Source organism: Coccinella septempunctata, chromosome 1 (assembly GCF_907165205.1).
Source record: "Coccinella septempunctata chromosome 1, icCocSept1.1, whole genome shotgun sequence".
Taxonomy (NCBI): Eukaryota; Metazoa; Arthropoda; class Insecta; order Coleoptera; family Coccinellidae; genus Coccinella; species Coccinella septempunctata.
The window spans coordinates 43,777,715-44,785,845 of NC_058189.1; the positions used below are offsets into that span (position 1 = coordinate 43,777,715).

General features: G+C 35.1%; 10 protein-coding genes and 2 long non-coding RNA genes across 23 annotated transcripts; 9 read left to right on the forward strand and 3 right to left on the reverse strand.

The window, feature by feature from the left end:
* The first annotated feature begins 669 nt into the window (after positions 1-669).
* LOC123317655 (juvenile hormone epoxide hydrolase 1-like) lies at positions 670-14,339 on the forward strand. Its single transcript, XM_044904262.1, has 5 exons — positions 670-978; positions 2,643-3,018; positions 11,264-11,629; positions 12,917-13,151; positions 13,604-14,339. Exons 1-5 carry the CDS (start codon positions 790-792, stop codon positions 13,815-13,817), a joined length of 1,380 nt encoding a protein of 459 aa, XP_044760197.1. The 5' UTR covers positions 670-789; the 3' UTR covers positions 13,818-14,339.
* A 10,270-nt stretch (positions 14,340-24,609) lies between these two features.
* On the forward strand, positions 24,610-42,417 carry LOC123322607 (L-lactate dehydrogenase). 2 transcript variants are annotated; one of them, XM_044910561.1, is made up of 6 exons: positions 24,610-24,763; positions 37,985-38,119; positions 38,213-38,330; positions 39,597-39,944; positions 41,733-41,974; positions 42,083-42,417. In XM_044910561.1, exons 2-6 carry the CDS (start codon positions 37,994-37,996, stop codon positions 42,245-42,247), a joined length of 999 nt encoding a protein of 332 aa, XP_044766496.1. In that variant the 5' UTR covers positions 24,610-24,763; positions 37,985-37,993; the 3' UTR covers positions 42,248-42,417. The 2 variants fall into 2 exon arrangements, with proteins under 2 accessions (XP_044766496.1, XP_044766495.1); XM_044910560.1 differs by lacking the exon at positions 24,610-24,763 and adding an exon at positions 35,968-36,118.
* Positions 42,418-45,511: 3,094 nt separating this feature from the next.
* On the forward strand, positions 45,512-47,376 carry LOC123322824. Its single transcript, XR_006539222.1, has 3 exons — positions 45,512-45,711; positions 45,774-45,932; positions 47,039-47,376. It is a non-coding gene; the product is annotated as an uncharacterized LOC123322824 (long non-coding RNA).
* Positions 47,377-66,414: 19,038 nt separating this feature from the next.
* Positions 66,415-150,667, forward strand: LOC123313857 (bestrophin-2). 2 transcript variants are annotated; one of them, XM_044898937.1, is made up of 11 exons: positions 66,415-66,703; positions 99,368-99,478; positions 109,984-110,155; positions 117,217-117,346; positions 127,643-127,881; positions 138,729-138,854; positions 139,908-140,015; positions 142,329-142,562; positions 143,950-144,202; positions 148,980-149,147; positions 149,289-150,667. In XM_044898937.1, the coding sequence occupies exons 1-11, from the start codon at positions 66,633-66,635 to the stop codon at positions 149,885-149,887; spliced, it is 2,211 nt and encodes a 736-aa protein (XP_044754872.1). In that variant the 5' UTR covers positions 66,415-66,632; the 3' UTR covers positions 149,888-150,667. The 2 variants fall into 2 exon arrangements, with proteins under 2 accessions (XP_044754872.1, XP_044754880.1); XM_044898945.1 differs by lacking the exons at positions 66,415-66,703; positions 99,368-99,478 and having other exon boundaries at positions 110,022-110,159.
* Positions 150,668-250,822: 100,155 nt separating this feature from the next.
* LOC123306816 lies at positions 250,823-256,703 on the reverse strand. Its single transcript, XM_044888973.1, has 5 exons — positions 256,514-256,703; positions 252,837-253,407; positions 251,975-252,077; positions 251,660-251,749; positions 250,823-250,897 (listed from the first exon to the last, which is right to left on the reverse strand). The coding sequence occupies exons 1-5, from the start codon at positions 256,701-256,703 to the stop codon at positions 250,823-250,825; spliced, it is 1,029 nt and encodes a 342-aa protein (XP_044744908.1).
* A 149,198-nt stretch (positions 256,704-405,901) lies between these two features.
* On the forward strand, positions 405,902-686,769 carry LOC123322991 (protein Shroom). Of its 2 annotated transcripts, XM_044911146.1 has the most exons (11): positions 405,902-406,175; positions 567,232-567,280; positions 614,374-614,710; positions 617,276-617,413; positions 622,316-623,217; positions 624,215-625,441; positions 681,479-682,617; positions 682,683-682,854; positions 683,364-683,526; positions 683,584-683,850; positions 685,533-686,769. In XM_044911146.1, exons 3-11 carry the CDS (start codon positions 614,453-614,455, stop codon positions 685,785-685,787), a joined length of 4,521 nt encoding a protein of 1,506 aa, XP_044767081.1. In that variant the 5' UTR covers positions 405,902-406,175; positions 567,232-567,280; positions 614,374-614,452; the 3' UTR covers positions 685,788-686,769. The 2 variants fall into 2 exon arrangements, with proteins under 2 accessions (XP_044767081.1, XP_044767079.1); XM_044911144.1 differs by lacking the exons at positions 405,902-406,175; positions 567,232-567,280 and adding an exon at positions 592,042-592,538.
* Positions 686,770-695,662: 8,893 nt separating this feature from the next.
* On the forward strand, positions 695,663-925,003 carry LOC123322588 (otoferlin-like). Its single transcript, XM_044910534.1, has 31 exons — positions 695,663-695,812; positions 717,933-717,991; positions 727,582-727,770; positions 748,387-748,553; positions 753,341-753,670; positions 785,103-785,292; positions 795,180-795,242; positions 812,985-813,069; positions 825,252-825,408; positions 825,507-825,693; positions 828,413-828,599; positions 828,663-828,767; positions 836,233-836,529; positions 840,329-840,519; positions 842,298-842,495; positions 854,929-855,045; positions 857,516-857,668; positions 859,811-860,011; positions 871,922-872,038; positions 872,135-872,367; positions 883,119-883,718; positions 883,775-884,003; positions 886,429-886,656; positions 886,712-886,846; positions 892,681-892,940; positions 907,697-907,867; positions 913,409-913,631; positions 915,410-915,672; positions 919,624-919,862; positions 922,157-922,439; positions 924,598-925,003. The coding sequence occupies exons 1-31, from the start codon at positions 695,734-695,736 to the stop codon at positions 924,776-924,778; spliced, it is 6,117 nt and encodes a 2,038-aa protein (XP_044766469.1). The 5' UTR covers positions 695,663-695,733; the 3' UTR covers positions 924,779-925,003.
* LOC123322587 (beta-1,3-galactosyltransferase 5-like) lies at positions 815,629-816,731 on the forward strand. Its single transcript, XM_044910533.1, has one exon. It carries the CDS (start codon positions 815,656-815,658, stop codon positions 816,679-816,681), a length of 1,026 nt encoding a protein of 341 aa, XP_044766468.1. The 5' UTR covers positions 815,629-815,655; the 3' UTR covers positions 816,682-816,731.
* On the forward strand, positions 845,350-847,110 carry LOC123322589. Its single transcript, XR_006539177.1, has 2 exons — positions 845,350-845,395; positions 846,937-847,110. It is a non-coding gene; the product is annotated as an uncharacterized LOC123322589 (long non-coding RNA).
* A 4,085-nt stretch (positions 925,004-929,088) lies between the features above and the next one.
* Positions 929,089-936,681, reverse strand: LOC123322586 (probable DNA primase large subunit). The gene is made up of 5 exons (XM_044910532.1): positions 936,631-936,681; positions 933,424-933,656; positions 933,004-933,366; positions 932,732-932,948; positions 929,089-929,488 (listed from the first exon to the last, which is right to left on the reverse strand). The coding sequence occupies exons 2-5, from the start codon at positions 933,645-933,647 to the stop codon at positions 929,210-929,212; spliced, it is 1,083 nt and encodes a 360-aa protein (XP_044766467.1). The 5' UTR covers positions 933,648-933,656; positions 936,631-936,681; the 3' UTR covers positions 929,089-929,209.
* An 8,930-nt stretch (positions 936,682-945,611) lies between these two features.
* Positions 945,612-948,001, forward strand: LOC123322585 (basic proline-rich protein-like). 3 transcript variants are annotated; one of them, XM_044910530.1, is made up of 5 exons: positions 945,613-945,798; positions 946,465-946,530; positions 946,588-946,612; positions 946,697-946,938; positions 947,047-948,001. In XM_044910530.1, the coding sequence occupies exons 1-5, from the start codon at positions 945,784-945,786 to the stop codon at positions 947,947-947,949; spliced, it is 1,251 nt and encodes a 416-aa protein (XP_044766465.1). In that variant the 5' UTR covers positions 945,613-945,783; the 3' UTR covers positions 947,950-948,001. The 3 variants fall into 3 exon arrangements, with proteins under 3 accessions (XP_044766464.1, XP_044766465.1, XP_044766466.1); XM_044910529.1 differs by having other exon boundaries at positions 945,612-945,798; positions 946,588-946,938; XM_044910531.1 differs by having other exon boundaries at positions 946,588-946,835; positions 947,196-948,001.
* Positions 948,002-949,116: 1,115 nt separating this feature from the next.
* Positions 949,117-998,939, reverse strand: LOC123323017 (tyrosine-protein kinase Abl). 7 transcript variants are annotated; one of them, XR_006539241.1, is made up of 12 exons: positions 998,535-998,938; positions 975,651-975,914; positions 974,226-974,472; positions 971,627-972,642; positions 968,998-969,129; positions 967,471-967,591; positions 966,258-966,382; positions 959,755-959,993; positions 959,301-959,697; positions 956,110-956,538; positions 952,480-953,899; positions 949,117-950,153 (listed from the first exon to the last, which is right to left on the reverse strand). XR_006539241.1 is itself a non-coding variant. In XM_044911197.1 (11 exons), the coding sequence occupies exons 1-11, from the start codon at positions 998,665-998,667 to the stop codon at positions 950,131-950,133; spliced, it is 3,126 nt and encodes a 1,041-aa protein (XP_044767132.1). In that variant the 5' UTR covers positions 998,668-998,939; the 3' UTR covers positions 949,117-950,130. The 7 variants fall into 7 exon arrangements, 5 of the variants coding, with proteins under 5 accessions (XP_044767132.1, XP_044767131.1, XP_044767128.1 ...); XR_006539240.1 differs by having other exon boundaries at positions 952,417-953,899; XM_044911197.1 differs by lacking the exon at positions 952,480-953,899 and having other exon boundaries at positions 998,535-998,939.
* Positions 998,940-1,008,131: the final 9,192 nt, after the last annotated feature.

The window sequence follows — 1,008,131 nt, forward strand, 5'->3', positions numbered from 1 at the left end:
TGACCAGCTGTGTCCCGATCGGACGTTGACTGACTATCATAATTTTGATTTAGATACCAAAATACAAAAGTTTATAAAATTTCAGCCTTAAGAAATTGATTTTATTATGTCGGTAATCACGACATGTTTGACCGCGCACCAGAGGCACATGTTCTAACATCCACTTGACTGACCGCAGCATTTTATTGTATATTATGATTGTTATCACCTGAGAAAAAACCAGGCTAGTAGAAAAATACGTCTAGCTAGACGTTAAATAATTCATTCTAGTAAAAATCATGTAATTCAGTTTGTAATTTAATTATGGCCACATTGGTGCATTCCTACTGTCAAAGATTATAGAGTTAACTCTATAATATTTGCCTACTGTTATGTTGTAATTAATTCTTTCTGTGTGACTGAAATTGCGGATAACGGTCAATCGTTTTTAATTTTCCTGAGTAAACGCCACCACGCTAGTTGACAATTTCTGAATGTTCAATTCAACTCTAAATCTCACTTCTCCAAATCTCAGCTGATCTTATTTGTATTGTAGCTTTCAGCATATATTCTCATCGAGTCTCAGAGCCGTCTATAGAGACTTTAGAAGGCTGTGACCGTATTCATCAATTCAACCTTGATTGGACGCAGCATTCGTCTGGTAAATTCCTCGAGGTATATAAGCTGCCACTGGCTGCTAAAAAACACTTTTGAGCCGGGCCATGGCCGTGCATGAGCAGTGCGGAATAGTAATTTACAACGATAACAAGTACTATTTTTATCTTAAAAAAACCACGCGAAAAATCTGCAATGGGTAATGGTACAGTAATTATTTCTTTGTTAGTATTGACTGTGGGTGTTCTTCTCGGTTTGGTGAAAATTTCTGGTATATTCAACATTCCTCCTATCCCAAAATTAGAAGACACTTGGTGGGGCCCAGGAGGCAAAGATGTAGACGATGTCACGATAAGACCTTTCAAAATCGCCGTTCCTGATGAGGTGAGAAATAAATTTTTCTAGTTTTACACAATTTGATTCTCCGGTCAAATCCACTTATTTATTTCCTTTCATTTGGTTAGGATTTCATAACCTTCGAGGTATCTTTCAGTTTGAAGTGCATGTTGTCGATAAATTGTAATTTAAGGAGACAAAAACACGATCACTGTCTGGTTTGTCTAATGGATTAAACCCAGTGGCGTAACAACGGTATCAACGAAAAATATTAAGTAGTTTCGAGCGTCAATTTCCTGGAGCGATATATTTGTAATCAGAACAGAGTATGAGCGTTTTTTTTGCGCTCTTATTCTAGGAAAAAGAACGCCTCTAATTTTCAAGTTTTTTGCGGAATGTGCAAAATCCGGCATATACGAGGATATATTGAAAAATTCTCAGCCTACTATAGAACCAAACAAAATTGCAATGTCAAAATATTTTATTACTCAACATATTCTCCTCTTAATTGGATACATTTATTACAGCGAACCTGCAACTTCTCTAGACCTTTCAAAAAAAATGTTTCTTCTTGCTCTGTGAACCAGACCTCCACAGCTTTTATGAGCTTCTTTTTTCAGTTGAGGAAAGATATGATCGGAAGGAGCCAAATCTGGTGAAAAAGGGGGGTGTTCTAGTAATTCGAACCTTAAATCACGAAGTTTTTGCACGGCAACATGAGATTTGTGTGCAGGGGCGTTGTCCTGCAAAAATAAAACTTTGGATAGCTTTCCGCGTCTTTTCTCTTTAATTTTTTCCCGTGGAGTGGTAAAAAATATCGAATAGTAATATCTAGTTATTGTTTTACCCTTATCCAAAAAATCAATCATATTACTCCATGGCAATCCCAAAAAACTGAAGCAAGAACTTTTCCAGCAGTTTTTGGACACGAAACTTCTTAAGTCTTAGAGAACCAGAGTGTCGCCATTCCATCGAGTGTTGCTTTGTTTCTGGATCGTAGAAATGTAGAAATTATTACACAGTAATAATTTGGTTTAAGAAATCTACATCGTTTTCAAATCGAGCACAGATCGAACGCGATGCTTCTACCCTTGCACGCTTTTGGTCAACATTCAAACATTTGGGGCTCCATTTTGCAACAATTTTTCTCATGTGAAAAATTGACGTGGACTATATGATGAACGCGTTCGTATGAAATATTCAGTGCTTCAGATATCCGTTTTTGTTCAATTCGACGGTCTGATAAAATCATGTCATGAACTGCATCGATATTTTCGGGGACTGACACAGAAACTGGCCTTCCCGATCGGTCATCATCTGCAATGGAAAATCTACCTCTTTCGAAGCTTGCAGTCCAATTTTTCACGGTCGCATACGAAGGACAATGATCACCAAGGGTATTAAGCATATCTTCGTAAATCTGCTTACCTCTTAACCCTTTTAAATACAGGTACTTGATGATGTCTCGATTCTTTCAATTTATTGCGTAACTCTGGTTTACTTTTTTGACCTCAAACTTCACACTGACACTTCTAATGAGTTAATGTTCGTTACTATGGTAACGCAATTTCTTTTTATGCATGGAACTGGTCTAGGTTAAGTAGATATCAATACATCCTCGTAGTTTTGGAGATATAGGTTTTTTCGAATTGAAACTCCTTGAGTAGTGGTGATGTACCGTACTCGTACAAAATTTGATATTCTGTTTTCAGGTCATTCTAGATCTCAAAACCAGGCTGAAAAACACCAGAACACCGATTCCACCTTTGGAAGGTGCTAAACATACTTACGGTATTTCATCAACCGTCACGAAATCAGTGCTGGACTTTTGGCTGAACAAATACGATTGGAAGAAGAGGGAGCAATTCCTCAACCAATACCCACAGTTCAAGACCAAGATACAAGGCCTTGACATCCATTTCCTGCACGTGAAACCGAAGAAGATTGAGGGACTTAGAGTTTTTCCGCTATTGCTCATTCACGGCTGGCCCGGCTCGGTCAGGGAATTCTATGAAATCATCCCCCTTCTGACAACACCTCAAAAAGATCGTCAATTCGTTTATGAAGTTATCGTTCCTTCATTACCAGGTAATGAAAACATTGTTTTTATACTGCTATATATATAGGATCCTTCAATAGTGCGTTAGGCTTCCACAGATGCAGCACTTTTATCATTAATATGTTTTTATATGGAATATATTAAAAAAACGAATATTTTTCTTTTTCTGAAAAATTTCAATCTTTGAGGAACTGTATAACGAGAACAGACTGTGCAAAATATTCTCATCTGGTCTCATTAGGAGCAGAATTCAATGCTTTATAACTTTCATATCGGCCAGTTTTTCGAAATTCTCAGTCCTACAGGAGATATGATCGAAAAATCGAGATACCACCCCTCCTGGGGGGCACATTTTAGCCCCCTCTCCTAAAGCACAACTCCGCCGAAGGGGAAACGTAAGATACTCATAATTGGATATGCAGTGAACAACAATGTCGAAAATTGAAGAATATTTCAATGCCAATCAAGTACATATACAGATTGTTGCACGAGCGGTTGGCCATAGGCTAGTGGTGAATGCAGATCATCTAGGCCTTTTTGGAAAGTTGCTCCTTTTGTACTTTAGACCATTCTTTTCGGAGATACAGGGTGATTTATGGATTCTCGATATCTATAACGGGGGAACGAGTGGTCCGATTTTAATGAAACGTTGTGTGCTCGTTGACTTCCAACAACCCTTCAAGATGGCAAATGCAATTTCAAGAAAATGAGGACAGTCCACAGAAAATTGAGATTTACCTTTCAAATATCAAAATCTATATTTTCTGCATCAGTTGAAAAACTGATATTTGGGATATCAAAAGCCCTTCCTTCAATTATTTTACATTCTGAGACATCAATACACCATGTGTTCAAGCACGTTGGCTAAAAAATATATTTGAAAAATATATTATTGAACTATGAATTCTTTCGAAATTATCAAATAATAAGATAGAAAGACGGCTTAGTACAAGCTAGGAAAATGTAGATATGGGTGGTCCAGATCGTAACCAAGAAATTTCAACCACGTATTCTTTATCACAAATAAGCCCTAGTTTGTCATATAAAAATATGTTGAGAAATGTTTCCTCTCCGGGGTGTTAAAATTATAGAAAAAAAATGTTTTTTATTAATAACTTCCACACTGCTTGAAATATTTTTATGAAATTTGAGACATAGGTTTTGAGCGTCAAGGAGCACTTTTTGCATAATATCATTTCATTTTTATTTTACCAGTGGCGTCCGTACTGCAGCGAGACTGAATATTTTCGCAATATTTGGAGCAAATTCGGTCTCTTGACTTTTTGCTGTACGAGGCAACGTTTCCGGTTAAAAATTAAACCCATTCTCATGCATGAAGAAATCGCCAGAATTAGATATGGTAGGTACATAATTTATTTATTTATTTTTATTTATTTGCCATAAACAGGAATCCTAACAGGAAAACCCAATTACAAGGATTCACTTAGATATAAGGAAAGAAAAAACATGTACACACATGATCATGAACACAAATTGATTACAGAATAAAAATAAATTTAGTAATTGCTATAAAGATAAACATAAAGTCTTCTCCTAAACGAAGCAGGTGAGATGTTGAAAATATCAATAAAGTAAATACGCCAATTGTAAAACCGCATGGTTCTCAAAAAGATGGAGTTATAGAACAATGATGTGCGAGCTCTGGGGATATAAAAAAGTTCTCTTCGACGACCGGTAAAAGCACGTGCACTGATCTGAATTTCATTAACGAGGGGAAAATCAAAGTGGCCATTCATTATCCGGTATAAAAAAGTTTGATCGAAAATTACTCTTCTCTGCTCCAGAGTTATCATTCCATACAATCTCAACCTTGCACTATATGGACACTCAATCTGCCTATTTCCGAATCTATAATACAGAGTTCTAGTAAATTTCTTTTGGATTTTTTCAATTCGACTAATATATTTGTAGTAATAAGGATTCCAGATTGGGGTTGCATATTCGACTATACTGCGAACCAGAGAAAAATACAATACTTTCAGAGTTTCTACATTCCTGAAAGCCCTCGAAATTCTCAGAATGAAACCGAGCATTTTGAAACTTCTGGACACAATATCATCTATGTGATGTTCAAATGATAATTTCGAATCCAGATATATTCCCAGGTCTTTAACTACTTTCACCTTCTCTACAATCGAACCATTCAGAAATAGGGAAGTGCACACAATATTGAGATTTTTGGTGAATGTTATATGTTTGCACTTGCTAATGTTCAAGGACAAGTAGTGCAGAGAACAAAATTCATAAAATCTGTCTAGATCTTCCTGAAACTTCCGGGCATCGTCTGAACTCCTCAGCGCAAGGTACATTTTGATATCGTCGGCATAAAGCTCGAAGTTTACGTAGAGAAAGCATCTGAAAACATCATTGATGTATAAAATGAAGAGGAGCGGTCCCAAATGAGAACCCTGGGGCACTCCCGACTCAACCCTGTAAACAGATGAACAGGCATCATTAATGATGACAAACTGAAATCTATCACAAAGATATGACCGAATCCACCTCAACAGATCCGCACCAACGCAACGCCATAATCCGAGAGAATTTGCAAAAGTGTCCTATGATGAACTTTGTCAAAAGCTTTTGATAAATCTGTATAAACTGCATCTACCTGGACACCTTGATCCATATTTTGGGTTATGTAACTAATGTATGGCGATATATTAGTAAGTACTGATCTGCCTTTGAAGAAACCATGCTGTCTGATTGTAATTGTCGATTTGAGTGAACAAAACAGGAAGTCCGTCACAATGGACTCAAACAGTTTTCCGAAGTGGTTGAGAGCAGAGATAGGTCGATAGTTTGAAATTAAATTTGTCCTTCCGCCTTTGTGTATCGGGGTGATTTTAGCAAGTTTCCACTCTTTGGGGAAAACACCAGTACGCAGTGATTGATTGAAAATAATATGAAGTGGGAGGACAAGTGAGGCGGCACAGGACTTGATAAATATTGGAGGTATCAGGTCATAATAATAATAAGACTAAATGAAATGAAAGAATATTGGGATTCTTGGACTAATTTTCAATATTCTTTCATTTCATCTAACTAAATGGACGATAACCTCAGTGGCGTAGATTGCCTTAGAGGGGCCCTGTATCAAAATGTGTTGAGGGGCCCTAAGGAAGGGTGAAGTAAAAATAAAGGTAGCAAAAAATGTTCGATTAGTATCGAAATGATTATTTGTACTTATAATTAAAAGTTCTAACTCATACTTGGTGCTGGGAGCGAAATAATAAACAAACAAATAACATACAAACAATATGAAATAATATACAAACAAATAATACACAAACAACATAAAATGATAAACAAACAAATAATAAACAAAAAATACCAAAAATTAAAGAAACGCTTTTCTAGCATTCATTTCAGCAAATCTATTCATCAAATCAGCCATAGCTGATGACGATTTCAGTTTTTTAAGTTGTTCCTAAGATGTCTAAAAACAGACATCTTAGTTGTTCCCCCTCTATTGACAATAGAGAGTTGAAGTGCGCACAGAACGTTAGCCTGAACGTAAACGTTAACGTGACAAATAACGTCAAATATAACGTTTACGTGTTGCATTGAACTCTATGGGAACTGGAATGGCATCGCGATACAGGCAAAATGAGGAAGAGTGAAAGGGAAGATGTAGAGCAACCTTTCTCTCTCGCACGCCGTTGCTATTAGCAACGTAAACATTTCAATGTGCGGGAATGAAAGAATGAACTATTCGAACTGAAAATATTTGAAGGTTTGATTTGAATCATATCAAAAAGTAAAGAACAAAATTGCTGAAATATTTTTATTTAACATAATTGGGACAAAAATGTTACATTTGCTTAACAATTATTAAATAAAATTAATTTAGTCATTTTCTGACGAATAGTAGAGGATCTCCATGAAGTTCATCATTCATTAATTTTGATTGATGGAACATTCTACACTAGCCCTAGTGCACTCTTCATGTTCGAAATAAATCCTAAAGCGAATGTCTTTCAATAGTGAAAAAGAATGTTGGTATCATCAATTTCCAATGATTCTAAATATTCTATAGTTTCACTGAAAATTTCCTCAACATACCTCAGGGAAAAAGATCTAATTGGAGCTTTAAACCCTCTCCGGAACAGATTTCTAGAATTAAGAATGTCAAATCAATTTTTCTAATGAATTCAACGGTAGCGGCACTATCTTCGAATTGTAAGTTCTTACATTTGTTATCAAGAAATTCCATAGCATCTGCTACCCCATTACTCATTGTTTGAGTAGCTAATCTGACATTCATAATTCTATTTTTATAATTGATAATGATATGCTGAGATGAGAGGGAATTAGCCAACCTTAGACCTTCCTCCATTTGAACTTTTTCTAATTCCTTGACAAACTGCCAAGAAATGTTTCCTGTGGGGGACTGCAAATTTTTTTCTGCAAATGTATTTCTACGGATACCAATTTTTCCTTCCTGTAGCTTTGGTCCAAAGTTGTAAAGTAAAAGGTTTTCGGAGAGGGAACCTAAAAAAATGAAAAACATAAGGCATAATTCCTAATTATTTAATGCTTCTCTCCTTTTGTCGATTCTCACTTCTGTAAAACTGTTCAGGATGGATTGGTTTATGTGATACCACAGAAAAAATATTATATTATATTTATGTCCCCTGCATTATGGCATCCGTTTCAAACACAATACTGGACCATTGTTGTTATGAAATTCTTCTTATTCAAAATGTTTTTTGTTACTGCAAAAACCACTTTTGTCACTCTGGGAAACACATAGACTTAAAAAACACTCATCAAAAAACTATATTTAAGCTTTGAAAAAGCACAAGAAATTCTGTTCAACAGCTAACTTGACTTGATATATAGACATTTTTCGAGTTTCTTAGGAATGTAAATCGGAATTATATGGCTTCTAAACAATTTTTCACCATGATTTTTACTAAAATACTGACAAAAAGACATTAAACAATGTGATTTAAAATTTATCTACGAAAATGACATTTAAATTTAGGTTATAATAGTGTAAACAAAAACACGCTAGAGAGAGAAAGGTTGCTCTACTTCTTCCCTCTCTCTCGGTCACAATTTTCGACGAATTTTGCTACCTACGAAGCCATTCCAGTTCCCATAGAGTTCAATGACGTGTTGTAATGAAATTTGAGTTGAAGTGTTGCCATCATGAAACGTCAGACGTTAAACATAACCTATCAATTTGGATTTTGATTTCATTTTGCTCTTTTATCTAATATCTAATATTGAGCCTCGACAGCTGGAATAATATTTGAAATATTGATGTTCTAATGATTATATGCATAATAAAGAGAATTTTCAACATGAAAGTATTTTATTATCAATGAAATGTTTAATTGTTAGAGAAAAGAGAATCGCAGTTGAGTTTCAGCCATTTCCTTACTGAATGTGATCTGATAACGAAGTTTCATAACTAAATCCTTTTGATAACTTTGAAATCAATGCTGATTTCCTATAACTTTCATTCATTATTAGAAAATACATGGGAAATATAAACAATGACTGTTTGAGGTTGTTGAGAATTGCATTCAACAGTCAAATTCGGCCATTCGCAAGTCATCGGTGCTACTCGTTTAACGTTCGGTTAACGTACGTCGATGTTTAAGGTATACGTGGGAGACCGCTAGTTTACGTAGGCCGTAAAGCTGACGCTAACGTTAACTTTAAAAACGGACGAATGAGCATGCGTATATGTCAATTATAACGTTAACGTTTACGTTCATGGCTGCACTTCAACTCTCTAATAACGACATGTCTGACAGCCGTTCCTGTACCATAGAAGTCCTCAGATAATTTTTTATGAGTTTTAATTTTGAAAAACTCCTTTCACCGATTGCAGTTGTAACCGGAAGGGTCTAAAATAAAAGGCATGCAGTAATATCGTCTGGAAAACTGGATGCAAGGCTATTGAATTTTATCAGGACTAATTCTAAAAGTTCTTCGATGGCACGAATTTTCTGAATTTCAGATTTTAAGTATTCGTATCTATCTGAATGATCGATTCGGTGTAATGAACGGGATTTTGAAATGAATGGTTGTCTTAGCTATTGTAAAACCTGTAAGAGGTATTGGATAACATTTTTAGGAATTTTTTGCTTACAGACATTCGGGGGCCCCTAAAGCCTGGGGGCCCCGTATCACTGATACCGCTGATACCGCGGTAGCTACGCCCCTGGATAACCTAAGAACAACAAATAATAAGACTATTTTTGCTATAACAAATTTTGGCGATTTCTTTATGCATGAGAATGTGTTTTATTTTTTTTAACCGGAAACTGTGCCTCGTACAGCAAAAAGTCAAGAGACCGAATTTGCTCCAAATTAAATAAGGATTCAAATAGTAATTTTTATTGTCGGAAAAACCAGTGGCGTATCATTTTTTTATCTGAAAATATTCAGTATTGCTGCAGTACGGACGCTACTGGTAGAATAGAAAAGAAATGATATTATGCAAAAAGTGCTCCTTGACGCTCAAAACCTATGTCTCAAATTCCATAAAAATATTTCAAGCAGTGTGAAACTTATTAATAAAAAACATTTTCTATTCTATAATTTTAACACCCCATATCTCGGAGAGGAAACATTTCTCGACCTATGTTTATATGACAAACCAGGGCTTATTTTTGATGTAGAATACGTGGTTAAAATTTCTTGGTTACGATCTGGACCACCCTGTATATTTTATGAGTGTCTTTGCTCTGCAATATGAAGTAGTTCGTATTGCTCAGAAAATATGGATGTTTCGTATATTAAATATTAATTATGTGAATTGATTTCGAAGTAAGATATCGCCCGTTATTCTGCCTAAGATTTGATGATTTTGAAAGAATTCATAGTTTAATAATAGGTACATTTTTCAAATATAATTTTTAGGCAGCGCACTTGAACACTTGGTGTGTGTTGATGATTCAGAATGATAAATAAATGAGAAGAGGGCTTTTTTTATTCAAAATCTCGGCAGGTGGCATTGAAGATTATAACTAAATAATTGAAAACAGAACTGTATTCTCAAAAATGAACCTGAAATATGATTTCGTTCTTTCGTTTGTCATTTAGAACAAGTGTGCCATGCAAGGTCTCGAAAAGGACAGGGAAAAAGGACCAAAGCAATTATGTATGAATTCGAAATTCCAAGCTCTGTCAACAAAGATATACAGGAGGTTTCATATTTAAAAAAGTTGAGGATATTTCCTGTTCAACCGGAGGTATATTATCAACAGAAAAATGTTCATCAGATGCATTTTGCGCCTTTGTAGTAACCTGCAAAATTTCATAAAAATCGTCCTTTTCGTTCAAAAGATATTTACTTGGTTCCATTCTTTATCCCAACCCTGTATGGTGTATATACAGAATAGTCTTTGACTCGTAAAAACAGTCAATTTTTGAGATCAAAAGAAACACTTTTTTCCCTTACCATTTTTTCCGAATCGGCTCGGTTTAAAAGATACAGGCTGTTGAAAAACCAAAAAAAAAAAAAAATTTTTAGTTCTATCTCACAAGCGGTTCTATCTGATGAAATGACTTTCGGAATATGGTTTTTCATTTATTTCATGAATCTTTTTCGAGTACAAGATATCACCCACGTCTTCCAGTTTTCTCATTATGACCATTACGTACCATAAAATACCAAAAATTCGAAGAACCCAACTCTTGAAACTAAGTTGGACGTTATCTAATGTATACGTGGACGTTTTGTAAAATAAGAGTATTTCTCATATTTTTTCGTATAATGCGTCCGTTTCCGAATAATTTGATATTCAAAAATTAACTTTTTAATTTTTAATCAATTTTAAAAATTGTGTACTTCCGCTGAATACAACTCTGTTTAAAAGATCCAAAGATGTGTAGTGTCACAGATTTAGCTAGTTATTCTGAAGGTTATTTTGTTTTTCCAGCTCATTATGAAAATTTCAAATGGCTACATCTTTTTATCAGGGCCGAATCAGAAAAAATGGTGTAGGAAAAAAGTGTTTCTTTTGATCTCAAGAATCTACTGTTTAAATTTTTGTACGAATCAAAGACTCACCCCGTATACAACTAAAGAAGGAAGAGAGATGAGATGGAACGTTCTTCCTGTAGGGGTCCGGTTGATGACAAATTGGCTTGTTGCTGTTACTTGTTGATATCATATCAGCGAGTAATGCATCTGAATTAATTCTTAAATGCAATAAATGCATCCTGTCCCCCCGGTCCCAGCTAAGCCAAATTTCTAAGCAGTTAATAACCATTTTATCCCTTCCGAAGGTTATGGTTTTTCCGAGGCAGCAGTACGCCCAGGTCTAGGAGCTGCACAAATGGCCGTTATATTCAAGAACTTGATGAACAGACTGAACATACAGAAATACTACGTTCAAGGGGGGGATTGGGGGTCGATGATTGTGAACTATATGGCTGTTTTATACCCTCAACAAGTCATCGGAATGCACTCGAACTCATGCTTCAGCGACATGCCCATAACGAATCTGAAGAAAATCGTTTACGGTTTGAAGCCTTCACTGATCGTGGACAAAAAGTATGAACACCTTGTATATCCGATGTCGATCGTGCTCGCCAATATGATTTTGGAGTCTGGGTATTTACATCTACAGGCTACCAAACCAGATACTGTAGGTGAGTTGAAATCAAAAAGGAGATTAATTTTAAGTTTTGTATCTCAAATTCAAAATTCTTAGCCTACTATTGAACCACACAAAATTTCAATGTCAAAATATTTTATTACTCAACATATTCTCCTCTTTATTGGATACATTTATTACAGTGAACCTGCAACGTCTCTAGATCTCTCAAAAAAAAATGTTTCTTCTTGCTCTGCTAACCAGACCTCCACAGCTTTTATTACCTCCTCGTTGGAAGAAAATTTACGACCCTTTTCAGTTGAGGAAAGAGATGGAGCCAAATCTGGTGAATAAGGGGGGTGTTCTAGTAATTCAACTCTAAATCAAGAATTTTTTTCATGGCAACATGAGATTTGTGTGCAGGGGCGTTGTCCTGCAAAAACAAAAAAACTTTGGATAGCTTTCCTCGTCTTTTCTCTTACCCAAAAAATCAATCATGATTACTCCATGGCAATCCCAAAAAACTGAAGCAAGAACTTTTCCAGCAGATTTTTGGACACGAAACTTCTTAGGTCTTGGAGAACCAGAGGGTCGCCATTCCATCGATTGTTGCTTTGTTTCTGGATCGTATAAATGTAGAAATTGTTACACAGTAACAATTTGGTTTAAGAAATCTACATCGTTTTCAAATCGAGCACAGATCGAACGCGATGCTTCTACCCTTGCACTCTTTTGGTCAACATTCAAACATTTGGGGATCCATTTAGCAGCAATTTTTCTCATCTCCAAATTGACGTGAACGATATGATGAACCCATTCGTATGAAATATTCAGATATCCGTTTTACTCCAATTCGACGGTTTGATAAAATCATGTCATGAACTGACACAGAAAGTGGCCATCACCTTCAATAGAAAGTTTACCTCTTTTGAAGCTTGCAGTCCAATTTTTCACGGTCGCATACGAAGAACATTGATCACCAAGTAGATTAAGGTAAATCTACTTACCACTTAACCCTTTTAAATACAGGTACTTGATGATGGCTCGATACTCCAATTTTTCGATTTTCACAATTTCGGTGGACATCTTCTTTCTTTTAATTTATTGCGTAACTCTGGTTTACTTTTTTGACTTCAAACTTCACACTGACACTTCTAATGAGTTATTGTTCGTTGCTGAGGTAACGCAATATTTTTTTATGCATGGAACTGGTCTAGGCTAACTAGATATCAATACATCCTGGTCACTTCTCAAAAACAATAACCTTGTTACAGAGTTCATTCAACCTTATTTATATATGTAGTCATTCTGTAACAAATTTGGATGATCCTTTCTGTTTCAGGTACAGCCTTAAACGACTCCCCTGTAGGGCTGGCTGCTTATATACTGGAAAAGTTTATAACTTGGACAAATCCCAGCTTTAAAGAACGCGAGGACGGGGGTTTGACTGAAAAATATAAAATGGAGGATCTTCTGGATAATATAATGATATATTGGGTAACTGGTACAATAACATCATCCATGAGGTTATACTCAGAATCTTTCAATAGTGCCCACTACAGTTTGCAGCTTTCTAAGTGAGTACAATCATTCATTTTGGTATCATTTTCAATAATTAAAGGTGGAGATGTGCAGTTCCTGATATGACTTCAAGGTAAGTAAGACAGAATGGTCGGGACCAATTGTTGACAATTTTTCAACAGAAATTATTACATACCCCATGTACAAACCAGCAGATGGAGCTCAAATTCTGCATGAATCTTCGAAATGTCATTTTATAGTCATATACCAGTTTTTAATCAGATGGAATCTGTGTTTTTGGAGATGTTGTGATATTTTTCTGGGGACAAGCGGCGTTGTACGAGTCAAGTACCTGGATGGTGACCACTTTAGTTATGAACTTGAACAAGCGCTCAAAAAATCGTGACAATCACTATTTCGAACAAATCAGTATTGTGCTTTTGGTCACATTATTCACTTGGAAAATATATGAAGATTTATCCATTGAGTATCTCTTTTTTAATTTCAGAATACCTGTGTCTGTACCATCTGGATGTTCGAGATTTGCACACGACATAGTGTTCGCACCTACCGCCCTGTTGGAGGATAAATTTCCCAATTTATTACACGTGACTGATCACGACGCAGGGCATTTCGCAGCTTTCGAAGTACCAGAAGTACTAGCCAAGGATATTTACGATTTCACTGAGAAAGTTCTAACAGCATCATTGCCGAAAAAATAATGCAGTTTTTATCTCTGGATGTAATGGGAAATAGTGTACGATCATTTCGATGAATACTTTAGGAGAATTCGAACCGAATATCTGTTTAAACCCACCTAACCAGTTTTCTAAATTCATAACGTCCCCCTTCGAAGTGATTGTATCGTCCTAACTAAATTATTCAACAGAACCGCAAAATAATCGAACTCTCACAGGGGTAGTATCGTGAGAGCTTGTACCTCTGCAGAGCTACCAGTTTTTCGGAAAAAAATCATGCCTTCTAGGTTTAAGTCCTTCCGAAACTACTGGATATACCTAAGTAAAAACGGGATATCCCAATACAATCATTCCGGAGGTGGACACAGAGGGTTAGCTCTGTGCAAGTTAATTTTTCGATTGATTGGCTATAGTATTGTAGTTCGAATTCTAAGTGTTTCACATTGAAAAAGGACAGTATTTCATACTTCACTACCTCGGAATGAGAATACAATATTGTCCCAATGGGATAGTTTCACAAAATCAATAAGAAGAATTTCCTCCAAATGTATTTCAATTACCATCCTACCATCCATGGAACGATTCAAATACGAGTATAATAGGTTGGAAAAAAAACATTATTTTTTGTGAAATTTACATCTTTATTTGCACCGTTTTTTCTATATACGGTGAGTCTTTGACTCGTACAAATATTTCAACAGTAGATTCTTGAGATCAAAAGAAACACTTTTTTTTCTTACTATTTCTTCCGAATCACCTAGGTTTAAAAGATAGAGGCTTTTGAAAAACCATAGGGAAATGTTATTTTTAGTTCTATCTCACAAACGGTTTCATCGAACGAAATGAATTTCGGGATATAGTTTGCCATCTGTGTTATGAATCTTTTTCGAACACAAGATATCACCCACTTCTTCCAGTTTTCTCATTATGACTATTACCATTAAGTATTAATTAAATTACACTGCGCAAAAAAATTAACGCACATTCTGAAAATCTCAATTTTAATGAAAGTTAACTCTACATTGACTTTATATCTTATTTTTTATGTTCTCTCGGGAAGATTTTGAACGAAACAAGACACATTAAATGGAAGAAAAATTCAGGATTTCACCGAATCTTATGTGAAAGAAGAGAAATGAACAATTTTCAATATACTGAAATGCTGATAAGTGATTTAATCCTTGGTATTTCCACCCCTTGCGTTAATTACAGCTCGGCAACGACGGTTCATACTCAAAATGAGTGATCTTAAAATGTTCTGATCTAATCCTTCGCAGATTTCTCCGAGTTGGATTCCCAAGTCATTAAGAGTAGCTGGATGATTTTCTGAACTTCTCAGCCTTCTATTGAGGTTGCCCCAAACCTGCTCAATCGGATTGAGATCTGGACTTCTTGCTGGCCATTCCATTCGAGAGACTTCAACCTCTTCAAGGTACTCCTGAACGATGCGCGCACGATGGTGTCAGGCATTATCGTCCATAAAAATGAAATTTTCACCAATATATGGGGCAAATGGCACTACATGCTCTTCAAGAATGTTCCTTATATACTTATCAGGATTCATAGCTCCATTATCAACGACCACTAGGTCTGTGCGAGCAGTCAAAGATATTCCACCCCATACCATAATCGATCCTCCCCCGAAACCAGTAGTATTCAGGAAATTGCACTGAGCATATCTTTCATGTGGACGTCTGTATACAAGGGAACGTCGATCACAATGGTAGAGGCAGAATCTACACTCATCTGTGATAAGAACTCTTTCCCAATCGGCCTCTTCCCAATGGATATGCTCTCTCGCAAAATCCAAACGCGCCCTTCGATGGGCTGGGGTAAGAGCTGGGCCTCTTGCCGCGACACGAGGCCTTAAATCATATTCTCTGAGGCGATTTCTTATTGTCTGAGTGCTAATTTGCACCTCATGAGTTTGCTCAAGCTGATTTTGAAGGAGGCGAGCGGTTACAAACCGTTGTCTCAACGAAGAAACTCTCAAGTAACGTTCTTGAATGGCAGTTGTTACCCGCGTGGTCTACCCTGTCCTGGTCTTCGGACATTCATACCTGTCTCCCTGAATCGCTGCAACATTCTGGATACACTTGTATGGGGAACTCCAAACCTTTCTGCAACTATTGTGTATGTCCACCCATCTTCTCGCAAAACTACCGCTTGGGCACATTCCTCTTGGGTCAAATTGCGTGTTTCGCGTTGCATAGCTATCGAGTGTAGAAAATCAAACGAAAGAAAAATTATTGATCACTAGAATTGATCGAGAACAACTGATTTTAGAATGGAGCCAATACATTCAAAATCTGATAATATCTTATTTTTTTATTCCTGCTGGGAAAAAACATCTGTATTGAAGAAAACCGTTGAAAGTGGATAACATATGCATGCATAATTCTGATTAAAATAATTATCATTGAGAACACCTTCAGTTGTAGAATAAATTTGAGATTTCCATAATGTGCGTCAATTTTTTTGCGCAGTGTATTAATGGGGTTTAATACTCAATGCTATTACGTACCATATAAATACCAAAAATTCAAAGAACCTAACTCTTCAAGCTGAATTGGATACTATCAAATGAATATTTAAACTTTTTGTAAAATATAAATATTTTCTCTTAGAATCCGCCGTTTTCGAGTAAAATTGGAAAAATGGGTTCCTACTTTGACCGAATGCAACCCTGTTTGAAAGATCTATGGAGAGCAAAGATTAGCTCTATAATCTTTGATGGAGAGTATAGATAAGGAGAACGGTCGCCGTACTAAAAATGTGTCTCCAAAAACAGGGAAAAAAGGAGTCGTTGCGATCGTTAGGTTGATCTATAAGGGGTGGGGATTTAAGCGTCAATTTGAAATGAACAGCCTTCATTTTATTTTAGATTATTTGTCATCGTAGTTTTTTCTGATGATTTTTCAAATACGTTTCTTCAAATCTACAATAAATATGATTTTTCTGAATTATATGCAATAAAATACATGCAATTCACATTATGAAGGGTATTAAGTAATCATCTTCATTCGTTCATAATAAACGACGAATTCAATGAAATTCAAAAGAAATCAGTGATCAAAAAATGATTCCTACATATGTTTATCATTGTTTATTGAAAACGGGATAAGTTAGTTGGTTTAATGTATTCTTCAATATTATATACATTTGCAGTGAGGAGTAGAACATATCAAGACAACAGAATAAGGAAGCAATCTCAGATCTATCACTTATTAGAGTGTTTCCAATACTCAGCTGAGAACTGTTATAGACCATATTAACTTATTGAGCTTAAACATAACAAAAACAAAATTTATGACTTTTTCTCCGAATATCGTTAACCAACTCCCCAACATTACCATTAAAGTGCATGGTCTAGGCTGTAGTGATTACGTACAGTGTAACTGTCCAACTATTATAAAAGTAACATCTCACAAATATCTAGGTGTAATTGTTGATCAGCATATATGAAATGGACTGAACATATATTTTGTGTTACCTCCAGATTAAGAGCTCTCATGAATAAATTTTATGTACTTAGAGAAATACTGACCTTTAGATATTTGAATTCACTCTACAGTGCACTTGCTGAATCAATTTTAAGATATTGTATAGTAGCATGGGGCGGAGCTTATAATAATGTGATAAATATTCTTGAAACTACACAAAACACGTTAATAAAAATAATTTATAAAAAAAGCAGACTATTTTCCACAGAAACCCTATACAAGGAGACTAATATTTTCAAATTCAGAACAATATATGCATACCATAGTCTTATTTGGATGTTAAACATTAAAAATTTATTTTCAGCATCAATAAACATGTTCTTCAATACCAATAAATTTACGTATACTACTACATCTAAGACCACTAGATCCACAATGAATCAGTCCATGCAAATCCCATTTTTTAGGAAAGATGTATCTCAGAGATCTTTATTTCATTTCGGACCGAAACTATTCAATATGCTACCCATTAATACGAGAAAACTGAGTTTCCGTAAGTATAAATTAGAGGTAAAGAAATATTTGATTGCTGACTCTAATCATTTGAAATTGTTCTGATTTTGGTTTCCTCAAAATTTTGGTGTGCACCTCCTCTGACCTCTCAACCTGTAGCTAGGTTAATTTCCTTCTTGTTTCTGTTTCTGTACGACTTTTCACAACAGATTTGTTTACCTTTTCTGTACCCCGATTTATTTGATGATAAATATATACATTGTACAGATCCCTGACAGTGTGTGAGACTCACAACACAGGCATTCTGCCTAGGTGTATCTGGCTTGCTGCGGTGATACTAATATACAGGGTTGGGATAAAGTTTGGCACCAAATTAATATATTTAAAACGGAACGGACGGTAATATTTCTTCTTTTTTAGATTTTCATAAAAAATACGTCATGAAAAGCAGAAAGAGTTATCTAATACAAAGTATTTCGTTTTATTTCTCACTATGGATACAAATAACAACGATTTATTTATTTGAATGGATATTTCCTCCAATGTACAAAAAGACTGAATTTCTTTTTTTTACAGATAATTTTTACATGGAACCCGATATGGACAGATCCGAAACAAAGTGCACTTTCAGAATCTGCAGAAATATACAGGGTGTCCCATTTAAATAAAAAAAAAGTTTTGTCATTTCCGGTTAAACCGGAAGTATCTCATTAATGAAAATATGCTCATCAGATGCATTGTGGTCCATTACACTCAGCTGCCAAATTTCAAAAATATCGCCCGTTTTGTTTAACAGATATTAATTTTTAATTTGGTGCCGAACTTTATCCCAACTCTGTATGTGTATTATGATCTTGATGTATTTTGTATGAAGGAATTTATGTCTTAATAATAATAAATAAATATGGTATATATTATATTATGTTATGCCAACACAATTCTTCAAGAATATCAACTTCTGAACCATCTAGTTTTATTGGTTAGATATTCTTATTTAGGGATGACAATTTCAATTTCGTTTATAATGAATCTATCATCTTTTTTGATTTTAACTAGTTATTCTAATGGTAGTTTTGGTTTTCCAGGGGTGACACAGCTCATTGTGAAAACTTAAAATGGCTATATCTTTTTATCAGTGCCGAAAGGGAAAAAACTGTATAGGAAAAAAGGGTTTTTTGATCTCAACAATCTACTGTTAAAATATTTGTACGAGTCAAAGACTCAACTTGTATAGTTATTGTCATTTCGAAGGTAGCATCATAATGCCACTCTCACGGAAGTTTTGGTCCCTATTAGCAATCTTCTATTAATTCGAATTTCCACTAGGGAAGTTGCAATGAAGAAAGAACAAGGAAATCGCTTGGTACCAGGTCTGGACTATATGGTGGATGCCCCCATCCAAGCTCCTGGGGTTTCACTATAGACGTTTGTGGTCTAGCGTTATCCTGATGGAAAACAACACCTCTGTTTTTTTGTTTTCGATTTCATTCCATTTGACAGAGGTAAACAAATTCGATTCATTATGTTTACTGTGTCAATCGATGTTGCACCCAAACATTGACCTCTTTTTTGAATCCGGAATTGTGCAAATGACCTAAAATCGTTTTATGGTCGATCTTTAGCTCCCTGGCAATGCTACCACTGCCACCGTCACTGCCAAAAAGTGGAATGTGAAAGTTATTTTCCTATAATATGGGTTAAGTATCAAGTTCTGCATCAAATAGGAACAAGAGCGTCTCTTTTGTGCCACCCATTTCAAAACAATTAAATTTCTTGGTTGGGTCACTTTCGAAACTCAATGGAAAAGTGAGCTGTGATATTTAAAAATGTCAAAACTCACGTCTGGTCTCATTTGACGCCATAGACATAGAGACATGGACTGAGCAATGTCAGCATGAAAATATCTTTTTTATAGAAAGAGAGAAATGATCGTCGGGCATTTACCTGTCTCTTTTTTGTTCTCAAAATTCTAGAAAAAGACAACTGCATGCCCGACGTGCGTTTCTCTCTGTCACTTTTTTTGACCGTATTTCATGCATAGATAGAGAGGAAAGGCACAGTCCATGCCTATATGTCTATGTTTGACGCAAACTTGAATGCTTTTCATCTTTATTTCAACCATTTCTTTCAAAATTTTAATAACATGGGAGATACAATCGAAAAACGGAAAAATCACCCTCTATAAGTGGCACATTCTTGCCTACAACTCCGCTTATGATAACACGTAACACGGCCTATTTTAGGTAATATTGAGATATCGCACGATTTTTCACGGAACAAGGATCATGATGTGGGTATTAAAGGAGTCACCTTTTGAACAAAATCGAAAATATCTCGGGCAAGATTAGCCCGAGGTTTTTCGAATGCATGAAATGGGCCCACCGTCGAAATCATTCACTTGCATCAATTTGGGAAATTTGTCCTCGATTAGAGCCTCAGGATTCCACTCTAAGTCATAGGCGAACCTTGCACACGCCGCTGGCACTGGTACCTTTCTCCTGAAACGAAAATTAATCAAAACTTCATTCTAGAGCCAGTTTCGAGTTTTCAAAGTGATCTGATTAGTATTTTTGGGGATGTTAGGAAGATTATGTTTTTTAAATGGGAGATTGAGGCCCAGTAGTAGGAAGGTCCATTGAGATTTAATGCTCAATTAATTTTTAAACTGTCACTTTTTAGAGGGGAAAATTATCGTAATTGAGTTTCTATTTGAATTGTTTCCAAATGGTTTTATTCCTACTGTTAGGTTGTTATTTTTTCTTTGTGGCTGATAATGCGTAAATTCCTTGAGTAAACGCCTCCACGCTCGTTGAAATTTTCTGAATGTATTCAACTCTGAATCTCACCTCTCCAAATCTCAGGTGATCTTATTCGTATTGTAACTTTCAGCATATATCCTCATCGAGGTGGTTATCTAGTTTGTCACCCAGTAAATCATTATGTTGTCCAGTAGATCTTCCATTTTGTACTTTTCGGTGAGACCCCCATCCTCTAACAGTTTCCAATTTGGATTCGTCCAACTCACGAATTTTTCCAGGATGTAAGCCTCAAGACCTGAAGGAGAATCCGATAGAGCTGTACCTGATGATAAAGAAATTTGGTAAGATACAGAATGGGTAATTAATGAGCATAATTCGAGTCATGCACTTCTTCAGAAAGATTATCGAATGAGTCCTGGGCTCTATAAATGAAAATAGTTGAAATGATAGACTGCAAAATTTCATTTTTCGGTGCTATGTGTATTTTGTATTTGAATAGTCGAATAGCAGTTACATATAGAGAAACTTCTTCAAATTGATGTACAAGGTGTCCCAAAAGGGTCGGGAGTGGGTATTTCTTTTTCGAGTACTACTGAAAATGAAAATAATAATGGCTGATTATTTAACGGGTAATTCAAGTTATGAAAATTACGAGGATGTATTGATATCTAGTTAGCCTAGACCAGTTCCCTGCACAACAAAAAAATTGCGTTACCATACCAACGAACAATAACTTATTAGAAGTGTCAATGTGAAGTTTGAGGTCAAAAAAGTAAACCAGATAAACGCAATAAATTAAAAGAAAGAAGACGTCCACCGAAATTGTGAAACTCGAAAAATTGGAGTATCGAGCCATCACCAATTATCCGTATTTAAAAGGGTTAAGAGGTAAGCAGATTTACGAAGATATGCTTAATACCCTTGGTGATGAATGTCCTTTGTATGCGACCGTGAAAAAGAGGTAAATTTTCAATTGAAGATGATGACCGATCAGGAAGGCCAGTTTCTGTGTCCCCGAAAATATCGATGCAGTTCATGACATAATTTTATAAGACCGTCGAATTGGGCTAAAACGGATATCTGAAGCACTGAATATTTCATACGAACGCGTTCATCATGTAGTTCACGTCAATTTGGACATGAGAAAAATTGCTGCAAAATGGATCCCCAAATGTTTGACTGTTGACCAAAAGCGTGTAAGGGTAGAAGCATCGCGTTCGATCTGTGCTCGATTTGAAAACGATGTAGACTTCTTAAACCGAATTGTTACTATGGATAAGACTTGGGTACATTTCTACGATCCAGAAACAAAGCAACAATCGATGGCGACACTATGGTTCTCCAAAACCTTAGAAATTTCGTGTTCAAAAATCTGCTGGAAAAGTTTTTGCTCAGTTTTTTGGGATTGCCATGAAGTAATCATGATTGACTTTTTGGTTAAGGATAGAATAATAACTGGTGATTACTATTCGACATTACTGAGCACTCTACGGGAAAAAATTAAAGAGAAAATACGCAGAAAACTATCCAAAGGGGTTTTGTTTTTGCAGGACAACGCCCCTGCACTCAAATCTCATGTTGCCATGCAAAAAATTTGTAATTAAGGATTTGAATTACTACCCCCCTTATTTACCAGATTTGGCTCCATCCGACTATTATCTCTTTCCTTAACTTAAAAAAAGTTTAAAAGGTCGTTTATTTTCCACCAACGAGAAGGTAATAAAAGCTGTGGAGATCTGGTTTGAAGAGCAAGAAGAAACATTTTTTTTGAAAGGTCTAGAGACGTTGCAGGTTCGTTGTATAAATGTATCCAATCAAGAAGAGAATATGTTGATTAATAAAATATTGATTATTATGTGATCTTGTATGGTATTTTCGCCACTCTTTGGCCATCTTGTTTCGATCACTCTCATGACATTGACATTGGGCCTAATCATCTCTTTGATGGTGTTATGGATTTTCCGCCCTCATACAGACTTTTGACGTTCCAAGGGCCTATTCTCAAGGTTGGCATTTTAAGCTTATTATTTACGCTGCAGGGATTTCGCTGGATGACGAGCGGGTAAGCCCCACTGAATATTATTTCCCCTGCCGGATCTTGGTTTCCGAATTCATGATCAGCAGGATAATGGACGAGTGCCCTATACCGCATCAAATTGTCGGTCTCCGTCTACGTTAGCCGCCGAAGCGTATCCAGCTCCTAGCTCCTACCACGTGCAGGTAGATCGGAATTTCAATTTCATCGAGCTCGAGACCGTATAGGGCATTTCTCGAACTCTCCATATCTTAGAAGCTAAAAAAGTTAGAGTGACCAAAAAAACAATAAACAGCTTGCAATATTATTGAAAAGTATTTTTATATAACAAGTAGGGAGACGACTCCGAACTTGACTGTTTGTTTGTTTGCATCAATTCTTCAAATCCAAGAATATCTCTCATCACTATGGAGTTGGATAATGATGGACGTTTGTCTCTTCTTTACCTCATGTTGATGTTGCAGAATAAGAATATAACCTTTTTAATTTACAGGAAACCCACTACTACTGACCATGTTTTCCCCTTTTCTTCCTGTCCCCGCTTACAAATTGGCCGCTTTCGGGTCTTTTTTCCATAGACTTTTCTCGGTTCCCAAAATTTCAAGTGCCAACGTGATATCTTTTTCAATTATCTTTTAATAACTTCCACTTCAGAACATTTACAATCTTTTTAATGAAGTTTCCTACTCCTATATATATCTACTCCTTATATTAAGTCCCCGACTATGTAATAATCCACTCAGTGTTTTGATCACTGAAGGAGCGGCTTTCTACTGGACAGGAGGTGATTATTTTCAAGATGTTAAAACACAAAGAATTGATTGCCCTCTAAAAAGGAAAAATGTGGATTTGGCCCTACGCGCGAACGACAGTTTTTGATGTTATATTCTAAATTTTTCTGGGGGGAAAGTATAAATGGTTAAATTTAACAATTTGATCCATTGAAAAAAAAAAACACACACTCACTTGGTCGATGACGACCAACTTTAATTTTTAAACATGCAAGGAGCGCAAAACAATAGCTATGTGAAGCTGGCATCCCCAAATGCGAATTTTGAGACAAAAATTTCAGAGTCGTTTGTCCATCGTAGGTCTATGTTTGTTCACCCTTTTTTTCATTTGTCCAGGCACCGTTTTAGAAATATCGGAAAAGAACTTTTTTTGGTTCATTTTCTGAGCTGCACCCCCAAATCGCAAAAACTTATTTTGGATGGTAGAGATCGTTTGTCCAACGTAAGTCCACGTTTGTCCATTTTATTTTTTCATTTGTCCACCCATAGAACCATATAAATCAATCTTTGAAAATTTTGGAAACTGTGAAGTTGGCACCCCCAAATGAAAATTTTGTCCACCTATTTTTTTCATTTGTCCAGGAACCATTTGAGAGATATGGAAAAAAATTGTTTCGGTGCATTTTCTGACCAGCACCCCCAAATCGCAAAAACAAAAAAACGCTACAGATCGTTTGTCCAACGAAAGTCCACGTTTGACCACCAAATTTTTTCATTTGTCCATCCACAGAACCATGGAAATCCATCTATGCAAATTTTGGAAAGTGTGAAGTTGGTACTCCAAATGAAAATTTTTTAACCTACATTTCAGGATCGGTTGTTCATCGTAAGTCCATGTTTGTCCACCTTTTTTTTCATTTGTCCAAGCACCGTTTGAGACTTGAGAGATATGGAAAAATGAGTTTTTTCGATGCATTTTCTGAGCAGGTCACCCAAATTGCGAAAACGATGGTAAATATAGTACCAATCAAGCTTTATGAAACAGGGGGTAGAAGTACCTACCAGAAACAGTCAAAATCAAGCTTCTTTGAAATGAATTTTCACGACATTGTGAAATATTTCGTAGGAGGATGCCACAAAAGGATGGCATTAACATAACAAGACGTAAGACAGAATTTAGCGGAAGTGATCGAATTAATTGATATATCCCGCTCATGTTTAGTAGATTGAACGAAATTCGTTAAGTGTGTCACGTTGACCCGCCTCGTTATCGACGGCTTGCCTGACCGAAGGCAGGTTCACACCGCGACTTCTTTGAAGTGCGGAATCCCCTGACAGGGATACCGGCTCGTTACTCATCGAGACCAACTTTTCACAACATCGCTTGTATAAAACACCTTGTCGACAATGTCATCCGTTAGTAGACGATCTAAACGATTCTGACGTATACGCAAAGAGTGATTGATCCTTGTTTTATCAGTTTTCGAGGGTGAGTTGTGCAATCTTTCTTTTTTATTTGTGAATCGCTCTTCGAATATTACAGTATACAGGGTGTTGACAAATTAGATGCTCACTTCACTATCTTCCAAAATATCACCATACAGAAATTCCGTTTAATAATAAAAAAGTTCCGCCTTTGGAGGTCCTCTAACAGGAAGTCTCTGAAATGTTTATATCTGCTTTTGTTCTAGATTTACATATAAGGAAAAATCGGAAATATATAATACTCGAAAATTCCTTAAATCTTCTTCATTTTACGAACGATTACCATTACATTTTGGAATATTTCAATGTTATCGCAATTTAATGAAATGATACCATTTTTATTGAAATCTGCCTCGTAGATTTCAAGATACGACTTTCAACTTTTTTTCTTATGGCAACCATTACTTCAGATATTTTCGAAATTATCGTCAAAATTCCCCTTTTTAGTCCGAATTCGAACACACTAAGTCGAATGCCGAATACAAATATTACCTATATTTCATTTTTCAATGGGAAAATTCAGTTTTTCATTATAAATAGGTATAATGATGGTAGTGTTGAGCATCTAATTGGTCACTATCCTTTATATACATACCTTCATTAGATTTCTTGTTCCGAATCAAAATTATTTTTATTCAATGCCCAGTTCCTTTCAATAAGAGGTGAACACTTCAGCTTGAATATTTGGACTTTATATTCGGAAAAAAATTGAAATTATTATTCCCGTATTTTTTTTTTATTTTAAAATGTAGGGTCGAGCTGTAAAGTGGTCCAGAGAAAAATAAGTGCTAAACAATACCTATAGTATATATTCAGTTCTTACAGAAATGTGCTTGTGCAGATGCTAAACTTCTTGGAATAATCAAGATTATGCATGAAGTATTATATATGTAATAGTACAACACTGTTGAGAAAAGATTGATTGGGGATTGTTAAGCTATTTCCCATTTCAATTACATCATAATTGATAATATTAAAGTAATAAAAATAATAGCCTTATTGTCCAACGGTTAAACCCGTTTACAGGACTAGGTGTAAACCTGAGTTGCTTTGGCTGTTCAAATGTAAAGTGTCTGATGAAACTTGTGCAATATTGCACGTTGTCTTTTGTAATCAATATGAGTAAAACCGAAACAGCACTAGGTTATTTTGTAAAACATTTTCATTTGATTTTCTCGAGTGAAGTTGTGGGGAAAAATATTTCGTTATTCCACTTGTGCAGTGAAATAATTTAAAACAATTGCTATCCTGAAGATTTCTTTAAGTTCTGGAGGTTTAGAACCTCCCTTAATTTTTTAATTTTTGAAAATTAAAATTGATTTGTGGTAGTCCAAATAAGTGTGTCATCAGCTGTCTCAGCTTCGAACTAATCTGGGAAATGAACATATTTCCTAAAAAAATCATACATTGTCTTCATTTTGTCAACCTCATCATTCTGAAAATTAAAACATGAACAGTTTCAAGTCTCTGCATTCTGCATAATTACTTGACAGCATTTATATAAATGTGGAAGAAAGCGCGAATTTTTTTCAAATTTATTGAATATTTTGAAGTTCCTTTTCAAAAAGCTAATTCTATTCAGGTAAACCACTGTATATTATGCAATAAATTTTATGATTTTCTGAAACGTATCCAATATAAAACTCACACTCACTCTGCTCGAGACTAAACTGATTTTAAGCTATGCTGTGATTGCTGTGCGAATGGTTCTATTGTGTAGTAGCATTGTGTGTAACGTTCCGAGTTAACCGAATCCATCTGTATCGTTTCGTTGAATTATTGGTGTATCCAGAATAATTTCGTGAAAGTGAAAATTTGAGTTATCAAGGAAATCTAGAAATAAGGAAAAGAGCCATTTCAAACTGCTTGATTAGTCTGTCACTTCCGGAAATCGAAGGAAGACGCAGCTCCGAAAAATAATTTTTTCATTTCATGAATTGTTTATGGACACTCAACAATTTCTACAAAAAAAATTCATTAGATATATAACGCGAGTTCCAAAACAATTTGTCGTCAATTAGGCTATGAAATTTTGAACTTCATAGGATATTATCTATCAATCATTCCATAATACAGAAAAATGAAAAAGTTGATTATCTACTCTTGTAGCATCCAAAAAATTGGAATCTGGTATTCATCAGTCAAAGGTTGAAGGCACATTGTGGAAGCTTTAATGGAACTCAAACAGCAGAACTTATCATTTCTTTTTATAGCTAAATGGAATTTTGATGAATTTTCCAATAGTATTTTCAACTATCGATTTAAATTCATTCTGGGAGGATTCTGCTCTTCCTGAAACTTTTTAGGGTAGGGTTTTCGCTCCCAATCTCTGGAAAAAATCAATTAAAAAATTTAAATAAACGATTTGCTACTGCGTAATCTTGCACTAATTTGTCAGGAGCAAATCAAGTAGAAAAAATTGTTGCCTGACAATGAACTGAAAAAAGAACTTTGAAATTATAATTAATTTGACAATTAATGTTAGATAAAAAGCAACAATTCAGAAGATTTTCTGAAATTGATTTTCGTCTGATGTAGGAGTTTGATATAGACTCCGAAACTTTACTATATATATTTATAATTTCAAAGTTCTTTTTTCAGTTCATTGTCAGGCAACAATTTTTTCTACTTGATATGCTCCTGACAAATCAGTGCAAGAATTTACGCAGGCGTTTATTTCAATTTTTTAATTGATTTTGTTCCAGAGATTGAGAGTGAAAACCCTGAAAACTTTCAGGGAATGTATTTTCAACACTTGTTGAAATCTTAGCTACTTCAAGGAATGTTTTTCAGGATTGGCAGCCATAATATGGAACATCTCACTCTCTGTGATTTTTTCGTAGGGCCTCATTTGAATAACTCTATTTATCAAATATCTAGTCTAGATAATCTAGACTAGAATCATTGATAAAAATACATCGTTTCGAATATGCCCAAAGATGTGAGAAGTGTAAGGAGTAATGAAAAGAGCATTTCTAGCAACAACTTTAATTAGAGAGGACTCTGATGACTGAAACTCATTCTAATGAAAAACATGTTATTCAGTTACTTTAGTTGTGGATTTTCATTGAGTATTGACCACATCCATTCAATATTTATAGGGAATTCACAGTACTGACATCGGTATAGAACCCTTTTACATAAAAAAAAATAATAACTCGATTCATGTCTCTTAAGTATATGAAAGTTGGGAACTTCGGTTTGGATTCTTGTGATAAGAAGGAAGAAATACTTTTCGAACGTTGGGAGAAATCTACTAGTAACGAGACTAGTAACTTTTTCCTGAAAAGTGCCTTGCCATACAAAATTTGTATATTGAGAAAAATGTCATCGTTCTTCACATTTTGGTAAGATGTGAAGATGAAGTAATAAGATAAAATTTCAGTCACAGAACATCAACCTTAAAAATTCAACAGCAATTTTTCACGTACAATCCACAGACCAGATCAAAATATTTTTTCATTTCGAATAATATTGTATTTTTAATGCCAACTTTCATTGAATTTGTGTGAATTGAAAAAAAAACCTTTTTCAGTTGATTGTACGTATAAAAGTGTCTAAGAAGGTTCAAGTAACTTTTGGAAATCGTCAGAATCATCATATTTTGCTATAATAACTCAAAAACGAAGAATCGTAGGAGGCTACGGTTTTTACCATTCTTTGTTTCTCTGAAAAACAAACAGCTCGGATTGTTTGTAGCACATTCTTTCATCTATGGGAAAAAGTTGAAGATCTTTTGTCCGATCCTTCTGATGGTACGTGACTTCCATCCGTCCTTTCTTTCTGTTATGTAAATAGATGGTCCCTACTTCATTGTATTGACACGGTTTGATCATGAATGTTAAGATATGTGGTGTTTGTCTAGGATCCCGATACTGGTATGAAAGTGACAGATGAAATGGATATTTTTTCATAGGGGCTTTCTAATATCTATACTCAAGGCGGTAGGTATGATAGGGCAGTGATGATTAGATGAGTAAGGGCGAAAATGAAAATTTTCATCTGAAATAATATTTTTCATACTGTGAGTGTAATTCGAAATGAATATCATTTTTTTTTATGTTTTTTGAGATGCCAAAAATTACGAATGTCTAAAACGCTTTTTTTTTCTTATTTCCGATCCGGCTCAAAAGTCGAGATATTTGCTGGGCACGAAACGGTCATTCGTCCTTGGGTTGGCATTTTTCGCGGACCTTAAGATGTGAGCAGTTTGCTCACAGATGGCGAGCAATTTCCCAACCCTCTGAATCAGCTGATTTTCTTCTCATACTTTCTTCTCATAGGTGTATACTTGCTCTGATGAATGAGAGAGATTCTTGGTGGTCAATTTTCACTGCAACTCTTCGTGTTTTGCTGAAGTAAGCTCGTATAATAATAATAATCATTTAGCAGCCTTACAGAGAAAAATAGGGACGATGCTGACAAAACACAATAAACATCACCCCAAAAGCTCAATAGAATGGACAGAGCTGCCACGACACCTTGGGGGTAGAGGAATTGTTGATTTGTTCAACCGTATGTCCCAGGAAATTGAAGCACTTCGAAAATATTTCCTGAACAAAGCTGCTTCGTCAGAACTCCATCGAGTAGTTTGTGTTGCTGTTATGTCTACTCCGTTAAAGATACAACAGGACCACTTGGAAACCGTCGAACACTTTGCAGAAAGTAAAATGCAGAAACTGATTGGCAAACCTTTGCATGGAAGGCACCAGAACGAGGTCAACCATGATTACGTCGACATATCTGCGTCGAACTACTGGTTGACTTCCGGAAGGTTGTTTTCCGAGACAGAGGGCTTCATCCTCGCCATCAGGTGATTCCAGCATGGAACTACATGAAATATATCACCAAGGATGCCTCAGTGGCGGAGGATAGCTGTCGTTAGACATTTATTTGTGCGACTCATGAAACTATTCAGCAAATCCCTGGGGGATGTCAGAAGTTCACGGGAACGGAGTACAAGAATAGACATGATGCTGTTTCTAAGATTCTTCACTAAGAATTGGCAATACAATACCAACCACCCTGATGCTGTATTGGAAAATGATCATCACAAGCTCTACTGGGATCGCACGGTTCTCACAGACTGGAAAATATCTCACAATAGTCGCAATAGACCTGACCTCATATTGCTGAATAAGGATGAGAACAGTGCATTATTCATCGATGTAGCGATTCCAAATAATGAAAATCTCCTAGATTGGCACACTGAAAGAAATTCAAAATACAGAGCTTTCGAGGAACAAACAAGGTTACAATGGAAGTTAAAAGATATCAAGACCATCCCTATTATCATTTCATCTATAGGCCTGATACCGAAGAAACTACCAGAGAACTTGAGGAAACTTCAGTTGGACGAAAATATTCATAGAGTCATGCACAAGAGCGGATTTCTAGACGGATGGATCTTTCTATACATACTTGACCCCTTAAAAATGAACTTGAAGTTCATTTCTCACAGTTACTGCTGATTTTTTTGCTCGTTTGCCCGTTGTGCACCAAACTCAATCAAATAGGCAAGAACAACAAGGTCTCTTTAGTCTGGTTCCAGGTCACACTAGAAGCAAAGGAAACGAGGAAGCCAACACACTCGCCAGGAAGGAAGCACAAACGCAACTTAATGGCCCAGAGCCTTTCAGTGGTATAGGAAAATGCACCTATAGGAAAGAGTTTCTGGAGAAGGAAGAAACCAAAAGAGAAACACTCTGAAGGAATCTTCCAGGAATGGATAATTCCAAAAAATTCCTAGGTAAGTATTTGGTTCTGAGTAAGAACCACACCGGCTACCTCACAGGACATTGTCGCCTAAGAAAGCATATGATGAGAATGGGCTCATCAGAAACTGACCAGTGTAGATTCTGTGGGGAAGAGGAGGAAACTCCTCTTCCATTTCTCGTTGTTTTCCAATCCCTTTGAACTGAGATGCTGTAGATCTGTGAAAACCTTTTGGATTACTAGAAGATTTGTGTCGTTCACATAGTTAACAGCAATTGCCTCTTCTTCCCCTGTTCCAAGACACATATATCGAAATCATTAATGCAGATGATGAAGAAAAGAGGTCCAGATATGCTTCTCTGTCGTATGCCAAGAACTCATTACTGAAGATCTACCATTTGTTTCCTTGCTTCAAAATACGATTTTGCCCATCCCAATGCAGGTGTCTTTGCTAGTGACTTGCAAACCCCTATTTTGCTCGTTTGACTTTATAAGAGAACTCTCTGCAACCCTCTGTGTAGCTAGATACATTGTCCAGTACATATTCCTAATGCCATTATATTGGCTGATTGAAAAATTATCAAGTGGTTCATGAACAAATATTTAACAGGGCATTTTTTTTTATAGACGCAACCGTAAAATATTGTAGCTAGCAGCTAGCTATAGCCCTCTGTCTACACCTCAAACGTGAAGATTAAATTTGTGATGGTTGTCTTATTAATCACTTACTGAGGGTGCTACAACCCCCAGGAAGAACCTTTTAATGTGTATGTCTTTCCAAATATCTACCATAATGCATTCAAATTCTGGGTACCATTTGACAGTACCAATACATATAGGTACTACTTCGATTTTGTGAAGGTGATACCCTTTTTCTATATTTTTTATCATTTCTTTTGAATGCGCATATATTTTAAAGCGATTTCTCGAGAAAAGATACTTTGTTATTTATTTAATATAATGACAGATTTTGAGCTACCTTGGATTGACATATTTAAAGGGTGGGCTTTCAAAAACTTGCCCTTGGTATATTTCAGAAGTTATAAGAGGTACCTATGAAAAGAATGTTTCAATAGTATATATGGGGAACAATAATGATGTATTGTACGGAAATATTTTTAAATGTTTTTCATAAAGCATATAACTTCAGGAACTTCAGAGATATCACGATGACTAGCATTTGAAAACACACCCTATATAGGCGTATATTCTGTTCGATATCAATTGATTAGATCGGGAGACTCAGGTGTTTTTATTTGCTGATATAATTCGGGTTTTGATTTGTTTGTTCCAAATAATTGTGGACCGGCAATATAATTTTTATCTATATTGATGAATCCGACTGATGTCAATAATAAAAAATTCGATAAGAAGGAATTCCCATACGTTTGTCACGTAACCCATTTATAAATCCGTTGGAGATATTCCTCATTTTCAGATTCGCCCGCTTATGAAATGAACAAATATCCACTCGTGGTTTTGCACTCGTTGTTATGAGGATTCATGACAAATTTGTGATCGGTAGACGTGAACCGAAAAATAAATTCCGGCTTTATTATTGAGGCTACTCGTTCGCATTATTTCCACTAAGTATATAGGGTGATTCCCGAAGATCGTTCGTTAGAATGTTTCGAAGAAAGATTCGAGATAAACAGTTGAAATTTTATAGTTAAGCTTTGAAGAGAGATAAAAACTCAGATTCGTTCGACTTCCGGTTTTACCGGAAATGATACCAACTTTCATTTCTTAAATGGAATACCCAGTTTTTTCATTGATAATCAGATTACCCATTAAATTTTACTCTTTTTTAACGTGTTACTTATATATTATTCTTAGAAAATTCGTGTGCAGTCTGAAGAAACCCTTTAAATTTCATCAAAAAATACCTCATTCCAATGTTGATAACTTGTAGATTTCTGCTTAAAAATTCCTAATTTTCTAGCTTCTATCAGATACATACCCATGCTTTTTCTTTCGATAATGAAAAATTCCATTGAACATACAGGGTGTTTCTATTTCAATGTCAAAGTTAGGCAACAAAGAAATTTACGGCATGCAGACAATTATTAAATTCAAAGTTATAGTCATGGCAAAAACCTCTAAACTGCTCAGAAATGCTTATTTCCGAGATATTCGTAAAGTCAAATTTTTCTTTCAGGAATTTTCTGTTTCATTTCCTCGAAGAGTAAGGGTGAAAAAAAAAGCAATTGTTTAATGATGAGGTTTTAATTACAAATATTCGATATGTTCACAGTTTTCATCGAGGCATTTCAAAAGACTTTCTCTAACGGATTGTTTTGCTCTACGAATTTCGGAAGGCCCAAATTATCAAAAGCCACAACAATTTTAATTTTCAGATCCTGGTCATTCATAATATGATTATTATAAACTGATTCTTTGATCTCGCCCCATAAATAAGAATCTGGAGGACTGTGATCCATTGATCGAGCAGGACAGAGAAAAGTACGTCTATTTCCCAACCGACGATCTTCGAATAAATTGGCTTGGCATCTATACTCCGCATATACTCCAAGATGACCTCTTGAGAGGTCGAAACATAATTTTTGGAGTTGTCATAGTTTTCGTGAATTTTTATTGGTTTCAAATAACATTTTGATACCTCTTATTCATTTATAAAAATGCTCGAAGAAAGCAGTCAAAAAATTTCTGCTATTTGTATTTATACAAATTCAAAAAAATAACAAGAATCGGTTGAACTGTTCGAGAGTTATCACAAAAAACTGAATTATTGGAGTACTGTTTTTTTATGAAGAGAAGTATACTCCATTCACTTTTATTTTAGCTCTCGGTTGGACATGGAAATTTGATAAATTTCTCTCTGTAAAGTACGAAAATGTGGGGTTATGACACTTGTCAAAACATTTTTGGGTTTTAAATTAACGCTATGCTGCCCGTTGAACGTAAAAGTTTCTGTTATTTCGTATTTTATCACAATGTCGAATCTCTTCGGAAAATAAGTGACGAACATAATTGAAGTTTATACAAACTGATTAAAGACATACCAAATCTAGTTGAACATGGAAAATACAAGAGATCAGTACAATATCATAATATGCACTAGCTTGAGGAGGGGTAATGTTCGTTATCTTTTTTGGCTGAAGTTTGAACACCTTAAATCAGTTGTAGATTTCAAAAATATCAACCCAAAGATGAAATGCATTTAATGCTGTGGTTGGGAATGGGTGTCTCTCGAATGAATTAACAGATAATTACAAGAATGCTTAATTCTTCAACAAAAATCATCTTGCGTCAATGGAAGTAAAAGGAATTGAAGGAAGTTTCAAGTCAAGATGAAATTCACTTTTGAACAAAAATTTCACATGAATAAACAATTAACAGGACAACTGGCTCGTACCTATTTGTGGCTGTTCAACTTAATACATTGGTCTATATATACATCTATTTATTGGTACTTTAAGACATTTACAATATAAAGGACAAGGGACAAGTCAAATGAAAAATAGAAAAATTTTCGGGAACTTGTTCAACGATGACATTCATCGAAAATCCTGTAGTACCGTTTCGCATAAATTCATCCAAACATAAAATTCTCAAATGCTACCACTTTTTGGGTCTGCCAATAGAAGGAAATTCTTTGTCATCCTCTTCATTCACAATCTTTCTGATTGTGGAAATATTCAGCTGAAATATGAGTCTTTTAGATTCAGATGAAACACTACCTATACTTATAAATTCACCTACATTGAATATGTACGCTACCGTCTGACGAATATCAGGGTATTACTATTTGAATGAGCGGACCTGAATTCTAAATAGTACTTCCTGAAATCCTGTTTTTTTTTTCAATCACTTTAGGCATTTTCGTAATAAAAATTGATATAAGTTGTGGCAACGGCGTTATAATATCAACGATATTTCATGAGTGCCAACCTTACTCCGTTCTAGTTACAAAAATTTGACAAAATTATTTCATGGCCAACCGACTGCTAAAATAAATGTGAATAGAGTATACTTATATACTGGAATGATCTGGCATCCATTTGAAAATAACGATTATCAATACAATGGATTGGCAAATCATCCAGACATTTTTTTGCAATACTTCGCTTAAAATCCTCAAAAAAGCTACACTATTCTAATTTTCATCGAACATGAAAAAAAGAGCCTGATGGAACGTAAGATCAAAAACATATAATATCTATTATTAAATTCTTGTTTTTTCTTCACCATAACTCCTGAAGAATGGATGAAACTTCAATAATGTAATAAGACCATAAGATTTTACCTTATATCTTGGAAAACAAGCATTTTAAAGCAGTAGTAGATATTACACTTATACACAATTTTTTAATTTTTTAACGTAGATACCAGCTGACCTATAAAAAAAATGTGTTTCCATTGGAGAAAAATGAGATTTAAGGTTTTTGTCATGACTGACATTGAAATAGAAATACCCTGTATGTTCAATGGAATTTTTAATCAACGAAGGGATAAGTATTGGTATGTCTCTCATAGAAGCTAGAAAATTAGAAATTTTCATGTAAAAATCTACAAGTTGTTAACATTGGAATGAGGTATTTTTTGATAAAATTTAAAGGGTTTCTTCAGATTGCACACGAATTTTTTGAGAATAATATGTAAGTAACACTTCAAAACAGTGTAAAATTCAATGGGTAATCTGATTATCAATGAAAAAACTGGGTATTACATTCAAAAAATCAAATTTCGTATCATTTCCGTTGAAACCGGAAGTCGAACGGATCTGAAATTTTCTCTCTGAACAAGGCTTAACTTTAAAATTTCAGCTGTCCAGTCTTTCTTTAAAATATTCTATCGAACGGTCTTCGTGAATCATCCTGTGTAAACTTACTAGTTTATACATCACTAAAGGTACTCCTTTAGTTTCACATCGATTGTACAGAGAACGGTTTTAATTGTTTTGATATCCAAAAAGAAATTCAAGTTATTTTCCGTGCAGTTTTTACAAAAAAATTGATCTTTATAATTTTGCACAAAAATGCTTCGATGTCTGTAATTCTCGATAAGTAACACCGCTTTTTTTGAAGTCTTGGCAAGGCACGGTCAGTTAGCTTTTCGAAGCTTAGAGGGGGGGCAAGAGCCTCCGAAACCCCATCCCTCTCTGGGTGCGCCAATGGCTTGAACTTATTGATGGAAATCTTTTGTGGTCAAAACATATACTAATTAGTCTATGGGTCAAATTCAATTATCTCCCTTAGGCGGTAAACACTCTAAACTTCCAAAGATGAGAGCTAGGAAATGAAATTTTCAGGGTGCGTTAAGTATAGATCTAAGCGTATTGGAATTCAATGGTATCAGTATAATATACAAAAAATCATTGAATTCTGTATCTCGGAAATAATTCGCCAGATGAAACTCGTATTTCGACAGTACAAGTTCATGTCATTGCTCTGCTAATTTTCTGCTTCACGATTTTCCTCTATGATAAAAAATATAATGTGAGCATGTAATGAAAGTGTTCATATCACCTCGACGAGTTATCTCAGGGATATCCTGAGGAGTCTTGAATCATCATAATATTTAGATAGGGCTAGATTTAGAATCAGTTGTGAAGTTAATACCGTGCAGTGAACACATCCGATTCGTTATGTCTTCCAATCTTTGGTGGCATTGCAATAACTCGGTAATTTCTCGTTTTTCATACCAATTTATTAAATTATCATCTGATGTTCGATGTTCCATAAAAAACGATTGAATATATATTTCAAATTCTAAATTCTTCAGGCAGTCCAGAAGTCTATTTATTGGTTTAGATTATATTGAAAGTACCTATTCTGTAGAAGTAGGAGAAACAACGGATACAAATTATGTTTATTTTCAATTACTCATATGTTTACAATCCCTTAATACCCAGTATCTCAGGGAAAGAAGGTATTGACTAATCAGATACCTATAATATGATTAATATAAAAACATACCTCATTTAACATTTCAATACAACTTTTTCAAATATTGTCAGAAATTCCTGTTATATTATCTATACAGAGGGTGAGCAAAACAGAAGCGCAAACAATTATTATCTTCGGTATATACTATTAGGTAGGAAAATGATAATTGATTGATTTTAAGTTACGCAACTTTTGATGCGATTATCAGTCTACCACGAGAGGTGGAGAGAATTTGCACTTATGTACCAGAAATGGACAGACCTTTTGTTGCTGAGGATGATTTGGTCAGTGGATTTTTCCAACAACCCTTTTCTACCTATTAATAACGATAATAACAGAATTTTATTGCCGGTGCAATTGGCCATCGACCAAGGGTCCTCCAGTTTCTGTTTTTTTTTTGTAGGTATGAATGGTTAAATTAATTTAATTGGAATTGTTTATCTTTTAATATATGTTGAGGTCAGTGATATACACTTTTGATGTTCTTGAAGTGTTATCGAAAAAATTTGCCTTTTTTTAAGGTTATGAAGGATTAATTATTTGAAATAAAAATCACCATTATGCAAATAAATGAACATGTAGTTGATATGTTATTTCATTGTTCATCGATTACTAGGTACCCTACGAAAAAGGCACGTTTTCGATAACATTTCAAAAACATCAATTAGTGCTAAATTATTTTAGGTATCTGTGTCACTAACCTCAAAATACTTTAAAAGATAAAAAATTCGAATTCCACGATTCCAACCTATACATGTTAAGTCTTTGACTTGCTCATACATTTCAACAGTAAATTTTTTAGGGTAAAAAAAACACTTTTTTCCTTTTCCATTCTTTCCGGTTTGGCTTAGGTAAAAAGATATAGCCATTTAAAGTTTTCATAATGATCTACGTCACCTCTGGAAAAACTAAATTAACTGCAAAATAACAAGCGAAATCTGCGACACCACACATCTGTGGATCTTTCACAGAGTTGCACATTCAGCCAAAATAGCCACAAGATATTTTTTACTTTAACATCGAATTTTTGGATTTTTTTGTTATGTAATGAAGAAACAAGAACTTGAAGGTGTGGATGGAATTTTGTGTTCGGCGCAGATTCATCAGATGATGAATCAAATTATTTTCCGAAAATTATTCGATAAAGTCGATTGTGGATATAACCAAAAATAACCTTTTTTTTATGGATTCTGAACATCTATATCTTTTCAACCGGGACGAATAGGAAAAAATGGTAAAGGAAAAACATGTTTATTTTGACTTCTGCAATCTTCTGTTAAAATATATAAAATAGTCGAAGACTTACCTCCTATAGAATTAAGAAGAGTTTTTGAAAATACCGTCAATGACCAAATCATCTTCAGCAACATTTCTGGCACAAAATGTTGGCGTTGTCATTAAAAAAAAAACAAATACCATCACCTCCAGAGGTTGCATGACAAACTTCTCAATTATACGTAGATACATGGAAAGTTGTCCGAAAAGGAAATCACATCACATTATAAAAAAAAGAACCAAAAAAAGTCTGTTTCTCATAGATTAATCTTCCAATGAAGCCGAAATTTGGCACAAACATTCAACTCTATTTTCGCTTATTTCAGATAACGAGTATGGCAGATACCAAGGAAAATCTTCTCACAGAAATATCAGCACCCCTTCTCGACTCCAATGATAAAGTTACCATAGTTGGGGTTGGTCAAGTTGGAATGGCATGTGCTTTCACTATTTTAACTCAGGTTCGTGACTTATTTCACTATGGGTAGTCGATTCATTGTTTGAATTCCCACAACTTTTATAACACATCTAAAAAAAGTACTTATTAATCGTAGGGTATATCCAGTGATGTGGTGTTGATTGATATTGATGAAAATAAATTGCAAGGCGAGATGTTAGATTTACAACATGGTTCGCTGTTTTTGAGAAATCCAAAAATTGACGCTGGTACAGGTAATATTGAATAAAAAAGTTGTTTTTAATTTTATCGTTTATTCATTTATATTTAGTTGAATCGCGTTTGTACAGGGTGGGCAAATTTCGATGTTTTAGCACTACAGTTTTTAAACCAGAGGAGATACACAAAATCTGATACCCCATTCTCGTTCTCTTTTTCTGAGAAACTAACAATAGTAGTAGTCATTTTTGGCCACTTTCTTTTGTTTTCGAGTTATAAGCGAAAATTGGAAAAATGGCGATATCGAAATAAATTTATATCTCCGCCAATACTGATGATAGAGCTCTGAAATTGAAACATTACACAGGCACTTTTTTACGTAGAATTCAGTGGCGTGCTCGCCTTTTTAGCAGGATTTTTAATTACGAAGCTATGACACAAAGTTATGTTTTTTTAAATGGGAACACTAGGTTTCTGTGCAATTTTTTGAAAGCTTAATTTTTACTGATTTCAAAAATATATAACATCATAGGGTTTGTATCATTATAAATAATAGAAAATGGTCAAAAACCTTTTTTCTCAATATTTCTATGGTTTCAATTTTTGATGAGCATAGAAAAATGAAGCATCGTATGATTACCAGTGTCTCCTTCTATAAGTCCTTTCTTTATTATGAAAATTTATGAAATATATCTGGATTCAAATTTTGTGGAAATTGGGAAAAAGCATAGAAAGAATGACATTGCCGGAAGGAGACTGCTTTTGTTATAGGAAACTCAATTTTTCTGTGGTCGTCTAAAGTTGAAACCATAGAAATATTGGGAAAAAATGTTTTTGACCATTTTCTATTATTTATATTGATACAAACCGTATGATGTTATATATTTTTGGAATCAGTAAAAATTAAGCTTTCAAAAAATTGCATATAAAACTATTGTTCCCATTTAAAAAAACATAACTTTGGGTCATAGCTCCGTTATTGAAAATCCTGCTAAAAAGGCGAGCACGCCACTGGATTCTACGTAAAAAAGTGCCTGTATAATGTTTCAAATTCAGAGCTCTATCATCAGTATTAGCGGAGATATAAATTTATTTCGAAATCGCCATTTTTCTAATTTTCGCTTATAACTCGTAAACAAAAGAAGGTGGCCAAAAATGGCTACTACTCTTGTTAGTTTCTCAGAAAAAGAGAACGAGAATGGGGTATCAGATTTTGTCTATCTCCTCTGGTTTAAAAGCTGTAGTGCTAAAACATCGAAATTTGCCCACCCTGTACATTCTTTGAATTGATTGACTTGAAATGCTTATTATGTTTTTTACAGATTACGCGAAAACTGCCAATTCAAAAATATGTATCATAACTGCTGGTGCTAGACAGAGAGAGGGAGAATCAAGACTGAACTTGGTACAAAGAAATACAGACATCTTCAAGTCCATTATACCCCAACTCGTTAAATATTCCCCAGAAACCATTCTGATGGTGGTTAGTAATCCTGTGGATCTTTTAACTTACGTAGCTTGGAAAATCAGTGGCTTTCCTAAAAACAGAGTGATTGGTAGTGGCACAAATTTGGATTCTTCTAGATTCAGGTTTTTGCTTTCACAAAGGCTTGGCGTAGCTCCTAGTAGTTGCCATGGATATATAATAGGGGAGCATGGAGATAGTAGTGGTGAGTTTTTGAGATTTTCCATTAATATTTCTAATCAAATATTATATATATTTATATAAATAAAACGAGTATCATCAGGAAACAATACGTCGAGCTTTTTGCTCCAGTCGACTTATATTAAAGGTTGTAATTTAGGGCAATATGCTTTGATTAGAAAAAATTGTATGTAATGATAGAGGGCACATCGAAAAATATATGAGAAAAGTTCAAAGAAAAATCAAGCAGTATATGAAATATTGCTTCGTCAAGCGGGAACGTCTTGCGATTGAATATCAGAAATAACATCGATATAGCATTGACGTAACGTTTATATTCTCAGTTAAATTTATTTCGATTCGTCGCATTCCAAGCATTTAGCTTTTGATCTCTCAATAATTCGGGACTCTAATTGATGTTGATTGAAATATCTACTTAGTTGAAGTAAAAAATGATAATGTTGGATTTTTACACACATATTTTTCACAGTCTATACTTGGGTTGCGCGCGTCTGGCGAAGGGTATTTTTTTCAATACCTCCTTCTCGTACAGAGTGTGTCTGTAGAACTGTGGAAAATTTTACTTGAAATTAACATACTTGTACAGGGTGGGCAAAATTTGTGATACCTGAACTACAACTTTTTAACCTCGTTTTTAACCCAACGAGATAGAGAAAAATGAACGTACCATTCATGTCGTCTTTTTTCGAGAAACTAATAATGCCATCAACTGCATTCCTCTATCTTCTTTTGTTTTTGTGAGTAAAGCCCGTTTGCAACAGCCGAGAATTCTCTAGAAAATTTACTCGAGATTTCATGCGCCGTGAATTATGTACCGTTACATACGCACTTTCGGTAGAATTCTCTGTTCAGTTGCGTACTAAATAGTCTCCGCCCTTTTCTTGCGAGAATTTTGTAGAGAATTCTCCAGAGAATTCTCGGCTGTTGCAAACGGGCTTTAAAGGCAAAAATGAAAATTTGGGCGATTTCAACTTTGGTCATTATCTCCGTTTATGTTTGTGCTAATGTGCTAGGATGTTGAAGTGAAGACATTATACAGACACTTTTTTGATAGCAATTCAGTGGCGTACTATGATTTTTTCCTACAGGTTTATTTGCTGAGCTATAACATAAAGTTGTGTTTTTTCTTATGAAAACAGTAGTTTAAAATGACTAAGAAAGAATCGCCATTTTTAACCGTTTTAGAAATATATCATACATCGCCCTCAGTCTTTCTAAGTAATTTTAAACTACCGTATTCATAAAAAAAATATACATCTTTATGTTATAGCTCAGCAAATGAACCTGTTGGAAAAAATCATAGTACGCCACTGGATTGCTATAAAAAAGTATCTGTATTATGTGTTCATTTCACCATCCTAGCTTAAACAGAAACGGAGATGATAATGACCAAAGTTGAAATTTTAATTTTGACCTATAACTCGAAAACAAAAGAAGATAGAGTAATGCCAGTTGATGGCATTATTAGTTTCTCGCAAAAAGACGACTCAAATGTGCCATGCATTTTTTCCTCTATCTCGTTGGGTTGAAAAAGTTGGAATTCAGGTATCACCAATTTTGTCCAGCCTGTACAGGGTGGATCTAAACGATAACGATCGGAACGATCTGAATTCACAAGAGACTTCAAAGTTCAATTTTTTCGTCAGGTTTTGAAGACAAAGGTTTCTCTGAGGTGGCAGGCTCATGACTTTTATGTTTATTTATGACTGCCCAACTTTAATCGTTTCCTGATCTATGTCTAGGTTTCATCTATCATTGTTAATGTTAACAATATCTATCCCTTTTCCTTCAGTTGCCGTATGGTCAGGAGTGAATGTTGCCGGCGTACGTCTCAGAGAACTCAACCCCGAAGCTGGTGCACAAAATGACAAGGAGAAATGGAATGAGATCCATAAGCAAGTTATTGACGGTGCTTATGAGGTTATCAAGCTGAAGGGCTACACCTCTTGGGCGATTGGATTGAGTGTTGGGTCTATTGTCAGGAGTATTCTGCGAAATTCTTCTGAATTGCATGCCATATCAGTTAATGTTAAGGTGAGTAAGGATTTCGGTTATGTTATGACACCCCAAAAAATAATTCTACCAATAGGATGAAGGCCATGATTTAATGATTTACATTGTTCAATATATTGAGTTTTTCAGGGTTTTCATGGTATCGAGGAAGATGTGTTCCTGTCACTGCCAGCCATTCTAGGAAAAAACGGATTAACTAGAATCGTTAAACAAAAACTGGAGCGTCAAGAATTAGAGAAGCTTCGTAATTCAGCCAGTGTAATACACGAAGTACAATCAGGATTAATTATTTAGACTAGCCAGTGAAATTTTGAAAATGTGTATATTTTTTTTATTTCTAACAATATAAAAGTTCTTGAAATTATAATTAATTTGTCGAGCGGAAATGTGCAGTACTGTTTAGTTTTAAGGTTGTGATTTTGTCAAGATACATATGTCGAATAAATGCACTTGATTGTATGAAATCTGTCTTATATGGTAAATATTGTAAATTTCAACAATGAATTACCCTCATAAAATTTGGTTTTTTAGTCGCCAGCCTGTTCAGATTGAAAAGAAGACATTTTTATCCATAATTTTCCAAAAATGGCACTCCAATGATTTCAACTACTGTAAGCTTCCATTTGATCGAATTAGGTGTTTAGATTTTGCAAGTTCTATGGATGTCCATAGGACTACTTTGTGCTATTAGGGTGGTTTGATCTGTCATATTGGGCACAAATGGCGAATCTGAACAATTCATGCTTGACTCCTGGGATTTTTTACCAAAAAATCACATTGAAGTGGCATTCTAAAAATAGTTTCGGGTCTAATCTAACTTCAAAAACAAAAATTTCTCCACAGAAAATCCTCAAAACCACTACTGGAAGTCGACCGAAATGGAGGAACTTGATTACATTGCTATATTTCGGTCGACTTTTAATAGTGTTTTTGAGGATTTTTTTAGAAATTTTTGAATTTTTTTAAGTTAGATTAGACAGCTAACTGTATTCAGAATGCAGCTTCAACGTGATTTTTTGATCATTTCAAAAATTTAGGCCATATTTGTGAAATAATGAATCAGACCCTGACATTTTTTCTGAGGAGTCAAGCATGAATTCTTCTGATTCGGCATTTGTGTCGAATATGAAGGTAGCATCAAAGTTATAATTTTAGCCGTTAACCGTTATTTGGCGGTGATTCAGAATGTCACCCAGATCGAAAAATTGGATTTGGCATCTGTAATGTCCCAATGAATATAAAGGAAAGAACCCTACTACCCCATACTATATAAGGTTGACCCCTTTTTTATGACAGGCAGTTTTAACAATTTGTGAGAAAGAAATATACCTAACAGAAGCTAAAACGATCCATTAAATTTTATATTTTTGAGGAAAGAATTTTTTCGTTTCAATACCTAATCTCTATTTTTCCCATTGAAATTCGAAAGAAATGAGGGAAATTTTATCATTCAACAAAAAGGTGAAGAAGTTTGGCAGGATTTAAAGGTTGGTTACGGATAGGCATTGTTATGACAGTGTAATCCAATCATCAACACAAAAAGTGTTTGCCACTATTTATATTGGCACCTGGCACCCAAACCAATCGAAAACTAATAAATAATAAATGATTCGTTTATAACAGAAAAAATTAAATGAATGCATTACTGGGTTCTTTTGTCGATTGAACAACATCCATCAAAATAGAATTACTGAAGCTGAAAGTATATAGATTTCATAAGATAGGAAATGGAAAATCAGGCATATTGAGAATTTTTCATTTATTTCGAAGGAACACATTCAAACCGTTGTATTCAGAGATGATAAATTAATAATGAATTGATTCACCTATAAACACTTGCGTGAAAATTTTAATAACTAACATAAAATGACTGTTGAAATTCTAAAAACACCCAAAATGACATTATTTCTTTCCCTTCAATATTCAACATGAAGGGAAAAACGAAAAATTTCCTTGAAGATTATGTCTGGTTTTATCTGAATAGATATATTCTGAACAAAAACACGATACTAACTTACATCGAAAGGATAAAGTATAAGGATTTGTAAGGCAGCTATTTATAAATGAAAATAATTTGTTTCAGGATTAAAGTACCAAAATATAGGGTCTTTTCGATCTTTGACAGTTAATAGCTGTGAGCGTTCTTCTCTGAAATAAAAATAAATAAATAATGCTTTATAGTTTCCAATTGAAATATACGATATGTTGATTTTATCTCTTTCTAGAATCTACGTTGTGCTTAAAATGAAAATAGAGTCTATGTAGGTACATAAGACTTGGTACAGGTTTACGGAAGTTTTTTCTATGTAAAATAACTGATAATAACTATGTCATAACTCATAATCGATTATTACTAGGTCGTATTATGCAGATACAGCTTTTTGACTTAGCAAGCCAGTATTATGAGACATAGGCATAGACCTACATGTAATATTTTTCATTTCTTGAAATTCACCATCTTTGAATTTGTTACACAAAGATGACGTTATAGTGAGCGCCATGTGAAGAACATCCATAGAAATGCCAACTTTAATGGCCTCCATTAGGTAGACGTCACTTTTGCGTCAATGACGTCCACCATCATAAAATCACCAATTGAGTACGTCGTTATGACCAGCTTGCTACTTCGGAACTTTCTTCAGGAAATGCACATCAACAACTTTATTTTACCGGTATATCATTAACAACAAGTTTCATAATTCATTTTAGTTTCTTTAATTTTCAAAATACTTTAAGTTTCTAGTTTTACTAAAACTGAAAGAAGCTTAATTCATCATAAAAATGGCTGTAGTCATAATATATTTGAGGATCTGATGATCAGTAGGTAAAGTGCGTTCAGGATTTCAATCTTGATGCTTTTGTTGTACATACCTATATTCCTTTATAATATATCTTCGCAGCAGTAAGTAATCTGTACCTATACCGTTTACCTTTTCAAACCTTATCTGAACTAACGTTATTCAAAACTAATACCTAATACCGAATTTCTATCCATTCCTCCAACAAACCCTGAAAAAGTAGTAAATGAAGCACCCTGAAGTTACTAGGTAGGTACTTCTTCTATGGCGACAAAAGAAAGGTTCAATACCTATTGCTAAGTTGCTTATTATAATGTTTGATAATATTCAGTTGCGTATTTCACTATGCGAAATTTTTCGTATTATGTTTTCATAGGCTGAGAAAATCTGAAATATTTTTATGTTTTTGTCACGTTGTCATTTTACAAAAAATACTCTAACAACATGGTTTTCACATACCTAATAAATTATCATATTTTTGATTCGCCATCATATTGACTTTGATCGACTTCTTCGATATTCCGAATCTTTCCTTGAGCTTTCTTCTAACAATTTCTCTAATGAAGCGATGATTTTGAATTTATAATAAAAAACATTCTATCAAATATATGCTTGAAATCTGACAATTTCGAGATACTCAAAAACCGAAATATGCTGTACCTACTTATTGTTGAATAATATATATTATACCTGGAAGACCCTTCAAGATTTATGACATTGATACAGGCTACAGAGGAAGGCGGGAAGATCAAATGAAATCTGACGGTCAAGCCGAAACTCGTTGACAGCTGACAGGTGTGATTCATCCATAAATTACTTTGGGAGGAGCAGGAGATACTGTTGGACATTCTGTTCTTAAATTTTGAGTTCCCCTCCCTAATTTTCCAGGTACAGAATCTACTGATAAATTTCGAGTTGCTGTGCATTTTAGGCAGTTAGTGCTGTGCATCAGAAGAGTAGGTATAAAGGTATATTAGTTCACCATGAATAATCTTATAAAAAATAATGTGAAATCTATACAGATTGCGAAAAAAGGTGTAACACCTCTAAAACCCGCCAAAGAAAAGAAAAAGCCAAAAGTGAAAGAGATTGAGAAAGAAGAGTTGGTGAAAATAAATCCTGTTGATCTGATGATGGCCCTTCATTTACTTAGCATTGTGGTATATGTGCCCGAAGAATGAGTAAGTACATGAATTGAATATAAGTGGCATTGTTATTAAACCCCTATAATATTGAACTAAAAAAAATTCAACTTAAAACTATAAAAATAACATATTCTGACGGATGACGTAAATCATCCAAATGAATTAGAGCCCTCATAATATTCGAGTAAAATATCATATGTTATCCAAGATTTCTAGGATATACATCAGCATTAATTTCCACACATTTAAAACAATAATATATTCCTGAATGTGCTAAAAATTCATTTGAAATATGATCGAGACTAATAATCTCATAGATCTAACTTTTTGTAGATTTATCTTTTCTGGACCATACTGTCTATTATAGTCGAGTCTGCAAATTGATTGCCGAGGCTAGCAAGCTTGCAGGGCAATAGTTTTTTGCCGAGATGCATCTATTGAATTTTTTGCCTACCGCACATACTTTTATGAAAATAACTAACATCTCTTTGCTGACCTCAGTTGCGTCGCCGTAGTTGCCAATTCCCTCAGCTCTGGAGTGGTGTTACTAATGTCCGTGTCCATATAGCATATATATTCACAGTATGTTCTTAATTCACCAGGAAAATATAGCGGATTTTGTAAAGAATTGATTTGACAACAGCAAATAACAGTTATTATCACAGGAACTCATGTTTTTATCAAACAGTGACAAAAAGTCGATTTTTAGTTCGGAAATGATTACGTGAAATGTCATTTTTTGTTGAGGTCGAGGAAAAAAGTTTTCGATACGGGATCCAAAAATTTTGGGATACAAGAAGTCTCTCTACAGCCTCTGACAGCGATTGCGAAATTGTAGAAAACGTCCTGCTTCCCCTGCAATAAGCTGATTGGTTTGAATTCGATGATTCTCAGTGATTCCCAATGAATTGTTCTGAAATTTCTTTGAACGTAAAAAATTCCGAGTTCTATATGGCCTTTTCTGGTTTTTGCGGTCCTAGAAAGAAAATTTATTTTAAGTGTACCTTGTTGCTGCTTTCTGTCGATAAAAACGTCTTTTCCACCGAAAAATTTCATTTCTGGAATTCCCAGTAAAACTTTCATCTTAGATTACATAATTATAAAATAGATAATAGTTTTAGTAATTATTTTGTTTTTTCCAGGTTTCCATCCGATTGAGAAAGATGTGCTTATGTTTCGTCAAGATTCATCTTGAGGAAACCAGAGGAAAACCGGAATCATTAACTTACAGCTGGTTTCACAAAACTGCGATTTCCAAAATGAAGTTTCTGAAACTTTTACAATCCTGAATATATTGAAGAGGTAGCTACTGATAATCATTCGATGGAGTATAATTGGATGCAAAAATGACATTCGAAATGCTCATGACTGAATTATCGATTGTAAACAAATCTATATTGGTCTGTAAATCAAGCGTTGATCCTATATGTCAAGCTTTTTGAAACCAGGTGTTGGAATCGAAAGATCAAGTACAAGGAACTAGGACAGATTCGAAATGATGATCCTTGCATTGAAATTAGTGTAGCTGTAGATACTAATAAAACTAAGATGCTCTTGAAAAACTAGAAGGATTTTGTTCATCAGAAATAAGCTCTATTCTTCAGTCTCAAATATGTGAATGTATCATGATATAGTCAGCCAATAAATACTCACGTCCGGTTTCATAATCAAATTTAAAGTCACTTTAAGCTTAAAGTTTCCTTTACTGTTATTTTTAGTAGGGTTAAAGGAAGCTTGAAGTTAAAGCGGCTTTAGGTTTGATTATGAAACCGGCCGTTATACAGATTCGGCAAAATTGTTCAAAGGTAGCAAATAAGTGACTGTCACAAAGACTTGGTTCATCTTAGCAATGAAATGACGTCAGGAGTCATAAGTACAACATAGCTGCCAGACTGTCAAAATAATCTCAGATTTTACTGCTGACCTTAGTTGTGACGAATTTTTATGTGGTTTGGAAATTTTGATGAAAGATTGATAAAAATGAACTCTGTATAAATGATGAAAAACATGTTACTTCAATTACTTCCTCTCTAAATGGGTTCACTAGCTTACTCCTTACTGAATGACCATAATGAAAGAAGGTATAATAAGAGATCAGTTTGCAACACTCATTGAACTATAAAAAAAACCTAAGAAGTCCTTAAGAGTTCAAGGCGCAGCCCTCTGAAAAAATATTAACCGGGATTTTGGCCCTCCTTTGTGGACTGTACGATGAAAAACTGCAAATATGAATGTTCGGTTGGCATCTGTTGGTTGACTCCGTTGATTTGTTACTTTGGTTTGCCAGAAAGTGTTGTTTCTCTTTGCAATGTTTTGATGAAACCTTCTTCTACGGTTAATAGGTTTCAGTGGGCTTCTATATATTATAATGATCAACAATTTACAAATACTGAGAGACTGTTGAACTTAAAAGAAATTTCATTGATAAACTGACTGACTAAAGTCCAAATCCTAACTGTAAGAATTTTTACGTCAAAAGGCTAAACTTGATCGACTTATAATACCATTTCAATTTTGTTTTGTTATAATTTTAACTGAGTTCGATAAACCTTATTACTACTAAAACATAGAACTTTCATTGAGTTTTATAAACACATGAAAATGTGCAGATTATGGAAAATAAAAACACTCATTTTTTGTGATAAAAGATGCAAATGGAAATTCACAAGCAATTGGAGTTCTTCTATACTACTTCAAAATACCAACGTGTCATCAGCAAATCTGATATAACTGATTAATATACCATTTACTTTGATCCTGATTTTCATTTCTTGTAAAGCCAGCCTGAATATGTCACCGGAGTAGATGTTGAATAATGTAGGTGAGAGGACGCAGACCTTCCGTACATCCTTCTGAATCACTATATCGTCAGTGTATTCCTCTCGAATCCTGATCTTCGCTGTTTGCCTCCAGTAGAGGTTAGAAATTATTCTGATATACTTTCCATCTATTCCAGTTTTCCTGAGTATGCTCATCAATTTATCATGTTTAATTCGGTCGAAGGCTTTTGAGTAATCAAGTAAACACATGTGGGTACACATCGTGGTCCACATCTCTGCACCAGCACCTGAAGTGCGAAGGTGGCTTCTCTTGTACCAAAACCACTTCTGAAACCATAGATACTGTGTTTCGCCTGCTTCTGGTTCGTATTTACTGTATGTATGTGCGACGATGCCCGATTTTCAAAAATACCTTCGTTACATGATTTATGAGACTAATTAGTCTATAGTCATCTACGAGGATATATTGGAAAATTCTTAGCCTACTATTAGAACCAAACAAAATTTCAATGTCAAAATATTTTATTACTCAACATATTCTCCTCTTAATTGGATACATTTATTACAGAGAACCTGCAACGTCTCTAGACTTTTCAAAAAAATGTTTCTTCTTGCTCTACAAACCAGATCTCCACAGTTTTTATTACCTTCTCGTTGGAAGAAAATTTACGACCTTTTTTAAACTTTTTTTCAGTTGAGGAAAAAGATGATAGTCGGATGGAGCCAAATCTGGTGAATAAGGGAGGTGTTCTAGTAATTTAAACCCTCAATCGCGAATTTTTTGCATGGCAACAAGAGATTTGTGTGCAGGGGCGTTGTCCTGCAAAAATAAACATGAGTAATGTCGAATAGTAATCTCCGGTTATTGTTCTACCCTTATTCCAAAAATCAATCATGATTACTCCATGGCAATCCCAAAAAACTGAAGCAAAAACTTTTCCAGCAGATTTTTCGACACGAAACTTAGGTCTTGGAGAACCAGAGTGTCGCCATTCCATCGATTGTTGTTTTGTTTCTGGATCGTAGAAAGGTACCCAAGTCTTATCCATAGTAACAATTCGGTTTAAGAAGACTACATCATTTTAAAATGGAGCACAGATCGAACGCGATGCTTCTACCCTTGCACGCTTTTGGTCGACATTCAAACATTCGGGGATCCATTTTGCAGCAATTTCTTCTCATGTCCAAATGGACGTGAACTATATGATGAACGCGTTCGTATGAAATATTCAGTGCTTCAGATATCCGTTTTAGCGCAATTCGACGGTCTGATAAAATCATGCCATGAACTGCATCGATATTTTCGGGGACTGACACAGAAACTGGCCTTCCCGATCGGTCATCATCTTCAATGCAAAATTTACCTCTTTTGAAGCTTGCAGTCCAATTTGTCACGGTCGCATACGAAGGGCATTGATCACCTAGGGTATTAAGCATATCTTCGTAAATCAGCTTACCTCTTAACCCTTTTAAATACAGGTACTTATTGATGGTTCGATACACCAATTTTTAGATTTTCACAATTTCGGTGGACATTTTCTTTCTATCAATTTATTGGGTACCTAACGCTGGTTTACTTTTTTGACCTCAAACTTCACACTGACAATTCTAAGGAGTTATTGTTCGTTGCTATGGTAACGCAATATTTTTTTATGCATGGAACTGGCCTAGGCTAACAAGATATCAATATATCCTCTCAATTAGTCTATAGTCATCACAAGTTTTTTCAGATTTTTTAGAACTTGGTACGAATGTTGACCGCAGCATATTTGGTGATGGCTCTTTGACCTCCTCCCTAGTTATGCAGGGACCGGTGTCATCTATTTGTGCCATAGTTCCATTCATATTAAGTGGATCTTCCTGAAACATTTGCTCGACGTAAGATTTTCATATTCTTAGTTCTTCCTCACTTTCTGTTACCAGATGTCCATTTGAATCTGTTAATTTACCATTTGCAGAGGTATGCGTCCGTCCAGTCATTTTCCTTATCTTCTTGTGTATATTAAAATGGTCATGCTGCCCTGTAGTTGTTCTATATCCTTATATCTTTCATTCATCCATTCTTCTTTTGCGACTCTAATTGTCTGCTTTATCATTCTGTGTATCACTCGGTATTTGACCTGATCTCTGTTGTTAACTTGTCTTCGCTGTTCCATGAGATCAAGAATATCATCCGTCATCCATCCCTTCCTTTTGTCATTGTTTCTTCCTAAACGTTTTTCCGCTGTTTCGGCAATGATGTGTTGTGCCAAACTCCATTTTTCTAAGGGGTCAGTTACACCTTCAATCTTCTCAAGTCTTAGTTGAAGCGACTGCCCGACTTCCTGTCTTAAATTCGGCTGTTGAAGTATTTTCATGTCGAGCTTTTTACTTTTCTTCGAATGGTTGATCAATCTCACGCTCAGTTGGCATATTACAGGATTGTGGTCAGAAGCAGTGTCAGCTCCGGTTTTAGCTAATTTGACTGAATTTCTGAATCTCCTATCAATTGTAAAATAATCTTTTGGATTTCGTACCATGTTTTCTTTTGTCTGTAGGTGATCTCTATGTATAAATTCTTCTCGGTGGCAATCGAAAGAAGTGTTGCAAACAATCAGTTTTATTTCCCTGCAAAACTCAACAAGTCGGTCACCTCACTGATTTCTATCTCCAAGATCATAATCTCCGACAATATCCTTCTCTCTTCCTTTGCCAATCTTAGCATTGAAGTCCCCGTTCATCATGGTTATTTCATTGCTTCTGGTGTATTTTATAAGTTGGTTTAGCAGTTCGTAGTCCTCAACGATATCGTCATCTTGGTCAGCAGTCGATGCATAGGTATACCTATGGGGAAGAGTTCAACTGTATCAGTGCCTTGCGATCAGAACATGGCACAAACCGTCTAACGTATGGTTTCAGCTTCTTGAAATTATTATACCTACTCCATTGATGTGGATCGGTATTACCAGAGTAAAAGATTATGTAATCATGTATGGTATTTTCGGCATTCTTTGGTCATCTTGTTTCGCTCACTCCCATGATATCGACATTGTGCCTAATCATCTCTTTGATGGTGTTATGGACTTTTCCGCTCTCATACAGACTTTTGACGTTCCAAGGGCTTACTCTCCAAGGTTGACATTTTAAGCTTATTTCCACTGCAGGGATTTCGCTGGATGACGACCTATCCTATTAATTGTACATATTATATTATATAGAGATATAATCAAGTGGTTTCTTCTTGATTCCACTGCCGTTGAACACGATTTTCGTAGTTCCTCCGCCTTCAGTGTTGATTTCTCAACTCCAGGATAATAGAGTGTATACCGCATTAAAATGTCGGTCTCCGTTTACGTTAGCCGCCGAAGCGTTTCTAGCTCCTAGCTCTTAAAAAAAATGTTTTTATTTAACAAGTAGGCAGACGACTCCGAACTTGACTGTTTTCTTGTTCGCCTCAATTCTTTAAATCCAAGAATATCTCTCATCACTATGGAGTTGGATGTTTGCCTCTTCTTTACCTCATGTTGATGTTGCAGAATAGGAATATGACCTTTTTAATTCACAGGAAACCTACTACCTACTACTCTGTTATCCCCTTTTCTTCCTGTCCCCCCTTACATGGGCTTTTCTCGGTTCCCCTGTCCTAGCAAAATTTCAAGTGCGAACGTGATATCTTTTTTCAATTAGCTTTTAATACATAACGGCTTTCCACATCAGAACATTTACAAAATTTTTAATAAGGTTTCCTTATGGAAAGGACTTGATATGATAAGTCATATCAAGTCCCTGACTATGTAATAACTCACCCCCTGTCTTGATCACTGGAGGAGCGGCTTTCCACTGGACAAGAGGTGATTATTTTTGAGATGTGGAAACACAAAGAATTGATTGTCTTCTAGAAGAAAAAAATGTGGATTTGGCCTGTCGCGTGAAGGACAGTTTTTGATGTTATATTCTATATTTTTCTGGAGAGAAAGTATAAATGGTGAAATTTAACAATTTAATCTATTGAAAAATATAAGAACTCCTTTACATACACTCAATTGGTCGATGACGAGCGACTTAAATTTTTGATTTTTTAAAACACATGCAAGGAGTGCAAAACACTAGGAGATATTTTTCATCAACATCTTGAGTTAAATTTTATTTCCCATGCTTAGCTCTTAGCTCACAACAATACAAAATAATAATAATAAATGAATTTGTAAGATATTTCAGGACACTGAAATCACGATCTTTTCTAAATCCCGAACGAGAAGAAAGAAAACAATACTAAATTAATGATGGTTGGCGGAGAACTTTTAAGAACAACAGACTTTCCACGCACAAATTGGCGGATTCTTTTAATCACTACACTACTCAACCGAATTTCCCTTACTCTTTCTGCAGCACACGATTAGCATGCACTCATAAATTCATAGAAACCTTGAATCGATTTTTAACCGCTTTAAACCCCAAATCTAAAGAAAACGAACACCAATAATTTATCGTTATCTCCGCCCAAAAATCGACCCGCCCAAAGTGCTGTATTCCTATTCCAACAAGTTCATTTGCAATAACTACCCTAGAAGAAGTTCCCACAAAACTATAAGTCTACTGTCGGCGTTAGGAAAAGTAGTAGAAAGAATTATAGCCACGAGGCTAAATGAGGAAACCGAAAATCTGAAACTAATACCACCAGAGCAGTTCGGATTCAGAAGAGAGCATTCAACAGAGCAACAATTATTAAGGCTCACAGAATACATAACAGAGGGATTCCACAATAAACAAGCTACAGGTCTTGTTTTACTAGACGTCGCCAGAGCATTCGACAGAGTATGGCATGAAGGATTAATATACAAGATGAGATGTGCTGGATATTCGATCAAAATATGCAAGTTGATTCGGAATTATCTCAAAAATAGAAGATTTTACGTGAAAGTGGAAGGAGAATGCTCCACAACAAGAGATTTAGAGGCTGGAGTACCCCAAGGGTCAGTACTTGGGCCACTTCTGTACAACATATACATTCACGATATTCCGAAGAATCCAAGAACCATGCTAACGTTATATGCTGACGACACAGGCATAGCAACTCGACACCGCAACCCAGAAGTAATAGAACGAGTTCTACAAGAAACGATTGACGAAACAAATGACAGGTGCATAAAGTGGAAAATCAAACTCAATGGACAAAAAAGCCAAGCAATATTACTACAGAAGAGAAGACTGCGAACCACAACGAATCTAGAAGTTGACGGCGAAGAAATCGAGTGGAAAAATGAAGCCAAATATTTAGGAATAACGCTTGACAAAGGACTTACTTGGAAAAGTCATATCAAACAAGCAATCGACATAACGAAAGCAGCGATGAATAGACTCTACCCTCTAATAGGAAGAAGAAGCCACATGTCGAAAGAGACAAAATTGAAGATAATCAAAGCCGTTGCCAGGCCTCAACTGACTTATGGATCAGTTGCCTGGGGTTTCGCGGCAAAGAGCCACATCAAAAGAATTCAGGCCACTGAAAACAAGCTGCTACGATGTGCAATAGATGCACCTTGGTTTGTCAGGAATATACAGATTTATAGGGAATGGGAAATCATAACGGAATGCATGAACAGAAAAGCAGTGAAATTATTCGAAACAGCGAAAAACCATCCGAATCAAGAACTCAGGAGACTAGTGGACTACGACCCAGAGGAAGACAAAAGGAGAATGCGAATTTACCGAAGGAGACCAAGAGATCAATTGAGAAGAGGTTAAAATAAGAATAAGGATAAACACATAAATCCCAGCATGATAGTGTGCGAGAAGAAAACCGACTAAGAGATGAACGGTTTATAGGCAAATGCCCGGAACCAATATTCAAGAAGCAGTTAAGGGTTTTTAGTGGGTCTCGACCTCAGGAGAGTGAGAATCCCCACACTTGTTCCCCCTCAGGAGAGGGTGGTTCGTCTGACTTGCAGATTTTCCCCCCGCTACAACAAAAAAAAATACCTACCCTCTACCCTATAGAAGATAGACAACACTAGAGCTAAGGATAGAACACCATCTAGTCTTTTGAATGCACAACATTATTTTCCCGATTCAGTTATGACACCACAAATCCCTCAGTACAGCCCAGTTTTTCCGAGGTGACTCTATCTCTTCATTTTCTCGTGTTCTGTTTTGTTTCGTGTGTTGTTTCCATTTTTCTGTTTCCCTGAACTTCTCGTGGTCCTAAATAGCTAGATGGATACTTCTTCCTTTGTTCTCGATAAATTTTCTTGGGGTTCCATTTCGTATTCATTGAATGTTTTGTTATGTTCAAATTGGTAAGACCCCTTTCCTTTTTGAAGAGAAATTAACATGGATTTTTTTTTGTAATTTGTATTGCGACAAATAATTTCAAACATCTTTTATCTGTTGATATAGTCAGAAGATCTGAATTTTTCTCTTTATTGTGATTGTAATTGTTTTTTCTGTTTGCTTCCTTTTGGTCATTTTTTCTTCTTCTTTATTTTAAGGCCTGAGGCCTGAAGATGACCTCTTGAGAGGTCGAAACATAATTTGGCAGTTTTCGTGAATTTTGATTAGATTCAAATAATAATTTGATACTTAATAAGTATCAAATGCTCGAAGAAAGTAGTCAAAAAATTTGTATTGATACAAATTTTAAAAAAATAACAAAAATCGGTTGAGCTGTTCGAAAGTTACCACAAAAAACTGAATTATTGGAGTACTATGTATTTAGAGGCACCTCCTCCTCCTTTTGAATTTTTGGGCGTTTTTTCATAGAGAAGTAAAAGGAGTGATAAATAGTTTTACTGTGATGCAGAGTCAATTGCAGTGGAAGTAATTTTTTGTTTTTCACATTTAGACTAAATGTAAGTAATCTGCAAGCAACGTGTAAACGAATATCTCGTAAACAATGAAGAATGAGATTAAATACTAACCACGGTGAAATGCTATAGCAGAATAAAACATTGGAATAGTAATGAACAAACAATTATGTATATTCAACTTCAGATAGACCTGTATTTTTGGCTGGATAATCCAATGTTATTTGCTACGTCGTTTAATAAGCACAAACAGGATATTTGAATATGCATGATAGAAGTAAGTATGTTATTATTTTTAATTATTGTCTTATTAGGTATTTCAAGAACCCAAAGAAGGTGATATTGTAGTAGCTCATTTGGTTGGAACGAAACGAACACTGATTTAATCATCATTGGCAATGCCGTCATTGAATTATTGTTTATATTCGTTGTTGTGAATTAGTAATTTTATGAGAAAAAAATCAATGTTATGAAGTACCATTTTGTAAAAGTTTGGTGGAATCTTATACTGAACATTTCTACGGTGGATTCTTGCAGTGGCACTTCGAACCAATACAGAAGAAAGGAACCAATCTAACGGGAAAATTATGAAGGCCAACTGCCAATAAGATTTGTTCCTTCCTAAAATTTTATTTCTTAGTAACGCTCTAATCAAAACCCACCCTAGGGGCGTCTTGATAGATGGACGCTATACTATTTCTACAACCATCTTTCCATCAGCCAGTCCACATTGTTCTCAATAATAATCCCGACACATCAAAATATTCATGGTTGGAATATGTGTATAATTCTCTGTGTACATGATGTGACGTTTTATCTGCAAATGTTGATGATTTTCAGATGGTACGTTGTCATAAAATTTGTTTCAGTTTGTCAGTTTGCTTGTTCTTTCCTCAGTTTGTCCACCCAGGTAAAAGGGTACCTATTTCACCTACTCATTGCTGTGATTTTTTGTTTTTTTTTTGTTTGGTGTAGCAGGGGGAAAATCTGCAAGACAGACGAACCACCCTCATCTCCTGAGGGGGAACAGTGTGGGGTTTCTCACTCTCCTGAGCTCGAGACCCACTAAAAACCCTACTGCTTCTTGAATTTTGTTTCCGGGCATTTGCCTATAAACCGTTCATCTCTTGGTCGGTTTTCTTCTCGCACACTATCGTGCTGGGATTTATGTGTTTATCCTCTATTGGATTAATACTTTATTGAATTTTTCAATAAGTTTCTGTTCTTATTTTAATCTCTTTTTAATTGATCTCTTGGTCTCCTTCGGTAAATTCGCATTCTCCTTTTGTCTTCCTCTGGATCGTAGTCCACTAGTCTCCTGAGTTCTTGATTCTGATGGGTTTTCGCTGTTTCGAATAATTTCTCTGCTTTTCTGTTCATGAATTCCGTTATGGTTTCCCATTTCAGGTCCTTATAAATCTGTCTATTCCTGACAAACCAAGGTGCATCTATTGCACATCGTAGCAGCTTGTTTTCAGTGGCCTGAATTCTTTTGATATGGCTCTTTGCCGCGAAACCCTTGTTTGATATGACTTTTCCAGGTAAGTCCTTTGTCAAGCGTTATTCCCAAATATTTGGCTTCACTTTTCCAGTCGATTTCTTCGCCGTCAACATCCAGTTTTGTTGTGGGTCGCAGTCTTCTCTTCTGTAGTAATATTGCTTGGCTCTTTTGTCCATTGAGCTTGATTTTCCACTTTATGCACCAGTCATTTGTTTCGTCAATCGACTCTTGTAGAACTCGTTCTATTATTTCAGGGTTTCGGTGTCGAGTTGCTATGCCTGTGTCGTCAGCATATAACGTTAGCATGGTTTTTGGATTTTTCGGAATATCGTGGATGTATATGTTGTACAGAAGTGGCCCAAGTACTGATCCTTGGGGTACTCCAGCCTCTATATCTTTTGTTGAGGAGCATTCTCCTTCCACTTTCACGTAAAATCTTCTATTTTTGAGATAATTCCTGATCAACTTGCATATTTTGATCGAATATCCAGCACATCTCATCTTATATATTAATCCTTCATGCCATACTCTGTCGAATGCTCTGGCGACGTCTATTAAAACAAGACCTGTAGCTTGTTTATTTTGGAATCCCTCTGTTATGTACTCTGTGAGCCTTAATAATTGTTGTTCTGTTGAATGCTCTCTTCTGAATCCGAACTGTTCTGGTGGAATTAGTTCCAGATTTTCGGTTTCCTCATTTAGCCTCGTGGCGATAATTCTTTCTACTAAAGCCGACAGTAGACTTATCGGTCTGTAGTTTTGTGGAAACTTCTTCTCTTTGAATGGTTTATTGAATACTATGACTTCTGCTGTTTTCCATTTTTCTGGGTAGTGTTCTGCCTCATAATTCCATTCGCGATATTTGTTAGAGCGGCTATACCTTTTCTAGGTAATTTCTTTAACATAACATTCGTTATTTTATCGCTTCCGGGAGCTTTCCTCTTCTTCAAACTTCTAATTATTTCCCTGATTTCATTTGGCGATGTTGGCTTGTCTATTTCAGCAGTCGCTGGTAATTCATCCATTTCTTCATCATTTTCTTCAACCAGTTCTTCCAAATCTTCATTATCGTCGTCTATCCTGTAATTTATTCTCGATTCTCGTTCGATCGAGTCCGCCAATGCATCTGCCTTATCAGTATTGGTATAAGCCATTCCCCTTTCTCCGTGTAGGGGTGGAATTTTAGTCTTTTCTCCTCGTAGGCTTTTTTGCATTCTCCATGCAGAATGATCGATTGTATTCAGTTCTTGAACCCTTTTGTTCCATCTGCTTGTTCTTAGATCTTTCAGGGCATTTTTCAGAACTTGGCTATGTCGGTTGAGGTTCCTTCTATTTAGATCATTTTTGTTCATCCTATATAATTCTTCTGAGTCTTCGATTTTCTTGTATAAGATCTTTTACTTCTTTAGGCGTATCGCCATGCGGATGACTTGGAGCTGGTCTCTTCACTCTTCTCGTGCTTTTTTCGTAAGCTTTCAATATAATCTCTTCCAGTTTATCAACCGCACATTCCAGATCGTCTGGAGTGTTTATTGTTGGAATTTCTGTTATTTCCGATTGTATTAAATGGCTGTATTTAGTTCAATTGGAAATAAGAGAATATACCAATTGGACTAAATACAGCCATTTAATACAATCGGAAATAACAGAAATTCCAACAATAAACACTCCAGACGATCTGGAATGTGCGGTTGATAAACTGGAAGAGATTATATTGAAAGCTTACGAAAAAAGCACGAGAAAAGTGAAGAGACCAGCTCCAAGTCATCCGCATGGCGATACGCCTAAAGAAGTAAAAGATCTTATATCTTATTATCATTGCTGTGTTTTTTTTCCTGTCAAGCGTCACTCCTAGGTATGTTGCTTCATTTTTCCATTCAATCTCTTCTCCATCAACTTCAAGGTTTTCTTCCATCCCCAATCTTCTCTTTTGCAGTAATATTGCTTGAGTCTTTCTTCCATTGATTTGTATTTTCCATTTGATGCACCATTTGAGTAATTCATCTATGGCTTCCTGCAGTCTCCGGTGTATGATCTCTGGGCGTCGATGTCTGAACGCTATTCCTGTGTCATCTGCGTACAAGGTGAGCATATTTCTAGCATTCTTCGGGATATCATAGACGTATATTACGTAAAGCAGAGGTCCAAGTACCGATCCTTGAGGCACTCCCGCTTCTAATTGTCTGGTTTGAGAGGTTGCTCCATCTATTTTCACATAAAAGTTTCTATTCCTCAGATAGTTCCTTATAATCTTGCACAGCTTGGTCGAATATCCTGCTTTTTTCATTTTGTAGATTAGGCCTTCGTGCCATACTCTATCAAAAGCTCTCTCAATATCCATCAGAACTAATCCTGTGGCCTGTTTGGTCTGCATTCCTTCGGTGACGTATTCTATGAGCCGTAGTAATTGGAGTTCAGTCGAATGTTCTCGTCGAAATCCAAATTGTTCAGGTGGAATTATCTTCAACATTTCTGTTTCCTCATTCAGCCTTTTAGCGATAACCCTCTCGACGATTTTTCCTAGTGCTGATAGTAGGCTGATTGGTCTATAATTTTGAGGAAATTTCCGTTCCTTTCCAGGCTTGTTGAAAACTATCATTTCTGCAGTTTTCCATCTCTTTGGGTAGTATTCGGTCCTCATCACTCCGTTTGTTATATTCGTCAAGGCTGCTATTCCTTTTCTAGGCAATTTCTTCAACATATAATTCGTTATCTTATCTTCTCCCGGCGCTTTCCTGTTTTTCAATTTCATTATGATCTCTTTGATTTCTGTTGGTGAAGCCGGTTTTGGAATGGTTTCGGTTTCCGGTGGTTCCATCATCAGTTCTTCGTTTGCCTCCACTTCTTCTTCTAGATCTTCATTGTCATCATCATTTCTGTAATTTATTCTGGCTTCTCTCTCAATTGAGTCGGCCAGTGCTTCGGCTTTCTCAAGTCTCGTATATACCATTCCGTTTGCTCCATGCAGTGGAGGTATAACTGTCCGTTCTCGTCGTAAGCGTTTTTGCATTTTCCAAGCCGAGTGATCTATTGTATTCAGTTCCCTTAATCTCTGGTGCCATCTGCTATTACGCAGTTCTGTTAAAGCATTTTTCAATATCTGGCTATGCTTATTCAGTTTCTTCTTGTCTTCTTCTCTTTTTGTTGTTCTGTAGATTTTTCTGAGTCTTCTGTTCTTTTTTATAAGTTCCTTTATATCCCTTGGCGTATCTCCGTGTGAATGTTTCGGAATTGGTTTCCTTATTCTCTTGGTGCTTTCTTCATAGGCTTCTTTTATTTGATTTTCCAATTTTTCAACTGCTTCATCTAATTCATCCCGGGTGTTTATTTGGGGAATTTCCGTGATTTTCTCCTGAAGTAAATTCTTATATTTCTCCCAGTCTGTGCGATCCTTGGTTTGTGTCTCTTCTTCGTTTCTTGGGCCATGTCCCACTATGAATTCTATGGGATTGTGGTCTGAAGTTCCGTCTTCTATTGTATCAATGCTGATTTCTTCAGTGATGTCTTTCATTACGACAATGTCCAGTACATCAGGTAGTCCATTTACTCTTGGTATATAGGTCGGTATATCAGGTCCTATTACAACTGCATCAAGTTTTTCAGCATAAATCTTCAGTCTTCTCCCGTTGGTATTTTCCACTCTACTATTCCATTCCTGCGATTTGCAGTTAAGATCACCAATTATGATTTTAGGGTGTCTTCCTTCTAGTAGCATTTTTAGATCCTCTTCCAGCATGTCCTTATCCGGTGATTTATAAGTTGAAATAATCTTCACTTGTCCTCGATTAGTATTCACAATAATCGATATTGCTTCTACTTCTTGTCCATTGAATATTTGGTCGAAATGGTGATCCATATTCTTTCTAGCCAGTATAGCAACGCCACCTGTGCTGTTAGGTCTATCATTTCTGTAGATATCGTAATTGGGAAATGCTATCCGAACGTTGGCGTTAAGTCTTGTTTCTTGGAGAGCTATGACATCCGGTCTCTTCTCTTCAATCAGTTCTTCGAATTCTGATCTGCGGGCTCTCAATCCTTCGACGTTCCAAGAGACAATTATGAGATTGTTCTTTATCGTCGTATCAGCCATTAAATATTCTTAATTATTTGCTGCATCTTCTTCTCAATCTCTTTCTCCAGATTGTGCATCATCGTGCTGAGGAGGTTTTTCGATTGTTCTTTATCGTCGTATCAGCCATTAAATATTCTTAATTATTTGCTGCATCTTCTTCTCAATCTCTTTCTCCAGATTGTGCATCATCGTGCTGAGGAGGTTTTTCGTGAACTTATCTAATTCCTCAGTGATTCCAGAAATTCCTTTCCTGGTTTCGGCTTTTTTGACGGTTTTTGACTTTTCTTTCTTTTTCTCTGGATTCTCCGTGTCTTTGACCACTTTGGTTGCAGTTTCCTGGAGTTTCTTCACTTCCGAAGAGTTTTGGGATGGCCTCGGTGTATTTTGTGTTGGCCTCGAGCTGGTCTGGTTCGATCTTGGCGATCTCTTGGTCTTTTTAGTGACCAATTTCCATTCGCTACATCCCTTGTAGCTGGCTGGATGTCCTTGCTCTCCGCAGAGAACGCAAGAGGCATTTCGCTCCTCGTTCTCCCTGGTAAGCGTACACTCCTTGGAGCTGTGATTACCGGAGCATTTCACGCACCTCCATGGAAAAGTGCACTTACTTTGGGCATGTCCATATCGCTGACAGCGGTAACATTGTCCAGGCCCAATCGTCCTTCTCTTAGGTTCAACAACACAGCTCATGTTGTAGAGCCTTTTCACCTCGAAGATATCCTTATTCTGGGTTTTAACCAGCAATAAGGGCATCGGCTGTTTTGTTTTATTTGAGGTCATCCTTATGACCTCAGCATCGACGATCCCTTGATCCTTGAGGTCGTCAAGGATCGTCGGGATATCTGCATCCAGCGGTAGATATCTCACTACCGCGTATATTTTCTTTTCTTCCTCCCGTTGAAGAGTGTAAAACTCCCTGTTTATTTTATGAAGGAAGTCCGTCATCCTTCTATGATCATCGGCGCTTTGTGGGACGATTCTTATACCGTCCTTTACTGTCGTCGCTCTTTGGTATTTAATACCGTTTCGCATTAACGCGTTCGAAATTGAAGTCCATTCGGACGTACCTCTCAGGGTCACAGGGGGGATTTTTTCTTTTCTCTCCACTGGAGTGGTATTCTCTTGGTCTGGGGTTTCCAAGACTCTTTTCTTGTTTGTATCTTCATTTGACGAGGAGCTATCCTTTCTCACTCTTTTGGCGGGTGGGGAAATTTTGGTTTGAGGGGTTTTGACCACCTCCATCTTCTGTTTTTGAACCGGTAAGTTCACTTCTTGGACATTTTTCAAAATAATGTTCTTCTTGAGTGCTTTGGAGTAACTTTCCTTATTTCCCTCCTGCAACTCGAGCCTCTCCCTGAGATTTTTAATCTCAGCAACTAAGCTAGATACTCATCTATCTAACTCATTCACCCTCGCTTTCAAACTTGCGTTCTCCTCTCTCAAAATATCGTGTTCGGACACGACATTCGCGATTTCTGGCGCGTCTTCTTCCATTACGGAATCGCAGTCCGAATGGTCAGACATTTTAGAATCTAATTAATAATCACTTTGCTACTCAAAGAATTTGGAAATAAAATTTTTCAAGACAAAAGAAAAATGGCTAAGTTATATATTTTCTATACTATGAGAAAAATAAAACGACTCACCAGTGATATCCGTGGAACCAGCGATCTTGGAGGTGATCTGGACTCTACACTGAACACACTGAATTTGAACGAATTTCCGCTCTATAACGCATACACTTATAGAACTTACAAAAAACTTCGGAAGTTTCGTAGACGGAATCAAAAATTCCGTAGCTTCGCTAGTGTCAACTTTCACTTCGACTTTCTCTTTTACAACACGAGAGATGACGTATCGCACTGCATCGCTAGTGTACACTTTCACTTCGACTTTCTCTTTTACAACACGAGAGATGACGTATCGCACTGGTATCATTCAACACATCTACCTGCTTCAACGTCTCGAGGTGAACTGTGAAAAAATGATTGCTGTGATAGGTAGCCTGTTCACTCTAATTGCTCTAATTATACACCAATGGAAACACTTAGACTGCGAGTATGACAATTTGGGTGGTTTTGGAGATTATTGGAGTTTATAATTGAATAAGACGTATAAGCAAGATGTGCAAGGCTAGTGTTGCCTGAGGATCTGAGAGTAGCTGGCTCCATTTACTGTATGTGGACGGATCATCAAACATGACAAAATGTGTACAACATGCAGTTTGAAATTCTCCGGATAAAATAGATGACATTCAATCATGGGAATCCGAGAAATGAAATGACAGTCGAATACTGAGCTCTGATATGGCGAGAAATATTTCCTTGTTTTGAACGGAAATTACTGCCTATGTTAGCTTTATGATTCCTCCAATAGACCCAATAATGGACAGTCTTGTCCAGGATAATCCCTTGGCTAAAGCACCTGATCGTCAATCATCAAGAAGTTACGAATTGGTTGGTATTTGCGAGAACAAGTTGTTGTTTAGGTTCAAGTATTGAAGTGCACCATATTCCCTCTGTACTATTTGTTTATCTCCTTCAAGAAATCTATTTGCTCTCATCGATGGAAGTGTGATCAACTTTGATTGTTTTTGGCGAGTCGCCGATTAACGAATATATTATGCTATCGTGGATTTCGGTTGAACTGGGAACATCATTATACAGCGTGTCTCAGAATTAATGGAAATGATTTCGGTTATAGGTTCTGGATCTCAACATAAGAAGGAAAGTTCCTATGGAATCATGCACAGAAAGCTCCCATTGAAGAGTATCTAATCAAATTTTTTCAGAGAGGCGGAGAAAAAGAAATGAAATTTTGTAGTGATATTTTTCAAATGAAGATGCACCTAAAACACAATTTTTCACCGGTTTCCCATAGACACAGAGACCACAGAGGTCTGAAATAGGCAACCCTTTTATATTTTCCACCATAAATTTTCATCCAGGCTATTTCACGGAAATACTATCACTTTCTACAATAAGAACTCAAGAAACAATACAGTTTTCAAATGAAATTGTCTTTTTAATACATAATTTTCAATGATGATATTCGAACCCTGCGGCACTTTGGATGTTTTTTTTTTATTGCCATTGGAGGTTGCGCTCACAAGTGAGTACGGACCTTATAAGTAAATATATTTGTCGTTGCAGATCATTTTCATTGGGTACTTTTAATTTCTACATCTTGATTACTTCTTCGCGATGGTGGAAACATTGCTCATTAATTACCCCGATTATTGTGATACCTCAGAAGTACCTACCTAAGCAGAACTCCACCTTCCACATAGCCATCCCCTCTTAACCTGATTGAATAGGAACATATTTGTGTTACCCTAGTAAATCGATTGCATTTTCTTCACTCACTTTCGTTTGCGAATTATTATGACTTTAGCCTTGCGGCTTTCACACTCCTCTCCAGAGGAACATTAACTTATCCCAGATATCTCAGATATCAAAAGGATTAAGCTCTGTTGGAGCACTTTCCAGGTTTTCGGGCTCGTGGTGGTGGTCGGGTTCGGGTCGCTCCTCGCCTCCCTGCTGTAGGTTGGATTCCTGCTCCACCCGCACTTCCTGTCGGCGCAGACGGTGTTCCTCTGCATTCCCCATGTACTTGCGTACAGTTCTAGCCGTTCCGAGCAGTACCGCATGATTCTATAGATATTTTCGTCCAACTGAAGTTTCCTCAAGTTCTCTTGTAGTTTTTTCGGTATCAGGCCTGTAGGTGAAATGACAATAGGGACGGTCTTGATATCTTTCAGCTTCCACTGTCTTCTGGTTTGTTCCTCGAGATCTCTGTATTTTGAAATTTTTTCAGTGTGCCTATCTAGAAGATTGTTATTATTTAGAATTGCCACGTCGATGAATAGTGCTCTGCCTCATCCTTGTTGAGCAATATGAGGTCTGGTCTATTGTGGGTTATTTTTCAGTCTGTGAGAACCTTGCGATCCCAGTAGAGCTTGTGATGTTCATTTTCCAATACAGCATCCGGATGGTAATTGTAATAAGGAACCTTTTTCGAACTTAGAAGTTGGTGTTTTAGTGCCAATTCTTGATGAAGAATCTTGACAACAGCATCATGTCTATTTTTATACTCCGTAACCGCGAACTTCTGACATCCCCCGGTGATGTGCTGGATAGTTTCATGTGTCGCACTGAGGCATCCTTGGCTTATATTTCATGTAATTTCTTGTTGGAATCACCTGATCCTGGATGGCGAGCATGAAGCCCTCTGTCTCAGGAAACAACCTTCCGGAAGTCAACCAGCAGTTCGACGTAGATATGTCGACGTAATCATGGTTGATCTCGTTCTGGTGCCTTCCATGCAAAGGTTTCCCAATCAGTTATTATATATTATTATTATTTCGATTGTTAAGTCCAGCTTTGGCCGAAAAAGCGATACAAAAATATTTCAATGACAAAAGCGAAAAAAACAACTTATCTTTGAAGTGCTTTCCTTCCAACCAACAAAGCTCTGTGATTTGCCCAAATCCTTAAGAATAGAATTAAAATATATCCTATTTTTAATAGGTGTTGTTGCATATTAATGAGAGGTAGAGAAAAACGAATTGCAGATTTGGAAAGAGCAAAACAAGAGCAAAACGCAGATATCCCACAAGCTAGGGTAAGAAAAAAAAAATTTTTTTCTTCTCCAAAAACTCGTAAAGTGTAAATGAGCAAAACGAACGGACTGATGAGCAAAAAGGAGCAAAACGAGAGCTTTCGATCGAAACCAAAATCGGAAAGATCCATTGAGGTGCCCTGCTAGTGTAATATTACACCAGCAGGGCACTTTTATTATCTATATCTCGGTAACGGTATGTGGTAGAGAAAAACTGATTGCAGATCTGGAAAGAGCAAAACGAGAGCGAAACGCAGATATCCCACAAGCTAGGGTGAGAAAATTTTTTTTTCATGTACACCCGGTAAAATTTTTGGTTTATTTTGCTTGTTTCGGTAATCGAAATCACACTATTTCAAAAAGAAGTTTCTAGCCTCGTGCCCCTTCTGAACCCCTTAGTTTCAGGAAACAACTTTCTTGTGGTACAAATCTTTGACCAACGAAAAAATGCGCATTTACCAAATTGGCGGTGTACGTTTCTTTAGCCCCCTCAAATTAAAACCGTATTTTCGTCATTTTGGTCATGAACATGGACGAAGGCGAGAAGGGTAACTATAATAAAATGTGCTTCAAGTATTCCTTTCTGCGTATTTCAACACAGCCGCCTCGATGTTTTTCTTTGTCCATTGAAATAGCAAAGACTCAAAACCAGGAAGCTCACGTATGTTGCACCTACATTCTGCACTTATTCGATATTTGTCCATAATAGACTTGCGTTTAATTGTAGTTAATGGGCAAGGTGTGCCCCACTATGGTTCCATTTCAATAGTTGTGCACTAAACCAACAGGTGATGGTATACGATCTGGTTAGTCAACACGGAGACTACATCGCGGTGTGGTATGTGACAGTGAACGGTTCTATAACGTGCTCTCCTGCACCGCCTGTTACCTTTGTTACTTCTCAATTTGGAATTTGTGATTCTGTGGTGCCCTGAAAGTGATAGTGAAATGACATAGTAGCGATTTCGAAAGGTCCCCATCACCATGACTATAACTTACACTAATTATGTGCCCAACGGTAGCACTTTTGGATGTTTTTGGAAAGTCCTGTTATTGTGAGTACTGAGTACCAATTAATTTCCCTCGAAAGTGTTCCACCTACATCACTCGGAACGTGCTAAAAGTTTACTGTAACTCACCAATTTTCGCGTTCCTTTATCGGACGCCGATCTGTTGAAATGATCCAGCGGAAACTGTTATACAAACAGAAATCAAACGATGAATGCCTGATGTAATTTTGTACGGATCTACGGGAACGATTCGTAGCGAAATCAGAGATCGAAATTCGCTTGCTTTCATGAATTGTCCGAATGGAATTCGTGAATAGAGAAGCGATTAACAATGCATTATGGTTCTATTATAGAATTGACCTCCTATTCCACTTTTGACTGAGGACGTTGTTATACATAACCATTTAAAAATATGCTTTTTTTCGAATTGGAATAGTATGTATGCCTTGAATGTTGACGAATTAAATGGATATATAGGTAGATATGTATATAAAATTCTGATGTATAATTTCATGTTAGGTATCGTTGATATCAAGAAAAAAAAAATTATTTTTCTTCACCTGCAATATTAAATTGTTGGCTTCTGAACTTTATATCATAGAAACTTTGAGTTTTATAAGAAAATACAAATCATAACCTACTCGTAAAATTTCATAATTTACTCTCAGATGCGTAAATATCCGAAAACAAATAAAAAAGTCCGTCCCTGTCCACCATCCTCCTTCTGCCGTTTGCCTTTGCTGGAGTAATTCAATCGAAAGATTTCTTTTGGGTGTTGAGGAAGTAATACGTAATTTCACTACTCCAGAAATTTCCGAAATACACGGTCTTTGTAATATGTATGCATCAACATCATGGCGGGCTTTAATTCCGATAATCTTCGATACCTACTTTCTCCAAAATTTTTTAGCGAAAAGCAGCATAGACTAACTAAACTGCGATTACAATAATTTACAAGGACTCTGTCTTATTCGCACATCGTGACATCAATTTTTTTTTATTGGATAGTTGGCACATAATATTCATATGGGTCGATCAAAAATCATCTTCATGATTATGTGGGTAAAGGCCAAAGTGGAATTTGTGGAAATTGAACGGCAGATAGAGCAGCCATTGAAGCCCACAACAGCGGGGAATACTTTGAGGTTTCCTGTTACCTATATAGGGTGAATCTTTGACTCGTACGAATATTTCAACAGTAGTTTCATGAGGTCAAAAGAAACACATTTTTTCTTTGCCATTTTCTCCGATTCGGCTCTGATAGAAAGATATAGGTAGCCATTTTAAATTTTCATAATTAATGAGCTGTGCTACCCCTGGAAAAACAAAATACTACACATCTGTGGATGTGTCATAATGAGAGAACTGAAAGACGTGGGTGATTTCTTGTGTTTGAAAAATATCAAATAATTAAAAAACTATATTTCCAAATTCATTTCATTCGATAAAACCGTTTGTGAGAACTAAAAATACCATTTGTTATAGTCTTTTGACCTCAAGAATCTGCTGTTAAAGTATTTGTGCGAGTCAAAGACTCACCCTATACATATGATCAATATATAAGACTGGAAATGTTTCTCAGTTACCTGAGAAAGCGAAAAATGACAGCATCCCCACAAAGAAGAAGGAATTATTGATTACCCTTTGCGTCGTTTTGCGTACTCATGATAGTCACTTTACAGATCTGAATCATGGTATGTAAGTATTTGTTTTAAGCGAGGCTTTAAGTAAACCTGAGAGAACATAAAATTCTTTCTATCTAGCAGACTTTGAACTTGACGTCTGTGTTCGCTATTGTAGAAAGGAGAAATGTAATCGACTTTTTCTACGAGCATGCGCGTTCAACCTTTTTTCCGCACGCATTTCAAGTCGCAAAGAATTAATTTTCCGCACCCAAGTGTTAAGGGGAAGTAGTATAAGATTCGAGATCAAGATGATCGACATTGGTTGCTTTACGGATACTGATGATTCGAACTGATACAGTTGAAAAATAGAAATTACCACGCGTAATATGAAGAATTGAATCGCCGATGTCACCCCGCCGCTATTTTTATCCAAATATGTTGAAAACCGTCGAAAAATGATTGTGAAAACAAGTTTTATAAACACTAAAGTTTGATTTTTTTTTCTCATAAAAAAACAACTAAATTGAAAAAAAGAGACGGGCTGACAGCAAGACGTCCTTTAGCTTCAAGGCCTCACGTACAAAACTGAAAGCGTAAATTAAGAACTAGTGAATGCCGTTTTTGAATAAAGATTCTTGAGGTATTACTTCCTCTTAAAGAGCAAATTAAGAAAAAAAATTCTATCTCATCAAAAACAAATTTTTCACGAAGGCACAATTGACAAAAGGCCTATTATCTAATCTCTAGTATTTGACCACTCTGCATACTGTAAGATGGACATAATGCCGTATGGGGCATATGATTTGAGTCTAAAGCCCGTTTGCAACAGCCGAGAATTCTCTGGAGAATTCTCTACAATTCTCGCAAGAAAACGGCAGAGATTATTTTGTATGTAACTGAACAGAGAATTCTACCGAAAGTGCGTATGCAACGGTAAATAATTCACGGCGCATGAAATCTCGAGTAAATTTTCTAGAGAATTCTCGGCTGTTGCAAACGGGCTTAACACAAGAATATGTGATTTAGTAACATTGTACAAAATTAACGACTTTTTTTTTCACAATTACATACTATTGCTGGATTTGGTTTGTGATATCATTATTGATTAGTTAATTATGAAAAAATTCAATGATTTGCGAATTTCTGTGAGTTGCAGCCAAAATGTTCAATGAATTTTTGTGTTCATCGAGCAGATAATAAAAATAAGATGATCATCATTATTCCTATTTAAATGTTGTTTTATTAGGTTTCTTCTGTTTTACACTGGAAATTATCGGAGTGTTATGAAGACAATTATCATGATAGTTATGCATATTCAACACTAATGAATTTCCTGTAGCATGAGTTATTTTCGAGAAATTCCTCGCCTTTCGAATTTCTCGAAAATTCACGATAATAAGAAATCAAATTCCGAGCTTAATGAAAGAACGTGTAGAAATTTAACTATTTAGATCAAAGAAAGTATAAGTTGTTGAATAAGTGTTTCAAATTCATAGGTCATGTAGAAAATGCAAAAATAGATAGGAAATATACTACAGAAATATCTATGTCTTCGAGTCTTTCAATTTCCATGGCATGTTGTTGGAAAAATTCAACATTCATTCATGGTTTTTTGAACCAGGAATACTTCATTAGTATTATATGACAAGAAAATAGCAGTGCTGGCCCTCCAAAACGTGCTAGTGATTCACTATTTGTAGAATAACATTCCTACAACATACAATATTTACATAATCACTCAATACCATCAAACAAAAATTAACTGAACTCAATGAGGTTCTGGGTCATTATCTACATATGTTGGAATCTTTTCAGGAACTGATCAATAAAAATTCCTTGGAATGTTGTGACTTTAACAACAACTATTATTATTATTTATTTGACAAGGGTTCAGAAAATTCTATAAACCCAAAAAATAAAAAAATAAGTGTGAATGCACATGGCTTAAAAAAGAACAATTTGTATTAAAATTAGACCTGATGAGAGAATTCAAAAAAGGAAAAAAAAGAACATTTTCCCCAAGATCGGTGATGGTCAACTCTGCATTCAGCTGTCGTATCGGTTTTTGAATAAATTGACAGATGACTTCTATAACGGCAGATGGTGAACGATTCCAGAAAGAAAACACTCTGTTAGATAGGTATTCCCTTTGAGTTGTTTTGAAATTTTTCCTTAGCAACTTATATCGGTTTCCAGGTAATCGTTCGTCGTTATTAAAAGTGAAAATTTTATCCATGTTTGAGTTTAAAAGTCCCTTGAGAGCTTTAGGTGATAATGAGATCACCTTGAGTCCGTCTTTCTGAAAAATTTCTTTTGCAATTCTTGTTTGATTAATTTCTATTTATCGTGTATACAGGGTGAGTCTTTGACTCGTACAAATATTTGCAGTAGATTCTTGAGGTCGAAAGAAACCATTTCTTTTCTATAGGTACCGATTCGGCCCTGATAAAAAGATATAGCCATTTTAAGTTTCCATAGTGAGCTGTGCCCTTCCTGGAGAAACAAAATTCCCTTCAGAATAGCTAAATCTATCACACTTCTCTCTTGTGGACAGAGGTGCATTCAGCCAATGCACCCAATTTTCCAAATATCGCAGATATTTTTTAATTTTTGAACTTCAAATTACTCGATTCACATTTTACAAAACGTCCTGATATTCATCAGATAACGTCCAACTTGGGTTCTTTGAATTTTTCCTATTTTTATGGTACGCAATGGTGATAATGAGATAACTGGAAGACGTGGGTGATATCTCGTGTTTGAAAAAGATTCATCGAATAAATGAAAAACTTGTGAGATAAAACTAAAAATAACATTTTTTAATTTTTTTTTCAACAACCTGTATCTTTCAAACTGAGGTGATTCGGAAAAAATGTTGAAGAAAAAAGTGTTTCTTTTGACCTCAAGAATCTATTGTTGAAATATTTTTACGACTCAAAGACTCATCTTGTATATTGACATGTTTTTTTCCATTCGGAACAAGTTTGTCAAACTATTTTCCATAAATTTATTGACACATTTTCAACTATTCAACATTTAACCTGTTTCAATACCAGTTATATTTTTTATGATTTTGGAAAAAGATCGTATGATCTAGCAAATGAGTTCCAAATTATCTTCTTTAATCAATTATTGTTTTTGTGAACTGTAAAATACTGCCAACAGATTTGATCTACTTTTCAGGTGACCATGCTGAGAAGTAGAAAAAATGACAAATTCCTTCATAAAATCTGATCAACCTCTTACACGTAACATAATTTCGAGATTTTAGAGAAACTGAGTATAGTCTTTGATTATTCAATACTCAAGGCTACAGAACAAAATAGTTTCCATTTTCGAGCCAGATTCTATAGGTCCCATTGATAATAGAAAATAATAAATTTGTTCGCCGCTTCGTTGTCGTTGCGGTATAGATTATCTTCAAGAACAGTAGGACTGAAAGAAATATGCCCATTGAATATTAATAACACGTTTAACAGGTAGCGTTTCTGTTCGGTAAGAAATTTTTAGTTGTAGGGCGTTATTTAGTACTCCGTATGAATGCAGAGGCTTCAAGGACTTTCAACATGTAGGCAGGAATGAGAATCAATTGTATACCTAGGATCCCTCAACATATAAAAAAACGACCTGAGATACCTATTCGGGTTGAAAAAAAGCTTGTCAATAATTGTGAATAAAGAATCCGAAAACCTTCTTTATTTCCAATGTGATACCCTGTATATTATCGATTCATCGAGCGACTTGAGAGAGTCACTATAGAACAATAAGTATTTATTTGATTGATAATAAATTTTAATAGGATGCTGCACAACTTCATATTCATAATATGAGTGAATAATATTGGATGAAAATTCCGGTTATAACGAGAATCTTTAAAACTGTCGATGGTTCCGAAAAAAGGCAAATATAAAATATACTTGATTTTTGAAGAAAAAATGGGTTGATTCATAAAAAATATAGGTTATCATTAGAAAAACAAATTTGATGTCCTCCCAGGCAAAATTGAACACCCTGACCAGAATTTTTAAATTTTTCTTCTTTGTAGTGAAAAATAAAGGATAATAATGAGAAAACGTAATCAAGTAAAAAATAAAATTTTATCTCGCTTAGAATGGAGATATGAGCAAAGGCGCTCTTGTAAAAGTGTAAGTCCACTTTATCATTAACTAATAACTGTCAGAGTTTCTTGAGCTTCATTATTCAAAATTGCTTTTTTCTTGTGGTTGTCGAATTTTGCATTTTGCTGATGACAGTTGTCCGAATTTCTAATCAGTTTCTATTTCTACCCTATAATTATTCCACTTCCAGAATGTAATCTTCAAGTAAATAGTACTTTTCCATGGGAATTCTGAATGCGATCTTTAAAATGTTGTACGTCGATTTGGTCGAGTTTTTAAGATAAGTTTTTTGCGATTAAGCTATTATTCACGGTCGTTCCGTGATTATAGCTTTCACGCGCTTACTAACATAATATTCGTTTGATCGTGAAAAATATCTCGGTGTAGGTAGAGCGAATACTAATAAAAATGACTCCATTAAAGAATTCCTTCCGATTTAATTTACATTTGTTTGGAATCGAACAAGAAGCATTACTGAATTGATTTGGAAATATGTAGGTATAATCGTTATTCATATCTGTTTCTAACCCAATGGAGCAACAATTTTGTTAACGTCATCACAATAACTAGTTTCGAAACGAGTTTGAATCGAGAGCCTATCGGAGAATAACAATAAATGAAAACGAATTCCGGGAATTTTATTACTGTAGACAGTAGATATAATGTCGGCATTTCGTTGAATTTTCATGCGATGCCAGGGGAAAGTGATTTTGTGTTTTTAAAATACGATTAACATATCAAAGTGTGATGATTTTGAATGGCAAATGAGTTGACTGATGCTTTGGAATTTTGGAAGCTACTTTCGTTATTTCATTTCATGTAGTTAATCGTGCTCTCAGGGAAATAAATGCATACACTGCATGCTTAACACCACGAATTGAACGTCAGTTAGGGCTTTGTCCCACCACAGCAATACAACGCAACAGCGACGCGACAACGATCCGATATCGCCAGCGTGTATCTTTCGTGTTCATACCATGTTTATCTATATGTTACGGCTAAAGATAGGTATGAGCATAAACTTAAGATTAGCCGGCTAAACTTAGGTTTAAATTCGAGGATCGGCTAAAGTTCGATAAAATATTCATCTGCGTCAGGGCATTTCATCTTTAGTCGGCTAATGTGCACATTACCCAAAACGGAACGGCTAAAAATGTATTCGGTGGACACGCGGAGAGGTGCTGTGTCATGAATGGTCGGATGGGAGAGGACGAACGCACACGGCCACTTTTTTGTTTGAATTTTTAGAATTGAAATATGCAAAAGAGCATCGAATGTATTGGGTTTGTATTACATAACGCCCATGTGTTTTCAGTGTTCAACATTTAACGAGTTATTTTCATCTGTTTAGGAGATTAATGCTCTTCAAACCGAGCCTAATTTGTGAAAAACCATAATATGACCCCACAAGACAATGAGATATTAGACATAGAAAATTTTTTCCGTAAACAAAAGTTTATTTTCCCTACCATTCAATAATTGGGTTCATGGAAAAATTACGAAATAGGAACTATTTCGTAGTTTCTAACGTTGCAATTTCTTTCCAACCAATTCTTTCGCAAAAAAAAAACAAAAAAAACTATGAACATGAACATAGTTGAAAACACTTTAGAGAAAGTGTTTTCAACTTCAGCTAGAGAGCTGATTTTGTTAAACATTTCTTCCGTCATTGAACGGGTTCCAAAATATGGCCTGTCGCCACCCTTGATGAATCATCCCGGGGGATACAAGTGCATTCATCGTAAAGCTTATCAGCCAAATCAAAGATTATAGAGTTAACTCTATAATCTATGAGCCAAATAGTCCGGTTAACTACAAACAAGATTGGGTACTTCTACTTATATTTTTCTAGAATTTAATCTTTGGTATTTTGATGAAGAACTTCGCGGCATCCTTCTCGTCATCATTATCTCCTTCTGCTCATTCAATTCCGCTCAAATTATGAATAATAGCAAGATGAAAAATAATCATTAACACTACAGTTTTCCCTCACACTCAAAATATCATGTCATGAACTTTGTCATCAAGCGTTTAGATTTTTAAATTCGTCAATAAGAATTCTTTGAGACACAGTTGGAACAAATATATGTTCATTCTCCAATTTCTCAACTGCTTAACATAATGCTTTTCTGCTATTAAAATATGTGAAATTCATACAAAAAATGCATTGCATTAATAGTTTGATTATACTCGTATTACTATTTCTTTACATTCTTTTAATTGCCGAAAATTTGCGCCCCTCAAGCCTTCTACATTTTTAGCCGATGGAATGTGGTTATACTTAAGTTTAGCCGGCTAAAGATTGAAGAAACCAATATTAGCAAATACCCGAAGCTAAACCTAAGTTTAGCCGGCTAATCTTAAGTTTATGTTAACACCTATCTTTAGCCGTAACATATACACTACATTCCCACTGACGCTACAGAAAGCATCGTGTCGTCGTGTTGTTGCCGAGCAACAGTCAATTTCGAAGCAACAAAATCGTGTCGCTGTTGCGTAGCTTTGGTGGGACAACGCCCATAGTGGGAGCGCACGCCAAAGTAGCGTAGCACTGACATGGCACATACATGACAAACGCGATGCATAATTTTCAGATATTAACTGAGATTAACTCTCAGATGTGCGATATCTGAAAATTATGCATCGCCTTTGTCATGTATGTGCCATGTCAGTGCTACGGTACTTTGGTGTGCGCTCCCCCTTAAAGTATGAGATATACCATATTTTGGCGATTAAGCGTCTTAATCGATGTCTTAAAGCGTCTTTAAGCGTGACGTCATTAATTTTGTTGTCGCAAAAATAGAATATCGCTGATGGTTGAGTCATCTGTCGTTGTCATTAGACTGCGAATCGAATTGTGAATTTTTCAATTTCTGTTCTTTGGCTATTATTTGAAAAATATTTATTTATTCTGAATGATAATGCAGAAAGTGCATTATTGGAAGTAGAAGCACTCTTCCCTAGTAGGAATTCGAATCAAATTCGATATAAACAACATGTTCTCCCTTCTTCTTTACCTCTTTCCGCTTAAGACGACACAGGCGCTCTCCAGAGACCGCCAGGTTCCGCTTAAAGCGTCTTAAAGACTGACGTCATGACTTATTCGCTCGAATAGCACCGCCTAAAGACGCTTCACGCGTCTTAATCGCGAAAATATGGCTATGATGACTGATGTAGACGAAATAATCCACAAGCTAACATTGATAGTTTCTTAGATCGTTCAATTACGACCATTTACGTTTACGTTTACGTTTTAATAGTCCGAATGGATGAAGTGTAGTTAATTTTTTGCGAGTTTCTGAGGCCATATTTTGAGAACTGTGAACTGTCTATCAGATAACGTGGATTTCCAGAGATTAAACCATACAGTATTCTTCCACTAACTACTACTTCCATCACTACTAAATCCAATGAAGTGAGGTTTACTGACTGTAAACGAGAACGTCAAATAGTACGCCATAGTCGACGGGTTATTAACATAATCTAAGGTTATTGGGACCTTTTCCTTCCGAGCGGGCCTCAGCAACTGAAAGTACCAGTTTGGTCCATTAAGTTTATCGAATACTCTATTCGATAAACTTTCGATAAATTCAAAATTTCAGAAGCCGAGCGTAATAAAAAGTATTATTTTACCTACAGCTAAATGAAGCTGACAATTATTGTTATGCATTTAACAAATAAACTGAGCAGCAAATGTAGTGGGAGAGCTGAAAAATAAAATAAGTTTGACTAGTTATAACTTCGATATTACCTACTTTGATTATGTTGGATTTTCAAAGCATAATCCTTCGCCAGTATGTCAATGGCACAGAGGGTAATTTTTTTCGACCTCTCCTTGTTGTACAGGGTGTGAATGTGAGGAAGATCAAAATTTCGGCGAAGTTATAGCTAGTATTTCCAAAAAAAAGTATATTTCCATAGCAATGTATAGTATCCGAAAAATGGCGAAGATGTTCCGGGGTGTTGAATCTAACAGTCTTCCCAGCATGAATAATAACTTTGTAAGGTGTCCTACGTCCCACTTCATTTGCTGCTTAGTTTATATGTTCAAGTATTTCACCATCCTCCTTTATCATATGGGCAGAACACCGTTCCAATCAATAGCTTCCATCCATAATAACTTGTTTCTGTAACTCAACAACTCAATTTGGGTTTTTGTTATCACTTGTTATCCGAAATGAGACACACGTGTACCTACCTATCTAAGCAAATTTGTTCACTTTTTTTAATTTTGTTGTTATTATTTCGGTCAAATTGAATACTAAATTGATAACTTCATCGGAAAAAAACAAGAAAAGAACTGATCGAAGCTTAGGGGCTTTTGTATTCTATTTCAAATTTATAACCAGCTCTATCACCCATCCAAGTTTTGAAGTTATCCAACCCTCTTTATCTACAAGAAAAAATATTTTCCTAGTATTTCTCAGAATATGTAACCCAGCAAATTGGAAATAGAGCTTGCTAGTGTTATGACCTTTTGAAAGTTCAAGCATAATTTGAGCCTCATCTATGGCGGATCATTTTTGAGTTTGAGTTTTTTCAATTTTCTGTTGATACAAATTGAAGGCAAACGTTTTCCTCTGTTTTCCGTGTGTTTTTTTTTCGATCTTTGGTCTTTGGAGCATAAATATACGTATGAACGAACAAAATGAACACTTATATCTCTGCAACATTCACAAGAATCACGAAAAATAATACCAAATAACGAAGCAGAATAATTTGAGAAACATAAAAGAGCAAAATTCATCTCGTGAAGTCATTTGGAAAACTGAATATGAACTAAGCCATAAAACCGGGTGTGCTCTCACTATGATTAAAGGGGCGATTCTTGGACAAATACTAAGAAAAAAATATCATAATATCATGAAGTTTCGAGATACAGGGTATGGATTTTCGGGAAATATTGTTTTTTTTTTTAACTCTGCCACTATTGCAGATATTATTATGAAAGGATAGGCTCTCATCAAATTCGAAGTTTTGATTCTATTTATACTGACGCGACGACGTATGGTTTTTGGTTGAAAAAATCTAAAACGTTTTGTTTCCGAGTCCAATCGGATAATGTTTTCTCTAGCTATTGAGTTTGTTTAAGATCCTATAAATATTTTTGAACAAATGAGCAAGTGATTTCAATTCAAGAAATAGTTGAAGAAGCATTCAAGAGGCAATTATTACCGAAGCTGAAGCTTATCACCCTACAATCTACATATCAAAAGTGAACGACGTCCATTCATACGGTGTTTTTTTTAAATAAGTACAATTATCGCCCACTTAAGTGTCTTATATGTCTGCATAATAAGCGCCACAGGGATCTCGAAATCAAGTTGAAAAAAATATATAAGAAATGTACGATGTTCTCGAACAATTAACTCAGATTGAGTCCTTGATAATTTGAAAATAACGGTCGCCGAGGAATTGAATCCAACAGCCTGTATTTCGAAAAAAAATCTTTCCGGCAATAGGTTCATATGAAACTTTGGTCCAGTTTTTTGGCACAGAATATACTGTTAATATTTTGAGATAAACTCAAGACCTTCTGTATTATCTTGACGGGTAGAGTTGTCGATATTTCAAAATCTGCAAAATCTGTGATGATGAAATCAATCGAGTGTGCTATTGGATTCCTTTCCTACTACAATGTTGAATAAAACCTATACTGTCTAGTTTAGTTTCATTGGAAACTAGCAAGGTATCCCAACTACCTCATTACTACTTCTATGCTGTACCTACTCCTTTTATTTATGACCTTGTCGACCTATTAGATTAACCGTTTTCGAATTTCTAGGAGGGTCTTATCTCATCGAATTCATTCTAGGATTTATTGACACCAGGCAATATTTCATTTTTGAATGCATATTCTATTTTTCAAATGTTCCATTACCTTGCCTAATGGTTCTTGGAAAGGATTCTGCATTTATCCCTCATTATAAGAATTCGAACAGAAGTACCTGTAGAGTGTAGACAAATACGGAGTGTTTCCAGGATTTCAGTCTTTTAACAGTTTTCCTTCAAACGATTCTTTTTGTGATTAAATGATTGTTTATTCAAAAGATCAAATTTTCACACAACACGATAGATTCTATTGGAATTCCATTAAATTATTGTGAGTTCCTCATTCCCTCTCAGGCTGAACACGAACAACATGTCTATTCAGAATTTTCTTGCAGACATCTGAGTAGATTCAAAACAGACTGACCATACTTTTCTCTACGAAATATTTCTATTATGATAATTGATAATGATATTAGGTAAGTTCCCTAGATCACGCAGATGTCTAATTGTGTGACATCTCTCAAAATTGAATAACAGCTTATTTCATAACACTTTGATTGTCCTATCAACTATTTGACAGTCACATTTCGAAATCACTGAAACCTTTTTATTTCTGAATATATCGAAGAAGTAGCAGATGAGAATAATTGAATGGACGTATGAACATCATAATTTGATGCGAGAATGATATTCTGAGTGATCATGACTAAATTACGAGTGAAAACAAATTAACATCTATTCGTCAATCAAGCGTTGATTCTCCGATCAAGCTTTATGAAACCCGGGGTAACTCATATAAGAATATAGAATGCGTCAATGATTAAATAATAATAACCTTCTATCAATATAGCCGTTTATTTCAAATCATTATTAAATTAATTAAATAAATAATTAATTAAATATTTAATTCAAACAACATTAACATTTGTACAGTCATCACTGGACATCATTTAGCGATTAGAATTTTTCACTGATTACTCATAGCGAAAATAAATGAAGCATTGGTTTTTTATTTCTCACACAGTCAGCTGGATTCATTTTTGGCTTTTCCTTTTTGAAACGACGACGTGACCTTAATCTATTCTTCCTCTGCGTTTCTTCCTTCTTAGTAATAACGTCTTCATTTGCGGTTCGTCTTGTTTCTGTTCGGTGCTTGGAAATATCCATCTTCTTTTCTTTCAACGAATTCTTCATAGAACTGAAAGGTATCTGAGAATGTATCAAATACACTCCACAGAAAATACATGCTACAAACATATTCAGTTCCAATTTTGTTGAATAAACGTCTAGTACTACACTTTTTAATATTGGTCCTTGTCTGTTTGCTTGGTATGATCTGAATACATTTTCTGATTCTGATTTATTTATACCTGAGTAAAGAGGAGTGGTTTAACTTGTTGGTTTCAGAAGAGAGGGGAGGTAACGATGATAATAATCTATAGGGAGAATGACATTCCTATTGTGATACAGATTCACAAATTATCTGCCAATTGTTAGGTTCAGGGATAAAGTGAAGAAGATGTTGGCAGTTAATATATTTTATTCAGTTGACGAATTTCATGGTAGGACTCTGGATGGCATGGATTTTATGTAACTTTTATTTATTTAACTGTTGTTTGGTCTTTGGCTCTTTATTCTATTTATATTTATTAGTTCTTATCTTTATCTCTCTCTCTCTCTCTCTATCAACCAAAGCTGAAAATTCATCTCAGGTTCGACATGGGGGTCATGCCCCGCCACCCCTTTGGGAACTTGAAGAAACATTTTTTTCGAATAAAGACAAATTATTTTATCTTCCCCTTCAGATAAGGATAAATATATAGTTTATGCAATTATAAAGACAAACCTATTTCATATCAACAAACCCCTTACAGAATTCAAAATATAAAATTAGAAACCCCCCGCCCCCCAAATACCTCCTGAAACCGCCACTGAACGTCATAGATAATCATAATCAAAAACAATGATTCAAATCATACAGAGAATAACACAACATATTCTTGAATCTTCAACTCCGAATAATTTTCAGTAGAAGTGAATGTATAATTGCAGTTGCATTGAAATGCATCTACCCAAATGGTGACGTGGAAGATGGGAATCTCGCGAATATTAAAAACACCGGTTACGAAATTCAGCACCCATAAGTCATTCATGAAAAGGTCAAATGAATAAAATTCGATGTTCTGTAAATAGAGGTATTTAGAATTCTAGACCTCCACTTCCAGATATTGATCAAAACGTATTGCATTCAATGTTTGGGTATATCAGGATGTTCTTGAATATGTATACAATATTCTTTAAGTGTTCAGAACAGCATACGAATAGGAAAATTTCTGAAAATTTGAAAGAGAGTCCGTGAATTCATACGTATTAAAATTTTTTTTAGGCATAAAAATACTGATAGAATGAAAAAAGAATTAAAAAGTGTCCTTTACCTTTGGTTCTCTTGCATGGCGTCCCTTAGAGCTAAGGCAGATATGGGGCGTTACACTGAGGTAATGCCAAAATTTTGTAGTTATCCTCCTACATAAACGTGTTTTCAAGAAATCCTTCGAAAACACGCCCAGAGAACAGGGAAGATATTCTAAAGAAATTGTTGACAATAGAACTTTCTCATTGATGAAAGTGGAATAAAAGCAACTGTTTCCTCGAAATACCAAGAATTCAAATTGTGTGATTGCATGTCATGTACGTGAAGTGTTAGCGTAATAATTAAAATGCATCAATGGCAAAACCAATTCCCGAATGTAGTTCAGTGGAGTCGGATTCCACAAAAGTACAAATACCTACAACAAGTCGAAGTGATAACGTTTTGTCAATAAAAATGTTAGCACTGCAAACTGAAAATAACAAATAATATCACGAATATACAGGGTAAGTCTTTGACTCGTATTAATATTTTAACGGTAGATTCTTGAGGTCAAAAGAAACACCTTTTTTATACCCATTTTTCCGATTCGGCCATGTTAAAAAGTTATAGCCATTTTAAGTTTTCATAATGAGCTATGCTACCTCTGGACAAACAAAATTTCCTTCAGAATAACAAGCTCAGTCTATGATAGTACACATGTGTGGATCTTTTGAACAGAGTTGCATTCAGCCAATTGTACCAAAGTACCCAATTTTTCGCATTTCACAGGTATTTTTTATTTTGGAACATCAAATTACTCGAAAACAGCGTATTATATGAGAAAATATTAAAAATGCTTTTATTTTAAAAAACGCTCAAATATTCATTGAATAGTTTCCATTTTGTCAAGAGTGGGGTTCTTTGACTTTTTGGTATTTTTATGGTACGTAATGTTCATAATGAACTGGAAGACGTGGATGATATCTGGTGTTTGAAAAAGATTAATTACATAAATGAAAAACATTATTCCGAAATTCATTTCATTCGATGGAACCGTTTATGAGATATAGCTAAAAATAACATTCTTTATGTTTTTTCAACAGCCTGTATCTTTTTGAGCGAATCGATTCCGAAGAAATGATATAGGAAAAAGTGTCTCTTGACACTGTTGAAATATTTGTACCTACGAGTAAAAGAGTCACTCTGTAAAAAATTCATTATTTGTAAACATTCTGATTTTGCTTGAGACATCTTTTTTTTTCGATATCGAATTCTCCAACATTTTTTCAACTCATTACATTAATTATTCATGAATATTTCTAAGAACTTATTTATTTAGCATCATTCTGAGATAGTGCGCAAATTTTTCAAATGTACTTTTTTGACATCACCCTGCAGAGTATCTGGAAATAAATGCGAAGAACTTATATATTGTATGATTTTCTAGATGGAAATTAGTAGTATCTACTATTCTGTACTTCATATGAATTATTTCGAAAGCATTGATCCTGAGTTACAAGCTTTAGCTGGAAGAAAAAATATGAAACTAGAATATTTGACAAATGTAAGTTAGGCTGAAAAAACCTTTCTCTACGCCGCCGAATTCTACATAAAAAAGAGTCACATTCGTTTTTCGATATGACAGAAAGAAATATAAGCATCATTTCAAAGAGACTACATATGAGTTCTCAGTGATGACTTGAAAACAAAAGAAAAAAATGATGGAGGGATGCGGTTTTAAACATTTTCAATTTTTTGAAAATCGAGGTCGAAGATGTGTAAGCATTTATCCCTAGCTCTTACGGTTGAGGAGCTGCCATTTTATATAATCGAATTTTGTACTTTTTTCCAGTTTATTTGATATAAACATCGGACAACTGATAAACAACCTGAGTCTACTAAAAGAGTATATGTGTGAAACCTGAGAGTATTTATTATTTCATTTCTTCTAAAAAGATTGATGGTGCAAAGTAAAAAGATCGTGACATAAAAAACATGAATTATGAATATATCTTTCACATTCAGTTTTTCTATTAATGGAAAGATAAAGATGCCCTAGACATATTTTTATGGAAATTTTATTGAGGTCGATATTTTCATGTCCCTGTGAACACACATACAATTTGTCAAAGTGTGCAGGTGGATGTATTCACCCCCATCAGGCACCGGAAAGTATTCAAATTTCTAAATTATCTCGACATTCTTCCTTGCATTCTAACGACCTCAAATCAAGAAACCAATCTTCAGGAATGATTACTCAGAAAAAGAATATTTTCATTCCTGAATTCTAAACGTGATATAATTTTCAATGAGAGAGAATGTATAATTGCAGTCGCAATGCATCTTACCGAAAGGTAAGGTAAAAGATGCGAATCTCGCGAAGATCAAAATTAACTGCTAGTTGCGAAATTCAGCATAACAGCAAGTTATTCATAGAAAGGTCAACTGAATAGAATTTTATGTTTACCCATCATAAGATTTACGTACTTTTAATTCAGAATCTTCACTTTCAGATATACATCAAAATAAATTATCCCTAGTATTTTTGGAATACCGCTTGAGAGTTCTTTATCTTTCATCATGACCTTGTTTGAGGTTCCGAACGTTTTATTGAACAACAGAATATTTAAAAGTCAATTGAAGTGCTTCGACTATTCTAATAGCAGACCATTTGCGTCATTTTCAGAAGCTCACCAATATGACTCTCAGAGAATAGAGACATATTCAAAAAGGTGGTTGGTAGAATGAAAAAAGAAAAAAACCAAAATTCATTGAAACGCGGAAATCAGAATACGATATTTTTTCGAGCCTCCATAAAATTGTTTAGTGTCTCTAAAGCCAGTTTGTAACAGTCGGGAATTCTCTGGTGAATTTACGACAAAATTTCGGCAAGAAAACGACAGAGTTTATTTTGTATGCAACTGAACAGTGAATCCTACCGAAAGTACGTATGTAACTGTAGAGAATTCTCGGCTGTTGCAAACGGGCTTAAGACAATAAACATGATATCAAAATCAATAAGACCGTTCAAGAATTATAGAGATTTCAATATTTCATGATTTCAGGAAACGCCCAGTATCATATCGGAAACTAGTACACTAGTAGGCATAACAGATGTTGGAGTGCCTGTTTCTGACTCCTCATATTGTCCTCTATTAACCTCTGCCCGAAGGGTCATTGGTCAGAATCAGAAATCATCGTTTATATTTTATTCCAGCTATTCGTGTTTTTGATGAATTGCTCAGTTTCAGTAGAGGTTATGTATTAGACTGCACTTACTTTTGATTTAAATGAGGAACTTTAATACTAGGCTCTAACTACATCTTACCTGATTCACTCACATTCATTTATGCATTTCTACTGAAGCCTGTCATGTTTCAGCAGATTCGCCTAGGAAGCCTTACGATAAAATATCGAGACATAATGAAACGGATATAGCTTCTTTAAAAGACGGAAGAAAAATCTGGGGATCTCCATTCTGTTTTATTCATCGATCGGATTGAATTCACGCTTTTTCGTGCTTTTCAGAATTGTCTGAAAGTGTGACTTTAAAGTCCGTTTGCTATTAACACGAAGTAAGTACAATTTACTGTTACGAATATCGCAGTATACACTAATTATACAGAGTGGTAGAGAGATCAACTTTCATTTTTAATCACAAAACTCTTCATGTATAATTGAGAAGGCTATCATGCACTGTCTACGAAGTTTTTCATCCGCATAAAGTTGAAAAATGGCACAAGTTGGAAGAGTGGACTCCCCCTTACCATTAAAATGAAAATAATAATAACTTTATTCCACTGACCATACAGTGATGCCGAATAATTCAAAAAAGATTTATAATAAACAGAAGAGGGAAAGTGATCATATAAATAAAAAAGACATATAATATAAATATAGACTGTCATTGCTGATGCGAACTCACTGATGCTATAATAAGTGCCAAAGGCAAGAACCGATCTCAGCCCACGCCTGAACTTTGATGGACGCCTTCCAGTCAAATTATCCGGCGAAGCATCATAAATTAGAATACCCGATATATTAATATCGAGAGATCGCCATTATAGGCGATCTCTCATAAAATGCATAATCTAAGCCTGAATAGTAGAATTTTCTACAATAGCTAGTGTTATATGAATAGAGTGATAGAGGCTTGTTGTTCTTAACTCTGTAAAGCTACAGAGTTCAAGAGCTTAAACAATGCTGCTGCACCAGCGGCACAACACGGCCTTCTAAACCCCCTTCAGAAGTCTTTAGAAGGCCGTGGCCACAAGGAACAACCAGAAAGTCCCATTTTGTTTACATGTTGAACAGAATTCACTGCGTCATTCACCAGATTTAGCTGTTTCTTTTCAAAGGCTGCGTGATACCCACGAGAGTCTCGTTTTCCAGAGACTTGATATTTCATCGACGAGACGAGGAGAGACTTTCCTCGGTCTCGTCTCCAGTCTCCTAAGAGAGTGTCTTGAATATTTTGGACAATAAAGGAATTTTTCTTTTGAGTTTCAAGACTCTGAAATCATTATATCCCTTTTTTCCATTTTCGCATGGGTACAAGATTTCAAAAGCACGAAAACATAAGTTAAGTTATGGAAAATTTCAACATAATGATCCAGAGTAGAAATTCTTCATTCTACAACAATAAACATACCAAGACGAACGCACTTGGTGAAAACTTGAAATGTCATAAATATTCCATTCATTTGTGCGTTCGCACTGAAAAACTGAATAGATCGAAAATGAAGCAGCACATTTCACCAGTAAGGATCTTGCGTTTTGCAGACTTCAATAAATTTGTGGAATAAGACAAATCCTTACCTTTTGACGATTTCCTAGTGACCGTTATTTTTGGGGAAACATTGTTAGTTAGCATTCAATGATAAAATACATTGTGATTCATAACTAATAGGACATACATAAAGGATATAAATATAGCGATAGGACCAAATTACCAAATATGCCTTGCTGTGGGAAAAACCTACAGAATGTCAAAGTTGAACAACAATATATTATGATGTCATGGCAAAAATAATTTACCTGAGGAAATAACATTTAGCCTCTCAGCAACATTCTTCTGACATTCGAAAGCTTACTTTTCACGAATGAAAAAAAATCGAAATTTCCCTCTGAGAAAATGTACTTTGATTGCATTTTCCTCAAAAATGGCTAAAATTATCGTGTTTATACAATATCACCTATATTATGAGCAACTGATTTTTAAATCATTCACTTTCTAATCGAAATCACTAGGAAATCTCCTCCAAAATAGCTACCATTTTATTTCATCATCAGAAATCATCCATGTGACGGTCGCTTAAACAATATTTGAAGCAATACATAAAAAAAAGATTACTTTCCCAAAGTTATACCTCTGTGCCGATTCTGATGGCAATGAGAAATGAAGGCTCAAATTATCAGCAAAAACGAGAGAAAAACAGAAAACTTTGATCTCAATCACATCGATTCGAATTATTATTCTTTAGACAATGACCCAAACCTGTATTCTAAAATTTTAAAAGAATTTTTTTTTACATTGATTATACCAGGTGTGTCCTCTTCGAAGAGCTTCCTGAAATTACTCCAATTCATATGAACAGCTCAGAACCTGAGCGAGTTTTGAATTAACTTGATGGTACCTAATATGGGTAAAACGGTTTATAAATAACAAAGACTTAAGGCATTATACAGGATGTTTCCAAATCAGACGTGAACCTTGGAGGAGGTGTTAGTATCACTTATTTGCTGTCGTTTGAGCCATATTTATTGATAACCAAAAATCAACAGTTTCCGTGATATTTGAGGTTTTGTGTTTTTCAAAAAATTTCTCACCTTACTTCATTTTTCGTCAATCTTTTTTACGTTGACCAAGTTTGATTATTATTTTGGATTATTTTCATCAGATAAAGATATGATACGTATGAAAAAAGCAAAACTACCCACAAATTGTGGAGAGAAGAGACGAAGCAGCGAGAAGATGGAGAGTGTTATGTTATATTATTTGTTTGATTTAATTTAATTTATTCTGGATGAATGAAACACATATCTAGAGAGGTAGTAGAAGACTGATTTTATTATCACATCTTAATTGACACGCGTGGTTCAGACACCACAGACTTGCGTACATTTACTATATAAAAGATGGTGTATTTACAATATTAATATAGAATATAAAACCATGACATCTTTCCTTTTTCTCTCTTTTTTTTTTTATTGCCTAATACTAAATAATACAAAATTAACTGTAATTCAAATAAATGTTACACAAATAAAAAACACATTTCATTTAATACCTTAACCTATTAGGAGGGTTGATAATACGACCTGTTCTAGTCCTTTGTGGGACAAATATGACTTCGTCATCACTATCACTATTATTAGTATTGCCATTATCAATATCATCAGAATTATTATATGAACAAGCATCTTTCATTTCATTAGGTAAATCATCATACTTAAATCTATCATTTTCACAATAAATTTTATTATTATTTCTTACTTTAATTAAATATTTTCTATTTCTTATTACTATTTTACCATGATACAATTTGACTTTGAATGTTCTTACATTAATTTTTTCAATAATTTTTCCATTTAACCATTTATTTCATTTACCGAAATTTTTTACCTTGACTATGTCCCCTGGAGTGAATTCACAGCCTTTTTTTGTTGTTCTATCGTAATACAAGTTTTGTTTATGTTGCCTTTTAATTAATTCCTTTTTTATTTTATTATGGTTTGGTAATTTAGGCTTTAAAAGAACTTGAGAAATAGGTATATTTGTCCTTAGTCTTCTACTAAACATTAATTGTGCTGGACTCCGTATATTAGATGATATAGGTGTATTTCTAAAATCTAATAGACACAAATCTATATCACTTTTCGACGATTCTGATTTTTTAATTAAATTTTTTAAGGTTTGGACAAATCTTTCGACTTGTCCATTTGATTGAGGATAATGAGGACTGCTCGTTATATGTTGAAATTGCCAATCTCTACTAAAAGTTCGAAATTCTGAACTAGAAAAACAGGGTCCATTGTCACTGACAACAATTTCGGGAATTCCATGAACTGAAAATATTTTTTTCATTCTTTCAATAACTTTTGTACTTGTTTGATTTGAAAGTTCAGCCGTCTCTATAAACTTAGAATAGTAGTCCACTAATATAATATTATATTTATTATTAATTTCGAATAAATCAACTCCAACTTTTTTCCAAGGTCCAATTGGAATCTCATGTGATTTCATTGGCTCCCTAACATTATCTCTACTATTTGACAAGCATGTATCACAACATTCAATAAACTGATCAATATCTGAGTTCATTGTGGGCCAAAATAGAAATTGCCTTGCATTCAATTTAGTTTTTTCTCTTCCTAAATGAGCATAATGTAACCTCTCTAACATTTCTTTCCTCATAGATTGAGGAACGAAAATTCTATTGTTTTTTAAAATTAGTCCTTGCCCAATACTTAGTTCCTCTTTATATGCCCAATATTTTTTAAACTCATCTGGTAATTTATGTTTTGTTTTTGGAAATCCTCTTATAATTAATTCTTTTAATTTTACTAAATGTTGATCTTTCAATATTTCAGATTTAAAAATTTCATGTTTACTTTTTGTCATAGGAATGTTTTCAATAATACTACAAAGATGCTTATCAATTTCTTCAACTTTTTTCTCGAATCTAACATCAAAATCTTCATTATATGCCCGGCTTAATGCATCTGCAAAATAAATGTCTTTTCCTTTCTTGTATACTATGTTGAATGCATATGACTGTAACATTATGCGCATTCTTTGTAACCTAGGTGGTGTATCTATCAATGGTTTTTTGAAAATGCTTATTAATGGCTTGTGATCAGTTTCTATTAAAATATCTTCTTTAGATCTACCAAATATAAAATAGTTGAATTTGACACAAGCATACAAAATAGCTAATAATTCTTTTTCTATTTGAGCGTAATTTTGTTGCACTTTTGTGAAAGCTTTAGAAGCATAAGCAATAGGTTTGTTATCCTGCAAAAGAACAGCACCACAACCATTCTGACTAGCATCACATGAAATTACAACCGGTTTATCTTTACAGTAAAAATTCAATACTGGAGCGCTAGTTAATTTATCTTTCAAATTTTGAAAAGCGTATTCCTGTTCTTTTTCCCAGTGGAAATGAACATCTTTTTTAATTAAATTTCTCAATGGTTCTGTTAATTTTGAATAATTTGGAATGAATCTATTTACATAATTTATAACACCCAGAAATCTCTCAACATCTTTTACATTTTTTGGTCTCTGGAATTCTTTTATTGCCTTAAGTTTTGAGTCATCTATTTCTAAACCTCTCTCAGATATTTCAAAACCCATAAATTTGACTGAATTCTTACAAAATTTACACTTATCTAAGTTTAATTTCAAATTTTCCTTTCTAGCTAAGCCTAATACAATTTCAAGAATCCTATTATGCTCTTCCAGAGTTCTGCCGTATATAATTATATCATCAATGTAAATTTCCACATTTTCCACATTCTCAAAAATTTCCCTAATTCTTTTCATAAAAACCTCAGAAGCTGAAGAAATCCCGTATGATAACCTTAAAAATTTATATCTACCAAATGGTGTATTGAAGGTACATAATTTAGTTGACTTTTCATCTAGGACTACTTGCCAGAATCCATTACTACAATCTAATATTGAAAAGTACTTTGCACCATTCATTTTACTTATAATCTCATCTAGACTAGGTATATAAAAATGTTCCCTTTTTATAGCTTGATTAAGATGAAAAGGATCCAGGCAGAGTCTCAGATCGCCATTTGGTTTTGTTACTAAAACTAAACTACTAACCCAGTCAGTAGGTTCATTTACTTTTTCTATCACAGATGTTTGCTCTAGCTCTCGAAGTTTTAATTTCAGCTTCTGGTGTAAGGCTAAAGGAACTTTCCTTGGAGGCTAAACTCTGGGAGGCACTGTTTCATCTAATTTAATTTGGTGTTTACCTGATAAACACCCTAAACCCTGAAACACATCATAAAATTTATTAACTATTTTTGTGAACATTTCATCATTTAGTGTTATTTCTGATATTTCATTCATGAAAGATCGCTTTATTAAATTTAGTTTGATACATTCATGAGCCCCTAATATCGGAATTTTATCAGTATCAACTATGTGAAATTCAATTTGCTTTGCTTTTGTATTTTCTTTTTGAACATTGAGAGTTAATTTACCTAAGCTTTTAATTTGAGCACCTGAGTATCCAGAAAGTTTAACATTTGTATTTTTTATTTCATCTATTGATATTCCTAATTTCAAAAAATAAACCCACGGCAGAATTGAGCAGTCCGCCCCTGTATCTAGCCTAAATGGTACTTTAATTGTGTTATTTACATAAAATTCATCAATCCATAATTTCGAATTGTAAGTTATATTTATATCAGAGTTGGAACCTTTTTCAACAGGAATGTTCCCAATAAAAAAATCAGCATTTAAATCTTCATTTTCATTATCTGTATATATTTCTAATTCTTGAATTTTTTGTTTATTTGAATTTTGACATTTCTTTGCAAAGTGATTTTTATAATTACATTTTGTGCAAAATTTTCCATATGCAGGGCATTCATTTAGTTTGTGATTATAACCACATCTCGTACAATTATTTATATAATTTAATTTACTTAACTTTTGTGACTTCGGCCATTTTTCTGCGCCTTGACTTCTAGTAAAAGAGACCCCTTCTTTCTGTTGATAATTATGACGTGACGTAGAACTCTGGTTGGTTTGATTTAATTTCGAATTATTCATCTTCTTTGATCCTCCAAATTTGTTGATCGCCAATATTCCATCCTTGGAATTTCCATCAATTACTTTCATTCTTTCTGCTGCAATTTCCGCTGCTCGACATATTTCCAATGCTCTTGTCAGCTGAAGATCAGGTTCTCTCAGCAGTCTGTCCTTGATATTGATATCTTGTATTTCTAATATTAATCTGTCCTTTATTAAACTATCTGTTAATTGCAAGAATTCGCAAGTTGATGCTAACTGTCGAAGATCGGTGACATATGCGTCGTATGTTTCGTTATCTCTCTTATTTCTAGTGAAGAAAAGATAACGTTCGTAAGTGACGTTTTTCGTTGGAATAAAATAATCTTCGAATTTTTTCAGCATATCAGAACATTTACTTTTTTCTTCAGTTGAAGTCCATTGAAAATTATTATAAATTTTCAGGGCTCTGTCTCCAATTCTATTCAGTAAAATATAACCCTTACTTTCATCGGATTCATCCACTAGTTTGCTGGCGTTCATGTAGATTTCAAATTTTTGCTTGAAAAATTTCCAGTTTTCGGCCATGTTGCCTGTAAAATTTAGTTCACTTGGTGGAATGGAAGAGTATTCTTTAATGGCCAATGGAGTTGTTGGGTTCGACATTTTCTTGTAATTTCTGATGTATTCACTACACATATACTTAATTAGTTTACGACTGCGCCATGTTATGTTATATTATTTGTTTGATTTAATTTAATTTATTCTGGATGAATGAAACACATATCTAGAGAGGTAGTAGAAGACTGATTTTATTATCACATCTTAATTGACACGCGTGGTACAGACACCACAGACTTGCGTACATTTACTATATAAAAGATGGTGTATTTACAATATTAATATAGAATATAAAACCATGACAGAGAGTAAATTTCAGGTGGAAAGTAACAACTGAAGAAAAACTAAAAAGAGGGCACGTGCTTGTATAAGGAATGGTGGAGGTCATTTCGAACATAATTTATGATACATTTTCTAATGAAATTTTGTGTTAATCTGCAATAAAAAAATATTCAATTCATTATTTTTATTCCTTTGCTCCTATCCCCTTTCAAATCAGAATCTGCTGAAATGAAACCACTGCTTGCATTCTAACGAAAACTTTTTTAGGAAATGAAGAAGGAATTGGTCAAGTTTTCGAAATAATTTTTTCCTACATGAATTTTTGAATTTGAAAATTGCAGGCAAATTGATAATTATTAGAAATTGATCTTTCTTTTCTTCATATACCAACTTTTGAATCATACTAATTCTTTTTCAACATCTAATACAGGATAGTTATGCTTTTTTCATACGTATCATATCTTTTTCTGATGAAAATAATCCAAAATTATAATCAAATTTGGTCAACGTAGAAAAAATTGACGAAAGATGAAGTAAGGTGAGAAATTTTTTGAAAAACACAAACTCAAATATCTCTGGAACTGTTGATTTTTGGTTATCAATGAATATGGCTCAAACGACAGCAAATGAGTGATACTAACACCTTCTCCAAGGTTCACGACTGATTTGGAAACACCCTCTGTATAATACTACGAGACTCTTACGAGACGCTCGCAAGAGACGAGACTCGAGACGAGACTTCATGTCGGCGAGACGAGATGAGATTTCAGTAAAGTCCCGTCTCGTTGGCCTCGTGTGCATCATTAGAGCGGATCCCTTGCTTAGCCAGTAGGTTTGTCTGTCTTCTCGTTTCCACTCCTCCGCGGGTACAGGACAACACAATAAATAAATTTTAAAACATTACTGGAGCCTGGTTCACGCAGAGCTGACTTTTAGTTTTTACTCCCACTGTATGTACAAACGTGTTTCACACGATCAGTCTGAACCTAAAATACTGACACTATTCGTGAACTGCCCAACTACAGATGTATCATTTTATTCTTACATAATAATATTGATACATTTATTTGTTCTCTTGTTAGTATGTCCGATAAGTGAGTTTTGTTTATGTTATGTGTGTTTTTTTATAACTAAAGTCTTTTCATTGAATTCAGCAGGAAATGATGGCGTCTCATCAATGCATGAAACCGAAAGTGAACCGCTTTTCTAGGTCCGCAATATTATATAAATTTATTACATCATTCATAAAAATATGATCTAAAGAAGGCAGAATGTTGGAGCCAATCCCATCGAGTTGTAGATTGTTCGTAGCTTCTTTTACCCTCCTTTCACAATCTTCGGAATCTATAATAACAGAGTCTATTCAATATTGGATCAAAAACAGGTGTGTTCCCAAGAATATGGCAATGAGTTACTCCGAGACCAGTTTGGAAGGAGTACGACTTTTGACAACCTTACAAGGTCGTCTGCCGAACTGCGGAATTGCTTATTAGGATACAATGCCCATCAAATTTACATACACGGATGCGTGTCCCAATGAGGATTTACAGCCAACGCACATTCATTTTTATAGGGGATATTTGTAGCGTACTAGCTCCAACAAGACTGAAAGTAGATCAATTTTGGAAGTTAATACACTGGCTTTGGCCAAACAGGATTAACAAGGGCCAGAAGCAGGAAGCTTCAAGAGTACATGAAAACTCTTATTAACACATCAAAAATCTTCTCCGTTATTCGATGTAAACAAACAACTGAGTACTAACAACGGTCACAAAAGTTAACACTAAGTGATGTACTGTAGAGTAATCTAATTAAAAGAAATCTCCCTACGTAAGAAAAGTCGAGTTTTTCCTCGAGGATAAACTACCAAATAACCGCTTTTATACAAGATGTAACTGCATCTCAATTTTTAATGAAACAGCATTTTCGCTTTCGAAACCCCCAATGAAATTCATTCGAAAAAACACCTGCGGTGTAAAAAATTTCTAAAACGGGATCCGAATTTCCGGTAATTTTCAAAAAAATACGATAACGGCTGAATCGATTCTAACGGAAATCATTAAACCTCATCACGCTTCGGAAAACCTACATGCAAAATTTCAAATCGCAATATTGTGAATTCCAAAGTGCTTACAACAATTTAATTCAAACTTTTCAATAACTCAGAAACCGAATTTTCGATATTCACCGAAATCGATAGGCTACCTAACACCGTGAATGCAGCCTAAACTGACGACTTGTAGTATGTCCATAATTGATCACACATACAGAATATTTTGCGTTTTTCTGTCAGCGTCCCTTCAAACGGATTTCGTGCTCTGAAAGCTGAGAAAATTTTCAAAATATCAGTATCTAGAACACGTCGAATTCCAGAGGAATTAAAAAATGTGATTCTTAATGGGGCATGCCACTTGAAAAAACTAATTTGATAGCTATTTCCGGTTTCATTGGAAGTGACAAAAGCTCAGAAATATTTCAACTCCCTTGTCATCCCGGACAACACACTGAAAATAAGTTTGATGAAAATATATTTTAGTTATCCATACACAGAGTGAAGAGAAACAGTGTCTCTGTAGGTCGCCAGAATTGTATAAAAACGCTTGGTGACGTCGATCATAATATAATAATAAAATATAAGATCATAACATGAAAGCATAAGAACTATGTTTTTAATCAATGTACCTCTGGTTCTGAGAATCAATTCTTCTCTTCACTATTGTTTTTTTTTTTAATTGAAGGTTTGTTAAAAATTGCAGATTGGTTTGATGTGCCCATTAGTGATGTTTATCGTTTTTAATAAGAATTAATACAGGAAATACCTGTCGTAATAATTTTCATATTCTGATGAGTGGAAATTATTGAGTACCTACTCTGATTGTATGATTTTCCTTGCATTTTTATTTCTGAACGAAGAGTGAAATCTACCAGGCAGCTTTATGCGCTTGGTCGCAAAACAATTCACATATGTTATTCTCAAAGTACCGAATTAGAATGCATTTCAACCACAAACAAGAGGAATACCGCCAGATGGAAAACGATCGAAGATGCCGCATTCTACTCATGAATAACTATCAAAGTCAGCCTGTAAATATCACCATCGCAGCGGCCACTCACTGTCCTTTTTTTTTGAGTTATTCCGCTGACCTCTCAATAATAGCACTGTTTAACGTACACGAAATTAGCTGTTAATGAACCCTTTTATTGGTTGATTTCCCATTAATGCATTATTGTCATGGGTAATCGAACATAGAAGTATTCAGCAGCTTCCCAAATAATTATTTCATTTTTGTATGTCGCATTGATTTTCGTAGTACCTAGCGGATGAATTGAGAAGAGATGAATTGTGGAGGTTGCAGAAAAATTATGATGGTTAGAGAGTAATCAATATATCTATTTACTACAACTCCAACTTCCACCAGATCCACACATTCTTTAACAGATATTATAGGGAACGATATCAATGTGATTTACTCAAAATGTCACAACTCGAAAATGCCCTCTATGGACTTATCAAATTGTTCGATCGGCCGCATAAATATCAACATTCCGATATGAGCATAAAATATTTATAAGGTGTCAAATTTGACTAGGTATCGATAGAAAATTTTTGCAATCAAGAATTCATAGTCAATTCAAAATGTGGTCGACGGAAAAATCTTGTAATAAACTCGTTTATTAATTGAGCGATTAATGATCTCGAACATTAAAATATCTCAATCATTAATCGCTTTCATTAATAACCTAGTTGATTAAATAACTATTTCATTCTCTGTTTGCCAATCCGAATTTGAAATGTTGATTTCTGGGAGGGATTTAAAATACTTGAGAAGCAAGAGTACCTTTCAACCCTTTACAATATAGTAGGTATCTCGTGTTTATACGAATTGAGACTGTTGTAGATTTTCATATATCTCTTTATCTGTGGAATATAGAATTTCAAACTGAATCATATTGAAGGCCAGTTCTATATCTGTATTAGGCATATCAATTTATGAAAAAAGCTCTCAATATCTACATTTTGAGCATGCTGTATGTATGTATATAGTCCCAGCAAGGTGACAAAATATCATTTTGCGGGGGCGGCGAAATTTTATTTTGCCAGGGCGGCAAAATGTCTGGCGGCGGCCCTGTTAGGCAATATCCTAATGAACCATTGGAATCAATGTCGATACTGATACGATCTTCTTGAATGGGCACGTTAACAGTCACAAATTGGAGCAATGCTTATCCTCATTTACACTGACTGGTCATACTCAACTTCCAAAAAATCAAAATGTTTGGTCAGAAATCTAGAACAAACATATCGTTGGTCCATTTTTTCCGGAAAACGTAAATTTAAAATAGTGAGAACTGTTATCCTATTTTGTTCATTATATTATCGAAAAGGCTTCAATCCATAGCGATTCTCAATTCTTTTCGGATGATTTTGAGCTCTTCCTTGTCATACTCAGTTATTCTTATTAACTTATTGGACTCAGTGTTTAATTGGTGCGTTATAAATGAAATAAGACTAAATATAACTCAATATGAAATATTGAATTCAAATTGATTTCAAAGGGTTAATTCACTAATTGAATTTGATTATAGTACTTCAGGGCAACAACTAGAAGGAGTGGGAATCATCAAAGAACTTAAAAAATCCAAAGCTTGATTTCGTTTTCTATAGACATATTGGTTTGGACAGCTTTCAAAATGATTGGGTTTTGTTGAGATAACCTCTAGAGAATTTCATGATATTGCAGCAATTAGGAATATCTGTATTCCAAATATATGGAGCGTAATAGTGGCGTATTCATTTTATAATGAAGTCCATATTAGTAATTTCGACAGAGATGAAAATAAGTTTCTGAAATAAATAGGGTAAACGCAGGGCATTGCGTTGCTCTGGGATATGAAACATTGCGAGCTGATTTTTCTGTCTTCAGAAAATGACATCGAGAGCTGTTGTTACTGTTCCTGTAACTGTAAATGTACTGTGATCAGTCCGGCTTTTTGATGAATATTGGAATGTTTTGTAAAATTATTGCCAATTAAGGCAGTGGTCCTCCCAACGCTTCTTTACGGAAGCGAAAGCTGGACTCCCTACAGGCGACATACAGCTTGAACAAACGCAACTACGTCATCTAAGACAGATAATGCACATCAGATGGTTACACAAAGTTTCGAATGCAGAAGTCTTGCAGCGCGCGAGTTGTACAACAATTGAGACTCAAGTAACGAGGGCCCGACTCAGATGGAGCGGCCACGTTCTGAGGATGCAAGACACAAGACTCCCCAAAATAGCTCTATATGGCGAATTCACTGAGGGAGCCCGGAAACTAGGAGGCCATTATAAGCAGTTTAAGGATACACTACATCAATCCCTAAAATCAGTTAATGCCAATCATAATTGGGAACAACTAGCGTTAGACAGGTCACAGTGGAGGTCTTTGGTACACAGTTATAATGGAGACTTGAGAAGGATACAGCGGCGGCTGGTGACTATCCATGCCCGGAGTGTGGTAGGGGATATGTAGGTCACGGTTGGGTCTCTACAGTCACAGGAGAGCACATAGTCCCAATTAGCCCTGAAAAATTATAAGTCTGTTCGCACCTCCTTTTTTTTTCCCTTTTCCTTTTTTTTTTCCCTTTTTTCGTGTTTTTGTAGATTCATTCCCGGCAACGGGATATAGCAATGAATGAATGAAAATGAAAGTATTCCTCATATTTTCTCGTATGAAGTCCGTTTGCAACAGTCGAGAATTCTCTAGAGAATTTACTCGAGAATTCATGCGCCGTGAATTCTTTACCGTTACATACGCACTTTCGGTAGAATTCACTGTTCAGTTGCAAAAAAAAATAATCTCTGCCGGTTTTCTCACCAAAATTTGGTAGAGAATTCTCCAGAGATTTGTCTGTTACAAACGTGCTTTATGAGCCGTTTTCAAGTGATTTGATGTTCAAAAATAAAAAAATATCTGTGATATTCGGAAAATTGGGTACTTTGGCTGAATGCAACTCTGTTTGGAAGATCCACAGATGCTAAGTGTCACAGATTTAGTTAGTTCTGAAGGTAATTCTGTTTTTATAGGGGTGGCACATCTCATTATGTAAATTCAAAATGGCTATATCTTTTTATCAGGGCCGAATCGGAAAAAATGGTATAGGAAAAAAGTGTTTCTGTGGACCTCAAGTGTTGAAATATTTGTACGAGTCAAAAACCCACCCTTTGCGGAAGATAGGACAGGACAGTACAAGTAGAGATAAATAGTCGTGATATAGTTAGTTATGAGTGTTAGTATAAGTTCAAATGAATAGTCTTAATCAGTCGGTCGTTTTAATTGAGTGAAGAAAACGTTACATCAGTAGATTCCATTCAACTCAAAAAATAATAATCTAACATCCTACTACATTTTGATTTCTTCCGTCAAATGGAAACTCATTCTGGTTTGAAATATTACCGTCTACCTAATGTTGATGATTGCAACTAAATATTTAATTTCTTAATAGCTATGAATACATATTGTATTCATAGATCATTATCTCATCATGATCATTCATCTAGTTACCTCAGGGAGAGAGTGAAAACATTGTATTACAACAGTAGGTATGCACATAACGAGAAATATTATTTCTCTTTTATTAGAAAACCATGAATTAATTAGCCACACTCCATAAAGTAACAGCTGTGATGCAGGAGGATAGAACAGTGAAACTATCAAAATTTTAAGCGCTATCATTATTTCTTTTCCTTATCAAGATATTCTCCAAGTTTTATGGAAATCTTAATTGCAGAAAAAACTTTAGTACCAATTATAATAGGAAAATTTTTGCATCTATAATGCAAGATCATGAAATAGTTTAAGCTGACCATCACTGATGTTACTACATTGTTTCCATATAATAAAAAAAAAAGATTTTACCGTTGGGCAACATGTCTTTCCTAAATACAATATTACGATATATAGATTAATGTTATCAATATTAACAAATTTTGATTTTAGAATTAATTCAAAGAAAGTATTACCTTTAAAATTCCATAATTCACTTTCTCGTCAACTATACAAGCAAACAGAATATGAAAGTATACAGGGTGCGTATCTGAATGACACTGAAAAATGGAAGTGGCGATTCTTTGAAGGAACTAAAGAGGGTATTTGGTATGAAGAGCGCGCTTTCGATGAGAATATGCAATATGTCAAAGCAAACTTTTTGATTCGAAGAGATAAAGGGTTACCGAAAACCTCTACATGGTAAACTCTCGTATGTGAAATTTGTGTTTTAGCCAATGGGTTCGTCTATGAGCTAAAACAAAAAAAGTAGATATTCATGAAATAATACCAGGAATTGAGATTTAATTCTATGGATTCATACTTAAATATCTTGCCAAATAAATGAAGTTAATTCAACTTTTGATTCATCGAATTCGTCAAAGTGATTTTCTAAAACAAACATTTCATATGAATGGAAGTCATGTAGCTTATCTAGCCAATGAATATTCGAAATACCGTTAATACTACTGAACTACATTCGTTATTTCAAATATTTGCACAATTTTTCGATAAACCACCTGTTTGCATTCATTATTACTATTTCGCTAATTTGCTGAATACATAAGAAATTAGGAGTAGATACCTACTAATATCGAGGATATTTGTAGAAGTCCTATTTTTTTTAACAGTTTACCCATAATGAATGACATCTGATCATTCAATAAATCTTTGTAGTTCATCAGCTTGATACAGTAAAGGGGCATGTATGACAACACAACATTTTATTATTTCCAATGATGAATATTCGGATAAGGGATAGGCTTCAACGAAAGGTTTATTTTTTCATATTTTGAGATATCTATACACATAATAGGGAGATCCCGACAAACCAATATACAATTCCTCCATTACCTCACCCATCAGAGATTTTTTTATGGAAACTAGTAGAAAACATAAAAACTGTCCTATTTGGATTCAGTTTCCCTGGTTTGCATCGTCTGATGAAATCAGTGCATTTTAATTTTACCAGCATTGAGCGACAGAAAACAGAAGGAAAATCATTGTTTTCAACAGAACTATATTAATAATCCTGATTTCTGAGCTGTTTGGGTATAAATCCTGAAAGAATTTTTGAGAGAAACCATAAGAATAAATTTTTCATATAATATTCGTATAATTTCTCTACCCTTTTAATATTGAGTTTTCTTTTCAGATGGCGAGGCAGTGTGTACAAATTAGTATGGAGAGAACTGTTAGCTTACTTATTATTATATTATACAATTATGGTGACCTATAGATATATATTATATCAAGAACAACAGAGGTAAGTGAAAAACGTTTGTGCAATTTCATAGATTGAAATAATTCCTCTTGGACAGAGTGATAAAATAATACCTTATTTTCCATTAAATTTTGCAAGTTTCAAAATATCAACTGTTCGAACGTCGGTTCCAAAATTAAACATTTCAGTTTTTGGACTTTCGGACCAAACTTGCTATGACATATTTATCATAATTTTTGATCATCATGAAATACATTGAATATTGAATAAGCGAAGCTTAATTTCTTCAATTTGAGAGTATACACCCAAGAAAAACGAAGAATGATTTCCTTCGCAACAGGAATTTTAGTTGTATTACGTTCTGAAACTCATACTGTTCACATTCAGCAACCAGTATAGCTATATCCACTTTTCTTTATAAATGAATGGACAGTGGACAAATTTGTTGACATGTTGTTTAGTTTAGTTCGAATATTTGGATACAGTTGATGGCCTTTGTCGTTCTCGGTTGTCTAAGCACCTGCCAACAGAGTAGGATATGCATGAGACAGTACTTGGATATACGTATGTATACAGGTGTGTCAGTATGTCTGTAGGTTAGACATAGACATAGAGACATGTACTGATCAATACCAGCATGAAATTGGCTATTTTTTAAAAAGAGAGAAATAATCATCGGGCCAATATCTGTCTCTTTTTTATTGACTTAGAGGTAAGTGCGAACCAATCAAAATTCTAGAAAAAGACAACTAGCAGGCACGATGTTCAGTTTCTCTCTGTCACTTTTTTTGACCGTATTTCATGCACAGATAGAAAGGGAAGACACAGTCCAGGTCTCTATGTTTATGAGGTTAGGCAGCATATCGATATACCTGTTTTGGTCTGGAACAAGTGGTAAGATCAGAGAATATGCATTTTTTCACTAATCCTACAGAAATAATATAACAAAAAATAAGTAAATAACAGACTCCTGTAAACTTTTATTTTCAAGCTCCTTTATCTTTATCTTCATGAACTGGAACTTCTGGAATTCCGCAAGGTTCAAATCTTGGACCTCTATTTTTCCTTTTGTTTATCAACCACCTCCTGGGTTTCGAATCGTGTGGGCGTCTTTGTTCTGCGGATAACTTGAAAATGTTCCTGAAAATAATTCCATGTATGATTGCATGAATCTTCATTTTCAGCTCATACTTGTTCAGGATTGGTGTGCTGAAAACAGGTTTCAATTTAACATAAGCAAGTGAAAGGGTGTTATTTTCTCGAGAAGAACGGAAACAATTCAATTCAATTATGAGTGTGAGAGTTTTGTTCTTAATAGAAGGGACATAGTCAGAGATTTGGGGGTTTTGTTCAATTCTGCATATATATTTGAAAAACTTTCTGAAACTGCTAGAAACTGTGGTTTCGCAATGACGAACTGCAGAGATTCAACAAATATACACTCACTCAAGTTGCTATTGTTGCATTATTTCGTTCTGTTCAATTATCGAAAAAAAGCATATTTTTTGTACTTGGATTGGAATTTCCATACAGAATTTTCGTTATCTGAATTTTCCATCATTGCCTAATGACGAAGTATGGTCATAATTTTTCCAACAGAATAAGTGCCTCGAAAACAATAACAAGCAAATAAGAACGTTGTTTTCCCTTATCAAAAAACCAGTTTGCCTACAAAGATCAATGTCTGTAACCTATTGGCACACTCGAATTATGAAGCATGTAATCGTAATGAACCTTGAGCAGTAATTACAGGTAGCTGCTTCATCTTACAATCTCTGTACCCAGCTTCTACGAGTGGTTGTTGAATGAGTAGAATATTTATAATGCAGTTATACCTATAACGGCAAATCGCAAAATATGCGAAAGATATGAAGAATACCATTCGTCTTGTCAAGTGTTTTCATTTTCTACAATTCTTTTGACTTCGAAGCCGTCAAACAATCACCTAAAAATGCGATGAAAAATTCATAATTTTTGAGAAAGAGTTCTTGCAAATCTCGTCTTCTATTTTCCTTGTGGTTTTGTGAAAGTTTCTGCGGATTTCCATATAATAACATTTTTGAAACAGTAAACGATTTGAGACATTTTTTTGTCTTCACAATAATTCAGAATAAACGAGGGTTCTTTATAACTGGGGCCTTCAGTTCATAATTTTGCAGCAAGATTTTTTTGATTATTAGTGTAGTTTGATACCTTTCAAGGAACGGAATTTGGGCCCAATACCAGGAGATGCTAATCTGAAATAGTTCAGACACAAAACACCCGTGGATATAAATATCAATCTATGTAATATTAATAACAGTCTGAATGGTAAAATCTCCATTACATCACTCGGGACGGCAGCAAAAAGACCGTTCTATGACCATGGTTTCTGTCTTATTTGACGTCATCAGGAAAACACAACTCCCACTCTGATGGAAAACGTCACGGAACTGCCTAGTCATTCATTCATTCATTGCTGAATCTCGTTACCGAGAATAAATCTACATAAAGACTATCAGTGAGATCAAACTTATAATTTCTTAGGGCTACTTGCGACTGTGTGCCCTTCTGTGACTGAAGAGACCCAACTGTGACCTACACATCCTTCCACACTCTGGGGATGGACAGTCACCAACCAAATCTGGCCGCCGCTGTATTCTTCTCTAGTCTCCATTATAGCTGTGGACCAAAGACCTCCACTGTGATCTGGCTAATGCTAGTTGTTCCCAGTTATGGGAAAGAAAGAAAGAGTTTTTAGAGTACTCCAACTGCCTAGTAGGAGCTTGGAGGTATAAATAGTACACCATCTAGCAAGCAAAGCGATTCATCTCAATTCTCCTACGTGACGTCCAGATTGAAGGCAGCAGCATTAATCCAATTTCTCTAAATTCAGTAGTCAGTAGGTAGGCTTGTAATGCAACTTGCACATGGGAGAAGATAACGATACGTTCGATTTAATAGGCGTTTATTTATTGAGATATCCTACTGCATCGTTCACTCTTATCTCGTATACATTTTGACCGGGATAATGAATAAGAATAATTGAGTTGATTGGGTTTGCTTCGATTCATTCGGAATCATAGAATTTGTTGCATAGAAAGCTGCGTATGGAATCTGATGTTTGATAATGGTCAAGTTGATTTGTATTGTTTATGCTGGCTAAAACTGAATTTAATCATCTCGCAAGGTGCAAAACCCTATAAAAATATATGAGAAGTATATGTAGAATGTGCCTTTGCTTGTGTGTAATAACGTCCGTAAAGTCGATTTAACTTCTTCGTGACAATATACGTTGTCTAATTTTCATTTCTTATTAGACTTTTTCTTTTGTTTACATAATATTTTGGCTCTTGAGGAATCTAAAAATGCATACGTTCCATTGCCATCTCATTTCTTTTTAATATTCTTACATATTTGCGACGGAAAGGCTGAAATTAAATGGGAACGTTATACTTAGGTTAGTGGGTTCCGTATCACGTTTCACTTCTATATCTTATCCGCATCAAGTAGGAACAATCGATTGAATATTGTATTCGTGATGGTATGGTTATGGAAAGCAGACGGAATATATAGTAAGAATCAACCTTCAAGAAGACTGTTGTAGAGGTTATTCGCCTTACGATGAGGAATCAACCAAGTGACGGTGAAAGCTATCCTTCTTTTGAAAAATTTTAAATTAGTCTTTATTTTTGTTAACGTTCCTATTGTCAGAACATATAATCTCTGAAGTGGCTACGTGAATCGCTGAGATGTTAAACTGACAGGAACGGATGAAAGTGATGGAAGGTATGTGATTCTGGGGAAGCCCACGATTTGCATAAGTATAAATTACTGAATTTCGGTTACATATTCACAAGTCTCATCCTGATTTAATATTATCATGCATTTTCACGGGTCCAGATCCAATAGCTTTGAAAATTATTTTGTAAATTTTTCTCTCGGTTTTTCTGTACTAGTGACACTTAAAGTTTTGTTCGTAGAGTGGTTCACAACGGTTGTGAACTGTACAGAGCAAGCGCAATTCCATTTTAGGGGGACGAAAATCCATTTGCGCTTGCTCTGTACAGTTCACATCCGTTAGGCGAACAAGCCTTAAGTTTGGTTAATTGAGGCGATCAAATTTCACAAAAAACCTTATTTCAAGTCCAAGTACTAGTTTTCCACTTGATGGGAATTGCGCTTTTGGAAATATCGGGAAAATTAACAACCCTTTGCAGTTCAGTACATAAGTGAGTGACCGCTCTTATTGAATTGTAAGGAGTTCTCGAAAACTTCAGTACTCTCCACATATTCTCATGAATAATAATTTCGCTAAATCTTTTTAGCATTACCTACCTTTTCATTTACAGACTACAGTTTGTGTCACTAAGATTTTGTAACTTATTCAGTAGGCAGTGGCGGATTTACATATTTGCCGCCAGTAGGCTATTCAAATTTTGCCGCCCTTACCATAATTATTTAGTTCAAAATATTAATGACAATTTTTGTGTCAGTGAAAATGTAACTTTGGGATTTGCACACGTTGGTCCTAATAACAACTCATAATTATTGTGACCTAGGAAATCGATGTGTCCGAGTTTCCAGATCATATTTACAACGCAACGATTATGTTGAGATTTCACAAGAAATAGAACGTTCATGTCTGAATGAAATGAAGTTTAGTCATAGACTTCTAATAAGGTAAAGTAATGGATATATTATTTGATATTAGTCACACAGTGATATACATTCAGTAAACTTGATCATTTTTGTTGGGCACACAGTTCAAAATAGAATAGATAAATTCTATATCAAACGAAAAAAAGAAATTTATTATCATTAAGTATGGCACAGCATATATACATGGTTACATGGTCCATAGGAATAGTTGCAAAAAAATTAAGGGGGTGATTCATCGTCAGAAAATAGGATGGACCTTTAATATGCAATTTTCTTTTCTGAGTCCTCCTGCTTAGTTACAGCTCGAAAAGCAGTTTTCAATTTTTTTCTTGCGAATCGAACAACTGACAAGAACGAAATCAAGCAGATATTTTATGCGAGGTAGAAAATCTCGGTGCTGTTCCTCTATGATTGAAAGTGCTAGAAAAAGCTACCCCTAAACATTGTCCCGCAAGAAACTTTTTTCCATATCCGTATTTCAAAATAAAAGATTGATTTTGGATAGCTTGATCCATTCCTAATAAATAAGGTCTATTGTAGTTTCTTGGGAAAATTCACGGAAAAAAAAGACCGTAAACAAAGTGCATATCGAATATTTCTGCGTTTGTGCACACAATCATCTTGATGAGTATATGTGACAAAAATCTCAAGATGATTTTTTGAGAATGGATTAAGTTATCCAAAATTAATTTTTCATTATAAGATATGAATATAGAAAAAGTTTCTTGCGAAGCAAGGAGCAGGGATGGATTTTTCTACCCCTTTCTATCATAGACGAACAGAACCAAAATTTTTTTGATGCCTTCCCGTCCATATAAAATATCTGCTTGATTTAATACAGGAAAGTTCATTGATTTTCAATAAAATAAAAACAAAACTGCTTTTCGGACGCCATCTTCAGGAGGCTGTAACTAAGCAGGGACACAAAAAAAAAAAGACCTTCCCTACCATTCATATTATTATATGTATTATATCGCCACAATCCAAATGACGATGACAATAAAATAGGAACGTAAGTCATAAAAGTCTCACCTCGGGTTTCATAAAGCTTGATCAGGGAATCAACGTTTGATTGATCAACAATTTGTTTTCAATCGATAATTCAGTCATGATCATTCATAATATCATTCTCGTATCAAATTATGTTCATACGTCCATTAAATTATTCTCAATTGCTACTTGTTCAATATATTCAGCAATGAAAAAGTTTCAGTGATTTCGTTTTAGAAATCAAGCGTTGATCGCACAATCTAAGTTTTATGAAACCCGCTGTTGAAATATCTTTCTGCGATGTCGTCATACGAAATTTTGTTTAGTTATGACTTTATACACGAAAGAGCCAAAGCGTTCAGCTTTTCTTGGCTAAATGTGGTTCTTAGGTACCTAACTTTTCACCTTTTTCAAGCAAAAAAAGCTTCTCTCACCCGAACAATAAGTCGATGGTGTATACAGGGTGGGCAAAATTCTTTATCTGCTGAGGGAAACTCGAGAACTATGGCAGCTGGAAGAAAACGGATGACACATTTTCGAGCTCAGAAAAACAAAGAATGATGAAAACCGATTTTGAGTTATTAGCAAAAATGAAATTTTGACGATTTCGAAAAGTTCTCATAACTTTTTTGTCTTTGAAGTTACAGATCTGAAACTTGAACCTTCTACAGACCCTTTTTTAGGTAGAATCCACTGACGAGCGCCAAATATTTTTTCATTTCGAAACATTAGGTGAACCTTCGTTTTTTTAAATTGAATTTGTAATTTTTGAATTGGAAAAGAAGATTCTGTCAATAGAATCTACTTATAAAAGTGACTAAGGAAGTATGTTTCAGATATGTAACTTCAAACACAAAAAAGCTATGAGAACTTCTCGAATTCGTCAAAACCCCAATTTTTGATTATAACTAAAAATCTAGAAATGATAGGCCGGTTCTCTTTTCAGAATTGGATTGGTCATGAAAAAAGAGCTAGATAATGTGTCATCCGTTTTCTTCTTGCTCTGATAGTTCTCGAGATCCCCTCAGCAGACAACGAATTTTGCTCACCTTGTAAATTGAGGCAATAGAGCCATAGATACGAATTCTGGACATACATTTCTTGAATTGTGTTTTCGTAGGAACCGAAGAAACACATCCCAACGATTCAGAATCTGGTTACACCAAAATTTTTCAACCTCACGAAAGTTCAGTATAGAGTCCAAAGCGGCCGAAATAAGAGTGGAACAGAAAAATAGTAATGATGCACTACTTGGTCAGTTTTTTTTTATAATTAGGGAAAATCAGATGTAGATAGATATTAAAATATCTATGAAATACAAGTATTTCAGTTTCTATAATTAGTGCAAGCAAAATTGTCCCAAAATTTGCCGCCCCCTGAAATCTGCCGCCCTAGGCTGCAGCCTACTTAGCCTCTATGGTAAATCCGCCACTGTCAGTAGGCAATTGGGTGATCAATATGGTAGTATTGCAGCAGAAAAAGTTTATTAGGGACACTTATAATCAATCACTCTGTAGATGTGATCAATACTTTGATTGATTCAATTCAATCCAGCCTTCGAAACACCCAGTAGTTCAGAAATCGGATGTAGAATTAAAATCTTTAGAATTTTTATAATATTTCATAAAACACTCCGTATCTAGAAAACTATCCATATAATACCTATGTATAGGTAATGGACCCATTTACACTTCCAATAATTAGGCGACTAAGGAACGAGAGATCAAATCCAAAACTTAAGGTCATTCAGTTTTTTAATTCCTCATCTGTTGCTAACTCCTCATCTATAAATCGAAAAGGAATTGGAATAGAAGTAAGAATCAACTTGTCAATTTGAAGGTTTTACATGATTGATTCATCGTAGACGAACTACTTTTTACCAATTTTTTTCTAACCATTTGCATTCATTTGCTGTTACCTTGTTAATGAAATTTTTCCTGTAATTACTGAAATAACATCCTCAGATGATTTTGCTGACCCCGAAGACAATTAATTACTATGGATATGGATACTCTCTCTCGCCTCTGGATGAAACTGAAGCATTATTATAACTTGATATTTTCAATCTTCAAATATATTGAAACAATTTGGAAATTATTCAAGTGATTAAATCAGTAGATTTTACAGGAAATACACAATCACAATCAGAGTTTTTTTCAGCATCTGAAAATGTGTTAGCTCAATTACATAATACATTTTCTACTTGTATCGGAGTTGAACTTCCCAGAAATCATGTTGGTTTCAGGGCACCATCCAGAAGAAGCCAACCATTTATTCTCCGCACTAAACTTTAAACAGTGGTACTTAGTAGCATTGAGCAATATCGAATTGACGAAAATCCTCCGTAGCACCTTTTGTTTTAATGACTATGATTTTTTTAATGAATTTTTCATCATTCTCTTTTGCCGCATACATCTTGTTGAACATGATAAATCGTCCAGTATCTTTGGAATGAACTTTGGTGAGACATCATCTTTTAAAAAAAATCTTCTTTTGTTTCGATATTAATTTATTTGGAACTTATTCTTATTAGAATCTATTATATGCATTGCGCCCGAACTCTCAATATTCGTATAGCGCCCGACGAAGGGTGATTACATAAATAATATCGACAGCGTTGTGTACAACGAGCTCCAACACGTGGTTATAATATACGAATAATTCAGATGCACTCTTGAGAACCCTAAGATTCCTTTCACAACACGGGTTTTTACCGTCGGGTTTTTACCGGAAAACAACCGAATGAAAAATTATTCATCGGGTTTTATCCGTACGGTGGGCACATCAAGCTCTCGAATCTCGTGGCGATCAGCGCCGCCGAAAGTGCAATCTGATTGTTTTCCAGTGCGAAACTAAACCGGAACATGTGTGAAAGATCCCATAATATCAGTAGATATAATTCGGAACATCGGGTAAGAACCCGATGGTGCGAAATGAGTCTAACTCTCTCTTACTTTATTTCGGATATCTCGCTATGTTAACAGATGGCAGCCCTAACTTGCGGCCATTTTTTCACAGGCAGCCATACATCATCCTATTCGAAAAAAAAATTAGCTTTAATTTGATATCAAAAACATCTGTGTACGTCATGAACGTAGAAATACATCGAAATGTTACCTGCTTACACCTGGCTGCGAGGTAGTTGCGGCCGAGTGTGCAACGGCAGCTATGGATTTTAGTATTCTTTACATGCATTGCTATGATGTGGATGATATATTTTATTTCAAAACGGAGTGAACGAAATTTCTCTTGGAATATTGTTTAACATTAATTTAATTAAAATTACTTGCGGCCACTTTTGACAGGCTGCGGTGTTATCAGTGTATTCTCCTATCCATAAACGTATATAAAAATGTGTGCTTGTCTCTGTACGTAATGAACGTAATAATTCTGCAGCGGGATCTCGTACTACACGGGACCCGTAGGATTCCAGGACTCGCCTTCAGCCGTCCAGGAAAGTTGCTACTCGTTCCGTAAAATATCACTTTCGGAACTTATTACGTAAGTTACTATTTTGAGGAACAGTTTTTCCGTACTAACAACGAAATAGTTATTTATGTACCGAAGAAAAAAAAAGTTGAGCTTGCAAATTGGCCAGCAAGCAATAGAAATAGAATAGAAACAAAATAGACAGTTTTTTGCTGAGGTGCATATAATATTTTTTCGTTGACATCAGTACAAGTAGGTACTCGCTTGTCTGCTGTAAATCCATACTGGCCGCAATTGCCAATTCTCTCATTTCTGGAGGAGTGTTATTCATTTCCTCATGGCTGTCCCTATACATTCTTGCTTATAATGAACACTAATATTCCAACTAAGTTCTTAATTCACTCGTAAAATTTAGCAGATTTCGTAAGGAATTAATATGACAAGAGCAAATTAGAGTTTTTGTCACAGGCACTTATGTTTTTATCAAACTCTGGCTCTCGAAATTGATAAATCGCCACTGTCGTATTTGTTTCTAAGCCACATACAGAGCGGACGAAAAGTGCTTGTGAACGAAAAGTAGCAGATGCGGACGAAAAATACTCATTAAAAAAAGGTCGACTTTTCGTTCGCGAATTAGTACGTAAAATATCCTTTTATGTTGAAAAAACGACGAAAAAAATTATTAATTCCAAAATTATAGCAGACTTTTTTCAAATGCAGATATAAGTTGCAGCAGTAATAATATAACTGAATATATATTAATACTTTTTCATAGTATCTACCACCTATAGGGTTAGATTAGATGATTTTCAAATAAACAGATAGAATTTTGTTCACCTTATGGCGTCTGAAGCTCTCCTCTCCAAGTTTGGGAATAAAAAATTGTGCGTCGGCAAAATTTTGACGGACCTTTCATTCTCCAGGGATTTTTATGATTATTTTGAGACTAGTAGCCATGATTATGTTTCGTCTGTTTTCAATGTTTATTTCATTTTTTGTGTTTTCATTTCCTCTAATCGTTGTTTACTGTGAACCCAGCAGGAATATTAGAACTGTTTTTTTACATGATGCACAAGTGAAGGCTCTTTGGCTAAGTCAGTGATACAAAGTTTTGTTTGAATAATTGAAAATGTACAATTGCGATTTCACTTGATTATCCGGCCCACAAAATATGGAATATTTCTGTTTGACTCGAACTATGCCAATAAGGGAAATCTGTACCTATTTATATGATTGTGGATTCCAGGATTCAGGTTTATAAAATCATTCAAGATCTTACAACCTTCCTATGAACAAGTGTATATCGAAAAATTTTCATCAAAGTTTAAGAAGATGTGGAAACGATGAGGCAATGTGCTTTTTATCTAGGGTTCATTGCCAAATCCGTTATTCATAAATAATAAAAATTAAGTAACAAAAATGGCTCGCAAATACAATGTCATTGAACAGTGATTTATAATATATTGAGTTGGTTTTATTTTTTTCAGGATGTTCGAAAAAGTAATTCGTTACTGTGGATCCCAGACAGAAACGATACCAATGTCATTCGTATTAGGTTTTTATGTAACATTGGTAGTAGGGAGATGGTGGGACCAGTATAAATTATTACCCTGGCCCGACACCCTTTGCCTTTTTTTAAATGCAGGGATCCCAGGGTCGGTAAGTACGTATTATTCATTCATTTCTCAATTCGGGTAGTATATATTTTTTTTTCCAATTAACGTCTTCTCCAATCAAAATTTGATAATTATTTCTACTTCTATTGTTACTTTCATATAAATGTGTGAAATGAGTGCTTTCTCAATGTGAAATCAATAGGGTTTTCCAGAGACAACCTGTTGTCTCTGGGGTTTTCTGTATTTATTATTATTCGACTGTCCATATTTACCTTTTCTGTTTCAAGAACTTGATAGGTATATTCATTCTTCTGAACAAGAACTATAGATACATTTTCAGGAATCAAATGATATGGCATGTGTATGAGTACAAACTAAGATATAGTTGGGGATCCCAAAAAGAAAAAATTCGGGATTTACTCGAGCATATCAGATTAATATAATGCACCCTGTAGAGTACCTCTACCAAAAATTAGATCTGTATATGGGAGAAATTGTCTACGACAAACGATCATTGTACATACTCGAGCGTGTCAGATTTAGATATATGTGGATAATTACATGTTGAAAAATATATATTCTCTTAATCCAACAATTCAAGCTTGACGAAAATGTGTGGGAGGGCACCAAACTTGCAAAAAAAACGTTACGTGTACATTCTCGAGCACGGTGGCTTTTTTTTCCATTTTGAAGCTTATGTTTCAAGAATAACGGAAAAAAATATAATCTGACAGTTTCAGCAAGCCGAAACAAAAAAATTTGGCCATAAAAGTCACAAAAAGCAGGTTTTTGAATTATCTCCTTTCCTGGGCTTCAAATTGTTTTCGTATTCATCATAAAAGTTGTAGACCATAACATTTTCTACAAATTTTGTCCGAAGCATTTTTTCTACGTTTGAACGTTTTTGAGATATATGGCGATGAATGTACATTAGACTGGGATTCTACATTGACCTTGGCCTTGCGCATTTGTGCCTAAGCTTCTCGCCCTTATCGCCCTCTAACTCGAAAACGGTTAGAAGTATGTAAAATTGCTTCAGACAAAAGTTTTATGGAATTTTATTATCTACAACTCTCATAATCAATACCGAAACGATTAGACGTACTGGGAGGGATATATTTCAAAAAAATTCCTTGATATAATCTTCAAACTGTCAGATCTTAATCTAGGGAGGTTTTCTTAAAAACCCCAGTGATTACTGTCAGATTAATGGGTTAACACGTCGGCAAAACCGAGATTAACCATCTGTATGAAAATCTGACACGCTCGAGTATCTACAAGTAAAGATTTTTTTTTTTGCATTTTCAAAGGACCGCTGTGACCTTGTGTCAAGTCCGAATTTTCAGTCCCTTGAAACCTGCAGACACTTTCCCCACCGCTGAAAATGCATACATCATAGAACCTTATTTTCTTTCTACCATCTTATCTTCAAAATTTACCAGGTCTCCACGACGCTCGAGTAAATCTCAATTTAGCATCATCGCCATTGGCTCCGCAACTAGAGGAAAAGGCAGAATGAGCCATACAATTACAATTCGGAGTATGACGCAAGGGGTTGAGAAAAAAGTCTGAGTAAAAAAACGCTTCTTTACCGTGAGAAGTTTAGTAATGCTGAATTACTAATACGATAGTTTCGCTCTCAATAATTGAAATTTTGGAAATGGCTTTCATGAAGTTCAAGTCAAGGCTTCCATGAGAGCAGTTGTTATCGTCTCCAAAATTTTTATTATTGACAACGAAACTATTGACAACGGAACATAGGAAAAATAGCCCTGATGAAGACTCTACAATAAAGTTGAAACTAGTTGGCTTTTTTCCCAAATAGTGGTTTGTGAATGAATCGTGTATCTAGAAACCTGTGAAAAATCACCTTATTCCTATTCATAGGTCTCATTCATTATTCATAGATAAAGGAATATTTTTCTGAAAATTCGTCGGTTCATTTCGATGCATCACATCGGATCACAAATTGAGATCTGCGGACGTTATTCAATTGGAGAATCGCTAAACCATATAACACGCAGCGAGAATAGGAAGTACACCACTCATATTCAAATCACCGCGAATTGATATCTGTGCTTCGTTTTTGGGTTAGTGAAAGGTTACACTTTCTCTAACTATAAAATTTGCCATGTTCAAACATCCGTTGTAATAAGAGCTCTAATCCTGAGACCATATCTCACTTTCATTGTATAATTAAAAAAAAATTGCACCAGAGGATTTCCGCAATACGTTACTTCGTGATCTAAATTGAATGCATTAGATCACGCAATGCAAGTTATGATAAAAAATGAAGATAAAAACGTGATACTTCATGTAAAGACAGCAATTTTAATGTGGAATAATGAGCCGGTGTTATTAAATAGTCAATAAAATTGGTTATCGACGTGTTCACTCTGTGTTGGATCTTTTGATTTAAAACTCATATATCGTTTTTCACTCAACTTTTATTTTGCAATCTATGGTTGACTTTCAGTTAGCAAAAAGGCAGTACTTTATTGAAAGTGTCAAGAAGTATTGCAATTGAAATCATATTCGTGTTTCGAAAAGATCTCAGTTTGGAGCCCAGTAATCTCTTATTAAGAACTCCCGAGCAATAAAGTGCTTACGAGTATTTCTAACGGTCAGTTTCATAATCTACTATTTTCATACTTAAGATTTCACAAGGGAAATACAATATTTATTTATTTAGCGTATGACATTTTACACAATTTAATATAATAGAAGTTACAATTTGATATCAAGTCTATTGATATAATCAATCGAAGCTGGTGTCGCAAGGACGAAGTCTTCAGTATTCCCAGCATATCTTCTGAGAGGGCATTCGGTAACAATATGTTGGACAGTCATCTTTCTTTTCCGCAATCACACTCCGGCCATTTTCCACCTGTGGTAAAGGCCCTGCAGTTTCTATGACCAGTTCTAATTCTATTAGGAGTATCCCATGTTTTTAGGGGGGGGGGTCAAATCCCGGTGGACTTTTTTCGATTCATGGCATTAATTGCATTGTGGTATATGGTGCGTTCTTCCGTTCTTCCTTCCACTCGTTTTTAAGTTGAAAATTGCTTTCTCTGAGTTCTTTGGCTGTCCTTTCTAGAGCGCAGTCTAGTGGTATTGACATCGCTAGTATCATTATGTATTGGCAGCTCAGGGTGTTTGACTATTTTTTCAAACTCTCTGAGTGAGGCGATTTGTCGGCGAAGTTCTGGTGGTGGTATGTGGCTTAGTAGTGGAAGCCACTGAGTTGGGGTTGATTTAAGTGTGCCAGATATTAGTCACATGGTGGTATTGAGGTGTACGTCGATGAGTAGAGTATGTGAGCTATTAAGCCACACATGAGCGCAATATTCTGCTGCAGAGTAAACCAGCCCTAAGGCCGAGCACCGTGGGGTTGCAGCTGTTGATCCCCATGCTGTTCGAAATAGATTATGATATTATTATTTGTTCTCAATTTGGCTGCTGTGGTTTGAAGGTGTTGCTTGAAAAACAGGGTTCTACTCAAAGTAACCCTTAAGTATTTATTTTGGGTTACAATTATGCCTTAGTAGTTGGTAAGCCTGCACTCTCAGTTGTCTATTTGCTATCTTGTTATTTAAATGAAAGCAGGGGACTTCCGTTTTATTAGGATTGAGCTTGAGTCTCCACTGTTTGAAGTATGTGTTTATCTTAGGGAGGTCATCTGCAAGGACTCCTCTCAGCATTCTCGAAGGAGTAGTCTCTAGTTGCAATCGCCCAATTATCAGCGTATCCGAATTTACGTGCGGTGGTGGCAGGCATGTCCGATATATACGAACTAAACAGGACCAGAGCAAGAACTGATCCCTGGGGCAGTCCATTATTCAGCGTTCTTGAGTTACTCTGAAGGTTCCCTGAGGTGACTCGGAATTTCCTGTCACTGAGCATGTTGTTCAATAACCGTGCGGTTATTTTAAATGGGATGGTTTTTAGAAACTTATACTGTATGGCGTCCTTCCATAGGGTGTCATATGCGGCCGAGAGATCTATTGAAGCCACAGACGTCTTAAGCTTTCTTTGATAATCTGCCTCTATGAACTTTGTGAGGGACAATACTTGGTCGGTCGTACTTCTTTTGAGCCTAAATCCTGCCTGCTCAACTGGGACCGTTTGGAGTATGTTAGGGCCTATTCTGTTAAGTAAGAGTCTCTCGAGGAGCTTATAGCCTGAGCTTATCAAGGCAATGGGGCGGTAGTTTTCTGGCTTGTCACTAGGCTTGCCTGGTTTGAGAATTGCTAGTATTTTGGTTTGTTTAAAGCTCTTCGGTAGTATGTTTGTATAGAGCCTGGCTAGCCAAAGTTTCGCATGTTTGCCACTATATAACAGGAATTCCGCATGGATGTTGTCAGGGCCAACTGCCTTTCCTGCACTGGTAACTTTAATTGCTCTTTAGATCTCATCGCACTGCATCCTTAAGGTCTATTGTAGTAGTTCTAGTCTTGTTCTAGTTCTTTCATAAAGGCAGTTTTATGCAAAAGATTCTCTTCAGTGAACTTCAGGGTAATATTCATTTCATCAACATAACCTTTCCGGCTGTTTATCAAAGCCCTTTCATTGGCCAGACCGACGTCCATTCTGATAATTGGTGTGTCTATTGTTCAGTTGGATAGAAATGTTATCGATTGAAATTCATTCTGGGATGATTCTGCATTTCTTGAAACTTTTTTGGGTTTTTGATGCCAATCTTTGGAACAAAATCAATCAAAAAAGTGAAATAAACGATTTGCTCCTGCGTAAATACTTGCACTAACTTGTCAGTGCATAGCGAAGCATTCAAGGCTCGGCAGAGTTACAGCTAAAATATTGAAATAACACTTTATAATATAGATAGTGTCATAATATAAGTAGTGTGATGAGGCATGTATGTATTGAGCTCATGAACTTGGTAACTAGATGAACGTCGAACAATAATTTTATTTATTTTTGGAAACACATTACTCGACATGTGAAGTGTGAGAATGTGAGGGATTTTTATATTTTTTCATGCTAGATTTCAGAAGTTAATTTATTCTACTAATGAATCAGAAAAATTCACACAATAGCATTTGATAGCATAATCGTTTACCTCCGAAATATGTTTCCTTCTATTTTCTACTCTAACATTCCAATTCTGGGTAAAAAAAAATACTGTTCAAATATGCATACTTTGATGATATACACAAATAGTGGCAATTTTCTGATTCATTGTTGAAGAAAACATGACCATAATAAATTTCCCGAATATCGGAAAAACCACGATCTAATCCATCAATAACTACCTGCTAACCTTCTGGTCAATATTTGCTTTCAATGAGTTGATGAATTCATAATCATCAACGTCATTCAGCGAACAAATATAAGTATTCAAATTAATAATTCGAAGACTTAGTGTATAATATTTCAAGGATGTCGTACTTTTATGAAACCTCTAGTTCTAGTTCTTCAGGAATTGAAGCCCTTGAAACAGAAAAACAGTTCAATAATATGATGACGTTTCGATTCATTATAAACTTCATCAGGGCTCTGTTTGTTGATTACTATACAACTATATGTTTGTTGGTTCTCAGTTTCTACATACATTGTTACTATTCTTTATTAAACTGAAGTTGATGTTTTTTTTTCTCCTAGAATTATATTTCAGGAACTTTTTACTGAATTGAAAAAAAATCTGAATTCCACGAATCATACAGTTTCAATTTTTGCAGTTCTATATTGTTATTTTTTCATGTTTTTCATTTCCGAAGAACTCAATTCCTACATAGGTAATGAAATTGGAAATTATATTAGTACAATATAAATAATACTAGTTATTCACAAATGGTGTCGAAAGAAAGCGAAATATATTGTATTTCTATTTCTTTGAAGCTGTTATGTCGACTTCAACTTCTGTCAAACTACCCCCACCTATCAAACATCTGGATAATGTAATGGGTATTTGGTGTTCATTATTATATGACAAATTTCAGTAGAATTGAAAAGCAGTTACAGTTACGTAATCTGAACTCTTTGAAATCAAATGACTCATATGAAAATTCCAAACTAAAGGCAAAAATGTGATATGCTGCAATGATACATTTATATATTTGAACCTATAATCAATATCAATTCGAAGAATAGGTGCTCCATGTCATTAAATACAAAACAATTTTTTTTCAAAGGACATCATTGTACATATTTATTCGCAGAGAGCTAGGCGTTTACACTCTGATTAATATAATATGGTGTCATCAGAATAATCAAAGGATAAATGAACTGTAAATTGGGACATTGACTCGCCTAGGCTCTGAGGCAACCTTATTGTTGTGTCACACGTAGTGAATGGCATGTTATACATTATTCATTCAGAGCTCAGCGAGATGTTGCATTTTCGCAGACTGATTTTCTTTTTTCGCAAAGTCGAAGCACTGATATGTTGGGGAAAATCGATCTTATCTCGTAATGGGATCAAATGACTCTATACCAAAACCTCAACCCATGTACTTGGAGAAGATGAAAAAATGGATTCTTTTACTTTTCATTTAATGCTGAACACGCATATTAATCACGGATTCTTCTATTCGTAGATATGCAAAACCTCCATTGGTTTCATATTCAATAATGAACTGTTGTAATCTAAAGAGAAGCCGATATTACATGCGCAATATCTCAGAGATCTAGCCTTCCGTGATCAGACTCGTCGAAATTGTTGGTTATTAATCGAATAGAATTAAGTAATTCATTACAATGGCTTTCGTCTAAAAATTTTCCAGCTCATAGTTTCAATAAATTGATATTGCAGGTTAACAAAAAATGTTGCTTGTATTTTTAAGCTCATGCTATGAAACTATTCATTTCATACATTTGTTTGTTACAATATCATAAAATTAATATTGAAATTCGATTCAATTCTTATTATCAATGTGTTGACCGACCTTTTGAAGTTTTTTTTATTTTTTTTACATATCTCTACTGATATCTTGAATTTTGATCTTTTTCTCACAACATACTACGAGAAGAGTACCATTCATTTTCATTCATAGCTTCAATTCTAAGACTAGTTACTAGAATGTTTTTTGTGAAGTGTATTCACTTCATTGGTTGTTGCATTTATTAACAAAGTTTTTATTCCAGGATGAAACTCAAAGACTGATGAGACGAAATATTATAAGATATGTTATATTAGCATTTGTGATAACCATGCAAAGGATATCGCTCAGGGTAAAGAGAAGATTTCCAACTTGGCAGCATGTGGTAGATTCAGGTAAGCTTATTGAGTTTTTTTTCTTCTGGGAAATTTCGAACTCAATTCTATAACTTTAACCTCTAATGTTTCACCATGGATATACAGGGTGAGTACAAATATTTTAACAGTAGATTCTTGAGATCGAAAGAAACACTTTTTTCCCTACCATTTTCTTCCATTTCGGCCCTGATAAAAAGATATAGCTATTTTAAGTTTTCATAATGAGCTATGCCACCCCCGGACAAACAAATTTCCCTGTCAGCTAAATTTATGACACTACATATCTGTGGATCTTTTAAAAAGAGTTGTATTCAGTCAAAGTACCCAATTTTTCAAATTTCACTACAAAATATGAAGAACATTTTTATTTTACAAAACGTTCAAACATTCATTACATAGCGTCAAACTTGGTTTCAGGAGTTGGGTTCTTTGAATTTTTGGTATTTTTATTGTACGTAATGTTTATAACGAGAAAAATGGAAGACGTGGGTGATATCTTGTTTCCGAAAAAGATTCATCAAATAAATGAAAAACTATATTCCGAAAATCATTTCATTCGATAGAACCGTTTGTGAGATAGAAATGGAAATAACATTTTTTCATGGTTTTTCAACAGCCTGTATTTTTTAAACCAAACGGTATCGGAAAAAAGTGTTTCTTTGGGCCTCAAGAAGCTAGTGTTGAAATATTAGTACGAGTCAAAGACTCACCCGGTATATACTAGGTGCCCCACGGTGGGTGACCTATTAGACATTTACGGAGAACGAATCATGGCATTGTTTGAAAATTTTGGTACTAGGGTTTACGCTTCTGATCTATGTGACTAAAATATTCTCAGTGTTGTTGACACTGCGACATCCTATGTATTATAACTTTTTTCTCCTTTCTATCACCATCGGAGTATTCTTCCTTAGATCTTCTATATTCGTATTCCTGATATTTTCGGAGATATTAACATGGATGCAATTAAATAGGCATAGAAAAGACCTTTTATATTTCCGGAAGCTGATATTTTGGAAATAGGTCACTGAGATCCGGAGGATGAGTTCCGTGTAGAAAAAACTTGGTTTGTGATATATAGGGTGTTCCAAAATTCTTCGCCACGTCACTTAATATGAAAACGGCAGAAACTTTATTCTTGTTTCATAAATATTTTTTGAATCCTCATCTGAAAATTATCTCTACGACCTTGATAGCAGAATCCATTGGGGTTTCGATCGAAAGATGAACAAAGACGTCGCGAAGACATAATATGCTATCATATTTGGTCATGTGAGTCAAACACGTCGGTATTTGACAAGTAACAATAAAAATACGCAGAATATTGATATTCCGAACATATGCATAGCGTAATTCCTTGACAAAGGCTCGGAATGTAATCCTTGCTCACGTCTGAAATGTTAGACATGCAATAAAGTGACATGACCGGATATTGGGTAAAGAAACGAAGAGGTAAGCTTATAGTCGTTTTTCATACCTGATGAGAAAAAATCACGTCCATTTTGTTTCTTTGTTCCTCGGATATCGAAATTGATAGAAAATCTGCAAATTTGACCGACACAATGGGTTATTGTTTCCCCAGTACCTATCCGAGATATTCCGACATACTCCGATACAACTCGAATCAAAGTAAAAAGAACACATGCAAGCTTTCAGTCGATTTTTTGGTAAAAAGTTTGCTTATCACAACTCGTAGAATTAAATTGATTAAACCATACCATATTGTGAATAAAAACGCAAAGCAAAATACTCAATTACTATATAGGTCAGCTAAACTCGTGCGGCAAGTGTTATTTAGAGAATCCGTACCTAAAGCATGGAACTTGGAACATTGGAACTTGTTATTTCTATTTCAACTATGACATTTTGGGCAAAGCATTAAGAAGGGTAAATTTTAATTTTTATGTACTAGGCTCTTGATGAAACTTTTGGAGTGATGTGGTTATTTGGTGTAGCTGTGGTGACGATAAGTAGGTGTTAAATAAGAAATATGGCATTCTTTACTTCAACCAAAAGTTTTGTCAGTAGGAACTTCCTTCATAATATGTATATTTGGAAATTACTTTCCACAGAGAAAAAAATTTTTGAAATTATTCACTAAGCATAAGATGTCTAAAAATATGGTGTATGCACTCGTCACTTTTTGAATGGAATCGAAAATAAGAGATTCGTTTCGTGGCGGCGCCACCATGTTCTATCCTTGTTCTATGAAAGAAAATCTAATGATACTCTCTCGCTTTATTTTGTTCTGCGTTTATTTGTGATTTACACTTGAATTTTCGTTGTAAAATCGAATCTGCAGATATTTCAACACTATCGAAGGATTCGAAGGAGTAGGTACTTCTATTTTTCTTCAAGATAATTGTATTCGTGAGGAAGGCAATTCAATATGATTTCAATAAAACACAGTTTATTGGCGAAATATTCAATATATTCAGATGACTGAAACGCAATTTTCACTATACTTGTGAAGAATATTTGAAGAACAGACTCGAACAGATTAACGTATTTCTGATTCTTAATACATGCTCACAATTCACACCACGTATTTTCAATAGAGTTCCTTTATTGCTTAAATATTGCTGAAGTTTCCATAAAACTGTTAGCTCTATCCTTCCCGAATGTTCATCTGATTTGGCTCTGCCTCAATTTCCAACAACAAAGCGTGATAGTCCAACAACACCTAATTCTTAGCTGTAGTTCTTGATTGTCCATACAGAAAACTGAACGACATGTTCAATAAATGAATTTTGTACGACCTTTCTCGAAAGTAATACATTTTCACACACCAATATTCGCTTATAAATACAGCACATTCGCAAGTCGTAGGAATGCATTCAAAATATTTTCAAATATCAATTGACAACTGTCAATTCCTAAACGGCGCTACCTATAGTGGGAAAAACGAAACTTATCTCTTATTTTCGAAGCGGGAAAAACAAAATCTAATCAGTGCATACACCATGTTTTTAGACATCTTAACTAAGCACTATGAACTTGACATTCAGGGATATCTCAGAAGCCACTAGTTGATTGAAACTTTGTTTTTTACTGCTTACTATTCTATTAGTAGATTCTATTATAGATTTTTGTCGCGTTTTTACCTTAGTTTACAACCAATCATTAGTTTCAACTTGCTAGGCGGAATTTTGGAGAATTTTTTTTCATGGGAGGCAAAATGTCTAAGGATGCCTCTCGCATCTTTTCAACTTGGTTATTTGGAAAATTTGCCCATATATTATATAGGGTATCCCAGGAATTATGGGAATAATTTTTTATATACATTCATAACCTAAAAATGAGATGAGAAGTTTCCATGAAGATTTGTCTGGAAGATCTTTATTGAACAATTACCTACGTTGCTTCAAAGCTGAAAAACTTGATTATGGATATTTAATTTTTACAAAGTAGGACCAACATGAACAACCCTTTTTGACTTTCTACCATAACTTTTCACAGGCTTCGAATATCTTACATTATGATAGAGGAAAAAACACAAACGGGTACAAATGAACTTGTTACGAATATAGTAATGATTAGAAATATACTAAAAGAAGCTCAAAGTGGTAATGGTATCATCCATATATTCATCAATAGAAAAATAGGCTTGGGTAAAACCTTAAACGCCTTCTGAGGGAATTGAAATTCCTGTCCTGTATTTCTACAGAAAGATCATTAAAAAATTGTATGTCCTAGTATTTACTTCACTTTTGGGTAAAACACAACAGTTTATTACTGTGTAATGACTTCGAAATTTTTTACAAATATGGAGGACCTATGAAAATTGTCTCGATTTTCCTTGACAATCAATGGATTTAAGAAGAATAAATAATATGTTGTGACCTATATTTCAGCCCACATTATAAATATTTCTCATTGGAAATAATAATTGAAAGAAAATTTGAGTTTGACCCTTCAAAATATTCGCAAAGAAACAAAAATCTATAGGTCTCTCACTATCTACTCATTCTTAAACTCAGTCCTTCGTGTAGTATTTTTCGAAAAGTACCAGAGCTTAAGAGTTAAAATTTACAGAGTACCTACTGTTTAGCATCAATCTGCTGATTTGAAAATAAAGTGTTGAAAAAACCCACAAAAAAAAAGATTTTGAAAATGTTCGAGTCGAGCCGAAATAATACTTCAAAACCAAATGTATCAAATCAAAAGAATACATCAACCACTATCCTCAGATTTTAAGAACCTTTAGAATAGGAAGCAATTATTTTCCACAAAATAAGTATTTTTTTTACGCGTTGCAGTAGCGGGCTTAATACGTTTTTCTCCTAAAAAACGTGAAATTTCGAAGAGTTATTAGAATTACACTGCTGGCGATAAAGGGCAGCCAGCCTTTTGGAACATTCTTTGTATCCGCTATGATAAGAAATGTTGAAGTAGCAATATTAGGAACATTTAATAATGATCCACTGACAAGGTTGCTCAGGAACCTCCTACATGTGACTAATTAAATATCCATATTTCATTAGTTATCACGTGCTGAATATTGAAGTTCGAACTAGATGAGGAATAGCGGTTCAGTATTATCACTCTTTCGTCGACTGCTGCTAACCTTGATTATTGAATGTATCAGATCTGGTATAGTGACCATGCATCTCTGAATAATCTGAATGCTCCAGTGAGAGGTATTGTTGCAATATTTGTCGAGAAAGGAAAATTGTTGATAATTGAAGTTAGCGGAAAAAAAGGTCTTTCTTTTTCATTGGGAACGGCCAGGCTTTCTCTGAGGTATAAAAAGGTGGAAAAAAATGGGTCATTATTTAATTTGAAATCAACAATTGAAACTGCATGTCTTTCTGAAAATCGGAAATAGGGAATTTGTGAAATTCTGGATACCACACAGAACAGTTAGTGATAGACACACAGACGAAAATTAACATACCTACTATTTACTAACAGCAATCAGTTGTTCAACCTTGAATAACAATACTAGTTAGTAAAATTCAGATTCAAATGACTCTACAGAAACTCTCAATAATGGACCAACAGACATTGGTTTTTTTATCAGTAATAAGAACCGGAACTCACGTTACAAGCCATGAAAACAGGCGAAAAATTTACATCACAATGGACGAAGGACAAAAAACAATGAAAATGTTACACCCAAGAAGTTTTTTATACTAGGTTCTTCTCAAAGGAGGTCTGTTATTGGACGATAAGAAAGACGTTTTTTCTATCTGTCTGTTCATTCCTCCGGCTTTGAAGTTTGAATGATCAAGAATGAAAGATAATTCTTTCAAATCTCTGCATCGTATTTTGTCTTTTGTCATATTTTATTGACTAGGACCTGGACACGGTCAGTGCCACGATCGTTAACATTAACATAGAAATTTTTATTTAATATTTTAAATGGTAGAAGGGAATCGATTATATATATATATATATATATTATATAAATGGATATTGAATAATTTGTCTTACAATTATGAAACCTTTATTCCCCGAGCGTAGGTGGGTGTTGTTTTCATTTTGTGCAGAGGGTTCATTCATGGGTTTCGGTTTGGGTCATACGTCCATTTGACAATTTGTTTTTCTATTTTGTTTCATTTTATTCTAGCGTGTTTTATTTTTCTGTCTTCAGGCTGCTTATAAATTGCATATTGCTATGTGAAAATAATATGAAATGGAAGGTTTGAAAATATTCTCTTTTTTATGATGCTGTTTTATACAGGGTGGGCAAAATTGGTAATACCTGAACTACAACATTTTCAACCCAAGAGATAAAGGAAAATGCATGGCACATTACGGTCGTCTCAACTCAAGAAACTAATAATGCCATCAACTGCATTCCCCTGTCTTCTTTTGTTTTCGAGTTATAGGCCAAAATTAAAATTTCAACTTTGGTCATTATCTCCGTTTCTGTTTGTGCTAGGATGTTGAAATGAAAATAATATACAGACACTGTTTCGCTAGCAATCCAGTGACGTACTATGATTTTTCCAACAGGTAAAATCCAGCACCAGGTCATGATTAGACATAACACTCAGTTATCCCCCATAACGGATGAGAACCTTACTTTCAGGAGCATCCCCTATATTCCTAAGGTTTCTGAAAGAATTCAAAAATACCTGAAGCAGTTCAATTTTCAAATATCCTTCAAAGTTGATAACTCTCTTACATCGGTCTTCTCCAGAGGTAAAGATGAAGTTAATCCGATCGAGAAAATGGGAGTCTATCGGCTAGATTGTTCATGTGGAAGTTTCTACATAGGCCGATCCTTTAGAAGCATTAAAACAAGGATCGACGAACCCTTTAGAGCCATTAGGACCAACAACACAACAGAGGTTTATGTGACTCATTGGAGAAAATACATATTTGAAAGGCAAAACACAATACCCCAAGTATACTTCTGAATACCCAGCAAGAATTCCCTGAACTTCTGATTTGTCCGCATTTGCTCAGCTTTCTCCCATCATGATGACTCCATTCCTCCCTTTTCCCAATTTTTCACATAACCCGTTGTTTGACACTTAACGGGAACTCAGTCGTTTCTGTGTTTTCTGTTGTTTCTGTACTTCTTTCTGCTCGATCTGTTTACCTTCTTTGATTCCTAATAATATGACATATTTATATTTGACCTTTCTTGGCGAATCATTTTGATTTGAAAATTTTCAACATGTAAGTTATTTTGAAATTCCTTTTTACAATTCAACTGTTATTGTGAACTGATCTACTGGTTTGTTTTCTCTTTCCGTGTATTTTCTGTTGTAATCTTCTGTTATTTGATGACTGTTTTCATACATCTTTATATTTGTCTGCAGATGCCTGAAGATAACCCAATTTTTGTGAGGGTCGAAACATATGTCGCATTTTTAATAAAAAAAAATTTAGAGCAGACATGAAAATCTCCTTTCCATTAATATTTGACAAGAAAAACTATGACAGAAAATGTCATCGATTTCAGGAAGATATAGACACAGATTACAGAAACAAGTTTCTGTATTGTGTGGATAGTCTTCTTGATTGGCATTTCACGTCAAAAAAATTGTACATATTCTAATGTTTACTAAGTTTCGGAGGGCCTATTTTTTGTAACTGCATTTTGAGTCGAATCTTTTACGTGGTAGGTAACTGATGGTGAAAGTTTTTCATAAATAACTTCAAATTCGATTTTAGAGTTCTAGGAAAATTGCCAATTCGTCCTTTAAAAATAATGAATAAATGAGCACTTTCAACCTTTTCCTACATCGCAGTTTCTGCCAGGAAATATAAATTAACCAGTGTAATTTTGGGTACCTTTTTTTGCTATATGCTTTACAGTGTGATTGATATTTGTCTGGTGGAAAAAAGGTTATATCCTAATGGTTATGTGAGACAATTTATATTGAACAAGAAGAATTTCGTAACGATTAGGAAAAATCAGAAGAAGGATCTTTTCAGGAAACTATAAAATTGACTATTGTATTCAATGATGGAAATGAATTGCTAATAATCCAGTGATTTTGGCAATGAAATATCAACTGATATGTCGAAGAATTAAAATTGAATTGTACTCAAGCATTTACATCAGCATATGCGGGAGGCGCAATAGACACACTAATGATCACTGAATATCAGAAAAAAAGCCTGAGTCATTTTCTCAATGTAATTAATCGAACTTTTTTCATTTGAATACCAGTCTCTGAATATAGGTTTTTCCTATATCATTAATTGAGAAATTTCATGGGCGTTTGAAATAAATTCATTTTGGGAGTTATAATTATGAGTATTAATATTAATATATTTGAAGATTAATATCACACTGATAAATGTGTCAGGGATTCGTGTCAATGATGAAAAGGTACCGATTGTTCGTCTGTAATCTTCCTATATCATTTACAATAATAAAATTACTCTGGTCATCTTTGACTTATCGAACGCTTGTTTTCAAGACAAAAATTCAACATCTTCCCCGAATATAATTCTTATGGCCATATGCACCGTTTGATTAGACGAAGTTTAAGCTCTAAACATAGAATCTCCATTGAAAAAAAGATCTTTAAGGGATTGATCTCGTTTAATGAAACGGTGCATATGGCCATAAATCTTGTGGCGAAAATGATTCGGTTGGATCACTGATGAACAATTTATGTTCAAAATCCATTCTATCCATCAGTCCAGTCGTAAACATTCTAACTTCAAATCTAGAGAAATTATAGGGGTGGGTTTAGAGTTTGAATATATCAGTCAAGTGCGTAGAAATTTTTTTACATATATGGCTTTGGGGTTAGGCATCTGGATTGTTTTGTCTTTCTGTAGTGTGAGATAACACCTGTTATTGGATTTGTATTTTTTGAATATGTCCTATGCTTCGTGCTTCGATGATATTGTTGCTTTCTTCAGTACTTCTGCTTTCTGTTTTCTTACTTTGTTTCTCCATACGGATAATCGCAGATAATTCTTGTATGGTGATGCCAATAACCTTTTTGGAGATGCAAATAATTTTTGCATGATAGAAGAAGAAGAATGATATGTTTGCGGGTGTAAGCTTTCCGCCGTCTAGCAATGAGAGTTGAATTTTCTGGTTTTGTTACCATAATACCTAGGTATATTTTTGTCTAATGAGTGCGAATTGAAAAAATCTTCAATTGATTTAAATCTATTTTATATACGTACTGAGTTACACGCTTCATCAATAGCTATAGCGGAGTTTAAAAAAAATACAACTACACTTCTCACAAAAATTAAAGGAACAAAAAAATTTTCGGAATTTTTTGATGATTTTCAACAGGCTGTATTTCAGTGAAAAATGGTCGTACAGGAAATAAAAAAAAACGCTTTTGAAGCTTGAAGACTCTAGTTTTTGAATTCATTGGTCAAAAATTTTTCCGAGCACCGTTAGCCATGCAATCCTTAGATTAAGTACGAAGAAAAAATTTTCAAAATTTTTCACATTTTTTTTTGCTCTATGGGCATGGAAAAATTTTTTCGAGCTAGACCAATGCATAGGTCGCATAGCCTCTTTATTCAGCTTCAATTTGCTTTCTACGGGCTTCAGATACGACCATTTTTGTCTTTGAGATATCAAATTTTGAATGCAAAAGGATCCTTTTTCACTCAACTGCCAATATCTCTGGAACTACTGGTCGCCCACCGAGCTGCCAGGCGGCGTCTTTTTCTGCAGAAAATTTCCTACAAAAATCTGCTATGGTTAATTAAAAAAAAATTTTTTTTCACCTGTTACGTTAACGTGAAAAAAGAGCAAAAAAATGCCATTTTTCCTTTTTTTCGTTAATCGCTTATATCTTCGTCTATATTGGGGGAAAACCTTAGGTTAGAAGAGAATTTTACAGTCTAAATCCCAAAGGCCCCCCTAAATCAGTAGATTGATCGGTTCAGCGGTTTTCCTGGACCGATTGATTGAAATTTTGAAAAAATTAAGGGACTTAAGGTCTATTGTGCTATTGTGTGAGAAGTGTATATGGACTAATAAAGTGCAATAAATGCCATTAAGATTTTTACAAATTTCTTTTCTTTACAAGGTTAATTGAAATGCGAAATGTATAATACGAAATGCGAAATTGCGGGGTGATTGAGTATGAATCCCCCATCCCCGAAATTACAGGGTATTTCAGAAGGCCAGCTAGTGATCCTTTCTCCTAAGTCGAATGGGTAAAATATTTTTTTCAATCGAAATTTTCATTCTCCTGAAAATTCTTTTTTTTTTCATCAGCCATAATAGAAATTGTAAATGAATTACAAACCACAACTTTTATAGAATAATGTGTATGTACTATTATGTTTAACAAATCAACGAGATATCAAATGTTTTATGATTCAACAAAAAGTAGGATATGAACTAACATTAGAATTAACAAACTTTTTATATCTAAGGTGAGTCAATATGTGGAAAACCACTTAGTGGGCGATGCTATACCATTAGTAAAAATTGGTAATAAATGTACTAGCAATGTTTTTCTGTTTTGCCAATATTCTACAAGTTTTAAACTACCGGCCCTATTAGTTCTGACCTTTGCTTTAGTTATTTGAGACGTTTTTCCCGTTTTAATTTTTTTCTTACATAAACTAGGACATCTAGAAATATAATAGAAGGTATCGAAAATGTAATTTTTAAAATCATCCAAAGTCATAAATTCATTGCTTATTACTATTGCCGATATCTTTCATATGTCAAAACTGAGTAGCTATAGTATATGTGAGGATAGAAAATAGAATTTTCAGGGAAATGAAAAGATCGAATAAAAAATTAAGGTACCTGCAATGGAAATAAGGAAGTAGGATCTCTTTCAGGCATTCTAAAATACCCTGTAGGAATGAAAATTTATTTTAGTTCATAAAAATAAGATGAATTCTTTGCAGGTCTTATGTTAGAAAACGAGAAGAAAATCTTCGATCTCATGGATGCAAAAACTCCCATGTCCAAGTATTGGATGCCTCTAGTTTGGGCGACGAACATCATAAACAGGGCAAGAAAAGATTCACTTATAACGAGTGATCACATTGTACAGACTCTTCTTCTGGAGCTGTCAGACATAAGGAGGAAGTGTGGTGCATTGATAGGCTATGATTTGGTCAACGTTCCTTTGGTGTACACGCAAGTATGTTATTTTATTATTATCACACAAAAATTTCAAACGAATAAGTATAGATATTTAGAAATATTTAAGATTATTCTCTATGGATAGAGAAAACACCCACTTCGAGCATCTTGTCGTCTCAATTCGAAGTGAATCAATTTATTCCTCCCACTCTCTCTAAAGTCTCTGGTCCACTCAATATGTGTGAGGATATTTGTTTTATCATTATTTCTAATACTATTGCAGTTGCCTGAAAAGCATTTCAAGGAATACATACCTAATCACTTACGAGTCGCCTGGAACATGAATTATGTTTTTTGAACAGTTAGGCCAGAGCCGGAATTAGGATTTTGGCGCTTGTGGCGAATTCTCATAATGCGCCCCTAAGAAATTCTTTCTTATGTTGATTTGTATTTATCTTTCATAATCGAATACCTAGCTTTTTTTTTCTCGGAAAAATCTTTCCTATTTTAAAGAAATTAATACAAATAAAATCAAAATAAAAGGGATACAAAATAACAATAACATGCATTCAAAATGAACTATAATTTGACTTTTCTTGCTCTGGTTTCTGCAAGAATATCAATGATGTCGTGATTCTTTTCTATGGATGGGACTGCTATGCTAAATAAGTCAGCCTTTCCTGTCCAGTTGAAGACCTTAAATAGGTTTTGACGAATTTCAATTTGTTGAGAGAACGTTAATATGTAGCTGTGGCAGCTGTAGTTACTGATAAAGTCAAGAATATTTTGAGTGGCCACAAATTTGTATGGATCTGAATCGGGACTAAACTTCAATGCTTTCTTGTTTAGTTCGCCAAGTAGGAAGTCTTGCGAACATATTCCCTCGAGAAAGCTGTCTTCAGCAACTTCTGGCAAAACACTGAATCTTTCTTCAAGCTTATTCTTCTAGTCAAATTTAAGCTTCTCCTCCAGGCTATTTTATTTTTCTTCTCTTTTCCTCTTCTGTAATCTCTATCTGTAGTAATTTACCAGCTCTCCAGTTCGAATGATTTCCAGGCTCATATTATATTTTCACTCAATAACTAAGTATGTATTATAATAAAAAGAAGTGAAACCCTTAGAAACCAAAATGCACGAGCAATGTCTGCTATAAAAGGAGCTATTGCTCCGGCTCTGAGTTAGGCCTGCTGCAGACATGCAACTTTTCAGTTTCGCGATAATTGCGCAACAGTTTGATAGCAAGCGGTTCGAGGGCGCACACATACGCAATCGCTTAGTTTGTGTCGAGGTTGAAACTATTCGATCGCAAAACTTTTCAGTTGCATGTCTGCGCGGCCCCATATAAATGCATTGTACTCACTTCTGCAACTAAACAGTTGCAATACTAAAAATTGTATGTCTGCGGCAGGCCTTACGTTGCTGCAAAGATGAAATCCCGGTTATGGATTTCTCCAATATTTTTCTAAGTATGACCAAGGTAAAGAATTGAAATTTTGCAGAGATATTTTTCGAATAGAGGTAATTTTCTCCCTCATCCTTCATAGCTAGAGGGGACAATCGACATGCCTTTTCGATTTTCAACCATGAATATCCTCATTAAAAATTATGCATTAAAAGGACAATTTCAATTGAAAACTTTATCGTTTCTGATGTCTTGTCGTAAAAATACTAGTATTTCCTTAAAAAATAAAATATGTCCCTTGCTCTGTTTTTGAAGAGCCTACCATAAAAGCCGCCATGATTTTCTTTCGTTGCTTAGGATCGACCTTTTGTAATTTGGAATGTGAGTCTGACCACCAGCATAGTATTAACGACAAAATTCGTTGTGTGTACTTGATTTGTGCACAAATTTTGCTAAAAACAATTTCAAATTGTATATTTAGAAACGAAGGATCTGATCTATACAATTACGGACACAGTTGAAAGGCAATAAAGTTTCCAGAAAAAATAGTCATTTCAATGCATATTTTTTGGTAAGCCTGAATAAAAAGTTACGGTAAAAAATTAATAAATGTTACCGATTTCACCACTCTGCAGCTATGGAATATCGGTGAAAAATTGTGTTCTAAGTGCATCTCTATTTGAAAATACCAATACAAAATTTAATTTGTGTATCTTTATTGCTCTGAAAAAATTGAACAAGTCCTCATCTTTGAAGAAACGTAACTATTCAATGAAGCGCTACCACGCATTATTTCATTCAGGAACTTTTCGTCTTATTTGGAGGTACTGAATCCAGATCCGAATTTATTTCCATTAATCTTGGGATAGCCTGTATATCAATGACGACTATGGACTAATCTTTGGAACATATGAAACAAAAGTGACAACGATAAACTATGTAGATTATTCCAGATGCTACTAATAAACCCTCAACTGAGAGATGCTTCCAGGAGCTGAGATATCTATGTGAGCGTTAATCAAAAAAATTAAAAGAATGGTTTTAACTCAACAATATGATACTGAACAAGAAAAAAACACAATGAGTTAATTGATACTTCACACACCAATCGACTCAAAAGAGGAAGAATAATCTTGCTGAATATAATAAATCCTTGAGAGTTCATATAAATGAAAGTCATACCTGGAAAGAACAAGTAAATTTGAAAGAAGTTCAGGAAGAAAGGAATTTTGTCCATTTATGCAATTTACGGGTACATACAAGAATCCATCATTTTCATCGAGAACAAGGAATTATTTGGAAAATATGACACAAAAGTGGATTTATTTAAAGAACGACATGTATTCGCTACTTACTTTGTGCAACTGGGTGCCAAATTTAACGGTACTGGTTCAGTCGAAAACAAAAAGAGGGTGCTTAAAAGAGACGAAGCGAGGGACGTGGCTGTCTTAGGTCATGTAGCAATGGATCCAACCTTTAGTACTAGGAAATTGTCCGATATATCTGGTGTTTTACGCACAGCAATCATGAGAATCCTTGAACAACAGAAATCTTCACCATTGGTTCAGGAACTGAATGAGGATAATCCCGATCGCCGACTCCAGTTCTGCGAAGTGGTCAGTGAAATGATTAGCGTTAATCAAAACTACTTGTACGATATCTATTTTTCGGAAGAGTGTTCATTTTACTTCAAATGCATTGTAAACTGTCGGTATTGGTCAGATGAAAAACCAAGGTTATTTCGTGAGGTGCATGCTCAGGTTCCCCAAAAATTAAATGTTTGGGCGGGTATTTATGGAAATCACATAATCGATTGGCCCTTTTTTACACCCGTTAATATCATTAGCCAAATTTAGTTGGATCAATTGGTGAAAGCCATTTATGTAGCCCTCGTGCAATTATTGGAAAATGCAGAAGACCTTCAAACGCACCACCTCATTTCGTTCAACCGGTGCGTCAGTTCTTACATGAAAATTTTCCTCTCGAAGAAGGGGACATATTGAGTGGCCACCCAGATCACCTGATCTGGCTCCACTGGACTTTTTTCTATGGGGGTCACCTGAAATCCAAGATTCACGCTACCCAGCCTGAGTTACTGGATAATTTGCGATCTTGGATTATTAATGATTGCTGTCAAATTACACTAGCAATATTGAGTAGTGTACGTGAACGTTTTCAGCAAAGAGCAAGAAAGTTGTTTCCCCTCAAATCAGAAATTTTCAGGTTAGAGCGATTTTACACATTTACGTTGAAAGCCCAAAAATCGGGATCTTTAGTTTTCGTTGGACCACATTGGAAAATTCTACTCAGTTACGGACACGGCACGGTTCGATTGTCTTGAAATTGCAAAACTGCAATCTCTCCAATCCAGGAGTTAATTTCAGCATCTGAATGGTGGTTCATTCGTAAATGGAAGATTCATCCACTTCAATTACCTATTCTGGAAAAAACCAACTGCTTCTGATGATTAAGACAATGCCGGTTAATTTTCGTGAAATGAAGGCAATAGGAAATTCGCATGACTCATAATAATTACATAAAGCCGATAATTGCTCGAGAGTTATTGTTTTGCATGAACATACCAATTTAATTATTATTGAATGAGCTGGCACGAATATCGTAAATTAGCATATCTTCTTCAAGCAGTTCGATAGACAGTTTTAGTATACCAATAATTTGTAATGGTTCACTGCCAAGGACGAAATGAAACAATTGTTTGCATCTTTGCGGCATCAAGCAGTGCAAATTCCCTAAGCTGATTGGAGTTACACAGAATATACTATAATATTGATCGAATGACACATCAATTAAAATTTGTATAATTATAACATTGTCTCTGCCTCGATAAGAATTTTGCTTACACTAAAGACATATACTTTGATATCGGCTTTCGGAATAACACACCCTCTACACCAAATATTCTTATGCTGATCTAAGATGATCCCTATACTTCATCTTTTTCTTTTTATATATATGTATATTCTTCTTTTTCTGCCAATGTACTCGTTCAAATTCCCTCTCTTTCCATTTTTCTATTGGCTAGTAGGAAAGCTCAAGGAAATTAGAATCCCATCATAATCTCCAATTTTTTTGTTGTCATCAGAAAAAACATGAAAAAAGTCACTTGAAAAAATAAAACTAATAAACTTAAAACGATTGTACTTGTTTTTGGAAATAATTTATCGCAACAGTTGATTATTCTGTTCAACAACTGGTCTCTTTACTGGATGCCTTCAGCATAAAGCATATCCTTTAATTTTCCTCATAAAAAATAATCTAATCGATCGAGATAGAGGAAGCTATGAAATGAGTGATCCTTGACCTACCGTCTGTTTGGGTAAATAGTGGCAATTCCTCACTTTCAAGACAAAATAGGGTCCAGCTTCATCATTTTGAAAATATGTTTCTCTGATACTTATGCCTTGAAGCATGCCCGGTAGAATATTTTGCCTCTTATTGTTGTTTAACTAATTAATCTCTCTATATATTAGCTAACTATTTTCATGTTCTACACTTTCACTGATTTTTTCAAGAAGATTCCAACGTTTAATATTTATTCACAACTTCTTCGAGATATAATAATTTTGTCCTAGTACAAATATTCATGAAAAAATAATTGTAGATGTGACAACTTTGAGTTGGTACCATGTATTGAAGCTTAATTTAGGTTCTTTCTGAAAAAAATTTTTTGAAATTCGAAATACAAAGTGATGTTTTTACCATGAGGATCAATGATCCTGGCAGTGCAATATCGAAATAATTGATGTCTCCATGACTCGATCTCAGCATATGTCAATAAATTCCGCATGTTTCAATAAATTCCGTTGATAACTTTGGCTTTGATGACGGGCTTAGTATTTCCTTGAATTTCGAAAATAACCCTGCAGCCTTCTAGGGAAAGCCAGAAATTAATTCTTTATAGTCAATCCGTACTGAGTTAGTTCTCCTCTATCCCTGATAAGAGCATGTACTGTTACTCCCGGGACACCCTGTATACCATGTGTGGTCTTGTTGGAAGGCTCACGGAAAATAAAATCTTACCATAATTTTTTCAATTTCGTGAAACACAATGGTCTATTGAAAAAAATAAAATTAATAGTTTCTCCACCAAAAACATCAAATTAAGACAGTGATGATGATCAGTTTGGATTTTACTTATTTTTTGGAAATGAAATTGAATAATTTTCTCCGACCTCTTAACTTTATCCTATCCTTCCGTTTTGTGAATAGGTACAAACATGTACCTTTCTTCTGAAAGCAAAAATTGAAAAAAGAAGTGTGGTGGTTCTCCAACGTGCCAACACAAGGTCTATGTTTTGATTTGAAAAAGGATAAGAGGTTGAAGAAAAATATTTAATCATGTTGCCAGCAAATGAGCTATTTAAAAATAAATTATAACAGGCTTCACCGTTTTCATTTTCAGTTATTGATTGAAGAAATATTAATTTCATTCCGAACTATCGTATATTTCTTGAATTCGTATCGACCTCAGTGACGATACAATCATTATACCGTGCAAACAGCTATTACTTGCCTAGCTTTTTACTTCAGAGTTATCATTAAATACAGTTTCGTGTGCAACTCTGCGTAAAATTGTCAACCATTTCGTTTTTTTGTTTTGCATCCATATCGAAATGGTACTCCGAATATGTCTCTGGCATTTACGATTACAGAGAACAATGACACTGACATTGAGACTCCGTGAAGGATAAGGAATTGTGAATTGTTCATCAGACAGAAAGGACAACAGTTCAAAAAGTGGTTCCGGAAATGAAGCGCCATGTTTTTACCGTTCCGCACAATCTAAACGTTTTTTCTACTTTGACTCTTGTATTGCTTCATTTTGAATGGATGCCAATATGTAATTGAGCGTTGTGGGACTTTTTTACTTCATTACTCTATTTCAGACATAGTAGGTATTGCTCAACCGACAGAGTGAACGAGTCTTTTGACTCAACACTCTCAACAGACAAGTAAAAGTACAATATTGAGGTACATGCCCGTATCTACATATAATGGGTGTTTCAATTGGAGATTATTGACTATTACAAACTATTCGATTAATAAAATCGTAAACATCTATTTATATACTGTATACTGTCATTTCAATTCAACAACGCTTCATCTTGCTCTCTCATGTTATAGATCTATGGCAAATTTGGTAGAAAAATTTGTACTTTTGGGGCAAGTTGATGATGTGAAGGTATTACCGGTATTGGTAGTTACCAAAAGCAGGTTTTGTGTGAAGTTTTAGCCCACTATCGTTAATAAGGAAGTTCAGTATCATGTTTTGTTATTATAGATAAGCTGGAACCATTATTAATATATATATATATATATATATATATTCATTAAAATTTTGTCAACTCTTTCAAAATATTTAAGTATGAGTGGAAAAATGAGCTAAAATTTCAATAGCAATTCACTACATAATTTGTTTTGATTTCAAGTATACCCATGCCGAAGTAATAGGAAATTGAATGAAGAATAAATAAAATGTTCGGAATGCTTTTTAGATATGGATGCCCTATTTTTTCTTAACAGACTAAAAGAAGTTTTGAAGTTGTAGGATATTAAGAATTTATCACTGTCTGTAGAAGATTTTTTGGGGGTGTCTGGCTTGCTTTATATGTTGTATTGACATTTATTTGTAATACAATTTTTGGGAAGAAAAAACTAATAGATTCTCGATATCTTGAGGGTTGCCTCAAATCTGGCAGTATAATCTTATTGTTAGACCTGATCACTATGTGCTATCACAGAATATGGATTTTAAAATTTTGACTTGATGACGAATTTCTCTGAATGATTGGTCACAATGTATTGAATGAAATTATTATCTAGCAATTGCATTTCATATCTTGATATATTTCATTTAGCAGCGAACATCGGCAGTGCCCCATTAGGTCTAGCACTTTTTTGAACTATTTCAAGGTGAACGTCTTCTCGTAGAACCGGTCTACTATCCCATAATGTTTGAATCAATGAATTCTATTCCAATACGCTTACTTGAAGTTCAAAGTACAACAAAGCCATGAAGAAATGAAGCCATTAAATTTCAGAAATATTTGTGTAAGGCTGGAAATTGATTTCAGTCTTGGATAGGCACTAAGGGTAGCTTTTATTTCGGCTATTATGTAACGAAATGTGAATTCTGCTGCAAATAGTTGGAAAATAGCAATTTGAAAATACATATAACTAATCACTGCAGATTTTGTTTGGAGATGGAAAATTGAAGATTGAACCATGAGGAAAATATATTTACAAAAGTATAGGAGCAAGAGCCGTTGAAACTCGTAACTCGTAATACCTCGATATAACGAACGACGTTATTCCCAAATAATGAAGTTCTGAATATTTCTTCATTGTATTATTTGCGTCCTTCTCAGAATTATTGAGTAAACCGTCATTCTTTCATCACAATGTAGATGATATCCTATTTGTAAAAAAAAGCTCGATGAGTTTGCTTCGCATTCTCTGCGATGGAAGTAGGGAAGGTGTATCGGAAATATATAGGCCTTTTGTTGCTGAGGATGGTTTAGTCGTTGATAGGATTTTTTGTCATCCTTTTTTTTATAGGGACGAAATTCTAAACGTATTTGATAAAATAATTGAATTTCTATGTAGTTTTAAGTCATACATTTAAAGAGTTATTGATGTGTTGTACAGATTCTAGATATTGGATTTCTAAGGGCGTTGCGTTGCGTTGTACTTCGACATTGAGGTCTATTGAGACCCCCATCAGAGCTTTTCTAATAATCCCCATTACCTGGAATGGCTTCGAGGACCTCCTTGCTCCTGCAGGTTTGTCGCCCAAAGAATATTTTTCGTTTACTAGCAATGGTGAGGCATTCTGTCAGTTGATCAGGTATTTCATCCTCATCTCCTCATCTGTAAAAGAACATAGAATCTGCAGAATACACCACATGTGTGCTACTGTACTTGTAGGCATTTGTGGTGTATTCAGTGGACAAAAAATTTTCCACTGAATGGAGTACGGGAAGTGGTCTCAGGCACTCGAGGCATCTCATCGAGAGACCGTCCTCTGTGCCTAAGGGTCTTGAGAGAAAAGAGCTGAGTCTGCTGACTGGAGCAATGACTGGCCATTTGTTTAATAAACACTTAAACAGAATGGGATTGACTGGCTGCTATCCGTGCCGCTGGTGCAGGAGCATTGATGAAACGGTTCAATATATTCTGCAGCAACCTTCAGGAGTTAAGGATGACACACCTAGAAACACAACACCCATGAATTATTTTTGTTGTGACATCATAATATATTGTAGTTCAAGTTCAACACCCTGTATGTTTTCCCCACTCAAAAGCCTTTCAAGGCATATTTGGTCCTATCGCTATATTTCTATCCTTAGTGTATATGTCGCACTAGTTATGAATCTCCATGTATATTTCCATTGAATGCAAACTAAATATCCTCAAAAATAATGAGCATAACAAATGAATGGAATATTTCTTAAATTTATCAAAGAACACCGGGCTCGTGTTTTACATAATTAAACATACCCTGGAAGTTTATACCAAGTTCGTTCATCTTGTTATGTTTATTGCAGTAGAATTGAGAATTTGTGCTATCGATCATTTTGTTAAAGTTTTCGATGAAAACAACTTATTTTCTCGTGGTTTTGAAATATTCTTTCTATGGGAAAAAATAGGAAAAAGTGATACGAACACGAAGAACTGATTCCAGAGTTTTCAACTTCGGAATCAAAACTCTTCTATTGTCCATAATATTCGCGAGAGAGAGTACAAGACCACTGCAAGACATCTCGTCGATGATATATAAAGTCTTGTCTCGAAAACGAGACGAGACGAGACTCTAGAAAACGAGACTCTCCTGGGAATCACTATTTGATGGGCTTGTTCGAGACTCCATCTGGTCCAAGATATTCAATTTCGAATTGTTGGAATATTTTGACGTATTGCCGTTAGGTTGTGATCAATAATAATAATTATTGTATTTTGACTACTCTACTGATTGAAGTTGTAGAGATTTTGATGGATGAAATGAAATGATATGGTGAAATTCTTTACTTGGCAATGAAATTACAGACTCATCAAAGCATTCCAAATGATCCTATCAATTAGCTATTGGAAATTCATCAGCTCTTCCTTCAGCGAAACCATCATTCGTATACACAATAATAATTGCAGCCGGTCTAGCAGGTATCCATGATGTTCTATTGAAATATTCTTACGTCATCTCAAAGTGCTACCTACACTCCAGAGGTATTCGAAATTGAACACTAATTATTGATGTCAGGAAGTTATTTTAAGGTAAAAGTCGTTACCAATCGATTCTGAAAATAACCTTCAGATCGATTCTGCCGACTGCCGTAACTCAAGAGACAACACCTTCCTCGTTGCTTCATTCAATGAGCGCAATTCTGAACTCGTTTCTCCGACGATAAACTTGAAAATTACCATCTGTTGGTATTCCATCACAAAAATAGTGATTTGAGGTGAAGACTGGTTTCCAAATATCGACATGTACCATTGATTTTCTGCATGAATTTTCTGATGGAATTATTATTTATTTCACCTGATGAAAAACTGGAAATCCAAAAGGCCATTCAATATCGATCTAATATCTAGTAAATAAAATGAGCAGGGTGAATATTTAAAGTGGAGAAGGGTATCAAGGTCTTTTTGTATGTGAAAAAATCAACGCCGATATGGCCATGAATAATAATACAGAAGGAATTGGGCCAGCACAGGTCTAGATTGAGAGTGAATTACAGAGAATTCATCGCCTCCGAAAGAGAGTAGCGATTGACCGGTTTCTGTCCGATTAGAACTCATCGGTACTGCATAACTCAACCAACGATGACGAGCAAATGGAGCAGAGGTCATTATATTGAAAGCCAGCTTCTGCAGGGATCTTCTTTTCGAGTAACCATAGGAAGGAAAGCTTGGATAATTAAACGCCAGGTGTCGGATTGAATGATTTAGTATTTGCATGCGGGTGGTGCATGCCTTGAAAATCCTTTGCCCTATGCTTCAATTGGTCGTAATCACTGATTCAATTATACGGTACTGACGGGGTTTGATAAGGGCGAAACCGGTGTATCGCCACTTTCCTTCGATGGCAGCCGTACTCTCTATCTCATTCTATGAAAATAACTGGAAATTCAGTGTCCTGAAATTATTATTATTCTATGAAAATATAAGATGAATAAATTTGGAAGGTTATTTCGTTAATTTGCTAGTAACATATTAGTGAAAGGAAAATGTAAACAGTCTTTCAGAAATTCCGAAAATACATTAAAAATACCACGAAATGTTTTTATATTAGTATTACTAATTCATTGAACACTAACCTATATCCGATTTATCAACAAATGATCCTCTTTATGTGGTCAAATAAAAAGGTTACTTTTTTTTCACAAGAATGGTTCCAAGCATGAAAATCAGGATATAAATGCAGAACCAATAATGTAAAGATTTTTCTTTCAGACTCTTCAATTAATGCTCTATTTTGGTTTCAGGTTGTTACTTTGGTGTTATATACATATTTTATAGCTGCACTCATTGGAAAGCAACAACCAATCATTTCGGATAACTCGAACACAGATGAAGAATTTTTCTATTTTCCCTTATTTACAGCATTGAGGGTGAGTAGTCAAATATATTCAATTTTTGTATTTGTTCGTCTTCGAAATATTTTTTTTCAACCAAGATTCAACAATCATTGTTAATATTTTTTTCTGATTTTGACATAGAGCTTTTAGTCGTTATGAATTATTTCTTATTATTACTTTATTCATTTATTATTTCTGATTGAAATATTTCACAACCGTTAAAAGTAAATAATAAATATTTCCTAATTAACTGTACGATTTGAACAGATTATGCAAGGAACACTTGTATAGATGTTTTGTAACATTTAATTTGATTTCAAATAGCCATATCTTATTCAAAATTAGAAAAACTATTGTGTGAAAAATGTTGGAGAACTATTTTCAGTAACACGCGTTGTACAACTGCTAAAACTGTTGAACTGCACAAATAACCATTTTCTACTTTTTGAGTTTAAAAAAAAAGTGTAAAAAAACTGATCGTGGAAATGATAATTTTCCTAACTCATGCCTGAAATCTCTTTCCCGCGCTCGACTGCCATTGACCATACGACGCGTTTTTCCGCATTAATACGGGAAAGTGATATTTTGGAAAATTAAATGTGTGAAGGAAAATGGAGAAGGAGAGGTCGCAGGAAAATAATGTTCTTTACTCGTCGTAAAGTGTCTTTTCCTAACTCGACTGCTAGCCTAAACTCGGCTACGGGTGTTGCGTGCGGAAAAGTATTACTTCACGCATGAGTTGTGAAAATAGCTCTCTATTTTTCTAGGACCTTGCATTTTTCATCGATTCTTCCGTACTTATTTCTGTACGGTACGATATTTCTGTTCACTTTCACGCACTAGCGAGGTAAAATATCACTGTTCCGTAGTGCTACTTTTCGCACTATCGATAAAAAATTTTATAGTGACATACGTACTGGTTTCTGTAAGAGTTATCTTCATTTATTTTATAATTATTATTGTCATGATTCATATGAATATTGTTCCAAAATAAGGATACATTAAAATTTAAATCACACAAAAATAATTTGAAATGAAATTGAAGGATAAGAATAACTCGAAAAAAATATAACCCTTTATTTTCAGTTCTGCTTCTACTTCGGCTGGCTCAAAGTGGCAGAGGTGTTGATAAATCCATTTGGTGAAGACGATGACGATCTCGAATTGAATTGGCTTATCGACAGACATATCAAGGTAAAAACTAAGAACTCGTTGCGTTATCGAAAAGCTTTCTTCAAATGGATATACAGGGTGTTTCATGAGTCGTTGGCCATAGCCCAATGGTGAATGTAGGTTACCAGGCCTTTCAGAAAACTTGCTTGTTTTGTATCCTAAGGCTATTAGTTGCGGAGATACGGGGTGATTAATGAATATTGGGCTAAATTTGCGATAGCCAAAACTTTGGAATGCACTGTCCGATTCAGATAAAATTTTATAGGTTCGTTCACTTCCGAAAGCTCTTCCAAAGGGTTCAGGGCCTTCCAAGTACTCAGAATATCATGATTTTTCATTGAAGCTCCAAAATCTATATTTTTCACATCCCTCACAGAAATTTCGTTATTGCCATGAAAAAATACATAAACCATTCTAACGAATTCAAATTTCAATTTGCATGGCACACTTGCCACAAGGAAATGGGAACAGGACGAATTAATATTTTATGTTATTTTTCTCGAAACGCGGTCCCGTTTTTTATTCCTTCGGTGATAATATTAATTTTCTTTTGCTGAGATTCTGAATTATTTTGAATTCTCTTCAATTCTTTCTCATTTTAAACCTTCAGTTCCCACTGAGTGTTCGTGAAAAAGTGACAGACACTTCTGACTTCATGGGAGCATTTGAGGGTAGAAGAAGCCTGAGCTGAAGTTAAACAAAATTCCGATATGATAAGAAGGGCAATAAATAATCTGATTTTAAGTGCTAGGAAATGCGTCGAGATGGAAGAACTCCATTTCTAACATCTCTTATGATAGTAGATACATTTTCATTCTTGAAGAATAAATTTTAATACTTATATGTGTCTTATGGAGCAAATACACTTAAGGATTATGGTTTACATCATTTGGATCTAAATTCAATAAGTAATTTCAAAAGAATTCACAGCTCGAATTTGAATACTTTTAAACACATTTTTACGGGCCTTCAGTATGTGCTGAGGGTTTAAAATGAAGAAGAATTGAACAGAATTTGAAATAATTGAAAATCGCGCCAAAGGATAATAAATATTATCAGGAATAAAAACAGGACCACATTTCGAGAAAAATGATATAAAATATGAATTCGTCCGGTTCCTATTCAATTGGGACAAGTATGCCATGCAAAGTGAAAACTGAATTCGTTAGAATGGTTTATGTAGTTTTTCATGGCACTAATGAATATACTGGAGGTATTATTCTATGAAATATTTTCGAATTTTATCTAGTCCTAAGTACCTATAAAACATAAAACCAGTGTAACTATGGCTTTTTTTTCCATTTGAGAAAATTAAATTATTATCATTATTTATATCCCCTACGAGAATTCAACATTTCGGAAATGTAGGTACTCGTCAGAAAAAGATTGGTTATAATATGAGTTTTTTCCACCGACGAGACATTGCTTCAAATAGAAATAGAAATAATAACTTAATGAGTTCTGCAGGTATTACGTCATCCAATCCATTGAATTTTTTCCAGAACAATCAATCGTAGCTATACTTCACTACATCATTAAACTGGTTCAAATTATTTCCTCTAATTACGTCTGGAAATAGGCGATGAAAATTAAGTACCCTGTTATTTTCTATCTTGGAATAGAGAGCAATAATAATGAAAATACTGCGAACTGGGTATAACTACTGACCAGTTTTCCTGCGGAAAAATACAAATTTCATTAAATACTACTTATTCCTCGTATAATGTTAATTTTCGTTGGTTCATGAGACTTATTATTATGCAAGAAAATAATTATAGAATTACAGCAAAGCTTTCCGAAGTACCTAACTCCTAATTGAGTGCATTCAAAGTGTATTAAATGAATTTTTACCCCTACTGGAAAAATTGCTCTGGCCTTATATAGAATTTTCAAAATTGTTTTCTATTTTTAATGATGAATAACCATCATTAGCCTATTTAAGCTGTATCTATATCAAATGGCTGGTAATATTTGTCAATAATATCCGACAAAGTTGATATAATTTCATCATTATTAAAACTCATTTTCGATCTCGTTTCATATTTTAATTTGACCATTCCATCAAGTGTTTGAAAATTCAACCAAAACTCAATTCTTGATTTTGAAATTCGGCTTAATTATATTCGGAGAAACTATATCAGACGAATTGGTTATTGCATTTCTAACGGTCGTAACAAATGTTTTACGTACCTATATGGTTGGTTTATTGACAAGTTTAACTCTTTTGAAGTAAAAATGACACAACACTTGAAGTATCGGGGTATTCGAAGTCCCCTTGGTTATCAAGGTAACGCGTTAAATTTATTCTATTGATTAATTGGAGTGAATTTTCAGGCCAGCTACATGATTGTGGACGAGATGCACGAGGAGCATCCAGAGCTCCTGAAAGATCAGTTCTGGGAAGAAGTTGTACCTAAGGAACTACCGTATACTGTAGCTTCGGAGCATTATCAGAGGGAAGAACCAAAGGGCTCTGCTGACCACTACAAAATAAAAGCACCAGATGCTCTTTATGCAAACTTGGATATTCCCAAGAAATCTATGGCAGATGACACATACGCCGATTATGTGAGTATATAAATTTTGGAGCATATGTTTCTCTTCCTTTATCAATTTCAATATTGGCTCATACTCAGGGCTGTCAGCACTGTTGACGCCCTTGTCAAGACTTCCTTCGGAGCCCTCCTATATTTTTCCAAAATATTGAATAAATTTCTGTTTGCGATATAGAGTGATATAAAGAAATTATTTCAAACGACAGTGGGCTTTCCGTTTCACGAAAGCATTGTGTTTAGCCCATATGAAAGCACACAATACTACTATTTGCTGTTAAAAACATCACAAAGTTTTTCGATGCGTACGATCGCATATATTGCGAATGCTCGTGAATAGCAGCCCTGTAACATTGCCTTTGTACAGTAACAGTTTGGAGTTATGTTAGTAATGAATTATTGGTTTGAAACTGTGATATTTATTTTACACTGCCTATGCATTCATTGGTTTAATGAAGACGAAAAACAAACGTAAAAACATAGTAAGTAACTGAAATTTGGTGAATTATTACGCAACAATTGTCCTTCGTAGAATCAGACGGCTATGCAGGTTGAAATATCTTGGTACATATTTCGGTATTCAATTTTTTACCTTCGATGAGAGGATGGAAATTGCCAATTTCATGACGTTTATATAGTCTGAAGAAATGCATACAGCTGAACAAAAAATTCAAATTAGCATACCGAGGACGTCTCTGATTCATTTTGTTGGAAGATAATTAAGCCATACCTACTTTATATAAATGTAATAAACTGGCGATGAATGAAAATGTTGCCACTACAATGGATTTAATGAATAACTGTTCAGGTTTTGCCATCACTATATTCCATTCAATTTCCGAATTGAAAAAAAAAAAATTCATCACTAAGGTTCTCTATAATTCTTAGAACTCAATCCATTTTATAAATTCTTGCATTCAATTTCCAGTTTTTTAATATTGAAAAAAAAATTGAAGGCCCATAAATCTGAAACAATGCGACAGATTTGAACCATTAACGAACTTAACCGGCGTATTATATGATTCTATTCTAACCAGACACTTTTAACCGTCTCTATAAACATAAGCAAATCAATCGAAGATATACCTATGCTTTTAATTTGGATAGATAAAAAAATCCAATGCTTGTATTCTGACCATAAAAATGATCATTCCCTGCCGACTATAATCGCCATAGCGTGAAAGATGAAAACTCGCACACATCATGAACAGGTCATGAAATCAATAAAAACAGTCAAGATGAAATTGATAGACAAGGTCAGAAAATTTTTTTCACGCATTAAGATTGTATGTGTAAGTGAAGCAACTGACCAACCTAATAGAATTGTATGAGAAAATTTGCTAGTTTTAAATTACTAAAGCAAAAAATTTTAGAATATGGACCAATGAAATGTTATTTTTCAGGAAAGTGTCGATACTCCGATACACCCGAGGAAGAATTGGTTCCAGAGGCAGATTTCACGTACTGGTATGGGATCAGTTAGGTCTGCTTCCTCCGCCTATTCCTCCGGAGGTATTTTTGCAAGACCCAGAGGAAACTCGGTGTATGCTAATCCAGAAAATGGACAATTGCCTGGTATCCCCATAGGCCATAAGACATCGATTTATGATCGCCTTATCGGCAGAAAATCTGGAAAGAATCAGAGACATCGAACAGGTGATATATTACTACTCGTTTTTAGACTTACAGATTGGAGAAGTAGAGTCATTCGGGGTAACTAAGCGCAGTGGGTAAGTGTGCGCAGTGCGTATATCTCGACCATGCAATATATGAAAGAGGGGTTCATTTGGGTGAAGCAAGGGCGCAGAATCGCCATATTAGTTTTTCATAGGAGTGCGCCGTGCGACGTTTCGTTAACTTTTTATTTGCAATCAATCAAATTCACTAGTTTTCTTGTTAATTTTTAGCATCTCTGCACATTCTGCCAGGTCCAAGATCTGAGTCCCTCAGTGTTAAACAATATTTTATTCGATCATGGGCATATTAATCTAAATATATAATAAAAAATTTTAGGTTTTTTAGCTGCTCAACTCTATAAGAACGTCAATTCAAATTTTGGCTTACTGGGGAAAGTGTGCGCGGGTAAGTGTGCGCATAGAATTGTGGCATGAACAATAATGCACTGCTTGTAAAAAGGCGCTTCTGTATTGACGATAAACAGCATTTCTCTAATATTGTAACATTTTGATGACATTATTTTGTAATTTGTTTTGATTGTGTGGTCCACTAAGCACTGCGTTCACTTACCCCGTGAGGGTGCGCACCCTTACCCGCAATACGGGGCATGTGAACGCACTCCGACTTTCTCTATTAAATTTTTTTTTGCGGAAAGAAAACGTTTTTGTTTGTTTGCTTTTAGATGTTTTCTTATAGATTAGAAAATTCTCCATCTTATGAATATGTTTTAATTTTCCTAGCTTCAACATTTGAAACAGGGTATGGCTTGAAAGGAAAAAGTGCGCACAGTTGCCCCGAATGACTCTATATTGGTCGGACAACCAAACTTGCCACCGCGACCAGTGTGGTCTATTGTGACCCACAAACGAGCACACGTCACGTTTTTATCATTTATCCTATTCTATGATGAATGAAAATCTATCCATTACATATACAGTATACCTTCTAAAGTATGATTGAGCATTGAACGCCATCAAAAGTACATGTTCTTTCATGAAACATCAATCGAATACGGGGTCTTCATAAATGATTATGACATCGCAATGAGTGTCAATTTTGACATTCTATATGATATACAGCCCCAAACAGGCGCGTACCCAGAAAGGTATGTTTGGGGGCGGCTCAGCTATAAATCCACTAAAAGAGGAAAATGTAACAAAAACATTTATTTATTTCTTATATATATATAAGAAATTATGAATAACAAAAAGAAAAAATATTAAATTATGTAAGAATTGACTATTTTCTCGTTATTAAATGAAAGAAAAACATTAATTTCTTGTGAATATAAATCTAAAAAAAAAAAATATCAAAAAGTTTACTAGTTTTTAGTTATTAAGCTCCAACCGGCTTGAGCCAGCGTTAGCAAATCTGGTCACAACCATTTTTGTATCAATGACTCAATGACTATCTCGTAATTTATGTGCATTAGAGCTAATCCATTCGAGCAGTTTTCTGCCATAGTGCTTCTGAGCCAGGTCTTAAGTCTCCTTGGAAAAAAACTGCGCTCTGCTTCTTCAGCTGTTGTTACAGGAAGTACTCGAAATATTTGAAGTAATATGTACAAATTTGGGTAAAAATCTTCGCAACATTTCTCAAGTGCTGATGAAGGACATGATTCGGCATCATTTGGTGTTGAAGTAATCCATTTTTTTTTCTATCTTTTTAATTCAATGGAGAGAAGACCCTTGTCAATGTCTGGTTCATCAATACCAGATATTTCTATTTCACTGTCGGAAAAATTATTTAACGTTGCCGTCTTTTTTGATAAGTGAGGAATATTTGGATGCCAATTCATTCACCCCGATGGCTATAGAGAATTTTTCACCACCCACCCCGAAAGAACTACTAGATGACAGCGCGAACAAAATTCTCGCGAATTGCATTGATATTCCATATATGGCTGTACTTGTAATAAAGCTTCGTATAATAACGTTATTGGCCCAATCTTATTTTACTCGAACAATACTTGAAAGTTCTATGTGTCGAATGATAATGAGGGACCTCTTGCAAAAGCCTTGGAGGGGGCTAGAGCCCCCATAGCCCCCCCTGCTTACGCGCCTGGCCCCAAAACCGTTTAGTAAGAACCAGCACAAAAGTTATACAAATTCCATTGCGATGTTAAAAATTTTTTGAAGATCCTTTATATCCGGCTATATTTTGATAAAAACAAACCAAGACATTCAACATATTAGATTAGGACAGAAATTCTACAACTGAATAATAAGCCTTTTCAGCATTTCCTTGAATTTGGATTGCGTTAAATCTATGTTATGGAGCCAAAAAGTTTCTACCTTATACTGTTCTGTTTGTTTTTCTCTGTGGAATAAGATTCTGTAACTTTGTCTGTTGCTCACACCTCGCAAAATTCTCAGCGTGTTCTCTTGCTTAAAAATATACTGTGTTCCTCATAAGAACCAGATACAATAACTCATTGTAATGTGGAAATGTCACCCTGCAGCAGCTATTTGTTCAGCTGACTTCGACATTGCCCTTAAGATTTTGGAAACATATTCGACGTGTTGAGAGGACACAAGTCTTGGGCGCAGAGTGATGCAGAGGAACTCGTGTGGCTTTCAGATTCAAACCTAGTGTCACAAGCAAATATTCTGCATCTTTTAAAATTTTGTTTGAAATAAAGCTCTATTTGTATCAACGATGATTTTCCTTCTCTAATATGTCCTGTGAAACATGATTAAGAATCTATCTAGTGATTCGCCCACTATATAGTGAGTGTAGAGGGATGTTTGAAAAAAAAGTGGTAGGGTCTCTAGGGTAGGCAGAAAACTGAAAAATAATTGGGGCTTGCTTAGTGAAAAATTTTCGAAACGCCATCTTTATTCAAGATAAAGGGCGTTGAAGAAAAAAATCATTACAAGAAAGGAAAGCCCTCAATCGCAATTTTTGATAGGTATTCGTTTCATCGATGGGGTCTCATTCACACAATGCATACTAATTAATAATAATAATATTAATCAATACTTCAACATTACTTTATACGAGCATCGGTTTTTACTCAACGCATAACTTTCAAATTAAAATATTCCGAAATCGGTATACACACAGTATCGAGTTCTACCAAGATTACCTTTTACGAGAAATACCTTATTCCCGTTAGCTTTTTTTTTTTTAATTTCTTATGAAGTTTACCTAAGGAATTTTGATGAACAGGGTTTTTTTGAGTTGCACTTTGTTTATCAATTTTCCTAGGCCTAATCTGAAAAAAAATCAGTAAACTATGTCAGTATGGAAACTAGTTCTTGCGGAGAATGAACATACCAAATATCAAAATATACAGGGTGTCTTTGACTCGTATAAATATTTTCACAGTAGATTCTTGAGGTCGAAAGAAACCCTTTTTCACTATTTTTGCCAAATCGGCTCTGTTTGAAAAATATAGGCTGTTCTAAAATCATAAAAAATGTTATTTTTAGTTCATATCTCACAAAGGGTTTTATCAAATGAAATGAATTTTGTAATATAGTTTCCCATTTATTTGATGAATCTTTTTTGAACACAAAATATCACCCACCCTTCAACGCTTTTTCATTATGACGATTATGTAGCATAAAAATAATAAAAATTCAAAGAACTCTACTCTTGAAACTAAGTTGGACGCTATCTAATGAATATTTGAACGTTTTGTAAACTAGAAGTATTCTTCATATTTTCTGGCATATAATGCGAAGAAATTCGATGTTCAAAAATGAAAAATATCTGTGATATTCGGAAAATTGGGTACTTTGGCTGAATGCAACTCTGTTTGAGATTCACAGTTTTGTAGTGTAATAGATTTAGCTTGTTATTCTGAAGGGAATTTTGTTTGTCTACAGGAGGCATAGTTCGTTATGAGAACTTAAGATGGCTATATCTTTTTATCAGAGTCGAATCGAAAAGAATGGTATAGAAAAAATGTTTGTTTTGACCCCAAGAATCTACAGTTAAAATATTTGTACGAGTTAAAGACTGAAGAGATTGAAGAAATTGGCAAAATCAAAAAAACATTTTGTATCTTGATTATACACAGGGATAGACTTTCAAATATGGGTTATTCTGACTCACCTCTATCTACCCTTAGCTTCCGCCCATTAACCAGTTAATCCTACTTGTATAAATTTATTCCATGCCATTCAATTAGTCAAAGTACCTCTTCTAATGAAAAATCATTTCAAATCAAATTTACAATGTTGAAACTGTTTATTATTTATATATGAATTATTTTTGAATGTCGGGTATTCCCGAATTTTCAGTAGAACTCTGAGCTCTACAAAATTGTCGTCGATCACTTTTCCTCCAGCTCTCATAATTTATTTATCGTCAGCCTTGAAAACATGGAAAAAACGGGGGTGCATACACGACTTTTTTATGAGAAATCGATATTTTTTCCTGTCTGTTCATTGTATACTAATGAGTTCGACACAGAGAACATAATTTTCAAAATATTTCTCTAGACTGTAGTGAAATCCTCGTTAAAGACAGATATCTGATTTGTTAAGAACAAACAGCACAGACTCTGACATGCATTATAATGTTCACTCTATCTCCAGATCAGATGATAAATCAATTCAGAAAGAGTTATTTTGCACCAGTTATGGTTCAGTTGATTATACTATGCGCCACCCAAGAGGATGTGTGTATTTTCATAAAAGAAACATGTTCCTTCAAATCTATTCCATCCATTTCTGATTGTTCCCATATATGTTACTCAATATGTTTAATTTCTATAGTTCATATTAATGGTAATTTTTTTCCACAGGTAGTAAATCCGGAGCTTCCATGGCGGTGAAAACAAGGCCTAGAATACCAACACCAGATGTGACGAAAGAAATTATTGAGAGGGAAACTCGTTTCAACGTTACCACCGCTCCTCCCGATCTGAATCAACTGAATACGGGAATGATGATGACGCAGGAATTGCAGCAAGGTTTGTTTTGTAAAGCGTATCCCCATAAAAAATGTTTACTGCCAGGGTGAACTTCTATAATGTATTTTCCCATCATAAATGCCTCTGTTTATTTTCTGAATATCCAATAATAATAATCAATAATTATCATTCATCTTTCAGGATATCCATATCAAAGTGGTGAAGGTACCATACATGTAGTCCTTTCGGCAATTCCGGAAAATGACGGAACCGGATCCGTGAACAACACACTTCATGCCAACCAAGCAGGAACTGTAGCTCTTGCCCAGGCAATCCTTTCCTCGTCTCTTGGACCGCTCAACGTCCCATTGACTGCAACACAATTAGCTACTTTCAGTTTATCGAATAAAAATAGTCCCATGTCTACCAGGCACATCCGAGTGGATAACAGTTCATTATTCAATTCAGAAAAATTATTGAACGACAATCCTTCGAGTCCACTCCAAGGACTGATTCTCACAGAACTTCCTACAACTCCTATAGAGAAAAAGAAGGATATGCTGAGAGACAATGGTACCGTGAGCAGTACAGAGAGCAATTCCTCCAAGTCCTCCAACAGTACAGAAGCAACTGCTTCTCTCCAGAATTTTGAGGAAGGCAGAGATCTACCAGATGTCCACACTATCACACCTAGTGCTTCAGCACCCACATCATTGACTGCTCTTGTGTCAGACGATGTGAAGAGTCGAAAAACGTCAGTTGTTTCGTCAAATTCTCCTAAGGGAGAGGTGTTTGTGTGAAATGTGTGAAAGTTTAACGTCAGTTCCATAGTGATTTTCATAGTCAATAATGTGCCTATATCTACCTAGTTCTGAATAGACGGTTAAGTGAAGGTTGAACATTGAAGGAATTGAATTTCTGAACGTAATGAAGTTTTTTATCATGGTACACAAGGTCGGCAAAAGTGATAAAGTCAATCCTGTTGCTCAATTTGGAAACACGCAAAGGGAAATGACCGAATATCATGGAAGTGTGATTTGGAAAATACTATTGGATCAATAAAATTAACTGTAAATTCTCTGGGGTGGAGTTGCAGTCTATATAGCTGTCTGACTCAAATTGATTTGAATCAACCTGATGAAATACGAAATTGATTTCAATATTAAATAGGTTGAAATATATCCCACACTCAAATAACACTAGTTGAATGATTGATCAAACTTCTATAGATTCGTGAGAAAGTCCATAAACATGAATTATTGATTTCCATGAATATTAGCGATATATTGTACATAAATTATTTTATCACAATAGACCAAATGTTCCATCTGATCCTTTGTTTACTTTTAATTGTTACTGTGATCATTGAGATGGAATAAAAAAAAATATAAGGTTTGTTTGAATATCTTTTAACTCTTGAAATTGAAATCAATACAAAACGAGATGAACTGAGAAATATCAAAGATCCGGAAAAGTTCATCCCATTAAATCATGATCATGAATCATTTATACCTAAGCGATTTCGATCTGTGAAAATTATTCCAGGATTTGAATATGAAATAAATTTTTTTTTCGATAAACCAAGCCTATCATTATTCCTTTTTCTGATTACCAAATAGAAATTACGATTTCCATGATTCCGAAGAATTTTTAGCGGAAAGCTTTATTCTACTGATGAAAATGATTCCAGAACAATCAGCCACAAAAGTTTTTAACAACTTTCTCAAGCTTGTTGCTTACAGGAAACAGACCTCCGCCAGTGGCGTCGGTCTTTTTCCAAAAGCAACAAGCATTTTGCAAATATGTTATAAATTTTTTTCGAACAATTATCAATGTCCTTGGGTTATTACTACTGAAAATTGTTTTCCTGTCTCATTTTCATTTTCACTCATTTCTATACGAGAAATGCTCTGCGAAAGTCTTTTTACTCTGTGATAAAACTTGATATTCAAACATATTCATATGTTTAGATATTTTGAGACCGTTTTCTTTTTTTGCACCAATCTTTGAAATATGACAAATCTAAATGTTTACTAACTTATTTAACTTATTCTTTTTTCCATTTCTGTTCAAAGTTTGAGGTGAAAATTTATTTTTAGTATTTGAAATTATGATTCCCTGGATATCTCCAGGTCCAGCTATTCTTTAAATGGAAAAATAGGAAACCACCAAGGTAGGTGCAAAGAGGAAGAGGTTCCTCTTTGGTAGGTGGCTTCGAGTCGAAGACAAGGTGCCTTGATATCTAGCGAGAATCATTGAAATCAAAATCACGAATTTTGTTCGTTGTTTCGTAACACGAAACACAATACGCACTGTTAGACAACTCCAAAAATCCACCGATTTACAAGGATATAAATAAAATGAGACCAGTCAAGTGAAAATCACAGTAAAATAGGTGGAATGCTTTACACAACTAAAAGGGATTTTCTCGGAGAGTACCTGGTGATTTCAATGAGATAAAGGGGGTTCGATCTCAAACTCACCTCAGATGTTACGGATTCGTTCACCCGCCAGAAACGAGTCTTACTCTTAGCGAACAATGGAATCGGAACTCAGCGGGGATAGGGTTCCAACAGGACAGAAAAAAAAACAAAGCGGTTCACCCCTGTGTGCTTTGTGCTCCCCCGGGTTTTCACACCAGCAGAAAATCAGACTAACAGCTGAGGTGGCAAAAAACCAAGATGGGAAAAAGAAACACAGCGGTTCACCATTGAGTGCTTTCTTTTCCCACCTGCAGAGAATCGTACTATTCGTAACAACTTGAGGAGGAACACGAATAGGATGCGAGAAGGTGGAATCTGAGGTTCCTACGTAATATTAGGGAGTGTCCTGTCACCTCTAGGCTCGATGTATGGCTTTTCAAAGAGGTCAGTCCGAGCGGTTGCTCTGCACTTGGCGTACCACCCGTCGATCCCTCCGCGTATTCTACTGGGACAGTGAAAATGGCAGGGTTACGGAAATTAAACTAAACAGCAAGAAATCCCGGCTACAAAGCTATTCTTAAAAGCACCTTGATGAATTGAAACGCCAGAAAGGAAAGCTAGATTGATCACTCAGAGTAAAAAAATCTCTCACTCTCACTCAAATAGAGATCAACATTCAATTAAAGCATAATTGACCAGTTGGGGGACGTCTCATTTTTTACCTACCTCCGGGATGTGGAAACGGTGTGTCTCTAATGTGCTAAAAATCTGTCAAAATCGCGTCGATGAAAATGTTTTGACTCTGGCTTATTGGTAGTGATAATTAATCAAAAGTTGAAATAATAAAGTGCGATAAGGCCTAAACGGCAATGAATAAAATAATGAGGATAAATTCAGATGCATACCACCCGACGATATGAATATCGACAAGTGTTACGATCTGAATTGAGCTAGCCAATTTGCCATCGTCAAGGCCCCAAATGGAGTACGCTCCACCGAGGAAAAGCAGATGGTTTCGGCCTCATTTGGCCTCATCAGAGCAACATAGCATTTTTCCACGGTGGGGAACGTTTGGAATTGATGGAACTTTATTCAATGTTGTCATGTTCTACTGGGTATTATTTACCCAGAGCGCCATCCAACATGAAACGGTATCCGATTCAATCCCCTCCAGGTAGAAACCAAGACGAAGACAATAGCATATGACCCATATTATCCCTAATTCAGTACGCCGATTCGCTTTTGCGAACGTCGGACGCATGATGAACTGAGAAGTCTGGGACGCGCTCAGGTCGCGGCAGAGTACGATGCCAGCGGTACAATAATGTCGGTACAGCGGTACAATAATGAAGAGAAAAATGCTATGTTGCTCTGATGAGGCCAAATGAGGCCGAAACCATGGTCAGCATATGCTTTTCTTCGGTGGAGCGTACTCCATTTGGGACCTTGACGATGGCAAATTGGCTAGCTCAATTCAGATCGTAACACTTGTCGATATTCATATCGTCGGGTGGTATGCATCTGAATTTATCCTCATTATTTTATTCATTGCCGTTTAGGCGTTATCACTCTTCATTATTGTACCGCTGGCATCGTACTCTGCCGCGACCTGAGCGCGTCCCAGACTTCTCAGTTCATCATGCGTTCGACGTTCGCAAAAGCGAATCGGCGTACTGAATTAGGGAAAATATGGGACATATGCTATTGTCTTCGTCTTGGTTTCTATCTGGAGGGGATTGAATCGGATACCGTTTCATGTTGGATGGCGCTCTGGGTAAATAATACCCAGTAGAACATGACAACATTGAATAAAGTTCCATCAATTCCAAACGTTCTCCACCGTGGAAAAATGCTATGTTGCTCTGATGAGGCCAAATGAGGCCGAAACCATGGTCAGCATCTGCTTTTCTTCGGTGGAGCGTACTCCATTTGGGGACTTGACGATGGCAAATTGGCTAGCTCAATTCAGATCGTAACACTTGTCGATATTCATATAGTCGGGTGGTATGCATCTGAATTTATCCTCATTATAATAAAGTGCATTAAAGAGTACAGCCCTCATCAACCACAGCCTGACAACGCCTTTCCATACTATAGATCAGATTCATGAAGTGGCCTTGATCAATTTCTCTCCAAGGTTGCGGTAAAAGCCGTCTAAGCTCTTGAAGTGTATGTGGAGATGGCTGATGAGAATTCAAAGATTTCAAAAGCTTCTTGTAGAATATGTAGATGATCCCAAGAGTGTTAAATAGAATATAGGTCTGGAGACTGAGGAGGCAGGCCCAAATGCGGAATATCGTGAATTTCTGAATTTCTAAAGCTTCCTCGGCAATTCTCGCTAGATCGGGTCATGTTATCGTCTAAGAATAAGAAATTTGGTACAATACACGTAATCATTGTTCCATTTCGTTGAAGTCTCATATAATGATTTTGAGTGAGTGAAATCCTTCTCAAAAGTCATCGAGAATGTAGATTATCGTCCTCGACGAACTGTTTCAATCAGAACCACAACACCAGAAGTACTCAAAGGCCATCTTCGAATAGACAGAAACCGATATTGTGTAGGAGGGCTAGATCTTGGGCGTCTACTTCATTGTCTTCTTCTCAGATTTTGAATCAAAGTACTTAATTGTGAGAACGTTAAACAATAACTGAAACGGAAGAAGTTATTAAACGAAGAGCTGAAATATCATTAAGATATAAGTGAGTGAACATTTGATTCTCTAATAACATTAGGTGGGCAAAAATATTGACTCATTGACTGCAACAGTTTTCCTTGTCTCTCGTGGAGCAGTAGATATATTTCCACGATTTCTGAAAAATAGACGAAAAGAAGAGAGTTTTCGAATTTTGGAATTATTTCTATTGAAATCGATGAACAATGGCAGTATTTTGTGATTTTAGTTAATTCCATTACAATTATTGGTTGTTTGATGAAATTATGATTTATTATTGTTTCTTGATCACATTTGGATAAAATTACATACATATAATACAACTACAACATAGTATGTAATTATGTATGCAAAGTTTCTGTTGATAAACATTTATCATTTTGTTTAGGTGATATACCGTGAAACTACGAAAGAAAAACTAATCGGCAGGCTAGGAGACAAGAATCTATGATAAGTCTATTGAAGCATGGAAGCAGAAAAATGGGGAGTATTTGGTATTCCTAAGGCGAGGCTTAGAAGAAATGATCTCAATATGAACAAAACCTTGAAGTGTAACTCTTACTCCGGGTTTCATAAAGCTTGATCGCTGAATAAACGCTTGATTGACGAATAAACGTCAATTTGTTTTCAATCGATAATTCAGTCATGATCGTTCAGATTATCATTCTCGCATCAAATTATGATGTTCATACATCCATTCAATTATTCCGAGAATTATTCTCAATTGCTACTTCTTCAATATATTCAGAAATTAAAAGGTTTCAGTGATTTAGTTTCAGAAATCGAGTGACTGTCAAAGCGTTGATCGGACAATCAAATGAAACCCGCTGTTAAGATTTAGGAATATGGAAGAAAACATTTTCAACTGAAATTGAGCAGTACCTAGTTAGCGGAACACATAAAGTTTTAGAAAAACGACCCATTTACATCTGAACTTATTCCAAGCTCACATTTGCCATCAACAGAATGTCTCAAAACTTTTTCAAACCAAAAAGATTGAGGTAACGATGTTGAATCTATTTTACATGTTTACATCCAACGGCAACAAATAACGATAAAATAAATTCCTCACAAAACACAACCACCATCAATGCTAATATCAGAATTGTGCTTTGTGATGCGATGAACCTGAATATGGAAACAAGTGTTTAGGATTATAATGCAGTTGAGGTGGCTGGAGGAGCATATTACGATGACGGTGTGAGACCTGGTAACAATCAGTGACATATCCAGTTGTTTCTATTTCGCCACCACCACAGAGCCAGTTGATTCGAGGCCAAAGGCCAAGGAAGAAGAGAATCGAAACCAGGCAAGGGCAAATATGTAAGAAATTATTGCTGAAAAGAGACCAACGGATTCACCGGCAGAAAATAAGAGACAAGTTAAAAGAAATGTTTCTGATGATGATGAAAGAAATATTCCTGATACCAACAATATCCATCATCAGAAAAGAGATTGAGACTATCGAGGCACAGTACAGCTGCTCAGATAGATAATAGCTCAGGAAGCGAAGATTTCTTATTCGAGACAGAAGACGAGGATAGCGATTGCATTCATTGCAATGATTTCTTTTTCTGTTCTTAGCCCTGTGAGGGTTGGTACGATGTAGGATTTGTTCTCTTTTGTTCTCATGTTTCATGTTCTGTCTACCAAATGATATACTTGTGAATTGTGGTGTTAATACTTTAGTATGTCATTATGTCTTTACTTTGTAGCAATAACAATTTAGAATAAGGGGTTATGGGAATGAATAAACTAGTTACTGATCTTCTCTTTACTTTCTTACTTTGTAGATTGTTTTGTCCGTACTATATGGACATAATGGTTTCTGTGTATTTCTTGATATATTTTTTTATTGTTCCTACTTAATCAAAAGACTTTTCTACTGATAACCAATAAACCTAAAATGTCGTTTCGACCCATTGAGACTGATTAAAATTGCGTTAAATAAAAAAAATATAATTAAAAAACAAAACACCATGTTATTTTGTCGTTGCTGAGAATAATATTACCGAATGTTTATCAGACCCGTCTTATTGTGTTCAGGATATCCACTCACTACTAAACAATGAATCATTCGAGTTTCATGAAGATCATCTCGGAAAGAGAAAAATACTGCGGAAGTTAACTGAAGCTGTGATGTGAATGAAGGAATCGAAATTGCCTTCCTTCTCCAGAATTGATTGCAGTACGGTTTTATCTAGAGGAACGCATCTCGAGTTACTCGTATCAGAGTGAAATATGTGTTCTTCTGTTATGAAATAATAAGGTTCGCAGGTACACAAAATGGATCAGTGATTCATAGTTGCCATTTGCGCTCTGCTGAGGTAAAAGATGATACCAGATAGACCAAGAAATGTAGCAGGGTATAAATATAGATAGTAATAATAGCATTCTACCATTATTTCAGCTCATCAACAACGAATTTGAAAGGTATTCAACTGAAATATGCTAGAGATGGTAAGCTATTTATATTGTTAATATGAACATATTCCATTCGATGTAATTTATGGGGAACTAAAGAGAATACATCGAGAGTACTCTTGGTAGGGATATTTGTTATCGGTGAGCTTGTATATGAGATTGAAAATTATTTATTAGAAAATTGCTTTGCGGCATCAACTCTACCCAGTTCGAATATACTTAATTGTTGATAGTTTGAATCGTTCAGAAAGAAAATAATGAAAGATTTATGACCGTTCAATGCAAGTCGAAGGACCTGTTGTATCCTCTAAACAGTGGAACAAAGTTCAATGAAAAATTATCCTGTCTGGATTACCTGAGTATTTTCCGCAGAAATAATCTCTATTCTCTGTTTAAATCGATTAACGAAAAGAATTTCTCTGAATATTGTTCGATTGAAGAATTTTCACAACAATTGTCCGTTTTCCTGAACTCAAAGATGTATGTGAATGAAATCTTTATAACTTAACTGTATAGAAAAATATGTTTTTTTTGCCACATAATTATATTTTGTGCGTTTTTCGTTCCGAAAATGCGAATTCAGCATCATTTCCACAATTCGACAACGATTACAATTACCATCGAAGCTTTCCTTATGACAAGAAAAACAAAGAATAATAGCAAATGTCATCGGTTTCAAGACGGTATAGAAATTTTTATCTTCTTGATCGGTTCCACTGTTGTCGAATTTACAACATTTTCTAGAATCTAGACTACAAAATATATATTACATAGACGTTTTTGAACGGACATTCTTGAGGTATTACTTCCCCTTACGATTTCGGAAGCTATCTTTCTATTGGTTCAGAAGGTATTGAAAAAGAGCTGAAAGAGAGCATTATTGAAACAGAGTTCTGAACAGCTTATTATGGATTGAGATCACAGCAGCCTATGCTCAAGTAAATCATCAACTAAAAAAACATAGATTGGTTGATAAAATGCGATTTTGAGCTCCATCTTGCAACGCTATTATTCAAGCAATAAATTATTTATATCGAATTGAAATGGGCTGGTAATAAATTTTGCCCCAGCTCATTAAATCTTATCTTACACGTTTCTTGAGATAATTCAAATACTTACTCAAAAGTAGAGCCAAGCTGTCCCGTGCCATCTTTTTCCAGCAAACACGATGTTTTTTCATTTCTGGATGAGATTAGCGTCGCCTTAGGATCGAGACACAGGGTGGGATTCGGAATTTTCAAATTTTCTTTCTGTAAATGTGATGTTACGTATGTATCCTTTGTATTAACCTTCTATAGTTCAACCAAGTCCTTTAGGTCAAAAAAAGATCATAACATTTATTTTGAACACCAAAGATGATCTGGATCTTATATAAAATTCTTCGATATTATAATAAAGTGTTTTTAAAGTCTTTCAAAGAAGATATTTCACTTATAAAGAGCGAATGTTGGAATCTAATACAAGACAATATTTTTGTGAATATCTAGTTGATGAATTAATTCACTGCTTTTTGGACTTTTGCTATCTGAATTGAGTGGGTGAAAAATGTAAGTTTGTTCGCTATTTCCAACAATAAATCTCTCACCCCTTGAAATTCTCAGTGTTTAAAGTTGGAAACACTAATATTCAATTTCATTGGTTAATCAGAAATAGAGTTCCGCTTGGAACAATGTTTGGACCACTTTTTTAACTCCTATATGTTGAAAATGTCACTAAATCAGGATTGGAGAGGAAATTTTTTATGTTTGCGGATGTAACGGTCATTATATATACCTAGTGCAGACAATAGGAGATCTCTGGAGGAAACAGTCAATAGACCATTTCTCAGAAATACAATGAATGGTTAATCTCAAATAAACTTGTGATAAAAGAAGAAAAACTAGGAATCAGATCTTTTTATTTAAGAAAAACTGTGTACATCCTGTTCAAAAATGGAACAACTAACACCAACATCTATCCACATATGTTTTTAATGGTAGGAAACTTACACAAGTGACAAAAACAAAATACTGATTATAGACTGATTATAAAAGAGACATTGAAATGACATGCGTATGTGGACATGATCATAGAAAAACTTTCGCCATTGGCCTCAAAGACCAAGCTTCGTCATCTAAAACCATACCTTGATGAGAGGACAAGTAAAAACAAATATTGTGCCTGTTTCCAATCAGAACCTACTCAGCTATTTATTGGTAATATGTTCGAACACAACAAAATTCAATATGAAAAGACTGCAGAGACTACAGACTAAAGTTATAAAAAGACTTCACAAACTTCTTTATAAATATGCAACTGAAGATTTTTATCAAAATTATCAATACACGAACCAATTGATCAAGTTGCAATAGTTAAAACTCATACACAAGGTAGAAAATAACCAAATGGAAAGTCAAATCTGTTGAAGAAGTCCAAAATATAACAAACCGAGAAACAAGACAAAAACAATCATGTCACCCTGTATAGGTAATATGAATTTTTTTGTCACCCTGTATAGGTGATATGAATCTTATCAGGCTGGACTCGTATCAAGATCGAGAGGTTTTAATCGCCTGAGTACCTTCGTTTGGGATATACAGGGTGATGTTCATCTTATGAGTGAAATTTCACAGTTCAATAACTGTTGAATTAATCAAGCGAATGATTTCAAATTTTGAAGTTTTGTCACCCTTTTTTTAAATATTGCGGAAATCGAATAAATCAGATCCGTATTAGGTAACTTTTAGACATTTCCTATTTTCGTGAATATTGGATCACTCAGTACGTGGACATTATTATTTTTAAAGGTTGTTCCATTTCGTCCACTTCAATAATATAGTCATTATCGGTAATTTGGACCCTTTATTACACTCTCAAGAATGCCGACGTTTCGTGTAGCCACTTCCCTTCTTCATCAAGATGTTACTCTAATGAAAATTTGTCAATTGCAATAGGGCCGATCAGGGTTATGCAGGTCATATTCATTAAAGCAGGTAACATCTTAACTAGCCCCTGAAGAAGGGATAATGACTTTATATTATTTTTTTTTCGTATTCGTAACCACAAATGATTAATTCAAAATTCTCTCTGCTTGGCACAGTCATACAGGGTGATCAATAAACATTCCCTTATGAGTGAAACTTAATATTTCAATATTCCTTGAACTTATCTGTGGAATTATTTCGAATTTTGCAGTTTTGTCACCCTTTACGATTGACCTTGAAATTCTCTTCAAATTAAGAAAACAAGTAATTGTTTCAAACAGCCCATAGGTCAAAATTTACAGGAATTTTTGATTCCATCGCTAGTGAATCGCGATTCATCGTAATTTTATGATCTGGGATCCACCGAAAAAAGGCAATTGAACAATCAATTTGACTTCAAACCTGCGCCATTCCATCCCAATATTCTCGAGTAGAATATACAGGTATGATTCTCATGTCATTGTATGGTCTTTGTGAGTGCAAATCAGTCAGAGAATACGCAAGAAATTACCCGAATCGCAAAATTCCCCATCATACGCTTTTCACAAGAATTCATAGATAGCTTCTTGGGAAATTTTGAAATGAAAGTTGATCGTACCCCAAGACTAATGAAGAGCATGCAATTCTAGAACTAGTGACAGAAAATCGATCTATCAATACGCGCAGAATAATTAAGGGGATGAGGATCCCTGAAAAGGGTATATAAAACAATAAAAAAAACCGGCATGCATCCCTATCATCAACAAATCTTCATATCATTTTCTTTGGAACTTATTTTTCTCTGTTGCTTTGTCTCAAGGCTTGTGTAATTGAGTCCGTACCTGCTTTCTATTCAGGAATTAACAGAGAAGAAGATATAAAAGTATCGATAAACACTGAAAATAATCCAGAGCATACGTTCGCGTTCAATATTCATAAGATGGTACGCAATTTCAGATGCAATTTGATCACGAATAAATAATGCTACAAATTGCTAAGTGCTTATTAACTGTCAAAACTGCTTAGATCTCTCAGTGTTGCCGTTTAAATAGGTATTGCCCATTATGATTCAGGGTGGTAAAACAACCAGATTCTATTGAAATTTGTGAACACTCTAATTTATTCCTGTCATATTCTAATTAAATGATTGTAGCTTTGCAAATTTTTCGTGCTAAACACTGTATAATTCTCTGGAATATTAATTCCAATTCATGCAGTCAAGTCCCACATGTGATCAGTCGATTATTTGCCTGACTTATACAGGCTGGAACCCAATAATCTATTAAACTCTACGACAATGAACGGTCAGGCAACAATTTTTTCTAGTTGATTTGCTCCTGACACATTAGTGCAAGAATTTACGCAGGAGCAAATCGTTTATTTAAATTTTTTAATTGATTTTGTTCCAGAGATTGAGAGTGAAAACCCTGAAAAGTTTCAGGAGATATGTGTTGAGGTTGCACCTTCTTTGGCCAGAGTATCAGATGATTCGTTGCTACTGAAGCCTGAGTGTCCAGGTACCCAAATCAGTTGCAGTCTATTGAGACTTCCCAATTTGGAAAGTTTTGATCTGCATTCGAATATCTGTGCCGAATTCTATTTGTCAGCTGCAAAAGATTTAATGGCACCTTGACTATCCGTTAGGATTTTTATTGACCTACCCATGTCAAGCAAATGGTTGTCGCATAAATCAATGGCGAAGATTTCCACCTGAAGTGCTGTCGCCGACTCGCCCAGACTAGCACTGAGTTCAGTCAGCGGTCTACGACTGTAGACTCCGGCTCCAGTACCCTGTTTGAATCTGGAGCCATCGGTAAACCAACAAGGTTCATCACCTAATCCGCCTCCAGTTGCGCAACGAGCCGATTGGGCACGAAAATGAGTTTGTATGGCTCGTTTACGGTAAGGTGTTAGAGCCTGTGAGTTGCTAGCCTAGCCTCTCCCTGGACAAGAATGTGTAGGGTAGGGAGGTCTAATAGCATCTCCATGGATACGGTTAGAGTAGAGCGGAATGCCCCCGAAATCATCAGGCATGCCGTTCTCTGGAGAATATTTGTTTTGGCTTTGAGACCGTTCTGTGCAGGACCACCAGGCCATAGGTGACTATAGGTCTAATTACCGTGACGTAATTCTCCAAGTTTTCCACAAATCCTTTGACAGGCTCATAGGGAGTGCCTAGCTTTGTGGATGACTCTGTCCACATGGGAACTTCTTATTCAGGGTAATACCTAGATATTTGGCTTCCTCCACAAGTGGAATAGTCTTTCCGTAGAGAAAAGGAGGAGAAATATGAAACTTTCTCCTCCTGGTGAAGGGAACAATCAAGTTTTTGCAAAGGGTTAATACCTAACTGCTCCCTCTCACACCAGCCTTGAATAACAGTTTCCTGAATAACAGCTGAGATTATTGCGTCGTCATTGCCCGTCAGTAGAACGGCTATATCATCTACATATGCCTGAACGTATACTTCAAGTGAGCTGATGTTGGCAATTAGATCGTCAACCAGAAGGGACCAGAGAAGGATTGACAAAACACCGCTCTGCGGGCACACTCTGCCTGTTTTAAATCTATGTACTTCGCCGCAAAGCGTGGTTATAGTGTTTCTTGAACTCAGCATTGTGCTGATCCAATTTGATATACAGTCCCTGGCCAGTTTATTAGACGCACTGAGGATTTTTTTTATATTTACTGATATTGCCCGAGGAAAAAGCAGAATATTTGAATTTCATTTCCACGGAATGTCAGTTTTATCTACGACTCTCATTAAATTGTTCTATTTGGCATTTATTTTTGATGTTGTAGTATTAGTACTTGAGTATGAATAAGTACTATGTCTTTCAGTGGACGTCTTGCATTCTGCAGGTTCGGACGTTATTTCGATAATCCACATATAAAATCATTATCTTCGAATGCAGCAAACCGAACAATTCTGCATTGATAGTATGAAGCTCTCATAGCTACACAGGGTGGCTCAGGAAAATATTAGAATTTCATGTTTAATCATCAATAAATCAATATATTTTATTGAATATGATATATTATATGTAAAAACCATTTACAGATGAAGTATATGTAACATATACATTCAACTTAATAATTCAGTATTGAGATTTTGCATCGAATCAATGCGTATAATAATATGGCCAGGGACTGTAGTAGGAGGTACACCTTTGACTTTGGCGGTCCTCACCAAAGATTCAGTGAGTGTAGCATTAAAGGCACCTTCAATGTCTATAAAGGTAGCCACCAAAATCTCTCTGGCGTTGAGAGATTCATTGATTATGCGCCAAGATTATTGAGGGCAAGATCCATGAATTTGCCTTTCTGGTAAGCATACTGCTGAGCATTCAGGGGATTTTTCCGTGGAATCACCTCTCTGATGTGCTCATCCAGTATATTCTCAAGAGTTTTCATCATGAACGAAATTAAACTGATAGGCCGGAATGATTTAGGCTGTGAGTCGATTTTTCCCACCTTGGGGATATACACGATTTTAACCTTCCTTCAGTTGGATGGTGTGAAGTTCCATGCCAAGCTGGATCTGATGAGCCAAATAAGGTAGGGAATTAGACATTCCAGTCCCTGTTTGAGTAGAGCCAGAAAGATTTCATCGTCACCCGGCGTTTTTTATGGGAGAATAGATAAAACAGTAACGAGTTTGTTGACAACTGTCCATCATTCTTTGCTGGATCGCTTGTTGCGACTGATGAAGCTTCCTTCTTCTGCGTCCGCGGAATTGATCAGCACGTGATCCGGAATGTGTGTGTTTCAGCCATGATTTCAAGGGCGTTGTGCCACCAAAGCTACGCAACAGCGACAAGATTTAAACGCGTTCAAATTCTGTCGCTGTAGCGTAGCTTTGGTGGACAACATGGTGGGAAAACATGGGATGAACACGAAAGATACACGCTGGGAATATCGGATCGTTGTCGCGTCGCTGTTGCGTTGCTTTGGTGGGACAAGGCCCTAAGGGTTTCCGCTCCAGAGACCGTATAAGTACCGCCTGATATTTTTACGGATCCCAGCGTCACAGACGGCTCCCTGGAGAGAGTTTTGTGGAGTCTAGTCCAAGTTTGTATACTGTCATGAATCTGAAACCACAATTGATGAGCAATCTACCAAAGTAAAACCACGAAAACAGTACTTTCGTTTAAAGAGATGAGGAATACAAACCTCCAAAAAAAAATGCGAAGAGTATTGCCTCGTTTGGCATCCTTTTCAGGATAATTTTGTGATGTGTATTACGATGTGATTACAGTTGTTGAATGCCATGACTTTCAATCACTAAAACCCTAGATATCAAGGAACCTTGTCTTTGTCTCGAAGCCATAAGGGTTGGTTTGCTTTTCCCCCTCTAGAAAATATTTGGCGCTCGAGATATCCGACGAAACACCATAAAAATATATAGATGTGTTTCCCGGAGTATCCTCTGCGGATATTCTCCAGCGTGAAGACAAGAACAGAATACAGTTCTGCCTGCACTATAAATCATTTCATTCCTAGAGGGATGGACTGGTTTGAACGGGTATCACAATCTCTTCACCAATACCCTTGAACATCACAGAGCCATTGAGGAATATCGCAGAGAGACAAATAATCAAAATTGCAAAAGCAAAATATGAAACGGAGCCAGTAGCGACCCTCTCTATTCAAATACTGCTTCTGTCGGTTCATCTTGTTCTTTAGAACTGACTGATTAGGCATAAGAAAGAGTTCTTAGAATATTCAGCGGCAGCCTGTCCACAACTCATAAAAAACGGGTCACATACGCACAGATACACATTCCCTGAAACGGATTTTGTTGTACAAATATTCCTTCGACCCATAAATGAATGTCCACCTTTTCTCGTATATTAGCGCATAAACCACCTTCATTCTTGATTCTTGGTTTAGTCTCAAATCACGCTCCTCGCCATGTTCGGAAAGAACGGGAAATTCGCTCGGGCCAAATATGTTATTTCTCGAGCTGCACCAATGATAAATTCTCGGCTACAATAGAATTATCCCTCGGCCCATTCAAGTTTAGTCGTGCTCTGGCCGAACCGTCCGGGTCGACCGCGTGACCAAACGTCGTGACATTCACAGATTCACCATTGAAACGCGCACTGCTTGCACTTCTATGACCTCGGCCATCACCGCAGACCAAGTACAGCACGAGGATGGCCGGTTTGCACCGCTGGATGTCGCCAGACTCAGTGGCGTCTTGGGTCAAATTGTCGATGGCGGTTCCTGGAAATTGAAAATTAAATATGTGTTATAACAACAATCTCGAAATATCGTAAATGATCCAGATATATTATCGTGCTTAAGAATTCGACCATACAAGGTTTGTATAACGAAATTGCTAAAAGGATTTACTGACCAGAGATACCGATTTGGTGGATGCTTGAGGATTTGATCACTTTTCTTCCTATCTCTTCTCGTCCACATCTTGTCAATTCTGGACGTAGCACACTTTTATTTGTCTATGCTGTATAATTCTGTGCCTTCTAGAAACACTTGTTGTCCGTTTATTTCCTCATCATCAAGCCATCTTCTCAGGGGTCTTCCTGAGAAGAGTTAAAGTTAACATGAATTTCTAGTGATACCTCTTTTGTCCATTTGGTCCGGCTGCAAAAATTTGCCTGCTATACACAGGGTGCGGCACCTTGGGACCGTGAATTACCTCAAAAAATATGTAGGGGGAGTCCGATATTCTTGCTCAGGTAGGAGATTTGAACCACCCCAAATATTTCAATCAAAATTTCGCGCTAACAGTATCGTAAATAGCTTGCGACATACTCGTAACAAGGCATAACTATGTAGTGGAAGCTCCATTTTGGCCGCCATCCGAACAGTTCAGGAGGGAGAGGGTTGAACGTGATTTTTTTGTAAGGAAGTAAGAAATTGAAAAATTTTTGTTTGTTACACTGTCTGAAAAGTTTCCCGCACTGAGCTTGGATAATAGTTTGCTTCAAAAAAAGGAAATTGAATAATAGAAATAAATATAAAAAATAAACAAAGGTTCAAAAAAGTAAAAAATATCTTGGAAATAAGTGAGAGTGACTCTGAAATATAAAATATGTATTTCATACGCTGATACATCTGATGATGAAAACTTTGACATAAAATATCGTTGGTCATTGGAAATTGTTTTCTTTCAATGTTTTTCCTGATAAACAAACTTATGGTCTCTCTCGACTCTCTCGCCCCCTGTTCAACTCTTTCATGGGTTAGGGAGGCATAGGCCAATTTTCGGTTCCTAAAAAAAGAATTGCAACTTCGGAGGGCCGTATTTTTCCCCCTTATCTTATATTTTGAGCCCTTTCTCAAATCATTCACTGATGAATTCTCAGTTCTATTTCTTGATATAGGTTATGTCTCATAATCCTTGATTACATAAAACGTTTTTAAGAAATGACAGTTTCAAATAACCGAATAAGGAAATTGATGGATATAGTAAATAGAGGGATCGAAAATGACCAAAGTTGAAATCACCTAAATTTAAATTTTGGCCTATAACTTAAAAACAAAGGAAGATGGAGGAATGCCGTTGATGGCATTATAAGTTTCTCGAAAAAAGACGAACGTAATGTGGTATTCATTTTCCTCTATCTCGTTGGGTTAAAAAGTTGTAGTTCATGTATCACCAATTTTTCCCTCCCTGTACACATAAATGGAAATAACCGATATTCTGTCTATAATAGGTCCTCATTTTTATCGAATGTTTAAAATGGATTGCTAAGATGATTGATAGATGTATAAAGGAAACAATTTCTCCTTGGCCGGCCATTTAAAAATTTCGAAAAACAATATTAGGAACACGCGCTTCATCACAGACAGAACAGTGGTGGTTCATTTTGATCCTTGGAGCTGGGGCTTGCTCTGTGAAAAAAAAATGAATTAGGACATTTAATTCATCTCTCTATCTACTCTATCGTCTCTATCCAGAATTTTCTAGCCGATTATTATGAAATGATATTTCTCACAGACTAGTAGGTAATGCTTAAAATTTACTGACTAGAAAAAAATTACGTATAATGAAATCACAAAAGCAGTCCTTCTCTCTTTACATATAGCTAATTATTCGCCTTTCTAAATAAGGGAAAAATTTAATTTACCGACTGCACCAATGATGTAGGTACGGTATTGACCCCGATGACCGTGGTGGAATAGTCGTTCTTGGATCTGGCCATCACCAAGGTATATTCAATCGGGTTGAATGGATTGATTGTTTTATTGGATTATGATTTTTTTTTAATTGAATTGGTTAAATGTGGATCTACCGAGAAAGTAGATCGCTGGGCTTACTAGTGTTGTGTACAATAATATCATCCTGGCTGGGGCTCATTATTTTTGTTTCTTAAGATTCATCTTTAGTCCTATTCCATTTGATCTTTCATTCAAGTTGTGCAGCATTGATATCAATTCATGGATATTTGCGCTCACCAATATTACATCGTCGGCAAATCTTAAATGGCTGAGATACTCGATTCCCATCGATTTTTAGTATTTTTCTATCTCAAGCTGAGTTTTTTATTACATATTCCAAGTGAACAAGTGAACAGTTTAGATGAAATGATATCAACCTCTGTCTAACACATTTACCTAGATTTATATTTTTGGTTTTTAGGTCTATTTTTACGTGGAATGCGGGAATCCTATACCATTTTTTCAGATTCGGCCCTGATAAAAGGATATAGCCAATTTAATTTTTCATAATGAGCTATGTCATTCCCGGAAAAACGAAACTGTCTACAAAAAAAAGCTAATTCTGTGAAAGTGAGCAAGTTTTCAAATTTCACAGATATTTTTTATTTTTGAACATCAAAGTTCTCAAAAATGGCGCAGTATACGAGAAAATATGAGGAATACAATTATTTCACAAAACGCTTCATAAGATAGCGTCCAACTTAGTTTCAAGAGTTGGGTTCTTTGAATTTTTGATATTTTTATGGTAGGCAATGGTCATAAAGAGAAAACTGGAAGACATAAAAATCATATTCCGAAATTAATTCCTTTCATTGAAACCGTTCGTGAGATAAAACTAAAAAAATAACATTTTTCAGCACCCGTCCGGGATGTGCCCACTTCCGGACGCTTTTTCTTCGAGAAAGTAGCAGTTTCCGGCCTAGTTTGGGAAGTAGGTACTTACTCCCGGCTGTTTTTCAACAGCCTGTATCTTTAAAACCCAGCCGATTCAAATAAAAAAAGTGTTTCTTTCAACCCCAAGAATCTACCTACTGTTTAATATTTGTACGAGTCAAAAACTCACCCTATATATTCCTAATGAGAGCAGAGTAGCTAGACTCGATTCTAGCACCGTCTAGAGGTGTCAAGAAGCCCACGTCCCTACGTTGTCGAAGATTTTTTGGTAATCGACATAGGCTAGGTGCAACGATATATTAAATTCTTTTGTTTTTTCAACTACTGTCCGGATGTTTTTAGGTATTTTATAGTCCTGAATTCCTTCCTGAAGCTTGCCTGTTCTACTGGCTAGTGCAGGGGTTCCCAACCTTACCTTGGCCAGGGACCTCTTTTATATAATTCTTGTTAGCAGGAAGCACCTGTGATAAAGCTGTAATAAATCTGAAAATTTTATGGAGCTCGATGCAGCCGCTCCGTCTTGACTATTATTTGATGGATTCCATCTTTTTGGAAATTTCTCGATAGTCACCTTTCGAGTGGATTATGTCGCAATAACAATAAGCGTAGATGGAAATGAGATACATATTCTGAAAGAGCAACTCTTCTACACCATTTCCAAATGTATTTCAGAAATCGTCAATTTTATTTCAGAAATCGTCAATTGTATTTCAGATTAGTCAATTCGATTTCAGAAAGCGTCAATTGTATTTCAGATTAGTCAATTCGATTTCAGAAAGTGTCAATTGTATTTCAGATTAGTCAATTTAATTTCAGAAAGCGTCAATTGTATTTCAGATTAGTCAATTCAATTTCAGAAAATATCAATTGCATTTCAGAAAACATCACTTGTAATTCAGATCAGTCAATTTAATTTCAGAAATCGTCAATTGTATTTCGGAAATCCTAATTCGAAATTACACACATTTCATATAGGTTACAGAAATGGTTATTGGAAATACGGTTTATCCTCTTGAATCCTGAGATCAGACTGAAAGTGAGATAACTGTGATATTTGGAAATTCGGTTTAATGTAATGTAATAAACATTACTGAAGTTCTTTGAAAAACCGTTAGATCTTTTTTTGGAAGACATTTTAGGGGTTCGTGATTTCGTGAATGAGTCATGGAGCATGGAGGGATTGCTTCTGGTAGTTATTGATGGTAATCTTCACAAATTGAACGAAGAAACGAACGAATAATAAGATTAAAGCAGTTCCTACATTCAATCATGAATACAATTATTGAAAAGAGAAATAACGCAACAGTATAGGCCTTCTTCAGCTGCTCGCGTAACGCGTGAATTCAGTATCATTTACATCAGATTCCATGAGTTCAGTGTTTTAACAGTGATTGCGGGAATTTGGACAAAATGTATCTCTTTTTTCAAATCTTCATTGAAAGCTTGCCAACGTTCTGAAGAAAATTTCTCTTTTTCAACTCACACTTTTTCACATTTCTATGTAATTTGAATGATATTCGTACTTTCTGAATTACAAATCATTTAATCTGAATTACAACTGGGGCCTATAACACAAACCATACAAGTGTAACAAGTCTACATACATCTCGACATACATACATATGTACAAGTTACAAGTGATCTACCTGTAACTATGTACAAGTCCAACTTAATTCGGTATCAAAATGCGAATGGCTACAATTGTAGAAATTGAATAATTTTGTACATATGTAGCTACACAAATATAATGTGAATATTATTCTTATTATATGAAGACTTGTCATGATGCGCTTGGGATAGTGATTATGTAGAGTGGCTTTCCGGTCATAGTTGGGGAGTGTAGAGGGAAATTCGGGAGTGGCTCGAGCGTTTTAGTTTAATATAATGGGAGATACCTTGGACCCTGCAGAGTACCTCTACCAAAAATAAGACTCATATATTATGGGGGGAGTTAACTAAGACAGCCCGTCGTGTTTCAGAATAAGGTTCCGTAAATTCGGTGCTCAGACGATTTCATGGAACAGACAGAGTTCCTATATACTATTGGTCTCTGCTGCATTTCTCATGAGATACAGGGTGTTGAAACTTAAAAAAAGAAATATGGTTTTTCAATACAGGTGTTTTTTTATTTTATTTTGGTGGGTTTATGAGTACACAGCTGTGCTTATCCGCTAATAATTCTAATGCAGACAATCTCCAATTTTCACATTTTATACGTGATCTCCACGTGAACGAGAGTGATTTGTATTTGGAATTGGAAGAAATGTACGGAGAGAAAGAAATAGTGCATGATAACTTGTTCAGGACCTAGATTTCCATTCTATGAGGATACAAGACTAGCAACTTTTCTGAAAGGCCTGGATGACCTGCATTTACTGTGGCCAACGACTCATGAAAAACCCTGTATAATCTTTATTAATTCACTTGGAAATGGTGAAACAGTCAAACAATAAAACGAATAACTCTTAACTACATAAAAATATCTAACTTCCTACAGGCATATCTTCCATGGCAATAGCAGCTGCATGAAAGGCAGTGCTATGCTGCGCTGCTCGAGCACAATCACCTCCAACTATTGTTTCCTTAGCCTGGTCAATTATATTTTCTAGATATATGAGTCTTTGTTCAAGAACTCTCGGTGGCACACAGTTGGGAATTCTTAGGTGTGTTTTTACATAGGTCTTGATCTTCGACCATACAATTTCAATGGGGTTCAGCATAGGAGAATAAGGGCTCAGTCGCAGCAGTATTGCTGGTGTAGGGTTTACTACAGTCTCCAATCTCGAATGGCATGGAGCATTATCACAGACGATAACTAAATCTTCTAAGTGGTTTCCCAAATCTTGCCACTGCTGCAATAAAGTCACCACCCATTCATTTGCTGAGTCCGCAGTGAATGAACCTCTACGTTTCTCCATGGCAACTATACCAGCAGCAGACATTGCCCCAATCAAATGGACATTTGGGCCCCTTGACGCTGGAAGATATTGAATCGCTCTTGTACCAGCTCGGGACCGTCCTCTTGATCTTCTACAGAACAAATTGAAATTGGTTTCGTCCATCCACACAACTTGTTTTCCTTGCTGGATATATGAATTCAAAGACTGTACATATTCAGCCCGTCTCCTCTTATTTTCTATTACATTCATGTTTGTCACCTCATAATGAACTTGTTTGGGAGTGAAAAGCTTTCCCTCTAAATAATTGCCGATTGTTGATGTACAAACATCTTTTTGAAAATGTTGCATTATTTTGGTTTTCATTTGTTTGAGGGTTATGGAAGAATCTTCCTCTACCCATAGAATGATTGTGTTAATTTCTTCCTCAGTGAGTGTTGTAGGTTTTATTCCACCTTTTTCCTCATGTCAACGCGTCCAGAACGAATCCAATGATATGCCGTCTTGTATTCCACGCCCAATGTTCTCGTTAAACTCACCCAATCTTCGCCTTTATTAGCACAATTTACAATTCTTTGACGGTCTTCTCGTGTGTTTTTTTTTATAATTTTTCCTTTGGATATTATCAAAATTTATCACTGATGTACGGCAAATAGGGCAAGTTGTATTGATCGGTAGAAAACACTTTTGGTGCAAATAATGTTGGCACGGATGCAATTTTATAACTGCTTTTCTCAACATGGGAATAAGACATATTGCACAGTGGTCTTTCAAATTCATTATTGAAAATTGAAAACTTAGGTGATCGTGACTTAATCTGACTTTTTCTCAAAATCACCTGACATCTACATAAGTCATCCTTTTTTACATCTCTATGTACTTTCTGAATCATAAATGACCGTTTCTGAAATACATATACTTCAATCTGAATTACAATTGACGATTTCTGAAATTCAATTGACTAATCTGAATTACATTTGATGTTTTCTGAAATTGAATTGACAAATCTGAAATACAATTGAAGCTTTCTGAAATTGAATTGACTAATCTGAAATACAATTGACGCTTTCTGAAATCGAATTGACTAATCTGAAATACAGTTGACGATTTCTGAAATACACTTGGAAAAGGTGTAGTAATAAATCTGAAATTTTATGGAGCTCGATGCAACTGTTCGGTCTTGACGATCATTTAATTGATTCCATCTTTTTGGTAATTTTTCGATGCAACCGTTCAATCTTGACGATTACCTAATTGATTCCACATTTCTGGAAATTTTTACGTATAATTACAATTGTAGTTTGCAAATAAAAGCTCGAAGATTATCTTCAAAAATGAATATATTTGCGACGTTCTCGACGTTCGGTATTGACTGAACTACTGATTCTACAGTGACTCTATCAAACACAGTGGCGACAATTGGAAATTTAGCAAGAATATGGCAGCTTAGAAGCACAGATTTCAATGCTATGATCTCTAATTCGAAATGCGGATTGGCTCACGTCACGTCATGTGACCAAATCCGCCATATTTGATGAAAAACGAGACCACAATTGTCGCCACTGTGTTTGATAGAGTCACTGTACTGATTCTATTCACTAACGCCATCTATGAAACGGTTTGGTCTGAGATCAGCGGTTACCTAAATCTTAAATGAAAAACTGTAAATCATTCGCGGACTTCGAATTATGTTCCATGTTCTGAGTTCGCGGACCATATTATGGCTTCTGCGGACCACTAGTTGGGAACCACTGGGCTAGTGGCTGGTAAACTGTTTACCTTCACCCACCTCAAAATGCTATTGTGATGTGTTGTGGTTTGAACACTCATTTTGTAAAAATCGTATAATCTGTCATAAGTTTAATTAAGGATTTGCATCACGTATCGCCAACATAATTGCAATTCCGCTAGTCTTTATGATATGAGAAATAACCGATCCTTCCTATACATCCTGTTCATGAAATCTTGTAACCGCGAGGGAACAGGACGAAGAACTTATCGTTCCAAAGATATTACAGATGATAATTGCTTAAGTTACACTCTGTTATCCGTAAAAAACGACTCTTGAATAATTCTCAAGTTTTCAACAAAACAATCTCATTTCCAAAAACTCACGAAAGAAAGTGTTTAGTGCTTAGTGCTCTGAAAATCGAATAACTTGTAGAAAGTGTTTAGTAAGCGCAATCATTCATTGAAATATCGTCGTTTAATGCTGGGCTGGCGATTCGAATGCACTTCTCATAAGTATACTCCATTCACTTTTATTGTAGCAGTCGGTTGGCCATGGAAATTTGACACATTTCACTCTGTATAGTAAGAAAATGTGGGGTTATGACGCTTGTCAAAACATTTTTGGGTTTTAAATCAACGCTATCTTACCCGTTCTACGTAAAAGTTTGTGTTTTTATGTATTTTATCACAATGTCGAATCTCTTCGGAAAATATGTGACGAACATAATTGAAGTTTATACAAACTGATTGAAGGCATACCAAATCCAGTTATTTGCATGGAAAATACAAGAGATAAGTATAATATCATAATATGCACTAGCTTGAGGAGAGTTGATGCAAAGAGTATGAACTCTCTGGTTGATGTTCGTTATCTTCTTTGGCTAAAGTTTAAATACGTTACATCAGTTGTAGATTTCAAGAATATTAACCCGAAGATGAAATGCATATGATGCAGTGGTTGGGAATGGATATCTTCCGAAGGAATTAACAGATAATTACAAGAATGTTAAATTCTTCAACAAAAATCATCCTGCATCAATATAAGTAAAAGGAATTAAAGGAAGTTTCAAGTCAAGATGAACTTCACCTTTGAACAAAAGTTTCACATGAATAAACAATTAACCGGACAACTGGCTCATATTTGTGGCTGTTCGTCTTAATACATTGATATAATAATAATATGTAATTAAGTACTCATTGGTACAATGTATAGGACAAGTCAAATGAAAAATAGAAAAATTAATTTTCGGGAACTTTCATCGAAAATCCTGTAGGAAACTTTTCGCATTAATTCACTCAAACATAAAATTCTCAAATGCTACCACTTTTTCGTACTCCCAATAGAAGGAAATTCTTTGCCATCCTCTTCATTCACAATCTTTCTGATTGTGGAAATATTAAGCTGAAATATGAGTCGTTTAGATTCATATTAAACATTATAAATTCTCTTACATTGAATATGTATGGGGGAAGTATTGGGGATTTTACAATATCAGGGTACAACTATTTGAATGAGCGAACCTGAATTCTAAATAACACTTCCTGAAACCTTGTCTCTTTTTTCAATCACTTTCGGCATTTTCGTAATAAAACTTGATTTTAGTTGTGGCAACGGCGTTATGATATTAACGACATTTCATGAGTGCCAACCTTACTCCGTTCTAGTTACAAAAACTTGAGAAAATTATTTCATGGCCAACCGACTGCTAGAATAAATGTGAATGAAGTATACTTACGGTTCTCGGCATAGTTCTGCTAATTATATCAATGAGAAAAATTTGAGTTTTTTCGAGAATTCGCTGTTTTAAGTCACAAGAGACGCCACTGTGAATAGTATCACTTGAATTGAATCATGACTATTGTTCATTTGCATTATGGAGTTGGCATTACATGATTATCGCTAAGTGAATTACCCAAAGACCCATTTTCGTAAATCTCGTTCATCGAAGATAATAGAGAATGAGAACAATGGACTAGTTCCTGACTTATTTAGTCAGATATCTGTGATGTCCTCAGCATATAACGGGGTCCTTCGCTGCACGATAAGAATTTTCTATCCGTATCATGTCAGTGTATGCGCTGCCATAAATTTTCGTTTGAAATTCTCTGCGTGAGCTCTTGAATTAGATGGACGTCGTTCGTGTGAAATACGCAAAATATGTGGAAGATTGTGGAAGGCGTTATGGAGGCTAAATCATTCGGTCTTTTTAAGGAGTGTTCAAGTCGACATGTGCAGTTACATATCAGTCATATAGAAATAGAAATATTACTTACACTCAGCCAACATCCATAAATAATATGTAAGCGTTGGAATATTGATATTATATGAATTTTATTCCAAGAATATTTTTATTTTGCTCAACCTCAGTGCACTCAGCTGAAACAATTCCGACAATTCGAACGAAATAATGAGGTTATGTTCAAGATAGTTTTTAGTTTGATATACAAGATACAGGTTATTTTCAAGGTTGAGCCTTTCTGGATTCTACATATTGTCAGAAGCTTTTTTTGTAGGTTCTTTTCATTTCTTCTGTTTTTCTTGCTAGTTGTTCTATTGATGAATCTTCCTTTCGAAACCCTAATTGGTGTGTCTATAGAATGTGATTTGCTCCATACTAATATTGTGTCTGCGTTTTCCATCTTTTTGAGAAATAGACACTTTTTAAGGTCGCCTTTGCGATTTTTAGTATTTCCTTATGCGTTTCCGATATCAGATTCTTCAGCGTTTGATTTTGGGATTCGATACTTTCCAGGTGCTTTCCTATTTTTGAGCTGTTTCAAAATTTCCTCTATTTTTCTCTAGAGATTTCCTCTATTTATTCTTGTGTATCACCCTCTTCTGTCGAGTATGACTTTCAATTTTTTCGATTTAATTGTTGAATTCCATGCCAACATTTTGGTTTTTTCTTCGTTCGATTCGGCTCGCACGTTTTTCTGTCAGTATCGGTATTCTTGTTCTTGTTGCTTTTTTTAAGTGACGAAGCCATTCTCCATAGTGATTGAGCTAAAATTTTATAATATTTTGTCCCAATCGCCCGTGAACAACTGCTGTTTTACTTTATTCGTCCGTTTTTTAGCAAACCTTTGGGTGTATTCTTCTCCTGTATATCTTTTCATCTTCTTTTATTCTAATAGTATCTAAGTATCTTCACATCATCCGATGTGGGGGTTTCTCCTTCTTATTTTTGTTGTTTTTGTTTATGCTGGGATTATCCTCTTCTCGGGATCTTCTATCTTTTGTCCACTTCATTCGAATGTTTCAATCTTAATAGGGCACTTGAATTGATACACTTCCTTGAACTTTTCCCAGTTGATTTCTTGTCGTTTCTTTTACTTTCAGCTATGATGCGACTGCGCAATGGTCAAATGATTGGCCTATGTTTCTGTTTCAATCTCGTAGTGCAACGTTACAATCTTCATTGCTGCAATATCCATCAGATCTATCGTATATGGGTTAGTTCTTATGGACCAATAACATACAGCTTATTTTGTTCGCTATTTCCGCTGGTGTTTTTTTATGCTATTTCAGAATTTCAGACAGTGATTTTGCCTGCTACAATTGTTTGTCGCTTAGAAAGTCAGTTCTAGGAAGATTTCACAGCTAGTGGTTCTGTTCTTCTCGAGAAATGAAATCACTTCTTGTTCCTTTCTCAGTAATGATGCGTTCCTGAACGCAATATTTCTGTTATTTCGTGTTCTATCCATAACTATTATATGCTAAGAAACTTGACGCATCCTTATTAAATACTAGTTGAAAATTCAGATTTGATGGGGGCTTGTTTAACCTGAAGCGCCTCAGAGCAAAAACCCGTATGAATTTTATCACGGAACTTCAATATGCAGACGACTGCGCACTTATCGCTAGCAGCTCATAGGATCTACAGATAATGTTGGACAGCTATAAAAGAAGCTTTAGGCCTTAGACTCAATATTGACAAAACCAAAATCCTGGTCCGCCAGAAAGCCTTCAAACAGATATCAGCCTGGAGGATGAAACTCTAGAACAGGTCGAGCAGAATACTTGGAAAGCTTCATAAATACTAGGGCTAACCTGGACACGGAAATACACAACCGCATCAATTCGGCATCACGGGCATTCTGAAGGATAGAGTGTTTCAAAATCACAACCTCAATCTGAAGACAACTGTTTTCAAAGCAGTGATCCTCCCAACGTTTCTTTGCGGAAGCGCCCTACAGGCGACATATCAAACAGCTTGAACAGACGCAACAACGTCATCTAGGACAAGTAATGCTCATCAGATGGTTCCACCATAAAGTAAGTCAAGATAGAGGGGAAACTCAGCTACAAAAACTGGACCCCTTATTTAGTTTGTTGAACCACCGCATGGGGTCGCTTCCATCGCTGATTTTACGTTTGTAAACATTTCCATAACCTCATTCTTTTCGTCTTTGTCTGCAGTGTGAAGTGCATCGTGATTCCTAAGTGTTTTTTCTGATAATTGAATAAGATGTCGGAAAATAGAAATATTAAAAGCAATAAATTTTGTGTGCCGAACTGTGGTGATAAGACTAGTAGACGTCATCGGTTTCCTGAAGCAGATAATAAACAACCGGAAATTATCAAACTTTGGATGGAAAAAGTTTGTAATCCCTTGTTGACTACTAAAAGTACTGAACAAATACGAAAATCCTATTTTGAGTGAAAGTGTGAATTTATTTTTTACATATATATGGGAATTATTGGTTACATGAATATTAGTGCTATATGATGAAGGGTTCTCCCAAATTGAATTGAATTGAAAAAATCAGCAAAGTACTGATGAAACGTCGACTAAGTTAAAAAAAAACAGTGTTTTCCTTCAGTCCTATAACCAATAATTCCCATAGGACATTATAATTATTTCTATTTTATATTTTACATATATGGCCATACACTTTGATGTATATATCGACATTAGAATCATTTCTATTTTATTTTTTTCCTATCAAGTCCATACACTTTGATGTATATATGGACATTAGAATTATTTCTATTTTATTTTGTACTCATAAACCCATACACTTTGATGTATATTATATGGACATTAGAATTATTTCTATTTTATTTTTTACTTATAAACCCATAAACTTTGATGTATATTATATGGACATTAGAATTATTTTTATTTTATTCTTTACATATAAGGCCATACACTGTGATGTATATATGATTTATTTATGAAGAAATATAGTTATATCATTGCCTACATATGTGTTTTTTTTATTCAAGTCATCAAGCTTCTGAGAACATTGGATTTGAAACAACTCGTACTGGAATGGTAATATAGCATCTTGACATGCTATATTAACTCATTCCAGTACGTTGTTTCAATCCCGAACTTCAAAAATCAAATCAAATGATTTTAAATAGGAAGCATTTCAAATTTTCCCGCTCATTTGTTTCGAATTCCGGCCGCCAGAGGGCGCTTTTATTTCCTCGAACCACCGCATGGGGGCGCTGAAACTTGACCCCACTTCTTAGTAGGGGAGTTTCCCTTCTATATGGGTCTGTTCTGTGGGTTCCACAAAGTTTAAAATGCAGAAGTCTTGCAGCGCGCCAGTTGTATAACAATTGAGACTCAAGTAACGAGGGCCGGACTCAAATGAAGCGGCCACATTCTAAGGAAATACCTCTGTATGGCGAATTCACAGAGGGAGCTCGGAAACCGGGAAGCCAGTATACACGGTTTAAGGATATACTGCATCTATCCCTATTAATATCAGTGAATGCCGATCATACATAACTGGGAAGAACTAGCGTTAGACACAGTGGTCTGTGATCTGGTCCACACTAGTCCACTGTTATAATAGAGGCTCGGGAAGAATACAGTAGCGGCCAGATCTGGTTGGTGACTATCCATGCCAGGAGTGTAGGAGGATTTGTAGGTCACGGTTGGGTCTCTTCAGTCACAGGAGGGCACACAGTCGAAAATAGCCCTAAGAAATTATAAGTTTGATCGTACCGATAGTTTTGTTTTTGAGTCTTTTTGTAGATTTATTCTCGGTAACGGGATACAGCAATGATGATGAATGATGATGACTATTTGGAGCGTCTGAGTGTTATAAAGTACTTGTCGGACATCTAGTTGCCAACTAGAGAAATGAAACCGAAACTTCTCTTCTTCGATGGGACGTTCTTTCTGTTGGGGACCCGACGATGGCAAATAGGGTAATTCGATTCAAACATTCATATTCATATCAGCGGGTGATATGCATCTGAATTAGTTGTTATTTTTGTTGATTAGAGAAATGTGGAAAACACTAGAAGTAAAGTCGGTTTTTCCGTTGCTCTCGCAGAAATTGAATTTCGCAATGTTGTTGAGTCAAAAAGTTCAATCGGAAAGTGCATGTGATTCTCGTTCGAACTGTGCGTGTTGGCGAAACAAATCAATGGGTTGTTATGCTATTCGTTCCAGATAAAAGAACAGGTACAAAGACAGTTTGTTTTATTGTGTTACGTTGGTCTGGGTAATAAATAGCATTTTTATCATATTGGTTTTATTGCTTCTTTATGTAGTTCTGCACTCTCTCTCCCTCTGTTTGTATGTCTGGTCCGGTGAATAGGTGACATTTGAATGTACCATTAACCAAGGACGTCTATGACCACAATATCATCTCCGTTACAACACTTTGAATTACCTGATTGAAAATTCGATACTGTTTTTGCTTTGATCCAAAACTTGTAGGACGAAAACCGAATACTTTTTTCAATTCATTCAATCTGAACTTATGAACTCATATTCTGCTCACTATCGTTCTGGGATGTTGGTGTTGTTCTATCTTGGGATTGTTTCATATTGAGTTTTGGTGCTCACCTCAATTCTTCTTTAATTGGTCTCTTAGTCTTCGTTTATTGCTCTACATTCTTTCCCTTTCCGAATATTAATTTCATCAGAATACCTCTTCATGAATTTGGTGATGGTTTAAAACTATATCTCGATAGATGAGATGTACCTAATTAAGGTGTATCAAAAGATCAATAGCACATCGCAGGAGTCTGAATAATTTTTGACAACTTCACATGTCCTCTTCCAGCGAATCTCCACGAAACTATTCCATAGGTCAGCTGACGGCTCTCAATATTGTGTTTTTCGACATGAAGCTCCTTCTACCTACCCAAGAGTCTATTCATTTGAGTCTTATCGCCAGATTGACTCAAGATCTTCAGCTCCTGCAATGCCACCCCTTACATTCCAACAATTTTATTTTTCGATAAAATTGTTGTGGGCACGTTACAGTTTGCAATTTTGAATCTGTCGATGTAAAATTTTGCACGTTTAGATTCAATAACTACAGGTACTTTATTCCGCGACGATTATTACAAACGTAGCCGATAATTAGGGAAACACGTACTTGAAATATTTCGACGAGATTTGCAAAATGTATTCTCGGACGGTCTCAAAGGGTTTGCGACCAATTTCAGATGATTATTATTGCAGAAATTGGACAACTGAACAGATGATATTTCAATTACTTACCCCACCTTACGGGCTTAAGAATAAACCTAGCGATCATCCACTGGTCTGGGTAGCAGAACGGGGGTTCCACAGGAAAGGAAAACAGGGACCGGTACCTTCTGTACCGGCTTCGTGGTTATCCCCTCGCTGATATACAAGACACAAAGCATTCCACTCAAAGTTGCTCAATATCACTATGGTTTAATTAATATTGTAACCAGTCCGGCCCTTGCGGTCGGACCTTTCGAGAACCAGGGCGGTCGCTTCCTTCTGGAAGAATCGCGAAAGGTTCGCGAAGGTACCTGAATGTTTCCGGCGCCTATATAAGCCCAGCGGAGGAGCAGGTAGGAAGTACAAGTACAGTTACAGTGCAAGCGACTAGTGGAAATAAACAAGAGTGGAAATAAATAGTAGTGTAATAGTTAGTTTGTGAGTTATAAGATTATTAAGTGTAAATAAATAATTTTAATCAGTCGGACGTTTTAATTTAGCGAAGAAAACGTTACATTGGTGTCAAGTGTGCGGTTCAACATCGCTCAAATTAAATAAATAATTTTGGATATTTGGAGTTCATGCCAGTGACCACAAGACTACAGAACGCGATGGAGACTCAAGCGGTAATGGACTTTTTGAGTAAGATGAACGAAAGAATGGAAGAAAATTCTCGAAAATTGAATGAGAAAATGGAAGAGAACTCTTGTAAATTGAATGAGAAAATGGACCAGATTAAGGAAAATTGTAATGATGTGGTGAGTCAACTTACAGATAAATTGGATAAGAAACTGGAAACCATAAATGAAAAATTTGAAAAAGTAGACGAGAAGTTTGATATAGTGAACGAGAAATTTTACGAAGTTTATGAAAGTTTTCATGAAAAGTTTGACAAAGTTTATGAAAGAGTTGACGAAAAGTTTGACAAAGTTTATGACGACGTTAATGGAAAATTGGAGGAAATGGCAGGAATAATTGAACATCATTCCAAATTGATAGATTCCTTGAAAAGAATGTCAAATAGAACAGATATTCTGGCTTCAACACCCTACAGCACAGCGAAAGCGGAAAATGACGGCGAAGGTAGTAGAATGAAGATCAAGCCTCCAACTTTTGATGGAAAAATACCCTGGTCAACTTACCAAAAACAGTTTGAAGCTGCTGCGCTGGCAAACAATTGGAACGATAACGAAAAAGCCACGGCATTAATAATAGCTCTACGAGGAGAGGCACTCAACATTCTGCAAACGATTCCGGAGAGCCAACAAGCCTGTTACGAAGTTCTTACATCGAAACTTCAGATGAGATATGGTGATGCTCATCTACAACAAGTATACCATGCACAAATAAAGAATCGAGTGCAGAAAATAGGGGAAAATCTCCAAGAGTTTGAAGCTGATGTGGCGAGATTAGTCAGGCTGGCTTATCCATCTGCTCCAGATAGCTTCCTGGAACAGCTATCAATCCAGACATTCGTGGACGGGATAAAGGATAGCGAAATACAACAAGCCCTGAGACTAGCACGCCCTAGAACCATAGATGATGCCTTAGCCCAGGCTTTGGAAATAGAGGCAGCGAAGCAAGCGTCGCATAGAGGACACCTTCGTGTAAGACAAGTCCAAGAAACAGACCGATCTATTGAGGACATTGTGAGAGAAGAAATCCGCAGAATATCACAAACTAGGAAAAAGGATACTGTGTGCTGGAACTGCAACAAAAGTGGGCATTTCAAGCGAAACTGTCCAGAATTGGAAAAAGAGTCGCAGCAGGGAAACTACAAGGGGTCGGTGATAAGGGGCATAAATCGACCCAAGCCAAAAATGCCCCCGAAGTGATAATCCGAGGAATAATGTCTAAGGATTTATCAAGCATAGTTATCCCTGGAAAGATAAATGATCGAAATGTGAAAATACTGGTAGACACTGGCTCGACCAAAACCATTGTGCGTCCAGAAATTGCTGAAGGATTGGAGATTCGCCCAGTTAGGATCAAACTTCGAACTGCGTCTGGACAAGAAATACCGACTTATGGATCGATCGTCTCCACTATTGAATTAGGAAACACATCAGTTAACCACGAAGTTCTGGTAGCTGGAATCACGGAAGAAGTTATTCTGGGATTGGACCTTGTTAAGAAGCTTGGATGCCAATTGGATTTGAAGAGTGACGTACTTCGGCTAGGAAGTGAAGAGATTCCATTCAATGATGTGGAGGACAAGATATATCGGATTCGACTGACCGAGGACATCATGTTGTCAGGGCGAACTGAAGGCATAGTGACTGGTAGATGTGACGATGTAACGAGGAGTGGCTGCGTGAGAGTAATTGAGCCCTCTGACGATACAACCTTAGCTAAAGGACTACTACTTGGAAAGACCTTGGTAAGGGTAAGAGACAGCATTCCCATCCGATTGCTAAATGTCAACATGTTTCCAGTCACCCTGAAGAAGGATACCTTGATTGGACGTGGTGTACCTGTGTACCATATTTCGGGTGGGATAAGTACTGCAGAAGTCTCAAAATCGCAAAGCAATTCTGAAGAACTGGTGTCCCTCCTCACTTCAAAATGTCAAGAGCTCGACCGATACCAACTACTCGAAGTGAGAAAATTGGTTCAAACGTTCTCCGACGTTTTTGCTACGGATGGAAAAGCAGGGAAGACTGATGTTGTGCAGCATAAAATCAATACTGGTGATGCACAACCTATCCGACAGCATCCTAGACGTCTTCCTCTGGCAAAAAGGGAAGAAGCTGAAAGGATTATTGAAGACATGGCGAGAGAAGGTGTAATCGAACCGTCAGATAGCCCCTGGACATCGCCTGTAGTATTAGTGAAGAAGAAGGATGGAACTACTAGATTCTGCGTAGACTATAGGCAGCTCAATCAGGCCACGAAAAAGGACAGCTATCCCTTACCGAGAATTGATGATACCCTGGATACACTCTCGGGATCACGTTGGTTTTCCACCTTGGATCTGAAGAGTGGATATTGGCAGGTTGGCTTGGATCCAAAAGACAAAGAAAAGACTGCCTTCAGTATTGGAACGGGTCTGTGGCAGTTTAAAGTTATGCCTTTCGGTCTATGCAATGCTCCTGCCACATTTGAACGTCTGATGGAGACAATATTGAGAGGGCTCTCCCGGAAAACTTGTCTGGTGTATCTGGATGATGTGATAGTAGTGGGAAAATCATTCCAAGATCACTTACGCAACCTATCCGAGGTTTTCCAGCGACTTCGTGATGCCAACCTAAAGCTAAGTCCTAAAAAATGTAATCTGTTTCGAACAGAAGTGAAATATTTAGGACACGTAGTTTCACGTAGTGGTGTCAAGGTTGATCCGGATAAGATCAAGGCAGTGCAGGAATGGCCTATACCGAAAGACAAGAGTGAGTTGCGGAGTTTCTTAGGCCTTTGCACTTATTATAGAAGATTTGTATCTGGTTTTGCCAACGTTGCCAAGCCGCTGACGAAATTGACGGAAGATGGACAGGAGTACATATGGTCCTATGATTGCACTGAAGCCTTCGAACGATTGAAAAAGGCTCTGGTCACAGCTCCAGTTCTGAGTTACGCAAGGGCTGAAGGTAAATTTGTGCTCGACACCGACGCCAGTAATACAGCCATTGGCGGCGTTCTATCGCAAGTCCAGGATGGACAGGAAAGAGTCATCGGGTACTTCAGCAAGGTGTTGTCCAAACCAGAACGGAATTATTGCGTGACCAGGAGAGAACTTTTAGCAGTCATCAAGTCCGTAGAACATTTCTACAAATATTTGTACGGAAGGAAATTCTTATTAAGAACGGACCATGCTGCTTTGAAATGGCTCCTGAGTTTTAAGAACCCGGAAGGACAAGTGGCTAGATGGATTGAGAGGCTGCAAGAGTATGACTTTGACACTGAACACAGAGCGGGGACTAGCCATCGCAATGCAGACGCGTTATCAAGAAGACCTTGTCCCGAGAATTGCAGCCATTGTTCGCGTCTGGAAGAAAAGATTGATTTGAGGCGGACCACCGTAATCGAAGACGACTGGCTACCTGAAGAAATTCAAAGAGCACAAGAGGAAGATAACGACTTGAAAGTAATCCTGTGTTGGAAGAAGAGCAGTAGACGACCTACTTGGAAAGAAGTATCCAGACTGAGCCAGAATATAAAGTCGTATTGGGCACAATGGGAAACGCTGAAGATTGATGGAGGTCTTCTGAAACGTTGTTGGGAAAATGAAGATGGAACTGAGCAGAGACTTCAGTTGGTTGTGCCGAAGAGCCGTGTGACAGACATTCTGACCAGACTACATAACGGAACTTCAGGTGGACATTTCGGGATAACCAAGACATTGGAAAAAGTCAGGCAGCGATTCTATTGGCCAAATTGTAAGAGGGACGTTAAAGATTGGTGTAGAAGATGCAAGGTTTGCGCTGCTGCTAACGGACCTTATGGTAAAGGAAAAGCACCAATGAGGCAATATAACGTCGGATCCCCCATGGAACGAGTAGCTATCGACATCGCTGGCCTCTTTCCCGAAACAGACCATGGAAACAAGTACATTTTTGTAGCGATGGACTATTTCACGAAATGGGTGGAAGCCTACGGTATTCCTAATCAAGAGGCAAGTACGGTAGCTGATAAATTGGTCAGAGAATTCTTCTGCAGATTTGGAATACCTCTGGAGCTGCATTGTGATCAAGGCCGAAATTTTGAGTCGAAGTTATTCCAAGAAGTATGCAGCAAATTGGGGATTCATAAAACAAGGACTACACCTCTTCATCCACAATCAGACGGCATGGTCGAACGAATGAATCGGACCATGGGAAAACATCTAGCCAAAGTAGTTTCTGATCACCAGCGGGATTGGGATGAATATTTACATCTATTCACCATGGCATATAGATCTTCGATTCAAGAATCTACCAAGGAAACTCCATTCAGCATAATGTTCGGCCGAGAAATAAGGTTGCCTTGCGACTTAGAGTTTGGATGTAAGCCTGGAGAAGACGTAGCTGGGGAGGACTACGTTAGTAAATTAAGGAACAAGCTGGATTACATTCATGACAAGGTACGCAATCAAATGCAGCAAGCAAGTGACCGAATGAAAATGCGCTACGACATCAAGGCTATTGAAGGTGGATTCACCACTGGAGATCTGGTGTGGCTACATAATCCACAAAGGAGGAAAGGTTTTTCACCAAAGCTGCAGAGACAGTGGGAGGGACCGTATGAAATAATCAAGAGGATAAATGATGTAGTTTACCGGATAAGGAAGCTCCCCAGAGGAAAACCAAAGGTTGTCCATTTCAACCGATTAGCCCCGTACGCGCAGGACAAAGAAGAGGTACGTCTTGTAGAAGCCCCGATGCAAGGTAGCAGCGATTACCAGAAGTTTATGGATCGTTATGGTGAGACACGCGTTGCACGGTTCGGCGCTACACAGGAAGTACATCAAGATCTCTTTACCGTGTCTGAGGAATACTCTCTCGCTCATTGCGTAGCGGAGGACCTTCGTATGAGCAAAGGAATAGCCAGAGTATTCAGAAATAAATTTGGACGTCAGGAACAACTATTGCGACAGCAGCCAAGAATCGGAAAAGTTTTGAAATTGAAGGCTGAAGGTCGGTTCATTTATTACCTAGTCACCAAGCGACATTCCTATCAGAAGCCAACCTATCAGAATCTATGGACGGCACTGCATAGCTTGAAAGAAGACCTTCAACGCTTTGGAGTTAGGAAATTAGCTGTTCCCAAGCTCGGTTGTGGATTGGACCAGCTGAATTGGCGAGTTGTGCGAAGCATGCTGGAGGTGGTATTCCAGGGGACTGGTATACGGATCCTGGTGTGCAGTTTCAACCCAAAGCAGGCCAGGGAGCCTGGAAAAACTGTGGAGTGCTACTTCCATCAGAATGGCTACTGTAGGAATGGTGATGACTGCAAGTTTCGCCACGGTCCTCGGAGAAATTTACTAAATCTGTTCTGGGACAGAACAGGCTTAAGGAGGGGACAGTGTAACCAGTCCGGCCCTTGCGGTCGGACCTTTCGAGAACCAGGGCGGTCGCTTCCATCTGGAAGAATCGCGAAAGGTTCGCGAAGGTACCTGAATGTTTCCGGCGCCTATATAAGCCCAGCGGAGGAGCAGGTAGGAAGTACAAGTACAGTTACAGTGCAAGCGACTAGTGGAAATAAACAAGAGTGGAAATAAATAGTAGTGTAATAGTTAGTTTGTGAGTTATAAGATTATTAAGTGTAAATAAATAATTTTAATCAGTCGGACGTTTTAATTTAGCGAAGAAAACATTACAATATAAATGAAAATACGGCGATATCACAGAGAATAGCTTTGGGTTTTAGAGAAAAACTTTCGGCGCGTCCGACGATGATATTTTTGTTATTGTGATGATTGACTGACAAAGTGTTCTTTTTCGTGCCCGCAAGGTGTCGCTAGCAACTGGGACAAAAACCACCGGAGAGACCAGATTCAGGCAACCCTAACATTCCCGATCGGACAATTTTGAACGTTTTCTTTGGAATATCAAGATTTTTAACTACATGTCTTCTTTACTTTTCACCTTGGTTCATTCATCAAAATGAAGAACTGTCAAAATATGTATACACGTTGACTGCACACTCAGAAAATTTGTCACTGATATTTGTCATTAATCAAAGACTATTGAAGTATCTGTAGTTCTCAAATTAATAATTATCAAGCTTTAGACTACAAGTGTGATGATAATTTTTTGTCTTCATAACAACCCAATTGATGTTTCTCCCATTATTCATTTTCAAATTTGATGTCACGTGACAGACAAAAATATCCCATTGAGCAATACAATAACGAAAACAGCTGCACCAATTGCTTTTTCACAACCCCAAAAATTAAATTATATACTCCCCGTATAGAGAGTAAAGAATTGAAGTTGAATAATGTCTGTCGTAATTGTCGTGGAACACAGTGTAAGTGTCAAATCAACTTTATGCTTGACGTAAATCTAAGATCTCTCATAGCATTACTCTTTTATTTTTCTACGGTGGTGAATAAAACTGGCGGGTCTCTGCCTATTGTAACATGGCAGTGCTCTTCAAATATTCACTTTTTATCAATTGCAATAATTTTTCTCGATTGTGAATACAGAAAATTCACGAAATTCTGATAAGAAATAAGGATTCAACGATCCAAATGACTGTTACTACGGAATTCGTTTGACACACTTCAATGAGGAGCAGCAAACATTGTCGTAGCCAGAATGTTTTTTGGAGGGACCCGTTCTTGGGGGGCGTGCTCCCTCTAGCCACCACCTGTTCATGACTATGGCGGTAAAGAATAATTCAAAGAAAGCGCACTGCAACGCCATCTCATACAATCGGAGATAGCAGAGATACCAACAATCAATTCACCGGATGATCTGGAAGGTGCAATTGACGAACTGGAAAGGAATATAGGTTTTAGAAGCCTACGAAAAAAATAAAAAAAAATAACCAGCATCGATACATTCACATTTTATATTTGGAATGGTTTGTTGATTTGAAATTGGTTTATTTTTATAATTATAAATAGTTTAGCTATAATATATGTTCGAAAGAAAAATACTTTGAAACTTATTCTTACTTGAAGGGGACGAAATCATTCTTCACTTTTATATTTTCCCACAAGTTCTCAAAAAATCACGCTCCTAGTAATAAATTTCGAAATTTCATTGAGCTCGATGCAACCGTTCCGTCTTGACGAAGTTTTAAATAACTGACATCATTTTCAGTATTTTTCATAGGATGACTTTCAACACAACAGTATCTCCCAGGAAAAAACATCGTAGATCTAAATGTGATACTTATTATCAAGAATGATCACGGGGAGGCAATGATAATGATTAATTCAGATGCATCTGCTTTTCTTCGATGGAGCGTATTTCATTTGGTGCCCAGATGATGGCAAATTGGCTAATTCAATTCAGATCGATTGTGATACTTATTATATGACACAAATTCAAGTCCTGCTTGTAAAAATACATTTCGCAAACTACCGTAAAAATAACTTCCTCAACAACATAGGTACTATATTGGAATTCAGCGGAAATACCCTCTCGTTTCATGTAATATTGTCGGTGTTATATTCGAGGCACTATTAGCAAGTGCACATCCGTCCTTCGAACACCTGCTTGTCTGCGCCACTTCTCCATGACCTTTACTTTGCCGTAATTATGGGGCATTTTGTGGGAATTCGCACAGTAATTTAATAGGAAGGAAGAACCAAGTGTGAGTATCGGCGTTATAAAATACCTCTGATAGCAGAACCAAAAGTATCCCTTTCGAGAGGCTTCCCATTCAATGTCGAAAAGAAAGAAAAGGAATTGAATTTTTCATTTCCATGCTAGTAATGAGATTTCAAAGAAGCTGAAACCTCAAAGAGTACAGCATAGCATGAAATGAAAATGTCATGTTCAAGACTAGAACTATAGGACGGTATTATAAGTAAACAGCCGTCAGTTGGTCTATAATTTCAAGTTTTTTCAAACAATGTTGCTCAGAGATTAACCAATATGATGATTTTCAATCGACAGAAAATTAAAAAGGTGATCATAAGAAATATGGTGAAGTCAAGGACTTAACTTCGACATAATTTATGAGATTTTGTATTGTGCATCAGTAGATTTCATTACCAGTCCAGAAAGTAACATTTTTCCGTGCGCGCATGAAAAAGAGGAGAAAGCCATTCTGGACGTGTTAGGAACTATATTTTCCATTATACCATTCTGAAAACAAGAACATGGGAAAAATTAAGTATTTTCTGAAAACTGATAATAAATTCATGTTAACCTGACAGTTTGCCTGGTGGGACTGGACAGTGAGCGAACGGAAGTGTTGTGAATGGTAAAAAAAATTTTTTCGAACGCCTCAGATTTTCAGAGGATATGTCAATTGGACCCCAAGGAAGCCACTTTTCAAGAGACTGACAATTCGGAAGTGACGTAAGGTTACAGCAGTCCTTTGAAAATCGTTACTTGAACATACACGAGCGTGTCAGATTTTCATACAGATGGTTGCTCTCGGTGTTGCAGACGTGTTGACCCATTAATCTGACTCTAATCAGGAGTGGTTTTTTCAATCTGACAGTTTAAAGATGCTAAAAATGCATTTTTCAAAAATATTTCCCTTCCTGCATCTCTAATGGTTTTTGAATTTATTATGGAAGTTGTAAATAATAAAATTCTCTATAATTTTTGTTAAAAGCAATTTCACATACTTTCAACAATTTTCGAGCTGAAGAGTTATGAGGGTGAGGAGCTTAGCTATAAACGCGAAAGGAAGAGGTCAATATAGAATTCCAGTCTAATGTACATTTATTGCATATATCTCAAAAACGTTTGAACATAGGAAAAATTGCTTCGTAGAAAATTTTATGCTCTATAACTTTCATAATGAATGCGAAAACGATTTGTAGCCCAGGACATGAGATAAAAACTTTATTTTTTGATCTGCTTGGCCAAATTTTATTTTGTCGGCTTGCTGAAACTGTCAGATTATATTTTTTCCATTCTTCAATCATTAGCTTCAAAATAAAAATAAAACACCGCTCTAGAGAATGTACACGTGACTTATTTTTCTGCAAGTTTGGCAACCCCACACATTTTTATCATGCTTAAATCGTCAGATTAAGAGAATGTATACATTTAAATATGTAATTTACCACATATATCTTAATTTGACGCGCTCGACTATGTACAATGATCGTTTTTTTTATGTACAGGTCTAATTTTTGGTAGAGGTACTCTACAGGTCCAAGGTATCTCACCTTATATCATTCTGACATGCTCGATTAATTAATTAATTTTCATTTTGGGCTTCCCAACTTAAGTAAAAGAAAAGAATATCCTGATGCTGATATTGTGTTCGTTCGAAAGGTTACTAGTAAAGCCCTTCTATTTCTTCTCATGAACCAAATTTGAAAATAAACTGCTATAATACCTGTATTCAATATGGCGGATGCAGTTTCGGCCAAAACACACAATTCACTCTATGTGTCAGCATAGGATTCAAACATTTTGTATAGGTATGGCATTTTGTAATATATTGGTTCCGATAACCCTATGAGATTTGTCTGTTTTTGCTGCAGATACCCTGCATACGAGGATAAATTGAAAAATTCTTGGCCTACTATAGAACCAAACAAAATTTCAAAGTGAAAATATTTTATTACTCAACATATTCTCCTCTTAATCGGATACATTTATTACAGCGAACCTGCAACGTCTCTAGACCTTTAAAAAAAATGTTTCTCCTTGCTCTGCAAACTAGAACTCCACATATTTTATAACCTCCTCGTTGGAATAAAAATTTTCGAACTTTTAAAATTTTTTTTCAGTCAAGGAAAGAGATGATAGTCGGATGGAGCCAAATCTGGTGAATAAGGAGGTCTTCTAGTAATTCGAACCCTAAATCACGAATTTTTTGCATGGCAACATGAGATTTGTGGGCAGGGGCGTTGTCCTGCAAAAACAAAACACTTCTGGATAGCTTTCCGCTTCTTTTCTCTTTAATTTTCAGTAATGTCGAATAGTAATCTCCGGTTATTGTTCTACCCTTATCCAAAAAATCAATCATGACAATCCCAAAAAACTGAAGCAAGAACTTTTCCAGCAGATTTTTGGACACGAACCTTTTTAGTCTCGTTCTTAGGTCTTGGAGAACCAGAGTTTCGCCATTCTATCGATTGTTGCTTTGTTTCTGGATTGTAGAAATGTACCCAAGTAGTCTCATTCATAGTAACAATTCGGTTTAAGAAGTCTACATCGTTTTCTAAATCGAGCACAGATCGAACGCCATGCTTCTAGCCTAGCACGCTTTTGGTCAACATTCAAACATTTGGGGATCCATTTTGCAGCAATTTTTCTCATGTCGGGAACTATATGATGAACGAGTTCGTATGAAATATTCAATGCTTCAGATATCCGTTTTAGCCCAATTCGACGGTTTGATAAAATCATGTCATGAACTGCATGGATATTTTCGGGGACTGACACAGAAACTGGCCTTCCCGATCGGTCATCATCTTCAATGAAAAATTTACCTCGTTTGAAGCTTGCAGTCCAATTTTTCACGGTCGCATACAAAGGACAATGATGACCAAGAGTATTAAGCATATCTTCGTAAATCTGCTTACCTCTTAACTCTTTTAAATACAGGTACTTGATGATGACTCGATACTCGAATTTTTCGATTTTCACAATTTCTTTTTTCTTTTAATTTAATGCGTAACTCTGGTTTACTGTTTTGACCTCAAACTTCACACTGACACTTCTAATGAGTTATTGTTCGTTGCTATGGTAACGCAATATTTTTTTCATGCATGGAACTGGTCGAGTCTAGATATCAATACATCCTCGTATCTTAGCAAGTTGGTGGTTGGAGGTCGAGTACTCTGAAGATTACATAGAAATCTCAAGGGAATTTCCCTTTCAAGAAGCAGAATTTTGGCCATTATTCGCTTAAATGATGAATAGTTTTTTATGAAACATTTATTGACTAATCCCTTGAGAGATGGTTTGGAATCACTTTTTTCCTTAATTAGTAGACATTCACGCTGGGACATGGTGACTTCATTAGAGAAATCTAAATTTGACTCAAATAAGTTTGATGAACATATATAGGTGACCATGAATATGAAAAATAGTTCTGGTCCGCTTATTCAACGTTTATGACGAATATCATAAGTCAACTTTATAACACGACATATTCTCCATTTTTCTAGAGTGAATGGCCGTCCCTTCGACAAAAATGAACAAAAACTATGGATGGCCTTGCATCATTGTCATGTTTATTGTTCCGCTGTTATGCTAAAACAAAACGAGCACTTTTCTTATTCGAACGTTGCCTCGGCGAGGAAGATATAACTAGAGTTTGTAGCAAATTATTTACTATTGCATTCTTTCTCTTGTTGCTCGATCGCCGATCTTTATTCGTTCCACACCCGATTATAAAATATGTTTGATCATCGTTAATAAATTTGTCAGAGAACAAAGCTCCGTTTATTATTAGTTCGTCTTTTTGTTTCCAGTGTCTATGAATCTTGTTAGTTCTCTTGAATAGATACGTAACGAACCAGGCAAGTATTAAAGTGATCCATTAGGAGCTTGTGCTTTTAATTATACAGGCTGGTTTACTTCAATTTCAAGATAGAAATTTCCTATAAAAGTAGTAACGAACCAGGCAAGTATTAAAGTGATCCATTAGGAGCTTGTGCTTTTAATTATACAGGCTGGTTTACTTCAATTTCAAGATAGAAATTTCCTATAAACGTAGGTGCGCAGACGTGATAAATATTCTATATAGTGGAGTGCCGTTAGACTGTAAAATGAGAAAATATAGGAACCCACGGAACATGCGAAAATTTTCTTATCAGATTCTTCATATTCCTTATGAAAAAGTTTACCCATCAAAAATCGTTGCTTTTTTCTGAATACGTCATATTTTCAAGAATGTACAGGGTATCACAAAAGTATCGGAATTGTTGAAATAACTCGGCGGAAGAGCATTTTAGAGAAAAATTTTTCAAACAAAAGTTAAAGTTTATAGAATTTTTCTCTGGCTATCAGATGGTGACTATGTTTTCGACCATGACCGTGATCTTCAAGGTCAATTTCGATTTTTCGTGGGAAACCTTATCCTTTGGATGCCCAAAATGAAAAGAGGGAGAAATTTCACTTTCAGATATGATCTTAAGTCAAAAGAGGATTGATGAAGTCAACAGGAAAACTTTTTGCCCTACCATTTTTTCCTATTCGGCCTTGATAAAAAGATACAACTATTTCAATTTTTCATTATGAGCCACCCCATGGAGAATCGAAATTCCCTCAGAATAACAAGCTTAATCTATAACACTCCACATGTCAAAATACCCAATTTCCCGAATATCACAGATATGTTTTAATGAATATCGAATCACTCGAAAAAGGCGCATTCCACGAGAAAATATGCAGAATACAAAGTGGTTAAATATTGTATTTATATTTGTGAGCGTTCAACTTACATTTAGGGTTGGGTTCTTAGAATTCCTGATATATTTATGGCAATGAAAAAACTGGAAGACGTAGGTGGAATTTTGTGTTTGCAGAAGATGCATCACATCAATGGAAAACTATATTCCGAAAATAACTTTTTGGTTTTTTGACGATAACTCTGTAAATTTTCGCGGTATGCAATCGGTGTTTGGACCATTTTGTAGAGAATTTTTATAGCTATGAGCTCCCGTGAATGAAAAATTTCATTCCTTATCTTCAAATGGAGGGGAAAAGCAAATATTTACTGTTAGATGCTAATTTCAAAAAGGTTCATAACTTAGTAATTTTTGATGATACAGAAAACTGAATAAAATCGTTTCATAGTCAAATGAAAATACTCAATTTTCGAAGTTTTGCTCTGTTTTCGTCTATGCTTTAGTAATCTGAAAAAAAAATAATTTCCTGCAAAATTCCGAAAATTTCTTCTCATTTGATTTAATTTTTTTTTCCAAACCGAACATCAAAGACTGTCCAAACTCCTGGATAACTTTGACAGTACTCGATTGCTAGGAAGTGCAAAAGGATTACGGCTATTTTTGAAACTGGCGGTAATGGTGGGGGTATTGTTAAAAAAATTTAAGCCGAAAAATAACGATATCAAAGTGTTGAATGTCATAACTCCCTCAACATTTTCAGAATTCATTTTCAATAAAGCTAATTTGAAAGCTCTTGTCAAGAGCTTCAAAAAAAGTTCTATAAGTTTTTCCCTGATTTGTCTTTGCTTTTCTGCTATTTGTGTTCTTCTTCTTCTTACTCTTTCAATAGGACCAGACCCTGTTCAATCCTCTACATCTGGCCTTCTTCTGGGATCTTCCTGTGATACTGAGCTTCAGCTCTCGTACCACCTTTTCGGTGGTCTGCCTACGGGTCTGCGTGTGCTTTGTTTGTGATTTTTAGACCACTTTGCCCATCTGTCATCTGGCATCCGTTCTACATGTTACATGTTAATTTCGATCACCTCTGAAACTGAAACAGTATAGTAAAATCTGCAAAATCAGAAACACTTTCTTGACAGTTCCTGTCGAACCTGAACGAATAACCACAAAGTGGTGAGATCGGTGCAGATGCCGAAAATATCGATCTCAAAATTTCCACAGCTTCCAATGAGTTTGTTTGGACGCCTGCGACAACCGCAGGATATCTCAGAAAAATGAGATTTAATTTTTGGCACTGAGAATATTGTAAAATTCGCCATATCAAAAACAAAAATCCTTTATCGAATTTTCGGGATCCGGTTCGACTTACAATTGAATAGCTCTCAAAAGACTTTCGCCGTTCTTTAGATCGAACTTCGATGGCCGTGTACGCTCATGGGTTCCCAGCTCAAGATTTTTAAAACACAAAGTTGCATTACCTTTTCGTTTTTTACTGGTACCGAGCTCTTGGAGGGGCCATTAGTGTAAAATAATGAAATATTGTGATGGTGATGTTTTATACTCGATTTGACCAGAGGGCACCTCTAATAACGTCACTTATCGTGCTGTTATTCAATGTTAATCATTAGAAATAATGTGGTATTTTACGTCCTTGACTCCGCCAGGGTCAATACGGTTGACTTGGAATCTTTATGACTTCGCGCACGTCAATTTCGTGACACCGTGTCATATCAGAATAGCACAAGATATAAAAATCCTTCCTGGCACGTTGATATTCTAAAGGTAGACACACGGAGAAGATTTCTAATTCCTCTTAGAAGAGGGAGCGTTTACATCAGTAGATACAACGTTATATTATAACCTTACCTTGAGATTTTGAGAACTGTTTCTTTTTCCGCTCTCCTTTGTATGGGACTATCTGTCCGTAATTTTGGGAATTTCCAAATTTCACAGATACTTTTTATTTTTGAACATCCAATTACTCGAAATCGGCGCATTATACGAGAAAATATAAAGAATACATTTATTCTACAAAACGTTCAAATATTCATTAGATAGTGTCCCACTTAGTTTCAAGAGTTGGGTTCTTCGAATTTTACGTACGTAACTACTTAATGTTCATAATGAGAAAACTGGAAGACTTGGTTATATCTTTTATTCGAAAAAGGAAAGACTCATTAAATAAATGAAAAACTATATTCGAAATTCATTTCATTCTATTAACATTTTTTTATGGATTTTCAACAGCCTGTAGGTATCTTTTAAACCGAGAAGATTATGAAAGAATGCTAAGCGAAAAAAGTGTTTCTTTTCACCTCAAGAATCTACAGATAAAATATTTGTACGAGTCAAAGACTCATCTCATGTATACATATAAGGTAGGTGCGGGCAATAATGTCTATTATGGGGTAATTCGAAAACTATTAACTCTAATTACCAAATTTTATTGTTATTGTTAATTTAATTCACGTTCGTAAAAAAAAATTAAAACGAAAATCGAAAACGACAACTTGACAGTTCACCGGGAAAATAGTACAACACAAGCTAAGAAATACGTTTAGACACGGAATATCGACGTTCAAAATTCCATAGCCTACAATTGATGACGAATATTTTTTTGAACGCTCTTTATTTATGATCACCTGAAGAACCAATAAATCATCTGGGTACTCATATTGTCCCACTTATGAAATTTAGAAAATTTCAGGTCAATATTGAATTCCATGTAGTATTTTAAATTTTTTGCTTTCATTTTCTGGTAACTTGGAGAAGACTCTCTGTTTTTTTGCGGAAAGGATCCATTTTGCAGATTTTCACAAAATGAGTTTTTGAACCGCGACACGTGTTTCGCTATCATAATAGCATCTTCAGGTGAGTGAAGGTAAACTCAAATATTCAAGTTTCATTTCTTACAATCCACTACACTCACTAGGAGAAGGGATTTTTTCCTTAACCTCTTGTACCATATGCCAAATTGTATGGTACCTTCTGCTAAAACTCTATCTCATACGCATGATACAATTATTGTTTGATGTTAAATAAAAATTGATATACTCTTTACTTTTATCAAAAAAATATGTATACATATATCACCTCCATGCGCAGTCGCAATGTTCAAATAGTACTCTCGGAATATAAATTCCAGTTAGTAGTTGAGGCTCTCTGGGACGAAACTATACAGGGTTGGGATAAAGTTTGGCACCAAATTAATATCTTTAAAACAAAACGGGCGATATTTTTGAAATTTGGCAGCTGAGTGTGATGGACCACAATGCATCTGATGAGCATATTTTCATTAATGAGATACTTCCGGTTTAACCGGAAATGACAAAACTTTTTTTTATTCAAATGAGACACCCTGTATATTTCTGCAGATTCTGAAAGTGCACCTTGTTTCGGATCTGTCCATATCGGGTTCCATGTAAAAATTATCTGTAAAAAGAAATTCAGTCTTCTTGTGCATTGGAGAAAAAATTCATTCATATAAATAAATCGTTGTTATTTGTATCAATAGTGAGAAATGAAATGAAATACTTTGTATTAGATAACTCTTTCTGCTTTTCATGACGTATTTTTTATGAAAATCTATAAAAAGAAGAAATATTACCGTCCGTTCCGTTTTAAATATATTAATTTGGTGCCAAACTTTATCCCAACCCTGTATATACGAGGATATATTGAAAAATTCTTAGCGTAGGCTGGTTCTATAGTAGAATACAACCAAACAAAATTTTTGTTGAAATATTTTATTACTCAACATATTCTCCTCTTAATTGAATACAATTATTACAGCGAACCTGCAACGTCTCTAGACCTTTCAAAAAAATGTTTCTTCTTGCTCTGCAAACCAGACCTGCACAGCCTTCATCCTCCGCATTGGGAAAAAAATTTACGACCTTTTAAACTTTTTTTTCAGTTGAGGAAAGAGATGATAGTCGGATGGAGTCAAATCTGATGAATAAGGGGGGTGTTCTAGTAATTCAAACCCTAAATCACGAATATTTTGCATGGCAGCATGAGATAGGTGTGCAGGGGCGTTGTCCTGCAAAAACAAAACACCTTTGGATGGCTTTCCGCGTCTTTTCTCTTTAATTTTTTCCAGTAGAGTGGAGAGTAATGTCGAATAGTAATCTCCGATTATTGTTCTACCCTTACCCAAAAAATCAATCAACTTTTCCAGCAGATTTTTGGACACGAAACTTCTTAGATCTTGGAGAACCAGTGTGTCGCCATTCCATCGATTGTTGCTTTGTTTCTGGATCGTAGAAATGTACCCAAGTCTCATCTACATATAGTAATAATTCGGTTTAAGAAATCTACATCATTTTCAGATCGAGCACGGATCGAACGCGATGCTCCTACCCTTGCACGCTTTTGGTCAATATTGAAACATTTGGGGATCCATTTTGCAGAAATTTTTCTCATGTCCAAATTGATGCGAACTTTATGATGAACGCGTTTGTATAAAATATGAGGTGCTTCAGATATCCGTTTTAGCCCAATTCGACGGTCTGACAAAATCATGTCATGTGATATGTGATGAACCTGAAGGTTAATACGTTAGCAGAACACCATTCAATGAAAGAATGGTACACGCAATAAGAATTCCATAGAACTGGTGGCGCAGCCGGAGAGCTAGAAAAAACAGAAATTATTATTGTGCAATACCACCATCTCGATGCCATAAATCAATAATACTATTAACTGGATCGACTGTGCATTTAATTCCTCATCTTCTGTTGGGGTTGCGAATGAAAAAGAAACATCCCATTCCGCTCTGCCGATTCCGAAGGAAATAAAACCGAGCTAAGGCCGTTACACCCGATGCTGCGGACGACCTTGCAATACCGTACAACCTCGTCCATCTCTTTCTTGGTGCATGATGCTTAATTGGACACACCATCAAAACATGACTTGCAGGTGCCGCACTACGTCCATCTGGTGTATCTGGATCTCGGGGAGAAGTAAAAAACGCTGAAAACAACAAAATGGTTTAATTAATATTCGATGTTTACGCCAACCACAATAGTCTGGTTGAAGTTCAATTTCAGTCGGACACGAATGGTGAATTTAGTTTCACATTTCGACTTTAGAGGGATCTCGTATCTATGAAATGGGGGGGGGGGGGGGGGTAAACTAAGCAGCAAATGAAGTGGAACCACTGAAAAATTGCCTAAATTTGAGTATACCTTTTTCAAGCTCAAATTGGCGCTTATTAGAATCAAAATGATATTAGTCGAAATCAAATTGACAAAATTAATTTCAAACTGGCATAAATCAGAAGCAAATTATCAATAATCAATTTAAATCTGGCATTATCAGTCAATTGAAAATTGACAATAAACAAAATCAAATAGGGAATTCTGAATTCGAATTCTCCATTGGAATGAATTGTATTTAATGAAAAATTTTATTGAATGGACAGAGAGGCGAAGGAAAAGAACTGGAAAGGTGTATTTATCTATTCGGATTCAGTTCCATTCGAACTTTGAAGTTAAATTCTTACAATTGTAATTTTATATTGTTTATTTCAATTTGATATGGATAAATGCCAGTTTGAACTTGATTATTGGCAATTTCCTTCTGCTTAGTGCCAGTTTGAAATGAATGTTGCCAATTTCATTTTGATTCGGATAGCTCAAACTTGAACTCAAAAAGATATATAACATCACTTTGATGAAGTTTGATTTTGATCCCGAGATGAAAAGCCTTATCCTTCGCGCATATGTCACTGGCACAGCGTGATTTCTTCTAGTTGTACAGGGTGTGAATGTAAGGCCGCCAAAAATTATCGTTTTTTGACGAAGAATTTGGGAATAGTAGAGGTCCTTACAAGGTTTTTTTGATGCAGGGTGGACTGTTAGGTCAACACCTACGGAAGTCTTCACTACTTTTCGGATTCAATGCGTTGCTATGGAAATATCGTTATTTTATTGAATCTCTTTTTCAAAATCTATAATAATAATAATAATAATAACATTTATTAATCCTAATATGTATAGGAAAGGTCAGAAAAAAAAATTAAACAATAACAATCATAACTCCAATTACATTTAAATTATGACTGAAAATAATCAGCTACGCTATATAAACATTGCTCAACAAGTTTATTCTTAACTACTTTTTTAAATTATTTCAGCTCTAGAGATTTAACGCATTTAGGAAGATTATTGAAAAGTTTGATGCACTGATATGTGGGTGCATATTCAAACCTGGTGGTATTATGCTTCGGAATATGGAACAATTCACCATTTCTAGTGTTATAGTTATGAAAGTTTGAAAGTCTTGTAAAACCGCTCTCATTCTCCTTCACATAAACCAGACATCTAAAAATGTATATGCAAGCCACTGTAAGAATACCATTCTCTATGAATATAGGACGACAAGAGGTCCTCGGAGGAACATTGAAGATCCTCTTCTGAATTATAAATGCTCTTCCAGCATCAGTTGAGTTACCCCAGAGCATGATGTTGTAAGATAAGTGACTGTAGAACAGGCTGTAGTATATATTTATGATGCAACTTGGGGGAAGTGAGTTTTTGACTCTACTTATTGCATAATATGAACTATTGAGTTTCTTACATAAGTGATCCACATGTGTTACCAATCTCAGATTGGAATCGATATAGATTCCCAGAAATTTTGAGTACTCAGCCGACAAAATAGTCTCATCAAGATGGTGTATGACAAGCTTTTGCTCACTATTACTTAAAGTGAAATGAACACACTGGGTTTTTTCGATGTCCATCATCAGGTCATTAGAATGACACCAATCGACGTAGCACTGCACCAACCGTTGACACAGCTTCTGCAGATCATCAAAGGCCCGCGCAGCAACCAATATCGAGCTATCATCCGCAAATAGAAGAATTCTAACCAACTCGATAACATTAAATGCGGCTGGAATATCAGAAGAATTCACCACCAAGTTCCTAAAACTGACCGGTAAGTCAGTGATGAAAATAAGGAACAAAAGCGGTCCCAGAATAGAACCCTGTGATACACCGTGGTTCAATTCACGGTTATCTGAAACTTATAACTTCGACATTTCGTTGCCGATGTTGGATTGTTCCCCAGTGATGCAAAGCGCAATTGTCAGTCAACTGAGAACCCTGAGCAACTGGCTCAGGATATTTTTTTCAAGCTATTTTGTACAGGTTGAGAATATAAGGAAGCCAAGAATTTACATCTTTTTGGCTGAGAATACAGAAATAATGAGAGCCTCAAGAAGTTTTTCTTCATGTCGGGTGTCGAAGACCCTTTCGTCATTTTCTTTATACATTATGTTGCTGTGGAACTCTATTCGATGAAATTCGTCCTTTTTCGAAAAAATAACAGAAACTAAGTGAAAATTGCACCAAGGAATACTTTGTAATGAAATTGATCATAAGCAGTGGCGTGCATCTTTAGTGTAGCATTTATTATCTTACTAGTGGCAGTGCTGCATATGAAAGAGGGAGAGCTACAATCGCGGAGCAAGATCCGCTTAGTGTACGACAAAAGCTCATTCTGGCAAGCTACTGGTAAAATGGTTTCTGGTCAAACCATCCGGAAAAGGTTGCATGTCTTCAATTCGAAGGTAAACATATCCGCGATTGAGTAGGGGGCGTCGACTTATAAGATATCGTTGGGCTTTCGAAAATGGGAACTGGAAATAGATCCTGATTTCGTCTGAATGAGTCTGGTGGGTCTAATGTTGATGTGGCGACAATGGGGTCAACAGTATAATGCACATTTCATGTCTTCAACCACTTTTTCGGTGGTTGCGTTTGGGGGAATTCGTTTTAATCTGCGCACATTTTCATATTCATATTCATATTATTCATATTCATATTATCCTATTTCTTCATAGGTACCGAAGTACCCCTCAGAAGCTCCGTAAGGTGTCTGTGTTGACCAATCTTCTTACATGTGTCAATGATTGGACTAGAGCTGTGGATGTGGGGGAGGCGGTTGATATCATATATCTGGATTTTTCCAGGGCGTTCGATCGGGTGCCTCATCGAAGACTACTTGCAAAGGCATTTTGGTATAGAGGGGGACTTGCTTTCGTGGATACAGTCTTTTTTGACTTCAAGAGAGTTCAATGTGAAATTTTCGAGTGGCACATAAGCTGGTTCACCTATTGCTAGCGGAGTGCCGCAGGGTTCTGTTTTGGGACCTTTGCTCTTCTATCCCGCGGCAGTGCATTTTACCGAACAGAATTTTTCCGGTTTGGAATGCACTTCAATCAAGTGTAGTGAACGCGCCTAGTGTGAATTCGTTTAAGAATTATTTGGACTCGTGGAGTGGACGGTTTCAGGTTTAGTGTTTCTTCTGGGTTGTTCTTCTGCTATTTGGATGATTTTTGTTGTTTTCTGTCTTTTTTTTTGTTTTTTTTTGTTGTTTTTTTTTTGAATAATGTTCATCACAGTGTGACAATGTTTAAAGTTTAATTTTCTGAGCCCTTATAGGTATTAATTAGCCTTGGCTCTTATCGAATTTATAATAATAATAATAAAGCTTGTACTAGTTCGGAGAATCAGTTGTGTTCTGTGTAGGCTTTATTACTGTGTCCGTACGCCACCTTAGGCACAGCACTGTTAATTTGGAATCCAACAGTGAATGGTGGCCCGTAGCCTAGAAAATTCCTTCTCTAGCCCGGGATCGAACTAAGTACCTTGCGGTTGCACAGATTTTACTATTTTCACTGAAGCAACCATGACAGCGGTAAGATATCGTAATCTGATTATATAGAGCCTATTATACAAATAATTGTATTTCAATCGTCCACAACAGACCAGTATTCTCAACAACCGCAAAGAAACTGAATAAAATCGGATGGATTTGACCGCTGCATCTCCAGACCGAAATAAAAAAAAAACAACCAAATCGATCACTTTCGCGAAACTGAAGTTTTAAATGAATATACAATCTTTTTCGTCGACCCAAACATAAAATGACATTTTATATACTACTAATTTCTGAGTAAAACATCGACTTTTCCTCCGTATTCACTTTTCGTCTGCTCTGTTCCTAGCTTAGTTACAGATGCGAGAGTCGCGATTAAATCATACAATAACTGTCATTTGCACCTATCAAATTAATTCTTTATGAAATCTGCTACATTTTGCGAGTGAAATAAGAACGTGCTTTGAATATTAGTATTCATTATAATCAAGAATGGGCAGTGATAGCGATATACGTAAATGAGTAACACTCCTCCATATATGAGGGAATAGGCAACAACGGCCAATTTGGGTTTGCAGCACACACTTACTTTCATAAAGTTATGTGAGGTCGAAGAAAAACTGCAATATGCGCCTCGGCAATGTAGTGTCTATATAATTGTCTCGACTGTTTGCTAGCCTCGACTATCAAATTTCAGGCTCGTTTTCTGTCGTTGGTACATAAATATATAGGGTCGTTCGGAAAGTCATTTCGTTTTTTTTTGGCGAAAATGAAACACAACTTTTTTAGAGTGTATGAATATTTTATTAAATTATATATTCTCCATTTTGGCCCAATACCTTTTGGCATCTTTCGGGCAAGAGATTGATTCCAAGCTCATAAAACTTCTAATCTTTGCTGGCAAAAAACTGGTCCAAGTGATATGTGACGTCATGATTTGAAGTGAAGGTCTTCCCTTCTAAAAAATTTTGCAGAGACCGAAACAAGTGATAGTCTGAAGGTGCCAAATCTGGAGAATATGTTGGGTGTGGTAGTACATTCCATTCAAGATTTGAAAGCTTCTGGCGAGTTACTAAACTTGTATGCCGTCTCGCGTGGTGGAACACAACACCTTTTCTATTGACTAATTCTGGCCTTTTCTGTTTGAGGGAATCATTCATTTTGTCCAAGATCCCCTTGAAATCCCACCAAACAGATAGCATAACCTTTTTTTGGTGAATATCGGCGTTTAAAGTGCTTTGGGCTAGTTCTTCTTTTATATTCCATGATCTCTTGCGCTTAACATTTTTGTAAACAACACATTTTTCGATAGTAAAAGAGTAAAATATGCCGAGAATGCTGCTTTCGATTTTCCATCTTTGATAGAGCACCAAACAAAAACTATTGCAAAGAATGAAACAAAAATTTCAACAAACAAGCCTTACTATATCAGCTGTCAAAATATATAATGATTAGGCGGCTTAAGTGTGAAGTTTGCTGTAAAAATACAATTAGACCATCTGTTGACAAAAAAGCGAAATGACTTTCCGAACAACCCTCGGAACAACCCAATAACTATCAATAATCTCTTATCTTATTTTTTTATATATGCCATTTGTTCAAAAGAGAACCTAGGTTACCTAGTTGATGCTCTGTTTATTTTTATATTGAACTGTTGGAGAGTATACCATATACAAAAGAAAAAACTCAGCTAAGAGTTTATTCAGTTTTCAAATGCAGGTCTGATCTGGGCCTTGTGAATTGGACGAATCTGATTCGGTTAGTCAAAATATGAAAAAGCCTCGATATCTGCCTTCGTCTTGATAGGAATCCTTAAGAGCATCCCAAAGAGTTGGAACCCCCTTATGATAGCACCATTGTATGAATACCATATGTATCTGTAATCTTCATGGATTGGTAATACACAAAAACAGGGTTTTTACAAAAATGCCAGCCTTTTGGGTGATACTATAAAGGGTTCTAAATCCTCAGGGGTGCATTTTGAAAAAACGCCGAATATTGAATTATTTTGCTAATTGATTGACTTATAAAATTTCGATGTCGATGACTGAGTAGAAAAGGTTTGACAGAAATATTTTCATATTTAAAAGCTCTCGCTCCGTAAAATGTTCCAAAGGTTTGTTGAATTCTTTGAAATAACCCTGCAGTCGCATTACCTCTCAGATAGTCAAATTAAAAAACACACCCGCAACTCGCTTCCTTTTAGATAAATTTATATAAAGAAACTCACGATTCGACCCTTAACCTTTATCTCCTATCGAAAATGCCAAACAGAAATGTGAGCGTACGCAAATTGTCAATACAATATTGTTGGAAGTGAAACGTATAAAGCTAGGAAATTTATGGTCAAACGTTACGCTAATTGACATTGTTAATGAGACGGTGGTTTAGCCACCATGTTCTTGGCGACATTCGCGTCAGTCGAATCATTTTTATGAGGCAAGTCACGACTTTCATGGAGATAATAGTTTTGCATATCAATACTATTATTGGTAGATTATATTCACAGGTACCCACACGAAATTGTTTAGTTTCTATTGCTCTGTTACATTTTGGTGTCGATAATTTTATGTAACAATCGAATAACCCAGTTTTGGTTTGTAATGGGAAACCTAGAGAAAAAAATACTCATAAGTGCTACCTTGAACATTTTCCCATTTCTCAGTTATTCCAGAATTGTTTTTGATTTATTAGCTTCGTTCGTGTTGCAATTCTGAACTGGTTCTGATATAGTGATAATTTAAAATTCACACCAATTTCAACAGATGATCTGATCAAATCAGTAAATTAATTTCAACAATTTTCTTCTTCCTCATAAAAAATATCCCAAATTGCTTGATTTTGGCTGTTTCTGGTATGCACTTCTAGACAAGATATACAGGTTTCCTAATTGAAAACACCCCCATAAATATTGACACTCAATTAGAAAACATCCTGTATAGGTGAAAACGTTGAAGAGTCGTGGATTAGTTTTTAGTGAAGATTCTATTAGTGAAAACCGTTTCAGGATATCTTCAATTTTGATATGTTTTCGATTTCGAAAATGTGCCATAACTTTTCGAAAATATCTAAAAACGCAAGGTAGAAATGGATCGTTTCACCAAAATATTCATTATACAAAACTTTCAAAATAACAAAGTTGAAAAAAAATTGAAAATGATTACTGAAATAGATCCTCATACGACCCTAGATCATTCGCTATCTGAATTATCACAAAGCAGAAAGAAAATATAGGCTCCTTGAAGCCCACTAGATATTGGAGTTTATTGGAGCTCTGTAGCTGGAGGGCGAGCAAAGCAATGGAAAAAACTCATTTCGTGATGAATGACTCAACCATATGGTTTCGTTTGATAATTGGCCCGTTCGATTTTTGAAACTTAATATTGCCGAATTTTTCTCATTATCAAGTTTCTTACTCGATTTCATGAAATGGCCTATTTCGATACCAGCTGACCAAGTGTAAACAAATAGAATATAAGATCAAAATCTTACCACTAGAGTTTCAAAAAGTCCTCACAATTTTCTCCTTGTTCGAACCTCAATGACAATGGGATGAAATGGGGTAACAATAAAAGCACTTTGTCAACATAAGCACTCTGAATAAACTGTATCAATTTTCTACACTTTTTGACCTGGAAGTCCTGATTCATTCATTATCTAATCATATGTTTATGTTCTGTTTCTTTTGAACATGTTCCATTGATCATCATGAACTATATTTAAGGTAAAAAAATACTTTGAACTCGACTTTGAATGAAATTCCAATTTTTTTTATATAACACGCATTATTTTCATACATAGATGAATGAAGAAAAAACTTTAGAACCTCAGATGAAGAATCAATTATTAAAAAACTGAAAAATCTATGAGAATCAATTTGCGCACGAAAATACTAAAAGTTGACAAGCTTTTTGAGATCATTTGGAATTGGAATCGACATAACTATAGGTTTTCCTTCTGTGCAGTCCGCATGAGATCATATTTCATAATTTCATTGTAATCGTTATATCCATGATATATATTATATATTTTTTTGAAAAGCTATTTTTTTTTTAACATGAGATCAAAAAAAGATACAAAAATAGGTATTTGAAATGAACGAGTTATTTTTTTCTCCACCCCCAGTACAAAACATAAAATAAGTTGAATATAAGTTCACCTTTCCAGTGAACAAGTGCCTTTGGAAGGTTTTTATCGTTTTTAGAGATTTTCTAAAATAAAGGAGTTATGACACATCTTTTAAATATTAAAAATTTGGTTAAATTATCGGGACAAACGAATAAATCGTGAAACAGTTTCCACTAATGGACTTTTCACAAAAATCTAACCCAAGACTCTTTTCAACTTTCAGTTTGGGATACCTCGTACACTTAATATATTCCTATTAATGAAACAAAGTTGCATCTATACGATTTATGTAACATTGTACAAAATTATCTATATTTTTAATTCCGAAGTAGATGTTACCTCTCCCAAAAAATTTTTTGAAAATTTAAACGAGAGCTGAAGTAAACAGTTAAAAGTGTGCGTTAATTTAGACTGAAGTGGAAACTCGTTACATCACCCATCATCCTGTATAGTTTCACAACGAAGTGAACGTTCTAGATGACTCACAATGATAAATACCCAATTCAAAATCCACGAAATTTTACAGAGGAACTGATCAGCAAGTCACTGAACATCAATTGAGCAAAATCGTGAAAAATAAAAACGGATAGCGTGATCTATCAATAATAACTGAATAGCGACAACTGTACCCGAAATCTTGACATCTGACCTCTGACTGCTTCAGGTGAAAAGCAATAACGACAATGGGGCTTATTCAACAAAAGATAATTCTGTTATATAAAAATACTTTTACTTCCATTCTAATTCAAGAATCGTGCTTGGACACCACTCTAAATAGAGGCATAAACTCAAGGAGCCGAAAAATAATTTTTACTTACCTATAACTTGAAAACGAAAGAAGATAGAGGGATGCGGTTTTGGCCATTGCCATCTATTGAAAGTCGAGGTCGAAAACTTGTCCCCCATTTTTAACTAGCTCTCGTCATTACAGAGCTGCTATTCAATTTGCTCACCAAAAATTTGAAACAACTCGCAGATTATACGAGTCTTCATAATCCACCCATTAGAAGAATTGAAAGGACGACACACTTCCTGATATTTGTCGGTCACAAATTTCTTCAATTGAGTGAATTTTTTATGGTAGTTTTTACAATCATTGATAAGAACACTTGTAGGTGAATTCATTGAACCATATAGCATTATTTCCCTCTGCGATATGGTAATGGGTTATTTCCCAATAATTTCGCAATGAAATAAACTATCAATTTGAAATATATCATTATTGATTGGAAAGGTTTTCTGTTCAACTCGATTCGACAAAATCTTGTACCTACAGAATAGAGCTATTCTCGGAAATAATGAATGTCGAAGTTTTTATTTTTCCATTTCCCAGTGATGCTTCGAGGAATTATTGGTCATTACGGGTACAACAGAACGAAGCTGAGTATTCATCAAAATGAGCATTTACTCCTCGTCAACAATAACTGACACTCGTTCGAGAAGAAGCTCATCGTACGCAATAATCCCCGCAATCATTCTTATCTGCTGTAATATCCACTTATCGTTGCCATTATTGCTTACATAATACTTGTTCGTTCAAGTCCTTTATGCCCGAACGTTAGGGATGTCAAACAGAACTCGATTTGCATTAACTCGATTCTATACTTTGTGCTACTGGTTACGTTAATGACGCCAATAAGCGAAGAAACACCTACAAGCTCGGTTTTCACCTTGTGCATCGGAGATGTGTGAGATGCGTTGGTTGGCTCGTCTTGCCTACCGCGATGTGAATCTGCCAAATGGTGGGCAGAAATCACCTCTTGGATCGTGCGACAATGAAATACTCCAACTAGAATTTCGAAGAAATGAACTTAACAACGTTGAGAGGATGAAATGACAATGAAGGAGTTGTTTTTATTAATCAATATTGTCTATGCTCCAATACAAAGGCTGTTCCGAAACACAACGTTAGTCCTAGTGGTGAAACAATCGGAAACTGTACATGTATATGACATGTTTTTTTTTTTGTTGACAGGTAAATAGGTACTTTCATTTTGTATCAGGAGACTACTTCTAAAAAAAAAAAATATCGGACCAACGCAAAGTGCCTTATCAGAAGTAGCCACAAGTCTTCCGTCTTTATTTTTTGCGTGCAGAAAAGTGACATTTTACGAAAATAACTATTGATAATGATAAGATTGTTGCCTTGCAAAGGATTAAGGATTTGTAGCTATCCTACGATTATGTGATGCCATATTCACATTTCCATTTTTGACATGACGTGCCTCAAAAAAAATTCGTTGTCAAGTAGGTTATGAAATTTTGAAGGTTGATAATCTATGACTGAACTGTCTGCTTTCCTCGAATTACTTGACGCGTACAGATATTTTAGCAGTAGATTCCTTAGGTCGAAAAAAACACTTTATTTCTACCTATAAAATTTTTTTTTATACCCAGTATACATGGTCATGTTGTATCGAGTGTTGTATGTATAAAGTAATATTAACAAGTTAAAATATATAGGGAATACTTAAAAAAAATATAATGTAAGCGAATAGAAAGAAAATAAACGGGAAACATAACGAATACAAAATGAAAATAATACTTTCCAAAATTGAATGAATTCATTTACTGAATGAAAGACATAGTAACCAATATGCGCTCAGTTTTTTCTGAAATTTCGGGCTATTTTGAAAATTTTTCCCTCTCAGAAGGTATTTACATAATTCCTGATGTGGAATTTATCTTTAGTATTATAATCGCGAGTGTCAGACTTCCAAAAATTATCTTTGTCCCTATTTTGGGTAATAACTTACTAAGTTTTCAAGTATGAAGACAATGGAAATGTTATGTGACACTGTGTAAACTGCGAACCTTATATTTTACCGATTGCTCTTGAAAAATCTCAATGATATGGATAATATTGGTTCTTAAAACGTTTTCGAATCTGTTTGAACAAGGAGCGTGAGAAATGGCCTCTCAAGCCTCTTAACACTAGAACTTGTCGAGCTGATAATTATTGCTGGACAGCCGTGTATAAACATAAGTATCTATAAATTCAACTCCTTCATTACTGGATTTTCAGTAAGTTGCATTTTCATCATTTCTGTTTGAATGTATCATACAGGGTGTCAATCGTCAATTCGAAAACATGGCAGTCCAATTATGTCACGACAAGGGTGATTTCAGAGAAAATGCCGGAACAGGTCAATTTCTATTCGTATGAGGACATATTTTGAGCAGAATTGTAAGCCGAAACCTCCTCAACCTAGGTGTATGAGCTATCGCTTTTAAATTTTCAATAGGGAATAAGGGGTGACCTATACCTCAATTGAAAGATCACTTGACCCTCTACATGAATACTATGGTTTGCAAATTTTTATCGAGTCCTTGAAGTAGTTACAGGGGCTGACAATTTGAAAACTTGCCAGGCCAATTATGTCTCGACAAGGATGTTTTGAGAGAAAATGCCGGAACAGATCAATTTTTATTCGGAGGGGGACATGTTTCTAGCAGAATTGTAAGCCAAAACCTCTTCAATCTTTGGTGTAGGGGTTGTCACCCCTACATTTTTAATAGGGAATAGAAGGTGATCTTTCAATTGAGGTAAATCTCACCCCCAATTTCCTATTAAGAATTTAGGTGTGATAGCCCCTACACCTAGGGTTGAGGAGATTTCGGCTTACAATTCTGCTCAAAATATGTCCCCCTCCGAATAAAAATTGACCTGTTCCGGAATTTGCTCTGAAAACATCCTTGTCGTGACATAATTGGCCTGGCAAGTTTTTGAATTGTCACCCTATCTACGACGGGTGAGGCATCATCAGTTTTTATAAGAAATAAATATAATGATTCGATAATGTCAGATTAACGCCACAAGGCTATGTAAGATAACTTCAGCCAGTCTGAGTTATGAAGTAATGATTCGATGTTTAATGAACGGAAAAAATGATTGACATTCCGGTAATTGAAATATAAATTAAAAACTATATTTTATATACTTATATACTGAATCGATAAATACATATGTCGTCCAAGCCACAATCCACAATCCACACATATGTCGCCCAACACGATGTGACAACTATACATAAGTACATACAGGGTGTCCGGGGAATAACTGTACATACTCTTACCAGAGATAGAGTTGGACTAGCTGGTTACGGATTGACTATAAAAAATTAATTTCTGGATTTCCCTAGAAAGCTACAGGGTGATTTTCCAACTTCATGGAAATACTTAGATCATCATAAAATCCAAACTTATTGACGGATATTATTGAAACTCGGGAGGTTATTGACACATGCTAAGGTCAAGTAAGAAAGATATCAATTATTTCATTATTCCAGGGCCGCACTCATTAATATTCATTTAAAGTGTTCAGGGCAAAAAAAAACACTTTTTATTTCAAATTACAAATAATTGATTCGTTTTTTAGTAAGAAGCTAAATTATGCTTCAATTCTCGGTATCACTCAAAGTTGTCACATCAAGAATTACTTTTTTATGAATTTTTGAATTTGGATAAAGTTCGAAAATTTGAATTTTTCACCATGAAGAGAACTGAAAATCTCATGTCTGAATATAAAATGCGAATGTATTAGTAGAAAATTTACAAAAAAGTTCAGAGCTTAAATAAGCACTTCAATAACGAAACAATAACAAATGAAAAAAACTAAAATACAGTAGAGAGTACCTAATAAAAATAAAAATAGGAACGAATGAATTGCTGAGTCAACGATATTTCAAAAGTGGTTCGAAATGAAAACCATCAGCTTGTATACATTTCTCTTGCCGAATTTTCAAATTGGATACAGCCTTTCGAATCATATCGCCATTATTTCTTAAAATATCGCAACAGTTGATTATTCTGTTCATCAGCTGTTCTCTTCACTGGAAGAAGTGTAACTTTGGTCTATATCATTGTTGTCGAACACCCAGTATACACAAAAATAATTTTGAAATATGCTTCTGTATACCCTATACACATCACCAATTTTTTTTTCAAAATACCTCCATTTACTCCCTCAGAGTGAAATCCGCGTCTGGGGTGGACACCCAGTATACCAACAAACTATTATAGTCTTCTTCACCTCCAGTGACTTTTTTAAGAAAATTTATTATTTATTTTCGACCTGCACAAGATGACTATGTCCTGTTCAGGTAAATAAATTGCAATTTTCGAACTTTATCCAAATTAAAAAATTCATAAAAAAATAATTGTTGATGTGACAACTTTGAGCGGTACCAAAAATTGGAGCATAATTTAGCTTCTTTCTAAAAAGCTAATCAATTATTTGTAATTCGAAATACAAAGTGTTTTTTGTACCCTGAATACTTTAAATTGAGATTAATGAGTCCGGCCCTGGAATAATGGAATAATTGATATCTTTCTGACTCAACCTTAGCATGTGTCAATAACTTCCTAAGTTTCAATAATATCCGTCAATAAGTTTGGATTTTATGATGGTCTAAGTATTTCCATGAAGTTGGAAAATCACCCTGTAGCTTTTTAGGGAAATCCAGAAATTAATTTTTTATAGTCAATCCGTAATCAGCTAGTCCAACTCTATCTCTGGTATGAGTATGTACAGTTACTCCCCGGATACCCTGTATAATATTTGTGTTCGAAATTGGTATTTCAAGAAAAAAAAAACGTTCTAGAGTTCATGCGACAGACTTTCGGTAATTGGAGTTTGTTTTCAATTTACTTTCTCGTGAGGGGTTTTCGTTACATACTCATTAATTTTTTGATGCTTTCTTTTCGATTTCATTTTTCATTGTGAGATTTGTTGAGTTCCTGCTGATTTCTTCCTTGAATTATTCTAATTAGGTCTTAACTAGCGGTTTACAATGATATATTGCGTGATCGAAGCCGCAGGTTTGAGCTATTTAATGCAATATTTCGGATTTTTGTACATGATTATTTTCGTATGTTCATATACATAATCACAACTTAGGATATAGGTAATTCAATTCGATTCGTGAGTATTGAATATTCTCATTTCAGAAGACCTTAAGTTTACACACAATTTCGAAGCCTGATGTCCTTAGTCTTCTTAGGAATAGCTAATGAATACAGATGTGTACTTGGCCTGTAACAAATACGAACTTTCTTCCTAGTGGACGTTTTTAATATCGACAACCCACACGTACAAATATGGCGGAATACGTTTTGCCATATGCGTCCACTTCCTCGATTCTAGAAAGTGTACCGAGTCGGTTGTAATGACATTAGTAGAGTCCTTAACAGAAGAATGAGTTCGACCACTACCTGCCAATGTACTCTTTGTCAAAATGGCTATAATTAACACATTATGGAGTTGCCGCTGGAGTGAAAATGACAAGTGGCCTCTTCGTGCGTAATCTGTTGTTATGTATGTCATCTGAAGATATACAGGATGAATACTCCCACAAATTTTGAAAGGAGATAACTGAAGAAAACAGCTGGATTATTGGCAATTCATCGCTAGATATAGAACGGAGATGTTTCTATGAACTTAAGCCCCAAAGCACTTTCAGAGGATTTCGCCACATCCTTATGGTCTTATTTTCTGAAATATGGTTATTTACTGATAGTTTCTGAGATAGAGGGTGTAAGATAAACTTAATGGGTGGAAATAGTTCGCAATCAACTAAGAGAAAATTGACGCATTCAGTGTTTTTCTGGGAAAGACAAGGCAAAAAATGGACTTAATGAGGACGAAGGTAACATCAACTAAATGAAAACTTACCTAAAAATCATTTGGTTCAATCAGCAATCAAAGTTGCAAAGCGAAGGAATAAAAGAGAAAGAGTGGGCGTTTTTCCAATCAGTAGTTTTGTTTTGATTACTTGTCCTTCTTTCTATCAACCAACTTAAATATATAATGGAACACAGGTGATGAAACAAAGAAAGAAATAGAAAGAATATCTTCAAAGAAGACAAACAACACACTAGAATACACGGACCTAAATAAATGTATGAGAAAAAACACAGACAAACACCTAAGAAAATACAGTGAGAACAAAATATAAAATGAAATATAAAGAAACCGAGATAGATATATTGACAGAAGGAACGTTGAAATACAAAAAAGGTTTTACCAATTTGCGTTCTGTGGCTGCATACTTATCAAGAATGTTAAAATCATGCACGTCATGGGAAAAGGTATTCTTGTATGAGAGAAGTCAGAAATCTAACTATAGAAGAGACATTATTTCTTCTCGGAAGTCATTTGCTAAGAGATGAAGAACGCTCCCTTGGGTATTGTGTAGTCTTCTAGTATCGTTGAACCAATGGAGAGGCATTCAACCATTAGCGTATAAAATTTATATCATCTTTCTCAATTTTTCGGAACGAGATGGGTGGCTGGCATTGAATCCATAGGATATAAGTTATTACTGAACACAGTTATTGTGCAATAACGAGAGCACACTTGGATAGAGTTTTCTGCAAATACCTGTCGGCTTGCTGTGCAGCAATTCCTCTGTGGAATGAACCAGTATTCTCATATCCAACAGCCCATTAGATTGTCACACTGCACACACTTCGCAATAAAATAATGTAATTTCATCTAAATCATTTTCATAACCTTCATCAAACTAGCATCCAAACTCCGCGGGTGGTCCGGATACTAGTTGAGCGCCTATTTACATCGTATATTCTTTGAAGAATGGTTGCAACAATATTTTTCTTCACTATCTGGATGCATCAAAATGGGAAATTCAGTTTGGAAGTTAAACCATCAGCAGATTAATCACTCATAGTGAGTTTTCATGGTACAAAAATATTTTTTAGGTGCCTAATGATATCTTTCGCACCTTGAGCATAAATATAAAATAGTTACATAGAATAATATGTAAGATACCGTCTGATAAATGGATTGAAAAATATCAGGATCACTATTAGGATGAGCCGATTCCAATTCAAAAAAGTAGTTCCAGATACTTTTTTCTGTTTTTGTCAACTACTTTCGGCATTTTCGCAATTGGCGAATCCAAAAATCTAGACGCCCTCTGCCGATTGAATTACGAAACTACTTTGTCAGTACTGCAAAGTCAAAACAAGTTTTGTTCCTCATGTTTTTTCTTATCTCACGTTGTCCAACAAAGTATTATTATCATTATTTGGAGATGTTATATTGGGATTATTGTCTGGGTTTCTGAATAGAAATATTGATTCCGAAAAAATATTGGAAAAGAAAAGGTATTTATATCAGTGCTTTCAACTGGCAGGAGTTGAGGTTAAACGATTTTTCTTTGCGAGAGTTTTCTGCTAAATTCAATTGACGATTTAAAAATACAATTTTATAATTTTCATACTTCCAAATGAATGCTTTTTCTCATCTGTAGAACTTGTTCCATGAGCCGAATCATATTTATGTCTCTTGAGATTTCAGTATGAGGAATACCTCTGCATCATAACATGGAATTGAAATACTTTAAATAGAAACTTCACAAACTCAGTATATGCTACCTCAACATTATAAGCTAGGTTTAATTCAAGAAAGAATCTGTGAAATAATAGGATTTTGTGTCTAGGTACAGTGGATCACCAATATCATCGCTCGATTTTATTCCACAATTCATCCCTTTCAAATGAAGTAGGTATTTCCAAAGAATGTTGATCTTTCTTTACGAAACTAAATCAATCAATTCACTTCCGATATTTCCGATAAATATCTTGATTTACTAGAAAAACTCTGTTAGGCCGTACAAATCTCGAAAAGAGTACTGACAAACGTCAAAGTTTGTTTTCATTTCGCAGCGCCCTCAACGGTAATTGGATTCACGAATTGGCAATGTAGTTTTGACATCAACGATATCATAGAAATACCAAACGATATTTCATGGGTGTCAACCTTACTACGTTTACAGCCGGCTGCTTTCATAAAAGTGAGTCGACTATAAGTGAACGCAGTGTTTAGTGAACCACACAATCAGAACAAATTACAAAATAATGTCATCAAAATGTTACAATATTAGAGAAATGCTGTTTATTGTCAATACAGAAGCGCCTTTTAAAAGCACTGCATTATTGTTCGTGCCACCATTTCTGGTGAACACAACACATGATACATTCCTCTGTTGGTAGATCTTCATATTTTTCTGAACAAATAGGACAATATTGATCGAGTCTTAACCAAGAAAATCAACAATGTCATAATTTATTCCTCACTGAACAAATGCTCATATAATGAATCTATGCGCCCACTTTCCCCATTAAGCCAAAATTTGAATTGACGTTCTTATAGAGTTGAGCTGCTTTTTATTATATATTTAGATTAATATGCGCATGATCGAATAAAATATTGTTTAACACTGTCGGACTCGGAACTTGGACCTGGCAGAATTTGCAAATATGCTAAAAATTAACAAGAAAACTAGTGAATTTGATTGATTGCAAATAAACAGTTAAAGAAATGTCGCACGGCGCACTCCTATGATAAACTAATTTGGCGATTCTGCGCCTTGCTTCACCCAAATGAAACCCTCTTTCATACATTGCATAGTCGAGATATACTGCGCACACTTACCCTCTGCGCCAAGTTACCCCGAATGACTCTAAGCCGGAATATCCGTTGGTCTTGGTCGAATGAAAATCAAAAAATATTTCGTGAAGTGCACACTCAACTTCCCTCAAGATTATAATGAAAGTTTGGGCGAGTGTTTATGGAAATCACATAATTGGCCCTTTTTTTGTACCCGGTAATCTCACTGGTCAAATTTATTTAGATCTATTGGAGACCTCTATTTATCCAGCCTTGTGCAAGTATTAGAGAATGCAGAAGACCATCAAACGATCATTCTCCAACAAGATAACGCACCACGTCATTTCGTTCAACCGGTGCCTCAGTTCTTAGAAGAAAATTTTCCTCACGCGTGGATTGGAAGAAGGGGACATATTGATTGTCACCCAGATCACCTGATCTGGCTCTACTGGACTATCCAAACTCGGATCATTAATGAAAGCCGTCATTTTACACCAGAAATAATGAGTAGTCTAAGCGAATGTCGTCAGCAAAACTTATATTATTGGTGAATAGTGACCATTTTCAGCATTTTATAAACTAATCACAAGAATAAGTACTCTTCCACTATTTCACCTGTCATTTCGATATCGATGGAAATTTTGATGCGAAATTTCAGGATCAAATAGTATTCGATAAAATCTTCAACATGATACATCTAATCCCTTTTCAAATCAAAATCAGGTTGTGCTCACCCACGTTTGGGAGTTTCAGTTACGATGATGCAAGAGCAGAATAGATTTTACCCCTTGAATCAGAACTTGACGGATCCGAGGGATTTTCAACATTTTCTTTTCAAAGCCGGAAAATCGAGGTGTTAAGTTTCGTTGGACCACACTGTATTCATTATACAGTCACTGTATAATGCGTATAGTGCGGTTTGAGCCTTGAGGAACCAAAGATAAACTTTATGCTCACAACACAAAAAAATTATAAATCTGTTGGTCAACTAATACAGTTATAAAAGAGGGTACAATAATTTAACAGAAGGTATATAAAATAACTCTTCAGGATTCGTGACAGGATCATATTTATAGGGGATCAAATTTATAGCTGTCCATATCCGTATGTAAACACAACTTTATGTTATAGCTCAGCAAATATAGCTGTTGGAAAAAATCATAGTAAGCCACTGGATTGCTATAAAAAAAGTGTCTGCATAATGTTTTCATTTCAACGTCCTAGCATAAACAGGGGCGGAGACAATGACCAAAGTTGAAATCACCCAAATTTAAATTTTGGTTTATAACTTTAAACAAAAGAAGATGGAGAAATGCAGTTGATGGCATTATTAGTTTCTCGAAAGAAGACGACATGAATGGTACATTCATTTTCCCCTATCTTGTTGGGTTAAAAAGTTGTAGTTCAGGTATCACCAATTTTGCCCACCCTGTACATAAAATGATTTATGTAGATACGTATAATTCAGTTTTGGGTACTCTACTAATCACATATCATATTCAAGATACACACTGTGTTACTTATCTCCACGATTTATTTGATAGCTCAGTACAGGATGATTGATTATAAATGCCTATCCTCTATCTTTGACTCTTTTGTGCTACGCTGTATCGAATGAATTTTTGAAAAACCTTCTTTTCATATATATTTAGGGTGCTGTAGAATCTTGGCGTGATCCTACTTCCTTATTTTTTATCTAGGTACCTAATCTTTCTATTCTACTGAACATTCTGAATCTGCATATCTGGAGAATGTTATTGACCAGGCTAAGGAAACAATCTTTGGGGGTGATAGTGCTAGAGCAGCGCAGCTTAGCAACATCTTCCAAGCAGCTGTTATTGCCATGGACGACATGACTGTTGGCGTTTAAATTGTTTCATTTTCTTGTTTACATACATAGAGTTTAGTGTTTTTTAAGTTGATAAATGTTCATAAATTCAATGAATTCCTTTCTGAATTACAATTGATATTTTCTGGAATACAATTGACGGTTTCTGAAATACAAATGATTAATCTAAAATACAATTGTCAGTTTCTGAAAAACAATTGAAGGTTTCTGAAATAAATGTGACTTAACTGAATTTGAAATGACCATTTCTGAAATGAACTTGACTAATCTGAAAGACAATTGATGTTTTCTGAATTTCAATTGATCATTTCTGAATAACAACTTTAAATGGTGTAGAATGCTGAAGAGTTGGTATCAAATTTAACTTCCTCGTACTCTAGCACTAGATTTTGCAGATGACCACCCTCCTCGCAACAACAGTACTTACTTCAAAAAGAGCTAATTAGAATGGGTAAGCTACTTTGATATTCTAAAGTAGGTATCATATATTCGATCAAACATTGATGTGTTTCAAGCGACAAATGACTAACAGCATAGACGAACAGGCGAATAATTTGCCAGTATCATCGAAAGTGTTTTCGAATAATCCACATGCATGATGAGCTCACTAACAGCCCCTGTTATGATGAATAACTGGACCTACTAGAACAGAAATGACTGCTATGTAGTATTTTATGCTTCCATCGAAATATGTGATGTTTCACAGACATAGTGTCTTACTTCAGAGAAGCCCTCTCTATCCAGTTCCTGTATTTTCAAACGATGTCATTGGCAGGAATGAAAATTGGCAACCAAGCTGCATTTTCTCCTAAGCCATCGAGCGACCAGTAAAAACGGTGGAGTCGAGATTGCAATTGCACATTTTCTGCGATAATAATTCAGTTTATCCATTAAAACATTGTCGTTGAGAGATGCTCAATGTGGGGATATCGGAACGAGCCAGTGACCTTCTCAAGGACTCGTGATCGGTGCAAAACGCTGGAACAAACCGGTCTCGGAAACACAATGAAGACGTACGCTAGCATCTGTACAAGGGCGGCACCACAGGGGTGAGTTTATAGGTGGAATTCCAAGAGAGACATCTACCAAACTTGGATAGTCCGCATTTTTCCCATCGTCATCGATTTGTTCAACCACCATTTTTTTCTTAACTAAAAATTGAAACGTTAACATAGACAGATTCATCATCAACAGAATTCCTAGTTATTGGAATAGAAATTCACGTAACAAGTCGGAAAATAGGGACGAATAGACAAAATTCTAGGACAAACTGTAGGCGAGTTCTGTAAGACTGCATATCCAAAAAAGCTATTTTCGGGCGTGTTTTGTACAATATTTTTTAGGCAACCGTGTAGAATAACAAATTAATGGGACGACCCATTCCTTCATTTCATTATTATGTATTTTAATTCTTAGTTGAATTGAACAGAACAGAATTGAAAATACTACATATTAACCAGAAATTTCTACTTTCTCAAAGAATAAACGTCCGGGAAGTGGGTACACCCCGGACGGTTGCCGGAAATACATGCTACTTATGTACCAAGGACGAAAAACTGTCTATTTTTGTAGAGCCTGCAAATTGATAGCCGTGGATAGCAAGCAGGTGAGACAGTTTTTTGCCGAGGTGCATATTACATTTTTTCCTCGACCTCTACATATATCTTCATGAAAGTAGGTACTCACTTTATTGCTAGTCTTGGCCAACTTTTCGAACTACAGACGTGATGTTGCTTTTAATGAATTGAAACAATTGAAGTGAAACAACACTCTATTTCAATTATACGATAGAATAAAATCAATCATGAATCATCAAACATTAATAGTGACATTCATGTTGAGTTTGTCCAATTATTTTGATATTGATTCCTGCTGTCGAAAATTATGCAAGAGAAAAGTTTTGATTATGGTTACTTGTTGATGCGATTTCGGATGCATGTGCTCCAGCAGTACCATTTCCAAAACTTCTCTCAACGGGTGATTTACCTGTTAGAATGCTTTTTGACACGTTTATTTTAATGTGAATGGAAACCTCAATGTATCCCTCGGCGACTGTTGAGGATTTTTTTTTGTGTAGCAGGGGGAAAATCTGCAAGTCAGACGAACCACACTCTCCTGAATGGAAACAAGTATGAGGATTCTCACTCTCCTGAGCTCGAGACCCACTAAAAACCCTTAACTGCTTCTTGAATATTGGTTCCAGGCATTTGCCTATAAACCGTATATCTCGAAGGCCCGGTACTTTCACCTTCGAATAAATTTTATTCACTGTCAATAAGTATCCGTCAAATAATTTCCTATCTGAAGGATACCTTATTTCGGTGCTTTCAGATGAAATTATTTGACGAATAACAATTCTGTGAAAACACGGTTTACTACTTTTCACTGATTAATGTAAAATAAGAGACCGCATAATATGTCATAATTCTAACTACAAAGCAAATATTTCGTGAAAATCACACAAAAAATAACCATACATCCAGAATCTTAAAAATTCAACCAATAATGACGTACGGACATTCGATCTATGACAAATAAAATCTTATTAACGAATTTCAATGACAAATTTATTCGATGAATAACACTATCTGAAAGTGAAAAGACTGCATTTTTTCTTATCCTAAGAATAAGACTTATTTATCGAATAAATTTAGTTATTCGCACGTGAAAGTACCGGCCTTAGTCGGATTTCTTCTCGTACACTATCGTGCTGGCATTTATGTGTTTATCCTCTATTGGATAACACTTTATTGGATTCTTCAATAAGTTTCTCTTTTTATTTTAATCTCTTTCAAATTGATCTCTTGGTTTCCTTCGGTAAATTCGCATTCTCCTTTTGTCTTCCTCTGGGTCGTAGTCCACTAGTCTCCTGAGTTCTTGATTCGGATGGTTTATCGCTGTTTCGAATAATTTCTCTGCTTTTCTGTTCATGAATTCCGTTATGGTTTCCCATTTTAGATCCCTATAAATCTGTCTATTCCTGACAAACCAAGGTACATCTATTGCACATCGTAGCAGCTTGTTTTCAGTGGCCTGAATTCTTTTGATATGGCTCTTTGCCGCGAAACCCCAGGCAACTGATCCATAAGACAGTTGAGGCCTAGCAACGGCTTTGATTATCTCCAATTTTGTCTCTTTCGACATTTGGCTTCTTCTTCCTATCAGATGGTAGAGTCTATTCATCGTTGCTTTCGTTTTGTCGATTGCTTGTTTGATATGACTTGTCCAAGTAAGTCCTTTGTCAAGCGTAATTGTAATGTTGGGTTCGTAATTATATATATTGATTATAATAAAACTAGCGTACAAAATAAGTGAGCGGTAAATGCAATTTTTTATTGACTGACTTGAGTACAGCATAACTGTCATTGTCATAATGTCCTTAACAACAATCATAGAATCATATCTAGTATTCTTCTGTTCAACAGTGCACGTTCACATTTATACTTTACATCTCCCCTTCTTTGTAAATAACTGAGATGATAGACTTAGGTGTAGTTTATCTGATAGTATGTAAATTTAAAGATCAAGTTTTTCTACTGGCTTTATGGTTCTACCGAACCTTGATGTTCGTGTCACTGGCTGGTCTGGGTTGGACTTTGGCACACTGTTAGAAATGTGTGTTGGTGAATTTCTTGTAGTCGACTTCGGAACAGCTGGTGATTGAGGTTGTGCTGCAGGTTCATCCATGAATTTAGTTTCAGGTACCGCAACTCTGTTGCTGGTTATGTCTGCTTGTGTCTTGTGCAGATGACTGAAGTTTCTTCGAAAGATTTGGCCCTGATCTGTTTGGATGATTACAGATCTTGGTAGACCTTCAGGTTTTTCTACTACTCTTGCTCCTTCCCAATGTCGATGAGCTACCTTATGTCTTATTTTGTCATTAATGTTATAATCAACTGGTCTTGTGGTGTGTTTATTACTGTAGTTAGCTTGTTTCTCTCTTAATCGTCGTAGTTCAGCTGGAACTCCTTTGATTACTTTTGGTGTTAAATGTTTGTTGCTTGTAGGTATGGGAGATCTGGTAATTCTGCTAAAAAGACGTTGGCTAGGTGAGCCTAGTTGATCATTTCGAGGTGTATTCCTCCAATTTAACAAAGCGAGTTGAACATCTGATTTGTCCATGTTGCATTTTCTTATTATGTTTTTGGCTGTCTGAACTGCTTTTTCAGCAAGTCCATTTCCTTGATGGTCATGTGGACTGGATGTGACGTGGTTGAATCCCCACTCTTTTTGAAAGATCTTGAATTCTCTTGACATATATTGTGTTCCATTGTCAGTTTGAAACTCTTCTGGTACTCCATGTATGGAAAACCATTTTTTGAGTTGTTCGATTACTTCATATGATGACTGGCCTTTTAGTTGTTGGAAATCTATATATCCAGAGTAACTGTCACAGATTACTAGGTAGGTTTTTCCTTTCAACTCAAATAAATCTGAAGCAACTATTTGCCATGGAAGTGTAGGAATTTTGTTGACTAGTACTGTATCTTTGATATTGTCTCGTTGCGTTTGTTCACAGACAGAGCATCCTTTAACTAGATTAACAATATCGTCGTATTGGCCTTTCCAGTATAGTAACTGTCTGGCTCTTTTCAGGCAGCTTTGTATCCCTAGATGTCCTAGATGAATGTTTTTCAACATTTTAGGGATCTGTGATTTTGGCACTACAATTTTGTCAGCTTTGAAAATAAGTCCTCTGAAATAGCTTAACTCTTCTTTGAAATTGAAATAATGTTGTATCTCCTTTGGCAGTTGTTTCATGTCTTCTGGAAATCCTTGCATTATTGTTCTAAGGAGTAGCTGTAGATGTGGATCTTCCTTTGTAGCATTGATTAGTTCTTCTTTGGCATCTAATGACATGGGTAGTATGACTGCAACTTTAAGGTTTTCTTCTGGTTCATATTTCAAATTGGACGCATCACAATCTCGACTAAGAAAGTCTGCTAAAGGTATTTCAGTACCTTTTTTGAATATGACTTTTGGTGCGTATGGTGCAAGGTTGAACATAATGCGTTGCAACCTGGCTGGGGCAGATTGTATGTTTTTCTTGAAAATTGTCTCAAGTGGTTTATGGTCGGATTCCACTGTCAGTTCTTTACCATATACATATTCGTGGAACTTCTTACATCCAAACAGTATAGCGAGTGCTTCTTTTTCTATTTGTGGATAATTCTGTTCAGATTTGGTCAATGCTCTTGCTCCATATGCGACTGGTTGTCCTTCTTGAAGAAGTGCTGCTCCCAAATTTTTTGAGCTTGCATCTACAGATAGGGTTACAGGTTTGTTCACATCATATAGTCTCAACACTGGTGGACTCTGAAGTATTTGTTTTATTTTGTCGAGTGCTTCCTCGTGATAACTTTCCCAGCTTGCATTTTTATGTAACAAATCTCTTAGAGGATTGGTTAGGTCCGACATGTTTGGAATGAATTTATTCAGATAGGTGATCATACCTAGCAGTCTCTGTAGTTCTGTTTTATTTGTTGGCGTTTTCATGGCTTGAATTGCCTCCACTTTGTCGGGATCTGCTTCTAATCCGTTAGCTGAAATAATGTGTCCTAAAAATTTAATTCTTTTAGCTTCTAGAATGCATTTATCTTTATTAAGTTTGAAGCCTGATTTTTTTAGTAATTCAATGACTTCACCAACGGTTTTGCGGAGTTCTTCTACAGTCTCTGCATGTATAAAAATGTCGTCTATTGATACTCTTACGTTTCTGAAATTTTTGAGGAGGTTTGTCAGAATCTCTTGGAATATTTCTGGTGCTGATGATACTCCAAAAGGAAGTCTTTTGAAAGAATATCTTCCCCATGGGGTAGCAAATGTTAATATCTTTTGTGTTCTTTCTGACAGTTTAATTTGCCAGAATCCTTTCGTGCAATCTAACAATGCAAAGAATTTAGACTTTTTGATATCAGCTGAGATCTCTTCTATGGTAGTGAGTGGAAAATGTCGTCTTAATATGTTTCTATTCACATCTGATGGGTCAATGCAAATCCTTATCTTACCTTTTTGTCTGACGATTACCATCGGGCTGACAGCTGGAGTAGGCTCTGTTTCAGGTTTTATGACATCTAACTTAACCATTCTGTCGAGTTCTTGCTTCACTTCGTCTCTTATAGCATGTGGAATTTTTCTTGACGGTTTGATCTCCAGTTTTGGGTTGTCGATCAGGTCGATATCATATTCATAGTCTTTATAACAGCCTAATCCCTCAAATATATCTTCTCCACGATTTTCTTTCACAGTCTTGACTCTGGCGATAAGTCCTAATTTCTCACAGGTATCAAGTCGGTGTAACATTTTCTTGAACTACTTTGAATACGATGTTGGTTTTTTCATTTTTCAGTTGACATGGTAATTCTGCTTCTCCAAGAACTGCCATTTTGTCATTTGTGTAACTTATTAATTTCCTTGTACGACTTGATTTCAGATTTGCCTTTGTTTTGTTTAACAAGTGCCTTGGTAACACATTGCATTCTGCTCCCGTATCTAATTTAACTGTGAACTTCACTTTACCCACTTGTATCTTTTCGGTCCAGTTCTTTTTTTCTCCAGCACTTATTGCAGAAATATACACTTCATCTTCAGAATTTGTGCTTTCTTCCAATATATTCACTCTATCTTTCTCTTTGGCTTCGTTTTTCTTCTTCGTTCTGCACATTTTAGCGAAATGTCCATTTTTATTGCACTTTGTGCATGGTTTGTTGAAAGCTGGGCATTCTCTGCGTTTATGATTCGTACCACATCTTGTACAGTCGAATTTTTTGTTTTGTTCCTTCTTGACTTTTGAATTTTTCACAACAAGTACTTTATCTGTTTTGCTTTTACCTTCAAACTCGTCTAGTTGTTTTGAAGCTTGTTCGCTTGTTTTACAGATCGATATTGCTTTATTCAGATCTAATTTATCTTCTGTTAATAGTTTCTCTCTAACTTGATTAGATCTGATTCCGAATACAATTTTATCTTTTAGCATTTCATCCTGTAAATTGTCAAATTCACATTTACTTGCTTGTGTTTTGATCCTTGTCAGGAACTCGTTGAATTGCTCGTCTTCGTTTTGTTCTATCTTGAAAAATATGTATCTTTCAAACGATATGTTTGTTTTTGGAGCAAAGTAATCTTTGAACCTATCTTTAATTATTTGTAGATTATTTTTTTCTGCATCATTCAAGTTGAAACTATTATAGATTTCGATGGCGTCTGGGCCTATCACAGCCATGAATGTTGCTGCTTGGACAATGGCTGGTTTTGTGTTCAATTGAATCGCAGTTGCATACCATTCAAATTGTTGCAACCATTTTTTCCAGCACGTTGGTTTGTCCGAATCGATTTGTAGGTTGGATGGCGGCTTTATACCGGATACTGCGTCGTTTGTGGCCATTTTACAACTTTCTCACTTATCCCTCTTCTGACACCATGTAATGTTGGGTTCGTAATTATATATATTGATTATAATAAAACTAGCGTAGAAAATAAGTGAGCGGTAAATGCAATTTTTTATTGACTGACTTGAGTACAGCATAACTGTCATTGTCACAATGTCCTTAACAACAATCATAGAATCATATCTAGTATTCTTCTGTTCAACAGTGCACGTTCACATTTATACTTTACAGTAATTCCTAAATATTTGGCTTAATTTTTCCAGTCGGTTTCTTCGCCGTCAACTTCTAGATTCGTTGTGGGTCGCAGTCTTCTCTTCTGTAGAAATATTGCTTGGCTCTTTTGTCCATTGAGCTTGATTTTTCACTTTATGCAACAGTCATTTGTTTCGTCAATCGTTTCTTGTAGAACTCGTTCTATTACTTTTGGGTTGCGGTGTCGAGTTGCTATGCCTGTGTCGTCAGCATATAACGTTAGCATGGTTCTTGGACTCTTCGGAATATCGTGAATGTATATGTTGTACGAAAGTGGCCCAAGTACTGACCCTTGGGGTACTCCAGCCTCTATATCTCTTGTCTGTTGAGGATTTCCATCCTTCATGACAGAATATTTGCGCCGGCATTAACCAACAGTGTGACAGATGTGCGGCGATAACAATGCCCAGTGAACTCGGGTTCGTTTGGTAATTTTAAATATTTTGCGATCAAGCTAGGTATCTTTGCAATTGTATGCACACCAACCATTCGCACTGTACAGTGCATCCCATTTTGGGTGAGACAGCCAGGTTTCTCGCTTGTTATTCAAGATAGAGACTTTCGGTTTTCACGTTCCTTTCCTACTTTTTTGTAAAACCCTAGTTGGTCTAATCAAATTTTGCAAAAATGTTTTCGTTTGTGAGATACAGGGTGATTTTGGAAATTGATACTTTTTGGACCCTCCCTTCATCTCCGAAGTTATTAGAAATAATGCGGGGCTAAAAACTGCGTCTGATACAGAATTCAGCGTAGAATCCATGGGCGTACTCAATATTTATTTTCGGGGTATGACTTTGAAGATACGGCACAAACCTATATATTTTTCAAAATACAGGTGTTACCCTGTATTTTATTACTTCGTTGAATTCGTTATTTTTTTCCCTTCAAAATGATGTGTAATATTATATAGGTATGATGTTCAGAAAAAAACGAACCTGGAATTTTGGTTTTAAAATTCGCATTCGAGGGTGGAATTTTCATTTTTTTTTTTTTTTTTTTTTTTTTTTTAGCAGGGGGAATCTGCCGTGAAAACACGGGGCTCTATCTCTCGCCCAGAGGAACCCATTTCTAGGGAACACTGTGGGGTTACTTTACTCACTCTCCTGAGTTCGCGACCCACTAAACCTAACCTGCTTTTTGTTGGTTCCGGGCATTTGCCTATAAACCATTTATCCCTTTGTTGATCCCGGTTGATTTCTTCTTGCATATTGTCGTGCTAGGGTTTTCATGTTCGTCCATTTCGGATATCTCTTCTTAGTATAGTTTTAATAAGTTGTCGTACTCATTTTAATCTCTCCTCAATTGATCTCTCGGTCTCCTTTTGTAAATTCTCATTCTTCTTCTGTCTTCCTCCGGATCGTAGTCCACTAGTCTCCTGAGTTCTTCGTTTGGATGTTCCTTCGCTGTTTCGAATAACTTTTCAGCTTTCCTCTTCATAAATTCGGTGATGGTTTCCCACTTCAAATCTCGATATATCTGTTTGTTCCTGACAAACCAAGGCGCATCTATGGCACATCGTAGTAGCTTGTTTTCTGTTGCCTGAATTCTTTGTATATGGCTCTTTGCCGCGAATCCCCAAGCACCTGATCCATAAGTCAGTTGCGGTCTAGCAACGGCTTTGATTATTTTCAATTTTGTCTCATTTGACATGTGGCTCTTTCTACCTATCAGTGGGTAGAGCATATTCATCGCTGCCTTGGTTTTGTCAACGGCTTGTTTGATATGGCTTCTCCATGTTAGACCTTTGTCTAGGGTGATACCTAAATATTTTGCTTCGTTTTTCCATTCGATTTCTTCTCCATCTACCTCTAGATTTGTTGTAGTTCTTAGTCTCCTCTTCTGCAGTAATATCGCTTGGCTCTTTTGTCCGTTGAGTTTTATTTTCCATTTAATACACCAGTCATTTATTTCATCTATAGCTTCTTGTAATATTCCTTCTATAATTTCTGGCTTGCGATGTCGCATTGCGATTCCTGTGTCGTCGGCATATAGTGTCAGCATAGTCCTTGGAGATTTTGGTATATCGTGAATATATATGTTATACAGTAACGGCCCAAGTACTGACCCTTGAGGCACCCCTGCTTCCATATATCTGGTTGTGGAGTTTTCTCCTTCCACTTTCACGTAGAATCTTCTGTTCCTCAAATAATTCCTTATCAACTTGCACAGTTTCATTGAATATCCAGCATATCTCATTTTGTAAATCAATCCTTCATGCCATACTCTGTCGAATGCTCTGGCGACATCTAGTAGTACAAGACCGGTTGCTTGTTTATTTTGGAATCCTTCTGTTATATATTCTGTGAGTCTCAGTAATTGATGTTCAGTTGAGTGGTCTCTTCTGAATCCAAATTGCTCTGCTGGAATGAGATTCAGATTTTCAGTTTCTTCTGTAAGCCTCCTAGCGATTACCCTTTCTACTACTTTTCCTAGGGCGGACAGTACACTTATCGGCCTGTAGTTTTGGGGGAATTTTTTATCTTTGCCTGGTTTGTTGAACACTATGACTTCTGCAGTTTTCCACTTTTCCGGATAGTGTTCAGTCCTCATTATACCGTTTGCAATATTTGTGAGAGCAGCTATACCTTTTCTAGGTAATTTCTTCAACATAGCATTCGTTATTTTATCACTTCCGGGTGCTTTTCTATTTTTCAAGCTTCTGATTATCTCTTTTATTTCAAATGGAGAAGTTGGTTTTTCTTTTTTGTCGTCTACTGGTGGTTCGTCCATTTCTTCTTCGTTGTTCTCTACAAGATCTTCCAGCTCGTCATTATCGTCATCAGGTCTGTAATTTATTCTCGATTCTCTTTCTATCGAGTCCGCCAGTGCTTCTGCTTTATCGATATTCGTATATGCCATTCCTCTTTCTCCGTGGAGAGGTGGTATTTTAGTATTTTCTCTTCTCAGACATTTTTGCATTTTCCATGCAGAATGATCGATAGTATTTAGTTCTTGAACTCTTTTGTTCCATCTATTTGTTCTCATGTCCTTCAGGGCATTTTTTAGAACTTGGCTGTGTCGGTTTAGATTTCTCTTATTTATATCTGTTTTGTTGAGCCTGTATGTTTTTCTTAGTCTCCGATTTTCCCTGATGAGATCTTTGATTTCTCTGGGTGTATCACCGTGTGGATGTATCGGTGCTGGTCTCGTTATTTTCTTTGTGCTCTTTTTGTAGGCATCTATTATATTCTTTTCTAGTTTATCAACTGCTCTTTCTAGGTCTTCCGGTGTGTTGATTGTCGGTATTTCTGTTAGCTCCGATTGTATCAGATGGCTATATTTCGTCCAATCGGTGTATTCTCTTGTTTGCATTAGTTCTCTTCTTGGCCCATCTCCTATTGTTAATTCGATGGGGTTGTGGTTAGAGGTTCCGTCCCACAAGGTCTCTATCGAGAATTCTCTAGTGATATTTTTCATAATTGCGATATCAATTATATCTGGTAATCCATTTCCGAATGCTAGGTACGTTGGTTCTTCAGGTCCAATGACGATAGCTTCATGTTTTTCAGCGAGATCTTTCAGTTTTCTGCCATTTCTGTTTTCCATCCTGCTGTTCCCTTCTGGAGATTTGCAATTAAAATCTCCGATGCAGATTTTCGGGTTTGTTCCATCTAGTAAGTTGTTGATTTCTTCTTCCAATAGGTTATTTGGGGGTCTTTTATATGCCGATGTGACTTCGACTCTTTGTCGATTTATTTCAGCTACAATCGTCACTGTTTCTATTTGTGACTCGTCAGATCTTCCTTTAAAATAGTGTTTCAGATCTCGTCTAACGAGTAAGGCAACACCTCCCCCAGTGTTTGCGATTCTGTCACATCTATATATCTCATAATTCATGATATTCAATCGCGTATTTGGTTGTATTCTTGTTTCCTGTAAGGCTATAATATCAGGTTTTCTCTCTGATATTATTTCTTCTATCTCGGGTTTTCGAGTTCTGACCCCGTTTATGTTCCAGGAGACTATTTTAAGGGATTTTTTCCTAGTTGTATGTTCCATTATTTCAGTTTACTGAACATTCCTTGGAGTTTTTTCTCCATCTCTCTTTCAATTTTCAACATGATTTTGTTGAAAATTTTTTCAGTAAAAGTGTCTAAATCGTCGGCGGATTCAGAGACTTTTCTGTTTTCTTTTGTTTTGTTGATCGTAGGTTTAGCTTGGGGCATTTTCGGTGTCTCCTTCTTCTGTACTGGTTTGGGTACTTCTTTTTTCTTGTCGTCTACTTTGGAGGGGGTGGGCTTCTTTTTCTCCTGGACTTTTAGAGGAATCGTGCTCTGCTGAGCCGATTTCTGGCCTGTTTTCCTCTTCCTTGTAACTAATTTGAATTCGCTACATCCTTTGTAGCTTGCTGGATGGCCTTCTTCACCGCACAGAACGCATGTGGCATTTCTCTCCTCACCTTTTCTGGTAAGTTCGCAATCGTTTGTGCAATGATTGCCCAAACATTTGACGCATCTGTATGGAAAAGAGCACTTGTTTTGGGCATGTCCGTACCTCTGACATCTGAAGCATTGGCTTGGATTTTCTGCCCTTCTTTTTGATTCCACTACAATGCAGAGATTGTAGAGGCGTCTTATTTCGAAAATCTCCTTTCTCTGAGTTTTTACCAGGTATAAGGGTATCAACTTTTTGGTTTTATTGGATGTCATTCTGGACACCTCGGCGTCATGGATTCCTTGGACCTTTAGATCATTTTTTATTAAATCTAGGTCAGCATCTATTGGGAGATGTCTTATAACTGCATATATCTTTTTCTCTTCCTCCATCTGGTACGTGAAGTACTCCTTACCAATCTGGTCAAAATATTTTGTTATGTTCCTGTAGTCGTCCACAGTCGAGGCTACGATCCTGATCCCGTCTTTTACGACGGTTGCTCTGTTGTAGCTGAATTTCTTCAAGTAGAGAGCTTTTGAGATCTCTACCCAATCGGCTGTACTCATCGTCGTGATGGGTGGAATTTTATCTTTTTTAGGTAACTCCGTTGCTTTTTTTGCGGTCTCTTCGTCTGAAGATGAACTTTCTTTACGCGCAAAATTTCTCTTCTTCTCCGGTTCTGGAGCTACTTCCTGTTTGGAGGAATTTTTGGGGACCGCTACCGGCTTTGCAATTTCTGCAAATGTGGGGGATTTCTGTGCCGTATTCTGTTTTGCAATTTCAGCAAAACTAGGGGATTGAGGAGCTTTATTCTTGTTAACTTCCTCTCTCAAGAGGCGTACCTCCCCGACCAACTGAGACACGGTTTCAGTCAGTTTATTTATTTGAGCCTTCAACTGCCCATTCTCTTCTTTGAGCCTTACAAGCTCCTCTGCATCTCCATCGCTGAATTCTTCGGTGTCCGTAGCTTCCATGTAGGAGCTCTCATTGTCTGAGACCTCCGACATGGCTTTATGTCCGTATTGAACTATATGAGGTATTTCGGAATAATAATGAATATTGGAAATCCTTACTACTATGTTACTATTAAGCTATGTGGCTAAATTAAATATTTTCTATACTATCAGAAAAATAAATCGACTCACCAGTGATATCCGTGGAACCAGCGATCTTGGGATCTGGACTCGACACTGAATACACTGAATTTGAACGAATTTCCGCTCTATAACACATACACTTATAGATCTTACAAAAAAAAAACTTCGGAAGTTTCGTAGACGGAATCATAAATTCCGCAGCTTCGCCAGTGTACACTTTCACCTCCGCTTTCACTTTTACGGCACTGTGACACTTCGACTTTCTCGTCCGCTTTCTCTTTTATGACACTTCGACTGTCTCGTCCGCTTTCTCTTTTATAGCACTAGGAGCACTGTAGCACGTCTTCTCTTGTCAAGCGAATAGGTGGAATTTTCAAAATTTTCAAAAAAAAAAAAAATCCACTTTTGTCCACCCAATTATTTCATTTGTTCGTCCACAAAACCGTAGAAATCGGAATTTTCAAAATTTTCAAAAAATGATTTCTACGGTTTTGTGGACGAACAAATGAAATAATTGGGTGGACAAAAGTGGACTTACGTAAGACAAACGATATTTTCCATTCAAAATACGTTTTCGCAATTTTGCGGGGGCTGCTCAGAAACTGCACGGAAAAAACTTCTTCTCCCATATCTCTCAAGGGGCGCCTGGAAAAATACAAAAGAATGGTGGACAAACATGAACCTACGATGGACAAACAACCCTTAAATTTAGAAATCAAAATTCGCATTTGAGGGTGCCAACTTCACACTTTTCAAAGTTTTTAAAGATTGATTTCTAGGGTTTTGTGGGTGGACAAATGAAATAATTGGGTGAATAAAAGTGGACTTACGTTAAACAAACGATCCATACCATTGATTTGAAAATACGTTCTCGCAATTTGTGTGTGCTGTTCAGAAAATGCAACAAAAAAAACATGTTTTTCCTTATCTCTCAAACGGTGCATGGAGAAATAGAAAAGGGGTGGACAAATATGGACCTACAATGGACAAACGACCTTGAAATTTTGGTTCAAGAATTCGCATTTGGGGGTGTCAACTTCACAACTTTCCAAAATTCTCAAAGATTGATTTCTACGGTTTTGTGGGTGGAGAAATGAAATAATTGGATGGACAGATGTGGACTTACGTTGGACAAACGGTCCATACCAGCAAAAATACGTTTTTCCAATTTGTGTGTGATGTTCGGAAAATGCACCGAAAAAATTCTATTTGCATACCTCTCAAATGTTGCATGGACAAATAAAAATTTGCAATTGAAGGTCTAACTTCACACTTCCCAAAATTTTCAGAGATCTATTTCTATAGTTTTGTGGGTGGACAAATGAAATAATTGGGTGGACAAAAGTGGGTTAACGTTTGGCAAATGATATATACCATTCAAAATAGATTTTCGCAATTTGCGGGTGCTGATCATAAATGGCACCAAAAAAACTTCCGCTTTCATATCGCTCAAATGGTGCCTGGACAAGTGAAAAAAAAAGATGGACAAACATGAATCAACGATGGACAAACGACCTTGAGACTTTTTTTCCAAAATTTTCATTTGGGGATACAAGCTATGCAAGCTGTGAGTCAGTGTGAAAAACTTTGAAAGAAGAAATATTGCATTTCATATGCAAAATGTACAACTGAAACCTGGCGATTGTGAACAAAGGGAATTCTTGGAAGGTGTTGCTTATTTTCTTTTTATAGTAAAGTGGTAACTAATCTGTTGTGTGTTATTCTTCAATATGTAGGAACAGTGCGATCCAAAAAGAGCTATTAGCCATCATTTCATAGCACAGAATTGAAATTGCACTATAAAAGGGTATCTACTTTAGTTAATTTTAGTAGTTGGTATTTTATTTCGAACATCTGATGCATAAACTTATCAACAGCGTCATATCTCTTGTCCTCAGTAATACTACTATTATTTCATCATTTGATAGATGAGCGTTGGAATTACTCCATAAAAGAGAGAAATTAAGAAAAATAAAAGTATAATACATACATTTTATTGCGTGCGCTAGCTTTATCGTGCTGAACTGAGGCTTTGTTGACTATTATTCATGCGCTTGTAGTTGAAGAGACTCAAACCCTGAGACACGCCGACAAAAATTTCACAAATTCACGGAAAGGTGTCCCATGAGAATAGTTGGTGTTTATTTTCCTAGGTGTGTTGTCCTCGAGTTCCTGTTCCAGGGGTAATAAAAAAGTTGAACATAATTTCAGCAATTTGCAGAACGTAATTTAGGTTATGAGTTAACCTCGAGACCAAGTGTTGATAAATAGAATATTTTTGTTACTGAAAGTATTTCTGGAATTCATGGAAGTTCATTCATGATACATCATTCCATGTTCTGAAAAGATTACAGATTCAATATTTAAAAAATTACGACAGAGATGGATCGCATAGTGCTAGCTACGTTCACTTCAACGGAACATTTATATAATGTAACATACAACGACTAAGGAGGTGAAGTTGAGGAATTCTCAAACTGGAATGGATTTTAATGTCCACAATGTGAAATTTTAAGAACATCCTTGATCATTTTCCGAAAAGCTCTTCAATGCGATATTTTTCAGTTCTCCCTGCAACTTACTGTTACATTTCTGACTGACTGGGTGGTGCCAGTGTGGCATACGGTATCATAAAAAACTTGCATCGAATCTGTTCTTGAATGCAGTAACTGAACAAACTCTAATCACAGAAGAAGGCAAGAAATTTTATATGGCAGACACTCTATTGTATATAGAATGCTCGTAGCTTTGCAGTATTCTGTCTACGGCTTGTTTCTATAGCCATGAAAATGAACGAGAGTAGGTATGTCTCGTGAAAAATTTTTTTCTGCTGCACTATTCAAGGTAGACCCTAGGCTAATTTTTGGTATAAGTACTTCACAAGGTCAAAAGTATCCCTCTTGATATTAATCTGATACGTTAGAGTAAATCCCAAACTTCTCTCAAGAGCTCCCCCTACTATCTTCAGAGAGGAATCTTTGCTTTCATGCTTAGATAGCCACAAATTCGCAATGACCTTTGATTGATTAACCATTATGAAAGCTAACTTAATAACTTCAGGCTACATCAGGTAGGTAATGTCGGATAGATGCTAATTATCTTGACATCCTGTAGAATGTTCGTTTAAATCTTTTGAACCAAGTTAACACGAATAGGTGATATATCGTCATGATAAGTCACCGCCATATTTTATTGTGGTATAGTGGAATATAAGAATTTTGTATTGCTGGATAGTCGGATAGGTTAGAGCCAGGCCTCCTCGTTGGCCAAATCTCACACATTTGGAGTTCTATTTTTGAAAATTGAGCGATGCCCTTTTCGACCTTGCTCTTGTCTACTCTCTTGACTAGCTCCAAATGTCAACGTATTACTATACGCAAATTCTATGGTACTTCGAAAACTGATTGGCCGACGCGGAAGCCCAACTCTGGAACTGTTAGAACTCTCAGAGTTTTCCGAAGCAGAAAACTATTCACTCTCTTCTCAAATTATTTTTGTTCACGTTGATGAATAAATTTCTCTTGTGTTAAACTCAAATATTGTAAAACTTCTGCTCAAAATTATTAATTTTTCTATTTTCATGTTCTTTCAATGCGTTCATTAGTACTGCACTAGTAGTACTATGTTCACTTGGGTCAATTCATTAATGTGCCTCCCCATGTATATATTTTTTGATATATTTTACAATTTACACAGATTTTCAGATCTCTCTAGATTTTCTCACATAGAAGTGGGTGTGTTGCACCAGGATTGAACTTCTCATTCCCTTCTCTTTGATACTAAATGCTGATTTATTGTCCTCTCATACTCATCTCACTCATTTCAATCAGTTTCTTTTGTTTCTCAAGTCAACTTTATTATTAACCTCCCGCTTACATATGACTAATTACTATTATCGAGTTTTAGATGATAATGAATACTCATGTTCTCCAGAGTCCAGGGTCGAGAGTGGACCCTGGATTTAGTTGATTTTCTTCAGAACACGATGTGATCTTCTCTAATATGGTTCAACAGTCAGTAGTTAGTAAGCCATGACAGTCTCGTCCTGGTTCTACCTTGGAAGATCTGCTCTGGTAATCGTGTAGGTACTCTTAACCCTTCTGCTCTATTCGAAAACAACGATTTTGGTTTTACTCATTTAGTACTCTCATTTTGTATCTCATATAATTTATTAATTGTATTTTCAACGTGACAGGGGATGACTGGAGAGGTCAGAATTGCAAAAAAACACCTTCAATTCGGCCGACGTTTCGACATATTCAATGTCTTCATCAGGGCCCTTCAATTAGATAAAATCTCATGCAGTATACAGTAGAAAATATATACGTGATTAATTGTTCTTAGGTTATCGTCCATTTAGTTAGATGAAATGAAAGAATATTGGGATTCTTGGACTAATTTTATTTATTGTTCCTCAATACAACGCCGACGTTTCGAAACGACTTGTTTCTTTTTCAAGGCTAGTATTCTGAACAATATCGTCGATATAGATTTAAGTTCGGTTTCATATTTCAAAGAGATCTAATTTTTGAAAAACTTTTAATGTTGTTTCAGGAAGACGCGGCCAATATTCCGCGTCTTCCTGAAACAACATTAAAAGTTTTTCAAAAATTAGATCTCTTTGAAATATGAAACCGAACTTAAATCTATATCGACGATATTGTTCAGAATACTAGCCTTGAAAAAGAAACAAGTCGTTTCGAAACGTCGGCGTTGTATTGAGGAACAATAAATAAAATTAGTCCAAGAATCCCAATATTCTTTCATTTCATATACGTGATTGTTACAATAAGATATATTATAAGAATAAATAACACTTACAATTTGGATTGGTTTCTTTTAAATCAACAGTAAAATCAACATCCGACAACAATACACAGAATGGAAATCTCTGCAAGGAAAGAAAAAAAACATGCGATGGATTGATCATTGAAAGGAAAACAAACTGGCGTTCTTCAATAGGGTGCGCGCATGCTAGAGGTGTTTGATCTACTGTGGTCATGGTTTTCTTTTAATATATTATAGTAGCCTTGGTTGAATATCGCTTCTACAATTTACAGTTTCCTCTGTCATTATGTGGAATATTTCGTGAAGGAGTCTTTTATATAGATATGGTTGTCGATCTATAATGGACGTATTTGCAAAACCAAACTTATGTGTTCATCCAATTTTTTCTTTAGGTGAGCACTGCAAAATCGAAAACCACAAGTTTGATTTTGCAAATACGTCCATTATCGACAACCACGTCTATATAAACGACTCCTTCACGAAATGTTCCACATAATGACAGAGGAAACTGTAAATTTTAGAAGCGATATTCAAAATTTCAACCAAGGCTACTATAATATATTAAAAGAAAACCATGACCACAGTAGATCAAACACCTCTAGCATGTGCGCACCCGATTGAAGAACGCCAGTTTGTTTTCCTTTCAATGTTCAATCCATCGCATATTGTTTTTCTTTCCTTGCGAAGATTTCCATTATGTGTATTGTTGTCGGATGTTGATTTTACTGTTGATTTAAAAGAAACCAATCCATATTGTAAGTGTTATTTATTCTTATTGTAACGATCACGTATATATTTTCTACTGTATTTGTGTAAGACTGCATGAGATTTTATCTAATTACAGTGCCCTGATGAATACATTAAATATGTCGAAACGTCGGCCGAATTGAAGGTGTTTTTTCTGACCTCTCCAGTCATCTTCTGTCACGTTCTAAATTGAAAGGTCATCAACCAGGTTACCCCGTTTGTATTTTCAACGTTGCTTATATTAATTATAATATTATTGCTCTACTCATATTCAATGTATTGTTCTCATTGATGACCAGACTTAGACAATTTAGCTTTCAACTCTTAGCCTGCATCAGAATTGCAACTCAGCCTTCTCATTAAAATTCATTATTTTTCCTTCTGGCGGAATAAAGAGACTCTCGCAATCAATTTTCATTGATGGCTCTGTCGCAGTAAATGCTGTGTTAAAATTGAATTTGTTGAACTTTCTCAGTATCTAAGTCTGACTTAATATGACTTCTCATGTGAACTAATCTAGATCACCTCCGTTTTTTAGTTGGATAATGTCGCTCTGAGTTTGAAGATGTTGGTATTTGTATTCAATACTGTATTAATTTTATGCGGGTGACTTATTCAGTTTATTACTGTGAAAGATTTGCCATGAATGATTGTAATGAATCCCAGTTTTCTGAGGAAAATTGGAGTTCATTTTAGTGCATTCCTTTCATTTCATAATTCCGCCTTTGGAAATATTTAATTCTCAAATATTCAGTACATTCATTCCGATAGGCAAAGTAAATGTAAAAAACCGTTTATCTGTGTTTAACGTTGTTTTTCTTGCATGCCGTTGAAGATTTCGACGTTTTTCTGATGTTGATATGCGATAAACCGGAGCTGACGACGTTTTTCATTCTTGTCGCATTCTGGAATTTTCAGATTTTCAACGTGTGGGGGATTTGCCTATAAAAGCAGATTTTCCCCCGCGACGGTCTCTTTTACTTTTTGATTTCTGCTCTTTCACTTTGACTCTTTTACGCTCCGTACTTTTCTGCGATTCGACGTTAATTGTGTGCACGACAAGCCGCTCAACAATTTTAAAAATAATTTTGTGTTGCGAGTATTAGTGCTATTAGGAATTAATTTTTAGTTTTCATTTGTTTTCCGCGAGTGCCTGAAATAAAGGAGGTAGGTCCCCGTCTTTACCGTTCAGTTTCTTTATTAGACCTACACCGGTTACTTCTTTGACACTGCTGTACTGTATCGCTTTCTGTTATATTTTATCGTACTTTACCCTGTTTCGCGAGTCTGACTTTTCCCTTCGCTATCAGTCATGGCGCGTAAGCCCTTGGGGTACTGAAGGGAAAGTCCCGTCAACCCCCCTTGTCCGCGTTCCGCGTCATAAGTGTTGAATCCGAAATCTCTTCTTTTCTATCAGTCATGGCGCGTAAGCCCTTGGGGTAGAGAATAAGAGGTACCGCTCGTCTTCAGTGGAATCCCGTAGTTGCGCTAAAAATAGACCTTTTCTTCGCTATCAGTCATGGAGCGTTAGCCCTTGGGGTAGCGAGTAAAAGTCTCGAGTAGATCCGCCCTGGTTGTGGTTCTTTTCATTGGAGAAATACAATTAATTACATCCCGATACCGTATAGCAAGTCATTTCACTTCGCGAGGTCATCCTTAGTATTCATTTCGTCAGTTCTGGTTGGCGCATTTTATTGAACAACCTTTGATTTTTCACTGTATCCGGTATAAACTTTACAAAGTGCTCGTGACCGGATAGAATTTCCCGAATGTATGTTTGCTGATAGATTCGCTCATATTTCATACCTACACATATCTCCGTTGTACATATAATCAGTTTCCGAAGGTGTGAATAAACTAGTACATAATTTGATTTTGACTACTTCGTTATCGCTACCACCCTAGATAACAGCGAACTCTGTCTCCGACTAGCAGCTACTCTGATAGGTTTGCTATTCTTCCTAGTGGAAGCTGGCGCTCGAGATAAGTTTTCTCCGAGGTAACCACGTTACATGTTTTTACACTACCATCTCCAACTCAATTATCTCTTAAAAGTCTACTACATTAATTTTACAAAGTTCCAACACCCTCGATTTTGAGGAGAAACTCTTCCGGAATTCAATAAAAAAATAATCCATTCATCTAAACGGTATTTAAGATATATTCTTTACGAGTATATATCAAAAAGGTACTGAGATGAATTATGACAAGACAAGTGGAGTATTCCGAATTTCATGAAGATTCAGAATATTCACGATACAAAAATTGGGTATTATCATTTGAAATGCAGGGTGGTATCGAGTTTCACCACGTTCGAACGTCAATAATAATTATTTCAGTTTATGCGATCATTACTTTCTATGCCGCAAGTGTTTGAGTGATTTTTCTGGTACAAAATTTCAGTCATCGACTGATTGATCACTGTTTAATCACACTTCATATCCCCATATACAATATTATCCCCACGGGAATGCAGCCGCACCTGGAGTCCAGACTCCAGGCAGATATGCCTGTGTCTTGCCAAAGATCTACAAAATGTATATGGGGTATTTCCGATATTCTCAAACAGAACTGCAAGTATTGCAAGTATTATTGTCTCGATCGTTTCAGTTCTATTGTGATTCAAATGCGGCCAGTAGCACCAGCAACATCGGAACTCGTCTTAAAACATTTAATAATTATTTCTGGGTTTGCAGAAAAACAACACGATGTACCACAAACAAAAATTCATAAAAACCAAAGATCAAGACAGCCTCGAATGATTTGATTCTGTGAAGAGAAATTTTTTACCTTTTAAATTTTTACTTGCGAAAACTTTTTTTTTTGCATGTTGATAATATAAGGCAAAAATGAGATTGTGATACATGTTTCCTAAAAACGATGAATGAACTGATCCGTTGACCATCTTGCAGTGTCAGATGCTTCATAAGAAAATATATTTGTATCGAAGATAATACAAATTAGACAATAATAAGCGAAAAGTACTTTGAAATTGAAAATTTTAGACTCCATGTAGAGTTCTTCTAAATAGTCTGCTCCTTTTTTTATTTTTATTGACGTATTACAAATTCATGTGACAGAAGGGACCATCCATTTATGATTTATTATATTATTAAACGCTCCACCCCACAATACTTCTTATTCTCTGTAAATTTTGGTCTGTTTATTTCGAAGGCTTTTTTCAGCATTCTCACTTTGTCATACAGTATATTGATGTAATCGGGTACTATTATATTATTCTTCGTATCAGCAAAAGGTAATATAAGAAATAAACTATCTTGTAGGTAACTGTTGTCAATTGACCAAAATAAATTGAAGGATAAAAAATGGTTCATTTATGGTTATGATGATCAAATTATTAGTCATGTAGAAGTGTGTAATATATTTAATGATGCACAAAGGTATTAGACAAAACATTTCGAAAATCAGTATGATGTCCTGTTCAAATTGAAAATACAGTTGTTACAATACATATGGTATCACAGACTTCATGCGTCCTTGTATTGTTTCATAAATAATGTCTCTTTTGTTTTAAAGTTAGTTAAATAGTTCGATACTTCATCCCAACCTTATATAACTGTCCCTTAACAGTACAAAAAAAGTGTTCGACTAATTTACCAACGTTTATTATTGGATCTTCCATTATTGTCATTTTTCGTTTCAAATCCTCGATACTGTATTTTATGATGTTCGAATGGAACAAAACTACATCTACGCCTCTGGGTGAGTCGTCTAAACGGCGCGGACAACCTTATGACAACACGATCCTGGCAATTTTTTTCGCCGTATCCGAGCTTGAAACTTACGCAAGAACCGTACAGAATGGAGAATAAAATGTACAAGTTTTTCTTCGTTTCTTAGCGTCGCATAATTACGCTCTACGCTAATGAAAACGTATCGCTATCAATTTAGCGAAACAATAGAATAACTGGCATTTTTTTAAATTATGGGCGGTTACCGGTTTGTACTTCTGTTGGGTAGTTCTTTGATTATGTTAGTTTATAGCTCATTACCGATCGCTGATGTGACTGTGAGTTGTGACGCCACTTGTTGATTATTCATTCGTTGATAGTTTCAAGATCTATGGCACTTGGACATTATTCTACGTGAAGGAGTTGTAATAGTTAGGTGGTTTGGAATCATTCAATAAAAATCAATTAGGCATATATTTCGACCTATGTTAAAAACCAATACAAAGAAAGATATTCTTTTGTGTTCTTGAGAATATCTTGAATATTGAGATATATAGGTATATATACAGGGTGTTTCCAATTTGACTTGAAAAACTTGGTTCTATAATGTATAGTATTGTTGCCTTGAATCTAATAGCTATTATAAACGCAAAAGTTTGTATTGCTGTGTGGATGTATGTTCGCTCAGAAACTACTGGGAGAACCTAATTCATCTTCAGACAAAAATAGTGGCAATTTTTTTCTGTTACTGTGAGATGTTGTTTGGGATGTATCGTGGATATCTAGTTCCATATTTGGTTTGACTTAATTCGTTTTCAAAAAGGCGTTTATTCCGAAAGGAAAAATTCGAGCATTCTTGAATGTACAGGGTGGGCAAATTTCGATGTTTTAGCACTACAGCTTTTAAACCAGAGAAGATAGACAAAATCTGATACCCCATTCTCGTTCTCTTTTTTTGAGAAACTTACAATAGTAGTAGTGATTTTTGGCCACTTTCTTTTGTTTTCGAGTTAAAAGCAAAAATTGAAAAAATGGCGACATCGAAATAAATTTATATCTCCGCTAAAACTGATGATAGAGCTCTGAAATTGAAACAATATACAGGCACTTCTTTACGTAGAATCCAGTGGCGTGCTCGCCTTTTTAGCAGGATTTTTAATTACGAAGCTATGACTCGAAGTTATGTTTTTTTAAATGGGAACACTAGTTTTCTGTGCAATTTTTTGAAAGCTTAATTATTACTGATTTCAAAAATATATAACATCATATGGTTCGTATCAATATAAATAATAGAAAATGGTCAAAAACACTTTTTCCCAATATTTCTATGGTTTCAACTTTTGACGAGCACAGAAAAATAGAGTTTCCTTCCGGCAATGTCATTCTTTCTATGCTTTTTACCAATTTTTACAATATTCGAATCAAGAAATATTTCATAAATTTTCATAAGAATGAAAGGACTTATAGAAACAGACACTGGTAATCATACGATGCTACATTTTTCTATGCTAATCAGAAGTTGAAACCATAGAAATATTGAGAAAAAAGGTTTTTGACCATTGTCTATTATTTATATTGATACAAACCATTTGATATTATATATTTTTGAAATCAGTGAAAATTAAGCTTTCAAAAAATTGCACAGAAAACTAGTTTTCCCATTTAAAAAAACATAACTTTGAGTCATAGCTTCGTAATTAAAAATCCTGCTAAAAAGGCAAGCACGCCACTGTAAAAAAGTGCCTGTATAATGTTCCAATTTCAGAGCACTATCATCAATATTAGCGGAGTTATAAATTTATTTCGATATCGCCATTTTTCCACTTTTTGCTTATAACTCGAAAACAAAAGAAAGTGGCCAAAAATGTCTACTACTATATTTAGTTTCTCAGAAAAAGAGAACGAGAATGGGGTATCAGATTTTGTGTATCTCCTATGGTTTAAAAACTGTAGTGCTAAAACATCGAAATTTGCCCACCCTGTACATAGCATATGATGTGAGAATTTTATTTTCCTTGACCGCTACAAAACTCCTGGTGTCTGAGTCCAAGTATGATTCTTAGGACTTCTTCCTGAGTTTTATAGATGTTTTTCATATTTGTATTCGACCCATAAAAGATTATACCATATCTCATTTCAGATTCCACAAAATAAACAGTTCTCAATAATTCCAGTATTTTGATAATACTTTGATTGTGTAGCACACTGAGTTCAAGTTGTTGTTTGTTATTTATATGTGTTCTTTTCATGTGAGGGGTTCATTTTATGTTATTCCAAGAAATTTTCTTCGAAAGTTTTTTCAACAATTTTAAATTCTTCAGGTATAATTTGTGTTGACTGTTATGTTCTGAAGCACATGATTCTTGTTTTTACAGTGTTTAGTGTTAGCTTGTGAGATTTCAGCCATCCTTCTATTTTTATATAAATGTTTGTTGTCTTGGTTAATAGATTTTGAAGATTTGCATCAGAGATCAATACATTTGTATCATTCCTTGATCACGTTGCGTCAAATATGATCTGAACCATCATTCCAGTATATTATAGCTGTCCATATTGTTAAAGTATTTTCAGCATGATCGACGCTATCATATGCCTTTGAGAGATCCAGAAATAGTCCAAATATATTAACTTTCGCTTCAAGAGATTCCACTATTCTTGTGAGGAACTGAAGAACGGCAGTATTTATCGATTTGCCTTTGATAAATCCATGTTGGTTCTTAATTAGTATGTTGCACTTTTCTAGAAATTGTATTAGTCTTTCTGTCATCATTATTACAAAGATCTTTGGGGAGGATGACAGGAGACTTATTGGTCTATAGTTTTCAAGAGCCCCTGTATCTCCTTTCTTGAATATTGGTTTTATCAATGCAACTTCAACGCTTTCAAGGAATACACCATCTTTAATCGAGTTGTTCAGTATATGTGTTATAGTCTCTGTTCTCTCATCGATTGAGGCCTCTACTAGACTTGTTAGATTGTCATCATCACCACTACTATTGCCACTTTTTTGTCAGATTTTTAAGTTCTGTTGGGGTTATTGAATGGCAATGGATTTGTTATTTTTTTCTTGAGGGTATAGATTTTGTTGTTGTATAGTATCCTTGTGTATTTTGGACAGCTTTTATAAAATATTCATGGAAATCATTTGCAATCTAATCTAAAAGACTTTCTGTTGTTGGTGGTTCACTTGATATATGTAGTTTATTCATCAACTTACAAGCTACACTTCATATAATATAATCCGAAATGACTACATTTAGGAGATGCATCATTTGTTGTCGAAATTGGAGTCTCTTGAAACAGGATAATTTTCAGTTCCCTAGCTTTCTGTCTAGTAGGAACATGAAGATTTTATTGAACCGAAAGGAGTACATAGGTACATTCATTTTGACGTGATGTGAGGGCACTCTGACGATGATTATTTATTTTTCTTGAATGACCATTTTTCCAAAACGGATTTTCAATCTACCTTATTGTACTTTGCAACTTGATAGGTAATTCAGGTACTTCCCTCTGAATAAATGATTAAGGGTCACTACAAGTAATTTTATAAACTCCACATTTATCTATCTTATTCGTTTGATCTTCATTATTCTTTATATGATTTTACCTAGAGTATTTTCTGTCATAAGAGCTAATTCGATACTTTCCGAATTCAAAGTTTTATATATTTTCATAACCTACTCTTCAAACTTCAAACGAATAAGGTAGATGAATGTGGAATTTACAAACTTACTTGTAGTGATTGTTCATCGTTTCTTCTCTAGTTCTCCGCATTCATCTACATTATTCGTTTGATCTTGGAGTGGAGTGGAGTAGAATGCAATAAAAAAGTTGACTAAGGCCCGGTACTTTCACGTGCGAAAAACTTAATTTATTCCATAGATAAGTCTTATTCTGTAATGTATTGAATTTTAAGTTTATGCGCAGAATCGCATCATTTGTTACTGTACATATGAATTTTAATAAAACACTTCTTTCCGAGCTGTTGTCGTAACTGGTTATAGTTTCTCAATATTCCAATACGAAATATAATACAAAATTATAGAAGTGTAGTTAAATACACCACATTGGCGACGAGGTAAAAGTGAATAAAATAGTGCATCAACGATTGATAATTATCGGATGTTACATTTTTCTTCATGATGGATACTAACGAAGAAATCAACACATGTACAAATGTGGGAATCATCGGACGTCTTCAAGAATTCAACTTCAGAATCTCTGACTGGGCAATATACAAGGCACGTTTACACAATTATTTCGATGCCAATAATATCAGCGAAAATAAGCGCCGTTCCATATTTCTGAATATGTTGGATGAAGATTCTTATCGATTGATGTTCGATCAGTGAAATCCACAAAAACCCGAAGAAAAAACTATGGCAGAATTGGAAGAAATATTTGATAAACATTTCGCACCGATTCGAACACCGTTTGCCGAGAGAATAAAATTTTATAATGCAACAAGGAGTCCCACGGAAACTACAAATGATTGGGCAGCTCGAGTCCGGAAATTAGCAGTACAGGGCGAATTTGGAGTTCATTTAGAAAATGCATTGCGAGATAAATTCGTATGTGGATTTGGAGAAGGGCCTGTATTGGATCGATTATTAGAAGAAAAGGTAACGATTACTTTTGAAGAAGCAGTCAAAATTGCGAATCACAAGATGGCGGCAATTTCATCATTCAAAGGGGAAAATGGCTACAAGGAAAAATTCGACAGACAGATGAAGGAAGAAGTCATGTTCCTGCGCAACTCGAAAAAGGCGCGGAACCCTACGCCGTCTATGAGAACCAATCAGGGATCAGCATCTCAATCAAGACGTGCGCAGTACGCAGAATATGGAAACACTGCACAGGAAAGGAGCAAAGGGACCAATAGGATGCATGCAGATGGAAAGGCATCTTGCTCAGTTTGCGGGGGTATCGGACATCTAAAAGATAAGTGCAAATTTGCTAATTATGTTTGTAATTTTTGTCACATTAAGGGACATTTGGAAAAAGCTTGTTTCAAAAAGAGATCTCGTAAACCTAAATTTTCCAGTCATTTCATTTCTGAAGCTAAAGAAACTGAGATTACTGATAAATTCAACGATGAACTCAATTTGTTCAAGTTAGATGCAGGTCGTTCGTCACCTTATTATATCGATGCACATATTAATCAAAAATTGATCAGATTTCAATTAGATACTGGATCTGGAATAAGTGCCATATCTGCTGATCTGTTTTACAAAGAATTTAATAATGAAATATTTCATGAAACAAATAAAATGTTTTCCTTCTATGATGGATCCAGAGTCAAACCAAAAGGGTTATTCAAAACGATGCTCACCTACAAAAATTGCACTAATGTTTTTGAAATATATGTTATAGAAGGGGGTGGACCTCCGATATTAGGTCGAAATTTTTTGCAGTCATTCAATCTAGATTTTGGAGGATTTCATTTTGTAGAAGAAAATAAAAATGATTCACATCATAAAAATTTAATCAATGAATTGTTGTCTGAATTCAAAGATTTATTTTCTGATGAATTAGGTCGATTCAATAAAGGTGTAGCACATATTATTTTAAAAGATGAAAATATATCGCCAAAATTTTATAAACCAAGACCTTTGCCCTTCGCTATAAAATCAAAAGTGGATTTTGAAATTGATCGTTTAACTTCTTTAGGTATATGGTTTCCAGTGGACTATAGCAATTGGGCGGCACCGGTGGTACCTGTGTTCAAGAAAGATGGAAATTTACGTTTGTGTGGAGATTTCAAAGTCACAATCAATCCTTATATTGAAGTGGACAAGTATCCGGTTCCACGCATCGAAGATTTATTTAGTAGGTTGCAAGGGGGAACAAAATTTACTAAATTGGACCTATCACAGGCTTACCAACAAATATGTGTAAGTGAAGAATCTAAACACTTGCTGACTGTTTCCACACATAGAGGGTTATATAGATATAATCGTTTAGCTTATGGAATCGCCTCTGCTCCTGCAAAGTTTCAAAAAATCATGGAATCTCTACTAGGAAGAATTGAGGGAGTAGAAGTTTTTCTTGACGATATTCTCATCACGGGGAAAGATTTGCAAGAACATTTGACTAGATTGCGCCAAGTTTTCAAAGTTTTAAATGATGCCGGTTTAAAATTACGTAAAGATAAATGTAGTTTTTTTCAAAATGAAATAGAATATTTGGGGTACACGATCGATAAAATTGGCTTACATCCATGTACAAATAAGACGGAAGCTATAGATAAAGCGCCTAGGCCTACCAATGTCAAACAGTTGAAGAGTTTTTTAGGAAGTATAAATTATTACGGAAAATTCATAAGAAATATGTCTACAATTCTATATCCTCTTTATCAGTTGTTAAATAAGAATAAGTCTTTCGAATGGACTAATGAATGTGACAGAGCATTTTCGAAAATCAAACAGTTACTGAAATCCGCTGATGTTTTGGTACATTTTGATCCAAATTTGCCTTTGAAATTGACAGTGGATTCTAGTAGTTACGGTATTGGAGCAGTTCTTAGTCATTTATTTCCTTCAGGGGATGAAAAACCCGTTGTTTTTGCTTCAAAGACACTGAGTAAGGCTCAACAAGCATACTCTCAATTGGAAAAGGAGGCTCTTTCAATAATTTTTGGAGTAACTAAATTCAATCAATACTTATACAATAAACATTTCATTTTATGCACAGATCACCGTCCGTTATTAACTATTTTCAGCCCTAAGAAGGGTATTCCCGAATTTTCGGCAAATAGGTTGAGACGTTGGGCAGTAATTTTATCAAATTATTCGTATGAAATCGAATATGTCAAATCTGAAGATAATAAAGCAGATTGGTTATCCCGGTTACCACTGAAGAGTTTAGTTAGAGAGGAGGAAGATGTTGAAATTGATTACTGTAATTTTTTCGCTGACTCAGAGATAAATGTTAATTACAAGAATATTGCAGACGAATCTAAATGTGATAGTATTTTTATGAAATTAAGAGATTATATAAAAAATGGTTGGCCAAAATATGTAACATATGACGAGTTGAGACCTTATTTGAATAAGCGATTAGAATATGAATTTGATGAACATTGCATTTACTGGAACCATCGCATTTTGATACCGGTTAGGTTACGACCTATTGTTATGAAAGAGCTACATAGTACTCATTTAGGGACAGTTAAAATGAAAAGCTTAGCGCGTTCATATTTTTGGTGGCCAGGTATGGACAAGGACATTTATAAATTGACGAAACAGTGCGAATCATGTATAAATTTTTTCCATAGTCCTCCTAAAAATGAATTGAATCAATGGAAGTATCCTAGTCAGCCATTTTAGAGGATACATATTGATTATTTGGGACCTTTGAAAAATAAATATTACTTGGTAATATTAGATGCTTACACTAAGTGGGTGGAAGTTTTCGAAACACCATCAACTAGTTCTGAGAATACTATAAATGCTTTAAGAGAAACCTTCGCAAGATTTGGTTTAGCTATGACAATAGTCTCAGATAATGATAGCGGATTCACATCAAAAGAATTTCAGAATTTTGTATTGCAAAATGGTATTAAACATATTACTTCGCCTCCATATAACCCAGAATCTAATGGGACTGCAGAGAACAGTGTGAAAACAGTCAAGCAAGCCTTAAAGAAGATTTTATTTTCAAACCCTACGCTTTCCCCAAGAAGAGCCATAAGTAGATTTTGTTTTGATTATCGAATCACTCCACATTGTACCACTGGTGTCTCTCCAGCAAAGTTAATGTTCAATCGAGATTTGCGAAGTAGATTCAATTTGATTTTACCCAAAAGTAGACAATATGAAAGCGAATTAAAACCTACAAATAATTTAAGATCGCATGTTCAAAAACAACAAACAAAGCAGAAAAATTACTACAAAGGAAGGCGGGATGTTGTATTTGGGAAAGGTGAAGTAGTTTTAGCTAGAGATTTTAGAATTGTAAATAAAAAGACTTGGATAAAAGTACATAGAAGAATTGGACATTGTACATATATCATCGAAGTTCCAGAGTTGCAACTGATATGGAAAAGACATGTTAATCAGTTGAGGAAAACAATTCAACCAGAAGTCAGTTTCAATTCTGAATCTTCTATAGTAGGTATAGGTGAAAATAATATATCTTGTAATGATGGATATGATCAATTGGAAACTGAAGCTAGTTGTTCTACTGAATCTAATTCGAATAATGTTAATATTAAACCATTGATAACTGTTAATGAAAATCACCAAGTAGAAATGGCTCGTTATCCAAAAAGGAAAGTGAAGCCTGTAGAACGTTTTCATTTTTGATTGTAAGTGATCCAATCATTTTTTGAATATTTTTTGTTGTTTCAGAAATTTGGAAAGGGAGATATGTAATGTATTTAATTTTAAGTTTATGCGCAGAATCGCATCATTTGTTACTGTTAAGATGTCTAAAACTCTGGTGTATTCACTGATTCGATATTGTTTTTAATTTCATGGGGATATCGGACCAGTTTCGTTTTTCCCACTGTAGGTAGCGCTGTTTAGAATTTGACAGAGCATTGTCAATTGATATTTGAAAATAATTTGAATACTTTCCTACGACTAACGAATATGTTGTATTTATAAGCGATTATTGGTGTGTGAAAATGTATTAGTTTCGAGAAAGGGGTGTAGAACATTCATTTATTCAACATGTCGTTCAGTAAGTTCAGGTTTCTGTATGGACAATCAAGAACTACAGCTAATAATTCGGTGTTGTTGGAATTTGAGGCAGAAAAAATCAGATGAACGAACATTCGGGAAGGATATAGCTAAGTTTTATGGCAACTTCAGCAATATTTCAAAGAAACTGTATTGGAAATACGTAATGTGAATTGTGAGCATGTATTGAGAATCAGAAAGTGATAAATCTATTCGAGTTTGTACTTCAAATATTCTTCCTGAATATATATAGTGAAAATTACCTTTCTATCAACTGAATATATTGGATATTTGACCAATCAATTGTGTTTTATTAAAATCATATTGAATTAGTATAATGAGAAGGGGTTACAGTTCACTGCGACCTTAAGATCTATTGTGCCCCTATTGAATTACCCCCCTCACAAATTCAAGTTGTCAAACGGAAATTATCTTGAAGAAGAACAGTAAATCCTTTTTCGAACCCTTATTCCATAGTGTTGAAATATTGACAGATTTGTTTTTACAACGAAAATTGAACTGTAAAGCACAAATATTCCTTAACAGCTGACAAAATGGGCGAGTTCATATTTTGAACTTGTTGATCGACATTCGCAAAACGCAGAACAAAATAAAACGAGAGAGTATCATTGGACTTCCTTTGGTAGAACAAGGACAGAACGAAGCAAATGACATGGTGGCGCCGCCACGAAACTGATCCCATATCCCCGATTTTCCGAATTGTTGATGCTTGCAAAAAGTGACAAGTGCACACACCAGTGTTTTAGACATCTTAGTTACTGTACATATGAATTTTAATAAAACACTTCTTTCCGAGCTGTTGTCGTAACTGGTTATAGTTTCTCAATATTCCAATACGAAATATAATACAAAATTATAGAAGTGTAGTTAAATACACCACATATTCTTAGGATAAGTAAAAATGCTGTAAGTAAAAATCGAATAAATCTGTCATTGAAGCTTAATAATAAGAGATTATTTGACATAGATCGAATGTCGGTACGTCATTATTGGTTGAATTTTTTAGATTCTTGATGTATGGATATTCTTTTTGTGATTTTAACGAAATATTTGCTTTCTAGTTGCAATTATGACAGTTTTTACAATGCGGTGTCTTATTTTACATTAATCAGTGAAAAGAAGTATAATGTGTTTTCATAGAATTGTTATTGGTCAAATAATTAAATCTGAAAGCACTGAAATAAGGTATCCTTCAGATAGGAAATTATTTGACAGATACTTATTCACATTGAATAAAATTTATTCGAAAGTGAAAGTACCGGGCCTAAAGACAATTTGTCATGCGTTTCAGGAGCCACTAACTGTCATAAAAAAAAAATCACTTCATCTCAATTCCTATATTCGGACTCAATACATAAGTATTAATTTTAGCTGTTCACAGTTTCTACATCCGTTTGAATACACCACAGCTGTTATTCTATTAAACAATATAAACTTCATTCTATTCTATTAAGGAATGCAATGGAATAGAACATGGTAATATAACGAAGCATTAAATCTAGATTATTATTTAAAAAAGCTCCTCAAGTGTCCAAATGATCTGTCTGCAGAGTTTTTTCGAATTTTCATCACTACAATCCATTATTTCATCCTTGATAAGTACATGAATGTTGTATAGGCAAATTTCATAAACTGAAATAAAAATTGTTGTATCTTAATGATAGAAAAAACTATGTATTTTAACTAATGGCATTGGAATTTCAGTTGCTTCAACTTTATGGAAATCCATCGTATACTGATAGGATACTGCTGAAGTAATTATGTAGGTTTTTATTATATGTGTTCTTCAGATGTTTTTATACTAGCCTGAGTTGGAACTTTCATCAGAGAGAGTGTTTGCGATATAAATTTGAGAAAAAAAATTAATAAATAAATACGAAAAGGCAACAAATTTCGTTAGAGCACCCACATATATATATATATATATATATTACTATCATTACATTTATAATTTTTGCATTACTCATTGAATTTATCAATTTTTCAGTCTAGGAGGGACATATTATTTGTACTTCTAAACTTCATCTTAAAACGATTTCTATATTTGTGGTCGGTCGCCCCGAGTTTTTGAATGCGGAATTTGGTATGTGTTGTATGTGTTATAGCAAATATTAAATCTGTGTAGGATTATGCACCCATTTAAAATTGGTCATAAGTTTATTTTATATGATTAATATATTCTTCCCCTTAACAATTGCAAGGATAACGAGAAATTCATAATCAGTATTTGGAATTCAGTTTCATTCTTCGAAAATTATACTTCAATTTCCCCATCAACCTACTAGGAATTATTTTTTTATATATCTGTGTTTTTTCAATAGGTATATCGTTTTCCGAATGAGTTCACACAAAAGTATATGCAAAATATTATTCATTCATCTATCTCTCATACTTATCGAAAGCTACTTACTTTTTGTAAGTAGGTCATATTTATATTGATGTTCATTGGAATGGACAATCGAAATGGTTTCTGAGTACGAGCAAAGAATAATTCGAAATCCTTTATCACAGAAGTGTGCATTTGGTACCAAGGTAAGCCATAAATGAAGGTATTCAATGTTTCACTCTGAAAAAAAAGAATTAATGTTCCTAATTTTAAACCTGTTTTTGGTTTTTGTTTGGTTACTCTCGAACTAAAAACTGTAAATGCGCCAAAAGAGTAAGAGCAAGATATTGAACGAGATTTCATTTTTGTTGCCACTCCTACCAGAAACTGAGATAGACCTTTGTTTTCCATAATATTGATTTTCGAAATTTAGGTTTGTGTTACAAGCAAAATAAAAGGAAGAAGAACTTTGCGAAAATTGTGGAAAATATATTTTTCATGAATTCCGAGTCGACCCCTGAGAATATGATGGAGAATATTTTGTCGAGAGCTTGTTTATGCTATATCCAAGCTTGAGAAACACTGAAAAATCAGTGTGCAAAAATAATGAATATCTATCCATCCATATCTATAGAGGTTTGTAGGCGAATATTATATAGATGGCATTGCAATAAAAAATATCTTGCTGAAATATGTTTATGATAAAACCCAGTTCCATATGAAAAATTATTTTTGAATATCAAGGAAAAAGTTATAGGGGTCATTCGGCTAATTCCTTCATTGTAGATCCTTCTCTCCAAATAGATGTATTGGATGCGGTGGACCTCATCGTGGCCTGTCAGATTGATAAATTTAAATAGTATTGTTTTGTTTTCAAGCAGGAATCTGAAATCACTAGTGAAAACAGTAGACGACCCTAGAAATCGTATGATACACGCGTTTGAAATAATCCATGTTGTATGAGGAGGAGATCAAGATTTTACTAAGATTTGAGGAGGGTATTGACAGCATTTGATGTGATTCTGTTCTATTGTTGTGACTGATGAGTGATTACAATAAGATGTGATACTCCTGATTTCTCTTTTTGGGGTACACTCAAAGAGCGAGTATACCATGCGGACGACTCCAGAAGATATGATGGAACGCATAGAAAATGCTTGCAGGAATATCGGAAGAAACTTTGACGCGATGTAATAAATTATGCATTGAAAAAATTAATTAATATCCAAGGTCATTATTTTGAACATTTTCTGAAATTGTATGAAATTAATAAAAACGTGATCATTATTAAAATTTATTTTAATTGTTTCCCAACTGTCAAATGATTTCATTCAATATTTCGATATCCAATGAAAGAAGTTTCAAGAAAAGTTACCACTTTATTATGACGAATGAGTATCTGCACTGGAAAATATACCTTTCTATTTAAAGCAATTAAGTTGACCGTGAAATAACCTGGAAGTCAAGGTTAAAATAAAATATGTTCATTTTCTTTCCCCCTTGATAACTAACAATTTTTATCGGAACAATTACCATCTTATTATGCAGGAACCATTGAAACCAATAAAAAATGTTCGAAACAGAAAGTTGAACTTACCATGTTCTCCAGATCCTGGGCGTGGAAGGATATCAAACTATGACTAAGAATCCAAACCCATAGTTCGAGGAATAGGATTATATTGAAATCCTGAAAGTATTTCCAAGACATTGTGAGACTATATTGTGTTATATATACATAGATGTACTCATATACATATTATTATCAAGCTGAAAAATACCTATTAATGAAGAAAATTTCTCCGTGGAGCAATCGCACCAATCTCCAGCAGTTAATTTTTGTTTGATCTTCAATATCCCTCGTTACATATGCATAATGATACAATTTTTTAGTAATATGTCAATAGTAGCTTACCACAGTGATTTGATGAATCAGCACAGCGACCAGAACCATCACAGAATAACTCAATAGAGGGTTTAATTTTTCTTTCACATAGTTAGTGACAAGATTGGTTATTCTGAAAAAATTAATTCAATAATTTAAGTGAAGATAGGTAGCAAAAGAAGTAAACTTCGACGCTTTTCGAGTTCGGTATCCCAATATTACATGTGGCCAATTTATTTCAGTTTCTTCAGTAGTTGAAATTAATTTAAAGCAGTCAATTTCGAGCTAAACTTTTAATATAAGAGATAAACCATTTTACGGACAGCTGGATAGAAATTTGACACAACATAATGATTACCATAACTTCTTCTTCAAATTATTAATGAAGAGGTTCGAAAGTTGATTCCAGCAAGGCGATATTATGTTCAACCTAGGTGCTTTGATCGCAGCTCAGAATGTATCGTTGTGTCAAATTTATGGTTTATTTTATTGTCGTTTTAGAACCAACTTTTGAGATTTGGGTTCTCTTTCCTAAAAGTCTCAGCATCGTACTACAGTACAGATGAATTTCTTGAATTTATAGACAGAGCAGATATATATCGTCTACATGCAAGGAATCAAACCTCTACTTATTTTGATCATCACTTAAGCAGCAACTTGTAGTTAATAACACCTGGATTCTGGATTCAACAGAAGAAATCACCGCCTTCACTTATCTGTTTTTCAAAAACCATGAGTAACTACAATTTGGACTTCTGAAAAACTAGCAGTTGAATACTGATGCTCGAAATTGACGTGACGATGAACATATAGATGATATTATGTTGAATTATGCTGTTCGGCATAACCATATTTGAGAGATGATGTATCATGCAGTTTTAAATTTACTTACTCATTGGTTTCGTTGTAGAAATCGATACACTGTAGAAGTTTCCTTCTGGTCAACACGACATTATTCCCGCTAAAATCAATACCTCCCAGCATTCTTATCAAGCGTTGTAGTCTAGCTACAGAAACATAAGTGCATCCTATGTGAATTGAGGAAACTGTGATCACATAAGGCATATAGTAAACGGCATATATTGAAGAAGCCAATATGGACCAATCCAGTAATGCAGAATCTATTGAAGAGGGCATCCAGTTGGAAAGGCTATTCGCACATGTAATTATTCGTTTGTGTGATTCGTTCTTCTCAGCGATGCAACGTAAATTCCAAATTACTCTATCCAGAAACCAAAATAAGAGACCGTATCTGGTTGGATAAAAGTACAACTTGCTCAACTTCTCAATATAGATTTTGACTGGTTTATACTCTTCATTATACTGATATTCCTCTTCATCTAGCTTGAAAAGCAGTTTCAGTATTGTTCGTCTACGAAAGACGATTATGTTCGCATAGATCATTAACGATATGAATGTACCAGCGTTATTTACTTCTTTCATGAAATTTGCGGAATTTCCCTCTAGAACAACATCTGAGCATTAGTGAGCTAATCCCGAATAACAATTTAAAAAATTTGTTCATGTCTTTTGAAAAGAGTTGAAAAAATTTCTTGCAGAATTTAATGAAAACATAAGTGGCTTTGACGAAAAACTAATTCTTTACGAAATCGGATAGATTTTACCAGTGAATGAGGTACGTGGTCTGAATGTTAGTGTTCAGTAAGATCAAGAGTGGATAGAGATAGCGATATGGAAAACAGTACCACTTCACCAGAGATCAGGGAATCGGCTATTACGGACACCTACATGAGGCCCTAAATCGGATAACTTCTTACTTTCATAAAGGTATGTGAGGTCGACGGAAAAATATAATATGCACCTCGTCAGAAAACTGTCTATATTGTCTCGCCTGATTACTATCCTCGGCTACGCCTCGGCTATCAATTTGGAGGCTCGACTGTATAGACAGTTTTTCGTCCTTGGTACATATATAAATAACCATTTTTAGACTCACGGATTTCACAGAATTTTGTCTATTCGTCCAAAACAACCCTATTTTCCGGGATTGTTACGTAAATTACTATTTTGTATAAGATGAAATACGTCCATGGCACCAAGAATCTCAAAATATAAATCGTTCCCCAAGATACAGCGTTCATTTCAAACTTTTTCCTGATAAATTAGTCCTTGATACCTATAATAATGTATTCATGTATGTTTTTCATATTTCAATTGCTTTTAGAGTGAGTGCATCGAATAACTATTCAACAGAGAGGAAATAGACGAGAAAAACTAGTACCTAGTTTTTTAAAATACATAAGTGGTCTGCTGTGAATAAATGATGAAGTATTGTATATATTCTGAATCCGTAGTATAGAAATTGCATTTGTATACTACTATGTTCAAGAGCATGCCTTTGATGATTGATTGAGCCTGAGCTACTAGAACTATTCAGACTTTACTAAACAAAAAGCTTAAATATTTTGTCTAGAAATGGCGGCATTTTAAGGCCCCAAAAGTTGAGGCAGGTTAAAAAAATCTCATATATCATTGTTTACAACCTTGAATTTTCCTGAGGAGTTGACCTAAGGATATGTAGGCGCCCAAAACTGAAGAGATAGTATAAAATATAAGAAACTTCATTAGACGAGCCGTAGAAGTTCTTTTTCCATTTGTAGTATGTAAACCCAGATCATTCGCCTTCAATCGAACAAAATGAAAAAATATTACATCATTTCCTGTAACCATATTTCATTTCAATATGAACCATGAACCATGTAGTCAGAACTCAAATAACAGACGAGAGGCGTGACATCAATAAGAAGTAATTAAAAACCCATTTATTTGAAGCTTACGTGAATTAACTACCTAGTGATGCAGATAATTTATTATTCAAACTGCTGAAACGCCCGTTTCTCACCTGGATACTACCTTAACCTATCTCGTTAGTTTAGTTTGAAACAACAATGCAATTGGAGGGTCATAGCAGCTCAATCTTCCGGGAACTAAGTTTCTAATAGTTCAATCTTTAATCCTCCGAAAAAAAAGTTTTTCGGATAAGACCATTTCACTACTTATACTCTACCCACAATGGTTCCCAATATCATTAGAAGGACATAAGTTTGGTTGCGATAAATTGTAATTGTGTCTGCTGGACACGGGAGTGAAAATAATCCTAAGGATACTATGTACATCATCATGGAAAAAAAACGGTGTTACGTTTGAAAAAATCGAGAAAAAACAATTTGAAGTTCTTCATATATGGACATTGATAACGTACACCCTGTATAAGAGAGGTTGATCATTTAGGAACGATGACTAGGCAAATTCTTAAGTTAAAAGAAATCCTGATCAAATACATGTTTCTATCGCTTCTGGAAATCGGTAAAGGGCTTTTACCGAACTACTGTTTCGTCGAAATTTTGCAGGTTTTTCTGAATAAGAACCGTACCGTTGGAAAAATATCCCTAATATTTTGCATCATGGTAGAAATAATGAAGAGCATTGAAAACATGCAAAAATATAAGGGGTGATCCATTGAAAAAATCATTCATTTGTTGAATAATTTCATTTGAAAACACCCTGTATTTCAGAAAATAATTTCCTGAGATGCAGAATCGAAAGTACAAAGGGAATGCTCCTCAACTAAATTCCTAAAACGTCTGATTTGGCAGCTATGGATGCCTAACGCACTATTGCAGGACTCTGTATATGCTTCTAGATAGGCACACTGAAAAAATTTCAAAATACAGAGATCTCGAGGAACAAACCAGAAGACAGTGGAAGCTGAAAGATATCAAGACCATCCCTATTGTCATTTCATCTACAGGCCTTATACCGAAGAAACTACTAGAGAACTTGAGGAAACTTCATTTGGACGAAAATATTTATAAAGTCATGCAGAAGGCGGTACTGCTGGGAACGGCGAGAACTGTACGCATGTACATGGGGAATGCAGAGGAACACCGTCTGCTCCGACAGGAAGTGCGGGTGGAGCAGGAATCCAACCTACAGCAGGGAGCCGAGGAGCGACCCGGACCCGACCACCACCACGAGCCCGAAAACCGGGAAAGGGCTCCAACAGAGCTTAATCCTTTTGATATCTGAGATATCTGGGATAAGTGAATTTTCCTCTGGGGAGGAGTGTGAAAGCCGCGAGGCTAAAGTCATAATAATAATTTTAATAATTCTCAGTATCAAGATACAGGAAACGTCAAAGAAAAAAATCAAATACAATAGTAGGTATTCAAAAATATGTAAATTAATTTGTGAAGGACTAGTACCACAATTACACATAAAACTAACAAAATATTGTTGATCCATTTATTCATGTAAAAAAGAATGAAGGCCGGTCCAAAAATTCTTTCAAGCTATATACAGTAGTCTTCAACAGAGCCCTCTTTATCTCCCTGTCGAATCTCGTAGCATTTAACCGTTTTATAGTATCCGGTATCGAATTGTACAAAACGGCTCCCCAGTAATCAACAAACAGCTGTGATGATGTTAGACGATGAAAGGGTATTTCTAAGGCTGTTCTATTTCTTGTTCCATACGGTCTCTGCATATTCCTCGGGAAATTTCTGATATTAGCATGCACATACTTCAGTGTGAACGATATGAAAATACTTGGGACAGTCAAGATGCCCCAAGCCCTGAATGCCTCTCTACAACTGTCTCTGGGTCCAAGGCCGAAAAGAGCCCTTATAGCCCTCTTCTGGAGTAAAAGCACTCTTTGCGCTTCCGATGAACTACCCCAAAAAAGAATGGCGTAAGAGGCCACACTATGGAAGTTGGCAATATAAGTTAGCCTCGCCATTTCATATGTTGTGCACATTTTTACCCGTCGAATGGAATATACAGCTACTGACAGTTTTGCTACCAGTGCATCAATGTTGGTCCTGCAGCCTAGTCCAGATTCCAAATTTCCGATGTCTTGAAGCAGTTTCCTCGCTTTAGTTCGTATCTCGTCCACACTTCTACCTCTCAGCATAACAGAGGTATCATCAGCAAACAGTACAGCTCCATAAAAACTTATATTCCAGATCAGGTCATTAATGAAGATCAAAAAAAAAAGGATATGGCACAAGGCCAAGAGAGAGATGGGAAACACAGTTATTTTGATACAATTTAAATAAGCACTAACAATTTTTAATTTTTTCAGTCCTGAATTACCAGCAATAGTAAATAAACTACTATACTTAAGTTCTTCAAAACCCTCGGCGAATTAGACATAAAGGTGATACAGTTCTTGTACAGGCAATAATGTTAGCAACCTATATCTACATAGGTGATATATCATCGTGGGTAGCCTAACTCTTGCCTCACATTCGATCCTGCTTTCCAACTATGTGTAGCAAATATTCGCTTCAATTCCTACATAATAACTCATTATTGAGTTATGTTTCGATGTCAAGGCTCTTCCCGAACCAGTATTCACATCCAATATCGGATGGACATATCGAGAGCATGATTTTAATTTCAAATCGCGAATTTTGATAGATAGTGTCATTGCCACAGTCCAAGTCCATATGATAAATATGCGCTCGTGTCTCAATCATGAATATCTCGTCTAGGACATGGAATAATTTTCCCAGAAATGATCTCGGACGACTTTCTTTCATTACCAATTCCGCACAAGTCGTTCTCGAGAATCTTCCGATGTATCCATGTAGAATGGCTGGTAATCCACCGTTTCCAAATACGATCTGCCATAAATTAAGGTAAATGCGACCTATAAATTTTATCTCGTTAGAATGAAGTACATCTCTGGGATGCGGAACCCCGTTAGAAGGTATATTTGTGGAGACAATATATTATTATCATCTGATAAATACCAACCACTGAACTATATTAATATCAATTATTCCTATTTACGTCACGCACTATATCAAGTTCTATGTCACCTGTAACCTATAAGAGTCTATCGTTGCATCAGCATTCTCTACGCAATAGGACATGCATTGTCCTAACAGGGTCCGTTACGAAATATATAAGGAAGAATGCATCGTGGTAAACAGAAATCGTATTCCAGTTCATGAGAATAGAATTATGCAGATCGAAAAATAATGTGTTGCTTCCAGGTCTGCGATTTAGAGCCGTCCATTAAAATCTAAATGCTGATGGTCAATAATTAAATTAGCTGTTATTCAAGCGTCACCAACTAAGTTATGCTCTACACTTCGATTGGTACACACTTGAAAGGGAAGGGACTCCACTTGCTATGCATTATTTTCACTCCATATATCTTCGCAGATTTCGTACATCAATTATTTATTGATGACAGAAACGCGATACAGCCCATCAATGTCACAGGTGCAAAAAATAGAATAGCCAGGATACATATACAGTGTGAGTCTGTGACACTAACAAATATTCTAACAGTAGATACTTGAGGTCAAAAGAAACACTTTTTTCCTATACCATTTTTTTTAGATTCGGCCCTGATAAAAAGATATAGAGCTATTTTGAGTTTTCATAATGAGCTGTGCCGTCTAAGAAAAAACAAAATTACCTTCAGAATAACTAGTTAAATCTGCGACACTACAAATCTGTGAATCTTTTAAAAATAGTTGTATTCAGCCAAAGTATCCAATTTTTCAACTTTCACAGATACTTATTAATTTTTGAAAACCAAAATACTCGGAAACGGCGCATTATACGAGAAAATATGATGAAGACTTTTTTTTCACAGAACGTTCAAATATTAATTAGATAGCGTCCAACTTAGTTTCAAGAGTTGGGTTCTTCGAAGTTTTGGTATTAATATTGTACGTAATGGTCAAACTGGAAGACGTGGGTGATATATTGTGTTTGAAAAAGATTAATCTACTAAATGAAAAACTATACTCCGAAATTCATTTCATTCGATAAAACCGTTTTTGAGATAGAAGCAAGAATAACTTTTTTTTTGGTTTTTCAACAGCCTGTATCTTTTAAATATGGCATAGGAAAAGTGTTTTTCTTTGACCTGAATACTATTATTCTATTAAAATATTTGTACGAGTCAAAGACTTACTCTGTATAAACGTCATAATGAGTTTTTTTTCAATACGATCATTTCATTAGATTGTCTTCCATCAGGATATTTTCTTCAGTTTACTGGATACTCAAAATCGAAGACATTTCATAATGATGCCTAGCTAAACCAGTATGCTTGGCACAATCCTCATGATGATCTATCTTGGGATTATTTTGGTCGAAAAAGTTGACACGAGACACTATCAATAAAGTTTAATGGCGTATGGAATCATTGCGTGGGGAAATAGCTCCGATATCACTAGGATATTCGTGATCCAAAAAAGAGCTTTGAGAACTATTCTTCGTTTGCCGTCCGGAGAATCTTGCCGTGGATATTTCAGGAGAGAAAGAATATTAACACTTACCGGTTTGTACATATACAGATGTCTTGTTTTCCTACAAAAGAACGAACATTTGTTTGAGAAACACTTGAATCTAAACAACACCAGACGTATCCAAAAGTATCAATTACCGATGTATTCCCTCACATTAGCACAGAAAAATGTCGAATATATGTGCCTCAAATTGTTCAGTAGGGTACCAAAGCAGTATCGCGTTTTAACGGACATTCAAAAAATTCAAGGAAGCTATCCTAAATGTTTTAATAGATTTAGAGCCATACTCTATAGATGAATATATGAACTCTTAATATATTTTTTAAGCTGTTCTCATGTATTTTATTGTTAATTTCTCATTTCTTTTTATTTTGCCTTGTTGCTTTTGTTTCCCATGAATTATGACGTATTTCATCTTCAGAATTTAATTCAGATTATGAAATAAACGATATTATTATAAGGCTATAAAACACCTTAAAAAAAAGGACGAGTCTGCACTAGGTCACTTTTGCTTCTTTAGCTATTCTTGCTGTCAACCTTCACACTTTCAGAATAATATGTAGGCAAATCCATTCATGTTTTTGTTGCGAAAACCCAAGAAGATATAGCAAAGGGGATGCAATTCAGCAAAACCGAGTGGAAGGGTGATGACGTAGAAGGCGGCGATAATTTACGTGCATGTAATAACATATAATGGTAAATAGAGGTTGTACATGAATTGAGTAATAAGGTAAGATTAACCTTCCTGAAATGGAAATTGTAAGCGAGACTGCTTTATAGCGAAAACATGAGAATTGAACAAAATAAAGATTGTACCTGCTTGTGTCTGCAGGCTTCAAAAAGATTGCTTTTTATACAAATACCTCGAAATGAAGATTTAATTTCGAAAAGATGGCGTCATGAAATGTTCAAAAATCCTAATGCATATTTTTGTCTCGTTTTTCCTGATTAATCCAAATCTGAAAACAGAAATCTTGAGACATTGCCATTTTCCAAAATGATGAATTATTCGATTGTTACAACTCGTACTCGAAAATATTTGACCTTATATATATGATTTCATTGAACTTTTCGATCCAGCGATTATCAAGTTATGACTAGGATTTTTGATTTTTCAAATGTAAATTATAGTTGAAGGTTCTTGAAACTTGTTGATTTCAAAAATTTTTCATAGGTAATTAATTTCCAGGATAATTCATAAAAAAAAATTTTTTTTCTGCGCCCCGTTTCACTATTGAATAATACAACAATAAGTAGGTAAGCGTTTCCATAGCGACTGTTAAATATGCATTTATTTTCTGTGGACTCAATGCTCTGCCATCGAAATAACCGATTTTTGAACCATTTTTTCATGCATCTATTTAATTCGGAGTTAAAATCTTTCATCTGATATCATCAGAAGAAAATTTGATAACCCTTTCAGCATTTACTAGTAACCCCTAAATTCGAAAGAACGGTACCTATAGCTTTTACCCGGGCCGAGAAATAGCCTTCTTCGTCCAGTTGGGGGTAGGCGTATCACCTCCTTCCACCCAAAATGTCTCTAATGAAACGAGAAGCAATACGGACATGTATGAATGGTGGCTTACCGACGCCCCAATTTAGATCTTTTGTTTATGTCAACTTCGAAATAGAGTAATCAGGTTAAAAGCGGTCACATGTCGAAAATTGAAATCCGCCCCTTTATGTTTTGGCTATTTTCTCTGATCATCGATCGTCACTTGAAACTTATGCCTCGCACACAGATGACACTTGTGCCCCTTCTCACAGGTGACAATTGTACTTGAACTCACTTTCGATGGTTTTCCTTCAATGGCACATAAAAAAAATGAATTCGAGAAATGCCAACAATTCCACCTATTTCTTAGGAATTTTTCGGATATTTGGGGGTCGTTCGAGTGGCAACAGTGTCAACTGTAGTTGATTCGTGATAAAACATAGACTTCGTGGGATCCCCCAAGCTCCCAACGTTCCCCTTCCAACTCCTATACGTTTAATAAATGAAAGGAACAAGTGAATCAAGTATTATTTCATGAGGAAATTCAATAACAATATTTCATAGTGGGTAAGTATAATAATACTTATCATAAAACACATAAAGTCACATAATATGAAAAGTATTTCAAAGGTATGTTTTTTAGGCTCAATAAATCGCTTTAATATGTTGACATATGCATCTGCACCAAGAGTGTGATCGTAGATAAGATATGATAGGCCAAATTTTTGTATTTATATGAAGCAAACCATATATTGAATTTAAATCTTCCTTGTCGAAAACCTGCTTCTTCAACTAAGTGTAGCTTCTGACAGCCTGTACACATGGTTTGAACAGCAATACTGAAAATTCAAGGGCGAAAAGTATGTTTACTCTCGAATATTCAATTCAATTTTTGAGCAGTGTATATTACTGACGATTTGAGGTCACTTTCCGATCTGAAATAAATACGATCAAGGAGTAAGGAAAGGTTCATTTGTAATCGATTCCCATGGAACTGCCTTAAATATATCAATGGGTGTTCCCCGGTATCGATAACATTTCATGGCAATTGCTTCTGTTTCCACGAATGCAATAAAATCGAAAGTTCATAATCGATTTATCGAAACAATTTGCTGGTAGCAACTGAGTGACCCCGTCGGTATATACAATCTGAAAGGAAAATTGCACGGTTGCTGGACTATTTATGTATGGTCGAACCACCCGCATATAACGAAATGCTACTTGCTGGAGCATGACAATCAGTCCCGTTTCAAATCATTAACTTTCGTCGGAATTGATTTTCTATCATTTTTATCTACGCCAGAAGGGTGTGAGGAGTTTAAAAAAAAGTCTTACTCATACCTTCGGATGAAAGAACCAAAGGAAAAGTTTTTATTTGTCTTCATTGAAAAGATTTATGCACTTATTGAGGAGATATCCAATATTACCGAATAAGATAGAACGAGTGAATTATTTCGTGATTATTGGAAAAATAGAAGCAAACAAGATTCATTCAGAGCAAGGATACTCGTAATGCTTTTCATCTCTGGATCAGAATCCAATATAGATATAACAAAAGTTATGCTAGTCAAATTTGGCCAATTCTTTGTCTATACTATTTCCATCACTGATGCTTAGTTTATTTTAATAACGTGTTTTCTGCATCAGGAACTTTCCGTTTAATCGATAGATAGAACTCAATTCACGAACCATTGAGAAAATATGGAAGGATGTTCTCAATTTGATCAGAGAGGTAACAACTTCATTTCGCAATATTTCGTCTCAGAATAGACAGAATAGAATAACAGGACACGGCATATTCCTCATTTCAGAGCAATCAGAATAGAGGGGTTTGGTTAGTATAGCACAATTTCTGTTGAGTCTGCATATTTCACCAAGTATTGTAGTTTTCAATGTTCAGATTTTCATAAATAATCTTATTATAAATCGATATGTTGAAGGATGTTGATATTGCAGAACCAGATACCTAGATTTAACGATTTAAATTACATATTCTGATTATACACTTCTTTTATTTTGTTCCTAAACTGCTGATTTCTATAACCCTAGTCATTAATTCTCATAAAAAGATCTTGAACGCAACAATATAGAAAAGCATTTCTGATATGGTGTTAACGGTTAACGACTTGCGTTAAATCGTCCCAAAAGTAACGCTTTAACGTTTGATCAAGTCAACTTTTTTGGTAACGGACGAGCGATTAACGAATTCAATTATTTCATTACCGGTGCCCAGTTGTGGGTTCAACCAATCAAAAGTTGAGAGACCAATATGGCAATATGTCTCCTTCCTGTTACTTTGTATTCTAAGTATTTCATAGACGATTTTCGGAAAAAGAATATGTTTTCAACCTCTACAGTGTTTAACGAAGGAGTAGTAATTCTGTCAAGAATGAAAACGGTGGGAAATCGAAGTGAAACATCTTCTCTATCTAATCTCCGCTTAAAGTTAATAGAACTAACATTTTACAATCATGAAAGGGGTAATAGTTTCCCAGACTTATTCGCCATACAATTCTTGTTCAGAGATTACGTTGAGGTCAAATGTGAGATCCAACTGGGAAGGAATCTAAAACCTATCTGAATTAATCCCATCTTAACTGCCGGCCATACTGTAGTCTAATAATATCAATTTAATTTATAGACAATTTATTGATCGTTTAAAAAGTAAAAATGGTTATGCGGTATTCCATACGAACTACGTTGATTGGAGGTATATTTATACCTTTGAACAAACGTATTCATGACTCAACGTTCGTTATGGCTTATTAATTGCTACTATATGAAGGCAGGAGTTATGATAAAGACTGCACGGCAAGATCCAGCGGTTGCTTCCCTTGCCCCCCATATAAGAAAACATACGGTGGCACGTGGATAAACAAGCTCGAGAATGTGGTTTCTTCTAACAGAGCCGCGGGTTGAGAAGAATACGAATTACCATGGATTGCGAATTTTCACGAATGAGTATCGAGTACCTACAATCGGTCGCATCCAGCTTCTCAATTTTTCATGTTTTGAAGTTGCTAAGTTGAAGATATTTCGAAATTATTGCTAAGTTGATTAACATGTTTTGATGTGAAATAGTTATAATTTTTGTTCGTTTATTCCTATAGATACATTTTGTTCTCACGTGAAAATATTCGAATTTCGAGCTAAAAATGGTCTGAACTGTTTGTGTTCGACTCATAGATAAGGGTTCGTGATCAAAATCAATTCAGTATGTCCGCACGGTAGTGAATATTCTGATTTCCGAAGGAGGAAAGCTACAGGGACTTGAAAGGTTACTGATGGTATGGATGCGCCGGTTAATCCTTGATGATCCTAATGTTTTCGAAACGCTGAACCTCGTATGATCAATTGTAATAAAAATGTAACTAATCTCTCCGATTTTAGCAGATCGACTTGGCGGGTGTAGCTTCAAGCCACTTCATAGTACAGGGGTCGGCATAAGTCAGGCAACGCTCTCGAAATTTCGACATCCGCCATTTCATGCAGGATGGAGCTCCGCCGCACTACGCGTTATGTGTGCGAGAGTACCTTAATGTTCATTTTGGAGAATGGATGGGCAGACGAGGATTCATTGAGTGGTCCGCACGATCATGTGACCTAACACCCTGTGATTTTTTTCTGTGGGGCCTTCTCAAGGACCACGTTTTCACAACAGGACCACGCACCCTTTCCGACCTCCGAACCGCAATTGAAGAAGAATTTGAAACTCTTCGCAGACAGCTTGAAATGCTTCGCCGGACCTGCCTCTCCGTTGAGGAACGTTGCCGTAAATGTATCGATCAGGATGGGCATCAATTTGAACACTTACAGTAACCCGTTTTCGAATACCTTTTGTATTATTTTTCAATAAATATATTTTGACGCTGCATTAATTTATCTTAATGCAAATTGGTTGCCTGACTTATGCTGACCCCTGTATATCGATAACCCAAAGTAAAAACTTATACAGTGTGTTTTAAAAAGTGAATCATTTTTTTTGACAAGATAGAAGTTATCAAAATAAGTCATTTCACCAAAAATGGCTAAGCTGCAACCCCTAGAATTTTGACAAAATTTCAAGTACAGAACTGTGAAAGGCCCTTCGGCATCGAAAAAAAAAACAAAGCATGAAGATCTCTTCATGCTTCTTTACTATTTATGAAAATACTAATTAACCAAACTCCTCCATACCTCTACAACAAAATAACCTTCCGCTCTGATGTCCATAATTTGAATATTCGATTCAAAGGAACCCTTACTACTCCTGTATTTACATCTGAGCTATTCCGACGATCATTTTCATATTATGTTACGCTTTGTACAAATAATTTATCTGTCGAGATCAGGGCGGTAAGAAACATAAAACTTTTAAGAGCTATGATCTTCAGCAAACTTATGAATGAGCAAGTGGCAACTCTGCGTGTGTGATATACAGGTGAAAATATTTTTCTTTTCTTATTCAAACTCTGATATAGAGCATAACTTCTTATAACTATTGTTTCTTTTTTGGGTGGTCATACATCTTCTATATTTATACTGTCATTGTCATGAGCATGAGTAATTACCATTTTTTTTTCTTGTCAATGAATCATGGTGTTAGATTGAACAGTACACTTGAACAGTGTTCTGGATATCGCCTTTTCAATTTTGTAAGAGTTTGTATTTAGTTCCCATGAAATTGATTGAATAAAGACCTTTATTATTATTATTATACAGGGTCTTTCACGAGGAACCTCACCCATATTTATACGGGAAACTACTGAACGTATTTTCATGAAATTCAGCACTTATAAGTATTTCACGATGCTGATGAAATCTAAAATATTTTCAAGGCATCAGCACCTCCGGTTTTTCCGGAAATGACGTCAACTTCCGTTTTTCAAATTAGAACACCATTTTTTTATTGCAGAAATAGATTCCTTAGAAAATTTCAAGTTATTTTGATGTAACATTTTTCAGTTTTGGTTGGAAAATTCTCTCTGAGCGGGAAAATTCGAAAAAAAAATCGAAAATAGAGCTTCGCTGAAACAAGAATAACTTCGAGGTTTTTGGATGGAAAATTTTCATTTTTGGGATTTTTCAAGATGTAAGATTGATGTATCCACTTTAAACATCGAAATCGCGATTCATGATACAGGGGGTGAAAAAATCGCTTTCAAATTTGGGGATGACAAAATCGTGAAAAATCAATTTTTTCAAATTAGAACCCCATTTTTTTATGGCAGATATTGAATATACGTTAAAAAATAATGTGAGTGTATGCATCACACCCTTGCCCTAAAACGGATATTTTCTGAGTTATTCACAAAAAACTGTTTTTCGTCTTGAATTTTCAGCTATTTCTTTTCCCTTCACGCCAAAAAGATGAAATTTTCAGTAACTGTTATTTGAACCATGCTGTAGATTTTTCACCCCTTCTTGAAACCGACTTCAAGTTACTATTAGGAGAACCATGGCAAACTCTCGCAGTTATAACTAGAGAAGATGCTCAAAGTTCTGACCGTTAATTTATAGACATTTATTTATACGTCTCAGGAATGCTTCGTGCGTTGCTCTTCTTATTTCATCGGGAGGAAGAGATCTGCAAAAGTGTTTAAAAACCAAATTGAGTTTCAAAACTATGAATCTAAAAATCTAAACAAACCTGAACGCATTTCTGACTCTTTCTATGCAGTCCTCTTTATCAGTCAGGGGAGTTGAGTAGACAATATTTTTTATCCTACCCCAAACATAATAGTCTAAAGGAGTTAAACGTGGTGGCCAAAGATGTGAACCATTGTTCGCCAACCATCGATCTTCAAATAGCCTGTAGAGGATATTTGACACATTGAGTGAATTGTGTGGAGGCGCGCCATCTTGTTGATACCATAAGTCATTATGGTTCTGTACTAGCGGCTCAATTATTTGAGTCAATATGTCAGAATATCTATCTCCTAAGGGAGAACATTCTTTAAATAATGCAAACATGTGTAGTGTTCTATCTTACCAGTTAAACTCCCATCATAAATGTGAACATCGAGAATTGCATTATTTTTGATGGCGCAAAAAACATTGAAACTCCAGGTCTCTTGAAAGTTCCATTGTCTGAAGTGGTGGTTGTTCTCTTCATCCCAATAAGGACTGTTATGCCTATTGAAAGAACCATTCTTTGTGAATTTCGATTCATCTGTCCAAATTATACAGTCCAAATAGTTTTCATTTTCTTGAAATCGAATCATCATAGCTTCGCAAAACTCTGTTCTCCTGACGAAATCAGTTTCCTTCAAATGCTGTACCCTATTGAATTTATATGGGTGCATTTTATGTTTTTTTAATATTCTCCAAACACTCGATTGAGATAATCCCAGATCAATCTCGGCATCTTTGAGAGAATTTTGAGGATTCACACGAAAATATGCAAGAACTGTAATTTCGTTGTTCTCATCTTCTACTACACTTTTTTCTCTGTGTATAGTTTTCTTAACGAAAGATCCGACATTTCTTAACACGTTGAGCGCCATCCAAATATCGATATATTTTCTTGTGGGGCCAAATTTTCTGTGTCGATATTTTGATTTGCTCTTATATCATATAGATAATCCCTTTGCTCAGATTCTCGCTAAAAGTGCAATATCGCCTGATATCAAGAATATTGATGAGCGGGCCCACGGGACCGCTCTGGTCCCCAGAAAAATAGAAACGCACAGCAAATGCGGTACAGGTGAAATTTGTCGAGTCCAATCTCCTTATTATAACCATAACAACACCTGTTTAATTTTTTTCGAATAAAAATTCGAAAAAAAATACTACTGAAGAGTAGTCGTAAATTCCAAAACAGCGGTCCCTACGGACCGCCGTGGTCCTACAAGTAAGACTATCAGCGGTCCCTACGGACCGCTGTGGCGCTCAACGTGTTAAGTTTGTCATGGTTCTGTTAATGGTATCTCTCGTTGGTCTGGGTCGGTCAGGAAATCTCTCAATGAACAGTCGAATCGTTCTATCTACAAATTTATTACATTCTCCATGAAGTAGAATGAGATTTAAATAATCTTCATTGGTAAAATTAGGCATAGTGATCGATTTTATAACTTAATACGAATTATCACCAAATTAATAGTAAACACAAAATGCTACTGAATAAAGAGGAATTTGGCAGATGTAATTAATGATATCTATCATTAAAAAAAAAGAATGTAAAACAAGGTAAGTTTTTGCATATGGTTCATAAGGAATTATTTATTTATCACTGGAGAGAAAACCGATGGCCGATCAGTTGAAATAAAGAGGTTTCCCATACAAATTCGAATCAAAATTCGCCATCTATTTAGGAACAACCTGTAACTTTTTTCTCTTGCATATTAGGGTAGTAAAATCTAAAACATGGTTTAAGTAACAGTTCCTGAAAATTTCATCTTTTTGGCGTGAAGGGAAAAGAAATAGCTGAAAATTCAAGACGAAAAACAGTTTTTTGTGAATAACTCAGAAAATATCCACTTTAGGGCAAGGGTGTGATGCATACACTCACATTATTTTCCAACGTAGATTCAATATCTGCCATAAAAAAATGGGGTTCTAATTTGAAAAAATTTATTTTTCACGATTTTGTCATCCCTAACTTTGAAAGCGATTTTTTCACCCCCTGTATCATGAATCGCGATTTCGATTTTTAAAGTGGATACATCATTCTTACATCTTGAAAAATCCCAAAAATGAAAATTTTCCATCCAAAAACCTCGAAGTTATTCTTGTTTCAGCGGAGCTCTATTTTCGATTTTTCTTTCGAATTTTCCCGCTCAGAGAGAATTTTCCAACCAAAACTGAAAAATATTACATCTGAATAACTTGAAATTTTCTAAGGAATCTATTTCTGCAATAAAAAAATGGTGTTCTAATTTGAAAAACGGAAGTTGACGTCATTTCTGGAAAAACCGGAGGTGCTCATGCCTTGAAAATATTTTAGATTTCATCAGCATCGTGAAATACTTATAAGTGCTGAATTTCATGAAAATACGTTCAGTAGTTTCCCGTATAAATATGGGTGAGGTTCCTCGTGAAAGACCCTGTATAAGGCACCGGTCCAACAATTGGTGAAGAACAATAGGAATACCCTCTTGAGCAACACTCCTGGATAGGCAAAATGATCCTGAGCTGAGCAATGGGTAATGTTGAGACTGCTGACGTGGCACTGTAGGTACAACTATCTTTTTACCGAACAGGTGAAAAGATCTCGGAAAACAAACTATGCTGTTGCCTAGAACTGGCTGGCTGACGGGACGAAACGTATAGAACACTTCAGTCCGGTTCCCTAAGCTGTTATAGCCAAGGTTTCTTTGGACATCATACGATTCCTCAATAATATTCACGGTCACCTTAGGATTGAATGAGCAGTGCTGTACAGCAGAATATACAGGGTGTTTCATGAGTCGTTGGCCATAGCCTAATGGTGAATGCAAGTCATCCAGGCCTTTCAGAAAACTTGCTTGTTTTGTATCCTAAGGCTATTAGTTTCGGAGATACTGGGTGATTCATGAATATTGGCCTAAATTTTCGATAGCCTTAACTCTTGAATGCAAAGTCCGATTTCGATAAAATTTTATGGGTTTGTTCAGTTCAGAATGCTCTTTCAAACGGTTCATGAAATATCAATATTTTCAGGGCAGTACTCAGAATATCGTGATTTTTTATTCAAGCCCCAAATCTATTTTTTTCACATCCCTCACAGAAATTTTGTTATTGCCATGAAAAACTACAAAATTCATTCTAAGAAATTCAATTTCACTTTGCATGCCACACTTGTCACAAGGGAATAGGAACCGAACGAATTCATATTTTATGTCATTTTTTTCGGAATGCGGTCCTGTTTTTAATCCTTCGGTGATAATATTTACTATCCATTACAGCGATTCTGAGTTATTTCAAATTCTGTTCAATTCTTCTTCATTTCAAACTCTCAGCACGTACTGAGTGTTCGTAAAAGAGTGTTTGAAAGTATGCAAAGTCGAGTATGAATTCTTTTGAAATTACATATTGAATTTAGAATTTAGATACAAATGATGTTAACCATCTTGGAAAATAAAACCCGTAAGTGTATTTGCTTCATAGCACACATAAGTATTAAAATTTATTCTTCAACAATGAAAATGTACTATCATCAGAGATGTTCGAAATGGAGTTCTTCCATCTCGACACATTTCCTAGCACTTGAAATCAGATAATTTATTGCCTCCTTATCATATGGGGATTTTGTTTAACTTCTGCACAGGCTTCTTCTATCCTCTGCCGCAAATGCTCTCGTGAAGTCAGAAGTGTCTGTCAATTTTTCACGCACACTCAGTGGGAACTGATGGTTTAAAATGAAAAAAAGTTGAACAGAATTTAAAAAATTTAAATTCTCCACCGAAGACAATGAATAATATCACCAAAGGAATAAAACAGGACCGCATTTCGAATAAATGACATAAAACATGAATTCGTTCGGTTGCTTGATTGTTGTTTTATGGAAGGAAATAAAAAGGTTAAGGTTTTTCGGAAGAATAAATTTTAATAGTTATGTGTGTTATGAAGCAAATACACTTACGGATTACATCATCAAGATCAAGATCAAGAGGGTTTACATCATTTGTATTTAAATTCAATATGTAATTTCAAAAAAATTCACAGCTCGACTTTGCATACTATTAAACACTTTTTTCTGAACACTCAGTATGTTCTGAGGGTTTATAATGAAGAAGAATTGAACAGAATTCAAAAAAATTCAGAATCTCGGCAAAAGACAATAAATATTGTCATCGAAGGAATAAAAACAAGAACGCATTTCGAAAAAATGACATAAAATATGAATTCGTCCGGTTCCTATTCTCTTGTGACAAGTGTGCCATGCAAAGTGAAAACTGAATTCCTTAGAATGGGTTATGTAGTTTTTCATGGCAGCAACGAAATTTCTGTAAGGGGTATGAAAAATGTAGATTTTTGAGCTTGAATGAAAAATCGCGATATTCTGAATACTGCCCTGAAAATATTGATATCTCATGAACCTTTTGGAAGAGCTTTCTGAAGTGAACAAACCCATAAAATTACATCGAAATCGGACCTTGCATTCAAGAGTTATGGCTATGGCGAATTGAGGTCAATATTCATGTCACCCCGTATCTCCGAAACTAATAGCCTTAAGATACAAAACAAGCAAGATTTCTGAAAGTCCTGGATGACCTGCATTCACCATTGGGCTATGGCCAACGACTGATGAAACACCCTGTATAAGTTGTTGCAGTTCTGAAATGTTATGCTGAGCCATAAAAACCCTCAGATAATAATAATTGATATGTATCCAGCTCGAGAATTCTATGTCTTTTTAGTGTAAATTTTTTATATTCCTATTATAAAATTTTTTAATCCTTATTTTCTTTGATTAGAAAAACACTCTGTTTTCGTGTAAGCTCACAAATTATCGTGAACAAAACTCCATTATTTGCATTATGGTAGTAACATTTCACCTGATGGTATTATTATTATTATTTCAACTCAATTTTTGTTCTATAATCACAACGCTATATCCTGAAGAGTTCTCGTGCTTTACTGTAAATGATGAGCGTCTGTTAAAATCGCAACGGACATAGTGAAAGTTTCCTGACCCTTCCATGTCCGCGTGCGGAATCTCGCAAACATTATGCCTTTTATTGTATCATTATTCACGTCCGGCGCCAACGGCGGCACACTGTACTCAAAAACAAAAACCTCCGGTTATGTGGCGTCGTGATCGATGCTTCCAGGAATAATTGATTCAGGTATTTATCGGCACTAAATTAAACTGGTTACGATGCTCAAGTTGAAACATCGGGAGACAATCCGTTCGAGGAAACATCCATTGGTCTGTTTATAATTGATTTCCAACGATAATGGCGAGAAATAGTTCAATTTACTGCCAGTTCTTCAGTTTTTTCATGATGAAATCATGAGAGCATAGTTCATATATATAGGTACTCAATGGAATGATAATAGCAACAACAAGAAGGATATTACTGAAACGAAACAAAATATGAAAATTTCGAAAAGATTAACGTAATATACCTATGCAATATTTTATTCCATACAAAATAAGTAAAAAGTAAAGTAAACAATTTATATCTTCGGTAGTAAGGGGCACTGAGCCAACATATGCTCCGAATTTTCCTTCAAATTGCGGGTCGTTACGTCCAATAGAAAAAAAAATTAAAAACTCAGTGAAAATTGTGATGAAATTTCTTGTAAATCAACTTAGAGTTCCTTTATCTAAATGCTTTCAAATTTTTACACATTATCCCTTATACAAGTTGTGGCGTAATGAATGGATAATATACTACCTGCGTGTAGAGGAAATTCGGGCGATTCAGGAAAATGTGTTTTTATCTAGTGAAAGTTCCTTGGTTTTCGAGATATTCGACATTTTAGAAAATTAAAAAGCCACTTTTAAGGTGGCAAGACAGCAAAAGGTTTTTCGGCAATCTGTTTTTCGATAGTATTCCTGGATAGATGCGCTATCGAATGAAGTTTACGATTTTTGGGTCCCATACATAGTTTTTTTTTTCAAACAAAGCTCTAACAAGTTTGTTTTGCATATTTGTTTTCCGAAGTTAAATCTAACGTGGTGTAAAAAATAATATGATTACTCGAGTGACAAACTGAAAAACAACATGCCTATTTCACTGAGATTCTGAAATGAGATGGTATAATTCACTGTATTTCCAGCATTAAATACAAAACAAATTTCTATTACAATGAGTAAAGGCCTAGTTGAATGTGAAGCCTTTTTTTAAAATTGTTAGCAACTGAAATGAGACATGCAAGCAGAATGAATCTATCATTCATTAGAAGGTGTAGACTGTAGAGCATCTAATAGAGCTCCTGATAGCAACTCAATTCAATGAAACGATATATCGAAATTATTACTTTTTCCCATTTTCTTTTATTATTAAGCCCCATAGTTATGAAATTAATATTTTCAAGTGAATTTCAAGTAATGAGGTACATTTCAGGATTTGTATATTTAAGAAAAACAGCTTCGAATAACTTCCTATTACTTTGAGTCAACAACTTTTTTTCGAAAGGAATTTACTTTTTTACTTGAAATAAACTTAAAATTATTGATTTTACAACTGTGGGGTATAACAATAGAAGAAAACGAGACAAAATAATATTTGAAATATTGTTTTATGGAATTGAGTTTGTCAAAAGATGTTTAAAGTGGCCAACATGAGCTCTAATACGAGTATATGCTTTACACCTTATGATGAATGATTTCTTTATTCTGCTTCCATATCTCATTTGAGTTGCTGAAACATTTAACAACAGGGTTCACATTAGGTGTCAACTGATAGTTATAGGAATTAATTTTTCATTAAATGCACGAAATGAGGAGAGTTATACCATTTCGTAATCTCAATAAGAAAGCCATGTTTTTTCTTATTTTGGCACTCAGGTAACCATAATTTGTTTACACCAAGTTAGGTCGATCTCATGAAAAAAATAAGCGAAACAAAAACTTTGAGTTAAATCTTTGTTTGGAGAAAAAACTATGCATACGCCCAAAATATCATAAATTACATTCGACAGCGCATCTAACCAGGAAACATATCCAGGAAAACCATGGAAATCCAGGAAACATACTATTCAAAAAAAAAAAAAATTGAAAAACATCCATCATTTGGAGTCTTGCCTCCAAAAAGAGGGAATTTTCGAAAATCTCCAGTATCTCGAATACCTAGGGACTTTTACTATAAAACATTTTTCTAAACCACCATAATATCCCCTACCATACCATACCATGCCATATTATACCATACCATATAATATATTCATCACGGCATACTCTTTATATTGCCAAGGTTCGCTCAGATGAATTTTTCAGTATATCATTGAGGCGATCTTTTGGGGTAACCTCAATGTTGGTCTGGAACATGGCAAGTTTTTTTCTCTTGTACTACAGGTGGAAAAAAAACCAACAAAATTTGCTTTTCAAAAATATAAATATATAAGTATAGGTATGTCGATATATTACTTACATCCTCGAGTCAAAATTAACATAAAAGTGACATAAGTAATTACTAATTGTCGAGTCTCTCATACATTATTTTGTGAATTAAGTGGGCATAGAATATCTAAATGCATAGAAATAGTAATAATAGTAGAGGTGAAAGAGATTAATTTTTTGCTCTGGAATATTTCCAAAAAGAAGTATTACCAGAGGTATAAACAACTTTTATGTCAGAACGATATGGAATCGCAAAAATATACACATCACTTTTTAAATTGGATAATTTATACGGGAATCAGTGGATGGTGCCTGGCCAGCGAGATCACCAGACCTCAATCCTTTGAATTTTTCGTATGGAAATATGTGGAAAATGAAATTCTCAAGATAAGTCATAAATAGGGCTGATTTAGAGCAGAGAGTCAGGAACGCCATCACAGACATTTCCCGCGTTATGCTCTTGAATACAGCATAAAGAAACAGATGTCGAATCTGTTTACAGAATATAGATACTAAATTTGAGAAATTCTGCTAGATATTTATTCAAAATGAATAAGATGAATTACATAATTTCATTGAAGTTATAGAAATGTTTCAGCTAACATTTATAATTCTATGAACGGAAATTTTCGATTCGTATCAAAGAGATGGAGAGTTATTGAGAGTGAAAAATTTTGTGCTCAAGGGCTTCATAGAATTCTATTAAAAATTGAAATTGAATTGATTTCGTCTTGAGTAAGGAAGCAATATATCTACATATACAGGGTGAGTCTTTGACTCGTACAAATATTTTAACAGTTGATTATTGAGGTCAAAAGGAACACATCTCATTTTTTCCGAATCGGCTTTGTTTAAAAGATACAGGATGTTGAAAAACCTTAAAAGAATTATATTTTTAGTTTTATCGAATGAAATGAATCTTGGAATATAGTTTTTCATTTATTTGAAGAATCTTTTTCAGGTTATCACCCACGTCCTCCCGTTTTCTCATTATGACCAGTACGTACTTTTATGCTTGGCTTTCTTTATTTCAATGAATTTTTTTTTATATAAATATAATAAGAGAAACGAATCCACAACTTGAAAAAACTAAATATTAATATGAGTGTCAATTCAGAATTTTGCGATACTCCCATAGAAGATTCTCAACTGGTATATATTATATATACAACAGAGAATTTCAAGATAAAAAAATTTAATTTTATAATTGATCAAAACTAAACAACAAAAATTCAACTAACCTTAATTACTAGAATTCTTATTGTCTTTTCAATTTCACCCACGGTTTGATTTTGAATATACTGTCTTGTTTCTGTGCACTCCGTTCTGGTGAAATTATTTCTGTATTCTGACTGACAATTTGAAAATTTTATGAAATTCTCTTTTTAAACGTGCTAAATCAGTAGCTACTTCTCGATATGTTGATACTCAATTCTTCTAATATAACTTTCCTTACGCTCATAGGCGTAGCCAGGGTTCCGTTTCGGGGGGGCTTGAAATGAAATTTTTTGATTTTGACATATAAAGTGAGGTTCTTTGAAACTAATATTATGTACCTATATTATTTCAGGGGGGGTTTGAAACCCCCCCCCTGGCTACGCCTGTGCTTACGCTTATGTAGTCTTGATTATTTAAGATGTCTTCCATAAACATAAATTTTTTCATTTCTTTCTTCCCTCCAACATTTATTTTTCGATTTGACGCTTTTATGCTTGTTACTCCCAGAGAAAAAGTGCCAATAAAAAGTTTTTGTCGTTTTCAGATATTTTTAAAATAAAAAGGTTATATCACATTTTCCCCAAATGGACAAAATAACAAAATTTTTTCATATAGAAGTACCTACCTACCAGAAACAGACAAAATCAGGCAATTTGGGATAATCTGTGGATATTCTTACCAAGTATTAAGGCTACTTAGGTGAACATCAAATGACCATTTAAAAGTGACTTCTCCTCTTCATAAGTTTTATGCACGGTGATTTTTGGCTTAAACTCACCCTGTATTTTCGTTGATCTCGAAATACTCGAGTATCATCATCGTCTTTTCAAAAACTATTAATTTTCATTTTTCGGATTCGGAGCCGATTGAGTTGGTATTGTAATCAAAAAATTTGGTTTTCACAAAACTCTGCATTTGCGCAACCTCGAGCTAGTGATTTGTGTACCGCACATAATTTGATGATATTCTTCTCTTGGGGAGAATTTCAAAACAGTTTTCTGGTCCCGAGGCGCTTCATATGCGCCAGGTTAAGGCGTCAAGCACATTATTACGTTTCTATCCAACACACGTTATTAATTTTCGGTATGTGAAAATTCGACGTTGTTCTCTCCTTCGTAATTCAAAGCAGTCACGGCATCACTTCAATTTCATCTGTATAATGATCGTTCGATCAATTTAACGCTTGACTCTGTTTATCTCGTGGACGTGCCCATTTTTCGCAGTTGGGAATTTGTGTTAATAGACGCATGAAAAAAAACACTACGCCTGTTTATCCGGAAAATTACATATCCGAGATGGAGTGTACCATAAAATTTCTATATGCGAACTATGACCCTATCCGAAAATGACAATGATCATATCTCAGATTGTTTGGTGGGTATAATAGCTTGTTATCTTTATTAACGGTTATTTCTTCGATGAAAAATTACCACTGTGTCTTATTATTCAGCCAATTGACATATTTCTACATTCAAATGGTATACGATTAGTTGGTTTACCCTCTATCTATCAATTCATCTTCAACATCTCAGATATTGGAAGCTTTTATTTTTGATTTCTTGAAATACGGATTGATCTACAAGATGATTCACTCTACCGATACTTTAAAGATTCTATAGAGATCTAAATGACACTAAAACATGGAATTTTTGTTGCAGTTTCAGTGAGACAATTTGAGGTCAAGGTCAGAATTAGTCTTTTCTTCGTTTCAAAATTTTGCGGGAAATAGTGAATTTCTTCATACAATGATGTCTGACGTTAGAAATTCAGAAATTCACAAAAACAACAAAAACAAATCGTGATCATTTACATCAACATTATCCTGGTATTTTGAGCTAGGGATCCTATTGTTGAAACTCTCCTCATTATTTATAAACTGAGGAAAAGGGATGAATTCCTCAGATAATTTGGAGATAATGAAAGAAGATTACGCCTTAATAGGAAGGCAATGAATACAATATAAGAATTAATTCAGATGCATACCATAAGCCGATATGAATATCAACAAGTGTTACGATCTGCATTGAACTAGCTAATTTGCTATCGTCGGGAAAACTAAATGGAGAACGTTCCACAGAAAAAGTCCAGACGCCGACCATGGTTTCGGTCGCACTTGACCTCGTCAGAGCAACACAGCTCCTTCTCCGATGAAAAAACGCTTGGAACTGACGGAGCTCGCTGCAATCGTTCGGTCTTGAGGAATTTTCAAGCAATCTCATGTTTGTCGGAATTTTTCGTCACGTGTGTCTCCCAGAAAAATCATCGTAGATCTAAATGTGATTGAAATTCTAAAAAAGTATATTTTCTAGTAATGAATCTATAAATTTCATCGAGCTCGCTGCAACCGTTCGGTCTTGACGAATTTTTAAGCTATCCCAGCTTTTTGGGAATTTTTCGAAGGTCAAATTTCGACACCTGCTTCTCCAAAGAAAATCATCGTAGATCTAAATGTGATGTATATATTTTTATAATTGTAATATAAGCTATGTGTATGAAAGAAAACTACTTCGAAATTTATTCTTATTTGAAGAGGTAAATTAAATTATTTTTCGATATTTGAAAAAATATTATTCTCAAAGGGGATGCTATGCCCCCCCGCCCCCCCCCCTCCACTGAAACAGCCCTTATGTGTTAGTAACTTTTTCTACGAATTGCAATATTGCTTTTTTTTTATAGGTTAATGTTTTCATTCTGGAGACACATTATTCAAGGTAGGAAATATGTTTAGTCTCAGAACATCAAAGTTCAGATTTCCACAGCCAACTTGACGATGAATTTTTTTGAATTCACTCACGTTACATACGTTAAATTTACGTTTGTATTGTGAACGTCTTACAATCATTACCTGTATAGGCCGTTATAGTTTCGGCTTATTTTACTGAGAATGGTTCCTGAGCTATTGAACTGCCTCAAGAATTTTTTTTGCGATTAAAAAACGATCCGTCTATTCATCCTTAATTCAGATTTTCATTTTTGTATTTGGATATCCCAAGAAATGTTCGGAATGCTTTTCAAATTGCCACAAATACAACCGTAAAATGAAATAAAGATCTCCTTCATAAAAATCAGTAAGTATCTATCGAGTGAAAAGAAACTAACGAACACCAATTACTCTTTGTTAAATGATTTGAAAAGATGCAATTAGTTAAAACAATCAAGAAATATTATTTATTGAGTAATAATGGTAGAGCCACTGTCAATGTTTTCAGCCCGCATTAACACAAAACAATACAATTCAGCTTGAAACAAACCAATGGTTGAATGTTGATTGGCATGAGATAATTAATTTCCAGCCATTTTTGCCTGCTGTTCAGACGGCTCTCGAAAAGCAAATAGCAGAATGAACTGTTAGCAACCATTTGCCGTTATGAAATTTTTCAGCATCGTTACTTGAGAGACGTGGAAGTCTCATATCATTGGATTTCCGTTATTTCTTTTATCGGACCGTTTATATTGGTATCAGATCGAGGCAGTTAGATGTGAAGATGTGAAATATTCAATATCGAAATTCCGATCTTGATATTGGAGCTGAAAGGTATCACGGCACACAATAGATTGATTGTTTTCGGTAGGGCGATAACCTGAAAGATTCTAGTAAATCGATAGATGATTGATTTTGATTTTCGGATGAGCTTATACGTTCAAATTGTCCAATTGAACTTGATTAGAAGGTCAGGCGCTTAGCCTCTCTTCTACATAACCAAGTATCTTTTCGTTGACAAGACAAATTATTATATCTGATCAGCAATTGCGTCCTTTAATTAATCTTGAAGAGAGGGACTGTCGGATGAGGACAGTGATTGGTGCCTAACCTTTAGCCAACGTTTCATTTATTGTGCATACACTTCATCAGGGCGTGTAACCGCAATATTGTATAAAATTCAGAATTAACTCCAAAAATAGGAGGGCAATTCATACACTGATTAGAAGCACCGAGTATGAGTACTACAGAAGCCTTTCTGAGCATAAAGAATACTGAATTGATGACTTGAAGGGTATAAAGGATTGAAGAAAATATATAGGGCCTTCGGTAAACCTCGTACAATTTGGTACAGGTTTGGTGGTAAGACAGTCATGACCGTTGAAAGTATTAGAATTTCACCAAAATAAAAACAGCCGTTTTCGAGATAGTGGGTATTTTCCAAATTTCTAGAAAATCCTCATTCTAAATCGAATAAATATATACTTTGTGTACAAATTGATACTAATTCAGAAGATACTTTCGCTGCTGACAATTTCAAATAAAATAGTTCTCCAAAAATGATTGCTACAGAGTTTTCAAGAATACAAAATGTGGAATGCTAGATTTGAATCTCACCAATTGTAATGTAAGTGTCTTTACAGTTATTAGTAAGCATCGCGTTTAAAATATTTAATCAGGTGTCCTCAATGTTTTAAGAAATCTAAATTTCTTCAAAAATTTCCTGCCAATAACCATATTCGCAGTGATGCAGCAATCTCGTATTCTCATCAATCTTCTCTTTTTCTCTAAGGTGGCACCCAAATATTGATCTATCATTGTTGAGTTTCCTTACTCTGGCCAAGTGTTCCTTCGATCTAGTCTTTAACGACCTACCACTCCTGCCAACATAAACTACCTTACAACCAGGCTCACCACAAGCCAAAACGTAGACTGTCAGCTTGTCCAACTTATCATCCCTACTTTTATTGTCAATCAATGATGACAAGACGACTTGTAGAGTCCGTTTGCGTGGACCTAAAATTGTGCAACATGTTGTCTCTTATTACAGTTAGGTCAAAGAAGTTGATCCTACATGTGATTTCACCTCTAAAGTAAACTTGATATTAAAGTGCAAACCATTAAGGCAAGAGAAAAATCCATCCAGCTCTCCCTCACATTTATTCCAACAGAGAAAAATATAATCAAAGTACTTGTGCCAAAATACTATTTTCTGCCTAAATGGGTTGGTCGAGTTAAATACCAGCTCCTTCTCAAAAAATGCCAGAAACATCTCAGCGGACAATGGTGACAAGCAATTTCTCATGCTCAGACTCTGTCCTTGAACATACAAATCGTTCTCAAGCGTGAAAACTCTGCTGTAAGCAAAGATCCGTCAACTAAACGACACAATTCGACAGATCATTGGGCAACGAAGAATTAAAAGATTTTCCTAAAAATCTGCTAAGATTTATTCACCAGACAAACAATATCGTTGCAACAACGAGGTTAGATTTTTCTATCGGTCATCCCTTAAATACTGGGAGCTTAGGACGAGGCTGATAGTTGGGGAGCCCAAGAGGGAAATTCGGGATTTACTCAAGCGTGTCAGATTATAATAATAATGATAATAATTAATATATTTTCATGCGAATAAGTATAATCTCCCCTAAAAAAAATTTCGAGCAATTTCTGGGAAATCTCTTCGTCTGTGCGCGTTTAAGATGAGAGTAGGTGGGTTATTCAATTAAATCGATTCGATTCGAACAGTCGTGGGATCATATCCTGGAAGGAGAATTCTACGCCCGTGAATCAAATTGAACGCAAAGTCGTGGCATCTGCATCGCACAAAAATTTCTCGTACCTCTCAGGTTCAACATCCAAATCGAGATTAAAGATAGAAGTGCTTCACTTGCTTTTAACGATCTCAAAGCTGCCATTGTTATATTTACGGCCGTTCGAATTAGAAAATGCCCATCTTGCTAATCATTACTTTTACTTTCGCACGTTTCGTAATATTCCTGGTCTAAGGCTCGCTGTTAAGTTAAGCTATAAAGAAAATTTATACTTGGAGTGAACACGCTGGATAATTTCAGCTGGTTGTTGTATAAAAATCAGTGGCAATAATACTACAGAGAGCGCCAGGGAAATTATTCCCAGGAATATATGTAGGTATATCGCTGTATAGGTCGGGTGTTTATGAGTTATTTGAAATAACAACTGAAATTGTTTTATCTGCTTTCGAAGCTCGAGCCAAGGAGTATTTAGTGAGTTGAACAATCTAATGGGCCCATATAAGGTTTTCTTCTTGGAATGAATAGCTAAATTTTAGGGATGATTCCTCGTCAAGAATAGTGCGTGCCTTTTTTATGAATTTTTCTTTCTGCTCAGATAACAGTTGGACTAGCAAAAAAATTCTTTTTTTTGATTTATTATTCAATATAGTTGTTACGAGGGCGATACAAAGTTTATAGCGGTTATACAAATTTTCGATGCCATTTTTATAGTTTATTTGTCTTTAGCTTCGAACTAGGCTTCAGTTATAAACATTTCCACTCTGAAGCCTCTTGTTGTATCTGTAAATGGTAGCAACTCGTTTTTTTGCGTGAAGATATCATGCCCAAATAGGTAACGATAGATTATAGTAGAGTGACGGTGAGATGAACATTTTGAGTACAGCATTTTTTTTTACGAACCGAAAATTGGCTCATGTCTCCCTAACCCATGGGAGAGTTGAACAGGAGGCGAGAGAGACTTGACCACAAGTTTGTTTATCAGGAAAAACATTGAAAAAAAAATCAATTTTCAATGACCAACAACAACAAAATCACGTTCAACCCTCTCACTCTCACAACTGTTGTGATGACGGCCAATATGGAGCCGCCACTAGTTATGCCTTGTTACGAGTATGTCGCAAGCTATTTATGATACCGGTAGCGCGAAATTTGAATTGAAATATTTGAGGTGGTTCAAGTCTCGTACCTGAGCAAGACTCCCGGACTCCCCCTACCCATATCGTACAATAATTATTTAGTTGGTATTTAACATTTTCGAAAGAGTCTGTGTGGGATGTTTTCTTGTAGTCTTATTCGTTCCATCATCGTGGTTTTATTGCTATCAATAAAGTAAAATATAGGGATACCCGTTAGAAAAAAGTTGGTGTCACTCACGGTAAAACCGAAAGTCCAACGAATCTCAAAGAATATACGAGAAGTCATCTCTATAGTCAAAGTTGACTGCGAAGTGTCAAATCTGAATTTCGATTCCTTCCCAAAATTGTTTCAACAAACGGAAATCGTGTGATCTTTATGGAGTGGTTGCAATGACACCCAGATTCGCCTCCAACCTCTGAAAAAAGCTTGGAATATTTTTCGACTACTGATTGTGATTCAGGGACTATGTCTCTAGCTTTTGTGAAATTCTTTTTTTTTCTACTGTATCAGCAGAGACATTTTTTAAACTATAGTTTACCCAAATACCTCATCCTTGCCTCGATGATGTAGAGATTATTAGTATTTTTTGCTTCTGGATGAGAGAAAAACCTTTTGAAGACTTCTAGAGGAATCCTCAGGAAAGCGAAAGTCCAAGCCGTTGTTTTTTTATTCACAAGAAAAACTCATTAAATTACAGGCATACAAATTCAGGAAAGTCAAAGTAAACACCAATACAGGGTCTTTCACGAGGAATCTCACCCATATTTATACGGGAAACTACTGAACGTATTTTCATGAAATTCAGCACTTATAAGTATTTCACGATGCTGATGAAATCTAAAATATTTTCAAGGCATGAGCACCTCCGGTTTTCCGGAAATGACGTCAACTTCCGTTTTTCAAATTAGAACACCATTTTTTCATTGTAGAAATAGATTACTTAGAAAATTTTAAGTTATTTTGATGTAACATTTTTCAGTTTTGGTTGGAAAATTCTCTCTGAGTGGGAAAATTCGAAAAAAAAATCGAAAAAAGAGCTCCGCTGAAATAAGAATAACTTCGAGGTTTTTGGATGGAAAATTTTCATTTTTGGGATTTTTCAAGATGTAAGATTGATGTATCCACTTTAAAAATCGAAATCGCGATTCATGATACAGGGGGTGGAAAAATCGCTCTCAAAGTTAGGGATGACAAAATCGTGAAAAATCAATTTTTTCAAATTAGAACCCCATTTTTTTATGGCAGATATTGAATCTACGTTAAAAAATAATGTGAGTGTATGCATCACACCCTTGCCCTAAAGTGGATATTTTCTGAGTTATTCACAAAAAACTGTTTTTTGTCTTGAATTTTCAGCTATTTCTTTTCCCTTCACGCCAAAAAGATGAAATTTTCAGGAACTGTTACTTAAACCATGTTTTAGATTTTACTACCCTAATATGCAAGAGAAAAAAGTTACAGGTTGTTCCTAAATAGATGGCGAATTTTGATTCGAATTTGTATCGGAAACCTTTTTATTTCAACTAATCGGCCATCGGTTTTCTCTCCAGTGATAAATAAATAATTCCTTATGAACCATATGCAAAAACTTACCATGTTTTACATTCTTTTTTTTTTAATGATAGATATCATTAATTACATCTGCCAAATTCCACTTTATTCAGTAGCATTTTGTGTTTACTATTAATTTGGTGATAATTCGTATTAAGTTATAAAATCGATCACTATGCCTAAATTTACCAATGAAGATTATTTAAATCTCATTCTACTTCATGGAGAATGTAATAAAGTTGTAGATAGAACGATTCGACTGTTCATTGAGAGGTTTCCTGACCAGACCCAGACCCAGACCAACGAGAGATACTATTAACAGAACCATGACAAACTTGAGAAATGTCGGATCTTTCGTTAAGAAAACAATACACAGAGAAAAAAGTGTAGTAGAAGATGAGAACAACGAAATTACAGTTCCTGCATATTTTCGTGTGAATCCTCAAAATTCTCTCAAAGATGCCGAGATTGATCTGGGATTATCTCAATCGAGTGTTTGGAGAATATTAAAAAAACATAAAATGCACCCATATAAATTCAATAGGGTACAGCATTTAAAGGAAACTGATTTCGTCAGGAGAACAGAGTTTTGCGAAGCTATGATGATTCGATTTCAAGAGAATGAAAACTTTTTGGACTGTATAATTTGGACAGATGAATCTAAATTCACAAAGAATGGTTCTTTCAATAGGCATAACAGTCATTATTGGGATGAAGAGAACAACCACCACTTCAGACAATGGAACTTTCAAGAGACCTGGAGTTTCAATGTTTTTTGCGCCATCAAAAATAATGCAATTCTCGATGTTCACATTTATGATGGGACTTTAACTGGTAAGATAGAACACTACACATGTTTGCATTATTTAAAGAATGTTCTCCCTTAGGAGATAGATATTCTGACATATTGACTCAAATAATTGAGCAGCTAGTACAGAACCATAATGACTTATGGTATCAACAAGATGGAGCGCCTCCACACAATTCACTCAATGTGTCAAATATCCTCTACAGGCTATTTGAAGATCGATGGTTGGCGAACAATGGTCCACATCTTTGGCCACCACGTTCTCCCGATTTCACTCCTTTAGACTATTATGTTTGGGGTAGGATAAAAAATATTGTCTACTCAACTCCCCTGACTGATAAAGAGGACTGCATAGAACGAGTCAGAAATGCGTTCAGGTTTGTTTAGATTTTTAGATTCATAGTTTTGAAACTCAATTTGGTTTTTAAACACTTTTGCAGATCTCTTCCTCCCGATGAAATAAGAAGAGCAACGCACGAAGCATTCCTGAGACGTATAAATAAATGTCTAGAAATTAACGGTCAAAACTTTGAGCATCTTCTCTAGTTATAACTGCGAGAGTTTGCCATGGTTCTCCTAATAGTAACTTGAAGTCGATTTCAAGAAGGGGTGAAAAATCTAGCATGGTTCAAATAACAGGTCTGGGTCGGTCAGGAAACCTCTCAATGAACAGTCGAATCGTTCTATCTACAACTTTATTACATTCTCCATGAAGTAGAATGAGATTTAAATATTCTTCATTGGTAAAATTAGGCAAAGTGATCGATTTTATAACTTAATACGAATTATCACCAAATTAATAGTAAACACAAAATGCTACTGAATAAAGAGGAATTTGGCAGATGTAATTAATGATATCTATCATTAAAAAAAATAATGTAAAACATGGTAAGTTTTTGCATATGGTTCATAAGGAATTATTTATTTATCACTGGAGAGAAAACCGATGGCCGATTAGTTGAAATAAAGAGGTTTCCGATACAAATTCGAATCAAAATTCGCCATCTATTTAGGAACAACCTGTGACTTTTTTCTCTTGCATATTAGGGTAGTAAAATCTTAAACATGGTTTAAGTAACAGTTCCTGAAAATTTCATCTTTTTGGCGTGAAGGGACAAGAAATAGCTGAAAATTCAAGACGAAAAACAGTTTTTTGTGAATAACTCAGAAAATATCCACTTTAGGGCAAGGGTGTGATGCATACACTCACATTATTTTTTAACGAAGATTCAATATCTGCCATAAAAAAATTGGGTTCTAATTTGAAAAAATTGATTTTTCACGATTTTGTCATCCCTAACTTTGAAAGCGATTTTTTCACCCCCTGTATCATGAATCGCGATTTCGATTCTTAAAGTGAATACATCAATCTTACATCTTGAAAAATCCCAAAAATGAAAATTTTCCATCCAAAAACCTCAAAGTTATTCTTGTTTCAGCGGAGCTCTATTTTCGATTTTTTTTCGAATTTTCCCGCTCAGAGAAAATTTTCCAACCAAAACTGAAAAATGTTACATCAAAATAACTTGAAATTTTTTAAGGAATCTATTTCTGCAATAAAAAAATGGTGTTCTAATTTGAAAAACGGAAGTTGACGTCATTTCCGGAAAAATCGGAGGTGCTCATGCCTTGAAAATATTTTAGATTTCATCAGCATCGTGAAATACTTATAAGTGCTGAATTTCATGAAAATACGTTCAGTAGTTTCCCGTATAAATATGGGTGAGGTTCCTCGTGAAAGACCCTGTATATGTGGACAAGTCTCGCTTTTATAATGATCTATCTGTTTTCACGGAGCCAGCGTTTACCATAGAAAAAATCAGGCCCGTACTGGCAATTTCATGGATTTGCATTGGACTCTGGATAAAAGTGTCACCGGCCTGAATATTTTATGTGGGTAATTTTTATGAAATGATTCAGGTATTTTGAGGTGATCTTCCTTGTGTCAAGGAGCGTCATATTCGAAATCACCCTGAATAGAAAATTAAAAGTTAACAATTTTATTCCCAATATAAGTTTCTCTCTTCAGCCGACTAACATTAATGGCGTGAATTCCAAAGTATAAAATCAGTTTGTGGAGCTTACTACACTTGATTCAGATCGCTATTTTATTAGTGCGCTCTTGGAGGATCGTAAAATGGTAACGACTCAAAGTTTCAGATTCCTTAGGACATCCTAGTTGTTTCAATAGTGATATTGTAATTAAACTGAATGTATATGACTGAAAGTGGAAAGTAACTGCTACGAAGCAACCCAGGTCAGATACGTGAACTGCGTACTGAGGTTCACGAGATACTCCCTTACTTTGAATGTTATATCTTTTCATTTGAAACGATATAAAAGAGTTGAAATTTATTTACATTTTTCTATTGAGTGTGAAGTGAACACAAAAATCGATTCTTAAATTCAATGTTCAATACAAGACAAATTTACAAAGTTATGCACAGGGATAAGCGCCTACATCAATTATGTCTCTGAAAGTGTGCCTACCTAAAACCATTTCTTGGAGATAAGAGAGTCCGATATGTCAAAAGAATAAAATTGTTCAGAATTTCTGCCAGATCAATAAGCTTCGTTTCACAGCAAACAAAGATTATATAAAAGGAGAAAGATGGGAAACGTCCTCATATATCCATATTTTGGTCTGTGATTGACACATTTGACAATGAGATGGTGCTGAAAACTGTTTAATAACAGTTTTCTGTTTTATAATTGCGGGACGCGAAATTCGACTTGGATTTCTTGTATTGGATTCCAATATCAACTTTGTTGAGACCAGAAAACAAACATCCTGAGCGACAAAACAGAAGTTTGGTTTTGTTTTTCGATAGGAATTTTATTTCTGATCTGAACATTGTTTGGAATCTTTGGAATAGGCTGACGGATTTGCTATATTTTTAATTTGCAATTAATAACAACTATGACAAAAATTCAAAATTATGGACAACAAATAGAGCTTTGAATACAGGATACAAAAGCATTTGTACAATTCATATCAGAAATCATAATATCATCGTATCATGCAAATTTAAGTTCTTTACATGTTAGTTACAGAATTTTCAGAACCACAATTGAAAAAACCTTACAGAGGTACACAATATTCTTCTTTGTAAAATAAAAAAAAAATAAAATAAAATAAAAAATAAAATAAAATACCTATGTCAGCCGGGAATAAGTATAATTTCAATTTCCTTATGCTTTTTTATGATTCCTTCATGATATGGTTTCTTCGTGACACAATTTACAAATTGTCTAATGAAAGACTGCAGATTTCACAAAACTTGTCTACCCGATCAATGATTTGACAGGCACTCAATTCCCAAAACGAAATTAATTAAACCTTTTCATTTCAGAATATATTGAAAAAGAATGGACGTACTTATTCGTATAGATTATTTTTTTTCATAAATAGACCCCTCATGAGAGGGATGCTTCATGCATACAACAATTTACGTGTATGAAGAGTTAGTTCTCACTTGACTTGCAGTAAAATGTTCACTGTGTGTTTGCTTATGTCATTGTCTTTACGCCCTGAAAATTATATTCACTTCGTAGCACTGAAAATTATAAAATCACACGGTACGAATTTCAATACTAACATTTCCATTTTCTTGAGTACAGTAAAGAATTTAATTGAGGAAAATCCTTTTTATTAGGTCCACAGTTCTTTACTTCGAGTGTTTCATCAAGAAAATATACAAAAAATTTAAATAATCTGTAACCTGTAACTAAAATAAGCGAAATGAATAAAAAGCGGTACGAGGATCAAAATGGCCATCTGAAATCTTACAAAATTTCCTGTTTCTGAAAATGGCCCTCAAATGAGTATTTTAAACAGTCTGAGGGTCTTAGTAACACATTCGGAAATCAAGATGGCGCTCACATACTTTTGGTCGCTTTGTTTCCTATCTTACCAACTTTATAATCTGTGACAGTAACTTTCTAGAGTCCATGAATAAATACCTCGAAATCTTTTCGCATTTGTGACCATCTCCATATTGGGAATTCAAATGTCGATTGCAGCGACATGGTGATGACAGTTCAAAGTAAAAAGTTAATGCAGTCATTGTTATTTTTGAAGGGTAGTTTGAGATTTTCGTTGAATAAATCCTTTTTTCCCAGTTTATCGTTCTTCTTCTCAATTTTCAAGGTTTGTTTTCGAAACTGTATTCAATTGGGTTAATCATCAACAATGGGCAAGTTTCCTAAAACTCCAAAATCGAATTTGAAATTATTTATGGAAACCCTTTTCCATTAGTTATCCAACACGTAAAAGATTCGCTTCAAAATTAAGATATTTCAGAAATATACCCTTCGAAACTTCGAGTATGTAAAGGCTTGTGACGTAGAATGCCTTCACTAAAGTCTAGTAATTTTTGTTAATTAGACAACAGTGGAACTGATCAAGAAGATATAGAATTCTATATCCACACATTTCAAAAAATTGTTTCTGTAATCTGTGTCTATATATTCTTAAAAACGATGACATTTTGTGTCATTGTTTGATATATCTAAGATGTCTAAAACACTGGTGTGTGCACTTCTCACTTTTTGCAAGCATCAACATTTCAGAAAATCGGGGATATGGGATCAGTTTCGTGGCGGCGCCACCATGTCATTTGCTTCGTTCTATCCTTGTTCTACCAAAGGAAGTTCAATGATACTCCGTCGCTTTATTTTGTTTTGCGTTGATATCGAATATCGATCAACGAATTCAAAATATGAACTAACCCATTTTGTCAGCTGTTCAGGAATATTTGTGATTTACAGTTTAATTTTCGTTGTAAAAACAAATCTGTCAATATTTCAACACTATGGAATAAGGGTTCGAAGGAATATTTACAATTCTTCGTCAAGATAATTTCCGTTTGACAAATTGAATTCGTGAGGGTGTTAATTCAATATGATTTCAATAAAACACAGTTGATTGGTCAAATATCCAATAGATTCAGTTGACGGAAAGGGAATTATCACTATATCTATACTCAGGACGAATATTTGAAGAACAGACTCGAATAGATTTATGTATTTCTGATTCTCAATACATGCTCACAATTAACATAACGTATTTCCAATACAGTTTCTTTGAAATATTGCTGAAGTTGCCATAAAACTTAGATATATCTGTCCTGAATGTTCGTTCATCTGATTTGGTTCTGCCTCAAATTCCAACAACACCGAATTCTTAGCTGTAGTTCTTGATTGTCCATACGGAAACTGAACTTACTGAAGGACATGTTGAATAAATGAATGTTTTACACCCTTTCTCGAAACTAATACAATTTCACACAATAATAATCGTTTATAAATACAACATATTCGTAAGTCGTAGGAAAGTATTCAAATTATTTTCAAATAGCAATTGACAATGCTCTGTCAAATTCTAAACAGCGCTACCTACAGTGGGAAAAACGAAACTGGTCCCATATCCCCACGAAATTTAAAACAAAATCGAATCAGTGAAAACACCAGAGTTTTAGACATCTCAGATATATCTATGCACTGTTTGTGTTCCTTGTCAAATGTGATCACCAAACTTGATATTTATTAAGTCTATGATGATCATAAAGGTCAGTTCATATTATCCGTCCGTCTCGGTTCAGTTCAGCTCAGCCAAAATATCTTTCAATGTGTTTTATATGGACTAATTCATACTATCCGTCTCCGACCCTTCAGCACCTATCGGCACGCTTACGACCGTCCGACGGTATTCTTCCAGAGAATATTGTGCGGATGGACTGAAGGGCGTGGTTGGACTGAATGAGACTGAACGTATAATATGAATAAGCAACCGCTCAGTTCAGCTCAGTCAATCGAGGGTTTTCCTTTGTTGTGAAAGCTTCTTGAACTTCTCTTTCGTATTAATTCCGAAATTTTTCACAGTATACAGGATGATTCTTAGCTATTGGGACATAGGGTAAGGGCAGATTGTTTGGACCAAAATATGGCGATAGAACCAATTATACCTCAATAAAATATTGCTGTGCAAAAAAGATAGAGGGCGTTAAAGTTGATTTTTTTTCGTTTCTTGCTAATAATTCCACTGTATATTTTTTCATCCGTTTTTAAGAAAAACACAATTGAACAGTTCAGAGCATCGAAAGGGGATTTGAAGTAATGACTTATTTATTTTATTTATTTATTTCGACGATAAAGCATAATTGTAAACAATGTAACATAAAAAGAATAAACTTAAATTAAATGTTCTACGTGTCCTCCCCCTACTTCTATGCCTTTTCTGATTCTTTCAATAAAGGACTTTCGAACTTTGAAGAAAATATTCTCTCCCCTTATAAAAAATTCAACTTTAACGCCCTCTATCTTTTTCCACAGCAATATTTTATGGAGGTATATTTGGTCCTATCGCCATGTTTTGTTCCAAACAACCCTTAGCCTATGTCCCAATATGAATCACCCTGTATAATCGGAATTATTTCCTGTTCATTCTAAAATAGCCATGATGTGTGGACCAATTTTTTTTATAATGTCCAATATTCACCTTCAACTTTCCTCTTTTCAAATATTGGTTAGACACCCAATCTTTTTACCGACTTTTTGTTCCTCTTCATCTTCGACTAACAATAATGCAAAAGCACATCATTCATTCAGGCGTAATTGCAGCAATTTTATTTTCAGCAGAAGGGTTTACGTCCTATGAGATAGGGCACGTAAGAGAAAAAACGAAAATAATAATACTGATAGTTTAACAATATTTTTAGGGTCCTTTTTGTACTGTTTTGATCAAAATGATAGGCTTCATGTGTCAAGTGCTGGTCGATTCGAATGCAACCGAAGATTCACGACACACGAAGCGGAAGGTGACTGAGACGATCGTGACTGATAATATGAACGCAACCTCCGTCAACGGCTAATGATCCTTCCGCCGGCCTGAACTGAGCGGAACGTATAATATGAATCGACCTTAAAACTTTCATGACCTTTAAGGTCGATTCATATTATACGTTCCGCTCAGTTCAGGCCGGCGGAAGGATCATTAGCCGTTGACGGAGGTTGCGTTCATATTATCAGTCACGATCGTCTCAGTCACCTTCCGCTTTGTGTGTCGTGAATCTTCGGTTGCATTCGAATCGACCAGCACTTGACACATGAAGCCTTTCATTTTGATCAAAACAGTAAAAGGAGGACCCTAAAAATATTGTTAAATTATCAGTATTATTATTTTCGTTGTTTCTTCTGCTGAAAATAAAATTGCTGCAATTACGCCTGAATGAATGATGTGCTTTTGCATAATTGTTAGACGAAGATGAAGAGGAACAAAAAGTCGGTAAAAAGATTGGGTGTCTAACCAATATTTGAAAAGAGGAAAGTTGAAGGTGAATATTGGACATTATAAAAAAAATTGGTCCAAACATCATGGCTATTTTAGAATGAACAAGATATCATTTCGATTATACAGGGTCATTCATATTGGGACATGGGCTAAGGGCAGATTGTTTGGACCAAAATATGGCGATAGGACCAAATATACCTCAATAAAATATTGCTGTGGAAAAAGATAGAGGGCATTAAAGTTGAATTTTTCATAAGGGGAGAGAATAATATTTTCTTCAAAGTTCGAAAGTCCTTTATTGAAAGAATTAGAAAAGGCATAGAAGTAGGGGGAGGACAAGTAGAAAATTTAATTAAAGTTTATTCTTTTTATGTTACATTGTTTTTAATTATGCTTTATCGTCGAAATAAATAAATAAAATAAAGTCGTTACTTCAAATCCCCTTCCGATGCTCTGAACTGTTCAATTGTGTTTTTCTTAAAAACGGATGAAAAAATATACAGTTAAATTATTAGTAAAAAACGAAAAAAAAAATCAACTTTAACGCCCTCTATCTTTTTTGCACAGCAATATTTCATTGAGGTAGTATATTTGGTCCTATCGCCATATTTCGGTCCAAACAATCTGCCCTTAGCCTATGTCCCAAAAGTTATGAATCATCCTGTATACTGTGAAAAATTTCGCAATTAATACAAAAAAAAAGTTCAAAGAAGCTTTCACAACAAAGGAAAACCCTTGATTGACTGAGCTGAACTGAGCTGTTGCTTATTCATATTATACGTTCAGTCTCATTCAGTCCAACCACGCCCTTCAGCCCATCCGCACAATATTCTCTGGAAGAATACCGTCGGACGGTCGTAAGCGTGCCGATAGGTGCTGAAGGGTCGGAGACGGATAGTATGAATTAAGGTCAGTTCATATTATCCGTCCGTCTCGGTTCAGTTCAGCTCAGCCAAAATATCTTTCAATGTGTTTTATATGGACTAATTCATACTATCCGTCTCCGACCCTTCAGCACCTATCGGCACGCTTACGACCGTCCGCCGGTATTCTTCCAGAGAATATTTTGCGGATGGGCTGAAGGGCGTGGTTGGACTGAATGAGACTGAACGTATAATATGAATAAGCAACCGCTCAGTTCAGCTCAGTCAATCGAGGGTTTTCCTTTGTTGTGAAAGCTTCTTTGAACTTTTTTTTTGTATTAATTGCGAAATTTTTCACAGTATATAGAATGATTCATAACTATTGGGACATAGGCTAAGGGCAGATTGTTTGGACCAAAATATGGCGATAGGACCAAATATACCTTAATGAAATATTGCTGTGCAAAAAAGATAGAGGGCGTTAAAGTTGATTTTTTTTCTTCGTTTTTTGCAAATAATTTCACTGTATATTTTTTCATCCGTTTTCAAGAAAAACACAATTGAACTGTTCAAAGCATCGGAAGGTGATTTGAATTAACGACTTATTTATTTTATTTATTTATTTCGACGATAAAGCATAATTAAAAACAATGTAACATGAAAAGAATAAACTCAAATCGTGTCTTCCCTCTACTTCTATGCCTTTTCTAATTCTTTCAATAAAGGACTTTTGAAGAAAATATTATTCTTTTCCCTTATAAAAAATTCAACCTTAACTCCCTCTATCTTTTTCCACAGCAATATTTCATTGAGGTATATTTGGTCCTATCGCCATATTTTGGTCCAAACAATCTGCCCAAATTTTTAACAATATTTTTAGGGTCCTTCTTGTACTCTTTTGATCAAAATGAAAGGCTTCATGTGTCAAGTGCTGGTCGATTCGAATGCAACCGAAGATTCACGACACACGAAGCGGAAGGTGACTGAGACGATCGTGACTGATAATATGAACGCAACCTCCGTCAACGGCTAATGATCCTTCCGCCGGCCTGAACTGAGCGGAACGTATAATATGAATCGACCTTTAGTCCATATAAAAGACATTGAAAGATATTTTGACTGAGCTGAACTGAACTGAGACGGACGGATAATATGAACTGACCTTTATTGATTCGACGGGCGTTGCCGGATTGTGAAAATGACGTAGAATGTTCATAAGAGAGCACTTCTAAAATCAGAATTTTCGTAAGTGAATACAGATAAAACGCAATATGTTAAAATTCTAAAAAAATATATTTCGATATATTTGAGTTATAAGGATTTCAATGACATATATTTTGAAATTTAGGAAAATACCCCATTAGGTCAATGAATGTCATGAAGTATTGGTATTTATGAAAATAATTCCGACTTTGCTTTGAATCAGCTGATAAAAGAGAGTAATATTTTTTGAATCCGAACTTTATGGCTCTTTACACTATCATAAAAGAAGGAAATTGATTATATGGAAAGCCACTAGAGCGACAACTATGATCTCTTGCCTTCTCCATTATATAACATGGCTAAGAAAACTTCTTCAAGTTGAACTGGAAATTAGTAATAATTTTCCAATTGAATTTTGTGTGAATTTGATCGAAATTCATATGTATATCAATTTACTAGGTGGATAAAGTCCTCTCTAAGGGAAACAAATTTGTTTTTTTGTATAAATTCTGTCATTTTTAGGATATATATGCAGTTTAGTAAATTCAACTTCTATTCTTCGTATCCAATTCGAAATGTACAAAAACTTCACCGTGCGATAAAGACGAGATACATAGGTCCTTTTCAACATTGACTAAACATTTCATCTTAGAAAATAGTAAAAACTTCTATATCTTTACAAGAAAGTCGTAATCGAAGATTTGCTCCTAAGATGGAAATTATGAAAACTTCACTAAGCTTTCCCCATTGTCACGAGATAGATTAAGATATTTTCAACAGATTCAAATACATTTATGAAAACTCTTATTGAAACACCAAAATATTCTCCATTCCTCGATGTAAGCAATCAAAAGTGCATTAACTTTTTATTTAGAAAAATTGACACCAGGGGGTATCGCTTGTTTGGAATTCCCAATTCTAGGTAATTGTGATACAATAATCACAGTAGTAATGAAGAACATATGGATGCTGATACGAAATCCAATATTTCATTATTTTTGTTGCAAATTCCTTTACCTACATATATTGATCAAGTGCGTTTCAGGCCATGAAGTAATTGAAAGCAGAATAGGTTTCGTTCTTTACGGAGGATTGTTGTATAAGTACCTAACTATTATTTTGACGTTATGCGTTCGAAGTATATGGAATCAGGTAGGATTACCTCGATTACAACCTTTTTATCCTTCTGATTCTGATCTGGTAAAGAGACAGGGTGAGGCAGAGTATAAGTGGTAAATCTCATACCTCGCAGAGCCATTTGATTTCAGAAAAGAACGATCGGCAAAACTACAAATACTCGGGGTAAAAAAAAACATATGACACAAGGATTACAAATCGAGCAAGCAATAGGAATCACCAATATGAGTGTTGTGTATTGTGTAAATAAATTTCCAAGAAAAAAATTCATTTGCTATACCAATCATAATGAGTGAAAGAATATTATGCAGAGGTGATCCTTCAAGATATTGGAATGAGTAGGAGGTTGTCTCAAATGGAGAGTGATTATTCGTTAATGAAAACAGTAAGATTGAGAAGACTATTCAAAATCAATCAATCCATTTAGTTTCATTAAATTCACGGAGGCAATTCTGTTGACAGGCAACAACCTCCGATTCTGTTGAATTGTTATATCAATTCAGATATTAAGTGTGACCATATATGTGGTTCAACTTATGAAAATTATATAACATATTTTCCGAAACGAGTTCTCCTGAAGAACTCCAAATTAAATTTCATTACCATTGGAAACACGAATTCAATGTTTCTTGAGGGAACGAAAAAAAATTATTGGAGCTACTTTATTCCGAATTCAACTCGAGTACGTCCTTAAGGAGGTTGACAGTTCTCAATTCAAGAATGTGGTCCTCGAGTTTTTATCGTCCGAAACGTCTCACACTTGAATTCAACAAGAGGTGCCTCTCAACTGAAAGTGCCAGGTCCGTCTTGGTAATATCGATTGCAAATTCTGTCAGCCTGGGCTATAAGACTTGAAATTTTTATTCTCAAGTGAGTATTACTTGTTCCGTTTTTGGAAAAAAAATGCGTTGAACAATTAACGGAAAGGGCTTAGATTTGATTATCGTAATCAACGTTATACATATTGGAGTTGTTTTCAGGGATTCTAAACTCTTTTGATTGCATATGGTCAGTATACCTAACAGAAATAGCTTTTGGTTGAAAGTCTGCAAAATAAATTATAGTCGGAAAGAATTTCAAATCTTCGGAGGATCAGAGTGAAAACTTCATGTCGAAAACTGGACATCAATATATCAGGAATAGTTCATTAAATGAAACCACGACAATATAGAATAAATTTTTGAATAGAGAAAACAAAACTTTCTGCGAATGAATAAATAAAGGAAATATAGACACTAAGTAAAAGTGAGTAATCAAATAGATTTTTCAGTATTCCAAATCATTCACTTGAATGAATATTCATTGTTGTTTTATCAGAGGAAAATGAAAATTTTACGAAAAATCAAAATCACCAAAACCATTGAAAAAAAACTGAAAATGATCATATTTCAATTAAATTGATTACAGACACAAATGACCCTTAAAAGATCGATTGGAATATAAGATAACATTTTAGTTTTGTTTGATCAGTTTATTTTATATTTTCATATATAGTAATGAAAAAGTTGTTAGGCAAAAATGATTTTCTTGTTATGATTGCCAATTAGAACATTACTTGAAGGATTTATAATTCAACAGATCATTAATTTTGAGAAAGAATTACCATATGGATAATCGAAGTTAATTCTTATATAAAACATCCCTCAATAAGAAAATCAACAAATATTACAATCTTGAATGAACTTGTAAACCACCATCACCGTGAACATAAACAAAAAGTCCATTTTATACATAACATATAACACATACCGTCAAAGATTAGGGAGTTAGGTTCCGTAATCTTTGACATCCCCATATAATATAATATATTATCACTAGCTGACCCGGCAAACCTAGTTTTGCCATTTAAATTATTTCTAGGGTAGATAATAATAACTAACTCATCGTGATTGCTCGATTGGTCGTAAGAAAAAGGAATGCCTTTTTTTCTGTTCTGTACAATTTGTAATATTTTGTTATATAAACCTTGCCCTAATAATAATAAACACAACAAAAAAGAATAAAGAATGATCACGCCTAAACAGGGAGGCAATGAATAAAATAATGAGGATAAATTCAGATGCATACCACCCGACGATATGAATATCGACAAGTGTTACGATCTGAATTGTGCTAGCCAATTTGTCATCGTCAAGGCCCCCAAATGGAGTACGCTCCACCGAAGAAAAGCAGATGCTGACCATGGTTTCGGCCTCATTTGGCCTCATCAGAGCAACATAGCATTTTTCCACGGTGGAGAACGTTTGGAATTGATGGAACTTTATTCAATGTTGTCATGTTCTAGTGGGTATTATTTACCCACAGCGCCATCCAACATGAAACGGTATCCGATTCAATCTCCCCCAGATAGAAACCAAGACGAAGACAATAGCATATGTCCCATACTTTCCCTAATTCAGTACGCCGGTTCGCCTTTGCGAACGTCGGACGTATGATGAGAAGTCTGAGACGCGCTCGGTTCGTGGCAGAGTACGATGCCGGCGGTACAAGATCGTAACACTTGTCGATATTCATATCGTCGGGTGGTATGCATCTGAATTTATCCTCATTATTTTATTCATTGCCTCCCTGTTTAGGCGTGATCATTCTTTATTATTGTACCGCCGGCATCGTACTCTGTCACGAACCGAGCGCGTCTCAGACTTCTCATCATACGTCCGACGTTCGCAAAGGCGAACCGGCGTACTGAATTAGGGAAAGTATGGGACATATGCTATTGTCTTCGTCTTGGTTTCTATCTGGGGGAGATTGAATCGGATACCGTTTCATGTTGGATGGCGCTGTGGGTAAATAATACCCACTAGAACATGACAACATTGAATAAAGTTCCATCAATTCCAAACGTTCTCCACCGTGGAAAAATGCTATGTTGCTCTGATGAGGCCAAATGAGGCCGAAACCATGGTCAGCATCTGCTTTTCTCCGGTGGAGCGTACTCCATTTGGGGGCCTTGACGATGACAAATTGGCTAGCTCAATTCAGATCGTAACACTTGTCGATATTCATATCGTCGAGTGGTATGCATCAGAATTTATCCTCATTACAAAAAAGAATTGTCCAATTTGGTGCGTTCGTTTGAACAATAAAGCATTTTGAAGTAAACCATAGATCCTCTTTTATTAATATAGATTATGCTACAAATTGGCGAAAGCGCTAGTTCTAAGTTTAATAACTTCAGAATGTAAATTTTCAGTTTCCAGGGGTACATTATAGTCTCACAAATATTTGACGTATTCTATTATCTGGCTGACCTGCTTGGTGACGATTCAGACATGAGTTTCGAGGATATACATATAATATAATCTATAAGGCAATCAGCTGGTTCACCACCTCGCCAAGCTAACTCAACAGCTACTATATGGTAAACAATTTTCTGTCAACCTTCTGGTGTACTTTCTTACCATAATTCAATGATTTTAGTCAAATCATTTGAACTCAAATTTGCTTAACTGCATTTTCGTTTGTTTGGATCCTGCTGTAATCTTTTACGTTTCGCATTTCTTGCATATCGCGCATTTTTTAATACACTGGTAAACGGGTCGAATACAATTTTGAAGTCCTTGAAGTATTTTTCCTGGAGTGGCTTACTCGTTGTATTCCAAATTGTTTTTACAGTCGCTTCTTTATATTCACTTCCGTCAGCTTTTCTCATATTTACTGCATAATCTATCAATATATTAGCCAAATTATGCAAACTCGTTTGAGAATTCAGTTCAAATTCTCCGGTAGCACGAAACTCGAGAAATATTTTCCATACGTATATTTTTGATTTGGTTTTATTTTTTGGTATATTACTATACTCCATTCACATTTATTTTAGCAGTCGGTTGGCTATGAAATAATTTTAAAGGAGTAAGGTTGGCACTCATGAAATGTCGTTAATGTTATAACACCGTTGCCACAACTAATATCAATTTTTATTACGAGAATGCCGAAAGTGATTGAAAAAAGAGACAGGGTTTCAGGAAGTGCAGAATTCAGGTCCGCTCATGCAAATAGTTATACCCTGATATTCTAAAATCCACAATACGTCAGACAGTAGCCAATATATTCAAGGTAAGAGAATTTATATAATGTTTCATCTGAATCTGAACGACTTATATTTCAGCTGAATATTTCCACAATCAGAAAGATTGTGAATGAAGAGGATGACAAAAAATTTCCTTCCATTGGGAGACCCAAAAAGTGGTGGCATTCGAGAATTTTATGTTTGAGTGAATTAATACGAAAAGTTTACTACAGGATTTTCGATGAATGTCATCGTAGAATGAGTTCCCGAAAATTGATTCTTCTATTTTTCATTTGACTTGTCCTATACATTGTAAATGTCCTAAGGTACCAATAAATACCTAATTATTATTATTATTATATAAATGCATTAAGATGAACAGCCACAAATACGCGCCAGTTGTCCTGTTAATTGTTTATTCATGTGGAACTTTTTTTCAAAGGTGAAGTTCAAGTCTGAATGGAATAGGTGCACTATTTTCAAAGAATTAGTAACTGATCCTTCGAATAGAGTTCCTGGTTTTGATCTTTCCAGGAAAATATGGTGTATTCTGAATCGTATAAGAACAGGTCACGGACGTTGCAATAGCATGCTTTTCAGGTGGAATTCAGTTGAAAGCCCTAGTTGTGAATGCGGGGAACCAGAAGAAACCATAAATCATCTAGTTAATCATTGTCCAATTTATAAATTTCAGGATGGTTTTAGAGCTATACATGCAGTTTCCGAATCTTTTTTGAATTGGGTTCTCAATTTTAGGTCAATCTGACATATTGAATCTAATTTTATTATTTTACGTTTTTCTGCTTTTGTTTTCTCTTTATTTCAGATAAAAGTTTCTGGTATCTTGGAGAAGACTTTCTGGATTTTCCTTTTTGTTGGAGAAAGAATCAATTTTTGCAGTGCGAGATGCCTTTCAATATGGAATATTTCAGCTTATTTCGTGAACAATTACAATCCACTACACTCACGGGGAGAAAGGGTTTTTTTACTGAGGTTTTTTTCCTAAGCTCTTGTATCATACACCAATTTGTATGGTACCCCGTTACGCTAACCTCTGCTAAAACTGTATCTCATACAAATGCTATAATTATTGTTTGCTGTTCAAGATTGTAATGCTCTATATCAAAAGAATATATATATACTACCCATTCCCAATCACTGCATCATATGCATTTCATCTTCGGGTTAATATTTTTGAAATCTACAGCAGTTGTAACGTATTCAAACTTTAGCCAAAGAAGATAACGAACATTAACTCTCTTCAAGCTAGTGCATATTATGATATTATACTGATCTCTTGTATTTTCCATGCAAGTAACTGGATTTGGTATGCCTTCAATCAGTTTGAATAAATTTAAATTATATTCGTCACATATTTTCCGAAGAGAATCGACATTGTGATGAAATACGTAGAACGGGCAACAATGATGATTTAAAACCCAAAAATGTTTTGACAAGTTTCATAACCCCACATTTTCGTACTATACAGAGTGAAATGTGTCAAATTTCCATGGCCAACCGAGTTCTAAAATAAAAGTGAAGAGAGTATAGATATAACGTCCGGTTTCATAATCAAATTTAAAGTCACTTTAAGCTTAAAGCTTCCTTTACTGTCATTTTTAGTAGGGTTAAGGGAAGCTTTAAAATTAAATCGACTTCAGGTTTGATTATGAAACCGGCCGTAATATCAATAATTACATCGTCAGATGCATTACCAAATCTTCGAGACATTTTCAAAGTTGTCAGTTTGACTTTTAATTAATTTTTAATCAAAAACTAGATAAAGTAAAGTAAAGTAAAATAAATTTATTCATCCAAAGATTGTTTTATAAAATATAGGATAAGTGAAAGCTCAATAGCAGAAAAAAATGCAACAAGTGGTAAGAACTTAAATTAACTCAAACAAAAAATGACCCAACCACAAAAGAAACAAAGCAGCCAATCAAAAACTCCTTGCCCCCTGATCTCCTGAGCTCCTGACTTCACGTCTTGCGTCAGTTCTTTGCTAATTTTTCATGAATGAATGGTTCAGTACTAGCAATTTTTGTAACGTTATTTGATTCGAGACCCGTATGAAAATTAAAATCTAAGACCATAAAACTGCTAGCATCACCATCAGATGATACATTCTGTGTCTTATAACAATGAGAAATTCTGCTCTGCCACTGAGGTTACCCTAAATTTATGCGCATATGGAATGATCCTAGCCAGCAAAGCCGTGTACTCATGAGACATATATCACGTGATCATGGTAGGTACTCGAGTGTCGATTTTTTGATGTGATTGAATACACGAGAATAGGATGGAATGTTGAATCTTGCCAAGCCGCGGGTGGTCGACTAACCATTTTCTCGTATTCTTTTTATTTTTGTTAGACTTCTTCCCATTATTGTTTTATTCTCCATTGGACAGCGTTTGACATTTCTGCACTTAGTGCAGGCATACTACCGAGTGAAAAAATAACTGCAGAAATACTTGGCATAGTAACAATTATAAATGAATACAGAGATGTATATTGAAAAAACGGTATTTCAGGAAAATTTTCGAGACTCACTTATATAGACTATTACAAGTATATTGGCATTGTCTTGATATGCTTCATATTTTATATGATTTCAAGTTAACCTTCGAGGGTTTTCCACGACTGAGACTATGAAAGGTATGTCACGTTATTCTCATGCAAAAGGAAGAGCTGATTAGATAGTTAAAAATCAGAGAACCTGCTTCTATTAAACCAAGAATCTTTCCAGTGAAGAAATGATCATGAGATCATTTCTTTTTTTTTAATTATCGATCCAATAAGCATTTTTTATCTACCATATCAAAATGATTTTCATTCTGCTGTGGAAAACAGAATACCTAGCAGGCCTACTAATTTTATGTTTCTTTACCAAAAAAAAAAACACTTTGTATTATCCATTGAATTTTTAATTATTATTGTGACCTTTGTAGAGATTAAAATACTTTTCCCGATGAAGAATCTTTTTGCATGCATCCATTCAACCACAAAACCAATTGCTAAGAGTCATAAATTATAACACAGATACTCGTACTAGAAATAGAGATTGTTCTGTTTTATTCAAAAATGAATGAAACTGTGGGTCAGCTTTCATTGATATTTCTGGGTATTACCTAAATTAAACTTCAAAAATAATAACAACATCACATTGAAAACACAGTAAACAAAAATTTGCACTCTATTTGATTGACAAAAGATAAGAAGGTATGAAGAAAGGAGTAGAAAATGAAATTTTTTTTATAATTACGTAGTTAGAAGGTTTTTTCGATTTTTTTTAACTGAATATGCTTTAGGATTTGAATTTTGTACAAGCGAGTTTATTTTCGCGATGTACAATGTTCATATCTAAATATTCTATAGGGTGAATCTTTAACTTCTAAGAATATTTTAACAGTAGATTAGTGAGGTCGAAAGAAACACCTTTTTTCCGATTCTGCCTCGATAAAAAGATACTGCCAATTTAAGTTTTCATGATGAGCTGTGCCACCCCTGGAAAAACTAAATTACCTTCAGAATAACTAGCTAAATCTGTGACACTACACATCGGTGGATCTTTCAAACAGAGTTGTTTTCATCCAAAGTAACTAATGTTTCAAATTTCACAGATACTTTTAAATTTTGAACATCAAATTGGTCGAAAACAGCGCATTATACGAGAAAATATGAAGAATACTTTTATTTTACAAAACGTTCAAATATTCATTGAGAAGCGTCTTACTTGGTTGCAAGAGTTGGGTTCTTTGCATTTTTGCTATTTTTATGGTAGGTAAGGATTATAATGAGAAAATTGGAAGACGTAGGTAATATCTTGTGTTCGAAAAAGATTCATAAAATAAATGAAAAACTATATTACGAAATTTATTCCATTCGATAGTGGTTTTAGATCAAATAATGCACATATTCAGTTCATTCGATGAAGCCGTTTGTGAGATGGAACTAAAAATAACATTTTTTATGGTTTTTCAATAGCCTGTATGTTTAAAACGAGCCAATTCGAAAAACAGTTTTTCTTTTGACCTCAAAAATCTAATGTTGAAATATTTGTACGAGTCAAAGACTCAACCTGTAAACTAACATATTATGTATCAGGTGAAAATAATGAATAACAAAATCCAGGCAGTTTCTATGCTTGTTTGAGGAAAAACTTTTATTTTCCAAGATTTTTTGTGCCATAATATTCCCGGAATTTCATTCGAAATAATACAAAGATTTTGGGGCGTCGTTTTCTTCAACAAAAAATTATTTGTGTGTTTTTTTTCCATCACTCTTATTCTCATTGCACGATTTTTTTTCCAAATCGATACTTCATGATGAAACAAAACAATCGGAATTTGTCGAACGTGATCTATAAATCTGTACCGACTAAGAAACCGTTTCTTTGGACCATCGGGACTTGTCGGCTTCATTAAAGACAAATATTAAAAAGCATGTAATTGTCTTCTCACGCAATTTGTCTATAAATAATTTAGCGACTCCGTTTCTCATTTTTACTCTAGTCATTTTACTTATCCATTTTGATTGTACCGTTAATTCTTTGTCAGTTCCATCCATCGAATTATTCCGCTCTTATACTTTTTGTGATAGTCGTGAATTATTTCTTTTACGAATTCAAATTTTGTGTCAAATGAAGGTAATTGTTTTATGATATTGTGGAAGGATTTTTAAGAGGTCCATTTTATATTCGCTCAGCACGATGTAAATTTACTTCTTACTTGAATATAGTTGTTTTATTGTACTCATATGAATGCCAGCAGATTCAATCATGTGGAGGTATCAATGTTATTCAAAAAAAATATTTTCGCCTAGCTAGACTTCGCAATTTCGTATATATCGACGTAAAAATCTGCACATTAGTGCTCCTCTGAAGCCTGACGAAGCTTATTGAATTTGCTCAGAATCGATCGAGTTGTTTTCCAGTTTTTTGTGATTCCTGGTGATATGGACCAAACTTGTGCCACTACTCGCATGGCTCACATAGCACTGCAATCTTCAGGAGGGGCGTTTGATGAAACCAGGATATTATGAATGTTCATAACTGAATTATCGATTGCAAACGAATACCTTTTCATCCGCCAACTAAATACTGAAAATGTTAGGTTCTTTCGCTATTTTATTATACCTAATAAAATAATATTAATAACAATTCTTATTTTGACTGATTTCAAACGCGTCCGCAGCCCCTACCGTGAGCGCCGAAGTGAAAAACGGGGGCCGCAGGCCCGAGCCACGGCCGAGGCGAACTACGAGGGCCGCAGGCCCAAGTCACGGCCGAGGCGAACTACGATGGCTGCAGGCCCAAGTCACGGCCGATGCGTATCACCCCGAAAAGGCGAATCGGCCCGAAGAGGCGAATCATTCCGAAAATGCGAATCAGCCCGAAAAGGCGAATCTATGGGGTTACTAGTAGATTAACTCTTCTATTAGCCTAGGGTATCTGTGAAATTAATTTTATTAGGGGCCGTGTGCACCGACTTATTTAAGGCGAGATTAAGGTTAATACTCGATTATTTCTCTGATATCTATAGCAGTTACCATAGCAATCACCAAAATAACGTTAATACTGTCTTAAATAAGTCGGTGCATTCGGGTTTAAGTCTTACTATATGTATATTTTTTAGGTGATTCAGTACGTAAATATGGATTTATCGTTAGTTAATAAAGCATTTACAGGTTGTTCAGGGGATGACAGACCTCGAGATCCCTGTTCTAACTTGGGTAGGGCTGAATAACCCAAAAATTTTTGGGACATTTTTCGGTTTTTTACTTATAACTTCGGTTATGGCTAACGCTACAATTTAGTATATACATATAAACGAACTTCTCCTTAATACAATATGAACCTAGTTACAGCCGATAGATGTCAGAGAAAATTTGCTTCTCTGCTGTTCTCGAAAGATCAAATTAATACAAACAGATCTCATTAAATTAGCTGACCTCTTTTCCAAGAATTATGCAGCACAAAACAATTCGAGGCTGACCTAAGGGACTGAGGGAGATTGAGGGACAAGTATGAGCTTGCCAATCTTCTATTTCTCTTCACAGAGTAAGGAATGTAGAAAAGCTGTGAATCGAAGCTGTATGATTCATTTCTTCCCATCGCCGCTGAAGTAAAAATGTTTGTCGAGTATGTCTAGCCTCTCGTCTCTGTCCGATGGAGAAACGAATACTTCCAGAAATATACCGGACAGAAAGGACTTATGGAACAATTATGTCAAAGAGGAACTCTTTGATTATGATGAGAACGAGGCCCAATAAAGCATGTATTTTGCATTTGCTGAATTAAATTGAACACCTGATTGAACCTGAAACTAGGCGTTCCAAAGCAATTGATGCGAGAACTCAACTTCTTATAGCTCTAAGATATTATGCAACTTGGGGATCTGGTGGACTGTTATAAATCTACAGTGTGCCGCATTATACAAAGGGTAACGAAAGCTATTGCAAGCCTAGCTTAGCAGCAGATTAAAATGCCAACTTCCCAAGAGTACCAGCAAGTTGCTCAAGAATTTTATGAAATTGCTGGTTTTCCAAGGGTGTTAGGAGCTATAGATTGCACCCATGTGCTCATCATGGTGTTTCATGAATTCTGAAAACATCAACATTATAAATATTTTCATGTTGTGGAGTGAGATTATTTATTCAGAGAAAGGTCAACTCATATTGTTTAATAATTAAATAAATTACATTATATTCTGACAAGGATTTTCTAGCCTTTTGCTTTTTATTATCATAGAAGGTTTTTAAATCTTTCACTGTTCTAATCCCACTTGTGGCGACAGCATTATATACAGTACATATTTTCTTCCATGCTTCTTTTTTTGCGGGCTAAAAATATAGTGCCTGTCCTCTTATCTTCTATATTAGACTGATCCCTGCGAAGTAAAATATACTGTAAACTAAAGGTTAAATAAGCCATAATAAGTATCTAATAAATAAGAATTATATCTTTCCTGAATCTACTTTGAAACATGATAACATCAATGAATGGAATTAATGAATCAAATCATATCAATATGATAGGATACTTACTGTTGAAAGAGATCTAATAATTTACTCTTTTCTTCGGCGGTGTAGTTGCAACCTCTTTTTCTTTTCGTAGCAATCATATTATGTAAATTCTACAATACCACACCGTCAACAGAACTGACACAACAAATTCATTAGGTTCATAGCATAGATATGATTTTTGCATTTTCCAAGATTTTATTAGTTACACTATGGTTTGTACACTAGAAATGCCATTTTTCGGGAGAAATGTCATAATTCTTTTAATGAATTCATTACCGAAACATTAACTAATGGAAAGAAAATTATTGAAAAATTAAGTTCTTGCAACAGGCATTCAAATAATGAAAATATCAAATTTAAGGCACTATTAATTAATGCTGATTTAATGGACTCCTTCTTGCAACTGGGTGTTAGACAATTAAAATATACAACAAGAAAAACAAACATATTTCCGTCTAGACAAAATGGTCTATTGCAGAGGCACGATTTAACCAGAAACCCACTTACCAAAACCGAACTTGGCTTTCAATTGCACAAAAAAGAACCGCAGGCTGGAAGACATCGAAACATTGAAAATTTCATCTGATTCAGTAAGGCAATTTCAAGAATTAAATTTATGTTGGATACAAACACAAAATTTTCAATGTTTCGAGGTTCTTTTCGACCAATTTTTAAACACCATATCTTATATAGAATGTCTCATATTCAAATCAGAACCGGAATTTTCGCTTAAAGTTGCATCAGCCTATCTGCACAGAATATCCCTGCATCTCACCAGGTTCGACAACATAACGACCCGAATGATTGGCATCATTATGTTGGTAATAGAGTTGCGTAATGAATAGTTAGATGTGCGGGGACAGAATTTTGGCCCTCAGGACATGAGGCCGCGCCGGAATGCAACATCTCGTCGGACAGCTGGTCTGCGAGCACCCACGCCTTATTGACTATCCGGTAAGGAGAATTCTTGCGGTGGTCAATGGCAATTTGCATATGACGTATATGGTCATGAAAAATGGAACATCTCGTACCAGTTAGCATACAAAGGCCATTAATTCAAGTACATACTGTCGAAACGGATTGCTGTCGGATTCAGATCGCATCAAGAAGAAAATAATTTTCGTGAAATCATAATTCCTTGGAATTATCAATGTGTAACTGAACAGTGCCCATAGATACTAGATTTGGTAACAAAATCAGTATAAGAAATGAAATGAACAAAAATATACTATACAAAACCTGACGTGTTTTATCCAGTAAACAGTATGTTCTTCGCTCATGAACAACTACGTTTGGTCAAAATTGTCTAACTCAAATTAAAATTGGCGAGTCAAAAACAACATTATATTATCGAATACTGGACTTGATGTCGATCAACAATAAAAAGGAATGGAAGTTTTTAACTTCAGAATTCAATTCTTGTCTGCATGCCGTTAAAAACTTCCATTATATTTAATTTTCATACACTAAACTATCATCGTAATAAAAAGAAAGTTTCAGTTGAAATTTTATAGAATATGACGAAGCCAAAAGTCCCCTCTAGTAAGTACTTCAAGAGTAATGGAAAACTTGGTTAGAGTTGGAGAAATTATGGAGTCAGATCATTTAATAAAAATGGAAAAAAAAATGAGAAAATATTTTGTAAATAATGTTCATAATTATAACGGTTGTTCATATAAATAAATGAAATAAACGTTTCATATGGCATAAATTATTACCTACAACATGCCGGCGTCGTCAAGGGCAATCGATAACTTTTTGGTAATTATTGTTACTTACCTCCTTCAAAACAGTGTCAAAATGCGTTGTTTGAGATGGAGGAGAAAAATAATATTGCTTTGCTGATGCTATCCAAAAAAATTTGCTCAATGGGCCAAGGGGCCGAATTCCACTTGCCTGCAATTTCATTGACGTAGGCGTATTAGAAAAACTAAGGGCAAGTTTTTCTTCAGAGTGAATACATCCAAGGCCATGATATGGGAAGTTTATTGGCACTTAGACAGAAGTCATCGATTTTACAGTGGAATATACTGATTTTATGGGACACGTCTTCTCAGAAACACAACCAATAATTCGTCATGTATTCCACGTTGAGGCATCAACCGAAGACTCTCAACAAAGGTGTACTTATAGTCGAAGAGGCCGGGTACATGTCAAATTTTCTGATAGATAACATTGAAAAGACCAAGGTATTTCAACCTCATCTACAGGGAACTCTCGATATTTGAATGATTTGGCTCTTTTCGCTGTCAGCAATCACAATATGAGAAATAGTATGGGTTGTTTCGAACAAGTGAACGATTATTCTTGAAGATAACATATGCCTATCAGGAAGAATTCATTTGTCATTTGTGAATATGAACTTGGATTAGAAGATGATTATTGAGTTGGTTTCCTGGAAATGACGATACTGCTTTGAAAATGCGGTAAAAACTGCTTACTCCACTAGAAAATTTCAATTACTTTACACTAGCATGATAGAAACCGAAATTCCTTATTTTACCCCCCAAAAAACTAAAATTTCCACTTATATTCTAATTTTCTATTGGTAAACCTGGTGCTGCACTGGATCATAGAATCATAGAAGTATCACAAGATTTTTGAATTTCTTTCTCGTTTTCTCATATTTTCTGATGAATAACTACTGATATATCTGTGGGGGATGATTCATCAACATAAGGATCACGTACACTTAATATAAAGATGAGCGATACTCGCTTCCGAATTATTACCGACTGCCAAAATGTTTTTAGGGAAAAAAGATCTACACAAACAGCAGCATTTTCGCTGGTTGATTTTATCTATAAAAAATTTGATGAGGGAATGTTTGTGGCTGGCATATTTTTTTATTTGTCCCGAGCATTCGATGTTATAAATTTCGAGTTTTTGGAGATCAAACTGTACAATATCGGTTTTCGTGGTATTTTTCTCCAATGGCTGATGTCATTTTTGAAGAATCGATCCTTATATGTTAGACAGAGAATTGCTGGTCTGAGAAATATGATCTTCATCATGGAGTACCTCAGGGTTCAGTGTTGGGACCGCTGCTGTTTCTCCTTTTCATAAATGACCTACCTGGGTCCATAGATCCTGAAATCATAATTATTTTCGTTGACGATACATCAGTGGCGGTCTCGGCCAGAGACCTGAGCGATCTATCAGATATTTGTAGTTCACTAGTATGTAAGTTTCTAAATTGGTGCAAATCTAATAATTTAATTCTGAACTTGGGAAAGACTGAGTGCATTAGATTTAAGAATAGAATTAATGATTGTGAACCTATAGTTGTCAAATGCATGGACCATCTTATTGTATCGGTAGACAAAGTTAAATTTTTAGGTGTTTACTTGGATAGCTCACAAGATGGAGCGATCACTGTGATTATGTTTGTGGGAAATTAGCAAGCTCTTTCCATGCTATAAGCAGGATCAAGAATTCATTACCTTTTCAGGCTGTGATGAATATTTATTATGGTTTAGTTTACAGTTTACTGAATTACAATGTTATACTGTGGGGTAACTCTATTGATTCTCATAGGGTGTTTATTATGCAAAAAAGAGTTTTACGATTAATTTTCAATTTAAAACCAATGGATACCTGCAGAAATATATTCAAGGTGAATGATATACTCACTTTGCCGTCTCTGTTCATACTTAGGTGCTTGGTATACTAACGTGAAAATGATCATTTGATGGTAAAGCTCTCTAGCTTCCGCACATACTCTACAAGGAATGATAACACACTTGGCATTCCTTTTCATAAAACACCGAAATATGAAGCAAGCCCTGTCTATCAGGCAATCGTATTGTATAATCACCTTCCACCTAGTATTAGGATGTTAAACATAAACAAGTTTAAGAAAGTGTTAAAAATCAATCTTGCTAGTAAAGGCTATTATTCTGTTGGGGAATTCTTAGGGGGTGTAAATTTTTGTGTAAAATAATTTACTATTTGTTTCATTTTTTCATTGTTGACTTGTCCTATACATTTTTGTATGTCTTAGAGGATCAATAAATTCTATTCTATTCTATTCTATTGTTAATTTTAGGGAAGATGAACAAAATCTCAGCGTATTATATAATGGTTTAATACACCCTTACATGTCTACTTAAGTTTTAGAGTAAAAAAAATATTGTTACAAAAATAGACTTGTGGGGGTGTAACTATTATACATTATGCTAGGATGTTGTACATCTTTCCTAAATTAACGGTATCATCATTATACAGGGTGTCGAGAACAAAAGATCTACAGGTTAACTTCTGTTTTTAGGGGTACGAATTTGTTCTGAAAAACCAAGCCCACATGAAGATGGCATCAACCCTCGTTTCCGATGCTTTCTATGAGTTCTATAATCGTGCATCGATGGAAAAATATAATATATAAAAATAATGAGAACTCAAGGAAGAAACTGCCTCAGTGGATAAGACAATATTTTCAGTCAAACTCTAGGTGAACAGTTCATATTGTTTGTCATTTTGGTATTTATATTTTCATTTATTGATCAATCCCTTTGGTAGACTTGTCTGTGGGTTATTTTAAATAAACTATTAACTATTGTTTTGGGGTTGAACACTTTTTCAGAAAAGTCGCACAAAATTCAATAGGATTAAGAAATTCTCAGTAGAATATTAATTTCAATGAATTAAATTGTTAAGAAGAACCACTACAATCGATCCCATATGCTATTCAGTTGAAGTGGGGAAGTCAAAAATATCCTTCCTGCAATAGATTTTATCTCGAGTTAAGCTGACTTTTTTTCGATCAGTTGATTCAGTTGATAAATTCAGATGAGGTATATCAGTCAATTGATCGAACTGGTTCAGTGTGGGTGCAAGCCTTCGGCAACAAACTCGTAAATAAAGCGACGAAAGAATGGCAGAATACAATAAAAATTCACTGAGTTACGACTGCTTTCTTCGCAGCCAGTATACAGATGTCATTGCTCGGGTATGTAAATGAAATGACAGAATCACTTTTATAAACTCCGCACAGAAGCTACCTGAACTAGTTATTTATAGAGTGGATAATTAAATACAATACCTATTGGCTCGACATAGGCAGATGCAATTATAAAAACTACCCACTCTTCTACGTTCCAGTACTTACTACAATGATTTACAATAATAATTATGGACGTATAACTTTGGCTTATGCTTATAGCATTCCTGCGTGTACCCCGTGGAAGTAACAGGTATATGGGATCAGCGAGAAGATGGATTTATTTATATTCTGAACTAATTCACAGGTTTATATTCATCAATAACTCTTGAAATCAAGCATAACAGAAACGCATTACTCGTAATCCCCAGAATTTCTCGCAGTTCTGGATTTGAGACCGCTCCCAACTGCGCTTTTACTCGATAACCACTCGAGTGAAGTCAGTAAAAAAACTGCGATATCCGATAGCAATCATCATTGTTCAATAATACTGATGTGATTCGCAGGGCCAGTTTGGAGCGTTATTCACTTTATTAGTAATCCAGACCTTCCATCCTAAATATGGTCGGGTTCTCGAAAGAAATTGATAACGACTTCCAGATCACTCCAAGGATATTTTTCTGAGGACTTGCATATTTTCACTGGTCTACACGGATATCGATTTAATGAAGAAAGAGAAGCTCCTTCAGACTTATCGAAGATATATCCAGATCTGAAGTATGACCATGAAGCAATTGAAATTTTATATTTTCAATGAGATCATTTCCCGAAAATTTTGTGTGTTTTGAACCCTCATAACACAAATTATGAGGGTTCAAAAAACGATGAACCGCTAAGGCTAGGCATGAGCGCTTCGCTAAGATGATTTGTCTTCGACTGCGAATTGTCTTTAAAGCGTGGAGATTAAGCTTACGCCCCCCTCAATCTAATTTTATTGAATTCTGAAATCAATAATGTGCTCCTATTAAAAAAAAAAGTAATTGCAATACTAGGTACTCAACACACGTAGGAATTGCATGCAGCTGTACCGTAGGCTCCTGAAGGACAATCACTGGAATAAATATCAGTAATAAATCCACGTTAACAATTTCAAATCATTCGCATCAATTGATTCGAATCACTTCGAAAGTGCAAATAGCATAATAAATGAAATTCAACAATGAATTTTTTGCAAGAACGCATTCCTTGCAACACTTCATGCACTAAACAAAATGATCAATAGGTGGTAAAGAGCAGTGTGGGAGTCACCTGAAATATTGCCTCAGGATCAGATAGAACATTTACATAATACTTTATTATGGGCAGCCTACAAAAATGATCTGTTTATATTAACTGTCACCTCGCACCAATATATTAAATAACAATTTTGCAAACGACAAAAGGATAATGATAGTTCCTAGGGTAGGTATTACTCTCATCTAAGGAAGGTTGTTCAGTATTTACACACTGAATTATTCTGCAAGAAAATTCCAGTTTTATTGAATTGTGTATGTACCCTAGAGGGTGATTGTGAAAAAATATGTGGTATATAGGAATCTATCGCTTTTTACCGATTGATTTTTTCAGAAATGACTATGTAACTGGTGTAATAGCTGGATTGACGAAACCTATTCACTTATTGCAACTTTCAAAGAGTATAACGCTGTTGGAATTGAATTGCATATCTTGGTTCATCCTTTCGAGTAATAAACCATTCGAATGGTTTACCAGTAATTGGTTGGACAGTGATCGTCGTAGTTCGTCAAAAATCTGCTGAACTAGATTATATATATTCGGTATATTGATTTGAACTCACAGAGCAAGTACGATCAATGAGTTCCAGTGATTAACTCTCGTTGCAGTACTAATTTGCAATCAAGAAAGGGAGATTCCCATATTCAATTGCAAATTGAATTGTATATTGTTGTTATTACAAATATCTTCGTGAGAAGCTAGGAAATCAATTAGAGAAGATATATTCGTTACATCTAGGGGGTTTCAAATTGTTCAATATTCCACCAGTCACTTTTATTGTTCCCAATAACATGCCGATTTGCATTCTTTCAAAATACTCAGAGCTGCTTCTCAAGAGATGATGCTCCTCAATGTTTTATATACCGGTGAATGCGTGCTCATCAAGACTAGGTTATTTGTTCATCTCCAAATAACCGACGTTATAATTTTCCTACATCGTATGCTTTCACTGACACTTAAGATAGCGTGCAGAAATTGATAATGATGACATCAAAGATTATAGAGTAGAAAGATAGGAAACGCCCTCATATCGCTAGTACTAAAAACCGACTACATTTTGGCCAGTGAAAACACGCGTGACAATGAGATGGCGCTAAAAACGCACTGTCAATACAGGAAAATTTTTTGATAACAGTTTTCTGTTTTTTAATTGTGGGGCGCGAAATTCGAATTCTATTTCTCGTATTGCATTCCAATATTGACTTTGTTTCTATCAGAAAACAAACATCCTGAGCGACAAAACAAAAGTATGGTTTTGTTCTGTGATCAGGATGTTAGTTTTCATCTAAACATTGTTTGGAATCAATTGATATCAACGAAAAACGCTGTTGGATGTGCTATATGTTTATTTGCAATTCATAAAAAATTTACAAAAATTGAAATAGTGGGCAATAAATGAAGTTTTAACTAGGACACTAAAGTATATGGTATGATCTGCTATACGTCGAAGGTGTTGTTTCTGTACAAAAGGTTGTTCTGAATTAATGAACTTAGTTGAATTTGTAAAATATACATATATCAGAAATTAATATGACCCAATATTCAATATACCATCATAGCATACATATTCCAGTTACTTACATATGTATACTTCATTCAAATTTATTTTAGCAGTCGGTTGGCCATGAAATAATTTTCTCAAGTTTTTGTAACTAGAACGGAGTAAGGTTGGCACTCATGAAATGTCGTTAATGTCATAACGCCGTTGCCACAACTAATATCAATTTTTATTACGAAAATTCGAAAATGTCGAAAGTAATTGAAAAAAGAGACAGGGTTTCAGGAAGTGCTATTTAGAATTCAGGTCCGCTCATTCAAATAGTTATACCCTGATATTCTAAAATCCACAATACGTCAGACGGTAGCGAACATATTCAATGTAAGAGAATTTATATAATGTTTCATGTGAATCTAAACGACTTATTTCAGCTAAATATTTTCACAATAAAAAAGTTTGTGAATGAAGAGGATGACAAAGAATTTCCTTCTATTGGGAGACCCAAAAAAGTGGTGGCATTTGAGAATTTTATGTTTGAGTGAATTAATGCCAAAAGTTTACTATAGGATTTTCGATAAATGTCATCGGAGAATAAGTTCCCTCAAATGGATTTTTCTATTTTTCATTTGACTTGTCCTATATAATGTAAATGTCTTAAGGTACTAATAAATACCTAATTATTACCTATTATTACATCAATGTATTAAGATGAATAGCCACAAATACGCGCAAGTTGCCCTGTTACTTGTTTATTCATGTGAAATTTTTGTTCAACGGTAAAGTTGCACCTTAACTTGAAACTTCCTTTAATTCCTTTTACTTATATTGATGCAAGATGATTTTCGTTGAAGAATTTAACATTCTTGTAATTATCTGTTAATTCCTTCGGGAGATACCCATTCCCAACCACTGCATCATATGCATTTCATCTTCGGGTTAATATTTTTGAAATCTACAAATGATGTAAGCCAAAGAAGATATCGAACATTAACTCTCCTCAAGCTAGTGCATATTATGATATTATACTGATCTCTTGTATTTTCCATGCAAATAACTGGATTTGATATGTCTTCAAACATTTTGTATAAACTTCAATTATGTTCGTCACATATTTTCCGAAGAGATTCGACATTGTGATATAATACGTAATAACAGAAACTTTTACGTAGAACGGGCAACATAGCGTTGATTTAAAACCCAAAAATGTTTTGACAAGCTTCATAACCCCACATTTTCGTACTATACAGAGTGAAATGTGTCAAATTTCCATGGCCAACCGACTGCTAAAATAAAATTGAATGAAGTATAGGTATTATTTAAAGAATTTTCAGAACCACACTAAAAAAAACCTTACAGACATATGCAAGACCTGTATGTCAGTATAGTTTCTTGGTGCTTTTTTATGATTTCCTTATGATATGGTCTCTTCATGACACAATATACAAATTGATTAATGAATGAACAAAACGCTCACAGTAGGTTTCATAAAACTTTGACTTTCTAAACAATAATTTGACAGTCACTCGGTTCCCAAATGGAAATCAATAAAACCTCTGCATTTCTGAATATATTGAAAGAGTAGCAATTGAGAATCACTGAATGGACCTATAAAGATCATCATTTCCCCTTAATAGGCCGTTCATGCAAGGGATGCTTTCTGCATACAACAATTTACGTCGATGAACAGTTCTCAATTGACCTGCAGTGAAATGTTCATTGCACATGGTGTAGTTAGTAGTGTTTGCTGAATTAATTGTCTTCAAGCTCTGAGAATTTTATCCACTTCGGAGCACTGAAAATTAGAATCAATGAATGACCGATTCACATGTTACGACTTTTAATACTTACGCTTCCATTTTCCTTAGTTGAGTGAAAAACTTAATCACATAAAATACATTTTATTATTTGATCCACCGTTCTTCACCATTCAATAATTTTCGAAAAAAATTTTGATGTTTTCACCAAGAAATAAGACAAAAAAATTCAAAAATCAGCAACTAGAACGAGCCAGATAAACAAAAAGCGGAATGAGAATCAAAACATTCAAAACCTCTTTGATCAAAATTGACGTCTGAAATCTTAAAAAATTTCATATATTTCTGCAAATGGCACTCAAATTAATATTTTAACCAGTCCTAGCGTCTTAAAAACACGCGTGACACACAGATAGCGCTCAAATTGCTTTAGTCGCCTCGTTTCCCATCTTTCTACTCTATAATCTTTGGATGACATATAATGAAGATATATAGAACATAGAGGAGCAAAACCTTCAAAAATGCGAAATGATTTCTGTCAATTACTAACTGGGAGTAATGGATTTTTTTAAAAGCCAATTTACTCATCTAATTTCATCAGAAGTAAATAATCAGAATCGACACTATCTACTCCGTCCGTATTTCCCCAGAGATATCATCTGTACTTTTAGATAAATCTGTCCTATTCAAGGTGATCAGAAAAATGCAGCCACTTGCATTTAAACCATAGAATGAAAAGGTAGATGAAATTTGCAGTAACTTTTATCGATGTTTTACGTTTTCACTGTAGTCTTGATGAAAAAATTGGCCAATTCTGATTCATTACGTCATTCAAAATTTTTTCGGATGGGAACTTATATTGTTTTCAAAAAAATGATGATAATAAAAATAGTCTCCTGATTTAACCAAGATTACCTGAATCTTATTATTCAGTATTCATACAAGTGTAATCGTGTTGTGGATACAATAGTTGGACTTTTCATTAAGAGATTTCTTGACTATACTCAGACACTATTAATAGAACAAATCAGAAATTTTGGTCCCTTCATAACAAAACTATCAGGAAAAAGATCTCTAAATGACCCAACAAAGATCAAAGATTATGTTGTTCCAGCGTCAGGAGAATTCCGAAGAAACAAAAAATTAATTCAGGACATTTGAGAGAAACTGATGATAGTCATATTTGGGCTTAAGAACAGCATCACCACTTCGAACATCGGCCCAGTACATTCAGGATTACCGGTTTTTTTATATATTTTTGTGCTATAAGGAATAATACAATTATTCATAATTATACAAAAGTTGATAGCAGTCCCCATATCCCATATTTCGGGAAGGTCCGAAAAAAGATCTCCTGGAAGTAAAATTTCGTTATGGTTATTAAACTGGTTAGAGTTTTTTTTTTATAATTTATTTACATTTGTCGAATACACTAATATTAAATTTTGAAGACAATGTTCAGTTAATTACTTTCACTACTCGGTCGCTCACCGCTATCTGTACTGACTGTATCGTCGAGTCGCGTTATACGAGGATGTATATCTAGTTAGACTAGACCAGTTCGATGCATAAAAAAAATACTGCGTTACCATAGCAACGAACAATAACTCATTAGAAGTGTCAGTATGAAGTTCGAGGTCAAAAAAGTAAATCAGAGTTACGCCATAAATCAACAGAAAGAAGATGTCCACCGAAATTGTGAAAATCGAAATATTGGAGTATCGAGCCATCATCAAGTACCTGTATTCAAAAGGGTTTAGAGGTAAGCAGATTTTTGAAGATATGCTACCCTTAGTGATCAATGTCCTTCGTATGCGACTCTGAAAAGTTGGACTGCAAGCTTCAAAAGAGGTAAATTTTCCATTGAAGATGATGACCGATCGGGAAGGCTAGTTTCTGTGTCAATCCCCGAAAATATCGATGCAGTTCATTACATGATTTTATCAGTCGACTTGGGCTAAAACGGATATCTGAAGCACTGAATATTTCATACGAACGCTTTCATCATATAGTTCATGTCAATTTGGACATGAGAAAAATTGCTGAAAACTGGATCCCCAAATGTTTGAATGTTTACCAAAAGCGTGTAAGGGTAGAAAGTATTGCGTTCGATCTGTGCTCGATTTGAAAACGATGTAGACTTCTTAAACCGAATTGTTACTATGGATAACATTTGGGTACATTTCTACTATCCAGAAAAAAAGCAACAATCGATGGAATGGCGACACTCTGGTTCTCCAAGACCTAAGAATTTACATGTCCAAAAATCTTCTGGAAAATTTCTTGCTTCAGTTTTTTGAGATTACCATGGAGTAATCATGATTGATTTTTTGGATAAGGGTAGAACAATATCCGGAAATTGATATTCGACATTACTGACCACTCTACGGGAGAAAATTAAAGAGAAAAGACGTGGAAAGCTATTCAAAGGTGTTTTGTTTTTGCAGGACAACGCCCCTTCACACAAATCTCTGATTGCCATGCAAAAATTCGTGATTTAAGGTTTGAATTACTAGAACACCCCCTTTATTCACCAGATTTGGCTCCATCCGACTGTCATCTCTTTCCTCAACTGAAAAAAAGTTTAAAAGACCGTAAATTTTCTTCCAACGAGGAGGTAATGGAAGCTGTGGAGCTTTGGTTTGCAGAGAAAGAAGAAACATTTCTTTTAAAGGTCTAGAGACGTTGTAGTTTCGCTCTAATGAATGTATCCATTTATTGGAATGGAGAATATGTTGTGTAATAAAATATTTTGACATTAAAATTTTGTTTGGTTCTAGAGTAGGCTAAGAATTTTTCAATATATCCTTGTATCATACAGGCCCTTTCACGGGAATACCATAATAATATTCATTCAATATTCAAATTGAAATGATGTTTTGCTATTTGCTACCCTATTTCTGTTCTTTTTTCTGCAGGATCAAACACAAATTCCTTGCATGTATTCCAATAACGAAAAGGAAGGCAAGAGTCGTACATCTCAAGATTTGAATAAGGCAGAGAGAGTTCCATAATTCCCGTCTGACTTTCGTACCTTCCACTGTAATATAAAGACATTCTCGCAAACATATGACCGATATCGCGCCCGCTCGTGGAATAATTTCACCTGAAAATTCTGCATTGAACTCTGAACTATGACAATGTTTTATTATTTTATTGTCTCCGCTCCTGAATTTGCGATTGGTCTCCAGCCGGCATGTTCAATAATTTCACGTTATTTACTCCAATTTCTCCTCCACTTTTTGACTTATGGAAGGCATTGGATCGTACTTTATGATGCTTTCGTTTATGATCTTGTGAAAGCTATACTGAACTGATACTCAGCTTTCCGTTCTTGATGAACGCGAAAATGTCCATGGGATATTTTTAAAATTGAACGTCGAACTTGTTTCGAATGACGAACATTGATGATATATCTTCATCAGTTATATGTTCGACCTGCTAATAGAACAACAATTAATATTGCTTTGTTGGTGCCTTGGGAAAAAAGTAGCTGAGTGTTCTACTGTTGGAATCCTCTGTGTCTACGAAGGATTCGATGGCACCATATTTTTTTGGCAGCATTCGTTTAACTTCACGTGATCTTCGTGAAAAAATCGAATTGCTGGAGGTGAGATGACACTGCTGAATGAAGTTATCAGCGTGAGGATCTTCTTTGAGGTGAAAATATAATTTATATGGATCAAGGAGGGGTTATGGCAGTAATCACATTGAAACTTACTGACACCGTCGACGATCACAATAATGCTCTTGTTGGTACTTATAGTTAATGGTTATTTCCCAATTGGTAGTTACTGGTTGTGACTCCTGCATCAATAAACAGGGTTTTATCTCTGTCCAAATTTCACAGAGGTGACTACTGGCAATTTGCAACAAAAAGTTTCGGTAGAGTATGGTTCAGTTATCTTCTGTTGTGAATGTATGTCTAGTAACTCTTCACGATTTTTACAACATAGCATAAATTCAAATCTGTCATCTTCATCTTGTAGTGGTGGTAACCTGAGAAGGACTCTAATAGCACAATTATGACTAAATGCAGGAAAGCCTACCCAACCATTATGGGCGCTCTGGGATCTACTCCTACGGCAACAATGTAGTGTCTGATAGTTTAACTTACCTGTAGAAGGTGGGCAAAATTCGACGGGATTGAATGGCAGCTTTGTAACCATAAGAGCAAAGGAAAAATGGATGGCACGTTTGCGGCCCCAATTTCAAAAGATGGAAAATGACCAAAACCGTATCTCTCTATCTTCTTTTGTTTTCAAGTTATGAGTGAAAACTCATTTTTCTGCTTTGAATTGGTGCCTCTATTTCGGGAAGTTTCAGTGATATCGAAAAACAAATGTTACATACTACAGACACTTTTTCATGTAGAGTGCAGTGGCGTATTGGCGTAGTGCCAACCATTTTGTTTCCTAGCTCTTACGGTTACAGAGCTGCCATCGAATTTTGCCTCACAGTTACAGATGTAGCCATGAAGACAGCTCTAAGAGTCTGGGAATAGGGACAATGACGTGATAGTAGACGATGGGCCCTCAAGATGGTGGAGGATGCCAATGCCAACCCTACATGGTGATTGTTCCTGATAGAGATATATGTTCTACACCAAATAGACCTCTTGTGTGGAATTGATGTCGCTGACACTTGATGAAAATCCATAATTGAACTTGTAAAGATTATACGATTTCCACAAAATGAGTTTTTAAACCACTACACCTGTTTCGCTGTCGCAATATCATCTTCAGGTGGGTGAAGGTTTACCTTCATCCAGGTGGAGAATATTTTGAGCATGTAGTGTAATACCGAGTGTAATACATTAAAATTAATCTATTAATGTAATTTGAGTATTCAGTTTCTTGACACCAACAAATATACAGGCTGTTCTATCCAAAGTGAATACTCAATTACATTTAATTGATTTCAATGCATTAAAATATATGCTCAAAATATTCTTCGCCACGTCTTCTATAAAACCGGTTTCTAACAGTGTTCGAAGACTCGGTTGAAACATTCCGCATTTAATTATTTCATCTGACCATGCACTAAAAGTTTGTTGAAGGGTTGTTTAGGAGCTTAAAAAAATGTATTTAGTGGAGTAACGTTAGACTGTAAAATGATAAAATGTAGGAACCCACGGAACATGCATCGATTTCGAAAAAAACTTTTTTATCAGATTCTTCATATTCCCTATGAAAATGTTTACACATCAGAAATCGTTGCTTCTCTCGAAATACGTCAATTTTTTCAAAAATATACAGGGTATCACAAAAGTATCGGAATTGTTAGAATAACTTGGTGGGAGAGCGTTTTAGAGAAAAAGTTTTCGAACAAAAGTTGCAGGGTTTTTCTCTGGCTATCAGATGGTAACTATAGTTTCGACCATGACCTTGATATTCGAGGTCAATTCAAGGTCAATTGCTTTTTTTTCCTGGGAAACCTCGTACTTTGGACGCCCAAAATGAAAATAGCGAGAAATTTCGAAACATGATCTTAATTTATGCCTTCCTTCTGACCTTGAAGCCCCCGCAACTTGAAACAAGCAAAAGTAATGGATCCGAACAAGAATACAGAACATTTCTGAGGAAAATATTGCCCAAAAATGTTTTCAAGGTTTTTTCTCTACTATGCCATGATGAATTCGGCCTTGGAGCTAACCTTGAAAGCCTTTTATTCAATGAAATCCTATGATTTTGGAAATTGAATATTCGTTGCTTTTATTTTTGGGGTCAGAAGAAATATGTCCCTTTTATAAGAGCGCTTTTGAACTTGATGATCGCGGAATGAGTTAAAGATAATATAGGATAGCCAACATGAAACTGACATACACTTCTGGAGTTCTGAAATGCCTTCCTGGCAGGTTATTCTGCCTCTTTAGCACATTTGAAACATAAAAGTGTCAGACGGATATAACGATCGTCATTTATGTTACTATCATGGCCCATCCCTGAAAGTTTCAGAAGTATTTATCGTACATTCGTAATTGTTTGAAACGAAGGTTAGTAAAAATAATAGTTTATTTTCCTGTCAAAGTATATGAATAAACATTATATTGATGCTTAATTAGTTTTAATCAATCATCATCAACCTCGTCAACTTACTTTTAAGGTTGGTTTCTTCGAATTTTTGGTATTCTTTTGTCAATGAAGAAACTGGAAGAAGTTGGTGAAATTTTGTGTTCGGGGAAGATTCGTCACATCAATGAAAAACTATATTCCGAAAAGTACTCCAAATTTTTTTTTGGTTTTTTGACGGTCAATTTTCGAGGTATGGAATCGGTCTTTGGACCATTTTGTAGAAAATTTTCAAAGCTATGATCTCCGTAAAAAAATGTTTCAAATAACTACACTTTCAAAATTATTATCTTCAAATGCATAGGAAAAGCGAACTTTTACTGTAAGATGCAAACTTCAAAGGTTCATAACTCAGTAATTTTTGATGCTACATAAAACAAACGACAACCGTTTTATAGTAAATGGAAAATATTTCATTTCTGCATTCTTGCTATGTTCTCGTATATGCTTTAGTTTTTGAGTAATTTGAGAAATAATTAAATTTTTTGTTCAATTCTAAAAATGCCTTCTCACTTGATTTCGTTTTTTTTCCAAACCGGACATACAAAACGGTCCAAACTATTGGATAACCTTGAGAGTACTCAAGTGCTAGGAAGTGTAAAAGGATTACGTCTATTCTCTATTATGGTGGTAATGATGAGAGAATTGTTAAAAAAAAGTTATGCTGAAAAATAACGATATTGAAGTTTTGAATGTCATAGCTCCGTCAATATTTGCACAATGCATTTTTGATATAGTTAATTTGAAAGCTATTCTCAAGTACTTCAAAAAAGGACCTATAAAGTTTTCCCGAACTTGTCTTTGCTTTTATACTATTTGATGTTGAACGTTTAACATTCAGTAGTTTGCGAATTCATACTCAACATAGATAAGTCATATCTCGGTTCATATTGCATTCAGATAGTTCGTTAACAGCTATTTTGCTTTGTTTTTTATTAGGCTACAATTTCGTTTATAACAAGTTTTTCGATAAAGCTCATAGTTTTTCAGTTATTCGTGAGAATCCGTTTAAAAACGTGGCTTTTTCAGGTGAAAAATCTTAGGTTTGAATCGCAAATAACTCGAAAACTATTGATTTTACAGAAAAACTTTTCGATACATTTTTGCTCAAATTGAATCTTTTTTACTACTTCTGAGGGTTATTTCAACTCTACTGCTTCGATAATTTAGTTTGTTCATAAATAAATAAATAAAAAGAAGCAACAATTATTTTTGGGTACACTTTGTCAAAAAAAGTACAAAAAATAATTTGCCGCAAAAATTTATTTTTTTCAAAGATGTTATCTGGGTTCCGAGGTATAAACCTTACGGCGCTCCGTTAATTGCATTTAAAAAAAATAATAACGACGGACTGTGCTGGAATTTCGTGAAGCTCCCTGTATATTTAAATTTATGCTTAGGATGTACAACATGCAATTTGAATATTGAGGTGACCTAGTATTTTTTATAAGTAATTTTTGGTTTATACCTATATCATTTTCAGGATTTTCATTTATATTCATGAAAATTCTGAAAATTGTTCGTTTCGCGTTCCATTCGTAGTAAAAAAACTCATTAGAAGTTATGGGTGAAGGACGTGGTAGCTAGAGTTTTAGGTGTTTTTTAATTCTACGAATAAAAATAGAACTGTTTCCCTTATTCAGCTGGTATATACATCAGAAATCTTTTGTGGGCCACCTGATATACCTTCATTATTGTAAACAAATTTATTGAATTTCTCCGATAGATAAACAGGCAGTCAAGGCTGTTGGAGAAACTAGTCTCAAAACTACGGTGTCATACTCGATATCAGGTTAATGTTATAGCTCTGAAAAAAATAAATAAATTCGAAATGTGATTCACGCTTGCAAATATTAAGTACTTACCAAAAAGGAAGTTGAAAAATAACAATCATTTATAAATGAAACATTGAATTGTCATGTCACACTCGTTATAATACATTCTTGCCAAAATATGACAGGACAGTTGGTATTCGACCTTCATATTGAACACTATACCATATATTATGAACGAATTGAAGTTGTCTCCTCTAAAAGGAGAAACACGTCCGAAAAATTATCATAAACCTCATTTCTTCTGCTATAGCGACTTTATGGTCATGTAGGTACGACATAATGTTATAATGATAATGCGAATAATCAATTGTTGCATCATTTTGTGGGTGGTAAAGAGTGTTTATATAATTTTTGAGCAACTTTAAAGAGATATTGTTCATCGAAAGTTCAAGATGGCAAAAAATCACCATTTAGATGAACAAATATGGTATTGTTTGCTAACAAAGATGTCGTGAATCGCGTCGAGCATGCATGTGCACTTGCACAATTCCGATTTATTTTCGGGGGAAATTGAAAAACATACAGAGTAGGGTGTGATCTTCAGTCCCATGCAAACAGAAACGACATTTCGTACAAGTTGATCTGTTATAATATAAAGTCACTAAATCATTCATATTCATTGCTATGATAGCACTTTTTGTAAGTAATTTGTCACTGTAGTATCGAGATTAATACTAATAAATTAGAAAAAACTAGTTTGCCAGTAGCTAGATATTTTTTACTGGTAGTCTTTTTTTGCCAAAATGCAACTCATTGAACGGGAAAAAAGGCCACAATTAGTAGATATAGCCGATTGAAAAAACAAAATACACAAACATTGGTGCCCAGTCTAAAAGCGGCTATAGACGGCATGATAAGCCCGGGTGTCCACTGGAAGCGTACTCGAGCGGCTACGCGCTCACGCGAAACGAGCGTGAACGTGCGGCAAGCCGCTACAGATCCCAAGTAACGTATTTCAATACAGCGTTGTCCACTGCAAGCGACTTCGAGCGGGCGGTTTCAAGCGGCTACGAGCTCGTACGCGCGATCCGCCTGAAATGGGATCTGTAGCGAGTGTAGCGCGTGCACGCCCGTTGGCTCATTCATTTCAGTCCGGTTAAATTGAGATTCAGTAAGGATTTTGTGCCTATAAAAGATTTCTATTGCTTAAACGGCTTCATCAGTGACCGAATTAAATCATCTTGGCTTTTTTCCTTCAAAAGAATTGAGCATAACTTTTGGCGGCCAAGAAATGGGGTTTTTTGTAGTTTTTCAATCATATTATGTCTTCAAGAAATACGGATATCGACTGATTACTCGCGAGAAAAGCTATAGAGAACTGAATTCTACGTCGAATGAGATCAAGTGTGTACTTTTTCTCACTAATTGATCCCAAAGTTCAAGTTTCAGGACAATTTCCTGAAACATTTTAAAATGTTATATTTCATATTGATTTCTCGGAAAAATCTTTGAAAGCAGCTTATCCCTCTAATACCCAAGTCCGCCTTGAGACTGGTTACATATAAGTGGATACAAAATTATTCTGCCCATGTCCGCCTTCAGTATAGGTTCATTTTGCAGGCCCGGATCTACGATTTTTTCTGACCGGGGCAAATATTCATGATGGCGCCCCCCCCCTCTTCTAAGGTTCGTAGGAAGAAAAATCTAATTGCATATTCGTCATCACTTTCAACCCGAGTTATTTTTTTCACTAGTTCGAGGTCGTATAGATTACGAATATGCAATTAGATTTTTCCTAAGATGAGTACTTTGGGAAAAAATCACTCATATTTTTTTCCCATTGTTCCATCAAAAGATATTTTTTCTCATTGTTCCATTAAAAGTTATTCTTTTCCCAAAATACTCCCAAAAATTGCATAAATAGAAAAAAATTGAAAAGTTTGTATTTACAAGAATGTCGTTTGCAACCCGCCATCGTCTATCGTTTTTACCCGCGCTTCATGAACGAAATTATTCCGAACAAAAATTTATTTTTGTAACTACATATATCGACCCGGATCATTTTACATATTGATTCAAGGCAGATCACGAATATGCAATTAGATTTTTGGAGGATCAGTATTTTGAGGAATAAATCACTTTTAGTGCAAAATTTCGGAAATATTGGTCAACTTTGAGGAGCTGTAGCAGCTAGAAAAAAGGCACTAGTCATATGCTGCTTTTTTGGTGATGAATTGGTTCTTTGCAAATATAAAAATCCACACTTCATTCATCTATCTCGAGCGGTTCAGATTTTATGAATTTTTCTGCGAAGGTCCAAAATTTCCGATTTTCCATCGACCATAACTTGAAAAGCAATTTTTTTTTAAATATCTGTTTGCATATTCGTGTTCTACGCCCTCGAATTAGTGTACAGAATGAATTCGGTTTTGATCGGAGACCAAAAATATTCTTCAGAAAACCGCCCACTTTGTACCTATATATTTCATTTTGTGAAAACATTTAAAAAAAACTCAATTTCGTGAAACTTTTGTAAAAAACATTTTTTTGTACCTCTCTTAGTAACAAAGTTAAAGGGGGGCTCAAATTATGGTGAAAAACTCGGTATATCTATGGAAAATTTGAAAAAATTTCGATCTTACCGATTTCCACCAAAATTGGTGTTTTTACTAAGGCATAGATTACGAATATGCAAACAGAATTATGCTGAAAGGATTAGTTTTTATGTTATGGTCTATAGAAAATCGGAAATTTTGGGCCTTAGTTCCAGATGAGAAGGCGATGAGTCGGCAATTCCCCAGGCAAAAAAATTACTGCTTGCGACGCAGTGTAAACATATCAGATCTTTCAACCTATTTCACCCAATACAAGTGTGGCGGTCATTCGTAGATGACTGAATAAAATGCAGTTAATTGATCTCTCATTGATTTTAAATATTTTAGGCATAGTGATGGTTTATCATGTTTCCATTCTACAGTTTCCATTTTAGCACTAGGAAATTAATTTTTTCCGAGAAAATCAAAAGTAAAAAAATTTCAACCTCTGGTTGATTTTGGCGCCCCCTTAGGCTGGCGCCCGGGGCAAGCGCCCCGCTTGCCCCCCCCTAGATCCGGGCCTGTCATTTTGTGAGAACAGGTGTTAATGTAAATCAGTTAACTATTTGCGAAAAAAAGATGTAGATTACATAAGCTAATTTGAAACTATACGGAAATAATTATAAAAAAGGAAAAAAAACTTGGGCATTAGAGGGTTAAATATGAGAGAAGTATAAAAACGTATAAAAAAGTTGTAAAGCATTAAATTTCACATCGATTGAAAACACGCGTTCATTACACAAATACAATTTTTTCGTTAAGATTTCAGATTTAAAACATCATAGACCATTTGGTGGTCATGGACAGTCAACGACAATATCTCTGAATACATTGATATACTCTAATATGGAAACGGGTTAAGGAACGCCGCCTCAATCGAGAATTTAGTGAAAAAAAATTGAGCTTTGTTTATATTCAGTTTTCTAGGGGAGATAAAATCGAAAAAAAAAACGAAAACACGCATTTTTGATCATCAAAAAATTAGCTGAGGAAGAAACCTAGGATAGTTTTTCTGGATGAGTCGTTCAAACAATTGAATACTTATTGGAAGAATTGTTTCACGTTGTTTTCATCGCATTGTCAGTAAAATAATATTCGATTCATTCAGTAGTGGTTGGGAAATATATAAGGTCCGTTCTTCGGTTGACAGTAGAAATGGTTGAATTCTCGATTTGATTTTGGCTATAAAAATTGCAGCCATCGCAAACAACAAGCAATAGGTACTGGATTGAGAACGATCCTTCGGCTCCAACACTGAATTGAAAGCACGAAGCCGCCTCCAGTGGACAACCTCTGTAGCGCCGCGCCGCCTGTTTTGTAGCGGCTACAAACGCTCGTTTCGCGTGAGCGTGTAGCCGCTCGAATACGCTTCCAGTGGACACCCGGGCTTAAGCCTCTGGCAGCGTTCGAACGAACGTTTATGGCAAAGATTATAGAGTAGAAAGATAGGAAACGAAGCGACTAAAGTGATGTGAGCGCCATCTATGTTTCAAATGTGTTTTTAAGGCCCTAAGACTGGTTAAAATTTTAATTCCAGGGTATAACGTGTCGAATTTCTCCTTGAATATTTCAGCAACTCCAAAAATTTTCACTGTGTTTCATGAGTTGCCTATAAACCATATTTCCTCAATATTTTTGCCTAATTAAGTTTTTATCAAACATCCAACATGTGTTCGGACCCGTTCTAAAATATTCATTCACGGCGTTTCTTTGAGAGAAAATCATCGTTTGTTACTTCGGATAGCTAGCTTGTGCGTAATTAGAGGTTCTTCACTGAATTTTCTTGTGAAAATCCAAGTTTTGGGATAAAGTTAGATCGTCTATTGTTTCAATATTGCTAGTTTGTTTGTTGGAATAGCAATATTACCCTTGTGGGGATTAAACACGTACTTCTGCTACGACGAGGAGCATTCAATTTTAAAGGCCGCCTAACAACTTGAGGCCCTTTTTATTTTCCTGTCTACGTACATTTTCATCCTCTAATTTCCTTCTGCGAGTATCAGAGTTTTGTGGATTTTGGATCGTCCCGTTTGAACGGAACATCGGAAATATCGTAGTTTCAATCTGAAAGAAAAAGGAGGAAAACAACTTGAGGAGGATTTTCGATATCGTGGATTGGTTGAGATCTTTGAATTGGTAATTTCATCGTTGGGATCTTCGAATTGGTAATTTCATCATTCGATTGGAAATTCCTGGTATGTACAGAGAATTTTTATGACATTGACGTCAAGGAAGCCATTTGTGAAAAGTGGACATATTGTTCATGTGACATCTGAATTTACGTCTTTCTCATATTAATTTGATCAAGTCAATCAATTATGGTCACTTTTTGAAATAATAATAGGGAGTTTAGTTATTTGTCCTCACATTCATTCAGGAAATTTCAGATTTAGTTTTATTCCATACATAGACTGTTTACTGTTTCACAGTTAGAGTGAATTTGAAAAGACAATATCTCAATATATATATTTATTTCATCTATGTATAAGCATTTTCACAAGGCAAGTACATTTAATAGTGTGTATTTGTAAGTAAATAATACGTAATAATATATAATACATAAATACATAAGTATTTATAAGTACATAATACATTATTTTCCATCTTTAATAAACTTATGAACTGAAGTGAAATTCTAGTAGAACTGTTACCTAATTGTTATATAGTGTGTACCATAATTTGTTCGAAAATATTTTGGGAACTACGCTTGATCAAGCATAGGGAAAAGTGTTTGTACATTAGGTTCATAATCGTTCAGAAAACAATAATTTTAGGGATTAGATAATAGAATCTCACATCGGAATATCGCTTTATTATTTCTATAATTTTTGAAATTACACCTTTCATGAGATATTGGACTTGCTTACCTTTTCTTTAATAGACATTTACGTTCTATTTCATCTGTTTCGGAGTTTACGTATTTGGCTGAAGCAGTATTCATCAGTTTTTTTTTGTGAATTTATGATTTTAGAGTAGTCCGTTCACCTTCGAACTATTTCTTTTTTTTGTTTTGGATCGCTAGGAAAATAAATACGTTGGCGCCCTATACCATCAAACTGAACTCACCCCATCTCCACTGTAAGTAAACCGAGGTGTTCCTAGCGTTTCCTTCTGTTTTTTTTTGTTTGTTCTTTCAAAAGTTAAGATAGTTGAACTTTTTTTTTTGGGCGTTATAAGGGACATATGAAATTTCGCGAGATGTCAGAGTCATATGGCCATTTTTATCCAACAGGTTTTGAATGTTTTGATTCTCGTATCCATAGACAACCTCGTATCGCCTTTTGTTTTTCAAGCCCGTTCTAGTTGCTGATTATTGAAAGTTTTGTCTAATTTCTTGGCGAAAACCTCAGAATATCATTCGAAAATTATTGCATGGTGAAGAACTGTGGATCAAATAAAACGAATTTTACTAAGGAAAATGGGAATGTAAGTATTAAAACTGTTAACATTTGACTCGGTCATTCATTGATTTTTATTTTCAGTGCTACGAAGTGGATAAAATTTTCAGGGCCTAATGTCCTGCAAACTACACCATGTGCAATGAACATTTGACTGCAATTCAATTGAGAACTGTTCATCCACGTAAATTGTTGTATGCAGGAAGCATCCCTCACATGAAGGGCTCATTTAGGGGAAATTATTACTTTTATACGTCCATTCAAAGATTCTCAAATGCCAATATATTCAGAAATGCAAAAATTTTATGGTTTTCGATTTGGGAATCGGGTGACTGTCAAATTGTTGTTTGGAAACTCAAAGTTTTATGAAACCTTCTGTGAGTGTTTTGTTCATTCGTCAATCAATTTGTATATTGTATCATAAAGAGACCATACCATGAAGAAATCATAAAAAAGCATGAAGTGATTATACTGAAGTATAATCCTTTGACGTACCTACAGCAGATAACCATGTACCATCTTGTATCCTAGTCAAAGCTCTATTCGTTGTCCATAATTTCAAATTTTTGTAAATTTTTTATAGATTTTAGATAAAAATTTATCACATCCAACAGCGTATTTCATTGACACCAATCGATTCCAAACAATGTTCAGATGAAAACTAACATCCTGGTCACAAAACAAAACCATCCTTTTGTTTTGTCGCTCAGGATGTTTGTTTTCTGGTCTTGACAAGGTTAGTATTGAAATTCAATACAAGGAATAGAATTCGAATTTCGCGCCCCTCAATTATAAAACAGAAAACTGTTATTAAACAGTTTTTCTGTATTGATAATACGTTTTCAGCGCCATCTCATTGTCAAATGTGTTTTCACTGGCCAAAATGTAGTCGGTTTTTAGTACTAGCGATATGAGGGCGTTTCCTATCTTTCTACTCTATAATCTTTGGTTTATGGTATATTCTCGATATTCGTGCACCGATGACCATACACACGATGTGTTAATTTGGCAAGTCTTTTCGAGACAAGTGAGAGGACGAACGTTGAACAAGCGTGCAAAGAAATGGACTGTGATTTTTATGATGGACGTTTTGTGGATCCCAAAGAATGGGGTACTTTTCATAATAATTAAGAAACTTTATAATGCTGTCATTGCTTAAGTTTTCAGTCATTTTAGCTTGAAAAAAACAATAATAATTAACATAAGAGACATTATTAAATCCACGCTAGTATTAACCATGTACGACGACAAGACGACCACGACGTTCCCTAGTCCCAATTGAATGAACTATCGTACTCCTAACCTAAACGGAATAGTTATTGAGATTATCCATTTCTTCCGACGATATCCACAAATAACAGTCAATCAAACGACTGTTTCCTTACAGAAATGAAAGTACAAATGTATTGTTTGCGCATATAGGAGGTTACGAGCAAATGAACTACTGATATCTGCAAAAAAACGACGCTTGAATGAAGAAGTTTACAGTTATTTGAGGCGTTTCAGCTACTTATCTCGAAATACTAACGTTTCACCCACAAGGAATCACTCATGATACTCGCAAAAATTCCACCCTTGAAAAATTCTCTCACAAACTCTCATGATGTTCGCTCACCTGAACAATCTGCTTAGGGATCGAGTCGAGTTAGATGCACCGCGAGCCACGACCGATAATTAGAGGAATAGAAAGCGCCCATTTTTGCTCGTTTAAGAGTTCCTCAAATTGGATTTCGTTTCGACCTACTTCAGAGGCGTTACAAATGGGGATCCTTATTCATTCCATCTAGGTTCGAGAAAGTTATTTTCGAATATTTTCCAAATAAAATAACAACATCAAAAATTTGATGGCTAGCAATTGATCACAATAAGAAATCGACGCCCACTGCGATGTAATACTCATTCATAAAAGCCCTGTAGTTTGTTCATATCCTTAAGCATTATATTCTAGTATGATATTCAGGAGGAGCACAAAGTAATTCGAAACAGGGCCGTTGCCAGGGGATAGGCAGTGTGGGGTGTTACATACACCGAGAAAAAAATTTGAATATGACAAATAGAAATTGTGACTTGCTATAGGCACAAAGAACTTTTTTTATTTGCTACAAGTATACGTGTTTCCTGACACAAAGTAACTTATCATAACTAAGCAAAGGTACTTGCAGTTCGTATTTCATTTTTATTCAGAATAAATGACTTTATTGACATGATCCAAGTATCATGTGTTACTTGATAGGATATTGAGCTCATTTACTGCAACTAAAAAAGTTGTTCGGCGCAAGTAACAGTTGAATGTACACTAAACATAATTTTTTTATAGTTCAAGTATATTTGTCACTTGCAGTTAGTGAGAACCTATGTCTGTAACACGTCACTTTTTCACTCAGATCTCATAAATAGTTTGTGTTGGTAATTAACTTTTTTGTTCACGATAAGAGTCACTATTACTTACCGTAGGTACATACGGTCACTATCGTGAGTACACAGTTATAAGTACTCAACATCATCTATTATAAGAGACACTGTTACTCACCTTAAGTACAAATTGCTACATACTTCCAGTATTTTTTTTGTGCTTAAGGGGTGAAAGCGGTATAAATTTCACTCCCTAATTTTTTTTTATTAACTCATTCTTAAAAGTTATATATTTGAAATCGCTATCATATTATTGCAACATATATTAAATAAAATCAGTCGAGAAAGGTGTATCTCTGTATACCATCTGAGTTAATGAAAAAGAAAATTATAAATGGGAGGAATATTAATACAGCGATCACTTTTGGAGTAAAAACCAATTAAGGAAGTACTAGAACCTCATCAATTAAATACTATACTTTTTTAACATTATATATTATTTTGAATGCTATAGCTCTTTGAGTGAATATTGATGTTTGCCTGTTTATTTTCGTATACAAAGCAAACTTCATGACGCATATAAATATATTGGAAAGTATATAATAAGAAATAAAAATAACGATTCAACTCTTATATTTTTGTATACATTTTTATACAGAAAAGTAAATTTCACTGCTGAAGATTGTAATGAAAAATATACGTTAACATCTCAAGTAGGAATTGTAGTTTATATAATGTTATAATAAAACATAAATAACAATCAACCTATGTCCTACGAGTAAATATATAAATTTCTCTAATGTTTGTTAGCACCGACTAATTTGAGGAAAATATGTCAAGTCAAGTTCAAACTTACATAAATAATAATTTCGTTTTACCTTTCGCAAAACTCTTTATATTTCGCTTTGAATACAAGGTATGGCCCTTTTTTAGTGAATATCTCCTTAATTGTGTCCTCGTCGAGGAGCTTGAAACTCAAATCATTTATTTCTTGATCTGAAAAATTATATATAAGAAATAATTCTTGCATATATAGATAGGTACATATATTAAATTTGGACTAAGCTGCTCCTGTCACACTTTTCTTGATCATTAAAAAATATATTTCTCACTATTAGTTGGATCGTAACTTCTATGTACCTTATGTAACTGATGCACATGCAATACAATATATAATAGGAATAAAAATTAAATGGCTCTTCCTAATGAAAAAAGCTTGAGAATTCAAAACACTATGAAGATAATAGCTTGAGAGACTAATCCGAGGTTTTGGTGCGGAAGACCACTTGAGTGAATCATCTTTTTTTGCGTGAATACCTTATGCATTGTCGAGTGCATTGTGCATTATTGAGTATATACACAATAATACACAATAAATTATATTCAAAAACTAAAAATATTGACTTACTTCTCAATTTTTCCACATACTCTTTGAATCCCCATCGTTTGAGGATTTCTTCGTAATCCATTTTAGCACATAAAACAAGCACAAAATATTCTGTAAAGTCTGTAAAGGGTGAAAGAATTTATTATAAATCGGATCATAACTATTGAAGTTATATCATATATCGCGGCATACTTAGACTTGGTTACTATATTCGTTGAATTTCGAATCCCTACTTTGTAGCCAAATCTAAGTATGCCGAGATATAATATGATATAATATAACCTACCCACACGACCCGGCGGCGGCGCACTACTTTTCGAGATCCACGATTCCACGATAATTCGTTTAACCCGCAGACGCGTTGGCTTCTGACCGCTGAATGATGCACACTGCACAGATGCGTTAATCTTTGGATGTACCGATCTTCAAAGGGAATAACTGCTTCGGGTTCGTATCGGCTCAAGTCGGTTAACATCCGAATATTTTTTACACTTATTACAGTCTACCCCAAGTCAAGGTTTCAATGTAGCAAATAACTTTGTTATTTAGGGCTGATAAAAATACGTAACTGAAAAAGTAGCTTGCTATAAGTTGAGCCATTATTTGGCATCTATACGCAGCGTATTTATCAACAACAAACAGAATTTAAATATCAGTGCTATTTGGATTCAATAAATTTTGATGTTGAACTGAGACAAAAAGTTACTTCTAACTATTAAAAATTTTTAGATGAACGTGTTTGTTAACGATAAATATATGATTATCTGCAGCACATGAAGGTTCACTTATCGCGTATGAAAATTTATTTAGCTTGAGTAAAAAGTAGTCAAGTAAAAAAAGTTACTTGTAACTTTTTTCTCAGTGTAGGACGCCAAGCTTTTGAGGCGACAATTTGAGCATGAACAAACTAAAATTTTACATATTTAGCAATTCAAAGTTCGAATAAAAAATCAATTCAGTCAGGAACAAGGGGAAGATCGTTAGATGAAATCATCAATGTTACTTTTGATATCCCAGTCAGCCTGGGTATTCATCCAGTGCAACGGCCACTTTCCTTTTTTACGGGTTATTTAAATTAAAGTTCCTCAAGTTGGCTGGTTCCCCTTTGATGAACGTCACCCACCGTTGTTCGTTTTTTGGGACGCCTTCTATGATATTACAGAAATGATTTTTAGTTTCAGTTTTCGAATCCTAATTCAAAATGTTGGTTTAACAGGGAGGTGTGAAATACTTGGGAAGCCATTCTATTTCAATTTCACATATCTATTCCGAAGAAATAAATTGTTTTCCTATTTCATATAACAATTAATTAATAATCATATCGTTTGTGCAATAAAATTTTATTTTTTCAGGACTCTTTTATGTTTCTTCCGATAACCACGAAATTAAAAAACAAGAAGAAAAAAATTGTGGGATTCCATTTTCGGTGAGCTATTCAAGGAGCACACGCATGGTAGGTATATATTTGTATATAGTTGTATGGGTTGAAGAAAAACGCTGAATTTCATTTCCAGAAAACGAGGGCAATTAAAAATTAATTGACGTGTTTCAGCGTCTTCATTTTGAGTTATTGGTAAGGAATTCTAATTTTATTTCAGACTTATGTCTTACCCTGTATAGATAATGGTATGTCTACGAGATCCATTTTAATAGACCGATTCGCCTAAAAAAAAACAAAAAAGAATGAATTCAAAAATACAACGGCCAAAAACGGAGTGTCAAAAAAGGTACCATCCTCAACATCTCGGCCCCCATGTAAAATCAGAAAAAATTCAAGAAGAGGTAAATTATCGTTCGTAGGGGAACATTCTATATGATGGAGTTGAGCAATATCTTTTTGAAAATGCTTGACCTTTTCTATTAGTAGTAGAGTAGAATAGTCAAAACAGCAAGAGCTCTCCAGAGGAAAAAATCTAACGCTGTCAAGTCTGAGAAATGTGGTGGCCAGTCAATTGGCCCTCTCCAGGAAATGATATGTGAGCCATTTCCTCAATAAATTTGAATGCATATATCCATCCTTACAAGTTGATTTCCTTAACTTAATATTGGTTGATTACCCATTATTAACTTATTACTATTATCGCATCTATTATTTCTTCAAGCAGATTTGAGTAAGTATCATGAGTAAAGTATTCTTCAATTAATATACAAACTCATATTCACTTCCAACTAGAAGGAACTCACCCTTATTACTTTCATCCAATGAGGCAATGACTCACTTATCGTTTCCAAAAGAAATGGATTGGTAAAAGAAGGATAATTGAATGGTCACCACGCTCCCCAAAATTGACACCTTTAGATTTTTCCCTCTGGGGTCATTTGAAGTAGGTTGTGTATAAAATACAGCTCGAGATGTAGAATTGAAAGTGAGAATAGGCTTTCCAATACACTTTTCAAAACTATTGTAACTAGTCCTACTTCCGATTCGGGATTTTAGGGGTAGTTCTCATCATTTTCACATAATATATGTGTTTTCTTGAGCCTTATGATATTCATAAATCACTTGTGATTAATGAATCATTATTCACCGATTTTCTACTGATCATTAATTAATCACAGTTTATACTCAGAATCACAGACAGAAGTACTCAACACAGATAGCAATAGTGAAATGGTGAAAGTTGCCACAGCCAGTAATGCCAGTATTGGGTTATTGAAATGTATAGATACATATTTTATTGAAAAAAGGGTGAGATATTATTGAAATTATCTTTTCCTAATGATGGATGAAGTAAAATATGCTCTTTCATAGAGAGATAGATAAATCTTCCCTATTTCTTTTATTTATTCACATCCGAAGATGAAGCTCATTGTGAACACAACGTTGAATTATGTGAGTATTATTTTTTGTTTGTTTTTTTCAGTAAAAGATCTTCAATAAGAGTAAAGTGTTGGTCTCGCCCGAAGTTGGTTACTAAGCATTACTTGCTCAAGCAAAAGACTTGAGAGGGGTCTACACCGTTACAGTGGTCAGTTCAAAAATAGAAAATGAATATCTTACGTCATAAACCACTTATTTATATGGGGTTTTCATTATAATTCAATTCAATCAGTTCGTCAACTCGGAAAGTCAGAAATATTTTTTTTCTACAAGCGTGCGCGTTCAACCTTTTTCCCGCACGCATTTCAAGTTGCAAAGAGTCACTTTTCCAAAACGTGCGGGAAAAACGCCTGCTATTTCTTTCCCGCACGCATTTGCGTGCGGAAATGGATTAGCAGGGGTTTTTCCCGCACGCAAATCTTATAGAATAAATTAAATTCTATCATGTCTCTATGCACCGAACGTCAACGATGAGTAACCCATGGTAACGACATGCAGAATTACGTCTGTCATTTTATATGAATTAATCAAATGAGATATGATCTGTATCGTGCAATTGATATATTTATATATTTCAAGCGCTTGTAGAAAAAATATTGTTCCTAACTCTTGCGGAAAGTGTCTTGCCCGCACTCAACTGCTTACCCGAACTCTGCTTCGCATCGTTCGGGCAACGGCAGTTTCGTGCGGGCAAGTATCACTTTCCGCACTTGATAGGAAAAAAACCATATTCGTCAAAAGGAAAAAAAAATTCATTGAAGAATAAATATTCATTCATGTTATCAACTTTGTAAGGTGCAATTATCTCTTCTAGGGGTTTCTACATGAAAAATCTTTCGAAAAGTCCCACCATTGGCTAGAATTCGTATCCTGGTGAAATTGAAAAAAGATGTTCGTTAAGTGCTGCCATCTTTTTTACGAAAGTGGAAACTATTGCAATATCCGTAACTTATACCAATCGTTCATGTGTTCCGGCAAAACCCCATATTCTGGTAGTCTTTCCCCCCTTACGGTTTCTACGTATGGCGAGAAAGTCCCGTGGTATAAACTCGTCCTAAGTATAATATTCTATTGAAAGGCCAAACTGAAATGCCTGTACAAATTTGCCAATTGCAAAACTTATTCTTCAAAATTTCAACTGGACCCAACAAGGCAGTCTTCCATAGAAAGTTCAGGTCGCACCTGAACTATTGGCGACCTCGTCTTCTAAGATAAAATCTAAATTAAAACAAAATTATACAGAAACTGATCTTCTCCATTCAATGACTCGATTGTCAAGTTCAATTTTACCTATGCACGTACACGCATATAACCTGAGGCAAGGTCTCCTCCATCTTTCGTCGACGTAACTGATACTCATGTTATGATAAACCGTGGAGTGCTGAATGCATCTCCAACCATGTAATTATTGAAGGTCACCATCACTCGGGTACCAGTCGATCGGAAAAACGTAACACCAAGCCGGAACTGTGAATGCGACTTCATTACAGATCTTTCACCGAGTGTAATTCGAAATGCTTCACGAGGTCACGAAAAAATGAAATTGAGCATTAAATTGAATCAATTTTCTTCATTTATAAAAGTTCAGTAGTCGGATTGCATATACCCTACTGAGCAAAATATTGGCTCTACAAGTTACTGACCTTCATTTGATGAAAACGCAAATGACAAAAGGATCATAACTTATGTGCTGATTATATTCAGCAATGTTCGGCAGAATTTTTTATCTGCTTCTTCGTGAAAGAAAAGTTTTCTATTCTCAAAGTGGACAAATATACTCTATGTGTCTATCTCGTATCTAATTATAATAATGAATTTAACATGATAGGCCGAAGCTCGAAATATTAATCTGAATACCTTCTTGAATATTGAAGCTTCTGGAAAATTGAAGCTGCATATCCAGAAATAACGTGCGTTGATTCTCTATAACGCGCATATAATAAGGGTAGATGTGACCGATTATTTCTTGTATTTTATGGGTCTATCTTTCTGTATTATGGATAATTTTATGATTTTCCCCATCTTTTCAGTTAATCGTAACTTATGAACCACCCAACATATTTTTGTAATATTTGGCTTATACATTCTCCGTCCTCTGAGGGGTCTTTTTTCCAGGTCCGGACTGAAAAAAGTTAATTAGTAGGTTTTAAGTCGAAACAATATTCTGTATGTTAATATTTCAAAAATTTTTTTACAAATTTGGAAAGACCGAAAAAAAATGAGTTTAACTGAATATTGTTGGTTTTTCCGCATACAAGTTTTTCAATTTTCAAACTGATTCAAATCTAGATGATTCGTTAATGAGGTGGCAGATAATTGAAAAAACAAATTAATTGCCTCTGCAAAATGGCATTTTTCCAGTTTTATTCCAGGTGAAATCATCAATCCTTTCTATTTTCTTAATTACTGGATCCCAACTTCAGCCAGAAAGAAAATATCGTCTCTTGAAGCATACGATGAAACTGGACCAATTTGCACCAATTCCCTTAGCTGACCAATAAACCATTACTAGTCTTTTTGATCGCTTATATTCATAGTACAACCAGTCCGGCCCAGTTCCTTCTGGAAAGTGCGAGAAGACGCGGGAAAGTTTCCAGGGCCTAGATAAGACCAGCGGAGGAGCAGGACAAGACAGTACAGATTTTAGAGCCAGTGGAAATAGTAGTGGCATAGTTAGTACCTATGTGTAATAAAATAGTCTTTATCAGTCGGACGTTTCAATCAAGTGAAGAAAATGTTACATTAGGAACGAGACCCTATGACGTCCAGTCTCTCATCTATGTAGTGTTAAAAATCAATTATTTTCATCCGGCCATTCTTGAGAGCCGTTTGTCACCATGCTAAATAGCTTATTTATTAATCCGAAAGCGGAATATGAAAACATAAAACAAGATTTTATATACCTCTAGATCTTGTATACAAATTGCGAACATTTTATACTCTGAGGGCCGGTTTATTCACCTATCGCTACGGCTATTGGACAGTTTGAAGATAGTTCTATTGAACTATCCAACCCTGATCGTTCAGAAACATATAATAATCGATATTTCTTCAGTTAGTAGCAAAACAATGAATGGCTATGAATATACCCAAAATAGGGTGGTCATTAAATTCAGCAAACGAAAGTTTTCGAACACTTTACAGAGAGGATCCGGCCCTTAACCTTGAACTTGAACCCAATCTGCGCGCGCTTCTGTGGTGTGAATCTTAAATATTGAGAACTGAAATTAGTACTAAATAAGCGTGCAAGGTCTGGAACTCCTAACTCAGTATAAAATAACTAACGTAAAAATAAATCTTGGGACTTGAAATTTTCAGGTTAGATTTTATTTCCGAAGACGCCAGTTCATTGATAGACTCATTTCTCAATATGGTTTCTTAGAAGCTGAAAGTATCGAATATTATTTTGAATTATCAATATACCTATATCCATAACATTCTTCGATATAAAAATCAACAAATGTTATTAAATAGATCAAACTAGCCAACCACCATCACTTCCTAGGATGGTCATCGAGGAAACATTCAATACGATGCTGGGAAAAAAGTAAGATTGGTAAAGGAAAATCCCACAAACCCAAAAGAAATACCATTAAATTGTATATAGTATGGCACCAAATGCTCGCCACTATCATCAGAAATGTTGCGATGCAATCTAAGAGTAAGTATCATGTCATAATTCCAAGATGGTATGGGAGTGCCGAAGAAAACTCAACGAAAGAATAACTAGTCTGGGTTCCTGATGAATCAAAGGTAATAAGGGGGCCGGCCATCACACATTTCTACGAGATGAGCATGAACTCTTTTCATTGACACGGAACTTTTCGGAGGTGAAGGAAAATGATCCTGCAGGAAAAAGGAATTTCCTGAGGCTGATTCGTTTCTTTGGATCTTGAGCACTTAAAGATCATAAAATTATAAGGTGCATCATTACATCCAGTGGCATTGCCACCTCAGGAATCACCTTATGAGAATGGGTACAGCGGAAACTGACGAGTGCAGATTCTGTAGAAAGGAGTAAGAAACTCAGGATCACCTGGGTACAGAAAGCCTCGCCATTGCAGGCAAACCAGAAAAATATTTGAACGAGAAGCTGGTGGGAGCGAGAAGGTAACCTCCTCAAAGCCATCCCAGATGCTGGAGTTCATTAGAACTGGAGCTGGACGGCGAGCTGCAGACAATGAAGTGGCTAAGACCGCTCTGTTAGAGCGAATTGTAGATGTTAAGGCAGTACAACGCAAGTCCCACCAAACACCTATCAACTCTGGAAGAGCTGTACGACTGAGTTACAACCCAACTTTATCCACCAATGTACTGCTTCTGAAACACTGAAGGAGATTTGTTTCAGACTTGTACCTGTTCAATAAAATTTCTGATGCCTCACGCAGGGCTATAGCTAGGGCTGCACAGCGTGCATATCCCTATGCTGTTGAATAAAGAACAAACTCCAAGAACTCCTTTTCAGCAAAAATACATACTTCAACGAACTCTGAAATAGTTAGCAACGCTTTCAGTAAAAGTTATGTATTAAAGGTATTAAAGCACTTATTGTACTTTGATAGACGGAGGGTTTGAATGTGATTTTTTAATACAAGGTGGGCCAAAAGAGGTTATCCGATGTTGTTTGGCTCTCATTTTTTTTTCTGAATGAAAAACTTCTTTTCTGTTTTTTGATTATGTTTATTTGAACCTTTAGAATTTTACTGGTCAAATCGAGAAGATGATATCGGCCAAATGGGCGCCGTCACAATTGATTCCATTACAGTCTCGTTTTATTTATTTATTTTCTTTCTCACTGAAGTGATGAAAAATGCCGATATCATATTCTCAATTTGACTAATAAAATTCTTAATGTTCAAATAAACATAATCAAAAAACAAAAGCTGTATTCGGGTTCGAATTTCGGACAGTCCGAGAATGGTTCTAGAACTGCGCAGAGGATTCGATACTGGGGCGCAACAGTTGTGCGCAATTCTAGAACAATTCTTGGACTGTCCGAAATTCGAACCCGAATACAGCCAAAATAGAATCAATTGCCCTGGCTTGTCATACCCTATCATCTGGGCATAGTTTTGATTTTGTGAATGTCCACGTTTTAAATCGGGAGTCTAATTGGTTTAGGCGAGTGTTCAATGAGATGATCTTTATTAATAGAAATCCTAATACTGTTAATTTCCGGTCTGATGTTGGCACCTTGAGTATTGTTCATTCGAACTTAATCCAAAAAATTTTGTTGAAACGTAATCGTTAATGCTCGCCTGATCCGCCACTGTACATTCGAACGTTGATTTCGTGTTTTGTGTGTCATGTGTGGGTGTTGTTTTTGAGTTTTCTGTATTCAGTTGTTGCACTTGGATGCCTTAATTCTTGTGTTGACCGCGTTGATTCCATGTACATCGATAGTTTTACTCCATGTTATGTACACCTATTTTTACGTTAACGTAAAACGACGATTTCCTGTAACGGAATGATTCAATTTTTAATTTTCTTGTATTCCGATGAATTCTGTAATTGCCATTTTTAGTATTTTTCATGATTGTATCTTTTTATTTTAATGTTTCCTTGTTTCCTGTTCATATATTATCATATATTTTTTATTTGTACCTATATTGTTTTGTTATTTATGACTTTTCTCGATTTTAGCCTGAAGAAGGCCCAATAAAGGAGCCGAAACTTCGCTGAAGGAATAGTATTCTTTGTTGTTGTTCCTTGACCGATACCATCAATTTCACCAATGAAATAAATTCGAGTAATGATTTAAAAACTCTTTTCTTAGAACTAGGCAAATTCCAATGAAACTTAAACAATCAGAATAAAAAGGGAGGAAAAGAGAGGAAAAACCTTACAATCTCAGCCGGAACTGAGAAAGTGGCGCCCGTCATAAATCTTATTTATGCAGGCTATCATCTGCTCAACTCGACTGCATTCATTTCATAATAAAGGGTCACTTTCACCAAAACGAACCAAACAACAGAGCGTCGAACGGTTGTTTTGTTGATTTCCGAATGTGTTGACGTAATGCGGAGGCAGTTTGGGATTCCTGGTATATTATCTTCTTTCAACATAATGACTCATTATTGAACCAACAATCAAACAAAGTGTGAATGTTTGAAACGACGCCGACGGTTGATGAGACTGTTTTTTCAAATGGGTACACTATAGCTTGAAATTATCCACCTGGAGAAATTAGAAGGCAAAAATTATTTTAATCTAGAACTGAAAAAGAAAAAATTCATTGGTTTGAGCCCTTTCTTTCAAAACCCGAACTTTCTGAAATCCTCAGCTTACTTATTTAGTTGAATAGAGTTGAAAAAAATCATATAGCCACAAAATTTTCAACGGCCCTTTGGTGTAGCGGTGAAATATCGCCCACTGTTTACTCTATAATCATATAAAAAACGCGTCGTTAATAAAGGTCACTCAAGAAAAAATGTTCTTGTGCTTTTCTCATGAAAATATAACTTCTCACTTCTCTACGCTTTTATGGAGAAATAGTCTGAGTAGGTAACAGATTTTTTTTCTGTGATCAATTTGGCAATTTTGGGACATTCAATACACAAAAAGATGAAAGAAAGATCAATCTTTCAATTCTTAGTTCTGATACAAAATATTGAAGGTGTTGATATTTTCACCTCTTCGTAGGTATAACCTTTCGGAATAACGAAAACTGTGGAAAAGTAAAAGATATATATCTAGAGGAAACCGGATATGGTTGTCTCACGGGTTGGTTGTCATAACGGTCATAAGAAAAAACTGAACGAAGGATTGAATACATTGATCAGCGTCCTATGACCGAAAGAGTAGCACCTTCCTCCCTACTTCATCTGAGTCCGCTCAGAAACGCCCTCAAGGAGACACGTACGCTTCTTTATTTCGCACAGTTCAAGTAATTTTTGGTGCATCTGTTTCGAATCTCGTAACTATATTGAAATTCAACATATTAACATAGAATATAGTTTGTCGTTATATATTGATGATAAATAAGTATTTGTTAATATCGGTATATTAATTCTTGAAAAACCATTGTTTGAAATACATTTTAAAAAGTTAGTTTTCTAAAAGTACTTTGGGGCAAGTTGTTCCAGATTTACAGGGGCTAGTTGTCACATGTGACGAAAAAAAATGTAAATCAGCAATTTTATCTTATATGACTTATTCTTTTAGACTTTATCTGTCTTATTTGACCTGAACTTATATTAGATTATAGGTACGATTTTCACAAAATGTTTACCTTCACCCACCTGAAGATGCTATTGTGATAGCGAAACACGTGTCGGGGTTTAAAAGCTCATTTTGTGAAAATCGTATAATCTTTTTTAAGTTCAATTATGGATTTTCATCTAGTATCGGCCACATCATTTGACCTGCTATGATCTGGAGTGCAGATATCACAATGAACTTCTTCTTCTTTGTATTTTTTCGTAGGAAAAGAAGGTGAAGGTAATAATCAACACAAAAAAATATCCATTTCCACTCGTATATTCTACCTACAACATCAGCGTACTCGCATGTCATTTCTTCAGATTCTAATAATTTGCGCAAATATTATTATAAACATCCAAGAACATACTTCTTAGTTTTTCGAGAACTCAAACTGTATGAAAGAAAATATGTTATCTTACAGAGTGAGTCTTTGGCTTTTACATGTATTCAAACAGTGGTAAAAAAAAAACACTTTTCACTGCAGCAGTCCCGAAAGTGAAACTTTCGGTATGATTTATTGAATCGAAACTAACCTGCTTCTGAAAGTAGCCTTTTCGGGACGTTTTTCTCTTTCGGGGTGATTTTTCTTATCTTTGAGAACGAATTTAAATGTAACATAAGCTTTATATTCGATTATGACAAGATGTATAATTGATTTGTATTTCTTCTCTTTTCAAATCAAACAAATAGAAACGATCAGCGAAAGTAAGGTTGCAAAAAAATTGTATATCACACGTACCAAAAGTGATTTTATGGGAGTAGGAACTTTCCAAGACGAGCCTTAGTCCCGTAAAATCGTTTATGGACGATCAAAGACTCACCCTGTATATTTTGAGTTCAATGACGTACAGTCTAGGACTTTAGGATAGATTGTTGCTTTTGAAATGTAGGTAATCGAAAGCGTACTCAAATTTATTAATCTATTTCAATAAAAATAACAATCACAAAAATTAATGAACATGTGAACTAAAAATTTTCAGTTTGAATTTCAAAGAATAATACACTATGGAAAAAGTGAAAACTCAAATTCAATGAGTTTGACCATTTCAACCTATAATGAAATAGTGTGGATTAAAGAACCCATCAATGACCAAGTCACCGTCAGCAAGGGTGTATCCATTTAGTTTAGAGTTCCCATATAAAACCCAACTACCCACCATTCACTCCTCGTTAAGATATTATGACAAACTCCTTAACTATGCATGAATGTTGCGTTATTAAAAATGAGAATTCACATGTTTTTTCTACAAAATATTGTGTATTGTGTACAAAATACTGTATGCGTTACTCTTTGCTCACTCTGATGTATACTGTATTCCCCCTCAATATCAATCCTCTGCAAATTCTTCCTCTCTATAACAATGATGGACCCATAGTTAGTAAGAATTCAATTTCATTATTTTCATTCTTCACTAGGAAATTAAATGAAATACAGATTGATAAGGCTGCGAATGAAGTTATTCATTCTCTCTTCCCCTGTGCATTATACCGCTAAGAAAATGATCCACTGAAATTAACAATGAAGTCCATAATAATCGATACGAAAGACCCTAATCATATTATATCATTATCGAGATGACAACGATATATCTTTCATTCATATCAACTATCGGCACAACTGCTTCAATCCAAAGTCCTCTCCTAAAGAATCAGCTAGCCAAGTCGCAGAACCCTACAACGAAAGTACCTAACAATGTTCGACTTTACGGCATCGAGTTGCTCAATCAAGTTCAAAGAGAATCTGTTGAGGATGAGAGAACGATTGTCAATTCCAAGGTCAATATCCGTGAAAAATAGTTTCGCTTCAATCAGTTGATTAAAAACTCGATTGAAAAACAACAATCAAGACACACGTGCCTAAAATCTTCTGATTTGGGATGACAGGATGAAATCGCTAACGAGAGACCTGTCCATCCATATACATGTGTTGTATAAAGTCGAATCATAAGTAACTTCCGATAACTACGTGGAATCTAATGTTCTTGTTCTCCCACTATAAGTCTCCGAAACAAACGAGTTTCATTTTAACCAAGAAGATATAGCAAAGCAAGTGGAGATCGGAAATACTGTATTAATATGGAATTCATATGTTCTTTATAATTGAAATAATTTCTGGAAATGTTCTCTTATTTGCTCCAAACACTTCTTACATCTCCTTCTGACAGATTCAAATGCGTTAGGTACCTATTTGAAATGGGAGGATCATCGTTAATCTGAGGAATATTATCAATTATTCTGATTTTCAGTTACTCCAAATCAGAAATAGATATTTGAATAATAGAATTCTTCAAAATAGACTATTGAAAAATCCCATGGTGAGAGATTTGACAATCTTGTAGGTGATTCAAGTAGATATTGTGACTAGTTTACTGATCCTGTAAAGCATTTCTTAGAGTAGCTAAGGTTTCTGCGACTGTGTGGGCTCTAGATTCCAATTGTTCGAATTAACTTTTGTACCCGAAATTCAATTCAGCTATGATATGCATGATAATTTCTTCTACAGAACGTTTCGCTTGAAAATACCATCAAAAAAAGTTTTTGGCTTCTTCATATCCTCATATTTCGAGAGTGGACACTTGAAACTTGGCTTCATAAAAAAATTGATCCAGGTAATCAATATCATAAGCTTCCTGATAACGCCAACGTCTTTCCAAATCGTATGATTTGTGCCAAGGGAGTTCCAGTTGAGATAAAACCCGAACCTAGAGGTTCGTAGAGCTTCTGTCATCATATTTTCAACATTAATGATGAACTCTGGGTTCCTTTTTTGATCGATCGTTTCCTGTTTTTCTTTGAACACTACCACAGAAATTGCTGGTAGGTACTTATTTATCAATATAATATTTCCACTCGAATTCTATTCTATTGATGAAGTTGGCTTGAAAAATAAATATTCTTTGCGCGTCGGATAAAGCCATCTTTATAGTTTGCTGATAATTTCTATGCAACAACAGTTTAAGAGGGGTCTACAACGTTTTAGTGGTCAAGTGTTATTACCTTTCTTCTTCTTTTTCCTCTTATTTTAGGCCTTAGGCCTGGTCTTGACGATCTTTTAAGTCTAATGCTCAGTTCTGCAGAAGTCCCTTCTTTTGAAGGGACGTCCTGGAGGTCTCTTTCCTAGTGGCTTCAAATCCCTCGCTATTCGGGCTAATCTTTGAGGGCCCATTCTGCTAACATGCTCGTTCCACTCCCTTCTTCTCTGTGTTCCCCACCGCACAACATCCTGGACAGAGTTCTCTTATCTGATTATTGGGTGTTTTGTCAAGCAGTGTTTTTCCTGCTATCGATCTCAACGCTTTCATTTCTGTTGTCCTCAAAATCCTCTTGGTCTCCGCTGTATCGGCTCTTGTCTCGATAGAATACGTCATGATAGGCCTAACGCATGCTTTATATACGAGTTTATATATGCGTACTTTTCCGTCCAACCTCAAATCCTTATTCCTCCAAATGACATCTCGTAAGCACCCCGAAACATACGCTGCTTTGTTGGCTAGCTTGCGTACGGTTGCTTTTAGGTCTCCGCAATCAGAAACCTCCACCCCCAGGTATTCGAACTTAGACACTTGCTCAATTATTTCGTCGTTTATTACAATTTTACACCTTTTGAATTCTCTTGCTATAATTTTTCGAGGTGCAATTATCTCTGCCATGAATTTCCACATGAAAAAATGCCTCGAAAAATCTCGCCTTTTGCTTCATTTCTTATCCTGGTGAAATTGAAAAAAGACGTTTATTAAATGCTGCCATCTTTCCACTTCTGCTTATCGTTCAAGTGTTCTGGCAACACTCCACAGTCTGGTAGTCTTTTCCCCTTTACGCCTTATACGGATGACGAGAAAGTCCCGTGGTATAAACTGCTCTTAACTGGAAAAATGGTAGATACAGCAGAAGCAAAGAATTCGGTACCTACATTCAGACAAAGATTATGCACCTTCAAGATTCAATTGACTACTTGACGACGGTATTTTTAACATTTGAAATTGAAAATTTGGTACGAAGAAAATTCTGATGTTTTTATGCCTAGATTTCCTGTAAATACAGGGGAGTGAGAAAACTGTTTCGTCAAACACTTTCACGGTATGTGTGAATGATCATGAGACACTCTTGGAATAGCGAAGAATAACAATCAAGTTCAACTATTGCAACCCAAAAAAAAAAATCAACCCCTTCTTTCATCTTTAAAATTGATGTGCTTATTATTAGTCCTGAGTATGGGGATTTCGCAACGAAATTAGAAGGGACTGGCGAGAAATAAAGGCACACCGCCTTCAAATTCTACTTCTTAATTCATCATGACGTAGGCTCTCGGACTTTATTATTAGGAGATCTAAGATCTTTTTCGCATCTTTTTGCGCCCCTTTCATGAAAATATATAATTTTGCCGGAATGCCGCCTCAATACACTAATGACATGGATGATATTCACCTGGCCATTCTCAACTTGTCAGAAATGAGGAAATTTTACCTTCGAAACATTGTGTACGACCTGTCCGTCCAATAAGAATTCGCAAATATTTGCATATTTCAACTATAAAATCCAAGAGCTCAAAATATGAAGATTTTACTTGAATCACCTAAATAAAATATGTCTCCTTGTTTGAATAACAGGTAGCAGAGTGTTTCTAAATTATTTTTGCAGTACCTACTTCAAAACCATTCACCAATTTCTGTTAATGACAAATGTAGAAAGTGTAGGTACTATCAAGAGATCCTACAAAATTATGTCAAATAACCGTTTCTGGCTACCATCAGTGACGTATAATAGGGAGAGGTGATTGTTATATCTCTCCCAATTCATACGACACTTTTGTAATTGTATTTCATCACAATTCTTCAATACGTCAATGTGTTCAATTCTCATATATTTTCACTCACGGACCCTAAAGCACTCATTATATTGATAAAATATTATTATTAAATAAATTACTATACATATTGTATATATTCCAATATTCCCATATATGTAGTGAAATTTTTTTTGTCCACAACAATTGAATTGAAGTGATACGAATGCATCTGTTTCCTCGAGCATAATTATTACAGTTATGAATTACACGTGATTCATGGATCATTATTCACTGGACAATCAAACTTCATGGTCACAACCAGAGACATAAAGACGCCTACGGTTGCAAACATAGGAAACACAGCTAGGAGCCGATCAAAAGTTTGCATTGAACATAATATTGCTACATTTTTTGAAATGTCAGCGATTGTTGAAATTTTCAAATGATTACAGATTATTTTTTAATGTGAAAATCTCAATATTCGAGTTCAAAATATAGTATTGTAGTGAGATATTATGGCTATATTTTAACAACATGATTCACCCAACTCGACTCCTATCTCAATATGTTCATGGATTAATATACAATTTTTTCATTTTGTACTCGTTAAATACTATTTTCCGCCGACCTCTTAATAATAGCACTGTTTAACGTACACGAAATTAGCTGTTAATGAACTCTTTTATTGGTTAATTTCCTATTAATGCATTATTGTCATGGGTAATCGAACATAGAAGTATTCAGCAGCTTCCCAAATAATTATTTTATTTGTATGTCTTATTGATTTTCGTAGTTCCTAGTGAATTGAGAAGAGATTAATTATGGAGGTTGCAGAAAAACTATGATGGTTAGAGAGTAATCAATATATCTATGTATAGGTTACGGGCAATGTAAATATTTAGGTCAGTATTCATAATGCTTGGTTATTATGAATAATGACCATTAAAATCGGGAAATTTGATAAATTTGAATTATTTTACAATAATTTCTCACATTGCCCGGTCATTATAAATACCGCTAGTATTTCTTTGGGCACTTTGATTAATTGACACCAATGGGACAACCTATATGAAAAGAATGGCGAAGATATTCCACAGATAGAGTAGAGATTTAACTAAGAGAATGTGCAAGATTGTAATCCAAGACAGGCTATAGTCGAAGTGGCTGTAAAGGTAGCTGTAAATCCAACGAGCGCAAGTGTCGTAAAGAAAAAAAGCTATGTAACTCGAAATGTCACCAAAGTGGAAGCTGCTCAAATGAATAGAGCCTGTATTGGCCTGTATTGCTACGTATTGACATGTTGTGTGAATATAAATTTGAAAGTACGTACATATCTAATACTGTAGTTTTATTTGGACTTACGCTTTGTTTGTACTTATTTCATCCCACCGGTTTGTTTGTCAGCATGTGAAATTTTATTTGTTATGTTTTGTTTGTTACTTTGTCAGTCAGGTATGCAAAAATTTGTTATTTTTTATAAGAAATATGAATAATATATAATTTTCAAATTGCCCACCTGATTTTCAGCATTATACATAATAACCGGGCAATGTAATATTTGCAACATAATTTATCATTTTGTCATATCCTTTTGGGCACTTTTTAAATTGCCCGGGCATTATAAACAATGCCCAATTATTTACATTGCCCGTAACATATATACTACAACTCCAGCTTCCAACAGCTCCACACATTCTTTAATAGATATTATAGGGAACGATATCAATGTGATTTACTCAAAATGTCACAACTCGAATATACCCCCTATGGACTTCTCGAATTGTTCGATCGGTCGCATAAATATCAACATTCCGATATGAACATATAACTATTAAAGGATAGTTCAGTGAGAGGTTGAGATCTGAGTTTTATGAATAAAAATACGTTCTACCTGAATACTGAAAAGGCGAAAGTTTGACTGATGCCGTTACTCCTGATGTTCATCCAATTCTCGATCGAAGTTGTTCTCAAAATTCATCAATTATTGTGGACATCATTATACAAAAATACTGAAAAACTCTTGGAACATAGATACAAAGAATGGAAAATGAAAATTTGTTGTTGTCCAAAGACTGGAGTGAGATAATTGCTTAGTGTCGCCAATCACAATTGAGTGATTGAGTTGACTCTGACATCATTGTCACTTCAATTTTCAATGAGAAGAGGTGAGACGTATATAAATTCATATAATTTAAGCCACTGCCTTTGTATCGCGCTCATAGACATACATAGAGAATGGACTGATAATTATCTATTCAGTTGTAGAGTAAATATGGCAGAAACATGTAAAAGAGAAAACCGAACATGCCTTCAGTAGTTGTCTTTATTTAGAATTTTGATTGGTTCACACTCACGTGTATGTGAACAAAAAAAGAAACAAGTATTGGCCGTTTCAACGCTTTGTCTCTTTCTGCGCAGTATTGCTCAGTCCATTCTCTATATTATCTATGGTCGCGCCAGACAGGGAAGCATCGAATGTGTGTACCACAACAAATAGGTACATTCATAGCACTTCAATGCCCATTTCATTTATTTCTGTTCCAAGGAAAAACTAGCAATTGTTACTAATGGTGAACCTACGACGCTGTGTGAGTAGGCAATAGTTGAACATTCCACCAAAAAGTCTGTACGAAATTATTGAGTGAGTGTATCCGCATTAGAATTAGTTTTTCAAAGAGTTCTCTTCAGATCCTATCAATCGAGTCGAATCAAGCAGAGGTATTATTATGGAAGAAACTTTGACCTAGATGGTGACCTTGATACCGTCACTAAAAGTACTCAACTTTGTGAACTGGGTCGATATCATGACAATACACTTGCGTTAACCTGTAAGGTGCTATAATTCAGAACTATCGAGTTTAAATTACGAGCAACATTCATGACTATGGGATTTGCGAATGGCTATTACAGAGAACAGTTAGAATACCGATCTGAATTTTATCTTCGGCTCTTGGATCAAAACGTCATGTTGAGAGAAGCTGAATCGATTGATCAGCTAATTTGAAAAAAATTTAGATAGTGGAATAATTTTTCTTGAGAGATTATTATGAATACGTTTCAATCTGCTGCAACAGCTCGGCGTAGTTTCAAACCTGAGGCTCGGTGAGATCTCTTATATTTTCACATCAAGTTTGATCTTTACTTCTGAAAATAAAGACATATAGTCCATTCAAGAATGATTGACATCCCAGTAGGTCTTGAAAGTCCAGACGTAGCTTAAAATTTGGTCACAAAAAGCTTCAATAATTTCTGTAGTTTCAATCACAGAACTGGAATATATAAATATAACCTAGAAAAGCATTTGAAAACAAGAAATATTCAAATTCAGAGCATATTAATCAGTATTCAGAATTGATACAATGATGTTTCCAATTTGAACGAATAAATTAAGGATATAAACAGCAGCACACAATTCAAATTATCGACGGTCAGTGGCTCAGTACATAGATTTACATATGATAGGACCTTAATTCCGCAACACAAAATCTTAACTTATGGATTATTACCAACTTAAATTCGATTTTGCATAGCCACCCGAGATGTCAATCATTCTTGAATGGACTATAGGTACCATATATCGGATAACTTCTCTTTCAATTTTGATTTGAAATGCATATTGTCGAAATATTTCTGAGATTCCTGACATCACCTACATTTGATGACCAGGGATGTATTGTTTCGCCCTTTCAATAATTATTTGTTATTCTCTAGACCTTTTCGGAGATCGTTTGTCAGTTGTCTGCAAAAATGTTTGTGTTTTTTCCCTAAGAAATTATCATATGTAATATCACTAGAAATTCAATTTTGTCGGCCAAATTTCTCGATTGTAATATGAAACTTTGTTCCATAGCAACTTCGCGAACGACGTTTATTTTGTAGGTGAAAAAATGTCATGAGCGAAATTGCCGAAAAGCAATCAACTTGAATATTACAAGAGATAAATTTTGCTTGCTCAAATTCCATCCCGACTGGTATTCGACTTAACTATTTCACGAGAAAATAAGTCGAACAGATAATTTGTCAAACAATTTTTTTTTCAACGTTAATATAATGTTTCTTATTTCTTATTGGATTATTGTATATCCGTTTTGAAACCAGGATTAGGTAGAAACATTTCTCATGGGTGGCCATAGTAACAATTTAATCATATACCTTTATTATAGGTGAAAGGTTCAATTTAGAGTTGTTGCCTACCCCTAAAATGTACTATTTCAGATATATTCCAAAATAAAGGAATAGCAATATCCTGAGAAACAATGAGTCAATACAACAGAAAATACTTAGTCGTTCCCGATGGTGAAAGGCCAAACCCATAAAAGTTTTCAAGAAAGATGGAACCTCCCAAAAAAATATCCTAAAATCAATATACAACAGCAATTTTTAATTGCTTTAAAAAAATTATAATACCTATTTAACTTGCATTTATACAAAGTGTTTTCAAATAAATCTTTCTCGACCCAAGATGAAACTCATCAAAATAGACCATTCCACAGAAATATATGAAATACTCAAGATGAAGAATTGCTGTATCTTGCGAATTTAGTACCTATATAAAAATTGTGACATTGTAAGGAAAAGTGCTGGTGACATTGTAGGGCTTAATGAAATGAATAAATTTCTGAAAGGAGGTCTAACTAATAAGATTATGAGAAAAATTTATTTATTTATACATAAAAATACAAACAGGCATACGCCCACTACAGTATTCACAACAAATAACAAACATTGTACCCAGAAAAAGCAGATGAAAAATAAAAAAAAAAGTTCACAAGAAATATCTACCGTTCAACAATATTAACAGTATCTCATCAATATTATCATTAATACCTATATTTTCTTAGAAAAAGCAAACAAAAAAAAAACAAGAAACAAATTCTTTTTCTTTCTTTTCCCCTTTTTGAGATCAGGGAACAGCCAGTCCAAAAATCGCCTTCAACTTTCTTCTGAGTGCAAGGCAACTGTCGACAGAAAAAATATCGACCGTATTACCAATATCATTACAATACGCACACTTAAGTCAATATTCCAAACGAAACCATTATTGGTTGATTCAAACATCATGCGATCAAGATTCTTTCTCTTTGCTTTCCGATTATATTCATATCACAAAAAATGTGTTCGTATTGGATTCTAGTTTATCAATAGTTTTTCCAACTTCCACATAATGTATAAGATTTTGTTGAGGTAAATTTTCCTGAAACGCTTCAGTTCGATCAGTTTCAGTTTCTGTCATAAAAACTCACTTTTCAAAACACCCTCTATGATCCACAGTACCTTCTCGCTCGCGATATGTTGTGCTAACGAATACAATCAGTATTCAATCAGCATAATGTAGGCCACATTCAAAATCTCAATTTGAATAAACAGAAATTTCCCCATTGAGCATCTGGCTGTTACCCTCCAGTAACAAAAATCGAAATGGGTACATTCAGTATCCATAATTATTCTGTTTCAATGAGATTAATATCTCCTCAAGAAAGTCTTCAGCCTTGAAAACGCGTGTACATGAATCAGTTTCTCGAAGATGCCTGGTATATGTATTTGTGTATACGATCGAAAGATAATGCAGAAAATAGCAGAAATAATGAACCGAATATCTCCGCCACTGCAAACCAATTATGATCATTTATTTACCCAAGAACTCCGACATCCAGCTATTAGACATAGCATAGCTCGGACTCATAGAGATATGGAACTGAAGTTCTCGTGAGCCATCAAAATGTTTGTCGCATTCTGCAGTCCGACAAAGAACATTAAGATAAACTGACCAACTATTCTGGATATTCATTCCAAACTCACGAGTTCACATAATGACTAAGCGAATTCTCTCGATCTAATGGTCTCGGAAATGATTGAGATTAAACTGAAGACATGAAGATTTTTTGTGATGATGATATTCGCCAGGTCAGTGAATTGGTTTTATTGATTTTATTTCTCTCTCAATCAATAAGACTCTGGATTCAGTTAACAACTAGATATTTCTTATCGAGTTCACTGAGTCTCCAGATATTTGCCACATTTTCTTCTTCGACTTTGGTACATGGAAAAAATACGTTGCAAGATTGGTAGTGAAATATATGTACCTAACCTGATTTTAGCAAGAACGAATCAAAGTGTAAGAAAATATTTTATAACCCGAGCAAGCTAAGGACTTTTATGATATCAGGCAAAGCATTGTGATGAGAGTAAGGATACACTCAAAAATGATAGTCTCGTGGGCATCACTAGGTAGATTAATTAGAGTACTAGAGTTTGCGTTATAATTATTATTAGATTTGAATATTCCTCTCATAAAACTTTATAAACCACGAGACTCGAGATGAGACGCGACGAGACTAAAACCCACTAGAGACGAGACTGCATGTTTTATTGGCGAGACGAGACGAGACATCGGTGAAGCACTCTAGTGGCAGTAGACTGCCTGACTGAGTGGGTGCTATATAAGATCGAAATATGTAAGCAGTATCCAAGAGCGGCATTACACTAGCAGGGCACCTCAAAGAATTTTTACGATTTTTATGCCCTCATTTTGCTCTCATTTTGCTCCATTTTGCTCACCACTCAGTTTATTTTGCTCACCTATATAAAATGAGCTATAGACAATTCAATGTGTAATATTACACCAGCAGGGCACTTCAACGGATCTTTCCAATATTGGTATCATTCGAAAGCACTCGTTTTGCTCACCAGTCCGTTCGTTTTGTTCATTTATACTTTACGAGTTTTCAGAGAAGAAAAAAAATGTTTTTCCCAACCTAGCTTGTGTGATATCTGCGTTTTGCTCTCGTTTTGCTCTTTTCAAATCTGCAATTAGTTTTTCTCTACAACTCTACAACTACAACCGTTACCGAGATAAAGATAATCAAAAGTGACCTGCTGGTGTAATATTATCTACACTAGCAGGGCACCTTAACGGATCTTTCCGATATTGGTTTCAATCGAAAGCTCTCGTTTTGCTCCGTTTTGCTCATCAGTCCGTTCGTTTTGCTCATTTATACTTCACGAGTTTTTGGAGGAGAAAAAAAAAATTTTTCTCACTCTAGCTTGTGGGATATCTGCGTTTTGCTCTTTCCAAATATGCAATTCGTTTGTCTCTACCAGTTACCGTTACCGGGATATAGGTAATTCAAAGTGCGCTGCTAGTGTAATATCACATTAGAAAGGCACCTCAACGGATCTTTTCGATATTGATCCCGATCAGAAGCTCACCATTCAGTTTTTTTTTCACCTATTGAGCTATAGATAAATAAAAGTGCCCTGCTAGTGTAATATTACCTCAACGGATAACAAAATAAATCAGAAGTGAAAACAAGGGAATTCAGATTGCTCCTTAAAAACAAATCCATACTACATATTTAAATCTGTAAATTAATTTGGATTTAATGACTTTTTCTTCAAAGAACCGACATTTGATATAGACCAGTCTCCTGTCAGTCCATGTGACTCGACAGGACAAATCCTCTTTTTAAGAGGTGTTGTTGCATATCAAGGAGAGTACTCAACAGCCATTGGATACTTTGTTGGGTACTTCCTTAGACCCCCTATAGTGTGTCATTACATAAAAAGGGCAATTTTAATTATCTATATCTCAGTAACGGTAAGTGGTAGAGAAAAAAGAATTGCAGATTTGGAAAGAGCAAACCGCAGATATCCCACAGCTAGGTTAAAAAAAAAAATTTTTTTCTCTGAAAACTCGTGAACTATAAATGAACAAAACGAACGGACTGGTGAGCAAAACGGAGCAAAACGAGAGCTTTCGAATGATACCAATATTGGAAAGATCCGTTGAGGTGTCCTGCTGGTGTAATATTACACCAGCAGGGCACTTTGAATTGTCTGTAGCTCATTGTATATAGGTGACTAAAATAAACTGAGTGGTGAGCAAAATGGAGCAAAAAAGAGCAAAACGAGGACATAAAAATCGTAAAAATTCTTTGAGGTGCCCTGCTAGTGTATGAAAGGCCGCTGTATCCAAGGCCTGGTCGCATCTGGGCCTTGCAAAATAAAAGAATATGATGTTACAAAAATATTTCCTAGCTTTGAGCAGATATGCAAGTTCTATTTGCAGCAATATTCACATTGTGGGTTTCATGTTCTTTCCACAAGACCACAAAATGAGTTTTTTGAAAATTAGCAAATTGAATATTTGCATTTCCGAATATTTTCTGGCTTGCTTATTAGAAAATTCTGGAAAATCCCTAACAATATGAGTGCTGCTTGAAATGACCAACATCTTGCTTTATCAAACCTTCAATATTTGTTTTAGCAGTGTATATGAAAGTGTGCATATTTTTCCGACTTCATTCCCGGCGGAAACGTCCAACATTACACAGAGATCAGAGTCGAAGATAAGTTATGACGTTAATTTGTGTCCGTCTGATTTCCCGCATGTTACATACGTGTAATTAGAACACTCAGATTCCACGTTGAAAGTGAGATTACGCCTGCGGTCTCACAGCTATTCGGATTGCGAATATTCCGTCCAACAGAAGACAACCCTACAGACTACAGAGAGTGGAAAATTTCGAATTATCTTCCTAAAATAGTTTTGGTTCATACGGTACAATGTCATTGAAATTACTATACATTCATTTACAAGGAATGTTTCCATCTGCCCTCAGAATAGAAAATATCAAACCCATGCATAAGAAAGGAAATATACATGTTATCAATCATTATAGTCCAATGAGTTAACACAGTTCTTTAGCGAAAATATTCAGGAATCTCCTAGTTCGTAGGTAGGCTTTGTTTATTATGAATTTATTAAAATTGTCTATGAGAAAAATACATGACTCTCTTAAAATGAGAAGACCTATAACATACATATAACATAGCATTCATCATCATGGTTACAGAAAAATATCACATAACAAAGTTCCCCATTAGATCTCCCAAGAAAACATGACAGATATTTGATTTGATTCAAGATTTTCATCCATGATATAAATGAAAAGGTTGTCGGGAATGTGGAGCTTCATTTGCTGCTAATTACAAAAAAGTTGCCAACGTTTCGAGGACTTTTCTCCTCTTTTTCAAGGCTGCGAAAAGAAAAGGCAAGTTCAAGGCAAACAGTATACAAGGAAGCTACTTTCATTACCAATATTTTGTACTTTTTAAAAACTGTTTAGAACTAAAATCATCTACCTAAATTGTTCACAATGTACGTGCAGGCCGGAGCCATAAACCTAACCTAATACAGTCATAAACTTATGGTGCAGTGGACTGTAGCACTGAATTCTGTCAAATACATTAACACTGAATAACATAACAGAATAAAACATGGGGCAAATTACTGTCAAACCCTTACATTAAGAACTATGAAATTTGATTATTAAATGTGGAATTTATGATCTTATCTTTAAAATTAATTTATGTCATATCTAACAAAAATCGTAGACTAAACTAAGGTTCTTGACATCATCTCTAAAGTTTACTGAGTTATTTAATTTTATATGTAACATTTCACCAATATTCCGTTTGTGTGTAAACTTTTCTGTGTCGAGAATAATGGTATTGTTAAAGTCGAAGTGATGTTTTTTTTTTACCTGCATGGTTTGTGAGAGCAGTTTTGTCTACGTTACGTGCATTCCTTAGATCAGATTCATGTTGTTTAATTCTTTCCTTTACATATTGTTTGGTTTGTCCTATATAGCACTTTTCACAATCACGGCGTGGAATCTTATATACTACTTCTGTTTGTAATTCCGGAGGGATTGGATCCTTGAGACGAGTGAAAAACTTTTTTGTCGTACTTAAATTATAAAAAGCACAACGACAATTGTATTCTTTGAAAATTTTTCGTACCTCATAAGAAAGGCCATGGTTCAAGGGGAACTTACAGTATCTACTGGCACTCACCTCAACATCCAAACTAACATTCGAATCATCTTTTTCATTCGTCAACTGATCCAAAACTCTTTTTATGATTTTATTAATAAAGTATACTGGATAGCTATTGTCTGATAGGATTCTTTTTACTACTTTCAAATTTCCAGCATGAAAACAAGGGTCACTAACGTCCAGTTGCAGGAAAGTCCATTAAAATTTAATACTTCATTAAAATCTTAATACTCCATTTTCCCCTTCAAAAATGACAGTTTTAAATTTTGATAGGGCATCAAATCTTAATGGACTTTCCTGCAACTGGGCCTTAGAGTCAAAGATTTTCTAACTAAATTATGGGCCACATTTGTTTTCTGCGATACACTATGGTTGCTATGATAGTTTAGTATGTGGTTGGAGTTTGTTGGTTTATAGTACCAATTGGACACAAAACTACCATTACTGTTGACGATATTGCTGTCAAGGAAGGACAAACAGCTTTGATTGTCTACTTTCATGGTGAACTTTATGGAAGTGTGGTATGAATAGAGTAATTGTAGTACAAAATCACAATTATCTCTGGGGATTAATGTGATGGTATCATCCACATACAAAAAGAATCCTATCAGACAATAACTATCCAGTATACTTTATTAATAAAATCATAAAAAGAGTTTTGGATCAGCTGACGAATGTAAAAGATGATTCGAATGTTAGTTTGGATGTTGAGGTGAGTGCCAGTAGATACTGTAAGTTCCCCTTTATACCTGGCCTTTCTTATAAGGTAAAAAAAAATTTCAAAGAATACAATTGTCGTTGTGCTTTTTTATAACTTAAGTACGACAAAAAAGTTTTTCACTCGTCTCAAGGATCCAACATCCAACCCCTCCGGAAGTACAAACAGAAAGTGCTATATAGAACAGACAAAACAATTTGTGAAGGAAAGAATTAAACAACATGAATCTGATCTGAGGAATGCACGTAACGTAGACAAAACTGCTCTCATAAACCATGCGGTAAAAAAAAAACATCACTTCGACTTTAACAATACCATTATTCTCGACACAGAAAAGTTTACACACAAACGGAATATTAGTGAAATATTACATATAAAATTAAATAACTCAGTAAACTTTAGAGATGATGTCAAGAACCTTAGCTTAGTCTACGATTTTTTGTTAGATATGACATAACTTAATTTTAAAGATAAGATCATAAATTCCACATTTAATGATCAAATTTCATAGTTCTTAATGTAAGGGTTTGACAGTAATGTGCCCCATGTTTTATTCTGTTATGTTATTCAGTGTTAATGTGTTTCACAGAGTTCAGTGGTACAGTCAAATGCACCATAAGTTTATGACTGTGTTAGTTTAGGTTTATGGTTCCAGCCTGCATGTACATTGTGAAGAATTTAGATAGATGATTTTAGATCTTAACAGTTTTTAAAAAGTACAAAATATTGGTAATGAAAGTAGCTTCCTTGTATACTGTTTGCCTTGAACGTGCTTTTTCTTTTCACAGCCTTGAAAAAGAGGAGAAAAGTCCTCGAAACGTTGGCAACTTTTTTGTAATTAGCAAGGTCCACATTCCCGACAACCTTCTCATTCACATGACAGATATGTTAATGGTCACCTGGGTAGCGTCCAACTTAGTTTCAAGAGTTGGGTTCTTTGAATATTTGATATTCTTATGGTACCTACATAATGATCATGATGAGAAAACTGCAAGATGTGGGTGATATATTTTGTGTTCGAAAATGATTCATGAAATAAATGAGAAACTATATTCCGAAATTCATTTCATTCGATAAAACCGTTTGTGAGATTTCTTTACGGTTTCTCAACAGTCCGTACCTCCTAAACCGAGCCGATTCGGAAAAATGGAATAGGAAAAAAGTGTTTCTTCTCATCTCAAGAATCTACTATTAAAATATTTGTACGAGTCAAAGACTCACCCCGTATGCATTCTGTTTTATTCGAAATTGATTGGTGTGAATACTTGTTTGAGAGGGGCTGACCCTTAGGAGAATGAAGATTTTTCCACCGAATAAGTGAATGAATAAAAACCGTTTCTGGTTATTCTTAAAATTTATGCACAGATCAATGAAAACCGAATCATAATATTATCATTATAATTAATGAAATTAAGGAACTCGTTACTGAAAAGAATTGACTCAGATTGAGTCTCAATTATATGAACTCATTATCAATAATATATTTCCAGAGAATTCATGAGAGTAACGTCATCGAATTATGATGAGTATCTTCTTATTGAATTCGTGGAATGCAGTAACTGCTTTTTATTTGACTGGTGCTAAGATATTAATGTGTTTCAGAATATACACATTACTATATAGACAGTAGTAATGACATGATTCTAGTTCTAAAACGTGAAAAGAAATATGAGGCAATAAATAACGTCCTGCTATGTAATATGTTGACTTACTATGTATCCGGTTTTGCCCCATGTCGAGTCTCCAGCAATCAACCACAGCATTGGCACTGGTCAATTTATCAGTGAAATGACTTTTTTCGCCATGATTTATTTGATTTTCCATTGATTCTTATCACGTCTCTGCTCTCAATATTGCATAAATTACTAATAATTGAAAAGATGATGTATATAGACACGAAAAATTCCTCTTGAACGAATCACGCCGAAGGATCAGAAATGGAATTTCATCTCGTTTCTCTCCGCAAATCCGGATGGCATTAAATGAACCTTAACTGATGCAGCGTATGATGCAATGTATGAACCAATTAATTTCATGACGACAGGGAAATTTCCGTCGAAATAACGAATGTGAATACATCAATTCTGGCTTTTACACCTTCCTCAGGCTATGATATTATTATAAACAGAAATTAACACAAAAATACCCTTTCAGACTTTCACTTTCAGGAACAAGGATAACACAAAAATAAAATCAATTGATCAATACCAGGACTAAAACCAAATGAAATCTGCAGCTAAATTTCTCTACGAATTGATAAACATAAACGGAGAACTGATCTTGTGTCATTTAACTTCAGAATTAAGTTGATTTGAAACTGCTGTAGCAAGCCAAAAAATGAAAATTTGTTCAAATATTCGATAATATGTTCATGTTTCAACACCTTTCTCTTCTAGGTTCTTCTTATCCATAACCAGATTCATACTGTAAACTAGTAGGTAGTAGGCCAGGATATCAATCTTCTCAGGCCGATTCGGGACTTTGACTTAAACAGGGTCTAGGACCCGTACAAATATTTCAACAGTAGATTTTTGAGGTCAAAAGAAACCCTTTTTTTTTCATCATATTTTTCCGAATCGGCTCGGTTCAAAAGATACATGCTGTTGAAAAACCAAAAACGAATGTTATTTTCAGTTCTATCTCACAAACGGTTTATTCGAATGAAATGAATTTAACAATATAGTTTTTCATTTATTTCGAGGAATCTTTTTTGAATACAAGATGTCTTCCACGTCTTTCAGTTTTTCAGTTTAAATGATCCACAGATGAGTAGTATCACAGATTTAGCTAGTTATTCTGAAGGTAATTTGTTTTTTCGGAGTTGAGTCATATTCAAATTCCGAATAGTATTTTATTAAACACAGTATATTCGCATTTTGTTTTTCCAAGGGTGGCACAGCTCATTATAAATATTTAAAATGGCTACATCTTTTTATCAGCGCCGAATCGGAAAAAATGGTATAGGAAAAAATTGTTTCTTTCGACCTCAAATATCTACTGTTAAAATATTTGTACGAGTCAAAGTCTCACCCTTTATATCCATATAGATAAACGCTTTTATCTATAAGCGTGCGCGTTCAACTGTTTTCCCGCACGCATTTCAAGTGCGAGCAGCGGTTTTTCCCGCAATCGAATATTATAGAGTAAATTAAATTCTGTCATGTCTATGCACCGAACGCCAACGAGGTAATCGTAATGGCATGCAGAATGAAGTCTGTCATTATACAGGTTCAACGAAAATTTAACATGTCGATTTTCCGACTTTGAAATGAAAATGTGGAAAATCGCTTGGACCCTTGAATTTCTGATTCGAGGGGAAACAACTTTTCTGCTTTTTTCATCTCCGTAACTTTAACCCCCTAACAGAGGTGAGCACAACCCCTTGATTTTGAATATGGATGAGTGTTGCGATAACTTATTCTGAGTACTAACTTACCCAGAATTTTCCAAATATCCATCGATAATGGAATATATATATATATATATATTCTTTTGAATGTCAGCAATACATTTTTAGGTATCAAACAATAAAGCATATGTGTGTGTGAGTTTTAGCAAAGGTTAGTGCAACGGGGTACCATACAATTTAGAGTATGATACAAGAGCTCAGGGAAAAACCTCAGTAAAAAAACCCTGTCTCCTCGTGAGTAGTGTAGTGATATAATATATATATAATATAATAATTTATTCAGAGAAATGCAACAAAATACAAAAAACAAGTCAATATAAATTTTTTGCTCAAATTCTGACCAAACAATGTTAATCCACATGGATATCCGCTCGTGGATTTTGCAATATATGGACAACATAAATTCAATTCTAATCTTTACAAAAATTTCGAGATCATACATACATCATATTATAAAAGAACTACGACAGTAATTTTGCACAAAATCGGGTCTACTAAGCATTTATCAATGAATATTGTTATTTTTTAAATCTATCCGAGAATGCACAAGAAGCCTAGAGGTTGAATCAATATATTTTCGTAATTGCTTCTTGAATATTGTTGGCATAATAATTTTTTTCATATTTACTGGCAAACTATTAAAAACAAGCGGCCCCAGAAATATATGACTCCGCTGTCCAATTGTTTTATTTATTCTAGGTACTACCGTAGAATACAGTTTATATCTGGTGCTATGTTCATGATTTATCTGTTTATGTTTATATATTTGACTGTGATGATTAATTAGGAGTGACTGATAATATAATTGTCTTAAGTCATATATCCCACTTTCTTTATATAGCAAATCGGAAGGATATCTGAATGGTTTGGAGAATATTATTTTCAGTATCCATTTCTGTGTTGTCTCGATTTTATTTGAATGCACATTCATCAATCCTCCCCATGCTAGATTGCCGTATGTCAAGTGAGACTGAACAAGAGCATAATACAAAATTTTCATTTGTTCAGTAGTACAAAAAGTTCTAAATAATTTGAATTTAGGAATTAGAGACCTCAACTTTTTCACTATTTTATCGGCTTGCCCTTTCCACTGAAGTTTATTATCGATATATACTCCCAAATATTTCACAGAATCTGTGGATGTTATTTCTATAGGTGTACTGTGGGTGGGTATGATATGTAATTTGGTCATCTGGGGTAAGTACCGGGTAAGGCTGGTGAAAGCAACAAATTTAGTTTTCTCGACATTTATGGTGAGTAATTTATATCTCTTCATAAACTTTTTAGGGTTTTCACTCCCAATCTCTGAAACAAAATCAATTAAAAATGAAATCAACGATTTGCTCCTGCGTAAATTCTTGCACTAATTTGTCAGGAGCAAATTAACTAGAAAAAATTGTTGCCTGACAATGAACTCAAAATAAATAACGTTGAAATTATAATTCTTCGTAACGTTTCGGAGTCTATATCAGACTCCTTCATCAGACGGAAAAATCTACTTTTGAAAATCTTCTGAATTGTCGCTTTTTGTCTGACATTAATTGTCAACACACAGAAACAGAGACTGCACAGAAACGTTGATTCATTTAATTTTGAAATTACCGGATGACAGTTCCTTCTTTAGTAAATTGATCCAAATATGATCTATTCCTATCGAACAATTTGCCAAATTATTATCTTGATCTAATAGAATACACTAAAATTTTGATGACAGAACCAGACCATTTTAAACGAAAAATTAAAGAGTCTACGTGTATTCTATTAGATCAAGATAATAATTTGGCAAATTGTTCGATAGGAATAGATCATATTTGGATCAATTTACTAAAGAAGGAACTGTCATCCGGTAATTTCAAAATTAAATGAATCAACGTTTCTGTGCAGTCTCTGTTTCTGTGTGTTGACAATTAATGTCAGACAAAAAGCGACAATTCAGAAGATTTTCAAAAGTAGATTTTTCCGTCTGATGAAGGAGTCTGATATAGACTCCGAAACGTTACGAAGAATTATAATTTCAACGTAATTTATTTTGAGTTCATTGTCAGGCAACAATTTTTTTCTAGTTAATTTGCTCCTGACAAATTAGTGCAAGAATTTACGCAGGAGCAAATCGTTGATTTCATTTTTAATTGATTTTGTTTCAGAGATTGGGAGTGAAAACCCTAAAAAGTTTATGAAGAGATGCAAAATCCTCCCAAAATAAATTTCAATCGATATCTGAGTAATTTATAGTTGAAAAAGTCAATAATTTGTGCAAAGTCAACTTCAATTTTCTTTTTCAGGTCGCTCCAGGTTGTATCTTGGTAAAGTATGGCAGTGTCGTCAGCAAAACTTACGATATCACCGACTGATGGTAAGTCAAAGAGATCATTTAAGTAAATGATAAAAAATAAAGGTCCAAGCACCGTGCCTTGAGGCACTCCATACTTTACCTCCCTAAATGTTCCCACTTCATCTCCAATTTTGACAGCTTGTGATCTGTCAAATTTGTTTACAGAATAAGGTTTTAATACTGAAGGGCTTTTCTTCCATTTATATAAAAATTTCTTTATCCTCTTTCCCATTTCGAAATAATATCTGAAACAAAGAAACAGAGCAGAAAACGAGAAAAAAAGTGAATAATAAAGCTTTCATCAAAACTTATTCGAAGACTTGATGATGACTGAAGAAAAAAAAATCATAGGTACATAACTTGTCCTTCAATTGCACTGGGTGGAATATCATCTCTACGTCAAAAATCTTCTGCTGATCTTGGTGGAATATCACCCTCGTCGTTAGAAGTGCCTTCAGTACGCAAATTAATAAGAGTTAAATCTTGCTCTTGACTGGGAGGATCTTTCGACCAGGTCCAGTCTTCCAAGTGATGATTCTTCTGTTCTTCAGTTGTTCGAGAATATTACTCGTATCCAACACATTTTAAAGGTATTAAGAAGTTATGTTGTTAGCTTTCTATCCAAAAAAGTATTAATTTTTGTTCAAAAATGTAGACGGACCATGTTTTTGATTAACTTTAGTCTATCGTGAATTTTTAGGAACGTTACGTCGAAGCGGTTTTAGATTTGAAGTAGAATTAAAATGGTGTATTTCGTAGAAGGAAGGGTGGGAAATATAAGAGTTATTTTTTAGAAAAAACTACTCTGCGCGAACAACATAGGATTTATTTAACGAACGACATCCTTGAAATAATGTACCGGCTGCTTACGTTGTGCAACTAGTTGCAAATTGGATGCTACTGGTTCAGTCGGAAACGAAAAGAGGATGCATGAAAGAGACGAAGCTGGGGACGTGGCTGTCTTAGGTCATGTAGCAATGGATCCGACATTTAGTACTAGGAAATTGTCCGATGTATCTGTTGTTTCACTTACAACAATCATGAAAATCCTTCAAAAACAAAAACCCATCCTTATACGATTGGTTCAGGAACCGAATGGGGATGATCCCGATCACAGACTCCAGTTCTGTGAAGTGGTTAGGGAGAGGATTAACGGTAATCAAAACTACATGTTCGATATTTGTTTTTCGGACGAGTGTTCATATTACCTTAACGGTACTGTAAACCGGCATAACTGATGCAAATTGCACTGCGAGTTGTGTTGTCAACAGGGAAACATTTGTGCGTGATTTTCGAGAGTTTTTGAAGTGAAACGGAGGTTTTCTGGCATTTTGTGTTGGCAAGCTGATCATAAGTGTCTTCACGTGAGTTAGGGTGAAATTTACCAAAAATTGGGTTTGAATAGCCGATTTTTCCGCTTTTCTGTATTTACTTTCGAGTGACTATAAGATCTCTTTTCGCATCAATTGTATATCGATGAACATACGTTACTTTCGCATGTTCTGATAAGCATATTTAATTTTGTATTCACTGAAGAGGAGCACACATGTTGAGATTTCATACTATTTCATAAAGGGAAGTATACACGTTAAGATCTAATTTTGCATTTTGAAATATCTGTAGACTTAAGATATCGTCCTCTGTAATTATCCTCTGTGGGGAATTCCTTGCTTTTTCCTAGGCCTACCTGTGTGCGTTTATTTCGAAGTCTTCCTGGTCGGCCTCAGGAAGTGAAGAGTGTTAATCCTTTGTTCTAATTTTTCCTAATTTTATATTGATATAGCCTCATCGTTCAGAATGCCTACTTATTGCTTGGTTTGCTCAAAGAGTGTGGGAGCAAAAGATAGTAAAATAGCGTGTACTGTCTGCTGCCGAACCTGTCATGGGCTCTGCGTCAACTTGAGACCTGAAGATATAGCATTTATGTCAGAGCAGAATGAAAAATTTGCATGTCCCTCATGTCGGGGAAACTTGAGAAAACTGCGTAGCAACTCAGGTAGTGATGGCAGTTCTCAGACTACTGAGATCGAGAAATCAACTGGTCCCTTAGCACTCATTCTGGAAAAGCTGTCTAAACTTGACAAAATTGCTCAGGATATTGAAATGATCAAAAATACCCAGACAGACTTATGTGAGCAGCTGAAGAATTGCTCTGAAAAAATCGAACACCACTCTGAGCTGCTCCATGCCCAGGGGGTTGCTCTTGCGGAGTGCCAGCATAACATAACGAATTTACAAACTGCTCATGAATCCGTAGTTCATGATGTGATGGAGCTTCGTTCGAGAGTCTCTGACATTGGAGGTCGGGTGACTTCCGCTGTCGATGCCAGCGGTGTGGCTAGAGGCGGTCCTGAACCATGTAGTGCACAGGAGATGATAGAGAGGATAAAGAGGTCACACAATATTATTGTAAGGAACATACCGGAGGTAAATGATGCTGAGGACGCCGTGATCATCAAAAAAATCGTTAATGAGGTTGAAAGATCTGCCTTTGATCACATCACAGCTATATCTAGAGTTGGTAAGGTGAGGAAATCTGATGTTCCCCGCCCAGTGAAAGTTTGCTTCAACAATTTGAATACCCCTCTCAACATTCTGAAAAATAAGAAGGTAATCGCCGTCAATCCTGTGCTGAGGGATTTCAGCGTTTCTGACGATAAAACACACGAACAGCTTGAACGTCTCAATCGCATGCGGGAGGAACTGAAGAACAGAATTTCCGGGGGTGAGATAAATTTAACAATCAAGTATATAAAGGGCGAGCCTGCAATTGTTTCCTCTACGGCTCCTGATAATCCTCCCCCAAAAAACTAACATCACCTGAAGAATGGAAGATACTTTATACAAACTTAGCTTCTCTGTCGGCGAAGAAAAATGACCTGATGGCTCTTGTTGATATTTCTAAACCAGACTTTGTTATGATCACAGAGACATGGCTAAATCCAAACATCCCTGATGCTTCGTGTAATATTCCAAGATATGTCGTTTACAGGTGTGACAGTGTTACAACGCCAGGTTATGGGGGCTGCTGCATCTATGTTTGTGTTGATATTGTCAATAAATACTCCATTCGTTCACATTCGGTTCTTTCGCCTGGTATAGACAATATTTTCCTTGACTTATCTACGTCAAGTTTTTCCATCACATTAGGCTGTGTTTATCGACCCAGACCATGTCCATATGATTCTTTCTTGTTCGACGCGATTGAAGATTTATCGAACTCAAGAAAGAATATTTTTATTGCAGGCGATTTCAACTTGAATTACTTGAGGTGGCCTATCATGACCTCTCCATCTAATGCTTCACCCTCAGCTAAGTTCCTTGACATGGTCAATAACTGTCATCTCCAGCAGCTCGTCAGCCAGCCGACGAGATTTCGTATAGGTCAACGTCCGTCAACACTGGATTTAATTCTTGTTAATGACAAAAATTTGGTCTCCTCTTTGGATTATGAACCACCAGTGGGCAAATCAGATCACGTTGTTTTGTGCTCAAAATTACAATTCTCTGTGGAAAATAGGTCTTTCATGTCCAGGAAGAAAATAAGGTGTACTGATTTTGACAAAGTTGATGAGGAACTTATGCTGGTTAGTTGGGATAGTCTCTGGGATGCCGATGATGTCGAGGATATGTGGAAAAAATTAGAGAATGTTATTGTTGATACTGTTGAGAGACACACACGCTCGATCACAGTGCGGCGGAATACAATTAAACCTTGGATAGACGAAAAGATTATACGTCAAATAAGATTCAAAAAATCCTTATGGCAACGCTATATTAGGAGTAGGCGTGAGTCTGACTTCGATATCCATAGAAAATACTCAAATAATCTTTCTCTCAACATAAAATCAGCTAAAAGAACATTCGAGTCGAAGTTAGTTTCAAGTAGTGACAAGAAGAGCTTTTTTTAATATATCCGTCAGACATTTAACACCACTGTTTCTGTTCCCGTAATTCGTGATAAATCTGGGAACCTTTGTGACGACCCTATGAGTACTGCTAACACGTTTGCTGATGCTTTTGCTCATGCTTTTTCGAGAGAACCTGACGGCCCCCTTCCACGGATTGCAATTCCAAGTGCCCAGCAATCTTTTGACTTTGTTGACATAACTCCTGAGGCGGTAAAACAAGTCATTGGGTCATTCAAGACTGGCACTGCACCTGGTATGGATGGCTTGACTATGAAGTTATTTAAGAGCTGTGTGAGATCTCTTGCTTGTCCACTTTCCAAGATAATGAAAACCTCTCTCAGAACTAACCGTTTACCAAGTTGTTGGACAATTGCATCCGTAACACCTATATATGAGAGAGGGGATCGACTGTCTTCTGAAAATTATAGACCTATCTCCATTACCTCAATAGCTGTTAAAATAATGGAGAAGATCATTTCTAATGCCATGCTGTCCTTTTTGATGTCCAATAATATCATACCCCAGGGTCAGCACGGATTCATTCCGGGTAGGTCTATCATCACTAATTTGTTGGAGTGTCTCAACGAGTGGACAAGGGCTGTTGATGCTGGTGAATCGGTAGATGTAATCTACCTCGATTTCGCCCGTGCCTTCGATCGTGTTCCTCTGAAGAGATTGTTGCATAAACTAAGACATGTAGGTGTTCGGGGCGACGTGGTTGCTTGGATTGAGAGCTTCCTTTCCAACAGGAAATTTTAGGTCAGGGTGGGCCCAACTCGTTCTACCATGAGAGATGTTTTAAGTGGAGTACCTCAAGGTTCAGTTCTGGGGCCCATTCTGTTTCTTATTTATATTTCGGATCTGCCGGCGTCTGTTAGATCGCAGTGTTGTTCATACGCGGACGACACAAAGCTATTCAACTGTCCAACTTCCCACCATTCTGTTTTACAAGAAGATCTCGACTCCCTGGCAAGGTGGTGTAATGATTGGCTGCTTCCACTAAATATTGAAAAGTGTAAGGTATTACATCTAGGAAAGAATAATCCAGGACTTTCCTACTTTATTGAGGGGCAGCAGATTGAGAAGGTATCCGCTCACAGCGAACTAGGCGTGATTATGACAGAGGATCTGTCATGGAGTCAGCATATAGCTCATTGCACGAGCAGAGCAAGAAAGTTTCTTTATCTTTTCGGGAAGTCCTTCGCTGGTTGCGATCCTATGACTGCAGCGCAGTTGTACAAAACGTACATTCGTCCAGTCCTGGAGTTCGCCGGTCCTGTCTGGTATCCCTGGCTCATCAAAGACGCAAATCTTTTGGAATCAGTTCAGCGAAGGGCCACCCGAATACCATACGGCTTTGTGCGTCCAGACTATGAAAGTAGGTTGGCTCTCATGGATATCAGCAGGTTCTCATTAAGGAGGTTGAGAGGCGATCTTATAATAACTTATAGATCGTTACGTGGTCTATTCGGTTGTGACCTCAGTCATATTTTTGTGCTCAACCAGAATAACCTGAGAGGACATTTGTTCAAACTCTCACGTGAGAGGTTTTTCTCCAACGCTAGGCAGTACTTCATTTCCAACAGAGTGTTCGAAGTTTGAAATAGACTGCCGACCGAGATTGTTTGTGCGCCTAGTGTGAACAGTTTTAAAAACAGATTTGAATTGTGGGCCTCAGAAAATGCTGTGGGTGTGTGATAGTGTGTTAATTTTTTTTTTTTTTCAATTTTTGTTTCTTTGTGACAGCATTTCTTATTTAGATACATTTTTGAGTTAATAGGCAAAGCCTCAACTCTGTACCGATTTATAATAATAATAATAATAACTGTCGGTGGTATTGGTCAGATGAAAATCCACGATTATTTAGTAAGATGCATACTCAGCTTCCCCAAAAATAAAATGTTTGGGCAAGTATTTATGGAAATCACATAATCGGTCCTTCTTTATACCTGGTAAGGGGTAATCTCACTGACCAAATTTATTTATCCAGTATTGGAGAATGAAGAGAACAATCAAACGATCATATTCCAACAAGATGGAGCACCACGTCATTTCGTTCAACCGGTGCGTCAGTTCTTAGATGAAAATTTTCCTATCGCCAGCATTGGAAAATGAACTGCTCCACAAGAGTTAGGGATATCGTATTCAATCGTTTTTAAAAGTGTGTAATCTTCGAGAAAATCGCTGTAAAATCATTTAAAACTCAATAACAACTTGAATCGATCCAATAAAAATCAGTCTGAGACATTTCGTCAATCTGGTCGCCTTTTTTCTGAAGTTTGGTTCTTTGCATATGCTTCATGAATGGTCTTATTTTGAAATGAAGTCAGTTTATCCACGGCTTCGATTTGAAACGAGTTTTCTGAAAATGCCAAGACGTAAATTAACAAACGCTGACGCTAATAGGGCTATCGGAATGCTACAGGGTGGCCTAACTCAGGTTGTTGTAGCGGAAAGGCTCCAAATCAGCTAAAGTGTGATATGTCGGCTTTGGAATTGATTCAGGGAGACAAGTTTCGTGTTGGAAAGACCAAGGATTGGTGGGCAACGAAAAACAACACCTGCTCAGGATCGTTTCATCACCGTTTCGGCGAGAAGAAACCCCCTCTACGTGTAGAATGCTACGGAATACTCTTCAAAATGCAGATGAGGTCCAAGTTTCCATCGAAACCTTCAGACGACGTTTGAGAGATGAATCTAGGTCCTAAACGTCCATTAAAAGGAGTTCCATTAACACGTGACCATAAGCGTCAAAGCAAAGACTGGAATGGGAAGACAACATATCAATTGAAACGATCAAGGGCGTAGTGTCCTTTTCACTGATGAGTCCAGATATGGCCGATTTTCAGATTCTCGAAGAATAAGGGTATGGACAATCCCACGCATACCCCGTAATCGTCGCTATGTCCAAGGAGTCCATCCATTCCGAGGGGGTACTGTTATGGTATGGGCCGGGATATGTTTCAACGGGCGCAAAGATCTATACATTTGTCCTGGGAATACGACCGCCTTACACTATAGGGAGCATGTCATTGACAATGTTGTGCCAAATTTTCACTCCGCTATTGGTGAAACTTTTCAATTTCTAGACGATAACGCTAGAGCGCACCGTGCAGCCATAGTTGAGAATGCGCGCGAGGAGCTTGGTATTCCACATTTACCAATACCTCCGCACTCATCAGATTTGAATTGCATAGAACATGCATGGGATATGATCCACAGAAGATAAGATAATCATCAACCTACCCCAGAATCCTTAAATGATCTGAGAGAGCTTTTGCCCCGTTTATGGAACCAAATTCCTCAAGAAATGTTCAACAACCTCGTGTGCAGTATGCAAAGAAGATGTCAAGCTGTTATTGATGCCCGTGGAGGCCATACATTGTATTGAAAGTCTTAAAATGCTTGAATTCTCTGGGAATAAAATTTCGTTATTTTACTCGATTTTTCTTAACCACCCTGTATACGCTGTAGACCTATAGGCTAAAATTAATTTGAAACTTGAAATCATATTTATATGAATTTTCATCACAAAAATCTTATTTTAACTATATTTTTTGCAATTTAAGTCAATATCCCTAACTCATGTGGAGAGGTTTATTTTCAATGAAACTCCTTAAGTACCGGAATTCTTGACAAATTCTGTTCGACATCTTCTTCAGCACTTCTACTTCCCACCCTCATGCTGACACAGAGTAATTAGAACCTATTGACAAAGCATTAAAGTAATAAGATTTGTGTCATAATTAAGATCCTGCGGAGAACATTAATAGAAAACAGCTTTGCCACATCTGCTTAGTCGTCCAGGCACGTTTCTATTACCATAAGCGAGCGAATAGGAGGAGTGCCCCTTGTTAACCATATTTACCCATCTCCTTTTTAGCCTATCTTTGCCATGGGTGCCTTAAAGCCATAAATAATCCTGCATGTTTTCTGTGCTGCCTGGACACAATGAAGATTTTTTCCAAATCTTCCGTGCTTGTTGCGGAAAGAATAAAAATGAAACTGAAAATAATTTAATTACGCTCTTGTTCTGCACCATGTGGAATCAGTTATAACTACAAAGGAAATGAATATTCCAGAATTCAGCTTGTGGCCACCAGTATAATTGAATGAAAGGACAAAAATTTCAGGAAGAGTTGATTATTCCTAGATAACGCGTAGATAACCAGAAAAAGCTCAAATAAATTCGGACATTCTAAAATTTCTGGCAACACTCCAATTTCATTTATCAGGCTTGGTTCAGTCTTTCAGATAAATATGTCCCTTTTTTATACTAATAAGTTTTGATGGAAGCTTTATTATTCACTTTTTTTCTCGTTTTCTGCTCTGTTTTTTTGTTTCAGATATTATTTCGAAATGGGAAGAGGATAAAGAAATTTTTATATCGATGGAAAAGAAGCCCTTCAGTATTAAAAGCTTATTCTGTAAACAAATTTGACATCACTACACTACTCACGGGGAGACAGGGTTTTTTTACTGAGGTTTTTCCCCAAGCACTTGCATCATACTCCAAATTGTATGGTACCCCGTTACACTAAAGTTTGCTAAAACTCATACATATGCTAAATTGTTTGATAACTAAAAATGTATTGCTGACATTCAAAAGAATACATACATACTAACCTACTTTTTCAATCTTGAGCAGGACACACCCAAATATGGTTGGTACTGACAAATGGTCCATAATTGTCAAAGTTTATGATATTTTGCTAGCCTATGGTCTTGGAGAAATTCAAAACATCTCTCTCTATATGGAACGAGAATTCTCAATTTAATGAAGAGTAGAAAACTGCCGTGGAAATAAACCCTCTAATACCCAACTCCGCCTTGAGACTGGTTGCATATAAGTGGATACAAAATTATTCCCCGTCCCTGTCCGCTTCATATAGGTTCATTTTGTGAGAACAGGTGTTAATGTAAGTCAGTTAACTATTTGCGAAAAAAAGATGTAGATTATACATAAGCTAACTTGAAACTCTACGGAAAGAATTTTAAAAAAGAAAAAAACTTGGGCATTAGAGGGTTAATGATCTGAAAATTGTGAATCGGAATATTAAAATATTGCGATTTGTTCGAGCAAAAAATTTTTTTTTTAATACTGAACAGGGGACCCCTAATGGTATTGATAAATCTGACGAGTCAACGTCCTTAGAAGTCTATAATTACCAAACTTCATGATATTTTTCAAGGTTAGTGTCTTTGAGGCATTCGAAACATCCCTCTCTACATGGAAAAAAATTTTCAGTTTACTGAAGAGTGAAGAGAAGGAAAATTCTGTGGAAATCAGGTACCTCAAATTCTGAATCAAAATATCTCAATCTGTTCAAGAGTTTAATCTTTCAAATAATACACATATACAAGCTGTATTCAAAGGTGAAGTTTTTTTCCAGCAGAAGGTAGAACTGGTAGGAAATAAAGCATTTTGTATTGGTGATTTTTGGTGAAATGCCAGAATGATAAAGTAAAAAAAAAACATAAAAAATTATTACTGAAATAGATCCTAATAGGACTCTACATCATTCGGCTATCTGGATTAACGCAAAGTAATGGGAAAAATCTTATCTCAAATATATGGTTTCGTTTAGGATATTGGCCCTTTCGATTTTTACGTTGGAATGAAAATGTAACTTTTGATGGCCGAATTTCTCTCATTATTCAGTAACTTGAATGATTTTATGAAATGGCTCATTTCAACACCAAATGACAGAAAAATACTCAGAACCAAGTTAAAAAAAATATAATATTAGTTTAAAATCTAGGCATTAAAATTCTTCTGAATTATTTACACATTCTTCACAATTGTTATAACAATCGTCGTAAAAATGGGGTGAAATAGGACAACAATAATCGCACTTCTGGTGCCGGCGTCACCTTCCACAGTTCCGTACTCAAAATGTTATGAAATTTTGTCGATATTCTAGGGGTTGTAGCTCAACCTTCTTGAATATATAGACAATATTAGGTACTTTGATTACTTTTACTTTCTGTCAAAAAAAAACCCACCTTTAAACAAACCCTGTATGAGTCTTGATATCTATACTCCATTCACATTTATTTTAGTTGGCCATGAAATCATTTTCTCAAGTTTTTGTAACTAGAACGGAGTAAGGCTGGCGCTCATGAAATGTCGTTAATGTCATAACGCCGTTGCCACAACTAATATCAATTAATATTACAAAAATGCCGAAAGGGATTGAAAAGGAGAGAAGACAAGGTTTCAGGAAGTGCTATTTAGAATTCATTAAAAAAAAACCCTGATATTCTAATATCCACAATATATCAGACGGTAGCGAACATATTCAATTCAAGTGAATTCATAAAATTTTACATCTGAATCTGAACGACTTATATTTTAGCTGAATCAAAGATTAGAGAGTTATAACCTAAGTCTATAATCTTTGAGCTGAATATTTCCACAATCAGAAAAAGTGTTAATGAAGACGATGACAAAGAATTTCATTCTATTGAAAAACCAAAAGAGTGATGATATTTGAGAATTTTATTTTGCGGTGAACGAATGCGAAAAGTTACTACAGGATTTTCGATGAATGGCATCGTAGAATAAGTTGCAGAAAATGAATTTATCTATTTTTCATTTGACTTGTCCTATAGATTGTAAATGTCTTAAAGGATCAATTATATATTATTATAATATATTATTATACATTATATCAAAGTATTAAAAATAAATAGCCATGAATACGAGCCAGTTGTCCTGTTAATTGTTAATTCATGTGAAATTTTTATTTAAAGGTGAAGTTCCTCTAGAGAAGCTTCCTTTAATTATTTTGACTTCCATTGATGCAAGACGATTTTTGTTGAAAAATTTAACATTGTTGTAATTATCTGTTAATTCATTCGAGAGATACCCATTCCCAACGACTGCATCATATCTATGCATTTCATCTTGGGGTTGATTTTTTGAAATCTACAACTGATTTAACATCTTCAACCTTAAGCTTCAGCTAAAGGTTATATTCTTTAGAATATAACCAACATTAACTCTTAAAGTACTGCATATTATGTGTCAATCATTCAATTTTCTTCTTGTTTCCTCTTGTATTTTCCATACAAATAACTAGATTTGGTATGCCTTCTATCAATTTGTATAAACGTCAATTATATTTATCACATATTTTTGACTTCATATTTTCCGAAGTGATTTGACATTTTGATAAAATACGTAATTACTGAGACTTTTACGTGGAATGGGCAACATAGCGCTGATTCAAAACACAAAAATGTTTTGACAAGAGTCATAACCCCACATTTTCGTTCTATACAGAGTGGAATTTGTCAAATTTCCATGGCCAACCGAGGGCTAAAATAAAAGTGAATGGAGTATAATCTAATTCAAATGAAACATGAAGCGCTCCACTTTATTGTATCTTCTTCGGATGTGTTTGAACAACTGGTATCAGAATATTAAAAAAAAACCTTCAAATACCTACATCCGAAGAAGCGAAACACGTCATGTTTCATTAGAATTAAATAGAATACAACCCTTATATATGTGTATTTTCAAAAGATTTACCATGGATTTCTATCAAGTAGAGGCCACCATTAGAAGAAGAGTGTAACCCTAGCAAGGTGAAACAAAATTCTAAACCAGTACTCCTGAAATAGAGCTAAAATAACAAGAAATGTGTAGTAATTGTCGAATCAAGTTGTAGTTGTAGAATATAGGTACTATTGAATTTTTCACATTAATTTCGCGATAGTTTTAATGTTCAGTTTGAGTAAGATAAGAACCTACTGACAACCTTCAGATGATACAAAGTTAGAAGAACAAAATTATTCATATGAAGAATGAAAAAGTCTGGAAGACTTCGGCCATCATTTAAATCAAGACATATCTGAATCCGATGTTAACTATTGGGGTACAGAAGAATAAATCAGGTTCGGTGTAAGAAAAATAAATACTCACCCAGCTATTAACACCCACCGATACAATTTTTATCACGGTGGACATCTCTATCCGATTTATCAAGCTGCGAGCAAGCTTAGAAGATTTCTGATCTTATAGTTAATAAGTACATCCCAACGTGTCAGAAAATGATATAATGCAAGATGAAGACGAAACTCAATTTTGTACTTCAGTAATTTATTAGAAAGTTAGTTACCACCCATTGTGGCCACGGCCCTCCAGCAGAGGTTGTAACGAGTTAATATGCAGAAAAACACGGAGTGAGAAAACTGGATTGTCTGAATGCATTAATTCTAATTACGTTTTTCACTCATTTAATCGATGTTCTGAACGTTTATTACTTCTTAGGTGTCCATATATCTTGCATGAGGAAATCTGGAATTAATGCAAAATTCTCATGACGTACCTACGTTCTTCGTATTGCTGGTTTCAGATTTAATTATCTCTTTCTATGGATATTACATAAATTGATTCCAGAACATGATCGAATTATTATCGTCATTTTTAATTCAACCAACGAGAGCCTGGAGATGATGTAACGCCCAACCAAGGGTAAAATTTAGTTGTATGATTGTAACCTTATCTCAATTATGCTCGTACTAACACGGGGTCTTCAAAATACTTATATTGTAACATCGTAGTGAGCATCAACTTTGAAATTCTATGATATTTAGTTCAAAACTCTCTTTCAGTAACTTGCAAAGATTATAGAGCTAGAAAGGTGGGAAATGCAGTGACTAAAATAATGTGAGCGCTATCTCATGTTTCAACTTTGTAATTGAGGCCTTAAAACTGGTTGAAATTTTAATTTGAGGGCCATTTACAGAAATACATGATATTTTGTGAGATTTTAGATGTCCAATTTGATCAAAAAGGTTTTGATTCTCGTACCGCTTTTGTTTATCTAGCTCCTTTTAGTTGGTGATGCTTAAATATTTTGTCTATTTTATTGCTCAAAACCTCAAAATGTCGTTCAAAAAATTATTGCTTGGTGAAGAACTGTGAATCAGATTAAAAGTAAATTGAGAACTGCTGTAAGGTATTTTTTCAATTGTGGTTCTGAAAATTCCGTAAACAATACGTAAAGAATTTAAATGGGTGTGCTAAGATGGTATACTGGTTCATGTAAATTTCTGATATAAATTTTACATATATTCATCTTATGTTATCAATTCAGTAATGTATTGCACTGAAATATAATCTTTGATGTATAGCAGATCACCATATACTTTTTTGTCCTATATATATTCAAAGCTCTATTAGTTGTCAATAATCTCAATTTTTTGCCATAGTTTTTTATGAAAAATATAGCAAATCCGATAGCCTATTTCATTGATATCAATTATTTCCAAACAATGCTCAGATGAAAACTATTATAATATCCTGATCACAAAACAAAAACAAAATTTGGTTTTTCGCTCAGGATATTGGAACCCACTACCAGGAATAGAATTCGAATTTCGAACTCTTCAATTATAAAACAGAAAACTGTTATTAGATGGTTTTTCTGTATTCAACGCCATCCCTTTGTCAAATGTGAGAAATGTGACAAATGTGATCGGATCCTATCAATAGTTTTCATGGGAATATTCTTAAATTCGATTTTACCAAAAATTGTATATGCATAAGTGATCCTTCAGTTTTGTTTGAATAGTAACATTTCAAATTATGAAAAAAATATAGGAGACAAAAAATCCCCATCAGCAGGAAGTATATAAGTATACTTCTATGTGAACATTTTCATAAATGTGTGCGATCGCTTTAGGAAGAAACACATTGCATGTGAAAATCAGCTGAGGAGTTAGGAATATCAAAATACGAATAGGTAATATAAGTTCTGTCACTCATTTTCGAATGGTTTTTGATCAATTCAAATCATTCAAATGAGTGTATGGCCCAAGATGAACTTCTCTCACCTTTCTTAACCTCAGTGTGCTACGCTAGTGATTTGTTGGTATTTCATAAAAACTGCGATTCTCATAAATCGTCACGATGTTCAATGACCCATAGTCGTGACTGAAGGCTTCGCATCCATTATCGTATTATCATTTTCACTTGATAATGGCATAGAAATAATAAGAATCTGACGCTTGGCTAAAAGAAAGCCTTGTCGCAAACTGATGAGATTTCATAGTTCTAAATTTGTGTGACGAATCCTGAAGTCGGAAGAGAAAATCAAGAATTCACACCTTCCTGTATATTCCTCCAGGATACTGAAACAAGTACCTACTTCCATACGAAGGCGTAGAAGGGCCACATAATATTTTAAAAATATTTTTCCTTAAATTCCGAGTTCAAAGTCGGAATTTAACTAAATTTCCTACCAACCTATATCAAACGGTATCGCTCATATTGAATGTGAGTGAATTTGTATTATATTTTATGTTTCATCTGCGCAAAAAAATTAACGCACATTATGGAAATCTCAAATTTATTCTACAACCGAAGGTGTTCTCAATGATAATTATTTTTATCAGAATTATGCATGCATATGTTATCCACTTTCAACGGTTTTCTTCAATACAGATGTTTTTTCCCAGCAGGAATAAAAAAAGATGATATTATCAGATTTTGAATGTATTGGCTCCATTCTTAAATCAGTTGTTCTCGATCAATTCTAGTGATCAATAGTTTTTCTTTCGTTTGATTTTCTACACTCGATCGCTAAGCAACGCGAAACACGCAATTTGACTTAAGAGGAATGTGCCCAAGCGGTAGTTTTGCGAGAAGAAGGGTGGACATACGCAAGAATTGCAGAAAGGTTTGGAGTTTCCCATACAAGTGTGTCCAGAATGTTGCAGCGATTCAGGGAGACAGGTATGAATGTCCGAAGACCAGGCCATTCAAGAACGTTACTTGAGAGTTTCTTCGTTGAGACAACGGTTTGCAACCGATCGCCTCCTTCAAATTCAGCTTGAGCAAACTCATGACGTGCAAATTAGCACTCAGACAATAAGAAATCGCCTCAGAGAATATGATTTAAGGCCTTGTGTCGCGGCAAGAGGCCCAGCTCTTACCCCAGCCCATCGAAGGGCGCGTATGGATTTTGCGAGAGAGCATATCCATTGGGAAGAGGCCCGTTGGGAAAGAGTTCTCTTCACAGATGAGTCTAGATTCTGCCTTTACCATTGTGATCGACGTTGTCTTGTATACAGACGTCCACTTGAAAGATATGCTCAGTGCAATTTCCTGAATACTACTGGTTTCGGGGGAGGATCGATTATGGTATGGGGTGGAATATCTTTGACTGCTCGCTCAGACCTAGTGGTCGTTGATAATGGAGCTATATAAGCTGATAAGTATATAAGGAACATTCTTGAAGAGCATGTAGTGTCATTTGTCCCATACATTGGTGAAAATTTCATTTTTATGGACGATAATGCCAGACCCCATCGTGCGCGCATCGTTCAGGAGTACCTTGAAGAGGTTGAAGTCTCTCGAATGGAATGGCCAGCAAGAAGTCCAGATCTCAATCCGATTGAGCAGGTTTGGGACAACCTCAATAGAAGGCTGAGAAGTTCAGAAAATCATCCAGCAACTCTTAATGACATAGGAATCCAACTAGGAGAAATCTGGGAAGGATTAGAACAGAACATTTTAAGATCACTCATTTTGAGTATGAACCGTCGTTGCCGAGCTGTAATTAACGCAAGGGGTGGAAATACCAAGTATTAAATCACTCATCAGCATTTCAGTATTTTGAAAATTGTTCACTTCTCTTCTTTCACATAAGATTCGGTGAAATCCTGAATTTTTCTTCCACTCAATGTGTCTTGTTTCGTTCAAAACCTTCCCGAAAGAACATAAAAAATAAGATAAGAAATGGATCGCGCCTTCACAGTAAGGCAGGTAAATAATAAACGAATTAATTCAGATGCATAACATCCGCAGATAATTAAATCAACGAATGTTACGATCTAAACTTCGAGCGATGGTAGTTTGTTAGTTCGATTTAGATCGTAACATTCGTTGATTTAATTATCTGCGGATGTTATGCATCTGAATTAATTCGTTTATAAAAAATAAGTTATAAAGTCAATGTAGAGTTAACTTTCATTAACATTGAGATTTTCAGAATATGCGTTAATTTTATTGCGCAGTGTATTACTTATATTTTAGCTGAATATTTCCACAATCAGAAAGATTGTCAATGAAGAGGATGAGGGAAAGAATTTTTTTCTATTGGGAGACTCAAAAAGGTGGTGGCATTTATTTTAGCGTGAACAAACGCAAACGCAATAAAGTTAATACAGTGTTAAGGATTTTCGATGTAGTTCCAAAAAATTATTAATTAAATTATTATTAATAAGATTTCTATTTTTCATTTCACTTGTTCCATATACATTGTGAATATCTGGAGAAACCAATAAATATCATTATTATTATTATTGCAGCGAAGTAATAAAAATAAACCATAAATATGAGCCAGTTGTCCTGTTAATTGTTAATTTATGTGAAATTTTTGTTTAAAGCTTTCTCTTGCCTTAGATATCCCTCCCTTTATTTATTTTGACATCCATTAATGCAAGATGATTTTGTTGAGAATTCAACATCCTTGTAATTCAATAATCACTTAGAATCGATGTACCGAGACATTAATTGTCTAGCCATATGCCGGAGTCATCTTAATAAAATTTTGTCGAAACTCTAGTGCTTGTAACTCAGCCATCTTGTTGCAAAGAATTTTTGGTTTGATGACTTCTACCTTCTGTGAAAAAAAAACCTGAGCTTTTAAAACACCCTGTATAAATTACTAGTTTTCCGGCATTAAGATAGTTCCTTCACAACTTCCCACAAAAGAGATTATAGCTGAAAGCAGCAGTTCATGGGATCTGATGACTCGCAGTCACCCGAGCATTACTGTTTTCTGCATTCTGCATGCTAATACCACAGCCACAGTTCTGCAGGTCAGAATAATTTTCAACTTTGTCACTTTTTCAATTCTTCCAGACATTCTATGGTCGGAACCATCCACACTTTATGTCCTGGATATGGAGTACTTATCTCGAATACAAAATCCTTGTATTTTTCCTTTTATGTTCGTCTGTCATTACATTATTTTCTGTAGGGAAGGAAATTCGACTTCAAATAATTCTTTAATCTCTTTGTCCACCATAATTATTGCTGGATTCATTACGTAGATCTACCTAGTTGTTACCCATATTTCAGGAACAATGTGGATATAATCATCAAACAAACCTTCTGTGAGTGGAGGGCCATGCGTAAATACGAGATATTCACTCACGAAATTCATCACCCATGCACGGTTTTCCTTCCAGAACATATATTCCTTCTGAAGAATCCATTCTATAAGAGAATCCCGATGGCAAAATGATAACGCTGAAACTCTTAATGCCATCTCTTGGATATACACATAATTCAACTTATGGGATCTTATCGGCTGCGAAGTTGCTTTGCCTGCAGTCGAGAGAATTTTAATCTTCCCATCACGAATGGCAATTCCAAATTTTTCTGTTCGGATCGATCAACGCAGACGTCGAATTAATTCGTGCTTATAATTCTTAGAATCGAATATTCGATTCGAGTCCGTGTGCAGAGGAACGAAACAGAAGCGTACAATCACTGGAGCAAGAAATTCCACTGATATCCTCCTGCGACAGGCTTGAGGGTAGACGAGACGACAGGTTTTGTCCGTAGAAAAATACTTCAAGCAGCACATACTCCAGCACATAGAATTTGGGAAGGACTCTTTTCACGAATCAACGTAAATTATTCAATATTTATTAACTATTTAGATACTCAATGAACCGGGAAAACCTTGCAAAATCATGTTTCTGTGCGCTTGCTCCTAGGATCGAGCCTAAATATTGAGGAATTCATCATTCTGAGCCAAAAATGGGCTCTTTCAACTTTCACAACTTTTTCTGTTAATGTTGGCCAGTCAACCCCAATAAACTAGTGCAAATTAGGGTTTTGGTTCTTAAGAATTGCTACCTAGATGGAGATGGTTTCAAACGACCAAGGGCATCTCAAATATCAGTGAAGTGTAGTTTGCGACAATTTTCTAGCAAGGCCTTTTTTGAATTTTTGAATTTTTCACTCCGAAGAGAACATCTGACAAAAAAATTTAATTCTTTTGTTTTTTGAATGACATTAAAGTGGAGTAACTACAATCGATCGACAAAATTAGATTATTTTCTCTAACTCAGCTTAAATAAAGGATATATTGAGTTGCCACGTCCATATAATTTGTATTCAAGGATATACTTATACTTTTTTCTACTTATTAAACGATTTAAGGAACATGTCCACTATAAACATGCATCGGTTCAATAAAGCAAAAATTACTCATTCTCTCTAATCGATTTGACGTTGAAGGTTATACAATAAGGTGCCTATTCATAAAAAACTAAAGAAACCTTAATCCCATTCAAATTAATACGTACAATAATATAAATCATTTAGAGGTGCATACTTGCACGAAGGCTAAGTTGATCCTCATTTTTATTGTCGCAGTGGTCATCGTCATATCTGTATATCAAATGCTCTTCCATAATATCGAATTCTTCGTTACCTGAAACCCCTTGGTCTTCGACAATTTGAACATATAGATGAGCATTAAACGGCAGCTTGCTTCTATGCTGCTGAACCCTTCATGCAGGAGCAGAAGATATTGCTCAGTGGATCTTCTGGGAATTGAAAGAGGTCAGTGGTCACTGGATTGAGACCAGTTTCGATTGAGTCTAGAATGGAATGAAGATAAGTGATAAACCTGCAAGTATGCTCTTAGGGAGTGCTTTTCTGTAGCTTCTTCTGTGGGTGGCATATACTTACCAGTTTGAAGTTGGCTTTGGAGAGAACATTCTCAAATAGTTGCAGCCGAATGTTTTTTAGTCTTCTGTTGCTGGCATTGCAGCAGCAATGCATTTTGCGTTTAAGTAACTTTCTCAGCTTTGGCGTTGGGGTCCATCGAGGGGCCAATGAAAATAGAAAAATTGTTCTGAACGTACTTAATTTTTACCTGCCTGAAAATAGCTGACGTGCTATCGCACCCACTAATGACGTGAAGAAATAATATTTATTTTCTTGCTCTTTTGACAACTTACAGTCGTTCGGATTGTAAACACATATACTCAATTCACATTTATTTTAGCAGTCGGTTGGCCATGAAATAATTTTCTCAAGTTTTTGTTACTAGAACGGAGTAAGGTTGGCACTCATGAAATGTCGTTAATGTCATAACGCCGTTGCCACAACTAATATCAATTTTTATTACGAAAATGCCGAAAGTGATTGAAAAAAGAAACATGACATCAGGAAGTGCTATCTACAATTCAGGTCCGCTCATTCAAATAGTTATACCCTGATATTCTAAAATCCACATTACGTCAGACGGTAGCGAACATATTCAATGTAAGAGAATTTATATAATGTTTCATCTTTCAGCTGAATCTAAACGACTTATATTTCAGCTGAATATTTCCACAATCAGAAAAACTGTGAATGAAGAGGATGACAAAAAATTTCCTTTTATTGGGAGACCCAAAAAAGTGGTGGCATTTGAGAATTTTATGTTTGAGTGAATTAATGCGAAAAGTTTACTACAGGATTTTCGATGAATATCATCGTAGAATAAATTCCCGAAAATTGATTTTCATATTTTTCATTTGACTTATAAATTGCACATGTCTTAAGATACCAATAAATACCTAATTATTATTATTATTATATCAATGTATTAAGATGAACAGCCACAAATACGCGCCAGTTGACTTGTTAATTGTTTATTCATGCGAAATTTTTGTTCAAAAGTGAAGTTCACCTTGACTTGAAACTTCCTTGAATTCCTTTTGCTTATATTGATGCAGGATGATTTTTGTTGAAGAATTTAACATTCTTGTAATTATCTGTTAATTCCTTCGGGTGATACTGATCTCTTGTATTTTCCATGCAAATAACTGGATTTGGTATGCCTTCAATAAGTTTGTATAAACTTCAATTATGTTCCGTCACATATTTTCCGAAGAGATTCGACATTGTGATGAAATACGTAATAACAGAAACTTTTACGTAGAACGGGCAACATAGCGTTGATTTAAAACCCAAAAATGTTTTGACAAGCGTCATAACCCCAGATTTTCGTACTATACAGTGTGAAATGTGTCAAATTTCCATGGCCAACCGAGTGCTAAAATAAAAGTGAATGGAGTACACATGTATGTTCTGGTTTCCTTTTCCTATATATTTTTTTTTTTAATTTAGCATTATAGCAATCCATTATGAACTAGACTGGGCTATAGAATTGCCAAAGCTGAAAAAATGTTCATTCATTGTTCAAATTCATAGCTTTGAAAATGAAGAGCGCTGACACCTGCTGAACCAAAATCTGGCAACATAAGGCATCATGAATATAATGCCTGAACACCAATCTCTCTCTCTCTGGAATGAGGAAGTATGGAGATTCCCACAAAATACCAAAGATGCATCAACTCTCTTGGATGAAGCACATGATCCTTCATCATCGATCAAGTCAGAAATCACGAATTGACTTTTCCGAGAAAAAATTGTTGTTCTCTTCTCACCTTCTTGAAATCCCCTTATACAAGGTAACGAAGCTGCCATGTCCATTCATGAAGCTGAGATTTGATGGTACTCGGACAGTGTGTCACCAGTGAATGAAGACATCACTAGCACATAATCTCAGATAAACCATAAGAATAAATTCTCACTGAGTGAAAAATCGTCACCACAAGAAGAAGCTTCTTCTGGAGAGCCTGCTGCCAGACTCAATCGAAGGCTCTGGATAGCTTCAGAGCAACTAATTTCCCGAATCTCCTTATCGCGCAATAGTCCTTGTCCACACATGGGTCACACAGCTAAGGATCGGTATTGATGGGTTGGTCTGTTACCGATAAAACCATTGCTTTTTACGTATCCATTTCGAAATATATAGCTGCTTCCATAACTTTTGACGAAAGGGGTGTTCCACTATCAAGCGTAAGTTTAATGGAAAACAATTTTTCTCCATTTTTTGTATGGACTGCACTCATGCGGTGTTCCAAAAATGAGAAGAACTTCTGACTATATAACTTATTGAATAAGAGACTTATGAGATTTGAGGAGGTATAGGCTCTGATCAAATTGCTTCTTGGGACTAAGCGCATCCGTGGTCTGAAGTATATATCTCTCACCCTAGATGAAACATTTGAAGGTTTCCATGCACATGTGTTCAAAGTCAAGTTGGTTGCAAAAATTTACGCGAAAAACTAGTGTAACCTAGTTGCAACGAAACGAACTATCTCTTTTTAGTAGAGCAAACGCAAGATTTGTTACCAACGTTCTCCACCATCTATCAATGACCAAAATGATCCGATCTGACAGTTTATGAGCTTGTTTACCATTGTCGCATTGTGATCTTTTTTGACCTCGAATGTATGGTCTGATTAAAAGTATTTCTGAATTTCTAGAGATTATTACTTGTAGATCATTCTTCAAGAATGGTATGTTTAAACAAGTGGTAGAAAACTCTATATTTGATTTTTCATGAAAATAGGATACTTGGAAGTGAACGAGATTTTTATTGAAAAATGGAGGCAACTGAAGCAGAAAAGCAGATGTCTCACAAGACAACCACCATTGTTTTCTATAGAAACAGTCAACGTTCACTTCACACTCTACCAGTACATTTTAACACTCCGTAGAAACGAAAAGAGTTAGAACCCATATTCTATGTGTTTATAAGAATTTTCACAAACACCATATAGATGGTAGTTACATGTAATGTAACAAATAAGGAAGAATGGAGAAAAAGTGGTAAACAAAGGAAGAAAAACAAATCAAAATAGCCCAGTCTCTTAGTTCTGTAGACTAGTATTTAAAAAATCTATAAGAACCTCATCAAAAATTTCATTCTTTACCTTTATCATTTGATTGACTGTAGTTGGAGACATACCTATTCTTTGGATTCACAATAAAAAATTTTCATTATTTGAATTTCTTGTAACAATTTTTGGTACAATAATTTGTTGTTATTCTCATCAGTACTGTTTAACCTATTGTTTGTTGCACCTGCACTTTTATTCCAACGAAAGGTTTTACTCCCGAAATGGTGTCATATTCACAAAATACCCTGTGAAATATGAATATGGATTACTCCTTGAGTATTCAACTTCATGAAACAAATCTGAATAATAACTTAGAAGCCTCCATTAATAATTTTTTCCGAAAAACGGTCAATAAAATGAAAACTATCAGGGATAGGTATGAAGAATACAACATAAAATTTATGTCACATTCCTGAAATGTTGAAAAAAATAGGGTATAGATACTGATCATCAGCCTCTTTGAAATTTTGGCAGTGATGTTTTATATATACGATTTCTGATGAAATTACTCATTTTGATGAGTTAAACTTGTAAAAGAAGCCCAACCTCCGAAAACACCAGGTATAACTATATTTGTAGATGTAAGCATATGCATACATTCTAACCTTTTAAAATCTAAAGAAGTCACTTTTGAATTAATTGGTGATAAACAACTTCTAAGCCATTTATCTCCAAACTAGGCTGAATGGACTTGGTTCACTTCAGCTATGAACCCCTCAACTTATTCACAGATTCCTCTGGAATACCACTCAACTGTCTAGTACTACTACAACAGAATGTTGACTCAATTCTTCTCTATCAATCTATGAAATATTGATGACTTTTTTACTTCAACCATTTTTTTTTAAACTGTCACACTCTTTATGAGAAAGAATGAGGATGCTGACAGATTGAATTCGTATAATTCTCTTACAACATCTAATTTTCTTATTATAAAATTCGTTTCGTAAATGGTATTGCCATAAATCTGCTATCTATAATACGCCACTTTATGATTAATATCCTAAAATTCTTCAACTTCTTTCTCAATAGATAATAACGGAAGATACAGATAAACACTGGACACCCGGGATACCCGTTCGTGATATAATTATTTCACCTCTGTTCTGTATTTAAAAATCGTACGTATTTTATTGAGGAAGAAATAGTAATTCCTGAAGTATTCATTTCTTCAGCATGAGAGAACACGATATAAATACTCCAGGAATTTTTGTAACGTACAAGATTCGCTGACAGTTACAGGGAATTTTTATTATCTCCATTTCTATCAAGTCATACGAAGTGCACTCATTTAAGGCCTCAACTTGTTCCATTTAACCATAGTTGCTTTCTATGAAGAATGTGAGGAGCATAAGTATTTTCGCACTGCGCTAACTAAACAAGTCTTTTACAGCAGGTAAGAGTTTACCTCGCTTCTAGCCGCACCTTAATGCCATACGACCTTGAAAGAGCCAATGACTTCCGCGACTCAACACATCACGCTAATGGACGTCCATTGAATGACATTTATGCATTCACCCTTCTTTTCAACTTCTTTCTTGGCTGGATGGACGGTCTCAGAACTGGAGGACGAACGCAATATCGTTATCAGTCGGAATTATACATCAGTGCTCTCATTTCGCTTCGTTTTGAGGCGAGTATATTCACCATAGCGTCATTCACTGAGGTATGGACTATTCATTCGCGTACAGAAGTGCATTTTTCATGAATATTTGTAATCTACGTTAGGAAAATAAATGATGTGTATTAATAAAAATAAACATAACAACCTTCTGGGGTCCCTTCACAAAAATGATGAATAAATGGTTCACCCAGGGTTTTCCGGATAGCTTCAAATTGCTGAGTGTCGTTCCTCTTCATAAAAAGAAAGTATGTGGGTAACTATGGACCTGTAAGGAGTGACAGCATCAAGCTTGTAGAGTATTTTGAGAGCCACAAATTATTTTCAAGAACGCAATTGGTTGGCAATCAATGTCCTTTATTTCTTGACCTTTCCTGATCTTTTTTTCTATAGAAGGGGAAATCTTCAGAATGACGAAACTTTCTGAGGAACAGTGTGGGGATCCTCACTATCCACCTAACCTGCTTGTTCTTTGGTTCCGGGATTCTGTCTAAAAACTTTTTGTCTCTTGTCTTGTTCTACATTTTCATGCTGAAGTTTTTCTGTTTATTCTGTTTGGATATTACTTCTTGTGATTGATTCAATGAATTTGGTTTCTAGTTCAGTCTCTTCTTCATTGCTGTCGGTATTCTTTCATATTGTCTTTCCGGCTCAATAGCCGAGGGGACTGTAATAAGCAATTTTTTGTCCTTAGCACCTACCATTGATCAATTATTTGTATTCTTTTCAACGAATCAACCGAAAACTAACATATTCTTTCTCAAGACAACCCAAGGTGGGTTTTGGCTGGCTGCACTACTTTCCTCTAGGATTAACGATTCTCCATCCTATTAGGGACGTAAGGTTACCCATTGTTTCCAGGTCTGTATCTCTTCAGCGAATATATGGTCTGCCTTAGAGTATTTTCCTTGTCGGTTTCTCTTCCTATATTAGTTTAGTCAGCCTATCTTTCAGTAGTCTGTGAACTTGGCCTGCCTATCTAAGGCGCTGTGCTTTTATTTCTGTTAATATATCGGAGTCTTTATACATGGTGGTTCATTTAAAAATACGCATAGAATCAAGTTATATTTTATGGGTCCACCGTTCTTTGTATCCAGAGTACAGGCTGATTTACTAATTTTCTCCATTTTTTCAATCATAACTAATAAACCATTTTTTGTATATTCTTTGTCAGGGGTGCGATCGATCAACATAATGAAAAAAGTCTTATCCATGTCCGGCTCTGAAAAAATTAATGAATAGGTTTAGAGTCGAAACAACACATAGTATATCATCAATTTGAAATTTCATTTACAATTTTAAAAAGAGCAGAAAAAATAATTGACATCAAATATGAATACCTGGTCTTTCCGCATACAACCTTTTCAATTGTTAGCTTGAGACCAATCAAGAAAATAAGATGACACATAATTTGAACATAAAAATTGTTTTCCTCAATCAAATATTTATATTCTCCTAATCTCATTCCGTCCGTATTTTGAACAAACTTTTTATAATCAATGACTAACTTTCAAACACCCTGATGATCATAGACATAGTGCACCCAATTAAAAAAAAAATTAAGAATGACCAAAGCTACTCATTTTGGAGAAATGTAGCAGTGTTTGCGTATTGTGAAATGTAGAAAATAATAGGCTTTAGGTTCTTTGTCCAAAATGCATTCAATTATATGTATAACCAAAAGTGTATTTTTTAACAAATTTCAAAACAAACTGCTCTATTTTATTATCATTCTAACCGAGAATGCACCAGAATGTTGAAGAAATGATCATACTCTAGTTGAAAAAGTAATTAGAAGCGGATAAAGAAAGGACCCCGCACACTTACTTAGGAAAAGCGGGACCAGTGAATTTTCCCCATTTTTTCCATATTATATTTATATCAATCTTAAGAACAATATCTCAGATTTTCACGAAGGTCTTACATCCGGTTTGTTCTATAGAGCGTTCCAAAATTGCAGCTACGGAAAAATGAATCTTTAAATTCTGATGATAATTCTTCTAATTTTCAGAATTTCATCATGATGCCTTGGGTTCTGAATAACAAGATATCACAGATATCCAAACACCGCCCACCACGTTGAGTTTCGTTATACAGGCTGATCCATGAAACTGTATGAGTAACTGAATGTAACTTTGTTAGTGACTTTGGGACCACCCTGAGTTTTTCAAAATATGATACCATGATGTATATCCACCTCTGTAGGAAGTTTCATTAATGTACAAAGAACAGTTGCAAAATTATTCAGGTTTATATTCGGATTTCATACAATTTTTCTTTAAAACTTATCTGTAGTTGAAAAGGAATATAGGTTTTCATTCAGTATAATTATTATGATAGGTATTAACGGTCTACCAAAGGTGTTTTTATTCAGGAATGTACAGGATGGACATAATTCGGTGTCACTTAATCTCCTCATTTCGCTATCTCAAAATCTGTTTATATAGAAAAACAGTATTATCATTCCAGGTTGTTGTATCTTTGAGCACCCTAAGGATGCATATTTTTTTAAATATTATACCATAAAAGTATGTCGACCTTTATGAAAAATTTCACTCGTGTATAAATAATTAAAAGATTGTTGCCAAATCACTCAGGTTTTAGTCCACCATTACTTGAAATAATAATTATCAACAATTTACATAAGAATGTATTAGCACAAAACATGAAATCTATTAATTTCAATCTTAAAATAGGGTTATTAACACGACTGATTAACAAATGAATGATTTAACAGTTGAGAGACTGAAGATTTTAGCTTCATATTTGTTACACCACTATGTAATCTAGGACAGTTACTAAAAAAATTCATGGAATATTCACTCCTGCATTCAAGATAGAATTCAATAGTTGTGTAGAGGGGTACTCAATATTTCGCAGATTTCTTTTATCGACATCATCTTCTCTATCTATTCGTCTGAGGTTATTTAATGGAAACTCATGACCACATAGGAAACATGCATATCTATTTCGCGCATTCATTGCTGTCTTTTCACATTAACTTTCTATAACTTTATACCAATAATGGTCGCAACGATTAAAAAAAAAACTAACTGAAAACTACTTAACAGAAGGAAAGCTAACCAACCGTTTAAACAATACCACGAAACGTCACTTTGAAAGGTCACAGATTAGCCTACAGAATTAATAAAAAATCAAATAATTGAGAGTAATCTCAACTACAGATAAGTTTTAAATAAAAATTGAATTAAATCCGAATTTAAATCTGAATAATATTACAACTGTTCTTTGTACATTAATGAAACTTTCTACGGAAGTGGACATACATCATGGTATCATATTTTGAAGAACTCAGGTTGGTCCCAAAGTCACTAACAAAGTTACATTCAGTTACTTACAGCTTCATGGAACAGCCTGTATAACGAAACTTAAAATGGTGGGCGGTGTTTGGATATCTGTGATATCTTGTTATTCAGAACCCAAGGCATCATGATTCTGAAAATTAGAAGAATTATCATCAAAATTTAAAGATTCATTTCTGTGTAGCTGATGCGATTTTGGAACGCCCTATAGAACAAACCGGATGTAAGACCTTAGTGAAAATCTGATAGATTGTTCTTAAGGTTGATATAAATATAATATGTAAAAATGGGGAAAATTCACTGGACCCGCTTTTAATATTTATGATTTTCTATTTTGTTTAACCTTTGAAATGTAAATTTATTCCAACTTTATTTATATTTAAAACAAAATTATGATTTCTTCGGAATAAATGTGATTCCCATTTCGCATTATTTTTCCAATATTCTGCAATGAACGCATGTTATGATAATTTACTTGCACAAAGAGGGTGTTCAAAATTCAATTTTTGTTCATAATAATTTGGCCCAATAATGGACATGTCTCCCGTATTTCGATGGAATTAGGATCCAGAAATTAAGAAAATGAGAAGAAATGATGGTTCTATCGAATGAGTCTGGAAAAGTGAAATTTGAGGAAAACAATTATTTTTTTCTAATTTTGACATATAAAGTGATACTTTTCAAAACACATTGACGTTTACTCTTCGAAACCAGTTACGCAGAGTGAAATATTCCGCAACTGATGATAAAACGATACTTGCTTTCATAGGAACGGAGTGAAAAATTTAATTTCGTCACTAGACAATTTTAAAGCAATCTCCGAGAGAAGCTTTTAAATACGTTTTTGGTACTTTTAATTTGAATTTATAGCAACATCCTATTCAAAATTAGGAGAAATATTGTGTGAAACACGTTGGGAAACTATTTTTCGTATTTCGCGTTTTTTTGCGCAACTGGTTGCAGTGGTTGCACAAATAACTAATATGTTTTTCAATTATCTGCCACTTATTTATCGAAACATCTAGATTTTATTCGAGTAAAAGAGTGAAATTTTGTATGCAAAAAATCAAATACATTTAGTTTTTCCCATTTTTTTCCCGTTTTCCCAAATAAATATCTAAAATTTTAAACTATTTATATACAGGGTTGTTTCGACCAAAAACCAACTCATTGACTTTTTTGAGGCCGGACTTGAAGAAAGACTTTTTCTATTACCTATTTTTATGGACTCAACCGAGGATGAATAATGTATAAACCAAATATTTTTATAATTTATAATAATAAGAATTAATTCAGATGCTTACCACCCGCTGTCATGGATATCAACAAGTGTTACGATCTGAAATGAACTAGCCAATTTGACATCGTCAGGGCTACTAAGTGGAGAACGTTCCACCGAAGAAAAGCAGATGCTGACGACAACAACTTTCAAACAGAATAATAATATAACAACTCAATGGCCCTTACCACCTAAACTGAAATGAAAAATAACAAATATCATTTTAAAAGCATGAAAGTCCAGAAGCTGGTTATCATATTCGAAGAATGTTTGTGTATTGACTGAGATATAGTAGTACCATAGAAATTCACTTATAACCATTTTTTCCCATGTCGCAATAATCCTAATTTATCAATCAGGAATGACGATATGAGCCACCCGAATTTAAATGATGGGATTCTCATTAGATATACACCTAGTTGAAAGTTATCTCATTTCCGCAAAGGAATCGTCATTTTGAGATGCAGAGCATGACTGAACTAATGACGCAGTTTATGCTAACAACCGCCATATTCAAAGAAGGCAAACGAAGATGCGGCTCGTATTCCGCGGCATTCATCAAGGCAGAAAAGTAGATCAGATGCACGTAAATGTTCTCTAAGATGTTATGATCAATGATGACCTCTGCTCTCCTATTGTGTTGCCCGTTTTGGACATTCTATCGGAATATTTTCCCAACATTCGTTTCACAGTGACAACATTTATTATCATTCTATTGAAATTGTGCTCTCGCATATGAAAACTATTTGAGAAATGATCTTATACCAATAAAAGATTATATACTTTTATTTCAGCACTCGGTTGGCCATGGAAATTTGACACATTCCACTCTGTATAGTACGAAAATGTGGGGTTATGACGCTTGTCAAAACATTTCTACGTAAAAGTCTCAGTAATTACGTATTTTATCACAATGTCGAATCACACAGAAAATATGAAGCCGAAAATATGTGACGGACATAATGGACGTTTATACAAACTGATTGAAGGCATACCAAATCTAGTTATTTGCATGGAAAATACAAGAGATCAGTTTTCAAACATACACATTTATTTTTGCTATGGAAGAAAATTTAATTATTGACACATAATATGCAGTAGCTCGAGAAGAGTTGATGTTGGTTATCTTCTTTGACTAAAGGTTGAAGACGTTACATCAGTTGTTCATGCAAAAAATCAACCCAAAGAAGAAAGGCATCTGATGCAATGGTAGGGAAAGAGTATCTCTCTTAACAAGAATGTTAAAGTCTTCAATAAAAATCATCTTGCATCAATGGAAGTCAATTGAATTGAAGGAAGTTTCAAAGCAAGAGGAACTTCACCTTTAAACAAAAATTTCACATGAATTAACAATTTACAGAAAAACTGGCTCGTATTCATTGCTGTTTATATTTGATAATAATTTTAAGATTAATAATTTTATTAATTGATCCCTTAAGACATTTACAATTTATAGGATAAGTCAAATGAAAAATAGAAAAATTAATTTTCTGGAACTTATTCTACGAAGACATTCATCGAAAATCCTGTACCTAGTTACTTTTCGCATTCACCCTAAAATAAAATTCTTAAATGCCACCACTTTTTGGGTCTCCCAATAGAAGGAAATTCTTTGTTATCCTTTTCATTCACAATCTTTCTGATCGTGGAAACATTCAGCTGAAGTATAAGTCGTTCAGATTCAGATGAAACATTATATAAATTCACTTACATTGAATATGTTCAATACCGTCTGATAGCTTTTATAATATCAGGGTTACGATTTGAATGAGCGGCCCTCAATTCTAAATAGCACTTACTGAAACCCCGTCTTCTCTCTTTTTCAATCACGTTCGGGATTTTTCTAATATTAATTGATATATTATCCGTTGTGGCAACGACTTTATGACACGACATTTTATGAGTGCCAACCTTACTTCGTTCTGGTTACAAAAACTTAAGAAAATTATTTCATGGCCAACCTAATGCTAAAATAAAAGTGAATGGAGTTCAATTCGTTGAATACATTCTTTGAAGTTTTTAATTTTTTTCTCTCTACGACTTCCTGCCAACCTACTTGAGATGTCTGAATGAGAGCAGTTTAGAATAGCTAAAATAATACGTTATTTAAAGGTGCAATAAGGAATCTGCAAATTATAGACCGATCTCGATTCTGCCAATGCTCTCTGAAGTGTTCGAAATGGCTATCAGAGATAAACTACTCAGTTTTTTTCATATATTTCATGTTGTGTGTGATGAAGAGTACGAGTTTCAACAAAATAAATCTACAAAAACAGCAATGTCGTCTTTACTAGCTGAGGTTGGAAATGCTCTAGAATCAAAAAGGAAATGTAAGCTGATAGATTGTGACCTAAGTAAGGCATTTGACTACCTCGATCACAAAGTTTGGCTACAGAAGCAACATCGATACGGAATCAGATAACAGGTACCAGGTACCTACCCAGGCTAATAAATAGTACAGAAACTGTACTAAATATTAGTACAGAGGGTATGTTCGGACTGGGGAACTGTTAAAAGTGGCGTTTCTCAGCGGTTTAGTACTAAGGCCATTCCTATTACCAAAATGTACAATTCCTCACTAGAATCCTTCCTAGAAAATGAAAAAACTGCAATTTTTTATGCATCACGGAGTACTCGACGGAGTACCTACTAGAAAGCTAATTATCAACTGCAGTATCTCGGAATAAAAGATTTCACATCGGCCTCCTGTGTCTGTCGCGTAATAGATGAAGGGTACAGGGAGAAAACCATCGATGTCAATTTTCCTTACATCTGAGAAAAACGCGTTTTCAACTTCAAAATCCGTTCATATTATTTGAAACATTACAAAATAAATACTATTGTTCTCGAAATGAACATTATTAATATTATTATACATAAACTGAGTGCATTATATGAAATGACTTAGAGATTTTTTTTTTCGTATATTGATCGACATCGTTAGTTCTTTCCCTGCACGGTAAATCTTCGGAAGCGATTTAACGTATGACTGAGATAGTTTCATGCCCGTTTTAATATACCATAATATACCTACTACTTATCATTCTGAATTGAACTGTATGTCTAACTCATTTTCAGACAAAAATTGACATCAATGGTTTTTTCCCTGTACCCTTCAGATAGGCATGGAGGGAGAGCAATTTGTTGTAAAAAGGGCATAAACTTCCAACAGTTAAAAGACATTACCAACTTAACTCTACTGAGATAATTTTAATGTTCAGCTATAGAGGCAAATATCAACGATGTCAAGATTATAATCATGACGATATATCGACAAAGTAGTTAAAAAAGTACTAAACTCAATCAAAATGGAAGGTAAAAACGTATTTATAGCAGGCAACTTTAACATAGAACTAAAAGATAAAAACAGAATACTAAAAACCAACTATAGTATATCCAAATCCAAGAGGCCAGAGGTAAACATTGCAGCATGCACTGATCACGCGTCAAGAACGTGATAACGCAGAGGTGTACTAATAAATTGAATTCCGAGAGCGTTATATTTTAAAACTTTTTGAGTGTTCCAGTTCCGGTGAAAAATATGTATGCTTATCTACGAGTCTCAGTAATGAACAATTAATCTAAAGTTCCCACTTTAATAAATACTATGTATATAATATAAATGTGTAACAATATTTTTTTTGTAAAAGTGACTACCCCGTAGTGTCGTCAGAAGATGCAGAACTTTCCTCTAAGTTGACGATGACTGTTGTTATATCATCCATAATAGTATCCAGTTTCCACTTGTCTACCTCAACTTTTTGTTTGACATGTTTCACGCACTTTCTCCATCTTTCGGAAGTAACCCGTGAGAGAGCCTCTTGAAAAAGATTTTGAACGTCAGCCATTTTAAATGTGGTGTTTTTATCTGCCACAAAATTCTTGACATCGGCCCAAATCAATTCAATAGGGTTCAGTTCGCAGTGGTAGGGCGGTAATCTAAGTACAGTAATATTTTGGGCCTTTGCGGTTTCATCCACGATGTATTTTTCAAAGTTTTCTTTGTTCTGCCTGACTATCTGCAACTATTGCGCTTTTATGAGGTCAGGGGTGAAATCAATATTTTTCTCCCTCAACCATTGTTGGATATCACTCTTTCTGAATTGTGAATTAGGAATTTTTTCCATTTTCCTTGAATGGTAAGGAGCATTATCTAAAACTACTATAGAATTTTCCTCCAATTTAGGAAGTATACCCTCGACCACTTTTCGAAGGACTGACCATCCATTTCTTCATGGTAGTCACCAGTTTTTTTTGGATTGGAAAGTCCAGAGTCCTCCAGTTAAAAAACCAGTGTCACTGCCAATATGACACACTATAATTCTTTGCCCTTTGCCTGGAAAAATATATTCACTTCATTTGAAAAATAATGTTGAAATTGTTTTCCACCAAAATGGTACTTACATCAAGTTTCACAAAACTTTGATTGCTCGATCAACGATTTGGCATTCGATTTCCCGAAGGAAATCATTGAAACTTTCATATTTCCGAATATATTGGAGGAGTAGCAGTTGAGAATCATCAAATGGGCGTGTATAGATAATTATTTGGTGCAAGAATGATATTCAGAATGCTTATGACCAACTTATCGACTGAAAACTAATTGACGTTCATCCGTCAATCGATCGTTGATTCTCTGATCAATCTTTATGAAACCGAGGGTTAAACTCAAAATTCAAGACCTTCCCAGACGGATTTTTAATCCAGTAGATAATCCAGCAAGTAACGCTTGCCGAGAAGATGTAACTGTTTCATCGGTCCACACTTTGGATTTAGTATGACCGGCATTTAACCAAGTTTCATCCAAGCAGTAAATCTTCCTGTTTTCATCACGGAAGGTCCTAATTTTCGTGAGATAGTTTCTTCTCCAACATTTAATGTCGTCACGGTTCATTAAAAAACTGTTGCGTTGGCGATGTCCATATTTGAAATTAAGTTTTTTCAATATTATAGAGAAGGTACTCTTCTTAAAATTTGGCAAGTTCGAGTCTTCATTAACTATTTTTAATACTTTCTCTATAGTCGGGTGTTCATTTCTGAAGAAAAACTCGTGAACTTTTCGCCGTATTACATTTTTATCGAAATCTGATAAGGACTCCCATTTGGTGGTCCGATTTTGATTTGTTGCCGGAATTTATGTATTCGGAAATAATTCTCCTAACACTTCGAGCTCCAATGCCAAGTCTCTCAGCAACTCGGAGTTCTACGTCCTTTAAACACATTCCTGGATTTTGAATAATCTCAATTTCATAAGTATTCAAAATCATATCTTTTATCTCGGCACTGAAGTGTCGTTTCAGACGTATCTTTTTTGGAGGACTTAAGTCAACATGCGATTCCTCAGCAGTATCAGTACTCGACATTATCTTAAATGCTTGTAACTTGAATAACTTGCTACAACTATAAACCAATTTACGAAAGAAAAAGCAATGAATGATCTCTGCAGTTCTACACAACAATTCGCATACAATCAATGAATCAAACGTAATGCGGTTCTGCATTACTCCCACCTGCAAACATGGCGTTCCTGAAGCTTTGACCAATAAGAGGAGTACCTTAAATAAGATCACGCGTTAGTCAGTGTGTTTACGCTGGCCTCTCGGATTTGGATAGACTATAGTTTTAAATGAATCGAAAACAAGCACGATCCTTTTCAGAACAGACTATAATATAGCACCAACCTCCAATGTAGATATCAATGACTCGTCTGTACCTTTAGAATGAAGTTTTTTCTCATGAATGAAATCATGAGATGGTCCTGTCATATTGAGAAAATTGAGTCAAAACTCAGCAGAATATCCTACGGAATCCGAGTAACATCTAAATATCTAGACGGAAACGCAACGAAGAATCGTACGGTTTTCACCATTCTTAGTTTCTCTGAAAAAGAGCTCGGAAATGTGCAATCCGTTTTATTCTTGCTCTTATAGTTCTCGACATCCTCTCAGTAGACAACGAATTTTGCCTAGCCAGTACATACTGACCTGTATATTATACATTCACACCAACGAGAAATGGGGAGTACCACAATTATACTACGAGGAATGCAATGTAATTGTTAATTCTATACCACAGGCTGCTATCAACTCAGCTGAGCCTAAATCATGAAGCCATACAAATCTACAACAAGATTTCTGAATATAAGTCAAGCCATTTTGATTAGTGTGTCCTTAATGTAATATTTGTGTTTTACGCAAATGTTGATTTTCGATTTATATTTTTCTATACTATAACTGATAATCTGTTGCTGATTAGTTGGATTATAATGATTCGTGGGATAGAAGCAATTATTATTTATATTGTGAAATCTTATTTTCTTGCCGAGATTTCAAGATAAAGCGAAAATTTTGTGAAAAATCGGTGGTTGGTCCTCTGAATCCGAGAGCTCGACAATATTCTAGTTCCACTGCATTATCAGACCCCACTTATTGTATAATATCTGAAGAACCACCCATTTTAAGGAAGCTTGCCTCTATAAGTCGACTTTGGAAGTTATTTCTCAACGATCTCCTCTTGGACAGAGTCAATCTGCACTGAATTTCCAAATAGACACTGACGAACCTCATACTCATAGTTCGTGTGAACCTCAACGGCAAGTGAATACCAGCTATTCAGTTACAAACTGGTGCATTTACAGACTTAAATAGTCTAATCTGTCCATCGTGATGGTACCTTCTCCGACAGACCCTCAAGGTGCGGAAACGTTGAACGCAAAACGCCATTTAAGGCGTGAATGAATACTGTTTCATCCGATTCACTCCTAAATTCAACGGCACGAGATATTTATGATGCCGGCCAATCGGCCACATGGTCAACTGGTCTGATTCCGAGTGTGTGGGAAGTGCAATTAAATGGGGGAAATCAATTAAGACGAGTTATTGAATCGAATAGACGTTATACTGATTAATAATGACGCTAAATTGATGATCCTTTGTGATTGTGGAATGATATTTCGAAAACAAAGGCGAACTGATTGCGAATCAGTCAAGTTGACTCAAGGACTTGAGTCAAGGATGTGATTTTTTCACAATCGGAATCAAGCACAACTACTGTAAATTTCAGATGGAGTTTAATTACGTCCAGTATTCAGAGCATTATAACCATTTTGTTCCCTAATATTCAACTATCACAATGAATCAACCTAAACTAACGACTGGAAGTAGGTAGCATTGTAGAATGATACTTGTTTTTTGTACCTGTACGTATACTATTTAGTTACCAGTTTCCGCAAATTAGTCCACAGTTTTTTCTTATGTGCACTGAATAAAGAACTGTAGGGAGGATAGGAACTTTCTACAGATCCTACTGACTACACAATCCTTATGATTGTAACATCGCAGTTGCTCACGAACTAATAATTATGTGTTATGTGGAGCTCCATTCTGAAGGATTTCAAACTAAATATCATTGAATTTCGAAGTTGTCGCTCATTGCGATTATTTGTGTACCTATAGGGTGTCCCAGAGTAGGTATACCAAACTCATATACAGGGCTAGTCTTTGACTCGTACAAATATTTTTACAGAAACACTTTTTTCCCTTACCATTTTTTCCGGTTTGAGTGTTTGAGAGATGTAGGCTGTTGATAAACCATAAAATTTTTATTTCTAGTTCTATTTCACAAATAGCTTTATCGAATGAAATGAGTTTCGGTATGTGGTTTTTCATTATATAGTCTAAGGGCCTTCAACGATATGGAATATACAGATACAGACAACAACATACCTATCGAATGTCGTCTAGAGGTAGTTATGTAGCACTCTATTTTGTTTATAATTTTTTTCTAGTAAATTACAAAAGCAATGCTACAATCATGGAAGGTTAAACCCCATTGTTGAATACTTAATGATATAACTCTATTGACAGAATGCCAAATAACTTTACCTATGGGCCTGTCGTTTTGTCCTTTCGTATATATTTCGTCGTTTTTCAACGCACCCTTAATGAATCAGCCTTAGACTATTGATTAGGATATATACCATGCTTCAGAATTCGGATATAAATTTAAAAAATATATATATATATATATATATATATATATACTTGTCCCAAGTCACCCACCGAGTTGGGACTGTTGGGAGGCTTGGGACACAAGTTAAAATCCATTGATTTCTCAACTCTTAAATGAAATAGGTGACTTGGGACGGAGTATAGTTTTGAAAAATTAGAATTTGTGGTTATATAGTTGAAATTCGGTTAGGAAATTAAATGATAAAACCCTATTAGAGCTAAAGTAAATATAGTGCAACTCAAATGTAAAAAAACTAAACAAAACAACGGAACGTTGATTTCTTTCATTCTTTGGTGATTTCGTTGTGGAAATAACGTAAATAATAATATTCTGCGAAAAATCGGCATATTTCCTGCTGCCAATGCGCCGCTTGTAACTATTCGGCATTGTCCCAAGTCACCCTATGAAACAACAAAATAAATGAATGAGATCCATGTTTACCGTTTGATTTGTAAACAATCTTGTTTCATAACATATCTAATATCCCACGTATCCAGAAAAAAAATACACATACACAAAGTGAAACACATGTACAGGACACTATAGAAAATACGAAAAAAACGCGCTTTTACTCTCCTGAATTCGTTAATTTTTCCTGTCAATTCAAACGCTCAAACAGGAATTAATTTTTACACTAACCGAAAAGACACTACACAATCTTATAAGTTCGTCCCTTCACTCATAAATGGTAAGAAACAAAGAAATCTGCAATGGCGGTAATTGTCCCAAGTTACAGGACTGTCCCAAGTCACCCGAATCTACCGGTACTTAGTTTTTTGAAGCGGCAAACTGTATTTCTTATTGCCCCTTCAGTCGTGAGATGTAGAGGATTCTTTATCAATATCTGAAAAAAAAAAGAAATCATTTCGTGAAAAATTCAAAGAGTTATGTAAACACTTGACGTGCTTTGCATGAAGAATCGAAGTGCTAAGTAAACCAGAGTCTTCTGTGAAAAATCGTTGGTGCTTAGTGATGGAAGCACTTTTTTCAGTACTCGGAACACCTCTGTCCGATAGAAGGTTCATTAATTATGAAAGATAGACATTATTCCACTGAATGAAACAAAAATTCAATTATCCTTAACAAAAATTCAAATTGAAACCTTCAACTGTAAAAACCCTATTCATATAATGAGATGAAACAAGCAGAATGTGAAAGTATTATTCAAATTATTCGGTTTATTTCTCGTCAAGATTCGTCTTACTACCTCTTTTGGGTTACACCAAACATAAGCCAACTATTGAGTTATATTTTTATTCTGACGCGGACAAATAAGTGGTCTCTTCATTTCGGCGGATGAAACCTGTCCAGGCAGATATTTTTATTCACGTGAACGTCTATAGACAGGTATACTGAAAGCATGGGTAAACATTATTGAAATATATTCGAGGGATATTCTTTTCGAGTGAATCCAATAAACTCGTCATTATCGACATTTTGAATAGTCCCAATTAGTAGATGAGATGCGAGAGAAAGAGAACTCTGAATACCTGAAATGAGAATCTCATTACTTAGTGGGGAAGAAAAGATATGGGATCAAGGACTTTTTTTCATTATAGGTCAATTTCATCGTTCCTTGACCGCATGCTGAACTTAAATTCGAAACTGTCTATGTCACTTTTTAATATTGAACTCAAGAATTCCTTTGGTATTGAGAATGGAACAAATTATGAAACCTTACAAATTCTCACAGATAATGTGTAGTGGTACAAAAAAATTTAAAATATTATCCATAATTTTTTTTAATAAACTTGCGAGTTTACAAAAAGTTTTAGCTTGAACGAGAAGGTATTGGCTCGTATGAGGATTCTATACAGTCATAATGATCCATACGCATCATCACGAAGCCCCATCGAATTCTATCGTATGTCAAATTTTCAATAGCCTTGTGACCTTCACTTCAAATTTTCGAAGACAAAAATAAGACCAAGAAATTCAGTAGCTCATTGGTTAACGAATTCAGTTGTGAGAATTGTATTGCCGTAAGGAGTTCGAGTGCATACTTGAAGTTTCTGGAGAAAAGAGCCAAGCAATATTACTACAGAAGAGAAGACTGCGACCCACAACGAATCTAGAAGTTGAAGAAATCGACTGAAAAAATGAAGCCAAATATTTAGGAATAACGCTTGACAAAGCACTTGGAAAAGTCATATCAAACAAGCAATCGACAAAACAAAAGCAGCGATGAATAGACTCTACCCTCTGATAGGAAGAAAAAGCCACATGTCGAAAGAGACAAAATTGAAGATAATCAAAGCCGTTGCTAGGCCTCAACTGACTTATGGATCAGTTGCCTGGGGTTTCGCGGCAAAGAGCCATATCAAAAGAATTCAGGCCACTGAAAACAAGCTGCTACGATGTGCAATAGATGCACCTTGGTTTGTCAGGAATAGACAGATTTATAGGGACCTGAAATGGAAAACCATAACGGAATTCATGAACAGAAAAGCAGAGAAATTATTCGAAACACCGAAAAACCATCCGAATCAAGAACTCAGGAGACTAGTGGACTACGACCCAGAGGAAGACAAAGGGAGAATGCGAATTTACCGAAGAAGACCAAGAGATCAATTAGAAAGAGATTAAATTAAGAACAGAAACTTATTGAACAATCCAATGAAGTGTTATTCAATAGAGGATAAACACATAAATCCCAGCACGATATTGTGCGAGAAGAAAATCGACTAAGAGATGAACGGTTTATAGGCAAATGACCGGAACCAATATTCAAGAAGCAGTTAAGGGTTTTTAGTGGGTCTCGAGCTCAGGAGAGTGAGAATCCCCACACTTGTTTTCCCTCAGGAGAGAGTGGTTCGTCTGACTTGCAGATTTTCCCCATGCTACACTAAAAAAAAAATTAAGTTTTTGGAGAAATAGGCTTCTTTGAAATCTGAAAAACAGGATGATTATATTATATTATATTTTATTATATTATGTTATATTATATCATATTATTATATAATGATTTCTAGAATTCATTTTTTGAAAGAGAACTAGTTACCTAAGACAATAAAAATATCATCATACACCAACGGATCCACTCCGATTCGCCAAAAAAAAAATTTTTTTAACGAAATTCATAAAAAGGCCAAAAATATTAGGTACTTTCTTCTCTGGCTCTCGGAATTGATTAAATGCCACTATCGCATTCGTTTCTAATTGACAAACAGAGCGGACGAAAAGTGTTCACGGACGAAAACTATCTGATGCGGACGAACAATACTTGCCATCAAAAAGTGAAAATGAAGACAGATGACGGAAATATAGGTGCGAATGTTCACACAGCAATTCTTATTCTACCTAATCTCAACTCACTATCCGCAGTATCACAAGGGTTGTTTGAGGATTGCAGCACGTGTCGGAGCGTTTGCAATTTTGCATCTCCGATTTCCATGACTTGAATGTAAACGTGGGAAACCAGGCAAAAATATTTGGAAATTTCGGTATTTATTTGTTCCTTTGATAAGAGGATGAGAGATGTTCAAATATGGAAACACATGCTCACAGGTGTTCTGGGTACCTGAAAATTTTGGTACCAATTTGGATTTATTTCTTCTGGAAAGTTTCGAATCCGTCCAGGGAAGTGATTCTATTTACTGCTGCGTGTTTTCATGAAAACTTACGAAGGCGAAGAAGGGCCGACAAATTATTGCCCTTGTATTTACAATTTCGACTTATGAATCGGGATCTCGAGATCCCGAGGTATAAATAGGGATTATTACCTATAACTTTCGAATTTAAAGCCCGTTTGCAACAGCCGAGAATTCTCTAGAAAATTTACTCGAAATTTCATGCGGCGGGAATTACGTACCGTTACATACGCACTTTCGGTAGAATTCTCTGTTGAGTTGCGTACTAAATAATCTCTGCCGTTTTCTTGCGAGAATTTTGTAGAGAATTCTCCAGAGAATTCTCGGCTGTTGCAAACGGGCTTAACTTAGTAGTGTCGTGTTCGAGGTATAATATCTATATCAATAAAAGAGGATCCATGGTTTACTTCAAAATGCTTTATTGTTCAAACGATCGCACCAAATTGGACAATTCTTTTTTTGTTGTGTTTATTATTGTTAGGGCAAGGTTCATATAACAAAATATTCCCAAAAAAAAATTGTACAGAACAGAAAAAAAGGCATTCCTTTTTCTTACGACCAATCGAGCAATCACGATGAGTTAGTTATTATTATCTACCCTAGAAATAATTTAAATGGCAAAACTAGGTTCAGCTAATAATTAATAATATAGCTATTATAATACATACTTGAATATAAAGATTCAAGATTCTTTTGAGAAATTGAAGAAATATATAATAATATAATGAAATCGTATAATCATTCATGTAATTTTAATTACATTGCAAATCATGTAATTATTTTCACCGAGAAAACTTTGCTTAGGTATAAACTCTTCTGTTGTGAGAATCTTACACATTAAAAGGACTACCAGAATGTGAGGTGTTGCCAGCACAAAGCATCAAAGTTTCCACTTTCGTCGAAAAGATGGAACCACTTAACGAACGTATTTTTTCATTTTCACCAGGATACGAATTGTAGCCAATGGCGAGATTTTTCGAGAAATTTTTTCATGTCGAAATTCATAAAAGAGATAATTTCACCTCGGAAAGTTAATGACATGAATGAATCTTTGTTCTTCAATGAAAATATTTTATTAATTCTTTTTTGTTTGACGAATGAAAAAATTTCTGACTTTCCGCGTTGACGAACTAATTGAATTGAATTACAATGAAATCCCCATATAAATTAGTGGTTTCTGACGTAGGATATACATTTACTCCTTTTGAATTGACCACTAAAACTGTGTAGACCGCTCTTAAATTATTTTGTATTGCAGTTCCATAAAAAAATTGGTGATATTCTTTGGACTTCAGCAGTATAGGATTTCCTTCCCTTAATCGACATGAAACATTTGAAGATGTATTTATTGTACAGGGTGATTTCACAAACTTTTCAGAACTATTCAAATTTGTGTGTTACATACGGTCCAGCAAATCGAATGATTTTTGAATGCAGTTTTCTGGAACCTCATGGGAGCTATCTCCATTCCATTATCGATGATTTCATTCAGAAGATGGTATGGTTTTAATTTCCATTCAAATTTGAAATCAGAATCTAGAACTCCTTGATACTACACATGGGAGTTTTTCGTTATTCTCTAGGTGGTCTCTAACTACCTAGAGAATTAGAAAATTTCCCATTTTATCCCGGACATCCAGTATATATTGTGATGACAGTTTAAGTGTCTGAAATACATTGAACTGTAAAAAAAATAGAATGGCATCTCGATGCAGGCAAACTGAGGAAGACTGAAAGGGGAGATGTAGAGCAATCTATCTCTTTCTGCGCTCTGTCAATTGGTTTATAACGATGCAAACAAAAACAACCCGGGGCGTTGAAGGGAGACGACTGCTGCGTCCGACGTCTGATACGGTTATTCGATTGGTTGCCGAACCATTAGAAATAGATGGGTTGCTCTACATATTCCGTCTCAGTTGGACCACTTTTCGTCGTATTTCGGTACCTAAGAGGCCCTTCCAATTCTTTTAGAGTTCAATGCTGTAATACAATATAATGAAGGTTTTAGCGCATGTCTGCATGCTGCCACAACCTTCATTACATCCAGTATATATTTCTGGTCTTTTTGAATTTTTGGAAACTGTTATCATCGTACTTTTTTCTACTGGAGATTATTTCAATCATATAAATATAATTTACTTCTCATTATTAGTCAGAGCACCCTTCGTCAACAAAATGCCTGGCGATTTTTTTCTGATTACTTCAAGATCAAGAACTCCAGAACCCTTTCTTTTTCATCGAAAAATAGCATTACAACCCTTTTTTTGAAAAAAACGGAGCAGCGTAACCTCACGCAGCTAATTTGCTTTTTTCATTCGAATTCACGATTTGCCGATCAGGAACTGCACAACTCCTTTAAATTTACCCAGAACTCCAATAAAATAGTGTTTATCAAAAAAGTCGGCGCCAACTTCACACGAGTAAAAGAGATACATAGCACATTCAGCGGAGTCATAACTCTAAATGAAAAATTTCCTCAATGCTACAGGTGACCTCAGATCGATAGCATGCAGTGTAGCGACTTAGCTACGCATGAACTTATCGAAAGATTAAAAGAAAACCGCAAAAGTTCAAATCCAACTAGCAGCAGGTAAATCAGAATACCATATGCAGAGACGTAGAGACCCGCTCACTTGCACACTCTTCCACTCCGAAGACAACAAACTCAGGTAAGAAGGTGACAAAGCCGTGTACTAGTGGGAGTCGACTGAGAGGACGATATAAATCCTTAGGGGAATAGAAGGAGATCGAAAAACTTCTTAAACAATCGCGAATAACCGTGGTCAGTCGGGTTATTGCGCCATTACGACCAACGAGGATCTCAACTCTTGAGACTCAAGAACAAGAACTAGTCAAGTGCTCACCTCTGACGTAGACGGCTCGATCGAGCCCGCATAGAGTTGAGTTCACAACTTTTCAGTAACTGCCAGAAACGGATCTGTCGCAACACTGGCTTCGATCGGTCGTCTTCTGAAAATTTAATAGTGCTGTTCATATAAATGTGTGTTTTTGTGTCCTGTTGCTAATTGAAGGATTTTATTGGATTATAGGGTGTGTGATAGGAAATTCTTGAGCGGTTTCCGAATGTCGAGTTCTTCGATTGCTGCCAGCTATCAACCGGTCTTTGCAGGTGAGACTTTATAGAGACCATCCTGTTTCTGTACTGTTATCAGCCGACCACGTTTCACGGTTGTCGATGATTCTCAACTTTTTCCATCAGATAGAATGATACCAGTCGATGGTCAAGACTGATCGTACCTTTGGGAGTTCTTCATGTAATGAATAATTAATATTTTCGTTGTGTAATACGATAGCATGGAAAACAGGAATTTAAATTTCTTCCCCGTACTCAGAGAGTATTCGTTCAATTTGAATATTCAACGTATATAGCAACACCTTTTTCCATTAGGAAAAATTACATTTTAATTATTATCCCATCGGCGATTCCTATCGATATAAACATTTTTTCAAGATATAATTGCGACATACGTAATGAAACAGGTTACATATTAATTATGTTTGGATTTATGTAGGTATGACATAACAGGTTAGATGTCGGTATATTTAAATTTTTTGCTGGAACTCCCTCTAGTCTGCTGGTAGATATGGTAAAAATGCCTTGCATTGGTGGATTACCAATCATTTTCTTGTCCTGAACTCCTTAATCCTGGATGTGTATGCAAAACATCGATATTTCCGAGGATATTTCATAGAGATCGATGTAACAGTTGTAGAACTAATGTAAACCATCGATGCTCCCAAAGAAAAGTCAGAGATTTCTGGCTACAAATGTGAAGGTCACTTAAATTGCACCTCTTGTAAGCTTTCTCAAAGAACCTTCAAAAAACTTCTACCAGAACCGATTATCCTTCAATTAAGAAAGTAATTGGAGGACCAAATGACCAGGCGATTTGATCTGTTTCAGCTTGATCATGAAATTGTATTTGTGTCGCGCTTCTAGTTATGATATTCCTAAGATCCATTGACCAAAAACGACAACAAAAACTCGAAAACAATAGTACACAAAAATTCGATGTTTTCGACTATTACATAGAACTACTTCCGATGTATACAGGGTATACGAAATTGCTTGATTTTTGCTGTTTCTGGTATTTCTAGACTAGATAGGTAAACGATTTTGAAAATATGTCAAAACTTTTTTATTTTCGAAAATATCTGAAAACGATAAAAACTTTCTGCAGGCACCTCTTCACGACACTACAATCAACATTCTTTATCTCCTGAATTAATTGTGGAAATAAATAACTTCTTCATTTTAAATATGGATGGTTTCTTTTTTTGATCTCATGATATACAAAAAAAATTGCTCTCCAAAGAAATATATATACATATACATATATCGATCTAGAGACCAGTTCACCGCCGAGAATCGATACACACCCTTATTTTGCTGCATATATATCGATGTATTATTAATTCCTTAATCAAGGCAAAATCATCATTCGAGTCATCATTTTATTGAAATTTAAATTTTTGATAGAATTCTATGAAACCTTTGACCACAAAATTGTTCACTCCTACAAAAATCTCCATCTCTTCGATACGAATTAAAACTTTCCATTCATAGAATTTCATTTGTTAGCTGAAACATCTATAACTTCAATAGAATCATGTAATTCATGTTACACTTAATTTGAATAAATATCGAGCAGAATTTCTATAATAAATTCCAATATAACTCATAAAAAGTTCTCGAAACGAGTACCATTATTCTGTAAACAAATTGGACATCTTTTTTTAACAGAATTCAACGAATTCAACCGAGTATTCAACCTTGGAACATAGATACATGGAATGGACATTCAGTGCTACGCAATGAATTATTTGTAGAACACACATTCGATGTTTCTCTGTCTAGCGCGACACTAAGGCAGTGGTGTTATATTGAAAAATTTACATACTTCCTATCTATTCGTACTGATAATCGATGTGACAATAGTGTCCGAGTCAACTGCCTGAATTGTGATTGGCGACACTAAGCAACTATCTCACTCCAGTCTTTGGAATGTTTATTTTCCATTACATGTATCTATGTTCTAAGTATGCAACAGCATAACGCGGGAAATATCTCTGATATTCCTGACTCTGACTCTTTGCTCTAAATCAGCCCTATTTATGACAAGAATGTTGGGAATTTAATTTTTGACATATCCCCATACGAAAAAATCCAAAGGATTGAGGTCTGGTGATCTTGCTGGCCAGGCAATAGGACCATGCTTTTTCATCCTCTAATTCCCGAATAAATTATCCGATTTGAAAAGTGATGCATTCGAGGATGTAGGTCCATATCTCGGTCCATATCGTTCTGATATGAAAGTTGTTCTTGTCCTCGTTCTTGTCTATTGCAATGCTTCTTTTTGGAAATTAACTAGAGCAAGAAGAAAAGGCTCATCCTTGAAAACACGCTGTATGATCAGTATCAGTATATACTAGCTGTATTCGGGTTCGACTTTCGGAAAGTCCGAGAATGGTTCTAGAACTGCGCAGAGGATTCGATACTAGGGCTCAACAGTTTTGCGCAGTTCTAGAACAATTCTCGGACTGTCCGATATTCGAACCCGAATACAGCCCTAGAGTCATATTGAAATGATTGATTGTCAGACAGAGAATATACAGAATGGTCAAAATTCGTTATCTACTGAGGGGATCTCGAGCATAGCAGCTAGAAGAAAACGGATGACACATTCTCGAGCTCTTTTTTCATGAATAATTCTAATTCGAGTTCTGATATGAGAACATAATCGGCCCATCATTTCTAGATTTTGAGTTATGAACAAAAATTGAGGAATTCCCATATTCAATGATACTGAATTAGTCGCTTGTTTCAACTCGAACTCGAAAACCATTATGATATTCTACAGGCACTTTTTAATGAGTAATTCGAAACTGATTTTATTAAATTTTTCGATCCAGCCGTTTTCGTATTCTAATTTTCAAAATGTAAACTCGCTGCAAATTTTTTTGCTGATTTAAAAAATGTATCATATGTTACTATTCACCTAAATATTGAAAAAATAAATATGAACTTATTTTTGCTTCCTCTTGTCACCATAGTGAGATTTTTCGTTGACTCAATACTCAGTCTGATTGAAATCACCGATTGTCTTTTTCTATATGAATCTATTTCTATTTAAGCCTCGATTTAAGCATTATTGAAAATATCAGTTTCTAAATTTTTGTTCATAACTCAAAATCTAGAAATGATAGACCGATTCTGTTTTCAGATTTGAATTACTCAGTGAAAAACGAGGTAAAAAAGGACTCGAGAATGAGATCTCCGTTTTTTCTCGAGATCCCCTCAGTTGTAGTAGAAAACGAAATTTGCCCACCCTGTACATAATCATATTGATCGCTGCTCTCCAAACATAACAACTTCGAAATGAAGCTCCGCACAGAATGAAAACTGCTTTCAATAAACGGCAGAAGTTTTTAACGAAATCATTATCATTTTTGAAGTATTTATAGCCTAAAGTAAAAAAAAATTTTGAAGAGAAAATTCGGTTTTAAAATTTTTTCAAATAAAAAATTGTGTTAAATTTTGATAAAATTCCATTATGAATCACCGAATTTTGGAAAATTGAATTTTGATCTGTGTCTACTAGGTACAAATTATAATTCAAATTAACCAACCTGTTCATTTTTTGACTTTCTTTTTCTTTGGTTATTTATATTCCTCACGAACCAAAGTTTTTATCGAAACTTTGTTTCCTCTAATAATATTCTACAAGGTGACTTTTACAAATTTTCGCTATTGGACTAAAGTGACAGATGGATGGATGGGTATTGAACTTCGGATTGAATTGAATGAGTTACTATCGTTTTCGTTCGAAACTAATCAAGTGTAGGTAGGTACATGACACATAATTTTTTTCGACCTCTATAAAGCGAACAGTCGCACTGAATGTTCATCCATAAACCTTCAACCAAGACTCGTCCGAGCACTCGTCATAAGGAATGAGAGCATGCTGTGAATTATGTGTAATGATGCGAATGAGGAAATCAAAATGACTTTGAACCCTCAGCGAATCATGGGAAAAATGGAAATTCCAGCAGGGAGTTCATTCAACTATTGTACAAGATTACCCACTTATATAATGCAACCATCATTTAACTACTGCATAACGTTTATTAATGGTGCTAATTGCTAATTTGAACCAGCCTGAAAACCACATGGTCGTTCACTGCCACCATAAGCATGTTTCTATTGGAATAACAAATTCACACAGCGAATGGTTCATCTGAATGCTGAAACGGCCGTTCCAGCGTACTTAGTTGAGCCCAAATAAGTCAGTTACACCGGCTGTTTTTTCAGCGGTCGTTATAGACGAAGACACCGTTTCGATTCTCGTTGAGCCTCTCTAGATGTGGATCGAGATAAAGAAGCAGTTTTACAACCATAGGATATCAATGTACGTCTGATATATTACCTTTCCATCAGATAAAGTTTTTAAATTGCATAAAAAAACAGTGCGACAACTATTGTGCGTTATTTTCATTGCCGTTTCAAGGACGTAAAACAAAGAATTCGGTGTAATAAATCTCTGTATGAATTGTGTACCCGTTGCCGTATAGCTGCATGAGCAAAAACTCATGCAAAGCGCTGCTTGCAAGCATCAATTATCATCGTCACATAAACATAACTCATGATTCCTCCAATTATTCCCTTATTAGATCCAGACTGAAAATTATAAAGCTACTGCCTCGAGCTCCATTATATAAACCATATGGTGTCTGCCCCTGTATTTGCTCATTGCATTTCTGTTTTGTCGTTTTGATTTGCTTGTTTCTTCGAAATTATCCCTGCTGTGCATGACTCTCTGTAAAGCATACTCGATTAGGCGGAGGATGTAACTGACTTTTCAGATATCTCTTTCAGTTCACTATTACCTACTAATGATACACCTCTGGAATCAAGTACTGAAATAATACTACACTTGTTATGATTTTGTTTCGAGACACTAATATTCAAGAAAAAAATGAAAATCAGGAAAGCACTAATTTTGAGTCAAGAGCTTCTGCACACTGCACACTATCAAAATTGACAACCAAAAAAGCAGTCTTCGAAGATTCTTCAAAGTTCGATCTTGACAAAATAGCAAGGCCAATTGTTTGCTGAGATACAGAAGAGATTCAATTTCCTAGAAACGACCCCACGAATGTTTCTACAAGAATTCCGAGAAGAATTCGTTTCAGCACTCCAGAAACAGATAAATTCAATTATGTAGATCGTTGATTTTTTGATGTCTATAACTACTGGAGAAAAGGGAGTAGCTTCCAAAGTTGGGGAATAAAATTAAAAAAAAATTAAATTACTGAAAAATAAGAACTGATTTTTCAACATAACACCTGACTAAAATACAGAAGACATTAATTGAACGGTTGCAAATTCGAAGGTTTAGGTGACAATTTTATTATTCGGAGATATACAGGGTGAGTCTTTGACTCGTACAAATATTTCAACAGTAGATTTTTGAGATTAAAAGAAACACTTTTTCCTATACCATTTTTTTCCGTATCGGCTGAGTATAAAAGATACAGGCTGTTCAAAAACTATAAAACAATCTTATTTTTTGTTCTCACAAACGGTGTTATCGAATGAAATGAATTTCGTAATACAGTCTTTCCGAGTTTTTCATTTATTCTATGAATCGTTTTCGAACACAAGATATCACCCAAGATTTCTCATTATGCCCATGACGTACCAAAAAAATACCAAAAATTCAAAGAACCCAACTCTATCTAATGAATATTTGAACTATTTGAAAGAATTCTTCATGTTTTCTCGTATAAAGCGCCGTTTTCGAGTAATTTAATGTCCAAAAATAAAAAATATCTGTGATATTCGGAAAATTAGATATACTTCTGTTGAATGCAACTCTGTTTAAAAGATCCAGAAATGTCATAGTGTCATAGACTCGGTCATAGATTTAGCTTGTTACTCTGAAGGAAATTTTATTTCTCCAGGGGTAGCATAGCTCGTTATGGAAACTTAAAATGGCTGTATCTTTTTATCAGGGCTGAATCAGAAAAAATCTCGGAAAAAATGGTATAGGATAAAAGTGTTTTTTTTTTACCGCAAGAATCTACTGTTGAAATATTCGATCGAGTCAAAGACTCACTCTGTTTAAGTAAAACTAAATAAAATGAAGAATTTGGAGAAATAATTATTTACATATTTTCGTAGAAAACAATTGTACATATATACAATCTTGTATATACAGCAAGTTTATGAAAAACTAACAAACGAGGAGTCCAAGGATGTGATTCAAAATCAGCATTCAGATGAGTCTCGAGATGCCTCATGATCTTGAAAATGGGCTCGATGCCCATGTGCTAGGTTCACACCGGTCTCGATGCCTCTATACATTAAATGAATAAAGCTCTTATATTTTGATTTGACGTAACAAAGGTTCGTAGAATACTCATTTTTCGGTGGGTATGTGTGGACTTTTCGAGCTTCTGACTTGTCTAACTCATTTCTCAAAATTTTTCTTGAGACAAACTATAAGTTTGTCCGCCCTGTACACACATGTTTGCAATATTCGTGAATCGGTATGTACTAATTTCATAAATGGGAAAGGCAAGGGGCAAAATCATCTGACTTAAGGGGTTCGGAAAATGGCATATTTGTCGAAACCGCGTCTCGCCAGTCGCGTGAAAAACAGAAGAGAAAAGAATAATCATGCAGACCGTTTCAAGAACACTCTTAACTAAACCCTGAAGCCAGATGGCAGTGGCAAGATACCGGAAAAGCCGGAGAAAATTCAGATTTTCGATGTTAACCAAACGCAAATGTAAACAAATCTACGTCAGTTTGACAATACTGACAAAAGAGAGGTTACTGATACTGATACTGATTGCTGGGTGTGTTGGAAGGATAAACCAAACCTGCCACTGCGACCAAGCGGTCTATTGTAGCACACAGGCAAGCTCGTAGAGCTAGAACTCTCCCTCCAGTCCCATCCTACTCAAAAAGGAGATGATGTCGGAGGGGGATTGATTCTTGAGTTCCTGTAGGACCATCTTCGAAGAACCAAATACTTCAAGTCTGACCGTGTCAAAATTTTAAAATTCCAAGGATAAAAAATTCAGGGTTTACTACTAGGTACGTTTTCGACCATTTCAACTGCGTCATCTTATCGTGAATTCAAAGCTCTACCCATGCACTTATATCTTTCTCAGTCATCAGACATATCATGCATGATTTGGTTTTATAACATTGCCATCCGAATTTCTCGGGTATGCGCTCAATGCACAGCATGCATTTTACGATACGCGATTAAAAGGACGCCGAAAATCTGTGATATGCTGCAAATGTTGGCGGTTCCTTTTATCCTTCAGAAGTTATTGAGGTGTGTGCGGATTGTGACCATGCTTAGATAATTCTTGTGAAGAATATTCATTCGGATAACCTCAGAGGGTGGAAAGAATCGGTTGTATTAATTAATTATTTACCTCGTGTTGCATTCCTTGCATCTCCTCTCATACTGTATTGTTATTTTTTTATAGGGGTATTGAAAAAATTATAGATTTGTATACAGGGTGAGTCTTTGACTCGTACAAATATTTCAACTGTAGATTCTTGAAGTCAATAGAAAAACTTTTTTCCTTTATCATTTTTACAAGGTGTTGAAAAAAAATGTTATTTTTTTTTTTATTTAGTTATAACTCACAACGGTTTCATCGATTGAAATGACTTTCGGAATATAGTTTTTCATTTATTTTCAAACAAAAGATATCACCTAAGTGTTTCAGTTTTCTCATTATGACCATAATTGATGTAGTTTTTTTGTTTGTTTAGGTTTATATGCTGAATACATTAAATATTATGCTTATTACCTTGTAATTGGGATCTTCCTGTTGGGTAAATAAAGATATATTATTATTATAACGTTCCATAAAAGTACCAAAAATTCAAATAACCCAACTCTTGAAACTAAGCTGGGCGCTATCGTAAAATATAAATATTCGTAAAATAAAAGTATTCTTCATATTTTCTCGTATTATGCGCCCTTTTCGAGTAACTTGATGTTCAAAAATAAAACATATCTGGGGAATTCGAAAAATCAGGTACTTTGGCTTAATGCAACTCCGTTTAAAAGATCCACAGATGTGCAGTGTCACAGATTTCCCTTGTTATTCTGAGGGGAATTTTGTTTCTCCAGGGGTGGCATAGCTCATTATGAAAATTTAAAATGGCTATAACTTTTTTTCAGGGCTGGATCGGAAAAAATGTTAAAAAAAAAGTGTTTCTTTTGACCTCAAGAATCTTCTGTTAAAATATTTCAATAACGTCCAATTATATCAAATATATGGCTTTTATAACATTTCCCTTCAGTTAAATTTCCCATCAATCAATATTTTCTCTTGGTAGTACCCAAAAACCTTAGCAACTTTCCTTCTATGATATATATGTTACGGCTAAAGATAGGTGTGAACATAAACTTAAGATTAGCCGGCTAAACTTAGGTTTAGCTTCGGGTATTTGCTAATGTTAGTTTCTTCTATCTTTAGCCGGCTAAACTTAAGTGTAACCACATCCCATCGGCTAAAAATGTAGAAGGCTTGAGGGGCGCAAATTTCCGGCAATTAAAAGAATATAAAGAAATAGTGATACGAGTATAATCAAACTATTAATGCAATGCATTTTTTGTATGAATTTCACATATTTTAATAGCAGAAAAGCATTCTGTTGAGCAGTTGGATAAATGAGAATGAACATTATATTTGTTTCAACTTTGTCTCAACGAATTCTTTTTGACGAATCTAAAAATCTAAATGCTTGATGACAAAATTCATGACATGCTATTTTGAGTGTGAGGGAAAACTGTAGTGTTAATGATTATTTTTCATCTTGTTATTATTCATAATTTGAGGGAAATTGAATGAGCAGACAAAAACTTCTTCACCAAAATACCAAACGTTGAATTCTAGAAAAATATAAGTAAAAGTGCCCAATCTTGTTTGTAGTTAACCGGACTATTTGGCACAAAGATTATAGAGTTAACTCTATATCCCCCAGGATGATTCATCAAGGGTGGCAACAGGCCATATTTTGGAACCCGTATGTTCAATGACTCGGGAAGAAATTTTTAACAAAATCAGCTAGAGAAAGTGTTTTCAACTGTGTTCATGTTCATAGTTTTTTTTTGTTCTTTTTTGCGCAAGAATTGGTTGGAAAGAAACTGCAACATTAGTTCCTAGTTCGTAATTTTTCCATAAACCCAATTATTGAATGGTAGGGAAAATATACTTTTGTTTACGGAAAAAATTTTCTATGTCTAATATCTCATTTTATTGTGGGGTCATATTATGGTTTTTCACAAATGAGGCTCGGTTTGAAGAGCATTAATCTCCTAAACAGATGAAAATAAATCGTTAAATGTAGAATTGAAAACCCATGGGCGTTATGTAATACAACCCCAATACATTCGATGCTCTTTTGCATATTTCAATTCTAAAAATTTAAACAAAAAAGTGACCGAGTGCTTTTGTCCTCTCCCATCCGACCATTCATGAGACATCACCTCTCCGCGTGTCCATCGAATACATTTTTAGCCGTTCCGTTTTGGGTAATGTGCACATTAGCCGGCTAAAGATGAAATGCCCTGACGCGGATGAATATTTTATCGAACCTCGATCCTCGAATACAAACCTAAGTTTAGCCGGCTAATCTTAAGTTTATGCTCACACCTATCTTTAGCCGTAACATATACACACATTGATTTTGTCTATTTACAACAATAATCATCCCTCAACAAACTTAACTAAATACAACCTCAATTATTCTTCAGCTTAAAAACCTCTTCTATGACTTTATATGCCTTACTGAAAGATCAGTCATAAAACTAATTCAATAATTTCTATTTGATTGGATGATATAAAAAAAATAATTTTATTGATTTTTAAAGTTACTCGAATAAACTGGAACATATCAATAGGTACCTAGATTTATTTCGTATTTTCAAAAATTTTAAAAATATACCCAAGTCTGAGAAAACCTAAGCCAGTTTTATCAGTTTAATGTAAGTGTTTTCTACGAAGGCGTAGAAGGGCCACATAATATTTTAAAAATATTTTTCCTTAAATTCCGACTTTGAAGTCGGAATTTAGTTAAATTCCGAGTTCAAAGTCGGAATTTAACAAAATTCCGAGTTCAAAGTCGGAATTTAACAAAATTCCGAGTTCAAAGTCGGAATTTACTAATTTCCGACTTCAAAGTCGGAATTTACTAAATTCCGACTTCAAACTCGGAATTTTATTCAGTTCCGAACTTCTACAGGGTGTTCTACGACGACGTAGATTTGTTCCTGTTACAGTTTGCTTTTCTACAAATATTCAAATTCATATAATACAAGGTGTTTCCACATTTAATGAATGAATGAATAATTATGTACACAGGGTGTACATTATTATTTGAGTTTTCTTTTATGAGAGATCATAACGATGATATGACAACCTTTTACAGACATGACATGACGTGAATTTTTTTTTAGACGTAACTGTTCTTTAGGTATATTCCGGATATTTTATGAAAAAATTTCCTTCTATTATTTACTCGTGAGGCTATCTCAATGGACAAGAAATCAGTACACCCCGAGGTACACCCGGTGTGCTTTGATGTTTCTTACATGAAGAGGTCATTACAACGGTGAGAAACTTGATGTGTTTTATTGGAGATAATTGTAATTAGTTCCATGTTTTTGAATAATTATGAAATTATGGTCGTAGACAGGTAGAGGTAAGGTTTGTAATAGTAACCATAAAATAACATTGAGCTCCCAGGCCACCCTCCCCTCTGTATATATGGAGAAATAATCGTCATAGAACAACACCCTGTGCATCTAGCCTGTATCGGTTCCGAAGTAAATAAAATTCCGACTTCAAAGTCGGAATTTTACTAAATTCCGACTTTGAACTCGGAATTTTGTTAAATTCCGACTTTGAACTCGGAATTTTGTTAAATTCCGACTTTGAACTCGGAATTTAGTTAAATTCCGACTTTGAACTCGGAATTTTGTTAAATTCCGACTTTGAACTCGGAATTTAACTAAATTCCGACTTCAAAGTCGGAATTTAAGGAAAAATATTTTTAAAATATTATGTGGCCCTTCTACGCCTTCGTAGTTTTCAAATAACTTTTTTTCAAATAAAAACGAACATAAGTACTAATGCTCGACCATACTGATTGAAAAGTGTGATAAATAAATGAGTAACTTGAGCCACCTTCCTCAATAAATTTGATTGGTGCTATGTGAAATTTAGACATCCCCTTGCGCCCAGTATTTGAAAGTTTTTGGGAGCTAAATAGGTACATAGCAAGAATAAAAGTTCAAGTTCTCTCAACTCAACTGCCCTTTGCCACCTTTCGCACTGGATCGGGGATGCATGAAAAACTCCCCAATAATAAATATTCGGGGAGTCTAAACCCAACATAATCCCGTTCAAGCATTTTTCTATAAAATGGTAGGTAAATACTTTATGCCGGATCCAGACATAGGCACCGCAATTTTATTATAAAATTCTCCAAAATATCGGACTGGCATAAATTTACATTCAGAATATAGCATGAAGAACGTGCCGACATCGAAAAAGAGTAGTGATGGACCGCTCTTATCTGATCTCATCAGATATATCCGGGGATATATCGCATAACTCAACCAACGATGCCAACCAGAGGGCCTTTTATTGAAGATCAGTAGACGCATCTGAGTACTAAATAAACCGATGCGACATCTAGTATTCAACGACCTAAGTTTAAAAGTAGATCTGTACATTCCTTTCTTAATTATCTATCCTAGCCAAATCGTCGTTAAACCCAATATATTCAAAAAGCTAAACGTTTTAAGTCACAACTCGGTTGTGATATATTTGTACAGAAATTTACTGTCTTAAACAAGCTGGCTGTAGGAAAAGAGGAATGGACTTCTTTGGAATACTTTTTCAAGGCGAGAAAATTTTCCTTATAATACCTTGTACGGATAGGAAGCAAGTGGGTATTGAAACATGCAGAAATGAAACCAACTCAATACTGCTCGAAATATAATTTTCTCTCACACTGTAAGTCATTTAGATTAATGTTACTAGAGAGTTCCCGATACATTTCCTTTTTTTCTCAACAAAATATCAGACGTGTATACCATTTGCGTCACAAACGAAATGCCTACCGCAATCCGAAGCGTTTCAGTAACATTCTTAGACGCCTTGGAAAAAAAACAGAGTCATCATTTCTGTCTGTTTGCGTCCATTGCATTTCCGCTCGAAGTTTCACAAGTGCATCCTACTGGGAAATGAAATCGTATACGAGATAAATATTAGATTTCAGTTGCGAAACAAGATGCAAATTTCAACCAGTTCATTACGAGTTCATTGATACGAATGAAACGTGTTAATGTTACTCATAAGTGAGAACTCATTAGTAGATCGAAGTTTATACAAGGGACTTCAATTCTTGAAGCATGCTGTATCTAAGCAGCTCGAAAAAGCCTTGTATTGTAAAACCTATACTATGTTTCAATAAGGATTTACGTTTAAAATTTTTCGAAACCCTTTATTTACATCCTGTATATTTAATAAAATTAAAAAACAACTTCCACAAAATATTTTAATAATTTTACAATAATTGTTTCACTAACACTGTATCTTCATCAGGTTATTACAAAAATACAACCAAATAGTTTGTAGAAGTTTGAAATACCATAAGATCAAGAGCTGGTTTTAGCTTGTAACAAATATTTGATTTATTCGGTCTTTACTTGATGGAAGTTCATTTTGAATTAGATAAAATTAAACGACAACCTTCACAAAATATTTTAATAATTTTACAACAATTGTTTCGCTCACACTGTAGCTTCATCAGGTTATTATAAAAATAAAACCAAATAATAGAAACTTGAAATACCATAAGACCAAAAGTTGATTTCAGCTTGTAACAAATATTTCATTGATTCGGTTTATACTTAATTATAACTGATTCAAAATGAACTTCCATCAAGTAAAGAGCGAATCAATCAAATATTTGTTACAAGCTGTAACCAGCTTCTTGGTCTTATGGTATTTCAAACTTCTACTATTTGGTATTATTTTTGCAATAACAGGATGAAGCTACAGCGTTAGCGAAACAATTGTTGTAAAATTATTAAAATATTTTGAGGAAGTTGTTGTTTAATTTTATCTAATTCAAAATGAACTTTCATCAAGTAAAAAACGAATCAATCAAATATTTGTTACAAGCTGAAATCAGCTTCTTGGTTTTGAAGGTATTTCAAACTTATACTATTTGGTTTTATTTTTGTAATAACGTGATGAAGCTACAGTGTTAGAGAAACAATTGTTGTGTGATTTTTTTAGTGATTTTTTTACGAAATTTGGAAATGCAATGTTCTCATTTACCGAAGCTCTGTAATATATTCAGGGTGAGCTTTTTAAAACGAAACAGACGAGATTACGGGCGGAATAAATTTATTTGGAAAAAATGCTCGGACACGTCGATTTTTGTTTTGAGGGGGACAACTTTTGAGGTCAAATTCACAACTATATCGCTTCAACCCTTAGTGTTAGAAAAACAACCCCTAAATTTTGAGTAGGAAAGATAGGGTGAACGATACCTCATTTGAAAGGCCTTTTCATCCTAAATTCAGCGTATTAATTTTTTTCTCATTTATTGCATTCGTTTTCGAGATATTCAATTTTGAATTTCGTACAGTACCAGCCATTCCGCTAACCATGCTATGTGAAATCATCAATTATTTGACTAATTCATTCTGCTGCTACGATGGTAACCGTTAATTTTCAACATTAGACAACGAAATAATTATTATTATTATTAATTATACTTTCTTCAACAATTATGGAGGTTGTCTCGTCTGTTTCGTTTTACAAAGCCCACCCTGTATAATAAATTTCCTATTACATTTCCGCAATTCTTAAATATTTTCGATTATTCTCCAATATTTTCTTCATCTATTGACTTATTGACTATTTCCTGACATTTCGGACTGACCTTGAAAGAAACCCTGCTTTTTCTGGAATATTTCCTGTGTTTCTCAAATAATTACCATATTTCCGATATATTTATGTACCTATTTCCAAAGTGAGCCAGCCTCCGGACTGAGTGTCACAAAAAAGATATAAGTACGAGATGTCTCAACAAATACAACGAATCGCATGTAAATGAGTGGGTGTATACCGAGGTGTATACTGATCAATAATTTCATACTTCACTCATTCTCAATGAATGGAGTAAGATTCACTGAGTTCCCCTTCCAACTCAAACGTTCGGGTATCATTGGATAAAATTTTATATGACAAAATATCATTTAATAATCCGTTGACCTGTAATGGTTATAAATATACATTATAATTGGAATAAAAAATTCATGTCATATGGCATAGACGGTATACCTGCTGTATGTTATTCGCATTTCAAAACCGTAATTGTACTAGAGAGCGATTAGACGAAGTCAATTCAGAATAGGAAGGAATGCATAACCCACAAGGCACGATCATATTGATTTTTTTGTAAAAGTACGGTAGCTCGAATAACGTTTTTCTATTTCGAACAAGGCTAATGGACCCATTACAGTGAACTACCTGGTACATAATCATAATTTGTTTTCTTGAACTCATATTCATTCACATCAAGGTCACTTCGATATAATTCTATGGGAGATCACATTCTTGATGTTGGAAGGATGTTTTTTATTCATATCTGTAGTCTTTCCTCATCGAATTTTTCACTTCCCAATTTCGTAATAGTATTCTGGAATAATTTATGGACCAGAGAAAGTTTCTATGGAATTTAAGAGCCTAGAAATGTGTGAGTAGATGAAAAATGAATTTTTCACGGTAACAATAAAAAAACTAAGATACTTATTTCAGACAGTGAATTGATAAGAAGTTCAGTCTACATGTTTGATTAAATTTAAACACTTCCACTAACTGTAAAGTGTCAGCCGACATGAAAGCTGTTGCTGAATTTTATATGGATTGAATAACGGTTTCTTCCACAATAAAATTCATCCCGAAAATTTTTTCGGTAACTTCTATACATTTCTGGCAACTGGTACAACTTCAGTACTTGGATGATAAATCGCTCTCCTGTGAACTTGAACAAGTGCACCAAAGCTTTTCTGAATTCTGCCCTCGATTCTGCCTTTGCCATTTTCTTTTGGCATTCAGTGAAGCCTTTTTGCTGTTGGAATGCAATGGATTCTTGAAGGCCCACTTGCTCGAACAATGCACCATCAAATTTTCGTTTTCTGGGTTATTAGAGTTCAGCTAGGTTGAAGATTGAGCAAGCGTGTGTCTCACCACAAATGAATTATGCATTCTCCTCTTTCATTTCTACATTAAATCGGATGATGTGTATCTATCGTTCCAGCCAGCAATAACTCCACAGAAATTACACGATAACTTTCGATAAACTTGATTTCATTTCAAGGTCCCTGACCACAAATCATCTCAAAATCGAATTGAAGTAGCACCCGATGGTTCCTACTGCAAAGAAAAATACAACGATGCGTAAATATTTGCGGTTTCGCTTCATCCTTGATGCTGCTTCTGGTTGAGGTCATTACACTACAGAGTCGAAATACCCGAATTCATTGAAATGGTTTGTTCGGAGAAGTTCACTTTATTATGTATTTCACTGTGGAACGTCTACAGCGTGTTCATTTCCCACAAGGATATGCAACAACCAACAACTTATTTGTTCTATTCTGACTAGAACTTTTTATTGTAACTTTTGAAGAACACCATGAAATTTTGAACCAATTTTGTTTTAGTGTTTCATTCAATACAATCATTATTTTTCCTTCATTTCTTCTTTTTCCGAATCATGACAAATATTCATTATACTTCTAATATCCTAATCTTACCTTACTTTTCGTGAAAGGAATAGATAAATCTTTTGTTTCTGAGACTGATTTCTTTCAGCGGTTTTTTAACAATTCCTTTTTCATTATAGAAATGAAATGGTTAAAATTATTGAACGTTTCTTATGTATTTCAATGTCATTGACTTATAGTTCAAGAGGGATAGATGTTTTCGAAATGTTATCGAAAATTGTTCTTTCATTCTTCAAGTTCCACCCTACGAAAAAGCTGTACCTATCACCCCTGAAGTGTATTTCATTAACCTCAAAATCCTTAAATAAGTGAAAATTCGAAGAGTTTAACCCTCGGCTTAACAATTTCATTTCTATAATCAGTAAAAAAATTAAAAAAAAACACATCACTGACCAAATCATCCTAAGCAACAAAAAGGCACAAATTAGGGTCGCCATTTGAAAATAATCAAGTCACTATCACCTTTCGTGTGTATGACAAACTCCTCAATTAGGTGAAGATGAAAATTTGTGGAATTCAAAATAAAACGAGACTTGTTCAAAAATAAGTTTTTGCCAAAATGTATATACATACTCTGATTATAATATATTTTCGAATATTTTCTACAAATTAATTCTGTCAATTACTTTTTACTTTCTTTGTATACATATTGGTTTTCCGAAGTTTCGAAGAAATATAAGGGACCTCGTGAAATTTTTTTCTAAGGTCCTGAGTCTTGATGAGGTTAGTACTTTGGAAATATTGAGAAAATAATTTTTCTGGGTTACCACCCCGGTAAGGAGTAACGGGTAAGGGGTAACGGGTTAATTTAAACTTAAACAGTCGCACTAAAGCTCCTGTCTTCACGTAAGAACTTTTCTACTTTTATTCATCAATTTACTTGTTCTTGCTGCAGATGTACAAAAATATATAATTTATCAGAAAAGTAGTAGGTACACTTAGGAGACTCTCACGACCAGTGGCAGAAAAGTTGGTTGAAACTTAATGCTCCATTAAAATTTGACTCCTCTGTTATCTCTTTCGAAAATTATAGTTTTAAAAATTAAATTTTAATTGACATGCCTGAACTGGTCCATAAGCAAATGTACATAAATAACAACCAAAACTCATATTTGGAACCAAACTTTTTATCCTAGTACAAATTAATGATAAAATAAATAAAATTTTACAAATTCAAGCATAATGATATATACAGGGTGATTCAAAATTAGAGGTCATAAATTTAGGAAATGATAGTCTTACCAAAAATAAAAAGACTTTTCCAGTTAAATTCTCAGCTATCTCTCAGCTCTTCAGAGATACAGACTTAATTTTTTTTTCATTTATTTCTATAAATTATACACGAGTTGGGATAATAAGTTTCTGAATTCTGTAGGATATTGTACTTGAACGATTCCCAATATTTCTAAAGTGTTTAAAGAAGGTACCAATAAGTGTATCCTGCTATATTTCTTTGAGCACGTATCATCCTAGTTGCATCCTTAAGATTCATTGTCCTCGACGCATCTTTCCCTGAAAAAATGGTTAAGATTAGAGAAACTAAAAATATGAATACTAAAATTAATATAAAATGAAGTAGATGCAGCTCGATCTATCGATAACGTAATAAATAATGAATCTAGCATGGAATTGACTGAAAGTAGAGATTATCCAATCTGTTAAGAAAAAAATTTTAGAAAATATCGAAAATGCAGCTAAAACACAACAGGCAATGAAGAAATTAATAAATAAAGAAACAGGAAAGAAGAAAACAACTATCTCAAACACGAATATAGGCGCTGATGCTTTGAGTGACTAGTTTTCGAATGTTGGACAGAGAATTCAAGATTTTATAAGACTATCTATAGAGTTATCAGGCGAATCTATCTATATTAATAAAAGAGGATCTATGGTTTACTTCAAAATGCTTTATTGTTCAAACGATCGCACCAAATTGGACAATTCTTTTTTTGTTGTGTTTATTATTATTAGGGCAAGGTTTATATAACAGAATATTCCCAAAAAAAATTGTACAGAACAGAAAAAAAGGCATTCCTTTTTCTTACGACCAATCGAGCAATCACGATGAGTTAGTTATTATTATCTACCCTAGAAATAATTTAAATGGCAAAACTAGGTTTGCCGAGTCAGCTAGTTATTGAATAAATTTGAAGTGGAAAAACTGAGAAGCTTATTTCACCACCAAGAAGCACACAGGTGCATCTCACTTACCTACGAATGACATATCATTCTTCGCTCGCCTGGAGTAAATACATTGATCAAAATTTTATTTGCCTAAAATTATGTAACAAACCGTCTGTCACTATCAAAATTTTACTTTAACAAGAAAATTAAAGAACTGTTACTGCAGAACACCATTTACAGTTTGGATGAATTTTAAAATGTTTGTTTATCTGTCTGAAATTTTTTATAGAAAGATATATTTTGTTGGCAAACCGTGGAATTTATTCATCAACAGTGTAAGGTCTTGTAAACACTTCAACATGGGATTCTATGAGGTCGTGGAATTTATTGACGGTGAATATTTATAATGTACTTCAATTTAATGTATGTATATTCATGAATAAATTATATTGATTTTAAAGCCTTATAGAACATTTCCTGCAAAACTGATGTTTCATCATGACTCCAAACTGATTTAGAATTAATAAAATTAAATGAAAAAAAAGTTAAGTTCAGCAGCCTGTAATTTCGAAGGGTTCGACAAAAAAAAATTATTTTAATTAGAACTATTACGTCCCAAAATTATGACCTGGACTTTGGAATCACTCTTCATATTATGATCCCTGCAGGAACTTTCCTGAAGTAAAAATCTCTTTATTGCAAATCTGAATATCTAAACAACTTCACTAATAATAATGGTATTCAATCTTGATCAAAATATATACATATGTATGTATTGTTGTTCTTCCTTGTACAGTTATACATCCTTTTTAATTTAAGAATTTTCATAATTATTATATACTAATTAGAATGCATCAATCCGCTTCAGAAAAAATGGATAATAAAAAGGGATTTTTATATAGTGCAAACTTCTTCAAACTCGGTATATATTGATAATTTGATAAAGAATACTCCAGCGTACTTGACCCCACAGGTAACATTTTTTTCATCGAAACACACCTTGTTATCGCCTTCTTGGAATGAATCTCTAGGTGAGACCTTTAATCATTGCTACCAGGGATCAGATAACGGACAGATTTATTCGATTGCTGAGAATACAGGATGGGCACTTCTTCAATACGTCCGTCATCGGGTTTGTGGTAATCAGTCTTGGGAAGAGGTTCCACGGACAGGTACAATACCGATCCTACAAGTGGTTGGTTCTCAGATAAGGCTCCTCAATAACCGCATTGTGTTGTACGATATCCTAGATTAGTGACGTTTCTTGAGCGCATCATTTGAATGGATTATATTAACCGTGAAAAATCATTAGTTATTGTCGAGTTAACAGCCGTCACGCCTTGGTATCTCACAAAATCGAAGTGTAACACCTTCCGGCGTACAATAACCAACTTGTTATATCAGTTCGTTTTCAAATTACTTGATGTCGTTACTAAGATATTGATGAATAATGTTCGTGATCAATATGAAAAGGTTCATTATGTCGAATAATGAGAAAAACATTCATGTTCTACAATGATTGAGCTAAGGAAAATGTTGATATTTGAATATTCATAATGGGTGTCTTAATATGTGGTAGGGCTTCGTGGATCAAGCCATATCTACAATATACAGGGTGAGTCTTTGACTCGTTCGAATATTTCCACAGTACATTCTTGATGTCAAAAGGAACACTTCTTTCCTTTATTAATTTTTCCCAATCGGCTCGGTTCAAAAGATACAGGCTGTTGAAAAACCATAAAAAAATGTTATTTCTCACAAACCGTTTTTCTCACAAAGGGTTTTTCTCATAAGCGGTTTTATCGAACGAAATGAATTTCGAAATGTAGTTTTTGCGTTATTTGATTAATCTTGAATAACATTCTGGAATTTCAATTCCATCAGAAAATTTGCGAAAATGCCACTGGCATTCAAGCTAGTAACGTTATTATATTAAATCACATTTTGATCAAACCCACTGAAAATGTTTGACTAAGAAACCTCAACAAGCACTGTGGCTGCTTTGTGTCGCATTGAAGCCTTCAAATCCTTTGGAACTATTTCAAAGAAAAATTTAATAATTTTGGCAGCAGGAGAAGTTGCATTTCACCAGTCAGAATCTTCTAAAGTCTGGAAAGATAGAAATAGGAAAGAAAGGTCCCATCAACGTTTAGACATAATTTTCTATATTGACAACTTTATTTTCACCAGGCATGTCGTGGAGCACAACAGCTTCTCTGAAGAATGAAATGATTTCCAAGTTATACCAACAAAAAAACTGGAAATCATCAAATGCCTCTATAACTCGATGAGAAAAACTACTGAATGAATAGAAGAATCTCTGTGCAATAACTTGTTGAGTGGAGCAATTATATGAAAATATGCAACCTGCCTACAAATTATTGCTGAAGAGAGGCGAGAATTTTGGAGCAGAAAATGGATGATCCTTAAACTGTTTATAGCTACGAAAAAAAGTTTTTGATAATTATATGTTTGTACATAATTCCCTTATAAACGAAGGTTGTCTTGAATAATTTCTGTGAGTAACTTCAAGTGCATCATCAATAAAAATTCGCTAACTATTCAGGTATTTCTATTCAAGACTCCTTTCAAGTCAATTCATGCAAGGATAGTTGCGGTTTTGCTTTTCTCGAAACGATATTCAACTCTAACAATCTCAAATTACCTTCGTATCTTACCCAAAATCAAATTACGAATACGATTCCTTATGCTAGAAACGTACTCAACTCGCATTTTCACTGGCTTCAATTCGTGATGTCAGGGAAATGAAAAATTACTATTTTAAACAAGTAACTTTCAAATTTTGCGTCCTATGAATGTGCAAACTTGTGAAATAAGTCACGTATCAGTGGTTCTCAACTTCCCAAGAATATCTAGACTGAGGAAGACATTGATTGAATTGGGGAATTATCCAAAGAGTTTCATTATTCTGGACGATTCTTTCAGTTAGTTTCTGTTCGATGTTTATTTTATGTTTTTTATATTATGTTTTGAATTATTATGTTTTAAGTGAACGCAACAAAGACAAGGTTATCTATATCTCTATTGCGGGGAAACAAACGAGAGCGTAATCTACAGTGTGAGTAAAAACTAAGTAGAAAACTCTACTTCTTCGGTATGAAAAATCCTCGAAAGGCTAGTTTGTTTTTAGAATTAAGTTGTCTTTTATAATTAATGAGGTTGTCATGCCACCTTTAAAATAATTTGAAATAAAAACTGATCTGTTGCAGCATACTTCTACGAAATAGTGAATATCGAATATATGAATTTTGTGCGTTTTTACTGACTCTCTATACAGTGTGAATGTCTGCCTCGTACAAATATTTCAACAGTAGATTCTGGAGGTCAAAATAAACACTTTTTTCTTATACCTTTACTTCAGATTCGGCCCTGATAAAAAGATAAAGCCATTTTAAGTTGAAAAAACAAAATTAATTAAACCTGCGACGCTACACATTTGTGGATCTTTCAAACAGAGTTATTCAGCCAAAGTACACAATTTTTAAAATTTCACACATACTTTTGAATTTTTGAACATCGTATTACGTACGTTCAACTTAATTTCAAGAGTTGGGTTTTTTGAATTTTTGGTATTTTTATGGTATATAATGGTCATAATGAGAAAACTGGAAGACATGGATGATTTCATCAAATAAATGAAAAACTATATTCCGAAATTCAGTTCATTTGATGAAACCGTTTGTGAGATAAAACTAAAAATAGCATTTTTTTATGGTTTTTCAACAGCCAGTATTTTTACCGAGCCAATTAGGAAAAATGGTAAAAGAAAAAAGTGTTCCTTTTGACCTCAAGCATCTACAGATAAAATATTTGTACGACCCGAAGATTCACCCTTTAGAGGTAAATTAAAAAATGTTTGTCTCTATGTCTTCCAAAACCAACCAATTTCGGGGTAATTCCGATATGACCGAATAGTAATTCCAGTAATTCCAGAGAACGTCGAAAATGGTCAAACGTATGCAGTATCGCTTGCGATAGAATGATAGATGACGCGCGTGTCGTTTAAGGCACGAAGTTTACCGGGTGAACTAATTTGGTATAAAATTTTTCTATTCCTATTATTCATAGAACTGAAAAAAATATTGGGTATCGAAGAATGTTCAATTTTTTTACCGTCCTGTTGACTAACCAAATGATATTCATTATACTACCAATCATTTTCAATAATAACAACGTAGATAGAATCAAGAATATAGTAGTTACTTATAGTAAAAGAGAACCCACCAGTTCACTGATATTACACTGCGCAAAAAAATTAACGCACATTATGGAAATCCCAAATTTATTCTACAACTGAAGGTGTTCTCAATGATAATTATTTTATCAGAATTATACATGCATATGTTATCCACTTTCAACGGTTTTCTTCAATACAGATGTTTTTTCCCAGCTGGAATAAAAAAAGATGATATTATCAGATTTTGAATGTATTGGCTCCATTCTAAAATCAGTTGTTCTCGATCAATTCTAGTGATCAATAGTTTTTTTTTCGTTTGATTTTCTACACTCGATCGCTATGCAACGAGAAACACGCAATTTGACACAAGAGGAATGTGCCCAAGGGGTATTTTTGAGAGAAGAAGGGTGGACATACACAAGAATTGCAGAAAGGTTTGAAGTTCAGCGATTCAGGGAGACAGGTATGAATGTCCGAAGACCAGGACAGGGTAGACCACGGGTAACAACTGCCATTCAAGAACGTTACTTGAGAGTTTCTTCGTTGAGACAACGGTTTGCAACCGCTCGCCTCCTTCAAATTCAGCTTGAGCAAACTCATGAGGTGCAAATTAGCACTCAGACATAGCCCCATACATTGGTGAAAATTTCATTTTTATGGACGATAATGCCAGACCCCATCGTTCAGGAGTACCTTGAAGAGGTTGAAGTCTCTCGAATGGAATGGCCGGCAAGAAGTCCAGATCTCAATCCGATTGAGCAGGTTTGGGACGACCTCAATAGAAGGCTGAGAAGTTCAGAAAATCATCCAGCTACTCTTAATGACTTAGGAATCCAACTCGGAGAAATCTGGGAAGGATTAGATCAGAACATTTTAAGATCACTCATTTTGAGTATGAACCGTCGTTGCCGAGCTGTAATTAACGCAAGGGGTGGAAATACCAAGTATTAAATCACTTATCAGCATTTCAGTATTTTGAAAATTGTGCATTTCTCTTCTTTCAAATAAGATTCGGTGAAATCCTGAATTTTTCTTCCATTTAATGTGTCTTGTTTCGTTCAGAACCTTCCCGAGAGAACATAAAAAATAAGTTATAAAGTCAATGTAGAGTTAACTTTCATTAAAATTGAGATTTTAAGAATGTGCGTTAATTTTTTTGCGCAGTGTATTTCAACCCATACATTTTATTTCGCCGGTTTTTGTGCCTATACCACATGAAAATTCCCATGTTGGAATCGAACCAATTGTATATTAATAATTATAAAAATCGTTTTATCATTCTATATCAGTTTTAATATGGACGTCCACGTCTATTCAATATATCAAGATCATCATGCCATAGGTTCTGTTCAAGCTTCAATTAAAACGTTATTGTAAGGATCAGTGAAGTAACGAAACGGTTAAATGATATTCAGTTACACAATTAAACTAGTCATCTTCATTTCAGTTTAGATCACCACTTGACTCCGAGCTTGACTCTGTGTTCAATACGAGTCTAAAATAGCTATGTAACTGTTCCATCCTCACATAATCCGCGTAATTAAAATTCATATTGGAATAGACGTATTCAATATCGATTTCCTCTTGCGCAGGAAATGTTAATGTTATAGAAGTGGAACGAGCTACTAGGAGTACCTCTTCTAGGAAGAGATTCAAATTAGTCGGATAGGATCATTCCTTCCGTTCCTACGTTGTTACAATAATAATGAAATTTTTAACCTAGAACCGTGACAAAGATAATTCATTCCAATATTTCTTCCAACTCATAGTCTGTAGGTAAACTCAGAAAATGGCAGTACTTTTGTATTCACTGTGTCAAATTTACCACCTTTTTAAGCTGTCATGAAATTGAATAGTTGAGACGACTAACGCAAATAAGGCACATAAATTATACTTCATTCAAATTTATTTTAGCAGTCGGTTGGCCATGAAATAATTTTCTCAAATTTTTGTAACTAGAACGAAGTTAGGTTGGCACTCATGAAATGTCGTTAATGTCATAACGCCGTTGCCACAACTAATATCAATGTTTATTACGAAAATGCCGAAAGTGATTGAAAAAAGAGAGAGGGTTTCAGGAAGTGCTATTTAGAATTCAGATCCGCTCATTCAAATAGTTAAACCCTGATATTCTAAAATCCACAATATGTCAGACGGTAGGGAACATATTCAATGTAAGAGAATTTATATAATGTTTCATCTGAATCTAAACGACTTATATTTCAGCTGGATATTTCCACAATCAGAAAGATTGTGAATGAAGAGGATGACAAAGAATTTCCTTCTATTGTGAGACCCAAAAAAGTGGTGGCATTTGAGAATTTCATGTTTGAGTGAATTAATGCGAAAAGTTTACTACAGGATTTTCGATGAATGTCATCGGAGAATAAGTTCCCTAAAATGGATTTTTCTATTAATTTTTCATTTGACTTGTCCTATACAATGTAAATGTCTTAAGGTACTAATAAATACCTAATTATTATTATTACATCAACGTATTAAGATGAATAGCCACAAATACGCACAAGTTGCCCTGTTACTTGTTTATTCATGTGAAATTTTTTTTCAAAGGTGAAGTTCATCTTAACATGAAACTTTCTTCAATTCCTTTTACTTATATTGATGCAAGATGATTTTTGTTGAAGAATTTAACATTCCTGTAATTATCTGTTAATTCCTTCGGGAGATACCCATTCCCAACCACTGCATCATATGCATTTCATCTTCGGGTTAATATTTTTGAAATCTACAAATGATGTAAGCCAAAGAAGATAACGAACATTAACTCTCCTCAAGCTAGTGCATATTATGATATTATACTGATCTCTTGTATTCTCCATACAAATAACTGGATTTGGTATGCCTTCAATCAGTTTGTATAAACTTCAATTATGTTCGTCACATATTTTCCGAAGAGATTCGACATTGTGATAAAATACGTAATAACAGAAACTTTTACGTAGAACGGGCAACATAGCGTTGATTCAAAACCCAAAAATGTTTTGACAAGCTTCATAACCCCACATTTTCGTACTATACAGAGTGAAATGTGTCAAATTTCCATGGCCAACCGACTGCTAAAATAAAAGTGAATGAAGTATATGTATACATTCCATGGTATAAAAATTTTAAAGTATTGTAGTTTTTTTAAATACTGTCATATGCGGGGTATTCCAACGAAAATTTAACACCTCGATTTTCCGACTTTTAAATGAGAATGTGGAAAATCGCTTGAACTCGTCAATTTCTGATTCGAGGTGAAACAGCTTTCTCGCTTTTTTCATCCCTGTAACTTCACAGCACATTCCTTAGATTTTGAATAGGGGTAAGGGATATTGCGATAATTAATTTCGAAGATCGTATCGAGTACTAACCGACCCTGAAATTTCTCTTCAAAATATCCATCGATAATGAAATAATTGCGAAAATAGTGAAAGAGGCAATGTGGAATTTATCTCGAGAATATTATGCGTAACCTACACAGTTCAAAGGTATTTATCGGATCCATTGCTACATGACCTAAGACAGTCAAGTCCCTCACTTCGTCCCTTTCCTGCACCTTCTTTTTGTTTCAGACTGAACCAGTAGCGTCAACTTTGGCAACCAGTTGCACAACGTAAACAGCGGATAAATTTTTTCCAATCGTTAAATGTAGACAACGTTCTTAAAAATTCACGATAGACTAAGGTAAATCGAAAACATGGTCCGTCTACATTTTTGGATGAAGAAATACTACTTGTTTGGACAAAAAATTAACAACATAACTACTAATTAGTAGTTTTATCCGCTGTTTACGTTGTGGAACTGGTTGACAAATTTGACGCTACTGGTTCAGTCTGAAACAAAAAGAGGGTGCAGGAAAGAGACGAAGTGAGGGACGTGACTGTCTTAGGACATGTAGCAATGGATCCGACCTTCAGTACTAGGAAATTGTCCGAATCTTGAGTATTGTACGTGAACGTTTTCAGCAAAACTTATATTACTGCATGGAAGTGAATGGTGGCCATTTCCAGCATCAAATAAACTAATCACAAAAGCCAGTACTTCTCCACTATTTTATTTGTCATTTCGATATCGATAGAAATTTTGAAACGAAATATCAGGATCAGGTATTACTCGATAGGATCTTCAACATAAGGTATCGCAACACCCTGCATCCCTTTTCAAAATGAAGGGGTTGTGCTCACCCCTGTCAGGGAGTTGCAGTAACGGGGATGCAAAGGGCAGAAAAGTTGTTCCCTCTCGAATCAGAAATTGACAGGTCCAAACAACTTTCCACATACACCTTTTAATGCCGGAAAATACAGGTGTTAAGTTTTCGTTAGATCACACGTATGTCTAGACTCTCCGTAATCTTCAATTTACTTCCATTTGAATTTTCTGGAAAATACCTGCTCTCCTATTATGAAATTTGAGATCTTTATCGATGTAATTGTTGGTATTTCGATTGCTGAGCATAATATGCTATTTGTCCGTACCTTAACAATTTTATGAAAGAATCAGAAAAATATCTTCAATGGATAAGGAAATACTCAATCGCAATAAGATAGAGAAAACTCTGCTTTCTCTAGATATAATCTATCCTAATCATATATTGGCGAGCGAATAATGATCTCAAATGAAATACGACTCTGTTGTTAAGATAGATAATCTAAAATGTAGTCAGATTGAATTAATATTTTCGAAACTTGGTGGCCACATTTCATAATGCCGCAATTTTAGCCCCCTACTGAACGATTTAGATCATTAGCTGTGAATGCTGTTTCGTTTACTCTGAATTTGAGAATTTGAGTATGTTTTTTTTTGGGTTATCTTTATGAATTTTATTTCTATGATTGAAAGAACACAAATTTTCGGTGATCTTTTGTAACCAATTATTTTGCAGTGCCAGTAATTCTTAAAGCGAGTAGATATACGTAATTTCAATGATTTCCAAGAAGACAGCCGCTGTCAGTGTGAAATGCCACAGTATTCTTGGATGAAAAATTTCTGCGTTTATGATTCTGAATAAGTGTGATTGTGACGCTATATTGTCTCGAGTTCGAGCATTCTTACTTAAGTAAAATGCTATCTAAAACACTTATGGCCATATGCACCGTTTCATTAAACGAGATTAATTCCTTAAACGCCTTTTTTTCCATAGAGATTCTACGCATAAACGTCATTTTAGAGCTTAAACTTCGTTTAATCGAACGGTGCATACGGACATTATACAATAAATCACTATTATAGGTAGGTCATTTTCTTATGATCATTATTGCATTGACAGCTAAATCGGATTTCAGAAAGTGGTTGTGAAATGTCATCAAATTTCTAATTGTCTAATACAGAAGACGTTGAATTGAAATTTCAAAAAAGTAGTCGACTGAGGGATACCACTGAATTATGTTTGTGAAATCTTCGGATAAATGCGGAAAATAACGTAAACGTACATAACACCGCGTATACATATGGTAATAGACCAGGAAAGGTAGATTAAAATATCTCTGAAACCAGAGAAACTCAATGGCACGATTTTTCCTATCAACCATGATGCAACATATATAGAGTTTTCCTGCTGATAAACACGAATGTTTTCCTTTTTTTTTTGCAGTCAGGTAATAAACATCAACGGAACTATCACGTTCTTTCTTATGCAACTGATTCATTAATATTGTGAGTGGTCTCCAGCGATAAATCATAATGAGAAAAGAGTCGTGTCACGATTCCAGAAAAAACTCTATTCATTTTCATCTGAATACTTGTAGAAGGCAGTTGCTATCAAGGTGTGAATAGGTTATTAGTCTTTTTGGTCATAATCTACACATAGAAACACTAATTCAATCAACATGAAAATCTCCTGTGACTTTTCCAAGAATTTCTGAAATTTATATTTCGGTTCCCACTAAACAAACCTATACTGTTTCTTCTCTGTCCTCTGGGTCCTAATACACTAATGTCTTAATTCTTCTTCTCGATTGAGAATCTTCCCCGTCAATTTTGAATTGGTTCTTACTCTCATTTTGTTCTTCTGTAATAATTTCACTTGGTTCATTTGTCCAGGTCGTTTACTCGTTTATCTCATATGCAGCTTCATGTAATGTTCGTCGTATAACTTATATATTTTATGTTGGACATACATGGAATGTTGGTATTCCTATGTCGAGTCTGCGTGTAATGCAAACATATTCTAGGATTCTTTGACCCACGAACGGATCCTTGGGGTACCGCTGCTACCAGAGATCTTGCTGCTGATGCTTGCCATTTAGTTTCGCGCATGAACTTCTGTCTCCAACTGTGTGGCGTAAGAGATGAACAGTCAATTGTGCTGCTTTGAGACTCGCTCTTAGCTATGGAATACTGAATGTTGGATGATTTGAAAAATAATGGATTTTTATGTAAAACTTACACAATGCCAACGAAGTTCCTCATGGACCTCATGATGGATAGCACTGATCTTTATTCAGATTCAGTTTCTTAATCGAAATGGATATTTCGTACACTCCGTTTTTTCTCGTGACTTTCATATCTCCTCAACAATTTTTCACTCATATCTACAGTCGATCTATTGGTGGCGCGAAAGATTCTTCGAACATTTTTCGCCAGCGTGAACAAAGATTCCTTTAGATTCCGTTCTTCAGATTACAGTTTCATTTACCGGACTTATTAACATCGTGAGAAATAAAGTTCATCCAGCCAAACGAGCGAAGCATTCATCAAATCGTGTAAATTTTTACCGAACCCGATAACACGCCTACAGTGTTTTAGAAGCGGTAACAATTATTACCTCAAGAACTAGCACCTAATTGTGTGGATTTCACGGAGTAAATTATTCCTCGGCTTGGAAATGCTGATGGTTCAGCTATCTTTGTAGGTGTTTAGGTGTGATAGGAAAGAAATAAGCTACAGTGAGAATTGAAGATTGTTCTGGGATAATCCAGGAAACGGCTTGTCACATAGATCAGAGACTTAATAATTGATCATAGACGTAGGAGAATTGTTAAAAATTGCTATCATTCGATCTGACTTGTGTTCCGGATCAATGAATGGATTATCTGATTGAGATACTGTTTAGAGTGGAAACCAGTTTCTTGTACGTTATTCTGGGCGATGAGATCACTCAAACGCTAAATAGTTTCTTCCTGTGTATCGATTTTAACCTCACAAGCTTCAGAGGTCGTTCAATTCATACAAAAAATGATTTTATTTTATGGAATCATGCCATTTTATACTCAGTAGAAATAACCGAATGCTGTTGGTATTCTAGTGTTCATTTCTGCTATATACAACATTTCCAATAAAGTACTCGGTATTTGTATCCGTACCCGTATGTATCTGATAACCTCGTCTTTTATGCGAGTAATTTTTGCTAAGAATTTATATTGTATTGCATTGCGAAAGTCCGAACGAAACCTTCAGTTGATAGTACCCCCTACCATTTAGAATTAACCAGTACTCAACAGCGTTACCCAGTACTCGTGTACTGGCAATTTATTTTATTTCATTTATTTATTTCGATTTTTACGTGAGATAATGAAAATTTAAACTTGGGATTGCCGAATTTCTCTCATTATTTTGTAACTTAAACGGTTTTATGAAATGGCTCATTTCGATACCTAGTGGTACAAAAATACTTAGGACTTAGTGTAAAAAAATTGAATATTAGTTCAAAATCTCGCCAATAAAATTATTACCAAATTCTTTCACAATGGCCATAAAAATCTTCTTCTTGTTCGAACCCCCCAACAATCGTCGTAAAAATGGGTTGAAATAGGGTAAGAATAACACTTTGTCAACATTTTGTCAACATAAGCACTTTCAATAAACTATGTTAATTTTTTACACTTTTTTCACCCTAAATCACACGACACAACATTTTTTTTCAAGTGAAATTTAATGAAATTTTTACGAACTTCTAGTTCTAGGGGTTTCAGCTCAGCCATCTTGGGTATTTTATATAGATAATTTTCGACTTATTTTGATGATTTCTTCATTCTGTCAAAAAAAAAGCCTCAGTTTTGAATACAACCGGTATATATTTTTTTGATAAAGAGCGTAACAATTTTTAACATCAAACAATAATTATAGCATGTGATTGAGATACAGTTTTAGCAGAGGTTAGCGAAAAATCCCAGTAAAAAAACCCTTTCTCTCCGTTTATGTAGGGGACTGTGAGAAATGAAACTGTTTCCAAAATAAGCTGAATATTTGATATTGAAGGGCATCTCGCACCGCAAACATTGTTCGTTTCCTCGAAGAAAAAGTAAATCCAGTATATATCACCCCTGTTTGTAAGATGACATCATGGTGGAAACCTTTTATGCAATATAATTCTTTGTATCCTTAGGGAAGTATTTAAAAAAAACACTGAAACACGTCAACTTTTTTTATTCAATTCTTTAATTCTGAAGTATAAATTTAAATATACAGGGTGACTCGAAGAAGTCCAGCAAAATCCGTCCTGTTATTTTTATTTTCGTAACAACCTGATTTCAAGAAACTATTGATGATTGGTTTATTATGTACAATACCAGGTGAAATAACTACACATTTTTTAAGCTCCTTTAAACTTGATTTCAACGAACTTACATGGTCTATTAATGAACAATACCAGATGAAATTTCCACAGTCGACAGTACTTGTCTCACGCGGTGTAATATATAATGGACCAGGCATTAATATAGATTTTTGAAATCAGGTGTTTCAGGAGCTTCAAAAAAATACACAGGGTGTTCCATTTGAATAAAAGGGGACGAACGTGTCCCAGTGTTCTTATAATTTTCCAGTACAATTTTATTCCATAAGTCCAAGGAACTCATGCAAATGAAAGATTAGAATATCTTTTTCGAAAATTCTCTTTTACTGTTGAAAGTAATCTTAGATATACAAAGACCGCAATCAATATATTTCTTCCACTTTCGATCTGTAGAATTTCCCTTGGAAGGAACCTGTAGAAAATACTCATTTCCTCAGCAACGTTTCGTTGAACTCTAGTCTTCAAGCTTTAAATTATATTCCAATAGTGAAATTTCCCTTCCCATCCGCAAAGCACAATTGTGCAAGGGTGACAAGTCGGATATCCGAGAAAAATTGAGATTAAAGTAGTCAGGAGGTCACTGGACCTACGGTCCTCCACCTCTTGACCAAGTTGTCGAGGAGAGATGATCACATGAAATTATAACCATAAGCAGGAATAAGGTCGAATCATGTCTTATCGCCGTATGCAGCGACTCTGTCATAATTATGTCAGTCAAGGCCTGCATGGTTTCTTCTCGAGAAGCATCCGCATCCGATTATATGCGTTGTTACGCAACCGGCTTTACCTGAAAATATTCATTAACTCGAATCACTTAGCCAAGATAAGATCGTAGCCTGAAACCTAAAAACCATATGCCCTCGTACTTCACTTCGACACATAAACGTTATTTACGATCTCTTCAATCCCGATAAACGTTGCGATGTTCCGAATTTTGGCTGACCCGATTCGTTTTATAAATGGCGACCTAGTCGTTTTGGTCTCGTGAGAGAACACGTCCGATCGGCGATCTGTGAGATGTAGATTGTGTATGGTCGTAATTCATCGGCACCTACTCGGAAATATTTACGATACGCCTTCTGCGATTTTTGGAAATACTACTTCTTCTTTGTGCGATACCAAAATCTTCTGCATGATTTTGATTGGACATTAATTCCGTTGAAGTGGGCCTTCTATCATGTATTTGTGATATGACTACCAACTCTGCATTTCCTCATATGTTGGTGTCCTACACTGAGTGGCCTATTAGACGTTTACGGAGATTGGATCATAGGATTGTTCTGAAAATTTGGGCAATGACTTCTGACCTATCTGACTGAAATATTTTGAATGTTGCCGCTTATACGAAAAATACTCCAAACTTCGTTATTTCAAATGAGACACCTTATTTTTTATATCTCTTTTCGCCTCTCTATACCTATAAGAGTATTTTGCTCTAGTACTTCCCTATCTCTATTCCTGATACTTTCAGATATATTGACGGTTTTCCACGAAAAATTGTCTAAAAGATGATTCCACTGAAATAGGCATAAAAAAAAAATTTATTTTTTAGGAAGCTGAAATTCTGAAAATAGGTCACTGAGATTCTATATACAGAAATTTCTATATACAGGTTGTCTCAAAATTCTTCTTCGTGTCACTCTATACAAAAACGGCAGAAACTCGATTTCTTCAAATGGAAAACCCTACTTTCATGTGTTATTTTCAGAGAAAATCAAAATACGCATTTAAGATGTATCATGTTCCTATACGAAACCTCATATTTTCGGAAATAAAGTCAAATTTATATCAAAGCGATATTCAAAAAAACTGGACTGAAGGACTTTGTCTCATTCATACAAGGAATTGTGTTTGTAAGATAAAATTTGAATCCACATTTTGTGCGGAGACATCTGAAAACAAACGTCCATAAAGTGGAAGTTAGGAAAAGCGAGCATCTAATTGGAAGAATTTTCGCGTAATGCAATATTTTGAAACAGAATCCAAATCTCATCTGAAGTTCTATGGGAAATAAAATGAAAAGAGCCCAAATATGTATTCAAAAAAATCGAAATCATTTCGAAAATTGAATATGAATATTCTGTTAATCCTTCGTACTGAATTAAATGATTTTCTTCAGAATATGAGCAATCAATTATAGATTTGGAACTCGATTAAAACATTTCAGAACTTAGGAACAGCTTTGCATCTTGCATCCTTTGACGACACAGCTTTACTACCTAGTTCAGAATATTCCCACTGCATTTTAGAGAAATTTCGATATTGTTCTGTTCAAAAATTCTTACTCAGAAAACCGGAAGTGTGCAAAAAAAATTTAAACACCGGAATTATGGTAGAATCTGTAACGCCTTACGTATTTTGGAAACACAATGTAGAGGGTGTTTTTTCAACCTGCACACTCAATCGTACATTATCACAATAAGAAACCGGTATTTTGAAAAACGTCTTACAATTTTTGAATTCATTCATTCATATTGTACTACACTGCAAATTTCATAAAAATTTTGAATGAGCCATAGCAAAGTTATGGATAAAAGTAAAATTTGTCGAATCGGACAAATCACCCTATGAGTGTTAATAGATGCCCCCAGCCATGAACCACACATTGTTCCGAATGTCTCGACTAGTATAAACTTCTCCTAAAATTTGACGATCTTCTCCGGAATCATCCTGTATATTCCAACCTTAACCATATTTGAAGGAATTTGTCATTGGTCGCCTCGCCATAGATTATTGCCTCTCTTAGAGCAGTATTATTGCATAAATTTAATTCGCCAACGACAAGTCAGGGTAGGTGGTTCATGTTGCTCAGTTGGATCGCATTCCACAGAACTCGCGTATAGGAAATACGCGAGTTCAATTCATAATAATTGACATTCAGAAATATAAATGTTACATTTTCCCGTAGAAAACCTCCGATCACTTGTTCACTTGATGCCGCCATTTGCATTTCTCGACCTTAGAAACGAGATTTATTGTGATATTCAACACCGAAATGGCTTATATCTTATGTACGAATGAATCGAAACAAGTTATGCAACAAATTACCATTATTTCTAGTTTGTGTACATTGTATATATTACCAATGCACTGCTAATAATTTCGCGAATTTCCGGTACAACTCCGTTTAAACATGGGATGTGCAATCGGTGACGATGGTTTACGGTTAAGGACAGGTTCCTGGGAAAATGAACTCATTCATATACACACAACAAAATTTATACAGTACGAGTCGGAAATTTAAGATTATTTCACTGAATTTAAAGACATCAGTTTTTTGTTGCTAATGTACTTGGCGGGTCGACAACTATTTTAAATATTTAAATCACATTTGATGTGATAGCGTCATGCGTCATGTCAAACAGTTTGTTTTGAATTTGAGATATCACGTCATCGATATTTTTTTCATGACTATGCATAAAGAATATAGAGGGTGTTCCTAAATTGAAGATACAAACGAAAAAAATTCCTTATGTAATTTCAAGAAAAAAAAGTCCCATAAATATGGGATTGGAAACGTTTCGTTTTCGAGATAGAGGGTGTTAAAGTTTGAATTTTTTTATTGGTATCAAAATAAGTCGTGAAAACACATTAATTATTAGAAATAGCGAGTTTAATTTGATGTGTCAAAACTAACAATAAATTTATTCACCGCAGCTTACCAAGGAAATGTTTACGGCTATTTGGATTTTGCCTCGGATTTTGCAGAGGATTTCGAGAAAATTTTTCAAAATTTTTTTCTCGAAATCGGTTGCAGATACGAGAAAACCACAAGAGACCATAAAATGAATAAATAAAAACAAGGAACAGTATTCCAGAAAAAATACCATCCTGTAGATTTGCTGTCAAAATTGGCATGTGTCATGGTGTGAATTGCCAAAAAATGATAAACAAATAGCTTTTAATATTCCATTTTTAAATTGCCTGGATTATTTCATTGAGTCAAATCAGATTCATTCAATTAGTAGATGTTTGTTGAATATCTTTTTAAAGACAAGTAATTACAATTCGATTTTTGGTACGCATGTGTTACTTGATATAAAGTTAAGAAAAGTATAAGAAATTGGAATTTCCATTTTAAAACCTTATCGATGAAGTCATATTTCAAATTTGGGACATTTTCTTACATTAAAAAGAGCGCAGTTTGAAATATCTTGTCCGGGAATATTTAAAGCAAAAAAACTGTCGTTGATTTATGTTGTATGTTGTTATGTATTAGAGACTTGTACTGAAGGTATGTATCTATTTTGAAAAAGCATTAGCTCATTGCTAAAACTCAATTGTACAGGAAAGTTTTTTTGGGAATTGAAATTGTTTGGGTAGGAGGATGTTTTGTCGTACTTACAAATGCATGGTAGATTTTCTTTATTGAATTATCCTCATATAATTTGAATAAAATAATTTTTGTTATTGAGTAGAAAGAATGTTCTTTCAGCGGTAGAAAACAGTTGAATTTTCTGAACTATCCATACCATACATATCGACATAGATCTATCTGGTTTTGTAGGTTATGCTGAAAAAAAAATTGGAAGCTCCTGAGAATAGCTCAAATCAACAAACAAAGAAAACCTGATTAGTGCTCCAAAAAGTAGATCTCACTCAGGAATATATTGAGCGTCTCAAAGAGAGCGCGTTCTGAGGTATTAAACTGTTTCGTAGAGAAATGCTCGGAACTGGTAAATTTTTATTGATAATGCAATTTTTCGTGTATAACTGAGGAATTGTTAATTCACCCTCTACGTACAAATATTTTAATAGTAAATTCTTGAAGTGAAAAAAACACTTTTTTCCTTTACCATTTTTCCGAATCGTCTAGGTTCAAAAGATACAGGCTGTTGAAAAACTCTAGAAAAATGTTATTTATTGTTGTATCCCAAAACGGCTTCATCGGATGTGATGAATTTCTGAATATAGTTTTTCATTCATTTGGTGAATTTTTTTCGAGCACAAGATATCATCCACGTCTTCAAGTTTCCTCATTATGACCAGAAAAGTACCAAAAATTCAAAGAACCCAATTCTTGAAACTAAATTGAACGCTATCGAATGAATATTTAAGTTTTATTTAAGTTTTAAGTTGTAAAATTTAAGTATTCTTCATATTTTTTCGCCGTGTTCGAGTATTTTGATGTTCAAAACTCGAAAAGTATCTATGAAATTTGAAAAATTGGGTGCATTGGCTGAATACCACGCTGTTTGAATGATCCACAGATGTAGTGTCACATATTCAGCTAGTTATTCTGAAGGTAATTTTGTTTTTCCAGGAGTGGCACAGCTCATTATGAAAACTTAAAATGGCTATATCGTTTTAACAGGGCCGAATAGGAAAAAATGATTTAGGAAAAAAATTTTTCTTTCACATTATCTAAACTTTCTTATCGATACCATAACTTCATTGAAATTCCTAGAAGAAAACATCTGTCATAACTCTATGAAGCTTCAAGGTCAATTCTTATACACACCTTGATTTCTGGTGAGAGTTCACCTCCAATTTTGTACAATATTCCTCAGCTATTGCCAAATCATTTTATGCATACTCACTAGCTGTAGCCATGTATTCTGTATGTCTAACGAACATATCTATATCTTCTGAGGGAGATGAGTGTTACACCCAAACAGAATAATTTTTTTTAATTTGACTTTTTGCCAACATATTGCTTAAATCATTCTGTATCGATATTAGTTCAAATACATATATGGGTTTTTTACGATATTTTTCTTGTTTCAGGTAATGTGAACGTCAAACGTCAGTCTTGGCTCTTCCATCCAATAATAGGAAAGTACGTGAGTGTTCTGATGGTGTTTTCAAGTCATTTTCAGTAAAATACTATAGTCGCAATGAAAGAAAATTATCTCATGATCTCGCATGTTTCTTGATAATTCGAAAATCGGACATTCACGCAATAATCAATATCGATTCCACTACGTCTTCTATAAATTGCATCCTCAAGCCAATTATTTCACCAGAGAATCCATTACCGAACTTCGACCCGTTATGTTACAACGAAGGTATGAGAACTTAAATTGGCTGAATTTTCAAGATGAATGCCATAATGAGGAAATTGCGTATTATTTCTCATTGATTTATTACCTGATCTCCAATGAGCAAACCATGTAGGTATGTTGAAAAATATTCGACTAAAAAATGACCCATATCTAAGTAACAGCTGTGTCTGTAGGATCCGTAATATCGGAAAAACAACGTCAATTGAAGTTCCTTGCTTTTAGTGAAAGGCAGATCTAGAGGAAATTTCAATGGCAAAAAATGTTGCTTAATGAGTTAGATGAGATGACAGAGCATGTCAAATATCAGAGTACAACTCTCTAACATTATTGGCTTGAATTAAGCAGAAAAATTGATCGAAGTTGCCACCATTGGTTTGATGCCTCCTAGTCTTGACCGACTTTTGCCAAAAGTGGTAATGGTTCAAAAATGCAGCAGCAATAATATCACTTTGATCAGGAACAATTTCGCAAGCCAATCAAATTCAATCCCCATCAATTGACTGATGGATTATCATATTCCCTCCAACGTTAATGCTACAACTATTCTGCTATTCTGCTCTGCTCCAGAAGTTCTTTTCAAATGAAGAATTGCAGAATTTCATATTCTTTATTCAGTCTCCCTGGAAGTCCACTTAAATTCTTCTCGGAGTTATATTTCTTTTGCCTCTACAGGGTGTTTCACGAGTATACGAACAAATACACCCCATATTAGAGACTTCGTACTCCATCTCCGTTATACAGGGTGTTTTCTGAAATTTTCGTTTATCTATAACTCCTGAAATTCTCGATCGATTCGACATTTAGTTTGAACTTGTTAGATCAAAAAAACAGAGCATTTAAATTGTTCAAAAACCAGGACCAGGCTCATTGGGGCTTTATTCAACTTCAAACTCATGAAAAACACCCTATATGTAGTTTTAATTCATAATTTCAACATTTTCGTTATCTGTATGTGTGATTGTCTCAAAATAAATTAATCATTGGGTTGCCACACCTGTTGATCATGTTTTATAAATAATTGTTTTGTGATCAGACGTCTCTGAGGAATAGAGCACTCATGAAAATGGATTTAGAAACTGCAATTTTTTCTTCAACTATTCTGTTTAATGCATTCAACAGTAATACCATATTCGGTCATTCAAAATTGTCATTCACAATAATAAAATGTTTTGTAATTGATAATAAACAAATATGGAAGGAAAAACTACGTCATCTTGAAACTAATAATCAAAACTCGATATTCTGAATAAACCATCTTTCTATGGATAAATGGTTGTCTGTAGTCTGAAGTAGGTGTTGAAAATGATTTTCTTCACTTTCTATACACCTTTTGATCCTTTTTATGAGGCTCATAACTGCTCGTTTTATTACATGATAAATTTCAACGCAAGCAGCATTTATTCGATCCAATCATTTTTCCTTTATCAGGATATCTGTTTCATAGAACTTATTCTCCAAATAACCCCAAATAAAGAAATCGAGGGGTGTCAGATCAGGATCAGGAGATCTATTAGGTCAATGTTGGGGTCCTACCCAACAATTAAAATTGATAAAGGGACCTGAAATACTGACAAATAATTTTTTCTGTGCATGGATTTGATCAATGTTTCTATGACAAAGAGTAATGAGTCCATATTTCTTCATAGATCCAATAGTGGCAATAACGGAATCAATGAAGAATGCGCAGGAGCATTTGTCTCATTCGAATTTTCAATCATTACCCTCATTAAAAGGGCAAATTAGGTGAAAATCCATCCGGAATATCACTTCAGTCCACGTTTTCCATAAAAAGCGATTCATTCTGCAGGTATCAAAATATTATAATATGATAGAGTAGTTTTTTATATCTGCCTTTCTCATTATCAAATGTAAAGCTCATTATTAATGTAAATGATAATTCTGAATAATCAGATATGCTATAAATATCAGGAACAAACGCAAGCCATATATTGAGAACGAAAAAAGTCAGTTGAACACTTCCAAATCTATTTTTATGCAGCGCTGTTTTTTCAAGAGGTGTTTGACCACAAAACAATTATTCATTAAAAATAATCCACAAATGAGCCATTCCAACGATTTATTAAATTTGGGAAAATCAATCATGCAGATTATTGAAATTGGGGTATAAAATTTGTTTCATATTATAAAATCAACTCTACAGTATTATAGAGTTTATTGTGTAGACATTTCTTGAATAAACTCTTATTCTACATAATATATCTAAATCAAATATCGTACTCTATAGTATGATTCTCTTTTATTTGTCTATGGATCTGTTTTCTACCACTGTTTCGTTATACGTGTATATCTATACATATTTACCCACATACGTGAAATAAGCTTCCAGATTTCAAGTCAACTGTCTGGTAACTCGATAAGAATACAGACGTGAAGCTCCTAAATAATTATTATCTAGAAGTATTGGAATTCCTTCGATCGTTGTTAGTCTAGGTAAAGTGTAGGAAAGAGGCCACTCGTTCGCTCGCCCATTCACGTGGGAAGGGTCAACATTGCACCCCTACGCTAAAGATCTTTTATGTCTGGGTCTAATGAAATATCGAGACTCGCACTGGCACCAGCTTAGGTTGACTGGTTCATTCTTCCTGACCAGACACGACTACGCCTTTGCTACTTGTTTTTTTTTTCTGATGGCAAACCCTGGGGTATTCAAATAAAATAAAACTCACAGGGTAGGGTGTCTTGAATTAGTTATTCAAGGATAGATGCATGAAGTCAAAGAAAATCCGTCGTTTCGACGGCACTGTTATGGTTCTAAATATAAATATCAGAACATAAGGAGGACTTTTAAGCCCCGAATTTAATCAGTTTTTTCGAAATGATTCTAAAACACACTTTATATATAATAGCTAATAAAATGGAATAAATAACAAAAGAACTATTGGAGTAAATCATTAAAGCTAATCATCACTCTTCAGTTCTTCTCAACTCGGCACCCTTTAATTAATATTCCATCCAGGTTTATTTGTTAATTAATTTCTGTTTTACCTATCAGAATCATTTAGCTAACGTATGAATTGTTCATTCACTCTCAAATTATCTTTTTTTAGTAGAGAACAAAATGAATGAGGTGTAAATGTGCAAAGAAGAGCCAATTATGAAACTACTAGAGAAGCTGATTGAAAATACACAGAAATCTGAAGAAAAAACTATGTCACAGTTACGTCCAATTTCATAATCAAATTAAACTTCACTTTAAGCTTAAAGCATCCTTTACTGTCATTTTTAGTAGGGTTAAAGGAAGCTTGAAGTTAAAGCGGCTTTAGGTTTGATTATGAAACCGGCCGTAAACTACCCAATTAATGGTTGAACAAGTCAGCATATAGATTGACGAATACTAATCAGTGGATAGAAGAATTTGAAAAGAAATGTGAAAGACATATTCATGAGTATGTGAGGAAAATAGAGGCGTTGAAGTTTTTACTTGACAAACCTTCTTTGAATTAGTGTAGTAGTACGACTATGAACTTATCCGCGAATTAAGAGTGGGAGAAATGGAGAATTTTTTTGAGAAGTTTGGCAACGAATGATGGTGTCCAGTAAATACACTCTCTCTTATTTAAGTATCAAATGGGTAATCTGATAGATTACGCAATAAACAAAGGGTAATTATTATAGAAGATAAAAAAAATGCAATGAAAAATAGTATGAAATATCAACAATATAAGAAAAAATCGGAGGCACCTATAGAAATGATTATAACTTCAAAGTTGATTACTTAGTTTATATTGAAAATAGAAAACCATTGTATAAAAAGAAGTAAGACGGAATGAGAATTGGTCATTTGGGGGCTATGGCCGTGGCAAACTATGAGAACCGAATGACCGAGCTGTGGCCGAGTCGAACCACGAGGGCCGCAGGCCCGAGGCGTGGCAGAGGCGAATTACGAGGGCCGCAGGCCCGAGCCACGTACAAGGCGTATCAACCCGAAAAAGCGAATCAGCCCGAAAAGGCGAATTTGCGGGCTTACTAGTCTTTATACTAAAAGGAATTGGAACATAGAATAGGTGAAAAAATGGTAGAAGGAAGTCGCGAGCGAAGCGAAAATTGATTTTTCGTCTGATGAAGGAGTCTGATATAGACTCCGAAACGTTGCAACATAAAATTATAATTTCAACGTTCTTTATTTTCAGTTCATTGTCAGGCAACAATTTTTTCTAGTTGATTTGCTCCTGACAAATTAGTGCAAGAATTTACGCAGAAGCAAATCGTTTATTTCATTTTTAATTGATTTTGTTTCAGAGATTGGGAGTGAAAACCCCAAAAAGTTTATTAAGAAATGCAGAATCCTCCCAGAATAAATTTCAATCGTACCAGAAATAAATTGTTGGCAACTCATTCGTTGGCAATCAACTGAATATAGAGAAGATATTTCATTATTAGGTATATATTGTTTAAACGTGTTTTTATAAAAAATTCGGATGTAGTCGAGGATGTAGTAGTACAAACGTCAAACATTTAGATCTTTCGTTTCACCCAACTACGGCATTATAAATTTAAAAAAAATGCAGTAATCATCTGAGTGGAGAATGGAAGTTGCTTAGTTCAGCTTAATCCAGGTTAATGCTGTTTAAATAGATAGATTCTATTTCTTCGCTCGTCCAACTCAACAACAATAACATCGGAGCGATTCATCTGGGCTAACGGTAATGAGTCAAAGCAGTGCAATTTTATTCGAAGTTATTGTGTTAGCTATCAGAATTGTGTATACAATATATTATTTGACTCGATGATTAATGTTCGACATTGATCCTATTTAAAATATGAGTAACCAACGGAGTAGCATACTCAGCTTTATGGTAATTTAGTCACGATTCGACTTATCTGCAATTGTATCTACCGAATTAGTGAAGGGGATATTTTTTCTTGGTCCCAAATCGTCGCTTCAATTTAAAAGCGACCCAGTACACTAGTAATTTAGATAGGTTATAATTCAATAGTCGATACGATTATTTTTGGTGAAATCGTTGAAGGTTCGAAGGAAATGTTTCCTCTGATTTTAAGTTTTACATTGTCCTGAAATATATCACAGTTTTGTTTGGCTGACCATCAAAATTTCATGTTTCAAGGACCCTATTCGAATGACGCTCTTTGAATCAGTTTTTACATGGATGAAAAAAATTTCAAGCGTTTCAAGCAACTTTCTCTATTCTTCTCATTTTTTTATTTATTTATTTGATAACTCGGTATGGACTACAATGGGCCAAGCCCAGAACATTAGGTATTCACCAGTATTGATTGAAGATTCTGGCAGATCATTGGAAAATTCACCTATGAATCGCTCAGAAAATCATTGTGTCAGTTTATGTAGCTTACCTACCATCCAAAAACAGGTCTCAATCACAATATCTATTCAGTTTATGAACCGATATGTGGCGCCTGAAAATAGAAATGATGAAATAGACTCCTACAAGATATCTGTGCGGATTTTTATCGTGCTATATTGTATTGCAAATCTCAACAGAATGGAAATGACAGAAATGGTTACTTGTAGGTGGAACAATCTAAATGTGAATAATTCATGTTGAAACAAGGAATGTGCATCATAATTACATAATAACACACTGTTTCCTCCTTAGTTTATACTTTATATTGTCATATTGTCCTCCCGTTCAGGTAAGTGATTTTCACTTTCATTAGCGAATGACTACGAATAGGCTGAAAATGAGATGCCTACATATCAGTTGGGGTTGATTAATGCACTGCTTCTTTCTAATACGTTAGGGTGAATAATTTATTTCTTCTTTTTCAGCATCTCGTTCTGAAATGTTTTCACTATAACCGTAACCTATTATTGAATTAAAACATTCTGTTAAATAAACCCTTAATTCTTGTATACTGACTTTGAAATACTCATAACTCAAATTTTTGGCAAAACTTATTTTTATATACAGGGTGAGTCTTTAACTCTTACAAATATTTGAACGGTACGTTCTTGAGGTCAAAAGAAACACTTTTTTCGATACCATTTTTTCCGATTCGGCCCTGATAAGAAGATATAGCCATTTTAAGTTATCATAATGAGCTGTACAAACAAAACTAACTTTAGAATAACTAGCTAAATCTGTTACAATGCACAACTGTGGATCTTTCAAAAGTTGCATTCGATTAAAGTACCCAATTTTCACAACATTTTATACAATTATTTTTTTTTTTGAACATCGAATAACTTGAAAACGGCGCATTATAGGAGAAAATATGAAGAATACTTTTATTTCACAAAATATTCAAATATGCATTAGATAGCCATAAAACCATAGAAAATTTTTATGGGGTTTCAACACCCTTTATCTTTCAAACCAAGCCGATTTGGAAAAAAAAGTGAAGGAAAAAAGTGTTTTTTCTCACCCTGTATACAGGATATTCCAGAAAGCTTGTGCCTGATCACACTTTCTCATTTCAAATCGTTACCTTATTCTTATCCGCGACTGTTTGTAACGCCGGAAAATTCAGAATATTTTTAATCCGACGTATAAAAACATATCAACTTGCCAATAAGCAATAGCCTTCTTTGTTCTTTATATGAAGAAAAAATACTTTAATGCTAAATAAATCGAGAGAATATCGAAGGTTCAACCATTTCAACTAAAAATTGACAACAAAACACCTATTATACCTCAACTCAATAGGCAACTACTTATCTGAAAAAATATTTATTGCTGTTTGTGTGCCGCAGGACAAGATTCGAGTAAAACACAAAATTTTAGAGATTCAATAATTTCTACTTTTACTACTCCTTATAATAACGCTTTAGTAAAAACAACTTGTGACACTTCCTCGCTAATTTTGTACTTTTTTAAGTCATCAAAACGATTTCTCGACAGATTTATAATAAGGTTTTGTATCTGCATGCCGATAAAAAAATCATGTCGACAGTTTTAGTTCATTGGGAACCGCGGTACACAAAAACGCAAATTGGTATAGGACGGAAATGGTCATTTAAAAAAAAATCATACTGCAAGGAAAAATTTGTTTACATTTTATTCGGAGCGGCTAGTAATTCCACTAGTAAATGTCACGGGTTTATCTATGCATTCTAGGAAACCCTGTATTAGGTTAAGAATCTGACCAGATCTAACGGCGTAGAAGAAAATTATTCACAACATAAGTATTCAGAAGTAAATATTTTTTTGAATATACTCATGAAACGGTTTGGTGTGAAAGGAGGGCCATAGCCTGAATTTCTGTGGTTCGGTAATGAAGGCTGATTTTCTGGAGGGGTGATAATTGAATGAACAACTTTCTTGTGTTTCCAGAAATTTTATTAGAACATTTTGTTTCGATATCATTTCATGAATAAATCTGAAAAGGGACAAGTGATCTGGGGGTTGGATAATTATCCCCCCCCCGTACGATCGCTTATGTTAGTTGGACATGTTCTTTGATATATCACTTCATATATCAATTCCAGTGAGGAATTCACTTTTCCTACGGAAACACTCTTCATTTCCGTCGATCAGATGACGTAGTTCTCTCTTTCCATTTCAGCTTTCTTCGAAACTGTCATGTTTTTTCCTGATATTTATAACTCGTTCTTTTTAATGGTTATGGTAATGAAAAACCATTAACATTGTTTTATAGATAAACGTATTAAACTTTGTCTTGTATTCAACCTTGTCTAGGACGATCCAACAAATAAGGTTGAATTGATATTCATATTATCATGCATTCACTTTCCAATTTTATTAGGGTGAAGTACCCTCATAAATTCAAAAGATGATCAGCATAATTTATACTGGTTCTGGATCTGAAGGATGTCATCGTTTGATGTCTATATCTCCTTATGTTTGGCTAAGCAAAAAACCCAACGAATGAAATTTAAATTATTCAAATCGCGTACTTCACAATAGCAGAGCTTCCAGTGATTGAATTATTAGCACTTTCCTTTTTATAGACGAAATTAATTGTTGACTAAGTGGGACAACGAGGAAATGATATTCGACAATACTTCTCATCTCGATGTAGAACATGCAAACGATGAATCTGCATAATGGATGCTGTTTTGAACAACAAAAATGGTAATTACCAAACTTGAAGATGAATATTTAGTTTGTTTGATTTGGAAATTGTTCCGAATCGGTTTAAGATAAAATTATATAACTGAGTTTTTTGTTGGGGACACTACTCGTTGTTTTCAATATGAAGCAACAAAATTTCATTCCCTTTATTTTCAGAATAAAGTTATTCCAAATGATTCACTCCACTGTTTAGGGGTCATTATCATTTTTCATTATTCATTGTTCTTACAACCAATGCTTGGATTCTTGGAAGCAGCTCACTAAAGATGTCAATTATTAGTAAGAGTAATTATTAATTTTTTATCAGAAACCAGAAAATTTACTGAAATGGAATTGAGCAGAAATAGTATGGGGAAATAGTGATTTGAAATTCAGTTTTGTCCTCGGTTTTGTCACATTTATTTCAGAAACCGTCAATTGTAATTCAGATTAACCATTTTTATTTCAGAAACCGTCAAATGTCTTTCAGATAATATCAATTGTAATTCAGAAAGAAATCCATTAAATTCATGAATTTTATCATCGTATTCTTCCGAATTTTCAGAAAATATCAATTGTATTTCAGAAAGAAATCCATTAAATTCATGAACTTTTATTATCGTACTCTTTCGTACATTCTGAATTACAAATGACTGTTTCTGAATTTTAAATAATTAATTCTGATTTACAATTCATGGTTACTGAAATCAAATTGACTAATCTGTATCACATTCGATATTTTCTGAAAAAAAAGTCACTAAACTGAATTTCAAATGACCATATCTGAAATTAAATTGACTTATCTGAAATACAATTAACGATTTCTGAAATAAACTTGATTAATCTGAATTTCAATCGATCATTTCTAAATTACAATTGGAAATGGTGTAGTAGCCTTCTCGACAAAAACAAAATATTTCATAAAATGATATTTTTCCAAATGGAACACTCTACATATATTGTATCATGTATTTCGATTCGTAATAACATTCTCAACAACAACATCTTTCTTCCTAAATTCCGAGATTAAAGTCGGAATATAATTAAATTCCCAGTTTCAGGTCAGATTTAATAAAATCTACCTCTACCTCTAGAACTTGTAGAGGGTGCAGGACGAACCTCTTTAATTCAATGTCAAAAGTTGCGTGGTTTCCAATACAAATAATCTCTTCGTGCCATTTTCTACAAAATATTAAATACGCTACTTTTTACTCACCTTCAGATAATAATTCGATGAAAGAATTATACAGATTCTCATAACTGAATTATCCATGAGGAACAGATCAATGAAGCATTGATTTTGATCTCGCTTTGAGTCAGTTCTACTGAAATATCTTTGTGTATTGGACTGGTGGAATTATGTTGTGAAGTTGAAATTCGTATATTTTAAGCATCTGTTTCATACTCGTATATCATCCAATCATTACCAGTTCCTTTTTCGGTTTATATTAGTACGTTTAACATGGTATATTTCTCAGCAATATGAATGCTGTCACATTCATATATGTACTCGAAATCTGTTCCAAATTTCCTTCGACAACATCCTGATAGCAAAACGGCAATTTATTATGACCACTGAAAGTTCGAATCGAGAAACTTGATATAAATCATCGAAAAGAGCTGACAGTCTTAAAGGAATAATCCCAATTCAATGTAACCCTATATCAAAGTTGTCAGCAATTTAAAAATCCAGCCTGAAAACTTAAGGAATGAAAGTTACTGTTAACATCCAAACCTAAATCCAGCATGATTAAATGGTACAACGTTTCAAATTGATACGTATCCTGAGGAAGGTCACGGTGAAATATTGGGGATACGTTTATTTCTACACAATCGTGATCAACTATAATTTCAGTGAAAGAAATATTTGCTAATTAGTTGCTTTATGAGAGAAGATATTCTGTTATTAGTCTAATAACGAAAAAAAAACAGTACAGGTACGAAAGTATCGATATTTCGCTTCTCCATGCCAAAGTGGTCATTATTTGTTGATCATTATGGTGTGGTGTGTGCCAGACGTAGAAGAATGTGGATTCAACATCAACATTTCCGTTCAATTCTGTTAATTTCTTTCGATGAAGATCAGTAGATTTGATATGCTCTGGGAGTCTAAGGAATGTCCTTTGGTTGAAACTAGTTTTAAATTAGATCTTAATTTCGATTTATAAATATTCATGTGAATCAAAGGGTGACTCAATGAGAACATAAAATATGAGAGGCGCACTGTTTTGACTGACATAATTTCACATTGATTAAGTCATGGCAGGTCGATATATGACATATAGGAGTCAGTATACATAGAGTGCAACAAGATGCAACAACGCGTCTTGATTGTTGAATAGCACTAGTGAAATCATTTTCGACTTAAGAAATTAATTAATATAAAACGTGTCCTAACTTGGTGTACATTTGGGATTGAAGGAATTATTGGGCCGCTCTTCTTCAAGGATAATTCAGGTAATGCAGTTTCATTGAATAACGAAGTTTTGTATGTGAGGTTATTTGAATTCCTGAGTACAGCTACCACTGAATCATTAAAAGTGGTTCATTTCGATACGTTTTACTCACTGACAGAAGTATGAAAAAAATGAAAAGGTATAGATATTCAAGATTGTCCGAGTAGTCTTACCTAACACTCTTTGTACTTTACCTCGTAAAATACGAAAGTTTTTTTAAATAACCCCGAACAATGTTTATACCTATACCTATAGTCTATCCAAATCCGAGAGGCCAGCGTAAACAAACTGACCAGCGCGTGATCTTATTTAAGGTACTCCTCTTATTGGTCAAAGCTTCAGGAACGCCATGTTTGCAGGTGGGAGTAATGCAGTACCGCATTACGTTTGATTCATTGATTGTATGCGAATTGTTGTGCAGAACTGCAGAGATCATTCATTGCTTTTTCTTTCGTAAATTGGTTTATAGTTGTAGCAAGTTATTCAAGTTACAAGCATTTAAGATAATGTCAAGTACTGATACTGCTGAGGAATCGCGTGTTGACTTAAGTCCTCCAAAAAAGAGACGTCTGAAACGACACTTCAGTGCCGAGATAAAAGATATGATTTTGAATACTTATAAAATTGAGACTATTCAAAATGCAGGAATGTGTTTAAAGGACGTAGAACTCCGAGTTGCTGAGAGACTTGGCATTGGAGCTCGAAGTGTTAGGAGAATTATTTCCGAATACATAAATTCCGGTGTTCTATCACAGCCGGCAACAAATCAAAATCGGACCACCAAATGGGAGTCCTTATCAGATTTCGATAAAAATGTAATACGGCGAAAAGTTCACGAGTTTTTCTTCAGAAATGAACACCCGACTATAGAGAAAGTATTAAAAATAGTTAATGAAGACTCGAACTTGCCAAATTTTAAGAAGAGTACCTTCTCTATAATATTGAAAAAACTTAATTTCAAATATGGACGTCGCCAACGCAACAGTTTTTTAATGAACCGTGACGACATTAAATGTTGGAGAAGAAACTATCTCACGAAAATTAGGACCTTCCGTGATGATAACAGGAAGATTTACTGCTTGGATGAAACTTGGGTAAATACCGGTCATACTAAATCCAAAGTGTGGACCGATGAAACAGTTACATCTTCTCGGCAAGCGTTACTTGCTGGATTATCTACTGGATTAAAAATCCGTCTGGGAAGGTCTTGAATTTTGAGTTTAACCCTTTGGTTTCATAAAGCTTGATCAGAGAATCAACGATCGAGTGACGGATGAACGTCAATTAGTTTTCAGTCGATAAGTTGGTCATAAGCATTCGCAATATCATTCTTTCACCAAATAATTATCTATACACGCCCATTTGATGATTCTCAACTGCTACTCCTCCAATATATTCGGGAATATGAAAGTTTCAATGATTTCCTTCGGGAAATCGAATGCCAAATCGTTGATCGAGCAATCAAAGTTTTCTGAAACTTGATGTAAGTACCTTTTTGGTGGAAAACAATTTCAACATTCTTTTTCAAATGAAGTGAATATATTTTTCCAGGCAAAGGGCAAAGAATTATAGTGTGTCATATTGGCAGTGACACTGGTTTTTTAACTGGAGGACTCTGGACTTTCCAATCCAAAAAAACTGGTGACTACCATGAAGAAATGGATGGTCAGTCCTTCGAAAAGTGGTCGAGGATATAGTTCCTAAATTGGAGGAAAATTCTATAGTAGTTTTAGATAATGCTCCTTACCATTCAAGGAAAATGGAAAAAATTCCTAATTCACAATTCAGAAAGAGTGATATCCAACAATGGTTGAGGGAGAAAAATATTGATTTCACCCCTGACCTCATAAAAGCGCAATAGTTGCAGATAGTCAGGCAGAACAAAGAAAACTTTGAAAAATACATTGTGGATGAAACCGCAAAGGCCCAAAATATTACTGTACTTAGATTACCGCCCTACCACTGCGAACTGAACCCTATTGAATTGATTTGGGCCGATGTCAAGAATTTTGTGGCAGATAAAAACACCACATTTAAAATGGCTGACGTCCAAAATCTTTTTCAAGAGGCTCTCTCACGGGTTACTTCCGAAAGATGGAGAAAGTGCGTGAAACATGTCAAACAAAAAGTTGAGGTAGACATGTGGAAACTGGATAATATTATGGATGATATAACACCAGTCATCTTCAACTTAGAGGAAAGTTCTGCATCTTCTGACGACACTACGGGGTAGTCACTTTTAAAAAAAAAATATTGTTACACATTTATATACATAGTATTTATTAAAGTGGGAACTTTAGATTAATTGTTCATTACTCAGACTCGTAGATAAGCATACACATTTTTCACTGGAACTGGAACACTCACAAAGTTTTAAAATATAACGCTCTCGGAATTCAATTTATTAGTACACCTCTGCGTTATCACGTTCTTGACGCGTGATCACTTCATGCTGCAATGTTTACCGTTGGCCTCTTGGATTTGGATATACTATAGTACTTTCGAATGTACTGAGTTATTGTAAACGTTGACGGTTCAGTATTCTGTTTTCTTTCACTGCCTTCCACAGTCCAACACTTTAAATTCAATGAAATCGCATTGAACTTCGAGGGTTGATAACTCCGCCATCTTTGATATTTAATAATGGTGGTTTATGTTGAAATGGTTTATTTTGACGAGTTTTAACGTCGCTCAAAGAAAAGACGCACCTAAAAAACACCCTGTGTCGGCCAAGTTTTATTTTAGCCAACCTCAAAATGCTGTTTTTTAATCGAAACAAACGTGTAGTTCATAAACGATCATAAAACACGTCACACGATCAAATCTCTTGAGTTCAATTATGGAATTCCATCAATATCATTGAATAGATTTTCTTCTTCTTTCTTTTGGAATTGAAATAGAAAGCTGGTACAATACATTACACCTTGAATTATCGACTCTTTTTCGAATAACCAGCTGCTTAAATACACAATGACATATGGGAGAAAAAATATGTTTCACTAGATATATTGGAGTTCCTTTACGAACGTTCTCAACTATCTAAAAAAACGAGTTGGATGCTCGTTGTAAGGAAGGTATGCCCCATCCTACCGTAACATGGATCTAATGATAAATGTCTTCGTTAGCCTCGTCCTTCTATTCGAGATGCGCTGACCTTGCAACCCAAGCCCGCTCAAAACATTGACATACGTTTCCCAAGAAAGAAGACATTCAAAATGCCTCTTCTAATATATTATACCTTATACAGTTAGAGGAGACTACGCTAACTGTTACTGTATGAAGAAGTAACGCTGGCCGAGAATGAGGTGTGGATATCTTGTGGTCTAATATAGAGTTGTGGAAGGTGAAAGATATGTCGTTTTTATTCACCATCCAACGGTGGCCTCTCCTTCGGATGTTTCTTATGAAAAATAGAAGTACGGATGGTCTCATCGCATATAATGGTGTTTTTATGAGGATATTTTATGTATTGAATCGTATTCTACATGTTTTTCAGTTGTTGGTTTGGAACGAAAACGAAATTGGACTTCATCAGAGATGTATGAATTGTATATGGCAATTGTTTCTATTTGATTACTGAAAACAGCGGTTGTCGAGAGAACAGTTTTTTGGAATTCCTCGTAAAAGATTTCACATTTATTGCTTCATAGCAAGGTATCTTTACTTAGCACTCATGAGTAACTAGTGTATAACTGATATATTTTTCCCTAAACTGGGGGTGGCACCATTCCTTATGAAATGATGGAAGCCTTGGTTGAAAAGGTACTCACTAGTGTGCGTACACAAGCATTATCTTTGAAACAATTTTGTAATGGACCTCTCTTTTTCATATGCATAAATTTGAATCACATTATTTTTGGAATTTGGATGAACATTATCTACATCTACATTGAGCTAAGCATTATTCTTTGAATGGCAACACTAAATTTTTGCACTCTGAAGGGATACCCTTTTCTTGCTGAAGATGATTTGGTCATTTATTGGGTTTTTCTGAAACTATTTTTTTATAGGAATAAATTGTGACACATATTTGATATAATTTTTCATTTTTCATTAATTATCACCCTACAAAGACATGTTCTGCATTCACTTCAAAAACCTTACTCAAACCTAAATAAAAATTCAAGTTTGATAACTTCAACCTATTCATCCTCAGTAACAAAAGTTCTATGCAAATCTGATACAAAACTTAGGGTTACCATTTAAAAATCTCAACTACCCTCCAGCTCCTACATGAAATGAAAATTGACCATTTTTGTAAAATGTTGTACTGTACTGGGTATCCCAAATTGCTTGATTTTGGCTGTTTTCAGACTAGATTCGTGAAAACGTTGAAAGAACAAACTGTATTCAACAGCATAACGGGGTTAATGTCTCAGATGGCGTTCCTGACTGCCTGATCTAAATCAACCCTATTTATCAGTGAAGAAATTATTTTCCACATATCCCTATATGAAAAAATCCAAACGATTGAGGTCTGATGATTTTTCTGGCCAGGCAATAGGACCTTGTGTTCCAATGAACTGTTTGACTAAGTATATCTATGGCAATGCTTCTTTTTGGAAATAATCTAGAGCAAAAAATTTATGGAAATTCATCTCATTCTATAACCTTTACTATTACAATGTATTGATAATCTAAATCAACTTCATTCATAAAATAATGTTTGTGGGACTCAGCAGTTGGTGATTATTTCACTTTTATGCTGATTTTGCCTTGGGGATGTATGTAATATGTATATCGACATTTATATATTTTTGAAAAGCTCATTTTTTTTATGATGAGATCAAAAAAGTATGCATTCGTATTTAAAACAACGAATTGGTTGTTTTTTAACCCTAAGTACAAAAGATTTCAAAAAAATATGAATATGGTGTCGTATTCCTACGTTTTTACTCATTTAGTATAGAAATACCTGAAACAGCCAAAATCAAGCAATTTGGAATACCCTGTACAAGGACATCATTTAGCGCGATGCATTTTTTTGTTTTTTTCTTTTTGCCATCAAGACTTATTTACTTATTTTTTCAGGTGAGGAAGAACCAATAAAACAAACTTCGTTATGTAAGGTCATCGGATTGGTAAGATTGAATATATTCCTCGATTGATCAAGTTACATAACATTAACAACAACAACAATATCTACCCACAGTTGTCAAATGCTGTCTTTTGACATCGAATTCTCATTTCCTGATGCGAAACGTGTGAGCTCACAGATAGGAATTCGTGTTACTCAATCTCAAACGGCGCCAGAAGATGTCGACACTTACTCTTCGAACAAAGCAAACGGGGGCAAAAGGTTACTCAACATTTAATCCTTAAACCTAATTCACTGCTCATTTGAAAATCTGCTTGAATAAAGTACATATGTATACTCATCTGGCCATGTTCCTTCATAGAGGAAATTTCACGGAAGAACTTTCATTAGGAGCACAACCTGGCGTTTTTTTCACTTAATTCTATCGACTTATTTTAACTATGCTGTCGGTTAATTAATGTTAATATAATAATATTGGGGAGGTGCTTTTTCCAGAATTTGAAAATGCCGTTAATTTTTGAGCTTGATGAAATCCTTTCATCTTCATTTTATTTTAAGGTACAAGTGTCTTGAATAATTCTTGCAATACCTATGTCATATGACACAAATTTAACAATTCAAAAATCATAAAAAACTCTTAGAAATAGTATTTTTCCTTTTTTTGCTCTTGACGATTTCCAGTGAATAGCAGAGTTACCTTAAGATTTTTAAATATTCATCCTGTTGTAAGCATCTTTGTTTTGACGACATATGGTCATTACAGAATATTATATGCACCACACGGTTCTTCACGTTATGGCCAACACTGACCATATTGAAAAGCTGCAACATATCATATTTCATCAAGTCTCCTATAGAACAGCTGTTGCATTACTTTGTATTCGGTTACATCGTTATGATGGAACAAAATTTCTTAAATATAAAACCAAGAAGGTTCCACATTGTTCTTCTGGGTGGATAGAGTTTAAATTAAGTATAGTCCATTCAAAAATGATTGACATCCCAGTAGGCAGTGAAAGTCCAGACGCAGCTTAATATCTGATCATAAAAGATCTTCAATACTGTCTGTAGTTTCAATCACAGAACTTGTATATATAAATATAACCTAGAAAAATATTTGAAAATAAGAAATAATCAAATTCAGAGCATATTAATCCGCTTTCAAAATTGAAACAATTATGTTTTCAATCTGTGCGATTAAATTGAGAACATAAACAGCAGTACAAAATTCAAATTATTATTGGTCAGTGCATAGATTCACATATAGAAGGTCTATAGATCAATGTTTAATCACAATGCCAACCTGAATTCCGCAACACAAAATCTTAACTCTGTGACTATTACCAACTTAAATTCGATTTTCCATAGCCACTCGAGATGTCAATCATTCTTGAATGGACTATATATAATTGTTGTTAATTTTTTCAGCAGAAAATACTATTGTTAATATATACGTACAGATCAATCAATAAAAGGAAAGATCGTATTATATCTCGCATATTGTTACTTCAAGACCGTATTTCAATGTTTATCGAGGATAATATGATAATAAGAACTTTCTCTTCCAATTGTGGAAACTGACGTGCTTCATCACATATTCCAAATTATTTCCTTCGGTTTCGTTATAAAAGGTCGTGACATTGACATTCAAACGAAAGTTTATAACTCTATTTAGGATATCAGTTGAAATCTTGGTCTGTATCTGTCATATCATATGGTTTGGCATACTTGTAACTTTCGTCAAATATGAGTTCAATCTCTAAACTGTTTTGAATTATTTCTGATGATAAGCTTTTGGAATGAACTCAGCGACCTTGTAAGTGCAATACCCAAAAGAAACAGTTTCTTCAACTTGATTTTTTGACATTGTGGCAATTTCAAGATTCTGCAATTGTATTGCAAAACATCAAATTGGCACTATTGAACATTCAACTGTGATAGAAACGAAAAGAGATACTTATTAATTCGGGTGATCTCTATTTCAGTGAACACAACAATCCGTATTATATTTCCGTACGGTTAATACGCAGAATTGTGAACCAGTTTTCTTCAGAATCACGCTGACTTCCGTTGAACTGATTGTATATTCTCATGTCAGAAGTCGTGAGAACACAGAAATAATTGAATATGCATCAGATAATTTCGTGCTATGTGTATCAGATGGAATTATTAGTGAATATGATGTTTTCTCCAGAATATGATTTCTCCTGTGTATCGCTTTATTTGAAACAGAATATGGCTTGAAATGATTGTACTTTTCGAACGGCAGTCCTAGCTTTGGTTTTTTCGGCTGCTGACTATTGTTGCCCTGTCTGGGTTAATAGCGCTCATGTGCAAAAAATTGATGCACAGGTAAATCTTTCTATGAGAATTATTAGATTTTCACCTATTCAATGCTTACCAGTTCTTTCGAACATTGTACCGCCCCATATTCGTAGACCGAGTGCAGTTATAAATTCTTGGAATAAATCCCACTATTTCCCGAATCATTTCCAATTCTGTCCTATATTCCACAAAATACGATTCCCAGACTGAAGTCGCGTAAACCTTTATGGTCCAAGTCCAATTGATATTTGGCAGTATCAATGGAATACGTCCACTATTTTCAACCAAGAATTAGTCAATGATCCCTCTAATATAGTTCCTGGTTTTGATCTTCCCAGGAAAATATGTTGTATTCCGAATCGGATAAGGAAAGATCACGGTCAGTTGAAAGACTTAGTTGTGAATGCGGTGAACCAGAAGAAACCAATGACCTGGTTGATCATTGTCCCATTTATAAATTTCAGGATGGTTTTAGGGCTATTCATGCAGTTTCCGAATCTTTTTTGGATTGGGTTGTGAATTTTAGGTCAATCTGACATATAAAACTTAATTTTTCTAGATGTTTTCGTTTTTTTTTTTTATTGCAGATAAAATTTATTGTTAACTAGGAGAAGACTTCCTGGATTTTATTTTTCTTCGAGGGAAGGATCAATTCTCGCAGTGCGCTAACCTGTGCTAAAACTGTATCTCATACACATGTTATAATTATTGTTTGATGTTATAAATTGTAATGCTCTATATTGAAATAGGGGTAACAGGTAACAGGGTGAGTCATCGACTGGTACAAATAATTCAACAGTAGATTCTTGCGGTAAAAAAATGACTTTTTTCCTTCACCATTTTTTTAGAATAGACTCGGTTTAAAAGACAGAGGCTGTTAAAATCCATAAAAGATTTTATTTTTAGTTGTAGCTCATAAACGGTTTTATCGAATGAAATGGCTTTCAGGATATAGTTTTTCATTCATTTGATTAATCTTTTTCGAACCCAAGATATCGCCCACGTCTTCTACATTTTTCATTATGACCACTAACGAATGCAACTTTTTTCAAAAGGTCATTAGATGTGTAGTGTCACCGATTTTGCTAATTATTCTGAAAGAAATTTTATTTTTCCAGGGGTGGTATCTACAGCTCATTATGAAAACTTAAAATGGCTATATCTTTTTATCAGAATTGAATCGGGAAAAATGTTTCTTTTGACCTCAAGAATCTACTGTTAAAATATTTGTGCGAGTCAAAACTCACCCTGTATATGGCGTAAGATTTCCTTGAAGTCTTCAGTGTCACTATGCAGTTGGATTTCATTAAAAAACATACCAAGGACCTGGTAAATCAATGCATACATCGCTGATTGATCAGCTTTCCGAAGATTTAAGACAGGAACCAATCTAATTCACATATTGTGGTGATATGTAGTTGAAGAAGATTAGAAACGGTGCACAGAGGGGTAAATGACAAGTCTAGTCGGCCAAAAATATTTAAAAACCATTTTCTGTTGGTTCAAGTCTGTTGATTACGAAAAAAATATCATAAAAAATCTAGGACCTCTGGTATCAATCTTGCGAATAATAAACAATGAGTGAGATAATAGATACGATAATTCACCTCAAATTCAATTTATTTACGATTTATAATAAGAAAAAGGCAAACTCAATCATTCACCTGATGTGAAATTGATTTATTTCTTCTTAGTCGTCTGATTATTCACAACTTGCATAACTGTCCGAATAGAGAAGACTCTGAGGAGTTATTTGATTGGATGATTTAAACCAAAAATGGCTTGCTTTTTTTCTTCGGTATTGGCCTCATGTCAGATGAGAAGCGGATTGGAAGTAAGATATCGATGTAACAAGATTCTCTTGAAAATTTTCGAGCAAAATTTATTCGATAAAGACTGAAATGTTTTACATAATGTTTAATATTCTTCTGCTGCTCTTCGGAATAATTATCTCGATTTACTAGACAATTTTCCAAAAATTTCAAATTCTTGTCGAAACTGGTCAACTGCTGGCTATCCCAAAGGTTGAAGAGGTTTTGTTTCATAATGGTGGTCACTCCAGATGGTCCTAAAATGACATTTTGTCTTTGACTAATGAAAATAGCTCCATATATAGAATCTATTTTCCGACCTCATTTTGAAATTCCTTGATTCCTCATTTAGATTAGCTGAAGAAGAAAAATCAATATTTTCCAAAGTGGCGGTTATTGGCGGCTATTGATTGAAAATCTATCTACTACATAACTTGAACAACCAATCATGTTAAAATAGTTATCGGGAGTCATCAGGAAGTATAACAAATGTCTCATCGAATGTTGAAATTCACAATATCAAGAAGCATAAAATAAAGAGAACCATATATTAATTTTTTTTATTGCTGCATCCTCTATTTTAATGAATAACATAACGCTATTACATAGATGCATACCTGGTCTCTCATAATCCATAATGAGATGGTCTTATAAAAGTTGGAGAGGTAACACAGGAAGCACGGAACTATGCATTGAAAGAGATATTTTTGATGCGTTAAAAAACTAATGTAATGCAACCGACAAGTTCAAACAAATTTTTTCGCTAATTGATGATCAGGGAAAAACGATTTACGCCATTGATTCGAATCACCCACTATTCTAATTAACCATTCGGTGCAATTTTCCCATTTCTGATGCATTTTTGGAAACTGATTTTTGGCCGGCTAGATAATAACTTTACTCCACTGTGCGGTGTGCAGATTCAAATTTGACTGAAAGAAACGCAATCTCAGTTCAGTTCGACGCTCTATGCGAACTGGAAAGAGTACTTCGACCCTGCTGTTCGTCGATTTAAAAACAAGCAAGTATTTATTTTAGAATGCTCCAGGCACGTCGTTGCCTTGGATTGCAGTCGGTGATAACATCCGATCGCGACAAGAAACCGTATATTTTATTGTGGAGAGCAGTAGTACAAACATGGAGGACGGATGTCTGCGTAATTGTTAGAAGAAGAAGGATCTGGTTCTCCGGAGTATTGAATATCTCTTTGCAAATCTGTTCTATATGCGGTGATGAGAAAAAATACCACCTGATTTGTTTTAATTGATTTTCGACTAGATCTAACCAATTATGATCTCTCTGGAAAGCATTAATGGCTACGATTTTCGGCTCGGAAGGAAATCAACAGCAACGACAAACATGCATAGGGAATTGGGAATTTTACCAGAGCTATACGCTACCTGCTGTCGATTTCTGTAACTAGATAGTTAATGTGTTGTTCGTTTTCATCGAGAATTGGAGAAGATTTTTGGGTTTAGATGCAAGTTTTCATGGAATATACTTCTTGATATCTTTGAAATAGTTAATGGGATATCCTAAGTAGAGTTTGCATAGTTTGGATCCTTCGTGCTAATTTTGTAAAAAAACTTTCTTGGGAAGAGTTATGATAATAAATAGATAGGAAGTTATAAGACATTTATTAACTATTCCTCTATATTATGACAACTATCAATATCATCGTAACTAGATAACTTATACAACATCTCCCCTAAGTCTCTCATGAGCCATCATCTCTCTCATCAGCATCCTTTTCCTTTTTTTATTTAGTGAAGAGGTTTTCCATTTCTTTTGATGATACGAACCATATAAAATTTGAGCGGGAGATATTCCATCTACTTGAGGAGTTTCTCTTAATCCGAGCAAACCAACATAGAATTTTTCTTCGTTCAAATTTCCACATTCGAAATATAATATGTTATTAAATGTTTTGTTATTTCCTGGTAATATAATATATGAATGACTGACTTGGTTCTTTTCAACGACTATATGATCGACTAGTTATAATGCGATCATTCTCTTTGTCTTTGAAATTTTTTTCAACACCATCCAAAATTTCCTTACTCTAGCTTCATTCACTTCAATATTTCGAACCAACTTCACAATATGGATTACTTCTTGAGAAAGGAAATCTATTTATATCATTTGATAGTCTGGAATATCCTCCGAACCTTAACATGTGAAAATTTTTTCCATGAATGTTATCACTTTCTCCATATTTGCCTGGAAATTCTCATTCTTCTCAGCTTCATTATTTTCCAGTAATTTAATTGAATCTTGTGTAGCAGCAATGGATTCTTCACAATGAACTTCATCCTGTCATTTTTTTAATATCTTTCAGGTAATTACTTCCTTTTTTTGGGCATATTCCTTCTTTTATTCTTCAAGGACAATTATTGACTTTGTAATACCGAGGCCATTTTGTGATAATAAATAGATAGGAACTTTAGACATTTATTAACTGTCCTCTATATGGTGACAACTATCAATATCATCGTATCTAGATAACATATATTACAACAGGAAGGTGAAGATTTACTTGTAAGGAAAGATATATTTTGTTCTTGTAAAATAATTGTGATGTTTTAGTACAAATTCCATTAGTAGCGAAGAATCGATAGACAAGTGTCTAACCTAGATATATAAGGTGTAAATAAAAAGTTGCAAAAAATTTTTGGGTCTTTCATATACAATTTTCTTGAGCAGCCTCTGCTTAGATACAGCCTTCTGAAAAGCATTGTTTAAGTTTTTCCTTTGAGAGCGAAATGAAATTGAGCAGATATTCTATGAGAGTGAGAAGGCAATCAAAAAAATTTTGATGGTGTTCTACTATTATTACAAGGGGTATAAAAAGCCCACCCAAAAATTTTTTCCTCATTGAATCATTACGAATCTACTGAGAATAAAAGATCATTCCTCTTCTTGAAGAAATTTTGTGCGACTCGGCTCAATCAAGCTAACCTTCTTTCACCAATAACCTTAATTGCCTAGAAACGACATCTATTAAGAGACAAGAATAATTACCGTCGCAGTTCCCGAACAATATCATATTTATAATGTTCAAAACTTTTATGAAATTTTCATGCCCATCTACGCTCTATTGAAGCAACAAGGTTAATTAATAAGATTTTGAGACAATGCAAAGGGAATGCGGATGTAGCTATCTTTATCAGAGATGAGAGGTTTCAGATTTTTACCGAAATTTAAAATAAACAGGAAAATCAATTCTCCATTGTTTCACGGTAGGTGTGACAGATCACGGCGAAAAAGTTGATGGATCATGAGGTCGACGTCATGCTGAACTTGAAAAGGCACGGAATAACGGTATAACCTTTACACTTGGGATTTTTCGGTCAGAGAGACATTGAAGCATTATGATAGGAAATCAAGAAAAACCATATGAAGAAGATACTGAAATCGGACCAGATTCTAAAGTTACAAACTGAAAAATAATAAATGCCCATGAAAATGACAACTTGATAGACTCATTGATATTCTATGTAGGCAAGAATTCGATTTAGCGAACGTTTATTTTTTCTTATCTATATCACCCAAGTATTCTTCTTGATGAAATGCTAACAAAGATATGATCTATGGTGAGATCTAGGTACTTCTATTCTTCGTGTACATTTGGTGTTTCGTATATGAGACTGAGACAACAATAACATTTCTAGGTATATTTCCGATTCACCTGGAACTGTAAAATTCGTGATGAGCACTCAAAAGGAACTTGGGACTTGTAATCTATAATTTGCTTCCATACCAACACCAACACATATTATTTCCAAAATGTGCTGAAATATCGGTTGGTTTGGATTGTTCCATTAGCGTCAAAAGTTTGCGAGATCATAGAGTATCATTGGTCAAAATTCCATAACCTTCTCGACGTCCAAATCTGAGGAGCATCATCTTTCTCAACGTCTATGTTCACAAAATTTCATAGCCTATACTTGATGAATTTTTTTAAACTATCGTTAGTATCTACGGTTCTGCTCAAGTCGTAAATCGCCTGGCTATGGTGTGTATGGGTAAACCACAAAATAACACATCTATTCTAAGAATACCCTCCAAAATTGAAAAGGAATATCGCAAATGTTTGTGGGAGATGTAACTGATCGTGTTGTGGTTTTTCGACATCTATGATTGGTAATTTATGTGATGTGAAACTATTTTTATTGATTTGAGTTTCTGGAAATATAGATGTACCGATGGCGTTCAGAAAACTATGTGGAGATGTATGAAAATTGATATTGTGGTTGATAACTTTTTATTGCGTAAATTCTTGAATATCAAGACTACACACGAAATCTTCGAGTCACTTCATCGGCATACTTTCCAAAGCTTCCCCTCCAGTTTTAAAATGATTAATTTGAGTCGGAGGACATTATATTGTTTCCAAACGATGTCTGAAAATATGCATGGCTTTTCAAATAAAATCGGGATAGGGATAAACAAAGGCCATCATTTTCTATATTTCCTTTATTTCGGCATTACTTCCCCTTGACTCTAAAGAATATACAGGGTGACAAGACTGAATTATAACTAAAGAAAAAATAATTAATTATTAGTATATAACTTGTACTCCAGTTGCACTGTGAAGAATATCATCTCTGCATCTCAAAAATCATCTGTTGGCCGTATTTTTTGCAATAACCCTCCAAAACTCGTGAATTGGCTCGCCATACGGTCCTTGAATTTTCATTGTTGGCCAATATCAATATCACATGACGAAGGAACATTTTACTGGAAACGAATTGAGAATGCCCTTGAACTATAAATATCAAGAGTAACATCTTCATTTAAACGACATTTTCGTTTCAATCTTCACTTCGTTATTATGCCTGACTTCATAAATGGACATCCGCCTCAGACTATTGATATTGAATACGTGATACGAGTCACTAATTGACCATTTAGATAGATTGACATCACACGAAGACAATCCGAGAATGAGTATTAATTAAATCCATAATTGTAGTTGTCCGTACACTGAATGTAACGTGCGTTCAAATTTTGACGTCAAGTAGGCTATGGCTTTTTAAAGGTTGATGTTCTGTACTTGCACTTAATGCTCAGCTTTAGGGCCGCTTGCCATTATGCTAAAATCAGTCGTGAATTCAGTACTGAAATTTAATATTTACAGCGAGCACATGAGACTCGTGAATGTTCCAATTTTCAAAGAGTATGAACTCTTTGGCTGAAGTCAATACTCGATTCTAACAGGCGCTAAAAAAATTCTATATCCCATAAATAATTTTGACTGTTCATGAATTATATCTGAATATAAATATTTCTTAGGATTGTTGAGAATTCATAAACAACCCAGGAAGAATATTTATCGAAACATAGAATTTCTGGAAGTCAAAGAGTAATCAGACAGTTTTTTCTTTATTTTTCCTTTATTTCAAGTTTTCCTTGATAACTCTGAAAGATTTGATTTGATTTGTTTAGGTGACCCCTCCTCTTAATTTAAGTAGAATCGACTGAAACGATTAGAAATGTAGGTTGCAATTTCTCAATTGATTAATTCGATTTATCCAAACTGATGATCTCCTCAAAAACACTTTGTACATTATAGGTCTAAATAGCAAACAGTGTTATGATACTTCATAATGGAAGAATTGAAAATAGTAAAGATTTTTTTGGGAAAAATATCCTCAGTAGAATTCCAATAAATCATAAGTTTTTCCCAAAGTATAGATAGTGTGGAAATTACCATCGAATCTGACTATGAAAAGATGGGCCATTTGAAATAAGGAAATCTTAAGCTGTGCCTGGTATAACCGGAAGTTGGAAAATATTTCAGAGAAAGATCATTGTCGAGAATTCCTACATGCAAATTATCACCACAAAATTTCGCTGTCAATCACCCTGCATATAACAGATGTGATTTTCATTCCCACACAATTAGACCAAAAGAAAAATATTAAAACGACCAAACATTTTTCCCAACAACGAGTCAGTCCTCAAATGAAATATTATATTGGAAATTTTAAATTGAATTAGAAAGTATGAAAGAATTCTAAAATTAAATACAAGTATTCGGAACTTCTAGAACTGCAAAAAGTCATCTCTTGGTACTACTGTGATGAGAGAACAAAACACATAACTGGAAATTTATATTCTAATTATTAATATATTGTTGTGACAGTAGAACTGCTTTTCTAATTATGAATTTTATGATCTAAACCGATAGGTGGTGGATAGTCAATTATATAGCATTAAATTACAGTTACTACTTACAAGACTAACAGTCTATGACTTTAGAATTACATATACCTATGGATTTTGGGCTTTACTAATGGAATAATAAGTTTTCCTTTGGAGCAACTAGCATACCACAGTTCTTCCCAATAATCCCATTCGAATAGTTTCTGCATGAATATGCCTCTAAATTGTTATTCCATTTATGACATAGGCTCAAAAAACATAAAGTGAACTAATAAACAGAACGAACTGATTAACGTTGGGCCAATTCTATTAACTCTCCTCATTATTCATCCACTTAAGATCTGTTGAGCGATAAATACTCTCGTATATTTCTCACATAAGCCTTCGCCTGTTAGAACCAACACCGTTGTGTGAAAAATGAACTGAAAATATTGGATAATAAATATGGTACTTACCACATACCTGTTGTATTGTAATAATAAATCAAATCAGTTTGTTCATAAAGTTTGTTGACTAGGTTACGACCTGATTAAAATGTGTGGTTTTTGTTCGAAATGTCAGTACGAATGTTGAAATCCGGATCTGAAATACCGGGGTAATTTATCAGTTGTCTTATTCGACAGTTTTGATGTGTAACCTTGGTCGTATTTCTGCCATGGCTATTATGATAATATATATTTATTTTGATAATATTAAGACTTATTTTTTAACAGATAATTGTTGGACATCATTAGCTCTGATTCTGAGTCGTTAACACTCCATTTTTTAGGACACTGTATTTATTTTTCCTTCTACATTCGAATTTTCCTCAATTTGTGTCTGATGAGCTTTATTTATGAATATTTGAATGACAATTAAGATATTGATATACAGGGTGTGGCGTAATGAATGGATAATATGGAGCCTGCAGGTAGAGGACTCTATGGCGGTTCAGAAAAATATATTTTACGTTTAGTAAAAGTGCCTTGGTTTTCGAGATATTCGAGATTTTCGAAAATTCAAGAAAATCACACCCTTCGCCACTCTTTTTGCAGGCAAGACTCCAAATGAAGGAATTTTTTCCAACTGTTTTTTGGATAGTATTCCTGGATAGATGCGCTATCAAATGTAAATTATTATTTTTGAGGCGCATAAATAGTTTTTCATGAATAAAAGAATTAACTCAAATTTTCCGTTTTGTTTATTTTTTTTCCTAAGTTCAACCCAGCCTGGTGTGAAAAATAATAAAGTTACCTGAGTGCCAAAGCAAGAGAAAACATGCCTGTTTCACTGAGATTCTGAAATGGTATAACTCACTCTATTTTCAGCATTAAATACAAAATAAATTTCTATTAAAATGAGTCAAGGCATCAGAGTTTGACGTGAACCTTTTTCTTTAATTTTTAGCAACTGAAATGAGACTTGCAAGCAGAATAAAGCAATTATTCATAAGAAGTTGTAGAGCATCTAGTACAGCTCCTGATTCACACTTTGAACACTTTTTGTAAAACTCGATTCAATTAAACAATATTTTAAAATTGGTTTTTTTCCCTCGTATTCTTTCATTATTAAGCCCTATAGTTATAAAGTTGATAGTTGTTAAGCGAATTTCAAGTAACGAAGTGAATTTCAGCACTTATGTAATTAAGAAAAAAAGCTGAAAATTAGGTAATTTTCATTACATTGAGTCAAGACCCTTGTTACAAAAATGCTGAAATTTATTGCATAACTTGAAAATATTGATTTCACAACGTTGGGGTTCAATAATAAAAGAAAACGAGAAAAAATAACAATTTTAAAATATCCTTTCATTGAATAAAGTTTCACAAATCACAAATGATGCTTAAATTGGCCACCATGAGTTCTGATACATGCTCTATATAGTCTACATTTTTTAATGAATCATAGCTTTATATTGCATGGATATCAACAATTTCAAAATGAGTATCGTTTCATTGAATTAAATATCACAAAAGATTCTCTAAGAGGCCACCATGAGCTTCAGTAAATGCTCAATACCTTTTTATAGACGATTGCTTCATTCTGTTTGCATTTCCCAGTTTAGATAATAAAAATTTTAGAAACACTGTTCACATTAAACTAGGCCTCAACTGATTGTAATAGGAATTTATTATGTATTTAATGCTGAGAATACAGAGAGTTATACCATTTCGGAATCTCAATGAAACTGGCATGTTTTTTCTTGCATTGGCTCTCAGGTAACCATATTATTTTTTACACCGCGCTGGGTTGAACTTATGAAAAAAAATTAGCAAAACGGAAAAGTTGAGTTAGATCTTTTTTTCATGAAGAACTATTCATGCGCCTCAAAAATAATGAATTACATTCGATAGATCATCTATCCAGGAATACTATCCAAAAAACAGTTTGAAAAAATTCCCTCATTTGTAGTCTTGCCAGCAAAACGAGTGGCGAAGTGTGTAATTCTCTTGAATTTTCGAAAATCTCGAATATCTCGAAAACCAAGGCACTTTTACTAAACGTAAAATATATTTTTCTGAACCGCCATAGAGTCCTCTACCCCCAGGCTCCATATTATCCATTCATTACGCCACACCCTGTATATTCAGCGGATGAATGTTGAAACATATTGTAAATTTTGATGTTATGAACTTTGTAGTTAAGAGCTAATAAAATTTTATCATACTTGCCATATTCATTTTCATTTATTGATCCTTTTTGACAATTTGATGTATAGGATTGGTCAAGAAAACAACATATATAGTATCAACAATACTAACTACTAACATAAGTGAGTAATCAACGTAGGTGCCTATGTCACATATACAGGTTGTAAATGAATAGTTTGGAAAGAATTTGAGAGGTGATTCCTTGTATGGGTCTTTTTTATAATTTTATAATTTTTTTTTTGAGCAGTCCTTGTTATGATAGAGCCCTAAAGAAGGCAGCAGAAAAAAAGCAATTCCAATTTTTTTTTCTAGGAACCTAGGTAAATTTGAGTTCGAAGATAATTCCTCCCTATACGACTCACGCTACTGATACTCCATTCACTTCTATAAAAGCACTCGGATGACCATGAAATAATTTTAATTTTAGTTTTTGCAACTAGAACCATCTGAGGTTGGCACTCATGAAATGTCGTTTATATCAACAGGACGTTGCCACAGCTAATAAATTGATATTACAAAAATACCGAAAGTGATTTGAAAAGACAGGAGGCAGAGATTATCAGTGCTATTTACAATTGATTTTATTTTCTTTCATAGCAAAAATAAATTTATTTAAAAACTGATCAAATAACTAGATACGGATTCCTTTAAATCACTTTGTATAAACGTTAATTATGTTTATCACACATTTTCGATTTCATTTACTTTCTGACGTGATTTTAGTCATTTAGTTTAGTTTACACGAGACTTATCCTCAGGATCTCAGTGATCAATTTTCGAAATTTCCTTAAATATGAAATGTTTTTGGCAATTGTTTGTGATCAACCGTTAATATATCGGAAAGTATGAGGAATAGGGATAGGGAAATATTAGATCAAAATACTCAGATGAGGATAGATAAGCGAAAGTTATAATAAATAGTGTCCCATTTGAAATAACGAAGTTTGTAGTATTTTGTCGTATAAGCGGCAACGTCGCAACATTCAAAATACTTTAGCCAGATAGATTAGAACCGTAAATCCCAGTAACCAAATTTACAGAATAATCTTATGATCCGTTCTCCGTAAACGTCTATAATTGGGACACCTTGTATAGGTACTGAACTAGGGAAAACTGATCTCCCCAATTTTACCAAACTACTATGATCTAATCGAGTTGGCTCTTAAAGAACGTGGTTTTTGAAATAGATACAGAATTTTTTAATAGTTCAATCCTATTTCAGAAATATCTCTGAAATAATTCTCTAATATTTCATATAGTCCAATCAAGAATGATTGACATCTCGGTTGGCTATGGAAAATCGAATCTAAATTGGTAATAGCCCATAGGTTGAGATTTTGTGTTGCGAATTTCAGGTTGGTATTGAGAATAAACATAATGATCTATAGACCTATTATATGTCAATCTTTGCACTGACTGAAGATATTTCGATTTTTACTGCTGTTTATGTCCTTAATTTAATGGGACAAATTGGAAATATAATTGTACCAATTTTGAATGCTGATTAATATGGTCAGAATACGAATATTTCTGCTTTTCAAATACCTTCTAGGTCATATTTATATAATCCAGATCTGTGAATGAAAATACATAAATTATCGAAGATCTTTTGTGACCAGATATTAAGCTACGTCTGGACTTTCAAGGCCTACGGAGATGTCAATCATTCTTGAATGGACTATTTATGAATTGATCTTGAATAAACTGGATATGTATTTTGCCTATATTTCTGAAAATTTTCCGATATCTCTCAAATATTTCTGAAAATTTTCCGATATCTCTCAAATATTTCTGATATTTTTTCCAATGTTTCTGACAGTTCTGAATTAGATCCAATTTATCTCAAATATTCCCCAATTATTATCCGATATATTACCTATAAAGCATTTCTCATAGGAAGAATCTTCGCAGACTTATTTGAAATTCCATGTTACTGCACGAAAAACCAGAAACCATTATTTTAAAAACTGAACGTCGACGTCACCTTTCGCAACACGTGTAACATTAATGCATATTTATAACTCTGGAAACGCTACGCTTTTGCGAAAAAAAGGTAAAATTTGAACGGGATCCTGAACTTCGATCGTGGGAAACAATGCATCCGATCTGAGTCAAACCACCGGCTAGATCCTAACATAACAGATCATATTGGTAGACCCAGCAATTTCACATCTTCATTCTCCGGTCGCGACTAGTCCTCGACCATTCATTTTCGATGCGGGGTGATTACACTTCTCTGTCCGTAGGCGAAATAGGAACCGCATAATCAACATAACATTTGCATATATTACCCGATGGATTTACTGCCTACTAAATTTCATTTCAACCTTGTACTCACAGTTTCACGGAATTTCCGCGCTTGTCGTTTCACGATGATCCTCTGTGCCAGAGGAATGTGCGACTACATGGTCTATACGCGAGGGCTGTTCATTTCCCGTTCGGCCCGGAAGAGAAAATCAAAGCTTCTTCTAAACAATTTTTTTTTCAATTCTAGAAAGCAAATGCTCTTCACCTCACCCCGTCAAGTTTTTGGAATAATAATAATAATAATAATTTTAATAATTCTCAGTATCAAGATACAGGAAACGTCAAAGAAAAAAATCAAATACAATAGTATTGAAATATACGTACATAAATGAATTTGTAACGAACTAGTACCACAATTACACATAAAACTAACAAACATTCTTAATCCATTTATTCATGTAAAAAAGAATGAAGGCCGGTCCAAAAATTCTTTCATGTATATACAGTTGTCTTCAACAGAGCCTTCTTTAACCCCTTGTCGAATCTCGTAGCATTCAACCGTTTTATAGTATTCGGTATCGAATTGTACAAAACGGCTCCCCAGTAATCAACAAACTGCTGTGATGATGTAAGACGATGAAAGGGTATTTCGAAGGTTGTTCTATTTCTTGTTTCATACGGATACCTCTGCATTTTTCTCGGGAAATTTCTGATATTAGCATGCACATACTTCAGTGTGGACGATATGAAAATATAATACTTGGGACAGTCAAGATGCCCCCAGCCCTGAATGCCTCTCTACAACTGTCTCTGGGTCCAAGGCCGAAAAGAGTCCTTATAGCCCTCTTCTGGAGTAAAAGCACTCTTTGCGCTTCCGATAAACTACCCCAAAAAAGAATGGCGTAGAAGGCCACACTATGGAAGTTGGCGAAATAAGTTAGCCTAGCCATTTCATATGTTGTGCACATTTTGGAATATACACCTACTGACAGTTTTGCTATCAGTGCATCAATGTTGGTCCTCTAGCCCAGTCCAGATTCCAAATGAACTCCCAAAAACTTAACGGAGGATCTCTGATCCAATGCATGAGAAAATGTGAGCTGCTGTGTCTTGCTCTCATTCATTTTCAGTCTATTTTCCGATGTCTTCCAGTAGTTTCCTCGCTTTAGTTCGTATCTCGTCCACACTTCTACCTTTCAGCATAACAGAGGCATCATCAGCAAACAGTATAGCTCCATCAAAACTTAGATTCCAGATCAGGTCATTAATGAATATCAAAAAAAGGATTGGGCCCAGCACCGAACCCTGCGGGACCCCTATCTTAATTTTTCGGCTGGTGGATTGCTCATTCAACCAGGTAACCAGTTGTTCTCTCCCAGATAAGTATGAGGCAATCAACTTAAGTGGAATGCCCCTCACTCCATAGTAAAACAGCTTCTCAAGCAACATGCCATGATCAACGGTGTCGAAAGCCTTTGAAAGATCAACACACTACAACTCAGCTATGTCATTACCATCCCAAGCTGCAGCTGTGAGCTTGAGAACCTCCCATATGGCTGTCACAACCGATCGGCCCGCCCTGTAGCCGTGTTGATGATCGGATGATCATCGGAGATTAATGGTTAAATTACATATACGGGTTGTTTTCAAAGTTGAGGCTTTTTGACAGGAGGTAGAACTCATCAAAATAAGTCGTTTATCCACAAATTGTCTATATAAAATATCCAAGATGGCTGAGATACAACCCCCTAGAATTTCGACATAATTTCATTGAATTTCAAATACGGGACTATGGAAGGTGACTCCGGCATCGCAAAAACGAAACAAATCATAAACATATGGCTTGACAATGAATGGTTCAGTACCAAGTTCATCGGATTAGATGCATAAGGTCACTTTTGAGAGAATCATAATTGTTGTGTCGTGCAATTTAGGGTGAAAAAAATTTAGAAAATCGTAGTAGTTTCTTGAAAATGCTTATGATAGTTATGTTGAAAAAGTGCTATGATGTTTCCCCATTTCATCCCATTTTTACGACGATTGTTGGAATGTTCGAACAAGAAGATTGAGATGCCGATTGTGAAAAAATTTGTGAATAATTTAGACGAATTTTATTGGTGATTTTGAAGTATTATTGTGTCCTAAATCTCTTCTGTCAGTTGGTATCGAAATGAACCATCTCATAAAATCAAAAGTTACTAAAAAATAATGAGAACAATTCGGAAATCCTAAGTCTCCATTTTCATTTATTTCCACGTAAATATCGAACGAGCCACTATCCTACCTAAACGAAACCACATGGTTGAATCAGGAGATAAGTTTTTTCCCCCTGCTTTGCGATAGTTCAGCTAACAAACGGTCTCTGGTCGTATTAAGATCTATTTCAGTAATCATTTTCAATTTTTTTTTCAACTTGTTCATTTTGAAAATTTTTAATGGGTGATTTTTGGTGACACGCTTCATTTTGACCAGTTCTGTTGAAAAAAAAGCCTCACCCTGTATATCTAGAGATCTTAGCACAATCTGGGGAATTGAATGGGAACTTTGCCCGAAAACAGCGATAACCGGAGGAACAATCAATATTTTCCATTAACTTCTTTTGACTTTGTTAAAAGACTAGATTGCTTTTCATCAAAGATTTTCAAATTTTCGGTTTCAAACGACTTATATTTAAAATTGGAGAATATGAAAATTGAAATTCGATTTACCTATTATATGAAGACTTCTACACAAACAACTGAATTTTGATGGCTTCAGCTGTTTTCGAGTAATTCTAGTTATTAATTCTTTGTTATTTACAAACCTTATTACTCATATTGATGGAAGATAAAGTGAATTTAAAATTAGCTCAAACTGTTCGTATAAATTGAGGAAACTAAAGGAAACTATTCAAAGAGGAGAAACCTCATATAGTACACCAATGTATGAAAGTCTATTAAAATATCACTATACAGGTTGATTAATAACTTCAGGGACATTGCCTAAGGAATCATAATTTAAATCGAAATATAATGATAAGGTCTAGTAGGACTCAATGAAATATTGCTGTGGAAAATGATCAAAGTTGGGTTTTTTCGTTTTTTGCAGATTTAAGCGTTTATTTTTCATTGCTTCCAAAATCGGCAAAGAGGTATACCTACCTTTGGGAAAGTTATTTTATGTATTACTTCAAATTCTGTTTTAGCGGTCGCCATATAAATGATTTCTGATGATGAAATAAAATGGTAGCTATTTTTGACAAAACCTCCTAGGATGTAAAAATCAGTTGTACATAATATTGGTGATACCACGATAATTCAACCGTTTTTTGGAAAAGCGCAATTAAAGACTTCATTGTCTGAGGAGGACATTTCAATTTTATTTTATTCATGAAAAGTATGCTTTCGAATGACATGAAAATGTTGCTGTTGCTAAATGATATTTCTTCAGGTGAATTATTTATTCTGTGACATTAAAATTAGTTCAACTTCAACTCTGTATGACTTTTCCACAGCAAAAGCTTTACAAGGCATATTTGTTTCTATATTTCGAACCTTAGTGTATGTGTAATAGTTACGAATCACAATATATGTATATTTATTATTTATGCTAACAACTAACATTCAGTAGCGGATTTCCTCTATGTATGTATGCCCGGGCCTATAGGGCGGTCAGATATTAGTGACGGCGTGACAAAAACAGAGTGAGTAAAAATTATTCGAATAAAATCAACTTTATACATGGCCAAGGGCCTAGGGTGGACAAGACTGCAAATCCGCCACTTCTAACAATTTTTCCTCAAAAATTATGAGAATAATTGTCCCTAGAAAATCGTCAACAAGTGAAGAGTCTTATTCCAGCAATTGTAGGCTGACAGAACAGAAGGTTTTGCAAAATGCAAGATCCCAACTGGTTAAATCGTATTATAATTTATTTAGGCCACAGCTGCTTCACTTTATGATCTATCCCGTTTTTCAGAGTGAACACGCAAATGAATGGAATATTTATGACAACCTATATCAACGAACACTGGCTCGTGTTTTACATAAGGCTGTGACTAGAGTCCCGACTCGGGATCCGTGTCCAGTCCCGACTGACGAAATCAAATGACTCAATTACCAAACAGGTCGCTTGTCCTTACTCGGGACCCTTGTCCAGTCCCGACATTATAAAAAGGTTTTGAGGTTATGTTCGCGAATCTTATAATATTATTTATGAATAGTTGCGACAAAATTCAAGGAGTGATACCTTATCAAAAAATAGTGCGGGCTTTTTCTAAATCAAGATTAAAAAGGCAGGAGAAAATACTATCTTTTAATTTGAGAATGGAAGGAGCAAGTATGCAATTCTAAATAGTGAGAAAGTTGGGAATTGGTTAGTGTAAATTGATCCAAAGGAATTGCCAGACGTAATTTTCGATTCGAAAGTGAACCTCTTCCTTACGGACATTCTTGACTAAAAAAATGTGATAGAGAAAGGAAGCTGACAAATATATTTGTGAAATGTATAATATTTTATACGAAATAACGACACTGCGGCATCTCAATAAAATGTATTTTTATTTGAAGTGTATGAAAATTTATCGAAAAAGATAAAGGTAGTGGTTCTGTTTAAAATGAGCATCTTAGATGTTTCATTTCAAGATTGCTCTTTTTTCTCTTTATAAATGTGATGATTTGAAAATAACATATACTAACAACATATTCTTCTTTGCAGCAACTCATATCTACATGCCCGATTGAAATATGAATCATTGTTTCTATTTGACTGGGTATAGGCGTATGATTTGTACTGAAAATTTAGTTTTTCGCTACTCCTTTAACTGCTCAATAATTTCAAAGCACCAATGCAGTGCATCGTTGAATTCGGGACCGAATATCAGTCCGGAATTTAATGACGTCACTCGGGACTGGACACGATTCCCGACTCGGGACTCTAGTCACAGCCTTTACTGCAACATACCTTGAACGTTTTTACTATGGAGAGTTGAGAGAAGGAGAACGATCTCCGTACTAAAAATGTGTCTCCAAAAACGGGGAACGTATGGTAGGGGTCGCTGCGATTGCTACGTTTATCGATAAGGGGTGGGGCAAAGATTATAGAGAACTCTATAGGGATTTGTCAAAATCAGCTGAGCGTTCGTTGCCGTGGAGCACACAAAGCTTTATTTATTTATTATCTCTGTAAAGAGGCATTTCTGAGGAAGTTATAGTTTAATCACTGTAATCAAACGCCGGGAAGAATATTTTTTTCAACAGGCACACCATGCAATACTCGACCATAACAGCATGCGAATCAATGGAGGGAAAAGCTTGTGTGCGCCACGGCAACGATCGCTTAGCTGATTTTGACAAATCGTTAGAGTTCCCTATAATCTTTGGGGTGGGGATTTAAGCGTCAATTTGAAATGAACAACCTTCATTTTATTTTAGGTTATGTGTCATCGTAGTTTTTTCTGATGATTTTTCAAATACGTTTCATCAAATCTATAAAAAATATGAATTTTCTGAATTATATGCAATAAAATACAATTCACATTATAAAGGGGACTGAGTAATCAGCTTTATTCATTCATAATAAATGACGAAACCGATGAAATTCAAAAGAAATCACTGATCAAAAAAATGATACCTAAATATGTTCATTATTGTTTATTGAAAACACGATAATTTAGTTGGTTTAATGTAATCTTCAAAATTATATACATTCGCAGTAAGGAGTGGAACATATCAAGACAACAAAAGGTAGCATTGCTCAGTACATTGAACGGTACAACCCATTTGAAAATAAAAATTGAACAACAATATATGAGGGGTTCAGAACTGAAGTGAACCAATTCCATTCAGCCTAATTTTGAGATGAATGGCTTAGAAGTTGTTTATCACCAATTAATTCAAAAGTGAGTTCTTTATTTATTGATATTCATATGTAAGCATATGCTTACATTCTAACCTTTTAAAATCTGAAGAAGTCACTTTTGAATTAATTGGTGATAAACAACTTCTAAGCCATTCATCTCGTAACTAGGCTGAATTGACTTGGTTCACAAAAATGCAACACTATTCTAGCTTAAAGCGAGTAACACTTCACATCTAAAACAGTCAAGTGATGTCCCAAACAAGTTCAAAACAGGAGACATAACATTGAAACTCTCCGTGACGCGGTGTAAAAAAAAGTGTTTACGGTAGTTTGTATGGGGTGTCTCCTCGTAAAAAATATTCATGCCCCTAGTGTTGAATGACGGAATACAAAAATTAAACTTATACAACAATTCAGGGCAAGCAATTTTATGTTTCCGATACTCAGCTGAGAACTGTTATAGGCCATCTATTATGTTATGCCAACGAAATTCTTCAAGAATATCCACTTCTGTTCATGTAGTTTTATTGGTTAGATATTCTCATTCAGAAGAGTCCACTTCTCACTTCGATTTCGTTTATAATGAATCCATTATCTTTTTTGATATCTTCATCGCAAAAGTGCTCTGGACACACAAATTGATTCAGAGTCGATTCATGGTAAAGTTTTTTCCAATTTTCTCTCAAAAATGCACTCGGAAATTTTATCTCTTCTCCTTTTCTTTCCGACGGTAAAACACTCTTACATTAGCGCACACTTCAACATTTCACCATGGTCATATGTTGTTCTCTTATCAAAAATCGAAAATAATAATATTCTAATCATCTGTCACCAGAAAGACAGTTCACTCAGCCAATTTCAACTAGTTTAAATCAAAATTTCGTCATCCCGCGTTCGCCAGCGCGGCTATTGGCAAAAACATGAACTACCCTATTGGTATATATTTTAGGGAACAAATAATATATGGTCTCAAAGCAGCGATCTTTCTCCTTCTCCCTACTATCCATAGTTTTTGATCAAAGCAACTTCTTTTTTCTTGCTTTATAAATCTTTAATGGGAAAAAATGGGTTATCAATACGTAGAAATGATTTCAGATTGTTTCATATTCGAACGTCTCAAAAACGAGACGAGACTCTCGAGGACATCACTAAAACTATTATATGTGAAGAAATAATGAAGCCTCCTGTTCAGATTGAAGAATTTCCTGGATTATGTGAATGGATCTCAGGAAAAGCTTGTTGATATTATGCTCTACATTCTATCTGCCCTAGTCTACTTCGCACTAAAGATTATCGAGAAAATTCTACGTGTTTGTCTCGATTATAACATGCAATTTCTGTGAATATCCTAACAAATCTGAGACGAACATTTGTGTTCAAGAATCTACTTATTTTGGCAAATAGGTGAATCAATATCTAGGTTCATTGTGAATTATAACAATGAGTATTATAAGAATTATTATTTGGATTGAAATGATTCACATGAGAAAATTCGATATAAATAGGTACACATTTCACATACACAAGTATGCCGTTCAGAAATACAGTAGGCTGTTGAACTAATCAACAGTTGAAATATATGCAACAAATTTTTTTTAGATTATCTTCCGCTTTGAATAGAAGATGACAAAAAGATTCGTATCACTTCGTTTCAGATTCACTTCATTTCAGAGTGCTGATTCACTTACTTACTTGGAGTCAAAAGATTAAATATTTCTCACATCTGAAACATATGCCTCGAAAGAAAATAAAACTAATTATTCACAAGAGCGTAGGTTCGCTATAAAAATCAAACCAAGGTTTTCCTGTTGTAGCCATGCCCTTTTCGAAAAGAATCGAATTCGTACACTCAATTTAATTGCTAATTACTATATCGATAATAGAAAATGATTATCACAGTGTTGAAAATTAATCTTGTCTTGGCTATACGCACTACGTTATTATATTAGTTTGTTGAAGTGGGTGGTGCCAGCTAATGCTGGGACAAGTGTTTAGGTATCATTTATCAACGTGATCAAGCAGTAATAATTACTTTGCTCGCGTTAACCCAGCTTTCCGCTCTCGTTTGTAGATTGAGATATATGCTTGTCAGAAATATTTTTTTTCTTTCGTTATAATTTAATGTTCTATCACTCAGTTTTGCGTTTCCTAGGCAATAAATTTTGTTTGCGTAAATCCGTATAAATGAAGGTGTGGATGGAATTCCACAAATGAACATGTTTCGCCCAGAATCCTTCATCCCATGGCATTGGGGTTCGATCATTAAGCAAGGAATTTATCATACTAAGGAAATTCATATGTCCTCAATGAGAAAGAAAAGTTCTGGATCAGTTTATCTACTCGCCCTCTGGCCTTATAGTGCATATTCTACGTTTATTCAGTCGCCTGAATTTTGCATCAGTAATTTGGAATCCTCAATACAAGCACTATATAGAGAGAATTGAGCGGATACAAAATAAATTTCTCCGGTTCTTAGCTTTCAAGAATAACATTGCCTATAATAATCATGAATACTCGCATATCAGAGAGAGATTCAGTATAATGGTGCTAAGAGATCGTCGACAAATGACTGACGTTATTTTTCTGTACAAAATTGTCAATGGCTTGTTCCGTGTGCTCGATATTCTCCATTCTATTCCATTCAGAGTCCCTGATATTAGATTGCGAAATAAAGATTCATTTTATGCCCCTTTGCGCAGGACCAACAGTGCACAGAATGCTCCTATTTTTAGGATGATCACTACATTCAATAACATTTGTGCCGATCTAGATATATTCAATACACCACTTAGAAATTTGAAGCGAAGTCTCAGGAATATTCTCTCATGAAAAAAAAAAGAAAGAAAAAAAAGAAAAGAAATTGAAATTTGATTCGATTTGATTCTGAATTTTTGTTCTTTGTCTTTTGTAAACAGATATATTTGTAGTTTTGTAGAGGTGAATACTGTTTTTTGGGCTAAGCCTGTTTGTATTCCATGAAAACCATTAAATAGATATAATAATGGTGCTAAGAGATCGTCGACAAATGACTGACGTTATTTTTCTGTACAAAATTGTCAATGGCTTGTTCCGTGTGCTCGATATTCTCCATTCTATTCCATTCAGAGTCCCTGATATTAGATTGCGAAATAAATATTCATTTTATGCCCCTTTGCGCAGGACCAACAGTGCACAGAATGCTCCTATTTTTAGGATGATCACTACATTCAATAACATTTGTGCCGATCTAGATATATTCAATACACCACTTAGAAATTTGAAGCGAAGTCTCAGGAATATTCTCTCATGAAAAAAAAAAGAAAGAAAAAAAAAGAAAAGAAATTGAAATTTGATTCGATTTGATTCGATTCTGAATTTTTGTTCTTTGTCTTTTGTAAACAGATATATTTGTAGTTTTGTAGAGGTGAATACTGTTTTTTGGGCTAAGCCTGTTTGTATTCCATGAAAACCATTAAATAGAAATAAAAATAAAATATCTTTCAACTAGAAAAACGTCTAATTTCTTGCTCTTATTGAATTCATGCGAAAAAAAATTTAAGTAAGCGATCAGAAAATAATATTCAATTAAAAGTCGAAGTATCTATTTCGATAAATTAATTTGCTAAGAGAACCAAATAGAAATTGAGTTATTTTGCAAATAATTCAAATTATAGTTAGAAGAGTGGATCTATGATTGAATAGACGAAATATATAGAATTGTCGCGTCGTGAAAGAATGCGGAATTTCACCCACCTATGCAAATGAGTTGCTTCAATTGGGTAACCTTCATCTAGATCAATCTGACGGCAAGTATGGTTTAAGCTGTGACTCAAAAAACCGCTGGATGGACTGAAAAAATTTAAATTCATTTAAAAATTTCTGGTTGCCTTGGAAATCCCATTTTGTTAGGTCAGAAATAATATTAAATGGAGATAGCAGATACTTATGTCCGTTTCTTTGACTTTCCATTTCAACTATTACAGGAATCACTAACATAAGCATGACCTATGTTGGTACAAACGTATGATGACGGACATCTATAAATCTACGCCTACGTTATTATACAGTGCGTATCACATAAGCGGATCATTGGATTTTGTCTTATCCATTGAGCAAAATTAAAAAATCAACTATAATTATGATTTTTTTACATTCTATCTTAACACACTATCGGAAAAATATTAAAAAAAAATTAGATACCATTTTGATTTCAGTTTGTGGTTTTCCCTAAAATAGTGAAATTTCATCCTACATTTTTCCGAGCATTTTTCCCATATATTTTCTGAAGGTAAATTTGGAATTCTGAAAATATTTCAATTTTGTCATGTTTGAATAAATACCTATGTCAAATAATGAATTTTCACCGGGTTGATATCAAGTGACTAAATTTCATCCATCTGACTATAGACAACATTGCTATATTTTCCGATTTCGAATTTGCTCAGGTTAATTTTGAATAAAATTGCTGAATAACATTAAAACTACTTAACTACCATAACATGTGTTTATTTGAATTGAGCGTTCAGAAAATATGGTAATACCGAAAGTTGGAATGAATGAATGAATATTTTGAATTTTGTAACGGTTTGTATGTACTTGGTCTAATAAAACAAATTGTGGAAATAATCGTGTCAATTCTGATTCATTTGCTCTTGCTCCCAATTTAAGTATTTCTACGATGACAGTACAGAAATAATCAGTTACATTGTGACCAGAAATATGTTGATATGAATATATGGTTATGGACGTCCAAGTCAAGAATTCTTGTAGCGAGTAGGTATTTAGGTATTTTTGGCGAATCTGTTCATTTCGACCAGTGCAATTACTATCTTCTAACTCGTCATCAAAAAGACTCTCTATCTTTGAGTATTCAACCCCTGGGGCTATTATCTACTCAATGCCCAATGCTTATTTTCTTCGTCAAACTAGAAGTTGCTCTGAAACTGTAAGCTGTTTGTTTTTTTGATATGGAAGTTTTTTTTTCCATTTGCCCTGAATTATAATATTGTTTAATTAAATCAGATTCAGCGTAAGTTGAACTTTTATCGACGAAAAATTATATTCAGTTCTACTTATCAGCTTATTCTATTCTATTAGTTGTGAACAACTATGTTAACATACTCGAAAATAAAATCCAAATTTCACTCAAAAATCGAAGAAACGTATAATTCAGTAAAGCATTCGATGTTCACGATATTTTTTGAAGAAGTCATTCATCAATAAAGCTCTCTTCCAAACAAATACATGTATCAAGGCAAACTTTTTACTTTGATTGATAATTATTTATTTCTTCTTGTACTAAATGTGTCGCACCTTCATCAGCCATGTGAAGTTTAAGCTCAATTCATTTATTCTCTCGACTTCTGCAGCTAGCGAGAAATCATTTCGTCATACCGTGACACTGGTATTGAATTATTAATAGATAGTCGTATCAATATCTGGAATCTGAACCTAGCCTACGTTTGGAATATTGATATTCACCACGTCCAAACCGCCATGAACTTAAAACTGTTCCACACTCGTAGCCATGGGCCTTGGACAATTAACTCCATTAAAACGTATTCAACGATTGTCGCAAATTATATGGAAGCGGAGAGAAATAATTCGAAAATGATAATTTCAGAACTCGATATAGGATGATGGTTATTCTGATTTTTTCTGGCATCATTTAGCGGCGGCAAAGCTACTTAGCCAAATTGGAAATTGATAATTTGAAATATATCTCTTATGAATTTGAAGTAGGTTCTTGCTCGGTTCATTATCTCCAAAACTAAATCCTTAAGAGGGAATAATCCTTCTAACGAAAATGATGTATTTTTTATGGAATATATTTGAAACGTCACATTTTGAAATAACTATTTCAACCGTTTACCAAGAAATCATTTTAAGTACTTAAAAATGAAAAATAAAAATGTGTATTTAAAATTTTAAGCGTTTCGTTTCTATTGCACAAGTTGGCAACATCGACTGAAATATGCGTTGATAATAAAGGACAACAAATACATTATCTTGATGAGATACACAAAGATGGATGTCTATGAAGTCTGCGACGAACGAGGAAGGTCGTAAAATTTTATGGGATTTTTATGGATTGTTGCTGTTGAGGCTCGCCAGTGAGTACGCGCCTTATGATGGCTGTATCAACAGCTGTTATTTTACAAACAAGCCATTGTTCTTTTTATTTTCTAGTAGTCGCTGTTGCCAAATCGTAAACTAGAAACGAGGCGATTCAAATTTTAAAACCTCATATTTGAAGAATGATTTTGAATAGTTTCCGCGGTACATTTGAAAAATTCATGAGTGAAACTCATAATTATTCAGTTTGAACTTGCATATGCTGTGATAACCCAAATTGATTAGAATTACCCATTCTGAACGGAATAAAAATGTTGAATTCCACGTTTTGATAAATGTAAGTTTCGAAAATTACCAACAACAACAACATTGCTACAATATTGTATGCTTGGTATGATCTCTTCCACCAAGCATAGAATGTATTGGACTAGAAGAATCTTCTTCTGTTGACTATCCACTTAATATGTACTCAATAATAATAATTCATTCAGATACATATCATCCATAACCTAAACACCATCACAAATAGTATCACCATAAAGTCGATTCCATCCAGTAAGAGTAGATACTGACCTATGGATCCTTTACTCAATGTCTTCAGACGCTATGATGTTTCACTAAACCCTAGCGCCATCTGCCACTGAGTCTTCTTCGATGTCTTCGATCAATGATCATAATGATTTTGATGATAGTTTAATGTCTGAAATATAATATTATGAAAGATTTAACGTCTGCCTGGGTAGCTCAGTTGGGAGAGTACCTGACCGGTAATCAGGGGGTCGTAGGTTCGAATCTTGCTGTTGGTGGTACTTTTTTCAGTTACAGAAAGGGTGACCGGCCGCCGAATGCGAATTTGAGCGAAGCTGAGCATTTTCAATGCTAATATAATTGACAAGCTACGAATCGAATGACGTAGCTTGTCATTTAGCATTGAAAACGCTCAACTTCGCATTAGATTGCCGGTCACCCAAAGAGTTATAATACTTCAGTTCAGATATTTATGTTGTTTCGAAGGATGTGCGGGGAAACTTAGCCTGGTCATTCAGTGAGAGGTTTCAGTAGGAAGTATGCAATATAAATTGATGAAAATACTGTCTTCAGAAACTTTACGCCATGTTTTCTTAGTCGTAATAGTTATGAGGCCTTACCATCGAATGTGCGCATACGAAATTGGTAATTACAGGCTGTATCCGCTCGACAAATAAGATTTATTAATAAGTTATCTCGGCAAGAATGACTCTTAAGGACGGAGAGTAGTCCATAATGAATGTATCTTCAACAGTTCTTCGGTATCCCGTTAGTATCACACGCTGTTAAACGGAACTGTCATTGCTTTACCACAGGTCCAACTCACGACGATAGATAGTGTACCACCAACATGAAATAAATAAATCATTCCTCTTTTCATGATATATGATCGAACAACTCTGGTGGGAATTGACAGTGATATCGATTAGTAAAAAATAATTGAGTCTCAATTGATCATGTGAGTGATCAATGAAATACTACGTCGTGTTCTCTTCTTACTTTTCATTTCGACTCTAATTGTTTGAGGATTTGGCAACACTTAGATTTATGCAAAAATAACACGAAGAACAAAACTTATCGAAGAAAGGTGTAATGAGGATGTATTTTTCGGGCAAAAATGCACCCTCATTTTAGAATGATCTTTGAAACACTTGTCTTGTCGCACCGTATAAAACATCCTGAATTGGAAGATAACCGAGTTTTTGTTCGCCAGTCCAGATAAGTTGAAATTAAGGCGTCTTCATTGACGCAAATTTTACCGATTTTCTATAGCCGGGGCACATAGAGTTTCCGCACCCCCCCCTGTAGGTATAAAATCAGGTGTCCCCCCGCAGGTCACTCACTTATGATTTATTGCCTTGCTTAATATTATAGTGCCGTACGCCGTCTGCCGTTTAGTTTATTATCGGAAAATAATTTACGTAGAGTTTCTTTCTTTTTTTGGCTATTCCGGATAGAATTTTTCTTTACTTTCATTTTATTATTTTCCTTTCTGAGTGCAAGTGCCCGTCCAGAAACCATAGATAAGACAACACTCCGTAATTATTGTCTTGGAACCTCAGCGTCCAACTGCACCCGTCCCAAACCACAGTTTGAGCTCCACCTCTACTGTTAATAGGATACCCCGCTGGCGTGGATACTCACAGGGGGTACCGAACAAACTTTGTGGTGGCGACCCTTCCTTACTTTCCAACATTCACCTTTGCTGCTAGTACGATACTCCGCTGGCGTGGATACTCAGGGGTGCAGAACGCACCTAGAGATGAGTCTGTGCCGTCTTATTTCATCCCCTAACCGGCTGAGGTCCGATACCTGTCCGTTAAGTGAGTCTTTGGTTCTGGCTGGCGAACACGTCCGCACCGTAACACGTTTGAGATCGTATGCTTGTTCGATCAATGTTGAATTTTTTAACACTGTATTTTTCATTTTGATAATTAAAAAATGAAAGGGTGATTATCGTGATGAAATCTTTGTTTCATAACTAATGTGCTACTATTGAAAATATCTTTATCATGAAAATTGCAGCAAATCAATGCATCAAGATGCATTTTCTTATTTCTTATTCTTATTATTATTGTTGTTTTTTCAAGCACTGACTCGCGAGTCGCGAAAAAAGTCACAGACTTACCAAGCTGTTCAAAATTACTGTTTCCCCATATTTAGGGAACCCCTCTCTTTTTTTTTCGTAGAATCGACGGAAAAAATAAAAGATATAGGTTGTTATTTGAAAATCTTGAGATTTAATTTATTCGTTTCGTCTAACTTGATGATTGTCATAAACACCCTATAGATTTTCGGTACAAACAGTTCACAGTGTCATAATACCTACTACATATTGGTTTAATTGAAAATCGTGAAGATTTTTTGTATGAAAACTTGAATTTTCACATACTTTTGAATTTATCATCAAATCGGCTATCTACTGATGCTGTGATATACTGGGCATGCCATTTAAAATAAAAAGTAGTGGGCTGTTTCTGGTTTAAGCTGAGGCAAAAGAACTCTGAAAACATTTTGGGAAAAAAGAATGTCGGAAACCCCCACACACTCGCGAACAAATAAATTTTCAGCACAAAATTATGATTTGTTCATCAAAACCGTCCAATAAGTCATCACAGTGAATTGAGCTGTATTTTACAGGAATGGGAAAGGGTCGTAGACTCGTAGTTGAGCAATCTTAGTTTTCTTACAATTTATTCAAGACATTGCATCGACCAGCTCTTGAGTCATCTTGGAAATTTCATCCCATTTCATTATTATTCAATTTTACTCAATTTCGTCGTGCAGATCACGGCTAGGTCGGCTTAACCTGTGGTTACACTCGACCACCAATTGAATGAATGATTCATTTGGTCGTACCGATACTTTGCAGTCATGTGGTGTGTATTTTCGGCCATGGGAATCGAATAGAAATTGCTTCACGATGCGGCAGTTTTGATGAATCCATATTGGCTTTTTCATCGCTTTCAATTATGGTCTCTGTGTGGTGACCATTCGAAGAAAACGTGAATTATTTTTATGGATTTGTGTGTTGAACTTGAGAAAAGAAACAACATTATGTTCTGAGAAATGATACGAAAATGGAGTGTAGGAAACTAGCTGTGCACTCCTGCTTCGCGAATTTTCTTCACACCACAATCACTTATTTCACAACTCAACTCCAATCCACTTCACTCTAGTCCACCCTACCACACCTTCAGTTTAGTTGTGGATTTTCAGTATCGATCACATCAATTCATTTTTATAGAGAATCAAACATATTGAGATTCTTACTGTGATTTATTTATATTACTGAAATAGGTAGAACCCTTTCAGATAATTGTAAGTACAAAAAGGAATAAAACCTCGATTCATTCAAGATTCATGTCTTTGACGTATGAAAATGGTTAACTTCGGCTGAAATTTTTAATGAGAAGTTTTTCAACCGTTTCAGATTGTTTGAATTCTTGTGATCTGATTCAATGAGAGAAATGCTTTTCGCAAATTGGGAAAAATCTTCTAGTAACTTATTCCTAAAAAGTGCATTTTCATACAAAAAAACGTATATAGATTAATGTCATCATTGTTTAAATTTGAAAGATGAAAGATGAAGTAATTCAAAGAAAGACATAAGTTCACTCACAGAACATCAACCTTCAAAATTTCATAGCCTACTTCACGACGAATTTTTTTCAACGAACGTTACAATTAGTTTTATCAATGTCAAGGACAAACACGGTCGTTCGGCTATCCGAAAGAAGTAAAACACCCCGCTCTGTGATCGCTGTCAATCTGACATTCTTCGTGACATCGACTGTCAAAGGGCACGTGATTTTCTATCATCGACGACTGTCAAGAAATAGGTAATTTTTTTCGCAACACTTCCAAGGCAGCTTGGCAGCGCCTCAGAGCTCTTTTGGAAGCGCGTTTCTTGGTTTACGCGAGCCCGCTTCAACTGAGGCTGCTATGCGGAATAATTAATTTGCATGTAAGTAGTGGTCTTTATCACTTGGTACAGCCTGTATATTTGCAGAGGTGGAATCTATTCATTAAGTTTTGGAAATATCGAATTTTATAATTGAAAGCAGGTCATGTATCAAGTATCTACGCTAAAGAGAATAAAACAAAACAGCTAACTAAAGCAATGACCTAGAGTGAATAAATGACGGATTGATCATTATTGTATAATCCTGACGCACATTATCTATGGATAAGAATCTAGAATGCCGATGTAGCGTGAATACATTAAATTCACAGCAGACGCATTTCCCGTTCATTAGGAAGATAATTGGAATAACAACAGCTCTACATAATGAGCATGAAATAGGTTGACAGAGTAGGTGAGTAAGATTCCATATCTGCTGCATACCATATATATCCAATAAATCGAATTACTGAGGTTTTTTTTATTGTACCTAAATAATTCTTCCTATAAAGTGTGTTTCACGAGTAAACGGACTAACGAAAACCATGGAATATCTTTGGTATTCCGTTCTCGATACACAGGGGGCTTTCTCAAATTTCTCGAATTATCGTTTGGCCATAGCTCCTGATTTCGACTGAAAATTCATCAAGTTGTTACTTTCAATAAAACGGATAAAATTTGACAAAACTCAGGACCAGACTCATTGAGGCTATATTCAAATTCAAACTCATTAAAAATCACTGTGTATGTAGTTTTTCATCATAATTTTAGTAGTATACTTATCTGGTACTATTGTCTCAAATTCAATGAATCGTTGGTATGGCCCATGCGTGGATAATTTTAAATGATTAATTGAAAAACAGTTCTGCATAAAATTGGATTTTGAAATGTTGAATGGACTTTTTTTTCCAAAATATGGCTAGCATTTGTTTTTGATATTTATAGCATATCTGGTTATTCAGAATTGTCATTTACAGTGATGATATATAAGCTTCATCATCGATAATGAACGAAAATAGAAATAAAAAACTACGCTATCATGAAAATAATAATTATAACTTGATATCTTCAGAATAAATCGCTTTTTATAGAGAACTTTGACTCAAGCACTTTTCCGGATTCATTTTCACCTCAGGGTCCCTTTTAGTGATTGTAATAATTGAAAATTCGAATATTATAAATGCTCTTTCGAATTCTTCATTGATTCCGTTATTACCATTATTAGATCTATGAAGATCTATGGTCTCATTACTCTTTTTATTAAAACATATATCATATTCATGCACAGAAAAAAGGAATTATCAGGATTTCAGTTCCCTTCATCAAATTGAGTAGTTACAAATTTTCAGAATGCCTGAGAAATTTACTAAAAGAGCATATGCGAACGGGTGAATTGGAAGTGCTAAATCTCCTTATCTGACACTTCCCGATTTCTTTCTTTGAGGTTACTTAAAGACCAAGGTCTATGAAACAGATATCCTGACAAAGAAACAAATAGGTATAAGATTGAATAAATGTTACTTGCGACAAAAGCCTCCTGTAATAAAACGAGCAGTTATAAGCCTCCTAAAGAGAGCCAAAAAGTGTATAGAAAGTGGGAGAAATCTTTTTGAACACCTATTTCAGTGCACCAGTTATCCACAGACGATTTGTTCAGGAGATCAAGTTCAAGTTATTAGTTTCAAGGTAGCTTAGTATCAATTACAAAACATTTTATCATTGTGCATGACAATTTTGAGTGACCGAATATGGTTAAATTGTGGAATACAATCGTTCCACAGAATATTTGTTGGAGAAAAAATGGCAATTTAGAATTTCTAAATCCATTTTCATGAAGTGGTCTATTCCTGAAGAGCGTATGATCACAATATTACTTATAAAACATGATCCACAGGTGGGGTATAGTATACCAATGGTTCATTTATTTTGGGACCATAATACATGCAGATAAAGAAAATGTTGAAAACTACATACGGGCTGTTTTTCATCTGTTTGAAGTTGAATAAAGCCTCACTGAGTCCGGTCCTGATTTTTGTCAAATTTTAATGTTCTTTTCCATTGGATCTAATAACTTCCCCGGAACTGAAATGGATTACCTAAGGCACCCATATGGGGTATGTTTTGAACTCAGCTCAATGACCTTTATTTACGGTTTTCATTTGCCGTTTACTCGAGAAACACCCTGTATATTTAAGTGAAAAGATTTCATAACGCAATAATATTTCTAAATTCATTGTTTATAAACGATTTTCTTCATCGAATTATGATCTCAAACTTCACCTACTCTTTTTTTCATTGAGTTTTGCTCACTACATAGTGAGACAGCGAAAAAAAATTCATAACTCTCGAAAATTCTTGTTGACGTTTGAGCAATTTCACACATATTTATTTCTTTTCAACCAGAAGGCATCAGGAGAAGTTCCTTCGAATTTACTTCAATAATGAAATGCTCGAGCAACATTTCAAGGTACAGAATTGATGTATGTTTTTGGTTATTCTAATCTTATATTATTTTTTGTATTCTTGAGTACAACGCTATTTAAGGCATAAGCCATTTTGACGTAGCGCACATTATTGCTCATTTCAAAAGATCAATTTATTTTCCTGACGTGGGAGGAAGGAAACATTATAATAATTGCATTAAGCAGTACGAAAGTCCTGTGTCGCACAATTAAACATCTAATTATAAATCCCAGCGGACAACATCATACGCCAAACCAGCATGCCTCGAATAAAAATCTAATAGATAGTATTTTCATTCGCTAATCAGCATCGGAGAGTCTCCCGCTGTTTTTCATTCACTCTCAATAAGCCATTAAAGGTCATGAATGAGCAGATGAATGCAAATAGAATTGCTTCACAGTTGTGGCAAAATGGATTGTTTTAATTCACCGACTTACCTCCAGCTGGGAGAAAAAACTGCAACTTTGTGGTCTTGTCGAAGTGTAGGTTTGTTGCTTTAATGATATTTCAATAAATCACACACAGGCAGGCTTTTCTAGGTGTAGGTGTCTTCCAACTTCGACAAATTCAAAAAAAACACTTCGACAAATTCAAATGTTTTTCGAACATTTCAAAAATTCATTAGATTTGGATCGGATATACAGGGTCTTGTACAGGGTTTCTGTAAACAAATGCGAAGGACTTAGGGAGATGATTCCGCGATACAAAATAAGCAGGGGTAGTTCCTATAATTTTTTTTCGAAATCGACCTCCCTTCCAAGATGCAGCCTTTGGAAGGTGATGACGAGTCATAAAACTATCCATACTATAAAGCACTAAGTAGATGTTACTCACACCATTTTTTCAGATCTCATAACTTTATTATTAGGGCTTGAAAATAACAATCTCTTATTATTTTCCTTTAAAAATTGATTTCGTGGGATAGATTTTCGAAAAATAAAATTCTCTTATGGTTTCTCATTCAATTCTGGAGGAAAAAAGTGTCTTGCAAAAGAGACTCGATATTTTTCTCGGAATAAAAACTTACAAGCCTACGAAGGTCTGTGAGGCAGAGAGAGAACTTTTTTCTCCAGAATTGAATAGGAAACCATGAGAGAATTTTATTTTTCGGAAATCTATCCCACGAAAACAATTTCTGAAGAAAAATCATAAGTTATGATATCTGAAAAAATTGTGTGAGTATCATCTACTTAGTACTTCATATTATGTATAGTTTTATGACTCAGTGTTTCTGAGTACCCGTAAAAACAATTGAAAACTTTCAACTCGTCATTGTCTTCCAAAGGCTGTATCTTGGAAAGGAGGTCGATCTCGAAAAAATTTTTTAGGAACTACCCCTGCTTATTTTCATCGAGCAATCATCTCCCTAAATCTTTCGCATTTGTTTACAAACACACTATATAATCTTCAAGGAATACCTACTGTAAGACACGTACAGAGTGGAAGAAATTTTTCTAATATCACTTCCTTACACAGGTAAAATCAAGGGTTTGTTTCCTCTGTCTTCAAGTATCTAGAGTTGTGTTACAGAACAGGCAGAGCAAAATGTAAGTTTATATCGACTTTTAAAACAAGAATAACATGAAAGTAATTAACGAAAACTGAAATGAAAGAGAAACGAATAATCGGTGATTATTTGAAGCCCACAGTTTGACATTCCAGCAATGATGTATGGAAATGGAGATAGCTGGTACACTGGGACAATTTTTGCATATAATGGAGGTGTATTTCCGTCTAATAAGTTAATTAGTTATCACTTCCGTTTAAGTTGCACCTGATGTTTCAATCCTGCATATCTCCTATACCTCCTTCGCGATATACCTTCAGACATTAAATGCCGATGCGTTTCAATGACTATTGGTGTATTAAGAACAGTAGAATTCTCATTGTAGATGTAGAACGGATGGGTGCCCCAACTTGGATTTTTATTTCTTCATTTCATTTTTCATTGACAATATATTGCTTACTCGAAGAAAATGCATTAATACTCGATTTATCCTATTAAGCCCGTTTGCAACAGTCGAGAATTCTCTAGAAAATTTACTCGAGATTTCATGCGCCGTGAATTATGTACCGTTACATACGCACTTTCGGTAGAATTCTCTGTTCAGTTGCGTACTAAATAGTCTCCGCCCTTTTCTTGCGAGAATTTTGTAGAGAATTCTCCAGAGAATTCTCGGCTGTTGCAAACGGGCTTAAGTCAACAATTGAAAACACATCAGGCAACTTTACAATTCGTCTTCTGAACCACAAGTTGGCTGGATGTGATTATTTCACATTCCTGATATCAGTAAAAATGTGTTGTTAGCGCACTCCGAACATGGGAACATTATTCAAAAGTAGCCAGTTTTATATAGGTTTTGAGCCACATTTGAATAAATCTAGATGAGGAAAACAATATCTGATGAAACTTTCGTCGGACTGAAGGAAGCTATGAGAATGAAAATATGATCGGGGTATTTTTACGCTGCACGGTCCATCCTGATCATTTCGGTCTGAAGTAGACACAATTATATCACATTTATTTTTGATCAACTTTGAGCAATGCAATTTCTATGATATCCTCTGCGGGGATTTGGTTTCCGATGCAAAAAAGCAAGATTAATGTCCAATATTAGTATGAGTGGAAAGCGCGCTCCGTAAGAGACTCATGGAATAACCACGTCAACGATCAAAAGGTATCTCTGCGGTTTCTCTGCAGGCCAGTGACATCACAGTTGAGATCTTCAATTTATCTCTCAATTAGCAATAACCACAGAACATATCGCTGAATCGAAGATTGGTCTATTTCATATAATTGAAATTGATTAGATTTCATGATCACATAATTCAGCCACTCTATGTATACTGTATACCTCAACGAAGACTATTGATGTGAATGAGGAAGAACATTTAGAATTTCAAACTGCTTGTAATTAAATGTGAATTAATATTCGTTACATTGATACGGATATTATCCGATCTACAATTTTCAGATTAAATATTTATGGAGAGGTTCGATCTCAGTTATGGTGGAATGAATTTCCTGTGAATAGCGTAAGCAATAATCAGGCCCGGATCTACGATTTTTTCTGACCGGGGCAAAAATTCATGATGGCGCCCCCCCCCCCCTCTAAGGTTCGTAGGAAAAATCTAATTGCACATTCGTCATCGCTTTCAACCCGAGTTATTTTTTTCACTAGTTCGAGATCGTATAGATTACGAATATGCAATTAGATTTTTCCTAAGATGAGTACTTTGGAAAAAAAATCACTCTTTTTTTTTTCCATTGTTCCATCAAAAGATATTTTTTCTCATTGTTCCTTTGAAAGTTATTCTTTTCCCAAAATACTCCCAAAAATTGCATATTCGTAATCAACGACCTCGTATTAGTAGAAAAAATGACTCGGGTTGCAATCGTTCGAAAAATAAAAAAGTTTGTATTTACAAGAATGTCGTTTGCAACCCGCCCTCGTCTATCGTTGTTACCCGCGCTTCATGAACGAGATTATTCCGAACAAAAATTTATTTTTTCAGCTGCATATATCGACCCGGATCATTTTACATATTAATTCAAGGTCGTAGATCACGAATATGCAATAAGATTTTTGGAGGATCAGTATTTTGAGGAATGAATCACTTTTAGTGCAAAATTTCGGAAATATTGGTCAACTTTGAGAAGCTGTAGCAGCCTAGCAACTAGAAAAAAGGCACTAGTCATATGCTGCTTTTTTTTGATGAATTGGTTCTTTGCAAATATAAAAAACCACACTTCATTCATCTATCACGAACAGTTCAGATTTTATGAATTTTTCCGCGTCCAAAATTTCCGATTTTCCATCGACCATAACTTGAAAAATGATTTTTCTTAAATATCTGTTTGCATATTTGTGTTCTACGCCCTCGAATTAGTATACAGAATGAATTCGGTTTTGATCGGAGACCAAAAATATTCTTGAAAAAATCGCCCACTCTGTATATATTTCATTTTGTGAAAACATTTTGAAAAACTCAATTTCGTGAAACTTTTGTATAAAACATTTTTTTGTACCTCTCTTAGTAACAAAGTTAAATGCGGGCTCAAATTATGGTGAAAAACTCGGTACATGGAAAATTTGAAAAAATTTCAATCTTACCGATTCCCACCAAAATTGGTGTTCTTACTAGGGCATAGATTACGATAATGCAAACAGAATTATGCTGAAAGGATTAGTTTTTAAGTTATGGTCTATAGAAATTCGGAAATTTTGGCCCTTAGTTCCAGATGAGAAGGCGATGAATCGGCAGGCAAAGAAATTACTGCTTGCGATGCAGTGTGAACATATCAGATCTTTCAACCTATTTCACCCAAGTGTGGCGGTCATTCGTAGATGACTGAATAATATGCAGTTAATTGATCCCTCATTGATTTTAAAGATTTTAGGCATGGTGATGGTTTATCATGTTTCCATTCTACATTTTCCATTTTAGCACTAGGAAATTAATTTTTTCCGATAAAATCAAAAGTAAAAAAACTTTAACCTCTGGTTGATTTTGGCGCCCCCTTGAGCTGGCGCCCGGGGCAAGCGCCCCGCTTGCCCCCCCCCTAGATCCGGGCCTGGCAATAATTACCGAAGGAGATTCAAATCGAATTTCGCATAAGAGGCTTCTAGAGATATCTTATAAAGGGCGGAATATTTGTATCATGCCTTATTCAATATTTCAACATAGTGTAACAATAGTAATCACTAGAAATTTACCAATCTGTATGATCTAGGGGAAAGGTGTACGAGTTGATCCCTTTCGATTACAGACTCATGAAAAATGCCATCTGGTTGAATTCTATGCCATAACGTAGCCTCTACCACACTTCTACCTCAGTCAATTTTTTAGTACAGTGCAAGCGAACAGTCGATATTCACAGAGAAAAATATGAATTGTGACCGCTTAATCTAAGATTAAATTTAAATTTATGCTACTTTCGTGGTGAATGTTTGATAACAATGATTTTTATATTTGTTGCTTCCTTATATGCTTATTTTTGATTTTTTCTCGACGTGAAGACAATGACGTTCGTATAGGTTATAATAGCTAATGCTGAATGAAAAAGTTGAACTTGGGGCAAGATGATCCCCCAACTTGTATACAAGATGATCCCTGGGGATGATCTTACACCTTAATTTTTACAGGATTTTTCAGTTAGGAATTATGCCGCGTAAATATAAATATTAATAAATAAATAAAGAAAAACCATTCTATGCTATTGATGCTATTAAAAATGGAATAGCAATCAAAAGAGCGAGTAGGGAGTTTTCAGTGTCGCTAATTTCATTGAAACGAAGGAGTAAAGAAATTAAGAAAATAGCTCGTGGTGCAGTGAAATATCTGGGAGTGAGAAAAACTGTTTCCTCTAATGAACAAGAAACCAAGCTCGTGAACAATATGAAGGACATGGAGCCTAGAATATATGGATCAATAAGAAGAGAAATTTCGTACTTCATTTTGTTATTTCAGAAAATTTTGAATATTTTAATGGATCTCAAATTAACATTTTTTGGTGGTGCATTGAAACCACTACTTAGAATACATATTCGTTTCGAATTTTTATGATATTACACCTTATATGTTGATATTTAGTTGTTTATTCACTTGATAATTTATAATGTTTTATGCCCAATAAAATTATCTTACAATCTCCACAGATATTTGTTTTACATACTTCATTCTTGAAAATATGGAAGCTAATTGAGAGAATGGGGTCAAGATGATACCTGGGATCATCTTAACCATACCACAGGGATCATCTTAAACACCAGGGTGTATAAGATGTAACGTTTCGGAAAATCGAAAATATTTCAAAAAACCTTTTGTGACCGATTATTTCGAGTAGGACAATAGAAAGATGGATACTTCTAAGAGGAGTAGACGTTTTCATTTTTGTGCTACCCGTAGAAGCTAAGGAATTACGTAAATTCTTGCTTAAGGGGATCGTCTTGGGCACCTTTCCCCTATCAATTGTATGACACCGTAGACATAAAGTACGGGTAACAAGTACCAAAGATAAAAGTAATGACGTAGCGGTCAACAACTCATAGTATTACTGAGCTGCTTGGCTCCCAGAAAAAATTATTTATCCAATATTTTGAAGAAAGAACAATCACCAATTTACTCATGTGAATCATTACGTAGCAGTCGTTATGTTGTTTTTTTCAATATCAAGTTTTGTTCCCGCTATATATATATATTCTTTTGAAAAAGAGTGTTACAAACTTTTACAATCTGAAAATAACAATGAAGCGGGTGTAAAGAAATGGAACAAGAGACAGATCCTAAAAACCTGTTTCTCGTTCCAGATCTCAGTGTAAGCAGAGGAAAAATGTCAACGGGGTACCATACATATCTTCGTATGATACATGAAAAAAACAGAGATAAAAACCTCAGAAAAAACTCTCTGTTTGCCCGTATAAGTGTAATGATGATGTATTTGTGTAAAGAATAAGCTGAAAATAATTGAAATTGAAGGACATCTTCTTCATATGACAAAATCCAAAAACTTCTTCCCATTCTTTCTACTATGATGGTTGACGAAGAATAATCTGAAAACAAAAAAGAAAGAAAAAAAACGAGAGGGGTGTATTGAATTTTATATTACTCATTAAATAATTTTGAAATTAGTAACCCAACTCAAAAAAGAATCGGTAACCGAATGAATACCTTCGAAACCACCCTGAAAACGATATATTCGACAACTCTTTACCAAGTGGTCTATAGTTTCTTCTTCTGCACCACACTCACATCTTGGACTATCAACAGCTTCTACTCTGATACGATTTTTCTCCAAGGGTGGGGTGAAAGCGAAGTTAAATCCACAGGGTGTCATTACTAAAAAGTAATTGAATCAGTAATATCAAATATGAATTGGTATTTCAATTATTAAGTGATTCAAATATCATTAAATCTTGCATATGGATGGCTTCATGCTTTGTTTGTCTTCATTAGGTCAGTCCATTACATTATGGATCTTCTGCCTTCCATTCGACTAGCATTAATTCCAAAGTCCTAGATCTTCGGGCAGTTCTGGCTATATGGCCCAAGTAATCAAGGTATGCAACTGACAGGGGTCAAGAAAACCGTTTTTTGATAATTTATTAATTTCATTCATCATACTGCATATTTGTATTTTTCAGAAATCTACTCTGAATTCAACTAAAACCCTAAAAAATCGATGCCGCAAATAACAAATCCACAATACAAATTCCAGTCACTCCGTTTCCAATGTAGGTCTTCTGTTCAATACTTTCAACAGTACCTATGCATTAAACAATTATAGATATGTTTTCAATGAGATCTCATGATCCTCTCAATACAATCATTCAGGTCATACGTACTTCGAATTAGTTTCTGAAACCTGTTTAAGTTATAAATATCTATGAATCATAATTTCAAGCTATAGAGAGAGACACACCTTCTTATCATTTTTTCACCCACGCTGTATCAGTAGTGAATTACCGATAGTGATTACTGCATACACTTGCGCAGATCATTATTTCATAATACTTAGTGTTGGTTTCATTAGCAGATATTTAAATTGGGACACGCGAGTGTATGAATCATTATGGTAATTCGCAGGTATCTATCGACAAGATATTAGGTATTACAGTATCTGATCTGATAATATTGCACATTACTTGACGGGTACTCCTTATGAATTTTGTATAAATTTTAAGCTATCCCAGTAATCTATCATGCGTTATCAATAGTAGGTGTAATCAATTCATAATCTTTGCATGAAGGAGAAAATAAATTCACATTTTTTGCTATACTTTTCAGGGAAGATCATAGAGTTACAATATTAGAAATAAAGCGACGAAAGTGATGTGTGCGTCATCTGTGTTTCAAATGTGTGAATAACCCCCTAAGACTGGTTGAAATATTAATTTGAGGGCCATTTGGAGAAACATATGAAATTGTGTAAGAGGTTTTGAATGTTTGGGTTCTCGTAGCGCTTTTTGTTTATCTAGCTCCTTCTAGTTGCTGATTAATTTTTTGAGTCTTGAGCAAACACTCCTGACATCTGCAGTGATCATTTTACTGCAAGTCAATTGAGAACTGCTCATCCACGTAAATTGTTGTATGCAGGAAACTTCTCTTGCATTAAGGGCCCATTTAGGGGAAATTATGACCTTCTACCGATTCAATGATTCTCAATTACTACTCCTTCAATATATTCAGAGATGTAAAAGTTTCATTGATTTCTTTTTGGGAATTTTAGGAATTTGGTACTGCCAAATTGTTGATTAGAAAGTCAAAGTTTTATGAAACCTGCTGTGAGTTTTGTTCATACATTAATCAATTTATACAATTGTGACATGAAGAGACCGTATCATAAAGGAATCATAGAGAAACTATACTGACGGGCTAACATACAGGACTTGTATATCTCACTGTTAGGTTTTTTAAAGTGTAGTTCTGAAAATTCTGTAAATAGTCATAGATGGTATATTGAATATTGGTTCATAATAATTTCTGATATAAATTGTACAAATTGAATTAAGTTTATCATTTCAAAACAATGTATTGCACAGAAAAAACACTTTTGACGTATAACAGATCATGACAAGATTTCTGAAAAACGCATTATAAAGTATTATGTGAAATACTGGTGCGAAAATAATGTTTCACTGGCCTTCCATGAATATTTCTGTTCTATAACGAAGGATTTGACATTATGTATTGCTTCTGAAATATTCAAACATTCATAGTACCAATAGATCAATTTTGTAGTCAGTTGTTAATTCCTTCAGAGTCGGCATGGCGTGTAGCTTTTTCCATAGTTTACGTAACACGGCAGGACCAGAAGAACCATCCGCTCCTCTTTTTGCCTCGTTCGATGCCGACCACTCCACTGACAAACTCCTTGTCCTTGACATTTCACTGACCATCTCGCATCGTTGCAAACGGCGCCGAGATGTCCGTTCACCGATGTCTTCCAGCATCCGCAAGAATGCAGACGTTGCGAGAGAAGGCCCTTCTGCAAGTCCATAGATTCAACATGGGTGTAGCGAACGCTGATCCGTGATGGGATTAACTAAAATTAGAAAAGATCTTTGTTTGATTTTTCCTTTATTATATGAGGAAGTGAATTATATTCGAATGGTCGAAAAAAAACACCAATACGAATGAATATTTGTGTACTCGTAAAGTGATTTTGCAATCTGGGGATTTGAGCAATGGATACAAGCTGTCACCTTTACTTTGATAGTTGAGGTAGTGGATTGATATGGTCAGACAAACATGAAGAATACCCTAGACAAAATACAACGGCTGGCTTCTGTGTCCATTTAGAACATTTGGGATCATTAAAGATCTTATACCACTACAACGAGTACATGAGGCTAGACGTGCATCTTCAGAATATAAGGAAGGTACAAGTAATAACAGAATGAAAAGTCAGACAGCCTGGTCCTCTGTGTGGGAGTGAGAAGGTTATCTTGAATCCCAAAATACTGAAGTTCATAAAAAAAAGGTCAGGAAATGGAAGGCGAGCTGTAGAAGGCGCAGTAGTGAGATCGGCTCTGATGTGATATACTCTTTTATCTGCAGTGTTTTTTTCGGCCTAAACTTGAGGGCTTGTGTGCCCTTGTTTATCCAAATGCAATTGGAGTATCTTACACCCTAAGACACCATAAGAGATGTGAATATTGGGTTTCCAAGGTGTGTTTCCTTCACTCCAGTTAGGTGAGCAGAATATGTTCAATAGTTTCTTCAGTGGCACAAGGGACATCGCATTTTTCGATTGTTCATTGAATGGGTGGCCAATCAATGCACCAGTCGCCAGACTCAGATGTTTCTTCTCAAACGCAAGCTTTTTACCTCGGGCTTAGAGAACGGTATCTCATTGAGGAGCCTTGACTACCCGAGATCACTACCCATGCTCCATTCAGAGGAAAATTTCCTATCTGCCACCTGATAAAAAAGCTCTTGACAGATGTAGTATAGTTGGAAGGCTCCAGTTCCGGTTCAACAGAAATTCAGTTAATTTAGTTATTGCGTCTGCCTTCTCGCCTCCAGAAAACTCTGTATGTGGTAAAAACCACAGAAATTTCAAACATTCCTGCATTCTCCTGATAAGCAGCAGGTGATTTTTTGCCTCATAAAGTAAATTAAGATTTTCCTGACTTTCACAACATGAAAGTTTTCTCCAGCGTTCAAACAAGAACAGCATTCCCATTTCTAGGGAAATTGACTGACAGGAACGAGGTTCTTCAATCCTTACACCAGCTCTATGGACATCACACAGCCATTGGTCAGCCAAAAAAAAAACATTTGGTGTAGACCATAGATCTCCATCCGAAACAATCCACATCCGTTATTTTGAAAGCTTCCTGATGGGGGAAATCATAGACACGAACATAGACAATATTCTAACAAACTTCTTTTCGCTCAATTGTTATGATGCTTTCATTTAAGTTTTTTTCTAATACTCCATTGAACACAGAATAAGAAGTGACACACCGTACAATTCAACCGCGCGGCTTTTCTGTGGAGTCAACATTCCAATTGAAATTTTTCCACGCCAATATCAAATGAATCGACGTCAACAGCGAATCCGCTGCCTTTTCAATCACCGAGCCAAGGTCATTGATGTCGGAAGCTGAACTGATTCCGTAATTTATTTTTCCCATTCAAATGGTCTCTGTTATTAGTGTTTTGAATGAGACGAATGTTCACCACTGACAGTCTAACTGCAGTTGATTGGCAATAAGATGGATATTTGACATTTGAATACTTGATGAAGAGATGGAAAATAGACCTGATATATTGAACAATTTGAGCATTCAATATCAATCATTTGGGAACAGGCCTGTCTGATAATCACCGGCTAGTAGTTGATGACTAGAATATTGTTTATTCAGCAATCAATCAGAAGAACGAAAATAATTATTCGACAGTTTTCTGTGTCTATTTGCTATTTTCAATTTTTTCATTTTCAACCACTTTCTTGCCCTGAAATATTTAATTTTTTATTTTATTTAATATGTTGAATTAAAATTTTTTATAATTGGCTCCCATATTGTAGTTACTTCCCTGATTTAGCATCCCGTTTGTGAACTATATTTTTTTTACAGGTGAGATTTTGGATTATCTCCGGAACTAGCTCTTATTTTATCAACAATTTTCCGAAGAAGAGTGTAAGTAGCACAATTTTAGAATTTATATTTTTTATTATTGAAGACGCATCGAAATTACTTGTATTATATTTCATTTTGTTACATCTGAATACCATTATTCTCAATGCAATAAAAAATTCACGGTAGTTTCCAAACTCCCAACAGTAAAATCCGGCTATCTACATTATTTCTATCAATGGAATTTGTTTTTTTTTTAATTTTTGTGGGTTATTGTTGTTTCTGTATAATCCATTCACATTCACAAAGGAAGTCGGTTGGCCAACATGCATTTGTTCACGCTGCAAAAATGACGATAATGCTCTCCAAAAAGCAAAAAAAAAGTATCAGGAGGTGCTATTTCGAATTTAAATTTGCCCATTATAAGATAAGGAAGAGCAATCATGATATTTTCAAATTAACCATTTATCAGAAGGTATCGAACATATTCGATGCCAGTTAATATATATTATGTTTCATCTCAATCAAAACGACTTATATCTTAGCTACATGTTTCCACGATCAGAAAGACAGAAAAAAGTTTCAGTTGTTGTACAAATGTACCCAGTAGATATGTGACAACGGTACCCCACACATTAATTCGGAAAATAACATTGGCAATGCAAATACCGAATAATCTGCATGCTGAGAAGTTACTAATATTTAAGTAATAACATAGAGAAACATTCATCACTCTATTTGTATGCAGTGAAAAGCAATCATGAAAAGAAAAAGAATCAAATATCTTACTTTTAACGATTGAAAACAGAAATTGTTAACACGTGCTGGAAATGAGCGATCGCCGAAGTAATGCTGTGAAACAAGCTCAGACAGGCACACTCCTTAGTTCTTGTTTTGCACCATCGGCAATATTCGTAATAGTTTCGCTGATATGGCGTCTGGCACAACCGTACACCCAATGTATTTTACCAAATCTTTACCAATGTAACAGATGCATTTTATTTTTGGGTTGAATTTCTAATGAAATCTTGATATAATCTACAACATTTAGTTAGTTTTCCTTCATTGCCAAAATACATACAGGGTGACAATTTGAAAACTTGTCAATCCAGTTATGTCAGGACAAGGATGATTTCAGATAAAATGCCGGAACAGGTCAATTTCTATTCGAAGGAGGACATATTTTGAGCAGAATTGTAAGCCGAAATCTCCTCAACCCTAGGTGTAGGAGATATCAGCTTTAAATTCTCAATAATGAATAGGGGGTGTGCTATACCTCAATTGAAAGATCACTTGACCCTCTACATGAATACTATGGTTTGCAAATTTTTATTGAGTTCTTGAAGTAGTTGCAGGGGCTGACAACTTGAAAACTTGCCAGGCCAATGGGGTATTTTCCTAAATTTCAAAATATATGTCATAAAAATCCTTATAACTCAAATATCTCGAAATAAATTTCTTTCGAATTTTAACATATTGCATTTTGTCTGTATTCGATTACGAAAATTCTGATTTCAGAAGTGCTCTTCGTCATTTTTACAATCCGGCAACGCCCATTTGTGTCAGTAATGGTCATGAAAGTTTTCTGATCACCATGGATGTAATAAATATCAAGTTTGATGATCACATTATTCACATTTGACAAGAAAAACACACAATGACTCAAAATGTCATCGGTTTTAAGAAGGTAAAGACACAGATTACAGAAACAATTTTTTGTAATCTGTGGATATCTTCTTGATCGGTTCCAGTGTTGTCGAATTAACAAAAATTACTATACTTTAATAAAGGCATTCTACGTCACAAGCTTTCACATAGTTGAAGTTTCGAAGGGTGTATTTCTGAAATGTCTGAATTTTGAAGCGAATTTTTTACGTGTTGGATAACTAGTAGAAAAGGCTTTCCATAAATAATCTCAAATTCGGTTTTGGAGTTTTAGGAAACTTGCCCATTATGTCTCTACAAGGATGTTTTCAGAGAAAATGCCGGAACAGGTCAATTTTTATTCGGAGGGGGACAAGTTCTAGCAGAATTGTAAGCCAAAGTCTTCTCAATCTTAGGTGTAGGGGTTGTCACTCCTAAATTCTTGATAGGGAATAGAGGGTGAGCTATACATCTATTGGAAGACAATAGTATTATGTAGAGGGACATATGGTCTTCTAATTGAGGTTTAGCTCACCCTCTATTCCTTAAGAAGAATTTGGGGGTGATAGCCCCTACACCTATATAGGTACGAGGAGATTTCGACATACAATTTTGCTCAAAATATGTACCCCTCCCTTTGAAAATTGACCTGTTCCGGCTTTTTCTTTGAAAAAATCCTTGTCGAAACATAATTGGACTGGCAAGTTTTCAAATTGCCACCTTCTGTAACTATTTCAAGAAATCAATAAAAATTTGCAAGCCATAGTATTCATGTAGAGGGACAAGTGATTTTTCAATTGAGGTAAATCTCACCCCCTATTCCCTATTAAGAATTTAGGGGTGATAGCCCCTACACCTAGGGTTAAGGGGATTTCGGCTTACAATTCTTCACAAAATATGTCCCCCTCCGAATAAAAATTGACCTGTTCCGGCATTTTCTCTGAAAACATCTTTGTGGCAACATAATTGGCCTGGTGAATGTTGATTATGTTTATCACATCTTTTTGAATTTGAAGTAAATTCATATTGTGACAAATACATAATTACTAAGAGTTTAATGTAGAACCGACAACATAGTTCTAACAAAGGAAATAAATTAACTTGCTCTTCCATTTTCATATTTATAACTTTATGTTTGAACATGAAAGAATATCAATCAAGACTGATCTAAAACCGAAAAATGTTTTGACAAGCGTCATTATCTTCCATTTTCGTCCTATGCAGTGTGGAATGTGTTAAATTTCCAAGGCCAATCGACTGTTTTCATAAAAGTGAATAGACTATAATCCATTTTTGCTTTGCGTTTTGTTTCGGGTTGAAGTCAAGAATAAAGAACTAAAATGTGCAGGATATCCTGAAAAGCTACCCGATAAAAACACAAATACTTCCACTTGAGGATTCCTTGTTTCTGCCATTTTTCCAAGGTAGCGTTTACAAGACTACAAGTGCTTCTACCATTCTAATTGCTGTTCAACGATCACAGACTATCGATGTCGAGGCAGCTATTCATGTCATCGATGCATGAGATGCGTACATATAACAGACTTATTGTGATACTTCCACTAATTCCTATCTGTACCCCAAGGCTTAATGGCTTTTAGTCGGCTACACTACAGGCCGACAGCATCTACCTCGCCTTTCTTGCGTAATGATGGAACTGTTAGACGTCCGCGTTTTCAATTTACACGAATGGACGTCACGCGAATTCTAAATTTATCTCCGAATTTTTTTTTCTTTTTACTCCAATTTCTCAACGTGGAATACTGAACGTATTAATTGAACTACCGAATATGAAATCGTGATTGATGATCTGTTGGCTAATGATGCAAGAGTTATCTCATAGGTGTTAGAAAGGTATATTCATTTCTTAATTCAGGTATAAAGCGTATTTTTTTCACGAGAATTTTTCAAATAGAACAAAAAATGTCAGTTGCGCATATTGTTATTTACTAGCTGACGCAGAAGACGTCTTGCCATAATGAGGTAATATAAATAACTGTATGTGAATGAAAGATTAAAAAATTACCAAAATGGTATGAAAAGTGAACAAATTTATTTTAAGCTACTTATTGAAATAATGGATTAAGTATATCATTATAGATATAATATTGTGTACATTTTTCATTTAAAGTGAATATTTTCATGACGTTCCCTCTTTGTAAACAACATTTTTTGTTTCGCTTGTTGCAAAAAAGTATTCGAAATGAAGAAATACTCAATTTCAGAGCAAATAATTCAGCAAACAAAATTGATGCAATTTTTTCCCAATTTGTTCTATTGAACCAAGATCATAGAGATCGTTACAAACTTCAAAATATCTTTGATCGGTACACAGTCTTATAAGTAATTGGTCTATCGTTCAGTGTTTACTTTCAATACTGGACCTGAAGTAATAAACTTTTACTCTTATAATCTTGTACAAATTCAAATTCTATTTTCCAGGATCAATATTTCAAGAATAGAATATATCTTCGATAGTTTTTCCGTTATCACATTTGGGAAAGCTCTGAAAAATACCTTTTTTTTTTAATTTATAGCATAACCCACGGTTTCTGGTCAGTAAAACACTATAAAAAAATTTCATAATTCAAGGCTAGTTCATGGTGGCCAGTTAATTCTTCTAAATGCGTTCGTATAATTGCAAGCTCACTTCAAAAAGCCACAAAATTTCAAATTCACTATGTAGTTCAGGAAATCAATACTTTTGTTTCAATTCGAATAGATGAAAATGATTGTTTTCAACATTTCATAGAGAAATTTCTGAACCGGGAAAACAGATTCGATGAAAAAATGATCTCGTTACCCCGAAGGACATGGAACTAAAAACTACGAAACTTTTACTTTCATGCCCAATTCTTTCATAATTAATACATCCGTTCATCGAAACTCTATTTACGACTTATCCATTGTTGCTCAGTATCGGCCATTATACAATTGAATCGAGTATAATGTACTCAACTTTTCGAACGGAGTCTGAATGTTATTCAAACGGTCTTAAATAATCCGCGTGACCAATAGAATTGGACCATATTTATGACTTATTGTTCGATACCCTTTAATGATGCAATTTCAATTGCATTCGATATAGGTTTATTTAGTGGGATGGAAGCATCGATGGAAATAGCTGTGAGCTGTTATTTTCTGTCAAATCGTAATCTATGGTTACCATTAAAATACAAATGCATTGTCTTCTCAGTCGTTTCAATTCTCAGAAAAGTGCAATCAATTCTTTGACGGGCATTTGTTACTACTTAGTAGGAAGATCGACCAACAAGGGGAATCGAGAAAGCGAAAGTGACTAAGAATACAACAATATTACCTAAGATACAATGATAAATTGGGATCACATGATTCACGTTAAGCCGGCAAATAGTTTGTACAAAAAATAAAAGTATAATCGATAAGGTCATCTTTTTTACAGAATTCTCTTCATCCATCAGTTCAGCAAAATCAGTTAATTTTGGGAAAGTACAGAACTAATATACTTATGTTTTTAAGAGCTTCTAAAATCCCGAATCTTACGAATTTATTATCGACATTACAATTCCGCTTTTTTTTATAATAAAACTTTCGTACGGAATCCTGAAAAAATCAGGAAATATTATATTTCAACTTCATAGATTGAAATAGAGATAATATTTTTGCAATGATCTCAAGACGGTCGTTTTTTTCTAAATTTTTTGCAGAAAAAAGAAAGCATAAATCGACCATTTAACATGCTCTAGAAGTTGAGAAACTTTTGTCGAACTTGTAGATAGTCGAAAAATATCAATGAAAATATTTTTCTTAATCTGTTTCTATTTCGAATACCCAAGTAGTTGACTCTTCATTTATTCATTTATCTATTCATTATGTATCGGATAATTTATGAACGGTAAAACCCATTGATACAAAATGAAGTAAAATAGAACAAACTGCATACAACAAAATTAAAACTCAACAACAACCTCAAAACTAACCTATTGATCAATGATACACCAAAAAACTGAAGTGTTAAACATCTATTAATATAAAAATGCTTGCGGTAGTTGGTACGGACAGGATCAGGATAAAAATGCAACATTACACCAGACGTCCTCAACGAGAGAACAATAAAGATACCTAAATATCTCAATTGAAAACTCCCTCTCTGAACAAACCCGTACTAAACGCACTTTTCTTGGTATAGGTAACATGTTCATGGAAAAGTAAGCGTGAATCAAGCGCCACACTCAGATCCTTGACCACGTGAACCCTTTGGAGCATAACATCACAAAGAGAATAGCTGAAAGAATTAAGGCTCGCTCTCTCGTGAAAAAGTGCTTACTTTACATTTAAACAAGTTGTAACCAAATCTGCCCGCAAATGCAAAACATCATTAAAACAAGAAAGAGTTTCGAATATCTTCGGTTCATAGGCAAACAAAAGAAAAAAACTATAAAGAAAAACAGAGGATACATCGTTAATGAAGAAAATAAAAAGAAGTGGGCCCAAGTGGGAGCCCTGAGGAACACCCGAGGGGACGCCATTTGATTCCGAACAGCAACCATGGTAACGCATAGAGAAGGAGCGTCCTCGTAAAGAACTCTCTAGTCAATTCAACAGGGAATCATCGAACCCCATCTTACGTAACTTCATCAGCAGAATGCTATGATTGAACCTGCAAGGCCTTGCAAAAATCGGTGTATACTAGAGGTGTGTAGTTCGTGAACGAACTAGTTCAATTGAACTATTCCGTGTAAGGAACGAAAGGAACTAGTTCACGAATAGTTCGAAGTATAGTTCACTCGTTCCCTGAATGACAGAAACGATCGATGAGTTCGCAACGTTTTCGTATCTCCCTCACCCTAAAAAGTTCATCGAATCTCACTGTATTTTTTATTTTATAACTATTGACCTCAATATATTTCGTTTTATTGATCTTTTTTCTTTTATTCTCGAAAAAAATCCCAGAACCCAGCAAAAAGCATAAGGCTTGAAATAATGTACACTTCCACTTGTTATCTCGTGAAACCCGTTAACCCGTATCAGAGTTCAGTTTCAATTCAACGTAAGTCCAGTTCCAGACATGAAAGAACGACTGCATATCACTAATTCATAGCATACCAATAACCGTCAATCGTTCCATGATTCATAATGGAAGTGAACGATTGTGAACTAGTGAACGATTCATGTGAACTATTCACCTTCGTGAACGAGAACTAGTGAACTATATCCTCTGAGTGAACTAGAACTCCCACCTCTAGTGTATACTGCATCTACACGATAAAGATTTTCCATTGATGAACTAACTTTATCAAGAAACACTAGTTGAAGACGACTCTCCTCTGCAAAATCCATGTTGATCCCCGTATAATTATGATTAATTTAGTACAGTGCCAGGCCAAACGAGTAGACAAGTTTGTCAAAAACTTTTGGACTTTTGGAATATGAAAAGCATATTCTTCTGTAATTAGACACATCGTGCTTGTTACCGAATTCAAAAATAGGGACGGACAATGATAGTTTCATTCCATAAATGCGGGAATACGCCAAGCCTAAGAAGCATTGAACAAAGAGGTCACTCAGAAGAAAAACACAGTTTACAAATAGGAGGGCACAGGACTTCGAGATATCGAAATCCGGTGGAACAATGTCTTCATTCTGAAGAACTCCGCCAATAGATGTACTATTTCGTTTCTATTCTATTCTTGATTCAAAAAACATGTTTCCTGGTACTGTGTTGGACTCCTTGATGGAATGAACATACTTCCTGGAGTGAAATATATTCGTATATTCAAGACGCTTGCTTCTTTGATCCGATACATTATTGAGGTTTGGGAATATGTAATCTTAATGGGAATTCCACTCAAAATACTAAATGACGAAAGTCAATTTTTCGAATCCTTTACATCTTCGAATAAATCAGAGATTTGTCATCCATATGGCCAAATTCCAACACATAATAGTGCCAACATATCCTGATAATTTGCTTATTATTTAACTTCACTTTCCTCATAATGGGGCTTGGATGTTTCAAATCATTTATGATAATAAAAAGTACTGGACATTATTCAACGCCTACTCTCGCCCAATAAGTTCCTTCCCCATTAAAATTCCTCGAGAACTGTTATTTTATCTGTATCGTAAATATTGCCAATTTTCATGACTTCGAATTAATGATTCCCTATGAAGATCGTATCGCTCGAGTTGTTTTTATGCGAGAATTTGATAGTTGAATGAGTGTTCTTTCTGGTTTGCAAGCTCTATTTTGAACTGAAGTAACTCACACTAGTGGTGCCGACCAGAGTCTCGTTTTTGAGAGGAGACTTGATATTTCATCGACGAGACGAGACTTTTCTCGGTCACGCCTTGATTCTCCTACGTCTCTGGTGGTTTCGTATTCTCGTGAATATTTTGAAAAATAAAGGTGATTTGCTTCCGAATTATAATATAATGACTTCATTAATAACTTACAGCTCAACATTGTTCGAAATATGTGCTCTCAGCACGATGGTGCACTACCAAACAGAGGGAGACAAGCAATGGCCACCTCGTCCGCCTGATCTAAATCCCTTAGATTTTAATTTATGGGGACATAAGATGCAGCTTATTTATCATATTGAAATCCAATCTCATCAATAATTACTTGATAGAATTCAAGATGCAGCGAACCAAATACGAAACGACCCAAATCTGATCCGCCCAGCTTTAGTTCGTCAATGTGAAGCTTGCATTCAAGCCGAAGGTGGACATTTTGAAAAATTTTTATAGTCTCAGAATTTTCATTTATTATTATGATTTTAACATAAAAATTTGATTTTTCAAATGCTTGTATCTTCTAAAAAAAAACGAATCGGATATATGTTCATAGGAAAACAAATGTTCAGAATAAGCACAGCTACCATCTGTCAAAGTTTGTCATAGAGCTTGTAGAACATCCTGTATATCAATGTTTCAAGCGCTATCCATATGAATACATGTTATTGCCCAATCCGTTCTCATATAGATACACAAAATCGTCCCGAAAATGGAAAAAACCGTCCGAAAATGATATTTGCGGTACTGTTTTTTGTGAAGTGTTCGATTCAGTGAATCATACTGAAAGTTTCATTTTCGGGACGGCTGCAGAAAAAATAATTTTAAATCACCAGAACGGGATATTTATACTTCTTTCTTAGACAGATTCTTGTGTGTGAGTTGTTGTGTGTAATCATCCAAACTGTCCATGGGATTGCGAAGTATTTATGCAGTAGCTTCGGGTTCTTTTATAACTATCTCGAATTGAAAAAGCGTCTAAGAAAATATTTCTACTCCTGAAGCCTCCATTACGATCATAATTAGTATAATTGAAGAAGTATTAGCTGTAATTATCGACGGTTCCGTTTAATTTCGTTTATGATTGCTAATTAAAAAGGCTTCTCTGAATGTTCCATGCATAATATATCCAGTTGAAGAATTCATCAGGGATAATGCTTTCGAACCAGGTGGCTATGCTGAAATTCCTACGGCATTTCTTGAACGTTCTGGTTTTTCTGCTTAGAGCTAAGACTAGTAGCCGTCTCTGCTAGATTATCTCTTGTGAAGATCATAATTTGAACGATGAACTGATTAAAGCTGAATTTCTTTGGGTGGCACTTGTCTTGCCCACTTATTCTTCTGATAACTCTGTGAGGGAAGTCTTCGACCTATACATGCATGCAGGGCGCTCCCAGTGACAAAGCAGATCACGACTGAAGTAAAACCCAACATGGGCGAAAAAAAGGAAACGCCCAATGTATCGGAAAGATGACAAAGGCATTAACCTAACAATTCTCCCAACATAAAAAAAAGTCTCTCCTCCTACTTTTACCAAATTCTTCGCCCAAGAACGGAAATTTCTTGCGGCTCTACATTCACACCCTGTACAACAAGAAGAGATTGAAGAAAAATACCATGCGTCAGTGACTTACGGGCCAAGGATAATGCTCTATATAGTTGGGGAGCCGACGATGCTAAATCGGGATTTACTCGAGCGTCGTGGAGACCTAGTGGATTTTGAAGTTCAGATGGTAGAAAGGAAAAAAGGTTAAATGATGTATGTGTTACGGCTAAAGATAGGTGTGTGCATAAACTTAAGATTAGCCGGCTAAACTTAGGTTTATATTCGAGGATCGGCTAAAGTTGGATAAAATATTCATCTGCATCAGGGCATTTCATCTTTAGCCGGCTAATGTGCACATTACCCAAAACGAAACGGATAAAAATGTATTCGATGGACACGCGGAGAGGTGATGTCTCATGAATGGTCGGATAGGAGAGGACGAACGCACACGGCCACTTTTTTGTTTAAATTTTTAGAATTGAAATATGCAAAAGAGCATTGAATGTATTGGGGTTGTATTACATAACGCCCATGGGTTTTCAATTCAACATTTAACGAGTTATTTTCATCTGTTTAGGAGATTAATGCTCTTCAAACCGAGCCTAATTTGTGAAAAACCATAATATGACCCCACAAGAAAATGAGATATTAGACATAGAAAATTTTTTCCGTAAACAAAAGTAATTTTCCTACCATTCAATAACTATACTATATAGGAACTATAGCAGTTTCTAACATTGCAATTTCTTTCCAACCAATTCTTTTGCAAAAAAGACCAAAATAAAACTATGAACATGAACATAGTTGAAAACACTTTCTCTAGCTGATTTTGTTAAAAATTTCTTCCCGAGTCATTGAACATACGGGTTCCAAAATATGGTCTGTCGCCACCCTTGATGAATCATCCCGGGGGATACAAGTGCATTCATCGTAAAACTTATCGGCCAAATCAAAGATTATAGAGTTACCTCTATAATCTTTGAGCCAAATAGTCCGGTTAACTACAAACAAGATTGGGTACTTCTACTTATATTTTTATAGAATTTGGTATTTTGATGAAGAAGTTCACGGCATCATTCTTGTCTTCATTATCTCCTTCTGCTCATTCAATTCCCCTCAAATTATGAATAATAACAAGATGAAAAAAAATTAACACTACAGTTTTCCCTCACACTCAAAATAGCATGTCATGAATTTTGTCATCAAGCGTTTAGATTTTTAGATTCGTCAATAAGAATTCGTTGAGACACAGTTGAAACAAATATGCATTGCATTAATAGTTTAATTATACTCGTATTACTATTTCCTTAAATTCTTTTAATTGCCGAAAATTTGCGCCCCTCAAGCCTTCTACATTTTTAGCCGATGGGATGTGGTTACACTTAAGTTTAGCCGGCTAAAGATAGAAGAAACTAACATTAGCAAATACCCGAAGCTAAACCTAAGTTTAGCCGGCTAATCTTAAGTTTATGTTCACACCTATCTTTAGCCGTAACATATGCACTTTCAGCGGTGGGGAAAGCGTCTGCAGGGTCTCAAAGATGTAAAAAAAAATCAACAGGTGTACATACTCGAGCGCGTCAGATTAAGATTTTCATACAGATGGTTAATCTCGGTGTTGTAAACGTGTTGACCCATTAATCTGACACTAATCAGGGGAGGTTTTCTTAATCTGACACTTTGAAGATGATAAAAATTCTTTTTTTTTTCGAATATTTCCCTGCCTGTACCTCTAATCGTTTCTGTATTCATTATGAAAGTTGTAGATAATAAAATACTTCACAACTTTTGTCTGAAGCAATTTTACATACTCTCAACCGTTCTCGAGTTAGAGGGCGATAAGGGCGAGAAGCTCAGCCACACATGCGAAAGGGCAAGGTCAATGTAGAATCCCTGTCTAATCTACATTCATCCAATTGTCAAAATGACAAGGTATTTCTATAAAGACAATTTCGAAATTAGACATGAAAATTTTGGTGTTGTCTGTGACTGAACCTCAGAATGTACTATTTTACAATGAGTGAATTTTCGGTTCAGCATGTGTCGCTAAACACCTCGCATTAATCGCCATATATCTCAAAAACGTTTGAACGTAGGAAAAATTGCTTAGGACAAAATTTGTAGAAAATGTTATGCTCTACAACTTTTATAATGAATGCGAAAAAGATTTTAAGCCCAGGGAAGGAGATAATTCAAAAATACTAATTTTGTGACCTTTATGGCCAATTTTTATTGTTTCGGCTTGCTAAAACTGTCATATTATATTTTTTCCGTTATTCTTGAATCATTAGCTTCAAAATAAGAAAAAACGCCACCGCGCTCGAGAATGTACACGTGACTTTTTTTTGCAACTTTGGCGCCCACCCACACATTTTCGACACGCTCAAATTGTCAGATTAAGAGAATGTATACTTTTCAACAAGTAATTAACCACATATATCTTAATCTGACACGCTCGAGTATGTACGTTTTTTTTTACTATTCTGACAGGCTGTCCTAGACAATTCCCCCTATATACAGGTCTAATTTTTGGTAGAGGTACTCTACAGGGTCCAAAGTATGTCCCCTTATATTAATCTGACACGCTCGAGTAAATCCAGAATTTCCCTCTCCGGCTCCCCAACTAGTACCATAGGATGAAAATCAAACATCGCCAAAATAATGTCGAAGTTATAGCTACTCTAAGTCAAACAATTTTTTGGCTGTCCACTCCTTTTATATTTCAAAGTATCTGTACATAAAAAGAGGTAACGAAACCACATGTCAATATAAGTTTTTCTTTCCATCATATCTAGCGAATTGGTTAATACATGATATTAGATACGAATTTATAGGTAAAGAAGTGATTTCAGCCTTCTGTACGATCAGCTTTTCTATATGAAATATCTCTCGTATCCTATTTAAATATTGAAAACTAGTTGGATAGTTCTTGTAGCAATATTCTACAACATCCCATCTGTGCTCTTGATAACATGTTATGGCACGATTCTCGTTGTTCTACAATCTGCACCGATACCTAATTTTATCTGAGAACGAAAAAATCGCTTAATAACATCATTAAAGGGAATGAGGTCGTCCATATTATGAATGGTAATGGCACCTAATACGAGCACCATGATTTAATGGGTATGAACGCTATAATAATGAAGATATTCATGAAATTATAACTGTTGCAATTCGGAATATTGAAAGTTCTGCCGTAAAATTTGGATGGAAACAAGGTTTATTGGATTATCATTTTGTGGTGGATGCGAAGTTATATTTACTTTTTATTGTTTTCTATTCTGATCGTTTGTTCGAAGGTTGTTAGCAGGACTTGGGTGTGTTAACGTGAATAAAACCGACAATAAAGTGTATTCGACGGTTAAAGTGATTTTTGATTTTTGGTCTAGAGAAACATGAATTCTTTTAAAATTTGGCAGTTGTTATCATCTCATGCCATCAAACTGTTCATATTAACCAAACCAAAAAAATACAGCAGGACTTTACCACAATGCAGTATAGTCCTGCATGTACCCTTTTGACATGGTTCATAAGGACGGCCTGGTTAGTAGAGATGACATGACAATAACTATCAAATTTGAAATACATTTTTCGAACATTTTATCGGAGAATGATTCAAACCTTGACAGAATCGACTGAACTTGAGACGTTTGGTAAAATTATTTTTGACTTTCGTTATTATTTATTCAAAATCATAAGTATAAGTATTCCTTTTCGAGGCTCAATTTTCCTGCCCAGTTTTTTACCATGATTTGAATCATATAGAATAAATAGATATTAAGTTGTTATTGTAGATACCTATTGGCCTATTGATTGGCAAATAAGTGTTTCGTTATATATGAAAGAACTGTATTACTCTGACCAATTCTTATTTATCCCAAATCAATCAACTCTTCTTGTGTCATTATCTTGTCATTTTGAATAAGATTCGAAATTTGTATTTTACTGCTTTGTTTAAAGTTTGAGGACTACGGTGAAATGGTACACAGTTGAATTTCTAACTGCCGTGGTTTTCAATCTGATATTTCCATATTTCTCCATTAAAATTTCCTTCATCGGCGAAACCGTAAAAATGACATCATTCTTGACTAATTGAATTAATGCTGTAATAACAGGTCAGAATCAAATTTAATCTCGTTCCCTCATTTATGTATCTGATTAAGTATTTACCTTCAGGCTTGATTATTCTGAATATAAACACTGGGTAAAGATCAACATCCTCTTGAGTCTAATTGTTCGCGAATTAATTTATGATATTTTTTCGATTTAAATAAACGTCCGATAGAATTTAAATGGTCTATAATCAAACCAAAGAAAGGTGATAGATTTTATCGAATCGAATTATGAACCAGTCGCGCCCATGCGCATTACTTCAGAAATGTGCGTGAATATCGAATAATATAATGTTATTGTATCATAATTGAGAATTAATTGAGTTCAATACTTATAATGTTTTTTCAAGGAATCTGTTGGGATTCTTGCGGGGATGGCTTGTGAAGTTTGGGGAACGAATGTTCGAAACCATGGACAATGGTTATACTTATATATTGCAATAGTTTGATTTACGATGAGCTTTCGAAGGCATTGAGAAAAATACACTTACCAGGCAACGGTTCTCGAGTCAATATTATTCAATATACAGAGTAAATGAAAATCAAAGCACAAAATTCATATTTTTGGTTATTTCCTATTTTGTAGAAAAACACTCCAAGAGGTCAATTTTTATCTCAAATAATGTTGCTTCGCTTCCCATGCATATCCACGTAGTTTTTCTTGAACCCTCTAAGAGGGGTGGAGTTTTCTTCAATGGGAACACCAAATTATATCCCATTGATAGGGTTACTTATTTAACTTTTTTATGATTTATAAGAAGTAGTTAAACTCCATGGAATGTTCAATTTTTTCACGTATTTGGGGATGTTCTCAGTTTCTCTGAGCTTGGGACAATATCAAGTAGCTAACGGTGCTCAATTTCAATACATATTAAATTCACTGAGTGAAAGATTTATCATTAAAATGTTCATTATTTTTGTAATTGTGATTTTTATTCCACATAATTTACAACTACTAACCTACGCATAGTTTTGTATATCATTTCAAAAACATCAATCACCCCTTAAGTATATGTATGTCATTGGCCTCAAAATACATTAAAATTGAAAATTCGAATTCCAAAAGTCAACCATTCCATTTCTATGAAAAAAATATGTTTGATAAAAACGTAATTAATGACCAAATCATCCTCAGCAACAAAAGGTCTATTTATTTTCGGAACAAAAATTTAGGGCCGTTTAAAAAATCCAAGTACCCTAGTACCCTTCATTCCCCGTATAACAGGGTACTTGATAAACTTCTCAGTTATAAATGAAAAGTTCGTTTTTCAAAAGGAGAATCGACCCAGCAATTTTCTACAGCATAGTAAATTGGTATGTATAAAATGCATACATAAATACAATGTTTGTAGTCATTACACAATTCATTGGACCATTGATCTATTTATTCTCAATCCTTCAGTGATTGTATAATTCAACAAAATCCTATAATAGCTATTTATGTGATCACTCACGAAATGCGCAAAAGCTCACAAGTTAGACAACATTGCAACCCTTAAATTAATACCTACAAGATTTTTTTCTAATTTTGAATAATAGTAAATATAGAATGTTATTGATGAAAATTGTGAAAACATAAATCAAGTCGCTTGACTGCTATCACTTCATGTCAGTTTGACATTTTGTAAATAAATAAGCCAGAACGGTTTTTATTTAACTTCACACAATGAGTGATCCAAGTTCTGAAGAACTGCCTAGCGATATTGAAGGGTTAGCAGGTAATGAATGCTCTTCTATCAGTAGTTCCCAAAAAGTCAAAGGCAGTTTACTTTGACTTCCAAAAAATGTATAACTTGGTGTGATGAGAAGAAGATGAAACATATTAATGACAAAGTCTTACTTGCATATTTTGAGGGTAAGAAAGATATAAAAGTCAACATTTCTTTCATTTGAAAATGTTATAGATGAAGGAAGTCATTTTCGTGTTGGTACCTATCCTCCGTCAAAAACAAAAAATTGCAATTATGTTTATTACTGTTGATATCGAAAATATGAATTTAGTTAAAATTTTAAGACAATATCCTAAGTTGCGTCCTCAGAACTTAAAACACAACACAGTTTTTGTTAAATACGTAAATGGAAAATGTACCAGACCTACTGTGGGAATTAACACGTTCAGCAGTCTGGCAAAAATTATGGCACAATTCCTTGGATTTTCAAATCCTGTTCTATATCTATCTATCTATATGTATCTATGTATATAGTGCCCACTAAAAGAAGTTCTGCCACTTTATCAGCTGACAGTGGCGCTAATATTTTGAAATTAAAGAGGCACGGTAGTTGGAAATCAAGTAGTGTTGCGGAGGGATATGTTAAAAATTCCGTTGAAAATAAAAAACGTATTGCACAAAATAAACTTGGTGAAACATCTAATGCTTCGTGCCCCACTTCACAAATAACATCCAAACATTGTGCGAGCCATGAAATAACTTTGTCGTCAGGAATTAAGTTAAACAATTGCAATAATATTGTTATTAATATTCATAGTAATTAATTTATAATTTATGTTCTTATCTCATAACAGTTGAATAAATGAAATTTTTTTTGTCACTAATTATGAAATCCATGTTTCGTCCTCATGCAGTTGCATAATGCTGTACTTTGTGCAACTCGAAACATAAAGTAAGACTTTTCATAACTTCAATCAGTTCTAAAAATAAAAATTTAATTATTTGACCTTTTCTTACAATTCCCCGTCGCATATCTTTGGAAAAAAGAAGCTTTGTGCTTCTACCGACAAAAGTTCCTGAATTATCAAAAACTCCGATATTCAATTCATTACAATTCGATTTTCGAATAATATAGACTGAAATAGACCACACACACCAGACGAGAAGTTCGAAAACCCGTAACCATTTATCATCCTTTGTCGCCATAATTACAGGGTGGAATGATAGCCGATTAACTTTATTTCATCTCCACAAATTCTTGGCGGAATTCCCTTGAAAACTACCTGGGAACCGAAAAAGTATCTCGGATGCAAAACGCATACTTGCAATGGAGTTTATAAATTATACAAGATTTATGATGTATGGGATCGCCATGAAAAATATTCATCAAAATGCAATCAGCGGCTTTACTTCACGATTATCCTTGATTTTTCAACTTTAATCAATTTCACGCATGAAATTCAATTAACGTGTCACAAGGAATAAGTGCAATTGAGCACGGGGGTGAACGAACTCGGAAATGAATTAGTGAGATCTGTTTTTTTTTCGACATCGACAATCCGGAGAATTTCCATTATTAATTACGAACGTCATTTTTCAATGATAATATTATCGGAGATAAGTGTGCCAAAGCATATGAAAGAAGGAAATTTGATCGAGCTGTAAGTATATATAGATATAAAATAAATAAGATAACTTAGTGTCAATTGGAAATTTTGTTAGTGATAAAATTATTCAAAGGTTGTGAAAAAACATTCATCTAAATATCTGAAGGAGTGCATCAAAAAGTATGCCATTATGAGTAAAAAAAATTGAGTAATTCATCTACCTAATATACAGGGTTGGACGTAAATCTGGAATGAAATCAAAAACTCAAAATGAAAACGCTTAAACCTACCCATATATTTTCAATTCACTTATATTAAAATTCAGTGTTTTTCTTCAACCACTTAACCTCCACCGGCAACTCCATCCAACTTTTGTTTTTCAAATGCAGAATTAATGCAAAAAAAAGCACATTGCGGTTCGTAGGGGGACATTTTATACGGTAAATTTCAGTCAACCTTGTTGGTGTGAGGACAGCAACCTCAAAAATGGGAAGGGGGGAAGGGTGACATTTTGGTTTGAAGGTAATTCGATGGAGTTTTTAAAAACGCCGCACTTTTGCCCTTTAATTAGTAAAGATTATAATAAATACAATAGCAAGAGACCAAGAGAGTCAATGAAACATGAAAATAATGAACAATTTTTTATCATAAGAGATTTCCGAAATGTTATCCGTTATTTTGTAAACAAAAATATGACCTATTTTCTAATGGCCACCATGCTCCCCAGACTTGACACCTTCAGATTAGTTCCTCTAGGGAAATTCAAAGTTGGTTTTGTAGTGATGTAGAAGAATTGAAAATTAGAATACGTAGGTACAGTAGGCCTGAAATTTAAGTTGAAGTTTCTAAAACTGGAGGGCCGAATTTGAGAATTGGTTATTTTTTTCTGTGTGAAACAATGGACTACATTCTGAAAATGTGATTACATTTTTGTTTTTTCATGTCTCATTCCAACTCTTGCTACTTATTCTAACTAATAACAAAAAGAACAAGTGTACATCATCTTCAAAAAGGCAATCGAATTGTCTTCGAAGCAAGGGGAACCTCCCTTCCCATTTAGTATTTTAGGGGTTGATGTCATCTTGCTCACAGGGTTGATACAAATTGATTGGAACCACTCGTATAAAATGTCCCTCTATGAACTAAAGTTCACCTCTTTTTGCTTTTTTTTCTAATTTTGAATAGGGGACGAAATATCAAGTGTGGTAGGCACCTTTTCAAATTGACACACTGTAGGTTTAGACCATTACTAACTGTTTTACTTGCTCAACTGTTAAGCCTCGGTTCAAGCAAAGGGTTTGTTGCAGATTCCGGACTGACGAACAAATTGTATTCCAATTTTAATTTTAATGGTTCTAGTTGAACTATTTTATGTCGCCTTTTGATTTGAATTGGTTAGAGATGGAATATTTCTGAGATTCCAGATCCAGTTATATAAATTTGAGCGAAATTTATATCGTTTTTTGAAATACGACGTAATTCTATCGTTCTCGATTCCAAAAGTTTATTTTTGGAGATGATTAATCAAAAATGTGGTCGGGTTCAAAATGATAACTTCAATTCGTTTTAACATTGAGGTCCTAAATATTGTTTCCTGTACTGTACAATCATGTTAATATTAACCAAACTGAGAAGGCAGACCGCATTAAAATTTCATGACGTTATGTTATTATATCGGCATTCACTTCATGAGGAATAATATGCAAGGAATTCGCCAGAAGAGAGTCGGCTAGATGACTTATCTGAACATATCTCTTTCCAGCTTTCATGAATAACATCATTCCATGGATGTATCGTGAAAAGGCATCCATACATTTTTCTTTTCTTGGATCACCAGAAATGTTCGGTCTAGTCAACTGGACTCCGCTCAACTCCTATGACTCACACTTTCAGTTCGAGGTTCCTCAGAGTCTTTGTCTCTAGCACATTCTCACAAACGGACCGACGAGAAGTTTCTTGAAGAGACCAAGGAACGAGGACGTCGATTTAAAACGATATCTACCTTTATTCTTTGCGCGATCTGTTGCCGGTAACATGTTCAACATAGTGTCTCAAGAGTGAGAAATTATTTCATGGTGTAATTTAGTGTTGTTTGGTGTCAATTCGAAACACTCTGCAATTGAGGAAAGTTAAACTGATGAAGTTTCACACATTTGGTTTGGAAACTATCAGGTATCTACCCCAGAATACGTTACATTTGTTATTATTTTATACGCATTTGATTTGCGGCTTACTATTTCAAATAATAAATCTGAACAACGAGGGAAAAAACTATGCAAATTTCACATAAAATCTAAAGATATTACGAATAGGAAAGATAATGACTTTCCAATGTATGAACTCCGAAACTACTGAAACCATTCCAATAATTCTTCAACCATTAGGAAGCTACATTTTTCAAGATAAATATAGCCATACTTTATCTCAGATAATTTATGATTTCAAAATGAAGTATGAGCAGGATTCGCTGAGCAATGCCATTTTACAAAGTTTCTAGAGTAATGCTGACTGACCTATAATAGATACAGAAAAATGATCAAGGATAACTTTCAGAACTCGAAAAGACGGAAAAAGGTAGGAATCATATATCTATGCCAATTAAGTGTAAGCCACAATCATAATTTTATCGTCAATAATCTCGTCAATAATATAAAAATGTTTGAAATATTCGCCTTCAGCAATGAATCACCATTTGAAATGCCCTTTCCAGTATAGGGTAAACGTTGAGTCTTTGACTCGTACAAATATTTCATTTCCTGTTTCCATTTTTTCATTAACAATTTTTTCCGAATCGGCTCGGTTTAAAAGATACAGGCTGTTGAAAAACCATAAAAAATGATATTTTTAGTTCTATCTCACAACCGTTTTTATCGAATAGAATAAAATACCAAATATTCAAAGAATCCAATTCTTGAAACTAAGTTGGAAACTATATAATGAATATTTGAATGTTTTGTGAAATGAAAGTATTCTTCATATTTTCTCGTATAATGAGCCGTTTTCGAGTAGGTCGAGTAGTTATTCTGAAGGGAATTTTGTTTTTACAGGGGTGGCAAGGCTCATTATGAAAACTTGAAATGATCTTTTTATCAGTGCCGAATCGGAAAAAATGGTATAGGAATAATTGTCTCCTTCGACCTCAAGAATCTACTGTTAAAATATTGGTATGAGTCAAATCTTTCTCGCGCATGCGTTGAATTCATAATTCGATATGTAATATTGCTTTCTATTAATGAAATCCTCCATTAGTGTGAACGGTATTCAGAAGAGGCAAGGAAACACACTAATCCAATTTTTTATTTAATTCTCTTGGCGATCGATTTCGGCAACTATGCCATCATCAGGCCAGCTGAAATACATATAAACATATAATCAAACAGAATTTCCATGGACAAGTTGTTAGACACGACATAACAATTCACAAGCTAACAGGGAGAACATGAGTGACCTCGAACCTACCGTCAAAATATGAAGAATCGTTGCAATAATTGTCATACGGGTATTATAGAAAAGGAGTTTATCAAAATCCGTTGTTTAATGTCAGTTTATCTACAAGAAGTACCAGAACCATCAAATTTCCACTTCAAACTCCAATAGAAAAGCATGTGTACCGTCATATGAGGTTAAACGAATGGACCGGAAACATTAGGTGACAAATCGCTGTCAGAGTCATAACACCACAGAGTATGGTCATATCATTGGTATAGAATATGGTGTTATTTTTCTTATGTTGGAAATGTCTCTTATAAGTACTTGAATAAATGCCTCCCAGAAAATTCTGAGATGTCATTTAGAAGGTGAATATTATCCTTGTTTTTGAGGATCTCATGCTGTTCAAGGAGAACTAGTTTATTATAGTTGTTTTCTTTTCGTATCAGTGACAGATTTTCTATTGTGGTCCCATGTTTACATTCGATTAAATGGTTTCCAAAAGCTGATTTAGGCCTGTTTTTTATATGTTCATTGAACCTTACTTTGGCAGCACGAGTTGTCATGCCTATATAAAAGGCCGGACAATCGTTACAAGTTATCTTGTATATACCACTATGATATTCATTACTAAGTTTGGATTTGTTATTAGTTAAGATATTTTCTAGGGTTGGATGTCGTTTGTTGACAATTAAATAGTCATGTTTTCTCAGAATGGAATTCAGTCTATCATTAAACTCTTTAAAGAATGGTATGGAGATGTAATTTTGTCTGGTACAAATGTGGGGGTATATTTTTTTGAGGAGTATTTTCTTCTTTATAGAACTCAAAATATTCTCAACATAATATCTGGGAAAGTCATTAGATTCAGCGATTTTAAATATTGTCGTCAATTCTCTGTCAAAATCATTTTTGGACAGTGGAACACTCAGAAGTCTGTGGAAAAGAAACATAAAAGCAGAGTTTTTTATAGGGGTTGAATGATATGATCTGTAAGGGATGATAACGTCTGTCTGGGTTGACTTACGGAAAATATCATCCAACCGAATGAAGTACACCAATTTCACGATAGATTCACCAACCTTAGTGATGTCTACTTCAGTGAGGAGGAAGAAACGATACTGAATCTTGGACATAAATTTGCTCCAATACCTAAATCATTCGACATCCATGAGATGGCTATTGATATTGAGCTACAAATTAGAAGTGATCCAAGCTTCGACACTTTAGCTGACGGAGTTCTTCATACTTTAAAATGTTTTAGAGAAAAACGGGTTAAGGTGAGTGACCGAGAACAAATTGACATTAATAAAAAATTACGTGGAAGTATAAAAAACATACGTGAGAAGGTTTCAATTAATGATCTAATAATAACAAAAGCCGATAAAAACGCAGGATTAGTTATTCTGAAGAAACATCTATATATAGAGAAAACTCTTACTTTTTTCAATGACAATAACATTTTAGAGATTAAAAACAACCCCTTGATAAAATTTTCAAACAAAGTTAATAACATCATAAAAACTTCACTCCCAACCTTGCATAAATTTGGGGAGACAATATTCAGTATTAAGGAAAGAAATCCACAAACACCTAAACTTTATAGCTTAATAAAACTACACAAGCCTGATAGAAGTATCAGACCCATCACCTCGGCAATAGGCTCGCCCACACATAAAGTATCCAAATTCCTAAACAAGTTGATTAATGGAATATTTAAGATGAGATCACAATACTCTATTAAAAACTCACAAGAACTCATAAAAAATCTGAATTCTCTTAAGCTGGACCCCCATAAACGATACCTTCTAATTTCATTCGATATAGTTAATTTATATAATAATATCCCAGTTGAGGATACACTTGCAATTTTGTATAAACAGCTGAAAGATTATCTTGAAGCCAACAATGATCTTAATTTGGACGCAACAGATATAGAAAATATCATGGCTCTAGCCAGAATAGCTTCCGAACAAAATTTTTTCATTTTTAATGATAAGGTGTATGTAATGAAGGACGGTTTACCAATGGGATCTCCATTTAGCGGCCCAATGTCAGAGATTTATCTTAACTTTGTGGAAAAATTGATTATGCTTTTACCTTTGGCTCAATATATAATACTGTGGAGGAGATACGTCGATGATGTTTTTTGCGTATGGGCCGGAACTGAAGAAGAATTAAGAGCGTTCTTCAACACATTAAATATAAAATTTAAGATTAAATTCACCATAGAAAAAGCGCAAAATAATTCATTAAATTTTTTGGATCTGAAAGTTACTTTGACGGAGCATAACACTTTCACATACAATATTTTCCGTAAGTCAACCCAGACAGACGTTATCATCCCTTACAGATCATATCATTCAACCCCTATAAAAAACTCTGCTTTTATGTTTCTTTTCCACAGACTTCTGAGTGTTCCACTGTCCAAAAATGATTTTGACAGAGAATTGACGACAATATTTAAAATCGCTGAATCTAATGACTTTCCCAGATATTATGTTGAGAATATTTTGAGTTCTATAAAGAAGAAAATACTCCTCAAAAAAATATACCCCCACATTTGTACCAGACAAAATTACATCTCCATACCATTCTTTAAAGAGTTTAATGATAGACTGAATTCCATTCTGAGAAAACATGACTATTTAATTGTCAACAAACGACATCCAACCCTAGAAAATATCTTAACTAATAACAAATCCAAACTTAGTAATGAATATCATAGTGGTATATACAAGATAACTTGTAACGATTGTCCGGCCTTTTATATAGGCATGACAACTCGTGCTGCCAAAGTAAGGTTCAATGAACATATAAAAAACAGGCCTAAATCAGCTTTTGGAAACCATTTAATCGAATGTAAACATGGGACCACAATAGAAAATCTGTCACTGATACGAAAAGAAAACAACTATAATAAACTAGTTCTCCTTGAACAGCATGAGATCCTCAAAAACAAGGATAATATTCACCTTCTAAATGACATCTCAGAATTTTCTGGGAGGCATTTATTCAAGTACTTATAAGAGACATTTCCAACATAAGAAAAATAACACCATATTCTATACCAATGATATGACCATACTCTGTGGTGTTATGACTCTGACAGCGATTTGTCACCTAATGTTTCCGGTCCATTCGTTTAACCTCATATGACGGTACACATGCTTTTCTATTGGAGTTTGAAGTGGAAATTTGATGGTTCTGGTACTTCTTGTAGATAAACTGACATTAAACAACGGATTTTGATAAACTCCTTTTCTATAATACCCGTATGACAATTATTGCAACGATTCTTCATATTTTGACGGTAGGTTCGAGGTCACTCATGTTCTCCCTGTTAGCTTGTGAATTGTTATGTCGTGTCTAACAACTTGTCCATGGAAATTCTGTTTGATTATATGTTTATATGTATTTCAGCTGGCCTGATGATGGCATAGTTGCCGAAATCGATCGCCAAGAGAATTAAATAAAAAATTGGATTAGTGTGTTTCCTTGCCTCTTCTGAATGTAATATTGCCTTTCAGCTAGATTGCAATCGGATAGTTCAGGCAGCACCTACCTTCATCCAGAGATGTTGAGTTAGATACCTTCCAGATGGCGCTAGGTTATGGTCATTACTTCATAGCGACTACTGGCATTTAATAGAGGTCCATCAGTTCGTAGACGTTCTTCGTCGAGTTAAGAGTTATGCTACACCGACGAGAAAAACTAAGACCGCAACCATGAGCATATTCAAGATATACCTTGGGATCTGCTCGTCCCCGATAAAATATTCTGACCGTTGGCATTCGGAATGATTGGCAAGTTCGATTCGGATGGTAACTGTTAACATTGGTTGATATGCTTTCATACCACCCGGTGGTATCTGTCTGAATTATATGAATTCATAATTGTTAGTTGAAAAGGTGGAGTTCATATATAAATCCGCAATGGTCGTAGTACTCCTAAGTCGTTAGATCACTGTGTATATATTTAGGAATATGACTTGTTTGTTCGAAAGATCTCGAATAATTGTTGACAATTGATGATGATCATAAATATCAGTAATCTTGATGAAATTCTCATGTCCCACTTTAGTTGGGACATCCTCTGTATCTGTACCGTTGAATGTAAAACTCGGCAGAGAAAGAATTTAAATAAAAAATATATGTGCCTCATCTCTATTGGAGTAATATCACTTTTTTCACTATTAATGTTCTCATTGGTCTGATCATATTTTATTTCATAATTTTTTTATTGGTAGATATGGAGAGCATTCTCCGAGAAAAGAACTGTAGAAAACATTAATTGTGAACGAAGTTCTTCCTGCTTATATGGTCATATTTCATCAAGAGATTCCTTATTGAAAAAAAATTTTTTTTTCAGGTAAGAGGAGATCATCATTCATGTTGACGACTGCCTAATATCGTAAGTAGAATCGTTTTTCTGTAACATTCGTTCCATTTAACACTCAAGGAACCGCGACTTGTCAGTTAATTACTTCATCAGGAAGTGAAAAAGTGTCTAACTGTTCTCGATCAGACGGCTAGATACATTAATGCGGTTCTTTTCGACGTTCAAGTGATGATCGTTAACTTTTCTCAATTATACTACTCAAAGCAATCAAACAATTTATGTGGAAAATACGCACACTTCAGTTCGAAAAAATTCGCATGAAAAATATTATTCTTGAATTACCCCAACTAATGGATGATATTGTGAATCAGCGTGTGTAAAATATCTTGAACTGTTTTCGGAAAGCGGGTGTACTAGACTGATCCAGTTATTGTAATGCCCTATTCCTATCATTGCTGCAATTGATAAAAATCCTCAGCCTTTCTGTTAGTAGCTACTTCACGAACCTCTCATGGCTACTCATACCGGCAACTTACTACGAAAATAAATAGATTGCTCATAGGTGATCATTAGTTTCTCTAGCTAGGAGCCCATAGAGTAATGGATGGTTTATGCAGCTTCACTAAGAACTGAAACTTAAATAAGAACCCAATTTACTTGGTAGTTGGTATTCACGTGATCGCTATCTGCCCTTTGGATTGATTCCTTGGGTCTAAAGCCCGTTTGTAACAGCCGAGAATTCTCTACCAAATTTTGGTAAGAAAACGGCAGAGATTATTTTGTATGCAACTGAACAGAGAATTCTACAGAAAGTACTAATACCTAAGAAAGAAACCAATCCAATTGGCAGCCACCATAAGTAACGGTTGGTTCATGCAGACTCACTTAGAACTAAGAACTACCTAAGAAAAGAACCAATGTACTGGCAAGTAACGATCACGTTTATGGTACCTACTCTCAGTACTCTCATACAGATATTCCTAAGTTCTTTTCTAAGAGCTAAGTAGGGATATCGATTACTGCAATTAACTGTTGAGGAGGTCAGTTATCATATGATATAAAATAAGGACAATGTTCTTGACCTTTTGATTACTGACCTGATCTTTCTCTTCAACTCAGAGCAAAGAAATTAATCTCAAAATTACTTGGCTTTTATGTAGATATTAGTTCTTATACAGGGTGGCCCAGATCGTAACCAAGAAATTTTAACCACGTATTCTACATCAAAAATAAGCCCAAGTTTGTCATATAAACATATGTCGAGAAATGTTTCCTCTCCGAGATACGGGGTGTTCAAATTATAGAAAAAAAAATGTTTTTTATTAATAACTCTCACACTGCTTGAAATATTTTTATGAAATTCGAGAAATAGGTTTTGAGCGTCAAGGAGCACTTTTTGCATAATATAATTTCTTTTTTATTTTACCAGTGGCGTCCGTACTGCAGCGAGACTGAATATTTTCAGATGAAAAAATTATACGCCACTGGTTTTTCCGACAATAAAAATTACTGTTTAAATCCTTATTTAATTTGGAGCAAATTCGGTTTCTTGACTTTTTGCTTTACGAGGCACCGTTTCCGGTTCAAAAAATAACACACATTCTCATGCATGAAGAAATCGCCAAAATTTGATATGGTAGGTACATAATAATAATAAGACTATTTTTGATATATAAAATTTAGGCGATTTCTTCATGCATTAGAATGTGTTTAACTTTTTTAACCGGAAACGGTGCCTCGTACAGCAAAAAGTCTAGAAAACGAATTTGCTCCAAATTAAATAAGGATTTAAATAGTAATTTTTATTGTCGGAAAAACCAGTGACGTATCATTTTTTTATCTGAAAATATTCAGTCTCGCTGCAGTACGGACGCCACTGGTAGAATAAAAAAGAAATTATATTATGCAAAAAGTGCTCCTTGACGCTCAAAACCTTTTTTTCAAATTTCATAAAAATATTTCAAGCAGTGTGAGAGTTATTAATAAGAAACTTTTTTTTTTCTATAATTTTAACACCCCGTATCTCGGAGAGAAAACATTTCTCGACATATGTTTATATGACAAACTAGGGCTTATTTTTTATGTAGAAAAAAATGTTTTAAAATTTCTTGGTTACGATCTGGACCATCCTGTATACACGAATCGTGGGATCTTTAATGCGATGAAAAATGAAATATCTTAAACTTAAGAGTGAAAAACTTATATTAATGTATCACCATTTTATGGCTGTATTATGGTTCGTTCGTAAGTGCATATATGATTGGACATGCTTTTGGATATGCCAAAATGCCATAAGTCGAAATTCAACTGTCATCAGTTATTACTGATTGAATTTTTAATTATATTCTCTTAACAGTTCAATCTTTACCCGTCCGCATTCAATGATGAATGACGGTTTTGCGCAGTGAAATAATTTTTCGCAATCACTAAAACAGCTGTGTGAAGCTTTCAAGAGCTACCTTTCTGAAGAACAATAATCAATAAAGATCAAATTGAGAAAAATCGGTGTTAGTATGCGGGTATTAATGAATGGTTGAGGAAACTGTTATGTGAAATCAGAACAAGGAGTCAACTATTCAACTCCCGATATTGCGTGAGCGGCAGTACTCAAACAGTTCTCGATTTGAATTTGAATTGCTCGATTTTACCTATGCATTGACTGATAACATTGTTCAAGTTTATGTTGAACAATTTTTCATGTAATATTGTCGGTGGAATTATTCTCCGGTTGATCCGTATTTTCTTATTTGATAGTTCAAAATGAAGAATTGGAATGGAATTTCTTACATTCATGCAATTGGTCCAACATCAATCAATCACATAATATGTCATCGACATTCGTGAAAAAACAATGCTAAAAATAGTTCAATAATTGTTTCTAATCAATTCAACAAACACAGCGAGAATCACGAAACTTCTTTATAGTCATACTGTCACTTTTCTTAAAGTAATTCTCAACAATTTCATGGACCACTCCAATACCAAAGCCGATTTATTCTCTTAATTGTATCAAGGCTTGGAACAAAAATAAATGAAATGGCCATTGACGTGCTATGAGTGTAGTTGTTGTGGTAAACACATTCGATGCTTCTATGTGTAGCGCGACACTAAGGCAGTGGCTTAAATTATATAAATTTACTAGCTGACCCGGCAAACGTTGTTTTGCCATATAAATAATTTCCTAGTAATTTCTAGTGTAGACAAAAAATAGCTTACTTATTGATTGATCACTTTTCGACCGGAGAGGAAAAATGATTAAATTACTAAAATGGCTATTAAAAAATAAGGGTTGATCGTAGAAGGGTGAAAATTGAGGATTGTATGTATTTTTGTATGTTGCATCATAAAAAAATAGAAATTAAAAATTTTGTCCAAAAAATGAAATAAAAAATTTGGGGGTGGACTACCCCTAACATTTAGGGGGATGAAAAATAGATGTTGGCCGATTCTCATAGATACCGGATAAGCACAAAAATTTCATCAAAATCGGTCAAGCCGTTTCGGAGGAGTATGGTAACGAAAACTATGACACGAGAATTTTATTTATTAGATATACGTCCTACCTTTTCGTATTGAAAATACATGTGTCAACTGTCTCACTTGTGATTGGTGACACTAAGCAACTATCTCACTGCAGTCTTTGGAAACCAACAAAAGTTTATTTTCCATGCCTTGTATCTATGTTCCAAGTATCAAGGTCATGAAAAGAGAGGGTTGCGACATTTAATGATGCCTTAGCGCGCTTTAAAATTCTGTGTAAGACAGTGGAATGAATGTTTTTACTCTTGTTGCAAGTTCACATCCATACAAGACAATTTGAGTACCGCTGATCTACAGTTAATAAGTACCTACCTGCTGTTCGGAATTGTTTTATCAACGTTGCGTCGGAGGAACAATGGATTATTACTCTAGCTTTATTATTATGATTCTTTTCCACTTGTACTTTTTCATCCGAGCGAGATTTACGATCTTGCGGAGAAATTTATTGCAGATTTATCTGCACGTGGTTTACCCAGAAAAATTGATTATAATACGGATATCGCCAGAGGTGGGTATACAAGAGAAGTATTTGCATTAGAGAAGCAGGGCATCACCCCACATTCACTTTTCTACCTGAAATTTGCAGCAATAAAGCAGCTCAATATTCACTTTGCAAACGGTGAGCGTTCTAGGCTATTCATGAAGGTCTACTACGATATTTTTGATGTCACATGAGATAAGACAGCTGTTATTTATTGTAAATCTCCACCCGAATATTATTTCATTTATATTCTACTCGTATCCACCTACAGTTTCCAGTTGTGTTTCAGATTATTCAATTATTTAAAAAATTATAATTTCGAAAATGAAAAATTATGTTGAAAGAGATAACCTGCTAATCAGCCGAGGCAAATCAGCACGAAAAGTTGAATCTACCTAAAAGTTAGATCTCCGGGCTTACTGGTAATACTTACTATCTGAATAATATGTAACTTGGAAATCTCATCTCAAAAGATATCTTCAAATTATGTTGTGGAGAAGAAACTTTGAATAAGAACTAAGTGAGTTTTTCAATGAAATAACCTTACTCGGTAGTTTCAATCCGGGAACAGATACCTGGTGTGAAACGCATCCGTGTTCAAGAGACAATGTTACATTCAAATTTGATCAGTTTGGTCTGAAAATAATGGATGGGTTGATATATCTGCCAATTGATCAAATCACATGGAAATTTCAATTCAAATATTATTTCATTATTCTCTTAATATCCTTTATCCATAAATCTGTTATCTTTATGAATGGGTCAAATGAAACCTTACCACTACATCAACCCATATGGGAAGTTGTTAATGTTTTTCATCCCAAAAGAAGTTGAACATTTTGCAGTCAATTTCCTTACCGTTCGAAAGAGATCGAAATGGGTTTTGTAATTTCTAGAAAATAAGAAGAACACCGGGAAAAGCAATTGAGTAAGCCAGTTTTTCGTTCATTACTCCTGATATAATTCACTCTATAATTTCGTGGAACGTACAACTAACGGATAGTGTGGAACAACATCAGCAGTACTTTCATTACGATAGCGTTACTGACCATGTATACTGTTGATGAAACTGCGAACACTTTCGATTTTTTAAATTATTAAACTGATTGCGGTTTCATTATGACTTATTATACCTACTTAGTGAACTATGTTTGCTCTTCTTTGATGCATGACGTATGAGTTGCATCTACGTTAACAACTCAATTATAAATGATACGTTAGTTGGAATGTGGATGCTGGTTGGTAATAATGAAATATTGTGGCTTTCTTCTGCCATTAGGTCGGGAATTATGCTGAAGATGCATCTGATGCGCTATTGAAATTTCTGTTGAATTATTCTTTGGTGAATTTTGTTATCTCGTTCTTTGAATTATTCGAGAATTGGATCAACAATAAATATGGAACGAATTGAAATTCCTCAAGGACTTTCAATACGTTGCAACGTATTGTTTGAGAAACGTGAAATGTTACTCATCTAAAATTATTCATAACTATAAGGGATGTAAGTAACACTTTCTAGCGAGGGCTGGCAAAAAAGGGACTAGTAAATGTTAAATCCCGTGAAGTATAAAATTTTTTTTCTCCTCCCTGCAGAATTTATTCTCGGACTTTTATTTCTAATTCGAAACTTTTTTTACGAGATTACGGACAGCTTTCACCGGTATCTACATCGTCATAAGCATTGTTATCAAAGATTATACAGTAGAAAGATAGGAAATGCCCTCATATCTCTAGTAGTAAAAGCCGACTACATTTTGGTCAGTGGAAACACGCTTGACAATGAGATGGCGCTGAAAACGCACCGTCAATACAGAAAAACTTTTTAATAACAGTTTTCTGTTTTTAATTGAGGGGCTCGAAATTCAGAAAACAAACATCCTAAGCGACAAAACAAAAGTATGGTTTTGTTTTGTGATCAGGATGTGAGTTTTTATCTAATTATTGTTTGGAATCAATTGATATCAATGAAAAACGCTGTTGGAGGGTTTTTTTTTATTTGCAATTTATAAAAAATTCACAAAAATTGAAATTATGGACAATAAGTACCGGTGTGAACCTAGCAGACCGTTTCCAGCAGACCGTTTGACGGAAACACCCGAACGCGGTGACCAGTGGCGTACAGCCAAAATTTTATAACATGGAAACTATTCGCCGGAGCATAACCATATTTGAAACGTAGGATCTTTATATCGATGTGATTAACCACAAAAAAAATCAGCGACTCGCATAGGGATCCAGGGGGTGATTCGTCATCCCCTAAATTTCAAAATTTTATAACACGGAAACTATTCGCCGGAGCATAACCATATTTGTTACGTAAGATCGTTATAACGATGAGATTAACCACACAAAAAATCAGCGACTCGCATAGGGATCCAGGGGGTGTTTCGCCATCCCCTAAATTTCAAAATTTTATAACACGGAAACTATTCGCCGGAGCATAACCATATTTGGAATGTAGGATCTTTATATCGATGTGATTAACCACAAAAAAAATCAGCGACTCGCATAGGGATCCAGGGGGTGTTTCGTCATCCCCTAAATTTCAAAATTTTATAACACGGAAACTATTCGCCGGAGCATAACCATATTTGTTACGTAAGATCGTTATAACGATGAGATTAACCACACAAAAAATCAGCGACTCGCATAGGGATCCAGGGGGTGTTTCGCCATCCCCTAAATTTCAAAATTTTATAACACGGAAACTATTCGCCGGAGCATAACCATATTTGAAACGTAGGATCTTTATATCGATGTGATTAACCACAAAAAAAATCAGCGACTCGCATAGGGATCCAGGGGGTGATTCGTCATCCCCTAAATTTCAAAATTTTATAACACGGAAACTATTCGCCGGAGCATAACCATATTTGTTACGTAAGATCGTTATAACGATGAGATTAACCACACAAAAAATCAGCGACTCGCATAGGGATCCAGGGGGTGTTTCGCCATCCCCTAAATTTCAAAATTTTATAACACGGAAACTATTTGCCGGAGCATAACCATATTTGGAACGTCTGATCGTTATATCGATGTGATTAACCACAAAAAAAAATCAGCGACTCGCATAGGGATCCAGGGGGTGTTTCGTCATCCCCTAAATTTCAAAATTTTATAACACGGAAACTATTCGCCGGATCATAACCATATTTGGAATGTAGGATCTTTATATCGATGTGATTAACCACAAAAAAAATCAGCGACTCGCATTGGGATCCAGGCGGTGATTCGTCATCCCTTATATTTCGAAATTCGTCATCATCATCATCACCCCCTGGATCCCTATGCGAGTCGCTGATTTTTTTTGTGGTTAATCACATCGATATAAAGATCCTACATTCCAAATATGGTTATGCTCCGGCGAATAGTTTCCGTGTTAACGAATTTCGAAATATAAGGGATGATGAATCACCCCCTGGATCCCTATGCGAGTCGCTGATTTTTTTTGTGGTTAATCACATCGATATAACGATCCTACGTACCAAATACGGTTATGCTCCGGCGAATGGTTTCCGTGTTAACGGATTTCGAAATATAAGGGATGACGAAACACCCCCTGGATCCCAATGCAAGTCGCTGATTTTTTGTGTGGTTAATCTCATCGTTATAACGATCCTACGTTCCAAATATGGTTATGCTCCGGCGAATAGTTTCCGTGTTATAAAATTTTGAAATTCCGGGGATGACGAAACACCCCCTGGATCCCTATGCGAGTCGCTGATTTTTTTTGTGGTTAATCACATCGATATAAAGATCCTACATTCCAAATATGGTTATGCTCCGGCGAATAGTTTCCGTGTTATAAAATTTTGAAATTTAGGGGATGACGAATCACCCCCTGGATCCCTATGCGAGTCGCTGATTTTTTGTGTGGTTAATCTCATCGTTATAACGATCCTACATTCCAAATATGGTTATGCTCCGGCGAATAGTTTCCGTGTTATAAAATTTTGAAATTCCGGGGATGACGAAACACCCCCTGGATCCCTATGCGAGTCGCTGATTTTTTTTGTGGTTAATCACATCGATATAAAGATCCTACATTCCAAATATGGTTATGCTCCGGCGAATAGTTTCCGTGTTATAAAATTTTGAAATTTAGGGGATGACGAAACACCCCCTGGATCCCAATGCGAGTCGCTGATTTTTTGTGTGGTTAATCTCATCGTTATAACGATCCTACGTTCCAAATATGGTTATGCTCCGGCGAATAGTTTCCGTGTTATAAAATTTTGAAATTTAGGGGATGACGAAACACCCCCTGGATCCCTATGCGAGTCGCTGATTTTTTTTGTGGTTAATCACATCGATATAAAGATCCTACATTCCAAATATGGTTATGCTCCGGCGAACAGTTTCCGTGTTATAAAATTTTGAAATTTAGGGGATGACGAATCACCCCCTGGATCCCTATGCGAGTCGCTGATTTTTTGTGTGGTTAATCTCATCGTTATAACGATCCTACATTCCAAATATGGTTATGCTCCGGCGAATAGTTTCCGTGTTATAAAATTTTGAAATTCAGGGGATGACGAAACACCCCCTGGATCCCTATGCGAGTCGCTGATTTTTTTTGTGGTTAATCTCATCGTTATAACGATCCTACATTCCAAATATGGTTATGCTCCGGCGAATAGTTTCCGTGTTATAAAATTTTGAAATTCAGGGGATGACGAAACACCCCCTGGATCCCTATGCGAGTCGCTGATTTTTTTTGTGGTTAATCACATCGATATAAAGATCCTACATTCCAAATATGGTTATGCTCCGGCGAATAGTTTCCGTGTTATAAAATTTTGAAATTTAGGGGATGACGAAACACCCCCTGGATCCCAATGCGAGTCGCTGATTTTTTTTGTGGTTAATCACATCGATATAAAGATCCTACATTCCAAATATGGTTATGCTCCGGCGAATAGTTTCCGTGTTAACGAATTTCGAAATATAAGGGATGATGATTCACCCCCTGGATCCCTATGCGAGTCGCTGATTTTTTTTGTGGTTAATCACATCGATATAACGATCCTACGTACCAAATATGGTTATGCTCCGGCGAATAGTTTCCGTGTTATAAAATTTTGAAATTTAGGGGATGACGAATCACCCCCTGGATCCCTATGCGAGTCGCTGATTTTTTGTGTGGTTAATCTCATCGTTATAACGATCCTACATTCCAAATATGGTTATGCTCCGGCGAATAGTTTCCGTGTTATAAAATTTTGAAATTCCGGGGATGACGAAACACCCCCTGGATCCCTATGCGAGTCGCTGATTTTTTTTGTGGTTAATCACATCGATATAAAGATCCTACATTCCAAATATGGTTATGCTCCGGCGAATAGTTTCCGTGTTATAAAATTTTGAAATTTAGGGGATGACGAAACACCCCCTGGATCCCAATGCGAGTCGCTGATTTTTTGTGTGGTTAATCTCATCGTTATAACGATCCTACGTTCCAAATATGGTTATGCTCCGGCGAATAGTTTCCGTGTTAACGAATTTCGAAATATAAGGGATGATGATTCACCCCCTGGATCCCTATGCGAGTCGCTGATTTTTTTTGTGGTTAATCACATCGATATAAAGATCCTACATTCCAAATATGGTTATGCTCCGGCGAATAGTTTCCGTGTTATAAAATTTTGAAATTTAGGGGATGACGAAACACCCCCTGGATCCCAATGCGAGTCGCTGATTTTTTGTGTGGTTAATCTCATCGTTATAACGATCCTACGTTCCAAATATGGTTATGCTCCGGCGAATAGTTTCCGTGTTAACGAATTTCGAAATATAAGGGATGATGATTCACCCCCTGGATCCCTATGCGAGTCGCTGATTTTTTTTGTGGTTAATCACATCGATATAACGATCCTACGTACCAAATATGGTTATGCTCCGGCGAATAGTTTCCGTGTTATAAAATTTTGAAATTTAGGGGATGACGAAACACCCCCTGGATCCCTATGCGAGTCGCTGATTTTTTTTGTGGTTAATCACATCGATATAAAGATCCTACATTCCAAATATGGTTATGCTCCGGCGAATAGTTTCCGTGTTATAAAATTTTGAAATTTAGGGGATGACGACACACCCCCTGGATCCCTATGCGAGTCGCTGATTTTTTTTGTGGTTAATCACATCGATATAACGATCCTACGTACCAAATATGGTTATGCTCCGGCGAATAGTTTCCATGTTATAAAATTTTGGCTGTACGCCACTGGTCACCGCGTTCGGGTGTTTCCGTCGAACGGTCTGCTGGAAACGGTCTGCTAGGTTCACACCGGTGTTTTGAAATAATAAACTTAGTTGAATTTGTAAAATATCCATATGTCAGAAATTAATATGAACCAATATTCAATATATCATCATAGCATACACATTCCATTTACTTACATATATGTAGGTATTATTTATAAAATTTTCAGAACCACGCCAGAGATATACAAGACCTGTAGGTCAGTATATGTTGGTGCTATTTTTATGATTTCCTAATGATATGGTCTCTTTGTGACACAAATGGATTAATGAATGAACAAAACACTCACAGTAGGTTTCATAAAACTTTGACATTCCAAACAACAGTTTGACTGTCACTCGGTTTCCAAATCGAAATCAATAAAACCTCTGCATTTCTGAATATATTGAAAGTGTAGCAATTGAGAATCATTGAATGGACCTATAAAGGTTATAATTTGCCCCTAATACGCCCTTCATGCAAAAGATGCTTTCTGCATACAACAATTTACGTGGATGAACACTTCTCAATTGACCTGCATTAAAATGTTCACTGCACATGGTGTAGTCAGTTGTGTTTGCTGAAGTCATTGTCTTGTGAGTTTATGGGCGATTCCATTACCACTATGAACCACTCTCAATGAATAAGATGTTTTCATTTTGGTATCAAATATATTTAAAACCTGTTTGTTCTTCTCGTCTTTATGTAATAATGTATATATACATATATTTTTTTTTCTTTTGTATAACTGTTTCATTGTACTATATATTCTTTTGAATATTCATGATAAATAATATCTATACAACATGACTTGTCCTATACACATCTTTGTTTGTGTCCTTTGGATCAATAAATACTATTACTATTACTATTACTATTAATGCCCTGAGAATTTTATCCATTTCGGAGCACTGAAAATTAAAATTCAATCATCAATCAAAACATTCCAAACCTCTTCGATCAAAATGAACATCTGAAATCTTATAGAATTTCATATGTTTCTGCAAATGGCACTCAAATTAATAATTCAACCAGTCCTGGCGTCTTAAAAACACGCTTGACACACAGATGGCGCTCAAATCGCTTTAGTCGCCTCGTTTCCCATCTTTCTACTGTATAATCTTTGATTGTTATTTTAACTACAACTTCAAGTTGTAGTTGTTCATTATGAAATATTGGGAAAAATTGAAATTATTGTGTATGAAGCCCGTCTGTAACAGTCAAGAATTCTCTACAGAATTTTGGCAAGAAAACGGCAGAGATTATTTTGTATGCAAATGAACAGTAAATTGTACGGAAAGTAGGTACGTATGTAACTGCAGAGAATTCACGGCGCATGAATTAACGAGTAAATTCTCTAGAGAATTCTCGGCTGTTGCTCTACAGCCAAATGCGAGGAGATATTGAATGAAGATACCTACTTTACAGCATATGAATGAAAACATTTTGAAGAAAAGAACCATTTATGACTTTTCTCATATTTTCCTCGAAACGACCGAATGGAATTTTATGACGGACATTACCTACACGCATATGGAAAAATGAAAGTTCAGGTTGTTTGAAACTAACTAAACCTGTGTCAATTCTCTGAATCGGTTAGGATGAACCGAACAAAGAAAAGCTTCCTTTCACTTCGTGATTGATGATGTAATGCAGCTCAGATTGTTTTCATGGAATAAAATTAGATCTACGCTCCAAAATCGAAAATCAATTTCTTCTCGAACGAGGCCGACGATTCAGAACTTGATTATTTTAAAACATTTTCAGAAAGAGGATCATTAACCTTAACATTTACTAATGACCGGCAACACCTTCGCCTCGCAAAGTAATTCGTGTTTCGATTAGTTCATAGCATACATGTATTGCTGACATTGGTTGGTTCATCAGTATAATGAATTGAGCCTCACGACCGCTAGATGGTTGCGCTTCTGTACCTTCACTTTCGTAAGCGCCATGCTAGGTGTTGGAAATTAATAATAGAAAAGCACGCAAGGTGCGGTAATTTAGTTATTTCGATATTTTGTTGAACACTATTGTACTTGATTAATTTTTTATCTGATTCATCAGATACGGTTGTTTTGATTCATAATAAATTAATGAGTATGGGAAACTCAAAGAATCTTCAAATTAATTATCAACGGTGTTGTTCGAAATATTAATTTCTTCCCATTTTTGTTGATTTGTTAGTTGATACCACAACTCTCTTGTGGAGGGCTGTGTTGATACTAACAAAACTCCTGGACATTCTTGGGATATTTCTTCACCCAAGTGACCCTCACAGTTCATGGGACCTCATGAGTCGAAGTGACCCGATCAACATTGCTTTCTGCATTCTGTACACCAATATCTCAGCCAGAGTTCTGCAGGATGGAAAAATCTTCAATTCTGTCTCAGAGTTAAGACTCATTTCCCCTAAACTGCCTATAATCAGATTCACCACCTTTTTTGAGTTTCAATAGCAGTCACTGACATGAGACCTTGATAACGTCGTAATGCAATCCCATACTTGCACGTACCTGTGTTTCCTTGAATATTTGAACCGATAACATATCCCTATTCTCTCAAATACCAACATTGATTAATGTTGTGTGTTCTTCGCCGAATGAGACCATAAATATTGAACGTGTTTGTCAATAAGTTCGAAAGTCCTATTCAATTTTCTCCCATGTAAGGCTATCGCTTCATCGTTATAATTTCTCGCCCCAACTGGTGGCGGCAATAGATGAAGGAGTGTGCAGAAATGTAGTCTTCATTATGTTGATGAAGGATTTCCTGATTTACTCTAATGTCATGGATTCCTATGCACTTATAATGAATATAGCTCATTGTTAAATCCATTTCAGACATTCTTTTTTTACTGAATGTCTTTCCTGAGTAATAATTTCAATAAACCGCGTGACCTTGAAATAAGAAAAGCTGGTAATAGTTTTAATGTTTTTATATATCCGTTTTTAAAGGTGAGTACACCCTGTATACTTCTTTATTCAAGTCAATTTCAGGAATCTATTACATTATCCTATAGAAATGTTCATAGAATTAATAAATAATCATAGCATTTCTTCGATCGCTTGAAGCTTTCATTATAATTACTCAAATTTAACTCCTTCATTAATTTGAACTAAAATTTCCTCACAAATTTTAAGTAGGTACATCGAAAATTATCAATATAAGTACACGATAAGCATCAGGTCCAGCATAGGATTTCAACAATAAATTTTTAAAATCCATTGCCGTAAGAGTACAATGGAGTCGAACACAGTGCCTACAATTTGGTTGGCAATAGTAGTCAAAACAGAAATTTATGATGATGAACAGGGAAAATGACAAATTTCAGTATTTCATTTCAAATCTGTAATGGAAGTTCGCTGGCAAGAAAATTTGTATTGCTCATATATCGCACACCTAGATCTAAACAGAGTCAACTCAAAAATCTCAATTTTTGAGTTATTCACACCATCGAATTCCTTATTTTAGTACCCACCGACCAATAAAACAGAATCAAAAATAACACCTCTACTCGACCCTAGATGGCGCTGAATGTCCCTATTTATGAACGAGCAAGCCTCTCCTTACACCACCAAAACAGCAATATTGCTAGTAACCATCGGAACTGCAAGCGGAACAGACGTACTTGAAGCCAACAAGTTGGAGTTATTTCGAGTTGAATCCCTTTTGATGGAAATTGAACAAATTATATTTTGAGTTATCGCCGTTTTGACGACTAGTGCAGAGTTATTTGATATTTTATTTTCAGTTGAACCAGTATCGATGGCAGGGTAAGTAAAGTTTTCATTTTTATTTAGGATTGATTCCATATTGTTAGAAAACTTTTCAGTTTAGAGTTAATTCTGTTTTGTTGAGTAATTGTTTTTCGTACCTATATTTCTCCAAAGAAACGAATGAAATGAATTTCTTTTGTTGATGATAATAAAATTCTTTCTTTTCAATATAATTGAATTTTTTTTTGGCCTCCCGAGACTTTTTTCCGTTTCATACAGATCAATTTTTGAGTTAGATCCCTTTAGATGGATTCTGCCGAATCTAATTCTATAATATCGTTAATAGGATTGAATAATTCTTCTGAGAGCTTCTTGAATTAATTTGGCGAATCGGACCCCATGAGTCAATGAATGAATAATTTCTGTTTCAGGCAAAATTTGAAACGTGGCCGGTTCTTAGTGAATTTAGTAATGGAAAGAGACAAAGAAAACAACACTCCTTCTAACATACTTCCGCAACACCCACCTCTGGAAGATGTCAGTAAGATGTCATCAATTGATGAAGTACCATCTGCGGCAACCCATGCTGCATTATCCAGGTTAGATAATAACTATTACATTTCACCAATACGGAGCGAAGAAAGTGATTTCGACGACTCCGATGCAGATCCAAATTTCGAATTGTCACCGAGGAATACCGAATATAAATTTGTACCACTCTTACCTCCTAATCCTAATGGATCATTGAGTCCGTCCAGCACCAGCAGCTCAAGCTCATCCGAATCTAATGATTCCTCGGACAGCGATAGGGACAAAGTAGTCCCTCAGAGTCCTATAGTTGCTGAAATAAATTTTCAAGAACCAGAAGTAGAAAAAAAAAGTAAAAAAAGAATAAGAAAACCAGCGAAATGGAAATCTAAGGTAGCAAAAACGCTGAGAAATTCTGGTAAAGCCTACCAGTCTTTATCAAAATTGAAAAAACTAATGCCAGAGAGAAAAGTTGGACCATCCTGTGAAGAGAAATGTCGGTTGAAATGCAGAAGTAAAATCGATGAAATGTCGAGGCAACAGCTCTTTGATGCATTCTGGGGCCTCGGCAATCTTGAAAGACAGAGAGAATTTGTAGTAAGACACTCTCAACAAATTAAGCCTAAATATCGATACTCCAGTACACAAGATTTTAGAGAGCTCAACACCGCATTTTCTTTTGAGGTAAATGGATGCAAAATCAGAGTATGCAAGCCATTTTTTAAATCTACACTTGACATAAGCTATAAAGCGATAAAAACAGCACTGTCTAAGAAAACGGAATCCGGAGTTATTGATGCCGATTTGAGGGGAAAACATGCTAACCATCCCACTATTGACCCACAAATTAAAAAGAGTGTTATAGATTTCATAAATTCTATTCCTAGGATTGAATCTCATTACTTGAGAGCTCAAACAACAAGAGAATTTATTGCAAGAGATAAATCATTGGCCGATATCTATAGAGATTATAAGCAATTTCGTGAGAGGGATGGATTACCTGTTGCTACATCTTCCACATTCAACAGGATATTCAACACAGAATTCAATATATCTTTTTTTTTACCAAAAAAAGATCAATGTGATCTTTGCGAAAGGTACAAAAACTCAGACGGAGAAGAAAAGAGCCGGCTCAGCCAAGAATATGAACAGCATCTGAAAGAAAAGAGTTTGGCAAGAACTGAGAAAGAAAAGGATAAGAATAGGACAGATGGTACCATCACAGCAGTTTATGACTTACAAGCAATGCTGCAGATTCCGAAGGGACAAATATCCCTCTTCTTTTATAAATCTAGGATCAATTGCCTGAATTTTACCATAAGCGATTTGAAAGTAAAGGATGTAATTTGCTACTTTTGGGACGAAACTGAAGGAAAAAGAGGGGCTGTAGAAATTGGTAGCTGCATACTCCACTACATTCAATCTCAGGTAGACCAAAATCCCAATAGAGAGATTGACTTGATTTTCTACTCAGACAATTGTGGTGGTCAACAAAAAAATAAATTCCTTTTATCAGCCTATGCCTACGCTGTCAACAAATTGTCAGTTAAGTCAATCACTCATAAGTTTTTGATACGGGGTCATTCCCAAAACGAGGGTGACAATGTACATAGCGTGATTGAAAAACAAATCAAAAGATATCTGCAGATTTTCATTCCCGAGCAGTACAAAACTTTGATTGTTACTGCAAAAAAAACCGGCAAACCATACAGAGTTATAGAAATGACTCATAATAAATTTTATGATGTCAAAGCATTACAGGAATCATGGGGAACCAACTTCAACACAGACGAGGAGAAAAATCAGATTAAGTGGCAGGACATAAAGATTCTAAGAGTTGAAAAAGCACAACCTGAGGCATTTTTCTATAAGACATCATTCAGTGAGGAAGCTTATAGAAAAGCTTGTGTACGGAAAAGAGTTCCCCGCACAAGAGCAAATGGGTCACCAAGCGATGAATCGTTATTTTCAATTGGCTTAACACAGGCCTACACCGAAAAAATTGCCTTGTCTGATGCGAAAAAAAAAGACATACGAGAATTGATTGATAAGAACGTTATTCCAAAAACCTACTATGATTTGTATTATAAAAGTGTTCTGGGCGATAATGATAGTTAATAATTATTATTGCTTCATTGTCTTTGAAATTCCTTAATCATGACTTCCTCGCTCCTGAAAAAAATTGTGATGATTTTCAAAACCAAAGTTTTTTATAAGTTTCCACAGCGATGATCTCGAAGTGTCATTTTTTTAGTTTTGTAAGTCAAATATGATATATTTGATCTGAACTTGTAATCTTTTTTAGAAAAGATTGTTCTTATATTTTTGTATTATGTTACAATTTATGAATAAATTTTATTTTTTACTACATAATATTTTCAGCAGTACATCATGGGCATTATTTTTCAACAGAAAAAAAATGATTGTTTTCAGTACCTACTAATTCCTTTGCTTTCTCGCTAATTTATCATCCAACTTACACATTTCTTTTTATCAAGACCCCTTTATAACCTAGCACCTTATCCCTATTATTGGCAAAAAATCGCCCAATGGATTGAACTAAATATAAATGGCACATAGTGCTAATTCATTTTAAGTCTAAGTTGCCCTTTCAAAAAGGAGTCAACTCAAAACTAAATTCACCAATACTGGCCTAACTCGAAATAATACAACAAATACATCGAAATTGTTAAGCAAAAGGGAAATAATTACAAAAATCTAATTTTCGGCACCAAAACATGATCCAAACAATTCCCACGATATAATTGTTCTCCTAGCTACACGTAAGATGAAATAATCCATGGATGAAACATCTGCAGTGTATAGTGACGAAGAAAACAGTTTTTCGCCATTTCTGGAAAGTCAGCTTTTTTGAGTTGATTCTGTTTAGATCTAGGTGTGCGATATTATAATATGCAGCATTCGCTTTTAGTTCCTATTATTGTATAGCCATTGAGCAAAACGTTTTTCAATGTGTTCTCAATTTTTATTAGTTCAGATGATTAGATGACAATTCAGATGTGATATATTAGATATTGCTGTGGTTCTTGTTAATTATGCATGCACGGAATAATTAACACAACTATGCCCATTGTTGAATAATTGTTCCCAATAAAATCATTTTATTTTTGTGCTGATTTTCACGGAAATAAACCGAATGATTTGCATCGCTTGCTTTTGACTCCTAGACAATTGAATGTTACTAATTCAAGTCAATTTTATGAATTATTTCTTTGAAAAATAATCTAACACGAATATATAGGGTCCGCAAGCTTTCTATGGTCAAGCAAAACTTGAAAACTATAATCTTGCTCGAAATTAAGTGTACTCCATAGGAAATTCCCATAGTCCCATAGTTTCAAGTTATGCCTTGGTGTCATTGAAAATAGAATCTTGAATAACTTCACATGCTTTATAGGAAATTTTTCCGTTGCAAATTACCTGTAGCAGCAATGTGTGAAATTTGCCAGAGGTAACTTGCATAACCTCTACAAACTGATGCTCAGCGTTGAAGATCCAGTATTCAAATGGTACCAATATGATATCATGAACATCATTTTCCAAATTACTGTGACAAATGGAGATATTGGATGACCAACAGAACAACCGCTATTCTAACTGAACGCATTAAATATTTTTAGTTTATCAAGGAGTAATGCGTTTGACAGTGCGTTACATAACCCAATTCTTTTAGCCTGAAAACAGGCCCAAGATACCGTCATAAATCACTATGATTTGAATTTAGTGTTTCCTGGGTCTGCTAAACTGAACCTATTGATTGAAGAATATTCTGGGAGGGGTTTGCATTTTTTCTGGTTGAAACTTGTTTCTCACCCAACATCATAATAAAAATAAATACCTATGTTCCCTGTGTTTCAAATGTTGGGATAGGAAGACCCATTACAAGTTCGAATTGGCATTGAGAAAATATGGAATTTTATTCATTCAAAACTATATATGCGTCAAATTTGAGAAGAATGAATTAATATCTCCACTCGTATCTCCAGGACCTTAAGGTTTTTGTTGGAGGATGTTGACATAAACCGGGGTTGAAATTTTGTGAGGAGTCCAAAAATGTAATAAAATGAAGCATTTTCTGTCCGTATTTTCTCGTTGTATGGTTGAGAAAGTGGAGACTAAAACTCAACCCTAAAAAATAGAAATTTATACTTTTTCACCATAAAAGCAACCAGAACTCCCCAACTATATATCCTTGGAAAACACCACCTTAAAACCAAGCACAAGCTGCAGATATCTTAAAATGACAATTGACCACAAACTGAATTTTAAAATGCAACTAAAATCCACTAAGGAAGAAACAATCGATAGAGCTAGCCATTTCAGAAAACTAACATACAGTAATGAAGGTATTGGGGTAGAAACAGCCAGCAAAATATATAAGATGATTTGCAGACTTCTGATAGATTATGGACACCAAATCCTGGGACAATGCAATAAAGGTGCCATCAAAATGATAGAAGTGGCGGAACGCACTAGTCTACGGAACATTACTAAAATATAGGACATCCGAACAATCCACTACATAACCCAGCCAACGAATATCTTTACGAGAAGACAAAAATAGAACCTATAAGTAGCAGAATACAGAGACTAAACAAGAAATTTATCAGTTAACAACACAACATTAATACAATAGAACCACTAATGTATATATGCTATGTATATAGCATATCTCACCTTGAAAGACCCAACAGGAAACTACCAGAACAACCAATAATCCAATATTAACTTAGCCTACTTTTATATTCTACTCTATATTTCACAGACTTGCATACTATCTACATATCATTATATTGTAAAACATGAATTGTACAGGGGCCCCGGTCGATAGCCCTTTGAAAGGTTTTCAATAAAGTTATTTTCCCTCTCTCTATCTTCTCTGTTCGAGAAAACAAAATTTGGCTAAAATTCTGGAATAACTGCAACAAACCTATGCACTAGTGCGACATTTTTCTACTTTTCACATTTTTCAATATTTTCGAGACTTTCATAGATTTTCTCAACAGACTGCCTCATGGCCATCTGAAACTTTACAAAATTTCATACTTTTCTGAAAATGGCCCTCAAATCAATATTTTAACCAGTCTAAAGGTTTTAGTAACACATTTGAAACATAGATGGCTTCAGTTACTTTAGTCGCTTAGTTTCCCATCTTTCTACTCTATAATCTAGTTAATTTCTTATATTACATAAAAGCTTCTTCAAAAGGTGACAAATTTTTCGTTATTGATACAAAAATCTATCTGATGATCTGACCTGAGTCATGAGAATCAGCCATCTCAAGTTTCCATCATATGAAGATCGGCAGAACTCAATTGAATATACGCGGCAGATGAGGTAGGAGAACGGAGTTTGAGAAAAAGTTTCGTTGCCAAAAATACCGGTGAATTGACGGAACCTATCAATTAGCCTAATTAATTTGCTCCTAATTATCCCACACTAGCTCAACATCGGTATCGCTTAATCTTCGGACGGGCTCTAAAGCCATCTTTTTCGTACGAATTCCAAAAGTGACCTCATCTGAAAATTTATTGCACCGCAGCCCGAATCTAGATATACGCCCGAGATTTATATGCTCCATTCGATTTGAATTAGAGCCCGATCCAACATCTGGATGGTATCTCACCGCATATCTGATGAGGGCACTTTTTATTGGACCATAAAGATCGCGAACGATTCCAAACAGCTCACTTTTCGGGATTAATTGCTACAGGCATGTCTTGCAGTATCTCAAATTTGAATATACATCATTCGAAGGAATTTTAATGATCGCAAATGGCCGAATGACTCTATTCGAAAATCGTTTTATGGTGAAAGATTTTCGTACCCGTTTTTAACGTTCTCAGCTGGCCATATAACTTTCCTGAGATTGTTCTAGTTGAATAAGAACAGTATCGCGAGAGGTAGAAAGATCAGGTCATCCTAGATCTGATAAGTTTTGCACTGCTACTCATAAAATGAGAGCGTTACCATCTTGCACAAATGTCTGCACATATCGAATACTGAGCCGAATAAAGTCTCAAACTGAACTAAGCAGCAAATGAAGTGGGACAGCAGAAAACATAGAAAAATGGCTAAAAAATTGCCTAAGTTTGACTCCGACATTATTTCCATGATGTTTGATTTTGACCTCGAGATGCAAAACCTCATCCTTCGCCCATATGCCACTGGCACAGATTGATTTTTTTTTTTTTCATATCTTCTTGTTGTACAGGGTGTGAATGTAAGGCAGCCAAGAATTTTCGTTTTTTGCCGAAGAATTTGGGAATAGCAGAGGACTTTCCAAATTTTTTTTATGCTTCGTGGATCTTTAGCTCAACACCTCGACATTTTGCCACTTTTCGGGTACAATTCGTTCCATGGAAATACACTGAAAATCTCAATTTTAATGAAAGTTAACTCTACATTGACTCAATAACTTATTTTTTATGTTCTCTCGGGAAGGTTTTGGACGAAACAAGACACATTAAATGGAAGAAAAATTCAGGATTTCACCGAATCTTATGTGAAAGAAGAGAAATGAACAATTTTTAAATTACTGAAATGCTGATACGTGATTTAATACTTGGTATTTCCACCCCTTGCGTTAATTACAGCTCGGCAACGACGGTTCATACTCAAAATTTTCTGATCTATTCCTTCCCAGATTTCTCCGAGTTGGATTCCTAAGTCATTAAGAGTAGCTGGATGATTTTCTGAACTTCTGAGCCTTCTATTGAGGTTGTCCCAAACCTGCTAAATCGGATTGAGATCTGGACTTCTTGCTGGCCATTCCATTCGAGAGACTTCAACCTCTTCAAGGTACTCCTGAACGATGCGCGCACGATGGGGTCTGGCATTATCGTCCATAAAAATGAAATTTTCACCAATGTATGGGGCAAATGGCACTACATGCTCTTCAAGAATGTTCCTTATATACTTATCAGCATTCATAGCTCCCTTATCAACCACCATTAGGTCTGTGCGAGCAGTCAAAGATATTCCACCCCATACCATAATCGATCCTCCCCCGAAACCAGTAGTATTCAGGAAATTGCACTGAGCATATCTTTCATGTAGACGTCTGTATACAAGGGAACGACGATCACGATGGCAGAGGCAGAATCTAGACTCATCTGGGAAGAGAACTCTTTCCTAATCGGCCTGTTCCCAATGGATATGTTATCTCGCAAAATCCAAACGCGCACTTCGATGGGCTGGGGTAAGAGCTGGGCCTCTTGCCGCGACACGAGGCCTTGAATCATATTCTCTGAGGCGATTTCTTATTGTCTGAGTGTTAATTTGCACCTCATGAGTTTGCTCAAGCTGAATCTGAAGGAGGCGAGCGGTTGCAAACCGTTGTCTCAACGAAGAAACTCACAAGTAACGTTCTTGAATGGCAGCTGTTACCCGTGGTCTACCCTGTCCTGGTCTTCGGACATTCATACCTGTCTCCCTGAATCGCTGCAACATTCTGGACAAACACGTATGGGAAACTGCAAACCTTTCTGCAATTCTTGTGTATGTCCACCCTTCTTCTCGCAAAACTACCGCTTGGGCACATTCCTCTTGGGTCAAATTGCGTGTTTCGCGTTGCATAGCGATGGAGTGTAGAAAATCAAACGAAAGAAAAACTATTGATCACTAGAATTGATCGAGAACAACTGATTTTAGAATGGAGCCCATACATTCAAAATCTTTTAATATCATCTTTGTTTATTCCTGCTGGGAAAAAACATCTGTATTGAAGGAAACCGTTGAAAGTGGATAACATATGTATGCATAATTCTGATAAAAATAATTATCTTTGAGAACACCCTGAGTTGTAGAATAAAATTGAGATTTCCATAATGTGCGTTACTTTTTTTGCGCAGTGTATAACCACTTTATTAAATCACTTCTTTTTCTGGAAATTCTAGATACTCGTATAGCTTTCGAACATTACTGTTTTAATAGCAGTATTGGAATAATGTTTTCAATTAATCCGAACTTTATAACTATTTCCATGAATTTCTTCATCTTAATACCTATATATATAAATATATATATATATATATATATAGAAGTTATAGGATACTAGTCGTTTGTGAAATTATTGATTTGAATTAAGGGTGTTTCGACTATTTTTCAGGGCAAAATTCCAATGAGAGTCAACGATAGTTGACGAAATATAGAGCTTTAATATAATTTGACTCTCATTGGAATTTTGCCCTGAAAAATAGTCGAAACACCCTTAATTCAAATCAATATATATATATATATATATATAAATGTGCAGGTCTCAATACGAGATAGTATTTCAACGATATCATGAGTTCGCCAATTTTTTATGAATTCACCATCACTTTCAATGATAATAACTACATCACGATAAGATACGTTCACGGAAACATGTCAATGATTTCAAATAATCATTGTTGTTATTTTGCCAGCGGATGGAGATTAAGCTTAGCTACAAATCACGAAATTTCCACAGACTCAGTGATGTTGGTGTCTACTTGGAAAAATGCCCGACTACGATAATGAAGCGCAATCATTTCAAATCATAAATAGAGATTTCAGATAAGAACGCAGATGGCGTGCAAATACACTGGTAGATTTATATCAACCATTTGTCATTTAGATGTACCAGGAGATCAAACAGATGATAAAGATTGAAATTAATTGAATTTCATGATGTTTAAGGAAGTAAAATTCATCTCGTCTTCTCATTATTCTTCTACCTTCTGCATTAGAAGAATAACCCAATCGAGGGTTTTTTTCCGGTTCAACTCCTAGACCTGCGGTTCTTCAATAGATGTTTAACCAACTCAATAAGGCATAATCCTTCGATATACCTACTGAACAGTACCTACTAATCTGGGGTCAGTTCTTCAATGAAGTTTAAGGTGGTTTAAACTAATTTTACATGAAATAGGTACCTACAAGCTTATGTCTTTTTGTCCATTATCCACTATTATACCTCTTTTTTTAGAAGTTATAATACTAACATACCTATTCGAAAATATTTTCTGATGATATGACACCTCACATCCTATGCTTTCTCTGTAATATAAGAGCTTCAGGAATCATTGACATCCTACGGAGATAATGTTGGTAACAGAGCATACAGTAAGATTTTGAATTGCAATATTTTGGTTGGTATAGGAGGTAACACTATCCTATTGACCCATAGAATTACAATAAACGAGTCTATGCACCAAAAATATATCAAATAATGTTCTGTTTGAATATGTTCTTGGTTTGATTGAAAGAAATGAAAAAATACTTAATTTTATCGATTCTTAATCTGAGCATTTCCTCAGAAAAAAACTTTTTAATGTTAAATTTTTTACATTTCAATTAATTTTGTGTACACACAGTCTTGCCTGGCATGGAAATAGTACAAAAATAGTATAACAATGAAAGCACTTTGAACACGAACCATTTCACAAGCACGTTTAACACAGTTTATCAATCACTCAATTTTTAACACTGTTCTCTCCTTCACGATGCACTAATTTTTAACCGAAATAACACACGCTCGAGTATGTCCATTTGACTATTTTTTTTTTATATCTTTTAACCCCTGTAGACGATCATCACAACGATGATACTCAATATATTTCCTTTTTCTTTTGCTACTATCTAATCTGAAAATTCACTAAATCTACACGACGCTGGAGGAAACCCCCATACAGCATTGTAGGCTCTGTTACTATTCGCCATCTATTATATTGGTGAGTTCTACCTTCTGTTGAGAAAAAAATCTTTGAAAATATTCTGTAGAGTTAAAATAAAATAAAAATATAGTAAATATTGGAAGAATAATCTGATAGTTATAATACTTATACCCTTCGATGAAGATAGGGGTAAAATTATTGGTGCAGTGATGTCTTCTAGACATGAAAATAAACTGTATCTCATTTCCACTACTCTTGCTATATGATCTTGTGTCCTTGTTGTCTCGGATATTTTCAAAAATTTTCCCTCAATTCCTGAAATTTGACATTGTTCCCACCATTGTAGGTATCAAATGACTCTTGATTCATATTCATCTGTCTTCAGCAGTGAAACGCCGGCTGCCAGATCTGTACTTAAAATTTCAAGTAATCGCATTAGACCTTGGAGTATGATGAGTCCGCCATTTTGAGTAATTTTGACTTTGATGCTACGATTAATTTTGATGAGTTCAGCATTCTGTCAGATAAAGAAGAATCACCTTTGAAGACACCCAGTAGATGAACAATGAAACGAAACGGTCGCGGAATGCCAAACAGAGATGTTACAAATTATGAATAAAAAAACACAATGTTTCGCGGCGGTCTCAAGAGTTCTGTAAATATCTCCACTGGACCGAATCCACCTGATTGTGTAAAACATGGTTTCATGGTTTGTTGGCTGCCCCAAAGTCAAATCATAAATAAATCCCATCGACACTCGGTGCAAGAAGGTTCGACCACATCTTTCTCATACCGTCCGGTCTGAAGTCACAAAGACTCACCGCTCGAAGAAAAACGATAGAAATCTCCCAAGTTATCGACGGTCTTGTTTAGACTTATCGCTTTTTGAAACAAGTAGTAATCCGACGCCGTTTGGGCCATATTTGCACAGCGGCCACCAAGGTATACGAAGAATTTACACAGTGACAACTTGAAGGGTGGTCTGAACGTGGAGGCATGAACTTTAAAATTATAATTTTACCGGTCGTAAAGTTAATTTATGCATACTTCTCCGAAAGAATTGAGTCGGCTAGATGATATATTAGTTATTGTTTTCCAAAGAAAGATTTGATTTTTATCGGCATAGTGAAGAGTTATAAAAAATGAGACATTTTTTGGCAGTTCGTTTACGGGTGGCTAATAATAGAAATTTTCTTAGCGAGACGAATAAGATAAAATCAATTTTGACTAGACAGCAGCACGATGACTGAATATTTCAATACTGTGAGTGAATGGATATCTCAGTGGTTACTAGTAGGTACTTAGTTTGTTGTGGTTAACCTTTCAGTTACAGTCGAGGTTACTCTTCAGTGTTTTAAAAAGCTTCACTTACGGTATATGTGTGATATGGTGAATTAACTTACCAAGATTTCATTCATTTAGTAGTTTACCGTCATTAATTTTGTCTGTAGGAAAAAAGTTAAGTAAACAAATTTTATGATTCCGAATGAATTGAAAACAAAAATTTTTTCAATTATACAGGATGTTCCGGAACTTGAGAAAGTTATTTTTCATCCAACACACCCTATATATCGATAAATTTCATGCGTGAAAGGATATTTTGACATTAAGAAATAGAGAAGGCTACATTTATGGAAGAATGAATATTATTATGCTTAACTATAGGGAGTAGAGAGAAGAAGAACGATACCTGCTTGCAGACAATAGATTTTTTGTCCTCCGATTTGGAGGACGTGATTACGTACCAGCAGTAGTCAATTCATTTTTTATTAAATTTAAATGTGCTAGTGCCGCTAGACGGACACAGGTAAATTTTGGTTCAAACTAGTTGAAGTTGGCAGTAAGAGTATCGAGTAAAATTATAGTTGGTGTTTTGTGGAATTGATCAATATCAACACTCATTTTAATAAAAGAACCACACTGATATTCTAATTCGATTCAAAATTGAAGACAAACCACTGCTTATAGCTTGTGACTGTAAATTCTTGTTGAAAGGTCTCAGGTTCGTTTATAATAAATGTAGGTAGAATATTGTAGCTTTTTAGATTCGACGATATTGGAGAAAAGAAAGAATTTTTTTGAGATTTGTGAGTTTTTTGGGATAATTAAAATAGCATTATTTATTTAAGGTCTATTTGGATATTGTGAGTTGACGCCCCACACACTTTTTTGTGTTTTTGTAGGAACCTGAAGATGGATGCGTTTTTGACTACTCGAAACTTTTCGTTTAGCGAATGCATTGTCCGTGAGGAATAGACACTCTTCAATTTATTTTTCATTTGTAAATATAAGCTCACACGATGGAATCATTTTCCAGTAAAATAAAATTTTGCTTATTCGGTAGACTGTGAACTTTTTTATACCTATACAGGGTGAGTCTGCTATACCATTTTTTTCCGATTCGACCCTAATAAAAAGAAATAGTTATTTTGAGTTTTCATAATGAATTGTGCCACCCCTGGAAAAATAAAATTGTCTTCAGAATAACTATAGCTAAATCTGTGACAATACACATCTGTGGATTTTTCAAAAAGAGTTCAGTCAGAGTACTAATTTTTCGAATTTTACGGAAAACGTCGCATTATATAAGGAAATATGAAGAATACTTACTATTATTTTACAAAACATTCAAATATCCTTTAGATAGTGTCCAACTTAATTTGAAGAGTAAGGTTCTTTGAATTTTTGGAATTTTATACCTGGAAAGGGCTCCAACAGAGCTTAATCCTTTTGATATCTGAGATATCTGGGATAAGTGAATTTTCCTCTGGAGAGGAGTGTGAAAGCCGCAAGGCTAAAGTCATAATAATAATAGCTTTATTGTCCAACAGTTTAACCCATTTACAGGACAATGCGAATATAAAATACAAAAAATAACATAAGATAGCATAGAAACAAAAACAAAATAAACAAAAATTTTATATGATCTGTGATACATTCCCTGAAAAAAACAAATTGCTGACTTGATCAAATTTCCCTTTGATGAGTAGAATATATCTTGGCCAACACAAAATGAATTGAAGTTCTCACACATTTTTGTGAAAGGTGCCTTTTGCAGAATGTTCGTTCGAGCTCATAATGAGGAAACTCGAGGACGTGGTTGATATCTTGTGTTCGAAAAACACAATACACAGATCGGTTGTACCAACGTTTGACAAAAATTATTATACCTACTCAAAGATGAACTTTCAGCGACCCTGAGACATGCAAATATACATGACGTGTACTTAAACTTTGTAAGAGGGTACAGTATATTTTCGGATAAGCCATACCTAGAGGACAGTATTGTTCCAAGATTGTTATCGAGTTACCTTCAACCTTACATGGCGAATTTACTACTTGTGCTGTCTCGAATCCCTATAGTTAGTTATGCGAGTAGGTTTCACCAGTTTTTTTCACTTCAATGAACTGAATATAACGCTGTAACCTCATAATAATGACGGGCGTGAATACAGACCTTCCAGAGATTTATGGGTGGCGGCGATTAAAATCGAAGATATGAGAAATATTGAGGATATATTGGGCGGCGGTGTTGACATATTTATCGCAACGTTGACATTTTCTCCCTATCTTTGTTCTTGTTTCGACAAAAATGTACTAGACTGTAAACTGTTTAGATTTATTTCTGGAGAAACGTTTTGTTTGTTTGGCTTCGAAGGCGTTTTTATCCCATTTTCATTCGTACTGTTCGACTGTTTCTGTTCAAATTAATCACGTTTATGCCTGAAATACGTTGTACTAGGTTGTAATGAAGTATGGAACCAAAAAAATATCTTTCAATCGAAACTTTGTAGGCATGCCATATTTTTTGTTATCGATTGAAATTCAATCTGGGAGGATTCTGCATTTTCTGAAACTTTTTAGGGTTTTCACTTCAAATTGCAATAACCGATTTGTTCCTGACAAATTGTGCAAGAATTTACGCAGGAGCAAATCGGTTATTTCACCTTTTTTAATTGATTTTGTTCTATAGATTGGGAGTGAAATCCCTAAAAAGTTTCAGAAAATACATATTTTTTGTTGCTACTCTACTTCTACTTTATTATCCACTTTTGTAGCATTATCTTGTCTGTCAACTATAATGCAGATATTGCAACATATCCACGCCCATGGTTTAAGTGTTACTAAAAAGTGATCATTGGAGCTCAAGCATAAAGCCATCAGACAAAACATTCGAATTATTTTGGAGGAATCCCCTCAAGCTTCTACAACAAATTTCACCCTAAACGACTAAATCATTGAATGAGTCGAAATTCGGTAGAGAACTGTTGAGTGATTTATTTCTTGTGTTTTCGAATGAATGCCACTCAACTTAGTATAAACTGATTAGAAATAACAAGCACTTCAAATTAAAAAGAATTGGGGTATTGCTGGCAGTAACAAAAATAAAGCATCAGATGCGTATTTGTCTGCAAAGCTTCATAAATATGATGAATATATTTCCATATTTCATTTCAACCCCATATTATGGAAATATGTATATCACAAAAGGCGCAAACATAATTGAAAACATAACCTAATTAATATCAACAGTCTAATCATTTATTTTCTCTTTTTTTAAAAAACATTTTCCGCCAATAGTATTGATACAAATCGATAAAGTAATAGCTGTTTTCAAATTTTGGGATAAAAGAGTAGATGTGAATTTTTTTCGTAAAATAATGCGTTTTAAATTTCTCACAATATTATTTCAACTCATCGCGATTCTTAAGGAATGTGAATAGCAGAACTGAAAATTCTTGAAATCCTTTTCCTATTTTGATGAAGTAAAAAAAATTTCACTTGCAATGGGTTTTTAAAAAAAATTAAGGAAGTTTTTTGAAAGATTCTTTAAAAAATTGTTCGATGATCATTTGATGAAAATGTCGATTTTTTACCTGAGAAATGCTTTAGTCAACAAAGGTTATACATATATATGCTCGAAAAACTGATAAGTTTATTTGACTTGGTTATCCTCTTGCCAATTTCCGTATTCCGTGCAAATTAGTTTCTTTCAACAAATATTAAGGATGAGTTATCGAATTACATGTACAGGTTGATTTCACAAAATTTCCTAGCACACTATAAATCTGGGAGATACATCCTTCACGAGAATTCTACTATAACATCTTTTTATCGAGAGTTGAGACCGCATTCATTATCAGGCGAAATTATTTACAAATATTTCAACCCTCCTTAATTATATGCATGAATTTACAAATTTCTCATCTTCATTTCTGGACGAAAACATCGCCTTAACTTTTTATTATACACTAAGTGACTTGGAAAACCGAACACCCAGTAATAATGAATTTCTTAGAAAAACTTATTTGAATATATTTGTTCAAGGCAGGACAAAAAGCGATTAATTTTGAACCATCTATAAGGTGGTTTTTTGTGATCGTGTGTTCTTACAAAAAAAAATGTTCGTTATAATTGAACTCGTCATTTTGGTCCAGTCCCAGTCATAAAAACATTTCAGGAGCAACAAAAATATGTTTCATGAGATTTACCCCCGCATTCACAAAGCATGATCGGGGAATCAACTGAGTTGATTGACGGATAAACGTCAATCTATTTTCAATCGATAATTCTGTCCTGACTGCAAAGTTGGCCGTCGAAGCGTTGACTTTTATTGTTGACCTCGACGCGTCGTCTGTAAAGCAAGTATCGACAATGTATACAATGTCGGTCGCAGGAAGCAAAGTAGCAAGTGTAAGATTAGAATTGCTATTTCCTCCTCCGTTTACCCTATCCTTTACAGAATAGCAATTCGACATGGGGTACAAGTTTTTTGGAATGAGGTACCTCAAGAGGAAATCAACCATCTATAATTTGATATTTCATCTAACACTGCATGGTGAATAACGTTTAAATGGTTATATATGCCATTTTTTCAATAGATGCAACCTGAATGCTTAATTTCAATAGTCATAATTTCATCAACATGTGACATTATTTATCACGTTTTTTATTTGAATACCTGATTCGTTTTCGAAATTGATAAAGGAGCTGTGAATCATTCCGAATCACAACAGAAAAATTAACGATCTGCCAATAATACCACAGTAAGAATATAAAACTTGTGCAAGTATAAACATTGATTTCTCAATACAAGGTTAATATTGCCTGGTAAAATTGCGAAATTGCCATTATCTAGCACTCTTTATATCTCATTTCTTGAACTAGATGAAATCAACGAATTATGGTAATTCCTGGGAGGAAATCGAAGGCTAACTATTCACGAGTACTCAAATGGCATAGATTTCCTGAATAATAATGTCAACGTGATAACTTGATCACTGTAATTTTCACCAGCAATGAACGAAGATCATTATAATCCATTTCATCCAAGTGGACAATATTATAAGAAGAGATATTATTAAATGTGAACAGAGCATTATGTAAAACTTTTGCAAGATATTCAATCCGTTCACACAGATGGTTTGTCTTTTGAACATTTAAAATACCAAGAGAACAGGATATGAAGGACCGTATTACAAAGTAACTGCTTCATAATTGTGGAATTGTGTCCTGAGGGGGAAGGTTTACAAATATGAAAACTATTTGTTCCAATTATTAACCTAGCTTCTGAATTATAGGCATCTTTAATTTGTTCTCCTAAAGTCACCATTGCAATTGAGTTGACTGAGTGAGTAGTTGTGAAGTACTTGCGGTGTCAGTGCTCCATACCCATAGAAAACCAAAACGCAACATGGGATATTTTATTGAAGGGAATAAATCATTAATAATATGAAATGATAAACAGAATACTGCTCTCTACAGTTAGAATTTTGCCATTCGAAAATACTTAGCGACCCTTTACCTTTCGTAGAGGATGCATGGACAAACACTTCAATGAGAAGATTGGAAGTTGCAAAAAACATTCACGCGCTCGAGCATATTTCTACAAAATGATGAATACCGAAGATATAAAATATATATATTCGGCCAAACAATAGTTTGAAAAAAACTTATGCCACAAGAGGCATTCTACGTAGCGATTAAATGCTTGGTGACTGTCAATTTTATTTTTGAATTGATGTGGCTGATACTTGATGAAAATCCATAATTGAACTTGAAACAGATTCAACTATTTTTACAAAATAAATTTTCAAGCCACGACACGTGTTTCGCTATCAAAAAATAGCATCTTCAGGTGGGTGAAGGTTTACTTTGCAGTTCTTTCTAACAACTGAAAAGTTGTGTTCTTACATATAAATATGTAATTTGTAATTGGTATATTAAATAACTGACGCTGAATTCGTGTTTCTATACTCACCTATGTCTTCCAAATACATTTGAACATACATACATAGTGTCCGAAAACTAGTGAATCAAATGTCACACCACGATAGAGTAGACCAAATACTATAGAATAACACCAACATTAGTTCAGCGAAAATGTACCGCATTCAAAAAACCTGTGATCAACAATTTGTGATTAAGGATAGAATTTTTCGCCCATATTAATCCTAGATTATTGTATTATCACTTCTATATAGGGGGTTTATTCTGAGTTATAAAAATTATGTAAAAAAAAATTGTATTGATTTACATTTACTGAGGTTCTCGATTAACTACTTAAAATAATTTCTATTACGGGGTGATAATCCAGGATTATTATGAGCATGAGCTAACATCGCTATATTCAATCACAAACCAGCCCTGTGGTTGAAAAAAATAGTTCGAAAATCGTCAATTTTAGATATTTCCATAAAATTCTAATTATTTTGGAAACGGTACATTTTCGCTGAACTAATGTTGTTGTCATTCTATAGTATTTGTTCTACTCTATCGTAGTGTGACTTTTGATTCAGTTTTGGGGCACCCTGTATATTCAGTCGTCAACGGTTCTACGCTTGAAGTCGTAAAAGACTGTCTAGGACGATTGAAATATCCCTGACTAAAAAATGGTACTCTCCTCATCATTTCAGCTCGTGAGAAGTAAATCTAAATTAAATGACTGATTTGATGTGTTGGGTAAGGCTACCACTTTGCCCATTACATTTAAATGCTTAGAGGAGTTCATTGAGATATTGAAACCAATTGCTAAGGCCCTAGATCATAATAGCTGTATTCTGCGTATTCTGCGCAAAACTGTTGCGCCCTAGTATTAATTCCTCTGCGCAGTTCTAGAACCATTCTCGGACTGTCCGAAAGCCGAACCCGAATACAGCCAAAATAGCAAAGTTCTGTCTACTTTACGGTCTGTACGAACCAGATTAGATTGGTTACAAGATTGCAATTTGGAGTATTTCACTGCTACAAAAAAATTAATGCCAATTCAACACGAGATGTGCTCATCAAAACCTTAATAAAGATTGCTTTTTAATCAGGTCAGCTCAGGAAAAATCTGTCGATAAAACATTTAAAAATATTTTGTACCTTTTATTACCGATCTACTGGCTGAGTTGGATTAGTATTTTATTTATATAAAACCTGACCGTATTTCGTAATTTGTTATTGAAATGAAAATAGTTGAATTAGTGTATTGTATATTTCAAATACACGCGAGAAAGAATTTTGTAATTTGTATTTCAATCAAAGCACAATAATAAATAATGAAACGGGGACTTTCTTGTCTACAGAGTCTCCCAGGATTCATGAGAATGAAATTTTGCTGAGGTATATTTCGAATAGAGATGCACCTGGAACTAATTTTCTCACTCATCCCTCATCATAGCTAGAGTGGGGTGCAATCGCGAACCATTTTTTATAATCTACCAAAGGGAAAACTTATTTTCACAGGATTCGAATAGCATCATTAAAAATTAGGCATCGAAAAGACTAATAGTTCCTTTGAAAACTTTATTGTTTTTCAAAAACCACCCATAAGTCCTCATGATCTTCCCTCGTTGCTTAGGATCGACCTTTTGTAATTTGGAATCTCAGCTTGACCATCAGCATATGATTGAAGTTTCAGCTCGTTGTGTGTACTTGATTTGTTCTCATATCATGCCAAAATTTTTCAAATGAGGAATATGCTGATGCTATGTTCAAAAACAGACCAAATGGTGTAATGTATTCTTTCACGGACAATGGACAGTTAAAAGGCAATAAAGTTCCCAGAAAAAAATCGTTATTTCACAACATATCTTCTATGAGCATGAATGAAAAGTTATGGTGACTTTTCAACAGAGCGTTTCCGTGCAAAAATTTACGTCCTATTTTGAAGTAGGTACTGAGACTATTTATTCCTATTAATCCTGTAATTTCTCCGATTTCGATTCCTCCTTAGCTAAATTCATTAACGACTCAGTAAAATTTCCCGATTTATGTGAAATATCAAATATCCTTTTTCAATGTACTGAAGGCTGACAATTTCTGTATTGGTACAAACCATTTTCAATATATGTATATTCTTTTGAAATCGAGTGTTACAAACTTTCACAATCTAAAAATAATGAAGCGGTTGTAAAGAAATGGCAACAGTAGACAGATCCCAAAACATGTTGCTCGTTCCAGATCTCAGTGTAAGCAGAGGAAAAATGTCAACGGGAAACCTTACATATCTTCGTATGATACATGAAAACAGAGACAAAAACTTCACATAAAACTCTCTGTTTGCTCGTATAAGTGCAATGATAATGAACATCTTCTTCATAGGACAAAATCCAAAAACTTCCACCCCCTTCTCTCTACCCTGATGGTTGACGGAGTGAGAATAATCTGAAAATAAAAACGAAAGAAAAAAAACGAGAGGGGTATTGAATTTTATATTTCTCATTAAATAATTTTGCAATTTGTCCCCCATCTCAAAAAAGAATCGGCCTCCGAATGAATGCTTCGAAACCACCTTGAAATTTATATTTTCTGCAACTCTTTACCAAGTGGTCTATATAGTTTCTTCTTCTGTGCCTCACTCACATCTAGGACCATCAATAGCATTCGCCCCAAAGGGCATGCTATTACACCAACCATGGCCAGTCCTTAGTCGATTTAGCGTACACCAAATTCAAGATCAAAGCCAGGGACTTTTTTTTAATGGAACAATAATCAAACCTTTATTAAAGAAATTACACGAATTCCATTCTGATTGCCAAAATCCTTTATGGCTATTAGTCGAATAAAGAAAATCATCAGTTCATAAAGGCTTACGAGATTTCAATCTGGCACTTCTAGAATCTGGTAAATATAATAAAATTTGGAATAAATTTTCAATAATACATACATATACACGTGAAGCTGACGCTAGACATCTTTCGCAGCACCGTCTAAAGTACAGTGTTCGGCATTCCCATCATTCCCATTCATTTCTGTTCAGGCACAAAATAGCTGTAATTTGGTATGAACAGCAAATACGATACGGTTTCTAGCGTCACTGGAAGCCCGGACGGGACCGTATGTTTCCTCAATTTTCCATGCAAATTATAAAGTAGCTTACGTAAGTCGAACTAATGGATGTTATGAGTAGCTATCCAAAAGAGTCAAAGCACGAACGTGACATTGAAAGGAATGTTTTCGTTATCGAGCAGAAATTCGTTAATCCCATTACCTGGAGGCGGAGGAATTTTAATTCGGAGACAGATTACGGTAACAAGGTTAAAAATACGAAATTTCACCTCAGTAAGAACCAGGGTATTCAATTAGCCGCTTTGTGGCGAATTGTTTGTCGGAACTGAAAGAAATTCGTTTTCACGGTTATTCCCGTTCATCAGACTGGCACAATACACCAGTAATTAATTGTGTATCCGATGAACTGAATGAAATTTTCAAGACGTGAATTGATAATGCTGTGCGGTTAATTTTCATCTCGGTGTACCAGTGAGTTGTTTTTCATGGGAGTTTTTCAGTTGAGAGTCGGATGGTGAGAAAATTAAATCTTTAAATTGATTTGATCATGAATTCCTCATTTCTTAAATCAGTCATATCAGCCACTAGAAACAAGATATTATACTGATTTTTTAACTTCAAACAGAAGTCCTCATCCAATGTAACAATTTCAAACCCCTAATTTCTGCATTTGATAGCATTAGAGTATCAGGCGGAAGAAATTTTATAGAAATTCCTTGTTTTGCTGTAATTCCAAAAGATTCGTACGAATACTTACTTGAAATTTGGCCTTCCATGCTTACAAATGGAACTCCTCTTTTTCTCTTATAGTCCACCTGATAATTTCAGAGAAATATATAAAAAATTATGACTAGTAAGTGATATTTCACATATGGTACTTTTTTTTAGAAAATTTTGTTTAAATTCTCTTATGAATCTTTTTATCGAATATTATTATCAATTGTTTTCATAGGAAGCGATTTCACTTATTCATTTTGCTAATTTTACTCATTCTGGCGTATTGCTTTAACACTTAACCCTTCACTCAAAATTTCACTAATTTATTCTATGGTTTCGACGATAATTGTTGCCATACACCAGACATGAAAATACATATTACTGTTTTTCTTTTATTATCAAGATTTAAAGTAGAAATAGTTCATTCATTGGCAGGAAGAATTGAAATAATTGCTTTATTTTTCTAAAAAAAGCCAATGTAGAAACCGTACAGAAATAAGTGATAAAAAGATATATCCATTTTAAGTTTTCATAATGAGCTGTGCCACCCCTGGAAAAACAAAATTAACTTCAGAATAACGAGCTAAATCTGTGACACCTCACATCTGTGGATGTTTTAAAAAGAGATGCATTCCCAATTTTTCGAATTTCCTAGAAATTTGTTATTTTTAATCATCAAATAACTCGAAAACGGCGCATTGTACGAGAAAATATGAAGAATACTTTTATTTTACAAAACGTCCAAATGTTCTTTAAATAGCACCCAATTTACTTTCCAGAGTTCGTTTCTTTGAATTTTTGGTATTTTTATGGTACGTTATGGTTATAATGAGGAAATTGGAATTTGTGTGTGTTAAAATATTTGTACGAGTCAAAGATTCACCCTGTATATATAAAATCTGATAATTTAAGCGTGACGAAAGGAAGATGGAGTGCAACAAACTTCCAGAAAAACATCACATGGATATTATCGAGCTCGTTTGATTTTTTTAGTATTGTATTGCGAAAGAAATGATTCAAGAATAACGTTTTCAGAAGCCGAAGCAAAAAAAAATCAATGTCAAATGTTTTCTATATACTGGGAGCCGACTGCGATGGGTGCGAGGCCTCAGCTATCGATGACAAAAAGAAAGAATAATTGTGGATGTAGTTCTATTGTGCATTCCAACGTTTTAGAGTAAGATCCCAGAGCGACCAGATATAACTTATTTTCACACAGATGAAACTTTAGGATCTCAGTAGAGTCTTATGTGCTTCAAATGCCTGCGAACTTGTGGAGCTTGCATAGTGACACCTGGGCTGATACAAGGTGGCAAAGGTAACTAAAAATCATTTTCACATGGCTGATTTTTATATATGTTTTAAAGAATATTATTCTGAAGTTATATTATAAGTGACAGACACATTCCCTGGGCCAAAACCCTTGCCAGACGCTTTGAAGCTGCACAAAAAATAAATGAACTTTACTTATTTTAACATGTCTGATATTGAAATATATCATTGAAGTTACTATAAAAAAGATATATTTCATTCCGACAAATAGTAGTGACCAAACATCCCCTAAACATGAAAATTATTTAGTGGAGTGTGAGCGAGAGAGCGCTAAGCATGCGTTTCAGAGTGAGTGAGACTATGGTAACCCTTTCACAATCTGTTTGGGGTCCCTTTACTGTATACTATACATTGCTCGCACATGGCACATACACATACCTAAAGGTGTCTACAGATTACTCTGACGTGACGTGGCACCAATTCATAATGCGCATGATTCAAAAATCCTGTGTTAGGGTAATGTCAGACGCGGCGGTTTTGACCGAGACGGTTCCCGCTAGCGATCGCCTGTTCGATGTCACACGCGTCGATTCAATCGCGTCGGTTTATATCCAAAATACAAGGCAGTGTGAGGTCGTGAATAGAACGATAAAATCGCCGCGTCTGACATGTTCCATATACATACCACTGATGACTGTACGAAAGGCTCATAAAAACCGAGACGGATAGTGGTCCCGACGACCCTTCGAGTCGGTTTTAAAATCGCCTGGCGATTCATACCGCTACATCTGACATGGTCCATTTGAAACCCATTGACGACTCTCCGATACGGTTCTACTCTCGAGAAACGTCTCGGACAAAACCGCCGCGTCTGACATTACCCTTAGATTCTCGAATCATGCGCATTGTGACGTGAACCCACGTCACGTCAGAGTAATCTGTAGGCACCTTTAGAGTATCAAGTCTTGCACATACACAGCACATACTTTTAGACAATAAATTAACTGGCTGCATTCATTTCATAGTCCCTTGTTAATTCAGATACAATGGGGTAGTATTTTCTTTCCAATTCTTAAATAGTTAATGGACAGGCATGTCTCTTATTAAAAAAATATTTCTTTTATATTTTAGTAAATGATGCCAGGTTTTGCAATAATCGATTGTAGTACAGTACATTCTCGAAATCCGAAATAATATGGACCAAAGTAATTTCGGATAATCGAAATTTTGGTTGATAAAATTTTGTTTTTGGAAAATAGGATTTTATGATGCCTGTATCATAAGATCGAGAAGAAAAGAAGTGAAGTTCATTTATTTTTTAGGCAGATTCAAAGCGTCTGGTAAGAGTTTTGGCCCATGGAAGGTGTCTGTCTCTTATAATATAACTCCAGAATAATATTCTTTGAAACATTTAAAAATATAATATAAAAAACAGCCATGTGAAAATAACAATTATTTTTAGTTACCTCTGCCACCTGGTATCTGCCCAGGTGTCACTAGGCAAGCTCCACAAGTTCGGAGGTAGTCAAAGCACATGAGACTCTACTGAGATCCTAAAGTTTCATCTGTGTGAAAATAGGTTATGTCTGGTCGCTCTGGTATCTTGGACTATTTAGTCAGTTGAGTATCTCTCAGGGACCTGTGGCGGTATAAACGTTATTAAAATCGGACACAATCGAGTATGTCGGTTGGAGTAGTTGTTTTTCTTAATATTTTTGACTCTTTGTAGACGCTCTTCCCACCGATCAAATGGCATACTTCGTGAAACCTTTTTTCTTCCTACCATCTTATTATCATCACAATCCACTAAGTTTCCAAAACGCTCTATTAAATCTGTATTTACTCATAGCATCATGGGTAATATTATGTACCTGAGGTTGGGATATTTGAATTGATTTGAAAAAAAGCGCACAATAGGAAGTTGGAAAAAATATATTACAAAATTCTTCATGCAGGTCGGATTAACTAGGGCTCTGAATTATCGTTATATGTTTGTTTTGCTATTGAATTCTTCATATTTTTGTATGTTCATAGTTTCAAACCTTAGTGCCATAAATTTTCATGCCATAAGTTTTCATGCGAAGGATTTCAAACTTTTTTTCGACGTTTCACGTTTTCTGATAGATTCGCTGATCGAAAATTCCCATAATAATATTGAATCAGAATCGCGAACAGAGATTCTCACTTTCTAATCTCGGTATAATTTACATAATCTTATAATAATTACACTCCCGACTATTGTTTCAGTTTGTATACAGAAGCATTCTCCATGGGCTTTGTCTTATATCCGTTCCTATTATTTCAATGGAAAGAAGATTTACGTATCAGTTTCTTCACCTTATATCCGGTTTTCAATGCGACGATTGAATAATCTCGGAGTGCATCAATACCACTTGACCTGGCTTCAGATAAAATTCAGATCTGGATATAAAACTTACCTCAATTAGTATATAAACAGCGAATAAGATTAAAAAGAATTAAAATAAAACAAGATGCGGAAGCCCAATTGGCTCACGTGATCGTCATATGTTTGTAGGTCACGTTCTCGCCATCTGCCAGTAATGAGGCTTTTGTATTTCGTTAAATTCCAATTTTTATTTTATTTTTTGTTATAGTTTCACCTTTACGGAACTCATGGTTACTGCACTCACATTAGGTACATAATACATTGCTATTCGAAGACAAAAATAGATAGATAGTGTCCTTTTTAATCTGAAAATTCTTATAATGAATTTGGTTTTGTGTGAACGTGTTACGGTTCAACTTATAAATGCTGATTATATCTTCTCAATAAAAAAATTCTCCTTAACATACTGCGCAGGATTTATATTGTTTTTTTTTACAGATGAAGGAAGAAGTTGAACATGAAGTAACGGATTATGAATTTCAAAACGGTAAGTCGAACTTCTTGAAATCTGTAGAAATTTGAATAATATACAGGGTGGGCAAAATTCGTTGTCTACTTAAGGGATCTCGAGAACTATAGCAGCTAGATGAAAACGGATGACACATTCTCTAGCTCTTTTTTCCTTACTATTCCAAATCTGAAAACAGATCCAGCCTAACGGTCATAGATTTTGAGTTATGAACGAAAATTGAGAAATTGTTATTTTCAACGAAGATGAATAACTCCCTTATTTGAAATCGTATTCGAAATCCGTTGTAACATTCTACAGGCACTTTTTTATGAGGTATTCGAATATAATATTAATAAATTTTTTGATCCAATCATTTTCGAGATACAACAGGGATTTCTGAGTTTTCAAATGTAAACTAGAGTTGAAAGTTCTTTCATCTTGATGCAAGTTTTTTGCTGATTCCAAAAATGTATCATATGTTGCTATTCACATGAATGTTACACGAGAAAGAAATTCAATACTTTTTCCTGCTTTTCGATTCTCTGTTGAGCTGGCTTACCATAGCAACCGTTGAATATGCATTATATTTTGTGAACCTGAGCCTCTATGATTGGAATCCCGGATTGCTGAATAAATATTTCGATTATTAATTTGCCATCGTTTGTTTTCGCGATGTTGGACATGCTTATCTTATGATGGTTCACAATTCGAGCACTACTGTTGACAGAAGTACCTATTTTTCATTATCTTACTTTTGTAAGAATTACAATTATAGATTGCTATCATATTTTATTCATATTACTGACTCTTCAAGATTCTTTCATTGATAGAAAAACGATAATTGAATAAATTTTCTTCTTTAATAATCAGACGAAAGTCTTTTACTCTCTTTTAAAGGATATCGATCTCGATATAGATATATAAAAGATATAATTATTCGACAGTGGGTGATTCCTATCGCAGGAGGTTCAGTTCACATAGGATTTCGTGGAGTTCACGAACCATAATGTATTTCCAACGGTCGCTATGGTTACCCCAGCCTACTGAAAATTCAACACTCTATCGAAAAACAGGATAAAGTATTAAATTTTTTTTTCTTATGTTATATTCATATGAATAGCGGCATATGATACATTTTTGAAATCAGCAAAAAATTGCAGCAAAATGAAAATAACTTTCAACTATAGTTCACATTTGAAAAATCGGAAATCCCTGTCGTATCTCGAAAATGACTGGATCAAAAAATTTATTAATATCATATTCGAATTCCTCATAAAAAAGTGCCTGTAGAATGTAACAACGGATTTCGAATAAGAGTTATTCAGCATCATTGAAAATGACAACTTCTCAATTTTCGTTCATAACTCAAAATCTATGAACGTTAGGCTGGATCTGTTTTCAGTTTTGGATTAGTCAAGCAAAAAGAGCTCGAGAATGTGTCGTCCGTTTTTTTTTTTTTAGTTGCTATAGTTCTCGAGATCCCTTCAGTAGACAACGAATTTTGCCCATCCTGTACATTCGATTAGATACAACAGAACCCCTTTATGTTTTAAGGAAATTCATATACAGTCTATTCTTTACCCATGAGTGAGATTTCTCTCGATTTCATTGTAACCCATTTTCGCCAAGATTTTACGACCCTCTCTCCGTGAGGTTTGAACCGAATAATGCAATACTCATATTTCAACCCAGTGAAATACTGTGCCGCCTTCTCAGAACGTTCTTCATTATTCCCACATCTTGACTGATGACCCATGAAAAAGCCATTGAAAATGCCGCTGTTAAATCTTTCATTTCGGTTTTTATTACATTGCGACGGTGTTGAGTCAAATTCATTTTTACGACCCAACTCAAACCAGAACCGATAATTATGACTTCGTCCTATAGTTAGAGTTGTTCCCGCGAAACTAAAAAAAAAAATGTTGCGTTGCTATACGCTGAGAGGTCTTTTTTAGAGGGTCGGTTCTGGTCGGCATCGATCCTAACCTGCAGAAATTCATTCAAGAGCGCACGTTTACATATTCATGTCGGGTATAGTCTGAATTCTGAATAGAAATTCATATTGATGGCGTTTTTATGTTGACTAAACTTGGATATCAGGAATGTTCACTCGATTTTGTGAATTACAATATGTTGCGAATAAAATAAACTTTCTGAGGTTTTCATTATCGAAGAGTTACTAACTGAACTCTGCGTTTCTGCAGATGTAAATGATAGACATTTCAAAAGTTTTATGCATCAGCGTTTTCTGATGGAATAGTTCATTGAGTTGTAACTTCTCTTAAAAAAACCATCAAAACCAACTTATAGTTCCAGCTTCCAGCTGACATAATATAATAAACCTGAAGTTAGCCAATCACTTTTTTTAAGAAGAAGAAAAATGAGTTTTAAAACCCGACACGTGTTTCACTATCACAACAGCATCTTCAGGTGGGTGAACTTTACCCAAAAATAAACAAGAATATGAATTAGACGAATTTGGACTGACACTGTTTATATTTCAAGGACAATGGCATAAAACTAGCACTTCTGCCTTTAAGGTGTAACATACAGAACTCAATTTTTCGTTTCGCTTCTATATTTGACTTCCCCATGATGACATATCATCCACCATCAAACCTAAGAGCTTTGTTTAAGAGCTCAAACTAATCTCACTAATCTCTAATTCATTCAAATTTAGTACATTTGGAAATATGTATAAAGTTGCTTCTTCATTTAACACTTCATTGCTAATCCAGTCTGATATTGAATTAAAAATGCTTTCTTGATAACCAAGTAGAGTTTGCGAATTCTCAGCTATTGAGTGGTTATTCTTATCATCTGCATAGTTAACAAGAAAACAATTGAAACTTGAAAAACGATGTAGTCTAGCAACAGATTTGTTTGCATCTTTTATGTATATAAGGACAACTATGCTCTTTTGCGGAATACATAATTTAAATAAGTTTTTGTACTTTTTCCTTTTTTCATGGTCATTTGTCAGGGAGGTAAATACAAAGAGTGGCCATAAAAAAAGGAAAACTAAAACTGCATGGAAACTTGTATGGAATAACTATTCCATACAAGTTCATAGTTCAATTTCTGCAATAAGTTGAGGAGCGAACCCAACGTAAGATCTTTCTTCTCAATTGCCTGTAAAATGGTCTCTGTGAATGCATAAAGATCAGTATTAGTGCCTTTTCCCTTCAAATACGCAAGTATGTATATAAAAACAAATTATTTTCCAGGAAATATTCCATATTCCATCAATCTATCACACATATACCTACCTCTCAAAAATTTTAGAGAAACTTGCTAGCTAACTTATAGGTCGATAGTTCCCGAGTTCACATTTCCATTTTTCCATTTTTATTGTCCAAACATTTTGAAAGTTTATTTCATTGCAAATAACCCAGGCCAATTTGGCTTAACTTTTGAGGACCAAAAAACTGTTGGTGGCTTTTTTTGCAATTTTCACTCAGAAGGGAGCATTGGACAAACATTTGTTTCTGACTCCTCTTGTAGAAGAGGAAACAACTTTTCAAATGACAACAAAATGATTCAAATCTCCAAAGTGATCACAATCGATTGCCAAAATGAGTTTATTTTTCCTGACTTATCCTCAAAGCAGGAAAGGTTGACTTGTGACGTCCTTATCATTTGTATTCAACGATATACTTTTTTATACTTATTGAAGGATTTGACGAGTATGTCCGCCATTCAGATTTCACATTGAAGTTTGTGCCTTAAGAGGCCTACTCATATGAAACTAAAGAAACCGTAATCTCATTCAAATATACTCGTATGAGTACAATAATAAAAACCGTAAGTTTAGTGTCCTGAAGGAAGGACATTAATAATGAAAATGGACTAGTAGGAAATCTAAATTGAGAAGTGAACTGCATGGAACGTGTCGCCATCAATCGAAAAAGTAGTAGGTAGACCGGTTTCTGGCTTATTTGCCGTCATCAGTACCCCATAACTCAAATCGATGATGACGACCAAAATGAAATGCAGTACTTATATTCAATGCCAGAAATAACATCTCAGGATATAACAAACAGATGTGACATCGGGCGGAGAAATTTCTACCCTTCATACCAACAGTTCCTTCACAAAATAGATCTATTTCGTCTAATTCATATTCTTGTTTATTTATGGCTAACCTTTACCCACCTGAAGATTCATTAATCAGAAGTCCATCCTTGCACGTTGTGGAGCAGAGGGCTCAGATGTGCAGAGACAGGAATGTTTTACGTCATCGCCATATTAATGGTCGTCGAGTTTTTCGTCATCAAATTCTCTTCCAGATTATGAAATTCTTCGTTAGCTGAAACCTTTTGGTTTTCGACAATATGAACATATCACTAAGCATTTAATGACAGCTTTTTTGCGGGACCATGCTGCTGAATAACCCTTCCTGCAGGTGCATAAGATGCTGCTCAGTGGATCTTCTAGAGCTGGAAACAGGTCACTGGATTGGGACCAGTTTCGATTGTATACCAGCCCCAGTTTTTTGGATCTGAAATTTTGGACATCCATCTGCACCTGTAGAGAATCAATAGTGGTTAATGAATTGCCGTGTGAGCTACTTATATCATATTCATGTATGCATAAGATATAATATAGGTACTTCAATGTTGAATGTAGAATGGAATGAAGTGATCAACCTTCAAGTTAGTCCTTAGGGAGTGCTTTTCTGCAACTGCTTCTCTGGGTGGCATACTTGCCAGGGTTGGCTTTGAAGGGGGCCTTCTGAAACAGTTACAGCCGAATGTTGTTATAAGTCATCTGTTGCTGGCACCTCAGTGGACAACAGCAATGCATTGGCGTAAATTTCTCAGCTGTGGCGTTGTTGTCCATGAAAATAGGAAAGTGTTCTGGAGGTCTGAGCTTTTTTTTAAATTTTCTTTATGTAAGTACGACGATTACGACGAACTCACTGAAAGCATGAAGATTTCTTGCGCTTTTGACAACTTACAGTCATTCGGACTGTAAACATGTATGTTCCTGGCTTTTTTTTTAAATTTTGCCATCCATCGTGAATTTGACTTGGCTATACATTTCCCAAAGCTGAACAAAATTTTATTCGTCGATGAAAACGGATAATATGGACGTGAGGACGTGGCAAGCCAATTTTCACCTCCTTTAAACCGAGTAGGAAAATATTACCAGATTTTGGCGATTGTGGCTGAACCAATTGTATGATTCAAACGATTTTAATGCAATTTGAGAAGCTATTTCCTGTTCTACAAAAGAAGTAAGAACATATTTTTGTCCGATGCATTCTCCTCAGAGTTCCCTATATTATGCTGATAGTATTGGGCTTTTTTATTTGGTAGTGTTGTCTCATAGGTGTTCTTTGCTTCTTTATAATGGCAAATTGGCTAGTTCAATTCATATCGTAACACTTGTTGATATTTATACCAGGGGGTGGTATGCATCTGAATTTATCCTCATTATTGTATTCATTGCCTCCCCGTTTAGGCGTGATCATTCCTTATCATTATTGAACCGCTGGCATCATTTCTGCCGTGATCTGAACGTGTTCCCAAACTTCTCAATTCGTCACTCGTCTTTTTTGCGCAAAGCGAATCGGCGTGCTGAATTAGGGAAAGTATGGGACATATGCTATTGTCTTCGTCTGGGTTTCTATCTGGAGGGGATTGAATCGGACACCGTTTCATACTGGGTGGCGCTCTGGTAACTGTATCGTACTCAGTAGTCGCTGTGTTACTGTATATTACTCACTAGCGCTTGCCAGTATTGAATAAAGGTCCATCAATTCCAAACGTTCTCCATCGGAGAAAAAAGCTTAGTTGCCCTGATGAAGTCAAATGAGACCGAAACCATGGTCAGCATCTGCTTTTCTTCGATGGCGCGTACTCCATTTGGGGACCTTGACGATGGCAAATTGGCTAGTTCAATTCAGGTCACTTGTTGATATTCATATCAGCGGGTGGTATGCATCTGAATTTATCCTCATTCTACTTATAATGTCGATCAAAACTGGTGTTAACAGGGCTCATTACATATAGCACATCCGAAAGTACTTTACACTCTTCTATTTCTGCATCAGATATTTGCTTACTTTTTGTTTCTTTCTTCTGGGTATTTAAGTAATGTAAAAAAATGCCATGAAAACACACTCATATTTTCTTCATTAGCACCACGGTAAACCTTTTGTGCAATTTTGATTTTTGCTCACTCCACAAAAATACGCACCCATGCTTCCTAATGGATTACGGGCCGTTCCATTCGAGCATTCCTCAGTTTCTTCCCATAACTCCACGTCTCGAAATGGGAACGACGAACCATCATTTCCAAATCTCTTTCACTGACCTTCATCCTCGATGCCTTCGAGACGTGCCGGTAAAAAACAAAAATCCGCACAATGCAAATATGCTATTTTCCTCGTCGGACGCATCGAAATCGGACCGAGCGAGCGCACGATGTGCTTCGAAGAAATGCGTAGCAAGGTCGCGCCGCAATCGCTCCTAATTGCGGCCGAGATTCTTTATAGCTGCGGCTGCGGGTAATTGTTCGGTATTCTGGTTTACAGTAGCCATGTCGTAATTCATTCCTATCTGGCTATCTGTACGTAAATCAGTCCGTGTGGCGTTCTCCCTATCTCCGCATAAATATTAATTAACCGATATCAATTCGATGGTTTCTTCGATTCCCTTCTCAAGTCTTCATTAACTGGACCGAGAAAAGGACGGCAATAATCGATGAGATTTATGTTGTCCGTTTCATGTCTATCGGAATATTATTGTTGGTAATTGCACGAGTGCATGGAAATTATCCTTACATCGAATACAAAAAACAGCAGAACTTCAAGATCATCCAATATATCTTCTCTATCGTTTCCGTTTAATCTTATCAAACGCTTATTTTCATTCTAGATCTCAATGAAACACAGGCTTCATTTTTACCATGTTACAGTTGGTGAATAGTGTGAGATTGATCATTTTGAATTTATATCCATACGTTGGGCCATTCAGCCTTTTTATACGGGGTGCTTCACGAGTGGTTGGCCATATAGGCTAGTGGTCAATCAGGGTCATCTAGGCTTCTCAGAAATATTGCCTCTTTTGTATCCAAAAGTTATTAGTTTCGATTTCGGTCTTAATTTTCGATATCTATAACGTGGGAATGAGTGGGACGATTGTAATGAAATTCTGTGTCTTGTTGACTTCCAAGTACTCTTCAAGATGGCATATGCAATTTTTATATTGCCAGGACATTCTTCAGCATTTTGAGATTTATCTTTCAATCTTGGAAAACTTTCTTTCTCAGAATTGAAAAAAGGACATTTTTGTCAATCAAGGTCCATTTTATCTTCGCATGGCACTCTTTTTGTAAAAGAGAAACGAACGAACGAACTCATATTTCGTGTTCATTTTTGAAAATACGGTCCGGTTTTGAATTACTTTTATTGCCACTTTCCGATATTTTGGATATCATAAGCCCTTTCCTCAATTCTTTTTCATACCGAAACATCAACACACAAGGGTTAAGCACGTTGCTTAGAAGGTATGTAGGTCAGGTAGGTAACTAAATAATTGTAAACAGTTCTGTTTTCTGAATATAAACATGAAATATGATTTGGTTCATTCGTTTCTCCTTTGCAACAAGTGTGCCTTGTAGAGTGAAAATTGAATTTGATTGAAAAAGTATATTTTTTTTTACTTCTGGAAACAAAAATACTTCAACTGATCCAGAAAATATAGATTTTGATTTGAAAAACCAGAGATTTGTGTCATATGGTGTTCCCAAGGTCAAATTGAAGTTTATCAGTGTGTATAAGACCCGGTTGTACAGTTCAAGTTCAATATTGAACACAGCTCAAATAAGACAATTCCGTTCAATTTTAACAGGTTGAGCTGGGTTCAACCTTGAACCCGGTTTAAACCTGAACCGTACAACCGGGCCTCAGTCATCTGAAAATTGTACCTCAAGTTATCTCTGTCGACTGGTTTATGAAATTACAAAAACTTTGAAGTATTTGTCGAAAAAAAAGGAAAAGGTCATCATCTGAAGTCTAACTCCAAACTTTCTGAAACTCTAAAACGACAAATATCTGATTAATCTTTATCTATAAAATGATTGGCCAGTGGAGCTATCTACAAAAAGATCATATCGTTCAGGTTTAAGAAAATAAATTTTGTGGAAGATTTCACAGTTTTCTATTAAATTAATTTTACACATTATTTTAAAAATTCAAAAATGATGATAAACTAAATAACGCCTAATTTCATTATAAATTTTGAAGTCCCTTTATTTTCAAGGCTTCCTTCAGATTCAGTTTTAGTCGAACTAAAGAAGGCATTAAAATTAAAAAGAACTTGATAATGAAACTGGCGGTAAATATCAATGTGAATGTGAACTGGAGCATTCGCCATATTGTAACTATTGTTTGGATGCTCTTGATGCAGTGTGAACTGTAGATATACTAAATAGCATATAGAGGGTGACAATTTGAAAATTTGCCAGGCCAATTATGTCTCGACAAGGATGTTTTCAAAGAAACAGGTCAATTTTTAAAGAGATGGGGACATACTTTGACCTTTATAAGCTGAAATCTCTTCAAATCTAGGTCTAGGGGCTATCATCCCTAAATTCTACATAGGGAATAGAGAGTAAGCTAAACCTCAATTGGAAGACAATATGTCCTTCTTCCAATTGAGGTATAGCACACCCTTTATTCCCTGTTGAGAATTTAGTGGTGACAACCCCTACACCTAAGATTGAGGAGATTTGGGCATACAATTCTGCTAGAACATGTCCCCCTCCGAATAAAAATTGACCTGTTCCGGTATTTTCTCTGAAAACATCCCCGTCGAGACATAAATGGCCTAACAAGTTTTCAAATTGTCCTCCCCTGTAACTACTTCAAGGACTCAATAAAAATTTGCAAACCATAGTATTCATGTAGAGGGTCAAGTGATCTTTCAATTGAGGTTTAGCTCATCCCCAATTCCCTATTGAGAATTTACGGGTGATAGCTCCTACACCTAGGGTTGAGGAGATTTCGGCTTACAATTCTGCACAAAATATGTCCCCCTACGAATAGAAATTGACCTGTTCCGGCATTTTCTCTGTCGTGGCATAATTGGATTGTCACCCTGTATACTATATACTATAAAGCAATATGGAAATAGCAAAAATGCCGTAGGTATTATTGAGATATACAAATGAATGCAGATATTGTTTATTGGAATGGGGTGAAATATTTCAGAATGAATCTTTTCGCAATGGTTCATAAAGTTCAGTATTATATTCCCATAGTATGGCTATCATCCACTTGTACTTTTTAAGAATAGTCATAACTCTAATTCTGAGACGCTGTATAAAAATTTCTTTCATAAAAAACGTGATTTGAAATACTGATCGACCTGTCCTAGAAAAGAAACCAACAGAAAAAGCTTTTGTGTATTTACTCCAAGTGAGAAACTTGCAATGTTGAGTCATTCACTTACTTGGGATTCATAAAGTTAACCAAGATTACCATGCTGAAGGGGAAGAATTTTTTTCTGAAATGTTGAAGATGGTGAGAAGAGCAAATGCCAAATTTTCGACCGAATAGACGTGATCGTTTGTTATCGTCATAAACTGTCGTTCTAATGAAATCTTGCAAATAAACGAAAAATCTACAGCGGGTTGCAAAGTTCACAAATAACAATGAGTGTTATCTTGATGTATCATTTTCTCATGTAAAAATCCCATCTGGAATGAATTTTATACCTTTTCCGATCAAAAAAGTGCACGTAGCTCGGAGTTTATGGTACCGTTAATCAAAATTACGAGGTACAAGAAGAGAAGATGAATGCTTCAAAAACGATTTCGATCTTGGTCTCTCTTCATTGTTGGCGAGGATGAAGTCATAAACTACGGTAGCGACCCAACGTACGAGATAAATACGTCTATCCTGTCTGTACCGTAAGGTTCACGGTATCTGTTTCTGATTGGAAGATTTTTATCAGATGCGACGAACGGTTCCGTTTGCGATCGAATTTGATGAAGGATATGAGCAGAATTGCTTCCTCGTATGGGGCACGAAGCACGCCTTCGACTTTAAAAGATTCGATATCGGAGATTTATCTTTTAATAAAGATATGAGGAAGAGAACAAATAAGGTGGTAAACCTCGAAGTATTCTTTGACTACTGGAAACAGCATTCTTGGTGGTAGAAACGGACAATGACAAAGAATGGTTATCCATATTCTTGAAGGAATTATTGGGCATGTGCCCAGGGTTAGCTAAGTAATTGATCAAAATTTTGAAAAAGGAAAAAATTCTTGGTGTGTTGATGGTCCCCACGAGCACTCAGAAGCTCGTCGGGGCATACTCCTACTGATTTGATCGATTTTCTCTTGATGTGTAACTTATACCCATGTCGAAATGCACCTAGAGTTTAAAGTCTGCAAAGGGTGGCGTAAACGGAGTTATCAGCACCCCAAAATGCCCCAAATTTCTTCCATGGGTGAAGAATCAGGAGATCTGGAGGGCCAAGGCAACAAATTGACTTGATCACCTTAAAAATTAACTAACTCAATTCTGGCTATATTGTGGGCTACATATATGAGGTCTTGCATTATTTTGTTGGAGAAGGCATAACATGTTGTCCACCATCTGGATTTAACACTTGCCTTTCGAGTTACCAGATTTCATGAGTAAAAGCCCCCAAAGTATAATACTATCCTCAGTTTGCCTTACCTGTCGTCGCACTCCTAGACAGCTAGTGATCGACTTGCTCGGTGCAGACATCGGCTGATCTTGGTCCCACAATAAAATAACATTATCTTAAGTGATGCATCCGCATTTTGTTTTGGTTTGCATGATGGCCTTACAAGGATGAAAAGGCGACGTTGTGAAAGACGGGATTCTGATTTTTGTGTGGAAAGGCATATTTTTAATGGTTTCGCTTATAGAAGTAGTTCACCTTCGGTAACCATAAGAAGCAACATGGCCGCCGTGCGTTAAATCCAGGAGGAGGTGGAACCTTATGTTCTCTACCTTAACTCGGAAGCTGTCCTGACCACTCATCCAACAAGATAAAGTAGGGCCAAAATGTAGCCAGAAGATGGTAGGCCCATTTTGAAGACAACCAAGTCGATTTGTTGTTTAGGTTACCTAGTTCTCCCGATTTTTCACTCATAGAATATAGAACAATGGGTCGTATACATAAGGAAGGGTATTTGCTCTTACTATAATGCTGTCTTTGTTAGTTGCTTATAAAATGTTTAAGTTCGTTTCAATAAACTGAAGTAAAAGCATTTACTATTTCTTTATGTCTATGGTCCATTGTCTGGAACATTGTTAGAAGATTACTCCGCTCACCCTATACTTCACGGACACTAGCGGCAATTTGACCTGAAGTACAATTTGCCTGGGATGAGATACTCCAAGTAGAATTCGAGGGAATGTTTCGTTTTTCTCCTACTGCTGGATTTTTTCTGAACGTTGATCGATATTATTTACCTAACCCATGTATCCAGAAAATTTTTGCCACGTAGTATAAAATTGTGGATTTTGAACAAAATATACAAGGTGATTCATTAGGAAATGCGCATACAATCAGGGCAGATGAAGGACACTCGGTATACCCTATAAGTGTTTTTTGGGTCTATTCATAACCAAGATACAGTTTGATTTAAAAAAATTTCCATTTTTTCAGTTAATCATAACATATGAACAACCCTATACATTTTTGTAATATGTATTTGATTCGTATGTTCTTTGTCTGGAGCTCTATGGATTGTCATAATGGTGAAAGTCTCATTCCAGGTCCAGCCACTAACAAATTGTTAGATTTAGAGTCTAAACAACATCCTGTATATCAATATTTCAGAATTCCATTCACAAGTTTGGAAATAACAGAAAAAAGTGAGTAGGTTTTGGTGTTTTCGCATACAACTCTATTAATTGTAAGATTGAGTCAAATCTAGATGTTTCGGAAATGAGGTAGCACAAAATTTAAAAAAATAAATTGTTTTCCCCAAATGGAATTTTAAATATTCATCAACTATATATTAGTTTACTAATTTCTGGATCCCAACCTTATTGCAAAACAAGAGGGCATGTTCCTATTTGGGACAAATTTATTATAATCTTTCAAGCATCTTGCATGCGTAAGTTGATTTTAACATTTTTGAAAATATAAAAAAGGAAAACTGATAATTTTTCAGGAAGGATAACTTCATTTTGAACTAAAATAATGTTGCAATACTTCAACATTTCAAATTCTGAAGGTAAAACATTTTTTAGCTAGAACAAGAGCATGATCATATCTCAACTCTTCCGATGTTGAATAATGAAATGAAGCAGTGTATAGGTATTGTAAAATTCAATGAATAATACACTTTAGGTTAGGTTTGGTTGTTGTTTTTTTTTTCTGAGGTTGAACCTGGAAATATACTTTTTTTTATTATTTTATCGATTAAGCGATGGACAAAGAATGTAAAATCCGAATATTATAAAATGTATAGTGATGTGCATAAGTTATGATTAATTAAAAAATGGAGAAAGTCAATAAATTCCCTCTATCTTGGCCATAATGAAAGATAGGCCCATAAAATTCTGGTAACTGAGAGTAACCCCGGTGTCCTCTATCTAGACCGACTGTATGCTCATTACCCAATGACTCACCATGTTTAGTGAAATCGATCATACACATTCTTTACCATGTCCTGAAAATGATCGGTTTTCGAGAAAGGCGCATCAAGGTTTCCGTTTGGCAAAGCCAATATCGGCGGAGCATTTTCATAAAATGAGGATATTTCCATGGCAACGTTATATATCCGAAAAGTGACAGAGTCGACTAGAGGTTTTGAACTAACAATCCACCAAAAAACTTCTCTCTCTCTAGCACATCCCAGAAGATTTTGGGTACCATAGAGATCAAGGATACTTACCCTTGTGGCTATTACAGTTTTTTTGCTCCTCTAATGAAGTCCATTCGGTCTTCAGTTTATTTTTTTTGTCTGGATAGCTGAAACTTACCATTTCGTTTCTGAAAGCTATCTAAAAAATATCTTGCGACTTCGTAGAAACCTGTCGATGATCTCTACCACCGGTAGGTACTAGATTTATCTATAGTTAAAAAACTACCTATCTCGTTTGAGTACTGAAGCTTTCAATCTCTTGAAAAATTAAAAATTCAAGTATTAATTTCGGATTATAATCTTAATCTCTGACAATGAGTTTGAGGGGATTCTGGTGAACACATTACCTAAGGGTTTTCAATAACCCAGATAAAAAATATGTCTTTGAAATGATTGATTATCTCTCAAGAGATAACCCGGTTCTCTAGATTCTGGGTTGATCGATGTGCCTGCACCCCATCAGCAGTAAAAGCCACGAATTGCAATAAATATCACAAAATGCCTATTATTCAAGGAGAGAAGTCGTTTTTCTCAGATGATTCCAAAAATAATGAGCTTAAGTTTGAAATTTTTTTCCTAGTATCAATACGAATAATACCGTACAGTTTTGTGAAACTAGGACAAATAAAAGTCAGAATAATAAAAGGAATTAGTTGCACTATAATGACATCCTAATTGTTACTTCCAAGATCGTGAGGTACTCTTCTACTCCAATTTGATTTTATGCTTTGCACGAACCTAATGTAGTCGGTCGAGTTCTTCTGAGCCCCAATTTCTCTTCAGTCAGTGTAGAAGGAGAGCGCATTCATTGTTTCTGTTGACTGAAAAAGTTGCGGCAAAGGCAGTTGAATGACAAGCAACGCCTAATTTTGCAAGTTTTTCAGTAACCCAGTCAGGATTCATTAAAAACTAGATTCCAACAACATACCATCAGTCGTGATGGAAAAAAACCTTTAAGCCCATTCTCCTGTTTATGGGCACATATTTAAATTTTTGTTCGTAACTATAACTAATAACACATTTATCTAATACTTCATTCAAGAGTTGTTCTATAGAAACGTCGAGTCATTGAAGCAATCAACTGTAACATTGAGCAGAATTAATACTATGTTTATAATGGATATTGAATTTGCCATTTGGTTATTCATCGGCAGACCAAACTAGTTCACATAGTATCCAACAGGGCTAGATCTAGAATTCACATCGATTTACTAATTCATTCATTATTCATATTGATATGAAGACTTAAATTCATGAGATGATATGAAATCAATTATATACATATTTATCGAATGTTTTAGAAGACGAAAACAAACAAAAGCAAAAAAATAAGGCGAAAAAAAATTATTAACTAGTCGAAATTAGGATAAAAAAAGTTTTCAACAGATACCTACCGCCAAATAAAATGAGTTCTAAGGCAGACCTTGCAAAACCACTTCTTCCATAAAAATCAGTAGGAAGGCATTTATAAATTGGTGCGAAATAGTTGTATCGTTTTGTATGGTTGATTTTTGTTGGTAAAGTCAAGGAGGATTGGTGAGGTGATAACTTCTGTTAAAGAAAATTGGTTTTTGCTCTGTATGCTCACAGTGGACGGAATTAAGCGACTTTCAATAAAAAGACGTGGGTGATATCTTGTGTTCGGGAAAATTCATCGAATGATTGAAAAACTATTTTCCGAAATTCATTTCATTAGATGAAACCGTTTGTTAGATACTGAAAATAATATGTTTTTATGGTATTCCAACAGCCTGTATCTTTTAAACGAGCCGTTTCGGAAAAAAATGGTGAAGGAAAAAATGTTTTCTTTTGACCATTCGTAAGAGTCAAAGACTAACCCTGTATAGCAATATTGTAATGTTCTAAGTTGTTTTATCGAGTATTGAGATATTATAATGCATAAAGATATGATTGAAAATGAGGTGAGATATTCTAGGAACCTTTTTTAAAATCGTGGATAAAGTAAAATTTCTATAAGCAATATTTTCAACTTTTTTGGTTGAATGAAAAACTCAAGACCTTGTGATTTCGAATTCGTGCATACTAAAGGTTCCTACAGATTACTCTGACGTGACGTGGGACCACGTCATAATGCCATAATGCGCATGATTCGAAATCTATAATAGGGTTTTATGCGGAATCGTTCTGACGTGACGTGGGAAATGCATTCCCACGTCACTTCAGAACAATTTGAACGCTCCCGAACAAAATCGTATGTTAGATTTTTGAATCATGCGCATTCTGATGTGGTCCCCAGCGGATACCTATCACTTGAAAAAACGAAAAATTAAGCACTTCACAATTCCATACAAGACGTCGACTTATACCATGGTTTAGTGACGAACTTATTGCAGAAGTTTGAGATTATTCTTTTAACTCGATTGCAATGTTTTGGCCAATAGCTAGTTGCTGTCCTTGATCTTTCAATATTTGGCGAATTTTGTGGCATATATTCTTTGCATATTGCATTAAAAAAAAAGCATTATCTAAAACCTCCTGTTTACTTTTTTATTTTATTAGTCCGAATTTAATAAATTGAACAATTTTTTAATTGTGAATTAATTTATTTCTCGTTTTCCTAAATTATTTTCAATGAAATTATTATGCACGGACTCGAAGTCTACTGAAATCTGCAAAAATATACAGGTTCTTGCAAATATTGAAATATAACGAGAATAATGAAGAAAACAAAAGGAACATCTTCTAACCTTCGTGGTCCATGTCGAATATTTTCGGTCAGTAATGTTGAATTTTACGGACGATTATTCTTGGCAAGCCCCATCATTATTGCATCCTTCAATTGGTGCTTCGGGCAAAAAGTATTCTCGAACAGTTTTGATTATAGAAGGTTAAATGTGAACGTTTGTTCAGTGTTAGGTACCGTTAAATTTATCATCTCCGTTCATCAGTTCTTGTAACGTAGGAACTATAAATAATATTTTCCTTTGAAGGAAATCGTAATTAATAAATTAGCATATGGAAGAACGTCTCATGAGGTAAGGAATAATGACTCATTGTGAGATTGTATATGGGCATAAGTAGAATCATTCTTTATCGATCTTCACTTGATGCAAGTATACCTATTATGTAATATTGTTGGCATCGAAGCAACGTGGAACGTGGATAATGAATCTGAATGATTCAATGATTTTTTTGAGTGTAATATCATTCAGGGAATAATTTGACTGTTGTGGATTGTTGTATTATTTCTAAGCAGTACTCATTTAATCATTTATTTATTTGTTATTACAGTCATTGATTTTAATGAAAGCAGTCAGTTATCCTTGGTACTTTGATACATTCCACATTGTATAGGACGAAAATGTCCAAATGCTTATCAAAACATTTTCGGGTCTTAAATCACCGATTCCTTGTCCCTTCTACATAGGTAAAGATCTTAGCAATTATGTACTTCGGAAAAAAAAATTAATTCGAAAAGATGAGATGAACGTAATTCTTTAACATGAACCGACTGAAGGGATTCCTTGTCTAGTTATTTGCATGAAGAGTAAGAGATCACTGTTGAAATATATTTATATTTGGCATGAAAGAAAACTAAATTATTGACACATAATATTATGCTTATGCTTGAAAAGAATTAATGTTGGTTTTCCTCTAGGAATTAAAGTTCCTAGTAGCTACCAGAAATATAAAAATTCAATTATGGATGACTAAATACGCAGTACCTACTAAGATTTTTGGTGCTGACATATAACTTCTTCTGCTATTATAACAGTGACACTTTTCTACACCAATACATCAGATGTAACGTTTATAGATTTGTGACTTGTTAGTTCGTGGGTTTGTAGTTATTTCTAAAACTATCTAACCAATTTTGAAAATTGTTTCGCGTGTTTAAAGATTCATTAATCCCGAGTAAGATGGATTGTGATTAATGGTTTTTTTCAGTGTGAAATAATGTATTATAAATGCGAAAATCCCTGTGTGTGATAGTTTTTTTGTTTGTCTTCGAACAGCTTCGCAACCAGATGTCCGATTTTGATGGGGTTCTATTTAATGTAGAGAATTTATTCGGGGAGGTTCTTCTGTGAAATCATTCCTGCATAATGAAGAGATGATGAGAAATCGGTGATAATAAATTCATGTTTCAGACAGTTTGCGTGGTGGGGTGGCCGTTCAGTTGGTTGATTTCAGTGTTGCAGACGTGTTTATACAAAATTCTAAATTCTGACACTAATGGAGGGGTTTTCTTAATCAGACAGTTTGAAGATGATAACAATGCTTTTTTTGAATATCTCCCTTCCTGTACTACTAAGCGTTTTTGTATTCATTATGATAATTATTGTGGATGGAAAAAAATTCTTTACAACGTTTGTTTTTTTTTCATACTCTTCACCGTTTTCGAGCTAGAGGGTGATGAGCGCGAGGAGCTTAGCCATACATGCGAAACAGCAAGGTCAATGTACCTAGAGTCCCAGTCTAATGTACTTTCATCGCCATATATGTATCTCGAAAACGTGTGGACGTATAAAAAATTTCTTCGGTTGAAATTTGTAGAAAATATTATGTTCTATAACTTTTATTATGGAAACGAAAACGATTTGAAGCCCAGGAGAGGTGATAATTCGAAAAAGCTTATTCTTGTCGACTTTATGGCCATTTTTTTATGTTCCGGCTTGTTGAAACTGTCAGATTATATTTTTTCCGATATTCTTGAATCGTTAGCTTCAATATGAGTAGAAAAGCCACCGCGCACGAGAATTTACACGTGAAGTTTTTTTTTGCTTATTGGCGCCCTACCACTCATTTTGGTTACGTTTAAATTGTCAGATTAATGTACCGATACTTTTCAATATGAAATTAACCACATATATCACGCTCCTCCTATATACAGGTCTAATTTTGATAGAAGTTCTTCAAAGTTTCCTTATATTAATCTGACACGCTCGAGTAAAGCTCGAATTTCCTTCCAACTAGAAGGCTTTAGACTAAATTTCACTTTTCAACTATGGGCTAATTCTGAAATCTTTGAAAACTGATTTACGTGAATCCAGAACAGGACTCAAATATTCTTATTGCATACTTCTATACAAGGAATCTTTGCCCCATCTTCAGTGAACACCCTGTATTAGCATTATTTTAACGTATTTAACAGTGAATCTTCTGAATCCATTAAATTTATTCATAAGATCTCCTATAATATTTCTTGTGACCATAGTAACTCACTTTCACTATCAGATGCAGGAATTGGAAGAAATAAGGTGGACGCCGAAGAGGAGTTTAGAACTAACGGCAGTCAGCTGAGTCTCCCATAACCAGTTACTCGATCTCGTTTGAATTCAGTATCTTACTACATCTCATTCTATGAACATCATCTCCGCGTTTTAATTACACGCTACGTCGTCGAATTATATCATTTTCATTCACCAATCCCCATAAACCGAAATGAAAAAACAACTCGTTAAATTTATATGAACTACTACTGAAATGGCACTCTGGATTATTGCTATTTCCAGTGAAATGACGACCGACTCAAGGTGATAGATTTTCACGATGATCAGTAGAAACGTGAGCTTTCGTGACTATGGGGAAAAATATGTGGAAATGTAAAAGTAATCGTTGTGTGGCTGCGATAAACACGAGCTGACTTTTATAGTTTTTTTTATCAAATATCGACTGTATGTAACAATTGGAGGAGTTCTCTTCTATAAAGTGTTTTAGATATATCTGCCTGGATGGATTTCGTTTCAGTGGTGCTCTTGAACTTGAATATCTGTTTCTTTTGTGCGAAGTGTTATATTCCGATAGTGTTCATCGGGATTTATGGAATTCATAAATAATTGATCAAATGAGGTGAGTAAAGGTTTATTATGAATCGAAATTCAAGAATAAAAATAAACAGTGAGCGATTTCATATTCACCTTTCGCCGAAAGGGCCATAGAAATCATAATATGTATGTATATATCTATACTTACTCGTATGTATGTATATTATAATTCCTATGGAACTGACAAACCTAAAAAAACATATTTCAAAACAAAACAATGCCAAATCAAATAAAAACTAATCAGAAACATAATTTCTCGAGGTCCGTAAGTTGTCAAATCTATTCTTGAAACTATATTTATAGTTGATGCGCTAATAACTTCATTGTTAATAATGAGAAGAATTGGCGTGAAGTCAGCTTTCGCTCGATTGTCCAAATTCACGACCAGAACAGTCACCCATCCAGGTACTCATCTAACTCAAAGCTGCTTGATTTCCAGGCAAAACAATTTCCTTATTTTTTCTCGTTTGGAAGTGTTCGTTGAGAAATGATTTTATTTTTGCAAGGCACTTTTGGTCGACCATTAACCATATACTTCATTCATTCACGTGTATCAATCACAGAAATACATTACATCTGCTTTGGTGGTTCAACCACAGAAAAATCATTTCAATACGCAAAATGTTCGAAAACGTTCAATTGTTAGCAATAAATAATTCTCATTTTTGTACTGACTTGTTCTTCGCATGTGATGCTACCTTCTCCACCTAATAGACGAGCAATTGGATTATCAGTACCTACATAGTTTGTTATTCTAAATCAAAACTGAATCCGAACACATCCATGCTTGACTTGTTGATCTTACTCGAAAGGAGTAGTATCAATGGATCATACTTCTTTACCTAAGTACTTACTCTTTGAAAATTGTATTCACATCTTTTGCTTTCAACGTGTGAGTTTTTTTACATTATTCTCTGATACACGGAGTCTGTTGATTCGAATCTGTTTAATTTTTCATTTTTGGACTCAAAATGAATGCCATATGGCCTTCTCTTGTTTCTTTTCATATACAGGGTGAGTGTTTGACTTTTTATACATATTTCAACAGAAGATTCTTGAGGTCAAAAGAAATACTCTTTTCCGATTCGGCCTAGATAAAAATATTAGGACATTTTATGCTTTGCCTGCCCTGGAAATCTGACACTGAAATTTTTCATTTCATTGAATATGCCATGTTAAGCGCTTGGAAGTAAGCTACTACATTAGGAAAACAAACTCACTTTTCCATTCAATTTGTTGATAGTAATCAGAATACAACAAATGAGTTACCACAATTTTGTTGGCGATAATTGAATATTGTTCTCTTGACTTCTATTTATTTCGATATTAATAACGAATTCAGCTTTCAACCACCCATCTGAGTTCTGATTTTCATCATTTATTATCGTTGTTTATTTCATTGCGTACAAGAGTAACCAGGTTCAAACATAACACATTTGACCTTTCTTTTTCATTCGAATAAATAAATAATATAATATTTTTTCTGAAAGTTCAATCGATCTCAAGTAGATAATATACACAGAACAGTATAATGACAACAAATAACAAGCTGACTCTATGTCACTTTATATACACCTCTAAAACATGTTATGTTTTAAGATTATTCTGTAGATCTTTTAAACCGGCGAGTTGCGTTCGTCCAAAGTATCGTACCCCCAATCATACCAATGAAAAAGTATATTCCGAAAATCAATTCTTTCGATAAAATCGTTTGTGAAATGTTACAGCAAATTATATATCTTATGGATTTTCAACGTTGATGATGAAATATCTATTTCTACAGGGTGGGCACCCTTTCGATGTCTTAGCACTACAGCTTTTAAACCAGAGGAGATAGACAAAATCTGATACCCCATTCGTGTTCTCTTTTCCTGAGAAACTAATAATAGTAGTAGTCATTTTTGGTCACTATCTTTTGTTTTCGAGTTATGAGCAAAAATTGGAAAAATGGCAATATCGAAATAAATTTATATCTCCGCTAATACTGATGAGATAGAGCTCTGAAATTAAAACATTATACAAGCACTTTTTAATGTAGAATCCAGTGGCGTGCTCTTCTTTTTAGCATTATTTTTAATTACGAAGCTATGGCCCAAAGTTATGTTTTATTGAATGGGAACACTAGATTTCTGTGCAATTTTTTGAAAGCTCAATTTTTACTGATTTCAAAAATATATATCATCATATGGTTTGTATCAATTTAAATAATAGGAAATGGTTGAAAACCTTTTTTCTCAATATTTGTATGGTTTCAACTTTTGATGAACATAGAAAAATATAGCATCGTATCATTACCACTGTCTCCTTCTATTAGTCCTTTCATTATTATAAAAATTTATGAAATATTTCTTAATTCAAATTCTGTGAAAATTGGCGAAAAGCATAAAAAGAATGACATTTCCGGAATTAGACTGCTCTTGTTATAGGAAGCTCTATTTTTCTGTGCTCGTCAAAAGTTGAAACCATAGAAATATTGGGAAAAAAAGGTTTTTGTCCATTTTCTATTATTTATATTGATACAAACTATATGATGTTATATATTTTTGAAATCAGTAAAAATTAAGCTTTCAAAAAATTGCACAGAGAACTAGTGTTCCCATTTAAAAAAACATAACTTTGGGTCATAGCTTCGTAATCCTGCTAAAAAGGCGAGCACGCCACTGGATTCTACGCAAAAGAGTGCCTGTATAATTTCATAATTTCAGAGCCCTATCATCAGTATTAGCGGAGATATAAATTTATTTCGATATCGCCATTTTTCCAATTTTTGCTTATAACTCGAAAACAAAAGAAAGTGGCCAAAAATGACTACTACCATTGTAAGTTTGTCAGAAAAAGAGATCAAGAATGGGGTATCAGATTTTGGTTCTGGTTCAAAAGCTGTAGTGCTCAAACATCGAAATTTGCCCACCCTGTACATCACTACTAGCTGTTCAATTAAAGAAACAGTCTAATGTGGAACAGCGCTGACACCTGATATTTTGCTCTAAAATATCGCCTTTTTTTCGAAATACAGGGTGATGAAGTTTTTGACCTATACATCAAGTGATGTGCGATATCTTCTCGGATCTCTTCTTTCGAATCATACTACAGCGTTGACCAATATTTGTGCAACTGGGTGTTGAAAAGATTATTAGTCATTTTATATGAGAGTATCATTTTTCCCTTCTGTTAAATTGTTCCCCTTCTCATTCTTATTCTACCCATGTTCTACTTATTATTGGCGAATAAAGTTACTCTTTCCACATAGTTAAATCACATCGAACAATTTCATGAAAAATTTCGACTCGACTTCGAGATCCATCAATGATCTGAAAGGTATACGAATCCAAATATGTATTCCGTTTTAATGCTTCAGAAGATGATCCGATATTCAGCACCCAAAGGCAACGCACGATTACGGGAATAACATGTTGGGGACAACGTAAAATATCATCATCGATGGTCCATTTCGATAGCCAGTTATTAAGTCCATTAAGAAAATAACATATTTCGTGTTGTCCGTACAATTTAATACGAGTTAAAAAATTTACGACATGGCATTTATTTGGAGGAGGGTTGTAATTCATAACAATTGTTTTGTATATAGAAAGATAAAATGGATGTTTAGTCCATTCGATTAAGTGGAAGAATAGCCTGCGAAGCATAGGGCACGAAAAATGCAACTCTGCGACTTCATTGTGTAATTCTGTATAATTATCTACATTTTATGAATAACATACTTCATTATTATTCTTCTAGGATTTCATATATAGCCCTCTCGGAACTAGTACCGTAAAGACGGTTTGACCGGCGAGACGTTTGTTCAATCGAGGGTTGCAAAATTGACTTTTACAAGTGCTCTTTCATGATAAAAGCAAAAAGCAAGCTATCATTCTTACGTAAACATTATATTGGCGTAATTGCAATGCATTCTACTGTCAAATATTACCATATTTCAACCTTAGAACATAAATACATCTATGTTCCAAGGTTTCAACAAGCATTGACTTAATAATATTATCATTTGGTCTGCGGTTTCAACAAATAAAAATAAATATACTCTCTACTGAAATATTTATTTTTCTGCAACTAATTATCTGAGAAATAATGGTGGAATAAAAGTGATCTCTTCCAATCTAATTTAAATATAGGGTTAGGATAAAGTATGAATCTTTTGAACGAATGAAGGACAATACTTTATACTCGCTTCAAGAATTATGGAAATCGAAGCAAGCCTTGAAAATAATGACGGTGCTTGATACCTGGTCAGAAAAGAGAAAAGATCTTTAATAATATCTGTAGTTTCAATCATATAAATAAAATTTACAAAAATAAACTATAAAAGTACTTGAACTGAAAAAATACTCAATTCGCAATCCAGAAAATAATCTAAGTATTAAAAATTTAAACAATTCAGTACATGAACAAGATACTTGTTTCTGTAATCTGTAATTCAGAATATGATATATAGATTGAAAGTTCCCATTTGAAAAACCAGAAACTTCTTATACAGAAGTTTAACAAATTTCTGTATGGAACTATTTTCAAAGAATTACAATATGTATTTCAATACAGTCTGAATATTATTATGGTATGAACTTTATGAAGTTACATATATTGAATTCTGTTGGGGGATTCTAAATTTTTAGTGACGAAAAAAAGCAACCTATCTGAAATTTCGGGAGTGTGGAAATTTAACCAAAATACTACCAGAGATAAGTTAATTTGAATCAAAATTGCAGGTTTCATGAATCACTACGCTCACTACGACGCAAAACATTTTGTTCAATACTACCGAATAAAATATTTCAACCTTCTGACCTCATTAGCATAATTATCTTTCTCAAATTACTCTTTAAGTGTTAATCATACATCTTTTTTTCATTATAAAGATGAATGGAAATTTACTCTTTCCGACCCATCATGAAACTTCAATTAACATTTTGATACAGTATTTACGTATATATGATTCAATTTTATGGTTTGAAACACCTACAGTTTCAAATGACTCAACTCCATTTAACGAAAAAAAATAGGAACAGAACTGAGAATAAAGGGATATGCTTCTTTATAAGCTCACTTTCTTATGATTGTAATTTGTTAAACTAACAAATAGCTTGACAGAATATTCTTCGACCTTCGAAAATCGGTAAATTTGCACACCCCTTTTTTCTCAAATGCTCATTCACCAAGAAGCTCAAATAAAAAGTTTCAGACCTACGACCTGGAAAGTACAAGCCCTTCCAATGCCATTGGCGCTCTGAATTGTAGATTTTGTATAGCAGTACAACCAAGAGAAGATGCGGACAAAAGGTTTCTCTCTCGGTTTTTTCCTTCTCTTGTTACTTTTTCTTGTAGGTACATTCTCCTCTATCACGGTTATGGGTGAGCCGCTGTTTTTTTTTCCATCCTGTTCGTGTTCCACTTCTGTTGTTAGTACGATCTGCTGGTGTGAAAACCCGTGAGGTGCACCAATGAAAGGGGAGTTTCTGCTCTTTTCCTAACAAGTATGTAAGCCTCATTCCTTTTTATTCGCGAGTGATTGAAAACCCGAACTACACAGACCTTCTTCAATATCACCTAATGTTAATGAGTTTTCTTCGGCATTTCCACAGCATCTTAAAATTACATAAGAGGTTGGTGCTTTTCGTAGATCGAGTATCGCTATGTTGCATTTCTTATAGTTTCTAAGTTAATTTCCACACATCCTACGATTGCAAATAATTCTGTCTGAAAGAAAGTTGACTCTCTTTGTGGAGTGTCTTTTAGCACTTTTTAATTTGCGTGCCGGATTAGTACAGGAAAGAAAAGTACCTTAAGCAGATACATATATTTTCATTCGCATATGTACATTGACTAGTGCAGATTTTAAAACTGGATTATGATTTTCCCTACAGTAAATTATATTTAGGGAGGGGAGATGCGCGAAGATATTTTCTATATTGAATATATTACACTTTGCTTATTTTATTTCTTCAATAGTAGTTAAAAAATCTGTCTTCATTCTCGACGTTGTAAACATTTATTTTCAAATGATGCACAAAAGATATTGGAATATTCGATCGGTTCGTCAGTTATTGAATAACGTATTGAGAGTTGATCGGTATGTATATAGTTCATGCGTGAAATTTTCAACGGAACCAGTTGATATCGCCCTCTTCTTTATGGTCAATTTTCGTACTACGTTAAGTTTAAGCAGGCCATAACTGCTTATATTCACACTCTCTTCGATACATTTAATAACCACGGAAGAAAACAGGGATTTATTTCTGCACGATAATCTTGACGTTAATCTCCCATTATAAATAATATTCATTGCATTTCAACCGTTCACAATGGGCTTTCTTCCGTGGAACCATAAAATGGCAAATAAAATTTTATCGAGACGGTATCAATCTGAACAGGAGTCGTTTAATTGTATTTATCCCAAGTGTGCGTGAATTTTCAATTTGTTTACATTTTAGCGTGCTAATATGGATTATTTAGTATTATGTTGATAAGATTGTTCGAGTGTACTTCTTCCGATCGCGAAGTCAGTCGCTCACGGAGTTTCTACTACATCGTTGTTTGTTCCGATAAGAAATTGAAACTTTACTGACTCACCCGACATAATATTTTTATGTATTCAGTTCTAATCCCCACTGTGATGTCATTTTGGTGAGTTTGTGCCATTGTCTTAATTAGAATAGATTTTTTTCTCCTGAATCCCTGAGAATACAGTGGAATTAAGTATGTGAAGGTATAATTTTGTCTTCAACAATGTGATATTTTTACAGCCTTTATTATTTGTTTCAATTCCATTGATTCTTTACAAAGAGTTAGACTCGGACTTAGATTGATGTTGGTGTAAACATTCGTAACCTTCCAATCTTTGAAATTCTCACTAACATTTTATAGTTATATTAAGAAATTGCTGCGACACAGATTTGTGCTTCTGTGATCTACACTCAGATCTACATGTTCAGATATAAAAAAAAAATGTCATTTTCAAAATAAAATGAAATAAAAAATCGATTCATATGATATAATAATAATAAATATATTTGCAGAAATTATATTATACACTCTACAAATAATAAGCATTCACACAAAGGCCTAGCCTATATGCGGGGTAAACCACCAAATTAACAATTTCTCAATTTTACAAGCAGTAACTACTGAGCAAAAAACAATATTCCCACAAATAAATTTTATTATATTGTTATGATTTACTGTATTTGAATATTTTTGTCGCATAAATGAGACCCCATCGATAAAACGAATACATGTTAAAAAATTGGGATTGAGGGCTCTCCTTCCTTGTAATGATTTTTTTTTCAACGCCCTTTATATAGAATACGTCTGGCGTTACGATTGTTACGAAAAGTTTTGGTATAATTGCCGAAATCGATCTTTGAATAAAAAATAGAACAAACCAGTGTATCATTATTATTTCTTTGTTCTTATTCTACATGCTGATGGATGGAGAACTTCAATGTCAACGAAGAAAACATCTTATACGGTTCACTATTGAGCGCTCTTTCACTTTCAACGTCAGATATAATGCATGAGGTGACTTCTGCGACATCACTGAGAGCTAGTTTGATGTTGATGGCCGAAAATTTGTGACGTTTACTCGTTCTTATATGAATAGCGCTCAACAAGATGAAGATACTGCGAGGTCTCCTATAACTATTGTTTTCAAGAAAGGCTGTTTAAAATTTCACCGAGGAGATATTTCACAGCATTTTGATGGATTTTATCGAATAGAATAGAAATTCGATAGAGAGTTGAAATATTGAATATCGTATTGAAAATCACTCAAATATTCATTTATTCCATATCTCTTCATTTATTGATGTTTTTTGCGCATTTAATTATGGGAATGCAAATAATCTAAATCCTGTATCATAATTTTGAAGAAGCCAAGTATCTATGGAAACATTCGGGGTTTCGTTAACCCATCTCAAGAACTGATTATGAATGTCATTCGATGAAACTAATCAATGAAAATGGAATTTGCCAAATTGTTATAGGTTGTCAAGTTCTTGAAAATTTCAAGACAAAACAAGAAATTTTATCTCAATAACAAGATTTCTTGTCCAGACAACAGGAAATCTTGTCTAACCATGAATCTGCTAATACGTGTTTATTTTTTTAAATAAATAACATATTTTTACATGAAATACCTATTTCTATTTATTGCACATATTTTTTGATAGAAAATGTAAATTACAAATAATTAAGGATAATCTTGTTGGAACTTCAGGCATTCACTTATAAATTTTATGTTTATGAAAACATGGCATAATTTTGGCTCATTCATCATTTTCGCTATTGGTACTTGTGTCCACCTGAATTTCGAAAAAATTTCAGATTTTTTTCCTGTCAGTATTGCCACTAGTACCTACCACTATCTTGCATTGGTGAATGCTGCTGTTTTTTCCTTTTACTGCTGCTTTCACGTTTCCGTTCAGATTTACCATTTTCACTCGCATTAGTCGAAGTCACTTTTGTTTAACTGATCATTTTATATTTTTACTGAATCTTACGGTTCCCTTTTTGCTTATTTGTGAATATTCTTAGTCAGAATCAGAGCCGAATGGCTCAGCAGACTTTCTGTTTACTGTAAAGTAAATGTCACTCAAGGTAAAAAAGTCTATTACTTTGTGATAATGAACAGTGGGTATAGAAAGAAGTTGAAATTCAGTTCAAAGACGATTAGAATTGGGATGAGGTAGAAGGTGGAAAAGTCAAGTTCAATTGACTGAGTCCGTTATCAGTGGCGTATGGATTATAGATAATAGTAATAGGTGATGAAAGAAGATAATTTTAAATAACTTTATCTTTTCTGCCAAAACGTTGTTATTATTTAAATTGCACTGCCTGATTATATGATAGTTACACCAATGCGCACTTGTGTGGCGTGGCGTGTAGAGAAAGGGAGCCGAGTATTTTCGATCTCATATTGAGTCTTCTTTCTATATTTTCTAAAATAACAAAGGAGTTAAATAGTGCAACTGCGCTACGTCATTTTGAGTTCGTCGGAAATCAAATAAATATCGGGGAACCACCTGATTGTCGTATTAGCACGAAGCGGAATGAAAAGTTCGCCTTGAAATCGCCATATAGTTTTAACAAGATCTTGAAATTTCTTGAGTCAAGACAAGATTTGGTATGTCAAGAAAACATCAAGACAAGATTTTTTTTTAATCTTGACTTTTTCCTAAGACAAAAGAAGAAGTTTGTCGTCAAGACAAGAATTGTTGTCTTGTAGCTCTTCGTGTACCTACAGCCAACAACAATCCACTAGCGTATTCACACTTCTGTGTATCCTTGGAGCTATTTCTCTGAAGGAAAAACCAGCCAGATTCGTTTTTTCTTGATATATTGCAATCCAACTTCTTGTGTACCTAGTAAAAAAACAAATTGTGCAATTAGGTTCGGTATTGAGAGAATAAAATCATAGGAAAACTACAATCTGCAAAGTCTTCCTCAGTTAATCATCTGCAATAGCAGTATTAAACCTTCTTGGCACACCAGCTTGCTGTTATGTCATTCATAAGAAAATAAAAATGTTAAACTATTTCAACTAGACTTAGGTGTGGATTTAATACCAAATAAAGGGCGATTCGTGGTTGAATACCACTCGATTTTCGCATTAAATTTCATCGAGTTAACCTTCGTAATTTTCGGGATTGTAGGTATGCAAATATTTTTTCTGATATTTTTTTTTTAATCAGTATACCTCATAACAAACACAGAGAGACAAATTACCACATGCGATCTCAACATCAGATATTATATTACGCGGAGACTCATTGTTGCCCGTTACAATGCGTAAAGTAACGTGGATACTAACTCAACATACATCAATTTTCAATTTCAACACACTCCTCTGAGCGTTTATTTGTTCAATTCAGATCCATATTAAGGCTATCACGATGAACCATTGTCTGATCGAGATGATTCGACACATACGAATTATCTAGGTTAGACTCAAAACTCGGACGTGATGTGATAGTGATAATTTCTCTTAGAAATCCTCGCCAACCTTCGATTTAGATATCAATTTTGTCGATTTGTTTATGTTGTTTTCTCCTCTCATGCAGATTGTCGCTACACTATGTTATGCTAATTTTTATTTATGATCATATTTATACAATTCAGAGTTGTGGAGGTTAATTCGAAAAACAGAAACAAAATCGAATCGAAAATAAGCCCGATGAGAAATCCACGCTATGCCAGTGTCTGTAGAAATAATTAATGGAATTCCTTTTTCTATTGTCCAGTATCCTGATAAAAATTCCTCGAACTAATTCCTATTTATATCAACAATCGGAATCATTAAATTATAATTAGGAATAACAAATGAAGCCAACTAATTGATCTCGCGAATGTTTCAAGAACCAGTTGATTGCGTATCCCTCCACCCGGAAAAAAAACAAATTGCTTCTCCTCGGAAGATACGAGTGCCATTGGCCAGCACAGCTTGAATATTTCGCGATATCGCATACTACCGCATGGTTAATCGAAGACGCCTCTGGCAAGTTCTGACTAATAGGGTCGACAAACTTCTTTCGTTAAGAGGTCGTAACAACATATGTACCGTTAAACTGAAAATCACAAGAAATTTTCGATAAATCCACAAATGCGCTATTACTCGTTTATATGCGATATATGCGAGACAAATCGGAATATGCCTTGAGAACTGACACATCTGACCTCTTCGAAGTGCATTTCCTGGTATATGGAATATAAAGGGCAGGGGCAGAATGTCCTCCTTCACACATAACTCCTGTCAATTAGAACTCTTCTCAGTTGTATGATCGTCTCAACTTCAAGAAGTGTTCTAATTTTAACATAGGTAATTTGTATTTGTCTTCCCTATTGGTAACACTCTGTCGCTCCATTATTTGTAGCATAAATTTTACCAGATCATTCTCTTGAAATCACTAAGTTTCATGTCCTAATCTCGTATTTTCGCTGTAGGTGTAGAGCTGAGGCAACAGCGTTTGCCAAGCCCTTGTATAGCCACATTGGTCATAATTGGAGGCTATAATTTGTCACCCTTCTATTCTTACATTGTTGATTCTCTGATTGTTAGATAAGTTGCAGACTCCTGTACCTCAAAGTTGATCTGATTCAGCTAAAAGTGGAGTTTCGTAAAGATCCATCAGCTCTACGTGAAGCTCCTTCAACTTATCGTGAAGCTAGCTGATTCTGCTATGAATTATTCCAAACTTTGCAGGTCGATTTTCATCATTTATCAATGGTGGTTGAACTAGCTTGAGGAACCATTTCTCATTATCCCTGGTTAGTCCTATATTTCTATGTATTTATGGAGGGTGAGTCTTCAGTCTTCGACTCGTAAAAATATTTTAACAGTAGATTCTTGAGGTCGAAAGAAACACTTTTTTCCTACACCACTACACCATTTTTTTTTCGATTCGGTCCTGTATAGCCATTTTAAGTTTTCATAATGAGCTGTGCCACCCTTGTAAAAATAGAATTACCCTCAGAATAACTAGCTAAATCTGTGACACTACACATCTGTTGATCTTTCAAAAAGAGTTGCATTCGGTCAAAGTACCCAATTTCTCTGATTTCACAGATATTTTTTATTCATATTTTTTATCAAATTACTCGAAAACGTCGCATTAAACGGGAAAATATGAAGAATAATTTCAGTTTTAAGAGTTGGGTTCCTTGAATTTTTGGTATTGTTATGGTACGTAATGGACATAATGAGAGAACTGGAAGATGTGGGTGATATCTTGTGTTCTAAAGAGATTCATTAAATAAATGAAAATTTATTTTGGAAAAGCTTCATAGTTGTTGAGCTGTTATTTCCAAAGTAACTAACCAATTAAGGGTTGATTTCAATGAACTCAGCACATTGAAGTTCCAAGACAAGTTGTTTTCTATGCATTTTTCATATATTTTTTATTTCCTTCGACGGCATCAACTGCTGAGGGTTATGTTCATTAGCCATATGATGTATGATGATACAGAATCAGAAGTCATCTCACGACTGATAAATCATAAAAAATCAGATGTAAGCGAAAATTATCATCAGCAAAATATAAATATTAATAACGAAATAAATAAGATGCACAACAAAACGAATCATTACTGAAATATAGTAGTATATACAGGGTGATTCGTTGAATCGTACAAATATTTCAATAGACAGATAGATTCTTGAGGTCAATTTTTTCCTTTACCATTTTTTTCCGAATCTGCTCGGTTTAAAAGATCCAGGCTGTTGAAAAACCATAAAAAAATGTTTTTTTTTAATTCTATCGCACAAACGGTTTTATCGAATGAAATGAATTTCAGAATATATCTTTTCATTTATTTTTCTTCGAACACAAGATATCACCTACGGCTTCCAATTTTCCCATTATGATCATTACTCGGATCATTACGTACCATAAAAATAACAAACATTCAAGGAACCCAAATCTTTAAACTAAGTTGGACGCTATCTAGTGAATATTTGAACGTTTTTCAAAATGAAAATATTAGTCATATTTTCTCGTATAATGCGCCGCTTTAGAGAAACAAAAACAAAAAATATCTGTGATATTCGGAAAATTAGTTACTTTGACCGAAAGCAATTCTGTTTGAAGAATCCATAGACGTGTAGTGTCATAGATTTAGCTTGTTATTCTGAAGGGAAGTTTGTTTCTCCGGGGGTGGCATAGCTCATCATAGAAAATTTATTAGCTATATCTTTTTACCAGGACCGAATCGGAAAAAATGGTATGGGAAAAAAGTGTTTCTTTTTACTTCAACAATCTTCCTTTAAGATATTTGTACGAGTCAAAGACTAACCCTAACCCTGTATAATCAATTTGGTAATACCATAATTTGGTAAAAAGGTGCCTGTGACCATAACTCTCATTTGCTCTTGTCAAATAAATTCTTTACGAAAAAGGATAAATTTTACGAGTAAATTAGGTACGTGGTTTGAATGTCAGTGTTCAGTATATTCAAGAAGGGATCTCCTCCAGTGAGAATTGGCAACTATGTCCAGGTTGGATTTACATAACACGAGTGAGTACCTACTCACTTTCATGAAGGTATATGTGAGGTCGACGATAAAATTTAATGTGCACCACGACAAAAAACTGTCTATATTGTCTTGCCTGCTTGCTGTCCTCGGCTGCGCCTCGGCTATCAATTTGCAAGCTCGACTTTTAAAGACAGTTTTGATCATTGGTACATAAATAATTATTTCAAACGTATAATGACGTCATATTTTGACTGACAGTATCATCGAGAATTTCTGCTTGCGGTTGCTACAATATGTAAAGATGACAACCTTAACTAGCCACATTTTCCACTCAATTATAACGATTCTAATAATAAAACTAATACAAAAGTTGTATCCAGATTATTATTAATTCCAAAACGTTTGCAGAACAATAACATATTTCATTTGGGGAAAAAGTGGCTCGCCTTCCTCACCATGACAAGTGACACTTCTGCTCCTTATGAAATAATTTACCATTTCCTGAATGAGTTGGACTGTCTGTGGGTGTCAATGTGAATATTTTTTCCTTTGCTTTATCAGATGTGTAGAAGTGATTCATTGTCATTATGAAATCCAAAAAAACTTAACTTCTATTAGCTGAAAACTTTCTGAATTTTCCAATAAGTTATTGCGACACTTCTCCAGTTCAACCTTTCATAAAAAACTACTTCAAGATTTGATGATATGATAAGCCAAAACCGTTTCTCGAATGCACTTTTACAGTACTCATCATTCTAGTAAATGAAGACCTTCGTTCACATCGAATCAGCTGGTAAAAATCTACAGGGTCATAATAAAAGAGCACGAAGTGAACTAGAAACAACGAAGCCCATTTTTTCTCACGATACAGATAATCCTGATTGAGACATGTTACACAATTTGTGGAGTACGCTCTATTTGTGTGTTTTGTACCAACAAGAATTCGTGGTACTTTCATCTGATAAATATAGGATAGGAATATTATATAAGAGACGAACTACGTGAAATGGGTTTTATCATATTGCCGTATAAAATAATAGGCCCCGCAATTAATTCGATTGTCATGATGAAAGAAGTAGCGAGAGTATTTTCTTTTGCGATTCGATTAGTCGAGATGTAGGATAGAAATGTCAGTCATTTTTTCGTAAGATGCAGGTAGGAAATTTCAGTTCCAATAATTTTCTCCTGTCGAAGGCGATTCTGGACCAAATTCATGACATTACTCGCTGCCAATACAACAGAAATTGCATTCAATTACCCAAATACCAGTGGAATTCGCATATCGGAGATTCCGTGACGTTATCAAAGGAAAGGAATGCGAAACTACCTGATTGCGATCGTAAATCAATTTTATTAACTCCTAGCTGCATGACGGGAATTTGCCTGCCTAAAATTTTATATACAGGTTGAATAAAAGTTTCGTGCAGCCATCTAAAGGGTAGTATCTGAGAAAAAGAATAGTTTTTTTTCTCCGTAAATGGAGTTTTCCATAAAAAAAAATTAAAACAAACCGTAGCGTAGACGGATGACGTTATTTTATCATTCAGAATTATGAACTTATCAATTTTATCTACGATAGCATGTGGAAGGTTCCTATTTTGACGCCCCATATTTCAGAAGCCGAATCTTTGACCTCATGTAATTTTTTCAGACAAGGAATCACCTTCTGCATTTATACTGCACCTTCTGAACATTCTGTATATATGTACATATCGAATTATTCGTATCAATTCCAAGATATCAGTAAGTTGTAATTCCCTTGGATAGGTATTTTTTTTATTTCGAAAAAATATTTCAGATGCTGATAACTCCGAAATCATTAAACGGATATTGCCCACGAACTCAACAAATTTCAAGACAAACTCCTAACTAACTACCTTGGGTAGGTCTTTTTTTTGTGTTCAATCTAATGTGGACACGCTACAAGTCGCAATTTTCAAGCTATCGGGCTCAATTCTGGCAAAGTTTTGCGGATTTATGATGCTAAGGAGTCTATTGTTTTCGATAGAGATGAAAAAAATTATTTTTGAAATATTAATTCAGTTGAAACACTGTAGACGTTTGAATATTTTCTTCATTAAATAAATATTATTTTTTTACCTACCACTTTGGAACTTTTCGCAGTTAGTTTATAAAAAACTTGAATCTTTTTCTATATAGAATAAGGATATTTTTGCTCGGTGTCATAAAGGTTGATCAAGAAATCAACATACCGAATAACCTTCTTGTATGAAATTGCTATTTTCTCAAAATATTCAGGACGAATACCTTCAGTGCACCTTAATGAAAAAATGGGTTCAAAATGATTCCCCCATTTAATATATGAATCCGGAATTCCGGAGATTACTATATTCGATTTATAAATCTAACATCCTCCCTCATGTTGTTATATTTTTTATAAAGTGTCTCTCCAGAGAGATATTTTTTCCGATTCGGCCCTGATAAAAAGATATAGCCATTTTAAGTTTTCATAATGAGCTGTGCCACCCCTGTAAAAACAAACTTACCTTCAGAATAACTAGCTAAATCCGTGACACTACACATCTGTGGATCTTTCAAACAGAGTTGTATTCAGCCAAAGTACCCAATTTTTCGAATTTCTTAGATATTTTTTTGAACATCAAATTACTCGAAAACGGCGCATTATACGGGAAAATATGAAGAATACTTTAATTTTACAAAACGGTCAAATATGCATTAGTTAGCGTTCAACTTAGTTTCAAAAGTTGGGTTCTTTGAATTTTTGGTATTTTTATGGTATGTAATGGTAATAGTGAGAAAACTGGAACACGTGGGTGATATCTTGTGTTTGAAGAAATGGTGTAGGAAAAAAGCGCTTCTTTTGACCTCAAGAATGTACTGTTAAAATATTTTCTACAGAGAGGAACAAATACAGTGAAAGGGTTAATTCTGAAAATCGAATTACTGTCAAATCGTTCATCGGACAATCAGAGTTGTGTGAAATCCGCTGTGTTATGCCCGTCTCACCGACTTAGGCAGATTTAACTTTAATGCTCACTTATTTCTTTGATTTATTCAGCAGTTACCATAGCAATCACTGAAATATGTAAGTTAAGCCTGCCTTAAATAAGTCGGTGCAAAAGTGCATGAGTGACACTAAAATTCAACATATTTTGTTTTTTTATCAAAATATATAGAAAAACAAAGCGCATTGGTATCGAGAAGTCTTCAAATTCAACTTAAAAAAACAAGACGCCACCTGGAAAACCTGCTATAATATTACAAGAGTAAAGCAGGCCCTTCACGTACAGTTTTTCTTGACTCCCGATGCGACGCTCCTTCGCTCCATTCCAAAATTCGAACGTGAAGGGTATGTTCACTCCTGGATCGTCTCGCATCTGACTCGGCGCGAGACGTTCCAACCGGTCTAAATTCCTGGAGCGAATGGACTCCAGGAGCCATTAAAAACCGAACGTGAAGGGACGACTCTCGCGCCGCTCCAATTCGAGCGAGGATAGTCATATCGTAAAACATCGAAAGAAACAAGGATAGAATTTCTTTCGAGGTTTTTTCGCAGTTCGCAAGATATTTTTGAAACATAGACGCCTTTTTTTTTGAATGGCGAGAAACTTTTCCACTGAATTCATTGGATTATATAAATTTTTCCATGCTTATGAAAAACTAAATGCAGTAGATATTCCAACAAAAATTTCAGGGAGTTTAAAATTGTTTAATTGATTTCTGCAAAAGCATTCAACCGGATGCAGATAAGGCCGCTCCTCATGAAAATATGGGAATTAATGAATTTGGCGTGCTGTTTTGGAATGCACGTGTAGTTTCATCTCTACACTTCGCTCCGGGAATCACACGCGGGAGCATCGCATCGGGAGTCAAGAAAAACTGTACGTGAAGGGCCCGCTTAAATCACGAAATTATTTATTCCTTTTTATTAAATTTATTACGTCATTACCTACAAATAGTAAATTAAGTAAAATCTATTTGAATAGAGATTCATATTGTGTCACATCCCACAAAACATTTCCATATTTTGGAAATATGAAAATCTCTGCAGAATTGAGAGCGTTTCTTCTCGTCCTCGATAAGAAAAGTTCATTTATGGAAAAAATTGGCCATAATGAATTCACGCAAATACCAGAACCGTGAAAGTATTCATTTTGCAATAAGATCTTATTAACTGACAAATTTCTGGAATTGCCAGCGTCGACCAGTGGGCTTACCCATTTTACAATTACATAAGTACTAACTGCTGATTCATTATCACTTTTCGTGTGGCACATTGTCAGCAGGTAAATCCGAGTCTGATCAATTAAGCGACACGCTTCGTTCATGCCTCCCAATATAGACAAAATAGAAAGTCGGTGGCAAATTACTGAGGGAGGTGTCCCAGCATGTGGCCGAAGACCACCCACGGTTGCACCCAATCTAATATACTTGTTCAACCTTTCCGACTAAGGTTCCAAGATTTATTAACCAATATAGCACAACGGCGGTTTCGTAACGAACTTTTCGTAACAGGTTCATCCATAACTGGGTCGTGTAGACTCCTAGAGCCCGAAGGCCTTCTTCCAATGAATTATTAGTGCAAGAATTAGGAATTGGCTGTTATTCGTCCGAGTCATGTGAATGGGCCTCATGATATTACGGTACAGATAGCCTTAAACGGAATGCACTCGTCGTCATATATTTCAGCAAGTGGATGGCGCATTTCATCGATTTTTTCAGAATATGAATTGTTCCGAGCGTGTTTAACTGTTTCTGGTTTTTTCGAAAATACTGATGGATCAGATGGTCGTGAATGTGACCTCTGAAATCCGCTTAGAGGATTTCTGTTCCGGGTAGTTCTTCTAAAGATCGAACATCGAACACCATCTGCCGTTTCGTACTATTCAGTGGACATAAGCTCCTGCAAAATATTTATTTGTTCAGGATTTAAATCATCAAATATGTATATCCCATTTGATATTTTGAATAAGGGGTTATCGACAGTTACTACACAGTGTGATTCATTGGGAAATGCGCATAAAATCAGGGTATATGGAGGAAATTGAGGTGTTTCTAAATACATAATCCATATTTTATAGGTCTTTCATTCTTAATTAACAAGATACCGGGTTATTTATTGATTTAACTAATTTTTTCATCCTAACTTATGACTTCGTACGTTTCTCTTTCAGAGTGCTGTCAATATACCTTATGAAAAAAGTCGTTTTCCAGGTCCGGCCTCTAAAAAAATGATAACTAGGTTTAGAGTCTGAACAACACCCTATATAGCAATATTTTGTATTTGGAAAGAACAGGAAAAATTAATTGAGATTGAATGGCACTTGGTAATTCCCCACACTAGTTTTTCACTTGTTAGCTTGAGTAAAATTTAGATGTTCCGAAAATTTTGAAGCACACGATTTTAAAATAGGTATTTTCTTAACAAGTGCGGGCAAGAAACTTTCCGCAAGAGTTAGTTAAAATATGTTTTCTACAAACGTTTGAAATATCCATTTTACGAAATAATTCGAATTTGATTTGATTAATTCATAACAATGACACAAGTTATTCTGCATGTCGTTACCATGGTCATCTTATCTTTGGCGTTCGGTGCTTAGAGGCATGACAGAATTTTATTATTACTCTTCAGCATTTGCGTGTGAAAAGAACTCCTGGTATTTTCCATGAGGGAAAGAAATAGCAGGGTTTTTCTTGCACTGTTGGGGAAAGTGACTCTGCAACTTGAAATGAAGGCGGGAAAAAGGTTGAACGCGTACGCGTGAAGAAAAAAATTTCTGGTCCCAACCTTAATGGAAAACGAGAGGTTATGTCCGTATTTGGACATAGAGTAGTTTTGGGTAATATGGCCTATGCGGCCAATATGGCCTGTACCGATTTTTCCAAAACTAACCAACTGTAGTGGGTTACGTAACCTCCATATCGTCTAGGCTCATCATTTGACCGCCTCAGTTGATCCCTGTGTCGCACCGAGTGCGCATGTGTGAAGTCTGTGCGGAAATCGAAAATTATCGGAAGAGATCTTATTTTTTTGGTAAGTTCAACTTATCCTCTCTCGTTATGCATCTCTTTTATATTGCGGTTGCATAGTAATGTAGGTAATCTACATAATATATATACATAATCTATAAGACTATATTGTAGTGCCATTTTCTGAAAGAATTATCCTCAAATTCTTAAGTTATATTCTTTATGATCAGAAAAGAACCCTGCGGACATTATGGGCCACGATGTAGGTGGATTATATAGATTACCAGGCCATATTGTCCACCCGTTATCTCGTCTTTCTAAATGGTTTTTTTTCTCCCAAGACAATGGCTCCACGAAACGAGAAAACTGGTTCAAGGAGTTCATGAAAGAAGCGAAAAGAAGAAAATGAGTTAATTGAAAGGCTGAAAGCTACCAAACTGTACAATGCACCCCGAAAAACTTTGAGACGTTTGGAATCTAAAGAAGATCTAACAGCCGAGACTTTTGCGATATTAGGAAGAAAACTCACCTTACAATGGCCTGGGCCATCTTGACCTACCTTGTTTAAATTCTCACGAATATTTAAATTTGATAAGTAGGGTTGTCTGAGTTATGTTTCGATGTTAATTAGCTTTAATTTTTCATTGTTGTTTACTTATAAGTTCAAAGAAGAGATTCATCGAATAAAGATTGTTCGATCTTATAAATTTCATATTTTATTTCCAAAAAGGCTTATGGTGTGCATATTACTCGAAATTACTCTATTTATTATTATCTATCAATATTTCAATCTCTAAAATTGAATATTTTATGGGATTTTTATGGCTGTTGCTGTTGCTGCTCGCCAGTGAGTACGCGCCTTAAGGCCAAGTGATGTGAGCGCCATCTGTGAATCAAATGTGTTATTAAGACGCTAACGTCCAGTTGCAGGAAAGTCTATTAAGATTTGATGCCCCATGAAAATTAAAAAGTGCCATTTCTGAAGGGAAAAATGGAGGATTGACATTTTGATGTAGTATTAAATTTTAATGGACTTTTCTGCAACTGGACGTATGACTGGTTAAAATATTAATTTGAGGGCCATTTGCGAAACATATGAATTTTTGTAAGATTTCAGATGGCCATTTTTATCAAAGAGGTTTTGAATGTTTAAATTCTCGTTTGTACCGCTTTTTGCTTATCGTGCTGCTTAAAGTTGCGGATTATTAAATTTTTTCTTTTAATTTCTTGGCGAAAACCTCAAAATATCGTTCGAAAATTATTGTATGCTGAAGAACTGTGGATCAAATAGAAATGATTTTCCGAAATTAGGTTATTTACTTTACTAAGGAAAATGGAAATGTATTGAAACTCGTAACATGTGACCCGGTCATTCATTGATTTTTATTTTCATTGCAACGAAGTAGATGAAATTTTCAGGGCGTAAGGAAAATGACTTGAGCAAACAGTATATATACTGACTACAGCCTGTGCAGCGTAAATTTTAAGTAAGTCAATTAAGAAATGTTCCTCCACGTAAATTGTTGTATGCAGGAAGCATCCCCTGCATGAAGGACCCATTTACGGGAAATTATGACCTTTATACGTCCATTCAATGATTTTTAATATATTCGGAAATGCAATGATTTTATTCATTTCGTTTTGGGAATCGAGTGACTGTCCAATGTTTGATTGGACAGTCATAGTTTTATGAAACCTGCTGTGAATGTTTTGTTCATTCATCCATTTGTATATTGTGCCATAAAGAGACCATACATCATGAAGGAACCAGAAAGAAAATATACTGGTAGGTCTGATATACCACTATTTGGCTTTTTTTTAATTGTGGTTCTGGAAATTCCCTAAATAATATGTAAGATACTGAACTGTGTATACTATGATGGTGTATCAATACACCATCATAGCATACACCAATATGAACCAATATTCAAATATTGGTTCATATTAATTTCATTAACTTCTATTAAGTTCATCAATCAAAAACAATGTATTGACGTACAACAGATCACCATTTACTCTTGTGTCCTGTTGAAAGCTCTATTTGTTGTCCATAATTTCAAATTTTTAAATTGCAAATAAAAATATAGCACATTCGACAGCGATTTTCATTGTTATCAATTCATTCCAAACAAGATGAAAAATAAGATCCTGATAACAAAACCACACTTTTGTTTTGTAGCTAAGGATGTTTGTTTTCTGGTCTCAACAAAATCGATATTGAATTTCAATACAAGGAATATAATTCGAATTTCGCCCCCTTCAATTATAAAACAGAAAACTGTTATAACACATTGTTTCTGCAGTGACAGTTCGTTTTCAGGGTCATCTCATTGTCAAATGTGCCAAACACACGCCAAAATGTAGTCGGATATATACTTCATTCACTTTTATTTTAGCAGTCGGTTGGCCATGGAAATTTGACACATTTCACTCTGTATAGAACGAAAATGTGGGGTTATGAAGCTTGTCAAAACATTTTTGGGTTTTAAATCAACGCTATGTTGCCCGTTCTACGTAAAAGTTTCTGTTATTACGTACTTTATCACAATGTCGAATCTCTTCGGAAAATATGTGACGAACATAATTGAAGTTTATACAAACTGATTGAAGGCATACCAAATCCATGGAAAATACAAGAGATCAGTATAATATCATAATATGCACTAGCTTGAGGAGAGTTAAGTTCGTTATCTTCTTTGGCTTACATCATTTGTAGATTTCAAAAATATTAACCCGAAGATGAAATGCATATGATGCAGTGGTTGGGAATGGGTGTCTCCCGAAGGAATTAGCAGATAATTACAAGAATGTTAAATTCTTCAACAAAAATCATCTTGCATGAATATAAGTAAAAGGTGATGAAGGAAGTTTCATGTTAAGATGAACTTCACCTTTGAACAAAAATTTCACATGAATAAACAAATAATAGGGCAACTTGCGCGTATTTGTGGCTATTCATCTTAATACATTGATGTAATAATAATAATTAGGTATTTATTAGTACCTTAAGACATTTACATTGTATAGGACAAGTCAAAAGAAAAATAGAAAAATCCATTTTAGGGAACTTATTCTCCGATGACATTTATCGAAAATCCTGTAGTAAACTTTTCGCATTAATTCACTCAAACATAAAATTCTCAAATGCCACCACTTTTTTGGGTCTCCCAATAGAAGGAAATTCTTTGTCATCCTCTTCATTCACAATCTTTCTGATTGTGAAAATATCCAGCTGAAATATAAGTCGTTTAGATTCAGATGAAACATTATATAAATTCTCTTACATTGAATATGTTCGCTACCGTCTGACGTATTGTGGATTTTAGAATATCAGGGTATAACTATTTGAATGAGCGGACCTGAATTCTAAATAGCACTTCCTGAAACCCTGTCTCTTTTTTCAATCACTTTCGGCATTTTCGTAATAAAAATTTATATTACATAATTGTGGCAACGGCGTTATGACATTAACGACATTTCATGAGTGCCAACCTAACTTCGTTCTAGTCACAAAAACTTGAGAAAATTATTTCATGGCCAACCGACTGCTAAAATAAATTTGAATGAAGTATAGATATAGAGATATGAGGGCTTTTATATCTCTCTACTCTATAATCTTTGATGCTGAGTAATGTCAATTCTTCTGACAAGAACTCTGTGAATGAATTCCTAGAATTTCTAATGACCTTGGACATTTTTCGAAAATTGATGGCGACAAATAACTTTTCTTTCTGTGAGATTTTTTCTGTTTTTTCTAAATCTTCTCATGAATTCTATTTCTTGCAATTCATTATGAATTTGAAATATTTCTCTGGTTTTGCGCTTACTCAATGAATATCCATGCATAATATATGGTAAAAAGTCTTGTATGAATGGGTTGCTGGTATTTACAACATAAATACTTTATGTATAAGCTTGGCGGTGTGTATTCCAGACTTTTTTTTAGCATACCTCGTCACCATTACATAATAACATACAATCAGTGGCAAATTCTACATTCTGTCAATGAATCTTCAGATACGACATCTTATACGTACGTACGTATTTTGCGATGGGAATAAATCAAGCGAAATTTATTATAGCGGTACCTACCTACCTCAAAACAACACAACATTCGAGTCCGGTTTTTGCCAATTCTTCCGGCATCCTGAAATGAATGATCGAATGCGTATGAAACGTATGATTCGAATGGCAAGTCTCAATGCCTTTCTTGGTTTCTTGTTCGGAGTGACCTTAAATTGGTCACCGGTTAAGATGCGACCCGCGCAGTCCAAGGTAGACAACCGGAAAATAAAATACATTGTGAACTTCATCGATTCTCAAGACCGTTGGAAAAGGTGAGAAGCGATCACTGAGCAGCAAGTAGATCACGAGGTACGATGGCATATTTTTATCCCAGAACAACAATTATATCATTTCAAAATGAAGAGTGAAAAAGCTTTGAAGAGAAATTTTAATAAATCAAAGTATAAAAGCTCTTTATAAGTATCAAAGATTTCAAAATGACTATCATGCATTGTACTTACCTATATGTTTGTACCTTTGAATAAGAAAAGTGGGATGGGGAAGCTGCTTAGGGGTGGAAAGAAATATTTAATTTTAAGGCCATAAAAAACTCAATTAACGTGAGTTATTGGTCGTGGATATATTGATTTTTTCTTCATAAGATTTAAAGCTTCTTCTGATAACCGAATAATTGAGATAATAAAGATTATGGTGGGATCCCATTTTCAATAAGCTTTCTAACTAGACCACAGATGGTATATGTTTTCATTTGAAAAAAGATATATAGGGTCGTGGAAAAGAAGGTTGAAGAAAAACACTCAATTTTGTTTCCACAGAATAACTGTAGGTAATTGATAATCAATTGACAAATTTCCGCGTTTTTATTTCGAGTTATTTTTTGAAGAAATATTTATTTTATTCCAGAATTATGCCCAACCCTGTATACAGCGAGGAATAACATACAGTGGGTCAATCTGAAAAGGCACCATACCCTTAATATCTGGGGCCCCATGCAAAATAAAAAAAAATATAAAAAAAGGGAAACTTTGGTTCGTGGGGGGACATTTCATACAAGGGATCACTCAACACCCCATCCCATTTAAGATTTTAGGGGTTGGTGTCATCATCCTCATAGGGGGGATACAAATTTATTGGAACCAACTGTATGAAATGTCCCCCATGCGAACCAAAGTTTATCTCTTTTGGCATTATTTCTTTATTTGCATGGGGCCTAGATGTTAAAGGTGGAATCTTTTCAAATTGACACTCTGTATACCTTATTTATACCTGGCTATCTCTAGGTACATACTGAAATTAATCTGATCTGAAGTAATTTTTCGGATTCATTTGGACCTCATTAGCACTTTTAGTGGTGGTTGATTACCGGTAATCAAGAGGGCCGCGGGTTCGAATCCTGCCCGGAGGTGAACTTTTTCAGAATTCAATAATTGTCTGCATGCCTTTAACTTATTTATTAATTGTGCCAAATATAAATTTTCAGCCGAATCGATCGAGAATTTTAGTCGTTATAGCAAAAGGAAAATTTGAGACATATCAGTAAACCCCCTGTATAATGGAAACAGAGTACCCTCTATATGGGGTGTTTTTTGAACACCCTTAATGCCCTCTATTCACGGTTTTCATTTGTCCGTTTACACCCTGTATATGGAGATTTCCAAGGGACACTGGTATTTTGTGGGTAGTGGAAAATGAAACTGGAAACCACAAAGAAAATTAACAAATACTTATTTTCAGACTTTACAGTACAGACTTTACAGTCTTTACAGTAGTAGGTAGTGATGAATCAATTTGATAGAATCAGCGGAACGACAAAAAAAAACGATTTTCAGGTTCTTGCTTTTCATCAAGCTTTATCTTTAGTGCCCGTTTTTGGAAGAAGTTACTTCTTGAATTCCTCCTATGTGACGTACCATTAAATTCGTAGAAATGTACATCCGGTTTCTGTCAGTTCTCGCTCATGCACTATGGGAACCATAAACTCGTTGAACTTACATTGTTTGAAACATAAAAATAACAGAAAGTGAATCAGTCAAACAACAATATCTTTTCAGACATGTGTGTGGGTATCTCTCTGCCTTCCTGCTACCATTACCGCGTTGAATATATTTACCAATAAGAATTCCTCAGTACACTCCTCTGGAGTTCAAGTAGTTGTTATTCCAGTTGTAATAACAACTTCTTAAATATTTAATCGCATCTGAACTTCCATGCTGAATGATCGTTTTAAACGCAATATCAGCGTCTCAAATTTGAATTGCTAACAATGAAATGGCACTAATGTGTGTGTTCTCTGATATCCAACGATTTTTCTTGGGGCTAAGTGGCGATCGCAAGGCATTGTTCTGAGCTATTAGCCAATGAAATATAGATTTCGTAGGCGCGGCATTAATTTCATGGAAATTTCAACTGGAGCAATAAACGGTCTTTTCCATGGTCGTACCGTGTGGAGTCGTAAAATAACCTTGTTATCTGGCTTAGTCATTCTCTAAATTGATACTCTCTTCAAAAGTGTTTAGATTTTCTTAGGGACATTAATGACGAATACATGTCGTACCCCAAGGCTGACCTAACTCACTGAAAATAGTGTTGAGGTGTATCATCCGGGAGATAGATGCAGGTGTTGATAGAATTGGAAGGGGCTCCTAAGTGGATCAATTGAGATTTCGATCGTTATTTTTGAATGAAATGGGCGCAGCTTCAAATTTTGTGGATTTCAATTATGTATCTACCCTACCCACTATTAGATTTCTTGGAATAGGATTATTTAAGAGGCGATTTTTTTTCTATGGAAATTTCGGGCATAACACTTCTTTGTTCATCAAATTGCACCTTACAGTTTTGGTTTTGAGACATATTCATTCAAAAATGGAATAAAATGCCGCAGTCTAAACTAGGCTTCCTTCAGAAAATGTGTGACGTAAATCTAGAGTGGTCTTCATAGCTCTTCGTTGCGCTCTACTGATTTCGAGGTTTAAGGAATCAAAAAATTCATATTTCCTCAAATTTTGGTGTGGGATTCTTGGAACTCGAAGTACGAAGTATTGTTAAAAAAAAGGTTTTTCTGATAGTGTTTACTACTTTAACGAAGGCAATTCTGTTCAGGACCAGTTCTGTCTTATGTATTTGGTTTCAACTTCAGGAAACCATTGTTTTGAAAGCTACGCGACTAGTTACAATGTTAATTCTATTCTGAAGGCGATTTTATATGCAAGACTGCACGACAATTCCATTTTGAAATTTCAATCCGTAGTCCATTCTGGTTAATTTTTATAATGCCAATGCCCTAATTTTATTATGCTTAGAATGGCTATCGTCAATAACCTCATGCTCATATGCTACTCTACTTTAAACCTAAACCTTACAAAGCCAATCTAAGCATAATGAAATTAGGGCATTATAAAAATTATCCAGAATGGATAATTCTTAGTATTGGACCCCAGACGTTTCAAATCTTGTCATGTTTGCCTTTTCTTCTTCGATATTATTCGTGGAAGCTTGATTCCGTTCAACCCAAAAATTTTGGACGAGCCTGGATTTTCAGTCGCACTCACATTGTTGATTTTTTTCATTCTTGTTGAGGACATTAGTTTCTTCCGCAAATGCGCGGTAAGTGTTTCATAAATGCGGTTTTTTATTTTGATTTTCAGGTTCAACCTTTGTGAAGATAGCTCTTGAGTCTTGAATGCTGTCATTCAATATCTTCTACCAATTCTACTCATTTTTCGGCTAACTTCGAAGCATATGAGATAAAGTAGTTATCATTTCTGGGTGCTGAAATAGTGTCCTATGAGACTGTGGTTTAATCTATATTTTACCCTTGTTGTGCTGGCCTTTTAGGTACTTTCTTGGCTGGCTGTTTTTCTTGATCATTTCGGTGATGATTTTTATCTCTTCATCATATCTATCAGAGCAAATTTTAGATGCTCTGTCCTAAAAACTGCCTTGCATTCGTTAGTTTCTTATAAAATGTGATTCGAGGTATTCCATTTTGCCTTTATACAAAGACATCAAGGAATAGACGTTGGTTGTTTTCATCGACCTTCATGGTGAATCGTTAATTCGTTCGAATTGTTCATGTTCATATTGCCAAATATCAAAAGTGACATCCTTTTCATCGCCAAGTCCTGATTTGGAAACATATATTGGTCCACTGATATCTTCTTGAAATCTGGCATCAACTAAGAACTGGAATTACCGGATTTTCAATATCATCAGTTATTTTATTTAATCACTTCACGTGTTTCTCTATAACGATAACATCTTCAGATGGGTGAAGGTCAGTTTGACTCCGAACAGTCCGAATCAACTCTTATGATTTGCAGCATCAGAAAGAAATAAGGACCATTTCATGCTTCTTACATAATCAACCATTGTCAACCATAGACTCAGACCAAATAAAAATCTCTTACATCTGATAAGGCATTTTTATTGTTGACAGTTGAAAATTAGGGTATTTCATCATCTCACAGTCGAAAAAGCTTCCATTTGTGACATCGGGAATATCTTGGGCATTCATGCAAATGTTTTTTCAACTAGAACCGATAAAGATTGATCTCAATATTTACACTTTTTAGCGAAAATAAAAATTATCGGCTTGTATCTAAAAATTTTGCAAGACCAGAACAGAATCCAAACCTCGCATTAACGCCTTCACACTTTGAGGGTCGGAATTACAAATCGACTTTGTCTCGGATTCAGATCGCACACGATATGCCCCTATGGTGCAATTGTGTGGAGTTTTATAGGCCATCGAGTCAATTAAAATGCACACGTCGTCCTCATACGAAAATTTAACTCTCCCGTGAAATGCAAAACACCTGGATTGAAGAACATTAATGTCGTTTCCACCCACTACAAGTTACGTGGTCCATTTGCACATTCTGCTGTTTGGTTTTTGTGTAGAGAATAGTCTTATTCCACCAATTCATTGAAGGCTGGCAGAACAGATGGTTTGGATGCAAAACGCAAAAAGATCCCAATTGGTTAAATCGTATAAATATTTGTCTGGGCCACAGCTGCTTCACTTTACGATCTATTCAGTTTTCAGAGTGAACGAACAAATGAATGGAATATTAATGAAATTTGCCAATGACCACTCGTGTTTACATAAACATAGCCCGAAAGTTTTTACCTATACTACTAGTGCGTTCGTCTTGGTATCTTTATTGCAGTAGAATGAATAATTTGTACTCTCGATCACTGTTATAAAGTTTTCGAGGCTGCTTTTGAAATCTTGTAAGTCAGAAAAAATATGAGAAAGTAATATGGTTAAGAAGATATTATTCCAAAGTTTTCAAACTCGGAATCAAAACTTCTAATAAGAAGTTTTTTGGACAATAGTCCAAAATAGTCAGGAGACTACTGCGAGACTCTCATACGAGACGAGATCGTGAAAAGTCTCGTCGATAAAATATCAAATCTTGTCTCGAGACCATCCTTAAAAGTTATTCTCTCTCATATGAGAAAAGAGGTACCTACTATTTGCAAAAACCTATTATATTTATTCTTTTCCAGATAACTCACTAATGGCTTCGAATCCACTACCCCCACACATCGGACGGCTTGCTATTCGTTTGCAGCCTCCAAGTGCACCATGATGCCAGCCAAATCCACCCCCAATATTCACAACAGGGAATCCGTGAAACAGAACCAAGCTCTATATTCCTTTCTGCAGAATCATCAAACGTTGAATTACGGTGCTGGAGAATCAACAGCTGCGACTCCGAGAGATGAGTCGCCACCACCAGCGCCACCTGTTCGAGACTCCTCAACCCTCAAATCGATCAAATACGGTCCTGGTCACGAGAAGTTTCCGAGTTGGCCAGTGCCGGCCGCGGCGGAAACTCCACAGGTAACGTAATCCTTGAAATTTTTGTACCTTTTTTCTTCTCACATTTAAAACACGAGGAATTCTAATAAAAATAAGTGTTTGTGTAAATTTCTCCTGTGAAAAAAAAGCTATGCATTATTTGTCGGGGGCAATAATTTTTTCAAACATTGTTGCCTATCAAATAACAATCGAAACAATTCGAATTATTGATGAACTCGATGCAACGTTTCGGAGCCTATAGAGCACACTCTTTCATCAGAAAAATTTTGTAATTATAGTGAAAAAAAAAATATACAATAAAACAACCACAAAAAAATTTATTAGTAATTTGAAATCTCCAAATCTTGCATAAACTGATGTGAGCACAATATACAGGGTGTTTTGAAAAGTTGGACGATTTCCTTGAAAATAGGCAAGTTGAAAAAATCATCGATAACGTAGACCCTAGTACCTAAATCGGTAAGCTATATGTACAAGAAACACTCTATTTCTCGATAACCGAATCAAACAGGGTTTGGTTAAGAATATTGACCCGTTCAGTTTTTAAATGGAAATAGAAACTACGGATGTCTGCATCCTTCTCATTATCTTGAAACGATTTTTTTATGAAATGGTTTTTTTCGATATATTTCATCCACTGACAAATGACTGAGGATACTAGACCAGTGTTCACTAATTTTTTCTCCGCAATCAGCATCGGCTTCCACTGGCGTACCTTAAATTTAGTGGAATGGCATCAAATTTTTAGGAATGACAACGAGTATTTTATATAGGCGATTTTTGATGATATGATGGGTGTTGCTTTGTCTAAAAATATTTGTTTTTGATAGCCGTTGTTCAGCCAGTATGTTCAAGTGTCAAAGTAGAAGATTATTGTTGTTGTGAAAAATTCGAGATCTCTGGATTACAGATATGAATTAGAAAACATTTTCCAGTAATTTTATATTACCTGTTTATTTTTATTCTGTTGTATTTTTCATATGTCTTCTCATGAAATAACCATTTTTTATGGAACTTTTTCGTTGTTGATACCAACTTAGTGAAAACAAAATTAATATCTCTCGATATATCATTTAATTATCAACTGTAAAGTGATTCATTCCTCGTTTTTTCAAATTGTTTTTGCTGAACCTAGTATGTACGAATTGAATGTCCCATTTGAATCACAATTTCAGAATATTTCCCTGAAAACCGAAAGTACAGTAATACAGGTACCTACAGCATCAGATGCGTTATGCATATACAAGTAGTTTCAAATAAAGGTGTCCTTGTTGATAGGACAGGTACCTATAGAAGATGTAGAAATAAGTGGGGTTTGAAAATTTTTCATCCACGTTCTCTACGATTTCATTGAAATTACTGGCAAAATAGTGATGAAACTTCGGTATGTTTTGGAAGCTGACACTTTGGATGAGTTTGTTAACCTGTCGAAGAGTGCTCTAGCTCACTGTAAGCACCATGTGGTTTCAAACATAACATTTTGGGGTGAATTTTCTAGTCATATCCCATATATTGAAAAATCAGTAATTACATAATATTTGGACCCTTAAGAACTTAAAACCACTTTGTGCGGAGCATGTTACTAGAGCACTCTTTGAGGGAAAAAAACAAACTCGTCAGATATGTCAGCTTTCGAAAACATAAATGCAAAATTTGATTACATTGTTGCCACTAGTTGACTAAACAAACCCAATTTTGCCGTTTTCTACTTTTCCTAACAAAGGGGTGTCTTGGAACATCATGTATACAGAGTGAGCCTTTGACTCGTACAGATATTTTAACAGTAGATTCTTGAGGTCAAAAGAAACACTTTTTTCCTAAACCAATTTTTCCGAATCGGTCCTGATAAAAAGATACATATATCCATAATAAGCTGTGCCACCCTTGGAAAAACAAAATTACCTTCAGAATATCTAGCTAAACCTGTGACACTACACATGTGTAGATCTTTCAGAGTTGTATTCAGCCATAATACCCAATTCTTCAAATTTCACGAATACTTTTTAATTTTTTAGCATCAAATTACTCGGAAACGGCATAGCGCATTACTCGAAAAAATATTCATCATATAGCGTCCAACTTAGTTTCGGGAGTTGGGTTCTTTCAATGTTTGTTATTTTTATGGTACTCAATGGTCGTTATGAGTAACCTGGAAGAAGTGGGTGATATCTTGTGTTCGAAAAAGATTCATCAAATAAATGAAAAAACTATATTTCGAAATTCATTTCGTTCAAAAAAACCGTTTGTAAGATAGAACTAGAAATAAAAATTTTATGGTTTTTCGACAACCCGTATCCTTTAAACCCAGCCGGTTCGGAAAAAAAAGTAAGTGAAAAAAGTATGTCTTTTGACCTCCAGAATCTACTGTTGAAATATTTGTACGAGTCAAAGACTCACCCTGTATACTTGCCTGCAAATTTTCACAAATATCGTCTTTTGCGTTTGAACATTTTGATTTGATTGTATTCTTAATCCCAACCCTGTATATCCAGAAAATACAATCAGTAGACTTTGAATCGTTACAACCGTGTCTTACTGAATATTTGATAAGATACACTCGTTGATAATGTTATGTCACTCATCCAGGCCCTCAGAAATCCACCAGGCGGTGGCTCTCATCGTTCGAAATCATGGACAGACCACACCAACTATCCGAAGGAGAAGGTTGTCACATACAGCAGGCCATACATGAAGAAACAGCACTCCACCTACACCCAACAACAGGTATGTAGCAGACGATGACGAGGATATTTTTGTAACGCATAGTCATTAACGAGGTCAATATATTGGATATGGATGCATGCGGGGGCGAACACATTGAGTTATTGACGTGTACTCCTCCGGAATGATTGCATGTTATGATAAGTATCAGGAATCGGTATCGTATGTCTTCGAGATTAACACGGGACAATTATTTTCGTTAACCTATCGGTAATGTGCGGTGGCGCCAAACGCTTAACGATTCTTAATGAGCAGAATATTGGTCTGCAACTCATGTGGCCTACTTCAGTCACAATCACAAATCATTGCCAGAGGTATTTTCGATTTGCTTCATCGGCGTTATCATAATTAAGGTTTCACTGATCACTATGAAAACTGGTGTAAAGTTTGATCTTTATATGAATGGATATTGTGTATCTCAATTAGTTTCGTTTTTTATTATTCATCACAGCAGGTTTCTTGTTGTCTGAGTAGGTACCTTTGTTAATTATCATTTATAATGTGCCTGCTGACTGATAGCCAACCACATGTAACAGTCTTCTAAAAATCACAGAACATAAAAAACTTTGCGATTCCAAACACCGCAGGGCGCATACTTGTTCAGTTAGTTCGATGATTAGCCACTAGGGGTGCTTTGGCGCATTTAAAACATTACTTGTTCAGCACATTCTCCATAGACGTCGACAAGGTACAATTTGCCTGTAAGGAGAATAGATACTTCATGTGTTTCTGAGTGCATAAGACATTAAATAGAGTTGGATTTATCTTAAATCTTGATGGATTAAACCCCTGACACAAAAAATTCACTAATACTGGCAGTCCTGTTTTGTTTCTAACTGAGTAAAGGTATGTCATAGCATTGAGTATGTTGAATGCTCAAAAGTCATCAAGGTCATCAACCGAGAATTTTGTGATATTTGAAATTTCCATTGTACTAACCTGAATAAAATGTATTTGAGATAAGGTATATTTTCATTCGAGTTTTCATTGAACTGCTGATAAATTTTAGCGATGTTGAGGACATATCACTGCGTAATGTTTCTGGTTTTTAGAAATGGAATTTTTGGCCGAGGCAACACAAATAAAAACTAGTTTCGGTGATATTTTTCACCTTCTTCAGGCTTAACAAAAAGAACAAAACTAACAAAGGAAGTAGATCTAAATAACCACAAATGAAGATATAGAATATAAAACATTTACAACAGAAAGATCTTCAAATTTGCCATAAAATAAGGGTTAAAAAGTTGACTTGAAATAATATTCGTATACAATGATGGAAATTACGAATACATGATTAAAATCAAAAGTACACAACAAAAACTTTTGTGTTTTTAATCGTATGGGTATGTATTTGAAATTTCCATCATTGTATACGAGTATTATTTCTAGTTAACTTTTTTTGTCCTAGAAGTTCGACAAAATTTCATTAAATTAAAAGTACGGGACAGACGAAGGTGAATTCGGCATCGGAAAAACTCTCGGAAAAACTAAACAAAACATGAATTTACTAAATAATGAGAAAAATTCGGAAATTCTAAGTTTCCATTTTCATTCCCACGTAAAAATCGAACTTGCCAATATCCTAAACGAAAGCATGTGGTTGAGTCAGTCATCACGAGATAAGTTTTTCCCATTGCTTTACTATAATTCAGACATCAAATGATTAAGGGTCGTATTAGGAACTATTTGGGTAATCATTTTGAATATTTTTTTAACTTTGTAATATTGAAAGTTTTGTATAGGAGATTTTTAGTGAGAGACCTTTTTTTGACCAGTTCTACCTTCTGCTAAAAACAGCCCCATCTTTAAATATACCTTGTATATATTACACAGTCGAACACTGCTAAGGGTTATCATTTAACACTTTAGACCTCCGCCATTAATTTTGTCGACATACGTCCAGTTGCAGGAAAGTCCATTAAAATTTAATACTTCATTAAAATCTTAATCCTCCATTTTCCCCTTCAAAAATGACAGTTTTAAATTTTGATAGGTCATCAAATCTTAATGGACTTTCCTGCAACTGGGCCTGAACCAATCACATTTGACATATTTATTGTCGTCGAGAATTTTCTGAATGAAACAGGATTTAGTTCTGTTCTACCCTGGTGATGTATTCTAGACAATGTGAAATGTGACTTTCCGCATAATTTTTTCTGCTCAGTCTAGCTTGTGAAGAGTAGAATAATGTTGATCTGAAATTAATTTCATTCGTTTCAGTACTTCGAAAAATATAAGGTCCCAGAAACCATACAAGAAATCAAACAAAATTCTGTATGCTTACGGCGTTCATATAAAAACCGGTTCTTCATTGCTTGGACAATTGAATGGATTTCGATAGTACAATAATAATTACATGTTCAAGTAATGATTTCATGCACCCCACAAACAATTATGTACATTTTATTCATTATTCACCAAGAGCGTCTACAATAACAATGCCTCCGTAAATCTTTGCCTTCGTTACCAGCTATTCTTATTCCCATTAAGCGGTTGTTCATTATTTATATTTCCATCCGTATATAATTTAGACAAAGATTCTATATACGCATTAGCTATCCTCATCAGCAAACTGTATCAGGCTCTCAACATCTCGAAGCAGTTCGTAATTTTTCATTGGAATACGAAGTGGACAAAAAAGAAACAATGCCGATGGATTCGCATAGTTCCATTTAATAATAGACGCTAATTGTACGTTACGAAGATTTGCGTTGTTAATTACTAGGTGTTCGCTCCACCTCTTCTTCCGAGTTGGAATAAAGAGTAAAGACTGAAATCTTCGACCTCGAATTATTCTTTATCGTCGCACTTTTATCTAAGTGATATTTGCAATTGATTTACCACAAGACGATAAAAATTGGGCTATCTATCATTGAGTTTTTCAATTATCAGTAAATATTAGTACCTTCAAGTGCTTCCAGGTACAGCTGTTCACTTGAAATCTTTGTCAAAATACCCTACTTTTTATCTGTTCAAATATAATGTTCACAAAATCATCCAATATTATACAAACCTACCAGAAGATGCATTGTGGTTTTATTGGTATAAAGGTATACAGGGTGTCTCACGGTAAATGGCCTATCGAACGTTCATAATGAATTACCTCATTACTCTGTGACTTCTGGAAACCACAGAAGGAAATTAAAATTCGATGTCTCAATGAATAATTTTAACATTTCATGAGTTGTTCTTGGACTGTCAACATTCCGAACGAAAAAGTCATGAAATATCGAAACATCGAACTATAGTTTCCTTCGGTGCATGGATTCACATAGTGATCAGGCAGTTCGAATTTGCTGGTTTTATTTTTCAAGCTTTTCCTTGATAAATCTGAAAGCTCTCATTTCAGCTATGTATATGATTTATTTGGGTTACCAACCCAACCTTTTTATACGCAGAATTGACTGAAATAATAGAAAATTTAGGTAACAATTTGAAAATGTTGAGTTTTGATGAACATCCAGACAGCAAATATCATTTCAATCCTACATAATAGTTCCTACATGTTCGAAAGAGTGAAGATTTTTTCGAAAAAACGTCAAACGTCAACCAGCAAAAATATTGCAAAAAGAGTGGTCTAGCGTTTTCACCTTTTTACAAGAATCCCAATAATTCATAAACCGTTTATTTTTCACAAGGTATGGCACACTGTTGAATTGCCATTACGCCCATTACATTAGCTATCTAACGCTTCAAAGATATACTGAGTGTGTCATTTGAAACAAGTTCACAACGTGCAAATTTTGAAATTTAAATTTAAAATTGAAATTCACGAACAAATTTTTTTCCTTCCTAAATATCTCCAAAACCGTCGTTTTTAATTTTGATTCACGCAGAGTTCGCACAAATATATTTGTTTTTCGTCATACAGCATCAGAGGCGTCTTTTCAAAATGTTTCTAGATAATTTAAATCAAAACATACGCCACTCTTCCTTTTTTCCGATGATGACTATTTTCATACTTGTCCACTACCTTCCCATGAAAATAGTCTCTCTAGTCACATTTTTTAATGGACGCGGGTAAAAACGTCTTCACTTGCTTGTTTTCTTTGTGTGAATTAGGTCATATTTTCATTTTTCTTGGAGTTTTTTATGGGCATTCTTTCCCTACTTCAGAAAAACAGGGAATAAAAATACAAAATTGACAAAATAAATTTCTGAATAAGAATCTTTCGAGTAAAAATAATTACATGAAAGACCTTCTATATTTTGACAAGGAATCATCCCTTAAGTTTTCCGCAAATAGTCATTTACACCATGTATTTAAATTATTCAATATTAAAATTCAAAGTATTGTAAGTTACTTCTTACTGAGAAATTTTCATCGACCTGCAACTATAAATCATTCATTGCATCAGTATCACAGATTTTGGATTTACGAGAACTCCATATGTAAGCATGAAAAATATTATTGTTTTATTGTTCCATCCTGAAGTGGAATCAGTATTGGTTACATTTGTGTTTGTAATAACCAATCGTTAGAATCGTTAGAATTCACTAGAATTATAGTCAATGGAATGAAATTTCTGAGAATTTCTGAACTGTGAAACTTGACGTTGGATTCAATTTTGTGGACAGCAAACCGATCTAAAGAAATTTGTCCATTTTCTATTCTTCGAAGTCAGCTTCTATTTCATCTACAAAAACTATTGAGACACCGTAAAGTCGTGCTATGGAAAGATACTGAAGGACATTCTCCTCATTGAAATGAGTCAAAAAACATTCCCATGTTATTAAAAAAAATATTCAACAACAGTTCCTAAGAATTGAGAATTTGTAACATTTTATACAAAAAAAAATCTGATTCACTCATTCTGGTGAAATAGTTTCTCTTGTAATGTTATGGACGTTATGGTAAAGTGTTTAATATACGACTAATTTTCTTTATTTTCTTCTTTTTTCCAGAAACTGAAAACTGTGATGGAAAAATGCGAGAAGATCCCTCCTGAGACCTACGAATCTCGTTACGACAAAGTTAACGAACGCATATACTTACCCCAAGTGGACCACGACGGTAAACCGCTTGGAGACATGAATTACGCTGTGCCATCACCTCCAGAACGAGACATCGCCATGAAATCTCAACTAACCCAAGAAGATCTTGAACACTATACCAGAATATACAACCAAGAACCCATACAGTTCAACCTCAACGAGGAGAGACGTAATTCTCTCCAACACCAGCATCTCACCCAGTCCGGACTGGAACAGTTCATGGAGTACAATAAGAATTACGAGGACTCTCTGTTCAATTCCATGAGTTCCAAGAGCGACGAAAGCATCTTGACGCACCTGCACCAGAAACAGTTATCGTATGCGCAGTCCGAAGGGTACCATAGTTACGTTTCCAGCACCGATTCTACGGCCACCCCTTTCTTGGATAGGTTGAGGAAAGATAGTCATGCCGTGGTGCGCAGTTCGTCTTGGGACGAGGCTGAACAAGACCAGAACTTGAGACATGAGGGTAGAGACAGTGTTGTGACAACAAGTTCTGGTAGTGCTTCCTCAAGCGAAACTCTAAAATGGCTCGGTTCCATCAGTGACGTTTCGGTAGCCAGTAGTTCTTGCACCCATCTTGCCAATTCTTCTATATCTAGTTCACGTCAGTTGATCGCGCATAGTGCCAGGGTTCAGATCCCGCAAAGACACCATTCGGAAAGTGTGCTTTATATCAGTTCCGAAGCCTCCCAGGACGTTTGGAAGGAAAGGGAAACCAGAAATAATAATACAAACAAACTCAAACTTTTCGCTCTGAATACATACACTGTTCAAGAAAAAGAAGTCAACACATCCTCGAGTTCTAATAGGTAATTCAAAGTTTTCTCAGGAAAAACCGGCTTGGTTTGAAAAATGTTTCAGTAGAAAATAATCAAATTGTTTTTTCGAATCAGAAAATTCTCGATTCTCATCTCAAAGTATGTTTCAAACATCGAGATGAATCTGTCCCAGCTAAATCTGAGCTGCTAAGAACGTATGGCAAACTAATGCTTTGGAAAGTAACTACAATCGACTAACCCCAGGTTTCATAAGGCTTGATCGGGAATCAACGCTTGATTTACGAATAGACGTCAATTTGTTTTCAATCGATAATTCAGTCTTGATCATTCAGAATATTATTTTTGCATAAAATTATGATGTTTATACGTCCATTCAATTATTCTCAATTGCTACTTCTTCAATAAATTCAGAAATGAAAAGGTTTGAGTGGTTTCGTTTTATGAATCGAGTGACTGTCAAATCGTTGATCGGACAATCAAAGTTTTATGGAACCTGCTTTTAGTATATCATCATTTTTGAACCTGGACTACAAACCAAAAATCGAATGAGAATATGATTCTCAAGAATGAATTCAAAATCAAATAGCAGCTCTAAGATGAGTGATGAAAATAACTCAAATAAATATACCGTAATTATGCTAATCTATTTCAAACTTCTACAACCTGATGAAGTTATAGTGTTAGCTAAACAATTGTTGTGAAATTATTAAAATATTTTGTGGAAGTTGTCTTTTGATTTTATCTAATTGGAAATGAACACTGATCCATATTTTAAATATTCTTATAGATTAATTTACCTAACTAGGTATATATTTCTACTTCAGTTCTGTGAGAAAACTACAAAAATCATTGGGGATCTTTTATGACTAGATATTATGCTGGGTTTGCACTTTTAAGGCCTACTGGGATGTCAATAATTATTTAATGGACCATACTCCATTCAATACAAAATACACTGTTGAACCTAGGACCAAAACACTTCTTTTCCCTACTTAATTTCAACATCTGAAGCAATTCATTCTTTCAGATCTTCACTACAGTCCATGCCTTCTATCGCAGACAGGATCAGCGAACTTGAAAAGCAACAAAAATATTCTTACCTCGATCCGGACAAGAAACACAAGATACCAGATCCAACCCTGAAAGCAATCCAGAAGAAAGCTCTGCTCTCTTTCTATGAGCGCCATCACACCAATAACACCAAAAACAACTGGCGTTCCGAACCCCAACTGGCCCAGTCCCAACCATCTTTCGCCGTTCCGCAACCTCCGCCACGAATCAAGGTCCAAATACCATCGAGAAGAGCTTCATCGGCCTCGGATTATGCCTCTGGAACAAATTCTAAAAGGAGCAGTTTAGCTTCCAGGGAATCTAAGATGACGGAGGCGATGTCGAAGATTTCTGCGAAGCACCAACATAGTAATTCTTGCGGTAGTCTGTCCGCAGACCTACTCGGTCCAATCATTGTTGGTCCATCGATATCCCTGGATGATTGGGTACCGAAAGGACCTCCAGAAAGGCCTCCCAAAAATCCGCAACTCAGAAACGCTTTTCCCGAGTTGTTTCACGATCACAGAATGGCTAGTCCGGATTTACCACCTCCCTCACCTCCTACCGTGTTAGAAGATGAAGTATTCAATTGTGATGACCCTTTACCGCCGCCTCCACCGGAATGTGATCAAGATTTCAACGAGCAGTGTAAGTCACAGGGTCAGTTCGCTTCGCCTCAAGTGAGGAAAGCGGAATCTCCGATAAGACAAACCGTAGGATTGCCGGAGAATAATAACAGCTTCATGAGCGTTGGTTGTCGTTCCATCAAAACCAGACCGACAGAACAGATATTCCACCAGGTGAGCAGCAAGCCGTACAACGTGATGGTTTCTGACAAAACGAAGAATGATAACTCCTCGACGTACTTCAGCCAGAAGAGTTACGCAGAGAGATCTGATACCAAGTACCCGACCACTCAAAAATTGGTTCTGAACGGGATGGGCAACATAGCGATCAGTCAGGACGTGAACACATCGAAACAGTTCCCCACGCCGTTGAGGCCCAAGATGATACAAGAGAAGAGGTCCTCAACGGATCTGCAGAGGAGATCCTCGTTGGCCGATCCCGGTGACAATCCTCCTCCGTTGCAGCCTAGGCAGATGAGGATCAACCAGAGCATGAGAGTTAGTAGTTCTCACGATAGAAATTATCCTCTTAGGTCCTCTCCACCAAAAGATGTCAGAGATGTTAGATCTTCAGTAAGGTGAGTTGGATTTGAAATTTGTATGAAATATTTTAGTGATGCAATACCTCGAATTCTTCTTAGGTAGGTCCTATTCCTTCATTTCGATCGGGTTGGTATAATTCTGTCGAAGCTAAGGTTATGCAACTCATAATACACCTCTTTGTATTGCGGTGATTGTATACGTTCAATTTATACGGAGCTCAAAATTCTATCTATACCTACCATTATTTCTCTTTGCAAGTTGGAACTCGTGTTTTTTAACGTCCATCAATTTTAATTAGGGCAATATTTATTGGGTGGATTTTCAAAGCATTACCATTTATTTCGTTTCGTTCTGTTCTGCTGATTGACAATGAGATGTTTATAATAATGTGAAATGAATGACATATTTCGTAAAAACTGAATACAATGATTTTCACTAACATGAAATAATTAACCACTACTTTAGAGGGGTGAGGTAAACTATGTACTTCCTTGCTACTGTAATAGCGAAACACGTGACGTTGGTAAGTAACTCATGCTAGTGAAAATCATGTCGTTAAATTTTTATTTCGATTTTTTAATTATAGATTTTCGGGTTAAGTATCGGCCACATCAATACAATTGAGCAAAATGCGTTTATAATTGAAATTTTGCTGCGAAAGTATAACAAAAATAAGAGCAATACTCCATATGGATAAAATATGAAAGATTCAACTTTATTTTTGCGATTGACTTATGAAATAGCTTTCTTGCTAAGGTTACTGTAGAGGAGGCAGAAAATAAAGTGCTCCCAATGATAATAAAAATCAACTAAATGATCTCTGAAAAGAAAGACCGATCTATATGGTGGGTGGTATCATTTCCATAAATTTAGTATTCAAATCATGGATATTACCTCAACTTTGATTTCGCCTACATATATTCAACCATTTTATACCTAACGTTCAGTATATATGATACACGATCAAGTTTTCTAATACCGAAGATATATGAGACAATAATTAAAATGGGTTAAGACCAAAACATTACAGAGATTGGTTTTTAAGGGGCAAAGTAATGGATTAGGGGAGGGCAAAGGCAACGCATAAATCAATTTTTTTGCTCAATTTGCAACAGTTGAGGGATAGAAAAATTATCTGTCAGTAGATTTAAGTGTCATAGATAGATATTATTTCTCCACCTGTTCTTAACTCCATCATACCCTTTATTATCTCATCGTTGCTTGAAATTTATAGGGTTCATTTTCAACTGATGTTTTTCCGATAGTATCAATATTATATTTAGGGGTTACATGTATTTTAGTTGCACCTTTCTCAACATTTTCTGGATGGAAGTGCGTATCATTATTTATTTATTCATAAATATCAACACTTAGATAATTATATTTGTTCACTTTGTTTCTCGTTTCTATAATATGCAGATCTCTTAATTAGTTTCTACAATAAAATATTGGCTCTACTTTTGTTGATTCGTATAAAAGATTGTTTGGATGGTTAGGGTTGTGCAATGGGTTGTTGGGGTGTCTAATTTTGGTGATTTTTCACAAACTTGTTCTTTCTGCTACTTCTACTTAATATATTTAGTGATGATTTGGAAGAATTTAGAATAATTATGTGTCCATATTCCAAAAGGGGCATATCATGTTATAAATTGAACTGCCAACCTTAACATTGATGCCTAAGTTTTTATATTTGAGTGATATAAAGTGACCGGCCCTTGTGATTGCTGCTGTTTTTTGGAATTTTGTGTGTGTTTCAAAGCTGAGCTATATTCTTAAGCCCGTTTGCAACAGCCGAGAATTCTCTAGAAAATTTACTCGAGATTTCATGCGCCGTGAATTATGTACCGTTACATACGCACTTTCGGTAGAATTCTCTGTTGAGTTGCGTACTAAATAATCTCTGCCGTTTTCTTGCGAGAATTTTGTAGAGAATTCTCGGCTGTTGCAAACGGGCTTTAGATACTTGCAGACATTTGTAGGGCTTATTGTGTTGTTGTCAATTTCAATACTAGAGAAGTTGGCCTTGATGTTATGCTTGAATATGATAAACTTCGATTTTGTTGGGTTAGGTTTTATCCTCCAGCCTCGAATCCATGCAACAGTCACGTCTGTAAGTTGTTGCAGTTTTTCCATACATTGAGCTGTTCTGTTGTATTAAATAATGATCATCACATTCTCGACAGAGAGTTAGGACGAGAGACTTATGACAGATTGACTACTACTATTTTTCTCCACTTTTTACTGAATCGGGAAGGAATGTTACATATTGGAAAAAATTCAACTCTTTCTTTACTCATTCCAGCAATTTCTTCAGACATGCATATAACCATCCAGTCACTCCGGCCCATATCCGGTTCTGTTTCACCAAGAATCCATGCAATTCGCCATGCTCATCGACTCGGAAAAAGTCTTCAGCATTCCACCTTCAAAGGAACCAAGTACTTTTCTTCGTCGTATAGAGTGTAATTACGGAGATTTTCCTATTCATCTGAATGTAAGATGTCAATCGGAAATTAGGTTCGAACTGTTTCGGTATGCACTATTTGTTTTTGGATCCTCCATTGTTTTCGTCAAACAGTACAAAAGACTATTGATGGAAATCTTCTAGTGGAAAGAGAATGGCTCTCATGAAAGTTCATATGTTATCGATGAGGATTCATGTAGAAAGTCGCTGTTGGTGAATCGGCGAATAATGACAACATTTTGGCAACCTTTGGGGTGGAAAATGTCTAAACCACTTCACACGAGGCAACAACCATTTGTTGAATATTTTTCTCGAAAACAGTGCATCATGCCGATACAAGACGTTAGAATAGTTGGAAGCCGTTCTATTCTATAAAGGATTCTGAAAGAATAAATCTTTTTATAAACTTCAGAAGTTTTCTCGAAATTCTCTTGTACCACGGCAATCAGATGGTTTTATTTTATAAGTGCATAATACATATAAATTCTCCTTTAGTATTCATTACTAGAGGGTAATTTACCAAGGAAGTTGAATACGAGGTAGAGTTCTTCACTCTTTGTGTACATAGTTGAGAGCACACATAATTAATTGTGAATTAAGGAGGAATTCCGGGTAAGTTGAAATTCGTCTGTGGATGGTTCCATTAACGGAGAACTCTGCATTTGTCCGTTACTTGCGCGCGGCAAAGACACAAATTGGGCCTCGTAAACGAACTCAGTTTCGGTTCCCTGCATTTCCGGGAAGGTGGATACCAACTGGGCCATCAGGTTGAAGTGCAGAATTCCCAATATTCGACATCTGCCCTAAAAACGTGATACCGACCAAAAATAAGTTACCAGGACAGACAGCTCTTGCTTCCGTGTAAGTGTGAAAAGGATACTTTTCTGTATATACCTTTTGAACCGACAAATCAAATACATATATGGGTAATTCTAAAGAAATTTTGAAATTTATGTCCCCGCTCTCAAAACAGATTTCCGTGTATTATTTATTCATCTTATGTTTATTTTTAAAAGGAAAGTAACTTTTCTTTCAATAGGTCGAAAAATGAGATATATTTAATCAGAATAAAAAAGTTACTGGCTTCATGTCATAAAAATCATTCCCCCATAGGGGAATAGCAGGGCTTTGTTCCGCACGATTTTGGAAAAGTACCTACTACTTTCTAAACGTCAATGCGAGTGGAAAGTAATACTTTCGAAACGCTAGTAAGAAAAATTCATTTTTTCATCAGTTCTTCAGTATATTGAATAAGTATTACTAAAACCATTAATATGATAATGTTCGTCATATTTCAAAATTACCTTTAAGCCAAAGATATAAAGTCGGATATAAATGATAATCGGATTTCAAATTTCCGTCCCTAAAAATTTGTGGTAATAGTGAAAGGATGAACCTAATGCAAATTTCAGTTTTTCAAACCTGTCAAGACACGAATAATGGTGGTATCATTGTATAAAGACCACTGGTCTTTATACAATGGTGCTATGGTCATTTTTGTTTAACTTCAACGCGGTTTTGTGCAGCAGTGTATTCAATTACATATATTTCGATATTATATTTCTCCACATTATTCCCTCGCTGGACGTTAATAAAAAATAAGCTTATTATGAATAAAGCTTACATTTTTTTTAATGCGTGTTGAAGGGAAGTATTCATGGTTCATAATGATGTCTCAAGGGCTGGGTAGGTATCTATGTTATCTTAGCTTCCGTGTGAATTCGTAATTCCCTCACTGTCATTCCCTCACTATTTTAAAAGTGAGTGAAGAAGGATTACGTGAGGAAATTATTTATAAACCATAATCAGTGTGAAAATCCTCAACTTCCTAAAGGAACTTGTGTTCTTAAGCTTTTTTTGTTTTAAATTCCATATATATTGCATGATTTTTTATTTCGAAGAGATGTTTGTAGTGATAAGGAAAGCATGTTGGAAGAAGTAAGATTAAAATGTTCCAGAGTTCTGATGTTATAAAATGTTTCGAATAATTATACCTACTATTTGAAGATTATATCGTTTTATGAACTAATTCTTTGTTTCTGATATAAAAATCACTTTCTCAGCCATTCCCCCATTTCGGTTTTTCTATGAATCCATTTTTCATAAGGTTCATAGACTTATAATACATGGACTCACTGTCACGTGACTTTTCAGTAGATCGTGAGGTTGGGTGCATTAAAGAGAGATACGCTTATGCGTTCCTATCGAATAAGAAAGAGATGAACTGATTCCGTGTGGGCAATGTCAAAATCATATGATGGATATAAACAAATATGTGACGCAGACGTTGCCCACAAGGTGTTCATACGTTGAGTATTATTCACATTATATTTATTCTTGAATGAAACTCACCTAATTTTTATATTTTCCATTTCGAAGAAATGTTAAGAAATTCCTGTTTGCCTTCTCGGAAGCTTATTGAACATTTATCATGGAAAATTTTTACAATTTTCGCAGACTTTGCCCATAAGGTGTTGATACGTTGATGATTATTCTCATTACATCTATTCTTGTATAGGTGATTTTTGGTGAAACGATTTATGTTGACCAGTTCTACCTTCTGTTGAAAAGAAAGCCTCACTCTGCTTATGTACTGTCACGTTTTAGAAAATAAATCCATAGTTTCATATGTAGATTAGGCTGAATCTAGTCCAGAATTTGAACTTGATCTGAACGTATAATATCTACGTCTTTTCGTATTGTTTCGAATAATTTTTTTTCAGCTCAATATGTTTTTCTTCAGTCATTCAAATAATAAAAATTTACCAAATTTTCTTGTTTTTTCGATTATGATACCATGTTTCTGTCAAATTACTATATTTGATTCAGCGCTCGTGCTCTACAGTTGGCAACACTGCGACCCTTCCATATTTTGGGGATCGTTAGAAACGATTCTGAATCATTGCTTGTAGTCGGGGATTTCACAATTCCCCAAATGCACAAAAAATAATCTACCGTTTATACCGGAAGTTGAGACAACTTTGTTATTTCAAATGGGACACCTATATTTTATTACATTTTTGGATTCTTCACTCAATTTCATGTGCGACTTATTTGAACTTCAGCATAGCCAGACCTCAAAGTTCGACACGTAGTAATTCAGTTGTCTCAAATTTGACGTAGAAATATTGAATGAATTGTTATAACTTCTCGAAAATATTCAAATGTAGGTATAGAGTGTGAAATAGTTTTAGATGAAGATTTTTGAGTCTCAACTAATAGTCTTTTTCGTGTTGAACTACCACTCTAAAAATGAATTTTAAACTCTCACGATAAACATTCTGATCAACTTACGGCCGTTTTCAATAAACCTATCTATCCATTGTTTCAGTTGCTGAAGATAGAAAAACCATCTGATTTCGTTTCTATGATCTATCTGTAGATATATTTTAGAATGGTTACCAATGGTTACTAATCGTCAGTAAGTGGAACAATGTATAGATAAGTTTATTGAAATCGGCTGTTTGACAACAAGTAGAATATATAGAGTGTTGTCTGAGTATAGTTCAATTTTCAACTCTTCAACTTTTGTCAATAGAAAGTTATAATAATTCATTCATTACTGTCTTTTCTCCATATTTGAGATAAATATCTACAGAACCTTGAGGTTTTGCGTTGGGGCAATTCAAAATTCAAATAAAAAATAGAGCATCCAAAAATGTAATAAAATATAGGGTGTTCAATTCGAAATAACAAACGAGAATATTTTTGTTGAATATGAGTCTTTTATTATGACCCACAAATTTTCAAAAAATCTCATATGCTTCTTTAATGCACACTTTGCGTGAAACACCCTGTTTATACTTTCAGTACGATTTAGTGCACTTCATATATTTAGAATGAATATCCTACATTGGATCGTAAACTTTGTGAAACATTTATAAAGAATTGATAGCAATAGGTTATCGCACTCGAATGCTATAAAAACAGGTAGATAAGTATGTTGATTGGTTTGCGTGGCTTACTTAAAATTCGTATGTTTCTTTTTTGTTTTTTTATAAAATATATCATATGGTTCACCTCACAATTCTTCACTCGCTACAAGTGAGACATAAAGACAGGAATTTCGTATTTTTTTATTGACATAGATAGTTTTTCACTTCTAAAGCAAACAGAAAAATGTTTCATTTAAATATTGCGGGCAGTTTCATATAACGATACCTTACAATGAAGTATGAATGAATATTCTTCATATATATTATTGTTATAATGTTTAGCATGAAATTTCTCTTAGAATTAATCACTACTTATTCTTGATACTTCCCATGAACTTATCTCAACATTAAGCCTCTTTTTCAATACACCTATTAGTAGATACTTCTTCCAGCAACCACCAAATCGGAACTACATAGTGTAATTCCGATATTTTCAGCATAATTTAACCATGTCAAAAATAGCGTGAAAAATAGCAGCGTTTCAAATTGGTGAATTGAATCAGTATGTCGGAGAAATATTTGGCATTTAGAGTTTCGCTTCGCTGAACATGAACGAGAGTTAATTGCGAATTTTTAAGTATCAAAATAAGTACAGTTTGGAGTGTTTCCCTCTACTGGTTTGGATATTTCGCTTCGAATGCTTTTTGATTCACCTTCCTTACTTGGCTTTTTATTATGTGGAACAAGAAAACGTAAAGAGCCATTGTTAGTGGATGAATTGAATTTATTAGTGTCTCGAGTGAGTAAAATAAAAATAAAACGAATCTACTAGTACTTTTATTGGTAGCGTGTAGGTAACTCATAAAAATAATAATGATGAGGGACGAAAATAGTCTCGTGATCAAACAGATGGTTATGAGCTTGATCCAATCTGTTGTTCGACCTTGCTTGGCAAGCCAGATTGGTGACCACAACAATAAACAAAAGACTTTTACCTCAGCATGACGTACGTACTCATGTGGTTGTCGTAGTAATATAAATTTGTTTTTTTGCATTGTGAGTCTTACTATAACTAAAGCTTTCGATTCGACCCAAAACGAATTATTGCATACCTAGGTATTCAAATATAGGATGCCAACATTTTGTGTTACTGCAAAAATGAGATTAATGAGACATCCCATAACACGACTCTACAAAAAAATTTTTGTTCTTTGTCCTAACGTTTATACTAGGATTTTCCGGTTAATTATGCACAAAAACGAAAAGAAAATAACTTTTTTTGGTATAAAGTTTGCTTTTGTGATAGTTATAGTATTAATAGTCGTTCTTCATTTTTTTTATAATTTTTAATAATTCAAAAAGATCGTCCGATGAGAGTGGGGTGTTCACGTTTACAAGGTGCCGCTAGAGGGCACTCGAGTCATAAACAATGATCAGGTGTTGTTTACTAGCCCAGACAAACTTCAAATATCGTCAAGAAAATGTAAATACGATGCTGATGCATTTTGTTTTATATATGGTCAATTAATTATAATTCGTGACGTGAAATACGAATTAAAGACATCTCACGTTCTCTCTGAAGCCTATGAAGCATATTTTGACTTTCCTGTTTGGAATCAAGACAAGCCATGAGCTCCACATGTTGATTGTTTTTAGTGTAAATGCTATCGTTGAATCAGTCTCCTAAACACAGAAGCAAACTTTTTCGTGCCATATATTTTTTTTTCGTCTAATTAGGATCTTAACTATCGAAATTTTATGCTTTGCACTCAAAGTCAAATTTTGTGTTGACCCGTGTAATTTACCGTTGAATGAAATGTGAAATGAAAAGCCAGTTTTCCCTCTTATTTCCAATTTGATCCCATAAGTTTCTTGAGGTTGAAATAAAAAATTTGATTTCAATATTTCGATACCTTTCATAAAATTTATTTCCAATTTGACCCCATAAGTTTCTTGAGGTTGAAATAAAAAATTTGATTTCAATATTTCGATACCTTTCATAAAATTTATTTCCAATTCGACCCCATAAGTTTCTTGAGATTGAAATAAAAAATTTGATTTCAATATTTTGGTACCTTTCATAAAATATAAGATAAGACAGTGAGATATAAAAGCATCTGGGGACATTGTTCACGTTCACCATCTGCAAACTATTGATCTTACAGACGGCAGCGAGCAGACTGGTTGTTGCTCTTTTAGGACGCTGTTTATTTTCTTCTACGTATACAATTCTAGATAAGCCAAGTTCGTTTATGCGTACTACTCTCGTATAAAGATGCTTCACGATTAATAATAATAAAAAAAATATATAATACAGGGTGTTTTCAAAGGTGAGGCTTTTTTTGACAGAACGTAGGTGTCATCGTCATTTCACAAAAAATTGACGAATTTCGACAAATATTAAATTTTAAAATCGATGGAAAGCATCGGAAAATGAAATATGAAATGAGTATATCCCTGAATCGACATTGTTTACAATAATACGCCTTACTACGCCTTAATACGCCTTACTGTGAAGGCGTGATCCATTTCTTATTGTTTACAATGGTTCAGTAAATCCGAGTCTATATGATTAATTGCATCAGGTCACTAGCGTGCAATTTGGGTGAAAACGGTGTAGAAAATTGGGAAACTTTATTGAAAGTGCTTGTGTTAACAAACTGATATTATTGGCTGTATTCGGACAGTCCGAGAATTGTTCTAGAACTGCGCAAAACTGTTGCGCCCTAGTATCGAATCCTCTGCGCAGTTCTAAAACCATTCTCGGACTGTCCGAAAGTCGAACCCGAATACAGCTATTGTTTTTCTATTTCACACCATTTTTACGTGGGGTGAGATTGTTGGGACAAGAAGAAGATTGTGATGACAATAATTGTGAAAAAATTTTTTTAGACGAATTTTATTTTTTGAAAGATTATGTTATTTTTTTATACTTGTTTCCTTGAGACTTTTTCTGTCTCTTGGCATCGAAATTATCTATTTCATGAAATCCTTGAAGTTACCGAATAATGAGATGTTTTCAAAAATCATAAGTTTCCCTTTCAAAACCACGCAAAAATCGAACGGGTCAGTATTCTAAACTTCTAAACGAATCATATGGTTGATTCAGTCATCACGAGGTACATTTTTTCTCGTTGCTTTGCGATAATTGAGATCACAAATGATCTAGGTCCGTATTAGGATCTATTTAAGTAATTATTTTGAAATTTTTCTTCAACTTCGTCATTTTGAAAGTTTTGTATATACGTAGGTATTTTTTGGTGAAACGCTTTATTTTGACCAGTTCTACCTTAAACTAAAAACAAAAGCCCCACCTTTAAATACATCCTGTATTATTGAAGCTGAATTCATAGTATCACGTGATAGAAAAAGATTCAGGACACCGTGGCAAAAATTTTAAAATAAGTAAATTTTGGATTCGAGATCTAAGACTGTACGTGCTGCGTGCGCAGAACTAATTTTGACATAATATGTCAAAAAGAAATATTATTTGTTCTGCCATAATTCTTTCGGATCTTCTTGAACTGTACAGAAACGTTGTTAAACGAAGGTAGCAGTAAATTCACAATCTCCTGTAGAATAACAACAAGCTGGAATACCACGCAAGGACGTTAGCGTATTCAGAGTTAATTCTGTCTAGATATAATGTACAGTTCTAATGAATGTTTTTTCAGTTGATTTATTCCTAAACACGAACCTACTATTTCTTGCACCCTGAATAATAATTTCATCGAACTGATAATGATCAAAATATTTTCGAAGGTTCCAGCTGATGCATAAGAAACAATACCTATTAATAGATGTTTTGAATGGTTTTGACTTTTAAGTGCCCATCTTCAAAATATTATGTATTTTTATTTTCAACTTTTCATTTGACAGTCCAATTTTCTCCACACATTTCTGAGTGTAACTGCAATAGAAGTTCGTGTGTTTCATCCCTCTTATTGTTAGTTTCAGATATGTTTATCATTTCCAATTATGAATCTGTGGAATCGAGCATGTGATCATCATAATTGATGTAATTTGTGAAGTATTTTTTCAATTCAGGTTCTGATTCTGAAGGCTGAAGTAAAAATATTGTTCTAAAAATTTGAAAACAAATACTTTGGAATGCAAATCGTAGCGTTTTTGATTAATTTCATTGATTTTATTCTTCTTCACTCCATGGATGTTTCAGCGAAACTTAAATATTAATCTACATCGATCTTCACTTGTTCATAAAGTACGGTAAGAAAATGTTATGATTCGCCAGAATACCCATGCATATAACGATTTTTTAGCCTAACTAGATATTCCTAGTGAAATTATCAGACCATTGTTCAGTAGTAATTAAACGTAGAATCGAATGGCATAGGATATATTTTATCCAGGAAGTATTGGTCAGGATAGCTGATTACCCGGTTTTCATATTAGTAGAGAATGGAATTCAGTAGTACTTCAATGTATGAAGAGAAAGACATAAGTGGGTGGAAATGTTCGAAATAATTCTTGCGAAAAAGTGGGAAATATGTCTACGGTTTTTCCTAGCTGTCGTGGCGTTTTGTTCATTTTTTGTGAGGTGTTTTCGGTTCGTTTTCAGATCCTGCTGGGATATATTAAGGTTATTCATAATTATATTGTATATTGTGATAGCACCACGCTTTTTTTAGATTTTCATTTTCACCAGCGAGTAAAGATGTTGATCATAAATAATGTGATGTATGGACCGCAAACAACAGTAAAAAGCTGTAGTAGGTAGTTTTAGAATTGAAAAATACAATATTTCGTCGATGTATATTATAGTATGATAAATCATTTTAATCGCCTTATAATTGAAGTATTATCCATACTTTTGAACCGTATAAAATTCCACTTTATGAGCTTGTGGAATAATGAAATTACTTTATTTTATTAGTGGAATTATGAAAACCACAATATCGATTCAATCAAATTTTCGTTATTCTGTTCTTAATATCGTCATAAAACCATTGAGAACTAACCCCTATTGAATACTCAAAGATTGAACTTTATATTGAAAGAGAGTTCGTTCTTTGTTTCATCCTTTTCACTTCCTCTCCATTATTAACAAGTTTGTAGTTGTCATCGGTATCGGAACGCATGATGCCTATCTAAATTTCTGATAAAGAATCAATGGATGGGTCCTGTTCTAAGGAACGATAATTAGCAGGACAATGGGGAATCTTGACTTTTTTCGCTATACCAAGCAATAACGGATCTTGGAATAAATGTCATCAAATTGTCATCATTATCATTTCAGCATTTCCAGCCAAAAACGTCATCTCAAAAAACGTCAAAACGTTGTTAAGCCTATATTTTTTCAAAATATGTGCGTTTCCTTAATCTTCATTGTGCGATGAATGCCTAGATTTGCTTTTTCGCACGCTGAAACGTTCTTTTATTAGCTCTTTCCACTGTACTAATCTTTTATTGTAAAGTGGGAAAAACAGTGAATAACTGTTAACTCTCTTGTAAGAGATATTCAGATTTTGTTGAGGGTTGACATTGTAAGTGACTTCAGTTTTCTTGTTAAGAGCAGTTTATACCAAGGGAGTTTTTCGCCATCCGTATTAGCCGTATAAGGGGGTAAAGACTACCAGAATTTGGGGTGTTGCCACACTTTCGTCGAAAAGATGGAAGCACAAAGACAAAAAAATGGAATCAAATCAAAATCAAAAAACTTTACGAAGGTTTTTTTTAAACAGCAGGTTTAGAATTTTAGGCAATGGCGAGAGTTTTCGAGAAATTTTTTCATGTGGAAATCCTTGGAGAAAATCATTTAATCTCGGAAAGTGAATAACATGAATGAACAATTGTTCTTCAATGAAAAAATTTTTCTATTTTTTTTTCCGTTTTATTTCAAAGTTCCATATGAAGAGTGTTAAATTTTGTCATGGTACTGCTGATTCCATGTGCTATGTCTATCGTTAATCGGAAAAATTTCAAGAGATTTCTGTTCTCGCTGAACAGCCGGATAAACCTGCTCAACCATGGGTACCTTTCTGTGGCAAATCGCAATCTTTTAAAAGATCAAGTATCCAGTGAAGGCACTAACTATTGAACATTCGCTAGTGAATTATACCAGCATGTACTTCGTAAGAAACGGCAATGCAATACATTTTTCCTTGTCGGTCATATAGGCGATGCTCAGCCTCAAAACAAATCTGAATCTAGATAAACACGGCGTTTCTTGTTTCCCGGAAAGATAAGTCGGAGTATCTAAGCTGCTTTGTCCTCGACAATGACACCCGAGACAGACGATTATCCCAACTAGATTGGAAGGAATATCGTAAAAAATTTCGCCTCGGCTTTAATTAATATCGATTAATTAGTATTATAACTGAAACGGTAGATATTCGATACGCTACTAGTTTCCATTCTCTTGCTCGATTTGCGAATGTGTGGAGACTTTCGGTTTATACCGCAGTATCTAGTATGGTAGTACGAGTATGTAATTCGATCTGACAGAAAGATCAATTTAGCTCAGACTTGAGTACAGCAATCCATTATAACATTCATTCCATGTGATATCTTGTAACCCATATCGTGAATAACTTTTTGATCGGCTTTTATGAACTTTTTCAGATCATTCGAGCTAATATCCATTTTGATATGCAGGCTATATACCCTTTAAAACTATACCCTAGTCTTACAAGGTATTTTTATCATACCTGCATCATGATCCTTGTTGAATGTAGATACAAGGTGATTGCTCATACTGATATTACTGATATTTTTATGGTACGTAATGGTTATAATGAGTCTATCTTGTGGTCGAACAAGATTCATCAAATAAATGAAAAACTGTATTCCGAAATTCTTTTCATTCGATGAGACCATTTGTGAGATAGAACTAAAAATAATCTTTTTTTATGGTTTTTCAACAGCCTGCATCTAATATAAACTGAGCCAATTCGGAAAAAATGGTAAAGAAATAAAGGGTTTCTTCTGACCTAAAAATCTACTGTTAAAATATTTGTATGTGTCAAAGTCTCACCCTGTATACTTTAATTGGGGTTTGACGTATAGACGGATTTTTTCAAAAGAAATCTGAACTAAATCAATGCACTGTGGAAAGAATACAAGATTTAACATTTCAGATTTTCATTACATACCTGATTAGCTTTATTTGAATAAAAAAATATATTATCCTGATCCAAAGAGCGTTTCGAGTATTGCTATTGAAGTTTAGATGAATAATAATAATAATCTGTATTCGTCATTTCAGACATAGATACAATGTATGGGACAGGTCAAGTATGAGCATCAACAAAAAACAATGTGCAAGTATTAATTTTCAACAAAATAAAATATAAAATCAACTAGCAACGAATCTAAAGTATCATAATCATTCAGGTATTCATCCACAATATAAAAGGCCTTATGTAAAAGTAGCTCAGATGGTTCAAGTTTGCTCTAACATAGAGTAATGTTCTGTACCTATGTATATACAGGGGAATCAGGTATGATGGAACATAGCGTAGAATACATGTGTTTAGTGCCTAGAACATAGAAAAATGTATGTTTTCTGTCTAGACACAAATATTTCATTGCTATGTTATGCTAATTTACATCAAACTGGCATGACACTCTGTATTCCTGCCCTCAGATAATAGATATCGAGATAGTACCAGTAATAGTAATTGTGATCTTTATTCGTGCTTTACAATTGATCAATATCGTTTGCACTCGTCCATACAAAATCAACTGTATATATATACAATAATATTAATATAAATACAATAAATATAAAAATGCAATAAATAAATAAAATAAAACAACAAACTCAACAAATACAATGAGGACAAATCAGAAAACAAAAGCCCCCTCAGGTATTAGGTAAAATTAAATTTTATAAAAACATCAATGTCATAAAATGCACAATAATAAAATGCAAAATAACAGAAAAAATATTTTAAACTACATTTTTGAAAAGGATTAAGGACATATTCTTGAATTGAACTGGAACTTTATTATAGATGAGTCGGCAACAACTGAAAAACATTTTCAAATCGCAGAAGAAAGATAAGTATAATGGTTAGTAGATAAAAAGAGTGTTATACTGCACTGGGTCCACTGGGATCGTGAGGTCTACTAATCCCCCTATCAGAGCTGTTCTCACCTCTGCACTATCTACAAAGGTATAAGCGATAACGTTCAGAAAAATCCGTCCTCAAGTAGCCTCTGAAATTCTGAAGGTTGATATTTTGTGTTAGAAAATATTGATTTGGATACATTTTTTAATCCAATATTGGGTCAGAAATCAATACCAATATCAACAGTAACAGTAAAATAAAACAAACTAAATGTTTCAGATATCGATTGAAATTTAATCTAAGAGGATTCTACATCTTCTGAAACTTTTTAGGGTTTTCATTCCCAATTTCTGGAACAAAATCAATTAAAAAAATTGAAATAACCGATTTGCTCCTGATGCGTAAATTCTTGCACTAATTTTTCAGGAGCAAATCAAGTAGAAAAAATTGTTGCCTGACAATGAACTGAAAAATGGAACTTTGAAATTATAATTATGTAACGTTTCGGAGTCTACATCAGACTCCTTCATCATAGGGTCAATTTCTGAAAATATTTTGAATTGTAGTTTTTATTCGACATTAATTGTCAATAAATAGAAACCTTGACTCATTCATATTTGAAACCACCGGATGACAGTTCTTTCTTCAGTAAATTAATCCAAATATGATCTTTTCCTATTGAACAATTATTACATATATGATCCTTTAAGCTTGTTCGTGTATGCTTTCTTTAGTGAGGAGCAATTGCATTTTCATCCTCGAGTTTCTTTATAACATACCTGAATAATTTATTCTAGATTCGTTATGATTAGAGTGGATGCTGCATAATTATGAAGAAATAGCGCAAAAATTATAACGTTTTCTTCATATCGCAAGAGAGTTTTTTGTAATTTTGGAATGTGGTAATCTTCAGCAGCTCTAATACTAATACTTCTGAGTCGGTGTGGAGCATTTTGAAAACCACTTCTCAAATAAATACCATCATAGAACATAAGCCGTAAGAAGTATACATAAATTATAGATAATCGGCTGTTTAGTTGAACTCATATGATATGAGTAATATCAAGTCACAATAAAACGAATTTGTAATGAACCAATATGAAGGTATATTCAAAATCACGTTTTATTGAACACATAATACATATTGAAGGACTGGAATTTTATTCTGATGGAAATGTTCATTATTTCTGACATCTGAAATTAAAGAACGCATTCGTATATTATAAAATTATTATTAGATTACGTTTGGAACAGTGTAACTTGATAAATATTTTAAGATATTTCTTTATACCTGGGACTTGGTGAGTAGATTTTAAACAATCCGTTATCAGAAAAGCTATCCGTTTACTCATAGAAAAAGATCCTCTGAGCGGGAAAAATCCTAGGTTTCACCCGTTTTTGAGAAAATAATTTGCAAGGTCATTTTTTCAAGCAACCCCAGTTTGGGTTTTCGTACGAATTTCTCACGTTGGACTTTTGTAAAGTACGGTTAAAATCATATAAGTAAAAAAATTGCCCAGAATGGCCCAGAAAATCGAATTGAGGGTATGCAACAACAGAAATTAATTGATTCATAGTTTATGATTAATTACCACTAAAACCTTATAGATATGATTTAATATAAAATTTTATAGAAGCTGATTGGAATCAGGTTAAACATTGTATGATTGAAGTATACAGTTTCAAATCCTTTCGAATGAATTCTAAATATTTTTTTTTAACCAATCGTCTTTTGACAGTTCATAAGCCTTATTGAAAATTTTATGATAACACCAGAAGTACAACTTACTTGAACATATTTTGTGTTTGATTCATCGATTACCGTAATTTTTTCTAGGTGTTAGTGCACAAATTTCGGAAATCAATTTTGATCAATTCATTACAGAACATTCCATCGAGCCTGTTGTACTCTTCTGGTCTCTGGTCCATTCAGAATTATTTTGGCTCTGATTCATAGGGGCTGATATTAAACCCACTTTGATAACAGAATTCACTGTGCAATCCACTAAAATTATCAATTTATTTCCCAGAAGATTAATATTCTTTTTGTGACAACGTATATCTTACATTATTTCCTGGAGGAAATCTGTACACAAAGATTGTTTCCTTCCAAAGGGTAGATGAAATTTTCTCCCAACGTTACGTTCATGATTGGGTGAAATTGTCGCAATAGGTGTCAATAAAAAGGTCAACTGTCCCAGTACAACCTTCGAAGAATTTTTATATTTATTGCAAACCAGTTCGAGTAAGACTCTTTACAGTTATATGGGATCCAGAACTAGAAGTGGGTACCTACATACTACTATACTTCCTGAGTTGTGATAAATATACGGTTAGAATATAAACCATTCTTTCCATTGGTCCTAGAACGAAGAAGTCATTCAATTTTCTTTTTGTTTTTCAGTAATTTAATTTTAAGATGTTTTAATTGAATCATGATTGAACGCATTGCATCAGCATCATCTACCAACCTAAATGAAATTTTAATGTTAGGAATTGTACCGAAAAATGATTTGGAACTTAATTTTTTTTTTTAATTTTTTTGATCTTGAACGCCTGAAGTCAACTCAACAATCTTATAACTCCACTTGTCGTTATTGTTGAAGAAATATTTTTTTTTTTATTACATTTTATATTGTGATTATTGACGGGAAGACAAAATATGAGGAAAAATCTGACGCTCAAGTGTTTTCGAAGGATTGTTTCAAATTCATACAGAGGGCGGTCCTCTATACAGATACTCGTCTTGCCCAACACCGGTCGTTCCCCCAGAAAAAAATGTACAACTATTCCTAAAAATATACATCTGATCAAGTTTAAAGCTGCTAGATAATTGGCGTTTGGAAGGTGAGCGTCATCTAGAGAATAAAATCTGAAGCAGAATTGTTTGAGAATTGCCTAAATGGGGTTTCAAGTGTTTTTACCTGAGTTAAGTGTAAATGGCCAATTCAGTTCCACTTAGGTATTCATTCAGATCCTTTGCCTCACACCGAGTGAGTCAGAACAGCACCGACTGGCTGATCCCTTTATCTATTTTGAAATATTGGATGTAGAAAAATAGTTTTTTTCTACTATTATTCCAAATACTGCCGAAAAAACAGCTGTTGTGAATATGGCTCAAATTAAAATTTACTCGGTAAATTTTTTTGAAACTCTTGCTGGAATTATTTTGGAATTAGTAGTTGTGTTGATGTTTCACAGGAACATAGTTGATGTTTTACATAAGTATTCAACGAAAAAGTTGAAGTCAGCTTATAAAGCAAATGAGATATAAAAAGAAAAAATAAAAGAAAATATAGAAAAGCCCTATCGGCAGATGACGATCACCTAATCGTCATCTATGGGCGAATCCCAGTTAGTTCTTAAGCTGCATTCACCCCTTCCACATTATTGCACAAGAACTAAGAAATTTCCATGATATTTTCGAAAAAATAAAGACTGTCATGACATTATTTTCAAAATGTTTTTTTTCTTGAAAAATTGATTGAATTTCTGACAATACAGTGGTTTTCATATCCTCATCTGAGGGAGGAACATTTTCAATACATATGTTCACTTCCAAATGAAAGATACAATATAATTCGAAGTTTCACACTCGTATTCCCACTCAGCTAAAATTTTTCTGTGTACATTCACACAGTTGTTAAAAAGGCCTTTTTTGGAAAATTAAACTCAATGAATTTTAGGATACCCTTGAACCGCGGAATTTTGAAACCTATACTTTCTATCAAGTATAACAACACTTCAAGAATATTTTGAATATTTTAAAGAAATTATTCCAATGTTCTGTAAAAAGCTGACTTGAAAAGCGTAAAAATATTACACGAATGGTTATATCTATTAAAGTTTTCCCCTCATCTATCCCACCACTGAAAAAACAGAATCCCCTTAGAAAAACAAGCTGTCTATGACACTATACAATTGTAGAAGTCTAAAACAGTTGAATTCAGCAAAACTACCCATTTTTTTTAAATTTCAGTTATACAGGGGGGCTTTGGAAAACTAAATATATTGAATTACAGGTGCAAGGAACTTATTGAGAAAAATTATCGGACATGACGATTTTCGATACAACGGGAACAACTTCTGAAATAAAATTCAAAACCGTATAGTTTCAACCCCTAGTTTTACCATCCCAAACCCTTCATTTTGAACAGGAAGGATAGTGTAAGTGATACCACATTTGAGAAGACTTTCTATTATTAGTTCAGCATATTTAATTTTGTCAATCAATCCATTCGATTTCGAATATTGACATTTGCATTTTTAACAACAATTTTCCCTTTGAGCATGCTGTGTGAATCAAGAATCAATCGAATTTTAACTCTTCAATTCTGCAATTTTGATGGCATAACTGCTGCAGGTACTGTTCCTGCACTTGTTTCTGATGAAAAATAAAAAAATTATTCCTATTCTTTCTGCCGTTGAATAAACCATTTCTTACCTCAATTGTTGATGGAATAATCAAGCAGTAATATTTCGACGTCTGTATAGAATAAATTGATTCATCCTAAATATCCAGTACTGTAAAAAATTCCAATTCGAATATCCCGAAACCGAATGGATTGAATGAAGAAAAATCCAATGTACTCAACTGAGAAAAGACCCCCATTTTTCCTCTTCAAAATATAGGTAGGATTTGGAGTTGTTACACTAATAATTTTGAAAGTTGTCCCAGTGAAACAGAATTGTCGGTGCATTTTTTCGAAAAAAATTTATTTCGTCCGTTCAGTTTTCAAAAGCTCACCCTTATACTTGTTATTGTTGTTATTGAATAGGAAATTATTCTAAAACGACGCATTATACGTGAAAATATGAAGAATACCTTCCTTTCTCGAAATGGTCCAAATATTCATTAATGCTCATTCAATTTACTTCTAAGAGTTGGATTTTCTGAAATTCTGGTACTTCTATATTTTTATGGTATGCAAGGGTCACGCTCGCAAGTATATGTGACATACATCACGATTCTTCTCGGTCATTCGTGGAGGCCTATTATTTTTACAACTCTTTGAACTGATCTTGAGCTTGGATTGGTGTGTCTTTTTCTTTTTTGTTGTTGTTGATTGACTATGTACATTGTAATTCGTTATGAGTTCCACATGGAAATATTGTAATTAAGTTTTTGTGTTTTACTGTAATTAGGGGTTAACCCTGTTAGAAATAAACGACTTATTATCATTTTAAAGAATAAACTGGAAAATGTTGGTGGAATTTTGTGTTCCGAAAAGATTCAATACATCGATGAAAAACTGTATTCCGAAAATCATTCCATTCGGTGAGACATAACCAGAAATTGAATTTTTTCATGGATTTTCAACAGAGACGAATTGGAGAAAATAGTAGACAGAAAAAGTGCTTCTCCTCAGGTTTCTTTTATACATATATGTACACGTCAAAGATTGTATTGTGTGATATGTCTTACAAAATTTGGATTCTATCGTGGCAATATCATTTCAGTGTTTCACTGGTCAATTTTCAACGCTTAGCTGTAAAGATTTCAGGGGGAGTATATTTATTATTTGGTCATGTGTCATGTGTAATTCCGAAGTTATTCATTGGAAATTTAGCTTCTGAAGTGAATGTGGACTGGCAAGTCCATATCAATAATTCGGAAATGAATAGTTTCGGAATGTTACAACGGAAAGTAAGATCGAATGATTGTCCCATTTTAGCTAATCACCGTAGAGCGAAATTTCAAATACTAATGACACTACTTTTCCTTTACCAATGAATCGTACCATTTCTACAACTTCGCGAATTTTAAGCATACACAAACACCGTTCTCTTCAATCATTAATGATGGACATGTATACGAATACATCTGAATTTTTCTGACCAAGTGTAGTTTTGTTTTTTAGTGACTTCTAGGGTCGTTCCGATAATTCGTTTATTTACGCCTAGTGAAGTACAAAATCAATTTTCTGTTAGTTTGAATGTTTGAGCACCGGAAGCGTACTAAAAATATGATTCTTCAAATATTCAAAGGTCTTATAGTCGAAGGTACCCGAAAGACTCAGCGGTTGGTAATTCTGAGAACCGAAAAAGAAGAGGTCCAAGGGCCCTTTTGGTGAAAGTGCGACAATGTAACAAATGACCACAGTTTGTATTTAGCCGGCCTTGCTCTTGTACCTTCGAAAAAATTGTTACTTATTTTTGTGCACTGTTTTTAGCGGTGGGTGATGTTTGTGTGATTTTGTTCTTTTTTGTGAAACTAATATGTGCACTATGGATAATACCTTCGATGACGAGCTGCTGTTTCTCAGAAATACGAGCAGTAGAACCTTTGTGCAGCAGCAAGTGAAATATTTCGAAGTTCTGGTTGCTGAGGCAGAGTAAGCATTTTTAGCTGTTTTCAACGTATAGTTTCCAACCGAATCAACGCTGTATTAGAATTGCCTATTTTCCTAGACCAATTACATTTTTGCACCCTTCTGAATTGTGTGAATAATTCAAGTGAAGTGCAAAAGTTTTTAGTGATTTTTTGAGTGATTTTGTTGATCAATACAAATATCTGAGACGAGAAGCAAACAATTAATTTCTCTTACGGCATTGATTGAATTTTTTTTTTGGTATTTAAATTATATTTTTTGATACAAACACTGAGCTATTAAGATTTCAATTGACAAATTTAACTTTCTTTTAATTAAAATTGATTTTTTCTTCCAAAAACACTTCCAATAATACAAACATTAATAAATCATAATGCTTGGGATGATGCGTTTCGAAATACTACCGTTGATAATTTTCGAATTCGTCCTTCAAACCTATGTCAGGAAGAACTATAACAAGTACCTAAATGGCATTTTGCAATAGCAACTAGCAACTGGGCAACTGGTCTGTTCAGAAAACAGAAACATTTGTATATATCACCAATACCCTGGTATGACGATTACTCATTTCACTCAGTCCCTCCTTTTGCATGAACCTTCTATAGAAAGTCCATGATTTGGCAAAAGAGGGCGTTTAGGTTTTTTGGATTCGCAATTAAAAACACATTGAGCCACTGGAGGAATGCGTTTTCTAAATATTGTAGTACTCATTTTTGTACCGCGTAACACGGTGAAATATCATGTAACTTTTTTGTAAGTAAAAATATGTAAAAAAGTGAAACGCATATAAAAACAATTTCATGATTTTTATAAGTACAGAGTGGGCAAAATTCGATGGTATTGAATGGCAACACTGTAACGATAAAAGCTAGAAAAAAAAGGATGGCACGTTTCCTACTTCGATTTTCGAAAGATGTATAATGGCCAAAACCACATAACTCTATCTTCTTATATTCGCAAGTTATAAGTAAAAACTCATTTTTCGGTGCTTCTGTTTCGTTGAAGTTAGGTGATATCGAAAAAGAAATGTAACATTTTTCAGGAGGAAATGCAGTGGTGTAGTCAAAGATTTTTTGAGTACTCCACTCCAGTGATACAATAGTAACACATATTCCAGTCCCATATTTTTTTTCTCATTCGGGATATTAATAAACGTCGTGTCTCTAATTGTTCTTCCAATAAAAAAAACTCAAAAACTAGTTCGGTCAAGTTGGTAGGTTATTTTGATTGATAATATGATAATGAACCTTCTATGTTGTGTCGGTACTGTCAGGTTATCAGAGACTTTGATATTTGTATATCCTTACCTCAAATACGCATTTGCCGAACCTACCTTATAAGTAAAAGAGTGCATTTTCATAATATAATCCATCCAAAATAACAATCGAACTGCTTTCGTTAAATTTATACGTGTTGAGTCTTTGACTCGTACAAATATTTCAACAGTTGATTCTTGAGGTCAAAAGAAACACTTTTTTCCTTTACCATTTTTTCCGATTCGATCCTGATAAAAATATATAGCCGTTTCATAATGAGCTGTGCCACCCCTGGAAAAACACATTTACTTTCAGAATGACACTACACATCTGTGGATCTTTTAAAAAGAGTTGCGTTCGGTCAAACTACCAGCTTTTTCGAATTTCACAGATATTTTTCTATTTGAACAGAAAACGTTCAAAAGATGGAGTACAACTAAGTAGTTGGGTTCTTTGGATTTTTGGTATTTTTATGGTACGTAATGGTCAAAATAAGAAAACTGGAAGACGTGGGTGACATCTTGTGTTCGCAAAAGATTCATCAAATAAATATATTCCGAAATTCATTTCATTCCATAAATCCGTTTTTGTGATAGAACTAAAAATAATATTTTTTCAACAGCCTGTATCTTTTAAACCGATTCGGAAAAAATTGGTTAGCAAAAATACTGTTTCTCTTGACCTCAAGAATCTATTGTTAAAATATTTTTACGAGTCAAAGACACACCCTGTATATTGAAGCAACAATTCCAAACCTCATATGATTCAGAACATAATTAGATCAAATCTCAGGTTATGTTATCTGAAATACTCTCCACATTAGATATCCATCTTCATTCTTCGTATTATAATTTATAGATTTATAGTATCTCACTCATGTTAATTAATAATTCGGGCATTGTCCAGACACCTTCTTCGCTTCGATGTATTTTGTTAACTTTCGAAGAACGCCAGCGCACCAAAACCATCTAGATTATTGCACTTTATTACGTTGAACATTACAGAGATTCTCTACAGTGATTCATTCATTCATTTGTGTTATTTTTATTTTCTTATCTGAAACTGTACTCTGAGCGATATGTATATTCTTCATGACAAAACTTGTCTACATTTCGGGAATATCATGTTGTTTCCATTATAAAATCATTAGATTCTTTAAAAACCCATCGGTATCTTTTGGACAGTATTGTTAGCAATATTGAGCTTTATTATGCAATCGGATTCTATTACGGTAGCTTTCAACTGTAAATTTGTTTATATTAAGAGGTTCATTTTTATTTTATCAGGTAGTCTGGGCAAGACTTCTCAAATCTCTGAACCAGGAAAAGGAATATTTCATTTTGTTTATCCCACAAAGAATATTCTACTGGGGGAGTGAAGTTACGACTTGTATCAGCTGCTCCTCAGACACGTGCGCTATTTTAAGATTTACAGTGTAGGGTGTCCCTACTTCCCATTATGTCTCAGCCAATATTTTTTTTTTGCGGCCTTTAGAAAAACAGTTCATGTTGTGAAGGCACATCTGGCGATAAATTCTAGATAAGGCCTGCCGCAGACATGCAACTTTTCAGTTGCGCAACAGTTTGATTGCAAGCGGTTCTAGGGCGCACACAAAGGCAATCGCTGCAACTTTTTAGTTGCATGTCTGCGCGGCCCCATATAAATGCATTGTACTCACTTCTGCAACTAAACAGTTGCAAAACTAAAAATTGCATGTCTGCGGCAGGCCTAAGAATCGTTGATTACACGGACTCATCGTATTTCGATTAGAGAATAGACAAAAGGGTGGACAACTCATTTTGGGTGCTACCTGAAGAACCTATAGTGATAACGAAACACGTGTATGGGTAAATCAATTTATGCCTGCCAAATTCATATATTTCAATTTTTTAGTTCAATTGAAGATTCTCTACTATAGGCCACTTCAATTCAATATTCTAAACAGTATGATATAAAATGGTAGGGAAATCTAGAAACTAACTTGCGTTCTTGTTCTTAGTTACGAGATGCAAGGTGAGAAATCGGAATATTTAACAGAATTGAACGTAGCTTATAGAAGGTGCTAGGTGTAGTTAATTACATGAACAAAACATTTATTGTTTAATTATTTGGCTAAAATGAAACAAAGTTGGGCAAAAAAAATCTTAAGGGCCAGTCCCTTTTTGTTAGAAAATGAGTATTTACCAACAATACGATAATTCTTTCGATGAAAGGTTTACTATACTATATTGCAATTTATGCATCTTGCTTTACTGTCTTACCCTGTCAACTGGCAGTATATAATGTGTACATAGTTTCTCTAGTTTCGAGGTATCGTTTTCATTTTAAATCACCCCTTTATATGTTGGCCGTATTGCATTCAACGTCAGAGTATATTACATATATTGAAGCTTTGCTTGTATGTAAAGATTTGGTAGGTACAGATGCAACCATCATAGAAGTAAGCATTATCTGAACCGTTTGATGACTCGATATGAAAATTGTATAGTACACGAACTAATCCTGAGTGTTGTCTAGAGCGTAAAATTCCATCGTTTATGCCAAAAGCAGGCGTGCATCACGAGAAGGTTATGCCACATTGTTGACGATAGTGTAATATAATGAGTTGCTGAAAGAAATCATAACAGTTATATGGAATGCTCAAAGCTATTTAATCCAAATTGTCGTATTGAAGAGTGAAATTCAGCTTGAACGTTGCATGGTGATCCAACACGAAAACGCTTCTTTGCGTGTAGTTTTTTTAAAAAGAAAAATGCAGTCCTAAATGTCACCTAGTTGATACCCAGAAAATGCAGATGTAAATGCTCCAGAGAGAACAGAAAATTTCCATCGGTGATTTTAATAATAGCTGGGATCAGCTTTTTAAGCTGCTTGGATAATCTTCCAAAAAAGGATCGATGGAATCAACATGAATTTGCTTCTCTTCTTCGATATTCTTAGTCAATCAGCTGTGCTTTGAGTTAGGGGCTTTCAAAAGTTGCATAGCATTCTTTGGTGTCGATCTCTAAACATATAGAAACAATTTCTGCCCCATGAAAGCCGCACGAATATTGTTTGTTTGGTCTCCATCCCTCATATCATCCAAATGCCAACCGTCACAGGTTCTGAGATTAGCCAAGTTGCACAGGAAAAACTTTTCCGTACGTGTTTAGCCTCATTCTTTTGGGCTTCATCAAATGCCTCGTGCAGAGTGCTTGGTACATATAATAAGAGCATAATGCAACAGGAATTTTTTCATCTGCCATATGGTTGCTGATTTCACATCAGGGTCGCTTGGTATCACATAGGGGTTCCTACAATCCGACTCTGATAAACTCACTCTACTTTTTCACCGGCGTAGAGTACTTCCCTTTCACTATATCCTCAGGTCATACTCTATCTTTGTCAGACATAAAGAGTTCATCGATCTCTCTGTCCTCCTCCAGAGGGGGGCGTCTTTCACCAGGTATTCCGTGGAGCGTGGTTCAGTTGACAGTTGGTGCTCGGGCAGCAAGCAGCTGGACATGCTAAAGGTGTATCGCTCTTTCAGTGCTCCGAGTGTACGTGTTTTGTTTTGGATAATACCCACTTGATTCGGACAATTTCGTATAACGGTGGAACAATATGGTTTTCGGACATGGAAATAAGTTCAGGATCAGAAGGTACCCATTTTTCGCGAAATTTTACAAATTCCAAATAGGAAAGTCGAATCGATAATGCAAGCACCAATTAATTATGTTATAGCGCAAGGTCGAATATTAACTAAGTGCGAGAACCACTGCCAGTTGAACGTTAAGGTTCAGAATGGGGAACCCGAGGGAGAACCATTATTTATAGTTTTTACCTGTGTTCTCAAAAACTGACGGTGATTGGTGATGCATCTTCATCTCCCTTTTGCGCAGCAGATATTGAAATATCCTCTTCGCACCGGTAAACGGAATGAAGTATTCTATTTATTATTCTCCGATAAGGAAAACAAATAACGTTGTGAATTCGATGAGGTAGCGAAGAAAATAAACTATGTATTCGATAACATTCTCGATCACAACATTGCGGAATATAATATAATGTACCCTGATAAGTGAAACCCTGTGAGTTTCGTATAGAATTCAAGTGATTTATTGAATATAATCATATAACATACTTTGGTTTGGTACTTGAAGAATCATAAGAAACTTTATATTAAAAATGTATTGACAGCTAATAGGAGGTCAGTTTTTAGGCATCAGGAGTCAGAATGCCACTGGTTGAAAACTTTTTTTTCATCAAGAAAAATTTTACTTCAATTCAAAAATTCGGATAATATTCAGTTTGCACAGCTTGACCCTGAAATTGTACTTATTTCAGTTCCTCAACAATTTCTGAAATTGAACTCGTGTACCTAGCCATAAATTCTCAATGATTACAGATGATCTCATTACCTGATTCGGTACACCCTCGGGTACACCTATAGCAATTTACTAAAAAGTAAAATTGGTATAGGCAAATATTTACCATTATACCCTTTCAGGGTTTCCATGAACCTTGACCTAGAGAAATATTGTAATCCACTTTCTTGAACCGATCAACTCGCCGATCAAGGTTGGTGTCTTGCTCCCTTGAACTGTATGCTCCTTTTGAACTTTGAGAAAACCTAGTAACACCGGTCGAAGCGATTTTTAAAATTTTAAAGTGCCAGAGTATTCGGTTTATGGATAATTTTCTGCGAAATTTCCAATCGTTTTTTCATGTAGCTACATAAAGACACTGTTTATAGCGGTCTCTCCAAAATTTAGTTCGTTTCAAGTGAAAAATTTTGAAATATGTATGTATCTCAATCCGGAAAGGTCCTTGGCTCTTTTATCTGTACTTTTTTCACAGAGTTTGCAATAATCGATCATGCGATAAGACAAGGCCTGACCGAGGGCCTGACAATGTCCTTGCTAAAGTATTTGAAGTTCTTCTGATGCTTTTTGAAATATCTAAATCTTGAAACATTTCGACTAAACGTCACAAAATATGCAAACAAATCTAGAACAAAATTGTAAACGAACATTCCGAGAAAAATTCTCATCTATCATGAAATCTGGTGCTTTCACAAAAAAACTACAAATCATGAAAGTAATTACTGAGGTAATTAGTAATTACCAATTCGCGAAATTTACTTGAAGAATAATAAATAATTGATGTTTGGTGTACCTATATGCAGAATGTCCGTGGTGAAACACGCCGTCAAATACAGGGTTTTATGTAAAGGATTGTAATATCGCAGTGGGCATCAATTCCTAAATTCTATGGAAAGTAATTTATCTTAATGCCTTGGTGGGGAGCTGCACCAAGTGCAACTAGTGCAACTGCGACGTTGCAATCAGTTATGAAGACCAACAAAATTTGCTTGGATACTTCGATATTTTACTTAAATTTACATACTTATCATCAACGAAAAAATTAGTTAATGCTTTATGCAGGAAATCATTATCGTTATGCTACCATTTATTTAAGTACAGACATATTTTAAAATGAGATTTGTCCTCGGATTTGTCTGATTTGTTATGAGTGATTGGATTTTGAGTTTTTAACAATTTACTTCAAATATGGTATGTGTATGAATTTTAAAATTGAGTCTAGAAAAAGGGGATTAACTCGGAGATTAATCACTCTGTACTGAAGATGTTATGTCAAAATATTTATCACAAACAATATACAGAGTGAGTGAAAAGTAAAGAGAAAAGTAACAAACAAAATTATTTAAGATTCATACTGATATTCAATCAATCAACAACAATCAACAGATGTTACCATCTAAATCGATCTAACAAACCAACATCCGAGCTGACATCACTCAAAGTGATAACAGAAATAAAATTTCGTCGAGAAAGAGTAGATGCTGACTATAGTTTCGGTCTCATTTAAACCTCTTATGAATTGTACTTCCTTATTAAACTCCCCTGCGATATCTACTATTTTGTAGAAGAATGCTTAAATACGGCAATTTGGAAAACTCATTTAGCCTCCAACCTTCGTACAGACAAATTCATCAGTTAACCACGAAACGTCTCTAAATTTGAAATCAAATCGAGAATCAAATGGACTTGCTGGAGATATTTTTCCTCGATTTTTTCACGAAATAGTAATTATTGAAAATATGTGATTTATTTATACTATTTTCTCTCCGATTTTCTCACTCTGTATTATACAAAGTCCATGTCGAATTCTTTCTCCACCTCTTTCGAAATGCCGAAAGAACATGACAGCATCAACATCGTTGATGTACGAGAGCCAGAGAATAATACCTATCGCTTTTAAATTGTCATTGCGAAATCCGATTAAATCGAATTTATTGGCATGGGAATAGTTGGGGAAAGTCTGCATTAGGGCAAGTTGATGCCTTTTTTTCTGGTGCAGTAAAAAAACTCATTATTTCACATGGTAATAGGCTGCACACCTAATGGAATGAAAAACCTACTGTTTTACGATCTTATTCTTCATGAAGGCGTACGAAATTATATACTTAGGTAGTCTGTCTCCCTCGATCAATAGCACTAATCTTTGACTACGCCCTCTTCTCAATTCTTCCCAGTTCATCTGAACTGTGCATTAAAAGTTGTGGGAAAATTTTTATGGTCGTCTCCAATTATACTTCTAGTTCCTGATTGAGAAAACGCTGCTTCATGGGAGCGGAGTTATAATGCTTTGTTCAATTAATTTATTCATTCTCAGTTAGCTAAATCGAACAATATTCAGCCTTCAACTTATTTCGATCGTCTTATCGTTACAAGCTGAGTCCTGTTCGAAAACAAACACCGCTAGATCGCGACATTGACATTACTAACGGACGTGTGATGTATGCTTAGCAATTGATTAGTCACTTGAGTTTCCATGATTGTCACTTAAGCTTCTACGAAATTATGACCTGTATGTTGACAAGAAAGTCGTAAGATCTCATATAATCTTAAAACTTCGCGTAATTTTTTCCTATTGTTCACTGTGGGTACTCACCGTATTAATAATCTAGAAATCCGGTCAAAAACAAAATATCGTAGTGTTATTAGAAAACATTGAAAAAAAAATCTTTATATGAAGAACGTCGTCAAAAAATGTCTTAGATCTATTTACAGAATTAAACAACAAAATTAATTTTGATAGATCTTGGTTTATGAGCTCTTGTTGTTTTTGGATGTACTGTGAAAAACCCTTCTGACTGTACTCAGTTTTAAAAATTATACATCCATTTTCACTGATTTCTCATTAGGTTTGTTTATATCCCACAACCATGTTTATCGTATGAAGAAATTATACAATTGCATCATAACTTTCACTGTCCCTCCGATAATTTGTGATAGAAATTCGGAGGATTAAAAAGTCTATTAGGTTATTCTTCTTATAGGTATTATTCAACATAATACAAATGAGTTGAGCATCACTCACGCGTTGAAGAGCAAGCACGGATTGCCAGTGGCAAAGTCGTTCTTCCGCTCTAGGGTATAACGTATGGTTTAGGTGCAGAGAGTATCATCGGTCATGGTTCAGTTCCTCTCGGAAATTAAATACCGTTTATATCAACTTTTCGTATTATGTGGAAAGAACTGTAATCTTATTTTCAACGAGTAAGTGGTTGAACGTTTCGAACCTATTGAATTGTAGCTAGTTAGAACTGTCGAGGAAGAAAATAATGAGGAAAAAAATTACCACAATAAACCCGCATACAAAAATCATGAATCATATGAATTGGCACTCTTTTCAACTTGAAAAACTTTTACCTAGTAAGTCACTCGTTACGTTGGGGAAAATTTACAGTGTTTTATAATGAAGTTCTGCACTTTCTAGGATCAACTGAGCCTTTCTTTAGTTCCCCCAAACCTAGATCGCATCACATGGTTAAGAATATCTGGTGTTCTCGGTTCAGATGCAACGAACTTATCTATGATCGTTGTGACTTAATATGATGCAACTCCTCATAATTATATTGATTGTAGTGGAGATAAATGCGTACAATTAACAACGATCGGTATTCATCTGATTCGTAACAATTTATTCCACCTAATTGCAGTGGATAAACTGGTATTTTCTATCAGAGGAATGTATTTGATGCTTGTACAGAGATTTCCGAAGAAATCGGTGGATCTCCAGTCGATTTACTTCTAATTTAACCTCTGAGAAGCTGGAAGTAGCAGATAGTGAACAATCACATGCCATCATCTATCTTGGCGTCAGTGATTCTATTTCCATCAAAGTGTAAACATTGCATGTGGTTTTTGGCAGTTTTAAAACTTCATCGATCTTATTAGACGTGACAGAAAATTAAGGCTTAAATAAACATCGAAAATATTTATATTGAATGTGAAGAATCCTTTGAAATTCTCTGCCATACGATGACCAGTAACTGGTCGAACTTTTGTAACATGAGGTTTGCGAGGATGTTTCAATGTCTTCTATATTACAAATATGAGAAATAAGTTTTTAGATAATATGAGAAAAGCAAAAACATAAAGCAGAGATAATGACCAAAGTTTAATATGCCCAAATGACAATTGTGCTTATTACTCGAAATAAAAAGAAGATGATTCGTCGAGTTTTTTTTTACTTATCATTATCTATTCTCCTTGTGAAGAAATTCTAGAGAGTTAAGATTTATTTTTTGTAGAATGAGTTTATTCAATGTCCTGCCGACTAGGAGGCCCGGTTGTTCAGTTCGGGATTAAGCAGAGCTTTAAGTTGATCCTAGATTAACGTGACAGAATTGAACGGAAATGTCAAATTTAATCTAGGATTAACTTTAATCTCGAACTGATCAACCGGGCCTAAATAATGTTTATTCTTCAAATTGTACAGGCACGAGCCTCTGCGATCAATGTTAATATGAACAGGAATCTTAACAGGAAAACCAATAAAAAGTATCCAATACAATACAAGAAAAAATATACAATCATGATTATGAGCTTAATATAATAAGAGTATACTCTTATATACTGAAAATAAGAAACAGAAAAGGTTAAAAAAAGTATTTTTAAGAGGAAGAAGGTCTTTCTCCTCCTGTTAAAAATAGTTTTATATGTCAGAAAAGAGGTTAGAAAAAGTATCTCTCTTTTCTTGAATAATTTCTACAGTGTGAAGTGTTGAATTTGTCGATAAAAAAGATATGCCAGTTATAAAATCGCGTAATTCTCAGGAAAAAGGAACATCTGAACTGCCAGCTGCCTGTTCCTGAATCTGCAATACAGGGTTCTTCTGAACTTCTTCTGAATTCTTTCAATTTTGTTGAAGTATTTGTAGTAAGAACGGTTCCAATTTGGGGTTGCATAATCGACTGTACTGCTAAGGAGAGAAAATTATAGCACCACAATGTCATCAATATGGTGTTGAAACCATAACCTCGAATTTCGAAGTATACCCAGGTCTTTAACTTCTGTCACCTCCTAAACAATCGAACCAAACAGGGACAGGTACATCTTAATGTCATCCGCTTAAAATTCACATAGAATAGATACCTGCACAGATCATTCATGTGTAAACTGAAAAGAAGCGGTCCCAAATTAGATCCCTGAGGAACTCCAGATTCAACAAAGGACGAGCGATAATCACCCACAACTCCGTACTGAGACCTCTCTCTCACACAGGTATGACTCAATCCATCTCAACAAATCAGCCCCATGAGTTAATCCAAGAGAACCTGTAAAATTGTAATGTCGAATGCTTTGAAGAAATCCGTGTGAACAGAGTCCACTTGGATACCTTTTTGGAATATTGATATATGGCGATAGATTAGTGAGAACCAATATGCCCCTGAAGAAACCGTGCTCTTTGGTGCTAATTATCGATTTAAGTGGACGAAATAAATAGACTCAAGCAATTTTCCGAAGTATTCAGAAGAGAAACAGGACAATAAATTAATTTTTCCGCCTTTTGTCTGATGTTAAAAAAAGATTTCAATTTCGTTCACCTTGTACATAAATCTGAAGATTATTCGATATAATAAAAGATGACAAACAGACACTTTTGCCAACTAACATATTTCTACTTGAAAATCGACATATATCATAGTTGAAGAAAATAATTGTTCCGAAATTAAATTAACTGGGGTAGGAAAAATAATATACCTACATACATAACATGTCAGTGTGCCTTCTGCATTCGTATTAAAATGATCCCGAAAATAACTAATCTTTTGCATTATGCCGGCATCTTTAATAGTCATCCATATTCCATATCCACATTCCATACCGCATGCAAATTTGAGCAACTGCAATCGATGAGCATATTTTCTTTCAAATTATGTAATTTGAGCTTTCTCTAAGACGAATGGAATGTGTCAGTCATCGTCTTATAATCCTAATATACGAGCGGAAGTTTGCGAATATATCAACGGTAATATACCTGTATGCAGTTTTTGCCTGCATTAAATCTTCCTTTCGAAATCGCAATACAAATCTCCAACATTAAGATCCCAGAATAAAAATGCTTTATGGTAGATGATTTATGGACGTAATGGGTGATTCTGGTGTATTTCGATATTGCGAAATTCTCCCATGATATAATTGGATGGGTCAAATTAAAGACTGGTAGTGATGAACTCGAAGAATGGTCTTCGTGCGAACTGTAATTTGTTAAGACAAAAAACTCAAATTCTGGGTCAGTAGATCCTTCCGGTAGTAACTACTGTGAATAATAAGGCGCCCATCGTTATTTTGGAGATTAATTTCGTACAATGAACGATTGAATTTTCTGGCATTATAACCTCCTAAAAATTGATAATGGAATTTGCTTCAGTAGCAAAGATGATTTATTAGAACTTCCAACAGTTCCAACAAGTTATGATCTCCCCGACACATGTGGTTATTAATGGCGTAGTCCTACAATTTCACGTTGCTAGTGGCGAAAATTTCGTTTTCTTGGATGATAATACACTATCACACACAAAGTGACTCCGAGAGTGACTCCTAGAGAAAACTAGGGTATTCCACATCTAGCATTAACTTCAAGATCAATTGACCTAAATCCAATGATGCCCACAGCACAGATCATAGAGTGAAACGCATCAACAGCTCCGAGATACTTTGTCACAAGTTTCGAAACAAATTAAGCAGTTGTTTTTCAGTATCTAGGTGATAATGCAGAGAATATTTTTTATAATTTTCAGATTCTTCAAATTTCAAATATGTATTTTTATTTTGTTATTATGTATGAATTATTTCTTCGAAATTTTATTTTATTGTTGCCTGAGAAACACTTCATATATATATATATATATTGCAAATTGAAATTGGGTTTTCCTGAAGAGAATACACAAATGAATTCAATTTTATAATTTATAATTTATTATTTCACTAAAATTTTTTTGCTCAAACCATTTCCTGTCTTTGTATAAAAGGATTTATGATACGAACTTGAAACGTGGAACCGAAGTTCAATATAAGGTAGATTCAAAAATGGTTTCTTCTGAAATGAGAACATTCCCGATATTCATAATAGTCTGTAAAAATTCGGTGTTATAATTTTACGAATGAAAAGTTAACCGATTAAGTTTATCAAAAATAAAATTTTAAATTTCAAAGTTCTCCACATATTAACTGCATGTAACTACTTGAGCAGGTATAAATTAGCCAAAGGGTTTTAATTCACTTGTGTGGCGAAATATAAATTTGAAGAAACGCTGAAAGTTTTCACCTCTCTTTGTCAGAAACTTCGTACATATTTGCTATCCCATTAGGTCGACAAATTAACCTCAAGAATTGAAAAAAATATAACCTTCCCGAATTTTTTACAGTGAACTTGTCAAAAAATGAATAATAAAAATGGAAATTTGAATTCATCGTATTTCGTCTGAAATGATCAACTTGTTCTTTGGCCCAGTGGTTAGGTGGGCTATTTCGACTAATCTATTCAGAAATGTTTGTTGTTTCTAATGCCAATATTGTTCGCGTGGCGTGTGCAGCATTCTATCAAGGCAGCAATATGGGGAGAAGAAACCCTTCCTTTCCATTTCAGAGCTCCTGAAATAGAACTAATCGCATTACTATAACTTGAGTGGTTTCCCCTCGTGTTACCCTTGTATTCATTGACGTATACATCTGTTTTCATCTCACCGCAGACCTGAACATGTGTAGTTTTATAGACTCATTCAATGAATGTTAAATTCGATTAACGTTTCGAATTCGTTATATGAATTACTAGATGAAATTACTCTGAGGGTAAAAATTTCACAGAAATAAAATTTTGTGAAAACAACAATGATTTCGCTGACAGTGAAACTTCTCCTACCAAAACAAACTAAACCTAACCTGCCTTATATTAGGCACATTGAAATGAGGTGCAATACATTTTTATTGAAGCAAGCCGCCGGGATTCCCAAAATCTATTAGAAGAGATTCAACATCTGTTCGCTCATACAAACGAATTTTTTCTTTTACCTGTTCTATAGGAATATCTAGTTATTTAATATTTTTGTTGAGTTTTTGGAAGGTCTGGCGGCTTACTCCAATAAAAATTTATTACATCTCATTTCGTTATGTTCAATATAAATGTTTTATTAGAGAAATTTGTATACACAAATTGAAATTGTCATCTCCAAAATTTTAAATTGGTACATTTGGGTATATTACCTGTAATATAATATTGTTCAGGACGACAATATATATATATAAAATACATTCATTTCATCGCTTTATATTTATATTAGCCAGTGGTAACTGTCTGAATTATTCGATTTATCTAAATTCCTCCCTTTTCAATATTTTTTCTTTACAAGTTTTTAAAACCTTAAAACGAACACCTTACTATAAGTAATGTATGATAAAACCATAAATGTAATTCATAAAATACATAGTGGAGAAAATAGTGCCAATAAAAAAAACGTCCAGTATGAAGGAATAGAGCATTTTCTCATGCTTTATCGAGAGGATAATCCCTCTACGAGGGATGGAGAATGGTATTTGTACCAGAAATGAATAGACCTTTGTTTTTGTAATTTAGAAGGATTTGGCTATTGATGGGTTTTTTGTCAACCCTCGTTTCATTAATTCATTTTCTAGGCTGTTTTTGTCTTTTTCGATCCATCTTCGGGGGTCAGAGTGTCACCCTGGCACGGTCTGAGTATTCGACGTCGGGACGCAGCGGTTTGGTCAAATATACAAAGCAATTTTTGAAACCACTAAATCAACTGATTTTCACCTATTGCTTTTCAAAATATGGTTCTCGATCATACAAGGTCACATTATCCTAAAGGAGGATCTGCAAATATAAAGATTCGGATTAAGAAGCTTAGTGGGCAATCTCTACAACTTACCTTTAAGAGTAGTCAGTTCAGAACGCGAAAAGTTATATTTTACGTCAGAAACCACTAATTTATATGGGGTTTTCATTATAATTCAATTCAATCAATTCGTCATCTCGGAAAGTCAGAAATCTTTTCATTCGTCAAACGGAAAAAAAAATAAAAAATTGTTTTCATTGAAGAACAAATACTCATTCATGTTATTAACTTTCCGAGGTTAAATTATCTCTTCTATGAATTTCCACAAGAAAAAATTTCTTGAAAAGTCTCGCCATCGGCTACAATTCGAAACCTGCTGAAATTGAAAAAAGACGTTTGTTAAGTGCTGCCACCTTTTCGACGAAAGTGGAAACTATTGCAATATTCGTAACTTCTACTGATCGTTCAAGTGCTCTGACAACACCCCATGTTTTCTTTTCCCCCTTACGGATGACGAGAAAGGCCCGTGGTATAAACTGCTCTTAATATTCTATGCGCCTTTTTCATACGTAATATGGAATTGTCCAAGAATAATTATGTTGAGTTGAAATGTCATTTTGATTCTACAAGTTAATTCGATATGTCTTATTATCTCTCATCATCTAGTGAGCTCCACGGTAATCAATTTCCATACTCGATCATTTGCACATACATCATAGCCTCTATAAATTTATTCAGATTCACGATTGCCATCACGGTAATATGAATTACCGCCACTTAATTAAATGACTAGCACTGATATCGTTGGTCTGGGTAAAGTACCTAGCTGTGATATGGACGTTATTAGTTACTCTTAATGAGTAAAAACATTACGGGTCGTAGTTAGCAATGACTGGAATTATTACTAGAGGTTAACGACTCAACTTCAGACGGTATGCATTGCGTTTTTTGACATTTATACCGTCGACCGGTAAAGTGGAACATGGCAGACTGATAGGTTGGAATCTGATTTCTCTAGACAGTTACTGAATTATTGAAATGCAAGGTCTACGAAGAATTACGAACTCCATCTCGAATTTGGTGCGCCGCTTTCTTACTCAAATTTAAAATACCTCCTGAGGAAAAAAACATTCTCATTCTATAAATACCATGTTTTTCTAATTAATGAAGCTCTGATATCGCAGTTTTGATTTATTATTTTGAAAATAGAAGGAAGTTCTATGAGTTGAACATCGAGTTGAACATCTTAGATTGGCAGATTACCATGGCAACGTATATTTTTTATTAATTTTTCGATATCGAAAATGAAGGATATTTGTGTTTTTCTCGAAATTATCGACGCTTTTGGAGAATTCCAGCATAGCAGTTTCATCGTTCATCCTAGGGTTCTTCCAAAATTCGTCACTCATGTTTTCTGCAACTACGAAGTTGTGCAGAAACCTATTAGAATTGGAATTAGAATTGATATTAAGAGGAGTTTATACCACAGAACTTTCTCGCCATCCGTATAAGGAGTAAAGGGGGAAAGACTACCAGAATGTGGGGTGTTGCCAGAACACTTGAACGATAAGTAGAAGTTACGAATATGTATTAATAGGTTCCACTTTCGTCGAAAAGATGGCAGCATTTAAGGAACATCTCTTTTCAATTTCACCAGGATACGAATTGTAGCCAATGGGGTGACTTTTCGTGAAATTTTTTCATGTGGAAATAATATAATATGATAATTTCACCTCGGAAAGTTAATAACATGAATGAATATTTGTTCTTCAATGAAAAAACTTTTTCAATTTTTTTTTCGTTTGACGAATGAAAAAACTTGTGACTTCTCGAGATGATGAACTGATTGAGTTGAATTATAATGAAAACCCCATATTAATTAGTGGTTTCTGACGTAAGATATTCATTTTCTCTTTTTGAACTGACAATTAAAACGGTGTAGACCCCTCTTAAATATTGCTCTAAAGCGACTCTCACAAGTGATATTGCAAAAATCGACGATATAAGATATACAGGTTTGAAAAATCAGTTTGACAAACATTGTGAATAAAAAATTGAAAAATGTTCATTATCTCCAATGTAGCGCTGTGTATATTATTGGTTCATTAGATTCATTCATTAATTCATTCCTTCGGAAGATATACAAAATTCAATGAGTATTTCCTATGCTCGTTCCTATGTCTAAATCCCAGTTAATCCTCCATTATTCCCTTGAAAATTACAGTTTCAAATTTAATGGGGCATTAAATCTTGATGGATCTTTCTTCAAGTGGGCATAAGACCACGAATTTTTCCGAAAAATGGATTCTTTCGGAAAATGGCTCGGAAATACTTAATACATTTTGTGGATCTTATACAGGGTGTTACATTGGAAAAATGGAAGATTTTTCAATTTTTTGTTGTCAGTGTTTGCCAAGCTTTTTTTCCAAACTGTATATCTCGATTTCTGATATATCACTTAAAAGAGTCGCTATCGAGCAATACTTCACCGGAAAAAAGATCTAATAGTATATTGCAAAAACCCAGATGGGAGTAGTACAACTAAATAGGTAATTTTTTATTTTTAAAAGATATGTTTTGGAAAAGTAGAGAACCCAACCTAAGAGAACAGGTCCCTGATGAAATTTTGTATTTGTTGGCGGTTCTTATAGAATATAGATCGATAACATAGAGGGTTATTCAATATTCATTCGAAATAACAAAGATTCTGCAAATTTTCATTAACAATGGCAAGTCGATTTGAAATTAATTGTTTGATAGTGAAATCGATACAATATTTGACCGGAAAAAAATTCCAATGCGACTCAGAATAACTTAATGATTTCAAATATTGTGCATGTGTGACGACTATTGGAAAAAACCTGTCGGGACGAAAATATTGAAAACCGGTAATATTTTCGAAGTACCTACCTACTTGAAGTAGCTTCTATTATTTATGAACAAACCGAAAAATGCATGAAAAGTGAAGGTTGCTCATAAAAATCACACATTAACCTCTAGATCAGAGACTTTCAATTTGATGGGGGAAACCCATATTAGGAAAAATGCTTAGGACAAAGACAGCCTGGCGAAAAATTCGAATCTAATGGGACCCCTTCGATAGGGAGAAAGAACGTCTGTTAACAAAAATCCATTTATGGAAAAATAAATTGGATTCGTGCACTTTGAACTGTCGCATTTCGCTTTCGACTAACTACACATATCTATCATTAAAGTCGCCAAGATGGCTATGCATCCCGAAGATGTTCTTTCGAGTGAAATCTTCTCAAAATACCTATCGTAATTTCAGACACTCCCGACTTTCTAGCACTTATACAGATAATTCGAATCGTTCGCCATCTACGAATCGGAGAAATCTCTGCGGTAACCTTACTTTTGTCGTTGATCTGATGTTGAATATTGATATTTTTCAAGTTATCCTTACTGATAAAAGCAATGATCTCGTGGCTAGCTTCAATTATTTGTTGATATAAAGAGCGTTCCAACTACACATCCGATTTCTATGGCCCTAGAATTATTAATAGCTACAATTATTTTCATCCATCGAGATTAATTCCCCAGGCATCTGTCTTACACAATATTTATCGGTAGAACGACCTTCAGTGAATAAAATACCTAAATTGTAGGTTGAGAATTCCAGCCTTAAATAAAACAGAAGCTGCTCAGAAAGTGAAATAATACGAATCGAAGGAACAACCTTGAGCCTGTTACGCCGGCATTGGTATCAGACGATAATTATTTCTCCAATTAACCCCTTGGTAGCATAAATAATGCACCTATTAAATGAATCAAATGCATCGGTTTTCTTCCAACTCGCCTATTCTGAAAATGTTTCACCACATTGTACTTCTAATAGTGGGAACTCTATCATGATTTGATTGTCTCTTCGTAGTTCGTTGAATCCTTTCCCTTGGAGAAATTGTTTTATGATTGTTTTCCGTGCTCAACTAATTTGTATCGTTGTTATTATTATAAAGTAGACAATGCCTTATCTAGCACTTCTTGAGGTTGTAGCTGGTACATGATATTCCAACGTTTGCAACGCCATACCCGCCAATACAGGGTGTCCCGAAATTAATGCAACATAATTTGGCTACAGATTCTCTAGACAAAATTAGGAAACCCCTTTTTTGGTTTTTGCCAGGATTCTGGTCAGGAATTACCATTTCAATTTTTTGGGAACTATTAATTTTCACCTTCTATTTCGTATTGCTTTCTGTTACTTATTGGTCATATTTACAAATTTAACTTACTCAAGTGTTAATTTCTAACCGTGAATATTTCCTGAGTTTATTGATTTTCAGCTATTTATATTTATACTTCATGTAATGAAGTTCTGTAGAATTGAGCGTATTCAGTTTGGTTTGGGATAGCATATGGATTTTGAAACGCGAACCTATTTTCATCCTAGTGGAAAGTAAACAAACGACTTCAAACGGAATGTATTGGAATGCGTTTCTCGAAAAATGCACTCGAATCGAATGCATGCCAAATTGGAATATTTTCCTACTAAACCTAAGAAAACGTTAAATATTGATTGAAGGATTTTTTTAGTGGGAAAGATGGTAGGCGAGGAAAGCCTTAATAATAATTTTTCAAGAAAAAGATACCTATTTCATCACCGAGGCGTCAAATAGGTAGTTCTGATTTTCGGTCAATTTGGAAAGCAAAGCTTACCAGAAAATTAACATGTATCTCTTGTTTATTTATGACTTCATTTTATCCCATCGTTCTTTCGATATATCATTCGTATTCCTTGGTGCATTTCAATTATTATCGAGCGAAATCTCGTATTACGAATGGAAGATGGAAGACTTCATATAAAATTCAACTGAATATTTCAGTCCGTGATGTTTGTGTGTAATCTGACATTAGGATGAAGAACTGGGAAGGTTTTTAGAGTTCCGTTCGTTGTATAGATGAATGGAGTAAGATTGTTATTTATTCAACCTCTGCCATACAAGAAATGTCAGCTGTATAATTCTTAATACTTTTGGGACTCTAATTCAATGAAAAATACTTCTTTTGAATTTCGGATCTGGAATAGTTTATCCACAGGTTGTCTTCTACTGGGTTATTTTGAGGTTGTTTATTTGCTTTTTTATTATTTTCGAATGCGTGACATGTCGTAGGCTCTTTTTCAGGAACTACTGAAGATAAAACGTAATTTTGCAAAAAAATCGAAGCAGAGTTATCTTATATGATCAGTAGATATTATTGAAGGAATGAATTGAACATAAATTTTTCGACAAAAGTTTCAAATGACATTTAATCTCGAAAGGATTGCATAGATCAATGGACGAGTTCAAACTTTTTCATCCTTGAAAAACCTTTTTTGGCCTTTGTCATTTCGAACAATCCCTGGAATGTTCCTAGTTCTCAAATCCAAATGATATGATAAAAAAAAGTTATAATATGTTACACCAAAATAACTTCAACACAGTGGAATACCTTTATAGGTATGTATTGCGATATTTGTGTCACTGTGTGCATTAGTTAAAATACTCGGGAAAAATTAACTCATATCTACAGAACATTGATTGCAACCAATTCTGCATTTTGCTATCTATATAATCCTATTATTTCCTGATAATCTTAATTAAATTCAAAGCTTTCTATTGTTGCATTTTCTATATCAATTAAGCGACATTAATAAATAGATCGATATTTCATTGTGGAAAAAGGTTGTTTGCAATTGGTAAATTAATCTCTCCAGGTGATCATCTGTAATTAAATCAAATTAGCAAACACCATGAATACTGCCACAGTGAAAGTTTATAATAATTCGTATTTCGTAATACTTGACACTAATTTCAAAATGGACTTCAATGCAGATCGGAATTCCATCACAATATTCTCATATGGAAAGAAGGATTCAATTGAAACCCCACAACTGTTGATGATCTGCAGTGTTTGTATTGTGAAGTTCTGAATAACCGCTCCAGATTTCACCATTTCGATACGTTGTTCAGTAATTTCTGATGGCAGGCGTTGAATATCAGGGTGGAGTTGATATTCAATGAAATTGTAGTTTCGAAAAAGTTTTCATCCTTACTCTGAACATCTTTGAATACCACCCTCGATACCACATCCACAAAAGCAAGCAAATCATTTAATTTTACATATCGTTGAATTTGTCAAAAGGAAATGTGAGAAGTGTACAGAGCAAAGAGGATGACATTTCCAGCAACTACTTTAGTTGTGAAGATTTTCAAAAAGAGATTTTTCGTCTGATGAAGGAGTCTGATATAGACTCCGAAACGTTACAACTTAGAATTATTTCAACGTTATTTATTTTGAGTTCATTGTCAGGCAACAATTTTTTCTAGTTAACCCATAATAACCTAGTGTTACACATATGTAACGCAAATTTCACTGGCAAATCTATATTATTTCTCAGTAACTGTAGCTATTAGCGTTACATATATGTAACACCATTTTTCTCAAACAAAAACTATACAATTTCCAAACAGAAATTGAGTTGTTTTTGTCTTGTACACTCTATAAAGAATATTTATTCAATTAGAATAGTGATCATAACTCAGGTTATTAAGGGTTAATTTGCTCCTGACAAATTAGTGCAAGAATTTACGCTGGAGCAAATCGTTGATTTCATTTTTAATTGATTTTGTTTCAGAGATTGGGAGTGAAAACCCTAAAAAGTTTATGAAAAGAACTCTGAAACCTGAAACTCATTCTGATGAAAATCATGTCCTTCAGTTTCTTTAGTTTAGTTATGGATTTTCATCAAGTAGTGGCTACATGAATGCAATATTTATAGAGAATTAAACATCCTTGTGATTTATTCATATGACTGAACTATTATTACCCTTTTTCATAATTGAAAGTATAAAAACATAACATCACGATTCATTGAAGCTTCATGTCTTTGAAGTGTGAACATTATGAAATTCGGTTAAAATTTTGGCCAAGAATTTTTCCATTCACATCAGTATGTTTGGATTCTTGTAATCTCACTCAATGAAAGAAAGGCTTTTCGAAATCAGTATTGAACTTTATCTAAAAAAAGTGCCTTTCGATAGTTATTTTATATTTCGCATGAACTGAAAGATCGAGTGAAAGATGGTCATAGCACTTGACCGTCAATGCACATAGGGTGAAATTTTCAGGAACTGTTATTCACACTATTCTGCTTAGGGTTTTCCGGGATTGTCATCATAATTTCAATGAAAAAATTCAACAGGTTATGCGCACAGACATTGCGAATTTCTGTTAGACTTTCAATCAGAAACTTCCTTAATTCGAAAAAAACCCATATGTTTACTATTGAATTATGAATATATTACTTAAAAACAAATTAATAATTTCCGTTCAAGCATATGTGTGGCTATTTCCGAGAGAATGGTTAAAATAATTAATACTTTGACTGACTTATGTTAGTCTTGATTCTAAGGTCCAGTATCGGGTTCAGTCAAAGTGTTTAACATTTGAAAATATTAATTACTTTCGCCAATCTGCACTTGCCTTATGAATAATGGCTGAGTGAAGTAATTAATTATTCGTTTTGTCTAACGGATATAATGCAAAACTGAATAATTACTTCAGCTGTGACATATACATTGTGTCCAAAAATTGATGCAACCAAATTTCGTGACACCTGTATACAATTTATAAATATCACCGTTTATTTTTATTTCCTACTGAAACTATATAATTCGTTGACTACATATTGAATACTGATTTTCATCAAGTTTATCTTCAGAAGATAAATTTTCAGGTGATGAAAAATTTTATTCGTCTGGCCTAATAGGATATGTTGCCAACCTTGCGCTGTCGTTTCTCGATGAGTCACCACAAAGCAATTATGAATTGTGAATTGGGATGCTATTACATCTCTGGTTTTTTACAGATGAAACTTACGAAGATTTGCCCAGGGCTCAATTGAGCGTTTGAAGGGAAATTATCGTTCGTGAATATAAAATGATTTTAGAATTCGAAATCCATTCAAGTGTCTACACTAGTACACTACGATTTTTTCTCTCGGGAGAGAATAGATTTGAATATTTTTAATTTCTCCTCATTCACATACGCGGAAGAAGGTGTCGAGCGAAGCTGGTTACACAATTCAACTGAATTATCGGTGGATCTGATTGGTGCCGAAGGAATAGCTGATCATTAGACTGGAACAAGACAAGACAACTTTATCAGGATTTTCAAACAGATTTCTAACTGGCATATGACAAGCTGGATATTTATGTGTTATATAGGCAACGGTCGGAAGGGATCTATCTATCCTTTGTCTTTCTGATGTAGAAGGAATGGAACTGCTAAAACTAACAAATAAAGATCAAAGATATTCTGCGAAGTTTATTTGCCGCCTAAGGATTGAGTGCACTAATATCTCAATAATGGGAAGAAGTAAAACAGCAGTAGTTGGTGTAAACAGATTTATTTACAAGACTGCCAAACCACACATTGGTGTCGCATTTATAACCATATTCAGAAGGGTTAAAATGAATAGATGAAACTGTTTTTTTATATAGCTCAAATCCAAATTACAAATCTTCATACAAATGTCGTGAAAATGTTTCTCAATATTTTCATTCTTCCGTATCGAGTTCTGCATGCTCCTCTGCTGTGTTATGGTCGAGGTTGTGGTTTCAAAGATCTCTATTCACAAGGTGTTAAGTATTAACTTGTTATCACTTGTTTGACGTTTTCCACCAATAATAATAAGGCTTATTATCATCTTCTTGCTTCTTCAGTATGACCATTACATACCATAAAAATACCAGAAATTCAATGAGCCCAACACTTAGAAGTATTCTTATGAATATTTAACCATTTTGGAAAATTAAAGTATTGTTCATATTTGCTCGTATTTTGCCCCCGTTTTCGACTAATTTGATATAGGTACAAAAACAAAAACTATCTTTGAAATTCGAAAAATCGGCTTGTTTGGCTGTTTGAAAGATCTACAGTATATCAAAACATAACACATTAGAAATGTATAGTGTGATAGATTTATGGCCGTTTGCACCGTTTGTCTAAACAACGATTATATTCTTAAACAACGTTTAATTCCTTAACCGGGTTGCACCGTTACTAAAGTTGATTATAAGGCCCTTAAACGTTGTTTAAACTAAACGCAGAAATTTGCTCGATTAAAGCTCGATTAAAACGTTGATTGAAGTAATACTTCAAATTCGATTGACAACTGTGTTTTATATTTGTGTTGATATAAAATTCAAATTAATAATGGATGATTTGGAAGATGAGACATTACTTGATGATGATCTTGATGCACTTAGCAATATCGAATTTGGATTTCCCAGATGTTTTCCCCGTAGAAGAAATTATTTCGAAAGAATGGACCTCACTTTTTTCAGAAGATTTCGTTTAACGAAAGAAACCGTGTTATTTTTTTGCCATATATGGAGAATGATTTGGAATTCAATAATTAGTTATATTATACAAATATAGATATTTCAGGAATAATAGTGTTGACCCAATAAATCAATTGCTACCTACATTGAGGTTTTATGCTAGTGCTGGTCAGTTGGCTTCTGTTGATTTCATAAATGTAGATGTATCGAAAGGATCAAGAATTATTCCCGCAGTTTCATTAGCAATTGGTAAATTATATTCCTTAAAATGACCAAAGATGAGAATATAGTGCAAATTCAACAGTCCTTCCACAAGAAGGCTTCTTTTCCTAGAGTAATAGGATGTGTTGATGTTACCCATGTCCGCACTTCAAATTCAAAACACAACACCGGATCTCCAAAAAAAAAGTTCAAATTTCCCACCTTGACAACAGAAGTTTAGTCAGAAAACCTTGACTTCTTTTTCTTTTTAATTTATCCTCTATGATGTGGTTGGCTGAAATTTTGAATTTTTTATGCTGTGAGTGGTGTTGCCAAATCTATCGTTGATTAAATTAAACAACGATTATGATTCCACGGTGCAAACCGTCAAATGCTAAGCAACGTTTAAATATTAAACATCGATTAGTTTAACCATGGTTACCAGCGAAACGGTGCAAACGGGCATTAGCTTGCTATTCTTAAGGGAATTTTGTTGTAATTATAGTGTTCTGTGTTTGTTAAATTGGCAACGTTTGAACATAGAGAAAATATCATTTATTTATTCAAAAGGAAATTAAACGTCAAATGGATTTCGTTCGAATCTGGTAACTCTTGTACGAAATGAAATAGACAATGATAAATAATAAATGATTACATATTGGAAATGAATAACAGAGGTAATATGGGTGGTTGCAAATTGAATTCGTTTTTATTATCGAAAATAAAATAGAAAACTCGAGGAGAATATTCAATATTAATTACCAACGAAATTAGGATACCTATTGAAATATAAATAAATAAATAAATAAATAAATAAATTTGTACCAAGGAGACTTTTTGGGCTGCAACCGCTCCATTTCTGATATCAACTTATTTTCTTCAAATTTGTTTCTAATATCAGGTTGAGCAACAATCATTTGGGAAAAAATTTATACTGCTAAGTTTATTTCCTGAAGCCGTGCAAAAATTCATTTATGACTTGGCAACGATGTTTTATCAATCCAACGGCGCTAATTCAAACTATATTATTGAACTTCACTCACCAAATGGAATGCGACGAAATGAACATAAACATTTATTTATATCCCGAATGCTACAAAAATATCCTCTATATTTGATGTGTGTCACTATTTTTATATCAGTACGTATATGCGATCCGCAGAAAACGTAATAACGTTAATTTTCATATGAGTATTCAAATTTGCAAATTGCATTGCGTTCGTGATCTCGATTTTTTTTAATTGTGTGGAAGTGTACATTTTCGAGGTTTTCAATCGTCAACCAGATGTCATGCATCTCAATATGTGCTGTTGTGTTTTTAAAATACGGCAAGTCGATTTTTACAGATTGAAAAGCATTCTGAAATGAAACTACAGTGGATCGATAATGCATGTCTCAAAAAAGTTGTTTGAAAGAGAAAATAGGGAGTTTTCGGTTGAATGTAAACCTTTGTTAGTCAGATAGTCAAACATTTATCTCTTTTCAGTGTTTTTCAGAAAATTCTGTGAAACTTAGTTATTTCAGCATTTACCTACACAAAAAGGTTGCAACCTCCTTTTTTATAGAAATAACCGAACATCCATGAAAAAAATATTGATCGGTTTCAAAAATCCAAACTACTTGAAAAAGTAATAATCTTTTTCCAAACAGAATTTATATAATCGAAGTCAGATTCTCCCTAATGAGATATTGCCCAATTGAATGCACAGATCAATTTCTAATCAATTCGATCACCCCTGATTGAACTACGCTTAAAAAAATACATGCCCAAAATCTTCTTATGAAATTATAGTAGGATATAGTTCACAAAGCGTGTTTACAATAATTCCGTTCGTAATGAGTGAAATGATGGAAACTTTCAATTTTTCATATTTGGGAGAATCTGTTTCATCTTTCATAATCACTGCATAGCTCATAATTTTCCAAATATGAATTTCAAATTGATTCCAAGCATCATCAACGTAATGTTAGGAAACACCTTCCGAGAGTTGTTTCCGTCATGACATAAATTCTGTACGTACATAAACATCTTTTTTATCGATTTTTATTTTTCCATTTTGTTTTCAGACTCGAATGCTGGCTAGGTAGAATTCATTTAAATAGTAAATGAAGTTTCGTTCATTCTAAGATTACCAATTCAGTACGTACGTTCAAGGTTTATCCGTTCCGTTAGGTGAAATCAACTGAAACACTTTTTTAGTAGCACTTTTCGTTTTTTCCTCCACATTTGCGTATAGTTTGTAATTTGCGGCCCGTTGTCATTTACGAGTCTTTCAGACGCAATTATAATTCCCACATATGTGCTGTTCGTTATCTGAGAAAACTGTCAACTCTATATGTACAGGATGGGCAAAATTGGTGATACATGAACTACAACTTTTTAACCCAACGAGATAGAGAGAAATGAATGTACTGAGTTTAAAAAACTCAGTAGGTACGCACATCGGTGAATTATTTCCGAAGTCTCTTCTTCGAACTATTTGTAAGCATACAGGGAGAGTCTTTGACTTGTACAAGGTGGGCAAAATGCATGGCACATTACGGTCGTCTTTTTTCGAGAAACTAATAATGCCATCAACTGCATTCGTCTATCTTCTTTTGATTTTGAGTTAGGTATAGGCCAAAATTTAAATTCGGGCGATTTCAACTTTGGTCGTTATCTCCGTTTCTGTTTGTGCTAGGATGTTGAAATGAAGACACAATACAGACACTTTTTTGATAGCAATCCAGTGGCGTACTATGATATCTCATGGTTGATTTATGCAGAGTTACTAAGAACTGAAGTCTAGGAAAGCAACTAGATAACTATAAAACTTAGAACAAAAAACATCAAGTACCTACTCCCTATCTGTTTTTTGGAAATAATTAGATATCTGAAATATCAATTGATTTCCATGATCTGTTACGAGTATCACATAAAATATAAAAATTATGTACTGAGGAAACTGCTTCGGAAATTTTCGAATATCTCGAACGTAAACCAAGATATACAGGGTGGGCTTTTTAAAACGAAGCAGACGAGACAACCACCTTAATTGTTGAAGAAAGTAATTACCAATTATAATTATTTCGTTGTCGAATGTTGACAGTTAATGGTTACCATCGTAACCACAGAATGAATAAGTCAAATAATTGATGATTTCACATAGCATGGTTAGAGGAATGACTGGTACTGTACGAAATTCAAAATTGAATATCTCGAAAACAAATGCATTAAATGTAAAAAAAAAATAAACGCTGAATTCAGGATAAAAAGACCTTTCAAATGAAGTATCACTCACCCTATCTTTCCTATTCAAAATTTAGGGGTTGGTGTTCTAACACTAAGGGTTGAATCAATATACTTGTGAATTTGACCATGAAAGTCAAATGATATGTTTTTTGATATCTAATTGTTTCGAAAGAAGAAAACGGGGGTTCTTGAAATTTTTTTCACAAGTCTTATAGTTCTGGAGATGCGCTCAGTGAAAATCGTATTTGGGAGTCCCAGTACTTGGTCAGAAAAGCCCAGGCCCTAATTCTCTCATTATTTCGTAGGATCTTCTTAGAATGGGGTCATAGGCAATCCTGCCATAATTGGGCACGTTCTTATAGTTCCAGTGATGCGAATTCTATCAGCTATCTCCAGTAGTTTTCGAGAAAGAACACCAACTTTAGACAGACTGTTTTGTTTACTCACAAAAGTTGTATGGAAGTGGTGAGGTGAAATGTTTAAATTCCTTCAATTTGAAGTTGCGCTACTTCATCTTCAACTATTCAAAAGTCATGAAAATTTTAAGATGTCAGCTTGATTGTTTCCTAAGCTATGAGTATAAGTCCACTCAAAAAATGCAATGTATTGTAAAATAAGCGACTGTTTTGGACTTCGGGACTTAGTTGGTGCATGAACATGAACTGAAAATCACCGCCTCGAAGAGCTAAGTTAATAAAGGAAGGGGTAGGTAACGCGCGTTAAGTAGATTTTGTGATTTATCCATTGATCACATTTGAAGAGTGAACAAACAATATAAATTTTCACGGAGCGTCCATATATTCTATTAAAAAACATGTGTATTGAAAATTAATACGGAAAACCATTTTTCAAAAAAATATAAATTCCGCAAATTCAAAAGGAATTCAAAATCGAATGGTGTAAAGATAATTTCTGACAATATTTCTTCATTTCAACTTTTGATTTTCCTTAGAAAGGCTGAATTTTCCTTGGACCATACATTGTGAGTTTTTGACTTGTACATATATTTTAACAGTAGATCCTTGAGGTCAAAAGAAACCTAGATAAAAAGATATCTTTCAAATAGACTTGAAGAATCTCACATATATTTCTTATTTTTGACTATCAAGTTACTCAAAAATTATACGGGAGAATATGAAGAATACCTTTATTTCCAAAAATGGTCAGATATTCATTAGTTAGCGTTCAACTTACTTTCAATAGTTGGGTTTTTAAATTTCTGGTATTTTTATAGTATGTAATGATCATAGTAAAAAACCCGGAAGATGTGGGTGGAATTGTCTCCAAAGAAGATTTATCACATCCATGAAAAAGTATATTTCGAAAATGATTCCATTCCATAAAATCCTTTGTGAGATATAACTCGAAATTACATTTCTTCATGGATATTCAACAGTATCTTTCCAACTGGGCCGAATAGGAAAAAATTGTACGGGGAATTTTTTTTATTTTAACCTCAGGAATCTGTTGAAATATTCTTACTGTATGTACAAGTCAAAGATGTACATACATGTATGATTTGTATGCTTACAAAGAGTTCAAAGAAGAGATTCCGAATGGTGGAAGCGTCATTTTAATTCTGGACAGCGAGAACTAACAGAAGTTGATTCCATACAATCAGAAATAACGATCGTTTCCATTTCCTGATACGCGAAACGATTCCGTCATCTGCGAGTAAATGCAACTCAACAATTTTGTTTATCCGCAACAATGTTGAAAAAATTGAGTTCATTTCCAACCGACGAAGCGTGAAAACTAGTCAATCGGTCTCAACCGGCATATCAACGAGGTCTTCATATTATGTAATTGATTGCCTGGCAGTCAGCGCGACTTCTAGATGTCATTTGTGTCTTGCGGAAATATGCAGTGAGGAATTTCGCTCCAAAAAACTGGCCGTATGAGCTTGAACGTCATTTCCCAAGATGAGCTTGTTGGAAATGGCTATTTATCTCACTGCCTCTATCATTGCATCGTTATTTTATCGAGCGGTAATGGATTATCGAGCTACCCTGCAGGGCCGTATTTGATCTGACTATCGATAGAAAGAAATCCGCGAGAAATTCAACTCAATTACCTGTTGAAAATTCCGATTTCGCGGAATTTTGAGTATGGGTTTGAATATTTCCATGGTTTCAGTCTTGTTCATAAAAAAATAGAAATTTATGGCTAAGAAATTAATTATCTATTCCTTTTTTCTAACTGGAATATTCATTTTATTTGTTTCTCATTTGTAAACGTCAGTTTCCAAAAACACAATATTAATCAAGAAAGTTTATTTTATCAAGTCACTAACTCGTAAAACTGACAGTTAACTTGCAAAATTTTTACAAGTTAGTAGTATTATTTACATTAGAAAATTTTGTTTTATCGTCATATATGTTGAAAATCATGGTACAATTGTTATTTCCAGTAACACAGATTTTTGATGATGAACGAGTTGATACTGATGATGATGAACCATCTGTTGACTCAGAAACTGCTGAACTCGAGGACTGCAGAACATTTGTACTCTCCTTACTACGAAATAATTTGCTAGACATTTCGATTTTGTTGTTGACCGAATCATCGACATAACTCATCGCAATTTCGGTGCTCTTCCACCCTCCTGCACGCTTTAGTCCTAAAATATCTCCACCCGAATCCGCAACCATAGTGGCTCCAGTTCTGCGAAAAGAGTGGCCGGTGTATAACTCTGGGTCTTTTAAACCTAAATATTTCTCTATTTGCTTTGGGACACCACCAATAGTGTGCTGGCCAGCATTGAGGGAAATGCACTTTCCATGTCGGTATGTCAAAAAAAAATCTTAGGCTTTCTGTTCCAGGAGGCCGAAGATTTACATATTTTCTGTATAATATGCAGGGCTTGAAGCTGCAGCCATCATAGGTTATGGTGAATCTTCTTGTTGTTAAATTTTTTGTTTGCCGCAATGTCACAATAACATATTTTCCCATATCTTCTACATCATTCATGTTTAAGGAGAGAATTTCGTCACATCGACAACATCCAAAAATCCCAAATATTGTTACAATTTTCGCCAGCAACCACTGGTCATCAGGAGCATATAAAAGAAATTGTTCACCCTCTTCTTTACTTAATACCTTGGCCTGTTTTGGCGTATAACGCTCATTTTTTCGTTTCAGAAACGCTATTACCTTTTGAAATCTGCAAATGACAACTAAACGTCATATTTTTCAATAAATTTTTTAAGGATAACAAACCTGCGAACAGGGGCATTTTCTTTCATTTCCAAGCAGCTTTTCAGCATGGACCATTTTGCCTATAAAGTATTAGGGCTGAATTTAGCTGATAGTTGATTCAAGTAGACCAACAAAACATCTTCAGTTACCCCAATCACACTATTTTTGTTTTGCCACTTTTTGAAGTCGTCGTATTCTCGCTCGTACCTTGAAGCTGATTTTGCAGGTAATTAAATTGAAGCTACACTGCTGGCTGCCTCAATAATTTCTTTTGGTACATTCATTTTCGCTTTCGCCAAAACAAATGTAAAGAAAAATAAACAGACATGTTCATGGCAAAGCTTCCATAGCTTACGACATTTGCGACAAATTATTGAGATTTTTTTGGAATTTATCTAACCTTTTTACAAATGAGAAACAAATAAAATATAAAACGATACACGCAAGGTAACGGGTTTTACTGGCTCAAGGAGGTAACTGACTCGCCTGCGGCTCGTCAGTTATATCCTCCATTCGCCAGTAAAAACCCTCTTACCTTGCTAGTAATGTTATATACTATATAAGGCTTTAAATAGAACAATTAATATTTTCCCGAAAATGATCTCAATTATTAGCGTAATATCGAGTAATATTCAGGTCGAAGAACCTGATAGGTAAATTGACCCACATACAAAATTTGTTTGTCCTTCCTATGTTTAACCGGGTGAATGAACTTATTGTTTATTTTCGTGGAATAAATTCAAACTTATTCGCTTTTTCTCGGAAGAAGCTATTCTTCGATGCGCTAATAATTCGATCTCTCATTAAAAAGTTGAATCTGCTGAAGAGTTCTTTCGTTGAGAGTCGATGGATATTTGCCCACATTTGTTGAACTTGTGCTCATCGATACCTAGTTGCAGCTGTCAAATTGATTGTAAAGAGTCTGTGCTCACCATTTGCACTTGTATATGAATAGTGTAGTCATGTTTCAGAAAACTGTCTAGAAAGTCGGACTGATAAGGGTCATGCTACGGACCTTCAAATAAAAAAAAACATGATTGAACAGGACAGGAAGTTATCTGAAACTCGAAAAATGTTCGTCGTCGTTTCTTTTTTGTGTACTCTTGAATCTGAAACGATTAAACATCTCATATCCCTGAACTTCTCTGATGTAACCGTCAGTATTTCCCGTTAAATATTTAATTTAATAGACGTGATTAACTAGAACGATTAAACACCCATTAAATATAATAATTAACGCATAAATTGAGTAATTTTTGATGAACCAGCGGAAATTAATTTCAAGTTTACTTCGGATGTTTGAGAATCATTCAATGTTCTCTTACTGATCTCTGCCAGAAGAATGTCGATGAATTTTTCACTAGAATAGCTTCAACTCATATAAAATAATATCGGCCCTTAAAAGATGTTGGAATTGGGAAATAACGGAGCTATATGACGAAGGAGTTTTCCAGAAAATCTCATATTTTAGATTCCTAAATAATATAAAATCTTAAAACACAGATTGAGTAACATCAACTTGATTCCGTTGAATTGCTAACTCATGAACTCGCTCTTGAATTATCATATTGCTTATGAAAATTTAATTCTGAATAAAGTCAGAAGCTTGTTCGAAATCCATAACCAGAGCTGGCACCCATCCAAGTACTCAACAAATGTTTGTTGTGGCCCGAAATTAAAGAATAACAGACACTTGGACAAGATGACCACGCTCTCTTTCCTTGAAACAAGCTCGCAAGAATCAATAAGTATTCTTTTCGCGAAATCGAACTGAGAAGAAGTGGACTAAAACTGATATAAACTATGGATTATCTGTGGCAAGTAGGTACATCTATCAGAAAGTTAGAGAGTTACGATTTGTACTCATTTACATTCTTATCATGATCTTAATGATACGCTTCTGTTCAACGTTTTACAAAGACTACCAGGCAGTTTGATTCTCAGCATTGTTCTTGTAAATCTACACTTCGGGTAACGGCATCGGTGTCACAATAACAAACAATAATCGATACCCAACCTAAAAGAAATGAAGCGAAAACAACTAGACCGTCCAAATAAGGTACCATTTTCATTCTAAATATATATGCCACGTTAGTTTTCTATGTTCAGGATTGTGGGCTTTTATAGACCATAAAACGATGTAGTTCTGCTCCGAGGAATTTTCTCAGCATTATCAAAACGATATGAAAAATTTCACAATACCTCTCTATACGTGAAGTGAATGAAATGAGACAAAGAATTAAAGTGTTGTTTTAATTTCATGACACAGATTGAACGTTACTTTTGGACATGCTCAATATTGTAGGTACGTGAGAAAAATGATGGAATTATTTCCAGCGCTGGAGACCTTGAGGCTTTTGAACGGAATAATGGAAATATGTATTTTATACAATGATATGGTGAAGAAAGTGGTCAAGGTCAGGTCGGAGTTTTTCAACCTTAAATTTTTCCTCAATCAGAAAAGGTCAATGTACTTCCTATATTTGTTACGCTCTACTGTCTGCACATACACAGAGTCATTCCCAGGTTGCAATAATCGTGACGATAAAAAGCAGGGAGGAAAACGTTGGCTGTTTTCAAAATATATGTCAATAAAATCCTTATAACTCAAATATATCGAAATATTTCTTTTCAAATTTTAACATATTGCATTCTGTCTGTATTCACTTACGAAAATTCTGCTCTCTTTAAAACATTTTACGTCATTTTCTCATAGGCCAACGCCTATCGAGTCAATAAGTTTTCTGATCACCATAGACTTAATTAATAGTGAGTTAGGTGATCATTTGACAATAAAAACAAACAATGACAAAAAACTTCATCGGTTTTGAGAAGGTATAGACGCATATTATAGAAACAATATTTTGTATCCTATTGATATAGAATCCTATTAGTGAGTTTCAAAGACAAAAATTTGATTGACCGATCAACGATTTGACAGTCACTCGATTTACAAAACAAAATCACTAAAACCTTTTCATTTCTGAATGCATTCGGAAAGTAGCAATTGGGAATCATTGAATGGACCTACATAGATCGTGAGTTGATGTCGGAATGCTATTTTTAATTCTCATGACTGAAATATCGATCGAAAACAAATTGACGTTTATCCGTCAATCAAATGTTGACTCCCCGATCAAGCATTGGGAAACCGGGTGTTGAGCTTCTTGATCGGTTCCACTGTTGTCGAATTAACAAAAATTAATAGACTCTAGTAAAGGTATTCTACGACCCAAGCTTCAACATATTCGAATGTTTAGTAAAATTTTCAATTAATTTTTTTTTTATTCGATTTTGGAGTTTTAGGAAACTTGACAATACTCGGCAGTTCGTTGACTGGAAAAGGAGTAACGTTTTCTAACGTACTATTTCTTATTTCTTTTATTACAAAAATTATCAAAAATTCGTCAATGTTTTTCACCCTACAGGCTGTTTTTCTTTTGGATACGGTTGGCTTCAGAGCATTGGACCAAGAATAGCTCTTTTCACGACCACCCAAAGGTTTAAGATATGCAAGGTTCAAAAATATTTCATTCATCTACAGATCTCGACAAAATTGCAAAATCTCGTACACTAATAAATGTTGCCTAACCTATCCCAACCATGCATGTTAAAAAACTGAACAGACGGATAAATTAAATAAATCTGAACAACTAAAAACTTGGATTTAAAAGGTTCACTAGGGTTCTCCAAATATATCTTCAATATGGAATTAATTCTTTATGTCGAATCTATATTAATAAAAGAGGATCTATGGTTTACTTCAAAATGCTTTATTGTTCAAACGATCGCACCAAATTGGACAATTCTTTTTTTGTTGTGTTTATTATTGTTAGGGCAAGGTTTATATAACAAAATATTCCCAAAAAAAATTGTACAGAACAGAAAAAAAGGCATTCCTTTTTCTTACGACCAATCGAGCAATCACGATGAGTTAGTTATTATTATCTACCCTAGAAATAATTTAAATGGCAAAACTAGGTTTGCCGGGTCAGCTAGTGTTAAATAAATGAAGAAAGGTTGTAATGAAATCTTATTATTGACAAAACAAAGTTATAGTAAATCGATTTCATTTGACATGACTCCTATGACGTAGGCAGAAACGCAGCAAAAAATGTTTCAGAACATTCGAATAAAAATGATAGAGCTATTATAAACAGCAGGCGAAGAATTATATAATGAAAATAAGAGGATTAAATCTTGGTTAACGCGAAACATTCTATCACGTACCTTCTTGGAGAGAAATCTTTTATGTATCCCGAAACCTATTATGAACATCACTTTGGTCGGTGAACTAGAAATTCAGACTAGGGGCGTTAATAATCGATGGTAAATCACAACCTCTGAAATTCATGAACCACAATTATATAATTCTCTAATAGAGCAACAGTTTTCTGCCACTTCCCGAACAGGAATAGTAGTTATTCTCCTGGGTACATCCCGGAAGGTTGCAGAAAAAGACACTTTCCACAAGAGTTGAGAACAATATTTTTTCTACAAGCTCTTCTAATGTATATCCATTTTACGAAACAGAACAAATTTGATTTGAATTCATATATAAGGACGGACGTAATTCTGCATGTCGTTACCATGGTTAAATCATCGTTCGAGTTCGGTGCATGACAATTCAATTTACTCTTTTTGGGAGCGAAAAAGTGACTCGTTACGACTTGAACGCGCAAGCTTGTAGAAAAAATATTCCTACTTCTGGGAAAGTGAAATCTGCTGATGTAAAGGTTGAGAATTAAAAACCTCAGAAAATTATAGTTCCAAAACTATTTCAATTAGATTGAAATGACTCGAATATTTCGATGATTTTCTCCAAGAAATTAATGTCGGAAATATCCTCACCCAATGTCTTAACGAATATTGAATTCATTTAGCCGATAAGTGATATAAATCTATTATTCAACTAGAAACTTCATCTTTCAAATAAATTTTCATGAAATAAACTCGAATTAGATTTTCATAAAAATTTTTTTTGCAGAAGCCAATCTAAAGCTTCCGTTCTGGCATCTAGACGAGACAGGGATCGTGTAGTCCCGGATTCCGACACAGGAAGCTACAAACGTACGATGTCTCCGAATGGTCACGCCATTCCCGCTGAAGTTCTGGCCGAGTCGCCGAAAATCAACGCTAGGGAGACGATCTGGCCGAATAAGAACAAGAAGGACCAGCAGAAGAATAACAATAACAACACCAGCATATTCCGGCGGGTGTCCATGAATGAAAAACCAAATAAATCGAAAAGTTTCAAATGTGATGAAAACGAAGACTTGAAAAAGGCCAATCTGGTGTTACCGGATGTGCTTCCAGTCAACGCCTTGACCAATAGATCTCATTACGGTAGAACGTCCTTTCCATTCTCGGCTGTGGACGATGGTGACGCTTCGAGAAAATCACCGTGCAAGAGCCCACCGTCTTCGCCTTCGAAGAGCCCATCTAGGGGCTCGCCGTTTGCGCCATTGAAAACAACGAACCTTTCTAGTGCAACAACTTTCAGTGATAGAATCTCGCCTCCTAATTTAACCGGTACGCGCGTCTGTTCGAGTGTAAGAAATCCGACTTCTATGAATACTCCATTGAGGGTCAACACGTATTGTTCTGTGGAAACCTCATCTCCAATGACTAACGATACTCCAAAACCAGAATCTCCTAAGTTGAGTCCTTTATCAACGAAAACAACAGCGCAGAGCCCAACGTTGAAGTCTTCGCATTCCCCTCCTCTTCTTTCGCCTCAAATAAAACAGCAGTTATCACCAAGTTCCCCAATTAAATTATCACCCTTAAGAATTACACCAGCTTCTTCGGGGAGCGGTAGTCCTTTACAGACACCTTCCCTAAATACCAACACTAATTCAACGCCTACTTCACCTCCTGCTTCGCCGAAAAAAACGGATGGATGTCCGCCAGTGATAGAAGGTCTTCAGATGATCCAGAGGACTGAGGTGGTTCTGAGAGTGAACACAACAACTTCAGATGCGTCGTCGCAAACGGAGAAGGAAGAATTGCCCCCAACGCCCTTGCCCTCTCGCAGGAAACTCCAGGAAGAAATTGAATGTGATTTGTTATCTGAAGACATCATTAGTCATCTGTCTAACTCGGATAAGCTGAAAGATATTTTAGGTGAGTTTTTCATCTCGAAACACTAAACCTATATTTGATGGTTTGTTCATGGTATTCATTTATAGTTCCTGGACCTGCACATAAAAAATTGAGTGATTATGTACAAGGACTCTTCAAGCCAGAAGTCACTTCGAAACCAAGACCTGCCAATTCCCCATTCAGAAGTCGTTCAAATACACCAAATGATGCTCCATCTCCAACCACATTGTCCAATGGTAGTTCCACAGTCAAAACCAGGTATTTAACCATTCATGCTTTTATTCTTGTATTCCACTATCAAAATAATTTGACTAATATTAATGAAACAATTTTTGCTGAATGAGTGTGTTTCTTGAAATACCTCCTTGTTCTGAGTTGTTCTTGTGCTCTTTTCGTGAAGTCTCAAACATCATTGTGAGTCACCTCATGGAAGCCAAAATTATTAATCAACAAGGATATGAGCTCTCTTTTTCTGGAAACCATGTCTTTAGGGGAATCTATACTAATATTCTGAAGAAAAAAGAGTTGTTTATATTATGTGATGGTTAACCATACCCTAAGCGGGGTGGCTTATCCTGATTATTTTGCGAGATACAAATTTATTACACTAGTTTAGCTCCATATGTAATTGGGTAAAAGCTATCAGCAGCAGCGAGGCTATAGAAAGTGAGACTAATGACTGTGAGTTTGAGGGTTCAAATTTGAGTGTCGCTGAATAGTAGATGATATGCATTGAGGAAGATTTAATGTCTATAATTTATTTTCAGTGTTCCATCATCAACAAGCAGTATGGAAATAAACAACTCTCTAACAAGCAACTCAGCATATTACACAACCTCCGAACCAAAAGCTAGGTTCCTTACAACCTTTAGTCAGGATATGAGTCAGTGTCAATTATCAAAAAGTACCAAAGATCTCGATCAAAAAAAGGTAAGTTTATCAATTTGTATGAATTTCCGAAATATTAAATCTCAAATGACTTTTCAGGAGGAACTAGTGAACAGACTTGGAAAAAAACTAGACGTCTTGAGGAGTGAGCAGGTAGTGGTGGATGAAGAATTCAAAATGAACGAAGAATTGGGTGGAAATGTTGAGTCGCATATTAGTAGGGTGGCTAGACCTCAGGAAGCTGCCAAATTTCGATTGCACGTCGAGGAAATTGGAAAAATCACTAGTCTACTTCTGGGTATTTCTGGGAGATTGGCCAGGGCGGAAAATGCCCTCTCAGGAATGCCTGAAGATCACCAAGAAAGGGTAAATATTTTCTTCCTGTAAGAAATTAAATTATCAAATCACCCTGCCAAAACCGGAAGCATACTTACCACAATTTGTTATATTTTTTTAACAATTTATTACACCAGGTCCGAATTTGATTATTCTTGCCAATACCAAGATATGCGTGTATGTAGTCTGGTGTGGGTTCTATCCAAAACCACACCACCCACTTGTATCTTTTGAAATATATGTATAATTGTATCAGCGAAATTTGGAAAGGAATTTATTATAACTATAAATTTACTACAACTGCTGACTCATCAATTCAAATCCCAATTTTATTTGATCTTTCTAAGGACCACCCCATGATTGTCCGGTCATAATTTTACATTTTTCTTGAACCAAATCGATAGTCCTGACATCTATTATTTGATACAGGGAGTTGTGACCATTTAGCAACAGGTAGTCTGGTGTAGTAAGATATTTCACTATAATAATAGTAGTAGCTCTTTGATTACACGACCTTAAAGATTTTATATCGAGGGTGGAAAGTCCTCAAAGATCAAAATTGGAATTTTAATTGATCAGCCATTTGTAATAAATCATAGTCCAAATACCATTTTGCTATCCCAATTACTTCAAAAGTTAAAAAAGTAGGTGGTGCAGTTTCAGATAGAACCTACACCAGTAGTATGCTTATAGAACGAGATCCCGCTGCAGAATTACTACGTTCATTACGTACAGGGACAAACACACATTTTTACATAGAATTATGGATAGGAGAATACACTGATAACACCGCAGCCTGTCCAAATTGGCCGCAAGTAATTTCAATTGAATTAATGTTAATCAATATTCCAAGAGAAATTTCGTTCACTCCGTCTTGAAATAAAATATCATCCACATCATAGCAATGCATGTAAAGAATACTAAAATCCATAGCTGCCGTTGCACACTCGGCCGCAACTACCTCGCAGCCAGGTGTAAGCAGGTAACATCTCGATGTATTTCTACGTTCATGACGTACACGGATATTTTTGATATCAAATTAAAGTTATTTTTTTTTTCGAATATGATGATATCGAGGATGATATATGGCTGCCTGTGAAAAAATGGCCGCAAGTTAGGTCTGCCATCTGTTAAAATAGCGAGAAGTATTCTCCTATCCATAAACGTATGTGAAAATGTGTGTTTGTCTCTGTACGTAATGAACGTAGTAATTCTGCAGTGGGATCTTAGACTATTACGGGTTTGGCAGAGAGATTTATAGATTTAGATTGTACGTTAGGGTCACTAATCAAATGGTTACATGTTGCCATCTTTACTATGAGGAATCTCGTTATCTGCCAGGTGGTGATTCGATGTTGTGATACCTCTACTTCGTAGCATCTGTTACGTCGTACGCCCATCTATTACTTCCACATCTGTTGGGGTGGGAGTTGCTCTGACGAAATCAAATAAAACTAAAATTATGGTTAGCACCAACACTTTCTCAATGGAATGATCTTTCTGTTGATACTCTGAGTAATACTGGTTGGCTAGTTCGATTCAGATCAAAGCATTTGTTCATTTTCATATCAATGGATGTAATGCATCTTATTTAATTTCCATACCTAAGTTTTGTCTGTCTGATCACAGTTATAGAATCGGCAGACTCTTGGATGAACATGTATTTTATATGAGGCAAATTCAGATGGAATAATTCGATCATCCTTTTTCAGAGAACGTTAGAAGCAAAGCGGGACAAGCTCCTTTCACAACTAGAAGAGGCGAAAAGTTTGAAGGAGTGCATAGATCGACGCAGCGTCAATGTTTCAAACATCTTAACCAAGTATCTGGACTCTGATGGTTACGCTGATTACGATCACTTCATCAACATGAAAGCAAAACTAATAATGGATTCGAAGGAGATAGCTGACAAAATAAAATTAGGAGAGGAGCAACTTCTGGCTCTCAGAGAATCACTTGCAAATTGAGACTGATCGTGTGCACCTGTGAGATATACAACAATTTCAATTTTCTGATTGAATAGAATTATTTATTGGTACAAATCATTTGATCGAGAAGTGAAATGTGTATATCAGTTAAGAGTAATGCTTCTTAGGCCAAATTGTAATTACTAATATTTTCATTCGAGTTTTATCGAATGTGGCTAGTCGAGTGACGTTTTACTTATTTTTTAATCGCGAAATAATAGCTCTTTTTTATAATTACATTTAATTCTGAATCCTAAGTAATTGTACTTATTTCTTGCTGTGAAGATTGGAGACATGGATCCACCGCGTTCGTTGTGATCTCCAACTTTTTACATGCTGCTGTAGGTTGAACCTCGCGTTTTGTATGAGCTTTCGTGGTAAGTTATGATTGCAATCATGACTGTGTCTCTTACCCGTTTTTTTAAACGATTAAGATGACTCTGCCAGAGCAGAATAGGCTGTTATATTTTGCATTTTATCGAATTGATTTATAATCATTTTGTAAATGATAATACAGTTTTTATGTTTGAGGTGGATGAAGAATTATTTGCAGCCGCTTCGTAGTGTAGAGAAGAATTATTCATCGATTGCAATTCCTTGTGATATAAAATAAATTTTTCTAGTTAGTTCTAAAACTTGCTGCGAATATGAAGGAAATCCTCATTCATGAAATTTCTGTACATCTTCCTACCAAGTATTTATAATATAGTGTATAGTTCAGAATATTTTTAGAATATCACATATTCTTGTTTACTCGAAATATTAATGTAATATATATAAATATATTTGTATTTTAAATATTTTGAATATTATGGTGCTCTGGAAATTTATCTAAGTTATGCATTGTGCATTGTGATCAGATTTTAAAGTTAGAAAACCAGTCCATGTTTTTCATAGTATTTATATTCATCCATCACAAATTACGATGGAATATTTTTGAGCTGTATGCATCGCTTGAAATAAATAAAATTGAAAGCAATTATATCTTGGTAATTTTTTCAACCCCTTTGAGATATAAAATATTATATTCCATTTATAGCCCAGGAAAATTAGGGTTTTGGTGCTTAAAAATTACTAACAAGCTGAATATGGTTTGAAAGGACTGAGGGTATTTCAAATATCAGTAAAGTGAAGTTTGCGAATATTTTCTGCCAAAGCTTAACTTTTGAGGTCCAAGAAACTTCTAAATTATTGCCCTTTTTTTCGTTTTTTGCAAGTTTCACTCAGAAGAGAGCATATGATGACAAAAATTTGTTTCGAACTTCATTGTTAGAAGAAGAAAAAACTTTGGAAATGACATCAAAATGATTCAAATCTTTCTAGTCGTTCATCGATCGCCAACATTAGGGTTTTTTTTCTTACTCAGCTTAAAAGAGAGAAAAATTGGCTCGCGACGTCCATATCATTTGTATTCAACGATATACAGTCCCTGGCCAGTTTATTAGACGCACTGAGGATTTTTTTTATATTTACTGGTATTGTCCGAGGAAAAAGCAGAATATTTGAATTTCATTTCCACAGAATGTCAGTTTCATCTACGACTCATTAAATTGTTCTATTTGGCATTTATTTTTGATGTTGTAGTATTAGTACTTAAGTATGAATGAGTATTATGTCTTCCAGTGGACGTCTTGCATTCTGCAGGTTCGGACGTTATTTCGATAATCCACATATGAAATCATTATCCTCGAATGCAGCAAACCGAACAATTTTACTTCATTGAAACGATACTCGTTTTAAAATTGTTGATATGCAATAAAGCTATGATTACTTAGAAAGTGTAGACTATAGAGCATGTATCACAACACTTGGTGGCCAATTTAAACATCATTTGTGAAACTTTATTCAATGAAACGATATTTTAAACTTGTTATTTTTTATCGTTTTCTTTTATTATTGAACCCCAACGTTGTGAAATCAATATTTTCAAATTAATTTCAAGTTATGAATTAAATTTAAGCATTTTTGTAACAAAGGTCTTGACTCAATGTATTAGAAAATAATTTTAGCTTTTTTTCTTAATTACAAAAGTGCAAAAATTCACTTCGTTACTTGAAAAAAAACCAATTTTAAAATATCGTTTAATTGAATCGAGTTTTACAAAAAGTGTTCAAAGTGGGCATCATTAGCTCTACTATGTGCTTCACAACTTCTTATGAATTATTGCTTTATTTTGCTTGCAAGTCTCATTTCAGTTGCTAAAAATTAAAGAAAAAGGCTTACATCAAACTCTGCCTTGACTCATTGTAATAGAAATTAATTTTGTATTTAATGCTTGAAATAGAGTGAGTCATACTATTCACAGAACAGACCCATATAGAAGGGAAACTCCCCTACTAAGAAGTGGGGTCAAGTTTCAGCGCCCCCATGCGGTGGTTCGAGGAAATAAAAGCGCCCTCTGGCGGCCGGAATTCGAAACAAATGAGCGGGAAAATTTGAAATGCTTCCTATTTAAAATCATTTGATTTGATTTTTGAAGTTCGGGATTGAAACAACGTACTGGAACGAGTTAATATAGCATGTCAAGATGCTATATTACCATTCCAGTACGAGTTGTTTCAAATCCAATGTTCTCAGAAGCTTGATGACTTGAATAAAAAAAACACATATGTAGGCAATGATATAACTATATTTCTTCATAAATAAATCATATATACATCACAGTGTATGGCCTTATATGTAAAGAATAAAATAAAAATAATTCTAATGTCCATATAATATACATCAAAGGTTATGGGTTTATAAGTAAAAAATAAAATAGAAATAATTCTAATGTCCATATAATATACATCAAAGTGTATGGGTTTATGAGTATAAAATAAAATAGAAATAATTCTAATGTCCATATATATATCAAAGTGTATGGACTTGATAGGAAAAAAATAAAATAGAAATGATTCTAATGTCGATATATACATCAGAGTGTATGGCCATATATGTAAAATATAAAATAGAAATAATTATAATGTCCTATGGGAATTATTGGTTATAGGACTGAAGGAAAACACTGTTTTTTTTTGACTTAGTCGACGTTTCATCAGTACTTTGTTGATTTTTTCAATTCAATTCAATTTGGGAGAACCCTTCATCATAAAGCACTAATATTCATGTAACCAATAATTCCCATATATATGTAAAAAATAAATTCACACTTTCACTCAAAATAGGATTTTCGTATTTGTTCAGTACTTTTAGTAGTCAACAAGGGATTACAAGCTTTTTCCATCCAAAGTTTGATAATTTCCGGTTGTTTATTATCTGCTTCAGGAAACCGATGACGTCTACTAGTCTTATCACCACAGTTCGGCACACAAAATTTATTGCTTTTAATATTTCTATTTTCCGACATCTTATTCAATTATCAGAAGAAACACTTAGGAATCACGATGCACTTCACACTGCAGACAAAGACGAAAAGAATGAGGTTATGGAAATGTTTACAAACGTAAAATCAGCGATGGAAGCGACCCCATGCGGTGGTTCAACAAACTAAATAAGGGGTCCAGTTTTTGTAGCTGAGTTTCCCCTCTATCTTGACTTACTTTATGATACTATTTCACTCACCGTCTGTTCCGATATTCCTGAACAGTACTGTCAGTATTTCAGAGACGATGCCTATTGGCCCAGTCGTTCGAGTTCTATTGTTATTCGATTGCGGGCCAGTAAAACCAGCAATATCGGAACAGGCCCTCAGTCAGTCTCACAGAACAGACCCATAGAAGGGAAACTCCCCTACTAAGAAGTGGGGTCAAGTTTCAGCGCCCCCATGCGGTGGTTCGAGGAAATAAAAGCGCCCTCTGGCGGCCGGAATTCGAAACAAATGAGCGGGAAAATTTGAAATGCTTCCTATTTAAAATCATTTGATTTGATTTTTGAAGTTCGGGATTGAAACAACGTACTGGAACGAGTTAATATAGCATGTCAAGATGCTATATTACCATTCCAGTACGAGTTGTTTCAAATCCATTGTTCTCAGAAGCTTGATGACTTGAATAAAAAAAACACATATGTAGGCAATGATATAACTATATTTCTTCATAAATAAATCATATATACATCACAGTGTATGGCCTTATATGTAAAGAATAAAATAAAAATAATTCTAATGTCCATATAATATACATCAAAGTTTATGGGTTTCAAGTAAAAAATAAAATAGAAATAATTCTAATGTCCATATAATATACATCAAAGTGTATGGGTTTATGAGTACAAAATAAAATAGAAATTATTCTAATGTCCATATATACATCAAAGTGTATGGACTTGATAGGAAAAAAATAAAATAGAAATGATTCTAATGTCGATATATACATCAAAGTGTATGGCCATATATGTAAAATATAAAATAGAAATAATTATAATGTCCTATGGGAATTATTGGTTATAGGACTGAAGGAAAACACTGTTTTTTTTTTGACTTAGTCGACGTTTCATCAGTACTTTGCTGATTTTTTCAATTCAATTCAATTTGGGAGAACCCTTCATCATAAAGCACTAATATTCATGTAACCAATAATTCCCATATATATGTAAAAAATAAATTCACACTTTCACTCAAAATAGGATTTTCGTATTTGTTCAGTACTTTCAGTAGTCAACAAGGGATTACAAACTTTTTCCATCCAAAGTTTGATAATTTCCGGTTGTTTATTATCTGCTTCAGGAAACCGATGACGTCTACTAGTCTTATCACCACAGTTCGGCACACAAAATGTATTGCTTTTAATATTTCTATTTTCCGACATCTTATTCAATTATCAGAAAAAACACTTAGGAATCACGATGCACTTCACACTGCAGACAAAGACGAAAAGAATGAGGTTATGGAAATGTTTACAAACGTAAAATCAGCGATGGAAGCGACCCCATGCGGTGGTTCAACAAACTAAATAAGGGGTCCAGTTTTTGTAGCTGAGTTTCCCCTCTATCTTGACTTACTTTATGGTCAGTCTACTCTGTAATCTGTGCCCTCAGTGAAACAGGCGTGTTTCCTCTTGCTTTGGCACTCAGGTAACCATATTATTTTTTACACCACGCTGGGTTGAAAAAAATAAGCAGAACCATTGAGTATTAAACCCACCGATGCCGATTTTCGATTGTCCCACGACCTCCATTATGAGATAAACTGTGTTTCTCATGTTATGGAACAAAGATTTGGACAAATCCGACCCTGCTGCGGAGTCGAAGTACCGGAGGGTAATAAATATTCTTACAGATTGCTGTACAGGGGGTGCAAAATTCATTGTCTACTGAAGGGATCTCGAGAACTATAGCAGCTCTAGAAGAAAACCGATGACACATTCTCGAGCTCTTTTTTCCTGACTATTCCAAATCTAAAAACAGATTCAGCCTAATGGTCATAGATTCTGAGTTATGAATGAAAATTGAGAAATTGTCATTTTCAATGAAACTGAATAACTCGCTTATTTGACCTCGTATTCGAAATCTGTTGTTACATTCTACAGGCACTTTTTTATGAGGAATTCGAATATGATATTATTGAATTTTTTGATACAGCCATTTTCGAGATACGATAGGGATTTCTGATTTTTCAAATGTAAACTATAGTTGAAAGTTCTTTCATCTTGCTGCAATTTTTTTGCTGATTTCAAAAATGTATCATCTTGAGGGATTTGAAGGTCAGAACTGTTCACTAACGCAAAAGAAATTTATTGTGCTTTTGCTACCTTCTTTGAATCCATATACACCAGTGAAGTTGATTCGTGTGAGATGAATTCGACATGGGGACGCTTCAAATTTTCCGTCATTTCAGAGGATGATCTTAGGAACGCTACGAAAAAGCTGAAACCAAAAAAATCTAATGGTTCCGATAATATTCCGCCCTATATCTACAAAGGCTGTATTGACTTTCTATTAGTTCCACTACTTCACATATTTAATTCATCACTTTCAGAAAATACTTTTTCTGATCTTCTCAAGTCCTCTATAATAACTTCCCGTCCATAAAAAAGGACAAACAAATGTCATCGAAAACTATTGGCCAATTAGCATTTTGAATGGCCTATACAAACTATTCGAAATAGTAATATATAATGATATAATTAATAACTCCAATATTGAATTCAATAAGTGCCAACATGGTTTTGTTCAAGGGAAATCAACCATAAGTAATCTTTGTTTTTTTGCCGAGCTTGCAGTGGAAGCAATAGAAAAAGGTTTCCAACTTGACATGGTATATACAGACTGTGAAAAGGCTTTTGATAGAGTCAATCAGAGACTTCTGGTTAATAAACTTGCTATGAATAACTTTTCAAGGGATGCGTGTACTTTTATTGGATCCTATTTGCATCAAAGAATACAAGTTGTTAAAGTTGGGGATGAGTTTTCACAAAATATAATACAGAGTTTTGGTGTTCCTCAAGGTAGTATACTGGGGCCATTGCTGCTTCTGATATTTTTTAATGACCTTATTCCTGCCTGTTTGCGATTCTCACTGGCATTGTTGTTCGCGGATGATTTCAAGTTGTCTAGGAGGGTCTTGAGTCTACTTGATTGCTCTCTATTGCAGGAGGACTTGAATAGGGTGGAACAATGTTTCAACATTAATAAAATGTCTCTCAACATGAAAAAGTATCATATTGTCACCTACACTCGAAGATCCAACCCGATATATTTCAGTTATGAAATTAAATCGGAAATCATTGAACGCAATAAGTCAGAAATTAATGATTTGGGTATAATATTTCAAAACAATCTGAAATTTAACACCCATTTTGAATACATTACCAACGAAGCTTACAAGTTACTAGGTTTAGTTCTTAGAAATAGCAAAGTTTTCGATTGTAATACCACTATTCTACTACAGGATGGGCTTTTTAAAACGAAACAGACGAGATAACGGGCGGAATAAATTTATTTAGAAAAAATGCTCGGACACGTCGATTTTTGTTTCGAGGGGGACCACTTTTAAACACAAATTCACAACTATGTCGCTTCAACCCTTAGTGTTAGAACACCAACCCCTAAATTTTGAATAGGAAAGATAGGGTGAGTGATACCTCATTTGAAAGACCTTTTTATGCTGAATTAGCGTATTAATTTTTTTCTCATTTAATTCATTCGTTTTCGAGATATTCAATTTTGAATTTCGTACAGTACCAGTCATTCTGCTGAGCTAACCATGCTATGTGAAATCATTAATTTTATTTGACTAATTGATTCTGTGGTTACGATGGTAATCGTTTATTGTCAACATTAGACAACGAAATAATTATTATTGGTTCCTACTTTCTTCAACAATTAAGGTGAAAATGGTTTATTCTTTGGCAAAAAGAATTGAAATTCCTCCTTTATTTTTCATTGTTGATGAGAGAAATGAACATTATTTTGATGTCTGGTGTATGGCAGTTATGGAGTTTCATCAAATCTACAAAATAAATGAATAAATTCGCTTGATTCAGACAGCTTGCTTGACGAAAATACCATCGTTGTTTCAAATTCAAATGTCAATATTTCCAGAATCAAATGAAGAAAAAACCAATATCGGAACTCAGGATGAAAAGACCTTCTAAATGAGGTTAAATTTACACTACTTCCTCATTGAAAATTTAGGGGTTGTTGTTCTAACACTAAGGGTTGAAGCGATATAGTTGTGAATTTGACCTTAAATGCTGTCTCCCTCGAAACAAAATCAACGTGTCCGAGCATTTTTTCGAAATAAATTCTTTCCGTCCATTATCTCGTCTGTTTCGTTTTAAATAGCCCACCCTGTATATAAAACTCTTGTGAGACCACACCTTGATTATGCTTCAGTGGTTTGGATGCCATTAACCATAAGCATTGAGTATTAAATCCACTCAATACTCAATGCCATAAGTCATGTTGACATGATTGAAAAAGTTCAGAAAAGATTTCTTCGATATTTATACCTGAAAATATACAATGAGCATCCTTTCATGAAGTCATATATTTCAATGTTGGAAGACTTCGATATGTGCACATTGATTATCTTGTCAAATTTAAAGTACCTAATTTATATCTGAGGCTTAGAAATAGGGAAACTTTTCATGTAACGCCAGGTTGTTCATCTCCTATTAATAAAATGATGCTTATATGCAATGAGCTGATTGAAAAATTTGACTTGGATTTGTTCAATACTAGTTTGGGAAATGTGAGAAGATTGTTCTCCTAGGTTAAGTAGTTGATAGTGTTTTTGTGTTTTTCTGCATATGAATTTACCTTCTTCGGTGTATGTGTAGAAATAAATAAATAAATAAATACTTGGAAAAACACCTCCAGGACGTCCCTTCAAGAGATGGCGTGACAGCTGGCAGTCTACATCGCTGTTACTTCTGCAGAACAGACCATTAGACTTAAAAGATCGTCAAGAACAGGCCTAAGGCCTAACATAAGAAGAAGAAGAAGAAATATTTTTCAGTAGAGGAAAGAGATTATAGACAGATGGAGCCAAATCTGGTGAATAAGCGGGGTATTTTATTAATTTAAACCCTAAATCACGAATTTTTTGCATGACAACATGAGTTTTGTGTGCAGGGGCGTTGTCATGTAAAAACAAAACACCTTTGGATAGCTTTCCGCGTCTTTTCTCTGTAATTTTTTCCAGTAGAGTGGTCAGTAATGTCGAATAGTAATCTCCGGTTATTGTTCTACCCTTATCCAAAAAATCAATCATGATTACTCCATGGCAATCCCAAAAAACTGAAGCAAGAACTTTTCCAGCAGATTTTTGGACACAAAACTTCTTAGGCCTTAGTGAACCAGATTGTCGCCATTCCATCGATTGATGCTTTGTTTCTGGATCCTAGAAATGTACCCAAGTCTCATCCATAGTTACAATTCGGTTTAAGAAGTCTGCATCGTTTTCAAATACCTATTGCACAAATCGAACGCGATCCTTCTACCCTTGCACGCTTTTGGTCAATATTCAAACATTTGGGGATCCATTTTGCAGCAATTTTTCTCATGTCCAAATTGACGTGAACGATATGATCAACGCGTTCGTTTGAAATATTCAGTGCTTTAGAAATCCGTTTTAGCCCAATTCGACGTTCTGATAAATTCATGTCATGAACTGCATCGATATTTTCGGGGACTGCCACAGATACTGGCCTTCCCGATCGGTCATCATCTTCAATGGAAAATTCACCTCTTTTGAAGCTTGCAGTCCAATTTTTCACGGTGGCATACGAAGGACATTGATCACCAAGGGTATTAAGCATATCTTCGTAAATCTTCTTACCTCTTAAACCTTTTAAATACAGGTATTTTGATGATGGCTCGATACTCCAATTTTTGGATTTTCACAATTTGGGTGGACATCTTCTTTCTTTTAATTTATTGTGTAACTCTGGTTTACTTTTTTGACATCAAACTTCACAATGACACTTCTAATGAGTTATTGTTCGTTGCTATGGTAACGCAATATTTATTTTAAGCATGGAACTGGTCTAGGCTAACTAAATATCAATAAATTCTCGTATCTTCAAGACAAATGAATATATCATGAAACGGTTTCCACTGATGGATTTTTCACGATAATCGATCCCAGGACTCTTAACGTTTCTACCTTTCTAGCTAGAAGTACTAGACATTCAGAATTAAACAATTTGGGATACCCTGTACAAAATATTCCTTAGACCATCTGCGATCTTGACGGATCCATGTACACGGTGCGACGCTGCAGGGTATGCATGAGTTTTCAAAAGACAAGAAAGAGGAACACAAAGGCTGGTATTCAATGTCGCAAATATTCAGGAGGGAATTTGGAAGCAGTTTCCATTTTCCTCGTACCGCCCTTCTGTTTAGAATACGTCAAGTTTTATTTTCCATATCCTGGCATTATCCTGTTTCCCGCTTCTGGACGCGCCTGCGGCTGTGCGGCGCGAGTCGGCTAGATCAACAAGTCCACCACGTAGCGAAGTTACAGCGGCAGTTTACACGCGATCGTGCGAGCTGCGGCATCATGTCGCTTTCCGTGAAAATTAAGCAATTTCAGATTCCCAAATGCAAGGGGGAAAAATTAGCTAGGATCGAGTTCAGAGGTAGGATTCATATGTGATTTGAACCCAACATTCATTCATTGAAAGGTGGACCCACATCTGCATTTATCCCAAATATGAATTTTCCAGACAACCTAACCACTGGAAAAATTCTTCACCTTCTGAAAACAAGGAGAAAAGTTTTAAATTTTTGGTATACATGAACAGTAACAGAAGACATATAGACAATTATTTTTACCTTTCATATAAATCATTCGGCTAAACATGTAAAGTCTGCGCCGACTTTTTGAATTTTTTTTTTATGTTTCAGGTAGATAATGATTTTTGATGATACTGATAAAAATTTTGAATAGTACCGGCTAGACGTGGATTCTAATGAAAAACGAATCAGTGGCGCTTACTTCACGTGGCGCCAAAAATCAGTTCTGTTATTCTGCTATTTTTCGATAAAAAACGAGGTCTTGATAGTTTTCGGAAAAAGTTCTGTAAAAATGAAAAAAAAATTAAAATGACAAGTTTTTGACTAACAAAACATTGTCAAAGAAAAATCGAGTGATGTTTCAGTTCTGCTGAATGTTCTGAGGTGCGCTCAACGTGTTCCGCAATTTTTTTTTATGAGTTTTATCGAAAAAACCAAACATTCTAATTTATTAGCTACAATGAAGTCAGAAATTTGAAAAACCAATATTTCGTATATTGGCGAAAATTATTCTTGGAAGATAGATGTTTTAAATAGCAGTCAGGATATGTCACGGAAGTTTCATTGAACCTCAAGAATCTGCTGTTAAAATATTTGTACGAGTCAAAGACTCACCCTGTACAATGTGGTCAAGAATTCGGAAATACTAATATTTCGTACGCTTGCAAAAATTATCAAAAGGAGAGTTCTGTCTAGCTTATTAGCTATAATGATGTTTGATATTCCAAAAATCAAAATTTCGTGCGTAGGCAAAAATTTATCTGATGAGATGCTACTCACAACTCTCACTAGAACTCTTTTGAGATAAACTTTTGCCAACATACAAAATATTATTTCGTCCAATTTTGACCTTATTATAGCTGATAAATTGAAAAATTTTGTTTATTCTATGAATCGCTCTTGACATATTGTAGAACACGCCCAGTGCTGCTCAGGTGAATTTTTGGAAATATACAAAAAATTGTATTGTCGAATTTCCGAGCTTATTACTTATAAGGTGACGAGTTTCGTATTTTATATGAAATATATTTTTTGAAGCTCGCCGAAAACTATTTGGAAATCTTAGAACTGAAATATTTCCAATTTTTGCTCTCAAAATGATAGTTTTGAAGAGTCCAAAACAGTCGAAAACAAAATAATGTTTTCATATATTTTATTTTTACAGATCTTCTTCAAAAATGAACAAGAAATCCACAACTCTTTTTTTCCATCGAAAAACGGCAACATAACTCATTTTTGCAAAAAAGCAGCGCCGCGTGATAATGGAGACACTAATTATTTTTTAATTAGAATTCACGATATGCCATTCAGAATTTATATCAGGAACTTCAGGACTCTTGAATCCACGTGGAACTGAAAAAAATACTTTTTCAAAAAAGCCCCCGCCAAATCCGTATAATTCGAATGTCCATTATTTTATTCACAAAGTAAATTCAGCGGAATGATTATATATGAAAGGTTAAAATACTTATTTCTGTGTTTTTGCCATAATATGTGATGAACAAACTAAGCCACAGTTTCGAGAATATCTGCTTCATTTATTATTTATTATCAGTATAAGAATATTCAGCAAAAATTCTAATTACCTCCATAATTCCATAATCGCAATAATTCTTTCATTTTATTGAATATCAAGTAGAAGTGGAGAAAAAACCTCATTTTGGAACACGTTTATACTTTTATTAACCAAAATTGTTTTGTTTCTTTTTCCAAAAAACGATAGTCTAAGAAGAATCTTTTGCAAATATCCTATAAAATTGAACTTAGAAAACGCAGGTTAGTGAGGTGACGCAGAGTGACGCAGCTTTTTCCTGCACTGCACGTACTATCTGACAAGTCACTGTCACGCTTTATTTGCGCGGTCTTGGTCTTTTCTATGTTTTACTAAAACTCACGCTGCGTCATCTCACTAACCTGCGTTTCTATTTGCGCCGGGCCTAACTCCTGTCAGTCTGCCTGTACCTAAGGTTTTGTAATTTTTTCTGACTATACTTAGTTTTAGTCGAATTTATTTACATGGTCGCCAGTTTATTGCTCTTCGATTGCCGAAAAGATTGAGGGTATTGCTGCTTAACCGACAGCTACCCGAATATTTATAAAAAATTTATCACACTATGATGCTATATTGGCTCACGTTGAAAACTAGGTTCTGCTAGCTCAACCAAAAAGCTGAAAAACCTAACGGAATCTAATTTGAAATATGTCTGCATGGGATATGAATATGAAGATATCCTACTTCAGAAAGATTTTGAGAAAATTATCTGTGATTTACATTGCTGGAATGTGGAATCCGACATTATGTAAAAGGGTGCCCATATTCAGCCTGATTGTTGAATGTTGAGCAGAGAATTTTCAAATAGATAAATGATAAGAGCCTTGAGGTCTTTTTTTCGATATGATTAACTAGCTCAACGGTGAAGCTAGCAAAGAGCAGGATTTTTTTTAAGAAACGTTCATGACAAAAATCGGCAGTTGAGTGCCCGAAATTATGCCGTAATCAGATTCTTGATTAACATTCCACAAGCTGTGTAGCAGAAGCCACACACTGCCCCACACTGTCTCCGACTAGTGAGTAGCAAAAAATTCTCCACAAAATTTAAAAGAAATATGAAGTTGTTACCTAAAATTATATTCAAAATCCAGGCGATTCTACTTGATTTACGAGCGTAGAACTTCAGCCATAAATGGCTTTATCACATTCATTTTGCTAGCTTTGAATTTTTACTGGGGGGACCTATGAGAGCTGGAAGAAAACGAGCTCCTTTTCAGAGAAAAAAAGAATGGGGAAAACCGTAGCTTCCTACGATCCTTCGTCCTTGAGTTATTAGTAAAAAATGAGATTTTGACGATTTCGAAAAGTTCTCATAACTTTTTGTCTTTGAAGCTACAGATCTGAAATTTGAACCTTTCTAGGCACACTCATAAGTAGAATATACTTACCAAGGATTTTTTTTTCAATTGAAAAATAACAAATTCAATAAAAATTTGCATTTAAAAAAACGAAAGTTCGCCTAATGATTCGAAATGAAAAAATATTTTGAGCTCGTCAGTGGATTCTACGTATAGAATTGCCTAAGAAGGTTCAACTTTCAGATTCGTAACTTCAAAGACAAAAAAGCTATGAGAACTTTTCGATATCGTTCGTGTGAATCAATGGAATCTATAACGTGAGCAGTATGAACCAATATTTTTTCCCTCAGTAATAGGAAAACTATAATATACTTACATCGAATTGATAAGAAATAGGTAGAGAAGATTAATGGACTGAATGAATCTTGAATGTAAATATACTAGGTTTCATAGAATTCTAGATCCCCCTATCCACTGTGAGTTACTCTTTTCACGTGATTTCTATCTTCCAGAGGGGTGAATCCTGATTCTTGAAATATTTATGGATGATGTGATCCATACGCATACGTAATGAAAATCCATATTTACTACAAACTGAATTAGGTACAGGATTTCCACTAAACAAAGTTCTTTTCACTAGACATGTTTCGCACCTGAAGATATTATTGTGATAGCGAAAAACGAATATACCTTCACTAACTTGAAGATGATATTGTGGTAGACTGAGTGTTGTGATTAAACAACTTATCCTACTGAATTATGCAAATTATTCAGCTTCTAGTTTGCTCATTATTAGGTCTAAGTTTTCAAACAAAGACAGATAAGTAGATGTAGGTAAGTCCTCCAGGGTTGCGGTCACAAATTTTCTCTCAGTACCTAAGCTCTGATTATTTCAAAGCGTTTAAGCGTTCACAAACCTACTCTGGCTACCTCGGAGTATGCTCTGTGAGCTTGTTCTTACTCATACTCTACTCTCGGAGTATGTGAATTCAACCCAGAGAAGAAGCATTTTATAGGTTAGCACAATATATACAGGGTAGGCAATCCATAACTTTCCACCCCGAATTTTGAGCTTTGGGATGGAATAAAGAAAAAACGCTCAGACAGGTCAAATTCTTTAAGCTGTCAGACGCTGATCTATATATCTTAACTGGCTGACTCGGAAGTAAGCCTGGATGAATTGAAGGGACATGGTGGGTGGCAAACCTAGAAAAAAAAAAGTGGCAGACCTGATTTTTGCCATAGTTAATTCAACTCTAGAAAATTCTGTGTCAGTATAGGTAAGCCGCACATATGTTCAAAATACGTCAATAACAAACGATTTAGCCTCAAACTGTCCGCGTCTTTTCAGCCTGATAACCGTAGTGAGGTAATCATAATTGTAAATACAAAATAGAAAGAAAAATGTGGATTTTCCATAAAATTTGAAAAAATTTCTACTTCTACTTTTTATCCTTCAGGGATGCCACTTACTTTTTTGTCCCTCAAATGAGGGATTAAAAGTATTTCTTAATTCCTTAAAGTGCGCAAAAAATATTTTCAAGCTCTAAACAAGAATTCCAGCTTCTTACCTAGTACAGAAAAGTTACAGTTTCGAAAATGAAATGAGTGCTGCAAGGTAGAATAACGCGATAAATTTTATGACTAATTATAAAGATTATTGTTCATTATTTCTGACCTATTTATAATAATCCTATTCTGGATTTCTTCATCACATTCTTGCATTCAAAAATACTCAATCGGTAACCGATAATTTCGGAATATTATCGCATTTCCTTAACGAGGAGGAAACCCGTATTGTCGTTATTTCCTCAAGGGCTCTCGCTGTTTGGATTCGTATCATTATTTATCGGATAAAAAAGTACAGAAATTATTGTGATAAGTAGATATTGAAATTTTCGGTCATTGGTACGGAGAGTCTGAAACTCTCATATTGATTTAAAATTTTTATTTGATTTGAAATTTCATTGCTAATGGTGACTTAGTAGAATTAGGATAAATATGATATTCTCAATTCTCGTGAACGAAAATTGTATAGATACACTGAATTTATATTTTGAAATATATGTATAACGAAAGAGGACAGCCTAGGCAAAAACAAATCCACTTGGTTGTAAAATGGTCTAAGTTATTCAATAGTTGATATTTACAGATCAGGAAATTTATACCACAACTGATTAATATAACAAGGTTGCATTTCATAAACGCTTACTAATGGGAATACCAAATAAGCGATGAGCCCCCTCGTGTCAATTTTTGTAAATAAAAAGTTAATGCACTTGTTTGTATACATCGAGGAGTTTTCATGAAAAATTTATCTTAATCTGTTGAAAATATCTCAATCTATATCGTAACAATGGGGAAAGCTTAGTGAAACTTTCATAATTTGCATCCTTTGAGTTTCATTCATTCATTCATTGCTGAAAAAAAAAACCGTTGCGAACAGACTTATAATTTCTTAAGGCTAATTGCGGCTGTGTGCCCTCATGTGACTGTAGAGACCCAACCGTGACCTACAGATCCTTCCACACTCAGGGCATGGATGGTCACAAGGGCGGATTTAGGGGGGGGGGCACGGGGGCACGTGCCCCCCCCCAGACGGACGGATCTTTCTATACATACTTGAACTCTTAAAAATAAAAGTGAAGTTCATTTCTCACAGTTACTGTTGATTTTTTGCTCGTCTGCCCGTTGTGCCCCCCCCAGAAAAAAATCCTGGATCCGCCCTTGGATGGTCACCAACCAGATCTGGCCGCCGCTGTGTCCTTCTCGAGTCTCCATTGTAACTGTGTACCAAAGACCTCCACTGTGACCTGTCTAACGCTAGTTGTTCCCAGTTGTGATTGGCATTAACTGATTTTAGGGATTGATGTAGTACATCCTTAAACCGCTTATACTGGCCTCCTGGTTTCCGGGCTCCCCCTGTGAATTCGCCATACAGAACTATTTTGGGGAGTCTTGTGTCTTGCATCCTTAGAATGTGGCCGCTTCATCTGAGTCGGGCTCTCGTTACTTGAGTCTCAATTGTTGTACAACTCGCGCGCTGCAAGACTTCTGCATTCGAAACTTTGTGGAACCATCTGATGTGCATTATTTGTCTTAGATGTCGTTGTTGCGTTTGTTCGAGCTGTTTAATATGTCGCCTGTAGGGTGTCCAGCTTTCGCTTCCGTAAAGAAGCGTTGGGAGGACCACTGCTTTGTAAGCATCTGTCTTCGTTTTCAGATTGAGGTCGTGGTTTTGAAACACTTTGTCCTTTAGCTTCCAGAATGCCTGTGATGCCGAATTGACACGGTTGTGTATTTCCGTGTCCAGGTTAGCCCTAGTATTTATGAAGCTTCCCAAGTATTTGAACTGCTCGACCTGTTCTAGAATTTAATTCTCCAGGCTGATATCTGTTTGAAGGCTTTCTGGCGGACTTACCAGGATTTTGGTTTTGTCGAGTCTAAGGCCTAAAGCTTCGTATATATGTTTATAGGTGTCCAACATTGTCTGTAGATCCTCTGAGCTCCTAGCGATAAGTGCGCAGTCGTCTGCATATTGAAGTTCCGTGATAAACTTTGTATGGGTTTTTGCTCTGAGGCGCTTCAGGTTAAATAGGCCTCCATCAAATCTGAACCTTATTCCAACACCTCTTACAGGCATACTCATGTCAGCAATTACCGAGACAGCTATGGCGAAAACATTGAAAAGTAAAGGCCCTAACACACAGCCTTGTTTTATTCCAGAGTTGGTTAAGAATTGGGCGGTTGTAGAGCCATTATGCTGTATTCTAGCGGTGTTGTTGGTATGGAGGCTCTTGCACACTGCTAAGAATTTTTCGGGTATTCCGAGGCGTCCCATGATTTTCCATAGCGCTCTCCGATTCACCGAGTCGAAGGCCTTATTTAAATCGTTGTAGGCTGTATAGATCCTTGATTGTTGTTCACGGGTCTTCTCTTGCAGCTGTCGCAGTGTAAAAATTAGGTCCACCGTACCTCGATTTGGTCGAAAGCCAACTGGGATTCAGGTAATAGCTTTTCTGAGAGTGGAATCAGACGATTAGCCATAATCTTCGAGAAAATTTTACCGCCCCTGTAATTGTTGCAATCTGACGTATCGCCTTTGTTCTTATAGAGGTTGATAACTAAAGCGTCTCTGAAGTCTTGTGGCACATCTCCTTGTTCCCAGATCTTACGGAATAGTGTTAGGAGATTATTGACAATGTCTTCATCCAGGGCTTTGAATATTTTCGCTGGAACGCCGTCTAGACCAGGTGACTTATCATTTTCCATATTTTTTATCGCACTTTTGATTTCCGACATTGAGAGTTCGTCATCAAGCGATGTCATCGGACTATGCGAAGGTCTAAAATGGATAAATCCGAGTCGTCATTTTGATTCAAGACCTGTGAGTAGTGCTCCTTCCATCTTTCGAGGATTTTTCTATCATCAGTAAGGATAGCTCCATGAGCATTTCTTATAGGAAAGTTAGCTTTTCTGCTTGGACCATAAACAGTTTAATAGCTTCGAAAAAACGCCTGTAATCATGGTTATCGGCGTAAGCTTGTATTTCCCTAGAATTTTCTTTCCTCCAGCTATCCCTGATTTTTCTTATTTCTTGACGGACCTGGCGTTTTAAGTTTTTAAGAGTTTTTTGGGCTGCATCATCGCCAGGCTTGTTAATTGCTGTTTTCATCGCTTTGTGTTTTGCCTCCAAAAGGGGTGCGATATGAGTTTCGCTGTCGGCGAACCAGTCTGGGGATTTTCGGAAGCGTTCTGTGCCCAGTATCTCTTTCGCTGTATTTGTAAGAGATGATTTGAAGCGGAGCCAATGATTCTCAATGTCGTCGTTATAATCCGGTGGTGTTAGACTATCTTTGACGGCAGCTGTGAATTTGTCCTTTGTAGTAGGGTTTTGTTTGGAGATTTGTAGGCGCTCTCTTAGCAACTTTGGCTTGCGTTGGTATTTTGGGAGCATTGAGATCTTCATTCTCGAGATTACCAGCCTATGATCAGTCCAGCACTCCAGATCTGCTCTGGGTTTAGTGACCAACACCTCTTAGAGATCTTTTCTTCTCACGATTACATAGTCGAGAGTATGCCAATGCCCTGAGCGTGGGTGTCGCCAGGTCCCTCTTGAATGGGGTCTCCTAATAAAAAAGGTGTTCGTTATACACAGATTGTGTTCTGCACAAAGAGACAGCAGACGTTCTCCGTTCGAATTGATGCTGTGTGTGCCGTGTTTCCCTATTATTACTGGCCACAGTTCTGAGTCTTGACATCTACCTACTCTGGCGTTGTAGTCGCCAAGGAGAATAATTCGTTCCCTTTTTGGGATTTTACTTAATGTAGCAACGAGAGTTTCTTAGAAAGTGTCCTTCAAGTTGTCAGAGGAGTTCAAAGTGGGTGCGTATACTGCAATGATGTTCACAAACGTGATATTCGCTGCAGGAAAGCGTAGGGTCATTAAACGTTCTGAGATGCCAACTGGATTTTCGGTTAGTTTGGCAGCCAGATCGTTTCTAATGGCAAAGCCTACGCCATGTTGTCTTATTTCGCCCTCTGACAAGCCCTTCCAGAAAAAAGTATACGCTTGTTCTACCAAGCCTACCTTCGTCCGAAAAGCGTGTCTCGCTTAAGGCAACTATTGCAATGGATGTTCGTTATAATTCCTTATCGATAAGGGCAGTACTTCCTCTGGTCGGTCGGCCTTGGGGTTGTCTAGCTAGGTTCTGACTTTCCATGCTGCAAAAGCTATGTGCTTTTCATTGGTAGTTGTACGATGATTCACTCGCTCAGGCACCCTCCCCCGGAGATCCGAATGGAAGGGTATTTTACCTCCGGATACAAATTTTGTCCTGTTCGACTGATCCATCTTTTTATAGGAGCTGTGTTAGAAGGTGTTTAAAAGCTGCACTGGTAACGCTGTCAGTGCAACTTTGGTTGCGGTTTCGACTAGATTATCTTGTGGCACAGGTATCCTGAGACGACAAGGTCTGAGACGTAACTTAAGCAACGCAGAGAGCCATTTCCTGCTCAAGCCAATACTTAGGCTAGATAATTGTGTGAAACAGAGTTATACCGCTCATGTTCGGTCGCCAGACCCTCGTTCGTAAGAACAGGGTGCACCGCGAGTTTGTAAGGTTGGCATTTGAGAGGAGAGGCTATAAAACGCATCCTTCCCCCTTATACCCCATCCATCCTTTGAGTAAATTTTCGATTACGACTTTCTTGTGAAGATGTCAGTTTTTACTGTTTTCCACGATGAAATGAACGTTTAGTGAATGTTTTAGGACATGTGTATCTCGTCCTTATAGCACGGTAAAGTTTTTGTACATTTCAAATTAGTTACGAGGAATAAAAGGTGAATTAACTAACCTGGATATATAATCTTGCACAAAAAACAAATCTGTTTTCCCCAGAGAGGACTTTTTCCAGTAAGTTGATATACATATGAATTTCGATAGCATTCATACGAAATGCATTTAGAAAATCATTTGTAATTTCCAGTTCAACTCGGACAAGTTTTCTTAGCATCAATGTTGCAATTTTAGCCATTGTATATAATGGAGAAGACAAGTTATCATAATTGTGGCTCTCCATATAATTATTTTCCTCCTATTATGATCGTGCAAAAAGCCAAGAAATTCGGATTAATAAAATATTGCACTCTTTTATCAGCTTATTGAGAACATAGTCGGAATTTCTTTCATAAATACTTCATGACATTTATTGACCTAAAATTGATAATAATTAACTCACTTGAATCCAGTTTTGATAACCAATCTTCAAAATTGAAAGAAAAAACAACGATAAACTGAGAAAAAAGGATATATTTGAAGAAAATATCAGAATCCTCTTCAAAAATGACAATGACTGCATTAACTTTTTAGTTCGAACTGTCATCACCATGCCACTGAGATCTACGTTTGAATTCCCAAGAGTTTTTGAAAACGATGTGAACTTTGTATAACAAATAGAGATTTCCATTTCGAACAATTATTGTCATTATATATACCTACTGTTCCCCTGGAAGCTATTGTGTTTCTAGTGTTCCTAGGACCATAGGTTGAATGGGATCGAATCTTTTCCAGGACTGTCTGCGTCTATACAATTTTTACTCACAGGAATATGACATATTTTTTTTCCATGATGGTCCAATAAGACATTTCATTTTAAACAGCCCGTTATTTGGGCAGCTGTCACTTTTTTTGTAATTCGACAAGTAGAAACTACGCCATTACTAAATATGGAACGATACACAATTCAACAACGCACTGAAATTATTGAAATTCACTGCAAAAAAGGTGAAAATTTTGCAGTTCGCAAAAGTAAAGCACTCTTAGGTAGTCGTGAAGCATCTTCTCGACCGGCAATAGTAAAACAGGTGAAAAAATTTTAGCTGTTGGGACAAAGTGATGAATCGAAATCGGGTCCGTCGCTCAAGAACAACTGAGAAGATTGCTCCTGTAGCCAGGAGTGTTGACGAAAACCCAGGTTTGTAAATTCCTCGTCGATCTTTGGAATTAGGCATTCCAAGAAACGACATTACACCGTATTTTGCGCGAAGACTCCTAAGTCATCATTAAAAGCCTTAAGACCTATCTTAAGGCTTTTAAAGTTCAGTTAACACAAGAACTCAAGGCGGTCGATCATCAGCATTATCGAATCTTTGCTGATTGGGTCCTTGAAATACATCAAAATGATCCGGATTTTCAATAAAAATTCATCTTCAGTGATGAGGTGATCAGCCTACGTTCATTAGCAGAATTGTCGAATTTGTGGCTCCGAAAATCCAAGAATGATTGCTGAGGAGCCTGTCTATCCTCTATCCTCTATCACTGTTCTGTGCGGTTTTTGGGCTGGCGCATGGCGATGTGATTGGACTTATTCAAAAATAGGGCTGGTGCAACTGTTACGTTGAATAAATTGCGCTGCCGAGCTATGAACAATGATTTTTTTATGGCCGGAATTGGAAGATATTGATGTGAACGACGTTTATTTTCAACAAGACGGGGCGCTACGGGACACACAAGCAACGACACCATCGCAATTTTGCAAGAAAAATTTCCTGACCGTATTATTTCTCGAAGAGGTCATCACAACTGGCCATCTTGTGATTTAATACCTTGATACTTTTCTTGGGGCTATGCTAATGTTTCACAATCGATTCAAGACCAAGATGGAATTCGTGAATTTATCGAGGACATACTGCCGCAAATGTGCGAATTGGTCATGGAAAATTTCATGAAAAGGTGCTGCTAGCGTAGCCTTAGCGACTATTGGGTTGATATCGTGTTCCATTGTTGATGGCATACCTTCCTCTTCAATGAAATAAACATCCATTGATTAATAATGCAATAGGAGATTTAGCATTTGAGTCTAGGGGGGTCAGATGTAGTGCCTGGGTGAATGAGTATTTATTTCTTTGAAAATTAGAGAATTTTACCAAGGTCACAACCCCCATAACTACCCGTCTGCATGTGCTCTTGCTTCAATGAGATAATAATGAGTTGAAGCAGTTCTGAAATTGGACCATTATTAGAAATATTTCAGCAGCAGATTCTACACTGACAGACATTTCTCTGTTTCAAAATCGATGCTTACCCCAATGAATTCAATGAAATCAAGGCAGACTTGAAATATTTCCGATGTATCTGGTATTTCACGCACAACAATTATGAAAATCCTTAAATTAAAAAACATAAATTCCATCCTTATAAGATACTATTGATTCAGGAACTGAATGAGGATGATCCTAATCGCCAACTCCAGTTCTGTGAAGTGGTCTGTGAAATGATTAACGGTAAATCAGATGAAAATCCAAGATTATTTCGTGACGTGCTTACTCAGCTTCCCCAAAAATCAAATGTTTGAGCGGGTATTTATGGGAATCAAACCCCTTTTTTATACCCGTTAATCTTACTGGCCAAATTTATTTAGATCTATGTATCCAGCCAACGTGCAAGTAATATAAAATATTAAAACTAAAGTTGAAATTCCTTCATCTACGATGGAAATTTCGTTGGTATCTACCTGCGACGACAAGAAACAAATTTTTTTCACTCTAATTGGAATGTGATTTCGGAGTCACATTACTCTTCTGTCAGAACACTGGAATTTTCACAATTGGGGAATATTACGTTGAATTAACCAATTCATAAATTTTAATGAACGCTGCGAAGGAAGGAAAGAGCTCGGTTGTTGAATTTCCATTCTTTGTGCAGGAGTGTTCCATGCCCCTTGAGTTATTTTCTACTTATTCCACCGTTGACTTCTTCTTTGAGGATGTTTTTCGCGCCGGATATTTCATTTGGACAGGAAAATTGAGAGGTGCGCGATAAAAAATTCATTAAATGGGAATTTTCCAATATTCCTTTCCTCGGAAAAGGGACAATTAGTTCCAGGAAATGTGTTCTTACAATTCAGCAGTAAAATGTATTTCTTTACGCTGTTCTCACATTTCTTCCATGCGAGAATCCTGTCACAATTTCAAAATTTTTCATTTCCTCCCTCATGAGGAGCAATATATGAAATAATAACAGCTCGGTTTAAAGTACACGAAATCACCCGTTAAGGACCCCTTTTAATGGTTGGAGCTTCATTAATAATTGATATAATTGTCATGGACAATCGAACATAGAAATATTCAGCAGCCATCCGAATAATTATTTTATTTTTAGGTCGCATTGATTTTCGGGGATGGGTGTATTGAGGAAAGATTAACTGTATAGGTTGCAGAAAAATTATTATTCGTTCGAGAGTAACCAATATAATTATGTTTTACACCTTTCCACCAGCTCCACACATTGAATACCAGATATCGATATCAATGTGAATTATTCGAAAAGAAGTAGAATATTCACTGTATGAACTTTTGTCTGGGTACTGATGGAAATTTAGAATTCCCTATTTCATTTTCAATTCATAATGAAGATGACGGAGAAATCTTGTACTCGACCATTATTTATTTAATAATTCTCTAGACCGGTGTGAAGTTTGCTGTTTGCTGTCATTTGTTAGCAGCCACTTGAGATCTAGCGGCCGTTTGATCAGTGGCGTCGGGTACTGTTTTTTTTCGTTTACCTACTATGCATACTGAAATCGATGTAAGGTCTCGGAAATGAATGAATTACTGCAAACGCGGATTGTTTATTCATAAGAAGTTGATTAATACTATTCCAAAGATTTTTATTCGCAGAACGTTGAAGTGAGAGTTTCATCCGAAAAATGGATATTCATTAAAAAATGGATCAAGGGTTTGAAATTCGGTGTACGTATTCATAAAAGCCTGTAAAGTGATATTCCGCTTTTTCATTTGTAGAACTTGGAAGGGTGAATTTCGCCCCCCCTGCTCCATAGAGTAAATGAAAAATAGGTCTTAAAAATAATTAAAGATTTGAAATTCGATAGACATATCCATAAATTCCAAAGGAAACGATATCCTGAGAGCTTTCCTATTTACAGAACTTGGAATGGGCAATATCACCTCCTTTTCCCAGAGTCCAATAAATCGAAAATAGGTCTAAAAAATTGATGAACGGTTTGAAATTCAGTGCACATATTTATAAGGTCGTGGGAAACGATATTCCGACAGATTTTTCATTTGCAGAACTTGGAAGGTGGAATTCCATCCCTATTTCTCATAATCTGATAAAAATAAAAAACTAAGTTTCAAAAATGAATAAAGGGTTTTGAAATTCGGTGTACGTATTCATAAAACCCTATAAAGTGATATTCCGAGAGCTTTCAGCTTTTTCATTTACAGAACTTGAAAGGGTGAATTTCACTCCCACTTCCCAGAGTCCACAGAATGAATCGAAACTAGGTCTAAAAAATGAATGAAGGGTTTGAAATTCGGTGAACATCCGAGAGCTTATTTCATTTGCAGGTCTTGAAAGGATGAATATCACCCCTTTTTCTCATAATCGGAAAAAATCGAAAATTGGTATCAAAAATGAATAAAGGGTTTGATATTCGATGTACATATTCATAAGGCCCTATAAAACGATATTCCGAAAGCTTTATCATTTGCAGCACTTGGAAGGGTCAATTTTACCCGCTGTTCTCAGAGTCCACAGAATCAATCGAAAAAATTCAAAACTGCTTTTCGGGCGCCATTTTTAGGGGGCTGTAACTAAGCAGGTGGTATAATCAAAAAGGAAAAGCTTGTTTGAAAGATCCACTCTATTTTTTTGGCAAGGAATTGCCTCCTAAATTTTTTCTCAACTAATCATATACAGGCTGAGTCTTTGACTCTTACAATATTTCAACAGTAGGTAGATTCGGCCCTAATAAAAAGATCAGAGTTGTATTCAACCAAAGTACCTAATTTTTCAAATTTCACAGATACTTTTCAGTTTTTGAACATCAAATTACTCTAAAAATGGCGCATTATACGAGAAAATATGAAGAATATTTTTATTCTACAAAACGTTCAAATTCATTAGATAGCGGATAGCGTCCAACTCAGTTTCAAGAGTTGGGTTCTTTGAATTTTTGTTAATTTTGTGGAACGTGATGGTTATTATGAGAAAACTGGAAGACGTGGGTGTTCGAACAAGATTAATCAAGTAAATGAAAAACTTTATTCCGAAATTCATTACTTTCGATAAAACCGTTTCTGAGATAGAACTAAAAATTAAATTTCATTATGGTTTTTCAATAACTTGTATCTTTTAAACTGAGCCGATTCTGGAAAATGGTAGGGGAAAAAGTATTCCTTTTGACCTCAAGAATCTTCTGGTAAAATATTTTTACGATTCAAAGACTCACCCTGTATAACTTGTATAGCAGGTCTATAAAGAGCAAAAGATATTCAGTACGATTGAAGGGAATAGGCAGAATAGTTACGCTGCTCAAAAATTGATGGGAATATTCGAGGGAAAACTTACTTTTTTCATTATGGCCGTGTTTTCGAAAATATGCACAAAATATGGTCCTAAGACACGTAATGGCTTAACCAAAAGAAGTACACAAAACTACTTTCTCACAGGTGTATGATTTTTTTCTTATGGTCCTTATGTGGAATAATATCTTTTTGCAACTCATCTGTTGTTGTGTACAACCAATTTTGGCTAATCGATTAACATGCGTTAATGCAGGCTAATTTTGAGTAGGAAGCGCGGCGTGTAAAATATCGTTGGGCTCTAGAACATGAGACTGGTACACGCATAGATGGAAATCCTGCTTGCTGTGTATGAGTCTAAATACCTTTCCAAATTCTTAGGATTGTAACATCTCCTCGCAAGGAGTAGGATATAATGGTGTAAGATATTGTACACTATTTATATTCAATTTACTTCTTCTGACATCCAACACTATATACAAACATTATCAAATTCAAATATGTAACTTTCTCCAATCATACATATCTATTATGAAAAATATCATGGATGACTCTTTTACACCCAGCAGTGAGTCAGTATTCACGTATGAAAAGTTTATTGGCTTCAAATCTACAAAAGTCTCAGATAGCGAATTGATAAGGTAAGAATATTTCGATCTATCCGAAAATAATGGATTCTTGGGTAAAATTCGTACGATGTTAAAATCGTACTTCTATGGTGCCTGACGATACGATATGTTTCGAAATATGTCCTGTTGATTGTAGATAAAATTACAAAACGTCAAAACGATTAAAATGAAACTATTGGCTTATCTAACCGAAAAGCAAAAGTATTTTCCTCATTGAATATTTCCTGTAGGAGATAAAGAAAAATCCGCCTCCCTAGAGCCTGGCTTTTAATTTTGTGGAATTCGCTAGTAGGTCCACCAATTCTTCGATCATTGGTTATTATTACTATATAGAATTATCCTTCGAGATTACAATTCCGTACCAATGCGAAAAAGTTTTATTTCTGAAATTTTCTTCTGAAAACGTCCCCTAGCTGACTTCACCCATTTTCGAGTTCCGGAAAAACTAGCTGTGCCAGTTGTAGAAAAATACGCTTAACTTCATTATTTTGTAAGAAATTTGGATGGTTACATAATTTAATCGTTTTAATGTTGCATGGTCTTGGAGTTAGCTTAAAGAGCTAATCTTCTGAATAACGTAGTCGATTTTTTTTTCATGTAGGTACTATATTATATAATTTTTCCTTCACCGTTCAATATTTAATTTCTACATAATTTAATTAACGCCTAACGTTCTATAACATAATTAATGAACACATTTTTTGGAAGCAGTCACAATAGCCAACGAAATGGTAATCTGTGATTTATATATTACTGAAATAGGTAGAACCTTTTTATAAACAAAATAAAAATAGAATACCACGATCCATTCAAGATTCATGACTCTTACGTATGACAATTGTATACCTATTTCGGTTTAAATTTGTCTCAAGAATTATTCTATTCGCCCATCTATGATTGTTTGGATTATTGTGATCTGAGCCAATGAAAGAATGCTTTTCGCACGTTAGGTGAAGTTTACAGGTAACTTTTCCACTTTCCATACAAAATTACGATATACATATAGGTTAATGTCATCATTACTTACATTTTGTGAAGATGAATTAATTCAAGGAATGACATACGTTCAGTCACCCTTAGTAATCCTTTAGCCTACTTGACGCCTTTTTTTGAATGAATGTTATAAAAACATGGTACCTATACTACTTTTCACCGTTCAGTATAAGATCAGACACCTCATTGTGAAAATCGCCATAATTCCAACTGAAAAGCAAATTTTTCTTACAAATCACAATGTGAATCACCATACTTCAAGAATCGAAAAAGTTCTTCCAAAAATGACGTACCGACATTCGATATAAATAGATCGAATGTATATGAATATAGATTCATATTTAACAAACAAACTCTTACTTGTAAGTTTCAACAACATATTTATTTTGCGAATAGGGATTATTCATTCGATGTATAACACTATCTGCTCATGATCATGAAATCATTTTTACTTATTCTCAGCATAAGTGAGAAATGAACTCCAAGTTTATTTGTAAGAGTATGTATAGAAAGATTTATGAAAGTATAAAACAATAGGAAAATTAAATGTTTATTAAGAAAAGTTTTCTTTTATATTTTCTCGTTAAAACTATGTACACTGAATATGCCTATTGCTCTCCTAACCAAGAAAAATGGTTGCAGAAAATTGTTGTAATAAATTCGTTAGTACTGGGTGTTCCGTTTTCTATCTCACTTTGTATATTTCACTGAGTAACTACGAAAAGAGTCAAATACAGCATCATTTTTTATTGAAAGGTGATTTTCTGTCTCATCACTGATATGCAAAAAAAGTTGAACTGAAACTGAAACTAGTTCTCCAAAGTTTCATTTGTTGGACTGAATTGTAAATGAACCTCGACCTGAAAAGGAATACCTTTTCCATTTTTAATCAATTCTTTAATGTAGTTGACTACAGCAGAAATAATGATCTCCCGGTGTGAATTTTCTAATTTCGAAATACAATTCTCAGAAAACTGGGTCATAATGAAATGAGAAGTCTGCTGACCTCGCAAATATGTCTGTTGATATATCGCATGTGTAAATGAAACTAGGAACAAAGAGGAATCAATATTTCCTACCACCAATTGGACCAAAGTTAATGAATGAGGGGTGGAATCCCATTAGAACTACCCTGTAGGTTGTTCATATCAGGAAATATATGCAAAACAGTGCTTTCGTACATGGTATTTAAATGTCGTGTGAATATTTCGGTACACCAAAGATTTATGCATAATCAAATGAAAAGTTTTCTTGTACATGCTAGGTAGGTATGTGTGAACCTTGTAACGTATAGAGTGTGTGGTTCAATGAAAACTTAACTCCTCGATTTTCTGGATTTAAAATGAAAATGTGGAAAATCGCTCGGAGCCGTCAACTTTTCCGCCCTTTGGATTTCCGTAACTGCAACCCCCTAACAAGGGTGAGTGCAAAACCTAGATTTCGAATAGGGATGAGGGATATTGCGATACCTCCATGTTTAAGATCTTATCGAGTACTATCTGAACCTGAAATTTCGCTTCAAAATTTCCATGGATAACGAAATGACAGGTAAAGAGTGGAAGAGCAGCTACTTTTGTAATCAGTTTATTGAATACTGGAAATGAGCGCAATTCACTTCCATGCAATAATATAAGTTTCGATGAAAACGTCCACGTATATTACTCAAGATTTCTGGTGTAATTTGACGGCATTCATTAATGATCCGAGTTCGCAAATCATCTAGTCACTCAGGCTGGACAGCGTAAATCTTGGAGTTTAGGTGACCCCATAAAAAATGTCTAGTGGGCCCAGATCAGGTGATTTGGGTGTCCACTCAATATGTCTCCTTCTTTCAATCCAGGCATGAGCAAATTTTTCATCTAAGAACTGACGTACCAGTTGAACGCCATCTTGTTGGAAATGATCCTTTTATGGTCTTATAAATTTGGTGAGTAAGATTACCGGGTATAAAAAAGGGTCGATTATGTGATTTTCATAAATGCCCGTCCAAACATTTAATTTTTGGGGAAGCTGAGTATGCACCGCACGAAATAATGTTGGATTTCCATCAGGCCAATACAGACAGTTATGCTGATTTACAATGCCGTTAAGGTAAAATGAGCAATCATCCGAAAAACAGATATCGGACGTAGTTTTGATTACCGTTAATCATTTCACTGACCACTTCACAGAACTGGAGTCGGCGATCGGGATCATCCTCATTCAGTTCTTGAATCAATTGTATCTTATAAAAATGGAATTTGAATTGTTTAAGGATTCTCATGATTGTTGTGCATGAAACACCAGATACATGGGACAATTTTCTACTAGTAAAGTTCGGATGCATTGCTACACGACCTAAGACAGCCACATCCCTCGCTTCATTTCTTTCATGCACCCTCTTTTTGTTTCCGACTGAACCAGTAGCGTCAAATTTTGCAATCAGTTGCACGAAGTAAGCAGCGGATACAATTTTTCCAGGATGTCGTTCGTAAAATCAACTGCTCCACATGAGTTAGGGATATTGACTTAAATTGCACAAAAATTCACCTCTCTCAAACGTTGTCTGATGGTTTCGATGGAAACTTGGACCCCATCTGCATTTTGAAGAGTATTCCGTAGCATTCTACAGATGTAGGGTTTTTTCCCGCTGAAACGGTGATGGAACGATCCTGAGCAGGTGTTGCTTTTCGTCGCCCACCAAGCCTTGGTCTTTCCAACACGGAACCTGTCTCCCTGAACCTATTCCAAAGTCGAGATATCACACTTTGGATGACATGGAGCCTTTCCGCTACAACAACCTGAGTTAGGCCACCCTGTAGCATTCCGATAGCCCTATTAACCCCAGCGTTTGTTAACTTACGTCTTGGCATTTTCAGAAAACTCGTTTCAAATCGAAGCCGTTGATAAACTGACTTCATTTCAAAATAAGAACATTCATGAAGCATATGCAAAGAACCAAACTTCAGAAAAAAGACAACCACATTGACGAAATGTCTCATACTGATTTTTATTGGATCAATTCAAGTTGTTATTGAGTTTCAAATGATTTCACAGCGATTTTCTCGAATATAACATACTTTTAAAAACGATTGAATACGATATCCCTAACTCTTGTGGAGCAGTTTAAATTCGCTGTTGTTTGCGAAGAGTGATAATTATTTACACTCTGACTTCTACGGAAAACACCATTTTAATTCTACTACAAATTTACAATCGTTTCGACACACTTGTAACGTTCTTAATAATTCACTGCAGACCAGTCACGGATCTAGGAGGGGGCAGGGGTGGAGGGCAGCACCGGGCGCCCGCCAGTGAAGGGCGCCGACGGTGCCCCTTCTAGCACAGGGCTGTTATGCTTTCATGCTGGCTTTGCAAAGGCCCGGAGCAAAAGTGAATTGTACTGCCGACCAGCATGAAAGCATAACAGCCCTGTGCTAGTAGGGGCACCGTCGGCGCCCTTCACTGGCGGGCGCCCGGTACTGCCCTCCATTTACTTTTAAAAAGTATAGATCCGCCCCTGCCTTAGACTAAGGTAAATCAACAACATGGTGCATCTACTTTTCTGGACAAAAAATTAACAACATAACTACTAAATACCTTTGAAATGTGACCGATGTGAAAAGAGCGGCCAAAGATAGCAGACCAAATCTCCGGAAACACCCGAACGCCCAGACCAGTGGCGTCCGGATCGATTCAGTTTAATCATACGAATTCGATGTATAATGGGAGGAATACTGGGAATATAAGTGAAATAAAGATTTTCTATATTTGATAAATGAATTCTACAAGGAGTAAAAATATCTAGGACATTTACTTTTAGAATCGGACCAGTTTTAATTCACGGCACGTAAATTGAAGGGTACAGGGAAACAACCATCGATGTCAGTTTTCCTTAAAGCTGAGAAAAACGCGTTTTCACCTTCGAAATCCGTTCATATTATTTGAAATATGACAAATTAAATACTGTTGTTCTCGAAATGAGCATTATTAATATTATTATACATAAAATGAGTGCATTACATGAAATAACTTAGAGATTTTTCTTTCCGTATATCAATCGACATCGTTAGTTCTTTCTCTGCACGGTAAATCTTCGGAACCGATTTAACGTATGGTTTTAATATACCATAATGTACTACTTTTCATTCTGAATCGAATGGTGTGTCTAACTCATTTTCGGACAAAAACTGAAATCAATGGTTTTTTCCCTGTACCCTTGCATTTATCAATGTCGGCATGAAGAAAATGGATAATGCGAAGATACCAGGAATATACTTTATCCACCAAATTTGAATAAAAAGTATGTCTAGGCAAAATTATTAATAAGCGAAAAGAAAATTTGACTTCCGATGGGATTCAGGGGTTGAATTTTCAACCCTTAACAGTCATGGTCGTATTTCGATGGGAAGGTGTGATCTTTGCATAACCAAATTTGGAGTAGATATTCTTCAGGACATTATCATTAATAAGCGAAACAGAAATTTTGACTTCTGATGGGACTCAGGGGTTGAATTCTCAACCCTTAACAGTCATGGTCGTATTTCGATGGGAAGGGTGATCCTTGCATAACCAAATTTGGAGTAAATATTCTTCAGGACATTATCATTAATTAGCGAAACGGAAATTTGACTTCCGATGGTATTCAGGGGTTGAATTTTCAACCCTTAACAGTCATAATCGTGTTTCGATAGGAATGCGTGATCCTTGCATAACCAAATCATATGATATGAGGAATAGTGGGAATATATGATAATGTCCTGAAGAATATTTACTCCAAATTTGGTTATGCAGGAATCACGCCTTCCCATCGAGATAAGACCATCAAAGTTAAGGGTTGAAAATTCAACCCCTGAATCCCATCGGAAGTCAAATTTTTTTTTCGCTCATTAATGATTTAGCCTAGACATACTTTTTATTTAAGTTTGGTGGATACAGTATATTTACGTGCCGTGAATAAAAACTAGTCCGATTCTAAAAGGTTATCCCCAGGATATTTAACTCCTTGTAGAATTTATTTACCAAATATAGAAAATCTTTATTTCACTCATATTCCCACTATTCCTCCCATTATACATCGAATTCGTATGATAAAACTGAATCGATCCGGACGCCACTGGTCTGGGCATTCGGGTGTTTCCGGAGATTTGGTCGGCTATCTTTGATCGCTCTTTTCACATCGGTTGAAATGTGTCGGATGCGAATAATATTCCACATTGCCTCTTTCATTATTTTCGCTGTTATTTCATTATCAATGCACATTTTGAAGCGAAATTTTAGGGTCAGGTAGTAATCGGTACGATTTTCAAAATTAGTTGTGGCAACTTCCTCATCCTTATTCAAAATCAAGGGGTTGTGATCAACTCGTTAGGGGGTTGAAGTTATGGGGATGAAAAAAAGCGGAAAAGTTGTTCCTCCTGGAATCAGAAATTGACCGTTCGAGTGATTTTCCACATTTTCATTTTAAAGTCGGTAAAATCTAGGTGTTTTTTCGTTGGACCACCCAGTATATAATGTGAGGTATCGAAGATCTTATATATTTTCATCTCATGGAAAAAGCATGAAGGATGGTATAGTAAGTCGTGATATTAGAGTAGGGCTGTATCCATTGAACATCTCATGCTAGCCTTGTCTGAGAAAAAATGAAATTGAAAGGAAATGCTAATGGAAATATCTTTATTGTAGGTGTATCGCATATCATCCGACTGGAGGATACTGGATCAGAATTATACGTTGTCGATCAGGTGAGTAATATTCAATAGATAATTGCGTTCAATTAATTTTTCAGTGGAACTTTTCTGTGCATACAACGCAATTGTATTACAATGCTTTCATAGCCCCAAATTTTATTATCCCTCAATAAAATTACAGAATGCTACTCTAAAACGTGGGAATTGTCCGTGATGTTATTTTATAGCATATTTTTATCAACTCGCATTCGTGTTTGCAACCTACATACGTTAATACGATATTCATCAACTTGATGTCATCTGATTGAACTGAAACTAGGATATAGTGCTCATCATTCAGTAATGATAAATATACACCCTGTCACTCTTTATTCAATTTCATCGCTTGAAACGTTAGATAATATATGGGTCAACCACGGGGTTGAGAGATACTAAGTTGAAAACCCGTATACACATTCATTTCGACGTTCTCAAAGTTGTCTCAGAAGTATCATAAACGACTCTATTCTGAGTCGTAAGTTATTCAAGGTCAAAAGTCAAAAAATCGGTATTTCGCCATCATCTCGGTTTTTATCACTCCATGTTAGCATACTTACCAAAGCTGTAGATCATGAAATTTGTCTTACTTTTTATTTAGTTATTGAATCTTTGAAATATCAATGACACGATTTGTATTATTTATCAGTTAATATATTGTATTCAACAATTCAACACATACATTTTATATTCATATTCATTTGATAATACTTATCTACTTTGTGTAATTAAATACTCATTAAATGAAAGACATATTGTTAATGAGGATACTGAGTTTTTATCTGAAAACTCAAAAACTTCATTGACACTATTGAAGTTACAGCAAATATCACTAATCCCTGAATGACATATTGTTTATGTTAATGTTATATTGATTTATTTGAAGTTGATCTTGAGTATACTATAAATAAAACTCTAGGAAGGAAAAAAAATAACGGATTCAACGAAGTAATAAAATACAGGGTGTTCCATTGAAAAAATATAGGTTTGTGTCGTATCTTTATTACTCTACCCCGAAAAAAAAAATTGAGTACGCCACTGGATTCTACGCAGACGTAGTTTTTAGCTCAGCCTTATTTCTAATAACTTCGGAGATAAAGGAGGGGTCCGAAAAGTATCAATTTCCAAAATCGTCCTGTATCTCATAATCGGAAACAGTTATGCAAAATCTGATTAGGCCAACTTGAGTTTCACAAAAAAGTAGGAAAAGAACGTGAAAACCGCAAGGCTCTATTTCAAATAACAAGCTAGAAACCTGGCTGTCTCACCCAAAATGGGATGCACTGTACACATGAATATTCGATAAACTATTTTTGATTGGTTTGAACTATAAAGCGATGAATAAAAAATAAGTAAAAAAAAACAAAAAGTGAGCGGCATTGTCTGTTCGTAATGAAAGCCTTCTGAATACATTTCTCAGCTTTTTTATATTGGAAGGCCTTCATTTCAAATAGACAATGAGAGCCGCTTAGTTTTTGTTTTTTACCTTTTTCTTATCCATCACTTTATAGTTTATTCTTGCTAATCAAATGACTAAAGATAAGTTATTGTTGAAGACCCCCATCCTTGAGTTACGCTTCAGAAAACTGATCTATTTGATCAAATACCAAATGAAAACTGAAATTTACATTCAATGATGTATATTCAATTGATTAAATTCATAAAGAATCAAAATTCACTTCGTTATGAGATGAATAAGATGTCAAATATCGACACGAGAGAAAAAATTATTGTCACTATCAAGAACTTTGGCAACCAGTAGGGTGCCCATTCAATATTATTTGGCACATTGAATAAATGAATCTTACCGTTTACGCAGATATCGAGGAAATCATGAAATTCATTGTACAGGGTGATTTCGCGAACTTCTATGAACTACCCAAATTTATGTGATACGGTCCTGCAAATCGAATGATATTTGATTTCAGTTTCAGTTTACTGGAACTTCATGGAAGCTATCTTAATTCATTCCAAATTTCGGATGAATTGGTGATTCCGTTCAGAAGATAGAGTGGTTTTAGTATCCACTCAAAATTTGAAAAACAACTTGTAAATCAGAATCTAGAATTCGTAGAGATAATAGGTACATATGAGAGTTTTTCGTGATCCTCTAGGTGTTCTCTATTTCACATAAAAAATGGTTGACCGTATGGAGAAAGAGTCTGTGATGAAATTTGGCGGAAAGTTTATGCTCTACAACTTCGATAATGAACGTTAACATCATTGGAGCCACAGAAACCAAGATATTTGATATTTTCAACTTTGACCTTGAATTACTTACGACGCAGATACGAGATTCTATGAGACTTTTGAGTGAACTTTATGAACGCCCAAATGAAGGTTTATACTAGTTTTCACCTGATTATCTCTCATTCTGAGGTAAAACCTCAATTTGACTAGACTGTTCATTAATTAGTTCAATGATTAGCTAACTGATGTGAATAGCTGACTATATTTATGTGCGTTTTTTGTCGAACAAATATTAAAATTTTCATTACATTTTACAGGTGCATTCATTTAGGCTACTGAATTTCGGTTCTCTTGAAAGGAAACTGAAATCTGGATCATGTTGACATAATGTGCTCGGTATATTTGCAGATTCCATCCCTCATCTCGCTACCATAATCCCCGTTTACGGATTTTTTCCAGGAAAATTCAGCATAGTAGAATTTTCCAGGAATATTTGCAAAGCTTTGGCGCACCATAAATTATCCCTGCTGCCCATCAATTGGTGCTTCCATATTTCATCCTATGAAGATGAAAGAATAACAAGGCGAAGGCTAAGATTGAATGAAAATACAGCGGTATTCGAAAAGTGGAAACATTTTTCATCCGGATCAATGAACGCGAGCTCAGTAGACCGAAAAAGGAATGAAAGATTGATGAATTTCCATCGTTATGAAATGGTCCCATCCATTTGGAGCACAATCTGTGATAGCGGCGAATTGTTTCCAGATTTGTTATCACATTCATCGGTACCCTTTTCTCGTATCGCATTGCCATTATTACACAGGTCGGCTTTTTGAATTCAGGAACTGAATCGAAGTCAACATAATTATGCATGCACGACTTAATTCATTTTAAACCCTTTGGAATTATGCATAAGATTGGAATCGTTCTGCAATTTTTGTACGAGTTTCCAACTAACGAACTAATAGAATTCTGCAATATTCATTTTTCACTCTACTGCAGTGTTTTCCAATTTGAGATTTCATTTTGATTCGACCATTGCTACATGAAATGGTTGGATCAAATAAAATGAAAAATTCATTAATAAAAGGACAGACATTGATGGATTGAATACAGCCTATTACTATCTTATTAATAAAATCGAAGAAAAAACACGAATAAATTCTTTTGATAGAACGTGTAATGTATTTATGATAAGAACTGTTCAATTTCAATTGTCAATTCTCCAGATCATTTCTCGTTTGATGTTGTGTAAACCACGATAAAACTGTAAGTATAACTGAACTGTTTCCCTCATTTAAGCCAAATATCTGTATACATAGTCAAATTATAACCAATTTTGTTTTCTCTCATTGCTCGTTTTTTCACTACGTTGTGTTTTGTGTGAATTGTAGTTTACTGCTATTTATGTAATTATTTATTATATGATCGTTGGGTCGCCTTTTTTGCTTGTGGCATGTATATAAGTGATAAAATTTCTGTAATTCGTTTGAGAGTCCTGAAGAAGATTTTTAAATAAAATCGAAACATGTCGGCGATGACTGAAGTGGTTTTTGTTCCAATACCCTGATCTTCGACCTGTAAATTTAAAATCAGTCAATCAGTAACAAAGGTCTCAAATCAACAACGCATTTTGAATATTATCGTTAAAAATTGTGCGTTGAAAAGACGGTTTTATTTGGAAACTTGCCATAGTGTTTTAGGTGCCCACCTGAAAAATACCTCCAAAATTTCATTTCTTTATCTCTGTCTCGCTTTTCAAAAATTCATTATATCCATAATCAAACAGTTTTCATTAAAGCAACTTGACTCTTCAATAAAGCGCTTCCGGACATGCTTCCGGAACTTTTTGTCTTATTTTGAGGTTCTGAAACTATAAGTTTGTATATCAAAATTTATTCCCATTAATCCTGAGATACACTGTATATAAACACGAATTAGCAAGTAACATAATTTGGATGGACCTTGTGTCTGGTGGAATGGCCTAACTCCTTAGGTCACCAATTTGCCCACCCTGTACAAATACACAATTTATTTATAACTAACATCCTACCTTTCTTGTTTATTTTTGTTATTTTTATCATTTTGGTCATTGTCTTCTCAATATTCAATTGCAATATTGTTGGACTTTTTTACTTATTCAACTTTTGTGTAAGTTAAATCTGTGTGATTCCATTTTCTCTACTTAAGTACATTTATTAAGTATTATCATATTATTACGAGTATTATTATATCATATCAATATTATACGGTATATTTTTTTTGTGCCTTTTATTCTTTAGACATAATTTCTTATTATTTTTCTTGATTTTAGCTTCACTGATTTGCTCCTGAAGATGAGCTATTATTGTTGAGCAATTGAAAATCATCTAAGTCTCTATCTGGTATAGTTTATTCAACCTTGATAAGAATATTATTTGCCTGGAAAATACCCCTTTTACAAGTTCATCTGTATTTCATACCCAGCGCCCAGCAGATGTCTTATAGACAGTTGTCTAACAAATAAACAATCAGAGTATTAGCTACTTCTCCAAACAAAGGTCATAGCAAAATCGACAATAGGGTACTCTAACGATTTGTCAAAATCAGCTGATTGTTCTTTACCGTGGGGCACCTAACTCAGTAGGCCATTCCACCATTAGCTAGCCAACAATGGAAACATATACAGGGTGTTCCATTCGAAAAGATGAAGTGCTGTCCACCGGGTGGCCCACCACAGACGCAGACGCGGAACTCATTTTGAGGAATTAAATAAAGATATTCTGAGAATATTTTCTGTGTAGGGTGTGCAAAAGCACAATTTACTTAGAAGCAGGGTGGTCGAAGACCTAGATATTGACCAAAGTTACATTTTCTGAATGCAACACCCTGTATTTGACCTCAAAAATGAAATGGCAAGTTCAAATTATGATGAGTTTTGTCAGATCACCTTATAACTTAGAAGCACCATTTAGACGGAACATTGAAAATATGTAGTTTTCTTAAATAACAATTAATGAAAAAACCAATTACACCAGCGACACAGACAGGATTTTTTCGAGTAGACAAATTGGCTACTCCAATAAAAAAAAATATACAGAGGGATCATAATTAAGTTTTAAACATCATAACATCAATTACAAATAATGGACAAATAAATACTTCTTATTCTATATCTCGTTGACTGTACAAATTAATTCTGAAACCATTTTCATAAGGTTTTCCTAGAGTTTCTCAGCAATTTTCGATTTTCAATTCGACTGTGGTGGACCACCCGGTATATTTCCTTCTGTGAAATAATTTTAGAAACAATTACTTGATTTCGTAGATCATTTGTGTAAAATATTTTTTTTATTTCTATTTGTAACAAAGATAAAGGGGATGTCAAATTATAATGAAAAACCCGGTACATACATTTTTCTTCAAGAAAATCATATTTGTCAAGAATTCTTAGATAATAGCTGGATTGCTGTACGGAAAATCCCCGTGATAGCAAATATTTACAGAATGAAATCTTGCTCCCCTGTAATTGAATTCCAGGTGTTTACGGATCCAACAACTGCAGTACAGGAGAGGTGTCAACAATTTTCAGGGATAAGTCTGCTTTGTAAAGATAATTGCCAAAGTAATTTTCTCCATGCTCTGAATTCTTTGCGCTCGCCGCTATATTGACTGTACAAGAATAGTAAATGAAATTTGTTATCATTATATTCGGTAGAAATAAAGTGGAGATAATGTTTCGCAACATCAGATAGAATGGAGATGGTATGCCTCCAAAAGATATCTACCAGAACGAAGCAATTATGGTACATTTCTACGAAGGCGTAGAAGGGCCAAGGAATTATTTCATTCTCAATCCCGACTTATAACTCGGGATCTCGAGATCCCGAGATATAAGTCGGGATTATAACCTCTATTTTTCGAATTCAACTTTGTCGTGTTCGAGGTGCAATCAATATAATTATTACCTAACTATCCTACGGTAAATTTAATTGGAATCAAAATGTGCAGGTGTTTATGTAAAATCATCAAGTTGACACCACATCGAATTATTCTAAATTCAAGATTTTCAATACAACCTATATTTTTCAAAATCAGTCGATTCTACATGGAAAAAAGACAAAGCTAAAATAAAAGTACCTACATAAGGCAGAATTATGAAAAATTGAAAGTGCGAAAGAATTTCTTGAGAAAATCTTCAGCAGAAATATGCAGAAAAGTGTGACTTCGCATTCTCACAATTTTTTTCATAGGAATCCAAATAAATCATAAACCTTTGAGTTTTTACCCAGGGGTTATATATTGTTGAAACTCCTACATCAAATCAGCTATCATATCATCTACGATGCGAAGATATACAGGCTGTTTCTAAATTAGAAGTGAACCTGGGCGTGTTAGTATGACTCATTTGCTGTCGTTTGATCCATATTTAATACGTCTATTAGGCCATTGCGGTGATTCACCCTGTATAAGTGTAAACCTTGAGTATTTAAATTAAATGGTGTATACTAAAATTTTTTCAGTACACGTCTTCAGAATATTTGTTTTTGAGAGGAAGGTTTTATAGGAAGTTTAAAATTGATTTAAGTTTAATGAATCGGATTTAATTGAAAATTTGTAATGAATTCTGGTCCAAATCCCATTCCGCTATTACATTTTTCCTCAAAGAGTTCATCTATATGGTGTAGCTTTAAATATTTGGCTATTATTCGGATGACAAAATCTCATATAGATGATAAAGAAAACAAGCTTGAATTTGAGGGTAATTGAAAACCCTTACTCTTCTTGAATTTATTACTTACAGAATATAACACATATAAGGGAATTCTGTTTTTGGTTTATTTGAATAAAACCTTTGTTATTGAAACAGAATACACACATATTTCTGTTGTTTTTAATTCACCTGAATCTTACAAAAACCTACATGATGTTATAACTTTTCTATTTCAAAAAGGTTAATCCAGAATTGTGAATTATGCTTCCGCAGTATGGACCACAATGCTAGAATTTCCTTATGCTCGATTCCTAATGAATAATATCGCTGCACTAATCGTTCAGTTCTTTTCTCCTAGAATGGAATATACATAATTCAATATGGCTATTCATTTAGAGATAGCAAAAAAACTTACCTCTGACATGTCATTCATTTTCACTGCAAAAAGTTGAAAAAGTTATTCCCGATTTAAATTTACCGTAGGATAGTTAGGTAATGATTATATTGATTGCACCTCGAACACGACAATGTTGAATTCGACAACGACTAAGTTGAATTCGAAAAATAGAGGTTATAATCCCGACTTATATCTCGAGATCCCGACTTATAACTCCGGATCTCGAGATCCTGAGTTATAAGTCGGGATTGGAAATAAAATAATTCCTTGGCCCTTCTACGCCTTCGTACATTTCTATTCGACCCGAGGTTACAGAATAGGGCCGAATATCAGAAAACCTTGAATCGTTTGTAGACTATCGAAATTGACTTCTGAATGTTGATGAAAATTTAACTTTCCTAGGAACTAAATTACAGAGTGAGTGAAAAGTAGATCATTTATATCTTAGGTACCTATTGGGGTGGAATATTTCTTAATGCCATGTACTTACCATAACTGTATAGATGTGCATGATTTAGTCATTGACGTAGTTTATTTAGAGGGATGAAATTGAATTGATGTAATTGAATTTCAACCTCTTTCACGTGCTGTGATTGTGAATATATTGTGATATATTTTCAGTGATTCGATTTTCTCTGGGAAGTAGGTATCATTCTTTGAAATTCGGATGAGAAAATAAGAAGTCCCAGATTTTGCGTACCTGTTGTATGCAACCTAATCTACATTTTTGTAATTTTTATTTTCACTGCAGATAATTCAACATGCTTCATAACAAGCAATTTGTCAATACGTCAAGATCAATTATTTCCAAAACTTTAGGACGTTAAATTAAAGTAACGACAAATTTCTTGGCTTTGAAAAACGTTTTTCATTGAAGAGAAAACCGTTAGGGAAGGTTCACCACTGTTAATCCAATATTTCGCTAGAGAAACTTTTCGTATTATCGGCATTATCGCCAACAAATTCGAATTGATGTTTCCTGAAACGTTCGATAAGAAGGCTTGATATTCCAATGGCACGTTCCGATAATGTTTACATCGGACTGACTGTTAATTGATCTCTGGCGTATAATGTTTCAATAAGTTGAGAAGCATTTCTGAGTTTATTTTCTATGTTAATAGATTTGGCTTTTAAAGATTCCTATTTCCTTATATTCTACGTATGTCCAGTATTCAGTGAAATAAGAGATGGCGCTTTATGCGAATATAACTCCAAGCCCACTTTCTACAGCATTCAAATAGGGCAAGTCTCCTGTTTATTATTGCCTGCAGAGTATTGCACTTTGCAGGTCCTTCTCACACGTCCGAAACATGGATGTGAAAACGATCTGCGCGACGGTGAGGATAGCCTAACCTAACCTTTACTGCAAACATGGGTTTCTTTCGGCAAAAGCCTTTTCTTGTCCCTTATCAAGAAAGTAATGTAATGAAATATATGTATTGTGTGATTGTTGACTATTTTGGAAAGCGCTTTCTAGAGTCGATTCAATCCTAAGAAGAATAAGCCTCTGTCTACTTTTGAGAGGAACACTCAATAAACTAATGGATCGATACTCGATACTGTCGATAGTAGTTACTGGGATCAGAAGAATCCTTTCAAATTCCTATGACTTCCGCTTTCCGAACTCGGCCGGAAAATTGAGAATTTAGAATGTTATTATAGAAAGATAACAACCAAGACCAGGCCCTTTTGCCTAAATCCTTTATGAAATCAGGATGAATTCCGTCGAAACCAGCAGCTTTCCGAGATTTGGTGGATTTAATTGCTGATTTTAATTCATCCATATTGAATGGATTAGAGGTGACATCCACAGCTGGAGTTGAGGTCCTAATATTGTGTAATTTATGCTATATATCTTTCATTTTTGTTTGTAAAATTTCAACCTAATTAGAAACAACAATCAGTCGATGAGCAATGAGTTTAGGATCGATTTTGGAAGATGACATCGCCTGAGGAATAGCCTCACCTAGTATAATCAAAACAGCTCATGAACTTCTACTAGAATATGTATAGTTCATGTTTGAAAATACACTATTCTATTTCTCATTACGACCGGTAATTAGTGAGTTCATCAGCTTTTTCCATTTTCTTGAGATAGGGTGCTACGGTGATAATGAAATACGTGTCGTAGTTAAACTACTCATGTTAGCGAAAATCGTATACTGTTCTTAGTTCAATCATGGATTTTCATCTTGTTCTACTTATTACGTACTGATTCATCATGGAAAAAATGAGACAGAAAGAGACAACTGTTACTTCATCGCAATTTTTGAGAAGAAACTGGGCGCCATTTAGCATATTTCTAAATCGGATCAATTTTTGTTACAGATATACGACTGGCCAGTATGCCGCCCAGTTGAAGAGAGCGAGACCCTTCAAATCGACCTATTTTCAAGAAACCGTGTGTTCTCCGACAAAATCATAGGAAGCTATGCTCTTTTTCTGCAGGGGGTCGTGAAAGATGGTCGACTCATGGTTTCTGACACATTCTTGGATCCGAATAATCAATCTATACCGGTGAGTATTACACAGTGGTGTCTCGTCAGGGGAGAACAATAAACCCGCTCATGACCCTTCAATAATGTAATTTTGAAAGTTATTTGAAATAATTATGCACAATGTGTATCATAATTTCTAATAAAATTGGAAAATATTATTTCCTATAGCTTTAAGGTATAATAATCGAGTGGAGAGAAATGAGCTGGTGCATTTTCATGCAAGTGGTCCCCTGCATATCAGGAGAGGTTGAGCGTGTGGTGTCTGAGCTGGTCGAAATTAATGAGGTATTTAAGGTTTTTTCTTGTGCCAGCGTGTATTCCGCGGGCTGCCTTCAGGCGGACGCTTTCCTGGAGAGGAGAGCTTCGACCTGCAGAACTTCAAGCGTATTTATAACAAAAGTGAGTGGATCACTTTATAAAAAAAACAATGTTCTCATTCAGCAGATTTTGGATCACTAGGTCCTCCACTGTTATTATGTTGAGCCTGTGAAATTAGTAGGATGCTCCATGTTTGTTCTGAATATTCTAGATATTGTCCTAGTAAATTCTATCGAGACAAAATACACTGCGCAAAAAAATTGACGCACATTCTGAAAATCTCAATTTTAATGAAAGTTAACTCTACAGCGACTTTATAACATATTTTTTATGTTCTCTCGGGAAGGTTTTGAACGAAACAAGACACAATAAATGGAAGAAAAATTCAGGATTTCACCGAATCTTATGTGAAAGAAGAGAAATGAACAATTTTCAAAATACTGAAATGCTGATAAGTGATATAATACTTGATATTTCTACCCCTTGCGTTAATTACAGCTCGGCAACGACGGTTCATACTCAAAATGAGTGATCTTAAAATGTTCTGATCTAATCCTTCCCAGATTTCTCCGTGTTGGATTCCTAAGTCATTAAGAGTAGCTGGATGATTTTCTGAACTTCTCAGCCTTCTATTGAGGTTGTCCCAAACCTGCTCCATCGGATTGAGATCTGGACTTCTTGCTGGCCATTTCATTCGAGAGACTTCAACCTCTTCAAGGTACTCCTGAACGATGCGCGCACGATGGGGTCTGGCATTATCGTCCATAAAAATGAAATTTTCACCAATCTATGGGGCAAATGGCACTACATGCTCTTCAAGAATGTTCCTTATATACTTATCAGCATTCATAGCTCCATTATCAACCACCACTAGGTCTGTGCGAGCAGTCAAAGATATTCCACCCCATACCATAATCGATCCTCCCCCGAAACCAGTAGTATTCAGGAAATTGCACTGAGCATATCTTTCATGTGGACGTCTGTATACAAGGGAACGTCGATCACAATGGTAGAGGCAGAATCTAGACTCATCTGTGAAGAGAACTCTTTCCCAATCGGTCCCTTCCCAATGGATATGCTCTATCGCAAAATCAAAACGCGCCCTTCGATGGGCTGGGGTAAGAGCTGGGCCTCTTGCCGCGACACGAGGCCTTAAATCATATTCTCTGAGGCGATTTCTTATTGTCTGAGTGCTAATTTGCACCTCATGAGTTTGCTCAAGCTGAATTTGAAGGAGACGAGCGGTTGCAAACCGTTGTCTCAACGAAGAAACTCTAAGTAACGTTCTTGAATGGCAGTTGTTACCCGTGGTCTACCCTGTCCTGGTCTTCGGACATTTATACCTGTCTCCCTGAATCGCTGCAACATTCTGGACACACTTGTATGGGAAACTCCAAACCTTTCTGCAATTCTTGTGTATGTCCAGCCTTCTTCTCGCAAAACTACCGCTTGGGCACATTCCTCTTGGATCAAATTGCGTGTTTCGCGTTGCATAGCGATCGAGTGTAGAAAATCAAACGAAAGAAAAACTATTGATCACTAGAATTCATCGAGAACAACTGATTTCAGAATGGAGCCAATACATTCAAAATCTGATAATATAATCTTTTTTTATTTTTGCTGGGAAAAAACATCTGTATTGAAGAAAACCGTTGAAAGTGGATAACATATGCATGCATAATTCTGATAAAAATAATCATCATTGAGAACACCTTCAGTTGTAGAATAAATTTGAGATTTCCATAATGTGCGTAAATTTTTTTGCGCAGTGTATTGTTCCGATTTTTTCATAATCCGTTTGTCGGCATATGATTTCGATAAGTACACCACCATCAAATTGAAAATAAAAATTGGGCAGAGGGTTAACTAATATAGTGTGTGTAAACCGCATTTCAATCACATAAACATATAGAAAACAATGAAATGATTTATGCAATTGAAGGATTTTCCAGGAATTTGTGTATTTATATAATAAATGTATACCTATTGGCCAATATTGGTCATGAGTATGAGCCGGAATTGATTCGGATAATATGTATGTAGAAATTTTATTTTATTTGAATTTCGAATATTAGGTACATCTTTTTCAACACGTAACTCCATTTTTTATTGATCAATTCCCTATATATTGAGGTAGATTATATCTAATCTAAAATATTTGAATTTGGATATTTATGTAAGCATATAATTGTTCTCTATTTCGTCGATATTTGTACAGGGTGGGCAAAATTCGTTGTCTACTGAAGGGATCTCGAGAACTATAGTAGTTAGAAGAAAACGGATGACACATTCTCTTGCTCTTTTTTCCTTACTATTCCAAATCTGAAAACATATCCAGCCTAATGGTCATAGATTTTGAGTAATGAACGAAAATTTAGAAATTGTCATTTTCAATAAAGCTGAATATCTCGCTTATTTGAACTCGTATTCGAAATATGTTGTTACATTCTACAGGCACTTTTTTATGAGGAATTCGAATATGATATTATTAAATTATTTTATCCAGTCATTTTCGAGCTACGACAGGGATTTCTGATTTTTCAAATGTAAACTATAGTTGAAACTTCTTTCATCTTGCTGCAATTTTTTTGCTGATTTCAAAAATGTATCATATGTTGCTATTCACATGAATGTTACACAAGAAAAAAATTCAATACTTCTTCCTGCATTTCGATTCTCTGTTGAATTAGAAGTAGGCTGGCTTACCATAGCAACCGTTGAATATGCACTATATTTTGTGAACCTGAGCCTCTATGATTGGAATCACTGATTGCTGAATAAATACTTCGATTATTACTTTGCCATCGTTTGTTCTCGCGATGTTTGGAATGCTTATCTTACGATAGTTCACAATTCGAACCCTACCGTTTACAGAAATACCTATTTTTCATCATCTCACTTTTGTAAAAATTATAATTATAGATAGCTAACGTATTTTATTTATATTACTGACTCTTTAAGTTTCTTTCATAAATAGAAAAACGATATATGAATAGATTTTCTTCTTTAATAATCAGACGAAAGTCTTTTACTCTCTTTTAAAGGATATCGATCTAGATATCATTCATTCATTACTGTATCCAGTTGCCGGGAATGAATATACAAAAAGACCAAAAAAGGAAAAAGAAAAAAAAGAAAAAGAAAAAAAAAAGATAAAGGAAAAAAAAGTGCGAACAGACTTATAATTTTTCAGGGCTAATTGCGGCTGTGTGCTCTCCTGTGACTGTAGATATCAATATATAAAAGAAATAATTATTCGACGGTCGGTGATTCCTATCACAGAAGGTTGAGTTTACATAGACTTATGTGGAGTTTACGAACCATAATGCATTTTAAACGGTCGCTATGGTTACGCCAGGCTACTGAAAATTCAACAGTGAATCGAAAACCAGGAAAAAGTATTGATTTTTTTTTCTTATGTTATATTCATGTGAATAGCGACACGTGATACATTTTTGAAATCAGCAAAAAATTGCAGTAAGATGAAAGAACTTTCAACTATGGTTTACATTTGAAAAATCAGAAATCCCTGTCGTATCTCGAAAATGACAGGATCAAAAATTTTTTTAATATCATATTCGAATTCCTCATAAAAAAGTGCCTGTAGAATGTAACAACGGATTTCGAATACGAGTTCAAATAAGCGAGATATTCAGCTTCATTGAAAATGACAATTTCTCAATTTTCGTTCATAACTCGAAATCTATGAACGTTAGGCTGGGTCTGTTTTCAGATTTGGATTAGTCAAAAAAAAAGCTCGAGAATGTGCCGTCCGTTTTCTTTTAGCTGCTAAGTTCTCGAGATCCCTTCAGTAGACAACGAATTTTTCCCAGCCTGTATATTTTTGGCAGGGATAAAAAAAATTAATTTTGCAGTGGTATTTCCCAAATAGAAACCTGCGAAAAATTATGGTAGAAAGTCAAAAAGGGGGTGCCGATTTCACCCCATTCTAGCTATGAATGTGAAAATGAGTTTCAGATGCATCTCTCTTCCAAAAATACCTCTGCAAAATTTCATTTGTTCATCTTTGTCTTACTTGGAAAAAATTGAATAAATCCACAACCAAGTGTTCATTTTTGAAGCAAGGTAATTCTTCTACGAAACGTTTCCAGACATACTACCATGGGAAGTGTATATTCCAGATATGTTCAAAACAGTATAATTCACATCACTAAACGGAATGAACTAACATCAATACTGCAGTACGGGGAATCTTTTTTTTTTAACAGAATGTCAAAATGAACCAACCAACCACTAAAAATCACCTTTGTATATCAATCTTTCAAGATAACGATGTTGAGAATATCTCCCCTCAAAATACCTTCTGATCTTCTTCTGTGAATTTTTAATCTTCCCCTGTCTTCCTCCGGGTCATAGTCCACTAGTCTTCTGAGTTTTTGATTCGAATGTTCCTCCGACGTTTCGAATATGTTCTCTGCTGTCGTCTTCATAAATACTGTGATTCTTGATAGAATTGTCTGTTCCTCACAAACCAGGGTTCATCTATCGCACATCGTAGCTGCATGTTTTCTATGGTCTGAATTCTATAGCTTTCATCCGCGAATCCCCACGTCAGATGGGGTCTGAAAGAGGCTTCGATTATTTTCAATTTTGCGACATGTAGCTTCTTCTCCTTATTAGTGGGTAAAGCCTGTTCTAATTATTTCCATCCATATCTCAATTGTAACTGATATGGTCCAGTTTTCTTCAAAATTTATAAAAAAGGTTTCTCAGCTGGAGGAACTGTTTAGTTAAGTTTGAAAGATCATTATTGTTCAATTGTATAGAGGAAAATCAAGGTGTGTGTACTCATCCGAATTTGGGAGTTGCTGAAGTTTTGGTTTTTGACAAGGGGAAAAAATGATGGATTGATAAGTAAAATTGAATTAAAAGAGACGAAATATTATGAAAAAGGCATATTTGATATTTTTGGTTCGGTAAATCTGGATTCTTAGAGGAATAGTAATAAGAAAATCGAAAAATATCAAAACTTGAAGAATCTCCATAAAAAGGAAAAAGGAAATTGAACCAATAGCAGAAGTAATGATTATTGAGGGGTCATATTGGAGAAAATAATTAAATTAGAGGATCCGTCGTCAGAGTAGAAGAAGAAGCTTGAGATTAGTCAGTTTTTTTTTCGAAGAATTTCCAAATTCCGAATTTTCAGACAAGACGTCAGGATTTCAGGCCATTGAAGGTGTAAAAGTGCAGAGAGACGTGGGTAAGGTAAGCTGAGAAACCCTCTTTGAGTTTCGGGCAATTTCAAATTTGAAGTTAAAATTTAAAGAATTTTTTCATTGATGTTGTGGATTTGTTTTCGTATTCAATTCATATAAATTTAAAAAAAAGGGATCAAAACGGACCATAACATAACCTATTCTCAGTTTTTTTGACATTATTCCTTGGCACTTGGTCGTTTGAATTTGGGAGATTTCTATATTGCATATTTGACTGATATTCCGGATTTATCTGGGTATTCTGCAATCATAATTCTTGGAGTCTTTCGAACTTTATGTATATAAATAATGTAATGTAAGGGCCCCATACTTCTGTCTCTCAGATATAGTTCTCAATGATTTGCATAATTTCATCGAATATCATCTTATTAGGTTGGCGCTTCTTCTTGTGATGAAATGAATCCCTTTGTACTAGCTGAAGATGAAATCTTATGGGCCCGAAACATATTGCTTATTGACATCCTAAATGAATGAATAATGTGGAGTAAGACTTTTTAGAATGAATGAAAATTCAATAAAATATAATAGTCATTTTAAACGTGAAGATCCCCTCAAGTATTCTCCCATCAAATTTTCTCAGGACAAAAATGGATTGTAACAGGAATTTTGGTACTATGAACTATACTTTGGGACTGAATTAAGACAAGGATAAAAAAAAGAATCAAGCCAGATTTCAATTTATATAATGCCAAAATCTCGCAAAGATACTTACGCGAGAAGTAGTCTGAAAAACATCTTTGTCTATTTGAAATACGCAGAGCTAGGAAAGACTTCTGTAACATCTGGCAATCGAAAATAATTCCGAGATTTCTGCAGTTTCTGAAGGATGGGATTTGCTCATCCCCATTTTCTATCTCAACCACAAAAAAAAGGTTCTGGAAAGAAGGGGATAAAAAATATTTTCCTAACAAGTCAGGAGAGTGGTGTGGGCAAGAACTACTTTCTTATTATAACCATTACGTATCATGAAAATAACAAAAATTCAAAGAATGCAACTCTGGAAACTAAGTTGGACGCTATCTTATGAATATTTGAACGTTTTGTGTAATGAAATAAAAGTGTTCCTCATATTTTCTCGTATAATGCGCCGTTTTCGTAATTTGATGTTCAAAAATTAAAAAGTATAGGTGAAATTTGATACTTTGGCTGAATACAACTCTGTTTAAAAGATTCACAGATGTGTAGAGTCACAGATTTAGCTAGCTATTCTGAAGGAATTTTCGTTTTTCTAGGGGTGGCACAGCTCATTATGAAATCTCAAAATGGCCATATCTTCTTATCAGGGCCGAATCGGAAAAAATGCTATAGGAAAAAAGTGTTTCTTTTGACCTCAAAATCTGCTGTTAAAATATTTGAACGAGTCAAAGACTCACCTGTATAAATATATCCCTTTCACGAAAGAAATCAAATTTATTCGATTAATTCATATATTATTATGATCCTTGACATTCGGTGAATAGAGGCATGACAAAATTCAATTTACTCGTCTATATTTGCGTGCGAGAAAGTGACTCTTTGCGACTTGAAATGCGAGCGGGAACACGGTTAAACTCGCACGCTTGTAGAATTTTTTTTCCAATATTTATCTTCGAATTGTTCCTTCCGTTCGTTCATTGATCTGGCGAACAGCTTGACGCTCAAACATATAATAACTTTCTTCGAAACCTCATTGTACGTAGCTACGACATAGCATAATTACTGGGAATACTGGGAAAAAAATAAAGAAAATTCTGGGAACTATAAACAGATTATATTTGAATTATGGATTTTTATCAAGTATCGGGTACATCTACTCAATATTTTTTCTGCGAACTATGCATAGTTGAGCTAATTTAGTATCTGGATGGGCTTCCGCACTGTTTATAAATTTGAACGAGAGCGCAAAAACTCCAGATTTTTTGTTTGTTTAGTTGCGCTTAGAATAATGAACCTTTCAGTGAATATTGTGCGCTGGTATGGATTGATACATCCTTTGCTTGTTCGAACCCATAATTAACGCTTCAACATAACTGGAAAATATCTCCATGTTTTTCTACCTCATTACTATTTTCCCGATTGAACCACCGCCCGCCGTTTGCGTGTGCAAATTAAATGTGTTAATCGATTGTGTTCCCTTTGAACAATCAGAACTAAAGGCTCCAGAAAACTCATTTTCCTGAGAATTTAATTCAATCTCGGCTTCACATCGGCGAAGTTACCAGTTTCAATGTCGAAATATAAAGATGCAATCTTTCTAGTAATTTACGTTTATGAATATGGAAAGTTTAGATACGTATGTTTGAGTAGACCAGTTTTTTGTATGGTACCTAAAGGGTGATTTATTGAAGCTAGCTGATATTTTAAGAACACTTGGACAAATAAGATATACCGCAGTTGCAGCAAGAAAACAATAAAAATTACGAAGACTGAAAAATGCATATAATTTATGGACATGCATTGTTTATGATGAAGATATAATGAAATTAGTATAATATTTGGAAGATTAGTATAATAACCTAGGCTATCGATGAGTTGAATCTGTATTACTCACCCCTGTCTGTGTGATCAGTATTAACCTCACTTTTGCCAGTATTGTCAAACGTCACGACTGACGTTTACATTTGCGTTTGGTAAACTTCAAAAATGTCCAATTTCTGAAGTTTTTTTTTTCATATTTCCGATCTGGCTCCCAGGTTGAGAATATTAGCTCGGCCGCTAAGTCGTCTTGCGTTTGGCTCGGTACTTATGATCTTTGTATATACAGGGTAATTCATAACTATTGGGACATAGGCTAAGGGCAGATTGTTTGGACCAAAATATGACGATAGGACCAAAAATACCTCAATAAAATATTGCTGTGAAAAACGATAGACCCACATAGCATGGAAGATTGCAGTGAAAAATTTCAAAATATTCTCGAGAAAGATTTCAGTGAAATATTTATGAAAGGTTTCGAGAATATTTACGGCAAGAAAATTTTCGCAAGATTGGCAGAATATTTCCGTGATATGTAATAAATGTTTCATGAAATATGACTTCATAAGATTCATTAATATTTCATGAAATATTCTACGAAATTTTTATGACAGATTTTGCAATATTTCAGGAAAATAAATATCCATAGGAATCAGAATATTTGTAAGAAATATTTCTTAAATATTTCAAAAAATATTTGCAGGAATACAAACTAAATATTTCTAATTCGTCTACATAATACATTGAAAAAAACCTTAAAGTAATATTTCAGTGGAATATTTTCGATGAAAAGCTGAAAGTGTAAAAATTATATCAATTTTCATTCCCGAAATCTTACTGAATGCTCTTTACCTATAATGCAACTGAACATTTCATTAACGTTTCAAGTAATGCTACAATAAATATTTCAGAAATCGCTCCAGAATATTTCTTTGCAATATTTCTGAAAGATGAAGTGGAAGCCCAAATAAATTGTTAATATTTCAGGAAATATTTTTGAAAGATAATGAAATTTTAATTTCACCGAAACGTTTTCATATAAGAATTCATATATTTAAATAAATATATAAGAAACACTGCAGGAATATTTCAACACATCTCTGGATTTTTGTGCGGAATATTTCGGGTTATATCCGTGAAATATTCTACTGACCTTTTATTTAATGTTTTGTCGTTAGCATCCCTCTCGTCAAAAGTTACTGTCTTTTCAATGTGTGAAGAAAAAATTGTTCATATGCTATTATTCTTTTCGCACTAGGTAGTCATTATAGTACTTCGAAAGAGCAAATAACAACAACAAGATATCTATCTGTATGAATAAATTTGACTGTATAGTCTATACCTTGTTTCTTCAACAATTTATAATTTTGTCTATAGATATTCTATTGAAACTATATTGCATAGAGTAGCATTATTTTTCATTTCATTTTATCCCTTGAATTACTTCGGAGATACTCAATTACATTCACCTACTACCCCTTTATGTATATTAAATGCAGCTTTGAATTTTCGTCGTATCCTAGTTAACTTTCAAATAACGCGCTCTTCTCTCGACTAGACTAGTGTGTAGTGTGCGTCGACGCGGCATTCCCAGTCCCCCGCGATAAAATCAGCAGCGATGCCAGGTTGGAGAAATTTTCGTAAGATTTATTTTCCGATGTCCAGAAATCTGTTTTATTTCATATATTACACTATCTTCAATTACTCTAATCCACGGTTTTATACTTTACAGTTCAGGTTCAAATCGAGTTCAAAGTTGAATCCATTGTAATTTTGGACAGTTCAGTTCTATTTTGTCATTGTACTGACAAAGTCAGTTGGCAGTCAGTTGAATTTTGAATTGGGTTCAACGTTGGATTAAGCTTTTATCTGTAACTGTATAATCGGCATTCAATCATTATAAGTAATAAATAATTTGTGAAGTAGATGAATTATTTTTAATCATATTGTCTTTAGGAACTGACTTTATTTATTTTATTCCTTGGATACAAATGAACTTAACAAGTACTACTTTCAGAAGTCGATATTCTCTATCCGTTCTTCTCAAGGCTTGATAAAAATAAAAATCCATCTAATCAATCTAGGTAATTCAACATAGTAAAAATTTACTTTACTCTGGATACCGTATACTGGGGAATAAAATTTCTGGAACTGGCAACGCTGATCACTAGCCACTCTAGCCAGCTGAGCAGCTGCAGAAACGAGAAACCGGAGAAACAGCAGTACGTGAGATTTGGGTTTCATTCGAAGAAGCGCAAGCCGAACAAGGAAGCGTTCATTGGTGCCATTTTGATTTTGTCGTTTGCGCGTTGTCTCGATCGTTTTGTGTGTTTGTGTGAGACTAACGTGTGTATCGATATGGAACGAAATAAATTCCAGTTTGATTACCACTTGATTCTTGGTAAGTAACTTATTTCCTCTTTAACGTTTTCCATCTACTTACACGTGTGTAAATCTATCCATTCGTGCCATAATGTCACCGAAATATTTGTATATGTTCATTTTTATTATTTTTCATCGCAATTCCACTGTTTCACCCTAGGTCTTACCTTACCACAACCAGGTTGAACGAGAGGAATTTTCGAATTAATCTTTATTCTTTTTATAATATCTATTTTAACATGTGATTGGGAGGTAATGAATTCCATGTTTTATGGATTTCTACTCGTATTTTTATTTTTTGATATTTGTTCACCTATTTATGCAAATTATATCATTTGATTAAAGTTGTATCATACTTCATACTGTGAATGTTTTGCAGTAGCTTTTGGTGAAAGGACAAAATATGAAAAAGCGACAGATGCCGAAATAATACAAAGTGTTACCCATACGGATATGGTTTGATGACTTCAGATGGTGGACGGAATAAAAAGTGAGTTTTATAATTTTTTCATATCCTGAGATTTTTTGCTTTTCTTCAGTTCACCCTCAGAATAGAATGAATTTTGTGTTTCTTTTCACGACTACTTGCTGTGCGAGTTGCTGTCGAAATAGAATCTGGTCTAAAATTGTTCTCGTGAAGTGAATTTTTTTAGGGCTTTTATTGTTTTGTAAATAATGACTTCACTTTATAGAGTGTGAGAATTTAACTTCAAACAAATTCTGTGAAAAGGGCAGTTTTTTTCTAAATATACAAGCACAGGTTGATTAGTATTTTTAAATGGAGCTTTCTTGAGTGAAGGAATATTATACTGTAATTTGATACATTTATCGAAATTTTTTCAATTTTTTCCGAGGGGGTAACCACTTCCGAAATCGATATACTTTTGAAGACCGAAATCATCTTGATTTCCGAAATCAATGTACATTTTTCACATAGTTGTTATCCTCTCCATTTCTGAATGTTTTATCAAGTTACACTTAAGTATGTACCAAATATTAAAGTCTTATTTCTTGTCGTTGTATCTTTCAACAAACATCGACTAATTCGAAAACGAGGGAATCTGATTCAACTCGAAGAAATAACTCGGTTATTTCAAAAATTGAATGACACGAGGTTCTTGATAATCGGTTTCTGTCAAATAAAAAGTTGAGAGTAGCAGCGAAGATTAACGAGGATATTCATTAGTTTGTCGTTCTGTGGGTCACAACGTTTGTTGAAAAATCGAACAAAAGAATATGAAATGAAAACTTTATATTTGTGTGCGTATGTGTAACATAAGAGTAATCATAAAAAAATTAGAATTGTCCTTTGAAAAAATCATCACTGACGTCATGTCTGAAATTAAGGTCACGCTCTACAACATTTTTCTGAATGAAAAATAGCGCAACTTAAACTACCGATCGCTCTGTTCTGGCATATTTACAACAACAAAAACTGCCTTCGATTTACTGAATTTGTTCAAAGTTACACACTTGCACTATAAAATCTTCTGTTAACATCTATTTGTTCAAATACCAAAATCACACCGATCAGGAATTTGACAAGTTGAAGAAAACATATTTCAGTAAAGTGTATCTTTTCAGTACTATAAATATTCCATACCAACAATGTAGTATCATCTAGTACTGACAGGTTGTTTATAAATAATTTTTACAATAGTTGGCGTCAATTTCGAAATTCTATGATGTTATTCAGTTCAAAACCCTTTAGTAAGGAGCATCATTCGAAGCCAAATGCAACAATCTTTAATAAAGACCCCGTATTTACTGCTGCTCAATTAATTTTCTGAAAAGTACATATTAATTACTTTTCCTCCAATTTTGCCATAATTACCCCAATTATTCATAGAAGAACTTTCATGACCCTAAATTCACAAAAAATGGAACATTCTGTTTCTGAAAAATCATAAAAATATATTTATTCCAGGATTGCCAGTAGCTAACGACAATATCCGTTTCAATTATCTGCAGATCCTGATGACGAAGATAAAGAATTCGTGTATATTGATACATATTTTAATGTAGTTCATGAAAAATGAATAAATTTTTTTAACTGATTTTGATCTATTCATATTATACAAATATAACCTTGTTATACTCTTTCAGGAAAACCTTATACATATAAATATAGTGTTCCTCAAAAAATATCTTGCGAGATCTTTGAACAATATTTAGCAAGGGACTTTATGAAATACAAATCCTCAAAAATTGGGTATTACTTTGAAGATATATGTTCAAAGTATTGCTCAATTCTTCAGGAACATGTATTTTATGAAGTTATTCAGCTACCCTGGCGAAATATTGTTCAGAGACTTCGCAAGATATTTTTTTGCATATTGCAGAAATATTTAAAGTCAGATAACGCTGAATATAATTCAAAACATTTCCTAAATTTTTATGGAAATATTTCATATTATGGCATATAAATCTTCCAAAAATTATTCTAGAAAGATTCCAGCAACTTTACACAAACATCGCAGAAATATATTTCGTAACATTTCAGACCCCCTCGTTGGAAGATTTCGAAAATCTCTTCTGAAGATTTCAGGAAACATTTTCTTCAATTAGGAGAAATCTTGCGTAAATATTCCATGTAATATTACTATGATCATTAGAAGAGATTTCACATAATGTTGTGGAAAATATTTTAAAAATCTATATGAAATATTTCATGAAACATTTCAATGTGAGAAAAAGTCGGACATAACTTTATTTCATGAATATTTCAACGAAAGATTTCTTAAATATTCAAAACCTTGCGTACAAATATTCCATAAATATTTGACCAATATCCCATGCTATGTGGGGAGGCCGTTAAAGTTGAATTTTTTATAAGGGGACAGAATAATATTTTCTTCGAAATTCCTTTATTAAAGGAATTAGAAAAGGCATAGAAGTCGGAGGAGGCCACGTAGAACATTAAATTTAGGTTTATTCTTTTTATGTTACATTGTTTTTAATTATGCTTTATCGTCGAAATAAATGAATAAAATAAATAAATCGTTACTTCAAATCCCCTTCCGATGATCTGAACTGTTCAATTGTGTTTTTCTTAAAAACGGATAAAAAAATATACAGTGAAATTATTAGCAAACACCGAAAAAAAAATTCAACTTAAACGCCCTCTATCTTTTTCCACAGCAATATTTTATTGAGGTATATTTGGTCCTATCGCCATATTTTGGTCCAAACAAACTGCCCTTAGCCTATGTCCCAATAGTTATGAATCAGCCAGTATGTTACCGGCAATGTGTATAATCCGGCATGCGATACAATTGCCTGAACTTTTCAGGCAATGTATGAAATATTATTCATTTCAAACATTGCCTAGTCATTCTATGGAATACCTAACGCCTAGCAGGCAATGTGTTTAAGGTTCAAGGTAAGATCACATTAAAGAGGGAAGTCTTTGACAATTTAAAAAGCGGGTTCGTTCGTTGCGAATTCATTGAAATGGCGGCCGATCAACGAGTGTCTCTGATGTTCATTTTAAATAAGAAGTAAATATTAAACATATCATCTAGGATCTGAAAACTTTTGATGATTTTTAGTTTTCTGTTGGAATGATTTCGGAACTACTTTACTATTTACGGTTAATAACACTGAGTCAGCAACCAATTATTTTGAGAAATTATGGTATTACATACCAATAACTTGAAACACCAGGTGGCCATAAAGCAGGTTTCAGCATTCTTCAAATATTGAATTGATATGGCCGATACTTGATGAAAATCCATAATTGAACTTAAAACAGATTATAAGATTTTCAGAAAATGAGTTTTTAAATCACGACACGTGTTTCGCTATCACAATAGCATCTTCTCTTCAATTCAATATTTGAAGAAAAGTGAAACCAGCTTCTTGGCCTCCTGGTATTTCAAGTTATTGGTACGAAATGCAATAATTTCCCAGAATATTTGATTCTAAACTCAATTTTTTAATAGTGAAGTTGTTGCGAAGTTATTCCAACTAAAAACTATTGATAGTTTTTGTTCAGAATGGATTTTCAAATATCTCTCTATCTCTTCAGTCCTCTATCAAAAAAGGAAATGAAAGAAAAAAAGGCATTAATGTATCAATTATAAAATAATTTTAATTACATATCACAGAACATTATAGTACATATACAGGGTATTTCGAGAGCAAACAGACAAATGAAAACCGTGCATAGAGGGCTGAGTTCAAAAACACCTAATATGTGGGTCTTAGGTACTCCGGTCCGATCCGGTCCTGAGTTTTGTCAAACTTTGATGTTTTGTTTCATTCGAACTGACAACTTAAACCTGATAATAAATTTTCAGTCGAATCGATTAAAAATATCAGGAGATATAACCAAACGAAAATTCGAGAAATTTCAGAAAACCTCCTGTATATCGGAAACGGAGTACCTAAGACACAAATATGAGATGTTTTTAAACTCGGCTCAATACCCTCTATGCACGGTTTTCGTTTGTCCGTTTACTTGTGAAACACACTGTATACCATTCAGATTAAATAATAAATTCACACCTGCGAATAATTTCATTTCACACATTCCCGGAAGACCAGTACAGCAGGCATTCTATATAATGCCTAGGAATTGTATACAATGCCTAGGTAAAGTATGATATGGACACACGCATTCAAATTATTTCATACATTGCCTAGAAGAGCCAGAAATTCTCAGAGCCGGAACTAGGATTCTGGCGCCTGTGGCGAATTCTCATAATGCGCCCCTAAGAAATTCTCTTTCCTATGTTGATTTGTATTTATCTTTCATAATCGAATACCTAGCTTTTTTTGCTCGGAAAAATCTTTCCTATTTTGAAGAAATCAATACAAATAAAATCAAAATAAAAGGGATACGAAATAACAATAACATGCATTCAAAATGAACTATAATTTGACTTTTGTTGCTTTGGTTTCTGCAAGAATATCAATGATGTCGTGATTCTTTTTCTTTTCTATTGATGGGACTGCTATGCTAAATAAGTCAGCTTTTCCTGTCCAGTTAAAGACCTTAAATAGGTTTTCACTAATTTCAATTTGTTGAAAGAACGTTAATATGTAGCTGTGGCAGCTGTAGTTACTGATAAAGTCAAGAATATTTTGAGTGGACACAAATTTGTATGGATCTGAATCGGGACTATACTTCAATGCTTTCTTGTTTAATTCGCCAAGTAGAAAGCCTTGCAAACGTATTCCCTCGAGAAAGCTGTCTTCAGAAACTTCTGGCAAAACACTGAATCTTTCTTCGAGTTGCACTGAAATATAGTTCAATACTTGAATGAGGTCCTTTTTCAGCTTATTCTTCTAGTCAAAATTAGAATGTTTCATCATCAGCTTCTTCTCCAGGCTATTTTATTTTTCTTCTCTTTTCCTCTTCTGTAACCTCTATCTGTGATAATTTACCAGCTCTCCAGGAGTAATTGTTGTCTATGTTCTGAAGGAAATACCCCCAATCGGCTAAGGTTTTGCGCCTCAATCGGTCTCCGATAGTTTTTTTGTGCGTAGATCTCGACATGGCCTTTGTTATCGCGTTGGTAGTTATGCGACGCCACAGCCGTCAATAGAGACGTTCTTTAGAAGGCTGTGGCGACGCATTCTGTTTTCAGACTGATGGTGTGGACTATATCTTAATAATTTATTATTATTAAGTATTTGATTATTATTCTCCAGTCCATGCTGTGGACTACGGACGTTTACAGTCCCACCTGTATAGTGTTCGTTTACGTTCAGATTAATTTAATTCACACACATATGTATAATGTGTTTGGCATATTTTTATAATATTATGTTTTGTGTTAAATATTAAATGAAAAATATTCAATTGGAGAGAATACTGTTTTTTTATTATTTTTATTTTGCGCCCCCAGATCGCTAGCGCCCGTGGCGATCGCCTCTCTCGCCACGCCCTCGCTCCGGCTCTGGCAAATTCTGTACATTGCCTAAGCATTGTATAGAGTATACAACACAGTATTGAAAGCTTATGTGAATCCATTAGGGTTGTGTGACCGTTTCTGATGATGTGGAAGCTTTTGATAAGGTTTCATCTGAATTTTTTTCTTCGGAAAACTAATAGTAAGCATGAATCTCAGTAGGGGCAAACACTAGGTATAACTAGCTGCGTCATTGGCAAGAATAGATCAATGCCTGTGGAAAGTAATACTCTCGAAAGCTAGTAGGAAAATACATTTGTCGAATATATTTTTAAGGAGACGCGCTTTAAAACTTGGTTTGTTGATGTCTCAGAATGAAAAATAATTCATGGAAGGGCTTTTGCTATACAAAATATAGGCAGATGGCCTATATTTTGTAAGTAAATAAGATGAATATAAAAACTCTTTTATATTTTTATATATAATTGTTAGAGTTGTATGTGGTTCGATTTGATTCCACTTTTCTTCTATTAATGTTATGGCAAAATCAATATATATTATATATTAGTGTCATGTTTCTGACATAAAAACTACGATAAAAGTGTAAATAACTATTGTTTTCCTCGCAGTTAATATTTAGCCAAATACCTGTGTATCTACTCAAATTTTATCCAGTTTTTTTCTCTCATTGTTCTTTTTTTAACTATGTTGTGTCAATTGTAGTGAACAGCGATTTATGTAATTATTTATTATACGATCGTTATGTCGTCTTTTGGCTTCTATCATGTATATTAGTGATAACATTTCTGTAATTGGTTTTAGAGCCCTGGAGAAGATTTTTTAATATAATCGAAACATGTCGGCGATAGTTTGAGAATTGGTTTTTGTTCCAATAACCTGACATGACAAACAATAACCAATAACTTGACAAAAACACATTCAGTTATTTTTATTGTAGAAACTAAGATGTACGACGTTTCACTATCACCATTATCCTTCAATTACTACAACTTCGAACCTTTTCTTGCGATATTTACTTAGTTTATGTACTCTGCCTCAAATTATTTTCATTTTTAGATAGAAAAGTTGTCTGTACCTAAAGATTCAGATGGAAACATTCATTACAATGTTCATGTCCCAAATACAGTCATGTAAAATTTTTCAATTAGTAAAAGTACCTAATCCCAAATATCCAATATTTACTATATTGTAGAAAAACACCTCAAAAGATACATTTTGTTTTGAATCACTCAACTCAGCATTACATGTTACGTACTCCGTATATTTACGATTTTTGTTTCATTTATAAAAGCAATGCATTTGAGATGTTCTGACTTCTACATTTACACCTTGTACTATAACAAAAATTTCCATATTATTGGTTTCAAATGAAAAAAAATTATTCATGTACCTATCCCAAACCGTCACGCTCTTCGAATTAGATTACGGATTTGACATACCTGGAATAAAATAATCTTTTTGAAAGAATTCGATCCATTATGTGAATAGAATCTCCTTCCATGCACCCTGGAAGTTCCATTTATCGAAGTTAAAAAGAAAAATAACTCAAACTCTTCAAACTACGAGCACTCTCATCGAAACCGCTCTCCAGCAACAAACTTCCTGAACATTATTTGTTCTGTACGACATTCTCCTACCCCTGTTTCGATTGGAATATTCTCCGAAGGATTGGGCCAATAATCTTATTGGCTTTTTATACTTACTGAACGGGAAAAGGAAAAACAGAATTTATTCTTGGGAATTCCGGCTCCGAAAGCATTTCCGTGTTTTCTTTTATAAGTCAGAGATAACCACAGCTTCTTAATTATTCAATACTGAAGAACCTCAAACAGTTTTGTTAGCACGAAATTCGCACCATCTCTGGAGAAAAGTTTCTGAGATGCGGAATTTGTCTTTAACTTCTATTGATAAGATTCCCACGAAATTTCGAACAAGCCTAAGTATCTATATTTTACTAGTTACTCAAGTTTCAATACCAATGAATCGGTATTTTTCCGAGAATTAAAAAAGTTCGGGGCAACCAGTACTTCTTCTTTTTCGTTGGGACTGAAACCTGTTCATCCTCACGTAGTTGAAGGGACTCACACGCTTACAAAAAAACGGCCTGAGTTTTACTGGGTTTACTGTCCTCAACTTAGTGAGGTTTCTAAAGGTAAACATGCTATGTTCAACAGTTTTATCAGATCTCCTGCAGTAGCGATAAAAGGACTAGTTAAACCCATTTTCTTTAAATGTTATTAGGCACGTGGTTAGTCAGCGCGTGCGGTCACCAGACTCAACTGTTACCTCTTTTAAGACAGCTTGAAACCACTTCCTGTGCTCCATTTGGAGGAAAATTTCCTATTAGCCAGTTAATAAAGATGCTTGTGATACAATATGTACGACAGATCGTCTCATCTCTAGTCCTGTGCGAGATAGTTGGGGAGCCCAAGAGGGAAATTCTGGATTTACTAGAGCGTGTCAGATTAATATAGAGGAGATACCTTGGATCCTGTAGAGTACCTCTACCAAAAATTAGACCTGTATATAGGGGGAATTGTCTAGGACATACTGTCAGAATATAAAAAAAAAACGATCATTGTACGTACTCGAGCGAGTCAGACTAAGATATATGTGGCTAATTACATGTTGAAAACGAGGTTTAAAAGTACTAAAAGTAGATATTCTCTTAATCTGACAATTTAAGCTTTTTGGCATTTTCAAAGGACCGCTGTGACTTTGAATCACGTCCGAATTGTCAGTCTGTTGAAAAGTAGCTTCCTTTGGGTACAATTAACATATCCTCTAAAAATCTAACCCGCTCGAAAAAAAATTTCGTTACCATTTTCATTTCTTCCGTACCTACGTCCAGCCCCACCATGCAAACTGTCAGATTAACATGAATTTATTATCAGAGACACGTAGGGCATTATACAGTATCTTAATCTGACACGCTCGAGTATGTACACTTGACGATATATTTTTTACACCTTTGAAACTCGCAGACGCTTTCTCCACCGCTAAAAGTGCATACATCATAGAACCTTTTTTTCTTTCTACCATCTAATCCTCAAAATCCACTAGGTCTCCACGACGCTCAAGTAAATCCCGATTTAGCATTGTCGGCTCCCCAACTAAGGCAAGGCGCAAATAGAAACGCAGGGTAGTGAGGTGACGCAGCGTGAGTTTTTGTTAGACATAGAAAAGAACTAGATCGCGCAAATAAAGCGTGACAGTAACTTGTCAGATAGTAGGTGCATCGCAGGAAAAATCTGCAGCACCCTGCGTCACCTCACCAACCTACGTTTCTATTTGCGTCTGGCCTTGCTGCACGTACTATCTGACAAGTCACTGTCAAGCTTTAGGCCCTGCGCAAATAGAACCGCAGGTTAGTGAGATGACGCAGCGTGAGTTTTTGTAAAACATAAAAAAGACCAAGACCGTGCAAATAAAGCGTGACAGTGACTTGTCAGATAGTACGTGCAGCGCAGGAAAAAGCTGCGTCACCTCACTAACCTGCGTTTCTATTTGCGCCTGGCCTTATTTGCGTGGTCTGCCGGGCCTAAGGCCAGGCGCATAACATATGAAATTTAATTCATTGTACTGGTTTGAAACCTGAAGCAAAAACTTACTATCTATCATCCAGTATTAGGAAATAAATAGTGGTAATACTTTTAAATTTGTTATATGAATTGAGGGCTTCCTGACAAAGACTAAATTTTCGGCTACAATCGATTCACTCTGAAGTAAATGAACTATTGGTAGATTGACTAAGGAATAATAATAAGCATTAAAATATCAAGAATGAATATCTTATGGAGATAAGATATTGCTGTAGAAAAAAATTAAAGTTGATTTTTGTTCTCGTTTTCTAACGATTATATCAGCGTTTATTTCTCAGTGTTATCAAAATCGGCGCAATGGCATTATTCTAGAAAAGTTATCATAAGATAGACCTTTCCCTGTTGACATTAACTACCCAAGGACATCACAGAACCTCAAGGACATCACAGAACCATCGGTGAACAAGTGGGACCTTCAGGCACAGGAAGCAAATAATAAAAAATTACTCTGTGGGGTTCGTCAAAGCAGAAGTGCGGTCCTTTCTATGGAAAACAGATTTATTAAGATTCTCCATAATTTTGAGAACCCTCGCATGCCCGCTCCTCCACCACGCCGTGGTTATCAGACTTTGAGAGCTGTCTTCATAGCCATTTTTCAGACTCTGTACTGCACAGGAAGTATCTTTCTAACTTGATTTCAAATCAATCGCTTCTCATATTAGAATATTATCAAATTTCTTTCAATTGTCGTGGATTGAAGGTTTTTTCAATTTTAGATAAAAGTGAAAGAGAGGGTGGAAGTATATGAGCTCATTTGTTTCAGGTTCTGCTTGAATTTGAAGTACTGTATGTGGTGCCTGAGGATTCCCTACCATCATTCGCTCCTAGTAATTTCGAAAATCTGGATGACGATCAACATATGCTAATAGATATTGAGCAAAATATAAAAAATTATGAAAGGAGTATTTCAGTGACATCCGCGCAAGAGAAGTAAGTATGGATAAAAATAATAATATTGAAATCTGTATCTCAAACACATCAAAATTATATATTATGACATTTCATGACATTCGTGACAAAAGTTGTAAAATGCTTTATTCAGTATATACTATCTATATACATTCACATTGTTTTCACTAATAATCTACAGGGTTGGCCAAATTTGATGGGATTGAATGGCAACCCTATAACCATAAAAGCTGGAGGAAAATGGGTGGCACATTTTCGACCTTGATTTTAAAAATATTGATAATGGCACAGGCCGCGTAAAGATTATTTTCATTACACTCCTCTAGTGATATAATATCGAAAATAAAAATTACGATTAATCACTGAAGTGATGGACTGAAAAATATCTTCGAATACGCCACTCAATTCTACATTCTACATAATTTTAGGTATAATTTGTTTCTTCATATTACTAAAACTTCACGAGAGGCACCAATGCCACCAATTCAAAAGGCTGAAAAACGAGTTTCCACTTTTAACTTGATAAAAAAAAGAAAGAGAAAAACAGCTAGCATTATTTATTATAATAATATATTTTTATTTATCTTTATTCTTCTAAATACTTTCTTCGCAGAGATATTAAATAAAGTTGATCAATGTGTTATATGAAAAACATCTCTCAATTTTGGCTGAAAAATCACGTTTTAAATCAATTTAGAAACACCCTCTATGCTATCTGATATTTTATAATATAATATTGTTATGTAACAGGATTGGACACCAAAGTCTTCAGATTTCTCTCATGCCATATAATTTGATACTGCCTAATTCTACATACATGCTAATAAATTGCACATGGAAATGCCAATGGTCATGTAAAATAGATTAGGAGCAAATTTAAAATATTCTAGAATATACTACAAATTTTATGAAAAATTTTAGAATATGAAAATTTGAAATTACCTATTACATAAAGCCTTGTACACATACACAACTGAATTATGATGGGTTGAGCTGTATTGGATTACAGTTATTGAAGTTTGTTATTTATAAACCGTATTTTTCATATAAGGTACCATAACAGTCTTCTAAAGCACTCTACAGACGGTTGTGGTACTATTCAAAATTCGCTCAGTTTATAAACTGTTATGAATACCTAAGGGAAATATAATATGGTAGTCGTGATCGATGCTCTCCTGCTGCTGGTATACCATACCTCACTGCACTGTGATGTTCCTTAAATTGATACGAAAGAACACGGAAAACCTAGAAATAATAGCCCTGAAGATGGTCTAAATATAGACCGAAACTGTCGGCATTTTATTAAATTGGTTTTCTTTAACCCTTCAAGACCCTTTAAATCCATCATCAAGTTTAATATAATATATCAATATATGAAAGAAACAATTTTTTGAAAATAAATCAAAATATGACGATGGGATCAAGTAGGACTCAATGAAATATTGCTATGGAAAAAGATCAAATTTGATTTTTTTTCGTTCTTGCTGACGATTTAAGCCTTTACTTTCATTGACATCAAAATCGGCACAGAGGTATATCTTTGAGAAAGTGATTTAACTTTATGTATAACTTCAAAATTTGTTATAGCGACCACACATGAATGATCTGTGATGATGATACGAGTGATGAAATAAAATGGTAGCAATGCTCGACGAAACTCCTTACTGATTTCGATTGGGAAGTAGGATATAATAAAAATCAGAAATTCATGATATTGGTGATATTGTATGAACACGATAGTTTTACCCGTTTTTGAGAAAAACGCAGTTTAAAACTTGTCTCAGACGATTTTCAATTTCATTCAATTCATGAAAAGAATACTTTCGAATGTCAGAAAAATGTTGCTGTGTTGCTAAATGCTATTTTTTCAGGTGAATTATTTTTTCTCTGACAACTAACAATATTTTTGCAAAAATAATGAGAAAAACTGTCCCTAGGAAATCGTCAGCAAGTGGAGATTAGTCTTATTTCACCAATTTATCGAAGGCCGACAGAACACAGGGTTTTGCTGCAAAGCACAAAATCCCCAACTGGTTAAATCATAGTATTTGTTAAGACCACAGCTGCTTCACTTTACGATCTATTCAGTTTTTCAGCGTTAATGCACAAATAATTAATGGAATATTTATGTAATACTAATATCAAAGACCAACGGCTTGTGTTTTACATACAGGGGCGGATTTTCGATATATTCTAGGTATTCTAGGTAGGCCATATATCCTATGGCCGCCTACTGCAAATTTTTTCGAAGGCTAATTGCCAATTTAACCATTTTTGAGCAACGTAACACTTCAACGCAGCGTTTTCAGGTAGTTTTCGCCATAGGTATTATAATTCTCGTCATATTTTTAGGTTTTCCATATTTATTCTCCTTAATCATGCAATTCAAAATTATATTTACTACCCATTCTTAGTTTTGTAAGAAATATAGGATAGGCGGCAATTTGAAAGTTTTCACTTGGTATGTTTATTGCAGTAGAATGGAGAATTGGTGTTCTCGATCATTGTGATAAAATTTTGACGAAAACAACTTATTTTTTCGTGCTTTTGAAATATTGCATGGAAAAAATAATAAGAAAACGTTATATAACTACGAAAAAATTATTGGGAAATTTTCAAATTCGGAAGCAACACTCCTTCATTGTCCAAAATATTCACGAGACTGTACAGGACTCTCGTACGAGAATGAGAAAAGTCTCGTCTCGTCGACTCTCAAAAACGAGATTACCGTAGGCATCACTAAATTAACAGAGGCGTCTTTCCCTCACCAACAGCCTTCAGTATGTTATCAGTGATAATACCTACGGTAAAGCTGTTTCAATTCTATACAGGATGTTCTACAAGCTCTATGACAAACTTTGGCAGGTGGTAGCTGTGCTTATTCTGAACATTTTTTTGCCTATGAACATATATCCGATTCGTTTTTGTTTAGAAGATACAAGCATTCGAAAAATCATATTTTTTATGTTCAAATCATAATAATCAATGACAATTTTGAGACTATAAAAGTTATTCGAAGTGTCCACCTTCGGCTCGAATGCAAGCTTCACATTGACGTACAAAAGATGCCGTTACTCGGCGGATTAGATTTTGGTCGTTTCGTATTTGGTTTGCTGCATCTTGAATTCTATCAAGTAATTGTTAAGGAGATGAGATTTCAACATGATAAACAAGCTCCTTCATAAGACCCCGTAAATAAGAATCTAAGGGATTGGGATGAGGTGAACGAGATGGCCATTGTATAGGTCCTCCTCGACCTATACCTTCATTCGGGAAATGTTCATTCAGCCAACTGACTACATGTTTCCCTCTATGTGGTCTATGTGGTGGTGCACTATCGTGCTGATACCACATATTTCCAACAACGTTGAGCTCTAAGTTACAATGAAGTCAAAAAGGTTGTGCTCCAAAAAATTTGTATACAAATCTGCATTTAAACGATCATTTATAACATGAAAACACTGAAACGTTGCTGACATCGTCTTTGTCTAATGACATATGGATTCTGCAGTGCCCATGCATGTTCATTATGGTTGTTGTTGATACCAACAAGTGTCAAATGAATAATTAAAATAACGTCAATTACTATAACAACCGATATTTTCTGTCGGCCTACTCAATGAAAATATGAAAAAAAACTTTTTCAAATGCTTGTAACTCCTAACCTAACCTAACCTATGTATATAGGAAAAAAAAATGGTCAAAAGCGGCAAGTTTCAAAGTTTGTCATAGAGCTTCTAGAACACCTGTATATCAGGCTTATTGCAATTCATATTGTCCCCAATTTGTTTGAATGATCTTCGTTAACTTTTTATTTGCAATCAATCAAATTCACTAGTTTTCTTTTTAATTTTTAGCATCTCTGCAAATTCGGCCAGCTCCAATTACCGAGTCCGACAGTGTTAAAAATTATTTTAGTCGATCATGCGCATATTAATCTAAATATATAATAAAAAATTTTAGGTTCTCTTAGCTGCTCAACTCTATAAGAACGTCAATTCAAATTTTGGCTTACTGGGGAAAGTGTGCGCGGGTAAGTGTGCGCATAGATTCATTATATGGGCATTAGTTCAGTGAGGAATAAATTATGACATTGTTGATTTTTTTGGTTAAGACCCTATCAATATTGTCCTATTTGTTCAGAAAAATATGAAGAGCCACCAACAGGAGAATGTATCAAGGTTGTGTTCACCAGGAATGGTGGCACAAGCAATCATGCAGTGCTTGTAAAAAGGCGCTTCTGTATTGACAATAAACAGCATTTCTGTAATATTGTAACATTTTGATGACATTACTTTGTAATTTGTTTTGATTGTGTGGTTCACTAAGCACTGCGTTCACTTACCCCGTGAGGGTGCGCACACTTACCCGCAATACGGGGCATGTGAACGCACTCCGACTTTCACTATTAAATTTTTTTTTGCGGAAAAAAACCTCTTTGTTTGTTTGCTTCTTGATGTTTTTTTTATAGATTAGAAAATTCTCTATATTATGAATATGTTTTCATTTTCCTAGCTTCATTATTTCAAACAGGGTATGGCTTGAAAGGCAAAAGTGCGCACAGTTGCCCCGAATGACTCTACTTATAAAACAATTTACTGATTTGGCAAATCGAATCCTAAAGCGTGGGGAATTTCAATTTCGAAGAGATTCCTGTTGCTCAAATCCATTGATCGCTGAATGCAAAATGAGCTTCCAAGCCCTCAGCCGTACAGAATCAGCAAATTCGAACAAACAAATCCTGTTCGACCACATTAAAACCCGTATCACGTAAATGCTTCCACTTCCAGAACGTCAACCAGCCGAAGAAATCCGATTCGGAGTAGCATCAGCGTCGCGTCTGGCGGAAAAACCTCCTCTTTGGCAGACAGGAAAAGGACATCACCTCTTCGTAACGTGAGGAATTTAATACGTTTTGGCAAGCAGAGACCCCCGAAGGACGATTCTGACAATATAGGTGAAACTACGTCTCTAATCTACGCTGAAGAATCCGATAAAAACACGACGGGCGTAGGAAAGGGACCTTGGGAGGTCGAGTCAGCTCCCGTTTCGAGGGCCGGTAGTCAAAGCTCTTTGGGTTCTCACAATGAGGACGAAACGATGCTCATCGACGCCGAAGGAAACAAGAGGGTTGCTCGGTAAGTGTGAATAATTGATTTACTCGAGGAACAAGATTTGATCGAATTTAAGTATGAGCACCCAGAATTTTAAAGAAACCTTTATTCACTGTTGAAATTCAGGAAGGTTATTTTTACGAAGTTAACAATTATTATCTTTTCTATTTGTTCTGAAATTTGGAAAATACTTATATTTTTTTTATAATACACTGCGCAAAAAAAATTAACGCACATTATGGAAATCTCAAATTTATTCTACAACTCAAGGTGTTCTCAATGATAATTATTTTTATCAGAATTATGCATGCATATGTTATCCACTTTCAGCGGTTTTCTTCAATACAGATGTTTTTTCCCAGCAGCAATAACAAAAGATGATATTATCAGATTTTGAATGTATTGGCTCCATTCTAAAATCAGTTGTTCTCGATCAATTCTAGTGATCAATAGTTTTTCTTTCGTTTGATTTTCTACACTCGATCGCTATGCAACGCGAAACATGCAATTTGACCCAAGAGGAATGTGCCCAAGCGGTAGTTTTGCGAGAAGAAGGGTGGACATACACAAGAATTGCAGAAAGGTTTGGAGTTTCCCATACAAGTGTGTCCAGAATGTTGCAGCGATTCAGGGAGACAGGTATGAATGTCCGAAGACCAGGACAGGGTAGACCACGGGTAACAACTGCCATTCAAGAACGTTACTTGAGAGTTTCTTCGTTGAGATAACGGTTTGCAACCGCTCGCCTCCTTCAAATTCAACTTGAGCAAACTCATGAGGTGCAAATTAGCACTCAGACAATAAGAAATCGCCTCAGAGAATATGATTTAAGGCCTCGTGTCGCGGCAAGAGGCCCAGCTCTTACCCCAGCCCATCGAAGGGCGCGTTTGGATTTTGCGAGAGAGCAGATTGGGAAAGAGTTCTCTTCACAGATGAGTCTAGATTCTGCCTCTACCATTGTGATCGATGTTCACTTGTATACAGACGTCCACATGAAAGATATGCTCAGTGCAATTTCCTGAATACTACTGGTTTCGGGGGAGGATCGATTATGGTATGGGGTGGAATATCTTTGACTTCTCGCACAGACCTAGTGGTCGTTGATAATGGAGCTATGAATGCTGATAAGTATATAAGGAACATTCTTGAAGAGCATGTAGTGCTATTTGCCCCATACATTGGTGAAAATTTCATTTTTATGGACGATAATGCCAGACCTCATCGTGCGCGCATCGTTCAGGAGTACCTTTAAGAGGTTTAAGTCTCTCGAATGGAATGGCCATCAAGAAGTCCAGATCTCAATCCGATTGAGCAGGTTTGGGACAACCTCTATAGAAGGCTGAGAAGTTCAGAAAATCATCCAGCTACTCTTAATGACTTAGGAATCCAACTCGTAGAAATTTGGGAAGGATTAGATCAGAACATTTTAAGATCACTCATTTTGAGTATGAACCGTCGTTGCCGAGCTGTAATTAACGCAAGGGGTGGATATACCAAGTATTAAATCACTTATCAGCATTTCAGTATTTTGAGAATTGTTCATTTCTCTTCTTTCACATAAGATTCGGTGAAATATCCTGAATTTTTGTTCCATTTAATGTGTTTTGTTTCGTTCAAAACCTTCCCGAGAGAACATAAAAAATAAGTTATAAAGTCAATGTAGAGTTAACTTTAATTAAAATTGAGATTTTCAGAATGTGCGTTAATTTTTTTGCGCAGTGTATTTTGAATTAATCCTTACTAATACTTAGATTGTGAAAGTCCGTGTGCTTGTCAGTTCAGTGTTGCGACAACGCTTATACCAAAGCGGAAAGATTACCACAAACTTCGTTATTTCAAAGAGAACATCCCCTATTTATTATAACTTTTTTCTCTATCCCCATTTGAGTATTTTTGTCAAGTACTTCCCTTTCCCTATTCCTGATACTTTGGGAGATATAAAGAGGAAGTAGGTATAGTACAGTCCCAATAAACACAGATACGTGGAAGTAACGTTGAGTTCTTCAAGTAACGCTACGTTGAGAAACCGGCAAAATACGTTTCGTTCTAGTCGTAAAGTAACGTAGCGGACAATCTTTTTGGAATGGAAATTCTACGAGAATATAACGTTGCCATTCGAATCGAAGTAACGTTGGCGCTACAATACGAAATTCAAATGTTGATTCTAAAATAAAATTTTATTTGCTTTTCTTCCCACCTCCCACTAGCCTTGTGATTTTTCCCATTAGCCAACATTATCCTCTTATCAAACTAGGTTCATCAAGACAACCGCTGCGGGATTCGAACCTACTACCTCTAGCGTCCTACCCTACATCGCTGCCACCCAGACCACCTATAGGTTTTATTGTAGTAGTAGTCAATATTTCATTAGCTTAAAGCTACAAAGTTCATAACTACATCAACAATGATCAGCTCAATATCTATTCTTAATATTACCAGTCTCTTGAATTGATTCAAATTATAAGCAGATCTCATAACTAATGGTAACTGGTAGAAATAAATATATTATAAAAAAGTGATCGGTTTTACTCTCACAACGCCACATACAGGGCATTGTATGTGGCATTGTATATATTGAAAAGAATGAGAGGATGTTTCAATATATAATACTTTGCACTACAAGGAAACGTTTCATAATAGTGGCTACAGGAAGGGGATTTTGGATAATTTTCTTCAACAAGGATCAATCGTTGGTCTTCAACGTCATTATAATGTTCCTTGCTTTTAATAGAATATACTTCGAGGAAAAACCACGGATCCACTTTTCATATTCGTGGCTACAGTAACGAGTTTTTGTATGATTTGGTATACAACGTTGAGGAAGTACGCTAAAAACAAGTTACCTACATATTGGTGACTACAGTAACGAGTTATTGAATGGTATCGTATTCAACGTTAATTTAACGTTTTTCACTTCCTATTGAATACACGTCGAGGCTGTACTGGAATTACAACGTTTCATGTTAGTGGATTCAGTAACCAGCTCAATCCTAAACGTTGATTATATGTGAAATCAACGTAATTTTGGCGTATATCACTATGAAAATTTTTGCAATATACAGAACTAAAGGCGGAAACACATTATTAACACGCGACGCGAGCTGACGAAACGTGATGCGTGTTGAGTCGAATCAAATATATTGCTTTCTATAGACCAGACACATACTATGAACACCCGACGCGACGCCACGCGCGTACAATTTTCGCGTCAGCTCGCGTCGTCGCGTGTTAATAATATATTTCGCCTTAAATCGTTGATGTCACCCCGCCGCTATTTTTATCGAAATATGTTGAAAAACCGTCGAAAAATGATTGTGAAAACAAGTTTTAGAGACGCTTAAGTTTTGATTCTCATAAAACACCAACTAAATTGGAAAAAAAGAGACGGGGTGATATCAAGACTTCCTTTAACCGCAATTCAAATAAAAATCAACGCTTTGTCGTTTTTGAAGGGAGATTCTTGAGGTATTATTTCCCCTTAACGGTTTTCTACAAAAATTAGCCAAAAACATAGTTCCAATGAAACAGGCATAAAAAAGTCATTTCATATTTTGGGAAGCTGAAATTTCACAAATAGGGCAATGAGATCATGAGGATGAATTTCGTGTAGAAAAAACTTGGTTTGTGATATACAGGCTGTTCCAAAATTATTCAAAAACAAAAACGGCAAAAAGTTGATTTTTTCAAATCAAACACCTTTTTTTATCTGAAATTTTCAGATATAATCAAAATATGCATCGGATGATGTATCAATCATGTTCTTTCATGAAAACTTCATGGTTTTGAAACGAAAGTCAAATTTCTATAAATGTCAGTGGTTTTCAGCGTACGACTTCTGTTGCTACCTTAGAATTACTGCCATGTGAGATTCTAAAATCATTGAAAACTCGACTGAAGGTGTTTCTCTCATTCATACAAGGAATAGGGAATACTCCTTCCGACGAAAATGATGTATTTTTTATGAAATATCTTTGAAACGTCACATTTTGAAATAACCATTTCAACCGTTTCCCAAAAAAATTATTTTAAGCACTTTAAAATAAAAATGGGTATTTAAAGTTTAAAGCGTTTTGTGAGAATTGCACAAGCTGGCAATATCGACTGAAATATGCCTTGATAATAAAGGACAACAAATGCATTATCTTAATGAGATAGACAAAGATGGCTGTCTATGAAGTCTGCGACGAACGAGGAAGGTCGTAAAATTTTATGGGATTTTTATGGCCGGTTGCAGTTGAAGCTCGCCAGTAAGTACGCGCCTGTAGATCAACAGCTGTTATTTTATATGCGCTATTGCCAAATCCTAAACTCCGCACAAAGCGATTTAAATTTTAAAACCCCATATTTGAAGGATGATTTTGAATAGTTTCCGCGGTGAATTTGAAAAAATCATCAATGAAACTCATAATTATTCACTTTAAACTTGCATATGCAGTGATAACCCAAATCGTGTAGAATTCCCCATTGTGTGTGTTAAAGATAGAAATTTGACTTTGTTTCAGAAACCATAAGGTTTTCATTTAGGAATATGATGCATTATTAGATGAGTATTTCGATTTTCTTTGAAAATATCGGATAAAAAGTAGGGTGTTCCATTTGAAAAAAAATCAACTTTTTGCCGTTTTTGTATCGAGTGAAAAAACGAAAAATTTTGAAATACTCTGCGTCTCTCAAACCAAGGTTTTTCTTACACGAAACTCATCCTCAGGATCTCATTCATTTTAAAGAATTTATTTGGACGTTTCGATCGATATCACAATGGTCTTTCCGAAGATGTAAAAAGGAGTTTCCAATCGTCCTTATAAAGGCTCTTGATGTCGAATTCGTATTCAATAGAATTTCAATCTATGAGACAAGGGTTTCAGGGCCAGAATGCAGAACCATAGAGGGACGAGCGAGTCTCCTCCGAAAATTTCGCATCTTATTGGAATAGGTTCAGTGCTGATAGAACCATCTTCTGCAATCATTTGTAGACTGGTGCGCTAGGTTATGATCTATTTTATTAATATTCAATATCATTAAGAGCTATTCTTGGAGTAGGTATTAAATAGAATGCTTTTTTGCAGTCTACTTACCTACGCAGCGTATAGACACCTTCGCTTAGAGAATGCTTGACTGGAGATATTATTAGTTGTTCCTTAAATTATGGGATGTCTTTGGTGCATTCTTTCTGTTGTGTGGCGATGATGTTATTCTTTTCACAATAGTTTTTATTAAGGTTTGAAATGCACGATAAGATTTATACATCGTTGGGAGGCATGTGATTGGCCGATTTTGGTTGGGTCTTCTGTAGGTATTCCTTTCGTCTTTAGGTAACAGGTATTTTGTGCCATGCGTTATATGTAGATATATTGGCAACCTTTCAGGATTTCTTTTGACATATTATTTATATTATGTCAATATTTCTATTATATCAATGGAAGTATTAGAACATACATTGGGTACATCCTTTAAAACTTCTAAAGTTACCGTTCATTCTAGGTTTCATACACGTAGCAACGTGACGAAAATTCTATTCAAACTTAACGTTCCCGCCGTTCCTTTTTCATTGCGAAAAAACGTTGTAGAGATACAATTTTTAAACGTTGAAATTCATTCTGAAGTACCGCCACAATTAAAATTTCATAGTGGGTTGAATCTACGATGATTATTCTTATATTTCGACACATTTTTGCCAAAACAACGTAAGGTACTAACTAAAATGTACTGATTTGAATCGATGTTGTTACCAATTTCCAAAGTTACCAACAAATTTTTTTCTACCTAATCTGCACAGTCACCACGACGCTCGATTGAATCCTCTTTTAGCATCGTGGGATCCCCTGCATAACATTATTTTTTGGTAGTGTATAATTCACTTCACGCTACAACCTGGTAAGGTAAAATCTCGAACCAATTCTAAAGACACGCGATCTTCTTGAAAAAATAAATGAATTTGATCAGCTGTCCAAATCATGTATCAATTAGAGAATTTACCATTTCACCCATCAATTTTGAAAAAGAACATAAAACCCACAATTTTCCGGTAATTTCTGGTTAGCTTTTTTAGTTATGTATAATGAACTGAAGTTCACATGTAAAGTGTACCTGTTACGAATTCGAAGCATTTCCCAAACTACTTCAATATTCATGGCATAAATAAATTCTGAAATTCCAACTACATTACAATTTTCTTCATGAAATTTAATGACTGCGGTCCCTCAATATCTCCGTCATTAATGAATGAATGAAGCTTCTCTAATGAATACAACTCGTACAGGGTAAAAGTTTTGTGAAACCCTCCTATTGTTCACCGCATATTCATTCGTATTCATGGAAAATGTCTGTAATTGAAACTGTCAGGAATGTCAAATTGGAACCGACGCAATAACAAGAAGCTCAAACCAACTACAGAGTGACAAATGGTGGAGAACATGAAGGCTAGAATCCATTATCATTTTCTTTCGTATACAGCGTGAAAAACAAAGCGTTTGTTGAGACACCAATCAATAATATTAAATCCGAAGTGTTTTAACCTGAGTTATTTCCGCATTAATATCTGAACAATGCATATACTCCATTCACTTGTATAAGAGCAGTCCGTTGGCAATGGAAATATGACACATTCCACTCTGTATAGTACAAAAATGTGAGGTTATGACGCCTATCAAGTCACCACATTTTTTGGTTTTTAATCAGTGCTATGTTGTCTGTTTTAGGTAAAAGTCCCAATAATTACCTGGGTACGTATTTTATTACAATATAAATATGCGTTTACCTCGAACAATATTAATTCGAAAATATATGATAATGTGATGAATATAATTAACGTTTATATAAACCGATTGAAGGGATTCCTAATCTAATAATTTGCATGCAAAGTACAAGAGATCAGTGTTTGCGTATATTTATTTTGCCATGAAAGAATATTAAATTATTGACAATTGACATACATGCAGATGTTTGTAATGTTGGTTATCTTCTTGTACTAATAGTCAACTCTTCTTCCATAGCAAAGATTAATATATTTAAACACTGATCTCTTGTACTTTCTTTGAAAATTCGTAGGTAAGGAATCCTGTATTATGTGCACCACATAATTTCGAATTAATACAATTATTGGGACGTTCAGGTAGCATGTAGAACATAGCGGTGATTTAAAACAAAAAACAGTCGAATCCTCACATTTTCGTACTATGGAATATGCCTGTAGATAGAGGAAGGAAAAGATAACCAGTTCTGTTTACGTTCACTCTAATATTTGCATGTTCAATATCTAAGACTTTTTAGATTTGTGAATTTCTGGATTACACCAATTGATGTATCTATGTATAATTGTGATAATTTAATTTTTGGTTTTTTTATGTTATTGTTATCGTTGTGTCATTGTAATTCATTCGTAAAAAGGTCTTGAACCGTTGAATAAATGAAAAAATAAATAGATATTTGTGTTTGGGGTAATAGTTCGTTTCAAGACTTGCATGTGTATCAAGAATTTCGTTGTCGACATGCCTAGAAATTGTGTAATATGTGGCAAATATGGTGAACAAGATAACTTCGGATCGGGGTAAATGTAGACAAAAATATGTTGATGTTGGTCACAGAACCTTCTCTTTCCTATATCTACAAATGTGTCGAATTTCCATGACCAGCTGACTGCTGCTGTTTCCTTTATAGGCAGGTAACCGTAACCTAACTTTATACATCACTACATGAACAAAATCTTGTTTCATTTCCTTTATATATTATTACTTCATGCAAATTATCAATATAAATTATGCAGCAGTGTATATCACCATTTGGTCCTAGTTGAAATAAATAAATAATGATTTGATACAGAGTGAGTTCTTTAATTTGAAATACTGAATTATACAGAGAAGATTGAAAGTAGACTTACTATAAAGATCAAAACTGTCTATGTAATATAATTCTTCTAATTTTGACATATAAAGTGACTCTTTTTAAAACTCAGTGACGTTTTGAAACGTTTTATTTTCGCAACTGATGATGAAACCTTAGAACATAGAACAACAGGAAGGAGCATATTGTTCATTTTGGTGTGACCGAATTTGGTGCACATATGGCTGAATCCATATTTCCGGTTTAGCAGTGGCGTAGGGCATAAATAATCTCAATTACTGTCCAACGTAATTTTGGCTAATTTCCGATCGCATTTTTTATTTTTCGAAAGCTTTCTATTATTGAGTGGAAAGAAAAAAAATATTTTGGGAATACTCTTGTGAAACATAGGAATTAAAATCTCGAAAGATGTGAGTAGGAAAAATGTATTTGTTTTTCTCTTTGTACTTGTGAATACTGAGAAATAAATAAATTTTGTATATTTATCTATTTAAAAAGAATATATAGAACGTCACTTTTAATGTTTATTGGTTTTTAAAGAGAATCAATCTATTATACAAATTCCTTATTCTATCTTCATTTACAGTATTTTTACAAATATAATTCAACCTCGTGTTTAAATAACAATTTGAAATACTTTTAATTAAAAGAGTTTCATGACTCTCTAATGGGGAAAAATCATGAAAAATCATTTCATCAAACACACTTTTTCCAATAAAATGTTTCATAACTTTAAGTGAAACTTCTTCACGGTTAATTTTTTTATTTGAATATGATTGGCTTCTTAAAAATTTTTCTGCAGTCTGGCATATTGCAATGACTCCATTACTTGGGTAACTCAAACCACCCTTTGATTTTGTTGCAATCAAGGAGTTTAGGAAATCCTCCTTAACTCCAAATAACTGTGCAACACACTGTTCACATTTCAGTTTCTGTCCAATTTTAAAAGAAACAAAACCAGCAATATAAACAATCACATATTATGTAAGTGTACAGAACTGGCTGGCCTAAGAACCATTCATATGGGAAAACCAGCTCTGGTTACCCAAGAGGTAACGGCCAAGGCCCCTAAGAAAGTCTTCTTCTTATTTTAATAATTTCTTTAGGTAAAATAGTTCAGAATTCACTTCACAACTTAATTTCACTCAACTCTACAAAATCCAACACAGTTTAACTCGAAAAATATCCTAAAAATAACAATTTGATATGAATTTGATAAAAGCTTCACGTTTGACACCTATATCAAAACAAAACAATGAGTCATTATTTGGTGCACTTCGGTCTCACTTCCTGTCCTTGTATTCGCGTGGAAAGGCTCCTTCCTGTTGTTCTATGTTCTAAGGATGAAACGATACTTGGGTTCCATAGCAACAAAGTAAAACATAATTATTTACGTCACTACAGATTCGAAAGGAATCTGTGGGGACACTTGTTACTTTAAATTTGAATTCAAATAGTCATATGCTATTCACAATTAGAAAAGATATAAGATGTTCAGTTTGTTTTTCGATATCACTGAAACTTTACGAAATAGAAGTACCAATTCAAAGAGTCGAATATTTGAGTGATATTTCCAACTCATGGCATGGTCTTCTATTAACACCTGACCCCGGTGGTCAAAAATAACTGTATATATCTTCCCTCTGTGGTGATCACTTCAATTTTTAAGAAAAAAAAACTAATGTCACAACCTATTTTTTTTTATCAGGTGAGTCTGTGAACTAATTATGTATTTAAGTTCACGGAAGCACGCGGGAACAATTGTTGTTATAAATGAACAATTATGTAATGTAATTCGAGTTAGTTCCTCTTCTTTCCTCAATCCCTTCATGTATTTATAACCCCCATATTGAAATGATCCACTTTGAATTATTATATGAGTTCTTAAAGAAATAACATTATAATATTTTTCAGCGTCTCATTAGAAAATCGCAGGTAAGGATTGAAGGTTGAAAATGCACACTGAGCATGGTCACATAACATTTACGCAATTGACATGGATTTTGCCAAATAAATACAAACCTTTTTTTTAATTCATTTAAGAAAGAAAAAAGGATTTGCATGAAAAAATCATGGTTTCTCAGAATTCAGATTCGAAGCAAAAGATATAAAGACCAACAACATCCCCCATTCAAAAAATTTTGAAGAGGCTTATCTTATTTTATTTGATGGCTTTTCATGGATTTGAAATTAAATTGTCCAGTTTCATTCCGAAAAACTTACAGTAAGAGCACACATGCACATTTTTCAACTCTCACAGTCGTACCACTAGAAAACCACGCTCACATATGAAACGTGTTTAGGTGAATAGTGAAATTGTTATGCACATCTCCTACATACCTACCTACTTCGTTCAACTTATTACATTAGATTTGGTTACGTTAGATTGTTAACACCGCCGATATGAGTACAAGGGTCGTTGTGAGGGTGGTTATTTTGGATACAGTTTATTATCCGCATGCCCCTGCAGAATTTTAAATTTTATATTGCAACTTAGTCTTTCTCCCTTCGCACTGTAGAGTATGAAATGGCCAAAAATCAGAATTCAGTGAATTTAAAGAATATGTATTTTTATATACCCCCCCATACTGTGCAGAACTTGCCAGCTGCTAATGAAGTCAGGAAGTTCTGTATCTCTTTCCGCCGAGGTGGAAGTTGTGTTGCTCTCACGAGATCGAATAAGATTGAATCCATGGACATGGACAATATTCACTCTTCCTGTATGGGAAGTCTCTCTATCGGCACCCTCAGTAATGGTGGTTAGCTAGTTCGATTCATACGTAAAATTTGGTGATATTTATACCGACGGGTGTTCCGTCTGAATATCATTCTTTCATCTCATCTCATTGAATTCATATACTCCATTCACTCTTATAAAAGCAACCGGTTGGCCGTGCGAAAATCTGAGGTTATGACGCTTGTCAAAAATATTTCTGGTTTTAAATCAGCGCTATGTTGTTCGTTTTACATAAAAGTTTGGTAATTACGTATTTCTCATTTGAATTTACTTCAAAAAATAAATGAATTCGAAAATATGAATTAATGAATCATTACAAGAATGTTGAATTCTTCAACAAAAATCATGTTAGATTAATGAAAGTCTAAATAGTTGAAGGGAGTTTTTAGGCAAAACGAAATTAACCTTTACATAAAAATTTCACTTAAATTAACAATTATTCACAGGCTCATATTCATCGCTGTTTTTTTATTAATTCATAATAATAATAATAATGATAATGTATAAAGAACTCCTGAGGAGATATAAAAGCAACTATAGGCGGAAAATAGGCAATAATTCATTCGAAAAGTCGAAAGAAACTTTCTGCCGGTCACTCACATCGTCTGATGGAGAAAATGGAAAGTTGCCACCAAAGGAAGCTATTGAACAATTCTGGACCGAACAATTATCAACGAAACCTCAGTTCAATGGAGATACCAGATGGATTGAAGATGAAAAGTCTGAAGCTATAAAATATAAGCCGTTGCAGCATGACATGATCACAATTGAAGAAGTAAAATCAGCTATCAGAGGACTACACAACTGAAAAACACCTGGGCCTGATGGATTACAGAACTTCTGGATCAAGAAACTTTGGATCATGCAAGACAAAGTGACCTCCGCAAGAAATGATGTCATTGAAAATCCTGAAAGAATGCCAGTATTCCTTACACATGGCACAATATACCTGTTACCTAGGAATACAGAAGACCCATCCAAGTACCGAGCAATCACAGGTCTTCTAACGATGTACAAATTAATCACATCGTGCATTTCAAACCGAATTTGCAACAGAAAAGGATGCAAAGAATAACTAATAATAGATTCAGTTATCTGCAATCAAGCGTATTCCAAGCGAAGGAATCTTTACGCTGCGTACATAGACCACAAAAAAGCATTCGATTCTATACCTCACGAATGGCTCTTGACGATCTTAAGATTTACAAGGTGGATCCCAATATTGTTAAGTTCCTGAAAAAGGCCATGTCAACCTGGCGTACTAGTTTTCAAATGAAAGCAGCAGATGGCTCCATTACAACAGGACGCGGAATTTTCTATGGAGATTCGCTGAGCCCTCTGTGGTTCTGCATAGCCCTGAATCCCTTGTCTAAGATGTCTAAAACTCTGGTGTATTCACTGATTTGATATTGTTTTTAATTTCGTGGGGATATCGGACCAGTTTCGTTTTTCCCACTGTAGGTAGCGCTGTTTAGAATTTGACAGAGCATTGTCAATTGATATTTGAAAATAATTTGAATACTTTCCTACGACTAACGAATATGTTGTATTTATAAGCGATTTTTGGTGTGTGAAAATGTATTAGTTTCGAGAAAGGGGTGTAGAACATTCATTTATTCAACATGTCGTTCAGTAAGTTCAGGTTTCTGTATGGACAATCAAGAACTACAGCTAATAATTCGGTGTTGTTGGAATTTGAGGCAGAAAAAATCAGATGAACGAACATTCGGGAAGGATATAGCTGAGTTTTATGGCAACTTCAGCAATATTTCAGAGAAACTGTATTGGAAATACGTAATGTGAATTGTGAGCATGTATTGAGAATCAGAAATTGATAAATCTATTCGAGTTTGTTCTTCAAATATTCTTCCTGAATAGATATAGTGAAAATTACCTATCCATCAACTGAATATATTGGATATTTGACCAATCAATTGTGTTTTATTAAAATCATATTGAATTACCCCCCTCACGAATTCAAGTTTTCAAACGGAAATTATCTTGAAGAAGAACAGTAAATACTCCTTTGAACCCTTATTCGGTAGTGTTGAAATGTTGACAAATTTGTTTTTACAACGAAAATTGAACTGTAAATCACAAATATTCCTTCATATTTTGCACTCGTTGATCGATATTCGATATCAACGCAAAACAAAATAAAACGAGAGAGTAACTTTGACTTCCTTTGATAGAACAAGGATAAAACGAACCAAATGACATGGTGGCGCCGCCACGAAACTGATCCCATATCCCCGATTTTCTGAAATGTTGATGCTTGCAAAAAGTGACAAGTGCACACACCAGTGTTTTAGACATCTTACCCTTGTCTCATAGATTGAAATCTATGAACTACGGACTAAGGATTTGCAATCAAGAGCGGCAGTGGAACTATGATAAAACTTAATCATCTACTTTACATGGACGATTTGAAACCCTTGGCATCTACCGAAAAACAAATGGATCAGATGCTGAAAATGGTGGATGGATTCTCGGAAGACATCAAAATGAAGTTTTGACTAGAAAAATGTCGACTGTTGAACATAACGAAAGGAAAAATAGATGAAGGTACGTTCAAACTCAAGGAAGGTTTAGAAATTGAAGCATTAAAGAAAGGAGACACATACAAGTATCTAGGCATCAAACAGGCAAGAAAAATCAATCAGGGCCAGTAAAGAAAGAATTAACGGAGGAGTTCACCCGAAGATTGAGAAGGATAATGAGAACTGGTCTTAACAGCAAGAATCTGATAAAAGCGATTAACACCTACGCTTGCTCGGCGCTGAGCTATTCATTCGGTATCATCTCTTGGACCACCACTGATTAAGCAGCCTTACAGAGAAAAATAAGGACGATGCTGACTAAACCCAATAAACATCACCTCAAAAGCTCAATAGAACGGACAGAGCTGCCACGACATCTTGGGGGTAGAGGAATTGTTGATTTGTCCAACCGTATGCCCCAGGAAATTGAAGGACTTCGAAAATATTTCCTGAGCAAGGCTGCTTCGTCAGAACTCCATCGGGTAGTTTGTGTTGCTGATAGTTCTACGCCGTTAAAGCTATAACAGGACCACTTGGAAACTGTCGAACACTCTGCAGAAAGTAAAATGCAGAAACTGATTGGCAAACCTTTGCATGGAAGGCATCAGAACGAGGTCAACCATGATTACGTCGACATATCTGCGTCTAACTACTGGTTTACTCAGGTTGTTTCCTGAGACAGAGGGCTTCACCTGATCCAGGATCAGGTGATTCAAACAAGGAACTACATGAAATATATCGCCAAGGATGCCTCAGTGGCGGACGATAGCTGTCGTTATGGCTGTGCGACACATGGAACTATCCAGCACATCACCAGGGGATGTCAGAAGAATTGGCACTAAAACACCAACTTCTAAGTTCGAAAAAGGTTCCTTATTACAATTACCATCCGGAAGCTGTATTGGAAAATTAACATCACAAGCTCTACTGGGACCGCACGGTTCTCACAGACCGCAAAATAACCCACAATAGACCAGACCTCATATTGCTCAATAAGGATGAGGACAGAACATTATTCATCCACGTGGCGATTCCGAATAATAACAATCTTCTAGATAGGCACACTGAAAAAATTTCAAAATACAGGTATCTCGAGGAACAAACCGGGAGACAGTGGACGCTGAAAGATATCAAGACCATCTCCATTGTCATTTCATCTACATGCCTGATACCGAAGAAACTACTAGAGAACTTAAGGAAACTTCAGTTGGACGAAAATATCTATAGAGTCAAGCAGAAGGCGGTACTGCTCGGAACGGCGAGAACTGTACGCAAGTACATGGGGAATGCAGAATGCAGAGGAACACCGTCTGCTCCAACAGGAAGTGCGGGTGGAGCAGGAATCCAACCGACGGCAGGGAGCCATGGAACGACCCGGACCCGACCACCACCACGAGCTCGAAAACCTGGAAAGGGCTCCAACAGAGCTTAATCCTTTTGATATCTGAGATATCTGGGATAGATGAATTTTCCTCTGGAGAGGAGTGTGAAAGCCGCAAGGTTAAAGTCATATCCCCCATTCAAAATCTATAAAATATGTCTAATGAAAAATTAATTATCTGGAATTTATTCTACGATGACATTCGTTGAAAATCCTTAATAACATTTCATAAAAGATAAATTGGTTGTTTTTTTTTATAATTGTATTTTATTGAGCAGTTTAACAGTGTTGGGCAGATGATCGTACAATCTCAGCCACCTTTTTAGATATCCCAATGAAAAGAAATTCTTTGCCATGCTCTTCATCTCCAATCTTTATGATTGTGGTTGTGGAAACATTCAGCTAAAATATAAGTAGTTAAGATTCAGATGAAACATAAAACATAATATGAATTCACTCACATTCAATATGTTCGAAACCGTCTCATATATTGTAGATTTAAGAATATCAGAGTTACTATTCGAATGAACGGCACTCATTTCTGGATAGCAGTACTTGATATTTTGTCTTTCTTTTCCAATCACTGATTTTCGTAATCAATTAATATTAGTTGTGACAACGTTGTGTTGACCCTAACGACCCTTACTCCGTCCTAGCTACAAAAACTTATTTCATGGCCAACCGAATGCTTTTATTGAAGTAAATGCAGTATATGAACTGCGCCAATAAATTGGCGGGATTATTTATTCACGAATATTTTATCAGTCAGTATGATCGAGAGAATTTTTATATGTTAATCATGGTTTTAGGCCTCTAGTTTATATGAAACATCCACTTTGATAGGAAAAGATACTCAATACGTCAATCAACTCTACTTTGAACAAAAAATAAATTTCGTTATATTGACTCATATTGAAATAATCATTAGGTTTAGCGACATCTAGTTTTCACCACTCAATTCGTCACACATTTAAGAATGGTATGGCAACACTAGTATGAAACTTATTTCTATGAAGTAGGCAATCTCGGCATTTCATTTCTAATCTAAAAAAGTAACGCTCGAAAAGGTGTGCAAACTTCTGTTGCTGCAGCCGTAAGTATTTACACTAAATGTTCACAAAATATATTTGCTACAACAATACATTTTCATAGCAGAGCTATATTGAAACAATTTGAAATATTTCAACTTACTTTTTTGTATGAATTTTTTATTACAACAATGAGGTTAGACATCGTTTTCGGGGTTACTTTGAACCGTGTTCAATGAAGCCCTAGCACGTGATCAATGAAGCCCCAGTTACGAATTAGCTTTATTATTATCTCGCAGAAAATGGTCCGCTCTTATAAAAGAAAAATTGGAGCAAGAAAATATGCCAACTTTACACCAGAAGCCTTAGAGAAAGCTCTAAGTGAAATAAAATCAAAAAAGAAGTCTAAGGAGTGGGCGTTGGGTTTTTTGAAAAGACACAAAAACCATATAACTTTACGAAATTGCCAAAATATAAAGAAAAACAGATCCGCCGTTTCAGCAGAAATGGTGGCGAAGTTTTCTGTAAATTTGAAAGAAACTATTCAGGGCGTTGAGCGAAAGAACATATTCAATTACGATGAGACAAACCTGCCGGACAATCCAGGAGTAAAAAAATCATCTTCGCTCTTACCTGAAAACTTTGAAATAGATAGCTTTCAAACAGTGCAATAGTGCCAAATATTAGTTTAGTTCCTTTCATTTTTTATTATGTTAGAATTCTGTTGTTGATAATAAAATACCTCGTTTTATGTAAATTGTGTATTTCTGTTGAATAAATTTTTTTTTCTTCCGAAAACAAGAAGTTTCTAGTTTTGAAGTGTTCAAAGAAACCTTATCTGTGGAGTTACAATGAAATTGTATGGTTTCATTACATGCTTTCAAAGTAACCCCGACTGCGGGTTTACTTTGAACAGCCACAAATTAATTAAAAAAAAATATGTTATTGATCGTTTTGAGATCTCATTTTTTTGTCATTAGAAAGGTCGAACTGACGCCCGTAACATATATTTTTTTGGAATTTTTCATTCACTGCCTTACTGGAGATATATAGATTCAAAACAAAAAACCGTTCAAAGTAACCCCATTTTACGGTGATACTCGTAATTCCCTATTCTATATAGGTATATAATCTGCTCCATTCAGCATCGAATTACCGTTCCTGACAAATGTTATAAATTTCCGTTGACAAAACGAAGCAATAAACATAACCACAAAATATATAGTGGACATAAACGCGACAACACCAATTATGGCAACCTCAACTCACGTTCTTTCAATTCTGTATCGAACAGTTAGGATGAAAATTCGGAAACAATTATGTGTGAATTGATGAACGTTCTAGCAGCGCTCGTCTATGCCGAAGCCGGTAAATTACGGCCAATTAACTTGCGCGAATGATTGGAAATTCTGGGTTGAATAATGAGGTGAGTAATTGAAACAGTTCTGAAAAAGATATACGGCAGGAATTCTAACTTGTTCTCAATTCAGTCCATGTTTCAGTTACACCCTTGGTGTTGAAGACTATTATTATATCGCAAAGACCCTAGGCAATTATTATGAATTGGCTACAATTTTTTAACCTTTCAATTCTACCATCTGAAGGTATAGTAGATTTGGCGATCGACTTGTTCGTTACAAACAAAATATTGCATCCCGAATTTAATTTTTGTTATAATCTTTTGAATTGCATCTACTTTCTCTAATATCTAGGATATTTTGCGCACCTGAGCCAACATATACAGGGTGGGCAAAATTCGTTATCTACTGAGGGGATCTCGAGAACTGTAGCAGCTAGAAGAAAACGGATGACACATTCTCGAGCTCTTTTTTCATGACTAATCAAAATCTAAAAACAGAATCGGTTCATTTTGAGATTTCGAGTTATAAACAAAAATTGAGATTTTGACGATTCCGAAAAGTTACCATAACTTTTTTGTCTTTGAAGTTACAGATCTGGAAAATAAACCTTATTAGGCACTTTCATATGTAGAATCTACTGACAAAAGTTTTTTTTTCAATTCAAAAATAAAAAATTTTATAAAACTTTGCATTTAAAAAAATGAAAGTTCAACTAATGGTCGCATTCAGCGGACGGAGCGCAAAACGCTTCTGCTACCCATCGGTAGCGGTAGCGGTCGGGAACATGTTGAACGTTCGCTGGCAAGCCGAGATAGGATAAGGCAGTCCAACGAGCTGTCACTATCAGCTGATTAGTTGAGAAGTCTGTAGGAAAGACGTAAACAAACGGATTTTTTAAGTTTCGTTAACCTTGTTCTGGTTAAGTCAGTTTTTTTTTGTGAAAAACATAACTTAGAATTCTGACGAATTACTTTGTTGCTCTAGTATATTTCCTATAACTTATTTAACATCCTTCTCTATTACCTTCCATCAATTTTCATTTCATTTTCCTCAACAAACTCAAGCTCGTGCATCTTGCACACTAAATAACAACTACCTACTCAGTTCAAGTCCAACTTTCGCTCCTTTCCGCTACCGCTACCTAGCACAAATCAAATCCGCTCCCAAAAGTGGCGTCCGCTCCAGAACGTGTTGAGAATGTAGCGCATATGTCACCGAACGTTTACGCTAGCGTTTGGTAACAGTTGCGCAACTGTTTCGTCCGCTGAATGCGACCAATGATTCGACATGAAAAAATATTTTGAGCTCATCAGTGGATTCTACGTAAAAAAGTGCCTGTAGAAGGTTCAAGTTTCAGGTTTGTAATTTCGAAGACAAGAAAGTTATGAGAACTTTACGAAATTGTAAAACTCAAAAACGAAGTATCGTAGGAGCCTGTGGTTTTCACCATTCTTTGTTTCTCCGAAAATGAGCTCGGAAATGTGTCATCCGTTATCTTCTAGCTGCTATAGTTCACGAGATCCTCTCAGTAGACAACCCTGTACATTGGTCCAACGAAAATGTAACACCTCGATTATCCGGCATTAAAATGCAAATGTGAAAAATCGCTCGGACCCTTCAATTTCTGATTCGAGGGTGAACAACTTGTCCGCTCTTTGCATCCTCCTACCAGGGGTACATACCCTTGATTTTGAATGAGGGGTCTTGCGATGCCTCATCTCTTATCTAGTACTACCTGATCCTGAAATTTCGCTTCGACAACGAAATGACAGGTAAAGTAGTGGAAGAGTACATACTTTTGTGATTAGTTTATTGAATGCTGGAAATGGACACCATTCACTTCCATGCAGAAAAATAAGTTTTGTTGAAAACGTGGTCTTATTTGACGGCATTCATTAATGATCCGAGTTCGCAAATCATCCAGTGACTCAGGCTGGGAAGCGAAAATCTTGTATTTCAGGTGACCCCATAGAAAAAAGTCCAGTGGATCCAGATCAGGTGATCTGGGTGGCAACTCTTCTTTCAATCCAGGCCTGAGGACAATTTGCATCTAAGAACTGAGGCACCGGTTGAAAGAAACGATTTACCTAGTGTATAAAAAGAGGGCCGATTATGTGATTCCCATAAATACCCGCCCAAACATTTAATTTTTGGGGAAGCTGAGTATGCACCTTACGAAATAATCTTGGATATTCATCTGACTAATACCGACAGTTGTGACGGTTTACAATGCCGTTAAGTTAAAATAAACACTCGTCTGAAACACAAACATCGAACATGTAGTTTTGATTACCGTTAATCATATCACTGACCACTTCACAGAACTGGAGTCATCGATCGGGATCATGCTCATTCAGTTCCTGAACCAATCGTATCTTATATGGATGGATTTTTGTTGTTCAATGATTCTCATGATTGTTGTGATTGAAACAACAGATACATCAGACAATTTCCTAGTACTAAAGGTCGGATTCATTGCTACATGACCTAAGACAGCCACGTCCCTCGCTTCGTCCCTTACATGCGCCCTCTTTTTGTTTCCGACTGAACCAGTAGCATCAAATTAGGCAACCAGTTTAACGTAAGCAGCGAAAACATTTTTTTCAGTATGTCGTTCGTTGAATAAAACCGCTGTTGTTCGCGCAGAGTCGTTATTTCTAAACAAATAATTTTATCATTTCCACCCTCTCTTCTACGGAATACACCATATTTTCTACTACTAATATACAATCGCTTTGGCTCACTTGTAACGTTCTTAAAAATTCACGATAGATTAAGGTGAATCAAAAACATGGTCCGTCTACTTTTTTGGACAAAAAATTAACAACATAACTACTGAATACCTCTGAAATATGTCAGATACGAATAATATTCTCGAGACAAATTCCAGATTGCCTCTTTTACTATTTTAGCTGTTAATTCACCAGCGAGGTGATAGAGAATCAGGTATCTGATGAGAAGACCAAATACATGTTCTTTTCGTGACTTTCAACTTAGTGGTCTATTGGGCAAAACATGTAAACAACATTGTGGCTCAAGAAACTTGAGATATTCACAAGAGGCTAGGAAATATTTAACACCTTATCGACTGGACTTTTCTCATGTTGAAATTCGACATAGATCCGAGCAAAGTATAAAAATTTATTGAATCCCTAGCTGTCTACATAGAGTCTAGTTCTAACAAATAAAATCTGCAGTTACTAGAACATCGATATTTTCTCATCTCATCTCGATATTTTTATGAACGATGCTCAGAAGAGTAGAGGATCTTTTATAGCAATATTCGTTCGCATCACTAGACTGTAAAATGATCAAATGTTCAATATTTTTCTCCTAAGAAAACAACAAGGATTGTGTAAATTGGGAATCATCTCGCTCATCAAAAGGATCATTCAAATTAGAACATGCTGAAAATGAAGTGGGACACAGTTTGGCATATTATAACTTCAATAATACTTTGATGATAATGGATTTTCACCCCGAGATGTAAAGCCTCATATGTATTTCGCCTATATTCCACTGGCACAGGCTTATTTTTTCAATCGGTTCTTGTTTTATAGGATGTAAATTTAAGGCAGCCAAAAATTTTTTTGTCACCAAGTTCATTTTTCGTGTTGGGAGGATTGTTTGGTGGACACCTCGGGACATTTTCGCCATTTTTTGGATAGAATGCGCTGCCATCGAAATATGGCCATTTTATGAAATCACCTTTTTTCATATAACAATAGCGGATATCGCTTAAACTGCATCAAAGATATCTCATCGATATGATCAACTGCATTGACGTGCATAAAGGGACATATGATTGGAAAAAATTAAACTAAATTTTCCACACTTGTTTCAGACCTACAGCTTTAAAGGGAACATGGGGTGTGGAGTTTGTTTTTGTGGGCGATTGTGCGATTAGATAAAGTTGGAGTTTTTCCTGAAAAAACGTCAGCCAGATACTCTCAGATGAAATCATATAGAAACAAAGAGAATGCTATTTTCACTGAACTCCAATTTAGACGAATATAAATGGAACTCATTTCATTTATATCTTCTTTCAAAGTGCAACGCGCAACAAAACGATGGAAAATTCGAATAAAATTAAGGCTCGTAAGCAAGCCACTGCCTTTGATCAATTTCATTACAAAGTACTCCTTGATGCAGTTTTCACTCAATCTCTGCTAATGTTCATCAAAACAAGGTAGAATTTCTGAGAAAAATGAAATTTCATACAATAGCGTTATTTCCACAGCAACGCAATGTATCGAGAAAATGACGAAAACGACGTAATGATCTTCAGTGTTTCTGAATTCGCAGCCAGAAGATGTAAATTTGTCGCATCCTTATATTCTCAATATGTACAACAAGAAGAACTCGAAGAACTGCGCCAGTTGCGTGAAGACTCTGAATTGTGCTTTGCATCACTGGCGAAAAATTCAACATCGACGAAGAAATATCGAAGTTATAGCTGGATATTTCAAGAAAAACAGGTGATTGAATGAAATGGCGATACCTACATATTTCCATAGCGTATTGTATCCAAAAAGTGGCTGAGACATCCAACCAGCATCAAAGAAAACTTTGTGAAAACCTCTAATATACAGAAATTCTTCTTCAGAAAACAAAAATTTTTGGCTGCTTCACGTGTTATCGAAGTTTAGTCAAATTTTTCAATGTCTAAATTCATTTGCTGCAATCCGCAAAATGGCGGATTCGCTGGGTTATAATACATTTTTATCGAACAGATAAACCAATGAATATGTAGTCAAGAATGTGAGTGAATGTGTCATATTGAAATAAGGAAAATTCTGCATGATACTTCTCAAACTCAATGAAATTTTAGTGATTCATCTTCTGAAAATTTGGAAACCTATAAGATAACCTTTTGATTATAATTATAATTTTTTTTACGATATGTCCAATTTATGGAGACTGGTCGTTTTAAGCAGAAAAATACAGTTTAAGTGAAAAGTTACGCAAAACTCCATATCTTTCGTCTTCAATATTTTGTAAAGACATGCTCGAGTGGGCCAATTTTTATTTCAAATAAAATTTTTTATCTAAAACTGAGAAGTGTGTCATGCACTCTCTACGTGAGTGATACAGGAGGGATATTGGATAATTGGGTTTTTTAAAAGCCAGATATGGGTAGACCTTGTTCCTGAGAAGGATTAATTTTTTTCATCTCCTTATTTCATTTTAGGGATGTTAATTTTTATGTATTTTGACGTCAATGACATATGCCGTATTGTATATGTTATTGAAGTGTTATCGAAAACATGCTTTCTTCGTAGGGTAGTAATTGATGAATTGATCATTTGATGAATAGAATAGAATAGAATAGAAGAGTCTTTATTTCAAATAGAAAAACTTTACAAGTAACTCGAAATGAAACAGGGTCAAAATTTGGAAACTCATTCAAAATTCAAAAAACTCTTTCAGTGAATATGGCTGCATCTTCAGTAGCAGGTGGAAAATCTGCCTCTTGAAACTGTTCAATGTCGTCTCTGCTCTTATTTGGGGTGGCAGTTTATTGAAAAATTTTGTGCAACAGTACTCAGCATTCCTCTCAGTTAAAGTAAGCCTATGTTTTGGGTATTTCAATTCAGTTGTTCTCGTGTTGTATTTGCTAATGGTTTTCCCTTCGAAGTAGTCTCTATTCTTATAGACAAATAACAGACATTCCTGAATATAAATGGCGAATGCTGTTAGTAAATTGTATTCATGGAATTTTCCTCTACACGATTCTCTGAATTCTAGTCTGTATATGGTGCGAATAGCTCTCTTTTGGAGTTTCAAGATCTCCTCTATTCCCGAAGAGGCCCCATAGAAAATGATACCGTATCTCATCTTTGATTCGAATACCGCTTGATAGATTGTCTTAAGAGATATTGAGTCAAGGTATCTACTCAGGACACCCAAGGAGTAACATATAGTATTGAGTTTTCCATATAAGTTTGTGACATTATCACGCCAGTTGAGACTTTCATCTATGGTCAAGCCCAAAAAGTTACAATTTCTTTCCAGGGGGAGCTTATAATCAACTGTCTCAATGCACTCATGCAACATTTGCGTGGTTGGTGTCAAACATTACAACTCTTGTCTTCTGAGTGTTCAAACATAACTGATTTTTAAGAAACCACTCATTTACTTTTGTGATGGTAGATTCAATCAGGCATTTTAGAGCACCAAGAGTTTTTGCTTTCAATAAAATATTGGTGTCATCAGCATAATGTATCAATGAGCAATCGGTGATTGAGGCTGTCTCAGCAAATAGATCATTAGACAATGAAAATAAGTGGACCCAAAATGCTTCCTTGTGGTAAACCCAAATCAACTGGAAGTGGATCTGAGACGGCTTGGGTTTTTTCGTTGGTGATTAAGACTTGTTGTGTTCGAGAAGAGAGATATGATCTGAACCATTTAAGTGGGATATCTCTTATTCCATTCATTCCAAATGAATGAGCTTATAAAATCAGATCCTATACTTTGGGATAATTAATCGTCCAGGAATTATCACAGAAAGAACAATAAATCCAACATCAAGATACATTCTCAAAGTCAATTCAAGTAATTTCCATTAGTTCGACAACTATGACCTCGAGGAAGAAAACGGAAAGTGAGAAAAGACGTTTTATCCGTCTATTAATTGTTAAATTGTTGTTTCTGCAGACACAGACTAAACTCATAGGTACAAATGTCAGGGGTGTACCGTCGCAGGCGATCTCGAAGTCATATCACATTATTAAAATTACACAAAAGTAACAAACAAACACACATATGACATGGACCTTAAAATTTCAAATCGAACTCTTATATAAGAGAGTAAAACTTCTGTTTAAATTCAAATTTACTCGAGTGTTTACACAGTTACTGTTAGAGTACACCTCCTGAGCTATCTCAAAATCTTCAAATAGGTTCATCTCTATGTTACCCGTGCTTCTCACGATCTTATGAAATACCTTGGAGTCAGTTAGGGCTGAATTGATGGTTTGTGAATTTTACTTGGTGACCAAAAGCTGATGATTGAGGTCTATTAAGATGTTCCTTTATCCTGAATCCTATCCTTCTTCTGGTCTGTCCGATACAGGAAGTATCACAATCACCACTTCTAAATGCCACTGCCTTGTTTATTTAATTTAGAGTTCCACAGAATATTAACCAAGGAAAAATAGCTGGAATGAGAAATTTTCACTCTTCGAAAGGTCGAGATTTTTCCACAAGAGCCAACTGACGTTACATAGGGATCTCTCCCAGTTGCAAGCAAAATATACTAATTTTTCTAAATAGTAGATTTAAGTGAACCCTTCGCAGAAATTTTTTTCCAAATTCAGCTGAAATTGTTCTATTAAAAGTGATGCCATTTATAGGCATATTCTCCCTTTTCAAATCACTAAAAAGAGCATAACTGCTTCGTTGTGGCTTTGCACTTGACGATCATAATCAACAAGTATTAATATTATAATAATATCACTTTATATTTTATATTTATAATATTAATATCTTTTTCATCCTTACTTTCTGAAAATTTCAACTGGCGAAAACAAACTGAAAACTTGAATACTGATAAGCAAGTGAAAATTGAGTACCATTTTATCCGTATAATAAAAATAGTAAAATGTCACGTGAATGGGCTTGGGTGTCCCTTAAAATTAAGAGATCGTTGATGAAAAGGGGCATGAGACTCACAAGCTGCTTTTTGTATACTAACAAAAACCTCTCACGCATTCTTGGCATAGTTCTTCATCCTGCCCTTACAGCATCCCTCAACAAAAGAGATGAGCTGCAAGTGGCTCTACTCACTTACTCTTCATGGAACCTAAATGATTCGAACAACAGTGCTTTCTACATTTTGAAGGCCCAAACCTCAGTAAGAGTTCTGTCGGAATAATGATCAATTCTGTAACGTATAGTTATTTCTTATTCCTCCTAAATATTCTTTAATCATAACTATTATTAGGTACGTATTATTACCACATCAAGATGGCATTTCAACTCAAAAAGATCCAACAAACTCCTCAATTATAGATGAAAATTAACGTCATTTGAAATGGAAATTTGAACATTTTTCTACAAATTAGAAAATATGAATTTCGTGCGTTTCTTTTTACTCACTCTGTATATATATTTAGCTGTCACCTGTCACTAAATTATTGAATAGGTTTTCAGTAAATGAATAATTGAACCTGAATTCTGACAGCTTCCCAATTTCTTTGTATCAAATTCGAAAAAAAATTGTGCATGAACAAAATCGATGCAGCCAATAAATAAAAGGCTTTATTGAGTCGGTATAGAAAAAATAATAAATCCACTGTTGTCCTACCAGGGTGTGCGGCCGGAATTCCCAGAGCTCCGTTTCGATCGATCAGAATTGATGGAAAATATCCAAGTTATGAACAAAAGAATATTTTTTTATTACATTTCATAAACAACTCAGTCAAACCAGTCTAACCCAGTTCCGAAGGAATCTTATAGCAATCCTGGACACGTTTTTCTCTTTATCAACTGTACGAGTGATACATGAAAAACGTGATAGAAATATAGGAGTATCTATAAATAGATGGCTTCTAATCTTCAAAATGAGGTCAGAGGATTTTCTGGTAATCCATCACCAAGAGATCTAAGCAATATTGAATGGCAGCTTCCAGAAAAATATTGATATGTTTTCTGTGCAAGAGCATTAATCTATCATTTCACAAATAATGAACCTTTAGGACATCAATTTAACAGTCAAACACAATTTTTTTTTAATTATATTCAATCGAGAGTGTAACTGGAGTAATGTAATAACTTAAGAAAAATAAGATGTAATTCAGCTCATTACATTTCTAAGAACGACTTTGGTTATAAATCTTAACGGGCGCGTAAAAGCTGCTACTGACTTTACATCAATCCTTCTCTCATTTTTCGATGCCTTCTGGATAATTTTGTTTTTTTGACATAGTGGAAGAAAAATAACTATTTTGATTGCCTTAATAAATAAATTATTATTGCAAGAAGGCATATGCAACTTCATTCCTCTACACTCTACAGAGACATTAAGTTAAGGATGAGATAATTTCATGTCATATAATAATATAATATATTCGAATTCTGAAGAGAAAATATCATTGAGCATGAGAAGCAGCCTTTTTGAAATCAACTTTTTTATGGTAGATTCTATTTATAAAACATTTACGGCATTTATATGATTCACAAGCCAATGATAAATCAACCTGACACTCGGGCGTAACAACAAACGGAACCCATTATTTCAGCTTAATCAACTGATAAAAACTTTCGAAACTTCTACAAAATAGTATAATAAATAAGCGACGATATGAGTTGGAAAAGAGATTGCGAATCGCTTGAATATATTTTATCCGTTTCCTCTCAAGAACCCTGCAAAAAATGTACATTTCCCGATAAATTGGTTTAAGTGTGGAAGTTTGCATTCCTTCCCTGCTTTTTATAGCGACTATCAAGCCCTACCGCTTTCTTCGAGAGATGTATGCACGATCCAATCAGAGAGGAAGTTGAGCTACGAGCTTGGAAAAAGTTTATTACCTCGGAACATTTCCGGAAATCTTATGAGTCTTGTTGTATAAACTTCAAAAATTCGGTAAAAGCCTTGCCACAAGCTTCTAGCAAGACCATTTCGTCAGATTATAAAATAACGACGCACTATATAATGGTCGTTCTTTCTCATAATTAAATCAAAAAAAAAAAATCATTGAATGGAAATGGCTTTCGGTTGAACCACCTGAATTTGGTATGTTCTAGATTTTGACTGACAAAAAAAATAATATTTATGTCTAGTTTTCGAGGTACAGGGTGTCAATGATGAAAAGTGGCTCAGAATCTTTACACAAAACGCTTGCATTGTCAGAATACAACTCATAAAGAGTACACGATGTCACGGTGTTTTTCACCCATTGTAATTTTCGTTTCATGCTCTACAGGATGTCCAGAATTCTCGAGACAAAATTAATTTTTTGCCAGGAGCACCTATTTTCGTAGTTACAGCCCACTTATTTTCGCCCCTAAAAACAGTATTCACGAAAATCACTGACATTGGTATTCTATTTTAATTCCTTGAATATTGTTCAACCGCTAGAAAGCCCATTCAATCTTAGACTTTCTTGTCTCTTGCAATTTTTTCATGAAACGCAAGATTTTTGAGAAATTCCCTTTGTACTTTCAATTCTGCATCTCAGGAAATTATTTTTTGATATACAGAGTGTTCCCAAATAAAATTATTCAACAAATGAGTGATGTTTTAAATGGAACACCCCTTATATTTTTGCATATTTTCAATGCTTTTCAATACCTCTACCATGATGCAGAATATTAGGGATATTTTTTCAACAGTACGGATCTTATTCAGAAAAAACTGCAAAATTTCGACGAAACAGTAGTTCGGTAAGAGCCCTTTATCGATTTCCAGAAGCGATAGAAACATGAATTTGATCAGGATTACTTTTAACTTAAGAGTTTGCCTAGTCATCGTTCCTAAATGATCAACCTCTCTTATACAGGGTGTCCGCTATCAATGTCCAAATATGAAGAATTTCAAATTGTTTTTCTCGATTTTTTCAAATGTAACACCCTTTATTTTTTTACATGATGATTTACACACTTTGAAACCCTACATTTTTTCAGAAGTAACCAAAAGGCTATTTTCACTCCTGCGTCCAGCAGGCACGAAAAATGAAATCAGAACGGAAAATTGTATTTAAATATTGGATACAAAAACAAACGGGCGTTGAAAAAGACAAAGAAAAATTGTGTTAATGATCCAAGAGATGTTCAGAGTTTCGTCCGCCTTCTCTGTAACACAAAGCGATCCAATCGTTGAATGACCCTCTAACCCTCATCAGCATGGCTGGAGTAATGCTTCGGAAACCAGTCACAATCCTCTCTCGCATATTGGAAGCTGTTGTTGGAACTTCATAACACACGATTCCCTTTATGTATCCCCACAAAAAAAATCTATTTTGGTGAGATCCGGTGATCTAGCAGGCCATCTTGTCGGTCCGCCCCTACCAATCCATCTACACTGCGCAAAAAAAATTAACGCACATTATGGAAATCTCAAATTTATTTTACAACTGAAGTTGTTCTCAATGATAATTATTTTTATCAGAATTATGCATGCATATGTTATCCACTTTCAACGGTTTTCTTCAATACAGATGTTTTTTCCCAGCAGGAATAAAAAAAGATGATATTATGAGATTTTGAATGTATTGGCTCCATTCTAAAATCAGTTGTTCTCGATCAATTCTAGTGATCAATAGATTTTCTTTCGTTTGATTTTCTACACTCGATAGCTATGCAATGCGAAACACGCAATTTGACCCAAGAGGAATGTGCCCAAGCGGTAGTTTTGCGAGAAGAAGGGTGGACATACACAAGAATTGCAGAAAGGTTTGGAATTTCCCATACAAGTGTGTCCAGAATGTTGCAGCGATTCAGGGAGACAGGTATGAATGTCCGAAGACCAGGACAGGGTAGACCACGGGTAACAACTGCAATTCAAGAACGTTACTTGAGAGTTTCTTCGTTGAGACAACGGTTTGCAACCGCTCGCCTCCTTCAAATTCAGCTTGAGCAAACTCATGAGGTGCAAATTAGCACTCAGACAATAAGAAATCGCCTCAGAGAATATGATTTAAGGCCTCGTGTCGCGGCAAGAGGCCCAGCTCTTACCCCAGCCCATCGAAGGGCGCGTTTGGATTTTGCGAGAGAGCATATCCATTGGGAAGAGACCGATTGGGAAAGAGTTCTCTTCACAGATGAGTCTAGATTCTGCCTCTACCATTGTGATCGACGTTCCCTTGTATACAGACGTCCACATGAAAGATATGCTCAGTGCAATTTCCTGAATACTACTGGTTTCGGGGGAGGATCGATTATGGTATGGGGTGGAATATCTTTGACTGCTCGCACAGACCTAGTGGTCGTTGATAATGGAGCTATGAATGCTGATAAGTATATAAGGAACATTCTTGAAGAGCATGTAGTGCCATTTGCCCCATAGATTGGTGAAAATTTCATTTTTATGAACGATAATGCCAGACCCCATCGTGCGCGCATCGTTCAGGAGTACCTTGAAGAGGTTGAAGTCTCTCGAATGGAATGGCCAGCAAGAAGTCCAGATCTCAATCCGATTGAGCAGGTTTGGGACAACCTAAATAGAAGGCTGAGAAGTTCAGAAAATCATCCAGCTACTCTTAATGACTTAGGAATCCAACTCTGAGAAATCTGGGAAGGATTAGATCAGAACATTTTAAGATCACTCAATTTGAGTATGAACCGTTGTTGCCAAGCTGTAATTAACGCAAGGGGTGGAAATACCAAGTATTAAATCACTTATCAGCATTTCAGTATTTTGAAAATTGTTCATTTCTCTTCTTTCACATAAGATTCGGTGAAATCCTGAATTTTTCTTCCATTTAATGTGTCTTGTTTCGTTCAAAACCTTCCCGAGAGAACATAAAAAATAAGTTATAAAGTCAATGTAGAGTTAACTTCCATTAAAATTGAGATTTTCAGAATGTGCGTTAATTTTTTTGCGCAGTGTATTTGGAAACAGTTGGTCCAGTGAATCCCTCACAGGACGAGAATAATGAGCGGGTGCTCAGAAACCATATTTCATTTCGTATTTCCGTAGGTAACTCTGCTAACATTCCGGGAAGAATGTTCTGAACGAAATTCAAATATGCTGCTCCATCTAAATTTTCTTCGAAAAAATAAGGGCCTATCACATGATTGCCGATTACTGCTCCCGAGACATTTAATGACCACCTGTGTTGATTGTCTATTTCCCTTATAACTCTTGTATTTTCTACAGAGTAATAATGAAAATTGTGCCTATTGACGGGTCCGGAATTGTGGAACGGTTTTCAAAATCGCTATCGGTAAGCGCCTGGTGCAACTGAATGTGGTAGGCATGATACTTATTCTTTTTGAGGATTCTCTGAACTGAACGCTCACTTATACTACAGGCTACACCAAGCTCCCTTTGGCTAGTGTGTGGATTTTCAGTTACATCAACTTTAATACGTTTAATACTCAATGGTTACATGCAGTAAAGCCTCGAGCTCCTTGTCTTCGTTAGTGGCCGATTTTATCCTCTCTTCTTTTTTATACTTGCAATCTCCTGTCTCTACAAATCTGTTTAAAAGCCTCCGAAAACTCGAATCATGTGGATGTCTTCTTTCGGGATATTGAAAATTTATGTTGAAATGTCATTTTTCGTGTCTGCTGGACACAGGAGTAAAAATAATCCCAAGGTTAATTCTGAAAAAATGTAAGGTTTTAAACTGTGTACATCATCATGGAAAAAAATACAGGGTGTTACATTTGAAAAAATCGACAAAAAACAATTTGAAATTCTTCATATTTGGACATTGATAACGGACACTCTGTATAAGAGAGGTTGATCATTTAGGAACGACGACGAGGTTAATTCTTAAGTTGCAAGAAATCATGATCAAATTCATGTTTCTATCGCTTCTAGAAATCGGTAAAGGGCTTTTACCGAACTACTGTTTCGTCGAAATTTTGCAGTTTTTTCTGAATAAGATCCGTACCGTTGGAAAAATATCCCTAATATTGAAGAGTTGTAAATTAGCAAACATATAAGGGGTGTTCCATTTAAAAAATCACTCATTTGTTGAATAATTTTATTTGGGAACACCCTGTATATTAGAAAATAATTTCCTGAGATGCAGAATTGAAAGTACAAAGGGAATGCTTTCCAACTAAATTTCTAAAACGTCTGCTTTGGCAGCTATGGAAGCCTAACGCACTATTGCTGGACCCTGTATATAACATTGTTTGATGTTCAGAACATCTAGTTTCTTCGAAAAAATACAGTCCAAATTTTTTGGTAAAATGCGGTTTTTAAATAAAAGCCCGTATTTCAAAAAACATTGGTTAATTTTTATGAATTTTGCTCTTACCTAGGTATGTATAGGTTGGGAAAAATTCGTTAGGAATGAATGGCAGCTTTGTAGCCGTAAGAGTTAAGGAAAAGTGGTTGGCATGTTTCCAACCCTGATTTTCAAAAGATATATAATGGACAAAACCGCATCCCACTATCTTCTTTTGTTTTTTTTTTTTCGATCGATGTCGAAAACGTTTCATCATTTTGCGATTCCATTCCATCGAATTTTTTCCATCCTGTACTTTTCAAGGAGTCTGAAATATTGACATCAATAAAGAAGATGGATCGCAGGGAGTTGGATTGATAAATCAAGCTGTTATAACTTTGTCGACGTTTCGGAACCGATGGTCCCTTTTTCAAAACTGAATATATTGACGAACTGGCAGTTGATAAACATTAAAAAGACTATATATAGATAATAATTTCATGAAAGAATATTTTTCGGAATATACATGACCATGACTGAATTATCCATTGAGAACTAATCGATGTTGATCCCCCAATGAAGCGTTTTGATTCCCTGATAAAATTTCGTAAAACCAGCATGAATCTGTTTCAATAGTGATTGATGAAACCGAACCGCCTGATAGGAGAGTTCAACTCTCACTTGACCTCCTGTTTTTGTAATTCCCTCATTATTCTCTTCCAGATTGAAGACGGACCTCCGCACCAGCGCCCAATTAGCTTTAAAAGCTCAGGACTTCCAAGTGTGTCTAACAATAATAGAAGCTCGACAACTCGCTGGATTGAACATGGACCCTGTTGTTTGTATACAAATAGGGGACCAAAAGAAGTATACAAGCGTTAAAGAGAGCACAAACTGCCCGTATTATAACGAGGTAAGTTTTTTTGAAGGGAAATGTTACTTTTTGGGACTTGTACGAAATGAATATTCAGCATCAAAGTTTCGCTGAACTTTTGACCTTAAATAAGCAGCCCTGTTTGAAGCTGGAGGAAATACAATCTAAGAATCGAAACTCGGGTTTCAGCCTTCTGGATATCGAATAAATAATAACAGTTGAGTTTACAGAGCTAGTCAAAAGTCTCCTTTCCTTCCTCGCTACTTTTGAACGGTTTCAACCGCTTATAATAATGAAATAAATCTGGGGATGGAAATAACCGGAGATACACGCTAGGCCACTAATCGTAACAGGCGACTTAATCGTCAAATATATGATGGTAGAGAGCCACTGACAAAGGAACGTCTCAAGGCTGAAATTGTCTGCGAAAATCGTCAATGATTTAATCTGTTGATGTTTGATGTTTCTCTCATCTTAAGATAACTACTTCCAGGACCCCATCGGCTACCTAAGCCAAATGAAAGATTAGCCAAACATTAATAATCCTTCATCCAATGTTGATATTTTTGGTAGACTTTAACGCCCACAGTGAAAACTGTCTGAGGTTGCTAGGGACTGAAATAAAAGGTCGCTCTATAGAGGCATAGGCAGTAAACCATGGATTCTTCTAATAAACTGACAAGCCACTTTAATTCCCCAAGACTGCAAACCGTATTTCTAGTGTTTCAGATACTTTTATGACGATTGTATGATGTACATATCCTGCTACCTTGGGTAACTCATGCGGTGGCCAAGATTATAGAGGAGCTGGAAGATTGGAAAGGCCGTCATATCTCTAGTACCACTAAAAACCGACTATATTTTGGCAACATTTGACAATGAGATGGCGCTGAAAACGTACTGTCAATATAGAAAAACTGTTTTCTGTTTTATAATTAAAGAGCCAGAAAACAAACATCCTGAGCGACGAAACAGAAGTTCTTTGAAATCAATTGATATCAATGAAATACGCTGTCGGATGTGCTATATTTTTATTTGCAATTCATAAGAAATCTACAAAAAATTAAAATCGTGGACAACAAATAGAGCTTTCAATAGGACTCAGAAGCAAATGGTGATATTTTATACGTCAAAGGTGTTAAAAGGTTATCATAGCACAAACATTTGAGTTCTCCATTTTTTTACAGAATTTTCAGACCCACAAATTAAAAAAACCTTACAGAGGTATACAAGAGCTGAATGTTAGCTTGTCATCAGTATAGTTTCTTTATGCTTTTTTATGATTCCTTTATGATATACATAGGCTCTTTATGTCTTCTTTATGACACAATATACAATGAATGAACAAAACATAAACACAGTAGGTTTCATAAAATTTTGACTGCACAATCAACAATTTGACAGTCACTTGATTTCCAAAACGAAATCAATGAAACCTTTGCTGTTCAGAATATTTTGAAGAAGTGGCAATTGAGAATCATTGAATGGGCGTATAAAGGTAATAAATCCCCTAAATGGGCCTTTAATGCTAGGGATGTTTTCTGCATACAACAATTTACGATGAACAGTTCTCAATTGACTTACAATAAATTATTCACTGCACATGGTATAGTCAGTAGTGTCTGCTCAGTCATTGTCTTTAGGCCTTGAAAATTTCATCCACTTCGGTTCGGAGCACTGAAAATAAAAATCATTGAATGACAGGCATCAGTTGATGCCTGTCTCTTACCTAGGAAATATGTTCTCGATTTCAATGCAGTGTTTTTGTCTGAATATGTGCCTTTTGACAATGAAAACTACACAGTACCTGCCCTGAAGAAGTTTATATATTAAACGAAACGTCGGCTTAGTACACAAGTGGTTTTCTTGTTCGAGACCTTCAAACCTATCAAACTTCCCATTGTTTATTTTTTTATTTGACCCACACTTCTTCACCATGCAATAAATTGCGAAATATATTCTGAGGTTTTCACCAAGAATTTAGACATAAAATTTAAAAATCATCAACTAGAATGAGCTAGATGAACAACAAGCGCTCCGAGAATCAGAACATTCAAAACCTCTTCGATCAAAATCACTTTAGTCGTACAGTGACTAACGAGACAGTGGCGACAATTGTGTTCTCGTTTTTCATCTTTTTAGCAAGAATATGGCGATCAAAACATTGTAATCTGTACGTCTAAGCCACTATATTCTTGCAAAATTTCCAATCATCGCCACTCTCTTGTTAGAGTCACAGTTGCATAAGTTGAGGTAGCATATTCTATATGTGACGACCATTTTCAAGAAACATATGCCACTACAGATCAGCCGACTGGGATGGACTAGAATATATCAGTACTTTTCCTTGAACCACAACCTGTCTTTATAACAAGAACGCCATACTGATGTACAATGAAAGCTTGCATCCAGAGCTAAACAAAGACTATGGTTCACGAACGAATGTGACCTGGAACTCAAGAAAAAATTGAAGGTTACGATAGACTCTTTCAACAAGATATACTCCAGACATGATGCTGGCACTAATGATGAAAACAGCTATGATGACAGGGCTAAAAAGAATTCTTACGAACACATGAGAAATAACGAGAACCCAGATGTTTCCTGCTCTCGAATACTCTCAATTTATTCAACAAAATTCACTCAAAACTGTTTCCAATGCAAAATAATGAGCAGACGCTGAAGCATGGGGACTTCTTGCGACTTGTCATAGACTGTATTTCTCTAGCACAATCGAATGGTGGACAAATAATGTTCAAAGCTCGCAAATCTCAATCTCAATCTCAATTTTTGTTTATAACTCGAAATCTAAAAATGATAGGCCGATTCTGTTTTCAGATTTGTATTAGTCATGAAAAAAGAGCTCGAGAATGTGTCATCCGTTTTCTTTTAGCCGCTATAGTTCTCGAAATCCCCTCAGTAGACAACGAATTTTGCCCACTTTTTTTTTTGGTATAGCAGGGGGAAAATCTACGAGACAGACGAACACACCCTCTCCTGAGAGGGAACAAATGTGGGGATTCTCACTCTCCTGAGTTCGAGACCCACTAAAAACCCTAAACTGCTTCTTCATAGGTTCCGGGCATTTTGCCTATTAACCAGTTGACTCTTATGGTTTCTGGACTCTCACACGATCATAGTCGTGTTGATAGTTGTATGCTGCCTATATCTTTTATAAGTTAAGCTCTTCTTTGACTTTTTAAATCCTTAACTGATCTTTCGGTCTTCGGTGGTAGGTTCTTGACCTTCTAGCTTCTTCTGTTGGATCGTAGTCGACTAATCTTCGTAGTTCCTCATTTGGATGTTGTTTGGCTTTGTCGAATATCCTTTCCGCCTTTCTCTTCATAAATTCTGTAACTGGTTCCCATTACAAGTCCTTGTAGATTTGTTTGTTCCTAACAAACCAGGGTATATCCATCGCCATTCTAAGGAGTTCATTCTTAGTGGTCTGTATACTCTTGATGTGGGTCTTGGCTGCGAAGCCCCATGCCGCCGATCCATATGTGAGTTGTGGTCGCGCGATAGTTTTAATCATCGTCAACTTGATGTTCATATTCATATGATTTCTTCTGCCCATGAGTCGATAAAGTCTACTCATTGCGGCTTTTGTTTTATCAACTGCACATTTGATGTGTTTTTTCCATGTTAGTCCTCTGTCAAGCTTCACTCCTAGGTATGTTGCTTCATTTTCCCATTCAATCTCTTCTCCATCAACTTCAAGGTTTTCTTCCATCTTCAAACTTCTCTTTTGCAGTAATATTGCTTGAATCTTTCTTCCATTCCTTTGGATTTTCCATTTGATGCACCATTTGAGTAATTCATCTATGGCTTCCTGCAGTCTCTGGTGTATGATCTCTGGGCGTCGGTGTCTGAACGCTATTCCTGTGTCATCTGCATACAAGGTGAGCATATTTCTAGCATTCTTCGGGATATCATGAACGTGTATTAGGTAAAGCAGAGGTCCAAGTACCGATCCTTGAGCCACTCTCGCTTCCAATTGTCTGGTTTGAGAGGTTGCTCCATCTATCTTCACATAAAAGTTTCTATTCCTCAGATACTTCCTTATAACCTTGCACAGCTTGGTCGAATATCCTGCTTTTTTCATCTTGTAGTTAGGCCTTCGTGCCATATTCTATCAAAAGCTCTCTCGATATCCATCAGAACTAATCCTGTGGCCTGTTTGGTCTGCATTCCTTCGGTGACGTATTCTATGAGCCGTAGCAATTGGAGTTCAGTCGAATATTCTCGTCGAAATCCAAATTGTTCGGGTGGAATTATCTTCAACATTTCTGTTCCTTATTCAGCTTTTGAGCGATAACCCTCTCTACGATTTTTCCTAGTGCTGATTGGTCCTAGACTGATTGGTCTATAATTTTGAGTAAATTTCCGTTCCTTTCCAGGCTTGTTGAAAACTATCATTTCTGCACTTCTGCATCTCTTTGGGTTTGCCCACCTGTACATCGAGGACTTATTTGTGGGAGCTCTTTCAGAAGTTTGAAGCCTCGGCCCACAGGTTATGTTCACGATGCCAAACAGTCTAGTCAATCAACAATTTGTGAGGTTAAAAATGGATTTAAATTATTCCTTCCACAGATTATGGCGTATAAATATATTCATACCATGCACCAACTGCAGTGCAGTTTTCACATATTCCAGTAGGTGAGAAGTGAGAATTCTCCTGATCAACTTCACCGTTGAAATATTGAACCTGATCTCGCAGTGACCTTGAATTAAAATTTGACAACCTCATAAAAATTTGACAACCAAATCGCACTGTCCAAAACTGAACATTCAACAGATTCATTTTTAAATGGCGGAAAATTTTACGGGTACATGGTATGCCAACATTTGGGTACTATTTTCAGGGATTTGCCTTGTAGGTATGTCCCTAAACGGGACAGGGATAATATCCCTGTCCCTGTCTCTGTCCCCTGTTTGCGTTGATGATTAACGCAAACACAACAGCGGAAGGTATCGTGATTGATTCTAGAGCCTATTATCGTATTTTGCGACAGCCATTGGAATGCGGCAGCATAAACAGAATGGATTGACCTGCTGCCTCTCCAGCAAAAAATTGTATCGAACATTGGTGTTACACAACAATCACACCGCTTACCAGACTACCGCAGACAACAGCTCTACAATGCTTTGACGGACATTCGGAAAAACATTCCTCATACTTTCATTGATAACCTCAATGATACAATGCATACCATATCAGGCAGATTATCCGTATATTAGGGAATGCAGACCACGTGACTTTCAACTGTCAAATATGGTGCCTGGTTGGCAAACAGAGATTTGTGTTTCACTTAAATTTCTTAAAAAAATGGTGAATATCATTACAGATAATGTATATATGTTACGGCTAAAGATAGGTGGGAGCATAAACTTAAGATTAGCCGGCTAAACTTAGGTTTAGCTTCGGGTATTTGCTAATGTTAGGTTCTTCTATCTTTAGTCGGCTAAACTTAAGTGTAACCACAGCCCATCGGTTAAAAATGTAGAAGCTAATAGAAAAGAAGAAGAATATTGGCTAGAGGGGAGCAAATTTTCGGCCATTAAAAAAATATAATAGGTATAATCAATTCAGTAATGCAATGCATTTTTTGTATGAATTTCACATATTTTTAATAGCAGAAAATTATTCTGTAAAGCAGTTGATAAATTGAGAATGACCATATATTTGATTCTACTGTGTCCCAACGCATTCTTAGTAGAGCATCTAAAAATCTAAACGCTTGACGACAAAATTCGACACGAACATGCTATCTTGAGTGTGAGGGAAAACTGTAGAGTTATCCTTCGCAGCTTGTTATTATTCATAGTTTGTGAGGGAAATGAATGACCAAAACGAGAGAATGAAGACAAGAATGATGTCGCGAATTTCTTCATCAAATTCTTGAGAAATATAAGTAGCAGTGCCGAATCTTGTTTGTAGCTAACCGAACTATTTGGCTGATAAGCTTCAATTGAATCCTCCGGGATGATTCATCAAGCAAGGGTTGTGACAGGCTGTATTCTGGAATCCGTATGTTCAATGACTATAGAGGAAATTTTTAACAAAATCAGCTAGAAAAAGTGTTTTCAACTATTTTCATGTTCATAGTTTATTTTTATTTTTATCTCCTAAACAGATGAAAACTCATTGAATGTTATATTGAAAACCAATGGGAGTTATGTCACAAAACCTCAATACAATAATATACCATTCGATACTTTTTTGCATATTTCAATTCTAAAAATTGAAACAAAAACGTGGTAACTTGCGTTCGTTTTCTACCATCCGACCATTCAAAAAACATCACCCCTCCGCGTGTCCTCCGAATACATTTTTAGCCGTTCCGTTTTGGGTAATGTGCACATTAGCCGGCTAAAGATGAAATTTCCTGACACAGACGAATATTTTATCGAACTTTAGCCGGTCCCCGAATATAAACCTAAGTTTAGCCGGCTAATCTTAAGTTTATGCTCACACCTATCTTTAGCCGTAACATATACACTAAGGTCACGTTCTTATTCATTCAATATATAAGTTAGAAAAGGTTTTTTTTGCCTTGCATGAATTGAAATTCAATAATTATGGGTTTCATGAGTTCAGAGCATAACATCATTGTTGTTTTTTCACCTAATTCTCTTCGCTGTTTTTTTTTACAAAACTTGTGTGGATCCTTTTCATTATGTAGGACCTTTTGTCAAATCTAATATATAAAATTCTCGTGTCACAGTTTTCGTTGCCATACTCCTCCGAAACGGCTGGACCGATTTTGATGAAATTTTTTGTGCTTATCCGGTATCTATGAGAATCGGCCAACATCTATTTTTCATCCCCCTAAATGTTAGGGGTAGTCCACCCCTAAATTTTTTTTTTTATTTTTTAGACAAAATTTTTAATTTCTATTTTTTTATGATACAACATACAAAAATACATACAATCCTCAATTTTCACCCTTCTACGATCAACCCTTATTTTTTAATAGCCATTTTAGTAATTTAATCATTTTTCCTCTCCGGTCGAAAACTGATCAATCATCATTTAATTAGTTATCCCCGCCAGATGTCTACAGGTGTCACTTCTGACCCAGTAAACAGCACGAACGAACGAACGAATGCTAGATGGACTAACAAAAAATATTGTTCACGCTATAGCATTAAGAGATTGATATTGTTTAATAGTGTTACTGTCGTAATTGTTTAATTAATGATATATAATTTTAAGGAATAAATTATAATAACTTAAAAATAATGTTTGCCTTTTGTTATTTTTATATTCCCTCATCGTTCACATCGCTCCATGCTTATTTCACGCATATACCACATTCTTACATACATACAATATACACATTCTAACATACATACATACTTACAATAAGTAAGCTATTTTTTGTCTACACTAGAAATTACTAGGAAATTATTTATATGGCAAAACAACGTTTGCCGGGTCAGCTAGTAATCAATATATTATTCTCTATAATTTCTTCATTGAATGTTACCATTTTGGTGCAAGTATCGTTCGATTTGATTAATGGAAATAAATCATGCAAACTTGTTTGCACTGTATTCATTAATTACTGAAGTACAATAAAATTTATATATCTATGTATATGTTTTTAGTATAATAAATAAATGCAGATCAACACAATTGAGTTTCTCTCAAATATTTTTATTATTCAAACATACGTCAATTTTACTAATGTGAGTAACATTTGATTTATAGGACTCAGTACTGTTGTTGATGTTGATGAAATGTGAGGTTCTATTTCTGGAAAAATAGCTGCTTTGATGAATTTATGATCGAACCCACAATAATACTTCCACAAAAATACATTATTGATATTGTCCATTAGTCACCGAGGAGTGTTTTCAACTTTCTTTTCTAAGTCTTCAATTTTTTTGGTATCAAAGTTGAGCTGCTCAACTTGTGTACTTAACATGGTCATTGCCAAGTCTGTTTGTTTAGCACAGCCTCTCAATCTGCTTTGCCCTGCTTGCTCTGTATCACCCAGATCACTTCCTTCGTTAAACTAAAAAATGAATAGAAAATTATACATATTTTTAGTAAGTTATACCTTTATGAAAACGTATTCGAAAGAAATCACTGTATATTCAGTTTCACTTATAGGTATATGAATACAGACACATAGATATTCTTCTTAGGTACCTACCCGTTATGAAATGTCTGCTACATACTCCTTGGTTCCTAATAATTGATTCAGTTAGATCTTCTCTCTTGAGCTGCTAACCACATATCCCTTCTTCGCTAATATGTAGGTAATGCACAGATTTTGTCACAGTAGGTATACGAAAAAATCCTTATGGTACCGATCTGCACGACTTCCACAATTAACCATAATACTTGTTAGAGGCATTTTTCTTTCGGAATAAAACTTAGTTCTCACTATTCACTATATATTTCAAAAAAACTAAACGATATTTAACACCAATGAATGACAAATATTCAGAGAAAGCTTCCAAAAGTTCCAAATTAGGAAAGGTAAACAAACATTGTTTGCCAACCAACCGCCATATTGAAATATTTTGACAGGTGGTTGGATTGCCTAATTGACACCTAACTCATCGTCACATCAATACTTATTTTAGCCGTTTTTTTATTTCCATTTATATACAGAGTGCTCTAACGAAAACTTAAAACCCCGATTTTCCGACTTTAAAATAAAAAAATTTGAAAATCTCTTAAACCAGTCAATTTCTCATTCGAGGGGGAACAACTTTTCTGCTTTTTTCATCCCCGTAACTTAAACCCCATAACGGGGTTGAACACAACCCCTTGATTTTGAATAGGGATTAGCGGTGTTGCGATAACTAATTTTGAAGTTGGTATCAGGTAATATCTGTTAGTAGTTATGTTATTAATTTGTAAATTTGCTGTTCAATGAAGTGGACCGTCCATGTTTTTGATTTACCTTATTCTATAGTGAATTTTCAATAACTTTACAAGTGTGTCAAAGCGATTGTACATTTTTAGCAGAATTGAAATAGCGTATTCTGTAGAAGAAAGGGTGAAAATAATACAATTCTGCTCGAACAGCAGCGGCTTTATTTAACGAATGACATCATCGAAAAATGTATCCGATACGTACGTTTTGCAACTGGTTGCCAAATTTGACGCTACTAGTCAGTCAGGAACATAAAGAGTGTGCATTGAAGAGACGAAGTGAGGGCAGTGGCTGCCTTAGGTCATGTAGCAATGAATCCGACTTTTAGTACTAGGAAATTGTCCGAAGTATCTGGTGGTTCACGCACAACAATCATAGGAATCCTTAAACAACATAAATTAAACAACATAAATGAGGATGAACCCGATTGCCTACTCCAGTTCTGGTCAGTGAAATAATTAACGGTAATCAAAACTACACTACATATCTGTTTTTTGGACGAGTGTTAATTTTACCTTAACGGCATAACTGTCGGTGTTGGTCAGATGAAAATCCAAGATCATTTCGTGAAGTGCATACTCAGCTTCCAAAAAATTAAAATTACACATAATCGGCCCTTTTTTATACTCGGAAATCTCACTGGCCAAATTCATTCAGATATATTGGAGAAGACCATCAAACGATCATTTTCGAACAAGAAGGCGCACCACCCTCATTTCGTTCAACCGGTGCGCCAGTTCTTAGATGAAAATTTTCCTAACGCCAGGATTGGAAGAAGGAGACATGTTCAGTGGCCACGCAGATCACCAGATCTGGCTCCACTGGACCTATTGGGTCACCTGAAAAAACAAGATTTACGCTATATACGCTTATATATGAGTATAATTATCCACTGAAACTTTTGAGCATTGTGAAATAAATTGAAAACCTGGTTCTTCATTGAGAATGAAAGCGCGAATTAACGGGAAAAAACTCATTTATTTCTTTACTTTCATTACTATAGTTTTATAATGCTCTTTGTTTTTTCAGTACTTCGTCTTCGACTTCCACATGCCACCGATCATGCTCTTCGATAAAATCATCGTCCTTTCGGTAAGTTCATCGTATTAACATGGAATCTTGCCACCTTAGATTTTCGTTTGTTTGTTTAGTGTACATTTTCCCATGATAATCATCACATGTACATGCCACACAAAGACTAATTCATTTTCAGGTCTTACATTCGAGGAAATTGTTACGGCCAAGCGCCATTGTGGGAAGCTTCAAAATTGACGTGAAAACAGTCTATGATGCTCCCGGTATAATCAATATCTAATATTCAATTTACCACGCACTATTCTCTGTTTGCATGATGAATGTGAATGTCACCCTCACCTGTTCAATATTTGACCATGAATTGTTATTGGATGAATAGCTATCTTTCATTGTTTCACCGATTTGTCATCGATTTCTCTTCTATTCCCTTCATTGCAATGATTGATAACACCTCGAAATATTAAATATTTATTTATCATCAATATTTAGGTATTTGTTTATTGGAAGCACGGTCAAGAGTGTCAGGAAACTTAGTTCCAAAATGACATTCAAGAATGAACGTCATGTTGAAACATCTTGACCATTATTTAAATTTTCGAAGCAACCAATTGAAAGATAAAAGTATAATATAAATATTTTCCTAAGTTGAAAAATCTTCTTTTGTGTATTGGGGAACGCCCTCACAAATTCGATCTACAAAAGAACTCGAAGATATTATCCTTTTGATTCGATGATGAATTCTATCAGAACTTATACAGGGTGAGTTCCCAAAAACTTGCCATTAGAATATCATGAAATCCATTGTTTATGACAAAAAACAAAAAATTTTGATCAGATACGATTATAAATTGAAGCTAATAATTGTCTACAGTGTTATATAAAACATTTAGAACCATTCTTTTGTAGAATAATCTCTCATACCGCTGGAATTATAAATTAAAAATTAATGAAATAATAAAAAACAATTCCGGAGGGAATTGTGGCTCCAATAATGTGAGTTAGTCATGATCTATCATAGGAGGTCCCAGAGAATTCGAAATATTCAAGTGCAATGGTAGACCGGTTTCGGGATCATTTTTCCTCGTCAGTACAGTATAGCACTGAATCGTCCGGAGGATGGTAGTCTTATGCGATTTCGGGACGCCGTTTTGAGATATTCTCATCACGATACGCCACCTGTCACGCAAAGACTGAACCAAACCTCACTTTCTCTGCAGACTCCTATAAGTGGCTCCCAAGTTCAATTAATGATCATGCATTTCAAATTTTATACGAAAAAAGAATTACTAAGTATTCTCCTCTTTGTATTTCATCATTGTAAAGTATTCTTTATAAGCTTTTGAATGATTTATTACAAGTTGTTTGAGGGAGGCTTCCATACGTTTCATAACTATGAAAATCTCCAACGATTTAAATCAGAACTTCATCTCAGTATATCAAATCAAATCAAATTTCATTATTAACAAGTTACATTTTCGCTCTGAAAAATTTAAGGAATTCACTCAGCTCATGACAATAATAGACCATCATGTCATAATAGACATATATTTTTATATCTTGTCGCCCTAGTGTGATATTACTAGCAATTGTCATTTCAACATTTATAAGTTCCAGTATAATTTTACTTTTTCATAACAATATTCTTCAACTGTCATTAATTCCATAATAAAAGGAAAATATACCCTTCTACTCCGCAAACTACTCTGATCAATATTGTACGCCGAACAGTCAAATTCGAAAGCAAGCTCAGAATTCGCTACCGTTATTAATATTAGTAAACTCAATTAAAATACGGTGTACAGGAATCTTGTGTGTCTGTGTGATATTGGTATAGGTCACGAAATGGCACCAGAGAAATCCTATGGGATGTCGTTCAGTTAATTACCAGCATTCTGGAACTCCGCGTCGGAGAAAATATAAATGGACGAAGCTATGTGGATGTAACACAAACTGCAAATCTACTTCATCATGGTTTTTGTGCCATCTCCTTTTATTACGTCTGGAATGATTCCGTTTCACTACGAATGGAAATTACAGAGGGACAATGTGTTCTCGTCAGAACAACTTTATGTCGTAATTTTTTGCGAACAGAATAAATATACAGGCAGTTTAAAACTAAATCTTTTTTACAGAAGGTAGAACTCATCGAAATAAACCAAATCATTAAACAAAATCATTAAAAAAAAAATTGCCTGCAGGAAATTTTTATGATGGCGAAGTTATCATCCCGTCATGTCCAATATGATTACATAAAATTTCAACTACATATGTGGCAGAATATTAAACATCGCCTGAAAACACCAGAATCATTAGTTCAGTACACTGGATCAAATACCTAGTAAACACAACTTGTCTACAATTGAAGTAAATAGCCATTATGTATATGGACCAGGTCCATGTCTACAGCCCCCCCAAATTTAAAATTTTTCACTTTTTTTGACGCTTAAGTTTTGTATCGAAATATACCGTTGAAAAAAAGTTTTGTAACCCAAACTAAAATGGCGAAAATACGGATTTCACTTTGGGGAGGCTGTTGACATGCTCACCCTCTACTTTTAGAATTGTAAATTTTTGTTTATTTCAAAGTTTTGTACCGAAATGTACCTACCGTCAAGAAAAAGTTTTGTACCCTGAAATTGAGGGGTCTTAGGAGTGTTTCCAACTGGGGGCTGGAGACATTTTTTTGAAAATAAGTTTCGCGAAATATGTCGTTTTGAAAACGTCACTTTTTTCAACCCCGGGGCGGGGGGTATAACAGGAGTACTAGTGCTTCAAGGGTGCTTTGTTTGAACAAGTATTATAGGATATTTTTTAGCGCCAAAGTTTTGTAGGTGTACTAGTTTTTCAACGAAATTTCTGTCGAATAATTGTTTCCCCATGTAAAATGACTTAATTAGTAGTTCTCAATTCTAAAGGGCTGAAGACACGTACCGTTCACTTTTGAAATTACTAATTTCCTCCATGTCAAAGTTTTGTATTCTGAGCTTGAAGGATTCAAATTAGTTTGTGCTTTAGTCATGTTTTTTAAATTAGGAGATTCCTATTTCCAAAACTTACATAGCAGTTTTGTACTGAAATCGCCATCGTAAAAACTGTTCTTTCCTCAACCCTGGACTCCATATAATGTGAGAGAATTTTGTTTTAGTTATGTAACGAAATTCAATATCAAGAAAATATTTTGAATTTTGTACCATGTAACAAGAGGATTTCAAATAAGTGGGACTTCAACATATTATCGAAATTTTGAGATTTTGATTCTTGAAATTCATTCATGATTTTTGAATCTCTATTCCCTATTTCTCTCTATTGAATCAAAGCGAAACAACAATCATTTTTTCATTTTTTAGGACGTTCAGGAGAAAACCGTAGACGTAGATATCTATGTATATATTTTTGAAATTTACGATTTTTTTCGAATTCAGAGATGACAATAATAGTTTACATTCGAAAAAACAAGTCTGCCCCACAATTCGAAATATGGGAGAAAATTTTTTTTTAACAATGTCAGTGGATTCTACGCAAAAAAGTCAAGAAGGGTCAAGTTTCAGATATATAACTTCACAAATTCAAACAAAAAAGTTATGAGAAGTCGTCAAAAATCTCAATTTCTGCTGATAACTCAACAACGAAGGATCCTAGGAAACTAGGGTTTTTCACCATTCTTTACTTTTCTGAAAACAAATTTGCCATCCCTTTTGTTCTAGCTCATCTTGTTCCCGAGATCCCCTCACTGGAAATCGAATTTGGAGCATGCTAGACATCCGCAGGGTTGAGAAAAGAGCCGTTATATTAACGGTACATATCAGTACAAAACTAGTACACAATACACATGTAGTAGCTTGTTAGGGAAGCCAAAATCTCACTATTTCGAAAACATGTCTCTAGCTCCCCCCCTATATGAAACCATCCTAAGACCCCTGTCATGGTACAAAACTTTTTCTTGAGGTTATGTTTCGACACAAAACTAGTACAAAACTTTGGAATAGAAAAAATTTGCAATTCAAAGTGGGGGAGAGTGAGCATGTCTGCAAAACAATCCGTTTTTCATTTTTTTCAACGATACATTTCGGTACAAAACTAGAACAAAACTTTAGCTTTGAAACAATGAAAAATTCATAGTTTGGGGGCTGGAAACATGAATCTATGTGACCCATACGGTTGATTCAGTCGAGATGAAGTGTTTCACTCGATTTTGCGTTTTTCTCGACTGAGAAAGTTACAGACCATCTAGCGGATCTATGTTAACGAAGAATTTTTCAACTTCATCATTTTGTATAGGTGATTTTTGGTGACACTATTATTATTTAACTTCCCCCCCCCCCCTTTGTGGCACCTAACCTCTTGAATGTACGTCTTTTGTGTTAGTTTACCTTGACTTCACCATGTTTTTAAACCGATCGACTTTCTGGAGGAAATATTGAGAGGTTTCTTCTTGAATTTTGGACATTTTTATTTTTGTGTTCTCAAGCTAACATCAAAATTGGAAACTTGTAACAGATGATCAAACACGTAATTTGACTAGAACCTAGTTAGTAAGTATTTTCAACCTAAAATATGAATATGTTTTGTATTCGAGCTATTGAAAATATAGTTTGCTTTACGGAAATTGAAATAGTAAAGTACTCGTTTCGAAATTCCAAAATAGCCTTCTAAAAATGGAAACCTTCCGTTTCTAGAACGCTACGCTTTCGGCGTTTTAAATAAGTGCTTTAATCACCGTTTGCGGCGCAGCCCAACTGTTACTCTTTGTAGAAGAGCTATTAGCTATCTGCATAACGATAACAGTACCGGTGCTAGTGCTATCTACACTTAGGGGCAAAATTAACCGGCCACCTACATTTTACGAATTCATTCGAAATTCTATGGTAATTCAATTAATTATGTGATGTTTTCACATCGGGCAAACCTTTATAGTAAAAAAAAGACTTATGTTAAATGTAAAATAGTTTAATTGAAACATAAAATAAAGAAATATCGTTTTGCAGTCAACTTACAGAAAATAAAAATGATTAATTAAAAGAAAAAATCGCTCTGAATCGTCGCATTAATATCGCGTATTTCCTCCTCTAGCCCTAATAACCTCCTGTAACCGATTGGGGAGCCCATTTTGAATATCCCTTTGTGGAATATTTTCCCACTCCTCAAATGCTGCAGCTTTTAGCTCACTCATGGTCGTAGGAACTGCCACACTACTCCGGATCCGTCTTTTTAGATTGTCCCATACATGTTCTATAGGGTTTAAATCTGTACTTCGAGCTGGCCACGGTAATCGTCGAATATTGACGTCGTCCAAGTATTCGGTGACCACTCTGGAGGTGTGCGCACGAGCGTTGTCGTGCATTAAAATAAAATTATCGCCTATTAATGGCGCCAAAGGAATGACATGTTGTTCAAGGACTTCTGTCACGTACCTGTGAGCATCAACGCTGCCTCTATCAAAGACGACCAACTCTGTACGGGCGTCGTAAGCCATGCCAGCCCACACCATGATCGAACCACCTTCGAAACCTACTGTTTGCACCAAACAGCCTTCAGCAAACCTCTCACCACGGGTCTATACACTCGCTGACGTCCATCAGGATGTCGTAAAGAAATTCTCGATTCATCCGTGAACAGAACAGCTTTCCATTGTTCGGAAGTCCAATTTATGTGATCTCGGGCAAATTCAAGTCTCGCTCTTCTATGAACTGTGGTCAGTTCTGGGACTCGAGCTGGTCTATATGCTCTGAAATCCCTCTCAGCCAACCTTCTTCTTATTGTTCGAAGACTTACACTTATATTTCGTACCTCAAACAAGCGGTTACGAGCCTCAGACGCTGTTGTGAACCGATTTCGCATAACGTTCGAGACGATGTAACGATCATATCTCTCTGATGTACACCTTCTACGACCCTGTCCTGGCCTTCTTGTGTACAAACCAGTATCTCTGTAACGCCGAATAGCATCTTGTATGGTGGTTCTTGGATATCCAAGCAGTCTTCCAATCCTACGCTGGCTGAACCCAGCGTCTGCAAGTGCTACAGCCTTAGCTGCTCCGGCTGCGTCCAATGGCATTTTTTTTTTAATGTGGAGAAAATAACGGCTTCCCAACACCTCGGTTTTATTGGAAAAAATTGTATCACAACATTCAAAAACAAATTTATCCTGTACATTAAAGTTGCGACGAGAATGTCAACTTCCGACTGAACTCATTATTGTTGAATAAAAAGGAAAGAAGTTAACAAAACATATGTATGATTGTTTTATTGGTTGTCGATTTCCCCACTCATCACATTGCGCCAAGTTGTCGAAGAAAAAGTTATGGAAAACAAGCCATATGCGATTCGAGATGGGTGGCCGGTTAATTTTGTCTCTGAGTGTATAAGCCACTTTCCGTACTACTGACCTCGTTTGACAGGGTTGCCGAATGATCTATTTTCTTGAAACTCGCATAGGCTGCGCCATCTCCTGGTGACATGAAATAGTTCAAATTATAATATATTTGGATTTCACGCCGTTTCGGTCAAAAGTATGTCTTAAAATATATAAATTATTCTAGTTGATATATTGGTCAATGTAGGTGATATTTACTATTCTAGGTGAGGATATATGTATATTTGGACTAAAAAAATAAATAATTCGTTGAAACAGTTTTGGCCTAAACGGCGCCTCATAATCGATCGACAATATATCGACAACTTGTCGATGTCGAATTCGATGAGGCGTTGTCTGCAATCTAATTACAACCGACAGTTTTCGTGTTATCAAGATGTTCATACAGAGAATACTGATGATCTTTGGTACAAATTTTCAACTATTCGACTTAAAGATAAGGCAGGAAAAAAGGGAAAAAACGGGATCATTGTCGAGTCGTGCGCTTGTCGTGAGCTTATGGTACGTGGGCTGGTTCTAAAAAGCAAGAATGTTTAATAGACTTTCTTCACCTTTGATATTGGATAAATTCACTCATGGGTTTCAAGGAAATTATTATTCAACTTGTCAAATAGTCAGTTTACCCCCTGAAAAAAAGACTTATTTTTGAAAACCCACTGCATATAATATTTCTGGAACAGAGATGATCGAATAGATTTTTATCAGTCCGCATTTGAACCAGCTGTGAGTTCAGGCATTTAATAGAGGATTGTGTAATCTATCAAACCCAATGATTCAATTTATGGACCATGAAAGAATGGAAAAACCCACTTATCCCCACTTTGGATGTTTATAATATATTTATTCAGGGCATAAACTCAAAGAAAGCTTAAATTTGCTAAATGTATTCAAAATTAAAAGAAAAATCATAATTTAAGGAAGACTGACTGTCGAATTGAAATAGTTGGTCTAGCAAACTTTTTATTAGTTATGTATTGGAGAATAGGTATCATGGGATGGATAGGCACAATTGTGACAAGGAATTTTCCAAATAAGAAGCTTTCATGCGAATAATTCTGGAAATTTCAATTTACTCTCTGAGTGAGTGACTCCGAAACGTTTTGTTTATTCTCATTTGTCCAATGTTATTTGTTACGCAACGTTGGTTTGAAGAACGTTTGTAACAGACAGTGCATAACATTAGATTTTTCACAAACATTTTTCATAATTTTTTTGATTGTGTTTCACCTTTTGCTAAAGTATAGTCATGACAATTTTCAAGAACCATTTTGTTTGATTGAATTAAAATATTCGTTAGAACATTCCGAAATTCTCTTCAGAAAAAGTTAGAATTCGAAGGTTCGAAACGGCATTTTTATCACTAAACGATGTAACCATCTATCCTCTAAAGAGTATACGTGAGTCTTTGATTCGTCCATATATTTTAGTAGAAGATTTTCAAGGTCCAAACATTTTTTCCCCCTGCAATTTTTTGCAAGTCGGTTCGGCTGAAAAGATACGGGCTTTTGAAAATTCATAAAAATGATATAAGGAATAGTATGCAAAAGTTTGAGCACTCTATGGCTCTCCTAATAAAAGTTATAAGCCTCGCAAATATGGGCCTTCATTGTGAACCACCGTGTATATTCTAGTTATTCTTCAACGATGCGCCCTTGCAATTTATATCCATTCTATCCGTCCTTGGTCTTGGTATTATCTATATCTCCTTTTGATATCTTGAGCTCAGATTTCACATGCCCGAACAAGTTCGGAAAGCTACTTATTTTGTCTAATGAAAACCGTGTTTGAGTTGGCAACTCTGGGCTGGGTAAACTTCGTTTGAGTTCCAGATTATGGGAATCAGAACAAACGAAATACATCGTTGTTTAACGAGTATCATGGTACCGTAGGATTCCATTATTTCAAATATAAGTAATATTTTCTGAACGGAAACAAAAAGAACAGATTTGATGTGCTAAAATCCACACAGTTTTCTCCATCAGTTCAATGAATTAGTTGGCAAAATCGGCTATAACTTCAGCGAAAAGGCATGCATTAAAACGCATAAGTTTTGTATCATATGTAAATTTGAGAATTGTAAGACAACCAAACAGCAGACTTTCTTGAATTATAGGTTAAGGTACCTCAAGGTACCTATAGAGACTCACGATGAGATAGATGTCCACGAGACCATAGACATAGCCTCTTCTCCATTCTCGTCTCCTGGGCTTCATTATAGTCTATAGTCTATTATAGTCTCGTCTCGTCTCGTGGGAGAGTCTCTTAGTCTCGTGGTTCATAAACGTTTTGTGAAAGCTGAATATTTAAGTCTAATCATAATTATGAGGCATACGTCCAGTTACAGGAATAGACATTAAAATTTAATACACCATAAAAATGTTAATCCTCCATTTTTCCCTTCAAAAATTACAGTTTTAAATTTTGATGGGGCATCAAATCTTAATGGACTTTCCTGCAACTGTACCATACTCTTGTTAATCTATCGGATAATTTTTTCCAATGATTTGCCTTTGAAACTTTGGAAGTATAATTATGATAATTATAACATCAACTCTAGAATAAGCCGTTTGAAACCGAAAATTTAAACATCTTTATCAACATCATAAAAAATTTTAAAATATGAAAATTGAAATTCGAATTTCCTTCTACACAAACAACTGAATTCTGATGGTTTCAGCTGATTCGATTTCAATTCCTGTCAATAATTCTTTGTTACTTATAATCCGTATTTCTTATAGTAGGTACCTACCGCATGAAATATATTCAAAGTTCACCCAGGTTATAAAGTTTTCGTATAAATTGGGAAAATTGAAGGAAGTTATTCAAAGACATCAATGAGTGGAAGAAACAGAGAGTCTTTTAAAATAGCATTATACGGAGTGTTTCATAACTATTGGGACATTGCCAAAGGAATAGGAATTTGAATCCAAATATGACGTGCAGATCAAGTAGGACTTAATGAAATATTGAAAAATTACAGATAATTGAAGCGTTCATTTCTCAGTGTCATCAAAATTGGTACAGAGGCATAATTTTGGAAAAGTTATCTCATTTCATATATTATTCCAAATTTTGTTATAGCTTCTGCCACAAGAAGGATTTCTGATGATGAAATGAAATGGTAGCTATTTTTGACGACACTTCCTAGTAATTTCGATTGAAAAGTGGGATGTAAAAATTATTTGTTCATAGTATTGGTATTATTTTTCGAGCACGATTATTTTACCTGTTTTTGAGAAAAACGCAATTAAAGACTTCATTGTGTCAGAGGGAAATTTCAATTTTATTCAACTCATGAAAAGTATGCTTTCGAATGTCAGAAAATGTTGCTGTGTTATTGAATGTTATTTCTTCATGTGAATTATTCTTGCTGTCACATTATAATCTTTTGTCAATTAACCCTGAAGGATTTTCCCACAGCCAATGCTTTTCAAGGTATATTAGGTCCAACCTCTATATTTCGATCCTTGGTGTATTTCCGAATAGTTATGTATCACCATGTTTGTTACCATCGCTAATTAACAATGTTTCCTCAAAAATAATGAAAATAACTGTCCCTGGGAAATGGTCAACAAGTGGTGGATAGTCTTATTTCACCAATATATTGAAGGCTGACAGAACGAAGGGATTTGCTGCAAAACGCACGTACTCATGGCCTCAACGGCCATGAAAATCCCATAAAATTTTACGACGTTCATCGAAAAGCGCGTACTCACTGGCGAGCAGCAACAGCAACCAGCCATAAAAATCCCATAAAACTGGGACCTTCCTCGTTCGTCGCAGTCTTCGAAGCGATCCGAAACATGTCGGTCTTCGCCACTCTCAAAGGAAAGTAAAACCGCAACGAAGAACGGGACGTACTCACTGGTGCTGTGCAACCATCATTGAACTAAAGAAACTTTCTTTAGTTCAATGGCAACCATAGACTTATAAATAACATGGACTCCGCATGTGAGAGAGAAGTCGGTTGGTTGAATAAGATGGAGAGTTTGTGGGCAAGCTGTCAAAAGGTTATAGAACACAAGTTTATGCGAAAATTTTCTTTAATAAATTTTCAACAAGCTTCCGAGAAGAGACATAGGAATTCCAAAGCATTCCTTCGAAATGAATTATGTCCAAAAATATGTGAGTTTTATTCAAGAATAGATGTAATGAGAATAATAATCAACGTATCAACACCTTGTGGGCAAAGTCTGCGAAAATTGTAAAAATTTTCCATAATAAATGTTCAACAAGCTATCGAGAAGGCAAACAGGAATTCCTTAACATTCCTTCAAAATGGAAAATATAAAAATTATGTGAGTTTCATTCAAGAATAAATATAATGTGAATAATAATCAACGTATGAACACCTTGTGGGCAACGTCTGCGTCACATATTTGTTTACATCCATCATATGATTTTGACATTGCCCACACGGAATCAGTTCATCTCTTTCTTGTTCGATCAAAACGCATAAGCCTGTCTCTCTCTAATGCATACAACCCCTCGATCTACTGAAAAGTCACGTGACAGTGAGTCCATGTATTATAAGTCTATGTGTGCAACATGCATATGTGGCAACCATATATCTATTATATTCTATATCGATAATGGGACATCGAAAATTGAAGTCAGCCCGTGGCCGGAATCGACTTCTGCGCATGTGCAGAAATATTAAGAATAAAAATACCTGATTAGCTCTGTCTCTTTCTGATACATCGATTTATGAACTGACAGGAATGAAATGATTTTACTTCACAACCATTCGAATATTTTCGACCTTAACCTTACAATATATTGATAATAATTTGAATCAGGTTCAAATTCAGGTTTGCATTACGTAGTAATTTGTATTTCATCGTTGATTTCTGATAATTAGAAGTCAAAATTCATGAAACTTCATCATTTTGCAGCACTAGACGCTCGGATTCATAACAATAGTGAAATATTATGTGTTTTCCACAGAAATGCGGAGTGCCGAGGTTAACAAAAATTATGTTCAACAAAATTGTAGGAATGTGAATACATTTTTCTAGGTTGTTCACTGTTGTATATTATCTGCATTGTATCTAGATAAGTCTGTTATTGTCTTGAAATTCAGTTGGGAATTGAGGTAATACTTCTAGTTCAATTTATGATTGTTTTTTTCGACACTGAGATAGTGAAACATCTAAATCGACATCTATATCTATAAAGCTCAACTGTAGTTACTAATATCTACCAGTTTCTCATCTTCTAAATATTCTTATTGCCAAATTGATTATTGTATGGATTCTATTGAAGCATGGCTCTTTTAATGAGCACTCTGTACTTTTATATCTAATATAACTACATATTACATTAAATGTTGACCCAAAAATATTTTTTATTGAGCATTGAGTAGATTTACAAGAGGGGAAATTCAGGAGGTGAGATAAGTATGATGTTTACACGTACACGTAATAATTGATACTGGTATGAAACAGTAATATAAAACGCACTTGTTATGATGTCATTCTTGAGTTTACTGAGTATGGACAATACTATTCCTTTTCGGCACTTAATTATTATTTCACAAATCATAATAATATTGGTTGAATAGTTTTTATGCACTTATTTGGTTTGATCTCTTTTCGTTAATTCATCTGAAAGTTGAAAAAAACGGATACATACTCGATGAATTTAATATTCATTAACTTTCGCCTCACATAAAATTCTTCTCAAAATTTGTATTTTGTATTCATTCAATCATTCAACGTCAAATATGAAAACAACCTAACCAATATTTTCATTGTCATTTTCGAACTTCTAATTCGCGCATGCGTACAAGTGGATTCCTCCCAACGATTTGGCGTCATTTTTTGTCGTAGTCTAGAACGCGTGTTATCAATATTGGTATAATAGATATATGGTGGCAACATGGGCGTTGCTGTTCCTGCTCGTTAGTGAGTACGCGCATGAAGGCTTCGAAGTGATCCGAGACTTGAGGGTCTTACCTCGCTCAAACAAAAGAACAACCGTGCTTCTACTCTGTAATCTGTGGCTTCGCACGATGTACTCACTGGTGCAACATGCTACGCAAAGATTACGCAACCTAACCTAACCTAACTCTATAATCTTTGATGCAACGTAATTGGATTTTTATAGGCGTTGCTGTTGCTGCTCGCCTTTGATTATCATGAAAGTTTTTGAAATTTTGTATGGGAAAAAATGGAAAAAAGTCATATTGAATTTTATTTTATTTATTCAAATCGAAAATACACAAATATAATATGTGCATCTCACAGAGGCAATCGAGTTGCCTGTTTGTGAGCTCGATTGGGTCAACTGTATTTGAACAACTTATAACCAACAATATAAAAAATAAGCAAATTAAAATCAATACACAATTAATTTTATCAGATAGCAATCTGTGAAATACAATGTTTTCATGATATAATAAAAATAAACATACAAACTCATTAGTATTTAGCTGCAATCCAACTTTTTAGTCTACTTTTCCTGAAACAACCATCATTAAAAACCTTGAGTTCATTTGGGAGAGAGTTTAAAACACCTATTGCTCTAACAATACTACTTTTAAAACTTACAGTCCTGAATCTTATTGGCAATTGAACGCTCTTGTTCCTAGTGATACTTCTTGACCGTAAAAACTCACTCTTAAGGTTGTCATAATGGTACTTCAGAGATTCCAGTCAAAACAAATTTTCAACATCTAAAGGGATGCCCTGAGCAACTTTATTCTTATTAACAATCCTTAATATTCTTTTTTGTTGATTCTTTTAGAGGTTTAGACAGTTCGAATAAGCTCCACCCCAAGCAATTATTCCATAATTTATTACACTATGGAACAATGCATAGTATAGCATAAGAAGAATCTCACCGGGCATTATCTTACAAATTTTGTGAAATATAAACACCAAGTACTTCGTCTTATTCAGCAAATATTCAACATGCTTGTCCCACCTCATTCTGTAGTCCAATATTAATCCCAAGTATTCAACCGAATCGACCCTATTTATTAATTTCCCATTTATACATATGTGCAAAGACTGTGGAAAGCTATTACAGTAGTTACCGAAAGTTATGTAGACTGTCTTGTCTACATTCAGAGAGAGCATGTTTGAAGTTAACCAGTCACTTATGTTCTCCGAATAATTGTTCAAATTAGTCTGTACTTCTCTCCAATCTTTACCAGTCGACACCACTGTGGTATCATCAGCGAAAGAGACTACAACATCCTCAGGCACAGAGTCAAAAACATCATTAACATATAATATGAAAAACAATGGTCCCAAAACAGTACCCTGAGGGACACCAGTAAACATCTCACAATAATCAGTCAGAACATCATTGACCTTCACCCTATGGTACCTTTTTTCCAGATATGATGTTAACAGTTGCAGAGCCTTACCTCTTATCCCATAATTGTTCAATTTGTCCAACAAAATATTATGATTCACGGTATCAAAAGCTTTTGTCAAATCTAAATGAATACGAACAAATTATTCCAAAGTTTTCAAATTCAGAAGTAAAACTCCTTTATTGTCCAAAATATTCCCGTGACTATGAGACCACTGAGAGACTATCGTACGAGGCACGAGACGAGACCGAGAAAAGTCTCGTCTCGTCTCGCCGATAAAATATCATGTCTCGTCTCGTTTCCAAGACGAGACAAGACTCTAGTGGACATCACTTCTAATTACATGTAAGGTTTCGTTCCTTAATAAGTTGTTCTGATAATGAACCGATAGCGAAGACATCTTCGGCTCTTCGCCCGAACTCTTTTTTCAGCTATTAGTCCCACACTATAACATGAGAACCCTAATGAAGATGGGCTGAAATTTCATCCCTCAAAGAATTTTCGCGAGGTTCGAATAGGAATCAATCCTAGTGGGAAACTTGACCTAACCTGGAGAGGTTGTTTGTTGTTATTTGTTACTGTGTCTTCCTACAGGCTGATGATACATATAAAAGAGCCTCCTAACTTGGGAGAGACAATCTAGCTAGAAAGCGGAAATAATTTTTTTCTAATTTTGACATATAATGTGACACTTTTTAAAATTCATGGTCGTTTTGTGACGTTTTACTTTTCGCAAACAGTTACGCAAAGTGAAATATTTCACAAGTGATGATGAAACCATACTTGCTTTCATAGTAACGAAGTGAAATATTGAATAATTTCCGTCACTATACGATTTTGAAGGAATCTGCGAGCTTTCAAAGACGTTTTTGGTACTTTTAATTTGTATTCATATACCAACATATATGTATATAACAACCTATTCAAAATTAGAAAAAAATAGATTGCACTATAGTGCATCCTACCTAGTTCTTTTAATTTTACCATAATTATGGAGCTCCAGATTCAACGCGACGAATATGTGCTCTGTACAAACAAATGTATGTATTCAAAACAGAAAAAGTATCAGCACCCATAAAAAACCAAATTCACCTCAAAATTCAAAGAAGCTCCTTTCATCCTGAAATATTATCGAACATTTTTAGTGGACGCAACTTACAATGCCTTATTCAAATGAAAATTAAAGAGGTGTGTGGATTTTTAAGAACAATACACCTTTCTATATACCTGTGAAATCTTGAATTGAATATGATTTGACAGGGAAATGAACCATCAGACAGAAAATGAAAATATTGCAAATGTGTGCACATTGTAAGTGACCGATACTTGATGGTGACAGATAATTGAACTAAAGAAACTGAATTATGCGTTATTTTTTGTTGAATACATATTCATTAACGTGGAAAACTTACCCTGAGTACTTTGAAAAACTAGGGGACTGAATTATTTCAAAAGGCAGGCATGAAGCATGATTAATTCATTAAAATGTTGAGTCAATATGGTAGATTAGGGACAATAAAAGATTTATCATTTAAGATTCTGGGCTCATCCTAGTCACAAGTATCAAGAAAACTCAACATAATGATAATAACTATCCCTATACATACAGGTTGCATGCAATTCAACGTTAATAATGATATTTAATATCAATGTGAATAATTCCTGAAAATGGAAGCACTTCAACCCATACATACCTATTATATTATGTAGGTACTTGATAGCAATGAAGCTGGGTATTTCTATTCCTTACCCAGGGGCTTTCTGTAAGATCAAATAATCCCTCAGTCTGTTCGGTGTCAATATCTCATTACAACAGAAACCCTGAGAGAGCTTAAAGCCAGATTTATAATTAAGAGGTGATTCGTGTAGAATTTGTGTTTCGCTTTGTGATTTCTGAATTGTGTTGTTCATTTATGTATGATTCCAGCGCCGACTCGCAGATTTTGACGAGAACAAGACCCTTATGGCCGTTTGCACCGTTTCTCTAAACAACGATTATATTCTTAAACAACGTTTAATTCCCTAACCGGGTTGCACCGTTCCTAAACGTTGATTATAAGGCCCTTAAACGTCGTTTAAACTAAACGCAGAAATTTGCCCGTTTAGAGCTCGATTAAAACGTTGATTGAAGTAAAACTTCAAATTCGATTGACAAATGTGTCAACACAACACAACACCGAAACTCCAAAAGAAATGTTCGAATTTTCCACCTTGACAACAGAACTTTAGTCACAAAACCTTGAATTCTTTTTCTTTTTAATTTATCTTCTATGATGTGCTTGGCTGAAATTTTGAATTTTATATGCTGTAAGTGGTGTTGCCAAACCTATCGATGATTAAAGTACACAGCGATTATGATTCCACGGTGCAAACCGACAACCGCTAAGCAACGTTTAAATATTAAACATCGATTAGTTTAACCATGGTTACCAGCGAAACGGTGCAAACGGGCATAAAAGTTCTGATTGCATAGAACGTAGGCACAACCTGAAATAGTTTTGTACACTTATTTGTTTGTTAAGCCAAGGTTTAATAAAAGAGCAAAGGGTTATTTCTGTAGATAAAATAAGTAATAATGGATAAGATAAGATACGATGGATATTATCATTGAGTAAAAAGTATTAATACTCAATGATATTATTCATCTATTTTTCACATATTCCTGTTCTCAAAAAATGATATCATTAGGTCCTTTCGTTTGCATAAAAAGTGTAGCACTTTTCTACACTCGATTTGATTTACACCAGTGTAGAGGAAGTGTAGTTTATCTACACATAGTCAAAAGGAGATGTAGATAAACTACACCTCCTCTACACTGGTGTTAATTCAATCAGAAAACGAATACTAAAATTGAGTATAGAAAAGTGCTACACTTTTTATGCAAACGAAAGGACCTATTGACGGAGGACTGGTATTACGAGAATCAATCAACCAGAAACCAATGAAGTGATTGAAAATACAATGAAAAAATTACAAGATGGATATGCGCTACTATACCCGGGTAAACTCCAGAAATATTTTTGAACAAATATACTTACAATATTCCCAAAAAGTCTATTTTGGCCAGATTAGGCTAATTCGCCATTTCGAGTAGCAAACTTAAAAAAATCTATGTGCGGAAAAGAATAGTTTAATAAGATAATAAGTTTTCAAATATAACAAGATATGGTAAGACTGACAATGATTCGTACAATAAATCGCGAAGATTAAGTTAAGATTGATTAGTTGATGGCCCTGAACCTTATTTCTAGTGTCAATAAAAAATGATTCAATAACGAAAAGATTTCGTGGACGGATAATCCGTAGACGCTTGGTCATTGTTACTCATTGGCAACCAAAACTTTCAGACTACATGATTATAGGTCGATGAAATTCCGAGATTTTATTATTTGAAGAATTGCTATTTTAGAATATGTATCACATTTACATCTAGGATGATTTTTCTGGGGCAAACGGCATACTCGTGTCGAAATTTGACCTTCGAAAAATTCCCAAAAAGATGTGGTCAGTTAAAAAATTGTCAGGACTGAACGGTTTCACAGAGCTCTATGAAATTAAGAGATTTTGTCACTAGAAGAGATGCTCTTTTAGATTTTTCTAGGGGATACACTTGTCCAAAGTTGTCTTTCTAAAAATCCAGAAAAAGATGGGGTCAGATAAAAATTCGTCAAGATCGAACGGTTGCTCAGAGGTCGATGAAATTTGAAGATTTAATACTAGGAGAGTTGCACTTTGAGAACTTGAGAGGAGTAGGTATTATTTCCAATATCGAAAAATGATTTCGTTTCCCCCTTACATATGCAATTATTAAAATATACCTATTTTATTTCAACAAACACCTTACGGAATTTCAAATATAAAATTATGCCCCCCTCCCCCAAATCATTCCTGGAACCGTCACTGGGTGTACAGCTATTTCGAGTATTACCGGAAGTGACGATAACTTGAAAAATATGAATTTCAAGAAAATATTCAGCTATTTACATTTCATAGTTGCAGTTGTGGAATCTCATAACAAAGTCAGAGATTCAATGAAATCAAGAATAATTAATTAATTCCAATATTGACAGTATCATCTTCTCATTATTTCTTTATCTTCTTAGGCCTGGCGTCATAGAATGTTTCCTAGAGGTGATAAATTTATTGCTAATTTCAAAATGGACATTGGAACTGTTTGGGCACAGCCAGGTATTTCAAATGAAGAAATGCTTATTAATAATGGCTTATGCAAAATGTTAGATCGAAATAGATCTAGTTTGTATTTTGGATCAACTCGCTTATAGCATTACTAACTAACTACTCTGAGCGTCACTCATTCATTAACTAACAACATATTTACATTGGAAATCAATAAATTCTAAGTTAATGGAGAAAAATTCCCCCTAGAAGTCGATAATGCAGGTCCCTATAATAGATTCCATGCCGAATTTTGTTTTCGTTATAGCTACGAATTATATAAAATCATTATAGGGTTTTTCTCATAACCGTATATATAACTTCGACCTTTTCCAGGGCGGCATCGTACTATCAAGTCTGTTGTGAATTGATGTGGCCAATACTTGATGAGAAAGCGTAACTGAACTAAAGGAACTGAATAAAATGATTTTCATTATAATGAGTTTGAGGTTTCTCTATTTTTTAAATGAGGCCTACGGCCATCACACAGTTTTTGCGGAGATTCATTTCCGGCATTGAGGTTTATGAGTCGATCCTGAAAAACATTCCTTAGAGCAGTTATGATTTCTGTAGCTGTGTGTGCTCTGACCCAATCTTGTTGAAAATGACACATTACGAAACATTACTTTGAAAAGATTGATAATCTACACCAGCATTGGGACACTCGATCCTGACATTTATCAAAAAAATATTTCAATTTTCCTTCTATTTTTCCTATTTCTGACGAAGGTCTTCTTGAAACATCATTTTGCATTTTAGTAAAAACCATAATTTTTAATTATGCTAGCTTGGCAGTCCAACTAGAAAATTCAGATTATCATTCTATTGATGACGAATTTTTTTGAACCCACGTTACTCTAATATTTTGCGTTTATTTTTCAAATTTGATGAAACTGTCAAGCATGAACATGAATTGTTCCTCACCATCACAGTCCATCTCAGTTTGATCCTTTATCCTTTCGCTCATTGCCAAAAAATTCAAATGGATTTCGATACTACTAGGCCGGTAAAATATACATATCGGTTACTCTATTCTCAATGCGACAAAATCAATCTACTGTTGTCAAATTTATCTGACCGGAATCGACACCCACAGTATTGAAATGTCGATGTATATCAGCCGGATAGGTATAGATATTTGAAAAAGATAAGTACTCAATTTATATCTACCAAATTTGGCTAACCGAAACAATCACTACTGTCGTGATATAAATAAATAAACCATCGATAGTTTTTTCACTTCGACTAATTTTTCCGCTATAACAATTCTGCCCAAATGCCTGTAGTAGTAGAATATTGAGCCGAGGATGAGATTCATCTTTTTTTGATGAGATCGAATTTAATTCTGTCCAACGGACGGCGCGTCGTGAACTGTGTAAATTTCAAGAAAAAAAACTGGAATTAGAAATCGATTGAAATTTATTCTGGGAGGATTCTGCATTTCTTAATAAACTTTTTAGGGTTTTCACTCCCAATCTCTGAAACAAAATCAATTAAAAATGAAATCAACGATTTGCTCCTGCGTGAATTCTTGCACTAATTTGTAATTTCAAAATTAAATGAATCAACGTTTCTATGCAGTCTCTGTTTCTATGTATTGTATTTCTATGGTATTGACAATCAATGTCAAACAAAAGTCACAATTCAGAAGATTTTCGAAAATAGATTTTTCGTCTGATGAAGGAGTCTGATATAGACTCCGAAACGTTACCACTTAAAATTATAATTTCAACGTTATTTATTTTCTGTTCATTGTCAGGCAACAATTTTTTCTAGTTAATTTGCTCCTGACAAATTAGTGCAAGAATTTACGCAGGAGCAAATCGTTGATTTCATTTTTAATTGATTTGTTTCAGAGATTGGAAGTGAAAACCGTAAAAAGTTTATTAAGAAATGTAGAATGAGAAAATTTTCTAATAAGGTTTAGTGCCAGAATGAGCCAGTTCATCAATAGGTAAAATGTTCCCGATAATTTTGGAGTTCTATTCAATATTGTTCAATTTAAAAAAATACTAATCCATTGAAATTACTTTTACGGTACTGATAAGGAGACGAGTGGATAGTGGGGATCGTATTGTTATGGAATAAGAAAATTGTATAAATTCTGAGTTTAAAATTCTGCCAGCTAGTCAAGAATCTTCAAGATATTATTTCACATCCAAGTAATATACCTTTTCAAAAAATTTGTTCAATCTATGTAATTTGAACATTTTCTGCTTGGAAACTAGAAATTTTCTTATGTATTAACAACAATTTACCTACATAATTTAAAGGTAAGCATCCAAACCTCTGCATCGTAGGGAACGCATCGAAAGAATGTATGATAAAATTATAAATGCGGGGCGAAGTTGAAAGAAAATTTCGAAATACCTCCAGAACAAACCTCAAAAATACTAATTCAAATTGGAATTGATAACCGGGTAAGTATTGTTGAACAAACTGAAAGGCACATATGGAGATAGCGTTTTGTCAGGTATTCATTGGCAAAAGTTTCTTAACCACTGAAGGACACCTGCTAATTTCTATGTAATTTTCAATTTGATGTCAACTTGACAACCTGCAACACCAATTTCCAATATCTGAAAGTAATTTTTTCTGATGTTACTTCCGTTTATAAATGCAACAGTCAATCTATTTATTATAATGATAGTGCTCATTATTATTGCCTTCATAAATACACCAGTCTTTCTTTTGCGAACATTGATCAAACATAATGGAACCTTTTTTACTGCAAATGCTTCATATTCTGAGGACGTAACTCCCAGAATCATCGGAGCAGTATATCCACCTGGATTTCTCACGTCTAATGCGCACTTATGTCCGGGGAAAGGAACAAATATATCTCTTCTTATAGCCGTGTTCTCAACACCATCATTGTGGATGTCGAGAAATATCATAAGAAAAACTTGGGGACAGTATACAAGGCGGCACGACGTGTCCGTTGTGTTCTTCATTGGATTCACCACCAACGAAGTGACCACAAAATACCTAGAAGTGGAGCAAGAGTGCTATGCTGATATCGTACAAGGAAGATTTTCAGACTCCTATCACAATCTGACATATAAAACACTCTCGATTCTTGAATGGGTGGAAGGTTTTTGTCCGAAAGCAGATTTTCTCCTGAAAACGGACGACGATGTCTTCGTTCACGTTGAGAACACCTTGAAATTAATTTCTGCACTGGACAGAAATGCCAGGAGAATCTATGGTAGTATCGTCAAGAAATTGGAACCTTATCGGGATATGAAAATAAAATACTTCATTTCTAAGAAACAGTATAAACTAGGAAGGTTTCCAGATTTCACAGGTGGACCTGGTTACCTGATCCCAGTACGCTTGGTTCCAGAGCTGTACTCAGCTGCACTCAATTTTCCGTTTTTAAAAGTGGAGGATGTTCTTTTCACAGGCATAATAGCTAGATTTCTCGGAATAAAACTGGTTCATATGTCGAATTTTCACAGTTCTAGGATTTCCTTATCGAACTATGATATAAGGAAAGCCATAAATGTACACAGTGTATCAAGAAGTGAGCAGCTTCTTATGTGGAGGATGATTCACAGTCGAGAAGTGAATAGATTAGAATTCGAGCAAACAATATTTTTTTCCATCAAAGATATGAATTGATTGTAGGGTGAATAAAAATATGTTTTCATAGTATTTCTTCAGGCAGGCCAATACCTGCATGTCAAATGGCGTATGTGTTTATTTAATTATGACAATTTCGAAGAAATATTGTTGAAGATGCAGACAAAATAGGTTCTGTTTTTAATATTCTTTACTGCCGACCTCACATAAAAATAGCTCCGCTTGACATACACGAAATCGCCCATTAATGACCTCTTTTAATGGCGTATGTGTTATGTACAGCTGCGTCTGCCGATGATATCTTGAGAGTTAACATCATTATTCAGAATTATGTATCAGTTGAATGTTGAGAGACAAAATAAAAGATGTAAAACTCAAAAGACTATTTAATCAAAAGTGCTGTGTCCCAAGGAAAGACATTACAGTTACAAAAGATTTTCAATTTTTGCTGAAATGTGGTGCACCCTAGAAAAAACTGCAGAAACTCGTTTTCTTCCTAATTGAATAAGAATTGTAGAAATCAATTCAACAGTGGCAAAACTGGCATACAAGTTTTTTCTTCAAAAATATGAAAATCAATGCAAGTACGCACGCTACTGTAGTTGCTAAAGACGAGATATTCAGCATAAAAAAGTCACCTTAATGAGGTAAACATTCTTACCAAATCTCGTTCAAATATCTCAACCGTTTCGAAAATATCGAGGAATTCGTTATTTATTTTGAATACATTTTGAAAACTAAAGGACTAAAGGACCTTCCGACTCCAAATAACCGAGAGAACACTATACTCAGTTTGTTCGCCATATATGTTTATGAAACAGCCTGTGTAATAACCTCTTGAGTCTCTTAAGTTTTCGGATATACCCAGTTTTCATAAATTTCAATTTGATTACCGCAGATTCGGGTGACTTGGGACGATTGTTGAATTCAACTTGTGATATTTTCAAAACGGTGACGTATTTTTATCTGAAAAAGAAGTTCTAATATGCTTAATGACTCAGACTATTGATTAGGATATATACCATGCTTCATAATTTGGATATAAATTTTGAAAAAAATAAAATATACTTGTCCCAAGCTACCCACCGATTTGGGAGGCTTGGGACACAAGTTAAAATCTATTGATTTCTCAACTCTCAAATGAAATAGGTGACTTGGGACGGTGTATTGTTTTGAAAAATTAGAATTTGTGATTATATAGTTGAAATTCGGTAAGGAAATTAAATTATAAACCCCTTTTAAAGCGAAAGTAAATTTATTGCAACTCAAATGTAAAAAACTAAACAAAACAAGGTAACTTTGATGTCTTTCATTATTTGGTGACTTCTTTATGGAAATAAGGTAAATAATAATATCCTGCGAAAAATCGGCATATTTCCTGCTGCCAATGCGCCGCTTGTATTTATTCGGCATTGTTCCTAGTCACCCTATGAAACAACAAAATAAATGAATGAGATCCGTGTTGCCGTTTGATTTGTAAACAACCTTGTTTCATTACATATCTAATATTCCAATATCCCAATCAAAAAAAAAATACACATGCACAAAGTGAAACACATGCACAGGACACCAGAAAGTATAAGGGCCACAAAAAAACGCGCTTTTACTCTCCTGAATTCGTTAATTTTTTCTGTCTATTGAAACGCTCTGGTCATGGCAAACTCAACGGGAATTAATTGTTAAACTAACCGAAAAGACGCTACAATTTTTTTTTAGTTAATTTGCTCCTGACAAATTAGTGCAAGAATTTATGCAGGAGCAAATCGTTGATTTCATTTTTAATTGATTTTGTTTCAGAGATTGGGAGTGAAAACCCTAAAAAGTTTATGAAGAGATGCAGAATCCTCCCAGAATAAATTTCAATCGATACAATCTTATAAGTTTGTCTCTTCACTCATAAATGGTAAGAAACAAAGAAATCTGCAAGGGGGGTAATTGTCTCAAGTTACAGGACTGTCCCAAGTCACCCGAATCTACCGTTATTATCATATTCACGTTCGAACAAATTGATCATCATTGAACATCTTCTTTGATGATAATTAGTTTCTTAAATATGTGATGTAGATTCATTCATTGAATTTTCGGAGAAAAAGTGGTGAAACTGAGAGCGACTTTTATCACTTTACTATCAGTTTTCAAGATTCCATTCTAACTGTTATTTAATAATAACAATTAGAATAATAATTCATCAAATTTGATTAGGCTAATGCCGATAGGTAGGCGTATCCATTTTCATATTGCGTTTCATGATGGAACCCTGATACCTATTCGCAATTTGTGTTATCCTTCATGCTTTCGTGAAAAAAGTTATCTAACCTAACCAGAACGGACAAAATTACGCGCAAAAAATCGAAACCAATTTACCGAGATGAGATCCGCCTGGCTTCGTATCTATTCCATGGTGTCCCGTAATCATGAAATATGAAGCAAAGGATTATCTTCGAGTTTTGTACTGGATCCTTTATGTGCCTCAGTTATATCCTGAAAGTTAACAATTGCAGAGGATTATTTACAACTACTTTATATGACGCTGCAGAGTTAAATAAATGAATTGCATTTTTTCCATGGAATGTATTCGTTTCATGGATGCAATTCTTTTGAATTCAAGAGATGTATTTTTACGGGAATAAGGGCAGAAAACGCCAAAAAAACTCTTATCTCATATTTGGCGAAGTTTAGCAGATTTCCATCCGCTTCATCAGGCCTAAAATCATTATAAAAATGACTATGAAAATGATAACACCTACAAAAACAAGCAGTATAATGAAATTACCTGTTTGAATTAGAGTTTTTTGAAATGAAAACGTGGGTCAAAAGCATCAGTCATAAACTACAAATACCTGTCAAATGTAAAAACAGACATCAAGTCATAAAAATATGAAAAATGGGAATCAGGTTCAATGGACGAGTTCAGGAACGTTTTGCAACCTTGTAAATAATAGGAAAAACTCTTCAAATGGAAAAGTATTTTTTTTTAATTATTTTTGTCGCCCTTTCGGTTGCTTTCATCATTTTACAATCCTTGGAATGTCCCTGGCTCCCAAATCCAAGTGATATAAAAGAAACTTTATATTGAATTTTCAAGGTGAGTTTTGACATTATTCTGGCATTTTTTCGTGTTTCGTTAATTGTATTTATGGTTTTATCCATAGACTAATGATTTATTTATTAATGACTCTATGACACAGGCGCTCTCCACAGACCGCCAGGTTCCGCTTAAAGCGTCTTAAAGACTGACGTCATGACTTATTCGCTCGAATAGCACCGCTTAAAGACGCTTCACGCGTCTTAATCGCGAAAATATGGCTTAAATATAATGCACGAAACACGAAAAAAATGCCTAAATAATGTCAAAACTGACCTTGAAAATTCAATATAAATTTTCTTTCATATCACTTGGATTTGAGAGCCGTGGACATTCCAAGGATTGTGAAATGATGAAAGCAACCGGCACAAATATAATTTTGGAAAAATACGTTTCCATTGAGAGAGTTTTTTTATTATTTACAAGGTTGGCAAATGTTCCTGAACTCGTCCATTCAATCCACTTTCCTGAGTATCTATTTGCCCAAATTCTCAGATTGCCGGATTCGCATACTGCGATAACCTTAGAACATAAATACATGGAATATATTATAACGTGCGTTCAAAAAAATTCGTCGTCAAGTAGGCTATGGAATTTTGTAGGTTGATTTTCTGTGACTGAACGTAATTCTTTCCTTACATCACACTCATCAGTCATCACAGCCAAATGTAAACATTGATGACATTAACCTATTTATCGTAATTTTGTATGAAAAGGCAATTTCTCAGAAAAAATTACTTGCACATTCAATAATGAATTTTTCATTGAATTAGATTACCAGAATCCAAATAATCTGAGGCGTTTGCTAAAATTAACCTGAGTTCATAAGTCAAAGACATGAATCTTGAACGAATCGAGTATTATGGTTTTTGTACTTACAATTATGTGAAAAGGTTGTACCTATAACAGTAGGTAATAGAAATAAATCACACTAAGAACCTCAGAATATGTTCATTTCTCAATGAATAAAATATTGAATTGACGCTAACAGTGAAAATCCATAACCAGAGGCAGTCTCTGCCATAACTGAAGAAACTGAATTATAGGATTTTCATTACAATGAGTTTAAGAGTTCTATATAATTAAAGTAGCTGTTGGAAATGTCCTCCTCTTTGCTCCAAACACTTCTCACATCTTCTTTTGAGAGATTCAAAGACATTATTCAATATAAAAGGATCATCGTTAATTAGATGAATTTTTTCAATGATCCTAGTCTTGAGTTCGTCCAGATTAGAAATAGGTGATTGGAAGATGAGGCCATAAGAAGAAATCACATGGTGTAAGATCACACGATCTTGGAGGAAATTCATTTTCAGTATTGAGGCTAATGAGTCGATCCTGAAAAATATTCTTTAGTGTAGCCAATGTTTCTACAGCTGTGTGTGCTCTGGCTCCATCTTGTTGAAAATAACTATACGACCATTCTTCGAAATTTAATTCAGCTATAAAAGGCATGATAATATCCTCTTTATAGCGTTCTGCTGTTAAAGTTCCGTCAAAGAAAATAGGTCCAACAATTCTTCTCTGACTGATAGCACACCAAACTCCAATTTTCTGAGAATGAAGTGGTGTCTCAATATAAAAATTTTCCGGTTTTTGACTGCTCCACATTCTCATATTTTGGGAGTTGACATATCCAGAAAGATGAAACCACGCTTCGTCGGAGAAGAAAACTTTATTCAGGTTATCGATGAATTCGTTTAGAAACCACTGACAGAAGGCCATTCTACGAGGGTAATCAACTTCTTCAATCTTCTGATAACATGTCAATCTATAAGGATACAAATTGATGTCTTCTTTCAAAATTGTGTGACATGTACCAACAGAGACTCCAGCTAGTTGAGATAAAACCCGAACAGAGGTTCGTGGAGCTTCTGTCATCACATTCTCAACATTTTCGATTAACTCGGGTGTTCTCTTCTTTGGTCGACCACTTCCTTTTTTTCTTTGAACGCTACCTGTTTCACGAAAAACGCTCACACATCGCGAAACAGTACTCTGGAAAGATTGGTAATTTACAGCAACGTTGGGATACTCGATCCTGAAGTCGCTGAGACATTTCTCAACAGAATATTTCCACTCGCCTTCTATTTTCTCCCCATTTCTGAAGTAGGATTCAATAATGAATGCTTTTTGTACGTCGGTAAAAACCATCTTTATTATTTGCTGGTAATTTTAATTTAACAACAATCCAAAACGCTAACTTGACAGCTAAACTGTAATAATAATAGAGCACAAGCTAAGAACTACGTTTAGATACGCAATATCGACGTTTGAAATTCCATAGCCTACTTGACGACGAATTTTTTTGAACGCACGTTACATTGACGTGCTATGAATGTATTTGTTGTGGTACAAACATTCGATGCTTCTCTGTCCAGAGCGACACTAAGGCAGTGGAGTAAAATAAATAAATTTATATAGCTCCTACCTTTTCGCACGGAAAATTGACGTGACAATGATGTCAGATTAAACTATCTGAATTGTGATTGGCGACATTAAGCAACTATCTCACTCCAGTCTTTGGACAAAAACAAATGTTTATTTTCCATTCCTTGTATCTATGATCCAAGGCGATAACCAAGCAGGGAGAAAGAGCGCGAATTAAAGTACCCGTTGACGAGGCCCAATGAGAACGAAATCATGTTCAGCATCAGTCTTTCTCGACTGACTGGTATTTCTGTTAATACTTTGAGTGATGATAGGTGGCTAGTTCGATTCATATCGTAACATTTGCTTGATATTCATATGAGCGGATGTTAGGTATCTGAATTAATTTCGTTGATCATTCGCCATCCTTGATCTAGAAGGAATTAACCATTTTTATGATTTATGTTGAATTTTCTTTCTTTCAAATAGTCTTTATTACAGAAAAATCACATGATGGTAGGTCCTCCTCAGTCGATATATCTCGATTGTTTTCTATTTTAATCATTCCATTCTGCTTTTAATTATTATTACGTCACTATTGCATGTTTTCAATTTATATATTGCATCTGTTTTCAGATATCAAGTTTTGTGGCTTTTACTGAATACTGATTACCGTATATTACTACTCCATATTTTCTTCTTTAAAACAGTTTTTTTGAAATTCCTCATGGGTTGTCTCCACCAACATCTGAACACAAGAAATAAAAATCATTTTTTTTATGGATATTGCTTCTGAATTATTACTTATACCTACAAATTTAGGTAAAAACTATTTTTTGAAAGAATTTTGATCAGCAAACAATGTTGAAACAATATAAATGATTACATGATTCAGGGTAACCTTTCGGAGCTTATATCAGACTCCTTCATTAGACAATAAATTAAAATATTCTGAAAAGTAAAACTACTCTTGAATTGTCAAGCATCATATTCTGAAAATTTTTCAAATGAGGATAATGATAATCATAAGCAGCAATCGAAGCGGAATGCTTTTGCACTCCTTCTCTATACGAGGATGTATTGATATCTAGTTAGCCTAAACCAGTTCCATGCATACAAAAATATTGCGTTACCATAGTTACCAACAATAACTCCTTAGAAGTGTCAGTGTGAAGTTTGAGGTAAAAATAGGAAACCAGAGTTACGCAATAAATTAACAGAAAGAAGATGTCCAACGAAATTGTGAAAATCGAAAAATTAGAGTATCGAGCCATCATCAAGTACCTGTATTTTGAAGGGTTAAGAGATAAGTAGATTTACGAGGATATACTTAATACCCTTGGTGATCAATGTCCTTCGTATGCGACCGTGAAAAATTGGACTGCAAGCTTCAAAAAAGGTAAATTTTCCATTGAAGATGATGACCGATCGGGAAGGACAGTTTCTGTGTCACTTCCCGAAAATATCGATGCAGTTCATGACATGATTTTATCAGACCGTCGAATTGTGCTGAAACGGATATCTGAAGCATTGAATATTTCATACGAACGCGTTCATCATATAGTTCACGTCAATTTGGACATGAGAAAAATTGCTGCAAAATGGATCCCAAAATGTTTGAATGTTGACCAAAAGCGTGCAAGGGTAGAAGCATCGCGTTCGATCTGTGCTCGATTTGAATACGATGTAGACTTCTTAAACCGAATTATTACTATGGATGAGACTTGGGTACATTTCTACGATCCAGAAACAAACCAACAATCGATGGAATGGCGACACTCTGGTTCTCCAAGACCTAAGAAATTTCGTGACCAAATATCTGCTGGAAAAGTTCTTGCTTCAGTTTTTTGGGATTGCCATGGAGTAATCATGATTGATTTTTTGGTTACGGGTAGAACAATAACCGGAGATTACTATTCGGTATTACAGTCTACGGGAAAAAATTAAAGAGAAAAGAAGCGGAAAGCTATCCAAAGGTGATTTTTTTTGCAGGACAACGCCCTTGCACACAAATCTCATGTTGGCGTGCAAAAAATTTCGTGATTTAGGGTTTGAATTACTAGAACACCCTTATTTTCATCCATCTGACTAACATCTCTTTCCTCAACTGAAAAAAGGTTTAAAAGGTCGCAAATTTCCTTCCAACGAGGAGGTAATAAAAGCTGTGGAGGTGTGGTTTGCAGAGCAAGAAGAAACATTTTTTTTTTAAAGGTCTAGAGACGTTGCAGGTTCGCAGTAACAAATTTATCCAATTAAGAGATGAATATGTTGAGTCATAAAATATTTCGACATTGAAATTTTGTTTGGTTCTATAGTAGGCTAAGAATATTTCAATATATCCTCGTATACCTACGTTGACGATAAGAAAATATATGATGCTGATAAAAGACGCCCACAAGGCTCATCCAACAAAGGTGTAAAGACTGTCTGTTGCCTATTAGTCCTACAAAATTTGTTTTCCTACATATCCCCAGCAGAAAATGGTCTATTGAATTTATGAAAATCTATAATTGAACTAAAAATTGAAATCACCCGATTTTCACTAGTATGTGTTATTTTACACATGTAGCATCTTTAGGAGGTGAAGTTAAACTGGTGTGTTTACCTGAACTAGAGCCGAAAACTTAAATTTAACTTTATTCATTCTTGATATAAGATTAATAAGTGAACTCTAATCAGCGAAAGATTCTATTCACGAGACGTCTGCACAAAGAAGGTACACCTATACACCGATGTTGTAGCAATCTTCAAAGTTTATTCACACTTCTCGAAAAGAAATGTAATAACTATGTTAAAATTCTGAAGATGAGGGACCTATAACTGGAGTTCCTGGAACATCCTACAATTTTTTTCAATCCATAAAATAGTATTAAAATTTGTGGACAAACTCAAATAAATACTTGACAAATGTAGAATAGTTACATGTGTATGTACATATCTAAGACATTTTTGGGGATAAAAATGAAACATCCTGCCACAATTCTGCCTTATATTATATTCAGCACGACGTAGAGGAAGACTATACGAAAATTTGAATTTTATGCATTTCCGCAATGATTTCTGCATTGGATGATTTTTATGAATATAACTTTTTTCTTGAGTCTTAGAATGGTTTTCATGACAAATGTAACAATCATAATTTCTTTCTCACCAGATCACCAGTTTTTTCACAAATGGGCCCTGCTGACTGATCCGGATGATATTACTGCTGGCCCAAAGGGATATTTGAAATGCGACATCAGCGTGATAGGAAAAGGAGATCCGGTGAAGGTTCCAGCTAAGAGTGAAAAGGATGAGGATGATATAGAAGCGTGAGTGAAATCATCAAAAGATATTATTTTTCGAAAAAAAAAGATCTATCAATTAATATGGAAAACCTGCTGAATTTTGATTCGAATTTTTTTTCCAGGAATCTGCTTCTACCTGATGGAGTTCCCATTAATAGGCAGAAAGCAAAGCTTATCATAAAAATATATAAAGCCGATGGTTTACCTAAAATGAATTCCAGTTTGATGGCGAATGTTAAGAAGGCCTTCACAGGAGAGAGTCAAGACTTAGTGAGCCCTTACGTGCAGGTGTCATTCGCTGGTTTGCAGGTGAGTTGTTTCAGTTTTAGAAATACTACCTCATGAGTTTTCAACAGTGTGAGTAGGCATTAAACTCCAACAAATCCCCATCAGCCATATAAAAATTTAATGTTTCAAAATTCTTTTTCACATTGAATTCTAAAAAATCTATTTGAACAGTACCTACTTTGAAACCTTCGGTACAACCTTTGGAAGCCTAAAAACTTCACTGAAGTCTTGTTTCGTGCCGTTGTTTTCATGAATTTAGGTTATCCCCTCTCTTTTTTACGTAAAATAGACTGAAACAATAATAAAAGTTTTGATTAATTCGATTTGTCCAACTTGATGATCTCCTCTTACACACCCTGTACATTTTAGGTCCAACCATTTTAATATACCATAATGGGAAAAATGTAAATGGTAGATTCTATACTTTTTCGAAAAACCTCCTCAGCAGAATTATTCAAAAAAGTTTCGCCGCCCGTTTTGACAATTTTTTTCATAAGAATCCCAATAGCTCATAAATCCAAACCAAAGTATGGCATACTGTTGATACAACCATCAAATCAGTTATCTAACGATGCAAAGATAAAGTGAATGGAGCATTTGAAATGAGAAAGTAGTACCTAGGTTGTTTCCGGAATAAGCGGAAGTTGCTGAGGCCTGAAAATATTTTTAGGAGAAAGTCACAGTTGAAAAATAGAAATTACCACGCGAGAGGTAATATTAGTGATATTGAATAATTTTCAGTTTTTCCTGAATTTCAGTGTAATTTTGGTATACAGGGTGACTGGTGATGTAAGGGACAACGGCTAAGTGGAGAAAGAGGACCTCAAACTGAATGAGAATTTGGGTTTCAAATGTCCCATAAGGGTATTCGTTTCGGAGATATAGGGTGATTTATGAAAAAATGCTAAACCTATAAACTCCCATATCTTCGTTAATATGGTAAAATTTTGGCTGATATTTCACAAGCTTGTTCCTATGGGTATTTTCCGTCAGCACAAGAAAAAAAATAGAAAAAATGGCCGACCCGTATTCAAACATTTCAATTTACTTGTCAGTTGAGAAATATCACACGGTATAAGAGATAAAATAAATTTAAATAGAAATTTGAGATGAACGGAAAAAACTGATGAGAGATCTGTTTTTTGTTTGAATGGCACAAATTTTCCATTGTTTCTATGATATGTTGAAATCAGAATATTTTTATATTCACATCATGAAGAATAATATTCCTGATAGAACAAACACTGAATTCGAGTCGCTGAACCTGGCTTCAAATTTTCCTTCACATCTCGAAATATACTCTTATCAATTAATCGTTTGATATCATAAAAAATTACATATGTTGGATTAAACAATGTTTTTTTTCAAGTCTAACCCCCTCAAAAACTGTTGAAAATTTGTCCTTAAAAAGTTTACATTGTTTTGATGAAGAGCAAGTTTTGTTGGAAACATACCAGGTGGATTATTGTTCCACATTTCTCAGTTTAGTAGAATGAACAGGAGTTTTGGGAATAAAAAGTAAGTCAAACTTATCTTAGGCGAGATGTGTAGGGCGTGGTGAGAACAGCTCTGTTAGGGGGCACAATAGACCTTTGAAGGCGCCGTCAGATGTAACCCCTTCCTACTTCCTAACTATCATTATCAACTATCTTTGACTCGAATTTAGTGTTTTTGTTTTATCAGGAATATTATTTTCCATGATTGGAACATATCATTAAAACCATAGAAAATTTGTGCCTTTCAAACAAAAAACTGATCTCTCATCAGTTTTTTTCGCTCTCCCTCGAATTTCTATATGAATTTATTTTATCTCATATACCGTGTGATACTTCTCACCTGGCAAGTAAATTGAAATTTTTGAATAAGGGCCTGCAATTCTTTCTAATTTTTTTTTGTTTTGCTGACGTTGAATGCCTATAAGAACAAGCTTGTGAAATATCAGCCAAAATTTTACCATTTTAACGAAGTTATGGGAGTTTATAAATTTAGCATATTTTCATAAATCACCCTATATCTCCGAAACGAATTCCCTTATGGGACATTTGAAACCCAAATTCTCATTCAGTTTGAGGTCCTCTATCACCACTAAGCCTTTGTCCCTTAGGTCACCAGTCACCCTGTATATCACTATGAAAATTTTTTGCAATATATAAAGAATTGAATCGCCGATGTGAAAACAAGTTTTATAGAAGATCAACTTTTCTTCTCATAAAATACCAACTAAAGTAGAAAAAAGAAACGGGGTGACATCAAGACGTCCTTTAACTTAAATTTGAAAAAAATCAAGGCAAAATTGAGAGCGTAAATTAAGAACTAGTAAATGGCTGAATTCTGGATTCACATCAGATCCAGCCAAAGCAATATAGAAGTATTAGGATCCCCTTTTGAAAGGGATCAAATTTTTGGTCCAAGATCATCGAGTGGTTCTTGCTTTCTATAGTTTCAAAACAGCTGTATTATTTTCATCATCTCTAGATTTTGAGCACGTGTGTATTATTGGGCTAATTAATTATAATCAATTATATTATCAACGGCCGGTTTCATAATCAAACCTAAAGTCGCTTTAATTTTAAAGCTTCCTTCAACCCTACTAAAAATGACACTAAAGGAAGCTTTAAGCTTAAAGTGACTTTAAATTTGATTATGAAACTGGGCGTAACTAATTCATTATATTTTTATTTTCACTTGAAACATTCAGTAAATATACGAATAGCCTTCACGAGATCAAAATTTGTTGCAGGGTAAAACCAGCGTGAAAAAACATTCTTACGCACCGGTATGGAATGAACAAATTGTGTTCACGGAGATGTTTCCACCCCTGTGTCAGAGGATCAAAATCCAACTTCGAGACGACGACCCCATCAAGCCCCAGGTGATAGGGACCCACTTCATCGACCTGAAAACGATTTCGAACGACGGAGAAAAGGGTGAGGACAAGGTACTGTTTGTGTTCACCTGATTATTGGACTGTTCACGTTTTCTGTTTACAGGATTCCTCCCCACATTCGGGCCATCCTTCGTCCACTTGTACGGATCAACCAGGGATTACAGTCTTATCGACAGGCATTCGAACCTGAACACTGGCTTCGGAGAAGGTGAGTTGAGAAATGAGAAATGAAAAAGAAGGGGTCAGGGGAAGTTTTGTTTACATGCTCTTATTGGCTGGAATACTGTCGCTGGCGACACTACGAAGCTCTGGCTTAACACTCAATGGTACTAGTAAAATAACTTATTTTGGTTGTCTTCTACCATGAACTATAATATGGAACGTCCAATAATATTCATCTTGTGTGCCAGTGTGCCTAGCGTTAATCTTTTCATTCGGCGGATGTGGTTTCCCATTGAATATTAAATTGATGTGGCCGATATATCATTATCGTTAGTTGAACTATAACAATTATAAAAAAATACTAACTCTTTTAAATTTACATTTAAATAGATTTCAACATAAGGGGTGATTTCTACTGAAACTTCGAACAAAATTTGAAACGAGTTTTATAGTATAGACTGTGATATTGCGAAGAACGAGGGATCATTTTAAGCATTTACCCTCAATGCATTAAAATCAATTACATCCTTCAACTATTCAGTTTCTTGAAAAAAAAATACTGTCGACATCTATTCGGTATTGTTTATTGTTTATTGAGAGAAATGGGATACAAACAGGTTACATTCAAAAAGCATCCACATAAAAACTAAATCATTTGAAATAATACTACAAATATGAACAACTATTTCAGGGATCACCTACCTACTATTAAAAAAGAATTCATCATAAACAAAAAATTTTTTACTTGAAGGAAGATAAGGACAAAACAAAAATATCCATGTTGATAACGTATTTATTCATTGAAGTATTCACCCATTATGGCCACAGGGGAGGCCCTACCTATGTTTGTCTTGAAACCTCTCTCATGCAGAAGCTGCCTATATCTTGTATGTATTTTGATAATTTCCGACATGATTTTTCTTTTTAAGGTCGTTTTGAACTACTACGACTCGCCGGAGATAGTACCATTGCTGCATTATCATTTGTACCACAAATACATACGAGATTGCCTATCTATATCTTGTATGTATTTGTAGTACAAATGATAATGCACAAATGATACTATCTCCGGCGAGTCATAGTCATAGACATATTAATTATTAATTAATTATTATAGGGGTAATAAGTCTATGGTCATAGTAGTTCATAACGAAAAATCAAGTCGGAAATTTCCTGAAACACGTCGAATGATTTTGTTTGGGGGACATCTTTTGACGTATATTTGAGGCTTGAACCCCCTAAGAGGGGGCGCCTCAGCCCCTCAAAATTGAATAGAGGAGAGGGGTTGACTGATACCATTGAGTATTAAACCCATGTTTAATGTGGGTTTAATACTCAATGCTGATACTTCATTAGACCTTGGAAGCCTCTTTACAACGTTGTGTGAAAAACTTAACCTTTTTCGTCAAAAATTTTTCAGCTCAAATGAGCCACCTCGAATATTTTGGTTATTTTTACAATGTACAGGGTGGGCAAAATTGGTGATACCTTAACTACAACTTTTTAACCCAACGAGATGAAGAAAAATGAATGTACCAATCATGTCGTCTTTTTTCGAGAAACTAATAATGCCATCAACTGCATTCCTCTATCTTCTTTCGTTTTTGAGTTATAGGCCAAAATTTAAATTTGGGTGATTTCAACTTTGGTCACTATCTCCGTTTCTGTTTGTGCTAGGATGCTGAAATGAAGACACAATACAGACACTTTTTTGATAGCAATCCAGTGGCGTACTATGATTTTTTCCTACAGGTTTATTTGCTGAGCTATAAAATAAAGTTGTGTTTTTTCTCATGAAAACAGTAGTTTAAAATGACTTAGAAAGTATCCCCATTTTTTTACCGTTTCAGAAATATATTATACATCACCCTCAATCTTTCTAAATCATTTCAAACTACTGTTTTCGTAAGAATAAATATATCTTTATGTTATAGCTCAGCAAATATACCAGTTGGAAAAAATCAAAATACGCCACTGGATTAATATCAAAAAAGTGTCTTTATAATGTTTTCATTTCAACATCCTAGCTTAAATAGAAACGGAGATAATGACCAAGGTTGAAATTTTAATTTTGACATATAACTCTAAAACAAAATAAGATAGAGTAATGCAGTTGATGGCATTATTAGTTTCTCGAAAAAAGACGACCGTGATGTGCCATTCATTTTCCTCTATCTCGTTGGGTTGAAAAAGTTGTTATTCAGGTATCACCAATTTTGCCCACTCTGAACAAGCCCATTTTTATTAAGCCTTTTCATTAACTTAACAAAACTTAAAAAAATCATAATCTTAAAAAAATTTAAAATTGAATCTGCGTTTTTAAATCAAATGTTCAAATTGTCCACCATTTTCGTCTGAGATGGAAGAGCCTGTATTAAATTTGAATTGAGAATTGATTGAGCATTCAGAAAAAAATTTTGTCACTTTCGGGAAAACCGGGAGTTGAAATGAAAAAATTATTGGTCAGACAATATCCCTATTAAACTTCGAAAATCGGTAAAATCTGCAAACATTTCGGAGATATCAAAATTTCTATCCCCTACAAAGACCTCGACATCGCACCCCTTCATTGGAATATTCTTCGAATATCCCTTTCGACAAAAGTGTGGAAACATATCAATGACCATATGCTAACATTGAAAAATGTTACTCGAATTGATATCGACAGGTTTATTGATTAAATGCAAATTATGTTATAGTTTTTCTCAACTCATGGAAGAAAACGGGGGGTGGAAAGTTAAAAATTGATCTCTTGACACATTATTCGAATAGCCGAAGTTCCCGTTTTCGACATTCCCTAATGGCCCTTTACGCTGTTCTGTTTTATACTCCTATTTGTTCCATTGCATTGAAACGCAATTTCACTCCGGAATGTCACATAAGCGATTCAGCATTCTATTTCACTACGCTTGCAGCCAGAATTTCAATGTGTACTAGAGTTGCACCATTACCAGAAAATAGAGTTATGTAAGGGAAAATTTCAAATTAGGTAGGTATATCATTACGTTTGTAGGAGCTCCCAATAAACCAAATGATTTCTAATATAATTTTATTTCTGCCATTCACAAAAAATCGAATTCAGTGCACTTTTGAAAATTACATCTGATGTATACAGGGTGAGTCTTTGACTTGTACGAATATTTCAACAGTAGATTCTTGTCAAAAGAGTCAAATAAACACTTTTTTCCTTCACCATTTTTTTCGAATCAACTCGGTTTAAAAGATTCAGGCTGTTGAAAAACCATAAAGAAATGTTATTTTCAGCTCCATCTCGCAAACAGTTCTATCGAATGAAATAAATTTTCGAATATAGTTTATTTTATGAATCATTTTCAAACACAAGATATCTCACACGTCTCCCAGTTAACTCATTATGACCATTACGTACCATAAAAATACCAAAAATTCAAAGAACCAAATTCTTGAAACTACGTTGGACGCTATCTGATGAATATTTGAACGTTTTGTAAAATAAAAGTATTCTTCCTATTATCCTATTTTCTCGTATAATGCGCCGTTTTCGAGTAATTTGATATTCAAAAATTTAAAAAAAATCTTTGAAATTCGAAAAATTGGGTACTTTGGCTGAATACAATTCTGTTTAAAAGATCCACAGATGTGTAGTGTCACAGATTTATCTAGTTATTCTGAAGGTAATTTTGTTTTTCCAGAGGTGGCACAACACATTATGAAAATTCAAAATGGCTATATCTTTTTATCAAGGCCTAATCGGAAAAAATGGTATAGGTGGTATTCCTTCACAATTGGAAATTTGTTGTTTGTTTGGGGGAACGAGAGGGTTATGATTTTGACAAATGTACCTATTTAATTTTCCAATTTTGAGTAGAAATGGTTTTGAACAATTTTGAGTTTTTCCCCCTTAAGAGCTCGTGGTCAAATTCAGTTCTTTCACACTTCTATCGGCCTATAATTGAAAACAACTGAAGAGTCACATTTTTGTGAGGATTTTGTTGAGAATCGAACGAATTTCATTTCGATTATCATAGAGGAAATGTTCCCTTCGGTGAAAAATGTCGACGCACCCTCATCCCATATAAAAGCCTCACTTTGGGAGTTTCTCCTCGATAATTCAACATTCCCTTGGTAGGTTCCTTCATTTTTTATATGAATATATATATAATACCTCAAATAGGTAGGTATATTTCATTCAGATTACTTTACTTTTTATATTTTACACCAGGTGTCAATTTTTGTAACTAGAGTTAGTACGTTTTTTACTTCGAGAGACGGTGTTTAGGAGAAGTTTCACGAACTCATGAAGCTCAGTGCCTCTAGACCTTATATTGCGAATCCTCTGGTCGAAACCAGTGTGTAGGTATTACATTTACCAAATTTTCTGACCCACTTCGAAGATAGATCTGTTTTTAGTTTTGTTCCTAAGAACGATAGGATTATAGAATAGATAACTGACCGTTTTCCATTTTCGAACATGATCTCAAGTGATTGGCATGCACTGATGAAGAATCCATGGCCGACAACAATTGTGTACGTCGTACCTAGATTTTTATTTCGAAGTTATAGAGGCCGAATTTTCTCAGATATGTTTCAATAAAATAGACCGATATTTTTCGACGTTTTCTTTCACCTTCTCAATTCTGGTTTTAAGGGTTTAAACATGAAAATTCTGAAGACGCAAATGAATGGATTTCAATGTGAAACTGGCAGATTTTTCAAGTAAATCAAGTCTGTTATATAAATTTTACCTTTACCTCATTACGGCTTTCGGCGAAGTCAGATATATTGACTCTAATTCGGTCATTGTGTAAATTGATCATCCTGTTCCAGTGAACACACATTGAGCTCAATCCCTCTTTGATGAGATGAGTTGGTTATTCAACCGTTAAATGACATAAATGCCATAAATTTCATTCCGTTGAATAAAGATTCAACCTAAGTTATACCACTGTTCCATGTAATTTAATTCAGAGCTATACCGAGGAATGAAAAAAAGAGGAAGGAAAAAGTGTCCCAAAGTCTCGTTAGTACCGATTTTTTTCTCAAAATACTCGCGTTTACTGAGAACATTATGGAAGTAATTCGATTTTTCAGAACTGTGAAATAAAAATCCTATCCAATTGAAAAAACGAAGCTTCTATATTTAAGATAACTCATTATTGTCGAATATGAAATAAAGAAAAGTCAAACAATCTTCTACAAAACGATATAATTTTGGAATTTTTCATATACCTCATTTGAAGTAGGAAGCTCCCCTTTAGGTATATAATATAATTTGAAAGACAGGAGAAAGTACAAGCTTTATTCCGAAAACCGTAATCTGTCATAATAGCCCACTGTGACCTAAAAGCAAACTAAAAGCTACAAAACTATATCATAAAAAAATAGTAACAAATTGAAAATTGAAATGCAAATAAATAGTTTCTTATTGATATACGATTTCAGAGCTCTTATGTGCATTTTTTAGTTTTGTAATTACTGACAGAAGCCCAAATAATATCAATTCGATCAAACGGTTCCGCTTACATTTACTGCGGAGAGTTTGTACAGCATTTACATTGATATTTCAGGTTGATGAGTCTAGCAATGGTCACAAATATTATATTGGTTGTCTTGAAAACGTTATAGAATTAAGGTTTATGCGCATCCCCATGAGAAAAGCTATAATTATTCGGTAAAATCTTGATGAATTAAAAAGTGACTTGAAAGTTACACACGCCCAAAGAGGGTTAAAGTGGTTATCAGGTAAGAGGGATCTACACCGTTATTAGTGGTCAGTTCAAAAAGAGAAAATGAATATCTTATGTCAGAAACCACTAATTTATATGGGGATTTCATTAAATTCAATTCAATCAGTTCGTCAACTTGGAGTCAGAAATTTTTCATTGAAGAACAAATATTCATTCATGTTATTAACTCACCGAGGTGCAATTATCTCTTATATGAATTTCCACATGAAGAAATTTCTCGTAAAGTCTCAGCTAAATCGTATCCTAGTGAAATTGAAAAAAGAGTATGGAAACTATTGTAATCCGTATAACTTTTACTTATCGTTCAAGTGTTCCGGCAACACCCCACATTCTGGTAGTCTTTCCCCCTTTAAGCTTTATACGGATGGCGAGAAAGTCCCGTGGTATAAACTCCTCTTAAGGAGTTCAGATTAATTTCTTGCAAAACCGCAAACGATAGGACTATTTTTACTTGTAGTTCTTCCATGCAGTTTCTTTATTTCTGAACAGATAATTAAAATACAAAAGGGATATCAGTCTACTTGTGAACATTGTCTGTTTCAAGAGCTAAATATTCAAGTTCACTTTAATTATCAGAAGAGGATGCTAACTAATTTAAAACAGGAAATTTATATCTCTTTAGCGTTCATGAAGACAAAAATAAGGGAAAAAGGTCTTTAAACCTCAGTTGAACAGCTCATAATCTCTTACTCAGTTCGACATGTTTCGATGAACACCATCATCAGATTGTGTAAACTGTAAAGGGTAAAAGTGAAAACACAAAATCAAGAACAGAAGGTTCGAATGAAGGAAATGAAATGGTATAAAACCATTATTACTTTTGAATACATAAAAATAATAATGGTTTTAACTTTTCAATACATAAAAGTAATAATGGTTTTATACCTTTTTATTTTCACGAACATTAAATTTTTAATGTTCGTGAAAACACAAAATCAAGAACAGAAGGTTCGAATGCAGGAAATGAAAAGGTATAAAACCATTATTACTGTTGAATAAAAGTAATAATGGTATTATTCCTTTTCATTTTCACGAACATTAAAAATTTAATGTTCGTGAAAAAGGTATCAAAACTTGATACCAATCTGAAGGAATAAAAAAAATTGTTTGTGGTTCTTTATCGAGGAAAAAGTAAAAACCCGCACACAATTTTTCTATACCTTTTCCATGAACCTTAAAAATGAAAAAAAAATTAAATAATAATGATTTTATACCTTTCCATTACCTTAATTCGAATAAATTTTCTCTTCCTCCTTTTAAATTGACTTCAAATTCGATTTATTATTTGTTGTTTGTTCGGCCGATGTGTGTGCTCACGTTATTGAGCGTTCACAATATGTATAAAGCAACCTACTGTTCTTGATTTTGTATTTACACATTTACCATTTACAGTTTTCACATTCTGATTTGATGATGGTGTTAACCGAAACATGTCGATGTGAATAAATGATTATGAGCCGTTCAACTGAATTTTAAAGACCTTTTGTTTTTTGAAAGATACGACATGAGCTGAGTACTGAAGCAGATTTACAATAGAAACTGCTATCTTACACCCAAAACACCAATAAAACACGAAAAGTGCAGTGCTCCACTAGTTTTACAAATGGAAAAGGCTATTATACTCAACTGTGATTTAATTCTGGCATCCGAGAAAATTAAAAAAAACCACGGGTAAATCAAGTGACATTTGAGTCCATCTCTTCTTGATATTCGTGTCTGATAAGAATTTCTTGCAAATAGCCCTATCTAATTTTTTCCGTATGATTCAAATATATTTTGTTACAGGTGTTTCCTATCGGGCAAGGTTACTCTTAGCAATTCGGACAGAAATATCAGACTCTATAATGGATCTGGCGCCTTCGGCAGTAGAAGTTGAGTTTACACCACCTGTCAACGAGGAATCATATGCGAAGAATGATGAATACTTTCTTTTCACAACCTTAATGAGTGCATCCATGATTGATAAGAAATTTGGAGACAAGCCAGTGTATTTGGAACTGAGCATGGGAAATGCTGGAAACGCTATAGATGGTCAAAATACATCTGTTAAAGAACATTACGATTCGGATAGTGATGAATTAGGTAAGTCGCATTTTGAATTAACCTAAGAACTGCATAAAAAATATCTTCATTTCAGGAATCAAAATGATCGAAATCAATAAATATAATCAGAATATTTATAAACAAATTTCATGAAGTAAGTGAAACAATAGTCAGAATTGAATAAGATTCGTCAACAATAAGTGTGATACAGCACGTTTCTATTTTTCCAATGTGAGTTACGCTTAATTGTTGAAAAAATTTCTTTCATGAATGCTATAAAATTATATACTCTCTAATATTCTCAAATATTGCCGATTTAATCTGTATTATACATGAAAATTTATATGGATGCAAAATATGCAGTTGTACCGAAATAACTACAAGTTGTAGTAAAGAAATAAAAAATCCTTTCGCACTCACACAAGTGAAATAGTTATTTATGTAGCCAGAACGAAAAACTCTTTTTTAGTCTAGCCTGCAAATTGATAGCCGAGACTCAGCCAAAGCTAGCAAGCAGGCGAGACAATATAGACAGTTTTTTAATTATTTGTATATTGAATTTTTTCATTGAACTCACATACCTTTATGAAAGTAAGCAGTTACCTGTTTGAGGGCTTCATGTAGGTCGGCGTAATTGAATATTCCCTCAGCTCTGGTGTAATGTTACTGATATCCATTTATTCAGCTTTGTTAAAGACGGCTGTGTCATATCGCCATCACTATTAATTCTTGATTATAATGAACACTAACATTCAAACAACGTATACCTCATTCGCTCGTAAAATCTAGCCGATTTCGTAAAGGCAGTTATTGTCACGGATACTTGTTATTATCAAATTAGGTATTCACAAAATTGATTCAATCGCTCCTTTATCTATTATTGGTATCTTAAGCCCGTTTGCAACAGACGAGAATTCTCTAGAAAATTTACTCGAGATATCATGCAATTTCATACAATTATGTACCGTTACATACGCACTTTCGGTAGAGTTCTCTGTTGAGTTGCGTACTAAATAATTTCTGCCGTTTTCTTGCGAGAATTTTGTACAGAATTCTCCAGAGAATTCTCGGCTGTTGCAAACGGGCTTTAGTGATGAATAGCCCGACGAGAAGAGTTTGCGGACGGAGAGTCTATACGGACGAAAAGTACTCACCTCAAAAATGATCGACTTTTCGTTTAGGTCGACGATAAATTTATATATTTTATATGGCTGCTAGAGCGACGCCAGAAAGGTGATTGCCTAGGGCACTCAGAACATTTAATCCGCCCCTATATTTATGTGTAGTTAGGTCAAGGTCTTGGATTTTCGGAAATATGTTGAAGAAAAATCAAGGACATTGCTGAACAAATATGCTACCACATATGAGAAGTTTGATTGCCCTAAATAAATATACGAGTTTGAAATCTTTGTACGAGTCAAAGATTCACCCTGTATTGTAAGAAATCGAATAGAAAAACATGCTGAGACAACATATCATACGTCAGTAACGTCAGCCGAGATTTTCAAGCTGTGATACTTAATATATTATTTCCGTGGTCGGATATACCAGCCGCTCGATTATTCTTATTGATTACGTAAATAAATGATTAAATTGGAAATTTTCGAGTTTCATTTCTAACAAAATACAGCTTGTTTAAGCTGTTTATTGTTAACAGAAGAACCGTCAGTTTCAGTTCGAGTCGAGCTGAACACTATACTATACTATATATACTATGAGAATATTTTATGGATCCTCTTCGTAAATTCTTACTAAACCCTGTTCTTCCATCTTATCTTTCCACTTCGTTACGTTTATGATAGTTCTCGTTTTTTTTTTAAATGAATCAAGCCTGTTTTCCAATTGAAAAGCCTTATCTATCTATTATCTATTAAACTCATTACCATCAACTACTTGAGAGGAAGATAAATTAGCCTTGAGTATGTTGATCACACTCTCTCCATGAGAGTGTTTTTCAAGCTGCTAAATTAGTACAAGGGTTTACAGGATAATAAACAGAGGCTTTGAAATGGTTAAAGAAATGTAAGAGTAAAGTGCATCCAATCAAATTATTCAAAGTTTTCTTCTTATTCTTTAACTTGAGAACTTTTTTCAGGGAGTGATCCGTACACCTTTTATGAGTCGCTTCTGTTGAAAATTTAACACTCACTCCATTACTGTGCCTGTGAATATGGAATGAGATTATGCCAAGTATTTCGGGAGGTAACTCCGAATTCATAATATAATTGTGAACTTGATTATTTTAGTAAACATTCACTTGAAACAATCTGAATGATTGAGCTTTCATGCCAGTTTTAATTAGGAACATTGTGAGAAGTAAACGAAATCCATTGCTCACTCAGGCGCAGATTGTTAATTAAATTCAGTATTCGTAACTTTGCGAGATGAAGCAATTATCAAAATATTAAGATTCATTTCACTTTATTCTGCCGCCTTGTGAATATGAAATAAATAGAGAGTGAGTAAAAAGTAAGACACAAAATTCTTTCGTGAGTATTTAATATATGTTCTTATAATATAATAATATATACATATACAGGGTGGTCCGGATCGTAACCAAGGAATTTTAACCACGTATTCTACATCAAAAATAAGCCCTAGTTTGTCATATAAACATATGTCGAAAAATGTTTCCTCTCCGAGATACGGGGTGTTAAAATTATAGAAAAAAAATGTTTTTTATTAATAACTTTCACACTTCACAATATTTTTATGAAATTTGAGACATAGGTTTTGAGCGTCAAAGAGCACTTTTTGCATAATATCATTTCTTTTCTATTCTACCAGTGGCGTCCGTACTGCAGCGAGACTGAATATTTTCAGATAAAAAATGATACGCCATTAGTTTTTCCGACCATAAAAATAACTATTTAAATCCTTATTCAATTTGGAGCAAATTCGGTCTCTTGACTTTTTGCTATACGAGGCACCGTTTCCGGTTAAAAAAATAAAACACATTCTCATGCATGAAGAAATCGCCAAAATTTGATATAGCAAAAATAGTCTTATTATTATTATGTACCTACCATATCAAATTTTGGCGATTTCTTCATGCATGAGAATGTGTTTTATTTTTTTAACCGGAAACGGTGCCTCGTATAGCAAAAAGTCAAGAGACCGAATTTGCTCCAAATTGAATAAGGATTTAAATAGTAATTTTTATTGTCGGAAAAACAAATGGCGTATCATTTTTTATTTGCAAAAAGTGCTCTTTGTCGCTCAAAACCTATGTCTCAAATTTCATGAAAATATTTCAAGCAGTGTGAAAGTTATTAATAAAAAACATTTTTTTTTCTATAATTTTAACACCCCGTATCTCGGAGAGGAAACATTTCTCGACATATGTTTATATGACAAACTAGGACTTATTTTTGATGTAGAATACGTGGTTAAAATATCTTGGTTTCGATCTGGACCACCCTGTATAATTGTATTTCTTTCTACAAAATATTAAATACCTACTTAACGAAAAATTTTGACCTTACTACTTACTCACTCTACTGAAAATATTGGTTGGATATACATGAAAAGACAGGTTCACAAATAGACGAGAAAACGTTTGAGGTGAAAATTTTTGTCAAAAACTGGGGAGGGTTACTCATACACCTTGAACTCAATCACTGCTCACTGCAGCTCCTACACCACCTCCAAGCTGAGGAATATTGATATCATCAGAACAGTTGGCTTTCGCTTCAATATTAGTTTTTTTTTTCTTTATTTGAATACATACCTGCGAATCCATATAATTGAATATTCTTCTATTTGAATTATCGCAGATAATTTATTGGAAAACAACGTACATGCCGAATATGTATGAATTAGTTTTTATTTTTTGCAGAATCTGTTACTGCAGACTGTGGATCGTGGCTCAGTACTACTCCACCATCGAAGCCAATGACTCACGATAAAGTATATTATTTTCTGCCTTATTGGGATAACAAACCCTGCATGCATATCAGATCCGTGTGGCCAGATTTGAGAAGAAGGATGTATAACTCGAATATCATAGCGAAAATTATAGATAAGCTAGTGAGTATTATAGTAAATCCCTTATAGCAGTACGATATTATTTATGCTTGCACATTATGAACCAGTTTTTTCAATGCTTTGTCAGTTTGCGTCCGTCCATTCATAGCCAACGAAAATGAAACGGGCCCAATTTTTCAAATTTCACACATTTTTGAACATCAAATTACTCGAAAACGGCGCATTCTACGAGAAAATATGAGGAGTACTTTTATTTTACTAAACGTCCGAATATTCATTAGAGTCCAACTTATTAGTTTCAACAGTTGGCTTCTATGAATTTTTGGTATTTTTTATGGTACGTAATGGTCAAAATGAGAGAACTGGAAGAGGTTGTTGATGAGTGGTGTTCGAAAAAAATACATCAAGTGAATGAAAAACTATATTCCGAAATTCATTTCAGTAGATAAAACAGTTTGTGAGATGGAATTACGATTAAAATTTTTTTTGGGGTTTTCAACACCTGTATATTTTAAATCGAGCCGATTGGAAAAGAACGTTAGAGTAAAAACGTGTTTCTTTTGACCTCAAGATGTTACTGTTAAAATATTTGTACAAGTTAAAGACTCATCCTGTATATGCAGGGTTATAACTACATATTTAGAGGCGGACTATAGAAATATCGAAAACCGTTAAAAATATAATACATGATCACTGAATTACAAAAAAAGTAGTACACCAGTATAATCGCTATATAGGATTATGACTACAAACCGAATTTCGTGTAGAAAACAAATGAGTTATAAAGAAAGAAAGATGATCTTGATTTTCAGTTTTTTCGAGATATCTCAGGAACCATTAGAAATATTTTGGAATTGTTTACACCAATACACTCATCCTTAAATATAACGCAACTTTTTTTTAATTTAAACCACCCTGTATTTCTGAAGTTTTTGATATCCCTCTGAATAGTTTTAACCATGTATACAGGGTGTTCCAAATTAACTCGGTGCCATTCCCAACTCCTTTATTATTGATGCTACGAATTCTGTTTAATAGGCAAACTAGTAGCATTTTTAATGGACTTCCCGATGCCGAAAACAAAAAACCAATCGACAGTCTTGTTTTCAAAATATTTCATTCATTCAACTCGTAAAAATATTTTAACAGTAGATTCCTGAATTAAAAAAAAACACTTTTTTCCTTTACCATTTTTTCCGAATCTGCTCGATTTAAAGGCAATTAAAAAGCCAAAAAAAAAGGTATTTTTAGTTCTATCTCACACACGGTTTTATCGAATGAAATAACTTTGGGAATATGGCTTTTTATTTATTTGATTAATCTTTTTCGTACACAAGATATCATCCACATCACACCATGAAAATACTAAAAATTCAAAGAAACCAAATTCTTGAAACTAAGTTGGGTGCTATGTAAATCATACTTGAACCTTTTGTAAAATAAAAGTATTCTTCATATTTTGTCTGTGAAATTTGAAAAATATGGTATTTTGCCCGAATACAACGCTGTTGGAAAGATCCACAGATGTGTAGTGTCACAGATTCAGCTATACCAGTTATTCTGAAGGTCATTTTGTTTTTCCAAGGATGGCACAGCTCATTATGTAAACTTAAAATGACTTTATCTTTTTATCAGGGCCGAAACGGAAAAAATGGTATACGCAAAAAGTGTGTCTATTGACCTCAAGAATTTACTGTTAAAATATTTGTACGACTCAAAGACTCACCCTCTATATATACTACTCAATGTCAAACCTATACTTTTCTGAATATCTATTCATAGTGAGCTTGAAATGAAAACTTATTCTTTACAATTTGTAGGAAGACGGATTGCAAGACGTCAGTTCGCTTCATGAAATAGATAGTCCACTGACAGAGTCTAGATTGAAACAAGTATTAGAAGAGCTCCACCAGGCGTGCGGAAAGTACGTGAGCATTACTCAAACTAGTCTCGCAGGACCTGGTACAGGCAAGACAAAATTGGACAAGGAGCATGTGAAGCTTTGTTTGAGAGAAATAGTAAGTAGGAGTAGGAGCACTTTATTTCGTTGTTTCTAATGATTATCTCCGGTTTTCACTAAATTTCAGTAGAAGATAGTCAGAAAAAACCAAACAAATATCGCTTTAAAATTCGCTTCTGTTAAAGAGTAAAAAAGTAAGAAGACCTTAAGGTTGGTCTTCAAGGCTGAAATGTAAGTTCAACTGCTTGGTCCATCTCGTAGAGATGACTATCACATCACTTTTGCGTCTACAGGGTGGTGACAAAAATTCGATGCTCACCACTACTCCCTTCCAAACTATACCAGATTTTATTGACAAAAAAGTTGTAGGTCCTTCAACATGACGTCCTACGAATCTCAACATCTTCTCTTGTTCTTGATTTTTAATGAAATATCGGAAATATATGATATTCTGACATTATTTGTGTCATCTTTCTTTTCTGGACTATTTCCATGAAGTTTTGAAATCTTTCAATGTTATCGTCATTTAATGAAATCGGCCTGCTAGATTTCAATATCTCACTTTGGACTCTTATTCTTCATGGCAACCATATTGAATTTTCCCATTGAGAAATTTTCTGCACTAATACTGAGAAGGACATAATAGTTATTTGTTCAACCAGTTGGGGAAATCATTATTTTTCGTAATGAGAGCGCAAAAGTATGCGAAATACGAAAAATACTGTTTGCTAACCTGTTTCCAACAATATTTTTTCTAACTTTCAGTAGGCTGTTAATTCAAATTGAAAGTCTATACAAAGCTTCCCTCCGAGATTCCTTTAAAATCGTCTAGTGACGAAAATTATTCAATTTTTCACTCTGTTGCTATGGAAGCAGTATCGTTTCATCATCAGTTGCGAAATATTTTACTTTTCGTAACCGGTTACGTTAATAAGCATTTTCAAGGGTAACTTACAGGACAAGGCTTCAAATGTAGAACTTACATAGATTCTGCTGTGGTTTCTAACAATTCAAAACTAGCATGGAATGAATAGGGTAAAAAACAAAATGACCAATAATGTATAATAATGTACTCACTGAAACTTGCAGATTTGATTTAGTTTGATATTCTTAAAAGAAATGATTAATAATAATGAATGTGAATGTCAACATTGTCAAAACGTTTAAAGTCAACTTGATTCGGATTCAATCGGCTATTCGCGAATCCAATTACCGTTGAGGGCGCTGCGAAATGAAAACAAACTTTGACGTTTGTCAGTACTCTTTTCAAGATTTGTACGGCCTAACAGAGTTTTTCTAGTAAATCAAGATATTTATCGGAATTATCGGAAGTGAATTGATTGATTTAGTTTCGTAAAGACGATCAACATTCTTTGGAAATACCTACTTCATTTGAAATGAATGAATTGTGGAATAAAATCGAGCGATGATATTGGTGATCCACTGTAGCTAGACACAAAATCCTATTATTTCACAGATTCTTTCTTGAATTAAACCTAGCTAATAATGTTGAGGTAGCATATACTGAGTTTGTGAAGTTTCTATTTAAAGTATTTCAATTCCATGTTATGATATAGAGGTATTCCTCATACTGAAATCTCAAGAGACATAAATATGATTCGGCTCATGGAACAAGTTCTACAGATGAGAAAAAGCATTCATTCGGAAGTATGAAAATTATGAAATTGTATTTCTAAATCGTCAATTCAATTTAGCAGAAAACTCTCGCAAAGAAAAATCGTTTAAACTAACTCCTACCAGTTGAAAGCACTGGTATAAATACCTTTTCCAATATTTTTTCGGCATCAATATTTCTATTCAGAAACCCAGGCAATAATTCCAATATAACTTCTCCAAATAATAATTATAATACTTTGTTGGACAACGTGAGATAAGAAAAAACATGAGGAACAAAACTTGTTTTGACTTTGCAGTACTGACAAAGTAGTTTCGTAATTCAGTCGGCAGAGGGCGTCTACATTTTTGGATTCGCCAATCTCCGATTAATATGTCAAAACCGCCATGTTTTTGCATTGATCACAGAATTCGAAGTTTCACCTCCCTGGTCCAACACCTCCATATATTTGATGATTGTGGTATCCATATATGCTCAGAGAGTGACAACGCTTGGGTCTTTTATTCGTGTTTTGACAAGGGCTCCAACGAAGTGCTCGAATTACTAAGCATTAAGCACTTGGTGCTCGGGAGCACAAAAAACTTCGAGTGGTTTCACAAGCACTAAAGACAATGCTTTGGCACAGCTTTGATTTAGTTATGGACTTACCTCGAATAATAACGGCCACATCAATTCAATATCAGAACATTACCCTTTTCATTTATCATTTTAATAATGATCTTCTATTTCAAGAGAATTTTCATTCAAAATGAGAAATAAATTTCTTATGAGTATTGTTTCTTCCTCCAGATTAATAGCAGAAAAACTTTCTGATTGTACTGTCGACTTGCCGATAAATTGTACAACGCTAATAACGCCTCCGGCTGGATTCCATTCAAGTACCCTACGGCAGATTGAAATCCATCCCATTCTAATTGTTCAAGACGTACAATTGCCCTCAAATGAAAACTGTCGGAGAAAAACATTCTCGATTGTTATTTTCCCTTCAACTCGATTATATCCAGAGCAAACCCATCCTCAATATTGACATTCTAAACGAATTTCCACAAGTAAGTGAGGCATTTAGGTTTATGAAAATGAGCTGTTTCTGTAGCTCATGATGCCCTTTTCTTTGTCCTTGGTGGTAGATTTTGTTTGGATCGTTCGATTGATGAGACATGTATTTGAAGGTAGGTTTTCACGAATATTCTTAATTCGAATTTTTTTTATTACAAAATTGGAATATTCGTTTATAATATCGGATACCACGATACCACTACGGAAAGTAGATTACAATTTGTTGCTTCGTAGAAGCAAATGTCAGTACTATAGCGGATATATAAGTGAGTTCAATAATAAACATAAAGCAATTTGGAACATTGTCAATTATGAGACTGGTCGTAAGTTCAGGGGTGGATCTGGTATCATCCTTAACTTGGAGGGTTCTCTCTGTTCTGAACCAAAATTGATAGCTGAAGCTTTCGGAGATTACTTCTCTAACCTTCCTAGCCCTCGGCTGTATGATCATTATGGTAGCTCTGTTTCAACAGAGTGTACAACATGCCCCATGTCACCGAACACCTTTTATTTCTACCCAGTTCTCGCATTAGAAGTCTCGGACGTAATACGGGGAATGAAAAATAAGAAGAGTACTGGAAATGATTACATATCCAGCCGTTTATTAAAGTCTTCTATAGAATTCTTTTCCGAGCATATTTCCCATCTTATCAACCTGTCAGTTTCAAACGGTACCTTTCTATCCCTTCTAAAAACTGCAGTAGTTATCCCGGTATTGAAAAAGAAAGCCGACGTTCATAATATTACTAACTATCGACCGATATCTTTGTTGAGAGTAATCTCCAAGGTTATTGAAAATATCGAGCGGAAAAGAGTTGCCACTTTTTTGGACAAGTTCGATCTTGTCTCTAATGCTCAACATGGATTCAGGACCGGCCGTTCTACTGAGACAGCAGCTTTCGAGTTCATCGAGTTCGTCCATAAGAATCTAGACGAAGGTCGCTTAGTTGTAGGACTGTTTTTTGATCTTTCCTGTGCCTTTGACGTTCTTTCCATCAGTTTTATGAGAGAAAAATTCTATAACTTGGGATTTCGAGGTACATTCCTTGATTGGTTGATAAGTTTCATATCTGGTAGGTCTATGAAAGTAAAAGTCGATGATGTTCATAGCCAAAATTATAATTTAAAATCCGGAGTTCCCCAAGGATCGGTATTGGGCCCACTTCTTTTCGTCCTCTTCATCAACGACCTGCCTGATTACTTGAGGTCTGTATTGTTGTTGATTTTTGCGGATGACTTTTCCGTAGCTATTTCTGCTTCGGACGCATCCCAGCTTGTTAGCATCTGTCAATGTCTCATTAATAATTTTAGTGCTTGGTGTCGTAAAAACGCGTTACTCCTGAACGTAGAGAAAACAAAAATTATTTCTTTCGGAAACAAAGCAGCTGAAGGAGAGCAATTAACGATCAGCTGCTTAGGCTCTACAATTAGTTCGGACGAGTCCACTAAGTTTTTGGGTATCTACATTGATAAACATCTCAGATGGAGCTATCATATTGACATCCTATGTAAAAAACTGAATTCATCATTTTACGCCATTTATCGGGTGAAACATTGCTTTTCAAGTGAATATCTCAAGAACCTATACTACTGCCTTGTATATAGCCACATATCATGTAATATTTTGTTATGGGGTGTTTCATCGGATGTAAATAGAGTCTTTGTTTCTCAAAAGAGAGTGTTGCGGATGATATATGGTGTAAACTCAAGATCCTCTTGCAAACCTATCTTTACTAATAATTGCATATTAACTGTACCCTGTATCTACATCTATAAGTCGCTGATCTTAATTCGACAAAAATTTCAGAGTATGGATAAATTATCTAGTCACCACTCTTACAATACACGGAACGTAGAAGTTTTAACTCTTCCTAAACACAAAACAGCAAGATATGAACGTTCACCCACTTATCAGGGCATAAAAATCTATAATAAATTACCAGCTTGTTTCAAATCCTTAAGTTTAATCCGTTTCAAGAAAGCCATTAGATCTCTGTTAAGTCGTAAGGCTTATTACAGTATTAATGAATATTTATGTGATCAGCAACTTGATTCAATGTAATATTTGTAATTATATTTTTATGTCCTTTTCTTGTAGTAATTTTGAGTTGTATCATGATATGATATAATTATGAATTTGTAGCTATTTTTTCTGACTTGTCCCATACATTTATATATGTCTTAAGGGATTAATAAATACTTACTTACTTACTTACTTACATCAATATTTTAACTATTCAACTACATATTGATATACATATACCGGGTGGTCCAAAAGTCTGGAAACGGTTAATTTATTTCGAGGTTCGAGCACAGGTGGAAAATCGGAATTGCGATACACCCATCTTTTTCAATGCAGATTCGTATAGAGGTTTTCCATTACCTCATTCAAGTGACCTTGTAGCCTTGGTAGGTTGTGGAGTTGCAGAGGCGTAGCAAGTTTGATCTGGGCCTTGGTGCAAACTATATTACCGGGCCCTTATCTTCAATTAGTTTTGAGTTCTTAGGGGGGATTTAGTTGTGATAGATTGAGTCTGAACAAAGTTCAAGAACTAGATGACATGGAAATTTGTAATTATAAGGTGAATAATTGAAAATCACAACTTTATACTGCATGGAATTTTTCCTTTATTTATGAAAATAATTTAATATAAGTATATAATATAAAAAAATCGGAAAATACGATAAATGAAAAAATATAAACACATATCAGAACAGGTCAACTGGAAAAATTATTCAGTCCTGAAATTTGACATTATACTTTGTGGCCAAGAAACAGAAGTCGATGGAGTTGCTTCGGTTTCTTTAGATTTGGTGATACCCGACGTTAAGGAATCAATTTGCGAAGTACTTGGCTCACTAGTTTGATCCTCAGGTTCAGGTTCAACCGAAGGCGTAGGTCATTCTTGACAACATGAAAACAAGATATAAGATTTGGAAATTTATCTCTTTCCCGTTTTTTCAATTTCCTTCCTTTTTCTCTTCTGAGCTCCTGACATATGCCTGTTTTGGCCCATGATGGAAAACAAAACTAAAACGGTCACATAGATATCGCCGAGAGCTTAGAAGTTTTTTCTTGGGGGGAGTAATCTAAAAAAAATTGTTTGCTCATATAGTCATAGATTTGATAACCAAGCTTGAACCAAATTATTCGAAAATAGTATTTTTTGATTACTCGATTGTTCTTAGTTTATATAGTCGATTCAAAATTGATGTCCTCACAATTAATTTGCAGTTTAAATTATACAATACAGCAGAGAGTGGCACAGACTATTCTCGATGCAAACTCTGAGTTTTTCGACAAGAATTTGAACTCTCTATTGAAATTGCGTGACGAGACCGATACAAGAAAACCCTTTCATTGCTTTTTTATGAATGAATACGTTGGAAAATCTCGGACTACATAAATGGGAACTTATGGGCGAGAGATAATTATTATTATTTAGTAATAAATTTGAGTTTGTCTTAGTAATTTGTAGGTGACAGTTTTTCCTCCACCTTTTATAATTCAATGAAACTATTTTTTTCCTCGCCCTCCCTGCCAGAAGTCCCTACAGAACAAAGGGTTAAATAATTCACGACATGAATAAATCAATTCAAAATTTATCGGTTACCATTGCATAAGATTCGTTGAATATTACGTAGTAGGTAGGTATACCATTTCGAAATTATTTTCGTTCCTAGTTTTTCAACGTCATATTCGTATGGTAGGTGATCCATGGACACCAATTTTATTGTTGATCAATGGACGCAACGTGATAGTGGAACCTTTCCGAAAATGTAACTGTATAATTATTTCAGTTGATTCATAACTTTGGAAGTCAATGAAATCCTCTTTCATGTCAATTCTATTAATTATCATATCGAATATCCCGGTATACAGTAAAAGTATAACTACAAAGGAATTATACAGCCCTTTGTTCCTTTGAGCGGACAAAACATTGTGTCGAAAAAAATTTATCGGTTTTGTCACAGTTTTTCTTTGGTCCCCATTCTATGCACAATGCAACAGGAAGACAAACGACTAGGATAAACTTATGGTAAAAAACTATCTATTTCTTAAGATATTCAAGGAAGTCAGGAAGTGCTGACCACATCGTCCTCATAAAAAGGCGGTCATATGTGAGAGTTGACCTTTACGAAGATCATCCAGAAGTCCAGAAGAATAGAAAGATATTGTTCACCCTCAAAAGTGAATATATAAGATATTCATGGTCAAAACCGATTTAGTAGAAGAGTGAAACCTAAGTCACCTTTTATCACCCAATTCTTCCCTACACTTAATGAATGAATTATACTCTATCAACAATTAAAACATAAATAAAAAACTTACAATATAAAACACATGCAGAGAACAAAGCAATATCCAAAGTGGTACCAACGACCGAAAAAATATTGAAATTACCTACTTCATAAAAGTGAATTTCCCAAAACTTTGCCCAACATATTCCATTCAGATTTCATTTTTTCTTAACTGATGCAACAAGAAGTTAATGGTAGTGCTGCCGAACTTTGCAAACAATTTTTCGGAACTAAACTTTGCGGAAGATGGTACTTGATGAGTCTTTTCCCGCGAAAAATTTAAGTGTGCAGGGTCCACACGCCGATAGATGTTTGTTCTCTTAGAACCTCAGGTGCATGAGGGAAAACTTGCTCCTGTTGAATTCTTTATTTCGTTGTTATGAAACATCTGATTAGCGCGATTTTAGGAATAAAGTAGGTACCTACGTCTAAAATTTTTCAACAGTTTTGCTCGCTCAAACATGTATCTAAAGGGAAGCGAACACAGTTTCGCATCGTACGCAACGCGCGGATCGCATTCAAAGTATTTTAGAATGCTTTGTAGAAGAACTCATATATGTAAGTGCGTCCACTGCTACGCATCGTACTGCCCGGATGCATCGCTTGATCCTTTTAATGCGATCCGTGCGTTGCGTACGATGCGGAACTGTGAACGCTTACCTTAATTCAAACATTCACAAAAACATTGCCAGCGGATATAACATTCAGTTCTCAGGAGGTTAGTCAGAATACCGAAAGGGATATACCTATAGTATGCGAAATGAAGCACAGTAATTCAACAGATTATTATGGCATTTCTATCAAAGTTGTGAAAAAGAATTTCAATCCCATTATTTCTCCGCTAACCAAGGTAATAAACAAGCGCTTGAATGTTGGCAGGTTCCCCAAAAGCCTGAAAATTACAGAAGTAATCCCCGTCTTTAAAAAGGGTAACAAAGATTACATTAACAACAATCGTATCACTTGTGCCTATTTTTTTCGAAAAAATTGGAGCAAAGCAATGTTCACAGATTGTTGGCTTCTTCGAAAACAATAATCTACTCACAAGCCGACAGTATGGTTTTCTTAAGAACCGAAACACGATTGAAGCTATAATCGATTAAATCGATCTGATCGATTTATCTCAGGAAGTGGAGTTGACAAAATCGGATCAATTTTGTCAGGACATTATTATAAGTTGCACCCCATATACCTATAACATAACTCAACATCGACACTACCAATGATGCGTATGAACTCAAAATAGATTTTAAAGTTTCATCCCATATTTTAAAATATGAAATATCAACTTTTTGAATCAATATGTAAATAAATAATCATATTTATCATTCTTAGTAGATCGAATTGCGTACGCCATTATTGGATTGGATTTTCGTGAATCTACCCTACAGTTATAACGTCATAACCAAAGATTATAGAGTTAGTTAGATCTATAATCTTTGGTCATAACTGTGATATGATACATTTGCTACACAACGCTAGATGGGAGACAACATATGCTTTCTATATTGTAGCATGTAGTTTTTTTCGTTTATGATGTGTTCACTGATGCCCGTGGTTTTTCGAATATAAATTCGAACTATGTATATTCATTATTTTCTACGAATGTGATTTGTACACATCGGTGAATTTCATGAAATGATTCATATTGATGAGTTATACATTCAAAAATGTACTCAACTTTGAAAACACACGCACGATGTATTCTACCAAACAAGTTCAGCTCGACTGGGTTTTCAGTTGTGAAAATACTCATATCCTATTCAGCTTATTATACAGGATGATTCATTGGAAAATGCGCATACAATCAAGGTTGATGGGGAAAACCGAGATGCTTCTAAATAACCCATATGTTATAGATCTATCATTCTTTATTACCAAGATACAGGGATATTTTTATTGATTATCCTCTTTTCTTCAATTGATCATAACTACGTGTTTTGTTCGGAATGCTGTCGATAAACATAATTAAAATAGTAGTATTCCTGATACGACTAAAAAAAATTGATAATTAGTTATCGAGTCTAAACTACACTCTGTATAGTAATATTTCGAAATTTCAATCACATATTTGGAATGTGCAGAAAAAAATAAGTGAACTAATAATATTTGGTGTTTTCCCAAGTTTTTCACTTGTTAGCTTTTGCTGAATTTAGATATTTCGAAAGTTTGGTACTTCTACTTCTTATTCTCCTAATTTCTGGATCTCATCCATATTGAATAAAAAAGGGCATGTCCGTATTTTCATTATTATTATCAATGACTAACTTTCGAATGCCTTGTATGCCTGAATTAGTTATCACATTGGGCCACATTTGAAGATAAATATTTTATCAACAAAAATAACGTCGATCCAACAATTCTTCATTCACACTTTTTCAGGTAGAACAAGAACAGCATTATCACTTCTCAAGTATTCTCTTATATATTCTTGATAATAAATATCAAAATAAAGCACTGTATAGGTACGTATTGTTCAATTCAGTTTGATTACAACAATATGCGAGATCGAATCTAAAGTGTATTATTAACTTAATAATAATCTGAAGGTTTTTATTCACTGAATTAATCAATACATACGGACTGCTCGTCAGCGAGAATGCATCAGGAAATCATCATATCATGCTCTAGCTAAAAAAATAATAAGACATAGTTAAAAATAATTCTAGTTTTTGATCTTCAAAATGTAAATTTCTACCAATGTTATTTTCTTCTGAAATGAAGTTATACTAAAAATTAACATTGTTTTAATTTTTCATTCTTTCTCCGTTTTAGTGCAATAAACAAATGTTATGATAATTTTCTTACGTATACATGACGTTTGGGACTCAGTTATGGATAGTAATAATTTGTCGCAAAAACTGACATGTCCTCTAGTTTTTCAATGAGATTGGGATCCAGTAATCAGAAGAATAAGAAAAAGAAGATATTCTTATGAAATAAGTATGGAAAAGTACCAATTTTCTGCCACCTCATTCACCTCATTGACAAAACATCTAGATTTGACTGAATTCAAAATGTTGTATAACCCTTATGGTTGAAGCGAAATTTTCAAACGAAAAATAAAGTTGTATGCGGAAAAACGGAATATATCTTCTTTGCAAATTCGTAAGACAAATTTTAAAATTATAATATACATGGTGTTGTTCTGATTCGAATTTTTTTTTGAGGCTGAACCTGAAATAAGATTTTCGTTATTATTTCAGTAGACTCCACTGTGGACAAAGAATATACATATAAAATATTAGGAAAATGTGTGGGGTGATTATGATTAATTGAATAAATAATAAATAAGGAAAGTCAATCAATCACCCTGTGTTTCACCTAGATGTCATCTATCTACTCTATTTGTCTGCGCATTTCCCAATGAATCATGATGTATAGTCTGAAATCTATGAGCCTCTAATAGCCTGTTGGAAAACAAGCCGCTTAATTTTTTTAGAACCGGAAAAAATAAAAAGTTTGCATCAGTTTTAACCATTAATTTTGTTGAATAAATAAAGATGGTTTATGAATGATAATAACATCGCAATGCTTTTTCTTTTCCCTTCTGTACATGTATTCTATGTCCATCTAAACATCTCCAAGTGTTTCTGCGGATTCCATCGGTATTCTGCTACTCCTTATACTTAAGATTGCTGAAGCATATATTATAATTTTAAGATGACGTCCACTCTATAATGTTATAATTGTTTGAAGACTCTCTCATTTTTTCCAATAATGTTGTAAGGAATTACCCCTTATACAGGGTCTTTCACGAGGAACCTCACCCTTATTTATACGGGAAACTACTGAACGTATTTTCATGAAATTCAGCACTTATAAGTATTTCAGGATGCTGATGAAATCTAAAATATTTTCAAGGCATAAGCACCTCCGGTTTTTCCGGAAATGACGTCAACTTCCGTTTTTCAAATTAGAACACCATTTTTTTATTGCAGAAATAGATTCCTTAGAAAATTTCAAGATATTTTGATGTAACATTTTTCAGTTTTGGTTGGAAAATTCTCTCTGAGCGGGAAAATTCGAAAAAAAAATCGAAAATAGAGCTCCGCTGAAACAAGAATAACTTCGAGGTTTTTGGATGGAAAATTTTTATTTTTGGGATTTTTCAAGATGTAAGATTGATGTATCCACTTCAAAAATCGAAATCGCGATTCATGATACAGGGGGTGAAAAAATCGCTTTCAAAGTTAGGGATGACAAAATCGTGAAAAATCAATTTTTTCAAATTAGAACCCCATTTTTTTATGGCAGATATTGAATCTACGTTAAAAAATAATGTGAGTGTATGCATCACACCCTTGCCCTAAAGTGGATATTTTCTGAGTTATTCACAAAAAACTGTTTTTCGTCTTGAATTTTCGCAGCTATTTCTTTTCCCTTCACGCCAAAAAGGTGTCTTGAAAAATCCCAAAAATGAAAATTTTCCCTCCAAAAACCTCGAAGTTATTCTTGTTTCGGCGGAGCTCTATTTTCGATTTTTTTTCGAATTTTCCCGCTCAGAGAGAATTTTCCAACCAAAACTGAAAAATGTTACATCAAAATAACTTGAAATTTTCTAAGGAATCTATTTCTGCAATAAAAAAATGGTGTTCTAATTTGAAAAACGGAAGTTGACGTCATTTCCGGAAAAACCGGAGGTGCTCATGCCTTAAAAATATTTTAGATTTCATCAGCATCGTGAAATACTTATAAGTGCTGAATTTCATGAAAATACGTTCAGTAGTTTCCCGTATAAATATGGGTGAGGTTCCTCGTGAAAGACCCTGTATAAAAACGACTTCCAAAAATTTCGAAAATGGCTCTTCTCGAACGTTAAATCAATTACATGTTTCGATATGATGAGCGAAAATACCAGAATGTTTGATCAATCTCTGCATCAACAACGTTTTTTTCAAGGGACTCTATTTAAAACGTTTGAACTAGCACGCGTTTCAGAAGGTACCGCTTGTAAGTCATTAGTGGATGGTAAAAAATACTTTTAGCTAATTTTTCTTCCTACTTTGCTAAGCAGTTTTATTGCGAATTTATACATCGCTTGCTGAGCAAAACGTTATGTCAGTCTAACGAGAAAAAGTTCTCGCAATATAAATTAAAATGCAGTTCAGAAGTGAGTGGAAAAGCGTTTCTATAAAGCAGAATATTGAAAATAGTGAAATATGCGAATTATTATTCACGAAGGGAATAAGCAGTAACAAATTTATTCCGTATCCGAAGTGAAAGGAGATCAAATATCTAATTCCATAGTTATGCCAATTAAATTGACGTGATGTCTCTATGGATCCTACCTAGTTGAATAAGTCGGTAACACAATTCATCAATGGGCGATCAGATGAATGAGATGGCAGTTTGATGTTGAAAGAAATATTAATATTCATATGATGATATGTTGTGAAAAATACGTGTATGCATACTGAATTGTCCAATTTGAGCAGAAATTTCAAAAATATCCTTCATGAATTTATCTAAATGAAAAATAAATATTATTTTTCAGGAGTTTATGGGATCGTCGTCTAGGAATTTGAAAGCACTAGTTACGAAGAGTTCCTTCAAAGAGAGATACAAGGTTACACAATCCTATTTGGCCAAACTGAAGTTCCTTGTAGAAGACGTAAGTTGTTGAGTGAAAAGTTCCTTGTCAGTTTTCGGGGTTTTGAAATAATTCAATATATAGCATTTCTTTACTGAAATTAAATTATGTTTTCGCATACCAGTAATATATGCATATCATTCTCATGCAAGCTCATTCTCGGCTCTTCAATATGTTATGGCTTGTGAAAGGAACGCAAAGTTGGATAATCCTTAAATTTGTTGGAACAAACTGCAGTGCAATAGCTGTAACGTAACCTACTGATACCCATAAAACTATATGTAAATTTGGATTTGTCTTGTTGAGTTCCCATCAAATGTCGAATAAAATGTAGGGTCTTCCATTGAAAAACGAAGTAGGTCTACCGTGTATACAAATGAATTATCCATATTGTAAATGGAAGTCTAGCGTCCTGAGAGAAGGACAAGTACTATTGATAATGGAAATGGACTAGTAGAAAATCTAGGGAAATCTTGGAGGAACTGTTGGTAAGAAATGTAGACATTCCTCCGCCAGATGTCACATCTGTTTTGTTATATCTGGTGTTATTTCAGGCATTGAATATAAGTTGACGCAAATAAGCCAGAAACCGCAGTGGGATTCTGTGACGTGTAGAATTCCATATATCGTAGATCGTACAGTCATTCTCGCATTTGGGCGACGAACGACATCGAAACGAGGCGATAGCTGCAGACGTATCGCTTGATGTCAAAAGTACCAAAATCGAGGTATTTGCTTCTCTTGATATTGCTGCTCCAATTCTCAGTATTCTATTTTATTTGCTAATTCCATAAAAAAATGTCAATATTCATCATTTGAAATCTAGAAATAAAAATTCACTTTCAGGTAGTTCTTATATTTTATATTATTTATCAATGATACAAAAGGTATTAATTGAAGCAAGTTTGAATCAAATTATTTCGAGCACTTGTAACATTTTCATGGTGACTTCTTTTAGTGCTCTCGAAGCACTTAACTGAGATATTGAAAAAAAAAAATTCTCCCATCCAGCTTCCAATTCCAAAAATTAAAGTACAGCAAAAATTTTATTGAAGCATGGATGGCCACTGGGTTTCTGTTGTTTTCCATACGGGGTGAAATTCCGTTCACTAATACATATTGAACCATATTAGCTTCCTTCCATCTGAAGAGTTGAATAAATTTTACCATCTCGATGGAAAAGTAATCACTGGCTTGACGCATTGAATGTCTTGAAATATTTAAGAACTTTAAATCTTCCGATCTTTCTTCGTTCTCAGATTATCGTACATTGACTGGAATAATAAGAAACATTACGATTAATAATGACAACTGCACCTGAACCGAGTCAAATTGAAATATTGTGCGCCAAATTTCAATCTGACAATTATACAACACAAAATTCACTAGAATTCAACTTATGTTTTCAGTTCAGATAGTAAAAACGCCGAAATTACCCGAAGCCTAGTTGCACACACACCGATTTTGGACGGCCCGGAATAAAATCGGCCGATATTTTATCGGTAGCAGTTGCTAGCACACTCACCGGATTTTTACCGGCCAAACGATCAGCCAACTAAAGTCGACTGAAATGGTCGGTAAAAAACATTGAACTCAAGAAAGAACTCCTTCTTGAGTTCAATGGTAAACAATCGGTGCTTGTACAAACGTGTACTTAGTCACGTACGCCACTACATCCCGATATTGCCGGTATTGGACGGTTTCTCACCGGCATTTTACCGGCACCGTTCACCGGTCGGCGTGTGTGCCAGGTCCTGCTCCCACACGTGGTTCACTATTGGAATTTATACGACCGATATAAAATCGGCCGTACAAAATCGGTGTGTGTGCAACTAGGCGAACAGTAAGCGACACGTCCACAGAATGCCTAAGCAGGCGATTATCGCTTCAAAACGTAGAAAACGACCAAAGAAGCGACACGTGGAATTCTACATGTCACAGAATCCCACTGCCAGTCTACCTACTACTCTTTCGATTGATGGCGATTCGTTCCACGTTTCATGCAGTTCACTTCTCAATTTAGATTTACTATCAGTCCATTTCCATTATCCATATTGTTCTATAGAATCATTTATAATCGTTTTATCTTTAACAACATTTGTTTGACAATACTCGTAGTTACTCTTCTAATTTCTCATATGAGATAGAGTCTTTTTCTGGGGGTCACACTGGACACATGCATTCAAGTACCTACTATTTGTGAATGATTCGATTCGTAATCATACGATTTTCTACCTGAAAGCTTCCTGTGATGCAGGAATATGTATGTAGGGAATTCCCACTTTACAGCAAGTAAAACTACCGAAAATCCACCTAAATGGGGAAGAGGAAACAAGAGTAAACTGGTGAGGGGCTGAACTCTGAACTTCGTAAAACCTAATTTCAAAATCTCACCGTTTATCATGTCATCCCATTCAACGTCGTGACAAGAACTCATTTCGAGACTGAGCTTCATCCTATCTAAACTTTACGAACATTTGCACCTTTTCAGCCCCAACATGCTCTTCCGGACGTGTTTTTATGGCTCATAAGTGGCGGCAAACGACAAGCATATCAAAGGATACCTGCTCGTGATATTATCTACTCCGTAGTTGAGGAAGAACGCGGCAAGGACTGTGGTAAAGTACGCACCATGTTTCTCAAAGTAAGTATTATTCTGGCCTAGCTGAAAATGTCTAGCTGAATAAATAAGACGTAAACTCTAGTTTACCTTCACCCAGCTGAAGGTGCTATTGTGATAGCGAAACACTTGTCGTGGTTTGAAAAATCCTTTTGTGAAAATTGAATACTCTGTTTTGAATTTAAGATAAAAATATAATAATAATATAATATGAATTTATTTAGATCAAATATGTTGGATACCATATGATAAATCGTCGATTTCAAAATATGAGGTTTACCATTAGAATGAGCTGATTACAATTCAAATAGCAGTTTTTTATACTTTTTCTTTCCTTTTTGGCGAGCCTTTTTGGCAGTTTTGCAGCCAAAAATATAGGAGTTGGTAAATGGTTGTGGCCAAAGATTATAGAGTAGAAAGATGGAAAACGAGGCGACTAAAACGATTTGAGCGCCATCTGTGTGTCAAGCGTGTTAAAATTTTAATTTGAGTGCCATTTGTAGAAACATATGAAATTTTGTAAGATTTCAGACGTCCATTTTGATCAAAGAGGTTTTGAATGTTTTGATGCTCGTCACGCTTTTTGTTCATCTAGCTCGTTTTAGTTGCTGATTATTTGGATCAAATAATTAAATGGATTTTTCGAGATTAAGTTTTTCGCACGACTAAGGAAAATGGGAGCGTAAGTATTAAAACTCGTAACATGTGATTCGGTCATTCATTGATTCTAATTTACATTGCTCCGAAGTGGATAAAATTTTCAGGGCGTGAAGACAATTACTTCAGCAAACACTACTGACTACACCATGTGCAGTGAACATTTTATTGTAGGTCAATTGAGAACTGTTCATTCACGTAAATTGTTGTATGCAGAAAGCATCCCTTGAACGGCCTATTAAGGGGAAATTATGATCTTTATAGGTCTATTCAATTATTCTCAATTACTACTCTTTCAATATATTCAGAAATGCAGAGATTTTATTGATTTCCATTTGGGAACCGAGTGACTCAAATTGTTGTTTGGAAAGTCAAAGTTTGATGAAACCTGCTGTGAGTGTTTTGTTCATTCATTAATCAATTTGTACATTTGGGTCATAAAGAGACCATATTATAAGGAAATCATAAAAAAAGCACCAAAAGAAACTATACTGACATACAGGTCTTGTATCTCTCTGTAAGGTTTTTTTTTAAGTGTGGTTCTGAAAATTCTATAAATAATACCTACATATATGTAAGTAAGTGGAATGTGCATGCTATTGCACACAAATAACACCTTAGACGTATAGCAGATCACCATATACTTTAGTGTCCTAGTCAAAGCTACATTTATTGCCCATAATTTAAATTTTTGTAAATTTTTTATAAATTGCAAATAAAAATATAGCACATCCAATAGCGTTTTTCATTGATATCAATTAATTTCAAACAATGTTTAGATGAAAACTAAAATCCTGATCACAAAACAAAACGATATTTTTGTTTTGTCGCTCAGGATGTTTGTTTTCTGATCGAAACAAAATTGATATTGAAATTTAATACAAAGAATAGAATTCGAATTTCGCGCCCCTCAATTAAAAAACAGAAAACTCTCATTAAAAGGTTTTTCTGTATTGACAGTATGTTTTCAGCGCCATCTCATTGTCAAGCGTGTTTTCATAGGCCAAAATATAGTCGGTTTTTAGTACTAGAGATATGAGGGCGTTTCCTATCTTACTACTCTATAATCTTTGGTTGTGCTAACGTCGTTATGTCATTACCAACGTTCATGAGTGCCAACCTTAGACGATTCTAATTACAGAAACTTAAGAAAATTATTCCATGGTTCCTATTATCGATTATTCTTATCGAATAGAAACTGTTTCCTATGTGACGTTAGCCACAGCCTTCTAGAAACTACCCTTAATCAAATTTTATCCATGTAGACAGAGACATGTCTCTGCATGTCATGCATGGAATGTTAGATTAACCTATTAAGGTTAATGAACAAATTCATTTGACCCTATCCAGCTACTGTTCAAATCGAATTATACTTGTTTCCTTTTTAATAAAAAAAAATTGAATTTGAAAGGAGAAAATGTATGATTTTCATATTCAACCACGCTAGTGAATCTAAGCACCTACTGGCAATGTTGATTTTAATCAAATTTGTTTCCTTCACTCTCACAGTTTCCAAGTAAAAAGGGAGCTAAGCAAACTGGATGGACAATTCCCTGTAAACTCAGGATATTTATCTGGCTAGGCACCCTCAAACACAAGAAATATTTCATCAATGGCATTCCGAAGGGATATGAGGAAACGCAGGAATTCAAGAATGTGGAAAGACCGAGAGCTATGCCTCCTTCTACGATACACTATGTGGAAAAACACGTGAGTTTGCATCTTTTCATTTTTTAACTTAAGTAGGTATTTCATAATTTTGAAACTGAAAAATTAATAATTTGTGAAAATTATTGTTCATTATCGAGATCATTCATCATTTTGAATATTTGAGGTGAATATTTGCATATTTATGATTCATTCATTCATTCATTGCTGCATCCCGTTACCGGAAATAAATCTACAGAAAGACAAAAAAACAAAAAAAAGCGGTGCGAACTTATACTTTCTTAGGGCTAATTGCGACTGTATGCCCTTCTGTGACTGGAGAGACCCAACCGTGACCTACAGATCCTTCCACACTCCGGGCATAGATAGTCACCAACCAAATCTGGCCGCCGAACGTGTACCGTATAGAATCACCAAGAATTTGCCTGAAAGTGCAAAAGTTATCAAACGAGGAGCAAAAAACCATTCAGATATAATAAGAGAGTAAACATTTTATTTCTTATAGATGAATGATTTGGTGGGCAAGAATCGGTAGCTTTTGAAACGGTCACAAAATTTCTGAACTTCCTGAACTTTTGTGGAGCAGTATTTTTAAAAGAGGCTGTGTTGCAAAATGGTGTACGCGCCAGTCACAATTTTCTCCTCTAGTATATTGAAGAAATGTAAACATGCGCATAAGTAGGAGGATCTTCGAATAGTTACTTTTTGTCCAGAGTCGAATTGGGCCTAATTCACCTTATCGTATCATTTGCACTCCATACTGTGATTTTTTTCCTTTTTTTTTTGTGGCGGCCCCAGATGCCGCAGATGCAGTCATGCAATGTAGTGGTTATTATTGAAGCTAGAATAACTCCCGACTTTGTATGGTTTCAATTCCAGATTGAAATTCACCCACACTCACAGTAAAACCATAGAATCTAATCATATCGAACCAGCGATACAAGTAAACAGCGATAACTGGCAATTTGTTCACTTCACGATCTGCTAAACTAGATTCCTCTGATGACAAACATCGAGGGGCCATGCAGCATTCCAAAAAATCAATATAAAGGGAGTCAAAGCTTTCAAAAATATGGCCATTGAATATTAATATTTATTTCCGCTCTCAAAGCTCTATTCAACAATATTCCCGTGATCTTAGTAATAATAATACATCAGGAAAACTATTTCAGTATGCACATGCATGATCTAACTGTACATAGTTGATTACAAACCATTCTAAATATTAAGGAAGATAGCATGCAATATGACTATTACTATCAGAGTACAAGTAAACTTTTTTATTTTAATTGTCTCTGTCCTCTGTAACTATATCATATATTTGATGGTCATTGGAAGTTTTCAAATCATTACTGTCCAAATTTTTCCGATTGCCATTACATATGTGATGGTTTTCACTAATATCCTGGTATCATCATGTCTATATACAGGGTTTTATATTTTTATATAATATTTTAACAGTAGATTCTAGAGATCAAAAGAAACAGTTTTTTCTTATACCATTTTTCCGATTCGGCCCTGATAAAACAGCCATTTAAAGTTTTCATAATGAGCTATGCCACCCCTGGAGAAATAAAATTCCCTTCAGAATAAGAAACTAAATCTATGACACTACACATCTGTGGATCTGCATTCAGACAAAACACACAATTTTCCGAATGTTATTTTTGAACATAAAATTACTCGGAAACGGCGCAACGAGGAAATAAGAAATAGTTATTTTCCTATCAAGTGCGGGCAAGACACTTTCCGCAAGAGTTAGGAACAATATTTTTTCTGCAAGCGCTTGAAATATATAAATATATCAATTGCACGATACAGATCATATCTCATTTGATTAATTCATATATAATGACAGGCGTAATTCTACATGTCGTTACCAAAGATTATAGAGTAGAAAGATGGGAAACGAGGCGACTAAAGCGATTTGAGCGCCATCTGTGTGTCAAGCGTGTTTTTAAGACGCTAGGACTGGTTTAAATATTAATTTGAGTGCCATTTGGAGAAATATATGAAATTTTTGAGGTTTCAGACGTCAATTTTGATCAAAGAGGTTTTGAATGTTTTGATTCTCATTCGGCTTTTTGTTTATCTGACTCGTTCTAGTTTCTGATTTTTGAATTTTTTTGTCTTATTTCTTGGTGGAAACATCAAAATATTGTCGGAAAATTATTGAATGGTGAAGAACGGTGGATCAAATAATATAATGTGTTTTACGTGATTAAGTTTTCCCCTCAACAAAGGAAAATGGAAGCGTAAGTATTAAAAGTCGTAACATGTGAATCGGTCATTCATTGATTCTAATTTTCAGTGCTCCGAAGTGGATAATTCTCAGGGCTTGAAGACAATAACTTCAGCAAACACTACTAACTACACCATGTGCACTGAACATTTTACTGCAGGTCAAATGAGAACTGTTCATCGACGTAAATTGTTGTATGCAGAAAGCATCCCTTTATGAAGGGCGCAAATGCGTGCGGGAAAGAAATAGCAGGCGTTTTTCCCGCACCTTTTGGGAAAGTGACTCTTTGCAACTTGGAACGCGTGCGGGAAAAAGGTTGAACGCGCACGCTTGTAGCAAATAGTTATTTTCCTATCAAGTGCGGAAAGTGATACTTGCCCGCACGAAACTGCCGTTGCCCGAACGATGCGAAGCAGAGTTCGGGTAAGCAGTTGAGTGCGGGCAAGACACTTTCCGCAAGAGTTAGGAACAATATTTTTTCTACAAGCGCTTGAAATATATAAATGTATCAATTGCACGATACAGATCATATCTCATTTGATTAATTCATATAAAATGACAGACGTAATACTGCATGTCGTTATCATGGGTTACTCATCGTTGACGTTCGGTGCATAGAGACATGATAGAATTTAATTTATTCTATAAGATTTGCGTGCGGGAAAAACCCCTGCTAATCCATTCCCGCACGCAAATGCGTGCGGGAAAGAAATAGCAGGCGTTTTTCCCGCACGTTTTGGAAAAGTGACTCTTTGCAACTTGAAATGCGTGCGGGAAAAAGGTTGAACGCGCACGCTTGTAGAAAAAATACTTATAATACTTATTTTACAGAACGTTCGATATATTCATTAGATAGCGTTTGATTTAGTTTCAAGAAGAGGAGTTCTTCGAATTTTTATTATTTTTATGGTCCGTTATTGTCATAATGGGAAAACTAGAAGACGTGGTTGATAACTTGTTTTCGAAAAAGATTAATCCAATAAATGAAAAACTATATTCCGAAATTCATTTCATTCGATAAATCCATTTGTGAGATAGAACTGAAAATAACATTTTTTATGGTCTTTCAACAGCCTGTGTCTTTTGAGCTCAAGAATCTACTGTTGATATATTTGTACGAGTCAAAGACTCACGCTGTATATACCTTATATTGGTAAATAATATCTGGAATCCCTTGAACTGCTCCCACCGGACTGGAAAATCCACAGGCTCCTTAGTTGGATGCTGGACGGGTTTTATTATTTCATTCTCATATTCCTCAAGGAGTGAGTTTATATCAGAAAAGTCTCAACTTAGATGTGTACAAAAAAACTGGGATGAAAAGACGTAGGGACATCGTGGAAAGTTCGCAGATGTTTTCCGAATATTCGGCATCTCTCGAGTTGGATCTTTATTGATTTTTGTCATGATATCCCTTCAAGATAATATGAACATCTAATATGTATGATTCACAACATTACATCTCCGGGTTGTAAATACTGGGTGTCCTATTGGACGTTTTGGAGACGTTTGAAGTCTGAAAATTGGGATTATAATTTTGTTCGATACTAAGCTTGAATATTTTTGCAATCTCAGCGCTTCCGCGGTTATGCAGGGAATAAAGATAAATTGCTGAAAAATGTATCTTCTTAAATATGGTGAGGTATTCAATTCTCACTGACATTCAGTTAGAAATGTTGCATTAGTTTTCAAAATATATTTAAAAAAAAGGCGTTTTGGAAACAGAATCTGCGTACAACATTAATCAAGAAAATGTGGAATAACTCGGACATATTTGAATTTAGAATCATAATCATGTTGAAATACTATAATCATTTTCTTCGAAAGATACAACCCAATCATGAAAAAAGTGATTTTATAAAGTGTGATTCATTGGAGGAGGTACTTTTTTCATAAGTTTAAATCAAATATAAAAATCAGTAATAGTGGTTGATCTCTTTTATAATTCAAAAGACTTTCTGGATATTTACTTTTTCAAAATTATTTCTTTCAAATATTGGCCGCAACTGCAGTTAAAATTATCCATTTTGAGACTCCATCAGTTTTCCATGGTACACATGGTAACATTTCTAGTGGTATTTCTGTAATAACGCCCAAGGTCTCAAGCCGCAACGATATTTGGTTTCAACAAGATGGCGCCAGTTGTCATCTGGCCCGCCAAACTATGGCTTCATTAAGAGAAAGATTCGGCGAATAATTCATATCACGGTTCGGGCCAATGAATCGACAACCTAGATCATGTAAATCACACACTTGGACTATTTTCTTTCCGGCATTCCGGCTACATCCAGTCAAAAGTCTCCACGTATAAGCCTGTACCAATTAATCTTTGGAATAATGCAATGGATCGAACAGAAAGTCATTCAATGAATACTCAATAAAATCATGGAAGAAAACATGAAATATTTATTCATGTATCAAGGACGGAAAACTGTCTATTACAGTCGAGCCTACAAATTGATAGCCGAGGCGCAGCCGAGGATAGCAAGCAGGCGAGACAATATAGACTTTGCTAGGTGTCCGTAATTGCCAATTCTCTGAGCTCTGGTGAAGCGTTACTATTATCCATATCGCTATCACTATCCATTCTTGATTATACTGAACACTAACATTCAGACCACGTATCTAATTCACTGGTGAAATCTAGCCGATTTCGTGAAGAATTAATTTGACAACTTCAAATGACAGTTATTGTCGCAGGCACTTATCTTTTCATCAAATTCTGTATTCACAAAAGTGATTCAATCACCCGGGATCTAATATATTGCTTAGTGATGAATATCCGGACGAAAAGTAAATCAGTACGAAAAGTACTCGCCTTCAAAAATACTACTACTTTTCTTCCGGAAATTAGTACGTCATTTTTTGTTCATTTTCATTTCCGTATTTCTTCTTCCAGTGCCTATCCGTTCCGGATGTTGGCTATCATACATGCTATCTTCACCTTGCTGACTGCTGCTCGGAATAGCTCGGTAGTGTTCACATCATACCAGGTTCTGAGATTTTTCAACCATGAAATTCGTCTCCTTCCAACACCCCGTTTTCCCATCACTTTGCCCTGCAATATGGTCTGCAGTAACTGAAATCTTTCTTCATTTCTCATTATGTGCCCAAGGTATTGGAGTTTCCGAATTTTCACAGTTTCTACCACTTCTATGTTTTTACCCAACCTTCTGAGAACTTCCTGGTTAGTTATGTGATCTATCCACGATATCTTCAAGATCCTCCGATACAACCACATCTCGAATGCCTCAAGCTTCTTTGTTGTGGCTTGAGTGAGAGTCCACAACTCTACACCGTAGAACAAGACGGAAAAGACATAACAACGCAGGAGTCTTATTTTGGTGTTCAGTGCTATGTGATGGCTTGTAAACAAACTTTTTATCCTGCCGAACGCTGATCTGGCTTTCTCAATTCTGCAGCGTATTTCCCGCGAATGATCCCATTCTTCATTCACATTTGTTCCAAAGTAAGTGAAGCTACGTACTCGTTCTATTGGTTGTTGATTGATGTTAAGCTGACCAGTATTTATGTATTTCTTACTGATGATCATCAGTTTCGTCTTCTTTATGTTTATGTCGAGGCCATATAGTTGGCTAGATGCTGTGAGTTTATCCATCAGCTTCTGCAGTGCCTCCAGACTGTCCGCGAAAATCACCGTATCGTCAGCGTACCGGATATTCCGTATTTACGATGCAAAAATATTTACACTCAATATAGAGTATCGAACAATATGAATATCGAAACAATTTCAAATTTCAACTCCAGTTCTCTGGAAACGTCTAAAAGGCCCTCGAACATGAGACACCGTGTACAGTATAGAATTGTTGTCGTTCATAGAAAACATAATATACCATAGAGGAACAAGATGCAATCAATTTTCGAGTTAACTCATTATCGGTTTATCAATCAAGAAATCAATACAGAGATGATAAAAAGTAAAGCTTAAAATCAATATCTTCGGTATCTACTTTTTTATATAATCAAAAGCGTGCCATTTTCGTTGGGTGGTAATGAATAAATTTATAGGAACTAAAATTAACAATTACAAAAATAAATGAAAGTTCACTGTTCTTTTATCTTTCATTAATAAATATAGTACGAAAAATGCTTTCATATAAGTCAGTAAATTCTCAGTAATATTCCAAATTTTCATTTATCAAGATGTTGATAAGAGATATATTTCGGAACCAAGAGAGTTAATCTTTAGCCACTATAAAAGATTTAATTTTATTAGAAGAATCGCCAACAGAAAGTGACAGATGCAAAAGTAAAACATACATTTTAAATTTTAAGAAAACGGGTGGATGAAACAGTCAATTATAAAAACGAGGAATTTTACAGTTGAAATAACCACATATGTATAGTCAATTTTAAAATAGAACAATTAAAAACGTTCCTTCTATTATTAAAATTCATGCGAAACAGTCGGTGGCTGCAGTGCATATGCGCAGTATGAATAAAACAATAATTCCTGACGAGAAATAAAAGAATGAAAGAAAACTATTACCGATTGACACTTCTTGTAGGATCAGCTCAACAGACGGCGAACAAGGTGAACAGGAAATATGCCGATATTAGGAACCGATTATGGGTCAGCCAACAGGTGAAGTAAAACCACTGTTGAAGACTGAAATAAAACGGTGAAAGATCTCAACCAAATTTCAAGGATTAAAACAAAGCCGTACACTAGAAGTGCGTCTGCTCGTTCGAAGAAAGGGTTCTACCGTTACAAACCTCAGAAAATCTCCAAGAGATTGAGCTTGATGCCGTTACCAAAAGTGTGCAATACCTCCAGACCATCCTCGACACAAAAACAGTGACCCTCATTAATTATATATACGATCATAAAGGTATACGGATGTTGTGCGAGAAGAACGTAATACGAAAATAATAATGTGAAAATCACTTCACAAAAAATATTTCTTGATTGTGCAAAATACACACTCTGAATATCCTGAGCTCTGCACCAGTTGCTCCTTGACAATGATGTCAATATCTGCATGAGCGTGTCCATCAACATCCAATACAAAAATACACCCATACCATTCTACTCTGTAATCTGTGACCCATACCTAATTCTCTCCGAATAAATAGCGAATATTTGATGGAACATATGGCTCCAGAGGAATGTTCGACACAGGATTAACATGCAAATAATTGGATTTGACTAATCCGGTATCTCAATATTAGGCTGTTGCAGAACATATGTCATTTCCCCCGTGTGGATGATTTGCATTATGTATGAGATCCGAATTTCAAGTAGGCAGTTCTCTATTGGAGGGTGGAAATAATTTGTTGATTTACTGCGATGGGATTTGAAATGTGAGTGAACGAAGAAAATGATCAACGAAGGGAATATGAGATCAACGTTTGAAGCATATTTGCATTGAAGGTAAAGGAGCATTGATAGGTCCATGAAGTACCCAGATAGCAGACATACATTCTATGAATATACTGTGGATATCCATGATGAATATGTTGGACGTCCAAAAGAGCAAATCCTAATGTGATATCCCACCCAAATATTGTAATTCAGTTTTTTTCACAATTTAAATGTAAATCATTATCCGCTGAAATATTCTGTTGATAAAGACCGTCAATTCATTTTCAGTATCGGGGAATGCTCCTCAATTTGGGTTATCACTGCATATGCATATGCAGTTTAAACTGAATAAGTATGAGTTTAATTCATGATTTTTTCAAATTCACCGCGGAAACTATTCAAAATCATCCTTCAAATATGGGGTTCTAAAATTTAAATCGCTTTGAATACTAAAAGTCCAAATAGGAACGTCAGATATTTGGGGTTAGTCAAATTCAAAATTCCTAACAGCATTTATTCAGCATGGTGACCGGTTTCGAATTAGTGTAACCAGTGCATCCTCAGACCGAATCTGCACACTACAAGAAAATACAAACAGTTCTAAAAATCAAAAGGATGAAAAACAATGCAACCCACTGCTATGCTAATCTCAACAGGGTCGTCAATTCTAAAATGAGATACATAACATTCAAACTTGATTACAATTGCATCAAATTAACAAGCCAAACTCCAATAAGTATCACAAAAACAATCTGCAACCAACAACATGAAACAACCAGATATGGGTTAAGAGCATAGAGCACAAATCAAATCTTTCATAAACCACAAAAATTCAATCAATTCAATCCTTTTAATTTTTAGAACTGTTTGTATTTTCTTGTAGTTGGTTACACTAATGCGAAACCGGTCACCATGCTGAATAAATGCTGTTAGGAATTTTGAATTTGACCAACCCCAAATTAAATCGCTTTGTTCGGAGTTTAAGATTTGGCAACAGCGCATACAAGAAAATGAAAAGAACAATGTCCGATCAGCTTGTTTATAAAATAACAGCTATTGATCTACAGGCGCGTACTTACTGGCGAGCTTCAACTGCAACCGACCATAAAAATCCCATAAAATTTTAACTCGCAGACTTCATAGACAGCCATCTTTGTCTATGTCATCAAGATAATGCATTTGTTGTCCTTTATTATCAAGGCATATTTCAGTCGATGTTGACAGCTTGTACAATTCTCACAAAACGCTTTAAACTTTAAATACCCATTTTTATTTTTAAGTGCTTAAATTAATTTTTTTTTGGAAACGGTTGAAATGGTTATTTCAAATTGTGGCGTTTCAAAGATATTTCATAAAAAATACATCATTTTCGTCAGAAGGAGTATTTCCTGTTATAAGACGCTCCCGTTGCACTTAACGCGCGAATGTTAAGGACGCTGACTGACGGTCTTTCCACCGTTGAAGATGCAGCTGACAATGGTTTTCATTCGTTTTGAGGCATAAACAGTCAGTTCTGTGAAATTCATGCGGTATCAAATCAATTTTTTTTTTTTCAATTTGGTGGAGTTCACACACGCGGCTGACGTATAATCCACCATGGTTTATGCAGCTGACTGTTATATTCCAATTCAGAATGATCTGAACAATATTACGGATTTTGGTGCGGTATCAAATCACTTAAAAAATTTTCTTTTTCGGTAACTTCAACACGTCGCCACCATCAGCTCCACCATTGGCGCGGCGACTGACGTTCATTTTCATGATACTTGAACATCAATCTACCCCCAAAATGAGTTTCATGCGGTATCAAATTACTAAAAAAATAGTACGCTACCTCCACTACTATTAGTTTATGCAGGATATTATTTCTGGTTTTCAACTTCAGACGCAAATTTTCCAAATGCGGTTTGAAATTCAGCGAGGAATCCAGCTTAACTCTTAGATATTTTGAATTGCAGTTATGTTCCAGAAGAGGATTTACTAATAATACTCAATTTGAAATATTTTTGATGATCATTCAAAGGACGTAAACGACACTCGAAAAAGTAATTCCTCAAAATTTTTAAATCTGCAGATAGATTATTCTCTATACATCTAAAATCTGAATGAAGGAGTGCGAGGGCAATATAATCAGCGTAGGTATATAGCAGTGTGATAACACAGATATAAATTGAAAAGAAGAGGTGCTAAAACTGATCCTTGTGGAAGACCGTTATTCAAAGTCTTGAAATTACTACTTTTATCATCAACAAAACCACGAAACGAATAAAGCTTGAAAATCAAATCTTCCTTCCATATACTGTGTCATATGCTGCAGATAAATCCACGGATGCAATAAATAATTAATGAATAATTAATTGTTTATTGATCCCCTGAGATCTGTTCCTGTCTTTAGTTTATCATTGAAACATGCTTCAATGAAAGTGATGGAACTCTGTATCTTCTGGTTATACCGGAAACCGCCTAACACTCTCTTATTTCAAACGGCACACTTAGTATATGTTTGCATCTTGGGTAGCTGATTTGATGACACTTTCAACAGAATGCCATACCTTGGGAAATTGCTGTCAGTTTTCGGTAGAAGTGGCAATGTAGCAAAGCTAATATGAAATGAAATATTTCATACTTGTAGAACAGATCGAACTATTCATGTATCTAAATTTTCAAAAATTGCCTAATAGGCCATCCACCGTAGGATACCATGTGTAGAAACACATGAAGTGTTTCTAAGTACTAGGAACTAAGAAAGGAATAATCTCATTGGCTAGTGGCCATCTGCCGATTTGAATGGTTCTTTTCTTAGGTCTTAGTTTTTAGGAACTCTGCATAAACTACCATTATTGGCAGATGGCGTTCACGTGTTTGCGATCTGCCCATTAGATTGGTCAATTTCTTAGGTCTTAGGAGCTTTGCATGAACCTACCACACGATTTGAACTGCAAGGCCTTCGTACATATTTTGGATAGTTTTGTATTTCACACAATATATTTCACAAGAATAAAAGGTTATTGAAGATATTCCTTGGAAAAGAAGTATTAAGAAGCTTTTGGATTACACGATCAGACAAGCATATAGATATTGCTCAGTTATTATCATCACCTCAATTTTTCACTTAAGAAAGCATATTGAAAATAGCTAGGAATAGAGGAATAGGTTCTACAGGGTGACTGGTGACGGCTTGTTCCTATAGGCATTCGCCCTCAGCACAAGAAAAAAAATGCCGGCCTGTATTCAAAAATTTAAATTTATTTGTCAGGTGAGAAATATCACACGGTATATGAGATAAGATAAATTCAAAGAGAAAGATCTTTTTTTGTTTGAATGGCACAAATTTTCTATTGTTTTTATGATATGTTGAAATCAGAATATTACAATATTTTTATATTCCCATCATGAACAATAATATTTCTGATAAAACAAAAACACTAAATTGGAGTCAAAGATAATTAGTTGAAGGGAAGGGGTTATATCTCACGGCGCCCTCAAGGTCTATTGTGCTATTGTTTGCCAGAGCAGTTCTAGCACCACGCCCTGCACATTTCGCCCAAGATAAGTTTGACTTACTTTAATACTCTCAGAACTCTTGTTCATTCTACTAAACTGAAAAAAGTGGAACAATAATCCGCCTTGTATGTTTCCAACAAAATTTACTCTTCATCAAAATAATGTGAACTTTATTAGAACAAATTTTCTTCTAACAGTTTCTGAGGGGGTTAGACTTAAAAAAAAAATTGTTTCATCCAACATATGAATTTCTTTAAAGCAAACAACAGAATATTGAAGAAAATTATGATTTCCAATGATAAAAATGGATTTCAAGATTTGAAGGAATATTTGAAGCCTCCTTCTAGCGCCTCGAATTCAGTGTTTGTTCTATTAAGAATATTATTTTTCATATTAATACAAAAATATTGTAATATTCTGATTTCAACATATCATAAAAACAATAGAAAATTTGTGCCATTCAAACAGAAAACAGATCTTCCTTCAGTTTTTTCCGCTCTTCTCAAATTTCTATTTGAATTTATTTTATCTCATATACCGTGTGATATTTCTCACCTGACAAGTAAATTGAAATTTTTGAATACGGGCCTGAAATGTTTCCTATTTTTTTTCTTATGCTGACGGTGAATGCCTATAGGAACAAGCTTGTGAAATATCAGCCAAAATTTTAAAATATTAAAGAAGATATAGGAGTTCATAGATTTGATTTAGCATTTTTTCATAAATCACCCTATATCTCCGAAACGATTGAAACGAATACCATTCAAAAACCAAATTCTCATTCAGTTTGAGGTTCTCCCTCCACTTACCGTTGTCCCTTACGTCACCAGTCACCCTGTATAATTACCAGAATATTAATACCTCTTCTCCTCCTTTTCAGATTTTCCAGCTGAGAGCTCATATTTACCAAGCGAGATCTCTGATAGGCAGTGATTCTTCTGGTTTATCAGATCCTTTTGCCTCAGTGATTGCGGGTGAATTCAGCAAAACTACACAGGTATGCCTAAACAAAAAAACTTTGAAATCCATTTTGATCTGAAGAAAAAATCTAGAACTAATTCGATATAGCTGAATAAATTTTCTTGTATAACAGGTTATCGACGAGACTCTTAGTCCCACCTGGGATGAGCTATTAGTGTTCGAGGAGATTTTACTTTACGGAGCCGCCGATGAGATAAAGCATGATCCAATTTCCATAATAATTGAAATATTCGATCAGGACAAAGTGGGAAAATCTGAATTTATCGGACGAGCTTTGGCTAAGCCCAGGGTGAAATTGAGAGGAGAGCTTTATACCAAACCCAAATTTCCTCCGATGTTAGAGTGGTTCGTATTCTTGAATTTATTATATTTTGTACTAACTGAAATGCAATGGCTTTTTGAAATTACTAAATTCTTCTGATAGGATGATTTTTTCTTTTACCTTTATCTTTCTGGAATATTTTTTTTGTTTTTCAAGCAACTAGTCTTTTTTGTTTTGTACTTCTTCATTTTCTTCTTGATCTAATAAGATATCTTCAAATTTAATATATAATAATATAATAATTATTAATTTTTCTTCTTCATTATCTTCTGGTTCCAAAACCGGGTTCCTGCTCAAGCAGTCTGTTTCTACATTATTTTTACCTGGAGCATATTTGATATTGAAGTCATATTGCGATAAATAAACTGTGAGATCACCCAGTTCTTCATCAGTTCTAGATTTTAAATTCATGTTTTCCAATGATTTTTGTTTCGAATAAACTGTATGTGATCTTCCTATAAGCCAATATTGCCAATATCTTATTGCCTCTTTGATGGCCAAGGATTCCAAATATATCGCTTTCTTTTATTTTCTGTGCTCCATTGAATTTTTTTGAGAAGTACGCTACTGTTTTTGCTTGATGTCTTTTTTTTTTTAACGTCTTCTTCATATTAGCATACAGAGCAGATCCTGTTATACCTTCATGCAATGCAGCAGGTTGTAATTCCTTTGGCATTTCATGACTCCTCCCATCTTCAGTAGTTCACCACAAAATGAAATTTCAACTCTTCCATATTCTTGACCAAAATTGTCGTTTTGATAATCCTCCAATTCTTGACGTTCCCAGCATTGTCTACCCTCGAATCTTTGACCTATGCCCATAGTAATAAGCATTTATATCATCTTCAGACATTCATGACCAGGACACAAGGGGGGGGGGGCTCATTAAAAAAGATTTGTGAGGCTAGACAGGTCGTGCAGGGCTCCCGACTTTCTGGCCATTGATTTGTACAGGGTGGGCAAAATTCGTTGTCTACTGAAGGGATGTCTACTATAGCAGCTAGAAGAAAACGGACGACACATTCTCGAATACCTTTTTGTTGACTAATCCAAAACTGAAAACAGATTCAGCCTAACGTTTATAGATTTTGAGTTTTGAACGAAAATTGAGAAATTGTCATTTTCAATGAAGCTGAATAACTCGCTTATTTGAACTCGTATTCGAAATCCGTTGTTACATTCTACATGCAGGCACTTCTTTAAGGGGAATTCGAATATGATATTGATAAATTTCTGATCCAGTCATTTTCGAGATACGACAGGTATTTCTGATTTTTCACATGTAAACTACTTATAGCTGAAAATTCTTTCATCTTGCTGCAATTTTTTTGCTGATTTCAAAAATGTATCATATGTCGCTATTCACATGAATATAACATGAGAAAAAAAATTCAATACCTTTTCCTGCTTTTCGATTCACTGTTGAATTTTCAGTAGGCTGTCGCTATGGTTACCACAGCGACCGTTCAAAATGCATTATGGTTCGTGAACTCCACAGAAGTCTATCTGAACTCAACCTTCTCTGATAGGAATCACCGACTATCGAAGAATTATTTCTTTTATATATCGATATCCTTTAAAAGAGAGTAAAAGACTTTAATTTATAAGGAACATAGGAGATTCAAGCTTCTGAAGCAGGGACTTTAAGGATTCGCCATCCATTCTCAAATAGTTCCTGAAGTTCATAGGAAAATTTTCACTCAACTCAATCAAGAGAGGCATATGTCCATATGTACGATTTTCCATCCATTCTTTCACCCAACATCTTGTGTTTCTCTTCTTTGGAATATTCAGATACACTGCCAAGCATAAAGCCACTTTCAGTTTGCGTTTTTTATTCATTAGGCACCTTTACACTAACGCTCTTTCCTGCGCGACTAGAACGCCCCATGCCAATCGCTTGCGAAAGAATGCTAGTGTAAGGGCAAATCATTCGCACGGTTTTTGGACGTGTAAAAACTCGCGAGCGACTAGCCCGAGTGACTGAGTTTGTTTGGATTCGGGCGATTGTGTATTCGCGCGGGTTTCTAATTGAAGAAGTATATACGTTCAAAATTCGTAAGTACATGTAGGTATGTATCAATTAATGATTATTCATATAAGTTTTTAATTTATAAAGAACATGGGAGATTCAAGCTTCTGGAGCAGGGACTTTATGGAATAGGCATCCATTCTCAAATAGATCCTGAAGTCCATAGGAAAATTTTCACCCAACTCATTCAAGAGAGGCATATGTCCATATGTACGATTTTCCATATATTCTTTCGCTCAACATCTTCTGTTTCTCTTCTTTGGAATATTCAGATACATTGCTAAGCACAAAGCTATTTTCAGTTTGCGTTTTTTATTCAATTTGTCCATTTCAAGCTATGGACAGAGCCGCTAAAACCGTTGAAAATTTCAACATGCCACGAGTCACGCCAACCTCTCGCTTATAATGAGAGATTAGGTACCTTTACACTAACACTCTTTCGCGCGCGATCGAATCGCGAGTGCCAGTCACTCGTGTTTTCGCGCGGTATGGAGTGGCGCGTGTTAACTTTTTTGTGTCTTGAGATCGCAACGGCTTTTCGCGCAGTCTTGCGTGTGCTTTGGAGCGTCCAATTCGAGAGGTTGGCGTGACTCGTGGCATGTTGAAATTTTCAACGGTTTTAGCGGCTTTGTCCATAGCTTGAAATGGACAAATTGAATAAAAAACGCAAACTGAATGTAGCTTTGTGCTTGGCAATGTATCTGAATATTCCAAAGAAGAGAAACAGAAGATGTTGAGCGAAAGAATATATGGAAAATCGTACATATGGACATATGCTTCTCTTGAATGAGTTGGGTGAAAATTTTCCTATGGACTTCAGGATCTATTTGAGAATGGATGCCGATTCCATAAAGTCCCTGCTCCAGAAGCTTGAATCTCCCATGTTCCTTATAAATTAAAAAATTATATGAATAATCATTAATTAATACATACCTACATGTACTTACGAATTTTGAGCGTATATGCTTCTTCAATTAGAAACCCGCGCGAATACACAAACGCCCCGAATCCAAACAAACTCAGTCACTCGGGCTAGTCGCTCGCGAGTTTTTACACGTCCAAAAACCGGGCGAATGATTTGCCCTTACACTAGCATTCTTTCGCAAGCGATTGGCATGGGGCGTTCTAGTCGCGCAGGAAAGAGCGTTAGTGTAAAGGTGCCTATTTCGAATTGGACGCTCCAAAGCACACGCAAGACTGCGCGAAAAGCCGTTGCAACCTCAAAACACAAAATAGTTAACACGCGCCACTCCATACCGCGCGAAAACACGAGTGACTGGCACTCGCGATTCGATCGCGCGCGAAAGAGTGTTAGTGTAAAGGTACCAATTGCGAGAACAAACGATGACAATCATCGAAATATTTATTCAGCAATCCGTAATGCCAATCATAGAGGTTCAGGTTCACAAAAAGTAATGCATATTCAACGGTTGCTATGTTAAGCCAGCCTATTTATAATTCAACAGAGAATAAAAAAGCAGGAAAAAGTATTTAGTTTTTTCTCGTGTATCATTTATATGAATAGCGACATATGATACATTTTTGAAATCAGCCAAAAAATTGCAGCAAGATGAAAGAAGTAACTTTCAACTATAGTTTACATTTGAAAAATGAGAAATCCCTGTCTTATCTCGAAAATGACTGGATCAAAAAATTTAATAATATCATATTCAAATTCCTCACAAAAAAGTGCCTGTAGAATGTAACAACGGATTTCGAATACGAGTTCAAATAAGCGAGTTATTCAGCTTCATTGAAAATGACAATTTTTCAATTTTCGTTCATAACTCAAAATCTATGAACGTTAGGCCTGATCTGTTTTCAATTTTGGATAAGTAAGAAAAAAGAGCTCGAGAATGTGTCGTCCGTTTTCTTCTAGCTGCCATAGTTCTCTAGATCCCTTCAGTAGACAACGAATTTTGCCCACCTGTACAATGAGTTACCTTCTTACCTGCAATCACTGACGGAGGATAATTTCAAACGGGTTGTAAGGAGAGATTACTATCCACGCCTGTTTACTCTATTGGGGAGTTTTGTTCTTGTGTTTCCGATATGTTTTGAGTTATTTTAATGTGTAAATTATTTACCTTGATTTTATATTGACTATCTACTATCTATCTATTTATACGAGTGAATGGTAAACGGCTTGGGCTCGACGGAATCGATGGCTTGATCGTAGCATACGATAAAATACTAGGCTGGAAACGCACCGGATGCAACATTTTGTTGCGAGATGTTGCAAGCTCCTCATTTCCTTCAGAATCAAATGAGGCGGCACGCACCGCTCGCAACACGGATTTAAGCTTGCAACACTTTTTATGAGAGGCATAATGATGCGCAACGTCTCGCAACAAAATGTTGCGTCCGGTGCGTTTTCAGCCTTATGCTCTTGATCGTGTTGGACGTGTGCAGACTCGATGGGTTCGATGAGATAAAATGAGACAATTTATTTTCGTCAGCACGACAATTCGTTTCTTATTGAGTTTTCTCAAGCGTGACTCCAATGTTGGAAAGAATATACCCTCATTTTCAATCAGCGAAACCAGCTTGTGAAACTTTTTATCTATAACGTTGCGCTGATGAAATTTACGATCTAGCTGGCGCACACATACGAAACCCAATTTGCAGTAAATCTGTTTGAGTTTTACTCCATAAATCGATTCGTTGCTGCCATGATCCATAATTCATGGATAGTTTTTATTATCTCCTTTCTAGCATGTTCGCAGAGAATAAAAACGTGAAACGGTCATCCTGTTCAGTGAACAGGACAGTGGGACAGTAGGAATTGGACGAGGGAAATTGTATGACACCACGCACGTGCATCTGATATAATGTCTCCCAAAGAAAACCACCGGTTTTTTATTGCCAATAACGAACTTCTGTATCGAGCGCAGGAGAAAAAACTATTATTCTATCGGTTCTCCTATTCAATCAATCAACTTTATTATCCCAAGAATCAATAAAACTTTATAGTAGGTATATAAAGAAAGAAGTAGATCTGCCATAAATGAGCATAAATTATTTGTATTCAATGCAGTATTTAGTTGTCAAGTTGAAGTGGATATTGGAGGTATATCTCTCGATGGTTCTGCAGCTAGAAATAATGAAGCAAAATCAGATTATACAAATTTCTCAAATTCAAAAGAAATTGTCATTATTGAGCATGTTTTTGCATATGAGATTTGAACCAAAATGATTACTCACATTCATCTTTTTCTACGATATAAGAACAAGATGGCGTCTGGATATCTCTCAAGGATGGAACCAGCACTTCTTCACTACCTGCAAAAAAATTTTCAGTAATATATAATATTGATGTCATTAGTTTTCATACGATTATGCAGTGATTTTTCCGAAATTTTAAATTTGTAACACATTCGAGTACAAACCTGATGGTGGTCAACTACTGAAGAAAAGAGTTGCATGCATAAGAAGTCTTTTTGTTCCTAGGGCTACATAGTTATCCTCAAAATGTTGATGGCAGACTAGTTTTCTTTGATAAATATCCTCTGGCCGCATCACGTTTGTACTTTAATTCTCCAAAATATCTAACCGCTTCTGGAATCTTGGGAAGTCTTTTTTTTTAAATGGGGTAACCTATGCCTGGATTTAGAGTTTACTTCACAACCGGGTACTGCACATTTACTAAGGCCCATGATCAATGGTAAATTGTCCGTTCAACGCCCACTCTTAGTTTCGAATGTTCTTATTTATAGTTCGCACTTTTTTCAAGGCTTATTTGATTATAGAGTAATTGGAATATGAAATATCTTGAACAATAACTCAACTCACAATTCACAATGAGAATTAATTCAGATGCATACCACCCGCCGATATGAATATCGACAGGTGTTATGATCTAAATGAGCTAGACAACTTGCCATCGTCAGGGCCACCAAATAGAGTACGCTCCATCGAAGAAAAGCAGTAGAGCGTACTCTATTCAGTTTCAAAAATTGGGTTTTTTGAATTTTTGGTATTTTTATGGTACTCAATGGTCATAATAAGAAAACTGGGAGACGTCGGTGATAGCTTGTTTTCGATTCATCAGATAAATTAAAAACCATATTCTGAAATTCATTGCATTGGATAAAACCGTTTGTGATATAGAACCAAAAATACCTTTTTTTTATGGTTTTTTTTCAACAGTCTGCAACGGAGCCGATTCGAAAAAAATGGTGCAAGAAAAAAGTGTTCCTTTTGACCTATAGAATCTACCGTTAGAATATTTGTACGAGTCAAAGTTTCAGCCTGTTTACTTCCTTTCATTGGGAATATTTTCAACTCCATCTTGTTGTATTCCAAATTTATCAGCTAGTGGAAGTGCGCTCTGGTCACTCCTATTCCAAAATTCAATAAGCCTATGGAGCCATCGGACCTCAGACCCATTAGTGTATTATCAGGATTGTCCAAATTAATGGAAAAGATAATAGCGGCTCAACTTGAAGAATATCTTGAATGAAATAGGATTATTCCTGATGATCAGTCCGGTTACCGACCGGGTTATGGCACCACCGGTAATCTTATGGGTGTTACCGATGATATTCTTGGGGCAGTTGATCCAAATGTGCTACTTTGCAGTTGCTCGAATTTAGTAAGCCTTTGACACGGTTGGCATTCTTCTAGCTATAATGAGATCTTGTGGAGTGTGTGAGGGAGTACTCAAACGCAAAGCTAAAAACATATCAAAAGGACTTTCTCAGGGCTCAATTCTTTGGCAACTTCTTTTTATTTTGTAAACCAGCCAATTCGCGAATTTCATACTTCGCTGCAAGGTGCACATGTATGCTGATGATTTTCAGCTCTTCATTAAAGAATTTAATAATTTAGCCATCGGACTCAATGAGGAAGTACATCGGTTATGGTACATTGCTGGTAGACAATGCATGTCATTGAATGCTAAAAAAATCATTTGTCCTTGCTTCCGGCTCCGAAAACAACAGACAATTCGTCAGAGATGATCTGAAGCCAACTGTTGCGAACAACGTTATCAGTTTTGTTGATAGTGCACGAAATTTGGGCCTAATTATGGATGACTCGCTGAGGTTTGCGGGATTGTGGAGCGGTTAATAGAGCTTATGGAGCTTTAAGAATGTTATATCCGCGGAGATCGTACTTGCCTATCCATACTAAAAAACTACTGTGTGAGAACCTGGTTTCGTCTGAATTCAATTACGGCTTCCCAGTAAATAGCTTTTGCTCGGACCAGGAATGCGGACAGCAATTCCTGTCTTCATGCCGTTAATACTTTCATTGAATTATATTTCAGACATTAAACTATCATCACACACAGAATAACTGTATTAAGTTTATCTATTGGATGAGAAAATTTGAACACGTATCTCATAAGCTGATAGAGGTGGGTTGGCTTCCTATGAGACTTCGTTTGAATTATCATGCTCTTTGCACGTTCCATAAAATAATTGTGAAGAAAATACCACCTTATCTCTTCAATAAGATGCAATACAGAACTGATGTCCATAATGTTAACATAAGATTTGGAAATTCAACGTCATGTCCTCAACATTTCAGTGAAGTTATAGAATAGGGGATACCTTATGAATTGAAACAACTTTTAGGCCCGGTTTATTTATTTATTTTATTATTATTGATTTTATTGGCGTATTTTTCCAATGTTTTCATGTAAGAGTCTTGAACCTTTTTCTGTCAGTGGGTAGAACGTATCAGAATGAACCATTTCCATAAAAAATGGTCCGGGTTACTCAAGACAAGATTGTGCTGAGATGTGATTCTTTAATGTATTCGGAATTCAAGTGTACTCTAATACAATACATGTTTTTCAATATACCATACGAAAACTTCAATATTCCCTATGGTTAAAAATTACTCACCTGAAGGAAATTCCAATATATTCAAGAGGTTGAGATTAATTCATCTCAAGAAGTTTTAAGTGCTTGGCGTATGTATCTGTTCGCCACTGAGTAGGTTAAGTTCGATACACTATATAGGTACCTACATCAAATATTGCATTTTGTCGTTGTATCTGCTCCACACGAATTAATTGAATTCCATACCTAACTTCGAACTTCAGAACTAATTTTCCACGTTGATCTAAACTCCACTAAACTGCTATCTGCGGCATGGAAGCAGAGTGGATATAAAAGCTTCCCATCTGGTTTTACTCATTTTCTTGGTGGAAAAAAGTTAACAACATCTTCGCCTAATTGCAATTTATAACAGCCTGAGGTATGATCGAATGAACAGGCTAGAACTTTTCATGAACAGTATGTTCACAAATTATGGATCGATAAAGAAAGATAGCTAATATCTGATATTCAAACTCTGAAATCGGGAACGAAAACAGATTCGACCTATTCTGATTGATTGAATTGAACTTTCCGCGCCTAATTGCAATGAAAGCGATTAGCCGGCGCTCAGTTGCACTTGCACTCATGGAGGAAGGAACATCTTATATGCAGTCATATTATTCGTTGGGCAGAAATGGTTTTAAACCAGTGGTTTGAAAACTCATTTTGTGAAAATCGTATAGTCGGTTTTAAGTTCAAAAATGGACATACGCCAGCGTGTGATATTTTGATACCGTTTTATACCGAAATGCCACTGAGATGCACTAAACTAACTCAACTATATCAACCAATGAATGCCTACATAATAATTGTGCTCTTTCATTAAATATACCTAACGATTTTTCAGGCTTTATTAAAAATTCTATGTAAATGTTAGGTTTGGGGAATGCAACACTGAAATCACCGTCAGTGAAGTGAAAACGTGCGATGATGGAATTTCATCAATTCTGATGTTATTTTCGTGAAACAAATCAATATACTTGGTATGAGTAATTATAATATTTTTATTTTTTTTTGTATTAACCTTTCGAAAATTTGTGTCCAATATATTTATGATGCACCGCGATGGCCTATTAGACTTTTCCCCTAAAATATTTTCAGACCTCTGTAAATTGCGGTTATATCACAACTACAATTTCTTATTTCAAATCTCACATCCAGTATATATTTGCATCGTTAGATTGATTGATTGATTGTTTTTTTTTAACAATAACTAATTAAACATTTTTTATTGAATATCGTCATTCCCGTACCTGGACGTATCATAGTGACACCAGAAGGACGAAAAGAGTTTGCGGACGAAAAGTACTTGCCTTGAAAATAATATAGTTGACGTTTCGTTTGGAAATAAGTACGCGAAATGACATTTTTTATAGAGGATAGAGGTCTACAAAATATATTAAAGTATAACTTCCCGTTTATACTATATTGTTGAATCAATATCATAGTGTTGCTTTATTTATTTATTAGTGGAAGGAGCACGGAGCACTTACAGGATGAATCCCATAAAAAGTATTCACAAATAAAGTATAAAAGTGTTAACTTAGACCATATAATATTATATCACATTTTCAAAACAAGAAGAAAAAACAATGTTATCGTGAAAATGAAATTTTTCGTGTCTGCTCCAAATTTTCTTTAATGAAAAAAGCTAGATATGTTTCGACCCCTTCAAAATTGGGGTCATCTTCAGGCATATGTTGAAATTAATCATCTTTATTGTTGACAAATCTTCCTGACACGACAAAATGCATTTTCATTATCTACACCTCCAATGACTGTAGATGACGAATTGAAAATTCACAACAGCAAACCGCTTCTAAATGATTTTTTTTTATTGTGATGACACCTGGAATCAGCTAAGAAATAAAATCAATTTGGGCAATAATTCAGCCGTAACCGACATAGCCGTATATAGTGGTGAATTTATGCCACATGTCCTTCTCAAAGTAATAAAAAAAGACCCTTTTGCGTTAGGTGTCTTTGTGACAAGTTGATGTACGAAAAGCGTGTCATTTATATTTCTATTATCCTTTAGGCTGTTGAAATTAAAATCTCCTGTAGGCTTCAGTTGGAAGTGACATTTGAAACATAAAAATATGATAAATTTCTCTTGAACTTATTCAATTCTAATTATATATATTATGTAAAATGGGTTCCAGGCAACTAATTTTTGAAATGCTTACATTGTCTCATTATTATTATGAATCCAAAATCATTCGGTTACAAGCAACTATAAGGGAATCTATGTGCTTATCGAAACAGAGTTTAGTATCAAAAATCACACCAAGATCTCTCTGGTGTTTCTAGATTGAATGATATTCAATGTGTAAGATTACTGCAGCAATTTTTGGATTCGCGAAAACTCAACAAAACTCAGCATTTTGAGTTATTATTGTACTGGCCATTAGCTCTACAATAAGCAACCAATATTTTCACTTCCTTCTGCTATTCCAAATGTAAACACTGTCGAATACTCTGTCGAAATCTATATGAACTACATCTACTTGTGAACTGTTCTTCAAAAAGGATTGCAAGTACTCCACCAAACCAGTTAAATTCGTTCCCACAGATCTTTCTTCAACAAAACCATGTTGTTCATTGATAATTTCATCTTTTACTACATATTCTAAGAGTGGAAAAACAAGTGATGCAAACCTAGAGTGTACTTGAGGTTGTAAGAACAACTCTGATGGGGGGCACAATTAATAGACCTTGAGGTCGTACCGAAAAGAAACCCCCTTAACAAACTATCAAATATAAACTATAGGTCGGTAGTTATTAACAACTGTATAAATTAAGAAGTGATGCATCAAGAAATTTTTCTGCCCACGTGCCAACCCTCACAGCTCACAACAACGCGGGTGTAGTTATCGTCGGATCGGAGGATTTTTAAAACTCAATGCAATTTCAGGTTTGAGATCCACAGAGGTGCCGACAAAGCCGGTGAATTACTTGCTGCCTTCGAACTCCTAGAGATACCGAATGAACAAGATGGAGATTTACCTCCACTACCAGCCCCTAAAGAAATACCGATCTTCAAAGACACCGACCTGCGAACCTTCACAGCTCCTATTTTGCCGGTACCTAGAGGAATCCGACCTACACTGGCTCGTTACCGAATTGAAGTTCTATTCTGGGGTCTTCGGGATCTGAAGAGGGTACACATGTTGAGCGTGGACAAGCCCAGGGTGGACGTGGAGTGTGCCGGACAAATTCTTTCCTCGAGCATCATTACGAACGCCAAGAAAAACCCGAATTTCACGAACCCCGTTAAATTTTTCGAGATCGATCTGCCGGAACAAGAACTGTACAGACCGCCTCTGACTATTAGATGCGTGGACTGCAGGAGCTGGGGGCTGTTTACGCTAGTGGGAACCCACACAATCAACTCCATACACAAATACATGTACATTCCGCCGACTGCCAAAGACAAGGATCCCTCTAATAGCACCCCACAGAAGATGCTGGTAGTTGACGACTGGAGTGTCGGATTTTACGGACCGAACCAAACGTAAGTTCTTCTCATTTTCTCACATTTCCTGGAACTCTATCTCTGTGCGATTTCAGATCTGGGACAAATAACACCACCATAAAATCTCCACTCCTTCCGAAGGATAATTCAGGAGGTGGTTACGGTACGCAGGAAAATAGAATGATGACGAGAAATGAGGCTCCTCAAGTGAACAGAAAGAGAAAAAACAGTGTTGAGGAAGAAGAAGACGAAGAAGACGACAACAAAGATTGGTGGACCAAATACTATGCGTCGGTCGAAAGAATGTGCGAAGAACTAAAAGAGGTAAGTGTTGTGCAATTCCAATAAAACATTATAAAGGGTTCAGCAACAGTGGTGTGGTTTTCATATCTCCATATGCTCTATCAAATAGTGTAGATAGATACAGATCTATTTTTCTCTCCATTACTAGAAGCTCAACAGAATAACGATATTGTCAGTCACACAGGTTGTGTATGTACGTTTTTCTTGCCAAGTTCCAACTTTGGTTTTTTATGGCAAATTCAACTTTTTACCACTTTTGTCTCTATATGAATATGAAAAATCGAAAATACTTCATCGACATTTTTACTTCGAAAATTGTTTCTGAGATTTTCATCACAAGATTTTTCCCATATTTGTCACTCAGCAAGTTGAAATTTTACAGTTGTGCCAATTCCCATTCAAATTTATTTTTGGTTAAATGTTGTACGTCGGTTATTACTCTCTCGAAGGTATATCTTAAACCAACCTGTGATATACAGAGCATGAAAAACAACTGGCCATATATTGTAAATTGAAATTTTGATAATATTTTTTAATGAAAAACCCTGTATATCATTGATCCATAATTATGGGTCAATGATACTGAGGGACAAATATGGAAAAAATCTCATGCCGACGCTTCCTAAGAAGCTTCAACGACAAGGGCTCTTCAGATTTCTTCAAGTAGGTATTATCCGAGCAATGAGCTCGATTGAATTTCGAGATTTATTTCTAAAAGAGTTGCTCTTTTAGAATATATATCATATTTAGATCTGGGAGGTTTTTTCTGGGAGACACTTATTGTGTCAAAAGTTGTGCTTCGAAAAATCCCGAAAAATATGAGGTCAGTTTAAAAATCGTCAAGACCGAACAATTTCACCGAGCTCGATGAAATTTCGGGAATGGTGACTAGAAGCGTTGGTTGCTCTTGTGGAATATGTATCACATTGAGATCTAAGATGATTTTTCTGGAAGTAACGCGTGTCGAAAATTGTCCATCGAAAACTCTCGAAAAAGATGGGGTCAGTTTCAAATTCGTTAACACCAGAGCGTGGCACCGATCTTGTTCGAATTTTGAGATTTATCACTAGAAGAGCTGTTCCTTCAGAAGATTAATAATATTTGGATCTACGATGATCTGGATTTAGGCGTGTCGAAAGTTGTCCTTCGAAAATCCCGAAAAAGATGAAATGTTTTAAAAATTCGTCAAGGGCGAACGGTCGCAACGAGCTCCATGAATTTATGAGATTTATTGCTAGAAGAGTTTATATTTCGGAAATACGAGTATCGAAAATATAGATAGGGTTAGTTAAAATTTCGTCAAGACCGAATAGTTGCACCGAGCTCAATGAAATTTCGAGATTTATGACTAGTAGAGTTGCTCTTCTAGAATATCTATCTTAGATCTATGTTTATTTTTTTGGATGAGGTTATCTGAAAATTCGTCGAAATTTCGAGATTTATTACTAGAAGAGTTGTTTTTTTTAGAACTAGAATTATAATTCTAGTTCACTGTATATCGAAAACTGCATTTTTAAAATGCATTTTCATCAATACAGAAAATATACAGTAACTGTATATAAAATACTGCATTTTTTTAATGCAGAATTATCAATACAGAAACTGTGCAGTCACTGTATATCAAGAATTGCATTTTGAAAATGCAGAATTATCAATGCAGAATCTGTGCAGTTACTACATCAAAAACTGCACTTTGGAAATGCAGAAGTATTAATGCAGAAACTGTGCAGTCACTGTATGTCTAAAACTGCATTTTTAGAATGCAGAATTATCAATACAGAAGCTATACATTAACTGTATTTCGAATATTGCACTTTTGACATGTAAATATAGAAACTGTGCAGTCACTGTATATCGAAAACTGCATTTTCAAAATGCAGTCATCAATACAGAAAACGTACAGTAACTGTATATAAAATACTGCATTTTTTAATGCAGAATTATCAATACAGAAACTGTGCAGTCACTGTATATCAAAAACAGCATTTTGAAAATGCAGAATTAACAATGCAGAATCTGTGCAGTTACTGGTAGGTACATCAAAAACTGCATTTTGGAAAGGCAGAAGTATCAATACAGAAACTGTGCAGTCACTGTAAGTCAAAAACTGCATTTTTTTAATGCACAATTATCAATACAGAAACTGTGCAGTCACTGTATATCGAAAACTGCATTTTTAAAATGCAGTTTCATCAATACAAAAAATGTACAGTAATATATATAAAATACTGCATTTTTTTAATGCAGAATTATCAATACAGAAACTGCAGTTTCAGTACAGCAATCTCTGTGCTGCATTCTGGTGGCACTTGTAGTGCAGTATCTGTAGAGTTACTGTATATTGTGTTTGTTGGGTAGAGAGATATATTTTTTGGAATATCACAAAATTATTTTATTACCCCCATCAAATAAAAAAATTAATTCCCTAAACATTCTATGTGAACAGGAACAGACGAAAATCTTCAAAGGAAGTAATCTCGAAATTCCAAATCAAAATGAGAACTCGACCTCACCCAGCACACTTTCGGAGAAAAGTCCTTCAACCGGAGAAACGAGGAAAAAATTCAACTTCAAAACTGCTGTTAATGCGTCGAGATTCGCAACTAGGATAAGTCCCAAAGGACAGAGAAAAATTCCTGTAGAAAGGAAGAAGAAAAAATCGCCCACTTTTAAGGTAATGTGCGTAATGATTGAATTACGATTCTGAGTTCATACAAATTTATTAACAGATTTATAAAAACGAACTGGAACATCAAACCGAATACAATCAATTCAAGGACTGGTTGGATACTTTTCCTTTATATAGGGGGAAGAAAACTGAGGACGATGCGGAAGATGATAGCAGGATAGTTGGATACTTCAAGGTAAAATTAATAGATATATTATTATGTAATAATAACAATAAATAATTAGACAGTCATTCGTCAATTACATCTATATTTCGAAACTACTACATCGGCGTTTCTCCTTCGGGATGCTGAAAGCATTTACAAAAATAACATCAAACAAACAACCGGTTTAAACCCCTAGCGACTCAATTTTCAAACCAATGAGCATCACAACTTAAAATGAATACCTTTGAGATTTTGTTTTCCTCGTGAAATTCGTCTTTTTTGAGAATCAATAGCAGATATTGAGTGTAGAATCAAGAAATACTTTGTAATGTAATGGATGGAAAGCAGTGGCATGCCTATGAGGTAGGTATGTATTAAAAAAACGAGACATTTTTATCATCAAACTGTCAGATTAATAAACCCCCCCCCCTGATTAGTGTCAGATTAATGGGTCAAAACGTCTGCAACACCGACGTCAACCATCTGAGACGTTCGGAAAAAAACTTTTCTTACTTTTTCCACTCCGTACGGAGAGCCCCACCACGCAAAATGTCAGATTAACATTATTATTTATTATCAGAAACACGTAGGGCATATACAGTACCTTAATCTGACACGCTTGTCTCAGGATTTGAAATCCTGCAGAGCCTTTCCCCACCACTGAAAGTATGTCCACCACGCTCGAGTAAATCCTGATTCAGCATCGTGGGCTCCCCAACTATTATAGCCTTCAAACTTAGGCAATTTTAGATGTCCTACTTCAATTGCTGCTAAGTTTATTTCATACTTTGATGTGCTTTGCTTCATGTGGTGAATGATTTTTTCAAAGAAAACTCCACTAGCTGTAGGTAGATATGTTATTTTGGTGAAATAACAATGATGCTTGCCTCCATTCTACCTTTTTCATTCATTTTATGTTATTATTCCTTTTCCCATAGACAGCGTTGAACTTGCGTATACCTACTTTTGTATATTTTGTGGTTTATTCTGTTTTATTCGCAGTGTACTGTTTGAAGAATTTTCTGATTTTAGGAAGAAATTGTATTGTTTTGTACAGTGGGAGACGAATGAAAATATTATTATCATATTATCAGTTCCAAGTTCCCTACTTCCTGGAAGCACGCTGAAATTACGCCTATTCCTAAAAACAAAAATCCTCAAAAGTTCTCGGATCTGAGACCTATCAGCATTCTATCGGGTTTATCCAAACTTTTGGAAAAAATAATGGCTGACCAACTTTCCGAATATCTGGAGAATAACTTGATTTTACCTGGAATTCAGTCAGGCTTTCGTCCCGGATACAATTCTACTAGTGCACTGCTGAAGGTAACTGATGATATTTTGCGCTCACTCGATGATTCCAAATGTGTTGCCTTGTTTCTGCTTGACTTCAGCAGAGCTTTCGATACGGTTAAGCATGATATTCTCCTAGCTATTTTAAAATCTTGTGGAGTCTGCGAGGATGCGCTACAGCTCTTTCGGTCATATCTCACGGGACGTTCGCAAAGTGTAAAGTTGGGTGAAAAAGTCTCTCGTGCAAAAAATGTTGTAGATGGTGTCCCGCAAGGCTCGGTCCTTGGTCCACTCCTCTTTTTAGTTTACACCAGTCAGTTCGTAAAGTTCATTCGATATTGTAACGTCCATATGTATGCAGATGACTTCCAGCTTTACTACGATTTTACAGTGAGTGACCTAAATAATGCTGCATTGAGAATGAATGATGATCTTAAACAACTAGCGGACATAGCAGCAAAACATTCACTGAATCTGAACCCAAAAAAGTCGTTTGCTCTAGTATTCGGTTCCAATAAAAACAAAGCAATTGTTAGGGATAAGTTCAAGCCAACAATAAATAATGAGGCTATTCAATTTGCTAATAGCGCAAGGGACTTGGGTTTGGTTTTGGACGATTCTTTAAGATTTCGTGAACATGTGGTGAGCGTAGTTCGTAAAGCGTATGGAGCATTGAGACTGCTGTATCCACATAGATCGTACCTGCTCATTCATACAAAAAAGGTTCTGTGTGAGACTTTAGTCTTGTCACAGTTTAATTATTGTTCTCCTGTGTTTAGTTTCTGTCTTGATCAGGAAACGCTGGGCAGGATCCAGCGTGTACAAAACTGTTGCATCCGGTTCATCTACGGAATTAGGAAGTATGATCATGTGTCACATAAGTTGGTGGAATTGAGTTGGCTTCCAATGAAGATTTGTTTTGAACTTCACGCTCTCTGTACATTTCATAACATCATTTTGACGAGAAGCCCACCTTATCTCTACAATAAACTGGTGTACAGAACTGATGTTCATAACATCAACATTCGTCGTAGAAATATATTATCATGTCCTCATCACAGAACATCTACTTTTGAAAGAAGTTTCAGTTATAATATTTACAGGCTGTACAACAGTATTCCTAGTGAATTCAAGCTTTTAAATCGAGCTGGGTTCAAGAAGAGAATTAAGGCTTATCTCCTCGATCCCTCTTCGACATGATTTCTTGATTTTCTCCGTGAAGTATGTTTACTGACATTCTCATATTTTTGTCTTTTTTTTCTCTTCTTTCTTTGATTTATATACATTGTTTGCTCATTTTTTTTTTTTTTTGATTTAGGTATATTCAAATGTATTTTTTCGTAAACTACAAGGGTTAAGTGGTAGAGCACCTTTGGGTGAACTTCCCCTTGGGATTTCTGGTGAAATAAAGACATTTATTATTATGACTTTAGCCTTGCGGCTTTCACACTCCTCTCCAGAGGAAAATTCACTTATCCCAGATATCTCAGATATCAAAAGGATTAAGCTCTGTTGGAGCCCTTTCCAGGTTTTCGGGCTCGTGGTGGTGGTGGGGTTCGGGTCGCTCCTCGGCTTCCTGCTGTAGGTTGGATTCCTGCTCCACCCGCACTTCCTGTCGGAGCAGACGGTGTTCCTCTGCATTCCCCATGTACTTGCGTACAGTTCTCGCCGTTCCGAGCAATACCGCCTTCTGCATGACTTTATAAATATTTTCGTCCAACTGAAGTTTTCTCAAGTTCTCCAGTAGTTTCTTCGGTATCAGGCCTGTAGAGGAAATGACAATAGGGATGGTCTTTATATCTTTCAGCTTCCACTGTCTTCTGGTTTGTTCCTCGAGATCTCTGTATTTTATTATTATTATATTATTATTATTATTATTATTATTATTAAATTCAGCATTTGTATTTTTTCGGTATGAGAACAATTTTTGGTTCTTTGGTGTACCAGTTTTACGAGAGTGACAAGACAACAATACTTCGAAAACGTTGACGAAGCAATTTTACATACCCTATCTTTAATCGTATTGACTCAACCTATCAATTTTCGAAACATATACAGGGTGTTTCAAAACACAAAAGTTTACCCGGCTTCTAGGATAGGTAGAAAACTGCAAAATAATTGGGGTTTCGGTTTGCTTAGTAAACATTTTTCGGAACGCCATCCGTATAAAGGGCGTTGAATTTTTGTAAAATTTTACCTTATTTTTCAACATGAATCCGTTTTATCGATGCGTTCTCATTCACGCAACAAACATTTTAATTCACATAATGTATAGTAATTGATAATAGGAAATGAATCACGCCCTCATAGTGAGGCAGGTAAAAGGAGCCAGCGATTCATAGCATTTCGTTGACGAATGAGTTTTGTTGCTCTGACGAGGTCAAATAAGACCGAAACCATGGTCAGCATCTACTCTTTGTCGACGAAATGAAATTTCTGGTAATACTTCGAGCGATGGTAGTTTGTTAGTTCGATTTAGATCGTAACATTCGTTGATTTAATTATGTGCGGATGTTGTGCATCTGAATTAATTTCTTTATTATTATTTACCTGCCTTACTATGAAGGCGTGATCCATTTCCTATTTTCCATGTTCACAGCAGATCAGTTACTGCCATGATCCGAACCTTTCCGCGCTTTTTCCCTTGCTTAATTATCGTATCATACGATATCTGCAATATGGGATTTAAGCATATGGATGCATACTGCTATCTTCGCTCTGAGAGTGAGGAAATTGTTGGGTTGGTTCCCGTTTCTCTGTCAGATGTCGGTACGATGTATTTATACATCATACCCGCTACTGACATGGAATAAAAGGAGCCATCATTTCATAGCATTTCGTAAAACAACAACTACTGTTCAAAAAATTCGGGGCGTAGCAAAGGCCGAACCTGCAGAACAGGAAAAGAAAAGGGAGACTCCAAAACTGGTTCAGAAAAATGTAGAACAGAAGAAGCCTCCAATGAAACAGGCTTTGAACAGTCAACAGGAGAAGAAAAAGATATCTGAATCAGCCGATGATTTAGATATCTTTACGGAAAAAATTTTCAACACGATAATGTTGAAAATTGAAAGAGAAATGGAGAAAAAAACTTTAAGCATTATTCAGTAAACTGAATTAATGGACCGTACGGATATTAGGAAGAAATCCCTCAAGATAATCTCGTGGAACATAAACGGGATCAACACTCGGAAAGCCGAGATAGAAGAAATAATATCAAGAGAGAAACAACCTGGTATTATAGCCCTACAGGAAACAAGAATAAACCGGAACAGACGACTGAATTTCATGAATTATGAAACATATAGATGCGACAGAATTACAAACACCGGAGGAGGAGTAGCAATATTAGTGAGAACAGATCTGAAACACTACGTCAAAAGTAGATTCGACGAAACACAAGGAGAAACAGAAACAGTGACGATTGTTGCCGAATTAAATCGTCAAAGAGTCGAAATTACCTCGGCATACAAGCCACCACAAAACAATTTATTGGAAGAAGAGATAAACAACATGTTGGAAGGAACAAACCCGAAAATCTGCATCGGACATTTCAACTGTTAATCCCCATTATGGAATAGCAGAACAGAAAATAGAAATGGCAAAAAACTCAAGGATTTCGCCGAAAAACAAAATGCCATAGTGATTGGACCAGAGTTACCGACATATCTTGCTTTTGGTATAGGAATACCAATGTATTGGTGAATACCATGTAATAGATATCGCGATATTGAAAAATATAACTCAAGAATTCTCGATTTAAAATTTGGAAGATGGAACCCCAAACCACAATTTGACAATTGGAGAAGAATCAAGAGAAAAACTGATGGAAATAAGAGAATATACCAATTGAGCTAAATACAGCCATTTAATACAATCGGAAATAACAGAAATTCCAACAATAAGCACTCCAGAGGATCTGGAATGTGCGATTGATAAACTGGAAAAGATTATATTGAAAGCTTACGAAAAAAGCACGAGAAGAGTGAAGAGACCAGCACCAAGTCATCCGCATGGCGATACGCCTAAGGAGTAAAAGATCTTATACGAGAAAATCGAAGACTCAGAAGAATATATCGGATGAATAAAAATGATCTGAATAGAACCTCAACCGCCATCGCCATAGCCAAGTTCTGAAAAATGCCCTGTAAGATCTAAGAACAAGCAGATGAAACAAAAGGGTTCAAGAACTGAATACAATTGATCATTCTGCATGGAGAATGCAAAAAAGCCTACGAGGAGAAAAGACTAAAAATAAAAAATAAATTAAAATACTACGTGGTACCAACCGTGTAACTAGCACCCTCTATGAGAGTTACATATGAAAACAAATTCATGAGATGTATCAGTTTCTCAAACATATTCGTGTAAAATTTCATTACAATGATGTTCAACGCCCTTTATCTTGAATAAGTTTGGCGTTTTACTAAGCAAACCCAATAAATTTTTAGTTTTCTACCTATAGCCTCTATATATATAGAGACGGGATCACCTTTTTTCGAAACGCCATATACAAAGCACACAAAACATTTTTGAAGTTGTATTGAAGTGAACTCTTACATTTCAAACAGGGTGCTATAAAAGTCTACAAGTGGCCTTTACCGAAGGACAGTCTGGAAACACGTGACCTCACGAATGGTTACTTTCAAGGTCTGCCCTCCAATGAACCAATCAAGGTGATGGTACGAGTGTACATTGTAAAAGCCAGTGACTTGCATCCACAGGATCTCAACGGGAAAGCCGATCCTTATGTAGTTCTCCAACTTGGTAGCAAGAGAATTAGCGACAAAGAAAACTATGTGTCTAAGACCCTGAATCCTGTTTTCGGAAAGTGAGTAATATTTTTTTAAAACCTCTAGTTATACAGAGAGTTCACTTAATATACGGCATTGATGCTGGAAGTGATACCTTGTCCGAAAACATTAATATCGCGTTAAGAAACATGGGGCCAGATATATATTTTTTCTTTCATGAACCTTAAATTTTTGTTCAAAATAATGAAAGACCCAGAAAGGCTGCATATTTGACGTCATTTTTGCTGCATACTACGCTGATGCATACCTTGTACTATCTTCGCTCCGTGTGTTTACCTCTGCTGGTAAATTTCCATGAGCTTATATCGAATACAGGCCACTCATTATCTATTTAAAGTTACCAATTAAGACAAAAAGCTCATAGCTAATTGCGGTCAGGTAACGTACAAATGTAGAATGTAGGTACTTAATTATCAAATCACGAGTAAGATTTTAAACATTTTTGAATGCAACTAGCTCTGCTCTAGGCCCAGGTGGGGTGGAGGTCAATTCGATCATGGCTTGGTGGCTGCGGGTTGGCATTTCGGTACTTTTTAAAACGCAGCACTGTGGCGGCATTAATATGGTCTGGAAATTTCGTATTGAGAAAGGAGTTGTAATGCTCTAACGAAATCAAATTATGTAGGTAGCTCGAAACCATGGTGAGCATCTACTCTTCCTCCATCCCGTCTTATTTTGGCACCCTGAGTGATGGTGGTTGGCTAATACTATACAGAATGTAACATATATGTGGATTTTTATATGGACGGATGTTATGCATCTGGATATCATTATTTTTAAAATCGCAGGCATGAAAAACACAGTTTATTTCTTTGCAAGAAAATATAATTCAACATCAATTAATTATGCTATATGGTGATTTTAGTACCAATTCATTCAGTGGCGGGGTGCTTTTGGCTTTGGAGCCACCATTGAACTGAAATGCTGAATATTGCTTCCTTTCAGTAACACTCCATTAATTTCTTATCGTACACTTCATACCTGAAAGTATTATTCCGAAGCAAATTATGAGCTTCTCGAAAAATTGTCCGAAAAATCAATAAGTGTACTCGGTCAGTCTTTGACTCGTACAAATATACTACAGTAGATTCTTAAGGTAAAAAAAAACACTTTTTTGCATTCAATCAAAGTACCAAATTTTTCGAATATCACAGATATTTTTCATTTCTGAAAATCAAATTACTCGAAAACTTTTATTTTACAAAACGTTCAGAATTTCATTAGAGAGCCTCCAACTCAGTTTCAAGGGTTGGGTTCTTTGAATTTTTCTTATGTTTATAGTACGGGATGATCATAATGAGAAAAGTGGAAGACGTCGGTGATATCTTGTGTTCGAAAAAGATTCATCAAATGAATGAAAAACATTCCGAAATTCATTTCATTCGATAAAACCGTTTGTAACATTTCTTCATGATTTTTTGAGAGCCTGTATTTTTCAAACCGAGCCGATTCGGAAGAAATGTTCAAGGAAAAAAGTGTTTCTTTTGACCACAAGAATCTACAAAATATTCGCACGAGTCAAAAACTGAGTAATAACCATAATTGAGTCTGTCATACTGTGTCATTATTTCATCGTTATCCCCATGTAGGTTTCCTTCCGTTAAATTCAACAAACCTCATCTTTGGTATAAATATCAATAATGAACTAGCAGATAATATATTGTGGATATTAGGGTGCATGGCTATTATCAAGCGGATATAGATATAAACGAAACGGAATCGTGTTTGATAAATCATTCAAGTGAATAATGGCCATAATAATATGCGAAATTGCGAATAAAATATTGTACTTCATCCATGATTGTGGAATATTGCAACCAGTTGGGAAAAGCGAATTACGAAAAATAGTTTTTCCCAACGTGTTTCACACAATATTTTTCTAATTTTCAATAGAATGTCAGTATTTCGATTCAAACTGAAAGTGCCAAAAAGTTTACAAGCGTCCCTAGTTGTCCAATGAATTCGGAAATTTTTATTTTTCAATTTGTTGCTATGGAAGCAAGTATCGTTTCATGAACAGTTGCAAAATATGTTACTTGTCGTAACTAGTTACGAAAACTAGAACGTTTTCAAAACTGCAATGAGTTTTAAAAAGTGACACTTTTTCTGACAAAATAAGAAGTATCTCTCACTTCATTTTCAAAAATATCGGCATTTCTTTGAATATGTCAACTTTATAATGAAGAAAAATCAGATATTGGGTATTTGGACGATACTGAATCACGATTTAAGGAAGTGTACAACAACTTCTCACGTTTCACTTTTGCTATATAGCGATCTCTCTATGTCTGTGGTTTTTAACATGAGGTGTGACATTCCAGTCAATAATGGCTCATAAATCACAATCGAAATGAATTTTTGATCAATCAAAATCAGGGAGCTATGGCTGATTAATAACAAGTGATGTATATAAATGTCATAATGTTCAAGGAAACGGATAGATTATGATCAATTTATGCATTGTTCGTGAATAATTAGTGTTTTTCTGTGATGACTAGAAAACAATCCTCTAATCTCCAGTGAAATATTAAAAAATTTTTTCCCCAATGACGAGAAGGTCGAAATGAAATGATCAACAAAAATAAATGAAAACCTCAAAACAGTTTAAACTGTAAATATAACCTCCACCTACATGTTTTACGAGTCTGGTGGAAAGCAATTTATGCTACATCAGGCTGACGTCCGAAAAGAACGATTCGGACATCTCTGTTTTCATCTGCCTAGAGGTAATTATAAGTTAACTGGGGTGTTCGGGTTGTCCCAGGGGTATAAATCCCGGCAAAAAGGGAATGCACTGGTTGAGGTAAATTTCGAATGAGCCTGTTGCCTACAGTGATTATTGTAGAAGAGCTGTTAGTCATTCTCCTGAACTATATTTATCGTTTAGCACTAAAGAGTACATACTGTTTATGCAAGTAAAGGTAGATAGATTTTTAGGTCCGAATAAACAATCTCGGTTTGAGCTTGGATCTGATTGAAATTTGATGCCTCTTGATAACACTGGCGTTTGAAAACTATAGATTTTCGAGATTAATGCTGCAAGCATTCAGGAGCAATTTATTTTTATGTCATTGCGAATGCGTGTCATACTGAAAATTGCAGAAAATTAATTGAATTTTTAATTTAAAGTGCATAGAAAATTGCGAAGCACGATCGTGATGTATACATATGGTACATAGACATATTTTTAATATGTCTACTGTCATGGGAGAATATCCTTCTCTGTGGAAATTGTCGAAGATTGTCCCAGTTTTCAAAAAGGGTGAGAAATCCGATATGAAAAACTACCGACCAATAGCTATTCTGTTTAATTTCTCTAAGTTATTTGAGATAATTATATCCAATTCAATATTTCCTTATGTTAAGCAAAGTATTAAGCCTACTCAACATGATTTCATGCCAGGAAGATGTAATAAATCGGAATGCGAGATTCCGAATAAATTTGGCATAATTCGAAAAAGGTATCGCTGGAACATTCATACATTGTTGCAGCCGTGCTTCAGAGGCGATTTTTAGTTGGACATACGATACTTTGAGGCACTTGAGATCAGACGGTATTAAGTCGCGGGAATTTAAATAATAATCAACTCGATAAGAGTTGAAAGAGTTAGTGTCACTCAGTCAGAAATTCTGCAGATATTGATACAATGTACGTTTTCGGAGAGCAACCGGCGATCGCCGGCCTATGTAATTGATTCCAATATCCGGTGATAAGGACTTCAGAACGGGTGAAAACGGTCAGTCATGTAGATTAAGAAAGATTTATTAGTCTGGAGACCCTGAGAGGAAAACAGTTCTCAGAATTCGAAGTAGCCGAAATTTTCTTGTAACCACCCAGCTTGGGAACGCTGATTTTTCAACTCAGCAAGAATGATCGTCCAATGATTTCGATTTTGGGACGTTTTGGTACCACCCATAGCGTGGGAGAGAAAGACCGGGGAAAAAGTACATCGGAAAAAGTTAGTCAGTCGGTCCGGGGAGCGTGATCAAAAATAATACCCCTTTAAGTCGGTCCGGGGACGTGATCTGAAAAATATCGAAAATATACCCCTTCGAGTCGGTACGGATAAGTAGAGAAATTATAAGTCATTGTAGAGTCAGTCATTAAAGATAGAGAAAAGGGACTTAGAATAATTAGGTTTTCACGAAGTAAGAGAAAAGTCTAGGTAGATCACGGAATAGAATCAGAGACTCGGTCGGCTCATAGATATTTGGAAAAGTTCAGTGTAGAGAAAAGTCCAGTCCTTTGTTTTTGTTGATTTTGTTCAAGTAGAACCGGAATATCAGGAATTTGGTAGTTGAAGAAATTTGGAAATAATTGGAAGTTAAAGTCAGCTTATCGGAAAATTAGTAAAGTAGCATTCGAAGAGTGATCGTCTATTTTGATTCGTAGTACGACCAGATATAAAATTGTGTTGAAATTTTGGATAGGAAATTTTAAAACGAAAAACGTTTGCGACGGAAAAGTGCGGGAAGTTCGGTTGAGTGTAAAGAATTCGCCGATAAGTGCGGGTAAGGTCTGGTGTCGAAAAGTTTTCATCGGCAGCGTCAGACAACAGCAGTCGCAGAAAAGGTAGAAAGTTCCAATTTTTATTCGTCCAGAGTCTTGAAAGCTCCTCTGAAATTCATTGATAAAGTATTGATTTATTATTGAGCGCTAAGTTGGGAAGTTGAAATTTAACCCAAGGTTTTGGTTATGAAACTATGTTTTATTGTTTTACGCTTATTTGCATGTGTTTAAGAAATTGAAGATTCTTGTTGGTCGTTTTGGACCGAGTGCGTATTTGTAAGAGAAGTTTTAATTTTATTTTCCAATAGATTTATTTGTTAAAGTTTTTCGTGAGTTTCATTTAAACATCTCCCCAGAAATAATAATATTCAACTTCAAGACCTGTCCTTCGTGCGACGGGCCGGATCCTCATTATTTCTTTCCCTTTCGAGGGCCTTCAATTTTTGTGTATCTAACATCTAAAAATAATCACCCCATGATCAGTGGAAAGCCGCTCTTCCATTGATCGAGATACTGGGGTGCGTTATTACACTGGTGACAGCGGTGGGATTTAAGTTGATTTTTCTGGGGTAGAATACCAAAATTGTTTTATTTGAGAAGTTGATTTTTAAAGTTTTAGTTATTTCTGAAGCGAGTCGAGTTAAAATCCAATAATTCAATCGGAGCCATTGTAGAAGTATTGAGAGAATTTTGTTTTAAGAATTTTTGGGGTTTATTAAGGGTTGATTGATGGATTTACTTGCGATTATATCAATGAATTTGAGGACTTTCGGATGAAGGAACTCTGAGTTATTTCTATTGCCAAGAATAGTTTCATTTTGCGTCGATTTTTGTTTGTTTCAAGAGAATAATCGAGTTTTTGTGAGAAGTGAAAAGTAGAGTTGTGAAGAGAAAATAAAGTCTAGCTGCCGCGATATTAGAGAAAGTTGAGTAGAGTTGGATAAAAGTTCGTTAGTTACTCTTCGTTGTAGTGGATCAGAATTTTATTTTAAAATCGGATAAGTTATCAAGTTCTAATCGGGAGATAGTTGGAAAATTTCATTCGTGAAGAACGTTGGTGTTCAATAATTTGTGGAAGATTTAATTAATCGATTGATGGAAACGTTAAGAAAAATTGATAAAGTAGTTGATCAGTATTGAAGATTTGAGTTTAAGTTTTCGCGACAATTTTATTGATTTGAGGGTGCATTCTTGGCTGATGGTGAAAGATATTTTTTTTTCTTTTATTGTTTTCAGGTGAATTATTTTTTTTTGAAGTGTATATTACTGTGTGTTTTGAAATTTTTGATTTTGCAGGAATTTGATGGTTTTGAAGTGAATAATTTTTGAAATTTTTTTTGTTGAGTACCAATTACGTAGGATTTTGAACGCAAAGTTGTGTGCGCGGATTTGTTGAATTTAGACTTGTAGTTTATCGAAAAATTTTAGAAGAAAAGTCGTCAATCAAGTTATAATTCTTAGGCGTGTTTAATAATTCATTTTGTGTTTATCGGTGACTAGTCGAATGATCGGTAATTTTGTTACAAAAAGTGGGTTGGAGAATTAGTTAGTTTCATTCAAATTTTTTTTTCTTGCGAAATTAAAATCAATTTAGAAAAAGCAAATAAGAAAAATTGAGACGTTTTTAATGCTGTTTTATTAGAATTTTGAACACGGATTTAAGGAAATCATTTGAATTATTTTTTTTGTTTTTTCAATTTGGAGGCTAAAATAATTTTGAATTTCGGTCATTTGAATTTAATTGGTTTCAATTAAGTGAAATTTGGAATTTTGGTAATTTCAAGTTGAGTGTTTTGATCAAATAAACGTCAGAATATTTCGGAATTTTAAGTCAGTTGGATATAAAATTTTGATCGGTGTTATTCACAGAATAATTCGGAAAGTTAGGACAAGATAGGGTTGCAGGTTTTTTTTCAGGACATTGTTTATTGAATTTTATTTTTGCTGTTGAGATATCATTTTTTTTTCAGGGCGTTAATTATTTTTGGGATCACAGTTGCGTTTAAGATAATATTTTTTTTTTTGGTGATATAATTTTCTTCAGGGCGTTAATTATTATTGGGATCACAGTTGCGTTCAGGATAATATTTTTTTTTTGGTGATATAATTTTTTTTCAGGGCGTTAATTATTTTTGGGATCACAGTTGCGTTCAGGATAATATTTTTTTTTGGTGATATAACTTGTCTTTTAGGGCGTTTCCATATAAGATTGATATAATTTTTACTAGGGAGAGTATTTGGCGTTTATAGTTTGATTAATTCTATCGTGTGTGCGCAGCGTATTTTGGGAGTTTTTTTTTTTTTTGAATAGGAATACTTGATTCATACTTTGAAATATCGTGAATCTGATATAATTGTTTTGATTTCCTCGTTTAATTTGCGGAGTTTAAAGATAGTTTTCGGATTAAATTGTTATTGAGGTTATTCACAAGGTTTTGAAAAATGTTGCCGGCGGCTAGTGCTAGTGCTACCACCCCTGCGGTGGTTGAGAAAGATGTTATGAGATTTCCGTTTATGTATTCGTTGGGGATGATTGCGACAACCCTTGATAGTTTTTCGGGAAAAGACGCGAAGCGGTACTTCGATAAATTAGAGTTGAGATCGAAATTGGACGGATGGAGTGAGGAAGAAACCCTTACTCTATTGAAATTAAAACTGATAGGCGCGGCGTACGAATATTTTAAGTCTGATGAGGCGTATGATAAATTGAAATACTCGGAATTGAAACAGCGGCTAATTTTAAAATTTACTCCATCAAAATTGCCAGGGGAGAGTCAGTGGAATTTAAGTCGTTGTTTCCAGCGACATGATGAAGATGTTTCATCATTTTGTACTAGGCTGCGGATTTTAGGCGCGGAATTACTTCGGGAAGATTTGGGCGGAGCATCGCCAGACGAAGAAGCGGGAATCAGAAAGAAAAATAAAGATCTGATACTGAACCAATTCAAAACAGGGTTGCGCAAAGACTTGATGAAGGATATGGGGGTAGCGCTATTAAGGGAAGACAATTTGGACTTAGAAAAAGCGGAGAGACTACTCATTTTACAAGAAACTGCAACCAGGATGATACAAGGAAGGTCATCAAACATGAGAATATCAGCAGTTTACACACAAAACGTGTGTCAGTTATGCGAGCAGCAGGGTCACTCGGCGAAAGAGTGTAAAAATAGCTGGAGGAGTCAGGGGAATGCAGAACAAAACACCAGAAAAGGGTGTTATTCATGTGGTAGATCGGGCCATTTCGCTAGAGAGTGTAGGAATTATAGTAGGTCAGGGCAAATGACTCAGGGAGATTGTTATACTTGCGGTCAAAACGGTCATTGGGCTAGGGATTGCCCAGGACAAAATCGTCAGGGACAAGAGAATTTTAGGGAAAATAGACTGCAGAAACCTACAAACCTAATAAGAAGAGGTGATGTAAATTTGGAAATGATTCAACGAAGGGGGGAGGAAATGGCACAACATTCAACTAGAGAAGGGAATCGAAATACGGAAGCTATTTCCAACCAATTGTCTCCATTTTCGCGGGAGTTCCAACCCAGGAAGCAAGAGGATAACATACATAGGGGTATTAATACTATCAGAATAGAAAATCCCGACCTAGCAGGGGTAGGTCACAAGGGTGGTGATAGGTCGGCGAACCTAGAGTCACTGGTGGAAATCCCGATAAGGGAAGATGAGAATGGACAAGGAAGCACGAAGAATAGCGGTGAACGAGAAGTAGCTTGGGAACTGCGAGAAGAAAGGTCTTCGATGGTTAGAGCAGAAGTTGCGGAAGGAATTCAGGAAAATTCAGGTGTTCAGAATGAAAAAATAAAGGGGAAACCGGTGGAGGCATGGGAAAAGGCAGCCTCAAATAAGAATACTGAGGATTTTGAACGTGGAAACTTAGCGAGAAATACGGAAATGATAGAGAGTAATGCTGAGTACTTACGTGAAAAGGGGCCCAGGGGGTCAAGGATTAGTGGACGCGTGCCAAGGACGGTCGCGACGGAGGAATGCCAGTTGGCAGAATCGAATATGGGAATAATCGATAACGTAGAGCAGATGATCGACGTAGATCAGGGGCGTAACTGGGAAACTGATGTTTGCCATGAACAAAGGAGTTGCATGGAAGGAACTGGGAAGGAAATTCGGAAGAATTTAAAAATTAGTACCGGTTATACTAGGAAGAAACGAGGGGATGAGGATGATAACAGGGAACAAGGAAGAAGGTACAAAGAGAAGTTTACTGAAATACAAGTGGATAAAAATGAAGTGGAGTATCAAGGGAAAAATAGACCCAGGGGGTCGAAATCAAGTAAACGAGTATCATGGGACGTCAATACAGAGGAATTTCAAATGGTGGAATTTAGGGTAGGAGACTTGGTATATTTCAAGGAGGTATCTGAAAAATTGGGAAAGAAATGGTTAGGGCCATACAGGATCAAGGAAGTGTTTGATTCGGTAACCTGTAGGATACGAAAATGTGGGGGATGGGAGAGCAGAATTGTTCGAGTAAACAGGCTGAAGCCTTATGTCGCAAAGGTTCGGAAAAAGCGCCCTGACAAACATTTGTCAGGAAGAGAGGAAAGATTTGAGGATTTTAGTGAGACAGATTCGGAAATAGGGAAACCTCGGAGGTTTCGTCCGATAATGGTTCCACAGGGGTATGGGAGACATACACGGAATTCAGACACGGGATTAGAGAGCAATGATGAGGAGGAGGTAATGGAGAACGATCAAGAGGAAGCAGAAAGGGTGGTAAGGAGGTCTACCAGGATTAGGCGTCCCCCAGATAGATGGAGCCCAACCTAATCAGATAGGAGATCAGGGTAGCGGCAGGAAAATCTGTAGGATTGACCTGTCAGGAGAAGTGAATCGACTCCTGCCCTTTCGCAGATTCCAGGGGCTCTCACTGACCCGGAGAGTCACAACCTGAAAAGGGTCTTCTTCTTCTTCTTTTTTTCTGGGTAGTGGCAGGACATTTTGGCTGATAGTCCTGAAAAAGGAATAATCGACCTTTCCCATTCCACAGATTATAAGTAGAATAACAAGGAGGTCCGGTAAAATGACTTATAGTGAGGGAAGTATGAACGGTATAAAGAGGGTTTTCTTTATTTTTTTGCGTCAGATGGGCGCCCGGGAGTATCATAACGTTGATGATATGTTGAAAAAACCCTTGATCATTATATAGCAATTGGTTCATTTTCGTTTTGATTGAAATCGTTGAAGTTAAAGGTTGTTAGCTGTATTCAATATGAGAAGATTTAGAAGAGACACCGTCGAGTTGACGTATTGTTAGTTAAGTTTCAGCTAGAGTCATTATTGAGTGATAGATTTCCTAGAAGAAATTTCATATTCGGTTGTGTTAGGAGCTTCATGTTGGAAGTTAGATTAACAAAAAGGGGTCAATTGTGATTTGCTGATGGATGATTTTAAATATCATCAATAAAGAATATCGGAAGTAGATGAAATGAGAAAGAAATAATCCTTGTCGGAAAAGGATTATGAAGAAGCGTTGTGGTCACCCTTTGATGTGAGCACAACGTCCTGCATGCTATTTCATAAGATTTGAGTTTTATTTAGGTATATGATAGGTCATTTTATGATTATTGTTTTCCCCATATGATTAAATTGCATGCTCATGGGAGATGAATTGTTTTGTATGATTTTTGCATGTGTTTTTTCGTTTTTTTCTTGTATTCAATCAGGTTTTGGTCAATCAATATCCAAAATAAGGTATCTTTGAAAGACAATCCATGGCAGATTTTCAAGGTATAATCATCAGGTCATCATCAGTGGGATAACCTCTGAATGGTGATTAACCTTAGTTACCAGGTGGCGACGGCGATAGTATACCATAGTGCGGAAAACCGGATATTGCGGCTATTTCATCAGAAATGTTAGAATCTTCATGAACTCGAAAAGTTGTGCGCCAAAGAATTAGAAAGTTTGGAAATTTTGCGTAAGAATGAGAGACATTCAACTCAATATGTGGACTTGTGCGTACGAGGGTATTCTGAACTGATCAAGTGCGGTTTATGGAACAATGTCGGTCCGTATACAAGGCTCGAAATTCATCATCCAGAGGTAGACGTAATCGTCATCAGTAGAACGACGATGGTTCAGCTTAAAAAGGTTCTTCGAGAGATGCGAGTGGAAGGCAACCAGAAGAGAATTAGATTAGAGACGGCGGGACATAGACTGTCCACTACATACTTTGACGTTCAAGAAGGAATAGAATAAGCTCACCAAACTGCGATTAATCAAATGCATCACTCAGTAAAGAATGTTTTCAACTTATGGGAGACGAATAACGACGTTAAAATTCGAGCAAATCCGACGTCGAAAGTAGGCTACCAAAAACAAATCGAGCAATATCCAGGGTTACACCCAATTTTACCAATAGTGATACCACACTGGACTGAGAGACATAGCCGGTAAACGATGCGCCGAATAATGTGCCGCGTCAACAAGGTCGAACTGAGTTTGTGTTTTCGTAACCCAGATGATCATACGATATGGACATTAGCACGGGTTGAACAGTGGCGTTCCGTGTAAAGAAGCTTTTCCACCTGAGGTAACTTTTGGTTTTTCACATGAAGAGTTATTCCATATGATTTCGAGGATATATATGGTTGTGTGAGAATGTTCGCGATAGTGAGAAAGAATTCCGAAAATTGAACCTAAAGAACTCCATGTTGAAGATAGTGAAGTGATTGATGAAAAGATGTGGGTAGAAACTGTTTTGATGACCATTGTCCGAATAATGTATTATTTAGGTTTAGTTGGTTCATGTTTGTTTTTCTTGTTATTTTATGTTTATAGAGCTTAAAGATGATGTGTGATTCAAAGGACTACTACATAAGTAGAGTTGTTAGAGCATTTGTAGGTTAAGTGATAAGGAAGGAACTGTAGCTTGTGAGGAAAATTTGTTTGTGAAACTTAATTTTTGGTGAATGTTAGTTTTAGGAAAGAGCAGGATATGATGGAGTTTGGACGAATATATGATGATTTAGGAAAAGTTGTGGCATCCAATGCCAAAACTTTTTAAAAGGAGGGAGTGTTGTAATAAATCGGAATGCGAGATTCCGAATAAATTTGGCATAATTCGAAAAAGGTATCGCTGGAACATTCATACATTGTTGCAGCCGTGCTTCAGAGGCGATTTTTAGTTGGACATACGATACTTTGAGGCACTTGAGATCAGACGGTATTAAGTCGCGGGAATTTAAATAATAATCAACTCGATAAGAGTTGAAAGAGTTAGTGTCACTCAGTCAGAAATTCTGCAGATATTGATACAATGTACGTTTTCGGAGAGCAACCGGCGATCGCCGGCCTATGTAATTGATTCCAATATCCGGTGATAAGGACTTCAGAACGGGTGAAAACGGTCAGTCATGTAGATTAAGAAAGATTTATTAGTCTGGAGACCCTGAGAGGAAAACAGTTCTCAGAATTCGAAGTAGCCGAAATTTTCTTGTAACCACCCAGCTTGGGAACGCTGATTTTTCAACTCAGCAAGAATGATCGTCCAATGATTTCGATTTTGGGACGTTTTGGTACCACCCATAGCGTGGGAGAGAAAGACCGGGGAAAAAGTACATCGGAAAAAGTTAGTCAGTCGGTCCGGGGAGCGTGATCAAAAATAATACCCCTTTAAGTCGGTCCGGGGACGTGATCTGAAAAATATCGAAAATATACCCCTTCGAGTCGGTACGGATAAGTAGAGAAATTATAAGTCATTGTAGAGTCAGTCATTAAAGATAGAGAAAAGGGACTTAGAATAATTAGGTTTTCACGAAGTAAGAGAAAAGTCTAGGTAGATCACGGAATAGAATCAGAGACTCGGTCGGCTCATAGATATTTGGAAAAGTTCAGTGTAGAGAAAAGTCCAGTCCTTTGTTTTTGTTGATTTTGTTCAAGTAGAACCGGAATATCAGGAATTTGGTAGTTGAAGAAATTTGGAAATAATTGGAAGTTAAAGTCAGCTTATCGGAAAATTAGTAAAGTAGCATTCGAAGAGTGATCGTCTATTTTGATTCGTAGTACGACCAGATATAAAATTGTGTTGAAATTTTGGATAGGAAATTTTAAAACGAAAAACGTTTGCGACGGAAAAGTGCGGGAAGTTCGGTTGAGTGTAAAGAATTCGCCGATAAGTGCGGGTAAGGTCTGGTGTCGAAAAGTTTTCATCGGCAGCGTCAGACAACAGCAGTCGCAGAAAAGGTAGAAAGTTCCAATTTTTATTCGTCCAGAGTCTTGAAAGCTCCTCTGAAATTCATTGATAAAGTATTGATTTATTATTGAGCGCTAAGTTGGGAAGTTGAAATTTAACCCAAGGTTTTGGTTATGAAACTATGTTTTATTGTTTTACGCTTATTTGCATGTGTTTAAGAAATTGAAGATTCTTGTTGGTCGTTTTGGACCGAGTGCGTATTTGTAAAAGAAGTTTTAATTTTATTTTCCAATAGATTTATTTGTTAAAGTTTTTCGTGAGTTTCATTTAAACATCTCCCCAGAAATAATAATATTCAACTTCAAGACCTGTCCTTCGTGCGACGGGCCGGATCCTCATTATTTCTTTCCCTTTCGAGGGCCTTCAATTTTTGTGTATCTAACATCTAAAAATAATCACCCCATGATCAGTGGAAAGCCGCTCTTCCATTGATCGAGATACTGGGGTGCGTTATTACAAAGATCAACATGTACCAACCTTGTATGTTTTTTCTAACAAGTAATTGATTCATTAGATTCATCCGGTCAGGTAGACGTAGTATATACGGATTTCCAGAAGGCGTTCGATAGGGTCGATCATAGAATTTTGTTGAATAAATTAAGATCTCAATTTGGATTTGGGCGTAGGTTAGCACTTCTAATCGAATCTTATTTGGATGAGAGAAAATGCTTTGTGGAGGTTGAACATTCAAGATCCTTTCAATTCTGTGCTACATCTGGCATTCCTCAGGGTTCTAACTTGGGACCTTTATTGTTCCTTCTATTCATAAATGATGTCACCGATGATATAGAGATATACATTTCGACTTTGATGTTTGCTGATGACCTTAAGCTTTTTTTCAGGATATCTTCGGTTTTGGACTGTGTCAGATTGCAGAATGCACTTGATGTTTTGCTGAAGTGGTGTAGATTGAACGGACTGTCTCTAAATGTGTCTAAATGCTTAGCGATGTCATATTCCAGGAAAAAAAATATGGTTTTGTATGATTATTGCATGGAAGGTCAAACGTTGTCTCGTGTAACTGAGTACAGGGATTTGGGTGTTTAGTGCGACATCCAGTGTTCCTTTGTGCCACACCTGAATAGCCTCATTTCCTCCATCAGTAAAACTTATGGGTTCATTATTCGTAGTGGAAGGCGATTTCAGAATACGTCCACATTAATTGCTATCTTCAATAGTTTCATTCGTAGCAGGTTAGAATATTGTAGTATAATTTGGAGACCAATTTATAGTTGTTATAGAAAGCGTATTGAATCGGTACAGAGACGATTGTAAATTTGTTTCCTCTACTCGAATTGTATTTTCCCGTAATTGGGACATTGTTCCTGTTGGAAAATAAAGGCTTATTATATATAGTATTTAAAATTAACAAACTGATCAGTAGTCACTCAGACTCATAATAATCAATAAATCAATTAACTGATAACCAAATTGCTGATTTGAGAACGTTGAATTAATATTGAGATCATGCTCATATAAACTGTTGTCCGCCGAGGGTAGACTACCCAACATACACTAGCGCGCGAAATTTAAATTTCGTTTAGTTTTCTTGATTTCCTCAGTTTCACAGGCAAAGTTTCCGAATTTTTCTTTTCAAAACTTTCTATAATGTATGAAGATGTTTTAAAAGGAAAATTGAATAAAATCGGGGCAGCTATTTTTACGTGATGCGATGACAATATAAAACAGGGCTCCCTTGTTTTATTTGTAAAGATGTTTGTGTTCCGGGTTTTATGTATACATTATTTTTCTACGAATATTTTTGTGTCGGTCCCATAAATACTAATGCTCATTGTGGATTTGTAGATTCTAGTCATCCAGTCTCAATTTATTTCAAAAGTACGAATTTAGGGCTTCAGTTCGTGAGTTGACCTGGTTTCCAGGAAAAGACGTAATACTCGTAAATAGTTCAAACTCAATTCACCAGGGCAACATTTTCTGTAATTCAAGATCTGTCCGAAATAACTCCGTTTCGCCATCATAATCGTCCATCAATATCGTTCTTTCCTTAATCTGAATGAGATTTCTTATTCCCACAGATGTTTCGAGATAGAGGCTACATTCCCACAGGATTCCATGCTGACGGTTCAGATTTACGATTGGGATCTTCTAGGTTCTGACGACCTCGTTGGAGAAACTAGAATTGACTTGGAGAACAGATTCTACAGCAAACATCGGGCAACTTGTGGTTTTCCAACGAAATACGAGGAGTAAGTAATAATTTCAATTTGCCGGGAGTAATTACTGTAGACGTCACGCTAGCCAAGAAAACGTGCATATAGGGGTGGTAGCAATTAAGTAAGAAAAAAATTTGAGGGGAAATTATTCTTTCACATTACTCGATGCGGAGACGGAACACGGAGTTTATATGCAGGAAGATTCCTGATAAACTGTACAGGGTGATAGAATAAGAGTGACGACCAAAACTGATTAAATATCAATATCGGAACGACAAAAAATTTGAGGTTTCTCGTGTTGTTATATTAAGTTTTATTTCTGTTATAGGCGTCTGTTTTGTACGCTTCTCACTTATATACATGACATGAGAAGATAAAAGATGAAACAATAAAAATTCAATGTATTAAACCTTTCTGAATTGAAAATTTCAATTCAAAACTGTAATAAATATTTTTTCCGTCCAGTTTATATTTGCAATATTTGAGAAATATAGGTGGGTATTCCGAAAACCATTTGCGGTATGATGGAAATGGAAATGGACGCAAGAAAGGTATAATGGCAGATTATTTCAAAAGTTCTTTATATATGGCTCATTTTGTTTTCAATGAAAGTGTCTATACAAAATGATTCATTGTTAAATGTGCGGAAGCTAAAAGTATATGGAGGTGAGTCAGAATAAACAATATTAATTCAAGCAGTCTATCTCTCTTCATAATCCAAATAAAGCGTGTTTTATTGATTTTGTCAATTTCTTTATCTATCTATAATTAATTTCGACCCAACCTTTATATTTTGATGAATATTAGGTACGTTTATTCTCCGCAACAACTAGTTTATACTGACGCAGTAACTAAATTTTTTTCAGGTCCGGACTAGGAACAATTGATAAATACTATTCAAAGGGAAAATACAAGCTATTTCTCGTACTTCCGCAATAGATTTTAACACACAATTATTTTAGTCAAATCTGAATATTCAGACAACACAGTAACCAAAATTGCAAAAAAATTAAATTTCATTCGATTTTTTTTTATTGTATCAATATTACAAGCAATCAGAATATTATATTCTTTAAGCTCATTTTTTGGCATTAGAGCAGGCTGCTCTCAGTTATCGTGATGAGGACCTGTCCATTGACAGTTCCTTCTTAAAACTCTTTCAGGTCTGCTGGCCATTTTCGTTTGAGTCTCCTACTGTGCTGAGGTTCGGTCAGTGGGTGTATCAGGATGTTCGTATGTCCCTCAAGCCTTGCGTGGTGTTTATCGCTTTCATTCTTTATGACGTCCTTCACGTAGGGTATGTTCAAGTCGTCGTGTAGGGTCTCATTGGAAACATACCATGGTGCATCTGCTATCATCCTAAGAATTTTGAACTGACTTCTTTGAATTATTTTAATATTTGATTTGCTGGTGCAACCCCATATCTCGATTCCGTAAGTCCAAATTGGCTTTATGATGGTTTTATATATCAGTAATTTGTTGTCTATTGCCAGTTTTGATCTTCTTCCCATGAGCCAGTGCAATTCTTTAACTTTGAGATCTATTTGTTTATGCTTTTTGATGACGTGTTCTTTCCATGTTAGTCTCTTGTCCATGTGCATGCCCAGGTATTTTACTGTGGGAGATTCAGGTATTTGTGTATGGTTTATATGCACTGGGGGACATTTGCCCTTTCTTAATGTAAAGTTCACTTGTACAGATTTCGTCTCGTTGATCTTGATTCTCCATTTACTCAACCATTTTTGTATCTCGTCCAGGTGATTCTGCAGCATGTGAGAGGCTTCTACAGGGTTTTCGTCGCTTGCTAAAACAGCGGTGTCGTCTGCAAATGTTCCCATTACAGTATGTGGATTGGTTGGTAGATCAGCTGTGTACAATAGATACAGTAAGGGACCAAGAACACTTCCTTGTGGTACTCCAGATGTTATGGGTAAATTTGTCGATATTTTGTCGTTCACTCTCACTCTAAATTTTCTGCTGTTCAGATAGGATCTCAGAAGTTTGAAATACGCTATTGGAAGAAATGTTTTGATCTTGTAAAGTAGGCCAGGGTGCCAGACCTTATCAAATGCTTGGCTCACGTCCAGAAATGCGGATGTGCAGTATTTTTTCTGTTCCAATGCTTGGTTAACTACGTGGCTTAGTCTGTGTGCTTGCTGCACTGTTGAGTGAGCTGCTCGAAACCCAAATTGATGATCTGGTATCCATTGCTCTGTTGTTGGATCTGAGTTGATTCTTCCCAGTACGAGTCGTTCAAGGATTTTTGATGTGACTGGAAGCAGACTGATCGGCCGATATGAGGTAACAAGGTTTGGATCTTTTCCAGGTTTTGGGATGAGAATGACTTCTGCTGTTTTAAACTGCTCTGGCCAGTAGTTTTGTCTAAGTATGGCGTTGTATAAATTCTTTAGTAAGATAACCCCCCTTTCTGGTAGCTCTTTCAGCATTTTTATGGTAATTTTGTCAGGTCCTGCTGCTTTTTTTATTTTGAGGTGTTTGATTTCCTCTTGAACTTCGGCTGTTCTGAGAGGTTTGATAGGTGTTGTAAAATCAGGTATATTCAGGAGTTCCCTCTCTATTTCATAATCTATGGCGTCGTCGTTGGGGGTAAACACTCCGGCTAGGTGTTCTGCAAATAATTTGGCCTTTTCTTCATCGTTTCTAGCCCACTGTATATCAGATATTGAATTACGTATAGCTGGGATGTGCATCGTAGGCTTTTTGGAACTTTTTATCGGCTTCCATATGGAATTGTCATTTCTGTTGAGGTTTGAGACGTAATTGTTGAATGAGGCCTCTATTGCCTCTTTGAGTTCCGTCTTCAACTGGCGGGTTATTCTGTTCAAGATGTTTTTATCTGCTGGGGAATGTGTCCGCTGCCAGTTTGCTCTTGCCCTTCTTTTTCTAGCTATGAGCTCCTTAATTTTCGCCGGGATATTATAGACCTGAATTGCTTCGTTCATTGCTGGGGTTGCTTGTTGCACTGCGTGTATAATCAGGTTATTGAATGTGCACAGCGCTTTCTCAATTTCATCTGGGTTTTTCAGGCTCACATCAAGGCTTATCGTTTCTTCAATTTTGTTTCGGTATTCGTCCCAGTCGGTTCTTCTGTTGTGTAGTCTTGGAATTGGTTTTTTATATATTGCAAAGGCACCGACTGTTGCAATTATGGGGGAGTGGTCCGATGATAGGTCGTAGCTTGGAACAATATCCATGTTTGTAGAAGAGATGCCGTTTGTAACGAAGAAGTCCAGTAGGTCTGGAATCTTTTTGGGATCAGTCGGCCAATATGTGGGGGTGCCAGTTGATAAGAAACTGTAGCCATTTTGTTGTATGAGACTAGCAAGTTCCCTACCCTTAGTTGTGGTGAGTCGCGACCCAAAGAGGGTATGTTTGCTGTTATAATCTCCTCCTGCTATGAATTTAGGACCCAGTGTTGAAAAGAAGTCACTGAAGTTCTCTTTTTTGATGTTGTGACGTGGTGGACAATACACTGCAGCAACTTTTATATTGAACGATGCAAGCTGTACCTTTATACTTGTAGCTTGTAGCAGGTCTTTATTGTGTTTCGGTAGTTCCACATGATTGATGGTATTTTTGACGATGATGGTGGTGCCGGCATGTGCGGTGTTGTCGGGATGATTGGTGTGATACGTTGTGTATTGGGGTATGTTGGAGTAGGACCTCTCTGTGAAATGTGTTTCACTTATCAGTAAGATGTCTATTGAGTTGTAGTGGAAAAAATTTCTATTTCATTTTTGTGTTGTAGAAGACCGTTGGCATTCCACTCGGCAATTTTAATGAAGTTAGTGAATTTTACTGATAAGGGTTGTTAGCATGTTCATCATCATGGTGTTCTGTTGAATTAATTGTTGAAACATTGTTTTAAACTCTTCTAGAAATTTGTTCATTACATTTGTGAGATCATTTGGTTGTTCTTGATTTTTTGTTTTAACTGCAGTGGTATAACTTCTTGTTGTTTGCTGGTAGTGATGTGGGAATGTTGTTTCTTCCTGGCGAGATTGTAATTTTGGATATTGCTGATTATCTATGGGGGGTGATGTATGTTGTGTTTGTGTTGAGAACGTTGTTTGTTCATTGTTGTGTGTCCTCCTGTTCGGTTGTATATTCTGTCTATTATTAGCATTACGGTTAGTTTTCAGTAGTTTGTGATAGAATTCGCACCCCTTGTAACTTGCTGGGTGATCTCCTCCACATAAAGCACATGTTGCTGGCGTTTCTTTGCTTTTTCTGCAAGTGGCAGTGTTGTGTGGTCCTCCGCATTTAACACAGACGAACGGTCTGTTGCAATAAGTTTTTGAGTGCCCATATTGCTGGCACCTCATGCATTGTGTGATTCCTTTTGTTCTAATTGGGGGTTCAATTTGTATGGCTATGTTGTGGAGGTACTTTAGTGCATATATATCTTTGTTGTTAGTGGCTGGTTATAAGTCTACAAAGAAGAGATTTAGTGGTTCTTTCGTCTGTCTACGCCTTCCATTAATTATATTCCTGACTTGGTGTCCTTTGTTTGGTAATTCGTTCTTGATTACGTTGGGATCTGTTGAGTGATGAAGGTGTTTTATCACTATTCTATAAGCGCGCTCTTCTTTTGGCTGGTATGTGTGATGAACTATATTGTTATCAGGCATAAACTTAATAATACCTTGTTCCTTCAGATTTTTCTCATTTTTTTCGAATATCATATCAAATGTAAAGAATTTCGATATAAAGGGTGTTTTTTGAGTTGAATCTTATTTAACAGTTTTTCCTAGGCCAGACCTGAAAAAAATTCAGTTACTGCGTCAGTATAAACTAGTAGTTGCGGACAATAAACGTACCAAATATCATCAAACTATATAGGGTGAGTTGAAAATATGGAAAAATAAAGAAATTGACAAAATCAATAAAACACTCTTGATTAAAAAGAGAGATGGACCCTTAAAATAAGGTTATCCTGACTCACCACAAACCTCAATGTCCTCTATCAACCCTCAGCTTCCACCCATTTACCAATGAATCACCTTGTATATGCTCGTTTATTTCGATATTCAGATCCCACTGCGATGTCACAATAACTTATCCTGCATACAGGGTGATTCACGAAGACCGTTGGTTAAAATATTTCAAAGAAATTTTTCAGTAAGGCTTTGTTGGGAGAGATGAATTCTTGAAAAAAACTTCGTTCGACTTCCGGTTTCACCGGAAATGATACCTACTGTCGTTTTTTAAATGAAACACCCAGCTTTTTTATTCATAATCAGATTACTCAACGAATTCTACATTGCTTTGATTTATCATTTGCTTATTTTCACCACAAAATTTGTCTGTAATCTGTCAGATGGGAACCTGTATCGGAACACTAAAATGATCCCTAAACAGGTCATATATCTATTTTTCCAATATTTTTAGAAATTATAGGGAATATTACACCATATATGGAGTAGTGGCAAACCTGTAATGGTAGTATAAAGCGCGTACAAACACACAACTTCATTTCAAGGCTTTCCTCATTTTTTCTGTTATTTGCGTTTTTTGTTAATCTTAGCTGAATATCTTCTCTTCCCTTTATAGAACAGGACATAACGCATGGCGGGATCCAATGAAACCAACCCAAATACTGGCCAAACTCTGTAAAGATGCGAAAATTGATCCTCCAATTTATGGAAATGGACAAGTCAAGCTATGCCGCCAAGTGTTCACTCTTCAAACGGAGGATTACGAGAACGGTTGTGGCAAAAATGTCGATGAGCAAATCGCCCTGAACATACTCAATAAATTCCACCATCTTGCAGAGGTTTGTATAAATCTCATACCAAAGTTGTTTGATACCCTCGATTTTTATCCCAGTGACCCTATTCTTGGTGCGAATACAAACTCTTTAACGATATAAGAAGGGTTATTTATAATCCAAGAGCCAATTAATGGACTCACTGATATTTCAGTACAAATCCAAAGTTCAAACACAAGCTTTGTGGAGTTGGGGAAAAACCAACGTTGTTTATAATATCAATGAATATGTTAACGGCATGCAGACAATTATTGAATTCTGAAAAAGTACACCTCCGGGTAGGAGGTGTACTTTATAAGAGTCCAGCCTGATAGCATTAATTCATAGTATCCGTTTGTCGCATTCTTCCCGAGACATCCTGTATATTCAGTTCTGCCGACCTACAGAGCCGCTGTTTTGTGTTCAATGGCCCACTCCATATACCTAGAGTGGGCCATAGAAGAAAGCCGTCAGTTTGTTAGTTAAGCCCGTTTGTAACAGCCGAGAATTCTCTGAAGAATTATATGGCAAATTTTGGCAAGAAAACGGCAGAGATTATTTTAGTCGGGGAGCCGACGATGCTATATCGGGATTTACTCGAGCGTCGTGGAGACCTAGTGGATTTTGAAGATTAGATGGTTGAAAGAAAAAAAGGTTCTATGATGTATGCATTTTCAGCGGTGGGGAAAGCGTCTGCAGGGTCTCAAAGATATAAAAAAAAATCGTCAGGTGTACATACTCGAGCGTGTCAGATTAGAATACTGTATATGCCCTACGTGTCTTTGATAATGAATTCATGTTAATCTGACAGTTTGCGCGGGAAGCCGTACTAGCCGTACGGAAGAGTTGAAAATGGCGAAAAAAAATTTTTTTTCCAGCGTGTCAGATTTTTGGAGGATATGTTAATTGGACTCAAAGGAAGCTACTTTTCAAGGGACTGACAATTTGGACGTGACGTAAGGTCACAGCGGTCCTTTTAAAATGTAAAAAAATCGTTATTTGTTCATACTCGAGCGTGTGAGATTTTCACACAGATGGTTAATCTGGGTATTGTAGACGTGTTGACCCATTAATCTGACACTAATCAGGGGGTGTTTTCTTAATCTGACACTTTGAAGATGATAATTTCGATTTTCGAATATTTCCCTCCCTGTACCTCTAATCGTTTTTGTATTCATCATGAAAGTTGTAGATAATAAATTTCTACACAACTTTTGTCTGAAGCAATTTTACATACTCTTAACCGTTCTCGAGTTAGAGGGCGAATAGGGCGAGAAGCTTAGCCACACATGCGAAAGGACAAGGTCAATGTAGAATCCCAGTCTAATCTACATTCATCCAATTGTCAAAATGACAAGGTATTTCTATGATGACAATTTCGAAATTAGTCACGAAAATTTTAGTGTTGTCTGTGACTGAACCTTAGAATGTACTATTTTCCAACGAGTGCATTTTCTCTTCAACATGTATCGCTGAACACCTTGCATTAATCGCCATATATCTCAAAAACGTTTGATCGTAGAAAAAATTGCTTGGGCCAAAATTTGTAGAAAATGTTATGCTCTACAACTTTTATAATAAATGCGAAAAAGATTTGAAGCCCAGGGAAGGAGATTAATTTAAAAAAAAATTAAAATTAAAATATAAATTTTTTCATATTAGTAGTCTGCTTGAAAAATTGACATTTAGAATTCGAATGCGATTCCGCGCCCCAGAATGAATCCAAAAGTCCCCATCAAAATTCATCGGCACCAATAATTAAGATTTATTCAGCGGAATTAATTGCCTCGTTCATAATTCAACAGATCGGTTGCCCTTTGGTCCCGGAGCACGTCGAGACTCGACCGCTCTACAACCCTGAGAAACCCGGAATCGAACAGGGAAAGTTGGAAATGTGGGTGGACATGTTTCCGAAGGACATGCCGCTGCCCGGACCGCCAGTGGAGATATCTCCGCGTAAACCGTGCAGTTATGAACTTCGTGTCATCATATGGAACACAGACGAGGTAGTTTTGGAGGATGATGCCTTCTTTACAGGAGAAAAGATGTCAGATATATATGTGAAGGGGTAGGTTATGAGTTCGATGTATTGTCCATACAAGAATTATTGACATTTCGGGTGGCTATGGGAAATCGAATGTGAGTTCGTGATTGCGGACATAATTGTATCAATTTTGAATGGTGATTAATTTGCTCTGAATTCTAATTTATATTAATACTAGCTGACCCGGCAAACGTTGTTTTGCCATATAAATAATTTCCATGTTGTATCATAAAAAAATAGAAATTAAAAATTTTGTCTAAAAAATAAAAAAAAAATTTTGGGGTGGACTACCCCTAACATTTAGGGGGATGAAAAATAGATGTTGGCCGATTCTCATAGATAGCTGACCCGGCAAACGTTGTTTTGCCATATAAATAATTTCCTAATGATTAAATTACTAAAATGGCTATTAAAAAATAAGGGTTGATCGTAGAAGGGTGAAAATTGAGGGTTGTATGTATTTTTGTATGTTGTATCATAAAAAAATGGAAATTAAAAATTTTGTCTAAAAAATACAAAAAAAAATTTAGGGGTGGACTACCCCTAACATTTAGGGGGATGAAAAATAGATGTTGGCCGATTCTCATAGATAGCTGACCCGGCAAACGTTGTTTTGCCATATAAATAATTTCCTAATGATTAAATTACTAAAATGGCTATTAAAAAATAAGGGTTGATCGTAGAAGGGTGAAAATTGAGGATTGTATGTATTTTTGTATGTTGTATCATAAAAAAATAGAAATTAAAAATTTTGTCTAAAAAATACAAAAAAAAATTTAGGGGTGGACTACCCCTAACATTTAGGGGGATGAAAAATAGATGTTGGCCGATTCTCATAGATACCGGATAAGCACAAAAAATTTCATCAAAATCGGTCAAGCCGTTTCGGAGGAGTATGGTAACGAAAACTATGACACGAGAATTTTATATATTAGATATTCCATTTGTGATATTGAAACTACAGAAATTATTGGAGAAATTTTGTGCCCAGATTAAGCAGCGTCTGGACTAAGTCCTACTGGGATGTCAATAATTCTTGAATGGACTATACGTATAACGTGGTTGCTGAACGTATATTGAACACTTAAATATGAGAAATGGTTGTCCTATGCAACGTGACTGTTATAACTCAATATATTCATATTCTACAGTTAGTGTTTGTCATATCAGAAGATAATAGGGAAGGCAGAAGCTTGATACTCTTGAATCTGATTTATTCACTTCTGAATACAACAATAGAAATATTACAAAAAGTAAGATACTTAATCAAGAGAATATACAATATACATAATAGTGTAATAATGCACCCCGCATCTTTATCAGTGGAAGACCAGCTTTCCACAAGAGATCATTATTTTTAAGATGTTAAAACACAAAAATCGAATGCCCTCTGAAGGGGAAAAATATGGATTCGGCCCGTAACGCGAAGGACAGGTCTTGAAGTTGATTTCACTATTTTTCTGGGGAGAAAGTTCAAATGAAACTCATGTATAAATTCAAAAACTAAATCTATTGAAAAATCAGAACATCTATGCTTTCTCTAGTATGGTCAATGACGACCAACTCAAGTGTTCAATTTCTTAAAACTCATGAGCTCATCATTTTATATCTTATACCGTTTGAAGAACTCACTTCCTCTTGAAGTTTTGATAAATCTCTACTATGGCTTGGTCGAGAGCTTGGTGTATAGCCAAAATAGCCATATAGATTATTGCATTCTGATCTGGGGTGATTCTATTGATTTTAACAGAGTTCTAGTTTCCCAAAAACGTATATTGCTCATGATTTTTGGCATACACCTACGCACTTCCTGCCGACCAATTTTCAAAGAGAACAACATTCTTACTGCACCTTATGTATACAGGGTGTCCCAAAACTATCGTGGTGTCGTCACACCACGATAGAGTAGACCAAATATCATCGAATAATGATACCAACATTAGTTCAACGAAAATATACCGTTTCCAAAATAATCAGAATTTTATTAAAATACCTAAAGTTGCCGATTTTCGAACTATTTTTCTTAATCACAGGCCAGTTTGCGAAAAATGATAGCGATTTTAAATTATATTGAACTAAGATTATTGTTTTATCTCCCCTAATTGAAATTATTTCAAGTAGTTACTCGATAACCTAAGTAAATGTAAATTAAAACAATTGTTTTTTCTACATGAATTTTATTACTCAGAATAATCCCCCTCTATAGGGGTGAGAACGTGGGAGAAAAACGCTATCCTTAATCACAAATTGGCCTTGTGATTGAAAAAATAGTTCGAAAGTCGGCAACTTTAGGTTAGGTTTTTTCAGAAACGGTACATTTTCGCTCAACTAATGTAGGAGTCATTCGATAGTATTTGATCTACTCTATCGTGGTGTGACGTTTGATTCACTAGTTTTGGGACACCCTGTATATGTATAGAGCTTTGATTTATATGAAGGATAATATAGAAAGATTTACCAAACTATCATATTTTCACAATTATTCCACCAACAATACTGACACTCTCTCTATTCCAGTGCATAAAACCACTAAATTTGAGTCATCCATTATGTATAAAGGCATAATACTCTATAATCATTTACCACAGAGAGTGAGGGCACTGAATAGACGAAAGTATGGGAAAATGCTCAAAGAATGTTTGTAAAGAAAGCTTACTATAGTGTAGAGGAGTATATGATTGACAGGAACTTATTGTAGATCGTAAATTTGATTTTTTAATCGTATTTATTGTATTTTTCTTTTTTTTTTGGACTTGTCCTATACACTCTGTGTCAAAGAGGATCAATAAATCATTTCATTTCATTTCATTCAAGGAGCGCAAAACAATAAACAGTGTTTTTCCTCAATAAAATCTTGGGTTTAGTTTTACTTCCCAACTTAGCGCACAAGAACAATAAAAATATAATCAATGAATTCGAACCAGCTTCCAGGTCTCTGAACTTTATTCGCGTTTTCTCTGAACTCCAAATGCGAGAAAATAAAACCAAAACAAAATTGGAACTTTCTATCTATTTTTGCGATCGTTGTTCGACGGATGATGCTGACGGAGAACTTTTTCGAGCCACAGACTTTCCACGCACAAAATCGACGGATTCTTTCATTCACTACACTACTCAACCAAATTTCCCGCACTTTTTCGTCGCAAAATATGAGCACTTATTCGTTTCGACCCTATCCTAGCTAAGCCTGGTAGTTTCGATAACAAAAATTCACGCACAGGATAAGAGTTCACAGCCTTAGGATTTTATTCAGTCCCCTTTTGAAAGATCTGAGAGTAGGGTGGGAAATATTAACGTTGTAGAATTTTTCTTTGTAAAGAACACACATCTGATCAACCGCTGAGTTTTTTGTCTGTGAAGATACTATAAAATTTCAACCAGATGCATTTTGATAAGATGAAAAGAATCCATTTTTGTCTAGAATATGGCTTGAATCAATAATAACTTACTTGGAAAAGGAATAATATGAACAATAAAAACATTACTCACAGCTCATTAGACTGAATGACTGAAATGTTCTGATTTGGTGTTGGAGGGATTTAGCCTGCTCTGGTGCTCATGTGCATAATTCCCTGAACATAAATTCCTCGTCAAATGTTGAGGATATTGATTTTTTTGACCATCTAAATTATTTTTTTTTTTTTTTTTTGTTATATAAACTTATAAAATTTCTAGAAACGTTTTTTTTTTCTTCATCGTGAAGCAAGTTTTTATCAAGTAATCATTTTTTTATCCATGTTTCACAGAAATGCTGAAATGCATATTCTGTAGGTCGTTTTCGGTAAGATCAAATGGTTCTTTTCAATAAAATATCGAATTTTCATTATGTCAGGACAAATTTATTCGATGGCGATGTCAACAGAGCTTTTGGCAATATAAAGGAAACCCTTTATATTGTATGAAGACTAGCTCATTATTTACATTATTTTTTATCTTGTACCTTGTGAAATTCACGGTCATTGTTTTGTCTTACAGATGGTTAAAAGGACAAGAAGATTGCCAATCTACGGATATACATTATCGCTCATTGACGGGAGAGGGTAACTTCAATTGGAGGTTTATTTTCCCCTTCGAATATTTAGATGCAGAACAGAAAATTGTCATCACCAAGAAGGAATCAATGTTCTCGTGGGATGAAACTGAGAGTAAAATACCTGCACGGCTAGAACTTCAAGTTTGGGATGCCGATCATTTCTCTGCCGACGATTTCCTAGGTAAACTTGTTCATTCGATACCAATTATCCACTTCGTCTGTATTCATAATATGTATTGCTGACATTCAAAAGACTAGATATGGGGTGTTTCATTGGGAAACGGAAATTCTCAAGAGGCGAATAATAGAGGGTACCGATAATTGTGAAACGATTATATCACGAAAAAGCATATCGACATTTCGAAACGTGTGCTCCACATTCTTGCTCAGATAGTTTTACCGCACAAATTTTCAATTCAAAAGTGAAGTTGTTAAGAACTGTAATCAAAAATTGACTTAATAATACAATAATGAATCAATAGTTCTTTTGAAACTACTAATTAATTATTAAATAGATTGGTTTCTTTTTTTTACTTACTAACTTATATAGTTAGTTGAAGGGTACAGGGTACAGGGAATCAACCATCGATGTCAATTTTCCTTTCAGTTGAGAGAAACGCGTTTTTAACTCCAAAATCCGTTCATATTATTTGAAATATGACAAATTGAATATTATTGTTCTCGAACTGATCATTATTGATATTATTATAAATGAAATGAGTGCATCACATGAAATGACTTAGATTTTTCTTTTAGTGTATTGATCGACATCGTTAGTTCTTTCCATGTAGGGTAAATCTTCGGAAGTGATTTAACGTATAACTGAACTAGTTTCATGCCTGTTTTGCTGTTTTAATATAGGCTGTGACTAGAGTCCCGACTCGGGTCTCGTGACCATTCCCGAGTGACGTCATTAAATTCGGGACTGATATTCGGTCCCGAATTCAACGATGCACGGCACTGGTGCAATGGAATTTATTAAGCAGTGAAAGGAGTAGCGAAAAACTCAATTTTCAGTTCAAATCATAAGCTTATACCCAGTCAAATAGAAACAATGATTCATATTTCAATCGTGCATGTAGTTGTAGATAAATATGTTAGTATATTTTATTTTCAAATCATCTCATTTATAAAGAGAAAAGAGAGCAATCTAAGGTGAACATTTTAAACAGAACCACTACCTTTACCTTTTTGGCTAAATTTTCATACACTTAAAATAAAAATACATTTTATTGAGGAGCCGCAGCATTGTATCATTATTTCGTATAAAATATCATACATTTCACAAATATATTTGGCAGCTTCTTTCTCGATCACATTTTTTTAGTCAAGAATGGCCGTAAGGAAGAGGTTCACTTCTGAATTTACACTAAGCCTAAGCAATTCTCAACATTCTCACCAGTCAGAATTGCATACCTTGCTCCACTTTCCATTCTCAAATTCCAAAATAGTATTTTCTCCCGTATTTTCAATCTTGATTCAGAAAAAGCCCACACTATTTTTTGATAAGGAATCACTTCTTGAATTTTGTCGCAACTATTCATAAATAATATTATACGATTCGCGAACATAACCTCAAAACCCTTTTACAATTGTCGGGACTGAACAAGGATCCCGAGTCGGGACTCTAGTCACAGCCTTTAAGGCACCATAAGATACTTCCCTTCATTCTGAATTGAATTGTGTGTCTAATTCATTTTCGGACAAATATTGACATTGATGGTTTTTTCCGTGTACCCTTCAGTTTATAGTCACCCATTGTTCCTTTCGTATTTACATACTCGTATTTACTATAAATTTGAGGAAAAAACATAAACGTCCTGTATGTACCTACTCAATTCAGAATGGATTTTCGAAAGTTTCAATAAAATAACTGGGAATAATCAGATGGATTTCATCCTATTTGGAACAATTATGAACATTATTTAAAAAAAGCAATTAAACAAAACATTTTTCAAAAACGGCCAAATTCTACTTAATAGTAGAAATGCCATCGAAGTTTTTCTTCACGAGGTTTTCCAAATTTCGAAGACTTGAAAAGAGCGTCAAAAAAAGTTTGTTTTTCTCACTTCTCCCGATTAAGTAATATAAAATCAGAGATAAAATGATCATCTTTTGAAGTAGGTATTTTGTTACATCTTTGAAAAAGTTAGTAATTTTTTAATAAGCATTACAGCAAAATAGAACCTTTGTTAATGAACGAGTGTACTATTCTTGAACCTACTCATCAGAATGAAAGATGAACAAAAAATATATACTTCAAAAACCTAAGTTTGAGCGCACAAACCCCAAGTAACCCTAAAAGTAGGTAGAGTTTGGCGCATTGATGAACTATTATAATTATTTCAAGGCATTCTGGTATATTGGATATACCTATACATCTAATATTTCGACAAGCATTAAATAATTCAGAGTATCTCGATCATTTTATTTCACATCGAATATTCTGAATACCATAACATTTTTATCTAACAGGTAATATAACATTGGACTTGAACAAGTTCCCCAGAGGCGCAAAATCGGCAAAACTGTGTACCCTTGATATCCTGAAAAATGATGGCTCAGTTCCCATGGTGAATATTTTCAAGCAAAGAAGGATCAAAGGCTGGTGGCCGTTCTTCGTTAAAAAGGAAGATAACGACGAAATGGAGCTGACGGGAAAAGTCGAGGCTGAATTCCATCTCGTCACAGCGGAAGAAGCTGAAAAAGCTCCTGTTGGACCGGCCAGAAATGAACCGGAGCCCTTGGATAAACCGAAGTAAGTTATTATACTATAGGTTTTTATTCGCCTATAATTAGGGTTTGAATAAGATATCTAAGAACATGGTGTATGCACTGATTAGATTTCATTTTTGAAAATAAGGGATAAGTTTCGTTTTTTCCACTGTAGGTAGCGCTGTTCAGAAATTGTCAGCTTATTGTTAATCGATATTTGAAAAAGATTTGAATACATTCCTACGACTTGTGAATATGCTATATTTATAAGCGATTATTGGTGTGTGAAAATGTATTAGTCTCGAGAAAAAGTGTAGAACTTTAATTTCTTCAACATGTTCGGTTTTCCGTATGGACAATCAAGGCCTACAGCTAAGAATTCGGTGTTGTTAAACTATCACCCTTCGCTGTAGGAATTAGAAGCAAAACCAAATATCAGATTAAAAGTCGGAAGGGATATATACAGCTAACAGTTTTAAAACAACTTCAGCAATACTTCATCAAAGTTGAAAGGAACTGTATTGGAAATACGTAATGTGAATTGTGAGCATGTATTAAGAAGGCGCTCTGAGATTCACCCCTACAGTACGGCAGCTATGGAGTGTCTGATGGGTTTACCTCCTTTACATCTTGTAGTTACAGAGGTGGCTATGAAGACAGCTCTTAGAGTTTGGTGCGATAGAGGACTGTTCAGGGGGTACTCGAGGGCTCTGGATGGAAGGATGGTGGAGGATGCCAACGCATCCCTTCTCCATAGAAGAGACCCTATTGTTCCTGACAGAGACCTATAGTCAACACCAAACAGGCTCTTCGTGCCTGAGGGTCCCACTTGGTTCACCGATGGCTTTGTGATGCCCACAGGAATTAAAATAGGAATTGTGGGACCTCATTTCAACCTGTCCATCCTCCTACTGTGTGCTAATTTGGCATGTACACGGGAGAATACCCGCAGAGGGTACTCATTCCTTCTGAGCAAAGGGTTAACTCACACCTAGTAGAGGAATGCAGGGAGGCTCTGCGAGAGCTGGGCTCTGGTAACATTGTTAAAGTTCTCTGGTGTCCGGCACACGAGAGAAGGCATCCTTACATACTTGCAAAGCGGGTAGCCTGCTCAGCTTTTGTTGGTCCGGGACTGGCGCTGCCCATCTGTCGTACATCTGTCAAGAACTTCTTTAATAGATGGCTAGACAGGAAATTTTCCTTGGAATGGAGTACGGGAAGTGGTCTCAGGCAGTCGAGGCATCTCATTGAGATACCGTCCTTTCTGTCTTAGGTCAAAAAACTCCTGGCTCTTGAGAGGAAAAAGCTGAGCCTGTTGACTGGAGCAATGACAAGCCATTTGTTTAAAAAACACTTAAACGTGTGACTGGCTGGTGCAGGAGCACTGATGAAACGGTTGAACATATTCTGTTCAGCTGCTGCAAGCTGCAACCTTGACGAGTTAAGGATGACACACCTAGGAAACACAACACCCACGATTCCTATGATGGGAGGGACTCCTCTCTGTCGACTTTTGGCGTTTTTTACAGCGTGTCTCAAGGTTTGAATCTCTCCAACTACGTATGAACAATGGGTCACTAGGCCTCAGTTCAGTCCAGTGGGGCATCGCACGTAGAAGAAGAAGATGTATTGATAGATACCTACATGAATCTATTTGAGTCTGTTTTTCAAATATTCTTCACGATTAAAGTGAAAACTTCGTTTCCGTCTACTAAATATTATATTATTTAGTAGATATTCCGCCAATCAACTGTGTTTCATCGAGATCATATTGAATTTACCCTCCTCGTGAATATAATTTGTCAACAGAAAGTTTCTTGAAGTAGAATAGTAGATACTCCTTCGACAGTGTTGAAATATCTGCATATTTGTTTTTACAACGAAAATTAAAGTATACATCACAAATATTCGTTATCAGCTGACAAAATGGGCAGAACAAAATAAAACGGGATAATATCATTTTCATTCTTTGATGAAACAAGGATAGAACGAAGAAAATGACATCATTCTCGATTTGCTCGAATGTCATTGCATTCAAAAATTGACGATGAGTGCGTACACCATGTTTTTAGACATCTCAATTTCCCTTTCAGGAGATATTTTGTGTTATAACAAATACTGTGATTTTATTGTATTATACAAAAATTTTCATATTCAGCTTCCGCTTGACTAACAAAACTAAAAACTATTTCCATTTTTAGCCGGCCGGACGCCTCCTTCGTGTGGTTCATGAATCCTCTGAAGTCTATGCGATATGTCTTATGGCACAATTATAAATGGAAAATCTTAAAGTTTCTCATCATAACCGGAATAGCAATAATGATTTTGCTCTTCTTCTATGCAATTCCCGGTTATTCTGTGAAACGAATTATGGGTGCTTAGTTCTGCTCATTTTCATTTAATAAGTACAAAACACTGTTTTCATTGTTGTATATTATATAAAACTGTAAATTTCATGGCTCTGTAAGATAATTTCATTGAATTCATAAAATAAAATTATAATTCATTTCATGCTTGCACATCATTTCATATGAACAGTTACCAAGAAAATAAATATGAGAATGGAGATCGAAGGAAGGCAATTAACGATTCGCACTCCTAGCTGAACCGCCAAACTTCCTTCCGCCTCAAAGATGTGGAATATTGTACCAAATTAGCTTGTTTTTTTCGAAGAAGGGTCGGAATTCATGTAGGTATACAAAGAAAATATAATATTTTGATGACATTGAAATAGATATCCACCTACAATGGTTTGAGCGTCAGCAGGGAGTATGTTGAATACTCAAATGTGTCAGTAAGGTATTTGCTTTTTATTTATACGGTCATTGTTGCCGAATCTTTTGTTTTTTAAGGTTTTCAATTGCTTATTGAAGTACCTTGTGATGAACGAAATTTTCAGTTTTCACGTCAGTTGTGAGAATAAACAAATCAGATGGCTTACCGACCAATGTCGGTTATTTCAATTCGACAAAATGTATTATAATAAATTCAGTTCTGAGAAGGAGAAGATTTTATGTAAATAGTATGTTAAATTCTCCTATTTCTGAAGATAAAAGGCAAAAAAAATTAGCATTCTTCATTCGTCATTCCTTGCTGCCAGATTTCAGCCATAGGTATAATAAGGTATAACTTAAATAATTCCTCTATTATTCATGGAAGGAATAGTACCCACCTATGTAGGTAAGTTTCAAGACATGGTGATGAACATGAAAAAGCTAGAAAAAATAAATGAGTATTTCAAATTTTCTGGGTTCTACTATGTTCGACGTCACAGAAGTGGAGAGGTGGAAATAAAAAAAATGCTGCTTGAGAATTGTCCATATATATATATCACAATTTTTGTGGAAAATAAATCATAATAATTATCAAATTTTATAATCATTACTATGAATAACCAACTAGTGAAGACATTGGACTTCTCTTACAAGATTTTAGTGTCCAAAATTGTTGCTTTCACATTATAACAAATCCATGATTCTATGATAACAGAATGATAATGCCTTTGCAATGCTATTGTTTTCAATAAAACATTCTCATCTTCAACATCTTCTCACATAGATTTTTAATGTGAAATTTTTTTCAGTCGACCAGAAACATCCTTCATGTGGTTCACCAATCCTTTGAAATCCTTGAAATATATAATATGGCAAAGTTACAAGAAATCGATAGTGAAGGGACTTTTCTTTTTTGCATTGTTTGCACTTATCTTACTATTTTTGTATAGTTTACCTGGATATACCGCACAGAAAGTATTGAATGCTTTATTATAATATAAGAAAAGAAATATCTTTTTTGTTCAATCTAATCTGATTGTTTTCCTTCAATATCAAACATTTAATAAAAAATAAATTAATTGTTGATAGATAAAAAAATTGTTTTTATTTGAATCCAAAAACGCTGCGAAATCAAAACAATACCCTGAATAACATTCTTTTAATGATTGTTCTCAAACCGATATTTTTCCATTTTACTATTGAAAGTTATTTTTTCAACAAGTGCGAAAACGAAAGCTGTACCACGCATACACGCAATAGCGTAAATTGCAAATTGAACCCGAGAGCACGGCGTGCATGCGCCATTAGTCAGTTGTTTGGATATCCACCATTCTAGTATTTTGAATACGTCATATCAAGCTTTCTCAAACTGAATTTATTTAAATGAAGTTTGGACAAGCAGTAGAGGGATTGTGCAACGAGCATATTATAATAACTATTATTGACGCAGATGAGGTTTACCAAACGAGACGAATGTCACAAGTCATTCACGAAAACCTAAATGCTCAAGCAGATTCATAGATTTTACTCTAATGCGTTTAGATTTTGCGTTTCGCAAAGTAGCTTCCCATATTTTGTTAAGTCGTTAGATACCTAATAATAAAAAAATTCGAGAAACTAGAATTTCTGCTTAAAAAAAATTGCATCACTGTACTCCGGTTTGGGATCATTGTATACTCATTAGTACACTTAGTACAGTGTAGTGATAGATATTTCAACCGGAGGTTGGAGCCTTAAGCGAAACTGGGGGTCGCTCTAAGAAATATTTACAAATCTCATCACCATTCTCCAAGTGTCCTGCAAAACTAAACCAAGTTTCACTTTGCAAACTCCTACACACTATATTCATAGCTCCCAGATTTAAGTACTAGCTGCAGTCAACGAATGTACAACAATTCGTGGAGAGACTGGAGGCGAGTCACGAGGGTTCGCTCGTTATAGAGACCACATTTTTTGGTTTGGTTCAGTCTTTGCGAGAAAGGTGGCGCATCATGATGAGATATGAAAAGATATTTCTCAAAGCAACACTACACTGAACTGATGAGTAGACAATGATGGCGAACCCAGTCTACAGTTAACTGTAGACTGGTGAAAACATCTGAACACAATTGTGTTTAGATGTTTTCAATTTCTCTGGGAACGACGATATTACGGAATTGTGTCTTTCACGGAAAAAGTGTTGGAATGACTCAAATTGTCTTCTTTCATAACGTCTTATTTATTCACCCGACTACTACTCTAATTTATGTAAAAGGACTAACTCTAATTCATTTAAACAGTCACTAATTTACTTTCAATACTTTGCACTTTGTTACTCTTCGGAATTATCTGTTCACTCGACTACATTCAGAACTCTTACTCCCCTGCATTCCGCCATGCGTATCTTTAGGTCAATACGAGAATATGTTCTTCTTCTTCTTCTTTTTTCTATGTGTTTGGCAACTGAGAATATGTTCCATATCAGCAGCGTCCAAAGAAGCTGAGAGTAGTCGCGAACTTTTCGAGCGGTGACAGGGACGTATTCAGGGGATTCGGATTTTACAATATGATTTACATTACATTGAGGGTGTACCTTAGTCAGCACCCAATCTCAAGGTCAGGTAGTAGATTTTACTGAATTACTGATTGCTGGGTGTGTTGGACGGATGAACCAAACCTGCCACTGCGACCAAGCGGTCTATTGTAGCACACAGGCAAGCTCGTAGAGCTAGATCTCTCCCTCCAGTCCCATCCTGGTCAAGAAGGAGATGATGTCAGAGGGGGAGTGATTCTTGAGGTCCTCTTCGGAGAACCAGGTAGTAGAACACCTAGCGGCAACGCGTCTTGGTTTTCAGCGATAACTGAAAATAGGCACTTAACTAGTTTATAGTACAAAAAAAACTTGAGAAATTGGTCAGACCGCATTTTTGTGGAACGCGGCGGGTCTGTGCCCCACATAAGTTGCTGGCATAACGCGATTGCGTTTTAAGAGTTTTTCAAGTGCCTGAAAATGCATTTACTGCTTGATATTCATTTAGTTCGAGAATAAAATAGTCGGACCATAGAATAATGGAACAGAGATAATCAGTAACTTAATACCAGTGAACCCTTTTACACACATCAAAACGCGAGCCACGAGGTGTTCCACTTCCTAACCTTGCGAGTGTGTGCTGAGTTATTTACACCCTCAAAACCAACTCATATTCAATTATGAGCCATTATAAAACACTCGCCGATTTTTGTCGCCAGCTCTTGGACTAACGCATTAGATTATAATTGAATCCTTAAAAACTACAAAAATTTACAAGATTGTATTGAAACAAATTGACGGAATTATGGATATAAAAAAACATAAAAACAGATACATGGGTGTCAGAATAAAAGTTGAGGCTAAGTATTGATTCAGACACTTCGAATTTTGAAGAAACTAATAATGTTACAACAAAACGAGAATTTACTCTGATAAGGGATATTATGCATATTCGCTGTAACTGCTTTGTGCAAGATTTGGACCAGAGAATATTCCGCTTTCTTCGTTCATGTCATACTTACTCTTACGAATACAAAATAGAAAACTCTAGTCGAATGTGAAGCAGCAGCAGCTGAAACAGCAGATCCTGGTGTAGAAGTTGAAGAAATTGTATTCAACTGCCTCATGGATGAAACTAATCTCCTGGTGGAAAGTGACACTTTTCCAAAAAGAGTGCGAGAAAGTAGGTTGAAACCCACGAGAGTAGAACAAATTTACTTTGAAAAAGTTTACATTTTAACCGAGCCGACTATGAAAGAAGTTGGAATTAAATTTTTCTTTCGATAAGCAAGGGAAACCTACTGTTAGAATATATGTACAAGAATTTTACTGATCTATCGTCTACAGGACTGTTCAATTCACAAAATTCAATCCTAATTGTATTAGGTGATTCCTATTAATGAAAAACATTTTATTAAAAGAGGTAGGTATATTAGGTACTCCAATTCCCTATAAATTATATTGAACATAAAATATAGTAATAACGATAAATTAACAATTCAATGTCATTCTGTTCATTATAATTATGACTTATGTCATGTTGGGTTTTCTTCCTTTCAAAAGACTGAAGAATTGCAGAGGATTTTCGACATCCTTATTTTCCAGTGACAAATTGTATTTCAATTTTTTCAATATACATTCGCCATAAAGCTTACATGCGACAGTAGCATTCTCCTTCCTCTCGAATATTATAATTTCTACGTCGTCATCCATACCTGGTAAATTCTTCTTCAATACTGACCTCAGATTATCATCGTCATAGTGGACGAACGGGCAACCGCCTTCAGAATTGATTCCCAGCCCAGAACTCTAGAAAAATACGGTTCATTGCGTAATTAGCAATACTCGGGATTATTTTTTTGGTAAACAAGCGATTTCCCAATCCCCTAAATAAACTGATGTACCCCACCGACCTCTCCCAATCGGTGCTTTCGAAATTATACATACATATAATATATACCAGAGACAAACTCTGTCTCTGTTTCTGTATATACTATATACCGACGATAAATTATTTAACAAGACGTTAAGTAAATGCTTCATGCACTGAACTCTTCATTACCTTAGTTCGGTAGTATACAGTCCCTGGCCAGTTTATTAGACGCACTGAGGATTTTTTTTATATTAACTGGTATTGCCCGAGGAAAAAGCAGAATATTTGAATTTCATTTCCACAGAATGTCAGTTTTATTATCTACGACTCTCATTAAATTGTTCTATTTGGCATTTATTTTTTATGTTGAAGTATTAGTACTGAAGTATGAATCAGTACTATGTCTTCCAGTGGACGTCTTGCATTCTACAGGTTCGGACGTTATTTCGATAATCCACATATGAAATCATCATCCTCGAATGCAGCAAACCGAACAATTCTGCATTGGTAGTATGAAGCTCTCTTAGCTACACAGGGTGGCTCAGCAAAATATTAGAATTTCATGTTTAATCATCGATAAATCAATATTTTTTATTGAATATGATATATTATATGTGAAAACCATTTACACATGAAGTATATGTAACATATACATTCAATTTAATAATTCAATATTCAAAAACCAATAACCTAATAAAAAATTTCAAAGCGTGTTTAATTGAGATTTTGCATCGAATCAATGCGTCTAATAATATGGCCAGGGACTGTACAGTCATCTGGCTTTATGAAAATCAAAAAGCAAGGAGTTCCAAAATGGTCGCCGCGCTGAGATGATTCTTTTTCCTGTCGTCCCATTTTGGAGCTCCCTTTAGCCGTCTGCTGAGTGAAAATTGTAAAAGAACATGAACATAGTGATTGTTGAGATGAAAAGAGTGCCATCTGATGGGAATATAGAGGTGGAAATAACTGCAGAAATCCCTTAGATTCTTCCATCAATCCACTTGAGCCTGACCAAATGGTCAAGTATCCAGGTCATATAGATAGAGAATAAGGAATGAATGAATGAAAAAGCAAGAAGATAGGTTATCTGTGAGAAGTGCAAAGAATTCCAAACTACAGCCCGTTTGCAACAGCCGAGAATTCTCTTAGAAAATTTACTCGAGATTGAATTATTTACCGTTGCATACGCACTTTCGGTAGAATTCTCTGTTCAGTTGCATACAAAATAATCTCTGTCGTTTTCTTGCGAGAATTTTGTAGATAATTCTCCAGAGAATTCTCGGCTGTTGCAAACGGGCTTACCAAATGATTTCAAAATTCAGACTCAAATAAACTAAGCAGCAAATGAAGTGGGACAGCTGAAAAATTGCCCAAGTTTGACGAGTTAGAAACTCGACATTTCTTTGATGATGTTTGATTTTGGATTTTGACCCAGAGATGCAAAGCCTTATCCTTCGTTTATATGCCACTGGTAATTTTTTTCTTTTTTTTTTTTTTTTTGTTGTGAAGGGTGTAAATGTAAGGCATTCTTGTCGATGAAGAATTTGGGAATAGTAAGATGTCTTTTTGATGCTGGGTGGATTCTTAGGTCAATACTTCGGGAAGTCTTTGCCACTTTTCCGATACAATGGGTTGCTATGGAAATATGTCGCATGTTGAGGGAGGATTGTTAGGTCATTACCTCGAGACGTTTTTGTCATTTTATCGATACATTGGGTTGCTGTGAAAATAACGCTTTTTTATGAAATTTCATTCTTTTCATAAAATTCGTTTTTTTTTTTGAAGAATACCTATCGTTTTGTTCGTTGTACTCTGAAAGAAACTACAAAAATGGAATGAATTTCATGGACGTTTAAACTGGAGTTCAGTGAAAATAGTATTTTCTCTCCATTTCTATGAAATCTAACTTTATCCAATAGTTGATGTATGGGGATCTAGGAGGAATTCACTACGATTTTGCTTTAGACGATACTTGTGCAATAATTATGCTCGATGAGGCAATGCATTATCGCCCACAAATACAAAATCCGCACTCTTTCAAAACTAAAAGAACTGTGGAAAATGTTACTTGAAATTGAGTTCAATTTTTTCAATCATATATTATGTCCCATACACGTCAATACATTTGATCAATTTAATTTTAAGATATGCAGTTTAAACAATATAAGCTATTGTTATATGAAAAAAGGAGAACTCCTCAAAAAAAAACAAAATTTTATTAAATATCAGTATTTCAGTAGCAACCCAATATATTGAGAAAATTACGAAAACGTACCGGGGTAATGACATATTACAATCCACATTACATAAAGAAAAACTTTATAAGCCCCCCCCCCCAATATTTCCAAATTCCTGGACGAAAAACTGAAATTTTTCACTTCTATATGTTCACAACCTGCACAACAGAAGGAGCTAGAAAAAAACTCTGCGCCATTTCATTTATCTGAAGATTTAGGATGGTGCTTCACACCTCTGGCGAAAACTCCAACATTGGCGATGAAATGTCGAAGTTATAGCTAGAATTTCAATAAAAAAAGTTTAAAAAAATGGCGATATTTCCATAGCAACGTATTATATCCGAACAGTGACGAAGATGTCTCGAGGTGTCGACCCAACAATCCACCCAGCATAAAAAAAACTCTGTATGACCCTATTCCCAAAATTTTGGCTGCCTTATATTCACACCCTGTACAACAAGAAGAGATTGAAAAAAATTTCACTGTAGCAATGGCATATATAGGCGAAAAATAAGGCTTTGCATCTCAGGTGGTGAATGCAATATCATCATAGTACAATGTCGACTTAATAACTAGTTAGTCAAACAAGCAATTTTTTAGATGACCCAGACTTCATTTGCTGCTTAGTTCAGATTAATTAATACGATCTGGTGCAGAGTGATATATGTTTACATCTCCTATAGATTTAAATTCATTTTCTATAAATGTAGAAGATATTAGTTTGAATTTCCTTATCTTAACAAAAATGCAAATAGAAAGAGCTGCAATTTTATCACTTCTAAACATATAGGAAGATATTAAAAATCTTGTTTTTTAATAAACAAATTAATTCAGATGCATAACATCCGCAGATAATGAAATCAACGAATGTTTTTTAATTCAAGTTTTCAGTGAAAGTATCTCCTTCTCAAAACGATTCAAAAATTGCGAAAATGTTCTCACCTGAAAATGATTACAAGATCTAATACAATAATTTTTTCTGGATCCTTCAAGTCCATATAGATGTCTTATGCTATAAACATATTTTGTTTCATTGTTTTGCCAAGTATGAGAACATTTTGAACATGAGGAATGTTGTTGACTATATTCTCCTTGCCAAAATTTGAGGGAATCATTCAAAGATAACCCAATTCCTTTAAGAAATAGGCTCAGATCAAATCTAGAAATTACATCGATAATGCTCTTCTTTTATTTGTAGAGGTTTCCATACCTACCGTTCATTATGGCCCAAACGATGATTTTTTCTTAACGTGTGAAACAAATTTTTCATACACAAGGGAAAATATATGGACTCCTCTTCGAGATTCTTCAAGGGAATTTTACGATCAGCTTGACTGTCATTTTTTGAATACTGGTTCTTCAATAATTGAAGACAACCAGAAATGCGATCATCAGCTAATGCATTGGAAACGTTATTACTATATTGCATTTCATTGAGTACAATCTTTAAATAGGAAGTAAATAAAGTTGATATTATAATCCTCCATTTAGAACAATCAAATAGAGCACTCCCATTTTTTAGATCGACATTTCTTGAAGCAACATGCTCATTACAATACCAGAAAGGGATAGCGATCCTGCAATATGGAATTATTAACATTCTTTAATCAATTACGAAGTGGAGCTCTACATACAATGTCCCATTACTACAAACAAAATTTTCATCCCATTTGCTATGTTTCTCATAAATATGTGAAAAATATTCCTTTTCAATAATTTTCGTTGTTATATTGTATAAGGTCCAATAAAAATCTGATAGATGCCTTTCTATATTCAATCGTATGCAGTCCTTCAGTTGTCTCACAATCTTTTTTAAAAATAGCTCCATGTCATTTTTATCATAATTATCCAATCTCATGTTGAGTATCTGTAATTCATTATCTAGGAATAATTTCCTAGGGACATATCCTATCAAAACACCCAACCGAAATATAAAATGACTGGTACGATCAAGGATACAATCCTCAAAAAGATACTCAAATTTATTCACATTCTTTATATCACTTGCATTACCCAAATTGCTGTAACACTGAATTCTCTGCTGTACACATTCCACAAGATTATGAAGATTCACTTCTCCTCTAGGGGGTTTCAAATAGAAGGACATGGCAATAATCTCTGAGGCTTTTGAGAAAAATGCTATCTATAGCGATATAGGAACTTCGCATCCTCATCAAGTGATACCTTAGCGAGATCCATGGGAAAGGTAAGTTTAAAATATGACCTTTTCTGCAGCAAAACTAACATTGTTTACTAAAGTTCTGTCAAAAGCACACGTGTTGATACAAGTCTGAGACACTTTTCAATCAATTCTCGGCCATCTATGTTTTTTACTCAAAACTAAGTGAGTTACAGCAGCCTTGAATATTAAGAAGAGGATATAAAGTATGTCAGCTACCTTCAAGAAGATGCGCATATTGCCGCCCGTGGTACAGTGACTTTATATAGACCATATTAGTGAGGTTAGAATCACTCAGTTGGCGGGAGATCCATATTCAAATTTTTTTACATAGGAATCGACTTTAAGATGGAATATCGCTAGCTAGAAGTAAATGTTAATATAAAGACATGCAAAATTGGGTGCCGCAATTATTAGAGGTTGTTTCCAAGTACATTTTACATCACAATATACTTTTATATGTCCTAAAATCAAAATTGAACACATTATTATACGGAATATATCCGTATGTCGTAGATCATTTTTGCTATACGTCAATCATGAACCGTAACAAAGAAAATGACATGCTACGCTTGCGCGTTAGAATGATGTCAGCTTCAGAGGTTAGAAACGAAATGAAGCTACGACAAACTTCCATGGATCTTGCTGACCAATTTTATATTGATCCATTATTAAAAAAATATACCATTTTATTAGGAAATTTTGTATTCAACTTGTTAAGAAAGGATCATAGAACACATTCCAACAGAAATAAATCTTAAGAAATTCGCTAAAATATCCAAAAACAGGCGAGAAGTACGCGGCATTTTTAGTCCCATAAGAAATGCATAGGGAATTCAGGGACCAGATCCACGGATGGATCGCGATTCAAATTTCCCGCCTAACCTCACTAATATGGTCTATACCATCCATATATGATATCTAAATTCACTGTACCTAATTGTATGTGGACCCTCCATAGTCCTTATTAAATGACTAAAGCATTGTCCTTACAAAATGACCAAAGTATGGAGGGTGTATTCTCAGTGCTCTATTAGGTATACTCAAATTATATACAAAGTTATTGTTAGATATTCACCCCGAGATGCAAAAGCATTATCTACTACCCTCTACTTTGTCTATATGCCACTGGTGCTGGTTATATTTTTTTCAAATCCATGTTCTTGTTGTACTGAATGTGAGTGACAGACAAAATTTCCATTTTTTAGAGAAGAAAGTGTTAATAGTAGAGGGCCTTACATAGTTTTTTATGCGGGGTAGTAAATATTTTGTTGCACTTAAAATGCCACTGTTTTACAAAAGGAGGCGAATTTCACTAGAAAAAAGGAATTTCATAAAATAGCCGTATTTCCATGACACCAGCATGTAGGTATCGAGAAAAAGACGTCCTGGGATATATAATCGACCCAATATAAAAACCTAATGAATCTTTGTTAGGTCCCTACTACCTATTGATAAATTCACAGACAAATAATCTGAAAATTTTCGCTCCTTTATATTCACACCCTGTACAATAAGAAGATATTGGAAAAATACCTTGCGCCAGTTATGTAAAGACCAAGGATTTTTGAGCTTCACAGTTATGCGGTAAACGTAAAATCTAACATGAGTGAAAAGGAACGTCAGAGATATTTGGTAGGTATAGCTAGAATTTTCAAAAAAAAAGTGATTTTAAAGAATGCTGCGAAGATCTCAGCAGGTGTCATTGCAAATAATAATTGAAAACAGGACCGTATTTCCAAAAAATGCATAAGACATATTTTTTATGATTTCGTCCGTTTGTTTCTTCAAAGATATAATCGAAATTCTGGTTACTGTTTTGATAATCTTGGAATTTCACGTGCCATCTCAAAGGCATATAGGAAGTAAACGAGCCCATAGATCGAAAATTCAGCCCATAGGGTACAAAAAAAGCCTTCACCGTTAGTCTATGGCCAACCACTCGTGAAACACTTCATGAAAATTGATACCAAAGAGGAACTTTGGAAATACCTTTGCAAATTGAAGTTTAATACTAAGTGGTAAAACCTGCTCATATCCCATCATATATACTTAGAACTTATGTAGGTGTCTCCTCCTTTCAACTACATAATAACGATATTCTGATGTAAAATAAGTAGGTACTTGAATATAATCTAATATATGAATGAATAATATATGAATAATAAAGAATGATCACGCCTTAAGGCAATGAATACAATAATAAGGATAAATTCAGATGCATACCACCCGACGATATGAATATCAACAAGTGTTATGATCTGAATTGAACTAGCCAATTTGCCATCGTCAAGACCCCAAATGGACTACGCTCCACCGAAGAAAAGCAGATGCTGACCATGGTTTCGGCCTCATTTGGCCTCATCAGAGCAACATAGCATTTTTTCACAATTTTCATCAATTCCAAACGTTCTCCACCGTGGAAAAATGCTATGTTGCTCTGATGAGGCCAAATGAGGCCAAAACCATGGTCAACATCTGCTTTTCTTCGGTGGAGCGTGTACTCCATTTGGGGCCTTTACGATGGCAAATTGGCTAGTTCAATTCAGATCATAACACTTGTTAATATTCATATTGTCAGGTGGTATGCATCTGAATTTATCCTTATTAATATATGAATATTTATCCACTGGTTTTATGGTGCAAACTTTTTGAGACTCACTGCATATGAGGTAGATGAGCTTTTGTAGACTTTCTTAAGACCGTGGAAATTTAAATCTGACATGTGGTTTATCCATTCTCAATGGATATCATGCTAATTTATTCACATCCATTAAATATGAAGAGTAAATAGAACCACCTGACTACCAACAATATCAACTTCCAGGAATATCTTCTATTCTCAACAGCTTATGACCTTCCTGAAATTGCGAAAACAAAGTAGACAAATGCAAGACTGGTCTTGATTCGTGAATAAACACCTTGTTAATAATTCTCTTTGTAATATGTCCGAAAGATAGAATTAGTCACCTGTTATATAATTTCGTAATTACAGTCGGTAGGTATTTGAATAATTTACAAGTATAGTTGAATAATGGATTCTGATTAATAAATATTATTATTTCATGTCTTTCAGGGGAGCTGCTTGCAAAAAAACCAAGAACAGTTCATCTTGTTATAAATGAAACCATCAACGTGTGTATGTTCTACACAAAATTTAATAAGATTTTCCACTCCTTGCTCTCTACGTATATGCAATGAGTAAATGAGTTTCAAAAAGTCTTGCACTAGTGAAAATTTTCGACCAGACTCTACAAGGTAGATCGGAAAAGTCGAACAATATTTCTAGGGATTATATATAACATTCGAACTTTTATCCAAAACCGCTTTTATGGATGGTGCTACGTTGTTACAACTCTCGGAGGGGGCCAAACGATAATCGGTTTTTTCTATTTCCTATTGTTATATTTATAGAGTATATAGGTACCATAATACATACATATTTGAATATCAGATAATGAAGCAGTTCTCTAAATTAAATGCAAGCTGGGTTGTTTCAATTTCTATTGAAACATCAGCGTCACAACTGTAACAAGGCTTATATCTTACAGCCCCTGCACTATTGCCTTATTTATATTCAGAACTGTCTTCTAACATTTTTCAACATCTGCATTCAACTTCCTACCTAACAAATGGAGATTTAAGGCAACTTGATATTTATTTATCATTATTCTCATAATTCTGATAGAGATATTTCACTCGAATAAACTTTTCTGAAGCAGTTTTGAATAGTAGATTGGGTTGAATCTACTATTGATTATATGAATAAAAACCAATAAATAAACTTAGGGGTTGATGCCATTGTACTGAAAAAACTTTTCAGAGTGATCTTCATCAGCGTTGTTCCACACTTCTTTCGGTAAATCCCCCAAAAAGGCAGGAACACTCGCATAGAATCACTACCACCTTGTGGCTAGAAATCAAAACTCAGAACTCTGCTTTAATTATTTTTGAAAGGTCGACTTTTTAGTTTGGCCGGACGCACAGAGGGGTAAATGAGAAGTCTAGTCGGCCTAAAATATTTCAAAACCATTTTCTGTTGGTTCAAGATTGTTGATTACGAAAAAAATATCACAAAAAATCTATAGGACCTCTGGTATCAATCTTGCGAATAATAAACAATCTTATCGTTATGGAAGGGTTTCGCCTCGCTAAGGAGTTAAACAAATTATTTTCCTAAACTTTGATAGATTTTTAACACCAATCATATTGACATTATTTTCTATATTTTGGGTGGGATAATAGATACCTACAATAATTCACCTTGAAAATAATTTATTTACGATTCACAATAAGAAAATGGCAAACTCAATCAATCACCTGATATGAAATTGATTTATTTCCTCTTAGTCGTCTGATTATTCACAACTTGCATCACTGTCCGAAAAGAGAAGACTCTGAGGAGTTTGATTGGATGATTTCACAGAGAGGAGTAGTGTTAGTGTCTCGTTCAAAAATGGCTTGCTTTTTTTCGTCGGTATTGGCCTCATGCCAGAAAGAAGCGGATTAGAAGTAAGAAGAAATCTATTCAAGATATCTATGTTACAATATTCTCTTGAAAATTTTCGAGCAAAATATATTCGATAAAGCCTGAAATGTTTTACATAATGTTTAATATTCTTCTGCTACTCTTCGGAATAATTATCTCGATTTACTAGACAATTTTCCAAAAATTCCAAATTCTTGTCGAAACTGGTCAACTGCTGGCTATCCCTAAGGTTGAAGAGGTTTTGTTTCATTACCATATGGTCACTCCAGATGGTCCTAAAATGACATTTTGTCTATGACTAATGAAAATAGCTCCATATATATCATTGAAATAAAGTTCAATGATATCATTGAACTAAAGTTCAATGATATATATAGAATCCATTTTCCGACCTCATTTTGAAATTTATTGATTCCTCATTTAGATTACCTGAAGAAGAAAAATCAATATTTTCCAAAGTGGTGGCGGTTGTTGGCGGCTATTGCTTGAAAATTTATTTACTACATAACCTGAAACACCAATCATGTAAAAAAGTTATCGGGAGTCATCAGGAAGTATAACAAATGTCTCATCGAGTGTTGAAATTCACAATAACAAGAAGCGTAAAATAAAGAGAACCATATATTAATTTTTCTTATTGCTGCATCCTCTATTTTAATGAATAATATAACGCTATTACATAGATACATACCTGGTCTCTCATAATCCATAATGATTTGGTCTTATAAAAGTTTGAAAGGTAACACAGGAAGCACTGAAATATGCATTCAAAGAGATATTTTTGATGCGTTAAAAAACTAATGTAATGAAACCGACAAGTTCAAACAAATTTTTTCGCTAATTGATGATCAGGGAAACGATTAACGCCATTGATTCTAATCACCCACTATTCTAATTGACCATTCGGTGCAATTTTCCCATTTATGATGCATTTTTGGAAATTCATTTTTGGCCGGCTAGATCATAACTTTACTCCTTACTCTTTACTCCTTACTCCTGGGACGCTGCGTTGGGTTCGAGTTGAAGAAGTGCTCGAGTTATAGAAATTCGAGTTATAGTGTAGAGGTCGAAATGAAGGAAAATATTGAGAATGTAAAGGGAACGCTGAAAAATTCGAGTTATAGGGGGTTCGGAGTTATAGGCATTCGAGAAATAGAGGTTCAAATGAAATCATGTGCAGAATTTGAATTCATTAGACTAGTTGTTTCGGAAATTATGTAAAGAAAAACTGTTTAACAAAAAGCCCTCTCTGAGGGATGTAACAACCCCAATAAAAGATTTCAAGGATAAATTCATTTGACAAACACAAGTATATGAATGATGAAGTGAACACTATTGATAATGTGAGTAAGGAGAATTCTCCTTATTACAGCGAAAGTACACTCTTTAAAGAGTGTACTCTCTGTTTTATTGGATTAAAATTCCTGTTATTTTTCCTTCTCCCTCTACACAGTTTGAAGTTCACACTCTTGACAATTTGAATGTGAATGACAAGTTTTTTGCAATGCAACAATTTTTGTAGGAAATAAACTTTTCTGACAAATAGAAAATAAAATAATTTTTCATATGCAGCGAAACTTTTGAAACTCACTGTATACCTACCTCTATATCGAAATGGACATGAAGTTTTGCAGTCCTCTCTGACATTCCAAAAAACATTGGAAAATTTGATTATTGGCTGTTATAAATTCATTTATTACAATCCTCATGAAAAATTATTCAAGAAAAATGCAATCAGTCAACAAAACAAATTAATTTTAGTTATGTATAATAATTATATGATTCTCCCTTACTGATAACCTCTCCGATCTAGATCTGTCCTACTTTTGGTGCATTATCGCTAATAATGAATCTTTGGAATTGAGCACGAGAAGCAATTTAAAAAATTGATTTGAAAAAGCCGACCAAGGACAAGGCTGGAAAAATAAGTATAGCAGATTATTCGATGAAATTTTGCACAAAAATACCAACTCATAAAGATTCCATGGAATCAATGAATAGATGCAACAGAATTCGAGGGGTGATTCTTTGACAAAGAAAATTGTGGTTTTTTTATATACTCGTACATTTTTTTTCAGCGGCATATCTGCTTTATAATATCGTGTGGAAAAGCCAAATGGAATAAATTCGTTATCTCGGTTACTGTAAATATTCATGAAATATACTGAAACACGTCGAACACAAATTTCGGTAGTCACTTGATTTTATTTTTTTCTATTTTGATTTTTGCAATGAACATGAAAATGATAATATTTCTGAATAGAGAATGAAGCGACCTTTCTAACGATGTATCACTAGCACATACTTCCTATTCAAAAAACTCGAGGTTGTACCTCTGCCTTTCGAAGGAGGTTACCAAAAAGAATGACAATTTGAATTTGTCGTGTTCCGGTATTTTTCATGAAAATGTTCAGTAACCAAGATAATGAATTTATTTTATTTGGCTTTTACACACTGTATACATCTCCCTGAAGATTTTTTTCTCGAATGAAATTGAGCAGATATTCTATGGGAGCAAAAACGCAACAAGAAAAATCTTGTTGCAGAAAAAGCCACTAAGCCACACATAAAATTTGCTTCATAAGAAACTCTTTTCCTTATCCGTATTATCCCATTGAAATAGTTATTTATGTACCAAGGACGTAGAAATGTCTATTACGTTCAGATGGATCTCTATTTGAGTGATACCTATATTAGAAATAATTCACTTCTTCATTGAAGTAATATTTTCTCCACCTCCGAGAAATACAGGGTGAGTCTTTGACTCGTAAAAATATTTTAACAGTAGATTCTTAAGGTTGAAAGAAACACTTTTTTCCAATACCATCTTTTTCAGATTCAGCCCTGATAAAAAGAGCCACCCCAGCAAAGACAAAATTACCTTCAGAATAACTAGCTGAATCTGTGATACTACTCATCTGTGGATCTTTTGAACAGAGTTGCATTTAGCCAAAGTACCCAATTTTTCGAATATCACTAATATTTTTCATTTTTAACATCAGATTACCCGAAAACGGCGCATTTTACGAGGAAACATGAAGAACACTTTTATTTTACGAAACGTTCAAATAATCATTTGATAGCGTCCAACTTAGTTTCAAGAGTTGAATTTTTGGTATTTTAATGGTACGTAATTGTCATATATAATATGGGAAAACTGAAAGACGTGTGGGAGATATAGGTATACATATTGTGTTTGGAAAAGATTAATCAAATCATCAAATAAATGAAAAACTATATTCCGAAATTCATCTCACTATATAACATTCATTCATTCATTCATTGCTGTATCCCACCATTTGTGGGATATATAGAACTAAAAATAACATTCATCTTTCAAATCGAGCCGATTAGTATTAAATGGTACAGAAAAGAGGGTTTATTTCACCTCAAGAATCTACTGGTAAAATATTTGTACGTGTAGAAGACTCACCCTGCATAAAGTTTAATTATGAAAATAATAGGATTTTGGGCAAAATGGACAGGGTTTCCGAGGAGGACCTGTTAGTGTCTATCGTGAGAAATAAACCATTTGGTTTATTTCTCACGATAATATTTCTAGATGATGAATTCGGTGGGTAAGTTTAGAATTGTAGTCGATTCAGAAGTTGATTATAATAATTATCATGAGAAACAGTGGAGACGTTTAATGGACATAACACTCATACACGGATCTTTATGAAATTATCTGCTTCCTCCTAAATTGCATTACATTTACCTACCGTTCATCCAATGATAGAACGATTATAAAAAAATGGTGAAGCACCCAATTGAAGTTCCCATCCAGGATTACCTGGAGCAATGTGCAAGTTCATTAGAACTTGCACATTGCTGCATGGAACCTCCAAGAAATAAATCAACAATGACCTGAGCGTTTCTCTTCACTTTTCATTTTCTAGTAATACGATCCCCTCTAACTCTTCGTTCAATGTTGTATTCTCAATTATTATTATTATTGTATATTATATCTATGTGGTTCTTTGAAGTGTAGAGATAAAAAGAAGCAACAATAAAGTTGCGAAACGTCACTTAAAAGAATGATTTCACGTCATATTTCCAAATTTATTAAACTCCCACGAAAATTCATACATATATTGAAGAATGAGGAATACGACAATGCAGAAGAAGTAGGTATATATATGCTGAAAATTCAGTTAAATTGGATACCTATAAGTAATAGAATGATGTTGTTCCTTATCAAAGAAATTTTGTGGCACTCGGAGTTTAACCATTTTCGAAATATTTTTACATTTTCTAAAATTGCTTCACTTTTGGGACACCCCCTGTGATTTGTTCTAATATTCAAATTCGTGCATATAAAAGACACCTTCTTTTTATGTGTTCAACATTTCAGTTGCCCTTACAAATGTCCTAAAAGCGTGTGTTAAACGTTTAGATATACCCATCTGTATGTATGTGGAATAGGTATAATAGCTCTCAAACAGATCAACAGATAAACGAATATTCATTTGTTGTTTTTTGAAAAGGTGACTCGAGAGATAGTGTTCTTCGGTCACTTTAGCTGATTAAACTTCTGAAGAAAAACGCGTCATAACTATGTGCGTTTTTCACAACGAAATATCAGTATTGAAAAAAATACCGTATTATTAGATAATCTCATCCACAACACTCAATGACATCAATGGACGAATCTATCTTGTATAAAATGGTTTATTGGAACACATTATCTTTGTAATAAGAGTAATAATATAAGATAGAGTATAAACAGATCCAATAATTTTGAAATATATCATAGAATTATTTGGGTTATGTAATGTAACTGGAATGAAATATTCACATAAAACATGGCGATAACAATAAATGCTTTTATGACAAATATGCAACTGATTCTTTACGTTTTACGCCTCGTTTATGTATACCTCTATTCATTGTCAATGTCAAAGCGATCTGTTATTATGTGGATTATTATAAACAGATTACACAATTCGTTCTAGGTTTTCTAATAAATTTTGAAATTACGTTCTGGTGCAGATATCAACCAAGATTTGTATAACTGGCTATAAGCGAAGCCCTTGGGTTATAACATCTATTTCTGGAAAGACTCTTTACATTCTACATAGTGAGTTGATCGGACCGACCACATCTATCCTATTTGCTCGAATAAGCTTTCCGAATTAAGACACCCATTTTTCATCGCGCGATCAAGACGCGATGCGACCGACCAACGCGATCGTTTACCGCCTTTTATCTTGAAATGAAACAAAGTAAAAATGCTCTAGGATCGAAACGAAGGGTTTCTATTGTCCAATTGACAGAGAAGAACGGTACAAGTCCGAAAATAGCCATTTTCATCTGAGCTATCCAAAATGCTCATATTTTGTATAGCTCTATCGATTCAGCGAGAAAACAATATCATAAAGACGAACACTACAGCTGTATACGAACGAACCCATCATTTTCATTGCTTTGAATGTATAATCAACGAATGAGAAACTACAATGTTTTTTGTGTATAGGATCTCAAATACAAATATCAAATATATCTCGTATATACAGGGTGAATCTGTTGGTGTTCGACAGTTCACAGATTTCCATTCCATTAACATACTTTATTTTTAGTTGAGTTGTGAAATTAGACATCCTATATGTGAAAAATTGTTGATAAAATAAAATAGTTTCAGTTGTGAAAGTAAACTTCGATTACTGTTTTATTAAGTGAATCCCAACAGAATCTTTGACTGGTACAAATATTTTAACAGTAGATTCTTGAGGTAAAAAAAAAAACACTTTTTTCCTATACCATATATTTTCCGATTTGGAAGCGATAAAAAGATAAAGCCATTTTGAGTTTTCATAATAAGCTGTACCAAACCTGGAAAAACTAACTAAATCTGTGACTCTTTTAAAAAGAATTTCATTCGGCCAAAGTAACCAATTTTTCGAATTTCACAGATATTTTTCATTTTTGAACATCAACTAACTCGAAAACTGCGCATTATGCGAAAAAATATGAAGAATACTTTTATTTTACAAAATGTTCAAATATTCATCAGACGGCGTCCAACTTAGTTTCAAGATGAGTTGGATTAGTTTTTGAATTTTTGGTATTTTTATGGTACGAAATGGTCATAATGAGAAAACTGGAAGACGTGGGTGATATCTTGTGTTTGAAAAAGATTCATTGAATAAATGAAAAACAGAAAAACTATATTTCGAAATCCATTTCATTCGATGAAACCTTTTGTGAGATAAGCTGAAAATAACAATATTTATGTTTTTCAAACAGCCTGTTTCATTTAAACCGAGCCGATTCTGAAAAATGTGTTTCTTTTGACCTCAGAATCTACTGTTGAAATATTTATTATCAGTTTCTAATTAAACCAAAATGGGATATTCGCTATAGCTATACATAAAGAAAGTTTGTTAGGTAAGAAAAAACTTCTTTCAATGAAATGACTCAAAGGCTTTTTCAACCAAACCTAACAATATCCAGTTCTTCTTTCTTTTGAATTTGTATATTCCTTCTACTTTAGATGTTTGCAGACAAAACACACAATAAACTTCTAGAAAATTTCAATAGTTGATTGAAAGTTGAGATGGATGAGAATCCAATTAGAATCGTATCACTGCGAAGTTAAAGTAATTGTTTTTACCGAAATTTTTAAATTTTTTGAGCAATTTTTTTAATTTTTAATTTAACTTAGAAAAGGATTAATGAAATTGGGTAAGTCTCTTTCAAATTATTATGTGGCGTGACCAGGAGAAATAGGTATTAATTTTGATACAGGGTGTTCCACCGCGATGGCCTATTAGACGATGATTATATTAAACAATGAATACAAAAGAATACGAGTTTGCTTTGATATATAGCTCTTATTAATTGGGAAAGACTTACAAAGAGTCGTCTAATTTGTGTATGAATTTGTCGAAGACAAAACAGATTTTCGAACAAAAAATTTTTAGGTAGGTACCCACACATTTAAATTCAAGAATTTAGTAAACAATCATTGCACCACGTCCACAACTTGCATTTGACCTGAAAGGTTGGAGAGTTAAAATATTGGGACAACTGGATATCTTATCTGCAATAAATCGTGGGGTCCCTATTCGGAGCAGATAAATGAAGAAAAAAGCGATCGATTTTACGAATTACTCATCATCTATTCAATTCAAGAGTATTATTCAGTATAGGTACGCCCGAAATAAATATTGTGAGAGTTAATACTGCGACCTTCTACAACGATTATTGGAATTCCTTATTTACCTAAGACATTTGAGCACATCACAAACGTTAATTGATTCTCGTTTTTATATATAAATAGGGAAATTTGGTTTCGGATCTCAGAATAAGTTTCGGTTTTGCAAAATGAACATGGGACTGGTAAGTAAAGATAACTTTTCATTTAGAGAGTGAACTCATTATGAATTCAAAATACGATAATTTCTCGTTTATGAAATTCTTTTCATTGAAATTTTGTTAACGTCAAAATTACTCCCATAAATTTTTTGGATATTTAACATCCATTCATACACTGTATCGATATAACTTATGGACGATTTTTGTTTAGTCTTCGTGTTGTACTTTTGGTATTCTTCACTAGGTACACCTTTCGATCCGTTTCGACCAAAACTCTTCAGATTTCCTCATCATATAGGCTCAGTCTTAGTTTAAATACATTGAAAAAATCATACAGAATCTTTTTTAATTATTGTAACATCGCAGTATGCATTGTGTTATTCTGTGCTGCTTTTTACTCAAGGGTTTAAAATTGAATAATTTGAAGGAATTTCAAAATCTATGAATTCACTGCAATTGTACAACCTGTATATTGTTTGCAGGTGAATTATATCAATTCTGAATATATCACCTTCTCATATACCTACCAAAACAAACAAGGATGATTAATTTACGATAAACTGATAATTCGTTAACACTCCTGAAAAATTATTTCTCTCCATGGATTCAATTCAGTAAGGAATTGACATCCAGCCAATAATAATATTTTTCCAGTTACGAAAAAACCTAACTTTTCTAATTTTTCCTCAGATAACGAATATAATACTAGTGACTACACTCCTAGTAGCTTTGTGCTCATGTGCAGCTATCAATGAGGTAAGCTTATTGCCTGTAAGAATTTATGCAAAATTTAAAACGACATATCCATTACAGCGTAAACAAGATGATCACAAGTTAGGTGGACCTGAAAATCCCAACTCATATCCACCTGGTCAACATCCGAAACAGAAAAGGGAAACTCCTAATGGCGGTATACTACTAGGTGGACCTGGAAATCCCAACTCATATCCACCTGGTCAACATCCGAAACAGAAAAGGGAAACTCCTAATGGCGGTATACTGCTAGGTGGACCTGGAAATCCCAATTCTTATCCACCTGGTAAACAACCAAAACAAAAGAGGGAAACAACAAATGATGATATCAAACTAGGCGGTCCAGATCACCCTGAATCGTACCCACCAAACCAACACCCAAAACCGAAGAGAGAAACACCAAATGGCGACATCAAACTCACGCCAAATACCCAAATTTCACTTGGCGGGTCTGCAAAACCTGGATCTTCCCCACCTGGAAAGCAATCAAAACAAAAGAGAGAAACACCAAATGACGACATCAAGCTAGGCGGTCCTGAAAACCCTCAATCATACCCACCAAACCAACACCCAAAACAGAAGAGACAAACATCAAATGGCAAAATCTTACTTGGTGGACCTGAAAATCCTAGCTCTTATCCACCCGGAAAACAACCAAAACAAAAGAGAGAAACATCAAATGACGACATCAAGCTAGGCGGTCCCGAACACCCTGAATCATACCCACCCAACCAGCACCCAAAACAAAAACGAGATGCTTCTGCCCAATTGGGAGGACCACAAAACCCAAACAGCTACCCACCTAATAGCAGACCAACTATTTTGGGAGGACCCAGTAATCCCAATTCTTATCCACCTGGTAAACAACCGAAACAAAAGAGAGAAACACCAAGTGGCGACATCAAACTAGGCGGTCCCGCACATCCTGAATCATACCCTCCCAACCAGCACCCAAAACAAAAACGAGATGCTTCTGCCCAATTGGGAGGTCCACAAAACCCAAACAGCTACCCACCTAATAGCAGGCCAACTATTTTGGGAGGACCCAGTAATCCCAATTCTTATCCACCTGGTAAACAACCGAAACAAAAGAGAGAAACACCAAGTGGCGACATCAAACTAGGCGGTCCCGAACATCCTGAATCATACCCACCCAACCAGCACCCAAAACAAAAACGAGATGCTTCTGCCCAATTGGGAGGACCACAAAACCCAAACAGCTACCCACCTAATAGCAGGCCAACCATTTTAGGAGGACCGAGTAATCCCAATTCTTATCCACCTGGTCAACATCCTCAGAATATAAGGCACGTGAGAGAAACATCTTCAACTACTGAAGCAGCTCCTAATCATGCCCTGGAACAGTCAAAATTATTGAACAAGTCAGAAGATAAAAAAGAAATCATAAAAACTACCACATAATTCAAAGATTGTTATTTTTAATTTCAAACAAATAAATCATTTTCGAGCAGTTGAGTTTATTAGCACGTATTTATCCGATTCATTTAGTTAATAGCAGATCATAAGAAAAACAATTTCATGTCTCTGTGAGTTAGCAAACAGATATTCAATGTGACATCAAAACATGTGATCGCCCTAACAGTGGATGTCTCGAGAGGTAAGAAACAACTGACAATGTCAGGAACTTTTTATGTCAGATAAGAAAGGTAGGAAAATATTTGGTCCTGCTAGGCGTCGGCGAATCTCTCGACTATGGAGGGTCATTTCATTACAAAATGAGGGTAGATAGAATGTGTATATGTCGCAGTCGAATATTAGAATATATTATCATCATCCTTTGATGAGATCAATATCTGTGAAATTGCAAAAATCTGTAGACTAGGATATTGCTTATAGAGAATTAATATTCTGGTTATTATCATCAAAGATTATAGAGTTAGGTTAGGTTAACTCTATAGGGTACTCTAACGATTTGTCAATATCAGCTGATGGTTCGTTACCGTGGGGCACACAAAGGTTTTTATTAACTTCAGTATCTAAGAGGGCTCCAAGGAGGCCTTCGATAATTTTCTCGTCCAAGACATTCCTTATCAGGCTTTCACTGGCGAGGCAATCTGTAACCAAGTAACCAGGGTTTGCTCCTCTTCCCCACACAGTCTACACTCGTTAGTTTCTAATAACCCCGTTTTCATCATATGCTTTCCGAGGCGACAATGTGTATAAGAGGCAGGTGAGGAGGTGTAACTGTTTCTTGCTCAGATTAAAATAGTTCTTGGATCTTGCAGTCTTAAAATTCCGGTTCGAATTTTCTTTGATCACCGATCCCCACATATAATAGGTGGACTTGCGCTGCATCACACAGTTGACACTTTTGCTTCTTCCCACATGTTACAATTACAATGAATTGGAGAAATGTCAAAAATGGGGCTGATTCGCCCCAGACGTGGCTCGGGCCTTCGGCCCTCGCTGTTCGCCTCGACCGTACTGCCCCGAATTATAGTGACGACAGTGGACGGGATACTTGCCAAAAAAATAGTAGAATTTTCGTCATGAAATTAGTACGTAAAATATAATTTTTTGTTGAGTTCGACGAAATAAAATATATTCGGGTCAAAATAAAATGCGGACTATCTTTGAAATTTTTTATTCATACTGGACACCTACTAGATATAAACAATATATTATTACAAAAATAAGACTAGCATAATATGCAAACTTACTAAGTATTGAGATTACTGTGTACCATAATTTAAAATAAAGAGGAATTATTCGTTGGAACGAGTCTATGAAATTCAGTCCGTACTTGACCTAATGATGATCGATTGAAGATTTAGTGCTTGCAACAACTGATAAAATAAGATAGTCTATAACAAAACATATACACATAGTAATAAAACAAATTAGGGAAAAATTACTTATACTCATTATTTCAAGAGTAATCATCAATTATTGAGCATGTAAATGCTTAAAATTAAATATGGGTATCACAGTTCAGTGAATAATCAAAGCATAATTTGTTATTTACCTATTCAATTATTCATGCAATTCAATATGAACCACATGAAAAATTGTAATATTCATTTTTTGATATGGATAAAAAAATTGCTCGTGAAAATTTTCAAACAATTGTAATTTCCCAGACGTAAAATGAACTCATGAATATAATTGATTTTCGATTTTTGGAATTGTGATCAATTACTTAGCAGAATGATATTTTTCATTTCTCCATTACTCTATATGGCAACCTCGTAATATTTACAAAAAACATAAAGTGGAGATTTTCTTATCCATCTCTAAAGGAGTAATAAATAATACATGGAAGAACCAAACATATTTTCATAAAAAAAAATGCAGGCACTACTCCTGATACTCCACTTGTTAAAAAATAACAAGAATTTCGAATGTTCTGTGGAAATATCCATCAACAATGAATTATCGGTTTTATACAGTAAAATTAATAAGTTCAATATAATTTTGCAGTCTGATAAATAAGTTTTATATTTTTTAACAGCAGAGCACTGAAATCTTAGGTAGTGTGAAACCATGAGGAATTTTTTATGTATGAATGTAATCAATATTTTCAATGATTTTGAATCACTTCCCGATAATCGAGTAATAGTTGTATTATACAGAATTTTTCATTTAAAGCTTCACAGAAGACAACCCTGAAATAAAAAAAAAATAAGTTCCATCGCAAATCGAAGTGATCGAATATAATTATTCACCTAAATCAACACTATAGTACAAAATAAATTTCCAGTAGCATCGACAAAAAAGGTGAAAATTCGTTCAGAAATTTCAAACAATTTTTGTTTTTGAATGCAATTTTACATGTTTGCTCTTTATGCAGTATGTAATCTTTAATGTAGAACATTGAAATAGTTTTGAACGCAGAAGGTTCATGAAAAATTGAAAAAAAAAAAGATAATATAAATCAGAGGTAGTGAGCCTCGAATTTTTTTAACAACCCTGTGGATAGATCTTTCTGTATTATCGGAAAAATTCCTGAAATTATTGTTTCCCCCGCTCTCCCAACTATACTCTGTTTTGCTGTTTGTAGATTGCTTAGAAATATAGTTTGATATGTATACAGTTTTTGTCATGAATTTCTACTAATGAAAATCCTGTAGCTGCTTGAACTGATATTATTTTAATTATTATAACAATTAATTAAAAGAAGTAAAAAACTGCTCGGAAATACTCAACAAGATTTTGTGTTTTCCGAAATTATTTCATGTTCAAAATATTATATTTTTGATTATGATGAAAATCAATAATTTTTGTTCTTAAAAATTGCTGCAAATGGAAATTACTTTTGTACTATCAGGCCATCTAATCTTCCTTTTGTGCGTGATCGGCCTACTCGTTACGTTTGCTGTACAGAAAACATTTTTATATGAGCACGTCCCAATATGTGTGGAGTTAGCTCAGTACTAAATTGTGCAGCTTTGTGACTTTGAAATTTTTGATTTATTTCCCAAGATTTTCAAGATATATTATCACAAAATGTATAAAATGGGTTAGACCAGCAATTTTCGAAAATTTGGCTTAACGGCTAAAATATATGATGTTATATACATGAGTTGTGACGTAAATATTTTCACATAAATTCGCCAGATCTTTTTAATTTTTAATTTAGTTGTGTTTGTTAAGCTTTCAATTTGAGATTCAGTACGTTGAGGAACGCAATCCTCTGAACATGATCGTCCCATTTCTAAACCGTCCTAAGCGTGTTTCAGTAACAGTATTGCCAAATTTATGCATTTGGAAGAATCTATCAGAATATCAACTCAACAATTTTTGTTATTCCACTGATGAATTGAATCGACTATTTATACAGTAAATTTTTAGTGGATTTTCCGCTGAAAATGAAGTTTTGAGTTCAACTGGTACAATGTTGTCTTACTTTCGACCTGCGATAATTTATTGAGTCAAAAACGATAATAACCTCTCCATTAGTTTAATCCATGTTGCAATATTTTCAGAATCTCAAGTCTGTTCTATAATGTATAATAAATTTGAAACAAAATACTAATGTTTATAATTTACACCATTTGGAGAAAATTTTGAAATATTTCCTGAAAATCTGAACAAATCAAGACAAATTATTATTAGTCGGAAAATAAGCTTGTTTATTGTGAAAATAAGCACAGTTGGCACAATTATATGCATGTGTTTTCAATAGGAAAATTCGAAAAGGCTGCTCAAACATTATTTAGAAATCGCGATTTTCCGGGAAATTCATGAAAATATATTCACGACGCAAGTCAGTACAAATGTGGCACGAATTTTTTCAATCATTTTCGGGAAGAAAAAACAAGAGTGATGGGTTAACTTTTTTCTTCATTTTCGACTTTCTGGAAGTTAGAGACTTTCGAAAAATTCAACTCAGTACCCGCATAGCACATCTATTTCAGCCGTTTAAACTGAAATTTTCAAAAAGTGCTGGGGCCGTTTCATACTTTTTGCGGAATATCTTGAGAACCGTGTGGACAAAATAAAAAATTTCAATGTTACAAAACTAGCACAATTCAGTACTGTTCGGTATACGCGGAGCCGAAACCTCACTGAGAATATTAGGTAGGTTTCATATAAACATAGGCATATTTCATATACCATGAATCTATTTCACTTCCTAATACAATTGTTATGTGTAATTTCTTGGAATCAATATATTACACAGAGAAAATGATATTAATGTGCCAATATTATGGATAAATATATTTGGATCCTTAAATCCAAATTAATTTTTTTCATATATTCTCAAGCGATTAGAACTGAAGCTTTTCTGTTTACGCTTTTGCATAGAAAATTCTAATTCCTAATTTTTCGTTTCAGTCAATAAAAGATTTATACGTACAGTAAATGCATCGGAACATTCGACATCATTCTGAAGATGAAATTCATACAAAAAAATTCTCTACTCACTTTCACCCCAACTAGAAGTTTCCCATCTACTTCCATACATTTATATAGAATTGCATCACTTACCTAAAGAGGAAGGGAAGTGAAATAAAATATAGTGGTCCTAAAGGTTTGAAATAAATACTTTTTTGAATGAGATATATAAATAGTCGAAAAGTCTATCGAAAAACCACATTCACAACGTCTTTTATGGTGTTATTCACTTCATTAATATATCGAGTATTTTCAGTCGAATTTCTGGACCCTGCCGAACGGATTTGCCTTGCCTGCGTTTCCAGCCTGGTCAAAAGTTCGCGAAACTGAAATTTGGTATGGGCCGGACCAACATTATCTGCATAATCCATACAGGAGCCATGCAAAAGCCCAATTTTGTCGGAGAGCTGCAACCACGTTGCGGATGAAACTGACGTGTTTGTTCGTATATTGTTCAGGTTCGACTCAAGCGCTTGGGAAATTTCCAAAATTGTTTCTTTGCTCGATTTATCAGATGGGGGTTCCTTATCCGGACTCTTGTTCTCCAGGTTCTGCGGCTTCGCCGATATTGGGGGTTTACCATTATTAGAATTCGGAGAGTTGGTCGAAATTGGAGTTGCATATATTGCTGGTCCACTCGTACGATTCAGAACCGGCTTGATGGCTTTGACTGGAGGTTTGGCAGGAATTGTTGGCTTCTCGTCATTGTTCCCCGGGGGCCACAATCGTTTTTCACCCTTTTGTTTTTCCGTTTTCATCGACTCGTCCGATGTGTCCACCGGCGAATTCTCATCAATAATCTCATCGTTTTTATTTTTCACAGATAATTTAGGGCTCAACTGCACATTTCCAATCTCCGTGGGTTCCTTTGATTCCCACAGTTTCTTCAAACTACTTATACTCCCAGTACTCTTCCTCTTATCTTCTTCATCGATTTTCTGATTCCCACTGTCCGAACTAGCAGTACTTTCTCTCTTATTGGGTAGAGCTTCCGTTTCATTTTCATTGTCTGTTTTCTCAATTTGTCCCTCTTTCTTATCCGGTTCCACTTTTCTCAGTCTTGACTTGAAGTCTATGATAACAGATGAATCACTAATAGATTCGCTAATTTCTTTGGTATTGGCTTTCTTTGTACAATCGATTTTTTTGAGCTGTGGCACGAAATTACCATTGTTTTCTGTTGATTTCGATGTCGTTGTTGGAGATCCGTTGTTGGACGCACTCTTTTTACAATTCTCTCCGTCTTTTTCAGTTTTAACCTCTCTCTTATCTAAATTGAAAGTTTGCGAGAGCTCAGAGACTAGTTGAGCTACAGGATCATGACTTATGCTACTCACAGCCAAAACAGGTTCCAAAAGTGGAGACTCGTAAGGATTTTTATTTTTTTGATCTGCTCTCTCTTTAATCTCTGCCACTAATTTCAATTCCATTTCTTTCAATATTAGTTTGTTTTTGAATACTTTGGAACTTTTATTGTCTTCCAAGTTCTCTTTGAGCTCCCCACCATCCAAAGCTGTAAGAAAATTTCATTTTGTAATTTTTTTCTTGTGTCCTGAGAAAAACAGAAGAAGGCTACTAGAGGAATGGCGTGTACTTTATATGTATTGACCAACAATCTAATGAAAACTTTTCAAATGAAATTCCTAGAATATGAAAATTACAGTATTCAGAGAATTCGTTCATACCATTCGAAAAAATGTTACGCTCAAAGCAATTACACTCAAGATATCAACTAAAAAAATCACAGATTTGGCTACTGGGAATTGTTGAATAGAAGCATTATAGCTTTGAAACTTATCTCACTGATATTCCATTTTGGATAAGTTATACAATTACAATGTGAATAAGCAAATATTTTCGGTAACCAGTTAGGGCCAATTTCACCAAATGATGATAACTTCGCTTGACGTAACTCAGATTTTCATTCAAACAAACTTTTTTTAACATTGACATCTGCTTCGTCTATGAAGTGAAGTAAGGAGGGTAAAGGAAAAGAAAAAACAGAGACGCTCCATTTTAATTGAAATTAAAATGCGTCCATAGATAACCCAAATGCGTCATCGACATAAATTAGCGAGTTTCTGTCATTAACGCCACTTGCTTCTAATCCCGGTTTATATCCTTGGTGAAATTGGCAATTACTTCAGTTTGAACTGAAAGTTCAAAGTTATTCCCAAATAATAATATTTCAAGCAAGGACGACGTGTCAGAGGATGTAAGTGAGACTAAAGGTCCTACAGATTATTTTGACGTGACGTGGGACCACGTCAGTTTCCGAGAAATATGATTAGCAGAAATTAAAAAAAAAAAACGAACTCCTAGACCCGACATTCAGATGAAGATCAGTTCAATCAAGTGAAAATCCAGCATTATATCTAGCGACCAAGGCGCTATACTGCTACGGGTGTTTCGCCTAAGCATAACATATATCAGAGGAGGCTAATCTGCATTTGGTTCCGCTGACAGTGTTACTCCTAGCAAAATAAGAATTCAGCCGACTCACTTTGAATATCCGTGTGCCAAGTTGATCCAGCACTGGAATTTATTTGTTGATAGGTTCGTGCTGCTTTGTGCAGCTGAAATTTTTTCATTATTTCATTACGTTTTCAAGATATTTCACGATATGTATAAAATGGTTCAGCCCGGCACTTTTCGAAAATTTGGGTTTTAACGGTTGAAATGGATTGTGCTACACGTGTACTGAGATAAATTTTCACCTTTTTTTCCAGGAAAATCCAAAATGAAGAAAAAGTTAATCCAGCACTTTGGTTTTTTCTTTTCGAAAATGAGTGGCAAGGAAAAACTAGTGCTTACTTGTGTCGAAAATATTTTCACGAGAGTTCGTCCGATTTCCTGGGGAATCCCGAAATTAAAACATAGTTAGCCCAGCACTTTCGTTTTTTTTTTCTTCAAAATTGTTTTAGGTAGTTTTCCTACATCTGTACTGACTTTCCAATTTTCAGAAAAACTGTGAACTTATACGATTTTCACAAAATGAGATTTTATACCACGACACTTGTTTCGCTATCAAAATACCATCTTCAGGTGGGTGAAAGGTGAGTTTACCTTCACTTGGAGCTCTACAGAATTGTCCTTGATCTTTTTCCTCTATGTCTTAAAGTTCAGTATTAAAGTTAGCCATGAAAATCTTTAATCAACAACTTCATGCACGCCTTATTTATAAAAATCGGTGCTTTTCGTTATCTCTTTGGAAAAGTGCTGTGCTGGACTATTTTACACATTTTGTGAAATATCATGAGAACCGTATGGAAAAATGACAAAATTTCAGAGGCACAAAGCAGCATAAGCCTAGCACAATGAAAATCGAAAAGTGCCGAGACGACACACGCACATTGCACAGACTCCCCACAATCACCACCTCCGATTATCTCTATGGGGAGAGATGATCTGTTTTAGTTCAACACTGGATCATAATGCGCATAACTTTTCATTCTTGCACTGTTCGACTGAATTTGAAGTTTCTCTTTCTTGTGCACTGAATTATCGCAACCGTCCACAGCGATTCTCCATATCGATATAGTCTAAGGGTGAATGAGAATTGCAGAGAAAGAAAATCAAATTCAAATTGAACAAGACATAACTTTTTTCGATTTATGACTTGAAAAAATTTAATTAGAAATGAGTGTTGCTACTCCGCGTATAATTCTTTCTCCTCATCGTTTTCCCTCAGTCAGTGCAGTGTATGAATAGATAAATACAAACCTTGTTCTGGGAAACTTGGTGGCGGTGGCAAAGATTCCATTGGCGAATTGAGGGAAGGAAAATTCGGAGCTACTTCACCGAGAGGACTCCTGACTTCTTGGCTAGGACTGTTAAGACTAGAACGCTGCCCACCATTATCCTTCTCTCTTCTTTTCAAACTAATACCGAACCTACTGCTGCCTGTAGCTTGAGAGTTATTGATGAAGGAAGATTCCGTTTTATCTATGGTTCTATTGATTTTCTTAGTGGTGAGAGGTGATATGGGTATGATTTTCTTCTTCATCTCTATCGAGGAAGTCATAACTGTGGTTGTGAAATCTACATCTACGGAACTATCAAATTCTTCAGGAGGTGGCGGCAAATCAGTAGGGGGTGGTGGAAACTCAAGGTCGGCTAGTGTTGGTTGAATTGATCTTGAAGGGCTCCCTCCTGCAACAATAAATTCAAGAGGTGGGTGATATCATGTGTTCGAAAAAGATTCGTCAAATAAATGAAAAACTATATTCCAAAATTCATTTCATTCGATAAAACCGTTCGTTAGAGAAAAAGTGTTTCTTTTGACCTCAAGAGTAAACTGTTGAAATATTTGTACGAGTCAAATACTCACCCTGTATATTCGACTCACTTAGTGCTCTTTCGAGTTCGTCCTATGTTGCGTTTCGATAGTTATTTCGATGTTGCAGTTGCAGAGCATTTAATTCTGCGTCTAATGAATGATACCAAATGCGTAATTTTGGCTCAACCCGCATCCAGAGGACACTCAACGTTGAGCCAATTTAAAGATATTGTCACTACTCATATGGTCGTGCAGAAGTCAATTCTGTACTTCAAACTTCAGTTCGATGCATACTCGATATTCGAATTTTCAGGGGAAATATAGAGAAAAACTATAAAACCACCCCTTTTCAGAACCTATTTTTTCCACCAAACGTAGAGTTCGGATAGTCCCAATGGCTCACTAATGGAGCCATTAAACCAATTGAATCTTGTGTAGGTTTTAAATCCTATATACAGATACATAGCGTTACATACACACACAGAAATACTGTAGCATTCAAGGCTTTAGCAAAAAAGCCCATTATTTCACGCCCATGTCCCATCTCTCGAGGTTCTCCCTTTGAGAACAAGATGCTTAATTTACCGAAACCTTGAAACATAAATACATGGAATGGAAAATAAACATTTCTTGTTGTCCAGAGACTGGAGTGAGATATGTGTTTAGTGTCACCAATTACAATTAATTAAGGAAGTTGACTAGGACATTGTTGTCACATCACTTTTCAATGCGAAAAGATGAAAAAGTGTACTGGGTGGTCCAACGAATCCAACGATTTTCCAAGTTTAAAATGAAAATGTGCAAAATCGCTCGCACCGTCAATTGCTGATTCGGGGAGAACAACTTTTCAGATCTTTGCATCCCGGTAGCTGCAACTCCCTAACGGGGTGAGCACAAACCCTTGATTTTGAAAAGAGATGAGTGGTGTTGCGATACTTCATGTCGAAGATCTTATCGAGTACTATCTGACCCTAAAATGTTGCTTCAAAATACCATCGATAATGAAATAACAGCGAAAATAGGGAAAGAAGCAATGTGAAATTTATCTCGAGAATATGATTCGTATCAGACACATTTCAAAGGTATTTAGTAGTTATGTCGTAAATTTTTTGTCCAAAAAAGTAGACGGTCCATGTATTTGATCGTGAATTTTCAAGAACGTTACAGATTCAAAGCAATTGTAAATTTGTAGGGAAATTAAAATGGTGTATTCTGTAGAAGAAAGAGTGGAAATTATTTATTTTTTCTAAGAAATAACGACAACAGCGGCTTTATTTAACGAACTACATCCTGGAAAAAATATATCCGCTGCTTACGTTGTGCAATTGGATGCCAAATTGGACGCTACTGGTTCAGTCGGAAACAAAAAGAGGGTGCATGAAAGAGACGAAGCGAGAGACGTAGTTGTCTCAGGTTATGTAGCAATCCGACCTTTAGTACTAGGAAATTGTCCGATATATCTGGTGTTTCACGCACAACAATAATGAGAATCCTTACAACAGAAATTTTATCCTTATAAGATACGATTGTTTCAGGAAATGAATTAGGATGATGCCGATCGCAGACTCCAGGTCTGTGAAATGGTCAGTGAGAGGATTAACGGTAATCAAAACTACATGTTCGATATCTGTTTTTCGTATGAGTATTCATTTTACCTTAAGGGCATTGTAAACCGGCATAACTTTCGGTATTGGTCAGATGGAAATACAAGATTATTTCGTGAGGTGCATACTCAGCTTCCCCAAAAATTGAATGTTAGACGGGAATTTATGAAAATCACATAATCGGCCCTTTTTTATACCCGGAAATGTCACTGGCTAAAATTATTTAGATCTTTTGAGAAACGCTATTTATCCAGCACTCGTGCAAGTATTGGAGAGTGCAGAGAACCATCAAATGATCATTTTCCAACGAGATGGCGCACCACCTCATTTCGTTCAACCAGTGACTCAGTTTTTAGATGGAAATTTTTCTCACGCCTATATTGGAAAAAGGGGACATATTGAGTGGCCACGCAGATCACCTGATCTGGCCCCACTGGACTTTTTTCTATCACCTGAAATCCAAGATTCACTCAACCTGGGTCACTGGATGATTTGCGAACTCGGAAATTTGCGAACAACCAGAAAACTTAAGTTATGTACGTGGACATTTTCAGCAAAACTTATATCACTACATGGAAGTGAATGGTGTCCATTTCCAGCATTTAATGAACTAATCAAAAAGTTAACACTATTCCACTATTTTACCATTTCGTAATCGATGGAAAATTTGAAGCGAAATTTCAGGATCAGATAGTATTCGTTAAGATCTTCAACATGAGGTATCGCAACATCCCTCATCCCTATTCAAAATAGAGTGGTTGTGTTACGGGCATGCAAAGAGCGGAAAAGTTGTTCCCCCTCGAATCAGAAATTGATGGGTACGAGCGATTTCCCACTTTTTCATTTTAAAGCTGGAAAATTCGTTGGACCACACTGTATAAATTTATCCATGTAACGCCACCTCTTTAGTCTCGCGCAGACAGAGCAAATTTGCGAACGACAACAAATTCGTTCGTAGCATTGCAAAGGCCATTCCATATATCTATGTCACAACAGCGAAACATATGCGATCTAAATAGATAATAACTCACCTCTAAAATTATTATCTTGTGAACCTCTAAACGTCCTCAAACTGTTCCTCACGTCTCCTGTTGTGTTATTCCTATTTAAATTCCGATTTCGTGATAATTTACCAGAAGTTGGAGAACTAGGTGGATGGGGAGCGTGAAAAGAGGTAACTCCACTCGACGAGTTACTTCTGATCATTTGGGGTTGATTTCTGATACTAGTTTTAGGTGAAAGACTTTTAGGGGTTGTTTCTTGTTCCGTTGCCGGTTGAGAATTGTTGGTTTGGGATTCGTCGTTCTTCGACATTCCGCTTTGCCGTAGGGACTCTAGGTAAGCACCAATTCTGGCTCCCTTAGGAAGGGTTCCATACCGACTGATCGCTTTTCGGACATTCTGAACTTCTAGAGCAGCTACGTGAACCTGAAAATTGAACCTTAGAACTCAAACTCCATCTTTGAATTTCTAGAATTTACTTACAGGTGGCGTTTCTTTAGTTTTCGTTTTTTTTCCGGTCCTCTGTCCTACTGCCCTATTGCCCATGATGGGAGCTCTTTTGAAAGAGCCTGTTATGGCCCCTCCACCCAAGCTACTAGCCATTGATATTTCTGGATAAGAATGAGCTCCCGAATCATCGGTATCAGGTGTTTGGTCTTGCAAGTCGCTTTCGCTGTCTCCTTTCGCACTAGCTGCCAGGTTTTGAAGATCTTTGGTTATACCTGAATCGAGAATATAAAGAATCAGTTCGAAAGTGCTATAATCTCAACCCGAAAATTCAAGCGAATGTTTTAGTGATGAAAATTTGGCCGCTTCTAAAATCTGGCACGAAGATCTCAAGCATCGTTCAACAGGAAGGTTTATCCAAAGTTAGACGTATTCGACAACAACTGTAGAGTCGAGGACTAAGGCCGGGTTTTGAAATCTCGGTTCAAGCCTGAACCTAATACGAATTCGTACTCTAATGGGTATTTTGGCCCAAGTTCAAGCTTGATGGCCAGAAATTATCCCTGGAGCATTGCATTTCAAAAACTATTCGAATCTTTAGAATTCATTTTTATATACATATTCTTCAGTTTAATGTTGCTTAATGGTTTTTTTTTATTTGTAAATGTGCTATGAATGTAGGATACTCAGTTGCTAATGTCTAAATAACCATTAGTATGCAATTAATCATTAATTCATTAATACTATAGTCTATCCAAATCCGAGAGGCCAGCGTAAACAAACTGACTAACGCGTGATATTATTTAAGGTACTCCTCTTATTGGTCAAAGCTTCAGGAACGCCATGTTTGCAGGTGGGAGTAATGCAGAACCGCATTACGTTTGATTCATTGATTGTATGCGAATTGTTGTGCAGAACTGCAGAGATCATTCATTGCTTTTTCTTTCGTAAATTGGTTTATAGTTGTAGCAAGTTATTCAAGTTACAAGCATTTAAGATAATGTCAAGTACTGATACTGCTGAGGAATCGCGTGTTGACTTAAGTCCTCCAAAAAAGAGACGTCTGAAACGACACTTCAGTGCCGAGATAAAAGATATGATTTTGAATACTTATAAAATTGAGATTATTCAAAATGCAGGAATGTGTTTAAAGGACGTAGAACTCCGAGTTGCTGAGAGACTTGGCATTGGAGCTCGAAGTGTTAGGAGAATTATTTCCGAATACATAAATTCCGGTGTTCTATCACAGCCGGCAACAAATCAAAATCGGACCACCAAATGGGAGTCCTTATCAGATTTCGATAAAAATGTAATACGGCGAAAAGTTCTTCAGAAATGAACACCCGACTATAGAGAAAGTATTAAAAATAGTTAATGAAGACTCGAACCTGCCAAATTTTAAGAAGAGTACCTTCTCTATTATATTGAAAAAACTTAATTTCAAATATGGACGTTGCAAACGCAACAGTTTTTTAATGAACCGTGACGACATTAAATGTTGGAGAAGAAACTATCTCACGAAAATTAGGACCTTCCGTGATGAAAACAGGAAGATTTACTGCTTGGATGAAACTTGGGTAAATGCCGGTCATACTAAATCCAAAGTGTGGACCGATAAAACAGTTACATCTTCTCGGCAAGCGTTACTTGCTGGATTATCTACTGGATTAAAAATCCGTCTGGATAGGTCTTGAATTTTGAGTTTAACCCTCGGTTTCATAAAGCTTGATCAGAGAATCAACGATCGATTGACGGATGAACGTCAATTAGTTTTCAGTCGATAAGTTAGTCATAAGCATTCTGAATATCATTCTTGCACCAAATAATTATCTATACACCCCCATTTGATGATTCTCAACTGCTACTCCTCCAATATATTCGGAAATATGAAAGTTTCAATGATTTCCTTCGGGAAATCGAATGCCAAATCGTTGATCGAGCAATCAAAGTTTTGTGAAACTTGATGTAAGTACCTTTTAGGTGGAAAACAATTTCAACATTCTTTTTCAAATGAAGTGAATATATTTTTCCAGGCAAAGGGCAAAGAATTATAGTGTGTCATATTGGCAGTGACACTGGTTTTTTAACTGGAGGACTCTGGACTTTCCAATCCAAAAAAACTGGTGACTACCATGAAGAAATGGATGGTCAGTCCTTCGAAAAGTGGTCGAGGGTATACTTCCTAAATTGGAGGAAAATTCTATAGTAGTTTTAGATAATGCTCCTTACAATTCAAGGAAAATGGAAAAAATTCCAAATTCACAATTCAGAAAGAGTGATATCCAACAATGGTTGAGGGAGAAAAATATGGATTTCCCCCCTGACCTCATAAAAGCGCAATAGTTGCAGATAGTCAGGCAGAACAAAGAAAACTTTGAAAAATACATCGTGGATGAAACCGCAAAGGCCCAAAATATTACTGTACTTAGATTACCGCCCTACCACTGCGAACTGAACCCTATTGAATTGATTTGGGCCGATGTCAAGAATTTTGTGGCAAATAAAAACACCACATTTAAAATGGCTGACGTCCAAAATCTTTTTCAAGAGGCTCTCTCACGGGTTACTTCCGAAAGATGGAGAAAGTGCGTGAAACATGTCAAACAAAAAGTTGAGGTAGACATGTGGAAACTGGATAATATTATGGATGATATAACAACAGTCATCGTCAACTTAGAGGAAAGTTCTGCATCTTCTGACGACACTACGGGGTAGTCACTTTTGCAAAAAAAATATTGTTACACATTTATATACATAGTATTTATTAAAGTGAGAACTTTAGATTAATTGTTCATTACTGAGACTCGTAGATAAGCATACATATTTTTCACCGGAACTGGAACACTCAAAAAGTTTTAAAATATAACGCTCTCGGAATTCAATTTATTAGTACACCTCTGCGTTATCACGTTCTTGACGCGTGATCACTGCATGCGGTAATGTTTACCGCTGGCCTCTTGGATTTGGATATACTATAGATAATAATAAATGAAATAACATTATATTTTTGGTTAATTGTGGAGTGAAAGTATCACTACTTGTGATATAAGAATTATTAAAAGGAAATCAAACAAATTTCACCGATGAACAATTTCAATTCGAAGATTGATTATCTGCAGTTGATTGCAGATGATTACTTTAGTAACAGCCAGGCATCCTTGCGAAGTAAAATTCTACAGCCTAAAATAAGATGTCTGGTCACATCTTCTATGTACAGAATATGTTTCGATAAATTTTCAATTTCATGATATCCTTATACAGGATGTATCAGGACTAACTTTAAAATCCCCACTCAGCAAGTCCTACTCTATCTCTGATAAGAGTATGTTCAGTTACTCCCGGGACACACTGTATATGGGTTCTTCACCCTTGAAATGTTTCCATCGTATAGCAAAAATGCCCTCCCAGAAAGTTAATTCAGAAGCGAGATCATGGTGATATCAAGCAAAAAGTAATTATCAAAACATCGTTTTGATGATTAAATTTTTCATGGGATTTATAGAAGTGCTTTTATTCCAATAAACCATAAGGCAACCAGAAAAGTTCTTGTTTCTGAAAATATCGAAAGAAAAAGTATAGTTATTTCATACTGATTCCGGAATTGTATACATATACAGGCTGAGTCTTTGACTCGTACAAATATTTTAACAGTAGATTCTTGAGGTCTAAAGAAATACATTTTTCCTATACCATTTTTCCGAATCGGCACTGCCAAAAAGATATAGCCATTTCAAGTTTTCGTAATGAGCAATGTCACCCCTGGAGAAACATGATTCCCTTCAGACTAACAAGCTAAATCAATGAGACTACACATATGTGGATCTTTTATTCAGCCAAAAATATCCAATTTATCAAATTTCACAGATACTTTTCAATTTTCGAACATCATGATCATTTATTTGATTAATCTTTTTCGAACACAAAATATCACCCAAGTTTTTAAGTACCATAAAAATGCCAAAAGTTCAAAGAACCCAACCTTTGAAACAAGTTGGACGCTATCTAATGAATAATTGAAAGTTCTGTAAAATAGAAGTAAAATATTTTTCACATTTATTCGTATAATGCGCCGTTTTCGAGCAATTTGATGGTCAAAAATTAAGGAGTATATGTGTAATTCGGAAAATTGGTTATTTTGTCCCAATGCAACTCTTTGCATAAGATTCACATATGTGTAGGGACACAGATTCAGCAAGTTATTCTGAAGGTTATTTTGTTTTTCCATGTGTGACTCAGCTCACTAGGAAAATTTAGAATTACTATATATTTTTATTAGGGCCCAATCGAAAAAATGGTAAAGGAAAGCTTCTAGAAATCTACTATTAAAATATTTGTACGAGTCGAAGGACTCACCCTGTGTAGAGTGGGAAATTCAAAACAGTATCGCTTCAACACTTGAGTGTTACAGCCCCAAGAAGAGGGAAGATGAGGTAAGTGATACCTCCTTTGATAGGCCTTTCTATTCTTTTTAATTTTTTTCATTCAATCCATTCATTTCGAAATATTCACATATAAATTTCAAACAACGTTTGTTTTCCCTTCAGCATGCTGTGTAAATTTTCACGCATTTATTCTGGAATTTCGATTATGGATTTGCTGTACGGTTCACGTTATTTTTGAAAAATTAAGAAATTATTTCACTTCCTTTTGACAATTAATGAACTATGTTCACCTTAATTGTTATTAAAAAAACAAACACTAATATTTTGATGTTTAGTGTATCGCAGTGAATGATTATCGCCGAAACCACTCTTTCATTTGTCGAATAGAAGGATTTCCAGGGATCAACATGGTTTCTTCAGTGGTCGTTCAGTATTGACCAATTCGTCGCCATATGTTGATTACCTATCAAAGTCAATGGATGATGGTTTTCAAGTGGAAGCTGTTTACACAGATATGGCAAAGCCTTTCGATAAGGTGCACCATGGAACTTTAATATCAATACTGGAGGATTTTGGGGTCACTGGGGATAACTTCTTCAGTGGATCGCATCAAGCCAGGAGGGGAGAAGACAGTACGTGGTCGTTAATGGTCAATCATCTGAGTTGGTGGTCGTCATGTCAGGAGTCCCGCAGGGTTCACATCTTGGACCATTGTTTTTCAAATTTATTTCAATGATGTCTGTGAATGCTTTCTCAATACCTTTCATAGCTTATATGCCGATGATTTGAAAATTTACAAGAAAATTGTTGATATTGGTGATGTTGTTGCCGTCCAGGAAGACCTTAATCCTTTATTCGTTTTTTGCTCAGAGAGATATTTTACGTAGAATGTGAAAAAATTTCAGCATATCACTTCACAAGGAGCCTAAATGGTATCAAATCGTCTTTTTTTCTTGACGGGCTCGAGTTGGAAATAGTAGATATTGTTAGAGATCTCGGGGTTTTATTGGATAAAAAATTGTCTTTCAAATTTCATATAGATGCGGTGGTTAAAAGGAGTTTCGGGATTTGTTCGGGTTTTGTTTTAAGAATCACCAAAAATTTCAAGAACGCCACCAAAATCTGGAACCCTCACTACCAGAAGTACATTAACAGAATAGAACGTGTTCGAAAAGATCATCAAAAGCTTAAATTATAGATTTAATCCAAACAACTCACCGAGAGATTATGAAAGTTCCTTAATTAAACACAAATCTTATAAATGTCCACCACGACCACGGTTACAGCGGTGTTAAATCGCATGATCTAGTTAGCGTGAAATTATGCGATCAGAAAATTTGATTTGCAATAAATCCATTGTTTCGGTAGATGTGTGACTTGTGGCACCGTCTTGTTGAAACCACATATTTGTGATATCCATATCTTCAACAATAGGCCAAAATTTAGTTGTTAACATCTCTCGATTATGTTGACCGATCTGTAAAACTTTAACAGATCCACCATTTTCATAGTGAATTTTTATTATTTCGAAACGATTTTTGAGTGAAATGTAATTCATTGTAACAATTGCCCAAGTTTGTCAAAAACCAAATGTCAAAACTTTCATGTAGTTCCAGTGGGGCCATAGTGAAAAACAAAGTTCTTGTTGAAAAACCCTATAAAGATATCAAATAATTTTTTCAGTTATCCGTTAGCGTGTTCATTTACTATAAATGTATCACAGTATCCTGGTCGTACCAGAGGTTTGTTTTGGAAATAATAAATCTAGAACTAATCTTAATTAAATATCGATTTTCCCTAGAATAAAGCAGTTTTACACCTGGCATTTTAATGATCTAGACCTTTTCAATCTTAGTTTGGGAACATGCCTTTATAGGGGTTGGGGATGTTACGCTAAGAGTTGAAGCGAAACGGTTCTCAATTTGTTCTTTGTTCCTCTGGAATAAAATATCGATATGTCTGTATATTGTGATATGGCGGATACAAGTGGTAACTAAATATTTTTTTTTATGGTTAGAAACTTATTTTCATGCGAACAAAAACTTTTCCAATGCAATATCTACTGCGGTTAAATTTCAAGTTATTCAACAAAGTTTTCCACATACCGGTTAGTAGTCAATGATGTCTACATGCGGAAAACTTGAGAAAAAAAAATACCTTTATATCTCTTTTTATTCAATATACCATTTAAATCACATGTTCCTTCATCTCCTGCCGCTTCAAGCTGTCCTGCATGATCCTCAACGGTACTGTCACGGAATGAACTGCAAGAAGATAGCAAGCTGCAAATGAGGTATAAAAAGGCGTCACACTTTGTTCTAGAATAAATGGATGAAATGGAACACACTCCTACGATCAACTCGCCCCATTACTGTTACAGAAAGATCGAAAGGAAAAATAAAGCAACATCATCGAAACACAGTAGCTAAGAGCTGTTCACAATTGAGTTACTTATAATCTGTTTTCAATAACATATTGCGTTAACGGCTTATCATATTGTCATAGTCACGTTAAAAATGGATAACATAAATGTTAGGTCTTTGACTTATTCATATACTGAGTAGTATTAAAACAACAATACTGACATAAGATACAGGTAACTAGGTGTACTACGCTTCAGAAGAAAAAACACCACCTTATAAGTTAACCTAGATACGGGGTGTTTCATGCGAAGTGGCCATTACAATAATTCAGCAATATCTTTCATATTTTTAGAAAATTTGTTCAGTGTTCCGAAAAAATTCCTATTAAGCAATTTGAAATTCTCTTTACGTATCGTGAAGATTTTCACATAACTCGTCAATTTATTTTAGTGCAAATATTTTCCTGGCAGATTCATCAGCGCTCCTGTCATAACTTTTTCAGTGGAGTCTGAAATAATAGAGAAAAAACCTTTCCTTGGAATCTCCACCAACCTCCATAAAAAAGGTGCCAAAAACTAGCTATCAATAGTGGAAATCTGTATACAAAAGCCAAAAGCTCATTCCTGTAGTTCGAACACCTGAATCTCAAAAACGTAAGCCAGTCAAGAAAAATGCAAAATGCTTGAGGAATCAACAGTTATTCGTTGTGAAGTTCATATATTGTTATATGTACAAGTCAAAGAGTAAGACGCTTATCGTACTTAAATGCATAGCTGGTGAGGATTACAAACAAAACTGGTATATCCTGAAACACGACAGGAAAAATCAGCACAAACTTTTGAGAAAAATTCAAAGTATAAAAATGTTTTAAATTAATATAACTACTGTTAACACTAAATTCTCGAATGAGGCCCATGGATTCCTTTCTACAGAATACTCACGCTACAACCACATCAATTCAGTATGAAGAATAACTTCCACATTACCTCTGGTTAGATAAAACCTACCTCGTTCTCTTCGGAGGGGCTGGCGCTGTTTTTCCCTTTTTATTCGTTGTTCGTCTCATTTGTACTAAATTATTTTTTGAACCACCAGTGAATGTAGATAATTTGGTTGTCATGATGTTATCTATCAATAGAAGAACTCGTTAGTATTTCGTTGCGAATTGTTCAAAATACATCATAAACTACAAACTCAGGACGAGTAAACGAATTAAAAGATACAGAATCATAGATATTGTACGGGGTGTACCGTTACCACTTGGAAATATTTCAACCATAGAAACCTGAGATTAAATATTGATTTTTGATTAAAACATTTGGACTGGCAAAAACCTACATTCCGAGAATAACACAGAAAACTTGCCGACATCGAAGGTTTGGCACTTATTTGAGCTCGTCAGTATCGCATAACTCAACCAACAATGCCGCATAAATGAATGTCGGCACGCTCTTTATGGTATTACATTCGGAACTACAGATTTCCGCCAATCTTCCATAGCCGTATAGACGTTAAACTCACATTATTGATGTTCAACCGAAGTCACATATATGAAGTAGCTCTCTAGAGTTAGTGCGTTTTATTTGAAATGAAGAGTAGGTACTGAATTATGTCAAATGTGACGTAACGACAGCGACAGGCCACAGCTTACTGCCTCCCAAATTCCACGGCACTGGCGGAATTGCAATTTCATCACAATTTTTGATTTCTCCAACGCGTTCTACGTGATAGAGATATTCTAAGTTAACCATAATTTATTAATTATTTTGGAAAAAGTGATGCGTAAGGCAAATTAGAAAATTTTCAAATTATTCACCCCACACACAAGATTCTATTGTAAAGCAGTTTTACCTTTGAGGTAGAATTCGAAAGGTGAATGATATAGGAATATCAAATTCGAATTTGAAGAAATGATATATATGTAATAAGGTAATACAAGGTTTTAGTCGACGAGACCGATCTTGCCTCTATATGATAAAAGGTCTCAGACAAAATTTGTCGCAAATTCCATGCTATACAATACTATTAGATATTAACATCGTTGGAGCCTTTGAAACCGAGATAATCTCGATAATATGCGAGTTTCCAGCATATTATCTTCCATTCAGAGATTTACCCTATTTTATATTAACGTGACTGGACTATTATGCGATACCTGGGGGAATGGGAAACATCCGATTCCGCGATCATTGCCATGAAATGCATAAAGGGACAGATCAAACGTCATGTGATGAAGGACATGTAATAAAAACAACGAAAATTGAGTAGCGGAAACAATATTGAAAATTTTTCTGAATGAAACAGAGAATTACTAGCAAGTACCAACAGGAATATTTTCGATTCAATGAAGCTACACAGTATTCCTCGCTTCGAAGGTATCCTTCAAGATTGGTTGAATTATTTCCAATAAATAGACAGATATCGGCTAGAATCAATGCTAAGATGATTCAAGAAAAATAAAAAATAAAACAAATCCGGATTACCAGTTAGGCTCCTGAAACTAAAAAAGATTTAAATTTCTGTTTTCAACTCACCACTACATTGATCAATTAATCCAACTAAACTATGAATATTTCCTGTGCTTCCTGAATGCGATTTTTTATAGGACAGGTGGGGAGTTCCAGTATGGACAGCGATCTCGTTTCCCTGCAGTTGTTTTTCTACCTCTGAAAAAATCTAATGTACCTTATTCATTCCAATGGAAAAGTTATCCAAATGCTAAACAGAAATTCATAGATTAATGGTGAGAGTACACCGCTTAGTGACATGCAAATCCTAACACTGACCCAGAGACTGAAGAAAAAAATTTGAAAGAAGGAGCAAAATTTCGAAATAATTTTCATGTGCTCTCCCTATTCCCTCAGCATTCCGGGTAATGTTTATTTATCAAGGTTGAGCCATTTAGAAGATCCACTAAAATAACTCCTTGAGAAGAGCCTGTATCAAAAATTGTTTCAAATGAAAATTCTTAGTCTTCATGGAATGCAGACATTTAATATGGCCTTGGGATTTAATTTCTTGTTGTAGCACGAATTGTCCGTCTACAGTTTTCATTAACAATTAAAATATTAGATGAAATAAGTTTCCAATATGTTGTTCCTTTTCCGGAATTTAAATTTCGATATCCGAAAAAGTGAAAAATCTAAATGGTTTTTGAAATTCAAACAAATGCCCCGAAATCGGTACAGGGTATCTCAAATTGCTTGATCTTCATTTGTCTTGAAGATATATCCAAATTTTGATATTTTGTCGATGTAGAAAATGTGCAATAACTTCTCCATTTTCGAAAATATCTAAAAACGACAAAAACAATCTACACTTTTTTACTTGGGGAATATGATGCAATATTAATTTTTTTTTTATCTCCTGCACTAAGGGTGAAAAAAGAACTTCGTTATTTTAAACACGAATGCATTCTTTTTTAAATATACCATACAAAAAATTACATTTTCATTAACAAATAATGTCGATATATTACTTACTTCTTCGAGGCAAAATCAGCATAAAGTGAAATAATCTCTAACTGTAAAGTCTCTCTTACATTCGGTATTCTATGAATGAAGTGTAAGATTACTTCAATACATTGTAATAGTATAGGTTATACAATGAGATGAATTTTCATACATTTTCAGCTCTAGATTATTTCAAAAAGAAACTTTTCTTTCTTTTTATTGCCTGGCAAGCAAGATCACCAGACCTCAATCGTTTTGATTTTTTCGTGACTCCAGTCATAAATTTAGCGCATATTTAGAGCAGAGAGTCAGACACGCCATCAGAGACATTTTCCTCGTTATGCTGTTGAATACAGGCAATTCTGATAGAAAAATATGTCGAATTTGTTTGCAGAAAAATGGTACACAATTTGAGAACTTTTTTTCCACCCTTAGTACAGGAGATAAAAAAAAAATCGAATATAATATCGTATCCGAGTAAAAAGTGCCTCTACAAAGATTTTAGTCATTTTTAGATATTTTCGAAAATAAAGTTATGGCATATTTTAGAAATCGACAAAATATCAAAATTTGGTTATATCTTCAGGACAAATGAATATATCATCCACCATTGGAAAATCGAGCCCAGGACTCCTTTCAACGTTGGCCCAGCACTTCTCGATTTTAGAAAAAAAAAGAAAAAGTGCTGGGTATGCTTTCTTCTCGATTTCGCGATTTTCCAAAAAATTTTCACGGCACAAGTCAGCACAAATGTAGCACAAATTCTTCCACTCATTTTAAGGAACAAAAAACAAAAGTGCTGGGCTAACTTTTTTTTCATTCTCGGTTTTCTGGGAAATGAGAGGAAATTTCGCAAAAATTCGAACGGCACAACTCAGTACATGTATAGCACAATCTATTTCAGGCATAAGAATCCATTATTTCTAACAGTGCTGGGCTGGCCCATTCCATAAATTTGGTAGAATATCTTGAGAACCGTATGGAATTGAAAAAATATCTCCACGGCACAAAGCAGCGCAAACTTAGCACGATTCATCACATTTTTTCGAAAAAAGAAAAGTGCTGGGCCAACTTCACGCACGTACTGTATCAAACACATATCATATTCAAAATATACTGCTTCTTGTCCACGGGTTATACCATTTTAGATTCCTTATTAAATGCGCTGTCACTCGCCTAACTGATGTTGTAAATTTTTTTTAGTTCAGTCAGTTGAAGTAGGGAGAAATATTAATTTTGAATACTTCTTTGGGCAAGAAGTGTCATAATCTTCCAAGCTGGAGCAGTTGGCTTAGAATTAAAGGTTGCATGTTACAGAAGCATTACTCGGGATAACATAAAAATTAAAACTGGAAAAAATTATGGGTTTGTAGCAACAGGAGTTCAAAAATCAACACAGAGTGTGCAGTATAATTTGAAAAATACAGGACTTGGAGGTTTCGTTTTCGATCAAAATTGGGCTCCTCTGGGATAGTGAAATATGGTGGGGAGAGAGAAAACAAAATTTCATTCTAACAAAATCTGATTCTATACACACGTCTTTTTCAGGAGAAAGATATTACACGGAAGAATCAGCGGAAGATTTATTTCAAGGTAGTAGAATGTTATGATAACCAGCGACATTTTTATCATTGATATTTTCTTCCGGTTAAATATCGGGTGATCAACTTGTAATTCAACTGTGCGTATTTTATATCTTATTTATCTTTACCTTCTGTAATGCTGGACTCCTGAAACATATTCTCCAACGCGTGATGAATCTCGGCGAACGTCGGTCTCTCGTGCGCATGCCACTGCCAGCACTGCCTCATCAGCTCGTATATTTTGGGCGGACATCCGGGCGGACATTCCATCCTGTATCCCTTCTCCAGCATGTGATACACGTCGGTCAAATCGACGCCAGGATACGGGGACATCCCGTAGGTCGCGATCTCCCACAGCAAGATTCCGAACGCCCACACGTCAGACTTGGTCGAGAACTTGTTGTAGGCCAAACCCTCCGGCGCCGTCCACTTGATCGGGAACTTGGCGCCCGCGTGTGCCGTGTAGGTGTCGTCGCGCATCAGTCTGGCCAGCCCGAAATCGGCCACTTTGACCAGATGATTCTCCCCCACTAGGCAATTCCTAGCGGCCAGATCCCGATGTATGAAACTTCTACTCTCCAGGTAGCTCATACCGCTAGCAATCTGTGTCGCTATATACATAAGTACCACGGCGTTTATGTTTTCCTTGTTGCCGTTCCTCAGGTAGTCCAGTAGATTGCCCTTGCTCATGAATTCGGTGATGATGTAGAAGGGTGGCTCTCTCGTACAGACGCCCATCAGTTGGACCAAGTTCGGATGTTTCATTTCCTTCATTATGGCCGCTTCCTCCAGGAAATCCTTCAGGGCCATCGTGTCTTCTTTCAACGTTTTAACAGCCACCGTCATATTGTACCTTTTCCATACAGCTTCGTAGACGTCTCCGTACTGTCCTCCTCCTAGTTTGTGCCTCATCACGATATCGGTTCTGTTAATTTCCCACTCGTCTGGTTCGGGACTGAGAGGGAAAACCGTGGGCTTGTTGTGTTTGGGGGCAGGGTAGAGCAGTTGCGTTATAAGTCCGTCGGACATCATGGAATGATGATGAACCAGTTCGGCAAGGGTGCTGAATTTGCTTTCGGCCGTCACATAGACTTTTCCTTCGCCATCTTCGTTGATTCTGTAATGGTATACTCGACCTTCGTATCTGGAAAATAAATTCAAGAAATTATTCACCTTGTTTTTAATTATTATGCGATGTAATTTCTCACTACAAACTTCAAATCATTTGTATACAATGTATTTACTGGAGATGCAGCAATAATGGAAGTATTTAATAATAAACTTATAATTTATAGATGTAAACCACATGAAAAAGTGGTGACAAAAAAGTCACGGTTGAGAAAAAATTATGTGATCTATCTAAAAAACGTTTTGGGCACGCTACAGTTCGCAATTTTGAATTTATCCATGTGCAATTTTGTACGTTGGGGCTCATCTTGCTCATCAAGAATATTGATTTGGGTGAGAATCAATTCAATCCTCTACGGAACATTTAAGAGAAGTTTATACCACTGGACTTTCTCGCCATCACTATATACCGTAGGGGGGGAAAAGACTACCGAAGTGTGGCTTGTTGCAAGAACACTTGAACGAGAAGTAGAAGTTACGAATATTACAATAGTTTCCATTTTCGTCGAAAAGATGGTAGCACTTTATGAACGTCTTTTTTCAATTTCAGCATCTTTCGAATTGTGGTGAATGGCGAGACTTTTCGAGAAATTTTTCCTTGTGGAAATTCATTGAAAAAGTCATTTCATCTAGGAAGTGAATAACATGAATGAACTATTTTTCTCCTATCATTAGCATGTTTCTCTTTACCGACTTTGCCAGACTTTTAATTCATTTTATTTGGATAAATCTATTCGAAAACTCATGAGAAGCATCTAAACTCGATCTAAACTAACCTAACCTGCATTAAAATGAAGGCAGTGCATTTCAAATTGACGTAAGAATTCCCGATTACAGAAATCCACAATTAACTTATAGCCATCGCAGCGCCTCACTTATTTTCCCTATTTTCGAAGACCCTCTTTTAGTACGGCGATCGTTCTCCTTCTCTCTACTCTTCATCAGTGTTATGTTGTTTTTTTACACAGAGAAGTGGAGAAAGTTTTGGTATTTATAAAGTCTTGATGAATCCATGAAGCGCTGTGTGAATTAAATCTACCGATCTTCAGATCAACTTCGAAGACATACTTTCTTGTAACAAGCGCCTCCTGTGGAGCTTGTAGGCGTTTATTAATTACCCCCTTATTGAAAAAATTAGCTGAATTCACTGAAGTGCGTCAATGCCTGGTCAGAATCGATTAAGTCGTTTTCGTTACCGGAATTTTCTGCTTGTCAGGTTTGAGGATTTTCAGAACGAATATCATACAAAATAATCACAACGCTGTAAATGTTAAGAAATTTTCGATATGTTGATAGTGTTCAATATTCTTAACGAAAAATTATGGTAGTCAACCAACTGTTTACTTTCGTGGTGTTTTGAGGGGGACAACCGCCCCTGAAAGACCCTGAAATTATGCAAATTTGAAGAAAACATCGTTTTTTGAATGAAGAACTTTTTTGGCCGGATACTTATTGAATACTAAAAGGTTCCGGGCTTTTAGCCGTTGCTGCACGGGTATTGGTTTTTTGACTGAGACTAGAATCCCAATGCACCTTCATCAAGAGCCCACGAAAAGTGTCATACACTCTATTTCGATGTGAGTACATATTTAAGATTACCTTAACGATATACTCCTTTGACCAGGACTGCTCTCCGATTCTCTCACTAAAAAACTGCCATTTATTCCAGAACTCAATAAATACTCAGCAGCATTTCTTGATATAGGACCGTGATACCATGAATGCTTCTCAAGGGAATTAACTGCGGTAACATAATTTGATGGCACCCATCCGATTTGGTTAGTCGAAGAGTGTGCTTCACACCATTCTCCACTTTTATTATAACTTAGGATTCGGACTTGTTCACCTAAAATGGGAAAAAATCATATAACTGAAACAATATGAAGGAGAGACATGAAATAATTTGGGGTTATTCCTAATATATGAATATATACTCTATTCACTTTTATAAAAGCACTCGGTTGGTCATGAAATAAATAAAATTTATATTTTGTTTCGTCTAAACGACTTATATTTAGCTGGATGTTTCCACAATCAGAAAGACTGTGAATGAAGTGATTGACAATGAAGAATTTCCTTCTATTCGGAGGCCCAAAAAGGTGGTGGCAATTGAGGATTTTATTTTAAGGGGAACGAAGGCAAGAAAGTTACTACAGTGTTAAGGACCTTCGATGAATGTCATCGTGGAAAATGAATTTTTATGATATCTTGATATTCGACACAAATGGTGAAACTGAAGAATTCATGCTAGATTCCTCAGATAAAATGTAAGAGTTTGAATCATTACAATTTCTTTCTGATAACTAGAGACCACAAATAGAATAGAATTCGATTTCAAATAGAAAGGCATATAGAGGGTTTAAGGAAAACTTCTTCGATTTTCCGACTAAGATGGAAATTTTGATACTTGCTCGGACCTGTCAATTTCTGATTGGAGAAGGAACAACTTCTCCACTTTTTTCATCCCCGTAACTTCAACGCCCTAACGGGAGTGAGCAAAAATCCGCAAAAGTATTAATTTTTTGTCCAAAAAACTAGAAGAACCACGTTTTTGTACTATCCTAGTCCGAGTCTTAGTCTTAATTTTTAAGGACATTACAAGTGTATCAAAGCGATTGCAAATTTGTGGTAGAATTAAAATGGTGTATTCCGTAGAAGAAAGGGTGGAAATGAAGTAATTATTTTTCAGAAATAACGACCAAAAAATCTAGGTGTTAAATTTTCGTTGAACAACACTGTATTTAATCGATTATATGATTCTACATATTCCGATAAACAAATAAATAACGCCTTATCAACCATATGCTTATGTGATATTTAACATTTTCGAGATGAAAAAATAAAAATGTGTTAGATTCAGCATGTCATGAAAGTAACTTGAGTAGATCTCAAAAATAATTTTTGTCTCTGACAGTTCGACGATATGTATTCGGTGTTACAATGATGTTCTTGCAGTTAACAGTTCTACATCAATTCAAACTTATATCAAAGTCGAATGAAGTATTGATAACCATCCTACATTACCTTTTTTCAGACTTAGTTGATTCTCCCCTCCTGCTTGAAAATCGTAGAGAGCTACAAACAGCTGAGGATCGTTCTCTTCTTGGGCGAGAAGATTTTCCTTCGACGTCCATCTGTTCGCTGTTTCGAATGAAAGGGGCGTAGTAGCTGCCCCCGAACCCGAAGAACCAGTAAGGGTTCCGAGGCCGGAGCTACTGAGAGTGCCTGGTGGATCACTTTCCGGTAAACTGGGAATGTGGGGAAGCGGCCGACTTTGTAATAACGCCTCTGAAAATAAAAGGACAGATTTAAAACTCATTCATCGCTTTGACGCAATTTTCGTTTTAATCCACAAGGGATCCATTCTTCTGAATCCAAGGTAAGCAATATTGCTCGTCAAAAATTAAGGATACATGTTTTCCGATATATTTGCCGCATACACCTGTAACGATTAAAGAAACGTTATCCGTAAATCAAGTTTTCATCAATTATTTTTGTCAATGTGTCTCAAGAATGCACATTTCAATTCTCTCTTCTTCGGTATTTTGTTTTCAAGACATCAAACCTATTTACGCAATTAGAAGTCAAATTTTCATGAAGGCAAGACAAATTTCATGCGACGACTATGCCAATAGAGCCCTTGGGATGTTTTAGGATGGTCGAACACAAATTTTCTAACTCTTTCGGTGAGTAGACTGCCTCTCAGAAATTACAGAATGGCCAGTCTTCGTCTTCGAGATGTCACAGGTACTTCAATTTCCACAGTCAGAACACGTAGCCATGGAGCCAATATAACATCGGGACACTCACTAGCGAACAGAACCGTCAAAGATTGGATTGAGCAATGGCGAAAGATGCCAAGCAGTTTTTGATGCACGATTGGCCCTACTTTGAGGGTGAATCTCGGGTTGAACAAAACTAAGTTCAGAATTCCTGTTTTTCCTAAAATTTTATAAGTACCCTGATATTTAGAAATTTTTATTTCATCATTTCCTTGAAATTTTTTTATACAAACCTGCATATTTGATAAAAATTGTGTTTTTCTGTATGGTTGTCGGTGCACGAATATCGAGAATATATCAACGTTTCCACAAACGTTCGTTCGAACGCTGGCCAACGCTTGTCATGCCATCTGTAGCCGCCTCTATAGTTGGCGTCAAAGTATTGGCGAATTGTGGTAATGTCTGCGGTGGGTCAGGTAAGCTGTGTAATTGCGGACGAAGATATTTTCAATGTGTTTTTGGTCTGGAAAGGTAGCGGGCCAATCCATTCGTCAAATTTTATGCATTTCTTTCCGGTCTTTGACAATTCTAGCTCACCGTGGCCGAGCATTATCGTCGATTAACATTAAATTGAATTCGATGGCTGCCGGAAAGGGAACAATAATAGATTCTACAAGCAAATCACGATAACTAACCACTGTCATGGTTTCATTATAATGAGGATAATGAGATCTGTGCGCCCAATTAAAAATGCCTCCCCCAAACACACATGGTGCCATCTCCGAAAAGAGTTGTTGGAGCGATGAAATGTTCGTTATACCGTTGACCACGTCCTCGCCGCACCAACATTCGCCCATCTGACTCATACAGACGAAATCTGGACTAGTCCGTTCCAGTTCTCATGTTAGAAAGCTCAACCATATCTTAGACTCCGCTGCTTCCGACTCAAAAGTGGGTAGCTGGCCGATCTTTTCGCCCTCAAATTCAAACTATGCAACCTATTCCGGAGTTATAATTGACCAGAAACAATCCTAATGATAACTTGCTGAAATAACCTATTGATTCGGGATGCTGTAAAAACAGGATTTCGTCATGCTGCTAACCGTATTGGCCAATCTTGTGCGACGGTTGTAGCTCTTGCTCTTCCACCCCCATGAGTATGATTTTTTCTTTTTTCCCGAGTCAATCGCTTGACAGGAGAAGACGTGCTACAGTGCTCCTAGTGCTATAAAAGAGAAAGCGGACGAGAAAGTCACAGTGCCGTAAAAGTGAAAGCGGAGGTGAAAGTGCCCACTAACCAAGCTACGGAATATTTGATTCCGTCTGTGAAGTTGTGTAGGTTCTATATTTGTTATCGGAATTTTAATTCGTTAAAATTTTCAAAGTTGGTGTTCATCCTAAGTGTCCAGAGAATTTTCTCGTTGGTACTGCAGAAAACATCAGGTGAGCTTATTTTTCGTATCTTTCTTTCTGATTTTTCTCATAGCGTAGAGAATTTTTGATGAGCCGTTTTGTTTTTATGCATGAGATACATTTTTCTTTTGTCTTGAAAAATTTTATTTCCAATTTCTTTGAGTAGCGAAGTAATTGTTGATTAGATTCTAAAATGTCTGACCATTCGGACTGCGAGTCCGTAATGGAAGAAGACGCGCCAGAAATCGCTAATGTCGTGTCCGAACACGATATTTTGAGAGAGGAGAACGCAAGTTTGAAAGCGAGGGTGAATGAGTTAGATAGATGCGTATCTAGCTTAGTTGCTGAGATTAAAAATCTCAGGGAGAGGCTCGAGTTGCAGGAGGGAAATAAGGAAAGTCCTTACTCCAAAGCACTCAAGAAGAACATTATTTTGAAAAATGTCCAAGAAGTGAACTTACCGGTTCAAAAACAGAAGATGGAGGTGGTCAAAACCCCTCAAACCAAAATTTCCCCACCCGCCAAAAGAGTGAGAAAGGATAGCTCCTCGTCAAATGAAGAGGCAAACAAGAAAAGAGTCTTGGAAACCCCAGCCCAAGAGAAAACCACTCCAGTGGAGAGAAAAGAAAAAATCCCCCCAGTTACCCTGAGGGGTACGTCCGAATGGACGTCAATTTCCAACGCGTTAATGCGAAACGGAATAAATTACAGCAGAGCGACTACTGTGAAGGACGGAATTAGGGTCGTTCCACAAACCGCGGAAGACCACAGAAGAATGACGGACTTCCTTCATAAAATAAATAGGGAGTTTTACACTCTTCAACGGGAGGAAGAAAAGAAAATCTATGCGGTAGTGAGATATCTACCGCTGGATGCAGATATCCCGACGATCCTTGACGACCTCAAGGATCAAGGGATCGTCGATGCTGAGGTCATAAGAATGACCTCAAATATAACTAAGAGGCCGATGCCCTTATTGCTGGTTAAAACCCAGAATAAAGGTATCTTCGAGGTGAGAAGGCTCTACAACATGAACTGTGTTGTTGAACCTAAGAGAAGGACGACCGGGCCTGGACAATGTTACCGCTGTCAGCGATATGGACATGCCCAAAGTAAGTGCACTTTTCCATGGAGGTGCGTGAAATGCTCCGGTAATCACAGCTCCAAGGAGTGTACGCTCACCAGGGAGAACGAGGAGCGAAATGCCTCTTGTGTTCTCTGTGGAGAGCAAGGACATCCAGCCAGCTACAAGGGATGTAGCGAATGGAAATTGGTCACTAAAAAGACCAAGAGATCGCCAAGATCGAACCAGACCAGCTCGAGGCCAACACAAAATACACCGAGGCCATCCCCAAACTCTTCGGAAGTGAAGAAACCCCAGGAAACTGCAACCGAAGCAGTCAAAGAGACGAAGAAACCAGAGAAAAAGACGGAAAAGGCAAAAACCGTCAAAAAAGCCGAACCCAGAAAAGGAATTTCTGGAATCACTGATGAACTGGATAAGTTCACGAAATACTAATCGAGGGCAAGTGAAGATTATTTCAACTTATAAATCACCGGATAAGGACATGCTGGAAGAGGATCTAAAAATGCTACTAGAAGGAAGACACCCGAAAATCATAATTGGTGATCTTAACTGCAAATCGGAATGGAATGGAACAGTAGGGTGGAAAATACAAACGGGAGAAGACTGAAGATTTATGCTGAAAAACTTAATGCAGTTGTGATAGGACCTGATATACCGACCTACATACCAAGAGTAAATGGACTACCCGATGTACTGGACATTGTCGTAATGAAAGACATCACTGAAGAAATCAGCATTGATACAATAGAAGACGGAACTTCAGACCACAATCCCATAGAATTCATAGTGGGACATGGCCCAAGAAACGAAGAAGAGACACAAACCAAGGAACGCACAGACTGGGAGAAATATAAGAATTTACTTCAGGAGAAAATCAGGGAAATTCCCCAAATAAACACCCAGGATGAATTAGACGAAGCAGTTGAAAAATTGGAAAATCATATAAAAGAAGCCTATGAAGAAAGCACCAAGAGAATAAGGAAACCAATTCCGAAACATTCACATGGAGATACGCCAAGGGATATAAAGGAACTTATAAAAAAGAACAGAAGACTCAGGAAAATCTACAGAACAACAAAAAGAGAAGAAGACAAGAAGAAACTGAATAAGCATAGTCAGATATTGAAAAATGCTTTAACAGAACTGCGTAATAACAGATGGCACCAGAGATTAAGGGAACTGAATACAATAGATCACTCGGCTTGGAAAATGCAAAAACGCTTACGACGAGAACAGACAGTTATACCTCCACTGCATGGAGCAAACGGAATGGTATATACGAGACTTGAAAAAGCCGAAGCACTTGCCGATACAATTGAGAGAGAAGCCAGAATAAATTACAGAAATGATGATGACAATGAAGATCTAGAAGAAGAAGTGGAGGCAAACGAAGAACTGATGATGGAACCACCGGAAACCGAAATCATTCCAAAACCGGCTTCACCAACAGAAATCAAAGAGATCATAATGAAACTGAAAAACCGGAAAGCACCGGGAGAAGATAGGATAACGAATTATATGTTGAAGAAATTGCCTAGAAAAGGAATAGCAGCCTTGACGAATATAACAAACGGAGTGATGAGGACCGAATACTACCCAAAGAGATGGAAAACTGCAGAAATGATAGTTTTCAACAAGCCTGGAAAGGAACGGAAATTTCCTCAAAATTATAGACCAATCAGCCTACTATCAGCACTAGGAAAAGTCGTCGAGAGGGTTATCGCCAAAAGGCTGAATGAGGAAACAGAAATGTTGAAGATAATCCCACCCGAACAATTTGGATTTCGACGAGAACACTCGACTGAACTCCAATTACTACGGCTCATAGAATACGTCACCGAAGGAATGCAGACCAAACAGGCCACAGGATTAGTTCTGATGGATATCGAGAGAGCTTTTGATAGAGTATGGCACGAAGGCCTAATCTACAAGATGAAAAGAGCAGGATATTCGACCAAGCTATGCAAGATTATAAGGAATTATCTGAGGAATAGAAACTTTTATGTGAAGATAGATGGAGCAACCTCTCAAACCAGACAATTGGAAGCGGGAGTGCCTCAAGGATCGGTACTTGGACCTCTGCTTTACGTAATATACGTTTATGATATCCCGAAGAATGCTAGGAATATGCTCACCTTGTACGCAGATGACACAGGAATAGCGTTCAGACATCGACGCCCAGAGATCATACACCGGAGACTGCAGGAAGCCATAGATGAATTACTCAAATGGTGCATCAAATGGAAAATCCAAATCAATGGAAGAAAGACTCAAGCAATATTACTGCAAAAGAGAAGATTGAGGATGGAAGAAAACCTTGAAGTTGATGGACAAGAGGTTGAATGGAAAAATGAAGCAACATACCTAGGAGTGACGCTTGACAGAGGACTTACATGGAAAAACCACATCAAATGTGCTGTTGATAAAACAAAAGCCGCAATGAGTAAACTTTATCCACTCATAGGCAGAAGAAGTCATATGAATAAGAACATCAAGTTGACGATGATTAAAACTATTGCGCGACCACAACTCACATATGGATCGGCGGCATGGGGCTTCGCAGCCAAGACCCACATCAAGAGAATACAGGCCACTGAGAATAAACTCCTTAGAATGGCGATGGACGTACCCTGGTTTGTTAGGAACAAACAAATCTACAAGGACTTGGAATGGGAACCAGTTACAGAATTTATGAAGAGAAAGGCGGAAAGGATATTCGACAAAGCCAAACAACATCCAAATGAGGAACTACGAAGATTAGTCGACTACGATCCAACAGAAGAAGCTAGAAGGTCAAGAACCTACCACCGAAGACCGAGAGATCAGTTAAGGATTTAAATGTAACCAAAGAAGAGCTTAACCTATAAAAGCTATAGGCAGCATACAACTATCAACACGACTATGATCGTGTGAGAGTCCAGAAACCATAAGAGTCAACTGGTTAATAGGCAAAATGCCCGGAACCTATGAAGAAGCAGTTAAGGGTTTTTAGTGGGTCTCGAGCTCAGAGAGTGAGAATCCCCACACTGTTCCCCCTCAGCAGAGGGTGTGTTCGTCTGTTTGCAGATTTTCCCCCTGCTACACCAAAAAAAAAAAAAAAAAAAAAAACCCATGAGTATATACAGCGATTCCATGTTCTACTAACCACACATTTCGAAACACAGATACGGTAAGCAACTTCTTGAGTTAAACCGAGAGTTAAACCTTCGTTTGACCAAGTTCAAGTTGGAAGGCTTCTAAACGGATAATAAACTTGTGTCAATCAATGTACAATTGATAGATACTACAACACCAGATGAGTTTCAATAGTCCATTTTCGCACAAACATGCCGCAAAAAAATCATTACACCTACAAGATATGAGTTTCGTGTAATTTTTTTTTCAATTTAGCCATTGGGTGTTATCAGGACACATAGTTTTTCTGTGCGTGTAATACGCAAACACAAGCCTCGTCACATAGCATGTATAGAAATACGAGGATTTATTGATATCTAGTTAGCCTATACCAGTTCCTTGCATAAATAAAATATTGCGTTAACATAGCAACGAACAATAACCCATTAGCAGTGTCAGTGTGAAGTTTGAGGTCAAAAAAGTAAACCAGACTTACGCAATAAATTAAAAGAAAGACGATGTCCACCGAAATAGTGAAAATCGTAAAATTGGAGTAGCGAGCCATCATCAAGTACCTGTATTTAAAAGGGTTAAGAGGTAAGCAGATTTAAGAACATATGATTAATGCGCTTGGTGATCAATGTCCTTCGTATGCGACCATGAAAAATTGGACCCCTAAAGAGGTAAATTTTCCATTGAAGATGACCGATCGGGAAGGCCCGTTTCTGTGTCAGTCCCCGAAAATATCGATGCAGTTCATGACATGATTTTATCAGACCGTCGAATTGGGCTAAAACAAATATCTGAAGCACTGAATATTTTATACGAACGCGTTCATCATATAGGTAGTTCACGAAAATTTGGACATGAGAAAAATTGCTGCAAAATGGATCCCCAAATGTTTGAATGTTGACCAAAAGCGTACAAGGGTAGAAGCATCGCGTTCGATCTGAGCTCGATTTGAAAATGATGTAGACTTCTTACCGAATTGTTACTATGGATGAGACTTGGGTACATTTTTACGATCCAGAAACAAAGCAACAATCGATGGAATGGCGACACTCTGGTTCTCCAAGACCTAAGAAGTTTCATGCCAAAAAATCTGCTTCAATTTTTTGGGATTGCCATGGAGTAATCATGATTGTTTTTCTGGGTAAGGGTAGAACAATAACCGGAAATTACTATTCGACATTACTGATCACTGTACGCGAAAAAATTAAAGAAAAAAGACGCGTAAAGCTATACAAAGGTGTTTTGTTTTTGCAGGCCTACGCCCTTGTACACAAATCTCATGTAGCCATGCAAAAAATTCGTGATTTAGGGTTTGAATTACTAGAACACCCCCCGTATTCACCAGATTCGGCTCCATCCGACTATCATCTCTTTCCGCAACTGAAAAAAAGTTTAAAAGGTAGTAAATTTTCTTCCAACGAGGAGGTAATAAAATCTGTGGAGGTATGGTTTGCAGAGCAAGAAAAAACATTTTTTTTGAAAGGTCTAGAGACGTTGCAGGTTCGCTGTAATAAATGTATCCAATTAAGAGGAGAATATGTTGAGTAATAAAATATTTTGACATTGAAATTTTGTTTGGTTCTATAGTAGGCTAAGAATTTTTCAATACATTCTCATTTTCGATTCCGGGATGAAAACTTATAGTTCGAAGATGATATTCTAAAGTCTCTGAAATTGAAAAACCCGTGTAAACATTGTAGTTTCAATTTCTAGTATTAAAAGTACCCCCGCTTAGGGAATGAGTAATAAGTGAGACACGAATAAGTAATTCGAGTTAAAATAGAGATTACGAATATTAGGCCAACCACCCAGAGTGATGAAATTGAATATAGCACTAGATGTTCCAGGAAGAATTAATCAAGAAAAAAATCTTATCTTGCCCGAATTTCATTTCGAAGAACTATTCAGTAACGGATAGTATAATGCTGCCAAAATTATTCTGAAGATGTATTTTTCCCAGAAATCCCACTTAGAATATTATCCGACGACCGTGAGATGCCACATGAATTAAAGTGAGCCTTTTTAGAATCTGGAGATCGAGAATAGATCCGTCATGTCTCTGCTCCAACTTGACTGCGTTCTTCGAAGGTCGTTCACTATCCACCTTTCGATCTGGTATCTATGATATGAAATAATTATAGAAGAATGCGAATACGAATAACTCCTTCATAAGATTTTGTAGTGTAAATTATAACGCTTCATAATTTTACGATTTTATTGCGGTTTCAAGAATTCTAAATACATATATCAAAATAGTCTTATGTATAGAGTTAGTGTTTGAACACCGCTGAAATTTTATGCGTATCCATGGATCTTCGAACTACTTCTTTCAAATTTTTTATTTTCAATAATGAAAATTTTAAAACGCTATACAGGGTCTCCCACGGCGGGTGGGACGTTTACGGAGAACAGGTCATAGGATTGTTCTGAAAATTTGGTACGAGGGTTTACGTTTTTGATATATCTGACTAAGATATTCTCAATGTTGCGACTTGCCGCTTAAACGAAAAAATACTACAAACTTAGTTATTTCAAATATTCAAACTATTTTCGCTTTATATATTTTTGGAAAGGACATTATTTCTTGCATATGAGCTCAAAAAAATGCATTTGTATTTAGAAAAGAGAAGTTGTTTTTTGTCACCCTTAGTACAAAAGATTTAAAAAAAATATAGTGTCGTATTCCCGGTCGTGAAAAAGTGCCTGTGGAAAGTTTTTATCGTTTTTAGATATTTTAGAAAATCGACAAAATATAAAAATTTCGTTTTATCTTCAAGACAAATAAAGATATCGAGAAACGGTTTCCGCAAATGGACTTTTCACGAAAATTGAACTATCTAGTCTGGAAGTACCAAAAACAGCCAAAATTAAGCAATTTTGGATACCCTGTACAACCGGGCCACGCTCAATGACTTTCGAATCAATTTCATACTTTGGCTAGATTTTATAGTGAAACTGACAATATGACATTTCTCTATATTTAGTGATAAATTATTTATTATTAATTGAATACAATTTGATACACATATTATCACCGTTATTATTAAATCTGGCATCTGGATGATCGTTTCCAAGTTCTAGGCACCTTCTTCTCACTATTACTCCGTTTGATTTTCAACTGTCATCCGCGTTCCTCTTGCAGGCCCATCTTCAAAGAAAATGGTATTTTTACTCTGGCCTCTTTGTTCATTTTCAGGTGTCTTATGTATGTGAAAGAAAATGAGGACAGTATTGTGAAACTCTCTAGTTTCCATTCTCATAATACGAGAAATAAGGGCCAATTATATTTCCCTATGCATAAAACTGCGAAATTCGAAATGTCTCCATTTTATCAAAGTGTCGAACTTTTCAATCGCCCTTCTCGTTACATACAATGTCTTCAAAAAAATGAATTCAAAATGGTAGTTAAGGATTTGTTACTGAAACAGTATTGTTATAGTGTCCATGATTATTATTGTTATATCTTTGAAAAATGTTGACTCAATAAATGAGCATGTATGTCTACATATTGTAATGTATAAATTTTTGACTTGTCCTATACATAAATCTATGTCTTAAAGGATGAATAAATATCTATCTATCTATCTATCTATCTATTAAAAAATATCGATGCAATTGAATTGAAAGGAGTAAGTTAAGAGTCAAGTATCCGAGCAGGTAGCAGTTTTTAGTTCGATCGGATATGTATTTTTGAAAAAAAAGGAATATTATTTTTTTGGAGGGATAACCGATCTGGTTATGAAGATTTGCTGTAGTTAATAATATCGAAACATAATGAAAGTTCATAGCTTCAATGGAAGAGAAAATATTCATTTACGACACTTCAAGTGATGAAAAGTCTTTGGACGAGGCTTTGGAAGTGATTTCTCAACACTGCCAATACTGCAAGTCAAATTTCACAAACTCTTCCTAACAGAGATGTGTACTTGAGATCAAAGTGGCCCATAGAAATTTGAATTACGAACTAATCTTGAATTTAAGAGTCAGGAAGGTGTAAACGAATTGAGTGAGAAAATACTAATAGAACGGAAGTTTTAATCACTAGGATGTGGGCAATCCGGGGCAATCAGTTTCACATTCCACTTGGATTTGTATGTGATGTAATTCAATTTCTTATGGAAGAGCGTTTAGATTTTATTCGAGAGGCAGTAATTTTTAGAGGAAAAAAAAAAGGTTTTAATTTATGGAATTTGTAAATGGTGTAAAATGGGAACACCATTGAAAAAATCGGGTTCAATAATATACATAACATGATAGTTGGCGTTTTTATTACATCTAGAGATACATACATACAATAGTATGTCACTTTCTTTCGGTACAGCAGATCCGGACTCGAAAATTATGTATACTGATGAGAGACAGAACACCCAGTACTAATGAAGAGAGGGGACACGGGGGCACGTCACATTCAATTCCAGAGGTGGCATAGCCTCGGGCATAGCTCATTGCTATGCTTTTTATGCAGGCCGAAACGCAAAAAATGGCAAAGGAAAAGAGTGTTTCTTCTGATCTCAAGAATCTGCTGTCACAATATACAGGGTGTTACATAAGTCGTTGGCCTTAGCCTAATGGTGAATGCAGGTCATCCAGGTCTTTCAGAAAACTTGCTTTTTTTGTATCCTAAGGCTATTAGTTTAGGAGATACGGGGTGATTCATGAATATTGGCCTAAATTAGCGAAAGCCATAACTCTGGACGGCAAGGTCCGATTTTGATCAAATTTTATGGGTTTGTTCACTTCAGAATGCTCTTTCAAACGGCGCATGAAATATCAATATTTTCAGGTCAGTACTCAGAATATCGTGATTTTTCATTCAAGCCCCAAAATCTATATTTTTTACATACCTTACAGAAATTTCGTTATTGCCCTGAAAAACTACATTATTTATTCTAAGAAATCCAATTTTCACTTTGCATGGCACACTTGTCGCAAGGGAATAGGAGCCGGACGAATTCATATATTATGTAATTTTTTCGAAATGCGGTCCTGTTTTTATTCCTCCGGTAATAGTATTTATTGTCCTTTGCTGTGATTCTGAATTATTTCAAATTCTGTTCAATTCTTCTTCATTTTAAACCCCCAGCACATATTGAGTGTTCGTAAAAAGTGTTTAAAAGTATGCAAGGTCGAGCTGGGAATTTTTTTGAAATTACATATGTATTGAATTTACATACAAATGATGTGAACCATCTTGAAAAATATGATCCGTAAGTATATTTGCTTCATAAAACACATAAAATTTATTCTTCAACAATGAAAATGTACAATCATAAGAGATGTTCAAAATGGAGTTCTTCCATCTCGACACATTTCCTAGCTCTTGAAATCAGATTATTTATTGCTCTTCTTATCATATCGGAATTTTGTTTAACTTCTGCACAGGCTTCTTCTATCCTCTGCCGCAAATGCTCCCGTGAAGTTAAAAGTGTCTGTCACTTTTTCACGCACATTCAGTAGGAACTGAGTGTTTAAAATGAAAAAGAGTTGAACAGAATTTTAAAAATTTTTAATTCTCGACCGAAGACAATGAATCACCCCGTATCTCCGAAACTAATAGCCTAAGGATACAAAACAAGCAAGTTTTCTGAAATATTTTTGAACTAGTGAAATTCCCGCAAATTCTCTGTTTTTGCATTCGTATATGAATTTGATCTACACAGAACTCGTTAAACTAATCTCTTTGGTTCTTAGTTCTTTCATTTCACACTCGTTATGTTATAACTCAGTTGAATTACCCAGTGAGAGACATAAAGAAAATAAAAAATAATTTATGGTTCGCAGTTATTTTTGTGGGAGAGCAACCTCTAGCTAAAATGACCTTATCTCACAATAAACACACATATTAATGAAACGAATCGGAAATTTTATAGAAATCATTGATTGGCTTGAATCATAAAGCAATAGAATACCGCAATGAAAAATCTGAGTCAAGCAATAGTCAGCGTTTCTATACTCAATGTGTAAACACACAAACTATTCTACGATTGAATTTCATAAATATCCATTCGAATCGAAATCTTTCTATTGGCGAACCGCATGAATTGATATTTCATTAGGAATTAATTGGGTTCAGATAAAAATGACAACTGCTCATCGGATGAGGAAAGTAGGACGTTGAATGAATGATAAATAAATTCTTCACATCCTGTCGGGATAGAAATCTGAGGTGAAATCTGTGAAGGTTAGATGTTCGTCGTTTCTACAAACGGGGGAATTATAATTTCTGCCCAAATGTCTCAAACGGTTGGATAAGAAAAATTGATGAAGAATTCTCGGTCAATTCTGATTTTGTGAAGAAAAAATGGGTACTTGAAATTCTCATGGTAGGTTTAAGTTCCGAATTCACCCCGTAAATCTACTAGAAATACAAAATATAGTACTCAAGGACAATTGAAGGACTATTTGCAAAAAAAATACAAGAAACAAATTTCTTGTAGGTACGTATGATATACCGGTGTGAACTTAGCAGCCACTTTCCAGCAGCCACTTCAGATCTAGCGGCCGTTTGACCAGTGGCGTCGGGTACTTTTTTTTTCGCGTACTGTGCTTACTGAAATCGGTATTAGGTCTCGGAAATGAATGAATTCTTTCAAACCTAGAGTGTTTATTCATTAGAAGATGATAAATACTATTTGAAAGATTTTTTATTCCAAGAATGTTGAAGTGTCAGTACCAGCCATAACATGGATATCGAAATATAATCGAAATTAGGTCTAAAAAATGAATAAAGGGTTTGAAATTCGGTGTATGTATTTATAAACCCTCAACGAACGATATTCCGAGAGCTTTTTCATTTGCAGGACTTGGAAGGGTGAATTTCACCCCCTCTCCTCAGAGTCCACAGAATAAATCGAAAATAGTTCTTAAAAATGAATAAAGGGTTTGAAATTCGGTGTATGTATTTATAAACCCTCAAGGAACGATATTCCAAGAGCTTTTTCATTTGCAGGACTTGGAAGGGTAAATTTCACCCCCTCTCCTCAGAGTCCACAAAATAATTCGAAAATAGGTCTTAAAAATAAATAAAGGGTTTGAAATTCGGTGTATGTATTTATGAACCCTCAAGGAACGATATTCCAAGTGAAGGGTGAATTTCACCCTTCCAAGTCCTGCAAATGAAAAAGCTCTTGGAATATCGTTCCTTGAGAGTTTATAAATACATACACCGAATTACAAACCCTTTATTCATTTTTAAGACCTATTTTCGATTTATTCTGTGGACTCTGAGGAGAGGGGGTGAAATTCACCCTTACAAGTCCTGCAAATGAAAAAGCTCTCGGAATATCGTTCGTTGAGGGTTTATAAATACATACACCGAATTTCAAACCCTTTATTTATTTTTAAGACCTATTTTCGAATTATTTTGTGGACTCTGAGGAGAGGGGGTGAAATTCACCCTTCCAAGTCCTGCAAATGAAAAAGCTCTTGGAATATCGTTCCTTGAGGGTTTATAAATACATACACCGAATTTCAAACCCTTTATTCATTTTTAAGAACTATTTTCGATTTATTCTGTGGACTCTGAGGAGAGGGGGTGAAATTCACCCTTCCAAGTCCTGCAAATGAAAAAGCTCTTGGAATATCGTTCCTTGAGGGTTTATAAATACATACACCGAATTTCAAACCCTTTATTTATTTTTAAGACCTATTTTCGAATTATTTTGTGGACTCTGAGGAGAGGGGGTGAAATTCACCCTTCCAAGTCCTGCAAATAAAAAAGCTTTTGGAATATGGTTCCTTGAGGGTTCATAAATACATACACCGAATTTCAAACCCTTTATTCATTTTTAAGACCTATTTTCGAATTATTTTGTGGACTCTGAGGAGAGGGGGTGAAATTCACCCTTCCAAGTCCTGCAAATGAAAAAGCTCTTGGAATATCGTTCCTTGAGGGTTTATGAATACATACACCGAATTTCAAACCCTTTATTCATTTTTGAGACCTATTTTCGATATTTTTTTTATTATTAGAAATAGGGGTGAAATTCACCCTTCCAAGTCCTGCAAATGAAGAAGCTCTTGGAATATCGTTCGTTGAGGGTTTATAAATACATACACCGAATTTCAAACCCTTTATTCATTTTTAAGACCTATTTTCGAATTATTTCGTGGACTCTGAGGAGAGGGGGTGAAATTCACCCTTCCAAGTCCTGCAAATGAAAAAGCTTTTGGAATATCGTTCCTTGAGGGTTTATAAATACATACACCGAATTTCAAACCCTTTATTCATTTTTAAGACCTATTTTCGATTTATTCTGTGGACTCTGAGGAGAGGGGGTGAAATTCACCCTTCCAAGTCCTGCAAATGAAAAAGCTCTTGGAATATCGTTCCTTGAGGGTTTATAAATACATACACCGAATTTCAAACCCTTTATTCATTTTTAAGAACTATTTTCGATTTATTCTGTGGACTCTGAGGAGAGGGGGTGAAATTCACCCTTCCAAGTCCTGCAAATGAAAAAGCTCTTATAATATCGTTCGTTGAGGGTTTATAAATACATACACCGAATTTCAAACCCTTTATTCATTTTTAAGACCTATTTTCGATTTATTCTGTGGACTCTGAGGAGAGGGGTTGAAATTCACCCTTCCAAGTCCTGCAAATGAAAAAGCTTTTGGAATATGGTTCCTTGAGGGTTTATTGATACATACACCGAATTTCAAACCCTTTATTCATTTTTAAGACCTATTTTCGAATTATTTTGTGGACTCTGAGGAGAGGGGGTGAAATTCACCCTTCCAAGTCCTGCAAATGAAAAAGCTCTTGGAATATCGTTCCTTGAGGGTTTATGAATACATACACCGAATTTCAAACCCTTTATTCATTTTTGAGACCTATTTTCGATATTTTTTTTATTATTAGAAATAGGGGTGAAATTCACCCTTCCAAGTCCTGCAAATGAAAAAGCTCTTGGAATATCGTTCGTTGAGGGTTTATAAATACATACACCGAATTTCAAACCCTTTATTCATTTTTAAGACCTATTTTCGAATTATTTCGTGGACTCTGAGGAGAGGGGGTGAAATTCACCCTTCCAAGTCCTGCAAATGAAAAAGCTTTTGGAATATCGTTCCTTGAGGGTTTATAAATACATACACCGAATTTCAAACCCTTTATTCATTTTTAAGACCTATTTTCGATTTATTCTGTGGACTCTGAGGAGAGGGGGTGAAATTCACCCTTCCAAGTCCTGCAAATGAAAAAGTTCTTGGAATATCGTTCCTTGAGGGTTTATAAATACATACACCGAATTTCAAACCCTTTATTCATTTCCAAGACCTATTTTCGAATTATTTTGTGGACTCTGAGGAGAGGGGGTGAAATTCACCCTTCCAAGTCTTGCAAATGAAAAAGCTCTTAGAATATCGTTCCTTGAGGGTTTATAAATACATACACCGAATTTTAAACCCTTTATTCATTTTTGAGACGTATTTTCGATGTTTTCTTTATTATTAGAAATAGGGGTGAAATTCACCCTTCCAAGTCCTGCAAATGAAAAAGCTCTTGGAATATGGTTCCTTGAGGGTTTATAAATACATGCACCGAATTTCAAACCCTTTATTCATTTTTAAGAACTATTTTCGATTTATTCTGTGGACTCTGAGGAGAGGGGGTGAAATTCACCCTTACAAGTCCTGCAAATGAAAAAGCTCTCGGAATATCGTTCGTTGAGGGTTTATAAATACATACACCGAATTTCAAACCCTTTATTTATTTTTAAGACCTATTTTCGAATTATTTTGTGGACTCTGAGGAGAGGGGGTGAAATTCACCCTTCCAAGTCCTGCAAATAAAAAAGCTTTTGGAATATGGTTCCTTGAGGGTTCATAAATACATACACCGAATTTCAAACCCTTTATTCATTTTTAAGACCTATTTTCGATTTATTCTGTGGACTCTGAGGAGAGGGGGTGAAATTCACCCTTCCAAGTCCTGCAAATGAAAAAGCTCTCGGAATATCGTTCGTTGAGGGTTTATAAATACATACACCGAATTTCAAACCCTTTATTCATTTTTTAGACCTAATTTCGATTATATTTCGATATCCATGTTATGGCTGGTACTGACACTTCAACATTCTTGGAATAAAAAATCTTTCAAATAGTATTTATCATCTTCTAATGAATAAACACTCTAGGTTTGAAAGAATTCATTCATTTCCGAGACCTAATACCGATTTCAGTAAGCACAGTACGCGAAAAAAAAGTACCCGACGCCACTGGTCAAACGGCCGCTAGATCTGAAGTGGCTGCTGGAAAGTGGCTGCTAAGTTCACACCGGTGTATGATATTTTTTCGATGGTCCGTATACGCGATGATTGGCTATTGCAACATATCTGGTTTTGTGTAGTATCAAAAAGTTCAACATGCGTTAAGAAGTCTTTCAACTCGAACAATTAGTGGTTAGTTGGTAAAAAGGTTTAACTGAACAAGAAGTTGCTAACCGTCTCGCAAAGTGTAGTTAGTAGAGCGTGGAATAGTTATCGCACTAATGGAAGTGTAACATATAATTATTGGAGTGGAAGAGCAAGAGCTACAACCATCGCACAAGATCGGCTAAATCCCTTCTTCACAGCATGCCGAATTAATGGCTCATTTCGGCATGCACTGGTAGGATAGTTTCGGGTCCAAAAAAACCGGAATAGCTTCAATTTGAGAGCAAGAAGATCCGCGAGGCAATAGCGATTGAGTAGGAAACTCGGTAGGAAGCAGCAGCATGTAAGACATCGTTAGGCTCACGAACACGCATAGGATGGAGATTCAGCCTGTTTGCAGATCAGCCTAGATTTAGTAAATTTGAGCTCGACTCTGCTGGGCGAATGTTAGTGTGGCGAGAGTGGGGTCAACGGAACGAAGTTTAATTTTTTTTACAAAAATGCACCCTTTCATTAGATTGATTTGACCATTTATTTTCTCGTTTTAGTTTTAATTGGCATACTTTTAATTTCAACTCAGGATTCCGAAACTGTAAACATTCCGGACTATTTTTATCCCTTTTTACGTTCTGAAAAACGACGAGTCCATAGGTAAGACTGCACTTCGTACTTGTAATTGGGAACCTCCGTTTCAACCCCTTATCCTACCTAATTCTACCAATTCTGGCTGGCGTGCAAACCCGTTGGGAGCAGAAACCAGAATTGTAAATAATTATGCACTCTTTTGGGCTCTCGAACATGATAACTGGAACACGCATAGGATGGAGATCCTGCCTGTCCGCAGATCTCAGGTTCCGCCCGAGGTTCCGTCCGTATGAGTCTGCTGGGCGAATGTTGGTGTGGCGTGTTGACGGGCATTGGACAAAACCTAGCCTCAAACTTTCATTGATAATCTCATCGACAAAATGCCGAATAGGGTAAGAAAACTACGAAGATCTAGAGGAGGCCCTACCCGCTATTGAACACCTTACTTAAAACATCAGTACATACAAAATTGTGTTTTCTTATTTCATTTATATAGGATGGCCCTCGAAGTGGCCAATTTTAAAAGATCCACTGAAATCATAGAAAAGAGAAAAAACTTAGATCTAAAAATTTCAACAAATGAAAGTTTATGAGTCTTCAGGGAGACAGCGAATGCATACTTTAATCTGACCTTGGAGTTTGATTTCAAGGCCATCTTGAGGTCAAGTACTTTGATGTTTTGAATAGGGAATATTCCTTTCTCTTTACAGAAAATTAATCTTCGTGAAAAATTAAAAACATATTATGCACTTTTTCCCATAAATAATAAAAAAAAAATTCTCTGAAGATGTGAAATGGGAAGAGCGGGGACGAAATATAAATATTCTGCAAGGAAAATAGTAAAATCCTCGGTAAAATCCCTATGGAAAAAAATCTACTTGACCTTGAAACAATGATGTTGACATCAATCTCCAAGGTCAGATTAAATTTCTGTTAAATATCTTCTGACAAGGAATACAATTCTATATTTATTTTATCAGTAATACAGTAACTTGATATACCCCTCAAGAATAGTCATAAAAAATAGGATTGCCCGAGAGATCATCCTTTAAAAAACTATCGATGAGGTCATACTTCAAATTTGGGACAAGCTGTAGAATCGGAAAAACCAATCGACCAGTCCGAGCATATCCACAACAACCAAACTGTATTCGAGTTACTGAATTTATTCCAAATTAGGGAGAGCACTGTACAACATGTGTGTGAAGTTGGCCCAGCACTTTTCGATTTTCGAAAAAAAAATTTTTGTGCTGAATTGTGCTAGGTTTGTGCTGTTGAAATTTTTGTTTTATTCCACACGGTTCTCAAAATATTTCACAAAATGTATAGAATGGGCCAGCCCAACACTTATCGAAAAATGAGTTTTGGCGACTGAAGCAGGTTGTGCTATGCATGTACAGAGTTGTGCCGTTCGAATTTTTGCGAAAGTCCTTCTTATCTCCCGGAAAATCGAAAAGGAAGAAAAAAGTTAGCACAGCACTTTTGATTTTCCTTCTCAAAAATTAGTGGAAAAATTTGTGCTGACTTGTGCCGTAAATATTTTCTCGAAAATTCGTCTTCCCTTTCGATTTTCCGGGAGATAAGAAGGACTTTCGCAAAAATTCGAACGGCACAACACTGTACATGCATAGCACAACCTGTTTCAGTCGCCAAAACTCATTTTTCGATAAGTGCTGGGCTGGCCCATTCTATACATTTTGTGAAATATTTTGAGAACCGTGTGGAATAAAACAAAAATTTCAACGGCACAAATCAGCACAAACCTAGCACAATTCAGCACAAATTTTTTTTTTTTTAAATCGAAAAGTGCTGGGCCAACTTCACACACAACTGTACAACTGCTACAAATCTTACGCCCTCGGTTTCATCTTACATCTCAGAGGAGGCCGAGGAGTAGGCTATTCTGGTTTTTTTTTTTTCACAGGTTACAAAGACTATTTTATGTGTTAATTTCAGGAAATTCGGCAATAGTAGATATTCTAGCAAAACAATGAAAATTTGTATAGTGAAATAAATAAAGTTTTTCAAATTTCGTTTTTGAGAAACTAATATGCTCGCCTCGATGCTCGCTAATATGTCTCAGAGCGTGAACCGAGGCGTGAACTGTCAAATTTCAGAGGGGGGGTATCAAAATTATTCAATTATTTCAACCGTGCTATTTCGAAATGATTAGCAGAATTAAGGAGAATAGAAATTTCGAAATTGCAAATGTTCATCGTTTATTTCAATGATGACATTCCAAATACTAATTGTTTCATCGATATACTGCATATTATTACTGATAAGAATGTAATAGTTTCTCAATATAAATCGGAATTCTATGAGTTAATGGGTTCTAATAAAAAACTCATTGTTCAACGCAAATCAAAATTGAATAACGTGAACTCGGTTGACTTGAAGCGACAACGGAATTTCATTCTTTTCTACTTTCTAAGAAATATACTCGGAAATATACATTATGGCCGTTCAATATTTTGTTTCGTTAGTTAGACTGCCCGATATATGAATTTGGCGCCGCGTTCCAAAAACCTCATTTTATTACTTCACTCAAAACCGTCTCTTAGGCAAAATGAGTTCTGGTGGTATTTTTCGATCGATGTGGAAGAGTTTTGGAGTAATTTTTCGTTTTCAAAAATGATTCCGCTGAAATGAAGAGCAATTGAAAAAACTCAATTTTTGACTTGAAAATGATAATTCGAAAAGAAAAATAATAAAATAATAATTATTTTTACAACAAGTGAGTTAACTGAATGTTCATGAACAAACATTTATAACTCACATGTTGTATAAAATAAATTAATGAAATTGTCGAAATTGTGTTCAATTCTGAGCAAGAACTCATTCGATATGTTCATTTTTGAAGGCGAAATCTCCGTGAAAATAGTGGAGATTCAGGTTTTCCCGAGGGTTTTCCGATCAAACTCGATGAATATGTCGTTTAAACACGAGTTTAAACATGAACTGAAATATATTTCTCCATTTCCCCATTTCACACCATTTAAGAGATGAAGAAAACATGGAAACAACAAATTAACTTTTGTCCTTTTTGAGTTAGCAGTTTTCAGCCTTAACAGCTGATAAAAAGCACACCATGCACTATACTTACATATTTTTTTTATAATTGACAACGTTTAAAGCTTGAAAATTAAATATCAATTAAAATTTTTTGTATTAAGTACTGTTTCGGTATCTTAATGCAATTGAATAATGATTGTAAGTGGTCTCTATCATTAAGTTGAAATTAATATGCTCGTTAATATGGATCTTATAGGTTATGCTAATGAATCTCATGATGAACAAGCAAAAATAAACTTTTGCTTTTTCTCAAATAAGCAATCTTTGTAGGATATATAACCGAAAAACCACTCACTCTGTGGAAAGAATTCGACCTTCTGGGTTATTCGCTCCTAAAATTGACCTTTCTTGGAGTCATCAACGTTTAACATGAGGTAAAACCACAAATGAGGATAACGATTTACTATCATTGAACCATACAGGATGTCCTGGATTAGATGGAAAACATTTTCAAGAAGAAGAAGTATTTGGGGTCATGACAACAAGTCAATCTTCAAATTTGAGAAACAGGCCGACTTCAAATCTGAATATTCCTTGGAATATTCCATATTTACAACAAAATGAGTTTTTTTTTTATACCAAGATGTTTCTTAATTATTTTCGCTATCTCTCACGTTTCTCAAAGTTTCTTTTACACTTCCAATTTACCTTCAAAGAAAAATATTCATGTTGGCGGTATTTCTAAAATTATTCCGATATTTCTGAAATATTGCCGACATTTCTCGAATATGTTTGTCTCATGTCATCCCTTACATTTCCGATTTACCCTGAAAGGAAATTATTTATGAATAATATATTTATTAGCCTCGGTATTGGAGGTATTTCCGAATTAACTTCGATATTTCCAATATTTCTGAAATATGTATTTCCGAGTGTATTTTCTAACATTTCGGATTGGCCTTGAAAGAAAAGTACTTCATACAGTTGGGAAGTATTTTCCGATATTCCTTTTTCTGTATATTTCTGAGATATTTCCATTATTTCTGGAATATTTCGAAATTTTTTAACTAAACTGTTCGAGAACTTGGTTTATTGACATACATACATAGATACATATCCTGAAATTTCCGGAATATTTCTCAAAATACGTCTGGAATTTATTCTGAAGGCGCTCTGGAAAAGCGAAATATTTCTGAAATTAAGTACCTAATTTTCTTGGAATGTGTTTCCAATATTTCCTAACATTTCGGACTGGCCTGGGGAGAATAATAATCCCGATATTTCTTAAGTTTCTGAGATATTTCTGGTATTTCCGAGGTATTTCTGAAATATTTCTCAAATATTCTATATAAACATACATACTTACATTTTTGCAAGAATTTGCACACATATATTTCAGAAATGAAAACTTTCGGAAAAACCCAGCGGTTCATCGATTTATTTCAGAAAGAAGTTCAATCAATATGCAGTAACTTATGTTGTGCCTGGTGTAACTTGACTGGTATCAGGCCGAAAATACTGGCTGTTCAAGAACAGGACAACTTACAAAATTCCACATCCTTTTTGAGGATTTCCAGTAACTATCGTTCCTAGATATAGAAAAACCGAGAGGAAAACGAAGTGGGTATTGACAAAATGAATTTCATTAAAACAATGAGCCAGAGTCTCAATGTCTTCGAATTGAATTGAAAAGCAGAACTTTCGCAATTTCCTCTTGAATATGACTGAAAAACGGTTTTCAGAGAGATTTTATTCCGATAGGAAACCCGGTGTTCCGAAAATTCCTTCTCAAATAGCAATATCCATTTCATTCTGCGAACTCTGCTTTAAGATCCGATAGGTAAACATGAAACCTATATGGCGTCGCAGGAAGACGAATTTAACGAAGGGAAGGGCATCCTTAAAAGAGAAAAGAAGGCAGAAGGAAAGGAAATGAGAAATGAAGGGAAAATATCGAATCTGGCGACGTATCAGTGAAATATACCAGACGAACCGGCGTACGTACCTAGACAGACGGATGACAGTGGGGGGTAAGAGCTATGAATGAATATACATCGATAGGAATGCGACCCTCAAGACATGAATGGACCTGCTTCTGATTTTTCCTGACGAATCAGCCATGTGAGGAATTTAGCGTCAAAATAAACAAATCAAATCTATCCTCTAGAAGGCAAGTCGTGGAATCATAAACATGGTAAACTGTTATCAGGATGTGAATAAAAACCAAAAACAGAAATATACATAGATGTCAACAATCAAATCGTTGAACACAAGCAAATTGGATTCCAATAGAATCTTCATACGTGTATAATCGTCTTTTTCCTTTACCATAACAATTCAAGTAATACTTAGATGTGATTAGGTTCCACATTTTCCACTCAGGAATTATCAAGAATCCTAATGATTTCTGGGGTACCACACCACAGTTAATCAATCTAATGCAAAAAGTGCAAGATTTTAATTTTCCGACTTGCCATTAATCAGCGATATCATGCCATGAATCAGGCAGGATACAAGGGCGCAAAAAATAGATTTTGCCACAAGAAAATCATTCATCCTTGCTGATAGTCAGTCCACTACTCACCATTATGTTCTGTAAAAATATTGGAAACCGTTTGTCGTCCATCTTTCAATGGCCTAGGTCTAGTTCTTGTTGCTGTTCTAGTAGAATGTGAAGAAACAGTCAATGTTCTTTCTTTAGTGCTTTGAGCTCCCATTTTCACAAATCATAGCCTTCTCCCCATGGACAGATTGTTCACAACAATTCACCTAAGCACAAATGGGGTAGATGCATACACAAACACAAGATTGCATTCACTTAATCAACTCATACGACTATAACAAACAGATGTGGGGTATCAAATATCCTCTTTTTAATTGAAATTACACCCCAACTGATCGAACTTCAAGAATGTTCGAAGATACTACCCGAATCTTTACCACCTTAGTGCGCCATGTTCTGCCATAATTACTGGCTATTTGACAATTCATTTGACGTATATGTCGCTTTCTCTCTCTCCGTGTTCTGCGCTCGAGCAAAAGAACGGAACAGATATCTGTGAATCGGTGATGATTTTCAATTACAGTTGAAAGATGGAATTATAGGTGGAGCCTCTAACACTATACCTTCGAATATATTGTATTTCAATAGCATACATATTAACTTGTAACTGATTTTCATTTCACACCAACTAACCGATTAATAGCTATTCTCTGATTCAATTGAGGTATTTGTTGCTATTTCTCACCCTGCGTTCTTCGCCAGATTGAAACCACCTGATCAGATTTCTGCACAACTAGCATTATTTGATTTTAGTTGAAATGTAGCGTAACGGATGACTCTAACTACATTTGCCAATCCTACAGTGATTTTATAAAACTGAAGCCGATTCGAAATTCAGACAGTTGAAAAAAAATTAAAGAGGTGGGACTCCATTTTATTTGCGGTATTAGTTGCTTATTCTCATCATGCCTTCTGCGCCAGATTGAAACCACCTAATCAGATTTCTGCACAAATAGAATTATGTGATTTTAGCTGAAAGCTAGCTTAACAGATGACGCTAACCATATTTGCCCATTCTACACTCTAATTTTATGAAACTGAAGCCAGTTCGAAATACAGACAGTTGAGAAAAAATTAAACATATGGGACTGTTACATTTTTTTAGAGTGACTTCATCAAACATTAATTTTTGAAACAGCCGCTGCTTAGATAGGTACAGCCCCCTGCGAAGAATGAAAATGGTGTCAGAAAAGCACCTACCTACTCAAAAAAAATTTCGATGGTGTTACCCAATGTTTTGCTTTTGCATCGAGAAATCGAAAAATCCACTTCTGAAATTTTGTTGGAAAAACCTCTTTCCCTTATTTTTTTCATATTATATACCATTCAAAAACTGATTTCAAATAGCCTGATTGTACAGGGTGATTCATAACTATTGGGACATAGGCTAAGGGCAGGGCAGATTGTTTGGACCAAATATACCTCAATAAAATATTGCTGTGGAAAAAGATAGAGGGCGTTAAATTTGAATCTATATTAATAAAAGAGAATCTATGGTTTACTTCAAAATGCTTTATTGTTCAAACGATCGCACCAAATTGGACAATTCTTTTTTTGTTGTGTTTATTATTGTTAGGGCAAGGTTTATATAACAAAATATTCCCAAAAAAAATTGTACAGAACAGAAAAAAAGGCATTCCTTTTTCTTACGACCAATCGAGCAATCACGATGAGTTAGTTATTATTATCTATCCTAGAAATAATTTAAATGGCAAAACAAGGTTTGCCGGGTCAGCTAGTTTTTTATAAAAGGGGACGGAATAATATTTCGAAAGTCCATTGACAAACTGTCTCTGCCTTTATTGAAAGAATTAGAAATGGCATAGAAGTCGGAGGAGGCCACGTAGAACTTTTATTCTATTTTAGTCCAAACAATCTGCCCTTAGCCCATGTCCCAATAGTTATGAATTCTGAACAAATAAGGTGTGTGATAAATTCTTGATTATTGAGATTTTCTGGAGTTTCAAAAAGAGTTGATACAGTTACTGCAAGCAGCTAAGAAAGTTGTACAAAGTGTTTTCGAAAGACGATGAATATCAAGAAAAAAAGTGTTCAGTCGAACTAAGTAGCTAAATGAAATTTTCAATAGTTTTGATATAAATATTCAAAAATGCTCATAAATGAAGTAAGTTGAAAACATTATCCTCTTCATGAGGCATATCTTTTTGATACGCTTGAAACAGTGAAGAAAATATAGTGTAGGTATTAGGACAATTTTAATTCATATTGATTGTGGAATTCGAAGCACGCTTTCCTCAAAACTTTCAATAACTAGGGGCATTGGTTTATTTGAATTTTTCTTCCTAGAGAACACAGGGTGTTCTACAAGCTCTATGACAAACTTTGACATATGGTAGCTGTGCTTATTCTGAACATTTTTTTCCTATGAACATATATCCGATTCGTTTTTGTTTAGAAGATACAGGCATTTGAAAAATCATATTTTAATGTTCAAATCATAATAATCAATGGAAATGTTGGGACTACAAAAATTGTTCGAAGTGTCCACCAGGGGGGTGAAACTCCCTCTTCTATGATCCAATCTACAACCAAATATGGCCGACATGAATTTCCGGTTGAAGTGACAGTCAAAACCAAATTAACCTAATTCTTTTGATTGACAACCTGTTGACGTTTCAAAAATCATGTTTTTAATATTCTCATTTCATTATTTAACTGAAAAATTACTTCCCTACTACATAACGAGGCGGATTATTTAGGAGATTCTAGTGCAGATTCAAGGAGATGTAACTTACGAACGACCGAATGTTGAATATTATTTTCATCTATTCTGATACTCGTGATTAGGTAGGTTGAGCTATTTTTGATCTCTGAATTTCTTATCATTCCAATTCTACATCAATCACTTTGTTATTATGTTATTTACTAAGCTTTCTCTATCTTCATTCTCTTTTTTTTTGTTTCAGATATGTTTTCAGTTTCGAGATGTACAAGGAAACAAGAAAATTTATCACAATGAAAGAGCCGGCCCGATAATTTAAATAGCTCATTATGTGAATAAATTCAATATAACTAAGCTTCTATAGGGACAGATTTTTGCTGAGGTTTTTATCGTGGTTGTTTTGTATCATACATATATGTGGATGTTACTTGATTTCCATTTCCTCTGCTTATACTGAGATTTTATATGGGAAACAGGTTTTACGATCAACAATTCTATTTCTTCTCAAATACCATATTGTTTGATATAGATATATTTCATCCTTTGATATAGATATATTTCATCCTCAATATGTATTTGCATTTGGCTGACTGATATGTAAATGTGCTCCTCTGGAAAATACTGTTTATAGAATTTTCATGAAAAATAAATAAATTGCTGAAATTCTAACTTTCTCCTACCTTGATGTTATTTTTTATGTAATGTAAATTTGCATCTTCTATCATGAATTCCAAATCTGTTTTCAATATTAATGGTAGAAGCTGTAAATTTACAATGAAGGTGAAAACAACGAAAAGTATGTATATAGGTATAGTACGCCTGTAAATTCAAAATTCCCGCCATTCAAGATCTACTTCCACAACCAAATATGGCGGCATATAAATGACATTTGGTGTTGCCACAGATTACTTAGGACTTTTCACTTCTTGTATATTAGTGTTCTGTGGTGTCCACCTTCGGCTCCGAATCACAGAACACTAATATAAGAGAAGTGCAAACGTGGTTCAAAACCAGTGCAACACGATGACATTTCATTGGCCGCCATTTCGGTAGGTTCGAAGAAAGATATTGGCGGAAAATTTGAATTCGCAGGTATATTTTACTAGGTTATATTATTTTCAATTTGAATGTTTTTGTTATGGGGATAAGTAAAACTGCAAGATTTACCGAAAGAAGTGAATTTATTGAATTTCATTCACATCATGAATAGAAAAGAATTATAACAATGATAATGACCGAAATATATACAGGAAAATGATTCAGGTTCCAAGGAATTTTCAGAATGGGATATTAAAACGGAATTTTTTAGGGTAGATATCAAATAATTGTTTAAGTACATGATAAATATTCCAAGAAGACAAGTGTAAGTCTACTACGAGACTATCATATTTTGGGCAGAGTTACGAAAAAACCTACCAACCCCAATAAAACAGATTCAGATAAACAAAAAGAATAATCTTCACAATTTCAAACCAAGTCATAAAGAAACTTATGTTGAATTATATTACAAGTATAATAAAATAAAAAATTTATTAGGTGGATTTCTGATTGAATTCAATATTATTTCAAAATGGGATGTGGCTTGTCGATGCTTGTTATGATTAGCAGTTGAGTATTGCTTAATTCTACGTATTCTGAAACCACCTCTAGTTTATTCTTACAATGTACTTCTCATATTGTTGGCTGCTAAGTTTTTGTATAAGCTCGACTTTCATTTGCTTCAAAGAATAACAACTGCACATAAAATATAATAAATAGAAGGAGTGACTATTCCGAAACTTGACTCAACTAAGATTAAATTAATTAGTCCAAGCCAATGATCACAACAAATACATACAGAATAGTCAAATTTAAAAGTTACATCGGCCACAATTTTTATATACTCTATATACATCAGATATACATATTCACATTGATAAAATAATAGGTTTCGAATGGAACATACTGAACCATATCACTTTTTTTATCACAAAATCGTTACTTCAGTCTTCCTTTGGCTTTGCTCCTCAAGATTGTGGTTCATGAAAAGAAATATATTCTAATTAAAACAAGTTCTAAAGTATCAGGAACAACTAAAATACTTACTGAATAAATAAATATAACTCAACTCATTAGAGATTATTGCACTAACTGACGTAAATCTTGACCAAAAACAACACAAGCACATACTAAAAGAAATAGGTTATCTTTAACCGACCCAACTCTGCCAAAATGATGCAAATCTCCATGACAACGGCTAGACTTGTTTACATCTGCCAGCCGACATCTTGGTAGGTAATTTCAGACCACAGAGTGTTTTGTTGCCGGTTTTAGTTCATCAGTTTCACCCCCCTGCTCCGAATGCAAACTTCACATCGACGAACAAAAGATGCCGTTACTCGGCGGATTAGATTTGGGTCGTTTCGTATTGGGTTTGCTGCATCTCAAATTCTATCAAGTAATTGTTAATGAGATTAGATTTTAACATGATAAATGAGCTACTTCATATGACCCCATAAATAAAAATCTAAAGGATTTAGATTAGGTGAACGAGATGGCCATTGTATTGGTTCTCCTTGACCTATACATTTATTCGGGAAATGTTCATTCAGCCAACTGACTACTTGGCTGAATAGCCAACTGACTACTTGTCTCCCTTTATATGGTGGTGCACCATCGTGCTGATACCTTCCATATATTTCCAACAATGTTCAGCTCTAAGTTATCAATGAAGTCAAAAAGGTTGTGCTCCAAGAAATTTGTATACAAATCTGCATTTAAACGCTCATTTATAACATGAAAACACTGAAACGTTGCTGACATCATCTTTGTCAAATGGCATATGGATTCTGCAGTGCCCATACATGTTCATTATGGTAATTGTTGATATAGGTACCATCATCACTGAAACAAGTGTCAAATGAATAATTGAAATAACGTCAATACCATATCAACCGATATTTTCTGTCGGCCTACTTAATCAAAACATGAAAAAAAAATTATTTCAAATGCTTGTAACTCCTAAACGAAAACGAATCGGACCTATGTTCAAGGGAAAAATGGTTAAAAAAAGCACATCTACCTTCTGCCAAAGTTTGTCATAGAGCTTGTAGAACACCCTGTATAGGTGGACAAATTGGCAACAAAGTGTCCAGAAGATTTTTTTAATTTTTTTCTCATGTTTTCCTTTTTTTCTAAAGAATAATCACTGACACATATAATAGATGATTCCCCGAGTGATTCCCCATCATAAGGGTCTTGCAGCGTTCCTCGATCAACTGAAGAATCATCATTTTTGGAAGACCGAACCTGAACGAATGACCCTCCCGGCCAAAAAAAAAGATTTTGGAAATTATTAATTTCAATACTGAATAGATTTCTGACGACGAGAGTCATCTTTCACCTGAGATTTTTGACACAAAGATGATATTCTTCACAATGTAATTGCAGAATGAGTTACCTATGAGCCTATAATTAATTAATTTTTTTTTGAGTTATCAGCTGGCCTTCGAATCAGAGCTTTTTTTCTCATTTTCTGCTCTGGTTTTTTGTTTCAGGTATATAATTTCGAGAAGGAGAGAAGAAATCTAAATGTTAATTAGTGGAAATAGAGAAGCCTTTCAGTATTAAAAGCTCATTTTAGAATTTTAGATTTTGGCAGAAAATTACAGACTATGTTTATCAATAATGTGTTCAACTCCAACAGTCATATATGTAGTTGATTTACAATTGGTATAATTTGAATGAGAAAAAGAGGCTCTTGCGTAACAAGTTTTAGAGTTTGCGTAACAAGTTTTATAGTTTTAGGGGTGGCTTTTTCAACCCCTGGTAAACATAGAAAAACTCAAATCAAAAAATTCTTCTGCTAAAGCTACATTCACAATCAATTCACAGGCCGAAGTGCACTTCGGCACGGAAGCTTAGCAGATGGCGTTCTCCGATACCATTCACAATGAAATTCAAGACAAAATTTCTTGCAAGTCGCAAACTATCACTTCGGCAAGCGTTCTCCGATACCATTCACAATGAAATTCAAGACAAAATTTCTTGCAAGTCGCAAACTATCACTTCGGCAAGGAATTTCGTGCCGGCTATAGATGATGCTGATGCTTATGTTTTGATCAGTTACATTTTTGATTCATTTGAGTATTTGGTTCCAAGATTATTGCGAATGGTGAATTTCGTGCCGAAGTGCACTTCGGCCCGCGAATTGATTGTGAATGCAGCTTAATAACTTTTCGCTCGTACGTTTCGTTCTTCACAATAAAGATCACTAATCTATGATTATTCATTTACCGTCTTCGAGATGCATGGGCGCCCGCAGAAATTTTTCTCAGGGGGGGCAAAATATCATCTACGATTAGTTTTACTGAAAGAAAAATTTCTCTAACGGTGTCTATCAGAATCGCAGGGGGGGCCGTGGCCCCCCCTGGCTCCCCCCTGCGGGCGCCCATGTCGAGATGTATATCAATACCAATACGATATAATAAATACGACCTGTATTCCTGTATATTATACTTAAAGTACTGGCAATAATATAGGTAGTTAGTGTAGGTACGTTCTTCACAATATATTTGAAAGGATGCCTCGAGTTCTTCATTTTGCGTTTTTTGTGATATTATTTATTTCAAATTCAGAAATATGTAGGAAGAACGAAACTGGTTAAGAAAATCCTGCTGTCTTTAATCAATGTTTTCCGAGATTCCATACCATACCAAAATCAAGTGCCATTGAGGAATTTTGTTTCTGTTTGTAGAAAAAAGCCTATGTTTTCAACTGGCCCATTAGCTCAGTTGGTTAGAGCGTCGTGCTAATAACGCGAAGGTCGCGGGTTCGATCCCCTCATGGGCCATTAACTTTTTCTATCCTCCACTATTGCTTCTATTTTGATAATTATTTACTTTACAATCAAACCAATCTAGCAGCTTTATGTTCAACTTGATATATCTCTAAAAATAATGACCTCGTCGATGTGCTAGAAGAGTACAACCTTACGAAAAATTGCAATTCCGCAAGTCGCCGCAGAATTGTGAAGAATTAAATAGCCTGGTCGTAGGCCACTAGTAGCAGACAAATTACCTGTAGTAATTTAGTAGTGTGTGTATATCAAAGAGTATCAAATTGAAACTCTCTGTTAATATCCACCCAAAAATATCTGCCAAATATGACAATGATACTAATGATAGGTTAAAAAGTTTCACAGTAGGTTAGGGTCAGGTTGTCTCTGGACAGTAGGTATAGGTACTGGCTTTGGAGTATTCAACTCATTATAATTATAATTAATACTCAACAATACTGGGTAATAATAATAATTCAAAAATTTTTGATCAAAACACTCTGTAACTCACAGAGGATAGACATTTGATCTAGGTGATGACTGCGGATAATGCACCCTGTGATATATACTGCATTCACTTTTATTTTAGCAGTCGGTTGGCCATGGAAATTTGACACATTTCACTCTGTATAGTACGAAAATATGGGGTTATGAAGCTTGTCAAAACATTTTTGGGTTTTAAATCAACGCTATGTTGCCTGTTCTATATGAAAGTTTCTGTTATTAGGTACGTATTTTATCACAATGTCGAATCTTATCGGAAAATATGAAGAGGAAAATATGTGTGACGAACATTACATAATTGAAGTTTATACAAACTGATTGAAGTCATACCAAATCCAATAAAAAATGAACAAAAGAAACTTCGAACTGGACGAGGACGAATTCAAATAATATATCAAATTTCCGCCACAATTTACCCATACCAATATGGCGGAAGCTATCTGATACTTTTGTTACACGGTAAAATAGGACATACTCATGCTCTCTCCTTTTTCTGCACGGTTACAACGGAGATTGGCTAAATAAAACATCTTCATCATTGGTCTCATTACTCTTAATATTAGTTAGTTGAACAACTGAGTTATAATCCTCCCTTATATATGATTATGCCTACATCTTGAATTCAATTAATTCATCTCAATTAGAATTACATCTGAGATTTTTTTATTTTAATTATAATAACTTCGCCAAGATTTTTTGATTGAAATAGTTTTCAAAGTAGGAAATTCATTACATATTTTGTATTGCTTGGATGTTGACAATAAAGGTGGAACCAGACTGCTTTCACGTCACATGAGCTGACTGCGTTTATCATGGGAACTGACGTCAAGTCAAAAAAGTGTGGTTCAAAGCTAATGCATGTATCAGAGACAACTGAGAGACAACATGTCTCTGGCATGTATTTTTATCGATTACCAGCAGTTGAGAGCCACACTAATGGTAACGGTATACCTATACACCAAAGATTATAGAGTTAACTCTATAATCTAATCTTTGACCTACACTATTACGTTTACTACACTTCAATCATAGACATAGAGACATGGACTGTGCCTTTCCCTTCTATCTATGCATGAAATACGGTCAAAAAGAGTGACAGAGAGAAACTGAACATCGGGTATGCAGTTGTCTTTTTCTAGAATTTTGATTGGTCCACACTCACCTTTATGTGAACGAAAAAGAGACAGGTAAATGTTCGACGATCATTTCTCTCTCTCTATAAAGCCAATTTCATGTTGGCATTGCTCAGTCCATGTCTCTATGTCTATGACTTCTGACTTCAACGGATTCGGCATATGCTTTCACATCAGCTCACGTAACGTGATAGCTGTCAGTTTCCGCCTAATTTGACAGATGAAGGAATTCCTTTTCTAGGAAGAATGTGTAACGAAGATATTAGATACCTACATATTTAGTCTATAGAGGATGTATTTAATAAGATGAGGCATTTTTTTAACAGAAGGTAGAACTGATCAAAATAAAGCGTTTCACCAAAAATCACACAAACAAAACATTCGGAATGACAAAGTTGAAAAAAAATTGAAAATGCGATTACTAAAATAGATCCTTGTACGACCCTGGATCATTTATTGTTATCTGAATAAGCACAAAGCAA

Bases quoted from the DNA above. Each gene is read 5' to 3' on its own strand.
- LOC123322586 (XM_044910532.1), bottom strand. From the start codon at position 933,647: ATGAGATTGGATAATTATGATAAAAATGACATGGAGCTATTTTTAAAA. The intron at 933,367-933,423 runs GTATGTAGAGCT...TCCATATTGCAG, and splicing joins GTTTGTAGTAATGGGACATT to GATCGCTATCCCTTTCTGGT. The intron at 932,949-933,003 runs GTAGGTATGGAA...TGTAATTTCTAG, and splicing joins CGTTTGGGCCATAATGAACG to ATTTGATCTGAGCCTATTTC.
- LOC123322991 (XM_044911146.1), top strand. From the start codon at position 614,453: ATGATGCCAGCCAAATCCACCCCCAATATTCACAACAGGGAATCCGTG. The intron at 623,218-624,214 runs GTAATTCAAAGT...TCATTCTTTCAG, and splicing joins ACATCCTCGAGTTCTAATAG to ATCTTCACTACAGTCCATGC. The intron at 682,618-682,682 runs GTGAGTTTTTCA...ATTCATTTATAG, and splicing joins TAAGCTGAAAGATATTTTAG to TTCCTGGACCTGCACATAAA.
- LOC123323017 (XM_044911192.1), bottom strand. From the start codon at position 998,667: ATGGGAGCTCAAAGCACTAAAGAAAGAACATTGACTGTTTCTTCACAT. The intron at 972,643-974,225 runs GTAATCTTAAAT...TTTATTTTCCAG, and splicing joins CAAAGGAGTATATCGTTAAG to ATACGAAGGTCGAGTATACC. The intron at 966,383-967,470 runs GTAGGTTTTATC...CCTCATTTGCAG, and splicing joins GCCCCTCCGAAGAGAACGAG to CTTGCTATCTTCTTGCAGTT.
- LOC123313857 (XM_044898937.1), top strand. From the start codon at position 66,633: ATGACTATAACTTACACTAATTATGTGCCCAACGGTAGCACTTTTGGA. The intron at 117,347-127,642 runs GTAAGCTTATTG...AATTCTTTGCAG, and splicing joins GCAGCATGTGGTAGATTCAG to GTCTTATGTTAGAAAACGAG. The intron at 144,203-148,979 runs GTGATATATTAC...TTTTTTCCACAG, and splicing joins GAATCAGAGACATCGAACAG to GTAGTAAATCCGGAGCTTCC.
- LOC123317655 (XM_044904262.1), top strand. From the start codon at position 790: ATGGGTAATGGTACAGTAATTATTTCTTTGTTAGTATTGACTGTGGGT. The intron at 979-2,642 runs GTGAGAAATAAA...TTCTGTTTTCAG, and splicing joins AAATCGCCGTTCCTGATGAG to GTCATTCTAGATCTCAAAAC. The intron at 13,152-13,603 runs GTGAGTACAATC...TTTTAATTTCAG, and splicing joins TACAGTTTGCAGCTTTCTAA to AATACCTGTGTCTGTACCAT.
- LOC123322588 (XM_044910534.1), top strand. From the start codon at position 695,734: ATGTCGCTTTCCGTGAAAATTAAGCAATTTCAGATTCCCAAATGCAAG. The intron at 828,600-828,662 runs GTGAGGACAAGG...TTCTGTTTACAG, and splicing joins TTCGAACGACGGAGAAAAGG to GATTCCTCCCCACATTCGGG. The intron at 860,012-871,921 runs GTGAGTTTGCAT...CCTCCTTTTCAG, and splicing joins TACACTATGTGGAAAAACAC to ATTTTCCAGCTGAGAGCTCA.
- LOC123306816 (XM_044888973.1), bottom strand. From the start codon at position 256,703: ATGGCGAGGCTAACTTATATTGCCAACTTCCATAGTGTGGCCTCTTAC. The intron at 252,078-252,836 runs GTAAGTAAATTT...TAATTTTTTCAG, and splicing joins TTCTACAACGAAACCAATGA to AATAACCAATCTTGTCACTA. The intron at 250,898-251,659 runs GTAAGTTCAACT...TCAATCTGACAG, and splicing joins CCCAGGATCTGGAGAACATG to GCCACGATGAGGTCCACCGC.
- LOC123322587 (XM_044910533.1), top strand. From the start codon at position 815,656: ATGTTACTTCCGTTTATAAATGCAACAGTCAATCTATTTATTATAATG.
- LOC123322585 (XM_044910529.1), top strand. The intron at 946,531-946,587 runs GTAAGCTTATTG...TATCCATTACAG, and splicing joins CATGTGCAGCTATCAATGAG to CGTAAACAAGATGATCACAA. The intron at 946,939-947,046 runs ATCAAACTCACG...CCAAATGACGAC, and splicing joins GAGAAACACCAAATGGCGAC to ATCAAGCTAGGCGGTCCTGA.
- LOC123322607 (XM_044910560.1), top strand. From the start codon at position 36,083: ATGTCTTCCAATCTTTGGTGGCATTGCAATAACTCG. The intron at 39,945-41,732 runs GTGAGTTTTTGA...CTTTTCCTTCAG, and splicing joins GGAGCATGGAGATAGTAGTG to TTGCCGTATGGTCAGGAGTG. The intron at 41,975-42,082 runs GTGAGTAAGGAT...TGAGTTTTTCAG, and splicing joins CCATATCAGTTAATGTTAAG to GGTTTTCATGGTATCGAGGA.